General features: G+C 34.4%; 1 protein-coding gene and 1 pseudogene across 4 annotated transcripts; one reads left to right on the forward strand and one right to left on the reverse strand.

Moving 5' to 3' along the window:
• Positions 1-77,623: 77,623 nt before the first annotated feature.
• LRRTM4 (leucine rich repeat transmembrane neuronal 4) lies at positions 77,624-842,083 on the reverse strand. 4 transcript variants are annotated; one of them, XM_064377852.1, is made up of 4 exons: positions 841,816-842,083; positions 841,381-841,531; positions 838,035-839,581; positions 77,624-79,094 (listed from the first exon to the last, which is right to left on the reverse strand). In XM_064377852.1, exons 2-4 carry the CDS (start codon positions 841,382-841,384, stop codon positions 78,873-78,875), a joined length of 1,773 nt encoding a protein of 590 aa, XP_064233922.1. In that variant the 5' UTR covers positions 841,385-841,531; positions 841,816-842,083; the 3' UTR covers positions 77,624-78,872. The 4 variants fall into 4 exon arrangements, with proteins under 4 accessions (XP_064233922.1, XP_064233920.1, XP_064233921.1 ...); XM_064377853.1 differs by lacking the exon at positions 841,381-841,531 and adding an exon at positions 593,814-593,843 and having other exon boundaries at positions 79,019-79,094; XM_064377850.1 differs by lacking the exon at positions 841,381-841,531.
• Positions 740,083-740,564, forward strand: LOC110568312 (small ribosomal subunit protein uS19-like; annotated as a pseudogene).
• Positions 842,084-1,076,351: the final 234,268 nt, after the last annotated feature.

Raw genomic sequence — 1,076,351 nt, forward strand, 5'->3', positions numbered from 1 at the left:
AATCATCCAAAACATTAAAAGACTCATAGCAAGAGAATTTAAGAAAAAAATACTCCAACCATAGCGGGTATAGTGTAAAAAAGATGAAAGCCATAAATTGAATGCAAATGATGTCCTTGAAATTTCAAAGTACTACAGTTATTCAATACCTTTTAACAGAATAAAAAAGTGACTCATTATTCTTGGAAATAAGAACACTCCATAATGTTTGGGTTTGCTTTTATGAAACAATTAGTTTTCAAGGGAAATTTAATTTTGTTTGTCAATGTTTTCTTCTAACCAAATGGAAAACTCTTATCGAAAGTTAATTATATTTCATTTTCTCGAATTTGAGAGTAAGGAAGAAAAAAGTCAGCTTCTGAGTCATATGTTTTGCTCCACAGAAGAAAACAATATTCACAAGCAACTTTCAGTTTTAGTTTTTGTATGTTTATGTTTTAAGATAATAGCTATAATTAAAGATGTACTCTCCTTTATAGAGACTCCATTTACTTTTCAATCCTATTTGCTGAGCACTTATCCAGTGCTGAGGTAGACAATAGGATGCAATGATTGATAGGGTGTGGTGTTTGTGAGGGAGTCCAACATTCAAGCTCATTGGTATGCTACATGATGAATAAGGCCCTGCCTAGCTTTCTGAGCTCATCTCCTGTCAATTCTTCCCTCCCTATGCTCAAGAAAGACAAGTCTCTTCCCCAGTCCTTGGCCAAGTTTAGTCTTGCTCTAGCTTCTTTGCATTTTCTCTGTCCACTCTCTAAAACATTCTTTGCATAACTGTCTTCTTTGCAACATTCACCCTAAAGGCTATCTTTTCAAAGAGACCTCATATAACAATCTCAGCGTAAAGCAGCAACAACTTACAGTTTCTAACTCACTGTTTCTTCCCGATTTTAGAGACACATTCCATTATCTAAAAATATTCATGTACTTATATACTATGAACCATCCTTTCAATATAAACTCTATTAAGTCAAGATTCTGGCATGGTCACCACTACACCCTTAGTTATAAGAACAGTTCTTTGCACATAGTAAAATCTCAAAAATATGTATTTAGTAAAAGCAGTAACACAAAAGAAGACTAAATCACTTGATTCTCAACTACAGCATATCGGTTTTGAAATTGCTGGAAGCCTGAACTGCATTTTAGAGAAACTAACTGTCATTACACACATCATGTACTTAAGGAAACAAACAAGCAGACAGCTGTCCTTTGGCATGATATAAAAGCCTATTTCATGTGAGTTATTTGACTACACTACCACATCACAGTAGAAGATGAGGCTTTTATGAAAACAATAAACCTTAAGCCTCAATCATGCTTCTTAATTTTTAAAAGATTTTGGAGACTTGTTATAAGGCCTTGAACTAATTTGTACTCATCTATTAAATTTGGTACCACCTTATCCAGTCCCATGCTGTGAGGTCTTGTTAATAACAGTTTATTTAATTTTTAAAACCAGTACTCAAAAGAGAAATAGATTTTTCCCCCCTCTGGCTCTTTGTGAAGATATGAAAGAGCTCTAGGGATGAAAGAACAATGAAAGAACAATAGATCAAATGTGAAACCACACATTTAAAGCAAGAGGAAAAGAACAGATGATAGCTAGATACAAACTTTTAAGGGAAGAGATGTTCATATTGGAGACAGATCAAAGAAAGACAAGGAGGAGAAAGGATTTTCTTGCATTAACTTTTCCAGAGAGTAGAATATGAAAAGTCCTTCCATTTCAATATTTAGCATGTAATTTGTATCCAATCCTGTCAGATAATTTTAAGACTGTGCACACGAAAACAACAAATATTTACATAATAGATAACAGATAGAAAAAATATCTCAGGCACAATAACTAGAAATATAAAATATGTAGAAATATCACAATAATAAATATGTGCAACTAAATAGAAATAATACTTTATTGATTTCAATAAATTGAAAGATATTGTTTAATCATACTGTTGAATAGAAAGACTGAATAGTACAAACATGAAATAATTCCAAAATCAGTTGAGGTTTAATTCAATTCAAGTAAAAATCTTAATTATTCATTCCTTGATAAAATTTTTTAAAATTATTCTAAAATTCCTTCAATTGCAAAATAAAATGTATAATAATTTTCCCTCAAATAATTTTTACCAAAATTTTTCTAGGGAAAATTATTTGAATAAATGGTAAAGAAATACAAAGAATGCACAGAGGCTAATATTAAATAATATGAAAATTACTTATATAGTAATTTTACAGTAGGATATTGGCTACTGGTTAAACAAGTAAAGTGAACAGAAAGCCCAAAAATATACCTGAATGTACTTAGTTTATGAATAAGATGCCATTTTAAGTTAGTAGTAAATACACAAGTTACTCTGTAAAAGGTAGAAAACCAGAATGGGGTCCGGGCGCGGTGGCTCACGCCTCTAATCCCAGCACTTTGGGAAGCCGAGGCTGGTGGATCAAGAGAGATGGAGACCATCCTGGTCAACATGGTGAAACCCCATCTCTACTAAAAAAAAAAAAATACAAAAAATTAGCTGGGCATGGTGGCGCGTCCCTGTAATCCCAGCTACTCAGGAGGCTGAGGCAGGAGAATTGCCTGAACCCAGGAGGTGGAGGTTGCGGTGAGCCGAGATAGTGCCATTGCACTCCAGCCTGGGTAACAAGAGTGAAACTCTGCCTCCAAAAAAAAGAAAAGAAAACCAGAATGATTAATCAACTCTTCAGAGACGAGGAAGAAGATGCTTATCCCACTTGATAAATCAAAATAAATTCCAAAGTCATTAAATAATTAACAGTAAAGCATGAAACAAAAATATACCTATAATGTAAATATTAATATAAAATTAAAATATGGAGAAGGCTTTCTATAAATGACACCAATGAAAGAAATTATGAATAAAAATATTAATAAGTTAAAATGGGTCAATTTTTCATATTGCTCTACTCTTTGGAAAAGTTCATATAGGAAAATCCTTTCCCCTCCTTGTCTTTCTTTTATCTTTCTCCAATATGAACATCTCTTCTCTTAAAAGTTTGTATCTAGCCGTCATCAAAAACACAAAAAATAAAGAACTAAAACAAAACATATACCATTCAAAGTTAACCTTTATTCTTTTTCTAGAACTCACAAATGTTATTGTAAGATATTAAAACTATTCAGAAAAGTACAGAGAATAAAAGAATAGTAATTCCCAAGCTCTTCTACACAGATTATTACAGAGCTAGCATTTTGATGAATATTCCTCCAAATTAGATTCTCTGCACTGATACTCATAAAATTGCAAGGATATAATTGTACGTTTCAGATATGCTGTTCTGATAACCTGCTTTTTTTTCCAAACAATATGTTCTAGAAATATTTTAATTTTAAAAAGTAAAGAGAGGTTTATGTCATTGGGTTAAATAACTATACATTATTCAATCTTATGGTTTAAACAAAACTTCACATTATTGGTGCCTTTTCCTCTGTTAACATTTGTATAGTAGTACCATGTGATTGATTGCTAACGGTTTTTCTACCTTTGCTGGTTGTGAGTGCCCTGACATCAAAAATGGCATCCAAGACATTTCTTGCTGTAATCTCAGGGCCCAGCTAATGTTGGGGTCTCCAAAATAGTTTCTGGGTAAAAGATAGAGGTACAATAGATACTTTAGGATATATAATTATGAAAAAAAAAATAGAGACCTTGTAAAGCCTGTTAAGGCCAGTAGCAGAATTTGAAAGTCATATTTGTTAAGAATGTCTAAGTGGTAACAAAAGTGGATAATAAATAAATTATAAAAAATTATTATCATTAAGCCATGTGACCATGGACCTGACATAACCACACCCTTTATGAAACTAAGGGCCAAAGTCAGTTTTGTGAATTTATATACATCTTTAATATAGAGGAGTTATAAATTGCTTCTTCAACTGGGGACCAATCATGCAGGTAAGGGAAGTTATAGACAAGTACCCTATATATTTTTGGCAAAATAATCTTCTCTTAGTTTTCTAGAATGGAAATGGGTAAGAAGGAGAAGGAGCTCACTGGAGTCACTGGCTGACTCACCAACATTTATCTGGAAATTAAAAGGTACTCAAACATTAATGCACAAAGATTTAATAACAGAGTTACTTATAATATAAAAATAATTGACAAAGTCTGGATGAACAGTAATAATGAATTGGTTAAATCAGTCTGTGATTTATTATTAACGTCTGCTTAAGCAGAAGCTTGGGAAATGGTGATGAGTTGGCCATTTCTAAAATAAATGCTCTTCAAACTATCTGTGGTGTGGTGATTGTTTTTTCCAATAGCCAATGTATTTCAGATTGACTTTTTATAAAACACAAGACATTTTTTCAACAATAACAAATTGCCATAACTTGTTTAAACACTTATCCCAATTTTCTGTACTTATGTGTGTGGACTGATTACAAACAGTCCAGAAACTAGTAGCAGGCCATAGACAATACTTTTTGTAGAATAGATATATAAAACCTTGGCAAGCACATTCATTAATTCAAAACTGAAATGGCTTTTAAAAAATCTAAGCCAAAATATGCCATATATATATGTGGGCTTACTTAGAATATTTTATACTATGGTATGTACTTTATCAAAATAAAGACTTTATGTGTAATACTGAGTAAACTGCAGAATACAGGAATTATTTGTCATCAGTTGGTTTTGTGACACAACATCTCGGGGAACTTTGCAGTTTCTCTCAGTTCTGTATAAGAAATACAAAGCTGGGGGCCTGGCGCGGTGGCTCACGCCTGTAATCCCAGCACTTTGAAAGGCCGAGGTCAGGAGATTGAGACCATCCTGGCTAACACCGTGAAACCCCGCCTCTACTAAAAATACAAAAAATTAGCCGGGTGTGGTGGCACGCGACTGTGGTCCCAGCTACTCGGGTGGCTGAGGTAGGAGAATCGCTTGGACCCGGGAGGCGGAGGTCACAGTAAGCCGCGATTGTCCCACTGCACTCCAGCCTGGGTGACAGAGTGAGACTTCGTCTCAAAAAAAAAAAAAAAAGAAAAGAAAAGAAAAGAAAAAGAAATACTAAGCTGATATCCAGTACATTTCATTTTATACTAACTACACCATAGACAAAATACCTTGACATTTACTTTATTTGTTTCCCTTCTAAATAAAGCCCTCATTCAAGTCCATTTTGGGGAATGTATTACCTAGAGTTCATGTGCGTTAGGAAACAAATAACTAATACAACCCCAGCCAGAATTCCTTCCGAAGAGCTAATTAGCTCCAAGTACTGGAAGCCAACAAGATTGCCCACCCTCACCCTAGAGAAGTCATAGAGGCCTTATTTCCCTGTAATACACTCATAGGCTCTGTTAATAGTTAAAGTCTGGCAGTAGAAACCCAGAGGTTGAGTTTTTAGTGCTGTTAGATTATCCCAGGGCAGCATCAATTTCTGGCAGTGATAACACATGCAATGGCTTTCCGGCAGGACACAGCCACGGGGTTCCTGGCAGAGCCACCGAGCAAGGTTTTTGTAAGCAGATCCATATCATTTTTGACAGGACTAACATATGGCTTTGGATTTCTGGCCAAAGACTCCTTCATGGTTCCTATCAGAAGAGACCCTACACGCTCTCTGGCAACACTGCCATGCAATGTAAAGGATTTAATTCCTGGAAGTATATTGCCATGATGATTTGCTACAGAACAAATTTCAAAGTTGGTTTCCTGCCAACATAAAATTCTATAGGTCATGTCAAGGCCAACACAGCAGTGAGTTTTCAGCAAGAAGATATTGAGTTGATCTTTTAGTAGCCTTCCTTTTTCACACTTTGCCACATTCTTAAGTGTTTCCATGTACATTGAGTACAAATAAAATATTTTCTACATGAAAGAATATTGTAGTTATGAAATGTGCTTTGTGCCAGTACATACAAGAGCATTTGCAACAGTACCTCTCACTTGTTCATCTAATGAAACGAATTGCAATTATTTTGAAATTTCACTTTAATTTGTAAAAGAGCCAAGGCATGTTCCTGTTAACAGTGACAATGGAAAGAATAATAACTTCCCACAGTTCAGAAGGCAATTTAATTCATCCTTTTATTCTGAACAGTATAATTCAGCAGCTAAAATGACTGCAAACATCTGAAAGGAGGAAGCCCTGGCCTTTGAAAGGTAATTAAAGTTCAAGATATAGAATTGGAAGTAGCAATATATCCTTCGCTGGAGGTGATGCATCATTATATTTTCCTAAAACAGTACTACGCACAGTGCATATATTTAAAATACTGTTTTAATGCTGCTCTGATACCACTGCAATTAACAATATCACATCATATTTCACTAGTATTTCCACCACATCTGGTGTCACCCTGCCAGGTGTTAACTCACTAAGCACTGAAATCTCTTCAAATGAGATACTTCTCAAATTAAAAATCATAAAATCACTTTATTTGATTTGATTTATATGAAATATAAACAAACCAACAAAAGAAAATTAGTTGAGCAAGATTTAGCTCAATAGAAAATAAAATACTTTTTATAGAATGGTTACTATTCAACGGAAGCAACAAAAAATGATACTGGGTCATTATCATCTGTTTTATGGTGACCTAGAGTCTTATAACAATTAATTTAACGTAGCTTTTAAAATTTGTTTATTATCATCCTTATAAATACACTGCCCCCAAACTGGAGGCTATTCAAACTTCTTAAGTAACCTTAGAGACGTATTTGGGTGAACTCTAATGTGTAAAATGATTTGGGGAAATAGGTCTGAGTGATATGCAAAACTAGTAAAACTTACTGGCAAATGAAGATTGTAAGTGTAAGACTTGTGTCTTTCTTGTTCATTTTGGTATGCCTAAGAGACAGAAAGTAAAGGTTAGAAACAATCAGTAAAAATGTTTTCTGAGTGTCCTGTGGGACTGGAGTACTGTATTGATGGATATGCTATTGTAATTCTAAATCAGCTCTTAACATCACTGGAGTCCTCTCTCCAAAGCCTGAAAAAGAGTCCTGAAGCAAGTATTTTGTCTTTTCTTTAACAGCTGCAAAGGTATCGTGAACTAGATGGAGGTCATATTGGACTTCCATAATCATTCTAATAATTTTGATATTATTTCTGATGCAAAGTTTAATATATAGTTGTCACAGATTCTCAATATGTTCCTCATTTATTTAATCAACAAATAGCAACTCAGTAGCAAATATGCACCAAGTACTCAGATACAGTTTTGGTATGCACTGTTCTTACATGGTTCAAAAACCCTGAGCCTCATTCTTGAACCAGGATGAGGGAAGCCTTTTTAATTATGAGAAATGTTTGCCTTGCCAAAAGAAAGGGGTCAAAGAAAAGAAACAGAAGGATAAAACTTACAGTTCAACGAAGTTCAAAGGGCTCATAATTTTCTAAACATTTCCAGTGAAATATGTAAAAATCATGGTTTCAATTGAAAAAATAGTATGTTATACTAATCTACTAAGTACATGTATAATGTAATTAAACACAAATATAGAAATATGGCACAAAGAAAAAAGAACAACATAATTATAACTAATCAATGCTTTGTTTTTAGATTTTGTGTTACTGCAGTACCACTGCTCACTACTCACTAAGTGTCAGTGTTTTAAGCTAAAGAATTTAATAATCATAGAATTGGCTGTTTCAACCTATGGCTCATGCCCAAGAGACTGCAGAAATATAGGGGAGCAAGAAAACTGGCTGTAGGAGTACTGAGAATGACACTCACACTCATGATAGGAAAAGGCTTGTTCCCTGTCCTTTCTTTGACTTCGTATGTTGTAACTAGGGAGGTATGCATTGTTTAGATGGTAATTACATCAGAAATAGGTCAATAAGGTACCAGTTCATCCTTCTGATGAACTGAGATATCAACAAAGAAGTCAGGCTGTCTGTTGGCTTGTAGAAAGGAACTAAACTTCCCAGTAAACAGATTAGAATTAAGTAAATTACTCCAAATGTGATAGGTATATTTCTAAGCAAGAACAATGAATGAATTTTAGGGGTATCAAATGGAAATATGCTCCCTTTTCCCATGGGAAAGTAAAATGACTACAATTTTCAAAGCATTTACTAGACATCAAAATAATTTTTCAGATAATGTGTATATTATTATGTTGTTTTAAGAATAAGGAAAGGATTCTCAGAAGTTACATAAATAACCCAAGAACACAGAGCTGACACCTAGCAGAGGCAGAACTGGCATGCAGGCATCAGCTGCCCCGTTTGCTGGGGCTCTCTAAGTCCATGGTTCCCTTACCAAGCGGGGTAGGGAGTTGAATCACAAAGGCATCATTTTCCCCATTATTTCAGAGCACACACTTTGCCAACCACATTCTCTGATTTCAGTCTCCACAAAGCACTCATGGTGTCTTTATACGAGGCCAGAAACATCAAATTTCAATAGGAAACCTTGTCTTAAGCACGATCATCTTTTTTTCCTCTTTTTTCCCACAGTTTACAAAAATAATGGCCACAGGATTTGAAAAAACCTTAAAAATTAATTTATTAATTATCTCATTTTTTCTTCAAAGTCAATAATTTAAGATCCACTTTTCAGACTTCATTGAAGCCATTACTATTCTATGGAATAGAAAATGTTTGAGCTTCCCACTGCTGTACTTATAGCTGCATTGTCTCCTGTTTCACACTTTATCAAACTACACCATAATCAAGATACAGGTTAAGGTAACAAATTATTAGCCTTCCCAAGAGAAGTGTAAATTAACTCCGACTTGTAAATTGGCTAATTATTTTTTTGTGCTACATCATTAGCTGTAGAAAGCCTTACAATTTAAATGTATTATTAACAGAAAAATTCAAGCGTATTATTTATAAAAAGCACACTGGCATTATGCAAAGACGATATAGGTAAGCCATGAAAGAAAATTTCTCAATTCTTCTCAATTTATATTTTCTGACTATAAATACAAAAACTATTTATTGTAGAAAATGTAGGAAGGTATAGAAAACCATAGAGAAGAATATAAAAATTTCTCAAATCCCACCACCCAGGATAACTGCTATTAATGTGTACAGTCTTTAAACATATATTTGCACAGATGCTATCACATTGATATGTTTGTAAAACTCAAACAATAGTACACTACTTGTTAATAGCCTGATAATTTTTCACTTAACAGTAAACCGGAAGCAGGTATCCATGTCATTAAAATATTTTATATAAAATTATCTTTAGAAACATAAAATTAATTATGTACCAATATTTAGTCAATACTCCAGTACTATTATTTTGTTTGTTTCAAGTCTTTAAACTATTGTAAACAATCCCAGGAAGACTATACTTACAGAAAAAAGAATGATATCAACCCTTGTGATGGTTTTCTAAGAATAACTTAATGGAAAGTGTCAAAGAATATGTATTATTAAATTATTTTTTCTAAAAAGGTTTTAACAGTTTAATACACACTAGCTGTTAGAGAAAATTGTTTATGTCTCTATTGTTGCTGAGAGTGGCTAGTGTGAAGACTTATACACTTACCAATTTAATAGATTAAAGAAGTTATCTCAATTTTATTCAACTGCAGGTCTTTAATTATCAAGTGGAAAATTTTCCAATATAGTCATTGGTCATCTGTACATAAGTGATCTTTTACTTTTTATCATATCCACTTCTTCATTCACATATTCACTCATTTAATAATACCTGTTGTGCTCTAGGCAGCTTCATTCCAGACCCTGGAACTAAAGTGGTGAAGAAGACAATTGACTTCTGCTTGCACATGATAAACATGCTCCTAAAGTCAGGCAGATCATGAACAGAACATCAAAAAATAAAGAAGTTAGTTCCAAGCCATGTGTATTCGTTTCCTGGGGCTTCCATAACAAATTACCACAAACTTGGTGTCTCAAAACAACAGAAATTATTCTGTCACAGTTCTGAAAGTCAGAAGGCTGAAATCAAGGTGTCAGCAGGACTGTACTCTCTCTGCCAGCTCTAGGGGAGAATCTTGCATTGCCTCTTCCTGCCTCTAGTGGTCCCAGGCATTGCTCGGCTTGTGCCCTCATGACTCAAATCTCTGCTTGTATCTCTCTGTGTGTATCCGGCATGTCTCTGTGTCTAAATGTCTCTCTTTGTTATGAAAATACTTGTCATTGGATTTAGGACCTACCCTAGTATAGTAGTATCTCATTTAAACTTGATTATACCTGCAGAGACTGTATTTTCAAGTAAGGTTACATTCACAAATACTGGGGCTTAGAACCAGAACATGTATTTTTTTCTGGGTTGGTGACACAAGCAGTTGACTACACAGTGATAAAACACTAGGAGAAAAACAAAGTTTTCAATTTCAAATTCCATAACAGAAAGTGACCAGAGCTGGGATTAGGAGGCCCACTTAGATGCAGTGACCAGGAAAGAACTCTTTGGAAGGGCAACCACTGAGCTAAGACTTGAATGATGAGCCGGAGCCAGTAATATAGAGACATCAGTGAGGATAGTTCCAAGCAACAAAAAAGAGCTAGTGCAAAGTTCCCCAAAGGTGGAGTGTTATAATATAGGAAGGGGCTGGATCATATAGGACTTTTAAAGAGATTATAATCAACCAGAGAATTAAACGATTTTTAAAAATAACTATTATCAAATAGTTGGCATATGTCAAGCAACACTGAAACAAGTTTTGCATGCCTTATCTAGCACATACAAAAAAAGCAAAGTCATTTTATTACTCTCTTCTAAAACTGATAAAATAAAGACTCAGAAATTCTAAATAGCTTTCTTATGTTATAGATAGGAATATTTCTTATTGATTCTGAAGTGTTTGTTTTTATTAAGTATGTTAACATAATTCTTCAAAAGTGTACTAACTTTTTTAATTAATTAATCTTTGGAGATTACTTAATTTTTGAAGACTTTTAACTAACAGGTATTTAATATAGTCCTATCCATTGATGTACTTATCTATTTTTCTAAATCCCTGTGTATTTGTGATTTTACTTTAGTGCCTTGCATTGCCTTGTGGAATCACAATAAAAAATAAAAACTTGATTGTCAGGGATTAAAATAAATGATGGCTTATCTTTTAATAGTCTTATTTTTTTCCCCTTTTTTAAAGTTTATTTTATATGTACAGTACTTATTGCATTCATCTAAAAATGTCTTTAAATAGAATACATTTTGGTTCTTCTGACTACAAGAGAGAAGAGTTGTATTATGATGAAGGCCTTCTCTCTGGTATAACATTTGCCCTAAGCCACTGCACACAACTGCCCCGCCCCTCAACCTAAATCCAGGATAGCAATAATCATTTTCTGTACCAGGGCATGGTATAATCGTTAGTCCTTGACTTTTCAAATGACTGAGCATTAATATGGCTTTGTAATAATCTTCTCTACTAGATTCCTGCAACGCCACATTTCTTTCACAGAGGGAAAGTTGGTGTGAGTCCTGTTAAAAATATTTCAATATTCTGACATACATGAAAGCATAGTTTCTAAAGTACTTATGATTTCTCATCAAAATGACAATTTCACATAATTTTCACTTAATTTTCAGAGTTAAACCTTCATTATAATTGTCATTGACTTCAATTAATGGTCTTGTTTATTTTCCAAACCAATCGTTTACTAATTTCCAAGAATATCAGAACTCTTTGTTATAAATTCTTAGTCAAATTGATAGACTTTCTCACAAAATCAAATATCAGATAACATGAGAAGGAAGGACCAATGAAATATGATGTATTTAATTGGTTTGGTGACTGCTTTGGCAGAAAATTGTAGTTAAAAATTTGGATGCTATACACTATTTTAAAATACCTGACAGTAAGTAAACTGTTGACACAAATATAGTGAAACACATGATCCTGCGTCAATAAGAACATTAAAAAGCACAGCCCTTCAAAACAGAAACTGACATGCTGTCTTCTGATAGCTGATTCTTAGTCACTTATCCATGACAAATTAGCTGTATTTCAGTGTGGTAGATTTCAAGCACAATGTAAACTCCAGCCTAAAAAGAAAAAAAAAAGGATGAAGTTATTATTGGTATAAAACTCTGTGCAAAAAAATCTTATAGAGAAACAAGAAATCCTACCAATTTTCACACAAAGACACAACTCTGTTTAAGCAGCTACACCAGATCCATTTATGTAATTGTAAAATTTGAATGGTTCACTTTAAGTTAGAGGTTCTGAAAACTGTGCTCAGAAACTTAGAGGAGCTTAGTTACTCATATTATACTGTTGCTGTTGTGGTTCTATTTTTTCCCCTAAATAGTAACTGTACACACAAATTCCTCAAAACATTATAAATAAAAATCCCCTTTTATATTCACCAATGTACAGAATGAGATTTAGTGATTTGTTTTTATATAATTTATCCCTATTCTTTTTCCTAATTAGAACAGTTTCGAAACAGTAACCTTTTTTCTTTTTCTTTTTTTTCTTCTTCTTCTATGCCATCTGGGTAGGCAAACCCAATTAGCACATGTTGAAAGCTAGCAACACCTTTTCCAACATTTCAGAGTTTTGGCAAGCTTTAAAAGTTACTATGTCACATAAAAGCTCATTTGGCACATTACAAGGATTTGCAGTATGAATTTATCATATGGAATGATCATTTTCCAAGTGCATTGAGAACATACAGCACAACTGGATTTGGAAAGATCAGCTGAAATAAACTACATCATCGTGGTTCTAGGATAAATCCATTCAATCTCTTTAATGGAGTTCTTCACCTTCTTTACTCATGCAATAGAAAAAAAGAGTGTGGTCCAGAAAAGCCCTGGCCTTGGTCTGAAATGGTTTTATTTCTAGCATTCTATTACCTCACTAAAGGAATCTTGGAGAAGATGAGATTGAAGTCTCCAAGTTTATACTACAGGTTTTATGGAATTCCCCAATTCCCATGTCTTTGTCATTATGCTAATGGTTTCCGAGGCTGCTCTAAACTCAGTAATCATTGCTTCCCTCAGTGATCATATACCTGACACTGGTTGGCAATTGTCCACTAGTTTCTCCCTTCTACTTCAGTAACATACATTAGAGAAATTCTCTGGTGTATTATGCTTGTCTGTTGTAGTAGATATGCTACGTTGCCTTGTTTACCATCTGTTTCAAACTTCTTTACAGGCACCTTCCTTCACTGCAGGAGCTGACAGTGAAATATTACATTTCCCAGACACCCTTGCACCTGGGGTTCCAGATGTAATTTAGGCCCCACCATTTAGATGCACTTGCCTGAGCATTGAATCTGTAATTAAGCTAAGTAGGGAGACAGGCAATAGCCCTTAAAACATCCATTTTGCTGCTGCATATGGAGCAGCTACAACAGAGCTCTGGGGCCAACAGTTAGGACAGTAGCTCCCGATCCCCAGATCTGGACCCAAGCGGTTGGGTCAGAGGCTACCCCCATTTTCAAGTTTCTGGATTGTAGCAGAATCATCCCTTCTTTGGTGGGCCAGTTCTACGGAGTTTCTGTGTCAGATCCTTCCATTAATCTCAACTACCCTTCCAGTGATTTGTGTGAACCTCTAATTCTCAGCATTAAATTTCTTCATGTTTAAGAGAATTTGTTTTCATATCCAACTGAATCCTGACTTGTACTATGTCCTTGATATTAAACTACATTTATAAAATGATTTAAGCTATGCCATGTATTCTCTTTTATCTCTTTCTTACACACACAGAGATGAAAACATAAGAAACCATTTTGAAATTAAAAATATCACAGTGGCAGAAGAAGGTGCCTTATTCTGAAACTCAATTAGATCAATTTAAAACTATTTTTAGGTTTCTATGAGTCTAAAGAACTATATTAAAGGCATGAAACACATACTTTCATACATACAAACCCACATTTTAACTGCTCAATGCATACATGTGTTTAGAGGCTCCACTGAAAAACAGCCTTCTACCTCAAATCTAAATCCAATGTCTTACTAAAAATCAAAACTGACACTGAAGCTAATATTACCATTTTTTTATTTATAGCATTCATTTTTCTTACTTTTGAATCATCTCTAATATTTATACAGTCTCTGTATCATCACCATACTTCATCAGAGGAAGCATGAGGCACTTCCAGTCAAACAGATCCTGCCCTGTCACATCCTAGCTCTCTGTTAGTGACATCCTCTCATTATGCATAGTTTTCTCATCTGAATAGTGGGTAGATCTATGTCTACTGTATAATGTTGAAAGGAAAATAAGAACATTAATATGTCTAATAATGACTGACATAGTAGGTGCTCAATAAATTGTTGCTTTCTGATTGCTGTCATCATTCTCATTCTGGCTCTTGTTACTTCATGCCTATGTATTGTAATGACCTGCTAATGTTGCTTACTGGACTGAAGATATTTAGATAGAGAGAATATCATATAAGAGGCCTTTACATAGAAAGAACAAGGTGCCCTACAGAAACATATATCATATTAAGTTCTCCCCATAATCCCCTCATGACACCATCAAGCAAGTTTTAAGCCTTCACTGATGAGATAAGCTATTGACCACCTTTTCTCTTTCAAACATTCATAATCTTGAACTCTTATATAATTCTAACATTCACATATTTTTGTTTTCCTAATTACATCACAAACTGGGGCTTGGGCTTTTGTCCCATGCTTTGTTGTATATTACACTGTGGGTATCTTAAAAGCTATTTTGATTGATCTAGCCTCACATTTACAATTTTAGAATGAGCCATTTTCTTGAATACCTGTAATACTCTTAAGTTCACAAATAATTTCTTAGGTCCTTATCTTTGTCTCTCTGTGGTTTTATTGATTCTGTTTTATTTTTTTCATGCTTTCTTAAAAAGAGATGGTTATTATTTTTTGTTACAAATACACAACTTGTTACTCAGAGCTTTTGCTACCAGAATTGAATTCCTTCCAGTGTTACAAAAGTAGCTATTTCTGAAGGGTCGCTTAGTCACAAAAATTTTGATTTACTGATACTGAAAAGTCATTAGTAGAATTATTACTTTGTTAGAAGTCCTCAAAGGCTATACTGAATGGATTCTGTTTATCATGAACGTATATCAGGCTGTCCCAACATAATCTTTGAAATAGCTGACCCATCTCAAGTGTTCTAATAAAGATTGTTTTAAAAATAAATGAGATGAAAATGCATAGAAGCACAGTGCTTTCAGTAGAGAAAATTTTATAGTATTCCTTAAAAATGGATTAGAAACAATAAAGTTTCAGTATTTTTAAACAAATATCAATTCCCATTATTTTTACTGTATTGTCTTTTAAGGTTATTCATAAATACTATAGCTATTATTCACTGTTAGAACTGAAACCATTGGCTACATTGCTCTGAAAAGGCACATTTGTAGGCAACTCTGATGTATGTAACTTACTTAAATGTTTGGCCGGTGGTAGCCAGCTGTTGGATGAAATGACTTAACCATTCCATTAGTGGCATAAATGGTTGGGAATGTCAACAAGACTATTGTCTTCCAGAGAGTCCTTGTTTGTATACATCTTGTAAATACTTATGTAATGTGAAATCTGTATCCAATAAAAGAAGAAAACCAAAAATTTGGTTCCCAAACTGAATGAAAATGTGTTCATTCCTCCCACTTCAGGGAAGTGTCAAAAAAGACTGTCAGTTTCATAATTATGCCTCTTGAGCAGATGGGCGGTAAGACATTCTGTGGCATTTGAGAGGAAAATAATTTTAAAATCCTAAAAATAATAATAGAGGAACTTCTAAATAAAGTGCATGCTCCAACACACAAGTAAAATATCTTAAAGTAAGAATGGGTTTTTAAAAACGACTAAAGCCCATTTGTTAGCGAGACCTTTCTATGTTTACAGTACACACACCATCAGGTTTTATAGCAGGTCATAATAAAAGACAACCCTGCAGAATGTCCCAGAATAGCTACATAAGTTTGGAGACGATGAATTTATGTAGTATGAATCCACAGTTTGCTCCCACTTTGAATCAACCACAGAAAATAGCTGATGCAGTGAACAAGGTTAAAATAACAATATGGAGCAGGGGCTGGGGGAGGGGCAGTTAATTCTCAACTTTTGTTTCATTCATTCCAAAAGAGCTAGTAAAACAGAACATAGGGATGAAACTCACAGCTCAAATCCCTATTACAATCTGAAGGCTACCTGATTCTCTGAACTGCAGTCTGTTGACAGACAATAAATTTAATTTCCTGAATCATCACACCCTTTCACAACACTGTATTTTCCTGGACAGTGCTTCTTTGGATCCACAGAGTAGGCAGACACCACAGATGTAGGTATGAACAATCTATCTGGAAAAGCATGAAAAAGAATATTGACAAGTCATTTGTTCCTTCTGTCTTTTGTGTCAAATTCAGAAAACCAAAGAATAGGAAAGAAAAAAAGATTTTAAAGCCCACATAAAGTTTTTGGTTGAATTAGCAACACAGTCCTGAGTCCTACAACGACCGAGATATTTCTAATAAGTAAATGGTCTTTGATTTTTAAACATAATACAGTACATTTTTAGAAAATTACATATGTAATACAGGCTCATTATAAAACATAGAAAGTAAAAATAAGTGAAAGATAAAATTCTTATATTAATAATTATACTACCTAAAGGCCAGGACTATACATCTTTTGGTGCTGGATCTTCCTAATACTGTTCTACACACACATGACTATATTAGCAAAAATACCATTTTTTACATACTACTTTGCAGGCTGTTTTTTCACATACATTACTTAACAATGTTCAGAGCCATAGAATTCTATAATATTAAAGGCTTTATATTTTTATATACATATACGATGTAGTGTATGTATATATAATAGTTCCTACATATATACAACTATAGATAAACAGATAGCTAATTGTATATTATATATACACATATACATATACATGCACACACATATGTAATATGTAGTTCTTACTACATTCCAGACAATATCAGGTATCTAATTTATATTTTTTGTTTTGTTACTATAAATGCTGCTAAGATAAAATTGTTGTATATATAACTTTACATTTATTTTAAAAATAAATTTCTTGAGTAGTTGAAATTGCTTCTTACAATTTTTAAAAGTAGAATGGTTTGGCCAAAGCAGATGCACAGTTTTTAAATTTTTGACAAATTTTAACCAATCTTCCAGAAAAGCTGTACCAATGTAAGCTACCAAGAGCAATTGTTAGAATTCCCAATTCTCTATACCTTTCTAAAGCTGAACTTTGTCTTTTTTAACCTCTCTTATTTATATAGGAAAAAATGTCATTCATAAATTTTCTCCTAATTTATACTCTTTGGTTAATAGTTAGCCTGAACAGCATTAATAATATTATTGGAAATTTCTATTTCTTATATTATGAATCTTTGTTCATGATTTTCTTAGAATTTAGTTATGCAAAGTAGAAATTACTAAAGCTCCTTTAAGCAATGCATAAGGAATTATATGTGTGTATATACATTTATATAGGACATTACATGCTTATGAAATTAGTAGAAGACCTAGCAAAATGAACTGGAAACTGGACAGTATAATATAGTGGATGCTACTGGTGAAACATCACATTTCCTTTACCAGAGGGCGCACCATGTCCCAGTTGCTGTGAGTGTAAGGTCACAGCTGCCTGTCTCCCTAGAATTTTCTTTGGCTGGATAACAGCCTCATCCTGGAAGTTGGACCATCCTTCTTCCCAGAGTTAACAGCCAATAACCCACTGACATCAGATACAAAAAGCCAGACTCCTTGCCTCAAGGTAGTGTAATTGAGGCTCCAGAACTTCCTGCAAAGATAAAAGTCACCTTCAAGCAGGCTACATCCGTGCTTAATCTCCTCCTCCTCCCATTCTCCTTTCCTTTCTTAAGAGCATTCCTTCAACCAATCACCTAAATCCTCATCCAGCCTCTGCTTCTGGGGATCCTGACAGAACACAAGGACCCAGAGAACCACACCGCAAAGCTGGCTCACCTGTAGGCTGGTGAAAGAATCTGAAAACTGGAGAGTCAGGAAGGCTGCTGCCCCAGTGCAGCTCAACTTACAGCACACACAAGAATAGCATGTGCTCTGGACTCTGCATCTTAATAAAGCTATAGAGTAGAAACTAGGGCCATCATGACGGCTATTGCCAGAGAACCCATCACACCTACAGTTGATCTTGCCTGGACAAGCTGCAGGAACAGCAAAAGCCTGATATGCATCCACCTTACTGGTATCTTCTATTTTGTACTGTACCATCTTCTTCATGAGACCTTGGACCCCTACTCCTTAAGAGAGCCTGATGAAGGTGGTCTCTGGCTTTGAGCCAGGCTGCAAGGATTTTGGAGGATTTGAGTGGCTATGTGTGCTATATTCATGGCAAGGCCCTTTGTTCATTTTCTATGACAGATTCCTTTCCCTTCACAATACTTCCCGTAATTCTCAGCTTGCTGTTTGTGTCTTATTATTGCTTTTGATAATTTGTGACATTCAAAAAGTTTTTTTTCTTTTTGAGAGGGAATCTAGCTCTGTAACCCAGGCTGGAGTACAGCGACATGATCTTAGCTTACTGCAATTCCACCTACCTGGTTGAAGTGATTCTCCTGCCTTAGCTTCCATAGTAGCTGGGACTGTAGGTGTGTGCCACCAAGACCAGCTAATTTATAAAATATGTTTAGTAGAGATGAACTTTACCAAAGAGTTTGCCATGTTGGCTGGACTGGTCGCAAACTCCTGGCTTCAAGTGATCTGTCTATCTCGGCCTCCCAAAGTGCTGGGATTACAGGCGTGAGCCACTGCGTCCAGCTCAGAATATTTTTTAGTAACTACTTTTCCTTTATAGCTTTTCTTTGACATTCTCTATAAAGGTTACAAACAAAAATATTTCCTATATTTTATCATTGTCCTTTTTTATTACGTACACTAAAGTATTCGAAATTAGTTTGGCATATACAGTGAGAGTACAAATTTAATTTAGTATATGTTTCCAATATAAGCAGCTAAATACATAGCACAGAATGTTGAATAATTAATTTTTAAAGCCTAACTTGATCGGAATCCTTTTTGATGTTTTAAGATTTCTGATCGGTTTCGTTGCCGGCCTGTCTGTGCCAGCACAAGTGCTGACTGCTTTAAATTGCTGTTGCTGTAGGATGCACTAAAATCGTGGTCAATAGAGAGAAATTTAAGTCATTCCTTTTCAAAGTTTACCTCAATATTCTTTGAGATGAATTCAAGAATCACTTTAACAAATCCTAGAACAAAACCTTTGGGAAAATTTAAGTTCAACTGCATTAAATGTATGAATTAAATAAAAGAAGTTACACAATTGTGATACTGGTTTTTGTTATTCATGAAGACTAAATTTGTTTTCATCATTTGTTTGTTTTTTTATTTAGTGACCAATTGTAGATATTTTCTTAAGATAAGTATTAAAATTTTTTTAGTTGTAAATTTTTACAGAGTAAACTTTATTTCATTAGTCTTTATCTTTAGGATGGACTCCTCATATCTCCAGTTACTTTAATACTATTCTAGAAATAGGGAAATGTTTGTTTTTAATTTTTACTTTTTACAGAAGTCTTTTATTATTATGTATTTACTTTTATTTACATGGGAAAAGTATATGGAATGCTTCATGAACTTGCCTGTCATCTTGGCAGTTCATGATCTGCTGCCTCTCCATATGAACATCAGAATTAATTTGTCACTATTCACAAAATAACTTGTTGGGATCTTGAATGACATTGCATCGACTCTAGATTAAGATGGAAAGAACTGGCATCTTGACAATATTGTGTCCTCTTATTTATTTGTGAACATGAAAAATATCTCCATTTATTTAGTTCTCTTATCAGCTTGGTAGTATTATTCATATATATCTTGTATATATTTTGTTAGGTGTATATCTAAGTATTTCATCTGAGAGAAAAGTAATATAAATGGTATTGTGTTTGTAATTGCAAGTTCCATGTGTTCATTGCTGGTATATAAGAAACTGATTGACTTTTGTATATTAACCTTGTATCAGGTAGCCTTGTAATAATCACTTATTAGTTTCAAGAGTTTTTTTGATAATTCTTTTGGATTTACTACACAATCATGTCATTGTGAATAGTGTTTTTCCTTGCTTCCCACCCTGATACCTTTTCTTTTTTTGTATGTGATTGTATTAGCTAAGACTTCTAGTATGATGTTGGATACAATGGTGAGAGAGGACATATTTCCTGGTTCCTGGTCTTAGCAATTAAGCTTCAAGTTAATCACCATTAGATATGATATTAGCTACAGGTATTTTGAAGATATTATTTGTCAGGTTGAGGTTGTTCTCTATTTCTAGTTTACTGAGTGTTTTGTCATGAATGTGAACATATATTGGATTTTGTCAATATTTATTATAATCCTATAATTTTTTTCTTTAGTCTTTTGATGTTATTACATTAATTAATTTTGAATGTTGAACTAGCCTTGCATACTTGGAATAAATCTCACTTGTCATGGTGTGTAATTATCTTCACACATCATTAAATTTTATTTGCTAATATTTTCTTGAAAAAACTTGCATCTAATTTCATGAAAAATATTGATCTTTAGTTTTTTCTTGTAGTTTTCTTTGTCTATTTTTGGTAGTAGGGTAATGGTATCATAGACTTATTTAGGAAGTATTCCCTATGCTTCTTTCTACTGAAAGAGCTTGTGGAGAATTAGTATAGTTTCTTCCTTAAATGTTTGGTCTTTAACTAAATTATATCTGCAAAGTATTTTTTGTCATATAAAGTAACATATTTGCAGGTTCCAGAAATTAGGATGTTGACAAGCAAGAAATTCTAAGTTAATTGTCAAAGAAAAAACTCCAAAGTATTTTGATAAATCTGTCATTTAGGTCTTAGTATGAATGAAATTCACATCATTTTCAGAGCCAAATTTTAACTGGAATTTACAGGATATTACAGTCTATCCAGACAGGAGAAGGTGAAGTCTTTGGTTGTAGATAACATGTTGCCAATGAAATCCATAGTAATATTCCAGGGTAATTTTGTTGTTAATTCTGCTCCTTGACAGAGTTCCCAAGATTTATTGACAAAGTCCCATTTGTGTAAAATGGCACAGAGCTCAGTTTGGGAGAAAAAGGCTGGGGAGGGAATTTAGAATTCTATATAAGTGTTTGTTCTTTCACAAAACCTAAGACTTCAATCATGCTGTATGGACACTGCTGGGGTTGAAAATGTCATGGTTCTCTAGAAAGACTTGCTCCCTTAGACAAAAGAAGTCATTGGAGCTTCATCAGCACCACCCGCCCCAGCTGTTTGATACAGTGATTTTCACACATATGATGATCAACTGACTCTGATCTGTTCTTACATTTTGGTTGCTGTGATTACATTTCCTAAACAGGAAGCTTTCCACTTGGTAGCCAGATTGAGAGGAGTGTCTCCCTATCTGAAGTACCCTCTGGATGATTAACCCTTCTTCAATTCCTCCGGCCAAAGCTCGGGGGAAATCTGAAGGACACATGAGCCCTCAAAGCCTTTCCTTATTATGCCATGTCTTGCTACTCACTTCCCACAACCTCACTGCACGTGCTGAATATCAGGCAGATGTGCTCATTCTGCTGCCTGCTTATTTTCCTTGAAGTGGTTTGTACAGCAGATGTTCCAGTAAGTGTTCCTTCCTTCATCTCTTTACAGTTCTGCTAAAAAAAAATATGCACTGTACATGGGCTATTGCCCTTCAGATTTTCAAAGAGAAAACTCTTCACAGCCCCCTCTCCACCTCAGTGGAAATTGCCTGAGTTTTCTCCTCGGCACAGGTATAAGTTATTAGGAGACTGTCTCCCATCATGTTTTTTTTTTTTCCAATGTCTTTCTCTACTTCCATGTGCCTTTCTCTACAGCCTGATTGCTGCATAGTTATTTCTTCATTTAAGATTTCTTTGCTTCTTCTAACCCAGTAGTACAGCTACCAGAACAGTTTTATCACACGTGTCTTTCATGCCAGGAATTTTGTGGATCCTGGAGACTGATCACCCAGCTTTTTACAAGGATATTAGAAGGTCAGATGCCATTATAAAGTAAAAATAAACCTTTAAATAAGCTTCTCTGTAAATGTTGTTAAAATAAAATCTTCAATGATGTGGTATAAACTATCCTATGCATGCCTTTTATAAACTTAATACACTGTTTTGATAATGTCAAATACATTAAATATTAAGATATTGAGATGCACTTACTTGTTAATTCTACCAATATTTCATGAGCACCTAATACGTGGCAGCTTTGTGCTAGTCATGGAGGGCAGACACCATCATGTCTTATTCGTCTGTGTCCACAGAGCCTAACATCCAGACCAACATTTGTGAATGTTCATTAAATGTTTGTGGAATGTCCTTAGAGGACCAATGCAGCAGCTAAAGAAAATAGCCTCATCTTGTCATTGAAGGGCAATATATTATGACAGTAAACATTATGACTTCCAGATTCAGACAATCCTGAGATTACATTCAGACTCTGACACTCAATGGCTGCATGCCCATGGGGGAAATTATTTAACATTTTTAATCCTCAATTTTCTTATCTATTAATTTTTTGTAGGTGCAAATGGGACAATGGGGCAATGTCTGTAAAATCTTTCTTATAGAACCTGTCATAGAGAGTGTGGGGCATATGTTTTAGCTCTCAAGCTGTTCGTTTTATTATCATTCTCTTGGCTGGCATGAGGTTAAAGTGCTGGGGGACAGAGGAGGCAGAATGCTCTGGCACAAAGAAGAAACAATTGCACAAGTTTCCCAAGAAATATAAAAATTCAGAAAACAACCCTCAGAAAACAATTCTTCCTTGAAAGTGTGAGTGAAGTTTTCAGACTGAAGAGTCAAAGAACGTCGAAGATGTAATGCTCATGCCAAGCATCGCTTGTCTTAGGCAGAGATATGTTAATTAAGACACTCTGGAGTAACCAGCCAACCAGTCAACCAACCAAAGTCTTCACTCATATGGCTGTTCTCCCCTGCACTGCAACCTGGCCTTCATTGAGGTTATTTGCAGAAACCTCTGTAACTGTGGCTAGGTTACTGTATTTAGGATCAGGATGAGGATTTCAGTCATGCTTTAATTAAGTCTCTCTCACCTCGTAAGATACTGAGTAAAGAAAAGCAGTGGCTACTTTTACTGTGAGGGCAGAGGGAGACAATTAAATCAAGTGGACACATCAGACCCTCTTTCTCAAATGTGCCCAATCACCCAGCTAAACAATGAATAATATTTTGGTGGTCCCACATTTATCTCACATGCACGACCGTAAGCCAATTAAACCTCTTTTCTTTATAAATTACCCAGCCTCAGATATTCTTTTCTTTTTTAATGTTTTTTCCTCAGAGATCATGGTTCTGCAGGTAATGCTTTATAGCAGCGTAGAAATGGCCTAACATGTCAACGTAAAAGGCATTGATAAATTCCCTTTCAAGCTTTGTTTATGAGCAGAAAACAAGGACCTGGATCAGTGTGGCCTGAAAAACCCCTCATGAAAGGTATTTGGTTCATTTGAAAATGTTAAAAAGAAAATTATTGAGATAATTCTGGTGCACACAAATGGTAAAAAACTAGTGGCATGTGAATAAATGAGTTAATATTTTAAACTATATTATCTCCATTAACCTTCAAAAAACCCTATGAGATAAATAAAACTGTTATTCCTGTTTTACATATGAGAAAATTGATCCAGGGATATTTTAAATCACTTGAATGCCCCAGAGCTGAGATTCAAGCTCAGGTTTTACTCTTTGGCACATACATGCATAACCACCACACTGTTGTCTTCAATTAGTATAACTTAAGATATAAGATTGATATTCAAAGACAATAAATCACTCCTCTTTCACGACAAAAGAAAATGCTTGTCTGAATTGTCTAAGCTCATTAGTCGATAGGAAAACAGATGATAATATATCCCAAATACTATAACAAACTTACCAGAAAATGCTCTAAATTGGCCTTAACTGTGTCAGAAAACCTTTTGTTTCCACAGACAAATTAAAGTTGTAACATATGTTCAAATAACTCTTGACATTTATTTTTTCTTATACCCTGAATTTCCATGCAGAGAGCCCATAATCAGTTTTGTTGGCACTTTATCTAATAGAACCACTGTTGATCTTCAGTAACTAGTGGTCGTTCTAACACCAAATCGTGTGTCTCCCCCATTTCTGAAGTTCCAGAGAATCAACACGACATACATCATATGCAAATATCAGAGTGTTAGCCGTGTGCTTGATGGAATTCTAGAATATGATTCTAGAAACCAAATCCAAGAGTTGGTTTCAAAACTGCTCTCTTGAGGATATAGTATTCATTATTCTGTTCATTTCAAAAATTTTATGTAAATGCCCTTATATTCCCTTTTGCCTTCTTTCTGGTATTTCAGTGCTGGATTTAGTGTGGACTCCCATCTATGGGATACATTCCTAATTCCTTTATTGTCAGAAATTCCCCCATAATTTGAATAGACAACATCCCTGACTCAATACTTGCTCAGAAAAGATACCAATGCTTTGGTATCTCAGTACTATTTCTGATTGGTCTTCCTCAAACTGTGACCTTTAATCAAATGCTTTTCCGAAGACTGCCTATCCTGGCCTTTGGGAATTTGTTACTCCAAAGTCAGTGCAAGTATATTATTCCAGTATTATTTTTCTACTTTAGCATATGCCTCTATTTTTTTCTGGGTTCACATGGCAATCACTCACCCTAAAAGGAAAAGAGGACTTTGAATTCTAAACACAAAGCCACTCACTGGTGCCTAGACCCTCTGTCTTAGTCCATTCAGGCTGCTATACCACAGTTGTACACTGAGTAGCTCATAAACAACAGATGTTTATTTTTCACAGTTCTTAAGACTGGAAAGCCCAAGATCAAGACGCCAACAGATTTGGTGTTAGGTGAAGGACTGCTTCCTCAGAGACAGCTGTATTCTCACTCTAACCTCACATGGCAGAAGCAGGGAGGGAGCTCTCTGATATCTCTTTCAGAAGGCCACTATTCCCATGTGAGGCTCCAACCTCATGACTTGATCACTTTCCAAAAGGTTCCACTTCTAATAATATCATCAGCTTGGGGGTCAGGATTTCAGCATATCAATTTTGGGAGGAACAAACATCTTCAGACCATAGCACCCTCCAAGTCAAATCCTTCCACTGAAATTCTGCAGGTAATGCGACTCCATTCCTAGAAATAAGGCCCTTCCTCCATCAAGGCTTTTCTTTTCATATAGAATTTTGCTTATATGGGATCAGCTGCATTGCAGTTTGAGACTGTATCCTAAAATTAAATCCTCTTCTTCCCCAGTCCAGATTCTGTCTTCTAATTTATTCTGTTCCTTATGAGATTGTATCAGCAAGAAATGCAGCTGGTTACAATAGCAGTTTCAATTCTAAGAAAACCTTTCTCAACCTTAAAACAAATCTCCTTTTCATCAAAGCAAAGCCCTTTTAGGAACCTGTAGGAAGCTTCTCAAAGGAAGTGCTATGTCAGCAGATTGAAATGTTACTGACACTTGTTCAGGCAGAGCTTAGTCCCCCCATTTCCCAGTCCATTGCCTATATTCTTGATCTGCTGAGCCATGAAGACCATATTTAATTAGAGAGATAATCTTATTACAACTAAAGCAGAAAATACAATTAATTATAATATTATGACATTCTATTTTAATACTATTAGTGCCAAACTATGGAATCAGGGGATCTTGAAAAAGTATTGTGGAATAAGAAGATTTTTCAATACTTTTTGGTAAAAATGATAGACGAAACTCTCAGATCAACTTTCAGCTCCTCCTGAAACCCTAGATAATATCAGTAAAGGATTATTTTTTAAAGGCATAGTCTCATAAAGAAAAAAAAAGCAAGGAAGGGAATTAACAGTAACATTTTAAATCTAAAAGTAAAGAGGTGAATTGTAACTGACATTATATAGAATCAAAGTGGAAAAAGCTGAGAAAGTATAGAAAGCCTCTGAAACTATCAGCAGCAGATCTTCAAGAAGTAGGGTAAAGATGAAGCTAAAAACAAAAGGATTACAATCTAGAGCAAAACTGAAACAAGATATGAGGGCAGGTAATGGAAACTGGTTATCATAAATATGGAGTACTCTGACAAGAAAAAATTCTCACCCCAACTTTGTGCAGCTGGGGACTGCCCTTTGCTATTCCAGGCAGAGTAAACTAGAGGATTACTTTAGAAAGTGCAGTTGATACAGGTATATGTACATCAAAGCAGGGAATTATGTGAACATATGCCACACGGTGAGAAAACCATACTTCTTCTACTCTCACTTCCATGATGTTCTGAGCCAGGTCTACACCCTCCTGATGGGATATTGAAAAGGTCCTCTCTGTGGAGTCCGACTGGCTCCAGAAGAAAGACCTAAGGAAACAGATATCAGAAAGGCCTCAAACAGCCCAAAGAGATGATCTTTCAGAGAAACTAACATTGTAACCCGTATGTATAGAACTGCAAGGAGCTTTCTAAACAGAAGCAAAACAACCAAGCACTTGCAAGCGCAAGAGGACAAGCTCTAACATGAAATTTAGAAGCCAACACAGTCAAAAAGGAAGTAGAAAGTTGGGGGAAACCATGAAAAGGGTAAAGAATTTCTAAGTTTATTCTGATATAAATGGATGTTTAACAGAAACATATAAAATAAATCTCTATCTCCATATATCTATATATAATACATACTCTCTATATATCTATCATCTATCTATATAACTAAATGTATGGAATGTTTCTGTAAAACATTCTTGATATTTAAATTTTTTAAAAAAATATTTATCATTGTTTTGTGGATCGAATGAGAAATGAATGTAAAGGTTTGAGTATGGTATTTGTCACATATGAGATACTCAGAAGCAAAGTTAATCAATCAGCAAAAAAATCCATAATGTCTACACATACATGTTTATTTCTGACCACAGATGAGCAATTGTGGACTTTCTGAGAAGAATGGAGGTACGTTCTGAGACCAGGAGTGGCCCCACTCACTGTTATCCTTCCATTGTTCAATGAACGTTGTTAGACCGAATTCATAGATTTTAAAAGCAGAAAAGATTGGAGAACACAATGAGTATATGCACAGGGTCTAAAGAACACACAGAGAGAGTGCAGGAAGACCATCACATTACCAAGAGCCTCAGTTTGTCCTCAGTGACTCAGCTTCTCCTCTACACCCGTCTTCAGGGCCCTGTGGACTTACGGGAATGTGTTTTCACATAATAGTCAGTTCCTCTGTTCCATCAGGCCTTCCTTAGGAGCTCTGCAGCACAGTGGCAAGGTAAACTAAGTTAGATGATATGGATGAACCACAACAGTTCTAATCAGAATTGAGGACAAAAAAAAAAATACAGAAATATAAAACTCAAAGAAAACACCCCAGTGCAGCAGATTCAGAAATCACAACCTAAAGCACAGCTGTAACTGCAGCTAAATGAATTCTCCTTGAGTTGAGGTGATTTTTTTTTTCCTGCTGGCATTGTTATCAGGTTTGGCTGACCCTGCACTTATTCCATGCTGTTTTGGTGCATTAGCCTGCTGCTACTGTCTCCTACACACCAGAGGTAGCAGCCTTAGAGAAGTAAAACTACTTGACACAATTTGATAAAACAAAGCAAACTGCTCCCTTTCTCAATGTTTCAGGATATGAAACCAGGCAGGTTTAACCCAAGCTGGTCCATTCAATTATGTATCTTCTTTCCTACTGTCTCTATGCATATTGTAAAAGACATATGTATATATCACTCACAAACATTTACATAAATTCATATCAATAAAAGTATACATTTATATGCATTTAAACATGGCAAAATATCCCTGTTGCAGAATACAGTCAAACAGATGCAAGTTCTTAAGCAGGGGGAAAAAAATAGGCTTAGTAGGTGGATGTTTAACATTTCAAACACAAGCAAGAAGGGTTTTTTTCCTCTCCAAATAGATGTGTCCACACTAAAATTTGCTGTTTTGTTAAATGGTAAGCTTTTCATCACAGCAGGCAAAGATAGAAATATTATGGAGGAAAGTCGTATATTAGAAGACAGTTTAGACACTATATTCTTTTTCCATTCTAGGAGTTCCTTATGTTGTAAATACACTCCAATTTGAGAAATAAAAGCCACATTGTAATTTCAAATGGGATTGATACTTATGTAAGGACACCATCTTCAGTACTTTTATAATTTGTTTGCAAGTTGCATTATATGTTAAACTTATGTAGTTCCATTTTTCATGGTTCCATGTAGCAAATGTGATGCTATATTCCTGAATTTCAAAAACAAGCTTATTTTCTCTAGATTGCCAGCTCATTCTTCTCCAAGGCACTGATTTGATCTTGTTACCTCCTGAAATTAAAGGAATCATTGCAAATTCCTTAGCCACATCCAGCCATGACTACTCCTCTCCTTAGTACTCCTTCACAGTCTCTATATGTTACTGTGTCTCTGTATATTTTAACCAGTGAGCTAGATATTTGATCTAGATTATCATAAGACAATGTTTTACATGGTAGACATTATAATCTTAGATTTTGCCTCAGATTTGCCCAAATTTTTGTATGTGCTATAATGCTTCTCTCTTATAGTTAACAATTTATCAAATGTACTGGCAATGTTGAAGGTTTCTACTTTTATGAGTTTAGCACATAGGGTGGGATATTAAAAGTAAAAGAAAAGTGTTTACAGAAAATCACAGTTATCTCAATTATTGCCAACCATCTAATATAATAGATACTCATTCAGAAATGAAAAAGAAAAGTCACAGAATATTTTAAAGGCTATTAGGGATCTGATCCCAAATGACATCAACCACAGCCACATGGCAGCTGTAGTAATGATAAAGACTTAAAATATCTCTGCTAGGCATTTACACGTCACACAGCATCCCAGAACCAAGCCACTCAAGGTATTATATTAATGGACAAGTGCAATTCAGTGTTAAGATAAAGCTAGAGCTGTTGGGGCTAATGGAGTATTTTCAGGAATAAACCTGCAAATGCCTTGGTCATTCATCTTTGCTTTGCTCCAGGGTCTACACAGAGAGATAGAAAAACAACCAGGCCTCAGGCCCAGACGCATTCTACAGTTGTGCCCATTAACTCTTGGAGAGAATACAGACACGCCACCTAATGATAGCAATTTCCAGTCAATCTAGGAAAAGACATGACCTGTTCTGGGCTTCCTGGAGGTTATAAGAACATTGACTAATTTACTGAGCCACTATAATAAGATAACCAGATGGAGAAGCTAATGGGCTGAGACAACAACTGTTAAACATTATTTGCTAACATCAGTACAGCAAAACCAGAGAGTAGAGAGTATTATAGGCCAGTATGTACCTTTTAATTAAAATAATAATGTTTTCAGCATTATTTTAATATAGGAGTTAGGCAGCATGGATTCTTAATACCAGCCTTGTCTTTTGTTTTTGAATGTGTGTATTTTTCCTTTTTTTTCTTTTCTTTTTTTGCATCTTTTGGAATAACTGCTTTAGCAAAGTCAAACAACCTGAATATCACAGCATCTTGATCCAGGAGTTTGAAGAATCTATCTAATTTCTTGTATGATGATATCAAAATAATATTTAAAAGAAAAAATACAGCAATAGTCACAAAAGTAAAAAAAAAACCTTAAAATTGAAAATAATATCTTTAAGGATCATTTGGTATAATCCCTACATCCTATATTTGAATACCTTTTATGAGTTTTTCTATAAGTCATAGAAATGTAAAATATCCCATTCTGGCTTCTGTTTTTAATTACTGTGCTTCTCAACTGTTTATTATAGCCACACAGTAAGTCATTGCCTTAAGCCAATCTGTTTTAGTGGACCAACACTCCTCTACCCCCAATCTTATTATGTCATCACAAACATTATTGAAAACATGTTCTTTTCAACATATACTCAGAGTCTGATCAAATGGTACTGGCCACATATTTATTGGGTTTACTTGAAAGTATCTTTCTACCTCTCTCTTTTGATAAGGTCTTTTTTTTTTTTTTTTTTTCTCTGAGACTCTGTCACCAGGCTGGAGTGTAGTGGCGCGATCTCGGCTCACTGCAACCTCCTAGGCTCAAGAGTTTCTCCTGCCTTGGCCTCATGAGTAGCTGGGATTACAGGTGTGCACCAGCATGCCCAGCTAATTTTTGTATTTTTAGTAAAGACAGGGTTTCACTATGTTGGCCAGTATGGTCTTGATTTCTCGACCTCATGATCTGGAAACCATCATTCTCAGCAAACTGACAAAAGAACAGAAAACCAAACACCGCATATTCTTACTCATAGGTGGATGTTGAACAATGAGAACATGTGGACACAGGGAGGGGAGCATCACACACTGCAGTCAGTTGGAGGGGGCTAGGGGAGGGACAGCAGGGAGTTGGGGGGTGGGGACGGATAACGTGGGGAGAAATACCAGATATAGGTGATGACGGGATGAAGGCAACAAACCACCTTGCTATGTATGTACCTATGCAACAATCCTGCATGATCTGCACATGTACCCCAGAACCTAAAGTACAATAATAATAATAATAAAAAAGAAAGTTCATCTGTATCCTCACCAGCAATTAGAATTATCAGGTTTTTGGATTTTAATCATTCTAATAAGTGTGTAGTGAGCTCTCATTGTTTTAAGTGCCAATTCTCTAATATATATATAAGCATATTTAATATGCCTAATATAATATTAAGCATATTTTCATACTCTTATTTGCTGTCTATGTTCTTTAGTGGAGTGTCTAGAGATTTTTTCCCAATTTTTAGTTGAGTTGTTGGTTTTCTGATTTAAGTAAAAGGGCTCTTTGTGAAGTTCTTTGGATATTTTGAATGTAAGTCATTTATCAGAGAAATGTTTTGCAGCTGTTTTCTACCAGTATGTGACTTCTCTTTTAATTCTCTTAGCAGTGTCTTTTGCATAACAGACAATTTGAATAAAATCCAACCAATCATTTTTATCTTGTGGATCACATTTGGTGTTTTGTTTAAAATTGATCTCCAAACCCAAGTTCATCTAGATTTTCTTCTATGATTTCTTCTAGAAATGGTATAGTTTTGCATGTGACATTTAGGTCTATTTTCAATTTTGAGTTAATTTTTGTAAAATGTATGAAATCAGCTTCTAGGTTCTCTTTTCTTCTTCTTCTTCTTTTTTTTTTTTTTTGTTTTGCAGATGGACATTGAAATTTTCCAGTATCTTTTGCTAAAACATTATTTTTTAATCTATTTTCTTTCTTCCTTGTTGAAAATAGTTTGACTATATTTGTGCAGGCCTATTTCTGAATTCTCTGTTCTGTCCCATGATTTTAATCAATATACATATTATTTTCCCAATATCACTCTGCATTAATTATTGTACTTTTCTAGTAAGTCTTGAAATTGAGTAGTCTGGATGTTTTAACTTTGTTCTTTTTCACTATTTTGTTGGCTATTTAGGTTGTTTAACTTTCAAAATATGTATATTCAAAATATATACCATTTGTGTATACAAATGTGAATTGTATTGTTTTAAATCTCAAATTCCAATTGTTACATTGCTGATATATAAGGAAGCAATTAATCTTTGAACATTAACCGTGTGCCTCGAAACCTTGCTATATTCACCTATTAGTTCTAGCAGTTTTTGTTGCTATTGATTCTTTGGGGTTTTTCTTATAGCAATCAAATGATCTGTGAATAAAGATGGTGACAATTCTTCCTTCCCTATCTCTATAATTTGTTTCCTTTTCTTGTCTTATTGTACTATTTAAGACTCCCAGAACCCTGTTGAATAGAAGTGATGAGAAAGAATATCTTTGCTTTGTCCTTGATCCTAGTGGGTAAAATTTTTTACTTTAGCTGATGGAGAGTTATTCCTTATTTTGCAGTGGGGTGGGGGGAGGTGGGGGTGTGGAGTCTCACTCTGTCACCAGGATAGAGTGCAGTGGTATGATCTCAGCTCACAGCAACCTCTGCCTCCCGGGTTCAAGCAATTCTCCTGCCTCAGCCTCCCAAGTAGCTGGGATTACGAGCACGCGCCACCATGCCCAGCTAATTTTTGTATTTTCAGTAGAGACAGGGTTTTACCATGTTGGGCAGATGGTCTGGATCGCTTGACCTCATGATCCACCTGCCTTGGCCTCCCAAAGTGCTGGGATTACAGGCGTAAGCCACCTCGCCAGGCCTGGAGAGTTATTCTTATATGCTAAACAAACACTCAAATTGGGTAAAAAACAAAACACAAACCAAACTTGTCATTTATAAGAGGTAAACTTAAAAAATAAAACTTTAGAGATATTAAAAAAAAAGAATGAATGACTTTTAAAGACCAGTGCTAGGCTATTAAGGGAAGCCCTTACTCTCCTCTAAACAGAAAATGGCTCCGTCTGCAGAGACTGGCTCTTTCCTCTACTGCCTCTTTTGGGATCCCATGTTTACTCTGAAAACAGAACAAGTCCAATTATGCAATGATCGAAAGCTGCCTTCAAGTTTCAAAAAATTCTTTACTTTCTGAGCTTTCTTTGTGCCCTGGTCTATGAGAAAATTTTTGGAAAACTTAATGAGAATTTCTGTTGGAATAAGTGAATCATAGTGAAGAAGTAGATATTATTAAAATATACTTAAAAAAGAAAAGCAAGCCAAGTACACTTATTTCATAAGTAAATTTCCAGTGATTTTATTCCTATCACCATTTATGAGAATTTGATTTATTCATTAGAAAAGCCTTAAAAAGAGTAACTTATTATGTTTAGGCTAAAATGTTTTCATTTTAAAAAGTTACTCCTCCTTTCTCAATTTTGCATTACTTGTTGAAGGTAAGGAAGTACAATATTTAAAAGAAACCTTTTTAATTAAATGGCATTTGGTGTCAATGACTGTAGTAAGCATTTTATGATTAACACTTAATATGGGAACTGCTTTTTAACCAGTTTGTTTTGAAAGACTAATGTCCTAATGTTCCTCAGTATAACAGATATAATTTGTTTTCTTAATTTTAAGTTTCTAGTTGTACTGAAAAACTGAATTATTTCTTGTTTTTAAGAACTGTTTGAGAAAAGATTAATTAGAATTTTGAAAAAGATTTAGTAAATCAAAACTATTAATAAGAATAATTTATTTCTTTGTCAGTGCCTTATACATATGCATAAATTAATTGATTAACAAGACTCTGATTAACAACTTTTTATTTATCCAGTTTTTGGTGGTTTCTAATAATTGTTTAGGAAATTGGAATTAAATTGGCTTACATTATAAAAGGGCCAGACTTGGAATACGTTTAAATGCCATCTAACAGCCCCCTCCCTAGCTTCTCATTAAATTATTCACAGATGTGGGAGAAGGGGCTACAACAACATTACACAGTAAGACCCGCAGGCATCCCAATTTCAACTTCTGAGAAGAAAGAAGTGGCAATGAAGATAAAACCGATAGATTTGTGTCAGGGTGGTAATTACCAGGTAGACGTGTTGTGAATTTTTTCATGAAACAAGGTAGGAGGCATCATTTGTTACTTTCCTGATCATCTTCCCTTTGTCTAACAGAGACAGGGTTTATGTCATCTCAAAAACATAGGCAACTGTCTTTCTGTTTTGTTTTTTAAATATTTTACATTCTGTGTCCAATTTTTTTTTTTTTTTTTTTGGAAGACAGGGTCTCACTTTGTTGTCTAGACTAGAATGCAGTGACATGATCACTGCTCACTGCAGAGTCAACCTCCTGGGCTCAAGGGATCTTTTCACTTCAGACTTCCAAGTAGCTGAGACCACAAGCACATATCACCACACCTGGTAATTTTATTTTTATTTTTGGCAGTGATGGGATATCTCTATGTTGCCCAGCCTGGCCTCAAACTCCTGGGCTCAATCAATCCTCCCAACCTTGGCCTCCCAAAGTGCTAAGATTATAGATGTGAGCCACTGTGCCCAGTCTGTTTTGTTTTATTTTTATTCTTTTGTCCAGATATTTTGTAATGAATAGATCAGAATATTATTCCTACATGTCTAGGTCCTTAATTCTGCTTTCTCTCATTTACCCACAAACCAGAAGGGATATTAAAAAGAAAGCTCTGGGTAGGAAATGACTGGAGTTGAGTTGAGAATACATATACACACACACACACACACACACACACATATATACATATATATACACACATATATATGTGAGAGGAAAAGGAGATATATATATACACACACATATGTTTATGTTTAGGATAAAATGCACAGTTAGTATATATATATAAATATATGTCTATATATTTATATTAACAGTGCAGTAGGCTGTATAGAAATAAAAGTTATCTACTTTAGCAATTCACCTTAATACTATGACTGTTAATAAGCTACATGTATTATATAGTTAATAAACTAAATTTATATATACGTATATACATATATATGTGTGTGTGTATATATATATACACACACATATATATACGTATATATAAATTTATATTTATTTTATATATATAAATTTACGTATATATTCTATATACGTAATATAGAATATATTACACACATATTCTATATGTGTGTGTATATATATACACACACATATATATGTGAGAGGAAGAGGAGGAGATATATACATATATATACACACACACACATATGTTTATGTTTAGGCTAAAATGCATATATATACACACATATGTTTATGTTTAGGCTAAAATGTTTATGTTTAGGCTAAAATGCACCGTTAGATAGTATATCTATACTAACAGTGCAGTAGACTGGATAGAAATAAAAGTTATCTACTTTAGCAATGCATCTTAGTACTATGATTGTTAATAAACTAAATTTATTTAGGACATCGGAAAATTAGGTAGCATGTAGAAAACACATTTGATCTGTTTTCAGTGAGTACATATAATGAGCTGTAAATGTGTTAGAAGTCACTATTTGAATATTTAGTTGTGCATGTCAACCTGAGATTTCCTATAATATATCCAGTCAGTGAGACAAAGAACAAAACTCTGATCTTGTCTGTAGGATACAATCATTAAAAAAACTCCTGAGGGAAATGTCTTCAAAATGATTTAAGAATTAGTGTGGTTCAGACAAAAATATGACTAGCTTTTCTTGCAACATGGCAAAGACGATTACAAAGTTTATTCTGAAAAATAAATGCCATAGTCCAGTGTTTCTCAAATTGTGATTCCCAAGAACAGCATAATCAGCCTCACTTGGAACTTCTTAGAAATATAAGTTCTCAGTCCTTACATCAGACTTTCTGAATCAGTAATCTTGGGACTGAAGCCTAGTATTCATAAGATTAACAAGTCCTTCAGGAATTCTGATATATATTCAATTTGTTCCAATACATATTCAGTATGATTTAGATTATCTAATATATTAGGAGTAAAGAAGTGTGCCAGAGGCAATGCGCCTCAGTATATAGACACATATGTGTCTGTATATGTGTGTGGTCAGCCGTCCTAACAAAGGCAACATGTAAATGGTAACTAGAATAGAAAGACAATCACAGAAAGGGAGAGAAAGTCCAGGAAAAGACTCAAGAACAAAGGCAAAATGAAGTTGAACTCCCACAGAACACCATATACAAAAACTAACTCAAAATGGATCAAAGTCTAAACCTAAGTCCTAAAACTATAAAACTCTTAGGCAGAAATACAAAAAGAAAGTTTATGACATTGGATTTGGCAATGATTTTTTGTGTATGACAACAAAAGCACAGATGACAATTATAACAAAAAATAAACTAGACTACATCCAAATTAAAAACTTTGCATCAAAGGACAAAATCAAAAGAGTAAAACAACATTATGCAGTGATATAATATTGCTGTGTCCTTACCTAAAATCTCGTCTTGAATTGTAATCCACACATGTTGGGGGAGGATCTTGTGGGAGGTCATTAGGTCATGGGGGCAGTTCCTCCATGCTGTTCTTGTGATAGTGAGTGAGTTCTCACCAGATCTGATGGTTTTACAAAGGGCTTTCCCCCAACTTTACTCTGCACTTCTCTCCTGACACCATGTGAAGAAGCACATGTTTGCTTTCCCTTTCACCATGATTATAATCTTCCAAAGGCCTCCCGTGCCATGCAGAACTGTGAGTCAATTAAACCTCTTTCCTTTATAAATTACCCTGTCTTGGGCAGTTGTTTATAACCGCATGAGAAGGGATTAATGCACAAACAATGGGAGAATAGCTGTAATCACATGTCTAATCAATGATTGTTATCCAGAATATATAAACAACTCCTCCAATTAAGCAGCAAAAAAGAAAAAAAAGATTAAAAATGAGAAAATAGCTTAAATATATATTTTTCCAAATTAGATTACAAGTTACCAATAAGCACATGAAAAGATGTTTAACATCACTAATCATTAAGGAGATGCAAATCAAAACCACGATGAGGTACTACCTTACATCTGTTAGAATGATGACTATCAAAAATCAACAGAATATAACGTGTTGATGATGATATAAAAATATTGGAACTCTCAAGCACTGTTGGTGAGAATATAAAATGGTGCAGCTGCTATGAAAAACAATATGACAGTTCTCAAAAAACTAAAAGTAGAATTATATGTTCTAGCAATTTCCTCTTCCAGGTATATACTCAGAAGCATTAAAATCAGGGACTCAAAGCAGACATTTATATGCCCATGTTCACAACATTATTAAAGAAAAGGTGAAAGTAACCCAAGTTTTATTGATGGATAAATAGATAAACAAAATGTGGTACATATCTACAATGGATTATTATTCAGCCTCAAAAATAAAGGAAATTTTGACACATGATACAACATGGATGAACTTGAGAACAGCAGACTAAGTGAAGCCAATCACAAAAGAACAAATAGTGTACGATTCTGCGTACATGAAGCTCCTTCTTAAAGTAGTCAAATTCATAGAGATAGAAAGTAGAAGGGTGGTTGCCAAGGCCCGAGAAGAGGAGTAATGGGGAATTATTTTTTCACAAGTTTAGGGTTTCAGCTTTATAAAGTGAAATACTCTGTGAATGGATGGCAGAGATGGCAGCATGACAAAGTGAATGTACCTAAGCCTCTGAACTGCACACTTAAAAATGATTAAGATGGTAAAATTTATGTTATGTTTTATCATAACTTTAAAAATAATATAGAAAAATAGTATTCAATAAATGTGGCAATGTAAATAAGTAAAGATTATAGTTACATCTGTAATTCAATCCAACCCCCACATTAAATTCTAGATAAATTACAGTTAATTAAAATAAAACTATAAAAATCTTAGCAGAAAAGCTTGAGTGGGTTATTGGAAGCCTAACAACACAATAAAATAAAAAATAAAAAAGAATGAATCATGAGTGAGCAAATAACATTTTTTTTTTAATTTATGAGAAAAGAAATGCCCTTCCCACAGAAGTCCGAGTATCTTGATATGACTTTCCTCAACATGTTGAGACACTAGCCCTTGATCTGCAATGACTCTCCAAAGGGCCAGAGCCCCAGTTCCATGGAAAACCTCCTCTAAGGTTCTTGGATCTGATCATTCCAACCTCAGTCCTATCAGTGGAAGCAACTTCCTGCAATTACTAGTTCTCCTAATTCAGTATCTCCTTCACCTATGTTTTTCAATGTTTAAATGTCTGTTTACTAATTCCCTTTATGACGTTCTCTGTTAAAATACTTAGTGGGGTTTGTTTTTCTGATGGATACAAATTTTGAATACTTTAAAAAAATATATAAGGTACTTCATAATAATTTTATATTATAAATTAAATGTAAAAGACTATGTACATTAAATCTCAAAACTGTATGAGGGGAAGAGATAAAGGTTTGTTAAGCAAGAAAAGTCCTTCTGTAGCTGCCATCTTATATGCACCAGGGTTTGGAACATATTCTGCAATATTGCTTGGGTTAATAAGCATGCATTGTTCAGATATCTTATAAACCTGGGATCAACAAAAAACAAGAAAGCAAGAGTTCCACAAAGCAAGCATTTTCTCCAGAGAGAAACATGCTAGGGCCAGGGCTTTCTGTGGTATGTGCATTATGAGCTTGCAATCCAGGGCAGATCTCCACATCAATGTTTCTCTTCCTTTTTAAGGGCCATCAGGAAAACAGCTGAGTCAATGGGGGAAACACAGATTACTGGAATTACACGTCAGGCAGACCTGTCTAGAAACTGTTATATAAAAATTGGTCAGGCAGACAGTCTAAAAACTGGTCTATAAAAATTGTCTGAAAAAGCCTGCTTTGAAGCACTTTGAGACTTTGGAACTCTTGGGAATTTGTCCACTCTCCTATCAGGGGAAGGAATACCCATGAGAAGCTGGATTCAGATACAGTGCCTCTTATGGGGAAATTAGGGAGTCTAAACTGCCCTTTTGCCCAGGCAACCCAGATGAATGTATTTGTTTCTCTATAGCCCTTTACTCTGATCTACATTTGTTTTCTTCTTTTTATAAAAACAAATATAATCATTTAACCTTTTAACATACTGTATAATTTATGCTTATTATGTCTACTGTTTCTGACTTCTGCACCAGAATGTAAAGTACACGAGGGCAGAGCTTTTGGGTGGTCCACTGTTAATATCCAAGTGTCTAGATTTTGCCTGCATCCTAGCAGATATTTGATAAATACTTATTGAATGAACAAATAAGTGAAGGCTGAAGTGACTGTTTTTTCTTTTTGACTTACTCTTTTGGAATCTAGTCCACTCACCTCAGCTCTACTAAGCATTTTCAAGCTCTGCTCTCTAAATCTGGGCACCACTTTTTATACTAAACAACCATGGTCTTTTCTACACTCTTGCACATTTTTTTCCTTCTTCACTAGTGCCTCTCACAAGAATGTAATTTATGAAGGAAAGCGAGTCAATTTTTAAAAACATGATGGCAAGTATTAGTACGAAGACATGGGAAAAATTGAGTGTGTAATTACAGCAATCCAAGTTTATAAAAACCATAAAATCAAAGAAAAAGAAAACAACAACAAAAAAGGTTTGCTTTATAAGTCTCAAAGCATAGGACCAATGGGAGTGAGGGAGATAAAGATGGGGAACAGTATTCAGAATTATGTTAAAATAGATGATTTTAGAAACACAGAGAAAAGTGTAAGATGACAAAAATGATAGGTGGGGGTGTTACAAAAAGGACAGTGTAAAGCTTTCTGAGAGATGGGTCAAGAATCTGTGATGCCAGTATGTTGGATGGGTCAAAATAGGTAGCTTCAAGTAACAGATATAATCGTAAAGGTGATTGTCAATGTAAAATTTTGTAAGTAACAGCCCCTGGGATAATAACTGAATGGTGTCAAAAAGGATGAAGTTCGTTTACTTCTTTTCTCTCTCTTGCTGTCTTTCTCCCTCCCTTCCTTCCTTTTTCCTTTCTCTCTCTCTCTCTCTCTTCCAATGAAAGATTATAAAACAATTACAGAGAAGCTTCAGAGGAAACCAAGAGTGTTTTCTCCTTCCTCATGTCACTGAGCTACAGGGTAAAATAAATTTTAGCTGGAAAAGTTGGTGAGACTGCACCAACCCAGCTCTGTCTATTGAGACTTCAGAAAAAAATCTGAGATGAAGGAAATATTCACACAGCTGCCTCTCATGGCTAAGAATGTATGATCTACCACAGATAGATCTGGTTGTTTTCACCTGCCCACAATTTCAATGAATGCTCTTTGAATACAGTGACCATGTTGATTTACAGATATTTCATTTGTGTAATTCTCAATATTTCTCATTGAGAAACACATTTTCACAGTAAAGGGGATAATACCTACGAACGTATCAGCAGGATGCTCAATCTTTAGGATGCCGTTGGCAATTTAGGCAAAATGGGAAGTTGAATTTCACTTGCTTTCCATTTTGATTTTCTTATCATTGAATCTTGGTACATTTGTTTTTATTTATTTATTTATTTTTCATTCATTTATTTTTTATTTTGCTTTGTCCATGCTGAAAAGTACACTTGTTTTCAACATTAAAAATCAGCAAAGTTGGCCAGGCATGGTGGCTCATGCCTGTGATCCCAGCACTTTGGGAGGCTAAAGTAGGTGGATTATGTGAGGTCAGGAGTTTGAGACCAGCCTGGCCAACATGGTGAAACCCCATCTCTACTAAAAATACAAAAATTAGCCAGGCATGGTGGTGGATGCCTGTAATCCCAGCTACTCAGGTGGCTGAAGCAAGAGAATCACTTGAATCTGGGAGGGAGAGGTGCAGTGTCCTGAGACTGTGCCACTGCCTTCCAGCCTGAGCAACAGAGCAAGACTCTGTCTCAAAAAAATTCACCAAACTTCACTTATACATTACAAAAGAAAATAAACTAATTTCATTATTTGACTTACCTACTTTATCATACTTGTATTTTATATGCAATTAATTAAAATAGTTTTTACATTTGTCTTTTCTATTATTTGGCCACAATATCTGAACTTAGGAAATGTCAAGGTTAAGTCCCTCACCTAGATATAGAAATAGAATGACAAAGTATGACAGCAGGAATTGTGTATGATATGCCCTTCTACTCAATCATGTGGAGCATGTCACTTCTTGTCCAACTTATCATGAGAGCCATTGAATGTATTTGACAGGACATATATTTGGCTGCTGGAATGATGGACGTATCCGAATGTGTAGACCTGGCTTGATGGCAGAAGATTATGAATGTGTAGCATCGAGGGCAGGTTCCCAGCAGTGAAAACAAAATTTCTACCTGACGCTGAACCAACGTTCTGGGATATTTGCCCTATTTTGACGGCTGACAGTTTGCATATGTTTCAACTCTGGCAATCAGTCAATCTGCTATTGATGGGTAATTGCCAGTGGGAACCTAATTTTTCCACATCCATTGTCACACATGTCTCTAATATTCTTATTCACTGTTAACTAGATTGATGATGTTGTTTCAGACAAGAATAGAAAAAAAGGTTTGTGCTTTCTTCCTAAGGACACCACAGTCTGGCTAAATTATTCAAGTAAAAAGCCAACAAATCTTAAAATAAGTGATAATGTCCGATGTCTTATTCATGCATTAGTCAGTATAAAATTGCTAATAACATATTATGTTGCTGTACATGAAGTAAGTCATTTTAGCTTGTGAAACAGAGAGTCATGAATACATTTTGAAAATAGTATTTTATAACCACTTGATGCAGATATATTTTTTCTTTGAATTTAAATACATTTTAAACTAAAATTAATTTTTTTCTAATTAAAAGATACACGTCATTTAAGAAAGTAGAAAGATAATAATTGATATAATATAAAATACACATTACTGATAATTCTATCACAAGATAATTTTACATATATGTGTTTTCAGATACACACACATACACACAGATATATTTCTTTTTTCTACATCTCTGGGAATTACTTCATAACAATACATGGCGTAATTTGCAGATTATTACTCTAATAAACTTTTAATATTCACTTCATCAATTTTCATTTGTTGCATATTTGAGCTTTTGTAATTTTTAGCTTTTATAAATATACTTTAATGTATAACCTTAAGATTACTTGTATAAACACTTCCTTTATCATTTTCTTATGATAAACAACACAAAAGAATTGATGGGAATAGCTGGGTGCGGTGGTTCATGCCTGTAATCCCAGCACTGTGGGAGGCTGAGGTGGGCAGATTACCTGAAGTCAGGAGTTCAAGATCAGCCTGACCAACATGGAGAAACCCTGTCTCTACTAAAAATACAAAATTAGCTGGGTGTGGTGGCTCATGCCTGTAACCCCAGCTTCTTGGGATGCTGACATAGGAGAATCACTTGAGCCCAGGAGGCAGAGGTTGTGGTGAGCTGAGATCTCACCATTGCACTCCAGACTGGGCAACAAGAGCAACACTCTGTCTCAAAAATAATAATAAGAAGAAGAATTGCTGGAACGAAAAATATGCAATTATGTAGTTTCTCAGAGTTTAGCAGCAGAGTATAACAATTTCCACTTTCTCACACCCAAGAATATTTTTTGCTAATTTGATAAATTAAGAAAAAACAAGATTATTTTTACTGTTTTCATTAGAATGATTTGATTACCAAGTAATAAAACGTGATCATTGGATATTTTTATTTATTTTGTATTTGTGTGTAAATGTATATATTAACTTTTTGTTTATAAAACTTGGGCCACTTTTCTCATGATTTTCTATGTTATTCACTTTTTAAACTTTTTATTTTGAGAAAACTATAGATTCCTGGGATGTTGCAGAAATAGGTCGAAGTTCCCATATGATCTTTACCTAGTTTTCCACAATACTTACTTCTTACATAAATATGAAACAATATCAAAATCAGGAAGTTGGTATAGTATGCATATAGTTCCCCATCATTTTTATTATTTTTTATAACTACAGTATATTCAGGATACAGAACTGAAATTTCACCTATGCTAACCCTTTATACTCATACCCACCCTTCTCTCCTCACCATCCCTAACTACTGGACACCATTTATCTCTTATCCATCTGTTTAATTTTGCCATTTCAATAATGTTACAAAAACAGCATAATCAATTTATCCTTTTTAGAAATCTTCATATATGAGAGATACTACACATTTGGAATTGTTTATGTTGCAATTTTTTAAGTTCAGGAGTACATGTGCAGGTTTGTTATATAGGTAAACTTATATCATGGGGGTTTGCTATACTGATTATTTCATCACCCAGGTATCAAGCCTAGGACCCCTTAGGTATCTTTCCTGATTCTCTTCCACCTCCTATCCTCCACCCTCTGATAGGCTCCAGTGTGTGCTGTTCCCCTCTCTGTGTCCATGTGTCCTCATCATTTAGCTCCCCCTTATAAGTGAGATCATGTGGTATTTGGTTTCCATTTCTTGTGTTAGTTTGCTGAAAATAATTGCCTCCAGCTCCATCCATGTCCCTGAAAAGAACATGATCCCATTCTTTTTTATGGCTGCATAGTATGCCATGCTATATATGTAGCAAGATCTCAGCTCACTGCAACCTCTGCCTCCTGGGTTCAAGAGAATTCTCCTGCCTCAGCCTCCTGAGTAGCTGGGATTACAGGTGCCTGCCACCATGCCCAGCTATTTTTTGGTATTTTTAGTAAAGACAGGTTTTCACTATGTTGGCCAGGCTGGTCTTGATCTTCTGACCTCAGGTGATCTGCCCTCCTGAGCCTTCCGAAGTGCTGGGATTACAAGCATGTGCCACTGTGCCTGGCCACCACATTTTCTTTATTCAGCCTACCACTGGTGGGCACTTAGGTTGATTCCATGTCTTTCCATTGTGAGTAGTGCTTCAATGAACATACACATGCATGTATCTTTGTAATGTAATGATTTTTTATATTCCTTTGGGTATATACCCAGTAATGGGATTGCTAGACCGAACGATTATATATCCTTTGGGTATATACCCAGTAATGGGAATAGCTGTGTTTTTAGCTCTTTCAGAAATTGCCACACATTTTTCAACAATGGTTGAACTAATTTACATTCCCACCAACAGTGTATAATTGTCCCTTGTTCTCTGAAACTTCCCAAACATCTGTTATTTTTTGACTTTTTAATAGTAGCCATTCTGATTGTGTGAGACAGTATTTCATTGCGTGTGTATTTTTTTGTTGTTGTTTTTTTGTTTTTTTTTTTTGAGACAGAGTCTCACTCCATCACCAGGCACCAGGCTGGAGTACAGTGGTGCGACCTCGGCTCACTGCAACCTCCGCCTCCTGGGTTCAAGCAATTCTCCTGCCTCAGCCTCCTGAGTAGCTGGGACTACAGGCGCGCGCCACCACACCCAGCTAGTTTTTTTGTATTTTTAGTAGAGACGAGGTTTTACCATGTTGACCAGGATGATCTCAATCTCTTGACCTCGTGATCTGCCCGCCTTGGCCTCCCAAAGTGCTGGGATTACAGGCATGAGCCACCACTCCTGGCCTTCATTGTGGTTTTGATTTGCATTTCGCTAATGATCAGTGACATTTAACTTTTTTTCATATGCTTTTTGGCCAAATGTATGTATTCTTTTTTTTTTTTTTGAAAGAAAGAAAGAAAGAAAAAGAATAAAGAAGAGGAGGAAAAAGGAAGAGAAAGAGAGAGAGAGAATGGGAGTATTGCTTTCTTGCCCAGGCTAGAATGCAGTTTAGTAATGGGTATTGAAAACCTCTTTTATAACAATAATTATACTTGATGTAAACAGGAAGGAATAAGGGAAGAAAATAACAAACGAGCAGCCAACCAATATTTCATTTAAACCTATGAAATGCTATGCGATTACTGAGGAGTGATTTACTTCCAATTATGTAGTCACTTATGGAATAGGTGTGAGGTGGTAATGTATGTTTTATGTATTTGAAGTGGAGAGTTCTATAAATGTTTATTAAGTTTACTTGTTCCAGGCCTGAGTTCAAGTCCTGGATGTCCTTATTAATTTTCTGTCTCGTTGATCTATAAAATCGTTAGCTCTTCTTGTTACATTAATCCTTTTGCCATTATGTAATGTCCTTCTTTGCCTCTTTTGCTCTTTGTTGCTTTAAAGTCTACTTTATCAGAGGCGAGAATTGCATCTTCTGCTTTTTATTTATTTGTTTATTTTTACTCTCTGATTGGTTGATAAATCTTCCTCCTCTTTGTTTTGAGTCTTTGTGTGTCGTTGCATTGAGATGGGTCTGGATGCAGCATACCAATGGGTTTTGGCTTTTTATCCAATTAGAATATATATAACTTTAATACTGGCATTTGATGCTAGCTGGCTGTTTTGCCCATTAGTTAGTGTAAATTTTTCGTTGTGTTAATGTTCTTTTCTTTTTGATATATTTTTGGAAAGGCTGATATTGGTTGTTCCTTTATATGTATAGTGCTTCTTTCAGAAGCTCTTGTAAAGCAGGCCTGGTGGTGGTGAACTCTCTAAGTACTTGTTTGTTCGCAAAGGATTTAATTTTTCCTTCGATTATAAAGCTTAGTTTGGCTGGATAGGAAATTCTGGGTTGAAAGTTTTCTTTAAGGATGTTAAATATTGGTCCCCACTCTTTTCTGGCTTGTAGGATTTCTGCTGAGAGATCTGCTGTAAGTCTGATAGGTTTCCCTTTATGGGTAACCTGACCTTTCTCTCTAGCTGCCCTTAGTATTTTCTCCTTCATTTCAACCCTAATAAATCTGGTAATTATGTGCCTTGGGGTTGGTCTTCTTGAAGAATATCTTTGTGGTGTTCTCTGTATTACCTGGAGTTGAATATTACCCTGCCTTGCCAGGTTGGGAAAGTTTTCCTGAATGATACCCTGAAGAGTATTTTCCAACTTGGATTCATTCTCTTCATCACATTCAGGTACACCTATCAAACGTAAATTAGGTCTTTTCACATAGTCCCATATTTCCTGGAGACTTTGCTCATTCCTTTTCATCCTTTTTTCTCCAATCTTGTCTTCTCGTTTCATTTCACTGAGCTGGTCCTCGACTTCTGATATCCTTTCTTCTACTTGATCAATTCGACTGTTTAAACTTGTGCATGCTTCGCGAAGTTCTCGTGTTGTGTTTTTCAGCTCCATCAATTCACTTATATTCCTCTCTAAATTGTCCATTCTTGTTAACATTTTGTCAAACCTTTTTTCAAGGTTCTTAGTTTCTTTGCATTGGGTTAGAACAAGTTCTTTTAATTCACAGAAGTTTCTTATCACCCACGTTTTGAAACCTGCTTCTGTTATTGGAACACACTTGTAATCTATTAAGCCTTGTTCCGTTACTGATGAGGAATTGCAATCCCCTGTAGAGGGAGAGGCATTCTGATTTTGAGTATTCTCTGCCTTTTTACGCTGGTTTCTTCCCTTCATTATATATTTATCCGTCTGTCGTCTTTGTAATTACCGACTTACTAACTAGGTCTCTGAGCAGACGTCCAACTTGTTGATTCCCAGCTGCCGAAATCTGAGCAATCCACTGCGCCAGCCAAAACAGCGGTGTTAAGATTGATGGTGCTTTTTTGCCCGGGAATCTCCAGACTCTGCACCAAAAACTGGCGCGCTAAGGCGCCAACAAAACCGCCACGCCGGCCACAAGAGTCGCCCTGGCGACACGTGGGGCTCCTCTGCTGGGAATCTCCTGGTCCGTGAGCAACAAATATTCGTCTGAAAGTGTGGCGTCCTCTCGTTCTCTGCGCTTTCACTGGGAACTACGAGCCTGAGCTGCTAGTGATCAGCCATCTTGGATCTCTTTCCGTATTCTTTAGAGAAGTGTCTGTTCATGTCCTTTGCCCACTTTTTAATGGGGTTATTTGTGTTTTTCTTGTAAATTTGTTTTAAGTTCCTTATAGATGTTATATATTAGTTCATTTTCATGCTGCTGATAAAGACATACCCAAGACTGGGCAATTTACAAAAGAAAGCAGTTTAATCAACTTACAGTTCCATGTGGCTGGGGAGGTTTCACAATCATGATGGAAAGTGAAAGGCATATCTCATATGGTGGCAGGCAAGAGAAGAGAGCTGGCACAGGGAAACCTCCCTTCCCATAAACATCAGATCTTGTGAGACTTACCATGAGAACAGCATAGGAAAGACCTGCTCCATGATTCAATTACTCCTACTGGGTCCCTCCCACAATATGTGGGAATTCAAGATGAGATTTGGAAGGGGACACAGCCAAACCATATCATGCTGAATATTAGACTTTTGTCAGGTGCATAGCTTGCAAAAATGTTCTCCCATTCTGTTGTCGTTTACTTTGGTGATAGTTTCTTTTGCTGTGCAGGAACTTTAGTTTAATTGGATTACATTTGTCAATTTTTGTTTTGATTGCAATTTCTTTTAGCATCTTTGTCATGAAATCTTTGCCTATTTCTATGTCCAGAATGGTACTTCCTAGATTGTCTTCTGGGTTTTTATAGTTTTGGGATTTACTTTAATTTGTCTTGAGTTTTTTGTATATGGTGTAAAGAAGGGGTCAGGTTTCAATCTTTTGCATATGGCTAGCCAGTTATCCCAGCACCATTTATTGAATAGGGAGTCTTTTCCAAACCATTGCTTGTTTTTGTCAGCTTTGTCAAAGATTATCTAGTTGTAGATGTGTGGCCTTATTTCTGAACTTTCTATTCTGTTCCATTGGCATATGTGTCTGTTTCCGTACCAGTACCATGCTGTTTTGGTTATTGTAGTCCTGTAGTCTAATTTTAAGTGGAGTAGTTTGATGCCTTCAGCTTTGGTCTGTTTGTTGAAAAATATTTTAGAAGACCACTTGACTTTTAATTTTGAGATATTTATTACATAGAGGTTTATATTTTATTTATTAAAAACACTATTTTATGGTTTCTGCCTTTAGCATTTTCCATATACTCCTTAATAGTCTTATGCACTTAATGTGCATGTTTTTACATTTGTTAAGGCATTTAAAATTTCACATTTTAAACTTTTCACTTTGGTTTTATTTTGCTGCATGTTAGAAATAGAAGCTTAATTTTGTTGTAGTCACTACTAGTTACAAACTACTATCATCTTCCCAATATAAGTAGATATGAGGGACTGTGTGAAGGAAAGCCGAGCCCATAAAGGGTGTTGAATTTCCCAGCAACATGCCCCACATGCCTTCATGCAGATCCCCGTCCCCATCTTTGTCTAACTCCCCCCACCCCAGGTAAAATCCCAGGTGTGCTCCTTAGTTTAAAAAGCCTATGAAGGCGGATCATGAGGTTAGGAGTTCGATAGCAGCTTTACCAACATGGTGAAACCCCGTGTCTACTAAAAATACAAAAATTAGCTGTGGTGTCGGGCATCTGTAATCCCAGCTACTCAGGAGGCTGAGGCAGGAGAATCACTTGAAACTGGGAGGCAGAAGTTGCAGTGAGCCGAGATCACACCACTGCACTCCTGCCTGGGCGACAGAGTGAGACTCCGTCTCAAAAAAAAAAAAAAAAAAAAGCCTGAGAAAAGCTCTGGGAAGAAGGGCCTAGGAAGTCTGAAATAACTCCTCTCATTGGACGAGGACATGAATGGGGTGGAAATAACTTTCCACCTCATTTTTTTAACCCAAAGTTAAAGCCCCGCTGCTCCTTACCTGTGCAGACTCCTTTGCTGGATCCCCTCCCACGGCGACTTGGGAGCTGTCTTTCCTCTTTCCCTATATGGATATCCCCTCCGAATTTTCCTCCCACGGCAGACTAGGAGTTTTCTTTACTTCTTTTTCTTTCCCTTTCTCTGCCTAATAAATCGCTCTCTGCTAAACTCTTTGAGTCCGTGATATTTATATCAAAGGTAAGCTGAACGCACCTCTACGGCCTCTTCCCCCATTCCTGGGGCAGCGGAGGCCAAGAACCTCGGGCACAGTCAGTGGAGGAGGGAGCTGAGCCCGGTCCCATCCCGTGACCCGGTTACATCTTGGTGATATGCATTCTTCTGTAATTTGAGAAAAAACAAATGTATAGAATAGTAAATTTTATACATACCTGCATACATATACATACATACTTGCACACACTTAAAATCTTACAATATGTTGTTGGGTCTGTTTCTGAGATTTTTAGGTTTTATGTCATCTATTTTTCTATTCTGGCAACTGTGTAGCCTTCTTCTTGCTATTGTAACTTAATTGTATTTCTAATTTCTGAAGACATAATTTTCCCTTTATCACACTTCTTTTTCAGTTTTTTATTCCTAATCTCACACGTTTGATTCCTTATGTGGTTTTCAAAAACATAAAAGTCTCATTGGGATTAGAAATATAATAATATTAAATTCATAACAGTTCAGAGAAAATCAACATCAACATAGTATTAATTCTCACTTCGTAACTTTCAATGCTTCTCCTTTTATTCAAGTCTCCAGTCTTGGAAGATACATGTGGGCTAGTTTTCGCACATGGTTTTCACATCTATTGTTAGGTATATTCCTAGATATTTTATAAGTTGCATGCCTTCACTTCACCCTAATAGTCTCTGGCCAAGTAGTGCCACTCTAAGGCCCCTTAGTCACTTGCACCAAATCACATCTGACTGGGAGTGTTTTCCAGTCAGGCTGGGTGAGGGATTAGACAGACTTCCCCACACAGCAGGCATTCGAGAAACTCAGCAAGTCTGACTTGCTGTTTGCCTTTGCAGAGCTTCTGCTCCTCAGGGGAGCCTTACCAGTGGCAACCTGGCAAAGACAATGGTTCAGTGGGGAGTCTAACTCCAACACCTGGGGAGGCTGTCTCCTGCTTCTCTTGTCTCTACTCAGCAATTAGGTGCTGTTTCCCTAGAGAGCTCTCCATCCATACTCTTTACAATGGCTATTTATAACATCCACTTCTATTTTCAAAACTCAGATCTTGCCGCTTGTCTCCTTACTGCAGCAGCCAACCTGCAGCCTACTTCACAAGACAGGAGCATCTCTATTATACTCTGAACTCCCTTAATTTTTCACCACATCCCCTACCAGTTTACCTGAGTCTGCACCCACCCACGTTTCTTCTCCTTGTTATGATAGAAAAGCTATTCCTCCTTTCATAGTTTATTTCTCAACCTGTGCTCCTGCTCTGTTGGATACCTTGCCCTATTGATTTCCCTCTTGTCTTTCTTCAACAAATTTCTACCAACTCGCCTCCTACCCTCAAATTTAGAAACACTCAAGCTTTCCTATCTTAAGAAAAAATCCAATTTTCACATCATCTCAAGGTACAGTTCTCTGTGGTTATATAACATGTCTAATTATTCATCCTTTGAATTGGTAACTTCTGAATAGTTTACTGAGAAGGCTGTTTATTATATTAATCTTTTTAAATAACTGGTGCCAGAATTTCTTCATCAACTCTTAAATTATTATAGTTCTCAATTCACTCATTTTATTTATATTATTCCTTTTATTCTAAATCTTTTTTCCCTATATTTTTAGTTATAATCTTTAGAAATACAGATCATATTGTCCTTTCTTCTCACTTATTTAATTAAATGCTGACTTCATTTGTTATTATTCTTTCTTGTTTCATAATTTGAGTATTTGTTGCTACTATTTTTCATCTCATTTTACTTTTAGTTGCATCCCAAATGCTTTGATATATAGCCTTGTCATTTTCATTTTTTCCATAAAACGTATAATTGCAGTTTTGATTTCTCTTTGACCCGAAGTTATTAAGGATAGTGCTTTTGGTTTCCAAGTAGTTTGATCATTTCAGTGTTTTTTTATTAATTTTTGGAATCATCTAGTGGAAGTCTTATAATATGATCTCCATAAGATATTTTTTATTTCCTCACTTTTTAAAAACATTCTCAAGCATTTAAAACAGTATGTATTCTCTGTATGGTACAGTATTTAATATGGAAATTTTAAAACTACATTATTTTAATCATAATATTCCAACTCTGGTTTTTCATATTTGTTTTTTTTTTTTTTTAATTTGTTAAGTCTAGCAAAGCTAAATCAAAAGTTTCTAGTAACATTGAGGTTTGGGTACTGGCTTCTTGCATTTGGATTGATATCCAATTGAATAAATGCTTATGACAAACTATTTTCACTCTAGTAAAATTTTAATGAAAATGATATAATCCTTTTAATTCTATTTCTTTACCTGGATTACTAACTTGCCCATTAATATTGGTTTGGTAATATGGTTTGCCTGATATGGTTGTGCTAATCCCTTTATGATTATTTTTGTATGTATTGTCTCAAAATTACCATATAGATGCATTTTGTGTTTTGACCCTTTCTTTAAAAATTATGTGTTAATAAAAAGTTACTTATACATGTATTTATTAAGTAGCTAACTCTTTTAGAATGTAAAATTCAAAAGATACACAATGGTATATGTGAAAAAAAAAAAATCTGTCTCTCTCCCCTTTCTCCCAGTTACCCTTCGTGTTCGTAGAGATAACACTGTTACTTCATAACTGTATATCATGTATGAGATTATCCACATCTTTACATAGTTCGTGCACGTGTTTTATATCATATGAGATGATCCATGTATTTACATATATTCATCCACACGTGGTTTTTTTTCCCCAAACCAATTGCAGCATATTTTTACACTGTCTGTTCATATACAACTACACTGTTCTTTTCAGTGAACGTAAAGTATGCCACTGTTTTCCCATATCATAATTCCTGCCAGTTTTCTCTTTCTTTCACTTCACATATTCAGCTTCCATTAAGATTCTTCTTTTTCATTGCATATGCATTTTGGTATAATTAATAACTTTGAAGATAATTAAAATTAGTCTAAAACTAACACATGAATAGAAAAAATGGAAATGCATTTTAAATCAATACTTCTATTGAGCTACATAACCATGTAATCAGATTACTCTTTATATTGACTATATTGATTTATTGATGAATACATCTAGAGATTTATTACAGGAAGTTTTGCTTCTTTAGGTTTTTTTTTTCCTGCACAGGTAGAACCACAGCATTGATCAGGTCAAGATACATGAGCAGTGTAATCTATTACCACTTAGGTATAAACACATGCATCTGTACACTCAGACATACTCTTTTTGTTACTCTTTTTTTGGGGGAGAGGAGATGGAATCTTGCTCTGTTGCCCAGGCTGGAGTGCAGTGGCACGATCTCGGCTCCTGCAACTTTTGCCTCCTGGGTTCAAGCGATTCTCCTGCCTCAGCCTTCCAAGTAGCTGGGACTATAGGTACCCAGCTAATTTTTTGTGTTTTAGTAGAGACAAGGTTTCACTGTGTTGCCAGGTCTCGAACTCCTGAGCTCAGGTAATATTCCTGCCTCCGCCTCCCAAAGTGCTAGGATTACAGGTGTGAACCATCTCACCCGGCCTGTGTTAAGCTTATAGAATTGTGTTTTACAACTGTAATAATTATGATCACTTTTATTTTGGCCAATTCTCTCAAAAAATAAATAAAACGTGTCACATTTTAAATTATATTTTAACAGAAGCAAACTTCTGTTTTAATTAGGCCCTACGAGACTTGGATCCTCTGGCTATGGTATTATAAATCTGACGATTAGAAGAATGTTGCACATATTAGCATCTGGCTCTGTATATTTCAAAAGTTATTTCTTCTTCTCCACTATCCACATATTTTTAATACCAGGTGTTATAAGCCACATCATTTTGTGATTTGACTGCTGGCTCTACACCTTCAACTGTGAGAGAGTCAGCAAAGTAGGTGGTAGGATTCTTCCTAAAAGCCATTTCCACTCTGGGGCAGGAAGACATAACAATTATGCACAGAATTGACTATAAAACATATAAGTACATTCCTCTAAACCTAAACTAAGTGCTTTCACTACAAAATTTCCCCTTTGCCTAAGGAAACTTAACCATTTTGGCTTCATCAGACTTTTTGGCAATCTGAAGCCTGTGGTCATCTTGGAATAATAAATGCAAAAAATAATAAAATAAAAAAAGTTATAGAAACACAGATATTGAAATGATATAATATATTCATATATGTGTGTATTTGTTATTAGATTAAGTAACAAAATCTAATCCCTGTGATTTCATGGTCATAAAAACAATTGATATTATGAGATAGCTATTGCAGACTCTGTGATGACATTAAACATTTCTCTTGTCTACTAGTAAAGTATCATAGGTATTGCTTATTTACTGTGATCTATTGACCCCATTCAGAAGTAAAAAATATATATATAATTCATTTAATGTAGAGATGTCCATTACCCCCCAAACTTGACATATACACCCTAATTTCCATCCATTGAAGCCTATACATCTAAACTGTCAATGGCCATGCAATGCCAATAGGAGAAGGAGAAAGGTAAGGAAGGGGTAGTCATAACAGAACAATATAATAATCCTATAATAAATATAAAATTTGCTAATTACCTTTGCCAATTTTATAGAAATCAGTGATCATATGGGCACATGGTTATAATGCTCCTTAGAAGACAACCATAAAAATATGGAATCCTGAAGCTTACAGTCCATTTAGCTTTTTGGTAAATGTATTGTCATTTACCTTTATGGTAAATTAGCTGGTGCATTATATCTACATTCAATTTTCAGAAACTTTTCTCCCTAAGTCTTATATTTGAACCCTGTATTTTCATCTTTCATATTGGGACAATGACTTTACTTCCTTAAATTGTTCCATTTCTTTGAAACAGCGTATATTCTGTTTGATTCTCCTCACTGAAGAATGTATATGCCTGTCCTATAGTGGAAGTCAACATAAACCAAAATATGTGTCATTTAATTTTTGTTCTCTTTAATTCAGAATAAGAAACATGAGAATGGTGCAGAATCTTTGCAATTTTATTTCACCAGTGAGAAAATAAGCAGTATGCACAGTGAGGCAAAGACTGTCAAGGAAAGAAATATTTTTTCCACTGAATAAAACTTTTACATATTTGTTGAGTTAGCCAAAGGTAGATAGGATCAATCATCATCTACTAACTTACACAATTGACATAAGTGTTCCCTTGTGGTCAACCAATTTGATGCCTCTCCATAATTGGTGCCTGTCCATGCAATGCCCTTCCCAAAGGGAAGATTATGTATCTCCATCCAGTAGAAATTAGGTATGACCATGGGAACTTACTTTTGGCCAGTAGTTCTCAACCAGGGGTAATCTTGCCAACGAAGGGACATTTGTCAATATCTGGGGACATTTTGGTTGTCGTAACTGGAAGGCACTGTTGTTACTTGCTCTTAGTGGGTAGAGAGGACTAGGACGTGGCTTAAACGCTCTGCGGTGTACAGGATAACCCTTTGTAACAATTAATTATCTAGCCCCAAATATCAATAGTGCCAAGGTGGAAGAACCCTGCTTCAGGCAATAAAATGTGAAAAGAAACAATGTTTCTCTTTCCAGGCAGGAAATTTGATAGCAATTTCATTAGTCATTAAGTTATCTGATAATGTCTCAGAGAGTGGCTACTCTACAGCCTGGTTCCTAGAGAAAAACAACATGGAACTATCAAGAACTGTGAAGGGCCAGATATTTATCCCATTTTTGAGCTAATGATGCCCTCTCTATTATTTACTTAATAATAATGGGTAAAGTATTATGAGTCATTGGACAGTTAAGCAGAATGAGTGCTATGTTTCATGACAGTTTACCTTCCTTGCTCCCCAAGTCCCATGGGACTGACATGAAGGAGCTCAGGTTGATGAAGACATGCATGGGAACTCTGAATTGGACAACTCAATGCTTCCATAATGGATTAAACAAACCTGAATGGCTTTGTCCCAGAAAGGAGAAATTATCTTTATTTTACTGGATAGTAAACTAGCCTATTCTTTGCTTCAGAGGGGGACACTAACATTTTCCAAGGCTGTTCATTATACAAACATTTCTGAGAAGATAGTGCAGAGTAAAGTCATGCCTTGCTTCTGCTCACACATTGCGCATAAATGGGAGTGAAGCATAGAGAATTGTCTCCCAAAGGAAGCAGAACCTCACTAAGCTACACTGACGCTATAATTGAAGCTGGAAATTAACTTGTGTTGTTTTAAGTTTCTGTGACTTGGGGTCGCTCTCTACCTTTACTGGAAATCTTATTGTAAGGTTTGTTCTCGCTGAGTTTAAAATGAAGAAACTGAGGCTAGCACAAGAAGATTCAATGTGAAGGGTTTATTCAGGCTCCCGGGTGAGGTTCTGTGGTCTGACAGGAGGGGCCAGAGAAGTCGCACTCCTCTCAGACATGGGTTTTTATAGGGAGTGAAGGAGCTCGATTGGTTGTGGGAGAGCAGGATGTGGCCAAGCAGGACTACTATTGGGTAGGGTTACAAGCCTTTGTTTGAAGGCCATGCTGTGCGAGAAGGGGAGAAGGGAACATGTCCGAGCATGCCCCAGCATGTTCGAGCTTGCCCGAGTATGTCCGAGCTTTCGGAAAAAAGGGGGAGCGGTGTGCGTATGAGCTCCCGGCGAGGCAACTGGCCTTACACTTATGACATCTTAATCTTGCTCTGTTCACCAAATCGTAGCCAGCTGACTAATCCCCACAATAGAGATTCATCTGTTGCCCAAATATATAATAGTTGCCTTCAGTTTTCAACAGAAAAACTAAGGGAGAAGATCTAAAAAGTGTATCACCTAATGCTCTTTTAGGATGTATTTGTATCCAGCCATAAAGCCTCATCTGCCTCGCTGACAACTAACTTATAAATCACTTACCAATTACTTGGAATAATGAGTACACTAATTAATATTAGTGCAACTGATACATTGTAAATATTTTATAAAGGATTTATTTGTTATTCATCATAATGTTATGTATTCTGTTACATGATAAATCATTTCAAAAGGTTAATACGCCTGGTAAATAGTTTGTAAATATTTGCAAACAATTTATCTCATATAATAACACATAAATAATTTGTGATTTATATATTACCGCATTCTTATGATTGGCTGTTTACCATAAGTATTTCAATTCCTGCAAATTCATTTAAAGCTACTGAGCTCTGGAGTAATCTATTGTAGTTTGCTGTGGCTGGCAAAAATAGCAACAAGGCATTGCAAGGCTTTGTTTTTAGTTTTCATTTTAGCAACTCCATATGTATTTATAGAAATAATTTTAGTTATTTAAATGAAGTGATTATTGATTTGCTAATTTTTAATAGTAATTAATACTTTATAACATTAAATGAACATCAATTTTCCAAGTAATATTTTTGGAGACTTACATACACTAACAAGAAGTGTTCCTATCTCAAAAATAATTTCAGAAGTCTTCTTTTGGAGTTATCTTCTTCATAAATGTGAACTTTTTCTGGATTTAGCCTATAAACCTACAGAGTTCATTCAAAAGCAAAACCAAAAAATGTTCCAGTTTCTCCTGCATATGCTATTCGCTTTACTGTTGAACACTTGCTTCCTTGTCGTATCATTCCCTCTTAAACACACTACGACCTGTGTTCCCAATCAGAAACAGCTTTCCTTAATAATAAGATTTATGTAAGTCTATATGTACTCATTAGAAAACTAACAAATTCACAATAAAGCTTTTGTACAGTACAGAAAAATTGAAATCGGCAAATGTTAAGTACCATCAAAAATATGTATCACTATCATTTGGGTAGATATCTTACTTTTTTTGGTCATTTTAGTTGTTTAGTAACTATATATTGTCAGACACATTTGCAAATGGTACCAATTTTATTTTTACTAGTAGGCTATGAAGAATAGATCCTCGAATGAGGACAAATGTTGATTCATAAAATGGGAATGCTTCTGAGGAAACTAGCAAATCATGGAGCATGTTTTTATTTTTGTCTCAACATTTTAGCTGCAATAAATATTAGAAAACACATTTTATTATAAACAATTATGCACATTTAATTTTTAAAGTTTAATAAAATAATTCTCATAACATACATTTTAATATTTTCTATTCTCTTTCTCACTTCTTCCATTTCATTTTTTTACACTACAAGTGATCCATCAAATTCATATGCTTAATGGGTTGTAGGTAATGGAAGGACAATCTACAGTTTTAAAAATACTTATTTAGGAGGTTCCTTTATTGCCAGATCAATAACAGATCCCCAACAATTAATTCAGTTATTTCTGGGACCTCAGGGCTTCCTTCAGTTTATTTACTATCGGAGTCTCCAGACCTCTCTGTGGCCACCCTGCGGGGAACTACCAGTGAGTCAATCTCTGCCTATAGCAGTACTTCCTGCATTTGTTTCAGTTTTAATCATTTATGTATCAACCTCACTAATTCATAGGTGTTTGATCACATCAGAACACTGTATAGCAAGTCTTACCCACTTTTTGGGATAAATAATTCTTCGTTGCAGAGGGCTTTCCTGTCCATTGTAAGGTGGTCAACAGTATCGTTGACTAGATGCTGTCTACTGACTAGATGTTGTAAGACCCCACATATCATTTACGATCATTAAAAATGTTCCCAGACATTATATATGTTTCCTGGAGAAGGGTAGGGTGGAGTTAAGTCATTCCAAGTTGAGAACCATAGCTCCATATGTTCAGGCATTTAAATAAGAGAAACTTACAAGGAGACCAAAAATAAAATTCAAAGGGTGCTCATATAGAAGGTCATTCTGTGATCCTACTCACTGCTCTCTCTTCTTTCGCTCAGCTTTCCAGAACCAGGGAACAATATGCTTACCAAGGCCTCTGCACCGTGAAGTGAAGTAAGGACACCTGTGGCTCTCATGCTGATGCTCACCTGAGGAACACTGGTTTGGCATTTTTTGTACTTTCTTTTGTAATAAAAAGTGACAACTCTTTGCCTATTGACTTATTGTCTTTAAATATGTTTTGTAGAGAAGAATAGTATCTTCGAAAGTAGCAGATTTTAGATTAGAAATTGTGAAATACTGTTTTAATTTGTTTTTCAAAGAAAAGTACATAAAATATAATTATGCATTTCTTTCTTTCTTTTCTTTCTTTTGTTCTTCTTTCTTTCTTTCTTCTTTCTTTGATAACATGCTAGATGCTAGTGATAGATGAACAAGATGGTCTTTACTTTCACAGAAATAAAATTTTAACTGTGGAAAAAGAAGATAGCAATCAAATCCCTTTTTTGTTGTTCTGAAGATGACATGATATCAAACATAATTTTAAGAGAAAAATCCTCATAGACTTTCATATGCAGGTATACAAACAAGAGTGGGGTTAAACTATAAATACAATTTTTTACACTTATTTTATTACTGTAAATAAAATTATACCCCAGAGAAGCATCTGTTGGTGTATTGTTTCCATGTACAACCTCACTTTAATCTCAGGCAATCCTACTGAATAGGGCAATGTTTCAACAGAAATAGCATATAAAATCAGATCTAATCAACTCCCTTTATTTTTAAGAGAAGTCTCTCAATATGCTATGCTAAGAAAACGATAGAAGGAGAATTTCATTGTAAGTATAGAATCCTCATTAAAATGAGTCAAAGCTGGGATTCATGGGAACTTCAATCTGTTCTTCCCCTTCCTCTCTCTCCTACTTCCTTTACTTACCTGCAGTAACTGTTGTCTCCTTATCTTTATTAATTCATAGTTTTTTTTTTAAATAGAAAAATACTAATTTTAGCTTGGAAGGTAAATAATACATTTTAAGTACTAACGATAAATCCAAAGTACAATAGCTGAAAAAGATAAAAGGGAAGACAGTTCCAAGGCAACTCTACCTGTTGAACTTCTGTTCCCATTGAATTCCGAAGAATTCCCAGTTGTTGCAGTGTATGTTCACAGTCTGATGCTGCAAGGCACAGCACTTAGGGATGTCAAAAATATATACGATGACAATAGGAAATATCATATGTATTATCTTGGCTTATTTCCTTAGCAATTGAACATGTTAATTGGGAGGAAGTTCTTGTCAACGAAGTTCTGACCTCTGAGATAATGTACCTTCTCTGTTTTCTTTTAGCATCACCCTGAGAAGGATTTTAGGAGTTCCCTGAAGGGATAGCCATAGCAGTTCTCTTCCAACTGATGCCATCTGAAGCCTGTTTATCCAGGAAGCAATTTTTGATATTATATACAACTCCAGCATAACTGTAGTGGTTATCTATTGATTTCATTGTTGAGGATGACAGCACATAAAAATAAAATTTACCATCCATATCTATCCACTTTTATCTGAATTAATGTTTAACGAGATAAGGCATCCAGATAGTGTAAACTGGGACTGCCCCAGATGCACCAGCATTTATGTTCACCTTACTTAAAAATCAGTATCAGTTGACTCATTAAAATTGTACATGTTGATGGTGTACAATGTGGTGCTTCACCATGTACATATGTTGTATAATGATCAAGTCAGAGTATTTAGTGTGGCCATCACTCCATGCATCTATCATTTCTTTGTGGCAAGAACATTCAAAAGACTCTCTTCTAGCTATTTTATAATATACAATACCTTATTGCTAACCATTCCCAGCCTACTGTGCTATTGAACATAAATATATATAAGCAGAATGTGTCAATGAAAAGAATTTTAAAGGCAATGCCAGTATCTCAGATTCACTATACCTGCTGATACACTCATCTTGAAAACTGTAGGCATTCCACAACAACTTCACCCTTGATATGTCAATAATTTAGTAGATTGGGGCAAGGCTCTTCCCATTCCATGAATATTTTATTAATTGTCCTTCTCCCCGAACCTGGAGAGTAACAGGGCATTGGGAGGCTCAGCAGTACTATTTTATTCCCTAGTCATCTTTACATATTGCCACCTTGCTTATGCTGCAGTAAAGTCCTAATGATTGAGCACCGTAAAAAGGATCAGATCATCACTCTTCCCAGCAAGGGGGCAGAACCAACAGAAAGTGCTTGCAGGCCTCTGCAGGTCAACATTCTTCACTTCTTACTGTTCTTTAGAAATACTGTAGCACCATTCTAATTGCCATAATCAGTTTGGATGCATCCAAACAGGCATGTACTTTGACCCTGTAATTCTGATGTGGAAGGGAATAATCGTATCAATAATATTCAGTTATTATGTACCAGGTGCTGCTCTAAGTACCTTAGATAATAATGCCATGGTGTGGAAAGGCAGAGGACACTTAATTGTTCTGCTAAGGTCACAGAGGTCTATTAAGGGATGGAGCTAACATTTGAAAGCAAGCAGTGTGGCTGCAGAGTTCACATATTTAGCCATCTTACCATAATTCTTCTCAAGAACTCAGGATCTATAATTTGATTTTTAACAGATTGATTTCCAGACACCTCTGCTATCAAAGTATCAGTCACTATAGAAGAGAGTTCCTGCAAGACAGAGACTCAATTCTTCCACTATCCTCCAACTATACAAGAGGTTGCTATTGTAGCACAATTCTTGACTTGGGCCATGGGGAGTAATTAAGTCAGTGCATTCATTCTACTCATATTTCACTTAAGACTTTGTCCTCAGTGGGTATAGTTATTTAAAGAATATGGGCAATATTAAATGAGGTCAATTCTATCATCCCTATCCTCCATATTTTCTTTTTGAATTAGGGTCAATCTCCTGGATCAAAGTTAATTTTTCAACCTGAGAGTCATGATTTAGCTGGAAAGCAAGCAACATGTTTGCTGCTCTATGTCTTTGACCTGTTCTCCTTCCCTAGGCCATGCCTTCACCTCTACAAACGTGTCTCTTGCCAAGTGAACTGAATGGTGTTTTTGCTCCTGGGTTTGAGGAGAATACATTTCTATTTCATTGCTTTCTGAGCTTTCCAAATAACAGGACCATTCTCAAGCATTAAGAATTTCATTTGTAGCTGGGCATGGTGGCTCACACCTGTAATCCCAGGTCTGTGGGTGACCAAGGCCAGTGGATCAATTGAGGTCAGGAGTTCAAGACCGGCCTGGCCAACAAGGTGAAACCCCATCTCTACTAAAAATGTAAAATATATCTGGGCATGGTGGTGCACACCTGTTGTCCCAGCTACTCTGGAGGCTGAGGCATGAGAATGGCTTGAAGCTGGAAAGCGGAGATTGTAGGGAGTTGAGTTCATACTGCTTCACTCCAGCCTGGGAAACAAAGTGAGACTCTGTCTCTAAAAACAAACAAACAAACAAACGTTTTGTTTGTTTTCAATTCAATCATATTGTTAGTTATATTTTTTCAAAAAGGTAAATTATGATTTGACTACAGGAAACAGAATAAATATATGAAAATATTTTACTTAAGGTATTAATTAATGAGGAAGCTACTAGAAGATGGCATGGCTGATTAAAAAAATTTAAGGAGCATTTACAGTCAATTTGACAAAGAAGTGTTAGAGAATAAGGTTATTGAGATAGACAGAAAACTCTTTAGTACCTGACATGCTGTAAATTACCTGTTGGGGTTGCCTGTTTCACCTGACAGAAATTACTTGCACTTCTATCTGACAAAACCTGCCAGTTAATAGCTAACTTCACAGTAAATCTAAAATCCTTTACTCAATAATAAATGAGATGAACTAACTATATTACCCTGGTGAATCCTTAGTTGCCTTTTATCTCATATAATTTTGAAAGAATGTGTTTCCCATCTTTTCTGCCTTATTTTTGGATACATTAAAAGAATATTGAGGTTGTTTCTATATCTCAATTTTTTCATGAAATGTCCCCCTGAACTCTAAACTTTTGGAAATAAAGAGCAAAAGATTCAAGATTCAGATTCAAGATGCAGAATAAAAAAACCAGTTATAATTTCATTTTTTTTTCTATTATTTCCTCTATTTTTCCCCTCATTACACTTGTGGGTATTTTTTTTCTTCAAGTTATCATCACAATTTTTCTTATCTTAACCCAGTCTTGGAAATACCATTTTATTTAATAATAATAGTTTATTCAGACAGGAGACTTGAAAGATGATGGTGGAAATGTGCATGGCAATTGATGAACTTGAATAAGGTACTACACTAAAATGTTTGAAGCAGGTGTGAATATGTGTGTGTCTATGTTTGTTGTGTGTATTTGAGTTACTTAGCCACTGGAAGGGATTAGCAGGTAAGGTTCAGAATGTTGTATATAATGCTTACCACATACTTTTATCCTGGTTAGAGAATTTTACATTATATTAGATGCTGATGAGAAATGGACCTAAGGCTGCCTAAGATTGATTGCATAACCAGATCTTGGCCAGTCTATCTATTTTTGCAAGAATGATCTAAAGCACACAAGTAACTAATTCCTCTGTAGTAGCATGTCTATAAATATACAGGCAGCAAATTGAATATGTGGTTAAATGTGATTTTCAGTGCCAAAAGCAATAAATCTGTCATAACACTTCTTTTTCAGACCCATGATGCCACACTGATGAATCTGCGATAAACAAGACTTGGAAGCATAAAACCATTTTGGGTTTCTGTGGGCACTTACATGCGTTGAACATAAGGTAGCTTTGAGCTGTACTTCAAGTAGAAAGGCAGGCACCTTATTTGCTCTGAGAGCTCTACACAAATGTAGAGCTGCTTCTTTATATTCATGACTTTCTTGATCTTCTTTCATTCTGGGGAGTTACTGAATGCTTTGCTTTTTAGCTCTGGCAAGACAAGCAACAATGCCTGAGATGGTGACTGCCCCATGGTTTTGAGTCTCTTAATACCGACTAGCAGAGCGCCCTCCCAGCACACAGTGAACATGTAGCATGAAAAAGATATTAACCTATGCTATTGTAAACCACTGAGATTTGAGAATTATTGGATACTGTATCACACCTAGCCTCTTCTAAACTGATGGTTTTATCATTAACATGAGGGTGAATGGATAAACAAGTAGATTAAAAGCAAAAAAACAAGCAGACGGTAGCCTGCCTCCAACAGTGGTTCTCATATCTGAATGTGCATCAAAATTACCTGAAGGGTTGGTCAAAACATAACTTGCTGCTTTCACTCTCAGAATTTCTGATTCAGCAGGTTTGGTGTGATGCCCAAGAATCTGCATTTCTAACACACTTCCAGGCAATGTTACTGCTGCTGAAATGGAAACCACACTTTGAAGATCGGTGGTCTAAAACACCTTCCAAAAGAATATTAATGATAGGGGAATGTGTATATTTTATCATGCAAAAAAAAAAAAAAAAAAAAAAAAGACAATGATTCCAGTAGGCTGATTCTCTGGTACCACTGATGATAAAATTTAATGGAATTAGTCAATTTCATTAAATTGTCAATTCGTCAATTGACTAAATTTATTAAATTATATCATCAGTGGTACCAGAGAACCAGCCTACCTGAATAGTTCGAAGTTTCCCCTCTCCCCTATAATTATCTCATTCCCAACATTAGGCTGAACTTGCGGAGGGGAAGCTAGGGTAGAAGTGTGTCATCTCCCTATCAGCAACCTGCTTTCTGGTGCCAGCTTCTCACAAGTTAGGGTGGAATTGCGGTGCTTCTTCTTGTGACTGCTGGTGTTTCAAAGGGTCCTTTCTCATTTGCTTGTGATTGCTGTTATGTGAGTATTTGCATATCTGTGTTGGCAAGCTTCTTGATCAAGATGGTTATTTATAAAGCATTATGTTTTGAGTGTTGGTGGAAGTCCCCTCAGTGGTGATTATTGATGGAGAATTTAATTCTAAGCCATACAGCTGGCATTTGCAGCCCCTTGCAGGACTCAGAGCATTGTCAGGACCAATTCACTCCTCTTCATTCATGCTTCTCTTTGTGCCATTCTGTATCCAGGCCGACTATGCCTGCAGGAACAGTTTTCATAAGTTCTGTGCTTTCTCATCTGATACCAGGTTATTTATTCTCTTTGATGCTTTCTTAGATTCCAAGTAAAGATATGATCCTTATCTTCCCCTTAAGTAACAGTAGTACTTAAATTTTGGAAAGAATCTTACAAAATAATTTTGGAAAAAGCAATTTTGTCCTGATGAGGGTGCTACTCCTGGAAGCCAATCCATGGAGCTTCAAGCCTTCTGAAATATTCAGACAAGAACAACAGTATGCTAACTGCTAAGTTTAAATTTCGCAAATGTTCAGTGGACATCTGTCAGCATAGAGGTTCATCACTTTCGACTGGATGGGGAGGGTTGGAGGATAAAAAAGTAACAATACAAATTTTCCAGGCCCATAAGATCTTCTTCCTCATTCTTTCCCCTTCTCTCACTATCTTTCTTTTGACTTTTCCCAAGTTCCCTTCTTTTGCGTCTGCAGTGTATTGAGGGTCATTTGCCAAGAACCAGACATGCCTTGAACATGGCCCAGAATAATTTGATAATTCTATTTTGAATGGGCTGATTTTCTCCAAGATGATTCCTATCATATTTTGTAAACTAATAGGAAAAGAACAGATCTTAGTACTTCACACTATGACGTTACATAATTGTGTATTACATAGTAAATACGGTATTTTTAATCAATGGGAAAAAAATTATTTCATAGCTGGTCCTGAGATGATTAATTAACACTTTGAAGAAAAAAATGTATATTGAGCTAACATTTATTGAGTGTTTACTAGGCTTGTGTTAAACCTGATACTTTCAACATCTCATTTATTCCTCACAGTAATCTGAAGAGGTGAGTCATATAATCATCTCCGCTTTGCAAATGAGAAATCTGAGGTTTGTAGAGGCTAAGGATATCAAATTCCTGAAATCTGTCTGACTGCTGATCCAGAGTTCTTAACCAGGTGGTTATCAACCAGAATGAATTCTAGATACATTTTTAGGCATCAACAAATGAAACCCTAATAAACAGCTGCAATTAAATATGAATGTGATTAAAGTACTTAGATATACATAAAAATAAATTACATTGATGCATAAAAATTAAATATTAACAAAAACAAAAATACCCCTGTATTTCTGTTTTAGGGTAGACCTGATTTCTTCTGAATACAGATTGCAGAACAAAAGAAAACAAAACTACACAAACATACACACACACAACTTAGCACTCTTTTGATTCCAGCTTTGTTGTGAGCATCTGTGAGGCTTATGAATACCTCAACATGCAGTTTTTGAAATAGTGCTTAAGGCAGTGAAGTATGGAATCTCCCTGTGATGGTTTGGAAAACCAGTAGAGTTGGGAGACTATTTTTGACATGGAAAAATAAAATATTCTAATAATATGTGAGAAGCAAGCCAAAGTTAGTATATAAGCAATTATAAAAATTTTAAAAACTATTTGTATATTTTATATAGTATATATCCAAGTCTTGAAAGTATTTAATAGTTGTGTTTTTCTTTCCTGGACTATTGTGATTATAAATAATTTTTTCTTTATATTTCCCTATTTTTTTTACACATGTTCTACATTTCACTAATAATAACCTTATGACAAGAGAGAAAAGCACTTAAAAAATTCTACTGTATTGGCTTCCCAATATCTTATTTAACTGTTTCTGAGGCATCTTGAAAGTTAATACGGATGAAACTGATAATTATGGCACTGTAGGGGAAAAAATATGAGAAATATGGGCCATCCACTACTTACTTGCTATGCTGCTGTTTTTCCAACACCAGTTCTCTGTGTGTCCTACAGTTCAGTCAAATTCTGGCACTAAACTACCTGGAGTTAGTGCAGATCACACAGGTTAAAGGTTTAGTCCCACAGGACTGCCCCCGCTTCAGATGCCAGATTTAAATAGGGTACTCAGGCAGCCTACACGTCTGTCTGACTTGGCTACAAATTTTGGGGTTCCCACATCTCTATTCAGGTTCAATAATTCACTAGAACCATTCATATAACTCAAAAAAACACTATGCTTACGATTCCATTTTTGTTATCAAAGATACATTTCAGGGAAAGCCAGATGGAAGATGTGCACAGGTCAAGGTACTGGGGAAAGAGGGTTGACACACACAGCTTCTATGCCCTCTCTGGGGGCAGCACCCTTTCAACTTGCTGATATGTTGATGTGTTCCCCAACTGGGAAGCTTCTCAAATCTCATTCAAGAGTTGTGTTGAGCAACAATAACCATTGGTTATTGGTGATTAAACTCAGTTTCCAGAACTTCTCCCCTTCTCAGATATCAACAAGGGAGTGGGGCTGAAGGTGGTGTTTTTTTCTGGCAACCAGCTTCCAACCTGAAGCTGTTTAGGGGCCTTGCCAAGAGTTGCCTCATTAGCACAACAAAATCACTCAGAAAAATCCAAAGGTTACTGAAGTTGTGTGCTAGAAATCAAGGCAAACACTAAATACACAGTACATATATTTTTTTTATTATACTGCGGCCATAGTTAAAATCTGCTTAGTATTTGGTGAAAGATAAATTTCTACTTATTTGTAGAGAGAAAACAAGAAAGATCTTAGTAAGCAAAAAGAAGAATTTCAAAACATTCTCTGTTACTTGGAAGTCAATCAATAGAATTTATTTCAATCTCAAATGTAAACATTTGTAAAGCTGTCCTTCCTAAATGCTAATCTAACAGTCAATCACCATGAAATCTTCAGCACAGCAATCACAACTTTGTCATGAATACCATTGAAAATCATTTTTCTCTTATTAAGACATGTATCATTTCACCAATCAACCAGCAGATGATAGACCACTATGAGTTACTACAGTCATTGAATTCCCTTTTTCGTCTCTGTGAACCAAAAATGTCTGGTGAAATAGTCTGGTCCTCACTGTGGCCAGGCATTTCTATAATAATCTCTGTGTCTTCGTCATTTTGGGCTGCCTTCTCCTAGAAAAATTCTTTAAACTCATTCAATGAGTTGATGCTTAAATACTTAGATATTCCTTGCATAATTATAAGAGGGAGTAGTTGAAATGCTGCCGTTACTGGCTGTGTTAGTCTAGTACATTCTAAGATTTTATACAATATTCTTGGCATCACAACCTAATTGTGGTCAACATGGACATGAGCAAATGGGTATATATATTTTGGGGATTCCCTATAGGTTTGCAGAATTATATAAAATTGTGGAGAGTTACTTGCTATATATTTTAGAAGGCAATTTTTAGGGACATTTTACTATGCAACAAGCTTTATGCATAATGCTCTTAGATGCTTTAGAATTTAGGTGGAGAACCAAGACTTACAAACAAATAATGCTAAATAATAATATAGAATCAATAAAAATGTAAGACAATAATAAAAGATATTGATCAGTTGGTATCTGATTAAGTTCCAAATAAAAACAAACAAATCACAGGAATTTAGAAGAAGAAAATTACATTCAGTGTGACTCTGTTTTTATACTCAAATCTCAATTTAAATAAAGGAACAGAAAAGACTATCACTGATTTGTGATTCAATCTAAAAAGTTGTAGGAGGAGTCATATCTCTTAAGAATTATTTCCAGATTTGCAATACCCAAATGTATCTGTGTCATCACCACCACCACAATTTCTTGCAAAAGATATTTACCAGCCATCCATAATTCTAGCTTCAAAGGGTAACTATTTGCAACTAAATTAAAGCCAATTTAAGCATTTGCCACATATAACTCAGAGCATTATATTTCATTATTTTCTTGTCCACACCTTGAAGAAATCAAATTAATATTTGGGTTGATGTTTCAAAATTTTTTAATGTATTTGTACTGTTCTCTGTTAAAAAAAAAAAAAAAAGGAGATGGAAATTGAAGGATTGTAAAAGCCTGACAATATATTTTCACAAGGAAACTACACTTGAAAGAAAAATTACTTTATCCATGCACTAGCTAGTCAACGTTTTCCATATTTCTCCACCGAGTAGGATAAAACTACATTTAGCCAGCCAGAGTTGGATCCTCGGGGGATCCGACAGCACTAATTGTAAAGAAGTAATGATTTCAAATAGCTAGTTCATTAGCACACATTCAGGCAATTTACCTCACTCTTTGAAATAAGAAATAGGACCTTGAGAACAGACATACACAAATTAAAGACATACTCCAGGCAAAGTAATTTATCTTACTTTTGATTATACATTATTAAATGGCTTCTGTGATTGCTCTGGGGATAATTTCTAGTGCCAAGCAAGGATACCTCTGTCCTGCCCTTTTTGATATACTCATTTTAAGAAGATAGACTCCAAAACTCTAAGATATTCTCTGAAAAGGTAACATTGAAAATGGATAAATAAAACAAAGGGTTTGAAAAGAATCCGACAATAAAATTGTGAAAAGTAAACGTGACTATGGGATTAGTAAGAGCAATCAAGAAATTTTGAGGGTAGAAATTTTGAGGGTAGAAAATTTAAAAAGGATTTTTGTAAAAAAAAAAAAAAAAGGGCAATTAAAAATACCGTATCAGTGGATGCTGTGAAAGATTTTCTGCTTGACTGCAATTTAGTTAGGCCCTGAACTTTATCCTAGGTCCATATGAATACTTCCTTGTAAAATCCAGTTTTAGCAAGGAAACTTGCTAATTCAGTTTAGCAAGAATCTCCTATCCTCAATATGTGATCCCCCAATATCTGAGACAGCTGATCAGGTTTCTCATCCTCCACCATCCTCCAGCTGATATCTAATCACCCTGGCTTGTCTTCCACAAGAACCTTGGTAGGTTGGTTTAACCAGAATCTCCCTTACCTCTGATGTTTCCTTTTAGTAATTTTCCATACACTGGCCCCAGACCTGTTCTTTGGCTATAAATTTCCACTTGCTCATACTGCATTCAGAATTCAACCCAATTTATCTCCCCCACTGCAAAATTCCATTGCCTTGGTCCCTATGCCTATCTTGATGGTCATGAATAAAAGTCGTCTTTGCTATTCTCCTTTAAATAAGTTTTTCAATATGCATTGAGATGTATCCCACTGGATAGTAAAGTATCTGGTTAATGACATTTCAGGGTCATAGAGACCCATTGGGGTGGATATTTTGGTATTGGTATTAGTCGTAGTAAGCTATGCTTTCTAGCAGTAAGAAAATCCCTGAAATCTGTTTTTGCACAATATTCTAATTTTCAGGATTGTTGAATTTATTTAGGTGACTGTATCTGGAATCTTTTACTTAACAGTAACACAGGAAGCCAGGATCTTTTTACTAGCTACATGAACAAGATAGAAGAAAGTGAAGAATTCCCACCTATTCTTAACTGCCACAGGCCACAAATAGCAAATCATTTCCACTGATTTTTATGCTCCTAAGAACCCAATCACATGGTTCAAATCTAACCATCAAGGGTACTAAGAATGGAAGTTTTCCTGTGTTCTACAGAGAAAGAAAATGATCTGGTGAAAACATGGCATAGTGTCTACCACTTGCTTTCGGGCACATGTGAACACTAAAGTGAGTTATCAAAGGCTTTTGAAATATATGTATTTGAAAAGGAAAACCATGTCATCCAAGCAGCAGCTAGTCCACATTTCCCAAATTTCTATACAGAGAATAAGATAAAGTTCTCTCTGTGTGTGTGTGTGTGTGTGTGTGTGTTTATAAATTTAGTTGATAAAGCTTTAAAAATTTGTAAAATAAGCCTTCCATGGCCCATGCATATGTTCATTCATTTGTTCTACTTATTAGGAGAAAGAAGACCTGAATTATAAGTTGTGACACATAAGAATAAAGGAGGAAGCAGATGAAAATAATTCTTCTAGAAGGAGAAAAATATTGATTGTATAATAGATCATTAAAAAAAAATGGCCATTACCAAGTGTTCTTGTCATAGAATTGATATTAAATGTTTGTCAAATAACTTAGGGGCCCAAAGAGGAGACCAGAATTCTTAGAACCTGCAAGCAATGCTTATTCTGTTTGGGTATTTTTGTTTGTTTTTTGGTTTGGAAGTTGAGTTTCATGACACCTCACATGCATCAAGGGGGTATTAAAAGCTTTCTTATTAACATGAGGAATCTTTCTGTGGGGAATAGGTCAGGCTCTCAAGCTGGTCTAAAAATGGTCTTGAGAGAGCAGGGAAAGGCCTGGGATTTATGATGGTTACAAGCTGGGGCTGGAGTGTAGATTCCTGTTTACAGCCTGAGGCTCCTGTGGTTTGAACTTCCCATTGACACCAAAAAAGCACTTAGGATTTCCTAGGAACTTACCAAGAACGTTGGACAGAAGGAGAATGGGGAAGAGTGCAGCTTGAAACATGTCAGATGTCAAACGCCAAAATGGAGTCAGACTTTACGATAGTTTTTCTCTACCTGATCCGGTTCATTTCAGTCTCATTATATAAACAACACAGTGCACCCTATTTTTTAAAGAAATCTATGTGTGTATGGTGGGGAATTGTGAATTTTAATAAGAAATTGGGCAATTTAACTTTCAAGAGCTAAGAAGATTCTTTACACAAGCTTTGGGACTTGTTATACACACAGACATTTGATATCAAAAAAGTAAAAATCATGGACTACTCAAATAATCAGTCTGTCAGGCAAAGTCAAAATTCCAACTAATGCAAACCACTTTGTACACTATCCCTGCAGTTGGCCATCAGATATCCAACATTAATACTTCCAGTAACAGGTTTACACTACTTGCAAGACAGTTTATTTTGTTATTTGTCAAAGTAGAAAAAAATTTTCTCTTTCCTTAGCTTCAATGGAATCGATCATTCTTGTTATCAAGCTATTTCTCTGGATAATCTTTGTGATTCTTCTTTGATGGTACTGTAAACCCAGAAAATTAGAGACAGGTCTCACTTAATTTAGAAAGTTTATTTTGCCAAGTTTAACACAGCCTCAGGAATTACTGACGGCATGTGCCCAAGCTGGTCAGGGCACTGCTTGGTTTTATACATTTTAGAGAGACATGAGACATCAATCAATATATGTCACAAGTACCTTGGTTCTTTCCAGAAAGGTGGGGACAATTTAAAGCAGGGAGGGGGCTTCCAGGTCACAGGTAGGTAAGAGACAAGTGGTTGCATTCTTTTGAGATTCTGTTGATATTCTGAATCAGATTATGTATTGATTTCAGTGAGCAGAAGGATGACGTTGAATCAATGGGAGGCAGGTTTGCTCTGAGCAGTTTCAAGCTTGAATTTTCTTTTTAGTTTGGTGATTTTGGGGGCCCCAGATGTTTTCCTTTCTCAGTACTTTTACTGTTATCCAGGGTTATGATATGTTCCTCCTTCCCTTCTGAAGCTGTACACCCTCCATAATTCATTTCTTTGATTCTTATGGATTCAGCTTCAAATTCTAACATATACAGAATCATCATTTTTCTGAGTTTCAGATCTATATATCTCACTGGCCCCTGAATGGCACCATTTGACAGTTTTTAAGCCTTTAAAACTCAATATGTCAAAATAATAAAAATTAAAAAAGCATTTGTCATGTTATACCACAAACAAGGTTGTCCCTCCTGTGACTGCTTTCTCAGAGAATAAAATCAACAGGTCAAGGCAGATATATGGGTGCTTTCCTTAGTAACTCCTCGACATTTTCTCAATAATTGCCTGCTTCCAATAGCCAAGACCTACCATTTCTACTTACTAAATAGCTCTCATGTGAAGTGTTAAGATGGCATAGTGCATAGATGCTAAGAGGTCTTCTCTCTTGAGGAGACTTCATGGCTTTTAATCATGGTTCTATCACTTAATACTTTAACCTCTTCTTGGCTACAACTTCATTGTAAAATGGGGCCCATGAAACATACTTAATCTAAAGGGTTTTAGTGGCTTATTAAAATCAAATTATTAGAATAGTCCATGGTAGACGATAAGCACTTTATTAATCTTAATTATCCTTTTAATTTTTTTCTCCTCTCAATTCCCACTGGAATCTTTCTAGATAATATCTTCATCCTTTCTCAAGTGCTATCTTACAATAACTTCTCTAAAAGTTACTGATATTCAAAGTTCTGGTGTGGCTGCTTCCATTCAGTCCTCATACAAAAGTCAAAATATGTTTATTGAATTAGTAAGAACCACTATGACCCTCCCCCCATGGTTGCCAGTAGTATAAATTCAAGTCCAAGCACCTTAATATAGTTGCCCTCGTGTTGCATTATCTATCCTCTAATAACCTTTTCAGCTTCATTTTGGACCACCCCTTCCCTTGCTTACTGTATTCCAGTTATTTGAATCATTTATGTTCTTTCTTATCTCTGGGTTGACTATTGCCCTTCCTGGAATACTCTTTCCACCCTATCAGCCTTCCACAAAGTACTTACACTCTTTCCAATTATGCTACTCTAGTGTGTTTCAATTTTACCCCGTTCTTTCTTATTGTAGCATCTTTGGTATGGAGTATAATTGATAATTTTCTAGTCTGTAAAATATCCCAGGAGATACTGTAATCTCTAATAGGACAAAGATGAGTGGCTGGTACATGGTAGTGCTTAATAAACACTAGCTTAATGAATGTATACATTTTAACTAAAAGCTGCCAGCCGATGTTTTGCATTTGGAAAAGGGAAAAAGCACACTGTCCGTATTTACGTTTTAGTCACCTCAATCTTTGAAGACAGAAATGGTTTGCCCTAACTGAATCTCTTATTTAGTCTAAAATGTTCCAGTTTATTCACCAATTCGGTTATAACTTCTAATAACTTAATATTCTACGACTCAACATATTCTTGGTATATTTCACAGTGCTAACAAACACTGTGTCCCAGTCTTTGTCAAACCATGATAAAATACTGATAATTCTGATCCTGTGCTTGTACAGGAATTGGTGTTCTATGCATTGTTTACATAACGTACTCTGGTCAAAAGTGCTGAACACCTTCAGAAACTTGCCTTGGTAAATGTTAGAACGCTACACCCCCACTAAAAGTTTCCATTTACCTTTCTTAGGCAAGCCCTTCATCAGATATACAATGTTTTCCTAAATATGTTTTGTGGAAAACTAACTCGACAGGTTCTTAGTAGCATTTATTTAAATGAAGAATATTCCAAAATCCAATAAAATTGGGAAATGCTGAATTAAAATGGCTTCTTTATTACAGAAATTCACAAATGTTTTAATATATTAATGAGTACTGAGAATATCATCTGTGATGGTGGATAAAATATGAAGCTTTCCTTTAGCTTTACTTGACCTTAGACCCCTTTTTGTGAAAAGTACATTTTGGAACTAGTGCAAAACCAGCTTGGGAAATGTTTTTTCTTTCTTTTCTTCCTTTTTTTTATTTTTTGAGACAGAGTCTCGCTCCGTTGCCAGGCGCCAGGCTGGAGTGCAGTGGCGCAATCTCAGTTCACAGCAACCTCCACCTCCTGGGTTCAAGCAATTCTCCTGCCTCAGCCTCCTGAGTAGCTGGGACTACAGGCGTGCGCCACCACACCCAGCTAAATTTTGTATTTTTAGTAGAGACGGGGTTTCACCATGTTGGCCAGGATGGTCTCGATCTCTTGACCTCGTGATCCGCCTGCCTTGGCCTCCCAAAGTGCTGGGATTACAGGCATGAGCCACTGTGCCCAGCTGGGAAATGTTTTTTCTAAGCAATAGATCTACTTGAAAACATTAAAATTGTGTATAAAATTTAGTTAATGAAACTCTTCTATGACCTTACTAAGAAATATTTTAATACTCCATGTGTATAAAACAAAAAGGAAACCACATAGTCTTTCCTTATAAACACATTTGGAGTTCAGACTTACTCATAATTCCAGCTAATCTTTCTTTCAAGCATTCGTTTGTTAGAATAAACTGGCTACTTCTATTATGTACTTTTTCTTCTTAAAATCAGTGGGCTGACTCTCGCAGATATCTTGCAGCTATTTGTTTGTTTGTATTTTATGCATTCCTGCCTGCTATGGATAGAATTGTGTCTCCCTAAAATTCATGTGTTGAAGACACCCTTACTTCCAATGTGACTGTATTTGAAAATAGGGTCTAGAAGGAGGCAATTACAGTTAAATGAGGTCATGAGAGTGAAGAATTGATTTGATAGGATTGATGTCCTCATAAGTGGAGACACCAAAGAGCTTGCACTCTCTCTGTACCTTATAAGGACACAGAGACAAGGGAGCTTTCCAGTCTGAAAACCTGGAAGAAAGCCCTTATCAGTTACTAAAGCCTCCTGGAAGCTTGATCTTGAACTTCACAGCCTCCAAACTGTAAAGAAAATATATTTCTATTGTTTAAAATTATGATATTTTGTTATGGAAGTCAGAGTAGACTAATATAACTACCAAGTTAATCCTCACGTCAGTTATCCTCAGTTGTATTCCTCCATTAAGGGGATATAGCCAAACTCAAGAATTCGGATATTTTGATTCCAGGGATGTGTTATTATACAGTTCTTTCATTATTTTCAGTAATATAGCGTTTTTAACTAGTACAAAATCTCAGCTCATGTCTGACCTCATTTTTATTCTTATGTCATTTTGAAAAAGAAACGATAATGAGTACAGTAAGTCTAAAATTTATTCTAACACCATAATGAATTTCCTGGCTTCTATAAGGAAATAACTTTGATAGGATGAGCCAAGGTCCCTGTTGGTCTTTCTTTCTTCCCTTCAGGGAAGCATTACTATTACCTGTCTGAGGGGCACCTCTGGCCCAGAAAACAGATGAATGAGTGACATCACCCAAGCCTAGAGACTTACCAGGAACTTCTTAACCCAGATAATAAAGGCTCTCCACATTTCCGTGCAATTTTTGGTGATTTATTTTGATTGTAAAATGCCTTACACTTTAGAAACAATAAATCTAATCTCCAAGAGAAGAGAAATGTTGTCTATGGAGAGATCTACTTCTCATTCACGACGTCAAATTTTCATTATTTTAATTATTCATTTTCATTTAATCCAGGTATATTTGACATTTGCTTTATTGTTAGAGAGATTAAAATATATTTAAAAAAATCTACATGCATCTCAGAAACAGGTGCACACTGTGTCATCTGTGAATGTAGAAATAGTTATCTGCAAAGGTACATGCTTTTCTTGATGGTTAAATAAAGAACATTCCTTAAATTAACATTTCCCAAATGAGTTCTATAGAAAATTAGTACTGCAGAATTTTCTTTTACTTATTAAATTAAGGAAGGATATTGTAGTTTAATATGTTTAGAAAACTCCGGGTTAAACAAAGTTAAATGGGTTTCTTGACTGCAATGTTTCTGATATTGTTTAAATGTTAAATTGCCCTGTGAGTTTCCAAAGGGAGCATATCATATGCAATATTTTCTGAATTTAATTTGATCATATAAACCTCTGTTGTTGTTGTTGTTGTCACTGCTGCTGTTATTTTTTGCTTTCTTTGCTTTCACGTAAAGCATCGTCTGTTAGTGTTACACAGCATATTTTAGAAAATGCTCTTTATGTAAAGGTACGAGCCTTTCATATTGCATGAACATATGAAACTATTACTTGTTTTAAATCAATTCTTATTTTAAAGATTCATATAACCTTAAATTATAAGTAAATATCAAATGCAAATTTTGAGTCCTCATACAGAGTCATCAACCTAAAGAGATACAAGAATCTACACTCTACAGCAGTGGTTCTTAAAATGTAGTCCACAAACCAGCCATCTCAGCATCACCTGGGGACTTAGAAAGACATTCTCAGATCCCTTATCAGACCTTCTGGATCAGACATGCTGGGGTTAGGCCTGTCAATCTGTGAGTAGAGGTACGATAAGATGCAAAGTTAAACCACAGTTACACCTAAACATATACCAATCGAGCCCCTGTTCTAAGATTTTTTTTTTTAATTGCATGTTACAATAAGTAAAGCAAACTCAGCATTAAAAAGAATATTTATGAAGAAAGTTAATCAGAATGTTTGGATAATTGATTGTTCCAATCTGTATTCTGTCACATTCACAATTGCTTTTAGGCATGGTTTTAATGCCCTTGCTCTATAAATACTCCATGAGACTCCTCAACTTGGAAATTACAACCTGCACAGCCTTCAGAAGTTCAATAAACATTATAGTGTAAAATCAAATTACTAATTAGGATAGTCTTGAAATAAACCATAACTTTCTTTGAGAGGGCTGTTTAACATTTCAACGTAAAAAATAAGTAGAATCAACAATTTCTGATGTCTAGAAGAGAGTCAAAAAATCTTTATACTAGCTAGGGCCACAATTCACAATTACAAACACTCTTCCATGTTGAGGGAGGAGGACTCTGGTGCAATCAGTTTCCATAGCAAAGCATGCAAATGAACAAGAAATAGGAAAAAAGTACCCTGTATAGACAAGTTTGTTCCCTATTATTTAGACGTCCAGAAGATAATTTATCCTGAGTTGTGACTAACAGAAGCCTTTCATCCTCGTTGGTTACACCAGGGTTGCAGCTTAAAAATAATTGACTTTTGGGTGTAAGGGATCAATAATCCAATATTTTCTTCTTAAGCCCTTTGTTGAAATATCACTGTCTTTTTATGAAAACATATATATATATATATATATATATATGTACTGTTTTATCTGAAAACTTGCTTGACCCTTCATACAACATCAAGCCTGAATTTTAGTAGACGTTTCTAAGCCTACTAATGTAAATTTGATTTGGATTTTTGTTTGTTTGTTGTAATCATAGATTTCTGGAGCTCAGTGTCAACTTGTGCTGGCATATGTAAATTAGATTTTAAATAAGTTCTTTGAAAGTTTTCTTTTTTTCTTTTTTTTTTTTTGAGATGGAGTTTCGCTCTTGTTACCCAGGTTGGAGTGCAATGGCGCGTTCTCGGCTCACCGCAACCTCCGCCTCCTGGGTTCAAGCAATTCTCCTGCCTCAGCCTCCCAAGTAGCTGGGACTACAGGCCTGCACCACCATGCCAAGCTAATTTTTGTATTTTTTCAGTAGAGACGGGGTTTCACCATGTTGACCAGGATGGCCTCGATCTCTTGACCTCGTGATCCACCCGCCTCAGCCTCCCAAAGTGCTGGGATTACAGGCGTGAGCCACCGCGCTGGGCCCAGAGTTTTCATATAAATGGGACACATCATTTTTTATAATACTATCTGTTTTGCTAGCAGTTCACTTATTTCTTACTAACCTTGAGGCAACTGTTGGCCAAATATGGCAGCTTTAAATAACATGAAGAGTCTTATCTATTTACGACTTTTTTGGTTATAAGAAACAAATAAAACTGGAGCTGACATCAGCCAACTTTGATCAAGATTTTTCATGTGTGACCTCTTGTAACTCAACTCTGGAAGGGGTGGTGTGGTGGATATGGTATGTAGGGGGCATTGGATAGATGGAGAAGATGAGAAGGGTTAAGAGAATCCTTGTAATTTGGAAAGACACCCACCAAAAAATCCTTGTAATTTGAGAAGAAATACTTCAAATCTACTGAATAATTTCTAAAAGCAAAATCATAATGCCAGAGAATTATCTTTAATTTTTAAACTCATAGTAAATTCATTCTACTTGAATGATTAAGAAAATATATGTAACCCAGGTTATAAATATTAAGAAGAAAGATACCAGAATTCAACAGCAATAGCCTTGTGTTCCAACATGAAAAAAAATCTTCCCTCGATTGATTTTTTCTTTAATATGACATACTATTTGTATCATTTGGTATAGAATTTAACTTCAAGGTTTATTTAAAGTGGCAGTAAAACAGAACGTCTTTGAGGTGGAAAAAATAAAACAAAACATGTTCAGTATTCTCTGCTAGTTTGCTGTGATGTGATGGTATTTACAAGGCTCTTTTATTATTATTTCAGCAGAATTTGGAATTAAATGGATGGCAGCTATTAACTTGGTTCTGGAACAACTCAGCAGTGCCACTATATGTGAGCATTCCTTAAAATATGAAAGTTATCCAAATAAAGGGTGAAATAAATTTCATAGTATCACTTAGTTTAAAAAAAACAAAAAACAGGCAAATAACACCAGTGAACACATCAGGAGAATGTCCACAGTTAAAGAATTGCTAAGATATAGTACTATAACACTAAAGAAGTTGAGAGAAAATGTCTCAACTGATGTGCATGCAGTGATCTCCTTTGTTAAAAAATAGGAGATGTAATCCATATTTCTAGACAATAATCAATTTCCACACAGTTCTTTCACTTCTATAAGATCCAACAACCTCTAACCCTTTCATGGATACTTACTTTTTCTCATATTGTTTTATAATTTTATTAGAGCAAGGTCACATACCTCTGAAAATAATTGTGAAATGTATTGGGCATTCTCATGTTTCTAATAAAGAAGATGATTATTTTGTAAAAGACTTTCTAGTGTACAAGACACAATTGTGTCCAACTGTATATAGCTGTCAATTAGTTTTCTTTGTTTTTACTTTGTCCTTTGCTATTTGTGTTATGACGCAATGTGGATTTGTTTATACACATTTTATTTGTATGATTTCATGTTAAACTTCAAATAAATGCTTCCTTATGTGAAAAAAAAAGACATATCCAAGACTGTGTAATTTAAAAGGAAAGAGTTTTAATTGACTCACAGTTCAGCATGGCTGGGAGGCCTCAGGAAACTTACAGTCATGGTGGAAGAGGAAGCAAACATGTCCTTCTTCACATGGCTGGAGCAAGGAGAGGTATGAGAACCAAGCTAAGGGGGAAGCCCCTTATAAAACCATCAGACCTTGTGAGAACTTACTCACTATCACACTATCATGAGAATAGCACAGAGGTAACCATCCCATGATTAAGTTAACTCCCACTGGGTCCCTCCCACAACACGTGGGGATTATGAGAATTATAATTTCAGATGAGATTTAGGTGGGGACATAGCCAAACCATATCAGGCATAAACCACATCTCATATTTCTTTTCTACACTTCATATCTGCCTTCCTATCTGACCATGGAACACACAGAAAACACTTGATAGATACCACTTGATTCTTATTGAAGTGCCCTGATATAGACTGGAAGCATTCCATAATATACATACAGATAAAGCACTCTGCATTAGGTGGGCTGTGGTACACCAACCACAAAATAACATATTTATTTTTCAACATTTTTTTCTTTTATTGATAAAAACTACACAAAAGCTAATTGATAATTAATTTAAAAAACAATGTTACACATTATCTTGTGTTTAGAAATTTGTCAGCTTGGCAGTTTCATTCATTGAGCACATGGCCATGGCCCTTTTATAGCCTTAGTCCACATGAGAATGATTCTGCTGATCTTGTCATTCAGAGATCTTCAAGGCTTTCTCAGACATCCTACACAGTGAAGGCTGCCAACTGGACAAAACAAAACTCCTTCTATCATGTACCACATATGGCATTTGTCATGAAGAGTCATTCACCCAGACTTACTGAGTTTTCTTTCCAGTAGTTTTATCGAACTTTGTGGTCAACTTTCTCTGTGGTCCGTGGTAAAACACATTTTCTTTTGATACAACATAAGCTTTAATGCTCATGTTTTGTATTAGAAACTTGACCAGGAAAAAAACAATTTAAAACAAACAAAACAAGAACAAACAGCATTTTTAAAGAAAAAAGAAAACGAAAACAATTTAAATAAAGTCTGTGAGAGTTACAAATACCTAAAGAGGAAACCTGTTGTTTCCCGCTTCCCACCCACCCCTGTTTATTTGCCCTCCTGTGGTTCTCCAGCCCAGGAACCATGCACTGTAGAAAAATCAAATATACAAACAAACCTATATGTAGCTAGGGTGAAATCTATTTTTATAAGAACTTGACACTCTTACTATTTACATCCGGGAGCATTTTTGTTCGTTTATGTTTTAAAGCAAAGAAAGTTCTGCAGTTCTCCCAGTTCTGCTGCAGGTGCATTCGCTACCCTTTTTAAGCAGTTTGGTTTTATCTTTTCCTTTTCTCTATGCCATAAATGTTTTAAAAGGAACGATGAGCTTGCTCGATTGCACGATTTCAGACACCCACTCTCCTTTAAGATGAAGGCCCTCCCTCCCCCCGTGAAGTTCCCCAATGAGGAGTTGGCTTCAGCGTTAGTTTGCAATTCTCTCAAGGTAAATGGTCGGTGCTGCCGACCTGGCGATGGTGGCGATGAAGCTGTGGTCTTGCCCTAGCTCCAGGCCGGGGCTTTCATCTTGCTCCAGAGACACTGTCTCATAGCCCTTGGTGACACGGAGAGGCTGGTGGGCCTGGCAGTACCCAATCACAGGCTGGTCATAGCTGTAATATGGCAAGGGCTTCACATGGTGTGGCATCTGGATATGAGAAACAGAAAGATTGGTTGATTATAAAATTGCTTTGGAAAGATTGGACAACACTCATCAGATTCTATTTTTGTTCTCTTTCATGCTGTTTCAAGTTAACTACAGATTCAACTACAAATAAACATTAACAAAATAATGATTACTATATAACTCAATATTGCTTTGTCAGCATATTATGTATATATACTTTGTACATAAAATAATATATGTCAAGTTTTCATTGCTCTAGCTAGCTAGCTAGCCATTGCAATAACAGAAAGTTAGAAACAACCTAAATGCCCTAGGAATTTTAAAATTGATTATGTAGATCCTACCTTTGAATGTAGACCTCAAAAATATGGGGGAAGATCTCTGTTGTAATATGGCAAGATACAGTATTAAGTAGAAAAAAATTCAGGTGAGAAAGAATATATAGCATAATATATTTTTATTTTTATTTATATATATATAAGCATATATGTAACTTTTTATTTGAGCTCTATATACAATTGAAATCTTTACTATCATCATACACAACTTTTATTTAGGTTCAAAAAACAATCACGATTTCCCATAGATTATTTCTAACACTTTATCCCATATCAATACTGGACCAAAGAACTCTAGAATCATGGGAGAAGGCACATCTTTATGTTCATAATATGTAATATTATTGGTTTTCAAGCCAGCAAGCCAAATGTGTGTCTAATGTTAGTATAATAAATCTGAACAATGGTCTGCAGAAATTCCATTAATATAAAAAGCAGAAAATATCAGTTATAATAATTTTGAATTTTGGTGGAGCATTTTATTAAACCACAAATTTCTGATAAAGATAAATGTATTCCAAATTTAGAAAAAGGCAAATGATGTTTGCTTACTTCTTGCTCTCATGCTAGAATATTTCTCATACTTGCTAGATACAATTTGACACTCTTGATAAACAATCCACAATGATAAAAGTGCAAAGGCCCCACTGCCCTCTCAGGTTAGAAGGTGTGGCAGGTTTTAAACTATTGACTCTCAGCTTTGACTTCTCTTCTGTGGTTGCTTTTAGAATGCTGAGGTTGGGACTTTGCAAACCACGTATCTGTTTTGTTTGTGGTTTTCTGTTAGGCTTTGCCAATGGAGGGAGATGGCAAAGCTTAGCAGGGAGAGTGGAATTGCTCCCATTGTTGGTTTCCTCTTTGTTTCTTCCTGCTCCAGGATTTACCCTAATGGCATTCTTCATTCTGGCTGTATCAGTTTATTCCCATAGCAGCAGGTGCTGCCTATTTGCAGTATTTCCAACATTTGCCGTATATTCAACGTTTGATCTCATCAACCCCTCCTCAGAGATACCAGTTTCTGTGATACCATGGCAATATCTTAGCCTTTGCATATACTTAGTTCATAACTCTATATCCAGTTAGCATCCTTTCTAAAAATTCTTTCTTAAAATAACTTATATTGTATCAGTTAAGAATTCTATGTTGAGTTAGCATTCTTTCCAAAATTTCTTTCTTAAAATAACTGATATTTTGTCAGTCTTCCGACTGAACTGTTTGAATTCTTCTGTATCTAAAAGTGCAGATGCAGTTGTTTTGATTTTATAATTTACTAGAAAATTAAGCACCGAAGGTCTTATGGCTCCCTATACTGCAGGGGGTTAACCAGCCTTAAATATAATTTAGCAAACTTATTTTTAGAAGTCATTCCTCTGTTTACTATGCAAGTTCCTCAAATGCTCTTAAAACTATCTCTAGTATTTTCTTGCTGGCATTTTTACTAACGTGATTAACAGGACTTTGACACAAATTCACTGTCTATTTGTATGATAATTATGTTTTTAACACCTGTATGCTTATTAAGATGCAAGTCACCTCCTCTCAGTTTTTAAGATTTAGACTAAAGCAGTGTTTTCTATGGACAATTACAACTCATTAGTAGGTTATGAAATCAATTTAGTGAATCCAAATAAGCATTAAAAAATTAAATTAGCTCGAATAGAAAGTATCAGAGTATAGAGTAAGGATAAGTTGTTTCGTGAGAGTTTTGTTTTAAATTTATGTGTGTGCATATCAATGTGTATCCTGAGTCACATTGTAAATTTTAAAAATTAGGAATAGTAAAAGACGTTTTTGAAAAATACTTGGTCAAAGCACATATTCAGATTACAATTTATTTACAGTGATTGGCAATAGCCCAGATAAATTCTCATTCCGTTTTTACTATTCCTTCTCTATTAACTCATGTAATTCACTGTTTTTCACAGTAAGTTGGATAATTAAGTCAATAGGTAATGCTTTGTTTCTGTTTTGTTGTTGCTTTACTTCTAAAGGAAGGTAAAAACTATTTTCAGGAAGTCTTTTACGAAATAGTAACAAGAGTATTTCTCATCAAACAAGCTATTGATAAAATCTCAAATATACCATTCTACTATTTTAAAAAGAGAGTTGCAAAAAATACATACTAGGTCAGAGTTATGATTGATAAAGAGACATTTTAAAATTGGACCTTAATTGCTGTGCTGACAGAGAGAGCTATGAGCAGACTGTAAGGTGATGTGCCCAAATCACTAGATACAAAATAAAAGTTAGGTCTACTCTACCTCACCCCAAATCTATTGTTTTGTTTTGTTTTGTTTTGCTTTTATTATTTCTTATTCAGTGAGACCTCTTTCGATAAGTACCAGTTCACACGTAAAATGTTTATCAGTGGGTTCTATTTTAGGAAACCTCATAGGATTTTTCAGTGTGTCAGATTCCTGGAGATATGTGTGATTGGTGTCATGGGTCACTAAAACTCCAAGAAAGCATAGAAATGTAAGAAGACACTTTGTGCTGACATTTCAGCAGGGAGAATGTTTTGAAAAAGGACTTCCTAAGGGTAATACAGCCCATTTGTACTCTCTTGTTAATGGGTGAAGTAACGTAACTTGAAAATCACATAAAAATTTAGCAAATTATTTTCAAATGGAAACATTCACTGAGTATAAAACATTTGTTCTACACTTTCACTTAAAGAAATGACTAATTTTCTGCAAATTAGCCAAATTACTAAAAGATATCAAAATGAACATTAACTATGAGTTGTGGCTCTGTTCACAGTCTTGTAGCACTGTCAATGGTCTTCACGAAGAGGAGCTACTTGAATTCACAGACATGTATACAACAGTGAATGTGAGAGGAAGTCAGGGCCTTAGGGATCTTTTTGCACAAGGAGGTGACTTTACAGATGAAAATAAGTAGCTCATAAGTGAACATTATTGAATCTGCAATGTTTACTTAAAGCCTTTCAATTTTACCTGTAGTGGGGGAGAACAATTTCATAGCTAAGAAATCACAGCATTTCTCTTCAAATTAAGTTAACTTAAATGTCAAGGGACCTGCATTAACTGCAAAGCTTTAGGTTTATATATTACACCATTTCCAAACTCAGAACATTTGTTTTACTATTATAGTGGTAGTTTATTTTTTTATGCCACTAAAAAAAAAGGGCTCATATCATTTTCTCTATTGTAACTGAGACAGGCTTAAAACCTCTTGCAGGGTAAAAACCATTGTAAAGTTCCCTCCTGCACGACAGACTAATAGCAAGAATTCAAGAACCAAGTAAATTGGCAAGCTTTGAAAGAATATCTGAAATGTTTGCTCTTTTACTCTTTAAGTCTATTCCATAGGGCACTATGTAATCAACTGAATTCCTGGTTTCTGAGGAGCTTAGAGACTGAGGTCTTATACTTTATAGTAATAGTGTACAGTACATTAACCACCTGGGCCCCTGTGTGTGTCATTGTTTCCTTTCCAGTAGACAAAACAAAGTATCCTTAAGTTTTGCTTAATTCAGATTTGGTATTTTTGTAAATGTGTTCTCAGAGCCTCTCCAAATGGTTCTGTGTTCCATCAGCTCTCCGATCAGCTCTACTCTACAGCACAGCAGAAAAACGCTATTTAAAGATGTCCTCGTTAGCACACTTGACTGCTCATTGACTGCATTGGAAGCTGCACTTTATTTACAGATAATAGGTGTGGAGCATAGGATTTAAAAATCACTTTGAGAAATATATTCTACTATTCTTAAATTCTGCCATTTGCTACTCTGAAGTATATGAGCACTTTCACATAAATCACATTAAATTTTTCTTTCATACAGGGATATTTTATAACTAAATCTCAAATAGGTTATGAAGAGGAGGAACCATTATGACTACTTATAAGTCACTTCAATCCTCTTGAGCTTCAGGCAACTCCTCTGAAAAGGGATAATAGTGAATACTTTCAGGGTTCTCTGACCTCTATAAATTTCAGAGAACCCTAAAAATATTCCTCCCTGATACTGAAAAAAGAAGGAATACATTGAAGGGACATAGTCACACTCCAGTTTTACTCGACACTGACAGTGTCTTTCTTGAAAGGTGGTATGTCTTTTGTCTACAGTTTCCATTTAGAGAGATGCGCACACAGGATGGGCCATAGATTGACTCATTAACAAGCCCTTCAGTCCTATTTTCTGTGCTAAGAAGCTTAGAAACCTTTGTGTATGTTCTGGTTTTCTAAAAACATCATTTATCATTTGGCCAGAGGATGTTTTTCTTCAAATACACTGAAGAAAGTAAAAAATGACACTTTTTTTCAACTATTGGGGTTCATAATGTTAGTGATTCAAAAAGAGAAGTCAGGGAGAGGGCATATTTTTCACTGTTGGGAGGAATGGTAAAATTATAGAGGACTTTGTGGAGTTTCACAATCTGAAAATTGATTTAGATCTCATAATTCTACATCTATCATAATTATATTTAAAATGAGAACTGAACGTGTCTGTATAGTAGATGTGAGAGCAATGTGAAATGGACTCTTGATATATGTGATCACGAAAGGCTTTTGAAGTTCAGTTTTGTTATAAGCATGAAATTCCAATATTGTGACCTTCTATTCTCAAAGGTATTAGCATTAGTTATAAGTCATTTAAGAGTTGGATCATTCTAAAATTACCATGAACCATCATTATTCTTATTTATTAACTTTTCATGAACATTGTTCACATTTCAGCATGAGTTCTTTCAATTGAAGTCATAAAAAGTTGATTTTCAATTTTCTAAATGACATTTGGTCTCTAATTTTCAGAATTAAAGGATAGTGTCTAACTACTTAGGCCATTTACAAAGTACCAGCATATAAATCCAGATGAAGAATTCAATGCAATTGAATTGCTTAATGAAGATAGACACTTTGCTTATTGAAAGTAAAATTAATTTTAAAATGAAGGTCAATAGCTAAATGAATATATCTTAGCCATTAGATATTCTGGCTATATTAGTATGTGACAAGAATGTGCAAGGAAAAAGTACATGTAAACAAGTTTGGGTCATGAATTTGTCAGGAATTTTGATTAAACTGATAGAACCTCAACTCATTTAACTTAGACAAAAGGGAAATTTAATTGGCTCATAGAATACAAGAAAGGACATAACGGCTAAACTGAAGGATGAACAAAGATACCACTGAGTATTAGGAACAACTGGATCTAGGAACACAAACGTCATCAGGGCTCTGTCAATCAAACAGGCCTGATAGTTTCAGGCTGCAAAATGGCTTTCTACACCTGACAGACACGTAATTGTGACAACTCCCAAGCTTTACATATTCCACTCATGGTAGATTACATTATGGCTATAGTTATTTCTAGGTCCCCTCACAAAAAGGTGTGGTGTCTACTTTTCCTTTACCTAGAATACAGGCTGGCCTTGGAATTTCTCTTGGACAATAGAACACAGTGACAGTGACATTGTGTGAGTTCTAGGAACCTAACCTATCTAGCCATTACCCTGTGAACATGCTTGGGCTATTTTGCCAGAGGATGGAAGCTATGTGGGGTGACTATGGCATCTTAGACCAGCCAGCCTCCCCTAGAACTCATAGGAGCTCATCACAAGCACATGTGCACCACAGCAAAGTCCACAAAAGGCCCTGGATAAGCAGAATTGCTCAGCTAAGCCTAGCTCATATTGCCAACACCCACAGACTCAAATGTACATTGTCTGTTGTAAGCCAATCAGTTTGGGTGTGGTTTGTTATACAGTAAAACCAATAGAGTAGCTTCTATTATCAAGAGGTACTGCATTATAGGGTCATAAAATATATGAAAAGGTCTTGATTATTTTATCTTAGTAGTCTATATCCCTGAAACATTTTACTATACTTACAATGTTGAATATTTATATAGATTAAGTTGAATCAACTTATCAGTTCTGGTCATGGGGAGGAAGTTTTGCAAGGATAAGACAGCTCCCAGACAACCAAAAATTGATTATTCTGATGACTAGAAAACTTATTTTACAACACTATTTTGAGAAAGTACCTTGAGCTCAAAAGTTAACTGTTTTGGAAAACCAAACACTGCATGTTCTCACTCATAAGTGGGTGTTGAACAATGAGAACACATGGACACAGGGAGGGAAACATCACACACTAGGGCCTGTTGGGGGGTGGAAGGGCTAGAGGAGGGATAGCAGGGGCTGGGGGGAATGGGGAGGGATAACATTAGGAGAAATATCTAATGTAGGTGACAGGGGGATGGATGTAGCAAACCACCATGGCATGTGTATATCTATGTAACAATCCTGCATAACCTGCACATGTACCCCAGAACTTAAGTATAAAAAAATATGTTAACTGTTCTGTGTTAAGATGGAAATTTGAGTCCTGATCTTTAATTACTAACTCCAATTTACCATTCCAATTAACTTTGTAAAATGTTTTTATTTTTTTATTTTAGAAAATCTTAAAAGGAAAATAAGAAGATAGTGCAAATTGATGCCTCATTTCCATTTCTTTTCTTATGGGCTAAAATGCGTATAGTAGATGGAGCATGTAAAATGCACAATACTCAACATACTAGATGTTAGCTTTTTATACTGATTGGACTATTCGGACAATTTTAAACTTTCATTTTGACAAATATTTCTCTATAGCATTTGTTTGTCTTGTCCTATTGTTATTTAGAGGTGGGAATGTGTACTATATGTGCACTCAACAGTTATCCAAATTTTAACTTTTAAGCCAGTCAGGGGATAACAGAACTGAACATCCACTGCATCTTTATTGCTCTCCTACCAGGATTTGTTGCCTGTGAGGTGCCCAGAGAGTTGATTAAGTTAATGAATGAGGTACTAGCCATCTTTGAAGTTAGCTTTGACTCCATTAACTGGGAAGCTTATTACATTAGCAGCACTCTCAGCATTCAGTGAGGTTTTAGGCTAATGAGCTGGATTAATTAGCTGGTATTAATTTCTAAAGGTTTTCCTTCTGCAGCTTGGCCCCTAAATTAGAAAAAGTCTCACCAACAGTGCATTGTAAGCAAACACCCTATTTAAGTGAATTTACATGAATTTGCCTCCAGAGTACTTAGTAAAAAATAGAGATGATAGAATTTCCAATCACATAACTTTCTTCTCTGCAAAAAAAAATAATTGAAGAAGTTTTAATGATATATAGAAGACAAATTTCTCCTACAATGGAAAACAGTGATTATTACTTGGCCCCAAATTCCTTCCAGGAAAATTAAAACCATACAAAAGTAAACAAACAGAAACAAATCCTATCAGCCTATACAACAGAGTCAATTCAAGATATGTTTGTCTTAATCCCTTCTCAGCAATTTGAAAAAGGAAATGAAAGCAGGAATGCCAGTACTAAGAAGGTGTAATCAGCTTTAGAGAGTTTTCCATCCAAGTTCACTTGCAGATTCTCCAATATTCAGAGTAGTCTATTTTAGTTTCCATATGAATTTGTGTAGTCTTCTATTTGGATCTGTATTAAACCCTTTCTAGTGCCCTTACCTTGTTTTACCTAACAACATGCATCTTGCCTAAGCAGAATACAACTGATTTGTTTGCCTTTTGAAGATTTTGAAGATAGACTCACTTCGTGACCCCTCCCAATGCCTCCAATCTGACAGTGTGGTTGGCATTCAGTAAAACCTAGGAAATTAGTTAACAAATGTAAAAATAAAATGAAATTCACATGTAACGGAGGTGATTGAGTTTCTTTTAGTCATGTATCTCTGTAAAGCAGAATTGCATATCCCATGGCAAAAGTTTAGAACTTACAGACAGACACAGAAGGAAGAAAACTGTAGAGGACATAAACATGCTTGATAAAGTGAAAAGGTTACCATGATTCTAATAGAGTTTAAATATAATTTCTTGGAAGACTAGCTGGTCCTCATGAAAAGAGGCATTGAGATGTAGAGGAGAAGACTATTTAGAAAACGCAATTAAAATTTTTATTCTGATTGAATGTATTTTAGAACAGCATGGCAGAATGATTCATAAATAACACTGGTTACATATTTTAAATAAAATTGTAAAAGTCTAGGTTAATGCCTGGATCTCTGCCACAGAGTGTATACTATTAAGGAGTAATTATATGAAAGTGAATTTGCCATAATAGTTCATTTATTTATGCATTCATTTCATTATTCCCATGGTAAATATTTATCACAGAAGTTGGCAAACTTTTTCTCTAAAGGGTCAATAGTAAACATTTCAGATTTGCAACCCATACAGTCTCTATCATAACTACGGAACTCTGTAACAACTACTTAATTCTGCCTTTATCATGGGAGAATGGGCTGGGACAAAACGTAAATGAATGAACATGGCTGTTTCCATAAAACTTTATGAACACTGACTTGGGATTTCACTTAATGTTCATGTGTCAAAAAATATTTATTTTCATTTGATTTTTTTGTTTCTTACCATTAAAAAAAACTAAAAGCATTTAGGTTGTGGGCCAGTTTTCTTTGAGTTAGGCCTTGTGCTAGGAGCTGGGTATATAAAGGAGAATAAAATAAGGGTGCTGTACTCAAGAGTTTATTAAGAACTGACAGAATGAGACAAATCTAATTCCACTTCCCTGTGGTTTAGACTGCATAATACAGATCAGTAAAGCCGAGGTAGAAAAGCACTCCCAGCTGGCAGGCATTGCAGATTTCACTGTGAAGATCCAGGTCTTCTCAGGAATAAAGCTCTCAGTGCATCCCAGACAATGAGGTGGACTCACGTAACCCTGGTACTTGGAAGTCAGACTTCAGCCTTCAGGAGGGAGTGCTAAAGTCACCATTCAGGTCATTTAGATCAAATATACTCTGATAGGATAAAAGCCCACTGACCTTTTAGAGACGAACTTACAGGGACAATCTTAAGCCAGCAAACCTGCCCCTGGGTGTATGATGGCTTATAACTCAAGGCCTGGGAGTACTGGTGATTTTGTAAAACAGGTCAGGTTCACGAGTTATCTAATCATAAACAGGGTTTTTTTTTTTCCCACCTATTGTATGTATGTGTGTGTGTAGAAGTTAAAAACAAGCCTTTATTTCTCAATTTCACCAAGCGTTTTCCTCCTATACCTGGACTTTTGTATTTACTATTCTTTTTGCCTGGGATCTCCTTCTTCCCCTCCCCACTTTTTTTGCAATGGGCTTGAGTTTCAGAGTCAATATCCTGTTTCTACAGGGGCCTTCTCTAACCACCTGTTTAAAATGCCACCCCACCCTGATTTACATGTGTAAACCATTTCCTGTTTCAATTTCTTATTTTCTTCATAGCATTTAAAAAATGTTAAATATTCTTAATGATGCTATATTTCTCCTTTACTAATAGTTTATGCCAACATAAGCTCCATGATGTCAGAGAACTTTTATGACTAGTTTGCTGCTGTGAGTAGAATGGTTTCAATAAATATGTGAATAAGAATGTATGAATTTGAGAGATATTTATTAGTGAATCGGATTATATTTGGAAGAACTTTACCTCTATAGCTGTGAGCATCTCCCTTTCCTTTTCCTTTCTGTACTATCTCCCACCCATTCTTACTTTCAAATTAAAACAGGGGATCCTAGAATCACAGGCCATTTTCAGTCTACAAATATTGGCATGCCTGGCATTGTGATGAAAGCTAAAGATATTAGAATGACTAAAGCTGTCCAGAACCTTAAGGAACCTGTAGCCTAATATGAAATACAAATGTAAGTGGATTTTTGTAATGTAACTTCATTTGTGGTGAAATGCTATACTGAAGAAAGAAGAGGAAGGGAGATGACTATCAGGTGGTTTCTGAGCCAAAGAATGGGTGCTTATGAAGTCAGCAAGAGACAGACTGGTGCTACGTGTAGCTTCCATAAACAGACAGCACCTGTGCTACTGCTGCCCTGATCACTGGCCACATATGTACAAGCAGCCTACAACCCAGGTGGTACTTATCGAAAAGCTACTCATAGTCCAATCTCGGTTTATCTAACTCACCCACAATTTGCCCGTGTGTAGAAGGGAAACCCCTCGATCACTTTAGCCATTATCCTCGCCAGCCAGCCCAACACTGACTTAGCTTTTAGAAAAAAAAAAAAAAATCATCCCTACCTTCTAATAAGCAGTGAAGACTAACCATGGGCCTGGGATGTGTAAGGACAGGTCATGAATTTGGTTGTTTCTCTCCTGCTGAAAAACAAAACAATCTACCTCAGCCACCCCTGATTCAGAAGCCAAGAGCAGTGATTTGAGCTGCAAAGTGCCTTTAGAGCAGTGGTTCTTGCTTCTGGCTGCAACTTTGACAAATCTGTAGTGATTTTAAAACTACTTGGCCGGGCGCGGTGGCTCAAGCCTGTAATCCCAGCACTTTGGGAGGCCGAGGCGGGTGGATCACGAGGTCAAGAGATCGAGACCATCCTGGTCAACATGGTGAAACCCCGTCTCTACTAATACAAAAAAAATTAGCTGGGCACGGTGGCGCGTGCCTGTAATCCCAGCTACTCAGGAGGCTGAGGCAGGAGAATTGCCTGAACCCAGGAGGCGGAGACTGCGGTGAGCCGAGATCGCGCCATTGCGCTCCAGCCTGGGTATCAAGAGCGAAACTCCGTCTCAAAAAAAAAAAAAAAAAAAAAAAAAAACTACTTAATGTCTGGTCCCTATCCAAGATCAATTAGATCAAAATTTCTAGGGTATGGCCCAGATCACACTATGTTTAAAAAGCATCCATGGTGATTCAAATGTGCAAGCTAGGTTGACAACACCACTTAATGTTAAATTTAGGTTGCTTTTGCCTAAAGATGTAGGCTCAGCAGGGAGTACACAGTATGATTAACTAATTCCCCATGCCTGCCTGGAGATTGCTTGACTCAAAACAAAGCAGACTCCTTCCCAATCAGAAACCACCAAATGCAGTGTACACTGTGTATTTTTGAGCCTCCAACTAAACTTTCCATTCTCTTTAGTTTGTTACTACTAATTATTCTGTGTCACCAATTTGAGCCTCTTCACTTGGCCCTATTTATATTCCTGTTGGTAATTAAACTGCCATCCTCTTAGTTATCATCAATTTAGTTATGTATATATTCCATTCTTTTGTCTGAAGTTAGGTGTAATTCAGTTGGGTAAGTTTAACAGCCATCATTATACACATGTTTTCTAAATAGCTACTTGTAGGTGAATTTACCTTGTGTTGATGGTGAACTGCCCATAAATGTTCAGTCAGCTGGAGAACTCCTTTGGCTAAACATTGTCACAATCTATTTCTTTTATTTTTTTAAGTAATTCAATTTACTGAGATGGTAGTAATAGCCCATTCCACTTTGCACTATAGGGGAGAAAGGATATTTTTATCTATTTAAAAGCTAATAAAGACTCTCACTGTTGAAAAAATTCAAATCTCCCAATTATTTCCATCAAGCGATAAATTTAAAAGAAAAGAAAAAGAATTAAAACCCCAAAGTGTTAGCAAATAAGCAATAATGACAAGGAGAAACTTAGGGGAGGATCATTAAATTTATCTCTGCTTTAAAGCAACCTGATGCTCAAATATTAATACATAGGGGGACTATAAAAGGATGTCCTCTGACACTGGAAATAATAAGCATTGACACATAATTGATGAAATTAGCCATTTGTAATAGTAAATCATAGGAGAAGAAGATGATCTGTACGTGTGAGACTACAGAGAAGAGCTTGCAAAAGCTGTTCTCAAATCATCCACTCACCCACCCCCAACTATAGCTGCTACCCATGCTGCAGATCACAGGGCTTATTTACTTGGCTCTAACTGTTATACCATGTTCTAGCACGTACCCCCATGGTCACATTCTTGTATTTCCCCATCGCTACAGAGCATTCCCTTTACAGACTACCTCCATTAGTTCCTATTTCAGAATGAAGCTAAATTGAATATCTAGATTGTTTGACATACTCCAGAGGAGTTAGACAAATTCACTACGCTGCACTTCATTATTTTTCTTGGCCATCACCCAGAATATAATCTCTTCTGGGAATCAAGACTTCCTTCACTCCATTTCTATAACATTATTTTTGGTTTTCTCTACCCTAATCTTTTTTCTGCTTTTCCTACAAAAATTCTACCCTTACCTCTCAAACTCTGGTTTCATGACTAACTACCCTTCACCCCAAACTACTTCAGTGAAATGCGTATAGCTTCTTCTGCTGTGTATTATGATTTAATTTTATGTGGCTTCTGTATGGAAACTCAAAGTACCATTTGTCAGGACAGCAGATAATTTGTATTTATCATTCTGAAAACATGAAAAGGCTCCATGATTGTTTTAACTCATCACATAGTAAAACTCATTGATTTAGACTAAGTAGGCCAGGTACTGTGGCTCATAACTGAAGTCCCAGCACTTTGGGAGGCCCAGGTGGGAGGATTGCTTGAGGCCGGGAATTTGAGACCAGCCTGGGCACCATAGTGAGAACATGGCTTTATATACCAGGATATAACTCTTCAACGAAAGCCATAAATTACATAGCATTTTAAAAAATATAGTTTATGTCATGTTTTATGTTGTTTAAGCCACCTAGACCATGCAGAACGAGTTAGGATGACCCAAACATATGAATAGAGATTTTGGTTCTGTGAAGTTTAGTGCTGCCTAAGAAATATCTAAAAATTTGGGCATGATTTTGGATCTGGGTCATGGGTAGTGGCCAGAAGAGTTTTGAGGTGCATGCTAGAAAAATACTTCATTGCCATGAAGAGATTGTTGGTAGAAATATGGAAGATGTTAAAGGCAGTTCTGGTGAGGAATCAGAAATACAGAAGTTGGTTAGAGGGTATTCTGCTCATTGTAGCATTTTTAGATACACCCCTTGCCTCTACCCACTGGTTGTATTATATATATTCTTTTTAGAGAATATGTAGACAACCATAAACAGAATGGTGGAAGAAGTATGGATGATAAAGGTCATCCTGGTGAGGTCTCAGATAGAAATTAGGTGCAGATTACTGGTCACTGAAGTCTTTGTAAAAAGAACTCAGCTGAATGTATTGTAGTGTTTAGGGGAAGAAATGTTTGTGAATGATGAAACTAGATATTTATCTAACGAGATTTCTAAGCAAAATATTGCAGGTGCATCCTGGATCCTGCAGACTGCCTATAGTAAAACAATCAGATGCAAGAGAAGAATTGAAGAAGAAATTAATAATCAGAAAGGAATCAGAACTTAAAGATTTGGAGAATTCTCAGCCCATGCATATTGGAAAAAAAAAAAAGGAGAAAGCATGTTCTAAAGAGAAAAATAAGGCTGTGACTGGACCATTACTTGACAAAATGATTACAGGATCATATGAGCTGAAACACTGCCAGTTTGAACTAAGGGAGACAGAGAACGTGGGAAAGATGAAGAAAGACTGCTGCACTTCTAGGGTCCCACAGGAGAAGACTATAGAGCTATCCAGCTGCCGATGTAAGTTTTCCCTTAAGAAAAAGGAAGAAAAGGAAAGTATGACCTGGAGGCTCTTCAGAGATCATCTGGGCTGCCCCTCGACCACAGGTCCAGGGGGAAAGACTGATTTCTCCTTAGTTTCAACATGCCGGGCTGTTGCTGCCTAGAGCCTTGGGGGTAGGACCCCTTCCTGGAAAATTGTGGAAGTGGAGCTGCCACCTAAAGTCACGGATGTGGAGTCACCACCTACGTTGGTCCAGAAAATGGACCACCACCCATGTGGGCCTGGAAAGTGGAGTATTGAACCAAAAAAGATTATTTTTGAGCATTAATATCTAATGGAATTTGCCTTGTAATGAAATTTTTTGGGACCCATTACATCTTTCTTTCTTTCATTTCCCTCTTTTAGAATAGATCGTCTATTCTATGCATGTCACAGCATGGTACTTTGAAAGCACATAATTTGTCTGGTTTCTCAGTTCACAGCTAGAGAGGAATTTTGCCTCAGGATGAACTATATACTTTCATTCTCATCACATTTGATTTAAGTGATATTATTTGAGAGTTTAGAGTTTATACAGGAAAAAGTTAATGTTTTGGGGGATGCTTGGATGAAACAAATGTATTTTGCATGCAAACAGAACATAAAATTTTGGGGAAGAGGAGCAGAATATTACATACGAATCCTAACCCTCAGCATGGCTATATTTGGACATGGGGTCTCTAAGGTAAATGAGGTCATAAAGTTGGATCCCTGGTCCAACAGGATTAGTGCCCTTAACAAGATGTGATGTTATGTCACACGTGTTTCCCCACGTGTACAAAGGAGAGGTTATGTGAGCACATGGGAGATGACTACTGTCTACTAGCCAAGAGAAGGGGCCCGAGAATGAAGCCTTCATTACTACCATCTTAAGCTTGGGCTTCTGACCTCCAGAACTGTGATAAATAAGCTTCTGTTGTTTAAGCCAACCCATCTGTGGTATTTCGTTATGAGAGCCTGAGCCTGCAAACATAGGCACCGTAACCATGGCCTGGTAAGGCTTTGCATGAAGACACGTGGATGATATCACAATGATGGAAGAAATGTAGCTTCAGCGGATGAACGATTTTGTGAGAAAGTATTGTTAGTTTTCTGCAGATGTCCAAAAACATTTTTTGAAAGAGAGATGAGTGAAATTCTGCATTTTAATAATTGAGTAGTGGCTTTGGTGACATTTATCTAATTTATAGGTTCTGGACTGAAAAGAAGACCACGGAGATCATTATACTGACTCACTCCAGAAGCTGTGATCTTTCTCCAGAGAAAGTACCTCTGAATTTAGGGAAAAGCCTACAGGAGCAGGACCATCTGTCCTTTCTTGAACATCTTCCTCCATTACCTAGTGCTGATCTTTATAGCATTTAAATGAGGATGGAGCTGGGAGAAGGTTATACATGAGGGGAATTGTTCCTTTCTTGTTCCTTACTTTAAACATCTAATCGAAATCCAAGCTGAAGCCATTTATATATATTTAGGCTCTATTTCTCATGGTATCCAACTGGGGACCATGGCATTAATACATTTTCTTAAGATCCTGTAAGGCACAGTTTTCCTTGTCTTTCTGTCTTATCTGAAAGGACCACGACTACTGAAATGGAGTTCAGCCAACTCTAATTTAAGTCATGTCTTCGGACTGCATATTGGTTAACCTCCTTTTACCCCCTCAGTTCTTTTAACCACCCTTCTCTGCCCTGCATTGTGCCCAAGGAGGCTTATTCTATGACTAGATTCCTTCATCAAGTTCCTTTGTTGTCTAACTTCGATTCATTTCTGTAAGTGAGAGGCACCCAGTGGCAGTAGGAAACGTAGTATTTATTTCTTGCCAATCATTTCTGCCTTGTTACAGTTCTGAAGTGGCTGGCTTCTGCTACAACAGTAGTTGTCAACCTGGAACAATTTTGCCTCCTAGCAAACTTTTAGCAATGTCTGGAAATATTTTTCGGTGTGGAGACTGATGTCTACTGGCATCTAATGGGTAGAGGCAAGGGGTGTTTCTAACCATGCTACAATGTGCAGAATACCCTCTATCCCCAAATAACAAAGAACTCTGATCTAAAATGTCAAAAGTGCAGCTGCTAAGCAACCCTAAGCTACAAATATAGCTCTTGTTAGATGAGCCCTCTAGGCAAGCCCTCCTTCACAGTTACAGCTCCTACTTAGGTCTGATAATCCTGTATCTTTACCTCCTCAGGCCAAGTGGAGTGGTAACAGCTTCCTGCTGTTCTGTTTGAATTCTTCACCACCCTTTGCAGATCCTCTCCTTAACATTGCCCTTATTCTACAAAATTCCCTCTATTAAATTCTCTCTTTATTCAAACTTTTGAGCTATAGTGTTCCTTTCTGGGATTCTGATTAATATGGATGTTTGACATCATCTTAATTTGCTTATTACATTAGAGGTGGAATGACAAACTTCTCACATCTGTACTAATTGCTAACATTTATTGAGAGATGCCTCTGTGCCAACCATTTTTATGACTGCTTTATGTGAATTGAAAACTTATTTCGTCTTCACAGCAATGCTATGATTTGGGTAGTAATATGATTCCCATTTAAAAAATGATAAAATTGAGGCACAGGTGTGAAATGACTTGCCCAAGATCCTATACTGAAAGTGACTCTTTTTTTTTTTATTTATTTTTATTTTTTATTGCATTTTATGTTTTGGGGTACATGTGAAGAACATGCAAGATTGTTGCATAGGTGCATACGTGGCAGTGTGATTTGCTGCCTTCCTCCCCTTCACCTATATGTGGCGTTTCTCCCCATGCTATCTCTCCCCAACTCCCCACCCCCACTGTCCCTCCCCTTTTTCCCCCCAACAGACCCCAGTGTATAGTGCTCCCCTCCCTGTGTCCATGTGTTCCCATTGTTCAACACCTGCTTATGAGTGAGAACATGCGGTGTTTGATTTTGTGTTCTTGTGTCAGTTTGCTGAGAATGATGGTTTCAAGGTTCATCCATGTCCCTACAAAGGACGCAAACTCATCGTTTTTGATGGCTGCATAATATTCCATGGTGTATATGTGCCACATTTTCCCTGTCCAGTCCATCATCGATGGGCATTTGGGTTGGTTCCAGGTCTTTGCTATTGTAAACTGTGCTGCAATGAACATTCGTGTGCATGTGTCCTTATAGTAGAACGATTTATAAACCTTTGGATATATACCCAGTAATGGGATTGCTGGGTCAAATGGAATTTCTATTTCTAGGTCCTTGAGGAATGGCCACACTGTCTTCCACAATGGTTGAACTAACCTCTTAAGCCTTGTGCTTAACTACTATCTCAAGTAGGTACGCTGCCTTCAGAAACAAACCTGTTTATAACATCGACAACACAGAAAGCTGCAGTTGGCTTTGGTTTATCATCCAAATGTGCATCACAAACAGATTTTCATAGTGGCATTCAAAGCAAGTCTTGATGGCAATCCATGCTCCCACTCTACATAGCATTTGTTTTATTTTCTCTTTCTAATTCTTTCCTGTTGTCCTGCTTCCCTTTTTCTCTTCCTTTGTTTGGTTTTCCTTTATTTTTATATGCCTCTTCATGTCCCCTCTTGCCTACTTTTGCAAAATGTAGGTTTGTCAAAAATCCACCTAAATGTTAAAATGGACTGGGCTCCATCTTTTGAATCAGAATGACACTGGAACCATTAGGAACAGAAAGAATCTATGAAATATTAATTAAGCCTATTCCTGGGATTTAATGAAATGTTAGGCATAAAATCATTTAAACATTAATTTTCTAAGTGCCAGTGCCTTGAAATGACAACATAAGCCAATTTCATAAGAAATTTGTGACATATAATTGATTGATTCTTAAAGACTATACTTAGGAAACAGAAAAAGCAGGTTTTAATTTATGTGCATATTATATCAAGATAGAATCTTCTTCAAAAGACAAAGTGATATAATTTATGTAAGGCCTTTGGTTTGAAATATAAAATGTTGCTATTTGAAAGTAATAGCTTTTCTTCTCTAAGGAATTCTGACAGTAGGGGAAAAGTATATTTGTTGCTTTACATGCAACAATTATAAGAATGGTAACTTCTTCCACCCATTTTTCACAACAAATACGCACAACACTTAATATCAAAAGCTGAGTTCAGTCAACACTATGATAAATTGATGCATTGGTGGATCAGTGAAATAAGATTTTTTTCTTAGAATAAATATTGGCTTTTCATTAGGTCAACTCAGAATTTAAAGCATGCAAAAAAACTACCTAGGAATTGATGGTTTCTTTAAAGAGGTTTAAATACTCTTTCTAGAGATATACAAGTTATCCATGCTTGGGGAAAACATTTTTTTCCCCAATTTCTATGACTAATTGAAAGCACAACATAAGTGTCCTAAATTTGTATATGGAAAGATTTAGGAGTGGAAGTTTATGATTGTAAATTCAAAGAGCTCATCTACTTTGCCCTTTTACAGGCACAAATATATCCTCAAAAATTAGAAAAATTAAAAATTCCTCATTATTTGTGGCAACTTTCTCTAAATATCTTTCATGCAGTGTGAGAACAAAGATATTCTCACTTGGCATTGCATAGGCTTCACTGAAATTAGGATCTGATTCCTACTGCATGAAACCGTTAAAGATTTCTGAAGGATTCAGAGAGATTAATTGCCTTTTTCATTATTTGTAGGGTATAGAATGTGCTGGGGACATGCTATATTGAAATTCACATAAAACTGACACGAAGAAATGTCTTCTCTTGATGTATACATCAGTCTAGTTAGTGTTATGGAGAGGTTTGAACAAAGATATCAAATGAAGCATCTTGTGGCACAGTTTGAGAAATGACTTATCTTTCTTTGAGTGCCTCCTCATAATCACTAAAGAGTTTTAGGAACAGTGGGGCTATAAAGAATGTATTTCACTTCATGGCCATAAAAAGAGGCAGGTGAAGGTCATTAACATCTTCATAGGACAAGAAGAATGTTCTGCTCCCTTGGTTTCATAAACTGCCACCACTATTTAAGGAACTCCTATTTATTTAGACTGAAAAACACACACAAAAAAGTGGTCTCTAATGATTCCACTATATTCTTATTCCCAATCACATGTAGAACTACAAAAAAATCCAGATAACTACAATGAAGAAATTAATTTGGAAGATATTTGCAGTCTACTTTTGCCTTATTCTGTGTTTTCTGTGAACACAAACTTCTCTATTGGGAGTAGTTGACAGTGATAATATAAGCTAAGCTGTGAAAATAATCAGATGAATTTCAGGTTTGAGACCTCTCTAAATAAAAGCTCATTTGCAACTGAAAAAAATAACAAAAACAATAACATGATTTTTTATAACAAAAAATAACACATATTTTTTCAGAATGCTGAGAAGTGGTTCTTCCATACCAGCAGCAATAGCATCAACTCTAAGCTTCTTAGAAATACTGGCTAGCCATGTGCAGAAAGCAGAAACTGGACCCCTTCCTGACACTTTACACTAAAATTAACTCCAGTTGGATTAAAGACTTAAACATAAAACCTAAGACCATAAAAATTCTAGAAGAAAATCTAGGTAAAACCATTCAGGACATAGCATAGGCAAGGACCGCACGACCAAAACACCAAAAGCATTGGTAACAAAAGCCAAAATAAACAAATGGGACCTAATCAAACTCCACAGCTTCTGCACAGCAAAAGAGATAGTCATTAGAGTGAATCAGCAACCAACAGAAAGGGAAAAAATTTTTGCAATCTACCCATCTGACAAAGGGCTAATATCCAGAATTTACAAAGAACTAAAACAGATTTACAAGAAAAAAACAAACAAGCCCATTCAAAAGTGGGCGAAGGATATGAACAGACACTTTACAAAAGAAGACATATATGAGGCCAATAAACATATGAAAAAATGCTCATCATCACTGGTCATTAGAGAAATGCAAATAAAAACTACATTGAGATACCATCTCATGCCAGTTAGAATGGCGATCATTAAAAAATCTGGAGACAACAGATGCTGGAGAGGATGTGGAGAAATAGGAACACTTTTACACTGTCGGTGGGAGTGTAAATTAGTTCAACCATTGTGGAAGACAGTGTGGTGATTCCTCAAGGACTTAGAAATAGAAATTCCATTTGACCCAGCAATCCCATTACTGGGTATATATCCAAAGGATTATAAATCGTTCTATTATAAGGACACACACACATGAATGTTCACTGCAGCACTGTTTACAATAGTAAAGACCTGGAACCAACCCAAATGCCCATCGATGATAGACTGGACAGGGAAAATGTGACACATATACACAATGGAATATTATGCAGCCATAAAAAACGATGAGTTCATATCCTTTGTAGGGATATGGATGAACCTGGAAACCATCATTCTCAGCAAACTGACACAAGAGCAGAAAATCAAACATCTCATGTTCTCACTCATAGGCAGGTGTTGAACAATGAGAACACATGGACACAGGGAGGGAAGCATCACACACTGGGGTCTGTTGGGGGGAAATAGGGGAGGAGACAGCATGGGGTGGGGTGTTGGGGCAGGATAACATGAGGAGAAATGCCAGATATAGGTGATGGGGAGGAAGGCAGCAAATCACATTGCCATGTGTGTACCTATGCAACAATCTTACATGTTCATCACATGTACCCCAAAACCTAAAATGCAATAAAAAAAAAGAAAGAAATATAAATCATTTATCCCCATTCCAGACCTACTTGATCAAACCACTGGGCTTGGGCCCAGGAATCTGTTTGAGCAGGCCTGACATTATTCTAATGCATACTGTGGCTTCTTGAGTGGAAGATGAAGACTCACCAGATGTAGTCAATTAGTCTGAAAGTCAATTGACTAGAGTTACCGAATAAGGGGAAAATATAAGTTTCAAAAAGGGGCTTAGATGGAAAATGGACTTTTTTCATGAACAATACCAAGTTTTAAATGATTAATAATATAATACATGTGAAATAGACTATGACTGCTATATTTTCTCCATTGTCATAAATCCTTGTCCTTTAAAACTCATAGAAAATATTAGTTCCTTCAGGAAACTGATTTCTTAATAAGAGTAACATTTTGCTGTTCTGAACTCCCATCTCCATCATCCGTATTGACCATGTGGTGGTTTTTACTTTTCAATAATTGTCACCAGGGACCACAGGGGAACTGCTTTCTGGAGTAGCCTAATGTTCCGGAGGGCAGGGTTTGTGACTTGTAGCTACGTAACCCCCAGCCACCTAGGACTATGTCTGCAAAACAGTTGATATCAAATATGTGTTCTCTATCTAAATGTTTGTTAATGTTTTAATTTCGGGATGAAAAGGCCAGTTTTTGTTGTTGTTCCTGGTTTGGAGTACATTTTAATTATTTTTAAAGGACAAGTAACTACCTGTAAGATATAGTGAGATCTTTTGATTAAAAGTGAAAGCTATGTAAAATACATCTCCTTTTACATATTAAGCATTTTTTAAAAACTACCAACAAAGTCAGAGAAGGTCTTTTACCCCCCAGTAGTACAATTGAAACATTTGACATAACATAAAATATGCCTCCATTTTCATGCATTTAAATTTCTAATTGTTTCTCGATCCCTTGGAGAGCTTTTCTAGGTCAACTAAGTACTCACACTGTGCTACATGTTCCAAGAGACCAAGTTAGGCTTTTCTCTGTAATCCTCAAAAAATAGAATGCTAGCACATGCTCCTCATTTATACAATAGTTAGAAAAGATCCTAAGAATAATTTGATTATTTGAGTGTCAAATGCAAGCCCTTACAGCTGTTAGATGTCTGGTTAATGATGTTATTCCTAGCTCCTTAATATTTAATATTTACCTCTTCTTCTACTTTAGTTTAAATCTAATCCGGATTTAATCCTGAAAAAAAACTTTTTAAAAAGTGACACACTGTTGAAGGTACAATGACACGATCACTGATTCCTCACTTTCAATTCAAAGAAATGATTAAAGGAAGAAAAAGATGAGGGGAGAGCCACAGGGGTTGGAATCGCTGTATCAGCTCTTCGGAAACAGCATCAAGTCCCATTCATGTGCCATGACTTTAGAGGATTTCTGTGAGATTTAATGCAGCAGGAATGAGATAGAAAAAAGAAAACAATGGCTAAGAACTACTCCGTCTGATTTAGATAAGACTGAAGCAAAATCGCATGAAAATGACCTTGTTTGTTAGAATGAGGAATGGCGGTGAGGTGGGACAGTAGCAAGGGCTCCAGGAAGAATCCCTCTAACCCCTGCGCTCCCACAGCTTTATTAAGTGGCTACGAGGAGGAGCTGAGGCTCAGCACTGCCTTCGCTTCTGGCAGCTTTGGCCAGAACTCTTGCCTGAAGCAGCAAGAAGGCTGTATGCTGTACCTCAAATTCTTGCCAGCTGAACAACAACAAAAGAAATCACTTTAAGACTTGCCTGGAAGGCACATCATGGAGTAAAAAGGCAGAGGTGAATCTAAACCGCAGGCAGAGGATCTTTCTCCTTACATACTCAAGGGACTGGTCCCTTCCTTTGCCTCTAATGCTGTAGAATTCTTGATTCAGCAGCCCCTTCAACCAGCCTCACATCCAGGAGGACTCTAACTCTCTGTATGTGATGATGAGGAGTTTGAGGGACACTTACCCAGTGGTTTTTCAGGAAAGTTCTAGTACAGTACTTCTCTTACCAAAAAGAGAGGGATAACAAACCAAAATAAACATCAAAACATAGGGAGTAGGTATGAAACAAATGCCAAGATTGTTATAACTGTTCTATTTTATTAGTAATTGTTGTTATTATTCTTTTACTGTGACTGATTTATAAACTGAACTTTTTAATCTCTCACCGTGACTAATTTATAAATTAAACTTTATCGTAGGTATGGAATACAGAGGAAAAACATACTATATATAGAGTTTGCGTCTATGACCATATCCTCCTGCCTGCACCTGATCTCATCTGATTTCAAAAGTTAAGCAGGGTAGGGCCTGGTTAGTACTCGGATGGGAGTTTGGTACTATCTATGGTTTCAGGCACCCACTGAGGGTCTTAGAATGTATCCCTCAAGGATAAGGGGAACTACTATAGGCCTTTTCTTTAACTCTTGCTGATTTTACAAACCAGGAATATCTTTCTCAAGGACCTGGGAGACATCTTTTTGAAATGTAATCATCAGGAATAATGGTGCCTCTATCTTCCAGTCTCTGGGGAATTACAAGAGCCTAATTTGCATAAGTACCAATTAGCAAACCCAGATGGCCTAATCACATTTATCATCCTCCCCGATAATGGCCTCCAGTAGTTTTCCACTAGTTCAGTCCAGGGCTTAAACACTTTTCTGCCTTTGTTTCTAACAAAGTTCTAACTAATCTTTCTCTGTTATTGCAATAGTCTTAAATAAACTCTTTCTTGCCATTTAACTTTATCCAGTACAATTATTCTTTGACAAAACTCATATCATTTTAGTAAAAGCTAGTATATTAGGTGGTATATATGCAAAAAAGTAAAATCACACATTTTCCGTTATGATTTCATATAGTAAAGTGATTTCATTCTAGAAGTTGAATTTAAAGAAAAATGTTAATTTTAGATAAAGTGATTCAAAGTAAAGGAACAACTAAAACTAAAAAGTAAATAATTAAAATTTCCTAAATTATTAAAATAATAAAAATTCCCTAAGATGTAACCTTTACACAGCAAAACACATTAATGAAATATATAAAACCAAAAACATTTTAGGGGAAAGTAAACAAATAGAAATCTAAAGAGAAATTGAACAATTCCTCCTTTTAGACTTTTTTTTGACCATGTGGGCACAATTATGAATAATGGTAGCAGACGTTTAATCCTGGAATCAGTGAATTTTATTTACCTAGTATAACCTATTTCCAGAATTCTTAAATTCCATTAATGATAAATACATCTTCAATTTGAGACAATTATAGCTGTTTGAGAAAAAACTATATAGCCGATCTTTGAACAATACAGGGATGAAAGGCACCAGAGTCAAAATCCATATATATCTTTTGACTCCCCCAACTTAACTACTAATAGCCTACTTTTGACTGGAGGTTTTACCAAGAATGGTCAATTAATATATATTTTCTATATGATATGCATTATATACTGTATTCTTACAAGAATGTAAGCCAAAGAAAACATTATTAAGAAAATCAAAAGAAAGACATAATATATTTAGTATTCATTAAGTGAAAGTGAATTATGACAAAGAACTTCATCCTTATTATCTTCACATTGAGTAGGCTGAGGGGGAGGGACATGAGGAAGGGTTAGTCTTGCTGTCTCAGGGTGGCAGAGGCAGAAGAGGTGGAGGAGGTGGAAGGAGAGGCAGGAAAGACAGGAGAGGCAGGCACATTCCATATGACTTTATGGAAATGCATCATGATTTCTGTCTGACAGTTTTTCTTCCTAAATTCTCTAAAAACATTTCCATATGGTACCAATATTTTTTCCACTGTTTGCTTAAGTTTCAGTACTTGTATCATAGAGAAATTCATGTAGTAAACAATGTCAAAGTTAGTCTTGAATAATCGGAATCCTTTTGCCAGACTGTTGAATGTAAATTTGTTTTCTGGCACTGCTTCTTTCATGTCTTCTTTCTTAGGAGGAACGGGTTCAAAAGCACTCATCTCCATGATGCTCTCTTCTTTTAATTACTCTAGTGTGGTGTCTATTAGCTCTTGAATTTCTCCAAGATCCATATCTTAAAGCCTTCCCGGCTTTTTGCATATCCACAATCTCTTCATGATTTTCTTGATTGGCTCTATCATAAATCTTATTAATTCATTCACAACATTTAGACATAGTTTCTCCCAGCAGGCATTTATTGTTTTGGGCTTGATGGCTTCTGCAGCTTTTTCTGTAATGAGCATGACATCTTCAATGGTGTAATCCTTCCAGACTTTCATAATATTCTATCATGGTTCTCTTCTACAACGTTGGCAATCCTTTTTATATAGTACTGTGTGTAATGAGTCTTAAAGGTCCTTATGATCCCCTCTGATCTACAGATTGAATTAGAAGTGCATTTGAGGGCAAGTAGACCATTTCAATACCTTTGGTGTTTAACTCATGAGGTTCTGAGCAGCCAGGGACATTGTTCAATATCAAAAGAACTCTAAGAGGCAATTTTTTACTGGCAATTTTTTTTTTAACTATAGGGACAAATCATCAATAGAATCAATTTAGAAAAAGAGTTCTTGATATCTAGGTCTTCCTGTTTTACAATAAAAAAACTGGCAGCTGGCATTTATCTTATACCTTCAAGGCTCAGGGGTTAGCAGCTTTATATAAAGTGCAGTCCTGATTCATAAATCTGACTACATTTGCACAAAACAGTAGAGTTAGTCTATCCCTTTATATGTTAAATCCTGGTGCTCAATTCTCTTCTTTATTGATAAATTTCCTTTGTGGTATTTCTATATTTTTCCTGAAGAGGGCATTTTTTTTTCCTGCATTGAAAATCTGTTCAGGTAAATATTTTTTCTCATCAATGGTTTTAAAAAAATGCATCTGAAAACTAATCTGTTGCCTTTTGATCATGTATATATATATATATTTTGTATATCATATGCATTATATACTGTAAGAATACAGTATATACTGTAAGAATTTAGTATATAATGCATATAATATACAAAATAAATATATACTGTATTCTTACAGTATATAATGTATATAATATATAAAATATGTATATATACATCAGAAGCTGCTTCTGCTGTTAGAATATATTGACATTTTCTCAAGCCAAACCTCTTTCTAAAATTATCTAACCATCCTCTGCTGGTATTAAATACTCCAGTTTTAGATCTTTCACCTTCCTTTGGCTTTAAGTTGTCATAGAATGACTTCATTTTTTTCTCAAATTATATTAGAGTCTATATGTATGCCTTTTTTGTTGTTTTTTGTTTTTGTTTGTTTGTTTGTTTGTTTGTTTTTTGAGACGGAGTTTTGCTCTTGTTACCCAGGCTGGAGTGCAATGGCGCGATCTCGGCTCACCGCAACCTCCGCCTCCTGGGTTCAGGCAATTCTCCTGCCTCAGCCTCCTGAGTAGCTGGGATTACAGGCACGCGCCACCATGCCCAGCTAATTTTTTGTATTTTGAGTAGAGACGGGGTTTCACCATGTTGACCGGGATGGTCTTGATCTCTTGACCTCGTGATCCACCCGCCTCGGCCTCCCAAAGTGCTGGGATTACAGGCGTGAGCGACCGCACCCGGCCTGTATGCCTTTCTTATAGCAATATTGCACCCACATAAAAGCTCTATTTTAAATAAGAAATAAAACAGTATTTTGCAAAATGTGTAAGGTTTTTGGGCCTGCTGATATAGCTGCAGTGATTGCTTCACAAATTTCTTATTCTTTTTTTTTTTTTTTTTTTTACAGTGGTCCTTACACTGGATTCATTTATCTTGAAATGGCAGGCAACTACAGCTACAGATCTAAATCTACAGTACATGCCAAGAAATTCAGCTTTTTCTTGTAATTTTATGACTTTCTTTGATTGAGAGAAGTTCCAGCATCACTAGTGGCATTTTCTTTGCATCCCATGATGTTATTTAAGGTTTACAATATTGCACTAAACATGTTTTTAAGCAGATATTCACAACACTTGAGCTTGCTACAATAGCAACAGGTGATGACTATGAAATTATTACAGTAGTACAGTAATAAATTACTATAGGTAATTTTATGCAGTTACGATTTAATATTGTATCTCTACATTTGTTAACATTTCTTTAAACTGCAAATGATGACCTGTACAGTCTGTACTTTTTTGCTTACATTTTGATACCTTTAACTTTTTATATTTGTATACATTTTATGGTCATAAATCATAAAAGAGCCTAGTATCTACATATATTTTGTGCGTTCATGAGATATCTAATTTTTTCTGATTTTTTCCCTATATTTTGCAGTTTGCATTTTCAAATTGTCATAACTCTCCAATTTTTCAACATATTTATTAAACAAATCCTTATATAAGTGAATCCACAGTTAAACCTATGTTGTTCAAGGGTCAGCTGTTAACGCATACAAGTATACATTACACTGATTTTAAATAGCTTACATATTTCAGAAAATTTAAATTGCTATTAGGGAAGTAATTTAAAGTTTTTTAAGAATTAATAAAAGACCATATAGTAAATTGTTGAAGCTTTTATTCAAAGATTATATAGTTCTTCAAAAATCTTTTTAATCTTTATTCTTGTTCAGCCGCATATATATAAAAACTGAACACACACACCTTAGAGATATACATGCTTAGGTGCAGGAAGTCTTATAGTACAAGAGTGTTCAGACAAGCACTATTTACAAAATGATCAGAGTTAATTAATATTGGGAAGACTTCATATTCCACCAACATTGAATGAATAAATATATCACATTATTTTTCTCATTACCATAACTCTTATCCAATACTAAGCAGTAAGCTAAATGTTGTGTTATCATCAGGTTATGTTGGTGATATTTGGGAATCCAGCTTTCCATACACGAAAACAATGCTAATTTTAAACAGAATTAAATTAAAGACAAATAATGGTTGGAAAAGTCTTTTGTGTTTTATTTAGTGTATTTTTTTTAATTTAAACGTTAAAATACACATCACAAAAAATTTACCATTTTAACCATGTTTAAGTTTACAGTTTTGTGGCATGAAATACATTTACATTGTTGTGCAACATCATGACTATCTACCTCCAGAACTCTTCATCTCAAACTGAAACTCTGTACCGATTAAGATGTAACTCCCCATATTCTCCCACCCCAGCCATGGCAACCACCTATTTAGTGTAAATTTTCAATTACATGCTAATGTGAAACGTTTCTCTGGAAACTAAACTAGAAAATTAATGGATTTAATCCTGGATTAAAACTAATCCAGGGTTAAAACTCGGGTTATTGAATATACAAATTTTACAATACCATTTGGCAACCCTATTACCTATACAAACCTTTTGCTCCACTTGGATATTTCTTGCAAGTACTTTACCTACCTAAGATCAGGCAAATAGAAAATAAATTCAACAGTGCTATATATTTTAATTGCAATGCTTAATTATGAACATTTCAGAGTAAGATGGGAGAAGAATATGTATGAATTGATAGTATAAAAGAGTCATAATAAAATTGCTTAGTAATATCCAGATTATTCATTAGTAAAAATGTAGAATTGGAGAGTTAACAAAATGTCTGTATGTTAAATAGAGTTGCTACTTGAATTTTTTGTGTTTTATTGTGAAAGTGAGAAAATACAAATAATTATTTTTGGATTTTTTAAAATAAAATTTTGTATTCTAAGCCAAAACAATCTCCAAATTCATAATATATTATCATTCATCTGTTTTAACATTCAGTCGTGGCTATAGTTGTATTACATCCATAAATAGAAAGCATAAGTACCACTAGATTAATGTTTTTGAGAAATAATTCAATTTCTTTTATTAAATACATTATTCAGATAAATAAATTACAGTACATTAACACATGCTTTATAATCCTATGCAGACTTTGAAAATTATTATGGAAGAGCCTACTTAATGTCATGAGAAAATGTTCATATATATAGTCAAATGGAAAATGTAGGTAATAAATTATTATGCTCCCATTAAAATTAATCAAACACACACATGTACCTGTCTATATATACAGAGATATATGAATGCTGTGTTTTTCTCACTGGGTGATAATATTAAGCTGATATTTAGATTTCTCTTTTGTTACCATGTAAAGTAAATAAATGCAATATTTTCAAACTAAAGTATTCTATGTAATTTTGCTTATTTAAGTTGTATTTACTATGGGACACCACTGATTTTGAAATGATCAATGAAATGTTCTCTTTATTTCATGCATGAATAGCTTCCTAAGATCTTATTAATATCATTTTTCTGCATCTGAACACCTTTATAAAATACCATAACTGTGCTGGCTAGTAATGTTGTCAAGATTGAATTCTTTTTGTATGTTTTTTATTTATTTATTTGTTTTTACAAAAATGAAATACAAAGACAGTTAAGTAAATATGCCTTAAAGGAAAATAACTGTTCAGCCCAGCATGTAGTAAATGCTTTGATTGTGGAATCAATTATTTTACAGAAAATTAATTCAGTTGAAATATAGATTCACACACACACAAAAATGAGTGGCATATTGCACTTTAGAATGCACTACATCAATTTAGGACTTTCATTTTATTCTATTTTATTCAAATTTCATATGGACGACTTTCTGTAGCTGTCACTCTTATAATATGGCTGTATCAATATTCAATCTAGTCTGCAGTAGGAATAAACTATTTAGATGTCAGTCCTCCAAAGATATCTTGCTACACTCACCTTGAAGAAGGAAGATAACCTGGAAACCATCATTCTCAGCGAACTGACACAAGAACAGAAAATCAAACACCACATGTTCTCACTCATAGGCGGGTGTTGAACAATAAGAACACATGGACACAGGGAAGGGAGCACTACACACTGGGGTCTGTTGGGGAGAAATAGGGGAGGGACAGCAGGGGGTGGGGAGTGGGGGAGAGATATCATGGGGAGAAATGCCACATATAGGTGAAGGGGAGGAAGGCAGCAAATCACACCGCCACGTGTGTATCTATGCAACAATCTTGCATGTTCTTCACATGTACCCCAAAACCTAAAATACAATTAAAAAAAAAAGAAAATGCTGTTCTTGTGTTTATATTGGCATTTACAATTGGACAGTCTGCATAAAAATTAGGAATGAAGACTTTAATAATTGATTTGCAGTATTTGTAATGAGAAAATAATTTTCTCAAATGTGGGACTACAATTTTCCTCCTCAAGTAAAAGCACATGAAACAAGTGATCTGATAAAATTAATAAGAAGAAGGATTAAGCAAAATAGAGCATCAACTTATAATGATGTACTTTATAATCTAATATGTGTATTTATTGAACTAGCTCAGGAGCACTTCTAATAAAAGCACATTTAACGAGAGCGATTTTGGTTGAGAATGAAAAGCAGATCATATGTTAGATTGTTCGGGTATCTCAGTCTCTAATCTACTTTTTAGTGGTAATCCAGGAAGAATCTTAAATTTATCTTAGAAGACGTTTCTAGTGTTTAGATTTTCTACCAGTAATTTCACCTGAACATATGTTTGTAATAGCTTTCTTCATAAAAGGCCATAAGTAGGGTAAGTGGCTAAATAGTATATGTTAAAATATTAAAATAAGACTTTTTTTCATTCTTCTCATCTTTATATAATTAAGATGTCAATATTTAGTGGAAAATAAAATTGATTTTGATGTATGAGAAGTTTAACAAATCTATATTTAAACTAATAACATGGCTTTAAGCCATCATCTTCTTGACTTTATTTATAATGATGGATTTTAAAAGACAAAGATCAGCCAGATAGAACCTAGAGTTCCCTAAGAAAGAAAATGCCTTGCCTGTAGGCCAACCACAAACAAAATGAGCCATGGGTAGATATATCTGCAGCAAAAGGTAATCAACCGCACTTGACTGACTTCTGAACAATATGCAGTTTAACTCAATGATACCTAGCTGCTCCTATCTTTTTAATAGTTTGTGAGTCCAGAAGACATAAGCTAAATGAGAATCTTGGCAAACTACATTTTTAACCCTCACCTCAAATTCAACTTCATCTGGGAACCTTGCCATAATTGATAAGAAAAGAAGTACAAATTCTTTTCTATTCATAGAGCAATTTATAAAGAAAATCTCTAGCCTATCTTCCCAAATGAACCATGAACCATTACAAATAAGCCAAACTTAAAGCAATATTTTCCAAGTGATCAATTTTCTTTAAATTATAAGTTTGAAAATGGCAGAGACTGTATTAGTTAAGAATATTTGTAACAAATAGAAGGAAGCAAAAAAACAAAACAAAACAAAAAACCCATAAATGATGAATAGGTAAATTGGTCCACCAATATTCCTAACATTTATTTAACAGTATTTGTATCTTTTCAATTCTTCCATGGCAATTCTTTCATTGTCACAGAACTCTTAAAAAAAAAGTAGTTATAACTGAATTAATAAGAATTATGAATACAATATATGCCTTGAAGCTCTTTTAATCCTAAGGAGCTGTCTGATTCAATTTTCACTACCTTTTATCCACATTAACATACAGATGAAGAAAACAAAAACAGAGCTAAGAGCAGAGAGATAATTTGGTTTTAAAAATATCTGTGGGAGGTACAGATGCATTCAGACAACTTCCTCCACTTCTTTCATTCCTGCTTTCTAAGTGGTCCCCTTTCAGTTTCTTTATATTGTGTCAACAAATTATAAGATTGCAGCAAAGGAAGACATCATTTTCCTGGTTGACAAACTAAAATAGTTCGTTTAAAGAATGCAGAAGGAACTTGAATTTCATATTGCTTTCCTTGCTGTTTCTTTTCCTCATGCTAATAGAATCAAAATGAAAGCCTCTCCTAGTCAGCAAGTTTTTGACACTCTGATTGGCCAAACACAATGAAAAGCTGTTAGGGACAAAAATTTAACTACCATTTTTTTTGGTTTTGTTTTCAATTTCCAGCAATGGCCAAGTGACTTGTGGAGCACAAGGCATATCTAAGGGAAGTACACAAGGATGCCCTATGGAAAATTCCCACTTTGTTATCAACATCTGGAGAAAGACAATACATGTGGCAAAGGAAATGAAAGGACTATGTTCATGTGGTAAAGGAAGGAGTCATCTGTTAGACAGAACAGACATTTCTAATGGAAGAAAAAGAGAAAGGATGTGGAAAATAAAAATGATCTGGGAAACATGTTGATTATGTGGGAGAAGATTACTCCAGAAATAATTTAGAATGCACAATTGGCATAGGAGATCTGAATTTGCATTATAAATATATAGCCTGCTATTACTGGCAACTTCCTGCTCATAATTATTTTCATCTCTTTTCTTTTTATTGATATACACAGCCTGCTCTGCATAATCTCATACATTGTGTTCTAATACTTTATACATTTCCAGATGTCAAGATTATCAGGTGGCAAACCCATTGTCTACTAAGGTCAATACAAAATATTTAATAACTGAGTGTTTGGCTGAAAATGGAGAGTGGAGATTAAAAACAGGGAAAGGAAAAAAGAAAGGAAGTTTTTATGAAGTTAGGAAAATTTAGTGTTTTGGTTAAATTGAACAAATATTTTCTATTTTGTGAGGATTAAAGAGCTGTAGGGAAAACTTTGTGGTTCAGTGGAGAACTTTGCATTGTCTAAGCACACTTTTTCCGGTTATTTGATTCTGATCCCATGGGACTTACTTTACAGCTATGAAAAGAAATTCTTATCTAAAAACAATATAGATATTCTGACAGATAAAGGTTCAGTTGATTTTCTTTCCTGTCTGAGGAAAAAGCCAGTTTCTGTCAATTTATCTCACCATTCCCTTCAGCAAATTTGTGCTTCTTTGACTTCTCTGAGCCAATTATAACATCTGCCTGGCACCTTCATTTTTAATTAAGTAAAATCTTTAACAAGAATTTCTTTATGTCTGTATGATACTAATGAATTTATACTTGGAAATATTTAACAAAGTTAATATATGTAAAAACGAGAACCTTCTTTGGTGTAGGAAAAGATGAATGAATGTTACTGTTGTTAATGATGCTGTTAGGAGACAGCATTCTTGATTCTAAGTGCTCTGATACCATCATGATTAAAACTGAAGAAGGCCAGCCTGTAGTAGGAGAATCAAGTAAATAAATAGTTCCAGTAGAATGTGTTAACATATGTAATTAAGGTAAGTACAAGGTCCAATAGAAACATAAATAGAACAGCAATTAACTATGCCTTAGCGTCAAGGGAGACAGTTGAGAGAGGACAATATCTGAGAGTTAGATAAGAAAAGGAGTCAGCCAATCACATTTTTTGCCCTAGCTATCCATCTTGAATAACTATTATCAGAAATTGCAATATTATGAGCAGAAGCAAGACAAAGGCAGAGAGTGAATAAGCTTTCTTTTACTCAATCAGAACAAAAATGAGCTTGAACACAAGGTCACATTTACTCATACTCAGAAGTCAGCAAAGATACAAAGTGTAATATTCTCTATTTAACCTGTGTAGACTTAGCAGAGGCTTAGATTAATGATAGCCAAGGAAAAACAAGAGAGATAATTTCAAAATAAGTGCAAGGAAGTTTATAATGTAAGGTTAAGTTTAGATCAAAATTTAACGGTGACTTTTAAAAGATAATCATAAGAGAGAAAAATAATAGCACAATCTTGTAGCACTGTATGTCTTTGTTCAATATCTTTTTATATTTATTCTATCAATGTAATTTCAGAAAGAAGACCCTGTGAATTTTTAGGGGGAAGGAAGTAATAACACTATTTTATAGTTAAGAACCCAAACATAGAGAGGTTTTTATATTAAAATCTATGATAATAATGATAAATGTTTTTGTGTCTATGAAGTTTATAGTTTCCAAAATAATTTCTAGATACAGTGTTTCCTTTAATTCCCTAACCAGTAGTGAAAAAAGGTTTTATTTTCCACCTTGTACAGATGAGAAAGCTAATCTTAGATATATAAAGCTTCTTACACTGAGTTAAACAGCAAATGCTTGGCACACTGATTCTCTGATTATGCATTCTGTGATTTTTTTTCTTTAAATCACAAAATGCTTTTTAGTAAAAAAGGAACCCTAAGCTTTAGAGATGCTCACTTCCAGCCTATGTTGCACTCACACTCCCTACCTGAAAGGGAGCACCCTGGAGTGGGGTTGCCACCACCTGGAAAGGACGCTCACTCTGTTTTCTTCACACCAAGGCATTGTATGTGCTAGAAGAGGCAGTGATGAAAGGGAATACAAACAGCAGGGAGAAGACAGGAAAAAAGATGGTCAAGTCGGTGATATTTGCATTCAGAAGTCTCCACTTCCATGTTCCATACCACTGATGTCACTCACAACCTCTTGACCTCACCACCCACCTCTGCTCTAGTGACCCTCTCTTCCCATAATAATCACCTTCCAAGATTAACTCAAACAGCCTGAGTTGTAAGACAGGACTTCTGCCTTAATAAATGCATGAATTAAGAGGAAAATTCAAAAGCATAATGAGGCTTTGTTTTCAAGGTCCTGTGACACCAGCAACATATCTTTTTATAATCGATTGTATTTGTTTGTTTGTTTATTTAGTGTGAACATGTTACTTCAGGTTAAACCTCCTCCATGGTTTCCACTCCCACTTTATTTTTGAGTCTGATTCACAATCATGGAAAGACTCTCTATCATTAGGGAGGAGTGTTAATCTGGAATAACCAAATTATAGGTTTTCAAGCTTCTGGATAAAGGTTTCAAAGAGATGGAAGTCACAGAGAACAAAGGTATGGTGTCTTCTGATTATTATTCATTTTTCCATGTTTCCTGGTTGGGCGATAACTGAGTCTATTTTTACTTTAGGGAAATTATCAACACTCTTTTATCTCTAGCTCTTCTTCTATTTCACTTTTATATGGGTTGGTTCTCTCTGGCAGCCCCCAGGACCAAGGGCTGCTTGCTTGGATGAGTTGCCTGAGGTGTGTGTCCTTATGGGACAGCTCTACTGTGGGAATTGGATAAATGCTCCATCTTGTTCCTTCATTCTTCTAGATTCCTTCCATCTTTTCACCACTGTCTGAGATCTTTCATAGCATCAGAAATTTTGCTTTACTTTTAGAAGTACCAAAGTAGTTTTTTCCTCCAGAGTTAATGAAGAGGGTACCACAAGACTGAGCCTAGTCTATTATACTTTGGTTCCAGACTATGAGTTGAAGTTCAAACTAATAATAAGACAATATTGGCTCTGCTTTGTCAGTATGATGGTATGGGGATATGATATAGGATCTTCATGGATTGCCTCTATTTTTGAGGGTTTTTTTTTTTTGGCTCTGGATAAAAAAAGAGACATATTAGGAGTTCTAATATTTTTTCAGTTGGAAAGATCTTGATTAGGATCTAATTCTCTCTGGACGCCTACTGCCTAGGTTGGAATCTCAGATTCCTACCTTCCTAGCAGTATGATCTTAGGCCAACCTCAATTTCTTCCTCTTTAAAATGAGAAAAAAAAATAGAAACTATTTCAGAAAACATTATGGGGTTTAAATAAGAAAAAAACATGTAAAATTCTAACAGTGTCTGACACATAGTAGACTCAATAAGCATTAGCTATTAATAAAATAATTCCCATTGTTATTTCTCATGGATAGCATTAGAGCTTCTGAATTTGGGGAACATTATCTGTCATGTTGCTTAATTCGATAGATCCCCAACCTCAGAGAAATTTAATAGGTTGAAATGTTAATATCTCCCAGTTGATATAAATCAACTCTTTGATCAAATTTGATACAATTTCACTGTTTCTGCCATAGAAACAGTCTAGTGTCAGACTTGGTGTGCTTCTCTACTAGAAAACATGATTTAGGAAATGATGCTGTCTGACTGGACCCCAAAGCAGGTTGTTATCAGCCACTGAGTAAGCTGTACTGTAATGGAAGAATGTGTTTCCATATTTCACTGTAAACATGGAAAACATCGTCCAAAGAAAGTATGTTTCCAGTTACATGATAAACCAAGATGATGGATATAATGACAAAGAGGTAATTTACTGCGGATATAACACTGGCTGTTACTTTGATGGCTTCACATGATCCAGAATGGACATTCTCTTGAACTTGCTGTGCCATAAGGCTAATTCTTCTTAAGTGACAAATTGAAACAGAAAATGATAGAACCACAGGCTATTAGAGCTGGAAGCGATCTGGAGATGTGGCTTGCCAAAACCCTAACATGACTCAAAGATGGGTGGAAAAGGCTTCACAGAGAAACTTATCATCCTTTACTGAGATTATTTCAATAATACTGGGAAGCACCATTTATCCAAAGACACTTGCTGAAACATTCCCATGTTTATTCATAGATTTGAAACTCAGTGAAAGGTATTTTGACTATAAAATTGGAATGTACGTTTCACAGATAATTATCAGATGATTTATCAGATAATTTAGAGAAAAAATCCAAGAACATCACTTGGATACTGAGTAACAGTATCCAAGTGATGTTGTATAGAAGGAAGACAAGGGACTCAGGTATTTAGGAAAGAAATGGCAGACCTCTACTTTAGCAAAAATATTCATAGAGCAATAAATCTCATCCTACTAAATATATAGGACAAGAGAAAACAGTACATTCTTCAAAATTGTACACAAAACTTTCTCAAGCTGTGAGAACCAGCTAAAGACAATTTCAGTATTTATTATAACCTCATATGCAGAAATGCCACAGTGAAAACTGGTGACAGAATCAGACATGTAGAGCTGCATGCTACAGATACACAGCAGATAGGCTGCAGGTTTTACAGGTATACTTATTTTGCCAACAGTATTTGTCACAGGAAATCAAGTCAAAACATTGTAATAAGCTAGTTTCCAATATGAAATAGACTTTCAAACCCAAGAGAATTCCTAAGGAAAGGAAAATGAAAAACCAAACAAAAAATTCTTAACTAGCTTAGCCTATCACCCACTCATATTTTTGTATCAGATCTGGGTCATAAATTTCATTACTTTCCAGTTTTCTCCATTATATTGTTCCATTTCAGAAAGAAAGTCAGACCTTATTTATCTAAGCATACAAACCTGGAGGCAAGCAGAATACTTAAAATATAAATGCCCATATTTAGAGAAATAGAGTTTTTCTAGTCTTAAAAAAGAGAGCTTGCAGAGTAAGAAGAGATGATCATGTACATGGCTTTTCGTATAATACTTTACCTGTAGTACAATTATGTTTCAGAATTTTTAAAATGTAGATTAAGTCAGCTTAAAAACAACAACATAACCATAAAACCAAAAACCTTCACTGATTAAGATGAAAGTCATAGGCTGCCACTTTATACATTAAATTAAATACCAACCTCCAGAGATAAGGAATATAATAAAATGGAGAAAAGTGATTATAGAAGGCTAATGTTCCACTCTAGGAAACATTTATCTGACACATCTTCCATGCAAAACACTGCTGGGAACTATGGTGATCCAAAGATAGAAGGATATATATAAATCCCTCAAGAGTTTGTTGTATGTTAGGAAAGCAGTGTGTGTGTGTATGTGTGAGTATCACATTTAATCATGTGCCATCTATGTTACTTCTTCTAGTAACAATCAGAGAATCAAGTGTGTCACACAAGAGAAGCTGCTTTATGGGTAGTAATGTTGCTTCTGTTAATGATTAGTTCTCTGTTGAATACTTGATGAAGACCCTCATAGACCTCTGGAATTTTTTGTGCAACTCTTCCTCCTTCAGTATATTTTTCCTGTAAATGCCAGGCACTAAGGACTCTCAATTCCTTCTCTCCTCAGCTTAGAGAATTGACTTGTTTCTGGTTTCTTCTTGCACTGTGGCTTGGAAACACATTGAAAGCAGTAAACTGAAGCGAAATCATTTCTGCATTGCTTAATGTCCACTGTCCTGAAAATCATTGTTTCATATATTTTGCCAGGGTTTTTGGTTGTTATGGGTGGAGGGTGAATCCCGTCTCTGCTACTTTGTCTTGCTGGAAAGTGGAAGTCTTCACTGATTCTTTACTACCACTACTCTGAAAATGTTACTCATTTGCCAGTGAGAAAAATCGAGGTTTTGGCAGTATTAGATAACTTCCTGAATGTCACACAGAACTTGGAAGTATGGGTTAATATCTTTACTCAAGTCTTTGGGCAAGTAGGACCCAGGGGCACCTTGAATGACATGAATAGCGTAACCTATTTAGTCTAGGTTTTAGAGAAAACACTCACCTCTTGGTGTTGTCAATATTGTTCATTGTTCCTTGACCCTTCCCAGCATCCGAGTGGTTAGATACCAAGTGTGTCATGGGTTAGCAAACAAATGCCTCTGGCTACTCAATGACAGAGTTGAGTAGATGGGACATAGATTTTCTTAGCCACAAAGCCTAAAATATTTACTCTTTGGCCCATTACAGAAATAGTTTATCAACTCCTAAAGAAAAGGAATGAAGTTTTTTTTTTTCAGACTGCCTTTGTTCTAAACATCCACTTTAAGATAAGTTGAAATTTGATGAATTATTTGTGGACATATCTAGATATCAAGGAGCTACATTGTATTTCGATATGGAAAAGCCCCTAGCAATAATGTAGAACTTTCTCTTCTTCACTGTCTTCTTGGTAAGTTTTGAGGGGCTGCCAGGGATAAGGGCAGAAGAGGGAACGCAGGATATAGTAGATGAAGACTCAATTATACACAGGTTGCTAGCCTTTGCAAAGTGTCTTCCATTTCATCATAATTGGGCACATTTTACCTACCAATATGAATTTATAAAGTGAGTTGAGATCCAAGAGACAAATTGCTGATCAGACCTCTGAGAAACACTTGTATTGCTGTAAGCCTGTAAGAAGGTCACAAATACAATTTGTATGATCTAGGGAATACAGTATTAGTGGGATGGTAATTGTTTGTATGGGACACAGAAAAGATTTCTAAAACTTCAAAATACTAGTACAATAATGTCCCACTTACATTTTAGAGAAGATTTTTCTGTGAGTCTCTAATAGTAATCTGCATAAGCCAAAACTGGGCTAGGGAAGCCCAACCAGAAACTAAGAATTGTAAAAGCTGTTGTCAGTCTCCTGAGCAACATCCCACACGGAGAGAAGACTTGATTTTATGGAATGATTGATGAGCAGTTCATATGTAGGCCAGAGGTGAGTTCACTTCAAAGGAACCAAAGATTACTAGGTAAGCTTATAGCTTATTGAATCAGACCTTCTTAGATTACCTGATTGATTGTTTCATATACTCAAAAAAGAGAAGGAGCTGTATCCTTAGATCAGAGATAATAAATACCTGCATTAATATGAAAGGAAGTTAGGTGCCAGAGAGGAAGAAAAGTGATACTAAGGAAAAACAAAGGATAGTGTATACCATTACAGTCCCTAAATACTGCCAGATGACTAGTCAGTTTTACCAGATATTCCAGTTATTTTGTTCTGGTTGTGAACAATATTTTGTTTTCTTTCTTTCAAAAATTCAGTTATTAATGGTATAGGCAAACATTTTCACCCTATCTATGTTCTATTTAGATTTAATTTAATTGCTTTTTAAATTCTATGTGATTTTTATTGATTTTACTAACCAGGCACCTATACCATTTTTAAAGAGCAATAATTTCATCTGTTTCTCTGATATTTACATTTTTGGTTTATTTTCTTCTTACTTCAGAGAAGAGTTTTTCCAATTCAACATTAATGACATTTTTGACTGGCTAAGTCTTTGCTATGGGGTGCTGTCTTCCACCTTTGTAGGATGTATAGCAACCTCACAGACTGTACCCACCAGAGCCAGTAGCATCAATCTCCCAAGTTGAACAACCAAATTGACCCTAGACATTGCCAAAGGTCCCCCTGGAGGGCCAAAATTATTCCTGGCTAACTATTCCACAGTTTTAGAAAAATTAAGATTTAAATGCTAAATTTAAACAATAGTGTGTAGACATTTAAGAAGAATATCTTAATAATCTAAGGGTGAGTGTGACTTCACTAAAAGCTATAAAAATTGACAGATTTTATGCAAATAAAGATACTTCTACATGGCAGTTAGTAAGCTAAAGTAAAAATAGCTTTAACACAAGTGGCAGATATAGTGATAATATGCTCCATACCCACAGAATTTACTAACAATATTTTACATTATTATTGTGGACAAAATATATGGATAGGCAATGATATAAAAAGGTGTCCAAATCCACAAATAACCAAAAAATTAAATTAATGAAAAGTTTGTTTTGCACTTAAAAAAACCATTTTTAATTGACAAATACAAATTTCATATATTTATTGTGTACAATGTCTTGTTTTGAAAGATATATGCAGTTCATCCTTCATGGCTGTGAGTTCTATATCCATGAATTAACCAACTGTACCAAGAAAATTAACCAAGAAAATTAACAAAAAAGTCTATACTGAACATGTACAGAATTTTTACTGTCATTATTTCTTGAATAATACATTTTAATGACTATATACACAGAATTTACATTGTGCAGGTGTTAAGAACAACCTGGTGATGATTTAAAGCATATGAGAGAACCACATATATACCTATATCTATATATGTGCTCTGTCTATATGTGGTATATATATGTATATGGTATATACATATAAACCACATTTTATATATATCATATATATGTGGCATATACCACATATATTAATAAATGTGTGTGTATATATACACACTATAGAAGAAAATGTAGTATATATACATATAAAAATGTAGTGTTTATATGTATTATATAATACATATATATTATGTAACATATATAATACACATATATAATACATATAAAAGCTTTTTAAAGAGTATTTGAAAAAAAGAGTTAACATGGCACGTCTGAAAATACTATCCTCATTCTTTGTCAATTTTCTTTATCCATTCATCCATTGATGGACACAGGCTGATATTCCATCTCTTGGGCTATTATGAATAATGAACACAGGAATGTAGATATATCTTCTACATATTGATTTCATTTTCTTTGGATACTTATTTTGTGAGGCCCACATTACCCTGATACCAAAGCCAGATCAGGGCACTATAATGAAAGAAAAGTACAGGTTAACATTCCTGGTGAACCTGTATGAAGAATCCTCAGCAAAACACCAGCAAACTGGATTCAATAGCATATTAAAATAATAATTCACCACAATCAAGTGGGATTTATGCCTGGGAAGCAATGGTGTGTCAATATACCAAAATCTACAAATGTGATACACCACATTAACACAATGAAGGACAAACATCATAGGATCATCTCAATAGATGCAGAAAAAACACCGGACAAAATTCAAGATCTTTTCATGATAAAAACTCTCAGGAAATTAGATATAGAAGGTATGCACTTCAACAGAATAAAGGTGATATATGGCAAACCCATAGGTAACATCATATTAAATGGTGAAGAGGTGAAAATGTTTCCTCTAAAATCAGGAACAAGACAAGAATGCCCACTACTGCCACTTTTATTCAATACAGTATTGGAAGTCCTAGCCAGAGCAATTTGGCAAGGGAAAAGAATAAAAGACATCTAAATTGGAGAGGAATAAATTAAATTGTTCCTATTGTCAGATGTCATGATCTTACATGAAGAAAATTCTAAAGACTTCACCAAAATAAAACCCCTATTAGAATAAATTAAATAAAGTTATAGGATATAAAAACAATATACACAAATCTCTAGCATTTATATATACTAACAACAAACTATACAAATAAGAAATCAAGAAAACAATTTCATTTATAATATCTACAAAATAGTCTTAGGAATAAACTTAACCAATGAGATAAAAGATCTGTATACTGAAAACAAAAAGTAATTGATGAAATAAAGGAAAAAGGTACAAATTAGTGGAAACATATCCTGTATTCATGGATTGGAAGAATTTAAACTGTGAAAATGTCTATGCTGCTCAAAATGATCTATTGATTCAGTGTAATCCCTATGAAAATTTCAATGGCATTTTTCACAGAATAGAAAACAAAATTTTACAATTTATATGAAACCACAAAAGATCCCGAAGAGCCAAAGAAATCTTGATCAAAAGGAACAAAGCTGGAAGTATCATACCACCTGACTTCCTTCAAAGTATACCACAAAGCTATACTAACCAAAACAGCACAATGCTGGTATTAAAAACAGACACATAGGCAAATGGAACAGAATAGAAAACCCGGAAATAAATCCACACATTTACAGTCAATTGGTTTTTGACAAAGGGGACAAAAATTCATAATGGACAAAGAACAGCCTCATCAATGAATGGTGTTGGGGATATTGGATATTCATTTGCAGAAAAATGAAATTATATTCTTATCTTATACTATACCTAAAAATGATGTCAAAATTGTTTGGAAACTTAAATGTAGGGCCTGATACCATAAATCTACTAGTAGAAAATGGGATAAGCTCCCTGTTTGGTCTGGACAATGATTTATTTTTATTTTTGTTTTTTGTATATAAACCCAAAGTACAAGTAACTAAAGGAAAAATAGACAAATGGGATTATATCAATCCAAAAAATGTCTGCATATCCAAAAACAGAGTGAAGGGTCAACCTACAGGATAAGAGAAAATATTTGCAAACCATTTATCTCATCAAGGGTTAATATCCAAAATAAGTAAGGAACTCAAACCATTCAATAGTAAGGAAACAAATGACCTGATTTTATAAATGGGCAAAGTATCTGAATAAACATTTATCAAAATAAGACAAATAACCAATTAATATATTCAAAATGCCCAACATCAGTAATCATCAGGGAAATGCAAATTTAAACCAAAATGAGATATTACTTTACACCTGCTCAAATGGCTATTATAAGAAAAAGAAAAAAATACATTTTGATGAGGTTGTGGAGAAGAGAAAACCCTTGTACACCATTGATGGGAATGTAAATCAGTACAGCCAATGTGAAAAAAAGAGTATAGAGGTTTCCCAAAAAATGAAATATAAAACTAACAGATGATTTGGCAGTCCCACTACTGGTATATATCCAAAGGAAATAAAATCAGTGAAAAGCTTTTTAAAGCGTATTCAAAAAAAAAAAGAGTTAACATGGCACATCTAAAAATATTATCCTCATAAGATCCTGCTTACAAGTTACAAGGTTAACACTTGGTTGGCATCTGGGAACTTGGATACTGTGAACGTTTTCTTCACCATGACTGATAACAGTGGTTCACGGTCCCTGAAACATCTGTACAAACAATATGATTTATGCTATGCCAAAAACCTGATTTTACTCTGGAAGTCTAAAATTTGAGTATGTGTTAGATAGAGGGTACCTACATGACTAACCCGCAGCAAAAACTTGAAGGTTGAGTCTCTAGTGAGCTTTCCTTGTAGACATTTCCCATGTATTGTCACAAGTCATTGCTTGAGGAATTAAGCATTTTCTGTGTGACTCTGGGAGAGGGCTCTTGATAGCTTGCACCTGGTTCCCTTCAACTTTATCCCAAGTGCTGTTTTTCTTTGCTTTGTATCATTTTGCTGCAGTAAATTGGACCTGTGAGTGTGATTACATGCTGAGTCCTCCAAGTCTTCCTAGTAAACCTGGAGATGGTCTTGGGCACCCCTGACACAGAGTGGTAATACCTTTTGTTGATGATATTATATAGAAACAGGCATCCTATTGGGGGATTTTTAATTAGTTCATTATTTCTGGAGAATCCTTTGGTACTATGTATCAAAACTTGTTATGTGTCTACCTTTTGCTTTGATAATTGCGTTGCTTGAAATTTTATTTTAAAAACATGAGAACACACAAACACACACACAACTTTTTAATATTATTCATAAATATGAAACACTAGAGATTATTCATCAATATAGAACTAGATAAATAAGTTATGACACATTTAAGTATCAGCCACATTCTGTTCTGATTTGTGGTGTATCTATTTTAATTGGCCGATGCCCTTTTCTTATACCTTGTTGAAATATTTGATCATTTCCATTGGTACATCTGTTCAAAATACTATGCATTATATATATATATATATACACACACACACACACACACACACATAATCATTGTTTTATAAAAAATTATTAAACAGACAAACACTTCCCAAACTGCTCAAAGTTTGATTTGTTAACAGTTTTTTTTAAAGCCTGCCACAAGATAATTTAGGCAAATGCAGAAAATCATATCACTAGGGAGCAGAATTCGACATTTTTCTAAATGTTTGAGTTGCCTGCCATTTATGATAAAAATGAATTGGCACCCATTGTCATAAAGGAGGGGCTTGACTATGAGCTTTGTTTTATTTTTTGGTGTGATAAAGCCTATTCTTCTCAAAACCCCTTGAAAAGCTACTTAAACTTTTAAAGAAGATTGAAGCCTCATGGGAGACAGGAATCAAGGCCCTTAACCTCTTTGTTTAGAGGTTGGATATTCTATAATTTAACAAGTGGGGAATATGCTAACTAAATTCCACTTGTGGGGAAAAGCCCTAAAATATGTGTACAAACACACAAATAGAGATGGACAGGGGAAAGGTACATTTACTTACGATGGAACCAAAATTGTGCTGACATCAATTTCTCTGCCACAGCCGGTGAAAAGCAAGAGATAATGGAATAAACCATTGAGTTTTAAAAGAAAAAATGTTTACTTAAATAAACTATTGTTTTATATAAAGGTGACTAAACTATGCAGGGGCTCAAGTAATATATAGTTAAACATATTGAAGATTTGCTTCAAGTGACAAAAAGAGTTTGTAAAATCAGACATTTAGGACATAAATCATGTAGATCAAACTTATTGAAAATATATTGAACTCTCCTACCAGTGAGAACAAGGAAGGATATGTTTAATTGGATGCTTATTTAAAATTAATGTTTTTAGGGCAACTCATAGTGCTATTTTCTTTAGTTTAATGCTAAAACTCGCACCCAGAGGTGGACATTTAAGATGCTAATAACACATACCGTGTATGAAGCAGTATGTTATACCATAATGCATGTGCCAGAAAAAAACCCACCTCTAAGTGCCCTGAAGTTAGTCTCCTCTTAGTTCCCCTTACAGCAGACCACCATGAAACAAACAAACAAACAAACAAACAAAAACCAACAAGCAACCACCTCACACGCTGACTTTGGGGAGTAGCCTTCCACTTTCCCTTTGAGGTGCTGTTTTCCCTTATGCACAAGCTCTAATAAATCTTTCTCTGTTATTGTGGCCTCACCTGATTTCTATCTCGAAGGAGATAGAACCCTAGGGACCTCAATTATAGTTCCAGGAGTTGGGAATTGCTATTGTTGGGGACCAGTATTCAGCCTATTACAACTACAATAAATGAAACTAAGATGCACATACAGAACAGGGCAAAATATTGAAAGCAGAATACGAAATTTAGAAACGTATTTAAGCACAAGGAGAATTCAGTTTTCAATGAGGCTGATATTTCAAATGAGTGGGAAAGGGCTTTATTAAACAAGTAACTAGGCACTTGGTAAAAAGAAAAGTAGAACCTACTTTAAACTGTAAAATTAAAAGACTACATTTTGAACATCTAAAACCAGATGCATATATGAAAAATAAAACTGGCTGGGCACGGTGGCTCACACCTGTAATCCCAGCACTTTGGGAGGTCAAGGCAGGTGGATCACTTGAGATCAGGAGTTCGAGACCAGCCTAACCAACATGGTGAAACCCCGTCTCTACTAAAAATACAAAATTTCATTGGCATGGTAGTGCATACCTGTAATCCCAGCTACTAGGAAGGCTGATGAAGGAGGCTGATGAAGAAGCCTCCTTGCTTGAACCCAGGAGGTGGAGGTTGCAGTGAGCTTAGATCGTGTCACTGCACTCCAGATTGGGCAACAAGAGTGAAACTCCATCTCAAAACACTTAAAAAAAAAAAATAGGAGAAAGAAAGTCACATTTATAAATGAATAACATAGTTGAACATTTTTATAAACTTGAAATAAAGAAATATATTACAAAGTATTCCTAAAAATAGAAGTTAAAAAAAAGTACATAAAACTTAAAATCTACATTTTAGAATGGTGATAAGATATTGTAAAAATTTTTTAAAAATTAATCTACCAGCATATATGTATTATAATGACATATAGCAGATTAGGATTTTTAAGGTATAATAATACTTAGAAAAGATAAACATTTTAATAGAAAAATGCACAAAGAACCTAAAAATGAATTTCATAATAAAAAAAAATCAAATGACTTATAATCTTACGGTCATATGAAAGTTCACTGGCAAACAGAGAAATATCAATTAAAAAATTAATGAGATATCAACAAATTATCAGTGAAGAAAATTTAAAAATGTTTTTATAAAATGCACTGTAGGTGAAGTGTGAGAAAATAGAATAAGCTGCTTTTACATTCATGGGTGTGTGTAAACTGTTATAAACCTACCTGCAATATGGAACTAAAGACCCTACTTAGTCATTTAACAATTCTACTTTACAGAATTTATTCAAAGAAAATAATCAAAACTGTGTGACTATAGGGATGGTCACTGAAATATTATAACAAACAACAAATTTTCAACTGCAAGGATAAGTTAAATGAATTGTGATATACTCTCATTATTTAACATTGAATAAAGATTGAATATTTTATAGTGAAGAAACAGATAGTTATGAGTAAATACATGCCCAGAATATGCATTATAAACTTTCATATATATACATATGAAAGTATATATATATATATATGCAAAATTATAAAATGAAATAAACTTTGGAGATTTCTTCTGTTTCTCATAATCATGATGTTCTATTTATTTTTATTTTTGCTGTTTTTTACTTATGTATTTTCTTTTACCTAAAAATTATCTATAATATTCATTCATTGCTTTTTCATAATGAAAAGATTTTTCTACTACATTGAAAAAATATATAATATATATGTTATAATATACGTTTATATATTCTTTTCTTTTTCCAAATTCAATATATATATTCATAATATGTATATTGAATATGTATTAATTATATATTTCCAAATTCAATATATATTATATATATTCAACATATATAATATATATAATATATATAATTACATATATATTATATATACATATATAAGATGAGAGTAATATGACATAAGGGGAGTAAGGAGAATGAATTCCAATTCTGTGATTAAAAGTGTAAACTATAGACTCTACTGTAGTACATTGCAGGATGTAGAAAGTTTTACTTTTATAAAAATGGTGTCTGAAAGATGTTGCTAATCTATTTTACTTCAACATAGGGAACAAACTTTTAAAGTATAAAATAAACTTTATGGATATGAAAAAAATATATATATTTTTTCTTTTTTCTAATTCACATATATAAATTAATATATATAACTTTTATTTATTTATTTTTTTTTTGAGACGGAGTTTCGCTCTTGTTACCCAGGCTGGAGTGCAATGGCGCGATCTCGGCTCACCGCAACCTCTGCCTCCTGGGTTCAGGCAATTCTCCTGCCTCAGCCTCCTGAGCAGCTGGGATTACAGGCACATGCCAATATGCCCAGCTAATTTTTTGTATTTTTAGTAGAGACGGGGTTTCACCATGTTGACCAGGATGGTCTCGATCTCTTGACCTCGTGATCCACCCGCCTCGGCCTCCCAAAGTACTGGGATTACAGGCGTAATATATATAACTTTATGGATATGAAAATATATATATATTTTCTTTTTCCAAATTCATATATATAAATTCAATATATATGTGTATATATATATTGAATTTGGAAAAAGAAAGCAAGAATATATATACTGATAAAAAAGAGAAAGGAATTTTCCCTGAAATCCAATTATCCCAGAAGAAACAATCACCATTTTGGGGGTTGTCTTTTATTTATTGATGCATATATATAATTTAGCCTATTTTCAAATAATTTAGCCTATTTTCAAAAAACTACGGTTAACACATTTTAGCACACTTTTATTTTCTTGAAAGGTAGAAACCAGTATTCTAAAGTCGAGTTCCATACAAATCCCTAGAACTGGTGTAGAATGATTCTGGGATATGCCATTACTTGCCCAAGTAAGGTGGAGTGTTGTCTGGCCAGGCCACTTTCCTGCAACACATTCCATCAGGAAACTCAGATAATGGGAACTGCTGAGAATTTTCTGCGGGACTTTTCTTTTTCAGTTCAACTCAGAAAATAGATGGCAATCTTCCCATTTTAAAAAGATGTTTTCCTCCATTTCTTTTCCATTTTAGCAGAGACAGTAAAGAATTCAAATTATATAATATCTCTGTCCTCCACACCAGCTGTGTTTTGTGTTTGTCAGATGCTTAGAGTGATTTTCAAACAGCTGGGTTTTCTCTACCATATTTTACCCCAATTATCTTTCTCCATGATCTTCAAAGCTATTTCAAATGATTTTTTCCCCCGAATTCAATACACATGTTTATAGGATAAAAAAACTCCAGAAAATTGAGAAGAAAATGAAGAAGAAAATCAGAAAGGAGTCAGCTATAATGACACCATCGTGTGACATTAACATGCTTTTATCAGTGGTCAGTCTCCTATACATATATATAGATGCAATCCTATTGTATATTTTGTTTTGCAAGCTTTACACCCTATAAAATAGCTTTAATAGTTTTCAATTTTATTCAGTATTCTTCTAAGTGTGGACTTTGATATTTGCAGTCCATTGCTTCTCTCTCACCCTCACTGGGCCCCTCCCCATCGTCCTCTTATCAGTTATGTCAGCTCCATCTTTTTTTCTTTTTTTTTTTTTTTGGAGAAGGATTCTCACTCTGTTACCCAGGCTGGAGTGCAGTGGCGTGATCCTCGGCTTACTGCAGCTTTCGCCTCTTGGGTTCAAGTGATTCTTCTGCCCCAGCCTCCCGAGTAGCTGGGATTACAGGTGCATGCCACCACAGCAGGCTAACTTTTGTATTTTCAGTAGAGGCAGGGGTTTCACCATCTTGGCCAGGCTGGTCTCAAACTCCTGGCCTCATGATCCACCCACCTCGGCCTCCCAAATTGTTGCCATTACAGGCGTTAGCCACTGTAACTGGTGGTCAGCTCCATCTTTTAAGTGCTCAGGACTAAAACCATGGACTCTTCCATGACTCTACATTTTCACAAACTACATCCAATTCTCAGAAAATCCTAGTAACTTATTGGGGTAAAAAAATTGTAACCTACATACTTCCTACCCTTCCCCTGCTAATCCCTCAGCCAGGCAATCACTAATTCTTGTCTATGAGAGCAATTTCTCTTCTTCCATTTTTTGCACTCCTACCTTTGGTTGAATGAAAGTCAGACCATGCACTCCTCTGCTTAGTAACCACCATGCCATACTATCACCCAGAAAATAAAAAACCAAATACAAGCTTTGGCCTACAAGGATCTGGACGATTGGCCTGTGCTGCCTCCCTGATGTATTTCTCTTCTTTGCTTTCTCATGTGGATCCAGCCACAGTTACTTCCTTGATAATCCTTGGACATGCTGAGCTTTCTTCTGAGTGTCTTTGTACTTTGTTTTCTCTGAATATTAGACCTTTCCCAAGACAGCCTTGTCGTTCCTTTCCTCATTTTATACAGTTTCTGTTCAAACTTCATAGACTCCTGCCCTGACCAACCTATAAAAAATTCATCAGCTGTGACTTGTTCCCCATACTGCTTTCTGTTTCTTCATAGCATGTATCACCAGCTGATATTATGTTCCATATTGATTTACTCATTTTATTTTCTATACCCTTACTAGAATGTAATGGAATGAAGACAGAGACATTGTCAGTTTTTTTAAATCACTATATTCCCAACACCTTGAAAGTGAGGGGCGCACCACACGCACTTACTAATTGATGAACAATTCTCCTTTAAATGAACAGTTTTTGGTTTTTCTTGTAAGTGACAATTCTCATCCTTATGTCTTAAGGGTAAATTCTAAGAAGTAAATTATTTTTAAAAATTAAACATTTTGTAAGATTATCCTCAATAACAGATTTTCCTAATTTATGCTTCCACCAAAATTATATAACCAAATTTCATCAAAAGGATATAAAATAGAATAACTATTTTCTTATAATCTTATCAACAGTGAGTTTTATCATTTTGCTCTTATATTTTTGATTTTCTTGTAAGAGTAGGTGCTCGTTTTAGCATTTTAGCTATTAATAATAAAATTGCTTTGGACATTTATGTAAACACCTTGCTACATAGTGAGGTATTAATACAGGTTAATGAATAAACAAAAAATGTCTAAACATGTTGCTTTTGCTAAGAAGTCTTAAAATCTATAGAAATTATATTCCAAATATAAAAGTCTTTGGTTTGCAACCTGCTGTAGCTTAACTTTCTTACTTAGTTTCTATTTGTTTTACTAAAATATTAAAGTTCCTGCTTCAGTAGGATTATTGGCCTCTTAATGGAAAAGGTGTTTTGAAATCAATGGATAAACCACAAAAGCATGCAGATTACCTGTGAATGTGCTTTCTCAAGGAATTAAAATTCAAGAGGTTTAGTTCTAGTTATTACACAACATTACACACTCTCTCTTACCATTTATACCTGTTGTGGGTTATTCTAAGCAATACCACACTATTCAACAGTGCATCTGGTAATATTGTAACCACTGATAAAAAAAAGTTAATAACTACATTCACTGAAAATAAATCAGATGTTTGAATGTGACTCATTTGAAATACAGAAAGGAAAATTAAAAGTCCGTTTCTAACTAAGTCCCCCCACCCCACCCCGTCTCGTACCACACTTTAACCTCCTCTTTACCTTGTACCAGCCATGAATCCTGGAATTTCTTTAGTTAATTTCTTTCTGTTAAGACTTTGATGCAAAAAGTTAGTACTAACACACTTAAATATAGAGTTCCTGACATCTTATAGGCACTGAATGAATATGTTTTCAAGTGTGCATGAAATAATCTTACCAGAGAGAAAATAAACATTAGCATCCTGTAGTTCTTTCTTTCACCTTTGTATTTTATCCAATTTTGTAGCTGCTACAAAGCAGCTTGCAGAGGCTTGAAGGCCCAAGATGGATGAATAGGCATTTTGAAGAGAAAAGGTAGGCAAGGACAGAACAACATTGCTTGGGGACTCTTGGGAGGAAAGCAAGCTGTCTGAGAATTCAGAGGTAGCAGCCAGACCATCGGCCTCTACTCTACATTGCAAGCTTAGTTAAGGCCATTATCTGATGGAAAAATCTATTCCCTTTGGCTCTCAGCCTTTGTTTCTGCCATGCACATGTCTAGCAGGTGAGTGTGTTTATGTAGAATGCAACCAGTAACAAAAGAGAGTTGTAAACACCAACAGGACTGACTTCGTGTATGTATGACCTGTGCACCCATCTTGAGAAGGGCTCCCTGCTTGCTCTACAAAATAATTTTTGAACTAAGCCATCTCATTTTTATTTTACCTGTCTTGAACAACAGGAGGCAGCCAATTAGAATTCAAATTCTCAAGAGCAGAAAGCAAGCCTTCATTTGACTAGGAAGATTAGAAATTTGCAGGTTTGAAGGATGAAGAAACATGGAAAACTGAATTTCTTTCCTAGGTCTTACTCATTGCTTTCATTATATAATATGTTTTCTCATTTACTTTTCTTATGTTAAGCCCCCTTTTCCATACTCCCATTTTACCAAATATGTTTTCTAAGAATTGTATTTCAAACACTGAGTTTATTTTTTTCCTGTAGCAATAAAACATTAAAATAACTTATACTCCTTTTGATAAATGGAGTTATTTGAACTTCATAAAGCACCAAGAAAAATTTATAGGGTAACCGAATAATAAACACGGCTAGTGGAAGCCTTTGAGGTCTGGAAGGAGGAGTGAAACAATGTATGCTTCCTCCTACCTCATATATCTAATCCAATTTTCAGATCTAGAATCCATTCTAGTCACTTAAACACCACATAAACTTCTTTGACATTTAATTATATTATGTATATGCCTGGTACTATAGAAGAACTGACAGAATGAAAACTTCATTGAGTGTTTTTCTGGCCGCTAACCAATGAAATGCTCTTTGAGAAGGAATAGCGGTTAACAAATGCTGATAGGTGTAATGGCCCTGGTAGTAAATTCTCCATTCTTAAGAGACTATTGGGAAGGCCTGAGAGTGGCAGCTTGCTAAACTGTGGTTTAAATTGACTGGGAATACTTGTTAAGATTGAAATGAGATTTAATAGGCTCAGCATGAGTTTGGTAAGAGCCTGTATCACCAAGAGACACTTAATTCAGTATAATTATTGGCTTCAGTTTATAGATGGGTTGCTTCCAGCCCCAACACTTTCCTATAAAGGAAACTGTTACAAATAAGCCTTTTCTTTTTTTACTTTCTTTCCTTCTTCTTTTTTTCTTTTTTTACATTAAGGTAGGTTTATGTGCCTTAGCTGAAGATGAGATTAATATTTAATTAAATTGGTGACTACACTAAATTTATACATTAAAATAGGGTTTTCCAAGCTCAGATTATGAAAAAGTTTGCCCATTTTTGCTAAAAAAATTCCTCAGCTCCAATAAAAGAGGAATACCTGTATATGTGTATATATTTCATTTGGAAAGGTATACACAGGAAATCACCCCACTGGGGAATTGTTTATAGGAATGATTTTTCTTTACTTAAATCATCAGGAGTGGTATAATCTTGCTTCTGTCAGATAAGGACCATCTCTCATCGGATGTCTCATTAGATGTCTTTTATCAACCCTGCACTTGCTTGACTTTCTCTAATGTCAGAGAAATACAACAACCCAGGTCTGAAGACAATTTCGTGACAAGAGATCCCCAAGATACAGAGAACAAAGATCTATTGCTACTTTGTTCTTATGTCTTACATTCTCTCTGTTTTGATTTTACTTTTTAAAAATATATAATTTATGTATTTTGAAGCCAGTCTAAGTTTATGGGAATAGTTAAAAAATAATAATCTCAGACAGTTCAACATGGTGAAATAGACCAAGTTAACTTGTGGTACATTTTTTTTTTTTTTTTGAGTTTTGTATTGGAACTGATTGATAGGCTTTAGGTTTTATTATCTCTGCAGAAATGGGATGAGGTACATTCAAAGGATGTTATCGTTTCAATAAACCTTTGTAAGAACAGTTTTAGATTCACACAAAGATTGTGAAGATAGTAAATAGAGTTCCCATATTGCACACTCAACTTCACCTACTCTTACCATCTTACATTACTATTGCATTGGTATTACATTGCCACAACTAATGAACTAAATTGGCAATTATTACTAAGTAAAGTTCATTTATATTTCTTTAGTCTTTATCTAATATTATTTTCCTGTTCCTGGATCTCACATTAGGTTTAGTCTTTATATCTCCTTCTCTCTCTCTGGGCTCTGACTTATGTCTCAGACTTCTTAATTTTGGTGACTTTGAAAGTTTTGAGGAGTACTGGTCAAGTATTTTGCAGTATGCCTTAAATTGGGATTACTTCTGGTGTTTTTACATGACTATACTGAGATTACAGTTTTTGGTAAAATATCATTTTCATCCAATCTATTTATTTTTCCAATTTTTTAATTTTAAACTTTAAAAATAGAAAAAAGGTTACAGAATAAGATATAAAGAAAAATTTTTTACAGCTGTGAAATAAGTATGTGTGTTAAGCTAAATGTTACAGCAAAAGAGTTAAAAGGCTTAAAGAAGTTTATAAAGTAAAAGAGTTGTAATAAGCTAAGGTTAATTTATTATTGAAGGAAAAAAACTAATGGCTGCTTGTATTCTGTAACATGAGTATCTACTCTTTAATAATGTACACTTGATCCTCCTTATCCATGGTTCTGCATCTGCTGATTCAACCAACCATGGATCAAAAATATTAATAAATAAATAATAAATAACAAGACAAGAATAAAAAAATAACACTAGCGGAAAAACACAATACGAGAACTTTTTACATAGAATTTACATTGTATTAGATATTACAAGTAACTAGAGATTATTTGAAGTTTATGAGAGGATGGGTGTAGATTATATGCAAATACTACCCCATTTTATATAAGGGAGTTGAGTATCCCTGAATTATGGTATTCTCAGGGGTTTTGGAGCCAATTCCCCACAGATACAAAGGGATGATTGAAATAACAATGCAATACTAAAAAGGCTTCAGGATACACACACACACACACACACACACACACACACAAGCATCTTAGTACAGTTACAAGACCTTTGGTCAAAGGTCAGAGAGAAGTTTTAGTGAAGAGAGTATCTCAAATCCTACTTCTTTTTTACATCAACCTTCCTACTGGTATTAAAATAATCAATTGTTAATCATCAAATAATTAAACACCTCCGCTCAATATCCAATTACTTTTCATATGTGTTTCTCCACAAATAATGAAAATTCTAACAGAAAATATTATCTCACATTTAGGAGAACACTAACAGCTTCTAGTATCTGTGAGTAGATCTTAGATTGAAAAAAAGATACTAAATTTTCCATGTAAATAAAGAAAACCCAAATGAGGAAAAGCAACTTCTAAAGTATACAGTTTCTGAGTCAGATGTAGAAAATTCCTGGCCTTCATATCGCAAGGTAAATGGTTTCCATGGTGTGAGTTAGTGGCAGATTGAATGGTGAAGTGGATCAAATAGGTTTTGAAAATACCTCGTCTTCTTTCCTGCTTCCTTTTTCTCCCATTTCAGCAGAAATCTCTTCACCCCAGGGCACTCACTGATATCTGACTACAAATTTGACCCCGCCTGTCATAGGGAAAGCATTTTATAAACTACATAACAGCACACAGTAAATCACCTAATTTTTGACTTATTACTTAACATAATTCCATTCGGCAGACATTTATGGAGCAGCAATTCTGTGCTAAACATGGACATCCTGGAAATCAGTGCTGTCTACAAGTGGGGATAGATGAATAAGTAATTATGATTCAGCGTGATTGGAGTGGCGGTGTAGGTGTATTCCTTAGGGTTTTATTTTTCCCAATAGTATTTATGTTTTTTTAATAAGGCTACAAAGAATAAAAGGCTTACTTTGAATGAGTCATTAATTGGAGAATTTTAGATCTGAGCTAGAGGGTATAATAATAGGAAATTAAAAACGCCTTCCCCTTAATAGCATAAATGAAACATAGAAAACTAATCATTTGATATGGCTTTAGTTCCATGGGATCAGTCTTCTAAATACTTCTTGACACTCTCACACATACATGTATGTTCACAATTGTAACCCTAGTACTGGACACAGAGCCTGATAACATAGTAAACAGTAAGTGCTTGTTAAATATTTCTTATTTAGGTACACTTTTGTTTTATATTATGCTTAAAAATCTAAAGATTTTATATTTAGAGCAACTTTAAATTTAAAGAAACACTGAGTGGAAGTTAGAGAAATTTTCCATATACCTCTTGTCCTTACTTGTGCACAGTCTGCCCCACTCTAGAAATCAATACACCTTTTGAATCAGAAGTTTTGCTTCTAGGATTTAAGTCCCCAAAATATTCCCATATGTACAAAATAACAAATGCAAAGTATTATTCACTGTAGTATTTTTTATATTAGCAAAAGATGTTAGATAGCCTAAATCTCCACAATAGAAATTGAGCTAGATAAATTATGCTATTTTCATAAAATGGATTAAGTACAAAGATTTTTAAAAATAATAAAGCTTTCTATGAACTAATAAAAAAATCCAAGATATAATGTTAAGTGGAAAAAAAAATCAAGATGCAAAAGTGTGAGTTTAGTATGCTAGTTTAGTATGCTATTTTTATAAGAAAATTGGAAACATAAGAATATGTGTTCCTGCAGTTAATAATACTGTTTTCAAAGGCTAGAAAGAAAATATTGAATGCTCCTAACACAAAGAAATAATACATGTTTAAGGTGACGGATATGCTAATTACTCTTATCTGATCATTATGCATATACATGAATCAAAACATCACTGTGTACCCAATAAATATGTAAAGTTATTAACTGTAATAATTATTAACTGTAATAAACTGAACTAAAAATAAAAGAAAACAAAAAAGGATATATGCATTTGCATTTGTACGCATTTTGGAAGTACAACGACCCCTGCTAGTGGGAACCTGTGGGCGGGTAGAGATGAGGGGAAGAGGAGACATGTGTGGGAGAGAGCTTCACTATGCTTGTTCTCAAAATGATCTGCCTTTTGAAACACAGGATAATTTTATCTATTAAAAACAGAAAAGAAAATTAGTGAAAAATACTATTTGAATGAGTCAATGACTCTTCACACAAAAAGATTATAGCTGGTGTGTCCACTGAAACTTGAATCCATGAATTAGGTAGATGTTTGTTGCTTGCCAGTGTCATAAAACTAACTGAAAGAGTTTAGTTAGGTTAAACTGTGTTGCTCATGTGATAGGGAGGGGCCTGACTCCAAGCCTGCCAGAACGCAGATAATCAAGTTTAATCAGAATGCCCTGCATTTGACTCTCAGCTGTGTTGCTCTTTGCAAGTCTGTAGGGCTGGAAGTATAGTTGATGCCAGATGAAAGATAATGAAATTAATTAATATCTAGCAATTTGAATGATTTAATATCTGGAATGGCTCAAAGCAGGATCTGACAGATAGTGCTATGCAAAGTTAGTATTAGTAATTGAAGGCAAAGTCATAGTTGTAATAATACAAGCTTTTATTATTAACTGATTTGCGTGAATGGATTGTTTTGAAGACTGCAAAAAGTTTGACTCCCACAAAAAGATTGAGATTGGCAACATCAGAGACTGCTTTCTGAAGGCAAGCATTAAAGGTAGCAGAAAAAAACTCATTTGCAGGCACACATAAAGTAAATATGTATCACGAAGAGTCAAATGACATGGAATGATGTAAGATGAAACATAAAGAAATATTCAAAATATGGAGAAATGAATTCCTATATTTTGAATATTTTAGCTTCCACCAATAACTGGGGGGCTCTTCTAAAAATTTCTGAAATTGGTTTTATTATTTTCCCCTCTTCTGTCTCTAAAAATACACATTTTAATTGTACCAGGTTTCTCAGTTATTATTATTAACTTTGAGGTGGGGAGGTGTTAGAATTCCTTAGACTCATGTCTGTTTAATCCTCCCAGATTAGCAGACACAACCTGGGAGTGATCATATTCACAAGTCTGTACTGTGTCCTTCCCTGCTTTCCTGTGTTTGCCTGAAGAAGGTGACCTTGCTGGTATCAGACAGAATCTGATATAGAAAGATTTTTTGTACGCAAAGGAGTTAGTTAAAGAGACTTAGAGACAAGTGTTTTAGCATAGATCATCAGAATACCCTGTCTTAGAGGGTGCAGGAAACTTTCAGAACTAGGGTCTTCTAGTGCCTACTGGCTGCTTTGACTATGTATCCCACAGATATCCGAAGTGTAATTATTGACCCCTGTCCTAACAAATGATCTTGAGATGGCTGCTCATCACAAGTGTCCAAATATCTACTCAATAGAACTGAAAGTAGAAAAAAATAATAGTCATGAAAGCTATATTTTACTCACAGTCCAGGAAAACAGATATTCACATCAATCTACTATGATAGAATCATAATTGGAACATGGACTCTGTATTTTTAAAAAGGACTCCAACATAACTTTAATAATCAGCCACTATTACATATTTCTTAATAATTAGTTCCCAGCTGTTTCACAAGCTTGATCAACCTTATTGAATCTTATAAACTTCAGCTGATGACACTGATCAGCAAGCTCCTCCAGCCTATTTGCAAGTGGATGACCTGAACACTGCTTTTACTTAGAGGTAAAGAGTTTTTGGTTCTTAAGAACACTCTCTTTCATATAAATGCCAAATAAGAAAAAAAAATGGCTTTTCATGTTTGGTAGAGGTGTACATGCAGAGGATTGCAGTCTGTAGAAGAAAAGATACAGTCCTGTAAATGTGCCCTGTATGTTCAGGTTAAACCAGATTGTTCTATTGAATCTCAAAATTTTGATATTAATAATAGATGCATCTGCAGGGTCAGAAGAAATTTAAAAAATGAAGTTGTCTTACTCTCTGAAGAATGCATGGATTCAAACTGAGAGGAGAGAGAAAGAAAGATAATTCCACATGGAGAGAACAGCCCAAAAACCATGATGCATGCCAAGAGTGCACGTAATTGTTTCTAGTATCAATGAGTCAAGTAATTGGATGCTTGATTATCAATTTTAATATATAGCAGGGAGTGATAAGTCATGGGTAATATGATATAAGATTAGAAATTTGATTTAGGTTGTTGCTAAGTTGGAGCTTTCACTGGTATTTTCAAGTTGGTATGATTACTAAAGAGATAAAACAGAAGAATGAAACGTGCAAAGTGAAGTCGAGGTTAGGATGTAGTAGATACAGCAATTAACATTTTCAAGTTTTGAGGCTGGAAACTGAGTGGTATCTCACTAAGTCCTCACAAAAATACTAGTTATTTTTAAATGAAATAATAACTTTGGAAAGGTTCAGAAACTTATTCAAGGTCACACAGCTAGTAAATTGGTGAGATTGCATTCTGTAATTTCATTCTTGGCACCAGAAGTTCTGGGAGCAGTCAGAATTGCAGCCTGAGAATGAGGCTATGCCATATATGACTACTCAAGTTCCCTGAAACTGCCTTGGAAAACTTCCTTTAGTATCATTTTAAAATGAAAAGTGCTTTAAAATATGCTTAAATGCTCTTTGAACAAGAGATATTTTTAATGATCCTATCAAATTTGCGTTAACGAATCTGGGCTGCAGAGTAACATCTTCTTGCTTAAAATATGCCATGTTAGTACCTTTCATGTGAAAAGATTAGTTTTCTTCTCCAGGGAAGAGGAGTTGTGTTATTTAGCATAAAGCATATCATAATTCATATAACATAATCATGTTGGACATAACACTAAGGGATTTCATGCTCTCTTAAACTCTGAATGAATAAAATTCTAGTTCTAGTTCTTTAAAAAGCTAATGAGGATACAGATGGCAATAGAAGCATGGCAGTTGTAGTTTGTAGCTTTCAATAAGGAAAAAAGAAAAACAAAAGCTACGTTGAATTACTCACTGTAATATACATTTAAGCTGGTGACATATTTATTCTCCCTTAATGATATATATTATTTAATAAATAATAAGACAGAATAAATTGACTATTTTTTAAATGTTTTCTGTATACTTATTTTGAATACATGGTGTTTTATTGATTTGCTGTGTTACCTTAGTGGGTGAATAATATGATGGAATTTACCTAATATGACATAATCTCTCATAATAACAAATTTCTATTCAATAGAAATGCAAGTAGAAAAAAGTAATAAAATGAATGAAAGCTATGCTCTTCCCACAACTTGGACTGATCACATTACTAAACTCAAAGTCTCAACTAAAATGGTCTCTCAAACTCCTAAGATTCCTCCTGGAGTCTGCAAATGCTTGGATAAAAAGTATTACACATTGAAAGGACTGTGGTTGCCAGTCTTCTCATTTTCAATTCCTCACAAATAGAATACTGATGCTTTGCAAATTCTCACTCTATGTCTAATTAATATTTAAGGTCAATGTTAATTGACCAATTGTTTATCCAATCCAATTAATATTTAAAGTCATGCCTTGATCATGCTCATATATCACTCCAACCGCACATGCAGACATCCATGCACATAAACATACAAGCAGTCATATGTTTCATAATATTATTCAGAAACCTGTTAATCCTAAAAATAAAATACTTAAAGTTACAAACTGAAATAATCACATAAACTACCTAAACTTAAAAGGTTAAAAGTTGAGGTATATTAAATACTAGTAAAACTGGTAAAGTCAGTTTCATTAGTTTTACTAGTAAAGTTTTTACTAATAAAGTTTTACTAGTTTTACTGGTTTGTATGTTGCTCTAAATAACTGTCGATGTGATATGGACAAAGTAAAGAGCAGAACAATTATTGAAATAAGAATAATGCAGCGAAGTAATATTCTGTGGCTAAAACTCCATATTATTTTCCCAACAATCGAGGTTTGATTAAAATAAAATAACTAAAATAAAACTAAATCTATCCCCCTACAATTAAGAATAAGGTAAAGGTAAACAAACATAAAAATAGCCAGTATTTATTGCCAAGTTATCATGTGCCTTCTATATATCATGGAATCTTTTAAAAAAATATTTGAGGTAGATTTTTATATTTTTCTCACTATACAGATGAGAAAAGGAAAAGTTACATTATTTGTCTACAGTCATAAAAACAGTATGCATACTTCCCAATCAGAAGATATAAGTAGGAAATAAAATGCAGTCAAAACATAGTAAAAGAAACTAAGAAACCAAAAAAGAGCAAGGAAACATTCTATAATTAAAGACTGACCATTTGGGTCTGGAAAATAGACTAACATACCATATTTTAACATGCTGTTGGTAGGTGAAGTACTTAATATACTGATAGTTTTTTACTTCATAATAGTTTTGAAAATATCTATTTCAACAAAATTTTGAATAAATTTGGAAATCAAAGACATTGTAACACACAACAGTAATACTTGCTTACTTTCTCTAGTCTTCTTAAAAGGATGATTCATGTTCTAGATTGTTACTCTCAGCCTACCAGTGCAATTAGATCTTCCATTGAGAAAATAGGTAATGCCATATGGAATTTGCTCAAATTTCAGCAGTATATCTAAAATTCTCTGGTCATGTGCACTCATCCTTTCTTCCTCAAGTTTTAATAGCCCTATCGGGATAGGTGACACCATCTACTTTTTGCTTTTTCAGGAATCCTAGCCCATCTGTACACTACTGTGTGATCTGAGTCTTCAGCCACTGTACCTCCTTGGCATCCTGCCATGTTCTAACAAAGCCCATCATAGCAAAAATGACAGCTACAAGAAAACTTGCTAGATCCCACAAGTTCCCTTTTTCTTTTTTAATTGTATTTTAGGTTCTAGGGTACATGTGTAGATCATGCAGGATTGTTGTATAGATACACACATGGTAATGTGGTTTGCTGCTGCCATCCCCCAGTCACCTACATCTGGCACTTCTCCCCATGTTCTGCCTCTCCGACCTCCCCACTCCCCCACTGTCCCCCCCGCCCCCCAACAGACCCCAGTGTGTGATGCTCCCCTCCCTGTGTCCATGGGTTCTCATTGTTCAACACCCACCTCTGAGTGAGAACATGCAGTGTTTGATTTTCTGCTCTTGTGTCAGTTTGCTGAGAGTGATGGTTTCTAGATTGATCCATGTCCCTACAAAGGACACAAACTCATCGCTTTTTATGGCTGCATAGTATTCCATGGTGTATATGTGCCACATCATCGATGGGCATATGGGTTGTTTCCAGGTCTTTGTTATTGTAAACAGTGCAGCTATGAACATACATGTGCATGTGTCTTTGTAATAGAATGATTTATAATCCTTTGGGTATATGCCCAGTAATGGGATGTGGGGTCAAATGGAATTTCTATCTCTAGGTCCTTAAGGAAGCGCCACACTGTCTTCCACAATGGTTGAACTAATTTACACTCCCACCAACAGTGTAAAAGTGTTCCTATTTCTCCACATCCTCTCCAAGATTTTTGTTGTCTGTTGTCTCAAGATTTTTTAATGATCGCCATTCTAACTGGCATGAGATGGTATCTCAATGTGGTTTTGATTTGTATTTCTCTAAGGACCAGTGATGATAAGCATTTTTTCATATGTTTATTGGCCTCATATATGTTTTCTTTTGAAAAGTGTCTGTTCAAATCCTTCTCTCACTTTTGAATGGGTTTGTTTTTTTTTCTTGTAAATCTGTTTTAGTTCTTTGTAGATTCTGATTATTAGCCCTTTGTCAGATGGTAGATTGCAAAAATTTTTTCCCATTCTGTTGGTTGCCAGTTCAATCTAATGATTGTTTCCTTTGCTGTATAGAAGCTCTGGGGTTTAATTAGGTCCCATTTGTCTATTTTGGTTTTTGTTGCCAATGCTTTTGGTGTTTTAGTCATGAAGTCCTTGCCTATGCCTATGTCCTGAATGGTTTTGCCTAGGTTTTCTTCTAGGGTTTTTATGGTGTTAGGTCTTATGTTTAAGTCTTTAATCCATCTGGAGTTAATTTTAGTGTAAGGTGTCAGGAAGGGGTACAGTTTCTGCTTTCTGCACACTGCTAGCCAGTTTTCCCAATACTATTTATTAAACGGGGAATCCTTTCCCCATTGATTGTTTTTGTCAGGTTTGTCAAAGAGTAGATGGTTGTAGATGTGTGGCATTGCCTCCAAGGCCTCTGTTCTGTTCCATTGGTCCATATCTCTGTATTGGTACCAGTACCATCCTGTTTTGATTACTGTAGACTTGTAGTATAGCTTGAAATCAGGTGGCGTGATGCCTCCAGCTTTGTTCTTTTTGCTTAGGATTGTCTTGGCTATGTGGGCTCTCTTTTGGTTCCATATGAGGTGGTTTTTTCCAGCTCTGTGAAGGTCAATGGTAGCTTGATGAGGATAGCATTGAATCTATAAATTACTTTGGGCAGTATGGCCATTTTCACGATATTGATTCTTCCTAACCATAAGCATGGAATGTTTCTCCGTCTGTTTGTATCCTCTCTTATTTCCTTGAGCAGTGGTTAGTGGTTTGTAGTTCTTTTTGAAGAAGTCCTTTACATCCTTTGTTAGTTGTATTCCTAGGTATTTTATTCTCTTTGTAGCAATTGTGAATGGCAGTTTGCTCTTGATTTAGCTCTCTGTTAGTCTGTTTTTGGTGTATAGAACTTCTTGTGATTTCTGCACATTGATTTTGTGTCCTGAAACTTTGCTGAAGATGCTTATTAGTTTAAGGAGATTTTGGACTGAGATGATAGGGTCTTCTAAATATATAATCATATCATCTGCACATAGAGACAATTTGACTTCCTTTTTCCCTAATTGAATACCCCCCCTTTTTTTTTCTTGCTTAACTGCTCTGGCTAGAACTTCCAATACTATATTGAATAGGAGTGGTGAGAGAGGGCATCCTTGTCTAGTGCCGGATTTCAAAGGGAATGCTTCCAGTTTTTGCCCATTCAGTGTGATATTGGCTGTAGGTTTGTCATAAATAGCTTTTATTATTTTGTGATATGTTCCTTCAATACCTAGTTTATTGAGAGTTTTTAGCATAAAGGGCTGTTGAATTTTGTCTAATGCCTTCTCTGCATCTATTGAGATAATCAGGTGCTTTTTGTCTTTGGTCCTGTTTATGTGGTGGATTACATTTATAGACTTACGTATATTGAACCAGCCTTGCATCCTGGAATGAAGCCTACTTGATTGTGATGGATAAGCTTTTTGATGTGCTGTTGCAATCGGTTTGCCAGGATTTTATTGAAGATTTTTGCCTCTATGTTCATCATGGATATTGGCCTGAAGTTTTCTTTTTTTGTTGAGTCTCTGCCGGGTTTTGGTATCAGGATGATGTTGGTCTCCTAAAATGATTTGGGGAGGATTCTCTCTTTTTGTATTGTTTGGAATAGCTTCAGAAGGAATGGTACCAGCTCTTTTTTGTACATCTGGTAGAATTCTGCTGTGAACCCATCTGGACTCGAACTTTTTTTGGTTGGTACGCTATTAATTGCTGCCTCAATGTCAGTCCTTGTTATTAGTCTGTTCAAGGTTTCAACTTCTTCCTGGTTTAGGCTTGGGAGGGTGCAAGTGTCTAGGAATTTATCCATTTCTTCCAAGTTTACTGGTTATGTGCATAGAGTTGTTTGTAGTAATTCTGATTGTAGTTTGTATTCTGTGGAGTCAGTGGTGATATCCCCTTTATGTTTTTTTATTGCATCTATTTAATTCTTCTCCCTTTTCTTTTTTATTAATCTGGCTAGTGGTCTGTCTATTTTGTTGATCTTTTCAAAAAATGAGCTCCTGGATTTATTGATTTTTTGAAGGTTTTTTTGTGTTGCTATCTCCTTCAGTCCTCTCTGATCTTAGTTATTTCTTGTCTTCTGCTAGCTTTTGAGTTTTTTTGATTTTGCTCCTCTAACTCTTTCAATTTTGATGATAGGGTGTCAATTTTAGATCTTTCCTCACTTCTCTGGTGGGCATTTATTGCTATAAATTTCCCTCTAAACACTGCTTTAAATGTGTCCCAGAGATTCTGGTACATTGTGTCTTCATTCTCATTGGTTTCGAAGAAGATCTTTATTTCTGCCTTCATTTCATTGTTTATCCAGTCGACATTCAGGAGTCAGTTGTTCAGTCTCCATGAAGTTGTGTGGTTCTCAGTTAGTTTCTTAATTCTGAGTTCTAATTTGATTGCACTGTGGTCTGACAGACTGTTTGTTATGATTTCTGTTCTTTTGTATTTGCTGAGGAGTGATTTACTTCCAATTATGTGGTCAATTTTAGAGTAGGTGCCATGCAGTGCTGAGAAGAATGTATATTCTGTGGATTTGTTGTCGAGATTTCTGTAGATGTCTGTTAGGTCCGCTTAGTCCAGATCTGAGTTTAAGTCCTGGATATCCTTATTAATTTTCTGTTTCATTGATCTGTTTAATATTGACAGTGGATTGTTAAAGTCTCCCACTATTATTGTGTGGGAGTCTAAGTCTTTTTGTAGGTCTTTAAGAACTTTCTTTATGAAACTGGATGCTCCTGTATTGGATCCTACATGTTCTTACAGATATCCACCCCCCAGTTCTCTTTTCCTTTAGTGACATTTCTTAAATAAAAATTGAAAAGGAAACTAAATATATTCTAATTCCTCCCATTCTGTTTAATCCAAACTTTTGATCATGCAACTATGAAGAAATTGTTATTTATTATGAAATTTAATTGATGTTTTCTAAGTTCTCATCTTGCATGGCTGTTCTCTCAATCTCTGTCGGATAATCAACTTTCACTATCTGGCTGCTTTATATTGCCATTCCTCAGGTCTCCATCTTGGGACTTACTTTGTTCTCATTTTACATTCTGTCTTTAGGCTTTCTGACTTTTCACTGTGTCATATTACAAGAATAAGACTCAAAGCGAGTTTGTGTGATGGACTAAAGCAACATTAATGGTATTAGAGAAGAATAGAGAGTTTAAAAATTGTGCCAGTACACTTTGGAAGTAAAAGTGAAGGCATAACAAGAATCTAGGATAAATCACAGTTTTCCTTTTGGTTATAATTTCTGAGAGGCTGTATCACTAGAAGAAATTTGTGATACAAAAACAATGGATTCAGTTTTAGATATGTTTTAATCTTGAAGGAATTAGACTGACATCACTACTTAACTATGTATGACTGTTTTAGTGGGTTTTGCCTATAGAGAATTACTTACAACATATCATCAATGATCATTAAAATTAATTAAGAGACTTAAATCCTCTTTCCATTAAAAATAATAGAAAAGTATGCTTAAGCATCAAGCTGGTAATACTGATATGCATTTATAATTTCATACTATATAAAACTGTGAATGGTGTTAATATACTAATAAAATCCAAAATCATTGAGGTACAAAAGGAACTAGAAGCAGTTATAGCATCTGAATTCTCCATTTCATTTCACCAGTTCTCTGGAGGTTGTGAAAATTAGAGCAAACTGGTAGGACATCACCTAATGCATCTGATATTCTTTTTTTGTATTAAAATTAAACTGATTGGTTACATGTTTTGATGTAAAATTATGAGTGATGTCAGTATGCTGTGCAAGGGTCTATATTCCACTGTCCCTATAAGTATAAAAAATAAATAGCAGATACTGAGGGAGAGTTATTTTGAGCAGTCTGTGACCAGGTTAAGAAAAAGAGAGTTACTCCTACAGCAAAATGTGGCATATAATGTGTGATATAGCAAAACAAACCCAAAACTTTTATGGATGCACATATTTAAGAAGAGATGATGATGTTTTATTTAAGTGGATCCCAAAACCTAGCTTCAACAACTTGAGAAAACTCATAAAAAGTGATTTAACAATGCATATGTCTGGCTCACTCCACTCCCAGTGGAATTGAATTAAAATAGAAGATTGACTGCATCTCTGGGTATTGCGTACACTTGAGGATAGATGTCTAGTTTATTTTCCTCCCGAGTTCTAATATAATTACTATATTTTTAAAAGAGAAAAGCCATCATCTAAATCATCACAAGAAATTTAAAGGCATACTCCTAGGTGTAAAATGTATGGAACCATCTTGAATGAAGACCCCAGAGACCAAATTCATTTCAAGGGAAATCAGGAAACAGAGTAAAGATAACCAATACTGACACCACTTGCAATGCCTGACATGAAGTGTTTCCTTTGACTTCTCTGGCTTCTTGTTTTATTATTATTATTATTGTACTTTAGGTTCTGGAGTACAGGTACAGATCATGTAGGATTGTTGCATAGGTACACACATGGCAATGTGGTTTGCTGCCTCCATCACGCCGTCACCTACATCTGGCATTTCTCCCCATGTTATCCCTCCCTGACCTCCTTATTAAATGCCTTGGTATTAACTGTATGGTAGAAAATAATGCATTGATATGCTCAGCAAATGCTTATCCCAGCAGCGGAAATGAAGAGTTGGGTTTTGTTTCTCAAATGTCAACATTTCAACCTTATTAAGGTGAGCCATAAAGAGAATACAACAGTCTTACCAAACTGGAAGGCAAATAGAAATTCACCCGTGAGATACTTCCCTCTCCCTGTTCCTCCATTCCTCGTGGGCATCCTCATTGCATCATATAGTGCCCAACGTATGTTGGAACAGAGTCCAGTGACTTCTTTTGAGGGGATACCAAGACAATTAATCTATGTTCATTTTGGAAGATAGCAGAACTAAATAAATTCTTACTGAATGAATAAAAATAAAACAAACAAATTTGGGACCATGGAAATATTTAGTAAAATTTTATTGCAAAAAATTATGATATTCCAGAGGCAAACAGAGATCATATCTCTGAAAAAAAATTTACTCAAGAAAACTCATTTCTTTTTTTAACAGCATGTGCCTTGTGCTCTCAAAATCAGTCGTGTAAATCATGGACTTAATAAAATTAAAGCTGAAAACAAGAGATGCTAAGACCTGAAATTAAAGAGAAAGTATGTTGACTACAGAAAAAGGAGAAATACAAATTCAGCTAAATATTGTAATAAAGAAATATAAGTCAATGAAAATATTCTAGTGAAAATAGAAATTAACATAACAGAATATTCCAACTAAGAATTTATTAGCTATCAAAAAGAGGACAAGAGATTAAAAAGAGAAAGTTGTGTTTCCTAAAGAAAAAACTAGTAGTGATATAGTGAATCACAATAAAAGAAATAGTAGAAAGCAAATAAGATAAACTTTATTTAGATGAAGAAAACCCTGAACTTTCAGAGGCAAAAAGCTCATTATATTCCAAGTGAATTAAACCAACATGTAAAGAAACAACTGTCACTCTGAGGAACAAAAAATAAAATGCACTAACCAGAGCTGGTTTAGCAAATGTAGAAATCAAGGGTAAAGGAGAAATTAGTTAATACTTTGCAAAAAATATAAATAAGATCAAGCCACTCAGAAATGACAGACAAATTATGTGGTGAAAGAAGTTTGTACCTCTAAGTCTGACTAACTTAAGAGGTTGAGTTTTAATTATTATATACCTGCCCATTGGCCTAAGCAGATTTTAAATAAGATTGTCCATATTCTTGAACTCTTTCTCCAAGTCAAGACTTTACCCATATAAAAATAATAAACTTGGGCCTGGCGCGGTGGCTCACGCCTGTAATCCCAGCACTTTGGGAGGCCGAGGCGGGTGGATCACGAGGTCAAGAGATCGAGACCATCCTGGTCAACATGGTGAAACCCCGTCTCTACTAAAAATACAATAAATTAGCTGGGCATGGTGGTGCGTGCCTGTAATCCCAGCTACTCAGGAAGCTGAGGCAGGAGAATTGCCTGAACCCAGGAAGCGGAGGTGGCGGTGAGCCGAGATCGCGCCATTGCACTCCAGCCTGGGTAACAAGAGCGAAACTCCTTCTCAAAAAATAATAATAATAACAATAAACTTATTTCAGCTATCTATGAGGCAATAAAAAACAATGCCCACAAAACCTTTCTAAAATGGTGAAAAGATAATATATTTTAAGTTAGCATTTAAAAATAATGTATTATGTCAAAAAACACTACAGGTAAAACTAGTAACACAGAAAGTGAAAGAAGCAGAAATTAGACAAAATAAAAAGGGTTAATTTTATCATTTTACATTGAATAGAATGAAAAGACCACATATTATCTTGATGCCATGATTACATACAGGAACATGTTAATATCAGTTGAGTATATGCTCAAATTCAACTAATATTTTGCATAAAAATTGAAGTTGCTATTACCAAAAATAAACAGTAAAATTAAAGATTACCTTACATCCAATGTACTTTCAATAATTAGTAAAAATGAATTTGCATGAAAAGCAAACAGGTATGAATACATAATCATGTAGAAATCATGAAAATATACGAGACAAACCTTTGCTGCTCATTATTTATACACACAGAAATACACTAAAACAGTGAGCTATTCCTATTGCGTATATAAACAAAATTACTTTTTTCTTAATGCAGTAAGGATGAGATAAGTAATTTGTTGGAGAGCACTTGGTTAAGTATCAAGAAAATATTCAGTTCTATCCTGATAATTTCTTATATCAAAATAATTTCCATGTGAATCATAGCATTATATGTAATAGAATAAAAAAATTAATAAACCATAATAATTACTTGTTAATGTTCTTCTGTTAACTGAGAATGGGAGTCAAGTTCTCTAATAACAATAAAAAAAAAAGCATAAGAAAGGGGATTCACTGATTGTTTTAACAATATACACATTAAGTCTTCTAGATATCGAAGAGCAGAGAAAATATTGGAGAATGTTTGCCATGTATATGTTCAAAATATTGTTAAATTTGTATAAAATAGTACTTAAAAATAAAACATGATCATGCATGTTTTATCTCCTATACTACACGTCTTGTCATTTTAATAAATACATTATAAACCATTCAGCTTCAACTCATTTAACCTATACAGAAAGGCTGAGTTAATGACAGAGAAAAATCTGTGCTCCAGTGGTAAACTATGTATTGTCCACAGGATATCCCCCTGAGTTATCAGATTCTTATGTTTCATTGTCTTTGAGATATTTGAAAACTCTGTGAGTTGTAGATATCTCATAGTAACACAAAAATAATTCCTATCTATAGACATGCAAATTGTGTCTTGTCTGGTAGAGATTCAATAGATATTTTTCAGCAATCTATTAATATCTCCACTGGAAAGCATGTTTGCCTCCATTTGTATAATCTTTCAATATTCCTGATATTTAAATATGTGTGTGTTTTGCATTCTCTTTCGACTGGTTGTATAATTTGCTTGGTTCCCTCAAAAATGCATGAATAGAATACAATTTTTAACTTGTGTTTATATCTGCATAACTGTGAAAGAATGCATATAAATATGTTCTCCTTCAGGTGTTTTCAATTGTAGTGATTTGATAAATTCTTGTTCTGAGTAGCACATATATACTGAGTTTATTAAATGAATCATCAGGCTGCTTTATTTTGAGCATTGTTCATGTTTATAACACTAAGAGTAGGCAGACAAGAACAAGGCATGATACCTGTTCTAGCAGAAGAGGGAATCTTATTAGGGCCTTAACCATATATTATCTATGTATTATTTATACATATTTGGCAGTTTGTGGATATTTATTTAATAAGCAACCTGTTAATGATGATTGAAAACACTGCAAAGGAGTATTAGCACTCTTTCACAGCATTTCAGAGGCAGATAAAGATGATTGGTCATAGGAATTTCTAATGGTAGGACAGTAGTTGGGAATAAATTTGATAGTCCATCAAGAATGAATAGAGTTTAAGTGAAAGCACAGGATGGAGTGCTTGCCGATTAGGGAAGCAATGGGAACAAAAGTAACCAGGACACATTTCACATCTAGTGAACAGCAAATGATACTTCAAACGTACCAAATTCTTCCAACTGGGGTACTGCTTATTTATTATGTATTTACTTTATTTTTAAATTTTACTAAGCATTTATGATGTACTGGGCAACTTCTTCAAGTGCTGGGATGTGGTGATAGAACCTAAAGAACTAGAGCTCAGCTCTCATAGTTCATGCTCTAGTAAGATAGATAAGGGGTAAAATATTTGCATTTAATGCTAAATGTGATTAAAGTTAGAATGGAATGGAATAAAGAGGATTAAAAAGGAAAGAAACATAATCTGCTTTACATTTCTAAAATAGTCTTCTATATGCTGGGTGGAGAATTGGGCTGCCAAGGGTACATGTTAAAGCAGAGAGGATAGTTAAGAGGCTATTCCAATAGCTTAAGCTAAAGATAATGGCTGGTTGAAATATTCAGACAGTAGTCAGAATGCAGGGAAATGGTCTGATTCAGGATATATTCTGAATAGAGAGGGAATTGATATACTGATGAATTGGATGTAACGGAGAAAGAAATGTATTACAAATGACTTCTAACTACTTGACTCGAGCAATTGTGGGGACTGAGTTATCATTTACTGACACGGAAATGACTAAGGCAGATGCGGAAGTGAAGATTTCTGGGGGTGATTGCTCTAGAAGCAAGTAAAAAAGTCCATTTTGTATGCATTAAATGTAAGAAGATGGATAGACATTTAAATAGGGATGTTAAGTAGACTATTGAATACACTGGACTATTGAATATAGCTGAGCAAAAGGCAGAGCTAAAAATGTACATGTGGACATATACATTGTTTTTAAATTCATGAGACTGAATGAGGTTACCTAGGGAGAGAGTGCAGAGGTTAAGCTGAAGTAGGTCTGAAACTGAGCCTGGAGCACTAAAACACTGAGAGGTTAGTCAAGGGAAAGTGCCAGAAAAAAAAAATGAGAAGGAACAAGCATTAAGACAGGAGGAAAACCAAGAGATTATGAAGTTGCAATCTCAAAGAGCAGAAATTATTTTACAAAAGACGTATTTAATTTTTCTGAATATATTTTTTAAAACACAAAAACCTGAACATTGGCTTTGCTAACATAAAGTAACTGATGACCTTGATCAAATAGTTTCATTGGAGTTGAATGAATAGAATTGCACATAGAATAATAGTTCAGGAGACAATGAAAAATAAGGAAGGTGGGATTGCATATGAGCAAGTATTTTCCATAAGATTTGCTATAAAGAGGACCACAGAAATGTCATGATAACCGTAAAGAAACATTTCTTCTTAATAATGAATATGTCAGGTCATTATCAAATACAATTGTTAATGAGACAAAGAATTTAACAAAGCTAAAGGTAAAGATTGAAGGAAAGCCAAAATGTAGTTGAATAGAGTAGGAAAGAATTTAGGACTAGGAATAAGAAACAGCTGGTTATGAAGCTAGGCATCATTGCATACCAGATGTGTCATATATATCATCTAGTTTTGCATAAAAGGAAAAAAATAATAAAGCTTGACACTGTTAAGGACAACACTCAGGTGCTCCCTAAGGATTTAAAGATTTGGAAAGTAGGAGAATTAATTGTCTTTGAAATATAAATTACTACTTAGAAAAAATACATATATATGCAAATTGTGGATTTTAAAATTTTTCTATAAGAGACAGAATATCTAAAAAGCCAGGAGGATTTAGGAGTACTTTAAATGAATGACATTAAACTACTTAAAAAAAAAACACTTTGTGCCATTCAGAAGAAAGGTTTGGTCAGCCATAAAAGCAGAAATAAAAGGAAAGTCACCAGGGAATATGTTCATCACACTGATTCAAGTACTATACAGCAGAGTGTACATTAACTATCCTCTCAAAATATCTGTCCCCTAAGGAAAGCCCATTTCCGGAATAAAAATAGCTGCAAAGTTCTGTAGCCAAAGGAATGGATATTTCCATTGTTGGAGGGAAACTCATCACAATCATGAGAGTGGCTTCTGGCCATCTCAGATAGGCACATTAAGCTTTGATTCTGCCAGTTCTCTTGTTTTGTTTCCAAGCTCACCAAGTCACCCTTGTGCACGTCCTTCTCGTGAAGAGAATGTACTGATGTAATGGACTTTTGAGTATTTCTCTCTCCTGAGACCATTAGTTCTCATGGTAAATCAATAAAGTGGTTTCTGATTTTTATTTGGCTTCTCATAGTGTTAAACTGTAGAGGAAATAATGTGCTGGTCACACTGAGGTATTTCCAGACCCCCATGACATTATTTTCCATTGTAAAATAATCAAACAGAAAATTGGTGTATCTTACAGCTCTGTGGACAGTTTAGTTAGCAAGGTTAATCTCTCAGGACCTACTTATTTCTGAGCACATGAAGAGAAAGGTTTGGGGTCTTTAAAGGGAAGGATCAAATTTTAGGGGCCTTTGCAGAAAATTTTCTAATAGTTGTTTAATATGTTATTCAGTAGCTACGCACTGACAGTTACTAAGTGTGAGTCCCCATTAAAATCAAAGCACAACATGCGACACTGTTTCCTGTGAATGCAGCTCAGATTTAATTTAAGGACCATATTGATGCTGGAAATTACACATCATGATGACTATATCTTAATGAATTGCCATGTTTTTCATAGCATTGAGACGTTTCTTGTTTGATTCTGAGAATGTGCAATTTAAATTGACCAACTTTCAGGTTCATGTAGTAAAGATGTATATGAGGATAATAAAAGCAGTGAACTTATTTCTTAAATTGTATCTAAGGTCAATATATTGAGTACTGATAAGATTACAAGTATATTCTTGTAGTTTGAGGCAGTACCGATACCAATACTACATGCGTATGGTTGTTTTCTTCTTTCCCAGAATGTCTGACTTTAAAGCTATTTCTTCGTGGGAACGAGATGGTTATAATAATATTATTGCTATTGTTACATTCTCTTAGGAATCAGAATTTTCATTTTTCACAGTTATTATTTCTAAAATAATTGTCTGGTTTGGGAAGACAACAGGAAAAATACAATGTTAATTTTCAAAATCCACAAGAAAAGTCATTTGCTTTTACTCTTGGGAAATAGTGACGGAATAAAAGATGTATTGCCTATGTTCAAAAAGTCTTGCTTAGTTTAAGTGTTTACACACTGATTATGCATTTAATGAAAGAAAGAATCATTTATTTGGTCACTTCCTTATTACTATCAATTTTTGAAATAGCATTAACTCCTGTGAATTTTTCTTTAACATTGAATGATGTGATGGCAAGTGATTGCCTGATTGCCTGAGCATGCCATTTAGGGCACTACTGAGTTCTCTAAAGAGTTTCTGCTTCCTCTAAAATTGCAGTGAAGTAGAAAAGCTCTTAAAACTTCAAGAGGAAAAGGCTTCCTCCATAATTGCATCTTATTTGGGCCCGAATCCTATATGTGTAGTGTCTAAAAATGGAGCAATAATATGAAGTGGAAGCAATATCATTGTAATGCACATTTCAAAGAGACTCAGTGCTAATTCTCTTGACTTCATACGCTTTGAAGTGTTCAGAGAATAAAATGATGACACTTACAAAGAAAGCAAAAAATTCCTTTTCAAGTGTTAGTGTAATGCTGCCCTTTGAGAAAGGATAGAGAAATGTGTATAGGTCCATTAGAGAGTCAAAGATTTCTTACTACAGCTATTACATTGAGGGTGACATGAATGCTAGGTACAACTAAATTTTTCTTTGTGTTTTTAAAAACAATTAGACCTTTGCTTCTTTACTTGAAAAGGCACTTTAATTAATGTGAGCTCATATGAGCACAGTGTGCCTTCTCATAGTAGCTTAAAGCAAATTTATCTTGTCTCCCAGCTTCTTTTCACTCTGTGGTTGTAGAAAATTGAAACACATGCCTAGCACTAAACTCATTAATTACCCCAACCCACCTTTACAGTCTTCCTTAGCCATTCCCATCTTTAATCTTGCCTGTAAATTTTTCTTTATTCTCTGATCCATAATAACTAATCAGAAATTAGCTCTTGACGTCCTTCTGTAATTTTATACCATGAAGTATTCTTATATTCTTCCCTAGATCCTCTGCTTTGAATAGCCTAGCTCTGACATTATTCTAGCTGTGACCCTTCCCATGTGACCAGGGGTATGGAGCCAAGGGAATGTCCCTATTCAAAACCTGTGTTGTGTTTCAAGTCCGCAGTCTTAGACATTAGAATCTGAATTTTCTGCTCAAAAGATCCCAACGTCTGCTTCCACTGGAGACTGGCCACGCTGGACATTGGCCACACAGACTTAAGACATAACTCAAAAGCAACTATTGGCTGGATGATGAGATAATTGTAGGTAGAGCTTAATCTTAGTTGAGGGTATCCATACACATGTGTATAAGGCTCCTTGAGTGCAGGAAGAACTAGAAGTAGGATTCAGTTTAATCCTACTGTTAGCTATCTTTATTGGTCATTTTATTTCATAGAGAAGCTGCTCACTTATGACCCTAGAGCTCTTATAATCTGCACCACAATCTAATCTTTAATTATATACTGTCATGTAATTGCTCTTGGATTGGTTAGGACCTCCTCTCACTCTCTGTAATAACATGTAAAATTGATTTTTTTTTTTACTGCTTAATACATTGCTGTGCATAGATTAATTACTCAGTACATTTTTATTAAATAAATGTATGTAGAGGACAAGGCTTATATTTAAATTAATATGCTTCCCTCTTCAATTTTCTTTGGGTTGTTGATTTTATTCTGTGCCTTCAGAAAGTATAAACAATGTATTCTGGTGTTTCAGCAGCTTCTTGCTCTTCCCTCCCCTAAAGTATGAGACCTCTGCCTTGCATTTTAATTCATCATTGTTGTAGAATTCATAGCCATCACTTACACATTTGGACCAAATTTATTCTTGGAATAATAGAATTATGGAGAGTGAAGAAACACGCATGGTCATTTGCTTTGATCCACCTTTTTCTTTTTGGCAGAATTCCACAGTATCTTTGACAGATGATCAAAGACTAATTGTCCATCCAATTAACCTTAGACTACCAACAGCGTGTATTACAGAACTCTGAGCAGTTTAACGTGACTGATTTACAATATAAACCTTCCAGAACAGAAAAAAAAAAAAACCTTTTCCTTTTACCTGTCAGAAGTAACCATAATCTGATTACCAGGGCCACTATATTTTCATGGGAGAATCTTAGCAACTCCAAATTATTCCATATCTATAGTGTAAGATATGTCACATTTTCCTTACCATCATCAAAGTATTCACAGTTCTATAAAACTATAAAATCCCATCTTTAAGCCAGCTATTTGTACTCTACTTTTATCCTTAATAGCTATGTACCTTTTCTTTAAATATCTACACCTTTTATTGTGGTTATTAGCACCAACGGAATAGTTTTTAGCCTTTAATTTTTATCTTCTGATATTTTGTTTTTTTTAATTCCTGTAAAGCAGTGGAAAAATAAGACTAGAAAGACATTTTATCCCTGCCTACTTTTTTGTTGTATAAAATAAATTGTCTATAAGTGGTGGTGTGTGCTTGTATGTGTATGTGTATATGTGTGTGTGTGTATGTGTGTGTGTGTATGTGTGTGTGTGTGTGTGTGTGTATTTTGGTACTAGTGACCAATGGAGCATAATAGTGGAATGGAAGTAGAATATTTGTATCTTTTAGATCCTGGAATTTAGTTTTAAGATTTTGTGTTTATAGTAACTTTCCTTTGTCTCAAAATTTTAAATTACTGTTTATTATCATCAAAATGTCTTTAAAACAATAATGTTATAAATTAAATTGCAAAAACAAGAAATAGGGAGATTGTGCTTATTTTAAAAAGGTAAAAATTTCTATATTAAACAACTTATATTTAAAGTAGAGTAGGCAAGACATTGGTAAAATGCACACAATGTTAATTCGTTTGTCTTTTAGATCCAAAAATAGATGTTTTTATTTATCTCTGACCTAATAAATAAAATACGATAATACAAACAATGGCATGCTTCTGATTATGGTCATCCTTCAAAATTATAAAGGTTTTCTGTGGTTACAATTTAGCATAATTGAATTTGAATTACTAATCAATTATTTACTGTTAAGAATATTTTTATTTGCTCTTATAAGCTAATGATGATTTACCACCTGTCTTGTTTAAAGGTGAAGCTCCTAGTAGAGATTGTTTTTAAATTTATTTGTAATTTCAAAATACTAAGTAAGTCATGGCCAACAATATAATGAATTGTGTGTGTATCGGTATATGTGAATGTATGTGTGCATTTGCATATGTGTGTATATGAAATGAACAAAGACACAAACATATATAGTGAATATAATAAATGCATATTGATTTTCTGGTGGTTTGCAACTACAGGATAGTATTTATAAATTTGATATTTCTGCCTCTGTACTTTCACTGGTGTGTGTTGCTTTTTGAAAATAACCTCTCTCCATGGTCATCATACTGTTGACTCTCCATTGTACACCACCTGGTATTACTTTGGTGCTTTATCTAACATAGATACTCACTTAAATGGCTTCTCTCTAATATTTCCTGATTACTCTAGCTTTGTGTTCATTCTCCCTTCAATTCTAAAGCATATATAATTCCAAACACCCAATCATCAGCCCATAAAAAGATGTATCCCTACATACCTGATTATTCAATATTTCAACATTTGCTATAATGACTTGAAATGGTTTACTCCAAAACCATAAACTAAATTGAAACCATGATGTAATGAATATGTTCATATACCAGTGAAAATGTTGGTATCAGGGAGAAAGAATATTAGAATGCTACTATTCTAACCAAATCAACTCCTTTTATATGGTTCCACTGTTGTCACTAACCTCTTTCTCGTCCTTAATGAAAATTTAGCTTTTTTTAATTTAATTTTTTTGAGATGGAGTCTCACTCTGTGGCCCAGGCTGGAGTGCAGTGGCATGATCTTGGCTCACTCCAACCTCCATCTCCTGGGTTCAAGTGATTCTCCTGCCTCAGCCTCCCGAGTAGCTGGGCCTATAGGCATGTACCATCACACTCAGCTAACTTTTGTATTTTTAGTAGAGACAGGGTTTCACCTGTTGGCCAGGATGGTCTCCATCTCTTAACCTGGTGATCTGCCCACCTCGGCCTCCCAAAGTGCTGGAATTACAGGTTTGAGCCACTGTGCCTGGCCTCAAAATTTAGCTTTTAAAAATATACGTTAATTTATATTTGCTTTTTTCAGTGCAGAAAGGAAACATAGTCTATATTTGAAACAATGTAGTATCTTTGTGTTCTGCACATCAACATACCATTTTGTATTACTAAATGTAAAATAATTTGATAATTGGTGTCTTAAAAGCAATATGTTTTCCAGAAATCATCAATAAATTGTTATACTGATTGTTAAAAATATTTTAGCAATTTGTATGAAGATGTTGGGGGTTTGGGTACACTGGAAACCCATGAGTTTTTTTTTTTCAATTTAAAATAATTTAATGTAGGCTCCTACTTTCTGATCATTCACTCCATAATATACTGGAAGGAAGAAATTAGTTTTGATACTTAGAGATGTCTGTATTTTATTTTATCTTATTTGCCTTGTTTAGCATGTCTGAGTTTCCTATCACCGATTTGATTCTAAGCAATTTGGAAGTTTGTCATAGACTTCTTTGAATCCTTAGTGAGCCTAGAATATGTTGAATATAAAGCAGGTGCCTTTCACATGCACTCAGATTGATTAAAAGATCATAGACACATAAACACAGACACACAAACACAATTACTTCTCTGGCCACCAACTGGATTGCACATGGTGTGATTTCCAGAAGTCCATTTTCCAACACACAGTTTCAGTGCATCCTCAAAGTGATTTTTTTTTTTTTTTTTTTTTGGTTTACACTGTGTAATAGGTTAGAGATGACTAATACTCTTTAGGTCCTGGATAAATATTTATTGAGGATGAATGAATATTTTTATCTTTCTTATTAGAGTTTATATTTTCTCAACACATATCCAATTTATTAAAAAAAAGATTGTTAAAATGAGTTTATCTCCATACCTAGAGATTGAATCTAAATAACATTCGAATTTCCATATCTTGTTATGTGAACTATAGCTTTGGGTGGAGGCAGTAATGTTAGTTAAAAACCAGTGATGACATTTCTAGTGTACCTAAAAACTTCTAAAACAAGGACAACTACAAGTTTCTAGATATGAATGATGAAAGCTAGATTAGGGTGTAAGAGCTGCAGTGGAAAGCTATAGAGGATTAAGAAAAGAGTCAATGAATGGAACATGCTGACTCATGAAACCCAGGAACTATAGGATCCAGAGGAATTATGCTACCAAATTGTCAATGTTGAGAAGGAGAGTATGGCACACTAGACACACTTTTATGCTATTAGCAAAATTGGAAAGTTAGAAAGTAGAACATACTACTTTGGTGGGAAAAGTGATGATGAGTTGTTTAAAGTTTGCAGTGACTATTAGATATATATATGGAACTACGTGTGAAGTACAGATCTGGAACTTGGGTGAGTGATCATGGTTGGAAATATAGATTTGGGAGTTGTTTGACATAGAAATAATGGTTGAAGCCATAAAAGTAAATGAACTCTGCAAGGGAGTGATCATAAAGGGTGAGGAATTTTATTTTAAAGATCCTATTTTCCTTTAAAAGAATCCTCCGTGACTTATCCATTCACATCCTTGCAGTGAACTCTGATTGTAAATATGCCATTTGTTCTTCAACTTTGTATGGATGTTCTGAGAGGGTCACGGTACCTGAATCCATAAATTTATCTACACCAAACATATTTTATCTCAGCTCTAGAGAAAGTAGATATAAAGAAAGTTAAAAAATACATAAGCCATCCTGATATACAACAGTTTTCAAATGCATGATGCTTGGGTTTTAAAAACCAGTAGAATTTTGATGGTTCATCAGTTTAACTAACTATGTATCAGAATATCCACTTATAAATTTATATTCATAATATATTACCGGTAAATAACATAATAAATATTTTAAGATATGGCATTAATAAATACGTATTTGTAAAGTGCTAAATTGTTATTCTTTAAAATTATGACTTCCTAAAGAAATCTTACAATTATAAAATGTTTTACATGCTCATTGTAAAACATGTGAAAACAGAGACAATTTTAAATTAGTAAAACAAAATATTTTTTCTTAGATAAAATAACAAAATCATATTTTTATATGCATGTACCTTATATACTGTGCTATTTAATCCTAAATAATGAAGAAAAATTACGTATTTTCTATTTTAATTTTTCTCTTTTCCCCAGTACCATTAAATATCCTTCATATAAGTAATTTTTTTAAAAGGATGTATATTGTCCTTTTGAATAGATAACCATGGCTTAGTTGAGCAAGCCCTTACTTTTGTATTTAGAGGTGATTTCAAAATATCTGTTACTCTATATTATTCTTCAATGAGAATAATTCCTTTATATTTGTAATTAAGTGGGTTTAAGATCGAAGTATAATTAAAAGTGTCTCCATCCCATCATTTATGTTTTGTTTGATAATATGTTTATATTTTCTAATTATAATCATATTTACAGTGTCTTTTAGATGATATGCCATTTGGGATACAAATGCTTTCTCTAATCATTGGCTCAAACTCTTATTTATTCAAAGATTACTCCTTATCTCTGAGCTAAGATTTGTGGGAATATAAAAATACCTAGTTTGTTAGCTTATACTTTTCTGGTAGAAATGATACATATATTAAATGTATAGATCTCTTTGGAAAGATTATTCCTACATAAAATTCACTCAATGAAAATCGAAGAAATGCCAGTGCACATTATGTTATGCAACAGTACTTGAATAAACGCCACGTGAAATTTTATAGAACATGACTAAGAAGAGTTTTTTTAGAAGACCAGAGAAGTGTGATCTTCCATTTATCTGTACAAAAGTTAATAATAATAAGATGACATCAAAATCCATGCAGCCTCACTCTGGTTTCCAGGATATGTTCCATCAAGAGAGATCATCCCTATGGTAACATCATAAGCAAGATATAAGACCAATAACATTCAAACATTTGAAAGAATCATTCTTTTTTTTTTTTTTTTTTTTTTTTTTGAGATGGAGTTTCACTCCTGTTGCCCAGGCTGGCATGATCTCAGCTCACCACAATCTCCGCCTCCCAGGTTCAAGCGACTCTCCTCCCTCAGCCTCCCTAGTAACTGGGTTTACAGGCATGCACCACCATGCCTGGTTAATTTTGTATTTTATTTTAGTAGAGATGGGGTTTCTCCATGTTGGTCAGACTGCTCTTGAACTCCGGATCTCAGGTGATCTGCCGGCCTCAGCCTCCCAAAGTGCTGGGATTACAGGTGTGAGTCATCATGCTCGGCCTCTTTCATTTCTAATTTATCCTTTGTGTATGATAATATATCCTCAAACTCAGAACTTGATGTGTATTTGGCAAGTTGCCTAAATTCCTAGACAGAGCTTTTACTTTTTTAAAAAAATGTATTTACTTATTATACTTTATGTTCTGGGGTACATGTGCAGAACCTGCAGGTTTGCTACATATGTGCCATGGTGGTTTGCTGCATCCATCACTCCGTCATTTACATTAGGTATTTCTCCTAATGCTATCCCTCCCCAGTCCCGACCCCCCATCCCTTCCCTAGTCCCTCAACCCCTGACAGGCCCTTTACAGCTTTTTCTTTAAAGTACACTGAATAAAACTTATTAAATTGCACAAGTTAAGTATGTATCCCTCAATTACAGCTCAATAAAGTTAAAAAAAAGAGCCCTGAGACGAAAAACACTAAGCGAAAACAAATGTGAGTGTCTGTCTCCTAACATGTGCATAGATTTAAAAGGTGAGAAACATCATATTTCTGTTTAAAAAAGAAAAATAAATACAACTTTAGTTTATCTTAAATTCTAAAATCAATGGCAAATAGAGGAATACATGTGACTTACTTGTGAAGAGTTCTGATTTCTCCTTGAATATACAGAAAGGAAGAGAACTTTCTAAGAAATGTCATTTGTACTATTTTAGATTTGTAATAATATATTCAGCTTTAATCATTTGAATCAAAATAAATGCTCTGATTGTAAGTAAAACCTCTGTCAGGATTGGTTTCAAATTATGGGAGCGTCTTCTAGAAAGAGAGCTCACTGAGACAAGCAGTCGGGAACGTGTTTGGCAACTTGACAATTTGCACATTTATTTAGGTATATATTTCTTTATATATCCACCTGTCTGTGGCAAGGTCACTTAAGGAAGGTTACCTCAATAGGCCAGCATTTTATTTACAACTATGTATAACCTAACATACTAGAAAAATAAGTTTCAGTACGACCTATCAGAAAATAGATTATGAACATGGGTGAGAAAATTGTTCCAAATATTTTGGATTGAATAATCATGTGAAATCCATAGGACTATTTTAAGATTGGAGTTTAGCAATGTTCTTGAATTTCTAAATCATAATAGAAGCTCTGAAATTCCAGGGGTTACTATTTTTTCTCCCTTGGTACTGAGTAGAAGGGTCGACGTCACAATGTTGGGAAGAAGTTGAGAGAAGTCAAAATAATCAGAATACCAATGACTCTCTCCTTTGCCCACATTTTCTTTTTTTTTTTTTTTTTTTTTTTTTTTTTTGAGACGGAGTTTCGCTCTTGTTACCCAGGCTGGAGTGCAATGGCGCGATCTCGGCTCACCGCAACCTCCGCCTCCTGGGTTCAGGCAATTCTCCTGCCTCAGCCTCCTGCGTAGCTGGGATTACAGGCACGCGCCACCATGCCCAGCTAATTTTTTGTATTAGTAGAGACGGGGTTTCACCATGTTGACCAGGATGGTCTCGATCTCTTGACCTCGTGATCCACCCGCCTCGGCCTCCCAAAGTGCTGGGATTACAGGCGTGAGCCACCGCGCCCGGCCTTTGCCCACATTTTCTAAGGTATATTTGGAGATAATTTTCTAGTCTTGAGATATAATAGTATGTGGTAAAAAAACAAAACAAAACAAAAACAAAACATAAAGTGAAAGAAAAATATCTGAATATTAATTCCTTGTTGTCGGTAGAATCTTAGCATATTGGTTGGATTTTGGTCCAACCACATAACTTTTCTGAACCTCGATTTCATCATAAACAGAAAGGCAAGACCTAATCAGGTTTTTAAAGCTTGAGACAAGTTATTTCTTGGCTTACTGTATTTGCTCAATACATCCCATCTTCCTTCTTTCTTGTTTTCTCTTTGGTCATGTCTATGCCAATATTTGCAAATGCCCACTCCAGGGCATTCTTCTTACTTTCCTGTGTTATTTCTCACCTCTGTTTTCTTCCATATATCTCTCTTCTCTTGTCCTTTTTGCTCCCCCCTCCCATTTTTAGTTGTAAAAGCAATAATAATATTGATGATAATTAACAGTTAATGAACAGTTATACAACAGACTGTGCTACATGCTTTATATAAATATCACTTAATTCTAAGAACAGTTTCCAGTAGTAAGATCTATGAGGGAATAAAGTTTCAGAGATGTTAATTATTTTCTCCAAATTCACACAGCTAGTAAGTAATACAGTTGGGATTCCTATTCACATTTTCAGAACCCCAAATATTGCCAATCCAGAACAGAATATATTTCTTAAAGCCTAAGAAGGCAAAGAGAAGAATTTAACTTGGGGCTAGGGCTTATGTATGACTATGAGTGTTTTAGGCTGGTCTAAGAGAAATTGGTTTGCCTTTTCCCTTATGTTACAAGAATATTTTAACAAAACACTGATTACTACAGTTGATCAAAATAATTTATGATATCCTAAAATCCTCAGGTTGTGTGTAAGTTACTCAAATATTAAGTTGGAATCATTCTGTCACCTTTGGATTCATCAAAAGTTAGACACTAATAAGAATGAAAGAAGAAGAAAAAATTGGGTGATGTTCAAGCTGTTTTAGTACTATTTATATCAAGAGTTTCAAAACTCTCATGAAAGTCAAGAAATTAATATACAAGAGGTGCCTAATCACATTTATCATTCAATTTACATCACCATAAGAAATAATTTTGGCTGACTTATAATGAAGCACATTTTCAACTCATTTACTCCATGAAATATTCACAATAGCTGTTTTCCTACTTTTAAGACTATAATTAGTTCATATAAGAAGGCTTCCTGCAATGAGTTTAATATGTAGCCCTAAATCAAGAACTAGAAATTGTTGAGTAGGGACAAATAATATAAAAAATTCAGATTCTAGCCTACTATTATTAATAATAGTGTAAAATAATTTCAACTTGCAGAAACTTATTCTGATTTTGTTATCTCAAATATCTTTGCAAATTACATTTGGAATTCATTTTCCATTTCCCCATCCCACTTCTATTTAATACCTAAAGAAGCTGCTATTAACACTTACTGTATTATGCAATGCTACAGCCAGTTTCTTCTCTGAATCTCTCCTTGAATAACATCCAGAAATATGTAAAAATGTATTTTTAAGAAATTGGTGTTATTTGAATGAAATGATGCTCGTGATTTTAACAATGAACATGATAGATGTTAATAAGAGCTCATGGATGGACCCAAGAGCTAGATAAAATTCTGAATTTTATCTCAGAAAATTTCAGATATTTATCATACAGTTCATAACTTGTTATTTAAGGACAATTTTGTTCAGAAAACAAACTTATCCTTCCAATTTGTTTCAGTTTGCATAATAATTTTGTATTTACTAACAACAAAACTGGCAATGAAATGCATATGTCTATTTCTCAATGAAAAAAAAAGGGAACGTGGGTACCATTATAGGAGCCAGATTACCTCAAGACCTCTGTAATGTAACTATTCCGCACTAAAATATTTTTGTAGCATTTCTCCCAACGATATTTACCACAATGTAGTATTAATTATGAAACTGTTCAAAAGAGACAAAGAAATTAAGGGACAACATGAGAAAAATCAGAAGTGCTCTCCAATGGTTGTTGACAACAGATGGGGAGTCAATGAGGTAGAGAGATACAGACATTTTATCCTCAAATGACAACAGTTTCTGAAAGGGAAGCTCTGAAAGCACCAACACAAGGTTGTGTTAACAGTTCTAGTCAGGTGTCAGACCGGCAAGACTCACAGTAGAAAGGAGAAAATGCTCAATTGTTTTATAACTGAAAACATTTTATTACACTTAATTTCTCAAATGGTGATCTTAAAGAAATAAGAAATAAATGCAATGTAATAACTTGACAATTTACAAATATGTTTTTTGTAATTAAATATTTAATAACATTTTAAAATCTATTAAGCCTCAGTTGCATAGCAAGCCATCCTCCTAGCTCATTTTGATCCTGTCATTTCTAATTAATCATTCGTGTTTGCTGGAGATGGTTATTCAGAAAAAGTGTCATGAAAATATTATTATTCAAACATAACTTTTCCTACATAATGAAATCAATTATCTTATTTGAAAGCATATATTTTTACATATCATAATAAATAGATTTCCTTATCAAATAATAGTTTATGATTATATAGTATTTTTAAGGAATTTAGGTAACATCTAAATACAATTTTATTTTTTTAAATGCTAAATCTTGTAAAAATGCACAAAAAAGAAGGTTTTTGTTCCTTGGGTATGAGGAACAATATCAAGGTCAGTGTCCTATTGGGAAATTCTTGCTTTATCAAATGATTCTGGAATTCTTTTGTTCACTTAGTAAAATTATTGCCTGTCTACTATGTGCCACACACTCAATCTGGCCCTGAGGACACAATGATGAATAAGGCAGACCCACCTGCTCCCTAAATACTGTTCTACTCCAGGAAAAGTCTCCCTTTAGCTTTGTTTTGTGGATCCCAATCACAGCATGCTTTTGAATACTATTGTTTTCCCTTTGAAAAATGAATTTTCTTGTGAAGAAATATAACGTGAAGACGGGGGAGCTTAATTTTAAATTTGTTTTAGCGAAATGTGTAATGATCAAGTTGAATTTATTATTTTTTTTTTCCAAAACCATAGTTTAACTAAAATACAATGAAAATGCAAACAGATTCTGAAGGAAGTTTCAAATGTGCCTCCAAAATTGTTAAGGTAAAAGCATCCCGTCAGAAGCTGTCTTCTACAAACCAGACCTATTGAGAGCAGTAACAGAGCTGTTCTTTCCCTTCTCTTGTATTTCTGAGAACATAGTTCTTGGCACCCAACAGCTGTTTAAATATCCTTGAAGGAAGGGTCAGCAATCATCTGACAAGGTCATGGAACAAATACCAGTAAATATAAAAGGTTAATCATCACATGCAGTACATGTAAAAGGTTAATCTTCACATGTAAATGATAGGATCATCAAAGAAACAAACAAAGAAAAAAAGGCTTTAAAAAAATATAGGAATAACCAACTGCTTGAGTTTCACAGCCACCCTGACTACATGTGTAACAGTTTCTCCATTTTGTATAAATAAAGGTAAGAAAACAAAAGAGAGAGACAGAGAGTGGAATTAGTATTGATATCTGAATTCTTGTTTCTCATTATACATTTATCATTTCTCTGAGCATACATCCAGGAAAATGTCACTTTCAATTTACTGTCATTAAAAGTCCTTTGTTACACTGGGGTGGGAAGGAAATTGATTATTCTAAAATACTTCCAAATCCTTAACTTTTAAATGCAGGATAATTTCACTGGTTATTAGTATTCAAGACCCACAATGCCAGTTAAAAATATAGGAGGTTCAGAATCAATTTGGCAACCTGAAAAAAACAAACAAACTGTACTGTGTATATATATAAAAGCATTCAAGATGAAATAGACAAATACTATAAAAATAAAAAAGGCAAGATAAATAACCAACAAAATATCAAATATTCAACTGTCCTAGGAACCAAATAACTAAAGCCTTTTTAAAAAGGAGGTATTAATTTCAAATATCAAATCTAAAAAACTTAGAATGGAAGATGTTGGTCAGTCTATGGGCTCACACATGCACTACTCATAGAGGGCAAAATTTGGACATTTCTTGTGATGATTGATTTCATGTATCCACTCGACTGGGCTACAGGATGTCCAGAGAGCTGGTTAAACATTATTTCTGCCTGTGTCTATGAGGGTGTTTCTAGGAGTGATTGATATTTGAATATGGTGAACTGAGTAAAGTAGATGGTCCTCCTCAGTAAGAGTAAGCAACATCCAATCAACTGAGGGCCTGAATAGAACAAAAGGTTGAATTAACTCTGCCTGATTGCTTGGACTAGTGGTTTGTCAATCTCCTCCAGTCCTTGGTGCTTCTGGTTCCCTGCTCTTCAGACTTGGATTAGAATCTATTCTATCCATTGGCTCTCTGGCTCTCAGGCCTTTATACTACAGCCCTGGCTTTCCTGAGTCTTCAGTTGGCAGAGGACAGATTGTGGAATTTAGCCTCTGTAATTGTGTAAGTCAACAGCTTACAATAATTTTTTAATATACATGTGTGTCATGCACACATGCATGCATACACACATATATAAACATACATACGACACTCTTTGACTTCCACTGTATATTGAAAATACCGTTAAGTCAAAAATGCATCTAGCCCCCCTAACATGTGAAACAGCATAGCTTAGCCTAGCCTACTTTAAACATACTCAGAACATTAGCGTACTGTTGGGCAGAATCATCTAACAGAAAGCCTATATATTAAGATGAAAGTGTTGAATCTCTCATATAATTTGTTAAAGACTGTACTGAAAGTGAAAAACAGAATGGTTGCATGGGTTTGTAGAAGAGAGAATTAACCTTCAATTTTGTTTTTATTTTAAACTGTATGTTTTTAAGTTCTGGAATGCATGTGCAGAATGAACAGGTTTGTTACATAGGTATACACATGCCATAGTGGTTTGCTACACTTATCAAACCATTATCTATAACCTCCAATTTTCTTATGAGTGGCAAGTTATTAGGTTATATATTTCTGAGCTCCACCTACAGTAGGAGAGAATATCTACTTTTTGTAAATATGTAGTTGGAGTCAGTTGTCCCTTCTATGGGTTCAGAGTCAAAGAGAAATTTATGTTTCTTGAAAAAAATGGTCAATGTTATGCTTTGAAATAAATGGTAAGGTTTACACATTGTGGCTCCTTTTTGTAAATCAATACCTTCAACATTAGATTGTAGTTTTGCTTGGTTTCATTTCCAGGTGATAAAAAGATGATAGCCATCCTCTTTCGTTCATAGGTAAATTTGAGTAAGGAGAAGTAGAGAAACAATCTACAAAGGCCAGAGAAGAGAGAAGAGAGGAAACAAGGGGGAAGGAGAAGATGGTCAGAGTATGGCTTGTAGTTTGTCCAGGGTCTATTCTTTTGTACTTGAGCCTAAAAATTTTAGGGCTTATGTTAAATGTATATTCCAAAAATATCTAAAGTTTACTTTTTAAGATATCCTTTTATAAAAAAATACATCAGAGTTATAATCCTAGATTCACTTTTAGATAACATATATCTAACTTAATTCTCTTAACAAATCTTTCAGGTGGCTTTTCAACTTCATTTAACAGATGAGCAAGAGTTCACACAGAAGTGGAAAAGTTGGGCCTAAATCCCAGTTCTCATTCATGAACAATTGGAAATTTCAATAACTGAATATTTAATAATAATAATAAATTATTTTTTTACATCTGGTAATAGTGTGACCATGTTAATAAAATTAATTCCCATTTTTAGAATTTATATAATGGACAATAGACAGATGAACTAATATGATTTCTGGGATACGTTCAAAATAATTTAGAGGGGTGTTGGAGAAGGTTGAGAATGGGCCAGGACTATGCAAGGCTGATGGTAGCTGAGTCCAGGTAGTAGGGGAGTTTATTCTATAATACTTCTTATATTTATCTCCAAACTTTCTCACTATGAAAAGTTAAAACAACATCAATACTAGGCCTTTTTGTCTCCAAAGCCTATGCTTTAAAACACTCATGATAATTTCTTTATTAATATTTACTCAGAAAAGAGTCACCATTTCTGTTTTTAAGAGCCTGAATCATCTTTTCTGTTTCTCAGTTTCCATATCTGTATCAGCAAAAGTTAAATGAAACTCTTTTTTACTAGTATATGATGTAGTTTTTAACTGAAGTTTATTAAACAAGCCAAGAAGCAAACAATGTACCATTTCCAAAAATGTAATTTAAAGTTACTGAGTCTCATTATAAAAGCATGTTACTATACTTTCTATTGACAATTATGTCTCTTAATTCCCTCTTCTGAAGTCATTAAACATCGTACTTAATGACGGATGGATGTTGCATAGAGGTTTTTAATGAGGAAAGGTGGTTTAATGTTACAAACTCATACATATTGTGTAGCTGGATTTCAGCTTAGAGATTGATTAGTCTTTTTAAAAAACAGAATATTTTCTCTTCATTTTGAGAAATAAAAACAGGATTATTAACCAATCAAAAGGCAATAATGTAACAGTTTGAAAAGCATACCCATAGAGCCTGCTTTAGGTACAAGAATGGCATAGTTTCAAATAGGAATTCATTTTAGAGATGTGAGCAAATGCCCACCACAAACAACTAAAGCTTCCTTTATCTTATTTCAGGTTGCTTTGATGCTGGAGAATGGACTTTTTGTGATTTATAAAAAGTCTAAAGGTAGAACCTGACTGTAAACAAACTGAGAGACAATCAGAATAATAATACCAATGCATATGATACAACTGCAAAACCTAACAATAAATAAGAAAGTAAAAGTGTGGCCAGGCAAGTTGGCTCACGCCTGTAATTCCAACACTTGGGGAACTGAGGCCGGAGCATCACTTGATGCTCCTGGCAAACACGGTGAAACTTGTCTCTACTAAAAATCACAAAAATCATCCAGGCATGGTGGGGCACGCTTGTAGTCCCAGCTACTTGGGAGGCTGAGGCACAAAAGTTGGTTGAATCTGGGAGGCAGAGGTTGAAGTGAGCCAAGGTTGCACCACTGCCTGGAAACAAGGTGCAGTAATGTGAGTGGCTCCTTGCTAGAACCCTGGGGGAAGAAAACCCCAGGGAGGGAGGCAGACCTGACCTGGAGGCTGCAGAGTGATAGAATCTTATTGTGTGAGTTCCCAGGTAGAGGGGAGCACCAAGAACAATAAAAATATATTGTTCTGTATTATGGCATTTTTCTATGAAATGCAAATGCCACCAGGGGAGCTAACATGAAATATTTTTCAGTCTTTTTAAACTCAAAAATAAAATGGCTATTTATAAACGTGTCTACAGCGTGACAGTGTTCTTCATATGATTGGTGCAGAAATGACTAGAGCTTTGATAAGGAATAGGGAGAGGGTAGCTCCTAAACACAACTCTGGTTCAATGCCCTATGGAGAGGGTAAGTTTCAGAAGCCAGGGGTGGTGGGAAAGCTCTAAAAGTCTGGAACAAAGCTGATAAAACAGGAAATACAGTTGGTCTTGGAACAACACAGATTTGAACTGCATAGGTTCACTTACACACAGATTTTTTTCAACCGAATGCAGATGGGAAATACAGTATTTGCAGGATATAAAGCCCATGTAATTGGAGGGCCTGCTTTTCATATAGGCAGATTCAGTGGGGCTAAGTTCAGGACTTGAGTATGTGCAGATTTGAGTGTATGTGGGGGATACTAGAACTAATGACCTGCTGTTCCTATGGGATCCCTAATACCAAGGGATGACTGGTAATTCCAAAAAGGGGTGTTGCAGAGACCAGGGTGATGTAAGTGAGACACCTAAGGTTCAAAATTTAAGGCTGGACTCTCTCTTAAGAGCTGCCCTGCACTTGCACCTGGAAATAATATCTTCAGAATGTGTCCCAGGTCTCCTCACTTTCCTCAAGTTGCTCTGGTCCAGATGCCATGAACAAAGTTAACTTGGGATAATTTGCTCAGAACTAATGCTAGTATTCTGAGTAATCACAAACATACCATTAAAATGGATCCAAATTCAGATTTTATTCCATTTATATCATTTTACACATACATGTGCATTATATCTGATAGAATCGATATCTACCTATCATCTATCATCTATCAATCTATCTTTTATCTATAAGAAAATCTATCTAATAATATTCTATCAGTTCATCACAGAAATAAAGAGAAACACTCATTTAATCAAAAATATATATGGATAGTTAGAATATGGCAAATACATTATTTGCAGGATACAAAACCCATGTCATGGTGGGCCTGCTTTTCATATATGTGGGTTCAGTGGGCCCAAGTGCAGGACTCAGTTTGCCTGCTTTACTCATTTAATTAAAAACATGTCTGGATACTTAAAACATCTGGTTGGTTTGCCTGCTTTAGATACACATTTATTTTACCAACTACATACTAAGAGCACTCTTTGTATTTAGAAATGGCAAAGGTGGGTTTCCTAGAAATTTTCCTGGATATAGCCCACTACCTGGTAAAGGAAAGATAAAGTGTGCATAATTAACTATAAATGATGTTAGAAAGTAAAAAGATAATATGACAAATACTAATGAATAGTTTGTAATAGAGTTGAGAGTAACTAAAAACACATTCTTCTAGCTGAGAGGTTCAGAGAAGATCTTATGAGGAAAATAATATTTGAGATAGATTTTGGAAGACAACAGGTAAGTATTTATTAGACCAGTGTGCTCCAGATAGATTAAATATCAAGAACCAACAAGGAACAGTCTATTTTAAGTGGAGTCCTTCAAAAATACAAAGAAGTAATTATTTTTTATAACAGCTGTGTCAGGGAAAGCTTGCAAGTTGTGTAAAATAATATCTTTTGGTTATTCTTCTCTCTTTTGTTCCCACTCTCAACATATTTGCAACCCACTCCTATCACACACAGCTTAGGCTGAAAATTCTGCTAGACTTAATGTTATGTTTGTAACATACTTTCTAATAGAAAAGATGCTTTTTGTAACAATAATAATGAATATAGTACTTAAAAGATTTTGAAGAGAATTTTGAAAATTCCAAAATAATACTTCTTTGCAGTTTACCATTTTTGCATGAGCTAACGACTTTGCTATTTGTCATCATCTCTTCTTCCTCCAATCCCTTTTCTTTATAGGTTTTTTCCTATTAGTTTACTAAAATTAATTTCTGTCTTAATAAAAGACGTATGGCCAGCAGGATGGTCTAGGTTTCTTTGAACACTTATCTTAGTTTTTCTTACATTTTGAATTATTTTTATAATTAGAAGAAGTTCTATTTGCAGAAGAAGAAAGGAAATCTCATTTGTTTGATTTTGAGTGAACATTTTGGTTTATATTGATATTCCATTACTTATTTGTAAACATTCCACATATATGCCCACTTTTATTTACTTTTGTTATCTACTTTTTAAGAAATTTTTGATTATATATATTAACCATTTGTAAGGTTTCAAAATAGATCACATTTGAATGTTTAATGAAATTTTATAAACATTTATGTTAATTTACGTAAGAAAGTGACATGCGGAAACTTTTTACTTTCATATACAGGTGACACTTTGCCTATTCATTCAATAAACATTTTTGAGAGCTCTCTATGGGGTACTCTGGTAAGAAATGGAATATGTATTAGCCAATGATAAAGAGGTAGTAAGAGTCAAGGTAGGGCTGAATCTTAATAGAGCTTGGAAAAAATTCCATGTTGTCTTTTTTCTATCGAGAGAGCTATTCTTTGTTCTTTCCTCTTTTCAAAGTTTTTATTTTTTTTTCCTTTAGAATCTTTTTGTGTGTTTGGGGTTGTGGCGTGAAAGGGTAGAAAACAACTTCTTTCCCTAATATATTTTCTTGTTTATTACTGTATATCGATGTTATATGTAAGCAATAAATTGTTGTTCATGCATTTAATGTTGGAATTTGCCACTATACTAAACACTTATTCACTCTAATAATTTTCCCAATTGATTCCATTGAGTTATAAAGATAAACATAATGTCTGAAAACAATAGCTTTATCTACCATCGGCAGATAGTTCAAATTTGGCCTTTTCTTATTTTTTGGCACTAATTAAAGTCTCCAAAATTATATACTTCTCTCATATTTTAAGTCATTCATCCACAAAACTTTCTAAACCAAGTGCCTTTTGGGGGATATTTTGACATTTTTCAGATTCTTACTTGGTTCATTTCCTGTTCAGGTTTCTAATTTAATTTTGAATCAATTCAAAAATTGACTCAAGAAATGAAAACATTCCAGTTCATTATTATTTTATACTTTATTACTATTATCATTTTATTCTATTTGAAAAATGGATATTATCTATGTATAATTCATAACAAGGATTTCTAAACTGTTGTAATGTGTGAATGTTAAGCAGTTACAAAAAAATAAAGTTTCTCTGATTAACAAATATTTGGGAAATGTGTGCTTGATCCAAGTATAAAATTTATTTTCTGAAGAATATTTGGAACAGGAATGTACATGTTAATCGATGCTTTTTGTTATTGTGGGGCAATGAAGGATTCTGGAAATTTATTTCATGAAAGAATTCTTATTGATGGGCATACCCTACACCAAACACTTTGAGGAATCCTAATGACCAAATATCCATTGATAACAGGTCACACAGCCAGCTCTATACTCTGTTATACCAGATTTCTCTCTCCTCTCTTTTTCTTTCTCTCCCCGATCCTTCCTTCAGGTATTCTTTTTATGTTAAGTGTCCCATGAAGTAGCATGGAAATAACATTTTTTTTTCTGGATTAAATGAGAGCACACGGTATTAATAATAGCTGATAGTTGCTGTGCTTTGAGAGTAATGTGGGGGGTGATAGTACAGAGAAGGGAAAGTAGGTTAAAGAAAGGCAATCATTTGGAGGGTTATTTCTCTTCTCCCAGGCTTTCTGTTCTTATGCTTAGGAAATTCAGCATTATCAGTGTGATCCTCCTCCACTTTTCCTTGGGACAGCACAATCTCACTTTTTGAAAAATGAAAATTTCTCTGCTGCCATGTAACATATTTGTGCAAATGAAGGAAGGCTGAAAATACAGAGCTGGAATATTTCCCAGTTGTATTGTGGGGGAAAATTATATAAAATATAGTTCCACAGAACAAATTGTCAAAAATAAATTTTATATATTAAATAACTATAAGAATAATGATGGGGAAAAAGCCTTCATAAAATAAATGTACTGCTAATTATACTTCTGTAAAAGGCAACTTAAAAAATAAAGTGTGCTTAATTAAAAAAAAAGCTCTGCTCATCAACAGTCTCTAACAAATTCTTCCTTAGCAAATAAGTTCCAAAAAAATTCATAATTTTTATACCAAGTCAAAATTCATTTATAACAAATCCTTGCAAATAGATTATAGTCTTTTTTATTTGAATCTGTATTTTATAATTAAAGGTCTCTCATAGTATTTAATATAATAGTAAGCAATCTCTTAGAAGTTGAAGACAAAAAAAAAGTAAGTGCTAATAATACATTCCATTCCTTATATACAATGAACTGATTTATAATTCTATTACTCCTTGTTATCCACATGAAAAGGAAGGTGATTGGTAGTTGATTGGTGGAGTGGAGTGAAAGGAGTTAACTTCCACGACATAGGTACTGATGGTGATGACTAAGAAATGAATGTTGTTATGCATATTTCTCCACTATTTGTTAGGTACTTGGCAAACAGTAGGAACTTAACAAGTGTCATTCTCATTTCCCCACCTCTATTAATTTGAAGGGACCATGTCACAATGTCATCTGATATGTATGTGTGTGTTCACACTCATGCTTCATAGCACCTGACCCAATATCATATACAAAATTTTCTCTATAAATATACTGTTAATGTTTGACTGATTCTCAAAATAAGATTTGTTCAGCCAGGCGCGGTGGCTCACACCTGTAATCCCTGCACTTTGGGGAGGCCCAGGAGGCTGGATTACAAGGTCAGGAGTTCAAGACCAGCCTGGCCAAGATGATGAAACCCCATCTCTACTAAAAATACAAAAAAATTAGCCTGGTGTGCTGGTGGGCACCTGTAATCCCAGCTACTCGGGAGGCTGAGGCAGAGAATTGCTTGAACCCAGGAGGCAGAGGTTGCAGGGAGCCAAGATCATGCCATTGTACTCCAGCCTGGAAAACAGAGCAAGACTCGGTCTCAAAAAAAAAAAGATTTGTTAACCCTTAAAAATGATAGGGAAAATATAAAAACTAGGGAAAGTTAGAAATGGATCAAATATCCTAAGATTTGTGGCATGTTCATTTATTTCTCCATATGTCTTATTGTAGACTCTTTTAGAACATATAAAAGATTGACACTATGTCTAAATATAATTAATCTCCAAAGCTCCAGTTGATTTTGGCTAAATAGGAGCAGCCAGTTTGGGTAAGTCTGAAGCCCCACTTGGGCTAAGGGCCCAGTTTTGCTAACAGTGCACATTCAGGGAACACTGTGAGCAATTCTATTTATCTAAGAGTTCAGCCTCGTGCTTGAGTTTGCAGGTGCAGCTGTAAATTTCAGGTGATTTACAGAGTGGGAAGCACACCAAATCTGAAATTATAATGGAGCTCAAGGCTCACAGCATCTTTTGTTAGATGCTCTGGTTTTATGATTTTGGGTGGGTGCCACCACATTTTTCTTCCAAGTGCAATAAAAAAATGATGCCATTCAAGCTGAAAAGCTTAACAACCACTTTACCTTTATTGAATCTGTAGCTAATGTACTGAAATAGCAGGGGTTTTGCTGCAAATGTAATTTGGGTTTTTGTCTGGGCATCTCTTCATTCCTTAAAATTGGGTTTGCATTGAGCACAAGTGAGTTACCTAAAAGATCTAAAGATAAAGACCCTGGCTTGACCTTACTTGTTGCTGACAGATGCCCACCTAGACGCAATGAGAAGAAAGCACAGGCTTAGAAATCATGGAGACTATTCTTCTAGAAGCCATCTGCTAGACTAACTGTTGCTTTAGATAATTGCTTGATCTCCCCAGGGCTCAATTTTCTTATCAATAATTTGACAAAGTTGGAGTGGATGATCTTCATATTTCTTAAAGACCAGAATGTTCTCTTTTAAGGAAACTTGCATGCTTAAATTTTTAACTTATATTTGGTTTGTTTGTTTGACGTTCTCTTTATGCACCTTTAAGAACATGTTCCCAAAGTAGCATTATATTCCAGAGATGAGGTAAATTAAATACGGGTTTTTGATCCTGAACTATGCTAACATTTTGACCCTATTTGCTTATCACACAGGAAACAATTACAAGCAAAGGGGAAGAAGGAAAAGCACTAGTTTTATGATTCTTGAGTTTTTATAGTTCACTTTTACATAAGCTTGAATCATATTGCATGTGCATTAAAGACTCAAGGAAGCCTCATTTTTTTCTAATCCTATTCAGATACAGCTAATGAGTTTTGAGCTTTTACTATTGCTACTCAATGTGCTGGGAAATTTCACCTGCATTATAGAGAATGTGATTATCATGACAACCACACTGAAAATTGCACAAAGAGAAAGTAGGAGTTGGATTCCAACTCAAAGCTTCAAATTCGAAGCTTGCAGTCCTTCACGACATGTATTTTATGGGAACATGCCTCTCGTTACCAGCAAGCATGAGGTGAAGGTGTGATTCAGCTTACACTCCAGCCATAACCAGAGCTTCCTTCCATCCTTGAAGCCATCTCTGTTTCCTAACATTGTCTTGCTTTCCTCTCAGACATTCTATAATCTCTTCTGACTATGCAAAATTTAGGCCTATGTGAAGATCCAGATAAAGTCCCAATCCCCATCAGTAACTATAAATAAAATTTATAACAGATTTCATCTACTTACCTTTCTGAATATTTTAGTGAATTTTGTCTATATCACCCTTGGATGCATTTTGCTATTCACTTATGTTATTATTTATTAAATTAGCATTTGCCTACATACTCCTTTTTATAAAAGATTATTTTTCTGGCTAACATTCATAATAATTATTTACCAATCTGTTCATACAAAAATTTTCAACTTCCTTGGTCCTGAAATACGGAAACATGATAAGCACTCTTAACACTTTCAGAACTCAAGGTGTGGAGTGAGATAAACACCCAAAACAAATACATTTAAAAACTACATCGTCTAATTCAGGATTAAACTTGACTTGAATATTATTATAATAACAGATGTGGAAAATAGCTTGTTTTGGGGATGGTAGGTTTGATTACATATTAATGCAGAGGCAGGAAATTAATTAAAATGTGACCTTTCTTTCAGTCAGGAAAGAATTTTAATATTAGAATAAAACAGTATACTCAAACATGCACAAGTATGGGTTATTCTTGGAAAAGGGTATGATTTTGTGTACTAGAGCGGGTAGAAGAGAGAGAGATGAGACTGACTTTGTAACTTGGTACCTGCCGAAAGTTTTACGCTATGCTGAAAAGTTTGGACTTGATATTGGGAGACATAATTTTTCAGTTTTGTTTTTTGGTTAGAGGTTTGATGAAATCGCATTTGGCATTAGATAACGCTGGGTACAGTGTGGAGAATAAATTGGGGAGGGTCTATTGTCTCTAATATAGGTGTGGTGAAGAAGAAGAGGTAAAAATTGATTCAAGAGATGTTCACAAAATATAATCAACAGAACTGAATTGAATTGAAATAGGGTCTTGGTCCCTCTAGATTGTTTTTCCTTTCTTTTTTAATACAAGTCTGCCTTTATTTCAAGATCTAAATTGTTGAGAGCACCTGCCGCCATCTAAATAGAACTCAATTGCTTTCTTGCTGACTTTTTTTTTTTTTAAGAACAAATCGAACGCCGGTCCTTGCCCTTTAGATGTTAGAGTTATCATTGAATGAGAACACTGCTTAGTTGTGGAAGATTTGTCTGGAAAATGATGCCCACAGAGGTATTTAAAAGTTACCTCTCTATGGTACTACTTAAAATGGCCTAAATGGCAAATATGTAGATAGAAATAAAAAATGTGCCAATCCCAGAAGAAAGATCTTGAAAATTGTATTATAAACTCTCTTTCACAGTGTATATTAGGCATACAATATATCACAAAAGTTGTAAAGGTAAATCCAGATTGTTATTTTCAGGAGGGCAAAGGAAGAAACATAGAGAATTGTGTTATTTTTCTGTAAGAACAAATGCAATTGCAGTACTACAGTAGATCCCACATCTTAACCTACCATGTGTGGTATCTAAGGGAATTTGCTGTCTCAATGCCAAAATGTTTGTTGCCTTTTCCTCTCAGTTGTGGATATTGTTTAAAATTCATATGCATCTGCCTCTTCTCAAAATTTCAGATGCTCAATTTTCTGTTCCTTAAAGATTTTTAATGCTTAAGAAATCATTTATCATGGTCTCTTCCTTCAGTAGCAGCCACTCTGAGTTGGCAATCTTACAGAATTTATACTTCCCTTCTTTCCTGGCAACTAAGTCTTGATTTTGTTCAGAAGTATGATTACTGTAATGCAGTAGTAGTAGAACACTATCCACTGCTGGAAATTTACTTTTGTAGTCTTCTGGGCAACTAACACATAGTCATATGATAAGTACGGGCCAATGAGAGGTTGGTATTATTATTATTTTAAAAGGCTTCTGGAAGGATTTTTGGCTGTCTGATAATACAGCTAGTATGCCAAGAATCTACTTTTACTTCCCCCTGAACAAATGTATAAATCTTTAAATAAAGTCATGATACCCACTGAAGTGGTAGTCACCTTTCAATTACAAGTGACAGGCACAATGACCAAAATCCAAAACAATGAGGATGGTGGAACAAATGGAATAAAAACCTGAGTTCTGGGGTGTGAACATAAATTACCCTCTGAGGGCAAAAAACAAGCAAGCAAACAAACAAACAGAAAAACCTGATTTGTAGCATTTGGCAATTTTAATGTGTAAATAGTGTAACTATAGTTGAATTTAAATTACTATTCACAGAACATCCAGCATGCCATTGCTTGGGTCCCTCATGACCTAAATGAGATACTGGGCTTGCTCTAGACTATCCACCTTAGATGTCACTATTCACTTATTTTTCAGAATATTTACTAAACATCTACTATATGCCAGGAGCTCTCCAGGCATTTGAGATACATCATTGGACAAAGGGCAAGAAAGACCATCAACAATCAACATAACACATAACTATATTATGGAATATTTTAAAAGTTGATAGTGTTATTAAAAAAAGAAAGAAACAGTAGAGCAGAGTAAGGAAGAGAATAAGAATCTAGTGGCCAGAGGAGGCAAATTGTAGTAATAAATAAGAAGGTTCAGATAGGACGCATTGAGTCAGTGACACTTGACCACAATTTTGAAAGAAAAGAAATGTTTCACTAATTGGATATCTGGGAGTGGAGCATTCCAGGCAGAGAGGACTGCAAGAGCAAAGGCTGTTGCTCAGGAGCCTCAACAGCCTTCTTGTGGAGACATCAGGAGCAATGTTAGCAAGGAAAAGGAGGAAAGGTAACTGGTAAAAGATCATGGGACCCGTGTAAGCCATCAGTTGTCAAGGCAGTGAACACTATCGATGAGATAACTCAAGAAAAGTTACTGATTCCTATCTAGGACAAAGATGGATAATTATGAATGCCCTGCCTTACTGAAAATCCTTTAACATGAAATCTAGAACCTGAATTATTAGAAATTTTATACATTTCTACTTTATTATAAAATAAAACCTCCATTCTACATTTTTGCTTTATTTGATAAACAATAGAATCATATGAAATACTTCATAAAATTTCTGTTAAAACCAAACTGCAAAACATTCTGGGAATAGATTAGTGCTGGAGAAAACAGACTTCACTTATCCCAGTCTCCTTCTTTGCCTTCCACATTGTATTTAATGAAACCACCAAAAGTGTGTACAAAGTGAAATTATTTTTAATAAAAATTAAAATAAATGTCAACATGCTAAAAATGTAAAAATATTTTCTGAAAGCATATAATACAGATGAGTCTAGAGAGTGGGTCTGAGGGGATTAAAGGAAGAGAAATCACTGTCCTTTGGGCATATTTCTCTATTGTATGGGACTATGAGAGCTTAATAACAAGACCTCCATTTGGGTGGAGGGTGGGGTGGTGTCTATAGAAAGCACAAATAATGCTGTTACTTGAAGGGTACAAAGCAATAATACAACTCACTTAGATAAAGTCTACTCTGGAAGTTTTTTAAATGGGGAATTAAAATAAGCAATTTACAGAAAAATTAGAAACAGTCAGATTGCAAGTCAGTCACTCTGGTATACAAAGAAGTATAAATTGGCTGGGAGCGGTGGTTCATGCCTGTAATTCCAGCACTTTGGGAGGCCAAGGCTGGCAGATCACCTGAGGTCAGCAATTTGAGACCAGCCTGGGCAACATGGTGAAACCCTGTCTCTACTAAAAATACAAAAATTAACTGGGTGTGGTGGCTGATGCCTGCAATCCCAGCTACTCAGGAGGCTGAGGCAGGAGAATCCCTTGAACCCAGGAGGCAGAGGTTGCAGTAAGCCGAGATCATGCCATTGTACTCCATACTGGGTGACAGAGTGAGACTCTGTTTCAAAAAAAATAAAGTATAAATTTTTAAAAAAGACGAGGGTATTTTTATCAGTTTATATATTTTCAGCTAATTGTATGTTGGATATAATACCCAATATGGTTGAAGTACATGTTAAGAAGATCTCTTATATAAGTGAATACGAAAACCAAAACAGGCCATGTATTGCTAAGGAATATTAGCCTACATATATAAACATTAACAATACACATAGACCTTAATCTCAGATATTTGGTTTCTAGGAATCTCAATTAAAGTATTTAATTTCGCTTTGTGTTTAAAATTTTCTCTATAAGAGTCACTTTAATTGGAAAAAGAAGAAAACAATCTAAATGTTTAACTGATATTTAAGTTAATGCTTAAAATAAATTATTCCTTATCAATAAAATGTTTTATTCCCATTAAAAATAGCATATATTAAATAACCTGAAAATATTTCCTTTCTCTTGTATATCATTAAGTTAAATATGTGCTATGAACCTGTATATTGTTTTTGTAAAAAGCAAAACAAAACAAAAACCTACTTAAAAAAGATATGCAACAAGGTTTTGAATATTGGTAATATTTTGGTGACTTTTACTTGTTTTCTTGCTTTTCTCTTTCCTCCCCTCTAAGTTTTCAAAAATAAACATGTATTTCTACTGTTGGAAAAAAAAAACTAAAACAAAAGAAAAATTTACAGCAATGGTTTATCAACTTGCTAACAAAATAAATTTCTCTCTTAATGTTCTAGTATTTAAATATTTTCATTATTTTTTGAAACACATTCAAAAATACAGTTGACCCTTGAACAACATAGCTTTGGACTACACCGACTTTCTTCCATGCCTGCCATCCTTGAGACAGCATTACCAACTCAACATGAAGATGACAAGGATGAAGACCTTTATGATGATGTACTTCCGGTTAATGTATAGTAAAGATATATTCTCTTCCTTATGACTTTCTTAATAACATTTCCTTTTCTTTAGCTTATTTTGTTGTAAATACACAGTATATATTACATAGAAGATTCAAATGTGTGTTATTTGACTGATTATGTTATTCAGAAAGGCTTACGTCAAGAGTATACTTTTAGTAGTTAAGTTTTTGGGGAATCAAAAGTTATATATGGATTTTTGACTGTTCAGGGAATTGACAACACTAACCTCGTTGTTCAAGAGTCAACTGCATTGGAAATGTGGGTTTTAAGACTGAAGACATGCCGCAGCATTAAGTTTCCAGGGAGTCAAAAGTTACATATGGATTTTTGATTGTGCAGAGAATTGACAACACTAACCCCCTCATTGTTCAAGAGTCAACTGTATTATAAATGGAAATTTGGGTATTAAGACTGAAAATATACTACAGCATTATAGTTTCTTTTTGTATTTTAGTTATAAAATAAATGTCCTGCATAATTGTTTAAATTGATAGTGGTGATTATTACTGTTTTGGCAACACAATTTTGTGTCAGCAGTTGTGCCTGTTTTTTGGCTTTTATGAAAGTCTGCTTTTGTAAACATGTTTTAATTGATAGCTTTTAATTCCATAATATTATGTTGACCTTTTCTAATAGGCAAATAGGCATTTACTTTAGGCATTACAAACTAGCAAAATGTCCCAACATTAAAAAAATACTTACTTTTAAGAATAAAATGCAGAAAAGATAAGATCTAAATGAGCAACTGGGAAGTTTCCTCCAACGGGTACTAAAGTGCAGCCTTAGGTAACTCTTGTCACTATTAGCAATCCTAAGATTTTATCGAAGTGCAATTTTTATATAACCCTTGAAACAGTATAAATAATGGCTTATTTGCAAGGAAAAGAAAATGGGCAATCAATACCGATAATGGTTAATTTTATGTTTCAATTTGATAGCTTTTAATTCCATAATATTATGTTGATCTTTTCACTGAGTGACAGGATGTGATTGACAGGATGCCCAAATATTTAGTTAAACATAATTCTGGGTGTTTCTATGAGAGTGTTTTTGAATGAGAATAACAATTCAATCTGTAAACAGAGTAAAGCAGGCTGCGCTACCTAAGACAGCTAGGCCTCATCCAACCAGGTGAAGGCCTGAAAAACCAAAAGGCTGACCCTCCCCTCTCACCTGACTGCTTTCAAACTGAGACATTGACTTTTTTCCACCTGAAGTCAAACTGAAACGTTAGCTCTTCTGGCTGCAGCCTGCCAGCCTTCCAGTTGAAACTCTATCACAGGTTCTCCTGCTTCCTTCTCAGGCCTTTGGATTCAGACTAGAAGTATAACATCAGCTCTCCTAGGTGCTCAGTTTGTCAGTACACCCTGAAGATCCTGGGACTTGTCAGTTCACGTGTGTGTGTATATGTGTGTGTATGATTTGTTTCTATGGGGAACTGAAATATGTACCGCCTATCCAATTTTGTAGGGTACTGTATTATTTTACAGTAGGTAACACAGCTTGTTCACTGTAGAGGATTATTCCTTTAGTGATGATAGATGTACCAAATAATACATCAACATTTTACTTTGTAAACTGCTCTGTAATTGCAAACTGGTATTCTCTGACAACTTTGAATCATAGGGAGATTGTGCTGGCCAGAGAATATAGATCTCTAGTACCTTAAATATTTTATTGTTGCAATTTTATAAATCTTTATTGTATTATTTTGACCTTAGTTTATATCTAATTAAATTTACGTAAGTCAACATTTTACATCCCCAAATCACTATGGGACGCTGAATAGTTCAGAACTCTGGAACTTCAAACTCTGCTACATTCACCAAGAAAATATCTCCATCCAGGTGTCTGGATGGACAGTTTGTATCTCTCATGCAGTGGGCCATCAGCAGCTCTTCTCAGGGGATCCTTCGAACCCAACACACAGAAGAGTAACTGCGACTGAATTCACATTTAAAACATAGCAATATTTTCCAAATCAGTTTTCCATATTATCATCTTATTTGTACTTCCTAAAAATACCACAAAGCAGAAAGGACTGAAAAGTATCATCTTTAACTTAGGAGTGGGTGGAGGATACTAGTTAAATACAAGGGTGTTGGAGTAGGAGAGAGTTAATCTGAATCCCAGCTTTGTCATTTACTGTTTTTTTTTTCCTATAAGTTATATATTCTCTTTTTCCCCATTTCTCTATTTATAAAATAGAAAAAGTGGTACCACCTACTCATAAGTTTGTTTTGAGAAATACAGTATATGACACCTGTTAAACACATTGGATAATGCCAAGATGTATTATATATTCAACAAATGAAAATTGTCATTTATATTAATAGTATTGCTTTTGAATGAAAAAATGATACACAGAGAAGTTAAATTGAAGTGAAAAAAGCCAAGAGCTGGTTAATAGCATAGTTGAATTTAGAAGTCACTCTGTTTTAATTCCTGTATACCTAACATACACTATTTCTCTAACCTATAACAGTATGTGATTAAGTGCAAAATATATAGGCAATAAAAAGTTACATAAAAGTTTGCATGGCATGGACAATCATATACTCCATGTATTCTACCTTGGAAAACCAATAATTCTAAATTTTACTTGAAGTTTCTTAGCTCTAAAACCTGTTTACTAGATAGAAATATTTTGTTATCTATCAGAAAAATCAGACTATATAAAATGTATACCCTGGTTTTGACCTGGACTTATTTGGTCTTAGTGGACATAAATATTCCAGTCTTGTATACAGTTTATCTTTCAATATAAATTAATATATGGCTTCTTATTTGTAAATTGACCAGACTAAGTTGTTGAGTTTCAACTAACTCTGTAACAGAGTTATAGCCCCTAGAATGCAAAATATGTGGCATCAAAAGTACCATTTCTTCTCATTATGGGATATCACTTATCATCCATGGGGGTCTTTCCCACTCAATACAGAAAGGCCTGGGAATTAATTTTAACACAATGCCTTAAGAAAACACACACAGAAAATAGGAGTGTTTTCAAGAGTTGAACATTTGCCAAACATACAATATATTCTAACGACATCACAAAAGTATATTGTTCTCAGTCAGCCTAAACTATTACATTGCTATGGATCTCATGATTTGGAGAAGATTGCAAAGACATGACACTTTGGCTAGCTCTTGGAAGATATTTAGAGTTTAGTTGGGCAACAAAGAGAAGTCAGGACACTCCTATTAATTTGATATTAGACGATATCTAAGAATCATTAATGATGACAAATTAGCATGTTTACATGTGGAGCAGATCTACATAGTTGGATACAAAAACAAGATATTACTATTAAACTTTGTACAGATTATCTTATAAAATACCCTTCTTGGCTACAGTTTTGCATACTATGATATTCCACCCCTTGCACCATAGGTTAGATGAAAGTTTGTCCTTCACTTAAATAATTTTGGCATATGTGTGTGTGTGTGTGCGTGCGCACGTGTGTGTGTGTATTGCTATAGGCTCTCTTAGGAGATCCCTATAGGAACAGAAGTTATCTTAGTTTTTTGATTTTAAGACTGTTCTGTTTGTAGTTCTCAATTTCTGTACTAGAGAAACAAGACTGTAAATTGATAAAAGGGAGATTTAAACAGTGACTTAAATACAACACATCTTTCTACAAACTCCAGAAATATAAATACAATTCCCCAAATTTAGAATACTGTGATTAAAAAGAGAGAATTAGAGAACAGAAGGAAAGAGATATTGAGTTGGTATGAATCAAGATTGAGTAAAAGACTTGTAAACTATATTGTAAACTTTAAAAATGAAAGCATGGTATAAAAGGAAAGGCCTGGTGTTAATACATCATAGTATGGAAATACAAAGAACATATAAAAGAAAAATCAAGGTGGTTGACTAAGACAGTGGTTAATCCAGTTTTTCTAGAGGAAATAGTTTTTATTTTTATTTTTTCCTTTTTAGAATCAAAATAGAAAGATCTTAGTATTTACTGGTAAGTATTTCTTGATACATCATTTTGCCTCTTTAGGTTTCAATTTACTTATGTCTAAATTCAGACAAGCTCCATTACTTAGGGAGTATTTTATCCCTACCAATCTTAATAATCCAATGTTTTGATCAAATTTATGTTATTTATAGTCATTCTTGTATCTTAAAATTCCAGGAATGCAGAAGACTATAAATCACATGACATATCAGGCTAAAAGATGGCATTCTTTTTAGTTTTTTTTTTAATTGAGTTACTAAGAATCTTTCTGAATATCACCAATTAATTTGCTTTTTCTTCCCATATCTAACTACATCACTTACCTCCAAGAGGCACAGAATTGTTCCCCTTCTCCATCAAAGTCATCTGGTTAATTCAGTTTCAATTTCTTGCAGAGGTCTATTATGGGTAGTACTTTGGTTTCTGAGTTCAAGTATCAATGCAGGCTTTTCAATAGCCATAATCTCTGTCCTTTCCTGAAAAATTTGCCTTGGTCTTTACTGCTCCTTAATCTTGACATACGCATTGAAATATGCCAAGCTGATAGAATACTCACTTGCTTATTTGAGAAAAGTACTTTCTCATCTTTTTCTTTTTAGGAATCTTAATATAATGCAATGATCTAGATTCATCTGTAGCAAGAAAGCATTTTAGTGCTTATAACTTCAAACCAGAGCATGGCATGAGGATTTGAGTAAAGAAGCATTGAATTTCCTGTGACATAAAGGAATGTCTGCTTTATCTTTAAACATATAATGACACTTATCTGAAGTAACACAGACATATATGGAAATAGAAAATACATCAACACTCCCTGTGGTTTTGTGGTCTTTGTAGGGCCCAAAGCAGCTAAATCAGTGTTGTTCCAAATAAGGCATTTGTTGCCTGAACTATTCTTAGTGGGGATTCTCAGGTTTGTATGCTTAGTACAAGTATATTTATATGGAGCCACAATTTTAGGTGCTGGCTAATTTAGGCTCTTTTTAAAAAATAAAGCAAGGGTTTTATTTTCACATTGCAATAAATGATAACACCTGTTTGTTACATTATTTCAACTCCATTAAAATCAAGAACAATCACCTCCAATTTCCACAATGTTTGATACCATTTGATTTTGATTCCTGTGCTTTAATGTTCTGGTGGTAGTGGGTGTTGGTACTCCTGGTGCATAGTCCCTCTCAGGTGAGAGCCTGTTCTAAGGTGAGGAAGGCTTGAATTAAATGACAATTCACAGCATCACTCAGAAAATGCTATCTTCAAGACCCAGCAATCACTTTTTATTTGCTATTTTTTACCTACAATTGCTGTGAACTTTGTTCTTTTTTCAGAAAGGTGCATGAAAACAGTACTAAAGCCAGCTGTCACTTCTGAGGTGAGAATCAAATGCTGAGAAATGCTATTGTCTTGAAAAGATCACCCTGAAGGTCATTGCTCTAGACTAGACACAATAGCAATAGATAGTAGCAGCAAGACCTTTCTTACTGAAAGAAAAAGAAGGTTGCACTTTGCGGAGAGGGAGGGAAATTATCGTGCATGTGCGCATGCACACACACACACACAAACACACACACACAGAGTGATATGCATAAAATAAGGCAATGATAATAGCAAAGGATGTTCTGTAAATGCAATTTCTCTGTTAAACTGAATTTTGTTGAATCAAATTTGAACCATCTAATAACTGAAGATGAGTATCTTATTCACATATATTTGTTGATTTTAAAGAAGAATTTGACCTAAAGAGACAGAACTGCAACTTTAATAAATGAAAACACCTCATTGACAAGATGTATTCTTATGTATGCAGAAAGTGTCTTTGTTGCAGGGAAGATCCAAGATGGCCAAATAGGAACAGCTTCAGAGTGCAGTTCCCAGTGAGAACAGTGCAGAGGGTGAGTGCTCACTGCATTTCCAAACAAGTTCTCACTGCCCACAGACCAGGAGATTCCCAGGCCAAAAAGCGCCACGTTTTCAGCACAGCAGTTTCAGCTGGTGCCCCAGTCAGTGCACAGAAACTCACACAAGTCTGGGTGGCGCCTGGAAGGCCTGGGACACAGAGACGCCCATTCAACTGAAAGGGAGGGGGCTGAGACAGGGAGCCAGGTGACCTGACTTGGAGGTTACCACCTCCACAAAACAAGCAATCTGAAACACTCTGGATTGAGAGTTTCACAGCAAAAGCATCCTGAGTTCTAATCCAGGACGGTCCAGCTCATTTCGGGGAAGGACGTCCCCCACTACAGAGGCAGTCCGCCATTACCGAGGCAGTTCACAAGCAGCTGGGCAGAGGGCAGCTCAGCAATGCCTCTGATGGCAGACTGTGACTAGACTACTCTGTGTGGGGCAGGGCATCTATGAAGAAAAGCAGCAGCACAACAATAACTTATAAATCAAGCCAACTTTCCTAGGTCAGAGCACCTGGGAAAAGACGCGTTTATGAGTTCAGTTGCAGTAGACTTAAAGGTACCTGCCCAGCAGCTCTGCAAGGAACAACAGAACTCCCAGCACAGCACTTGAGCTCCTATAAGGGACAGACTGTCTCCTCAAGCAACTCCCCAATCCCTGTATACCCAAAGAGACATCTGATAAAGGAGAACTCAGGCCAAAATCTGGCAGGTACCATTCTGGGATGAGGATAACAGAGGAAGAAACCGGTGTCAACCCTTGCTGTTCTGCAGCCCCCATGGGCAATCCCCAGGTGAGCGGGGTCTGGAGTGGACCTCCAGTGGTCCTGCAGCAGGGGGGGCTGACTGTTAGAAGGAAAACTAAGAAGCAGAAAGAAATAGCTTCAACATCAACAAAAAGGATGTCCACTCAGAGACTCAATGCAAAAGTCACCAACTACAAAGACCACAGGTAGATAAAGCCACTAAGATGAGAAGAAACTGGTGCACAAAGGATAAAACACCAAAAACCTGAATGCCTCTCCTCCTGCAAGGGATCACAACTCCTCACTAGGGATCAAAGATGGATGGAGAATGACTCTGATGAATTGACAGAAACAGCCTTCAGAAGGTGGGTAATAAACTTCTCAGAGCTAAAAGAACATGTGCTAACCCAATGCAAAGAAACTAAGAACCTAGAAAAAAGGTTAGATGAGATGTTCACTAGAATAAACAGCTTAGAGAAGAATATAAATGACTTGAGGGAGCTGGAAAACACAGCACAAGAACTTCATGAAGCATACACAAATTTCAATAGCAGAATCGACCAAGCAGAAGAAAGGATATCAGAGACTGAAGATCAGTTCAATGAAATAAAATGAGAAGGCAAGACTAGTGAGAAAAGAGTAAGAAATAAATAAAGTCTTCAAGAAATATGAGATTATGTGAAAACACCTAATCTACATTTGATAGGTGTACCTGAATGTAACGGAGAGAATGAATCCAAGCTGGAAAACACTCTTCAGGATATTATCCAGGAGAACTTCCCCAACCTAGCGAGGCAGGCCAACATTCAAGTCCAGGAAATACAGAGAACAATACAAAGATATTCCTCAAGAAGAGCAATCCCAAGGAACGTAATTATCAGATTCATCAGGGTTGAAATGAAGGAAAAAATGCTAAGAGCAGGAAGAGAGAAAGGTCGGGTTACCCACAACAGGAAGTCCATCAGACTTTTAGCGGATCTCTCAGCAGAAACCCTACAAGCCAGAAGAGAGTGGGGGCCAATATTTAACATCCTTAAAGAAAAGAATTTTCAACCTAGAACGTCATATCCAGCCAAACTAAGCTTCAAAAGCGAAGGAGAAAGAAAATCCTTCATGGACAAGCAATTGTTGAGAGATTTCATCACCACCAGGCTTACCTTACAAGAGCTCCTGAAAGAAGCACTAAACAAGGAAAGGAACAACCAGTACCAGCCACTCTGAAAAGGCACCAAATGGTAAAGACCATCGACGCAATGAAGAAAATGTGTCAACTAATGGGCAAAACAACCAGCTAGTATCAAAATGGCAGGATCAAATTCACACATAACAACGTTAACCTTAAATATAAATGGACTAAATGCCCCAATCAAAAGACACAGTCTGGCAAATTGGATAAAAGGCAAAACCCATCAGTGTGCTGTATTCAGGAAACCCATCTCACATGCAAGGACACACATAGAATAAAAATAAAGGGATGGAGGAAGATTAATCAAGCAAATGGAGAGCAAAAAAAAAAAAAAAAAAAAAAAAGCAGGAGTTGCAATCCTAGTCTATGATAAAATGGACTTTAAACCAACAAAGATCAAAAGAGACAAAGAAGGGCATTACATAATGGTAAAAGGATCAATGCATCAAGAAGAATTAATGATCCTAAATATATATGCACCCAATACAGGAGGACCTAGGTACATAAAGCAAGTTCCTAATAACCTACAAAGAGACTTAGACTCCCACACAATAATAGTGGGAGATTTTAACATTCCACTGTCAATATTAGACAGATCAACAAGACAGGAAATTAACAAGGATATCCAGGACTTGAACTCTAATCTGGACCAACTGGACCTAATAGAAATCTCCAGAAATCTCCACCTCAAATCCAGAGAATACACATTCTTCTCAGCACTGCATTGTACCTACTCAAAAACTGACTGCATAATTGGTAGTAAATCACTCCTCCGCAAATGCAAAAGAACAGAAATCATAACAAACAGTCTCTCAGACCAGAGGGCAATCAAATTAGAACTCAGTATTAAGAAACTAACTCAAAACAACACAACTTCATGGAAATTGAACAACTGGCTCCTGAATGTCAACTGGATAAACAATGAAATGAAGGCAGAAATAAAGATGTTCTTTGAAACCAATGAGATTGAAGACACAATGTACCAGAATCTCTGGGACATATTTAAAACAGTGTCTAGAGGGAAATTCATAGCAATAAATGCCCACATGAGGAGAAAGGAAAGGTCTAAAATCGACATCCTATCATCGAAATTGAAAGAGTTAGAGGAGCAAGATAAAAAAAATCTCAAAAGCTAGCAGAAGACAAGAGATGACTAAGATCAGAGCAGAACTGAAGGAGATAGAGGCACAAAAAATCCTTCAAAAAAATCAATAAATCCAGGAGCTGGTTTTTTGAAAGATCAATAAAATACACAGACTGCTAGCCAGATTAATAAAAAAGAAAAGGGATAAGAATCAAACAGATGCAATAAAAAACCATAAAGGGGATATCACCACTGACTCCACAGAAACACAAACTACAATCAGAGATTACTACAAACAACTCTATGCATATAAACCAGTAAACTTGGAAGAAATGGATAAATTCCTGGACAATTGCATCCTCCCAAGCCTAAACCAGGAAGTTGAAACCCTGAACAGACCAATAACAAGGGCTGAAGTTGAGGCAGAAATGAATAGCCTACCAATCAAAAAACATCCAGGTCCAGATTTGTTCACAGCCAAATTCTACCAGATGTACAAAGAGGAGCTGGTACCAATCCTTCTGAAACTATTCCAAACAATACATAAAGGGGGAATCCTTCCCAAATCATTTTATGAGGCCAACATCATCCTGATACCAAAACCCAGGCAGAGACTCAACAAAAAAAGAAAACTTCAGGCCAATATCCATGATGAACATAGATGCAAAAATATTCAATAAAATACTGGCAAATTGAATACAACAGCACATCAAAAAGCGTATCCATCACAATCAAGTAGGCTTCATCCCAGGGATGCAAAGCTGGTTCAACATATGCAAGTCTATAAACATAATCCACCACATAAACAGAATGAAAGAAAAAAACCACGATTATCTCAATAGATGCAGAGAAGGCCTTTGACAAAATTCAACAGCCTTTATGCTAAAAACTCTCAATAAACTAGGTATCAAAGAAACATATCTCAAAAAAATGAAAGCTATTTATGACAAACTTACAGCCAATATCATACTGAATGGGCAATAACTGGAAGCAATCCCTTTGAAATCTGGCACTAGACACGGATGCCCTCTGTCACCACTCCTATTCAATATAGTATTGGAAGTTCTAGCCAGAGCAATTAGGCAAGAAAAAAAATACAGGGTATTCAATTAGGGAAAGAGGAAGTCAAATTTGTCTCTTTGCAGATGACATGATTGTGTATTTAGAAGACCCTATCATCTCAGCTCAAAATCTCCTGAAACTGATAAACATCTTCAGCAAAGTCTCAGGATACAAAATCAATGTGTAGAAATCACAAGTATTTCTATACACCAATAACAGACGAACAGAGAGCCAAATCATGAGCGAACTCTCATTCACAACTGCTACAAACAGAATAAAATACCTAGGAATACAACTAACAAAGGATATAAAGGACCTCTTCAAGGAGAACTACAAACCACTGCTCAAAGAAATAAGAGAGCACACAAACAAATGGAGAAACATTACATGCTCATGGTTAAGAAGAATCAATATCATGAAAATGGCCATATTGCCCAAAGTAATTTATGGATTCAATTCTATCCCCATCAAGCTACCAATGACTTTCTACACAGAACTGGAAAAATCTACCTTAAACTTCATATGGAACCAAAAGAGAGCCCACATAGCCAAGACAATCCTAAGCAAAAAGAACAAAGATAGAGATGTAATGCTACCTGATTTCAAACTATACTACAGAGCTACAGTAATCAAAACAGCATGGTACTGGTACCAAAACAGACATATACACCAATGGAACAGAACAGAGGCCTTGGAGGCAACGCCACACATCTACAACCATCTGCTCTTTAACAAACATGACAAAAACAAACAATAGGGAAAGGATTACCTGTTTAATAAATGGTGTTGGGAAAACTGGCTAGCAGTGTGCAGAAAGCAGAAACTGTACCCTTTCCTGACACCTTACACTAAAATTAACTTCAGATGGATTAAGACTTAAACATAAGACTTAACACCATAAAAACCCTAGAAGAAAACCTAGGCATAACCATTCAGGACATAGGCATAGGCAAGGACTTCATGACTAAAACAACAAAACCATTGGCAACAAAAGCCAAAATAGACAAATGGGACCTAATTAAACTCCAGAGCTTCTGCTTCTGTACAGCAAAAGAAACAATCATTAGAGTGAACCAGCAACCAACAGAATGGGAAAAAATTTTTGCAATCTACCCATCTGACAAAGGGCTAATATCCAGAATCTACAAAGAACTAAAACAGATTTACAAGAAAACAAATAAACAAACCCATCCAAAAGTGGGAGGGTATGAACAAGAAGACATACATGAGGCCAATAAACATATGAAAAAATGCTCATCATCACTGATTGTTAGAGAAATGTAAATCAAAACCACATTGAGATACCACCTCACGCCAGTTAGAATAGCAATCATTAAAAAATCAGGAGACAATAAATGCTGGAGAGGATGTGGAGAAATAGGAAGACTTTTACACTGTTGATGGAATGTGAACTAGTTCAACCATTGTGGAAGACAGTGTGATGCTTCCTCAAGGACCTAGAAATAGAAATTCCATTTGACTCAGCAATCCCATTACTGGGTATATACCCAAAGGATCATAAATCATTCCATTATAAAGACACATGCACTGGTATGTTTATAGCGGCACTGTTTACAATAGCAAAGACCTGGAATCAACCCAAATGTCCATCAATGATAGACTGGACAAGGAAAATGTGACATATATACACCATGGAATACTATGCAGCCATAAAAAGCAATGAGTTCGTGCCCTTTGTAGGAACATGGATGAATCTGGAAACCACAATTCTCAGCAAATTGACACAAGAAAAGAAAATCAAACACCATTTGTTCTCATTCATAGGCCAGTGTTGAACAATAGCACATGGACACAGGGAGGGGAGCATCACACACTGGGGTCTGTTTGGGGGGGCAAGAGAGGGACAACAGGGGGGTGAGGAGGTCGGGGAGGGATGACATGGGGAGAAATGGCAGATGTAGGTGACTGGGGGATGGAGGGAGCAAACCACATTGCCATGTGTGTACCTATGCAACAATCCTGCATGATCTGCACATGTACCCCAGAACCTAAAGTACAATAAATAAAAATCTCTTTGTTAAGGGTAGCATCATCTGTATACTGTCTTGTAACCCAAAGCAGATCTTATTTTTCTTCCCTCCAATTATCTACTTTTGCCAGGATGGAATTTAAAAGCGTATGCTAACACACCAGAATTCAAAATTGGAAGCATTTAGCTGGCAACATAAACACACCTGACACTGAACACTTTTTCCTCCCAGCTACCCACAGCTTTCTTTTAAACTCTTTGTGGACTTGTCCATTTCCCCCAGGCCATTGTAAAATTTTAGGAAGAGAGAAAATATAGCCACTAAGAGCCAGGTATATGCATATAATAATTCAGTCCTCATGAGGATGTCCGAGTAATATTCGTATAACTGTCGTGAAATTCACCAGGCTGATAGAATACTCACTTGCTTACTTGAGAAAAGTATTTCCTCACTTTTTTTCTTTTTAGGATTCTTAATATAATAGAATGACCCAGACCCAGCAATAGTAATACAGCCTTTCAGTGCTTATAATTCCAAACTGGAGCATGGGATGAGTATTTGAGTAAAGAAACCTAGGCTGGGATATATGTGCTTCCACATCAGAAAATCTTGATTCAGAGGTCAGTAATGTCCTCAAGGTCACACAGCTAGTGTAGTAGGTACAACATACAAATCCTGAACTCTCTGACACTAAATTTGACATGATTTTCACTGTATTTTGCAGGTAGAAGAGTTTCATGTTTATTTATCTTTTATTCTCCCCTTTCCTTGTCTGAAGCTAAGTGCAGAGTTTTTCAAATAATACTATTCAATACATGCTTCTTATACACACAATAAAAACCACATACCTCCTTATTAATAGAAAATGGAGAGGAAGGGAAATTAAATGTTTTTTATATTTATTATGTTTGATTTTTAACAATTCTTCTCATGACATAGAAGGCAAAGTAATCATATTATCTCATATCATTAATACCCAGGGACCTGAAATACAGTGGTGGCTGCATGAGATTCAAAAAGCTTTCATCTCATTTAATAAGAATAAATGTTAATCTTATACACTGTTTTTTTAAAAAATCTGCAAGACCTAAAACGATTCAGACTATAAGTAGTTCATCATATTTTAACACAGGAAAATCAAACAAAATACATCCTACTTGGAGGATAATGATGAGGGTTACTAAATAAATTGGGAATATTCCATCAAAGGAACTAGAGACATTTGCTAAGAGAAGAAAAGTATTTTAATATGACCATATGGAACAAGAATTAAGCTAACTCAATTTTTTTAAAGTGGTGGGATTCAGATCGAAAGGTAGAACATGGACCAGAGCAACTTCCTCCCAATGTGAAACCAAAGCTATCCAAAGATGGAATGAAATACCCAGGAGGTAGATTAGACATTTCCACACCTCTGAGATTGATTATGAAAACATTTAAAAACCATTTGTTGGGGATTTTAAAGAAGTGAAGTGATTTTAGCATCAGTTGGTTCTTAGAATCCCATTCAAATCTTATTTTTATTTTTTTCTTTTTTGAGACAAGGACTCTTTCTGTTTTTCTGTTGCCCAGGCTGGAGTGCAGTGGGGTGACCAAGGCTCACTGCAGGTGAATGCTACCACTTCAGTTAATTTTATTTTACTTTTTTGTAGAGACAGGGTATTTCTATGTTGCTCAGGCTGGTCTCAGGCTCAAGCTACCCTCCCGCCTCAGCCTCCAAAATCTTGATTCTTAATTATATTCTTCCCATAATTGAGGGAGAAAATCATTACTATCGTCCTGAAAACATTCCCCACCTTCATTCCTGTCTAGGTTAGATTGTCCCATAGCACAATAAACACTTATGTAGCACTTTGCATACACATTGTTTTAAGAAGTAATTTATCATTGTGTGTTTACTTTTCTTTTTGCTCCCGGTGGGCTCCACAGGCAGAGATCATGTCCCTCCTGATATTCACTTCATATATGATATGATTTATTTAGTCAAAAAATATGTATTGAAGGCTAATGACATATTAGGATTCTCGTTTCAGAAGTCATGTTTGGATGATCTCGGATAGTGAAAAAGTCAACATAGAATTGATACCGACACCACCATTGGATTTACATGGCCTACCTCGCTCAATGGTTATTTTGAATAAAGTTTATAAAATTAGAGAAGTCCTATCTAAAGAAACAATTTCTTATCCAGGTTTTGTCTATCCTCATCATTTTATCAGAGAAAATATTAGACTTTTATCAAATGTTGATTCTTAATTTGGAGACATTTCCTAGATGTTCACATAATTTCTCATTGAACATCTGAACTCATAATTATTTTGAGCTCCTTCCTATAATTCCTAAGATATAAATGATATTTAGAATCAAAAGAATCTCTAAGATTCTTGCCTACTTCAAAGGAATAAATCAGAGAGCAATACACTTACTTATAGATGTTGACTAAAAGGTAAAGACTACACATTTAATTAAGAGAGGACTGTTATCATCTGATGGCCCTATTTAATATAGAAATGAAAGGTGTATTAGGACTGGCACTTTACATGTTTCAAGTAAAAAACTAAAGCACACTTATCTCTAGACCTCTGAAGATCACTTTACATTATGAAAAATGTTTTGAATATCAAAATTATTTTGTTGAAACAATCTAAATTATTTTTAAGAAAACACATGTTACTATCAGGGTGATTAGTCAAAACCCCATGTAAGATTTACTCAGTAGTCAGTGTGAAAGGAGAAGGTGGGGATGGGCCTTTTCCTTTCCCCCTATCTAAATGTAAACAAAATAGAGTAACTTGGTACTATTCCTTCCAGAGTAGGATGATTCTCTTCCCAAAGAAAAATGCCAATTACCTACCGTCCTGCCAGATCCATCCTAAGTTAAATAACTGAATCCCTTTGAGAGTTATGAAACATTTCAGAAGTAAATTTAAACCTATCTATATGAACTTTCATTGGGGAACAATCTCAGTTTTCACCATCCTTCTCTTTGAAGCCTTGAAGAGCTCGCCAACATGAAACAATTATAATGCAGTGATCTCATTTTGAACATTTTCCTCAGGGTTTTCATCAGCTCTGCTGGTTACCTTTCTTTCCTTAGAGCAATTTCAATTTCCTTATGACTCAGCAAGGAGCATTTGGATCAATATTGTATTTTTTTCTTCTTTCAGGTTTGGATTGGCTCTTCAATTTCCTAATACTAATTTAAAACCTTTTCCTCACAAAAGGTAAAACTTTTAAAACTCTCAACTGTATCCTTTTACAAACAATCCTTGATTGATGTGTCATGTCGTGTCCCATCACTTTAGGTAACTCTGTCTCTTTGCATTGTACCAATCAACAAACAAGTGAGAATGATGGACTGAACTGAAGAAGAAGCATTAGGGTTCCGTGGTGTATAAGTGCCACATTTTATTTACCCAGTCTATCATTGGTGGGCATTTGGGTTGATTCCAAGTCTTTGCTATTGTAACCAGTGCTACAATAAACATACGTGTACATGTGTCTTTAGAGTAGAATGATTTATAATCCTTTGGGTATATAGCCAGTAATGGGATTGCTGGGTCAAGCAGCCATAAAGAAGAATGAATTCATGTCCTTTGCCTGGACATGGATGAAGCTGGAAACCATCATCCTCAGCAAATTAATACAGGAACAGAAAACCAAACACCGCATGTTCTCACTTGTAAGTGGGAGTTGAACAAGGAGAACACATGAACACAGGGAGGAAAATATCATACACTAGGGCCTGTTGGAGGATGGTGGGGCAAGGGGATGGAGAGCATTAGGACAAATAACTAATGCATGCAAGGCTTAAAACCTAGATGACGGGTTGATGGGTGCAGCAAACCACCATGGCATATGTATACCTATATAACAAACCTGCACGTCTAGCACATGTATCTCAGAACTTAAAATAAAAAAAAGAAGCATTTGGATGTGGTGTGGTGCTTGTTGGACAGGTTTCTTTGAAGCTTTACAACAAACTCTGCCACAAATACAAATATAAAGCTTCTAGATCATGTTTGTAAACCAAATTGGACACAAATGAGTCCAGTTATAAAATATTTAAAGATAAAATACCTGGGTTGTGGCCAAAACCATGAAAATATCTTTGCTGTTTATTTCCTCTGGGCATATTTAGTGTGGATGCTAATTGAGTATGTTTTAATTTTTTGTTAGTTTCTTTTTATGAATGTTAGAAGTTAGCTGCTATAATAAATCTTTCAGGGACTTTTCAGTTGAAGAGATATTTTCCATTAGCTTAATGTGAAACTGATGCTACAGTGTTCCTAAATCCAAAAGCAATATACTCCATCACAGTGAATGCATTTCCCTTATTTGATGAGGCCATCTTAATATATAATCACTAACTTAACCTGGTAAAATAGGGTTTTTTTATTGTTTATTTATGGTGTTTAGCTCACTGAATTATGAGTTGTCTGGAATAGAATATATTTTCTATCAGATACACCCTTTCCCTGTAATACAGTCATGTATACATATGTATTTACATTTCTTCTCATTTTAATTAGGAAAAGAAAGTCCACCTAAGTCCCAGGAAACATAGTACTGAAGTTTTGCTGGTTTAAATAGCCTTTGGAATGTTCTAGAGAGATCAACTCTGTGAGAACTTCTTACTGGTTCTTACTGCCAAGTTAACCCAGAAAGCCCTATTGAATCAAGTCAACTGTAGAGACATTTCCTCTTGACTCAGAGTTCCATCCTACACAGGATATTAGGAGCCTGGCTAATGTGAGTATCATACACTGAGTCAGGAAAAGAATGTAAAGTCATCTGACAGCATTAATAATATTTTCTTTCAACTGAACTCTATCAGACCATAGTAAGATTTTAGAAGAGGATTTTCATCCAAAAATCTCAAAACAAAGCTAGATTTTTTAAATATTAATTTTTCTTGTTTGTAAAATTAATAGTTTATGAAAGTGTCATATAGGACCCAGTATCTACTCCTAGGGAGTCTGAATCACATTTATGAAAGTTTTAATAATGTCTATCTACAGACATATGTTATGGTGAGTTTTCAACAAATTTTCTTTTAGTGTGAACAAAATAGGAAAAAATATCTCTCATTTATACAGCACCTTTCAATCAGAATGTTCTTTGTACGCTGTTCATAGTTAATTTTTCCCCTTGAATACACATGTTAAACTCCCACGGATATATCAGCAATTTAATGGGGCTATTTTAGGACTATATTAGAAAAAGGATTTAGCAGAATAAAAAAGGCTTGTGTAACTTTCCCTCAACTTAAGGAAGTTCAGGCTATTTTTATATTGTCTAGTTCTATGTGGAAATATTGCAAAGAATGTAATAAAAAATATTCAGTGGATTTGCAATAGGTGACATGTAGGAGGGAGCCTGGTCACTTAAATAAAAAGTATTAAAAAAAAACTTAACCTGAGTCAGACCCAGATGAAAGAGCACGAAGTAAGTCTGTGATCATTCTGAGAACTTTTCTGGGCAGTCTTTTTTTACCCCCCATAAAATCACCCTTTGTCCCTTCCTCTTCTCAAGTATCTATATCATTATACCTTTCCTGGCCACCCTATTAAAATTGCTTTGTGGAAAGACAGGGAATTTACTTAACATGATAGGATGTCCAATTGTTAACAGCTTTATTTTACTTCTCTGGGGTTTTGTGTTTCAAAAGCTAATAAAAATGTAAGGTAAGGCAGACAATTTCTGGTGGCAGGTTGAAGAGACTGAGCCTTTTCTCTGCCTTTCAGATTGTACAACAGGAATGGTTAGTTTTGTATATTTCTTCCATTAGACTTATCTTAAACTTATAAATGTAGACTGGCAAAGCTAAGAAGTCTTATGGGATATTGTTTGGCTTTTTCTGAGGCTGATTTGAAAAATGAATGGGAGATGGGAAAGGGTAGATGATTGATTTTTTTAAAAAGGTCAAACCTTTAGGGGGAGCTTTAAAAAATGTCTGCCAACTCCAGATATATACCTAAAAACATGGCTGTTATTATGTGTGATGTAAGTTAACTTATGCTATTAAAATCAAAATACAATATAACTGGAGGCAAGATACATTTACTTAACCTGGAAAATAGGATTCAGAGTTTGTATTATAAGATTTTAAGAGAAGTTTAAAGAAAGCCACAAAAGAAAATAATACCCAATTACAAGAAAATATTGCACGTGATAACTACATATAAATTTAAAATAGTAGTGACAATAATAGTATTATAAACTTGAATATTATTTTTAATTTTTAACAATAAAAATGCATTTGCTTTCTTGAAATATGCCCTTCTATGTGAATGATAGTGTAAGTCATTTAGGACAGAAAGTAAGACACTACAACATAAATATAAAGGAAAGAGAGATTTAGGAAGGCACAAAATAATTACCCAAGTTGGAATATTGCCAAAACATATAGATTAACAGTCTTGTCCTTTGAGGGGTATCTTGGGATCTTTAATGCTTACCAGGAGCCAGGATTATTCTTTTATTTCTCACCAGAAAGACAGATGATCTTTTATTTTACTAAAGTCCTCCACTGTTTCCTGCTTGCTCAGCATTTTTGCATACCAGTGCCTTTTACTGCCTTCTCCTGGAAGAATATATAGTTTGCATTTGGATCTGTGAAGTTGCTGAGTAGTCTGACAAGGTCCTTTTGTAAAGGGTTGTGTGCTGTATATAATAAATACTACAACTCTCCTTGGCATCTCTCGCCAAATCTTGTATGGTTGAATAACGATTACATGGGCATAGTCGTAACACCCCAAATACCAACTCCACCTTGAGGATTTCCCAAAAGAATGAGCTGAAATATTTGGGGGAGGGAAAACTTTTTTTTAAAGGAAATTGTTGAGAAATGAAGCAATATGGTGAGCTTAGGTATATAGCATGCCAATAAACTTTTTTTCCAGCCAACTCTGTATAGTGTCTTTGATTCTACTGCTACACAGAACAGCAGGCCTATACATTTCCTAATCTCAGTAGAGTTTTCATTTTTCTCTTCGCCTGCATATGTCAAGTTCATGAAAAGTTAAATATTTCTCCTTCTCAAGTGATTTTCTTCAGTAGGAAAAGTCACAAAAACTCACTGGGGAAGGGTGGGTCAATATTATTTGCAATGCCATAGAAAGTGGATACTGTGGTACAACCCTGTATTTATCATATATATGCAATCACTATACACAAAGCTCAGATGAACAGAAACAGTTACATAGTGAGATGTTAGGAAAACACACAAAGAAATTCTTCAACTCAGCTAATCCCCAATAATCCATACTTTAATCACCCTATCTTTGTACTAAGCTTTGATCTCTGAATGAATCCAGAATAAGTCCACTATCCCTGACTATGCTTACAGAGTTCTACATCTTACAGACGACACAATTAGGTTGCAAGACAGTATGATGTCTATTATGAAATCTTTGGGAAAAAATCAATATCAATGCAGCATCAGTATGGTCACTCATATTTTAAAATGGCATATTCTTTACTGTAGAGAACAAACATTGTCCCAATTTCCCTACATATAGAGATGCTAAAGTAGGAAAAAGAACTTCTATTTAAAAGAAATATAAAAGCCTTTTACCAAATTTAAAGCTTCAAACTACTGTATCTGATGTATATTAATAAAATATTAGTATTAGAAGATTTCTAGCCCAACCTTCTGATATTACAGATAATGGAAATGAGCATAAATGGGGTTGAGGATTTGATCATCATTGCCTAGTAGTTAGCAAAGAATCTAAAGTATAGACTACAGCCTACATTCAAGTAGTAACTAGTATAGAATCCAAACCCCGGGGTGCGTGCCTGTAGTCTCGGCTACTTGGAGGCACTTCACCCTGGGCGACAGACAGAGTGAGACCCTGTCACAAACAGACAGACGGACGGACAGACAGACAACAGGTATATTATGTCCTTCTCAGGGTACAAAGCAAAACTAACAGAATACGACATTTAATTTTTTATTTTAAATTTAATTTTTTTTTTTTTTTATTAATTTGGAGCCCAGTTTATGAAATCAGCTAATGTTTGTATTTTTGTGGAGACGAGGTTTCCCTGTGTTGCCAAGTCAGGTCTCAATCGCCTGGGATCAAGGGACCCACTCGTCCCCAGCATCCCAAAGTGCGGGGATGACAGACACCAATTATAATAATTATTGGGGGGTGGAGAGTTGGGGAGAGATAGCATGGGGAGAAATGTCACATATAGGTGAAGGGGAGGAAGGCAGCAAATCACACTGCCAAGTATGCACCTATACAACAATCTTGCATGTTTTTCACATGTACCCCAAAACCTAAAATGCAATTAAAAAAAAAAAGAAATCTAAATACCCTTACCACACTTTCTAGTAAGACTATCATTGGAATCACCCGCATTGAATTGAAAATCTTGTTTTTCTGCCATAATCTATGCATCCCAAGCATATAAAACCTGTAAATTTGTGTGACATACAGGCTCTGAAATGATATCCTATGATCTCTTTTTTGGTATTCAGATTTCTGTGTAACTCTTTCCCCATGAATGGGCAGGAACTGTCATATGTTTCTAATAGAATACAGAATGATGGAATGTCCTTTTCCCTTCTATGTTGCTATATGACATACAATTGTGTATTCCATACAATTGTGACTTTTGTTTTTCTGGTAGACTATCTCCTTTACTGGCTTTATGAAACCAACTGCCCTATGGAAGAGCCCACATGGCAAGGAACTGAAGAAAACCTCTGACAGCCAGCAAAACATTCAGCCCTCAAGTCACATGGCCTGCAAGGAAGTGAATCCTTTCAAGAACTCCTTAAGTGAGCTTGAAACAGGATTCTTTCACAGTCAGATCTTCAGATAAAATGTTAGCACAAGTCGGCAACTTGATTGAAGCCTTGTGGAGAACCTGAGGCAGAAGACCTAGCTAAGCCATGTCTGGACTTCTAACCCACAGCAACAGTGGGGTAATGAATATGTGCTATTCTAAGCTGCTAAATTTGTGATAATTTGTTATGCACCAATAGATAGCTGATACAATTTGCTTCTTATTAAAACAGCAGTGCTTAATGTTTAAAAGACATAAATCAAGCGAATATAATTTCTATATAGGAACACTAAAATTTTTCGGATCTTAAGGATATGTTGAAATCAAAACAATGAAATCTGTATTAAGATTATAATAAAACAATATTGCAACAGTGAACCAGTAGAAACAGTAATCAAATGGAGTTATAAGAAAAGAAAATTACAATTACTTTGCAAAATATCTTTGGCACACTATGAAGTGGTTCTCTGAGTGCTACTCCCTACTTAACTATATTGCTACCTTTTTGAAGTGCTTAGATGAACACCTCCAGAAAGCCATCTCTGACCTCCAGAACCCATGTATGGCTTTGTTCTCATCACAAAACCATACATGGGTTCTGGAGGCTGGAGATGGCTTGCTGTTTTTATCACTTACATAGTACTTAATATACTTTATTAACACTGCAGACATATCTTGTTTCCCTTTTATCTCTCTCTATGCTATAGTTTGGCTATCTGACCCTCCAAACCTCATGTTTAAATTTGCTTCCTAATGTTAGAGGTGAAACCTAAGGGGGGGTGTTTCAGTCATGGAGCCAGAAACCTCCTGAATAGCTCGGTGCTGTCCTTGCAGTAATAATGAGTTCTTCCTCTACCAATTCCTGTGAGAGTTCCTCTGAAAACTCCTTGTTAAAAGCAGCCTGGAACTTTCCCACTCTTCCTTGCTCCCTCTCTTGCCAAATGATCTACATTCACTGACTCCTCTTCACCTTCCACCATGATTGGAAACTTTTGAGGCCCTCAGGGGAAGCAGATATTGGTGCCATGCTTCTTGTACAGTCTGTAGAATGGTGAGCCAAATAAACCTCTTACCTTTATAAATTACTCAGCCTAAGGTATTTCTTTATAACACCACAAATGAATTAAGACACTCTACTGCCAGCATACTATACTATAATTTATGATATAAACAGTACACAAAAATCTGTCTTTATAGATAGTGTTGATGTTGACTATAGAAAAAATTTGTGTCCCTCCTATTTAAGAAGGAAATTAAATTATCAAAAATTTTCAAGACAAGAGGAAACCCATTTGCAATATAGTGGTAGAAAATTAAGTAGTGTGGCTAGCATTTTCAGGCCCAGAGCCCTCTGTGGCACAACTTCATTTCCAATCACCTAGTCAGTCACCTATCTGTGATAAAACCAACTTTGGAAAAAAATACACTAGATCCTCCAGGCAATTATTAATTTTTTTGCCATTTATGCAGGTAATCAGATTAATTTTTAAATTATATGATAGCCTTGTAACCCTGACATGCATGAGATAAACATGGGTACCATTTTACCAATATGGCCTTATTGTTAATCATCAAGTTCTATTGCTTGAAGTCAGAAATTTTAATAGGTGAAGCACATGAAACGGTGGATAGATTGATATCCCAATCCTGATGTTAATGTACTTAAACACAAGAACACTCATGAACAGTGTATGGAATACATTTAACTATTGATTATTTCTTTTGAAGGTCAGTCTCCTCTGATTATTTGAATCTCTTGAAAATTTATAAAGTTAATTTTTCCAACCTTAAGAACAAATCATATTTATTGTAAACAAGATTTAATAAAATGTTTAGAGTCTAGAAAAATGTTCTTGATATCAGTCAAGCATTTACTCCCCCACAGAGGATCACTGTTAGTATGTTAGTGTCATTTATAGAAAATTCAGATTATACTGTAAAGGCAATGTCTACTTTTTTATTCTCAGAACATTTCCATATAATTTTTCTTCTGGCTGTAGCATTCTTCCAGTCACTCTGTGTCTGCCTAAATGCTGCTAATCAGTCATGCCTCATCTTAGACAACATCAAGGAAGTCTGACTTTGACTCTCCAAGCTTAGTCTTGTGAAAGTTTACATTTGTTCTCCTAGCACCTTGATTTCACTAGACACACTCCACACCACATTTAATTTGTCTGAATCTTTTCTTTGTTTACTTCTATGGCTATACTATACTATAATCTTCTTGAGGGCAAGGCAAATGTCTTACCACTGTATTCCTACAATAAGCACAGAGCTAGCAATACAATAAAACAGAAATAAATATTCAGTAATTGAATAACTGGGGTGAATGAGTGGTCTGATTTTATATGCTTTAACTAAATTATGAGCATATTTTATGCTGATTAAATATTGAAAGTATAATTTTGAAAAGCTGTGTAATGTCCTAATAATGAAGGGACCATTGTTTATTTAGAAAGTTTTTTTTAGTCATTGATCATTGATGTTATTTCTAATATTTTGCTATTTTAGACAGTGATTCAGTAGTCAACTTTGTAACAAAATTCTAATCACTATTTCTGATGATTTCTTCAGAATAATTCCTAGAAATAGAATAGCTTTCAGGCTCTTGATACTAGATACTGGTTATTTTTTGGAAAGATTAGTGATTTATGTTGTTAACAGTGTGTATTGTTTACTTCTTAAATTTTGCATATTTTGAAGTTGATGAGTAGCCTCGGCTCTCATGTTACAGTTATAAAAGTTGAATATTCTTTTCATGTATTCCTTGGATATTTATTATAATAATTTACATCTCTTTAATTGTTATAAGTATTTGCATTTCTTGTCTCCAGCTTACATGCCTCCAGCTAATATCCCTGGTCTGTTTTACTATGGGAGTGGCATTTAGTTTTTGCAGTCATTTTTATGTCTATAGATTCTACTTCACTGGAAGCTTCTGTATGAGGTAAAGTAGCACATAGATCAAATAGCCACAGGTTCACTAAAGGACAAAGATTTACCTTTTAATAATGCACATATAAAATGTCTGCATTTGACTCAGATAAGGTAGATAACCATTTCTGTGGTTAAGATTTAACAGACGGTAAAATATGTGTCTGTTGTACTTATCAGCTAATTTCTACCACACCCTGACTTCAAGGACCTTTCCTCTTCATCGTCTCAATAATTTCTCCTTCCTTAATACTTCTCTATGGTTTACATAAGCTTCAAATATTGATTCAGCATATTGCTTTTATACTATAGGCTGATTTTTTTAGCCCTCTAAATTCCCAGGAGGTCACCTTTATGGTTTCATATATAGCTCATATCTGATATAAAGTTGTTGGAAAAATGAATGAATTATAAGTGAATGAACTATATCAGTTAAGTAATTAAGATCCGTGTCTATTCATTTTGCCATTGCAAGGAGTCGGTAAATAAGGGAATAGGACAGTTGCGTTTTGATGACTGGCAAACATTAGCAAAAAAAAAAAAAAAAAATAGTCTCTGGCTTTTTCCTGTTTCTATATATTTGCTAGAACTATCTTAACACCTAATCACCCACTGCCATTGAGGAGTTATTCTTAATAAAGAAAAGTTTGATCTATCTATGTTGAGATTGGTTTCCACCCCATGGCAAGCCAGATCTTGCTAGTCAGTTCTTCAATTAAAACTATTCTTTCAAAGGCATCAATGTGTTGTGGGACTGGGGGCAACTGCCACAGGCAGACTCAACGATAAAAATGTGTCTTTCATAGAGAAGCACCAACCTGGGAACACCTACTGAGCAAGTGTATTTACTGACTTGGAATACCACTTACAGGAGAAACCATCTTTTAACTTGTTGCCATCTTTATAATCATTGAATTTAATGAGGTTTTCTCTAGTTGTCTCCAAGGAATCTACTCTCTAATCAAGTCTAATTGGTGTTTTCCCTTGAGGTAAGACTTACATACACACAGTAAAGAACATAGTATGCCTAACAATTTTAGAGGGAAAGAGAGGTGTTTTCTTAAGAGCATTGAATAAGATTTAGATTAATTTCTATTAAATACTGACATATCTATTACTTATTTTAAAATAATGTTCTTTTACAATATCTGAATTTAAAAGATACTCAAGGAAATGAAGTATCAGACATAATGTCAAATTGCAGAAGCATAAAATTGCCTACAACCTTACATTATTGCATGAAAATTAGAAACTTATTATATAATTTTTGTTAGTTATAAAACCTGGCAAATGTGTTGAAATGAATATTGTTTTTACTGAATATCTCTATTAAGGCATTACATTATAAAACAAATTTAATTTTCTTTCTCCTGATAAAAACAGATAAAAAAGACAACATAATGAATAATGATGTATTTGATACACAAAGTTAACATACAATATCTATGAATTTTCATATATGCCTTGGGTCTTTCTGTTAACAGATTTTTATAGAAAGTTGAGCATAATTCTTTATGCTCTACTGTTTTCTCACTTCTTCCCATCTTACTTCCTTTCTTTATAAATGACAGATACTAAATCAATGACTTTTAGAGACATCTGGTCCACTTTTTTTTTATATATAGAGCAGCTTATATGTGCCACTAACAACAGTATATAATATTTTTATTTATACATTTTAACTTTATCTCTGGCAATTTGTTTTGCTTACAAAAAGAGAAATCACTCTGAAACTTAGTAAACATTAATAGCCATGCAATAAAAGAGATGATGATGAAGCAAGAGCCACACTGTTTAACTGGTTGAAATAAAGGTTTCAGATACCTGGTTTTCCAAATGTTAAAATATTAGTGTCTCACAGTTTGCACACTAGAGAGTATACTTTGAGCTTAGATGATTTTATGAATGTGAACATTTTTTCTCATCTTGAATTTACTAGGGTTTTTGATAAATATAGATGGATCCTATAAATTCTAGCCTCTTAAATCTTTTTGTAAGAGCTAGAAGTACATTTCATCTTATTTTGAGCAGTCTCTGTTATGTTACTTCAGCAAGTTCTATCAATTGTTTTATTCATTTTCTTCAGTTTTAAGTGAAGAGTCAAAAAAAAAGTTGGTTGAAAATGTTACTTTATTAGTTCATATTTCCATAATTTTTGTGCAACTTCTCAGAAACTTAAAAACAAGAGTATATACATTTTAAAAACAATTAGTCCACTTTCAAAGGATTTTGGTAGCAAAATTTCTGAGTTTTTTTTTTCTTTTCAGTAATTAATGACTATTTTGCTTTTATGAACAATAGTTAATCAACAAATGGATCAGCACTTCATAATTGCATGATATTTAGTGTACCTAGGGTGAAGTATAAAATAATGCCTATGATTATTGGAATTTTAAATCAAGGTACAATAATTAAAAATAAAAATATCTTACCTCATTACATTCTAATATTAAACTAGAATTTAATTATTTCTGTTTATTTCAGGAATACGTTACCAGAAAATTGACTGTTCATTTATTACTTCTAGAAATTCTATTTTTCTTATGATAAAAACTTTACCAGTGACACCAAGATATAAATTCAATATAAAGTCTAATAATAGAAAGGAAACAACTGAGGCTTAAGCCCTGAAGTCAGCTTAACTTTCCAGAATATGGAGTAAAAAGCTACAGGGATGGAAAAGTCAGAGGAAAAACTTTTAAAAGACATGGTGTATCAGTGAAGTAAATCCCAAATCTGTATAACAGGTATTTCAGAAACAAAGAACAAAAAAAAAGAAGAAAGAAGAACGAAGGAGAAAAGGTCACAGATGCATACCTCCTCTTATCATGCTTCACTTTATTGTGATTCCCAGATATTTTGTTTTTAATAAATTGAAGATTGTTGATAACCCTGCATTGAGCAACCCATTTTTCCAACAGCATGTGTTCACGTCATGTCTCTGTGTCACATTTTTGTAATTCTTGAAATATTTCAATTTTTCATTGTTATTACATCTGTTACGATGACCTGTAATCAGTGACCTTTGATGTTACTGTTGTAACTGTTTTGAGCACCACAAACTGCATCCATATGAAACATGGTAAATTTAATTGATAAATGTTACATATATGTTCTGACTGTTCCACTGACCAGCCACCCCTCCATCTCTCTCCCCTCCTTGGGTCTCCTTATTCCCTGAGAGGCAACAATATTGAAATTAGGCAAATTAATTGCCCTATAATGTTCTCTAAGTTTCCAAGTGAAAGGAAGAGTCTAATATTTCTAACTTTGAAACAAAATGTTTACGCTTAGTGAGAAAGGCATATTGAAAGTCAGGACAGACCAAAAGGTCGGCCTCTTGTGCCCCATAGCCAAGCTGCAAATGGAAAAAAAAATAAAAAGTTATTGAAGAAAATTAGAAGTTTAGTCCAGTGAAGACATCAATGATGAGAAAGTGAAACTTGCCAGGCGCAGCGGCTCATGCCTGTAATCCCAGCACTTTGGTAGTCCCAGGCGGGTGGATCATTCGAGGTCATGAGTTCAAGATCAGTCTGACCAACATGGCGAAATACCACCTGTCTCTACTAAAATTACAAAAATTAGCCAGGCATGGTGACAGGCGTCAGGCCAAGGCAGGAGAGTTGCTTGAACCAGGGAGGTGGAGCTTGCAGTGAGCCAAGATCGTACCACTGCACTCTAGCCTAGGCGACAGAGCAAGACTCTCCATTTAAAAAAAAAAAAAAAAAGAAAGAAAGAAACAGCGTTACTGATGATATGCTTAGTAGAAGGTCAAATCATCTAGAACATTCCCAGCAAGTCCCTAACTCTCTTCAATTCTTTCAAGGCTGAGGGAGGTAAGAAAGCTGCAGAAGAAAAGTTTGAAGCTAGCAGAGGCTGGTTCAAAAGGCTAAAGGGAAAGTCGTCTCCATAAAAGTACCAGGTGAAGCAACAAGTGCTAATGTAGAACTCTGCAGCAAGTTATACAGCAGATCTAGCTAAGATCATTAGTAAAACGGCTAACACTAAAGAATAGGTTTTCAGTGTAGACAACACAGTCTTCTATTGGGAAAAGATGCCATCTAGGACTTTCATAGCTAGAGAGAAGTCAATGCCTGGCTTCAAACCTTCACAGACGGGATGACTCTCTTGTTAGGGGCTAATGCAGCTGATGACTGTAAGTTGAAGCCAACGCTTATTTCCCATTCCTAAAATTTTAGGACCATTAAGAATTATACTAAAATTACTCTACCTAGGCTCTGTAAATGGAATGACAAAGCCTAGAAGGCCTAATGTTTGTTTACAACATGGTTTCCTGAATATTTTAAGCCCACTAATGAGACTTACTGCTTAGTAATAAAACGATGCTTTCAAAATATAACCGGTCATTGGCAATGAACTAGTCATCCAAGAGCTCTGATGGAGGTCTGCAAGAAATTAGCCTTGTTTTCATGCCTCTTAACTCAATATCCTTCCTGCAGCCCATGGATCAAAATAATTTTGACTTGAGGTCATTCTGCTTAAGAAATATATTTTGTGGCGGGGGTAGTGGCTCATGCCTGTAATCCCAGCACTTTGGGAGGCCAAGGTGAGTGGATCTGAAGGTCAACAGATCAAGACCATCCTAACCAACATGGTGAAATCCTGTCTCTATTAACATACAAAAAAACTAGCCAGGCATGGTGGCAAGTACCTGTAGTCCCAGCATTTGCATTTGGGAGGCTGAGGCAGGAGAATCGCTTGAATCCGGGAGGTGGAGGTTGCAGTGAGTCAAGATTGCACCACTGCACTCCAGCCTGGTGACAGAGCAAGACTCTATCTCAAAAAAAAAAAAAAAAAAAAAAAAAGAAAAGAAAAAAAGAAATATATTTTTTAAGGCTATAGCTACCATAGTGATTTCCCTAATTGATCTGGGCAAAGTAAATTGAAAACCTTCTGGGAAGGATTCACCATTCTAGATGCTATTAAGAACATTCTTGATTTATGAAAGGCAGTCAAAATATCAATATTAATAGAAGTCTAAAAGAAGTTTATTTCAACCCTAATGGGTGACTCTGAGGGGTTCAGCATTTCAATGGAGGAAGTAACTGCAAATGTGGTGGAAACAGCAAAGAACTGGAGTTCGAAGTGGAACTCAAAAACGTGAATGAATTGCTGCAATCTCGTAAGAAAACTTCATTGAATGAAGAGTTGCTCCTAATGGAGCTAAGAAAGTGGAATCTTGAGATGGAATCTACTCTTGGTGAAGATGCTATGATAATTATTGAAATCATACGAAGGACATGCAATATCACACAAATTTTGTTGATAAAGCAGGGATAGGGTTTGAGAGGATTGACTCCAGTTTTGAAAGAAAATTCTACTATGGGTAAAACGTGTGTACAGCATCACATGCCAGAGAGAGATCTTTAGTGAAAGGAAAAGCCAAACACCAAGGAAAACTTTATTGTCTATTTTTAAAAATTGCCACAGCCACCCTGAACTTCAGCAACCACCATTCTAATCAGTCAGCAGCCATGGACATTGAGTCAAGACCCTTCACCAGCTAAAAGATTATGAATCACTGAAGGCTCAGATTACCCTTATACTTTTTTAGCAATAAAGCATTTTTACTTAAGATATTTTCACCTTTGTAGACATACTACTATTATGCACTTGGTAAACTAGAGTTTAACATAACTTTTACATGAACTAGGACACAAACAAACAAAATCATGTGACTTGCTTTACTGTGTTATTAACTTTACTGAGATGATATGGAACCCAACCCACAGTACTTCAAGGTATGAAAAAAAGTATTGGGGGGAAAAAAAAAGCCTCCGTGGGGCCAGGAGAAGCCAGGTGTTTCAAATTGATTTGATCCTTAGGCCCTGGAGTCTGGTACATAAAACCAAGCTTATGACTAGAGAGGTAATTAAATGAACTTTGCAGAGTGGGAAAACACAGTTACAACTACGACTACAACAATATCAGCAATGACTTATTAATAGAGGAACAAGAATCCAACTGGTTTTTGATTTTTCATTAGTGACCATGAAGACATGAAGAACATTTTTATAATCCTCAAAAGAATCAGTTTTAAAAGTCAAGTAGAAGATACAAGAGTCTGGGAAGGGTACAGGGAGTGGGGGATAGGGAGAGTTTGTTGAAGGGTAATAAAATTACAGCTAGATAGGAGAATTAAATTCTAGTATTCTATAGTACTGTAGGATGGCTATAGTTGACAATAATTTATCATACAGTTTCAAACAGTAAGAAAGAACATTCCTAACACGAAGAAATGATAAATGTTTGAGATGATATATTGCTAATTTATCTGATCAGATCACTATAAATTGTGTATATGGAAACATCCCCTCATAAATATATACAGTTATCGTGTGTCAAATTTTAAAAAGTATCAGCTCAAACACGGAATTCTGTATAGCCTAATTAGCAATCAAGTTTGAGGGCAAAATGAAATGATTTTAGACACTCAACAATTCACAGGATTTATTATTCACATGTGGCCTATCAAGCTTTTCTTTTGTCTCTTTTAAGGTGGTATTTATTTCACTTACATTCATAATAATAATATATGTGTGAAATTTTTGCTGTTATCTAAGAATAAGACATTTTTGAAGTGAGAGGCTTGCTAAAGCCTTTTTTTTTTTTGCTTTTAAATGTGTTCTTGCAATCTCTTGTGCTTTAGTTTCCAGTTTTTCTTCACGGATACTGAATTTATGTTAATGTGATTGTTTTAGTAATCTTAACAGTCTGTTTTAAATTCTCCTTGTATTGTGTTTTAGGAGAAAAAATTGAACCTACTTCTTTTTTTTCTATTAAACATCATGGAAAGTAAAATAGAGCTTCTTTAGTCCCTGTTATCTAAGATGAAAAAAGTACCAAACACTTCCTTTTATGTAACAGACTTTTTTCCCATTTTCTCTCCCTTTTTTGTTCCAGCATATATTGTTAAATTATTTTTTCCTATTCTTCTATAAAGTATTATAATATTTGAATTATATACTCCATTCTATTCTAACACTGAAATTTATATAGAATTCTAATTGCAAATGGTTGAAAGTTTTACCAACTGTACTTTTGTGTCAGAAATATGCTATGAATCTCTTTACTAATCCCCTGATTGGTGACAGGGGTCTTCAGTTAAATTCATATATGTCCGTTGCATATCTTTTGATAAACATTACCCATAAGGCACAACCTGGTCTAAAATTGAATTAATTCCTAGTACAAAATCCTTCCTCCACAACACAGCATGAAGTGCTATGACTTAGAGTCTGAGTTAAAGAAGTCTTCTCTAACTCAGACTGCTCACCAGAGAACTTCATGCTAAGTTTGTCTATAAAAGAAATTAATATTTTCTACTAAGTGAAGTCTATATAAGAAATGAGTATTTTCTGCTTGGTATTGTGAAGGTGTATGGTTTATGGCTTATGTATAAAGTACTTTTTGGGTAGGAGTGAGCAGGGTTCTAATAACATTTTACTTACTTTTTAATGAAACATAACTTATTACTTTATTTTATTAACAAAGTGATATGGAGGAAATGAGAGCACACTCTTGTTCTCATTTCAGATGAGGTGAGAGCAAGAGTGCGCTCTCATTTCCTCCATATCACTTTGTTCCTACTTCAGATGAGAAATGTATAAGAAAGGCCAGGCACGGTGGCTCACACCTGTAACCCTCACACCCGTAATCCTCGTATTTTGTAAGGCTGAGGTGGGCAGATTGCTTGAGCTCAGGAGTTTGAGATGAATCTGAGCAACCAAGTGAGGCCCCATCACTATAAATAATTTAAGAAATATATTAGCTGGCATGGTGGTGCACGCCTCTGGTTCCAGCTACTTGGGAGGCTGAGGTAGGAGGATTCTACTAGTGGCCAACTAGTCAATTGTTAGAAGAGTAAGGCCAGAAACATAACAGTGGTTTATGGAGAAGGGTCTCCTGACTGGGACAGCACCAGTTGCTACAAATGGAGGGTTCTAAATGAAACATTCCAGGAGAGAGTTTACTTTTTCCATTCAGGTTATTATCTCCACCATCCATCAGGTCTCAAATGAGAAAGCAGGGAAGAATCCTCACTCCAGAGCTACAATCAGGAGTCCTGTCCCTCCTGTCTTCCTTGGGCCTGCTCTCCAGGCCCTCATCCTAATTTCAGCCTATTTCTTCTCTTGCTTGGATTGTTTGCTACAGCCATTCATGCTTCCAGTGTCATCCTTTTAATCTGTTCTGCTACCAGACAAGCTGGCTCCCCTCTGCCTGCCAGATAAAGTCTCAACTCTTTACCATGGCCATAGACACTCCACACTCTTGGTTCCAGTGAGCAGATATGTATCCAGGTCTGTGCTTCAATATGTGAAACTCATCTTCAACAAGAACACTACAAACCCCAGCATCACCTCTCCGGTGAAGCTTTCTACCAGTCTCTTTCCTTTTTGGTGACAAGCCAACCTACTTGTATTGTATGCTTAATCAGTCTGTGATAGTATGAGCACCTAAAGATGAAAGGCTGCATCCTATTTATATTCACGTCTAGCATGTAGCAGTATCATGTAGCAGTATGTTTAGCAAATAGTAAATGCCCAATTAACGTTTGTTGAATCAAAAATGCATAATTGGGGATCTGAGTTCTATACTTCACCATTAGCACTTTCCCAGCCCAAGCCCTCCCTCTCTCTTTAAACCTCAGAGGAATTTCTCAGTTTTGTAGTCAGACCAATATACGGTTTAAGAATGTAATTTACATGTGCCCCACTGGAAAGTTAACCAAACTACCCAATGTGATATGCAAAACTAGGACAGGGGAACTGGGACAAGAGGAGACCCCTGATAGCAAACAAAAATAATAAAAGCTTCTCATTAATAACAAAAAAATAAAAGCTTCTCATCATTTCCCACTGTTCTCCTGACCCCAACTGTTTCTCACAAATCCTCACCCCAGGAATTGGAAAACTTGGAGCAGAGTCACAGTCACTGAAAATTTTGCTGAAAAAAGCTTCAGCAATCTCAGCTTTCATGATCTGGAAGAATTAAAGTTGAGCACTGGAGACAAGTGCTAAATGATTGTGAATTGGCTGGAAGAAAGGTCTTTTATACTGATCGAGATTTTAACCTAATGAAGATTTGGGTATTTTATTGGTACCTGATTTAAATTAGCTCACTGTAATCTCAAATTTATGGGTTCAAATGATACTCCTGTCTTAGCCTCCCTAGAAGCTAAACTATAGGTACATGCTACCATACTCGGCTATTTTTTTTTTTAATTTGGTAGAGCTGGAATGTCACTGTGTTGTTCAGGCTGGTCTCCAATTCTGGCTTCAAGCAGTCCACCCACCTCGACCTTCCAAAGTGTTGAACCACCATGTGCAGCCAGGAAATGTGACTTTTAAAGTGCCTTTGAATTCTATTGTTAAGCATTTTGTAACAAGCATCATGCTAGATTTCTTGAGATATTTTCTCTGTGAATTTTCACAAAATCCTATGAAGGAGATATTTCCAAAACTATAATCATATTCAGGGTAGAAAAAAGTGTCGAAAATAAGTGAAGTAACTTGCCCAAATCATGGAGCTAATTATTAATAGAAATGGGCAGGAAATTCAAAGCTAGTTTTCAAAGCTCAGAAAATAACTACTATGCAGTCTGTTCTAACACAAAAAAATATATTGTATATAATGTTAAACATTGGAAAATGACTAAATTATAATGACAGACAGATGTTTAGCAAACTAAAATTACATATAAATATTTTTATTTACCTATTAAAACATTTGCATGTACTGTATAAACACATGCAAAAAATTGTTAGGCCAAAGAAATAGAATACAGCATGTAAAATCATATATAAAGCATTATTACATACATTAATGTGTATATATAAATAACCTGGTTTAAAACAACAAAAACAAAACCAACTTGGGCACAGTGGAAAAAAAAGAAACAGAACCAGTGCAGTCTTTTCTGCTCTTTTGCAATGTGTTTTGTCAAAAGCTTTTAAAAGGTTGAGACTTTTAACCTAGTTCTTCTATTTCTTAACATCTGTTCTAAAAAAGTAAACAGTGGATAAATACTTGTGAATAAAAATATTCATCAATGAAAAAATGTAAACAACTTAAATGACCAAGAAGGTGCGTTCAAAGAAATTATTGTACACATACAAGATGTAAAACTGTATAGTCATTATGCCTTCAAAATATTTTTAATGATCAGAAAAAAAAGCTTGCAATATGATGGCTAGCAGAATTGCATTATATAAAGTATATATATGGTATAATCACAGATTATAAGCCTAGATAAAAATACTTACAATAAATATTCGAAAATGTTAATAGTGCTTCTGGTTGGGTAGTAGAATTATGACTGATTTTCTTCTTTGTAAGATTCTCTTCTATTGTTTTTACACTCTGATATGTTATTTTTAGTTTAAATATTTTAAAAACCACTCTAACTTCCAAACTTACTCTAATAAATATGATTACTCCTACAAACAGCAAACACATTTTAAAAAACATTTGAATGGTGACTTAAAAAGTGTGATCCTTTTTTAGATTACTTTTTTTTAGAGACATTAGACTGCAAACCATAAAAGGCTGGAATCCTATCTTATTTATCCTTGTTTTCCTATTGCCTGCTAGTATGTGCTAAATATATGCTAACTGAATGATCAACAACAAAAATATTTGCAGGATTTCAGCAGTCTAATAAACAGGAAGAAAGTTTTGACCAAAACATACTTTTTAAAAAAAAATCTAAAAATTGTCACCAGCCTGTGGAAATTTTATGAAAAATACATATAAGCTTGCAACTAATAAATGCTACTTTTGTATATCAAGTTTTCAAAATCATAAAAAAATGAATCTTTTCAACTCATTTGAAGAAACTACAAATGGCTCAGAAGAATAAATCTGATGAAAATAGCATGCCTCCAGAAAAACTAGAAGTAGAATGGTATACTGTAAGAAATATAACTCATTTCTAAAATTTAAAAAATTGTTCAACATTTTATCACAGCAAATGTTAAGCTGAAAGGTATTTGAGAACAAAGCAAGGCAAAGAAAGAAAAATTGACAAAATTGAGGGGCTAAAAGCATTACAAAATTTAAAAGGTATATAACATCTTTCTCTTCATATAATAAAGGATACCTATCTCAAATAGATGCAGTGTTTTATTTAACAATGAGCAATAGTCATTGATTATTTGGGTCTAAAACATTTTGAGAATTTGTCATTAATCATAATTAGACAATCTAAAATTTGCATATACACACAACATTTTTATGTGATATCTGTTGGTGCATACATTTTCTTAAACACTCATCAAACCTGAGTTAAGTTTCTCTCCTTTAGGATGTTCCCTTGAGAGCTGAGAATAAGTGAGGATTTCCATGGTTATACCTATAAAACTATTGTATCTAATGTAATAAAACCAAGAAATAAGATAATATGAGTTAGTATGACAGAAAAAAAGATATATATATGTGTGTGTGTATATATATATATATATTTACTTAAAGATAGCATAGTTTACTACCTAAAAACCAAAGGGAAGAAATTGAAAAACCAGTAGACTTAATAAGAGCGTTTGTTAAAATGGTTGGTTACAAAAATACAAATGCTAACATAACTCTCCTAGATATTATTTAGAATAACCACTTAGAAAGTGAAGTGGCTGAAAAAAATTAACAAAGACAAATATTAAATGCCTCATAAAAATTTTAGCAATTTATGTGTAGGATCTTTACACTGCAACCTAAGAATTATTCCTGATAGATTTAAAAGAATAAAATAAATGAAAATCTCATATCTTACTCTGAGAGACTATGTCTCTAAATGAAATATTGAGCACAAGAAGAGTACTGGCTCTACCAAAATTAATGTGTAGTTTAATGAACTTTTTTGAACTTAATACATTGGTTTTCTTATTTGTCTATGAGTTTAAATGTGTAGTTCACAATATTTTGAAGAATGAAAATAAAAGAAATGTGCACTGCTGTTATTATTGCTTCACAATTATTAATTTTTTAAAACTGTGATGTTAATATCAGAATGCATAGAAAGATACATGAAATAAAGTGTAAATGAAAAAATAAAACAGATACAGATGAGAAAATAAATTACCATAGGGAAAGCAAAAAATATTCAAAAATATTTTGAATGAACTTTTTAACCCATTAAACAGTGAAAAATTATCTAGTATTATATGCCGAAATAAATTCAAGAGGGTATAGCTTTGTAATGAGAAAGTCAAAGTATAAAGTATTCAAAATTTGTAAAGCAACTTTTAATTTTATTTGACCTTTCCTAAAAGTGTATGGGATAATTTTTTTCTAAACCCTGCACCAAAGCCAAAACCAAAAATAAACCATGACTGATGTAAATATATATGACAACACCACCAATCAACATCAACAACAGATTGACAAAACTTGTAACATATACAACCTTTATTTTACACTTATATATACACATATATATATCATATATATGTGATATTTTTATCTCTCATTGAATTTCATTTTGACATGTGCACATATATGTATGTATACAAATGCATATAATATATACAAACATGTATGATATACGATACACACATATATGATATGCACATATGTGATATATGGTACATATGTGATATATGGTACGTGTGTGCATGTTATAGATGTTTGCGTACATATACATATATGTGCACATATGTCAAAATAGAATTCAATGAGAAATAAAAATTTAAAAATGAGTATGCATTAAAAGTTTAAAAATCCAGATGGCTGAGAAAACATAAGAAAACAAAATCCCTTAATTTTCTGCTAGCCAGTGGAATTTTACCTAAAATAATAATTTACTATTTACTGGTTGTCAAATTGTCAAGACCAATAAGGATAAAAGATAATGCCTAAATTATCAAGTGAAAGTCCTACTATCCTTGTGAATGGATAAAAGAATATGCACTTTGACCTGAATCTTTTATATGTCTCTCTCTATATTTATATATACTCTTTATATCTGTAAACAGTGTATCCATCTCTTATGCACACACTGTGTGTGTGTCTGTGTATATGTATGTACATGATTTTAAAGAAGAAATACTTTAGCTGTGAGTGTATCCTTGGAATAACAATGAAATGTAGAAAATAGCCCTGAGGTTCAATATCAGGGACTAGCTAATGATAATTTCTATAATAGCATACTAATAATAAGATTAAATTATAGAAGTATATTTATGTTTTTATGACACAGAATAATTGTACATACATATGTACAGAACATAATATATAGTGTATAAAGAGAATACACATTGTATTCTTCCTGGAACACATACATAGACACTGTAAAGTCATATTCAAAAGTTTAACAGTTATTCTCTATTTATAGCAACTTATTTTCTTATATGTACTAATAGGTTTTTCTTTTTAAAATACAATATGTATACCTATCTCTCAGGATTAATAAAAACACACTTAAAGCTAAAAATATAGCTAAACTTACTTCAAGTAAAAAAAATTAATTAATATAGATACTTTGTAATTAACGTTATCAGTGAGAATCATCACCCCAGTTTCGAATTATATTCAAAATTCATTTTAATTATTCAGTAGTTTCTTTCTAGATTTTCGTTTGGACCACTGCTTTCCTTGCTTTTTACGTTTCTCTTTTAGTACTATCTATTTTGTTCAGCACCTTTGCTCCTATGTAGACATAATGCTTAAGTTTTTTGCGTCTAACACCTGGCTGCCCTGTCCAAAAGGATAATTTTTTATGAACTGTTAATTAAGCCAAGTTAGTACTTATAAAATATTTGGTGCCTACCTATATCTTATTTGACACATTCTTCTTTTGCCCTTTTAGGACTAAGCTGTGAGACTAAATTATTTAATTAAGACATGTTTTAAATCTAATGTTTCTATATAAAACAGACATATTTCAACAATAACTTTTTGCTTAAGCCTATGTACTTAAACATCTCAGGGCAATATTTTCATTTAAACACTGAATAGAATGACAATATCACACAGCTGAAAAATCTTAATCAACATTGAGTTTCAAATGTACCACTTTGTTTCATTTATTTTTGTATTTTTTCATGGAGGAAAGGTAAAAAGAGTTGATCTTTGACTTGATTAGATTAACTGTGCAATTAATGTAAGATTAATGATGTTATCTAAATTACCATTTTACTCATCTGTTTGTACACTAAGGTTTTGATTTTAGTTTTGAAAATGCTTTACCACAAACCTCTAAACTAGAGGCAGCTTAGATTGAGAAGCCAGATATTAATTGTAAGTTATACATATTTTTATATAGACTTCAAAATATTCCTCTTTGTCCATATAGTCTTATAGAAAATAAATGAGAAGAGTTCTTTCTTGAAATATGTCTTTGATTTTCAATGGGATTAAAGTGAAAAATCAACTATCGCTTCTTTCAATATTTTCATGACTCTTCAAGATTATTACTGTTCAGTATTTGACTTATATGAGTTTAGAAATGAAGAGGAAGATGATAGAATAGAAACCTGGCAACAGATACATATAAATAATTTGGCTTCAAAGATCCAAGGATACTGATTGAAGTAAAGGGAAGATCAAGTTAACTGATGATCCAATTAGTAAGAAGTAGGAGGACAAAATGATTGGGCTTTAATCTGAGCAGTGGCCTCCACCAGATTTTTAGTAGGTACTTAAATAATATAGCAGTAAAATTTTACTTGCTTTTATCTTCTTTTGTAGTTTTTTTCATATAGGAGAGAAAAAGAGGCAAATAACAGAGAAAAAACAAGAGAGAGAGAGAAAGAGAGAGAGATGAGATTGAAATAGAGAGAATGATTGCCAAAGCAAGCAGTTCAGAATGCAAGCCTTGGCCACAGGTATTGAACCACTGTTTACTTCAGGACATTCTGTTCTGCTACCTAGTTGTAGATGGATGAGTGCAGTGCAGGGATATACATAGAGTTCTGTCAATCTGTAACTAGAAAAACGATCTGAGCTCATTTGCAGGTGAATGTCCCATCTAAAATCAATGAAAAAAAAAAAACAACTGTAGCACAGATACAATCAAAAGCAAGACGGAATCTGAGATTCTCGGAGTTGGATTTCATCACCCCTGCACAGCAGCTGAATAATTTTATGCTGAGGGTGCAAAGATTCATGATCACGAAAAACCAGCTAGTGGTCTGAAGGTGAATTAGAATCCAGGTCTTATGATTCCAGATTCAAGCGTATTTTCAGTCCATAGACCATTATTCCTACAAATTAAAAAATGCAGAGGGATGTGCCAAAGCTGAGAACAAATGACATTATGTCCTGACCATCTTAATATTCTACTCTACAGGTTCTATAAGCATAGATAAGAATGATATATGTAATTATCAAAAGTTGCTTCAGAGGCCAAAAGAGGATGTAGGATCTTGTCAATGCTGATTACATTTTCCCAGATTGTTCAGTGTCCATATTTTCTCAGACTCAGTTAACATGTTTTAATATACTTGTGCACATTGAAATTTATAACTTAACAAAATAAACATCTGATAAGGAAAAAACAGAAAATGGCTTTTATATATAACAACCGTATTATAATAAACTGCATAAACAGTAAATACTCATGCTTCTCTAAAATAATGGCAGCCAACTAAACTTTCCAAAAAGTATACATATCAACAAAAAGAACTAACATAACTCACAACATCTACGCCCAAAGCATAATTGGTGGAAAGAAAGTGCTGCAAAGTTTAATTCATATAGAGCTAGGAGAATAAGGCTTCAAACTAGCAGAGTCAATGCTTACCTGTATGCCAAAATAGAGGTTTAGACAGAGATGGTTTAGGAATAAAAGAAGGCCACAGAGGCCTAACAGTGGCAGAAATTAGGGGGAAAGCACACCCACAAAGAGAGAAGGACAGCCTAATGGGGAAAATTAGAGGAGATTTGAGATTGGTGGGTCAGAGGAATGACTACTGACATGGCAAAAAAGGTCTTGACATTTCACTGGAATGAAAATAGTCAGTTTAAGGTTCCACTTCCAAAAAGGAGAAAGAATAGAGCTAAAGGAGGAAAAGAAGAAAATTGAAAAATCTACAGAAACTAAAGAGAAACACAAAGTAAAAAGACACATCAAACCCTTCCCAATATTCTTCCTCCCAAGATGTTTGCTCAACAACAAAAAAAAACAAAAAATCTTTACTCAAATATAGTAAGAGGTGAGGTTCTCAAGGAAATGTAGCTAACCAACTCAATCACTCACTCCTCCTAAAAAGAATCACCTGTTGTTATTGCTGGTCTGGAATAATATAGGGAATTTCAAAGTAAAGAAAGGACTAGGTAAAGTCCTTAAAAACATATTGGAAGAAAAAAATTAAGTATGTTAGCAGTTGGATGTTGGAATTGAGAAAATTTTCACAGAACTACTCATGGACAAAATCCAGTTAGAATATTGGAAAAGAAAGCCAAATTTGTAATATCACAGAAAAAAAGTAAAATCCTTAATAAAATAGTTTAACATTGATACAAGAAAAAACAAATCCAAATATTAATGAAAATTTAGCATATGATAAAAATGGGATTTCAACAGACTTTTTACATAAAAGGTATTAGACAATTAGACATCCCTGTGGAAAAAAATAAAATTGGATTCATATCTCATATTAGAATAAACTCCAAATGAATAAGATATCTAGACATAACAAATAAATCCATGTAAGTACTAGAAGACAACATGGTTGAATTAATTTATAAATGATAATAGATGAAGTCTTTCTAATTACAACCCAAAACTCAGATGCACGAAAGGTAAAAGATTCATTACTTTCACAAAATACTTCAACCACAAAAAATGGCAAAAGTCAAAATACAATCAAGAAGAAAATAATTGCTGTATATGTTGCAGATGATAAATTAATTTCTGTAATATATAAGGAAATAAAATATGAGATTGGCAAATTAAAAATAAAAATAATTGCAGAATAGCCTCTAGTATACTGTGTACAAAATAATTTTAATAGTGTCGTTATATTACTAAAACTGATTTTAAACACACAAAAACTAAATTTATGTCCAGTCTTAGTTATTATATGAAGAATTATATGAAGAATTCAGATAATTATCATATTAAAAAGTTAATTCATCTCTCAAAATGGAAATGGTTTAAAACATTCCTAGGACAGTTAAATTACAACTCAAATCTCTTGCTGGTCAATTTCTAACAGTAAGAAGCTGCATACATTAGAAATTTTTTTACAAGGTATTGGCTATATGGTTATTTGAAAAAGAACTTACATATCTTTAAACTCTCATAATACTGGTAATAATATGAACAACAAAAATAATTAGTATTATTTTAGAAATATGTGCCCAGCACCATTTTATATGCTTTCCATGTATTTATTGCTTCTGGAACAGATTCTGGGAAACTTAGGCCCATAAGGCATAGTTTCTCCTAATTTATGCCTTCTGAAAACTTATTTAAGTATAAATTGCAAAATATTTTTGGCAAATCCAAAGACAGTTATATATATCAGGAATTCCCAAAACATGTTCCAAGGAGTCATAGAATGAATGCTAATAGGTTTAACTTTTCAAGAAAATAATAATCAGTGGAGGAAAGGAAGACTGAAAGTAAAATATACTTAGGAAAAGTTGGGTGATTAATGTGTATTTTAAATTCAGAAAGTCACTGCAATTTTAATATTCATCATAGCACTCCAAAAGGGAAATGAAGTATGTATCATTTCCCAAACACACTTATTCCCTGAGCCACTTTTCAAGGACCAGTGCCCCTTAAAAATTTATTTGGGAAATATTGACTTAGATGAAAATGTGGTAAGAAACATTGAAACAGCACTCCATCTAATGCTTTGGGGATTTGTAAGTCTTTCCTACTAATGGAGTCAAAATCCCAAAGTGTGAAAAGATGGAAATCATAATTTGAGGAGTATTACTTAATTTGAACCTCAGAGAAACAAGCATAATCATTATTAGCAGAAACAAGCAAAAAAATCAATATACAAAAGTTAAAGGAAAACTGACCATATAATTTGAATTCATAAATCAACCATCAAAAAAATTTTAAAAAGTAAAATTATTCTCTAATTTCATCACAAACATCCATTAGTTACATTTTGTATTAAAGGAAAAAGGTTTTCACACTTGATGTTTAAAATAAATTTAATATACGTTGCTGCCAAGAAAATCATAATTTTCAAAAGCTATATCCAAATAAAAATCATAAGTTTCCAAGAAAGGAGTGTTTTGTAAAAAGCCATTATTAATTTTAGTAGAAGTGGACATATTTCTAATAACTTAATAATCTCTGATAACTTTTGATAACATTAATTTTAAAAGTTAAAAATAATAGCTAAATTATAAATAATAACTAACAACCAAATGGCTCTAAATACAGATAATTCCTGGTACAGATAATTCTAGCTAAAATACAGATAGTTCTAGCTAAAAGGTGTTTTCTACTTATGGTTTCTAAATAATTGTGTAAGACTAAATTGAGTCCTCTGCTAAAGTTAAGGGATGCATCCTCCAAGGATCTAATGGAAAACTTGGGAACTTCCTTAAAGAGAACTCATCCTAAGGACATGAGATTATTGCCTGGTAAGCTTAACCTAATAATTAAACCTCAAGGTCAAAGGTAGAAAAAATTTCAGCTTTCTCAATGCATCCTGCCCTTCTTATTTTTTACAAAAATCAGAGACTCATCTATGTGTCCCAAGGATAAAAAGAGCTCTGAATAAAATCCAAAAACTCAAAATTCTATATATTTTTGCGTGCACTCTATTTTTACATGTCTCATATGTTTAATATTAGGAAAAAAGTCACTTTTCATAGCATACAAGTTTTTCCTGACAAATATGAGCAGATATATCATGTGAGGATAAGTTTGACAGAGTTAAAGCAACATTCCATAACATTCCCAATTAAAGTCAAATGTGTACATTATACTGAAAAATATCAGTTAATTAATTGTATGTAGTCATGATCTTTACCACTATATATTGTTAAATATATAGAGAGTACAAGTGGAAGGAATTCACAGAAAGATATCCTTCAGCTATTCAAAATTTTTATTCTGTAAAATTAAATCTCTTTTAAAATTCTGTAGGTTTCCTCAGAAAGCAGTTGGCAGTCCATTACTTAAGGCATTCATGCACATGCTAGAAAATCTTATGATACTTATGCATTGATGAGAATGCAAGAGCTAATGCATAATTTGACAATATGGCATATTAGGTCCCCTTGGACCTGAGATGCCAGGATGCTGTTTGTAAAAATACTGACTCATATAATGCACTATATTTAGCTAAAAGGTGTTTTCTACTTATGGTTTCTAAATTGACCACTTTTGAGGATATGTCTAAACCATTTCATAAATTCCTTTGTAATCAGTTGGAACTTTCACATTGTTAGGTTGCTATAATAGCCAAAAACAACATATAATCTGATTATCCATATGATTCTTTTAATCACATGGCAGTACTTTGAAAAGTCATTTTAATGTTTCTGTTTTTAGGATGGGCAAAGGCACTGAATTATATCTGGTGAAGGTATTATAAATAAAATCACCATTAGAAATCTTTTGAGAATAACTGGGAATGACTTTTTCTTTTGTTACCTGGCTATTCAACCATGGAAAACTCACTTGATTGTAAATTTGCTCACCAAATATTTGTATTTGTATATTTATTACATATTATATATTTGCATATAAATATATAATTTGAATGTTTATAGTATATATATAAAAAACACATGTGTTAGTATAGATACACACACATGCACACATTGTTATTTATAATGTATAGTCACATACCTGCACATAGCTACACTAGATATTCATGTGTTATATAATATCTTTTTTTTTTTTTTGAGATGGAATTTCTCTCTTGTTGCCCAGACTGGAGTGCAATGGTGCAATCTCAACTCACCACAACCTCTGCCTCCTAGGTTCAAGTGATTCTCCTGCCTCAGCCTCCCCAGAAGTTGGGATTACAGGCATGAGCCACCATGCTCGGCTAATTTTTGTTTGTTTTTTTTTTTTGGAGAGAGAGGGTTTCTCCATGTTGGTCAGGCTAGTCTCAAACTCCTGACCTGAGGTGATCCTCCCACCTTGGCTTCCCAAAGTGCTGGGATTACAGACGTGAGCCACCACAACTGGCGGCATTATATCTTCACAATAAATTATAATATAGTAGCATTCACTTTATTAGAAAATTTAATAAATATTAGAAAATTATATTTTATTTTAAAATAAAACAAAGGAAAATACTTTGGGAAACATTTCAATTGTCTACAATTTAAAAGACAGACTTAGTAGAATCATTTTGAGTAGGTATTTTTCCATTATAAAATTTTGACATTTCATTTGCATTTCTATTTGTAACTTATCTACTATTTATAGCATCCTGTGTTAATTTCCAATTCTATTTATATAAAACTTGTGGAATATGGTAGACTGATTTGCCATGAATAAAAATGTTTCACATTCAAATAAGTTTCATAAATAGATTACCTCTAAGTTCTTTACTAGTGAGTGTACTTTCCAATTGCTGTACTCTTTATCCATGAGAATGAAAATGTAGTCATAATAAAAATGAAGCTTCATACTTATCTGTGTAGCCTGTAAATTTTGTAAATCAAGCTCACAAATATCATCTGATTTTGATATAGATTCTCAGGACAAAGGCAGACTAATGTGACATATTAAGCTAAAATCATTCATCCTCTACCCCAATAGGCATAGAACTATAAATGCAGCCTCAGAATTGCTCATCTCTCCCAGTTGTGGCTTCTGGTAAAAGGAAACAGGCAGACTGCTAGAGATTTAAGTATTTCTCTGCTTTTACCTTGAACTCTAGATCTGTCCATTATCCACCCATAAATCCAGCAGACTTTTCAGGTTGTTCAATTAAGACAACAATCTGTGCCTTCAACATTCCATTTGAATGGAATGTGAAGAGCCACAGGGATAAACATACCATGAAAAATACATTGGTGGTGGTGAGCCCAATTCTGTTTTTTATAAATAATTAAGAAAATGGCTAACTTCCAAGCAGTCTGTGGAGGGTGGTAACACAACCCCAATTACTTACATTGACAACCGAATTAATCTTCTTCTTTTCTTCTTCTCTTTTCAATAACATATGGGCTTCTACTCAGCTGTGGAAGATGGTGGAACCTCACTGGGATCACATCTGTCAGGTTTACAGGGTGAATAAAAGCACTCAGCAGGTTTGTGTGCTACTGTGTCTATGAACACAGGGCAAATTTGTGCCAAGTAAAGTCTATGTCCTTGGAAAAATACTTTAGTATTATCCCATAGATGTTAAAGATCATTATTTGTTACATAGATGAACCCCACAAAATATTCCTTACGGGAAAATTTCAAAAACTAAATGTAAGTATTTGAAGTGTCTTACACCGGTTAGAGTTTTTTTCCATCTCCTACACACACACACACACACACACACACACACACACACACACAATTTAGTCTCTTGGTTATGTTTCCCACATATTGTGTCCAAATGATCACTTGAAAAATGATTCAGATAATAAACACTTAAACTGTGCAGTCAAGGCCAAAAAATAAAATAGGATAAAAAAGTACATCAGCTTGAGTAGAAAAATGATTGTTTCCATCAGATATAGACATATTTTAATTTCTACTTGACCCTGAACCAGAGTATTGCAAATTTTGTCTTCTTCTATGAAAAATAAAAAGTCATCAAGCTTGAACAATGCATATGGCTAATGTCAGAAGCAACTTTTCATTATATGGCAAAGATTCCAATATTAAATATGCTAGAATAGACAAAAGTTTACATGGTTCAAAGTTACAGGCTACTTGTCAGTTGTTTAGAGAGGTTTTTCAGAAGAAATAACTTTATTTAAAAGTATGATCTTTTTATATTTTCACTTAGGTAATGAAAGTGTTATCTAATTAAATATTTAAGAGTCAGTCTTATTTTAAAATCTTTCTGTTTCAAGTAAGCCGGAGTTTATTGGACATATTTTGATTGCACTGTTTTAAGGGCTGTGAAGGCTGCATGAGCTCTATGTGATGTTTCCTTGTACCAGGAACACATTTTTTGGCAATAGTAGAATTATCTAAAAGATAGATTTAAATAATCATGTAACACAACTTCTATCAAACAAATTGAAATTATGCCAGAAGTGTGAGTTATGAATTTTTGAAATAGGGAAATTAGAAGAAATCTGGAACCTCTACCTTGAATTGTTCTGAATTTGGGGACAAGAAATTTCTGATGAGGATGCCCAGCACACTCTGTAATATGGACACTTGTAGGTTATTTAAATTTCAGAAAGAGGGTGATTGTTTAGACAACTCTGCTGTCATTGCTCCAATGAGTTTGAAAGCAGTCCACGTACTCTCAGAACTTTACGATGACAAGGCAAGCTTTCCACTGAATTTCACATGTTTACCCCATGCAGAGAAGGCAGTGTCAATAATGCAATCACCTTCCACGCTGCATTTAGAGAAAACTTACCTCTCTGGAAATTAAACTCGTGAGTGAATAGAGGAAAGAAATACGGTCATATAACACCTGTGACATCTTGAATTTTATATTCATGTCTAAAATAAAATTAAGAACTGGTGTGTAAGGGAATAGCTATTTTTATTACCAACTCTATTGGGCATAAATAAAACAAAAATGAATCAACTTCAATGTTCTAAATTTTCTCATGCACAGTTTACACTCTGGTATGCTCTATAAAGTATATAATGTTATGACAAATGTGCCAATTATTAATCTCTGGTAAATAGGCATAATATTAGATGTGACGAATGAAAACAGAAAAGGAGTAAGAGAGAGTCTCAAATCCTTAGATCTTTGTTAAAGGTAGCCATTATAGCTGTTGTCATGCCTATATCAATTTGCACTTCCCACTAATACAACTAGAAGGTAATACATTTAGGCAAATATTATTTTTTAATCACTGGCTGGGCTATGACATTCCAAATCCAATATCCTTCAGTGACCTAAACTTGGAGGCAGGTTAATTCCCATTGCTCAGAATTAGGATTGTTATTGGCTCTGTAGCCTCCTTTCCTTAAGCCCCACCTCCATTCTGCCTGTCCAGTTAATAACAGCAGTACCACTCAATCCATGGACGACAGAAGCACAAGACACTTTCCATATTGGTAGAATTAAGCCATCAAAGAGAACACAATCTAAATAGGAAGGGTTTTACATGAAAAATAATTTAATCTTTTTATTTTTCCAAATGTAAACTAACAAAATGGCCCACATTTGCCCCTTTGTTCACAGTTTCCTTCAGAATTTCTCTTTGAATTGAAGAGGGGGAGAGCACAAGTGAATGGTAAACTGTCTACTGATAGTTATACACATCTTGTTTTTTTTTTTCCTGCTTTTAAACTCTGTATAAAAATAAAATACATGCTCTTTATCTAGGGACTATGTATTTGGTTTTAAATATATAGGAATGCTTCAGCAAATCACTTTTTTTCTCTTAATATCTTAACAATTAGAAATTTTCAATGGAATTTTTGCTCATCCTATCAAATTTTTGGAAATCGGCAGATGACATAGCTTATTTGACATGTAAAAAACAGCCACTAAAATAATTTCTTTTGCATACTTCAATCAAAATTTCATGCCTATAGAAAAGAGTCATCTCAAAACATTCATAGAAGTTAATACAGTATTGGGTGGTAATGCAAAATAATTTAATTAATGTCCTCCATTCAAATATGCATTAATGTTTTTATTTTTCACAGTCACATAGAGTTTTCTGAGCATCTGTACACATTAAATCTTATGGAAAATATCTATTATATCCAAAAAGCTCTAACATGTGTTAAAAAAAGGTATAGAAGATATATAAAATATAGTCACTATATATTATATATATTATCTATTGATTATATTATATATAGGGAGTATATAAAATATAAAACTATATATGTATAGTTTTACTTTTAATTTTTGCTTACATTGTACACCAATTGTTAATTTCTACTTTTTCATTTAGCAGTTCAATATTTTGAAAAGTTGATTTTCCCAGAAACAGAACCTAGTTTACACAAGAATGTTCTCTTTGATTAATTTGCATTCACAAATCAGTAGAGAAAGGAAGGTTTATGAGCAAAGGGTGTTGTAAAATTGGCAAACTACACAGTTGAAGAAATATGAGGCTCTTATGTAACTCCTTACATCAAAATGAATAATTGATTAAAAGATCAAACTAAAAATTGAAATGAAATATATATGAGTATGTATATACCTCAAGATAAGAAAAAGCTTTAACAATTTATTTAACAAATATATATATATAGAGAGAGATGCTGGGACACTGATGTGAACAAACTGCACAAACACCTGCTATCATGAAGTTTAAATTCTATTGGAGGGAGATAAAGACTAATAAACTACATATATGTGTGAACTATATTTTATAATAGTATATAAATATTATTGAGAGGCAGGGCAAAAAGTGTAGGAGGTGAATAATTTCAGAGTTGACTACCCATGTTAAGCTTTATGGAGATAGTGATACTTGAACAAAGAATAGAAAGAGGTGACAAATCCTGCAGATGCCTGGGAGAAGACATTTCACATGAAGGCAATAGCTAATGCAAAGGACCTAACATGAATTTATGTCTGACATGTGGAAGGAATAAGGGAGGTATTGTAGCTAAAAGGGAGAAAAGGAAGGGAAAAGTAATAGAAAGATTATTAAAAGTATGGATGGAATTACTAGGAATATTGATAGATTTTATTACATATGCAATTACAACTTCTGAACATTAAATACAAAAATAAATTAAAAGGTAAAAACAAACAGATGAAATATTAGTAACAACTATAACAAAAAGTAATTCACTAGATAGTTAAGATCTATGAGAGCTAGAACAGACAGGTTCTTTGTTCGTTATGGAATTCCCAAAGCTTACAACATTGTCTTTTGCATGACAACCATAATTATATCAGTCAATCAATCCATACTTACATCAACAAAACAATATCAATATTATTTAATAACTTAATATATGCTAGTAGAGACCAGGTACAGTGGCTCATACCTATAATCTTAGCACTTTGGGAGGCCAAGTAGGTAGATCACTTGAGGATAGGAGTTTGAGACCAGCCTGACCAACATGGTGAAACCCAGTCTCTTCTAAAAATACAAAAATTAGCCCGGCATGATGGCGCACACTTCTAGTCCCAGTTGCTTGGGAGGCTGAGGTGAGAGGTTGGCTTAAACCTGGTAAGCAGAGATTGCAGTGAGCCCAGATTATGGCACTGCACTTTAGCCTGGGTGACGGAGTGAGACTCTGTCTCAAAAAAATAACCAAAAAACAAAAGCAAACAAAAAAAATATATGCTAGTAGAAGTATAGAGTGTGGGATACTCATATACATTGCTTTTTCAGAGATATAAATGTGAATTTCTTTAAATTATTAGTTTGCAATATGTATCACAGTTTTCAAAACTTCATATTATTTAGTTATTTCTATTACTTTATTATGTCTATTTTCAAAATGATAGTCATTCCTCACATTAAATTATATATTTATTTTGTTATAATGTATCTAATAGGGCAATGGGTTTGTTTTGCTCTTTCTTGTGTGCCAAAGCATAAAATAGTTCCTGGCATATTATGGATTTCCATAAAAATTTCTTAAATAAATAATTACTCCCTATCAAATAATCTAATTGAAATAAGAAATGCAGATAAAGCTTCATGTACATGTATGTTCATTTAAGCATCATTCAAAGTAACCAAAAAAAATGGAACATTTTACTTTTATAAAAATTGAGGTAATGGTTAAAAATAATGGCATATCTATTTAATGGAATATCACTGGAATTAATCATCTTCACAAAGAACATTTAATATTATGGGAAAATGTTCACAATATGCTAAGGAAGAACAGTACAATTCTAAGCCCGCTGACATTAATTAATACTCATTGAATTGAATAATGTCGATTAGAAGTACCAAAATTTTGAATTCTGAAAGAACTAAAAATACACCAATGCAGGCATTTTCTAACATTTCTTTTCTTTCTTTATTTATTTAGAGTAAGTAAATTACCCTATTCAAGGAAAATTTTAAACAAAAGCCCAATGAGAAAAATAATTGTTTAATTTTAATTTTAATTTTAAGTTCCGGGGTAAATGTGCAGGATGTGCAGGTTTGTAACATTGGTAAACATATGCCATGGTGATTTGCTGCACCTATCAACCCATCACCTAAGTATTAAGCCCAGCATGCATTAGGTATTTTTGCTAATGCTCTCCCTACCCCACGCCAATCCCCTACAGGACCCAGTGTGTGGTGTTCCCCTTCCTGAGGCCATGTGATCTCATTGTTCAGCTCCGACTTATGAGCACATGCAGTGTTTAGTTTTTCTGTTCCAGTGTTAGTGTGCTTAGGATGATGACTTCCAGCTCCATCCATGTCCCTGCAAAAGACATGATCTCATTTCTTATTATGGCTGCATAGTATTCCACAGTTTGTATGGTTCGCATTTTCTTTATCTAATCTATCATTTAAAATGGAGCCATTGTGATTCAGACAGAGAAAAGAGGGAGGGCAGTGTTAACTCCAGTGTCTTCATTCCTGTCGCTTTTGCTGACCATGAAAGGCTCAGAGAAAACCTCTTAGTACTCTTAGGGTATCTCTGAACACTGTAAAAAATTCTTTTAAGAATTTTCTGTTTAATTGAGATCCAGAAAAAGATACAGAAGCCCAGAATGACATGTCACTGTCTGTAGATATGTGTCTGAGACCAGAAAACAACTCATTTGATTCCAATTGAATACTCTTTTACTATCTCTTCTCCTTGTTGAGTGGGGGCTGCCAGGTCACCAAAATTTACTCATCCTTACATGCTCACTGGATCTGATAGAAATGGGTACCATTTACATAGAATAAGTAGGTATGCTCTGTGCATTTGAAGACTGTCATTTTAACTTCTGATGATTAGCAACCTAAATTCCACATATAATCTTAATTCCTTTGCTCCATGGCCTAAGTGTTCATAGTCCAGAAAGTAACATATGTGCCTCTTTGGGATATCATTAGTCTTCCTATGAAAAACAGCAAAAAAGTTTTCTCAGAATGCAAGAGATGTTTAGATTTACTTCGTCTGGCTAAGGAATAGAGAAAAGTAGTAAAAATGTGAAATTTATGAATGAGAAAAAAAATACAACAGAAGCCCACTTAACTGTATCTAAGTGATTCAAAATTAACAGTCCTTCTCCAAGTCTTTTTGAAAATATACTATTTTCTAAGGCACCCTGGCCCTCTGGCTACACTTAGATACTCCTATTCCTACTGCCACATTATGAACTGGTCAGAAGTCATTTGTTTTTCTCTTTTTAATCAAACTTTTAAAAAATTAAATAAGCATGATTTAAAGAAATTAATTAACCAGCCCCTATCCAATTATACTTGAAACTTTGTAACATATTATCAGCAATTATCTTCATTTATGCTTTAGCAAGAGTTTGTGTGTCAGGCCACCTTACAATGACCAGAGATTCCTGGAGAAAAGAATGTGCAGCATGTGGATTATGATGACCTCAATCATGGATCCGAATCTGGAAAGTTAGAAATTTAGGTGATGGAACAAGAAGATGGTAGCCAGAAATGGGAGCCTCATAAGACCAGGGGCTATAATGGGGAGGGCGGAGGGCGAGGGGCTAAAGACAACATAAACAGACTGTTCCTGGATGAGATATTGTGTCCATTAGTAAACTTTGCCTATTTTGAATTTTACCTGGACTTGCTTGCTAAGTTCTGCTATGCATCACCATTTTATTTTTCACTGAGCACTTATCTAGAATCAAACTGCCCTAGTTTTAAAATATTCTATTGAGCTGTACATTAGCCCCAAATTGATAGATTTCCCCAGTGCATTTGAATGAAGTTTTTGACAATGTTATCATGTTCATTTGAGTTCTTACCATTTCTTGGTGTGTCTTAATTAGCTCTATTTCCAGGGACTCTGAGTAACTTTTTCTGTAATAAACTAATAAATTGGGTGGGTCAAGGTTAATGTAATTTTAAACTGTCAATCAAATTCCACAATTTCTCAGCTCATTAATATCTGTTGAACTGTTTCACTTATCTTTCAACCAGATTTCATTAAAACTACAAAAGCTTATTTTATCTAAGTTTGATAGTGTTTGTTGATGACATTGTTATCTAGAGAAATTAGGATTTTGAGCAGTAGTCAATAAGATGATATTCTTGTAACTGGAATAAATCCATCTATAAAGCATTTTAATTACAAATAAATAATTAAAATGGTACTTTTTCTGGGTTACAAATAATATTTCTAGATCCAGTTACTAATAAGTTGATCATAGGAAGGTTGTATCCAGAAAAGGTGGTATGCTTCTTTTCTCAATTACGTATTTTTTTTTACTATAATAGAAACCCTTAATGGACAAATTTTTCATGAACAACTTTAGTGTTTAAGAAATTAAAGAAAATCCTTCACATGAATGAGCAACAAGATAGTGACTATTCTTCAACTTTAGGAATCCAATTTAGTGAAAATGTTGAAAGCCAGGTGTTTTACATTCAATCTCATTTATATTTGAAACAACACTGGTGATAGCTCTGATTCCCACCTACTTAGAACAACTGAAATCCAGGAAAGAAGTTACTTCCCAGGGTTCATGCAACGTGGTGTAATTGACATTCAGACCCAACACTTCAAGTTCAGTGCTTATTCTGCTCTATTACAATTGTCCTGGAACAAAGTAGCATGTGACAACCTCGTAGGATGTATCTTTTTGAGTGATTGAAGTATGCTTTGCAGATATTCTTACTTTCCAATTATGTTGTATCAGCCAATTGCCTGATGAAATTTTAACTATTTATTGGGAGTAAAATTAGTATTTTTGGAGAAACTATCTGGGGGGAAATTATAAGAGAGAGGGAAAAGTATTTGTTTATATGGAAGATAGAATAGATACGCTTTTAATGAAAAAACAAAAACAAGAAAGGAACAAAAGGAAAAATACTACCTTTATGAAAGAGCAGAATAAGAGAAGAAATAAGCTTTTATTTTATATCAACGAATGCCAAGCATTTCATGTATTTTATATCCTGATTATGCTACAAGGTTGTTTTTATAATCCACATAATACATATGAAAACAACATAGAACTTATGGCTTGAAATACTGGCCCAGATTCATTGGACATGAACAAATAAGATTGAGATAAACAAAGGGATCATACAGTGTCAACTGCTCAGCATTTAGCATCCTGTCAAACAACATTCTAGAATGGGTTATTTAATAAAAATGAATAAATTAGTATTTTCTCAAAATAATATAATGTCACTCTAATGGGAGTATTAAGTAAATATATTTACAATCTTATGAAATTGTAAATAAAAACCTGTATCTAGGCTCAGAGTGTTAATAATAATAATGAGATGGCTATTGGAAATGTTTGGTGATAGAAATAATTCATACATCAATTTACTGTTAATAGAACTTTATAAAAATTCAAGACAAATGTACAGCTAAAAACTTATTAAAACTAACCTTACAGTAGGGCACGGTAGCTCATGCCTGTAATCCCAGCGCTTTGAGAGGCCAAGGTGGGTGGATCACCTGAGGTCAGGAGTTGGATATCAGCCTCACCAATATGATGAAACCCTGTCTCTACTAAAAATACAAACATTGGCCGGGTGTGATAGCATGCACCCGTAAGCCCAGCTACTCCGGAGGCTGAGACAGGAGAATCGCATGAACCAGGGAGGAGGAGGTTGCAGTGAGCTGAGATCCTGCCACTGCCCTCCAGCCTGGGCAACAAGAGTGAAACTCTCAACAACAACAACTAACTTTACATTAAAAAGTAAAAAGACTGAGACATTAGTGAGTGACCCTTAGAAGACATGACTCAAATAATAAAAAAATAAAATAAAATAATGCTGCAGATTTCAGAGATACTGAAGAGTCCCTTCAAAGATGTAAAACCCTATTGCATGAAGGAAGTTTTAAATCTCTGGGTAAAATTTATAAGGAGGTACTTTTTTCAACAGAAGGCAGGAATTCCCAGAAGTAAATTATATACACAAATGAAGTGGGCAATCTAATGAGATCAATGGACTAACCATAGCTGGAGGTTTTAATGGTGGGGCTAGGTAGTCATTTGTTTGGGATGTTGTACACAGAATTCATGCAGTAAAGAAGGAATCGAGTGGATATCTGTAAGTCTCTTCCAATAATAATTATAACTTTATTTCACCTTGAAGAATATCAATATGGAAATACCTATGTATTTAGGTATTTGGCAACTGAAATAGTTGCCACTCTTTTTACCCATTTTCAAAGGCCATGATGGAAGAAGAAGCTATGCATTTCTGTTATATAACTAACCAATTTATGAGAAGAATAACAGTTTATTCTTTGAGTAACCATGTTTTTAAAGAATATAAAATGAACAACCTTTGCCGACCACTCCCGATTTGATTCAGAGATTTGTATTTGAGGAAGAAACAATCACAGATAGCGTGAACATGAAATCCTTCCGTCTTCCTTACAGATGTCTTATATACTGACCTTATGCTCTAGAATTCCATATATCATTATAGGAATATCTTTGTGATGGAAAATATTCTGTGCCCCTTCTTAGAAAGCTTGAGAAATGTAACTGAATGAAATATTATGTATCTCTGGCAGTGTTAATCTAGATCTTCATGGGAGTATAGAAGATCTTTAGAACTCTTAAAGGAACCATTTTTATATAACTGAGCACTGAGGAATCTGCATCAATGTTTTAGAAGGGTGTTGGCACAGTGGAAAGAACATTGGCTTTGAAGTTAGCAAACTCACACTCAAACTCCATATACTATTGTCAAGTGTTGTATGCCAGGGCAACATCAAATGTAACATATTTAGAGGGTGGTATAATATGTAAGAACAAACTACCACACGGTGTTATGGAGAAAATCAACAAGAGCCATTCACTTGTCAAAAGTGCTCTGAAGAGGCATCATTCTTATAGCCCCATTATTATGAACAAATATTTGTTTCTCATTATGTCAGGGATTGATAGAATCTTTCCCATAAAGAATATATGCACCCCAAAATAGAGCTAATATTGTTTTCTATTTACCAATATAAATAATAATTTTGTGGCTTTGAGGAGGTATTGCAATAAAAATAGTAACAAAAATGCTAGCGGGTCACTCATTCAGAAACACTCTATTAAATAAAAACAACCATGGTGTAAAATGCTAATTGATCTCATATCATTTTCTCTTCCGGTTTGTTTTATTTTTATTTTGACATAGAAGTATATCTTGATTATGTCATTAGATCCTATCTGTCTTTTCTGATCATTCTTGTGCATTCTGAGTCTGTACTAAACAGCAGTAGAAAGGATGCCGATGTGCTTAATGGTACTGAGAAATACATTCATTATGTAAAATGTCTTTACTCAGAAGAAGATGTGGATTGCTGAACAATAATGCAATGAAGCAGTCTAAAGTGGCACAACTTTGCTGAACACAAGGAATTCCATTTTGATTAATAATATTTACACATTTTACTTAGGGAATAATATGAAACAGAAACTAAAAGACAGAAACGTGTCTTTTAGTTTAACAATTAATAATTTAGGAATGATTTTCTTGAAAGCATGGAATAAGCGTCAATCAGGTACGGCATCTGAAAAAGAAACCTTAGGTAAGAATTAACACAGATAGATGTGCTGTGAAGTCAGTAGAGTAAAAAGATGGTAACCTCATCACACCATTTGTTAATGCCATCATTGTTGTTAGGACTTTCATGATTATTTAAGTTCACTAAGGATTTCTTAGAAAAAAAGTGAAAATATTCCCTCGACAGCCAAGAACAATTACTATGACAGAACCCAATGCTTCTAAAAAATAACTACATCCAATCTGGCCTACATCTATATGTTTTTGTATTCCTATCAAGAAAGTCAAAAGTTTTAAATCCAGTACATCAGAGTTACAGCTTTTTCATAAGGTTCACGATCATGGCAATGGGATATGAATTACTGTGTCCTTGAATGGACCATTGTAGGACTATGATATGCTCATTCAAAGAGGAGAAATCAAATATGGGAGATAGAGAAAAGAAAGAGCCAGAAACAGGAGAGGTAATGAGAGAGAAAGAAAGAGAAGGAAGGATGTAGAAGAAAAGAAAGGGAGAGAGAAGTAGGAATGTCAGTAGAAATGGAATAGGCTAATTTTTCTGATGACGTGTAACATACACACTCAGAGAAGAGCTGAAAAAAGAATGAAAATATGATGTGTGTATGTATGCCTGTGTGTGTGCATATTTGTGTGTGTGTGTGCATGTGGCTTGAAATTCTCCATAGCCCTACCAACATGAACTAGAAAGAGTTGTGGTATATGCTTTTTAAATTAGGTGTATGCATATAATAAAATATTATATACGAATTTTATAAACTGTTTTCTTTACCAAGACTCATTTCATATTAATAAATGTACTCCTGTAAAAATGATGTAATATTCCATTTCAGGGTATGTCTCACTTCAGTACTATTTTCAGTTAGATTTCTTACAAATATTTAGCTGTTAGAAATAGTGCTTGGATAAGTCTTTTGTTAAAAAATTTGATCCACTTTAATTACTTTCTTAGAATAAATTCTCAGAAGCTAAACCACAAGCAATTGGTAATGCAGAATTCCAAGATTATATAAACAATTAGAGACAATGTCATTTATAAAGCTCATGGTCATGTATATGCAACCAAAAAGATTGATGTCATAGGGCCTGATATGATTTAGATCTGTGGTCCTCACCCAAATCTCATGAAGAATTGTAATCCCCATTGTTGAGGGGGGAACTGGTGGAAGGTTTTTGGATTATGAGGGTGGTTTCCTATGGTTTAATACTATCTCCCCTTGGCGCTGTCCTCAGGACAGTGAGTTCTTGTGAGATCTGGTCATTTAAAAGTGTGTGGACCTCCCTACTCTCATCCTCTTGCTCTGGCAACGTGAGGTGCCTAGCTCACTCTTTGCCTTCCACCATGACTGGAAGCTTCCTGAGGCCTCTTGAGAAGCAGAAGCCATTATGCTTCCTGTACAACCTGCAGAACTATCAGCCAATTAACCTCTTTGCTTCATCAACTACCTGGTCTCAAGGATTTCTTTGTAGCAGTGTGAAAATGGACTAATATAGGGCCCCATTTTCCTACCTTAGACAACACTGGTTATCATCTTATGATTTAATCTTTGCAAATTAAAATCTTATAATTTACTTTTTTAGCATTATTGCTATTTGTGTTGAATATATCTTTACATCTATATCTTTCCTGCTTTGCTTGTTCATGATCTTGACTAATTTATTTGATATATTATTATATTTATAGATCTGTAACAGAGATTATATATTAGAAACATGAAAATTTAGCAATACATTTTTTCTATGTCTTGTATGTTTCATGTTAAGCTTATTATTGGATATGTTTATTTTCTGAAGTGAATGTCATGTTTTTCTTATGATTGTGTGTGTTTCTCTGATTATTGTTGATATAGGATGATTAATATTTGTTATTTATTTAGCTAAATATATTACTGAGTCTTCTTGTTAATTAGAAACCTTAACATTGAAAATGTTTTTTCTTCAGGTGGATATTTTTAACATCTGCAAATAAGGTTAGATTTTGTCACCTGCTTCCAAATATTTATAGATCCTCTTTCAATTACTTTATTTTTGGTTTGATTTTTGGTCTGTTTGCTTGAGACAGAGTCCTGCTTTATTGCCTAGGCTGCAGTAGTGCTATCTCTGCTCACTGTATCCTGTGTCTCCAGGGCTAAAGTGATTCTCGTGCCTCAGCTCCACGAGTAGCTGGGACTACAGGTGTGCATCACCACACCAGCTCCTTTTTTTATTTTCATTAGAGACAGGGTTTCACCATGTTGGCCAGGCTGGTCTCAAATTCCTGGCCTCAAGTGATTCCCTCTGTCTTGGCCTCCCAAAGCGCTGGGATTACAGGTGTAAACCACCCTCCCAGCTGCTATTTCAATTATTCTTTATATTTGTTAGAAGTATTAGAAAATGCATAAGATAATCATAGTGATAAGAAACTTTCCTTTTTTTAGAGCATATTCTAGACTTTTGCACTGTTTGAATATTGTTTAGAAACACATATCTCTTTAATATTAAAAAGTATAATGTACAATTAAAGGTATGAAATTAAATAGTATAATTATATAAAATAATATTTTACAGAACGAAGTTTGAAAGTATTATTCATAGAAATATATTTTAGTGAGATTATTCTCAGATAACTTTAAACTTTTAAACTGAGCTTTGTAGTCTATTCCTGCTTTCTGGCTTTTTGTTGTTCTTGTTAAATTTAATTGATATTCCCCTGAAGCTCTATCCATCATTTCAATAATTTCATATTATTAATGAAGAATTATAAATTAATAGTTAATTTAATATATTTTATAACTGTGGCTATATCATTTTAAAATTTATTTCATTTGCAAGAAGTTTGGCTTATTTCTGTTTAATATTCTACTTTTTTCTGATTTGCATTGTCAATAAATAATATAAACTGCATTTCTTCACTTTTTCTTTATATATGGAGTTCATTTTCACTTCCTGATCTGGATTATACTTTTTTGTAAAGCTTCAAAGATTATTTGAATGAGTGCATATTTTGCTTATGTAATAAAATAAAATTATATGTTTATAAAATCAGTATTATAAATATATTATTAAAGATATTGTCATATTATATCAACTTAAAAAACTGAGCAATATATTAGTAAAAGGTAGAGAATTGCACATGTGAATATCTTTCCTCTTTCTTATCTGACTCAAAGAAATTCTGTTTTAAAATGATCTTACATGGAATATTTAAATTGGTGTTTCCTTTTGTATAATTATATTTCTCAAATTTATTTAACCTAAACTTTAGTCTGATCACAAGTCTTGGATTAATTTTCAAGTTTACCTAATTTTTTTTCTCACCATCATATTTGCTTCTCTATTATAGTCTGGCTACAGTTAAATTATTAATAAAGAGCAAAGACTATAGATCACAGAATAACGAGTTTAGTAAGAGCAGAAAGAAAATTTCAGGTATATTATGCATTTGAAATTTAAATTAAACAGTACTCTTTTTTCATTGTTACTGAAATCCACTTAGGTACACAGAAAGAAATATGAACTGATGGTGGATAGGGAAAAAAGTGCCATCCAAACATCAGAAAATTTTAGAAATCTCTGAAAATGTTTAAAATAAGACAAAAAGGAAGAAACAATCAGTAGAATACTTGCTGTATGCAAGAAAATATTTGCTTTGGGAATAAGAGTGAACCCTGGGAGCAAGCTGGATAAAATCCTCTTGATTGGAGTGAGAGTAGTGAGAAGGATGAACAGGTGGGCTAATGGGTTGGAGTCTGTGGGAGAGTATGTATCAGAAGAATCATTCTGGAAAGTTCATCAGGTAAGTGAAAATGATATCAAAACAGGATTCAGTCCTACCAATTATGATAAGTACATGCCTTGAGGATCGTTCTGGGTAAAGTTGTGGCAGTGTGGGGACATTGTCTCTAACATATTTGCAATATTTATTTTTAGTAGTAGGCAAAGATTGTTTTCTTCATCCACCTCAGGCTACTGTGACATCCTTTGCCACCGAAGCTAAGGTTTCTGACATATTACTAGAGTTAATGGTTAAATTGAATGTTCTTGGATCTATCCCATGTTCTTGGTTCTACCTTTGTTACATAAGTGAATCTGAAATTTTAAAAAATTATTATTATTCCTTTACCAAGACACAAAAGAGTCACCCTTACGTCATATCTGATGGAAACTATCTTAACCATCTCAACTTTTCTAGGATATAGTAGATAAGAAAAGTATTCTTTCTGAGAAAATGTTACAAATTAAAATATGAAAGAAATTTTGCAAAAAGAAACATTTTGAGAATTTATTTTTGTATAAAATTGTCATAATAAAGTGAAGAAAATTATAAAATATCTTTTGAATATCCTTATCAAGATGCAATAGCATACTATCTCTATGAAAGCAGTGCAATTATTAAATAATGAGTAATAGACTTTAGTGAGAAAATATGCATTGGAGAACAAAAAGGTAATCTTTGCCTTTTAAAAGGCAATCTGTTAGTGAGCCAAAGATTAGTTACTGGAAAAGCTCAGTCAGTACATTTGAAGATAAACAGAGAAATGTTCTTAATAATCAGACATTAAGAATAAAAATGGAAGTGATGAGACGGAAGAACAAAAAATGACACATAGAACAGATGCAGGAGATAAAGTATACACAGAATATAAATTCCAGAGGAGAGAAAAAAACTAAGGGAGAGATTATAATGCTTTAACTAAAGTAGTGGTAGAATAACATGATCACAGGTTTAAAAATTACTCATGATCAAGAAAAGTTAACATAAAATTACCAGCATCTGATCATATCCATGCTTTTTAAGCCATATAATTTTTTTTAAGTTGAAATCACCAAAATACTTGGGAGGCACTGGTGTCAAAGGAAAATAAATCAAATAAGCAATTTGCAATTAAAAATATTCATTATTTCCTTTTTTTGTGACCCCAGTTAGAAAATAAGAATGGAGGGAAAAAAAAACAAAAAAAAACAAATTCAAGCCTCAAACAAACAAACAAAGTTAAAAGTGACTGTGTCCTTACTAATTTCATGGCATTTTGAGGTAAAAATATTGTGACCTAAAATATTAGATCCACAAAACTCAGATGTGCAAAAATATAATTATATATTTAGAACTATCTTTAATACCTCACTTGGAACCCCAGCTTGCTTCTTAGCAGGCAAATTCATCTAGTTATTTCCAGCTAATTTAAGTCCAGCTAATTCCAGCTAAGATATTTATAAAACCATCACATTGCAATTTGAGTTCTTTTTCTCTCTTCCTTGAGTCTAACTCTACAGTAAGAAATTTATAGCATCTGAGGAATTGTGTACATATTATTTTCAAGGAGGACGTGCCGTTCACATGTACCTTTTGCTAATATATCCTTTCTGGTGTAGATGAGGGATTGGTTACCTTTTTCCTTAAAGGGCCAGATAGTAAGTATTTTAGACATTGTGAGCTGTATAGTCTTTATTGCAGCAACCCAACTCTACCATTCTAGCATGAACGTGGCCATGAAGGATACGTAAATGAATAAACATGGCTATATTGTCTTAAATCTTCATTTACAAAACCAGGAGGGAGGTTTGGTTTGATCTGTGGGCTGTAGTTTCATAATCTTTGATACACAAAGTTTGTAAAAATCTCTCTAAAATCCTTTAAGTATTTTTTTAAATACTGGGTTTCCTAGCACAGTCATTCTCAAAAACAGTCCCTTGTGCCCACAACAAAAGTATATGTATTGTGCATCTCTATTGGAGGAGTTGACTCCCTCTATTAATGTCTGTGTTTCACTCAGAGTCATCCCAAACTGTTGAATCTTCTTCCAGGCTACGTACCTACATAGAAAACTCAAGGAGGTGTTTGGGGTTCCTTACTGTGTGTATATCACAATTTCCCCATCCCTGCAAGGTCACTGAGTACTGTAAATCAAGATGTTAAAATTAAGCTCCAAATTTATTCTTCCCACACTACTACAGACACAAGGGAGAGAGGAAGTTAGTTAAGATAATGGAAGTACAGTAAAAAGGATAATGGAAGGAGAGGGAGTTAGTTAAGATAATGAAAGTATAGTAAAAGGTAGAGGGAAAAGAAGAAATGAGAAGCATTATGTCTCACAAGGGACATATCATTTTCCCTGTCCCACAAAGGACAGTCATGCCCCTAACTGTCCTCCCCACTCTTGTGTCCCTGATACAAGTAAGACATTCACATCCCTGTGGGACAAGGTAGAAGTAAGTTATATCTCACTTTTAATTTCTTATTTTTCCTCTATTTTTTACTCTGGTTTCAGTATGTTAGCTAGTATTTCCTATTCCCCTCCTTTTTTATAGTGGTATGGGTATGCTCGGAAGAGAAACATGCTTCTAAATGTCTTCTATCTGGAACTTACCCAGCAATCCTGACTATAACAGGCAAAAATATGTCACCTTTTCCCTATTGGGGCAGGGAAGAGGGCTGAAGACACACCATTTGATATTTCAGTGTATTAGTTGCTTTTCCAGTATGAATAATTCACATATTATCTTTTCACAAAACAATAACAATTATATTAACAAAATTAAATACTAAAAATTATAACAATATGCCAATATATAAGAAATACACCTTCATGAAAAACGTCCGTCTTCATAATCCATTTATGAAAATTCTTTAGTTGCTAACAAAGGATTGAAATCACAGAATAGCAACCAAGTTGTAGCAAATAAATATCCAGGTTAGGAATTTTATTTAACGTTTAAGTTTTTACTTGAGGTGCAATTGAATGATAATATTAATTACTTTCTGTCAATTCAGATTTAGATCAAGTCTCACATGTACAGCTGTTTACCAACTTGGATTAAGTTCTTTGATATAATGTAGAGTTTTACCATCAAGACACATTTGTCCAATAGTTTTAACTTTTGTCTAGAAATATATCTGGCTCATCACATAGGCCATATTAATGAGGAACATGAGACTTGTCCCCATGCAAAAGTGTTTAAAATAAGAAGCATTTCACATAAATGCAGCGGGGTGGGGGTGATTTAAAAATATGGAAGAACCCGAAAGCATCTGTGTAATCACTCTTGGTGGCCTAGTTAACAGCCATTTTCTTTCCCTATTTTCCTTAATAACAGCCTACCTCACATGATAGAAGCTAAAACTGCCACATTCTCAATTTAGCCTCAGTTGCAGCTAAGTGTGGCCCAGGGTCTGACCAATGGAAATTAAGAAGTCTTTAGAAGAAATCCTTAGAAAGATTTCCCTCTGTGACAAGAAGAGCATGAGTAAGAATGGCATCCATGATGTATTCCACATCTCACACTAACTGCTCAAGACCACTCTTTGACTCAACCATTTACCAGAAAAACACACAGGAGTCAGAAAAGCTGTTATGCTCCTGGTTACGGTTTATTACAACAAAACGATATACATTAAAATAAGCAGAGAAAGGGTGCAAAGGACAAAATTCAGGAGAAACTAGGTACCAGATTTTAGGTAATCTTTCCTAGGAGAGGCACACAGACATGCTTAATTCTCCTAGAAAATATGTATGACACACAAGCAAAGTGTTGCCAACCAGGGAAGTTCACCAGACCCTTAATGTGCAGGGGTAGTTTTGGTAGTGGGAGGTTGGCAGTGGGAATTCAATCATGTAGGCACCTAGCAACTTTGTGAGTAAACTCAGTTCTTAAGATTTCATTTCTCAGAAGCAAAAACAGATATTTACTATAAATCACGTTTCTAGCATAAACTAAGTGATCAAACTGGTACCCCATGGCCCAAGACCTCAGAAATGTGAAACAAAAACAAGAAAATTAAAAGAAAAATGAGGGGGGTATCCCAAGATGGCCGAATAAGAGGCAGCTCCGGAAAGCAGCTCCCAGAGAGAGAGAGAGAGAGAGAGAGAGAGATGTAGAAGCTGAGTGGTCTCCACAATTCCAAACGAGGTACCAGGTTCATTTTGTGGGTCACCCAGTAGGTTCGTGCAACCAACTGGAGAACTGGGGGATTTCGCCCTCTGGGACTTCGGTTCAGATACAGTGCTCCACCTAAGCCCTCTACAACCCACAGAACAGGAGATTGTCACCGGACTGACAAGCCTCAGTGAGCTGCCTGAACAGGGCAGAGCAGCAACTTCGGCTGCTGCCAGGACTGTCAGCATAGATCTAGGTGGAAGCACTAGCTGACATCAAAACCAGAAAGCCATCTGGATGGAGCCACCCACCCCCAAGAAAGAAGGGGAACTGAAAACAGGGAAACAGCCCATACAGCAGAAGGTGTCCCCCCAACCCCCCGGCATAAGGCCCAGCAGGCTAAAAAACTCTCACTCCAGAATTTCGCATCCAGAACATCAGTTAGAGAGTGACCAGGAATGATTGAGCTTGGCGGGGGGAAGGGCAGCCACCATTGAAGAAGTCGGCCTAATTTTCCTAAGTAAATAAAATACTCAGCAGCTCCACTGAATCCCTGGCAGCCCAGTAGCACCTCTGCAGGCAGACAAAGTAAAGGCCACCTCCCCAAACAGCTACCTGAGCTCAAAACTATATAAATCCAAGGAGAAGGGAAGAAACCAGTGCAAGAAGAATGAAACCATCAAAAACCAGAATGCCTCTACCCTAACATGAAATCACAACTCCTCACTAGCAAGGGAACAAAGCTGGACAGAGAACAAATTTGACGAATTGACAGAAGCAGGCTTCAGAAGGTGGGTAATAACAAACTTCTCTGAGTTAAAGGAACATGTTCCCAATGCAAAGAAACTAAAAACCTTGAAAAAAGGTTAGAAGAAATGCTAAGAGAAGAACATGAACAACTTGACGGAGCTGAAAAACACAGCACAAGAACTTCAAGATGCATACACAAGCTTCAATAGCCAACTAGATCAAGCAGAAGAAAGGATATCAGACATTGAAGATCAACTCAATGAAATAAAATGAGAAGGCAAGAAAAGAGAACAAAGAGTGAAAGGAAATGAACAAAGCCTTTAAGGAATATGGGATTATGCGAAAAGACCTAATCTATGCTTGATCGGTGTACCGGAAGATAACAGGGAGAATGAATCCAAGCTGGAAAACACTCTTCAGGGATATTATACAGGAGAACTTCACCAACCTAGAAAGGCAGGCCAACATTCAAATACAGGAAATGCAGAGAACATCACAATAATACTCCTCTAGAAGAGCAACCTCAAGGCACATAATTGTCAGATTCACCAGGGTTGAAATGAAGGACAAAATACTAAGGGCAGCCAGACAGAAAGGTCAGGTCACCCACAAAGGGAAGCACATCAGAGACACAGCGGATCTCTCGGCAGAAACCCTACAAGCCAGAAGAGAGTGGGGGCCAATATTCAACATCCTTATAGAAAAGAACTTTCAACCCAGAATTTCATATTCAGCCAAACTAAGCTTCATAAGTGATGGAGAAATAAAATCCTTTATGGACAAACAATTGCTGAGAGATTTTTGTCACTATCAGACCTGCTTTACAAGAGCTCCTGAAGGAGGCACTAAACACAGAAAGGAAAAATCAGTACTGGCCACTGAAAAAAAGAACCAAATGGTAAAGACTAATGATGGAATGAAGAAATTACGCCAACCAAAGGGCAAAACAACCAACCAGGAATAAAATGGCAGGATCAAATTCACACATAACAATATTAACATTAAATGTAAATGGACTAAATGCCCCAATCAAAAGACACAGACTGGCAAATTGGATAAAAAGCCAAGAACCATTGGTGTGCTGTATTCAGGAGACCCATCTCACGTGCAAAAGCACACATAGACTCAAAATAAAGGGATGGAAGAAGATGTACCAAGCAAATGGAGAGAAAAAAAAAGCAGGGGTGGCAATCCTAGTCTTTGATAAAACGGACTTTAAACCAACAAAAATCAAAAGAGACAAAGAAAGGCATTACATAATGGTAAAAGGATCAATACAACAAGAAGAGCTAATTATTCTAAATATATATGCATCCAATATAGGAGCACCCAGATACATAAAGCAAGTCTTAATGACCTACAAAGAGACTTAGACTCCCATATAATAATAGTAGGAGGTTTTAACACTCCACAATCAATATTAGACAAATCAACGAGACAGAAAATCAACAAGGAAATCCAGGACTTGAATGCAGATCTGGACCAAGTAAACTTAATAGACATTTACAGAACTCTCAACCCCAAATCCACAGAATATACATTTTTCTCAGCACCATATCACACTTACTCTAAAATCGACCACATAATTGGAAGTAAATCACTCCTTAGCAAATGCAAAAGAAGGGAAATCTTAACAAACAGTCTCTCAGACCACAGGGCAATCAAGTTGGAACTCAGGATTAAGAAACTAACTCAAAACCACACAACTTCATGGAAAATGAACAACTGGCTCCTGAATGTAGACTGGATAAACAATGAAATGAAGGCAGAAATAAAGACGTTCTTCGAAACCAATGAGAATGAAGACACAACATATCAGAATCTCTGGGACACATTTAAAGCAGTGCCTAGAGGGAAATTCATAGCAATAAATGCCCACATGAGGAGTAAGGAAAGGTCAAAAATAGACACCCTGTCATCAAAATTGAAAGAGTTAGAGGATCAAGGTAAAAAAATCTCAAAACCTAGCAGAAGACAAGAAATAACTAAGATCAGAGCAGAACTGAAGGAGATAGTGACACAAAAAACCCTTCAAAAAATCAACAAATCCAGGAGATGGTTTTTTGAAAAGATCAACAAAATACATAGACTGCTAGCCAGACTAATAAAAAAGAAAAGAGAGAAGAATCAAATAGATACAATTAAAAAATGATAAAGGGGACATCACCACCAATTCCACAGAAATACAAACTACCATCAGAGATTACTACAAACAACTCTATGCACACAAACCAGGAAATCTGGAAGAAATGGATAAATTCCTGGACACTTGCACTCTCCCAAGACTAAACCAGGAAGAAGTTGAAACCCTGAAGAGACCAATAACAAGGGCTGAAGTTGAGGCAGAAACTAATAGCCTACCAACTAAAAAAAGCCAAGCTTCAGATGGGTTTACAGCCAAATTCTACCAGACGTACAAAGAAGAGCTAGTACCATTCCTTCTGAAACTATTCCAAATAATACAAAAAGAGAGAATCCTTCAACTCATTTTCTGAGACCAATATCATCCTAATACCAAAACCAGCAGAGATGCTACAAAAAACGAAAACTTCAGGCCAATATCCATGATGAACATCGATGCAAGAATCTTCAATAAAATATTGGCAAACAGAATGCAAGAGCAAAATAAAAAGCTTATTCATCATGAACAAGTAGGCTTCATCCCAGGGATGCAAGGCTGGTTCAACATACGCAAGTCTATAAACGTAATCCATCACATAAACAGAACCAAAGACAAAATCGACATGATTATCTCAATAGATGCAGAGAAGACCTTCCACAAAATTCAACAGCCCTTTATAGTAAAAACTCCCAATAAACCATATATCGATGGAACATATCACAAAATAATAAAAGCTATTTATGAGAAACTCACAGCCAATATCACACTGAATGGGCAAAAACTGGAAGCATTCCCTTTGAAATCCAGCACTAGACAAGGATGCCCTCTCTCACCACTCCTAATCAATATAGTACTGGAAGTTCTAGCCAGAGCAATCAGGCCAGAAAAAGAAATAAAGAGTATGCAATTAGGAAAAGAGGAAGCCAAATTGTCTCTATTTGCAGATGACATGATTGTATATTTAGAAGACCCTATCATCGCAGCCCAAAATCTCCTGAAACTGATAAGCAACTTCAGCAAAGTCTCAGGATACAAAATTAATATGCAGAAATCATAAGCATTTCTGTACACCAATAACAGACTAACAGAGAGCCAAATCATGAGCAAACTCCCATTCACAATTGCTACAGAGAATAAAATACCTAGGAATACAACTAATAGAGGATATAAAGGACCTCTTCAAGGAGAACTACAAACCACTGCTCAATGAAATAAGAGAGGAAACAAACAGATGGAAAAATATTCCATGCTCATGGTTGGGAAGAATCAATATTGTGAAAATGGCCATACTGCCAAAGTAATTTATAGATTCAATACTATCCCCATCAAGCTACCAATGACCTTCTTTGCAGAAGTGGAAAAAACCACTTCAAATTTCATATGGAGCCAAAAGAGAGCCTGTAGAGCCAAAACAATCCTAAGCAAAAAGAATAAAGCTGGAGGCATCATGCTGCCTGACTTCACACTATACTACAAGGCCAAAGTAATCAAAACAGCATGGTACTGGTACCAAAACAGAGACATAGACCAGTGGAACAGAGGCCTCAGAAACAACACCACACATCTACAATCATCTGATCTTTGACAAGCCTGAGAAAACCAATAGAGGCCTCACCACACATCTACAATCATCTGATCTTTGACAAGCCTGAGAAAAGCAATGGGGAAAGGACTCCCTGTTTAATAAATGGTGCTGGGAAAACTGGCTAGCCATGTGCAGAAAGCAGAAACTGGACCCCTTCCTGACACTTTACACTAAAATTAACTCTAGATGGATTAAAGAGCTAAACATAAGACCCAACACCATAAAAACCCTAAAAGAAAACCTAGGCAAAACCATTCAGGACATAGGCATAGGCGAGGACTTCATGGCTAAAACACTAAAAGCAATGGCAACAAAAGCCAAAATAGACAAATGGGATCTAATTAAACTCCAGAGCTTCTGTACAGCAATGGAAACAATCATTAGAGTGAACCAACAACCAACAGAATGGGAAAAAATTTTTGCAATCTACCCATCTGGCAAAGGGCAAATGTCCAGAATTTACAAAGAACTAAATCAGATTTATAAAAAAAAACAAACAAACCCATTCAAAAGTGGGCAAAGGATATGAACAGATACTTTACAAAAGAAGACATCTATGAGGCCAACAAACATATGAAAAAATGCTCATCATCACTGGTCATTAGAGAAATGCAAATCAAAACCACATTGAGATACAACCTTACACCAGTTAGAACGGTGATCATTAAAAATTCTGGAGGCAACAGATGCTAGAGAGGATGTGGAGAAATAGGAACACTTTTACACTGTTGGTGGGAGTGCACATTAGTGCAACCATTGTGGAAGACAGTGTGGCAATTCCTCAAGGACTTAGAAATAGAAATACCATTTAACCCAGCAATCCCATTACTGGATATATCCCCAAAGAATTATAAATTGCTCTATTATAAAGACACATGCACGTGTATGTTCATAGAGGCACTGTTTACAATAGCAAAGACCTGGAACCAACACAAATGTCCGTCAACGATAGACTGGATAAAGAAAACGTGGCACATATACACCATGGAATACCACGCAGCCATAAAAAACGATGAGTTTGTGTCCTTCATAGGGACATGGATGAATCTGGAAATCATCATTCTCAGCAAACTGACACAAGAACAGAAAACCAAACACTGAATGTTATCACTCATAGGCGGGTGTTGAACAATTAGAACATGTGGACACAGGGAGGGGCACATCACATACTGTGGTCAGTTGTCAGGGGGCTAGGGGAAGGACACTGGGGGGTGGGGAGGGAGGGAAGGGATAACGAGGGGAGAGATACCAGATATAGGTGATGCGGGGATGAAGGCAGCAAACCACCTTGCTATGTATGTACCTATGCAACAATCCTGCATGATCTGCACATGTACCCCTGAACCTAAGGTACAATTAAAAAAAGAAAAGAAAAGAAATCGAGACACAATATTTCAAGGGCTCAGATTTCATCTTCTAGGAGGTAGCCAAGGGCCATTACTGGAGACAAACCTTTCTTGAGAATAAGTGAGGTTTGAGCAACCCAGCCCATTTGGTTATACCTTTCCTGCAAACTTCGAACCTGAATATGTGAAAACATGATGTGTTAAGCTGCAGTCTTCATCCTGTGACAATCAGGGTAGTTGGGAGAATTGTAGAAGCTACAATTAGATAAGAGGCCTGACATTTTTGAACTTATAATTTACCATTTCTGAACCAAATTCCCATGAATTTGCCTTTATGTGAAATATATTAATAAATTCTATTTTTTACAGCCATTTCACTTGGCTATTCTCTTTAATTCAGTTAAAGGGATCTTAACTGATACAGCATCCAATGCACATTATGGCATATAAATAAATATTGAAGGTTACAAAATATATATTCTGGCAGAATTAAGTCTTACATATGACAGAAGATCTGTCTTCTTATTCTGTCATTTTCTGGTCCTCTCTCCAACTTTAAAAAGATGCAACAGCTGCAATATTCCTGTTGCTACTTTAAACAATTCTAAAATGTTCTCATAATCTTTTACTTATTTTTGCTCTTTTTGAAATGCTATTTACCTCCATTAAGTTAGCCCGGTGTTTTACATAATAAACTTTCAATAAATGTATTGAATGTTCTATTTGAATTTCAGTTAGTTTTCCAAAGAGATTTTGTGATATAATTTTTTCAAAAAGTAATATGAGATCCTTGCCTGGCATCTATCAGTGATAAAAATCACTTTGAAGGAGATATTTATGTCATTGTAATCTTGATGGAAACAGTAATTGGTAGGCATTCCATATTTTTCTGTTTTTCTTTTTCTGTAGAAATAAAAATATTTTCACCGAAAAGTATAAACACTGATGTAAACCTCTGTTAGCCTCAGATAAGCTACTTTAAATCCTAGCTTTCCAGTAGTTCCTTCCATAATACTTTGAATCCTTCAGCACAGTTTTATATTATTGGATACCTTTTATAATCTCCAGGCTTGAATGTTTGGTTTTGAAGTAAAGGTGTAATTTCCCATAGAATTCTGAAGGTTTTTCACTTTTGTGAAAGACTGACATTAAGGTTTTAGTGATTTATTTTGGAACCGGGAGAAGACTTCATTTTCATACCTGTCACACTAGGTGATATGTAGGGCTTAATGACATTCAAAGGTTGTCAACTTGATTTATTTGTAATTTGAGAGACTCGCTGGTAGATATTTGGAGCTGGTTTGTTGGTTTAGAGGTGTTTTCTTATGTGTCTAAATATAGAATAATGCTACAGCAATAAATAAAATGTAGTGTATAAAACAAAGCACCCAGAACTTGTGCATGGTAGAGTCTCACCAAATGTTCTTTGCTTTCCACTTCATTCACTAAAGCACCATTAGTCTAGGCCCTATCTCTACTCTATTTTAATTAAATAATTTACTGAAAACATTTTTTCCTAGTGTCTGTCTCTGTTTCCTTCAATTTAAACACACTTAAAAATTTTTAGAACAGTCTCAGGTTAATGGAAATTTGCAAAGATTATACTGAGTTTCCATGTACCCCTCACCCTGTTTCTCCCATTTTTATCTTTCATTAGAATGGTTCATTTGTAAAACTAAAAAGCAAGCCTTGGTACATTATTGTGAACTTAACTTTAGACTTTATTCATTTCACTAGATTTCACCTAATGTCCTTTTTCTGTTTCAAGATTCTATCCAGGATACAATCATACAATTATTCATCGAGCATCTTCAGGTGCTTCTTGGCTATGACAGTTTCTCAGCCTTTACTTGTTTTTGATGACTTGACAATTTTAAGAAGCACTGCTCAAGTTTTTTGCAGAATGTTGCTCATTTTGGATTTGAATGTTTTTCTGATGATTAGGCTGGGGTTGTGTTTTTAGTAGGAAGACCACAAAGGAGAAGTACACTTCTCAGCTATCATATAAAATGTACATGCTATTAAGATGACTCATCGCCAATGGTGTTAATAGTTTCATCACCTGGTAGAGGTAAGGTTTGACAGATTTCTCTACTATGAAGTTATCTTTCCCCCATTTTTCATGCTCTATTCTTTGAAAGCAAATAATTAAGCACAGTCCACACTCAAGATTTAAGGAGTTAAGATCCACCTAATATAGCAGGTAGTATCTATACAAATCATTTAGAGGTCTTCTGTATGGAGTATTTGTTTCTGTCTCTCATTTATTTGTCTAATCTTTTAATATCTTTAAGGACATTATACAATAAGTATATGCTTTTAAATTTTCTGCTCAAATTGTTTTAGTTTTGGCAGTTAGCTATCTTTTATGTTGGCTCCTATATCCTTTTAATATATACCCATTGTTTTGATTTTTGTGCGTGTTCTTACTTTCTAGAACTATAAGATATTCTAGGCTCATTTTGTGTATTCCCCGCATAAACTCTAGAACCAGCCATTTTTAATGGAGCCCTGGGTACTTTGATTTAGAATGGCATAAGAAACTAAGATCTGGGGTTCTGTGTGTATATCCAAAGTAAATAAAATCAGTATGTGAAGAGATACTTGCATTTCATTGCAGCATTATTCAAAATAAACAAGTTGTGGAAATAATCTTGCTGTCTGCTGACAGATGAATGAAAAAAGAAATGTGGCGTATACATAAATGCAATATCATTTAGCCTTAAAAAAGAAATCTTGCTATTGGCAACAACGTGGGTGAACCTAGAAGATATTTTTCTACGTGAAATAAGCTAGATGCAAAAAGCAAACAATGTATTATATCACTTATACATGCATATTAGTCTGTTTTCACACCGATATAAAGAACTACCTGAGATTGGGTAATTTATGAAGAAAATATAGGTTTAATTGATGCACAGTTCTTCAGGCTTACCAGGAAGCATCACTGAGAGGCCTCAAGAAACTTACAATCATGGCAGAAGCAGAAGGGAAAGGAAGCACATCTTACCATGGCAGAGCAGGAGAGAGAGAAGCGCACAAAATGAGAAGTGTCACACACTTTCAAACAACCAGCTCTTATGAGAACTCACTCACTAGCAGGAGAACAGCAAGGGGGAAGTCCGTCTCCATGATTCAATCACCCTACACCAGGCCCTTTCCCCAACAGAAGAGGATAACAATTCAAGATGAAATTTCCGGGGGGACACAGCCAAACCACATCATTGCGGAACCTAAAAAGACTGAATTCATAGAAGCAGAGAGTGGATTGGTAGGTGCCAAAGGCTGGTAGGTAAAGGAAGTGAAGAGATGCTGGTCAAAGTGTGAGCTTTCAGTTATAAGATAAATAAGTTCTGGAGACTTAATGTACCACACGGGTGCTACAAGTAACAAGGTATACTTCAAGTTTGCTTAAGAAAGTGAACCTCGGCTGGGCACAGTGGCTCCCATCTGTAATCCCAGCACTTTGCGAGGCCAAGGCAGGCTGATCATGAGGTCAGAAGTTCGAGACCAGACTGGCTAGCATGGTGAAACCCTGTCTCTACTAAAAAATACAAAAATTAGCCAGGCATGGTGTCTCATGTCTGTAGTGCCAGCTACTTGGGAGGCCAAGGCAGGAGAATCACTTGAACCTGGGAGGTGGAGGTTGCAGTGAGCTGAGATTGTGCCACTGTACTCCAGCCTGGATGACAGAGCTAGACTCAGTATCAAAAAAGTAAATATAAAAAGAAAGTGAACCTTAAGTAGTCTCACCACACACACAAATAGTAACCAACATATGCTGCAGCCGTGATTGTAACTATACAGGAAGCCAGCAGGATAACAAAGCAGAGACAAGGCTAGAGTAATCTTCATCTTCTAGACAGAGAAAATTGCTAAAAAAAATGGAAATATCAAAACCAAAATGATAAATTTTGGAAAATATTAATATAAAACTACTTGGTACTACTAATTTACTATAAATTAGCTCATTTGGGGGCAAATACAATAGAGTTATGTATTAAGCATTATGTCTTATTGGGAAGAAACACAGAAGTACTAAGTATGATTTGATAAATTCAGAAATATGAATATATTGACTTGTTAATGAATTAAAGTTCTGTCAATGTCTTCGTATACTTTCTTGTTAATGAAATTAAAAAGAAATAGGTTTTAACTATATTTCCATTTCTAAGTCTTTAGTTTTGTTTTTCCTTTTGTGTTAAACATTTGTCTAAACTTCATGAAACCTCTTGTAACCAGTAGTATGGTGTATCTGATTTCTATCAGCTTGGAAGATTCAGTTATTAAATTTGTAGAAAGTTGGTGAGCTGGCTGTTAAACAGAGCAATTATTAAAAATAAAATTAAATAAATTTATAATTAAATAAGTTATATTAATAAACAAAGATAATACTCAAAACTGAGCAAAAAAGAAAGGGTGTTAAATATGCTCATTGCTACTGGGTCCTTTTTTATTATTGTCGCATAAAATTTCAAAGGTATACAGAAATATAACAATTATTGAATCATTCAAATTGATTCCCCCAATTTTAACACTATCAACACAAGAAAATCTATTTTCATCTACTCCCCTACCCTTGAGTTCCACAGGCTCCCCTTGTGCCATTATCACTGCATCTACAGTCTCCAAATATATATATATATATTTTTTACATAACTACAATGCCACTGTCAAACTTGAAAAAATTAATTCTGGTGTAAAAGCATCCAAATACCAGTTGGCTTTAAAATAATTTTGATTGTCTCATATTTTTAGAGTTGCTTTGTTCCCTTCCTGTGATGGTTAATACTGTCAACTTGACTGGATTGAAGGATACAAAGTATTGATCTTGGATGTGTCTGTGAGGGTGTTACCAAAGGAGATTAACATTTGAGTCACTGGGCTAGGAAAGGCAGATCCACCCTTAATCTGGGTGGACACAAACTAATCAGCTGCCAGCACAGCTAGAAGATAGGTAGGCAGAAAAATGTGAAAAGAGAGACTGTCCTAGACTCCCAGTCTACATCTTTCCCCTGTGCTGGTTGCTTCCTGCCCTAGAATATCAGACTCTAAATTCTTCAGGTTTGGAACTTGGACAGGATCTCCTTGCTCCTCAGCCTGCAGATGGCCTATTGTGAGACCTTGTGATCATGTGAATTAATACTTAATAAACTCCCCTTCGTATATATATCTATTCTGTTAGTTCTGTCCCTCTAGAGAACTCTAATACACTTCCTAAGCATCTTTTAAAAATCCAGGAATTTCACAGCAGCCTTGGGTATGAGACAACAGAGTATTACATTGCCAGTCAGTTGCTTAAGCTCTGCAGCCATCAGTCTGCTTCCTTAGTGACTATCAAAAATAATAATAATAATTACTTGTAATGTCTAGATCCACATATTACATGTCTCTATAATTATAGTCGCTTCTTCTGGAGAGCTTATGGTATAACTTTGTGGCCAATACGGCAAAAATATACCTGGGATTTTTTGAGAAAAGACAGAAATGATAAAGTTCAACTACCAGACCCCTATATAAGATCTGGCTGGGGGACTGGTAAAACCAGTATTTTGTCTGCACTTGGTAGATTAGACACTCAACTCTGTTCCAGTAGAAATTATATAAATATTTGCTGAATACATCATAAATAATTTTTGTCAGAATTGTGTTTTTCCTAAACTATTTAATATTGTCACTGGCATTATGTTTTTCTGTTTACATTTGCCGATGGCAACTTTATCCATTTCTTTATTATCTTTTAATGGCATTTGATCTTAGATACATTTTTTTGCAAACATTTCATTTTCATTTGTTTTTGAAACAGTTTGGAATTTACTGACTTCCACTGAGATAGTTTTTTAAAAACTACCTTGATTATAATAACTGTTTGTCAGGATCTTATTTTCATGATTACTATTATGTTCCTTTGCCATGGAGTTTATTTTGTTTTTCTACACTAATTTTTCATTTATCACACAGTTTTTCTTCTTACCTCCACATATATCCCATCTGTTATAGGAAAGCTCTTCTTGAACATTTTATGAAATTATATTTTCTTGGCCATTTCCTTTAGTCAAATCCCACTATACTAGTATTTTGCAAAAAAAACCCCTCAGATTTTGTTTTTCTTTGATGCTATTTCCTTAATGTATTTCACAAAGGCAAGGAAGAATATTTGTATTTTACGTTTCTTTAGCTATTTCAGTGGTAATCTGTGAAGTAAAACTTGAATTAAGTATATGGTAATAAATCATTCAAGGACAATATCTTATTGCCTTTTTATACATGCCTGAAATAGTAGCTTAAATTGCTCTATATATGAGGCATCCTTAATATTACTGTATTACTGTGGCATAGGTGTGGAGTGTTTCTTACAGGGCTTTTTCAACAGTTTTTTTCACTTAGGTTACTTTGTGAAGGAAGCTCTACGGGGAATATGTGCTGACATGTCTTTTTTTAAATTGTACTTTATGTTCTGAGGTACATGTGCAGATCATGCAGGATTGTTGCATAGGTACACACATGGCAATATGGTTTGCTGCCTCCATCCCCGAGTCACCTACATCTGGCATTTCTCCCCATGTTATCCCTCTCCGATCTCCCCACCCACATGCAGTCCCTCCCTTGCCTTCCCCCGCAACAGACCCAGTGTGTGATACTCCCCTCCCCATGTCCATGTGTTCTCATTGTTCAACACCCACCTAATGAGTGAGAACATGCGGTCTTTGATTTTCTGTTTCTGTGGCAGTTTGCTGAGAATTATGGTTTCCAGATTCATCCATGTCCCTACAAAGGATACAAACTTATGACTTTTTATGACTGCGTAGTATTCCATGGTGTATATGTGCCACAGTTTCCTTGTCCAGTCTACTGTCAATGGGCATTTGGGTTAGTTCCAGGTCTTTGCTATTGTAAACAGTGCCACAATGAACATTCATGTGCATGTGTCTTTATAATAGAATGATTTATAATCCTTTGGGTATATACTCAGTCATGGGATTGCTGGTCAAATGGAATTTCTATTTCTAGGTCCTTGAGGAATTGCCACCTGTCTTCCACAATGGTTGAACTAGCTTACACTCCCACCAACAGTGTAGAAGTGTTCCTATTTCTCCATATCCTCTCCAGCATCTGTTGTCTCCAGATTTTTTAATGATTGCCATTCTAAGTGGCATGAGATGGTATCTCAATGTGGTTTTGATTTGCATTTCTCTAATAATCAGTGATGATGAGCATTTTTTCATATGTTTGTTGGCCTCATATATGTCTTCTTTTGAAAGTGTCTGTTCATATCCTTCTCCTACTTTTGGATGGGTTTGTTTTTTTCTTGTAAATCTGTTTTAGTTCTTTGTAGATTCTGGATATTAGCCCTTTGTCAGATGGGCAGATTGAAAAATTTTTTCCCATTCTGTTGGTTGACAGTTCACTCTAATGATTGTTTCTTTTGCTGTACAGAAACTCTGGAGTTTAATTAGGTCATATTTGTCTATTTTGGCTTTTGTTGCCAATGCTTTTGGTGTTTCAGTCATGAAGTCTTTGCATATGCCTATGTCCCCAATGGTTTTGCCTAGGTTTTCTTCTAGGGTTTTTATGGTGTTAGGTCTGATGTTTAAGTCTTTAATCCATCTGGAGTGACCTTTCTTAAATATACTGCCTTTTAATTACCTGGCCAGCATTTCACAAACAGTTAACGTGTGAAATGAAGACAAACTTATTTATGTCTTTCTGAAAAGTTCTATTGTAGAAACTCATCTCCTTTCAAAAATTCACTTACCCTAAACATGTATTTTTAAAACTAAAGCAAAAATACATATAATAGATATCATAATGACAATCTTTAAACTAGGACTAGGGTACCAACATTGTACCATCCTGCCTTTACAAACTATTTTCTTCAACTCTCCTCTTGTCGTTATTTATCAGTTCTATGTGATTATGTAGATAAACCAAATATTCATCCCATTTCTCTTTTTCTTTGGCTCATTAGAGCCAGGAGTACAATTTAGGAAGAACTTGATAGATGTAGCTAAAGCCCCATCTGTGCATTTATCCCAATTCCACAGTCTATTTCAATTCTATTTTATTTAAAAGAAATTACCAAACTTCCACTGTGTGGCAACAATCTAAATACTGAAGGTGGTAGAAGAATAAATACATATAGTTCACTCTGGTATAATGCTTCTTTTAAAAATGCACATTAGTCTCAACACTACTGATATATTATGGAACAATTTGAGCATAATACAAATTTTGCATTGGCTTATGCATGATTTCATCTGTGAGAAACACTAACTGAATGAAGAAAATTGCACCACGCTGAACTGAGCCACCACATAGGAACAATAACACACACACACACACACACACACACACAAGCACCCCTCAAATATCTACCACCTGCCTTAGTTCACTGCATGTGTTGTGTTAAACTTTCAATCCAATTTCACACAGCCTTCCTTCTACCTCTTCACAGTAATTTAAAAGCTGGAACTCTTCTGTCTTAAGCACAGTTCCAGGATGACCTCCATTGACTCATGCCCTTGTCTTATCTCCTGTTCTTGAGAGAGACTTGTAACTTGTATTTAAACATTAAACATGGCAGAGGCAAAAGGTTGTCTCTTCCATGATAATATAGTGTATGACAAATGTAAAAAAAAAAAAAAATGTAAAGATGTAATATAGTTCTTTAACCAGCTGGCTTTATGTTAATAGGGAGATTATTCTGAGTGGGCCTTACCCAACCAAGTGAGCCCTTTAAAAGAGGGCAGAACAAGAGGAAGCAGAAGTTAGCGATGCTTTCTTACTCTCCATGAAGAAGCAACTGCCATATTGTGAACTGCCTACGGAGCAGGTTGGCTTCTAGTAGATGAGAGCCTCATCCTTCAACCTGCAGAGTCTATTCCGCCAACAACCTGCATGAGCCTGAAAGAGGACCAAGGCTTTAACAAAAATCACAGCCTCAGCTGACACCTTGATTTCAGCAGCTGAAGCTCTTTGCAGAGGATCCAGTTAAGCTCTATCTGGCTTTCTGACCTATAGAACTTCAAGATGAATAATGAGTGTTGATTTAGGCCATTAAGTTTGTGGTTACTCGTTAAGCAGTAACAGAAGACTAACAGACCTTCTGATGCCCATATCCACAAACAAACTTCAGGTCATTTTCAAGATGAAGTGCAATTTTTGGTCATATTTATGCATTTTTTAGCCATTTACTATATGTAAAAGCGTGCTACCCTTTTTATTATGTTCCTATCTTTTCTTAAATGTCTCACTAACACAATTTTTGAGTGTTATGACCCAATCCCAACTATTCCATAGGACTCGTGGTTTTTACTGTGCAATATTGCACAGTAAAGTGGTTTTTTAGGAATATGCATGTCATAATATGTTAGAACTAGCTGTACTTCCAATATTTAAGGAGAAAGCCTTACACAGTATTTATAATGCAAGCATTCCTAAAAAGAGTAAAATTTTTTAAAAATGGTATTCAATATAGTTGTCATAGTTGCTCTCCTTTCCTCTTTTGAAAGAAATATACAGCTTGTAAGTCCTTTAAGGATAATACCAGGTTGTTACAAGCCTTTTCTTTCCAACTGCTGTGCTAATAAATGACACATGGCCAGTCTGACAGTTCATTTATGAGTTTGTTACTCTAAGTGAATTTGTTCAAAATTCTAGTTTTCATAAATTGAGGAATAAAATTGTTTCCTTCTTTGGGGTTATAATGTTTTTTCATTCAATATGTAGAAGCATTGATGAAATATAGAATGTGTCTAAGAGTACTTTCATAAATGATTGACAAAGATCTTTAAAACATTTACTTTTTAAATATAGAGAAAATAAGACTACAATAAATTGTCTTACAAAGAAAAACAGTTTAAACAAGGATACACCATTGCCAATCAACAATAGTACCAAATCACTCTATATTGGGTCCAGTAAATTTTATTACATAATAAATGGATTCTCTGGATCTCTCTCTCTCATAAAAGCCTACTATTGTTTATTATGAAGGAGTAGATTCATTAAGTTAAATAGAACTGAGCTACAGTTATCATTTTTATGGATTAGTATAACTACTATGATAATGGCACTTTCATCAAGAAAAAAGAAATTACCCTTCACCTATGTCTATCCAATGCTTGTCCCATCACTGTATTTTGTTAAGTAGATTACTTGTTTTGATTTCAGGGGCTTACAGCTGGAGATAAATTTGACTCAGTATCAATCTTCTTTTAAGTTTCACCCATATCTGAGTAAAATGAAACTTTGGAATTTTGATTTGGTGCTGGACCAAGTTAAGACTTTGAGGACTATTGGGTTGACATTAATGTATCTTGTATATGAGAAGGACATACATTTTGGGCCAGAGGTGAGATGCTGTGGTTTGAATGTGTCTCCCAAAAAGCACATATTGGAAACTTAATTCCTAATGCAACAGTGTTTGGTGGTAGGGGCTTTATAAGCAATGATTAGGCCAGGAGGGCTCTGCTCTCATAAATTAAAGCTGGTATTACAGGAATGGTGTGTTATGGTGCTAGTGGTTTCCTTATAAAAGGATGAGTTTGGCCCCTTCTTGCTCTCTCTTGCCCTGTTTTTGCCCTTCTGCTATGAAACGATACTACCAGATGCCAGCCACTCATTCTTGGACTTCCCAGCCTCCAGAACTGTAAGCAAATAAAATTCTATTCATTATAAATTCCAGTCTGTGGTAGTCTGTTATAGAGCACAAAATGGACTAAGATTGTCTGCATGTACATACTATTTCTTACCATAAAGTTCCCTAAAACCTACATCAGAAAAGGTCATGTAAACATGAAACATCCTCCTGGTTTCACTAGGACCAAAGCAAAGATATATGAAAATGTGTCAAGATGGTGAATGAGGACATAATATTTCATATCTGCTTGATTTATTTTCGCATACAAATTGCAAATAGGCAACTATTTATTGTGATGTTACTTATGGCATTAGCATTTATGGTTATTAGCCATTTGCAACACTTATGTTCATGTGTTTGGAGTGGTTCTCTATAAAGATCTTCATAAGTGATTATCTAACCTTTTCCCTGGGAATCCTCCCTTTGCTAGATCTACATAGTACCATCTTAGGAATTGCTATATTCCTACATGACCACCCTAGGAATTACCATATGTATCCACATTGTTGATCTGGATTGAGATGGAAACTTGTCCCAAAATGATCCAATTTAGTGCCTTCCTTATGATTTTTAGACCTTGAGGGGATTCAGAATTCTGCAGAGGCCTTGGCTATATAATGTATGGCCTCTATGATATAAACTTTTGTTCTTCCAGATAGCCAAGATTCTCACAGGTCAAGTGTGAGAGATGGTAAAGCAGATGCCGTACATAAGCAAAGGATGGAATTGGAAAGGCTTCAGGGCAGATGTTGGTTCTTGGAGCTACTGCCTTTCCTATTGTTTGGTTTTCCAATAGTCATGTAAGTCAAAAGCCAATACATTTCTCTATTCCTATACACTAATTTACTTGGCCTTCTGTCTCTTAAAAGCAACAGAACCCTAATTAACAAACTAAGAGGTAGAAAATAAATGAATATATATTATTTAGCATCCTTGATTGTGTATTATATGTCCTCAGTTTAAAAATTGAATCTGATGTTTGGTATCCTTCTTAATAAACTTTCCATTTAAAAGTACTGATATCGGGGAGAGATCCAAGATGGCCGATGACTAGCAGCTCGGGCACGTACCTCCCAGTGAAAGCGCAAAGAACGAGAGGACGTCACACTTTCAGATGAATATTTGTTGCTCACGGACCAGGAGATTCCCAGTGGAGGAGCCCCACGGGTCGCCAGGGCGACTCTTGTGGTCGGCGTGGCGGTTTTGCTGGTGCCTCAGCGCGCCAACTCTAGGTGCAGAGTCTGCAGATTTCCAGACAGAAAAGCACCATCAATCTTAACACCGCTGTTTTGGCCGGCACAGTGGATTGCTCAGATTTTGGCGCTGGGAATCAACAAGTTGGACGTCAGAGACCTAGTTAGAAAGTCGGCAATTACAAAGACGACAGACGGATAAATATATAATGAAGGGAAGAAACCAGCGTAAAAAGGTAGAGAACACTCAAAATCAGAATGCCTCTCCCTCTACAGGGGATCGCAATTCCTCATCAGTAACGGAACAAGGCTTAATAGATTACACGTGTGTTGCAATAACAGAAGCAGGCTTCAAAACGTGGGTGATAAGAAACTTTTGTGAATTAAAAGAACTTGTTTTAACCCAATGCAAAGAAACTAAGAACCTTGAAAAAAGGTTTGATGAAATGTTAACGAGAATGGACAAGATAGAGAAGAATATAAGTGAATTGATGGAGCTGAAAAACACAACACGAGAACTTCGCAAAGCATGCACAAGTTTAAAGAGTCAAATTGATCAAGCAGAAGAAAGGATATCAGAAGTCGAGGACCAGCTCAGTGAAATGAAACGAGAAGACAAGAATGGAGAAAAAAGGATGAAAAGGAATGAGCAAAGTCTCCAGGAAATATGGGACTATGTGAAAAGACCTAATCTACATTTGATAGGTGTACCTGAATGTGAAGAGAATGAATCCAAGTTGGAAAATACTCTTCAGAATATCATTCAGGAAAACTTTCCCAACCTGGCAAGGAAGGGTAATATTCAACTCCAGGTAATACAGAGAACACCACAAAGATATTCTTCAAGAAGACCAACCCCAAGGCACATAATCGCCAGATTTATTAGGGTTGAAATGAAGGAGAAAATACTAAGGGCAGCCAGAGAGAAAGGTCAGGTTACCCATAAAGGGAAATCTATCAGACTTACAGCAGATCTCTCAGCAGAAACCCTACAAGCCAGAAAAGAGTGGGGATCAATATTTAACATCCTTAAAGAAAATAACTTTCAACCCAGAATTTCCTATCCAGCCAAACTAAGCTTTATGAGCGAAGGAAAAATTAAATCTTTTGCGAACAAACAAGTACTTAGAGAGTTCACCACCACCAGGCCTGCTTTACAAGAGCTTCTGAAAGAAGCACTATACATATAAAGGAACAACCAATATCAGCCTTTCCAAAAATATATCAAAAAGAAAAGAACATTAACATAATGAAAAATTTACATCAACTAATGGGCAAAACGGCCAGTTAGCATCAAACGCCAGTATTAAACTTATATATATTTTAATTGGATAAAAAGCCAAAACCCATCGGTATGTTGCATCCAGACCCATCTTACATGCAACAATACACAAAGACTCAGAGAGAAGGAGGAAGATTTACCAACCAAACAGAGAGTAAAAATAAACTAATAAACAAAAAGCAGGAGATGCAATTCTCGCCTCTGATAAAGTAGACTTTAAAGCAACAAAGATCAAAAGAGGCAAAGAAGGATATTACATAATGGTAAAAGGATCAATGTAACAAGAAGAGCTAATGATTCTATAGATCAACGAGATACAAACTTAACAAGGACATCCAGGACTTGAACTCAGACCCGGAATAAGTAAACTTAATAAACATTTATAGAACTCTCCACTTCAAATACACAAAACATACATTACCACCTCACACCTATTAGAAAAGTGACTATATAATTGGAAGTAAATCACTCCTGAGTAATCGCATAGCATTTCATAGGTTTAAATGAAATATTGGTTGGCTGTTTGTTTGTTATTTTCTTCCCTTATTCCTTCCTGATTACATCATTAAGTATAATTATCATTATAAAAGAGGTTTTTAATAACCATTACTAAATTGCGTTCTAGCCTGGGCAAGAAAGCAATACTCCCATTCTCTCTCCCTCTTTCTTTTCCTTTTTCCTCCTCCCCATTCTCTCTCTCTCTTTCTCTTCCTTTTTCCACCTCCCCATTTTCTCTCTCTTTCTTTCTTCCTCAAAAAAAAAAAAAATAAAAGTACTGATATCTCTGTGTAGGGCTCTGTGTAAGCGTCTCAACATTGAGACAAGAGACAATGAGGTTAAGCAGGTAAAAAGAGGTAAAAATGATGTCAGGTCAAGGGTTAAATCAAGCCCTTTTCTAACTAGGAAGCAATAAGATGTATTTTTTTATGTGACTTATTACTTCAGAAGCCTTGTTCTTAAAGAGCACTTACACTGAAATGGTTCAAGTACGTTGAATAATTTTGTGAAATACATGCTCCAATTGCCTTTCTAAATTTCATGCTCCTGTAAAGCAGAAAATGTGTCTTTCCAATTTTTATATGGCTTTACATGAGGCATATAATAGTCGCATAATAAATGTTTGTTGAATTTAACGGAAGGACAGGAGCCATGTGGATGTGGAAATTTAGGTTTGCAACAAAAGTCACACTTTAGAATCACATCTCATATCCGATGTTTAAAATCTTTTAAAATATTGATAAAATAAAAATTCAGTGTTAATTGGAGTTCTCTATTTTGACTGTCAGTTCTCTCATTTAAAACATTAAAAGTGGTATCATGTATAATTTACTGAATAACAGCGAAAGCCATTCCAAAGTGTTATGAATATGTTTAAACAAGTGCAGGACTAGAGGCTGAGATGTAAAGACTTTCAATTTTGTGATTTCAAGATCAAATTCTGCGGTGCGCCTATGGGCCTGACCACTATCCACGGAGGAGCTTTGAGGATTTTTGATGATGTAGAACAATCAGTGGTGAAAGATCAAAGGCTGGAACATGGAGGGCAAATATGGGTTCATGCATTTTAAAGGCAGCCGTGCCTTAAATAATTTCAGGGCACAGGATGAAGCTGCTGGTGCTGGTGAGACGGGCATTCAAGGAAACCAACTTAACTTCTTTTTACATGAATAGGAAAATAAAGCTATAGCCCAGAATACTGAGTTCTCAGTGTTTTCAAGGTAATAGAATGGCTTTTAATCAGTTCGTAATACAAGAAATGCTTGTCATGTTTGCTACATAATTTGTCAGAATTTTCTTTATTGACTTACACTGTGAAAAAAAATTAAGGAAAGCAAAGAATACAAAAAAAGTGATGTAGTCAACTTTAATATAAAATCATATTAAATATATTTCCTATGATTGTTTCTATGTTACTGTATTTGATTTTAATGAACATTACGAAGTTCTGTGTAATGTAGTATGTTCTTACTTGAAGAGTGATTTAAATATGGTTTTTGTGAGCATTCCTGTTACAAAGGTGAGCAGATGACTAAAACATAGGCTTAACTTACTACTACTGTAGTTATCTTACTACAACCTTACTATAATCATGTTGACTACATATTTTAACTCAATCTCAAGCCTACAAGCTCAGCCTCTTTGGAGGAGCTCTGGAGTGCTTCAAGGAAATAAAATTAAATTAGTTGACAGAGTTTAGGGCCAGAGATATCACTAGAAGGGAAGAAGAAATTTTCTTTGTTTTGTTTCTTTGTGGGGTGACATTAAACACCTACATGCTTCACAAACTAACACCCATGAGCCACATCTAGCCTAATGTACAATAATGCATTTGTGCCCATTTACTTCTATAATGTCCATGTCTGGTTTCATGTTATGATGGCAAAATTGAGAAGTTTCAACAGAGATCTTACGGCTGACAATGCTATCTGGACATTTGCAGAGAATATTTGTCCACTCATCAGAATTGGGTTCAAGAAGGAGTGTGAACTGATAATTTTAGACCTGCTCTGCTGTTGCTCTTAGCTTTTTTAACTTTGGTTTTCCTCTGAGACTTCCTTTGTGCTTACTGGGAGAAAGTCTAAATATCCTACTATAGACTTAAGAACAAGTGAGAAAGTAGACGTGTTTCTTTAAGTTTAGCAGGCGAAGTCCTTGGGCTACACATGTAGTCCAGCATAATTCCCCAGGGCTGCAGACTTTACAGGATTATGACAAAGCCCTTCCTGTATAATAAAGTGAGTGTTTACCTGGCATTGCTGCCACCAAACCACATACCTTAGCAGCAGTGATCTGATTAACAAATACTGTTTCAAAGAGAAAAATCAAAGAGACCTCATCTATCCTACCATTGTAGCATTCTTTTAGAATGTAAATATTTTTAAAAGTAGATGAATGTATTTTGGACTAAAATTCTAAAAATGTCCTAATGGCAATTAGAGTTTTTGTGTGTATGTGTTTTAAATTTAATTTATAGAATACTTTCTTAGAATGAAATCCAGTTTGAAAAACTATTCCTAGTGTTTTTTTTTTTTTCATTTATTATTTCTCTACAGAAAGATTGGAGATCAGTACTATATCAGTTTCAGGCTCTGTGTACTAATGGTGTAATTTCTAACAGCCAATCCACAACAAACCCATAAAACTTGTCTTAATGGGATTTTGCCTTGAGCACCATCTGTAATTAGGTAGGGGGTTTCCACTGCAACTCTATTACTGTGATTTCTAGGTAAGTCTCTTGGGGGCCCTTTGGCCTCTGGGCCTCCAAGTTTTACAGCATTCACTGAGCATTAGCTAAATCTCAGAATGCTCAGGTGCGTGTGCACGCATGCGTGCACACATACGCGAGATATTGTTAATATCCATCAGCAGTTCTGTAATTAGTAAATGTGTCTGTGCTGTGGATTTTATTCTTATTTTATTATTATTTTCTTCCTTTTGCATATATTGGCTTTTTTGATGTAAGTACAATCCAACCTAGAGGCACAGAAGTAACCGCAGATGCCACAGCAGAAGTGTGCTGATGGCACCATCTGCTTTCTGCAATTCTCTCTTGGTCATTGATTTCTCTGGGAGATTTTCTTCAAAATAGTTGGACAGCCTTACAGCATGTTGTGTGACATATGGAGTGCTTTTTCACTATTGACTTCCGCATGCTGTAGTGGAAGGAGCAATGGATGTGGACTCAGAGGGCCAGAGTTAGAAGCCTGGATTACTTTCCTCAACAGATAAAGTGATGTGTTCTTCCTGATCTTAACCTCCTAATATGTAAAATAATGATAAATAATTATTAAAACCACCTAGGAGGTACAATGATGAATAAATGAGAAAACATTTAAAATGCTCAAAAAATTATGAAACACTGTTTACAAATAAATTATAATGAATTATATTATTTATAATTCTCTAGATGGTAGCCAAATCATTTTCTATGATCCAAAAAGAATATTTCACTCCAATCCTAGTGATATTTATAAAACTGTGTCAGCATTCCCTGAGGCTCATAGACATTGTACGATTTTTGAGGTATTTGACTTTTGTTTGAACTTTGTTTTATAGCAGTTATCTTACTTATGCAAGCAAAAGGCTAGGGGATTATGGAACAAAAGCAAGGAGAAAAAAAGATAGAAAAAAATAATTGAAAAAGAAAAGATCATACGGTAATAAAATTTCAATAGGAGACACATTTACTTTTCTATCAAGTCAGAACTAATGCTAATATGTTGATATATCCAATTTCCATCAAATAAACAAGGAACTTATTAAACAGAAGTGGTTATTTACATTCTGGACAGTTTTTAAGAGAAATGTGAGCATATATTAATGCATATTAACAAAAAAACTCATGGCTATCAACATCATGTGAAATAAAGTAAAATAGGGAAGGAGAAGCCATTCCCTTCTTCTTTTCTAATGTCTGCTTTGGCCTTTGGTTATAATGCCTTTCTTGATCTTTCTCACAAGGCCTTCCTTTATTCCTGAATGTGGCACAAGGTGCCCTGCTGTGCCCATAATGTGCCTGCATACACACTCTCTCTCCACTACTTTCATACTCAGTGCCTCTCAGTTGTCCTCCTACTGATGAGGACAATTCTTCCCTGCCCTCAATGTTGGATGGATGAAATCCAATTGCCTAGCTGGGTATACATGTTCTCTATGGATCTAACTGCCTTTATTGATGGAAAATAAGGTCTTGGTTTAAAGAAGAAAAGTATAAAAATTCATTTGGCCCTCAGTTCCAATGCACTTTTCTTCTGTCCAGGTTTACCAGCTTAAAGCTGATATTTTGCTACCAACCATACCCTAGTTTTACCTTCACATGATCCAAAACTATTCAGGAAGGGAGTTGTGATTAATTATAGCCCCTAAAAATTCCTACTAATAATTTCAATGTTATGATAGCATGCATTAAGTTTAGAGAAAGAAGGATGGGCAGAACAAAGAGGCTACTAAGTAAAAACAGTGTTTCAAGACTCAAAAAATGTATTTCTACAAGATATTGGCTCCAGTTACTTTAACCTGAGAATTGATGACTCCAATGAATAACTACTGTGCTGCTCCCATCTTCTGGCTTTTTAACGTGAATTTTATTGTGTTCATCCTGTTCCTCTTTTGTATTGTTTATTGGCTGAGGCAGAGAAAGTTATCTTGAGCCATGGAGCATCATACCCAGATGTGATCATGTCCTTAGTAGCTAGACTTTAAGCTGATGAGTTTAGTTATTATGGAGAGGGAAAATTTGTTTATGTGTGCCAAAAAAGGTTCTACCATTATTCGAGTGGTCAAAGCACCAAGTATTGAGAGACAGGTATTGTGCCCCACCAGTAACTCCTTGTCTCTTTCTTTGCCCTAGTAGTATAATCTCCAACATGTATACGTTATGATATGTAGACAGCTACCTATAATAAAGGCATTCTGCTATCTTTGTCACAGCAATGTTTGGCCAGTGGAGTAAATTGTGAGAAAGGAATGTGAGTGCAAGTTAGGAGTGCGAGTACAAAAAAAATCTCATTACACAAAGAAGAGGGCATGACCTTCCTCTGTATCCAGTTTGGAATTTGGTCTCTTCTGTACTCTCAACCTATGTTTTATTCTTATAAATAGAAAAATATTTCCTAGATATTTCTTAATTATATTCTATATATTTTCATATATATAATTAAATGTTTTATATATGAATGTGTCTATATATTCATAGACACGCATGTACTCTGTATATATACATATACACACGTAGGTATACACACAAAAGAGAGGAAAATGCTTCTTTTAAGGAAATTAATTTGAAATTATAAACTGTCATATGGTTGAAGTTCACATAGAAAAATCATTTGAGACATATTAATATTCAATTCCTCACATCCTACTTTTTCATGGACAAGCATTACCCACTACGATAGATAATATTGAATATGGCAGAAAGTCATGACAATAATAAATATATCTAAATCGCACATTTTAAAAAATATGTGAAAAGCCATTAATTCCTTTCATCTGAATTTCATATCAAAAAAATCAGTGAGTAATTAATAAAAATTGTTTCTAAACAATCAATAAAACTGTTTCTATTTCTAAAACAATAAAGTTGTATTCTATCCCTTTCTACTATGGTATAACTTGCCAGTTACTACATCTTAAAACTGTGTTTCTCTGTCCAAAAATAGGCATCTTTTTATTCTCACACTGTCATACAAATAGCTACTTCCCTACAAAGGTAGATTTTTTTTTTTAGCATTGCTGTAAGAATCAAATTTTATATATTTATCTTCCAAGAGTAATTTTAAAAAAAGGTAAATAGAATTGAGTTATGTAAAAAGAGAGAAGTGCTTATTATTTTTTTTAGAATGTATTACTAATGCTAGCCTCAGGTATTAACAATTGCATTTCATAATTTAATCATTGCATTTAGAATATCATGTTTTGAAAGAATAACATATAGGATTTTGATCCACTGGTGTACTAGCAATATCCATTATATTGATTGAAAGTTGCCAGATAAATTTCTCTTCAGTTACGAGGTGTTGACTGGATCAGAGACTGATGATTTAAATAAATAAAAAGGGAGAAATTTCTGAGGACAGCATTAGTGTCAGAATCAATGAATTATCCTTGTTGGGTATTCATTAGCCCTGGAAACACTAGCTTTAGAGTCAGCCACGACATTTCTGGAAAAGTCGATAAAAAATTTAACCCTTTACCCCAAATTTACATGCTTTCCTTCCACATTTTACTTCAATATTAAAGGTAGTGATTTAAAATATATTGGAAATAGTCTGTCCTATACAGATACTCCCATGCTGAGAAATAACATCTTCAAGTCAGTGGGTAAGATGTTGATAACATTCACATAAATTTACCAGTGTTCACTTTGCATCAGTATTCCAGCTCTCAAAGCAGAATTCTGCATTAAATGGAAATAAAGAACTTTGCTGAAAAATCTCACAAGAATTGAAATAAATGGATCTCTGTCCTTGTCACTCACATAATTTCTTCAGAAATATCACTATGATTTAATTATGTTAAATATGATAATAAAATAGAGCATTATATAAATACCCACCTACACACATATATATAACTTTATCAGAGAGAGAAACTATATTGAAAAGCAATTGTTTAGTGACATAGAGTATCTGCATTGAAGGATATTAAAAGTGATTAAATTAGTCTGAATGCCAACATTTAGATCCAGTTGTACATATGACAGTAATGTGACTAGCGGCATAACAACTACAATTTTGCAATGTTAGATGTCTCCATTGTAAAATTCAGATTACTGTGCCTTTCTCACACAGTTGTTGCAAGTTTTCTATTTAATAGTGTTCTGGTAAATGTGTAACAACCATTTCCCCAGGCAAATAAAATTTAAAAAGCCTTGATCTATACCAGTTGTCAATTTGCCGTGAGTAAATATTCCCACCGAGGTCAATTTCAAGGTATCAGTATGATTTCCCTGAACATGGAATTGGGAAGATATGTGCAGAATCAGGTTTCATAAACTGTCATGAGCTAAGAAAAGCTCACCACTGCTCCCATTGGAAAACATAGGTGACAATACCCCATAGTATGTCTTACAAAAAGAAGATGTGCACTAAAACTTTGTTGAATGAATGTATATGAAGGAATCCTGTGGACATTTACTCAGAAAGGAAAAACAAAAAAGGTATCCAGCAGTTTATCAGCTTAATCTAACAAATTCTGTGAAGCTAGTTTATGATTAAAGTAAAACTTTGGAAAATACTTAGAAGGTTTTGTTTCCCAATTCCATATTATTGAGAGGGGGAAAAAAAAGAAGATAACTTAGACAGAAATTCTAATTAAATATGCTGATTATCAAACTTTCTGAATTCAATATAATTTCACCAAAAAGAGAAAATAATATAATAGTAATAATATAATCAATGTAATGGTCTTAGTACACGCCTATTAGATTCAAGAGCAAGAAAGAAAAAAGATAAAAAATGACATTGAGTAGCCTAAGTAGTGGGACACAGTATCCCAAATCTAAGTAACAGGACACATTTTCTTTCAGGCCAAATTGTATATCATGTGTGAAAATGCTTTGCAGTCACACTCACTCTTTTACAAGCAAGTTTCTCATTCAAAGATGCACCTGGTCAGGTGTGGTGGTTCACATCTGTAATCCCAATAGTTTGGGAGGCTGAGGCATGTGAGTCACCTGAGGTCAGAAGTTTGAAACCAACCTGGCCAAATGGCAAAACTCCATCTCTACTAAAAATACAAAAATCGGCTGGGCATGGTGGTGGGCACCTGTAATCTCAAGTACTCGGGAGCCTGAGGCAGGGAGGAGTGCCTTGAACTTGGGAGGTAGAGGTTGTGGTAAGCCAAGATCATGCCATTGCACTCCAGCCTGGGCAACAGACAGAGACTCAAAAAAATAAAAAAGATGCACCTAGGTATATGTGAAATCGTATAATCTTCTCAGTAGATCCATGGTGACAATGACAACAGGATGCCACAGAAGGCCTTTAACAAGCATAGTCTGAGGGTGAAAGTTATACAGAGTTATAAAAAAACTACAGTCTTGGTCATGGTAATTTCATCACCCAACTCTAAAGAGAAAAATTCACACAGCATACAATGAGAATGGTACTCCTTGTTTAGGGACTGAAATTTAACTCTAAAACCTTTAGCCAATAACTAAGATGCATATGGCAAAAATATTCATGCTGTTTATTAACTGATGCAAACCAAAATCTCAATGTTTAGCCATAATCAGACATGTAGGAAAAATGGGATTTCAGGAAGTTCTACTGGAAGGAAGCACTTCGACATCTCTTTTCCCCATGGTAAAGTGATGGGAAAATTGGTACCAGAATCAGTCTGGTCATCCTTCATTTCTAATCTTTGAATAGAACTTGCCAGTCTTTTTAAAACTTAATTGAGCTAATGCATCAAATAATTTTTCTATTTTAATGGTGGCATTAGGCAAGATGATAAGTAGATCTTAATGATCTTTATCAAATCTTACTTAAAAAAATTTTTTTTTTGAGACTCATTCTTACTCTGTCACCAGGCTGGAGTGCAGTGGTGCTATCTCTGCTTACTGCAACCTCCCCCTTCCAGCTTCAAGCTATTCCTCTGCCTCAGCCTCCTGAGTAGCTGGGACTACAGGTGAGTGCCACCAAGCCCAGCTAATGTTTTGCATTTTAGTAGAGATGGGGTTTCTCCATGTTGGCCAGGCTCTCCTGGATCTTCTGACCTTGTGATCTGCCCGCCTTTGCCTCCCAAAGTGCTGGGATCACAGGTGTGAGCCACAGTACCTAGTCATTTTTAAGTATTTTTAAAAAACCATAATCTTACTACCACTTGCATAGCAAATCCTTAGTTCAAAATATGACTTATGAGAAATAGAAGAGCTAAGGGGAATGTAATTTTGTTTAAAGTGTTGGGAGTTTTCATTTATTGCCTTTTCTTTTAAATATTCTTCTATTTTCCTTCTCCAGTATTTTAAGAATATCAAATAATTAGATTTTCCTCTCTTCTTATATTATTTTATAAAATAATTTCTTCTTATATTATTTTATAAAATAATTATTCTTATATTATTTTTAAAAAAATTTCCTCTCTTCTTATATTATTTTATAAAAAAACTTTCTACTGACTGGTAGTTGCATGTTATCAGTTCATTTTAAAAGCTTTTATTTTTCTCCTACTTTTATCTATTCTGAGTCCATCTACTGGCAAGTAGAGAGTCCAGAGATTAATCTTGATATTTTGAGTTAATCAAATATAATCAAAAATGCCTCATTTGGTTCTAACCATCTGGCAAACTGAAGCATCTCACAAATGATATCATTCTCCTAGTATTTTTAGATACTAGTAATAAAAATATTGTGATATATTTTCATTTGGGAGACAAAAGACTGTAAATTGTAAAAATTTTAAATCAAATTACAATGATTCTTTGATTATTTTATTGATGATGAATTGTATAATTTCATTAGAAAGGACTTCTTCACAAGTTTTTTATTGTTTGAAGTTATGTTTTGGAAAATGTGATTTGACTCATGATACGTTTGCATATATAAATTAATGAACTGAATTATAATAAGCTTCAGTGAACAAAATGAGATACTACATTTTGAGTAGCTATACGTTTTCTCATTTTTTAGCAAATCGTTTGAAAATGTTTAGATATAAAAGCTAACCAATTTTTTTTTCAAGAAGAGGTCTTAGAATACTCTTCTGTAATTGTTCGATTAAGCAAAAAACACTATTATAGAAGCTTATTTTAAAAATTATTCTTTATAATATATCTGAAAAAGTAAATTTCATAGGAAAAGCAAATAGCAAAATATTTTAAATTACTCATATCTTATATAAAAGTTTTTCTTTCTAGCAGGTATTTCTTTTACATTTAAATTCTGTATATATATATATATATATATATATATATATATATATATAGTGCTAAACTAGTCATAAAATTATGACATTTCAGAGAGTATAGGTTTGTGACATTCTTTGATAATTTTTTCATCATAACTCTATGAAGAATGATTTCTGAGATTTGTGGATAGCAGATTGTGAATAAGCGAGGGTAATCTAGAAAACTCGCCACATTTTCTATTTTCTAAATAAATATTCAGATTCCAACAACTTTCTTATTTACTAGAGGTAGGAATAAAATCTTTTAGCAATTTTCTTTTGCTGGTAATTTGTTACTGAAAAAAAAAATTGGTGATTGTATTTTTAGGTTGATGTTTGCAGCTATAACGAGTAAACCTTAAATTTTAAGTGGCTTAACAAATAGAATTTATTTCTTTCAGATAACTTGTCAGTGCAAATTTTCTGGGAGTCTTTGCTCTGCATGAAATGTCATAAGGCAGCTTTCTTTCACCTTGTAACTCCACTACTCCTGAAGGCCTTGGAATCCACAAAATTCAATAGTAAATGAGAGAAAAAGTAGTAAAAGCCTGTCTGCTCTAAAAAAATTGAAAAATGATACAGATTTTTTGTTCACATTCCATTGGTGAAAAATTATCTGGCCAGAATTAAAGGGAAGCCAGGGAATGCAATTCCTGGTTGGAAAGCTCCCTGAAAGTGATACATTTATACTATGGAAGATAAAACACATTTTTCATTGCTATCTATTGGCCCATCTTAGTATTGAAGGAATAGAACCAATATTTCACTTCTTATGAAAAATACCCATGCTTCTCTAATGACTATGCTAAACAAATAATTTTCATCTGACCCAAAATTAGCAGAACAAATATTATCCAAATTCATTACAGGTATTTATGTTTATCCTACATGCTCTAATTTTAAGTGATATTCTTTTGGCAATCAATATTAGTGGGCATCTAACTTGCCATACATAGATCATTCATAAATCTTATTTCTCAGGAAATTTTGAAAAAAGAAAATCTTGGAGAAATTTCCCAGATTATTCTTGATTGATACCACTTAATTCTGTGATCAAATGAATATGTTACAGACAATTATTCACTATTTCAATCCAACAAGGAGGTGGTTCAAATATTCTTTTCTTGTAGTCAAAAAAATAAGAGACTCTGGTGAGGTTGTGGAGAAAAAAAAATGCTTACACACTCTTGATGGGAGTATAAAACAGTTCAACCTTTGTGGAAAACAGTGTCCACTCCTCAAAGAGCTGAAAACAGAACTACTGTTTAACCCACTAACCCCATTACTGAGTATATACCCAAAGCTTTATAAGTCACTCTATCAAAAAGACACATGCATATATATATGTTCATGATAGCACTAATCGTAATACCTCAACTTAGAGCTCCATCAGTGGTAGGCTGGATGAAGAAAATGTGGTACATATACACCAAGGAACATGCAGCCTTAAAAAAGAAGGAGATCATGTCCTTTGCAGGAACATGCATGGAGCTGGAGGCCATTATCCTTAGCAAACTGACGCAGGAACAGAAAACCAAATACCACATTTTCTTACTTATACATAGGAGCTAAATGATGAGAACACATGGACACACAGAGGGGAACAACAGACACTGGGACCTACCTGATGGTGGAAGGTGAGCAGAAGGAGAGAATCAGGAAAAGTAACTAATGGGTACTAACTAATAGAATACGAGAGGGCTTGATACATGGGTGACAAACTAATCTGTACAACAAACCCCCATGACACGAGTTTACCTATAGAACAAACCTGCACATGTACCCCTGAACTTAAATTATTTGTTAAAAACAAACAAACAAATATTTTGTTGTTGTTGTTCTGTTTCCTATATGTAAAAATTCCAAATTCTATGTGCTATGTAGAGGTTCTGGAAGTGAGTGTGCATATGAGGTCTCCACTTTCCCTTACTACTCTGTGCTTACCTGAACTTTCTTCTTAAGCCAAGAATTTAAACCTAATACCCTAGTTCTTACAAAAAAAAATTACTCAGCTTCTTTTCCTTCTCTCTCTTTTCTTTCTATCGTTGACTACAAGGCTAGTAAGTCAACATTTGATGAAAATTTCAGCAGCTATTAACTTCTTACCACTTTTGTAATCTTCAGAATTTAGATTAATTCTCATAGTAAAAGCAGCTAAAGTGTTGGATGATTATTGTTTTGAAATATGTGGCTTGAATTTGATTTGTTTTTCAATAGATTATGAGAGGGCAATGAAAATGAAGGTGAGACACAATAAAGAAGACGGTAAAGTAAAATACATGTAAACTATTATTTCAGAAGTAAGACCAAACAAAAAAGAAAAACAGAAAGGAGAGGAGATAAAGCCATATCATCAGCAGCAGGATGCACACGTTATATTTTATACATTAAGTCATATTTGATTAATTCCCGGACAAAAATTGCTGTTTGTATTAAATACATTTTATTTATTTATTCTATTTTATTTTGATTTTACTTTAAGTTCTGGGATACATGTGTAGAAAATGCAGGTTTATTACATAGGTATATACATGCCATGGTAGTTTACTGCACCCATCAACCCATCATCTACATTAAGTATTTCTCCTAATGCTATTCCTCCCCTTGCACCCCATGTGCTGACAGGCCCCGGTGTGATGTTCCCCTGCCTGTGCCCATGTGTTCTCATGGTTCAAGTCCCACTTATGAGTGAGAACATGCGGTGTTTGGTTTTCTGTTCAATTGTTAGTTTGCTGAGAATGATGGATTCCAGCTTCATCCATGTCCCAGCAAAGGACATGAACTCATTCTTTCTTATGGCCACATAGTATTCCATGGTGTATATGTTCCATATTTTCTTTATCCAGTCTAACATTGATGGGCATGTGAGCTGGTTCCAAGTCTTTGCTATTGTGAATACTGCTGCATACCTGTGCATGTAACTTTATAGTAGAATGATTTATAATATTTGGGTATATACCCAGTAATGGGATTGCTGGATCAAATGGTATTTCTATTTCTAGATCCTTGAGGAATTGCCACACTGTCTTCCACAATGGTTGAACTCCCAACAGTGTAGAAGTGTTCCTGATTCTCCACATCCTCTCCAACATCTGTTGCTTCCTGACTTCTTGATGATCACCATTCTAACTGGAGTGAGATGGTGTCTCATTGTGGTTTTGCTTTGCATTTCTCTAATGACCTGTGATGATGAGCTTTTTTTCATATATTTGTTGGCTGCATAAATGTCTTTTCGTGAAGAGTGTCTGTTCATATCCTTTGCCCACTTTTTGATGGGTTGTTTTTTTACTGTAAATTTGTTTTAAGTTCCTTGTAGATTCTGGATATTAGCCTCTTGTCAGATGGGTAGATTGCAAAACTTTTATCCCATTCTGTAGGTTGCCTGTTCACTCTGATGATAATATATTTTGCTGTGCAGAAGCTCTTTAGTTTAATAAGATACCATTTGCCAATTTTGGCTTTTGTTGCAATTACTTTTAGTTAAACACTCTTTAAAGCATAGTATGTGTCAAGTGACAGGGTATTAAGATTTAAAGATCACTGGTGCTTTGACCCTTGAGGGGAACAGATAAAATAATAGGCATTTCTGATTCTTAGATCTCTGGGCTAACATTTTTTTTTTTTTTTTTTTGCAATAAAAGCATTCTCACAGTTTCAGTCAGACAAAATAGAAAATGTATAAATTTTTATTACACAAATAATCTGTCAAAAAGATGCAACCCCAATATTTATGAATACTGGGTCTGTCTTTTAGTATATTTACAATGGAACCTTGGACAAGTAACCAATCTCTAGGATTTAGCGTGTGTGTGTGTGTGTGTGTGTGTGTGTGTGTGTGTATGCTTAAATCTGTACAAAGTAGATATAAATTTTTAATTTTTTAGTACATGATACAATTTACCTAAAATTCTTAATATATTAATTTCCATCTATGGCTTCTAATTCCAAAATGAATGTAGCCATAAAATGCTATGATCTTTTATAAAGGTAGGTAATTGATACTGCCAATGATTAAGGCTTGCATGTTGTGATAAATAATTCTAAATGATATATCATTTAGTCATAAACTATGTTTCCTAGTCATTTTCCCTTTCTATACAAAAGAACAAGAGCAATATGATCTTGAGAATCACAAATAAATACAAGAACATCATGAAATACCCTAAAATAGTAATCTGTACATCAAACTCTACATCATAGTTTCTAGCCCTGCCTTCACACTAGAATTCCTGGAAAGCTGTTAGAAAATACCAATCCCTGCAGCCTGAAATCTCCAAATCCTTAAATTCTGATTTACTCTTTCTGTGATGGGTTCAAAACATCTACATCTTTTAAAGCTGCTTGGATGATTAATATGCAGACAGGTTTGAGTATCACTTAATCAAAAAGTCTCACTGGAAACAGTTGTTGTGCCATAAAGAGATGCCTACATTTATGCTCCATACTTTCTCATTACAATTCATTCCTCTCTCCATGACAATTTGACTCTACCACAATTGTGAGCTTCAGAATCTTTTATACCCTACTGCCTTTTGAATGACATCAGTTGTATACACTGCAGGAACGCAAACCTCAAAACAACACACACTGAATTAAGTACTTTTGTCTCAAATCTACTACTTCTCCTCTATTATGCATTTCAGTGATAAGCTTGTAATTACTCTTCTGTTTAAGCCATAAATATAAGTATCAGCCTTAATGTCTTGCTTATCTTTTTTGTTTGCATGGAATCCCACATCAAAAGTTCCACATATTCACTTACTCATCTTCTGTATCTGTCCATATCTTTTTGTACTTGGTGCAATTATCCTACTTGCCATTATCATACCTTGTTTGGACTATTTTTAATGTATTTTTCATTGGTCTCCTAGATTTCAGTCTTGTTCACTATCAATCCAATTTCTATATTGAGCCATCTAAAAATATATGATCACCCTACTCTCTGACCTAAGATACTAATGTGACCTGTGATGTCCTTCATAATTGCCCCTTGCTTGCCTCTCACATCTCTTTTCTTCTCACTCTACTCTGTATATTTGAGTGAGACTAATTTTCATTCTGTTTTATGAATGCGCTTTCTTCTTTGAACATGCTTTCAATATTCTGGAATCATATTGTCCTAATTCCTGTCTTTCATCCTCCTGACTTATCTTCTTGTGTCATCTCCTTCAGTCAGCCTACTCTGACACTCAAATCTGTATAGTTTTTTTCTTAGGGGCTCTCATGGTACTATACTTTCCTTATCACAGCACCAAAAACCACATTATATTCTCCATCTACTTATTTATTTACTCAAAAATACTGAAAGTTTTTCAGTAAGACATCTTGATCTTGTCCTCAGCTATGTTTTCAGTGATTTTCCCAGTACTTGATAACTATTAGTTACCCCAAAAACTTTTTGGTGAATGAATGAGTAGATGTATCATTTCTAAACATGAAAAGAGATAGCACCTTATCATGAAGGAGGTATAAGGAGGTCCATCTACAGAGAGAAATTAGTGGGGCGGGGCAGAAGGCAAAAGAGAAATTTAAAACTCAAGTCTATTGTCTTCAATTTTTGCCTAAATTGTATGGTCATATTTATCTACTGAAAATTAGGATTGTAGGGAAATTCAATTGGGAAATTGAGAAGCGTCCTTCTCAAGTTCCCAGAGTTTATTTTAGATTAATGGGTAGAAACTTATGAATGGCAAGCAAAAAGAGTCTCAGAGTGATTTAGGAAACAATCAGAGTAACCTATTTGTAAAGGTTAAATCTATATTACTCTGGAATATTTACCAGTGTTCTACAGCTCAGGTATAAGAAGAAAGATGACAGAGCTTCCTTGGGAAGTTGTTAGGAGTCCAGGAGTCCAGGACTGCTATAAGAAGCTACATAGTTTGAAGAATGTGGAAATCATCCTGTGGAGTTGGGACCCAAATTTGAGGATCCAAAAACTTTAATTCAGCTTTAGGACAGGTATGTATTTTTTGGCCAAGGTGACAGATACAGTAAAAATTAGAATATTACAGACAAAATGTAAGCATGTAAGGGGAATCTTACCAAATGTAATGATTTAATAGTTTTCCTTTTATCTTTGTAAAAATAAGACAGAATAAACAAGTAACTTCAATTCTAGAGAAACTGTTCACAAAATAAAGCAACTTGTATGCCTAAATGACACTTTTCATATTTTCCTAAGGAGTATAGGATTCGCTTCAATGTATATTTATTGGTCTCAGAGTAACAACTTTTTCATTGTTGTGAAAATGCCACCACCATAAAATGTATCATGCTTTATTTTAGCAGATTGAAAATGGCCCTATAAGGCATGGGGCAATATTGGTGAAAATGAATAGCAAACTATTGTGGCAAATGTGCAATGGAGTTGTTGGCAGAAAGAGGATTTATGATGCAATGCAGAATAGTAAATCACTTTCCACAGAAAAAGAAGCAGCAGTTGATTACAAAGTTATTTTAACCTAAATATATATTAGAGACTGAAAAAGTCCTGCACATATATACTGCAACCCCCTTTTCAAAATATTGCAATAAAATTCAAGAACAAAGAGGACAAGAAAACAATGAAACATTGACTAGTATAAGAGAAAAACAACTGGGAGTGAAAAAATGAATACGTCAAGCAATTATATTTTGCGTGTGTAGAAATGTATGTATGTGCATATGTGTATGTATTTATTTCAAAACATCATTAGAGAAAAGATTTTTGTAATCACAACAAAACTAGTTTATGACTTAAAATGTACTCACGTATGCAAAAAATAATTTTATTCACAATTGAGAAATTATAGAAAGAAATCTGTATATTCCTTCTCATTCTTGTTCTTCACTCAATTCTCTTTAAAAAATGAGTTTCTCTGAAAATAGAAACGATATCTTAACCTTTCAAACTTCTTGAAATCTTAATGCAGTATCATTAAAACTTGGCATTTTGCCAAGTTTAATACATACGTGCACATTATATCTTGTCTCTATGGATAATAATGCTTTAAAAGTCAATATTTTCCCCAGACTTAAATCCTTTCCTGAGAGAGGGTAGAAATTCTTCTGCAGCGTATTGCAAGGAAATCACAGGCCTAATCATTCTAAATGAACATAATATAAATATATATTCACGACGCAACCCATTTTTATACAACTTTTGTATGATCTTTACAGGGAATTGAGGTATTTTCAATGTTTGCTCAGTGCATATATGGGTAGAGGAAAAGTCAGGAGCTTCCTATCCTGCCGTTTTGCTGACATCCCCATTTGTAAGACTTTTATAACTATAGTGGCATATTCTAACAAAAACTAACATAATAAATATAAACATTACTCTCGCTTTCTTGGAAAGATGTCCAGTACTCCTGTTTGTACTTGGAAATGATGCTATAGACTAGATATAAAATCAAAGGTCAGGCTTTTAGTGTTTAAATTTAGAGCGAAGTGGCAAAAAATAGACTTAAAGGTCATGCACAATGGGCAACTCAATTTTGTCATCATTAAAATTGGGATAATTATTTCTTCATTGCCACCTTCAATTGAAGGAATAAGCAAAACTGAATACCTGAAGCCTAGCCAGTTTCTGCAACATTGTAGTTATGTAACAGATGTTACATACCTCCCTAACTCATACTTACAGTAAGAATTTGGTCTGTAATCTTCTAAATTATACAACATAAAAAGTGGAAGTTGTTTATTCCTGTAAAGTTTTATTGAATTAATAACATATCCTTTGAAGCATCATTCAATATATAAGAAAATATTTATGCACAATTGTTTGAAATATGTCTGGTCTGCTAAATGAGGTACACCTGTCATAGACAGCTGGACAGAAGGAAGAAAGTCCAAGTTCCTTTCTTTGAAAACATTACAGTGTAATCAGGCAGACCTGAAAGGAGAGAACAATTACAGAACAATAAATAAAACTCAACGTATAAGTGTAATAAAATCACTAGGTTTGGATGCAGAGGGAAAGATTTTAAACTCTCAGTTCCTGTTCTTGCAATTTCCAGGAAGTATTGAGATTTGAGATAGGAAAAAATTGAATGCTTAAAATGCTAAGTGCCCCTGTCAACTGAACATCAACAGAATGGATAATGGAGTAATAAGCTGATAATAAGTAGCAGTAGAAGTAGAGCTAACGTTTACTTAAATGCACTTGATCCTGAGACTACACTGAGACGTTATGTGCCTCCTCTCACTTAACTCTCGTGGTAGCCCTGTTATTAACACTCTCTTCATTTTAAGATGAGAGAGTTAAAAGCTAAATTTGAAAGGATGCATAACTTCTCTAGAAAAACAAAGGCAGTAAAGTGGACATGCAAGAATTTGAAGCCAGATTTTTATGAAGAGTAGTCATTATATGCCATATACAATATTGTGGGAACAATGAATTGTTCTGTGAAGCTCTATTGTATTAATATCACATAAAAATATTTGTGTTATTTAGTGTTCACTCATAATGTATGTTAAACTCCATCTTATGTAACTCATTTTTGTAGGAATCAACTTACAGAGAAAAATTTAGAAAGAAACTTGTTAATATACAGACAAATGGATAGACATTTATATACACCCACGCATACAAGTAAGTATGAGCACACATATCCACACATATGAACAGCATTCTACTTTTCATAACCTACTTTAGACAGCAGTTGTTCATTAGAAAGGAATAGCAGTATGGTTAACACAATACACCCACTACACAAAACCATTTATACTTGACTTTGAAAATGTGTCTTTATTCTTAGGTTTGAGGGAATAAGCACATTTACAGCAGAAACCGAAACCAAGCAAAAGAAAGAAATAAGGTGGCTCCCCAGATCAAAAAGAAATTAGAAGCTGCCCAAATATCCTGATTTTCCTCCCTTCTATCCTGGACTGAAGCATCTTTCTTAATTGTATGCTATGAGCTGGGCTTTTACAGTTTTCTCTTTTTGCAGATCCCCAAACTATTTTATTCATAACAGAATGGAGAAGAAAGAAGCTCTAAGTCAAGAGAGAGATTCCCAAATACTACCATATCTACAAGTTTCACAGCAACAGCAAGTAACTCACATTATGGAGTGGAAAGTCCATTCAATGACAAAAGAAGCAGGACTGTCTTTTGTTTCGTTCTCCCACATTACTTGTTAATGTGAGCAGAAAACTTTATAGATAGAAGTGATGACAAATTTACTTTGAGGCCAAAATCTTGTCCCCATAAATCCTGTTCAATGTTTAATTAGACTGGAGAGGTGTATAACTAACATGACTGAACTCATGTGGGTTTTGTCGGGTAAAGACAAATGTCTCGCCTTTTAGTGTTTTTTATTGAAGTGTGTGGGGCCTATTTGCAAAGAAAATATAATAATCTTACACTATCCCTATCTAGAAATAGTTTATTTTAGGATGTCTCATCTCTTTTCATGTTTTTTGATTTTCATTTCCAGTAGAATTGGTAAGAAAAATTTCACTTGGAATCAATTCCTTGGGCTGATTATGATTCTGTAGGTGTTATATGGTAACTTAATAATAGCTCTTATACATCTAAACCACCAGAGCTAATTTAGAGTGGAAATGCATATGGAATAATATATTGCTGCTCCACTGAATTTCAAAAGAATTCATTATGATTAATAATATTACAATAGCAATTGGAGGAAGTAATAATGATTTGCTGCAAGTTATAAGGACTCATTGAATAGTTTTAATCTTACTACATTTAAACATTGAATGGCAAGTAAATTCAGCAATACTCAATAATGAGATTTGGGACTCATAATAATGCCATTAATCATAACTAGCTTTTGTATGTTTTATGGTAAAGAATATATATTTGGTGGATTTTATTTAATATTTTATTGATTTTGATAAGGCTATATGTATGAGAGTTGGATCCTATAGTGCGCATGTCTTTACAAAAGCCATATTTGTTTTAAATGACCGATTGATTTAATTCTCTGGTGAATATTTCATATTTGCACCAAAATCCAACCTCTTCTTAAAATTAAGAGAAACAGAGAGCTTTGGGGAAAACAAAGAGTGCTTTAGCTAATAAAAATACAGATACATCTAATTCTCTGTCGCTTACATTATAGAATCTCTGTAGATTCTGTAATCTCATTGCAGAATTAGTTTACATCTAATTCTCTTCAGTAATTGGAGAAATCCTGAACATGGAACCTGGGTATAATTAAAAAATGAGTTCAAATAAATGAATAGTTATCAAGTTTCTGGCTCTTCATTAAACATTGGGGATGTGAGGATGAAGTGTATGAAGAAGTATGAAGAAGTCAGGCTGCTTTATTGGGAATTCATTCTCATGTAATTCCCAATAAAGTAGATGCAGAGCAATATACAACTCAGTATAATACAATGTGAAACCTGTTCTACTAGGGAATGGAATAAAGTACCCCAAGGAGAGAACAATTTCTTCTGCTTGAACAGTTCACAGAATACTTCATAGAAGAGATAACATTTTCAGCCAGACTTGATAGATGAGCGAAATTTCAGCTGTTGAAGGTGGCATGAAAAATGTGCCAGAAATACTAACAGAGAAATGGTGATGCTCAGTGACCACAGGATAAAGTGGGGAGATCTCAGACTCTTCCTTGGTATCCAGTTCCTCTCTGTTTCAATTAACATATCTGTAAAACATGTTATTTCTCTGTAACTATAATTTGCTCCCACCTAACAAAATTTGCATCACCAAACACATCAAGAAAGTTTAAATCACTTTATTATTAATTTTGGTATAAAATATTTTGATGATAATATTAAGAAAATTAGAAATGCGATGATTATTTCAACAGATAGGAGATAAGCAGCATTATAATTGACTGGTCAAGATCATAGGCTAAGTATCATTGTAACCAAAATTAAGAGTCATGAGAAAAGCCACATGTAGGAAAAATAAGAGATTAAGAGAGTAGAAAAAATATATATAAAATTGGTGAAAAGTTATAAGACAGCAGTAAGATACATAAGCTGGCACATGAATTAGTGAGAGCAAAGGCCATAATGCAAGTAAAGAAAAACAAATTCACAAATTATGAAAACAGTAGCAGTAATGATGATCCATGGGAAAAAGAGTTAAGCAAGCCCTCCCAAACACTTCAGAGCGTTTCACTGGGAATTTAGCTTAGCAATCCTTAAACAGCTCTGCCAGAAAAAAAGAAGAGGAATCTCTCAGATAAGAGATTTTACAAACAGTTGTAAACAAACACTACATTCTGCATATGGCTAAAAGTCACCTCAAAGGTCCCTATGTTAATGTTGCATTGTAGCTCAGGTATCCTGGAAGGCATATTTACTAGGGCACTTCAGGTACTGGGATGGAGTCAGTCACAAATACACTGTAATCTCACACTTACCCATCTCAACTTAACGAAGCATATGTCAGAAAATCATCCCTGCCTGTACTTTCCAAACTTTGTCTAATGCAAAGTAAAAGGAGTTATTTAAGAAAATTCTCTTAACCTTCAAAACAGGAAAAATGAATATTGTATCTGAATTAAAAGGTTAGAAAAAAAAGTGTCCTCTGGTGAATCAAAATGAATACTACTCATGTGCTTAATATGGATTTTTTGACTATAAGAAATTGCTGCTTAAAACTTCAGATAACAGATTTTACAAACAATTGTAAACAAACACTACATTCTGCCTATGGCTAAATTAGGGCCCTATGAAAGTATTTTTAATATTAAAAGAGGAAATAGTGAAATCTAATCTAGTACTTATAAAAAATAAAACAGATACTCAAGAGAAGTTCTGGTGCTTTCTAGAAAGGGCTCGGCCATATTAAGACTAGATTTCAAATCATATAAAATCAGGAAATTTATTTTGTTCGTTTGCTCTTGTTAAGAAATACATTTGCTCAAATAGTAGAATAGACAACATATTATGATCATGATCAGGCATCTTAAATTAAGCTTCAGAAAAAGTATGCAACTATTTCAAACAAATTTCTAATAATTATTCTTCCTTTTTAAAATACTGATAAAAATTTTATTATATTCCTAAATTTGACCAAAACTGGGGCCTGAGAATCATGTGTCTTTATGTTGAGACAAATATTTTAAGTGTACAGATGCTGCAGTCCCTGATAAGGTAAGCCTGTGTTGTAAAACAATAATAGTTCCACAACACTGAAAACTATAGTACATTAATTTATTGCTTCCGGAGATTTTGTTTATATTTAAAAGGAAAATGACAAATATTTCCTAACTGCTTGAGACACACATTTATATATTTACTTATGTACTTAGGATATAGTTTAGCTATTTTATTTCTGGGCAATTATAAACTTTATTATAAGGAGAAACAATAAAATCTCCTGAAAGTTTAAGGTTTGGATTATCTAATAATGATGTCCTCTGCATTGTTAATAGCTTCTTGATTAGGAATTAATGACATACTGTCTGGGAATACATTAGTGTATTTGAATGGAAGCTGTTCAAACTGAGGCTATTACTAAGGTAATGGTGACATATTCTCTTGCCTTCCTGGAAAGAACTTTGTTATCACTATTAATACATAGTGTAATTGAGTTATTCAGGAGCTGTTTTGCCCAATATCTCAATGTACTTCATTAATGAAGCTAAAATGGACTAGAGTTTCCCAGATGTCAGAAAATCATCACTGTTTTCCTGACAATGTGTCTTCAAAAAGGCCAGATAGATGCATTCACGTGCAGCCTGTTCTACTTCATTTCAACACTTTGGAGGAGGAATATATCAATGTGATCTAAGAATAGATCTGCATATTAATATTTTCTATAATAAGGAGGAAATAAATACAACAAGTATAGCACATGTAATCTAATGATGATGTTATTCATAGAAGGTTAATGTAAAAGTCAAATGATAGATTGGCTGCTCTGAATAATAGTTGGAAAAAATTCTAAGTGAAAACGCATATAATGTTCTTTCTGCTTGTTCTAAATTTTAAAAGTAAACTTAGAAGCACCAAGTAATAATAAAGCTGAAGTGATTCACAGAGTAAAAATATCTGTCCTGTGATTTAACTTGTCAACATGTATGAAATTTCACAGTAAATATGAAAGAAGTATAACGATTAGGAGAGTGTGAACTGCTATTCTAAAGGATAGCTTCTCTTTCAGTCATTTTTTTTTTTTAGGTCTCCCAGTCTATCAAAACATACAATTTTTTTCTTTTAAAAGATAATTACTGGTAGCTTATAGTTTCAACTTTACTCTTCATAATGACAAAATGTTTTTCCTTATGAACTAAAGAAGAACAGGTCACTGGACCACATCCTTTTCTTTTTTTGTTTGCTCCAAATAATATATACCTAGCCTTTATTATTACAGTAAGGGAGATGGACCTTAAAAATTTCAAGATTTGTTTGACTATAAGAGATCACTGCTCAAACCTTCAGATAATAGATAATTTTTTTTTCTTTTACTTTAAGTTCCGGGATACATGTGCACAATGTGCAGGTTTGTCACATAGGTATATATGTGCCATGGTGGTTTGCTGCACCTATCAATCCATCATCTAAGTTTTAAGCCCCACATGGATTAGGTATTTGCCCTAATGCTCTCCCTCCCCTTGCCCACCACCCCCTGACAGGCCCGGTGTGTGACATTCCCCTCCCTATGCGCATGTGTTCTCATTGTTCAACTCCCACTTATGAGTGAGAACATGCAGTGTTTTGTTTTCTGTTTCTGTGATAGTTTGCTGAGAATGATAGCTTCCAACTTCATCCATGTCCCTGCAAAGGATATGAACTCATTTTTTATGGCTGCGTAGTATTCCATGGTGTATATTTGCAACATTTTCTTTATCCAGTCTATCACTGACGGGCATCTGGGTTTGTTTCAAGTCTTTGCTATTATAAATAGTGTAGCAATAAACATGCTTATGCATGTGTCTTTATAGTAGATAATAGATAATTTTTAGATAATTTCTTTTGCTATGTAGAAGCTCTTTGGTTTAATTAGGTCACACTTTTCAATTTTTGTTTTTGTTCCGCTTGCTTTTGGGGACTTAGCCAAAAATTCTTTGCCAAAGCTGATGTTGAGAAGGGTATTTCCTAGGTCTTCTAAGATTTTTATAGTTTGAAGTCTTAATTTAAATCTTTTTTCCATCTTGAGTTAATTTTTGTATACAGTGAAATATAAGGGCCTGGTTTTATTCTTCTGTATATGGCTAGCCAGTTATCCCAGAACAGTTTGTTGAATATGGAGTTCTTTCTCCATTGCTTTTTTTTGTCAGCCTTATTAAAGATCAGATGGTGTGCAGCTTTGTTTCTTTTTGTTTGTTTACAACACTACAGATATGTTTAATACTACAGAATCATACACTTAAAATGACTAACATAATATGTTTTATGTTAAGGCATATTATCACAACACAAAATTATTAAAAAGCAGAATATGCCTATCTTCTATCTTCATATGTGCCCCCACTAAAATAATTTGATTCAAATGAATATGAGATGACTAAATGGTAGGCTATAAGATTGACTGTTAGTAGTTTCATTATTAATTTATTCAGTACTTATGATAGAGGTAGGCTAGAAACATTTGACCTTACTGTACATACATGAGACATTTTTTGTGGGATTAACAAAAATATAAGCTGCTCAATTTCTGAGTTTTTTATTCTGGTCCATTGATCTTTGTGTCTGTTTCTGTACCAGCACCATGATATTTTGGTTACTATAGCCTTATAGTATAGTTTGAAGTTGGGTTGTGTGAACCCTCCAGCTTTGTTCTTTTAGCTTAGGATTGATTTGGTTATTCGGGCTCTTTTTTGATTCCATATACATTTTAGAATCTTTTTTTCTTCTGTGAAGAATAGCATTGGTAGTTTGATGGGAATAGCACTGAATCTGTAGATTGCTTTGGGGAGTCTGGTCATTTTAATGATATTCTTCCAGTCCATGAGCATGGGATGGGTTCCCATTTATTTGTGTTATATATGACTTATTTCTGCAGTGTTTTATAGTTCTCCTTGCAGAGATCTTTCACCTCCTTGGTTATCTGTATTCTTAGGTATTTCCTTTTCTTTGGGGCTACTGTAAATGGGATTTTGATGTTGATTTCACTCTCAGCCTAGACATTATCGGTGTATCAAAAGGCTACTGATTTTTGTACACTGATTTTGTATTCCAAATCCTTATTAAAATTGTTTATTAGCTATAGTAGGCTTTTGGCAAAGTCTTTAGGGTTTTCTAGTTATAGGATCACATTGTCAGGGAAGAGAGATAATTTGACTTAATTTCCTATTTGAATGACATGTATTTCTTTCTGTTGCAGAATAATCAGATAGCCTACAGAATGGGAGAAAATATTTGCAAACTATGCCTCCAATATCCAGAGTCTATGAGGAACTAAAACAAATCAACAACAACAATAAAAAATAACCTCAGTTAAAAATAGGCATGAACAGAGACATTTCTCAAAAGAAGGCATACGTGTAGCCAACAAATATGAAAAAATGCTCATTATCTCTAATCATCAGAGACATGCAAATCACAACCACAATAAGATAACATCTCACACAAGTAAGAATGGCTATCAATAAAAAAGTCAAAAAAGCAGAAATGCTGGCAAGTTTGTATTAAAAAGGGGGAACACTTACACACTGTTTGTGGAAATGTAAATCAGTTCAGCCACGGTGGAAAACAGTTTGGAGATTTCTCAAAGAACTTAGAAAAAACAGCTACCATTTGACCCAACAATCCCATTGCTGAATGTATACCCAAATGAAAATCGATCATTCAACAAAAAGACACATGAACTTACATGTTCATCACTGTGTTATTCACAGCAGCAAAAACATGGTATTAATCTAGATGTATTAGATTAATCTAGATAAAGAAAATGTGGTACATGTACACTATGGAATACTATACAGCCATAAAAAGAATGAAATCATGTATTTGCAGCAACATGAATGGAACTGGAGACCATAGTCGTCAGTGAATTAACACAGGAAAGAAAACTAAATACTGCATGTTCTAACTTTTAAGTGGGACCTAAACATTGAGCATCCAAGGACATAATCATGGAAAAATAGGCATTGGAAACTACTAGACAAGAAAGAAAAGAAGAATGGTTCAAAAAACTACCTATTGGGTACTATGCTCACTACCTGAGTACAATACACCAATGTAACAAACCTTCACATGTATTCACTGTATCTAAAATAAAAACTGATAAAAAAAAAAAAAAAGTAAAAAAAGAGAACTTTAGAAGTCAGTTAGGAAGTGGTAGTACTCCATGCAAGCCCAAAGCCAAGAATACCTGCTTTGAAATGGGCAAAAACTGTTATTTTATTTCAAACAAGAGAGCCTCTTTTCTAAGGCAGAACTGCTCACAATTGGTAGGAAACACACACACACACACACACACACACACACACACACACACATTATGTTCCCTTCTGAGGGAAAGAGAAGAGTAGAACATACATCATATATTTCATCATTTTGGGAAGCTGCCCAAGGGACTGATGAGGAGCACGGAGAGTTAACTGGTTTACCTTGAATGTCTGGGGCCCGCAGAGATCAAGAGAGAGTTTGACAGCTTACTGAAGCACTGGAGCACACATCATACCACACAGAAACCAGCACAATTCAACACAATTGGAATCAAGTACCTGGTTTGTGGCGTCTCTCTTGAGGGGGAAAAAGTAGAGTAGAATATGCATCTGATATTCAGCTTTTCTGGGACTGTCTGAGGTACTGTTTACTGTCTTAATCTGACTCAGAGACCTGATGGGGAGCTGGCATAACTTGTATGCTTGAAGGTTACAGAGCACAAGAGAGGTCAGTAGTTTATGGCAGTACCGGAGAACCTGTAATACCACAGAAAGACACCAGAGAGAGCAAGAGACTACAAGCTCCTCGAAAGAAACTGACAAGCTTCTGCAATTGAGAAATTACATGCACAAGCCTAGAGAAAAGACATACATTTATAAAAGATTTGAGAAGCCCTCAGAGTCTCTAGCCAGGCAGACTGGTGGTGGTTTTTCCCTGAATGAAGCCAGTCCATAAAGACTCAGAGAGATAGCTACTTCGTTCAAGTGCATGGATTCCCACACAATGTTACAAGGCATACAAGAAACAGAAATAAGGCCGAATTAAAGAAACAAAATAAATTTTTAGAAATAAACTCTAGGGAAATAGATGTATATAAATTACATAACAAAGAATTCAAAATAACCATCAAAAAGATGATCAATAAGCTCAGAAAACAATGCATGAACAAAACGAGAATATCAGCAAGACAGAAATTAATAACCAACCAACAAACAAAAATTTTGGATATGAAGAACCAACTGACCAAATTGAGAAATTCACAAGGGTTTCTATATCAAGCCAAAGAAAGAATCAACAAACTTGAAGGTAAGTCATTTGAAATTATCCAGTCTGAGAAATAAAAAGAAAAAAAATGGAAAAGAGTAATGAAAGCCAAAGGACCAAAAGTACATTATCAAATGAACAAATATGGGCGTTCCAAAAGAAGAAGAGAGAAAGGGCCAGAAAGCTTACTTGGACAAGTATTGGCTAAAGTCTTCTGAAATCTGGGGAAAGAAATGGATGTCCAGATTTGAGTAGCCCAGTGAATTACAACTAGAATGAACATAAAGAAGCCCACACTGAAATACACGACAATAAAATTATCAAAATTAAACAACAAAGATAATTTCTAAGCAATATGAAAAAAGCAGCTCATCACATCACATACATATTCATAAGACTATCAATGATTTATCAGCAGAAACCTTGTGGGCCAGAACTGCTCGGGAAAAAAAAGGCCAGCCATAAATACCATAACCAGCAAAAATAGCCTTCAGAAATGAAGGAGAAACAAAGACTCTTCCAAGAAAACAAAAGCTGCAGAAATATATCACCACTAGACCTGCCTTCCAGGAAATACTAAAAGGAGCTCTTCAAGTTAAAGTAAAAGAACACAAGACAGCAACATGAAAGCATATGTAAGTATGAAACTCACTAAAAAGGGTAAATTTATGGACAAATAATAAATATGGTAATCCTGTAATGGTGATGTATAAATCACTTTTAATTCTGAAATAGGAGTTAACAAAAAAGTATAAAAATAACTACAACTATTAAAATAGGTTGACACACAATATAAAAATATATGGTTTGTAACAACAGTATAAAAAAGTCAGTGGGGAGAAAGAAGGTGTAGGTTTTTTTATGTGATTCAAGTTAAGCTGTTATTCACTTAAAACAGATTGTTATAATGATAAGGTATTTTGTGTAATCCCCATGGAAACCATAAGAAAATATACATATAAAATATAAAAAATAAAATGAGAAAGAAATCAAAGTATGTCACTACTAAAAAGTCAATAAAACAGAAAAAAAAAATCAAGAGAAGAGGATAAAAAAGGTACAAGACAGTTATATGACTGTTCTTCTTAAATTCATATGTTGAAGTCTAAATTCCCAATACACTGCTTTGCAGAGGTGGGGCCATTGGGAGTAATTAGGTCATGAGGCTGAAAGTCTCTTGAATGGAATTAATGACCACATAAAAACAGAAGAAATTGCAGGATCTCACTTTTTACTCTCCACTTGGTGAGGGTACAACGAGTCGATGGCCCTCTGCAACCAAGAGTGGGCCCTCATCAGACACTAAATTTGCCAGTAACTTAATTTAGGTTTCCCAGCCTCCACATTATGAAAAATATTTATTATTTAAGTCATCCTCTCTATGTTAAGTTGTGATAGAAGCCCAAACTGACAAAGATGGACAGCAAGAAAACGTTGAATAAAATGGCAAGAGTAAATTCTTACTATCCGTAATTACATTCAATGTAAGTGGATTAAACTTCCACATTAGAAAAAAAAAGTCTATAGTGGTTGAATGGATTCAAAGAACAATATTCAACTGTAGGCTGTCTACAATAGACTCATTTTAGACTGAATGACACACATTGGCCAAAAGTGAAAGAATGAAGAAAGATATTCCTTACAAATGATAACCAAAGAACAGAGGTGCCATACTTAAACCAAATAAATAGACTTTAAGCCAAAACCTGTCACAAGAGACAAAGAGAAATATTATATAACGATAAAAAGGTCAATTTAAAGACAAGATGTAACAATAATAACTACATGTGACCCAACATCAGAAAACCCAAATTTATGAAGCAAATACTAATTGAAGTAAAGACAGAAAGCAAGGCAATAATAATAGGAGATCTCAATACCTCATATTCAATAATGGACATAACTTTCAGAAGATCAATAAGGTAACAGAAGACTTGAACAAGTATAATAGGACAAATAAAACTAACTGACATACAGAACATTCCACTCAATGGCAACAGAATACACATTCTTCTCAACAGCTCATGGAATGTTCTCCAAGATAGATCACTTGTTAGATCACAAAGCAAGGTTTAACAAATTTAAGAATACTGGCATAATGTCAAGTTTCTTCTCTGACCACAGTGAAAGGAAACTAGAAATAAATAGTAGAATAAAAACAGAAAAACTAAAAAAAAAAAAAAATATATATATATATATATATATATATATATACATAAAAAAACACATTTGGACAACAAATATGTCAAAGAAGGGAAAGGTAAAGGGCCCAATTTGTCAAAAGGGAAATTAGAAAATATCCTGATAGAAACAAAAATAAAGCACAACATACCAAAACCTACGAGATGTAGCAAAGGCAGTAGTAAAAGGGAAGTTTATAGCAGTAAATGCCTACATTACAAAAGAAGAAAAATCTCAAATAAACTAATTTTATACCTCAAGGAACTAGAAAAGTAAAAATAATCTAAACCTAAAGTTAGCAGAAAAAGGAAAATAACAAATACTTGAAAAAAAAATAGAGAGTGGAAAAAAGTAAAACATTGACAAAATTAAGGAGGTTTTTTTTTTCTTTTTAAATAAATTGACAAACCTTTAGGAAACTAAGAAAAAAAGAGAGAAGATTCAAAATAAATAAAATCAGAAAGCAATTAGGAGACATTAAAACTAATGCCACAAAATAGAAAGAATTTCAAGAGATTACTACTACGAAAAATTTTGTCAAAAAACTGAATACCCTAAATGAAATGGATAATTTTCTAGAAACCTACAGACTTCCAAGACTGAATTATAAAGCAAAACTATTAACAGACTTATAACTAGTAAGAAAATCAAATAAGTGATCAAAAACCACCCAACAAAAATAAGTTCACGTTCATCACGGCATTACTAACAGTAGCCAAGAGTTAGAAATAAATTGTGTTCATCAATGAATAAATGGATAAAGAAAATGTGATATATACATACAAGAAAATATTACTTGACAAGAAAAGAGAAAATATTATTACATACTACGACATGGTAAACCCTAAAGACATTATGTTAAGCAAAATACACCAGTCACAGAAGGACAAAAAAAATGCATGATTCTCCTTATAGGAGGTATTAAAGTAGTCAAACTCCTAGAACCAGAAAGTAAAATGGCAGTTACCAGGGTCTGAAAGAGGGGAAAATGGAAAGTCAATTGTTCAATGGGTAGAGTTTCAGTCATGCAAATTGAAAAAGTTATAGAGATATGCTCTGCAACAATGTGCATGTAGTTAACAATTTTACTGTACACTTACAATTTGTTTAAAAAGGTGAATTTTACATTATATGGTTTTGCCACAGTGATAAAAAGTTAAGTATCTTACAAAAGATTTTGAGGTAAAAGAACCTTGCTTTACTTTCTAAAGTAACAGTTAAAAATGTTTTAGATTTACTGGAGATTCTGAATATTCAAATTTTAAACCCACCATTAATAATTTCAAGAATCCCTATTTTCTTTTCCAGAATTACTTTTCAATCTTTATCAAACTTGGATTGTCATATTTGACTGTCGTTTTATGATAGCATCAAACAGATTTAGTAGTACCACAGTAACCATTACTAGAAAGTGACCTAATAAATTGCTATAAATTTGATGCATTTTCTATTAACTGGGTATAAAAGCTTGAATATAAGAAGTAATAATTGAAATTTACCATAATGGCACACACTCAGATGGTTTTGACATACTCACTTCTCAAAACATATATGCTTATGACTTTACTAATTCTGCCAGATAGATTAGTTTTCCCTCAAGATTATATATATATATATATATGTATATATAACTTTCCCTCAAGATTTTATATATACATACACGCACACATATGTATGTGTGTGCGTGTATATATATATATATATATAATTTTAATAAGGATCAAGTCTTTCATTGTTATTTGTTCGAATTTTAGTTATTTACAGCTGTAGGCCTGAAGTATCTTTGAGACAATAAGATCAGCTTTCACACTTGACATGAATTACAAGGTGGGAAAAAGGAGGTTTCATTTACTGTAAAATTCCATGGGATAAAACATTTCTCCCCAGCTTTCCCTTCATTTGACATAAAATATTTATAGAATAGCTAACCACCTGCACCCAGTGGCCAGGCAGTGGGCCATGTCATCATCATAATGCCAAATTTACTGTCACAATCTGTTCCCAGGAATCCAGAATATGAACAATAAAAACTATGACAGAAGCTTTTGATTGCTGAAAGTTTTGAGTTTGACTCTATAGCTTTGTGTGCTGATGGATTTTCCAACTCAAAGATAGATAACTGAAAGAGCTACCCTTGTAATGCACACTCCCCTACCCTCCCTCCTGCCAGCCATGTAGAGAAGAAACACCTACACTGTGATTGCTGAATGTTCCAGCTAGTACTGTTTTAAATTTGTGGTACAACTTGTTTTGCAGTTGTTTAAATACTCTTTAAAAATTAAACTTAGCATCCATATCCATGCAAGGTCCTTTAGGTTCACAATGAGATCCTAAAGTCTCAAACTATCCCTCATGCGCAGATTCAAGGGTGTCTCTAACTCTTGAATTTCACCCATATTCTTTGTTTCATTTGAATGAAGAAAATAGCTCTTGGATAATTTTCCTGTTTCATTAAATGTAAGATCATGGTATCCCACTAAACTGATACATAGAGTATGTATCTTCATACATGGAGTACCATTCTAGTGGGATTAAAATTACTGTAAAGTTTGCGGAACAAAATTACCATAAAATATGCAGTGTTGTTCAGATTTTTAATTTTGAAATATACCCCCTTGGCATTCACCTCCTCTCAACCTCCAGCACCACCACCTAAGTATCTTGCTGGACTGGTTTTCCAGGCTTGTTGCTTGGAAAATGCTTGTATAGAGCTTGTATAAAGCCCAAAGGGGACTGTCCGTGGTGCTGAAAAGGGAAACAGCCACATGGTCACTGTTCTTTGCACAAGGGCCTCCTCTCTAGAAAACTGAGCTGCTCTTTGGCTACTTTCTGCATCATGAGCATAATCAGGCCTATAAGCTCAGAGCAGCCTTTGGCTAGTTATGATTTCTGTTACTTGGTGCCGAAATTTTAATTTTCAAATCTTTCCCTAATCTTCACTTTCAGTATTCTATTAAAATACTGCTTAAGATAATCTTGGTGAGATCTCAAATTTTAAAACTATATTATGTGTTAGTTATGATATTAATTTTAAAACAAATGTCATGTTAGAGAAGATAGCATTTTGAATATAGGGATTTAGGATCACCTTTCTGGAAAATGGATGAAATGAAGAAAGTAGTGCAAATATAGAAAAATACCACATCAGAATTAAAGGTGGGTGATAAGGCTGCTATCTAATAATTAAAATCACAAACATCAAAAAATTTCTGGGAAAAGAAAATAAGACAGAAATAAAACAAAGGGGAAGTTATCCACCCTTAAAAAATGGGTTTTGTTGCATTAGAAGCTCCTGTAAGAAAGCTAGGATAAACAGGCATATAGTCCTTAATTTGAATAGTAAGGGGTAAATAAGTAGGCAGCATCTAAAACAGGTAAGATTTACTCCTATTGGAAAATTTTCATGCAATATGTGCAAACAACATGCAAAATAAGCTAGCTTAAGCATGTGATGTTGGCTACAGAATTTAAAGGTGTGTGATGCAGCTCTTCCTCTAACTTGATAGGCTGTGGGGTGTGATTGTAATGGTGAATAGCAACGAGTGGATGTGAGTGGTCCACATATCAGCAGACAAGAGTATTGTGTCATTGATATTATTTAAAATTCCAGTGCATGGTGATTTTATAAGTCCAGTCCTTATTTGGTTTTATTATTATTTTAAAATCTCTACAAGCTATGCCTATCATTGCTAGTGTTATTACTTCCAATACCACTACCTTCACAGACACTGGTTTACTCTGTATTAAAAATGGAAACCTAGTTAAAAAAAAAATCTACTTGTTCAACACTCGCCTGTGAGTGAGAATTTTAAAGTGCCTCAGGGCAAAATGACTTTGCCAAACTGAGGAAAGGATGCACACCAAACTCAAGGTCTCCCAGTAGGACTTCCTACACTACATCTTTCTCTCCATCATCCTAATTACCAAACAGTACAGAACTTATCACATTCTACCATACTAGAAAAAAAAAACTATTATTCCACATTGAAAATAATTTTGTAGAACATCCACATCGTGGAAAAATGTTTCAAATATATCAGTTAGGTATAACAATGCTACGAGAGAGATAACAGTAAACATATTTGCACAGAAAACATGAAATATGAACAGTGGAATTATCTGCATTTTTAAATGTTTTATTTAATCATTTTCTATTTTTTAACTTTAAAAAAGTAAGCATTATAAGTATTACTAAAAGGACACAAATGTCTAAATATTTAAAGTTTTTCTATATAAAGGAACATTACAGCAATGTTGACTTGTACCACCTCTTTATTGATAATTTCTCTTCTCAGAAGTTATTTTTAAAAAAAGAGCCACTGTGAGACCTTATACAGCTGCATGTGGTGTTTTCAACTTAAATGCTTATTTTAGCATGCACATGCACACATATTATTTTCAATATCACAGTCATTTAACAATAATTTCCTGAAGATCAAGATGGTATAAAAGTTAAAGGGACTCTAGAATTATGACGTTAAGTTTTGAACCTGATTGTCATTTGTTGTGTAACACTATGCATTTTTTTCCCTAAATAAAAACTGTAAGTTTTTTATCTAGTTGCTTACATATCTGGACTTAAATCATACCATTCTTATAAAATTTAAAATGAGAAATATATTTAAAGAGATTTGTGGAATTTTTGGTACATTGTAAAAATAAATGGTTACCATTTTTGTTGAATAACAACTATGTATAATACACTGTACTAGCAATCTGTGGATATGAAAGTAATACTATAATTTGTTTTTCAAATATGATTTTGTAATCAATACTAGTGAAAGATTAGAGAGAATGTAAAATTTTATTTGTAATTTTTCTATCAGCATTTATAGTATAAATCTATGAACTCATTATCTACTTTCATTTTTATTTATTACAACAGCAGGGTAAAATCATTTCCCCTTATTGTATGATATAATTTACAGGCTTTCCTAATTATCTAACATTGTAAAAAGTGCTGTTTATCAGGTGGCATATGTAAATAAATATTTACTATAATTGAAAATCTTTGAGCAGTGAGAGGAGATGCTGTCCAAACATGAATGTGTTGTACATATCATCCTTTTCTGAGTCTAATAATTTCCAACTGTTATAATAAGGCTTAGTCAAAATCTTAGAGATAGAATATCACAAATCTGTTAGCTTGCCAATATTGTTATACATCAAGGAAAAAACTATTATTGTCATTCCTGACCTTTGTCTCTGCTAATGTAAGGAATGCTCTATCAGAAATGGCTACCTTATATAATCTTTCAGAAAATCATTATATATTTTCTTCATTGAACCATTAGCCCGAATTGTGAAAAAGGAAGCATCCCAGGCAATCTAAGCACTTAAACAGAGAGAGCTATATAAAGTGGAATGGATGTTGGACCAACACTAAGAAATGTGTTAGATTCTCAGGGCTACCATTAACCAATACTTTTACATGAGTGGAGTCACTTTAGATTCCTGAGCGTCAGCATTTGAATTTCAAAAATGAAGGGTTATAACCAAATGACGACAAAAATCTATTTTATTTCCCAGACTCTAGGTGGTACATAATATACATATGTATCTGATTTTTAACAAATTTTAATTCAATAATATACTGTAAAATTTTGCTCTGTCAATCTCTAAAGCATTCATTAAATTTTAAAGTTGAGAAATAAGACATTAATAGCTCTCACTTGAACTTGGGTGATCTTTGCAATTATGAATTTATTCAATGAAGCTCTTTTAATTTATAAATGTAGCATTTCTGGTTTCTGAGGGTTTCTTCCTCAGTATAGGTCATATACATTGGAGATAACCACAGCATGCTTCATGCATGTATACATGTTGACTCTAAGCCCTTACGGAGTCTCTACTGTAACTGTTTAAAGATGATGGAACTAAAGCTTGGAGTGGGCAACTGTATGTTTAAGAAAGGACACACTTTAAATGGTAAGTCAAATACAACGAATTTAAACATCATTACAAATAACTACTTAGTAATTTGAAAGATAATCAAATAAAAATTTCTGAGAAGACAATTTTGTAAAAAATACTTTGTACAAGATTTAGACACATACAAAAATTTCAATACAAAGTAATACATATTGGTGGATAAATGTGTAGCAGTGGTTACAAATGTTGTAAATTCACAATCTTATGTAAATATGTTACCTTCCACTTTCCCTCCCTTATGCCTCAATTTGTGTTGTTTTGATAACAATATGCTGTCTAGATAAATGAACTAGAGATGGAGAAGAGAGGTATATAATTATTTACTATATTGCTAATAACTAATGAAAGTGTATTTTCTTTTTTATTTTTTTTGTCTAGGGAGAGAAACAATTTAAAGAGCTGAACTTTTGTGGCAAAGTAACATTTACTACTCATCATTTAAAACCAACATATGTGTTTCCTTTTAAACCAAAAAAAAAATGAAATAAATTTATGAACGAACTGAGTAGTATAATTGCAAATTTTGGTGTAATAAATTTTAGCATAATATTAGATAAAATATTGTTACAAAAATAGGCAGAACATCTTAGGAATTAAAGCAACTATTATGAAAGAAATTTCAGACAGTATTACAGGTTAGCTCATTCAACTCACTAAGATACGGATAATTACAATGCTATTTGCACATTTCCAGAGCATTTAAAATGATGGTAAACTTTCTAACACATTTTTAAATGCACCATGACTCAGAAGCCAAATTTGATTCAGAAAATTAAAAAACAGCATACTTACATACACAAATACATGCACCCTTAGATCAATCTCAATAAATCTCAATCATGATCATAAATAAACAAAAGGTAATCCCAGCACTTTGGGAGGCCGAGGCGGGTGGATCACGAGGTCAAGAGATCGAGACCATCTTGGTCAACATGGTGAAACCCCGTCTCTACTAATACAAAAAATTAGCTGGGCACGGTGGCGCGTGCCTGTAATCCCAGCTACTCAGGAGGCTGAGGCAGGAGAATTGCCTGAACCCAGGAGGCGGAGATTGCGGTGAGCCGAGATCGCGCCATTGCGCTCCAGCCTGGGTATCAAGAGCGAAACTCTGTCTCAAAAAAAAAAAAAAAAAAAAAAAAAAAAAAAAAAACAAAAGGTAGAACTCTGACAATATTCAAATTGTATATTAAGATAAATTACACATAATAAATTTAGCTTTCATCTAAGAATTCAAAAATAATTCAATGTAATTGTTATTTAATGGATCAATAAATGAAAAATTTAAACTTAATTACCTTACTCAATGTAAAAAATATAAAAATTTAATTCTTATTCCTGAAAGAGTAATGATTACCTAAAAAGTAAAAGTAAAATTAATATAAAAATTTTATATACTACAAACCAATGGTCAACATTAAATTGTGATAAAATCCTAAATACTGTATTCTTAAGGAAAGGGTGATTTTATTTAAGAAGGAATTACTGTTAGTTATCATTGCTCTGGAACTGTCTCCCTAGAAAAAAGTAAAAGAAAATCTGAAAAAAATATATTGATAAAGTGATTAATTAAAATGGATTTCTCATCAGGAAATGGGCAAACAACATAATCAGGCAGTACTTAATATAAAAAAAATGGCCAAGAAACCTTTGAAAAAAATTTGATTCAGAAATAATTTAAGAAACTCAAATTAATAAACAATGAAATATCTCTTCCTACAGAATGAGAAGGTATTTAAAGATACTTATCAGTATCAATTAAACTATAAAATAAAAACTCTTATGTTTCTTGTAAAAGTATCTTTTTTTTTCAATTGGCGGTAAGTGAAAATTTAGCTTTACGTTTAAGTGAAAATTTAGCTTTACGTTTCAAAGCCTTAGGATTTCATACTGTTTCATACTGCTTTTCCATATTTCAGACATATTACAGAAACATTCTCATAAATATTGGTCCCTTGACATATTGTTTATAATAGTGAAAATGTAAACAATGTAAATACCTAACAATAAGAAGTTTGTGACATAGGTTAATGGCAGATAAACATTTAAGGAAGTAGTTTTAGTAAGAGATGACCAAAATTATATGATTTTAAAAATTTCATTTTTATATTAATATTTAAATTTCTGAAAGTATATTCTACAAAACATGTCATTAATATTTTAATAATGAATATATATTTATTACCTACTGTAGTATAAATTATGCTTTTCATTAAAATTATATACAGTCAGAAATATATCACAAATATAAATGCTATCAAATTTTAGATAAGATAAATAATTTTCATTGATAGACATCAAATAAATCTTCATAGAAGTAGACAGAATTCATCTGGAATTTTAAAATAAAAATGAGCCTGAATCCCTAGTTAGGCAAACAAAAGGAATGTGTGTAGCTATGACCCGAAAAGTAATTTATTTTAGTTGGAGGTAGAGGGGGGATATTGTTATGTGTTGTTTGAAGAATATTGTTAACATTTTAAGAAATAAAAAATTCGCCGGGCGCGGTGGCTCACGCCTGTAATCCCAGCACTTTGGGAGGCTGAGGCGGGTGGATCACGAGGTCAAGAGATCGAGACCATCCCGGTCAACATGGTGAAACCCCGTCTTTACTAAATAGTACAAAAAATTAGCTGGGCACGGTGGCACGTGCCTGTAATCCCAGCTACTCAGGAGGCTGAGGCAGGAGAATTGCCTGAACCCAGGAGGCGGAGGTTGTGGTGAGCCGAGATCGCGCCATTGCACTCCAGCCTGGGCAACAAGAGCGAAACTCCGTCTCAAAAAAAAAAAAAGAAATAAAAAATTCAACTCTTCAGATATTCAAGACTTTATTAGTTGTCTATAGTATCTGTTTCATTGAGTGCAATATGAAAAATTTGGAAGAAATAGCTTTAAAGATAAATTCCAGGTCTACCACAGAGAGTATTCCTATACTATCTAAAGTCAGAGCAGTTGAAATGTCTCTGATCCTTTTGCATCATCCTCTAGCAAAAGTGTTGAAATTTAGCAATTTCTTTTTTCCTGTTCCTAAGTAAATCTCAATAATTCTACAGGGGTCTGTACTACCTGTCATGTATTCAAATTGTTTGATATACTGAAAAGAAATAAAAGTAAGCTTTTAGAATTGAGTAATGCATATATAATAAAACATGAAAAATCTAAAATTAATAATCTAAGCTTCCATCTCTAGAAATTAGAAAAATAAGAGAGTAATTTAAGCTTAAATCAAGCAGAAGAACAGAAATATTTAAAACTGGAAAAGGAATCAATAAATTTTAAAAAGGGAAAACAACAGAGAAAAATCAATGAAATAAAAAACAATTTATAATAATAAAAAGACATAGAAGACAAAATTAACAATACCATAAATAAAAAATAGGCCCTTTGTACTTTTCCTATGGACACTAAAATAATAACAAAAGAGTACTATGAACAACTTTATACCCACAAATTTAATAATTTAGGTAAAAGTAATATAATTACTTCAAAGATATAAATGACTAAAATTCAAACAAAGAAAAATAGATAATCTGATTAAACCCACATCTATTAATGAAATTGAATAAATAATAACCTTCCAACCTTCCAAAAAATGAAGCATGTGCTCCAGATAGTTTCGCTGGTGAATTCTACCGAACATTTAAGTAGGAAATGATACCAATTTTCCAGTAACTGTTCCAGAAAATATACACAGAGGAAAAACTTCCTACCCAGAGGTCAGCATTACCCTACCAGCAAAAACAAATTAAGATACTGTAGAAGAGCATAAGTAAATTACAGACTAATGTCTCTCATGAACATAGATGCAAACAATCCTCAACAAAATATTAGCAAATTGAGTTCAACAATATGTTGACAGAATTATATACCATCAGCAAGGGGGATTTATTTCAGCTAGGCGAGGCTAATTCAAAATAAGAAAATCAATTTATGTTATATACCACATCAACAGGGTAAAAACAAATTATATGATTATATTAATTGACATATTTTATGAGCAGAAACGTCTTTAATTTCTATACATTTACCTTGGGGCTATGTACCAAAAACTATTTTATTGTTTTGGGACCTGAAGTAAATATATACTTGCATATTCAACTCTTACAATTATTGTTTACAGGTAAAAAAAAATTCAAAACTGACAGCTCGATTTTAGCTGAATTCACATTGAGTAATGCTTGGTTCTACTACTTAAGCTTTTTACTAGACATTTCAAATAAATACTCTAACATGTTCTAACTGTAAAATAAACAGTACTTGAAAACAAACATGTAAATGAAACTGATAAAATGTCACAAATACAGAAGTTATTTTTGCTCATTTAGGACAATAATAAACTATCTAGGCAAATGAAAGTACTAATTATCATCCCTATAGGTATATTAATGAAGTGAAAAAAGAGTATATAAATTTGCCTTTGTACACCCTCATAATAACTGTGGGGGTTGATGGGAGTCAGATACTCACTTCCCAGCTTCAAAAACAAATTGCAAAGAGATTTTCCAACATCTACTATGGTGGCAAGAGTTGGCTACAAATAGTTGCTATGCATATGACAGCAATTTTAGGAAAGGTGAAATCTATACTAGGATAGACAAAAGATTTTAACGCATAGGCTATAATTCCCAAACCAACTTCCCTAACAGGTTTTATAGTAAATGGCAATAAATACTTTGAACACTGGAATATAGCATTGAATTGCAAACAAAAACGAAAGTGAAAGAGGAAGATAAGAAATGGAGGGGAGGAGAAAGGAGGAATTCTAGCATCAGGTGAAATAGAAGAAGGAGGTAGAGAAGAATGGGGACGGACGAGGAAGAGCAGGGAGTGAAAGATGAAGTGGGAGAGAAAAGAGAAGAGAGAGACAGCGAGAAGGGGATTGGGAGTAATTCCATGTACCTTTTTGTCTGTTGTGTGTTTTTGCTCTAGACTCTGACCTCATATTTACGGTTTACTTAGTAATACAAGGAAAAATATGTTGAATTCTTTTCAAGAAATTTCAAAAATGCATAAGCCTCTTTCACTTCTAAAAAATAAGCAAGCAAACAAAAAACACGAGCAACAAGAAAATCCCTCAGTCCTCCATTTCCCATTTTGAATGTATTTCTCTCCATCCTTTGTAAGTAATTTCTTGGAAAATTTACCACTTTCTTGTCTTCTGTTCACTTCTTTATCTTATGAGAATCTTGTTTAATTAAATTTGCTCTCCTAAAAATACTAGCGTCATGCTTTTAATGACAATCTAATTACCAATTCCAACATGCTTTTTTGCAATTCTTATCCAACATTTTACACTGGTTGAGTGTAAGGATCCCTCTTTGGGGATCCTTGAAAACATTCTCTGTGATTTTGCTTCTACCTGTCTGACAATTTTTCACATTGATTCCATTGGCTTCATTGTTCATCTTGTTCATCTAGGTCCTTAAATATTTTTTAAGGTACCCATTCAGCCCTCTCAAGTTTTGTTCTCATATACTTTCTTGTATAGTAGTAGTATTATATTTTTAGTTTTTAAAGTTCCCAAATCGTCTATCAAATAAACAAATTTGCAGTTAATTAACTGGCTCCTAAGTCACTGTTTCCATCACATATCATCTGTGAATCTCTGAACTCACATGGTTACTATCTTCTAGCTATCTCTACCTGTTATGTCTTAATATGTTTCTCCTTTCAGAATGAGTGCATTCCCTTGCATTTTTTTTTAATTCTTAGAGGAGGCACTACCATTTACCTATTCAACTAAATGAGTAACTGTGGATTTATTCCAGACACCTCCCTGACTCAGGTGCTCAAATTGAATCAGTCAGAAAGTGCTCCAAATTGTATCTAAACAAGTCTCTGATCTAATCTTCTCTAGCTGCATAGTCATTATCCGTTGAGATACTAATAGCACTATGTATAGTTCCACTCACCTATCTATCCTGCATAGCATTGGGTTTGATCTCTCTATATCACAGTTTTGATCATGTCACTTTCAACATAAGGTCACTCAGTGATCCTCCTCCCAAAGCCTACAGAACAAATTTTAATCTCCTTAGTATTGTTGTAATGTGGGTTTTTGGTTTTTTTGACCTGCAGCATACCTCTGTATTTTAAGTCTTCTAAAATAAACTTCCCATCAATTATTCTATAGTCCATCAAACAAAATAAATTTGTAATTCATCAGCCTTGCTGTACTTATAAAAACATGTGTTCTCACACGTGAAGATTCCTCTTCTTCAAATGCCCTTTTTCCTCAGCTACATATATAGTTTTGTCAAATTCGTACAAATTCTTCACAGCTCCGATTTTCTTTATTTTTCTTTGAGAAGCAGTTCTTCCCATTAGATTTTTAATTATTATTTTGCTTTATTTTTGTTTTTAATAACAACTTGTAAATACTCATGCTATTGTACTTATTCTATTCTCCCTCTGGCTAATGGACTGGAAGTGAATAGACACTATGTCTTATTTGTGCCTCTGTTTTCCAGCTGGTAGCTCAGTCCTTAATGCATTACAAATATAAAGACAATGAATATTATTGTTCATCTCTTCATTTGATTAAAAAGGCAAAAATGGATGATAAAAAGATTAAAGGTGTAAGTAAGCAAAATGAAGAAACTCATACATTAATCATATCACTCAGATCTATCTGTGATTAACATTTTGGTGCATATGCAAGCATTTGCTTATGCAAAGCCTACACAGAAAAAAAGAAAGTAGCTTACAAAACATTCATAAAATCTGTTTAATTCAGTAATGATAATCAAATAAGTGTAAATTAAAATTACATTGTAAATCCTTTTTAAAAGAAAAAACAAATCTGGCAACGAATCTAAAATCTCATGATATATAGGATTGGTAAAATGTAAATACAAAAGTGTGTATATATATATATACACACACACACACACTACTGTCATGCTTTTAATGACAATCTAATATATATATACACACACATATACTAGTGTCACGCCTTTAATGATAATTTAATATATATACACACATACATATATAGTAAAATCCCATTAATTAATTTTTTCCTTTTGAATCCCACTTCTCTCTCTGCTGTCTCTATATATCTTAATCTATGTATCTATCCATCTACCTATTTGCATTCTCACACTGAATGCATATTGAAAGAAATATCTCTTCCACAGCTAGGCTAGTCTTTCTCAATAGCTTTTCTTTAATCCACAGCTCATTTTGCTTTTTAGCGAACTCTTCTGTTTTGTGTTAGGCAGAAGAGAAGAAAGAAATGTATGGTGGAAGAAAGAGAAGGTGAATAAAAGATCATTGATGAGCACATGATGTCTAGTAAATCCACACTCTCTGGTAAGGATCCCTACTCTCTGAAACTACACTTCTCTTAGTCCAGGCTCTCGTCCAGTCTTTCAGAGTTCAAAGGCTGCTCCTGCTCAGCAAAACATTTAAAGTGAATTCCCTTTCTCATTGATTTGTGGCTTCCTTTTGAAGATTTCACAGTCTCAGAGCTTTGTTGTCAATGTATTAAATAAAAACCTAGCTCCTCTGTCAGTGCCTAGGGATTTGTCAATTAACTTGCAGTCATTTAACCTTTACTAATTGCAAAATTAAGAGACCGCTGCCCTTATTGGCCTCCCAAAAGGCTGTCCTCTCCCCTATATAATACATTCAAGGTTGCATTACTGTCCATTTCATTTTTTAAAGTTGAAGAAATTCAATTTTTTAGAATTTGGAAACATGTCTAAAGCTTTTGGTCCTCCTTAAATACACTCTTCTCTTTGTTAGCAATCTCCACCACACAGCTAATTCATCTCTTGTGCAAATTGATCAGGTTGCCAAGGAGTAATAACATAGACCTTGCTACTTTCTTAGTCATTCTGCAAATTAAGCTTTATTCTATCTTGTAGAGATTCTAGTAACTTTTTATCTATCTCATTTTTTATTTTCTGTTCTTTCTGTTACCAGCTGGTGACAGACATGGAGATGCAAAAGTGCAAGAAGTACATACTGTGCTAGTAATTCCCTCTGGAGGCAAATATTTAAAAATTCCTCCAAGAAACACAACTCTGGAAAAGTTGTGAGAGCAGATCTAACTATAGAGAAATTTTAGGCCATTCAGGTGGACATCAAGTTAGCTAAAAACCAATTACTGGAACCTGTTACTTTCAAATGGCAAAAACTCCAATAACTTTTGCATCAATCTAATAGATGCTGAAACAAGTTGTGCATTTTCCATAATCATTTTCTAACAATGAGAAAATGCCATAACAACAAAATAATCCTATTTTGGTAATAATAATGATGGTGATGATGATGATATAAGATATTGGTAATAAATATTTGAACACTTGCTTAATTCTCAAAATAATCATGTACTTTTTGCCTCTTATTTTACCAATGTTATCTTCATTAATGACCTCACAACCAACACAAGAGTTGGAAATGCTATCTCTACTTTCTTAGGGAAAAAATAAAGAAACGAGAAACAGAGGATTAGAGAAAATTCGTGACTGACTGGAAGTCTCAAATCTATTCCTCATGGTCTATGTCTTCTTCAGAATATATCTGTCCTGCTGGGACTTCTGATGCCTTTCAGGTAACTTCAAATCAGAAACAATTTTAGAAATCCCATGGCCCCACTCACTCATTTTAGAAAGATGAAATTGAAACTGAAACCCACAAAATAATTTGTTCATTGTCACTTAGTCATTCAACAGGTAAGTTTCAAAGCAGACCTCAAAATTTAATCCTCAGACACACAATACAATCTTCCTTCCATGACATGTCAAATGGCTCCAAAAATAGGATTTATAACTGATAATTTTGCATAAGTGTACAGGGTAAAAAGAGATGGAATATTTAAAATCTCTTAGAGTCCAGTATATACATTTAACAAAGTACATCATGCTGTCTACTTTGTTCACAGACAAAAGTGATGTATTTCATATTGATAGATTTTGAAACAGTCTTTTCTTTTCCTGGCATCCATGACAACTAATAGTACTGTGAATAGGGAAAAAATCATTCTCAGGATACCTCTTTTCGGTTTCTTTCCTGATAAAGTGATAAGCATATTGGTTTGTGTCTTTACTCTGTAAGTATGCTATTGAATAAGTTATATAAATACAAATTGTATAAATTCAGCAACATTTGTGGCATATCATATGACTATTAAAAATATTATAGAATATTGCTTTTAGCATAATAACCCCTGAGAAATAATTGGCTTGCATTATGAAACTTGCGATTTCTCACAAAAGGAAAATATCCTGAAGCAATTTCACACCATCTTCACATATGTTCTGCCAAAAGTTATAAAAAGCCAAACCGCACAGCCTAGAGCTGAAGCAATGTAATTAGATTTCTTTTCTACAAATGAAAATACTGATTGGATTGGAAGGTGTTTAGTGACCAATATGTTTTGCTTACCATGCCAAAATGTCATGGCTCCAGGTTGGAGAAGTTGGATTACAATTAATTGCAGTTTCAGGGAATGATTTTGAGACAACAGCAGTGTGGAGTTATCACTGTGATGTAAATGAGGCCCACTTGAGTCATGAGATCATCGTATTATTTGCTCTTTAGAACCTATCCCTCTACTCAAAGTATCTCCAGAACCTACAGGACAGAAAACATGGTAACATACAATGCAGCATGTGAGATGTGCAGGTAATGTGATGGTCCAAACATTCTGGGAGTCCTGAGACACAGACTTGGGCAATATTGGTTGTGTTGGGGGCTGATGCTAGTGGAGGGGACAGTTGCCATGAGCAAAGTTTTCCCATACAGATAAAACAGACTGTTAATAGGAGATGTTTTTAAAGTCTATTATGAGGATCATCTGTATCTGCATCAGCCTGTCTGTAGCTTGTTAAAAATGCACACTAAATCAGAATGTGTTGGAGCCCTAGACAAGCTCCTCAGGCAATTCTGATGTACATTGAAGTTTGACAACCACTGATTTTTAAACTTTGGTGACAGGCAATTGGTGAGAGGCAAGTAGATGATTAACAGGGGCTAAATTCCATAAGGAATATCAGTTGAGTTTCACTGGGAAGGCCAACCACTGCATCAGGGAACCTGGGAGAGATACAGACAGGTAATTGGCATCAGGGATATCTGTCACATAGGATAATGGCAGGGCTCCAGACTCAAGTTTGGGCAGAGCTCCAATCCCAAGGAAGAAATAAGTATCTGTGGCATCTTGTTGGAGCAATATTGGAGCAAGCATGGGTGGTAAAAGGAGAATAAGAAGTAAGTTTGGAATTGAGAACTTAAGAGTCAGCATTTATCATATTAATTATATTTAAAAGTATTTACAAATATATGCAAAAATTCAATGGTGTATTTTTTTTCAAAGTTCCACTGATGCATGATATGAGAAAATAACAGAAAACACCACCCATCCACCCTATACCACACCTACAAAATATATGGACAAAACGTAGAACAAAAACATCAATAAGATTTAAATTGTAATGAAAACTTCTTAATGGCTATCTACTTCTCTATAAAATGAGGACTGTTGATCATGGTGACAGCATTATATTTCATTCCACAGATCATGCTATTTCATCTACTTACAGGGGAGCAGAAACCTTTATTGTGGGGCTACATCATTCTTCTTTTATGGCTTCCATTTAAAATGTAGTACTAGAACCTGGTTGTTTTAGCATTTTTCTAGAAGTCAGTCAGTCTTATAAAAACTCAGTCGTTCTCAACTGACATCTCCACAGAATAGTTTGTCTTAGCAAAAAGGAGGAACCTGATAGTACTTCTCTGAGAAATTCTAGTCGAATATACTTAACCAATTAGGTATGAGAGGACTGAGGAGAAGAAGATGAGAGGAAGGAGCTGGACATGTCAATGTAGCCATCACTCTTGTGAACCCCTCAGCAGAAAACAAAAGCTCATCCTCCTGCTAATATATGCAAGTTCCTTAATAAAAGTACTTGGAAGTCACCTGTCACTCGGTGCCTTGTATATATAATCAGTAGTCCATCCATTTGTTTATTGAAGACCTTTGTTACCCTCTTTCTGTGTGCAGTGTGGTCGTATAAGATCCATAAACAAAACTGTTGTTCCTAAACTCATGGCATTTGAAATCCCGGATGGCACACTTTGTGTGTGATTTACTATGTTACCTCTCACTAAGAATTTCACCAAATGATGTCATCAAATAAGTATAATACGAAAAGGGCTGTTAAGTAGTAATTCTGTGTTTCCTTTTCCTGCATTTCTTTTAAAAAGCAATCTATATTATTGTGTAAATTTTTTATCAATATTCAAAAAGACTTCCCTATTTAACCAGATAAATACAGGAAGGCATTCTATGACACTAAAACAATGAAATCAGATTTTGACTTTTGAGGAAAATGAGAAAAATAATCTGGTGAGATATAAATTAAATTATTTTGCATAAGAAGTGATCTATTTAATGGTAGTTGCAAGGATACTCTGACAAAGAGTTAGAAGATCAGTGACATTGAATTACAGTGATTAGAATGTGACTTCTATGATCTCTAAATGTCTTGAAAGCAGTAATTACACAGTATTCCTGTGTAGGCCTGTAGGTCACACTACAGGCAATTTTCTATTTTATTAAGTTTATAAATAGGAGAGTACTAGTTGACCCAGTTTCCAATTAGATTAAATAGATAACTTGTTGTCTATTTTTAAAAAGTATTCTTAAATGGGGTACACTTTCCTGTAGGTAGATATGCTATTAACTTTTCCCATTGTCTAAAATTTTCAGATAGAAAGAACTCTTTCTCAGTATTTGGAACACTCTGCCCAAGAAAATGCTGACTTTCCTGGGAGACAGGAGGTACTGCAGACCATATTACTTCTGATGAGCTCTAATATATACTTTTGACGGTATGCTCATTTTTATTCTATCAGTGCTAATACAACCGAATAACCCATTTATGCAATTTTCCATCTTTCTACAAGATGGATGAGTAAGCTTAATGTATAAAGGATGACAAAATGAAATATAGAAGTCTGGATAGAACAGAATAACCAAAGTAGCACACACAATTACTAGCATCTGTCAATCTTTCCCCATCATTTGTCATTCATTCTGTTACTAATTCTCACAGTTGAAATTGAAACTATATGTCGTGGGATAAATGTAATGGAAAGTTACTGTTCAGTTTTTCTTAAATAAAGGATCAATGAAACATACATTCAGAAAAAAATGCTTCTAGTGTTGCCAGTCATTTTCAAATTCTCAAGATGGAGGCTAATGTACTCTCCATTGCTTTTTGTCCCACTAGGAAGATGGCACTTAAGAGAATAATTTCCAGTTGCTTAGAGAAAGGTTTTACCATCCTTTCAAAAAAATGCAGTTTCTAAAGCTGAGTTATATAGTTATTAACACATTTGTTCATATATATATGTGTGTGTGTGTGTGTGTGTGTATATATATATATATATATATATATATACACACACACACATTATTTTGATGTACCGGAGCATTACCAATGGTTTAACAGAATTTGAGCATATTTTGGGTTTATCACTCCTGCAATTAAAATAACAAAACAAATGGTTTTTGAGCTAGTAATGTTTAACTTGAGAACACTAGAAGGTTTGAAACTATGCACTGATAGTATTATTATTACAACATATGGCACATTTTGCAATACTAACTAAACTCCTACTATCTATATAAACTTGTAATAAATAAAACAGTACCACTGTGATACACACATACGCATAGTGTATATGTATCACATACACATTTATAATGGAAATCAAGCGAAAGTCAAGGAATTATCCAAGTATATATCTACTTTTATCTCTAATAAAAGTGGAATTTCATATCACTACAAAGGATATATTTTTCAGTAAATTGTGCTAAAACTTGGGAGAAAAATGCTTAAATTTGAGAGAATTAATTCAAATAAATATTCTGACATAGCAATATTATAATTTAATTTTCCAGGAATATTTCTGGAGTATAGTCAACAAGGTATTACAAAAGTTTAAAAATTTTGTACACTTTTTGTCTTTTCAAATCATTTTACTCTTTTTTTTAATTTGAGGAAATAACTCAAGACATGGAGAAATAATTATGCACAACAACAATCATGTTGGCATGCATTTTAATAATAATTTTTTTCTTTTTTTTTCTTTTGTATTTCTGTTCTCTTTCTTGGTAGTAAAAACTCATAAATTAAGTGGCACTTTGAAGAGTGACTAGCTATTTATAAATATCCTATTAGCTATGTACAGTGATATGTTGATAAGTGGTTAACAAAAACAAACCAACAAAAAGCCTTCACTGGTAGCAGTGGTTGATTACCACTGGGTCTGTTTATGAGAAAAGAGCACATCACAGGCTAGGAAAACCTTAATATGTTTTTATTAACTGAGTCTCTTTTTTCTCATAGTGGTTTACTAAATAGTACCTGTTTTTGCCATGCATGTGATGTGAAATAGGGCATTTTACTTCTTAAAAGCTAGTTTGCACAAGAAGGACTCAGCTTCTCTTGCTGACTATGAGTTTGAAAACAGAACCTTACAGGAATAAAGGAGGTTCATTCTCTGGCCCAATCATAAGTGACTATTTATTTATTTATTTCTAAGAAAAATCTGAGAGCTGAGAAAAGCTAAAATACAACATTCTGGCAAAATATTACTACCCCTAATATTCCTTAAGATTTGGGGTATTTTATCTAACATTACTGTGACTCAGTTTTCATAGATTCAAAATAAAACAAAATAATCATACCTCTAACAATCAAAAGATGGTCATGAAGCCAGGGTTAGGAGTTAACTGTGGAAGTACTCTGCTAGGCAGAAAACATTGAGCAGACATGAAGAATATTTACTACAGGACAATTTTGGCAGAGTACCTTATAATAGGCTTTGAAGCATCCTTCTGATGCCACCACAACTGGCCACATTTACAGGAAACAAATCAAATCAGTGTCTTATTCTCTCTTATTTATTTGCTTATTTATTTTGTAACTAATCAAATAAGTAATTTAAAAACAAGAAAATAATTCATAAGAACATTTGAGAAGAGGTAACTTTCTTTTTGTTTTTTTCCTAATGAAATAAATAGACTGCATTTGTTCTTGGCAATCACGCTTTGGACTTACGATTTTCTTCGTTTCTTGCTTCTAATTCTTTGGGGAAATAATATTTCCTTCTATTGAATTATAACCCTCCTTATAATAAATATGGTCCTATTGAAAACTGGTTTTTGTCCATTTTATGTGTTTTAAACCTTTATGCAAATTTTAATCTAGTTTTAGACATATTCTATAACCTTTCCCTTTAAATGCATAAGCAATGTTGCTACCAAATTTCTGGCTTTGCTTGCTTATTATATCATTAACCATTCAAAGAGCTTTCAATAAAACACAGTATGTCTGTATATAAATACATTTAAAATAATATCAAGAGAGCAAATAAAATCAAAATATATTCTATTTAGAGCCAGCATCTGTGGAAAGCAAAACGTATTGGGCTTTGAATGAAGAAACCCATATACAAATAATGAATGCTTTATTTAATAAAAACATTTCATTTAAAAAAATCATCAACCAAAACCACATGAATAATAATATTAGCCAATATTAATTTTGAGACAAAATGTTACCTTATTGGAAGCCATTTAGTCTCTTGCTTCCTATATACCTCACTAGTCTCTCTTTTTAGGTCTCCTTACAGTGTTTTTCTTCTCTATTAATCCTGTAAATACTGCTGTGACCTAGGCTCAGCCTAATTCATTTCTCTACTCATTGGCATGATTTATCTGATTTCATCCATTTCTATGGCATTAAAAGTAGAATTGTGGGATTAGGGGCTGGGATATCCATGGGAAATGGTTAGTTAATAGATGCAAAGTGACAGCTGGATGGGAGGATTAATTTCTAGTATTCTGTAGCACTGTAGGGTAAATATGGTTAACAGTAATTTGGTGTATATTTTCAAAAAGTCAGGAAAGAGAATTTTGAATGCTCATAACACAAATAAATAATGTTTTACGTGATAACTATGCTAATGACCCCAATTTGATCATTACACATTGTATACATGTGTCAAAATATCACTCTACCTCCCATAGACATGTACAGTATGTGTCAGCTAAAGTTAAAAGAAAAAAAGCATTAATAGCCTAGTTGTGTGTATTGGTGGATGTTTACATGTGTCAATGTATGTGTATTTGTACATGATTTTTCTCAATTTCAGTGAAGATCTTTCCTTTGAGCAAATTGATCTCTTCCCTTGGGTTTTTCTTAATCCCACCTGAATAATAGTAAGTCCGAAATAAAACTCCTGATTCTTCATCCGTTAGCAATATTAATGACATCAGTAACTAATCTTTTTATACAAAACACCTGAATATTGTACTAATTTTCTGTACTATTCTTCCTAAGTTTGCTTTTTTTTTCATATTTGAAATGTTTCTTCTGTTGGGAATAACATGTGATCCTTAATTTTTCATCAATATAAATACAAACACCCAAAAACTTACCAACCTGTGGGAAATCACAATTCTTTCATAGAGTATACACAGCATGAAAACATTTTATTGTAAGCTAACCCTGAAAGATTGCAAATGTTGATTTGTTCTCAATATGAAGCTAAAATTTCTGAAGGCGAGTAAGCATTAATCCACTGCAGTCATTCACACTTGAACCAGAAGCCTGCTGATTTCCAAGATATCTAAAGCTACCTCTCAATGCCCAGGGCATAAATGCAATAACCATCACTAACCATTATTGGATTCCTAGGTCCACACAGACATAACTCACTGTAAAGTTTTATTTATTTTAAAATATTGATAATGTTTATACTAGAAAAATGTGACACTTCATTCTCTTTGGTATAATGGTTGTCAATTGATGATTCTTTATTATATTTCAGTCATTAAAGGAACAATCTAAAGCATAGGGAATGTGGATTTTTTTATTGTCATTGTTCAAAAAGCTATTAGAAGAAAACAAATAAGGATTAGGGCATAAACTTTTTTCCTTCCAAATGTAGTGAAAACAGTGGGATGTCCTTTCATGCTAAATACGTCTAAGAAAGAATTGAAAGGCTTGCTGAGCCAGAAACATAAATGGCTTTGATAGCACTGGAGTTGAAAACCTTTATTTACATTCACTCAGTGTGAATGTGAGCTTCCATATGGTCAAACCCACGGCTTAGGAGTCTATGGGGAAGGTTAATATGTTATCTGGCTCTTCTCACACAAATTATATTCTGATGGCAACCATTAGCCCTCTCATAGTTTTCTTTCTTTTATGAGCCTTCCCAAACTATTCTCCCCCTCGGCCTACAAACAGATTGCCTCCTCCACCAGGAGAGTTCAGCATGACTGACTCAGAAGACAAGTTTCTTTCCTGGTACTTCAGAAAAGTAATACCTTGCTAAGGCATTTCCCCCAGAATCCATTAGCTGTTTGCAATTTAGATACAGATAAACAGAATCAAAGCACACGCTTGGCTTAAGTTGGAGGATTTTATTGCTTAGTTATGTTAGTGATGATGAATGGTTATGGCTGTAGTCATATTTTCTTATATAACATGAAAATATATTTTTACAATGTTCTTGCACATTTATTTTCCGCAATTCAAATGCTCACTCACCATATAACCTCTAGCTTAAGGCTATTGCATTCTAAGAAATGGATGAAACAGACAGACATGGAATAAAAATGAAACTGGTGAGATACTACAGTGCACTTAATCATTGCTTTGTTCATTCTGTCATTTATTCAATCAACACATATTTACAGTGGTTCTGCCTATAAGATGTAGTACTTTTGACAATACTCCATTAAGATTCAAACATGCCTGAGTATGCACAATGAGCTGGAGAACATATTCTCAAGTAGATGGTTTGCATGAAAACTTACTTGTTTTAGCAAAAGTTTAAATGGGAAATTTGGAGATGCTGCCACCTATAGATTGAGACTAGGATGGGGGTGATTCAGGACAATGCAGTGTCTTACATTTCCCTGAAGCATGAATTGTGTCTGAAGTCTGAGGTTTCAGAAATGAAGGGAAACTGTAGAAACTATTTTCTTGTGGTCTAATATATGACACCAGGAGACAACCTTAAAGTCCCTGAAATCCTTACATCTCCAGAGAATAAAACATGACACAGAGTGGAGGAAAGGGACTTTGTTCTCTTCCACCATCAGAAAAGTACCAGAGAAACCAGGATGCTTAGCGATCAATGAGGATACCTGGCCAACATTTAGTGCTGAGCAGTTGCTTAACTGAGTAATATAAAAATTCTAGTATTATCAGACATACATATGACCACATATCAGGCATTCCCTGGGGACTTCTAGAAGTGCTTCAAGGATAATTTCAGGTTATTGGAATTCTGCACGAGTAAGTGCACATACGAACAAGTAGGGTGTCTATTACTACTGTTAATTTCACCTCACTTCTACCTGCAATTGTTGAAGCATAGGAAAAGCAGATCTCCCTTTGAAGGAGTAATTTAGATTTTAAGTACTAAAAGAGAAAAAAAGGTATCTTCATTACATGAGACCAAGGTGCTTATATGCTAGACAAATAGAAAAGTGAATATAATGTAATTTGAAATGCACTGTGATACATCAGAGAGCAGATACGTGATAGCACAGACAATGAATATCTAATCCAGACTGGAAAACTGAGTTGTGAAATATATATATATATATATATATATATATATATGCTATATATGATATTTAACTGTTCTTATCTACCTAGTTAACATAGTGCCTTATTCTTTAAAACTGGCCTTTAATTTCCTTGAGGCAAAGTTGTAATTATTTGATTAATATAGTTATCAGCTGCTGCTTAACTCAGTTGTAAGTGCTTGCCATCACAGTACATGCTACAAAAATATTTACATTTAATGAAGAATATAATCATTTATCTTGTCATTACACTAAAAAGTGATAGTGTTCATTCATTCACTATTCAAAATTCATTGTTTTAGGCATTTACTGGTTATATGTGGGAAATATGGACAGGTGATTATAACATTCATAGTGTCTGCTCTAAAATAGATATTCAGAAGATAATAAAACATAGAAAAGAAATTATTTCTTAACTATCTCTCAGAAATTCACAGTTGGGAACAGCAACTAGGTACATCAGACATCTCCTTTCACCTCAAGGCATCTATCCCAACTGCATACATCTGCCATGGCAGAGACAGCTGGGCTTTGCAAATCAAAATCTATTTCAGTTAAAGAAATTCAACGTTAACCAAAACCTATTTGGAAACATAATTTAAGCTTTCTGTTTTTTTGGACAGGATCTTGCTCTTTCACCTAGACTGCAGTGCAGTGGTGCCGTCATAGTTCACTGCCACCTCAAACTCCTGGGATCAAGGCATCCTCCTGCTTCAACCTCCTGAAGCCTGGAACTACAGGGCCATGCCACCCTGCCTGGCTAATTTTTAAATTTTTTGCAGAGAAGGGGTCTCATTATGTTGCCAGGGTTCTTCTCAGACTGCTAGGCCCAAGTGATCTTTCTGCCTCAGCCTCTCAAAGTGCTTGAGTTACTACAGGTGTGAGCCACGGCATCACAATCAGGCCAGAATTTTTTTTTAATCTATTAAGAAAGAGTCTAGCCTTCTATATAGAGTAATGGAACATACAATATGAGTTTTCTTTTAAACATTAGATAAAGAGTATATATAAATATTAGGTGGTTTGAGAAGTCCTGTTTTCTTGAATTGATCAATTTAGGAAACTGAGAATTAAACTGCGTTGAAGGTTTACTTGCCCTTTGATACAAGGGGGCTTATAAAAACTTAAAAGCATATTTGCTAACAAAATGATTTTGCTCAGTGAATTTCTATTTTCTTACATTAAGTCCTTAACCCTAGGCCATACTCCACTATTTGTCCATGGATATTGTTATGATCTACCATTTGTTGTATTTCCTCTACCTCTCTAGTCATTTCACCTTAAGAGAAAGTCAGCTTCAACTTCCATTTACTCACTAAGTCTTTTTGCATTTGAACACAGAAAAAGTAAGAAACCCTCAGTAGAAAAATCACCAAAATAACATAAGTTCCTAGAAAGTTTCTAAGTCATACCAAAACAACTATATATTTCACCCTGACAATCCCGGTGATGCAAAATGAAAAAAAAAAAATTAACCATGTAAAAATTTTACTTTTGGGCAATCAGGCTCTTTCTTTATGTATAAAGTAAATGGAAAGGAAAGAAGTATTTGAAGTATATTGTTTTTGTATGAAGGATGATAAAAATACATTTTCATAATTATTAGTAATTTTTTTAAGCATCATGGCTTCCTATCAGTGAGATAGGGTGGACACTGGATGAAGGAGCTTGTGTCTGGATGAGTCACCAGACTGGGTGGTAGAAGGTACCCTAGTCATGATGCTGCAGTGTGTGAGGAACCGAGAGCAAATTCAGATAAATGGAGAGACCGGGATCAATTCCAGAGCTGTACAAAGAAAGACTGAAAGTCTAAGAGATGAAAGAGAGGCAGGTATAAACCAAATACCAAGACAATTAATAAAAACCAATGTTTAAATAGATTTGCAAAAAATACAACACACTTGCAAATTAAGCTTAAATACATGTGTAAAAAAATAGGAAAAGCTTTCAAAATATAGGAAACACTTGCAAATAAATGAATTGAGGAGCAAAAAGTTATAATTTTTATTTAAAAAAAATCTTATTCTCACAGCCATAGCTCTTTTGCTGTAGCATAAAAGCATTTTTTAACATTTTTTTTTTCTTTTGGTTTAAGTTGCATATAAGTAAATTGAAGATCTGAGAATTACATAATTAACTCAAGGTCACATATCAAATTAAATAAAGACACATATTAAATACTGTCACTATAAATACTGTGTTCTTTACATTCAAATAGATTTTAAATAATAGTTTACTTAATCCCAGCATAATGGTAAAATGGTAAAAACCATGAATTTCTGCCAGTGTAGAGAAAGTTACTGCATAAATCAGTAATGTTATAATAAACCTAAATATTCAAGGTAATGACATATAAACCTAAATTCGGTAATGTTACAATAATACTAAATATTCAAGGTAATGATATAGTTAGAATGAAGCAGAAGGGTCAAAATTAGCCTTAAATTTCTAATCCATTTTATGGACCCTAAGCCACACATTGCTAAACAGTAGTGATATGGCTTGGCAGTGATCCCAACAAAATCTCACCTTGAATTGTAATAATCACCATGTGTCAAGGGTGGGGCCAGTCAGAGCTAATTGAATCATGGGGGCAGTTTCCCCCATACTGTTCTCATGGTAGTGAATAAATTTCAGGAGATCTGATGGTTTTATAAATGGGAATTCCCCTGCACAAGCTCTCCTGCCTGTCGCCGTGTAAGGTGTACCTTTGATGCTCCTTCACTTTCCACCATGATTGTGAGGCCTCCTCAGCCATGTGGAACTGTGAGTCTATTAAATCTCTTTCCTTTGTAAATTACCCAGTCTCGGGTATGTCTTTATTAGTAGCATGAGAACAGACTAATACAGTAAATATAGTGTTTCTTAATTTGACCCTTTTTTTCAAAACCATACATGAGATTGAGAAATCATACACAGAAGGAAATAATGTGGGGATTTTTCTGATCATCTTCATGTAATTCAACTCTGTAAATCATTTCAGTGAGATTAAAAAATAAAACCACCAAATATTTTAAAATTCATTTGCCTTCATAATGACCAAGTTTATAGACAAACATCTAATAAAATCAGTGATACTGGGCGACAAGAAAGTTGTGCTTTTAGATGATATGCACGTATTTTTTTATATACTTTTAAAAATTGGGAATATCAAAAATTTAATAAACATTCATTTACAAACAGACAGAGCAATTTCCAGTGTTGACTACCTGAGTGCTTTCTGTTTGTAATCATCATCTGAATTAAGATTCACTACATGGGTACCTAAACAATTATGAATTATTTATACCTTTAATGAAACTTGTATGTTAAAATGCTAGTAATCTCATTTTAAAAAACAGACACGCACAACAGAAGAAAATCATCTGACTGAGAATTAACATACTGTGATACACATAAAACATCTTTTCAGCTTTATGATGTATTGCTGATTTAATAGCAATTGGTTTTATATATAAAATATATTTTATATTAGTACACATTAATTGAAATTTGTCCTCAAATTTAGAAACGTTTAGTATTTTTAAAATGTGTAGAATGTTTTTTGGAAAACTGTAGTGTCTGGTCATTATTACGTGTTTGTGTCAAAGAGAATGAACAACAAAATCACTAGATGCTGTTGCATGTTTTAGTTGTTTTACATCGCAAATTCCCTGTTTCTGAGCTTACCAATATATATTAGTGGCTATGTGACATCATTTTGGCCTATGAGACTTAAGGAAATCCTGTTGAATCACACACACTCAGCCAGCAAGCTGTGCAGCATCCTCTGACTCCCACCCTAAACTGTGATATGGTGCTGGAGGTGGAGAAGGCTTTTACCAACTTGAGGTCAAGGAGATTGGAAGATCAGAAAAACAGCAGAAACCTGAAACACTGGAGACATGACAGAGCCACTGAATTACCACTAAACTGCTATTGTCATGATTGTTTATCTAGGAGAATAAACTCCTACTTGTTTAAGGTCATGCTGAGCGTATTTATTACAAACAGAAATACATACTGCAGCCCAAAGTGTTCCTAACTATACTGCTCACACTCAAGTTAACATGATTAAAAACTTGATGTAGACATAATTTACTTACATTTGTACAAGTAGATAGTAAAAGGGAGTTTGAAAAACCAGGCATTATTAATTAGTTTCAAAGCAAAATAGTATTTTTTTTCTGAATTTGGGGAAAACCAGAGGACAGAAGTTTCACAACAGCATTCTAGACATTCAAAATAGAGTTTTTCTAAAGTATTAATTTTCTTTGTATGATTGGGTCTTTCAAAATCCTGTAAATTCAAGCAGTTTCTCTTATATAATTCTCTCCAAAGGAATTCTTTATCTTCTATCAAAATGTTGGTACACTTCAGAAAAGCTTTTAAATTTTTATTTAAGACCATTTTGTTAAAAATGATGTAGTCCTAATTTAGAAAACTTGGTGAAAGCGTTTGTATTAGAAATATGTAAAAGTTGTGTATATTTAAACAATTCTCCACCTGTGAATTAAATGGGGGATAATGTTTCCTTAAAAGTAAAATGAGAGATTGCTGCTTATGTCGAAAGAACGATTTACAGATTGCTTTCAGCTTAGAGCCTCAGTGGGACAGCCTTCCCTTCCTTTCTTCTGCTAACACCACAGAGAAGGAACCAAGGAATAAGAAGGAATAGGATGCCCCTTCCAGAGACCTTTGAGTGACAGTATGGCAAAGAAGGGTCATCACTTTAATTAGCTTTAATAACCCAATGCAGGGTGAAAGATCCCCTCCTGAGACTAAAGTTACCAGCTGCTGAAAGGATGTTAGCAAAAATTCTGTTATGTCAAAAGTCTTGCCGCATGATTTGAAGTTTTTATTAAGGAGTCCAGGAAGTTAGAGGCTTCTGACTAATGTGAGAGGCAATCAAAAAGAAAGTAAAGTCTAATGGTTAAAAACAATTTTTTTTTTTTTAAAGCAAAACACTGGCTTTTTTCAATGGCATTGTGTTTGTCTATTATGGTGGCTCTGTTAATGTACCATGCACTCGTCATTTTTAATCATAAAAGAGAATGTTGAAAGACAATATGAGTCATTAATGACTGTACAGGAAGAATGAATTTGCCCCACTCCACTTCAGTAACTCTCTTACTTAGAGTCTTCAAAGACCTGAAAACAAATAATTCACCCTCTGAACCACTGAGATCTCAATCCACAATCTTTCACTCGGCTGCTTCTAGTAAAGGGTAGAGTTCTTGACCTTCCATTTGCATTATAACTTTTAATTTTATCCTCTGCTTTACCATCCAGAGATATGACTTATTTCTAGTTTCATTTTAAATAATGTTAACTATAGATTTTCACTGGAATTTTGCATTTTAGCAGTGCTACTTTTTTTTGAGATGTTCCTTCTGAATATCTACTTGAATTTCCATTGTTTGACTTGAACTTATGAAGCATGTGCATTTAAAATTTTGTTCTTTTAGTTTTGAAGGAAAGCATTATTATACTCTCTTCTGCTATTGATTACTAAAAACTATTTGGCTGCAGGAGATTTCACATTGTAGAATATTTTATTTCATAGTCTTTAACAAAAAATATAGCAGACAGATTTCTTTTCAAGATATAATGTCTGCAAAAGCTAAATCAGAAGCCCTCCCTGTATAGGTCAGATTTTTCCATATCTAAGTTACCTATGTCTTTTCCTTTTTGGAGATAGTCCCTTCTTCAAAGAAATAAATAGTTGTTTGTCCTTTTACATTACAGAAGACATGTAATCCAATGTGGCTGATCTAACTATTTTGGGGGCATGATAATTAGAAAGATTTATCTTGCTACTGAAATCTCAGAAGTTGAACATAATGAAAGCCCAGAACTAACTGGCACAGCTATCCTGGCACATAGAATGAATTTGTTTGAAAATAAAATCAACAGGGAGAAAACCTCAGCCAAAAGGGAGAGAAAATGAGATAGATCTCTAATGATATTGTTGATACTTTTGGATTTAGCCATGCCTAAAGCAAGTTTACTCCTTGGACTTTGCAGCTGTATAGGCCAATACATTTCTTCTTCTGCTTTAGCTAATTTGATTTTACTTTCTATTGTATGCAACTAAAATAAACATGACAAATACATTACCTCCTCTTCAATTTGCATGGTAACTGATAGAAAACATTTCAAATAACTAGGTAGCAGGAACTATTAGGACACCATGTTTATCTGAAAGTCAATAGCCAATAGTGAGGTGATATTGGCTTCAATAAAGTGTTCTTTTTACTTATTTTTTAGAAAGCAATAAAAAATATAAAATCTGGAGTATTTTGGAAGAATCATATGGGTTAGGAATAATAATTCTGATATTTATTTAGTCCTCACGTTTTTGTAAATTCTACATAAGAATTGTCTTTTATAGTATTCATTATTAATTTTTATATTTTCTTGTTAAGAAGTGTTGTTTCTTTTTATAACCGAAGGTTGTATAACATCTGATTGTTGTCAGAATGTTAGCACTTATAACATTCAAGGAAAGTACCCAAACTTCACCTGGTGACAAAGTCCACACTTTTAAAAATAAAACTCTAAAGAATATCACAACTGACCTTATATGTCTATATATTCTCTTGGTGATATTAGGTGATGACTAGAGCAGTGATTTCCAAATGGAAGCAAAGGTATCCAAGGGAATGCTCACAATTATGCAAAGGGGTACAGAAAGAAGACAGTTTCCCTATGTATTTTTGTATTCACCATTTTAAGTTTCATTTTTGTATATTCTTTACAATAGTCTAGGTCATGATGTGGTAACTATTTCAAAATTTCATTGGCTTAATATTGTAAAATATATTCATCTCTGATGCTCTGAAAAATGAGATAAATGTATTTTAGAGTTTTAAGCCACAACAGGTTGCCTAGGGCTTTGTTTCACACAGTTTCTCAGAGACGCAGTATGACAGAGTCTCCATTATCCTGCAGATGCACCAACATGAACACATGGTGTCCTCCACTTTGGAGGTCTGAAAAACAGACACTGGGAAAATTCTGCAGGACATTTCATTGCTCCTCTGACTAAGAAGGCCAGGAAGTACTGTTGCCCGTATGCCCAAAAAAGAAAGGAGAGCTGAATATTGGTTAGTACTAATAATGATTGCTACAGAGTATATTTATTGTATGAATATAATTTCAAATGCTAAATATACAGGCCAAATGCTTTAAAAATAGTACTAGTATTATGTATGATAAAAGAATATTTGGATACTACGAAGTCACTCTTAGATTCTTTTTTGATACTGTAGCTCTTGGTTCTTTTTTCTTCTGTCAACTTTCATTTACCTCTATAATTAGTTCTAATCATTACCAATTTTTTCTTGTGTTTTCCAGTCTGCAGCCAACCTAATTTTTCCTAATGCTTCCTCTTCCCAGCTTCTGCCATTGTTATTGATAACCTTAACATGTAAAGCCTCAACTCGATAATTTCATAGCAAGTCTTCTTAAGCACAAGACAAGAGTAAAATGAATCCTTTTCATGCCCATGGTAGGTCAGCAATCTACCAAAACATGATGCATGTTTCACTAAACCTAAATCTGGGCATTGAGGTAGTTTATGATAATAATATCCTGGACCCACCTGCTAATTCAGAGAAATTCGTTCTCCATAAAGTTGCTGTGGTGATGGAATGTTCCAGTCTACAGGAGAAGTTTTCTTTTATTCCTTATACTATGGACATCAACTTATTCTATGTTACAATTACCGATATCATGTATTTCAAAAGTCACCCCTTAAAATTCTTCTAAAGAAAACAATAAAAGCTTTTAAAAGCCCCAAATTTTCTACTAAATATTTTGAAGAGGCTATAAATTTAGCCATTACATTGCATATATTATAGTGAAACACTTTAAAAATCCTTATTAAATATTTCTGTTCTCCAAGCACTCTTCTCAGTTTCATGGCAGGTATTTTTTTCCACCTACTTCTTTCTTCCCCCACATATTATCTGGATTTGACATCTTCTATAGCTTTTTTTTTTTTTTTTTTTTACCAGAATTGCCACTAGAAAACTATTAATTCATTTCTGGGAGGCTGTGGTATGAGGGCACTTAAGCTACAAAACTCAGATTGGTAAAACAAATCTTACTGTGGTGTTTAGCAAAACAAATAACCTCTGAGAAATAATCACTTAAAATGGTTCAGGTATTATCAATTATTATGAAAACAAAAATGTGTCTTTTCTTAACTTCTACTTCAAGCATCCTAGCAAATAATTTTTCCCAACAATTTCAATGCTTCTCAAATAGTTATTTTAGGTGATTCAATTTCTATATATTATTATATGTATTGTTACATTTTCATTGTGGTTTATTCATTATTTCTCAATTGCTTTTGCAATTGTTAGTCTTGATCATAGATCCCCCTGTCACTACATAAAGTGACTAAGTATCAAGTAGATTCAAAATTTAATAATCTATTTAATATTGTATTCACAATAGTCTGTTCAGCTATTATTTTTCCCACATTGCTACTAGTTTTCCACAAAAACATTCATTGCTGGTCTGTAAGAAAACCCACAACAAAGATTTTCTTATTCATGATCTAAGAGTTTGAAGCAAATTACTTTATTTGTGTTCCAATATAGAAAAATAAATAAAAATTTTGAATCTGTAACCGTATAAAAATACTATAAACAAAGACTGCATATGCTGGGTATAGTAGCAAAAAGACATTTTTGTTAATATGAAATCATAATTACTTGTTGAGAGAGAATAAAGCAAGTAAGTTGAAAATGCACATTCTGGAGCAATCTTTCCCTATCTTTGCAATGAATAGTCTGTCCAAGGTACTTAATCTCCCTAATCTCAGTATCCTGAGCTAGAAATGGCAATAATGGTTCTCAGTGTGTTATTGTGAGAGTTAGATTTAAAAAAATAAAAAATCTATACCAGTCATATTAAAGCTTATTATTACTATTTTTCTGATTGTAGTTGTCATTTACATTATTTTATAAAAATCATTTCTAAAATGTTTCTAAACTTATTTTTTCTGTCTTAAAGCATTTAAGATTTGGTTTCATTATCTCAAAAAGCAATGACTAAAAATTCAAGGGGGTGAATGATGGAAGCTAATGGTGATAAAACAGATAAACACATAGCACAATGGTGAGTAACCGTTTAATTTTTTTTTGTATTGTTAATCATAGCACCTTTAAATGTCTAGTAAGTTTCATACAATTATTCTTCATTATTTGGTTTAGGGATAGGCAATACCCCATGAACTTTGAGCATCCATAAAAGTTCTTTCTAGGTAAATCCAGAAGGCAGTGCCCTAATCACTCTTTACCAGGAAAATTTCTCAGGGTTGTATTTGCAAGGAAATCTTGACAGAATAAGTAACACCTCTAATCTAATCTTAATTTCAATTCGACCCATGTAAAACTAGACTTCCTTTTGCTTTCAAAAAGATGTCAGGAAACCACACAATAAAAACTACAAAGTGACCAGCTAACAACTTCGTGATTAGGTGAAAACCTCATATGTCAATATTAAAATTGAATGTAAATAGTTAACACACCTCACCTAAAAAGTACAGAGTATGTTGGATAAAACAGCAAGACCCATCTGTCTGCTGTTAAGAGACTCATCTCATATGTAACAAAACACATAGGCTCAAAGGGTTGGACAAAGATCTATTAGACAAATGGAAAATAAGAAAGAGCAAGGGTCACTACCTTATATCAGATAAAAGAGACTTTAAACCAACAACAGTAAAAAAAGAAAAGAATGGGGATTGCATAACGATAAAGGGGTCAGTTTAACAAGAAGACTTAACTATCCTTAATGTATATGCACTCAACACTGGAGCACACAGATTCATAAAATCAGGAGGTCCAGAGCTACAAAAAACCTTAGACAACCACACGATAATAGTGAGAGATGTCAACAACCACTGCTAGTGTGTTAGATCATTGAGGCAGAAAACCAACAAAGAAATTCTAGACTTAAATTAGATACTTGACCAGCTGGACCCAACAGAGACCTACAGACTATTCCATCCATTGTCACAGAATATACATTCTTCTCTTCTGCACATGAAGCATACTATAAGGTTGACCACAGGTTTGACTATAAAGCATGTCTCAATAAATTAAAAAAGAATCAAAATCATACCAACCACACTCTTGGACCACAGTGGAACAAAACAGAAATCAGTAACAAGAAGATATCTGAAAACCACACAATTACATTGAAATTAAACAACTTGCTCACGAATGACTTTTGGGTAAAAAATAAAATTTAAGGTAGAAATAAAACATTATTTGAAATAAATGAAAACAGAGAAAACATACTAAAATATCTGGGATGCAGCATAGGCAGTGTTAAAAAGAAAGATTTTAGTCATAAATACCTACATTAAGAAGTTAGAAATTTCTCTAATTAATGATCTAACATCACACATAGAGGAACTAGAAAAGCAAGAAGAAATTAACCCCAAAGATAGCAGAAGGAAATCAATAAGTACAATGAGAATGTAACTGAATGAAATTCAGACTCGAAAATTCATACAAAGGATCACAAAACCAAATCTTTTTTGTTTGAAAGGATAAACAAGATCAATAGACTACTAGTTAAATTAACAAAGGAAAAAAGAGAGAAGATTGATTCAAGGATGCCTAAGTAGCAACAACAAAGGTGACATTACAACTTATCTGACAGTAACAGGAAAGATTCTCCAATAATATTATGAACAGAGCTATGCACACAAAGTACAAAATCTAGAGGAAGTAGATAATAAATTCCCTGAAACACACAACTTTCAAAGATTGAAACAGGAAGAAATTAAAGCCCTGAACAGAATAGTATTGAGTTCTGACATTGTTTCAGTCTTAAAAATCTACCAACCAAACACAGCACTTGACCAGGTGGACTCAGAGCCAAATTCTACTGGATATATGGAGTAGAGCAGGTATCAATTCTACTGAAACTATTCCAAAAAATTGAAGAGGAGGGCTCCTCCCTAAATTGTTCTATGACTCCAGCATTACCTGATAATAAAACTAGGTACAAACACAAGATAAAAAGAAAACTCAAAGCCTATATCCCTGATGAACATAGATGTAAAAATCATCAACAAAATATTAGCAACCAGAATCCAATAGAACATCAAAAAGTTAATTCACCATAATAAAGTAGGCTTTATTCCTGGAATTTAAGACTGATTAAACATACACACAACAATAGATGTGATTCACCACATAAACAAAATTAAATTAAAAAAAATACTCATCTCAATAGACATGAAAAACCCCTTTAATATAATTTAACATCCCTGCATGATAAAATTTCTCAGCACACTAGGCAGTGAAGGAACATACCTTAAAATAATAATAGCTGTCTATGAAAAACCAACAGCCAACATCATAGTGAATGGGCAAAAGCTGGAAGCATTATCCTTAAGAACTGAAACAAGGCAAGGATGCCCACTTTCACCACGCCTATTCAATATGGTACTGGAAGTGCTAGCTGAAGCAACCAAGCAAGAAAAAGAAATGAAAGGCATCAAAAAGGAAAAGCAGTCAAATTATCTGTTTTTCTGGTAATATGATTCTATACCTAGAAAACCCTAAAGACTTTGCCTAACATCTACTAAAATTGATAAACAATTTTAGTAAGGTTTTGGGATACAAAATTAATGTAAAAAAATCAGTGGCATATCTATACATCAACAATGTCCAGGCTGAAAATTAAATCAAGAACACGATACCATTTTCAATAGCCACAAAGAAAATGAGATACCTAGGAATATGGCTAGCCAAGAAGGTATAAGACCTACACAAGGAGAACTATAAAATACTGCTGAAAGGAATCAAAGATAACATGAACAAATGGAAAACCAATCCATGTTCATTGATTAGAAGAATCAATATCATTAAAATGGCTATACTGCCCAAAGAAATCTATAGATTCAGTGTTATTCCTATCAAACTATCAGTGTTATTTTTCACAGAATTAGAAAAATGATTCTAAAATTCATATGGAATAAAAAAATTGAGCCAAGACAGCCAAAGAAATCCTGAGCAAAAAGAACAAAGCTGGAGGTATCACATTACTTGACTTCAAACTATACTATAAAGCCTTAGTAACCCAAACAGCATGATACTGGTACAAAAAGAGACACTTAGACCAGTGGAGCACAATAGAAAGCTCAGAAATGAAGCCCAACACCTACAACCATCTGATCTTTGATGAAGTCAACAGAAATAAGCAATGGAGAAAGGACATCTGTGTCAATAACTGGTGCATGCATAAATGGTTAATCATATGTGAAAAGAATAAAACTGGACTTTTACCTTTCCCTGAATACAAAAATAACTCAAGATGGTTTAAATATTTAAATGAAAGACCTCAAACTGTAAAAACTCTAGAAGAAAACCAGAAGCAAACCTAGGAAATACCATTTAGGACATCAGCTTTTGCAAGGAAAATGTTACTAAGTCCTCAAAAGCAAGTGCGACAAAAACAAAAATTGACAAGCAGGAACTAATTAAAGTAAGGAGCTTTTGCACAGGAAAAAAAAAAACTATCAGTAAACAACACACAGAATGGAAGAAAATACTTGTAAACTATATGTCTGAAAAATGTCTACTATCTAAAATCTATAAGGAACTTAAATATCAAGCAAAAACCAATCCCATTAAAAAGTTGGCAATGGAAATGAACAGACACTTCTCAAAAGAAAACATACATTTGGCTTACAAACATATGAAAATATTCCAATATTACTAATAATCAGAGAACTGTGAATCAAAACCACAGTGATGTACTATCTCACACAAGTCAGAATGGCTATAATGAAAAATACAAAGAGCAACAAATGTTAATGAGGCTCCAGAGAAAAAGAGATGCTTACCTGCTCTTTGTGGAATGTAAATTTGTTTAGCCACTGTGGAAAGCAGTTTGGAGATTTCTCAAAGAAGTTACAATAGAACTACTATTCCACCCAGCAATCCCAACACTGGGTATGTATCTAAAGGAAAATAAATTGTTCTACCAAAAAGACACATGCACTCATAAGCTTATTGCCACACCATTCACAATAACAAAGACATGGAATCAAACCAGGTGCTCACCATTCATGGATCTGATAAAGAAAATATGGTGTATATATACCATGGAATACTATGCAGACATAAAATGAAAACATATCTTTTTCAGCAACATAGATGCAGCTAGAGGCCATTGTCCTAAACAAATCAATGCAGGAACAGGAAACCAAATACCACATGTTATCACTCATAAGTGGGAGCTAAACACTGGGTGCTCCTGGACATAACGAAGACAACAGTAGGCACTGCAGACAATTAGAGGTAGAATGAGGCAATGGGAAAGAACTGAAAAACTACCTACTGAGTACTGTGTTCACTACTTGAGTGATGGGATTATTTGTATCCCAAACCTCAGTATTATACAATAAACACATGTAACAAACCTGCACATGTACCCTCTGAATCTAAAATAGATGCTGAAATTATTTTTAAAATTACAAAAATAAACAAATGAGAAAAACATAAAATAATAAATACAATGATGGTGAATCTCCCAAACAGTGTTTCTATCCTGCAACATTAATCAATTTCATGTGCAAGCATCCAAGATGGGCCCTTTGCATTTCCTTAGTAAGACTGAGAACATAAGAACTGATGTAAATCAGTGTGAGGCTTTGGCTACTGCTAAGGCCATGAGCTCCTGTGTCTCTGAGCCAGGAGCCTCATGAGTTATGCTACCACTGTTGAGATTGTGGCAGGCTAACCTGTTTGCTTGTAAGTAGGATAAAATTTCCAATTATGCATCATTCTTGATATAGTCAAACAATAATATGAAATATTAGCTTTGCAAGGAACATCAAAATTAACAGAATAAGTTGAATAATTTGTGATTGATACACTGAAGACTTATCTCGTGATTTTATGAGCATGGCATTTATAGTAAAGAAAATCCAGCAAATAATTACATGAAAGTGTATTATCTACTATTTTAATGAATGTGTGAAATTGATTCATCCTACTATCAACAAAAATGTACACAAAGATTTATGAAGAAAACACTAGGGAACTCTATTTAAGCTATCTAATTCTATCTAAGCTAAATCATTATCTGACCTCACTAGGAAAATGAAATCTTTGCTCAAACCCCTTCCTGACATTTTCATCTATATCAGGAGGAAGTTCCAAAGGTAGACCTCAGAGTTGAATCTGATAACTGACAAGCCTGTCTTATTATAAGACTTGCGATTGGAAATTTGACCTGAGAAACTGAACTTCTAAATTTTGAAGTGTGCGCTACAGGAGTAAAGTTTAGAAAATGCATACAAGAGACAAAAGGAAAGGTAAGAAATAATTTTGAATCAAAGAGCTACCTAGATAATAGCTTATTTTAATATTTCCCATGAGTTAAGTTTACACATATTTGAAAAGTAGCATCATCAAGAGCAATTATTTAATTTACCTTCTTGCCTTTGCATTTAGGTTTAAGAGAAATGTGAATGCAGAATGTTTATACTTGTGAATTCTGGTCAAGATATGGCTGTAACTTTATGTGTAATTCTTCTTCACCTTGGTTCTAAGTACCTAGCATGATAGTTAAAGTACTTTTACACTATATAGCTATCTCAATGAACAAAAGTGGAACTGAAACCCACAGCAATAAATGAATCCTGAATGCTAGTTCTATGAAGTTCCTAGATCAAATTCTGGCAGAGGCAATTGGAAGGTTGCCTCCACCAGAGGCTCTATCAAAGTAAAAATGAATAAATTCCTCTGTTATGTCACAGCAGGCAATAATCATGCAGAAATCTTGAAATGCCCATAAAAATAGATGCAAAAAAGAAAAAAGAAAAAAGAGTCACAGTGGCTTCCTAGGGTTGCTACTTAGAAAAACTGGAGGGGATAGAGATGTCCACACAACTGCAACCAAGGTAAGCCATACAGATTCAGGAAGTGTAACTGTGACATCTCTACAAGATGAGAACTCTGAGACTCCAATATAAATGTAAGATCCCAATTTGCAGATTGAAACCACTAGACACAGATGGGTGAACATGGGAAACAGAAAGTAAATATGTGCCCATGCACACACAAAGTAACTTAAGAATAGTACTGCCAGGCGCGGTGGCTCCCACCTGTAATTCTAGCACTTTGGGAGGCCGAGGTGGGTGGATCACCTGAGGTCAGCAGTTCAAGACCAACCTGGCCATCATGGTGAAACCCCATCATTTAAAAAAAAAAAAAAAAAGAATAGTATTAAAAAACCTCATGGAGAAAGAATTAACTTATGAGGGTATGTAGAGAATGTAGCATATTTTTTAAATAATTATAAAATGAATCAACCTAAAATACTCAGAGAGATAAAATAAGAATTAAAATCATAAATAACCATCAGGAAACTATGGAACAAAACACAGGTAGATCTAAATCAGGAATGAGTTGACATGTAAAAGTACCAATTAGAAATTCTGGAAATTAAACATGTTATCATAAACAAGCAATAGATGTAATAAATTTCAGAGGAGCCACAGAACAGAGAAAACTGTTGAACTGTAAGACAATGTAACTTAGATCAATTTTGTTGATTTAGAGAAATATGATTTCAAAAGCTCATGGATGTAAGCAAAATTTCTGTGGGAAATTGTTAAATAGATAACATTAATCACAAGAGATTCTGTGTCCTGCTAATGAAAACTGTGTCAACCTGTGTAATTTTTCTTAGAGTTCTATAGAGTGTTCTTTTCAGGTTGCCTAAACAAAGACTTATTTCAGAAGTAAAATAAAATGAAGTGAGGTTTCTTTGGAGAGTTATGGAGAAAAGACAAGTCTTAATAATTGTATGAGATCAAGGAAAATTTTGCTTAATAACATATATTACTAAAAATCAGGAAAGAGCAAAAATGACTATAAACTGCACTAATTTTTAAGAGCAAACTTAACACAAATATTCTCTTGCCTGGAAATATGAAAAATGTCTTAAGCATTTATGACCACAGTAGGGTGCTGGGAGGAAAAGACCTCTGGTAATAATCTTTAGGAGCAAATGTACACTGATATTAATGATTGATGAAAAGTTTCCTCACAATCCGCTGAGAAAAAAATGTTAAAATGAAATTAAGTGTAGTTACAGAAAACAAAATTATATCATTTATATAACTGAATCATTGGCCTGAGAGTCATACCTATTACAATCTTTTTCTTAGAGGCTCATTCCTGCAGACGCTTTGCTGGAACTTGTCAATGCTCCTATATATACAGGAAATAATAAGTACATATCAAGCCTGGCAAATACCTATGCTGAGAAAGAAATGCTGGTCCTCATCAAGGGAAAAGGAGTCAGAGCTAAAAGGACAGGATCTTGTCAAGTGATTTTTAGTATTTATGCAGAGCTATATATTTTTTTAAGATACCTTTCTCAGAATGTCTTATTTGAAAGTCAGTAAAATTTTAATTAACCTAATTTCCCTTGTTCTGATTTCATGCTCCCCAAGCAACTATCAATTTATGAAGCTCAATCAAATGGGCTTCAAATATTTATATCTCTTTGACACTGATTTCTAGAAGTAAATTTTGACTCTCAGTCCTGATTTCTTTTCTTGATTCCCATGCAGTTCAAATACAGTGGTAGAGCTCATTGATTGTGAATATGTTGGTGTTCCTACCAGTATAAATGCTTTATTTCTCACTGGAAGTTTGATGATTTAGAAATCTTTTATTTGCCTTAGTTTGTTCAGATGTTTTATTTAGCATGACTCAGTTCTCCAGCTCAGGCCTCATTACACATGAACACTGATGAAATATGAATCTGAAACCTTGAAATGATGTAACCAAATTGAGATACTGTCTCATGAGATCCACCAAAGCTAAGATTCCTTACTATTTCCTGTAAGGCCGGTCGCCTCGCCGGGAGCTCGGACATGTCCACCCCAACTCCAGCCTTGCTGGGAGCTCGGACACGCCCACCCCCCTCCCCACCTAGAAACCACATCATCACTCCACGCCCACTTCTGCACTCAGCACTCAAATCTGCACTCAACACTAGCCTCTGCACTCAGCACCCAGCCGACCGTTGAAAAACCCCACCAAAATTTAAAAGAAGCCCCGCTGAAACCTGCCCAATAGCATTTTGCCCCGTCCAGGTCCCACTCCCACTAGGCGGCTCACTTACCGGCAATCCCACCTACCTGCCAATAGCAGCTGGCCCCGTCCACACCCTACTTCCCCACAACCAATCAAAACGCCTCCACTCCCTATAAAACCCCATGTCTGAGAGGAGTCAGGTGCAACTTCTCTGGCCCCTCCTGTCAGACCACAGAACCTCACCCAGGAGCTGATTAAATTTCTTCATTTCAATAACTGGCCTCAGTTGCCTCATTCGAACCTCACTTTCTTCATTTAAGCCTTACATTTCCTACATAGGTATAGAGGGTTACATCAACAGTGTAGCTAGAGAGCTGAGGGATTTGGATTTTACTCACAGCTGCCATACAGTATCTTCCCAGGGCACCTACAGCTGGGGTTAATGTAAATGTGTAGTCCTTCTACTATCTATATTATAATCAATTTGAGTGCTGATTAAACAAACAGATCCATGATGCACACACACTATCCCCCCACCAACACACACACAACCAAAGTAACAACAATAATATCAACAACCAACTATGAAGTCAAAACGGTTTAACCAGTTTTCCTGATACCATACTGCTCCCACTTGCTGATTCAGTCTACTAATTTATACAAATCCTGTTTTATAAAGAACTCATGAAGTCACATTTAAGAATATGTGGTTGGTTGGCTGGATGTGGTGGCTAAAGCCTGTAATCCCAGCATGTTAGGAGGCCGAGGCAAGTGGATCATGAGGCCAAGAGATCGAGACCATCCTCGCCAATGTGGTAAAACCCTATCTCTACTAAAAATATAAAAATTAGCTGGGTGTGGTGGGGGGCACCTATAGTCCCAGCTACTCGGGAGGCTGAGGTAGGAGAATTGCTTGAACCTGGGAGGGGGAAGTTGCAGTGAGCTGAGATCACATCACTGCACTCCAGCTTGGTAACAGAGTGAGATTCCATCCCCCCCAACAACAACAACAACAACAAATATATATCATATATATCATATATATATATATATATATATATATATATATATATATATATATATGAGATATGTGGTTGGTGGCAGAGCAAGAGAAAACTGAACTAACATTCTATGGCAGGAGTCCCCAACTCCTTGGCCACAGAGTGTTACCAGTCCATAGCCTGTTAGGAACTGGGCTGCACAGCAGGAGATGAGCGTCATCAGCCAGCAAGCGAAACTTCATCTGTATTTACAGATGCTCCCCATAGCTAGCATTACTGACTTAGTTCCACCTCCTATAGATCAGCAGTGTCATTAGATTCTCAAAGAAGCATTAACTCTATTGTGAATTGAGCATGCAAGATATCCAGGTTGCACGCTCCTTATAAGAATCGAATGCCTGATGTTCTGTCACTGTCTCCCATCACCCCAAGATGGGACTGTCCAGTTGTGGAAAAACAAGTTTAGGGCTTTCAGTGATTCTACATTATGGTGAGTTGTATAAATATTTCATCATATATTACAATATAATAATAACAGAAATAAAGTCACAATACATGTAATATGCTTGAATCATCCTAAAACCATTCCACCCTACTCCCCATGTCTGTGGAAAAATGTCATCCATGAAACCAGTCCCTGGTGCCAAAAATGATTGGGGACTGTTGATCTATGGAGTGTCTGTGACATAAAATACACTGCCTATTATCCCATTCAGTTTGTTCTTTTTATTTCTTACTATTTCCTACATAGGTGTAGAGGGTTACATCACCAGTCTAACTAGAGTGCTGAGGGATTTGGATCATGCTGACAGCTGCCATACAGTCTCCTCCCAGGGCACCTATGGCTGGGGTTAATATTAATGTGTTATCCTTCTACTAGCTATATTATAATAAATTTGAGTGCTGACTAAACAAACAGATCCATGACACACACACACCACTGCCCCCCACCGACACACACAGAACCACAATAACAACAATAATATCAACAGCCAATTATGAAGTCAAACAGTTCAGGACGAGACCCAGGAATCTGCACATTTAACAAGAAACTGCAGGTGATTTTGGTACACACTGAAGTCTGACATCAACTGCTATAAAATGTATGTGTATCCTGTTGCAGAGAAATTAATAAATAAAACAATGTGACAAAGACAGCCATTGCCACAATCCCTAGTTACCCTAAGTTTTCCTTTACATTTTCTGTTGTTGTTGTTTTCTTAACATCAGGCATACATTGAGGTTTCTTTTAGTCAGTCCTGACTTACAGCCCCTTTGTGGTTATGACTCATCCCAAACACTTTCAAACTGAACTGCAGCAAAATCAATAAATCAACGTAATTAAATCACTATCATAAAGAATATTGCTCAACAGTAAAAGAACTGTAACTACTTGCCCTAACGTGTTTCTTTCTACTTCCCATCCCGGGAATAGAGACAATTCTCAAGTGAACTGTTTCAAAAAATATCTTGATAGAATCTCAAGATGTACTTGAGCAACTGGTACACAGTAATGATGGCTGTGACTTAAGACTCTCTAGGGGCCAATCGTAGGGCTACAAAAAAAAAAAAATGCTTAAATCCAGGAAGGAAAACACAAAAGGAAACAAAAAAGGTTCGCAAGGAGTTTGCAAATGATAATGTGAGGCACATAAACAGTTTCTCTCAATTTTTAAAAATCAACATCTATTGAGCCTAGACAGGCTAAAGCAGAGATACTCCATTTTGGATCATGACAGTGATAGAAGGGCATGTGAAATTTCTCTATCTTTTCTACCTTTCAGATTTTAAAAGTTGAATCCCTTAAACTGTTAATACAGTAGAAACAATCTGCATATATCTGGCAAACTGAATTTTCTTCATCCAGATAATGCTGATTCAATTTTGTCTTTCACAGCACACAGTTTAGAATTTTCCTATCTGTACCTATTTTTCATTCGTCTCAGGATCTCAACTAAAAAATCATTTTGAACAATTATATAATATAGATTCCAAATTTTTATAAAACTGCTTCAACATGCCATTTTTAGGTGGTTTTTATTCTACCTTAAAACTAAGTTGTTACAATTTAAAAGTGCACAAGGGCAGAACGACAGGCCTATATACTGTGGAAAGAACTAAATGGACAATGATAACAGCTTCTTTCAGCTAGGAAACTACAATAGACTGTTCTTCTTTAGACATTACTGAAGGTAGACTGAAAAATATCACCTATGTGATTTTTCTGGTTTCTTAGCTTCATTTAACTTGATGAATTGACAAAAGCCCCAGACAATGGCTGATACGGAGAAAGATTGGGAACTTGTGTTCATAGGTAGAAAAGCATGACCCCAAATCAAAACTGTGAACGAGCCTGCGGGGGCAGCTGGACACAGGAGAATGTTTTGCCCTCATTAGTGAGCAGTTTCTTCTTTGGGATTGAATATACAGTCTATCTTCTTCTCAGCCTTAAGGGAGTTCAAGAAAAAATGAAGTGTTAGTAATTATGTGGTCTTCTCCATTACAAAGATGCTGATATTTCAAGTTCAAAAGGTTATAACAAATGATAGCTTGGGAGAGGGCAGGCAAACTTCTTAACAGAAAGGTAGAGCATGCTTATGCCCTTGGTCCTGTCGGTTGTATCTACAACATGTAAGTAGTAAAGAGATTGCCAAGCAACTTCTAACTTTTAATATTAAGTGTGCTCAGGGACAACATTCTGCAAAGGTACAGGATTATCCATTGGTAGAAGAGGATGCCTTAAGTAAGACGAGGTGGAAGTCATCTCTTTATTTTCCTTTCAGTTTGTTGTTTGTGGAATAGGAAGCAAAAGAGAGACTCATGTTTTGGTTTGTTCTGGAAACACAGAACTCAAGAGTAGTAGAATGACTAAAATTATTTTGGCTATTCCTACATCTCATTTTTCTTTATAACTATTATTTAGATTCTGCTCTCTGTCTCAGGAAGATTCCTTTTCTTAACTTTCCTAAAATTAATCCATGACCTTCCATGATGGCTGTGAAGGGATCTTTCACATAGAAACACCTTGATTCTTGTACATTGAGAATCTCCTTGTACTTGGAAAGGCACTGTGCCTCCTTAGTATTTCATTTCAAAAGAAATCACCTTATACCCAGACGAGAACAATTTGAGACATTTAAACAACAGCAACAACAAAACTTAAGCCACAAAAACAAAATACTCTTACTAAGCCCAAAGATATAAATATGAAAGCGTGTTCAGTATATTTAAGCTAACTAATCCCTAAAGTTATCCTTCCTTGTTTTCTGAAACTTTAGGCTCAACCCATTGAAGTGCTAACTTTTAGGGCTGTGGTAGCTGCCACCTTAGCAGCTGCTGCAGAGCAACCTATACCAGCCATTCTTAAAAATCTACACTCAAAAAAATGAGGCCCAAAGAGAGAAGACACTTATTCTCCAGTCTGCCCTAGGCTTACCTTGTGAGTTCTGATTATTGTTTTAAGACCACAATTTTTTTCTTGAATAACTGACAGGGGATCTGAATTGATTAATATATCTCACACAAAGCCTGGGTCCCAATTCCCAGGAAGGTGGCTTTTGCTACCTCAAAAAGCCAACCATATCAGAAGGCAATACAATATTCTTAGGGCAGTATGTGCGTGTAGTAGGAGTTTAGTGGATTAAACATTCCCTTTCTCTGCATGAGAATTTCTCATTAATACTTCTTTATGGATAGGAGGAAAGAGTAGAATCAATGAACAGCACAAAATCAAGGTACCATCCTAGAGTTCTGTCTTTCCTTTATCCTCATAGCCACTTTTTTATATCTATTTTGACTACAAAATCAGCCCCTCCATATCCAATAGAGGCCACGTAAAGTATTCCAAAAATTAAAACTCAATTGTGAGAGACACTGAAGGACAAAGAATTTTCCACAGTGCTTCCTGTGCCTTTCTCCCATGACCTTGTACATAATCTCAACTCCTAACTGCTTTAGTCAAACACTGTTGACAAAAGCCTTATTGCCTAAACAATAACGGATCTGCACAAACAATGCCTTTCTTGTCGAGAAATACCTATGACAAACAAGAATTGCAGCTCACCCCTCCTGTTAAACCTCCTTAAAACACTCTGTCCTCCTGCTCCAAGTATGAATGTTCATTTGGAGGCTTCTCATGCCTGGCATTTTCAATAAAATCTTATGTTAATGGTGCTTGATTGATTTTCTTCCACACAATTTATAAAATATATGCTTAACATTTTACTCTCTTAGAATCAACATCATGATGACTTTGCAAATCTTCAATGTCACTCTCTGTATTATTCTCAAGTCATATTGTGAGTCTCCTGTTTTCAAATGTATACTTGGCCTCTTTTCAAACATATATGTAAGCTTCCTTTTAAAATGGCCTTTTAGAGGTCATTTGTTGCCCAGTACCAGACCCTCTACAGTCTAGGGGTTGCAAAGTAATTTCAGAAGGAATTAAATTTGGTGTTCTACTCAGATTTCTAAAAGAGAAGCTGGAGAAATCATGATGTTAATGAGAGTCGTGTGGTAGATGCCCAACTCTTGGCTAGAGAAAGTCATTTTTTCCTCTATGCAGATCCCTAGCAAATACTACATACAATACATTTATAAAATAAATAGTATATGAGTCTTTTCCCCCATAACCACCATTGCTGACTGCCTAATCTGACACCATTGCTCACTGGAACTATAACTGTTTCCTTCTAAGTGCTATCTCTCTGTTCATACTAGCCCCATGCAATCTATTCTTTTCATAGCAGCCAGCGCATTATTTTAAAAACATAAAACAGAATGTGGCACTCTTCTGCTTAATCTCCCAAGCTTGTATTCCACAGTGCCCTTTATGATTTCTGAAAACACCAAGCTTGTTCTCTCCCTGCCCTTGTTGCTTCCTTGGTGTCCTTGCTCTCACCTCCTCCCAAGATTGTCTATTTCTCTCATCATTTACGTCTCTGCTTAAAAAGTCTCTTTTCACAGATGCTCCTTAGAACACAGAATGTAAGCTCTACCATTCCCAACGATAGTTTTCATCACATTAATCTGTTCTATTTATTGAGATTATATTTTGGAGTACTTAATAATATTTTAATTTATTCTATTCATTTTTACTTGTTAGTTTTCTTGACCACACAAAGAGTTTATGCTACATAGAGCAAGGAGCTTATTTGTCTTGTCTACTGTGGTAACTTCAATACGTAGAATAGACCTGACATATAGCAATATAGTATGTACTCAGTTTAAAACTTATTTATTTTTAATTACTTTATGTCTAGTTTTTACTTTGCTATAAGAATATATGGAATTTCTCTTCTCTGAAATTCCCTTAGCCTGTAACTGCAGCTTTTTATGTTCTTATTTATGTTATTTTCTTCCTGTTGATAGAATTTTGTCCATGTTTGTGTTTTTTATAAAATAAGCTTTTATTTTTTTCCATAATTATAGATTCTATTTTACTTTTATTTGCTTATTTTTCTTATTATTACTATAATAAATATTAACTACTTATATAAAGCTTATAATATATTAGGAAGTTGATATGTATTAGCTCTGCATCCCCACTGAAACCTTACCTTGAATTGTAACAATCCCTACATGTTGTGGGAGGGATCTGGTGGGAGTAATTGAATCATGGGGATGAGTTTTTCCCATTCTTTTCTTGTGATAGTGAATAAGACTCATGAGATCTGATGGTTTTACAAAGGGAAGTTCCCCTGCAGGTCGCCTCTTGCCTGCCACCATGTAAGACATGACTTGGTTCCTCATTTGCCTTCTACCATGATTGTGAGGCCTTGCCAGCCATGTAGAACTGAGTTAATTAAATCTCTTTCCTTTATAAATTACCCAGTATGAGAACAGACTAATACAGTAAATTGTTACTGGGTAGTGGGGCACTGCTGTAAAGATACTTGAAAATGTGGAAGCAACTTTGGAACTGGGTAACAGGCAGAGATTGGAATAGTTTGGAAGGCTCAGAAGACAGAAATATGTAGGAAAGCTTGGAGCTTCCTAGAGACTTGTTGAATGGTTTTGACCAAAACACCAATAGTGATATGAACAATAAAATCTATGCTGAGGTGGTCTCAGAGGGACATGAAGAACTCGTTGGGAAGTGGAGTAAAATCACTCTTCCCATGCAAAGAAACTGACAACATTTTGCCCCTGTCCTAGATATCTGTAGACCTTTAAACTTGAGAGAGATAACTTACGGTATCCAGTGGAAGAAATATCTAAGCCCCAAAGTGTTCAAGAAAAAGCAGAGCATAAAAGTTTGAAAAATTTGCAGCCTGACAACGCAGTAGAAAAGAAAATCCTATTTTCTTGGGAGAAATTCAAGCCTACAGCAGACATTTGCATAAGCAACTGGGAGCCAAAGGTTAATTGCCAAGATGACAGGGCTCCCCCTGCTCATAGGCCCAGAGGCCTAGTAGGGAAAAATGGTTTCCTGGGCTGAGTCCAGGACCCCTGTTGTGTGCAGCCTAAGTATTTGGTGCCCTGCAATCCAACTGCTCTAGTAGTGGCTAAGAAAGACCAAAATATATCAAGGATTTCAGCAGGTGCAAGCCCCAAGCCTTGGCAGCTTCCATGTGGTGTTGAGTCTTCAGGTACACAGAAGTCAAGAATTGAGGTTTGAGAACATCTGCCTAGATTTCAGAGGATGTACGGAAAGTACTGGATATTCAGACAGAAGTGAGATGCAGGAGTGGAGCCCTTATGGAGAACCTCAGCTAGGGCAGTGCAGAAGTGAAATGTGGGGTCGGAGCCCCCACACAGAGTTCCCACTGGGGCACTGTCTCTTGGAGCCGTGAGGAGAGGGCCGCCATCCTCCAGACCCCAGAATGGTAGATCCACCGATAGCTTTTGCTATGCATCTGGAAAAGCCACAGACACGCAATGCCAGCATATGAAAGTAGCCAGGAGTGGGGCTGAATCCTGCAACTCCACAAAAGTGAAGTTGCTGAAGATTGTGAGACTCCACCTCTTGTATTAGCATGACCTGAATGTGAGACATGGAGTCAAAGGAGATTATTTCAAAGTTTTAAGATTTGACTGTCCTGCTAGATTTCCAACTTGCATGGAGACTGTAGCTGCTTTGTTTTGGCAAATTTATCTCATTTGGAATGGGTATATTTACCCAATGCCTGTACCCCAATTGTATCTAAAAAGTAACTAAGTTGCTTTTGATTTTAGAGGCTCCTAGATGGAAGGGACTTACCTTGTCTCCAATGAGACTTTGGACTTGGACTTTTGGGTTAATGCTGGAGTTAGTTAAGACTTTTGGAGACTGTTGGAAGGCATCATTGTGTTTTAATACGTGAGGACATGAGATTTAGGAAGGGCCATGGGTGCAATGACATGGTTTGGCTCCATTTACCTACCAGTATCTCACCTTGAATTGTAATAATCCCCACATGTCATTTTTTACCGATGGGAGGTAACTGAACCATGGGAGGAGATTTTTCTTGTGCTTTTCTCATGATAATGAATACGTCTCATGAGATCTGACAGTTTTATAAAGGAGAGCTCCCCTGCACATGCCCTCTTGCCTGATACAATGTAAGACATGACTTTGCTCCTCATTCATCTTCCACGGTGATTGTGAGGCCTCCCCAGCCATGTGGAACTGTGAGTTAATTAAACCTCTTTCCTTTTTAAATTACCCACTCTCGGGCATGTCTTTATCAGCAGTGTGAGAACTGACTAATACCAAAGTATTCTAAACACTTTACAAATATTAGCTTATTTACTAACATCCTCTTTTATTATTGCGTAGATATTATTATTGGTCTTATTTTACATACAGAGAAACTGAGGCACAAAAAGGATGGTTAAAGTCCATAATCACATAGCAAATAGAGGAGTTAGGATTTAAACTCAAATCTGGGTAATCTGGAATCCAGAATCCAAACTTGCAAATGAATACATAAATCAAAAACCCTAAATGATATATATTTAAAATATTTTCTCACATATAATTCAATATTTTCCTTTTCAATCATGCTCTTCTGAGAATTTTTATCTTTTGAACAAAAGACATTCATTTCTTAAGGGGGAACAATATGGCCTAGAATAAAATGGCCCCTAACATTGTAGGAATCTAAGGATAATAATTTCAAACCTAAGCCTTTACGAAATAAGATTTTTCTAAATTCCAAAGCTCATTTTTATCAAAGACATATTCCCTGGGTTATGTGGATATTGGTTGAGAAATATGACCTAGGAATATTATCCTTCCAAAAGTAAAGCTTCCAGAAAATTTTATTTTGGTAGATGAGGATTAGAGGAATGAGAAGAAAATTCTAACATTAGGACCAATGCCAATTGCAAAGTCCTGTATTCAGTGTAGCATTCTGAGATATAGAGGGGTAAGAGCTAAGGAAGATGTATAAGTTGTTGAGCTAGAGAGTAGCCCCTAGAACCTGCAGACATCATCATGATGCACAAAAATAACATGACATATCCTAGACTTCTTGGGACCATGGAATATTTAAAGAAAGGCCTGGAATCACAACAGAGGGATTGTAAAATTGGACCTTTTGATGCTCATCTGTGACAGGTGGCAACAAGCTTCTCACAATAAACAGGCAAGACCAGCTAAGCTTCAGTGGACACCAAAACTGAATACAAAGAGAAGAGGTCAGATCAGACCTTTATCCTGTGAAGAGCCGTAAAGTACAGAGGACAGCCGTTGTACCAAATGTATCCTAGCTAAAACCACATTGATATAAACATCCTTTGCATCCAGGTTCAAGGAGAAGAAAGGATGAACTTTACAGGAAGAGGAACACCCAATGTGAAGGAAATATTGGTTTTGCTTTTTGTTTTCCCTTCATTTCCTTTATAGTAGGAAGAGCTTGAGTTAAACAAAAATATTAAATTTTAACTTGGGTGAAATGACACTAATGGAAATTCAAGAGAATTTGAGATTTTCCTATAAGAAATATGAATATATATATGTGTGTGTACATATATGCATATATATATATAGGCACACACAAGATTAAGTGTGGGCACATTTGCAATTCTGTTCTGTAAAAGAAGTTAGACTGAGAAACACAGAGGATTGTGAGTAAAAAGAGGCAATCATTGAAGCTTCCTTGTATATTAGATTAAAGAAAACACTTTAGACACAGTGCAAAATATTAGAGCAATTTTAAAAGATCAATACGAAGATAGCAGTCATGCATGTAAAATCTACTGAGATATATTGGCTATATGATCAAATTTCATTCCCATGTGAAAGAATATATTTGGAAAGTAATGAAAGTCTATAAACAGAAATAGGCACTTCCATTCGTTAGAGGACCAAGGAAAAACTTGAGTTCTGAGAAAGTGTTAATCTGCCATAGTCTTTTCACTGTCTATAAAAATGGCAACATAGGTTTGTTACTAAATTGTACATTTGGCTGATAGGTCATTGAATAATTCTGCAACTAAATCTCACCATTCAAGTCTCTCTTAAGGGGACAGAATAAAAGAAGGTATTTATGGTCCTCTTGCAAAGGGTCAGTAGAAAAGCAAGGCTACATGTCTTCTATTCGGCTTCAGAGAGAGAGTTCTGTGAATAGAAAATTGGCTCTTTTCCTAATTACTCTCCTGGAATCAGCTGCTGAGTACAACTCCATAACCTACACCATCCAACAAAAGACATGGCAAAGGTTAAGTGATTTTGTCCTATATCCAAGATAGCTTTCATATAGCTTCATTGTTCCTTCAGTGAATTGAGTCATTCACTGAAAATACACACTTTTACTGTGTTCCGGATTTATTATCTAAGATATTAATCTCCACTGCACCAAAGTGAAACACAGAAGGAAAATGTAAACCACATCAAAGTCAACGATTGTAGCATCCTGTTGTTTAGCCAGTCACTTATCATGTTTGGCCAGAGGCATCAATGAAGGAGACAATAAAAAGAAAGAATAAATAAAAATCCCAAATGCTTGGGTATTAGTGTATATTAATCTCATCCCAAATGGCAATCTTTACGTTTAAGTCCTAATAACTAAAGGAAAATTACTTACCTGGTGGTACACACATTATCTTAAGTAAAAGCTAATATGCAAAACCTCTAACTTTTGTTTCTCTGATAATTTTAATCTGTATTATATTTTTTTATAAATTCAAGCAGAATTCCTAAAAGCAGAATCATGGAGATATCATAGACTATATGGTTCCAATTCTTCAATATGTTTAAAATAATTTATTTTTATTCAAAAGCTAGAATAACTGTAGATAGTCTGATTTCACCACTGATATGATATCGATCAAGCTTTTTGAATAAGATTACTGGTATTGTAACCATAGAACAAATAATATAGGGGCTGACAGGATTAACTCACTAAATGTTGTCAATACAATTCCTGACAGCTGTATATTTGAATAACATCTGGATACCAGACTATACTCTTGTTTTTTTGTTGTGTGTTTGCCATATAGCTTATGCTTATATCAGTAGGCAAATCATGTACATCAACTCAGTGAATTTATTGCTTCTGCTGCCTGGAACATAGTGATTTCCAAACGTACCATTTTTATAATTGTTTTCCAGGCCTGAAGGCATGACAAGGCGTCCGCAATGCCTTTCTAGTAGCTTATTACTTTTTCCTTGTAGGATTCACTGTTTCTGACTGGGTTAGCACTTTCTGTCTAACACTTTACTGTATCATACAGTATGCCAGGTCTCAAGCCACATTGGAGCCAACAAGAAAAATAAAAAAAGGAAAAAACCGATGAATGCAGCTAAGCAGTTTTACTGACATCTTCTTGTCTCTTTTCATTCACAGAGTGTGAACCCCTGGAGTTTTACAATCATTTGAAATTCAAAGGCAAATGCTGAGAGCACACCATCATGAGAATTGGCACCAATAAAAAGTTTGTCAAAATCACTCTGGCACTAAACCACTGAATGTTTTCAACACAAGCAAAAAGCTGACATCATTCATAGACAACTCATGGACTAACACAAAAGAAAAAATGTCAGATCCAGTGAATTTCTTTTTTGCAATTACTGTTACTGTATGATTTCAACATTGGTGTCTATAAGAAATACTATTTTCCTCTGAAGTGTTTTCTGTAGCATTATTTTCTTTACCATGGGAGGTTTGTCTTCTCCCATTTTCCTTAGAATTTGAACACACATTTTCAAAGCCTGCTAGTGATTTTGAATTTCCAAAGCAATTACAAACATGATTCATGCACTAGGACTTATCCCTCTCAAATGTTCTCATTGTATAAACTACATCTTTCAAAGCATTTTATAGACACATTAAATACTAGTAAACACATTTTAAAGTGCCAAAAGGTATGATTCCTTTACACTTGCTGATAAGATTGTAATTGATCCTCTAATTTCTGTGTATGAGTCAAAATAAAGCTAAGAGTCTGGTCAGCCTTGCATTTTTAACATTAAACTTGAATACACCAGTTCTGCACTGCACTAGCCACATCTGAACAGCAGTCAACTTTACCTCCATAATTTCCCTTTTTGTTGTCACAAATTATTTGCTGTACCATGCACACTTTTTCTATCAATAAATTCATGCCTCTTATTACAATGTAAGTTTCCATCTCTTATTAATTTGAAGAATAAATGGTCATTTTCCAAACCATCTAAAGAAGACCTCTTCAAGTCACTATCATATTACTCACTCTTATTTTGCTCAGAACAGTGTACTGACTGTCTTCCATCATTAAACTCAAACTTTCATCAGGATAGGCCCCCTTTTAAAAAATTGTTTATTTATTTTTAAATTCATAAAAAATAATTAAGTATATTTATAGTATACAGCATATTTTGATATAAGTATACATTTTGAAATTGTTAATTCAAGCCATTTAACATGTTCATTATCTCATAGATGTCTCTATTTTTGTGATGAGAACACTTAACATCTACTCTGTAAGCAATTCTCAAATATACAATATATTGTTATTATTGTAATCAACATGATATACAATAGTTTTTTAATGTATTTGTCATGTATAACTGAAATTTTGTGTTGTTTGATTAATATCCTCCCATTCCTTCCATCCCCTAGCCTTTAGTGACTACTATTTTACTTTCTGTTTCTATGAGTTTGATTTTTTTACATTTCATATGTAAGTGAGATTATGCAACATTTGTTTTTCTCTACCTGGTTTTTTCACTTAGCATAATGTCCTCCAGGTTGATCCATGTTTTTGTTAGATGACAGAATTTCCTTCTTTTTTAAGGCAGAATAGAATTTTATTGTGCACACACACACACACACACTCACACACACATTTTCTTTATCCATTTATCTGCTAATAGACACCTAGGTTGATTCCATTGCTTGACAATTGTGAACAATGCTGCAACGAACATAGGAACGAAGATATCTCTTTAACATTTTGATTACAAATAAAACAGAACCCTTTTGTATCATATTCAAAACCATATCTGCCTTCTTTTCTGGGCCCAGGACCTAAAAAGAATGGCTGATACTTAGGTGGTACTTGGAGAATATTTGTTGAATGAATAAATAAATAATGAAACCACTGTTCTGAATGAGATTAGTCAACTAAAGTCTCATCCACAGACAAGGTTCTGACTTGAGATTGATTGTGTTTAGTGGCCATAGAAAATGATTTTACTTCACCATTCTTATAGTGTAACCATATGAAAGGCAACAGTCAATTAAACTGAACATCGATATAACTTTGGAGACTTTCTCTAACATTATTCATCCATATAGGAGCAGGAGATATCAAAGGTAATGATCAGTTTTGATCAGACAGTAAGAAGTACCATGATTAATCCACAGGAGCCATATCTAGGAAGAATATAATACAAGTCCCAAATGTGAGCCATATGTATAATTTAAATTTTTTAGTAATCATGTTTTAGAAAGTAAAAAGAGATAAAAATAATTATAATAAAGTTTATCCAGCCCGATAATTTAAAAAATATAATTTCAACATGTAATCACATATAATATTATCAATGAGATCATTTACAGCTTGTTTTCACTTTAAATTTCTAAAAATTAGAGTATATTTATACTCATAGCACATCTTGACATAGACTAGTTAATTTAAATATTGAATAGCTACATGTGCTGATAGCTATCACATTGGATAGAATACAGCTGGGATAGGGACTTATTAGGATTAGATTTTACATCATTTTTGGAACTGGTGGAGGAGACTATGTAAGATTTAAGCTGCATGCTTATTGTTGAACTTGACCTCTCTAAAGGTCAGCCAGACTGGCAACTGGGAAGAAGCATTTGTGTGTGTGTCTGTGTTTGTGTGTGTGTGTGTATGTCTGTATGTGTCTGTGTGTGTGTGTGTGTGTGTGTGTATGTAGAAGAATGAAGAAAAAGTGAAATTCATGAGAACAAAGTGAAACACACATATGATTCCTAGCATCTCCAGCCTAGAAGCCATGACTTGCAGGGGAGCTCAGTACCATTCGCCATGGACCTAACCATTCATGTGGTTGAGACCTCAGAGCTGCCAAAGGAAGAGAACTGGTGTAAGGTAAGAAATACACTTACCCTACACTTACAAGGTAAGTTAACAGATCAGTGACAGCATGTACCAGATGCCAGCATTTGAAGCCTGCATCAAACTTTAAAGCATAAAAATATGGTTTATTCCTTTACTTCTACCTTTCAGATCTCATGCAAAATGTTGTCTGCAGCCAATGCAAACCTGAAACCATACAGGGAATGAATTCTGGAAAAGGTAGTTTCATTTTAATTAAATTGAGAGAATTTAAATGCACCATAGGCATGCGGGGAAGCTTACTCAAGTATTTCCAAGTCCTGTCAAAATTGGACTTATTCTTTAGAAATGATTATTATTTTCAAATAACATTATTATTTCCAAGAATAATCATTATTTTTTTGGAAATCAATATGAAAACACAGGGGTTTGAAACGGATGTTGTAGAAAAACTTCTTGTAGTGCATAATCAGCTTTGAAAATGAGAAATTAATGCCTAACAAGTGTATATCGGTATACTTCTCCCTTCCTCTTTCTATCTTCTCCTGTTTCTTTAACCCAAAACTATAGACACAAATATAAAATCATTTAACTGCAGAGATAGGGAAGATTACACAGAATCATCTGCAGAGCCCAGGCAGGATTGACGAGGCTGACAGCATTGGAAAGTTAAAGTTCTGTTACTTGTTAAAGTAAAAGTAGCATAGGCTTTTAGAACTAGAAATGCCTTTTCGAATTATCAGGTTGAACCTCTAGATAGGGCACTAGGACTCAGAAGCATGAATTGAGTGACCCCCGAACTCTGTGATTATACAGCAATTCAGTAAAAACTAGGCATCTTGTGTTCAAGTAACACAAAATATAACTGAAATAAAGTAAGAAAAGCAGACAAGATGACCAACTCAAACAAGGATTGCTTTGCTGGTTAAGTCCAAGCCACCACAGATATATAATACCAATTTGTAATTACTGCCTACAGTACTATTAATAACATACCTACAAAATGGGCAGACAGGCCAGGCACCTCACACCTGTAATCCCTTATGGGCCGGTGGCTCACACCTGTAATCCCAGCACTTTGGGAGGCCAAGGCAGGTGGATCACTAGGTCAGGAGTTCAAGAACAGCTACTTGGGAGGCTGAGGCAGGAGAATCACTTGAATCTGGGAGGCAGAGGTTGCAGTGAGTCAAGATTGTGACACTGCACTCCAGTCTGGGCAATGGAGTGAGATTCTGTCTCAAAAAAAAAAATGGGCATACAATGTATTATGTGTCTGTAGGCTTATGGTACATCCAACTGAGGAAAACACCAGTTGTTCAAGAGGCATATTTTTAATTATTACGGAATTATACACAATATAGCAGGAACGATAGGATGAGTGCATGTATAATAGCATGAATGAATGGATAACCTTCTCTCTACTTTCCATTATCCTCATTTTTCTTTTTTTCCTTCAGTTTTCCCATTGAGACAGATCATTACACAAAGATCTTCACTCACCCGCCTTTGGGTGGAATCAAGGGAAAAGGATAGAACCACTGAAACACTTGAGGTAGAAGCAGAGAGCAGGAGAATGTTTGTGCCTTGATTCCAGTTTGTTTTTCTGCTGCTGTCAGTTGGCTGCATAGAGCAGATGTGTGCTGTGATATGTTTTGGCAAAGCAGGGATGGAGAAAGTGATTGCCATTCTCCCTCAGCTCACAGGCAATAGAGAATGGATATTCCTGTGGAGCAACCTTACCCCTGAGATTACCACTGTGAGGGAAAATTGCCTTTTAAAGAGCATTGCAAGGAAAACTGGAAGTCATATGAAAGCCGCCAGGCCTGAGAGAACCTGAAACACTTTTTTTAAAAAGGGAAGTGAGTAGTACTATCAGTATCAGTGGGGAGATAGCCTAGATCTTCCAAAACAATTGAGTTGACAGCCTAGGCTGAGAGAATAGGGTATGAGTTACAGTAGTCTCTGGCTTGTCTTCAGTGGGAACAACAAGAGCAGAGATCAATGCCCGCTCCTAAAGCCAACAACAATCTCCCCAGTAAACTTACACAGTCTCTTGGAAAGAAAAACTGGAAGCAAAATCCTGTGTAAAGGGAGGAACAACTCAGATTAAAAAAAAAAGGAAATTTGTAAGAGTTATACATTTACCCCAGTAAGATTAGGTTAACTATAAAGAGGCTATTTTAAACTAGGAGGGTCTATTCTTTCAATTGGACAGGTTACCTAATTTCTCAGTGCCTGCATTTCCTGTTGGTGAAATTAGCATCATTGTATCAAAACATAAGGATTACATAAAATCTCATAAGGTAGCTTTACCATAATTGACTTTTTATTTCTTTCAAAGAGCTTTTTATTTGAACAGTGTGATGATTTTTTGATATGTCAACTTGCCTAGTATATACTGTCTTTAGTAACTCAATAAACACTAATTTGAATGTTGTTGTGAAGGTACTTCGTTGATGACATTAAAGTCCATAGTCAGTTGATGGGGAGTGTAGCCTGGATAATTAGGATGGGTCTGATTAGGTCAGTTAAAACAGCATATTTGAGGAAGGAAATACTTGTTTATATTTTTCTTAAAATTAAAAAGAAAAGATAAATGGAAAAGGAGATGTGTAAGGCAAATGATGGAATTTGTTCTAGAAAAGGAGTTTTCAGGGCCGGGCGCGGTGGCTCACGCCTGTAATCCCAGAACTTTGGGAGGCCGAGGCGGGTGGATCACGAGGTCAAGAGATTGAGACCATCCTGGTCAACATGGTGAAACCCCGTCTCTACTAAAAATACAAAAAATTAGCTGGGCATGGTGGCGCGTGCCTGTAATCCCAGCTACTCGGGAGGCTGAGGCAGGAGAATTGCCTGAACCCAGGAGGCGGAGGTTGCAGTGAGCCGAGATCGCACCATTGCACTCCAGCCTGGGTAACAAGAGCAAAACTCCGTCTCAAAAAAAAAAAAAAGAAAAGGAGTTTTCAGGATATAATTATTTTATCAGATTATTCACAAGCTTATTTAGTAAAATGGGCTTTAGTTTAAATGTGACTCTTAGAGAATATATGCATTACCTAAAGTAATAAGATGGTAGAACAAAAGGAGATCAGGCCTTAGTTAAAATGTCATTGCCACATTTGATATGGCACTTCATCTCTGTGGCCTTGATGGCCTCATCTATGATGATGGTTATCCTGGAGAATTCTTTCTATGATACTTAAGGGTTATCAAACAATGAGCAAAGTGCCTGCAACCAAGTGTTAACTTCTTTTCCCTCAATCCTTTAAAATGAATAACACCCAATATATTTTAGCTGAGTATAATTGAAAGAGAAGCATGGAGTATTCACAGTTTGCTACTATGAAATAAAGAAAACAAGATATGACCCTAACTACAGGCAAATAGAGTGCTACTACACATTTCTCTGCTGGCTATCTCCCTTATTAAAAAAAAAAAGTCAATAAAGTATCATTTCAAATATCCAATTGGCCTTGCTCCTAATCAGTTTCTGCAGCCAGAGGCAGCAAATGTTGAACAAGGCAATAGGTGAGAATGCAAAGTTCCCAGAAATAGAAAGTGTAATTCTAATATGTAATTCACTAGAGGAAACACTTCAAGGCCTCCATTTATCATTTCTGAGTGGGGGCCTCTACGGGGGGAAGTTTATTTGCATTTTCAGGGGCAAAACGTTCTGCCTTGTTTCAGAAATAGGTACCTAGCGTGAGAAGAGAGAGGCAATTCCAGCAGTCCAGCTGCAAATAGATGTGGAAAGCTTTTGAACTGATATAAGGCATCATGATTGTAATACATTATGGGCTTACAGAGCCATATGGAAAATCTCAGCTCTTAGTTACCCTGGCCCATTAAATCTGAAATATTTGTTTCTATTCATCAATCAGAACTTGGTTCTTTTCCCTATCTTCCTCACTCCATTTTCTTTTTTTAGGAGGGAGTATCGTTCTGTGGCCAGGCTGGAATGCAGTGGCACAATCTCGGCTCACTGCAACCTCCGCCTCCCGGGTTCCAGCGATTCTCCTGCCTCAGCCTCCTGAGTAGCTGGAGCTGTAGGCCTGTGTCACCACACCCAGCTAATTTTTGCATTTTTAGCAGAGATGGGATTTCACCATCTCAGCCAGGGTGGTCTCAATCTCTTGACCTCATGATCCACCCACCTCAGCTTGCCAAAGTGCTGGGATTACAGGCATGAGCCACTGCGCCTGGCGTTTTTTTTTTTTTTTTTTTTTTTTTTTAGGTGGAGTCTCAATCTGTCACCCAGGCTGAAGTGCAATGGCAAAATATCAGCTCACTGCAAACTTTGTCTCCTGGTTCAAGCGATTCTCCTGTCTCAGCCTCCTGAGTAGATTACAGATTATTTAGTAGAGACAGGGTTTCACCATGTTGGCAAGGCTAAGCTCAAACTTCTGACCTCAAGAGTTTCACCCACGTCAGCCTCTCAAGTGCTGGGATTACAGGCATGAGCCACAGCACCTGGCTGTTCTCTTATCCTCCAGAACTGTTCTCTTATCCTCCTTGGTTAGCATGGTGGCAAGTCCTCAGTATTTCTGTTTCTCTGACATTTCCAGGTCTTTTCCCCCACTTTTGCCTATGCGCTTCATGCATTCACTAGGCAGATGATTGTCCCATGGTCATTTATTTCCTACTTCAAAATACATCCAGTGACAATGTTGTTTCCATAAATTAAAACTTCCTCCATGTATCAATCAGGGAACGAAAACCAACGGGAGATATAAACTAAGGGATTTATTGCAAGCCGTTGGCTTAGGTGATTTAGGAGCCAGCCAGGCAAGTCTGAAATCTATAGAGTAGGCCACCCATAAGGGTTGACTGGAACTGTGGATATGAGCAAAGCTAATCAGTTAAAATTTATTGGCCTTATACATCTCCTTTTCCATGTATCTTTTCTTTTTAATTTTAAGAAAAATCTAAAAGAATCTTTCCTTCCTCAAATATCCTCTCATTAGTTGTACCTCCTAAGGTCTGGTAAATACAAGTAAAAAGAACATTTGCTGGAGCTAAATGAAGGTAGTGGCCACATCTCTTATGTGTTTGTGTATCACCTACAGAGAAGAAGTTTCCTACTAGTAAGGACAGTTTGATCACTCCTAGACATGGAGTACTTAAACCAAATACATTTTCTATATAAAGAACTCCTCTCCTCCTCCTATACTTACAACCTGGGTTAGCCATTACAATATCTAAAAAGAAAAATAAATAGGAGAGAGTAATAAAAAACAATTTTAGGAATGACTATGTGAATTGTCTCCTAATTTATTTGATTAATTTAGCTTTTTATAAATTTCTAGAATGAGAACCCAATCTACTTATATTTAGCAAGTTTGAATAATCACCCAAAAATTATATATTAGAAAATGTCTTTCTTTAAAACAGGAACTGTTAGCTTAAATGAGATAAGATGTGAACAAATATTATAATGACATAATACTTAAATATATTTTATATATAAATAAGGTAAATCTAAATATCTGGTCTATTTATATGTTTAGATCAATATATACTTGGCTTCTTATTTATAGATATGGTATACAAGTTGTTTTGTGTAAGAAAGAATTGAAAGTATTATTTTTCATTTTGATATTTTTGAAATCTAGCTTCCATTTCAAACATTTAGTTTCTGTTATGTGATGAAAAATAGGTCCCCCAAAGAAAAATTTTTTTTTTTTTTTTAATGTTCGAAAGTGCATTTCACTTAACCATATAGTTCTGAGCTCTTGATTGTTTTTGTTTTTTTGTCTTTGCTCTTTTTCTGACTGTGAGCAGGTGAAAAGAGAACAGGCAGGGAATAAAGACCTCTTTGATACCAGAAGGACTCCTAGGGGTTCTTTTGTTTGCTAATGGCTGGGGTTTTCTCATTTACGTCCTTTCAGAGAAAAAACCATGTAGCTGCCATGTCATATCTGTGTGTAGATAACCTTTTGCGCTAGACTGCTGTGTATGGATGGATTAAGGCATGATGGCTATTGACTCAGACTTTACAGCATTCCTGGAGCAGAGGGCCGAAACCAGCCTTTTCCATTTCTGGTGATAACATCAGCAACCAGGCCAATTTCTAGAATCATTAGATTTTCATTATGATAAGAAATATAAACATAATTATTTCCTGAAGTTAACTTTTAAATTACTAATAGTTCAGAAGTACAGCTGAAGGTTTACCACAACTCAGAAAACTTTCTAACTAAAGAGGAAAAATATAATTGTTAAAGTTTAAAGCCCTTCAAAAAGTTTTAGTCCTTTGATGAAGTTAAAAAATTGTAACTTACACATAAACAATTGGTATGTTACATTTTTATTTTTCTTTTATGAAAGCAAGTTCTAAAGGACTTTAAAATATGTCAATATTTTAGTCTAATTTTATAATGAATTTGTGTTTGAATGTGGTAATGCATAATTTCTTTAAATATTTTAAATTCTGACCATTTTCATTTAGTCCATTACCTCAGTTTCTAAAGAAAAAAAATCTTGTAACAGAAACGTAGTAAATTTCAATCTCTATTCTCAAATCTCACACACTGGAAGGCCCCAAGCTGCTGTACATTTCACAGTGCTATGTGAAAAACTTCTTGAATGAAATATGGAAACTCAATTTTTAGACTTGTTATAGAGAGTCAGAATATAGCTACACTAACAAATGGATAGTATTGAGTTTGACAAAATGGAATTTATTCAAGAACATACTATTGGATAATAAACTTGTCCCTGCTCTACCAAAAAAAATAAAAATAAAAAAGAAGAAGACAGAATGTATTGACCTGCTTATTGATATCTTTTGCCATTGTTAAGCCCTTGAAGGCCTTAATGTCAGCTATGCAACATTGAGTACTATCTAAGAGTATTATCTTTGCAGTCAGAATAGTGAGGTTTTAATCACAAACTTCTTTCTATGTGACCTCAGTGAGGTTATAAACCTTTCCTGAGCCTCAGTGACTAAACCAGTAAAATAATGCTATAAATCTCATTGAAGTAACTGTTGTGAAGATACAATGAGAAATTAAATTTAAATCCTTAGTACAATATATGGCATACTGTAATTGCTTAAAATGGTTACCTTGTATTATTAATACTGCTACCCAAGTAATAAAAATTAAATCAGTTGCAGATAAAGCCAATTTCTTGTTTCAGATGTATTCAAATCCATTTTAAAAAGACTAAACTTGGTTATAATAACATATTATTACATGAATGATATTTACTATGTAGCAATAGATAACTCTACCAGAAAAATTTTAGCAAAAGTGAGGCTTCAATGTAATAAAAACATTAAAACATGTAGAACTGACTTTAGTACTCAGTAATGGGAAAAGGCTAGAAAAATAGCAGGGAGTCTGAATGAAGGTTGAAAGAATAGCAAACAAAATTAGTGGAGGCTGGAAAGGAAGCAAATAAATTATTATTTCAGGTTGAAAAAATGGTGATTTGTGTTCTTTAATAGCAAAACAGTTGGAAAATTTATCTCCTGGGTTACTTGGAAAACGTAAAATATGCTTAATGTACTTATGAATCTAAGAATATGTCTAGGATGGATATTATAAATGTGTTTCTTTTTCCTGTATATAATAAGGTACAGGAAGAAAAAGATGAAGAAAGGTAGAAATTTTCAGTTTACAAGTAGTATTAATAAAAAATATAGAGGGCACAGAACTCCTTTGGTTTGGGAAAAAAATAAAAATAAAAACCTTAATTTTCTCTAGTCTCTCCAGCTAGCAAAAGATTCTCAAAACAAGAAATTGCCTCACAATAAGAATTAAATATAGTGTAGTTTTATCATCTTCTGTTAATATTAGGTTGGTGCAGAAGTTATTGTGGTTTCCATCATTAAAAGCATTGGCAAAAACCACGATAACTTTTGCACCAACCTCATACTTCAGAAAGATTTATGGATATACCTAGTATACCCCGTCAGCTACACAGAAAGCTTTCTAAGAATCTTAAATGTGTTTCCTCTCTAATCCTCTACCAAAAATTCAACAGAATAATCTAGTTTTAAAAAATTATAGTTATGACATTTGGGGCATGATATGAACACAAATTACACACTCTCAGTGTTTTTAAGGGAGTAGTAACATATCAAACAAAAAGGCCAGAGGTAGTTCAAAATGAAAAAGGATCTCTATGCATGCAATTTTCTATGACAATGAAGCAGCCTGAAGAAAATGAGGAAGATGTAAAAAAGAAAAACCCTGATACAACCATCAGATCTCTTGAGACTTACTCACTACCATGAGAACAGTATGAGGGAAACCACCTCCATGATTCAAATTATCTCTCACTGGTGCCTCCTACAACATGTGGGAATTATGAGAGTACAATTCAAGATGAGATTTGGGTGGGGACACACAGCCAAACTGTATCATTCTATCCCTTGCTCTTCCACATCTCATGACTTCACATCTCCAAACCAACAATGCCTTCCCATCAGTTCCCCATAGTCTTAGCTCATTTCAGCATTAACCCAAAAGTCCATAGCTGAAAGTTTCATCTGAGACAAGTCAAGTCCCTTCCACCTACAAGTCTGTATAAGCAAAAGCAAGCTAGTTACTGCCTAGATATAATGGGGATACAGGTATTGGGTAAATACAGCCATTCCAAATGGGAGAAATTGTCCAAAACAAAGGGGTTACAGGCCCATGCAAGTTTGAAATGCAGCAGGGCAATCAAATATTAAAGCTCCAAAATGATCTCCTTTGACCCCAGGTCTTACAACCAGGTCATGCTGATGTAAGAGGTGGGTTCCCATGGTCTTCGGCAGCTTTGCCCCTGTGGCTTTGCAGGGTACAGTCTCCCTCCCAGCTGCTTTCATGGGCTGGCATTGAGTGTCTGCTACTATTCAAGGTTCATGGTGCAAGCTGCAGGTGAATCTACCATTCTAGGGTCTGAAGGATGGTGGACCTCTTCTCACAGCTCCACTAGGCAGTGCCCAAGTAGGGACTCTTAGTGGGGGCTCCAACCTACATTTCCCTTCTGCACTGCCCTAGCAAAATTTCTCCATGACAGCCCTATCCCTGCAGCAAACTTCTGTCTGGGCATCCAGGCATTTCCACACATCTTCTGAAATCTAGGCAGAAGTTCCCAAACTCCAATTCTTGACCTCTGTGCACCTGCAGGCTCAACACCATGTGGAAGCTGCCAAGTCTTGGGGTTTGCACCCTCTGAAGCCACAGCTCAAGCTCTATGTTGGCCCCTTTCAGCCAAGGCTGGAGTGGCTGAGATGCAGGGCACCATGTCCCTAGACTGCACACAGCAGAGGGACCCTGGGCCCAGCCCATGAAACCATTTTTTCCTCCTAGACCTCTGAGTCTGTGATGGGAGAGGCTGCCACAAAGGTCTCTTACATGCCCTGGAGACATTTTCCCCATTGCCTTGGGGGTTAACATTAGGCTCTGTGTTATATGCAAATATCCACAGCCAGCTTGAATTTTTCCTCAGAAAACAGAATTTTCTTTTCTACCATTGTCAGGCTGCAAATTTTCCAAACTTTTATGCTCTGCTTCCCTTTTAAAACTGACAGTCTTTAACAGCACCTAAGTAACCTCTTGAATGCTTTGCTGTTTAGAAATTTCTTCTGCCAGGTACCCTGAATCATCTCTCTCAAGTTCCAAGTTCCACAAATCTCTAGGTCAGGGGTACAATGATACCAGTCTCTTCAGTAAAACATACAAGAGTCACCTTTGCTTCAATTCCCAACAAGTTCCTCATCTCCATTTGAGATCACCTCAACCTGGATTTCATTGTCCATATCTTTATCAGCATTTTGGTCAAAGCCACTCAACAATCTCAAACTTTCCCACATCTTCCTGTCTTCTTCTAAGCCCCCTAAACTGATCCAACCTCTGCCTGTTACCCAGTTCCAAAGTCACTTCCAAACTTTTGGGTATTTTTTCAGCAATGCCTTCCTCTACTGGTACCAATTTACTGTATTAGTCTGTTTTCATGCTGCTGACAAAGACGTCCCCAAGACTGGGAAGAAAATGAAGGTTTATTGGACTTACAGCTTCACATGGCTGGAGAAGCCTCAGAATCATGGCAGGAGGCAGAAGTGCTTTTTACATGGCAGTGGCAAGAGAAAATGAGGGAAAAGCAAAAGTGGAAACCCCTGATAAAACCATCAGATTTCATGAAACTTATTTGCTAGCATGAGAATAGTATCAGGGAAACAGCCTCCATGATTCAAATTATCCCTCTGGGTCCCTCCCACAACACATAGTAATTTATGGGAATAGAATTCAAGATTCTCTGGGTGGGAACACAGAGCCAAGCCATATGACCATGGTAACCATTGTTCTATTATCTGTTTCTGTAAGTTTGACTTTTTATATTCCACATGTAAGTAATATCATACAGTATTTGTCTTTCTGTGTCTGGCTTATTTCTATTAGCATAATATCCTCCAAATTCATCAATGTTGTCACAAATGGCAGAATTTCATTCTGTATTATGGTTGAATAATATTCCAGCATCCTACCTCACATATGCATGTCATTGGCTGCAAAGGGTCTAGAATTAAAATATATATATATAAGAAAATGCAAGTTCTAAAGAAAAAGAGAAAACAGAAAGTAAAAAAGAAAAATTACATTTTTGGTTACTAATGAATTGGATAACCACAGTAAGTCTTATAATCTCTTCTCTTTTTGTTTTTATAGTATCTTTCTCTTAGGGATAACAAAATTTATTTTACTCACTCAACACCTTTCCAATTTCAGAATGGAATAAAATTACATGTATGAGCTACTCTGAAAAATATAAAAAACTCAAATTTAATATGCTTGTAGAAGTATATAGTAGGAATTCTATTATTGGAAACACATTTTAAACACTGAATCTAGTACACTGTTTCTCTAATAATGTTTGGAAAGCCAGTAAGGACTGTATCTTGTTTGAAATCTAGTACACTTCTTAATTGATAATGTGGGTGGATAATATTTTCAAAATCTTTCAATAGTAAACAATTTGAGAAATTATTAGTTTTCTGTTTCAAATACAGTGAAAAATATTCTTGATCTATATTTTTAATTTAAAAACTTTCAACAAGTCAAAGCATTTATATTTTTATACTTTGTATTGTAAATAAAAATCAGTACCTTGATAACTAGTGGAAATTTATATCACTCTTTCTAAAAGTTAAAAATGATAACATAATAGAATCTGTAATGCTTCAGTTTCCAGGTAAAACCCATGACACCTCAAGAGATCACAAATATTTAGCTGGAAAATACTGAGAGCTCTTTCAAATGCATGCTGTTGATAATCCTTTCAAATAATCCCTTTGAAAATGGTTGATTTATGACTACAAAATCTAGATCCCCTCTTTTATTTTTTATCACAGTATCTAATCTTTCCTACTTCAATAGCACTAGGTCTGTCTATTTCTAACGAGCACAGGAAAAGTCTTGGAGGAGGTCTTACATATGCTGATTTGTTAGAGAATTCTTGTCCCTGATCCCTAGTGAGTGGACATTCACCTCTTCTGGTTTCCTGCAACACAGTTCTTAGTAATGGCAAAGATTCTTATTCCTCCTCAGTCTTCTTTCTCTCATTAATAGTCTTAATCTATGTTCCTTTCTTCTCGATAATCATAATGCAAATAAATAACATCAATATTCTGTTCTCTCCTCTCCGTTGTACAATAGCTTAGTAAGTGACTAAAGTGAAAGAACCAGGGTAGAATCAGTGATGACAAAAACAAAAATATAGGCTATCTATGGAGACTCAAGAAGACTGTTGGCATTGAGAGAAACACTATTATGAATATTTAGCCACCTCCACTCCACCCTACTGACTACACAAGTTGTATGATTTTTTTAACCTTTTAATCCTCATTTTAAATGCCATTTTATCAAGTTATTTCCACATATACTCAGCAGGAGATCTTAGCTCTGTCAGTATTTCAAAGAGATTGAAGTCAATGACCACTCCCCGAAAATATTGATAAATAATCCTGCTAAATAAACAAATCATGGGGCAGGATTGCACGTTTTCTACTTGAATCAAAATATAAAGCATGTGCAATGGGGGAAACAATGAATTCATAGCTCTAAAATAAAGTCATGCATTATAAACATTGACTAAAACAAAATTTTATTTTCTTTGCCTTGGGTAAGTAATTTTATTAGGGACTCAATGACACCAGAGCATGCTCTTTGGAATGCTTTGTAGTAATTAGCATTACAAAAAAAAAATATTTTGATTTATTACAGTGAGGATAATAAAAGCTAGTATTTATGTTCCAGGGGCCATTTGAAGCACTTTAAAAGCATCATCTCAATTAATCTGAGGGACTGTGTTAAGGAAAACCAAGTCCACAAGGGGATAGTTTTTTTTTTTTTTTTTTTTTTTTGAGACGGAGTTTCGCTCGCTACCCAGGCTGGAGTGCAATGGCGCGATCTCGGCTCACCGCAACCTCCGCCTCCTGGGTTCAAGCAATTCTCCTACCTCAGCCTCCTGAGTAGCTGGGATTACAGGCACGCGCCACCATGCCCAGCTTATTTTTTGTATTAGTAGAGACGGGGTTTCACCATGTTGACCAGGATGGTCTCGATCTCTTGACCTCGTGATCCACCCGCCTCGGCCTCCCAAAGTGCTGGGATTACAGGCTTGAGCCACCGCGCCCGGCCGGGGATAGTTTTAAAGGCATGAATTTCCCAGCACCATGCCTCCATCCTCCCCTCCATCTGGGAAGGTAAAGTTCTTTGTCTGACTTTCCTGGCCCGCAGTCTAGGTAGAAATTCCAGGTGAGCTCCTTTGTTTAAAAAGCCCCAGAAAAGCTCTGATAGGAGGGGGCTCTAGTTGTGGACCCAGCAGCCAATCCAGTATCAGGGTCAAAGATCATTCCACAGGAAGTTTAAAAAAGCTCCTCTCATTGGACAAAAACATGAATGGGGTGGGAATAACTCCAGGTTAAAATCCCCCTGTCCCTTACCTTTGCAGAGTTCTCCCATGAAGCCCCTCCCACGGCAGCGTGGGCGCTCTCTCACTCCTTGTCTTTCTCTCTCTCTGCTTAATATATCGCTCTCTGCTAAACTCTTTGGGTCCGTGATATTTATTCCAACCGTAAGCTTACCGTGCCTCCACGACCCCTTCCCCATTCCTGGGGTAGGAGAGGTCAAGGACCTGGGCACATCCGGGAAAACATCAGATTGGGGAAACTGAAAGTGTCTTCGGGATGCCTCTGCTCCCTCCTCCCTCTTCCCACTACAAATCCTTACTAAAACCCCCAAAGGTAGATATTATATTTTCCAAACTCAACAGATAAAAAAAAATGAGGCTCAGAAAAATTAAAATCCTTGTGCAACTTGGAAGGTAGAGCTGAGAATCAAGTGCATGCTGCCAGATCCTAAATGCTTGTTTTTTTAACCCAAACAATGATCATGGGAGTGGTTTTCCCACATATGCACTAACAAAAAAAATCTAAATTATCACAGTGAGTTTTATTACCTTTTAAATTGTATTGCATGTTTACAACCAAAGTCATAGTAAGTGAATAACCTATTTTTTAAATTTTGGTATCTGACTTTCTTTTGATTATTGTACCACATATATGTAAATCCTTTTATAAAACCTAAAAAGCAGTTTATTATCATAAAGTAAAATTCTGAATAAAATGAGTATTATTTACACTTTTGTTTGCATATTATACACATACACAAACATATATTCACATAAAGATCGTTTTAAAACTTATCTAAAATAAAATTACACATTTGGGGAAACCACAATATTAGACTGTAGGAATATGCAAGTATTCCAAAGAAGATTGCAATGTTTATAAACATAATGCAAACAAGTATTAAATGTGTCTATGAATATTTAGTAAGATGTTCCAGGAAATGATATTTTGAAGGAAAATATACGGTACAACTTAATTAAAGACAAGCAAGGAAAGCACCCTCTCCCATTAGGATTGTGGAATAGAATTTGAGTTGCTTCATCTACTACCTTGCTCTTTTGATAACTGCTATATTAGAAGAACCCACTGAGTTTACAATAATCCCTACAGTGCCCACAACTCACACCTCCCCAGTGCCACTCCTTCCTTGCCTTCTCTTTTACATTATTTATGGACTATTTCCACCACTAGATGTAAATCTCCTTTTCTGACACAATGATTACTACGTTTTATTCCAAAAGATTACTAGTTTTTATTAACATGCCTCTTCATACCAGGAGTGCTATGTGATTGGAAGATTCAATTTTTAATACAGAAATAGATGCTTTAATCTGAGGATAACTTTTTAAAGGTTAAAAGGTAGAAAAGATGAATTAAATATAAATAGAAGTCATAAATGATTTTTAAAATAGCCTACGCCATAGACTGAATAGTCACAGCATGCCAAAATTAATTTTCAGTACATGCATGCATCACTGATTAAAAGGTTTTAGAAGCATTAAAGTTCTCCTAATCGCAATAGCCAGGTGGCTGCAATAGAATGAGTGAGTGGCCACTCAGGGGTCTTGTGGTAGAAACTACATACCAATCAGTATAGAAGCATTTTAATATCTTAACAAATGGCATGACGACACCAATCCTACCAGTGGACTATCAGTTCTAAATGCATAATGTGCTTTCTGAATCACTAAGAGCCTTCTAAAGGATTGTAGTTAGTAGTGAATTACGGAAAGGATTATTTCAAATAGTTTAATCTTTTATTGACTGTTGATATTTTAAATAACATGCAAGAAAAATATTACAAATATCAAGACATTTGAATTACAATGAGCATTACATTAATTGTAGTATGTCTGCACAATTCTTACCAGGTTGATTTTAACATATTATACATTCAATATCCAAAACAATATGTTCACTACAGTCCCATCTGAGAAACAGCAATACTAGTCAAAGCCAGAATGAAAATTATCAATAAAATTAAGGGCGGAACTTCTAACTTTCTCCCTTATCTAGTATTTGTTTATAAATTTAAAAAACCCTACAAACTTGCAATAATTTAAAAATATGAAAAACTAACATGATTTTTTACTCTACAGACATGTCAGCTTTGATGAGGTTTTGCTCAAATTTAATATATATAAGTAATTATTTACAATGCTATCTCTGTTAGACTCTGTGGACAAAAGGAGTATTAGCTCAAAGAGCTTAGCATCCAGCTGGAAAAAGTAAATGCAAACACTCAAATCTGAAGTCCAAAGCAAGTTCTAAAGAAGGAATACGTATCGGAAGGTAGCAAATGACTCATTGAGTAATGAAAGGTATATAGATTATGAAAGTTGGCTAGTGTTCAACGATACAGAAATAGAACATCAGAAGCCAAAAGCATGAATGGAAATCAAGTGTCAGAAACCACTTAAAAACATTAATCAGAGGATTTCCAGGAAAAATGTTGAGTTGAGATCAACTTTCTAACCTTCCTCACTTCATTAACATACTTCTGGCAAATCTCAAGAGAGTATAATGATATGAAAAGGGGCTATCCATGACTAAATCTTCAAAAATCTCACTTGAAAACTGGATTCTATGGGATGAGATTGGAAGAGGCCAGAAGGAACTATACTGTCAATAAATTGTCTCTGTAATTTCAATGAGAGTAAGGAAAACATCAATTCTGAAAACAAGGGAAAATATCAAAGATGGAACAAAAATGATTCTGATGTTGATTAAAAGAAAGCAGACAGAAATAAACACAATTAAAAGAGGATGATAATATAGGAAAAGTTTAAAACACAGGAAGAAAGCCATAGAATTAAAATATTCATTAGCAATAAAATGACTCATCTTTGCAAACCTGTCTACAAGTTTGATAATGTCAGTATTTAGAGGTTGTATTAGTCAAGGTTCTCTAAAGGGACAGAATTAATAGGATATATGTATATATGAAGGGGAGTCTATTAGGAGTACTGACTCACAGGATTACATGATAAAGTCCACAATAGGCAGTCTGCAAGCTGTGGAGCAAGGAAGCCAGTCCGAGTTCCAAAACCGTAAAAGTAGGGAAGCAGACAGTACAGCCTTCAGACTTGGAGTCTGATGTTTAAGGGCAGGAAGCATCCAACATGGGAGAAAGATGAAGGCCCAAAAACTCAGTAAGTCTCTACATTCCACTTTCTTCTGCCTGCTTTATTCTAGCCACACTGGCAACAGCCTCACACATTCAGGAAAAATACTTGGTTGACACTCAATAATAACATCACAGAACCAAATGTCAGAAAGGAAAACTCTAAGAGATTATTTGATAACATAAAAAACAGAAATCTAATATATGATGATTAGACTGTCTGAAGAGATGGAATAAATGCTAAGCAATAACCAAAGATGTAATAATGAGAAACCTTCTTGAGCATAAGAAAGATTTGTTTTTGTAAAAAAGAAATCATCCACTACCTTGACACCAAAAAAAGACACCAGTGATAATGAAGAAGAGTCCTTACGGTCTGATAGTTTCCAGGGGGAAATTAAAACACATTAAATAACAGAATTAAAAGGAATAATTCAAGAGTTATAAAGTTATAGTGTAAAAGGTCTAGTAGTCAGCCCAGAGAATGTGCAAAACACAATTATGATTTAAATTTCCCTTAAAAATTTTGTCTCATTAGAAAATTTAATGTGAAACAATAAACACTTATACACTATGTCCAATTATCACAGATTTAACAACAAAAATAAAGAATTAAAAATGTAAATAGGCCGAGTGTGGCAGCTCTCGCCTATAATCCCAGTACTTTGAGAGGCTGAGGTGGGCGGGGCAGATCATGAGGTCAGGAGATGGAGACCATACTGGCTAACATGGTGAAACCCTGTCTCTACTAAAAATACAAAAAAAAAATTAGCTGGGTGTGGTGGAACGTGCCTGTAGTCCTAGCTACTCAGTAGGCTGAGGCAGAAGAATTGCTTGAACCCGGGAAGTGGAGGTTGCAGTGAGCTGAGATCCTGCCACTGCATTCCAGCCTGGGCAACAGAGTGAGACTCCGTATCCAAAGAAAAAAAAAAAAAAAAAAAAAAACCTAAATATTTATTCACAATGAGAAGTGTTTTCTATTACAATGTTTAGAATTTAAATCTAAATTTGTAAAATCTTAAAGACAGTGAATATAAATACTTCAAGCAGGATTTACACTTTCCAAATTTATAGAGGATGAAAAAGGAAAAAAAAATCTCAATCTACTCATTAAAACATTTTTTTCAAAAGGATAACAACAAAAACAACAACAAAAATGACTCCTTAACAAAGAACAATTTCATTCCTTATTAAAATGAACTCAAAAATAAATAAAAAGAAAATGAACTTAGATGCATCAAATATCACCATAAAAAAAGACTCATTATTTTCTTCCAGTAATGTCTCAAAAGATGATTGCTAGGCTAAAGATTATTGACAATCTTTAAAGTTTTAATAAGTAACGCCAAATAATATGTCACAAAATTTGTATCAACATATATTTCTGTTGGCAATATTTTGAAGTAACTGTTCTTTCTACCCTATCAAAGCTCAAACACTCTTCGGGTTCTAATATTGTTACTTGTGAGTGTCTCTCTTAATTTGTAACACGTTAATAGCTATTGATGTAAATATTTTAAGAGATTCATTGGACAGTGGGATTTATTTTTTTCTTTGGTAATAGATTAAATTCTTTTCCCACATTTTCATTGGAGAGTTTATTCAGGTTTGTAAGTATAATTTTAATATCTTATGTAGAATATACATGTATATTATTTTTCTGTTATTTATATAACGAAGTTTATTTTTCTACATTTGCCATTTAACTATTATATTGTTTGCTGATATGCAAACTATTTGTGTTTTTAAAGTAATTTTGCATTAATTTACCATTTCTTTATTCATTAAGAATAGACTTCCAAATGCTTTCATCATTTTTAGATCAAATAAATGTTTTCCTTCAGCTGTCCCGTGGCTTTATGTCTTCATTTCATAATTTATTCTACACAAGATTTATTTTACTCTAACATCTGAGGTGGAATTTAATTTTCTTTACTAAGTAGCTCATGATGATCCTAGGGCTGTTTATTAGTTATTCCCTAATTTTTCCACATGGCTAAAAATACACATTGTTCTAGTGAAATCTAGTGGATGGATTACTCGGGGAGTGGGATATATTAGAGAGTCCCAAGGTTTATTTAGTCCTAGGATCGCTTTTCAGGGCTTATCTGTGTCAGGTATTACATGCAGTCACATGGTTTTAAATGTCATCTATGTCTGATGACACCCAAATGAATGTCTCCAGTCAACGATGAAGACAATGTCCTCTCTATCTTTCTGGGTATGTATGTGGGGTGGGGGGGGGCGGGGAGGAAGAACTATGTGCATGTCAATTAATATAGTGGATTATATTTATAAGAAGTAAATTTGGAGATATGCTTATCTGCCTCTTTGACATGTCTTCCTGAATATTTATTTTCTCTCCCTTCTTGTCCATAGGAGTTCAGCATCTCAAATCTTTCAGGCCCCTAATCCTAACATGACTGTCAACTCCTCTTTCTTTTATACCTTGCATCTCATTTCTTAGCAAATCAAAATACTTTTTAAAGATATTAAGAGGGGCCGGGCGCGGTGGCTCACGCCTGTAATCCCAGCACTTTGGGAGGCCGAGGTGGGTGGATCACGAGGTCAAGAGATCGAGACCATCCTGGTCAACATGGTGAAACCCCGTCTCTACTAAAAATAAAAAAAATTAGCTGGGCATAGTGGCGCATGCCTGTAATTCCAGCTACTCAGGAGGCTGAGGCAGGAGAATTGCCTGAACCCAGGAGACAGAGGTTGCGGTGAGCCGAGATCGCGCCATTGCACTCCAGCCTGGGTAACAAGAGCGAAACTCTGTCTCAAAAAAAAAAAAAAAAAAAAAGATATTAAGAATCTGATCTCTGTTCACCTCCTCTATAGTAAGTGTCCTGGTGCAAACCACCATTACCTGGGCCTAGAATTTTGTATTCAGCTCCTAATCAGCTTCTCTACTTTTATCCTTGTACTTTTTACCCCGCCCTGCAGTAATTTTCCACACAGAAAGCACAGTGAAACTTTAAAAACTGCAGGACCAGCCAGGCACCATGGCTCACGCCTGTAATCCCAGCACTTTGGGAGGTTGAGGTGGGTGAATCATGAGGTCAAGAGAACGAGACCATCCTGGCCAACATGGTGAAACCCCGTCTCTACTAAAAATACAAAAATTAGCTGGGCAGTGGCGTGCACCTGTAGTCTCAGCGACTCTGGAGGCTGAGGCAGGAGAATCGCTTGAACCCGGGAGGCAGAGATACTGCAGTGAGCCAAGAACATGCCACTGCACTCCAGGGTGGCCACAGAGTGAGACTCCCTCTCAAAACAAAAAACAAAAAACAAAAAACGAAACTGCAGGGCCTTCATACTTACCATTCCCTTCTTCTAAAGCAATTCCCTCAAGTTGTCATGTAGGTAACTCATTTACTTCAAATCTTCGCTCAATTTTCATTATATCAGAGAGCTTAGTCTAATAATCTCAAATAAAATAACGTCTCCAAGCCTATTCCATTTCTCTGTTAATTTTCTTTTGTTTTCTTCACAGCATTTACCACAGGACTATTAGATATCTATTTTACTACTTATTATCTTTCTCCTTTCACTAGATTATGAGGTTCATGACAATACCAACTTAGTTTTGTTCACATTGCCATGTTAGAGCAGAAATTGGCACAACGTAGAAGTTGAATAAACTTTTTAATGAATAAATAATTGAATAGATGAAAAAAATTGGACTAATTAATATTTGTTTTATTCAATTTTAATCCAGTATTTCCTAAAAAGTGTTCGGTTTTTGCAAAGAATGATCATTAATTTATGTTTTATAGTCATGAACCTCAGTGTTATTCCTCAATATGTGCTAAAAGGCTGCATTAGAATCTTGTTTAAGACTTATCTGTTTAATTCTTTTAAATTTTTCTGATTTATAAATAGAATTTATAGTAATTATGTTTCAATAATGATATGTTTGGAAACACTCATTCATTTTACCACCAGTTGTAGCATGTTGATTTCTTCATGGGAGTTTGTAAAGTGCAAGGTTTCTTCCTTGCTGGGTTCTAAGTGCCTATTATACCATAGAACATGGTTCTGCTAATTGTCCTAAGTAAGACTGATCTATCCATGACACATTTTATATTTAATAGCTGTGTTTTAACTCCCAATAGAACAGCACACAGATAATAAGAATGAAATATCTTTTGGGACAATCACAATCAATGGTAATCTGATGTTTTAAAGTTGAAAAATAGCTGAAAAACTGCAGCAGAAATAATGTCTCCTGGGAAGAATGGCTTCAAACTTCAGCTACAAAGAGAGAACAATAATTCCAAGGAGCCAATATAGATGTAATCTATTCAGTATTTAAAACTCATATTTTGTAAACAAGATTATTGTCACATGCATTTATTATTTTAAATGGGCTCTCTCAAGAAAGCATTGAATTTATATTTATGAAGACATTTATAGCACACTAAATGCCAAGTAAAGATTATTAAAAAAATCTTTATCGAAGTCTAACAGCAATGAAAGACATTTTCCATTAGTAGTGTAATTAGCTCATAATTATGTAAGCAATAAATGCATAATTAGTTTTTTTACTCTTAATATATTAATACTGTATATGATATTGGCCATGGAGATATAAATAATATTGACAAATTAAATCACCATTCCCTGTTTACTGAATATCAATTTTATTGAAGGAGGAGATATTTCTAAAACAATATTTTAAAAATTCTTCCACCACAAATCTTTGAACTTTTCTCCTTGGGGTTCTTAGTTTAGATTATAATTCTCGATATTTGTAGTGAAGGGTGATACTAATCTATGCTACGTAAAAGTCAACATAGAGCTAAGATTTATAATTTTTATTTATACTTCAGCTAATTTCTAATTCATCAATAGGGCTGTTTTATTTTATACTAAATATTTGGCTTGTTTGTCTCTTAAAATTTAATAATGTCTTATTAAATAAACTAATAAAAAATAATTTATAAAGGAGGAGATGGATTACTTAAATATTAAATAAAGACTTACATTGCAGATGTTCAGGCCACAATAATTTATACTTGACTTACTTTGGGAGCAGTAAGCAGGAAAACAGAATATCTAAAGCTGAAACTATAATGCAATCAAGATTTCAAGATTTTTTAATATAAAACTATGCTTATTATATCTTTATTATTGATAATTAAATATTGGAGAAAACACAAAGCTTCTAATATGGTAAATGATTATATTACCATTTTTATCTTAAAATAGCATATAATAAAACTTTTAAAATAAGGATTTCAAAGTATCTTCAAAATTTGCAAATTTTCATTATAGAATCCATTTTAAAGCCTTTAATTTTAATGAACTACAGAAAAAATATGCAGAACTTAATGAACTATTATAAGGTGAACATCCTTGTCACCACAACCCAAGTCATGAAACAGAATTTTGCCAGCTTTCTAGAGGTCCTGTTCAAGTGTCTCAATTCAATCACAACTTCTTTCTTTTCTGCAGGACTTAACTGCTCTTTTGACATTTATTGTAATCATTTTCTTCCGTGTTTTTCTAATTTTAATATCAATGTATACATTCCTAGACATAATAGTTTTTAATCTTGCTCAGTTTTTAAAAACATGATGCCTTTTAAGTTTCTGTTCAATCTGCAGATTTTCTCTTCGTCTTCTATTTTCTTACTATTTATGGGTAGAAGCTCTGGGGAAATTTGGATTTCTCATAGTCTGGAGTTTGTTGATTTCATAATCATGGTGCAGTGTTACATATTCCTTTGTCTCCTGTATTTCTTGAAAATAGGTAACTAAATCCAGAGACTTGTTTAGATTGAAGTTTGATCACTTTGGTAGGGCTGTAGATGTTTTCTTTCTTTAGGAAGTATGTCATATCTGCCTGTTTATCTTTTGGTGATGTTTGCAATCACTGAAATTTAGTGCCTGTACTCAGTAATTTTTTGAGGGTTTCAAAATTATGACATTCAAATTCTAATATTTTTTCATTTATTTTTAGAAATTATTCTATACAGAGACGCTTTCATTCATCTACTATTAGTTTACCCAATATTACAGTTCATATATAAAACCCAGGAAAAAGGCAAGATATTTTCACATTATTTACTACTTGTCAAGAAAATAAATTGGTTTCCTCTCATTCTCTGAATGTGATTAACTACACTTTTTTAAAAAATAATATTTTATTTTGAGATCATTTTAGATTCACATACAGTTCTAAGAAAAAAAAAAACAAAAACAAAACAGAAAAATCTCATATACCTTTACTCAGTTTCACTCAGTGATAATATCTTGCTGAACTACAGATAACTTTATAACCTGACAATTGACATTTGTATGGTCAAGAAATAGCATTTCTATCACTACAAAGGTCCTTCCTGTTTCCCTTATACAGCCAGTTACTTTTCTTACATTTCCCACATCTTCATAACCTCAGGCAACACTAACAGTTTATTAATTCTGTAATTTTACTATTTTACTTTTTAAATTAAAACAGTATTTTGATTTTCTATTAATATAGAAATAAATATTATGTAAGCTGAAATAAAAGCAAGAAATACAAATTATGTAAGCTGTTAGAATTTTGTTATTTCAACAATTTTAATAAATCAAATTATACAATCAGTAACTTTTTGGAATTGACCTTCATTCAGCATAATTCTCTAGACATCTAGGCTGTTGCATGCATCAATAGACCCTTTTATTTCTAAGTACACTTTAGGTTATGAATGTACCACAATTTGTTTAGTAATTTACCTTTTGGAGAGCATGTGAATTGATTTTCATTTTTGAAAATGTTTCTTAGTGATTAAATATGTACTACAATGACATCTAACCATCATCTGGGGCTTTTTGAAACTCTGTCCCCTTAGAATTAGATTTTATTAAGCTCTGAGGAACAGCCTAACGCTTTTCAAATTCCAGACTTCAACCATATCTCTCTAGATGGTTACAGTGTCTTACTTTCCAATAATTTGTTTGGATCTTTAATTAATTAGGACATATTATTCCCATAGTGATGTGGATGTTACTACATAAAATCTAAAGAATGTAAATTGGTAATTTATTCATATGCATAAGTAGGAGTGGATTACCTGCTTAAAGACATAATGCAGACCACAAAACAGAAACACCAGAGGAAAGCATTATGCTGGCATGAGGAACAAAAGTGAGAAAAAAATATTGAAGAGAATATTGTAGTTATGGGAGAAGATAAAAAATTAAAAAATTGCAGCAGGGCACAGTTGCTCATGCCTGTAATCCCAGCACTTTGAGAGGCCGAGGTTGGCAGATTACCTGAGATCAGGAGTTCAAGACCAGCCTGGCCAACATAGTGAATCTCTACTAAAAAATACAAAAATTAGCAAGGCATGGTGGCGGGCACCTGTAACCCCAGCTACTCAGGAGGCTGAGGCAGGAGAATCGCTTGAACCAGGGAGGCAGAGGTTGCAGTGAGACAAGATCGTGCCATTGCACTCTAGCCTGGGCAACAAGAGTGAAACTCCATCTCAAAAAATAATAATAATAATAAAATAAAATAATTGCAAAATAAAGTTCATTTAATTGTTCATTTAATTGGATAGAACATTTCTGGTTTTATCCACATTTCTACATAGATATTTTACAATTTCATAGACTAAAATATTATATCCTAGCTTAGGGTATTTTTCCCCCTCATACTTGTCTTCAAACCCTAGAACATTATTAATATTTCTGGCAGGCAAGAATCTGTCTCTTAGAAATTCTACTTTAAGGATCTTGTTCAGATATCTCATTCTTTACAAAACTACTGCTGACCAGCCCAGATAAAGAGGATTTCTATCAACCCATACCCTTCCTATAATCCTTACCATTCATTTACTTCTTGACATTCTCTAAATGTTTCAGCTTTTTTTTTTGCATGAACATTTCAAATCTCTTAAAATATTATGTATTCTGTGGGAGATTGATGCTATTTATTTGTAGTCCCCAAGTACTCAACATAGAGACTTTCAAAGAGTAGTTATTTTGGCCTTAGTTAACTTGGCTCTTGGCTAGTAAGCTGGCTATTGCTGAACATCTGGGAGAAAGAAGAGTCTTTTACAGTTTACTCAATAGTAATTGAAGCAAAAATGTGGTGAGACATTTTTCATCTATAAGCCTCCCAACCCAACCTGTGGATTTCTTAATAAATCAATCTGTTGATCAAGCCAGACATTAGATTATTTATTAACATAAGGTTGTAAGGAAATTCTCTGAGAGTTTCCAGAAGTGATTGAACCCTATTTAATTCCATAGAAATTGGAGATGACTCAGATGCCTAGAATTCTCGGGATCCCTCTACCAATTGTTTAGCAATTCTCTAGCTGTCCCCTCAAAGGGATGAACTGTGGAATCAATTTTATCATTTCCCTCTCACCCAAATTGTGTCACTGAGTCAATTGGATGGGGTTCCACTGCTAGGCTATAAGCATTTAGTTCACCAGAAGTACATATAAATATATATATATATATAGAGAGAGAGAGAGAGAGAATATGGGAGATCCTGGTTTCCCAACAAAGATCATCATCCAATTAAAAGAGAGTTAAAATAATTTATACAAACCATGTTAAAGTTCACACTTGTGATCAAACATTATGGCCTCCTGTTACTTTTTGGTGAGTCTTAAGTTTATAAGGCACTCAGTCACCACAATCTCTGTGGGTGGTAACTGAGTATTTCTCTCTATAACCATTGATAATCCTGCCTTGCACATAATTGCAAGCATTATACAGCTCCTAAATGTTTTGTCTCTAAATTCTTGGAACATTACTTGCAAATATAAAAAAAACTGCCATATGTCCATGTACTTCCTTTGTTGCTGTTTTCTTTATTACTAGATTAACTAAAGAAAAGCCTCACATTCATTTAACACATTGTGTCTCATGCAAATAGGATGCATAAATATCCATTAAAATGTAGACTCTAATATAAGAAGGAATATTTAAAATGTTTCTTAAAAGACAATTTAGATATCTCTATATACTCCCCATTAGACACATTTTTGTTTGTTTGTTTGTTTGTTTTCAGCTTGGAACATCTACCACCAGAGTTTATCTTTGCATGCAAATGATTATAGACTGCAAATGCTCTCTCACTGTTAATTTCACAATTTAAATTGGTTTCATATTAATGCACTTGGTAGGAAGTACACATTTATCTCTGGTTTACTCTGTTGAGGATTCTAGGAGTGAAGTGTTTCCGGAGGAGTACAGTGACCAGTAAAACTCTTAGGGAGCACAAGCTCACATTCTTTGCTGAAGTTAATCAGATTCTTGTGGTTCTCGAATAACCTATATAGTTTTAGTAAGCAGATTTCTCTCCCCAGTGAAGTACCCATCTGTTTCTTTTGTAGACCACTTGTCTTCCTAAATTTTTATTGATGAATATCTACTGTATTTCCAAGGAAAATCTTTATGGGCTTTTGAGTAAAAAAATTGCAAGGACTAATTCAATATCCTTACTATGGTTTTCAATTATTCTTTACAAATCCTTTAAAAAGAGGCAAGGCCATGGTTTAAGCACCATATTGCATTAAAAATTCAGCATTTGAAATTTGCCTAATAGATTATTATTTGCTGTGCACAGTCAGGCACAACTTTGTTATTAGAATTCACTTGACCTTAGGCATGTTAAGCGAACTGCAGTCCTAAAATAGAATCTGCTTTGTTTCTATTTGTTTTGTTTTTCGTAAGTTAGAATTACATTTTAATGACTAAATTTATTTTAGAAAAATCATAAAGCACTGTTCCGAGTCTATAAAGTAATATTTTAGCATTGTTTATGTCACATGCCCATTACTAACTATATAGAAAATTCTGGATTCCCTTCATCTGAATTTATTCTATCAGTCTCTCTAGCACCTGTGTGATAAGATTTAAACTATGTACAAATATAATTAAACAACTAGCATAACAACTTCCTACCCCCTAGTTTTAGTCTCCTTATGCCTTTTGCAAAGTCAGATTTCAAGAAATAATCCTAGAAGTATAATTAAGAGGTTTTGTGCTTACTCAATTTATCCTGCAACACACTGTTGATAGGGGAATCAGTTGGAGAATTTCTCTCTTTCTTACACTACTGCTCATGGATCTAACAATCTAATATTGCATTTTATTTCTTTGCACACGTGACTCTCATATTAGACAAAAAACATATGAGTTTAGGGACCAAATTACATTTCTGGCATTGCTCCTGTTATACAGTGGTTAAAAAAATATATGTAAAATAAGCCAGATAGCAATTGAAATACTAAAGGTCCAGTGAAAGTCAATAGACATCTAAAACCCCATTCAGTTCAAGAGAAAATGGAACAAGGGCAACTATATTTACAATACAAAAATGAGTGGAATTAATTTTAAAAAATCAATCAAAATATTTCCTTGCTTAAATAGAATATTTAATTTATAAAATGGTAAGAAAATATAAGATACTACATACCAAAGTCTTTACAGATCTTTTATCTTATAGAAAGGGGATAACAGAATACCTTCTAAGGGTGAAAAAGTAGGGGCAGCTTCGTTTTCTCTTAGTTAGGCTGTAAGTCTGAGTTGGGTGACATACGGTGAAATGAGTCCAGAACATCTTCCAAACATTTTTACAAGTCATTTTTTTAAAATGAAGGCAAGTCAGATGATAAGATGAAGAGATCCAAGTATATTTGTTTCAGTCAGTCTCTGTTTTAAAAAAATTGTGTCAATTCCCTCAGTGTCAATGACATAGGTATCTCTTAGTAATCTGTTATCATGAATATTTCTGTTTAATTTTTTTAGGACTAGCAGTAAGAAGCAATTTTAAAGTTAAATGATGATTGGATTTCTGTAAAACAAACACCTCCCAATCTATCTTCCATTTGTTAGGAATTATACTATTTTGCAATAATGAAAAAGTATAATTTTTATACCATAGCAAACATGAATAATTTAATACCATCTTGTGTCTATTTGTATACACAGATTAGATCCTTACATTAGAACTTTCCCTTTTTTCATGTTAGTCATTTCCAAGAAATATTATTTGATTCTTTTAATTTTTTTCTTAGTCTCGATATAAAACCAAAAATGATTGCAAAATATATAGGACAACATTGAGCTCACAATGGAGATTATCTTCAAATGATTTTAATAGAATAATATTGCAAAAGAAACAAATATTAACTTAGTAATTTTCTCATCAGATAACATTAATAAAATACTCTTAAAATAATTATTTTCTTGGCTGTTAATTACTTAAAATTATAATAAACTGTCTTTATAAACAAAAGTATGTGGATTTATTTGTGTCATATTGGCTAAATCAAGGTATCTTGATGCATGGTGCAGCATTATAAGACAGGTAGGTAGGCAGCAAAGTATAATAAAAACTGTGCTCTGATTAATACTACCATGGATTCCATTGTAGTCTGAATTCATGAACCTATATAAAACTATAGAGATACTCCATGTTTTTTCATTTAAATATCAATTAAAATATAATTGCTCTTCTATTAAACAAGACACATGTATCAAGCCTCCCTATGTTCTATAATGTATATATATAATCATGATGTATGCAAATTACAGCTTATCATTTGCTAAATGCTTGTAGAAATTTTGACAAAAGGTACACATATAACTAAAAATAAACAGCTCTTGTTTAATCTACTGAAACCAAATGAAGCTTGAATAAGGTCATATCATGTGAAGCTGAAAGAGATTGTCAAATTGTTAAATTTCAACGAAGTCTCAGTAAATTTAGTAAAGAGAGAGAGAAAAAAAAGATCATCAAGCTTGTCTTCTGAGATCCCTACTCAGAAGTGCTAGTAAACAGTAGGCTTCTCAGTAGAGAAAAATACTATGGAGCCTTTGCATGTGGCAGTTGCAAAGGTTTATTTACTCAAATACAGAGCCATATACATTTTCCAATATACAACACAGAAAAAGTGACGTATATATTGAACTGATCATGAGTTTAGGGGAGCAAATGAAAAGAGATCTGGAAACTAACCAGTCAACTAATATTTATAGTCCTGGAGAAGATAAACTGTTAGTCTGTTTTTTCCCACTTTATTTTAAGATTTTGTTTTTCATTGACACACAATAATTATACATATTGATAGGGTAAATTGTGATGTTTTGATAGATGAATTCATTGTATAATTATTAAATTAGGATAATTAGTATATCTATTACCTCAAATATTTGTCATTTCTTTATGAGGACATTCAAAATCCTCTCTTTTAGCTATTTTGAAATATACATTATTATAATTATAGTCACCCTATTGTGCACAGAACACCAGAACTTCTTTCTCTTATGTAACTAACTTTATACTCATCAACCAACTCCTCCCCACACCTTTTCTCCTTATAGTTCCCAGCTTCTGGTAACCAATCTCCTACTTTCTGCTTTTGTTAGATCAACTTTAGATTTCACCTATGGGTGAGATCAGGCACTATTTGTTCTTCTGTATTTAGCTTGTTTCATTTAATATAATATTCTTTGGGTTCATCCATGTTGTTGTAAATGACAGGATTTTATTCTTTCTTATGGCCAAATAGTATTTTATTGTGTATATATACTACATTTGTAAACTCCATTTATTTGTTGATAGACATTTAGGTTGATTTCATAAGTGAATGCTGTTGCAATAAACATGGGAGTACAGGTATTTCTTTAACATCTTGATTTCCTTTCCTTCAGACATATACCTACTAGTGAGACTGCCGGACCATATGGTACTTCTATTTTGAATTTTTAAGGAACCTCTATATTGTTTTCTATAGTGGCTGTACTAATTTGCATTCCCACCAACAATGAGAATTTCCCCTTCTCCACATTCTCACAAGCATTTGTTACTTTTTGTCATTTTTAGCCATTCTAGCTAGGGTGAGATTCTATCTCATTTGATTTGCATTTCTCTAATAATTAGTGATTTTGGTCACTTTTTCATACACCTGTTAGCCATTTCTATGTCTTTTATTGAGAAATATCTATTCAGATCTTTTACCCATTTTTAAATCAGATTTCTTTTTGCTAGTGAATTGTAAATATTACTTTCAGTAGCAAAAACCGCAATGACTTTGCACCGACCTAATATATTCTGGATATTGAAACAATTCTATAATTTGTATGGAGACACAAAAGGCCCTGAATAAAGAAACAATCATCTGATTATACTTTCTTCATATGCATATTGAGATTAAGGAGATGTTCCAAATTTAGAAAACAAGAAAGAACAAATAAATATAACAACCGAATGCAATGTCTAATTCAATATTTTTTAATTAAAAATTTTTAACATGGGGGAAAGAGTATTACTTGAACAATTGACAAATTCTAAATAAGGCCTGTGATTTTAGATAATAGTATTGTATCACTCTTAATTTCCAGATTTTGATAATTACACTATAAATATATGTACTAATGTCCTTATTTTAAAAGAAATATATACTGACATATTTAGGGGTAAATGTAAATTATTTTTACAAGCTACTCTCAAATAGTTTAGAAAAAATAGAAAGAAAGAAATCAACACAGCAGTGTGATAAAATGTTAATGCTGGAAAATTACAGTGAAGGATTTATGGGAATTCTGTGTTCAATGTTACACTTTCTGTACATCTCAAATTATCTAAAAATAAAAAGTTAATTTTTAAAAAGTTATTAATGAAATTATCTCTATTATAAAATGTACTTCGATGCATGAAACATAGTATCTACTTAATATTGATTGTTATAGGTATTCAACCAAACGAATTATAGCAAGACTGTTGTTTGTGTATAACACAGTCTAGAATAAAATGTAGGGTTTACTTTTGTACAGGAATAAAATACATGGCCTTTTTTATCATATAGAAAACATTTCTATAAACCAAAATTAATTTTATTCCATCCTTATGATATGTACATTATTTATGTGAACATTGTATAATTTAACATTACTGATGAAGTGTTTCTAAACCTATATCCATGAAGAGCATTTCCAATGCTGGAACTGCGACGGCGTAATAACAGCACTTGTAACTTCACGGACATAAGCCTCCTTTTCACCTCCCCAACCAACTTTCTGACCTCTTCCACTCTTTTTTGACTTTGGAATGGGCCACAGTGGTCAAGGATAAGTCTTTTTCTGTGCCAAGCAAAGGGATTAAAGCTAAATCTGGGATTACTGGGGTGAAGAGATAGGGGTGGGCAGATGGTGGGGGTGTCTTAGGCTCTGTCTCTGTTTGTCAATATATGATGGGCATCACGAGAGTTACTCAGGACTAGGAAACCTCCTCCATGATTTTGTTAGGCCTACCCTGCCCTTAGACTTAGGAAGTAAGCTTTAATCTACTGATTTTCTAATTCTTTGCTGTTTTGTCTTTTGTACTTATCTTCCCTTGTTATTGATGTGTAAGTGGATGTGGTTCTGGGAGGAAAACAGGATACTTTGATTGTATGCCAGAAGTCAATCTATCTTGATTGTATGTCAGAAGTTGCCTCTAGTCTACCCATTCAAGTTTGGAGTTAATGTTCTAACTAACAACTGACTTTCTTCAGTGAGCTTAAATTTTCTCTGTTACTGTTCAGAAGTGTTGTCCATAGGAGAATAGAAAAAGAGGATTTGAGCATTTCTTCTCAACAGTATTGTCCTCCAACTATAACACAACATAAAATACTGCAACAAAGAGCAGTTCTGAGAAATTTCTGGTTCCCTGAAGAGACTTGCTGTAATGCTTGCACAAAGATGCCTAAATGAATGTCATTGTGTTCACTTTATGTAGTCTACTAAAACTGAATTTAAGTTATAATCAACAGTGACATTGTATGAGAGAAGAGAGAGAAAGAGTTAAGCAAGTGCTGTCTTATTCGAAAGGTATAATATGGGAACATTTAATCATAACTAGAAAATTATCATATAAATGTGTAGATTACAGCCAAATTTTATGAAGGATGATGAATCAGGACTAGTCTAATGATCCTATAATCTGGCAGAATTCCTCTTGCAAACATCCTTCATGTTAAAGTAATGAAGGATTTCTTGTGGAACGATAACTAATGAATATAAAGCTTTATATGTCAGGCAAAAAAAAATCAATTATAATGTCTTACAATTAAAATAGCAAAATGGTCATTTTTGCAGCCCACAAACAGGTAAAAACATTTTTTACACACATACTAGTTAGGAGATTAACATACATCCCAAATAATGAAATGTCAATTTACTTATTCCAGAGTGTGCAGTGCTTCCAAAGAGAAAATTTCCTCATTTACTTCTTCATTTCTGTTTGTTTTCTTCCTAATTTTCTTCCAAATAAAAATAAAGACAAAAATTATAATGCCTTAGATCTTCTGGGGAAGGATCTGGAATTATTTAATAACTGCTGTCGGTTTTAGAATATATTTACACAGTTCTCCCAATACAGAAATACGTCACAGACGACACACTGCCCTTCATACCTGAGTACCCTGAACACGTTAGAATATAAAGTATATACAATTTTTAAAGTTAATATTATTTTCATACAATTAAACATACACTACTTATAATAGTTCAACTAAAGATTATCTGTAAAATATGGTGCATGGAATGTTTCTTCAGCACTCTGCCAATTATATCAAATAATCCAAACATTACTTTCTATGGAAGCTCAAAAATGCTAACTTCTATCCTGTTCGCTCTGAAAAGAGAGATATTCTAAAAGAGGAAATCCATATAGCTCTGAAAGTTGACATTCAAAATGTTTCTTATAATAATGTATTTTTCTAAACAAATGCAGATATTCGTCAAAGGTGTGTGTGTGTGTAAAGAAAGGTTTTAGTGGGAGTGAAAACTAGTTTATCTAATGTTCACATTTTTTTGGCTATATATATACACACATATGCTTACATATATACACACGTACAAACCCACATATACACATATACACACATATCACAAAAATATAATATATACACAATACATTTTTATATGTCTCATTTGTGCCACCTATGTATATACAGACATATATATGCATACATATGTATATACACAGGTATATAAATATATGTGTGTGTGAATATATATATAGGTGGCACATATGAGACCTATATAAACATACACAGACAAATATATATATACATATGCATGTGTATGTAGATAGGTGTGTATGTGTATATATGTGTATGTGTGTGTGTATGTGGCAAAAATTAGACATATATCTGGGTAGCAAAAATGGTGTGGGTATGATAATAATTGGCTACCAATTACTTACCATGTGATGTACCTGCCTTTCGAATAAGTGAAAATAAATTGTCTTTACAGAAAGAGGTAATATGGTATTTTTAACAGAATATAAAAATGAAGTGAAAAATGTTTTCCCAGCACAAATCTAGTAAATCTACATGGGGAAGTAGGGCTTCAACACAGAAATGTGTGAATCTAAAGTTAGTATTCCTACTTTTTAAATGTTTGCTACAAAACTTTTCAAACCTCACAAAAATAGTAGAGAAAAATCTCACAATAAATTTCCATATGCCTATCACTCAGTTTAAACAATTGTCAAGATTTTTCCTCATTCATTTTAACTATTATTTATTTTTATTTTATTTATCAGCTGGGGAATTATGAAACTGATTCCAGGTATTATGTCATTTACCCTGCAAATTTCATCATTATTCATCTTTTAAAACAAATATGGACATATTTTATACCTAAAATAATATTGGCCTTTGATTTGGTTTGGCTGTGTCCCCACCCAAATCTCATCTTGAATTCTCATGTGTTGTGGCAGAGACTTGGTGGGGGGTAATTGAAAGGGCAGGTCTTTCCTGTGCTGTTTTTGTGATAGTGAGTAAGTCTTACGAGATCTGATGGTTATGATAAAAGGGAGTTTTCCTACACAAGGGCTCTCTTTGCTTGCTGCCATCCATGTAAGATGTGCCTTGTTCCTCCTTGCCTTCCGCCATGTTTGTGAGCCTTCCCTAGCCACATGGAACTGTAAATCAAATTAAATCCCTTTCTTTTGTAAATTGCCCAGGCTTGGGTATGTGTTTATCGGCAGTGTGAAAATGGAAGAATACAGCATTTTTGTTTTTTGCTGTCATCTGATATCTAGCCCATAATCAAATTTTTCTGATAGATTCCTGATAGAAATAGTTTTTTTATGCTTGGTTTGAGTAAAGATCCTATCCATATATTACATTCGGTTGTTATATATCTTAAGAAGTACATTTAATATAGAAATTAAACATTTCTTTTTCTAATTATATTGACTTGCTACAGAAAAAAAAATTCATTGTCCTATAGAACATTCCACATTCTGGATTTGAACATTTGATTCCTTTTAATGCTGTTTAAGTGGTTCTACTTTCACATTACCTGTACGGGGAGCTAAGGCTTACATCTTGGTTTGATTGCAGTTTAACTATTTATGTGAAAACACTTCATAGGTGATCCTATGTGTTGTACACTTCAATAGAGTCAGCTATAGACACCAAGCATGGGTACTTAATTTTAAAATGCAGGCTGTTTCCTTCCAGGCAGATTTCACTCCTTCACACTAGTGTGTGAACTACATCTCTGGAGACAATTTATAACACACATGGCCAACCAAAGTGCAAAAGGTGCAATGGACAGATTTTTTTTTTCCTAGGAAAATAGTTACAGACCTTTGGAAACTGGAAGTTTAGTGTCAGCCACTATGCTCTATCACTCCACTGAATTGTACATTTGAAAATAATCTGATATCCAATTGACACAGAATCTTGGCAGACAGTCTCAATGATGATGTCCCTGGAGGAGCCTTTGGCAGAATGACTAAAGTATATACCATTCAGTAGGGAAACATCTATGTATCTGACACATGCACCCTCGATGTTGCAGTGCAGAGATTCATTTTACTCAGAGGAAGTAATTGCCTAAATCTCACTGTGAAAAATAGAAAAATGTGATAAAAAAATTTAAAAAGCATAGGGAAAAAGGCAGAAGGAGGTCTGTCCCATAGTATAGTCACCCATGCATTAATATCTGTGACCATCTCTAACACATACACACATGCAAACGTGCACGCACACACACAGACACACAAACACAATGTTTGTCACCCAGAAAATGACAGAAATGACTTTGAAGAGTTTGAAGTATTCACAATGCATTTATCATCAAAGCAAATGGGGTGACTTTGGCTGGATTAAACAAAGGGAAGCACAAACCTGATACTTAGAAATGCACCTATTTTGATTGCTAACTTGTTCTGCAGGAGGATATCCTGCTCCTATCTGAAAGCAAATGTCCAAGAATAAAGATACATTGTGCTATAATTTGGTAGTTACAATGCATTTACTGGTTCAGAAACATGTTACATCTCAGTTTAGGAGAAACCTTTACCAGGAATTATTTTTCTGGGCACCCCTACTACATCTTGGCACACCTTTTGCAAAGTATTTGTTTTTGCTTTGATTTCACACATAATATTGATTTAAATTAAGTGAGTGCATTACTAAATGAACTGAGCCTGAGTCATTTCAGGCACAGCTTATTGTTGTGAATATTATTGTTATTTATCGTTTTTTCACAGCTGTTCCTCAGCAGAATTCTTCAGGAACATAAGTACTGGCAGAGAAGTTAACAGCACAATGTATTAGTTTGCCAGGACTGCAGGCTGAGTGGCTTAAACAACAGATATTTATTGTCCTAGACTTGTGAAGGCTAAAACTCTGAGATCTAGGTTATTTGGAATGTTGGTTCCTTCTGAGAGCTGTGAGGAAGAAGCTGTTCTATGCTTCTCCCTGCACTTCCAGTGGTTTGCTAGCTAGTAATCTTTGGCATTCATTGGGTTGTAGAAACATCACCCCAATCTCTGCCTTCATCTTCACATGGTGTTCTCCCTGTGTCTGTGTTTCTGTTCCTAATCTTCCCATTTAATAAGGACACCAGTTATATTGGATTAGTGGTCTACCCTACTCCAGTGTCACTTCACCTTATATTATTATATCTGCAATGACTCTATTTCCAATTCTATTCACATTCTGAGACACTGGGGATTAGGATTTTATCATATGAATTTGGAGGGACAAAACCAATTTCAACTCATAACACACAATAAACCAATCGTACTTGGATGATAAACTATTAGGGTTTATGAGCCTCAGCATTATTGACATTTTGGGCATACTGATTCTTTGTTAAGTTTGGGGTGGAGGTCCAAGCTGTCTTGTGCATTGTTGGATGTTTAGCAGCATCCCTTGCCTCTGCCTACAAGATGCCAGTAGCACTCCCACCCCAGTCATGACAGTCAAAAATGCCTCCAGACATTGTCAAATGCTCCCTGAGGGCAAGTTATTACTAACTGAGAAACAAAGAATGGTTAGATAGCTTTCAAAGTTATTTCTATATAGCTATAGGAACAAACAAACAAAAATACAAGCTAACCCTTGTTATTTCCAGAGCAATAGCAGTGAAGTAAGAATTAACTTTTTCAAATAATGCTCATTTGCGTTTTTGTTAAATAAGGTGATTATTTTTATATCTATACAAAGATATTTTGATACAAAACATATCTCTCAATTTTCTCATCCTATATTTCTCTGCATTTCTATTTTGATATGTCATAAATTGAACATAAAGTCAAATGCAGGCTATAGAAGATACTATGTTAGAGGAAAAAATAAAGCAGCATGTGTTCTGCTTATATACAAAATAATCATGATTTTATAATGATGTATATATGTATGTCTGAATGTATGTGTGTATATGTGTGTGTAATGATACATTCAATATGGGTCAGCTGAAGTATTGGCATGAAAAACCTTTTATGCTAAATGGACCCATACATGTATTTAGGTGTTATAATGAGATTTTAGCATGAATTATTTGGCATTAAAAAAGTACATGAACTGCCATCATAGATCAATTTTTATAAATAAGCAATAAAGTCAATTTGTGTTACAGCTTCTTAATATAACCCCTTAAACGTAAAATTCAACTGGGCAATTTCTGTATGCAGATGATTTAAACATGCTGGAAAAGAGTTCTAAATAAAAATTCTATTGATTTGAATTTTTAAAAATCCCTATTTTGTATACATTTACTTTTGAAACTTTTATTCTCTAGTTTGAATTTTTATTATTATTGTTTTTAACAGACATAATAATTATTTGTTTTTATGGGCATAGTGTGATATTTTGATACATGCATACCATACGTAATTATCAATTCAGGGTAACTAGCATATACATAATCTCAAACATTTATTATTTCTTTATGTTGAGAGCATTCAAAATCCATTCTTCTAGCTATTTGAAAATGTACAATAAATTGTTTATTCTAAACACCTTATAGTGCTATAGAACACTAGAACTTGTTCTTCCAATACTGCTGTACTTCAGTATCTTTTAAACAACCTTGGCTATCCCCATAAACCCACTCTCCTATCCACCCTTCAATAACCACTATTCTACTCTCTATTACTAGAAAATCAGCTTTTTAGTTTCCACATATTAATGAGAAAACACAATATTTATCTTTCTGTGCCTGGGTCATTTCATTTAATATAATGTCCTCTGAGCTCATCCCTGTTGCTGTGAATGACAGTTCATTATTTTTTTTGACTAAATAATATTTCATTGCATACACACACACACACACACACACACACACACACACACCACATTTTCTTTATTCATTCATCTGTTGATAGGCAACTTAGGTTCATTCCTTTTCTCTGCTATTGTGAATGATGCTACAATAAACATAGGAATGCATATATTGCTTTGACATACTGATTTCTTTTCCTTTTTCTTTTCTTTTTGATATATATCCAGTAGTGGGATTGCTGGATCATTTTTAATTTTTTGAGAAACCTCCATATTGCTTTCTATAATGGCTGTACTAATTTACATTTCCACCACCAATGTATAAGTGTTCTCCTGAGGCTTGCCAGCATTTGTTATTTTTTGTCTTTTAATAGTAGCCATTCTAGCTAGACTGAGATGATATCCCATTCTGGTTTTGATTAGTATTTCTATGATGATTATTGATATTGAGCATTTCTGAGACACCTGTTGGCCATTTGTATGCCTTCTTTTTCTTATTTACTCATTTTTTAAAATAAATTATTTAATTTTTGTTGTTGAATTGCTTGAATTTCTTATTATTAATATTAATCCCTTGTCAGATGAAGAGTATGCAAATACTTTCTCTCATTCTGCAGGTTGTCTCTTCACTCTGTTTATTGTTTTCTTTGCTGTGCAGAAGCTGTTTAGTTTGATATAATTCCACTTGTCTATTTTTGTCTTTGTTGCCTGTGCTTTTTAAGATCTTGTCCATGAAATCTTTGCTCAGATCAATGTTCTTCAGTGTTTTCTCTCTATATATGTATTTTGCTTGGTAGATCTAATCATTTAGAGATGATTTAAAAAGCAGTGAAATGACCGAAGTTAGGTAATTTAATAGCTGTAAAGGCAATATTCCTTTTTTGTAATAAAGAATGAACTCCATAATATATTCTAACTTATGAACACTTATCTTTTGGAGCAGAGGTTGAAAACAGTACCCAATAGACTGTTCTGGGCTATAGATGTGTTTTGTTAGAACCAAGATTCTTTTTTTATTTGCTTTGATTTAAATTCATTATAAGCAATACAATCAGGAAATTTTATGTAAACATCTGGGGTTCTGCCATTCCTTGTGACATCAGCAGATCTTGGGTCCTTGACCTCATATTCCTTCATGGCAACCATGAGCTGGAGGTGATAGGCTGCTACCACTTTTGGCTGGGCAGGTCCTCTCCAGCTGGCCACTGGCCCCAACATTGCCTATTCTCTCCTCAAGAACTAATGCCAAATGCTATTTATAAATGTGGGGTGTTTTGTTTGTTTTAATTTAGCCCAATCCCTTCAACTATATTACCCTATAGATAGCATACCAATTTACCATCTGGACTTGAAATCTGAATCTATGGAAACTAAGTTTAAAGAGCCAGGTGTCCAAATACTTCTATAAGGAATTGGGACAATAAAGGTAAGATATCGTTATAAAGACCAAGAATCTGAACCTGCTACAGTCTGTGCATTCAAGCATTTCACAGAAGTTATTGCCAGTAACTGCTTGGTACTACTAGAAACAAACTAGGTCTCTGATCTAAACGTGTATCTTGAATATTGCAAAATACCTCTTTTATCTACTTCTTTTTGCTATCTGTGTGATCTTGGCATTATTTAACCTTTCAAACCACACTTTCTACATCTGTAAAATGGAAAAGTAATTTTATTTATTTCATAGGTTTGAGTATTAGATAAATAAAGACACTTTAACTTCTGAAAATTACCATTGTCAGAGTAAGAACTTCTTAAATGTTACCCATCACTATTCTTACTACAAATATTTTGATAAACCAATCACATACTTTCTAAGTAATCCTAACAATGACTTATATTCTCAGATGACGAAAAAAATGGGTAATTAACTTGACTTTTGTGTATCTAGGTAAACCAGATCCTTAAAAATTTTCTTAAAAGAAAATAGATAACACTAAGCCTTAGAGCAATGGTTCTTTACTATGGGCAATTTTGCTCTCCGTGGGATATTCGGTAATATCTGCAGATATTTTTGATAGTTACGATATGGAGGGGCTGCTATTGTCATCCAGGGGTGTTGCTCAACATCATATGGTGCACAGAACAGCCTCACACAACAAAGAATTATCCAGTTCAAAATACTGGTAGTATAGGTTTCAGAAACCCTACACTAGAGATATTTACTACGAGAAACTAAAGAATTACTGTTAGGAGAGTGGGATAAAAGATAATCATAGAAGCAGGATCTGTTTAGAGAAAGGCCAAGTAAGAGTGATATAACTGTTTCCATTTGCTCTATGTACTTCCTAAAGAAGGTCTCATTGTCAAATAAATTAAGCACTCTTCTCTGGAGCACAGAAGTATGACTTTCAAAGGAAAGCTTTTAGGATCAAGAAAAAATCCATCATCTTAATGTCTAAGACTGAGTTATTGAAGCCAAAATAAATGAATTCCACTAGTGGAATCGCTAGCCATGTGTGTGAGTGTGCTCCTAAAATTAATACACACAATGTCATGGTCTAAAACTATTTTCTATAATTTTTCTTTGGGATAGATAATATAGGAAACTTGTAAAGGTCCCTAGACATCTATAAAACTTATTTTTGTGTAGGGCTGTCATCTGTTATAATTAACTATTTTCATAAAGACTAAATCAATTATCAAATTTGCAATTTGAGCACCTGAATAAAGACTTTTCTTTCACTCTTTGTCTCACCATATCAAATAGAATGACAGTAGAAGCATCTATATAAATCAACTAAGCATTTCATTTCACTATGCTGCTGTTTTTAGACATGTAATTGTTTCTTGGGTCTTAAATGCTTTCATTTCCATTTTATCCTTGATACCCAGCAGTAATTTACATGTAACTTTAAAAAATGTATTAAATTTGTCAATGAGACTTAGATCATGTCTGAAGACATTTTGACCTTTGACCATGAAAGGGATCAGTCAAAGAAAAACACGGAATACAAAAGCATTCCTGGGAAAAGGAATGCAAAAGGAAATACACTTACATCTCCCTTTTCTTTTGTCTTTTTTTTTTTTTTTTTTGAGACAGAGTTTTTTGCTCTTGTCTCTTGTTGCCCAGGCTGGAGTGCAGTGGTGCAATCTCAGCTCACTGCAACCTCTGCCTCCTGGGTTCAAGCAATTCTCCTGCCTTAACCTCCAAGTAGCTGGTATTACAGGCATCTGCCACCATGCCTGGCTAATTTCTTGTATTTTTAGTAGAGACCGGGTTTCATCATGTTGGCCAGGCTGATATTGAACTCCTGACCTCAGATGATCCACCTGCCTAGGCCTTCCAAAGTGCTGGGATTACAGGTGTGAGCCACCGTGCCCAGCGAATATTTCCCTTTTCACGAAAGAGAGAATCAAGCATGTAAAAGTGACCATTAAGGGCCATGTTACACATCTAATAAGTTAATAAAGTTTCCTCCCATTTTTCACCTAGTATTTATTTACTGATCTGAAGAAAGAAGCCATACCATACCATGTTTTATAGTAATAGGTTAGAATCTATATAACAAGTTTTATTATAACATTTTATAAGCATTGTTTTCTTCTCTGTTATTACAGGAAGGTGTGTGTGTGTGTGTTTAGGTGTGTGTGTGTGCAAGTATCCTCCTGAAAGTTTTTATTAATTTTTATTTTAATTATTTTCTTACAATACCAAGGATGCTGACACCAACTTTAAAAAAAGTGAAAGGTATGCTTGATGTAAAACTCAGCCTCATTGATTTTCTTCAGGGCATATACAATGGAATAGCTTTCCGTTTGAATTCACGAATATAATAAGGTTTTAGGCTCATTCAATAATTTTTGAAAAGGAGCTAGGAATCCTAGTAGAAAGGTTAAAAAAACACTATCAAATGAAAAGAAACGGATATTTTACTAACATAGTTTAGGTAAAATGGAAAGCAGCTGTGTGGAATTTGATATCAATAAAGAAGTGAGTCCTTGGTGACAACTACAACCTGACCGGTTTAAAGAAACCATAACTAGCAGACAAAATGCAAATCTATCACTAAGGCAGAATTCAGATACAGCAGAAATGCTGTTTCAGGAAATTTTACTTTCATTTGTAGATAAGACAACTTTCTTCTACATCTTCATGACTGATCACTGCAAATACTTAAATCCAAATAAGATATTCACACTTTAAAATACTAAGTAATTAAAAAAATTTAATAGCTTAATAACAACAATACAGGGATGATGGGTAGGAAAAAAAGTAGAGGAATTAAGATTCAGCATGAAGCATAATAGAACAAAGTATTTAAAAATCAATATATATTATCAGGAACTAATAATAACACATCTGTGGAAATGGATAATAGAAACACAATTGTAGGCCTAAGACTCTCAATTTTAAAAGACTACATTTAAAGTTTGCTTTGTGTTTTCTGAAGATTTATTCCAGGCCTAAAATGATTGCTTACAGCTGACAGCTTGCTAGTCTCCTAGTGATTTCAATAATTATCTCTATTGAGTTAGGGTATTGATCTGTAGCTGCTAGCCATTTCAAAAGTCCCCTTTTATCTGCTAGAGGTAATAGAATTAATGAGTCTCTTTGCCAAACATAAAAGGAACATTGGGTACACAATTAGGTCACAATATGAAACTGAAAAAAAAAATATGAAGGAAAATTAAATTGAAATTTTGAGCTAAACGAAATGTATATAAAATATTTTCCCATTTAATGTGTTTGTGAAATATAGGTATCTTACTAAGACATTGGCTAAAGGAAATCAAATAAACTGACCAGAGTATCTTCAAATGACCTGTGTTGATGTGAGCAGTAGATAATTGAAACCTATGTAATTTTGAGTTAGAAATGTACTTAATAACTTAAAAAACAATCTTCAATTAAAAGTATTGCATGACAAGTTTCAGAGTTCTGACTCAATTCAGCATGCCTAAAATGAAATCTGGCTTTGACTAGTTTCTAGTTTTGAGACATTGTCTCAGTTTTCTCATCTGAGACATGAGGAAACCATAGTACCAATCTCAAAGAGCTGTTTTGAGGAGTCAATAAAGGGGCAGGCCAGGGAGGTGGTGGACCTTGGGAGATGATGCCTATAGAGACTGTGCAAGTTCCTAGCCAGATATGCAAATGTTTAGAAGCCTCAAGTAATGGTTTCCAGCAACCTCTTCAAAAACAAATTGGCTGAAAATTACACTGCACATTGTTCAAAACTACAAATGAATAAAATGTAAATATGTCCAATTGCTAACTTTAAAACTGTTTTCCAGGAGCAGCCACTCTTGCTTTGCAAATAACGAGAGGCAAGATGCTAGACAAATACTTCTCACAATAAAAAGTATGCATTTATTTGCTTCACTTAGCATTTTGTGAGAGACTTTATCAAAGCTATTTAACTAAATAAGTAACGGAAATACTGTGTAGGGTAAATGGAGTAAACATAGTTAAACAGCTAGGGTAGGTACAAGCCAGAGAAAAATTCCTAAACTAGATTATTTCTCATTAATTTGACATTCCCAATAAGTACAGACATTATTATGGCCTTTGGCTTAATGACACCCATTTATAATTAGTAAAAGCTACCTGCTTAGTTTCAAGAACCATGATTTAAAAAAGCAGAAAGGGTACCACTGGCTGACCTCTGTTTTTAAAAGTAGAAACAATCAGGCTGCTATTTCTTTAGTTTGAGTAATTGCTGTTTTTAAAAGTAAAGCAGGCATCAGTGACTGGAAAAATTGCAAAATCAGTGACTGGAAAAATTCATTTTTGACCAATTTATCATTTCAACAAGTTTGTTTTTGACTTATTCATTTGCAACCTTTTTCCCCAAACAATTTATTAGCAACCAGATCACTTGCTTCTCCCAGGGCAGGGATTCAGCAGCTGCATTTATTCCTGCTGGAATGGCAAAGCTGAGCCAAGAGCAGGGGGAGCCCTGTGATAGTTGGCTCCTAAGGAAGTAACAGTGCCAGCAGAGGATACTGACTCAGCTACTTAGAGTTACCACAACCCACACAGAAAAGGAGCTGTCCAGCACAGCATTGCACTCTCTGCCATGACAGCCTGCTGCTCAGCTTTCTCCATCCACCTCCCTGGGCTGCTGGATTCCTGACGAAGCAAAATAAAAAGACAATACCACAACTAAATTGCTCCTCTTCTCTATGACGGTCTTTGACTCACACAAAAGAACATGCCCAACCTCTAATAGAAATCAGCCTTGCTCTTTCTGAGCACACATCCATCTCTTATTTATAAAGACAGCATGAGAAATAATTATGTGGTATAAGAAAAAATAAGTCAGTTTAAAGGGAAGACAACCAATAAAAGCATTGGAGAAGATGCCCTCCTATGAAATAAATTTGCTTCAAGAATAAAATTTTATTGGAAAATTAAATATGTATTTTCCACTAGACTCAAAAGTATAGCACCTCTATACATCAAGAACTGGTAGAAATGAAATAATCATAATGTGAGATCAAGGACAACTACAAGACTAAAACCAACATAAATCTAAAATACAAAGTAGGCAACTAGGAGCATGTTGGCTAAAACAGACAACAGAATAAATGACTTAAATCAAGGCTTAAAATCAATAAAAAAGGATAAAGAGATGAAAGTGGTTGAAAAAAGTATTAAAATATATGAAAAGACTGTCATAAAAATATCCATAAAGTAAGAGTATAGTAAAAGATGTAAAACTCATTCCTGAATAAATATTGAAGATTTCACATTATTGTATATTAGAAAAAAAATGTATATACCTGGGTATATTCTTGGCTAAGTTATTGAATCCTAAGGATGTAGAGGAAAAAAAATTCAAAGCATCTTTTTTCCTTCCTCAGAACATGGTTTCCATTTTGGTGGGAAAATTCTGATTGCTTTCTAATTTCCATTCACACCCTAAATATCTAAAGACAAGGTACAACATCTGCAAAATTTTGAAAGGTAATTATTACAGCCCAATAATTGTTTATACAGACAAACTATAGTTCATATAATATAGGATTTGACAAACTCAATCTGTGTGCAAAATCAGATGCACCACTTGTAATAAAGTTTTGTTGTAACATAGCCATGTCCATTCTTTTGCAGGTTGTTATTGCTGCTTTTACACTATAATGACAGAGTACTGTATGGTCTACAAAGCGTTAAATATTTAGCATCCGGCTTTTAACAGAAAAAGTTTGCTGACCTCTGGTACAAAAGTTGCTGATCCCTGATTCAAAAGATATATCATGGTTCAGAAAGATTACCAGACATTTAGGCTTTCAATAAGTATATAATGTAAATTAAATTTGAGGAAAAATGCTGTAAAACATGAGATAAAGTTTAGATAATTGAGATAAGTTACCATAAAACTTATGCTTATGTTAAAAAAAAAAACTGGAACAGAGTAGGCTAACAGCATAATAGGTATGAAAATGCTTTGAAACCTGGAACAAGCTAAACAAATTAATTGGATTATCATTAGCCACAAGAAGACCATTAATTAGAGAAATAACTAGTTCACAATATAGTAACATGCAATTTAGTTAAATCGTGTGCATCAGTTGTTAATTTCACCTTTCCTTAATATTAGTAACATGAATTTTGGTATGGCTCTTCTGATTTCAAGAAATTACAAACCAACTCAGCTAGTCCAGTGATTTTAAATCTTGACTGCCCAATAGAAACACCTCAGGTGGTTTCAAGTAAAATACTAGTGCCCTATCCTAGGCCATTAAATCAGGACCTCTTAGTACTTTTTTCAAAAGCTTTCATATGCTTCAGATACGCACTCAGAGTCAAGAAGCACTGAGTCATTAAAAATTCACATATGCATACAAATATAAATGAAACTTCTATTAAGAATGGCTATAAAGTGAGGAGGTGACTACCACGAAAAGGTAAGAATAAGATTCATCATAGCCCAGAGATTTCATGGGCCTAAAAGTGAGGAAATTTCTCCTAAGAGTTTGAATGCACATAAATGTAGTTCAATCCCATTTTCTCTATCAGTTTTTCCATTTCCTACTACCAACTGGATTCTGCAGATTTCTGTTCCTCCATAAATTTTTGTCAGTATTTTGGATTTTTCATGGGCCTCTGGTGTCAATCCCATCTTATGGGAACACTTCATGGTAATGTCTTTATTTTTCCAGTCCTAATTCCTTCAGTTTTCTAATTCAAACAAGCCAACGAAAAGTTCCAAAGAAAGTCAATCTTTTTGAGGTTGTTCATATTTGATGGCATTTCATGGATCACAAATCAGAGGTCATTAGTTAGTGGGCATTTTTTAAGTTGCCTTGGGTTATGTAAAAAGTGCTTCTCTTTGAAGGGAGAAAATGAAAAGGGCCAGAGCCAGCATGAGACCAGCGTGTATCAGCTAGAGCTGCTGATCATGAAGGCCAAGCCTACTGGCGAGTTGGGGAGTACTTAGGCAAAGGTGAGGAGAGGATGGCTGTTACACAGTCAATATAAAATAAACACTTGAGATCCAATTGTAGCCTAAAGTCCGTCTAGCCTGTTTTTCTCTTTTATCTCTTTCCTTCTTTCTTTCTTCCACACTCAGTATTTTCTTTTCCTATTTTCATCTCTTCTTATATTTATTCACTTGTTGTCTTAATATGAAGTTAAAAGCTTGTAGTCATCAGTTTTTCCAATGTATTTCAAGAGTAATTAAAATATTATTCATTTCCTTGATTAAAACCAGAACATATATTATTACAATAAATTTTAAATAGTTAAAACACACTACAAAGAAAATTAGCATAAAATGTCCAGGCTAGAATTATGCTTTCTTGTTTTCTATGTTTGGCATATGATCCAAACAAACTTATTTATTTAGATGATTATTTTACATACATTACTTACATCAATCTAATATAGGTAATATTGAATACTTAGCTCCTTTGAACCTTAAGACAGTAAGTCTTGGTTTTTATTACTAGATTTTTAAATTGAATTCCTATAAATATACTTGTTAGAAATTAGAGTTCTTATTGAGTATTGAAATAGCCAATTTCTAAGTGATTTTTACAAATGTTTTTCATTACCTAGGACAGTCAAAAAGTTTGTTATTTTGAAAACAAAGTCTTTTTTCTTCCTTCACTAAACTTTGTCAGTCTCCTTTATTATCTGCTAAATGTGGCAATGGTTTTCATGATCTGCAGCTAAATTTATTCTTTTATACATGGTTATTTAGCATACTTGAATCAAAGGGACTAGACTATCATCCTGAAAGAGTGTAATTCAAAATAAACACACTGTGTCTCAAGTTCTTTATTTCTTGACAAATGTATTGAGATTTGGAAGGCCATTTGTCTTTCAGTAATAAACCATTATCTTGTCACAGTGGATAATTCTTTCAGTAGAGTTGTCTAAATATTCCAAAGTCACTTTTTTTCTTTTTTTTTTTTTTTTCTTTTTCACTTGAGTAGCTTCGGCACTTAGATATTAGAACAAAATAACAAGAAACTAAATGTAATGGCTTATGTTTGGCCTAGAATCAACACAAGCTCTGCTAGTAAGGTGCCAGTTCCTCCTCAATCATCATTTGGAACACATTCCATATGCCTGACCGGCATAATTTGTTTAGAATCAAGTCACTGGCAAGAGACTCAATAATTTTGTTTTCTTTTCAAATGAGTTACATGGGATTCCTTAAACTGAACAACACACTTTTTTTTATGGGTATGTTCTGTACCGAGTAATTAACTCACATACAGTGACAGTACAACAGGCAAGCTGAAAGGGCAATAAATGTTAGCTCAATGATCATTACATGACCACTTTTGGGAGGAGTGAAAAGTAAAGCAAAATGTATTTTACCCACATCTAAAGTCGCTTTTTATATCAAATGTATTTTTGTTGGCCTTGTATAATCTATTATACCTCAATAATATCTCCAATTTCTCTTAAGCACAGCAGGCTTATTTACCTCTAATGGCTTGTCAAATCTGGCATCTTAAGAAATAAGAATCAAAACAATGTTCTTTGTTTTTTGAATTTGTTTTGCTTTTAGAGGCAGGGTGAAGTAGTAAAGAGCAGGAGTTAGCTATACTCCTGCTAAGTAGAGCAGGAGTTAGCTATAGTTTATATAAGAGCAGGAGTTAGCTATAGTTTATATAATAAACTATATCTTGCAGGCCAATCTGGCCACCTGTCTATTCGTGTGTCACCCATGAACTAAAAGTGTTGTCCAGAAACATTTGCAAACTATTTCATGGTGGAGAACAACTGGAGTCAGTTTGTCTGGATTCTATCTTTGTTTGGCTATTGGATGTTGGATCAATTTTGTAATCTCCCAATGCCTTAATTTATAACATATATGCTTAGAAAAAATCCTGTAAAGATATGCCTAAACCTTAATAATAGATAGTTCTTGATGAAAATTTACTGGTTTTTTTTTTTGGCGGGGTGGCATTTTCAAAAGTTTTTGTGCTAAACATGCAATTATTTTGTAATATAAGGATGCTATTGGCTTTATTGAATAGTAAATGGAAAGAGTTCAGATTAAATGTCCTCAGAAAAAAATAGATTAGCACATTAGTATCTTTGGAAAAAGAGATTTAGGTAAATATGTTTTGGAATTTAAAAAATATTAATCTAAGAAAATATAGCTGTATATTTTCTTATTTGTATTAAAATGACTGAAATATTTTGGGAAAACAAAGCATGAAATCATAGGATTATAACAAGATAATTTAACAATTATTTTGAATTCGTGATAAAATATAGAGTGTCCAATATTAAGGAAATATCTATATATGGTATACACAGTATTGTGTAATGCTGAATAGCTATAAATCTGGAATTTATGATAAAAACATGGTTTCTGCTACTAACAGTCTTATCTTGTACAAGTGTAATTTACCATAGATGCAACCTATGTCTACTTCTTTTCAAAATGAGAAAAATATGGTATTTTCTTAATAGGAGTCTTTTGAGGGCAAGGTAGAACAATTCAGAAAAATACTTGGGCAAAATTCCTGTCATATAAATGTTTATGACTCAACCACAATTAATATAAATTTATTCTATGCATCTGACTTTATTTTCCAATTTAAATATAGAATAAAAACCATAGCAAATTATAAAGTTATATTGTTAAAAAAAACACAGCAGTTTACCAGAATACCACAGAAAGCATATCATTTGGCGTAAAAAATATCAATTCCAGTCCTAGTTTTGCTACTTCCTTGATTTATTTATAACTCTGGAAAAGTCATTAGATTTTTTAACCCCAGTTTATTTAAATCTATAAAATGAGTTTATTTTAGTAGTCCTTCTTATATCACAATGTAATGTGAGAAGCAAATTACATAATGGAATATCCTTTAGAGTAAATAGTAGTACCAATTTTAATTACTGTGTTTATACTTGGCCAATCTTAAAAAGAAGTTTATATTGCTATTACCAGTATTTCAAATTTTAAGTCTAGGGTTTTAAGGCTGCTCTCAACAGTTCCTCAATTTACTCTTTCTAGTCCACCAAAATACGGAAAAAAGGTGATCTGCAAAACAAAAATAACAAACCTCCTGAGATGCTGAGAGCCAACACATTATTTCTCAATTCAATGTGATACAGAAGCTTTCAAAGTGAGATCAGCTCTGCTTTATCCTGCTCTATTGCATCTGTCTTAGGGGTTATGATAAACATTCAAATCTCTCCAGGAGGAGCATTCATTTTGGGGGCCACATTTGCATGATTAAACACTGCTTTTTGTTTGCAGCATTGCTAATTTTTATATTAGTAGAAAATATTATATTCATATGTACATATATATATGTATCAAACCAACTCTTAAATACAGTTTTTCATTATCCTCCATATTAAAAGATCTACCACACAATGCCCATCCATTAAATTCCATGAAACTATGGTTCATTAATGTGAACAATCATGAGTTAATTGAACAACCTTTCTTGCTCTTTTTATATATATACAAACTAGTCACTCTGGATTATCATCACTGCCTGATGAATAAATTGAACCCACATTGACTTTCAAAGTCATCCACATAGTATTTAATAGTTGATAGCTGTTAATGAGCCAATTAAACACAATATTTAATGTAGGTTTCTTGAGAATGTATAAACCACAAGTGACCTTATAAAGTATAGTACAATGAAAATAGCTATTGTTCCAGAATATGCTTGTGACAAATGTGTCAGGGCATAGAGAGGTGAAAGGGGTGACTGAAATATTTTCATCATTGGTCAGTGATGAATTGAATTACTTGAGATATTCCCACTTTTTCTTTTCTTTTTTTTTGGGGGGAGGGCATAACTTTCGGCATATTTACATTATTGGACACTCCTCCAGACTAATATCCACATACATTATTACACAGTAACTCTAAAATCTACCAAAATGGAAACATCATTATTTTCAGTTTATTTTAGCTTCTAAACTAGATTAATCAAAAAGCATATGTGAGAGATAAAAGCATTTAAGGATATTATCCTTTTAAAATATTAGAGTCCTATATAACAGAATTTGAGTCCCTGCAGGAAAATGGTAAAACTCAAGAGTTGAGGAGAGTAACTAACACTTGCAATTTAAGGCAATCAATTTAAAGTTAATAATAATTTTAATCAGTGTTTAAACTGATGAGTAATCTGGTAATTATTGCAAGTTTTCCAAATCCACAAACCCTTATCTGGAAAATGACCTGGTACTTCTGCCTACTCAATATGCATAGTGATTATGCTGACATTTTAAAACCCAAGAATAGAGGAGGAGAGGCAGGACCTAGATGGTAACTCAGGTACTTTTTTCTCTCTCTCTGTCTCCATCTGTATCTCTTCCCAACATAACATATTTTTTTAATTTTCAAGGTATCATATTCTTGCCTCCAGGAATAAGCAGGTGGCTTATGGATCTCCAAAGTTTAATCACTTTTCAGTGTTGTGTGATGTTGGCACAGGATACAATATTCTGCAGTAAAGATGCAGGGTAGTAGAAGTAGGCCTTAATTGTTGTCAGTGCAAATTGTAGGATTCAGACAATCTTCTAATATTTATTTTCTGTGTTCAGTTCCCCTTGTTCTTTTTATGGTAGCATAACCTATTTGTCTTCATTGTGTTCAGATTTTATATCACAGTAGGATCTCCAAAGACTTGTTTTACATCTCTTGGGTTAATTCTACTTTGAATAGTGTAACACTGCCTTCTTAGCCTGTGTATTTGCTAACCAGGGGGCCATTATTTCATAGGCCTCTCTCCAAATGACAAATACAGTTCAAGTTTTGGGAAGAAAATATATAAAGTGAAAAAAAATTAGAGCCTTTTTTAATGATGTCAGTTGTTTTGCCAACAGAAGAGACACATGTAGTCTTTTCCAAATTATCCTTTCTTTTCCAGAAGTCTTTAACATATATTATTGCATGTCAGAGGAAAATGTTATTCAAGTTAAAAACCAAATCAACTCGTTTTATAACTCCCAAAATTCAATAACATTAAAAATTGGCCACTACTGTTGGTCAAAATTAAATTGAGCAGAGTTTGGAAACACTCAATTTCAAATACTACCCATCCTGCCAAATGTTTATTATAATAAACTGAAATTTTGAATTTATAATAAAAATGTTTAATTCTTTCTTTTTGTGTTCTTCCCCAATCCCATCCATTCAGCAGGCTACTGTTGTTGGACACTGAGAACATTTCACTAAAATAAAGATTACTAATAGCCTAGATTTTTTTTTTTTTTGGAAGGAGACTAAGGCTATTTGGAAAAATAGATTCAAAAGTAAAACTAAGAGTGTGAAAAGATACTGTTCACTGTTAGTGTGTGCATGTGTCTATATACTTGCATCTTGACTTTTAAGGAGCAAAAAATTCTTACAAGTTGTTCCTTATTTTTTTTAAAAATGTACCTACGCAATGTGAAAACATAACCTAAAAGAAATTTATTGAGGGTAAAAGTTAACATTTTCATCTCAAAACTGATTCAGCTTTGATTTAACAAAAAAGATTGGGGAATTCTAATTTTATCTAGTAAGTACTTCACCCTAGATAATATTGCATAAGCTTAAGGAAGTGATAACTGTAAAATGATGTGTTGCAACAGTATGATTATATATCATTTAAAATAGGCCTTCAGTGGGCAACCTGATAATTACCCCATTTACTGTGGTATATATATATAGTGTAGATAAAATAAAGCATGGAAAGCTACAGAGGAAGCTAAGAAATGGTATCTTAACTCAATTTAAAAGTAGATTTCAAAGTTAGCATTTTCTTCCTCTTTGAGAGTTTTGGGCAAATTGTGACAGATGATACAGTTACAAATGCTTTTGAAAGGCACCTGCCAAAAATAATTTCATATCACAGTTATCAGCTATATTCTTCAGGCTAGGGAGGTAAGTGTATATCTTAGAAGGGCCTAGCTTATCATCAGGCGTTAAGTCTGGGTGTGTATCAATTAGCACATTTGTCCCACAAGATGAATGGTATCTCAGTTTTGCTTAATGGTATCTTAGTTTTGCCTTTTCCTCATATTACGTAAGAAATTTATTTCCATCAAATTATCTACCTCCTTGGGGGAAAATGTTTGTTATAGGCAGGAGGCACTTTTGAATACGCTGTCTGGGCTGTGCTTTTTGGTATCCTGCTTTCTCTTCCTTTTCTGATTTACAGACTTAACCTACCCTTGACTAAACCTACACTTAGCAACCTAGTGAAGACATCCCCTACATTCTGGAGCCTGCCCATTCCCATACAACTAGTCCTCAGATTTTATATGAATCCGATAAAATTTTGTAATTAATGCTGATTATAGCACCTATTGAACTCAACTGTGGTTCACTTAACATATCAGTTCGATACCTGTAATAATAATTAATAATAATGTTTAATTTAAAAAAACCATGCATCAAGTATTACAGTGGGAAATTTATAAGCATTATTTCATTTAATGCTGATCAAAATCCTTTTCAATTATTACTGTTCCAATTCAACAGGAAACTTAACTAATTTGCCTACCACTAATTAGGAGGCAAAACTCCTTTTCCACCCAAATTTGCTGGACTCCTGAGCCATGTACTTTTCTCATCTCTATATTAATACCCATTGATGAGCTCAGAAGTTATAAAAAATACAGTACTTGCCCTCAGAGAACTCACATTATATTAATGGCAATTAATTATGAAAATTATATTTAAAATGCAATGCAAAATTAATGCATGTCCCCTGCTCTTTATTGACCTTTTTTATTAGGTCTTATTATCCACAGCATCTCGACATTCCCATAGAGGATGCTAAATACATATTTGTTCAGTGAGTAAATAAATACAACTATTACTACTATATGCTACTAAATTACATTTTGTAACAACATAGTCTAACAGAATAACATATTGGATTTTATGAAGTGAAATTTAATGTAATGCTGAGAAATGCCTGGGGCTGTGATTCAGGAGAAACATACTCAGTGTAACATAGGAAGAAAATATTTTGCTAAAGCTCAGTGTTCCTGGTCCAAGCCAAAGCCATTGTTAATTTTATTTGAGTCTACCCCTAATAGTTAACAGAATGGAGTTAATTTCCAATTCACCTGCCTATGATTTGCATGGCTGACTTAAAGTCTGAGAAAAGGAGAATGATGCTAGCTTTATGTATTTCACATGAAATGAGATCATATGTGTGGAATACTAGCTACAGCGCCAAGCACACAGATAGTGCTTACCAAATTCTTGTTTAAAGTAAAATGAGATCTAATAGATCCTATACAACATGGAATCTCTATGGAGTAAATCCAGGATGGTGTAAAAGAAGCTACAGCTTCTCTGAGAATAAAAATAGTGTACTATAACTTTTTCTGTGGATTTTACAATGCAAATAGTAAGAAATCGCCCTAGTACAAAGCAGAACAGCATACAGGTTAGGAGCTCAGATACTGAGATAGATTGCTTTTTATACATTCCTGGGTATATTAATTTCTATTTTTGTGACCTTCAATACAGCACTTAGGTTTTTATGTGTCTCAGTTCCTCATCTATAAAATGGGGTTAATCATACTACTAGAACTACCAAGTCTGTTGTATTAAGTGAATAAAACAAAAAAGGGACTTAGGACAACACTGCCATGTAGTAAACATTGTAAAAACAAAAAGACAAATAGCATCATCTTTGCAGGTACAGCTACCTGTGGTCATTGATTCATGCTGTGAAGTTCAAGTCATCTAAGTTAATTCATTTTTAAAGTTCAAGCTTTGGCAAAGAGCCACTAAGGCACACAAAAACCCATATATTAATGAATGAGATTTGAGAAGCTTAATGTGAAAGTTCAACAGTTTCCCTTTATTGGAGAGCATCTATTATAATAAAATGCCAAGATGAAGGAAAAAGATCAAAGGTCCTTCTTGTCACAGAGGGGCGTGTTAAGTAGACAAGTATACAAATTATATAGAGAGATGTATGCATAGACATGCATATATACTTGTATATTTTTATATAGGAAAGATATGTGTGGAATATTAAAATAATAGGGGCTACTAAAGATTGGCATTTTATAAAAAGAAATGAAAGAAGATGTGACATTTAGTTGAATTTGGGAGAATGACTAGTTTTCTCTAACCAGGATGGCTGGTAATGTTGTGCATGTATGTCCAGCACCGAAGCATGGCTGGCAGTGTGAGCCAGGGCTGAATCCCAGGCCACGAAGTAATCACAAACCTAAGATCTTTGTTTGGATCATCCATGAGGGAAGCACCAAACTCCAAATTTACTCCATGACAAGGTATTGGCCAAAGAGGAATGGGTTCTGACACTTCATTAGAATTAAAATATAGCATATTCCCAGTTAACATAGCAGGAGATTAAGTCTAATTCTAGTTGCTTTACAGGTGCCTATTGCAACATGATACTGGAAAATAAGCAAAGTGAGTATCTGGCAGGAGACAATCTGAATTTAACATCACCTTTTTTCTAATTTTTATTGAAATGTCTGAAGAAAGAAAAGAAGGGACAACATATAAAAAGCTCTTTTAAGACATAGGATAAAATCCTGAAAACTAAAGGAATTTCTAAAAGGTTAATTACAGGTGGAATAAAAAGGGTGGAGGGCCTTACTGGGTATTGAAAATTAGAGAAAACTGCCCCTACATAATAAAACCTGGCACTAAGCTGGCCAAAAACAACTTGTAATTAGGATCACTGGGCACCTACAGGAAAAGAGGGCTTCAGCTCAGCCAATGGTTGGGGACTGGGTAAGAGACAATGAGTTCAAATGTAGATACAACTAAAAAGTTTTAAAGAATCACTTATGTATCAAATGGAATGCTGTAGAAAACAGATCGATTATTTAGAAAGACAGAACAAGAATCTTTCCAGAACTCAGGACAAAAATAAGAAGATATATATAATGAAAAAGACATAAAAAGAAGGATTAGGATGAGCGGTTTTCAAGGATACATACATACATACATACTCACACACACATACACACATGTATTTTGGGAGAAATGAAGAAAATCGAAACAGTAGGAGCAACAATCCAATGTACAGTAACAGATATTATCTCTGAATCCAAAGGTAGCCTCACTTCAGAAAGTCTCTTAGTGGATGTAGTCAAAATTAATGAAATATATACATATATACATTCACAATTGTAAATATAAAACAAACTAATCTTGGTGAGCATCCAAAATAATAAAAAGGGAAAGTAATATATTTTCATGACACTTCTTAAAATATCATAAAATAAACTGAAAGTAAAATAAGCTATTGCCATATATACTATCAATCCATAAGGAGGATAAAGGTATATATTAAAAGTTACAAATTCATACATTTTTACCAATAAAATTATATAAATATAGAGGTCAAAAACTGACAAGAGATATAAAGACTATTTCATTTTTCATAAATATAGAGACTGGTTAATTTGTATAATCTATTATGGAAATAAGACCATAAATTTCAATTTTTTAAAAATACTTTGTGCTTCCTAAAAAAAGAAACCTGCCTACTAATAAAGGAGAACATCTGCCAGCAAGAAACTTGTAAGTTGTTTCACTTGGTTCTTAATGCTTCATGTTTTAATTAAGATACACATCATATACCATACAAGTCACATTTGTAAAGCATACAACTAAGTGGTTTTTAGTCTATTCACAGAGTTGTTCTATTATCACTGTCTAATTTCAGAACATTATCAACACCCCAAAATGAAACCCAGAACCTACTAGCATTCATTACTCATTCCCATCAATGGGAACCCCTGACAACCACGAATCTCCTTTCTGTTTTCCCAGATTTGCTTATTCTGAACATTTCATGTAAGTGAATTTATACAATATGTAAAATTTTGTGTTTGGCTCCTTTTAATATGTTTTCAAGGTTCATCTATGTTGTAGTGCATATCAGTACTTCATTTTCTTTTACAGCTAGGTAATATTCCAATGTATGGATACACTACATTTTTAAATCTGTTATTCAATTGATTGACATTTGAGGTATTTCTAATTTTGGCCATTATGAATAATGATGCTATTAACATATATGTACAGGCTTTCATGTGAACATGTTTTTTAGATTCTCTTGGATTATATACCTAGGAGTACTGGGTCATATGGTAACTCTGTTTCACTATTTGAGAAGCTATCAAACTATATTCCCCAGTAGCTGCACCATTTTACAGCAGCAGTGCATGAAAGCTGCAATTTTTCTACAGTCTAGTCAACACTTTTTTTTTTGAATTATAGCCACTATAGTGTGTGTGAACTGGCATTTTTCTACAGTTTTAATTTGCATTTCTCTTGTTACGAATGATGTTAACTATCTTTTCAGTTGTTTATTGGCCATGCATATTTCTTCTTTGGATAAATGTTCAAATAATTTGCCTATTTTTCCATTGAGTTGTTTGCTTTTTTATTATTGTATTTAAGAGTTCTTGATATATTCTAGATATTAGGCATTATCAGATATGTAATTCACAAATATTTTGCTGTCTTTATTACTGTAGTTTTGAGTAATTATTGATATCAGGTAGTGTGGATCCTCCAAATTTGCTCTTATTTATTCATGATAGTTTTGATTACTTTGTCCTCCTTATCTTTTTATGCAAATTTTAAAACCAATTTGCCTATTTATGCAAAAACAACTGTGGGCATTTTGGCAAATATTTCATCAAACTTATAAATAGATTTAGGAAGTAATTCTGTCTTAGTAATATTACGTCTTCCAGTCTACAAGCATGAGATGTCTTTCCTTTTATTTAGGTCTTTAATTTCTTTTGACATGGCTTGTACTTCTTAATAACCAAGTCTTTAGCTTGTTTGGTTAAATGTATATCTAAGTATTTTATTCCTTTCAATGCTGTTGTAAATATAATTATTGCCTCAAGTCATTTTCAGTTTGTTCATTGATGGTGTGTGAAAGTACAACTCATTTTTTATATGTTGATCTCGTATTCTATAATCTTTCTGGACACATGTATTTGATATAATAGTTGTGTGTGACTTCTCTAGGTTTTTTTATATTATCTCCAATAGGGACAGCTTTACTTCTTCCACTCTAAACTGGATGCTTTTCATTTTATTTTCTTGCCCAGTTGTCCTGGCAAGAACCTCCAGTAAAACTGTAAGTCATGAAACCAGACATTCTTGTTTCTTTCCAGTTGTTAAGGAGAAAGCATCTAGTAGTCTTTAACTATTAAGCACGATATTAACTGTGTGTTTTTTGTAGATGTGTTTCACCAGGTTGAAGGAGCTTTCTTCTTTTTATAGGTTATTGAGAGTTTATTTAAAAAACACGAATATGGAAGATGTTGGATTTTTGTTTAATTTTTTGAGCATATTTTAATGATCAGGTGGTTTTTGTTCTGTATTCTATGACATGGTGTATTGCATTGATTAATTTTTTTATGTGATCAAATCTTGCATTTCTAGGATAAATCATACTTGGTCATGCTGTATCATTTTTATATGCTTCTGGATTTGGTTTGCTATTATTTTGTTGATGATTTTTGCATTTACTGTATATTCATAAGACATACTTGTCTGTTTTTCTTTTTTGTGACATCTTTGTCTCATTTGAGTATCAGGATAATACTGACCTTATAGAAGGAGTTAGAAAGTGTTCCCTCTGTGTGTGTGTGTGTTGCAAGAGTTCATGAAGGATTTGTGGCAATTTTTTTTTAAACATTTGGTAGAATTCCCCAGTGAAGCCATCTGGTTCTGGACTTTTGTCTGGAGTTGTTGTCTAGACTTTTGTAGAACTAACTCAATCATTTTACTTGTTACAGGTATATTCTGGTTTCCTATTACTTCATAGGGTTAATTTTGGAAGCTTGTGTGTTTCAAGAGATTTGTCTATTTTCACCTTTGCCGTACCCTTTCCTTCCTGGTTGTGTAGAGCTTCATAGCCAGCCATGAGAGCATAGGGACTTCTTGAGTCTTTCTTAAGCATGTTCACAACTCTGTATATATGGGTGGCTTTTCTAGATTCCCAAGAAGATATAAGAGTTTTACAAAGATCTTATGGACATCACATTCCTCAGGTTAACCATTTTAGCATTTTAGTTATTCGTTTCCCAACTTTCAGCTTGTCTTTTCTATCTGTCACCTCAGGCAGCTGCAAAGTTGAAAACACTTGCCTGTAAAATATATTTCAGAAATAGAGAAAGCTCTTAGGCCTGGTGAGCTCCAGTTAGGTCAAATAAACATAAGCTTTTTTAATTAAAACTTACAGGCAACGACTGCACAGATCAGATAATATTAATATTTTTTTTTGAAATGAGGCTATGAATTACCTACTGCATGCTTCTGCTTTTTCCAGAATGCAGGATGTTTTATTTTTACCAAAGATAAATATGAGTTTGAAATCAGGGAAGGGGACTAGGAGAAGATGAAAATGCCACAAAAGTCACAGTTCTTACAGAGGCTCAGCCATTAAAAATAAAATATAAAATAAATGCTCCACAGCTTGCTGCATAACTTTCATTGATTTCAACAGAGATGAAAGTGTTGCTTCTGACAAACTTTTGACAGTTTTTAAGTTAACTTTAATGAAAGACAAATTTTTAGAACTCCTTTCTTTGCCATTTTCATGGATGTCATTCTATATAGAATATTTTAAAGATAAAATATAAATTACCAAACTACATCTTAAAAATGTTCTTTCTATTGTGCAGAAAACTATTACTGTTTAATTTATCACGACAAATTTGGCAAATGGCTTTATTTACTTATTTTTCTATTTTCTCTTCAAAAATTTCTACTAAAATATTGTATCTTTTTTATAACATTGGTTTAAAATGTTTGTTTGTTTGTTTGTTTGTTTGCTTTGAGACAAGTTTCACTCTTGTCGCCCAGGCTGGAGTGCAATGGCACAATCTTGGCTCACTGTATCCTCTGCTTTCTGGGTTCAAGTGATACTCCTGCCTCAGCCTCCCAAGAAGGTGGTATTACAGGCAGGCATCACCACGCCCAGCTAATTTTTGTATTAGTAGTAGAAACAGGGTTTCACCATGTTGGCCAGGCTGCTCTCAAACTCCTGACCTCAGGTGATCCTCCCAAAGTATTGGGATTACAGGCATGAACCACCATGCCCAGACAAAGTACTTTTTTAAATAACCATTTTTAAAATTAAATGGCCATTTCCATCAGAATATTAACATTTGAATCCTAAGTAACCCTTGTGATTACTCCCTGTGCATGTCTAATATTTTATTCTCCTTTTTTTAACCTCAAGGATCACACATCCTTTGGGAATAGTACACATAGGTAAACACAAGAGGATAAAGAGTATTTAACAAAAGAGTTCTGAAATACATGCCTTCAATGCCAAAAACAAACTATCAAAATCTTCACAAAGTATGTAAAAATAATACATAAAATCCCACCATTCAATTTAGAATCTATATGATAATTACATAACTTTAACTTTGATATTTTTTGTGGTTCTGAATGCTCCAACAACAAAAATTTTCCAAACCTAAATTCTTTTTGATATATACATATTTTGTTATGGTTATCTGGAGACCTGCACATGTTTATTAAATTTCCAATATTCATTATTATAATAAAATACAATGAAAATTGAAAATTTCTGGATGATATAAAGATACTTCTCTGGTATTTCAAATATTCATTAAAATATGCCCAAACTCTAGATATTTTAAGTGTATGAGGTTTACCAAACTAGAATCTTGCTCCTGAATTCTTCTGAAGGAAGACTAACAACAGCAATAAATTATAACTATGCCTACAATGGCAAGAAAAGAGAAACAGAGATTTATTCCTGTAACATTATCTAAGTTTGAACAGAACTGTTAAAAATCTGAAGTTCTAATCACATAAAAAATACAAATATGTAAAAAAAAATCTAAAATTAATTGTTTTCTTGTTTAATTACAACCAGCTGAAGAATTTGTTCCTATTCATGGGGAAGTATACTGTAGAGTATTACAAGTAGCAAAATTCAAGAATATATAGTATTTCTTGTTGATAAAGAAAAATCTTTAAACAGGATCCAAAACCCAGCATTTGTGAAGGAAAGATGAGGACACTAGTGTCCAAGTTTCATCTACCTACCACCTACACTACAGCTCAGGCAGCATCAGGCTAGTGGGTGGTACAAAGCATGAGAACTAATAATATTTTTTGACTTGGTAAGACTTTCTTGTTTTAGTTCAAATCAGTGAATTATACAACTGTTTTACTACTTTCCATCCCTCAAAAATTCTGACTTGTTTTTGACTAATTTGAAAATGCACATTAATACATTTATATATATACATTAAAATAAAACTTATCTGCAAAACTCAGAGTTGTAACAATGTTATTAAATTTTCAAATTTTGCATTCTGTGGTGTCAATTAAAAAACACCAGACTGACAACTAATCACTCCAGTTAGCACCATAAAAATAGGGAAAAATTAAATCAACTAATTACAGAACTATTTAAAAATTATATGTTAATCTCTTTTTTTTAATTTATTTTTTTATTTTTTATTTTTTTATTGCATTTTAGGTTTGGGGATATACGTGAAGAACATGTAAGATTGTTGCATAGGTGCATATGTGGCAGTGTCATTTGCTGCCTTCCTCCCCATCACCTATATCTGGCATTTCTCCCCATGCTATCTCTCCCCAACTCCCCACCCCCTGCTGTCCCAACCCTATTTTCCCCCAACAGACCCCAGTGTGTAGTGCTCCCCTCCCTGTGTCCATGTGTTCTCGTTGTTCAACACCCGCCTATGAGTGAGAACATGCGGTGCTTGAATAGAAATTCCATTTGACCCAGCAATCCCATTACTGAGTATATATCCAAAGGATTATATATCGTTCTACTATAAGGACACATGCACACGAATGTTCATTGCAGCATAGTTTACAATAGCAAAGACCCGGAACCAACCCAAATGCCCACCGATGATAGACTGGACAGGGAAAATATGGCACATATACACCATGGAATATCATGCAGCCATCAAAAACGATGAGTTTGTGTCCTTTGTAGGGACATGGATGAACCTGGAAACCATCATTCTCAGCAAACTGACACAAGGTTAATCTCTTTTAAATGGGTGGGCTTCAGCTGAATATCTGGCTGACTCAGGTCACCATAGTTATAAACTTATACATTTAACATGGTTTTCATTGCAACTGAAACATCATATCTGTGAAAAAACCTGATGGTCTAACCACATAAATATATTTTCTTTCAAAATAGATGAATCCAAAGATTTAGAACATATAAGTAATTGAGATTTCAACATACAATCCTGGGTCACCCAAGACTGCCTTACGGGCCAGGCACTGTGGCTCCAGCCTGTAATTCCAGCATTTTGGGAGGTCAAGGAGTTCGAGACAAGCCTGGCCAACATGGTGAAATCCCGTCTTTACTAAAAATACAAAAAATTAGCCAGCCATGGTGGCACCCTCCTGTAGCCCTGGCTACTCGGGAAGCTGAGGCAGGAGAATTGCTTGACCCCTGGAGACGGAGGTTGCAGTGAGCCAAGATCGCACCACTGCATTCCATCCTGGGCGACAGAGTGAGACTCCATCTCAAAACACAAACAAAACAAAACAAAACAAAACAAAAAGACTGCCTTACGGTCTCTCCAAGGGTTTATACGATTTTCTCAGTTATTCAGCCACTTGTGACTGTCAGATTACCATAGAAGACTTTGGAAGATGATGGTTTGTTAAGATAGAAGAAGCATAGATATTATTCTTAATCACACTATATAGATTGTTGCCTCCTAAATATGATGCTAATAACAGTAGCCATATTGGCATCAATTGGAAGATCTTTCAGCATGCAGAGTATCAGTCTGCATCCCAGACCAGTGGAATCAGAATCTGCATTTGAACAAGATCTCCAGGTGATTCATATGCCTGCTGTGTTTCTGATACAGAGGCAAATACAAATGTTGGTTGGTACTTGAGTGTTTTTTTTGTTCCTCAGTATGTTATAATTTACATATTCATAGAATTTAATGATACCATAAGATTTTCTTATGTCATTAACATTTTAAAATATTACTTTGTAATTCTAATATCACATATGTCATTAAAAAAAAATAGAAAAATGGGCCAGAAATTGACTACCCAATTCTTTTTACTTAGTGTAAAATTTCAGTCTATATTATTCCAATCAGATAAATACATTAATTAAAGTATCATTATCTATTATACATAGGATGTCATATTATATAATATTTTCAGTATACACATGTTCCTTTCCATTATATATTTCTTTTCTATAATTCCTCCTATGAACATGTTTTCAATGTGATACAAAAATTATTAGCATTTTTTATTATATAACTAAGGGTGGATCTTAGAGAATGTGTAACAATCTTTCTACATCAAAAATTATTTATCAATTTCCAAATTTTCATATTTTTCCACTGATTTTCAAATTCATTGCAAAATATGGTATAATGAGTGAATGTGAATAAAAGATGGATTCAAGTTTCATGTTGTAGAGAACTCTGATTTCCCTTCCTTTATAGATGTTTCTCTCTCTCTCTCTATATATATATATATTCTCTCCCTCTATATATATACACACATATGTATATATATACACATACATATATATATACTCTCTATATACTCTATATATTTATAGAGAGTATATATATATACTCTCTCTCTATATATATATATCTATATATATACTCTATATATATACACACACACATATATATATATACACATACATATATATATACACACATATGTGTGTGTGTGTGTGTGTATATATATATATATATATATATTTCACTTTGCAAAAATTTTATAAATTTACTATGGCTAAATATGTGACCTTCAGCAAAATATTTTTTTCTAGGAATGTAGTGAAGCTTCTTGGTTTTTATGCTAGTCATTTTTTTTTCAGCTGAGGGCATTTTATTTAATAAAGATAATTTTACCATTTATCTTTATGAGAAATGTACTTTTCATTAGTTCTATACAGTTTTTCTTATGAATATATTATTGTGCACATTTGTATTTTTCTTCTGTATTCTTTAGAAAGTTCATTCTTCATGTAAATTTTCAGTATCACATAGTGATATTTAATGTTTCATTGGCTTGAATGCAATTTTAAATGTCTTAATGGATATTTTAACTGACTACAAGTTCATCTTTATTTATTTCTCCTTTAATTTTATTATGTTTTGTCTAGTCTGCATTTATACTTGTTATAACATAGATGACCTAACCTGACCAGCCTTTGCTAACAATGTGAGTGTGAAGTTGCTTTTGTTTGCACATCCTGTCTTCTTAGACCTGGCTTATCAACATCTTCAAATTTGCAGCTGGGAAATACATTATTGTTCACATACCTTGAACACTTCTTTCTGTTGAAATTGACTTTATCATTTGGGAATTAGTAGTAGTAAGATCGTATCTTCTGTGTCCCCTACTGCCTGGAATTATGAAATGGAAGGCTGAATATTCCACACTCCTGTTATTAAGCTTATGGTACTCTATTTCTGGTGACTGAATTTCCAAGTTTTCACAAGCCTGAATTTGCTTTGCCCATTTTTACATATGTGTATATACATGGCTGAGTATTGTTGGGAAAAGCAGCAAAGGAGAAAGGACTTACAGAGTGCCTACATAAATTGGTTATGAGTAACATATAAACAAGGAACAACAAACTGCAGAAGGCTACAGGAGGCCTCTGGGGAGAAAGTCCTCTCCATGCCTCATGTTCTGGTGTAGGGTGACCTAGGCTCTGTTACCATAAACATTGTGCTCAAGGATGTAAAATCCCTTCGTAGCACTATGAGGTAGCCAGACTTGTAGGCTCCTTGTAAGGCCTGAGTTCCATCAGCTGCACATAGATAATAAGCTAAAGATAACCACATGTTCTTGTTTTGCAAAACTCCCAAACCACCACTGTTATCAATCCTTAGAATGACAAACCAGTTCTGGCTCACTGATTCACTTCCGGCTCACTGATTGACTCCACCATCACGTCACCCACTCCCCACCATTACTCCCCTCCTACCCTGTAGATCAAAGTGATTGTAATCAATAAATAGTGTGGATGATCAGAATTCAGGGCCTTCGCTGTCGCCTCTAAAGTAGTAAAGTGATGGCCCCCTGGTCCCACTATGTCTCTTAATCTGTCTTTTTCTCATTCCTTTGTTGCCACTGAACATAGGGTACCCATGTGTGATGTAGGGCTGGTTCCCTACAGGCATTTTTTTTTATCACTGTGAATTTACAAGGAGAAAGAGAAGTGCTGATTTTGAGCAGAGAGAAGGAGAAGTGTTTAGAAATTAGTACCAAAACATTAGCATGAAAAAAAGGTCAATTGTTGCAAACCTGGACTTTCTAAATTAAGAAGTGGACAAAGCTAAGAGTAGATTTTCTTCTGTTTATCAGTTGGCACTGCAAAGGTGTGACAGAATTTGAATTAATCAAATAAAATTCTCTTAAGTTATGTTTTAAAGGAAAACCAGTTACATTGGCAGAGGTTTGACTTAAGTTTTACTTTTTTTAAAGATAATGATTTTTTTCTATGTTTTAGTAAGTATTTCAGTGGAAACTTATTTAACATCCTATCCAGACTCCTAACTTGTTGGCAATTTAAAACAAAAACTGTTTCTGAGACACAGAACCCAGATCAATATTCTTGCATCGAAATTCAAGATTTATTTCATTTTATTGTCATCAATAATGCTTTCCTACATAGTAGATAATATGTGAGCTATTTCTGCTAATACCTGGTAACTTGGAAATTTAAAAAGATTGATGTCAAGTATAGATAGTACACTCTTTCAAAATGTATACAGAAATTGATTTTGGAACAAACGGATTTGTTTTTAATAAATGCTAATTATTTCTACAACTTGTAAATGTTAGCCATAACCACAAATTAATTGGGAGCCTGTGTCAGTTTACTTGTCTTGGTAAGAAAATCAGAGGTTAAGTTTTTAAAAATTTCTTCAGACTAAATAAAACTTTGGGTTTATATGTGGGTTTATATTTCACAGAACTTTGTGACTTGTCTCACAGTAATTAAGAGGATATAGCCAAAGTGACAATAATACTTAATACTACTACTTAGGATCCCTTTTGTAAACTTGGCATAAAAATAAGGTCTACATTTGTCTCTCATATATACAAATAGGTATGTAAATATGATAATAAAAATCAAAATTCAAAATTAATTTTCAATTTTGTTTTAAAAATGGGATGAAGAATTCAGCTGGTTTCTGATAAGGTCATTCATTCTAAAGTCTGATGCAGAATCCTTTCCAAAAACTGTTTCCATTTATTTCAGTACTTTCTTCTAGCACTATGTTGATCAGTGAGGCTTTTGACATTTACATAAAGCAAAAAGGCATTTTCATTCTCTTAGAGCCATTGTTCGAAGAGAAAGATGCTGCAGCTAGGGAAAACATTAATTAAAAGCACATCTAACATAAACGGCTTGTCACCAAGTTACAATGCTTAGCAGAACTTACACTGTCCTTGGAAGATAGAAAAATTCCTTCAGTGCTTGGTCTAACTTGAGAAGTTAACTATTCTAATTTGTAGCAATACATATTTTTCACAGGCTGCAATGCATTTGCATATTTTAAATACTTTAAAGAATATATCATCAAATGAATTCCTAATGGAATGTAATTTAGTTCAGAAGTTAAAAAATGGGATAAGAGTTTCAGCCCCTGTTACTCCCCTAATACTTGAAACATAAAGAATGAAACAAGCAGTGCATAAAAACAGATATTACAGTAACAACTGTCATGATAACGAGAAGGATACACTGTACTGTTTTTGCTTAGTTATAACAAATGAGCATGAATATCTTGTTATGTTTCTTTGGGGAACAGTATTAATTCTTTTTGCTACATTGAAATGAAGCATGGTTAATGTCACTGAATGTATATCTAAATGACTCTAAAATATTACATTAATAGAAATGATAGAGTAAAAGCCATGCAAATGAGTGGAATGTTTATGTCCTCCATATTCTTTAGTTTTAAGTTGTGTGATTTTGAGATAACATTTTATTGTCCAAATTGTCAATGAATATCAGTTGATTTTAAAAGTAGCCTTTGAGAAAACAGAAACTGTGAGTGCTTCCTTATTACTAGAGCTATGCCAGATTACAAGTACTAAATTGCATCAGTTATCCCTTTGTTAAGAAGCATCCTTTTCTCTCCTCTGTATTTACCCTAGCAGTAATGAGGTAAACAATAATTTCCACAACAATAAAAATGCAGCAACTCTAAAATCGGCACTTCCACCATCACAATTCATTCCCTCTTCCAACAGATTATTTGTTAATTAGTATCTAGATGGTCTAACAAGGAAAATTTATTTTCCTGTGTATTAGGATCTACATAGAGTTATCATACCATATGAGAAATTCTATAGAAATGAAGGAAGGATATCTATATTGATTAATGTGTTTGATATAAAAACTTTCATGTAGCAAATCACTTTAACACTTATAACAGGAACATCTGTAAATTATGCCATATATGTTCACTAAGTGACTTATCCATACATTTCTTAAATAACTATAATCAATCTGAAGATGTGAGATGGGGGCAACTTGGTCCTATAAGAAGATCAATACTAGCTTATTCCCTGTCTAGGAACATGATGAATTTTACTATATCCATAGAGATAGCACCAGTCAGACATACTAGAGGTATTTTCAAGTTCTTCCAGGAAACATTTGGAATTAAATCAGAAATGTTGGGAAATTTCAGTATGAACATACCTCCTTTAGACATTTAAAAGTCATTAGAACTGCCTGTAAAGCATAGTGGAAAACCCAGTTGGCTGGAGCTGTAGAAGACGTTCCTTACTGTTTTCTCCAAGTATAGCTCAGTGATCTGGGAACCTATTGAGATAAATCCAGTGCCAAAGATCCACAAAGACATCTAATATTGTAAACATAGCTCCTGGGAAATTATGGAGACTGGGAATAACTAGCTCTAAAATATAGAGTATGTTTTGGGGAAATAAATCCTCCAAAATGCTTCTAAGTCTGTCTTTACATGTGTTGAATGTACCCAACAACTTCTAAAAACAGGAAGTTGAACAATATTGAAGAAGCTTGCATTTTGATTAATGAGAAAGCTATATAGAACACATTCATGGTACTTAGCTCATGTCAAATAATTAATCTTCATAGCCTCGTGTAACAAAGGAAGCACTGCATTTTTAAGTGAAGAAAGAGAGACACAAAGAAGTGATTTGTGTTTCCTTCTGTTTTCATCAGGAGGTTTTCTAATTCCAGTTTTTCAGTAATCACAGGCAGTGAACTCCAGACTTCACTTCCTTTCCGAACATAGTTGATCTACTCTTTCTATTGTCTACCAGCAAGAATTTCTTTGTGTTTTGTGTTTTTACCTATTGCTTTAAAGCAATAAACAACATTGCCATTAATTTAAAAAAAACTTCCATAAGCCATCTGCAATTTCATTGAAAATTCTGTCATCTTATATTTGCCATAAACTAACCCAATATGAACTGGCAACGTTGAATTTGTTCTAAATGCTAGTTTCTCTTGTCGCTATTTTCTTTTCATACCTAGTTTCTTCTAAACCAACAAATCTAGCAAATAGATTTTTATTGAAAAAATATGTGCTTGTTTATTACACACATACACACACATATGTTCTGGCACACTGCTATGTGATCCCATAAATAACAGAGGAATTAGCAACAAAGCGACAAAACATAACCAAGTTGCCTGAGATGAACTTGTTTTTCATTATAAACTACATATATTTTTCTAATGAATATTTTGTTAACTTAGCAAGTCAGAAAGATTTTGTATGGATAAGATATCATGATTTACGGTAGAACAATTGCCATTATGTTGGGGAGATGCTACCTTTTGATTCTTTGGCAAAAATCTGATCATCTGATACACATGCAGTGTAGTACAGTGCCAAAACCTTGTCCAACAAGTAAAAGGCTATAACAAAGATGTTCAAACTTCTGGTAAAACTGCCTTTTCATTAGGGAGATACTTCGAAATATCATCTTAGTTCATTCCAGATGCTATAACAAAAGATTACAGACTGAGTAACTGATTAACGATTTACATTTATTTCTCACAGCTCTGGTAAATCCAAGATCCAGACACAGGCAGATTTTGTTTCTGGTGAGGGCTCTCACCCTGGCTCATAGGTAGCTGTTCCGCCATGGCAGAAGGGGAGAAAGGGCTCCCTTGAGCGTATTTTATAAGGGCATCAAATGCATTCACAGGAGGACTCAGGCCTCATGATCTCATCACTTCCCCCAAAGCTCTACTCTCCCATACCATCACATTGAGGGTCAGGATTTTAACATATGAATTTGGAGGGATACAAATACTGAGACGATAGAAAATATATCATAAGTAAAAAGAAACACATTGACATAAGGGAAACTGTTTTCCACCAGTAATAGATTTGGAATTTATGACTATTTAATATTTCAACTTTTTTATGGAGTTAAAACTAAGGGCTAGAATTTTAAATGCAATGAAATCTTGCCTGGGAATTGACAAACCATGGTTTGCAAGCCAAATAGGAACCAATGGCTATTTTTTTAAATACAGTTTTATCGAAACACATCTGTGCCTATTGATTTACATATTGTCTGTGGATGCTCTCATCATACAATTGCCGAGTTGAGTAGTTAGGACAGAAACCTTTTACAAGCTTGTTCAACCTGCAGCCCACGGGTCCCATGTGGCCAAGGACAGCTTTGAATGCAGCACAACACAAATTTGTAAACTTTCTTAAAACATGAGGTTGTTTTCAATTTTTTTTAAAGCTCATCTGCTATTGCTAGTGTCAGCATATTTTATGTGTGGTCCAAGACAATTCTTCTTCTTCCATTTTGGCCCAAGAAAGCCACAACATTGGAAACACCTGTCTTTTGACCTGCAAGTCTAAAATATTTACTGTGTTCTTTATAGAAAAGATGTTCTGATTCCTGATATTCCTGTTTCTGTGAAGCTTGGTAATTATTAATTAAAAGTTAGGTAAGTGCTATTTATTGAATAATAGAATGAAGGTAATTTTTATTTCTAATTTATATTCTTTGACTTTCTTATTTTTAGTTTTCTGTGTTTTCCAGTTTTTAAATGATTTCTAGGATTAAAACATTTAAAATTTAATTTTATATGTATATTTTATGATAGAAATCTAATTTTAAATGTACCTCTAAAGCTTAAATTGTTTTACTCTTTTCCAACAAAATTTCTACAAGTTATTTATATTCACTGTCTCTAATCTTTTGTTCCCATCCTCTCTAAATTTATTTTCATCTGGATTTTATCTCAACAGGACTTTAAAATTACTCTCATTAAGCTCTTCAATGATCATACATTGCTAAATTCAATGTTTATTTCTTGCTTCTTTTCTTGACCTATTAGCAGCACTTGAAAAACTTAACTCCCTTGAAATTCTTTCTGCACTTGGCTTCTAGAATCTGTATACATCTGGTTCCCCCTACCCCCACATAACTAGTTGGTTGTTTTCCATCTTTTTTTTTTTACCTTTCTTCTTCTCCTTAACCTTGTGTCAACTGTCAGTTTCCCTTGAGCACTGTCCTTGATCACCTTTCTCAGTCTACAGCCTCTCACTGTGCACATCCCATATGTGACTTAAGTCTCTTTTATAAGTTAACAACTCTGAAATGCACTTCCTTATGTTATTCTGGAATGCTGAAATATATTTACTACCTTCTTGACATCTACCCTTGATAGTCTAACAGGCGTATCAAATTTGACCTGTCTACAGTTGAACTCCTGACCATAATTCTACCCCAAATTGACCTTTCTAGAATCCAGTTTATCTAAATTAATGGAAATTCTGTCTCCAGTGATTCAAGCCAAACACTTTAAAGTCACCCTTGACCTCTCTCTTTCTCACTTTAACAAATTATCTAACACTTTAAAAAATTATGGTAGCTCCACCTTTATTTTATGTCTGGAACTTAAGGTTCACCCCTCTTATTAGGAACACGGTTAATGCCCTAGACTGGGCCATCATCATCATCTCTTGCCCTCAAGGTACTTAAAATGTCTGTAAAGCCCTCTGTGCTCAGCCCCTAGTTAATTCTCTTTTACTATTACTTAGCTCCTGTTTCACCACCCCTGCAAAGTTCTACCATGACAGGAAACACTCTCTATCTTCAGGGCTTTTGTGCTTGTTCTTGTCTCTGTCCACATTCCCACTTCTCAATCAATTCCCACAACCCAGCTACATACTTGGTAACTCCCTCAATTATTTTCTTGCTTTAATTGGAATTTCTCAATGCCTCCCCTGCTGCTTATATAATTGATCACCTTTCCCTAGTCTTTCCAGTTCTCATTGCCTTTGTTATCTTCTGTGATAGTCTATAATATGCTTTTTGACCATGTACACTTTTTAAATCTGTCCCTCCTATAGAAGCTAAGCCCCAATAAGACAGTAATTGTTTTTGTTCCCTAATCTATTCCTAGCACCAAAAATAACTGACAGCAACACACACACACACATTTGTTGGAAAAGAACAAAATGTTTAACCTTTGAAAGTGCACTTTAAAATATATTTCTATTATAAAATGTACATTTAAAACTAAATTTAAAATGTGTTCACATTATAGAAATCATTTTAAAAATGGAATATAAAGAAAAGAGTCAATGAATAGAAATAAAAATCACCATATTTATATATATATAAATAAAGGTACAGGAAATTAATACATATATATGTACACACAGAGGTAAACATGTCTATCTGCTACTCATACTAGAAGAAGTCGGGCTTTCATCATGTTCAAAAATTTTACTGTAGAGAGGTGAATTCTTTCCCAATAAATGGCAAGTATGTTGTCAAGTTTGGGATTCTATATATTTTTCTCAAATCTTGTTTCATTAGCAGTTTATCAGTTCAGAAACATATTCTGGATAGGCTTTTAAAAAAATTGTTCTAGACCTAATTTTCTGATAATGCTGCACACTGAAAAACTGTTTAACTTTCTTGCCATGGGTTATTGCCGAGTCAAATAAATATTCTTCTAGACCAATCAGATATACTCATTCCTGGAAGCAATACTCCAGTAGTGACAATCATAAAATTTATTAGAGAATCTACCAAGACACACTTCATCAGCTTTTTGGTTTTTATTTTTAAATAGTCAAATAAATGAAAACTTCTATCTAAATTCCATTGTAAAGAGATTACTGTCTTTCAATCCATACATATTTTTTGAAAGATTTAGTATTACCTAGTTTAGTACCTATATGTTGTACCTTTGTTTTGTATTTGTTGCTTATTTAACTTTTTCTGTCTTTCAAGAAAATAACTAGATCCTGGAATACTTCATCTCTTGAAGGCCTTTTCTTATCTACTTTTCTGTCCTAATATCTTTATATCTTTATGCTTTATGTAAAATTCCAGGAATATTGATGTGCCCTTTTGGATTTTGATCCCGAGACACAGCTTTATTTTTGCTCTTCCCAGTTGCTTTTATTAATTCACAAACTTTTTTTTTTACCCTTTTGTTTTTTGAACACTTATGATGTGTCACATATTGAACCATATGCTGAGAAGGACCCAAAATTCAAATACCTTACAATTATGCTATATTTTATTATTTCCATAAGTTGTGTCACAGAAACAAATGTTAATTTTAAATAAATTTTAAAACTTAAGATTTATAGTAAATTTGTACAACTTCCATTTCTGAAGACAAATTTTCAACATCACTTAAAGACTCTACTTATAGAATTTATTTTAAAAGGTACCATTCTTATTTAGCATATAGGTCAATGCAGAAAATTCCTGTTAGCTTAATAAACTGAAAAAATAGTACAATAAGCCAGTGTGTGAACACATATACATGAACATATTTGAATTTCTCTCTTTAGTTAAAAAATACCAATATAAAAGAGAGAAATATAAATATACTCCTATCAATTTGTTCTGAAATTAATGCCAGAAGAAAACAGTCTTTCTATTTTAACAATGTGTGTCCTTATCTTACAAGCATTTCTTTATATGATATGTCATGCATTTGCTCTTTAAAAAAAGACACATCTGCCTTGTTTCAAACATTATATACATAATAAATGTAAGATTTTATGATTTAATAATTTTAATAACACATTACTTTAGGAGAACAACTTGTTAGGCATCTTATATTTAAACTGATTTCATATCCTCCAAAAAAGAAAAATAATATTTTGATATTTTCAGGGTTTTATTGTTTTATCAATTTATAACTTTTAAATATGTCCATATACACTTCTGATCTATATTAAAAACTGTATTTTTATGTTTGTGTTTTTAGTAAATATATTCAGATTCGTTCATTATTATTTGTATGAGCAAACTTGGAAAATTTCAATCCCTTTAATTTTCCATGAAATGAAGTCAGCATGATGGAATTCCATGAAGGACAAAGGCTACAAAATGCAGCAGAGATACCCTTAATGTCATCAGTTCTATGATTAGCTATTCCATGGGGCAAAGGATCTCATTAAGAAAAAGCTTTGGGTTGAGCTCCATACTAAGGGTCTTAAGGAGTGCTTATGATTCTTTAATATCCCAAATCCTAAGGGATTCTGAAAGGCTTGCCAACATAGGCACCAAAACAACATAAGATGTGCCATAGATTCAATTCAGAACTTGTAGTCAGTAAAAAATCTACTGCATATCTCACCAACTATTAATTTTAACAGTGGAAACCAGTAAGTTGACCAAAAACATGATCAAACTAGCTACACAGCATGGAAAGCTATTCCTAAAAATATCGGTCAAATGTTGTATCTAAATATTAGATAGTTAAATACTGTAGCTAGTCCTAGAAATACTAGATATTCTCATATTACAGTTTTCTACTTCATAATGAACAGTTAGTAGAGATCAATTATTCTAGTGCTCCTTTTATTCACTCTGGTAAAGAGTGTTAATTGTTCCTCAGTAACAATTCTTTCTTTCTTTCATAGTAATAAAACTTGCCAATTTTTAATCCTGGACACATGAATTTTTAAAAAGTAAAGTGTATAACAGTCTCATCGATAATACATGAACAGAAAGAAAACCTGGAGAAACTTTCAATGAATATCACTTAAAATAAAGTTTAATAAATGGTGTTGGGAAAATTGGCTAGCCACATGCAGAAAGTTTAAACTGGATCCATTACTTACACCTTATACAAAAATTAACTCAAGATGGATTAAAGATTTAAACATAAGACCTAAAACCATAAAAATCCTAGAAGAAAACCTGAGCAATACCATTCAGGACATAGGCATAGGCAAGGACTTTATGACTAAAACACCAAAAGCAATGACAACAAAAGCCAAAATTGACAAATGGGATCTAATTAAACTAAAGAGCTTCAGCACAGCAAAATAAGCTATCATTGAGTGAAAAGGCAACCTACAGAATGGGAGAAAATTTTTGCAATCTACCCATCTGGCAAAGGACTAATATCCAGACTCTACAAAGAACTTAAACAAATTTACAAAAATAAATAAATAAATAAAACAACCCCATCAAAAAATGGGCAAAGGATATGAACAGACACTTTTCAAAAGAAGATATTTATGCAGGGAACAAACATATGAAAAAAAGCTCAACATCACCAGTCATTAGAGAAGTGCAAATCAAAATCACAATGAGATACCATCTCACACCAGTTAGAATGGCAATTGTTAAAAAATCAGAAGACAGATGCTGGAGAGTATGTAGAGAAAGATGGTAGGTGTGTAAATTCATTCAACCATTGTGGAAGACATTGTGACAATTCCTCAAGAATCAGAACTAGAAATACCATTTGACCCAGCAATCCCATTACTGGGTATATACCCAAAGGATTATAAATCATTCTATTATAAAGACACATGCACATGTATGTTTATTGCAGCACTGTTCACAATAGCAAAGATTTGGAACTAACCGAAATGCCCAGTGATAGACTGGATAAAGAAAATGTGGCACATATATATCATGGAATACTATACAGCCATAGAAGAATGAGTTCAAGTCCTTTGCAGGGAAATTCGTGAGGCTGGAAACCACCATTCTCAGCAATCTAACACAGGAACAGAGTACCAAACACCACATGTTTTCACTCATAAGTGGGAGCTGAACAATGAGAACACATGGACACAGGGAGGGGAACATCACACACCAGGTCCTGTAGAGGGGTGGGGGGCTAGGGGAGGGATAGCATTAGGAGAAATACCTAATGTAGATGACAGGGTGATGGATGCAGCAAACCGCCATGGGACATATATAACTATGTAACAAACCTACACATTCTGCACATGTACCCCAGAATATAAAGTATAATTTAAAAATAAAAGGAAAAAAAAAGAAAATTGGCTTTGTCTTTTGCTCATCTTCAAGTAGTCTTACATTCTGACACATAACATGGGATGTGATGGCTAGGCTAGTTGCAACCATCTTGTGCCCTGAAGATGAAGACCACAGCTGTCACTGAAGGGTGATGAGATGCAATCAGCCTAGATCCTGAGGACTTTTTGATCAAAGATTGTATAGCAGTCTTCAGAATTTTATTTGAGAAACAAGTACCCCTCTTGTTTAGTCATATTTACCATGTTGTATACTTTCTCATAGCCAAAGATAACCACGTATCATATTTAGTATTTCCATATTTACCCTTATATTATTTATGGTAAGTTACCTAGTCTATGAGTGTTTTAACAATTGTCTACATCCCCTGTTGTATAACTGCAGGTAATGGTTAAGAGTATCGCTCTGTAGCTTGACTGATTTTGTTCTGCCATTTACTAGACATGTTATATTTTTCAAGTTATTTAATCTGTCTAAGTATTAGCTGGTGTTATCATAAGATAGTTATAATAATAGTACCTACTACATCATAATATTATGAGAATCATTTACAGACTGTACACAAGGGCTCTGCATTGTTAAAAATATACATGAAGTACTCACATTTACAAGTGGTAACAACTAGAAGTGGTAGGACAAGTACTAAATAGTGAATGTAGGCCTGAGTTTAATATTTAATAATAGTAGTGATAATTTTATGCACATATACATATATATAATACATTTTTAAATTTAAAAATCAATTGTAAAAGTCAAAGCTGTTACTTTTCTCATGTGAAAAACTTTACAATGCTTATAATGCAACAATGGATGTTCATATACCAACTAAAGGTACTTTGATTTTAGTTGGATAATTTTAAAGCAAACCTTTCTATTGCTGGAAAAGAAATACTTTTATATGTTAAGTGGGCTAGGATTGAGAGATTTAGATAAAACTAAACTTATGAAGAAATATTTTATGGTACTATTTTTCTTTAATATCACATTTTATTATATATATGTGATAAATCATGTAAACTTTTTCAGTGATACATGAAAATGAAAATAATTTCATAGTCAGCTTTTTATTTTTGGACATTTCTTACCTACAAGTGTGATGCACTAACAATAACTTAAGAATCATTATTTGAAGAGTTGAAAGAAAATACATTCAACTGGCAATTCCCCATTTTTTTTTTTTTTGCCTGTTTTAAGGATGTTATTTGTATACATTCGAATCTGACACTATCTCTTTCTAAATAAAAGATTAACTTATACTAAAATTATTAACATTATTAATGATTTATATAATTTCCTATTCTCTTTGAAACATAGAATCATGTATTAAGAAGAGCAGTGTGGCTTTGTATTCTAGGGAAAAAATATTGCCAATATGCCATTTGTTCAATTTCAGAAAATACTCCATGAAATACCATTTTCCACTTGACATAATTCCTTTAATTTTTAGCAAGAAAAATGTGTCCGACTAAACAGAACAATCATTGTATTTTTCAAAAGTGATACATTCTGTGTCTATTTTCAGCTTTGTGTACATCATCTAATGATTTTCTGTTGGCTTAAATATGGCTTCTTATCACAATCTGATTAGCCAAAGTAAAATATATAGAGCTAAAATGATTTCTAAGTATTCTCGGTTCCTAAATCTTTTGAAGATTTCCTGTTGGCATGACTATTCCTAGCTTCACAAAACTTATGTGGGTAATGAGGAGCCAAAAGGAAGAAATTTCTTTATGCTATTGTCACTCCACTGCAATATCAGTCCATTTTTTGAGAAAGGAAGAAAGTATGTGAGTTAAATTTGGGTTAAAAAATATCTTATAAAAGACTGCCTTGATTATATTTGTTAAGTAATTCAGAATTTCACTGACAGTGAACTGTAAAAAAAGACAGTAATAATAATTGAAAATCATCATAGAACATTTTAATGTCCCAGCCACTGTTCTACACACTTACACTAATACACTTAATCATGACAGCCATCCAAGGAAGTAGAAATTGTTATAATATGTTTATTTTGTAAATGAGAAAAGTTAGTCAAGGCAGATGACAACTGGTTCAGGTCTAACATCACTGAAGTAATGAAGTCAGAGGCAAGTTAAGCTTGTCTGCCTCCAGAGTTTATGCTTTTCGCCAACATAATTTGTTGTCTCTTAGATTTTCCTTATCTTTTACTTTTTAAAAATATTTATTTATTTATTTATTTTATTATACTTTAAGTTCTGGGGTACATGTGCAGAACATGCAGGTTTTAAAATATTTTTTATTTTTTTTGCTTTTAGGAAATTATGATTGCAGGCTATATATAATAACTTTTCTTTGTTCATTTCTTTTAATTTAATTTAATTTTATTTTATTTTTTGAGACAGAGTCTTGCTCTTGTTGCCCAGGCTGGAGTGCAGTGGTGTGATCTCGGCTCACTGCAACCTCTGTCTCCCGGGCTTAAGTGATTCTCCTGTCTCAACCTCCCAATTAGCTGGGATTACTTACAGGTGCTAGCCACCACGCCTGGCTGTTTTTTTAAATAGAGATAGGATTTCACCACGTTGGCCAGGCTGGTCAAGTACTCCTGACCTCAGGTGATCCTGCCATCTCAGCCTCCCAAAGTGCTGGGATTACAGGTATGAGCCACCATTTCCAGGCTATACGTAATAATTTTAAAACCTACTTGGTACAAGCCTGTTAAACCCAAACACAGTAAATTAACACCACAATTCAATATCAGAAAACAGACTTCTGTTTTTGGCAGTAATGTTATCTAAATAACCTGAAGAAACAACAACAAAGCACACGTAGGCATTATGGGTATAATATAAAAATACAATCTTTTAAACCTTGCAGCTGAACTCCCAGCATAGTATTACAATTATCAGAAACACAAAAGAAGATAGAATTGAAAATCAGAATGTTAAGTTCATACTAAAACTAAAGCAACCTGCATATAGTTGGTGATCTTATGAAGCTAGAAGCTTGTTTGTTATGCAGCTTAGGTTTTACTAATGGCTCTATAGACAGGAAACAAGCTCACAGCATCAAGAGAGTGGGCATACATACACAAATACACACAATCAAGCTGAATTCTGAAAGGCCTATTTCCTAAGTGAATTGATGAACAAAAACATTTTTCCTGATGACAAATAGAAAACTACAAGAGATTTTACCTGTCTTGTCCTAGAATCTGGTAGAAAAATAAATCTCCCCGATAAAAATCTACAATCACAGCCTGTTCTCAGCAGTTAAGAATTTGATTTTATAATTTTTATGTGGACCAGGAAAAAATGCCAGTGAATAAATTCATTAAAAAATTTCCCATGTTGGTAGTAACCCAGAACACTTGGCTGAAAGCCTAAATGTACTCGAGGTACAGACAATCAACCCATCTTTATAGAAACTTCATAAATTCCATGTTGAGAAACTTGAGCTAACCACTTAAATTTTTCAAATACATGACGACAAGCTACAATCAGTAAGAATTATCAGGAACAATAGGAAAAAGAACTGAAACCTAACAGCATAGGATAAAAATAATAAAATGTATTGGAAGGATATAAAATTAGTATGTTTACAGATATAATTGAAAATGATACAAGGCTACATAGTATCATCAAAATAGAATGAGAATATATGTAAAATAAGCAAATAAAATGCATAGTAAAGAAAACATTTAAGAAGAGCTCTTAATATATATGCTAAATAACTAAAAAGAGAGAATAAACTGATAGACATGTGTATAGAAAATAAAGTAGGGAAAATATGCAAATATATGTCTTTGCCAAGGTTCCCATTTTCCAGAGACAACATATTGTATGCTAAACCTTTATTGGTGAGTGCAATCCCAGAGATGCATCAGTGAATGAAAAGGGAAATGAAGCAGGCAAGCAGAGACAACAAATACGAGTGAGTGTGCTGAATGTGTCACTGAGCTAGCTACAGCTTCATGTCAGGTTGAATGATTGGTCTTGCCTAAACAAAGAGGAGAAAAGAGAAGAGAATTTATCTTGATTACTAAATTTCTTCTCCTATTTGTCAAAGTTTACTGCCTTAGTGGTTAACCCCATATACTTTCAGGTTGTACATAAATGGATATCACGTAGATCAGCCTGGTTTTGAGTCTTTGCACCACTCTAACTACCATCACTATAGGCTGTGGAGTCTGCTGGGGCTACTGCTTTTAGACCCTATTGCCACTAAATGATTCATCCTGCAGTACTAACTTACTAACTTCATGCCTGCAACATATGATTCTTCCATATTCTCCAGGACTTCTCGTTGCCTCTGAGGCATTAGACACTGCAGGGTCAATATAGTATGCATACAGGAAAGGAAGTAGAGAAATTGTTTCTGTTCACTGATGACAAAATCTATTCCATAGAAAACCCTAAGGACTTCACAGAAAATTATGAGAACTAATAATTTTGGCAAAGATACAAAAATCAGCATTTTATACACTAATAAAAAAAGCAATTTAAAAAGATTCCATTTACAATAGCAACACAAAATATAAAATACATAAGAGTAAGTTTAAGCAAGGAACTGAAAGAGCTGTATATTTAAGAACTAGAAAACATTGACAGAATAAATCAAAGAAGACATAAATGAAAAGCTATTCCACATTTATGAATTTTAAAAATCTGTATTGTTGGCCAGGCATGGTAGCTCATGCCTGTAAGCCCAGCACTTTGGGAGGCCCAGGCGGGTGGATCACCTGAGGTCAGGAGTTCCAGACCAGCCTGGCCAACACGGCAAAACCCTGTCTCTACTAAAAAACAAACAAACAAACAAACAAACAAAAACTTAGCTGGGCATAGTGGCATGAGCCTGTAGTCCCAGCTACTCAGGAGGCTGAGGCAGGAGAATTGATTGAACCCGGAAGACGGAGATTGCAGTGAGCCAAGATCACAACACTGCACTCCAGCCTGGGTGACAAAGCAAGACTCCAACTCAAGAAAAAAAAAATTATATTGTTATAATGTCTCTAACTTCAGAAGAGATTTACAGATTCAATGCAATTTCTATCAAAACTCTAGGCTTTTTTAGAGAAATAGAAAAAAATTTTAAAATTTGTATGGAACCAGGAAAGACCGCAAATAGCCAAAGCAGTATTGAGCAAAATAACAAAGCAGAGAGTATAACACTCCCTGATTTTAAAATATATTATAATGCCATTGTAATCAAAATAGAATGATACAGGCATAAATATAGACACATCTACCAGTGGAAGAGGACAGAAAGCCCAGAAATAAACAAACCCAAGTATTTGTGGTCAATTGATTTTAAGCAGTGTTCTCCCAAACACATAATGGGTCAAGTTAATTCTCTGTAATAAATGGTGTTAGAAAAACTGTATATCCATAGGCAGAAGAAAAATCGGATACTTAGGTTACATCATATTAAAAAATAAATTCAACATGGGATAATTTTGAGTTACATGTTAAGACCTGAAATTGCAAAGCTACTTACTAGAAGAGAACACAAGAAAAGCTACATGACATTGGTCTGAACAACAGTTATTTAAATATGACCCCAAAAGCACAAGCAACAAAAGCAAAAACAGACAAACTGGATTGTATCACTCTAAAAGCTTCTGTAAATCAAAGAAAACAATAAACAGAGTGAAGAGACAGCCCATGGCTTGGAAGGAATATTTGCAAATCATAAAACTGATAAGAGGCTAGTATCTAAATTATATAAGGAACTCAAACAATTTAATAGCAATAACCTAATTTAAAAGTGAACAAAGGATCTGAACAGACATTTCTCAAAAGAAGAGATACAAACGTCTAACAGATATATGAAAAATAATCATCAGGAAAATGCAAATTAAAACCACACTGAGATATCACCTCATTAGTGATAAAGTTAGAATGTCTATTATCAAAAAAGACAAATGATAGCAAGTTTTGGCAAGGACATGGAGGAACCTTTGTATTTTCTTGTTGAGAATGTCAACTAGTACAGCCATTGTGGAATATGGTATGAAGGTTCCTCAAAACACTAAAAATAAAATTACCCTATGATTCAACAATCCCCCTTTTTGTATATATTCAAAGGAATTGAAAGTAATCTGTCAAAGAGACATATTGCTCCCAAAGAGACATCCCATTATCAATGGGAATGCATGGGAACATGCACTCTCATGTTCATTGTAACATTACTCATAATAACCAAGTATGGAAGCAGCCTAAGTACCTAAGTATCCATCAATAGAGGAATGAATAAAGAAAATGTAGTACATCTGTACATTGAAATACCATATACAAACTTTTTTTGTTGTTTGTTTTAAGATAGAGTCTTACTCTGTCACCCAGGCTGGAGTGTAGTGGCACGAGTTTGGCTCACTGCAACCTTGCCTCCTGGGTTCAAAGGATTCTCATGCCTCAGCCCCTGAGTAGCTGGGACTACAGGTGCTTGCCACCACGCCCAGCTAATTTTTGTATTTTTGGTAGAAAATATTTGTGGTCAATTGATTTTAAGGAGTGTTCTCCCAAACACACAATGGGTTAAGGTTAGTCTCTGTAATAAATGGTGTTAGAAAAACTGGATATCCATATGCAGACTAATGAAATTGGATACTTAGGTTACATCATATACAAAAATCAATTCAACATGAGATGAAAGACTTACATGTAAGACCTGAAATCCAGAAAATGTACAGTATTATACTGTACATTTATACAGTATGGCTAATTTTTGTATATTTAGTAGAGACAGGGTTTTGCTATGTTGGCCAGCCTGGTCTCCAACTCGTGACCTCAGGTGATCCACCTGCCTTAGCCTTCCAAAGTGCTGGGATTACAGGCTTGAGCCACTGTGCCCAGCAGCTATACAGCCTTAAAAAGCGATTCTGTCATTTGTGACAACATGAATGGAACTGGCTGTGGGAAAGGGGGTGATGGAGAAAGAGATGTTTATCAGACTGTACAAAGTCTTAGACTAGAGGAATAAGTTTTATTAATCTATTGCACTGCATGGTGACCAGAGTTAATAATAATGTATTCTATACTTCAAAATTGCTTTGAAAAAAAGAGGTTTTTAGGCCAGGTGTAGTGGCTCACGCCTGTAATCCCAGAACTTTGGGAGGCCTAGGCAGGCGGATCACGAGGTCAGGAGTTCAAGACCAGACGGGCCAACATGGTGAAACCCCATCTTTACTAAAAAATGGAAAAATGAGCTGGGCATGATGGCTCATGCCTGTAATCCCAGCTACTTGGGAGATTGAGGTAGGAGAATTGCTTGAACCGAGACCCGGGAGGTGGAGGTTGCAGTGAGCCGAGATCACGTGTGCCACTGCACTCCAGCCTGGGTTACAGACAGAGCGAGACCCCATCTCAAAAAAAAAAAGAGAGAGGTTTTTAATGTTCTTACCACAAAAATGTAATAAATTGGAGAGCTGATGGATATGTCAATTGACATTTATTTATTGGGTACAATATGATGATTTGATCAATGTATGCATAGATCATCATATTGTACCCCATAAATAAGTATAATCATTATTTTTCAATTAAAATTAATACCTTAATTTTTTAAAGATAGTGCTAAAATTGAGGAATGATGCAAAATTGAAAATCAGAAGATTTCTCAACAGTGATAATAGCACAAAGAAATTATGGAATAATGCCTTCAAACTGCTGGAAAAACTCTCAACCAATAATTTAAATGTGTTCATGTATCATACAGTTATCAGAGGAAAATAAGGATATATTCAAACAAAAGGAGTTTACTACTAAAAAGCTTTCAACAAAGGATCTCTAAAAGGCAGCTTTTCAGGAGTAAACAAACAAATAAAAAACGCAGAAGTTTGAGATGTAAGGAAAGAATAGTAAGTAAATTAACACACGAGTAAATATAAACATGTCAAAAGTACAAAACTAATAAAATGTCTATAATAAAAGTTGAGAATAAAAGACAAAATGAGATTTAAATAATGTCTGATTACAACATAATATAAAATTAAAAAGTGGTAAGATCTATAATACTGTACATTTTCTGAATTGGGAATGAAGTATAGAAAATGAATAAAGATATTGTGAAATCAGTATGAATATTAGCATGATAATAGTTACTAAAAACACTATACATGGACAACATAGCTTCTATTACTGGGAAAAATTGAATAAATTACTAATCAATTCGAAAGCAGGAATAATTATAAAATATAAAAATAAAGCTTAAAAAATCAGGAGAAATAGAATGCCCATATTAAATGGAAAAAACACTTTCAAATATACCAGCTATCAACTTAAGGTAATTGGATGAAACTCTTCAGTTTAAAGAATTGTGTTGTTTGTAAGCTAAGCTTCATTCAAAATACAAAAATCCATATTCCAACATATGTACACACTATTTTATTTATAATGAACACAACAAAAATGTGATTATAGAACATTTGAAAGCAGAGGAGAAATACATGTCAGGTTTGTACTAATCAATAACAAGCTTGTAGGACAATAATAATATCAGATTAAAATAAAACCCAGAGTTAATAACATAATAGATATAAAGAGAATTTTTATATAATGATAAAAGTGACTCCTGGAAGATATTGTAATTCTTGTTTCATGTACTTACTTATAATACTAGCATAATATTCAAATTAACAATAATTATAATTCAGACAAAAGCTACTGACCAACCCACCATTATTTTGGAATTTCAATACAGATCTTTAAGTAATATTAATGAAATAATTTTAAGATTGATAACATTTTGAATACTGTCACTATGGCAACTTACTAGGAGATATTTACAAAATTTTGCATTTGGTAGTCTGAAAATACACATTCTTCTTCCACAACAATGGAGTTAAGCTTGTGCCAAACCATAAAATCATGTTTAATGAATTTCAAGATTTCATGTTATACAGATCACAGTCACTGAACAAGATATAATAAATAGAAATAAATATTTTTAAATGACTAAAATATTAGGAGAGCTAAAATATGTTTCTAAATTACTCATGAATAAAAAGAGAAGACATATTGGAAATTAGAAAATAAGACTAAAATAATAATAATAAATGTAGCATACACATTTATGAGTTAAGCTAATTGGTACTAAAATTAAATTGTTAAAATCTGATATTCATTGTTGAGGGGAAAAACAAAAGTGTGAAAACCAATTATCTGAGCATTTGAGTTAAGGAATTAAAAGGGAACAATGTGACACAAAAGTGTAAAATAAAGATAGGAGCAGTGATTAATGACAAAGAAAACAAGACACAATAGGATCATTAATGACAAAAGTTATTGTTTAAATAGATTATTAAAATCTACAAGCTCTGGAGAGAGTATTCATGATTATAAAAGAAGAAACAAATAAAAATGATAAGGATAATAAGGTGATAAAATTATAGACCCAATAAATATTTAATACTTAACTGGGAAATATTATGAACAACATTGTGACAATAAATTTGAAGACTCAGACAAGATACATTTTACATTATAATAAAACTTATTATTCACACTTGAAAATAAATAGAAATCCCAAATAGATAGAAAACTTCATTCTAATCCTGGAACTTGATGCCAGTCTTTTTTTTTTTTTTTAATTTTGTGGAAGAATCGGGGGCACAATTAGTCAAGTTAACTTTAAAAACCAACTTGGGAGAACTTATCCTGTCTCATCATTACACCGGTGTGGTAATCAGGCCTGTGGTATTGACATAGATATGGACAAAGAGGCCAAAGAAAGATAATTCAGAGTCCATAAAAATACATAAACAAGTATGAGACTTTACTATGTAACACAGATGGAATTGAAGAGTCTTTGGGAAAAAATGGGCTCTTCAAGGATGATTCTTGGTTAAAGATTATCCCCATAAGAAAAATTAAATTAGATATCTACCTCTTACTAGAGACAAAAATGTATAGTTGTAGTTTGAAGACCTAAATATAAAAAAAAATTTTAAATTGATAGGAATAAATATCAGAGCATATTCATAATGCCTCTTGGTAAGGAAATATTGCTTCTATAAGACATAAAGAATACAAACCACAGATTAAAAAGATCGATACAATTAACCATGTTTAAAATCTTCTGTTACTCAAAGAATTCTACTAAAAGATGACAATACAAATCATTGACTAAGAGATGTAATGTACGTAACATATATTACTCACAAAAGATTAGTTTCCAGAATATGTCAAGACTACAAATCAATAAAGACAAATCAATGAGAAATTATCAAAATATATGAAAAGACAATTCATAAAGAGGAAATTATAAAATACAATAAAGAAGGAAAAATTATTTAAGTCCACTAATAGAGAAATTAACATTAAAAGTATGATGAGACTCCATTTCACATCTATTAAGTTGGCAATAATATAAAGGCTGAAAGTGTCAAATGATGGCAAATAGGTGGAACCATGGAAAATTACACATTCTGATGGTAATCTAAATTCATTTAAAACACTTTAGGGAATAATTTTGTATTACCTAGTAATACATAAACTCCTAGGTATAGACACTATCCTTTTAGCTACAGAAATTTTGCTCAAGGAGATTGATAGAAAAATGTTCACAACAGTATTAATTCTTATACATAATACATTTAAAATAGTATTAATTATCATATACAAAATACTATTCCTCTATAGAATAATGAAACAATTAATTGTACTATGTTTTCCCGAATGTCTATTGCATAGCATTAAAAATGAATTAATTAGACCTATAAATGTAAAAATAAATAAATCCCACAAAAAATTGTTAGATCAAAAAGTTGCAATCGATGCACATATTCTGATTCTATCTTTGTGCATATTAAAATTTGCATATCAATACCATACATGGTTTAAGGAGACTATAAATCTATGTTTTGTGTGTTTGTTTCTTTTTTTTTTTTGAGACAGAATCTTGCTCTGTCACCCAGGCTGAAGTGCAGTGGCACTATCTTGGCTCACTGCAACCTCCACCTCCTGGGTTCAAGTGATTCTCTTGCCTCAGCCTACTCAGTAGCTGGGATTACTATAGGCCAATGCCACCATACACAGCTAATTTTTTGTAGAGATGAGGTTTTACCATGTTAGTCAGGCTGGTCTCAAACTCCTGACTTTGTGGTCTGCCCACCTCAGCCTCCCAAGGTGCTAGGATTACAGGCATGAGCTGTGTTTGCTTATTGTAACATATATAAAATATGTTAATAATCTTAAGCAAATTCCAGAAAATAGTTACACTCAGAAAAAGGAGAATGGGATGCAGATGGGAGTGGTATCCAGGACACTTCAATAGAGCTTATAATGTTTTATTTTATTAGGTATATATTGGGTACATGAATGTTATTTATTGTTTTTGTGGATGAGAAACAATTTATACTGCATGTTCAGTAATAGGGAGAACAATCAGATGAACACTGTGAATGTCTATGTTGAGAAGCTGAATAAATGATTGTTTGGGTTGATAAAGATTACTAACTGAAAGCTATGGAAACTGCACATTAATCTCCAAAGTATTTGAATATAATAAAATTTAGTTAAACAACATTAGCTTGAACATAATTTTTAAATTTAAATAAAATAATGATATATTATTCACTGTCACATGTTTTTCGTGAATGTAGAGTGTGAAAGTGGAGATGTATAACTTCCTGGAGTCCAAAACAAGCTACTTTCTCAATAACATAGTTTTAATAGTGGAATCATCCTTTACTATAAATTGTTCTTTTCTTTCTCTAAGCTACTGATTGATTTTTCTCATCTTTCGGTGTCCTCTTGGTCCTTTGACTAACGTGCAATGGATTTTCTGCCATTTCTGTATCATTTACACATTAACCTCCTTGTCAGCCTCATTCCACTATTTGTCACATTTACATTAATAATGTTGACTGTGATAGAAGAGAGAGTATCCATCAGTTTTTCAGGAATTTAAGCCAACTTGGGTTGAGAAATTTATTTTACATCATTAAGCACTTCATCAGATAACACTCATAATATCTTGACATACTTCTCCAGAAACTAGACTTCATGCTAGGTACTTCTCTATTCTCAGCAACTAATAATGTAAAAATTTCATATAACATAATAGGAAATAGCACCACTGATGAAGTGTGCTTGTTTCAAGGATGGCGTGCATTGCCTCTAAGTTGAATCATACCTTTAGCTCTAATACTAGTTTATGGGAAACACCAGGATAGAAGGTTGGGTTAAACATCACCACAAGGAAGCAATCAGCCAAATCCAGAAGGTGGCACATTCTACAGGACATATAACCTGGCTTCTTTAAAAAATAAAGGTGGGGTTTCTTAAAAACCTCTTCACAGGTAGAATGGGCAGCCATATTTAAATTGGTTTAAAATAAATTAAATATTGGGAAAAAAATGGGCAGCCATATTTAAATTGGTTTAAAATAGATTAAATATTGGGAAAAAATGAGTAGTCATATTTAAATTGGTTTAAAATAAATTAAATATCTGGAAAAAAATCATCAAGCCAATCAGAAAAAAAGAGAATATGGACTGCTATTAGATGATACTAACATATTTTTCTTTATTTTGTTAAATATAATAATGGCATGGTAGATATCAAAAACCTTTTTAATTACTAAGAGATCATACAGAAGTATGTTCAACTTTGGGAATTGCTGTAAGCTTCTACTAAAGTAGCTCTTATTCTTTCAGTTAATCTTATCAGCTATAGACTATATTTTTCATTGAATGCACAAAATATTTTAGATCCTCAAGATCTTGCACATTGTCATATGCATAGAAGACATTGGAAATATTACATGAATAAATGGGAATAATAATTTTGAGGGTTGGTAAATAAAGCATTTGCTTTTCAATAAAGGCATGCATATATATCTCCTTAAAACCTGAGGAATAATTATATTCTCTATACCAGAAGTCCTTCTTATATGAAAGTTGGGTTTATCAAAAACAGAATGGATACATACAAAATGAGGGGGGTGAACATTAAGCAAGTAGCACCAAAACTGAATAATGCGGTTAGCTTATGAGTAAAGTTTTAGATTCTGTACATATTATGTCAAGCAAATATATCCGAATATGGCATTTCCTGCACCTCCACCCGAGACTTGAACATCAGTTAGCCTACTAACATTTTAATGAAACATTCCTAAATCAAGTTATGCCCTTTATTTACCTATTTTCTTGCAGTCCAAAGCCCATCTTTATTTAATTTTTTTTTAACTTTCACATATGAATTCTGATTTACTCAAAAGAAAATTTCCACATATGGATTCAGATAATAACATTATCAGCTAGTCATCGAGACTGATTTGGAAACAGAGTGTTTTAACTATAAAGATCCAAGATGAAGTAAAATAAATTTCATCACCATTGTTTTTAATAATCTTGTTTGTACATTAATATTTTCAATTTGTTTAATCACATTGTTGCTAAGATTTTGCCATTCTATTCCCAGTTTTTCCTAAGGCTGTCTTTACTTTAGAACATCCTTGTTACATGAGTCTGCAAAAAAATGTTTTCCACATTCGCTTAGTCCATTGGCATCCTGTTCCATTAAGATAGCTGCAGGAACTAAGTGGATATTTCAGCACAAACAAAGGGACTTTCTTCCTGTTTTTCCATTACTATCTGTGCGTGCTGTTTCAGTGACACTGGGCAACTGGCTTCAGCCTGCAGCTTCTTTCTATACTCAAATCCCAGGTTTGCGATATCTTTCTGACAATTAGAATACTAACCAGAGTGCAGACTCCCAACCACTGAGATGTTTCTTCACCACAACTCCGCACCCTCGTGTGGGTCTACGTACCAGTCAGGCCTTGCTCTTTCCACAGAAGTCTAAGCACCTCTTGTTGCTTCCCTGTTCTTCTGCTTCCACATCAAAGTGGATTCCTACCTTACTGCTCTTAGGTTTGTTAATTCCGCCTATTCTCACTTCTGCTGCCTACTGCAGTGATGAATCTCTAGGTTACTTCAGAGTTATTTTTCTGCTCTTTCAAACTTCCAACATTAAGAAAAACAAATTCCTTTGTTGAAACATTTAGCCCATCTACCTGATTAGAACTGAGTCAAATATTTTTCAAATGGCGGATATTCATACATATTTAAATCTCCTGTTTCATAAAACCATTTTTTAATTGATCAAAGGCATACAATATTATCATAGGGTAGGTGGCAATTACAGTTAACTTCAAGCCAAGAAACTTCTGTAAGATATTAAGTAGAGGAAAAAGACTGAAGGAAGGGCTATCTCTGGAGTTCTTGGGATGACTCAAGAAATTCTTGATGCAAAGAAAATGCTTTCCAGTGAAACTCCATATTTTCACATAATAGGGGTCAACAAGCTGACTGGTGAGACAAACCAGTTTGGCATCTGCTTTTGCTAATAAAATCTTATTGAAATATAGTTACACTCATTCATCTATGTATTGTTTATGGCTCATTTTGTACTATTAATATAAAGATTGAGGTGAGTCTTTGTGACAGAGACCATATGACATGGAAAGCCTAACATATAAACCCTCTGGGACTTTAATAGCTAAAGTTTACCAAAATGGTAGACACTAGATTGAAGGGCAAATATGATCCCATTTATATTGAACAAAGTTGGGCCTCAATATTAATTTCATGTATTACCTCAGGGGTAAGAATTGTCACAGATATGGCATCGTATAGTAGCATTCATTCCAGGTTTCATTTGGCAGCCGTGGACCATAGTTCAGAGGTAGAAGGCACGACTCTAAGAAGCTGCTAACAAGGGAGGTTATGACATTTGGAGAAGGAAAATACCAAAAAAATACGTTTACCACAGAAAATAAAAGAAACATTTTGGCCTCAAGAGATACAACAGATATAAGAGAGATTGCACAGGCAACTGAAGATTTAAATTGGCAAACAAATCCAAACTTTTCCATCTCCCTTGTCATAAAAGATTTAAATAACTCAATGCAATCTCCAAAAGAATTCCCCATAGTGTGAAAAATAGTCATCCATCTGTAAGCATAAGAAAGCATTTGTTTGCTGGGCATGTTAATAGATTTAGCAGAAGAAAAAGGGGGACTAATCTTTGAACTCTATACCAATATCCTCTTAGAAATAAATTGGCAACATGAAAAGCTAAAATTACATGTTTTCAGTTGGCATTCTCAAAATAATTCAGGAAAGAGTAGGTAGTTCTGTGAATCAATACTTGAAGACAGGGAAAATTGATTCAGAGGGAAAGGTTTCCCTGTTTAAAAATACAGTGGAAGGGAGGCCGAGGCAGGTGGATCACGAGGTCAAGAGATCGAGACCATCCTGGTCAACATGGTGAAACCCCGTCTCTACTAAAAATACAAAAAATTAGCTGGGCATGGTGGCGCGTGCCTGTAATCCCAGCTACTCAGGAGGCTGAGGCAGGAGAATTGCCTGAACCCAGGAGGCGGAGGTTGCGGTGAGCCGAGATCGCGCCATTGCACTCCAGCCTGAGTAACAAGAATGAAACTCCGTCTCCAAAAAAAAAAAAAAAAAATACAGTGGAGTCAGTACAGTAAATAGCAGATTAAAAATTGCAGGAAATTCAATTAATTTAAGGCATTCTTGTCAAGAAGAATGGATATTCTCCTAGAATTTAAATAAAAAGAATTCAATGAAGAGAAAGAGAAATAATAAATCAGATGGATCTCAGTTTTTATCTGTCCCTAAATTTCAGACTCAATAATTCAATTAGTTGGTCATTTTACATGAATACCTAATAGACATTACAAACATAACATGATCAAAGGAAAATCCTTTATTTCTATTTTTCAAACCTTCTCCTCCTATAGACTTTCCCATTTTAGTTCACACCACCTTCCTTCAGTTTCTCAAAGCCAAAATCTAAAAGTCATTTATTTCATCTCTTCAATCCTATCAAGAATTCATCAGCCCACCCTGCTTATCCTTATCTTAGTGTCTGTATCATCTTCAATCTCTTCCTTCACCTCCGCCTCAATGGCCCAGTCATTTTCTGTCATCTGAACTGATGTGAACATCTACTTGCAGACCTTCCTGCTTCTCTTTCTGTCCTCCATCAATCCACTCTCCCCATGGTAGTCAGAGTGACCTTTTTTAAAATGTAAGTTAGATCATGTCACTTTCCCACTAGAAACCTCAAATTGCTTCCCTTTGTAAGAAAACAAGGCAGAAATCTGAAGGCAGTGGTGATATAGATTTTAATTTTTATAGATATTCCTTTAGGACAACTAGAAGAGAAAAACCTCAAACCTTCACACAAAATAGCTACAATAAAACTTGCCATAAATCTCAAAATATGATCCAACAGTGAAAACATACTAAGTGCTAAAGACCTATATAGATAAGCATTTGTGTAGAAAGAAGCACAAGATCTGACAAGATGAACCTCCTCAAATAGTCAAGATGTCTCCACTGGAATGCTTGGTAAGGCCAATTTCAGGACACCCGCTGAAATTGAGCAGGGTTATTTATTGCAGTTCAATTCAGAGGCGAGTGCCAGGGTACCAAAGTGAAAGTTTCAACCAGTCATTGTTCACTTCAGGGCAAGGCCTCATACTGAGCAGCAACTGAAGGATACAGAATCCAGACATGTATAGAAGAAAACCAGGAGGAAAATCACATAAAATAGGGAGGGAGCCAGACTATCCGAACCTACAAGACTGTTAAACATTTCAGCAAATGACAAGAGAGTTCAAGAAAAGCCACTCTGACCTCTTACCCCAGTAAAGTTTGAGAATTTTTCAATGAGCTAACTAATAAAATGAAAATGAAAGAAAAGAAACAAGTGGTGAGAAGAAAAGCAGAGGGGAAACCACTTAAATTGAGAACATTTGGAAATATGCCAACAAATCAACAATATGTGAATATTATTTGGATGCTGACTATAAAAACAAAATAACCACTAACAATAAACCTTTAAAAAGTTATGACACAATAGAAAACAGCACCATCTGAAGATTTGTGGATTTAAGATTTTTATTTTGTGTATATGATAATGTTATTTTGCTTATTAAAAAAGAATCTATACTATATAAGAAAACATATTAAGATGTTTACAGAAATAATGATAAAGTATCTGTTATTTCCTACAAAATAAAACAATGAATGGGAGCACAGATGAAATAAGTTTGTCTATGTTTTGATAATTCTTGAAAATAATGATACATGAGGTTTCATTTTACTATCCTGCCTTTGTGTATGTTTGAAATCTTATACCATAAATTATTTTTTAAACATAACAAACTGAAAACTAATCTTCAATTTATAATTTTTTACTCAGTTAGTCCCTGACATACTTTAAAACAACTTTCTCCATGAAATTCACCATCTCCAACTACATTCACCTTCTTCCTATTCCCCATCTTCATTCTATCCCGGTGCCTTTGCACTAGCTTTCTTTTTCTCTGAGAGTGATCTTCTCCCAGTCTCAGCAGGCTGGCTTCTTTAGATGATTAATATTTCAGATAAAATATCATTTTTTAAAGAGTTCTTCCCTGATCTCTTAATTTAAACAAATCTTGCAAGCTTTCTCCTCATGACACTCTAAATGATTTTCATGCCAACTTCACTATTATATAAACAATCTATTTAAAATGTATGTATCGTAGAGTGAACGGCAACCAACAGAATGGGAAAAACTTTTTGCAATCTACCCATCTGACAAAGGGCTAATATCCAGAATCTACAAAAAAGCAAAACAGATTTACAAGAAGAAAACAACAAACCCATTCAAAAGTGGGCGAAGGACATAAACAGACACTTTTCAAAATAAGACATATATGAGGCCAACAAACATATGAAAAAATGCTCATCATCACTGGTCAATAGAGAAATGCAAATCAAAACCACATTGAGATACTATCTTATGCCAGTTAGAATGGCGATCATTAAAAAATCTGGAGACAACAGATGCTGGAGAGGATGTGAAGAAATAGGAACACTTTTACACTGTTGGTAGGAGTGTAAATTAGTTCAACCATTGTGGAAGATAGTGTGGCAATTCCTCAAGGACCCAGAAATAGAAATTCCATTTGACCCAGACACATGCTTACCTATGTTCATTGCAGCACTGTTTACAATAGCAAAGACCCCTGGAACCAACCCAAATGCCCATGGATGACAGACTGGACAAGGAAAATGTGGTACATATACACCATGGAATACTATGCAGCCATAAAAAAACAATGAATTTATGTCCTTTGTAGGGACATGGATGAATCTGGAAACCATCATTCTCAGCAAACTGACATAAGAACAGAAAATCACACACTGCATGTTCTCACTCATAAGTGGGTGTTGAACAAGAGAACACATGGACACAGGGAGGGAAGCATCACACACTAGGGTCTGTTGGGGGTGAATAGGGGAGGGACTGCAGGGGGTAGGGAGGTGGGGATGGATAACATGGGGAGAAATGTCAGATATAGGTGACAGGGGGATGGAGGCAGCAAACCACATTGCCATATATGTACCTATGCAACAATCCTGCATGTTCTGCACATGAAACCCTAGAACCTAAAGTGAGATAGATAGATATATATATATATATATATATATATATATATATATATATATAGTGTGTATTGGTTCCTCATCTTTTTTGTCATAGTAACATATAACTTCCTGGAGAGCAGAGATTAGTGTGTCCTGTTTATGTTGTATCCGCGGAATTTAGATTAGCAATTCACACATAGTCCTTATGGCACTTACTTAATTAACTCAAAACCATATTTTCATTTGTATCACATTTTGTCATGAGTTTTATGTTCTCTGCTGTAAGCATAATCTCTGCACCTATTTTTCTCCTGTTGGCCTTTGGCTGATATATCTTTGGTGGATAGAAATACTGGGATTAAGTAATACATATAAAAAAACTTAATGAAGAGAGAAAAATATTTGTAAGGTTAAAAAAGACAAAAAGACTTGTAGTAAGATGGAGATCCAAGTGACAGGTAAATAACTGATATGTTAGAATTACAAGGATGGAAAAATTCTAGCTTAAAATATTTTCTTATTTAGCAAAACACAAAGAAAATATATGACAAAATACGTATCTATAAGGAAGGCAATTCCAAGAGGCTGTCATTAAACTTCTAAGTTACCGATAATAATGATACTAAAAATTACAGAAGGTAAGTGGACAATATCTAAAGAATTACAAGGAAATAAAATTTTTTCCCTAGAATTCTAAATCTAGTTATGTTAGTCAAAGAAAGAGAAAGATTCTTACACATGCAGAGATTCAGAAAAAGAAACCTGCATATATATCCATCTGATAACAAAATAAACTATATGTAACAAAATTAACATTTTTGAGAAATATAAGCAACATAATGTGTATTTTTTTCTCAGCAATTTTTGCAATATATTCATGAAGTACTGCATCACATCTTGAAAGATAAGCAAAACATTTTAAAACATGTTAATCTAGATATAAGTGTCTATAACATTTCAGCAACAATTGAAAATTAAGAGAAGAAAATAGAAAAAGTCTTTGGATACTAAATTTCTAACTTTTAAGGAATATTAATGTGGATATTAACATACAGCAACATTAAAAAGAAACCACATTTAATAACTCTCAGCTTTGGCACAATAAGCAATAAACTATATTGCTTTTATATATTACAAAAATATGCCTGATTAAATCATCTGTAGGTGTTAAAAATTAAATTTAGGAAGAATGAAAGAGAATATTTTACATTGTAAAAAAGATTATTTTTTTTGAAATATATACACACATATACTTTTTCTCTCTTGGAAAACTGAAACAACAGTATATTTTACAATATAGGAGAGCAAAAGCCTATTTTGTGACCATATTGGACATAAATAACAAGAGATTAAAAATAACAAGTTTTAAAGCTATTCTGTACAGCTCTTGGTTCAGAATCAAAATAACCTGCAATTATAAATTGTTTATAAAATAACAAGGTAACACTACCTACTAAATATTAGATATGATGAAGTTTTGCTCAGAACAATATTCATGGCTGTGGAAATATTTACATTTCAAAATTAATAATGAAAACTGAATTTATTGCATATTAAAACTCTGTGAAAAAACAAATAGTAAGTGAATCCAGAGAAATCAAGTGGAAGATACACTTGGAAAAATATTTAAATCAGGGAAAAAAGAAAAAAATAGGAATTACTAAATGGAAGAGATCAGACATTGTAAAGGCCACAAAATATACCGTATCTGGCAAACTAAAAAAGCAAATTATAATTCATTGTTTGCAGAAGTAGAAAACAAAAAGAGAAAAAGGAGGCAGTGGGGGAAGAAGAGAAGGAGAAGGAGTAGAAGGAGTATGAGAACAAGAAGAAGTCATTATATTATCAGTCTAATAAAGAACACATCATTGTATAAGAAAGTTCCTATAATTTTATGATAATCAAAAATATCAATAATATGGACAATGTTTATAATTTTAATATTTAAATTTAAAAATAAACTGCAAAAATTGTAGAATATATATTTTAATTTCTTAAAGAACTTCTTAAGTTGTATTATTATGGTCTATTTTAAGAAAGAGTTATTTAATTTTTTAAAGAACACAAACATTCTTTATACTTAAGCCAAAAACATTAAAGAATAATACTTCTCCACTAATTTTAATAATTATAGAAAAGACCAAAAGTAATATTATTTAAATTTTTAATTTCTGTTAACATAGTAGATAAGATAAAGTAAAAACAATTTCTGCAAAATATACACATTAAAATAATTAAAACAGATATTCTATTAATTGTAGTGCTGAAGCATACAATATAGGAAATGGATTCCCCAAGGTTACAGAAAGCTAAATACTTTAAATATACATGGAAACTTTATTGGCCTTATTTGTTTTGTTTTGCTCTCACCATCATGAGAGCAAAGGACTTCAAAATTGTTTGGATTTTAATGACTACCAAAGTCAGGAATAAGGTCTTAGAACTACAAGATTAAGGAATAAGATCTTAAGTTATTTGAGTTTGAACACTATAAAACTTGTAAAAAGTTGGGATGTGAAAAATATAGAAGATTCAATTAGAAAATCAGAAGGAAAGCTAAAAGACAATTTATTTAGAAAGAGTTGTTTCCTTTCTCCTAGATTCTGGGTTGAAATAAAAGTTTCTCTGAAGAGGTATCAAATCTTAAACTTGTTGGCATATTGATCTGGAGATTGAATTTATGCAATCCACATGGTCTAAGAATCCACATCCCTACAATGAACAAAGCAGTTCCAGGTTAAAGCGTCCCAGGATACTTCACAAAAGCAAAATAAAATTTTCCTGTGAGAGACACATTCTAACAGATAACCGGGCCAAGCATCAACTTAAAATAAAAAATATTGAAGCACATAAGAAAAATAATCATTGTAAATAGAAGACAGTAGGACCAAAGAAACAGTAACATAGAATTAAAAAAAAAAAACAGATTACCAGGTTCAAATATAACCTAAATGTGAATAAAATTTTTAAGATAGGAAAGAAGGCTCAAAACAAAAGATGACAACAAAGGCCAGCACAATTGGAAAAATAAAATAAGAGAACATTTAGAACTGAAATATATAATAACTAAAAGTATAAACAAATGTCTTAAAGAACAGAAGACTAATTAATAAACTGAAAGATAGATGTGAATAAATTACCCACAGTGCAGCACAAGCAGCTGAAGAGATTACAAAAGTATAAAAGACAGGGAAGAAAATGCAAATCTAATTACAATTCAAGAAAAAAAAGAATTCAAGGAATAGAACAATGCAAAACGATATGGCTTCACATTTTTCATAATTGTTGAAAGGCATGAATCATTAGAAAGGGACATCACAGGAAGACGTAAGCAGGATTAAAAAGTGAAATCCAAATCTAACACATTGTAATGAATCTTTAGAACATCAAAATAATGAATGACATTAACCAGTGGAAACAATAAATCACTTACATGAAAAAAGACAACTGGACTATTTAAAATACTGGGTGAAACTAGTTGGCAACCTAGAATTTATATTCAGCGAAACTATTGTGTTAAAATCATTACATAACAAACCAAATAAAATAACATCTTCAGGCAGGTAAAAATCAAACTCTATGAACAGAAACTTGCTAAAGTATCTCCTGTAAAATATTATTTAGGGAGAATAAAATTTCCATTAGTAAGGATTGTTAATGGAAATTGAAATTTATGCAAACATAAGTTGGGTTTTATATATTAACACTTTAAAAATGGATTTTTACATTGTCTTTTGCACCAAGAATTTCTTATCTATATATAATTTTGTTAAAGTTATATTCAAATGTTTTTTGACAAGAAAATTTTGTTTGTTCATATTGAAATCAAAAATATGTCTGACCCTTAACAAGAATGGACGTGTGAAATATACCATGAAATACTGAAGTAATATGCAATTATTAATAATCTTGTTATAAAAATACATCTGTATAAAAGCATAAATAGGCATCTAAGGTACATTCCTATTTCAAAAGCAGCCCACAGTGTTATATATAGTTTGAGCATAATTTTGCTGAAATATTATTAAAGACATAGCCTTAAGATATTAAGACGGTTATCTCTGGCAGTGAATTGTGAATACTTTTAAATTGCCTTTTGCGCTTGAATTATTTTAAAATTGTTTGTACACTAAGCTTTTGCTTTCGTACTCAGAAAAAAATTATTAAAAATAAATTCTGTCTTTTGGTATAAACATGGTCTCAGTTGTTGAAAGTTTGAAGATACAAAATTTAAACAAGGAATTGAGGAGAAAGAAGTGGCTGTTTGAATTAGCTCATGAGTGAAAGAAAGTACAGTATTTCCCTCTTATCACAGGTTCACTTTCCCAGGTTTCAGCTACCCAGGTCAACCAAAGTCTGAAAATATTAAATAAAAAATTCTAGAAATAAACAGTGCATGAGTTTTAAATTGCACAGTGTTCTGAGTAGGGTGACAACAATCCCTCTTGAGCTGTCCTGCCCATCCTACTTGGTCCTTAATACTTCCTGTGTCCAGTGTCTCCATGGTGTCTACACTACCTGCCCTTAGTTGCTTAGTAGCTGTCTTATTTTTGCAGTTCTTATGTTCAAGTAACTCTACTTTATCTACTAACGGCCCTAGAGCACAAGAGTCATGATGCTGGCAATTTGATATGCCAAAGTAAAGCTGGAAATTACTTTGTTTAAGTAAAAAGGTGAACGTTTTTGACTGCAGAAGAAAAAAAACTGAATGCTGAAGTTGCTAAGATCTATGATAATGACAAACTTTCTATCTGTAAAATAATGAAGAAAGAAAAAGAAATTTGTGCATAGTATACATAGAATTTGGTAATGCCCATAGTATCAGGCATTGACTGGAGGTTGTGAAATGTAGCCTGCATGGGTAAGGGGGGACTAATGTATTAAGAGATTTTCTACATTGAACCTCTAATATTACATGTGTAATTTAGAAAATGTGTGAGGCAGGAGAATGGTTAAAAAAAAGGAGGTAAAAAGTACCCTGGGGCTACTTCTTCTTTTTTTTTTTTTTTTTGAGACAGAGTTTTGCTCTTGTTACCCAGGCTGGAGTGCAATGGCGCGATCTCGGCTCACCGCAACCTCCGCCTCCTGGGTTCAGGCAATTCTCCTGCCTCAGCCTCCTGAGTAGCTGGGATTACAGGCACGCGCCACCATGCCCCGCTAATTTTTTTTGTATTTTTAGTAGAGACGGGGTTTCACCATGTTGACCAGGATGGTCTCGATCTCTTGACCTCGTGATCCACCCGCCTCGGCCTCCCAAAGTCCTGGGGCTATTTCTAAAGCAACCAGATGCCTTCTGACTAACCTCAAGATGTGATTACATATCCAGAGTTCTGCAATGTAATCATATGAAAATGACTTTAAGTAAATGTTAATTTTAGTGATCACTACTGTTTACCTCTATTTGTTAATGTTTTTCTTTCAAGTGGAATTTAAAACAGCTCTTTATTTTCTTGAATGACCAAGAAAGAATTTAAGTTACCAGTTTGCCATAAGGTGGCAAAATATGTAATCTTTTGTAACCTTATTTCTTTAAAATGATCATTTTAATACATCTCTAGGCATGGGCGTTATACTGAAAATTCTTGAAGGTAAGAGTATTTTCATCTTTTATACTGCTTCTGCAATTAATAAACCTGTACTAGATTATCAATGTTACTTCAAACGTTTTATTGAATTTTCAGGTGATAACCACTTATGAAAGGTTTAAACATAGATGGATTCTTTTTATCTTTTTTTTAACAGAAATGGACTATAATAGGCTTTTTTTTTTTGAGGTAATTTCTACTAGATGGAGATAAAGCATACATGATTCAGAGAACTCAGATGACCACAATTATCCTACCAAAGTACCTTACAAGAAAGCAAAATACAAGTCCTAAGTATAACAAAGTGGAACCTGGTAGCAAGATGACTTCTTAGATTGATCAGAAGATTTCACTTGTTGAATCGTGTAGGACAATGTATATAGATTGACAATTATGTGAGAAATTCTTAAAATATTACAGCTTACCTCAAATTTTTGATATCTACAGACTTCTTTAACACTTTACAACATGAAGGACAGACAGATTTTGTTTCCCACCTAGACCTAAATTCAACATTTGTGCCTTCCATACTAGAGATCTTAATGTAACAATCATCTCAGTTTTTGGTATTCTCTCAGTTTATCTGCCTCAGTCTACTTTCCATTCAGATCTTCTTCAGTGTTGTATTTCCTGAACCTTGTCTGCTTGGAAAGTGTCCTTTTTGACTAGGTATGTCCTCCCTGAAAATCAGTGCTTCCTTGACAGAGAGCAGAGATATATTGGACATAAGCAAAATGGGATTAGGCATTTGCATTTGTATAACTCAGTTTCAGAGTCCTGCCACACATTGCTTGATTTGTAGCGTGTCAATGTTTAGGAGCCTTACACCTTTCCTTTTGGTAGGGATTATTTCTCTTTGTTTGGAAATAGTATACTGCATTCTGAATGAAGGGCCAAAGGTGGTGTAATTAAATTCAGTAAATGATGGTATTCAAGTTTGAAAAACAAAAAGAAAATTCAAAAAGAACTTACCTAACATAGTAAACCTATAACACTAAATTTATCCTGTAATATCTTTAATAAACAGAAACATAAGAACTCAAACTTAACATTTAAACATGGTATGTAGAGAAACATATAAAAATTTAAAACCCAATGATTTATTGAATGTATAATTACTGCAATTATATTATCATTGCAGTTCAAGGAGGGTTAATCATAAAAGCTTAATGGTTATTTTTAGCAAACTAATATTTTAGATTTCTCATTTTCTAATCAAGAGGAAGATAATTAACTATGCTTCATATCCTTTTACTTGTGTGTAGTCCAACAAGCTAACCCTTATTCACATTATAGGGAGAATTTCAATGACTTAAAACAGCCATCCAGAGTCTGACAAGATTCAGCACTCTTTATTTTTCCATATTGTAAGGACTCTTTCTTTTATTTTTCTTCCATTTTATCCAAAATATAGTTTCTTTCTGCCCCTCCATAAAATCAAAGAACCTCCCTTTCTGTATTCAGAAGCAATCAATGTTTTTACATATCATGCAATTTGATCATTTCAAGTAACAACTCAACGATGTTATAGTAAATTTACCAAGTTGTGCAACCATCACTATAAATCACTTTAAGCACATTCTTGACACCCAAATAAGATTTCTCATGCACAAAAACTGAATACACATACGCGTGCACACACACACACACACACACACACATAGATTCCTGCCCCAGGCCAACTGCTTCCTATCTTTATAGATTTGCCTTTTCTGGACATGTCATATAAATGGGATCAATAATATGTGATTCATATTTTCAGTATCTTTCACTGAGCATGACGTTTATGAAATTTAGCCATGTTACAGCATGTATTCATGTTTGTTACTTTCAATTGATGAAGGGTATTCCACTGTATGGTTTACCTATCATTCACTAATTGATGGACATTAGATTTATTTTTGGCTGTTTTGACATATGTTTTCAAATATCTAAGTTTAATTAACAAAAATTAAGAGAAAATAGTTTTTGAAATATAAAATTTTAGAATACATACATAGCAAAAAGTCACATGATTTTTGCTGTAAAACTTAGAACCGGTATTTAAATATTCTCTCTTACATGTTTTATTAATATATGCTATATACTTCCAATTTTACTCATGAAAATTGAAGAAATACATTATTTATTATATCTAATATTCAATGATAATTTCCCCCCAGGGTCAATCTTTACTGAAGTGCCATCCTTGTTTCTTACTTTTCTTTCTTTTTTTTTTTCCCAAAAACTATCTGCTCCACATGGGCATGGCAAGTATCTAAAAACATTTATTTTCTCTACATTAGCAATGACTAACAAATAAATAACATTGTCAAATAAACATTTATTTATGCATAAATTTGTGTGAAAAATAAACTCAGCTGATTTAATTTGTTGTTTAATTGTATAAGAAATACATAAATTGTATACACACAAATAAATACAAACACCTTTATATGGTTTATTTTTAATCTCATAAGAGGCTTAATTTACTCAGACATTCTAAAAACATTTATGGGTCCTGGACCTGCTCTAGGTGCTGGAGCTTATTTCTGCCTTAAGATTTCAATTGTTCACCGGCTTTATTTGTCCTCCTGCTATTTGAGGAGATGAAATTTATGTATTATAGAATAACTCAGTCTCCATCTGCAAAATTCAAGCATCACAGTGAATGTGCAGAGTAAATTGCTGACTATCAAAATATATAGCTTATTTCACAAGTAAATAACTATTTCCCAAGTGCACTGAATTTAGAAATTTATGCTATAACAAGAAGTAAATTTGTTGTCTTCAGGAAATCTGCCTCTTCATCACACTGACCTCATTTATTTATATAAGGCCAGAGCTTTTGTCAAATGCTGTCACTATTGGAAAATGGTAGATTTTGTAGAGACACTGCCACTGGGAGTAAGGCTCATTTCATGCCATTATGAAAGGCTCATCAAGAAATGAGTAAGGCTCATTTCATGCCATTGGTTGGGAAAAAAAGCCAAACTTCCAAACTTTAATACAGTTTACTTTGGGCTTAGAAACATTGAGTGCTAATACTAACATAGAAAAAAACAACAATGCCAAAACTCAGAAAAGTAGCTACTTTTTTCATGAAAGAGAATAATATACTCATTAGTAACATCAGTGTAGCTGGTAAGCCACTAATTTATATTTTTTTATTTGCTGAGATTTAAGACTTGACAGGGACGCATAGTTTCCTTCAGTCATGCTTGCTCATTATTAATGCCCAGGCTCTTCCAGTGATGGATGGAGCATGCAACACTGCTGAGGTATCATTACACAAAGTTATTTCTGAGACTGTTTTGCTAAAGCATAATTGCCGAATCTACTAAAATTGAGTCTATCAAGGTGAATGAATGTTCATCCCTGAATGCATGTTTCTGGAAAGAGAAAAGCAGCAAAGCTTAGAGGTTAAGAACAAGTATTATGGAGACATGTTACTTGATTTGTTATTCATTAATCATTTGAAAGCCAGGAACAAGTTATTTAAAATTTTTAGGCCTCAAAAATAGGAATAATAATGGCATAGAGATTATTTAAAGATCAAATGAAAAAATGTTATAAGGCTGGGAAACCATGTATATTTTTGTTCTATTCAGGACACTTTGTGGAAGGGACCAAAATACTGGGATAACATATATAAACCAAGATGTCCCAAGCTAGCCAGGCATGGGATTACTCTATGCAAAACACACCTGGCATAGTTCTCATAACCTCAAGAGTGTTAATGTAAGAAAACATTAGCATTATTTTAATTTGTATATATCCAACTGATTTTTGAAGTTTAATTGCTTTTAAAAATATTATGAAGAACCACAATTTCAATGACTCTGACTCATCCAGTTGTCTATACAATGTATGCTCTCTTTTGCTAGTGGTATGCCTACCATCCCCATCCCCACTCTAACTTCCACTCTCTTTTCTAGACTCTTCTTGAGTCTACTTTCTTCTTTTTCCTTTCTACTGCTTCTAAATTTGTCATCCATAGACACTGCTTCATTGAGGTTGATTTCTGAGTTTAAAGAGAGTGTTGATCTTTCTCTAAGAAATTAAGGTACAATTTTCTTCCAGCTGAGTGAGTTTCCTCACATTACAGTTTGGAAGCAAAAATCTCTTCCTTGGGTGTTAAGAATCTTCACTGAAGGTATCTGAGAGTCTAAGAGCAACTAAGATCAAAATTCAACCTAACCACTGTCCCAGAAACTTTTCTCTTAGGTATAGCTATCAAATAACCATTCATGCAAGTCATTTTTGCTGTGCCTGTGCCTACTCTACTCTAAACACTAAGGCAGATACCGAAGATAGAGCAATGAAGAGCTATTTGTGCCCCTTGGAGCTTACTTCCTAAAAACACACAAAATCATTTAGAGGACTTTAAAAAAAGAGTCAGGCAATGATATAAGTCTGCCGCTTTAGCAGACTTATAAAATTTTAAATATCACTGTTCTGGGTAAGTTACTCCTCTCTTCCATGTTTCTTTCCTACTCTTTAGATCTGACTGGAACTGAAGTGTGAAGCTATTCTGGGTTAATTGGTCTACGATGTATTGTGTCTGAAGAGTGTATATTAATAAGGACAACATATATGTATGCTGAGGTAACACATAACCCTCCGAATCTCAGTGCCCTAACAAATAAATACCTATTTTTTGCTCATGAAAATTGTGCTACTAGTTGGGCAGATCTCTAGAATAGCTTTCATATAGTGAGTTAGTGATCCAGGACATTTCTGTCTTGTGAACATGTCATCACTATACTGGCCTTCATAATCATCATTAAAAGAAAGATAGGTGCTATAAGATTGCCAAATGGTTTTTGGATGCTTCAATTCAGATTGACTTCACATTTCTTGTGGTTATAACTCATGAGTAATTTCAAGAGAGCAGGGATACATGGGTAATCATCTAGATATTCAACCGGCAGATAGTGTATCATCCACATGATTCTTCAAGTTTCTCAAATGACTTTGTAAAAGATTTAGGAAATTATCACATAGATTGCTAACAGGAGACACACTCTAGTTAAATTCAGTCTAGAACATTGGCAGAAATTGAGATGAAGGGTGGTGGTGAGAATTTCAAAAGATTTGCTTTATTCAAGATTGAGGAAATACATTTCAGAAAACGAGTTATTGAAGCCATTTAAGGCAGTATTATTCCCAATTATTAGCTCAATAATATAAAGGAAAATATTATAATTGTCAGTTTTAAAGAATTCAGAAATCAGGTACATAAGGTTTTCAAATACTTTACTAATTTTCTAAATCAATAAAGTAATTTCATGCTTCTGATGCATATTTTCCTAATCAGATTGAAGCATCTTTCTTTTATAAACTAACTTTCTTAGACTTTAATCCACTGAGAAATGCCTTGACAGTGCTGAAAATACATATATTTTTATAAAAAACAATATTTATCTTGGTAGGAAAACAAAAAATCTGCACATTGAAAGAATATCTTTGGCATCTCTGATAGAGCCAAATAATGCATTCACTTCACTGATGCATGGTATTTGTGTCAGTGGAGGAGAGCCTTTTTCTAACAACATTTCATGTTCTCTGACAATCTGGGAACATATAATTTAATTTGGCTTTTTACAGCGGTCTACAGTCATTCGGTGCAGGACCTCAAGTGTTTGGAATAATTTTAAAGCAAATCTTGAAAAATGAAACACAGTACCTCTACGTATCTGTGTATGGTTTGTGTGTGTGCAGATACGCACAACCCATACACAGATGAGTTTGGAAGATAATGACAAGATAAATGAATAAGACATGAAATGCAGTTTTAACAACAAACTCCCATGTCTAGATAAAAGAGTTTTTCGGGGAATAGGGGGAAAAACAAATGCAAAAGGCAAATCAGGAATGCAACATTTCATTTAATGCTTCCGATAGCTCTATTATCCTAAATTTTGTTTTACATGAGAGTAATTAACTGGATTTTAAAGACAAAACTATATCTAATGATTTTTATCATCAGCTCTTCATTGTTACAAAAATGACATCAATACGAACATCTTTTCAATGAATCTGAACTGCTCTTAGACAAGAACATGGCACAATAATACCTCTTCCCAAACCAAGGGTAATAAATTACCTCTTCCCAAACCAAGGGTAAATGGTGTTGCACTTCTCATTTTAAGGCAATAACAAAGTATTAAGAAAATACATATTAATTGTTATGCTTCACATTTAAAAACATGTATCTAAAATTTGACTGTTCAAGAATACTACAAAGTTTGAGTTTACAAGGTGGATAGAAATTGTTTACAAACATAAATGATTTTGATGCCATGAAATATATAAATCTGAAATAGTTCAGAAAATAATAAATGATTTTGGTGCACATAAATTATCACAGATAAAGCAGCCTAAATGCTATTGTACAACCAGGGATTCAGAATGACTAACTGGATTTCCTTAATTTGAAGTTTGATTGTTGTCCAATTTCCCTAGGTAGATGACATTAGCTAATCGCTTTTTTTCCATCTGCTAAAAACAAGTGAGATGATATTTAAGGTTACTGTTCTTTTTTTTAAGAAAGATAAGCAATGATTTAGACCACTGTGTGGTGACCTCCCGTTACAATGTGGGATATTCAAGTGTAATCACTTGTCATAAATCTGATTTAAATTAATGTTTGGAAATCATTCTGAATATTATTGTATAATTTTGCAGAAACTTGTAATATCATTATTAGCAATTACTTCATAGGATGCCACTGCTATTGCTGTTTTAGAAGATATAGACATAAACAATATTTATATGTTTATGCATGAATATTATTCTACACAGTATGTATTACTTTATGAATGGTTAAATATTAGAAAACTTGTTTTAGCAACATTCATACTAACAGCCAGATAATCATGTTTCATAAATGGCAACCACACAAACATTTCCTGAGTAAAATTATCAAATTGAGTTCAATGGGTGCTGTTGAAATCTAATACTATATGTAAGTCAGATTATGATCTTAGTGCCATGTCAAATACATTAAAAATATTGTTATAGTATAAAATTAAATGTAATGAGTTCTGATGTTACATAATCTTACATTTTTGTCTTTTGTTTTCTTTTTAATTATCACTTCAAGAAAACCTTCATGTTGCAGAATTCACTAGATTTAAACATATATATATCTTTGAAATGATGTATTTTGGGCATGCACACACCATTTATACAATTTGCATACGTGTGGCTCAGAAAGTCTGATATTAGGCAATTGGATGTTAATATTATTAAAGCTCTACTATTCACCATAAATGTTTTTTTTCCTCATGGGACTGCCTGCTCATCAAGTTAACTAACTAAATAAATGACAGAACATCATGCAAATGAAAAGTTTTTCTCAAAAAAGATAGGACAATAAATTCAAGGAGAGACATGACTAAGAAAATCCACAATCTATAATGAGTGAGAAATAATGAAGCTTGAAAATACTATATGTGTTATATTATCTCTGCAAGTGATTCAGCAGGCTCTGATTTCCTCAAGACTTTTATTTATTTAGGACATGTCAAGTTGTATACATATCTCCTCAAAGAGTCAGAAAATGATGAGATCCTATAATAAAAATTACTGGCATGGCTCAATGTGTTAAGAACAAATAAAAATGATTAAGATCAATTCAAATATGCCAAAACATGCTTTCTTTTTTTCTAACACTGAATGCCTAAATTAATTTCCATAGTGGGAACCAATCATGAAAGGGAATAGATCAGTCCAGGCAAATAAATAAATAAATAAATAAGCAAAGGAACCAGGAAAAAATTTTCCTTTGTGTTCAACTTCAATCTCACATAGAGAAAGAGAGAGAGAGAGAGAGAGAGAGAGAGAGAGAGGCAGAGAAAGAGAGAGAGAGAGATTGACTTAATTCATAACTCAGTCTTAAATGCTTTTTATATCTTCTCACTAAAGCATATTAACTTTCCTATTGAACTCCATTTAATTAAACAATTCTTCCTCTATTCTGGCTTACAGCCTTAATTAAATAAAAACAGAAGAAACCCCAATGAACTATGTAGAAAACTAAATGACAATGTTGCTGTATTTCCCCCATGTTCACGTATTTAACTGTATTTTTTGTGGGACTATGCTATTGCAAATGACAGTGATGTTAAGAACCTATAATAGCATAGGTTCATAAAACCAATATATAAACCTACTCTTAACTATCATATTTAACACAGAGTTTTTCTGTGTTAAAGAAGAAAAAAAATCACTTTTTTGAGTGACATTTTGATAAAAAGGAAGTTTCCTTTTCTTCTATTTAAAAAATTTTTAATTTTTAAAAATCCTTAATTCTTATTTTATTTCTTTGCTTACTAAAGGTTTGGTGTTGGAAATCATTTTCTGCTTAACACAAAATATAGTTTTTAAGTTTTGTTCTCACATCAGAAGTTAATATCCGTTATACTAATGCATATCATATGGCACTACAAATGATTTCCATGACATATACACTAGTATTCCATTTAGGCTCAAAAGGCCTAACTACACAAATGTAAAGCTTCTCCCATTATCCTCAATCTTGACAGTAAATGACAGTAATCCTAGCTCATCTTCCTGAGGTGTTGGGAAGGAATAAGGAAATACCACACTTTGCACGGTATTTCAAGGATGGTAAGAGTGGAAATAAGGAAAATGCAGAAGTTGATGAGGCAAGGAAATGTTTCCACCATGGGCTAACGTAGACAGTGTTAGATGCTAAAGATCAATAATGCAAGGGAAGTAGTGATTTACTCATTTTTCTAATCATAGTCTTTGAGATGTCTGACATTAAGGAAAATAAAGCCATAGAAATTAGAAAAGGAAGAACTTTTAATCATAGGAGGAATGGACAAGATCAAATCTGAGCCCTCTATCTGGAGCAACTGGGGCAATAAAAAAAAAAGAGATACAAAACATCAGGACAACATTAAAGACAATGTCAAAACAGAATCATAATGACATGACTTTAGGCTGTGACATTGAAGACACAGACAAATCAGTGTTTAAGCCCCTCCTCTCCCCAACTTCCAGACAAAATTGGCTGTAAATTTTGGCACACAGCTGCACTAGTTCAGAAGTTTTAAACAACACTTATTGTCAATGAGCCAATTTTTGTGCCAGATGAAAGCTTTCAACTAGGTAAGGTGGATGTCTCTTGGAATCAAAGTCACATAATCTCACCAGATGATTCATGCTACTTCTGTAACTTCCTGTCAACCTTTGATTACACTGGCAACATTGGAGTCATTCTCCATACTTCCAGTCTTTGAAGGGATTGTTAATATTTTTGATTCAGTTTTGTATTCCTCTAGCCATCAGCACAGATTTGCGTAGCATGTTTTCCAGACAATGGAGCATGGCAGCAAGATATTCTGCTATGTTGTTTGGGGCTGTGATGTAGTCCATGATATTCATCTTCTTCAGGTCAATACATAACAGTGTGCTGACTTTTCAAAAACATATCTGTTGTCCCACATATCCTGTCTTCAGGAAACAGGAATAAGCAAACAGAAATGTGTAGCTTTCATAGCATTCCAGGCCTAGTTAAGCAGGACATGTTTTGAAAAAGCAGCAAGTGTGTCAGTTGCTTCTTTATTTTTGAATCATAGTTCCGTAAAAGTCACAAAAATAAATTACTATTTTTAATTGAGATTGAAAACTGATTGAAAAAGATCCAAAACACTTGCCAATGCCAACATGGATAGACCGTAGTAGAATTTTCTTCTAAAATTTTTGGCCACACACATCTGCTGGAGTTCTAGCTGTCTTAGTGGATCACAAGCTTCTGTCTTCACAAAAGAAATCCATATTTAGGATGTCATCTGTGAAATAGTCGTCCTTGGTTCTAAGATGATGTTTAAAGATTTTGTAAACACTCTTTCTATAATTGTATATAACATCTGATGAAAAAGATATTCTAGAAAGGTTTCCATCACAGATAGAGGTGCATATGAGTGCAGTCCTTACGAGGGCCAGCTTCTCACTTTTGTCACTGGAGTGTGTGAAGACTGGCATGCATCTGATAGACCAGGCTTTGCTTTAAGTCTTCTACCCTTTCCCACCCTAAAAGCCTAACTTAAGTCAGACCTCCTTTGTTGTTGTGGTAAGATTATTGATAATTACACTAAGGCCTCTAAACCAGGACCATCTTGTTCTGTGCTAATAAGTTTATAATTTTGAAGATGCTTCCCAGCATACTCTTTGTTATCTAATTGTGCTTTTTGTTTCCACAATCAATAAAATAAAAATGCATGCATTCTCATATGTTCTTAGTGTGCACATGTGATTTGAGGAAGATATCAAAATATAAAAAATTTTAACCTCACCACTAGAAAATGTAAATATCATTCCTAATGTATTAAATTTGAAAATTGTGCAAAATAAAAATTTCATTTGAAGTTAATAATGGAGCCCTTATTTAGTAACAAGGGACTGCATATTACACACACACACAAACATGTGTGCACATATGTGTAAATATATACTTGACTATATATATGTGTGTGTTTACATTTGCATGTTTATGTGCATATATATAGATAGATATTAGATTGATCATACATATACATGTAAGTTCTGGGTCACATACATATATGCATTGTATATATACAGGGTAGAAGTAAAATAAATGAATTTTCTGCAATAAGAGATTGAAATAAATAAGTTATTGAAATAATGATATAACTAAGATTGAAATAACTGAGTTATAGTATCAAGCAAATTAAATTTATGAAATTCTTATTTGTTTACCCCCACTCAATTTTTTTTCAAAGCACTTTGTACCTTCATGTTGTAAAACCAACTTGCTTTGATTACTGTTTATTTAAAATAATCTAATAAAGGAATACATTATAAATAATATTCTAAGAGACAAACCAAAAATTGGAGAAAGTGACACATTTATATTTAAGCCTCACTAACCATGACAAATTAATAAAGGGATAAATACGGGAATTTCATGTCAAGGCTGTGGGGTATAAAACAAAGAGAAGTAGAGAAAAGGCTTAGAAGGTGTTCTAGGTTTCTGTATCATTTATTGTATCTTCTCTTTGCCTCTAGTCTGGTATATTTCTCCCTGCACAATGAGAAGAAAAATGTTCTGCATCCAGTATCCCAAAGCCAAGTATAATGCTGATTCCATTACAACAGAGACTATTTAAGTAAGAAAGATAGATTCCCTTCATGGGAAATCAATTCTCTAAATTCACTTTATATGGATTTCTCTCACCCTACAAGTGAAATATGGGCTGTAAAGAGAAATGGGAAATGACATAGGGGTCTTGTCAGGTCATTCCTGGAAAGGTTTGATGCTATTAATGGAGTCCTAGGGGGTTGATTTAGAAACACCTGGAAGTGAAAGAACAAAGTATATGAAGGTTTTCAGGAGGATCAAAGGAAAATCAAGCATTTAATCCCTGCAAGATGTGTGCATCACTGGCTTTTTCCAGGAGACAGTTGCATTCCTTTGGGTTCAAAGATATTTACCCACCATTACTTTTTCTACTTTCCAGAGAACATCTGAGAATTATATTATGCAAAGCCAAGGATTTGTGAAAGGTCCTGGAATTTATTTTTAATTCTTTACTGGCTTTGGGAAGGTTTCTATACTTCCTTAATCTATAAATACCTCTCCCTCCCATTTCCACACTTAATATTTTTTTTATTTTTAAAATATACCAAAACACTTATGTGATATATCATAGTTTCTTGCTTTCAATTTTTAAATTTTTATTTTATTTATCTCCTAACTCAGGTTAGATGTCACTTACTCAAATGTTTGTTTTTATCAGATTTCTGTCCTTTCTGGTCACCCAAGTGTCAGTGTTCTCATAGAATATTGAGCCCAAACCAGCTGTAACTTTTCTCATATACTTTTAAATACTCTGTTACATGACTGACTTGTAATTTTCATATAGTTCTTGGTATGCATTTAGCAGACATTCTGTGAATAAATTAAAATATCCATATAAATTTAATTGCATAAATCACATGAATCTATAATAAACTAGTAAATGATCTGATAGCTAATTTCCAAGACAGCCCTCAATGATCCCTGGCTTTTGATATTCATACTGTCTGTAGTTCCCTTCAACACTGTACCAAAATTGGTCTGCATAACCAATAGAATATTATAAAAATGATGGTTTATCACACTTGAGATTAGAAATGACTGCGGCTTCCATCTTGGTAATCCTCTCTCTCTTCTCTCTCTCTCCCTTCATCCCTCTCACCACCGTCTCTTATTACTAAATGTTGTGAAAGAAATATTATAAGCAGTCTTATCAATGGCCCATGTGACAAGAACAAGTCTCCTGCAAAAAATATATACACGGTCTTGAAGCCAACTCCGCAACCCTAGTTAAGTACTCAAAGACAGTAGCATCGCTGATGGAGAGTTTGACAGCTCGAATCACATAGCTAAATAGCCCATAGATAATTAAGCCTCAGAAACAAACGTTTTTAAGCCTCAGAAACAAATAAAATAAATGTTTATTGTTTCAAGCTCTAAATTTGGGATAATACGACAGATGACTTAGGGGAAAACTGGAAATTAAAAAGTTAATGTGTATACTAAATGTCATTTTAAAGCAATTGGTATGGCTTGGCTGTTTTCTTTAGCTGGAGTTTAACATCTGGATTTAGAGGCATAAGATAACCATGAGAGAGCTAAAATTTTAAAATTCTGCAAATGATTGCTAGATGAATAGATAGATAGATCAATAAATGCCCCATCAAATTTAAAACTAAATCTTCTTACATTGATATACCTGGGCCTATATACTTGTGACAGTCATATGCTGACACAATAAGGAATGCTACTTCGGTAATCACTACATTAAGTCCCATCTAATAAAACTATACAACATCTTTCCAAACCTATTTTTCCTCTTATCATCAAAAGAAATATTTCATTGTGCATTATAATAAGGAGAACTATGCTGACATTTTTATACTTGAAAATTGTACTAAAATTTATGTTTCTCATATTTTTATTCATGTCATGTTTTATTTTCCACTGTGTCCTTGAAAACATGTATTTCTAATCAAAGAATACATATTTCTGTCTCTAAATTCCTTTGTTTTTTGGAGTCTCTCATTCCCAAGATGTGTTTTAGGTATTCCAACTCCACAGCCTTGGCTTGAGAGCATTTAGTCTAACATATAAAGAAAGGAGTGAAAAAAAGAGCAGTGAACTCCTTTCCACAACCCACAAGATTGTCTGATCTCTTGATTTTCCAGTGGTCTCACACAATGAATGAATGACTTTCCATAGAGCGCTGATGTCAAGCACTCTTCTGGGTAAGAGTAAGAGAAAGACAATACTTCCATATTCTCTATACAAACAAATGCTTGCAATATAGAGGTGGGTGTCTTAAAGAACTATACAACATCTGCTATGAACAGAATAACCTATTAGGTCCAGGACAGTGAAAGTGTAGAACTCTCTGGAGCATAAAGCCACTCTGAATAAGTTGACCCGAACCCTCTCCTGCTTTTGTTAACTTAAATGTTCTCCCCATCTACTAATGTGGCTCTTTCCAACTTTTACTATGTTTAATAAAAGATGTCTGACCCAAAACCTGCTTGGCTACATTAGAATGCTCACTTCTTTCATGTGCCTCAATGAAGTGTTGCAGTTGTTCCTTGCTGGTGAGAATCAAGTTTTGCCAAACACAGTTTTAAGTAAAGAGGGGTATAAATTGTCCTCCACAGAGAACATAATTCTAGTTACACAGTTTCCAGGCAGATCTTTATATGAACACGGTAGCACCATGAACTCATGTATATGTCAAGTAAGTGACTGACTACATCAGTATTGTTATTGTCTTCTATGAAGTGAGATCCATTAGTTTTTTTCTTTGGTGTAAGGCATCACCTAATGAAAGTGACTATTAGCAACCCAGGGCGGTAATCAGTGATTTCAAACTTCTTGAAATGTTAAACATTAGAATTCAAACTGCTACAGCCTAAGCAGTCACAGTTATGATGTCATTGGTCATACAGTCTTCCTGCAAAAAAGTTCTACAAATATCACAGTTTGGAGGTTTCTATTCATTGGAGTATGTCTTGCTGTATAATCTTTATACAAGTTGTTTGAATCTACAAATCACTTTGTCTTCAGAAAAGGGAGTTATCAGAATCTCTATAAATAGGCTTCATTTCATCCTCATCAGTGGCTTTAAGCATCACATACTCTTTATATCAGTAAATGCATTCCATTTTCTGGTTTCATTAAGATATTTGCCTCTATTTAACAAATGAGAATGATGTAAATGAGAAACAGATCTCAGATGCTTTGATCTGTAAGTCTTCAATCATGAGTGTTCTAGAACAAACATTCAGAATCCTTTTCATTCATCCTATTTCACACCCAGATGGTGTGTTCACTATTAACTTCTCCTTAAGACAATCTGTTTCCCCAAATTTGTCTACCTTATTGTTACCTAATCTGATCCTCTTTCATAACTGTATTTTTAGGAAAAATATAATAGAGGGCTCACTTCTTCTTCATATTCAGAAGTGAGTGTGAGAGAGTGATGTGACTAAAAATACAAATAAAAATAGCAATTTTTTTTCTTAAGTAACTTTTAATCTGTGTCTGAAAATAATTCTCAATGCAGCTTTTAGTCCTATGACATATAAGACTTAATCTATGTTTACTATCCAAAGACTAAAGAAAAGAACAAAGACGTTTGAAGAGTGGCTTGGGGTAAAGAACATCAGTTATTTGTCATAACATTTTTAATGTATCCCAGTGCTTTGTAATAAGTTTATTACTAGGGAAGTTAGAGAAAAAACATTAAATTTCATGTGAAAATATAAGTATAATTGAAAATATTATTCACTTCATGAAAACCCAACTTTATTAACAAGTAGGCATTATTCAATTGTTCAGGTTATCCAGAAGTCAATATTCTTTCCTCCAGAGTGGTAGAACATCATTAGTTTTCCATGTCATTATTTGGATTATTTAAGGGTGTGGTAGAAACTTTTATTTTCTTACTTATTATTTGTTCAAAGGGAACAAGTGCTGTGTCCTCACATGGTTAAAGAGCAGAAGAGAAAAAAGGGCTGAACACTATGTGAAGCTTATTTTACAAAGAGCTTAAAACCCATTCATGAAGACAAAGCCTTCATGAATGAATCACAAAGGCCCCTCCTCTTATTACTTTGGCGCTAACTTTTAATTCATGAATTATGGGGGACATTCAGAACAACACAGACTCAGAAGCATAGTTTAAGGAAAAGGAGATGGAAAGGAAAAGAGAAGAAGGAGGAGTAGGTATGGAACATTGAGAGGGAAGTGGACGAGGAAGCATAGAGATAAAAATGCAGGTTGGTATAGACATTAAACTACTACTACATGACATTTATAATATAGATATACATTATAGATATTAATATCTGTCCAGGTAAATCTCCTTCCCAGAAAACATCTTTCAGAATGAACCAGCCCTGGAGTGAATGTGGCAGCTTCCCAGAAAATCTACTTCAAGTTATTGAGTATCACCAATGGCCATAATAAGCATTTTGAGTTTAAATTATGTCTTTGTTAAGTTTTACTTGTTTAGAAATGTAGCTATGCTAGTGTTGCAACTTTTCAATTATCTAAGACAGAGACATGCTAGCTCAGCAGTAACTGAGGTAAATAATGAGAATACTTAGCCTGATGTTGATACATCTATACACCTCTTCGTTATTTTTCTCAATTTACTATATTCTTATTCACTCTCTTTTTCCCAGAAAATTATTTAAGTTTTGCTGTCTATGCCTAGGCCTGCTAGTAATATCTGCAGATCATGGATTACACTTGCCAAAGAAGTATAAGACAAAAATTTGTCCAATTCATTTTTTTAAATAAGAATGAGATACTTCAAGGGTCAGTTTCATGTTAAGGTGGATTAATTTTTAATAAGAGATAATTGAATAAGATGCCATTTGAGCTTCATCCACTAGTAGGCTAATGGGTGAAGTTGTTTTTGTATGTTTTTAATAACACAGGCTTAAAAAATCAGCCATGTAGTTGTAGCATCCTAAGTTATATTTAGATGTTGGATGAAATAAACAATTTCTCTGCATTGATGTACATGCAACCTGGTTCTAAGAGTTTCATGAAAAAGGTAGCACAATAATAGCTGCCTCCTCACTATATATGTTGCTATGATGCCATTGAATGTCAACCTGACTCTTCAGGCATGAGTTTCCACAGTCAGTTGGAATAAATGTATGTGACTAAACAAAATTTGTGATTAAAAAAAAGTTTGTTCTATTGTGTTTTCCATATGAATACTGGAGAAATTGTAAACCACTCCTTATTTGAAATAATAAGAAATTTTAAAAATCAGTTCTGTCAAATCCAAAAATTAATGTAGGTACACTCTTCCTTAGTAACTAACATTGAAAATTAGCAAGGATTAAAAAGCATTTGAAAAAATTCGATCACATGTAAATAACACAAAATATATCCATATCTATCTGTATTATCAATACATACATAACATATATGTATATATTTCTTACTGCAAATCCAAAAATTTCTAGAATCAAGAGCTGGCTTTAATAAAGACGGAAACTAACACATTTTTTGTTCTAAAGAAAGATGCTAGCTGTTTGAAATTTACTAGATTAAATTTACATAAAACTTAGGTCTTCTAATGCCATGGCTTATTAATGACAGGATATTCCAAAGGTAGTCTTTCTTATAGACTAAGACACATTGCCCAGCCTGGGGTGATTGTTTTTAGATTGATGGCTCTGTCCAACATTTTTATACATTTTGTTTCTATTATGAAAATTGTTTATATTAACTGGGTATTAGCTACAAGAAGTTCAGGATTCTGGAGATAATTGTTTTAAAAATATGTTAAATGCATTTGCTCTATTTATGGATTTAGTTTTTCTATTAAGGAACACCAAAGAACTGGACTTAATGTTTCAGTTTCACATGACTATGTCTAATTTCTTATAACTAATGAATATGAGTTTTCTTTTTATTTTCAAACTTTGAAGTTTTCTTACTAATTTATTTCTTACATTCCTGTTTATTGTTTTCTCTAGACTTGAAAACATCATGGCTAATAATACAATATCCTAAAATCATACTGTAATAGAACCCTGATAATATGCCAAATGCTATGGGTCTTTTACATGCAAATAAAAAATGGGAATATCTTTTTTAAGCATTTAAATAGCCAATCACAAAGTAAATTAAAAAGACATCAATAAATCTTTTATTTGCCATATCTATGCTCATATTCCAATGAAAAGGTGGAATGTGCTCATTGGTAGACAAAACCAGCTAATAGTAAATGGTAATGTTAGTTATTTAGAAAGAGGATAAAGTCCTTAAGAATACCCAAAACTTTCTGAGGCATCAGTAAAATTTATCAGAAACATACTACAGATAGAAATTATGGGGCCTGGTGTAGTGACTCATGCCTGTAATCCTAGCATTTTGGGAGGCCAAGTCGGGTGGATCACAAGATCAGGAGATCGATTGAGACCTCCTGACTAATACGGTGAAAACCTGTTTCTACTAAAAACACAAAAAATTAGTCCCAGCTACTCGGGAGGCTGAGGCAGGAGTATCACTTGAAACCTGGAGACGGAGGTTGCAGCGAGCCGAGATCGCGCCACTGTACTCCATTCAGCCTGGGCAACGGAGTGAGACTCTGTATAAAAAAAAGGGGCGGGGGCAGGGCACGGTGGCTCACGCCTGTAATCCTAACACTTTGGGAGGCCAAGGCGGGTAGATTACAAGGTCAGGAGATCAAGACCATTCTGGCCAACATGGTGAAATCCCGTCTCTACTAAAAATACAAAGAAATTAGCTGGGCGTGGTGGTGTACCCCTGCAGGCCCAGCTACTTGGGAGGCTGAGGCAGGAGAATTGCTTGAATCCAGAAGGCGGAGATTGCAGTGAGCTGAGATTGTGCCACTGCACTACAGCCTGGGCGACAGTGCAAGACTGTGTCTCAAAAAAAAAAAAAAAAAAGAATAGAAAGAAAAAGAAGAAAAAAGAAATCATGAATTGATTCTGAATAAAATTATAAGTAAAACAACAACAGCAACAACCACATATGGACTGGTGAAACATTCAATCTGAAATTCTGAAAACCTAGGACCAGATCAGCATCCTTCCAACTCCACAGAATTAGTTCCTTAGCAGTCACTGGCCAAGGTGTGAGGCCTTACATCACTACTCATAGGTTGAATAGCATTAAATGATTCCAGAGGGTTCTCTGCATGAGGCAGGATCACATATGCATTCTCTTCTCAAAGAGCTGGGGAGCTCCTCCATTGAGGGACATTCTTTATGTTAAATGGCACATTGGCACAGGTCCACTCCTACATTCTGTTTTCATCATAACCAGGATACAGGTTCATAGTTATCCATGAGGAGTTCTCCACCCTAATGAGAACAAACTCTTTACAGAGTTACTTAGGGTTTACTTGGATCCTAAAATTTCCAACAATGTTTAGATTAAACATCAATGTTATCAGTGGCAGTGCTATGTATACAATAAAATATAGGAGAAATTGATCTAGAAAGTGAATGCAATATTTGCTTATTACAATGACTCATTCTAATTTCTTTACATCATTTAAAATGACAAATTTCTCATAAATCTGTCATGAACTAGAAAGCTATGGAGAACTTCTGAAAATTCTCAATGAAAAATTGACTATGAGGAAGTCTACTGTTGTGAATGTTCTTGAATTTATTTTGCAACATTGACTTTGAAGGCTTAAAACATAATTTGAAAGCTAGACCTCTGAAACTAACTACTATAAATGTGAGAACCACAAGAAAATATACAGCAATTCAATGTAAGAAGAATGTAATAAGCAAAATGAATAAATTTTTATTTCCTTTTCTTACAGTCTCAAATATAATAGTATTTAGAACATTACTTTATAAATTGTTTTCAAATTACTATTAAATATTAATACCTAAATACAGAATTTAGAAAAAAAAGTATATTAAAATATTTAACTCTGTCATTCCAAACTATGAACTAGACATTCAATGTAGGTAGAGGACTCTTAAGTTTTTATTTTCTGAAATTAGTTGCTAAAATAACGATATTTGTTACTGGCTCCCAATTTTGGTATTGTCATTATAAACTTTTATTTTTTGACCACTATATACATCAACCAGTGGTTTATACTATCGCACAACAGCTGTAAGGATATAAGCATCACCAACTAACGTTAAGAAAACAGACACTCACAGAAATTACATCACAAGTAGATAATAAAGAGATGAAATGAACCCAAGGCTTCAACCCCCAAGCCTTGATCACAATTCTGTTTTTTCTAGCCTGTTGCATTCATGTCTAGAATTTATGTTTATGAGCAGTGCTAGAGCCAGTGCTGAAATAGACTGAAAAATCTTTAGTTACCAGGTGATTGTTTACAGACAGAGCATAAGTAATAACTGTTCTCCTCACTAAAGACTGTAGGTTTTATAGTTTAGCCACAAGATTGACATTCTGGAAAATGATTTCTGAAGTCTTCCTCAGTGATCAGAAGAACATTTGGAATTAATATTAATCCCTTGAATGTACTAAAACATTCACAACATCAAGTTGTTTTTCATCTTGTTCACCACAAATATTTCAGAAGATTTTTTACATAGTTGAAAATCCTCTATGTTGTTGTAGCATGTGACTGAGTTCTTGTTTCCATAGTTTCCTGGGATATTTAGTCCAGAGATAGACTAGATTGAAAACCTAATAAGCCATTCTCCTTTTTGTGGCTGCTTGTTCACACACACACTCTCATCTCAAAAATTCACTAAAGAAGAACTTGATAGTTCTATTGATTAGGTGTATATAAGATTATTTTTTTTAAGATTATTTTTAAATTTAATTATCCCAAATATATTAATAATTATTGAATTCAAAGATTAGTTACTATCACATTCTATATGTTTATCCCCCATAAATAAGCAAGACAAATCAGTATTAGTATAATATCAAGACCATTATTGACCTCAGAATCATATGACGAGAACTTTTACAAAAATCAGGAAAACACATTAGAATGCTGATGATACTCTATACGTATACTATAGAGTATACTAACATGTTTTCAAGACAGCATCAAATATATCCTCCAATTTGATTCTCATAACACATAATCTCCAAACATTGTAATGCAAGGGTTTGTTTGTTTTTTGTAATTTGCACTTATAAATAAGAAACCTGAGTAACAGTGATGTCAAATATATTTCCCAATATTCCTCTCGTGACAAAGTCATGCATGAAACTAAACTTTTAGTTCAGGGAGTTGTGCTTCATCAAAAGATTGCATTATTCCTACGTTTGAATTATCTGTCCTCATACTTACACAAAATGAAACACCAAGATAAACACCCCAATAATCACAAAATAGCAACACAAACCATTTATCAAATGCTAATCTGTATTATGGACTGGGTTAAAAGTCCTATATACATTATTTCCTATAATTATTACCATTATCCTATGAGGTTATTCTTATCTCCATTTTACAGATGGAAATATTGAAGTTAGTATACGAAAGGTCCAGAATTCCAATCCAGATTGGGAAACTTTTAAATCTAAATTCTTAATTTCAATTGTAATTATTTTGAGTAGGACAAACTCAATTAGAAAATTGTGGGCAATTGTTATCTTATTTGAAGTAGTAGATCTTTATAATCAAGATGATTTTAAGATAATTATATCTTAATTTGACATTCAAATATCATTAGTGCATACAGAAAAAAATACTGTAATAGTTGCTCATTTTCATTTTAATAAATTTTAGTGCTCCATTTTACTTTCTTTTTTGGTAGAGGTAAAGATGGTATCAAGAATCTATTAGGGAATCTGCTTCAATATTGTGATCCGTGCTTATGCTAATAAATTGCTTTATCTCTCCAAAATTTCAGTGAAAATAATCAATGGTAAATGGTAAACAAAAATAGAGACACAAACAATAAAAGTGTAAGAAACTAGGAGAACAGTAACATCTGTAAGCCAAAAGCTTTTCAGAATTTCTGCAAGATATATGTAGGAAGAGCCTAGATTGAGAGAAATACCAATCAAGCCATTATTCATAATATGCAAATTAAGAGCCCAGTAGTAAAATGAATGGGCAAAATCACTACAGGATTTTATTGCCAACTGCAAGGTTATATGTAGCAGTTGCAGGTAGACTTTGGACAATCATTTGGGGCCATATCCTGATACTGCATGTGTCTTCTGTAATTCACAAAGTTAATAAGTTTACACACAGACAAAATACACTGTGGTCATCACATATAACTTATTTTGGAAGGACAGGTTTTCTTGGAAGCAGATTGAGAGACAGAAATTAATATTTAGAATATTTATTAGCAAATGTCTCTTAAGGACATTATCTGTGGAAGTGATGAGGACAACAAATTATGCAGGAGAAGTTGACCTGTGATGAAGGCCCAATTATAATTTTAATCAACCCAATGGGAAGCTCTGAAGCTAGAATGCTCTTTCTGAGTAGTCCTAAAGAGAGCCAAGATGGTCAGGCCTTTATGATGGATCTTGGGAAGTGCTGTGCCCTTGAGCACAGTCACTCTGTGTAATTACAGCAATTCCTGGAAGACCTAATACCCGAAAACTTCTTGCTGACTACATTCTTTATGACCAGGGCCACAGACCTCTCCTTGAATGGAAACCTGAGCGGCACATCACAGTGCCTACCACATTGACTCAGGCCCTACCAAAGTTACTCTATCGGGTCAAAAATAAAAACATTTTCTGTTGAAAATAGACATTCATGAGAGAAGGAAACAGAACTAGCTATGAATTACGTGGAAGAAAAACACTCTGGGCCACAGATGAAGCTATCTGTCACAGCTGCCTCCATTTGTAGCTCAACTCTACTCTGCAAATGGAGGCTACAGGAATTCAGCACTAGAAAAACAAAACTTCAGGCAGTTTAAGCTTTTCTCTTCCCTGTTTATGCCAATATAAAATATTAGAAGAGGGAGTCATGAATGTGATAGAATTCCTCCTAGCCCCCCAGCTCTATGATAGCCTACAGACTATCATATGTAAGGATGATCAAAGGAAGAAAAAAAGCACTAGCCAAATAAAGAGATTCAGCAATTTTTTAAAACAGGACATCTCTGAACAACAAAAAGCAAATATATTGCAAGGCAACAGAACTGCTGTAAAGACCACTAGAAAATTCTTACTCTCAAGATTTGAGAGGACACTGGATTTATGAACTAAGGAAAGGGTGAAATTAGAAATGTATGCTTAGAGAAAAACACAGTTGTAGACATTTTTTTTTTTAATGAAATTATGCAAGTCATGGGCAGCACATTAAACATAGGATACCAACTTATGGAACTGAAAGGCAAGTTTAAATGTATTAAATTCACTATGAAAGAATGACACATGAATAGGAAGATACATAGATAACAGACATACAGTAGTGAGGGAATGTGTTCTCTTTCCGGGTCCACAAGGGGGTGTAGTTTTAAGGGCAAGAACTTCCCAGCGTCATGCCCCGCTCCCATCTCTCTTCATTCGGGATATTTAACGTCTCTGTTTTAATTTTCCAGGGCACCAGAAGAATCAAGAGTCAATCACTCCAGCGGAAGTTCTAAGGAATTCCTTTCATTGGCCCGGGGTCTTAGAGAAGGTGGGGGTTCCTCCCAGGTTAAAAGTCCCCTTCTTCCACACCCCTTCGGACTCCATGTTTGGATCCCCTTTGACACACACACACACACACACACACACACACACACTCTCACACACACTCTCTCTCTCTCTCTCTCTTTCTCTATCTCTCTTTCTCTCTCTCTCCTCTGTCTCCCTCCCTCCCTCCCCCTTCCCCCTCCCCCCCATGTGAAAGTCTTTCTGTCTTCTCCTTTCTTCTCTTTATCTACCTAAAATAAATAACTTTTCTGCAACGCTTCTTGGGTCTGGTATTTACTTTACGAGCCTACTGCGCACCTGCTGTGGTCCCCTCTCTCATTCTTGAGAGGGCAGATACCAAGAACCTACAACGTTCTCGCGGGCGAGCTGTGCCTTACCCATACCCCAAAAAACGTGGTTACAGTAGCAAGCTAAAATAGATACCGCGTTCATACAAGGAGAAACTCCAAAAGTAAAGGGTAGGGCAATTGACAGATCATATATATATATATTTCATACATATGAAATACTAAAATTATATAAAATATATAAATGAAATAAAAATTGAAAAAATTAAACACTGGAAACCCCTGTCTTCTTTTATTTTTTCATCATCTACATTTTATAATTTTGATTATATATACAATTATTTTATAACAAAAGCAGTGAATGAAATACAGAAACAATATTTGAAGGAATTAAAATCTTCTAGTTGGAGTTTTTCTCTTAAAAGTTGTATGTATACTTAAGTGAGAGAAGGCAATAATAGCTTGAGAACTTTTTTAAAAAAATACATTCTGAGCAAGTGTTTCAAAGATTATTCTTCTTTCAAAAAAATTTAACATCAAAAATTTTCAAATTCCATCACTGAAATAGCTCATTCAATATACCACCTTTAATCTATAGACCTCCATCTGCTTAAAGTTGGGTAAACAATATTAAAAATTTGGACTTTTAAAATCCATATTCAGATCCTCTCTGTTGATGAAATATATTTAACCTCTTCTTTCAGTGTATATTTATTCTTTTGTTTCTCTTAAACCCAACTTTTAGAATTAATGTTTAAGCACTGCAACATTGAACAGTTTTGTTCCTGGGGATATAAGGTTCTGTTCTCCATGTTATTATGTAATAATTGAGAGTTTTAAAGACTGGGAACAGAATTACAGTCTTATAGGTTTCATGTCTCATTTTAACAAGGCTATTTACAAAAATTCTGTTCCAACACTGTGTATTTCTAATAATCTTAACTTCAATTCCTGATCTCAATTTTTTTCAAGATTAATTACTTTGTTTATCTTTAGTTCCATGGAGAACAGAGACACTAAAAATACGATACTAGGTTTATTCTGTTTTAACTTTTACAGCTAAAAAGTTAAACCAAGCTGAAACATTGCACTATAAAGACATCTATGAAACTAAAGGTCTTGTTTCAACTGAGTCTTTGAAAATTATCAAACAATAAAAAGCTCTGAAATTTTAGGCCAGGAATAACTAGAATTAGAATTTTCTTTTTTCATTGTTGCCAAATTATCTTTTATTTCCATTAAAAGTCAGAGATTTCTATGAGGTGAAATGCATATATTCCAGAAAATAAAACATATATTTAACTAATATTTTGCTATTTCACTCTAATGGACACATTCTATTTTAGGGTGATGGTAAAAAATTCAAATCTTCAAGCAGTTAAATTAATCTTAAATAATTTCATTTACACAGTTAAGTAACTTATGAAGACAGTGGGAAGAATTAAGGATCTCTTCTCTTTCCCTCATTCTTCTTTCTTATCAAAAATTACTTTAGTTATACCTTATTTGAAATGGAAAAATAATTTAGAGGGAGCCAGTTTATCTGACAAAGCAATTCAAATTAATTTAATAATGTAAGTCATCCTCATTAACTGGCAATATCTGATTTTATAAAAATAATAAAATTTTCCATTTTAAAATATATACCTTTTCCAGAGACAATTAAGAATGCTGCATAAAAGTCAGGGTAGGTGGGGACTTAAGCTAATTTATTTCTACATGTATATTTCATTTCCACTAAATCTCTAAGCGTAGAAAGCTTAAAATAATGGTTTCAATGTTGTTAGTTCTTATATTTAGACCTGCTGTTCATTGCTAGTATAGTATGACACTCAACTGCTCTTTGCTTAAGGAAGACATTGATGCAGATATAAACCTCCAAGAGGGATTTCCCTTCCCTAGGTGTCAGGACTCATGAGTGTATCAAATGTAATGACTGAGCTCAGACAATAAAACATATGTTCCAGGAGCACATTTAATTAGGACAGGGACTGTTAGTGTGCAAGAGAGCAGGACAGAATTAATGGCACAGTTTCTCTGTGGACTCCAAGGGGTTGGTTTTCATGTGATTAGAAAAGATCTGTTATATATATTATGCCATCACATTCCTGTCCTATTACCAAAACACCCTTAACTTGGGTTTGCATTCTCATCCACACCAGTTTTTCTCTTCTGTACTTCCCCAAATACCACTGAAGCTCTTTGTTATTTGTTTCCAAATTCTGTTCAGTGACTCTGTCATACTGCTGCAAACGTCATTAAAAGCATTGATGGCTTCAGTTAAAACTCCCTCTTGGACATAATTGAGAACATTCAAAAATATAAACTTAGAAATTAAAAAATATAAATAAAAAGAGCATTAATATGAATTGGGCTAATTTTTAAGGAGGCATTTACTAGAGCTTATACCAAATATGTAAACAACATGGAAAAAACACTAATCTCCCTGTGAATACAATATATATTTTTGACCTTTTTGTTTCTTATTTTTTAAGCATTGAAAGTTTATGGATGTTTACTCAAATGAAGCTTATTTCATGCAGCTATTGGAGATGTGAAAAATTATTCAATTTATTATTCATAATGGAAAAAAATGTGCAAATCTTATGACTATGGAATGTTTCCCCCTAATTTATATAATGTAAGCATCTTTTGCACTCAGTAACAGTGATGTTTATTGGGCATTTTCTCTACATGCTAACATGCTTTGGCACCCAACTCATACCCTCATCTTTTGGCTTGCAGCCACTTCCTTTATAGGGTCTACCTTCCTTTCCAACTTTTACTTCATAAACGTAGGTAATTAGCTTTTCCTTGTATTGCTGTTGATTTCAGCTTGGCAAATGCACTTTGAGAATATTCGCCTTGGATGTCTTGCAAAAGGGGAATGATTTGGCATACCCTAAAATGCTTAAGGGAAATGAATAGAGAGATAAAATAAGAACTGGCGTGAGAACTCAATTGAGTTGGGGACTTTTACTTAAACTGCTATATTCAGAATGTGAGGAATTTAACCCCTACAAATTTCATCATTCTTTTTTTCCCCTAAGAACTAGATATATAACTAGTTGGCATTGCCCCAAACACAAACCCCACATTAGTCAATTTACTTTTATATATGGTAATTTTGTTGCATTTAAACATTGTAAATGAAGCTAAACCTTAACTTGTTGCCTCGTCCCTAACATAGGAATTAGGCAAACAAAGAATAAAAAAGTATGCCAGAGAAGAGGAGGGGAAAGTAAATTTGAAAATGGAAATTTAGAAAAGGGGAGTAGAAAGCACTTAAAACTGATGGTAGAAAGTAGTTTTCAGATGGCTCAGGAAGCAGTTTTATTTGGGTAGTTACAGCAGTTCACAAGCTGTTGGTGAACTATCAACAAGCTGTTGGTGAACTCCTATTCAATGAGGAAAAAAAAGGAAGAAAAACAGTCTCACAGCAGAAATGCTTAAAACTCTCTGCCTTTAGTTTTCATATGGCTGCCTAAACATGGCAAGATTTTTACCCTATGCCCCTTTAAAGATATTTTGTTTCCTCACATAAAATCCTCCTAAAAATAATCCTTAATTACATAAATAGAAAATCTTAATCTGGGGTCCAAATCTCCCTAGAATTTTACGTGAAAATATGTTTGTATGTATTCACACCATGATTTTCTACACCAAGAATCTAGAACTATATTAGCAAATACTATGACCACTAGACGCACATGGCTAGTGAGCATTTGAATTATGGCTGAATTGAGATGTGCTATAAGTTAAAAAAACAAAAAAAAAATTGGGTTTTTAAAATTTAATATAAAAAATAAAATATCTCAATGACCCTTTTTACTGATTGCATACTAAAATATAGTATTTTAGATATTTTGAGCTAAATAAAATATTACATTTTATTTAATCTATTTTTTAATCTGTGTGTTGTTGCTACTAAAAACAAAATTCCACATGTGGCTCATATTTATGTCTCCCACTATACTTCCACTGGACAGCATTCATCTAGAGCTTCATTAATTTCACAGACTCCTTGTTCTATTAAAGAAGAAGAAGCAGAGACTCTTGAGGCCTCTTCATGTTAAGAACTTTATTCAAGAAGTGTGTCCTACTGTAGATCCTAAAAAAATATTTGCTAATGTATCTGATCTGTGAAAACTGTGGAAACTACTTTATCAAGGGGCATAAGGAAGCTGTTTGAGTTTTTATTAAGAAGACTCGTTTCTGACATATCAGGCTTTTCTGAGACTTACACTACTCAGGGAAAATTCTCTGTGTGAAGGAAGATGCACGTGAGAAGTTCTGAATGTGACTTGGTGGAGACACACATTCATTAGGGGCTGCGTGCCTCACTGGTGAGCACTGAGTGTCTACCTGCCAGCAGCATCGCACACCTCACTGAACTCAGACTCCCAGGTGGCCACTCCAATCATTCTCTGCCTCACTCTCCCTCCTGCTCTGATACACTCTCTCCTTGCTTTTGCCCAGGAGTAGCTCACTTACATACATTATTGACTTAATAAAGAATCAATGTGGACCTCTTGGACTATTTTTTCCTCTAGGCAAGGCTGGAAACGTGTATTTATTCCTCATTAATTTGCACAGGAATACAGTTCCTAGCTGCCTCTTGGAAGTTATCTATTTAGTAAAGAATAAAAGAGCAAATACTTTGATACAAAATTTGAACCTTAAATAAAGAAGCAGAGGTTGGTTGTTAGGTTAAGCTGTGCAAAACTGAAAAAAAAAATCTCATAATAGGAGTTTATTAGGCTAAAAAATAGGATACTGAGATTATAATTAAAGGACTATTAAATAAATAGAACTTGCTTTTCACTTTTCTGTTCTTAAAATAGAATATAAAAATGCCAGGCTACAGCATCACCAAACAAGCTCTGTAACATTTTATCCTTTCTCTCTTTTCTCCCTTATTTTTTCCTTTTTAACAAGAATTATTTGCAAAGAAAATGAAGATTCCATAATCCTCTGAATGAAATACTGTCTCTGCTATCCTGTTAGCCTATTTCAGAGTGGGAGGTCAACTAGGAAGAGAGACACAGATTGACTATTGACTACATTTGTAAGAATGCCCAGAAGCCCTCATTCATTTTAAGATCTCATTTTAAGTGAACTGTGCCTATTATCAATTGGTACTACATTTTGCATTTACATAAACAATTTATAAGATAGATATGATATACATTCACACATACATAATATTCTCCTTAAATAATTTAGGAATAATATGCAAAAAGCTAAGCACAATGATTGTCTGTTAAAAGAACAGCCTGGGTGGCTATGGAGCAGAGGTGGTTGGATATTATTTTCACTTTGCACATTGTGCACCATGTGTTTATATTATTAAAAATAAATTAAAATAAATATTTTAATGTCCAATATTGTCAAACTTTCCCTACTATTACCACTCCTCAACTGCTATATCTTCTTCCCTTGACATAGTCTTTATTTGTTGGAGTATTTCTCCATCACTAATTTAAAATTAGTTGTCTTCCTTTCTCACTTTCCATTTATTCAACAAGTTGAACACATTCATGCACTGTTTTTTAACAGGTTTATTGAGATATTATGGCATACGAAAAACTGTTTGCATATTTACTGTGCATGATTTGATAAGTTTGGACATACTCAAGTACCTGTGAAATCATCACCACAATCAAGATAATAGATTAAACTATGTCTGCATGTGTGTATGTGTGTGCATGTGTAGTAAGAATACTTAACATGATATCTACCCTATTTAATTTTGGAGCACACAATACCATATTGTTAGCTATAAGTACTATGTTGTACAGCATACCCCTCGAATTTATTCATTTAGCGTTATTGATACGTTACACTCGTTAAACAACTCCCCATTCCCCTACAACCTCAATCCCCTGGCAACCCGTATTGTATTCACTAATTCTATGAGTTTGACCCTGATAGACGTGTCATAAAATTGGAATAATGCAATATTATCGAACAATTCCACTTTCAGTTATATTTCCAAAAATACTGGAATCAGGTTCTCAAAGACATGTCTCCACTCTCTTGCTTATTGCAGCATTATTCAGAATAGCCAATATGTGAAACAATTCAAGTGTCTGTGAACAGTTGAATGGATAAAGAAAATGTGGTATAAACATACAGTGGAATATTATTCAGCCTTAAAGAGGGAAATCCTGCTATTTATGACAGTGTGGATGAACACAGAGAACATGATACTAAATCAAGTAAGACAGTCATAGAAAAACTGAGATTGCCTTTCATGTACTTTTTAAAATATCCTTTAGGGAAAAGTAGATTACAATAGTCCAGGCATTGTGTATCTATTTAGGGAACAGAAAGGTCTTATTTTTATTGTTGTTGACTATAATGCAGATTAAACATTTTTTAAAAAAAAAACTTTCTCATTTACTACTTTCTTATTTTCATGTCCATTAGTACATATCCATCTTAATGTTTCTAAACATGAAGAAATTTACAGCATAATGTCCTTGCCTTTAAAGGAATTTTACCAAATTGAGTATCTCAAGGAAATAAACACGTAGGCAAGAAGGATGAAAAATTTAACCAACACAGAAAAATGCAAAGAATATTAAAATTAGATGTGTTATTTGCTGAACAGAAAACCACACACCACATGTTCTCACTCATAAGAGAGGGCTGAACAATGAGAACACATGGACACAGGGAGGGGAACATCACATACCAGGGACTGTTGGGGGATGGGGAGCTAGGAGAGGGATAGCGTTAGGAGAAATACCTCATGTAGATGACGGAGTGATAGATGCAGCCAACCATCATGGCATGTGTATACCTATGTAACACACCTGAATATTCTGCACATATCCCCCAGAACTTAAAGTCCAATAAGAAAAGAGATAATCCTATAATAAGCACCTTTGTGTAAATACTTGAAAAAAATTAGATATAACTTAGATTTCTGTGCTTAATTTTTTATATTAATGATCTAGTTTTATGCCACCTTCTTTATCTAACTCCTTCTGGTAATTGTAAAAGGAATTCACAAATCTTGTGTGATTAGGGCCTGCAAAGGATGCAAACTACTGTCTCATGGACATTGTGTGGGGCCTGCCATTTGACCTCAAGAGATGGCAGAGAGCATAGCACTAAGAGCATCTGTGTTGGAACTACATTTTCAGGTTATACTACACACTTGATGTGGGACTTTGAACACATATCTTCACTTTTTTGTATCTTAGTTTATTCATTCACTAAATGGAGCTAGCAATTATACTTCAAGGGTTTTCTGTGTGAACTAAATGAGCTAATACAAGAGAAGCATGTAACTGAGTAACAACAAAATAGGTGCTAACTATTCATTATTTTTCTTCTACTTAACTCTCAACTTTTTTTGTTGTAAAATGACAATTTGCAGTTATATAAATATATGAGGTACAAAGAGATGTTATAATTTTAAGTACAATGTGGAATATTTAAATCAAGCTAGTTAACATATCCATCACTTCAAGTGCTTAAGATTTTGTGCAGTGAGAACATTTGAAATTAACTCTCTTACTAATTTTGAAATGTAATATTCTATAATTAACTATATTCATCATGCTGTGCAATAGAACTCCAAAAAGAAAAAAAGCATATTCCTCTGAGATCTTATATCCTTAATCTCCATCCTACTTTACTGATATTTATTGTAAGATTTCCTCTGCTTTCCAGTCTGCACCAAGGTGACTCATTAGTACCTTTAATGCTCACATAAGACCTCTTCCCTATTAGAACCAATATTGAGCCTTCTAAAGAGGTGCTGAGGTGTGTCAGATGAGTGATGTGCACTTAGCAGTTATCTGTGTGCTGCAACCGTGTTGTCTGTATATGTGAGAAGAATGCTTTCCTGCCCACATTTTCTGTAATACTTTGTCACATATGTAAAGGCAAAGCTGCCCTTCTTCCTAGATACACAATCTTCAGTGGTTAGCTCTCTGAGTATTTTAAAAGCTCCCAAGTTTAAAAATCTAAGAAATATTAACACATGTAAATTTAATGCAAAAAATAAAATGAGTCATTTTCTCCCTCTTTAAAAGCCAAGATAAATACAGTTATTACCATGAAAAGAAATGCAGAATTGCTTTCTTTTATTGTGTCTCCCCTCCACTTTTAAAGGGCCACATGCCTTATTTGAAAAGCTGAGTTTTTATTTCATGATGAGACATGTTTTTATCACTTTTCAGGTAGAATATTCCTTAGAGCAAAAGGGCATTTTTAGGCCTAATAGGTTCTGCTCTCATTAATACTAAAAGTTATGAATGCTTTTAGATTTTTACCTAGGGGAAAACGTGGCAAATGCAAACTGTCAACTCATATATATGCATCTGAAAATCTCCATCAAGCACTCTGAACCCTTGTCAGGAAAAATAATTATCCTCTTGATTTAAAGATGTCCCTAGTGACAAAAGAAGGTTTTAATTATTAAAAGCTTATACTGGTCCATAGTTGACATCTAATTTATTTTATCACATTAAATATGTTGTAAGACATATTTTAGAATTTTCAGGATTATTTCACAGGTGCTTAGGATAACTGAGTACTGCTCTTAGTATTTTTCAATTACACACATTTCAATTACTAAAAATCTGATCAATGTCAATCAATAGCAGATGAAGATAAGTTGTGGGACAGTGCAAAGTGTCCTGAATTGGCTTTAGGGATGCTTGAATTTCTTTCCTGGCACTCCAAAAGAAGTTGTGACATTGGGGAATCCATGTAGCTTCTTCTCTAAATTTCTAGTTTCCATGTCTAACTATTATAGGCTTCAGCTAAATATGCTTTGTAGTCCATCTTAGAGGCAAACTATTCAGTTTTTTCTTTCCCTGCCAACTTTCTGTGCATTTGATTCCTCAATAAAGGGAAGAATTTTATAAAATGCAACTGAATAATAGAAGACATGGTCTACCTCACCAGCAATAAAATATTTTAAGTCACTATGTGTTTAATGATTTCTAGGTTCTAACAATTCCATTTGTAATTGGTAAAGAAAAAGGCTCATTATAACTAGTATTGGCATAGATATAGGAAAGTGGGCACTTTCTTAAACTGCTGAAGCAAGATTTTGAATATATCGTATAAAATTCATATTAGTAAAGTATTTATGAATTGTAATTTTCCAAAATGAAAAAAACAATAAAAATAGCCATTCAATCTAATAATCTAGCTTCTCAGAATTTACACTGAGATGATAGGTTCATTTACAAAGGTAATTTACATTTATGCTTAAGAACATTTAGCATAAAATTGTTTATTAAAGCAAAAACAAAATATAAAATATGAAAACAAAAATATTAAAGAATAGGAGATTAGTTATATGAATGTTGATGGTCTTTGTACAGGGTAATAACAGGGCATGCATGGGCTTATGAGTTAAAGATCCTGATTCATTTCATGACTCTGAAACTCTCTACTACTATTTTCTTGTATAAATTGCTTAAGCACTCTAACTCTGTTTCTGACCCTTCAAAGTGGAATTAACAATGATATCTTTATCAGAAGATTGTCATGAGAATTAAAGAAAATATAATTTGTACTGGCCCTTGCACTATTCACTGTCAATTTTAGTATAAATCCACATAACAGGCATTCCTAGGAATCTATTAATAGTGATCATGCAAAGCTATGTCAACTCACATCAGAGGTAATTCTTAACTACTTGTTAAGTTTAAAAAAATAAACAGTTGCATGGCAGCAAAGTACAATTTGATTTTAGATACAGTGAAAGAGAATAAAAAGCCTGTATATAAATTCTTTTTAATTTTTATTTTCTTGCTTTTATATAATATTCACAGATAATTATTAAATTTTTATAAAAATAAAGGATTTTTTCTTTACTAAATTACATATAAGCCAAAGGTAATATAAAACACTGATATTCACTAGATTACAAAGAAAAAATATAATTTTTAATTATACCTTATTACATTGAAATGGTTAAAATGAAGCATATATTTCCTAATCCAGTCTGCATTTATATAGTATGAGACATCGCCAGGGACAGAATCAAACAAATGATAAAATATTTTAAACATTTTTAGAAAATACAAAGGTTGAGATAAATCAAGATTGCAAATTCTGTTATAAACACCTAGAAATTTTGAATAGTATATATATTTATCTTTTAATACATAACCCATAATACATAACTGATTGGGAGCAGGGTAAGATCTTCCTAGCTGACAGTAATGAATAAAGATATCAGGAAGTACCAAGGTGGACCTGAAACCAAGCAGAGAATAGTGGTTACAAGTGACTCTGCAAGGTTAAGGGAGATGGAGGATGGAAAGAGATTTGTTAAATGATACAAAGTTACAGTTTGATAAGAGAAATAAATTCTGTTGTTCTATTGCAGAGTAGAGTGCCTATGGTTAACAGTAAAAAAAATGTCTATCACATAACAGCCAAAAGAGAGCCTTTTAAGTTTCTCACTACAAATAAATGATAATGCATGAGGTAATAGATATACTAACTAACCAGACTGAACCAATTTTCAACATAAATATGTGCCAAAACATCAGATTGTAGCCCATAAATATGTAGAATTTGAATGTGTCAATTTAATTTATTTAAAAAATATTTCTTAAAAGAGAAAGAAATAGAACCCCGGACTCCCTCACTAGTGCGTAAATTACTCTGAAAGGTGCATTTATGAGAAAACGGGGAAGCCTGCATTAAATAGGAGCACTCAGTTAAAAATAATTATAATTTATAAACATCACACAAACTCTAAAGAGAGCATATTTACGATATTTAGCAAATAGAAGCACAATTATGAAATAACAGAATAAAAGCTGTTAAGAATTTAAAATAAATAATATGTAGAAATAAGAAACAGAAGGAAAAAACACAATACAAAATAAGAGAAAATAGTCATATTTGAAAAAGAGAATGTCTAGAAATAAAACAAAATACGAAGTATGTGAAATTAAGATTCATCCATAGGAAAATGGTTCAATAAATTATAGAATATTGAAGCATGGGAATTTGGATGAAAGTGAAAAATGAATCAATCAGAGCTTTATGTAGTAAAAGGGACATTAAATTTAAAAAAAAGAATAATAAAGTACGATATATTCAGAATTATGCCAATGACAGGAGATTAAAAACATCTAAAACACCACCACATATAATTTAGAAATGCATGTGCAATATCAGTCCCAACAAATGCATTTAAACATGAAATTCAGGGTGAGGTAGAAAAATGGGATATAATGAAAGATACAATGAGCCTTCAACCTTTTTTTTTTTTTTTTTTTAATGAGACAAGGTCTTACCCTGTCACCCAGGCTACAGTGCAGGGTCATAATGATGACTCACCGCAAGCTGGCCTCCCTGGTCCAAGCAATTCTGCTACTTTCACCTCCCAAAGTTCTGGGACTATAGATGTGAGCTACCATGCTTGGCCCACCTTCTTACTAATGCTTTTTCTTTTTTTCCTCAAGGTGTTTAGTGGGCCTTTTGCTTTTTAACATTTTTTATATTTCTGAAATATTTCACAATAATCTTTGTTATTACGAAACAAACCTTTAATATTTGTTATTAAACAGTAATAACAATTTTTATTAAATATATGTTATTAAACAAACCCTTAACATTTTAAAAAGATAATTTATAAACTAAAAATATATGCAGGAAGGCATTGTTTAACATTAGAAATTCTAGTAACACAAAATTTATCATATTAATGCATTAAAAGAGAAATGATCAGATATCAGCTAAAAGCAAAGGTTTTCCCTTGTTCACTGCCGTGTAACAAGATGTAAACTATAGTACAGTTTTTATAAACATTGTGGAAGGGAGAAAGTGAAGAAGGAAGGTAATTATGAAGAGGGAATCATCGTATCAGTAAGATGTCAAAAACTGGGCATCTTATTGATTAGCTACAATACAAGTAACTAATACAAGAATTGTATTAGTTACAATAAACTCAGTAGAATATAGATATTAAAAGCCAAGAAGACAAAATTTTAAAACTAAAAATACAAATACACATAAATTTGATGTTGTATAGAAATCTTGATTATGGACTTGTTTTTCTTGTTTCTGACTTTAAAATTAATATTTCTATTTCACTATTGCTTATTATATTTGATGCTTTTATAAAAGATAACCTTTTTCTAAATGTATTAATATAGTTTTTTTTTTTTTGATACTGATATTTAACTTGATATACTTGTGGTCAGAGAATGGAGTAACATTCTGCATTTGACTAGAAATAAACCTATAATGTAAAATTCCTATCTTCCTATGGAATTTTTATCTGCATCTTCTATTCATTATTAAGATATTTATGTTTGTGATTCTAATGGAAGAAAACCTCACCACTTGAGGTCTTGCTGAAAGGAATGAACCTGAGTGTGATCAAGCCTCTAGATACAATGGGCTATTTGCAGGAAACTCAGGGACAGAGGAAAATGAGCTGTACTATGAGTATGCCATCAACAGACTGCAGACTGTGAAACTACAGGTCAAACAGCTCGTTCTTCAATAGATAAACTACAACAAAAAGAAAGGGATGGGTGGGAGAGAACTTGTAAATGAAAAAAGATTCAAAAGGCATCAAGTTAACAAAAATGGGACTGACTAAATGATAGTGTCTAGGGATGTGTTCTTGGTGAAAAAAAAATAAAGAAACAGGGAAATATTACTGTAAAAGAATAGTCGTTGCTTACGGAAAGGGAGGGAGGGGCTATAGAGAGAGGCTTCTGGTGAAGTTCCATTTCTTGAACTGTGTGGTGGTTGCAAGGGTGTTTGCTTTATAATAATTCACTGAATTGTACATTTGTTCTGTGTGCTTTGTCTTATTTTATAATAGAAAGGTCAAAACCTATAGAAATCTAATTTTAAATTTCCCACTAGGTATGTGGATTTCTCAATTTCTCATCAAAGATGTATCAAATTTTACATTGTATGGTTAAAAGCTATGTTGTTAGTTGCATTTTCATTTGAAGTTATCTTTTTGGTGAAATAAACATTTTATCAATATATTGGGAATGTTGCTAGTTACCTTTCAAATCTCATGTCATACCAAACAGTAACAGTAGTTGTGTTTTGTTATGTATTTCATGGGCATAGCTTATTTTTTAACCTATTTTTTTTTTGCAATGTTCTGTTTTCTTATGTTTTACATTTATGTTACAAATCAAATGTAGCTGAGTTATATTTTTCATAAAGTCAGATAAATTTTTCTATTAAGACAAGCAGTTTGTCTATTTATATTTTATTGTTTTAGATATATTTAGATTCTTTTCCACCTTATTTTGTACTAGAAAGTACAAAAATAGAAACTTTTCCTAATTTTTTCTCCCCACTTATCTTTTAGTTACCTAAGTTCTTTTTTCTTATTATTTTTTTCTTTTAAGTGCAGAATTATACATTCTATTTCAATTTCATAATAGGTACAATAGCAAAAATTAACATGGGTATTGAACTTTATAAATAATTGCATAAGATATAGTAATTATCACCTGCCTTCTGCAAACCATAAGTATGTCAGAATGCTTTCACTCCATGAATATTCTTGATTCATATACTTGTTATATTTCCCAATAATATAGCTTTATATTTTAACCACTAAACCAGATTTTATATTATTGTTTTGATTTTAACATTTGCTAAATTTGATAAGATTTCATTATTTTTCTATATGAACCGTACATCTTTGCAGATAGTTTCTTGTGGAATAAAATCTCTTATTTGGAAAACAGGTGACACTTGAACAACAGGTGATTTAGCGGTGCTAACTCCAATGCAGTCGAAAATCCATGAATACATTTTAATTTCCCAAAAACGTAACCACTAATAGCTAACTGTTGACCAGAAACCTTACTCAGATAAACAGTCAATTGATGCTTATTTTGTCTGTGTATTATACACTATATTTTTACAACACAGTAAGCTATAAAAAAGTATTAAAGGAAGAGAAAATCATAAGGAAGAGAATATGTATTTGTTATCCATTAAATGAAAGGGTATCATCACAAAGGTCTTCATTCTTATCATTTTTACATTGAGTAGGTTGAGAAGGAGGAGAAATAAGAGAGGTTGGTCTTGCCGTTTCTTGGGTGGCAGAGAAGGAAAAGGTAGAAAAGGTGGGAGAGGAGGCAACTGAAACAGGCACACTTGGTGTAACTCTATGGCAATACATCATGATTTCTGTATGACTTCTTTGTCTTTTAAAATTTCTCTAAAAATGTTTCAGAATGGTAACAATCCTTCTTCCACCATTTGCTTTAGTTTTAGTGCCCGTATCATGCAAGACAGAATCAATCCATCTGACTGTGACAGAATCAATCTGACACAATTCAGATTGTGTAATGTCAATTGTTTTCTGGCACTGCTTCTATATCTTTTTCCCCTGTCTTTCACTGGTTCATAAGCACTTAATCTCCATCAAGTCATCTTCCATTAATCACTCTGGTGTGGTGTCTATTCACTCTTGAAGTTCTCCAAGATGCATATCTCAAACCCTTCAGCCCTCACCTTGTGTGCCATGTCCACAATCTCTTTGATGAATTCCTTGATTGGTTGAGTTGTAAATCCTGTGAAGTTCTGTACAACATCTGGACATAGTTTTCTCCAGCAGAAAGTTATATTTCTGGCTTAATGGTTTTCACAGCTTTTTATTTAACAATGATGGTGTTTTCAATATTGTAAACATTCCAGACTTTCATGATGTTCTCTCTACTGGGGCGCTCTTCCAGATCATTCTTTCCACACAATTTTCTGTGTAATGAGCTGCAAATGGCCTTTTGATCTCCTGATCTAGAGACTAAATTAGAGATGTTGTGTTGGGGGCATGTAAATCACTTCAGTATTTTAGTGTTGAACTCATGGGGTCCATATAACTAAGGGGCATTGTTTAATTAAAAAAAAAAAAAAAAACTTTAAAAGGCAGTCCTTAACTGACAAGGGATTTCCTGACTTCAGGGACAAAGCATGGATGGAAGCAATCCAGATAAAAGGGTCTCATTATCCAGGCTTTTTGTTGTACGATCAAAACTGGAAGCTTGTGCTTTATTTATTCCCTTTAAGGTTTAAAAATGAGGGTAGTCTTGATTATAGCCTGGTCTACACTTGCACAGAACAGTGGAGTTAGCCCACTCTTTCCTGCTTTAAATCTTGGTGCTCACTTTGAAACTGCCTTAATAAAATTTTTTAAAAGGCCACACAAAATTATAGTAGGGGCCTGAATTTTGATAATATATTTTCCTTTCTCTCTTTTTCCTTATTCATGCATGATTGCTTGCACATAGTCATTTCAACAAATGGTAGTCACTAATAATTGATTATCTTCCTGTCCTAGTCCCTGGGCAGGCTACATGAAAGTTTAAGAAATTTGTTTCTACTTTTAAAGAACAATGATCCTTAGATCACACAGACCTCCTTGATGGCTTCCAGAAGTTGGACTGACCAACAGTGCACCAGGCAGCTATGACAACCAGGGACCTCACCTTCCACAAACATTTCTGCTAAGCTATAGGCATAGTTAAATGATAATCCAGCATTGTTTCCCAGCTTGCTTGCCATAGTAACCAGCAGTCACAAATGCAATTGTGAAATCTAAGACTGATCTTTGATATAGCTTTCAGCCTTTTTCTGCAAGTGGACTGACTGATGCCAACCAAACCAGTGATCCATGACCTCAACCAAGGAACTGACTTGATTGGTCTTATGACTCACCTCCTTTCCCAGGAACTGATTTAGCTCTAATATAGCACCCATTCCCTATCCCCCTGCCAGTCAAATTATTCTTTTAAAACCTAGCTTCTGAAGCCTCAATGAAGTAGCTTTGAGAAATATCTCCCATCCTCCTGGCTCAGTTGCCTTGTGATAATGAATCTCTTCTTTATTGGGATGCCTGTTGTCTCAGTGTTTGGCTCTATCTTGGCAGCAGGCAAAAACCTGGTCAGACAGTAATAGCTCTTCTTCCTTACTAATAAATGTTCTAGATATTTCATCTGTGAGTTTTTTCAAATAATTGCAAATCTCCAAAAAAATTTCCAATATATTGAAAAATAGCCACATATAAGTGGATCCATGCAGTTCAAACCCAGGTTGTTCAGTGGTCAACTCTGAAATTTTTAGCAGTATTTTAGAGAGGTGTGTAGGTAAAACTTTTTTTTTTTCTGTGAAAATGCTTTATTTTTTTTTCTGCTTTGGTAAAATATTATTTCACTGGTTTCCAATGGAAATGATTAAAACTCTCAGTATTTTGAGGTCAATTCATTGCCTAGTACAATTTTTTGACAAATTAAAATTTATTTTACCAGTAAAGTTACTGTTTCAGTATAGGGAATCTGTTTTTGTCTTTGTTGCTGAATTTAAGATGAGTTTATATTTATTAGTTTTTGCAGCACCCTTACTTTGGGTGTTTGTGTGCATGTGTGTATATATGCATGTATGTGCTTTAATTTTAATTGGAATCCTGTGATCTCTCTCAACTTTAGCATTCATATGTTCTGTGATTTATAAAAAGATATCATGTATTATTCCTTCTCTGTTTTTCTAGAACTCAAATTACACAAATGTTATATTTTTCCTTCCATTCTCTATATATCTTTATTTTCCTAACATATTTTTAAAAATATTTTTACTTGTATATTGGGTAATTTTTTTAGCTATATTTTCCTGTGTGCTGTGTCTCTCCTTTTGTACAAATTCTCTGCTACCACCCTATTACATTTCTAATTTTTGTTAAATGCTTTTTTATGGATACATAATAATTATAGATATTTATGGGGTGTAGGTGATTTTGTACAATGTATAACGATTGAATCAGGATTTCTAGGATGTCCGTCAACTCAAAAATGTCTTCCTTTCTTTGTGTTGGGAAACATATTTCAAATCTTCTAGATATTTTAAAATATATACAAAATGATCATTAATTATAGTCACTCTACTTTCCTATCAAATGTAAGAACTTATTACTTCTAACTGTATGTTTTTCCTCATTAACCTCTCTTCACCCACATTCATCCTTCCCAGCTTCTGATAAGTATTATTCTACCTCTAACTCCATATGATAAACTTTTCAGTCCTCACATATGAGTGAAAACATGCGATATTTGTCATTCTGTGCTTGGCTTATTTCACTTAACATAATGAACTTCACATCTATCCACGTTCCTGCAAAAGATAATACACCACCATAATCAAGTGAAATTTATCTCAGGAATGCAAGGATGGTTTAACATATGCAAGTTAATATATGTGTTATATCCTATCAACGTAATGAAGGACAAAAACCATATAATCATCTTAACATATTCAGAAAAAGCATTTGATAAAATTCAACATCCTTTTATAATAAAAACAGTCAACATATTAGACATGGAAGCAATATTCTTCAACATAATCAAGGTCATATATGACAAACCCAAAGCAAAAATACTAAATGAAGAAAAGCTGAAAGCCTTTCCTATAAGAACTGGAAAAAGACAATGATGCCTACTTTCACCACTCTTATTTAATATAGTACTGGCAGTCCTAGCCAGAGCAATCAGGAAAGGGAAATAATGAAAGGCGTCCAAATTAGAAAAGAGGAAGTCAAATTGTCAGTTTTTGCAAACATAATTTTATATTTATATATATACACACACATATATATACATATACATATATATATATATATATATATATATATATATATAAATGACTGCACATTTCTGAGTTTTTTTTAAAAATTCCATTTTGTTCATTTAAATTTTGGTGGATTATTTTCACTGTTTTTCTCCTTAGAGAAAATGATTTGAATGTCCACTCCAAAATGTATGCTGAAATGTAATTGGCATGGTAATGGTATGAAAAGGTGGGGCTATTAAGAAGTGATTAGGCCATGAGGACTCTGCTTTCATGAATGGGTTAATGCTCCTCTCCTGAGACTGAGTTAGTTATTGCGGGAGTGGGTTCTTGATAAAACAATGAAATTTGACCCACATTCTCTCTCTTTCTTGCATATTTGCTTGCTCTTTTCCTTATGTCATGGAATGATACATCAGCATGTAAACCCTCACCAGGTACCAGTGTCATGCCCCTGGACTTCTAGCCCCCAACACTGTGAGCCACATAATTTTCTCTTCATTAAAAATTACCCAGTTTGTGGTATTCTGTTATAGTAACACAAAATAGACTAAGACATTTCCCATACTTCTTATGTTTCTTTCAACATTTTAAGCCTCTTCTTCAATTTGTGTAAACTTGTTTGGGTCTAAGTTTGTTGTCTTGTTGCTGCTATCACTCATGGTTATTTATTTGTTATGTTTGTTTGCAACCTTAAACTTCTTGAAAATTATCCAGGTGAATTCACTGAAGTTTATACGGCAATGGGGCATGTGTTCAACCAAATAATAGTCCTCTAAGATGTTGGGTTGCTAATCTTTGGAACCTGCAAATATGCTACCTGATATGATAAAAGGGACTTCCCAGTTGTGATTAGGGTTAGGGTGTTAGAGATGAGATATGATCCTATATTATGTGGGTGCATCCAGCCTAATCATGTGAGTCCTTAAGAGTGAAAGAGGAAGGCAGAAAAGTAGATTAAAGAGATATATGTGAGAAAAACTCAATTTATCCTTTCTAGCTTTGAAGATGGAGAAAGGAGATATGAGCTGAGGAATGCAGCAGCCTCTAGAAGTTGGAAATAAACTTCATGATAAAGTCAGCAAGAAAATGCGGATCTTAATCCTACAACATAAGGAACTGGATTCTGCCAATAACATTAATGATCACGAAATAGATTTTCCCACAGAGTCCCCAGAAAGTAACACAACACTGGCAACCACTTGATTATAGTCTAGAGAGATCTGTGTCAGACTTCTCATCTACAGAGATCTAAGATAATAAATGTGTGTTGTATTGTTTTAAGACATTATGTTTGTAGTAACTTGTTTATGTAGTCTCAGAAAACTAACACATGGCCATTTTTCCAAAGAGAGTTTAAAGTTATTTCCGGGAGATATTTGGCAGAAAAGCATCTTTAAACTTATGTTTTTGTGCATGGATTTGAAACCAAACAGGTAAAGTGAATCAGTTCCTAAACAAAATGTTTTATCACTATATTTATAAACGATCATTGGAATTTCTTTCTTTGTTTTTTTCTATGTCACTCAAAGCTGGAAAAAAGGGTGAGTGTGTCTGTTTGCATAAAATGTTATATATATACTTTATTTAATTTGTATATATAAAACATCATATACCCACATATATAATATGTGGGTATGTTATGTACATACATATATAAAGCTATATTTATGCATTTGTGTATATACACTAAAGTACACACATATATATTAGCTTTATATATATAATATACATAGCTTATATATGTGTGTACTTTAGGTGTATACACACAGACACACACATATATATATATATATATATATATATATATATGTAAACCTTACCCACTAATGTTGCTATCTTTTGACAGTACCAGCTTAATGAGGAAGTAAGTTTGGGAGATAATTTTGGTGCAAATCAATGTTTGGTTTCCCTTGAAAAGCAACTAGATTTAGCATACTAGTTTACTTCTCTAAAATCATGTTTATAACTCTGACCATTTGCTTTATATATTTTTGTTGTTGTTGATTGTTTGTTTTTTGATATGCAGTCTCCCTCTGCCATGCAGGCTGGAGTGCAGTGGTGAAATCTTGACTCACTGCAACCTCCACCTCCCAAGGTAAAGTGATTCTCCTGCCTCAGCCTCCTGAGTAGCTGCAATTACAGGTGCCCACCACTACACCAGGCTAAGCTTTTTATTTTTAGTAGATACTTGGTTTCACTATGTTGGCCAGGCTGGTCTCAAACTCCTGACCTCAAGTGATCCATCTGCCTCAGCCTCCCAAAATGTTGGGATTACAGGCATGAGCCACTGTGCCTGGCCTGCTTTATATTTTTAAGAGCATAACTAACTATGCATATAAATATATGATATAGATTATTTGTTACACATCATTATATATGTAATTTTATCTCACATTTAAAAAATTATGATAGAGATATTTAGAGCAATAAATTGTCTCCTGCATTGCTCATTTCTCAATATAATTTTTCTACTCATATTTTTAATTTATATTTTAAATTAAAATATATACAAACTAAAAAATGTTAATATTTATCACCTTTGAATGAAGGGAATTATCTAAGCATTTCAAGGTACTTATATTTTTTAAATAGTTCATAAATTTTTTTATAAAAGAAAAGAGAAAGCCATTGATCTTTATATGGTTAGGATAAGTCAGCAAAACAAAGCCCACTCTGGATATTCCAAAGGGGAAGACTTCATATAGCAAATTACAGGTTTGCACAAACTCTGTAAGAGTTGTACAATTCAGAGGAGTCACAGTTATAAATGAATGATTCATATGTACTCACATGGTAGCCAAATGAAATTTGAACTCTCATGTAGTGCCACTGCTATCAAGCTCAGCTACCAATTTTCAAAATTTGATGTTATCCTAGATACCTGCTTGCAACTTCCTTACAATTTCCTTCTCTTATGCTTTCAAATATTAAGAAATATTCTTCTCTGATAAAAATATAAAATGAGCCATAAATATAAGGGATTCTGAAAAATGTAGTTGGAGAATTCCAGAAGAGATTGCAGAAAAGAGTACTATGGATGAAATGTTGGGGATACATAATTCAGCACACGGTACCCCTTAGTTTACTCAGAATCCATATATATGCTTCTACCTTCATTTAAAAGTGGTTAAAGTGCAACATACAAACAATAGCATTCTTTTACCTAATTATCATCACACAATGAAAATATGCTTACTCTCCCCCCAAAAAATACAGACAGAAATTCATAGAAATGATCTCTGTGTGACAAATAGCTGTGTGATATTATTTCTATTCTACCTTAATCATGATCCCCCTGCGGTGTATCACTGAGGATAAGTAGGGTTACAGTTTAGTAAAAAATAACCCCCAAATATCAGTGGCTTAACATAAAAAAGGTTTATTTCCATGTTATGCTGCATTTTTATGGTTCTGAACAGAAATAATGGCAGAGAAGATAAAATTAAAAGATATATAGGGTCAGAAAAAAAAAAGAAGGACAAAAAGCTGGGCACAGTAGCTCACCCCTGTAATCCCAGCACTTTGGGAGGCCAAGGCAGGTGGATCACCTGAGGTCAGGTAAAACCCCATTTCTACTAAAAAATCAGCTGGGCACAGTGGTACGTGCCTGTAATCCCAGCTACTCAGAAGGCTGAGACAGGAGAATCGCTTGAGCCTGGGAGACAGAGGTTGCAGTGAGCTGATATTGTGCCATTGCACTCTAGCCTGGGTGACAGAGCAAGACTCCATCCCCCACTTCAAAAAAAAGCAAAAAACACGGGATTTCCCTGTAGATATTCTCAATGTCTCTATAAAGCAAGGGATGAAATAATCTGCTGACAATGATGGACAAATTGTTTAATAAACGGTAACACTGAAAAAAAGATACAATCTTGATTAATTTGAGTAAAAAGTTTGTCATAGAAATAAATGTAAATAGGCCGGGCACAGTGGCTCACACCTGTAATCCCAGCACTTTGGGGAGGCCAAGGTGAGTGGATCATGAGGTCAGCAGTTCGAGACTAGCCTGGCCAAGATGGTGAAACCCTGTCTCTACTAAAAATAAAAAAAAATAAAAAAAATTAGCCGGGCGTGGTGGCATGTGCCTGTAGTCCCAGCTACTCGGGAGGCTGAGGCAGAAGAATCGCCTGAACCCAGGAGGTGGAGGTTGCAGTGAACCAAGACTGCACCACTGCACTCCAGCCTTGGTGACAGAGTGAGACTCTGTCTCAAACAAATAAATGATAAATAAATAAAAATAAAATAAAATAAAATAAATGTAAATAAACCCAGGGATCAGAAGGCAAAATCCTAATTGGTCTTATAGAATCTGAAATTGAATTCGGTCATGATTTCATTTTCTTTGGCCAGATCATAACAATTACAAATTAATACTGTTGAATGAATGAAAAATCAGCAAAATACCATCCCAAGAGTGCAGTCAGTTTAAATTCAGAGAGAAAAGCCTTCCATTTATTCTTTTATTTTTGATCTCCTCATAGAATCATAGAATCTCTGTTTAGGAGGGATCATAGAATCTGACTCTCATTCCTAACATCTTCTGTAATTTCCCTGACATATATTTGGTCTCTGTTTATGGATTTCACTTTAAAAATAGAAGTTACCTACCTGAGCCCTGAAGATTGGGAATCATGGGTGGTAAACAGATTGGGTAATCTGAATGGTCTTTATTAAAACAAAAATCTACTCCACTCTCCTTTCACTGAATACTGTTCTGTAGTGACATCTTGCCTACTTCTTCTGTGACATAAAATTTTCTTAAATGTTTAACGTCAGCAATAATAGCTCATGGCAGCCTTGAACTCCTGGGCTCCAACAATCTTCCTGCCTCAGCCTCCTGAGTAACTGGGACTACAGGCACCTTCTCACAGCCTCCATGCCCGCTCACATTCCCTTGCTATCAGCTCCTTCCCTAAGATCCTCAGCTCCTTAATATATCAGTTGATTCTTATCCTCAAAAACCAGTGTTTGGAGCAATAAAATTATTATGTTTGCTTGAACCTTTTTCTAAAAGAAGGAAAAGATCTGGCATTGCCAGAATCTTCTTTATTTTATTTTTTGAAATAGCCTATATATATATATATATATATGTTTTCTTTTTTTTTTTTATTCTACTTTAGGTTCTGGGGTACTTGTGCAGATCATGCAGGATTGTTGCATAGGTACATACATGGCAATGTGGTTTGCTGTCTTCATCCCCCAGTCACCTACATCTGGCATTTCTCCCCATGTTATCCCTCCCTGATCTCCCCACCTCCCTGCTGTCTCTCCCTTTACCCCTCCCCAACAGACCCAGTGTGTGATGCTCCCCTCTCTATGTCCATGTGTTCTCATTTTTCAACACCCGCCTATAAGTGAGAACATGCCCTGTTTGATTTTCTGTTTTTGTGTCAGTTTGCTGAGAATTATGATTTCCAGATTCATCCATGTCCCTACAAAGGACACAAACTCATCACTTTTTATGGCTGCATAGTATTCCACGGTGTATATGTGCCATATTTTCTCTGTCCAGTCTATTGTTGATGGGCATTTGGATTGGTTCTTTGCTATTGTAAACAATGCTGCTATGAGCATATGTGTGCATGTGTCTTTATAATAGAATGATTTATAATCCTTCTATTATAAATCATTATATAATCCTTCTATTATAAATCCATTCTATTATAAATCAGTAACGGGATTGCTGGGTCAAATGGAATTTCTATTTCTAGGTCCTTGAGGAAGTGCCACACTGTCTTCCACAATGGTTGAACCAGTTTACACTCCCACCAACACTGTAAAATTGTTCCTATTTCTCCACATCCTCTCCAGCATCTGTTGTCTCCAGATTTTTTTAATGATCACCATACTAATTGGCCTGAGGTGGTATCTCAATGTGGATTTGATTTGCATTTCTCTAATAATCAGTGATAATGAGCATTTTTTCATATGTTTGTTGGCCTCATATATGTCTTCTTTTAAAAAGTGTCTGTTCATATCCTTCTCCCACTTTTGGATCGGTTTGGTTTTTTCTTGTAAATTGGTTTTAGTTCTTTGTAGATTCTGGATATTAGCCTTTCGTCAGATGGGTAGATTGCAAAAATTTTTTCCCATTCTGTTGGTTGCTGGTTCACTCTAATGATTGTTTCTTTTGCTGTACAGAAGCAGAAGCTCTGGAGTTTAAGTAGGTCCCATTTGTCTATTTTGGCTTTTAGTGTTTTAGTTATGAAGTCCTTGCCTATGCCTATGTCCTGAATGGTTTTGCCTAGGCTTTCTTCTAGATTTTTATGGTGTTAGGTCTTATGTTTAAGTCTTTAATCCATCTGGAGTTAATTTTAGTGTAAGGTGTCAGGAAGGGGTCCAGTTTCTGCTTTCTGCACACTGCTAGCAAATTTTCCCAACACCATTATTAAATGAGGAATCCTTTCTCCATTGCTTGTTTTTGTCAGGTTTGTCAAAGATCAGATGGTTGTAGAAGTGTGGCATTGCCTCCAGGGCCTCTGTTCTGTTCCATTGATCTATATCTCTGTTTTGGTACAAGTACCATGCTGTTTTGATTACTGTAGCCTTGTAGTATAGTTTGAAACCAGGTAGTGTGATGCTTCTGGCTTTGTTCTTTTTGCTGAGGATTGTCTTGGCTATGCTGGCTCTCTTTTGGTTCCATATGAAGATTAAGGTGTTTTTTTCTAGTTATGTGAAGAAGGTCATGGGTAGCTTGATGGTGATAGTGTTGAATCTATAAATTTCTTTGGGCAGTATGGCCATTTTCAGGATATTGATTCTTCCTAACCATGAGCATGGAATGTTTCTCCATCTGTTTGTGTCCTCTCTTATTTCCTTGAGCAGTGGTTTGTAGTTCTCCTTTAAGAGGTCTTTTACATCCTCTGTTAGTTGTATTCCTAGGTATTTTATTCTCTTTGTAGCAATTGTGAATGGAACTTTTCTCATGATTTGGCTCTCTGTTAGTCTGTTATTGGTGCATAGAAATGCTTGTGATTTCTGCACATTGATTTTGTATCCTGAGACTTTGTTGAAGTTGCTTATCAGTTTAAGGAGATTTGGGGCTGAAATGATAGGGTCCTCTAAATATACCAATCATGTCATCTGCAAATAGAAACAATTTGACTTTTTTTTTTTTAAGCTGTTGGCTGTTTACCTTCTTAGAAGACATATCTTAATAGGATGGATGTCTGGGTTTTAGCCTTGGAGTATCTTTTGGAAGCTTAGAAAAGCAGAGTAGTGCTTCATCCCTTAAGGAGGGACCCTAAATCTACCCTTGCCTGGCTCCATATCATCCCATCCAGCCCTGCCCACCAAATGCACCTCTCACTGTCAATGCTGCCCATATGCCCCTCTTCCTCACACATCTGGGGCACTGGTGGTTCTTATTCTAGGTTGGTCTCAGATTATTCTTCCCCTTGATGTATTTCCCTCCTAGGCATGTCTAGTACCCCCCAAATAGACATAGATACTGAGAGTGTCCTCAGGCCTAACAACTTTAAAAGAGCCACACTGACATTATTCAGCTTTTCAGGCCACTGGGTTTTGGAGGCAGAAGTACAGAATACTGGCTCTGCCATCCTTTCAAACTAGGCTGTAGCATAGCTTTTGAGACAACACAGGTGGATCTCTGCTTCTGACCTACCTAGGCTTCAAACATAGGGAGGGGCTCTGTGTGGATAAATGTCCGCAAAGGGTAACCAGTAGGTGTGACATAGAATTAGCCAATGTTAGCATATGCAGTCATCACCAAGAAATAAATCTACTGCTATTGCCTGCTGGAGGGCCCCCTAAGATTGCAGAGGGAATCAGAAGGGAGGCTGCCCAGGTTGTTTTTTAGGAAAGGCCATAGGAGTAAGGGAGTTTATTCAGGGACATTTAAACAAATCTTTTGTACCCAAGGGCTTCTTTTAATCAGAACAGAGAAGTATATTTCAATAACTTCTTAAACATTTGTGTGGAACGGACTTGAATGTGAGGGAGGTTTTAAGCCTAGTACAAAGTTTCAAATACTAGTTAAGAATTCTATTTTTATTTCATTCTTTCGTTCATTTATTTATTTGTTTGTTTGTTTATTTGAGACAGCGTCTCACTCCCTCACACAGGCTGGAGTGCAGTGGCACCATCTCTGCTCACTGCAACCTCCACTTCCCGGGTTCAAGCGATTCTCTTGCCTCAGCCTCCGGAATAGCTGGGATTACAGGTGTGCATCACGATGCCTGGCTAATTTTGTATTTTTAGTAGAGACGGGTTTTACCATGTTGGCCAGGCTTGTCTTGAAGTCCTGACCTCAAGTGATCTGCCTGCCTCAGCCTGCCAAATTACTGGGATTACAGGTGTGAGCCACTGCACCCGCCACCCCCAAACTTTTTTTTTCTTTTTTAATTTTGCACAGAATCTGATAATGTAAGAGCTACATATGAACAAGTTTATATTTGGTTACTTGTGTTGATATAATACATTATATATAAGTTCTTTAGAACACTGGAGACCCCCTTAATGTGTATGAAAGATTGAGGCTTTGTAAATTTAGGGATGTTTGTGTGAATATAGTCATTTGATTAGGTAAAAGTAGCCATATGTGATTTGAAAGAAATAAATAAGTCAACAATCAGGATAATATTTCCAGATGTGTGAGACTACTGTTCAGTTTATTAATGCCTCTTCTAATTGGTCACCTATCACTTTAGATGCGATTCTTGACCTATATTAAGGATTTATACAGATTGTAAAATTAGGATGACCAATGATTTCAGTTTACCTGAGACTTAGAAGCCTTCTATTGTATATGACTTATAGTCTAAATCTAAGCTAGTCCTGTGCAAACCAGAACAAGCTCATCACCTTATAATGTACGCATTGGTCTGGCGGTTCTTAATCATCACAAGGAAATAAAATCTTCTAGATGCTGTTTCAGTCTCTTTCTTTTCCTGACAATTCCTCTGGAAATGATGTTAATGACCAAATCAATAATCAGGCAGCAGGAGGGTGATGGCCTGAGGTACAAACAATTTAGATCATTTTGCAGTTGGATTGTCAGGATCAAGATGATTTAAAAAAACTCTTTTATCTACTATGTGTTAAATTTAGGAATTTAGGAAACTGATTTACATATTGGTTTTATACTTTAGGCATTCTGCTGCTCCTGATATAGGAATTTGGCAGGACTTGTTTATCAGAAACCAATCACAATGACACCACTGGTAAAACAGAATGAGGTAAAGAAGCCAACCAAAACCTGCCAAAACCAAGATGGCCACAAAAGTGACATCTGGTTGTGCTCACTGCTTGTTATATGCTAATTATCATACATTTAGATAATAAATGCCCAACAGTGCCATGGCAGTTTCCAGAAATTGCCATGTACAGTCTGTAAGAGGGAACAACCCTCACTTCCAGGAATTCCCCAGCCCTTTTCTGGAAAAATCATACATATTAATAATTCACTCTTTATTTAGCAGATGATCAAGAAATAACCATAAAAATAGCCAACTAGCAGCCCTAGGGGCTGCTCTACCTATGAAGTAGTCACACTTTAATTCCTTTACTTTCTTAATAAACTTGCTTTCACTTAACTCTGTTTGCTGCTCTTGAATTCCTTCCTATATAAAGCCAAGAACCCAAATGGCCTCCTGGGCTGAACCCCACTTTTGGGGTTCACCCTGTGAGACTCCCAAGCCATAGTCATCTGCACTAGATTCATGATGCACAAATAGGAGAAAATTAATTTTCATGCCTTTTAGAATGTCTCTTAGGACCATGCTTAGAAAAATCATTCTCTGTATCCAAAAGGTGAGGAGGGAATCCATGGATATGTTTCACAAACTGTCTCCTCATCTTCCCACCATACTCCATTCCAAGGTGTCTTCTACCTTCAGAAAGCTTCAAAGCTTTCTCCACCCTCTTAAAAATTATCAAGGTTCAGAAATCTATGTATTTTACAAAAGCATTTGTGTTCTTCAGTCCGCCCATACTCATGAAGTGGGGGTTCTCTAAGAGAAAACTGCCAAGTCAGAATGCTTTCTTATGACCTCCATTAACTAAATAATTTTCATGACTGGAATCTATAGTTTCAAATAAGCACCCCAGGCTCCAGGTGACATCATGACTGGGTGATTTCTTAAGGACTTGATTCTTTTCAGCTAAATTAGCTGCAACACTTGTGAATACACTCCCTCTTCATACCTGAAGGCAGTTGAATCAGCTGATGCTACTAGGCCTTTGCCCAGACCTTCTTTATGGTTCCCTTCCTGTCAGGTATCTCCAAAACTCATGAGACGATTTGCTGTCAGTTATAAGTAGCACAATTCCTTTTCGGGAATTTTATTACAGCAAGAGATCCAAAGGAGGTATATTCTTTATATGCTTATTTGTGCACAATTGTATATTGCTATGTCAACAATGACCTCCTTCCTATTCTCCTTCATGCTTAGAAGCCTGTCTGGCAAATAGCAAGTGCTCAAAAGCTGTCAGTTATTATTAACTGCTGTATCTTTAGACTATATGATAATAAATATTTCTTATTATTTAACTGTTAATTGAATATAAGATGTAGAAATTGCATATAGAAAAATATAAAAATTATCTGGAATTATTCTGCTCAAATGTAACTATTTTTAATATTTTGGTGAATGACATGTATAAATTTGAAATTATGTTGGGCATACATTTAAAACTTTTTTTTTTGCTGTTTTGCTATTTGATATATTCTTTTAATGAATATACAAACTTTTCTCATGTAGCTATAAAATGACATTATCAATCAATTTTTCCTAATATTTTATTATTGTGAACACATCTTGGTATTGACTTTTTTTTACCTAAACTTTTCAGCAAAGTCTTAATTCTTTCCTTAATGTCAAATTCTCGAGAAAAGTCTTTGCACCAAAAGGTATAATTTTAAAACATTATTCATATTGTAAAATGGCTCTCAAAAAAGGTGTGGCAAATTTACATTGGTACCAGTAGTGTGAACATTTTTATAGCCTCTCATATATTAATAAGTGAATGTAGATATTGATATAGATACATATGTAGATCATATCTATTGATTCAATATTAGTCAAATCATTGTATTTTAGCTTCTATAATCTGTATTTTAAAAAATCTTTCTAATAGCACTTTTGCATAATTCAAAATGTCTTTAAAATTCAGTTATGGAGATAGGACATGCATCATTATAGCACAAAAATGCTACAGCAAATCTATGGATGCTCCCGACTCAGCAAGTGGTAAAGAAGCAAAACTTAGGTCTTTGAATGCCAAGCCTAAAACTCTTATTATTTTACAAGAAGAATTAACATGTCAGCAAGCAAATTCCCTGAAATATGATGGTAGCAGCTAGGATCACTCCATGTTAGGAAATCTAATTTGGCACTGTACCCAAAGTAAGTCAAAAAAGTCAATGAACAAAGTCAGAATAAATGTACTTACAGATGTCCTGAGTCAGTGGTTCTTGAAATATTTAACTTTTTCCCTTGTGTGTTGCTTGGGCTTTTGCTGAATAATATTATGTGAGGTTTAGTAATTGTTTGTTCAGTTGATTGACAAGCATTACACTGAGTAAGTAATTACTTGTCATTCATCAGTATTTCAAGAAGACTGTGTGGTTAAGTTGAGAGTAAGTCACTTAAGGTTTAGGGGTTTAAGGTTCGATTTTCTATTGATTTATGTCAGGTTTTACTCTATTAAAAAAATTAGACCATAAAACTGTCCTAATAAGGATGATTCGGGCTTCAGCAGAAGGAAAAAAAATGAGAATAAGAGCCATCTCATTTTATTACTAAGACAAGACTGATTTCTTATCAGCATAATCATCTTACATCCAGGATGCAGGTCTTAATATAGTCAAAATTGAAAAGCATCAGGCTGTAGACTAGAAAATGAATTCTTTAAATCAGAAGTTTCTCTGACCTTTAAGAAAATAAAAGTAAAAATTCACCAAGAAACAACATCGTTAATCAGAAATATGTAAGTGTATTGTATTAAGTTATAATAAAATCGTTTTTCTTTTAAAAAACTAAAGGTGACTTATATTCAAGAGCTGAATAAAAATTATTAGAAAGTGGATGGCAAAAGAAAAAGACAGTTTATTAGAATTGCTTATAAAATTTGTTCTGGTGTTGGATATCAATGTATAAGAAATCAGAATCAGAACACTTGTCAGAGGCAATGTAAATATTTTGCTGTAATGTAAAAAGAGTTTTCTGGGGAACCTTAATGGACTACTACAGTCACTTTCAAACAACAGGAATTACAACTTTGCCAGCACCAGAGACATATTCTGAGTCCCTGAGTCCCAGTACAGTCTTCTTGTAAGACAGCCTATCTTTCAAAAATGGAGAATACTAGTACATAGCAGAATAAACCTTATGACATCCCTGCTGGTCTGTCTAATATCTCTCTCTCCCTAGCCTCTCTCTCCTATCTATATTTTGTATACTTTAAAGAGTACAATGGTACAACCATGCACTCTAATGACCTGTGTTTAAATCCTGACTCTGCCAATAATTATTTTTGTGACCTGTATAAGTCCTTCTCTTTGCCTTAATTACTGCAACAATAAAATAGAGATTTAGTTCTTCCTATATCATAGATCTGTTGAGAAATTCATGTTAAACATTCATGCCAATAAAATATAACTTTCATTATCATTCCCTTTCTTTAGAGAGTTTGTGTAAAATCATGAAAATTACTTTTTAATATCATCATGTTGATTATATGCCAATTTCATTTCCATTTGTATTTGGAAAGAAATTCTGATTGTCTCATCTATGCCACTATACTGTGAATTGATGATACCCATTTGTCATAAAAGCTATGTGAAACAGATATCACAAAAACACTTGAAAGAAGAAATTGTGAATCTAGAAGCTTATGGAACATTGTGTTCCAATCTTTTCAGGTGTCATATGCATACTCTCAGGATAAGGCATGAATAATAAACACTGAATTACACAATCTTTCAGTACGCTTAACTATATTATATAAATTCTGCCCTTATAGGTATATTTCATGCTAATAAAGCTTTCTAATATTTTTTCTTTAAAAGATTTAGAAAAATAAATAGACATGAGAAATGGAAACTATGGTTTAAGCGCATAGATAATTACAAATGAGTTTACAAAGGAAATATAATAATAAGTAGAAACTGATTCTAGCAAAGGATGACATAAACCAGACAAATGTTTTGAGAAGTATCTGTAAACTATACTGCAGGTAAGACTGGGATGAGGGCAGAGTCTATGACTTGCTGCTTGAAGGAAAATCTCACATGAATATAACAAAAACGGTGTCCAAAAGACCCATGGACAATTTTACTTTGGAATACCAGTTTCATGTCTGATGGTGAAGTACACGGGGGAAAGGAGAATGAAGGGGAGTTGAGCAAATCTCAGTATCACTAAAGACTTAGAGAAGTGGTTCAGGTAACAGAACCTCACAGAACATTCCCATCCTAGGTCTAAGGATTTGTATTTGACGAATGGCTGGTGGAGCAAAAAGCAACAAATGGCTTAGAATTGATTCAAAGGCAAGACACTGGCACCAATCAGGAAATAACTGCCATCCTGCCAATACAACAGAAAAAGGAATACAAGCTTTTAGGTACAGAAGTAAAATTATTATAAAAATAAACAACAACAAAAAGATAAGTTTCCCAGCCATACAGTTTTTGAAAATGGAGTAGTAATTTAAATACAAGCAAATAAAATAGAGTAAGAACAGACTGACAGCCTGCTAGTATTATTAAGTAGGAAGATGTTAATTGTCCCTATGTTAACTAATACATTTATGATGATGCAACAAAACAGTAGTTTTCTAGAGGGGGAAGGCAATTTAAAAAGATTATTTCAAAGTACATATAGAATGAAAAAAACTGGACATCACTGATCATTAGAGAAACGCAAATCAAAACCACAATGAGAAACCATTTCACGCCAGTCAGAATGATTATTAAAAGGTCAAGAAACAATAGATGTTGGTTAGAAATAAGAATGTTTTTACACTGTTGGTGGGAATGTAAATTAACTCAACCATTGTGGAAGACAGTTTGGTAATTCCTCAAGGAACTAGAATCAGAAATACCATCTGACGCAGCAATCTCATTGCTGGATATATACCCAAAGGAATATAAATCATTTTACTATAAAGATATATGCACACATATGTTTATTACAGCACCATTTACAAGAGCAAAGACATGGAAATAATCCAAATACTCATCGCCGATAGACTGGATAAAGGAAATGTAGTAGATATACACCATAGAGTACTATGCAGCCATTAGAAAGGAATGAGATCATGTCCTTTGCAGAGACACAGATGAAGCTAGAAGCCATCAAACTCAGCAAACTAACACAGAAACAGACAACCAAACATGTGGTGTTTGGTTTTCTACACTCATAAGTGGGAGTTGAACAATGAGAACACATGGACACAGGGAGGGGAACAACACACACTGGGGCCTGTTGGGAGTGGGGGGTGAGGGGAAGAAACCTAGATGATGGATCCATAGGTGCAGCAAACCACCATGGCACACATATACCTCTGTAACAAACCTACATGTTCTGTACATGTATCCCGGAACTTAAAGTAGAATTTTAAAAAAGATAAAATAATTAAAAAGTACATATAGAAAAAATAATGAGAGCATATCTAGTAAAGTTCAGAAAAATAAAGTTTAATTAGAATATAAAATATTTCAGCAATATTTTAATGAAATATATGAAAACACATTAAAATGAATTATATACCAAAATAAGAAGTTAAAATCACTTCTACAATAGCAGTCTAATGAAGTACAAGATTATATTAAATATTAATCCCAAAGGTTTCAGTATTTTTCTTGGATGTTTGTAAGTCTCATAGGAAAGGAAGTAGCAGCTACTATTCCTTATCTCCCACAAAATACCCACAGAAACAGCTAATAGAACGCTGAGGACTGATTCCCTATAAAAAATGATATTTAAATGAGAATATCATTGAGTACTTGATTTTTAAAAATTCAAAGAAAATGGAATTATTTTTCCTGCCCTGCTCTCCAAATATCATTGGCAATGCCAACAGTAACATTCAGACAATAGGATAATATATATAGCCTTTCCCAAAGGAGTTCCACTTAAAAGTTTGTCCTTAGATTGGTTCTGGGTCATTATTCCATATCACTCTATTCCACTCTGATCCCTCCCAGCCATAAATAAAGCAAACTCAATTCAGAAATACTGATTTCTACATGTTAAATTTATAGCTCTTTATGTAAAAGTGGATAGTTATTTTAATCAGAAAGAATATTCAAATATTTGCTCCTATGCTATTAAAATGAAAAACGAGAAAGATGTTCTGTACTTTCACTTCTTACATTGTATTTTGAAAATAAGATAGCACTGATTTGGAGAAACATTTATTACCCATGTTCTTTATTTTTCATTTGGAAGAATTGCTAGTGCCTGAGCCACTGACCAAACTAATTAAAGAAACTCTTTGTTGAGGGTTCTACATATTTTATACTATCCTTTCTATACATTATACAGCCAGGAATGAAAATCATGGACCAAAATTGACACTTCTGGCCTTTACCCATCCCCATCCCTCTGCCATTTACTTATTTTCTACAACGGGAAGAGATATGCATTATCTATTTAGTAATCTCTAGAGAAGAAACTAAGCATGCTCAGCTCAGCTGCAGCGTCCTTAGAAGCCACCCTTCTAATTGTACTAAACTCCACATGTTCTGTCTGCTGTCTGCCTTGTGATAAGGGTGCTCTCCTAGTGGAGAAAATCTATAGTTTTCCAGTGCTGTACATGGGATAAAACCTTAGCAATCCCACTTGGCCACAGATTAAAGGTAATTTTCAAAACAGGAGTATCAGTGATAAAGGTCATATTTTGGTCTCCATCCACGAGAGGCATGCATTTATCACTATTGGATCTAGAAGTGAATGGCTACAAGGGCAGTTATATATCACTCCCTTTCTCACACAACTTCAAGAGTATAATTTATATTTTACTTTACCTACACAGGAGAAAACTAAGAAAGTAAAGTGACCCAGTTCACACAGCAAGCATGGGCTATGTGCATATTTGGAATAATTATGAGGGTCAGGTTCATGGTTAAGATGGATAAGTCAAATTAAAGTATAAACAAGAATCAAACTTTAAATGACACAAAAGATTGTTTCTTATTCAAGATTAGTTAGTTGCTCATAAGCCACATGCATCTTTTAAACCTACACTATACCCTGAGAACTAGGCAGGGCAAATGCTTTGTAGTATCAGGCCATATTTAGGGTCATGGAAACTAAGGTCAAGCAGGCCTAGTTTAAATTTCTGTTCAGTCATTTACCAAAGATGTGACATTAGGCAAGTAACTAAAACTCTTTAATTTTAGTAGGCTTGTCTGTAAAATGATAACTCACCTTATGTGTTTAATGTGAGAATTATGTGAGATTAGGTTTGTGAACCCTTTGGTACAGTGTTTAGCGTATAGTAATTAATAGATTAGTTTGTGAATGAAGTCCTGACATAGAAAATCAGGTAATACATTTAATATAACAAAGCTACAAAGTGGCAGAGTGGAGCTAATATATACATTGTTTTTCATCTTTGATATATCCACTTTCATTTCCACGAATTTCTGTTGAACAAGTTCCCAGGAACTTAAATTGGAACTTCCCACCTTGCTTCCTTTGTGCATTCAAGTCTGTGCCCTTGAGATGTCCACATCCAATTTTTCTACTCTTTAATGCTGTGTATTAGGTCTAGTGCTATAAAATGTGACCTCCTCCATGAAGCTCTCACAAATCACCAGGAGTGGCTTGCTCTATCATTAACAAATATAACCAGCATCTGTCATATGATTCTTATCAGAGGAAATCTTAAGTTGAAATGCATAACGTACATGTCTCAATTATCTTGCTGGATTTTATGTTCCTGAGTAGTGGGACTTGTGTCTTATTATTTTGTTTCATTCATTACCTTATATAGAATAAGCACTTAATAAGTGCTTTCCAAATGAAAAACAGAATTAATCAACTTGCCAATATCCACATAGAAAGCACTGTATTTCTTAAAAAAAAAAAAAAAAAAGAGATTGCAGAAGCTACAATAAAGTTAAATAAAATTATAATGCCACAGAACTTAAAATAAAAAGGACATAATTATTTAAGATGAAAATGTATTGGCATGAAGTAACTTCTTTCCTGTGTGATGCTTCTATTATATTTGGGTATCAGTTATATGATTTCTTCAACTCATTTATGGAGCAATTTATATTGAGCAATTAATACCTGTGGTCCCGCTAAGAGTTGAGAGAAGCTTGGTTACCTCATATTATAATGGACCCTGAGATGAAATGCCAAGAGCTGCTAGTATGTTTTGGAGTCATCACACAGAAACTTCTTAAAAAATGATTTGCATTGTGATGAAGATAAGAACAATTATTACTGCCCTGATTAAAAGCAGAACTAGGGCTAGACACTAATTCTTTTGGTGCCCTAGGAGAGGGATTTTTCCATTATCCATTGCAGTACAAGCGTGGCTGCCTCACATCAATCCCGTTTACTGCCAATGCACCTATCTATGGCTGATACAATGCCCAGAGTGGCACCTTTTTCTACACCAGGGCCACCATACTCAGCAAGGGGAGGAAAGGAAGTCTGTAGCCAATGACTGAGTGATTTAGAAGTACTAAGAGCCCCGTCCCTTTGCCTTGAGGTGAGACTACGGTGGCACACCTGATGCTACAAAGTTCCTTGTGAGAACGTGTTGAACCTCAATTTCAGCCAAATCATATCTTTGCTTGGCCTCTTTCCCCGTCTTATTCTGTGCACTCACTGTATCGTGGGTTCTTCTCCTGAGAACACTTCAGCAACTCAGTTCCACAGAATCACCTTCTCAGAGCCTGCCTATATAAAGGTCAAATTAAGATATCTATGTTGGCTGTTACTTTTAAATGGTCCCTTACTTTTTATTTCATATTTCAAAATTTCTCATCCTAAAAGCAGTGATGATTTTAGCCTAATCTCTGAACCAAGTATAAAAACAAAAAATATATTCTTCATATGAGCATGTAGATTAAAAGCTTTTAGAAAATATCGAGGCAAATAAGTAAATTATTTTAAATTTTTTTCTTCTGACAAAATAATAATGGATACTTCCTATGAAAATATATACAGAATGTTATTTTAAAACAGCTGTTACAAATACTATTTTACTGTAGATATTTTTCTGTATTTTGTTGTCTTTTTAAGCAGCTTTCATTATATTTAAATTATACTACACACCAATTTTACATTTAGTTTTTATTTCTTAAAAGTATTAGTGTGATGACTTTGAATATATTGACTGTTTACTCCCTAAAACTTTAAACCTGCTCTATCATCACTGTTCTGGCTTCCTTTCTGTCACAAAGGAAGCAAGATGCCCCATCTTATCAAAGACGAATGCCTCTAAATGTGGTGTAAGGCTCATTCCTCTTACCTTCTTAGAGACTACACTTACCTCTTTTTTTTTTTTTTACTGCACTTTTATTAGCTAATGACTTACGATATTTCCCCTCTATGGGCAAAATGATGCAAAACAAATTCTTCCTTGCTCCAAAGTTTGCTCTGGCTGCTTTCCTTTTTCTCTACTCATTTCATTTGACTTGGTCAATTTTTCCTTCATATTCTCTACTTCTAGTTTCATCAATGAAACATATCCCTGTTTCCCCCCCTAGATATTTGATCACTGCTTAAAAAATAATTTGGTTCTTTCTCCTGCTAATACCTTCTAAATGTATATTTCTGGCCGAGCCAGCATTTCTAGGCACCAGACCCAAATATTCATTCCTTATTGGCATCTTCCTTTAGATGCTTCATCCACATCCAAAAATAGATCCATCCACATTGCCATCTCTTCTGCTACATCTGAAGGATGGCCCTCACCCAGGGGATGGAGAGGATAACATCTTAGTGTGCTTAACTTCTCTGCACATTCAGCCACCTTTTCAATAGAATGTCTTGGCAATATTGGTCTGTTCTGCCCTCCCTTTTGTTATGCTCTTCACCCTTCTATTCCATCATATGCTCAAGCAGAAAGCATGGGGAAATCCTTGCCTTCTGCCTCTAATTCTAATCCACCAGTGAGTTCTATCATTTTTATTTCCAAAATATGTCTTAGAGTTGTCCACTTTTTCTATCACCACTACCAGCTTCTCTATCTCAGTCTTGCATCCCATCTGATTTAGTTGATAGTACTAACTTTTTCATTTTATGAATATGGAAGTCAATTTTAAACAGCTTATAAATGGAAGATGGTGGATTTAATTTCAAACCAATTTTATATTTCCAACTATTAAAATCTCTCTATAGCAAACAAATTTCAAATAAAACTGCTTTTGATCAAGTGAAATAAAGTACTTTTAGCAATGAAAAGTAAAATCTACCAAGCTAGCTAGATATAGTTAAATAATTTAAACAATTTCAGTAAATAACTTACAAATATTTCCCCTCAAATGCTCAAGTCAAAATATTGTCTATAACAGACCATATAACAAGAGGATAGTTTAAAGAAAGTGGATTGATTGCATCCTCAGCAGTTCTTCATTAAATTGCTTTTGTGCCTTTTAAATTTAGGTGTTCTTAAAGCCCTTGTTATGGACTAAATGTTTGTGTCCCTCTAAAATTCCTCTGTTGAGATCCTAACCCCAATGTGATGTTATTAGAAGGCAGGACCTTTGAGAATTAATTAAGTCATGAGGTTGGAGCCCTTATGAGTGGGATTAGTGCTCTTAAAACAAACTCCAGAGAAGCTCTAGCTCTCTTTCTGTCATATGAGGATTTGAGGAGCTGGAAATCTGCCACCCAGAAGACAGCCATCATTAGAACCCAACCATGCTGGCACCCTGATCTTACACTTCTAGCCTCCAGAACTCTGAGAGCTAAGTATCTGTTAAGTCACTAGTCTATGGTAACTTGTTATAGAAGCCTGAACTAACTTTACATATATGTGTGTGTGTGTGTGTGTGTGTATGTGTGTGTGTATATATATATAAAATCTCTGTATGTATGTGTGTATATATAAATACGTATATACACATCTGACTCTACATATACATATATATATAACTGAATACTTATAAACCATATATATACACATAATCTATGTATATATACATATATTATATATAACTGACTGGCTTGTAATATATGTATATATGTTTTCTACTTGACTAATTTTTCTGAGTCAAGGGAGGCAACAAATGTATTCTGAGTTTTAGAGCAATAGCTAAATGAGACACAATATAAAAAATTCTAACTTTAATTCACTTCCTGTATTTTAAGTGCTAATTATGCCTAAAATTTATTCTCATTTTCCAGTAACTCCTTGAGCCATGGGCTCACTCCTACCACCTACAGCTCATTTTTTTTTCTTTTGGGTCTACTTTGGTCAATCATTCAATAAGATTATATTCTTATAACCTTGATTATCATTATTAATCTTATCCATTCATTTGTATATTGTTTGGAGATGGGGACCATAACTAATATTTTTGCATCCCAGGAGTTACAGTCCTGTCACACAGGCTGGAGTGCAATGGCACGATCTTGGCTCACTGCAATCACTGCCTCCCAGGCTCAAGTGATTCTCTTGCCTCAGTCTCCTGTGTAGCTGGGATAACAGGCACCTGCCACAGCACCCATCTAATTTATTTTTTTTTGTATTTTTAGGAGAGATGGATTTTTGCCATTTTGGCCAGGCTGGTCTCGAACTCCTGACCTCAGGTGACGATCCATCTGCCGCAGCCTCCCAAAGTGCTGGGATTACAGGCGTGAGATACCATGCCTGGCCAACAGAGAATTTTCTTTTAAACTAGGAATATTAGCACATTCAGCTACTCACCCAGCCAGCCAGCCACACATTCTTTCATTAAAACATGATTGACTGTCATGTGATAGTGTACTAATTGCTGTAAATATATATCCTACATGGACTCACAATACAAAATCTGTAAATGCATACAAAATAAACAGAATCTGTGGGCTCATTGAGGTTACAGAAAGAATAATATATATGTAAACTCTACTTAGCTTACTAAGTGTTATATGGAGGAATTAAAAGATACGATGGCTGTGTGCAGTAGATACATACCTAATCTAGTCCGGAACAAGTAATGTTCCTAAAATGCTTTCTAAAGGAAGTTCTCTTTAAGTTTATTATGCTACTGAGTTTAATTAATATTAGGTTGGTGCAAAATTAATCGCAATAAATTAATTGCAATAAATTGCAATATTTTCTAGATAAAATGCAATTTGTCTTAGCTGACTCAGGTAGCAGCAGAAAATATAAATATATAAATTGCAATTAATTTTGTACCAATCTAATAAGTTTGACGTAATAGAATTATAGCAAACTTTTAACTTAGAATATAGAAACTACAGCATTTCTAGCACTGTAAGTTTTTAAAACATGATTATATAAAAGAGAGCAAAGTCTCAGTAAACTTTCATATGTACACATAGGACATATTTTTTGAACTCCCATAAACTAATATAGAAATAAGTAATACCAGTTTAAATTCATGATTAAAAAAACACTTCTGGATAGCTTCTCTATCAGAAAAGAAATACAATCTTAAGTAAGTCTAATAAATCAAAATTAACAAGAACACAGTATATAGACATTTATAAAATGTCATCCAAGGTCTAATCTGATAACTATTTACATGAAAATTGTTTCAACAAAAATAAAAATTCTTAATATTTGTCTCTTAAATTTTATTTTAAAAGCTTATATAAGTAGAGGCAATATAAAAGTATAATCTGAAACTAATTAAAAACCACAAAAGCAATATGTGACAAGTTTCCCTAGGATAAGTCACTAATACCAATTAAAATTTAATAATAAAACTGTTTATAAATATTAAGATTACCATTATAAGAAACACTATATATTCTAAATTAAAACTATGTAAAAAAATGAAAAATTTCTAGTTAAAATGCAATTTGTCTTAGTTGACTCAGGAAACAGTAGAAAATGAAAATAAATAAATAATTATGTAGAAGATATTTTGAGAAAATTCTGAGACAGGATTTTTTAAAAATTTTTAGTTCTGGAGTACATGTGCGGGGTATGCGGGTTTGTTACATAGGTAAATATAACTTAGTTAAACATAACTTTTTCTGTATTTCTGTCACCTGGAACTATAGTGATAATTTTGGGAGGATGAGGGGATAGTTCCACCCCTAACATTTACAGGACAGGGATAATAGTACAAATCAAGGTCTGCATATTTACATTTAAACATTGAAAAGGTCAAAATAAAGACATCTGACTAGTAAATAAGACATAGTATACGTCCTACCCTTGATAGATACACTTCCCAAATATATGTATGTAAAGCTAGAATTTCATATAACTAAAAATTGGCAAAAAATCAATGACAATTGAATTAAATTTATAATGCTGATTCTGTGTGTTCACAGATTGCCATGCTTGCAAGAATAATAAAGGTATTTTGTTTAAAACCTACACTTTTTATTCCATATATTTATGATTCCTTCTTCAATTTCAACAAAATGAAGAGCTACGTTGTTTGATTCAAGATTTTTGCACACTTTTAGGACACACTGACCTGAGTATATATCCAGATCACATAGGCAAGAAAATAGAAAGCTCATGCTTTCTAAGAGAAAAGATTTAACAGGTTAATTTACTTCTCTGTTGTCTGTTACTTGCAGTTTCATAGTTCTGAAATAGACAATGGCATTGCCCACACATCTTCCAATATTCAGTTATAGTCACCTTTTGCTTTGATAGTTATTGAGAAATGTAACAGAATGCTTCCCTGGGATTGAGTGATGCTTGTGTCATACAGACCTTCTTGCCCACGTCTTGGAGTTGTGCTGAAGAGAGGAACCAGTCTGAGAAAATATGACTATATCTTGAGTATGGGAAAGAAAGAAATGAAGAAAACTGGGTCTTTGATGATGTCATCAGTACTCTGAAATAAATACCTCTTGAAAATACCTACTTTCACAGCTCTTATGTGAGAAAGCAAAAGTCCATTTGATTCAGGCCATTTTTAGTTGGTGTAACAGTCAGGATTTGATGACAGAAACCACTCTATGTATAATATGGGAATTATGAACACATTTCAACATGTGGGAGAGTAAAGATCAAAAAAGTTACCACTGAACAGTTCAACTAGTAAAGCTGAAGTGGAAGGTTCTTAGCATTCACATAGAAGATGCTACATTTCACAAGAATCTCTAGAAGTTTCCATCAAGTACTCTCAGACATAAGCAGAAAATCATAATTTTTTTTTTTTTGAGACAGAGTCTATCTCTGTTGCCCAGACTGGATAGCAGTGGCAGGATCTTGACTCACTGCAACCTCTACCTCCTGGGTTCAAGTGATTCTCCTGTCTCAGCTTCCTGAGGAGCTAGGACTAGGACTACAGGCGCGCACCACCACATCCAGGTAATTTTTGTATTTTTAGTAGAGACAGGGTTTCACCATATTGGCCAGGCTTGTCTTAAACTCCTAACCTTGTGATCCACTCTCCTCTGCCTTCCAAATTGCTGGGATTACAGGTGTGAGCAACCCTGCCAGCAATCATGATGTTCTTAAGAGCTTGCTGGTAAATTACTATGAATCTCCTGTCTTATCTGGCTACAATGGCCTTCAGATGAAAAAAAAAAAGATGTCTTTCTCTTGAGCCACATATATCTTGCAAAATGTCTCTCATTAGCAAAGTCTGACCCCTAACCTATGGGGAACAGGATCCTGGGTAACATGACCAGGATCCTGCTCTTCTGTATCTACAGAAAAGAGGAAAGATGGGGATTGTGATGATACCAACTTGACTACAGACAATAACTCAATATCATGTTTGGGTTCTTTCATTTACAGCTAAAGGTACCCATATCACAGCATCAGATGTATTTAGATCAAAAGAAAAAAAAATATTTTGTAAGAATGTCAATTATAACATAGTTAAAAGATAAAAATATTGAAATATTCATGGTGTTTTCTTTAAGATATGCTGAAGTTATTAAAATGTTTGATAGTCTCTGATGCGAAAGATCCCTTGATAGATCATTAATTTTAAAACAGAAGATTTAGAATAGTGAATTCAGAAATATCCCTTTGTTTTCATGTATTTACTATATAAGAATCCATTTTTTGAATTATTTAAAATAAACATATCTATATAATTTAAGAGGCTTATTGGTGATGGGAATTAAAATTTTCTCCCACTGTGTTTGCTATAATGGCATGCCACTGAAAATATATTTAGATTGACTCATAATTTAAAAATGCTTAATAAATTATTAACATTATTAATATTTATAGATTTGTCTTTGGCACTGGTTCATAGAAATACCCAACAGGTTATTTCTGGAGGGATGATTTAGAAAGAATTTTCAAAGATAAGCATTTATAGCTTGAATAAGCAGGACCATTACAAATACATTTAATAAACTTTAACAAATAGGAAAACTTATCACCTACTACAAAGAACTATCTTTGAAACTAAGGTCACCACCAATTTATTCAAAATTTATCAAATATCTTTACTGCACTGTATCTGTATGCAAGTAAAGTTGTAAATATATATGATGTTAAATATTTGTTCTCAGGCTAACATGATAAAGATAAATTATGTAGATATTTAAAATCATGAAACCATGGCACTCAAGTTACAAATTAAACAAATTCTAAAACATAAGCATTAATAATGTAGTGTGATAATACAAAAAATAAGATTAGCTGTGATTCTAATTTTTTTAATTTCTAAGGTAGGAGTATGACCATGTAATTAATCATCCGAATAGAACAGGAAAATTATATTTTGAGAGTGGGTGCTATTACTTGTGGTGAGTCCCAAGGTTCAAACAAAGGTGTGTGGTCACTGTACAGAAGGAAAAGGCTCTTTAGAAGAGGTACTACCTAAAATGGAACTTGAAGATTGAATCTATGCAGAGAAAGGTCCCTATCTGTAGGTAGGCCATTAGTCTTTCATGAGAAGAAAAAACTAATCCTTCTCATTATGGCCCTCCAATAAACAAATTAAAACTCAAATATATTACCTTCGAAGTTGAAGATGTTTAACATTTATTAGCATATTAGAAAGAATGGTGTATTTGTTTGGCTACTGTCATTTAATAAGATGGTGGAAGTGAAGAGAAATTTATATGCTTCTTTCCTTTTTAAATTTATTTTCTTAATTTGGCACAATAATTGTACAAATTCACGGAGTACAGAGTCATGTTGCAATATATAGTACAGTGATCAGATCAGGGTTATTAGCATATTTATCATCTTAAGCACGTATCATTTATTTGTATTGAGTTCATTCAATATCCTCCTAGTTATTTGAAATGACTCAGAAAGTTAAAGGGCACTATGAGAACACTGAACATTATAGGGCATCAAAATAGGACCCAGAATTAAACAACAGAAAAAATTACCTATTTAATAAATTTAGGTGGGAAGATGTGGCTCATGCCTGTAATCCCATATAATCCCAGCACTTTGAGAGGTGGAGGACAGCAGATCACTTGAGATCAGGAATTCAAGACCCTCTTGGCCAATATGGCAAAACCTCACCTTTACTAAAAATACAAAAATTAGCTGGGTATGTTAGCAGGCACTTGTAGTACCAGCCACTTAGGAGGCTGAGGCAGGAGAATCCCTTGAACCCAGGAGGCAGAGGTTGCAGCAAGCCCAGAACATGCCACTGTAATCCAGTTTGGGTGACAGAGTAAGATAATAAGAAATAAAATAACTTTAAGTTGAATCTAAGATCTATAAAATTAAACTCAAAAGTAAACAATTGTGTTCAGTATCAAGAACAATGTAAATATGGAAAATAAACCATTTTAAAAATAATTTGTTGAAATGTCAGGATGATCTAAGAAATAACTCTAGCACCATGATTTGTTTTTTTCTTATTTTATTCTAGTTTTAAGTGCTTACCAATTTTCTTAATCCTATAACTTTCTTGGTCTTCTTCAGTTGGCTCTGTGAGTTTCAGTTACTAAATCTGTTAGGAAAGTAGGCGTTTTTTTCTCCATTGATTTCAATAGACTCATCTATTTTAAATTACAACATCTTAAATTTATAGACTTGTACATTGTTGAGTAGTTGTATAAGTAGTAGGCATTCTTGCCTCTTTCCTAATCTTAATACCTGTATTGGTAATAAATTAAGTAATAAATCATAAGCTAATTGATTAAGTTTATTAAGAATAAATTAAGGCATCCCAAAATAAGTGTCCTCTTGGAAAATTATTTTTGTGAATATTGAGGGCATGTAGGAAATAGGAAGGTTAACATAGTAAAGTATATTAGTGAGCTTACTTCATTAGAAAGTAAACCTTATAATCTACACATGCAAAAAAGTAAAATATGATTGATAGTACAATTGCCATTATTTTCCCATGTATCTGTATTATTTGAAATGAGGAGCAGCATCTCTATTATTTCAGATTGCTGATTTTAAGAGATTATTAGACAAAGAAAAAGTACGTCCTATAACTTTTTATTCTAAAAAGTTAATATAACTAACACAGTAAGTTATTATTTGAAATAATTGAGGTCAATCTATTATACACCTAAAATACTATTCTACAAAGTTTTATATTATAATTCACACAGTGAAAATATAAATGAGTTGGGAGGCAGCATGCCGGACTAAAGGCTCAAGAAGGCATATTTTTATGGATTTTGCAACCTTGAGAAATTAAGCCCTTTTAGCTGACCTTCAGTTATTCTATCTATATAGTGAGGATATCTTATGTCATACCCTGCTCTCCTCACTCATTTACCTAATTTATCATTATAATAGAGAATGACAGACTGACCTAAGATTAATATTGTTTCTTTGACTTACTGAAAACTTGATTCCTTGCAAAGGCATAGAGAAGGTTTCCTTTTTGTCTCTTTGCATGTATTATATCAACCAGGGGAAAACTGTTCTGAATTATATTTTCATTTTAGTTTTCCTTTTCCTGCTTAAGAGACAAAGAAATAAACACACAATTTTATGATGATAAATATGAATATCAGTTAGGTTAGACTAGGTCATGCTGCAGTATAGTAAAACTCTCAAAACCTCAGTAATTTAAACAACAAACTTTTACTTCCTCATGCAACTTGTGCACTGAGGGCTGCTTCGATCACTGCGTGTTCTGCAAGACCTTGGGAGACTGAGGCTTCATATATACAGCATCCTATTCACTGCCTCAGTGGGAAGGGGCCTCTGAAGAATCCTGTAAATGATCCAGTGCTCTGACCTGGGCGTGACACACGTCATACCTTCCACCACTTACTGGCCAGAACAGAGCCCCAGATCACCACAGCAGAGCTAGGATTTCTATCCTTTCTCATTGTGGTCAAAGGGAGAAGATCTACATATTGGGAGGCATTCTGAGATTTCACATTAAGCAATACTATTGGCTCAGAAATCGTAAGTATGTTAGCCTCTGATCGCTTTAAGTACAATGTAGTCAAGTTGTTTGAGCAATTCTAATCCTCCCCTTATCATTGGAAAGATTGTTAAAATTAAGAGTAATTGTTATTCAATCAATTTAAGTTGAACATTTTCTATTTGGAGATAAGAGAATGAAAGTTTAGAGAGCATAAGAAACCTAGATATATTTGGTACAGAATTTATAAACCAGACTTGCTTTTAAGAATAATATAGCTATAAAAATCAGTGAACTTAGCTACTTGCTTTCAATCACTGACATTTTCCAAGCTGCTAGCTGGCCTTTACTCTTCACCTTCAGGACAAATTTATCTCCTCTACAGAGCCTTCTGCTAATGTAGTCCTCCTTGCCCACTTAGTCAAACAAAGAGCCAGAGCAATCTCTCGCTAACCATCCTGACTACTACATTCTTAGTGCTCATTATGTTTCCTGCATACGTTATCTTATTACTTGTCACCACCACCTTCCCCAGACTGTAAATGCTGCAAGATGAGGGACTCTAGAGGCCCTGTTACCCCTTGTGTCTTTGGACCCTACCACAGAGTGACATCTCCATCTTCTGAATTCCTCTGTCCTTTGTATCTAGCTCTGCTTTGGCACTTTGAAGCGTCGATCACAAGCCTTTCTGTGTTTTTCTGGTAATACTTACTGAATGCTAATTTATTAAATATAAGTAATCTCTACAGGGACATTAAATAAATTGTTCTCTGAAGACATTTCACCAAAAAAACTGACTTTAATGTTAATAGCAGTAATAACCATTAAAAAACATATCCAACTCTTCCTAGGAACCAAGTAATCAAGTTTTACATAGTTTAACTCTCTTGACCCCAACCACCCACTTGTTAAGGCAAGTATTATTATTAAACTCATTGACACATGAGGGAATTAAAACTGCAAAAGGTCAACAATTTGCTCCAAATCGAATGGCTCGTAACTAGTAAAATCAGGAAATGATCTTAGATATATTGGCTCCAGAGCCTATGAGATTAACCATTTTGCTATAATGCCCTCTTATTGGTAGATTCTATCTTCACTTAAAGGTTCTAATTTTGGGTGTGTCATTTTTCTCTGCCTTGTTTTGTTTCCTTTATATGAAAGAGAAAAAAAGTATTGAAACCAAATGATCTCCAGATCTCACTTTCCATTCCAGTAATTTATGAGTCAGTTTAGGGAAACTGTTTTAAATTGTGCACCTTTAGATACAAGAATGTTCATGGTGTCTACTCAGATACAGCTAACTGAAGTTTCAAATATTTTAACATTAACATTCTATGCCATCATGTCAGTATACTTAAAAGATAGGGAGCAAGTATAGCATGTTGTTTAAAAAGAAGGCTTATTCATAATTAATTACTAGTAAATATAAATCTGTTTCAAGAATGCCATATCCAAGATAAATGGAAGTGTCACATGCTATAACCAAGAGAAAGTTAGAAATTAAAGGCATTTGAAACAACCACACAAATACATAATACATTTCCATGAAAAGTTCAAAACTTTTGCCAACTTTTGTTTCAACATAAATTGCTAAGAATTACCATGACACAGAATCTTAACTTTTATAAATCAAATGTGTGGGGAATACTAGATTAAACAAAGTTAAGCCCATGTTTTAGAACCTTTACTATAAAAATAGAATCATATATTTATTTTAGAAGGAATAAAGCGTTTCCCAACATACTTGGCCATGGAACCCCTATTTCTTTTATTAAGTATCTTCTGTGATAAATGGTCCCTAAAGCATACTTTAGGAAATAATAAATGCTGATCTCACATCTAAGGAAACATGAAATTTAAAAGTAGTGAGTTTAGTATGAATGTCCCAGAAACTTGAAAGTAACGTAATAAAATTTTAGCTCTCTTACTAATGTAACATTCAAATCAAAAGTTTATTTTTTCTGTGGCCTGATATAGACATTAGTTGACAAAAACATTTAAATACATTTATGTATGTGTGCATATATATGGAGATGCATAATTGTTATGCATATATATGCATACATATGTCAAATATAAACTCTTCCTCAGTTCAGTTCTGAACAAAGCAATTAACATTCTAAAATGCTTATGAAAAATATGAATATCTATATTGGGAAGCTCTTTTTAATGGACAATATGCGTGTTCTTAGAGAAATATTTTATAGGGGTGAGTGTTGGTAAGAATCATTTTGGCTAGGTTAAAAATGTTCAGTAAAATACAATCTTCACTCACTTTTTTTTTTCCGCAAGCTACAGCTCACTGCTACAAAGGTCAGCAGTTATAGTCCTCAGTGGATTCTTAGAATGTAGAATGAGGGAGTTTGAAATGATTTGTTCTGTCACCTGTTCCCAGAAAAACTGACATAATTTAATATGATGACTATTCTCCTTTACCTCATTAAACCAGTAAAAGAGAGCTGGATAGAATCCTAAGTTATTTATGACTTACCACTTATAAAATATGAGTTTGGGATTTTGAACTCCACTTGCCACAACTGCCTACTCACACCCACCCACTAGCCAAAATCATTTGTGTGCACAGAATGGAAAATCTGAGGCAAAGTCCCTTCTAAATTGGACAAGGCAAGTATATGTAAGCCAGTTATGGTGTAAATATACAACACCCTTTCTTTCATCAAAGCAATGATTTCAGGAGGATTCTCCTTTATACTGTCATGAATAAGAATAAATGAGTTAAATGAATCAGAATAAATTAGAATCAATGGGTTAAAAAATAGGAAATATTCAAAGTATGAACAATAATATAGTAAAGGAAAATAAAGAAATTTAAAACCTTTAAATAGAAGTCTTATCTGGTAGTTGATAATCTGGATTCTTAGAGGTTAGCCACACAGATAGTAAGGGGAGTCTGCAAAGTATATTTTAGAATTTCAGAAACCAAAATGGGAGTAATGTACTATAGGAGTACCCAAGAGAAGCAAACTGTTACATTTCCTTGCTTTTGCCTAGAATTAGTTAAATTCCATATGCTAACTTTGGTTATATGATTTTAATCTCTGGAAATTGAATGTTCTATTTCTGTTTCATATATAACTAATTCATTGAACTTTTAGAAAAGGAAATAATTATTACTTAAAAACAATAGCTTGGTTGACAAAACATTTTCAGAAGCTATGACAGAGAGGCATCTATATAAAGGTGTATAATCCAACTCCAGAAACAACACAGAGAAAGAAGAGACACTTTGTCAAGCAGAAAAGACTATCATCAAAAGAAAAGGTTAGTGTACTTTCAATAAACCTAAGGAAATAAATTTTTAAAAGCCATAAGAGCAAAAATCAGTATGTGTCAAGGAGTAACATTCCATAGTATTTCTGATACCCTTATAATATTTAAAAATCACAGCTTGCTAGGACTTTTATTAATGACAAGTGAAATAGATTAGAAATAGCCATGAACCTAACCTCCTTCAATTTGTAGACTACTTATCAAATTTCTAAATGTGATTTTTCATAATGCTTCTTTTCCCAGACACTACAGGGAAGGATGTCATCGATGCTATTTCAGATCTGTCATATATAATCTTCTAATCTGCCAACTTTTTGCAACTAAAAGATGAGCTCATGTACAAGCTGACAAGAAGTGGTAATGAGTCTAGGCTTTCTTGAAGGTTGTTAAAAGTTTAAGTCCCCCACATTGTGCAGGTGTTCTCTGAATTGGCTTGGCAATTTTTATAATGATAGCTGCTGTCAGGTGAGAGGATACTAGGAATGTTGTCAGTAACAGTAAGAGAGTGTTAGAAATAAAAGTGGCCCCAGATACTGGCAAAAGTGATTTGTGTAAACTTATCAAATCTCTTTGGGAGTCCTGGATATTTCATTTTTCCCTAAATATGCTTTAAAATCACCATTTCTGCTGACGATTATACTGTCTTTACATGGAAAGTAAAGAACTTAATCAGATTAGCTGAAATAGGAAAAATCCCAGACACATCAATCTGGAGTTTATGGTCCTGACATTTCCAAGTCTGAAAACTTTTGATGTATAATATTACCACCAATTATTATCATTAGTAGCAGTAGTACCAATGCTCCTATAGGTAATACTAATACTTCAATGTATAATGTAGTACCAGTACTCCTATAAGTAATACTAATTCCTTAATGTATATTAGTAATATTCATACTTTAAAGTAATACTAATTCTTTAATGTAGTACCAATGCTTCTATAAGTAATACTAATACTTTAATGAAAGAGATAACAGCTTTCAGTTATCTATTTGGAAGTGATCAACCAAAATAGGTTGCCATTTTACATTGGAATTTGGATAATTATCTTTTTTCATAAAGTTAGAGCCTAAGAAGGCTGAGGTCTGACTTTAGATCTACATACCAGGGTGATGTTAACACAAGAAGTTATCCAAAGGTTTGTAACTGACTGTGCTATACTAGATGGATATTACTGGAGTTATGTCAGCTTTTGGTGTAAGCTAAAAGCCTTAGGCCAGTTCCAGAAAGCTATTATAGTTATCATTTTTCTTTTCTTTGTTTGTTTCATTGTATATATTTTTTCCTCTCAGTATTGGTTTTTACTATTGCTGGATTAGTTAACCGATTCTTCAAAATTGGAGACCTTACCTAAAAAGCAAATTTTCATCTCCTAAGAAAAAGTATAATGTATGAGAATAAAAGGATCACCTTCAAACACAGCCAGAGTTTAATCTAAAGGAATAGGTATGACTGCTTGGAAAGGCCCTCAGGACACCATATTCCGCACCTGGCTGGTTTCACACATTTAGACTACCTACTGGTCTTGATAATTATGTGAATTTGAAAATTTTGAGTAGCAACAGGTTCTTACAGATGAGTAGAAAAAAAACAAAACAAAACAATATGCAGTCCCAAATTGGTAATAACAAAATATTCAGAGAGTTCCTTAGGAGTGAGACATTTGAACATTTACTTTTTTACCCAGTTTCCTATGAGGTCCCCAGAGAGAGGCTAACCAGAAAAAAGCAGGTCTCCATTATCAGAAGAGGATGGGATGGGTCCCTCAACAGGAATGACAAGCATCCAAACAAACCATACGTAATACAACTTTGACTCCTGGAGATGGATAAGGGATGGTAACTAATGAAAGAAAAGAATTTCAAGAACTGGGTCACATGGTTGCTTTTGGAAGAACAGCACATACAACTTGAAACGGAGTCCCAGTTGTCACTGGGTTTGTTTATTACTAACTGCCTTAGGTCAAGATTGGTGTTGGAATTTGGCAGTGGGGCCTATCTTAAAGATAAGGCTCCAGGAACCCACTGCTGCTGTGAGGGTAAAAACTGAAGACTGAGCCAAGCCAGACAGACAGCCATAAGTGTGTTTCTAGGACGGATCACTAGAATGTGGGCCTAGCAAACACAACTGTTAGTTTACCTTAATGACAACGTTTTTACGCTCTGGAGAGTACACAGAGGAGAGTCAAGTATGGAAGTTTTGTTCAGAGGCAATGGATATTCTTCAGAGGAGATGAATACTTTTGGTACAGCCAGTGCATGGTAAAACGCCTGGGTCCAGAAACTTTTTGTTCAGAATGTTCTATTATAAGGTTAAGTTAAAGAAACCTGCTGTTTCCCAAGATATCTATAAGAGAAAACTCGAGGCAGTATTGTTGATTTCAGTCTAGCTGACCGAGGTAAAGCACATTTTACTTCTTTTGGGTCACAGAGTAAGTCACTATAGCAAGCCTAGACCTGAACTGATGCTGCATTGATTAGTGTCTATTGCCACTATCTGAAATGATCTAGGATTTGCAAGGTCAGTGTCAGGCCAGGAGACCTGGAAATTAAACCATGCAGCATAGGTCACCCTGTTTCCACATTGACATGTGATCCATGTTATGAACCAAAGATTGCATCCCCCAAGAAAACTGAGTCCAGTGCAAATATCACAGGGAGCAGCAGAGAACAGAAGCACATAGTACTGAGTAGCTGAGTAAGCTGGTGTGAAACACTGTGAGTTTCACTTCCTCGTGTGTAAAGAAAATATAAGCTTAGTACTTACTAATAAGATTGTTATGAAAGTTCCTAGACTAAATCATGTAACGTTTTTAGAGGTAACTCTTCATTGAATAAATATTGATGATGATGACAATGGTGATGATGATGATAATGGCAGCAACTAGATGGACTACATTTGGAAGCAAACCAACTTTGCAACACTGCATCAAATAAAATGAAGCATTTTAAAGGCTAGATTCCAGAAACTATTCTAGTCGGGGAATTAGGCCAGGTGGATACTTAACTTCTCCTAATACCTATTTATCCTTCCAGTCTCACGTTTGATGCTACTTTCTCTGAGAAGTCTTCCCTATTATGATATCTTGAATCAAGTGTTCAGCTTTGTGTGCCATGACATTCTGCCATTCCTGAATCATAACATTTTCTGTGATTCATTGTTAAAAAGTTTGATTGTGTGGTCTGTATATTAGTAAACTGTAAACTCCATGAAGGTTGGAGATGCTTCAACTTATGCCCTACACAAAGCATAGCACTAAGCAGATAGGAAGGGCTCAATAAATACTTGCTGAATAAATTAATCTATCAATTGATGTAGTATACAAACCCACCCATTCTCAACTCAGTGAAGAGTGTAATAAGTCCTTTGGGTATATATCCAGTAATGGGACTGATGGGTCAAATGGTATTTCTATTACTAGATTCTTGAGGAATTACCACACTGTCTTCCACAATGATTGAGCTAATTTATACTCCCCCCAACAGTGTAAAAGCATTTCTATTTATCCACATCCTCTCCAGCATCTGTGGTTATAAATCATTCTATTATAAAGACACATGCACATGTATGTTTATCACAACACTGTTCACAGTAGCAAAGATTTGGAACCAACCCAAATGCCCATCAATGATCAACTGGATAAAGAAAATGTGGCACAACATGGAATACTATGCAGCCATAAAAAAGGATGAGTTCATGTTCTTTGCAGGGACATGAATGAAGCTGGAAACCATCATTCTCAGCAAACTAACAGAAGAACAGAAAACCAAATACTGCATGTTCTCACTCATAAGTGGGTGTTGAACAATGACAACACATGGACACAGGGAGGGGACCATCATACACTGGGGTCTGTCAGGAGGTGGGAGGGGGCTAGGGGAGGGATAGCAGGGGCTTTGGGGGCTAGGAGAGGGATAGCATTAGGAGAAATACCTAATGTAGATGACAGGGTGATGGATGCAGCAAACTACCATGGCACGTGTATACCTATGTAACAAACCTGCACGTTCTGCACATGTACCCCAGAACTTAAAGTATAATTTAAAAAAACAACAAAAGAGTGTAGTAAGTAAACCCATCAGATATAAAACCACCAGCATCCAGAAAAGGGTCAATAATTTTTCAACCATGATCTATGTGAAAATATGAAGTGAAAGTATAAAGCTGTTGGTATTATACAATGACATAATCAATTTAAATGATTTATAACTCCCCATTTTGGAAATCATAAGGGTGATTACTTATCCATTGGAAGATTATGAACATTTTCCAGCCCTGGAAGAAGGCAACAGATACAAGCTGTGCAGCACTCAATGATTCATTTATATGGAAGTTACTTGAGTACCTCTTATCTTAGATTTTCAGGATGCCACAGTGAACATGATAAATACAGTTTTGTTTTTTGTTTTGTTTTGTTTTCCTAAAGATTATAGTCAAGAGCGAAAGAAAGAAAACAAAGAAATCAGAAACTAAGAAAATAGAATGATGTCAGATATTGGAATGTGCCGTGGAAAAAAATCTGGATGTTATTCTGATTCTAATGGAAATCCATGGAAGTTTTGAGCAGATTTAGGTTATTTGAAAAAATCATGACTATTATGAGGAGAATGTACCCATTATATTATTAATGCTACATGAGCACAATATATAAAAACTTCAGACATCATTAATAATTATTTGCTAAAGACTGTGCCTCTTTTTCTTTTTGAGACAGGGTCTCACTCTGTCACCCAGGCTGGAGTGCAGTGGCAGGAACTCGGCTCACTGCAGCCTCTACCTCCAAAGCTCAAGTGATCCCCTCACTTCAGCCTCCCCAGTACATGTGCCACCATGCCTGGCTAATTTATTTTATTTTACTTTTTGTAGAGGCAGGGTCTCACTATGTTGCCCAGGCTGTTCTTGAACTCCTGGACGCAAGTGACCCCATCTACCTTGGCCTTTCAAAGTGCTGAGATTACATGCACGAGCCACAATGCCTAGCTGTCTTCTTTGTCAATACTCCATAATTTCAAAATTCTTTTTTTTTTTTTTTTAAACAAAGTCTTACTCTGTCACCCAGGCTGGAGTGAGGTGGCACAATCTTGGCTCCCTGTAACCTCTGCCTCCTAGGTTCAAGAGATTCTCCTGCCTCAGCCTCCTGAGTAGCTGGGACAACAGGCACACACCACCACACCTGGCTAATTTTTGTATTTTTAGTAGTGACATGGTTTTACCATGTTGGTCAGGCTGGTCTTGAACTCCTGACCTGGGATTATAGGCATGAGCTACTATGCTTGGCTTCTTTTTTTTTTTTTTGATACAGAGTCTCGCTCTGTCACCTAGGCTGGAATGCAGTGGCACTCTCTCCGCTCACTGTAACCTCAGTCTCCTGGGTTCAAGCTATTCTCACGCCTCAGCCTCCTGAGTAGCTGGGCCTACAGAGCATGCCATTGTACCCAGGTAATTTTTGCATTTTTAGTAGAGATGGGGTTTCACCATGTTGGCCAGGCTGGTCTCGAACTTCTGCCCTCAAGTAATCCACCCACCTCGGTCTCCCAAAGCGCTAGGATTACAGGCTTGAGGCACCATGCCTGGCCCAAAATTCTTATAGTTGAACATTTCAGTTAAATTGTTCTTCATTCTCCAAAATCCTCTAAATTATTTTGTTAACAGAGCAATAAAAACAGCCTTAATGAAAGCAACTTGGGTCACATTTCACATCAAAAAGAGCTAATACAAACTAGAACCCCAAATTACCAAACTATAGCAAAGTCTCCTACAATAACTCCATCTTATGTAGCACCACCATTAAAATCATCTCACAAAGGTAGAAAAGTTATTCATGGATAATTTCCCATGATGTCTCTTCAGAGCCGGAAACATTCCCTCCAAAATGTGACTTATTCTTTTTTGTTGTTGTTTGCAAACAACTGAAATTTAAAGAAATTCATATATATTATATATATATCATATATATAATAGATATATATAATTTCAGTTGGTAACCAAAATGAAATCAGGAAAACCTATACACATACTTGTGTATATATAGATATATATATACACACACATATATATGTATTTGAAGTACACTTATACATATGTGTGTATATATGTATACATCTATATACACATGCATGTGTATATGTTTTTCCTGTTTTCATATACTTATATATACATATATATGTATATACATATATATTTCTCTTTATTTCATTTGGTTTTCTTACCAGAAAACTCTGGGACACACTTAGACCTTACCTTCTGTTCTCCTTGTAGCATGTCATCAGAGTGAGCTTATAGTTGATGTTGACTCTCAACCTGGCTGTGACTTATTGTTCATTGCAGAGTTGAGCTCACAGCATTTGGCCATTTGTTATAAATTCATACAAAGCTTTGCAAGTAGGTCTCCTTGATATCTCATTATGCTATCACCTTTAAATGCCTATAACAATTAACAATCACTGACAATTCTGGATGATGTGGAGATTTTAGCTGGTCTCTAGGTTCTCCTTAATATTTTCAACTCATAATAAACTATATATGATATGTTCCATCACTTATTTAAAAATAAATTATAATCTGTTTTATTTCCATTGAGATGGAAGAGCTTTTGTATACTCTATCCCACACTGGATACTGGTAAATGAAAGTTGAATAAGAGTTTTTTTTTTTTTTTTTTTTTTTTAAGATGTAGTCCAGCTTTTGTCACCGAGGCTGGAGTACAATGCCGTGATCTCGGCTCATTGCCACCTCCTCTGCTTGAGTTCAAGTGATTCTCCTGCCTCAGCCCCCCGAGTAGCTGGGATCCCAGGTGCCTGCCACCACACCCAACTAATTTTTGTATTTTTAGTAGAGATGGGGTTTCACCATGTCAACCAGGTTGCTCTCGAACTCTTTACTTCAGGTGATCTGCCTATCTTGGCATCCCAAAGTGCTGAGATTACAGGTGTGAGCCACTGTGCCTGGCCAAGGTGGCTTCTTTTAAGAGGTACAGAATGTAGTGGGAAAGACAAACAATTGAATCAATAATCTTGTTATATTTAGGAACTAGGTGCTATAAGGGACTTTAGCTCCCTCCTCCTTCCTTTCTCTCACATAGAAAGAGAAGAATGTAAGTCATAGGAAGCTTCCTCTGTAAGGTGAAGTGTCAACAAGGCTTTGAAAGGTAAACATAATTATTTGAAGATGGAATTTCTTCTATATACAAGAAGGCAGACCGGAGTGAGAATCCAGAGCAAATGCGAAGATTGTAGGAGGAATGCTATATCCACTCACTGAGTGAGAAAAGGGAAGAAGGCAAGGCTGTAGGTGGAGGCTGGTCAACTGTTGGAGAAGGAGTTGGGGTGGCCACAGATATATAGGAAGGTATGAAGTTAGGTTCTATGTAGATGGAGAGGGAGTCGAGTCAGGGGACTCGGGGAAGATGACTGACTGAGATTGCCAGTGTGAGAAGTATGAGACCAGAGGTTTAGACTAGAGAATGAAGCCCGAAACAAGTTGATAGTTTATTACAAAATGCTGAGGTCAAAGGCCTGGAAGTGTTTATAGGAGCTGGAACAGTACTTATATTTACATAATATACAAAAATAATTATATCTTGATATGAATTAACCCATTTGGCTATTTGTTTTTTGTTTTTTTTTGAAAGAAAGAAAGAAAAAGAATAAAGAAGAGGAGGAAAAAGGAAGAGAAAGAGAGAGAGAGAATGGGAGTATTGCTTTCTTGCCCAGGCTAGAATGCAGTTTAGTGGGTATTGAAAACCTCTTTTATACCAATAATTATACTTGATGTAAACAGGAAGGAATAAGGGAAGAAAATAACAAACGAGCAGCCAACCAATATTTCATTTAAACCTATGAAATGCTATGCAATTACTGAGGAGTGATTTACTTCCAATTATGTAGTCACTTATGGAATAGGTGTGAGGTGGTAATGTATGTTTTATGTATTTGAAGTGGAGAGTTCTATAAATGTTTATTAAGTTTACTTGTTCCGGGTCTGAGTTCAAGTCCTGGATGTCCTTGTTAATTTTCTGTCTCGTTGATCTATAAAATCGTTAGCTCTTCTTGTTACATTGATCCTTTTGCCATTATGTAATGTCCTTCTTTGCCTCTTTTGCTCTTTGTTACTTTAAAGTCTACTTTATCAGAGGCGAGAATTGCATCTCCTGCTTTTTATTTGTTTATTTTTACTCTCTGGTTGATAAATCTTCCTCCTTCTCTTTGTTTTGAGTCTTTGTGTATCGTTGCATGTGAGATGGGTCTGGATGCAGCATAGCAATGGGTTTTGGCTTTTTATCCAATTAGAATATATATGACTTTAATACTAGCATTTGATGCTAGCTGGCTGTTTTGCCCATTAGTTAGTGTAAATTTTTCGTTGTGTTAATGTTCTTTTCTTTTTGATATATTTTTGGAAAGGCTGATATTGGTTGTTCCTTTATATGTATAGTGCTTCTTTCAGAAGCTCTTGTAAAGCAGGCCTGGTGGTGGTGAACTCTCTAAGTACTTGTTTGTTCGCAAAGGATTTAATTTTTCCTTCGATTATAAAGCTTAGTTTGGCTGGATAGGAAATTCTGGGTTGAAAGTTCTTTTCTATAAGGATGTTAAATATTGGTCCCCACTCTTTTCTGGCTTGTAGGGTTTCTGCTGAGAGATCTGCTGTAAGTCTGATAGGTTTCCCTTTATGGGTAACCTGACCTTTCTCTCTGGCTGCCCTTAGTATTTTCTCCTGCATTTCAACCCTAATAAATCTGGCAATTATGTGCCTTGGGGTTGGTCTTCTTGAAGAATATCTTTGTGGTGTTCTCTGTATTACCTGGAGTTGAATATTACCCTGTCTTGCCAGGTTGGGAAAGTTTTCCTGAATGATATTCTGAAGAGTATTTTCCAACTTGGATTCATTCTCTTCATCACATTCAGGTACACCTATCAAACGTAAATTAGGTCTTTTCACATAGTCCCATATTTCCTGGAGACTTTGCTCATTCCTTTTCATCCTTTTTTCTCCAATCTTGTCTTCTCATTTCATTTCACTGAGCTGGTTCTCGACTTCTGATGTCCTTTCTTCTACTTGATCAATTCGACTGTTTAAACTTCTGCATGCTTCACGAAGTTCTCGTGTTGTGTTTTTCAGCTCCATCAATTCACTTATATTCCTCTCTAAATTGTCCATTCTCGTTAACATTTCGTCAAACCTTTTTTCAAGGTTCTTAGTTTCTTTGCATTGGGTTAGAACAAGTTCTTTTAATTCACAGAAGTTTCTTATCACCCACGTTTTGAAGCCTGCTTCTGTTATTGGGACACACTCGTAATCTATTAAGCCTTGTTCCGTTACTGATGAGGAATTGCGATCCCCTGTAGAGGGAGAGGCATTCTGATTTTGAGTATTCTCTGCCTTTTTACGCTGATTTCTTCCCTTCATTATTTATTTATCTGTCTGTTGTCTTTGTAATTACCGACTTGAGCAGACATCCAACTTGTTGACTCCCAGCGCCGAAATCTGAGCAGTCCACTGCGCTGGCCAAAATAGCGGCGTTAAGATGGATGGTGCTTTTCTGCCCGGGAATCTCCGGACTCTGCACCAAAAACTGGCATGCTAAGGCACCAGCAAAACCGCCGCGCCGGCCACAAGAGTCGCCCTGGCAACACGTGGGGTTTCTCTGCTGGGAATCTCCTGGTCCGTGAGCAACTAATATTCGTCTGAAAGTGTGGCGTCCTCTCGTTCTCTGCGCTTTCACTGGGAGCTAGGAACCCGAGCTGCTAGTGATCAGCCATCTTGGATCTCTCTCCCCATTTGGCTATTTGTACCATACAGGTAGGTAGAATTATAAAAGATGCCAGCATGTTTTAGACATCTAAGTAATTCTGTGATACAGTACTTACTTACAATTAATTTTTCCAGGTGAAATTTTGCCCCTGTCTAACCTCCACTCAGCCTTCCCCATCCCTTCTATTGTCTAAACTACCCAACCTGCCCTATCACCAGCACTCACTCCTCACATGGCTCCCTCCATTCCAATTTCCTAGAGGGCTTAAGTACTTAAGACTTTTAATGGTTATCCAGATTATAAACCCATCCTAGGAGAGAAATCATACCTTACTTTTCATTTTGTTTTGTTGTTTCTGCAACAAAACTTCACAAGCAAGATGTACATGAAAACATACTAATGCTGGGGCTCCATGCCTAAGCACTAACTAAATCATAATTACCAGGAGCTGAGGACTGGACATCAGAATTTGGGGAAAGTTCCGACGGTGATTTTAATGTGAAGTCATAAGGACCACAGTGTTAGTTTCTAATTGGCATTCAGAGAAAAGTGATGTGTTTGAGTGGCATTTGTAAGAAAAAGAAAAAAACTAACCAATTTTACACCAGTCACACTGCAAAAGCATAAAAATTACAAATCTTGGTTGCAATACTGGGGTCAATGTCCTTCAAATCACAGATGATGTTTTAGAGGTAGGTATTATCAACAATGCTACAATTCAAATAAAAATTCATGTTGTCAACCTGCCCATATACTTGCATATAATGTATTTAGCCAAAAACTAAAATGCAAGGTTTCTAGTGAACTGTAATTTTCTTATGCAATTTTCTAAAAGGCATAAAAGGCAACAAAACAATTGCATTGAAACAATGCTCTGACCTCAATAATCACACATAGAAAATAGTTTTATCTGGCAAAAGCCATTAGGAGAAACTGTGAACAAAGTGAAAACAGCTTTTGTGTATTTTGGATAATAGTAACTCAGCAGGACTACAAAAGCAAAGCTCTATTAAACCTCCTTCACATTCTACAATTCTAGCTTTTTCAAAGAGTAACTCTTTGACTCCTGGGTTCGAAAATTTCTGTTCCCAACACAGAATACAATTATAAAGCCCTCTGCCTAGATTTACCGATCACACTTTTCACTAGGATGTTAGACACTACATAAATGCGTTATGATTATACCAAGATCAATTTTATATACAAAAAGAATTAATAATGTTATTGCTGTTGATTTTGGATACGCTAAGGAATTGACAAGGCATTTGAAGGAGAAACCAAGAGCAAAATAGCTTTAGCTTGTGTCTTACCGTGTCTGGGCTTCATGATGTCTCTTTTTCATCTCATCAGAAATAACATCCCTGCTTCTTATCTCACAACACAAAATCCTTCCTGTCTTTTCTAGAAACTCACACTCCTAAAAGTTCTCCTTTTCCTTCTCTTTCCTCTTCCCCACCCCATAAAGCTTTGCGTTAGCTAGCTAACAGCTGAAAATAATAAAAATCATTTAAAATAAATTAAAATTCCTAAGACAAGTCACATGGCAACATTAAAAATAGTTTTGGAAGTAAAAAAAAATTATATACATCAATCACTCTGATAAAGCACACATCATTTTGTTTTCCTTTTTTGTCTTTGTGTCATATTCATGAATAATCTTTTATATCCATTTAATTGAGTCTCCTTTCCCCATAATCTTTACCTGTCTCTCCTGCCATCACCCTGGGCTAAACAGCTGGTTCACAGTGGAAATAAAACACCAATCAGGTTCAGTTTGACTCTTAATTTTGTATGCCACTTTTTCCACTGCATTTTTAGGGTCTGGTGATGTGTTTGAAGTTACCAAAGAAACTGAAAGCCTGTTTGAAGTTCCACCTGAGGACATTTAGCTAATAATTTTCCAAAATAATAATAATTAAAAAAATCTTCTATCAGGCAAGTTGATCAAATCTGCCTTCGAGAGGCAACATGTACTGTCTCTAGTGTCAGGTGAGTACAGGAAGCTCTGCTGAGCAATGGGAGATGGATGTGGTAGCCCACTCATTACCTGCAAGGTTTAATGGATGTGAAAGTATAGTTACCTTACACTAATGACTCCATCAGAAAAAAGCTCCCCTGTACCACTGTGATGTTCAAGAACCATGCAGGAAAACAGAACCCAGGTAATTCCATAAAATAATTCAATATGGGGAAACAGATACAGAAGTGTTGAAAAAGCTAAACATTGAGAAAGGGGAGGGGGCAATGCAAGTATAAACAACTACAGAAATTGTCCTAAACTCGAGAGCTGTAAGGACAAACAGAGACTACTGCTACCAGAAACCACTGCTGAGGCTATCCTGGAGGAACTGGAAAGACAGATAAGAGGACACTCAGCAAGTGCTGAAATGATGAAAAAGAAGTAGATACTGCTTAAAGCAGGAGGAGATAATTAGAAATGCTTTAGCTTCTCCCAACCTCCTCATTACAGCCTCCTGCTGGTGCTTACATTTGAGAAAACTAATAGGAAGCCACTGGGTGATGGAACAGAGAAAGGGAAAAAAATCTGAGAGCAAATGGGTAAGTGACTGACCCAAATTCCAATCTACCCATAACTTTATTCTGCAAACAAAATATTTTAAGGAAAATCAAATACGTATGATCCTTATCAATAATACATAAATGTATATATTTCTTTCTAGTTCTGGTTATTATTATGATAATGGTTGTTGTAACCCTATCAGTACCCTTTTCAGGAAAACATGGCTGGGTAAATTTCTTCATTTTTACTAACCATGATCAATTTAAGGCCAGTGAAGCCATCAGAAAGACTCCCTTCCCATAGCCATGCCTCTTGATACTTTAGAATTTGCTGAAGATTTTTATGTCAAATATTCCTTAGGTTTTCTCCAGATAATTCAAATAGTTCACCACTGAATGCAATGTAAATAAAATTTAATTATTATATTATATATATATTTCTCAATTTTCCCATGCAACTAAAACTTTACTGTGTACCATCATATTTATTAATTATTTTATGAATGTTTTTTCCCACTTGATAATAAGCTCTTTGTGGATAAAAATAAGGAGTAATATGTGTGTAAGTCCCAATGGCAGTTGATCATTTTACACATATTGTGATGGATTTCAGGGTTAATAAAATATACCTCCTCTTTCCTCATCACAATATACATTAAAATGTGCAGGGTATGTGGGCGATTACTTAACTGCAAGGAAAAAGATACTATGAAGCATTATGGAAATGACAAAATGACACTTCTAGGCTTAGAATATTTAGAAAAAATATTAATTAAGGTTGATTACTTAACAAAATACTAGGTTATTAATGAAATAATAACATATTTTGATAGTAGAGTTTCTGTGAAATGTAATGAAAACAACATAGAATTTTGGAACTATTACTAAATGAATACTAAGTGGTTTATAATTTGTGTCATTCTCATTATATATATATATATATTCCTCATTTACAGACAAACAAATGGAGGTATAGAAATTTAGATGAACTGTCTTACACTAAATAACTGACAAACTATAGCACTAGTCTGAGAACTTTAGTCTGTTACTTTATTTGAAATTATTTGCTCTTCACTTTATACCAAGATGTATCTGATACAAAACCTCTGAAGCAGTTAATGTATGTATTACATTAGGTAAATTTACCTCTAATACAATTGTTTATACAATCTTTTTCTTAGTTAAATAAAAGATATTGTATTTATTTTGTGTACTTAGTTCTTGAAACTAAGGAGAAATTAAACATTTTAGGAATGTGATGTAATTTCTGCACATAAAGTCTTATTTCTTTGTACCCACTGATCATGTAATGAACTTCAGTGTACTTCATTAAAAATACAGACTATATACTCTTGGATGATTTTTGTCTGTCAAAATTTTGTTTCAAGGTCACAAATCAATCTTCTACTCAAAGTGAAGTTAACTGTTCTAAATTAGTGGAACAGTAATTTTCCTAGACAGTAGTTAACAACTGCAAATGTTACCGGGAAACAAAAGACACTGGGAGGTCATTCTGTCAAGAATGATGTTCTTACATATAATTTTCATTTTGTTTTAAATACCATCAGCATGTCAGCTGTAAAGTAGGGAAGTGCGGTCTTATGAGACCGCTGGGGAATACTGTCAATCTGACAGCAAAGTTCATGGCAGTGCAGACTCCAGAACCCTGGAGCTACATAAATTGGATGTGAATCCCAACCAGCTCCTCTACCACCTGTTGTGTCATCTGATCATGTCACTTAACCCCTATAGGCCTTAGCTTCCTCATCTATAAAACGGGCACAGTAATAATAACCCCTCATTGAGTTGTCATTAAGAATAAGTATACATAAATATGTATATGTATACATACACACATGCATTACATACAACAGTACCTGGTACATAGTACACTTTCAATAATGTTAACTACTATCATTGTACTGCATAGTAATTTGAAAAACAAGCCCTGCATTATTTTCCAACAGCAAAAGACAAGAAAGATTTCTCTACTTCTTCATGAGCTATCCTTGAACAATGGGTGCCTGAGGTCTATAACATCTGACTTCTGGACTGTCAGAAGTCCATATGGAACTAATGGGATAGATTACACTAATTTATTCTCTTATCTGCCAGGTCCCTTACTTTCAGAGATGCTAGAGAGACTTGGAGGTCCTTGGGAAGGTGTAATTGATCCTTTATTTGCTGAGACTCCAGCAGGAAGCAGAGTGCTTCATTTTATCCCAGTAGTAGAACAGATAAGGAAGAGATATAGAATAAATGTGGAACCCAAATGTCGATTAGCCATTCAGTTCCTGCAAAATAAATACATAAATAAAGCACACAAACACCAAAGGAAAAGAAAAAGAAAAAACAACAACACTGTATCCTGAGCCCTAGAGGAAACTGAAATATAGGCACTCACAATTCTCCTGTGGACTGATCAAGGTTTCCTATTGAGCTTAAACATTGAGTCTAAATGAAAACCTGATTTTGTTCTAACAATAAAGAATTCATTCAGTTTTGCCTTTACTTGAGAGTTCATGATCTTATGTGGAAGCAATATCACAATGTAATTCTAACATGTAAATTAGGTCATGGAAACAGGGACCAATAAAATGAATGCATGCATGGGACAAATTTATCACTTGGGAAAAAGAGAGACTTGTATTCTTATCCTAACTCTGCATATTATTAATTGCTTGGGGTTAAGTCATTTGAATTATCTATTTTTACAATAGGGATAATAACATTTCTTTGCAAAATTGCTAGTGTTATTAGATAATATACTGTTGCCCAGCTTCATGCTAGATGCACAGAAGGTTCATAGTAAATGAGGTTGTTACTTTATTAGTTTGTCTTCAGTACAGTGAGTTATTCTGTACAATGGCAGAACGTAGATGAGGCATCTTTAAATAGGCTCTGATATGCTAACTTATTTTGACATTTTCAATATTAAGAAGAGCTATGAAAAGATTTAATTTATTGAGTTCATAGTTTTTCATGTTACATATAGTGCTTGTATTATTAAACCTTCCTTTAAGTACAATAGGAGGAAGAGATAAGTGGCAAAAATACTATTTTTTATATACATCTTTTTTTACCATTGCTAACTTGATAATATGGACAATCATCTTCAGCCATCTGTTAACTCTTCTCTCTGAAAATATATTTATTTATAATTCTAATGGAATAGAGTTTTTCCTTGAATTAAACAGATGTTGTGGTGTTTGGCATCCTAAAAAAGCAGTCCTCTCACATTTATTCCAGAGTGACATAGTTTTCTGTGGGATATCATAAAAAATTTGTCCTTAATAATTTAGAGTCTGCTTTCTTTAGCTTAAATAATATCAAAGTTCCAACATAAGTTAATTGGCTTATGCTATACCCAGTAACATTCCAAGTGTCTCTTTTTAGTAAGATGATAAGGACTAGCCATATATTCCAGATGTGGTTTACTGTAGTCAATTTTTGATGACTATTACTTTGATGATCAATTAACTTAAGAACAACTTATATTTTATCAATAAGCTTTCTTCATTTAGCAATATGAGAGCCTTCAGATTTTAACTATAATTAATTATGTAATGATCAAAAGACACATTTTAAGAAAGAAAAAAATCCTAGAAAAGAGGAAAGAAAGAAAAAAATGATTGTGGAAGAAGTTTTTGAAGGGAATGAGGTCAGGCTAAAAGCAAGTCACACTTAAAACCTGTGGCCTTTACCTAGTAAAAAGGTGTTTTAGATGCTTCATTAATGAGAAGAGTAGCTTGTCCCAAAATACACTTCAAAGTTATGTGGTACAATTGGACACTAGTATGCCTAGATTCATCACTTGCCTTTGAGAAAATATCATGGGCTAATTAGGAGGTAGTCCAACACTGTATCTTTAACAGGGTAGAATTATGACCTATTTTTTTTTCTTTAACTATTCTTGGTGTCTTCTCATTAAATACAAATTGGCTTATTCTATCATACTTAGGGCAAAAATAAATCGAAGACTTACTTTTGGGGTAAAACTTTAACACTCAGCTCTTACCAATTTCATTTGAAGTGATTATGAGGCACTATTTTATTCATCATAGTACAGAACTGCTTCAGAACGGCTAAACATCCAGACTTTCCTTTCTTTTAAAGTTTAATTGAACTTCGGTCAGTCTAGTTTCTTTAGAATGGCTGATTTTAATTGCCACTGCTGAACAATGCCAATTACAGTAAAACCTCAGAGATTTTAACTTCTCAGACAATCTTAATTAGTGAAGTTTGCAATAATGAGTATATGTTTATAAGTATTATTCCTTTTTAGAATCATTATTGCTAATGGCAAGACTGAAAAATTTTGGGTCCATGAGAGCTGCCCCCTCTATATCATTTGATAACTGTTCCTATTCTTTGCTGTGCTACGTTCAGAATATTAGAGCTGGTCTAAGAAGAAACAGGGGTGGCTTCTATTTCTTGTAGAAAAGCTGAGGAGTCTGATACTGTAAACCCCACCCTCCAGAAATACAACTAGGACTTAGATATACTAGAAAATATTTGTAAAGCATTGCTAGGATTTCAAAAGGGTAGTAAAAATCTTCTGGACAGTCAGGTGAAATATACTTGACTCCAGTGCCAGAATACAAAATGGAAAACTAGGGTAAACTTGGTTGCAAAGCCATCCCAGATATCTTAAAATAAATGAGTGTTTATAATTTTTGTGTATATATTAACTCTAAGGCAAGTCAGATAATATATTTTAGAAGGAATAATAATGTGCTTGCTTTAAGAAATAGAGTACATATTTATAAGTAGCAGTATTTACTTAAAATTTCTCTCCTGAAGATAACTTCTTCACCTAAGCAGTTAGAACTGCGTCACCTAAAGTTGTGTTTTCCAATAGAAAGGGTAACATGTGACGTTAACATAGAATAAACCTTTTTAGGAAAAGCATATTACAGAGGGTTTGAGACAGGTGTCCGTGTCCATCTGTATCAGTTTGAGAGGCTTTTGAAAAAATGGGAGGGCACATCCTAGGCCAATGAATTAGAATTTCAGAAATAATTTAGGACTTGTACCCAGGCACTTATTTCTTTCTCTTCTTAAAAGTTCTTCAGCTGACTTTGATGTACAAAAACCATTTTATCCTTTTGTAGAGTTCTGTTTACGTAATCTGTTTACTCTAGGCAGTAGAATTTTGAGGTTAACCTACTAGAGATATTAACATTTAATAATACCTGTTTGGTTTGTGTCTAGTTATTACTTTAATTATATTAATTGAGAATGATTTGGGCTATATCTCCAAATGAACTATATATATCTACTAAGCCTTTACTTTTAAAAGATAATGTACCAATAATATAAGTTGTGTTTGTAGAATTGAGTTTAGATTATTCCTCGCTTAAGCTATAGCTAGAAGTGTCAATGCAAACATGATCGTTTGTTTGGGGGTCATGTTGGTCCTGCTCCATTTGCTGTGTTGCTGAAAGGTTCCATGTCCCATCACTTCTATTTTGAGAGAGTTTCTTTATTTTCTAAGTACTTGCATACCAATTACAGATAAGTTATAAATCTTTCTATCTGCAGTACCTACTAATTAATTATTTTAGCATAGGTTTTGCCAATCTCATTTTGACATAGCAGTCTGCTTTACTCTTGATTGCTATTGTGAGCATGGAACATTCATATCTTATATACCTTGATTCCAAAATAAACACAGTGTATATGTTATCATATTAAAAGACTATGTCTTCTTTGTTGGCTACTCTACTTACTGTGCAGTACCTAGCATAGAAAAAGTTTCAATAAATATTCAGTAAGCAAGACTGGGCTTTATTCTTTTCTACCAAAGAAACCCTCATTGTTCAGAGTTGAGTTATTTTTGGTGATTTTATGATACCTTATTTCAGATTTTTAAATCTTTGGTGTAAGTTTTCTGCAAGGGAAGAATAACAAGAGTGGAGAAAAAATAGTTGACTATTTCTAACCCCATACATCCCATCCCTCTTAATGCCATATGCCTCCACTCCATGTTCTGCTTTTTTTTTTTTATTGTTTCTGGGATATTGGAAATGATTTTAATGTCTGACCAATATTTAATGAAAGGCAAATAGTTTCCAAGTTGAGAAAGAGTTGGAGAATTTCCTCCAAATATTTAAACCACAAGGCAATGGTCCTTCTTTGGTGACATTATTGAAGATTTCTCCTACACATAGTGCTGAAGTATCTAAGTATCTAATGCTGTATATCCAGCTTCACCTGAGCAACAATACAGCAAGCTTTAATAAGGTGGATTTTACAGCTCCGTTTGTGCAAAATTGGTGATGCCTTCATTGAATAAATAAGTGCCAGACCCAGAGTGAGCATTGTTGATACTGAGTTTACAAAATAAATAAATAAATAAATAAATAAATAAATAAATAAATAAATAAATTGGGTCTCAGCCCTCAAGGGGCTCAAAGTAAAGTGAGGTAGATGAAAATGTAAACAAATAAAACAAAATATGTCATGATATGTGCTGGGCATTGCCAGAGTACCCTGTAATGACAGAGTATTGAAATTCCTATGAGAAATATTAAAATCAGACTTTTACTACAAACTTCTTTCTTGATAAATAAACAGGCAGGGTTAAAATTGATTTTTCCCTACTGAAATGTCATAAAAGAGGCAAGAACAATCCTACAATGAATGTTTAGCCTGACACCTACTTGAAATATTTGAATTGAGGGAGAGCTTCAATTGTAAATTTTTCCATGAATATGGATTTGGGAGACCTGATCCTGTGAGAAAAGCAACTGGAGAAACATAGAGAAACAAACTTTGCACCATCAGCTTCTGTTTGCATCTACTTTGCTTATATAAGGGGTTTGTACTGATCACCATCTGAATTATTGACCAAAGAGTAAAGCCTGTTGAGTCACTGAAACAAAAAATATCAGAAGGCCTCAAATCCCTTCCCCTAGACTTCTGAGTTTCTGGAGCACTCCCTCATATCAGGAAACACATGGGAAAAATATACAAACATGATTTAACAGCTGGAACCATATGGTAAATAAGTATCCATACTCTTGTTTATGGTACTGATAACTTCTAAGAGGAGGCTGATATTTCTCATCTCTACAATGGGACTAATACAAGTTTTGGGAAGATTTTTACACAGTGTGAAGACTTCCCTGACTATTATGTATCTTGGGATCAGGGCATGATAGAAAGAGATGTTTGGCAGAAAAGAAGCTGCGGTTTACCACCATACTTTTACCCAGTAGCTGTGCAACTTCAGGAAAGTCACTTTGGTGACAGTAAGAGCTAATGTTGCAAAAGTGCTTGTAGTGTGCGCAGCACTCAAAGTGTGTACATATATCAACTCATTTTCCATCCCTCTGTTCCTCAAGAAATATTAAATTCAGTACTCATTAGGTAAATAGTGGGAACTGTATATAAAATAGTGTTAGTCTCACAATTCTCCACTAAGACTGAGTTAATTAATTAGTAATACATATACACAATTTAATTATATACTGTATATAAATAAGTAATTAGTATTTGCCTAGACCTATATATGCTATATTGAATATGAATGAAATACATAATATAGCTAGGCCCATAAATAGCTTAAATTTATATAGAGAAGAAAACTGAAATACACATGAAAATTGATTTGAGTGGCCTTGCCATTTTGTCTTTATGTAAAGTAGCACATTCAAATATAATATTTTAAAGAGAAAAAAGAGATATATATTATTTTTCAACAGAGATGACATCAACTTTGAAAATAGTTTGAAAATAGTCAAGGAGTTATTATATTTGATAAGTAATTTATTCTTACTGTATAGTAATAAAAAATAATGTAAAAATGTGTATATGTCTTATTTCATATTAAAAATACTGCATAAAGTGTATAAAGTTATATATTTTATAATCATTATTTTTAAAATATTTTTATTTATTTTCTAATGGGTAACATGTTTATATATTCTGTATAATTTAGAAAACCCTAAAAATTATAAAGAACATGTGAAAAATTCATCTTAGAAACATAAAATATAATTTAAAATAAAAAAGAACAAAACTCAAAAAACAATGACAATTCCTCTATCCAATATTTCATTTAAAATGTTTTGAACAAATTAGCCTTTAACCTAAATCTACCAGAGAATTATTTCCTTCTACTCCTCTCCTGAGTTCTGGGTAAGATGATCACAAAGCAAATGTAAAAATGAGGAATGGTCAGAAACAGCTTCTATTCATTTTTATGAATAAGAATAGGTCAATGTCTTTGTCATAAGAGCAGAGAAATATATAAAGGTCCTTTTATGCTCCATATTCCCATTTAAAAAGAATAAAAATGTAATTCCCCCATTGTTGGTGTTTGTTTTCTGTCTCTTGTTGTTTTCTACTGATGTGTTTATTACAGAGCAAATTATATTTATATATAGACAGATAGATATAGATATATATATAATTATATATAAATATATATATATATGTTATATATATATATATATATATATATATATCTTGCTAGTGTCTAAAACAATTATTGCACTTAATTACTTTCAAAGGAAAACCTAACCAATACCATTCAGGACATAGGCATGGGCAAGGACTTCATGACTAAAACACCTAAAGCAATGGCAACAAAAGAGACAAATCGGATCTAATTAAACTAAAGAGCTTCTGCACAGCAAAAGAAACTCCTTAGAGTGAACAGGCAAACTACAGAATGGGAGAAAATTTTTGCAACCTATGCATCTGACAAAGGGCTAATATCCAGAACCTACAAAGAACTTAAACAAATTACAAGAAAAAAAAAAACAAAACATCAAAACGTGAGCAAGTGGGCAGACACTTCTCAAAAGGAGACATTTATACAGCCAACAAACATATTAAAAAAAGCTCATCATCACTGGTCATTAGAGAAATGAAAATCAAAACCACAATGAGATATCATTTCATGCCTGTTAGGAAGGTGATTATTAAGAAGTCAGGAGACAACAGATGCTGGAGAGGATGAGGAGAAATAGGAACACTTTTACACACTTGGTGGGAGTGTACATTAGTCCAACCATTGTGGAAGACAGGGTGATGATTCCTCAAGGATATAGAAATAGAAATACCATTTGACCCAGCAATCTCATTACTGGGTATATACCCAAAAGATTATAAATTATTCTATTATAAAGACACATGCCTATGTATGTTTATTGCAGCACTGTTGACAATACCAAAGACTTGGAACCAACCCAAATGCCCATCAATGATAGACTAGATAAAGAAAATATGGCACATACACCACGGAATACCATGCAGCCAGATAAAAGGATGAGTTCATGTCCTTTGCAGCGACATGGATGAAGCTGAAAACCATCATTCTCAGCAAACTAACACAAGTACAGAAAACCAAACATTGAATGTTCTCACTCATAAGTGGGTGTTGAACAATGAGAGTACATGGTCACAGGGAGGGGAACATCATACACTGGGGCCTATTGGGGTGGGGAGCTAGAGGTGGGATAGCATTAGGAAAATGCCTAATCTAGATGATGGAGTTATGGATGCAGCAAACCACCATGACACATGTATATATATGTAACAAACCTGTACTTTCTGCACATGTACCCCATAACTTAAAGTATAATTTTAAAAAATGAAAAGAAAATTTTTTCAAATTATATAATGTTATCTCAAAAATTAAATAAGTAAAATGTATTTATTAAGCTTAATAAATGAAACACTTGTTTTCAGGTATAGGTTTTTGTTCTCAAGGCCAACGGACATTCTATAAACCTCTCTTTTGACATACATTGATTCCCTAAATAGAAATGCAGTTGGGTAACCTATTCTGAAAATAGATGTTTTGCACAGGCATGGGGAAAGTGTACTAATAGTAGAGTGACTTTGGGAAGATGATGGGTTTTAGACAAAGTGCATACACTGTACCTCTGAGATCTGAACTGAGTCCTCCCATTCAATATCCAGTAACTCTCTCTCTGTGCTCCAGGTTATATTTTCAATGTGTTGCCTTATACTCTACTAGATGGAAAGTTAATTAAATATGTTCTCCACTGACTGTTACTCCCAGCCATGTCTAGCAACAAGCTAAGATTGGGTTAATAGCACTGCCACCTGGTTTTCTAGTTTGCAATGGTAGTTGTTGCTCCATTACTACGGAGTAATATCTCCAATACTTTTGCAGCTACAACCTCAGTTTTATGTTAGCAGCAATCTCCCTTAAGGATTTAACATACAGCCTCTGAGAAACAAAAGGAAAGAAAATTACACTTTTATGAATTTCCAAATTGCCATAGCTCACACTCAATGTTTATTTTATTTTAATATTACTGCCAATGGGTTTTGCTGAGTGAAATAAATTTAGCACTAATGAGCATATTTTGAAAGTTTAAAAACACAATTTAATAAATGATTCAATGTAATCTCTACAAAAATGACTCTAAGAGGCTGAAGAGTCTTTGAGCAGGAGAGAAACCTTGAGGAAACAAAAGAGCGCGAAACAAATAGGTGAAGCAATTATGATTTTAAAATTGGCAATTAATCAAGGAGTTTGGTTGTTGTTTTTTTTTCCAAAATCACAAAGACAAAGTTGCCCAATGACAAAACTAGGTCAATGTAATTAGAGCTGTATCCCAGACTTGTTACTTGATTAAATTAATCTAACGGGGCCTGGCACATAGTAAGTAGTCTTTATACCTGTGAGTTTCTTTCCAATATCTGCTTCCCTCTTGTTTCACAACATTTTAAATACAGATTATATAGTGTGGTCTGGCTAATTTTCATAGTTTTATCAATTACATTGTGCAATAACACAATGTATCTTTTAAAATGTTATCTTTAAAAAAAACATTTATTTTACCACGAGGATTGTTTAAATATAGTTTCTAGTTATTAAAATAAGGTTGTAATTTCCAGTCTTTGTCTTATGCATATGCCTACATTGTTATTTTTATCTTACAAATTGAGATATCGTAAGACTAGTTTGTTGCTTCTTACTATTATTATTTAATAAGCTGTTGATTTGTAAAAAAAATATATCATCTAGGATTTATTAGGGAATATCAAATATAAAGAGAATAGAGATATTATTAAAGCTAATATTAACTCGGTTTTGAAACAGGACACAATTATAAATTCTTATAGCACAACGCAAACATGGACAGAAAAAAATCTGAGGAAAACTGAATCAAATGGATTAATTTTTTTCTCATGTTCTATAATAGAATTAAGATATTAAGAATTTGGGTGCTGTCCAAGTCCCCAATGTTTCTAACAAACTTAATTTTTTTCACATAATAAATTTATATTTACATTGGTAAGTGTGATCTATACTCTTTTTTAATATATATTTTAAGTTCTGGGATACATGTGCAGAACATGCAAGTTTGTTACATAGGTATACATATGCCATGGAGGTTTGCTGCATCTATCACTCTGTCATCTACATGAGGTATTTCTCCTAATGCTATCCCTCCCCTATCCCCCTACTACCTGCTATCCCTCCCCTATCCCCCTACTACCTGCTATCCCTCCCCTAGCCCCCCATCCCCCAATAGGCACCTGTGTATGACGTTCCCCTCCGCTTGTCTGTACCATTTAATTCTATGTCCAGCGTATCCCTTCTCTCTTGAATCCAATCCAATCTGGTTTTGTACCACCTTGAGTTAACCTGACCCGGATTGATTTCCTGTAGACTGGTCACTCAGCAAAGGAGTGGGTCCTTGGCAAAGTTCCATGAAAACCAAATAAGCTCTGGTAATTAAGGCATTTAATCTTAAACCTCTTCAAAGTTGAGATTCAGCCCTCTTGATCATGCCAGTGGAGAGTCTGAAGCTTTTCCAACCATGTCTCCTCATGTTTGTAGGAATTTTGCTGCCAGTTTTCTACGTGACACAGCTATAAGCTCAAGGCTTGGACTCTAGCCCACTGATCACTCCAGGGAAAAAGCCGGTGCTACTTCCAACCATTAAAGCTGAGTTAGCAAGATTGGGTTTAAGCCAAAGTTCCATCAAAACATATTCTTACTGTGTCCTGTCCTTGTTCATATCAGAAGAGCTAATGCTTTCTTAAAGCAACATAAAATTTCCAAAGCCAAGAATCAGACTGCTTTACATGGTATGTAATATTCACCCCTGCTAGATTCCCAGGAATTACCTTAGAATAAGCGTGTGTAAGGGATTCACTCATCTATTACCTCTCCTGACTCCGAGTAAACCAGGAGAACTAGTATATGTGCACTTTGACCATATGACCCCTTCTCTTTTTTAATGAAAACCACCAACTATGCAGAAAAATTGCTGGACCACATCCATGCTTTCAAATCACTTGATTGCTCCTCCATCATTATATCCCTCATCCTAGCAGCAGCATTTGGCAGCATTTATCATGCCCCCTCCCTCCTTTAAAGCCCCTTATTAATTAATTTCTAGAATATCACACTCTTGTTTCTTTTTCTATTCTTCTTTGCTTCATGGTACTTGCATTCATAAATTGTAAAATTAGAATGTCCTAGCGTTTGGTGCTTCCTTATACTTTTCTATATTCATTCCCCAGATCCCTGTTTTATGACTTCAAATATCACCCATAATCCTTGAGTAACTACTTAGTATTTCCAGCCCCAAACTTTTCTCTAAATCATATATTCCTTTATCCAACCAATTTCTCAACTTCCTGCGAGAGTCTTAACCAAATGTCTTCTAACCTTCCTTGATATATAAGAAAATCAGATCACTAAATTAGTACTTCAAGTTTAATAAATCCAAATTTGACTACCTGTAACTTTGCTTCTCCAGTCCTTCCCTTATCATTAAATGGCAACCATATTTTCCTGTAAAATCAGAATTACCTGGCATCCTTATTGACTTCTTTCTTTCTCTAACACCCCACATTTAAGCCATCAGAAAAGTATGTTGATAATTCTTCTGAAATAGATTCAGAATCCCACCCTTGCTCCCCAGCTCCACTGCTACTTCTGCAGTCTATGGCATCATCATCTCCTACCAGACTTAGCAATAGTAATGGCTCTTCCTGGAATATCTCAAGTATACATGCTGCTCAGCATTTTTGTACTAGATGTTTCACCTGCCTGAAATATGTTTTAAATACCTGAATAACGTGCTTTCTTATTTTCTTCAAATATCTGTTCACATATCACCTTATTAAAATTGTCATTAAAATTTTTCAATATGAAACATACTCCCACATTAACTTTTACCCACTTATCTTGCTTTACATTTCTTCACTGCATTTACCATAACTGGCAATGTTATACTGTAGTTTTACGTCATCTGTCTTTCCCTGAAAAACAAATAAGATAGGAGAGCAAGTCTATGTTTTTCTTGTAATTTCTCTAATTTTTCTGTGCTTAGCCCCTTGTGTGTATTGACACATAAAAGGTACTCCCTTTGGAGTTCTCAGTATCTTCTTGTTAATTTTAGTTCAAAATATATTTTAATATAAACAAGTCATATCCTTTGCATTCTTTCAACACATATACTAAATAACCAAAGCATTAATTATTAATCTACCATTATTAATTATTCAATGCTAATAAATTAGTCACCAAATATACTTTTAATCCATACAGGTATGAGACTGTGTTAAATACTGTGGGGCATAAACCATACACATATAAGTAAGACACAATTGTTCTCAAAAATACTATGTAAATTAGTAATATCATCAGACAGAAAAAGATATAATGATCTAGGAATGTTCCAAAGGCACAAATAATTTCCAGATGGACAAAGTGTAGTGATATAAAACTGTGTTGCATAACTAATTAGACAAGTTCTTGATATAACTTGAATATAAAATAAGATTGTAAAGAAATAGCAATCCCATCACTTGCTAATTATAAGCCTTTTGACATTTTTTCCTAAAACTTTTATTGATGTTTTGTTTTTAGCTCTTTGATTCTCAGTTTCTTCATCTATATAATTGGGGGTTATATGTGTAATAACTGAGGAAAAATTGAATAAAGCACATAACTCACTACCTGGAACAGAGCAAGTCCTCAGTTATTGTTACAATAATAATGCCAATATAAACTAAATGAACAGCATGTCTGACATAACCAAAGAACAAGACTTATCTTTAATATACTTTTTTAAACAAGAAATAGTTATTACTTTAACAGTAAGTAAAAATAACACAAACTATTATTTAAAAATAGACAAGTTTCTATTTTGAAATGGTCATTTTTGTCATTGTTCTTCACAGGATTTCTAATAAATACAGGTAGATTTGCCAGATTTAGAAAATGCTCAGTTAAGCTTCAATTTCTGATAAATAATAAATAATTTCCAGATAAGAATTTTCCAAATATTGAGTGGGACATGCTTATAATTTTAAAATATTTGTATATTTTTACCTAATTTCTAATTTAACTAAGATGTCTAAATTTTATCTGGCAACTTTAAATATAGTCTCTGTTTTATTTTTTTTAACTGAAGCCAAACTCATGGCATGAGGATAAACAGGCTTATGAAATACACATGCACAGACACACAGACACACAGACACACACACACACACACACACACACCACAAAGACCAAATATGCAATGTTTGCCAATCTGATCCATTGAGCTTATAAGAATCAGCTGTGATGTATCACTGAAAAGGAACTCAGAAAATTATAAGGGAATCTTATAAATCAAATTAAAATCCATTTAATATATAAAGCAGAGATTGGCAAATATATCTGTCTAAACCTAGTTAATGGCTTGTTTTTGCAGACATTGAGCTAAGAATAATTTTTACATTTTATATATTTTATATTTTAGTTTAATTTATATTTTGTATTTTAATTTATAAATAAACATATATTGAGATCTTATGTGGTCCATAAAGCTTAACATTTATCATCTAGTAATTTATAGAGAAAAATATATTAACTCACAGAGAAGAAATTCGTTCTTTTATTCATTTAGTGAATATTTATTGAGAACCCACAATGTTGCAGAAATCCTCTCAGGTGCTGATATGGAGTTCACAGTGTAGTGTGAAAACAGAGAAGACATTCAATAGCAACAAAAGAAACTCATGAGCACTCAAATAAATCATATATAAAAGTATTCAGTATTATGTAAACGTGTGACTCTACCATTAGGTAGTCTGACTTATTTATACCACAAGCTAGTAATTTAGATCTACCCAGGATACAAAACTATTGTCTGATTTCTTCTTTTATATTTTCTAAGTGATCATTCTAAATACTTAGTTCAAATTTACTTTTTATTTACCTTTTGCTTTTCTTCAAATTGTTCCTTTGTTTAGATAAATTTTCAAATAAATTCTAGCAAAGCAAAGTTGTTATATGTGTACTAACCATAGTATGATTCTCTTTGTTTTCCAGGTCAACTTCTTGTATCAAAAAAGTAGATTCCAGGAGGGCACATATTGAGTGGTAGGACACGAATGGGAAAAAACACTGAAATCCAGACCTATCAAATCTACTCTGCTTATGAACGTGTTGGTAGATATCACTGTCCAACTGATTTCTGATCTGACCTTCCTCTTCACATATTTTCCCAAGTCATCAACGTCTTTATTCCTTTAGTATTTAATTTTAAAGAACAGATATTTGATATTTATACAACAGTAGTGTTTCTCCCTAAGAACAAAGTTTTTGAGTCCTTAAATTCTAATTAACATGCATCTTTCCATGTAATTCCTTAAAAGAGACCTCTACAGAGCAACACCAGGCAAACTCTACAGAGCTTGATCCCAAATATTTCCCTGTTTTTCTAGGCTGGGCTTCTTATGAGCCTCAGAGTTTTCTCCTGTGCCTTCAGAATAAAGTCCAGGTCCTTCTTCCACAGGCGGCTAAGTCTGCATATTTAGCCATAGAGGTTTGCTTTAATCTGACCTTCTTTGCTCTGTTTATGAAACAAAGATAAAACAGGAAATCTCTGAACTCTCCTTATTATTTTGCCAATGGCATAAATGTGACATAAACTTTTTATAAAAGGCATGATGAAATGTTGTCACAAACATTCAATACTTATGTGTGATAGTATTTTTCTTAGAACTTTAGGAGAAAAAAATTAAAACGTCCTTAATACAAATGATTCTACATGGAATTCACTTGCATTTTAAGATCATATCATTTCTCATTAATATGTTTGCAGTTTGAATCAAAATATGTCTTTTAGTTCTGAGAGGAATTATCTGATGAATTTGTTGAATGTAATTACTTGACTTTAGAAAATGTGGCAAAACTATAACAAAAAATCTGTAAAAGAAAATTACATTTGTGCAACATAAATTAGTGGATGATATATTGATAAAGAAATTACATTGCTTGACATTTTTGAGTTCCATGAAGTCAGAGATTTCTAGGGTGAATCACAGTTAAGAAATCTACCTTTTTAGGGTCACAAAACATATGATAAATTAGTATTTTCAATTAACTCCTTCTGTAGAAAAACCATAGAGTTTATGAAATATTTGGAGGACTGGACCTTGCTAAAAGCATTTTAGAAAGTTAAAATCTACCACATTTCTCTCCTTTTTGCACATTCGTTAAGCCTCTTTGGCATAGTCCCAACTGGGAGATTGCTTTTACAGTTCCTTCTTGAAACTGTGCAGAACTGGGACTCAGGAGCCTCCTTACTCCCAACTGGGTTATAACAGAAAAGTTGAAATATTAAAGTTACCTCCATAATATTGAGATATAATATTTCTCAGTTAATTTTGTAATAGTGTAAAGTCTGGGGTATCTTGGAATTATACTTGTAAGTATGTATATTTATTATTTTGATGTTTCTGCTTCTAAATATTACATTTTGTTTATTTAATTATCTACATATGAAGGTATATATTTCAAGATTTCTATATCTCAATTTATTCACAGTTTGACTGCAACATTTTAGTATTTTTGCTCACTAATAATTTCATATATAGTTCAATTGCTCAACAATGGAAAACATTCTATTTAAAGTGTATTTTTGTAAATCAAAACCTTAGAGGATAGTTTCTATTCATGAAACATGGCTAAAAACTATTTGACTTCTTTCTCTTTTTTGAGATGGAATCTTACTGTGTCACCCAGGCTGAAGTGCAACAGCATGGTCTCGGACCATTGCGACCTCTGTTTCCCAGGTTCAAGCGGTTCTCCCGCCTCAGCCTCCTGAGTAGCTGGGATTACAGGCATCTGCCATCATGCCTGAGTAATTTTTGTATTTTTGTAGAGATGGGGTTTCACCATGTTGGCCAGGCTGTTCTTGAACACCTGACCTCAGGTGATCCACCTGCCTGGGCTTCCCAAATGGTGGGATTATAGGCATGAGCCAATGCTCCCAGCCTGACTTATTTCTTCAAGACCATTTTCAGAGTAGCATGTATGTGCCAGATATACAGTACTAGATGTATCTGATAATGTATTTTAACATCTATTGAATTGGGTTATGAAAAACCCAAATCATATAAAGGAGATACGTGTCCATAATGTTTTGACCACCCTTACTATTTTTAATGTTTTGTGCAGACCATTCAAAGGAATCTCAGTTGATACCCTACCCAACCATAAAAATAGAAGAGACTAAAGGGGTTGATTTAACGCCTTAGAAAAGACACTTCTCTTCTTAGCTCACAAAACCAAATAACTATAATGATTTTGAATAATCTGTAACTACAGTTTAGATGTGGCCTATGGTAGAATATGTCTACAAGTGTAAAAAAATGTGGCCTTGTTTAGTTTCATTGTAAAACATAGGATTAACAAGTATAATCAAAAAATTTGATTCTGACATATTTACAAATATTATAATTCTATGCTAAAACTTGTTATTTTATATACTTGCTCAAATTTATGGGATGATTTGGAACTATTAGAGCAGTGACTGATTTACTCTTGGCTGCACATTGAAACTACCTGGGTAGATTTGTTAAAATTGCCCAGGCCTGGGGATCTGCTCAGATCAATTAACTAAGAATCTCTGGTGGATGAGACCTGGACATCAATATTTTATTTTATTATTTTTCTAACTTTTATAAAAATTTAAATACAGGGGGTATAAGTGCAGGTTTGTTACCTAGGTATATTGTGTGATGCTGAGGTCTGGGATATTTAATTTTTGAGGAATTGTGTGGTTTTGAGAGTTCATCTTGGTACTAATTTCTGTTTTTCTTCCACTGTGTTCTGAGAGTATGGTTGGTATAACTACTGTTTTTAAAAAATTTATAGAGACTTGTTTTATGGCTGAGAATGTGGTCAGCCTTGGAGTATGTTCTATGTGCAGATGAGAAAAGCATATATTCTGTGGTTGAGGGATGTCGTTTGAAGTCTGTTAAATCCAATTGGTCAAGTGTCAAGTTTAAGTCCAAAATTTCTTTGTTGGTTTTCTACTCCAATGATCTGTCAGTCAGTGGGATGTTGCAGTTGCCCACTTTTATTGTGAGGCTAAGTCTTTTAGTTGGTCTAGAAGCACTAGTTTTATCAATCTGGTTGCTCCAAGGTAGGATGCATATATATTTCAGATACTTGAATCTTCTTTATGAATTGAACCCTTTATCATCTTATAATACCTCTCTTTCTTTCTTTTTTCTGTTGTTGATCTACAGTCTGTCTTATCTGATATGTTGTAGCTCTTTCTCCAACACTTCACTTTAAGCCTATAGGTATTGTTACATATGAGATGGGTGTATTGAACAGGGCAGATGAATGGGTATTCATTAGTTTGATTGTTTGAATCCAGTTTGTCACTCTGTGCCTTTTAAGTGGGGCATTTTGATGATTTAATTTCATAGTTAAGATTGATATGTGATGTTCTAATTCTATCATGAAGTTGTTAGCTGGGTACTTTGTAGTTTCTATTGTGTAGTTGCTTTATAGGGTTTACGGGCTATGTACTTAGGTTTCTTTTTGTGGTAGCCAGTATCATTCTTTTATTTCCATGTTTAGAACTCCCTTAAAGATCTATCGCTGATAACACTGGAGTACTGAACATAAATTTCCTTGCACTTGCTTTTTTAGAAGGCATTTTATTTCTCCTTCACTTATGAGGTTTAGTTTGATGAGACATGAAATTCTTGGTTGAAATTTGTTTTCTTTTAAGAATGCTGAAAATAGGCTCCTAATCTCTCCTGGTTTGTAAGATTTCTCCTGAGAAGTCCACTGTTAGCCTGATAGGGTTCCCTTTGTGATCTGCTTTTTCCTCTAGCTGCCTTTAAGATTTTTTTCCTTAGCACTAACCTTGGACAGTCTGGTGAGTATATGTCTTGGTAATGTTTCTTTTGTTTAGTATCTCATAGGTGTTCTCTGGATATCTTGTATCTGCATGCTTACTTCTAGCAAGATTAGTAAACATTTCTTGAATTATTTCCTCAAATGTGTTTTCCAGATTGTTTACTTTTTTCTCATTCTCTCTCAGGAGTACCAATAATTAATAGTTTTGGTCACTTTACATAATCTCATATTTCTTGAAGACTTTATTCTTTTTTTTTTTTTAACTTTAAAATCTGGGTTACATGTGCAGATTGTGCAGGATGGTTACATAGGTATACACCTTTATTGTGCCATGGTGGTTTGCTGCAGCCATCACCCCATCACCTACCTTAGGTATTTCTCCTAATGTTATCTCTCCCCAACACCCACACCCCCTACTATCCCACTCCTAGCCCCCCCAACCCTCAACAGGCCCCAGTGTGTGATATTCCCCTCCCTGTGTCCATGTGCTCTCATTGTTCAACTCCCACTTATAAGTGAGAACATGCGGTGTTTGGTTTTCTGCTCTTGTGTCAGTTTGCTGAGAATGATGGCTTTCAACTTCATCCATGTTGCTGCAAAGGACATGAACTCATCCTTTTTTATGACTGCATAGTATTCCATGGTGTGCCACATTTTCTTTATCCAGTCTATCATTGTTGGACATTTGAGTTGGTTCCAAGTCTTTGCTATTGTAAACAGTGCCGCAAAGAGCAGAGGTGTTTATGTGTCTTTATAATAGAATGATTTATAATCTTTTGGGTATATATCCAGTAACGGGATTGCTGGGTCAAATGGTATTTCTATTTCTAGATCCTTGAGGAATTGTGACACTGTCTCCCACATTAGTTGAACTAATTTACACTCCCACCAACAGCATTCCTATTTCTCCAGCATCGGTTGTCTCCAGATTTTTTTAATGGTCGCCATTCTAAATAGTGTGAGATGATATCTCACTGTGATTTTGATTTGCATTTCTCTAATGACCAGTGATGATCAGCATTTTTTCATATGTTTGTTGGCTGCATAAACGTCTTCTTTTGAAAAGTGTTTGTTCATATCCTTTGCCCACTTTTTGATGGGGTTGTTTTTTTCTTATAAATCTGTTTAAGTTCTTTATAGATTCTGGATATTAGCCCTTTGTCAGATATGTAGATTGCAAAAAATTTTTCCCATTCTGTTGGTTGCTGGTTCACTCTAATTACTGTTTGTTTATTTGTTTTTTTAGTGTACAGAAGCTCTTAAGTTTTATTAGATCTCATTTGTCTATTTTGTCTTTTGATTCCACTGCTTTTGGTGTGTTAGAATGCTTTATTTTTTTAAATTATCCTTTATTTTTTTCTGATTGTGTTAGCTCAAAAGATCAGTATTCAAGCTTTGAAATTCTTTCTTCTGCTTTGTCCAGTCTGTTTAAAAGAGATTTCAATTGTATTCTTAAATTCCTTAAGTGAGTTCCTCAATCCCAGAAGCTATGATTGATTTCTTTTTAAGATGTTTATCTCCTCCTTCATAACCTGGATTGCTTTAGAAGTTTTTTGTGTTGATTTTCACCTTGTGTTTGATCTTTTTGAGCTTTCTTGCAATTCATGCTTATAATTCTTTGTGATTTGTGAGTTTCCATTTGTATTAAGGATCTTTGTTAGAGAACTCATGTGATCCTTTGGTGGTGTCACCACTTTCAAATTTCATGGTGCCAGGATTCTTGCACTGGCTTCTCCTCATCTGGAGATGCTAGCACTTCTAATTTTTGTGTGAGTAGGATTTTTTTTTAATTTTTGTCTCCCTAAAATATTATTATTACTGTTATTATCTCTTCCCTTTTCCCTTCTTGCCATCCCCAGGGGATATGACTGTAGGAAATCCTGGGTAGGATCTTTTGGCTTTGATTTTATAAACCCATACACTTCTTTCAGTAGGCTTTATATTGGGCTGTGCAGTTGGACTTATAAGCCAGTAGACTGTGCTTATAGGTAAGAGCTGACTGCAGTAAATACCTCTGGGTATATACTTGATCCTTGTTTACTGTTAGAAGCTCTCTGTTACTTTAGGCTATGGCATGATTCATGGAGTGCACAGTGGTGTGATCCTTCTGCCCAGCCCTGGGGAAGCAGGAGCCACAGTGGTTGTGTCCAGACCAGGTAGGTCTGCTGACAAGTACTTTGATGGCATGCACAAGTACTAGCACTAAGGGAGAATCTACTTGGCCACCAGTAAGTGCCCAGAAGTGTGCCTTGCTGTGCAGCTTGGAAACCTCCTGGGCCCCAACTTCTCTGCATAGGGACAGTAGGAGGCCTAAAATCCTAATCCAGGAGAGCAGGTTCTCCAAATGCCTGGAGTTCTGCCTTGGCATGGGGCAGAGAAGGCCCTTCTGTACCAGTATCTGCACAGGAAGCTTGAGTTGGCTCAGGCTGTTGATCCATGTGAGCTCATTCTCTGAATGCCAAGAGATTACCCTGGCCATTGAGCAGAGAGGGTCTCACTGAACAATCCATGTCTAGGAAAGGTGGGGAAGCTAGGGCTGCTGTACCAGACAAGCAGGTATTCCAAATGCCTGATGATCTGCCTGAGCATGAAGCAGAGACGGCCTCTCTGCACCAGGATCTCTGCATAGAATGGGTGGGACAGGTCAGGCTGCTGATTTAGGTGAGTGGGTGCTCTAAATACCTAGAGATCTACCTGGGCATGATGTGGAATGAACCCTGCTCTACCACAGTCTATGCCCAGGAAGGGTAGTGTATCTCAGGCTGATGGTCCAGGCAAGTGGGTGCTCCCTATGCCTGGACTTCTGCCTGAATATGGAGTGCAGAGGGCCCTGCTGCACCACAATTTCAGCGTAGCAGGTTGTGTCACTCAGAAATGGCACAAACAGACTGGTTCCTGGTCACCAAGCTGACCCTGGCTGCAAGTCTTGCTGCCCAGGAAAAACTACAGCTGTAAAAGCTCTCCTCCCATCCCAGGCTTGTGATGGGATAGCACAGTTCCAGCACCTACTCCAGAGACAATTGCCACATGTTTCACTGTCAAAGCCCCTGCACTATTTCTGAGCAAACACTCCAACCTCTGGCCTGAGACCTAAATGCTTGTGTGGCTATGCTGCTGGATCACCAAATAATGACTTACTTTGTATTTGTCCATATTAAAAATAGGGACTTCATCTTGGTCCTAGTTCTAGGGAAAGTACATCAGTGATTTAAAAAACCCCCTAGTGATTCTTTTTAGCAACCACATTTGAAAACTGCATCACTAGAAGCCATGCATGTTTCTCAAGTTTCTGGGGATCTCAACTTTAGTTATACATTAAAGGCACCTGAAAAGCATTTGTTTGTAGTAGTGATGCTTAGGACTGGTGGTGGAGTTCTGCTTCCACAAAAAAAAAAAAAAAAAAACAGAAATATGTTTAAAGCCTGCACCCTCAACCAAAAATGAGAAAAATCAGACAGGCAACAAAAATTAGAACTTTACGTCTGCCCAGATTGCTGAAGTCACAGTGCCACAACATAACCCCAAATCTAAATTCTTTCCCTCCTCTTACCCATTAAATAGTTGAAAAGAACTGGCTATCATATTATAGAGTATGAGAGGAAGAGACACAAATTGTCTACTGCACTGGAAAGTAAGTAGAATTCACCCCAAAATATGAATGAATTTGTGAAGTGTGGCTGTGAGCCTCAGTGAGAGTACAGAACCACTGGGAGCTGTAGATATAGGGGGTGTTTACATCCACTGATAGGTTCATCTCCCTGATCATCCACCAAGTTTATTAAGATTGGGAATCATATAGTTAATTAATCATATAATTCCTCAGTTGGTGGAATAAATCTGGAGAAAAGACTGCCATTATGGCAGGAAATACACAGAGCTCTAACTAGATCATTCCTTACTAAACAAAAGATGCAGGCTGCCTAGGAAAAGATAGCAAACTCTCTTGCCTCAGGGCACAAGTAAAGACCTCCTGTGACTGATAGAAGAGCAAAATAAAATAACAACCCTACCACTGGCCATGGGGCTGGTTCTGGGTCCAAGTTCTTTATAAATCAAACATACACACAGGATGAAAATAAACTGGTTGCTATGGGTATGGGGTAGGGAAGAAATGAGGAGATGTAGGTCAAAAGGCACAAAATAGCAGATATGTAGGATGAACAAGTCTGAACATCTAATAAACATGATAACCATAGTTAATAAAACGATATTACATTAGGGTTTTTAAAAATAAAAAATAAGCTGATTTTAGCTGCTCTTGTCATAAAACAGCTATTATGTGAGATGCTAGATATGTTCATCTGCTTCACTATAACAATTATTTTACTATCTATTTGTATCCTATAACATAATGTTGTGAGTCTTTAATATACAAATAAAATGTATTAAAAATAAGTACAAATTTTTAAAAAGGAACTATATGAATATCATTGACAGTGTGTTAACTTTGGAGAACAGGACACTTTCCCTTAAAAGAACACCAAAAAATCAAAACAGAGTTTGTCTGCCACAGAGAGGGGACACCTCAAAAAAACACAGCATCTCAAAGACATAGGCATACAGTACCTTTCTAATATTCAAATGTGGATTAGAAAAACAGGAAACTACCCATGTTACCCTACCTTCTTTCCTCAAACCATGCTAGCAGGCACAAAATAACAAGCAAGAATAGTCTGCTACTAGGAGTGGGTGAACACCACGCAGAGAGATCCAGGTAGAACAAATATAAAAATTAAAATACTACTAGACACATTATAATCAAACTCCCTAAAACCAAAGCTAAAGAGTCAACCTTATAGATAGCCATCTAAAAATCCACATATACAAACAGATGAGCAAATTTAAGAATTAGAGCAACCTTCTCATAACTCTGCAAACCAGAAGACAAAAATGACATTATTAAAGTATTGAAAGAAACAAAAATGTCAAACCAGGGTGCTATATTCAGAAAAAAAATTATATTTAAATGAAAATAAATATTTTGGAGCAAAATGATGCATGATAAGAAATGTTAAAGGGAATTCTTCATGTACCCCATAAGTATATAAACCTACAATGTACTCATAACTTTTAAAAAATAATAAAAACAATTTAAAAAATACCATAATATCAAAGAGAAATCTGAAAGAAAGAGCTAGAAATGGTGAAAATAAATTTAATTGAGCAAATATTTTCATTATTTGTAATCATTCTAAATGTAATTGAATATACAAATAAAAATATTAGCAAGATATGAGAAGTGTATTGTATGTTGTATTATATGACAACAATAGAACAAAATAAGAGAAAAAAGATAAGTATACTACTGTGTATACTGCATGAAGCTTAAAATTATTTGCATATAGTCTATGCTAATAAGGTATAAATAAGAAGCAAATACTGTAGTTAAAACGGAATAACAGAAATATACTTCGTTATTCTATAATCATGTAGTAAAAAAAGAAAAAATTATATCAACGGTTGGAACAAATGGAAAGCTACTAGCAAGCTCTAGATTTGAAACCAACCATATCAATAGTATTAAATGTAAATGCTCTAAACACTACATTGAGAAAGAGATAGTCAGATTGGACATAAAAGTAACCCCCAACTATATGCTGTCCACAGAAAGCCACTTTAAATATAAAGTTATAGATAGGTTAAAAGCAAAAAAGTAAACAAGTAGACCTCACAAATATTCTTGTAAAAGAAAACTTGAGTAGCTTTACTAATTCTATAGGAATATCATTAGGAATGATGAAGTTAATTGCAGAATGATGAAGAGTTCAATCCATCAAGGAGATATAATAACCCTACTGTTGGACCTAATAGTAGTGCTTTGGATTTATAGAGGAAAAATGATAGAATTGAACACAGAAAAAAAAATCTATAAATTTGGTTGGGGTCTTCAGTACTTCTATCTAGTAATTGATAGAATAAGAAAATAGAAAATCAGTATAATTATGGAAGCCCTGAAGGACATTATTTGTTCTTTATCTTAAGTCATTACATTAATTCTTCTAATTGGTGTTTAGAGAACAATCCACTGAATATCAGAATACACATATTTTTCAAGTATATGCACATGTAACATCTATCAAGATAGACCATATTCTGGGTCATAAAAAAACTTTACAATATTTAAAATAATTGAAATAATGAAACGTGTGTCTCTGACCAAAATGAAATTAAACTACTAGATAATAACAGAAAACTATCTATAAAATCTCCATATTTTTAGAAATGAAAAAAACACTCCTAAGTAACTAGAGCATCAGAGAAGATGACAGAAGGGAAATTAGAAAATATTTTTAATTGAATAAATAAGAAAACAATATATCAAAATTAGTGGATGGAATCAATGTGATAAAGAGGAAAAACCATATGACTATCTCAACAAAAGAAGAATACACATTTATCAAATTTAACATCCATACATTCTACAATGATTTTAAATATTTGTTGAGGAATTCTTTAATTATTTTTTCTAAGATAAAAAATAGCAAATCTGCTTTCTCTCCTCAATATTAATTGACATCATACTTGAAGTTCTTTCCAGTATAATAAGAAAATAAATGCATAAAGCAGAAATGCAATGGTATTTATTTGAAGACAACATAATTGTCTATGTTTAAGATCCCTAAGAATCTAAAAAAATTCTGCCTCCACTAATATGTGAGTTTAGCAATGTTGCCAGTTAAAAGGTCAATATATCAAATGTTATTGTATTTAACATACTATCAGTGAGTAATTTGAAATTTATTTAAAAAAATGGTATAATTTAACATAGCAATAAAACTGAAATACCATTAATTATAAAGATAACAAAAGATGCACAAGATCTTCATGCTGAATAATAAAAATCAATAATGAAAAGTTCATAGAATACTAATTTCATCAAGATATGGACCATGCTTATAAACAGAAAAACTAAATATTGTTAAAATGTTGATTTTCCCCAAGTTTATCTACAGAATGCATACATTTTTAATTAAATCACATTAGAATTTTTAAAAATAGAAATTGAGAAGGTGATCCTAAATTTGTATAAAAAAGCAGAACTAGAAAAGACAAAACGATTTTGAAAACTAAAAGAACAAAGTTGGAATACTCAGAAGACCTGAGTTTCTGATTTCAAGACTTTCAATAAGGCTAGAGTAAACAAAAGCATGAAATTGGAAAAATATATGTATCAATGTACATAGGGGCCTAGAAACAAACCTAAACATAAATGGTTGATTTGTTTGATGATGGTACAAAAGTATTTGAATGGAAAGAGAATAGACTTTTTGAGAAAAGGTGCTGGAAATTTAGAAATCCATGTGATGTGCAAAATATCTCAATGCCCACCTTGTATTGCATGTAAACATGTAGTTCAAAATGAGTCAGTAAGAAGCATAACTGACTATCATAACAAGGGAGTAAAAACAGAAATATGATTTCTATTAAAAGGAAGGTTCATAAAGATAAACAAATTGAAAAGATTCACATCAAGATAGTTCATATTTAGTAAAATGTAATAAACACATAGCCAGCAAAATAAAATAATCTATTGAATAGAAATTAGGTATGGCATAAGCTCTAGAAAAAACCTTTTCATCTTTGAATATGCATAATTACAAGACACAGATGAGGGCATTAGCAAATATGTAAGTATTCACTACTATATTCACTTCGATCCAATGTCAGAAGTCTTTTCTCCAGTATTTTTTTCTAAGACTTGTATAGTTTTAGCACTTATGTTTAGATCTTTAGTCCATTTTGTGTTTGATTTTGTATATGACCTTAGGTCCAATATAGTTTCCCCAACACAACTGGTTGAAAAGACCATTCTTTCCCCATTGAATGATCTTGTCCCCCTTCTTGAAAATCAATTGACCATATGTGCAAGGGCCTATTTCTTGGTTTTGTATTCTATTCTGTTAGTCCATCCAACTGTCTTTATGCCATTATCACACTGTTTGATTATAACAGGTTTGAAAATCTAGAAATATGAGACCTCACAATTGTGATTCTTTTTTAAGATCATTTGGTTATTTGGGGTTGCTTCAGAGTCCATATAAATTTTTATGATTAATACTTCTATTGCTGTAAAACAAAATCATCGGAATTTGCATGAGAATTGAATTGCATATGTAGATTGCTTTGGGTAATATTGATATCTTAACAATATTAAGTGAGAGTAAATTTTTGTATATGACACCAAAAGCAGAGGCAATAAAAGCAAAAATAAATAAATAAAATTTCACGAAAATTAAAAACTTCTGTGCATCAAAAGACACAATCAAGAAAGTGAAAAAGCAACCAACCAAATGGAAGAACATGTTTGCAAATCATATATCTGATAAGACACTCATACTTACAATATATTTTTAAAAACTTGTAAATGCGACAAAAAAATTTCTTGTATTCAATATGGACAAATAATGTGAATAGACATTTCTCTAAAATACATACAAATGACCAAGAAGCACATGAAAAGATGCTCAGCATCGCTAATCGTAAGGAAAATACAAATCAAAACCACAATGAGACACCATCTCACGCCCATTACAATGGAAACTATCAAAAAACCAAACCAAAACAAAATAAAACCAAAGAAAAGAAAAGAAAAAACTAAAACAAATTAAAAAAAATACCAAATGTTAATGAGGATGTGTGGAGAAATTAGAACCCTTGTTCATTGGTGGATGCAAATTAGTGAAGCTCCTATGAAAACAAAATGGCGGTTCCTTAAAAATTTGAAAGTAGAATTATTGTATAATCCAGGATTTCCTATTCTAGGTTTATACCTACAAGTAACTGTTAGAATAGTCTTGAAAAAGTATTTATACACCCATGTTCATAGCATCATTTTTCACAATAGTCAAAAGGAGGAAACAACCCAAGTATCTATTAACAGATGAATGGATTAAAAAAAATGTGGTATATGCAGGTAGTGAAATATGTTCAATATTAAAAAAAAAATCTAATGCATTCTACAACATGGATTAACCTTGAGGAAATTATGATTAGTGAAATAAGACAGTCATAGAAAAGATAAATAATATGATTCTACTCATATAAAGTATCTAGAGTAGTTAAATTTATAGAAAGAGAAAGTAGAATGGTGGTTTCCAGCATCTGGGGGAATGAGAGAACAAGGGTTGGTTAATGGGTATAGAGTTTTAGTTTTGCAAGTTGAAAAGAGTTCTAGAGATCGTAGTGATGGTTGCACAACAGTGTAAATGTGCTTAACAGTACTGAACTGTGCACCTAGACATGGTTAAATTGTAAATTTTCTTATGCACATTTTTCCAAATTAGAACTTTACTTTTAAAAGGAATAATTGATATCATATCCCTAGAAATAGAGTGTACATATTACTTTTGAGTTTTATTTAATGTTAGAATAACATTATTATCATTAACAGACATTTATGCCTATATTACAAATAATTTTGCACTATGATTATAAGAAAATATGTTTGAGGCAATTGGTAGATACCTGAAAATAGAGATTATCAAAAGCAGCTTCAGAAATAGCTCCCAAGTATGCCCTCCACCTCCTCCTGATACTTATGTCTTAATGTCATCACCTCACCCATGAGTGTAGGCTAGACCTAGAGGTTCATAATAAATAAAATGTGGCAAAAGCAATAGAAAGTCATTTTTAAGATTAGACTAAAAAACTGTGAACTTCCTTTTGTTCTCATTTTATTTTGCTCCTCACTTTCTCAGTCTGATGAAACAACCTGCAATGTTTTTAATTACCCTATGATGAAGCCCACAGGAAGAGAACTAAGGAAAAGCCAAAACTTAAGGGTCTCAGCCCAAAGTCCATGAAAAAGCAAATCCTGCCAACATTCCTGTAAGTAACCTTGAAAGCAGATCCTTTCCTGGCGGACCTTGATATGATGCCCTAGTCAACACCTTGAGAGATTCTGAGACCCAGAGGACCCAATCAAGCCAAGCCCAGATTACTGATCCTCACCTAAAGTATAGGATCATAGTTTTATAAATCACTAAATTCTGGATTGTTTTGTTGTACTAAAATAGAAAACTAACATATAACAAATGCTACAGAGAGAGACAAAAATAAAAATGCTTATTGATTATGAGAAAGTTCTAAGAAGGGAATAATCTACCAGGGCAAGGAAACATAGAAATGATACTCTAAAAGTACAACTCAGTGTGTTCTTGAAGTTAGAAGTTATTGATGTTCAAGGCCAGGCAGGGTGGCTCATGCCTGTAATCCTAGCACTTTGGGAGACTGAGGTGGGAGGATTGCTTGAGTCCAGGAGTTTGAGACTAACCTCAGCAAAATAATGAGACCTCCTATCTACAAAAAATAAAAAATAAAAAATAAAAAATAAAATGAGGCAGGGGGATCACTTGAGCCCAGGAGTTCAGGCTGCAGTGAGCAATGATCACATCACTGCACACCCACCTGGGTGACAGAGCAACACACTGCCTCAAAAAAAAAAACAAAAACAAGTTATTGATGTTCAGAATTTTCTGAAGAAACCTAAAAACAGCTATGATTTCTTTTAAACACTTTTTTTGTGATACCTTCTAGTGTCAACATGAAGCAGCTTGCATTTTTTCTTTCTCAGAGAAAACTAGCTCTCAATCTAGCTTATGAAAATAGATGTTATTTTTAACATCTACATATAGCATGCGAATTTAGGTTTTTGAAGCTGCAGAATGGGAAAGAATGAAAAGGATTGAAACAGCTTTCTCAGTAATTTGTAGAGATACAATTTCAGATGATTATTCCCACTCCAATTTCAGAGTGAACACTGGGGCTGTGAAGCAACATTTGGACTGCGTGAATCTTACAGGAGAAAATACAGTTTTTCCAAATTGCCAAGAATCTACATTAGTCAATCACATAACATGATTAGCCAGTTTCATTAATCTTAAAATCCACTAAATACTCTGTAAATCCTTAGCTGAGTTATTTATCTCCCCTAGGATTTTCTGATCCTGGGTTGACTAGCCAACTTTACTGATGAGTAAGCAAAGCTTCCTTTACTTTGAAATGTGTGTGATTCTAGATATAAACATCTGCAAGTGACAAAACAATTTATTTAACTAGGTTCAGTGGCTGATCAACAGTTTGTTTTCTACAATTTAATTGCTTAGCATTTAGGAGATATCTCCATCTGAATGTGCTTTCTAATCTCTGTTTCCCCATAAATTGGGAATTAGACAAAGTACTTCACTAGTTTCACAGTGTGATCAGCACGATGAAATTACTCAGAAGGCATGGGTCCAATTCTGGTGACATTTTGCCAATACATACACACTACAAAGGTAAATAATTCGATGTGTATAAATGAACAGAATTGTATATCTGTGCTGTTCAAAATTGGCACATGTGGATATTAACATTTAAATTAAAATCGAATTAAATTAAATATTTAATTTCTCAGTCACAGGAAACATAATTTAAATGCTTAATAGTCATATAGGTCTAGTGGCTACCAAATTGGACAGCACAGACATGAACATTTGCATCATCACAGACAGTCCTATTGTAGAAAGCTTCCTTAGACATTATCCTTTGATTTTCCAACCTTGAAAATCAAGTTGAATTTCCCTGCCTACCTCATAATATAAATGTGATGATCAAATGTCATAATGAATGTACACATGGATATATATGGATAAATGGATTTGTGTACATAAGTATAGTTATGATAATACACCTATATATGTATATATATGCCTATATACATATACATGTATACACACATATACATGTATACATATAAGCTTATATAGACATATTATTTTTACATTGTTTTATCTTTTTTATTAATCAAAATATAAAACTTCTGGATGATTTATAGTACTATTCACACAGATAAATATGTCAACATATATAAAGGTATTTGCAAAATATGTTTTATATTTACACCAATAAATTACTCTTTTTAATACTTCCAAAATCACATTTCCACCTCTGTGATCCATGCAATTTTTACTTCATTTTCTAAATAAGGACAAGATCTATTTGTTATTAATTATATTGATGGATGTCACATAACATTTTGTTTAACAGAAGTGCAGAAGTATGTTACAGGTTGTTTTAATACTATAGTAAGCACGTGATCATACACTTGTCATTTTAAATTAATAAGATATGAGTGACAACTACACAAAGAAAGCAAAATATAATTTCACAAGGAGTGAGGAATATGCAATGTACAGAACTGAGTACCTGCAGTTTCTATTCACTTAAAACTTGGTGTAGGTAAATCAAATGATCACAAAACCATACCACCATAGGACTTATTGAAACATTTTCTCTTTTTTTATTATATACATGAAAAAACCATCCCTCTATATTCTAGTTCCTAGCAATGTTGTCTCTTAGGTGCTTTAGAAATAATAGGACTATTTGTTCTTTATACCTTGCACTCAGAACAAAACTACTTTGCTGAATTCACTGCCATTTTGAAGACACTGTATTTGAAATTTACAAACTACCTAATAACTCTAAATGGACTCTTATTTTTCATAACTTAGTTGCTCACCACACCTCCCTGTGCTCATTACTCTGACAATATCTGTGATTGTTAAGAGGTTGGAGAGAAAATTTTGAGCAACACAAAAATGTCTTATTGTTCTTTCAATAATATATGCCTAGGAAATACTAAGGAATTTGTTAGATTTATATTTATTTTATTGTTTCAAAAATACTGATTTTGTGTTCATACTTAGGCCTATGTTGATAATAAAAAAAAGTTACATATAAAAATAGAGATGAATTAGTATTTTTAAATTGCACTTTTATATTTAGTTCTTCATGTAAATGCAATTGATAATTTTAAAATTATGATGTTTATATTAATGATGTTAATAATGTATGATATTAATAATGTTAATATATTATGTGTATATCACTTTAAGACTGTATGTTACTTACAGACTGTTTTCTTTAAAAGCTAGTTATGCTAGTACACCAGAATAATGATTATTAGACATTCAAATATAACCTGTAAAAATTACTGCAACATTATGCATTATTTTATATAATATGTATATATTACTTTATATACACAAAAACTGATTTCAACTATTTTTATGAATATATATAAATATATATGCATTTATAATAGTATATGAATACAAAATAATTGTGTGTATTTTATGTGAGTATATATGTTTGTATAAGTTTTTAATATGTGTGTATGTATATTCAGTTGCAAATTAAAATATGAACACAAAATCAGCATATTTTGAAACAATAAAGTAGATATAAATCTAACAAAACATGTACAAGACAAGGGGAAAACTACAAAATTCTGAATAATAAAATCAAACAAGAATTAAATAAATACAGAGATATTGCATGATTATGGATAGATTTGATATTGTCAAAATGTCAGTTCTTCCTAACTGATATATAAATTCAATATAATCCCATTCAGAAACCCAGACAGTTATTTTGTAGATATAAACAAAGTAACTCTAAAGTTTATAAAGGCAAAAGACACTGAATAGCCAACACAATATTGAAGGAGAAGAAGAAATTTGGAGGTCTGACACTGTCTAATTTCAAAACTTAACCATAGAGTTACAACAATCATGACAGTATGGTACTGGCAAAATAACAGATAAATATATCAATGAAACAGAACAGAGAGCCTTGAGATAGACCCACATAAACATAGTCAACTGATCTTTTACAAAGGAAAAAAGACAATATAACGGAGAAAAACAATCTTTCCAACAAATGATGTCAGAACAACTGGACATCCACATACAAGATAATGAATCTAAACAGAGACTTTATACTCTTTACAAAACTTTATTCAAAATGGATCACAAACCTAAATATAAAATAAAAAACATAAAACTCTTAGAAAATAACATAGAAGAAAGTTTAGCTAAACTAGGGTTGATGATAACTTTTAGATGGGTGGATCACCTGAGGTCAGGGGTTCAATTTTGTACTAAAAATACAAAAATTAGCTGTGCATGGTGGCGGGCGCCTGTAATCCCAGATATTCAGGAGGCTGAGGCAGGAAAATCGCTTGAACCTGGGAGGCACAGGTTTCAATAAGCCGAGATCGGTCACTGCATTCCAGCCTGGGTGACAAGAGCAAAACTCCATATGAAAAATAAATAAATAAATATAAACATTTTTGGTCTACCAAAGACACTGCCAAGGGAAAGAAATGAGAAGCCAAAACCTGTAGGAAAACATTTGCAAAAGACTTTGGACTGTTATCAAAAATATTCAAAAACTCTTAGACATCAACAGTTAAAAAAACAGGACTAGAGATGGCAAATCAGTATATCGAGAGATTTTCCATATTCTATATTATATGTCATAAGAAAATGGAAATTAAAACAACAGTAAGATACCACTACCTATTACAATGGCCAAAGTTTAGAATGCTGGTAAAACCAAATGCTGCCAAGAATGTGGTGGAACAGTGGCTGTAACTCTCAATTTTTGCTGGTGGGAGTACAAAATGGTATGGCTACTTTGGAGGACAGTTTAGCTGTTTCTTACAAAACTAACATACTCTTACCATAGGACCTAGAAGTCATGTTGTTTTGTATTTAACCACAAGTTTAAAACTTACATCCACACAAAAATTTGCACAAAAACATTTATAGTAGGTTTTTTCATAATTGCTAAAACTTGAAATCAACTAAGATGCCCGTCAGTAATTGAATGGATAAATAAAACATGGTTGATTCATATAATGGTATATAATTCAGTGCTAAAAAGAAATGAGCTATCAAATAATCAAAAGACATGAAGGAAATTTAAATGTAAATTATTGAGTGAAAGAAACTATTTTGAAAGGCTATATACTATATGATTCTAACTGCAAATTGTTTTGGAAAAAGAAAGACTATTGATAGAGTGAAAAAATTATAGTTGCCAGAGGTTAGAAGGGAGGGAGGTATACCAAGGCAGGGTACAGATTATTTGTAGGGCAGTGAAGCTATTACATGTCATCAAAAATTTGCTGAAATTCATAGAATGAGTACCAAGAGTGAACCCTACTATCAACTATGAACTTTGCATGATAATGATTTTCGAAATACATTTATCAGTTGTAACAAATGTACTACTTGAGTGGAGGATGTTGAAAAACGGAGGGAATATACATAGATGGAGTGGAGGTATATATGGGAAATCTCTGTACCTTCTGCCCAATTTTACAGTGAATCTAAAACTTCTCCAAAGATAAAGTTATTAAAATAAATAAAACACTACTGAATAATTATATATACAATATGTAAATATATTCACATACTAATTTATATGTGCATAACCTGGTCTTAAGTGATTTCATAAACATATTTAAATGTACATATATGCTTTAATTGGTAAAGCAAAATATGAATACAAATTGCACAGAAAAATATAAAAACTTTTCAGAAAGGCAAAAGCTTAAGCACATGGATTTTATTTCTCTTCCTCTCCAATATTCCCACTGAAATGATCAAAGGCATACATTGTGTGCAGCAGGAAAATGTTCACATAAGACCTTTGTATACTTACCTCTTCTTCCTATTTTCTGAAAAAAGCTACCGGGCACCGTGGCTCATGCCTGTAATCCCAGAACTTTGGGAGGCCGAGGCAGGCGAATCACCTGAGGTCGGGACTTGGAGACCAGCCTGACCAACATGGAGAAATCCCATCTCTACTAAAAATACAAAATTAGCCGGGCGTAGTGACGTATGCCTGTAATCCCAGCTACGCAGGAGGCTGAGGCAGGAGAGTAACTAACACTGGAGGCAGAGTTTGCAGTGAGCCGAGAACATGCCACTGCACTCCAGCCTGGGCAACAAGAGCAAAATTCCATCTCCCCCATTCCCCCCTCCCCCGCTAAAAAAGTAGCTTAGCTTTGGGGTTTTTAGCCACAGATTTTGAATGACCATAAAAAAACTACATGCACTCCTATTTTGTAAAATTTTAAGCTCAGCAGAGAGGATTGCTAGGAGTTCCAGGGAAATGGAGGAAGAAAGAGAATAAGAAGTCACTACATGGGCATGGAACTGACATGAAAAGGAGGCTAAGTAATATGTGTACTTGAATCCACCCCAGGGAGAATATAGTACCTTAGAAGTCATAGTATCCAACGTGCGTCTAAAGCTAGCTATGTGTCATATCCCTGCTCTGTGAACTTCATCTGTATTTATTCATTTAATCTCCATAAAAATTATTTGAGCTCAAGTATTAGAATTTACATTTTACAAATGAAAAAAACAAAACCGAGGTGAAGAGATGTTATACAATAGCAAAGACCATGGAACTAACGGTAGAGACTATTTGAGTCGCAACTACTTACCGCCACTGCCCTTGCACTCACCCACTATACTCTGTGACTGCTAATGGCTGCATGGGGTTCTAGGCTTCACTACATGGTATTTTGTTGGCAAATTCGTCACTGTCATATCATTAAATAAAACCCCAGGAGTTTGTCTCCCTGAGATTGATGATATTTGGGTGGATGGTGGTGATTATAGGTTGAGAATTCCTGAGGTTGGATTTTCCATTAGCCTACTACAATGAGAGCTCAGAGCATGAATATGTTAATTTAAAAAAGGTTAAAAATAAAATATTCCCTAAGACTTGCAGACAGATATTAGTATGCAAGAAACTTTGATGGCTTTAGATAAGATATAGTTGGATCTGATGAAAAGTCAACAAATGCATCATTCACCACATTCAAGACAATAGTTGGCATCACAAATGTGCAAAGCAGATTCCAATAGGTCTTGCTTTAGAATATCTGAGACCTGAGATAGGGAAGTTGCTGGAGCATTTAAGGGGTGTAAATCTTGATCCAACTATAGCATTGGGGAAGGTCATCAGATACCTTAGCTGGCACAGTATAGGGATCCTGCATTGGCATATATTGCACCCGACATATACTTGGGGCAGCTGGATATGCTAAGCAAAGAGGTTTGGTTTTTTATTTGTCTTTTTTTTTCTAACAAACAAGATCAACTTAACTTCTGCTGGAACAGGAGCAATGCCCTAACCAACTTAGTGGCACAACCGAAATGGACAGAGAAGACCCATGCCATGCTTGCTGCTATGACTCTATGTCACCACTCTCCTAAGCTTTCTTAGATTTGAGGGTCTCTGAATCAGAAAAGAAAATTAAAGTGAATTTAAACTTTTTTTTTCCTACCTCATTTCATTTTACAAATTCAAATCAAACAAACTCAATCTTCAAGGTGACCCTTCCAAAACTTCAACAAAGTGCAAGCACACCGGAAAAGCAAGGAGAAAAGCATCACTGTATCTAAAAGAAGACAAGCAGCTATGGGGAAGGAAGAGTTGTGACTAACAATAAAGTTGCTTGCATCTGATATGGGGACATCCTTAGATTTTGGGGAGGAAATGAAGTGGAGCTTAAACAACACAAGTTGATTCTTTTAAAATTTTGGATGTTAGAAGTCTAAGATCAAGGTCTTGGAAGGATTATTTCTTCTCATACCTCTCACCTTTGCTTATAGATGGCTGCCTTCTCCCTATGCCTTCATATGGTCTTTGTCTGTGTTCCATCCCTGGCTTCCATAGTTAAGTAAATTTGCCTTGAATTTCTTCTGTGCCCAGTAATTTTCTCCCTGTCTCCCGAGTTTCATAATTCCTAGAAGACCAATAGTTTCCCTAATGTCTAGGCTAAAACCAGGGTAGTTACGTTCTCCTCACCTTCTCTGTCTCCTATATTATTTACTGGTCCTAATACATTGGCCTTAATATAAAACATGGCACTTAGTCCTCCCATTTTTAAACACACAAAAAAATAAATAAATAAAATGATTAATCAAATACCCATATGCTGAAAATGGGAGAATCCTGTACTTTTATTCCTACTTTAGGGTTATAAGGTACTCTTCCCTACTTTTAGCTGGGGTGGACCTAGTAGAGAGTCAAGAATTTACCACCACCAGTAGTAAAAAGGGGTCTCTCTTTGAATCCAGCTGTCAATAGAGGCCAACTAGGGAATCTGGGCTTCAACCTAGCAGTAATGAGAACTCTCCTCTCCTTTCCTCTATTGAAGCTGCTTCAGAAAAGGCTAACCTGAGCAATATTTAAATGATATCTAGAGTCTCATACCCAGTCCTGCAGTTACTCAAAATTTAATTTAAAAAAATCTCTTGACATATTGAGAACCAGAAAAATCTCAACTTGAAAAGGAAATGACAATTAAGAGATGTCAACATTGAGATGATATGAATGTGAGAAGTATCTGATAACATTTTAAATCATCCAACATAAATTTGCCTCTGAGCAATTATGATGTGATATAATTATAAAATAGATCAGTGAAGAAATAGAATGTATAAAAAGAATCATGAGGAGAGTGTAATCAAAAGTATGTAATTTTCATTTTTTTAAAAATTTATGCAATCTGAACAACAGAAAAAATAGTCTGGGGAAAAAAACAAAGCCTCAGGAACCTGGGGGACTATTACAAGAGATCTAACATTCATGTTCATACTCCTGGGAGGAGTAAATAAAGAAGGGTTGAAAGGGAGTTAAAGAAACAGTGTGAAAACTTTCAAAAATTGACAATATGTAAACTTACAAAATCAAGAAGAGCAAATCTCAAAAAGGATAATATATATTAATATATATATGTTTATACACACACACATCATACATACATATACAAAACCTATACAGATATACACACATGTGTATATCTATAGATAAAGTAAGCATCTGAAAATTAAGGAAAGAAAAAAGTATTGAAAGCAGAGAAAAATGGCACCTTACCTTTAGAGGAAAAACATTCAAATGGCAGTGAATTTGTCATCAGAAATCATAAAGGCAAAAGGAAAGTGGTACCATATTTTTTAAATGCTAATAAAAGAACTGTCATCCCAGCTTCTATATCAAGCAAAACTATTCTTCATAAATGAAAGAAATATCAAGACATTCTCTAATGGAGGAAGATAAACAAAAAAGCAAAACAAAACAAATGAGAACTATTGCCAAACTTACCCTAAAAGAACAGGTTTAGGGCCTTCTCTAAACAGAAGGGAAATAATAAAAGAACAAATCTTGGAATATTAAGAAAGATGAAAAATAGAAATAAAAATATGGGTAAATAAAATAGATCTTTCCTTTTTCTATTGAGTTTTCTGTATTATTTTTGATGTTGGAAGTAAAAATTTTAACACTGCCAAATGCAATTCTCAGTAAATGTAGAGAAAATAAAATAAAATAAATTTAAATGTAGAGAAAATAAATGTAGAGATAATTATGTTATAATCAAGGGAGAGTAAAACAAAATAAAGGGATAAATGTTTTCTATACTTCGGTTGAGCTGTTATAATGTTGATAGCAGTTGACCTTAATAAGTTATTCACAGAGCAAATACTTAAAAATTCTGTACAAAGAGATATACTTAAAAACACTATTGATAAATAAATAAAAATAGAATTTTCAACAATGGTCAGGTAAGCTGCAAGAAGAGAATTAAAAGCAAACAGAGAAATAAGAAAGAGAGAGGACAAACAGAAAACAAAAATAATTAAATGACAGTCAAGCAGTGACATATCAATAATTACATTTATTAAATGTAAATAATCTAAATAAAACAAAAGATAAAGATGAAAAAAGTAAATTTTAAAATATGATTCTACTACATGTTGTCTATGAGAAACTCACTTAAATTATGATGATACATGTCAGTTAAAGTAAAAGTATATATAAAGAATACATAAATAACCAAAGAAAAGAGTCATGGCTGTATTAATATATTATACAAAGTATATTTCATGGCAAACAAAATTACTACCAACAGAGAAGGTCATTACATAGTGATAAAAGGGAAAATCCAGCAGAAAGACATTAAGCCTAAATGTACATTCACCAAACAGAGATACAAAATACGTGAAGCAAAAACTGATAGATTGAAAGGAGAAATAGGCTAATGCACAATTACAGTCAATTCTTGTACACCAGTATCTCAAGCAGTGATATACAACTAGACATCAATTCAGTAAGTATATATAAGAACCCAATATCACTATCATTAAACTACATGATCTAATTGACATTTATAGGTCACTCTACCCATCAACAGCAGATTACATATTATTTTCATGCATCCACAGAACATATATTGAATAGAATATATCCTAGACCATGAAACACACTTCAGAATATTGAAACACACTGAAATTTCACTAAGCATACTCTCTGACTGCAATGGCATCAGAATGGGTATCAATAACAGCACAATAACAGGAAAATCCACCAATATTTGGAAATTAAATATCACATTTAATTAAAGGAAAATTTATAGCATTAAAAAAACTTATATCATTAACCAAAAAGTCTAAAATCAGCAATCTAAATTACCACCTTAAAAAACTAATAAAGAAGAGCAAAATAAGCCCAAAGTATGAATAAGGAAGAAAATAATGAGATAACAGAAGCAGAAATCACTGAAATAAAAACAATGAAAACAGGGAAATTCAAGATAACAAAATTTGGTTGTTTGAGAAGATTGATAAAATTAATAGACCTCAGGTTAACAGCCAAAAAAAAAGAGAGAGCAAGAGAGCAAAGGAGTAAAGACACTAATGTCATGAATAATAGTGGGATTATCTCTATAATCTCTGCAAATATCAGAGAGTTAATAACAGAATGATGTAAACAACTCTACAAAAGTTATTTTTATGACATGAATAAAATGGACCAATTATTGAAAGCACAAATTGTCACTACTCAGCCAATTTGAAATAGATAGTGTAACTTGCCCAATATAGATTAAGAAATTTAATTGTTTAAAATACTGAAAAATAAACATCCAATATAGAATGATGTCACTGGAAAACTATACCAAATATCTGAAGAAGAATTAACAATTTTAAACAAGCTCATCTAAAAAAACAGAAGAAAACAAAGACTTCTCATATGGTTTGGCTATGCGGCAACCTAAATCTCATCTTGAACTGTAGCTCTCACAATTCCCACGTGTTGTGGGAGAGACCCAGTGGGAAGTAATTGACTCATAGGGATGGGTCTTTCCAGGGATAGTGAATAAGTCTCATGAGATCTGATGGTTTTATAAGGGGGAGTTCCCCTATACAAGCCCTCTTGACTGCCACCACCCATGTAAGACTTTGCTTCTCCTTGCCTTTCACCATGATTGTGAGGCCTCCCAGTCTTGTGGAACTGGAAGTCAATTAAACTACTCTTTCCTGTATAAATTACTCAGTCTGGGGTATGTCTTTATCAGCAGCATGAAAACAGACTAATACAATTTCCTAACATTTTATGTAGCTGATATTATTCTGTTACCAAACAGTTGATAAAGTCCATAGAGAAAGAAGGAAGAAAGGAAGGAAGGAAAAAAGGAAGGGAGGAAGGGAAGGAGGGAACCAGATAATATCCCTCAGGAAAAACAGACACAAAAACCCTTAACAAGCCATGTATAAAAAGATGTATAGAACATGACAAACTTAGGTTTATTCCAGCAATGCAAAGCTGGATCAATATTTCAAAATCAAGAAATGTAATCCACCATATTAATATGCTAAAGAAGAAAACTTGCGTGGTGACATCACTTGATGCAGAAAACAGCTTTGTAAAATTTCAACACCCATTCATGATAAAAACTCAGAAAACTAGGACTAGAGGGGAACTTCTTCAATGTGATAATACCTTTTCTAAAGGCTACAAAAACCCTACAGCTAACATCATAGTTAATGGTGAAAGGCTGAATGCTTATTCCTAAGAATGGGCATAAGGCAAGGCTATCCACTCTCACCACTGCTATTCTACAGAGAATTAGAAGTATTAATCAAATAAAATAATCTACCCAAAAAAACCCCTCTAGAATAAACACATGATTTCAAAAAGTTCACAGAGTGCAAAATAAACTTTTAAAAAAACTGCATTTTGGTATGCTAGCAATAAATATATGAAAATCAAAATTAAACTACACTACTATTTAAAAGCACTCATAAAAGGGGAAATACTTAGTTGTGCATGTAATAAAGCAGACAGATAAGTTTTTTGCTGGAAAGTTCAACTGCTGATGAAATAAAATATCTTTATAAATGGAAAGTTATGACATACATGAATTAAAAGACTTTTTACATATTTTGCTTTTGCTTTGTGAAAGCCCTGTCAAGAGAAGAAAACAATAAGTTATAGAGTGAGAGAAAATATTTGCAAATCACAAGGCTGATAAAGAACTTAGATCAGAAATTTATAACAAATTTAAAAATACAACAGAAAAAATTCAATTAGAAAATGGAGAAAAACATGAAGTGACATTTTACTGAAGAGAATACATGAATGGCAGATAACCATGTGGGAAGGTATTCAATAGCAACACCCATAAGGGAAATGTAAATTAAGACTATGATGAAACATCACTACACACCTGGTAGAATGACTAAAAGTAAAAATAGTGACAACAGCAGATGCTGGTGAGGATGTGAAGAAAATGTCCCTTTTGCTGCTCATGAAAATGTAATATGGCAGAGTCAATATGGAAAATACCTAGACAGTTTCTCGCAAAGCTAAGCACACATGACTATACAACAGATCACCACACAATGGAGATATTTATGATGATGCAATAGCTCTGTATCTTGATTGTGTTTCGTAGTGGTGGTTTCATCAATGTACTCATGCAACAAAATGACGTAACTCTAATCGCATTTTATAATACCATCAGTTTACTGGATTTGGTGTTGCATTTACAGTTATATAATCTATGAGGGACCCTGAATACATAGTACATGAGAACTCTCTTTACTATCTTTGCAACTTCCTGTGAATCTATAATTATTTCAAAATTTAAAATTAGGAAAATAAAACAAAAAGACCAGAATAATTTAATAAAAAAAAATTGGGTAATGAGATAGTTAACTAGTAAACGCTTTGTATTAGTGTCAAATTATTGATTAGATTAAGGAAAATTGTTAAAAACTTGGAAATTGGGCAAATAAATAGCTGCTTATTCTCATCATTCTTATTTTAAAAATAATAATAATAATAAGTTTCACAACTCAAATAGAAATCTCAGTGAGACTTTCACTGAAATAATTAAATTCTGATAAAGTTCACCTAACAATTACAATAATATTAGGGTAATATTTTTAAAAACATACTAGGCAAAAATTAAAAACAAAAATAAGATAATTGCAAAGATGTATATAACATCTTACTATATGCAGAAGGAGGCCTGAAGGAGAAGGGAATATGGATTTTTACTAGGAAACATCAAAACATATTTAAAAATTACTACAATTAATTGTATACATTATTGACCAGAAATTAGTATAGAGATATTTGACAGTAATCAGAATGTTCAAAAACAAAAATGAAAAACTTAAAAGAATAATTTTGTGTTTTTTAAAGTACTAATATTAGTGACAGAATATGCTGAGTCAAAACCATGGGCTTAAGAATCCAGTAAACTTACATGTGAATTCTGGCTCTTCCATTAACTGGCTGTATGAGATTAAGCAAATTTTTTAATCTCTCAAAAACATCTTTCAAACACTTATAAAATGGAAACAATAAAACTATCCTTAAAAAGAGTTATAAGTGTTAATTGAGACAATGCACACAATATGCTGAGTGCTTGACAAATCGCAATTTCTCAATATATATCAGCTGTCATAAACATAATTATTTATAATTTTAATTAATGCAACATCAATTTTTGTGGGCTATCTATGTTTCAAGAGCTACGTATCACCACACTGATGAGGCATCAATAATCAAGATATATTCACTTCTATGGGACTCTAAAAAGGATACAGACAAATAGACATAAATAGTTATGGTAAAATAAAAGAAGTATGGGAAGTGTGGTGTTCAATAGGTAAGAAACCAGATCCAGGGTTAAGAAGTAGGCACGTCTTTTCTGAAAGTGAGTATTCTGTAAGGTTATATATGAAGGATGAGTGAGTGGTCTAGGTGAATATCCAGGAATGGAGAAAAGTGAGTTAAGATAGCGTGATTCAATACAGAGGATATATCATATCCAAGGCCAAGAGAAAATAATTTTTACAGTGTTGATATAATCAGCTTATTTTTCATTCCTTCCATGTATAACACCTACTTGTCTGATGATCAAAGAGGTTCAATAGATCAGCCCATGTCAAGAGCCTTGTAGGTCAAAATAAAGTCATGGCTCTTCAACTGATTGTTGTGAATGGTAAAAGAAACATAGCAAGGAAAGGAGATGGCATTCTATGTGGAGAGTTGTGAAGCAAAAAGAAAATGAGTGTCAGGAAATTTAAGATGTGAATTAAAAGAAGCAGTCTAATAGATGGTAAGGTTTCTTCTGCAACTAGCAAGATGTAATTCTGTATTAGATGATTATAGAAGGTCTTTACTAGATTTTTAAGAGAGGTTGTATTTCTCAAATTTACAAAATATTCAGCTTCACAAATATGTGGGTGTAGGGCATAACTTAAATGAGTAAAGAATAAATTCCTCCAAAATTTCTGAGGTACAAAACATGAATGGAGGGGCCATGTGCAGTGGCTCACACAGGTAATCCCAACACTTTGGGAGGCCGAGGCGGGAGGATCACCTGAGGTCAGGACTTCGAGGCCAGCCTGGCCAACACAGTGAAATCCTGTCTCTACTAAATATATAAAAGTAACTGGGTATGGTGGCACACACCTATAGTCCCAGCTACTCAGGAAGCTGAGGCAGGAGGAGAATCGCTTGAACCCAGGAGATGGAGGTTGCAGTGAGCGGAAATCACACCATTGCACTCTGACCTGGGCAACAAGAAACTCCATCTCAAAAACAAAAAGAAAAGAAAAGAAAATATGAACAGAGCGAAAGTGCATAGGGCAGTCTCTAGGCTCTTCCTGCATTAGATTTTACCTAATACTTCACCTATCATTGAAGAAATTGGAAGTACTACCAAGAAATCGTGTGTGTGTGTGTGTGTGTTCCTGCATTAGATTTTATCTAATACTTCACCTATCATTGAAGAAATTGGAAGTAGTACCAAGAAATCGTGTGTGTGTGTGCACACGCGTGTGTTTGTGTGTGTGAAGATAGTTGATTGGCTGCTATCAATGAACATCTGTGATTTAAAATACAACACTCTACAAGTGGATAACTATATTTAGGTACCAAACCACTCCTTGCCACAAGTTAACAACATATTTCTAATAGTTATTAACTACCACAACATTATGAAAGAGATTCTAATTTGTCATTATTTAGTTCTTGATGTAATTAAGAAAAGTAAACGTAGACTAAGTTTGCAGCAGAATGCAACAGCTAATTCAACTAAATTCAAAGGCATACATGTAATAAATGCATGTCAAAACATAGCATTTTCAAAGGTGACTGGGCATTTACATTTGGAGTGGGTTGTTAAAATTGTAATTATCTAATTTAGAAGGCAAGAGAACAATCTCCTTATGAAAATAAAGCCTCACCAAGCCTGATCAAAATGCAGTTGGGAACGTTATATAAGTATATAACACTAGAAATGGGGACAATATTAGGGTAACGATTTCAGGAGATGAACCATAGGGTAACTTGTACTATCCCCCATCACTAGGCAATGACTTCAAAATAATAGTCTCCCATATTCACACATATACTTATTCCATATTTCCTATTATTTTTTTCATTGATAAGTCTTAGGCAGGCACAACCTGAAGGAAGCATGAGTATTGTGTTTAGCCTGTAGGTGAAAAAATGAGCTCTATAGGAGTGTTCAAAGTTTCTTTAGAGAAAGGACTGAGCATATTGTGAGCACAGAATATAAAGCAGAGTTCATAAAAACAGAGTTCTCAATTATTTTGGGAATAGTAATAAAAAAAGAAATTGGACAAAAGTAAGCCAAGGGGTAGTGCAGAAAGAGAAAATAAGAATGTGTAGCAAGTTTACTGCTCACCAAATATTCTATTATTTTCCCTACATTTCCCAGTGCTCTTATAGCTAGCCACTATCATACATGCTCTAGTCAATGGGCTTGAAGAGAAGTGACATTAGACATTTCTGGGCAAGGGCAGTGAAAAGCCTTTTTGTAATCATCCAGGATGTCTTTTCTCATTCTGATGAAACTAGAACCTTGTTCAAGATGGTGGTGTCATGTGAAGCTTTCATCAGTCTCAGTCCCTGCCTAAGAAGATTCCTCTAGTGTCTCAAACTGGAAATGAAACATGAGAAAAAAATAAAGCTGGACTGCATTAAGCCCTTATTATTTTTTTAATTGGTAAACCTAGCCTTTCTTGACTACTGTACCTGAGGTCCAGGAAAAGGGTCCCAGGCTCTAACAGGATGCCTAACAGTATTAGGATAGCTGATCATGGTGGCGAGAGAGAGGGTTCTTTGTCTTGGTCTATGGGTTCTATTGATATTTGTGTAAAAATCAAATAAACAACAACAATAAAATACAATTCATTTTATATGCATTTTTAACTTAAATTTTTTAGTACTTTCAGATTTACTTAAACATCTCATTACAGTAGAGGTCCTATATATACAACAGGGGTTCCCAACCCAGCCTGGACTATGGACTGGTACATGGCCTGTAAGGAACCAGGCCTCACAGCAGGAGGTGAGAAGCAGGTGACTGAGTGAAGCTTCTTCTATATTTACAGCCACTGGCCAGTATTGCCACCTAAGTTCTGCCTCCTGTCAAATCTGCGGTGGCATTAGATACTTAAAGAAGCAAGAACCCTACTGTGAACTGCGTAAGTGAAGGTTCTAGGTTGTACACTTCTTATGAAAATCTAATGCCTCATAATCTGTCAGTGTCTCCCATCACCCCTAGATGGGACTGTCTAGTTGCAGGAAGACAAGTTCAGAGGTCCTACTGATTTTACATTATGGGGAGTTGTATAATTATTATATCTCACAATGTAATAATAGAAATAAAGTGCATTATAAATGTAATATAAACCATTCCTCAATCCCAGTCCATAGAAAAGTTGTCCTCCACAAAACCGGTGCTTGGTGCCAAAAAGGTTTGGGATCCCTGCTAGACACCCTTTCCCATTTCCCTATTGTTAACATCTTACATTAGTATAATACATTTGTTATAACTAGTCATTATTGATACATTATGATCAATTAAAGTCTGTACTTTATTTACATTTTTTTTAGTTTTTACCTAATGTCTTTTTTTTTCTGTTCCACGACCCCAACTAAAATAACATCATTTTATTTTCATGTTTTCTTACACTTTGTTGAACTGAGAGTTTCTCAGACTTCCCTTGTCTTTGATGACCTTTACAATTTTGAAGAATACTGGTTGGGTATTTTGTAAAGTGTCTTTCAATTTTGGTTTTTCTAATATTTGTCTCATGGTTAAACTGTGATTATGGGTTTTGGGCTGGGATATCATTTCAAACCAAGAGTAGTGCAGTATTGTCACTTATAATAATGTATTTTTACATCTCCTAGAGCTCTGAAAATTTTCTAAGTGATGAGAGTGATAAAGGTAAAAGTAGAGTCTTTTATTATTCAGAATAAACACCTTTCAACCATACTAGAGTTTATATCAGTGAGTTTATATCAATGAAAAACCCTCATGATGGATGTTTGGTTGCCAAAGGAACAAATCTTAGGATTACAAGTGATTAGAGGGTTGGAATTTTCAGCTCCATTCCCAGACCTCCAGGGAGGGGACAGGGGCTGAAGGTTGAGTTAGTCACTTAAGGTCAATGATTTAATCAATCCTTCCTAAGTAATAAAGCCTTTATAAAACCCTAAAAGGATGGGGTTGGGGAGCTTCTGGGTTGCTGAACATGTGAAGGTTTCTTGAGAGTGATGGACCTGGAGAGGGCAGGGAACTCCATTCTCCTTTCCTCATACCTCCTCCCCTGCATCTCTTCCATCTGGCTGTTCCCTAGTTACATCCTTTGCAATAAACCAGCAATCTAATAGGTAAACTACATTTTTTAGTTCTGCAAGCCACTTTAGCAAGTGATCAAATCTGAGAAGCAGGGAATGGGGACCTCTGATTGGTAGACGAGTTGGACAGATGTCGTAGGGAATCTGGAGACCTACTACTTTGATTCACATCTGCAGTGGGGGTATCTTGTGAATCTGAGTCTCTAACCTGTGGAATCTGACACTATCTCCAGGTGGATAGTTTCAGAATTGATTTGAATGGTAGGACACCCACCTGGTGTCAGAAAATTGGTTGATGTGAGGAAAACACTCACATGTCTGATGTCAGAAGTAAAGTGTTAAGTGAGCGTTAAGGGTATTGTAGAAGAAAACAGTTTTAGTTTTTCCTGCTATACACATTCATAACATTAAAATAATGTCACTGATGATGTTCTTCTTAATCCCCTGGCTAATACAGTGTTAATTATGCTTCTTTTACTGTAAAGTTATGCTTTTTCTCTCTTTGCCTACTATATCTATAGAATAAAGTTGCTTGGATATATGTTTTTATACGTAGATTTCACATGGTCCAACAATTCAAACTGGAGTCTCATTTCTCTTAAGGAAGGCCCTAACATTTAATGATACATTTTCCTGACAGTGTCTATACAAAAGAAGACCTTCAGGTACTAAAGATTCTAACTTATTAGAGGAAGATATATTAAACTCAAACTTCTTTTTTTTTTAATGTTACTAATACTTGTATACCTTTCACAGCAACTCAGAATATTGCTATTTCAGAATTACACATGGGAAAGCGTATTACAGAGTTCATGCATTCATAAAAAATACCACAGAATGGGTGGCTTCAACAACAGATAGGTAATTTCTCTTAGCTTGGGAGGCTAGAAATCTAAGTACAGAGTCAGTTTCTTATGAGAACTTTCCTCCTGGCTTGTAGGTGGTCATTGTTATCTGTGTCGTAGCCTTTCCTCAGTGCTTATGCACTAAGAAAGGGAGAGAGAGAGAGACAGAGACAGAGACAGAAGGAGAGGGAGGGAGGGAGGGAGGGGAAAGAGAGAGGGAGGGAGGGAGGGAGGGAGGGAGGGGAAAGAGAGAGCACAAGCATGCATGCAAGTGAGCTCTCTGGTTTCTTTTTGTAAAAAGATATTTATCTTGTCAGATCCATACCCCACTGTTGTAATCTCATTTAACCTCAATGACTTCTTTACAGACCATCTCTCCAACTACAGCCATACTGAGGGTTACAGCTTCAACTTACAAATTTTGGAGTACACAAACTTCAGTATATAATAGAAAGTAAATAAATCTAAAACAACTTAAAGAATTAAGGCAATATGTGAGATATCTCATTCAGTAGAAATAAAAGAACAGTACATTCCTGGGAAAAGTGGTTTTTGTCTTTGGAAAAGCAATAATATTTACTTTTCAAATGTATTAGATGTCATGACATGATTAGATATAAATCTTTTCAAACCAACCCTAAAATGAGGCCCCTTATATAAACACACAGCACAATTAGAATGAAACGGTCATCTTGATACTGCTCTACTAATGAGAATTGCCTCTATGAAATGACTATATTCATTTAATTAAAAAGCCCATTATGGATCTCATTCAAAATGTTGTTCACTGAACTCTTCAGAATAAATCTAGTTTGTTTTAGTGGAGTGTTTAGCAGTGTCATTTTTATTTGTTTTCAAAGATGGTAAAACAACAGGATCTTGGAAATGATAATGAGTCATTCACCATGAAAAGTCATAGTGAATGGCTTTTATAAGTTGGGAAAGCCTTAAACCAAAAGGGCGATCATGTCACCATAATACGCTAAGAAAAAGACAAAAAAGAGGGTTCACATACAGGAGAGGGAAAATGCAACAATGATATAAATGGCGATTTTAACTATCAGCCAATTTTCAGGTGTATTTTAACTATTTTACTTATCATATCTGAGAAGGAATCACTACAATATGTTTGCTATGGTTTCAATGTGACCCCAAGTTCATATATTATAAACTATCCCCAATTACAACAGTATTGAGAGGTAGAAACTTTAAGAGACAATTTGGTCATGAGGTCTCTGCCCTATTAATGCTAGTATTCTGGATGTAAGTTTCTTACAAAAGAATGAGTTTGAGACATTTTTTCTCACTCTTTCTCTCTAACCTCCAGCTCCACTGTAATGCCATCTTCCATGTTATGACACAGCAAAAAGGCCTTCACTGGATGTCAACAATCTTGAACTTCCCAGTCTCCAGAACTATGAGCCAAATAAAATTTTGTTTATTATAAATTATCCATCTGTGGCATTCTGTTATAACAGCACAAAACAGACTAAGATGGCACTAATAAGACATTGTTACATTAGTAATATGTACAAAGAAGTGTACTACTTGATTTTATATATAATTTCAATAGATTTAATCAATATAAAATCTTGAGGAAAGGTTTTTCAAAATGGAGGGTGTATATAAAAGTTTTAGTATATTAAAAAGTTAGAATTACAAATTTATAAGAAAAATGAATGTTTAAATATATTATATTAGAATAGTTGATTATTTTAAGAAGAAATGCAATCAGATTCTGACCTAAATTTATATTACAACATAAATTTCAGATGACATAAGACTTAAATGTAAAAATGTAACCATAATATTACTTGTTGAAAACATAAGTTAGTATTACTATACTCTAGAGCAGAGGTTGGTAAATTGTGACCCATAAGCAAAATTTGGTCTGCCACCTGATTACCTGATTTTGTAAATGGAGATTTATTGTTACACAGTGATGCCTACTCATTTGCACATTGTTTATGGCCTCTTTTGTACTGTAATAACAGAGTTGAGTAGTTATGAGAGAGATCATATGGCCCACAAAGACTCAAACAATTACTATATTGGTCTGAACAGAAAAAGATTACTTATCCCTGATCTAGATGTAAGGACCTTTTAAAACACAACAGTAGAGAGATGCCATAAAGGAGTATTATTCAGATGTCTTGGCTGATGAAGTATGTAAAATTTCTGCATGTAAAACTCAACCACTTATGCAAATTCAAAAGGAAAGATAAAATGAGAGAATAACTTGGTGGAAAAAATGCATGAGATCATATCCTCTCATTTCCAAAATACCAAGAGTGAAAGTAAGAGAATAAAAAATATTGTCACAATGATTAAAAAATAAAGAAGAAAAAGAGCCGATATTAGAAGCAAAATATTTTAAATGATTTCTTGGGAATAAAAGAAGATAAAGGACTGTTAAATGATTTAGTAGAGTGGAAGAAATTGCATGCCAAAGGTCTACAAAGGGGATTCTGATGAAAAAAGGGCCTATTAGTCCCACCAATCACCTGAGATAGTGCAGCAGAATAGTGAATAGTGGGTGCTAAAAATATGTCTGAAAGGTCCAGTGTTTCTGACTGCAAAAAGCACGAGGACAATTCTGCAAATCAACAGAACTGCTGAGGCTCCAGACTGCAGGACATCAGGCACAGAAGAGTGCAGGATGAGGCTTACAGCTGGGACAGGGAGTGAATGTAAGTCAACATGCTAAACACAGAGACCTTTCCTTCTTCTCACAACCTGCTCCTTAAAATGAGTTGGAGAATAAAACATTGTCACATAAATTGTACAATTCTGAGGAAAAAAAATAAATAAGCAAAAATATAGACACACTGTCATTTGATCAGAGAGATCCTTCCCCACCAAACAAACAAACAAAAACTAAAACTAAAATACCTGGCTTTCTTTCTGCTCCCTGTACAGCGAAGCTACAAGGAAAAAACAATGTCCCCATACAAATTTTTCCGTAAGCTTTTTAGTGCCTCAATTATTATATGAAGAAATCTCCCAGAAAGCAGAAAATGAAGCAATGGAAATCAAAAGAATAGAATCAAATATTTAAAGGATTAATCCAGAAGCTCCAACATATTACTAATCTAGAGACGCCACTTGCCTTAGTCCATTTTGTACTGCTATAGATTACCACAGTCTATAGCAACAGAACTTTCTTTCTCAGGGTTTCAGAGGCCCTCAAGTATAGGACCAAGGCACCTACAGGTTTGCTGTCTGGTTAGGTCCTGGTCTTGGCTTCCAAGATGGCACCTTGAATACTGCATTGTATAGAGGAGGGGAACACCATTCCCCACGTGGCAGAAGAACAGAAAAGAGTGTGAACTCACTCCTGTTCTTCTTATGGAAGCATTAATACATTTATGAGGGCATAGCCCTCCAGACCTGAATACCTCCCACTAGGCTCCACCCCCTCAACACTACTGCATTAGGGATTAAGCTTTAACATGAGTTTTGAAGAGGAAAAAAACACTTCATAACACCATTAGAGCCCACTTTACCTACCTGGTCAGTCCTATTTAGAACTGTTTTTCTAGAATATTTTTTGGATAATGTCCTTTTCAAATTCAAAAATACACTAGTTTGGACCATAAATTATCTGATCACACTGTCAGACAATTAGAATTTCAAAGAAAAGAGAATAGAAAGATTTTAAATGAGAAAATTTTTAGTACATGCTGGGGAAATGTCAAAGCACTAAGACTAACTTTAAGTCCCAAACATGTTCCGAAGGGGAAAATAAAACACTAAAAATGTCCTTATGAAAATGATTAGGCATGGTAACATAGATTTGTTTTCTTTTTACATCTCTAGCTATTGCCTCTCAGCTTCCTTTAACAGCTCACTTTCTTTGCTGTCTAGTTTTTCTTTCATAAATTTATACTTATGCTCTTTAAGCTTCTCCATCCATACTTTACCGTAATATAATTTGATCTGTAACCACTACTTCAAATTCTGTCAATAGGTCAGTGACTCTCTAATTGATATGTTTGGCATATATTTTCCAATTGAGCTCCAGGTCCAAATATATCCAAATACCCACTAGACATTTCCATTAAAAAGTACCTAAATATCCTCAATACCCATCATATTCTTCTTTCATTCCCTTCATCTCCAACTTGGCCCTCTTCCAGGAATCTTCTTCACTGAAAAGCAACACTAAGTCGCAGAAGACTGTATTCTTAGTCATTTATTGACCCTTCCCTCTTCATTACCTTTATATTTAATTCATCACCGAGTCCTATTTATTTTTTCCTCCTGAATGTCCCCTGTGTCTCTTTAACCCTTTGTATCATCACTGTTACCATCCTGCCTTGGTCTCACCTGAACTCCTGAGAGAGTCTTCTAACTGCTTTTCCACCATGCATTCTCTTACTTCCCCTCCAATCCTTACTGCACGCTGTATATCAAGTGATCTTTTTTAAAAATGGATGTGATCACAACAATTCGTTGCTTAAAATCCACTATGGTCATCCCAATTGCTCTTTTTAAAAAACTGATAAACAGTAGTTGTACTCAATTTCTCTTGATACTTTGAAAACAAAAATATCTTATAAGGGCTTAAGTAATCTGTCTTCTCCCTCCATTTCTGTATTCTGAATCACTCATATCCATAGTTCCACTATACTAGCCATAATAAATTTACTTTAATTTCTCTAATCTAGGGGTTTTCAAGGTGTGGTGTCTGGACCAGAAACAATAGCATCAGCCAGGCACTTGTTTGAAATGCCTTTCTGGGAATACTGGTACCCTACCCGAGTCTGCTAAATCATAAGCTCTATGCAAGGCCCAGAAATGCCTTTTTGGCACAAGCCTTCCAGGTGATTCTGATGTGCTCTATAGCTTGAGAACCACTGAACCTTTGCATACACTAATTTATTCTCTTAACAATTGTCTTTTTTCTCTTTTTTTCCTCACTTTCTAAAAATCTTCTAGATTTCAGCTGAAATTTTATTTATTCTGGGAAATTGTCATTGACATTTCATCTTTTCTTATGTTTAGTTTAGAATTTCTTTTAATAAACTAGTACTTATTTGTGCATTTTCTTTCAAAACAGCTATTACAATATGTGACTATATATTTATATCATTATGTGATTAAATATCTATTTCCCTCCCTAGATATTACACATTAGGAGGGCCTGAACCTGGTTAGATTGACTCATAAATTTTCAAGAATGGTGACATATAAAAAATGCAGAATAAATATAATTAAACTACTATATGTTAAACATAGAGATAAAATAGTTACAAAAGTACATGATAAAAAGAAGACAATTACATTGTATTGTTAATGATAAGCATTCACTGATTTAAGACAATAGATTATATGTCATTATATAAAACTTACTGACTTAAAGTGTCAGCTAAACATTCTAAGCAAGTGCCATTTACAAATACAAATTACATTCAAATACACCAGTTGCTGATAATAACTAATAATTTAATGAAAGATAAAAAGGCTTTAGTTATACAGAGCACAATTATACAAGGCTCATTTATAAATAAGGATCTTTGTTAAATTATTTTTCTTAAGTTCTTTTTCTTTCAGTGCATAATGGCCTTTGTTCAACTATGTTTGTTTTGCATATGTTTTATATAAGAATCTTATAACGTTCAACAAAAACCAAATAATAAAAGAGACGAAATAGTCCAGTGTTTTATCCTTGGGAATATTTGTTAAATTATTTTTCTTAAGTTCTTTTTCTTTCAGTGCACAATGGCCTTTGTTCAACTATGTTTGTTTTGTATATGTTTTATATAAGAATCTTATAATGTTCAACAAAACCAAATAATAAAAGAGACTAAATAGTCAAATGTTTTATCCTTGGGAATAGTGATTTACTGGAAAGAGCTTGAACTAAACTCCAGGATTACTGGTTCTTCACATTCTGAATTATGTTGCCTGGTAATTAAGTAACATAGACACGTTCATGGAGGACCATGCTTCCAACATTGATTCAGCTGTGTGTTTTCTACCTGTGATTGCTGACAGACACAGAGGCTGAGGTGCTCTAGCTACAGGCATGCACTAAAATAGAAAGATGATGATTTAAGATCTGAACTGTAGCAAGATGTTTGGATTGACTGATAAGGCAGCACTTATACATCTGCATCCCTCTATAGAGGCTTAGGCCAAAGTAAAACCCTCTGTCTTAATAAGTTATGTATTTGGGTCACTGGTTTTAAGAAAGAGACAGCTTAGAAAAGTGACCTAGAAAATTGAAAAGTTAGGACTTAATTGGAAGAAAAAAATGAAAAGGTAATAGGTCTTGCTCTCGGTTTGCCAAAGAAGGTTGTGAAATAGTATCCTCTTGCCCTTGCTTTACACTCACTAAAAGGAGATTATTTATATTGGGATCCCTCCATGATGACTAGTGTGAAAATAAGGTCACCCTTGCTTGGTTCTCCTCCAAATGCTCTTTTCTGTGAAAAATATAATTCTAATTTGGTGTCACAATAAATGTGTACTAAGATGCCCTGTGGAATTAACACCTACTAGCGTATTTTCTAGAAGAAAATGTCTGCCCCTTTTTATAAGCCTGAAACTCACAAGTCTTTTTTTTCATAACCTCTATTACTATTCTACTTCCTTGTTCTTATTTGACCATTAACATTTCTGATACTATCCCCACTCTCCCTTCCTTATGATAGTGATAGGAGGCAGCCAAATGCCTAGGCAGACAGGGGCATGACTCTGCTGAAACTCTGCCTCCAAGCTGAAGATAGTCTAAAGCATGAAAGCCAAGCTACAAGTTAAATCCTGGCACCAGATTAACAACATGTTTTTCTGTTTGGTGCACTTTTCTCTCGTTGGTCCTCACCTTTCACCTATTTTACATATACTTACCTTTTTCTAATTGGTATTCTACACTGTTGTGCCCACCTTTGAGTTGTGTCTTTCCTTTCATCTATTTTGCATACTCACAAACCAATCAGCATGCATGCCCCATTCTAAGTCCTACAAAGACCCCAGATTCAGTTGGTAGAGGGGAGACAGCTTGACTTCAGCGAAGAGATCGCCTGACTTTGGGGAAGAGACAACCTGACTTCAAAGAAGACAATCTGCCCTTGTCGTGCCCTCTCCAGCTCTCCTCTCCACTGAGAGCCATTTTCACCAGTCAGTCAATAAATTTCTTCGCCTTCACTACCCTTCAACTGTCCTTGTGATCTCATTCTTCTTTGATGCTGGACAAGAGCTCAGGACCCACAGAATATAGGTGCCCAGAAAAGGCTGTCACACAGACCCTTGCCCTCACTGACAGAGGGCAGCCACCCCATGAGATGAGGCAAGGGGCCAACTAAGCTGCTGACACCCCAGCATCTATCAGACTGTGAACAGTGGAACTAAAGGAGCACTGTATCACCCCATCTGGGATTTCCAGGTCCTGTATTTGCTCACTTGTGCCTAGTCTGGCTGTGGGTCCTGCATGGAGCTTGTTCCTATGTTGGCACCTGCAGCATCCAGCCAGATCCCTCAATTGCTTGCTCACATGCTCCTTCCCACAAGAGATTGAGTGTGGCGGGCCAAGAAGAGGGGGCACCACTGCTGTGAGTCTAGCAGAGGAGCCAAGAAAAATCCTCCATCATTAGTTCATACCTCTTTAGCCACCTAGACCATGTCACAGCTTCCTAATGAGTCTTTCTGACTTCTGGTGTTCCCCCTCTAATTCACTCTCTAGGCTGCTACTCAGATTAAAGTTTCTATAATATTGCTTTGATTATGCCCATCCTTCCTGTTTTAGCTACCATGTACTTTCAGCTAATGGCCAAATTCCTTATCAGAAGATTAATTTTTTTCTGTGATCCAATAGCAGATTTCTTATTTGTTCTTGTTTCCCACCAAAATATGCCTCCACCTACCATGTGCCATGTGTACTCACTCCACAGGCACAGGTAGTTCAAACATAAGACATTACTCAATTGTCTTTGACTATATCATGTTGTTTTAACACTTTCAAGCCATTATACTTGCTGTGTTCATTTGCCCAAAATGTTCTATCCCTTTCCAATGGTTTTCTGCTTGGTCAATTCTTAGTCCTCCTTCAAGATGTCTCATGTTCCAATTCCTATTTGAAAACTTCCCCATTTATCTCTCCTTTCTTCTCAGTGAGCATCATAATCATTCCCTCTGTAACACTCTTTTTTTCTACATGCATCCATCAAGACATGATATATTAGACGTTGGTAATAATTCTGTGGATTTTTTTTATAAACCTTGCCATTTTTGACATTTATTGAACTGTTTGTTAGTGAATGGCTCAGACAAATGGGCACTTTAATAAAGATGTCTTGAAAAATATAAAGATTATAAGGTTTAAAGAATGAATCACTAAAAATTAATTTCAAGCAATATAATGAACATAGTAATAGCCATTTTTGAAGGTCTGGGATGTGGGGAGAGGAAGAATGGAGAAAGGGAAGCAGCAACAATTCACCATGCCTGAGAAGACACAGAGATCTCACATAAAATGAGGTCATTAAGCAAGTGTATTGATCGTCATTTCTAATTCCCTGACCATCAAAACAAAGTGATCCTTGTAAATATTAAGGGCTCTTTTTTTTCAAGCTAGAGATTGCTATGGTTTGGATGTTTGTCTTCTCTAAACCTCATGATGATTAAATCCTTGAGCTTGGAGATGGGGTCCAGTGGGAAGTGTTTGGGTCATTGGGGCAGGTTCTTCATGGATAAGTTTTACACTTGGGAGGGAGTTCACACTCTATTTGATCCCATGAGAGCTGGCTAGTAAAAAGAGCCTGGTACCACCCCTCTTTTTTTTTGCTTCCTTCCTCTCTTGCCATGTAATCTCTTGTACATACTGGAGAATTATGAGCCAGATTAACCTTTATTCTTGTAAAGTGCCCAGCCTCACATATCCCTTTATAGCAATACAATAGACTAAGACAGATTTATTCAGAATTATGGAGAGCCATATTTTTACATATGTTCTATAATTTGACAGTTTTTAAAGTCTTGTATTTTAGAGTACAAAAAAATATTGATGGCAGTACTTTTTTTAGTGAATTCCATCTTCCTATTTTCATTCTGTGTGGCATAACAAATTATAATGGGACCATACTTTAATCAACTTGTTTTTCCATCTTGCTAATTTTCAAGTCTATCTGGGACATCCATTAAAGTCAATATCCTTAATTTAATGGAAGATTTCCTTCTGAAGTTGCTATATTTTTTTTCAGTCTAAATTAACACTGAAGATATGTAATGGATGTGTTAAATAGATAATGCTATTAATGGGAAAAATGCATACATTACATAGAAGACCAATGATTTTCAGAGCATCTGTTTGACTTTCAACAGTTTAGATTCTCTTATTGAGTGAACAAGCATTCTGAGGAAAACAAACCTTTACCTTGTATTCTTTATTACCTTAATTTTTTAATCACTATGGCAAAATTTTTAATCCATGTTATCCTATTTTTATTTTAGTATGGATTTAGCACAAGGAAGAGTTATAAGCTAATAGTTAAACCCATGTAAACCACACTTTCCAAAAATAACTCATGGATTTGGGTGGACTATAAGTGGGGGTCATTATTTAGGAAACTTATAATAAACAGGAAATGCAGAAGTTTCTGGGAATCAGATTTCACAGTTTTCAAATGTTTAAAGGGGATAAACGTACAAAACTCTCTTCAAATTTGATGCTTCCCCTTCTGAAACAAAATTACATGACCAATATATAAAATCAGCAGTATAAATTTTAAAGGTTTTGTAGATTTCTGCTTTGAATTTGATATTTGAAACCATTTAGAAATACACAACTAGTAAGATTCAAAAACTGTTAATCATATATTTATCATGTATTGATTGACTTTACAAAATATGTGGACATTTAGATGCTATCATATTCCTTAACCAGCATTTCTTATTAGTAAATGCAGCACACGTATTTCTGACTTATTTCAGTAATTACAAAATTATTAGGAAATGACCTTCATGAAATCCTTTTTTTTTAAGTCTCTCCTAAAAATAGAGAGTAACAATGCCTGAGATTCATTAGTTTGATTACACTGGAATCCTTTATGTTCACTCTGTGGAAATAATTCCTCATTTTATATTTCCAAAGCCCTCACACTCCCTTTGTGTATTGCTTTCTTTGTCTTTCTCTCACATATGAATATATTCACATTTTCACATACACATACATACACACACACACACACACACACACACACACACACACACACACACACAAAATTAAGACATTTGGCAACCAGGAAAGATATTTGTTTCATTGAGCATTCTATATATTAAGATACCAAATAATCTATCACAAAAAGGTTAATGAGCATCTAGATGAGATGAAACCCAAGGGTTTTAAATGTTCATTGGATGATTTTAAATGCAGTCCTGGCTTCCTGCTTTATCTATACCTCTAGAAAAATATCTCAAATTGCAGAGAAACATGGTGAAACCACAGGTGCAATAAAGGTCATGGTGTTTGGATGATAAATTTGCTAACCTAACTACCCATATTTCTTACAGGGAGAATTTTTTTGTTTAAGAACTAACAGATATGCTTACAATATAGTCTCAGAAAATATTTTATAATCCTCTGGCTTTTTTTTTACTGTATTTAAAGACTACAATTTAAGTACTTGATCAGTAATTTCAAAGTGACATTAATAAAACCAAATTAGAATGTGTCAATAGGTTTTGACCAAAAAAATCTCAACAACCTATTATCACAATTGTATTAAAAGTATGGTCTCAGAAATTTTCTGGCTCTATTACTACAATACAATAGCTTTTGAGTTTTTAATAGCGTAGCTCATTCTAACATCCATTAAAACCCTCATATGGGATTGTTAAAATAGAGATAAAAGGAACCACAGAAGAGTTAACTAATAATAACGGTCATTAGGTTCTCCCATGCTTCCTAAATTTCAAAACCCAGATATCTTGATAGAATGTGTAGCTGAAGAAGAAACAGAGTAAGGATTTGGTAGCCCTTATTATGAATGAGTTCCATCACATAAACCATGGGCATCATTGCATGTGTCAGTTCTGTGTGGGTCACTAAGGACACACAGTCATTAGTGTGCAAAACACTAGAATCCTGATTGTTATAGAAGCTACATGCTATCCAAATGTAAAGTTTAACTCTTAGACAAAAAAGAGAGAAAGAGACATAAAAGAAAAATGGTAAGTGGTTGTCATGGGCCATTTAAATTCATCCTGACTTATGTAAAGTACTACTGACTATAAAAAATCTCTTTCCTTAAAACTTCCACAGCATTTCTCTGTGCCACACATTTAGTACCCACCTACACTGATTTGCATTGTTATTTATTCCTGCAAAGATCACTTTATAACTTTTTAAGCTAGACCATAAAATCCCATAATACAAGGTTGGTGCTTTATAAGGTTTCGATTTCTCCCTACCTCCAACGCAAGTATTAAATGCATTGCATAATTAAAGTGCTACATAAATACTTAGTGGATTATTTTTATAGAACCAAATATAGCCTTATGCAATCAATAGAAGCTCAGCAAATGTTCTTGAATATAAGTTTAAAATATAATTGATAATCAGACAAAATTATTCTGTAGGCTATGTTATTATAAAAAAGGTCCCCAAAATAAAATTAGGAGCATACAAATCAATTCAAGAAACATAACTATATAAATAGAACTAGGGCTTTTGAAAACTACTGTGTTTCTTGCTTGGCTTCTCACAGGTCTATGGGAGGATTTAGGCTTCTAGGCCACTGTGATGTGTTCCTCTTCTGCTGGACCTCACCAGCGCTGGCCTTTACTCAATCTATGTAGCAGTACTAGCCAAGTTTGCACACTGTTTTTAAATTCAGTATTAGAAAGCTTCTGGACCCTCAAAATTAATGTGACACCAAATCAAAGAGATAAATAATATAGATAAAGAAACAGAGATGAACAAATTAATAAGAGCTTTTCTTAGTGGTTTTTCCTGGGGAAAATTATTAATGTGTTCAATTTTATGATGAGCTTTCATCCGAGTTCCCACAATTAAGATAACAATTCCTTTCCTATTTAGGTTTCAGGAAATAACTAATTTTTAAAAAATGAGAGTTAGATGAAAAACACATAGTCATTGAGTAGGGAAAAGCTGATCCAAATGTAAGGGGAAGAATCCCAAAACTAACAAAGAAAAAAGTGATTCAATCTATCTTCAACTTCTGCTTGCAGGGCTAAGTTTATTAAGTTAAAGAGCTCCATATTCTCCTACACTTTTATCATTAAGTTATAATTCTAACTACTAAAAATAAGTCGCTGGTTTTGGTTTAGCCAAAAAGTCCCCACATTGCCTACTTCAGAGACTCTAGAAAATACCGAACTATAAAAAATACGGTATTTTTAAAACAATTGAGAATGAAAGATAAGAAAAGAAAGGGAAGAAAGAAAGAGAGGGAGAGAGAAAAGAGAAAGAAAGAGAGAAAAGAGAAAGAAAGAGAAAGAAAAGAGGAGGGAGGGAGCAAGGAGGAAAGAAAAAAGAAAGGATCTTGTCATAGGACATATATACAGACATACAATTATTGTGTAATACAATATATAGCTGTATTGTACAGTATATATACACATATATACAACTATTGTGTAATATATGTATGTGTGTGTGTGTATATATACATATGTGTGTATATAGTTTCAATTTCCCCCTATCTCCAATGCATTTATTAATGTCTTGCACAATTAGTGATAAATATTTGCTGGATTATTTTTATAGAACCAAACAGAGCCTGATGCAATCAATAGCACCTCAGTAAATGTGCTTGTATATAAATGTGTATATGTATGTGTGTGTGTATATATATATGTATTTTTTTATGTATATATATATTTTTTTTTATGGAAACGTTTATTTCTAACTCTAGCTGCTGAAGTGATTTCTAAAGGGAAAAAGTTTACAAGGAAGAACAAACAGAGAAACTGACATCTTTGTCTTCTAGCATTCAGAAGACAGGAGAGATTTGTCCGATAAATGGTAAGGGGGAAAATAATCAGGAAAAGAGGGCAAATTTTGAGGCCAGGAAAAGAGGACAAGGTGTGGGTAAGCCTATTAGTTGCCTTATTTCATGTTGTCCTTGAGATAATGGCTTTATATTCTCTATTAGTATTCTTTGCTCTCCTATGTTCACTCCTTAAAAAAAACTAGGCAAGGTTAGTGACTTACAACCACACAGTACATGTCAGGGAAGAGGGAACAACCCAATGTGTGCATTTTGAAACAATTTTCTATAATGTGCCACATACCTTGTTGTTTATACTTTCACTCTTTGAAAACAGTTACATGCAAAACTAATTACAGATAGTTATCAACAATGGCACAGAGGACATAATTTCTGAGAAAATAAATTTTACTATTTTTAGTGTAGCTTTGTATAGCAGTGAAAAATACTTCATTTTAGTTCAGTATAAGTTTAACCATTCTCTTACATCAAATAGAAAATAATCATTTGCTAATTACATATCATTTCACAAAAAATTTGAATCCATGTATTACAAAAATTTATACTGTAGAGTTATAAAATAATAGATTAAAAATCAAAGATATCCATCTGTCTTTTATTCAAATACCTTTTAAAATTCTCAAAATATTAAGGGTATATAGGTATTCATCAGATTTTCCATTTCTTTTCTCTACCAGCTTTCATCAAGAGAAAATGAATGGGGAATATCCTCACAGTTTGATTATTTGAACCTGAGCCACTGGAGAATGGTAATTTGGATATTTTCTGGCTTTAATGGAGTTTAGTGCAGTCTTAAATTTCTGCGTTCATATGTAAAAGCAGATGATCTCATTTTTTTAAATGACAAATGGATTCTGTGAGTATAGCTCATTCGTAGTGAACTTTACAAATGACTCACACCATATATGACTTGTGTAATTACATTTACATTTGCTTGTCATATTTACTCTAAAATGTCACTGAGTACTTTTTAAAGTAGATCTGTATGGTACACCAAAGATGAGAAAACTGCAGCTATTCATTTCATATTAATTCTAGCCCTTATTAGGTTCATAAGAAAAATAAATTAAATTCATTTGCTAGGATTGACTATAGTATTTCACTTGAGTTTCTCTCTGACTCTCTCTCTTCTTTCTTTCCCCTAGAAGAATTGCTGCTGCAAAGTCACACTGAAAGCCAATTACCATGTTGGAGAGATGTGGCATTTTACTTGGAAAGGTCACATGGCATAGTGAAAAGAGCACTAAACTTATAATTAGAAGTCCAAAGTTCAAAACTGGGTTCTCCTCCTGTCTAGCACCTCTTCAGTCCTGCTCACCTTTAATCAACAATGTCACCATGGGCAAAGCAAGTGTGTTTTCATTTCCTCAGGAGCCCTTTCTATTTTAAACAGTTCTTATAATGACCAGAAAAAAATTTTCTAAATGTGAAACATTTCAAAATATTAAATTTATCTACAAATGAGATTGAAAACCAATTGTTAAGTAAAAACATTTTCTTTCCACATAACATTGTCCTATAACAGCTAGACGGAGCTTAAAACTTCACCATATTTGTGTCTGTGCAAGTTGATCAATATTTTTAAAATATGCTTTTCATTCTTCAAGCATTTTATAGCAAGGGATAAGTGATTAAGTTTGCCTGAAAATAATGGTGGTCTTCACATCACTTGAAATAAAAAATCCCAAAACTGACATTCCTCAAAAGGTATATAGGAAGAATTGTCAAGAAAAATTTAAAGTCAAAAATGTGAGTTTCAGGGCATGCTTAAGGTGGAACAAAGGGGCCATTTATCCCAATATAGCCGAAGAGGAAGAACTCAGATATGTATGAGAGATATAGCTACCTCATTCACGATATCTTGTTTTAGCAGTTTGCACAGTTTATGTTGGAAAGTATGCATACCATATGGACTCTACCACTTTCTGACTTGTTATCCTTTGGCAAGTATTAGATTTCCCTCCCATGACCACCCTCATGGGCTTAACCGTTCATTACCTACCAGTACACTCCACTGTCCTTGTTCAAGTAGCCTGCGTAGTGTACTCTTTGTACTGTGGCACTAAACAATGAGACTTTACATGTCTAAACAATTAAGTGTGATTATAATAGGCAATCATGACTCTGTAAACTGAGAAACAACGTGGAGCATGATGCATGGCTTGGGAGATTGTTGCTAGCTAAAAGGGCCAAAGTTTCATCTGTTACCAAATTCTAAGATATCTCAGTTAGAGGAAACTATAACCATTGGAGGGCCAACAAACAAACTGTTACTTTTATCTTATTCATGGGATCATCTAACTTACTGTGTTTCAAGACAGTTTCTTTCATCTTTGGATGACTCCAATTATTATAGACTCCAAAAGCTCTTTCCATGTACCTACTAAATACATATTAAGTCTTATCAGGGGACAGAAAAAACAAATCTACTTATTTTTTATCATGATGATTCTTTAAATATTTGGTAATATTAGCCTAGCTTTTTTTTTTCTTTTTGGTCAAGATAAATATTATTTCTTCAACCAAATTTATGTATATTCCTATTCATACATCATTCTACCTGCTCTCCTATGAATATGCTCCAATTGTTTACATTTATTTCCTTTGTGGTTTTCAAAAGAGCATATCATAATTTATTTGTTATTTAGCCATAATAAAACTATGGGATAACATGCTTTCTTATTCAAGATATTATAATACTATTAATTTAATACATATTGCATTAGCTTTTATTATTCTAATAATATAGGTAGCTTTTTATAGAGTCTAATAAAACGCTTGAGTCTATTTTTGAACTGTTATTATGACAAATGTTAAATGTATGAAAATTAGATTAATACAATAAAACCCCTATATGTCTGTCACTCAGCTTCAACAATTTGAACTTACAGACTATTATAATAAGACAGGAAGTTGGTTGAATATTATATATAAGGAAATGAAGAGAGAGACAGGACATATTTAACTAGGATTTGAACTGTCAAGCTTGTACAAGTAGTTATGTAAGGAAAAAACAATACACGTCTTAGAATTTCACTCTTGCTATAACTCAGAAAATGAATTATAAGGAAGGTGGTAGATAGAATAATATAATACTCCCCACTCAAAGATGTCCACACCTAATCTCCAAAACCTATGACCATGCTAGTTTGCATGGCAAAGGAGAATTAAGTTTGTAGATGTAAGTAATCAGCTGCCATTAAGTAGGGAGATTATCCTGAATTATTTGGGTGAGCCCAATATAATAATAACAAATGAGTAATATGAAAGCAGAAGTCAAGGTAAAATGTAAACATGGAAGAAAAGCAGAGTGAAATACAACATGGCTGGCTTTGGAGGTAAAATGGGGCCATGAACCAAGGAATGTGGGCAACCTCTAGAAACTGGAAATGGAAATAAACTAGATTGTCCCCTAGAGCCTCTAGAAGAAATGTAGACTTACTCACACCTTGATCTTAGCCTACTGGGATCTGAGTTTGACTTTAAAACTACAGAAATGTAAAGAATACATCTACGTTGTTTTAAGCCATTGAGTTTGTAAGAATTTGTTAAAATAGTTATAGAAAACAAATACAAATTAGCTAACTTTAATGTTAATTGCATTGCTCAGAATATCTTCTATTACTTCGGATACAGCTTATGCTCCAATTTTCATTTCTATAATTAATTAAAATGTCTAAAGGTGCAGAACAAGGCAAGTAATATATCAAATAGTGGTTAAGGATGTCATTTTGAAATTAAACATACCGGGTTTGCAATGTAACTTTGCCAGTTACTATTCACGTGACCTTGTATAAAGTACTTAACCTCTTTTGCCTTAGTTTTCTAATTTAAAGAATGTGCATAAGATTTCATAGAATATGAGAATTAAGAATGTTAGAGCATATATGTAAAGCATATAGCAGTGGCTTGCATATGAACAATTATAAATAGTTATCATTATTTTGATTTTTCAAATGATTTACACATTATCCTTAAGCAGAAATTGTTTGAAATCCAGCTTATGTTCATTGTCTTGTCAACAAGGAAAATATCAGAAGACTTGTCAAATGCCTGGCTTAAATCCAGCCCCTGTCTGTAGTGTCTCTAATATTCCCTGATCTATGAAGCTACTAACCCTATTAAAAGAATGATTTACATTAGTCTAACATGACTTAGTCTCTGCAAACTCATATTGAAGTAGAGTTGTATCTGTTTCTCCTTTCAGGTACTGACTAATAAGCTCATTCGTAATTGGTTGAAGAGTTTCATCTGAAATCAATGTCAATCTTACTTGGCTAAGGTTTCCCAGTGCCCCTCTATCCTCCATGCTGCTTAATTCCAGAAACCATACTTAGTGCTGCTTGTATTATAAGTCTTGTGAATGAATGTCTATCAAAGGTCATTCTTAGGATCAAAGAGTCTCAGATTATTCATGATTTCTGTAGATAATTATGATCTACAGTGGCTACAGTCTAACAGTGTTTCCAGACTTTTTAATTTCAGGATTTCTTTCTTTTTTTTTTTTTTTTTTTTTTTTTGAGACGGAGTTTCGCTCTTGTTACCCAGGCTGGAGTGCAATGGCGCAATCTCGGCTCACCGCAACCTCTGCCTCCTGGGTTCAGGCAATTCTCCTGCCTCAGCAGGATTTATTTCTTAATTGGAGCTTTATCTATTACTACCAACAACACTGTCCTCTCTTGCTTGCTATCTCCAAACATCTGAAGAAAAATGAGCTACCATGTCTTAAATAGCAATTATTTAGACAAATGATAAAAGTAAATTTAAAAATTAGTAGGGGTAAAGTATAAAATGTCCTACATGACTTGGTTTTTACAGTAAAACAAAGAACCAATCTCATTTGTGCTTTGGTAATAAGGCAATTTGCAGCTGTTCTCAACTGCTAAAATATCAGTAGAAAAAAATATAGGCATGGTAGAATGATATGTGTTACATCCAAATACCTTTAGCCTTCAAGAATGGTGAAGTACATGAAAATGCATGAGATAGAAGCCCAGATGTTGGTAAATGTGTTAAGGAAAACATGCAAATAAAGTCACAAAAACAGTCAAGAACAGAAAGTACACAAAATGAAAAGTTTGACCACACAGACTATGTTAGTTTTCTGGCTTTGGCATGCTAAATAAAATAATTAAAATAAGATGCAGGTGACAAATATAAAAAAAAATCATTCACATTGTATACTTTTTAAATAGAGCATCTTGCTAGTTTTGTGAACAAATGATGTTGGTAGTTTGATAGGAATAGCATTGAAGCTGTAGATTGCTTTGGACAGCATGGCCACTTTAACAATATTGATTCTTCCAATCCATGAGCATGAAATGCTTTTTGAATTGTTTGTGTCATATATTATTTCTTTTAAGAGTGTCTTATAGTTGTTCTTGTAGAGATCTTTCACCTTCTTCATTAGATGTATTCCTGGATATTTCATTTTTTGGTGTCAATTGTAGATGAAATTGAATACTTGATTTAGCTCTCAGCTTCAATTTTATTGGTATATAAAAATGCTACTTATTTGTGTACATTAATTTTGTACTCTGAAACTTTACTGAAGTTGTTTATCAATTATAGGAACCTTTTGGCAGAGTCTAGGGTTTTCTGGGTATAGAATCATATTATCTATAGAGAGAGACGTTTGACTTATTCTTTTCTTATTTGGATGCCTTTTATATGTTTTGCTTTTCCCTGATTGCTCTGGCTAGGACTTCCATTATTATGTTAAATAGAAGTGGTAAAAGTGGGCATTCATATGAAACAGAAAAAGAGCCAAATCAATCCTAAGCAAAAAGAGCAAAGATGGAGGTATTACATAACCCAACTTCACACTATACTATAAGGCTACAGTAACCACAACAGCATGATACTGGTACATAAACAGACACATAGACCAATGGAACAGAATAGAAAACCCAGGAAAAACAAGCTGCACATCTACAACCATTTAATTTTTTACAAAGTGAACAATAATAAGCAATGGGGAACGGACTCCTTAGTCAATAAATGGGTCTGGAATAGTTGGCTATCCATATACAGAAGAAGGGAACTTGACTCCTATATTTCATCATATGGAAAAATTAACTCAAGATAAAAATTTAAATGTAAGACCTCAAACTATAAGAATCCTAGAAGTAAACCTAGGTAACACCATTCTGGACATCAACTTTGAGAAAGAATTTATGACTAAGTCATCAAAAGCAATTCAACGGAAACAAAAATTGACAAGATGGAGCTTTTACACAGCCAAAGAAACTCTCAACAGAGTAAACAGACAACTTACAGAATGGTAGAAAATATTCACAAACTATCCATCCAACAAAAGACTAATACCCAGATTCTGTAAAGAACTTAAAGAAATTAACAAGCAAAACCCAAATAACCCCATTAAAAATGGACAAAATACATGAGCAAGCACTTCTCAAAAGACATACAAGTGGCCAAAAACATGAAAAACTGTTCATTATCACTAATCATCAGAGAAATGCAAAGCAAAACCACAATGACATACCATCTCATTCCAGTTAGAATGGCTATTATTAAAAAGTCAGAAAACAGATTCTGGAGAGGCTGCAGAGAAAATAAAACACTTATATACTTACTGTTGGTGAAAATGTCAATTAGTTCAGCCACTGTGGAAAGAAGTTTGAAGATTTCTTAAAGAACTTAGGACTACCATTTGACCTAGCAATCCCATTATTATGCATATATCCAAAAGAAAACAAACGGTCCTGAGGGAATGTGTTCTCTTTCTGGGTCCACAAGTGGGCATAGTTTTAAGGGGAAGAACTTCCTAGCGCCATTCCCTGTTCCCATCTCTCTCCATATGGGATATTTAATGGTTTATGTTTAAATTTCTCAGGCACAGGTTTGGGGGGGTGGGCAGAGACTAAAAGTCAATCACTCCAGGGAAAGTTCTAAGAAACTCCTTTCATTGGCCTGGGTCTTAAAGAAGGTGGGGGTTCCTCCCAGGTTAAATGTTCTCTTCTTCCACACCCCTTTAAACTCCATGTTTAAATTCCCTCCATGAACACTCTCATGCTCGTGGAAGCTGTTTTTCTCTCTCCTGAATTTTCCCTCTGAAGTCCCCTTCCACGAACACTCCCTTCCTGGAAGCCTGTCTTCCCCTCCTAAACTCCAGCTCTCTCTATTCCCATCCGCTCTGTGTGGAAGCTGCTTTCCTCTCCTAAATTCCATCTTTCTAAATTCTCTCATTCAGTGTAAAAGTTAGCTGTTTATTTCTCTCTCCTCCTGTTTCTTTTTCGCTAAATAAATCACTTTCTACAAACACTTTTAAGTCCTGCATTTACTGCACCGCTTAGTGGTCTCCTCATTCTTAAAAGGGCAGGAGGCCAAAAACCTGGAAGAACGTCCTCTCAGGGGAGCTAAGGGCACCCTAAACCCCAATATTACATTTTGGTGAGCCAGCCAGGATGGGGGTACACCAGAAGAGAGGTACAACCGAGAAGAAGGCTTTAAAATCATGAGTAAAACCGGCCCCATTCTGCCCTGTCTCTTTAAGAACACGAAGTGGTGCGGCCCAGTCCATCTTAAGTGGCACGGGCCAGCCATAATTAAAAGCACAATTTTTTTACCTCCAAACTCTCTCTCTGCTTTCCCTCTCCTTCTCCATCCTTCGGATATTATCTCTGGGACCAAAACCTGCAGGAGCCTGTGGGGTGAAAAGGTAACCACCTCATGCTTCCGCTCCTTGCCAGCTGGGAACAGCCCAGCCCCAGCGGGTGAAACCCAGTGTGCACTAAGGTCGGCCAGAGGAAAACAGGGGAAAGGCGAGGTACAGCCCAAGCCCGCAGGGGACCAGGGAGTGCGGCAGCCTGGCGCATGGTTCTGGCAGTCCTCTCTGGCATTTTCCAGTCCCAGGCAGCAGGGTAAAAAGGCTCCCCAGGATGCACGGGTCCCTGTATGGGCAGCGGCTTGGGGAGCGGCCCCACCGCGCAGGTGGTTCTGGCGGGGTCAACATGGCAACCAAATGCCGCGGGAGCAAGAAACCTCACAGCCGGCCCAGCAGCAGCTGCAAATGTGGCTTTTTAAACTAACGCAGAAAGCGGCTTTTTTCCTCTGCCTGTGCGGCTGAGGGAAAAGAAGCGGCTGCTGGCCGTCAGCCCCGCCTGGCTTTTAGGCATGCCACACGGCCTCAGGGTGCATCATTCTCATTCAAAATATGGCTTAAAAAAGCTTTCTGCCTTTGCTTAAGACGAGTGGCCTGTTTGCACAGTTGGTTAAGGAATAGGGCCTGCAACTGCAAGGTTACTGGTTCAAATTCCCAGTGGAGTCAGTCTCCTGTTTCTCTCTCTGTCTCTAAATAAACCACATTCTACAAACACTTTTAAGTCCGGCATTTACTGTGCACTGCTCCGTGGTCCCCTCTCTCATTCTTAAAAGGGCAAAAGGCCAAAAACCTAAAAAAAATCCTCTCAGGGAAGCTAAGAGCACTCTAAACTCCTATTACAGTCCTACCGAAAGGACACCTGCATTCACATGTTCATTGCAGCAGTATTCACAATAGCAAAGGCATGGAATCAACCTAGGTACCACTCAATGGTGGACTGGATTAAGAAAATATGTTTCATATACACCATGGAATCCTATGTAGCCATAAAAATAACAGAATCATACCTTTTGCAACAACATGGTTGCAGCTGGAGACCATTACCCTAAGCAAATTAATGCAGGAGCAAAAAACAAAACGCTACATGTTCTCAATTATAAGTGGGAGGCTGAATATGAGATACTCATGGACATAAGTTGTCAATAATAAAAACTGGGGATTACTAGACCAGGAAGGATGGTAAGCGGCAAGGATTGAAAACCTACCTATTGGCCACTATGCTCAGTACCTGAGTGATGGGGTCATTTGTGCCCCAGACCTCAGCATCACTAATTACGTCCATTCAACAAACCTGCACATGAACACCCTGAAATTAAAATGAAAATTGAAAAAAAGTTTGAAGGCACAAATAAGTAAATGAATAAAAAACAAATAGAGCATCTCATTCCTGTGTTGTCTCCTGTATATCTAAATATAACATTTTTAGATACCTTAGATGTCTTGTGAAATTGTGTTGTGATCCTTTCTTTGTCCAACAAGTGAAGCTCACTCTGATTTGAGAGTGAATAGGTAATAGTTACATATAGCCCAAACCTTTCCTCGGGATGTGTTTCACATGGGAAGGATGTACACCTATGGTAATGGGTATAGTCAATGGTCTGCTAGTGATAATTCTCACAGTATACTTACTCATTGCCCCAAAAAATAATGTTCTGTTAATGTAGATTACTGTAAGATAATAAAACATTCTATTAATAGAAGCCCAAATTTAAACTGGTTGGTACTCATATTTTATTTCATAAGAAAAATGTTTTGCTTTTTAATATTTTGTCTTTTCATTAAATATAGAAAGTAGTAAAAAATTAGAACTAGATTTAAAATTCCATTGGACAGGTGACACATATACTCTTATTTAATAGCTATGAATCACTAAAAAGATTATTAAATATATAGTCAGTATTAAATACATTCTTGACAACTTCCAGTATTTCCCAGTCAGATGGTCTCTGATGCTGTCCCTCTATTCTGCAGGTAATTAAGTAATTTTTCTTAAGATCTTACTAGAAGTTAATGATGGAGTTAAAAACATAATTTATTTCTTCAAAGTCCTTCTGTGCTCCTCTCACCTCAATGTGGTGCTTGCTTGCATATTTTACAGTAGTGAGAAAGAGGTGAAGTATAAAGAAATTAGAAAATGAAGAAATCAAAGGAAACTGTATGCTGATAATCTCAACAGTCCTTGAAGTCTGCTTATCTACTGCTAAACAAGCAATTCGCTCAGAAACTGAAAAAACCTTAATATACTCATCAAAGCCCTCTTTACAATTATACAGGTATTAAAGAAAGTGTCCAACAGTGAGAGGTGAATCTTAAGTAGTTTAAAGATTGCATTTAGATGATGAAGATAAGAGCAATAATACTTAATACTACTATAGAACCTTTATTCCTGGAGGTTCAGAGTATTTAACTAAAGGCCAAATGATATAAACCTCTGATATCTGTAAAACTGAGTGGAAACCTTTATTCTAATAACATTTTTGTGGGTTTTTCTTTTCTGCTCTTTCGTTTTCTTGCAATAGAAAGCAACTCAATACTTATTTAAGATCATTCCAGCACAAATTCTCTTTAAAAAGTAATGAGGATATTTTCAACTCGAAGTAAAAGGAAATGTCTTAGTACTAAGTTTAAATAATTGTTGAGTATAATTAAATATATGTAAATTAATTCTACTCAGCATAAAATAGAAAATATATATATATGGCCAATAGAAATACCAAAAATTATGGTCACATAAGATTTTGCAAGCAAATATTAGAGAAATCACATAAGAAAGAGAAATATTAAAAATAGATCCTTGCTGGGCACAGTGGCTCATGCCTGTAATCCCAGCACTTTGGGAGCCTGAGGCGGGCATATCACCTGTGGTCCAGAGTTCAAGACCAGATTGGACAACATGGTGAAACCCTATCTCTACTAAAAATGCAAAAATTAGCTGGGCATGGTGGTGCATGCCTGTAATCACAGTTACTCAGAAGGCTTAGACAGGAGAATTGCTTGAACCCTGGAGACAGAGGCTGCAGTGAGCCAAGATCATGCCATTGCACTTCACCCTAAGCAACAGAGGAAGACTCCATCTAAAAAAGAAAATTCCAATAGTCTAAAATAAAAGAAGATAGGCAACATATACTTTTAGGTATCTATGCCTTCCAAATTTTACAAATATGATATATCTCTATTTTCACAGTATTGGATAAGACAAGTCATATTGGTTAGTAACACTAATAAAATGATATTATTTTAACCTTAAGGAAGTAATATAAAAAGTCTATGCTACCAAAGTAATAAAATATTTTCCTTAAACACAAATAACTTTTTCTTATACATAATTATAGACATCTAACTTTATATTTCCTGGTGTGCTAAACTGCACTGAATATGGCCACTGAAAATATTAGAATCTAATAAACTTTGGATAGAATAATCTTCTATATGGCAAAATTGCATGTTTCCTGTTATTTTCAGAGTTGAAAAAATTCTATGGACCAGTCAAGTTGCCTCAGTCTTGCTTCCATCTTGAGAATTCTGCTGAGGTATGTAGGTTAAAATCCAGATTTTTGAATGGGTTCAGAGTATGTTCTTCATACCTATTTCAGTCAATAATTTAATAAAATGAAAATATGCTTTTAAAAATAAAATATAAGGTAGTTAAAACTTACATTAACAAATTTCTCCAAATCATTTTATGATATTAATTTTTAAATAATTGTTACTTAAAAATTGATAATTATTAATAATCATACTCTTTAATTAATAGTTAAGATCTTTTAAAAAAATCATAAAACTAGCATAGCTGATAAAAACTTACTAAATGTTAACTAACATTTTGGGCTTTAAGCATCTGCTATTTAGCATTATAAAATGCAAATGATTTTTTCTCAATTGGCATTTTTTTCTTCACGAAATTACCACCAACAAAATATATGTAAGAAAAAAAAAGGTCTAGCAAAGAAAAAAGTCACACTGTAGAAACTACAAAGGGTACATACTAAACAGAGGGCTTCTATTTAAAATTAGTATCTTGATATGAGTCTCCAGTTTAGTTCAGAATTCATAAAAGTAGTCATTAGCAATACAAAAAATATACAATCAATAAATATCTAGCTATTGTCATTTTTTAATGAATAAAATAACTCTCATTGAGGATTGTGGGCTACCTGAAGGAAAATCTACTCAAAATTAATTTTATTGACTATCTTAGATTTGGTTTATATAAAGATAAGAAAATACTTCATGCACTCCACAGTATCTGTTCTCAGAATCAAAAGATGTTCACATAATAAATTATGCCTCTCTTTGCTTCTTCTAGTCTGGGAGAGTACAATTGCTTTTTTCTTGCTGAATCCTAACTTTGCCCTCTGTATTTGTACAAATAGTAGATAGAAAAAAATATAAATTAATGTCATGTTCAAGGCCACAGTGCCAAAAGAAGGACCCCCGTACCATTTCATTGGGAGTGGAAATGTGGGTTACACAATGCAGCATCTTTGCATAGGTAAGCCCATGTAGGTTGCTGAGGAGACAAGCAGAACAGGAGGGGTATAATAGAAATTCAGGGAGAGAACTTGAGCTTGTGTTTGGCTTGCTCACTTCATCTTGTGTTATATTAGAACTTAGAGAATGGAGCAAGGCACAGAGAAAAATGACACCATCCTAGAACAACAGGAACTATAGTAAAAATCTGCTAGAAAATGGAGAGCTCCTAATATCTACTCATGCTTTACCTTAAAATTTTAAATATATAATATATATCTTATGTCTATATTAAATATATATAATCTTATTTAAACACAAATACAGTAATTCCCGTTTACCTAGCAAAGAAAAAAGTAGCATAGCTGATTGTGTATTGTTTTCCAAAGTTTCAGTTACCTCAAGTCAACCTCAGTCTGAAAATAACAAATAGAAAATTCCAGAAATAAATATGAGTTAACGATGTATCACTCTGAGTAGTGTGATGAAATCTTGTGCCATTTCCCTCTATCTTGTCCAGGACAGGAATCATCTCTTTGTCCTCTCTGTATCTATTACTCACCTGTTAGTCACTCAGTAGTTGAGAGAGAAGAGACCATATTTACATAACATTTATTACAATATATTGTTATAATTGTTCTATCTTACAATTCATTTTTGTGGCTAATCTCTTACTATGCCTGAATGATAAGTTAAACTTTATCATAGGTATGTATGTATACATAGGGTTTGGTACTATCCATGCCTTGGCCTTCCACTGGGGGTCTTGGAGGCTATCGTCCATGGATAAATGGGCACTACTGTATATAATAAATAGTATAATATATTCATATAATTCAACAAATCTGTTGTCTCGACATTCTTCAAGGAAAAACAAACAAAAGAAAGCAGCTATAACAACATTTCTCTGTGATTAGAAAGGAAAGCAAAACAAAAGCCGTATGAACTAATATAAAAGCAAATATGACCCAAGAGAAGTTCTAGAAGGAAAACACAGAAAACTGACTTACAAAATTGATTACAATAGGGCATAACCACTATTAATCAGAAGCAGAGTGTCAAATAGAAAAAAATAGTTTATAAATTAGATAAAATAATACATTTATAAGATAAACCTAGAAAGAAGGAATGGAAACTTAAAAACAAAACAATGGAATTGCAATACACTTTGATGACAATAAATAACCTAATGTTGCTGAAAAATGATATGAAAACTTGTTTAAAAAGCAGAAAAAATTAGATTAATGAAATGGAAGGTGAGAAGATATTTTAGAAAGGACAATATCTGCAAAGCTGATCTTTCTGAAGGGAAGATAAATATAAAAGGAACAAAAGTGAAAAGTCAATATCATCTTAGAAGATAATATTCATAAACTATAAAAAAGATTATATGTATTGGTTTTTCTCATTATTTTCCAATGTAATGTGTCCAAGATATAAACATAACATTGCATTTGATCTATAAAGATATAATTCATAAGCACTCAGCCAGGCAAAAAATACACACAAAGAAATAAACATTTGTCTGTCTTCAAACTTTTACAGGCAGAATCTAATCTTTAGAAGAAACTTGAATAATATTTATGTAATTCTTAGGAAATAAATACTATGATTTGTTCAAATGCATCCTGTGTATCCTGTTTCCCAATTTCCCAGACTTTCTTGCAGTTAGAGATAACTTTTGTCATGTTTCTCCACAGTAGTATCTCAGGAGAAGCCAGCTGGGACGGAGCCACAAAAATAAAGTTACAAGGCTATTACCACATCACTTGTAATGTTTAAACTTTGGGGGAAAAAAAAACACGATTGATTAATGTACAGCTCACTCACATAATGAAAAACAGTTTGCCATTTGCAAGATTTTGAAAATGAATAGTTGTTTGCTGATATACAAATACATTTATAACATGGAGTTTATGTTTTTTAAAGCAGGTTAAATGTCTCTATGCATAGCTGTATCCTTTTATTTAAAAAATGCCATATGCATAAATTGGACCTTGGTCAATATCATCAATATGTGAAAGAAGTTTATGCAGTGGTAGCATTATACGTATTTTTATAGTTCCTTTCTTAATTCAGTCCTTTATCTTTTTTTTCTTACAACAATATGTCTTAATTTAGGTACTATTACAAAATAGAGGTTTGTATTTTTAAAAGGAAAATTTGAAAGGTAATGGATATATCTATCCCCAACCTTTCTAAATCTGAGAGTATAAAAACAGTTTTCTAAGTGTCATTAACTGCATAGTTATACTTGAAGGGAAACATCCATGCATGCCTTATATGTTGTACACTTACCATAATCCCTCAGCTACTATCATAACCCTGATTAACATTTATATTAACCATGGGCTTCAGAATGCACAGCTGACAAAGAAAGTTGTTATTTTATCTCATGCCAGTAATAACACAGGCAGAGTCAAGAAAATATGTTAGTGAGATTTTTTAAGAATTTTTATTTGGAGTGCAAGTTAGATTACTACTGACAATTGGACTCTAGGCATCTACTCAAACAGGTCTATATCTGTCTACAACGTAGGAAGATTGATTAAGTTTTGCACTGAGGATTATATGATAAGATTTTTGCCAATTTAATTATGTTTGAAATAAAAAAATTCATCTCAATGTTTAAAACTCTGAGGTGAAATAATTGTTTAATATGAAGAATCACAGATTATTTAATCTATTTTAACGCCCATGTTTCTCAAAATAGTCTCCCTTTAGCCTTTCTCTTGGCCCCTCTCTCCCAGTTAATTTCTCTCTTAATTCCTCAGAGAAAAATCAGGAAAAACATCCAGGAGGAATTATTGTCTGATTGTAGTATTATGAAGGATATTACTTCTTCTTTAACAGTTTGCTTATTTTTTTAACTGTTTTTAATACTTAAAAGCAATCAAATATTTTGTAGGCTAAAATAGGGTGAAAATCAATAAAAACACATAAAATTGAAGGAGAATTTTAAACTGTGTGGCTCACAAAACAAACTAGAGGAAATAAAGAGCCCAGTCCACACTAATGTAAATGCTAGTATCATCGAGTAGCAGTAACTATTAGGTGAAACTTTCCCAGTCACTATATGATATTAATTCAAGAGAGGTTAAACATGAATCTAATAGTTTTGTTTGGATGCTTGAATTCCATGGTTTCTCATTGTCTTCAAAGTGGAAGTTCTATTTGACATATGTCTCATGTTCTCACTAATATGTGGGAGGTAAAAATAAATAAATAAACTCATGGAGATAGAGAATGGACTGACGATTACCAGAGGCTAGGGAGAGTGTAGGGAAGGGAGCATAAAGAGGAGATAGTTAATGGATACAAAAATATAGTTAGACAAAAAAATAAGACCTAGTGTTTGGTAGCATAAAAGGTCCACTATAGTTAACAAAGATTTATTGTATCAAAATAACTAAGAGAAAAAATGAAATGTTTCTAACACAAAGAAGTGATATATGCTTGAGATGATGGATATCCCAATTATCCTGATTTGAGTGTTACACATTCTATGCTTGTGTCAAAATATCACATGTACCCCACAAATATGTGGTACTGTTAAGTATCCATAATAATGAAAATTTAAACATAATTAAGTTCAACCTTTAGGATTAGCCTCTAAAGTCATTTACAACACAGCCCTATCTACAATCCTAGCTTCTTTTTCCTCTTGTCTTTTCTACAGTTTCATGATTTAAAAAAAGAATTTCCAGCCATACTTGACTATCTTAGAGTTCTTAGAATTTGTGCTCTTCTGAGCTGCATCTGCTCCCTGATATGTTCGTATCTCTAGTGCCTTGTGATCTTCAAGGTCAAGCATCTTCCAATCGCAATATACACAAGTGTCCCAGAGGAGGATATTGCTGCTGGGCTTTTCTGCTCTCACAGCCTACAGATAACCTCCACGTTTTGTCCTATTGAATAAGGTAAGAGTGGTGCTTTATTCAATATTATGTTGTCAGTGTGTGCATTTAGTAGATGCCATAGATTTTCTTAATACAAGGAAAACTGAGATTTTATTATGAGAGATGAAAGTAAACTATAGCTGTGTTAATAAAAGTAAGATTTTATTATGACTCTCTGGTATGCATATTGGGGGTTAATAAAAATTGTAATAGAATTCAAACTAATTTGGTATAAAAAGTGAAGTTTTGTGAGAAAAAAATGGAAGAAAGTTTTGTCATAAAGTGTTAAAACTATTGAAAAGTGAGAAGTCAGCAAAGATCTTAGTATTAATTTAAACTATTTATTTCTCAAATTCTGCCATGTGTATTTTTACAAATTCTTAAGGCAAAAGCACATTTGGAAACTTAGGAAGCCATGAAATTATACTTTCATTTGCATGTACATATGTCTATCTTTTATTTAAGTTGATGTCATTAGCAATAAAGATTGCCAGTACAATTCAAAACCTTGAATGTAGTATAACAGCATTCACATACAAATACTTACTAGAGTTTCTTCAAATAAGAGAAAACTGAAAATCTAAATAAGTAAAATTGTTGGAGAAGAGAATAATTTTTAAAAAGCATGATTTAGTGACCAGCACTGTGGTCTGTATTTTTCTATTTTAATAGATCTTAGATAAACCTGTTATTATCTTTTTATTTTGAATGATAATATAAAAATCATGTTCCATTAGATTACTTCTCTGAAACACATCACTAGTTAATAGCAGAATTGGAAACCTAATTTAGATGGCATTTTAAGTTTACATTGCTTTAAAAATATACCATATTGTATCAAGAGAAAATATTTCAGTTTGACATAAAATCGGCACATTGAGCTTGTATATTTGATAGCTTCCCTTGTCAAATTCTCTTGGAAATATACAGAAAAAAAATGACATATTTGGAAAGTGGAATGAAAATGTATAATCAGGAAGAAAAAAAATGTCACTAAATAAGAAATTGAGGACTTTCACAAGGTACAGTGCAAATAAGACCCAAAGGAAGAAAGTTGTGGCTATAACCAAAAGTAGTAAGAATATTTGTTGAGAACTTAGTGTATGCCAATTAAAAACATACACAAGACAGGAAGAAGGATTTTAAACTCTGTGATTCATAAGACACAGTGTGTTTTAAGCACTGTTACCAAGATAGGGCTCAACCTATTAAGAGAAAAACCAGGGAAGGGGGTAAATGAACAAAGTGGACAATTTTTCCACTTATGGAAATCCCTATTATGGAAAATCAGGAAACCACTAAAATGATACAGGTATCTACTTTTTAAGGCAAAAATATTCAGTATTATTATTGACATTCTCTTGATCAACACACAAATAATCTAAAGTCTAAGCGTATATGCATTTTTGATAGACAAGAAGAAAGAATACAAGAAGAAAAAAGAAAATAAATGTTTTTGTGAAAGTACATCATGATTGCCCTTCTGGTGCTGATTCACAGCCACTTACTCTCTTTTCAGGCTCATAAGAGGAATATACTTTTCAATCCCTTGCAATTAGACAAGGCCATGTGACTAACTTAAGGGCTATGGCCAAAGAATTTAATTGCTGGTGCGGGACACTAATTCTCTCTTCCCTACCATGGTAAGCCCTGGACTCTGATGAGGAGACCTTGATGTCATAGAGGTGAAATTTTATCAGCCTTTGGTCCCTGAATGAGAAAAGGTAGCAAACATTTTACTAAACAGTGTTGAATGTATATATGAGAACAAATAAACTTATTAAGTCATTGAAATAAGATTTTCTTACTGCATCATAGTCTAGAACAGCCTGTGTATGCTCAATACATATATATATACCATATAAAGGCATCTGTATATGCATATATGCATGGATGTACACCAGAAACATGTTTTTCTTATCTCTGGATTATAGACCCTTACATATTATTTTATAATTATTCTGTTTTTGCTTTTTGGATTTTTATTAAAGTACATTTTCTACTTCAGATGGCATGCAGTATATGTGGAATAATAAAATCAACTATTCAATCAATAGTGACTATGTTTTGGAAAATCAGGAGGAACATGACTCTTGAACATTGGTTTTTCAGTTATGTGAAGAGCCATAATTAATATCATTTATCAACCATATGTATATATCTTTGTTTCCCTGCTAAACAAAAATAACAAATTTCCCTATTATTTACATATAATAAGAATGCATGCATTTGGCAGAATGTATTCATATAGGTTAATTTTTTTGATTTAGTATTTAGAAAAATGATGAAAATTAGCAATATCAGAAAAAGAAAGGTCAATAAATTGCAACCTCTTTGTGTTTGAAACGATCTTGGAGTAACAAAAGCAAATACATAGTTTAAAGACAGTCTTACATGTGTCTTCAGACGCTAACTACATGGAATTTATCTTTTAAGTGGACAGGAGAATGCACATTAATGGATACCAGTGAGAGACTTTTCTTGCCCTACTTGTAATAAGACTCAAGTGTGACCTGAATGGCTCCCTGGTGCTTAGATTTATATTCTTCTCAGAGGTATTGGATATTGTATTTCACTACAAAGAGCTAAAAACATTGCAATCATTATTTATAAATCTTTTAGAAAAATGCATCTTCTTTGCAGCAACTATGGCAACAGGGAACTCGAAATGACACTGGAAAAGAATTGAGCTCAGTTGCAATGGGTAATGTACGTAGGATTTATATTTTATCACCACCTATATTTTAGAACTGAAAAAATCTAAACAGTATATATGATTACTTTTTATACTTAACCCATGTGTTACATTAAAGTAACATTTAAATATAATACAAATTACATTTATATAACCATCATGAAAAATTTATAAAAATGACTCCAAGTGAATCAAAATAATCTCATTTCAAGGGTACTGCCAACTTCCCATATTAGAAATAATACTAGCATTTCTAGCTATAGTGCTTATATTATTGTACTTATCATAAATTTAATAAAGTTTCTGGAAATACAGATATGGTCATTCTTTTTAAGTAATTTAAAGCAAACAAACATAATTTCTTTTATTTAACATATTACTTTAAGAACACACCTACAGTACCCTCTTATATTACATTGACTATAGTAGGTTTTTGTGTTAGCAATTGTTTTACTCTATATTAAGATTCCTTTTTTTTAATCAGAAAGGTTTCTGTTATAATATTTCTAACTAAAATATTCTTCCCTTAAATAAAAGTGTACATTACTTAAGGAGATAGGTAGTTAGGAGTTCTTATGTTGGTCAGCACGTGTAGGTCCACATTAGCAAGTCTAGGCAAATTCCTCTCCCAAGGGAGATACTGGAAAATTACTATATTTGATTGTATGACTTGATCATCATTGTATTTGTTTCCTAGGGCTGCCACAAGAAGTACTGCAGATTGAGTTGCTTAAAACAATAGAAACATATTTTCTCATAGTTGTAGAGGATTAGAAATCCAAAATGAGAGTGTCAGCAGGGTTGGTACTTTCTGAAGACTGAGAAAGGGACCTAGTCCAGGCTTGGCACAGACTTGTAGGTAGCCCTCTCCTCCCTTTCACATCGAATTTCACATTGTCTCTCTTCTCTATTTGTTGTGTCTAAATTTCCTCTTAAAAGGACACAAATCATATTAGATCAGGGTCCACTCTAATTACCTCATTTTAACTTAATTGCTTCTTTAAAGATTTAATCTCCAAATATTTAGATATTTGGACATTCTGAGGTGCCAGGAATTAGTAATTGAACATATGAATCTCGAGGGGACACAATTCAGCCCACGACAGCCATTTGATTTGATAATATAACCTGTCGGAAATGTTTGTTTCCAATGTTCTTTTTGTGCTGCAAACTCTATATATCCTTAATTATTTAGTATACTGTTGTGCTCTGACAGATATGTCAGATTAAAGAATGCAAATATTTCTTTCTCTCTTTCTCTTTTTTTTTGAGACGGAGTTTCACTCTTGTTGCCCAGGCTGGAGTGCCATGGCATGATCTCAGCTCCCCACCACCTCCACCTCCAGGGTTCAAGATATTCTCCAGCCTCAGCCTCCTGAGTAGCTGGAATTATAGGCATGCACCACTATGCCTGGCTAATTTTGTGCTTTCAGTAGAGATAGGGTTTCTCCATGTTGGTCAGGTTTGTCTTAAACTCCCGACCTCAAGTGATCCACCCATCTCGGCTTCCCAAAGTGCTGGGATTACAGGCATGAGCCACCGTACCCGGCTACAAATATTTCTTAAGTTGTTAGACTTATTGAAAAATTCCCACCTGAAAATATATAGCAACTTGTAGACATAATAGAAATATTTGAGAAATGTTCCCCAATACTAAATATATTTTAACAAATTAATATTTCTTCTCTTGTAAGAAAACAAAATAGTATATTGTTATTTCAATTTGCATTTCTAAATTACCAATGGCATTAAATGTTTCTATATAAGTCATTTTGCATTTCTTTTTTGAAGGTAGGAAATAGCATGTTCAAATTTTTTGGCCTATTTATTCAGTAACAGTATCATTACCTTCTTTGTAGTAAGATATATTACAGCATTTTTCTTGGGATTTTGGTATGCCTTTTAACTTTATTTATGGTATGATGATCCTGAAGACAATTTTTAAAATTTATGAACTAACTTCAGAAAACAACACTCTTTTTTCTTTATAACTCTTACTCCATTTGGTGGCCTGGTTAATTTATATAAAATGCACACATTTATTTGAGACAAGTAAACAAGGTATAATTGGATTTTGTCTTTTGTCAAAACAACAGCATCATCATTTTTAAATTAGGAACTTTGTCTGCTGTAAGTAAGTGCTTTGCTTCAGGAATTGCACTACCCAGAGTGAGCTGGGCCACCACCAGCCACACCTCCTTCTTACCTAACTGTTTCCTGGATATTGCTTTTCTCACATCAATGTAGTAAGATGACCAAGGTGAGAATAAGCATTGCTTTGGTAAAGGAATCCCTGTCCACTCCTCTCCTTGTGAGTTAGGAGGCAGAGTGACAAAGGCTAAGCTTCTGTGCCTCTCATTCTGTTTCTGTTTCAGAAAGTGAGATGTAAGCTCAGCACAGGAGAGTGGTTCCCTAAAGCTGGACTCTCATCATGGCCCCCTTGGGTAATGAATGGAGATTCCTCCAGTATACTGACATTAATTAGTCTTCTTATATTTTTCTTGTTTCTTTTTGTTTTTGCTGTTGTTGGGTTTTTTGTTGTTGATGTTTTTGTGGAGGTGGTTGTTTTTGTTTTGTCTTTTGCATCTATAAGGAAATTTTCTTCTGTCATTTTAGATACCACAAGGGGGCTGTAGAAGTCCCTTCTGATTTTTTACTATTTAAAAGAAATTTTCCTCCATTATGAATTTTATATCATAGTAAAAATAATTGACTACTTTATTTATTTATTTAGGTCTATAAAAATTTAACTAAAATTTAATGAGACTGATTGTTTAATTTACAGAGACCATTCTAATTATTTTACAGTCACTGTACTTTATCGTGCCTCTAATGAGGCTACTGCTTCCAATTTAGAGGCATTATCTACAAAGTCAGAGTTAGAGGGAAGACAGAAAGAAGTACAGACAGACTTAAGAAGGTTGATCTTTAGGCATCCTCCTCATGCATGAGCTAGCCAGTGTTTTCTTCTTTATCTCTGTGCCTTTGGACTCAGGGATTAACTAAGTCTGGGCTGTTCTTTGGTCTATTTTTTAGCATGGAGTTCTTCTCCTATCAAGCGTGAGTACAGTCTTCCCAGGACCCTCTCTATGCTGTCTCTATGGCAGTAATATCAGGATTCTCAGATTTTTCACTCTTTTTATTAAAAGCCAGGAGAGTAGAGCTTTAAAATTAACTAATAATGATGTAATGAGAGAGACTTTCCACTTCATTATTCTTCATGCTCTTAATTCATCAATTAGAGATTTTCTAAAAGATCCACTTTTGTAATACCTTGTGATTACAGTGCTACTTTAGGACTGAAATAAGATCACATGATCAAAGATTTATTCACCTACAAATATAATTTTTGTTTTGTTTTCAAATCTTCCATTGTTTCCAAATAATATTTATATGGTTTAAATTTCTAATTATACACAGCACCCTTTCAAATTAAGTACGATAAATGAGCATGTGATCTATAAGAAATTTTAAAAAAAAGAGAGAGAGAAAGTAAATTCTGCCTCTTACTTATCCAAGAGCAAGAAACGAATGGATTAATCAGTCAGTAGGAGTAGTATCACCCACTTTTATGTGTGGATCTATTATCAAATGAATACATTCTAATAAAGGCAGACAAGTAGTTCTAAAAATTATTTCACTTGACAACCACTGAAGGAACTTTTTGAATCAATTTCTGAGTCTCACACCAGACTTACTAAATCACTCTCTCTTTTAAGTGGTGGAACCCATGAACAGATGTCTAAAATTCTAAAGAAATTTTTATACCATGCCAGAGATGAAAACCATTGTGATAGATGATAAACCAAAATCATGAACTAGCAATGCAATTTGCCAATATTCTCCCTAATTTAACCTCATCACTTTTGCAATTAACTAATTAATCTTGCATTCATCAGAAAATATCCTGCTGCTATCATTAGAGAGGAAAAATAACTTGAATAAAAGCAATGCTATTTTCTGCATTTATTTTCCAATACAAAATTGAATTTTGCTGATAGTTTAAATTATTTTTTCTTACTACTAATTGTAATTCTAACCTCCTAGTGACAAATATTTACTATTGATCAATCTCTATGAGAAACACCTAAGACAATTTTTAAGCTGTATAGAAGATGATGCATAAAATTGTTTAAATAAAACATAATACAAAACAGTATATAAGAAGGTTTACACAATGTTTAAAAATGTTCTATATTTAATGAGACAAAGGGAGGTTCCAATCTGACCATAGTATAAACTAAGAGCACAAATAAAGGAATAGCAATTACATTTTAATATAATATTCTACATGGTCACTTGCAACAAAGCAGAGCAGCTTTGGTAAGAAGGAAGAGAAATACCAGGGAGTTCTTCCTACAATTTCTCTTTCTCTTCATATATATATATATATATATATGGATTCATCAGTAAGAGTAATATATATATATATATATAGAGAGAGAGAGAGAGAGACAGAGATTGTAGGAATATCTTCAGTGAGAGATTGTATATGTGTGTGTGTGTGTGTGTGTGTGTGTGTGTGTGTCTTATCCAAGAGCAAGAGATGAATGGATTAATAATCAGTCAGTAAGAGTAATATATATATATATATATATACATATATATATATATACACACACACAGAGAGAGAGAGAGAGAGAGAGAGAAACACAGATATCACAATCAGTCTTATTTACATTTTCATTATTTTCATATTATAAGTGGTAAAGGATAATTAATTCAACTTTAATTCCCAGATTTCTGAACTAAATAATAGACTCTTCAAATCTCAGCGTCGATTCTAAGAACTGGGAAATTGTTTTTCTTTTGTATGGTAGCAGCATGTTTGTTTTAGTCATCTACTTCCCAGACAGAATGCAGGAAAAATAAAAGCCTAAGTAAAACTGTTGAATTCTCCATTGTAAGACACACTGAGACGCTAAGAAAAGGGCAGGAAATCCCAAGGAGTTTATCCATCATAACTTATTGAAAAGAAACACTTTTAACCTTTCAAAGAAAACATGTTGACAGATATATGGAAATCTAACAACACATTGTCACTAAGTGTGAGCACCTGATGTGAGGTAATGATAATTTTCTTTGTTTTGTATTTGTGTTTTGAGACAGACTCTCGCTCTGTCACAGACTGGAGTGCAGAGGCACAATCTCGGTTCACTGTACCTTCCTGGGTTTAAGCGATTCTCCTGTCTCAGCCTCCAGAGCAGCTAGGACTACAGGCACATGCCACCATGGCCAGCTAATTTTTGTATTTTTAGTAGAGATGGGGTTTCCCCATGTTGGCAAGGATGGTCTTGATTTCTTGACCTTGTGATCTGTCCCCCCTTAGGCCTCCCAAAGTGCTGCAATTACAGGCGTGAGCCACCACACCCTGCCAATGATTTTTAAAAGTTTATTGGAAGCCAACAGTCCAATAGAGTACCTAAAAGCAATGACTTCTAGGAAACATAGGTTACTTTATATCTAATTTGCGGAAGTGATTATTCACCATTTTCTTTCATTAGAACTGTTATCATAGCTAGAAGATTTGTACTAATATTTTGATGCTACTAGCTAGGTGGAAAATTGGAAATAACTTAACCGTTGGTCAGAGTCCTCAAAAAAGAGGACAAAATAACTGCAAGTTTAGAGCCTTTAGCACTAGAACCTAGGATTGAGATTGAGTTCTACCAAAGAATAGATGGGTAATTTAGAGCTAACTGCTTTATAAGTGGCTCAATTCTTTATTCGTAATATAGAGTATATAATAAATGGCACATGTAGTGACGAAAAAGTTGTAACAAGTATACATTGCATTTAATGCACCTAGCACATAGGACACTCTCAATAAATAGCTACAACTGCTGTAAATCACATATATATAATATAACATGCAAGCCTATCTTCATGTATTGATTAATTACTACTTCTTGGAAAAGGATCTGAAGCATATATTTAATATATTTAATATGCCTGCTCATATGTTCATTTAGTGCTTATCACTTATATTCAGTGCTTATCTATTATCCTCATCCATTTGATTAATTTAGCAACTTGTATTATTTATATATGTTTCTCTGTGCTTTCTGTTCCTTCATAGTTAAAAATTGCATTACATACTAAGTAAAAGGAAGATGTAAGTCATTAAGGTGTTTTTCCATTTATCAGTTGTGATAAATGGAATTTTTTACCAGTTGTAAATGGAAAAGAAACTTAAATGACTCTAGATAGATGAACTTTTTTTCTTTCCCTCCTTTTTTTAAATTAACAGGATATGAAACCATGCTATATCTCTTTTTAAAGTTGCTGGGACTTTCTAGTTAATCTGGAGTTAATAGCATAGATATATACTTATCATAGAAAAATACACATTATACATATTGAATATACTTCAGAATTGGATGCTTCCTGGAATTTTTCAGGTTGCCTTTCTATTCAGCCTTATGTACTTAAACAGGTTTATAAAAAATAGATAATTTTTATGCTTCAAAATATCATAGCCATAAGTGTCAGGAATTTGTAATTTTGAGGTTATAAAATGAAGTAATTAAATCTGAAAGATATAACACCACCATAGTTAATTTAAAAAATTATTGCTAAAAAGAATTTAAGCAGGCACTACCCACGTAAACTATTATAAGATATTTAATAAATAAGAATGGTGTTTTATGAGGTTTCACATTTGGATGGTGCATGTCCTGGGAAGAATTTCTTTGTGTCATTATGTCGCAGAGACTATATTAAGTAGTAATTACTACTAACAAAAGTAATACTGCACAAATTACCAGAGCCATCCTTTTTATTAACACAACTTGAGAAAAAATAAGAAAGCTATTGCTAAAACTATCACATTAATATTCCTCTGAGATTTGAACTATAATTGCAGTTGCTTTTATTCTGCCCCATAAGACACAAGAGGAATGCAGGAGGCAGCTGGCAATCTACTCATGTAATTATATTTCTCCCTATGTTCGAATTATTAGGCAGGATTTTTGCTAATAGAGCTGCAAATGAATGGTATCCTATTCTCTTTATATTAAACTCAATTATCAGTGGGCTGTAGAGAGATTTCCAACACAGCACAGATATCACATATTGTATGTCTCTGACCTCCGCTCGTAACTTATTAGTAAAAGAGAAGTTAAGGAACTGCAAGAAATAAAGAAAAGTTAAGATATTGCCTAGCAACTCTTGAAAATATTAAAGTCATACAAGACTCACCAGGAATGAGAAAAGGTGAAATCATTTAAAAACTATTTTAGACATAGTTTCTTAGTTTCTATGTCATCTAGGTAGAAAAAGAGAGCTAAGTAGAAATTGGCTCATTTTCCATGCATCAGAAAAGCAATAGAGGAATAGATAGAAATAAAGACATACTTTTCTAGTCATCACTGCAAACTCACATCAGGGCAGTAAAATTTCCATCAAAAATATTTCAAACTGAGTTTAAATTTAAAGTAATGAAATATGCATCTAATACAAAAATAATTGAGCCGCAACACCATGCAATCTTGCTTCAGTGTGGCATCATGACATCACGCCTAGGCCTTTTTATTTATTTGAAGAAATAGTAAATAGATCTATTTTTTATTTTAAAAATTAAGCAGATTTGTTATTTCAAATATGCATTTATTTTTAGTCACTGAACATGACAATTCAGATGCTGTTTTCCTTGCCAATGGCTCTCTAAAGCATTAATACTGGAATTCAAGAGTTCCTTAAAGGTATGGAATATAATGAAAAATATCACAGGGTTGCAAGTAAAAATATGCTTAGCAGTGTTGTTTTAAGGATTAAATAAAAAGTAAACAACACAGTCTCTATGTGTATGAGGAGGTAATTTCAATACATACTTGGTCAATCTTACTGATTTATGAGATCCCATGGGAATTATTTCAACAGCACAGGGTATTTGTGTTAGCTATAGAAGAAGCTACTGCATCTATCAAACTCCCTTATTGTGTCTTTATTGTGCTTTTGAGTGAAACATCCACACATGTAAACACCCCTTCCTGAGACTGTGGAATGAGGTTGCAGGAACTTCTACCAGAGATATTACAGAAGGGAGGAGACAGGGCTAGTTTGTGTGAAGATAATGTCAGGATAGAGCAGTCTGTCTTAATATAGCCTAGCCTTTGGATGAAAGCCAATTTGCATGGCATGGGTAGAAGGGTAAAAGAGGAATACAGCTTAGCAAAGTGAAGTGGAAGCTCCTAGAAAGTGAAATAACAAAACTGTTAAAATGTTAAAATAAAAAGTAGCTGTATTGACTATTTCTTGAATTAAATAAAAAGAACTAGAAATTACATCATGAGTGCTAGATTTTAGCAAGACTGCATGGTGTTGTGACTCAATTATTATTGTATTAGGTATGTATTATATTACTTTAAATGGCAAGGCCAATATATATACACATACTAGTCCTCACTATTGTTCAGGCCCTGAGAATTTTTCCTTTTCCTGGATGAGTGCAATGCTATTTATCTGTCTCACCCCATCTATGATGTTCCTCAAATATAAAGCTGAAATGTTTAGTCACCTGCTTAAAACCCTGTGTCTTTTCTTGTTTTCTTGAATAAAATTGATTGTCACAGGTTGATTGGTAAGTCTTTGAAAGTAGATTTGACTGAAGCCAGCAGATTTTAGCAGAAAAGACATTTATAATTTATATTTCCAGCAAAATAAAGGCTTCAATACACTTCCTTTGATAGGGAAGAAGGAAGAGTAACAGATTAGAACAAGCACGATTATTTAAATGGTGAGTCCCTAACAGGATTTGATTGTTGGCTCAGACTTTATTCAGCACTGTTAGTGTCCCAAAGGGCACACTACACTGTCCTCAACACTTTCTAACTCTTATCACATGGTAAACATTCAATAAAAAATTGTTAAATGAGTACAGACCATTGGATTCTCTACTTCTATGAGATCAACTTTTTTAGATTTCACATATAAATGAGGTCATCAGGTATTTATCTTTCTATGCCTGGTTTAGTTCATGTCATATAATTTTCTCCAGATTCACTCATGTTGTCACAAATGACATGATTTCTTTCTTTTTACGGCTGAATAGTACCCCATTGTTTATACATATCACATTTTCTTTATCAATTTATCTATTGACAGACACTTAGATTCACTATATGTCTTGGCTATTGTGGTTAGTGCTGCAGTGAACATGAGAGTGAGAGTGCAGGAATGTCTTTGACATACTGATTTCATTTCCTTTGGATGTAAACCCAGTAGTGGGAATGCTGGATTTTTATTTATTTATTTATTTTGAAACAGAATCTCCTCTACTGCCCAGGCTGGAGGGTAGTGGCATGATCTCAGCTCACTGCAACCTCCCCCTCCCAGGTTCAAGTAATTCTCCTGCCTCAGCCTCCTGAGTAGGATTACAAGTGTCCACCACTAAGCCTGACAAATTTTTGTATTTTTATAGAGACAAGGTTTCACCATCTTGGCCAGGCTGGTCTTGAACTCCTGACCTCATATCCGCCTGCCTCGGCCTCCCAAAGTGCTGGGATTACAGGTGTGAGCCACCAAGCCAGGCCAGGATTGCTGGATTATGTGATCATTGTATTTTTAACTTTTTGAGAAACCTCCATACTATTTTCCATAATGGCTGTATTTACCTACGTTCCCACTAACAGTGTTCAAGGGTTCCCTTTTCTCCACCTCCTCATCAACACATGTTACCTTTTGTCTTTTAGATAGTTTCCATTCTAACAGAAATTAAGTGGTATCTCATTGGGATTTTGTTCTGCATTTCCTTAATTATTAGTGATGTTGAGCTCTTTTTCATATACACGTTGGCCATTTGTATGTCTTTTGAAAAATGTCTGTTGAGGTATTTTGCCCATTTAAAAAATCAGGTTATTTGATTTTTTGCTATTGAAATGTTTAAATTCCTGATATTGTTTGGATATTAACCTTCTATCAGATGTATAGTTTGCAAATATTTTATCTCATGAATGGAGCTCCTATAAAGAGAAGTGAATGTCAAGTTCCTGAATCCAGAAAGAAGAGGAATTGGGTTGAGTGGCAAGTGGTCCTTTAACTAGGCCACTTTAGTGGAATTTATTTTCTCCATGAAATAACTGAAAATGAATGGGAAAAAGAGTCAGCTAGCAAAGCTGAAAAAAAAAATACTTGAGACATAGGATAAATAGAAGTCAAACAGAAAACAAGAGGGGAATTGCTCTTGTCTCTGATTTATTACAATGGCTATCACTATGTGTACTAATGCCCCAATAGCTAATGATTGACTTAATATAATAACTAGCATGTACTAAGCAATTAGTATGTGATCAGTCATTATGCTCAGTGTTTTCCCTACATTATCTCATTTACTCTTAAACCATGTGAAATTGATATTACTATGTCCATTTTACATGTGACTAAATTTAGGCTTGGAGTAATTGATTACCTTTTTCAGGATCACATTGTTAGTCCACAGTGAGGCCAAGGTTCAAGTGAATGCCTTTCTGATTCCAAAACTTCTTAAAATATTATGGTATATTTAATTTTGTTAAAACAGTATCATTTCAGGTCCCTTTTTAATATACCAAGAATTAGGCAGTCTAAATTAGCCAATCTTTTTATACATTCATTTTAGATTAATTCATCATAGAGGATCATGTCATGTGTATGTATGAGAAAAAGAAACATTTTTAATGCACATTAATCTCTGAGAATGTTGGACTATATAAGCTGAGGTTGAAAACTATACATAAATCTTAATTATTTGAGATTACAGTTTAATTATTTTTCTAAACCCTTAATTAGTTAATTCAACACCAAAACAACATCAATTATCTAGTTTTATTTGTTGACATACAGAAATTAAATTTTCAAATTTCTTTTATATTTGTTATTAAACACAAATTCTATATGCTGTAATTTTTAATCTATAAAAATTAAATTGCAAACTGTTTTGAGACTCTTAGGAACATGTTAATAGCTGTGTTTGAATTTAATTTAAATTCTCAAAATGTTAAAATACTAATCTCAGGTTCAACACAGGTAGTAGCTAAAAAAATTGATTATACTAAAAAAAATTTTGTAGTTTACTTTCTTCTCAACTTTGATCTTCATTTATTAAGACTTGTTCCTTTAAAACTGTTCCAAAGTTTATATACATTTTGCTGAATGAACTGCTTTACCCACTAGCAATTTCAGGTGTTTACTATTCAATAGACATAGTCCTAAAAGTCAATGCATGTTTTAAAATTTTCATTGCATATCCATGTATTACTGCAGAGCTCTTAAAATCATTGCTTTGTTATGCCACTAAAAGTTAACAAGATGGCTTTTTGATATGATACCTTAAATTTAAAGTAAAAAAGTGGATATTGTAGTTTCCAAGAAATGTACAAAGTGTTATACTTAAATAGTACAATCAGAATTATCTATTTTATGTTTTAATGATAAAATAATAAATCTTGGTACCTATTAAACTTTTAAAAATATATTAATAAAATCATCACTAATTCAGCATGGATTATTTTGAAGACATACAGAAGCCAGAATAATAGTATGTGCATCTATTTTTACATATACATTGGATCACATCATTTTGCAATCTACATTTCACTTAAATTTAACCATGTATTATGACCATATATCTATGTATACATCTTAACGGCTGCATGTCATTCATTGTATGGATGTGGCATAATTTGTATATACAATCCCAGATATTTGGGTATATATAATTAAGTTCAATTTTTTAATATTGTCTTCTATTCTTTAATTTTCTCATTAGATACAGAAGATAAACTTTCTAAAGGGAATTACCAAATCAAAGGTATAATTTTTCAAAGAAATTTTAACATGTGTTACCTTTGTGATATATAAGAAACCAAAATAAAATCTTGTGTTCTTTTGCATACTTTGGCATCTAATAGTCATTGAACAACACAACCTCACAGGTTACAGGAACAATGGCTTATATCAGGTGGTGATGTAACCTCCTAGTAATAGCTCTACTGCAACTTATCATGGTCTTGGGAATTGCTGATTGGCCCTCTATTGCAAACCCTAAACTTAATAGTTTCTATTAAGTCACACGTGAGACTTTGGGAGCAGACATATCCCAAAATGTTATGGAAATATGATGTCTCTAGTATTGAAATGATTATTCAGCTTTTGCTGCTTATAAATCCTTAATATCTCTCTGCTCCTCTTCCTAATGCAGTTAACCTGAGACCAATTAGTGATAAAGTCATTGCAATTTTCTGTGATGCTGATATCTTTCCAAGTTGGGATGTGAAAAACAATTATATTTGGGGCTGGGTTCAATAGATTGACCCTGACTTTCAAATATGCTGTTTTTCCTACTCTCAATCTGTTTATAAAGTAATGAAATAGAGGGGGAAAAGTTAAATGTCAGTAAATTATAATTAATGAGGTGAAATGTTTGCAATCATTTAAAAGCAAAACTAAGCACTATCCATTATTGAATATACTTTTCTAAAATAGCTATATACTGCTTGTCTATATTTTTGTAGTCTACTTTGAGTTCTAAAGTTTGATATAATAAAATATAAATACATTTGAGACTAATCTGAAATTTTCTCTAAAATGTGAATTACCAGTCACATGTTTGCCTCTCAGCTGTGCTTTTATCATTACATTTATCTGTCCAACATTTCATATTTCAGGAATTCACACATTCATTTAAAAACATCAGATAGATTTTTTCTATATATGATATGTAATGTTTCAGATTTGTGTTTGTTTCTAAAATTTAATAATTCAATGTTTATACACACACACGTCACTTCTATAGCACACACAATGTATATATAGATAATATATTATCTGTATTTATAATTACATATTTATATATAATTTTAGCATTTTATTTGCTTCTGCCTAGGTAAAGGATTGAAAAGAATGAGCAATAATAATAAAATATTTAGCATTAAATGAAGGGATTTATCATTAATAAAATGAAATTCAAATTCATGTTAAAAGACCCAAATGGCAAAGAATAACACAATACAAAAATTGAAAGACACTAATACCTCCATTTTAAACATTTGGTTTCAGTACTCAGCACCATTCCATCTTGTTTTGATTATTATATGAGTTACTGCTGTAATCATAAACAATAGACTAACACCTCAATTTACTAAATTTTAGCTTGAATATTATCAACTTACTAGCCCCTTTTAATCTGAGGAATTTAGATCATATTTTCTTTCCTCATATGAGTTTTGTAGATAGGTATTTCTTTTTTATCTTTATTATTTTAAATAACATATGTAAGTCTTTATGTATTGTTCTGTTAGCTTGAGATAATGTCTCTTAATCCACACTACATAAGTGAGGAAATAAACTCCATTTTATCTCCCCATCTTTCTTCCATCATTCCCACTTCCTGATGTCTATCACCATAGCCATCATGTACACTGACCAAGTTTTCTAAAATACCTACTGTCTCTTAGGCCAAAACTGTTTTGTTTTCTTTTTCAATTTTTGGTAGCAGCCTCTATCCAATTATGCTTTATTGGGGCATGGGGGTAGGGATTGGGGTCAGTTAAGCAAACTCGAAATCTCTGTAGAATACACAATCCATGACTCGAAAAAAACAACAAAAAAAAACACTAACCATAAACCCAATATCGCAAAAGAATTTCATTTTCAAACCCAGAATTTCCTGGTATAGATAATACAAATTGCAAAACAAACAGAAATATAAATAAAAGGAAAGCTGTCTAAGCCCAAACAATCCAGTTAACCTATACAACAAAAAGAATAATGTGAGTTAGAAATAAAAAAGCAGAAATGAAACCACTTTATGATAATCTTTTCCTATCATTTTCAATGCAGAAATGCAGATGCCGAGCCATGGTTCAAATGATGCACTTTTAAATAACATTAGCATAGAAACATGGACTGAAAACCCAAATGGACAGGTCTTTCAGGAAGAGTAGAGTGATAAATCTTTGACTCTCCCTCCTGTCCTTAAGGCTTAGGAAATGTGAAAATATGAGAAATAAACCGCATTGACCTTCTAAGCTATGTAAAAACCCATTTGAATGCTGAAAAATTCACAGAATATCTGCAAAATTGGTGCAGATATGGCCATAATAAAATAGCACACCAATTAAAGAATGTCTTGTAATCAATCTCTCTCATAAAATGGTACACTTGAGACAATTGAAGGAGGTAATCCAAGGCTCACCAAGGCCCTTTGGCTGAGAAGGAAAAAGCCTGTAAGTCCAGTCAGGTTGGAAGAGTTGTTAATGGGCAGGAAAGTTAGCCCCTTGGGATACGGGCCACTGCACTGAGCAACATGACGGCAGTAGAATCCTTGGCAGGCCAGAAGTTTAGATAGATGATAGATAGATAGATAGATAGATAGATAGATAGATAGATAGATAGATATAACAAAAGGCTAAAATAACAAGATAGAAATAACAAAAGGCTAAAATCACAAAAAATACCAGAGCAAAAAACTAAAATAAAGCATGCCATCTCCATAGCATGGACGATTATGCCACCATTAAAATAACAGTATAGGCCAACATGGGTAATCGTAACACAAGGGCCAATTCTGGCACATTTTCTGTTTTTGTCAATAAAGTTTTATTGGAATGCAGCCACACCCATTTATTTAACCATTGTCTGTGGCTGCTTTTACCATACAATGGCCAAGTTGAGCAGTTGTGACAGAGACTATCTAGACAGCAAATCCTTAAATATTTGCTATCTTGCCCTTTCCAAAAACTTATTTTTTACTCTGGGTAAAAAATGCATACTTGACACTATGATGTTTTCATGAGTTAGTACTCAGTGAAAAATGAAGTTATAAAACTATATATGCTCTGCTCATATGTTTATAACTAAAAGGATGTGTGTGTGTGTGTGTGTGTGTGTGTGTGTGTGTGTGTGTATGGGGAAGGACAAATACCATAATGTTAATTATGGCTATCTCTATTACGATTATTAATGACACCATTTTGTCATTATTATCTGTTTTTTAAAATTTATCCATAACAACAATTTATACACATATATGTATACACACACACATATATGTATATATGTAAATAAATAAATTTCAAAATGGTAAATAACCAAAATCTTAGAGGCAGTTTTTATCATTAGTTGTCAATCATTTGTTGTAATTGCTGAATTTTCAGAAAATGAAAATGGACACTTCTGTGTTTCAGTAGACTAGAGCTCGCCAGCCTCATGGACTATGTGGGCCTCATTTTAGTGCATAGCAGGCTGCAAATTATTTCAAGGTTCTGTGAGTTTGATAGCAGTTGTCTGGAAGGGGGACAACTGCTCATTTTCAACTGTAGTCTCACAAGCATGGAGAGACTGTTATTTTCATCTGTGTTCCTTCAATCGAACGTGAAACATCTGTCACAAAACTATTGTCTGATGTGGCAGCAAAGGCTTCTCTCCATCTAAAAGCCCAGCAGCTGCTGCGGGAAAGATCAGACAAGTACAACCAATATGTCAATACCTGTACCAGACCACCACCATTTTTTTAAATAATACTAAGCACTGAAGCACTGGTAATAACAATCATGGCAATATTCTGTGAAGTCATACACACATTTACACAAGCAGAGAGAGAATATTATGTGTGTGTAGTGTGTGTGAGATATATTTATTCACACACACAAAGAATATTGTGTGTGCACAGTGTGTGTGTGATATCTATACACATGTATAGTGTGTGCGTATAAATATTTGTGTATATATATTTCACTCACACACACACACACACACATATCATGTGACCTAAAATAGACTTTTCAAGTAGGAATGTGATAATGTATTTGAAGGATTTAAATCTCACATCATTCATGTGTTTTTATTTTCAGCATGAGCTTTGGCCTTGAACTGCAAACTTTGCTTTTCACTGGTAAGCAGAAGTTTGCAAATGTTGCTATAGAAAATATCTACATTATTTGAGGTACTGAGTTTTCTTCGAAAAAAATAAAAGAACCACTTGGACCAGTTGAACTCGAATGCATTTTTAAAACACTTCTCTTCTGGGGCTCAGGAGGAATTATTTAACTGAAGGCACCTAAGGGATGAATGTTGATGTGGAAGAAAACAGAGTATCTGGGTGAAGAGCATAGTCTCAGGGTAGAAACACAACATTGAATCGTGTTTACCAGCCATGGGAAATTAGGCAGGCTTCAAGTCCTTGGTTTGCACATTATTAAAGTGTGGGTGATGGATGACACTATTGCTTGTCTCCCTCATAAAGTTACTTTGACAATCAAATGTAACTTTAAAATTTGTAAAGTGTTTAGCATAGTAGGTGGCATATATGAAAGGTTGTATCAATTTGTTAAATAAATGGCAGCAGGTGTGATGCTGATCTGAAAGGCCACAGTACGCCACTGCAGTAAAGCCACTAGAAGAAGTGAGCAATAATGATGAGAAGTCAAATTTGGCTGTAAACCCAAGACACGGGTCAGACACAAATTTAAAAAAGGAAAAAAAGAAACGCACAAAAGACACAAAACCACTGAGAATTCCAGCTTTGTTAAAAAATAAAGTTAGAGTAGTCAGGAGAGTTAGGAGTAAATTTGGTTTTACTTTTACCCTGGCCTTTCTAAATGGATAAGCAAAGCATGTGGGGCACAATGGACTCCGGTTTTGCTTTTCCTTTACTACCCCACAAATAAATAGTAGACAGTGTGTTTTCCCTTTTGTCATCCCTCAATATCGGAGTGTTGGTGAGTTCCCATAACCCCCACCCACTCTTCACACCCCCACCTTGGACACACAAACTGTTGAAACATGTGGTGTTTCTTTTATAAATCATTTGACTTCAATCCTTTTCACTGCCCACAGATTGCTGTCATCAATTTTTCTCATCTATTTCTCAATAATAAATTCTATTCTACAAAAAGTATGCAATTCCACAGTATTAATTGGGTGTCACTTAAATCTTTCTAATGATGTACAACTGATTCTTTTATTCATGTTGCATTTCAACCTCTTTTGGACTGTGATTGTTTCAATTACTGAAAAATGCTGCTATTGAATCCTATTTAGTTACATCAACAAGGTATCAACCATGATTATGTTAATACAATTTCATTTTGCTGACATGACCAGATAATTTTAGATCAGTAGGCATGGCTTCAATGATCTACTTGGAACTTCAACTTAAAAATCTAAAATTTAAAGACAAATACATTTCTTAATTTACTTTTGTTAATTAATACATAAATATTCATTGTATTTATTTCTCTTTGGTTTGTAAAACCTATACTTCAATTAGTTTGGCTCTGCATAATTATCTATTTGGTTCTTAAAGCATAACACACACACACACACACACACACACACACACTCTTTCACTTTCTCTCTCTCTCTCTCTCTCTCTCTCTCTCTCTCTCCCCCCTCCATTTTCAAATCATGGCTTAAATGTTGTCTTTCCAAAAATCTTTTCTAACTAAATGGAAACTAGTCATTCAATAAGTCTGACTACACTGAATAAAAGGAAAACAATAAAGCAAATATCAACTGAAGCAAGTCTAATTATGATAGAGATTTGATACACCCTTTCTAGAATACGTTAATGGAGAATTTTGAGATACTAAAGTCACACAAATGAGGTCAGGTGAGTGGTTAGCACAGATGCCTCTTATTTGATCAGAGTTCTGGGAACAGAGGGAAAACACTTGAGAAAGAGAAGGTACACGCCAAGATTTAGGATAAATAAAGTTATATAAAAATTGGGCACAATCTCTTTAGGTTTTTTTATTTCCTTTCATCACTAGAAAACTTTAACCCATAGACATAGATTTTGAGACTGTTTAAATCAAATCTTTAAATGGAAAAAAAAGCCTGCTGGGACCTGGTGCCGTGATGTGCCTCCCTACCTGTTCTTGGGGCCATTGCTGTCTTTCTGAAGGATGTGAGAACCAGCTCTTCGAAATGTAATCATCACAGAAGAAATTACGCTTTCTCTTAGTTTCTATGAGAGGGTAGAAGCCTAACTTTGGCTAGAGCCTTGCTCCAAGTTTTAAAACTATCTCCTGCCAGGAAGATATAAGAACATTTACTTTTCCTCTGGGCAAAGTAATTAGCAAACATAGGTAAACCTCTCAGCCCTTTATCCCAGTTCTTAAAAACTCTCCAGACATTTTTCCCACTGGAACAGGGAATCTAAACTTGGTTTGTGGCCTCTCTTCTATTGGGGGCAATAAAATCAACTCTTTCTGTCCATCTTGTCCAGTGTGATTGTTCTCATTAATAAAGACATAGTGGTTCTAAATTCTTGCTGCTTGCTCTATAATTTAGAGTCAGTTACGTGGTAAACTTTAATTTCCAATTTGTAAATGGGAACTTTCAACACCTCCCAAGTACAGTAGTCATCCAGATGAAGGGAGATAATATATGTAAAGCACTTTACAAAATGATGCATAAGAAGTTCAGCAAACTTGAGAATTAAAAACATAGTCTAATAGATTAAATAGGCAATTATGAAAGGACTCTGCCAATAAACATATTAAAAATTTTCTGTGTCAACTGTAAATTTTTTAAGTAAATTGAAACAACAGTACAATATTAGTTTTTCAACAATCAAATGTGACATAGATTGTTTTTAAATGTCTCTACAGAGCTGGCCAGTGTTTGCCAAAACACATACTCTCATATACCAGGGCTAGAAATATAAATTGCTATCTTTTTTTTTTTTTTTTTGAGCCAGGGGTTTCACTACTCTGTTACTCAGGCTGAAGTCTAGTGGCGTAACCCCAGCTCATTGCAACCTCAGCCTCCTAGGTTCAAGCGGTCCTCCTGCCTCAGCCTCTGGGGTAGCTGGGACCACAACCATGTGCCACCACACCTGACTGATTTTTTTTTTTTTTTGTATTTTTGGTAGAGATGGGTTTTTGCAATGTTGCCCAGACTGGTCTAAAACTCCTGACCTCAAATGATCCACCTGCCTCAGCCTCTCAAAATGATGGGATTATACGCATGAGCCACCGCACCTGACCTATCATCTTTTTGGAGGGCAATTTGACAATTAAGTATCAGAAATCTTTAAATATTGCCTGCCTTGCAATTCTACTTTTAGGTACTAAATAGTAGAATGTTGGTAAATGTTAATAAACATATAAGTTTTTCATATATATGTTACTAATAAGGAAAATTGGAACTGACCTCAGAAATCAAATCATACAAAATAAATTATTGTACAATTATATAAGAAATATTTAAACATTTAGAATCACATTTAAGAAACTTTCGTAGTTTGAGACAATCTTCATGATAAAATGTAAAGTGAAAAAAAGTTAAACAGCTTATATATTGCTATCCATATATTCTGTATTAAAGAAGTTAGGGTTCTAAAATAACATATGACAAAAATTAACTGTAATTATCGTCTTTGCAGTTTTCTGCAATTTCATAACTAATGACCAAATACTGTGAACACAATCAAAGTAATCAGTGTTCGTATTCATTCTCCAGTTAAAAAGCAAGGTTTTCTTTTGGGCCACTTTATCCCTAACAGGAATTAAAAGAAATATTTCTGTATTGTTTTCTGTCTTCTCTTTAGGCTCTTTTTCTTGCCTTCTTTTAGCTTTTCTGACTTCATCCCTATGAACGTTCATTAATTTCCATACAGGTTTGTCATAAATTGTGTTATCTCCAAATAAATGTAATGTTTTCCACGCTTTTTTATTTGAGAGATTAGCCCAAACACTAAATAGACGTTTTTTCCCCTGTGCCTTTTCTTCATGACGATGTCAGTGTTATTCCTAATATCAGATGACACTATTTGATGTTGTTCACACAGAACAGATAGATTACAGTCGATATGGCCAGTGTACTGCAGTGGGGTGGGGGGACTGGTAAGGGGCTGGAAGTCAATCTGCTTGAATCTTTTAATAAATACATTTGGCTTATTGGTTTATTTCTGTTCCCCATAGAGATAAAACCTACCACTGACTGAATATTGCCTATTGATTACCAAAAAAAAAAAAAAGCACTTCACATCTAAGAACTATCAAAATAACATGGACTTACCATAGGTTAGTGAGGATGTTAACAAAGACTCACATGAAGGACTTTATTTTCTCAAAAGATGTGAAACTATTGTATTATCGTTTTTCTCTGTAAACCAACATTTTCCTTTAAATCCCTAACGCTCTTATTTTTATTTAAAACACGTTTGCATGATAAATCAGTTGGCATAAATGACATATTTTTAAAATTATTAGATCTGACTCATAGTGAGACACACAGGAAGCGCAAAGTGAACATTTATGGACTTCACAACACTTTGAAAAAGCAAACTCAGATCCAAAACTTTCATAGAATTGCTGCAGGTCACATTATCTTCTGGGTGAAAATTAAAATGACACCTGGAAAATATAACTACCCTTTCCAGGGGACAAAACCCAAATCAAATAACTTCCCTATTTAATATCATTGTGGCTTGAAATAGGATAGCTTATCTAATTTGAGTAAAGGAAGAGGCAGTATCAATTCATTTATGTGGCGTGAATACTGTTTTATTTGCATACCAAGGTGATCATTATAATTTTAGAATGGGTAGTTTTATAAAGGAGAATAACAATCCTTTTCATCAAGGGACTCTCATTTGAAGCTAAATCAATATAAGCATTTGTAAGAGTTAACACTAGAAAACTAAGGTAAATCTGATGAATATCTGTAAAATTCTGAATGTTTTGGAGTTTTAAAATACCTACCTGCTCTCGTTTTTTCTTTTCATTTTGAAACAATGTAAGATTAAAGAAAACTTACAAAAATAGTACCGTTTCCTTATACTCTCACCCAGCTTCCTCCAATGTTGTTTACAAAACCATAGAAAAATAATAGAAACTAAACAAATACATTACTACAACAGTTTAAACTTGTTTATAGATATTATTTAAGTTTTGCCAATTTTGCCTTCAATATGCTTTTCAGGCCCAGGATCTAATTCAGAATCCTGTATTGCATGGAGTTGTCATAGCTCCTTAGTCTCCACCAATCTGTGACAATTTCTCAGACTTTCTTCTTCTACCATGACTGTGATACTCTTAGTGAATACTGGTCAGTTATTTTGTACTCAATTTGTGTTTATCTGATATTTTCTCATTGCTAAATTATGGTTATGGATTGTTGGTAAGAACACACAGAAGTGATGTTGAACCAATGGTACAGGCCATTATGGGACTAAATAATGTGAACCATTCAACTTATTGTATCCTTGCTTTTCGGAGTAGGTTATTTTCATAGGACTGTCACAGAGGTGATTGTTGGCAAGTGACTATCCCAAAATATTCATAGAGAATAATTCATATGAAACCTGGTCAGAAAATATTAAGAAAAAAACCAGACATGTTTTTGGTTCACTCCTCATATTTAAAATGTCAAGTCATGTTTTTCTATTAAGCTAAAAGTCAGAATATTATGTAGATAAACAAAAACAAATAAACAGAATGATGCACCTTCAGAAGAGAAATTTCTATACTATATTTGGGACTTTGGGAGAGGGGAAAAGTTACGTATATACATATATATATATTCATACACATACAAGTACACACACACACACACACACACACACACACACACATATGTAAAGAGAAAGCTTAGTTTACCAGGAACCATGTGGATATAAAGCTGTGGGAAATTAATGTGATTGGTGTTTTGATATTAGCGTATGACAACTCTAATAACTAATTCATAATTACATATATTAAAGATGGAGATCTAATACTCTTTGAAAAGATGTCTGATATGACTAGGCAGGAAATAAAAGATCCTATTTTCAAACACATTTCTCCACATCTCAAATGAAATGTAAATAACGGGCATTAGGGTAAACTAAAATGTTGTTAATATTGTAGATATTACTATCACTCTCACTATCGAAAGTCTCTCCTATCCAACTTAAGAAGCTGGAACTTCTTGGTATACTTAGGATGAATTTATTTCTTTCAGCTGAGATAGTCAAGGATAACTGGACACAGCTATTTTCTCCATCTAAAGACAAAGAAAATATTTTTAACAGGGTTACTCCAGGGCTACAGTTATTTATCATGGGTATAGTTTGGTACACATCTATGTTGCTATAAAGCCAGTCCCAGGCTTCGCCCGGTGGCTCATGCCTATAGTCCCAGCACTTTGGGAGGCCAAGGCAGGCAGATCACCTGAGTTCAGGAGTTCAAGACCAGCCGGGCCAACATAGAGAAATCACGTCTCTACTAAAAATACAAAAAATTAGCTGGGTGTGGTGGCAGGCACCTGTAATCCCAGCTACTCAGGAGGCTGAGGAAGGAGAATCGCTTGAACCCGGGAGGCAGAGGTTGCAGTGAGCTGAGATAGCGCCATTGCCGTTGCATTCTGGCTTGGGCAATAAGAGCAAAACTCCATCTCAAATAAAAATAATAAATAAATAAATAAATGCCAGCCCCAAGTTTTAGTAAAAAATGAAATAATTTAGCTAAAACCTGCCTGCTGCTTGATTCCACTCCACCATCTCTTGCTCCACCCCTTCAAGCTGATTTGGTTCCCAGTGGGAAGCCTAGGGTAGTGAGTGGTTCAGGGACCAGGGAGTTTTTGAGTGCTTTCAACTTATCCTTATGTCCCTTTCTCCTATATCTTATAGAATAAGGCAATATGGGATTTTAGGGGAGTAAACATCTCAGATTTTTGGTGTACAGGCTTACACAATTTCTCAAACAGGAGTGTATGCCATACAAATGCTGCACTTTCCACACAATTAATAATTGGCTTTAAAACTAAGGACACCTAGATTTTTCAATAACCATACTAACTACATGGATTTCACATCCACTGAAATCAAGATTTGTTGTCCATTAAAGATGTTATTTTCCCCCAAAGGTGAAGATCCATATATGCTTTAAATCTGGAGTTCAAAATCTAGGCATGTCTATTTGGATAACTTCTCTGAGAACTATTGTAGAACATCCTTTCTAGCATTGTTGAGTTAGAAGTTAAACTCCTTTTTCATTAACTTTCAATAAAGAGTGAAAAGGAAAGTGTAATATGATCCTCTACCTCTTGTTTCTTTAGGGGAAACAGATCTATTAATTTCAGGCTTCCCCAGTCCCTCTCCATTGTACCTGCTTTGGTATTTGTTGAGCTTTCCTAGATACCGTGTACCCTGATGACTCTGCCCTCCCTTTTCCTTACTAATGTCAGATACGCTAAATCCATTCACACTCAAGTCAAAAATGAAAGATAAAATGACTGCAATACCCAGGCATGAGATACTTTAACAAGAGACTAGAGACTAAAAGGTTAAAAAAACACACACACTAATAAAACTAATGGTAGTCTCCCATATTACAACTGGCACATATGAGTTACGAGCTGTCAGATAATCTCACCCACACCCTTAATTTCCCACAAGGGATGGAAGGAGAATGAAACTCTTCATGGATATTTTTTTCATCGTTGTGTTGTGGTGACTTCAAGTGTGATTTGCACAATTCTTCCACAAACATCAAATTAATATGATTTTCTTCTCTGATGTTCTTGCACAACACATTTGAAATTACAATTATTATTGAAATACTGCCTAGTGTCATTTGCCTACTTATTTTAAATTAAGAAATTCTGTCTCTAAAGGACTCAAGGTGGTTGACCAGAAGAGCATAAGGCAATTAAGCTAATATAAGAGAAATAGTGGCCAGAACCAAAGAAAGAGACCAAATAAAACATGCTAAGAACAAATGCTGATAAAATTATTGTTATGAAAGATCAGAAATATTATATTCATAGTAATTATACCTATATGAGTTATTTAAAATTTTTAATTTTTATTATTTAAAAATATAAAATACAGAGAAAAAATGTGTTACAAAACTGGCATGAATTAAAACAATAGATGTGAATCTATATGTAATGGGAGTAATATTTCTCCAACAATATAAACAGACAATGTTGAGATTCACTGAGGGTGACTGGCAAAATATTAGGGAAAGTTAGAAGATTATAGTCTCAAACCTTTTGGAAGGTCGAAAGGTTTGATAGAATGGGCTGAAGGCATCCAGTTCATTACCTTAGCATAGGGTAAAAGATCGGGACAATAAAAGCTTCCCCAGTGAAGTCTGTTTACCCCACATTTCTTTGTCCCTACTCTGTTTACTCATGTAAACTTTGTGCTGAATGGTCTCTCACGGGGAGGACAAAGGGGAATTACCTGTTAATGATGTTTACTCTGGGACCCAGAATCTAAAGCTTTTATCATTCCTGAAACCACTCTTTAACTATGTTAATTATCCACAAGCATGTTGACTCAGAACCTCTGTTATTAAATCTATACTGAATAAATATGAGGAGAAGCAGTGATTGGTGGCTGGTTAGCTGCAATCATCCTCTGAAAGCAGTTGACAACCATCCCTAGCCCACTCAAATCATGGTACTAAGTGTAAGAGTGTATTCATTCATCTCGTTGTTAAGTCAGGGTCTGCAGCACAGACCTCCGCAGGTGGTGATCAATGTCTCAATACACCATTTAAATAAATTACTGAGCTTTAATACTTACATTAACTTCAGCTTTTTCGATATTTCATCTCTGTCATTATTTGACATACCTGATAGGGATATTAAAAAAAAATTGTACTGAGCTTTGTAAGCACACATGTTAATAAGAATAAAAAATACAGACTTTGCATTATGTCATGGCAAAATATTACCCTCATTTCTGGTTAATTTTATTTAAAAAAAAAAAAAGGACAAAAAGGATATTCAAATAAACTCATAACTTTATTACTAAAAGCACCATCTGGTGGTTACTAGAAATGGATGCATTTCAATCTGTCTGTCTTTGGATCTTTTGATAAAACAATAGAAAAATATTTCTCTCTTGCATGGTTAAAGAAATTCCCCTCTGCATACTTAGAGAAACAGAAAGTGAATTTTATTGGTAGAATGCTTTAGTCTATGTGTGTGTGCCTGCAATAAAATCAATTTTCAGCTTTCTTTTTATTAGAAACCTTAGGTATATACATGAGAGGATTTTCTGATCTAAATCAGTCTTACATAACCAGAAGGCAATTGTTAGTTCAGGAATTACAGAGGTCTCCCCTACAGGGGACATTTGAAAATCCAAGTTGAAGTGTTTTAACTTGCCCAGGTTGTTGCCTGGTTCTAGCACACAGTAGTTTCTAAATAAATGTTGGCTAAATGAAAAAAAAATTATTTAATTGCTATGACTTAATGTGAGATAAGTCCAAACTGGGGGGAAATATCCTCATATTTTGTATTCATTAGATAGATATTTTCAACCATGCCAAAATTTGATGTGTGAATTTTACATTAGCAGGAGAGGAGTGATGCTTTTTATTTTTAAGGAAAGATCATCGTACAATGAATAAATTTAGAATTTTTTGAGATTTCAAAAATATGGCAAGGTATTAATTCTGGGAGCTTTAAAAGACTGTTAGTATGAGCATTTGACCCAATGAATTATAAACACAGAACAAAGAAATCCTCTGTTGCTACATAGCTTTGTTGTAAATTCAATAGAACTCATTTTCTACATTCTCTTGAGAGGATTGAAGAAGATTATTTCAAATTGAAAATTAAGATATGAAATTCTGAGCTATATGAGGGTAAAAGGTTTTTATTTTTTCTTCTTTGAAAATTAACTTCCCCCATTACAAATGGAGAAATTGAGTTTCAAGGGTAATCTAAGTAAAATCAAGTCACCCAGGTAGAAATGGTGGAGTTGACATTTGAGTTCCAGCTCTTTGTTTCCAAAGCACTGTTTCTCGGCATTATGAAGAAGCTTCACAATTATGCCAATTAGATTTTTCTGATGGTTTTGGAGATGGGTAGATAAGAATGAATATGATATTCTTTATATATGGGTAACTTCCTCTAAATTTCATTGTGTTATTTTATCACTCCTATGTGATCCAAATATACCTCTTTAAGTAACATAGTTGACATTAAGAATATTTACTCTGCATCTAACTCCTCTCACCACTTTGAGGATAAACTCTTAGTGTTTCAAAATGTTATCTCATATCACAATTAAACTAAAATTATTCTGCTTTCACTAAATGATAGGGAAAGTTTAACAATTCATTCAACAGATACTTTCCTACGTGTTAGAATATTTCTGTTTCCAATGGGGAGAAAAATACATTCGTACAAATTTTGTACTCAATGATAAAAACAAGAGTTTGGCATGGCTTCAGGGGGAAACTGCTTCTGCCAGGAACACTTACTTAGTTCTAGGGTAAAAATAACCTTCACAGATCCAATATCAATAAGAGATCTTCATCAAACAGATGCCAAAGTTTTAAAAAGTGATATATCTAGAATTGACACACAATTTTAAAAATCTATTTGATTTTGTTATGCGTATACCAGAGAAAGTCCAAGACTGAGGGTTGGGATATTGGAACTACATAACCTCTCTCTCTCTCTCTCACTCTTTTTCTTTCGCCCACCCTAACTTATTGCATGTAACCAGTTTTTCAAAATAGAAATATCAGCATCTAATATCAGTTACATGGATATTTATATTAGTAACAAAACACTAAAATAGTAATAATTTTTCGTCAAAATTGATCTGTTATACATCCAACATCCATTGTCTCTCAATAGTATCTGGATGTTTCCTGGAGGTATTCCTTTTTCTTCACAAATCATAGACAAAAGATTTTGGTGGCACTGGCTTATGGGGAGAGCTCTGATTATGATACACCTGGCTCTGTGCTTCTATTCCTCTTGACCCAATGAGCAGTCACCCACACCTTTCTAATTGTCAGATGACAATTTCCTGTCCACTGTGATTGCTTTCTGATTAAAATTATTCCAGACACATTAAATGCCAGAAAGTGTTCCCCCAGAATTTTTTGGTGGTCAGGAAAGGAACAGTCTCTGAACTGGAAAGAGGCCAGCATTTTATTGTTTGCTGCCACCTTGAGAATGTAACGAAATCTAACCTTTGCATCAAGCTGCTACTATCAAAGATTAGAGTTGGGAAAATAACTTGAATCCTGAGAAATAGTGTTGAGGGTCTAATTTTTGCTTGGAATCCACCCTACATTTGAACATTTCTATTGCATAAGCCAAACGTTTCTCTTTATTTCTTATGCCAGTTTCATTTAGCTTTTCTGCTGTTTGAAAATGAATAACTAATCACAACAGCATCAAAGTAGTCATTTAAGTACTTTCTGGTCAAAAGGCATTGTGCTAAATGGTTCATTGGGAGGCAGATACTTTTAGTACCTCCATTTCATAGATAAGGAAACAGATTTGGAGAGGTTAAATGACTTACTTAAGATCACACATTTAAAAGACATCAGAGTTGCAATTCAAACTACATCTTTCTAATGACAAATTTCATACATTTGAGCCTTACACTATGCATGGACTTAAACTCTGATGTGACAATATCTAGCTGTGTGGTCTTGGGTGAGTTACTTAACTTCAATGGTTCTTAATTTCCTTAACTATAAATTTGGGGAAATAACAGTCCCTAATTTATACTAGTATTAAAGGAGCTAATATATATAAAATTCTTAGAAAATAACCTATATAATAATTAGTAGACAACAAATAGTAGATCATCTTATAATTACTAGGCCTGCATTGATTTATTTTCAGATTAGATTTTCTAACCAACAGAACACAGATTCTTCAGGCACATTACCACTACCCACAAACAGACCTAAATAAATATAGTAACATGGTTTTCATTTACATAGAGCTCAAGCTAAAATGGTTGTAATATTTCTGGTTTTCTCTCCCTATCCCACATGTATTTGACTTTATTGTTATTTTTTCCTCGACAAATATTTATTAAGAGCTTAGCTCGTGTTAAGGTGTATTGTAGATAGAAAACAGAGAAGCAAACATAAAGCAGATAAGGTTTTTACCTTCTTGGGATTTAACAGTCCTGTGGGCTGTAGGAAGAGACAGAGTATTAAACAGGTAAGCTCATATGCACACAAATATATTTCTGATAAAAGTGCTACCAAAGTAAGGTATAGTGTGAGAGCATATAAATGGAGCTCAAATCTAGTCCAGGAATTAAGGATCCCCTGAAGACGTGATTTTTATCTTCCCCCTAGACAGATTGTTTTCAACCTAGAAAAGGGTTTAGGAGAAGGACAACAGCATGCATATGAGCCCTGAGAAAGAAATAACTTTGTGCTCTCCGGAAACTCTTAACATCTTCTTGTAGTTAGAACGGAGTGAGGTGTGGAATTTATATGGTTAGTGAAGTGGCTGGAGAGGTTGACAAAAACAAGATTATACTTCCTTTTGTTGGCCATCTCATAGATTTCAAGATACATCCTAAGATTTTTAAGTAAGGCCATGGTATGGTTTCATTTTGTTTAAGAAATTACTGACAATTTTGTGAAGAATTGACTGGACAGGCATATAAGAGATTTGCAAAGAACGATTGGGAGAATAGTTTGTCTTGAAGAGTAAAAATAGGTGATTTGAACAAGGGTAAAGGTACACTGATGAAGGAAGGTAGCTGAATCAATAATTATTTAAGAATTTGAATTAATGAAACTTGGTAATGAACTAAATATAGTTAGTTGATGAAATAGATATTATGGTATTCCATGCACATCCCTTCTACTGAAGCTGCTACTATTTATTTGTTTGCTATACTCAACAATTTATCCTTTTTGCAGAGAAACACAAGAAATTTCTTAGAAGTGATATACTTCTCTACATTTCTCATACCTATACTCCCAGACAATGATGAAATCTACAAAGGACTGTCCTCCTTCAAAGAGAATATCTTCTGTATCTAAATCTCTATATCAGCCTCTGGTTCTAGGGAACCAAAAAAAAAAGAAAGATAGTTGATCACTTGGCACAGGACAAAAGGACTACCGGGATGATTCTCAATCTTTTTACCAAAGCAACTTTTACTTGAACTGTGGGTGGAGCTGGTCAAAACGTGAGTTCAGTTTGGGATGCATTGGGTTTGAGACCTAGAAGAACCAACTAAGTAGAGAGGTCAAGTTGTTACTTAGGTATATAGGGCTCTGGATTTCAGAAAGGACTGGAAATAAAATTAGAATGTATTGATATTATAGAAAGTAAATGCAGCATGGGAATGGGAGAGACAGAAACGTGTGTGGAGGGTCAAGACTCCTCTTGAAGATAGGTAATTGGCAGTGAGCCATTTGCTAACGCAATTCTCTCCACTTCCTGTCTAAGGGCCCTTTTATGTTGAGTGTGGGAATTTTACCCTTTCGGTTTGTTTGGGTGTGGAGGCTATTTCTGAAATGATATCAAGTACTTTCACAGCTTTCAGTTCTTTGTCCTATGTATCAATAAAAAAATGTGTGAAAGCTTTTTTCCCCACCTCTGCAGCATATCGGCTTTATCTATGTTTGATTCTAGAGGCAAACACATCATGGGTCATTTTAAAACATTAATAATTTGCTTCTAAAGAGGTTCAGGACACTTTACCCCAAATATGGCACCTTGGCATTTGAAAGAAACAGTAGAAGCAAGAAGGCTACTCTCAGCTTTGCCTCGATTTTTTCCTGTGAAGCAGGTCACGAAACCTAGGAAGGTAATTTTCTGACCTTCCCTCACTGCTCCTCTGGAGCAGGTCACAAGGTCCTCATTCAAGAAGTGCGCTCCCTTTATCTGGAGGTATGGAGGCAAAGACACAGAGAGGCCATGAGAAATTCCAACAAACAGATCTTACTAAGTTGTCCCTAATTTATTATCTTAGATCATACCATTTTGTTCCATGACTGTTCACTCTTAATCAAATTTAAGCATAAAAACCCACAAGTTTACCTGTTTCTTTGGTTATTTCCTTATGAAGTCTCTCATGTCATGTAAAACTTGTATTAAATAAATGTATCTACTTTTCTCTTGTTAATCTGTCTTCTGATATAGGAGCCTCAGGAACAAACCTAGAAATTGTGAGGAAAATAATTCCTTCCTCCCCTATACCTCTTATTAATTTTACTTTTAGAGTTGGGATCTTGCTGTGTCTCCCAGGCTGGAGAGCAGTAGTGTGATTGATCATAGCTCACCGTAGCCTCAAACTTCTGGACTGAAGCTTCCCTCCCACCTCAGCCTCCTGAGTAGCTAAGACTACAGGGTGAGCTACCATCCCTGGCTTTGGTTTTTTAACTTTTGTAGAGACAGGGTCTCACTATTTTGCCCAGCCTGGCCTTCAACTCCTGGCCTCCACCAATTGTTCCACCTTGGCCTCCCAAAATGCTAGGATTATAGGTATGAAGGATTGTACTCAGCCTCTCCTATCACTCTCTAGAGTCAAAACCGATTACTCCTCTCATCATCTCTAAATTCAATAAGATCTATAGAATCTTATTTCCAGCCAATGAATGGAAAGACAATGTGCTATATCCTGCTGGCTCACTTTCCCTTTTTCAGTTGCCACCTTGTCACAAATATGTCTTCACACGTTTGAAACCACCACTTGACATTTTTTTTTCTCTGATATTGTTTATGTGCTTCCATTTCCCTCTCATGTCATTTTAATTTCAGAATCCAAAAAGTTTCCTAAACCTGCACCTCAGCTGTTTCTGCTGCAGGACATGTGGTGGGCAAAAGGATGTTTGTTTTGTTCTTTAAAGTGGAGTTTTCTCTTCTATGATGGATACAGCAAAGCAGCAGGGGAAATGTTTTCCTTCTCAAAGAAAGGTGTAGGATAGTTCATCACTTGCGCATACAGAGTCAAGCTAATTATTTATATTAAAGTACTTATACCTATTGTGGTACTGAAGGATAACAGTATACGAATTCCTATAACTTGTAAGCCTAATCATACTGTATAAAATATAAAAATGCTAAAAAATATTTTAAAAAGAAAATGGAGTAACCCAAGAATGTGATACAAATTATGTTTATATATAATTTCAAGACTCTCAGCTCTCACAGCTTTCCAATATCATGTACCACTTAGGTGGGTGTAGAGTTCATTATTTTACAGGGTGATTAGTAACATAGCAATAACAATGAGAAGCTATTTGGGCATGAATAATAAAGATTGTTATGTAAAACTGTTCCTTAGTCATGGAACATTTTTTATTTAGAGAAGTAATTCAAATTCCCTATAGGTAAGGAAATAAAAGAACAAAAGGTTATACGTTGTATAGGCAGGAATGAAAAGGAGAAAAATTGAGGGATTTCTTATTATTTTATATAATTACCGGATTTGAGACTGATGTTATTTGTTGCCTTCTGTTTTTCCTCCATTTAATTGTAGAAAGGCCTACCTTCTCTAAGTGGTACATTTCCTTGGGAGAAGGCAACCCAGTGATATTCACAGGGTTATCCCCCTCAAAGCCAATACCAATAGCTGGTGTGTAGAAAGAAAAATGTAAGGAGAAATGCAAGTATGAATTAGTAAAAAGTGAAGAAAAACAGAATGAAAGAAAATAAGAAGCCAATAAAGAGGAAAAGAGTAAAGAGAGAAACTGAGAAGGAAAGAAAAGGAGAGGAAATTTTTGAAAGGGAGCATCCGGCAGTCAGAGAAAGAAGGGCAGAACAGAACAAAGGACAAGAGACTGAAACACACAGGGAGAGAAAGCGTGCTTGGTGGATTTGTCATTTCACAGATTTACAACTGGAATCTACATTTTATCAAAATACATGTGTTGAGAGGCATGGTATTGCATTTCTTATTACATACTGTGCTAAACCCTAGGTGACCTCTTATTTTTGGTAATAAAAGTTATAATTTCAGCAAATAGGTTTTATCCATTAACTCCATAGTCTGCTTGATATAACCTGAGATTAAGTTAAATTTAAAGTCCAAGTGAGCTCAAAGGTGTAGGTGAAGGTTGTTGCTATTAGGTCTAACTGAATAACAGCTCTCTGCAAAATCCCAGCCACATAAAAGCCCTGCTCTGGCAGTCATAGCAACCTTGCCAGCTTTGGATATGATTGCTGACAGAGAGTTCACTGATTTTTCCATGGGGAGTCCTGAAGCTTGCTGTTTGGGTTGACATTTTTACAACTGTGTAGTTGAAAAGGGAGATTTGCAGTAATGCCCCTCCCCTCCTCCTTCTTCCCTTTCTTCCTTTTCACTCATTATCTCATCCTCTTTCTTTCTTTCATTGATTACAACCATTTCATTAGAAAATGTTCAGGCCACAGTTTGAGGATATAAGGATTGGAGCCTTACCATGACAGTTTCTAAAACTGTAACTTCCCAAATATATTACACATTCATGAGCAAAATGTGAAGCCCTGGGGGAGAGTGCAGTGAGCTACGATCTATGGTTTACAAGTGCTGTCATTGGGAGAAGTTACACAGGACTCTTCACAGAACTCGGCAGGTGATTTATTCCTATTTAGGGATTTCAGGCTGCACCATAGGCACATAAATTGAAACAAGGTGACAAATGGCTTCTATGCTTCAGTGCTGATATCTCGAAAGGCATTGCACATGCTCCAGGTATAGAATCCTATGGAGCAGGGATCTCTGAGAGCTGTGTGAGACAGTAATAGGCTGAATGGTCTGACAGCTACCTGGTAACCTTGGCCTGGCACCTGTGGTGTTTCTGAACTGAGTTTTCTCATCTGTAAAACATAAGGAATAGCCAGGATTTCATGCATCTTGTCTGAGATGGCTGCTGAACATTGATATCAACAGAGTGTCCCCTGAACTTACAGTACTTAAGATAGCTTGTTCCAAGCTAAGACTAACCATAAGTCAGCCACCTGCTCAGCACAGAGGAGTCTGTGGTGTTTCATTTACTAGTTATAATAGACTCGACAAAGAATGACTTTTCAGAATTTAGCTCAAATTACCAAAAAATTATTTATATAAAATTGTACCTTTACCTTCTGTGCCCTGTGAATGTCTAACCAAACAGGTCATTGAGCAGACATTTAGTGAATGCCTAATGCGTGCTGAGCTAGAAATCCTTCTAGGAATTTCCTTACATCATTAAAATTCTTCGTAAATATAGTTTTGTATGGCAGCTTATCCGTGAAGAATACCAGCATGAACACACTGGAAACAAAATCTTATCCTCAAGGAGTTTACATCCTAGAAGGGATCACTGTCAATTTAAAAAAAGAAAAGTCAGCTTGGTAAATCTAGAGTATGTGGAAAAGTGCTAAATGCTAAGAAAAAAATAAATCTGGGGAAGGCTCTCGGCACTGCTTTGCACAGAGGCTTTAAGGAAGTATACAGCATGGCCCCTGGACTGAAGGTGCTCAGGTTAGTAAAGGAGTGCCAGGCAGGTCAACACATGTGGTACATGGACTATAAATGCCTGCCAACAGCAGGATGGATGCATGGGGGCTTGTGGGAGGGGAGTGGACAGGATATTTACCTGCGACTGGAATGTATGTGAGAGGTGGAGAAGAGAGTGAAGGATAACTTATAGAGGGGGCAGCATTTGTTTTGAGTCTTGAGAGAGGTAGAAAATTCTTCCAGATGGCCAAATTGACAAGGGTGAATATGTACAGGGGTAGACAAGAGTCCTATCACTGTAATAATAAATTGAATGATCCTATTCAACCAGAAGTTGTGAATTTATTTAGGCAAGGATCAGCCAGGAAACTGAAGAAAGGAGCTTACCTGGGTTTGCTTGGGGCATGAGAGGAGAGACAAAGGAATGGGGAAGGCAGGCTCAGATCACACCTGCTCCTCTTCTCTGTAAAACAGCAAACTTGATTTGGCTGGAATCTTGGGTAAGACAGTAACTGGCTCAGATTTGTATTTTAGAAATGTCACTTGATAAATAAATGCCACTTGGATAGGAGTAATCTCAGGGGGCAGGACTGTAGGTGGGAGACCATTTGCTCAGTGCAGACTAGGCATTCAGCAAAAGTTTGAGAGTTGTTTTGTTACTCTTAATTGTTGGCTTCCCTAATCTTCATTACTTACAATGTGCCCACATGGTTCAAATGACTTGCTAACTACTCACAGAAGGAGCTGACATGTATCCAATTAATAATGCTTTATTCAATAGGGCTGATTGCAATCAAAATAGTGATATTTAAAATATTACTAATTGTTTGTATTTTGTTGAGTGGGGAGAGTTGAGATCCTTCAATAAGTTTCATCCTACACTAAATAAAAAATAAGCTGATAAGCTGCCATCCAAAACTGTATTTACAAAGAATTTTAATGATGTAAAAAAATTCTTATAGCATTGGAAATGAAATGAAAAAATTGCATGTATAATCTGATTTCTATTTTATATATGTTTTATGTGTATATATGTTTATTGCATACATATTAATAAAATATGACGAATTTATTCATTGCTATATTCAGGCATTTGGCTGAGTGGTTTTTGTTTTTGTTTTTGTTTTTTGCTGTTATACTCATCTTTTTTGCTGACAAAAATATGTTCTAAACATTCTATCAGTAAAATCATTAATTTGAAAAAATAAAATATAGGAAGTTTCAAGTATTTAATTTTCCTCAATCATTAAATTAATTTCATAGCCCAGCATTTCATAATGCTTCTTAAGTTATGAGTAAAGGAAATGATTAACCTGTCAAAATATCAAAGTGGCATTTTTATCCATTATAAAAATAAAACAGGATGACTCAAATTAAGATTTTTATACATATATAGATTTACCTGTGACTGGAATGTATGTGAGAGGTGGAGAAGAGAGTGAAGGATAACTTATAGACGGGGCAGCGGTATATCTACATATCTATATATATATACACCTTTATTCATTAAGAACACATATATATATAATATACCTTTATTCATTAAGAATAATTTTTATTTGAATACTCTCACTTTCCCTCTACATTCTCATAGTTCTTTTCCTAGCTTTTTCTTTTTACTGTCTCATTTTAATGGCTCTAAGTTCTTAAAGATACTAGTAATATGTTACCTTTGCAACTAGCTTATATTAATTTGGATGTTACATAATATTTTATTTTGTTATAGAATCTACAAATTGATATAGCATGGAATTAGAAATTCTGGTGCATTTATCCAGGTTAGATCTGCTTATTTTATGAAAACTTCCAAATTAATTTCCACTTAAACATAAAACTTATTAGCTTGAAATGGCTACAAGATGTTGAACAGTGTAGTTCCTGTACTGATTCTATGACCTCTACTTTACCTATCCTTCATCTTGTTCAGTCAGCTTCATTCAGGCTGGTGATTCCTTGTTGATCCTATAACAAACAAGCATGTTCCTGACTCGGGACTTTTGCACTTGTTTCCCCACTGCCTACAATGCTAACACTTCAGATTTTCCCATAGCCAATGTCCATCTTCTTTAAGTAGGTTCTCAAGTTGCACATACTGAGCAAGGCCCATCTTTATCATACATTTAAGCTGTGGCTTGCCCCAGCATATCCACTTACTCTGATCTTCTGGAATTTGTTCCTGTATCTAGCATAAATAATTTTCTTATTTTATTTATTATGTCTAAATAATATTTATCATAATTATTGTTCTTAGAGTTTAAACCACATGGGGGAAGGGTGTTATATCTATTTTGAACATTGATGAATCTCTGCTATCTGACTTATAGCAGACACTCAATAATCATATTTTGAATGCATAAATAAATTTACCCAAATTATGCTTGTTCTTATAATTTTCATAACAGCTTTGTAGGGATCAGCAAACTATTTCTCTGAAAAGGTAGAGAGCAAATATTGTAGGCATCGTGGACCATACAGCCTCTGTCACAAGTGCTGAACTTCACTGTTACTGCACCATAGCGACTGTAATTAATACAAAAATGAGTGTGAATAGTTGGGTTCACTGACAGACATAGGCAGTGGGCTGTATTTGATCTGCAGGTCAGAGTAGTTGCAAACTACCGATCTAATAGTTTTATTTATTCTTCCATGTAATAATTTCGAAAGGAAACAAGAAAGGAAGGAAGGAAGGGAGGGAGGGAGGGAAGGAAAGAAGGAAGGAACACTTTTTCACCATGTCCTATGAGAGGCTTGCACTTTCAACAGTTAGCTCATATATAATTGTGTTAGCAAAATTATAATTTTTAAAGGAAACTACAGGCCAATATCCTAGATGAACAGAGATGGCAGGAATCCTCAACAGAATACTAGCAAACTGAATCTAACAGCACACCAAAAAGATAATTCACTATGATTAAGTAGGCTTTATTCCTGAGATGCAAGGATGGTTCAAAATATGCAAATCAGAAACTGTGAATCACCACCTAAAAATAATTGAAAGCAAAAAGCTATATGCTTATCTAAATATATGCAGAAAAGCATTTAATAAAATCCAATATTACTTAATGATGAAAACCCTCAACAAACCTGGCATTAAAGGAATACACCTGAAAATATTAAAAGCCATCTATGACAACCACACAGCCAAGATCATACTGAATAGGCAAAAGTTGGAAGCATTCCCCTAATGAGTGGAACAGGAGAAGGTTGTTCATTCTCACCACTCCTATTCAAAACAGTACTGGAAGTCCTTGCCAGAGAAATCAGACAGGACAATAAACTAAAAGGCATCCAAATAGGAAAAGAAGAAATCAAATTATCTGTCTCTTTGCAGATTGTATGATTCTATAACATTTAAGATTCTAACAAAATGCTTCTAGACCTGAGGATAAATGACTTCAGCAAAGTTTAAGAATACAAAATCAATGGACAAAAATCAGTAGTATTTCCATACATCAATAACATTCAAGCTGAGAACCTAATCAGGATGCAATACCATTTACAACTGACACAAAAAGAATAAAATGCCTAGGGGTACATCTAACCAAGGAGGTGAAAGATATCTTCAAAGATAATTACAAAACAACTTCTGAAAGAAATCATATATGACACAAGTAAACAGAAGAGCATTTCATGCTCATTTTTGGAAGAATCAATGTCATTAAAATGACCATACTGTCCAAAGGAATCTCCGAATTTAATGCTATTCATATCAAATTATCAATGTCATTTTTTCACAGAGTTAGAATAAAAAAAACTATTCTATAATCCATATAGATCCACGAAAAGAGCCTGATATGGTTTGGTTGCATCTTCACCCAAATCTCATCTAGAATTGTAATCTTAATAATCCCTGTGTTGAGGAAGGGACCTGGTAGGAGATGATTGGATCATGGGGTGTTTTCTCCCATGCTGTTCTTGTGATACTGCGTTCTCACAAGATCTGACAGGTTTTTTTTTTTTTTTTTTTTTTTTTTTTTTTTGAGACGGAGTTTCGCTCTTGTTACCCAGGCTGGAGTGCAATGGCGCGATCTCGGCTCACCGCAACCTCCGCCTCCTGGGTTCAGGCAATTGTCCTGCCTCAGCCTCCTGAGTAGCTGGGATTACAGGCACGCGCCACCATGCCCAGCTAATTTTTTTGTATTTTTAGTAGAGACGGGGTTTCACCATGTTGACCAGGATGGTCTCGATCTCTTGACCTCGTGATCCACCCGCCTCGGCCTCCCAAAGTGCTGGGATTACAGGCGTGAGCCACTGCGCCCGGCCAAGATCTGACAGTTTTATAAGGGGCTCTTGCTCTTCCCCCTTAGCTCTCACTCTCTTTCTTGCCACTTTGTGAAGAAGGTACTTGCTTCTCCTTTGCCTTCCACCACAATTATAAGTTTCTTGAGGCTTCCCCAGACATGCAGAACTATGAATCAATTAAACCTCTTTCCTTTAGAAATTACCCAGTCTCTGGTATTTCTTTATAGCAGGGTGAGAATGAACTAATACACAGCCTGAATAGCCAAAGCAGTCCTAAGCTAAAAGAACAAAGCTGGAGACATCACATTGCTTGACTTCAAACTATACTACAAGGCAAAACATGGTACTGGCACAAAAATAGACACAGAGACCAATGGAACAAAATAGACAACCCAGAAATAAAGCCACACACCTACAGTCATCTGATCTTTGACAAACTCGATAAAACTAAGCAATGAGGAAAGGAATCCCAATTCAATAAATGGTACTGGCATAACTGGCTCTGGGAAGGCAGAGTCACCCATTTACCTGATTGAAGAAGGGACTCAAGAGGGAAGCCAGACCAGAGATTCCCGGGCAGAAAAGTACCATGAATCTTAATGCCGCTGTTTTGGCCAGCACAGTGGGTTGCTCAGATTTTGGAGCTGGGAATCAACAAGTTGGACATCCACTCAGAGACCTAATTTAAAAGTAGGCAATTACAAAGAAGACAGGTGGATGAACTTAGAATGATGGGAAGACACCAGTGTAAAAAGGCTGAGAATACCCAGGATCAGAATGCCTCTCCTTCTACAGGTGATCACAGTTCCTCATCAACAAGAGAACAAGGCCTGATGGAGAACGAGTGCGTTCTATTAACAGATTTAGGCTTCAGAAAGTGGATAATAAGGAACTTTAGTGAGCTAAAAGAACATGTTCTAGCTCAATGTAAAGAAACTAAGAACTTTGTAAAAAGGTTTGATGAAATACTAACGAGATTGACAACTTAGAGAGGAATATAAGTGAATTAATTGAACTGAAGAACACAATACGAGAACTTCACGAAGTATGAACAGGTTTCAACAGTCGAATTGATCAAGCAGAAGAAAGGATATCAGAGGTCGAAGACCAACTTAATGAAATGAAATGAGAAGACAAGATTAGAGAAAAAAGAGTAAAAAGGAATGAGCAAAGTCTCCAAGAAATATGGGACTATGTGAAAAGACCTAATTTACGATTGATAGGTGTACCTGAATATCATGAAAAGAATGAATCCAAGTTGGAAAATATTCTTCAGGATATTATTCAGGAAAACTTTCCTAATCTAGTAAGGCAGGACAATACTCAACTCCAGCTAATCCAGAGAACACCACAAAGATATTCCTCAAGTAGAGCAACTCCAAGACACATAATCGCTAGATTCACTAGGGTTGAAATAAAGGAGAACATTCTAAGGGCAGCTAGAGAGAAAGGTCACGTTACCCATAAAGGGAAGCCTATCAGACTCATAGCAGACCTCTCACCAGAAACCTTACAAACTAAAAGAGAGTGGTAGTTAATATTCAATATCCTCAAAGAAAAGAATTTTCAACCCAGAATCTCATATCCCGCCAAACTAAGCTTTATAAGCAAAGGAAAAAGAAAATTTTTCGTGAACAAGCAAGCACTCAGAGATTTCATCACCACCAGGCCTGCTTTACAAGAGCTTCTGAAAGAAGCACTACAAACAGAAAGGAACAACCAGTATCAGTCATCCCAAAAACTTACCAAAACATAAAGAGTATCTCTATAATGAAGAATCTACATCAACTAATGGGCAAAATAGCTAGCTAGCATTAAATGACAATATTGAACTCACAAATATTAATATTAATTCTAAATTGAAATGGATTAAATGCCCCAATCAAAGACACAGACAGATAAATTGAATAAAAAGTCAAAACCCATCAGTACGCTGTATCCAGATCTATTTCACAAGCAACGACATACAAAGACTCAAATTAAAGGGATGGAGGAAGATTCATCAATTAAATGGAGAGGATGGTACTGGTACCAAAACAGAGATTTAGACCAATGGAACAGAACAGAGGCGTCAGAGGCAACACAACATATCTACAATCATCCGATCTTTGACAAACCTGATAAAAACAAGCAATGGGGAAAGGATTCCCTGTTTAATAAGTGGTGTTGGGAAAACTGGCTAGCCATATGCAGAAAGCAGAAACCGGACCGCTTCCTGACACCTTACACTAATATTGACTCCAGATGGATTAAAGACTTAAACCTAAGACCTAACACTATGAAAACTCTAGAAGGAAACCTAGGCAAAACCATTCAGGACATAGGCGTAGGCAAGGACTTTATGACCAAAACACCAAAAGCATTGGCAACAAAACCCAAAATAGACAAATGGGACCTAATCAAACTCCACAGCTTCTGCACGGTGAAAGAAACAGTCAATAGAGTGAATCGGCAACCAACAGAATGGGAAAAAATTTTTGCAGCCTACCCATCTGACAAAGGGCTGATATCCAGAATTTACAATGAACTAAAACACATTTACAAGAAAAAAACAAACAAGCCCATTCAAAAATGGGCGAAGGATATGAACAGATACTTTACAAAAGAAGACATTCATGAGGCCAACAAGCATATGAAAAAATGCTTATCATCACTGGTCATTAGAGAAATGCAAATCAAAACTACATTGAGATACCATCTCACACCAGTTAGAATGGCGATCATTAAAAAATCTGGAAACAACAGATGCTGGAGAGGATGTGGAGAAATAGGAACACTTTTACACTGTTGGTGGGAGTGTAAATTAGTTCAACCATTGTAGAAGACAGGGTGGCGATTCCTCAAGGACCTAGAAATAGAAATTCCATTTGACCCAGCAATCCCATTACTGGGTATATATCCAAAGGATTATAAATCATTCTACCATAAGGACACATGCACACGAATGTTCATTGCAGCACAGTTTATAATAGCAAAGACCTGGAACCAACCCAAATGCCCATTGATGATAGACTGGACAGGAAAAATGTGGCACATATACACTATGGAATATTATGCAGCCATCAAAAACGATGAGTTCGCGTCCTTTGTAGGGACTGGATGAACCTGGAAACCATCATTCTCAGCAAACTGACACAAGAACACAAAATCAAACATCGCATGTTCTCACTCATAGACGGGTATTGAACAATGGGAACACATGGACACAGGTAGGGGAGCACTATACACTGGGTTCTGTGGCGGGGGAGTGGGGGGACAGCGGGGGGTGGGGAGTTGGGGAGAGAGAGCATGGGGAGAAATGCCACGTATAGGTGAAGGGGAGGAAGGCAGCAAATCACACTGCCACGTATGCACCTATGCAACAACCTTGCATGTTTTTCACATGTACCCCCAAACCTAAAATGCAATAAAAAAAAAAAAACCAGGAGTTGTAACTTTCGTCTCTCACAAAATAGACTTTAATAGTAACAAAGACTAAAAGAAACAAAGGACATTACATAATGGTAAAAGGATCAATGCAACAACAGGAGTTAATCATTATAAATATATATGCACTCAATACAGGAGCACCCAGATACATAAGACACGTTCTTAATGACTTACAAAGAGACCTGGACTCCCGCACAATAATAGCGGGAGATTTTGACACCACATTGTTAATATTCGATGGATCAACAACATAGAAAATTAATAGGGACATCTATGATTTGAACTTAGACCTGGAAAAAGTAAACTTAGTGAAAATTTATAGAATTCTCCACCCCAGGTCCAGAGAACATACATTTTTCTCAGTATCATATTACACCTATTTTGAAAGTGACCACATAATTGGAAAATTGGAAGTAAATCACTCTTCAGCAGTTGCATAGCATTTCACAGACTTGAATGAAATATTGGTTGGCTGGTTTTTTGTTGTTTTCTTCCCTTGTTCCTTCCTGTCTCTGTTGTTAAGCACAATTGTTGGCATAAATGATATTTTTAATACCTATTTTTGGATTGCATTCCAGCCCGGGCAATAGAGCAAGAATCCTGTTCTCTCTCCCCCTTTTTCTTTTTCTTTCTTTCTCTCATAAAAAAATAAAATAAAATAAAATATATATTTTAAATATATGGTCTGAACCATGCACTGATAGAAGTGGCAGCATAGAGTAGTGGTTGAGGTTGAGAATTTATGAGCTCACACGTCTTGGGGGTGAAAAAAATAAGTTGGTATCTTCACTTATGCATTTGGCATAATAATAGAATCTATTATATAAGACTGTTACACAAAGATTAGATTAATAATACATTTAATGGGTTAAACATACTACCTAGTACGTGTAAGTTCTTACTAAAGATTAGATACCCATGTTTAAGTCATCAAATATAAACTTAAATGCTGAAATAGCAGCAAATTAACCACAATAAAACTCATACATGGATTGTTGACCTTTAAAACACTTTTATTTTCACAAACGGAGAACAAGGAGTAAAGAAGAAATGGTAGGGATGGAATTATGAGCCAGGAATTCAAGTTAGTATAGAAATAAAAGAATTTATAGTGCCACTGTGTTTGTATTCTCTTGATTTATCATTTATTGAGCATCAGAAATGATTTCATTTTCACCTCCATAACTCATGATTTCAATATTCTTTTCAGGCATTTGACACTACAAGTTGTTTAACAGAACAAAAATATAGACCTTGCTCAGGGAACATGATCTAAATTTCAAAGTAAAGAAGATTTTTTTAAAAGTTAGTTTGTGAGAGTATAGAGAGGAAATTTAACAGTGCATATCACACAATCACATAAAATACTTCTGAGTCAGAGAAAATTCAAGCAGGTATGAAACCCTGATATAAAGCATTTTGCAATTCCAGTTTTAGATGTTCTACCAGAAAAATGAAATCCTCCATGGACACAGTGACTATAGTAGATGTCTCCTATTATTCCCTTGAATATCTGCAATATAAGAGTCCATTTACTCAAACTCCTTAATTAATACTAAAAAATGAGTCATTTACTCTGCTACCCAGAGAAGGCCATAAAGACTAGGACAGAGTCCTTAATGTCTAGCTGAACATACCCAGGTAGGAAAAATATATCCTCATGTCCAAAATCTGTGATCAATTCTTTCTAGGCTTTTTGTTCTTGCTCAATTTCCATGAATGAATCATGTTCTCTCTTGCCTTTGAGTCTCTGTTTATGTTTTTGCTTTGTCTGGTATATGTCCACCTCCATCATCACTGTTCTTGTTTTCCTGGTGAACTCTGCTTAGCTTTGACTCTACTTAAACATTACTCTTTCATGTAAGCCTTTCCATACCATATCCTACATTATTTCAGCTGCTATTGAATAGACCACATTTCCTCTAAAACAATGTTTGTCACATTTCCATGGATAATTATACATTAACTTTTATCTTGCTACTTGGCTGATATGCCCTACAAGACAAGAACCACACATAGTGTGATTCAGCATAAGGGAATGAACTCAGCAAATATTTGTTGAATGAATAAAAAAATTAATGACCTTGCAATTTAGGTTAATACTGAGAGGCTTCTATGGTACAATAATTTCTTTTTGGGGAAAACTAGGATGTTTATATTGAGTAGTGACCCTTTAATATGAGTGTTTTAGGCATGGATGGGAGTTTCTCAATTTGGGTAAAGGAGAAGGGCATTTATGGGCAGAAATAAAGCATTTGTAAAGACAAAACTGTGTGACCAATTTCAGTTGTAAAGATCCCTGTAGAGAATAAAAGTTTGAGAAAAACATTGTAATGGGCTTAATAGAATATACAAAGGCATGGGGATCAAGATGGATGAAGTAATACGGTATCACAGAAGTTCAATGTCAGTGGGTATATCAGAAACTTGAAAACATTTAAGTTAAATAAATTTGGGTAAGTTTTATTACTACACGATTTCTCAGAATCTTTTGCTATATCAATGTACTATACCAATGCACTTTGTTTTGAAGTTATAGTATGTAGAAAGGATTTTAAATAAGTTTGCTTATACAGCACTCTTTCCTTTTCATGGAGCATCTTGAATGATTGATGTACATGTTAGAAGTCAATAATATATGTCAGTGATTTTCAACCAGGGTGGTTTTCCCCTGAGAGGACATTTGGCAATAGCTGGAGATACCTGGGGTTATTACAACTGTGCAGCTAGGGAATTGTTACTCACTGCTAGTGAGTAGAGGCCAGGAATGCTATTAATGTCCTGCAATACATAAAAGACAGTTTCCACAACAAATAATTATCTGCCCCAAAATATCAATAGTGGCAAAGTTGAGAAGCCCTAGTGTAGTATAAAGAGCAACAGCTGTGGATTCCAATGGGAACTGAAGTCTATTTTGCCGCTGAATAACTGTTAGATCTTAAACAAATTCTTTAATACTAGAACACAGATTCTTCATGGGGAAATAGAAATAAAATTACTTAATTTGGAGAATAAAGTTATTTTTAAAAGATAATATGTATAAAATTATATAATAAAATATCTTCCAGAGAACATTTAATAAATGAAAACTGTAGAAGCTACATGGTATAAGCTGTTTTGCTTATTTGAGTTTCCTTTATACCCAGGAAGCTTATTCTCTCTGCTTCTAATATAAAAGCAGAGTTGTCTATTGCAAAAGTGCCTACTCTGTAAGTACACCAGTGGTATGTTCCCCAGGCAGGTTCAAACTGAGGACTGTATGCCATGAACCACAATTAGGATCCTGAAGAGGAGTAGATTATCCAAACTGGGCCATAAGCACCTCTCAAGGAGTCCAAACTTGACATAATAAGTCTTTCTCTTTTGTCAGAAGACTGTGATAAAGTGGTTCTGATTATGACTAAAGCTCTTTTGCAGTAAGACAGTTTGAAACTGGCATTAAGAGGAAAGAAGATTTCATCACTATATCCGGCCATCACTGAAGCCCATTCCCCCAGGTCATTTGAGGTAAGTAGACACATTTCAGCCTTTATTTTACTTTAGCTAGCTCATTGAGCTTCTGTCACTTACAACCAAAAGAGTTCCAACAGACACATATGAAAATGTTATTTTTTCTCTGTAGAAAATGGAAAGCTCTCATACTTTTTAACACGATACAATAGGGTTCTCCTAGGTAACTTGCTTGGTCTTATCAAAAAAGATTTTCTATAGAAAACACATTTTAATGTTTCACGGAAAACACATTTTAATGTTTCGCAGAAAACAGCACAAATTATATTATTGAATTAAAACATTAGTATTTCTCAAACCCCATATTAATTATTGGATTTTATTTTATGTATATTAACTCTTGAAGACTAGCTGCTCTTAACTAATAGTAATCAATATCTTTTATTTTGTATTTTATTTTTAAACATTGGTTTTTAATTCTAGCCATATCTGGCTAGCAGTACTTAGGTTACTTGTACTGAATTTCCCAAAAAATTATTTTTGAAAGGCAAAAGAAATCAATTATCATGGCTATTAAATAATCTAATATAAAATAACTGAAGAATCTCCAGCTGCATTTAGCAGATTTATTCATTCATTAAGTACTTGTTTATGAAGCACCTACTATGTGTCACTTACTATTGTTAAAAACTAATATGTTTATCTTAACAGTGGAGACATATAACAATCAAGACAAAACCTTTGTAGTTTGTGCTATAAGGTAAATAAATAAGAGATTGTTTAAGTATGCAGGTGGTCAGGAAAAGCTTCTCTGAAGAAAAATTATTTAAGCTGATATTTAAAAGTAAAGAAAAAGTTGCACAAGTAAGATTGCTTAAAGAGCATTCCAGGAAATTGGAATACTTAGTACTAAGGTCCTCAGGGAATTAGATTATGGCAGTGGAAAAATAGAAGGAAGGATGTAAGGGCTTTAAAGAGAATAAAAGGTCTGGATAAAAAATAAATAGATCAATATTAAAATCTGTGCCTATCTGGTCTCTGATTTGTGCTTATACAAGTATGCTAAAACAAACAAGATAAAAGGAATCAGCATCCTCTATATGAGGTAAACCAGGACTAGACTTCCATAACATAATATTAAAAATGTTCAAGAAACAAGCCAAAAGAACATAAAAAATGAAAATCTTATTTTATTAAAAAAAATAATTAACATATACCAATTAATTCTGAGATGGCACAGATGTTGAAATTAACTCACAAAGACTATAAACAGCCATTACAATCGTGCTCTAGGAAGGAAGGGTAAACACTCTTGAAATAAATAAATAGCAAGTTTCAGTAGAAAATATGAAGAATAGCTAAATTGAAATTTTAGAACTAAAAACAATAGTCCGAGCTTCATAAAAGAATAGAATTTATGCAGAAAAAAGTCAATGAAATAGAAGATATTGAATTACTCAATCAGAATAACAACAACAAAAAAGACCTGGAAAAAATTAATACATAAATCCTTATGAACTTTTAGTTCAATATCAAAAGTTTAATATTTGTGTTATTGTAGTACCAGAATAAAGAAGATTATGATACAGAAAAAAGAAGCTAAACAAATAATGACTTAAAACTTTTAAAATTTGGTGAAAGTGATAAACTTGCAAATTTAAGAAGCTCAGTGAATCAAAAATAGGGTGAAAGCAAATAAATCTTTGCTGAATTATATCCCAATCAAACTACTGAAAACTAGAGAGTAAATTCTAGAGTAACTAGAGTTACTAACATGAGTCAGTCTCTATGCTACCTACAGGGACAGATATGCGGACTAGGACACAATCCTTAATGTCTGGATGAGCATATCCTGGGGGGAAATTATGCCCCCATCGTTACTGGATTTCTTTTCTCATGCTCAAAATCTGTGATCAATTCTTTTTAGGGAAATAATTATATAAATAGTTATTGATAATCAATAACTATAATATTACAATTAATTATATAAATATATTATATACATAGTAAAACTCAAAAAAAATTAAGTAAAATTATAAAAATTTATTTTTTTATTTTATTTATATTGTATAAAATTATAAAAATATACAAATAGTTTAAAATAATAAAAGAACAAGAAATAAGCAGAAAAAAGAATAAATATAAAACAGTAAAATGGCAGATCTAACAAACATATGAATAATCATATTAAATATAAATGGTGTAATCCCAACAATTCAAAAGAAAAAGGGAATGTCAAGCTCTATTTTTAAAATTGGTAAACTGGATTTTATCAAAGTTCAAAATTTATGCTCTGAGATATGTAGTAATAACAGAAGGAAAAGGCAAGCCAACGTGTGGAAAAAGTATTTTCAAATCACATACCTTAAAAAGAACTTTGGTGGAGAATATATAAAGAATTCGAAAAACTCAATGGTAAGAAACAAACAGTACAATAGAAAAAAAACGAACAAAATATTTGAAGAGACAGCTCATCAAAGGAGATATACAGAGGGCTAATAGGCATATTTAAAGATGTCTAATCTGCTTTGCCATTAGGATGATGCAAACTAAAACTATAAGGACATACTATTGTTATACATGTAATAGGATAAATCAACAACAACCTCCTGACAATAACAATTGCTGGTAAGAATGTACAGCAATTGGAACCCTCATACATTGCAGGTGGGAATGCAAAATGATAAGAGTTATTCTGAAAACAGTTTGGCAGTTTCTTTTAAAGTTAAATATATATTCACCATATAAATTTGAGATCTCATTCTCAGATTACCCCTGAGGAAAAAAAGCATATATATTCAAAACAAAACTTGTACATGATATTTATAGCTGTTACATTTAAAATCATAAAAATTGGAAACAACCCAATTGTCCTTTTCTGACTGAATGTATAAAACAAACTAGTATTTTTTACAATAGAATATTACTTATCAAAAAAAAAAGAAAAAATAAACTATAGGTACTCATGACACCACTATGAGTAAAAGATGTTACTATGGTGAATAAAATAAGCCATTCTCAAAAGTTTACATAATGTATTATTCCATTATATGCCATTCTCGGAATGGTAAAATACAGGAATAAAGAATAGATTAGTATTTTAGCTAATCCAGGGACAAGTTGATACAATAACAGGCATGGGGCAGAGTTTGACTACAAAAAGTGGTACTGGTACTTGGTGAGGTGATAGAACTACTGTATCTTCCAATTATACCCAAATAAAAAACGGAAATCCACATTAAGGCAATTCATAGAAAACTGAATTAGAAATGGCTGATATATGAACAGTGTATCATTTCACTGTCAATTAAATATAAATTTAAAAGGTATATTTGCCAAAACAATGTCAAATAGAAATGTATATGTGCAAGAACATGTGTACACATTTGTATATTGGGGGTCTATGTACTTATATGGGGATATGGACACTGGAATGTGGAAAAAAAGACATATAACTGTAAGCAGGAATTTTAAATTTGTACAATATTCCTTAAAGTTTTTCAAAAGTTTGTATAAATAAAATAAGAAAATAATTATGGATATAGACCAAAATGTAGCTATGAGGTTTTAAATTGCAAAATTAATTTTAATATTGTTTAATTCAATGAAATATAAATAAGCAATAATAGTGGTTTCATTAAGTAATAATAATGCAAAGAGCCCTTGAAATAATGCTAAAAATAATTACTTAAGTGGAAATAATCACAATAGATTGATTTTTAAAAAAATATTTACAGAATAAAAGGATGGAGTGAAAGTTTTTTGAATTAATACTTATATGTCTTAATTATGCACTACTCAAAACATGACAATTTATGTGTATTATGCGATATATTCTCTATTCTCTCCCACAGATGCACTCTGTACTCCCTCTTCCCTGCTGTGGGACAGTATTGATGAACTCCCTGGCATTCCAGATCTCAAACGGTTTGGCCAATATAGGGTGGCAGAATTGAAGCAAAGAAGGATATTACAAGTGTAATCTAAGCACTTTGAGAGGCGGAGGCCGGCGGATCATGAGGTCAGGAATTCGATACCAGTGTGGCCAAATAGTGAAACTCCGTCTCAACTAAAAATACAAAAAATTAGCCGAGTGCAGTGGTGTGCGCCTGCTATCCCAGCTACTGGGGAGGTTGAGGCAAGAGAATCGCGGGAACCGGGGCAGAGGTTGCAGTGAGCCAGAGATGGCCCTTGCGACAGAGCGTGACTTCGCCTCAAAAAAAAAAAAAAGTGTTATGCCTCAATTCTCTCTCTGCTGTCTATGATTTGATAATGATTACATGCCTTGACAAAAGACCATAACTCCTATCAAGTGGCTAAACCTTAAAGCGATAGTTTTGACAGACTTCCTATCCCTACGGTCTCCTGTTCAAACCCAGGAGCTGTGAGAGCTTCACACTGGTTCAAGTCTGAAGATTTTCAATTGTCACTCATTGCTTTTGTAGGTAGCACCTTTGTAAAGCTCTCTCTTATCACTTCATTTTAATTAACAGTTATTTCTAGCCAGGATCCTCAACAATACTTACAGAAATGTATTAGCAGAATATTTGGAGGGCTATTGGACTGCTACTTATTTATTTACCTTATACTCTTATTTGACACATTATGTATCATATTATTAATTAACTATAGAACACTGCATTATACTATTAAGTGGACTCATCATTACAAAATGAAAAATACATAATTTACTAAAATAACATTTCTCGAACTATCTGTAGTGACAGATTAGTAGTGTTTTTAAAATCAATCATGGATAAACAGTTTTGTAAAATATAAAAACTGCAAAAAATAAAATTTTAAAAATATACAAGTCTTCATTTTTCATATTCAAACTCCACAGATATAAAATTACTCTGTTAAATTGCTATAAAGGTTCTAAATGTTTAAACTTGATTTGTATTGTGTTTATGAACCTGCATCAGTTTGCAGCCCATATTCTTGGTAGCTCTGGTCTAAAATATGAACACACAAATCATCAAATAATATATCTATATATCTGCATCTATATCATCCATTTCTTTATATATCCACTTATATCTATCTATACATATATAGTTAATGATGCTTGAACCATGTCATCTTACGTATTGGGTACTCGATAAATATTAGTTGAACATATAAATGCTCAAACTTGAAAAAAAAAACAAACAATTAACAAAACACAATTACACACACACACACATATATTTATTTACTTATGTATGTTTTTTACTTCTAAAGTTTCAGAGGATAGAACTCTTTCATGTACTTCTACAGGGCTTAAAAATAGTCAAAACCTATCTACATGGTTAAGTGAGCATACTTTTTGACCTGTATGCTCATTTAACCATTTAGACAGGTTGAATATACTGTTAAACTATATATATATATATATGTAAACAGTATATATATATATAAAAATTTAATGTGTATATATATAACACATTAGGTTTTATATATATAGAATTGTATAAACTTACAAGATTATACTTTATGATATTAAATGTGCATATATAATTTATATATATATAAAACATTTATATATAGGAAATTATATATATAACATTTATATATAAATTATATATATTTATATACATAATTTATATTTTATATATTTATGTATATAATTATATATAAAGCAATTATATATATAAAAATATCATGTATGTTTTATATATATAATTTATATATGTATATAATTGTTTTAACTATTAATTAAAACAATTTATTTAATTAAAACAATTATATACATATAAAATTTAATTTAATTTTTCTATATAAAACATATATATAAAACACATACAATTATATATATATAACACATACAATGTTTTATATATATACAACACATACAATGTTTTATATATATATATAAAACACACACAATGTTATGAAAAGATATAAAATAACTGTCAAGTGAAATATACCTTACAGATACACAAAATTAAATATCATATTTTAAAGAAAATATATGTAAGAATATAAAAACATGTATTTCTGTTATTGTAATTATGGTTTTTTAAAACTATTAGTATTTAGCTTATATATAATCTTTAAATTTCTTCAATGAACCTATATTTTGAATGAACACAAATAAATAAAATTATAACCACATCGTATTTATACAGTTACAAAATACTACAAAACTAATAAATAGAAAACATTTATATAAAATATATGTGTATCCAAGCTGAACTCATTATTACATGAGTGCAGAGGTGGTTAAATATAAAAAAAAAATCTATCAACATAATATTACATCAACAAATTAATGAGAAAATTAAATGAAAAGGCATTTGATAAAATATAGCAGCCACTTATAATAAAAACTCTAAAGAAAACAAAAGTAGAAGACCATTAAAACTGACAGCAAATATGATTATAAATGTCAAACCACTAAAAGCATTTCCAGTAATATCAGGAGGTGGGCAGGGATGCTGGATAGCTCCATTTTTTTTTTAATCAACAGTGTTTTGGAGGACATAGTAAATGCAATAAGAAAGCAAAATAACATCAGCAAAGTAGAGATAATACCTATTTTGGTGATGAAATTAAAGACTAGTGAAAAGCCATTAAAATTAATTATCGACTTTTGTACCTTGGCTGCATACAAGGTACATTAAAAGATAAAACTCTAGCTCATCTCTATTCTGGCAGTAGTTACCTAGAAAAACAGATGGAAATAAAACATCTCCTGTTCACAACATCAACAACAACAACAACAAACTAGAAAATGCTTATTAATGAATAAGAATAGTCTAGAAGAAATGCTAACAGCAACTCAAACATCTTTATGTAAAACATAAATAAGCTGTAAACAAATGGAAAGTGATATTATACTCTTGACTGAAACTGATTTCCCCAAAATGTACTAAAAATTTCTTATAATTATGAGAGTAACTGTGAGAGTTTTGTTGTTGTTTGTTTTTTCATTGGGAAGGGGAAGATTAGAGAAACTTAAAGTGTATAAAAAGAATAAATATAACAAATAACAACATTTTTGCTATAGCACAAAGGAAAATAAGTATATATGATTTATCAGACATTAGAAAATACATTAATTTACTGCAGTCAAATCTATATAGAAGTTGTAAAAAAATAATGACACATTAATGGATTAGAGTAAGAATACCACACATATAAATTTCCAGTGAATATAAAAATATGAAAGTAGTGTTATTACAATTTAGTACATAAATAATAGATTATAAATTACTTAACTAGTGCTGTTTTTAAAGCTAGCTAGGAGAATATAACATTATACCCCTATCTTATACCATATATAATAATAAATTCCTGTTAGTTCCCTGACACTAGGTTCAGAATCTTTACAAATGGCAAACTTAACTTCAGGAACTTCAACATTTTCACAAATTTTTCTCAGGAAGAACTTGGAAATGCTGAGGTGTTACAAAATGAATTTAGAAAAATTTGAGATAAATTAATACATTCAAAAGAAATATTTAAATGGCTTTCTAAAATTTCTTAAAGAATTTTTCTAAAATAATATATATAGCCCAGTGTTAACGTATAACTTTGTAATCAAGACTTGAAATCCAAAAGTATGAAAGGAAATAGAGATATATTTAAATATAAAACTAATTAGAAACCATTTTTGGAAATAGAACAGAAAAGTTAACTTTTCTGTTGTATTTCCAAAAATGGTTTTTAATTAGTTAAAAAAAACTTATTTTTACCAGCAAACAATTCTTTATAGTATCTATAAAATAGAATAACTCTTATAAACAGGCTAAAACAGGACAAACAATCCAAAGGAAAAATAATGAAGGATATGAATTGGCAATTACTGAAGAAAACAATCGTAAATATTAAGAAACCATAAGAAATATTGTTCTGACTCACCAGTACTCAGAAATACGCTGTGTATAAAAGTACTTAATTGTAGAGAAATGCCACTATAAGCATATCACCAAAAAAAAATTAAAATATCAAACAAATAAGTGAATCTTTTTTTTAACCTGTATTTTAAGTTCAGAGGTACACATTCAGGTTTGTTATATAGGTAAACTCGTGTCACAGGCGTTTCTTTTACAGATTCTTTTGTCACCCAGGTATTAAGCCTGTACCCACTCATTATTTTCCCTGATTCTCTCCTTCCTCCCATCCTCCACACTCATATAGGCCCCTGTGTCTGTTTCTCATCTCTATGTGCCCATGTGTTATCATCATTTAGCTCCCACTTATAAGTAAAAACACATAGTATTTGGTTTTCAGTTCCTGCATTTGTTTGCTAAGAATAATGGCCTCCAGCTCCTTTTACTGGAGGAAATACACATTTCTATAGCTAACTGTGAAATAAAATAGGAAAGAAAAACCCATAAAATTCAGAAAGATATGTCTTCTTTGACAAGGTATTCCAAATTTAAGTATTGTATTTCATAGCCATAACAATAGCTATATTTGAAAATATAAGTGTAATGATGTTTATTGCGGTATTTACTAAAATATAATGGTGAAAGACTTGAAACAAATTGAATTCCCATCAGCAGTAGGATACTTGAAAACCTTACGATACATCTGATCCATGGAATATTAAAAAATATGCAGAAATAAACCAAATGATTTGGAATCATTTTTTTGAGATTTTTTAAAACAATTTTAAAAAGCAGACACAAAATTAATATGCTATTGTGAAAGAATGACAAATATATATATACATATATATTTCTGTGAATGAGTGTGTAAACATGTATACTTGTACATCATTATATGAGCATAGAGAAAGATATGGAGTGATTTATATGAAGTCATTAATTCAGACTACTTGGTAGTTAATGTATGTGAAGAGGAAGCAGGGGCCAAATAAAATGAGAAAAAAAAAAGAAGATCACCCTGTCTTCTACCACAAATGATTTTTTTCCTGTATGGCCTCTGTGTGTGTGTATGTGTGTGTGTGTGTGTGTGTGTGTGTGTGTGTGTAATTGTGTTTGGAACAATATTTTACACCCAAATAATAATTACTATGAAATGTATTTAGAAATGGTTGATGATATTCTGGTTTACAATTCTCTGACTATCCTCCTTTCTTCATTTTGTATAACTTGACTAATGAAGTCACCTTCATCACATGTTTGAAATATGTGACAGTGTAAATTAAAGTGAGAAATTAAAGGTCAAGGTGCATAAGTATGTCATAATCCCCAGTCAATCATGAGCATCAATTGGCAATGAGGGAAGATTCTATTATTATAGGACTTTTCTTCGGTTTAGCATTCATAAGCAGCTGCTCTCTCCTTCTGATGCTGAGCCTGACCTTCCATTTTATGGAATAACAGTTTAAAGTTATTTTTTAGTTATTCTTACCTATGTTTGAACAATAATTAGATTTTAGGAGTGAAGTCATATTACTGATTTGATGTACGACGCACCAGATGGCCAGAGGAAAATTGTTAGTTTCTTACATTCGATTGCAATGAAGAGTAAATTCAAGCTCTCTCTCAGTTACCTAACACACTGAAGACAGATTATTCTGGCAATCATTAAGTGATCTGCATTACTCTTGGATCATTTTGTCAACTCCAGGAATTGCAATTAATTTTATCCATGGCCCACCTTACTTAAAGTACTCACTATCCCAGGAAATTGCTTGGACAGAGTTGTAATCAGAAGTTCTCATTGTTCCATGTGTTTACATTTGAGGAGAGACCAAGTTTGTCCCTGCTTGATAGAGCTATATTTTAATGTGAGTTATTGGTCTAAATATGACAATACAGAAATCCCTTAAGCCCCACAACAATTTCATTTTCCAAACCAAGATTTTTTTTTTGTTTTTTTGGCAACCTGGTTTGCAAACTGCAGAGAAAGAGAATAAGAAAGAACAATTGTTTTTTATTTTTCCTTCGTACAAGCTATTATATTTGCCTTTTCAGTGAAAGTTGACTAATAGAGAAACAAAAAATAACAAAAAGACTAAAAGCCTATTGCAAGATTTTTAGCAAGAAGATTGGTAACATTAAACAAAGCAAAACAAGTAGATATAATTCATTTACATATTTATCCTTATGAATATTTTTAAATGATTAAAATTTGTGGCTACCTTTATTCTACAAACATAAATTGCATATTTAAATTAAGCATCATAAAAATGCTGATTTTTTTCATTTTTAAGTACTAAAAGTTTAACACATGTAAAAAAATGAAATTCAAACTCTTATTTAAAAAGCTTTTACTTATATCATGAAATAAAGGTAAGATATAGTAACATTAGAAAATGCAAAAATCAACAGAATTTATAAATTGAAGTATAATCAAGATAATTTTACTTTTCACAGTTAACAGGTGTTAACATCTGCTTATAGTTCTCAAGTCTTCCTTTTGATTTGCATAAATAAAATAAAAATGTACATATTCTTTGTTTTGCATTGTATATCTCATGTGTTTATAAATTCTTTGATGCCATGCTGGAAGATGAAATAGTTTTCTATTGTATAGCTAGCTCATCATATAAAAATCTATTACCTATTATTAGGCTTTCAGATGCTTTCCACTTTTTCTGCATTTCACATAAAACCATAATGAACACCCTTGCTCATACATTTTTTCTGAACTTTAGGTAGGGAGATAATGACACCATTGCTGAAGTTACATCAACAATTATATTTTCATCTTCTTATTCTATAACTCTTTTTTACATTTTGAAACTTTTTTGTGTTTAAGAATACAGATTAATTTCTTAAACTAAATTCTTATCTAAATTCTAATATGACTTCTTGAATAATGAATCCCCAACTGACATGAAATGCAGCTGATGCATGCCAGGTGAGCCCTAAAATTGGAGCTTAGCCCAGGAAGGTATTTGGCATCACAGGGAACAATTCAAGAGCAAGCTAATGGTGGAAGGTGGAAGAAAACAGTTTTATCAAGGCAGCGGTGTTACAGCTCCATGACTGTATGTGCAGAGCAAGGCGACCCCACAGGCAATGTGCTGAGAGTAGCAACTCAGAGGCAGTTCTGCAATCATATTTTTACCCACTTTTAAAATTAGATGCAAATTAAGGAGTGGGTTATTTAAAATTTCTGGAAAAGGAGTGTTAACTTCTGGGTCACTGCTATGGAAAGGGTCAGTAACCTTCAGGTGTTGCCATGGCAATGGTAAACTGAATTGGCACCGGTCAGGTGCTTTTGCCTCTTTCCTGTTTCAGCTAGTCTTCAATACGGTCCAAAGTCCCACTCCTACTTCAGAAGAGAAGCCATGAGTAGAGGAGAAAAATAAAGCTATAAAAGAGCTCTGGGCTAGGAGTTAAGAGATACATTTCCAGACAAGTGGTTCTTAAATTTTAGCAGGTATCAAAATCATCTGGAGATCTTAAAATGCAGGTATCTTGGACATACTGCCTAGAACTGTATTTATTGGGTGTGGGGTGGAACCATAGATTTTGCATTTCTAATGAACTCTCAGGTAATGCTGCTGCGGTTGGTTTGAGTAGCAAATTTCAAACTTGGCTATCACTAACCAACAATGTGACACCATAAGTTTCCTAGAAGCAAACTTAAAACCAGTCTCACTGGGCAAGTATTTTATTAGAATACTCCCAGGAGACTGTCAAGGGAGTCACAGAAACAGGATCAGGAAAGCAAAAAAAGACAGCACTCACGACTTCAGGCAGCCTCAGCTTTAGGCAGGTATGATGGGGTCTCTAGGATATAAATCATGCCTCAGAGTTATTTTTGGCTCTAGGCAAGGAAGCTGGCCTTTCATACTTCCACACTAGTCAGCCATTGGTTAATGGCAGGTCAGAATATGTATACTCCCAGCTTCTCTACCTCTCAACCTGCAGACACATGGCAGTGCTCAGAACAGAGTTATAGACCACAGCACCCTGAGTGGTACAGAAAGCCCACTTTTCTCTGTCCCTCATTGGTTAAGGGTCCCTATTTTCTCAATTGGTTTACACAAGTTTTACATATACATAGAGATAAAAATAGAAGGAAATGAAAACAACTTATACAACTGCACAATCTCTCTTCATTCTGCAAAATCCTCTATTTTACAGAAATGTACCATTGCATATGAGAGAGAACATGATCCTCTTATGCATGGATTCTATATTACAAACACTCCAATTTCTAATAACTTGCCACTGATGTTTACCATGTCATGGTCTAATGAATAAAATGAAAATGTTATTTATTATATCATATGTAGATGTAAGTAAGTAATGTAGGATAGCATCTTTTGGAAGTCACCTTTAATAATTCCAGTTTATATCAAAATAACAATACTGTATTTTTGAAATTAAGTATACATAACATCAAATATTAGCTCCTTAATAACTTATATTGGACAATTGAGAGTAAATTTCCAATAGTTTGCTTTCTGTATCTAGAAGCCCTCATAGGGTCACTTTGAGGACTTCTTATCACTGATAGTAAAGTATTCATATTGAAAAAGTTATTTCCTTTGCCAAAATGATTCATTCTTATTAATCACAGTTATTCTGATTACATTCAAGGCCACAAATTGCTACAATGAGGCTCTCACTGGAGAACAATGTAATATTCAGGAAAAAGACAAGGAAAACATGGATTCTATTTGCTTTTCTCAGTATCAAAATGCTCAACCAAGGAGGATAAAACTAAAAAGAGAAAAATCACACTCTTATGATTGGGAAAGATAGTCTGAAGGACCAAAGATAAAGATAAAAAGCCCATCAAGTGACGCCTGCTGAGGGAATGCAATTTGTCTGCATCGGCTCTGGTGCTGTGCAATGGAACTTCTGTCAACTTTCTTTGGAGTTTATATTGGAAATAAATTATAGGTGGGGCCAGGCACAGTTGCTCATTCCTGTAATCCTAGAACTTTGGGAGGCCGAGGTGAACAGAACGCCTGAGCCCAGGAGTTTGAGACCAGCCTGAGCAACATGACAAAAGCACAGTTTTACAAAATACAAAAAAAAATTAGCTGGGCATGATGGCCTGTGCCTGTAGTTCCCGCTACTTGGGGGGCTGAGATAGGAGGATCACTTGAGCCTGGGAAGGTAGAGGCTGCAGTGAGCCATTAATGTGCCACTACACTCCAGCCTAGGCAACAAAGCGAGACTCTGTCTCAAAACAACAACAAAAAATTATAAGTGGGCCTTGAATGCCAGGATAATGTGTTTTTTTAAATGAAATAATAGATTAATTGAAACATTAAAGATTTTATTCAGAGCAGTAACATGATCATAACAATATTTTAGAAATATTTATTAGATACCATCCTTTATGATAATCAGAAAAACATTTCAAAGTAAATTTGACCATTTGGAGATTCCAGAAATATCCCAGGCTTGAGGTTGTAAGTCTCTACTAGTGTGATAGTGAGATTTCAATGAAAGGTATAAATAACTCAATGAGAAATAATAAGTGAAAACATATAAAGATGGAAGAAATTAAGAGAAGGGAGCTTCAAAACTCACTCGGAAATTCTGAACTTCAGACTTAGAAAAAATGCGGAAGTATCAAACAGAAGTATCAAAAATCACATAAAAGGTAAAAGGTATCTTCAATTTAGTTGGTTAGAATTGAGTACGAAATTCAATTTGTTTAGAGAAATGCTGTTAAAATGAATCATTAAGACAATTTTTCCATGTCTGTAGTGCCTATGCTACCATTTCAGCATAAAGAGTCACACAAATGTGTAAAATGACTACAAGGGTCAATGGGCAATACTAAGTCTAAATGTCCACTTGAAATTATGATGAAACCAAAAACCTCAAATCCAGTCTAAACATCATGGCCAGTTGGCTTTGGGATTTTATATTTACCACTCAACCTTTCAGTGTGTCAGCTTCCTATCTGCACACAGGGTGCATGCTATGTTCTAGTTACTAAAATTGTTGTGAAGGCCTAATTAATTAACATATTTAATTTTTTTGAAAGAATATAATGTGTCTTTAGCTGGTCATAATTATGAAACACTGATACTTAGGAATTCACTATACCTCTTATTCTCAATTTGGAGTAGTTTACAATGGCATCCTAAGTTATTTGTAATCCAAAATAATATCTAGATAATATACTTTACATTCTCTTGTGTTTCATGGTCATGAACTCAAACCAGATTAAATTGTATCATGTCCGAGATACTTTATTATGTGTGGTCATAAAACTCATATTCCTGTTTTCTAATTTCAAAAAAATTAAATTGACTTCATTTTTGTTTAGATAATGGAAGTGAAGGATAATTTCAAAAGTTTTTGATGAAGAAAAACAAATAAAATGAAACCTAAAATAAGAATAACATCTTACAAAAAATGTCATTATAATACTGCAAAATGAGTTACAATAATCCTGACCTTTTTCTATTTCCCACAATACATTATAAATTAGCACAGCTGGAACATTCTATAGAAAATAGAAGATCATGGTCACATATTCAATTTTACTTTGGTATTTTAATCATTCCTTAGAAAAATCCTTCCCCCACTTTCCTGGTCCTCCTGAATACTAATTAAATGGAAAGCATCTAGTTAGGCTAAATGTCTGCTTCAAATCTTCCCAGGGGTTATGCATATAAATATGAACTTCTTCATTTGCCAAACCAAATTTGATTGTTCATTCTATGCCGGGAGCTGTGTTAGGTGTTAAGATAAAGGAATTAAAAGACGTTGGGTCATCACAGCAAACTTGGAAACTTAACTAAAAATTTTATAAATTTAAGATTAAAATGATGTATGACTTACTTTGTTAAATGACTTTATATCTTTTTTAAGAAAAGCCTTGTGCTTTTTAATGAGTATAGCATTAGTGTGCACACACACACACCCAATGTTTAAAGTAATGAATGCTCATTATAAAATCTTAATAAACAGAGATGAGTAAAAAATAATAGAAAAATGCAAGGAGAAAATAAAATAATAAGAATCCCTTTGAGTGGATTCTTGTTCTCTGTATTCATGAATAGTATTTAAATATATATACTTCAGACAAAATGAGACTATAAACCATATATACTGGTTTACAATCAGGCTTTCCCTCATTTCATATATACTTAAATCATTTCTTTAACCTTTCTCCTAAAACATGATGATTTTATATTAAGAAAAACATTGTATTATCTTGTTTATATTTTTAACAGTATAAATTTCTGTCTTAGTTTTGTGTTATTATGAAACAACATCTGAGCCAGGGTAATTTATAAAGAAAAGAAGTTTATTTGGCTCATGGTTCTACAGGCTGTATGAGAAGCATGGTGCCAGCATCTGCCTGGCTTCTTTACTGAGTAAAAACATGGTAGAGAAGATGAAAGGCAAAATAAGTATGTGCAAAGGAGAACAAAGCCAAGAGACATCCTGGCTTTATAACAATCCACTCTTGCAGGAATTAATCCATTCTCTTCTTTCCTCCCTGCCATCCCCAACCAACCAAGTCTCTTGAGAGGGAGAACTAACTACCAAGAGCATGGCACCAAGCCACTCGTGACGAATCCAGACCATGACCCAAACACCTCCCATTAAGCCCCAGCTCCAACACTGGGAATCAAGTTTCAACATGAGATTTGGAGGGGACAAATATCCAAACCATAGCCATTTCCTTGCATAATTTTCCCACATCTTTGACTATTATAATAAGATCATTATTAGATGTTGAAGTACTATGTTAAAAATATGAATTTTGAATGTACAATAACACAATTCATGAGAGATATTTCTAATATATCTTCCCAACAACAGTGAATGAAATTGCTCACTACCTTATGGCTTTGGTAACAGATATTTTAAGACTTTGAAATTGTTGCCAATATAATTAAAAATGTATTTTCTTACTAGTGTTGTATAAATATTTAGTATGTACCTTATATTTGGGCTTAGGGCAATTGTGTATGGTGGCAGATCCAAGACTTGGCCAACACATCATCTTTTTTTGTAAATTGTCTTTCTTGAAACTTGGTTTATTTCCTCTATTAGGTTACTCAACTACTAGAACTTTTTCTTATTGAATGATGAAAGCATTTTACATTTTAATTGTATTAATTCTTTATTTTAATCAAATTACAATATTTTTCTGATTTATTATATTTATTTTTGATACTTCTGATTACTAAGTTTTTTAAGTCTTATATAATAAATGTATAAAAATGTTATCATTTTCCATTTGGACTTGGTCGTAGAATTTTCACAGCCTAAGGTCAGATCACTATACACCTTTGTTTCTAATTATTTTATTTCTTGTTTTATGACTTTATAACCTTTCAGGTTAAGTTAGAGAAATTCATTTTGCTGTATGTTTTAAAGCAGGGGTCTTCTAGATGTCCCCCCAACCCAAACTAATTATTCAAATGAGATTTTTAAATAATCAATCATTTTCCCTCTCAGGTGAAAGGGCATATATAAAATTCTGAGAAATTTTTAGTCTCTTTATGAGTTTGTCATTCTATTTTTCATCAATATTACATTATGTTGATTATTGTAGTTAAAAAGAAATTATGTTGCCCTATAATTTCCCTCCTCCATCTCCTCAAAATTCTAAGCCTTTTTCTAATTAGACAAAAATGTGATGCTCTTTACTACATAGTATGCTTAGGTTTTATGAAATATTGTGTAATAAATTACATGACCATTAAGGTTTTTCAGGCTTTCTGCAAACCAAATACAATGCTGCACAATAGGAAAAGCTGAAATTTTGAGTCACACATTTTTCATTGACCAAGGATTGAATCTTGGATATGCCACAATACACAATTGGCCTAAGCCTGTTTTTTTTTTCTCAATTAAAAGATGTGGACAGTCATACTTCTCTCAAATAATGGTTGTGTGAATTAAGAGAGACAAAAATGAGATATGCAAAGTGTCTGGTACACAGTATTTGCTTTACACATTCCTTTGCACTTTTATTCAACAGGACAAATCAACTTGATATTCATTATGACAAATTTTAGACAGTTAAAGGAGATATTAATAATATAACATTTTTATAAGTGCTAACCTAGTTACCATTATAGAACATGAAGCCTTCTCTGAATTCTTTTTAGGAAACAGTATATTTGTTAATGTATTTGAGAAAAATAAATCTTATGTTTTTTGATAAATGTATGATAACTCATATCAATTTTATCTTAAACTGTAATGGTTCTATATACTCATTTACTCAGCTGATATGAGTTGAATACCACCCAATAATAAATAGTGCTTGATTTTTGTGGATAAATGAGCTAGCCCACAAAAGTAACTTGACTTCCTTTAACATCTCCTTGGTAGAGAGTAGCAGAGCACAAGTGAGGCCTTGAAATTAAGACTTTTTCCAATATTTCCAGGCATTACAATGTAACTGAATAGAATTGAATGAAATTCAACAAATACATCAGAAAAGTTAATTTTTAATAGTCAGTAGCTATTGATCTCTCCAGGATACTCTTAATCTATTACCTGTTTTTACTTTTTAATTTTCTCCCCAATCCATTAATTATTTTCCCTCAATATTTAACTCAGAAACTATCACATGGGCTGCCATTGTTATTATTATTGGGCTTAACTTTCTTGTTTACATACCCACCATTCGTGCCTGGCTAGGATGAATCAAACCACTATTCCTATCTGTTTCTGGTCTTGAACAGCTGACTGAATACATAAGAAAAATCTCACCATCTTATTACAGCCTCATAAAATAACCAATTTCATCTGGATTCTAAGCCAGATCCTCCTCAATATGTCCCTACTTGGTTCTTTAACAGCTCCTTCAGGAACCCTTCTAAATATTGATTTCTTTTCTCAAATCCCATATGCTTCACTCACTCACTTCTCTTAGCAAATGACCTCTCCTCCTCCATTAAAAACAAAGTCAATTGGGTAAGAACTTTCAAAATTTTTCTCCTTTTGCCACTGGCAAAAGAAATCAAACTCTGTGCATGATTCCATTCTTCCCACTCATTTAGGTTGAAGAAACTTCCTCCCCAAGCTGAATTCTAACCCTTTTTTCAACTTTTCTGTCCTACTGTTTTCTAAGACATTGTGCTATTCTAAGCATCATCATTCTCTTCATCCCTTTTCCTATCTTTTTGGCTTAATCTTCTAGGCAAATTATAATGCTCAAATTTCATCCTTAAAAACACTGTTTCTTCAAATCATTGTTCTTTTCTAACTGTGGTTCCACATATCCTCTTTACAGCTTAGCTATTGAAAGAATTTTCTAGAAAACATGTCCTTTATCTTTCCCATGGACTAACTATGCCTGATATAAACTGGCTATAGAAATAAATACAAATAGACAAAAATGGCAAAAATGTGTTAAATTAGGATTGGTGATGTAGGTCGAAGTCTGAGTGACCCCTTAGAATCATTTCACTTTACCATCAAATATTTTACCTCTTTAATACTTCTTAACTTTATCTCTATTTCTCCATTTCTGTCACTACAACCATTGACATTTTACAGGTGACAAATCTGGGATTCAGAAAGAGTTCTTTCACTAGAGTCCAGAAGTTCAAGACCAAGCCTAGCCAACATGGTAAAACCCTGTTTCTACTAAAAATACAAAAATTGTCTGGGTGTGCTGGTGCACACCTGTTCCCAGAGACTCACTGAGGAGGCTGAGGCAGGAGAATCACTTGAGTCTGGGAGGCGGAAGTTGCAGTGAACCTAGATCACACCACTGCACTCCAGCTTTGTGACAGAGCTAGACTGGGTCTCAAAAAAGGAAAAAAGGAAAAGAAAAGAAAGAGTTCTTAATGTCTTGAAAGAGGTGAAAGAGACTTATCCCAGACTTAATTCCGAGGCAGACTGTCTCTGGAGTCCATAGTCTTAACCATCATGTTTCTGTCTCTCACTTATGTTCATTACTTCCTGGACAGAAGAAGTTCTAGTATATGAGACTGGTGTGTCTACATAACATAAAGTACATAGTTCCAACTACCTAAACTACATATACTCCACTCCACTCTGTCAGAGAAAAAATAAACAGATCAGAAATCAAGCCAACAGCTCTAATGTAACACCTTTGCAGGAGAAACTAGTTAGTTTGAAAAACAAAAGTTAAGAACAGAATATTAGAAAAGGTTAAGCTGTGATTACAAGCTGGTGCTGTGGTCCATGTTATCCCACTCTGTTCAGATATCACCCTAAAACTGATCCTATTCCTTCTTCTTCCCCATGAACAGTAATTTGAGGACTGGTCCAATTCTTCTTTTGTCCCAGAGAAGCCCATCTAATGGGAAGTAAAATCTGACCAGTGATGAGGATAGTCTGACTGGCTCTGTCATTCCATCAGGGCCATAAGACTGTTTTACTTTTTATTTGTAACAATCAAATAAGTGAGTCCTACTTGTAAGAGTCTTATTTACAAATTTCTTAGGCAAGATAAAACATGCCTGTAGGATTAAGAGTTCTGAAACAGTCATCTGTAAACAACTCAAGTTAACCCATCTTCAATATTAGCCCATTTCTTAATTTGAAAAGAAAATGTAAATTTCATTTAATTTTTAATGTTTGACTCTATGTGTTTAACCATGACTCTTTATAAGCATCTATATGGGTAGTATTATTGCTCACCATTTTTCTGATGAGAACATTGAGGCACAAAGCAAAAGTCTAAGTAACTTATCTAAGTTCAGTAAGTGTTAAGCAGCAAAGGTGAGGATTGGAAGCCAGGAAGTTTACCTCATGAATCCATATTCTTATGCACAATGTTATTTGTCCCTTTAGAATTCGTACCACTTCTGTAATTAAAATTCACAGTAAATTTTATCATGGCTTATAATAAAAAATTGCACAATGCCTCTACATTTTATAATATGTAGTTGTCATTGGCTATACAAATATTTTCAGTCCTTGGAACTGAATATTAAAAAGAAAAAAGGAGTAGGAGGTAAGGAAAAAATAACAAAACTGTAGTCAAGACAGCAGAAGGAAAAGAAAAATGTGCTCCCAAGAATATAGCATCTCGCCTTGAACTGACAGACTCCAGCGTTGTCCCTAATGACAGCAATGAGATGGAAACTAACAAAGCCAAGTATTATGCCTGTCATCTCTCTGAACAGGAGCAGAGATAGTAATTTCCCTTATGTCCTTTAAGGAATCAGGGCCATGCATAATTTCATGTATTCTGTGTCCTGTCATCCTGATATGGTTTACTGAACTTTGCATCCAACCCAAAATTCCATTCTGACTCAGAATTGTGAAATAAATAGTAAATGACTAATAAGCTTGCTCTTAAAAATGCTTTCTCATTAGCATCAAGTCCTTGACTAAAAGGGGCAAATTTACCTTAAATAATGGACCCTCAATGTGGAGACCACATCTCTGACTAAACACAGATTATGTATATAATATTTATCTCCTCCTTTTCAAGCAGGTATTAGGAGGAGTGCTTTGGAATTTTAACGAAACATAGTATATAACTCTTTGAATTCAAAAATGAAAAGAAAAATCTTTAATATAATTGAACTGAAGTACTTTTTGGCATAATGGAAAGCTTCAATTACAAGTGATGTATAATTCCCCACATGATTGACACATTTACCACAGTTAGGAAATTACTGAAGATAAATGAGCTGCATGTGTTCCCTCTCAACACACCTAAATTTGAATCCCAAAAGGGAAATTTTCATTGGAAAAGACTCTCTTCTCAACCATATATTTAGAAGCAGAGAATGCCATGGATGACTAGCAAAAATAAAAAGTTTTGTTTATCCCTCTCTGTTTGTATGAATATTTGCATTCAACATCAGCACACCTGCCACATCATAGCAGGACAAGTGGCTTCCGAGCACATGAATGGTTACCTTCTGCTCCTCAGTACACATTTGTTTAAAATTTCTCTAAAAATTGAATTTTCAAAATAACTTCTATATACAGGGGCTGTATTTGGAGAAAGCTACAATATTGATTCAATTTTAAAGGACTTAGAGAATTATAGGAAATTGTGGATTCAAGTTAAACAAGCAAGGATGTGTTACCAGCAGAGGACTAAATGCTCACTTACAGGCAAAACCTCTATCTGGACATATTTTAAGGGGACAACTCTCTAACAGCCTAGCAGCCATAATGAAAATTGGATACACCGCTCCCTGAATTTATGGTGCTGGCTGAATTCCTATTGCATCCTCTGTAATTCCCATAGTGCCCTTTCACTCCCTCCTTTTGCTACATCCTCCATCTCCTGGCAGTTTGCCTCACCCTCTGTGAGTCAATAGTCTTTAATGCAGCTTCTACCCTCAGAAGGAAGATAGCAGTCTAACAAAATCTATTCCAATAAATACTGTCTTAAAGTAAGGGGGCATACAAAATGAGTCTAGAGATCATAGAATCACAATCATAAGCCAAACCCTCTCTATTATTTTTGTTATTATCATTGTTATAGTAATTTTTGTGTGGGGAAAAATACTGCTTTTAGATTCACCAGAGTAGAACAAATCCCCAATAATCACATAATCCTACCTCTTATGAGATAAACAAACGACATTTATTTAAATCAAACTTTCAAAACCAACATTGATCCTACCAGTCAGAAGGATTCCACTTTTACAGATTCCATCAGCTCCTTCAGTGCCCAAACCTCTACTTACTCAATTTTCTATCTTCAGGGTAGAGGTTGAACACTAATGAGATGTAAGTACTAATAATCTTTAAAGGAAAAAATAAAAAGAATAACATCTTCTCTTTACACAGGTAAAATCTGGATCTATATTTTGACTCTTACACATAAAAATAGCCTTAAGTGGAATAAAATTTACCCAGAACATGTTTACTGAATACTAATGTTTTCAGAGAAATGCTGCAGTCAATGAAAACAGTCTCATCACCTAGTTATGTTCCATAGATCACAAAGTTTAGCACTATCTCCAGATTAGTTTAACTACATCCTTCTAAGCCTGTGTTCCAGCTCTGTGAAACACTCACATTTTTTAATTACATAAAAAAGCTATGAATAAACTAAATAGTCATTCAGTAATCAAGCAATCTGAAAAGCTCTCATGGTTTTCTCTTACCATAGATTTTCTAAATAAAGGTTAATAATTTAAGTTGGGCATCCCACTAAAATAATTTGTAGACCTCCACATATGTAGGAGAGAAAAGAATCAAGAAGAATTTACTAAAATTACTTTATCAACATGTATCAATATAAATATTATCTATTAATATATGCAAATAAAATCTGTTTTATACATGCAGTTAATGGTTATGTGTCTTTTATAACATTTTGGTTTAATAAACTTAGTGGAATACTATGATGCCATTAAATATATTTTAGAAAATTATATTACAGTGAGGTAAATATTGGGTATGTTAGTAAAAAAAGGTTAAACTAGAATTCCATCTTTAAAGTAGCTTAACTGTATTTGATGGAAATACATATGCTTAGACTAGAAAGAGAAGCCAAAATACAAGCAATGTTTTAGAGTGTTGGGATTGTGAAATTTTTAATCTTTGTTTTCCTATCTATCTATCTATCTATCTATCTATCTATCTATCCAAACATACATACATATAATCTAAATAATTAATTTCTACTTCTTGGTATAATAGTAATTACATACCCTTGATAGATATAAGGGTAATAAAATATGCCAGATTGATATATTTCTTTGAAAGTTAAGTCTAGCATATAAACATAAATGAATATAATGGATTTCCTAGTCATAGATAACTTTATTAGAAGAATCATTAATAATTTCTACCTCTATTGCACTAACTATCCCTCACACATTCACCCAATCCAATCTGCCCTCTTCTATTTTCCTCCATGACAACAGTATTAACCAGATCTAATGGTCATTTTACAATACTCAACTTAATTTCCTAGTTGAATTCAACCTGATTGGCCATTCTTTTTTCCTTGAAACATACTTTTCCTTGTCTTCCAAGACATGTTTTTGTCCTAATTTCTCTCTAGTTATTCCTTCTGTCTTTGCAGTCATATTACTTTCTACGCAATCACTCACTACTCTAATACTTCAAGGCTTATTCCTAAGTGCCCTCCTTTTCTTACTTTGTATTATTTCCCTGGGTATTCTTGTTTCTACCCCAAGCTTTGCTTGTCTCTGTAAGCAAATGACTCACAGATTTATGTCTCCAGCCCAGACCACTCCTAAAAGCTTTAAGCAATTATATTAACTTTCTTATATCTCACTTGGATGTCTCAAAGGCCACACTCATCAAAAATGAATCCATAATCCCTCTTACTGCCCATAAAATGTGATCACTTCCAGTGACCCTTATCTGAGTAAAAAAATACCACGATCCATGCAGTTAGAGACAGAAATGTTATAATTTGTTTACCTCACACATTTACAATATTCAATAGACTCTCTAGTCTCAAGAATTATATTTATGAAACATCATTCATATGTATCAATTAATGTCTATCTTCAGAATGTCCTGGGTCCAGTTACCATCATCTCTGTCTCAGATAATCTGCTAGTCATTTAGCCCCCCATCTGTCTTTCCAAACTCCAAAGTCACATTTTAAAAATCACAAATTCATCTTTCTACTCTCCTTCATTAATGAACTCCTCCTGAAAATAAACTCATTAATATGGGATTACCTTTCCATTCTCTTCTTTCTCCATCTCTGCCACATCATTCCCTTTCCTCTTAATGCATACTGGCTATTTGTCAATCTCTCATATTCTCTGTGTCCTCCATCACCATTAGAGCTTGAATGTATTGATTTCTCTGCTTGGAATGACCTTCCTTGTCTTCCTCACCTAATTATCTTGTACTCCTTTTGAAGTTATTAGCTAAGAAGTCTTCCTATGCTCCTAACCTCTGTGAATGTCCCTCTTGCCCCCAAATAGGTTTCCATGGCACTCACACATATGGGTGTCATTATTTGATTTATGTCACTTACTAGATAACAAGCTGCATGAAAGCAGGAGGCTGTCAATTTTTGTTCATGCTTACAACACCAGCTATTATCATGAGAACATGTACCTGAGACAATGATTGATTGTATCTAATTTTCTACTTGAATTATTAGTAACTTGTTTAAAATTAATTTCTTGACTAAAGTACTTGTGTACAAGGCATATCTCAGGTGAAACTGCGGAATAGGTAATGATCATTAATCCATCTGCTGTTTTCACCCTTTTTTGCTCCAAATTCTGAACTTCTGACAATTCCCTTTACTCATGGAAACTGTGTTTCAGTCAGCCTTTATCTAGCTCTACTCTTTCTGAGCATTCCAAAGATATTTCTGTTTCCAAATATCTAAAGAACAGAGGAAATTACAGAAAGAACAAAAATTACAGAATTGATTGTTTCTACTTCTGAATGGTAAGAGACGGTAGGTCAATTTGCTTTGCAGCCTTCAAGGTCTGGGTTGAGAGCGGCTCATCCATTCAGTCAATCATTTATAGATTCATTAAACAATTACAGATTACCTCATATTAACAACTTCCATTTGTCCACTACAATATTCTGTAGCCTCTCTGTTCCACACAGTAGTTACTAGTCACATATGGCTACTTAAATGTAAATTAATTAAAATCAAATAATTTTTCTTTGTTCACATTAGCTACATTTTAGGTACTTTTTTCCATCATTATAAAGCTCAGTTGGACAATGCTGTTCTATAATCTGTGTTTTAATACTAAACTCCATAGCGGAAAAACAGTGGTTTCTTCTGCCTTAAACCTAGATTTGCCTTCTAATCTATATGCTCTTGGTGATGGCTTAGGAAAAACAGCTTTCTGTTGTGTGGTCCTGAAGGGTTATTTTCCTCTCTCATTCAGGAACAGGCCTGGGCAGGTGCTATAGCCAGAAGAACACATCTTTTATCAAGGAATTTGGAATTTGAACTGAAGAAGTGAAAAATCATTTTCTGTACAGGGGACTCAACTATGATTTCCAGCTTGTGATCTGGAGAGGAAGAGGAACTGGATTCAATGGATAAAGATGAAAGCACATGTGATATAAAGCGGTTGTTAGAGGGGCATCCAGTTTTGCTCTAATTCTTTCTTTTCTTTTGTCTTTTGAGGTACTACGAGTTACTCCTGAATCTTCAAACGTAAGCTGCCTTTTTAAAAAAACAAAAGCTAGCTTGAGTAGCCTTTATTTAATCCCCAAAATAAACCATGAGGTATAGTTCAACATTCCTATTTACAGATGAGGAATCTTTGGGTTCAGTGAGATTAAGATTAGTAGTAAAGCATGGATTCAAATCTATATGACTTACATAAATTGAAAACATATCATATTTGCATTATGCTATAATATTTGTAAGGTAAAAGTTTATGCTGGAATCTGAAAATAAAGAAATAAATAAAGAATGACTCTTGGTTAGTTACAGTCTTAATCCATGTGAATCAAACTAAAGGAAAGGAATAGAGATTAAGAAGATACCCACGTATTGGCTATTGTGAATAATGCTGAAGTGAATGTAGGAGTATAGCTATCTTTAGGAGGTGGTGATTTTATTTCCTTTGACTATATATGCAAAATAAGGAAGGCTGGATCGCATGGTAGATCTATTTTTAATTTCTTTAGGAACCTCCATACTATTTTTGATAATGGCTTCACCAATCTACATTCCCACTAACAGTGCACAAACATTCTTTTTTCTCCACACCCTCACCAATACATGTTATCTCTTGTCTTTTTGATAATGGCAATTCAGATGGTATGAGACAGTATCTCCTAGTGGTTTTGATTTGCATTGCCCTGAAGATTAGTGATGTTGACCATCTTTTTTTGTACCTGTTGGTGATTTTACGTTATCTTTGGAGAAATGCATGTCCAAATTTTTAGTCCATTCTTTTAATCTGGTTTTATGCTTTCTCACTATTGAGTAGTGTGAGTTATTTATAAATCTTGGATATTAACCACTTATCTGATAAATGGTTTCCAAACATATTTTTCCCAATCTGTAGGTTACTTTTTCATTTTGATAAGTGTTTCTTTTGCTGTGCAGAAAACTGGTAGTTTTATCTAGTCCCATTTATTTATTTTTGCTTTTGTAGCCTGAGGGATCTTAAAAAAAAAGGTCAAATAAAAAATAAAACAGTTTTTACCAGTGTCTGGGTGGAGTAGAGAAAATGGGAGATGTAGGTTAAAGAATACAAAGTAGAAAATACATAGGATTAATAAGCCAAAAATATAATCTAAACATGAGGACAATAGTTGACAATAGTTTACTGCATTCAGGATTTTCACTAAATAAGTAGATTATAGCTGCTGGGGGTAGTGGGTAGGTAACTATGTGAGATAATGGATATGTTAATTTGTTCCATTACAGAAGCTATTTTTCTATACAGTTATGAGTGCTTAACTACAGGGTTATGTTCTCAAAATTGCATCGTTAGGCAATTTCATCTTTCTGTAAATACCGTAGATTGTATTTACACAAACCTAAATTGTATAGTCTACTACACACCTAGGCTATATGGTATACCTATTACTCCTAGGCTAAAAGTCATTACAACATGTTATTATTCCAAATACTGTAGGCAATAGTACAAATACTGTAGGCAATTGTAACACAATGGAAAGTATTTGTGTATCTAAACATATCTAAACATAGAAAAGGTACAGTTAAAATACAGTATTATAATCTTATGGGACTACCATTGTATATCCAGTTCATCATTGACTGAAAAGTTGTTATGATGCATGACTCTCTCTATGTGTATCTTAGTCATCATGTTGTATGCCTTAAACATACACAATATGATTTATTTTATTTCAAAATAGATATTGATGTAGCCCTGTATGCATAGTGTAGGAGATCCCCGGAAAAGTCTAAGACTGGGGGATAACCCAAACTTTTCTGACCAACACAAGCAAGAAATCAGGAGAAGCTGAGAAGATTGCAGTTGAGAAACTCCCAGAAGACCATGCATCAGATATTAAGTACAATTACTTACAACCTGACATTTCCAGAGAGATGGACTCCCCTAAGGCTAACTCAAACTCAAGCCTGGAGAGAAGCAAGAAAAGAAGTTAATCTTGCCTTGATGAAGTCACAAAAGGGGTAGAAAATGGAGATAAATCCAGGACTGTAGACAGAAAGCCTACTAACTTATCAAGTTTCAGAGTAATAACTACTTCCCCTAACAGTGCTACTTTCTGAAACATAAACCTTTGCAGAAAGTTGATTTGACAGTAATGTTAATGCTTCTAATTTGAAGAAAATGGAGCATTGTTTCATTTTTCAGTGGTTTCATTCATTTTCAAACTGTAAATGAGAATATTTATGTGGCTGCCGAACAAAAATGGAAAAAAAATGAGATTTGATTTTTTTTGAAGTTTAGAAATATGTCTATGGATGACTAGCCAAAGATGGCAGAATTTAGATATGACGAGATGGATTGATGTAGCTATCTGCCAAACAGCATGATTAAAACCATTCAGACCCTGAAAATGGAACAGAGAACAATGGCTTTATTTCTGTAAACTAAACTGTCGCTATCAGACTTAAGTGCTCTTGTCTTGTCAGAGGATTTATTATTATTAAGAATTCCTCTGACATGCATTTGCCAAGTGCTTCTTTGAAGTTCCCATCAGTCACAGCTCTTTGGTGACATGGTCTGGCTAGTTTTCAATGATAAAATGAACTGAGGCATCCATGCAAATTAACACTAGTTTCATGCCCTGGACCCCTCATTAATATACCATTTCAAATGTGGATTTAATCTGTAATATGATTAGTTGGATGGGGAGGACCATATCAAGTGGTAGAAAAATGTCAGAAAATATATGTTGATCTCAACTCTTGCAAATCAAAGTGTGAGTCCTTCTATAAAGGAATGCTACTCCTTCATTATTTCAATGTTCAGCCAACATAAGTGAATGTACAATTAGTTAAGATGTGAGACAGACAGGTGACTGTAAGGTTTATCTCAAGATACTCAATAATGAATATTATTTTTACTCTTTATCAGGAAAGTAAATTTCTAAAATTGTCCTTCTCTCATATTCCAGTGCAATTTAATTAGGCCAAAGACCATCATATAACCATTTGTATTAAAAACTCTACACATTGATATTCTCTGAATTCAGCTAGGTCTTCAGCACCATCTGCCAATTCCATTACCTGTCTTTTGTCAGCTACCTTTACCATTCACTTTCTGAGAATTTCAGAATTGTCCCTTTTCCCCAGATTTTCTCTGTACCAAATTTCTACCCTACTTCCTTAAAGCAGATAACATGACAACCTAGACACTTGTGGCTCTCAGGCTTGATTTCCCTCAACATTCCACCTCTTTATCTATTATACTTTTACTGTCACAATCATCCTTTCTCTTTTTTCACCATTTACACAGAATGAAGTGACTTTCTTGTTCTAAGCTATGCTTTACTCCTGTTTTGGGGGGATTCTCTTCTTTCTGCTCGAAGACCTGCATACAGTAATTAACCTTATTTCCTTTACAAATCTTCAACCTCTTTTTTCTATTGGTCCTCCCTCTCAACTTCATTCCCTTAATCCTAATGACCTTCCTTTGGCCCCATGTTCTCCCCAACTACTTACACAGTCAAACTATGCTCCCCACTAAATGGTCTTGTCAAGAATCTTTGAAGGAAAGGAGATTTTACTCTACTTGAAGGCTAACAACATAGTCTACTAGAGTTTTATACTTACTGGCAGAAGACACAAAATGTGTGCATAAGAAACAAAGGACTCTACTCTCATGACACAAGATGCAGGAGCTTTATGTTTGCATTTGTTCTCCATGCCCCTCAATCCCACAGCCGTGATGCAAATGGTGCACATGGTACTGTGCACACAGTAGATTTGTGTTACAGCTAAGGAGACACCCAAGCATTTTTTCAAAAAAAACCAACCCTATATGACAATAGGCTGCTGGCAACCTTGTCCAACTTTGTGCGGGAGGAAGACGTTAGTTTTGCTATTCTGATTAGGAAAAAATCTGCTGTCTGTTTTAGAGGGAGAATTAATCTCTACCTTCCAAGGTATTTTGTTATATAAACATCCTTGGAAAGATAATGTAGGACAAAACCGCCTGTAGACATACAGAAATGCCATAGAAAATTGCTCATCTATAGGTTGCCTTTCATTTACTTATATTCTCACCTATTTCTTGGTAAGTTGACTGAATGTTCTCTATATGTTATACATTTTGCTAGGTGGGAAGCACATTACCAGACTTTAAGAATCCTATTTAATTTTTAGTAGACACAATGATCCTCATAGCACATTTCAAGAATAATGATTTTGGAAAGCCCTTAATTATAAATCATAAATCACATGTAGTCATTTTATTACAAACTGCTGAAAAAGTACTAGGCATTGAGGTCTGGCCAAAAAAAAAAATTCCACATATATTACAATTGATCAAATAAAGAATAAATTGCAAATAATACTTCGGTATTAGTGGTGTTTTTTTCACTCTATAAGACATACAAATGGACCTTCATGGAAAATATACTGTTGTATTTGCTACAAGCCTGTATTTCATTTTAAGCGAAGAGTGAAAATCTCATTATATTAAATAACAGTGTGTGTTTGGTCTTTTGGGGTAGGGATGAGAAAACACATTTTGCCAAGTTTGGCCATTGTGAGTTCAGAGTTCAGAAGCAAATTCAATTCTTTCTAGAAATGAGTGTAATAGAACAGCTGGTCAAACACAATTTACTTGCTCATAGAAACAAACAATGTTTTCTGAAAAAAAAAAAAAAAAGGCTTACTAAAAAGGGTCATAAGGAATATCACCAGATTTAGGATACTTTGGGCTTAAAATGGCATCTGCTTATAAACTCTGATGTAACCCTTCCCAGTCCTCAAAAGCAAAACAAAAATTAACAAATAAAAAATATATAAAAGCTCAAAAACAAAAACTAGGATTTTTTTTTAAAAGATGAAGAGTCACTTAAAAATATCTAGAATTTCAATTGATAGCAAATTGTAATAGGGATTTTTGAAGGCTTCTTAAAAACTAAATTAGTAATAAACAGATTGTGAAAGAAGTAAACAAATAATATATTTAGTTGTTCCATTATAGAAAACCCAAATTTGCTTTCTGAAATAAAGCTTACTTGGAATAACAATACTAAAAAAAAGTTATCTGTCTTAAATTGCTGCTTGCCTCCAGACTCAGAAATCCAAAGCTAGTACAAAACGTAGCATGGTGCAGCTGCTGTAAAATTGGTGCTATATTTTAAGGTCTTCTCTACCTTCATTTTCTTAACTTTTTATTAAAAAAAAATCAGACTTATAAGAAATTGTAAAATTGGCACAGAAAGTTCCTCGGAACCCTACACTCAGCATTCCCTAATGAAAACATCATATATAAACATGGGCTATCAAAAATAGGAATTTGACGAAGACACTACATGCTATTAACAAAATCACAGATCTTATTTGAATTCCCTCACTTTTCTGACCCTCCTTTGTTTTTAAAGCTATACTTAGATATAAAACTCAGAAAATAGCCAGGAAGTAAGGTAAGACTGAGGTGACAGTAGAAATCAGGAGTTTCTTGCAGAGGCACATTCCTATTAACACAGAGCTAGAAAAGTCTAGGCAAGACTGGAAACAGCTCAGGTTAATACCTAATGAAAAGCCTGTATTTTTTTCTTATGCCCTTCAGTTGACAGTGCCAGAAAATCATATAGTGGAAAATGAAGATGAGCTTGCTCGGTTAACAGAGTCAAAGAAGACAAAGCCTTGCTGGAAATGAGAAACTGGACAGGGAGATTTTGACCTTCACTTTTCCACTGGCTAAGATCTGAAGCTAGAGGGCAAGCTTTTGTCCACAAACCACCTGTCTATTATTTCTACTGCTGTGTAAAAATATAAAACTTCTGGAAGCTTGGCACAGTCAAGAATATAAGAAGATGTGATGATATGATATAAACAAAAGACTGAAATTAAAAGTGAGCAAGCATAGGATGTAATTTAAGACTCAGGAAAGAATTTAAGAGTAAATGAAAATAAATATATTGAAAGCAGAAGAGGAAACTGACATGCAGAGAATGCAATAAAATTAGGCAGTGGATTTCTCTCCATATGTTACAGAGATGTTAACAAATGATATCCCAGGTTATAATACACAGTGCCCATTGACCTATGGTTTCCATTTTAGACAGATGTGGTTTTCACAAACAAACAAATAAACACTTTCTTTTTCTCAAAAGTATTTGTTAAAATATGAGTGACATCAATAAATTTGCATAGATTGCATCATCTCTTCCAGTATGGAACTGAAGTCCTCTAGATGGTAGTTCTAGACTTCACAGTGACACTTTGTATTTATGTAAGAGTCAACCCACTCCTTAAGCAGAATGGTTCCAGCAGAGCGATTACTTTCAACGTATAAATTTATTGGTAAAAGTTTAATGTCAGCCTTAATTGCCTTCAAAATTCTTGACTAGAGACCATCTGGTCTCAAAGATTTATCTATACCTAGTTTACAAATGCAGTATCAATTATTCTGTGGTTGTACCACTACTTGATCTTGTTGCTATAAATTTTAAGTTCCAAAAGTCATCTTAAAGTGAAAAACTCCCTCATCTCTTTTTGTGAAATGGAAAAAAGTTACTTTTTTCTACTGTAAAATTTCAGTTTCTAGAAGAACCTCCTCCAGAAATTATTGAACAATCCTACTAGTCTGTTTCCTAAATTTCTTCTAATCTTCTAAGCTTTCTACCTTTCATTTTTCCTATTTTTTTGAATCTTAGTCCAAAAGTTTTGTAATACACTTTAAAAGTCATACATTCATTCTTTTCTCCCTTCCTGACTTTTTTTTTTCTCTGCATGTGTGGCTCACCACTCAGTGAGAGTTTAAGTAGTATAAATCTCGGATATCTATATTTTCAAACTTGGAGGAATGTTTTAACTTAATTTTACAAATGTACTTTGTACATTCTACTAAGAACAGTTAATATGAGATCTTCCCTCTTTTCCTATTACCAGGTTTTAAAAATGCTTTTGATATACAAAAGAACTGCACATGTTTAATTAGTGTAAGTTGATTATTTTGGACATAGGCATATACCCATGTAAACATTACCACAAGGAAAATAATAAACATATCCATCATCTCCAAAAGTTTCCTTGCATACCTTCTTGTTTGTTTGTTCTGTTATGTTATAAGAAATCTTAACATGAGATATACTCTCTTGACAAATTTAAGGGAGCAAATAGTACTGTTAACTATAGGCATAATACTGTATAGCAGATCTCTAGAACTTAATCATCCTGCATAACTGAAAATATATACCTGAATAACAACTTTTCATTTCCTTTTTTCCCCCAGCCCCTTGCAACCACCATTCTATTCTCTGTTTCTATGAGTTTAACTGTTACAGAAAATTCATGTAATTGGAATCATGCAGTATTTGTCCTTTCCCGGCCTATACCACCCAGCATAATGTTCCAGTGTCTCTCTTTTTTTTTTTAAGATGGGGTTTCACCATGTTGGTCAGGCTGGTCTTGAACTCCTGACCTCAGGTGATCCGCCTGCCTTGGCCTCCAAAGTGCTTGGATTACAGGCGTGAGCCACCATGCCCGGCTGATGTTCCAGTGTCATCCATGTTGTTGCATATGGCAGGATTTCTTTCTCTTTCAGTTTTGAATAGTATTCATTGCATGTTTGTACCACATTTCATTTATCTACTTAACTGTCCATTGGCATTTAAGCTGTTTCTGTATCTTGACTATAGAAATCATCTTGCATAACTGAAACTTTATACCCATTGAATAGCAACTCCCTAGATCCCCTTTCCCTAAATGACTGGAAACCACCATTCTCTCTGCTTCTATTTTAAATAGCTCATACAAACAGAATCATGCAGTACTTGTTCCTGTTGTGACTGGCTGTAGCTCTTCCTAGAAAATAGAAGTTGTTAATATCTTGCTACCATTGTCTTCAGCTTTCTCTGAGAGAAAGGAAAAAACCAAATTATTTTCTATGATAGCTCTACCTATTGTGTTAGATTTAGTCTTAGGTATAAAGATCTTATTTTTATGAAAAATTTTTCCCATTTAACAATTTATCTAAATAAGTGTTTTACATTAGAATAGTTCTGGATTTATGAAAACAAAAGTTGAAAAGATTGTATCAGGAGTTTCAGTATAACTTTTATGTAGTTTCCCTTTTTGATATCTTTCTACAAAACTATATTACATTTGTCACAGTGAAAAATGAATATTACTATGCTACTATTAACTAAACTTCACAGTTTATGCTGATTTCACCAGTTTTTTTTTTCTAATGCCTTTTTTGGTTCCCATCCCCAGTACCATGCCAGCTACCACAGTACATTTAGTCCACATATCTCCTTAACATCCTGTAATCGGTGACAGTTTCTGAGACTTTGTTTTGATGACAGTTTTGAGAAAAAAAAAAAATGGTCAGTTATATTTTAGAATGTCCCTCAAATGATCTCAATCTTATTCCAATTGATCTCTGTCTTATTTCTCATGATTACACTGAGGTGATGGGTTTTGTAAGAGAAGGCTATAGAGGTAAAGTGATAGTCTCATAATTTATCAACTATCATGATTTATCATGCTATCAACAATATTTATCACTAGTGATGTTAATCTTAATCACCATTCTTAGGTAATATATGTGAAGTCTCTCCACTGTAAAGCTATTTTTCACCACTTTCAATACTCTACTCTTTGGAAACCAATCACTAAGCACATCCCATACTCAATGAATGGGAAATTAAGCTTCTATTCTTGAAGTAGAGAGAATAACTACAAGAAATATTTGTAATTCTTCCTTATGGGAGATTTGTCTCTTTCTCTATATGTTTATATTTATTTATTCAATCATTATTTATATCACTAGGGACATGTTTATTTTATATTATGAATGATGATGTAATATTATGTTATTTAGTTAGTTGCTGAAACTGTTGCAGCTTTTGCTAGTGAAAGCCAATATAGGTTGCTCCTGTATCCCACTGAGATGCCTCCATGGTTTTGTGTTTTAAACACCTTTATTTTCTGGCATTAAAGCTCATCATCACTGGTCATTAGAGAAATGCAAACCAAAACCACATTGAGATACCATCTCATGCCAGTTAGAATGGTGACCATCAAAAAATCAGGAGACAACAAATGCTGGAGAGGATGTGGAGAAATAGGAACACTTTTATACTATTGGTGGGAGTATAAATTAGTTCAACCATTGTGGAAGACAGTGTGGCGATTCCTCAAGGATCTAGAACCAGAAATACCATTTGACCAAGCCATCCTATTACTGGGTATATACCCAAAGGATTTTAAATCCTTCTATTATAAAGACAAATGCACATGTATGTTTATTGTAGCAGTGTTTATAATAGCAAAGACTTGGAATCAACCCAAATGCCCATCAATGATAGATTGGATAAAGAAAATGTGACACATATACACCATGGAATACTATGCAGCCATAAAAACGGATGAGTTTATGCCCTTTGCAGGGACATGAATAAAGCTAGAAACCATCATTCTCAGCAAACTGACATAAGAACAGAAAACCAAACACCACATGTTCTCTCTTATAAGTGGGTGTTGAACAATGAGAACACATGGACAGAGGGAGGGTAACATCACACACCAGGAACTGTTAGGGGGTGGGGGCTAGGGAAGAGACAGCAGGGGGTGGAGGGATGGGAGAAGGATAGCATTAGGAGAAATACCTAATGCAGATGATAGGGTGATGGATGCCGCAAACTACCATGGCATGTGTATACCTATGTGACAAACCTGCACGTTCTGCACGTGTACCCCAGAACTTAAAGTATTTTTTAAAAAGTTATTCCAGGCTAATTCTGTTCATTTTTCCAAGGATCTTTTATTCCTTTTCTTGAAAAATGGTATTAGAAATCAAGATCTGGGCACTGGAAAGCCATTATTTTTAAAAATTAAATTTTCTAATTTTTATTTATTGTACATTAGATCACTATTGATATGTGTATGGTAATCTTAAAAATGCCTATATTTGTTCTAAAATTTTATATGTAATATTATTCTTCAGATAATAGTTGGATGTAATACATGAATACTTACACTCTTCTTGACAATTTTAGTTCTTCTTTCTAATTGTTACATCTTTTACTTTATTTTTAGTCTTATTTGGATAGGATCTCTAGGTCAATGTCAACTGTGGCATCTTTTCGGTGTATTTGGCTTTTAATGAATGTTCTGATGCCTCACTGATAAATGAGACATTTCCTGCAACTGTTTGATAATACTAATCAGGTTAAATAAGGAATCTACCAACAAATGGCTAAAAAATAAATCTTATAGAGGTACTGAATCTCTGAAGATCACTTTTGTTGACCCTCTTTAATCACTTTATGTAATAAATTATATGAATATATTTTCTAATACTAAGATACTGCTCCATGTTTGAGATAATATTTCTTTTGTTAGAAGGCATTTATTTATTTATTCATTCCTTTATAGAAGATGCAAACATATTATTTTGTCTTTTCACATCTAATTTCTTAAAAAAAGATCATATTACTCTTTTAAAAACCCATTTAATTTTATTAATGTCTGTATTCCTATCAAAATTGTACATCTTTTTAAAATACTTTGGTAATTTAGATTCTCTAGAAAAATGTCATTTTTCCCATGTTTTCAGACTTCTTTACTTATAATCATTCACAATATTCTTTTATAATTGTTAAAAATGTATCTGTAATTACAAATTACAATACCTACTCCCATTCTATATTATTTTGTTGAACTTTCAATCTTTTTTCCTCTTTGGACCTTGCCATATATTTGTCTGTTTTATTTCACTTTTTAAACTGTAAATTCAATTCTGGGGTATGAATTAGTCTCTATATTTTAATTCATTTTCCACTTTATTAATCTGCTTTTATCAATTTATTTCTAGTTTGGGAAGTATCTCCCCTTGTCAGGTTGTAATTTTAAAAAATTATTTGATTTTATTTTAAAATAAAATTGATAGCTACAATTTTATTTCAAATGCTACTTTAAATTCATTCCACATATGTGTGTCTTTTCAAAATTTATCTCTATATAAGATTTTGGGATCTATCATCTTATAATAGACAATTCACTGAGAGCATTGAGAACATGTTCTACATATTTTCAACAATTGGATATTTTCAACAATTGGATATTAAAAGTTCAACTTATGCTTGGATACAATCCATATTCTTTCAGATGTGAAGTAAAAGTCTCCTATTGTGATTGAAGTAGCTTCACCTATGACCTGCACCAGTCCAAGCTTTAAAGGCAGGCTTACTAGGTATAGATATGGCTGTGCACATGACTGGATATGTAAGAACAGGCAGAGCATTTAAAATTTCATGTGCCTCAGCGTTCTCATGTGCACAATGGACCCTCCTGTCTGGTTATGGTAAATTTTGAGCAAATGAGGCCACTGAAGGTTTACCTGGAATATGTCAAGGTGACAGTGTTTACATTTACACACAAGTGTTCAGAAATATGAAATCTTCCTGGTTAACTCTTCTTTTTGTCATTATGCATAAATGATGTTTATTATCACTAAAATGTTCTTTTGCCTAATATTGTCACTTGTCCATAATTGTTTATATATTTTTTATATATTTGTCCATAATTGTTTATATGTTTTTAAAGGGGAAAATTGCTTTAACACTAAAAGTTTTTTACAAATCAGTAAGAGTCATACAGACTAGTAGCAGAATTGGCCAATAACTACAGAAATAGCAAATAGGCATATAAAATCTGTAATCTTAGGCATAAATAAATAAATGAAATTTTAATAAACATAATATTTAATATTATAGGTAAAGATAAAAAGTATTAATAAATACCGTGGATAATGAGAATTTGGAAAAATAATTGATTATCGTAATGTTTTGATGAGAGTTCAAGTTGTTATAGCTGTTTAGTAGATGCTATAGTGATATTTTGAAAAATAATATCCATTAAACCCACTTCTAGATATTTATTCTACAGCTATACATATACATTTTACATAGCTAAAAATAATATGACACTACTCATATTCTTATGAGTGGATTATGTATTTTTTTTGTCTCCCTTCTTTTGGAAAAGAAGGAACATATTTATATGCCATTTATTATGGTATATATAATAAATAACAAATATATGAGACATTTTAGTTTTTCAGTTGGAATACTATAAGCTATACTAATAAGCTATATGATGCATTTTTTACCTGCATTTTTAAATATATATAGATATCTATTTAAATATTTTCCAGATGAGAATGTTTACATGGGAGAACATTTTCCTAAAATTTTGTTCTTATCTTCTGAATCATGGTCAAGGCTCAAGTATCTAGGTGTATTATACACTCTGAATATTTTTCTGTACTGAATCTATGGCATACATAAAAATATGGCAGGTCTGCTACAATATAAAGTAAAGCATTGTTTACCATGTGCTTTCTTCTCTCAGCAAATATATTATCACTGATGGTGTGCTTAATTTATTTGCACCCTTTAACCTAAAGAAAGAAAATGTAATTTGTTTTTAACCATATAATTTCTCCCAGAAAGCTTGCACTTGTCAACATCAGATATCTACATGCTCTGGAGAAAAGGAAATTGTGTGGAACCTCTAAAACAACTAATTTATGAGTCTACCCTCAAGAAATTGTAAGTTATTGAGCCTTAGAGATGTCTCCCACACAAATTTTTCACAAACATCTTATGTCATTCTGGCATAGATATCCAGAGACTTCATTCTGAGAAATACCGGAGGAAGTATTAGTTCTTTCCACAAGTCTTGGCAGTGTTAATCTGTTTTCATTTCCCTGTTGTCTGCTTCATGAAAATTGCAAAAATTATTGGGAACTTATTCTCACAACAGTGACCACAGAATGACATTTTACCTAAAACTGTTTAGTTGGAAATCAGGTTCCTGGCGCATTTTCTGCTCAGATCATTTTAGATTAGAATAAATTGATCTTCTTAAAAACTGAAGGAAATATTTTTCACCTTTTTAAATGTTTTAATTAAATTGAAATCTAAGGGTATATGGGATCTAACCTGAAAATGGGCCAATTGGTCAAAGACTAGCCATACCAAAACTACATCCTTAATTTCTTAAGCATCAATTACTTAAAAACCTGACTTGAGTGGAGCCCTGGTATAATCTATTCTGTTGCTAGAAAAATATGCAGATTCAGAGTTGCAGGGGTTTTCCACTTGAAGTGGTAAATTGCAAAAATTCTCCCAGTCTCTCATTTTATTGCTAGCATATTCAGAGAATAGGGAGAATATCTGGTATAGTTTGGGACCTCAAATTAAGTTTCTGAAATTACACCAATGTCATGTTTCATGTTCTAAAGTAAAACGGTTGAGTAAACCACACATTATGATACTGTTAATAAAGTAGTAATAATATTATGGTTAGAAGAATTCATCTTGAACTGTGTACCTTTCAGATTGGGAGGCTGAGGTGGGCCTCCATGTTAACTAAAATTTTCTTGACCTCTGCTCTGTTTAATTTTAAATCATTCTGTTTTCTGCTTCTGCTTACAGACACTTTTTCCCTGTAGGTTTTCTGTGTTCTTTGTACAAGTGTCTTAGATCTAAATAGCTCAATGATCTTTCTCCTACTAAGGCCTTTCTCATACCTTTCTTATATATGATCCTTTTCTTCTCTATTCTGAAAAATCACACCTCAACATTTATTTCTCAAAGCTTTGCTTTTTCCACTACAGTCTAATAAGGAGTTGGTAGAAGGAAGTCTAATAAGGAGTTGGTAATATGTTTGCAATTAATAATTATAGTTAATATAAAATAAATATGGTTAATAAATATTAAGTAGTTATGTATGTTCCAGGTTCTGCTTAAAGTAATTTGCAAAGGTTATCATCTCATTTAATATACACAAAAATTCTAATATACCCTTTATATAGATGAAAAAACTGTGGCCCAGAGATATTCATCGCTTGCTCAAATTCACATAGCTTATAAATGATAGAGCTAGGATTCTAACTCGAACTTTCTGACTCTGGAAGCACTGACCAATAGTTCTCAAAGACCTCAAATCTACTGAATGAGAAACCTTAATGGTAGGACCAGTAATCTGATTCTTTAAGACATGAAGAGAATTCTGATGCAAGTTGAGGGAAGAGAATAACTACACTAGACTGTACAGTTTCAGGGCTTAGTTTAACACAGAGCTGGATATAAATGCATGACAGATATGTTTGAATAAATAAGGCTAATTGATTATTTTATTATCACTCTTAATATCTGCCTTAAGTTAAACTATCAGTTTTATAACTAACTATATTAGTTGTTTAATTAATGACTTCATATTCATTATGAATTTTTAGTATACAGGAAATTAAGCTCTATGATAGAGCCAGAAATATACAAGACATTGTCATTTTCCTCAAAAAACTTGTATTATATTAGGCAGATAAATATTTTTTTTAAATTCACTAAAAACAATATATAGTTTGATAGTTTAGAATATAAAGTCTTGAAATGAAAAAATGAAGTTCGAATTTTAATTTTAGCATTGATAAGCTGTGTGATGTTATCCAAGTTATTTGACGATTCAAAAGCTCAATATCTCAATCTTTCTTAAAGAACTTAATGTGTGGTGGATGCAGTGTCTCATGCCTGTAATCCTAGCAATTTGGGAGGCCAAGGCAGGCGGATCATGAGGTCAGGAGTTCAAAACCAGCCTGGCCAACATGGTGAAACCTCATCTCTACTAAAAATACAAAAAATTAGCAGAGTGTGATGAGGTGTGCCTGTAATCTCAGCTACTCAGGAGGCTGAGGCAGGAGAACTGCTTGAACTGAGAGGTGGAGATTGCAGTGAGCCAAGATTGTGCCACTGCACTCCAGCCTGGGTGAAAAGACTCTTTCTCAAAAAAAAAAAGAACTTAATGCATTAGGATATTATAAAAAATAAATTTAAAAATGTGTGTTTCATACAATATTTAACATACATTAAACTCTAAATAAATATGAATAACTTATCACTACTTTGCTTACTACTATTACTCTTACCATTAAAACTAGTAGTACTACTAGCAATAGACAGATTTATACTAAGATCCACATGAACAACAAAAATAAAGTGGCATTTAGAAGTTGAAACTAAAAGATCATTGAAAATTTGGATCTTTAAGGAAAAGATTAAAGAAAAGATAGAACTCAAGTTGGCTTTTATTATTTTTTTATCTCTCTCTGGCAAAAGAAAAAGGAATTAGTAAAAAGAGAAATCTGAAAGAATATTTCTGGAAAGTAAACAAACCATTGTTGATGAAACAACAAATCTGTGAAGGAAAATAGGTGAAGAAGGATCAAACTCAGATTTAAAGTTAGTGTATGTGAACTTTATCTTGCTATAAACTAAAATCCTCCTCTACCAAAGACAAATTTCATGTTACACAAATATGCTATAAAATAACCCACAAATATTATAATATTCAAGCAGTGAGTATTTACAGAGAACCAGTTATTTACCAGTTACAACCGGAATTATTTTAATTCTCTAAATGCCATGTCAAGCTAAAAATGTGTAAAAAGAAAATATAAAGAGAAGAATGAAAGCACTGTTAGAAAGGTAAATAATAACATTGTTAGTGTAACATATTTTAGAAAGTAATGATCACCAATCACAGAGAATCTCTGTAGGCTAAAACTTGCACCTGAGAAACAAATCACAAAATAATGGAAAATTGAATTTTTCAAAAGAGATCTGTAGTAGATTGCACTCTAATGAACAATTTCATTTTGTAAATTCCATTAATAATTTTAACTGTATATTTCTCAACCTTTTGTCTTAGGGCTCAGCCAACATTAAGTCAACTAACAACTGCATTAACAGGCAAGAGAAAAGAACTGTGTTTACTATGGTTCCAAAGAGATTTTCCAAGCAGGTTCACTGGTAAGAACAAATCCTCTTAGCTATTGTTAGACTGGACAGGGAAAATGTGGCAAAAATACACCATGGAATACTATGCAGCCATAAAAAATGATGAGTTTGTGTCCTTTGTAGGGACATGGATGAACCTGGAAACCATCATTCTCAGCAAACTGACACAAGAACAGAAAATCAAACACCTCATGTTCTCACGCATAGGCGGGTGTTGAACAATGAGAACACATGGACGCAGGGAGGGGAGCATCACACACTGGGAGTCTGTAGAGGGGAACTAGGGGAGGGACAGTGCGGGGTGGGGAGTTGGGGAGGGATAACATGGGGAGAAATGCCAGATACAGGTGATAGGGAGGAAGGCAGCAAACCACATTGCCATGTATGTACGTATGCAACAATCCTGCATGTTCTTCACATGTACCCCCAAACCTAAAATGCAATAAAATATACATATTAAAAAAAAGAAAGGGAAGATCATAATCTTACATGTGGGAGGCCAAATTTCCTCTGTATATTTCAATCAAAATAACAACATAACAGATTGAATGCAGAGCCAGGGGAATCCAGATGTAACAGACTTGCCAAAAGGTTAAAAAAAAAAACTACTACTCTTCGCACTCATATTTTTGTTGTTTTGGAAAATATAGTTTCTTTTCATAAACCAAAACAAAAAAAAGAAAACGTTTGTGTAATGTAATAAGTAGATTCTATTCTTTTTGTTTTTTCTACTTTTTTAAAAGAATAAAAAATTATAATATGTTTATTTAGTATATGGTACAATTTTAGAAGTTCTGAAAGAAACCAATTATTTCTTTAAAAAGGATTATATGTTATTAAGCATAATTTTTCATAAAATTGTCCATAAAATGATTGCATGTGAAAACTAAAAGACTAAAAAGATGGAACAAATAGTGTTGAAGTTAGATGAATAAACTTTCTAACACAAATAAGAGTGGCTGATTTTATAAATTTTTAAATCCAGTTTGATCTTATGCTAGTACGTTTGTATAAAGAACAATATTACCTCTTAACAAGTTAATTACATAAGTATATCTAGTAAGTGAATAAAACAAAGAGAAATGCTATGATCAAAAGTTGGTTATTTTGCTGAGAATGATGGCTTCCAGCTTCATTCACGTCCCTGCAAAGGACATATACTCATTATTTTTCACTGCTGCATAGTATTCCATGGTATGTATGTGTCACATTTTCTTTATCCAGTCTATCATTGATGGGCATTTGGGTTGGTTCCAAGTCTTTGCTATTGTAAATAGTGCTGCAATAAGCATACATGTGCATGTATCTTTATAGTAAGATAATTTATAATCCTTTTGAGTATATACCCAGTAATAGGATTGCTGGGTCAAATGGTATTTCTGGTTCTAGATCCTTGAGGCATTGCCACACTTTCTTCCACAGAACACCAAACACTGCGTGTTCTCATTCGTAAGTGAGAGTTGAACAATGAGAACACATGAACACAAGGAGGGGAACATCATGCACTGGGGATTGTCAGGGGGTGGGAGGCAAGGGGAGTTAGAACATTAGGACAAATACCTAATGCTAATGCATGCAGAGCTTAAAACCTAGATGATAGGTTGATGGGTGCAGCAAACCACCATGGCACATGTATACCTATGTAACAAACCTGCATATTCTGCACACGTATCCCAGAAATTAAAGTAAAAAAAAAAAAGTTGTTACATTTACTCAATTTTAAGATCTCATGCCAATTACTCCTTAATCTACTGTACTGAATTTAAATCCCAGTGCCACTATTCATGACTGAGAGGCAGGCAATATTCCTTTTATGAAGAGTATTTTCCTTACCGATGCAATTGAGAACAGTATAATGTTCCTTATGGAGATGCTTTAACAGTTAAAAGTATATATGAAAAGGCCTGAAATATGATAGGCATTTATAGATGTTAGATATGATTATATTTGGTTGATTATGGAATTTCTGTGCTTTTTGCTCAGGAAGGGGGACATACTGGTATATAGGAGCATGCTGATTTGTAAACCAAAAGGAATTTTCTAAGTTTTTGGTTTTGATTTTTGTTCGTTCACTATTTTGCAGACTGTGGGAGGCAATCCACCATGGATTTCTCGTGTTCCTGTATGCCTTCTGAGCAAAGTACAGGTTGTTTGCTAAGCAGTATGCCTCCCTCTGGAGCAAAGGTTGGGCAGGTTTGCTAGCAGCCGTCTTTACAAGGCTGGGGTTTCTTGTCCTCAAGATTCCTCAGTTGTCACACAAATCCACTACATGCACACCATTAAGTTGGCCTACTTGCATTACTTTTGGGGATTGAGGTGGGCAAGTGGAGCCATTCATGCTGTCTGCTGTGCCTGGACTCCTCATGTGTCTTCTGCCAGCTTCTATGAAAGTTGGGCAAGCTAACTTGTTAGTTTGTATTAAGGCTAACATCTCAGGCCCTTCACAGTTCTTGACAAGGACTAGCTTACCTAAAGGCAATTCTTTCTACCTGATGAGGAAAATTACTTAAAAAGAAGGAAAATGGTAATGAGTTGGAAAGCATACAGCTAGTAGTTAATGAGGTTACTTCACCATATTATGTTTTTTCAATAAAGATCATACTATTAAAATGTCCTCAAATTTTTATTACATTCCACTTCATTGATAGTAAAAAAATATATATATCCACCAAGATATTTAAATATTCTCTACTTCATATTTTCACATGACAGGGGATAAGATCACGTTCTTGTTCTTTTTCTGCTCAAACCAGTCCTTTGATGCAGGCTTCATGGTATGGACTAGAGGAAAGTCTTTGTTTTCATTGCGTGATAAATTGATTTGCCTGAGAGTGTGAAGGAGGACTGAGAAACATGACCATCTTCAGAGAAGGAAAAGTTAGATTAGTTACTTCAATCTTAAAAAAAAAAGTAAGAGTTCCTGAAAGTGAACAGTCACTTAGGTTCTGTGTGTGGAGAAGTGAACAAAATGAATCATCACAGAAAGGATTAGATTAGATATAAATATCATCTAGTCCAAATCTCTTTAAGGTCACACCGTGCAGTTGGTGGGAAAGTTCTCATAACTACAAGGCCAGCATATTATTTCTCTGCAGCAGACATCCAAAACTGTGACAGTAATACAAAAGGAGTCTGGAGTCACAGTTACATTGATTTGGAGGAAATACATATAAGAGAGCTTCTCATTTTCATTCATTGTCTCTTTCTTTCACTTTAATGTAGCTATTAAATTATTTTTTTCCATGTAATTGTGTTGCAGTTAAATGTGTTTTTGAAATTTATAAATTTTTTTCTCCTTTAGGTAATAAAGTATCTATTTTGATTACCATATATGTATCAAATCATTCATAGTCCTATTAATGGTGTAAACTGTATTTACAATTTTGATCTTAGCTGGATGTTTTCTGTAAGTCTTGTCAATCTTTTCCAAGGCAGCCATGCTGGTGAATCTGTTTTATGCCATTCATTGTCATTCACTGAAATATATATATAAAATATCTGTACGTGTTTCCACATGCTATTTTGCATAAATACATATATTTTATTGCATAAATATCTTTAAAATTTCAGATATAAATGAAAGTATTCTATAAATATTAATGTCGTGATACATATATCAATTAATGTAATATAACCATATCACTAGAAGTTATGACTTATTGAGGAGTTCTAAGGATAGTTTGGATTCAGAAAGAGTTAGATTCTAAACAATAGAGGATTTCCCATGATGTCTAACAAAATATTAGTGTATTCACAAGTATTTTAATATTTATGAAAATAGTGTTATTGAGCATTAAAAAATGCCCAGGGAAAAGTTTACAATCTTACTTTGAAGTGTATCACTGTTTTAATAGCTGCCAAACATATTGCCAATCCAAATCTAATTAACTATATTTTTATTATACCTATATTTTAATATAACTACAGAACAACAGGTTAAAGAATTAAAGGACTGAAAACTGCTTGATTTTGTTTCAAAACGAAATTTGGAAACTCTGAGGAACTTAATTAGATGTTAAAGTCTACCTGCCAAAAAGGCATTGAAGTCTTTCTCAGAGCTAGCACCAAAGATAAAGCTAAATAAGTTTTGTGGTAAGGTAGCACCATTAAATTGTGTTAACAAGACAAAAGTAAGTAGGTGAGTAACTTCAGACTGGTGATTACCAGGTGATTATTTACTAATCAGTTATTTGTTTAGATAGAAAACAGAAAGACTATAAAGTCCTTGTTATTTGCGAATTGTTAAATGTTATTCATTTAGCAAAATGGATAATTCCAATATATTTTCTAGTTGATTATCTCAAAGACACTGGTACTTCCCTATATATCAGTGTCTCAGAGACACTGATACTTCCCTATATTACCATCAAGAAGACCTTAAAATGTTTATTTCAAGAAAGTACCACCAAATGAGCTGAGACTCCTCCCACCCCATCACCCCACAATCAGGAAACGTTATTCTCTGACTGAACATAATATAAGAGCCAACCTCCCTTTCTCCCTTCATCCTCTTTTTTCCTTTTTCCTTCCCTTTCTTTCTTCTTCCCATTTCTTGAGCACTTAATATGTGCCAGACACTGCTAGTTTATGTGAATCTAATGTAGAGAATTTATGGAAATCATCAGCAAGAAAAGCAGACAATCTGATGATCACATCAGTGCTACCCCTAAACCTGGGCAAGAAGGGTCCATGAACTTAAAGGAATACTTGACATATCACAAACACATTCCGGACACTTACTAAAGAATATATGGCCACTTTGTCACTCAGAATCTTACATTCGAGTTCAGCATAAGTTAATGCTTAATCTTGAACATCTACTTTCATATTAACATTGCTCAGATCTCTGGGAAACACTTTTCAGCATTCGTCCTATTCATTTTAAACTAAAGTAAATGGTATCTGACTGCTGAAAAAAATGTGTGTGCTGTATTGCATTAGGAGATAAACAACACTTAGACACTATGGAGAGAATAGAGCAATAGATGGTCTTAGGTAGGAGAAAATGGACACGTATTTACTTGTAAAGTTACAATTAAGGCAATAGATTCCAGCATAGCGAAATATCATTTCTCAAAATTGGGGAACATCTATTTGTTTTTTCTTATTTCATTTTCTTTCCAAATGTTCTCACACATTCATGCAACTTTCATTCAAATTGCACAACGAAGTGCAGAACCATCTTGAATTATAAAATAATTGATGCCCACTGGTAATATGTATATATGAAGACTTAGAGATAAAATAATGTGAAATGTCATTTCTATTAGCACAAGAACAACTAAAATGTTCTCTATATTCTAGAAAAGTAAAATTATAAATAGCTTTATTATCATAAAATATGTTGTAAATTTATCTTCAAAATGTAAAATAAAATCATATAAAGGTAATTATTATTTTCATAATTAAAATTAAGAGGTTAAAACATTGTAAAATACAAGTATTTTACAAGAAAAATAACTTATTTTCAGAAGTTAATACTTGTATTTTCATTCACATTTTTTATGAAAATATATTTCATATAATTTGTAAACATTATATTTAATTTTAATCTTTTTGAGCATTGAAAATAAATGCAAAGATCGTTGGAGAAATAAAAAGTTCAAAAATGCAACATTTCTTCTCTGAAGAAAATGAAAAAAGAAAATATGTAATTTTTAGAGAGGCTGTCTGCTTAACTTTTAAAGAACTTCAGACAATAAAAAGGAGCTTATTTTTTGGGAGCATGACCCACTTAAAATTTGCAATCAGGACATTACAAATTCTTTTTTAATGAATATTTAATTACTTAATGACTGATTGAAACAGTGAAACCAAGCAAAAAATAATTATTCTTATGAAATCTACTGCTTGAATAGGTCAGATGAAAGTTTTATAACTTCATATTCTTTATTGGTTGAAGATTTAATTACCCATAGAAACAATGGAAATGCATATGTGCTTCTATTTGCATACATTTGCTTATATTTGCATAAATGGTCTCTGGAAGGGCACTTGGGGAACTCTGCAGATGGTTATCTCTGGGACAGGCCGCAAATGGCTGGGTGAGCAGGACAGGGTGCTTTCTGTACTTTTTGAACACTGTGTATATGTTATTTATTAAAAATGCATTGTTTCATGTCAAATTTTAAAATATCCTGGTTAGAAGTTAGGGAATTCTTTCTCTGTTCATGTTATTCAGTTCACTTCTGTCTTCAATGCTTATAAAAATGAGATATTATAACTTAGAATTCTTCTCAGTATTTAAACAAATAATTGGAAGTCATTTACCTCATATGCCAAGAAATATGCCACCTGTACATCCAAGTTAATGGAAAGAAGCATCAATCATTATAGCCAAGATTCGGAATCAACTCAAATGTACATTGCAAACAAAAACACATTTATAGTTCCTTCCACTGACTGAATGGACCACCACTCTCAGCCAAGGGGACTCAAATTAACCTGAAAAACTAGTTCAGGCCATGATATTACTGAAATGGGGAGGTCAGACATGCCTCACTATACTCTTCTCCTTTTGGAGTTCAGTTACAATTAACTGGCATTTATATTACAGTAGAGATGCTAAGACTGACAGAACAGACTGTAGCAATAGGATACCAACTCCAGCCTGACTCTGGTACAACATTGTATAACAGATAACAGACCCTAAAAGGATATCAAAGGATTTTACCCCATAACATATTTCTCTGACATACTTTGAAATGACACTGCCAAGCTGTCTCCTGGGGAGATTGCCTTCTTTAGAGAATCTTCTTCTCTTAGTAGGTTCCCTCCAAAGAGTCTGACATTTTTGATAAAAGACATTTACACCTATTATCTCTGAAGCCTGTTACCTGGAGGCTTCACCTACATGACAAGAACCTTGGCTTCCACAACCTCCATCCTGGTATCTTAACACAAGCTGATTTCAATTATTCCGGCAGAGCTTATCCCTTTCAATTAATTGCCAATAAGAAAATCTTTAAATACACCTAGGACCTGGAAGCCCTGCCCCTGCACCCATCCCACTTTGAGATTTCCCACTAAAATGTATAAGACTAAACTATAGCCCAACCACCTTGGGCACATGCTCTCAGGACCTCCTGTAGCTTTGTCATGAGCTATGACCCCTTAACCTTGACAAAATAAATTTTAAATTCACTGAGACCTGTCTCAGATACTTTTTTTTTTTTTTTAAAGACAGAGTCTCACTCTGTCACCCAGGCTGGAGTACAATGACGCAATCTTGTCTCACTGCAACCTCCACCTCCAGGGTTCAAGCAATTCTCCTGCCTCAGCCTCTCAAGTACCTGGGACTATAGGCACCTGCCACCACGCCGGGCTAATTTTTTGTAGTTTTAGTAGAGATGGGTTTTCACTATGTTGGCTAGGCTGGTCTTGAACTCCTGACCTCATGCTCTGCCCACCTCAGCCTCCCAAAGTGCTGGGATTATAGGCAGGAGCCACCACACCCATCCTCAGATACTTTTTGGTTTACACCATAGTGCATGAATGGATAAAGACAATGCAGTATATATACAAAATAGAATATCATTTAGCCTTACAGAAGAAGTCAGACAAAAGAAAACCCTGTCATTTGTGACAACACAGATGAACCTGAATGACATTATGTTAAATGAAATAAGCCAGGCTCAGAAAAACAAATACCACATGATCTCACTTACAAGTGGAATGTAAAAAGTTTGAGCTCATAGAAACAGAGAGTAAAATATTGGTTGCCAGAGGCTGTGGATTGCAGACATTAAGGAGATACTGCTCAAAGGACACAAAATTTCAGTTACACAGGAGGAATATGTTCAAGAGAACTACTGTATATCGTGGTGACTAATAACATAGCAAATAATAGTACATTGTATATTTGAAAACAAGATAGTAGATTTGAAGTGTTCTCATCATACACAAAAATTGTAAGTATGTGTTATATGTTAAATAGCTTGATTTGGCCATTAGACAGCATATACATATATTGAAACATCATGTATGTCATATATATATATATATATAGTTTTTACTTTTTAGTTAAAAAAAACTATGGCACTAATGAATAATCAAAGGTAGACAAAACATAAGAGCATACTAAAAGTTTTACTTTATTTTTGCTATCACAGTTTTTTATAATTCTCTTTTTTAATCTTACCTTGCTATCCTAATATGTTATTTAACTAGAAATCTCTTTCTTCATTCATCACACTTAAAAAACTGTCAAATATTATGTATTAAAGATTACAAAAACAAAAATACATGGTTATATTTAACTGTGTGTCCTATATTTAACCCTCCCATGGCATAGAGTCTGCCAGGGAGACTAGAGAGTGAAGAAGCAATTGCAGTCCTATTTGGTAATTGTTATAAAGTGCTAAGATTGGAACACTACTGAAACATAAGAGAAAAGGTACATAATTCAGATTGGCAAGCAGAAGTTCACCAGGGGAAAAAGTGGGGTTGAGAAGATCCATTCAGGCAAAAAAAATTAAGACAGGATAAGGTTCATTGTAGGAGTTTAATTTTCACCAGACAAACTGGGGAAGAAGGCTGACATAGCCCACCTAGGACTTCACATTTTTTACTAAAGAGTTTATGTGTTATCCTGAAGGCTCTGGGAAAATATTGGCAAGATTTTAGCAGACAAGTCACTGTGATCAGGTTTGTTTTTTGGAACAATCACTTTACTACTGTGTGGAGAATAGATTGGAAGAGGGAGCATGTAAAGCCAGAGGCAGTTAGGAGGCTGTCGAAGGAGAGAATGATGATAGTCTAAATAAAGGAAGTGTAGGTAGGGATGGCCATGAAGGGGCAGAACTACCTGTTGATCGATTTTTTTGTTTGTTAGTTTGTTTGGTACATTGAATGTTAGTATATTTCATACAGTCCAGGGTTGCCAGATTTACAAATAAAAATACAGGATGTACTTAATAATTTGAATTTTAAAGACAACAGAAAATAATTTGTTAGTATGACTATTTATTTGAAAAAAAGGTTTTCTTGTTTATCTGGAATTTATATTTAACCATGTGTCCTATATTTAACCTGTATTAACTGCAATGAAGTATTGAATGTAATACCTTCATTTTTGCAACATTTAAGAATCCCTCTGTATTGTAATGTAGCTATAGGTTTATTTGTGCAACTCATAATTTTACATCAACAATCACAGAAAAAGAAAATTAAGGAGTATAAGCAAATGCTGAAAAAAGTAAAAATCATGTAAGAAGAAAATAAATTTCCATTAAAAATTTAATGTACTTATTCTATTGTAATACCTCTGGCTTCTACTCAGGTTTTAATGCAGGAAAAGAAATAATCATGATAGCATTAGTGATAATCAATTTTCCCATGTCAGTGTTTTCTCCTTTCTTCCCTTACTGTCAAGATTTTATTTTCACTTTTGGAAAGATAGTTACTGAGAGTTAATTTCTGAGATGATGCTATTCTTAAACTTCTGTCAAGTAAAAAATCATGATATCTATAAATTTGGAAAGGAGATTTTATTTCTCACAACGGATAACAGCCTGCAAGGTGTTCATTCTGACAGGCTGAGAAAAGAAGCCGCCAGCAGAGCCCAGAAGCAGGCACTTCAAGGTATAGGAGGGTGAAACAGGGATTTATACTAAACAGGTTGGTCAAGTACACATATACCACAAGTTACAGGAGGAGCCGTGAATATTCATGAAGGGCATCCTAACATATGCATACTGAATGAACATGCAGGTTACATACAACTCATATTTACTTTGGGGTAGAGATATAATGTTTAAATGTATTACAATTAGGCCCCATATGTCAAAAGGTGAAGCAGAGACACAAAGGTACTCAAGTGTGCAGTCTTTGCAAACCAGCCAGAATCAGGCCAGGAGTGGTGGTCTCTTATCAGAAGAAAGTGAGTGAAATCAGTCTCTTGTCCCATCTAAGCTATAGTTGTGGCTTGTGGAACAGGGGGTGGAGGGTCAGATTCTGGCATTGAGCTCCAGTTGTTTTAATTGGCTTGTCTCGAGGCCAGTGCTTACTTAGCTGCTAGACAGAGGAAAAACCTTGTGGCAGTTAGAACTTATTCTTTAAGTGTAGGGGTGTGTGACTTAACCCTTGCCTGGCATGGCCTTAGATCTTGTTTATAATTTGGCATCTTAATGGGCCACAAAGACTCTGTTCTATCAGTCTTACGATCTCTAACATTATTGCTGGTCAGTTGTGTCTAAACCACAAAGGAAACCAATATTAGAGGTGTATCTGACCTCTCATCCTGTCATGGCCAGAAACTTTCATTGATGAGGTTTTGCTGTGGACTCCTTAGCCAAGAGGGAGTCGGTTCAGTCGGTTGAGAGAGGGGCATAGGATATTATCTTTATCCTTACTTCACGTTTATGAACTCGTTTAATTTTAAAAACAATTAATGATGTGGGTATTAAAGTAGCCTGAGATTTAAGAAATCTACTTTCTGAAAATGGCTCAGTAAGATTACAGAACTTTCTTGAAAACACAGAGCTAGACCACAAAGTAGCCAGTGCTTGAATTTAGGTAGTTTTGGTTGTACCAAATTCATAAATTCCCTTGAAGAGACCACCTAATCTATAACTTCTCTCAAGCCTCTGTGGTTGATTTATATAATTTTATAAGTTGACAGTTCTTAATAAGTTGCGCTGATGCTTTCTTCATATTTAGATTGTTCTAAGAAAATTTATAATAGTTAACTTGAGTTCACCTTACTAGACCTAAATTGATTTTGCAATCTATACACCGAGACAAATGAGACTAGCTGACCAGAGTCATTTTTGAACTATCTATGCTTTAAGTCCATTCTACCAAGGCCTAGTTTCAAATTATTTAAAACACTCAGAGAATATTTTCATGCTTTCGCATTCACTAATATTCATTTCAGTATTACATCAGCTATTCTCCTTTGATTTTCATTCTTAAATGGTCCAGTTTTCCTCATAATTTTTGCCAACTTTTAAATAATTACATATAAATGAATGTGATTCTATGGCATTTGCCAGGGAGTTAATTTTGCTCATCATTATATTTTACATTTTTCAGGCTCATAATTGATATTTGTATAAAAACATTTCTTTGAATATTAAAAGCAGGATCATGTTCTGAATCACTTAGGTGCTATCATTAGGATATATTTAATTTTGTTTTTGTTTTTAATTAAAACCACCAAAAAGATTTGTTCATTTTACAAGCTGATTAACATTTTAAAGACTGATTAGCATATAACAACCCCCTTAATCATGTATGTATGTGTTTACATATATACATACATATATGCCTATGTGTTCTGTGTTACCTTCAGCAAGAAAGTAATCTCCACCACCGCTGAATTCAGCAGACATTGTTTATGCTCCCCTTAAGGCATTCATCATTTCCAGCTTATATTCAAGCAATTTATGCATATTTTTTATCTCTGCCAAGGTTTTTACAGGTAGGAAGTGTGTTTAATTCATCTTTATATCTCCCACAGTGCCTACACACAGCTTTGCATACTGTGAGAACTTGTTAAATGTTGTTAAATGAATGACAGAAGAAAGTAAATTTTGCTTATTTGACTCTCGAGTCTAGATATTTTTTAAATCCAAATGCAGTAAATTTAGTCTTTATAAAAGCTTTCCCTCATACTTTTGTTTCTCACTAATATAAATATATATTTGATTATGAGAATTTAATAAAAAGCAGTGTCAGATGTATATTTCAACCACATAGTAGAGAGCAAAGAGGCTATTTATTGGTGAAACTAGGCAATATATTGGTGAGAACAGGCAATATGCACAATAGTTGATTTTCTGAACAACACAGAGAGCCATAAAGTGATTAAACAGCATTGTTGCTGATAGTGTTGGGCCACAAGATCAATTGAAATCAATATCTGAATATATGTTTCTTAAATGAATCTATATTTGAAGAGTGGACATTGCTACCGTCTTATCTTACTGTGATTGTTTACTTTACCCATGGGTAAGTCACACGTAACAGGATCTCCTGACCTGTGTCTTCAAATGCAGCAAGACATGATTAACAGATGGATTGACTCATTGATTTACTTTTCATTCAACAGATGTTTACTAAGTGTAAAGAGGATGCAGTGTAAGCTGGGAACTAATAATACATGCAATTGAAACAGGATTTTGTGTTTCTTACATTTCTTTTTACATACATTGCCTACTTGATTATCAAAACAAGTATATGACACCAGAATCAAAATATTTCTATTTGCATAGTTAATGTGTAAAAGGTGCAATAATGAGTCCTATGTTAGAATAAGTTATAAAATTGAGACTGGAACTCAGGTTCTCTACATGTTTCATACCCATTATATTTTCAGTAATTTCAGTCCTTTCTAGAAAAAGGGAGTATCTTGAAAGTATCTTAAAAAGGAGAGGAGGGACATTCTCTAAGACTAATTACTGCTAATTAAACATAGCTATCAGCAGATAGTGAATCAGGGAAAAGAAGAGACATTTTAAAGAGACTTGATGGCCCACAGGCCAGCAGGATGTGATTATGACTTGATCAAATTATTTATAATCTCTAAAAAGTAAGTCATCAATCTAATAGTAGTTTATAGGGCATAGACTACAAAGGAGGCGCACACAAAAGAATGTACTCATTACAGAGTTGTGCAGAGCTGTGAGGTGGCCTGGCCCAAGACTGTGTGTGATCTATCTCCACTGTCTCTAGTATGATTACTCATAGCTATTATCTCCATTATTTTATCCTGATTCTATGCTAAATAGAGTTATGCATATGGTTTTCTTCCCATGTGCTGGACTGAATGTACTTTCCTCTTATCAGTAAATTTCTAAAGTGATACCTTGAGTATATTTTGGTGTTCCAAACTCTTTGTCAATAGGGAGACTCTGCACCAAGTGTATATGATTCCATTGGTAGTGATGGTTCCCATTAAAAATTACCAGGCTGGCATTACAGTTCATCCTTCATTAGGTGAGTCAAACTGCAGATGACTCATTCATTCTTGAAGAGGTGCTGGCAGATTTCAAAGGCTGCAAGGCTTAAGGCCAAACTCTGGAATGCAGCAAATTCCTATATGTAATCTACCCATTAGGCTTTAAGAAAGCTAGCTGACTAGCCTGACCCAAAAGAACCTTCCATTTCATTGTGCCCTGCTTTGAACTTCTAATTCTTCTCTCTCTGTATAATTATTCTGGTGCAAATAATTCTGTCAAATGCAAATCCTGTTCTAATTGTATTATGACTTGCAAAATATTTTTTTGAAAGAGAACTGGGTTATTTCACATAATCACATCAATTCACAATATGTCCTCACAATAGATAATAAATAATAATGCTAAAACAGGTCTAGAACATCTTCACTGAAACCTGTGGGACCAGATGTTTAGGTTTCAAAATATTTTGAATTTTAGAGAAGCAATTAAGCATATATTTTATATATTGTATATCTTAGAGGGGTCTGAGCTGCATCTTGCAATCAAACATGTAAATTTTTAAGATAAATATATGAATATCTACAATACAGGAGACACATGAAAGTGAAAAATAGTCATATGTAGGTTTAGGTGGAGTTTTGATGATGAATTACAAACAAATGTTCAATTTTTAGAATGGTCATATATCAGAACTTGGAATTAATGGGCTGTGACCTTATTATTTCAGAACAGTTTTGTTTTATTTAATTTATTTCATTTATTCATTTTTAATTGAAGTATGCTGGGTATATGGTAGAGTCACCTTACAGCAGTAACTTAAGCATACCCCGAGAATGACCCTGTATGGCAGTATCTGACAGCAATAATTTAAACACACTGTGAGAATGACCCTATGATCTATATAGAATGTGTGTTTGGAGTTCTGGACTAAGGAATCAAGAAATGGCCAACCCAGAGATTCATTCTGTATCTATGAGGCACATTTGACTCGTGGCCCATCCCATGGAATTACATATAAGGAAGGAGGTGCTTTGTTTGGGGTTGAATGAAGGTTGACAGGCGGAAGTTGCTAGGGGGAAGGTAGGTACTAATTGAAAATGCTATATAGACTGCGTGTATTTTACAAATGGTAGATTTTACATGATGCCATTCCTACTGAAGTCAATAGGGGTCCAGAACAATGCCAGGTCTTTTTTTATTTTACAAAATGTGTTTAAATTAACTATTTTAATTGGCAAAAATTATATGTATATTTATTATGCTCATGTTGTTTTGAAATGTGTATACATTTTAGAATGGCTGAATTGAGCTAATTCACATATGCATTACCTCAAACACACATCTTTTGGGGGGTGAGAACACTTAAAACCTACTCTCCACAATTTTCAAAAATTGCACAAATACCACATGATCTCACTTGTATGTGGAATCTAAAAACATTTAATTCATAAAAATAGAGAGTAGAATATTGGTTACTAGGAGCTGGGTGAGCTGTTGGGGAGTTGTTTATCAAAGGTTATACAATTCCAGTTACACAGGAGGAATAATTTCAAGAGACCTATTGTACAATATGGTGATGGTCACTATAGTTAATAACAATGTGGATCTTTAGTAATCACCAAAAAGCATTTAGTGAGTGCTCATTATATATTCACAGTAATCGTATGAATCAGGTTCTTTTGCTGTCTTCATACAAATTAGGAGGAATCAAACACCTAAAACATTTCTGCAACCTGATCAAAGTCACACAGCAAGTTGCTGAGAACAAGGACAAAATCATTGTCCTTTCCCTTAAACATAACATGCACTAACTTTGAAAGGGAAATTGGAAAAGATGTGCATTGAAACTGGAAAATCTTTTTGCTTCCTCCTCAGGTCGTCCGCACAGAAGTGGTTAAAAGGATAGACCATGAAGTCAGATACCTGGGCTTGAAAGTTATCTCAGAAAATTTGTGTAAGGCACTTCAAACTCGCTAATGGCTAATTTATGAAATGGCTGGCTAGGATTCCCTATATTATATGTTAAAATGACTAAATGAATAATGTCATGTGACTCTCCACTCCGCCTCACCTCCCTGTACTTGTAATCACCATTATACTCACTGCTTCTATGAGATCAACCCTTTTAGATTCCATGTATTTATAATGTCGTATATGTCTTTCTGTGTCTGGCTTATTTTCTTCTTGAAATGCTTTCTTAACTTGGTAACATGACACTGTATTCTTTTTTTTTCTCCATTCTAAATAACTATTCCTCTTTTTCACAATTTTTGATTTTTGCTCTATTGCATACAGCTGAGTAATTGGCTCTACAATTTGCTTTAATGACTACAGCTGAGTAATTGGCCCTACAATTCACTCAGGTTCCAACACTCAGAACTGTCATTGATTTCTTTATTTCTCTTTCATCTCACAGCTCATATATCAGCTCATGTAAGTGGTTTATAGCTCAAGAAACCTTCTATCTCTATAACACTGCCCGAGTTCAAGCCCAAAGTATTTACCTGGATAACCAAGGGAGGATGCTGACAAGTCTCCTTGTTTCTTCTCTTGTTCTATTTCTCCACAGATTATTCTCCTGATAATATAGAGTAGCCAGAGAGGGACTTCAAAAATGTATCAGATCATTCCATTTCTCTACCGAAAATTCAGTGAATTATGTACTTCTTAGGGCCTATATGATCTAGCCCTGAATAAGTGTGCCAATTCAGCAGCCTCTCATCTCTTTGCTCTCTCCTCTTAACACGCCATCTTTCTTTCTGATCCTAGAACACAGCAAATAAAATCCTGCCTCTGGGACTTTTTATCTTCCTGTTTATTTCCTGAATACTCAACCCATATCTGTTGTTGTAGAGCCCACGAGATAAAAATGATTTTAACATTTTTTAATGGTTGGAGAAAATCAAAAGAAGAATAGTATTTCCTGACGTGAAAAGTATACAAAATTCAGACTTCAGTATCTATAAGTAAAATTTTACTTGCTCATTTGTTTACATATTTTCCATGCTACTTTTGCACTATAATAGTAGAGATGAGTAATTGCAACAGTGACTATATGGTTCACAAAGTCTAAATATTTACTATCTGGTTATTTACAGAAAAAGTTTGTTGGTTGCATGGTTCTCCGAGTGTGGCTGTTGCCATCAGCATCACCTGGGAACTTGTTAAAAAAGTTAATTCTTGGGTCCCTCTGAATACCTGCTCAGAAGTGCTGGGGTAAGGCCCAGCAATCCACACATTATTAAGACCTCCAGGGGATTCTGACGCACAATAACATTTGAGAATCAATGTTATAGAATATGTAAATGGTTAATCTCTTACCATGCAGGTAATCCAGCTCCTTGGCAAACTATTTCTTGACTATGCTATTTAAAGTTACAGGCCTGTTTTCTTTTTTCTCTGCTCTTCATTTTCCTTCATGTCATAAATCACTATGTAACATTATAGTAAATATAATTTTGCTTGTTATATTTTCTTCCTATCCTCACTAGAATATAAGCCATAGACTTTACCTGTCTTGTTCACTATTCAATTCCTAGCACATAGAACAATACCTGACAGATAAGAGGCCCTAAATTTTGTTAACAAATAAGTGGATGAATAAATATTTAAATATTGTATTTTTTAAATTAACGTTACTTTAAATAGCTGCTTCCAGTCCTAAGTGTAATAATTTGCCTTCTTCTATTTTGCTGTAGGAGTAAAAGGAAAATCATCGTTCTGGTTTCTGACTTTGTAAATAAATTATATATTTTTGTAGTCTGAAGCAACCTAGGTCAATCTTCAAATACCTGTAAAATTCTGTAACTTATATCTTCTACGATTAGGTCAAGAATTCAAAAATTTGAGATTTTATGCTAGGATAATAAACAAAATGCTCACAGGCTGAGAATCTCTGGTGGATTCCATTATTTTGTTATGTGTTTGAAATAGTGATTAATTTAGAATGCCCAGGCAATGCTTTATGATTGCTTATAAAGAGGTTACTTAAATATTTGTTTTGTACATATGAATATATCGTACATAGATGCACATAAAATGAGGTATAATTTTAATCTAATAATTCTAAACGAAAACATTATGCATTTCACCAAAATCATCTGTTGATCAGGGATTGACTCTAAATTCTTTAATTTTTATTCTAAAAATATTTGAGACAGGGTTTCCTGTGTCACCCAGGCTGGAGTGCAGTGGTGTGATCATAGGTCCCTGCAGCTTCAAACTCCTGGGCTCAAAAGATCCCTCCACCTCAGCCTCCTGAGTAGCTAGTACTACAGGTGTGTGTCACCACACCTGGTTGATTTAAAAAAATTTTTTGTAGAGATGAGGGTCTCATTATGTTGCACAGGTTGGTCTCAAACTCCTGGACTTAAGAAATTTTCTTACCTCAGCCTGCCAAAGTGCTGGCATTAGAGATATGAGCCACTTCTCCCAGATGACTCAAAATTCTTATCTTCCTAAACCAACATTTTAATCAAGCATTACTGCTTTCAACTGTCATGCCCACTCTGGGGTTGAATATCAGCGTCTAGTGATTTGTACATAGTTACTTTTGCCCTCAATGTTACCTGAATGTTTTCTTTCATCCATTCTGGACCATAATCTGGTCATTGTTCTCTGGCCATCAGTGTTGTTCTTTTAACTTTTATTGTTTTTCACTTCTTACTCTGTTTTCACATACATTCACAGCTGGGCAATGACTTTATCTCATCTCACATGACCCTGATTGATTCAGATCCCCCATCCTCAACCCCTCAATTACGATGTGATGTTGTTCACCCCTGGTTTTCATTTCATTTTCAATTTACATCCCCAAACTAGAATTTTCCAAAATTCTTGCTTTGCTCCATTCATGGATATCTATACTTGAATATCTACCACTGCATGGCTCTGCATTATGGTGGTAGATAAGAAAAGCTCAGACCTTTCTCTCATAAACTTGTGTACATTTCTGTTTCCCACTGTTTTAATCATGATTAACATCATTTTTTAGATTCCTGTATTTTCCTGTTTTATCTCTGTTAAGCTATTCTCAACACTGAACTATAAAAATTCTTCTGAAATACACATCTGATTATTCCATTTTTGTGCTGAAAACCTCCTAAAAAATGTCTTCCTGTTAACATCAGGTAAAGTGTAGAGTACTTAATCTGATTAGGGAAAACTCTTAATAATCAATTTGCTTTTCTATCCCAACTTTTTAAATACCTATTTTTTTCCCATTTCTACCCACCCCACAAAAAAAAATCCAAAATATTTCACTGCCATTTGGTTTCAGGGCTCCAATCCTACTGAACAAATTTTACCTCCTGTCCTTTTCATGCAATGGCAACTTCTTTGAAGCCAGGAGCTATATGTTATTTCAGTTGTATTTCCAGGACTTAGTACAGTTCTTGAAGTGAAGTAGGTGCTTAATCGCATATAAAGAGGGAATGAATGAATGATAAATGAGAAGTAATGGAAATCAAGAACATTAAACATATATAATATATATACATATATATTTAAAATAAATTCACCATCAAATATATTAATTATTTCTTCATCTTCTGTTCTAATGAATAAACATTTAATGGATATTTTCTAACATCTGAGCATTGGAGCTGTGAGTTGGCAGGTCTTAGCTAACTGGGATGTGTCTTAGAAAATTCCTCCTTTGAAACAATGCTCTCTGTCTGCTCTTGGATTTGTGTCACATTTTGATACCATCATCTTAGAACTTAATCTGACCCTAGCCCTGACTCTACCCTGTAATGGCCAATACTAAATATGACTAATTGTTGGTTTGGGTTTCCTTAATAGGCCATTATGTCTTTTTTTCCCTACTTAAATGAGAAATAGCTATATATTTTAGGAAAGGACATTTCATTGGGAGACTTTTCTTTTTTATTCACTAAAAGGAAGAAAAATATTTATGACTATTTAAAGAATCCTTTTCAAATTTTAAATGTCTTATAAATACAATGTCTTATAAATACTTTATTATTATGGTTTTAAGTAATCCATCTTGACATTTAACACAATTCCATTGGAATTATAACCTGTCTTGCCTGGATAAATAATGACAATATCATTTCTATTGTAGTCCATTGTTTCATATACAAGAGTATCCCTTATATTAGTTCTTATCTGGAATACTGCATGACTGTATTCCAGTTTCTGATTTAGCATGTCACTCCACTTTACAATATAGTCACATAACTAATTTATACAATAAAGAGCAAGTTTGAAATCATTGTAATTGTATGCTAGGGAAAAAGCACACTCTTCAGTTGTCACTATTTCTAATTTTCCCATCATCTTTTTCCTCAGCTGGCTGCTACAAAATACAGTACAGTCAGAGTTTCATTCAATATGATGCCTCAGCAATTTACTATAGTAATATTGTGATCTTTAATTTTTTTAAATATTAAGTCTTTCTCTGTTGGGCACTATACTTCAGAAAATGACACACTTAAATCTTTTAAGAACAAGGAAAAACATTTGCCTTTATGCAAAATTAAAGTGGCAAAAGAAGCCCTTAGAAGAACAGGAAAATGCTGGTATAATTTAGTGGCTAGCTACACTGGATGTACAGTGGTTTAACTTATACATCTTTCCTTTGACCTCTCACTACCTCAGCTTACTGAAGTAACAAGTGGAATCAAGATATTTGAGGCTTCTTTCAATATGATCATAATCCTCAAATTTCTATGAAAAAAATTGTTAAACCATAGCCAGATTCAGTTAACTCAACACATTATGTTATCTGGTATATCACAGGAGTGGTGGGAAAGCTAATTAAAGTGGCCACAGGGAACTTCTAAATACAGTAGGTAGCTGCATGGAGTAAAAGTTAAAAAAAAAATAGCATTTGGTTAAGCAACAGGAATTATTGGGCATCTGACATTTAATGTTTCTAATGTTTTTCATGAACTTCCCCCCCCTCCTTTTTAAATCATCGAACTTTGACATTATAGGTAAATGTGATAATGTCACTTTTTAAAGATAAATTTATAAACATTAAACAATCTGCAATCAGTTTTACTAAATAGCAGGTGTAAGCCATGATTTAAATTACCCTTATAATGTAATTTTAAAAGTCTAATATTAAAAAAAAGCTTCCACAGATGTTTGATTTGAAAGCTTCCACTTATCAGTCTCACTCTAATTGCAACCAAATTAATACTATTTACTTTGATTTATGGGCAAAATGCTAATTTTGACTTGGCTGCCCTTCTGGGAATTACACAAAGCCCAGCAGTAGTGTTACATTTTCACCCACCAGAACTGCAGTGGGGATGGAGATCATACCAGAACATGGTGGAGGCAAGACATATCTAGGAAGTAGCTTACCATCCTAACTCTTTAAAACCTAGTTTCTGTTTTATGAAATAACATGCACTTTCTTGAATGTGATATACCTCTCAGACTTTGAATTTTAGCCTAACACAAGGAGATGCTTCTTTCTTTTTCTAAGCTTTCCTCTTCACCAATGTCACTTCCTCCATTTTTTTTTTAACCTCTCACACTTTGCTTAGCTAATGTCTGTTTGTGTTTGATATTTGGCAAAGATCACCCTCCAGTTATCCTCTTTTAATCATCTGCAATGAACTTAGTAAGAGAACTACTCCTGAAACAAAAGAAGTGTTGATGGCTGTAATTGGTAAGTGGCCTTAAAGGGGAATTTGAGAGCAGAGAATCAGGTCTCATGCCCAGCCACTGCATGTCTATCTTTTGCATTAAATACCTTGGATTATCTCTGAGTCTCTGTACTAAGAAAGGAGGCCGTGTCCTTATAATCTTCTCAGTCAAGTAAGATGTTTCTCTATTGGTTTTCAACATTTTGATTTATCTTTGCCATATTTGTGTGTTCACATGTCTGACTCTCACACTAAACAATGAGCTTCTTAGGAACAGAACTATATCTTCTTTATCTTTGTCCTATAATGAAGCTTGACACTTGGTACATTTCCAGCATACATTAGATAGAGAAGTGAAAGAGCAAATTAACGAACAAACTCCCCATGTCAAACCAATATCCTCATTCATGCTTTCATAGTCTGATATTTTCTATAGTGTCCTTTCTTCTTTCAGTGGTGGTAGTGGGCTAGGGGAGGAGGGTGGCAGATGATAAAACAGGGAAATGAGCAAAAAAGATATACCTGAAAACTGTTGACTAGAGTCTGGACAAATAAATCAAAATGACAAAATTTATTAAACAACTATGAAAGTAAGCAACTAATTAACATTGGCTCTGTAACAGGGATTTTTACAACTGTTATCTGTTGTTATTATTATTATTAGTGTTATTATTAGAGAGGTCTCATTCTGTTTCCCAGGCTGGAATGTAGGTGTGTGATCATGGCTTACTGCAGTCTCTAGCTCCTGGGTTCTAGTAATCCTCCCATCTCAACTTCCTGAGAAGGCGGCTCACCAATTTTTTTGTTTTCTGTTTTCTAGAGACAAGGTCTCACTATGTTGCTCAGGTGAATTCCTGGGTTCAAGTGATCCTCCAACTTCAGCTTCCCAAAATGCGAGATTATAGGTGTGAGCCACCACACCTAGCCTGACATGATCTCTTCTGCTAATATTATAGTTAGTAGAATGAAAATGATTTTATACTCAAACAGCAATATAGCTGTTACTACTATCATTGATAGTTACAGACAACTTTGCACAGTGCATGGATTGAGCTCAAATATGTCCCTTTAGTGTGATGAGAGATTACTTTCATTTTATAAAAAGAACTGAAGTAGAAAACATTTCCTGCTCTACATTTTCAAATAACAAGAAAATACTAGAATACAGTAATCTTGTATCTTAAAAAAATATGACCAAGAAAAAATACTGGTGGGAAATAATGGGGGATATATACTGCCAGTACCCAGGCAGCTGATGCATATGCTACAAAGTTAACTACTGTAAAGTTGGTCAATAAAGCCAGTCTTTTAAATAGACAATTTCTAATTGTAAAGGAAGAATTTCTTCCTTAGGAGCAGATTATTGAACTCACTTATAATTAAAAGTAAATCCTACCAAGAAAACCTTACAAAGAATTGGTATCTACCCATTTGCTTTCTGGTATTCATCATGTCAGAGGAATTCACACACATATGCTGATCTTCCATGCATTTCTTAACAATTTGAAAAGGGACAAGTGAAATATTATTTGATTAGAAGAAAAAAAAACTTACATAAACCAAGTAAATTTACCTTTATATTATTTTCAGAATGTGCCCTTCAATACTTTTTATATGTATGAGATATAATATTACTGCATTACAATTTTGAGAGTTGACATTAATCATTTTGTGCTGATTCCAGATTGACAAATATGCTGGGGAGTAAAGTCTTACTTTGGAAAAAAAAGCACATCTAATTTTGAGCACATGTTTTGCTATGTTTAATTTAGGGCTTATTGTTACTTTATATAGTTGTGTTTTTTTTTGTTTGTTTTGGCAGTTGAAGGTCAATGGTAAATCCTGACAGAAAAAGCAATGGTAAATAGTATGTATATTTATTATATGTAATAAAATAAATTATATATTACAATATATAATATCTGATATATAAACAATATGTTATATATAGTATATATAATAAATATATTACAATATATAATATTATATAATAACTATATATATATGTGCATTTAAATGACTCAAGGAACTCCACCTACCATTCTCAGGGCTATGTCAATGTCTCCAACTGTCTGTCAACACTCTTGCTCAGGTCATGTTTGAACATTTTCTCTTTGATCTGAGTGTAGCTTTTGAAGAAATAGTGGTTATCAAATAACCTGGCAACAGAGGAAACAAATCACAAATGCCTAATCATTTGTTTCTTTGATTCAAACCAATAACCTGTCTTCTTAACCTTGATATGTTTCAGAAGGAAATTTGCAAATCAAAGTCTATAGTCACACACATACAGGAATCTCTGTCTCCACATTCAGAAAATATAACCAGCCTATTAAGAAAAGATTTTCTCTTCAATATTTTCTATTTTAAAAATCAGTTTTTGGCACAGATGCTTCCCATTTCTATCCTTTAATCCTCCCTCCCAGTGAGAGGGATTTTTTTCCGGTCTGCATTTGTTTTTTAAGTGTGTGGCCTCTGCCATATTTGTGACATCCTGCCATGATGCTCCCAATTCCATGGCTTTGTAATCTTTGCTTTCATATCTGCTGCCTAATTTAGTGATTCTTTCTCAATAGCTCAATATTTATCGTGGTTTAAAATATTTATCTATACATAATTATTATAGAAAAAAAGTGAATTTGGAATCAGGTCATAAATCCCAATTTAAAATAAGTCATTAAAAGTTGCTGCTTCTGATAAGAACTTTCACCTATCTGTCAAGTGTAGGATTTAACTTCTTAAGAAATATAAATCAATTCTTAATTTGTTGAAATTCTGTTCACAAATAATTCTCCTATTGTGTTTTATTGTAAACATTAGTAATTACAGCAACTGGACCACTGACTGCTATGTTCTTTGACCTTACCAGTTAGCTCTGCATGCTTCTGAATCCTCCCAGAAATGACAAATTTCTGTCAAACTCTGAGTCCCCATTGTGGCCCTTGTGCTCTGTATTATAATTGTCTGTTTACTTCTCTGTATCCCGATTAGACTAAATCTCATCAAAAAAAGAAATTATGCCTGCATTCAATTCCCCAGTGTCTAATACAGGTATTATAATATCTGTTTCATAAATATGTTTCAAATTAAAAATGAACATCAATTAAATAGTCTAGAGACTGTGTCATAAATCACATATGCATGTTTTACTATCTGCTAATACTGGTAGTTTGCATTTATTGAGAATATATCATAATTCAGCCACCTACTGTAGGGAAAAATATTGGTGTTTTCATCCCATTATGCAAGTAACATTCTTCCACTAAAAGTGTGTGTGTTTTAATGAATGTTGAATCCTGCTAAATGGGATTTTCATCATGATATAGATAATGGGAGAATGTAAAATCTAGATAATAGTTTTTCTCCACAGGATTAATACTAGAACTAAATATAACAATATGTGTAAGAGTGTCTGATATACAAAGTCGTTTATTCAATTGGAAGTCTTTTTGTTTGTCTTTGTCTTGATCCGTCTGTGCTGCTATAACAGAATACCTGAGAGTGGGTAATGTATAAAGAAATGAAATCGATTTTCTTACGGTTCTAGAGGTTCAAGAACAAGGCACCAGCATCTTGCAAGGGCCTTCTATATGTGTCCTCACATGGTGGAAGTCAGAAGGACAAGCTGGGTGAACTCTGCATTAAACCTCTTTACTATAACCTTAATCCCACCCACCAGGGAAGAGCCTTCATGACTTAGTCACATCTTAAAAATCCCATCTTTTAATACTGAATTTTGAAGGCAATGTATTCAAACCATAGCAGGCTTTTAGGTTCAATCGTTTTTTTTCTTGTTTTTCTGTGTGTGTTGGTTTCACATTAATACTTTTTTTTTTTGAAGTACAAATAACTGGATAAGTTTCTTTAATAAGAAATATTTCTTCAACCTTTGCTCTTCTAGAAAATATGCCATGACATTCACCTACCAAATTGTTTTTTAAGTAAAAGAGTTTATTTTTAGTTTTACTTGCCTTAAATTGAAATTGGGGTTGACAGAAGTTTAAGGAGCAATGCTAATCAACCCAGAATAGAAAATAGGAAGTATTTACAGCCTTATGCAACTCTTCTCCTCTAGTGGCAACTCTGCCCTCTTCTTGCCCACTTAACGTTATGATGGGGAAAGTAGAAAATATCTCCCAACAAGTACACCTTGACTTAATTCCTAAACAGAGACAGTCCAGATGAATAAACCTGTCATTGCCAAACTTTTATAGCAGTCATGATTTCACTGAGATTCTGGAAGAATGGCTTTTCTTTATATATACATAACTATATCAATATCGTCTATCTGTATTCACATCTATATCCATATCTACATATATATTTATCTGTATATTTGAGAAGAAAAACAAGTCTTACAGGTTTTTAGATAAAATACAAATAAGGGAAATCTACAAATAAATATTTTCTAACATTAGGATGTTATAGTTCAATAGGAGAATCACCAGAAACTTTTTCATGTCAGGTATAACTAGAGTCTCATATTTGGGGAAATGGGACCAACCACATGAGTAGGGAGCCAGTTCTGTTGTGATTTTTAAGGTCTATTTTAAAGACCTCCCTGCCCTGAAATAGCTCCCACACTGGTACTTGAAACCCCTATTAGATATCTTAAGCCCTAAAGACTTTCTTCCTCACATTTCCCTATTAAATTGAAATTGCTTTACAGGATGTAACACCATAGGAAGCACCAGCTAACACCTGATCAGGGATTACTTTCCAATCTGGCAGTCAGCTAATTAAATGAGATAGATCCCCTGGGAAAGTACATTGAGGATGGGGTGCTTATAAAGGGGAGAGGCACACTGATTGAGAAGTCAGGATGCTAAAGAAAATGTGGTCTAATTGAAATTTATCCTAGGGATACATGTATTGGAAATCAATACTATCTTCTTTTCTATTCATTCCATGTGATTCTTAACCTGGGATGTATATCAAAATCATCTGGTGAAGGGAGGGCTATTAAAATCACATCCTAAGCTCTAAAATTGAGCACGTCAGTCTCTGGTGAATAGACTGGGTCTGCATATTTCTTAAAACCTCTCAAGGTGATTCTGTTATATACACCATTGCCATAAAAAGCGAGCAAGTTAACCACCTTGGGCTCAATTCCATTTGCCCAACATTCACTGGAAACTTTCTACATAGAAGGCACAGTGTTCGGGTAATGTGAATGTAACAGATGGACTCAACAAGAATCTTATTTTCAAGGAGATTATAATCTACCAGGAACAATAAATCCTGAGCATGAGAAACACAGGCATAATCTGCTAAGCTACAAATAAAATGTAGCGAGGTAGAATACCTTTGAAGAGAACATTCAGGAAAGGCTTCCTGGAGCACAGATTCAGGCCCCTTCCTCATTTTCCCTACCTTCCCCTGGTCCCTCACAAAAGAGTCCACTGGCAGTCTATCTTACACCTTAATCTTCTTTGTGTCCCTAAGCTCTGCTAACTTTACAACAACAAATAGTCTCAGCAAAACATGATTCAAGTCACTGTTTCTTACATCTTGCCCCAGGATAGGCTAACCAAGTATTGGATCACAGGGTCTTGGATTTCTAACATAGCTCACATCTGACCAACACACCAATGTTTTCATTTAGACAATTTATAAAAGGCAGTTTGCTTGCTCTGAAAGACAAGAATACATCAAATCTCATCTTTATCTTTGATGATCACATGAACTACTGTTAGTGAGAACTTCGTTTTAGGTTCTGAGGTCATGCTTGCCTCTTGCTTCTCTCACTTTATTTTGGGGATGAGCTGCTGTGGCATCAGCCCTGCCTCAACTATGGTCTTTATATGAGTTCTTTAAGGACTGACCACTTGTCCCTGAATTCCACAGGCTGAGTTCTAACTCTGTTTTGCATTATTCATAAGGACCTCCAAGACCTGTTAACTTAAATATCTCCTCAGTGCCAGGAATGAAAGGTAGGTACGTGGGTTGAACAAGGACACCAGACATAGGTAAAAAATTTAGGTGCAGCATTTTAGTTCACAGTACAACCAAGATTCTAGAAGAATGCCATTTGAAATAAATTTATCTCTGTGCAAAGACTAGCAGACAGTGGAAAAAAGTATCCTCTCCTAATATGTTCCACTTCTAAGAGTTCCCTAAATCTCTAGCATACCACAGTTGCATCTGTTCAGCCATCTAGCAAATATTCTGTATTTGCAAGCAGCTACCAGTGTTTAATCTTGGGATAATGCCTTCTTGATGTGCTAACCCCAAGAGTATTTCAAACAGCCTAACTGTGAATTACTCCTTGTAAAAAGGAGATTTGGCTGCTTGGAGTCATGTCTGCCTGTAACTGAAGGTATGACAACATTGAAACACATGGTTGTGTCTGTGCAATCACAATCTCTAAGTGTAACCTTGGCCACAAGAGTATTAAGAGGGAAAGTGTGTACAAACACTAATCAGAAATTACTGTCATTAATAAAATACAATTTTCAATATTATTCCACATTTTACCAAGGAGTGAGAACTATTCTTCTGACATATATAAAAAATAAAATAAGCAGCATAGGGTGGCTGACATATCGGATAGTAAATTTAAATATCTCAATTTAAATTTCTACTATCTAATTTTTCTGACTCAGTTTTATTAGTAGTAAGAGGGAAAAATGATGCTCATGCTACTGTACATCCTTGAGGTTTCAATAATACTCCCTTAAAATAGGTAGCAATTTACTACTTAAAAAGCATTTTTGTGTACATTTTCTCTACTGAGGCTCTGAATACATTTTTGAAGTAGGAAGGAAAGATTTCTTTTTTGGAGACAGCTTTCTCAACTACAGAGGTGATTTGCAGTTGGTTAATGGCAAGATCACTGACTCAACTATTGGAGTAATAATTCCCAGTTCAGTACTTGCATTATTAAGGGTCCTTTTGTTTGTAATTGGCAGAAATCCTGACTGTAAGTGGCTTGAACTAAAAGGAAATTTGTCACTTGATGGACCTAAACAGAACATGAGTAGGTCTGGCTTTACTTGCTGTGAAGGCTCAAACCAGGTCACTGAGATCCATGTCTCAGGGCCCTTTCCTCTGGGTGTTGTGCTGCGTCTCTTCATGTAACCAATTAGCTGTAGGGATCCCAACCTCCTAAACTCATCCTATGCATTCCAAAGACAGTAAACAGTTTTATTTTCTGGAAGCCCCTGGAGATCTTTCTTTTGATCTTCTTGTTCTGAATGTAGTATTTGAGCTATTCTGGACCAATCATTGTTACTTGTGGAATAGACAGTCCAACTGGCATAAGCCAACACAGTAAGTGATGGAGAACATTTTACCTAAATGTAACAATTATGAAGGTGATTTCTCACAGCAAATATGGGAAGCTGTTGCCAGAAGGAGAGAGAATTAATGTTGAGAAGCAGAACACAAATAATCACAATAGAGTTCCTTTTCTCTCCTCTCCTCTCTCCCCCAACCAAAAACCAAAAAATGCACACTATCACCTAATGGAATGAAATTATGCACGTACATATGGACACAAGTTTTGTAAGTAGGAAGCAATAGGCAAATATTGATAATATTTTTTCCTAGTTATATGTGCGTGTGTATATATATACACAATATATACACACACACACACACACAAATATACATATACATATGTATATACACACATAACCCCAAATATATGTTAATTCCCTCAGAGACTCTCTGGACTATGTGAAGAGCTGTGGTCCTTCAAATATCAATGAGACTTTCCTGTAAGCAGAGTTCACTGCAAATCCAATTCATTACACTGGGAAAGTGAGGAGATATTTGCAATACTCCTAACTGATAAGGCACTTGAGGCTATACTCTTATTTCAAATTACAATGCTTCCAATCTTACGTGATTATGTCAACTTTCTTTTTTTTCCTTTTATTTCTTTTCTTCATATATATTACTCTCTTTTTACTTATTTTCTTCCTATATCTCTCTCTCTTTTCACTTTTTTACCTTCCTTTCATTCAACAGATACCGAAAGCTTTCTAAGTGGTAGGCTCTATATTAATAGCTGAGAAAACAAAGATGAGTAAGCCAAATCTTTGGCTTCAAGGCAAAACAAACAAGTACACAGAGAGTAATAATTTAGTCTGGTACATACTACAAAAAAGGAGAGAAATACTTAGCACTATGTAAACAGTTTATTAACTAGTGTCAACCATCCTTCCCCTGCCCTCTCCCCAGCCCTTGTCTTGATGGTGATAGTGATCTCCTTCTGTGTTCCCAAGGAATCCCGTTCATACTTTTGTTTATCTCAGAATATTTTGTCTCTTTATTGCCAAGCACAGACACTACCAGCAACAGAAGAAATTAGATAGAATTTTAGGTATAATTTGCCATCAGTAGGGGATGTGCTTTTTCCTACAATTTCTCATAGTGATGAAGGATTGTTCTTACCCAACCATACTTTCTTAGGAAATGAAGCCTATTGGGGAGAACCAAAACAGTAATGTAGTGCTCATGCAAGGAATTTGTGCTTTAGTTTATATGATCAATGAGCAAATATTTCTGGGCCTCCTGCCCCACTCTATGCTATCTTCCCTCTCATACATAGGCAACACCAGTAATCCACTTTCAGTATCTGAGTTGACTGACCAGAAAATCAGGCATCAAAACTAAAATTGAAGATGGACTTTGAAACTTCCCAATGCCTTTTTTTTTTCATTGCTTTTACACTTCCACACATAATACAAAGAAGGTGGAGAAGATAGACTCTAATGTCCTACTGAAATCTAATCATTCCAAAATAGGATTTAGAAAGATTTGATGGTAGTGATTTCGGAAGGAGTAAATACTGGTTATAATTCTAAATTGTACTGCTATGTTTGCACTCCAGTGCACTACAAATCATATTCACTGAAAAATTAAAAAGACATAAGTCTGCTCACTTTTTCCAAATATTTGATACACATTTTTTTCTGAAGGAATATTTTTAGGAAAATATTACTTCTGTATACAATTCTGATAATTTGAGAATGATTATGTCTTAATTACATGTAACAGATTTCTCTTAAAGGAATGCATTTCTTCATGCTAATAATTTTTCATTTTTACTATGTTACAGGCTGTACACTAACATATCTGCCAGTTGAATGTTGTTTTCCATTCTTCAAGGTGCAAGAAAATATTAATTACTCAATTTCATTCTTTGTTTCGTAACTATCAAGATTTCTTACTGAACTTCAAACTTACTCATATAGCCTTCTTAAATTCCATGGATCAACTTAGTTATTTAAAAGTATCTTTAGTTCTTCTAAAACATCATCTTCTCTGGACTCTTTATGGAAACTTTTACACATTCCATTTTTTCTGCCTGGAACATTCTACTGCTCCCATCTATTTGCCTGTTTAATTGCCTTTCAACACGTAGCTTCCTCAGAAGTACTGTTTTCTCCAGGAGTCTCCTCTTGAATTCGTTTTACAAGTTACCTTTTAAAAAATGTTTCCTAGCACCTTTCTCTTGTCTCTATATTTTGTACTGTGATTACCTATTTATTTGTCTGTAGTTGACTGGCCTTAATCCCTTGAGAGCAAAAATAGGTTTTGCATCAGAGACCTTAGCACAGTGTTGGTATATAATAGGTATTCCCTAGATATTTGTCACATGTATAAATAAATAAGACACAAATGAATGTCATTGATTACATGCTAGCTAACTAACCAAATCCAAACATGATTGATTTGTTTTTGGCTGCTAGATGGTGACCAAAATCCTATGTAGGAAGTCTATATAATTGGCTCATATTTCTTTTAATTTGTAGTATAGAATCAAGATGTAGTATGAGTATATACAATTATTTTCTTTCCATAGTTCATGTCACATTTCTTTTTCTTTAAAATAAAATACATTTTGCATCTTTCCTTTTGTTTGGTGACTCCATTTTTTCAACTTGCTTTATTATGGGATAGAATAATATTTCCTTAATTTTGCCCTTTAAATCTTGTGGACTTTCAAATAATGACTGCAAAATTAATGACAGTGACTAACAAACATTCACTTCCATGAGGTGATTTTGTAGGCTCTTAAGGAGCCTGCCAATGAACAAGCCTGATGTTATTACACTTTTTGGCATTTAGCAACAAATATTATTCTGTGGCTACTTGTAGATTGTTCAGTCCAGCCATAACTTTTTTCTAAAATAAATACATAACTCATGGTAGGTACTAAAATAGTTACTTGTAAGAGGTTTTATTTAATGCTTTGATTTTGTTCATGAAGATATGCTACTATTTCAAAGGTTGATAATCACCCAACATTAAAATGGCTACAAATTCATTCTCTATTTTAAAAAATCAGGTACTTCTGGCCCTCCCTAAAAATAAACACAAGAAATTACTATTGTCAAAAAGTATCTCTTACTATAGTGTTTATTAATGAAATCTTGACAAAATCATATCATTTCAGACAAAACCACCATAAATAGGCATCCCATGTTTCATAAAAAGGGCTTCTTTCTTACAGAAAAACTGAAGATACTGTGTCAAAGAAAAAAGGATATATAAAGAAGTTAATATGGTAACTGAATAAATGGGTCTTTAAAATAAAGAGATCCAGTAAAATACTGTAATATTTTATTTTTCTTTAGGTCTATTTACAAAACATACTTCAGAAGCCTTCTAAAACATGAATTCATTAGTTATCATAACTCCTTCCCTAATAATTAAATAACAAATGCATATCTTATGGTAGCTATTCATTCAATCATTCATTCATTTGACAAATATCTTTTAAGTGCTTCCTCTGTGTCAAACATGGTTGTGGGTGCTAGAGGTAGATCAGTGAACAAAAATGACAAAATCAGAAACTGCCACATCTTCTTCTTCCCTGCAGAACTAATTCATCAATCAAAGAACATTTTGTGTCTATAAATTTTTAAAAATAATATATGTATTAAAATAGCTTTTTTAAAGTGAGTAATATTTAGTATGTATTTAGAGAATACCTGATACAATATAAATGCAATGAAAGTGGATTATTGCTTATTAAGTGCTCTTGTAATGTTTTATAAAGTCAGCTGGTACATTACACACTAAATTGTTATATTTATATTATTTTCACCACAGGACACAGAACTTTCAAGGAAGCGGGGCAGCAACTAACATCAAAGATGTTTTCTCATGCCGAAATAAATTATATTAAATGTATAAAATAAAATTTTCCCTTTAAGAAACCTAAATGGTTTGCATTACTTAAAAGGCAGGTTCAAAAATATTTGCTAAAATTAATATATAATTTTAAAAATTCAACATTGAAAATATTTTAAATTTTGTTTTTACTTACAAAAGTATTTATATCAAATTTCATTTACAGATAGCTTGCTATTATGCTTTAATTCATTAAAAAGTCTCTAAGAAGAGATGTTTGTAAAGTGGTAGGCATAGAATTTGAAAAACATGACTAAAAAGTCAGCCATTAAAAAAATCACACAGCAGTACCTTGATCCTCTAAGAAATATTTTACTAACTTCTTTTTACTTTAGACATATGAATGCATGAACTATTCCCTGTTGTTTGTTTGTTTATCTGTAAAATAAACTCTATAAAATAATGTATTAAATTGTGATTTTGGGAAGAAACTGAAATAATCTGACTTTTAAAATCATGTGATTGGAAGAATGTATGTTATTTACAGTCCCTTTATAAGTCATTTCACATGTGTGCTATGCAGCCCACATCTTCTTAAAGTGGTTTGAAGTATAAGCAATCAAACCGACAAATTCCAATAGGTGATTTACTATGAAGAAGTAATAGGAGAAAATTTTAGGATCAAAGAAAAACAAATCTAAATTTTTAATTCTCAAGAGAAATAAAGAGGTTATTAAAAAATGATCTGGAAATATGTATACATACTTATATACATTTATATTTGTCTATATTGTACATACATATTGTATGTATATGCATGAATATGGTACAAGTATATCTGTATATATGCACGTATATGGATATATACCACATATACACATGTATATACATTGTGAAGCTAAATGAGATTATCAGATAAGTAGTTCATATACCAAAGGAAACTACCTTGAGAACCTGTTTTGAAAATTGCATTTCTATAGTTTACCTATTTTAATATGATTTCATTATTTTATTGGGACTACAAATGCGAAGAACAGAAAAGAGTTTCTACGTCAGCAGCAAAAAGGATCACAAGAAAGCAATCATTCTTTTTTTTAATTGTATTTTAGGTTTTGGGGTACATGTGAAGAACATGTAAGATTGTTGCATAGGTACACACATGGCAGTGTGATTTGCTGCTTTCCTCCCCATCACCTATATCTGGCATTTCTCCCCATGCTATCTCTCCCCAAGTAATCATTCTTTTCAATTGTTTTTTTCCTAGTCATGGTATACTGGAGAAAGTCCTCAACAGTGTGTGTGTATATATATTACATATGTTAGACAAACTAGTTTCTCTCAGACATCCACTGAAACTATTAGCTGATACTCTTTCTATGTCCCTTGCATCACTTCTATGTTTCAGAATATTTCCTACAAAAATTTGATATTACATTGTAGAGAAATCCTTCCTTTTCAAGATCCATTCTGATTCCATCTGAGGCTGGATCAAAGGAAAAGGTGTGGATTTATTTGGAATCTTTTGCCATTTCAATGCTGACAACTGGTGAAATCAGAGAATAATACTCTTTGACACACTTATTTTCCCATAACACAACTAATCACATTGTAGAAACCTAATAATTATCATTGATACTAGATTGTTTAGCACTTATGACATAATCTTGAGTTGTATTGTCAACTGCAAATTGTTTACTAAATGGAAATATATATATATATATATGCTAAAGCTAATCTAATATATTTTTAAAGCCTACCAACTAAGCTATTTCTGAAGTTTGCTTACTTGAGAATCCTCTAATGATTCTTGCATCTTCATTTATTCTCACGTTTGCTTATTTTTGGCATAGGCCAGGTAAAATTTCCACCCACTCACATCCATGATTTCCTTTAAAACTGCTGCAAGACAGTTCCAATACATCTCTTAGTGAACCCTGAATTCATTCTGAGCTCCATTATTTTGTATTTCCATAGGAATTTATATCAAAGTTGGCAAGGAGGTTATCCCAGGCTGACTTTAATGATCTCTGTTTACTTAATCACATCTGAACTATACTTTAAGTTCTGGGATACATGTGCAGAATGTGCAGATTTGTTACATAGTTAAACACATGCCCTGGTGATTGCTGCATACATCAGCCTGTCATCTACATTAGGTATTTATGAATTTCTGACAAGGGGAATAAAGTCACAAAGGTCAAGAATCTTTCAATTCCATTATTTATTCAATTATGCCTAGTACAAAATTGCATAAACACCACAACAGAAAATTTTGCTAAGTGAACATTTATTACCTTGTTAAACTTTCTTTTCTTAAGAGAATATAGCAATAACACAAGATGTATGAAACAAAGTTTTAAAAACTGAGATGAAACCTGATTCCTGTAACAGAATGAGCATAGAAAAGATAAAGCCAAGGGGCACTGGAGTCCTGGATCTTGCAGGGCTCAACAGACATTATCTTTACTCTGCTATATTCCATTGAAATTACTCAACTAAGATAAATAACAAACATTGGTAGAAATGATGGGAGAGGAGAAAAAGAGGGGAATATTTTCTAAAGGGGTGCCACACCTGTAAATTTTGGTTCCCAGGCATCCTTGCATGTATGAACCAGAGAAATGTAGCTGTTGGGTCTAGGATGTTTCTCCAACATTAGTGGATGAATTGCTTCTGTTCACATCTTAAACTCATATCTGGAAAAATATTGCTGATCTTGCTGCCCTGGCTGCCCTCTGGGGGCTCTACCTAAAAAGTAAAATTGTTTCTGTATTATGCAACCATGAAAGACCCACTTCTCTTTCTCTTGTCAAAGAAAGAACTAGGAGCTTTCCTGCGCATTTCAGGAAGGGACTTTCCTCTGGAACCCATTTACTTTCAGCCCACCGGGAAAGCAAAACTTCTTCCTACTGCCTGTTAAGTGATAGCCTCCTAGTCCCTGTACTCAGTCTGAAGATAAACATTCTCTCAAGGTGCAGATTTGTCTAGTATGAGTGGAGCAGTATGAGTAGCAAAGGGAATTTGCTATTTGTTTAAGAAACTCAGTGGTTTGAAAAACAAGTAATCAAACTGACAAATTCCAATAGATGATTTACTATGAAGAAGATGTAATAGGAGAAATTTTAGAATCGAAGAACAAATTTAAATTTTAAATTATTAAGAGAACTATTAATGGAGATAATTAATAATAGTGTTATGATGGACTGAATTGTGTCTTCACAACATTCACATTAATTTAAATTTAGGAGTTGAAGCTTTAACTTCCAATGTGACTGTGTTTGGAGATATGGTTTTTAGGAGGTAATTAAGGTTAAATGAGCTCATGTGGGGCCGGGCGCAGTGGCTCACGCCTATAATCCCAGCACTATGGGAGGCCGAGGCGGGTGGATCACGAGATCAAGAGATCGAAACCATCCTGGTCAACATGGTGAAACCCCGTCTCTACTAAAAATACAAAAATTAGCTGGGCATGGTGGTGTATGCCTGTAGTCCCAGCTACTCAGGAGGCTAAGGCAGGAGAATTGCCTGAACCCAGGAGGCGGAGGTTGCGGTGAGCCGAGATCGAGCCATTGCACTCCAGCCTGGGTAACGAGAGCGAAACTCCGTCTCAAAAAAAAAAAAAAAAATGAGCTCATGTGAGTGGGATCTTACTTTGAAATTATTGGTGGTATTATTATAAAAAGAACCAGGAAGAGCTCTCTGCCATGGGAGGACATACAAAGAAGGTGGCTGTCAGCAAGTCAAGGAGAGAGCCTTAACCAGAAACTGAACCCTGCTGGAAACTGACCATGTTGGCACCCTGATCTTGAACTTCCAGCCTCTAGAACTGCACAAAAATTAATTTTTATTCTTTAAGCCACTCAGTCTATGATATTTTGTTATAGAATCCCAAACTAAGATGAACACAGAACAAACTTTTAAAATAATGGAAATTAAGAATAAATAAAAGCTAAAGAAACAAGAAAAATATACCACTCTATCTACTATTTGAATAATAAAATTTCCCATAAGAGAGAGAGGACTAAAGCAAGAACACAATCACATTAATTAAATGACTAGTCTTTGAAAATTAGTTCAGTGGCATAGGATCATTTTTGAAGAAAACAAAGGTACTTTCATTAGGGAAACCCTTGTGCATTAAGAAGATGTACACAGCACACAATTGAGCTATTTCTGTGTTGGGGTTCTTAGCTTAGACCCAAACTAAATTTTTGATATGTTTTCTTGACCACAGATAATAAGGACTTGTGGTGTTCTCTAAAGCAATGCTGTGAGGTAAGAATGACAGCACTGTTACACATAGTATTCTTTATGACTTCTAAAAATAACATGTGACATAATCCAATTAATTGGTATACTTTTGTCCATTTCAATCTTTAGAAGACTTTATAAACAGATATTAAACTGAAATATTAAACACATTAAATATATTAACATATTAAAATAATATGCATATTAAAGACATGTACAAATATGGAGTCAGGTTAGAAAATTATTATATGGTGCTCAATCCCCTGAGCATATGATCTTGACTTAGTTTGAATCAAGAGCCTGAAGTAAGACTTTGGTTGTCCAAATTTACTAATAATTCTGTGCTCAAAAATTTTGAGTGATTCTCCATTGTTTGCAGAGGAAAAGACAACATTCTTTTATGCCTATTTGGCCCTTCAAAAGCAGTCCTCCCTCAATATCTCTTTCACTTTCTACTATTCTTCATTCTATGCTAGCAACAAGGCTCTCTTGCTGTTACCATAGCAGGTGCACTCCTGTCTCAAATATTTGAACTTGCTGTTCTTCCAGAGTAAGTTGTTTTTCTCCTGAGTCATACACATGACATTGCACAAAATCACTTTGTTAAAAAGATCTTCACTATCTATCTTGTTTCAATTTAAACCAAGCCACATATATGTACTCCTCCCCTGACCAACTTTATTTATCTCTATAGCATTTACCAGCTTAAACTAGACAATGGCATTTACTTACTGTGGCCAACAAACTTTCAAGGTGGTCCTAGGATTCCTGCCTCCTGATGTTCACTTATTTATCATGTTTATTGCTTATATTTTCCTGCTAGGTTATAAGTTTCACAAAGGCATTTTTAAGTCTTCTTTATTTACTGATATATATTGAGTATTTAGAAGAGTACCCAATAGATAGTAGACACAATAAGTATTTGTTGCATGAGTGAATACATAAATCCATTATTTTTGTCTGCCCTGTCGGTGGATTTATCTATTTATTTTCTTTGGATTACTGCCTATACTATGATTACAAACACTTGATGCCAAAGTTAGGAAATTAATGGCAAGTAACATTAATGCTATTTATACATTTGTCCCTCAGTATCTATGGGGGATTGGTTCCAGAACTTCTCACAGATACTAAAATCCATGGAAATTCAAGTTGCTTATATAAAATGGCATAGTATTTGCATTTAGCCCACACAAATATTCCCAAATACTTTTAATCATCTCTAGATTACTTATAATACTTAACACAATATAGTGCTATGTAAATAGTTGCTAGTTGTTATACTGTATTGCTTAGGAAACAATGACAAGAAAAAAATCTGTACATGTTCAATAGATATACAGTTTATTTTTGAATATTTTTGATCCACAGTGAGTTAAATCCATGGATGTAAAAATCATAAATACATACAGAGGGCTGACAGTATTTTGTTGGGGGTTATTACTAATTTATGAATTTTCATTTTCCATAGTACCTAGTATGGACATTTCAGAATAAAGTTGGTTAGAGTTTCAAATAAAAAGCAATAGGATTTTAAAAGTGAGCTTCAAGAAAAAACAAATAAACAAACTAGGATTAATCACACTTGCCCAGATGCCTTCCAGAAATACAGAGGAAAGAAACGATTAAGTAACCATATAAGAAATATGGTCAGTAAACATAGAAAGCTGCAGCTTGTACTGTAGCCCCATTTTCCCACCTGGGGACAGTTTCTGAAGGTAGGAATCTGTGTACAGCTTAATTGAGTGCCTGCACTTGAAGTTTCTCAAAAGGCTGCCATGAAGGTGTTGGCTGGTGTTTCTGTCATTAGAATCAACTCAAGGATCAGCTGTGAAAGAATCTGCTTCCTAGCTCACTCACATGGTTGTTGGCAGGATTTAATTCTTGGTGGGCTGTTCATCTGAGGACCTCAGTTCCCCTCTAGATATTGCTGGGAGATCTTCCTCAGTTTCTTGCCATGTGGACCTCACTAGGGTAGTTTATAACAAAACACATGGATTACCTCAAAGCAAACCAGCAAGAGAACTACATAAAGTTAGCAAGACAGAAATCATGCTCTTTTGGTAATATAACCTAGGAAGTGACATTCTATCACTTTTGCCAAATTCCATTCATTAGAATTGAATCACTGTGTCCAGACCGTGCTCAAGAGTATGGGGTTACACTAGGGCTTAATTAGCAGGAGGTAAGAAATTTAAGGACAGCTTTACTGTCTGCCCACCACAAGTATAAAGCAAATGAGTGACTATGTCAGTATCATTGGGTTTTAACATTTGCAGCACTGGAGAAAGGAGATAAGAAAAATCTATTCATACTAAAATGGAATTGGATACATGATTCCGTGTGTGTGTGTGTGTGTGTGATATATATGTGTGCCTGTGTCTGTAAAATATATGTATGTATATATAGAGAGATATATATATTTCCCATTTTTGTCTAATGAGCACCTGAAACATCCATATTATATTCTCTAAATTATATTTCCTAGTTAAAAAAAAAAAAAAAGGCAAGGCTCCTTGGAGAAATAGCAGACCCCAGGCCTGGGCAGAAAATATACAAAATTAGCTTTGAAGAACTTGGTATAGCAGGAAGCAAGGCCACTAGATGTATTAAAGAAATTTAGAAACAAACTATAAAAGACTTTCACAGATCAAAAGTAAGCAAATGTGAGCATAAATAGAACTAGAAGCTACAGTGAATACAAAGACATAAATTACATTTAAAATTATGAGTTATTATGTCTCCTCTAAGGAAAGCTTGAGAACTAACTGGTCATTTGGAAAACTGATAAATAAAGGAAACGAATCAAACATATATACTGCTTTTAATATACAAATCTTAAGATAACCTAGTGGTTCTCAATTGGGTTTTTTTTCCTTTGCCCCAGAGGTCATCAGCAAAGTCTTAGAGACCTTTCTAGTCATCACATCTAGAGAAATGTGTTACTGCCGTCTAGAAGGAAAAGGCCAGACACATGACTAAATATCCTACAATGCACAGAACAACTCCTCATAACAAAGAAATATCTAGTCCAAAACTGTCAATACACCAGGGTTGAGAAATCTTGAAATAACCAAGTACAATCACACAATGAATAATGATATTTTGGTGAACAATAGACCACATATACAACAGTGGTCTTATAAGGCTATAAAACTGTTTTTATTGTGGACTATTCTATGTTTAGGCATGTTTAGAGACACGAATATTTACCATTGTGTTACAATTGTCTTTAGTATTCAGTGTAGTAACATGCTGGACAGGTCTGTAACCTAGAAGCCATAGATTATAAGGTATAGCCTACGCACGTGGTAGGCTGTGCTGTCTAGGTGTATGTAAGTTTATACTTACAATGTTTGAACAATGACAAAATCATTATTAAGCGATGCATGACTGTAGTTGAAAAGAGAAAGTTTTTCTTTGTGCAAGTATCCAGTTAATAAAAGTAGAAATATTTAAAGTAAAATACAACCTTTTCATAATCTCTAATAAAAGGTGATTTTGACATTTATTTTTATGGCTGTTAATACTACATAAACATGAAAGAGCAGAAAAACACATACATCATATTATTGTCAATAAACTGCACCCATGTCTGATGGAGAAATATAATAAATGGTACCTGCAAGTTGCAATTTGCTAAATTCATACTTTAAGATATTCTACTGGAAAGATGGCACAGTTTCTTCAAGAAGTAAATTTCAAAGAAGTAATAAGAGCCAATGGGACACATCGAACACTTGCAAGACATGGAATGCATTTGCTTTCTTCTTGATATAAATAAGCAGACAACAATTTATGAAACCATTATAGAAATTTGAAAAAATTGAATATTTGACAATGATATTAAGAAACTATTTAGAATCTTCTAGGCCTGATGATAATACAGTGTTTACTTTTTAAAAGCATTCTCATGTTTCTAAGATATAGACTAAAATTGTTATAGGAATATGATATGATGTTGGTAGCTGGTTCAAAATAATCTAGAGTGAACCAAGTATAGGAGTATATGTGAAACATCCTGAATTCATCATACAGCATTCTTTTTATTGTATGTTTTTAAAATTTGCCATAGTAAAACTTTTAAAAGTTTCTATTTAATCACTACTATAGTCATATTAAAACATAAAATGAAATCACAACAAAATATTCCATAACATATATCAACTTCACACAAACCTTAGGATGTGCTTTCATGTAGACTTTTAATCATATTGTATATAATTTTAAATATTAATTTTTAATGTTCTGTTTATATTGAAATACTTTTTAGCATTACTCATTTTAAGAGTCATTTTATTGCTAGATAATGGCCCATAAAATAAGCATCATTGTTTAATCTATTTTTCATTGCCTACTTGCCATTTAAGTTTTTTCTACTTTTCAGTGTTATAAATAATACTGAAATAAATACTTTTTGCATATAATATATTTTTTAACCAAACTCATTTATTTTAGGGCATGCAGGTCTTTTATAAAACCATATCTTTGGAATAATTCCCAGAATTTAAATAACTGAATATAAGGTCTCATTATTCTAAATATTATTGATACATGAAGACAAATCACTCTCTGTAGATATGAAAAGTGTATTTGGTAACAAAAAATTCAACTTTGTGTAACAATTACCTAAATAGGAAGTGTTTTGTTTACCTTACATAATAAAAAGTTCAGGGCTATTATGGCACCATGGTGTTATCAGTAACAAGTCTCTTCTATCCTTTCTGCCATCTCTAATGCTACCGATGGTTATGCTTGGTTGCTGAAGCACCATATCTAAGGACCAGACTGGGATAGGATGGAAGAGGCAAAACTTTCTTTAAAAGCATTATCTTTCTATGTAGATAGGTGACAAATTTCTAAAAGACTTCCAACTTCTCGACATTCAGAATTGTGTTGCAAGGTGATGCCTGACTAGAAGGTATGTAGGAAAATATGGGTTTCATTTTCTACTCTCCATAAAAAAAATAAGGTAGATGAAAATGGATCCTGAGTGAGCCAATTCATAGTACATGAGCCTGGGTTCAGGAATCCCAAAGTGCAAATAACAACCAGTCTTTAGTACAATCATTCACATTCCACTTAATAATTATATATAAAATGCTATATTGTTTTTCAGCTGTATTCATTATGCTGTCAATTAGAATATATTTTTACATTTTTATTAGTTTTATTATTTTCTAAATTACCTATACATGTGTTTTGTCATTACCTAAGTAGGCAATTTTTAAACCACTTACATCAACAGTTTTGTTGGTGGCAGATGGTACCATGCTTAAGAGGACTGAGAGGTCAGAACTGAAATTAAGTTGTTTGGTTTTGTGTTAATGCTCAAGCTCTTGGCAATCATGCAAACTTGGCATACTCCTGGGCATGTAGCAAGTGTTCTGTATATTTTAGTTTATTGTTATCTTGTTTTTGAAATAAGAAGCAATCACTAGAAAACTGAATTTTTAGAAAAAAAAATCTTTAAAATAATGTTTTCTACTCATCCTCCATGGAAAGAGCTTTAACTCCAGACATATTTTTCTACTTTTTGGCATTCACAAGTTTTCCTAATATGCTTCATTATACAGTGAGCTGATGAGCACAGAAAATACCAGGTAAACTCTTCAGTTTTAAAGTGTTAATGATAGACACAAAGTAACATCACTCTCCTGTAGAATGATTTTAGCCAAAACCATTTTCTTTTTCCAATGGAATGCATATTTTGCAATGTGATATCTTTGTTAGCAACTTTCTGATGGATGAACTCTTTTAGCAAGGACAATTTCCAGAAACCATCAAGTAACACTTTAGTGATGATTGTACAATTTGCCATCACAGTTCACATAAATTTCTTGAGGTTATTTAAATAAAAATGAATCAGAACAACAAATATTTTGAAGATTTGCTATACCCTTGAGGAAATTCCAACCTTAATCACATATATACTCCTGGTGGAAGTTATACTACATTTGGCTATAGACCCAGGGATGCTTATAAATGACGAAGGCAAGTGCTAATGAGTCCATTATTAGTGTTAGTTGTTTTTATTAAAATATCTCAAAGCTCCAGGAGGTGAAATAACATATTCTTTTTATTTTAGATGCTTGATGTTTTAAGTAGAATATGAAACATCTTTGAATCACAGTGGCAGATTCTTGAGGATGATTAAGCATGGTGTCTATTAAAAACCTATTCCAATTACAAAAAGACCTGTGCTAAATAAAACTATACTTACAGAGTGAGGAATTTGGTATTCAACAATCTTCAAAGATTTTCATTTATATTCCTTAAGTTTTTCTTCTATATTTTATTTGTTCAAAGTAAACCCAGCATCTGAAAATTAAGACCCAAGTAGAGACCTTCCAGTTTCAAAGACAAGTTTCTTATAAGAGCTTTCTGTATTCATTCTCTCCATTTTCTGACTTTTTATACAATTCTCAGCCTAGTTATTAATTTAATATGTTATTCTACTTCCAAATGTCTCATGATTATCATCAATCATATTTTTCTAAATCCCTGTATATTCTGCAACCATTATATTGCTTGGCCCCTAAGTAGCAGTTACTTTTGTCAGCCTGGACCTATATTTCCCTTGGCTTTTGTCATTTATCTTTTGTGTTTCTTCTCTTATGTTAGGCAATCCATTTACTGCCTCTTTTGGAATCTTACCTTCTCTACTGATTGGAATTCCTCAAGGCTCCCTCTAAAGATTGTCTACTTTTCATTCTATAATATTTCCCTAAGTAATCATATATGTACCAATTGATACCTATAAGGAGATAAACAAGAAATTTATATCTAAAGTCCAGATCTTACTTGTAGCCCTAGATATTTATATCCACTGCCTCCTTGACAAAGTCTCTTGGATGTCTCAAATCTCTGCATGGTCTATATCCAGATCTCCTTTTAAACCTTGGCTCCTCATGTAATAGAACCTGTATGAATCTAGCTTCTCAAGTCAATGATTAAAATTCACTGACCAGGCATGGGGACTCACACCTGTAATCCCAGCACTTTAGAGAGGTCAAAGCAGGTGGATCACTTGAGGCCAGGAATTTGAGACCAGCCTGGCCAACATGATGAAACCCTGTCTCTACTGAAAAACAAAAAATTAGCCGGGCATGGTGGTGCACACCTGTAGTCCCATCTACTCAGTAGACTGAGGCAAGAGAATCACTTGAACCTGGGAGGCTGAGTTGCAGTGAGCTGAGACTGTGCCACTGCACTCCAGCCTGGGCAACAGAGTGAGACCCTGTCTAAAAAAACAAAAAAAGTCAACCCTGATATTCATCTCCCTATTTCCCCTGTCCAATTAATCAAAACTTCTCTTGAATCTATTTCTTAAATGCTATTCAAGACTCAAGCTCATTTACTTCTGAGTATCTTCCACTAACACCAATTTTTTTAGTTCAACTGTGATTTTACCTTTTCCCTTAATATCTACAATAGGAACCTAAATCATCTACACACATGTACCCCCTGGCTTTCCTGCAGTCCATTCTCTGCATTCAGCCAGGGCTATGTTTCCATCACGTTGATCAGATATTGGTATTCCCTGAGCAAAACACTTACAGACTTTCCTTTCCTTTTGGAAACATTAAATCACCCCTGCTTACCTTTCATTTCTGCCTTCAACTGGCCCCTCATGCTTACCTGTTTCCCTGCAGCCTCAGGGTATTCTGTTCCTCCCCTACTTTGAATTCCCTTTTTATTAACTTTCACTTATACTTCATACTTCTGCATGCTCAGTCTCTCTCTCTCTCTATTTTTTTCTCTCTGTATATGTGAGTATATAATATGTACACACACAGAGATATATATATGTATGTATATATATATTTTATATATTATATATATATTATATATATATGTACACACACACACACACACACACACAGAGAGAGAGAAAGAAATCTCTCCACAGTAACAAATGTGTGTTTTCTTATAAGGCTATGGATGGCTGCCTATAGTCCCCCTTTATTCTTTAAGCTTGGGCTATGACTATGCCTGGCTTTATTTTTCCCTGGCATTTAGCAAAGTGCTTGAGACCTAGTTAATTTCCAAGAAAAATTTGTTGAAAAAATAACAAATAAGGACTCTTAGCCAACAATAGAGTGATGTATCACTACATTAATTCTACTTTCATGTATATATTTATACTTTTTCAAGATAAATAAAGTATTTTCCCTATAAGGACATGTTTACTAAATGAAAAGAAGTATAGAATTGAATGTACATAAATGCATGTAACAATGGTGTATCAGCACAGAGAAAAATTCTCATTTATTGATAGTTTAAAGCCAAAAGTTTTACAGATTAATTTTCCATGTGAAGCAGTTATATCATTGAGTTGTTGATTTAACATATATTTTCACCTTTAAGTATGTGATTTGGCCTTCAGTTGTCCATAGGAAAGTATATGGGAGAATACTGTGGGATTTTTGGACATACAATCTTTCCTTAGATCTTGAAACCAAGGCTCCACTGAATAGTTAAAATTCTTTGCTTACTGATATATAAGTCAGTGTTACTAATATTTAGAATCCCACATACCATATGACATTTAAAGAAGTGAGGAAAAGAAGCATAAATTTGTCAACTTTCCCATTTACCAACTGATATGGTTTGGTTTTTTCCCCACCCAAATCTCATCTTGAATTGTAGTCCCCATAGTTTTCACATGTCCTGGGAGGGACCCAGTGGAGGTAACTGAATCATGGGGGCGATTACTCCCATGCTACATTCTTGTGAGAGTGAGTCCTCATGAGATCTGATGGTTTTATAAGTGGTTTTCCCCACTTTTGCTTGACACTTCTCATTCCTGCCACCATGTGAAGAGGGATGTGTTTCCTTCCCCTTCTGTTATGATAGTAAGTTTCCTGAGGCCACAGGGGTGAGTCAATTAAACCTCTTGCCTTTATAAATTACCTAGTCTTGGGCAGTTTCTTATAGAAGCACAAGAACAGACTGATACACCAACTATGGACATTAAAAAGGCCCACATTCCTTGTCCAATAACCACATCATCAGCAGAGACAGAATATGTGAACACACACAAAAATCAGGACAGTAGGATAGACGGGGCAATTACATAAATGTAACTTTTTGTTAAACTGTGGTGAATGTTTTTATTTTTATTATTTCACTTTGGCCTGGCAAAACTGCCATCAGGAGACTGGCCTTGTTCCATAATTTTATATTTGGGAATCACTCATTTAATATGAGAAGGACTCTTAGCCCACAGTAGAGTATTGTCTTTTCCCATTCTGAGTGATATTTTTAAAAGCCTCATTTTTTAGATATATGCTCTAAATAATTTTAGTATCAATTGGATAACTGTTTAAAAGTTAGAAGAAAAGTTGAAATTGGCCTGTGTATTGTCAATAGAAAACACAGATAAGGCCACTCATTAATGGAAGAATCAGAACAGTAAATGGTGAATATAACTAAGGCATGCTCTTAAGCAAATTTTCATTATTGAGACTGTTAAAAAAGCAAATAAAGTTTAATTGCCTTGTGATTAAGTAGAATCCTTTTAATGTCTTAGAATTCATCGGTATGTCCCAAGACTCTGGTGTACTTTTAAGCACACAGTGTGCTGCTTAACAAATACCTATTGATCACTGTCAATAAGGAGTAGACACAATTAGAAGCAAAAGAACAGAGCTAAATCAATCCTCTACTGGGTGGGAAAGTTTAACTATGTCACTCCCCAGGTTTGACAGTAATTTTATTTAAAGATTCTTATAAATAACCCAAAAGTGGGAGTACACAGTAAATTATCCAAGCTATTCTAAGCACAGGAATGCTGAATCAGTGGGAGTAAAGTGCAGGAAGAACTCATGGAGCTGTGTAGGGTAAGACAAATAGCAGTTGAGCTCCAGTGTGGGCAAGTGTGAAATAAAGCATTTAAAGAACAACTCCAGATACAGAATAATAGATCATAAGGTATCACTTATGAACCATGATAATTACCTAAGGCAATCTCACTACTAAATATATTTCCAAAGAAAAAGAAATTGGTATGTTTAAAAGACTCCTGCACTCCCATGTTTTTACAGCATTATTCACAATAGACAAGACACGAAATCAACCTACGTGTCCAACAACAGATGAATGGATAAAGAAAATGGGGTACATAAACACAATGGAATACTATTCAACCTTTAAAAAGAAAAAAAAAATCTTGTCATTTACAACAATATAGATAAACCTGAAGAACATCACTTTAAGTGAAATAAGCCTGGCACAGAAAGACAAATACCTCATGATCTCACTTTATGCATATGTGAAATCAGAAAAAGTTGAACTCGTAGAAGTAGAGAGTGGAATGGTGGTTATCAGAAGCTAGGACAGAAAGAAGCGGTCTGTGCAATACTGATCAAAGGATATACAGCTTCTATTGAGATAAAAGGAGTAAATTGAAGAAATCGCCGGGCAGAGTGGCTCACACCTGTAATCCCAGCACTTTGGGAGGCAGAGGTGGGTGGATTGCTTTAGGTCAGGAGTTGGAAACTAGCCTGACCAACAAGGTGAAAGAGAAACCCTGTCTCTACTAAAAATACAAAAATTAGCAGGACATGGTGGCACATGCCTATAATCCCAGCTTCTTGGAGGCTGAGGCAGGAGAATCTCTTGGACCCAGGAGGCGGAGGTTGCAGTAAGCCATGATTGTGCCACTGCAATCTCTAGCCTGGGCAGCAGAGTGAGGCTAAGTCTCAAAAATTAAAAAAAAATAAGAGAAGAGAGATCCAAGATGGCTGATAACTAGCAGCTCGGGATTGTAGCTCCCAGAGAAAATGTACAGAATGAGAGGACGCCACACTTTCAGACAAGTCTTTATTACCCACGGACCAGAAGATTCCCAGTGGAGGATCCCACGGGTCACCAGCACGACTCTTGTGGCTGGCGTCATGGTTTTCCCGGCGCCCTGGCATGGCGGTTCTTGGTGTAGAGTAAATGGGACAGATCATTGTTTGGAGCTCTGGGAAGGCAGAGTCGCCCATTTACCTGACTGAAGAAGGGACTCAAGAGAGAAGCCAGACTGGAGATTCCTGGGCAGAAAAGCACCACGAATCTTGATGCCACTGTTTTGGTTGGCGCAGTGGGTTGCTCAGATTTCAGCGCTGGGAATCAACAAGTTGGACGTCCACTCAGAGACCTAATTTGAAAGTAGGCAATTACAAAGACAACTGGTGGATGAACTCACAATGAAGGGAAGAAATCAGCATAAAAAGGCTGAGAATACCCAAGATCAGAATGCCTCTCCTTCTACAGGTAATCACAGTTCCTCATCAACAAGAGAACAAGGCCTGATGGAGAACGAGTGCATTCCCATAACAGATTTAGGCTTCAGAAAGTGTATAATAAGGAACTTTAGTGAGCTAAAAGAACATGTTCTAGCCCAATGTAAAGAAACTAAGAACCTTGAAAAAAGGTTTGAAGAAATCCTAACGAGAATAGACAATTTAGAGAGGAATATAAGTGAATTAATGGAACTGAAGAATACAATATGAGAACTCCACGAAGTATGCACAAGTTTTAACAGTCGAATTGATCAAGCAGAAGAAAGGATATCAGAGGTGGAAGACCAACTTAATGAAATGAGAAGACAAGATTAGAGAAGACATAGTAAAAAGGAATGTGCAAAGTCTCCAAGAAATATGCGACTATGTGAAAAGACCTAATTTACGATTGATAGGTATACCTGAATGTCATGAAGAGAATGAATCCAAGTTGGAAAATATTCTTCAGGATATTATTCAGGAAAACTTTCCTAATCTAGTAAGGCAGGACAATACTCAACTCCAGCTAATCCAGAGAACACCACAAAGATATTCCTCAAGTAGAGCAACTCCAAGACACATAATCGCTAGATTCACTAGGGTTGAAATAAAGGAGAAAATTCTAAGGGCAGCTAGAGAGAAAGGTCACATTACCCATAAAGGAAGCCTATCAGACTCACAGCAGACCTCTCACCAGAAATCCTACAAACTAGACGAGAGTGGGGGTCAATATTCAATATACTCAAAGAAAAGAATTTTCAACCCAGAATCTCATATCCCGCCAAACTAAGCTTTATAAGCAAAGGAAAAATAAAATTTTTCACAAACAAGCAAGCACTCAGAGATTTCATCACCACCAGGCCTGCTTTACAAGAGCTTCTGAAAGAAGCACTACAAACAGAAAGGAACAACCAGTATCAGTCATCCCAAAAACTTACCAAAACATAAAGAGTATCTCTATAATGAAGAATCTACATCAACTAATGGGCAAAATATCCAGCTAGCATTAAATGATAATATTGAACTCACAAATATTAATGTTAATTCTAAATTGAAATGGATTAAATGCCCCAATCAAAGACACTGACAGGTAAATTGAATTAATGGGCAAAATATCCAGCTAGCATTAAATGATAATATTGAACTCACAAATATTAATGTTAATTCTAAATTGAAATGGATTAAATGCCCCAATCAAAGACACTGACAGGTAAATTGAATATAAAGTCAAAACCCATCGGTACGCTGTATCCAAATCTATTTTCACAAGCAACGATATACAAAGACTCAAAACAAAGGGATGGAGGAAGATTCACCAATTAAATGGAGAGCAAAAAAAAAAAAAGAAAGAAAAAAAACAGGAGTTGTAACTTTTGTCTCTCACAAAATAGATTTTAATAGTAACAAAGACTAAAAGAAACAAAGAAGAACATTATATAATGGTAAAAGGATCAATGCAACAACAGGAGTTAATCATTATAAATAAATATGCACCCAATACAGGAGCACCCAGATACATAAGACAAGTTCTTAATGACTTATAAAGAGACCTGGACTCCCGAACAATAATAGCGGGAGATTTTGACACCACATTGTTAATATTTGACGGATCAGCAACATCGAAAATTAATAGGGACATCTATGATTTGAACTTAGACCTGGAATAAATAAACTTAGTGAATATTTATAGAATTCACCACCCCAGGTCCACAGAACATACATTTTTCTCAGTATCACATTACACCTATTTTGAAAGTGACCACATAATTGGAAAATCGGAAGTAAATCACTCTTCAGTATTTGCATAGCATTTCACAGACTTAAATGAAATATTGGTTGGCTGTTTGTTTTTTTCTTCCCTCATTCCTTCCTGTCTCTGTTGTTAAGCACAATTATCTGCATAAAAGAGGTTTTAATACCTATTTTTAGATTGCATTCCAGCCCGGACAATAGAGCAAGAATCCTGTTCTCTCTCCCCCTTTTTCTTTCTCTTTCTTTCAAAAAAAAAAAAAAAAATTAAAAAAAAATAATTTTTTTGTAAAACATGGTAACTAGAGTTAATAATAATACATTGGTCCGAGGATCCGGCAAGATGGCAGAGGTAGAGCAGAAGAAGAAGCGGACCTTCCGCAAGTTCACCTACCGCGGCGTGGACCTGGACCAGCTGCTGGACATGTCCTACGAGCAGCTGATGCAGCTGTACAGTGCGCGCCAGCGGCGGCGGCTGAACCGGGGCCTTCGGCGGAAGCAGCACTCGCTGCTGAAGCGCCTGCGCAAGGCCAAGAAGGAGGCGCCGCCCATGGAGAAGCCGGAAGTGGTGAAGACGCACCTGTGGGACATGATCATCCTGCCCGAGATGGTGGGCAGCATGGTGGGCATCTACAGGCAAGACTTTCAACCAAGTGGAGATCAAGCCAGAGATGATCGGCCACTACCTGGGCGAGTTCTCCATCACCTACAAGCCCGTGAAGCACGGCCGGCCGGGCATCGGGGCCACTCACTCCTCCCGCTTCATCCCCCTTAAGTAGTGGCACTGCTAATAAAGACACAGATCTCCAAAAAAAAAAAAAAAAGAAAGAAAGAAAGAAAAAAAAGAAATAATAATACATTGTATTCTTGAAAGATGCAAGAGTGGATCTTGTTGTCACCACAAAAATAACAATGTGAAGTGATGCATATGTTAATTAGCTGGCTTTAATGTACACATACTTTAAAACACAATGTTGTGCACAATAAATACATATAATTTTACCTGTCAATTAAAATGATCTTATATTCCATACAATTATTTAAACACTAAGTAACCTCTTGACCTTTTAAGATTGGCGGGTGGATCACAAGGTCAAGAGATCGAGACCATCCTGGTCAACACGGTGAAACCCCGTCTCTACTAAAAATACAAAAAGTTAGCTGGGCATGGTGGCGCGTGCCTGTAATCCCAGCTACTCAGGAGGCTGAGGCAGGAGAATTGCCTGAACTCAGGAGGCGGAGGTTGCAGTTAGCTGAGATCGCGCCACTGCACTCCAGCCTGGGTAACAAGAGCGAAACTCCGTCTCAAAAAAAAAAAAAAAAAAAAAAGGATTGGCATCTTTCTTATTCCATTCTGGCTGTTATAATAACACATTTTAGGCTGCATGTGATGATTAATTTTAGAATTAACTTGACTAGATTAAGAGATACCTAGATAGCTGGCAAAGCATTGTTTTGAGGTATATCTGAGAAAGTCTTTCCAGAGGATATTGTCATGTAAGTTGGGGGACTGAGTTGGGGAAGATCTGCTCTCAGTGGGGGCAGGCACCATCCAATCAGATGGGGGCCCATGTAAAACAAAAAGGCAGAGAAAAAGCCAATTTACTCTATTTTTTGGATCCGGGCCTTTTCTTTCTCCAGCCATTGAACATCAGAACTCTAGGTTTTCTGGCCTTTGGATTCTGGAACTTGCATGAGCAGCCCTCCAGCATCTCAGGTCTTCTGCCTAGGACTGAGGGTTGCAACATTGGCTTCCCTGGTTCTTTGGCTTGAAGACAGCCATAGTGAGACTTCTTAGCCTCCACAGTTGCATGAGCCAATTCCCCTAATAAATCTTCTGTATCTCTATCTATGCATGCTTTTGATTTTGTCTTTCTATAGAACCCTGACTAATATAGAAATACATTTCTATAAATAAGAGACTTTTTTTTTTTGCTCACTGTTCTGGAAGCTGGAAAGTACAAAATCAAGGAAGGGTGAGCAAGCTCCTAAAGTCTCTGTTACAAGTGCACTAATCCTATTCATGAGGGCTCCATGCTCATAACCTAATCACATCCCAAAATATTTAACTTCTTAATACTGTCAAATTCAGGATGAGGTTTCAAAATAAAATTTTGGGAGAACACAAACATTCAGATCATAGAATTCTGTCCCTGGCTCCCCAAAATTCTCACATGCAAAATATATTCACTCCACTCCAATAGATCCAAATGTCATAACTCATTCCAGCATCAACTCAAAAGTCTAAAGTCCAGAGTCTCATCTAAATATCTAAATCAGATATAAATGATACTCATGGTATGATTTATCTGAGGCCAATTGCTTTCTAGCTGGGAACATGTGAAATCAAATAACTTAGGTGCTTCCAAAATACAATGATGGGGAAGGCAGAGGGTAGATATTTCTCAACTCTAAAAGGTAGAAATCAGAAGTAAGAAATGTGTGGTAATTGGTATCAAGTAAGTTCAAAACCCAACAGGGCAGACAACACTATATCTTAAAGCATGAGAATAATCTTTGACTCAACATCTTGCCTTCAGGATACACTGGGTTGTGTCCCCAAAGCTCCACATAGCCCTGCCCCTGTGGCTTTCCTGAGTGCAACCCATGCAGCGGCTCTCATGGCTTAAGCATGAATTTCTGTGGCTCCCTCAGGATCCCTCACCTCTTGATGCTGTTACACTGTGGATTAGCTTTCAATATATTAATTTAGGCAACACAAACATTCAGACCAAAGCCGCAGTTAAGATTATTTCAATTAATTGTGGGAGATGCATTTTTTGGCAAATTTTATGTGGTATATACCTTAAAAATATACTGTTTATTAAACTTTAGAAAAGCAGTTTTCTTTGATTCATTCAATTTAGGAGAAGGTCTGCATTAGCAAAAGCCAGCCATCAACATATGGCAAACAACATTCTCACTACTGAATTCCAATTACACAGCTAAAGAGATAGAGAGGCTAAAAGATAAATATACATTTAAGTATATATACATGTATATATATATTTAGAGAGCTAGAGACAGGTAAAGAGATTACAGACACATATGTGCGTATATGTATGTATGTGTGTATAGATACAAGCATATGCAAACACCCAAACACATGTATACCCCCAAGAAAGCTTTGGTAAGAAGTATTGAAAGAGTCAGAGTCCTGTTTCAGTCTAGCTGAAACAGATATGTAAACAAGAGATATGTAAACAGGATAAAGCAAGACTTCTCATTTCAATACTTCTTACTAAGACATTATTTGCTTTGCTCTTGGGAGTATACTTTACAAACAAAGCATTCTCCAAAGTGTCTCTTTGTTTGATTCCCTGGAGGTTTTCGCATCTTCTGCCAGTGAAAAGATGATAGCTAGGCAAGAGCTGTGCCTTTCCTCTCGAAATGGAAGAAGGGCAATTGTGAAAGACAAGGCAGCAAACGACAATCTACAGCTTTTAGACAGTTTTAGGATATGCTAGTTATAAGAATAGTACCTGTGGGTCTGGAAATCAAATTTCTTAAAACTCTAGATGCACTTATAACCCCACACCTTCTTACTGTACCAACAGATAAAAACATTCAGTTGTTTGAAGGATGCTGCCCTGAAGAAGAACTTGAACAGAACTGCCCATTTATTTCCTTAAAAATGAAAATAGGAGAGAATAGATGAACAGAAAGTTATGAGGGCAGTATAAGGAAACTATGATGTGCAAGGAGGCCATAATATTATATTTTGAGGAAAAAAAGTGAGAAAGATCAAACCTTATTAACAATAACACTTGAAAATTAAAACAGATTGCCAAACTTATCTTCCATCTCAATCTTGCACCAAAGTTAACAAATCTAAAAATGCCTATATCTTTAAAAGTCAAACACTATACTTATAAAGTATGCCTACTATGAAGTAGAATGTGTAGTAAAGTGAGATAATATACTTATTAGGTAACGTTCTGATATGTTTACCTATACATTTTCCATTCTTCACTGCCATAAGGCCTTAGGCCATTTTACCACCAATTAAGGGAAGCCATAGCAGACACTGAAAAACAAAAACAGGAGGATGTTTTGGCCTTTGAGTTTTCAAATGCTGAAGTCCTAATGCAAACGACAGGAGTGGAAGGAAAATGCACAAGCCACTGGGATGCTACAGAATGAGTAGATAAGCCTCTCTCTACCCATCTTGGAGCTGCACATGAGAAGCATCAAAGAGAAGAGCAGAAGAATTAAGTAAGTTTATAAATAGGTCTCTGATGGCTTTCTGTCTTCCATTTTAACCGTCTGAGCTTCATACAAAGAGGAACAATAGAATCTCTAGACAAGTTTTGGGATTCGAGAGCAGAGGATATCTGAGCCCACAAGAACCATGCAGTTCTAGAGTTCCCAGCATGTAAGTTCCTGTAGCAATAAAGTAGACAAAATTGTCCTCTGATTCCAGATGTGAGGGTTCCCTACTGAGTTTCCCACAGTGACAAAATTAAGATACTATCCAAAAGATTCCTACGGCGATCTTAGAGCTGTAGAGAGTGACTTCAGGGTTAGGATGCTGAACAGACAAAGTGATATGTGTAAACTGTTCTTATCAGATCCCTGATTGGAAAAAAAAATGTTTTCCATATGTCAGAGCAGAATAGCTCTTGCTGAATAGGAACCAGGAAAAAAAAAGAAGCTATAAAAGATACCAAAACAGGCCAATAGTCATCAAGAACCCAGCCACCTTTCATAGGCTTTGGTGTGAGTCAGAAACTTACATGCAACTTTGGAAACAAAGGGAGAATGTAGTAACCCTTAATCTGTTAAAAAAAAAAAAAAAAAAACTAATGGATTGAGTTTATTAACAAATGGCTAATTTTCTTTTACCAACAGTCTTAAAAGAGCTGGTGGCAGAAATTAATTAGAGTTATGCAAAAAAGTTACATATTTTGCACACCACAATTGATACATCTTAATAACCATTCATACATAAAATTAACATAATAACTGTAATTTATTGAGCACTTACTCTCCAGGTTTGGTGCTCAGTACTTTGCATGCATTATTTTATCTTCAAAACAACCCCATAATTTAGAAATTGTTTTACAGCATTTCCATTTTAAAAGTCAATAAAGCATAGTGATTTGTCCAAGGTTACCAAGCCAATAGGTGGTAAAATCAGAAATAAAATTCAAATATATTTACAATTATCCTACCCCTAGAAATTATACCATATAACTATGAGCATAAGGAGGGATAGTGATGTTGGTGAGTGAATACATAAACTTATAGCTATATTGAAGGTTGTATTTCCACCCCCTACATTAAAGGACCTAATCATCCAGTTTCAGGAATTCTCAGTGATCACTATTGGTATCTTGAGTCAAATAATTTTTTGTTCTCAATTGTTTGGCCTATGCATTGTAGGATGTTTAGCAACGTGCCTAGCCTCCCTCTGCCCACTAGATGCCAGTAGAACTCCCATCCCAACTTGTGATGACAAAAATACCTCTATTCATTGCCAAATTGTCCCTGGGGGCAAAAGAGCCCCTGGTTGAGAAGCACTAGATTACATTTAGAATGACTGAGTGGCCACTCAAAGGACCTTTTCCTTTACCAACTGTCCTGATTCTAGTTTTGAGATTTGTTGTGATCTCATAACTGATGTTGAAGACTTGAATCAAACTAATTAGAAGAATTGAAGCTGTGTCTACAATTCATGAAAAGAAATTGCATCATGAGACATATTTTAAAGTTTCATTACTCAGCCATTCCCTAAACAAATTCCTGTATTGCTCAGCTAAACATTCTTAGGTCAATTATTCCATCTGTGCATATTCTTTCATTTCTTACATGAAGATCACATTATCCAATTTATATAATATTGAAGGATTGTGTTAAGGAAAAAACTTTTCTTCCCAGGTTCACGAGGGGCGTGGTTTCAAAGTCAGGAGCTTCCCAGTACCAGGCCTCCATCCACACCCCCATCTGGGAATGTAAAGTTATTTGTCTAACTTTGTGGGGGCGGGGGTTGGTGGAAAATCCAGGTAAGTTTCTTTGTTGAAGAAGCCCAAGGAAATCTCTGAGGAGGGGGCTCTGTTGTAGACCAAGTAGCCAATCAGGTATCAAAGTCAAAGATCAATCACTCCAGTGGAATTTTGAAAGAACTCCTCTCATTGGACAAGAACAAGAATGGGGCGGGAATAACTCCAGGGTTAACTGCCCCCTACCCTCTGCTCCTTACCTATCTGGATATTCCCTCAGGATTCCCCTCCTACGACAGCATGGGAGCTTGCTTTCTCTTTCTCTCTCTCGCTTGCTTTCTCTTTCTCTCTCTCTCTCTCTCTCTCTCTCTCTCGCTCTCTCTCTCTCTCTCTGCCTAATAAATTACTCTCTGCTAAACTCTTTGAGTCTGAGATATTTATTCGAAGAGTAAGCTCATTGTGCCTCCAGGGTCCCTTTCCCCATTCTTGGGGTAAGAGCCACCAAGGACCTTGGAATTGGATCAGGGAGGGAGCTGAGTATGCAGCCTGGCCGTGGTTACAATATGATTATAAAAATAAAATTAAACAATAAAGCCAAAATTTTTTTAAAGGGTATGCAAAGTCAAACCAAAATGGGCTAGTGGTGACCAAGAACCCAGCTACCTTTCATAGGCTTTGATGTGAGTAACATGAATACATGCGATTTTGGAAATAAAGAGTGAATATAATACCTCTTAATCTGTTAAGAAACTACAACACACAGAACAGCCCAAAACATGGCTCAATTAAAGATGTTAATAGTGGCAAGGCTGAGACTATCTAAAACTGGATGACTAGGTCCTCTAAGGTAAGAGGTGAACAAAAAACCTTTATATAGCTTCAGTTATATATTCATTCACCAATATCATTATCACTCCTTACATTCATGAAATACTCCTGCAAATCCAGGACACTAAAACTACTTTTACTTAGACCATACTGCAAGGGAAAAAAATATTAAGGATTAATGCTATAATCAGAGAATTATTGATTCACTTATTCATTCAGTTTTAATTCATTTATTTCATTCACATGAGCATCCATCCCTAGATAATTTTGACTCTCCATTTATGTAGAAATATATATTAATAGGAGAGATATTGATAAGTTCAAACAAAGTAGAGTGTTGTAAGAAAACATATTAAAAGTGGTACCAAAATTAATTATCTGTTTATGAAACATCCTGCATATTCTTATAGGACTGTGAGAAAGAATGTCCAAAGCAATAACTAAATCATTAATCGACTGTACACAATCGAGTAAAGTCTAGTATATAACCTATGGTGAGGTTACAATACTAAACATGACATATACCCCGAACTTCTAGCAATGTTAAACTAATGATGGCTACAATTCTAAATATAGAAAGTCATCTTTCTTTGAAGAGCAATGCTAATATTGTTTGATAATAATACAAGTTTAATTACATTAATTTATATATATTTTATAGTAGTATATAATTAATATAATTTATTTTATGTGATTTATATAATACCATAATTTTAAATAAAAATTAGAAGTCAGAGCATGATGTTAGGAGAAAGTAAATTTTAGACCAATGGAAAAGGGATTAATATATTATGGAATCCATTATCATCAGAAATAACATGCATATAAACAAATAAACAGATTCTAGAAAGCTTTAGATGATTTAAATGGGTGACAACTCACAATATATAATCTTTGGTAATGAAATATATTAAAATAAAGAAAAAGGAAATAAAGACATAACCAATACAATAATTTCTGCTACTAGTCCTATAATGATAAGTAATGATCACATATTTTCTGTATGTAACATCTAAAACTAAAAGGCAATATTTTATTGGAATAGACAAATCTTTCTGTCAACTCTTTCTCTAAACAACTAAAATAAAAAAGAAGTATAAGGAGACAGATTTAGTATAACCCACAGTTCATTCTGAGTACGTCTACAATAAGAAATCTTTTTTATCACCTGAACATCTGTATAATATATATAAACAAAAATATTAATATAAATAACTTATCTACAATAACTCTTATGTGTCTGGTTTGTAGGATGAGAAAAAAAAGTATGCTTATCTGTTTTGGCAGTGATCTGATTAACAAGAACCCATGGTATAGTGAATTTGCTAAGAGTAGCCCTTTTAATTAAGATGACCTTTCAGTATTGGCCTGTTACATTTCTAGTTGGCTAAATATGATATTTGTGAATTTTTGATTAAGCAAGATGTTTAGTATAAAGGAATCAGAAATATCATTGATATTTTTAAGCAGGAAAATGTGAGCTTATTAAATATACCATTATGAGCAGGAAAGCATGAGAAATTTTAAATATGCTTTGCATTTCACAATAGCTTCATATTATACAGAGATTCAACCATCTAATGAACTGTATTTGTTGACTCAGGCAAGAAAACAAGGTAATTGCATTATCTCAACCCCACTGACTTCTTAAGCCATAGTTTTAGAGCTATTACACCCTATATTTGAAATGAAATATATTAAAAATAACCAAGTTGCTTTGAGGAAATTGGGCATAACCTTTTCGTATAAAAGAATGAAAACTCATTGAATTGGAATAAAAGTATACTTCTAGTAGGAACATTTAACTCACTAGATAAATGTAAAACATTAATTTACTCTGCAAAAGTTAACAAAGTGATTAAAAATAACATAAAAAGTACATTCCAGAAATTAATCGAATCATATTTGATAGAAAACCTAAGGCCAGAATGTTTAAGGACTATCCATTTTAGGGTTTTTGTGTTTCTATGGGCTAAGATTACATCCATTCTTTTTTGAATGTTTTTCTCTCCTGAATAATGAAAATAAAGAAAGAAATATTTGCTGAGTATTTATAATATACCATTTTTCTCTTAGTTTTGTCCATGTGGGGGTGAGGAGGAATGAGTAGGGATGAATATCAACAATTAGCACTATACTTTGTAAGTATAGCCTTTCTATACGTATCTATCACAAGATTATCATGACCTTATTATAGAGATTTAAACTGTAACTGACATTACAATTACTCTGTAAATGGCATTTGTACTATATTTCTTTAGATTAAGGACGCTATATTACAGAATTGTAGTAAATATATTCTTATTTCAGAACCTGTAAAATGTTATAAACAAAGTATATGGAAAATATATACAAACCACATTGACAAACTATGAAATATATAAAATTTATATGTTTCTGTAAAGCAGTAATCAGGGTATAGCTCTGAATTAAATTGTCAAAAATAATCTTGACATAGATTTTATAATACAGAAATTAATAGAGTAGTAACATGGATTTAAAACTTTTTTTAATATATTTGGAAAATCATATTTTGTGAGGATGGTGGAAATAATAAAATAATAGTGTGTCTCAAATAGGTTGAATCTAAAAGCTACATTTTCACTCTTGATAATGATAATTTAAAAAATGTAAATTTAAAAATTCTTCTCAGAAAATAAGCCAGTTATCAGCATAGGTATATGCAAATACATATCCAACTGTGAACCCATTAAGTAAAAAACACTGCTTCATTTTAGGAAATATGGAAAATTTTTCCAAATAAAACCCATTTCTAGTGTGAATACAATTTCAAAACTTTCTGAAAAGCATCAAATATGTAGACTTTGTTATGGGGGCATACTGCAATAGAACTATACTTAACAACAAAGGTAAACCAACCTATCCTGCCAATTAGAATTTAAAGAATATTCCCACAAGTTACTCAAGATAAAGATTAAGGCAAAATGTTTCTTGTAGGCTCTTTAGAAAGTAAGGAGCTAAGACAGAGCAGTGTAAAGCTCAGAATCCTCAGATTCAGCCTGAAGTGATGTGAAGCTAAAGACTTTCAAGCCTAAGATTCTGCACCTATAAAAGAGGACTAAAACCAGAAGCAAATAAATTAAATTAAATTAAATAATTTCCCACGTACAGCTCCTAGAAGTCCTATTTCAAATGATTTATAATACTAAATTTTCATATTTTTCTTCTTCTCTCCTTTCTTTTTTCTTTCCTTAACTTTCTCTTCCTTCTTCTATCCTATTTTCATTTTATGACATAAAGCTGGCTGGGCACAGTGGCTCACATGTGTATCTCAGCACTTTGGGAGGCCTAGGTGGGTGGATCACGAGGTCCGGAGATCAAGACTATCCTGCTCAACATGATGAAAACCCGTCTCTACTAAAAACATAAAAAATTATCTGGACGTGGTGGTGCACACCTGTAGTCCCAGCTACTTAGGAAGCTGAGGCAGGACAATTTCTTGAACCTGGGAGGCAGAGGTTGTAGTGAGCCAAGATCATGTCACTGCACTCCAGTCTTGCAACAGAGTGAGAAGTCTCCGTCTCAAAAAATATGTACGGGCAAAATGTCAAATAGGTACATATTCATAGCTTTACTAAAAAAGTCAAATAGGTACATATTCATAGCTTTACTTTTTTTTCTCTAACAAGAAAAGCTGAAACCATTAACTCCGCCAGAAACTTAGAAAAAAAATAACAATTTTTGAGGAAGTATCCGTAAAAAAAAATCTACTGCGAAAACATTATTGCAAAGATTCCTATTTTCCCTATTTTATTCATCTCTAAGTTTAATGCAATTAGAGTTCAAATAGGGTAATATTTGTAATTTAACAGTGTTAATGTGTTGAGAAACATATGAACTTTTTTGAAACAGCAAAATAGTAATTATTATAGGTGACCGTACTATACTGTGTCTATCTGGAAGCCAATATTGTGCCATTTTTCAAAAATTATCTCATTTAATCCTCAGAACAAAACTATGTAAAAGGCAATATCATACTATCATTTTACAGGTGAAGTAATTGAGACAGAGAAAATTGAAACATTGTTTTAAATGTCACAGCTAGTGCAAAATAGACCAAGCAGGAAGACCCCGGAGACCGTACCTTAAAGATTATATTGTACACCTAAATTTGCAAAGTGATATCTGTCCTATCAATAATGAAAGTTATTCTGCAGGACAGTAATTGAAGTAATATAGCACTGGCAAAGAAAAGATAGGTGAAATTGAGTAACCTACAAATAGGGCAAAGAATGTATTAAAAACCGTATGTGAGAGATACCACCACATAGGAGTACAATTTACCAGGAGCAAAAACCAGGAAGATATATATTTTCTAGTGTTTGTAAAAAATTAAATGTTTGCAGAGAAAATAATTTTATTGTGAACATAGATCTTTTAGAATGTTAATGTCAAATAAATGAAAACTCGGTAGCTTCTGACTTGAAGTTTATAAATCAGCACCGATTCTGTAGCAATGAATTAATTAATGGATACTAAAGTGATTCTTACAAAGGCAGTGCAAGTACAATTTATGCTTGATATTGATGATGTTTTATATTACATATTATTTTCTAGACACTAAACTGTGCCTATAAAGAAATTTCCTTTACATAAGTGTGATCTAAAAAATTTCAGATGCCTTATGAAAATTTAGATACATTTACTTCCCCAGCCATATATATTTGATTTTGCAGGAATGAGTGTAATATTTTAATAGAACAGTCTTGATTGGTCATTTCACCTATAAATTAAGAAGTACTCTCCAAAATCCAATGAAGAAATCCTGTCACTGTGTAATTGTACATGTAGGAGCTATTTACATTATTTATTCTTACAAAAAATCATTCTCACAATGAACTAAATCTGCTGAAATAGTCTGTCAAAAGAATTTGATTTTGTTAATAAATGTGCATACTTTAATAAATTTGTAAAAAGTCTGTATAGTGCCAAAACATTCCTATTACACCTTGAATTGAAGATGATCGGGTATAATTTCTTCAAACTAAATTCATAGAACTAAAAATATACATCATTATTAATAATCCACTAGAATGAATGCTCAGGAGATCAAAGACTGCTTTCTTAAATATTTAAATGTTTTTAATTATGTATACTGGGTGCCTAGAACAGTAACTCATCCTATGAAGATGCTCAAAAAAATACTTGTCAAACAAATAAATTACATAAAATAGCTAATATTTATTGGATACTTACTATTTTCCAGGTATTGTAATAAGCACTTTTAGTATATGTCCTTATTTAATACTTATAGTCCCTAATAAGTTTATAAATTTGCTGTTCAATATTTACAGAAGAGGACTTACATGTCAATTCTTTTACTAATTATTTCATTTTGGGAAAGTTGATGAATCTCTTTCTGAGTCTCCCTGTCGTCTTCTGTAAAATGGGAGACTATAAGCTTATATGGCCTGAGTTGTGAGAAATAATGACTAAAGAACTTAACACTGGAAAGATGTATCAACATTCTATAGTTGATTATAGAATCACTAAATATCTTATTTCAATGGACCATAAAGGCATGTTTTTTCTTATCTTATAGTTATAGTCAAATCAAAGAGAAGACACAGTTTTCCTTGCTTGAATATGTATAAACTTGTTATTTCTGCTGTCTTAGCTTCATAATGTGACTTCATGTTGTTTTAGTCAATAAACTGTTTAAGGACCATTTAAGGTAGATGTATGAGCCCTGGTTATGGTCAAAAGACTTCTTTTGAGTTTTCTGCTAAATATAAATAAGTATCTGCAAGAAAACTTGCAGAGTAGATGCCATCAGCTTAGAAAAACAGAAAAAGACAATACAAGCAATGAAGCAAACAAAGCAGAGACAGAAGTGGAGTATTCTCTTCAGAAATTCTTTAATATCAATGTTTTTACTGTCCTGGAGAACAGTATAATGGAAAAAGACATGGTCACAGAGGCTTCTGGGTTGGAATCTAGTACAGAGTAGGATGCTAAATGCGAAGGGGTTTTAAAAGTAGCTTAACGGATTTATTTCACCTGTGTTTTCTTTTCTCAATGTACATAGCAATGTATGGATGAATGTAAAAACATGATGTTATTGGTGAAATCTACAACATCCTAACTGACGGGAAAGCATCATGTATTTTCATTGGCAGTCTTTTTCTCTCTAAGGAGTATACCGAAGGGTAGTGAGTCTTAAAATTCATGGCATTTCAGATTTCCTAAAATGTAGTAGTTCATATATTTTGGATAAAAGGAAGAATAAATTTTATATAGTGTAATTCAAAACTTATCTTCTTTTCCAAAACAAGAATTTATGATTTATACCACCTACCAAGTGGTGTGGTGATTACATTATCACATTCTACATGGCTTCCCTCAAAGTTGCATGTGTAGCAAGCTCTTCTATCAACATTGGCTGAAGACATAAACAAAGCCTTAGTATGTGTTAAAGTTTTTTAAGTCCCACATATCAAACATACATTATTGGTAAAGCAACCATTTGTTGGTACTGTCTGTGTTTCAGACCCTGTGAAAAACTGAGCATTCAATGGTGCGCAACGAAAGCTACTTTTCTGGCTGGGAGCACTTGGTGTTCAATGCCATGTAGCGAAGAACGACACCGTATTTTGAGATTATATTAGTTGAAATATATTCTTGAAGTGACAGTTGGAAGGAAGTCTAATTGAGCCAAAGATTGTAACTCCAATGGAGATGGTGCGGAAGACTATTCTAAGCATCCATGGGTCCCTCTTATGGCCATTGTGAGGATCAAATGATATTATCCATTTATATCATTTCGTAGGTGCCTGAAACATAATATGGCTCACTTGGCACATGTTATCTATTTGTATTATTAATAATATTATTACAATTAGCAAAATAGTAACATGCCCAAGTGCCCTGTGTCACGAAAGATTGTGGCTGATAAAAGGGTCTCAAAGAAAGGCAGTGTGGCTCAAGTGGAAGGAGAAATGGAAAATTGTGTAAGACAGGCTGGAAAGGTAGGTAGGAATCAATCCTGTCAGGGTTTGTAGCTGTGCCATTTTTCTTTTAGTTTAAGAAAGGTTTCAAACAGAGAGAGTGAAAATGAACTGATCAAATTGAAGCTTATATATGATGATTTGCAGCAATGAGTCACAGGGATTGGAAGGATGTCAGACCAGATGCATATTCATTACTTAGATGTTTTCGTAGTACTTTTTCCAGCAAAGAGCAGTGGCACCAAGGAAAATATAATACTTGTATGATAGTCCATAAATATTTTATTATTTTAGTATACTTTGAAAATACACATAGATAGGTCGTACTCATTCTTATTAAAATGGATGTTGTAAATAAAATTCTATTCCCAGAAACAACATATACTTGAACTTTAATAAGTTTTATTGCTTTTATCAATGTCTGACACCCAATAAATTCTAGCTATTTATTACTATTATAATTACTAGTATCACTTGCTAAATGAGATACTGGAATGATAAAACATAGCATCTGAAGCATTTTTAATTCTATGGTTCAAAAAAAAAAACATGGAAGAAAAACATGTAATATAATGTAACCATTGTTCAGAACCACAGCTGGGTCTTGTAATACTTTATACAAAAATATGACAGCTTCCCTAACACAGACAGTTAATAGGAAATTATTGATTGATTGATATCTAAATTAAATGTTTTTACCAAACTGATTTAAAACTATAGCAGTATCAGGCAGCCACGCATCAACAACAATATGACTCTGACTTAGGTTGAATCTTAAGAAAAGATAAAAAGAGTAATACATACGTGGAAAGAAGGAAGTTTGAAAAAGGACACAGTGATAGAACATACTGATCACATCTTAGTCACACCATAAGAGCTTTATTTAAAGGAATTAAACTCAGTGAAAAGATCCCTGTGAAGGCCTTTTAAACAGGTAAATAAGAGCTTAATGTATACGTCTACAAGAAGTTTGACACAGCAAAATTCAGAAACTCTTAGGAAGATGATAATTAAGAATTAAAATTATTTCTTATCACTATGACACCCAATCACACCAACATGAATTGTGTATCTAGGTGCTCATGGATAGATACTGAATATATTCACTGACAAAATTTCTGGAGATCATTCACTCAACAAAAGTAACCTTTATATTTTTAGTAAAAATGTATACTTTTTGAAGTTAAACTTTTCATTTTAGTGATATATTCCCTTGCTCTTAAGACTGTAGATATTTCCTTTATGCTATTTTTATGAAAGAACAATGTGTAAGGTCACACAACAGGGTGACACAGTTGATTAATTCCAGGATGGGAAGAGAAGATATGGTAGAGGCATGTGATGTGGTTCTCTTTGCTTGTATATCTCCTTGACTTTAGTATTTCACTTCATGCACTAATCATGTATCATTGTTGTAACTTGGGAAAAAAACGTCAAGAAAGTAAAGTTTAAAAAAATAAAAATCTTTTAATACTGATTCCAGCCAAAGATGATAATTTCTAAACTCAAAATAGGAGTGTTTATTAAACTCATAGGTTATTGAATAATTTTCTTCAATAAGTTCCTTCAATCTCCAGACTTCCACTTGCTGGAAAATATCCAAGAGTTAATCAGTCTTGTACATTAAAACATTTACATGTCATTTGTTTCTATTACCTCATTATAAGTGAACATTAGGTATATTAAAATGCAGTATATATGCACCTATGCACATAGGTTCTTCCTCCTTTCTTTTACACACACACACACACACACACACACACGATCAGCCAAAAAAAAAAAAAAACCCACAAAACTAGAAAGCATAAATTCTTAGCTTATTTTCGCTGAGAAATATTGTTCAGACATTTTAGTCACTCATTTTTTTTTGTTCTGGGTCTCAAACATCTTCTATAAGGTAACTGTGTATGATTAAAGACAATGATGCTAGCACCTTACTGCCTAGGTTCAAATGTTGTCTTAGTTGGTTGCCATCCCTATGGCCTGGACAAACTATCCAGTCTCTTTGTGCCTTGGTTTCCTCATTTATAAAATGGGAGAATCGCATACTTACCTCCCAGATTTGTGATGAGAATTACATTAATCAACACATGCAATGTATTTAGAAGAGTGTTTCATATCTAGTAGGTATCAAATGTTTTTGGTCATGTTTTCATCATGTTCCCTGTCTGTGGGAGAATATTTTACTTTTCAATCCTTAAAGCTGGAATGACTCTCTTCTACCACTCATATATCAAATGCCCAGCATATTTTGTTATTCCTCTTTTTTCCCCTTTCTTTTCTTATGATTTCTTCATCCTTTTTACCAAATTTTCTGCTTAATCCTCAAATGATTTCTGAGTCTCTGTGTAATATGGGAGTGAAAGTGTAGCATAGCAGAGTTTTCTGCTTTCCTAAGCAACCATAAAACATATTTGGAAGTAAGCTCAACATCTTCAGGATATCAATGTACATTTCCACACCTCCAAACAAAATGCCATTTGTCACAGTTACAATAAATTAGGGTCCCTTAATTTCAAGATTTTTACAAACGGTTTCATAAGTAAATAGTTTCCATTATCCATTTCCCACCTCTAAGACTACAAGCTGCGTGCCTTGAGTATTTAACTTCTCAGTTTTCTCACCAATAAACAAGTGATAAAAATACCGCCTATCTGATGGACTTTTGTGAGAATTAAATGAACTGAAACCTGCAAAAATAGTCAAAACAGTGTCTGAGACATAGTAAGGAGTCAATGAAGGATAGTTACTGATATTATTAGTATTATTAACTTTGTTTTGCTAAGTGAGATGTAATCATAATGCAAAAAAAAATATGGAGCATGTTCTGAGATCCTTTGGGACAGGGTTGGGGACTGATATGTAATATAATGTAAACACTTTCAAAATAGCATCACCATCATGTAATCTGTATAGACAGCATAGAACGATGCTTCACTAAATATTTGATTCAACATGTAATAGGCAATCTGTTTATTTTAGTAAATAAAATGCTATGTTTTTTTTCTGCATCACGTTTTCTCAGCCTTGGCACTACTGATATTTTGGTTCATACCATTGTTTGTAGGGAGTTTTTCTTGTATTGTAGGCTGTACAGCAGCAGCTCTAGTCCATTATGCTTGGCGGCGGGGAGGGGGTTGAGAACAACTGATTTATATTGATCTGTAAAGATATAGTATTGGGTCATAATGTTCAACAACAAAATATAGCTTATATTGAATATTAAGAGAATAATAAGTAGATTATTCTTACAACTAACATAGTACCATCAGTGATTTGCAATAATTAGCCCTTTGTGGGGCCTAATTTGATCTAGTTCTGACATAAACTCACACCTTTTTGCTTCATTAAGATTGAACATCAGCCACACTGTTTTCCTCTCATTTTATTGATGTAAACAAGAGTCAGAATTTGGACTTTAGCCATAGCAAGACAGCACTTTAAATATGGATACTGTAAAATCATGATGCACTTCCCAAGAAATGCAATTTTTCTCCCCCAAAACTACTCTGACAATCTCTAAACCTAGATTTGGTGAAGACTGCCATTCCCCTCTACTAGCATAAGAAAGTAATGTAAATGATAACTCAGGCTTTGGGGACTCACAAAGGTATCCAAAATTATGGAAACGTGTTTAAGACTAAATTTGAAACTTCCTTGACAAATCAAATAAGTGTTTGACATTTTACAGTTTCCAAGATATGAATCTAAAACTAGTACAAAATAAAGGTGGAGGTGGTACAAAATCTAGTGATACGAAACAATTTTTAAACATATTACCAGAGGCAGAAATTAAAAGGAATGGGGTTCTTATTGCATATACAACGTGAATGCATGTATGTATGAATATGTGGATATTTATGGGAGAAGTTTCACATCTTTCATCAGATTCTCCAATACCTCAAAAACTTCAAGTGTAGTCAGTTCTACTATAACACTTGTTTTGAAAATGTAAATTTGTTCCAAGGTAATGTATGTGTTTATGTGTGTCTGTGTGTCTATCTGTGTCTATGTGTGTGTATGTTGTAAGCAAGTATATCTGTAAAGACATAGGCATATGTATATCTGTACAGATAAATATATTTTGCTCATGTGCAATTCTGCCCACAAGAACACTAGGCACATGCAGAAAACTATCTGGCTCCAGCTGAATAGAGCTTGGTAGGAAACTCATACTTGACACATCTCTCAAGTGTCTCAATTCATCGTGTGTTATTAGTCACACCCATCCATGTCTTATGTCCAATTTCAGTAACGCTCCTTCTGTCATTTTAGAATAACTCACAAGCTTCAACCATTCTAACATCCATATCCGCAAGGTGGTTTATGTGCCATAATTATTATAGTATTCTTATATTTTTTAACCATTCAACATGTATAAAATTGTTAAACTCTTTTGTTTTTGATGTTTGTTTGACTTTTAATATGTCATTACAACGTTTTTGAGTGTCATGCCCCAAACTCTATTTCCCACAAGCCCTGTGAATTTTATTGCACAATTTGCCAGAGCACGGTGGTTTCAGAATGTATATGTCATGTTATAGCAGACCCTGACTGTAGTTTAATGATGTTGGCAAACATTCCTCGTGTTGTTGGATTTAGCTCACTGTTTCCACACAAAGGTTTTAGTAATGAATGTTGAATGTGGGGATTTTAGCACTGTATTAGCACAATTTATTTCTTAAATATTTCCCTTTTTACATAAAAAGCAGAGAAGGCATTGTTTATTGAAAGAGTGGATTAGATGAGTGAACCATGGGGGAAAACAGGAGAAAGGTGCACAGGAGAGAAAATAAATTATGAAAATGTTCCTATTCCTTAATCATTCTCTAATTAATTTCTTATCCACTCTCAAGGGGCTAGAAAGTAGGACGTGTACCATATTACACAGAAGGTGGCATTAGCTCTTTTGTCACTGTTGGTAAGATTTTGCATATGAATCAGCTGTTGTGATGTGGATAGCTCAGTAGGTTCTGACCTCTTGTTCAGCACTGTGGTTCAACTGCAGACACTATGAGAGGATTGCCAAGGCCAGTGCGTACCTGGCTTCTGGTAGAGATCAGCCTCTCACATAAGAGATGAAATTATCACTCATAATATACATAGTACCTTCCCAAGCCTCATCTTAAATTATTCTTTTGGACACAATAACAATAACTAAAACACTGGAGGGATACAGTTTGCCAGTTTTGTATCTGTATTCAATTATATTATTGAAAAAATTAAAATATCTTTTTTCAAGTATCTTCATTCATCTCTGCAGCCTGAATTTCAAAATTATCATCATCTGATGTGTTATAATGGGAAAATAACTGGGAAGTTCATTGACATAATTCTTATTCTTACTGCATTCTTTCTTTAGGTTCATTTTCCCTATTAAAAAAACTGAAGTAAAACATTTGTGCATATATATGTGTGTATGTGTGTGTGTGTGTGTGTGTGTGTGTACACAAAGTCAGTCTGACCAGCTGGATACATTATTACTAATTGCACTACTTTTTTTTTTTTTTTTTTTTTTTTTTTTTTTTTTTTTTTTTTTTTTTGAGACGGAGTTTCGCTCTTGATACCCAGGCTGGAGTGCAATGGCGCGATCTCGGCTCACCGCAATCTCCGCCTCCTGGGTTCAGGCAATTCTCCTGCCTCAGCCTCCTGAGTAGCTGGGATTACAGGCACGCGCCACCGTGCCCAGCTAATTTTTTGTATTAGTAGAGACGGGGTTTCACCATGTTGACCAGGATGGTCTCGATCTCTTGACCTCGTGATCCACCCGCCTCGGCCTCCCAAAGTGCTGGGATTACAGGTAATTGCACTACTTTTGTATTAACAATAGAAAATTGTAGGACTCAGAATCAATTATATCACAGCTGTGAAGTGTAAACAGCTTTCACTCCCTTACAATACTGGATCCACTTCTTTTTTTTGTCTCATGAAAGGTGGAAGAGCAGCATTTGCTAATTTGAGATTTCAGGGCTAGGAGTAATACTAGCCAGCACTTAGTATATGCTAGACACTTTTCTAAGCATCCCACATATATCAAGTCATTATATTCTCGCTACAGTATTATTCTTGTTTTAGAAGTGGCAAAGCAGAAACACAGATTGGTTAAGTGACTTGCCAAAGATATCATGCTCCTTACTATTTGCTATGCTGCCATTCTGAGTTATAGAAATGTGAAGTAATGCTGGATTCCTTATGACCATAATTGAGGATATTCTTGATTTGATGACTTTGATTTCTTTAGGATGTTATATAAGATAGAGAAAAAGTTCTTGCCTGTATTTTAATATATCTTTTGGGTTATTGAACGCTTTTGGACTCCGTGTTTCTCAACTGCAATGCATGCATCATTATTATTTGGATTATGTTCTCTATATATAAAGTTAATTGTATAAACTTTGAAGAATCACGTTGGATAGCTGTGACTGCATGATTTGAGATGGGAAATACAAACAAAATTTCTGAAGTGGAAGATTTGGGGCAAAGGTCTGGCTTTCTCAGAGCTTTCAGTAGACTATAAAAAATTTTTTTGTTAAGTATTTGAATAATAATCCCACATAAAAGAAAGCCAGGTTTCTCCTATAGTTTCTATTCCCCTTTTAAGAGGGGGGAAAGCCTCATTGTTCTTATCTATAACCTAAGTCCAAAGGGTAAAGGGGAAGTGAAAATTGGAGGAGGAAGAGGAGGCAAGGAATATGATTAGAATAAGCTGTGTGCACATTTTCCTATCTCATGCATGTGTCTACCTACCCTCTTTCTATATTCTTCCTCAAGAGAGGAGATGATGCTCACCAGATAGTTAAAAATATTAGACATTGGTTGAGCAATTATTAATACTTGATGCCTTAAAGTAAAAGAACCCATGCCTGTCCTCTCTCTATTTCCCCTCCTCCTACCTCCTTCCTTCTTCCTCTCAAACATGAGATTCTCTAACATTTCTCTCTGGTTATCTCCCAAGTCTACATGGATGGGCAGACACAGATGATTAACTTGACTCAGCCTCTCCAACAACACCAACCCACATGCTCAAGGAATGGTCACTTCTTACCAGTTCCATGTTGCTAAAAAAGTAACTTGATATAATCATCTCTGAATCACCACAGATACAGCTGACTACAGGCATTTTAACATTTTTTAGAATTAAAGATACCTATATAAACCTCAAGTCTAAGTAGCCTCTTCTAACTCAGCCTTTTCCAGAACTCTTCATCTTAACTGAGACTTGTCAATGGCCTCCCTGCCATTTTATCCTTTGTTGTGTGTATGGCTTCTTAGGAACCCCAGGGGAAGGAAAGAAGACAGATCATTCATTTCTTCGTGACTATTCATAGTGTATTCGAATAGGATTAAAACCCCGTCCTTAATGATTAGCAAATATTTTATCCTGATTATGTTAAACTTTTCTTTTCTTTTCTTTAAGCCATATGAAATATCTTGCATTTCAGTCATTAAATTATACCACAGCATTGTAAAAATTATTTGATATACTTTTGTGTGGATAAGAGTATATGAAGAAATTAGTAAGAGAAAGCTGAAATGTATCAACTGACACTTACAGATAGTTTTACTTACTTTTAATTTTCCTAAAAATTTTAGAAATAAATTTGATAGCATTAAGAAGGAATTAACACAGGTCACATGCCTGTGTAGCTGAAGTGTTAGCAACAATTCAAAATGGTTTAAATGAGCTCCTGAACAAAACTAATCATACACATGATACTTTTATAGCACTCAATAACTTAAAATCAATTCAAGAAGCCTTAGTCAAGGAAGACTTCTAAGTGGTTAGGCTTATTTTTTAGTCCTTAGCATAAAATCTGTTCTTTAAGAGACTGTCAACTTTGCAATATCTTTCTCTCCAGGTTCCCCCTCCACTTTATTGAGTTCTGGAGCTGTTGATTTTTAAGTACAATATGTAGGTTGATAAGAATGTTATTTGTAAGAAAATAGGTGTAGGATCAAGCAGATAGAAAATCTGTGATAAATAAATCATAGATGGAAAATCTATGATTTATCTGTGATAAATCAAACACAGAATTAAGTTGAAGTGTACGTCTAAATAGATTGGAACAGACATATTTCTTCAACAAATATTCATTTAGGGAAGTGGTTCTTCAATTACAATGGGTATACAAATTACCTGAGGTATTTGTTTAAGATCTGAAAAATTCAGAGATCCACTTCCAGTAATTTTTGTTGGGTAGGTTTGGCACTGGGTGCAAGTACTCAGTGCTTTCTGTGCATTTGGCTCACTGATTCCTTTGAAAGAAACGATTTAAGGGATAATTGTCTGTAACTCTACTAAATATTCAGGAGATGGAAAGAAAATAGTCTTTGCAATTGAGTATTTCATGAATGGAAAGAAAATGCTTAGGTAGTTAGACTAATAAACAAGTATGTCAATAATCCGTGCAACTGAAGAAGAATGAACATAATACTCCAGGACCAGAGAGTAGAAGAATCTAACTCTGCAGCAAAGATAAGGAAAAGCTTCATGTTAGTTACATGGAAATTGAGTGGTGGAAATCCTATAAATACCAACTAGGAAAAGACTAATATATATATATATATTAATGACACCAAAGTTAGAGATTCTTTCAAGATTGGAAGAGGCAAGGCTTCAAGTAGTTTTCAGAGCCCAGGAGAGGAGTCGCATGTGGAAGAATCAGAGAGCAGAAGAGGATTTGGAATTGTGTGCACATAATGAATGTCCTTGTCCCTTTCTGCCATCATGATCCAAGGTTTGTGCTGTGGGTAAATATTATCACATTTTATTGGAATAGGGAGAGATTGTAGGCAAGAAAATTTGATAGGGATCTATGGTATAATGCAGGCAAACAATAATAATAATAAGGCCAAAAATAGTAACAATGTTTTAGGATGAAGAGGAGAAATGGAACTGAAAGGAATTCTGAAGAAATAGTTGATAGTATTTTGTGAATTGCTGGATCTGGAGGCTGCATGGGAGCATGGGTCCAGGGTGATTTCAGTCTTGGGAGAAATATATTCATCAGATTGAAAGAATCCACAGAGATGTGTTGTGGATAGCTTGATATTCAAGTGCAGTCTTAAAAGTGTCAAATGTTGACAATAAATTAAAAGCATTTCAAAATACCATAACTGGTCAAACAAAACATGTCTGTTGATCATCTATGGCCCAAGTTTTGCAGAATGCATCCTTTGATTCACTTGGAGGAAAAGCAGATCCTAAGTGATAAAACAAAATATTCAAAATTATGTAGTTTATTAGTGCCAGAGCTAGAACAAGAATGCCCATTACCTTTCATTTCTACTACAGATAGTAACACTGAAACAAACGAATCTGAAATATTTGAATGTGTGTAAATTGAATACTACTATATGTTAACTATTAGATGCTGTTATCAGTATTGGCTTAGGATAAGCAAAATGAGTGGCTGTGCTGACCTAGAAATAGCACTGTCTCAGTGGGCATGACCAAAGTGATTCAACGGGATAATAAGAAGTTTTTCAGGAAAAAGGGGCCACAATTGATTTCTTGTATATTTAGAAGTGTGCATATGTTATCTACATGGTCACTAATTAGTTTGTTGTAACTATCACTCTAAGTCTTTCTGAATCTAATGGTTTAATGAATCATACCTAAGCAGAACTATATGCTGACTATAAAGATCAATGCCAGGTTTGGTAGTTATAGACACGCTAATAAAACATTCTTGATGCCAATTTTAAATTACTTCATCCTAAATTGTAAAAAAATTTATAAATTACTTCATTCCCAGAATAAATTCCCTTATTTTAAAAAAGCAATTATCGTCCTTGTAAATAAAAAGACTATAAATATCTGATATTAATGTAATAACTATGATTTTAATTAATAATGATACAGTGCTAATAAATGTGCACACATATGCCCTACCTGAATTTATCCATACTGCTTATAATCTAAAAGAGAGAAAGATATTAATAAAACACATTTTGTGGGAGATGGAGAAAAAAAGGTCGAACATAAGCAATGATGCTGCAATTAGCTGATTGATTTCTATACAACACACTGAAAAGAAATGAATACTTTGGTAGACAGGATTTAAGGTAAAACAATAAAGGATATTGCATTTCCTTTAGGAGTAGGAAAAGTTGTTAGAAAAAATAGACACAGAAAGGGAAAGTTACTCAGGGTTCTAATTCCTTTCTAACTACTCAACATAGAAGTATCTGCTTTATGTAATCCCAGCACTTTGGGAGGCTGAGGCGGGTGGATCACGAGGTCAAGAGATCGAGACCATCCTGGTCAACATGGTGAAACCCCGTCTCTACTAAAAATACAAAAAATTAGCTGGGCATGGTGGCGCGTGCCTGTAATCCCAGCTACTCAGGAGGCTGAGGCAGGAGAATTGCCTGAACCCAGGAGGCGGAGGTTGCGGTGAGCCGAGATCGCGCCATTGCACTCCAGCCTGGGTAACAAGAGCGAAACTCCGTCTCAAAAAAAAAAAAAGAAAAAAAAAGACGTATCTGCTTTAGCTTTCATGATTCTCCATAGTGGTCACCTCGAATCAAAGGTCGTCAAGTTTGTGGATTTTGACATAAAGTAACAAGACATATGTTACCTTTCTGTCTTTTTTTTTCTTAAATGTAATTACATTATGTAATCAATAGCATATAAAACTTACATTTGCTGCATAAATGTAGTCATCAAACAAAACCTACCCAGATTAAAAAGTCAAGCATTTCTAGTATTTTAGAGACCCTTTATGTACCAATTTTTGATCACATCTTTTCTTTTATTCCCAAAACAACACTACACTTAATATTATATAAATTTTTCCCTCATTATATATATAATCCATATTTATCCTAATAATATGCCATTTATCCATATATATATATTATTCGCATATATATATAATCTATATATATATGGATAAATGGCATATTATTAGGCTTTTCCTGGTTTTAAACTTGATATACATTGAATCATGCTGTATATATTCTTTCTAACTTGCTCTCTTCACCTAGTATTATGTTCTTGAGATGCTTTCAGATTGATGTATGTAGCCGTATGTATTTATTTTTACTGCTTTATAGTATTCTATTGTAGAAAGCAAAAATCTATTTTCCACTATCCTATTAATGGATGCTTCTGCTAGTTTCAGTTTGGGCTATTATGAACAAAACTACCATAAATATTTGTGTGAGCATGAGAGAGAGTCTCTTGGAGGTATAATTTTAGGAGTTGTACAGTAATCCCTGATGTAATATTTTACTTTTTTAAATGGATGCTCTTTGCCAAGAATCAGAACAGTATATTATTTCTGAGTGTACCTCAGAAAGTTAAGAATGCATTTTTTAGTGTTTAGTACGTTTGTTTTTAAACTTGGCCATGTCAATTGGCAATCATTCACATGATATCTATGGAGAGTGGCTAGGTTAAACCATTTTACTATATTTGCAGCTGATACTGACATATTTAAAATTTGATGATCTTGAACATAGGTAAATCAGAAATATTTTTAAAATTCCTTTCATGTCTATGTGACATGCATCATGATTTCTAATATAAGGAATAGCAGTGAATCGAGTCTAAAAACGTAAATTAATCTTTAAGTTTATATATCCATTCTCTGTCACTGAATATACATTTTAGGCTGATAAAGGACTTAAAATCTTAAGGAATCTGATTAGTTTAACCAACATGAATATGCATTTAAGATTATTTTACATTAAGAAATCCAAAAAATATGTAAATCTAGAAAAGTTTTATAGCACAGGTTCATTGGCATAAGCCTTAGCATGGCAGGGTTTTTTCAAAGGTTGGTTGATCCACTTATTAATTAGAGTCTTGGGATGCCATTTATCTCATGTTTTAAATAATATAATGATAAGAGTTGTAGCACATCTAAAAGTAGATAATGTACAAAGTGGATATGTGTCATTTTTGTTTCTTTTATTTATTTGTCTTTTTAGAATTTTGACTGGCTTCCTCTATTTTAGGGAATCTCTCCTCTCATGAGACAAGGCAATCCTAAAATTATAGAAACTAAAAGTGCCAGGCTCATTTCCCAATCTCCCTTATTACTAAGATACAACCATGTGACCTACACTCTGCCACTTCAAAGCACCCTCCACCAGCCTTAAATCAGAAGCTGGTGATAGCCAGGACTATAAAGAGTCCACTGCTGAAAGAGGTAGCCACTGGCAGCTACTATATCTTGTCTAGTGTGCTATGTTGGTGAGGTTAGCATTGCCAAAAACAGCTTCTGGTACCTAGTGTGACCACATTGTTGCTTCAATGGATCAATTTATGCCAAAAGGCATAAATTTGGATGGTGCTACTGGCAATGTCACCTCAAATCCTGTCTCTCCAGGGCTGCTGTTAATGAATTCCACTACTACCTAAACCAGCCAGAGTCAGTTTCTCTTGCTTTTGGCAATAAACCTTGACTGATACAGTATATTAAATACTTAAGCAGTACCAACTCTATAGTAATAATGCATATAACTCCAACACATCAGGAACACTTGACTTATTTAGTGTTGGATTCCCAGCACCTAGTTCAGATAACATATACAAGGTATGAAATAACTATATATCAAAAAATATATATTTAGTCATGAAAATGTGTACTCGATGAAGCATTATTTAAAACACTTTTAATATGATATTTTTATGACACCTGACACTACCTGGTGGGTTCATATTACCTTTATAGAGATGTTATTCAACAGTTTAGGAGTTATATAATATTAAAACTCTCTTTCTCTCTTCTCTCTCTCTCTTTTTCTCTCTCTCTCTCTCACACACACACACACACACACACATATATCATCAGATACAAAGTTACAGGGTACATAATAAAAATTATCACATGCTATGAATATTAGCCAAGATATATACTTGAAATCCATTAGTTTCAAATTTAAACCTAAATTTCAATTTTTAGCCAGTAACATGGGAAGAAAACAGCTTTATATAGTCTTTCATTCTGTTTTTAACAAAATACTTTTTGGTTATAAAGCTGAATAAAAGATAAAGTGTATTTATTCTTCACCTAAGTGCATATAATCAGCAGTGTCATTATGTTGCCTCTCTTTGTCTCTAGATTTCAGATACCAAGAATTTGATTCCCTATCTTCCAAAAGAAACTATATCTGGTTACATACCAATGGCTTGCTGTTTATATCTTCCCAGTTCAATTTTTACTCTCAATATTCCAGCTGAAACATTTATCACCTTATAGCTAGCCAATTATAATATTCTTTTCTTTCCAGTTTCAAGTTTCTGTCCACCCAGTCTATTTTATATATATATGTAGATTAAATCCCAACATATTATTTTCCCCAATATTATTTCCCTACTGAAAAGGTTTTATGAATGTTCACTGCCTATGTTTTAATTTTTAAATGTATTTAGCATTCAAGGAGTTCCACAATCTAACTAAATTAACTTTCCAACTTATTTTCCAAAAATTCTATGGGTAAACTTTTGTAATTACCAAAAGAATTCATATACTTTCCCATAAAATTCCCTTGGAGAATTGCAAGTTGTATTATTCAATCCCAGTCCAGCCTAATTCATGGTGTAAAATCTTATCTGAAGACTAGTTTTTTTTCTGAAGTCACATTTGATCACCCCAATTCCAACCTCGCTAATGAATTTATTGAGCTTTTTGAAAGAATTCTATGTACTTCATTGTTAGATAGCATCCACTTCCCTCTAACAGGAAGTATGAAAATTGCATGTTATATATTTTTTAATTTCCCACATCACCTAATCCTGCTCAATGCCTATAAAAAGCAATCAATAAGTATCTGTTGATTGATTTTTAGATGCAATCTGAGCATCAGTGCTGTTCTTCCTGATGAGCTGGAAAATGGAACATGGAGGTTCACTGGACTTGATTAGAGGTGAGACTCAGAATACTAAATTAGATGTGTTGCACTTCTGTCTCATTTTGGATGCATGGAAAACACTTCTGTGTGCTTGCTCATTCTTTTATTAATTCTTAATTTTCTTGCAGGATTTAGAGAATGAGGCTTGCACTATTTCCACTTGTAATTCTCTTAAATTCTAGGTACTATTCCAAGCATTGATAATTTATCAATGAACAAGATACTCTTCTCCTAGATCTTGCTTTGCAGTAGGTGAAAATAGAACTACCTAACTAATCAAATAAATAAATAAGGTGATTTCAGAGCATCATAATTACTTTAAATAGAAGGCATGGTGGAATGGAACAAAAGGTGAGAAGGAAGAGGCCACTTCATGTAAAAAATCTGTTGAAGTTATAGATGAGACAGAAATACTGAGACAGAGCTATTCATGGGCTGGGCAGAGCCTTCAAGACAAAAGGATCTGTAAAAGTTCAGAGGCTGAGTCACCAATGAGTTTGAGGTGTTTAAAGGCAAAATTCCTAACGCTCCTGGTAACTATTTACAGGCTACAGGAAGAATAGTGAATGAAGGGAGTTGGAGAACTAGATGTGGGGTGGGAGAGGAGGAGGGCGGAACATGTGGCTTCTCCTTTCAGAGCACTGAGAGGAGTTCTGATTTCACATTAAATGCAATGGAAAGCTATCAAAGGTTTTAGTTAGAGGAGTCTCAAGAGGAGGTTTATGGTTTTCAAAGTTACTTTTACAATTATGTGGAGATTAGCTTACTAAAGATAAAAACAGATAAAGGGAAACAGTTTATTAAGTTATTGCAGTGGACTACGCAGCACGGAAAAGGATGACAGCCATATAGGTGCAAAGAAGTTGACAAACTCAGCGTATATTTAGGTGGTGGAACCAACAGGACTTGCTGATGGATTGCTTGTGGGGAGTAAAGAAAAAGAGATATAAGAAAATGTTGAGGGTTTTAAAAATGAGTGTGTCATAAGCTCACTTTAATAACATTTCTAACAAATGAAGAGTTTTGAGTATGTAAGAGGAAGTGCAAGACAGAATGAGCTAAATTACAGCAACGAAATAGAGTGAAATCATTTTAATGGATGACATTAGGAGGCAGAGGGATGAGCTATCAAGGGAGACCAGATGTGCAACCTGCACGTGACACAGGGTCCTGACTGCAGAAGAATCCTACACTTGTTTTATTGCTCTGTCATCACAGTCTTAAAATTCGTATTACTTTTTTCAACAAGAGGCCCTCCATTTTCATTTTGCACAGGGCCCTGTAAATTATGTAGTTAATCCTGCTAGAGAGCCAAACTCAAGAATAGAAAGAGAATTTTGAGGATGGGTTAACAGTAAGTAAAATGGCAGCTTTTTTAGTCAAGAATTTATAACTCAGATTCAGAATACCATAGGTCACTGGAAAAGCTGAAACTTTTATCTTCACTTTCTAAAGTGTTTACTCAGTGCTCTCTACCACAAAACTGACTGCCTCTTATTGCCTCAGCCAAATTTGTTGATAATTTCTATTTGACCTTATATATAAACCCATATAAAAATATTTCATGCATACTTGAAATTAATATTTTGATAAAGGGTAGAAAGTTTGACATAGAAACACTAAAGTTATCACTGATATTTAAATTCTAGTATCTATACCTTTATGATTTTAGATATGACAAAAACAGATAAGTATATTAATATATTCCACTGTAATTTTGATTTTATCCGTTTTTTTTGAATTTTTATTTTCTTTGCAATGATGATTCTAAGTCATTAAATAGAAAAGTTCATTTCTGGTATGTCTTAACTAAAGATTATACAGTTGATCCTTATAATGATCAATTCTGTTTGACAAATTTTAGCCTTGAATTCTGCTTTTCTTGATATAATATTTCTATCTAAAGTAATAATGTATTTTCCATTTTTTAGCTTGTCGATATTTCTTTATTGTTCTGCTTTTGATGTTTCTGTGGTATTTGTTTTGGGTATATCTTTCATAAAAGGCACATTGTTAAACTGTCATCCTATAAATTTGTTTAATTCATTCACATTTATTTTGATAGCTTTTTATTTATACCTTCATAATATTATTTATTTTTTGATTTTCTTTGTTTTCTTACCCCCATTTTCTGCTATACCCACAAAATTTTTGTAATATTTCTATTTTCTAGAGCAATTTACTTTCTGGTTCACCTAGTTAGCATCTGCTTAACTCTCAGATGTCAATTCAAAGTTTCTTAAACACCCTACACAACAGATTCCACCTCTCACCTTATTATCTCCTCTCATAAAGCCAGACACTTTCATTTAAAGAACTGTTTATAGTTTGGAATTATATATTTGTTTTATTATAATAGAGGAACGAAACTTTAATTGGTCAATTATTCTATAATGTCTATTAAAGCAGAAATTCATAAAGTAATGTAAATAATGTTTTTTAAAATTTTTAATGCAAAACCTGTTAATATAATTTCACTTATTCTTTAATGAACACCCATATTTTATTTTCTAAAAGAGGAACAAGAACTTCTGCACCCCAGCCAAGGAATCTGAGAGAAAAATCTGCTTTTTTATTACTTTTACCCAGTCATTTAAAGTTGTGACAGCCACACCTAATTCTACATAGCAACGGTTGTTAGTGACTTTTCCTTACTGCATTTCTTAGAGCATTCAAGTTAGTTTTCCTAGAATAAACATCTCTCAGATTTTATCTCATATTTAATTGAATTGCACCAATACAAAACAAGTCTAACATAGAAACAGATTTAGAAATGCACTCAACAGACTCAGGTTTAGCATAAATCCCCACTGGCCGCTGTGTAGATTCTTGGTGGATGCTCACAAGCAATGAAGTGCTACCTTTCAGAGTACTATGGACATAATCCATCCAGTAAATGTCACAGAAAGAAAAGGCTTTTAAAACAATTTTTCTTTTTTGGTTTTATATCTTCCTAGTCATTTAACTTGAGACAGTATAGAAGAGCTAGATCATTTATTGAGTAACTTTACCCAATAGTGTGTCACCAGCATGTAGGTAAATATTCAACACATAGATGATACCTCATCAATATTTGTTAATGAATGTGAGTTTTCTTTTTTCTTTTTAATCTGAAAGCTCCTTTTTTATATTTTTATTTTTGCCAGGTACAGTGGCTCTCACCTGTAATCCCAGCACTTTGGGAGGCTGAGGCAGGCAGATCACTGAATGTCAGGAATTGGAGACCAGACTGACCAACATGGTGAAACCCAATCTCTACTAAAAATACAAAAATAAGCCAGGTGTGGAGGCATACACCTGTAATCTCAGCTACTCAGGAGGCTGAGACAGGAGAATCTCTTGAACCTGGGAGGCAGAGGTTGCAGTGAGCTGAGATGGCACCACTGTACTCCAGCCTGAGTGACAGAATGAGACTCCATCTCAAAATAAATAAACAAACAAATAAATAAATCCTCCATTTTTAAGTGAATGGCCTGAAATTTTATGCAATCCTGAGCCTAGAGACCATAGAGACTATCGTATTTATTTTCAAAATATTTTTCAAATATTATAATTTTTTTCCCATGAAAAGATGTTTAATACCACTACACAATAAGAAAATACAAATTAAAACCACAATGAGACATCACTACATACCTATCAGCATAGCTTAAAAAAAATAGTGATACCACCAAATGCTGGCACAGATGTAGACATCTTTGATCTCTCATACTATGCAGGTAGAAATACAAAGTGGTACAGCCACTCTGGAAATTACAGTTTCTTAAAAACCAAACATACACTTACCACATGACATGGCAATTATGTTCCTGGACATTTATGCCAGATAAACAAACAAACAAACAAATGAAAAATCCACAGAAAGCTGTCACATAAATGTTCTTAGCAGCTTTATATGTAATAGCCCAAAACTTGAAACAATAAAAACGTCATTCAATAAGTAAATTGCCAAACCAACTGTGGTACATCCATAACATGGACTGCTACTCAGCAATAAAAAGCAATATTATAATTTTTATATTAATTTGTAATTTGTAAAAGTACATCAATGTCTATTTCAAAATCAAAATATGAGAGAACAGTACTCAAGATCAGTTATCAGTAACTTCTTCCTATATATTTGACTACTTTTTGCCATGGTAACCTACTTGATCCTCCAGAAATCTGCTTCCAAATGACACGGTTTTCCTTGCAGTCTTCTTTCAAATATGCTTGCCTCCAACATACTACACACTTTCAGCTTAAGGTGGGGTACATATACCTACCACTCACCATTTTATTTTCATAACCTGTTTTCCTATTCTCAAACCTCTTCCCTCTCATCCTCCTTCCGCACCTTTCTCACCATTATCTCCATACTACTGGTCACTCTCATTTATTTACTACATGGCTGTGCATTCTGTCCTCATCCTTCATCTGCCCAACACCCTGCCTCTTAGTTCCCAGATCTCCTACACCACAATTTCCTTTTTAATCACTTCACATTAGCCTTCTACATGCATAGCCATATTCTATTTTTATTGGAATTTGCTCTTCCAATAAAATCTTCATTTGGATCAGTCCACTCTCCGATGTCACTCTTCACCATTTCGGAATAATTACTTTTATGGCCTCTCTCCAAGACCCCTTTGCCAGTAATCCACTGGTTTTTATCCATTTTTCCTTATTAATTACCTGTTTCATTATCTCACTTGTTTTCTAGATTGATGTACACTCTCTGTAACTAGTGTGCAGTCCTTGTCCACATGAGTAAATCCCTCCATGTCCCCTACCTTGAGCTCTTTCATCAAAATTCCATGACTAATTATACCCAATCATCAAAACATTACTACAGAAAATTACAAATCCCTACTGACTGAATTCAATTTGTGCTTGTGATCATAAATTTCAAATGGGCACTCATTTAATCCATAAATTCCTGATGCAGACTACTGTTTACTATTTACTATGCTACCCTGAAAATTCTCTGCAAGTTTTAATATTTCCCCCAAGTAATGCATTTAACAAGTAATGTTTTATAATACCTCATAGAAAAATGATTAAAATAAGAATCAGTTTTATCAAATATTCCTACTGACTTCTTTCCACAAATAATTTGCACTCTCAAACTAAAGTAGGTTAACGGTCCATGCTTATACATAAAGACTGCTGGTTTTTTTGAAATGCAGTTTCTATTCCTGTTGACTCATTCATTGACTTCACTCTTGAATTTATCCTTATTCTTTCCAACATCCTCATTCTCTCTATTGTATTATTCCCATCTACCAATGTTTTAGTGTAGTTTATCTCAAATTAAAATCTCTCTTGACCTTGTGCCTTACATCTCCAATAACCTGCTTTTCAGCTGTCTTTCAGTACATCGTTCACCTCTTTACTCTTGAAAGAGTTCTTATGAGGTCACTGATGACCTTAACTTGCCAGATCCACGGTATATAACCTGGCCTTATCTTATTCTGCCATTCTTAACATTTATCACAGTTATTTACAGCCTCCTACTGAAATACTTTCTTCTCTAATTTTTTGTAACACCATCCTTCATTTTCCTTCATCTTCCAACCCCAAATTTCTTTGATTACATTCTGTTCATATCTATCTATCTATCCATCTATCTATCTATCTATCTAATCCCTGGAACTTTTTGACAAGCCTTTGCTTCACTTCCCTTGGTGATTTGTTTTTCTCAGTGATTTTTTAAATGCTATTTATATGCTAATTAATTTTAAAATCATATCCCCAATCCTAATCATTCCCCAGAGTTTTAATGGCATCTTAAACTTAACAAAGCCATGTCAGTACACTTTATATCCCCCTCTCACCACAATATCTGTTTTTCACTCAGATTTTTATATCTCGGTAAATGAGAGTTGGATAGGCTAAAAGTCATTCTTCATTGCTTTCTTTCCCTCATTACCTCCATCTCCAAACAGGTGTATCTAAATACTCTTTAAGACCTGGTATATATGTGTGCCTAATTCCATTCTCTATCTACAACTCTAATCCCATTACTTTCACTTCTCGGTTTGGCTACAAGGAGAACTTCCACACCAACATCCCTGCCTTCATTTATTTTCCATACAGCAGTCAGAATAATATTTTCAAACACAAATTGCATTATATATCTATCTTACTTGAAAATATTTCATCAGTTTTCCACTGCCATTTACAAAAAAAAATCTAATGCTGTATCATGTACTATAAAACATATGTGATCTGCCTACTGTTCACTTTATAATTCTCTCATTTCTTCTTATACCTTTCTCCTGTTCTGTCTTGACTCTGTACTGAAACAATATAATTTGTTTCTGTCCCTCCATCATCGCTACCTCATTCATAAATTAACACCTTCAACTTTTTGTTTCCTCTCTTTAGAACAGTCTTCCAAATATCATCACCTGGTACTTTCTTATCATCATGCCTCAGCCCAAAGGTCACTTCGTAAGAGATGCCTTCCTAGATCACCCTGCACTCCTGCCATGGTTTTATTTTATCGAGTTCACTCTGGCTTCAGTGCAGACAATGGATTTAGAGAAAGAAAGTCAGGCTAGAAGCAGGGAGCTCAAACTGGATGGCAGTTAAAATTATCCAGGTAAGGGAAATGCCAAGTCGCTCATAGGGAGCATTGGTTTGAATTCGTAGATTGACTCTTTTTCAAAATCCTAGTTCTTGCATATGTCCAATATTTTTTCACCCCTCAGAGTACAGACAGTCAATAATTATTTTTCACGTTTGGGATTTGAGGTGGAATCTGTCAGATTAGATGTTAATCTCTGTTCAAATATTTCAGAATCAGAAAAAAGAATAAAGGACAAGTTTTAGAGTTGCTCTATTTTCACTAGCCAGCATGGAGTAACAAGGGAGCTGTAGCCAGAAAGAGCAGAGACATAGTGTTTCACCTTTCTGCCAAGTAGTTTCTTTTTGTGTTTCTCTGAGCAGCAGGCATTAGCTGGGTCAGTGGCACTCTTTAGCGTTGGCACCCCTCTCTTCATTTGGAGCCAGTTGTAGCACTGCCTTGTTTGATTCAAAAAGCCATACTTGCCAATGTGACCTGGGAAGCAGCACTGTGGCAAGGTTGTCCCATGGAACTGACTCCAGTGTTTGGTATAAATTTGGGGGAATAATGAAATCAATTTGCACTTTCCATCAACTGCCCAAAAGCTGCCCTTGGATCCGACTTCTGCTGGTGCAAAATAAAGTATGTTAGCAAGATTTTATAGTACAGCTGTCACGCCTTGTAATCTAGACAGGTATTTTCTTCCTTGCAGAGGTTGAGTGGATGGCTGACTGTCATTTAATCATGTTCATTGCCACAGTTTATCCTGTAGGAATTTGTCAATATTTTCCACGTTTGAGTGGCATTCTAGGTTTTAGTATTGTTAGGGATTGTCACTGTGTTATTTTGGTAATTTCAGCGGAAATTCAAAAACGAGGCAGAAAGTTTAAATATGTGAGCTTTGATTGCCATGTTACATACACATGCAATTGATGGGTGAAATTGCAGTACCACATCCATAGGTTTGTGAAATCATGCCCTTTGTTATTTCTCTGCTTCTGATATCATATTGTCTTCTCTGTGGAGTTTTAAAATGTTTATAATACTGTATGGAAAGTCTTACTTTAAAAAACCTGGAACATATCATAATCTGTTATTTATATTTATTCAAAAAGTTCAGACATTTATTTTTGTTCAAAATAATAATAAAAAATAAAATTAAAAGCTTCACTGTATAAGATGACTAAAGGGACTATTATTTATCTCCTCAAAAATTTGACTTTACCTTCGTCTCATTCCTGGGAGAAGTGTGCCAGGTTTTTACTTAACTTTTGTTATTGTGCTGTTAAACTATGGATTCCTTCTGGGGCAGTAAAATTGAAGCACGGTTTTAATTTTTTTTTTGATGTCAAATAAGGTGATTATTTCAGGTGTACCCAATACTCAACATACTAAAATTAGGATTATTTTCTATGTTTAAATAAATAGATATAAATAGACATGTACAGTAATTAAGAGTGTAGATCCTCTTATGAACCTTGTTATAAAAGTTCTTAATAAAATGCAAATTCAGGGTTTTTTAAACAAATTAGGAGTTGACTTTTGATTATCCCTCTGCACAGATCCCACTATAGAGTAATAGTATAAAATATTGGTCCCTTACAATACATCATATAATAAAATTCATGACACTTATATAAAGTTTACATTAAACATATTTAATGTCAAACCCAGGTGAAGCCCCTGTGAAATAAATTTCAGTAAAACAGGAGACAGAAAAGTGAGTTCTTTTTTCATGACTCACTTTAAAAGCTTCATACTTTTAGTGTATAAATAGATTTTGGCAAAAAAAAAAAATCTCCCTAATAAAGCAAAGGCACAGACAAACCAACCAACACCTTACTGTCTAACTGGGGCTTTTGAATAATCATTTATGCTGATGAAATTTTGAATGCTCATGAGCTAATCGTGCCTTTTAGCAGTGAGCTTCTGCCTCTTACTATGTTTAGACACATACTGCTTATTACAATGCTATTTGATCAAGTCCCAATCTATTCTAAGATCATGATAAAAATGATAATCTTCAAATTACTAGGTTTCTCTTTCCACTTGAGTGAACTAATTGAAAGAATTCCATGTCTGCATTCACCACGGATACCAAGAGGAATACAAGAAAACACGTGGGAAACTGAAAGAATGAAAGTATCTGGGTAGCTGCTGATCAACACACATTTTGTATACATTTAATATGCTTAACGTACTGACTCCCTGAATATCCCCCACGTATTCAAGTAACTAGGCTGCTTTTCATACCAGAGACAAATGTAATTTCTTTTTGTTTTATTTTTAAATGTATTGACTGCATTTAATTATGTGTAGTGGAAGCAGTATGACTGTCAGACTAAGACAAGGTGGAATTTGCACTCTTCTTGGCTATATAACTTTGGTTAAGTTACTTCACTACTACGAGCTTTCCGTCATCAGTAAGAGAGAAGTCATTATAGCTACTGGTCTAAAGAAGATGATAATAAATATCTTTTGCATGTTCATTTGACCCAGGCAAGAAAAAATAAGTTTCCCCAGGTGGTTTATTTTCTGAGGTTATTTTAGTAAGTCCTGACAACATAGAAAATGAACTTAAAATGATGACCTATATGGTTCATTCACCAAAATAATTATTCACATGTAATAAGTTAATTGATTATGAAGTATTTTTTGAAATGATGCAGTCATTGTCTTAGATATATGCTGCTTGGAAAATGAAAATACTTGAAGTATTTTATTTGAGAGTTAAGACTATGCATTTTGCATTTCTTAGAGCTACTGACTCTCTGTCCATAAGTTTTAAAACAAAAGGTAAGGACCAGTATAAAAGACCCATAAAAAGTTTGCATTGCTGTCACCCCAGTTAAGCAGTAGTTTTGAATAAAGCAGTTGCATGTTAGTCATCTGGTGTGGCACTGGGAAGTGCAAACCATGACCATTGCCCCAAGCCTGACAATTTTTAAACTAATGTTTACCCCTCATTAGAAATGAAATATAGACTAAATTTTAAAGATCCTGAAAATTATAAAATAAGTAATTAACAGAAATTTTTAACGTAGAGGCAATCATTTTTAATTAACTTTTTTAATGTACTTAAATTTTCTTTAGAATTCTTTAAAATATCAGTGTACTTTTATATACATATATTTACACACACACAGAGAGAGAGAGAGAGAGAGTTCTATATACTGACTTTAAAGTCTTTTCCTCTGACTCAAATATATACTTATTTTATAAAACATGAAAATATATGGGAACAGATTATGAATCCCACAGATAGCCACTGCTACTATGGATTTTACTTTCTGGTTATTTTACAATGCAGAGAAATTTATTCAAACTCAGTACTTGCCAGCAGTCCCAATATTTGAATTTCCCTGGCTCTGCTCATTTGAGTGCTGGTTAAATATCTTGGATTTCTCACTGGATACACATTATCTTCCTGCCATGGAAGAGATTAAAAACTTCCAATACCATATGGACTGAAATGTTAAAATATCCATTCCCTACCTTTATTTACCTCTATACAATAAAAAAGAAATATAGCATGAAACTGTCATCATAAGGAATATCATATTTTCAATAATATTTTTGTGATTTTTTGAAACAACAAGTATCAAGCTTTTTTTCAAAAAAGAAAAATGACACACATACTTCTCTTTTGCTGTGGACTTGAGCAACTTCTTCACAGTTAATCCAATTCATTCTGAGGATTTGGGAACATTATAGACTTTCTCTGAGTATGTCCTGCTCTGGCTGATTTTATTCTGTTGCCCTGGGAATACTGAATTACACTGAGCAATCAACAGAAAGAATTTTCAATCAATTGTCTCAAAAGGCTGACTGAACTATTTCTTTCTCCAATTGCTTGCCTTATTTGTCTGCTTTCTTTTACCAAAAACTGGTTGTTTTGCTCTTTCTGTATGTATTAATTAACATTAGCCAGTCCATTACACTTGAGCATTTAAATAAAATGGTATCTGGAATTCTCCCCTCTGTAAATGCAAACTGAGAGCAACTGAAGAATCTTTTTTGATCCTAGCTATCTACTCATTTTACCTAGCTGCTCAATTGACACTTTCTTCAGAAAGTCTGACTGAAATGCCTCATAGACTTTGTTCCCACAATATTCCATACAAAACTCTTACTATGCCCTATTGTAATGGTCAGTTGGCTTGTTGTCTTTTTCACAGTATTTGAGAAAGCCATGATGTGAGCTCTGAAAAATTCACTATTGCATTCCCAATATATGGTGAAATATCTGACAGAGAGATATTATTTTGATAATGATCAAAATGAAACCAAATCTTTCAAGGGAATTATTATTGTTGCTAACGAAAGGCAATTAGTCCAAACATTTGGATAGTCTTCCATCACATAGTAATTATTGTAACTTAGCATTTCTCTCTGATAGGAATTTGAACAAGCTCAGTAAAAAACAGCAACAAGGATTAGTTAGAGACCAGCATTCTCTTCACACTTCCTGACCCAGCCCTAATCTCACTCCTGAATGTCACCAATCAGTTAATAAACCTCCTGCTTTAGAATAAGGAAACCTTAAAAGGAAATGTTCTAGCATATGGAAATTCACAACTGGCTCATGAGGAAAAAAAAAAAAAAAAACAGGTGGCAGGAAGATCTACCAACGGCTCTCTTTTTGATATTCATGCTGTTGCTGGATTCACAGATGATGAAATACTCCCAAGCAAAGGCTTTTAAATGGAAACAAAGTAGGTCTTGCATCCACCCTAATTAGCAATCAGCAGAAGGAAAAATAAAATCACAAATTGCCTACCTGTGCAGAAATCAATGCACATATGACTTTAAGATTTTGAGACTAGGGCAACCCTCCTTGTTTTAAGGAAGCATTCTAGAACAGTGTGTGTGTGTGTGTGTGTGTGTGTGTGTGTGTGTGTGTGTGTGTGTGTGTCTGGGCAAAGATTATGAAAGTTACAGAGAAAAAATGACTAAAGAGCCAGGGAGAATTATTAATGCCAGATTGATTATTTGATTTTATCAGTCTAGTAAATATAGCTATGCCTTGCTTACCAGTGGAAATACATTCTGAGAAATACATTGTTAGGTGATTTTGTCATTGTATGAACATCATAGAGTGACTTACACAAACCTAGATAATACAACTGACTACACATGTAGGCTATATGGTATGGCCTATTGCTGCTAGGCTACAAATGTGTACACTGTTACTATACTAAACACTGTAAGCAATTTTAACACAATGATAAGCATTTGTGTACCTAAGCATATCTAAATACAGAAAAGATAAAGTAAAATTACAGTATTATAATCTTATGAGACCACAGTTGTATATCCAGCCCATCATTGATGAAAGCACTGTTAAGTGGCACATGATTGTAAATAACAAAACCCTTTCTTTTAATGTCAAGGTATTTTCATGAATAGTCTGTACATTGCAAATCTCAAATATTGCACATTAATATAAATATTCTTTTTAATCAATAAATTAAAATTTCCCACATATTCATAATTACTAAATTCAGAATAGCTTGCAGATACCCACATAGCAACAGAACACTATAGAACATATTTATAGTTTCTAAGTGCATTTTTACAATTGTAATTATCCTCTAAAAAAAAACCCACTAGAGAATAGCAACCATATTTTCTATAAATAATAGGCCATTATATATTTTAGAGTTCTAAAAGCGATTCTGAGATTGTGTTTTTCTCATTCACAGACTTTGTTGCATTCCTCCTAGCTCAACCCCCTTTTTACAAGTAGAATATGAGTAATGAAAGTGATGTACATGTTTTATCATAGTTGCACTGCAACAGCAGCTGTAGTGATATATTGAATAGTGTTAGCATAGCTGGGGATTGTATACTTCCTCTGTACACATGGCGGGGGCATCTACAGTCTACAATGTTAAGAAATATTACAGCTCCTTCCACAGTTGCTAGTAAATAGTAGGTAGCTAACAATTTTTTGAGTAAATTGATGAACTGATAAATACAAAGTTATACAATAAATACTACAGGTAGATGGTGAATGTTTCTTTGATAAGACGAAATTGGCACTGGGCTTGATGGACTAGTAGGAATGTCAGGTAATTGAGATAAATTCTAATTTGGAAGGACAGACAAGGAAAATGACCTGGATACAGGCTGATGCAGAAGCTAGGATGGGAAGAGAGCACATGGCTTGGTATAGTTATCACATGAGGTAAGAGCAGTGAAGAATCAGCAAGACCATCTGTGCCATAGTAACATGACCCTGGAATGCAAGTTTAGGTTAACAATGAAATCACTTTCTATATATTTTTAAATAAATAAATAAGGACTCATATTTGGTTTAAGACAGTACAGTCTAATAGAAAGATAATCTGAATCACATATATAATTTTACATTTTTAATAGTCACATTAAAAATGTAAAAAAGGTGAGAGTAATTTAAATACATATAATTTAATCCAATATCTCTAACATCTTATTTCAGCATGTAATTGATATAAAAATTAATGAGCTATTTCTTTTTCTTTTTCAAACTAAGTCTTCAAAATCCAGTGCATTTTTTACATATTCAGTGCATTTTAATTTGGGCTATGTACATTTCAAGGGCTACGGATTCACATGGATTGAACAAGAAACTCTCAGTTATGAGCTGGTCTTAGGCAGTCTTGTTCTTCAGAATTCTCATGGTGAGGTCTGATATCATGTTGGATAACTAATATTAACTATTCCTCAATGAGATTGCATCTCAAAATGTAGCCAATGAAACCTCTGCATCAGAATTATATGAGACACTTAATAAAATAATCATCTACAAAGGATGACAAAATCAGAACCACTGGGCTGAGCAATAAAAATCAGCATTGTTTAACAAGCTAACCAGGTGTGTATTATGTAAACTAATGATTGAAAACATAGCTCTTTTAAAATATTCTGTCCCAATAAACAAATAACATGAAGACATATATTACATAAAACCATTAATATTTTGAGATCAAATTGAATCTAATTATTCTTTACCTTCAGATAAAGTATGTTGGAGAACAAGAATTATGGAATACATCATTTTCAGAGTCTTCAGTCAATTCAAATCCTTAATTTTTTACTGAAACCCCACACTGTAATATAGTTTTGTTTTTTTTTTTATGTTTTTTGAGATGGAGTTTCGCTCTTGTTGCCCAGGCTGGAGTGCAGTGGCACGATCTTGGCTCACTACAACCTCTGCCTCCCAGGTTCAAGCAATTCTCCTGCCTCAGCCTCCCGAATAGCTGGGATTACAGGCATGCATGACCATGCTCAGCTAATTTTGCATTTTTAGTAGAGATGGGGATGGACAGGCTGGTTGGACAGGCTGGTTTTGAACTCCTGACCTCAAGTGATTCACCCACCTCGGCCTCCCAAAGTGATGGGATTACAGGCATGAGCCACCACCCGGCCAATATAGTTTTTTTAAATGGTCTTTCTGCCTCTGGTAACACACTATCTTCAGGATCTTTAGGACTGATGCCTGGTATTCATATTATATATAGTAACTATCTATTAAAATAGTGCCTGAAAAAATAGTAAGTGTTCAACAAACAACTGATTTATGAATGAATGAAATATTTCCTTTAGCTAGTTAGTTAACCATGTAAACTGATATTTCATTCATTTACAAAGTGAACATAATATGTATCTGAAAAGATTGTGTGAAATGAAAGTTGATTTTATATATGGGTTTTTATTTGACACAACATTTCCCCACTGTTCATTTTTCCTGGAGGGAAAAAAGTGAATTTATAACATTACAGCTGCTAATAACATGTTCTAGTCCCTCTCCCAAAGATATTTGTATTTAAAAGCAAACATCAGATGAGATCCTCTTTAATCCATAAGGGGTTTTATTTATAACAATCCATAACGGTTGTTATTCTCCCTTGTGAAAATGATGCAGGGAGGGGTGGGAGTCGAGGAAAATTTCCAACAATTTTATGATACAGAGAGGAACCTAAGATTCTCCTACCCACTTAAACTTTGTTAAAACTAATAATTATATACGTAAGAAACACATATGTTTCTGCCAAAGGTTTTACTTATCGGTGGTCTCAGAAAACATTTTCTTTCAGAATAAAATGGTTGCAAAGTTATGGCTTCTGTATGGATTTATGTATTGGTTTGAGCAACATATCTTTGGTTTTCATGGATATTGTGTGGCCTTTTCACTGATTAGATTCTTATTACAGAAAAATACATACAGGGAACTGGCACCTAGGTAATGATAAAAGCAGCAGGCTTCTCAAATGCAATATGGACTGTTTTTCCTTTGCACTTCTGTTTTGCTTAGCGATTATAATCCATTCATAGAACATAATACTTGTCTAACTCTGGCCCTAAGCAGCCGTGACTCTTTTTATATAAGGGAAAAATCTTTGTTTTAGAGAGAAACAACAAGTCTTTAGCTATGGGATACATTTCTTAGAAACAATAGAATTAAATTCAGATCAGTTCTCTGCAGAGTTTCAATTCTGAACAAAGCTTATCAGAAAGGGGCATATGGGGACAGTAAAAGCTTGTGAATTTAATTGGATGGAAGTGAAAAGAACTCTGTTTCTGCAGAATTTTGATTTCTAAAAGACTGCAAATTAATTACTTCAGGGGAGTCTGAATTAAATTGATCTTGGTTACCACTAAGCAAGAAAAAATCAAATAATGAGAATATCTGGCAGCTAAGTATAAATTTTTCAAGTTTTACAACCTCAAACATGAGGTTAATATTCTAGAAGAGATGCCTTAATGCAAAGAAGTGAAGGTTGCTAATGCAATTTACTAGAGTCACTTAATAAACAATTTTATCTATGTACTAGTTCATTTTTAAGACATCTCTTCATTTTAAATTATTAACATTTAAATGATGCTTCTGTCACTTAATAAACAATTTTATCTATGTACTAGTTCATTTTTAAGACATCTCTTCATTTTAAATTATTAACATTTAAATGATGCTTCTTATACACTGTTTTTCTTTGTCAAACACTAGCAAATTCAGGTATGTAAGATGCCAACCCAACAAAATTCCAGTTCTTTGTGTCTGAAAGAATCTATCTTCAAGAAAATATTTGGTGCTATGATAAAAAATTTTAGACTATGATAACTTTGGTCTTTTTGTTTTTGTTTTTGACACAGTCTCACTCTGTTGACAAGGCTGGAGTGCAGTGACATGATCTCAGCTCACTGCGACCTCCACCTCCTGGGTGAAACCACTTCTCCTGACTCAGCCTCCAGAGTAGCTCAGACTACAGGCACCTGCCACCACACCCAGCTAATGTTTGTATTTTAAGTAAAGATGGGGTTTCACCATGTTGGCCAGGCTGGTCTTGAACTCCTGACCTCAATGGGTCCACCTGCCTCAGCCTCCCAAGTGCTGGGATTACAAACGTGAGCCACTGCGCCCGGCCCCAAACTATGGCAACTTCTGTTTTCTGTTTGCTAAATTCAATATTGTTACTGAAATTAAATAATTAAATTTCACATGTTAACATTTTTTAAAAATAAAACAGGTTGTTTTGTTGTTGTTATCATTTTGATTATTTTGATTAGGGAGGAGTTGAATATGTGTGGTTGAAAGACATGTCTCATCCACAGCTCTGACTCTTGTTTCACCCCCACCTTTTTGGGCCTGGTGATCAGTACATTGTTCCTTTATTAAGTTTGGAATGACCACCCTGACGGATGACAGCAAGACTCAGCCCTATCTATAGACAGTTCCACATATGATATCTTTATCATGTAGGACTCAGAAAGGACAAAAGCCATGCAGTTGCTGCTCTGGATTCTTATTCACCAGTGACTATCAGGGATGACTAAAGCCAACTAGTCACATTTTTTATAGTCTGGATGCTTGGATGAAATTCCACTTCAGATGGCCCAATAGTACACCTATTCATTTACACATACATATACACATGAGTGCACATGTCTATATGTAAGCTTGAACACTTGCATTCTTAACCATCAAGATAGTGAGAGTAATCTTTTAAACATATACTAAGAATAATACAATGTTAACATAAAAATAGGCCCAATCACAGCAATTTATTAGTTAGACTGAGATTGAGTTCATACATAATGTAACAGTGGCTTTGGACACAATATTAAATTACATTTTGTTTTAGAAATTATACATTTTTCAGAAAAATACATGACACGGTGATCTTAAGTTTGCATGGTAGGGAAAATGACAAGACCTTTAGAGAAGAAACACATTTTGTGTGCTAAAAAAAATCAATGAGTATCAACCCTGAAGAAAATATTTTTTTTAAAAAATCAGAGGTTATTTATTGATTTGTCTTTTTTTTCCCCAGTACTGTTTACTTTTGAGTTACAAAAAGAGGTACTTATATAGCTCTCTATGTCATCTAAGGGGTTAAAAAAAAAAGTCGTGGCACAGTTGGATTTCTGTTTATTTATTTTTGTATTTTTCATTTCATTAGATTTTTTTCTCTAAAGTGTTCATGCTGTTATAAATATCCATCATGGAATATCATGCCAATGACCATGATATGGTATTTGTTTTATACCCTCCCATCACTTCTTCATCAAAAGAAACCAAACGATAGAAAAATAGCAGAGAATAACTTCTTCATCAAAACCACATTAAGTATTTACATGTTTAGGTATCACTAATAATGTTTTCTCATTCTTCCATTTGTGTCCTCATGTGACATATATTTAATTTTCAATATAAGTACAGTACTATGTTATGTTTGGGGAAGTATGTGAACTAAGAACCATTATTTATTGAGAATTTTATAGCACATCATACACATTTCTCATCTACAAGAAGACAAAAATGGGCAAAATGATCATTGTGTTCTAGCATGCTATAAATTCAAGGTATGCTTCAAGTGTTTTTGAAGTATTCTTCTATTTATTCTTGAAGTATTAGAAATCTTAAAATATTGAAGTATCTGGGCACCAAGTCCTCATTGCACTTTGAATCTAATGGAGCAGACAGACACGTCAAGGGGCAATCCCCATGCATCATGGTGAATGACAGCACAGGCCTTGGTGCAGAGTGCTCTGGGGTCATGCTAATGCTCTTACTCCAGCTTTGGAGACAGACATTCTTATTGGAAAGTCTGGAGGTCATCACATACTACTCTGGCTGTCTTCCTGCTCTCCTCCTGGTGCCAGTGTCATACCCAAATTCTCATGACGTGAAGTTTACCCCTACACAGGCCATACCCCTGAGTTTCAGATGGATCCTTTTTCCTTTCTGCCTCCTCTCTGTCACTGGAGCCATGACAGAAAACATCTGCTAAATTGATCCATTCTGAGATCTTAATGCCTTAGAATATCCTAATATGATGTCCCTTTTTGCTACATTTGTACTGAAATTGAAAAGGAATCCAGCCTTCCTTAGGCATGGCTGAATGATACCCCATTGGTGCAGATGCCGCCTCATGAATTTATAGCATGCTAGAACACAATGATCATTTTGCCCATTTTTGTCTTCTTGTAGATGAGAAATGTGTATGATGTGCTATAAAATTCTCAATAAATAATGGTTCTTAGTTCACATACTTCCCCAAACATAACATAGTACTGTACTTATCTTGAAAATTAAATATATGTCACATGAGGACACAAATGGAAGAATGAGAAAACATTATTAGTGATACCTAAACATGTAAATACTTAATGTGGTTTTGATGAAGAAGTTATTCTCTGCTATTTTTCTATCGTTTGGTTTCTTTTGATGAAGAAGTGATGGGAGGGTATAAAAGTTAGATCTTTAAAGGAAGGATAGAAGACATTGAGGAAATGAATTAAAGAGGGAAAGAGGTTAGCTTATTTCTGCCTAAGGATTTACATTTGGGAAAAGTAGTCAGACTGCAGTGACGATCTCTAAAAACTGCAGAATATGCCTGGGCAAAGGAAGTAGCAAGGGTTTGCTTCTGAAAGCAGGGGCAGTGGGCAACCGCAGCCCACACAGAAGCGTCTTTATTTCACAGAAAGCCGCTAATAAACTACTAAAACAGAAGCCTATTTGATGGAGAAAGAGAGAATGTGTAAGGGGCAGGGAAAAAATCCTACAAAGAATTCAAACTGAAATTTAGTAATAGAGAGCTAATGTATTGAAAAAATAAGCTTGCTGCTAACAGTAAAGACGCTGCCAAGAAATAGATGGGAATTAGTGCCAGGTTAACACATAAATCAAAATTTTGCAATTATGCAAATGAGAAAGCCAAAGACTTTATTTCATTTCCATCTGATTTCAGAATAAAGACCCTAATTTTGATGAATATATAAAAAGATTTTAAGAAAGCAAGATGATGAATTGCGGCAAACTAAAGATATCAATCTCATTCTGGAAAGGGAAGATGATTAAATTTTTTCATATCTGTAAAGCATATATATTTAAAACATAAATATGAATACATATATTGCTATAATTATGCTTGGTATTATAATTTATACATATTCAAGGGAAACTTTATTTTTCTATAGCACTTTATACTCTTTATGACATTTTTATACAACTTTAAGTGCAGATAAGGCAGATATGATTGTCTCGATTTTTAAGTGATGATTAGTTTAATACAGTAGTTAATTTAAACAAAGACTTCTTATTTATAAAAGTGCAATTACTTATCATGAATTTATATTTCTAGAAAGGTAATATTATGAACTGCTTTGAAAGGCATGGTTGGGTCAGAGAGGATAAAAAGTGAAAGTCACTGGGGATTTGTGTCAGCTCTATAAAGGCATAGTTTCTTAGGACTGATACTGAATTGCTACAGAAAAGCAAGTGCATATATTTAGGCTGTAGGCAAAACCACTTCAAAAATGCAAAATACTAGGCAAGTAAGCTGTGCCTATCATTCAGGATTACATATCATATGACAAGGTAGAATATTTCATTCCAAATAGTCCAGCTTTTCCCTTAAGAGCTAAGGATTAAGAGCCATATATCCTAGTTGTTGGCATATGGACAGGCAGATGGATGGACTTAAGAATTTGGGAAGGCACACCAAGTTGATGCCAAATATGTTGAAAATTACATAAAACAGAGACCAAATAACACAAAGCAAGTGTTTGAAAGCATAAAATACTTTTGAAAAGGAAGACATAAGAGCGTACTTTTAGAACAACTAAAATACTAAATTACAAGAAGGCATTCATTTGTTACAAAGAAGAAACACTGAGCAGAAAGGTGAATCAGTTGAGTAAGCATTAGATCCAAAGGATGTTACATCAGGTACTATGAGAATGTTTAGGTACAATCACAACCTTTGATTGTTGACAGTCCATAAAAATGTACCCCAGTACCATAGGGTGAACTCTGATCAGAATTAATGCTTAATCTGAGTTTTTTATTATATGTTTGTCTTTAGATTTTGCTTTTGTAGTGAGAGAACACAGAACTACTCTCTGCAGTCTCTAAAACAGAACCCAATATTTCTTAAATAGACAACTTTGCCTTTCTATGTAGATTACATGGATTAGGATAGAGCAGAAGACTGTCAGTTTTTTTAAAGATCATAGGAAATTTTGTGGGACTCAATTAGTACCAATAAAGTAAAAAGACTTAAGACTACAAGCCATCTAGTAGTTTAATTTGCAGGACTCACTATTAGGACGTCTTCTCTCTCAGTGCTTCTTCCTTTGTGATTCTCTCTCATGTGTTGGCTTCAAACATCCTCCATATGTTGCTGACTTCTGATGTCTCTATATCTGTATATCTATATCTAGTTCCGACCTTTTCCTTGACCCCCCCAAATGCAATGACTGCTACAGTCTTGACATTTTCACTTGCATTTCAACGTGCATCTAAAAAATTGACATACACAAAACCAGATTCTTGATTGTTCTTTTCCCCTCAGTTACTTTGTATATAGCCCCTCCTCTTTGAAAGCAATTCTATTCTTCTTCTTGCTCAGATAGTCATCATACAGTTACTATAGACTCCTTTATTCCTAAACCTTGTACACCACCAGCAAATCCTATCAACTCTATTTTCCAAATAAATTCCAAATCTGACGACTGACCATCCAGGTTCAAAATATCATCTCTCAGCCAAACTGTTATAATAAACTCCAGAATCACAATAGTCTCCTAAATGTATACTTTAATCCTTAGTATGCTTCCATCTATTCTTTACAAAGCCCAAATGACTTATTGATTATGTCACTCATCTTCTCACACCCTTCCCCACTTGGCTGTCTGGCCATTACCTTCTTAATGCCTCACATGGTCTGCCCTCTTGCAGCCTCTCTGGCTCCATCTCCTCCACTTTAGCCATCTGATCTCCTTGTTGATCCTCAAACATGCCCATTATGATATTGTCTCAAATCATTTGCTCCTGATGTTCTTTGCCTGGAAATCCACTCTATACCTTCCCTAACTTTTTGGAGGTCTTTGTTCAAATGCCAGCTTATTATAGTGGTCTGTGCTGACTACTTTAGATATAGAACACACATTCACCATCACCAGCAGCAGGATTATCTAGTTCCTTGACCCTGATTTATTTTCCTCAATGATGCTTTTTGTCACTAGGTATGTTTTAAAGATGTACACACATTCCAGCTCTCCAAGACTGCCAATTAGACACAACTCCGGTGCACAACACCCAGCGAAAGAGACGCAGAAATCCAGAGACTTCCTAGCTCCAACCGAGGTAGCAGGTGCATTTCAACGGGTCTGGTCTGACAGTGAGCAAAGCCCACGCAGGGCAGACCGAGGCAGGGAGGGGTGCTACTTCACACAGAAAGTTCATCTGACCCGCGAGTCAGCGAGTCGGAGGCTCCTCCTCTGGCACTGAGGTCCAGATATAACCCTTCCCCCAAAGCCTCAGCCATACACAGAACAGGGGAGCTTTGCCAGTCAGGCACCAGGAATTACAAACGCGTGGTTGAATAATAATCCAGGACGGCGTCCCGGATTGGCGCACAAACCTAAACAGACGCATAAGCCCAAAAGGCGGCTGGGAGAGCCTGAGGCCCGAGCTATCACCCGCTCCGCCTGCCTGGAGAAAGAGGGAGCTGTAAGCGGGAGGACGCAGGGACAGAGCACCTGGGTGGGCCCCTACCCCATGACGGGAGAGAGAGGAAGCTAAAACGGGGAATAAACAGGGAGACAGCCAGGTGTGGCTGGGCAGGTCCCTACCCTCCCCCACAAAACCCAGAGGGCTAAAACTCTGACTCTAGCCGGTTGCACAGCCAGCGCCACAGTCTGAGCTGAAACCTGAATGATCCAGCCCAGCAGAGGAAGGGTACAACCCACCATTAGAGGGGTGGGACTGGGCTACATGTTTTAACAAAAAACACAGGAAGCCTACCTAGCAACGGGACTGCATTCTTGACCACCCAGCAGCACCTCCTAGGTCAGCGGAAGAGGCGGGCCTAAACCACCAGTGTAAACAAAAAAGACACAAGGAGCTTCCTTAGTAACCTAAAGGAGTCCCTAGAAACCCAGTAGAGCCTCCACAGGCAGACAAGCAACCTCATCAAGCAGCTGCCTGAGACCACAGCCAGGTAAATCTACAAAGATGGGAAAAAACAGCACAAAAAAGATGAAACCATCAAAGACCAGAACACCTCTTCTCCTTCAAGGGATCACAATTCCTCAACAAAACGGGAAAACAACATGACAGAGAAAGAGTATGACGAATTGATAGAAACAGGCTTCAGAAGGTGGATAATAACAAACATTTCTAAGCTAAAGAAATACGTTCTAACTCAATGCAAAGAAACTAAAAACCTTGAAAAAAGTTAGATGAAATGCTAACTAGAATAATCAGCTTAGAGAATAACATAAACGACTTGATGGAATTGAAAAACATAACACGAGAACTACGTGAAGCAAACACAAGTTTTAATAGCCGAATTGATCAAGCAGAAGAAAGGATATCAGAGATTGAATATCAACTTAGTGAAATAAAAAGAGAAGGCAAGACAAGAGAAAAAAGAGTGAAAAGAAATGGCAAAGCCTCCAAGAAATATGGGATTACGTGAAAAGACCTAATCTACACTTGATCAATGTACCTGAATATGATGGGAAGAATGAATCCAAACGGGAAAACACACTCCAGGATATTATCAAGGAGAACTTCCCAAGCCTAGCAAGGCAGTCCAACATTCAAATGCAGGAAATACAGAGAACTCCACAAAGATAGTCCTCAAGAAAAGCAACCCCAAGGCACATAATCGTCAGATTCACCAGGGTTGAAATGAAGGAAAAAATGCTAAGGGCAGCCAGAGAGAAAGGTCAGCTCACCCACAGAGGGAAGCCAGTCAGACTCAGAGCACATCTCTCAGCAGAAACCCTACAAGCCAGAAGAGAGTGGGGACCAATATTCAACATCCTTAAAGAAAAGAACTTTTGACCCAGAATCTCATATCCAGCCAAATTAAGCTTCGTAAATGAAGGAGAAATAAAATCCTTTACAGACAAGCAATTACTGAGAGATTTTGTCACCACCAGACCTGCCCTACAAGAGCTCCTGAAAGAAACACTAAGCATGGAAAGGAACAAGTACCCGTCACTGCAAAAGCAAACCATCTGGCAAAGACCAAAAATACAATGAAGAAAATGAGTCAACTAATGGGCAAAACATCCAGCCAGTATAAAAATGGCAGGATCAAATTCACATGTTAACAATATTTACATTGAATGTAAATGGCCTAAATGCCCCAATCAAAAGACACAGACTGGCAAACTGGATAAAAAAGACAACACTCATCAGTGTGCTGTATTCAGGAAACCCATCTCACATACAAAGACACACATAGACTCAAAATAAAGGGGTGGAAGAAGATTTACCAAGCAAATGGAGAACAAAAAAAAGCAGGGGTTGCAATCCTAATCTCTGATAAAATGGACTTCAAACCAACAAAGATCAAGAGAGACAAAAAAGGACACTACATAATGGTAAAAGGATCAATCCAACAAGAAGAGCTAACTATCCTAAATATATACGCACCCAACACAGGAGCACCCAGATACATAAAGCAAGTTCTTTACAACCTAAAACGAGATTTAGACTTCCACACAATAATAGTGGGAAACTTCAACACTCCACTGTCAATATTAGACAGATCAACAAGATAGAAAATTGAAAAGGACATCCAGGACTTGAATGCAGAGCTGGACCAAGTGGACTAATAGACATATACAGAATGCTGCACCCCAAATCCACAGAATATACATTTTTCTCAGCACCACATTGTACTTACTCTAAATTTGACCACATCATTGGAAGCAAATCACTCCTCAGCAAATGCAAAAGAATGGAAATCATACCAAACAGTCTATCAGACCACAACGCAATCAGACTAGAACTCAGGATTAAGAAACACACTCAAACTTGCACAACCACTTGGAAACTGAACAACTTACTTCTGAGTGTTGACTGGATGAACAATGAAATGAAGGCAGAAACAAAGAAGTTCTTCAAAACTAATCAGAATGAAGACACAACTAACCAGAATCTTTGGGACACCTTGAAAGCAGTGTTGAGAGGTAAATTTATAGCAATAAGGGCCCACATGAGAAACAAGGAAAGATCTAAAACTGACACCCTATTATCAAAATTGAAAGAGCTAGAGGAGGAAGATAAAAAAAACTCAAAAGCTAGCAGAAGATGAGAAATAACTAAGATCAGAGCAGAACTGAAGGAGATAGAGACACAAAAAACCCTTCAAAAAATCAATAAATCCAGTCGCTGGTTTTTTGAAAAGATCAGCAAAATAGACCACTAGCCAGATTAATAAAAAAGAAAAAGGAGAAGAATCAAATAGATGCAATAAAAAATTATAAACGGGATATCACCACTGATCCTACAGAAATACAAACTACCATCAGAAATTACTGCAAACAGCTCTATGCATATAAATCAGTAAACCAGGAAGAAATGGATAAATTCCTAAACACTTGTTCTCTACCAAGACTAAACCAGGAGGAATTTGAAACCCTGAATAGACCAATAACGAGGGCTGAAGTAGAGGCAGCAATCAATAGCCTACCAACCAAAAAAAGTCCAGGTCCAAATGGGTTCACAGCCAAATTCTACCAGACGTACAAAGAAGTGCTGGTTCCATTCCTTCTGAAACTGTACCAAACAATACAAAAGGAGGGAATCCTCCCTAACTCATTTTATGAGATCAACATCATCCTGATACCAAAACCAGGCAGAGACTCAATTAATAAAGAAAACTTCAGGCCATTATCCATGATGAACATCGATGCAAAAATCTTCAATAAAATACTGGCAAACAGATTGCAACAGCACATTAAGAAGCTTATGTATCATGATCAAGTAGGCTTCATCCCGGGGATGCAAGGCTGATTCAACATATGCAAATCCATAAACGTAATCCATCATATAAATGGAACCAAAAACAAAAACCACATGATTATCTCAATAGATGCAGAGAAGGCCTTCAACAAAATTCAACAGCACTTCATGTTAAAAACTCTCAATACACTAGGTATTGACAGAACATATCAAAAAATGATAAAAGCTATATATGACAAACCTACAGCCAATATCATACTGAATGGGGAGAAACTGGAAGAATTCCCTTTGAAATAAGGCACTAGACAAGGATGCACGCTGTCATCCTTCCTATTCAACATAGTATTGGAAGTTCTAGCCAGAGCAATCAGGCAAGAAAAAGAAATAAAGGTATTCAATTAGAAAAGGAGGAAGTCAAACTGTCTCTATTTGCAGATGACATGATTGTATATCTAGAAGACCCCATCGTCTCAGCCCAAAATCTTCTCAAACTGATAAGTACTTTCAGAAAAGTCTCAGGATACAAAATCAATGTGCAGAAATCACAAGCATTCCTATATACCAATAACAGACAGATAGAGAGTCAAATCATGAGCGAACTCCCATTCACAATTGCTACAAAGAGAATAAAATACCTAGGAATACAACTAACAAAGGATGTAAAGGACCTCTTCAAGGAGAACTACAAACCACTGCTCAATGAAATAAGAGAGAACACAAACAGATGGAAAAACATTCCATGCTCATGGTTAGGAAGAATCAATATTGTGAAAATGGCCATACTGCCCAAAGTAATCTATAGATTCAATGCTATCCCCATCAAGCTACTAATGATCTTCTTCACAGAACTGAAAAAAAAACACTTTAAACTTCATATGGAACCACAAGAGATCCCACATAGCCAAGACAATTCTAAGCAAAATGAACAAAGCAGGAGGCATCACACTGCTGGACTTCAAACTATACTGCAAGGCTACAGTAATCAAAACAGCATGGTACTGGTACCAAAACAGAGACATAGACCAATGGAACAGAACAGAGGCCCCAGAAGCAACACGACACAACTACAACCATCTGACCCTTGACAAACCTGACAAAAACAAGCAATGGAGAAAGGACTCCATGTTTAATAAATGGTGTTGGGAAAACTGGCTAGCAATGTGCAGAAAGCAGAAACTGGACATCTACCTGTCATCTTACACTAAAATTAACTCCAGATGGTTTAAAGATTTAAACATAAAACCTAACATCATAAAAACACTAGAAGAAAACGTAGGCAAAATCATCCAGGACATAGGGATAGGCAAGGACTTCATGACTAAAACATCAAAAGCAATGGCAATAAAAGCCAAGATAGACAAATGGAATCTAATTAAAATTCAGAGCTTCTGTACAGCAAAAGAAACCATCATTAGAGCGAACCAGCAACCAACAGAATGGGAAAAAATTTTTGCAATCTACCCATCTGACAAAGGGTTAATATCCAGAATCTACAAAGAACTAAAATAGATATACAAGAAAAAAACAAACAACTGCATTCAAAAGTGGGCAAAGGACATGAACAGACACTTTTCAAAAGAAGACATATATGAGGCCAACAAACTTATGAAAAAATGCTCATCATCACTGGTCATTAGAGAAATGCAAATCAAAACCAGGTTAAGATACCATCTCACGCCAGTTAGAATGGAGATCATTAAAAAATCTGGAGACAACAGATGCTGGAGAGGATGTGGAGAAATAGGAACACTTTTACACTGTTGTTGGGAGTGTAAATTAGTTCAACCATTGTGGAAGACAGTGTGGTGATTCCTCAGGGATCTAGAAATAGAAATTCCATTTGACCTAGCAATCCCATTACTGGATATATACCCAAAGAACTATAAATCATTCTACTATAAAGACACATGCACATGTATGTCCATTGCAGCCCTGTGTACAATAGCAAAGACCTGGAACCAACCCAAATGCCCATCAATGATAGACTGGACAAAGAAAATGTGGTACATATACACCATGGAACACTATGCAGCCATTAAAAAAAAAAAAAGATAAGTTCATGTCCTTTGTAGGGATTTGGATGAATCTGGAAACCATCATTCTCAGTAAACTGACACAAGAACAGAAAGCCAAACACCACATGTTCTCACTCATAGGTGGGTATTGAACAATGAGAACACGTGGACTTAGGGAAAGGAACATCACACAGTGGGGGCAGTTGTGGGGGATAGGGGAGAGACAGAGGGAGGTGGTGAGGGTTGAGAGGGTGAGGAGGGATAACATGGGGAGAAATGCCAGATATAGTATTCATCTAAAGTAAAAAAATAAAAAGAAGATGTACACACATATACAGTTTATCTAATTATTTGCAAATTCTATATTTACAACTTTGCCTACTCACTATAAAGTGCATTTGTAACCCCAAATCTAATTCTTCTGGTGCTTTTATGGTCATTCATAAGCCTGCATAGAGCTGTGAAAAATTGGCATCACTTTCAGCGTGCCTACTGAGAGCCTAGGAAGGCAACTGTCTGTCTTCTTATTTCAGCTCTCATACTTAAATAAGTGTCCTCTTTGCACTCTATTGTATACCACCTTTTTACATTTTGTGCTTTTTGTGGGTGATTTTGCTATTTGAAATGGCCCCCAAGTTTATTACTGAAGTGCAGTCTAGTGTTGCTAATTGTGAGAAGACTGCAATGTACCTGACAGAGAAAATACGTGTGTTAGGTGATCTTTGTTCAGAAATCAGTTATAGGGCCAACAGGCTGTAAGTTCAATGTTAGCAAATCAACAGCAAATAATAAACAACATATTCAAACAGAAGCACACATGCAAAGAAATTATATACTGATTGATTGACAAAAATGTTGTTACCAGAGGCTCACAGGAACCTGAACCCTGCCTGTATTTACACTGGGACCAATGGGACAGGATGTATTAATTCTGTGTTCAGGGACACTTTATAGAGCATAACTGCCATGAATGAGATTCAACTTTCAACTATATGTGTTCTTTGTTTTTTTTTCAATATGATAGTCCTTCCTAAAATAAAGGGGATTCTGTAAGAGCAGGGCCTTGTCTATGCCAAGAAGGTAGCAGGTGCCCAGTCATAATCCTACATTATTACATCAATTGACCTTCCCCAAATTTCAGTGTTGTAGGAGCTACTGTGTGCATTCTACATTAAAGAAGCATATATCTAGCAGATCAACACTTGCTCAAGATCAAACAATGGTAATTGTCTGTGCTAAGGTGTGAAACCAGGTACTGCTTTGAGTTCCTACTCTTCCCAATACTGCTCAAGGTGAAATTGGTGGACAACTATATGGCAGGTGAATGAAATAAAGGAAGGACTATGTGAATAAATTAAACAAGTCAGTATCAGGTGTATATAATTCTAAGCTGAATTAATCATCTTTTGATCACAGCAATCTCACATTCCTTGTCATTAAACTAATTGTGATATGAAGATCTATTATTATTTCTAGATTAAAGTTCCAAATAGATACATGCAAAAATTAAACCTGGAAGCAGCCTAGAGTCGATCGAAGATCAAGGAACTAGAGTCAGAAAATATAAAATTTAATCCTAGCTCAGGCTACTTTTTTCTGTAGTTTAGAGGGCATTGATGTACATATAAGTGTTATCTTCCCTGCTATCCTCCCTATATTGTCCAAGTAATCAAGGAGGATACTGAATATAAAAGCAATTTGCAAATGGCTAAATGTTAGGATATATTATTGAGATAATGAATAATCATTATGCAATATTAATCATTTTTTCTAACATTTAAATCAAACGTTAATAAAATAGTAAGGAGGGAGTTTTAGGATAAATAAGCTCATTTTTATAATAAGAAACCATGTGAAATCAAAGACATACACACAAATTAACATCACTCGGGCACAAGAGTTTTGCTTTTCCTTCGGGCTAATGGGATTGATTTTATGCACAGTGCTCACCTGATAGCTCTATTAGCCTTTTTTTTTTTTCCTTCCTAGAAATCAGTGGGGCTGATGCACAAGTAAAATCAAATAAAGAAAGGACCATTGACCCAGTTGCAGCTTGACAACTGTGACACAGAACACCTTCCACTCACAGACCTTGAGCTTTAGCTTTTGCCTCATGAGGCCTTCTGAGCTGTCACATTGACTTAATTGTTTCTTTGGGGAGTAAGAAGTGATAGTTGACCATGATTTGTGTTGATTTTCAATAAAGTTACTGCCAGGGGTATTTAAGCCAAAACATCTGCCTGACAGCTTCATTGGCACCAGTGTATGTGACACTAATAAAGAAATGAAAAAGAGATTTCCTTCCATTGTGCATTTTCTCCATTTTCTTTGGCAGGTGGAATTCTAAGCTCTGCAACAGTCAAGCCAAGCCTGCTTGTACATCATTCTTGCAAATAACCATTTCCTCAATTAGTCTGGGCAATTTAGAAAGTGTTCTTTGTCACTTTACTTACTTAGAATGTGAGCCAGGTGGATGTGAGCTTTGTTCTTGTTTTAATATAATCTCGTATCTGTTATTACACTAAAACAGAAATATGATTTTTTATTATTTCTGGTTCAGAGATAGAGAAAAATTCAATTATGAGATTCAAAAAAATGTATGTACTTTTCTTCTATTTTTGGAAAAAATAAACCAAAAGAAAATTACTTTAAAAATTAACATGTGTGGAAGGATAGTCCAACACAAAGAAAAGAAATGAGGGAGGGAATATGAAAGAGAGAAAGAACAAAAGAGGGGGATAACGGCTGATAGAGAAAAACAAACATTCAATAGATTTTGAGGTATGTCTGGGACTGTCTCTATTTATATAAGTGATTTTTTTAATAATCCCATTTTTTTTTTTTTGCTTTGTTGTCTTAGACATATATATGGCTTTCTGGCTAATTCCTTCTGCCAATTCTCAGATTATTTATTGTATATAAAATAGCTGCAGAAACCTATTTCGGTGGAAACTTCTGTAGAGGTGGTTACAGCAATATCAAGAGTAAGACTGGAATAGAATCAATATGATTGATTTGGTTTAGACCAACATTTGTCTAAATTAATCAAGATAATAGATTGGTCAAAATTCAAATAAGTTTTATAGGAATTCAGATACCAAATTGTTAAAAGAAAATTATGTCATTAACTTTTTAAATTTCTTCTTTGTACTTTATAATCAACCTATATTTGAACGCTTTAAATCCAGTATGTTTTGATTGAGGATCAAAATTAGTTGTTTGCAGCAGATGTAGCAGTGATTACCTTTGATTCAATTATGTTGGGTGTGGGATCAGTGATTCTTTCATATTGCTCTCATTACAAATAATAAAGGGAAATATGATGAAATGTTCAAATGATTAACACATGCCTTCATAATATGAATATATTTAATATTTTCACAACTTGGTTGTTGACTGCCATGCAGCATCACAGCATGATAATATAAAATTGTGCTCATCCAGAGGATATCCACATGTCCCAACTCCACTTAGTGAAGCAAGTTTAAAGTGGGGGAAAGAGGGAAATGAGTGTATTGTAGACAACTGGCTTTTTGAAAATCAGACAAACAGGTATCAAGAAAACTTTGTGACCAAGATAGAAAATATATGTTGAGGAGAAAATGTTTTTCTCCGAAACATGTTAAAGATGAGAAAATTGTTTTTTACCTAATATGCCAAGTGTGTTTTGCAGCCATAGCAACTCCAATTCACACCTATAAAGAAGCACAGGTGGTGCTGGTTTTACAACTCAGTTCATTCATAAGCAACCAATTCATTGCTTATGATATATTTACATTTTAAGTTTAGGGACATGTTTTTCCTTTTGGGAAAAACACTTCAAACTTTCAACCCTGTACAAATAGATAGCCTGCAATTATTTTTATAACTCATTTTATATTGCTAGATATCAAGTTACTATCATAAAAAAAGGCTAAAATAGTTTTACAAATAAGTCATCTATTTTAAATAAACACATAGCATTTTATTTAAGTAATACAGAGTGGTATAAAATTTGTTTTTAACTATAGAATTTGTTTCTACAAATAAGGCACAGATAAATGTCTAATATTTCATTAGCTGAATTACTCAGAAACTCTTTTTAGATTAAATAATATGCATATTTTAAAATGTTTTATATTTCTATATTGTCTTCTACAAAGATTCTTCACTAATACATAAAAATTCCCATAGTCCTATTTCCGTACCAATACTAGACTTACAAATACTAATGTGGCAAAAAAAAATGAATGTAATTAATTTTGGGTGTAAGTAGTGTACAGTTTACATGCCTTTCATTTATGTGTGAATTTAGGCATTTCTTTATATATGGCCAATTTATGTTTCTTGTTTTGCTCAGATTGCCTGTTTACATTCTTTACCCATTTTCATTTAAGTTACACAACATTTTATCACTGATTAATTTGTCTACAGGTCTACTTTTTCTATTTAATAAAATAATTCTGTTTTTCACTCTACACATTATCTCTTTTCTTATAATTTTGTTTAAGGTTTTATTACACAAAGAAAAAATTAATTATTATATTTCACTATTGATCAATACTGACCTTTTCTAATGCAGACACATTGGGAAATTTAATGAAAGCAATAGAGTCTTTTCTTAGGGAGAAAAAGTGCTCAGGAAATTTTGCTTACAGATGTGAAAGATTCATGAACCATGTGAGTTTTTTAATGCACTCAATGCAAAAGGGTGTCTTCTTAGTTGTCTTATAAGTACTATGCCTTTAATACTCTTCTTTCAATCATACTTGTGTAAACATCTACCTTAATATTTTCTAGTTGTTTAAGGATATTTTGTATTTTCACAAGCTCATTTATTCAGAAAATTATTATTGTTAAATAATGATGTGAATAAGAAATTCAAATCGGTACATATACGGGTCAAATCATCTGACTGTAATGCAACAAAAGGCATAAATTAACTTTTTGTAAAATGTTAGAAATATAAAAATAGGTAATCTCTTTAATAACTCATATATCAAAAAGGAAGTCCAAAAGCACCATTTAGAAAAGTTGTAGAATATAATGAAAAGAGTAGAAGCTATGAATTGTAGTTAAAGCTAAACTCAAAGCCAAGTTTGTTTTGGAAAATCTTTGACAATGCAGTCAAATGCAGTCTCCAAACAATGTTTTAATGAAATATTTTATAAAATAGAACAATTGTCATGCTAACACCAGGTACAAACGTTATTTATAGTAATGGACTAAATTTTACAAATTAATTGTCTAAATGACAGTATATTTAGACAATTTGTAAATTAATTTGTAAGTATATTTAGACAATTAACAGTATATTTGGTGCAAAAGTAGTAGTATTATACCTGAAAAAATAAGTAAATGGTGGTTTTCTTTAAAGAGTAAAGTTACAGACAATTCTTTTTATTTTTCCTCAAGTATATTATTAATTTCTCTTTGAAAAAAATGCTACTTTTAATAATAGCAAAAGTAAATGCAGAACTATGTGTAATCATAAATTTGTAAGAGGGGTGTGTGTGTGTACTTTTTATGCCATAAACATGAAAGAATTGTTTACTGGGTTTTCCAATGCTCTTCCCCTGAAATAGAAACAAAGAAGGAGTAGGGCTGTGAGCCAGAGGACCAGAGAGAGACAGATATACACACTAACACCTCTAACACCTTTCCTAGAGTATAGACCACATAATGCATTCATTAGTATCATGATGATAGAGTGCATACCATCATGATGCAAACATTAGCATCATGTACAGTTGGATCAAGAGCCATCATAGAAAGTAAAAGTACATACTGAATGAGGTATGTCTGAAAAATGCTGAATGATATCATGGATGGAGAGTTCCTTGGCAAAACCAATGAATTTCTTAATCAGAAATACTCTCATGCTGGCAAAAACAATTCTGAGATAAAATTTGTCAAGGTAAAGAGCTTGTTCTTTAGATTTGAAGTTTATTTCAAAGTCTACCATAAACATAAATTGACAAATTATGTCCCATTTATCTTCCTTTTAAAATAAATTTTATTGTAAGATACATATCTGTCATTGCCATATAGTATTTGAAATAATATTTAATTTTAAATATAATTTAAATATTTAAAGCCACATGAGGCAATTATTGGCTAATTTCATCTTATGAATGAAGGAGTCAAGCTCTTAGATTTCCAGTATCTTCCCCAAGGCTACATATATTCTAAACTGCTAAACTTAAATTAAGGTTTTACAGAATCAAAAGTTGTCCCTGTTATTACTTGCTGCCTCTTTAGTATTTTTCTTTCCCACTATTTTCTTTTCAATCTCACACATTAAGTTGATGGGAACTTGCATGGAGACAATGGAGATAAATCATTTCAAACTTTATTTATGAAAATAATCTTGTTTGTTGTTACTACAAAACATGATTTAAGATAAAAATATTATTTTTAAACTGATAATTTATCTCTACACCTATGTAAATATTATTTATCATTTAAGACATAGCTTGGGCTTCAGTCTTCAAAATGGAGTGCCATAATTGATATCCTTTTCTACTCCTCAGCTTCTTCTTTTTATAGTCCTCATAGATTACTTAAAAACCTTTTCATCTGTAAATACGTTGTGTCCAAGATCAGCAGTTAGCATTTTAAAAATTTCATTCTTTTTTCTGAGTTCCTTAAGGAAAGAAATATTTGCAAACATTTAATTCAGTGCTGGGCAAATTTTACACTTTCCACAAGTTCCTGTTGGTTGAGAAATATGTTTTTGTATGCATGCACTGGTATATACACACTAACATCTTTCCTTGAAAACAATCTGGGTTTTCAAGAGATTCAATTAGATAAAATGAAGTCCTATTTGTCTGTGTCATTTCAGAGGCACTTACTTCTCTAGACCTGCAAGTGGTCTTTTATGTGCAGATTGGTGTCTGCTATAATTGCCACAGATGAGTTTACAGTTTTTATCTTTTATTTTTTTAAATGCTAGTCTTGATTCACTTCCTACAGTGAAGAATCTTTCTGTAATTCACTTTTTTTTTGAGACTAAGTGTCACTCTGTCGCCCAGGCTGTAGTGCAATGGTGTGATCTCAGCTCACTACAACTACCACCTCTGGGGTTCAAGCAATTCTCCTGCCTCAGCCTCCCAAGTAGCTAGGATTAGCTGAGATTACAGGTGCCCACCATCACGCCCAACTAATTTTTGTATTTTTAGTAGAGACAGCATTTCACCATCTTGGTCAGGCTGGTCTGGAACTCCTGACCTCAGGTGATTGTCACCTGCCTTGGCCTCCTAAAGCGCTTGGATTACAGGCATGAGCCACCGTGCCAGGCTATAATTCAATATTTTTATATAAGGACATTTCTGCTTCCTAAGCCATTTAGTTTCTTTATTGACCTTTTCATTAGTGCTAAGGTCTGATATTTTTTATATGAAAGTAAATGTGAAAGTCTCAGAATGGGTTCTGTAACAGCCATTATAAAACTGTATAGGAAGTCTGATACTCCAGAAATGAATATTTTTCTGTTAACAAAGTACATCTGACAAAAAAGATCAAATAGTCAGTCCACTTTGTAAAAACTCTGGAGGTTTCAAAAGGCAAGTCATCAGGGTTTACTGGACAGTGTGCACCTTAGCAGGATGCTAATCTCTCCAGACTCCTAAACAAAGATAACTAACAGACGAGTGTCTTTGATTGAGAAAGAAATGTGACCCACAGGAGGCACACAGTGTGTTACTGCCCTCTAAGTAATCCTGAGCCACAGTCAGTCTTGAGGTTAGGGAAGGAATCCTGCCAATACTTTCTGTGGAATTTCATCTCTCTCTCTCTCTCTCTCTCTATCTTCTCTCCTCTCTCTCTCTATCCTTCTATTTCTCTCTTTTGCATCTAGGGCTCATCAGACTTCTTCAGAATGATTGCATGCTTTATCTTCTCACAAAAGCTATAAACCAACTGATATTTGAATAATACAGAAATAGGGAAAGGTTAAATGTCTAGGTAAACATATATTTCAAATAATACTTTACATATGACACTACATTTTCCTATCTAGGATCTTATTTTACCATTGCTCTCAGCCTAATTTGGCATCCGGCAGTGATATCACCACCATCTAGATGAAGAAGGTGAACTTCACAGAGCCAGAGCAATCAGCCAGCCTGGCAGCATTGAAATTTGATGTCAGGGAGAGATGGGGTCTGACTCAGCCCATGCTCCTATCATTACACAACATTGCCTCTAATTATCAACCTCAGCAAATCCTGACTAATAGGTGAAGTTGACATTTGTGAATTTCTACCTTAAAAATAAGATGATCAGGTAAAAGGAACTATAGAGAAGAAGACTGGCAGAGCCCTTGCAAAATATCTCCAACACGATTGCAGGGAAGCAGATTATTTTCAGCTGATTCAATAGGCATTCGCTCTTCATTAGAAATGCTTTGTGCTAATTTTTGTCCTATTTTTGCAAAAGAATAGTTTATCCAATTTTAATGTGTTAGCAATGCAAAGAGAAGAGAGCACAGCCTATGGAAAGTCATCAACTGCATCAGCCAGGGTTAATGTTGAGTGCACACTGAACACTTGTTCAACTCAGCACTGTGAACACAAGCAAGCTCGAGAAAATCAATTAATGTATCATTTCCATTCCTAGATAGATTCCTTTCTGGTTACTCCACACTGCCACTATTAATAAAGCAGGCATATTAGGCACTATCATCAGCAGGGGGTAAAAAAGAAAGTACAGGCAAAAAAACTCACAATTTACAAAAGAATAACCCATATGAGTCATTCAGCATCACTCTCCAACACTCTGACATTCAAAACAAACTTGCTATGTGTGGCTGTTTTAGGAAGAGTGTGTGTGTGTGTTAGTGAGAGAGAGAGAGAGAGAGAGAGAAAGTAGCTGTCATCTAGATTTTTCTCTTTTTTCAGGTTGGACCCTACATCCAAATGATGCAACAGAGAGTCACTGAATCACCCAACACATCCCAAACTGCCCCATGTAACAAAGCCTTCAACTGACATGAGGTTTTTCAGATATGATCTATATAGAAATACAACACTTGCCATTCCTTTGCCTATTCCTTAACTAGATGTTTCTAATACTCTTCTGCTAGCAGTATTCACTCACTCCCTACCTGGTGGCACCTATGAGGAAAATGAAATATGAATATTAACTAATCATAAAGAGTACCTTTTCCATACCAGGATTTTTCTGATGTAAACTGTTATGTGTATTGGCTCATGGAATCTTGTTATAACTCTGAAGCAGAGCCTATTATTATCTCCATTTTACAGAGGAGAAAACTGAGGCTCAGTAAGTATCCTGCCTATGATCATAGATCTAGAATATGGTAGAGCTGAGATTTAAATGCAGCAATCTGGTCTGAGAACCTGCTTTTTAACAATGAATAATACCTGGCTTTAGCAAGGCAATGTATTAGTCTTCCCTCCTTATCGCACACTACAGAATGAACCAACTAAGCTAAATGGATTCTACCTTTGACAAGGAATTCAAATATAGAGGCTTAATATAATTAAGTTCATCCAAAAATAGTGGTTCTCTAGCTTTTGGAGTCTGATCATCCTTTATCTCTTACATAAAGCCAGAGGAAAAAAAATGTCAAGGACAGAAATTCCACTTCCCTAAGTCTTCTCATGCACCAGGAGCTACTCTTGGTTCTCCATGTTTTTTGCTTCTTAATTTGAAACTGTGAGATTCTTTCTGGATATGTATACTATTTGTCTCAGATATCCCTTGTCAGTTTCTATCTATGGATACCTAAAATAGAAGATTCTTTTTTCCAAAAATGTGTGACTATCCAAAGGATGAAGGCAACAGCTTTAGGTTAACTTATTTCACATCATTACTACAGACTAACATAAAAAGAGAGTGAAGGGTTTTTTGTTTTTTTTTTTTTTTTAAACTTCTAGTTATTTTGGGACCTGACACTAAGCATGAAATACACCACTTCTCTCAGCAGGCATGGATTGCTTTAAAGTTCTGTTGCAATTTTTACAACCTAAAATTAGTATACAACTCTGATTTCTCACCAGCTAGATGAAGACAATAAAAAATGTTCTAAAATTTCAAATCAAATGTTATATATTCAGGTCAATGGGTGGCTATACTTGTCCTGAGTTTGAGTTAGTAATTTTTTTGAAAAAGAAGATAATAGCCAAAGGAAGCATGTTATGAATGACCATAGATGATTCTCACTAATTTGAAGTTGCTGGTGCTTTTTTCCAATATGATTTTGCCAGTCTTTATTCCAACTGTGAGAGAACAAGAGGAACCTTTATTTCTCATTTGATTTCCTGCAAGGCATTGGATTGTAAATTGAATACCCTACATGAGATTTTTGAGACTTTCAGGAAATAAATGAAGAGACAGAGAAATAAAAATAAAAAAAAAGAAATATAAATTACCATAAAATAACGCATTTCGAATACAAAAACATCCATAGAAATATTTTTAAAACACACACACACACACCCCTGTGCTTACATTTCTATGCTATTTGAATGCATTAGAAAATAAAACTTGATTTAAATTCCAGAGAGGTCTTAATTAAGAGAGGAAGAGAATAGTCCTATAAGAAATTTATTAAGTATAAAATCATTACATAATATAAAGACTGGTATATTTTTAGACATAAGATGACATGAAAAAATATTTTCCTTATCTGTAATTTTAATACAAATAACCATGGTAATTATCATCAAAAGCAGGTTTTTTAATGTCCTCAACTCCTTTATTTATAATATATTTCAATTATTAGGGAAGCTAACTAGTATTAACTGAAAAATAATAAAACTTGTTTGTCCCTCCGCAAATATTTTTTAAAATCTTATCTATAATTTCACCTTACTGTGTTAAATGCCATTAGGTTCTAAGTTATGATGTATATATATATCATCTAATGTAACGTAATGTAAGAAACTCTAATGTACTTATTTTACATAACTATGGATTATGGATTACAAGAATGGATCCAGCATAAAGGCATATTTCTTATGAAAAAAATAACAGCTATATTATTAACCAAATTTTAAAAATTAATTTAAAAAGTTTTCAAACACAGGACATACCAGTTATATTTAGCATATAATGAATCCACAGAATGTAAAATGTAACAAATATTTAAGAGAATATAAAGAAAATTAAGCTACTCTATCTTACACAGAGGGTATAATTAATCATTGGCCTATGTATACTTTTAAATAAGTGCATTGTGAGGTAGTAATGAGTTAATACACCAAGAGAAAGCCATTTGTTGGTTCACAAGAATGATATTCCCATTTCCAACTCTTGTGATAAAGATCTAAAATGACATATTCATATTAGAAATGTTTTCTTCTCATTTTAATGAAAGATGATCATCAGAGATAACATTGCATGCAAAAAATACAAGGAAAATTCAATAGCTAAACATTTCTACTTGTCCAAATAATGTAAACCACATCGAAAGATTGTGTTTCAGTTTCTCTTATATACCAGTACCTAGCAAAAATTTAAAAATTAAATAGAAATGATGACAGCTACAACCCTTCTGGAGAAGCTGCTGCAAAGATGCTGGCTGCAGTGGGGGAGGCACAGTGAGGGCTGCAGGATCCACAGAGTCAGCGGGAGCCAGTAACAGGAGAGAGCCTCATCCACTTCTGAGTTGGTGGGGTGGAAGTCCTGCACTTCTGGGTGCAGCTGCAGCTGCCCAGCCCTGGCTGTGGACCTGTGCATCCATGTGCTCTTGGGGGCCAAGGAAGCTCCTGGCCTCCCACTGCCTGGCCTCTCCCCACTCCAAGTGCCCACTCTGATTTCAGAGTGAATCTGTGGTCACCAGGGCACTGTCATGACCCGGCTGAGTGTGTGCACGCTTAGGGTGGTGCTGACACACCAGCCCCCTCCCACCTTAGCCCTCTCTGGATTTTGGATTTCCACATAGGAGAGAAGCCGAAGGGGAGGGCCGAAGGCAGCTTGGTGTGGGTATGCAGGTGTCCCTCAGCATGAACAGCCTGGGTGCCATGTATGGTAGGTTGACGGCAGCAGAAGGCAGACAGGCTCCTGGGCAGAAAGAGGCAGTTCCCCAGTGAAGCCTCACCTTCAGGCCACCAAAGGCCCGAAGCCTGGGGGCCAGGCTGCCGGTTCCCTGGAATGGAGTGAGAACTTACGGTGCTTTTTCCAGGCCCACCTATGGCCACCTAGGACTGATTAGCATGCACTTCCTCCCCTTTGAAGCCCATAAAAACCCCTGGATTCAATCAGACTCTGGCTTTCCTGACAATCTGCCTGCAAAAATGAGCTACCCATTTCAGGTTTCCTGAGAGTTGTACTGTCTCTCAATAAAGCACTTCTTCAGCTCACTCAGGCTTCAGTTGTCAGCATACCTTATTCCTCCTGGACTTGGGACAAAAACTTGGGACCTGCTGAATGGTGGGACTGAAAGAACTGTAACAAAAACTAGGCTAAAACACACCCCCTAGCTCCCCATGGTTGCAGGCAATGAGAAGGAGGGAAGAGAGAAGGAGAGAGGATCTGCGGCTTTCTGGGGATCCCAGGCCTAGGAGCTCCCCAATTCAGGGCTATGACACCCTCTTTGGGGATCTGCAGTACCTGGCATCTCCAAGCTTCCAGGCAGCACCACATTTCCCAGTGACAGCAGTGGAAGCCGTTTGTGGTATGCCTGGTCCAACCACGGCCTCGCAGGAAGCCAGCGCCCATGCCAGCACCTGGAGCTGCGTGCCCTGCCGCAGCTGACAAGCCTGGCTGTGCACAGCAGCTGGACCCCATGCTTGCTCACTCATACACCCCTCGATGCTCCACATCTGGCTACCCTTGGCAGGCATGAGATCAGTGCCAGTAGTGTGAGCCGAGTGGGGCCTGCCAGGCCGAATGGGTGGAACAAGGCCAGTGGGTTACAGCAAAACTTAGGCAAAGGCACCACCAACCACAAAGTTTTCCAGCTGGCGAGGTGCTATCCAAGGATTACTTGACAGAAAGAGCAACATGTCGAGACTTTAATGGAATTTTAAAATGACATATTTGCAAATTTATCAAGGAATATAACAAGCTCTTCTTTTGTACAAAGTAAAATAAATTTGAATTAAGTTCTAATTCTATGATCTAGTCAATTGCAGAACTTAATAAAACTGATTTAAGTCCCCTTTTCCTAGCCACTCACTTAAATTCTTTAGCATATTTGAATCTGGCACTACAATAAGTCTCACATGAGGCACTGAAATATTTAGCAAGACACCTTAATAATCCATTATCAACTTGTGACCCTATAAAATGTCATAAACCATTATCAAAAGCCTACTATTTTATCTAACAGGTGTATGTGTTAGTAATACATACAATGATGGCCAAATGGTCTCTCCATACATCTTGATTTTTCAGACTGCTCTATGATGTTTACTTCTGATATTTTCAAATCACCTCTTGTCCAGAAGACTATAATCTGTCTGAACCTGTGAAAATATTATCCTTTGGTAGCAGATAGCACATGTTAGTCCTTCAAGTTCTCATTTACACAGAAGTGCAATTTACTCTCCATTTATTGGTGTTCCTTAGAAGTCTGCTTTTACTGTGATTTATAGAATTGTCTACTGATATTCAAAATATTTAAACAACAATTTCTAATATATACTATGAATTATGGTTACAAAAATCAACAGGAGAAATAACCAAAATAGTTTGTTCACAAAAATACTTTCCTTTTTTGATAATTACTTTTTTTTTTTTTAGGAAACATGTCAACATTTAAAACAACATGCAAATTTAATAGTTTTCTTTATTTCAAAAATGTGGACCATAGTGCTTAAGAATAATTATTTTAGTCACCCTTGGAACATGCTTAAATAATTTAGTATTCTAAAGAAATTAGTAATGTTCTCTTACAACATGCAAGAATTGTAGCTGGACAGACCAATGTGACAAAACCTATTATTACAAAACCTAATATTAGAGAACCATGCCACAAAGAAAACTGGACAGCAACCTCTTCCATTTATGATTCTCAAACACATTCCACATTTGCAACCAAAATATCAGATGTGGAGAAGTTTGTGTCTAAACGTTACTTTGGGTTCAGTCTTCCTAACTTATGAGAATGAATAGTGAAACATATCTATATGTAGAAAGATTCAAAGTCATATTCCTTATGTCTGTATTGTTCTTTTAAAAATTACCTGGCCAGGCACGGTGGCTCACACCTGTAATCCTAGCACTTTGGAGGATTAGTTGGGCAGATCACTTGAGATCAGAAGTTTGAGGCCAGTCTGGCCAAAATGGTGAAACCCTGTCTCTACTAAAAATACAAACATTAGCCGCGAGGGGTGGTGGGTACCTGTAATCCAGCTACTCAGGAAGCTGAGGCACAAGAATGGCTTGAACTCAGGAGGTGGAAGTTGCAGTGAGCCGAGATCACACCACTGCACTCCAATCTGGGTGACAGAGCAAGACTCCGTCTCAAAAAAAAAAAAAAAAAAAAAATCACTTGAAGACTGAGTCTATCTGACAAGACTAAGAAAAATAGAGATAAATGAAAAAAAAAAAGTCTTATAAAAAAGGGGAATGCTGATGATACACTAAGTATCTGAGAAAACTATTTCTAAATTTGAAGTGAAACTAAAGCTAAATGTAAAATTAATCATGGGAAGGAAAAGAAATACAATATCTCTACAGATACTTAAGTTTCTCCTATAGTGAGAAGAAGAGCAGTACATTCTTGGAGGTGCAATCCACGAAAGAAAGATCTTTAGCAGATGGTGATACTTTGTTTCATTAAATACAAATTGTTATTTTCCCATGCTATCTTTCCATAAAGTATTTTTAAGAAAAGCAGTCTAGGTAGGAGAAGATGATAGATCATTAGATAAGGGCTACCTGCTAAAAGTTTGACCTGAGACTGAAAGCATCTCAGATCAACTTTAGAGTGGCTGCACATCTAAGAAGTAATTCTACAAGCTCAGCGCTGGACACAATAGTTCTGTCCTCCGTGCCTTTGCAAACACTGTATTGGAACCAATTTTTCTTTGTTTCAGGAAGAACAAAATGTGAGTCCAATAAGTATTACGGTAAAACAAAGAAAAGGACAAAAAAAAGCAAAATGAAAAATGTTGAAAAGGATCAGTGCAGCAGTTTATAAAATGGTTCTTTTTTTTCATATAATAAGGTAAAACTAACCTAGATATGTACCAAAGAGGACAGAATATCCAACTGAGAATGTAAGTTGCCATAATAAATGCAAAAGGATGACAAAACAGAAGAGAAGATCAGAGAGAGAAAGAAAGTAGATATACGAGGGATTTGAGAAATACTTTTTAAGAGACCAAACTGAAGAGAAAAACTCTACATTAAAGAGTCTGCTCAGCTACTTGGGAGGCTGAGGCAGAAGAATCACTTGAACCCGGGAGACAGAGGTTGCAGTGAGCCAAGAACGTGCCATTGCACTTCAGCCTGGTAACAGAACGAGAATCTGTCTTTAAAAAAAAGTCTGTTGAAAAGTAAAGTGACACAGAAGAAAAGTTTTAAAATGACTGCCTGAATGAGGAAGAGTTGATGAACAAAGGTAGAAAATGCTGAACAACTAGAAGATTAAGAGGAAAGTATCTGAAAGCCAAATATGGAAAAGGATGGTAGTAAAAAAGAGGTAAAGGAGGTAAAACAAAAAGGTACTCAGATGGAAATTAGAAATGTCCCTGAGATGGAAAAATTCAATATATAGATTAAAATGGCTCATTGCACTTCAAACAATATCATTCCAGCAGTTTGACATATCATGACTAAATGAAAGAATACTGTAAAGTAAGATTCCACACAATCCAGCAAATAAATTACTAAGTGCTATCATGTGAGGCAACACAGACAATGAGGCAACACTGAGAGAAATCTAAAAGAAAAAAATTCTTCATCAATCCACAAAATACCAAAGAAAAATATAAAAATAAGAAATAGTATTAAAAAGAATATTAAAATTATATGATAATATATTAACATTTTACCCATAAATAACTAGAATATATTTTTGAAGAAGAGGGAAAGAGTAAAGGAATGAAGAGTTCTTTTCTCAGGCAGTTGTAATACAATTATTTATATTCCTTCATTTTTTCATTGTTTTAAATGTTGGAGACATCAGAAATAAAACAAAAAAATCTTTAAAAAACAAAAAAGCACATATTCGAAGAACATAAAGCAAGACATATACTTTCTGAAATGTTAATAAAGATGAGACAAGAATACACAGGTGATAAGCAAAAACGTAGAACAAAGGAAATGAAATGTCTAAAAATAGAAAACACACGATCATATTATAAAACATAATACAGCACTTATAGGGAAGAATGATTTCAAATGGGTCTTAGGATAAAATTAATTGAATTGTACATAAATCTATTTTATAAGATATCCCTTAAGTCAAAAGTAAGTGACCCACATTTTTTTAAATATGCATATTTAAAAGTATGCTAGGAGTATTAGAAAAAAATTTAAATAAATCTCATAAAATTAAAATATTATAGAATTTAGCTAAAAAGCATTTATGTACAAAATATATCAATATACATTTTGTTTTTTTCTTCGTTTAGAGATAGGGTCACCTGGGCTGGAGTGCAGTGGCATGATCATAGCTCACTATAACCTTGAACTCCTGGGCTCAAGGAATCCTCATGCTTTAGCCCCTAGAGTAGCTGGACTACAAACACATACCATCACACCTGGCTAATGTTTTAATTTTGTGTAGAGATGGGGTCTTGTTGTATTGCCAAGGCTGGACTTGAACTTCTGGCCTTGAGAAATGCTCCTGCCTCAGCCTCCCAAAGTTCTGAAATTGCAGGTGTCAGCCACTGCACCTGACTTAAATATACATTTCTAATTGGTGCTATTTCCAAGAGACATATAAATGTTTGAAACTTTGTATATGAAATAATATGGAGTAACATATATAAAAATCTATACTAACAAAGAAAAGGATCAAGATATAAGGATCCATTATGAAATTAGGAATCAAGGTATAAGGATACTTTATGAAATCAATGCACAGCTCTCAATTTTGAGAGATCAATAAGCAAAAGGCAGCACAAGCATGACAAAATGTAAATATTATCATTAGGAGAGTTAATGTTTTGAAAATTGTACCCTCGACATAAATAATACATTTTAATGCCCAAAGCTCATGATACTAAAACTTTTTCCACTATCAACCTAGGAAAATCTCAATTTGTCTAACAAAGTAAAAATAAATTAATGAAATAAAATTAGAAACTAATTAGAAATTTTTTAACGTCTTATAAATCAATACATACAGACGAAAAAACAACCCATAGGAATAAATAAATCTAAGGTCAAAATAGAAAACAAAGGCATAAATAAAATCTATTTAGAAATTATATACTAATCAGAAACATGCTTGCCAAAATTCATGGCATGTACTCAACACTGCACTCTGAAATAAGGTCATGGTATTAAATGCTTTCATTATGCAGCAAGAGAGGAAATTGTAAAAACTGAAATTTATACTTAGTAATATAAATGGTGTAAGAATATATATTTAGGGGAGGATACAAATTAATAAATGTCAAACAGGGAAAATGAATCAGTGATAAGAAATCAAGAGAAAAGTGTTATATTCAATAATGATTTCTTAGAGCCGTTTTTAAAACAATGATATATACATTCAAACTTCCGGAAAGTAAAACCCAGAAAGCAGACTAGACATCAGTGTTTAAGAAAGTCATTAAGACCACAGAAAGAGAAATGATTTCTAAAACTGAAAATAGAAAGACTGTCATTTTATTTTACTTTCAAATTTAAAATTTGTATTTATATCACTCTGCAAATAAAGTTGAGAATATCTTAAAAGTTGATTAATTTATTTAAAATATAGACATTTCAATACAGTTTCATGGAGAGAAGAAATAATATTTTTGACTGTAGAAGTTATATAGAAATGAGTTTAGAAATATATCTTCCCCCTGGCCCAAAAGTTGCAGGACCCAAAGAATTGTAAGTTTGATATCAATGAAATAAATAACCATCTTTATAAGGATGACATCAATGAAATAAGTATTCATTTTTATATACTTTATAGCAGGCCACAGAAATTAGGAGAAGGTTTATAATTAACATGAAATGCTTGTGTAATTCTGGTAATAAAAATGGCAAAAAAAAATACTGGCTTTCTTTACAGATATTGATACATAATACTTAATATTTGATATGAAATTTATTTCAGCTATATCTTACCATGCTATACCATGAAACTGAAATATAATTTCTAGTAGCAAAGCATGGATAGTTAAAATTAGAAAACGTATAAATCGACTTTATTAATTAGTCAATACAAATCTCCGTTGATATGGCATAGTTATGTGACAAACATTAATATGTATTTATTATGAACATCACAAACTGGGAGAAATAGAGTATTTTCTTAATATGCTAAAGGATTTACAGCTAGAATCAATTGTTGTTCTTGTATATAATAATGAACTGCAGAAGACATGCCGAGTTTTTACTTATGAGGCTAGAAATGTAAAAGAGCAAAAAGAAACTACATTTAAAAAATGAAAAGACACAGTGCTGTTAACAACTTCATCTCAGCAAACTGACACAAGAACAGAAAATCAAACACTGCATGTTCTCACTCACAGGCGGATGTTGAGTAATGAGAACACATGGACACAGGGAGGGGAGCCTCACACACTGGGGTCTGTTGAAGGTGCCAAGGGAGGGACAGCGGGGGGGTGGGGAGTTGGGGAGGGATAACAAGGGGAGAAATGCAAGATATAGGTGATGGGGAGGAAGGCAGCAAACCACATTGCCATGTATATACCTATGCAACAATCCTGCATGTTCTTCGCATGTACCCCCAAACCTAAAACAGAATTATATATATAGATAAACAACAACAACAACTTCATCTGTTTGTTTTTGTTTGTGACCTTCAGGCAATTCACTCCCTAGTTCTCTGTTACCAACTCATTGTGTGTTGCTCACTGCTGTGGGTAGTTCTTCTCGAAAGTGTTAGATGATGGGTAACGAGTTGTGCTAGTGGTCCCTCAATCCAGTTCCCCAACATTTAGACACATCTCCTAGGCATTCCAGAGACTGAAACCTATTTTAAGAGTGAGTCTGCCTCTTCCATTATTGCTTCTACCACTCTGAAAAATCCCCAGATCTATGTACTGCTTTTCACATTTTTTTTTTTTTAATTCATGGTTCAGTTAGAGTTTCTCATTCAAGACTCAGGTTGCATTTTTAATAGATTTATGGAATTATAATTGATCTAGGATATACTACACATTTAAAATATATATAACTTAATAACTTTGAGATGTGTATGCACTGATAAAGTTATTAACATAGTCAAAATTAAAAATGTTTTCACCACTTACAAGCTTCCTTGTTCTCCTTTTCAGTCCTCCTATCACCAATCTCCTCCATCGCCAGGAAACAACTAAACTTTTGTCACAATAGATGACTTTGCAATCTCTAGAATTTTCTTTTACAATGTCTTTGGAGTCATACAGAATGTAATCTGTTTTGATTTGGCTTCTTTCACTCAACATAAATATTCTGAGATTCATCTATGTTGTAATGTCAACAGTGTGTTCCTTTATATTGCTGAATAGTATCCCATTATATGGATACACTACAATTTGTTTATCCATTAAACTGCTGATAGAGATTTGGGTTGCTTCCAGTAGTTGGATATTACAAATAATGTCCCTATATTCTTTCATGCACAGGTCTTTGTATGGGCATACCATTTTATGTCTCTTTGTTACCTAAAAATCAAATAGCTCAGTACATATTTAGGTTCATGTTTAACTTTTAATCAACTGCCAAATGCTTTCCAAAATGATTTTTACAATTTTACATCCCTACCAGCAATATATGAAAGTTCTAGTTATTCTGCATCTTTGCCAATACTTGGTATGATCTGTCATTTTTATTTTAGCTAGTTTTCTCAGTCTGTGGTTTATATTTTTATTTCTTTCACAGTGCTTCTCAAAGAGCAGAAGTTGGTCAGGTGCCATGGCTGACGCCTATAATCCTAGCACTTTCGGAGGCCAAGGCGGGTGGATCACCTAAGGTCAGGAATTCAATACCTGCCTGACCAACATGGTGAAACCCGTCTCTACTAAAAATACAAAAATTAGCTGGACTTGGTGGTGGGCACCTGCAATTCTGGCTACTCAAGAGGCTGAGACAGGAGAATTGCTTGAACCCTGGAGGCTGAGGTTGCAGCGAGCTGAGACCGCACCATTGCACTCCAGCCTGGGCAACAAGAGCAAAACTCCGTCTCAAAACAAAACAAACAAAACAAAGAGCAGAAGTTTTAACTTTAATTAAGTCCAGTTTATCACTTTATTGTTTTATGCAGCAAACTTCTGTTGTCATATATAAGAAATATTTGCCTAACATAAGGTCACCAATATTTTCTCCAATGTTTTATTCCAGAATTTTTATGGTTTCAGGTTTCACATTTAAGTCTATGATCCATGAAATCAAATTGGTATGAGGTATGAGATGAGGTTACTTTTGTTTGATTTTGGCATATGGATGGCAAACATCATTTGTTGAAAAGACTAAGCTTTCTCCCCTGAACTGCCTTTGCATTTTTGTCAAAGATCAGTTATCCATATATGTGTGGGCTATTTTTGGATTCTCTGTTTCATTGATCTGTTTGTCTATGTTAATGTCAATTCCACATTGTTTTACATACCAATGTTTTGTAAGTCTTGAAACAAGATAGTTTTGACATTTTTTTTTTTTTTTTTTTTTACATATTTGTTTTGGCTATTCTAGGTCTTTTGCATCTTAAGAATTTTAATATTTAAAAATGTGTCAATTTCCACTAAAAAAAAAGAGGCTGCTTTAGACTTTGGTTAGGATCATGTTGAATCTATAAATCAATCTAGAGATAAGTGACATCACCCAATACTTATGTCTTCTTTATCTCAGCTGTATTTTGTGGTTTTCAGAGTGCAGGTTTTGGCTATTTCAGTCAGATTCATCTCTAAGTACTTCATACTTTTATACTGTGAATTGAATTGTTTTTAAATATTTTTGATTGCTATTAATATAGCTATATAGTTGATTTTTGTATAATATTCTTGTACTCTATAAACTTGCTAAACTCACATATTTTAGTAGCTTTCTTAAAAGATTCAGTTATACTTTCCACATGGATGGCTTTAACACAAATTGTTTTACATTTTTCTACAATCTCTATGTCTTTTATTTCTTTTTCTTGAATTATTGCACTTGCTAGAACTATTGTGCAATGTCAAATAAGTGATGAAAATAGATACTTTTGTCTTGTTCCTGATTTCAGGATGAAAACGTTCATTTGTCTTCATTATATATGATGTTAGTAATCATCTTTTTACAGATGGTTTTTGGCAGGTTGAAGAAGTTCCCTGCTCTTCCCATTTTGTTGAATTATTATTAGAATTATATGTTAAATTTTCTCAAATGCTTTGTCTGCATGTACTGAGATGATAATATATTAATGATGTAATGAATTACATACTGACCTTGCATTCCTGGGATGCAGTTTATTTGGTAATGATTTTGGGTATGACATATAAAATGTGTACAGAATCATACACAAATGTTTATGAAGTGTACTTGCCTGTAGTTTCCTTTCTTGTATTTTGTCTGCTTCTGCATCAGTATGATGATATAATGATGGCCTTCTTGAATGAATTGGAATGTGTTTCCTCCTCTTAGATTTTTTTTCAAGGCCCTTCAACTTATATAGTTTATATTATTTCTTCCTTCAGTGTTTGGTAGAACTAACCAGTGTTGCCACCTACACCTAGATTTTTGTGTGGGTAAGTTTATAAGTACGTATTTAATTTTTAAAATAGACATAAGGATCTTCAGTTTGTCTATTTCTTTTAAAGTAAATTTTGAAAGTTTATGTATTTAAAAAATTTATAAATTATACCCAAGTTATCAAAGTAATCCTGAAAAAAGATGTTTATTATATTCTCTTACTATGCTTTTAACATATTTAGGATTTGTGGTGATCTTCCCTCTCTTATTCCTGACATTGGTAATTGTATATTTGCTCATTTTTTGTCAATCAATTTGACTAGAATTTTATCAATTGTATTGCTTTTCTTAATCAGCTTTTAGTTTCATTAATTTTCTTTATTGTTTGCTTTTAATTTTGTTGGTTTCAACTGTGAATTTTATTAATTATTCTGCTTACGTTGTGTTTAATTTGCTCTTCTTTTTTTGGTGTATTAAGGTAGAAGCTAAGGTCATGGATTGGAGATTTTTTTTTTCTAATATAGGAATACACTGATGCAAATTTCCTCTAAGATCTGGTTGTAGTTTTGATATTGTTTCATTGGATTCTACAATAAGAATCTTCTTCCACATCTCTCTTGTGCCACACTTTTCTACAATTTCAAGAATTAAAGAAGACAAATATTAAGTCAAAGTCTACATCTACATTCACACACCCACCCACAATACTATATACATATATTTATGCCTGGATACATACATACATGCACCATGTCTGTGTATATATGGATTTATATATAATTATATATGTATATGATTATAATATATAATCTTATTTATCTAATACAATAGCATATCCAAAAGGCACACCACATATTCTATTCTAGGCTCCAATTGCTGATACCAGTAATAGTCATCACTAAAAATTAGTGATATCTGGGATAGGACATTACAAGCAGAATAACAATACTACAATAATAGTTATCATCTGTTAAGAGCACTCACTATGCGTCAGACTATGTAATGTCCTTTTCTATGTGATGTTATGATATCTTCAAATCATCCCATAAAGTAATAAGAGAATCATTATCTTAGAGCTATAAATACAGATTGGCATAGCTACATAGTCTGCCTATGATCCAAGAGCTAAACATGGCAAAGTCAGTGTCTGAGCCCAGGTCTTTTAGGCTTCATAATGTTTCTAAAGAGAGAAGAAAAAAATATTGTTTTCTTTTTAATTTCAGCCTCTCCATGTCAGTCTATGGCATTTGTTCAGATTTGTTCAGATTTCATTACCTGTGAGCCTTAAACTCAATTGGAAGAAATCTTTCATCAAGAGTTTAACCATATCTCTCCCATATAATAGAGGAAAATTCTACCATCCGTGAAAATTGCTTCCTCTAGTAGAGCATGTCATCTAAAAAACTGTCTTTTCAGCGATTGTAGAAAATTACAGAAGTGTCTCTGCCAGACTCCAAATTTTTTCCCTGAGGCTAGTTTCCTCCTGCACATTTTCATTTGGTGTGTTCAAAACCATTTATTTGCTTTTCAGTTTCTCCCTTCAATCCTCCTTTGCAGGACTCCCATTGTTAAACTGAGTTCAGACACTCTCTTATTAGGATCTCTTCCCTTCCCATACATATAATAGTCAAACAAGCAAAGTAATAGTCCCAAATTCGCTGAGGCCTAACTAAACATTAAATATTCTTAGGCCTGGTGGGTACTATTTGTGTTTCCCACAGCCAATTACTCAGAGACCATGTGGGATAGTGTGTTTTCTCTACCATGTACTTATACTTTCTCCTAACATTGCTGCACCATATCAAAAATTGTTTAGGTCTATAGTACTACTATGGTGGCAACAACCTATTTTTCTCACCCTGTAACAGGACTCTTGTTTCATCTGTTAACCTGTCAGTCCTTCAACCTCAACACAGGAAGCATATCATCCATGTTATCAACAAAATCTTAATGCCACTTGGTTAAATGCCTGCACACAGAAATTCTCTCAATTTAGAAGTTAGTGTCAGTTTACTTTAGAGATACCTACCAATCTTTACATAGATTACTCCTTGCTCTCTATATATGACATCCAACACCGGAAGTTTCAGGATTGCAAGTGAACCTTCCTTGGCTGTAGAAATGTATTTTTAGCCTCTCTAAGACCAGGTTTTGTGCACTACATTAGTAATCCTCAACCACAAGTGATTTTTATTTTGCTTCTCCTGGAGACACTGCTGGTTGTCACAATTGCATGTGGACACTAATGTTGGTATCTATGCATAGAGGCCAGTCATGTTTACCACATGCTCAGGACCAACCCCAGCATCCACCAATTGCCTGGTCCAAAATAACAATAATGTAGGAGTTGAGAAATCCTTTAACTGATGCTTTCCTTTCCTACTTCAGGAGTTTTGTTTGTTTTGTTTTGTCTAGAAATGTGTCAATGGGAAGAAGAATTGCCTTAGCAATTATAAGTCCCTGAGGTCACATTTTCCTGGTCCCGGTTCTCTACACACTTACCTGACCCTGCCCAGCTATACCAGATGTTAATCTTGTCTCAGAGATGCAAAGATATGAAGGTACGATAGGAATAAAGTATTCAAAATAAGCTTCATTAGCTGCTTAGTTCTGCAATGACTTTAGTTCCTCACTCTATGTTTGCTAAACTGGAATGAACAACATGTGAATCACAAAGATTGCTGTCAATTATCTGAAGTCCAGAGTCCGTTGTTCTAACTAGATGAACCACAAAAAAGCTTACAACTAAACCTATTTTATTTGTCCACCATAGTGTTAAATTGTTGAATGCTTTCATAGACATTATGCAAGCTATAAGTTTCCATAGTCCCTACTAGTTGATAATCTTTACTTAAATATGTTGCTTTGTGTGCCATCTATGTTACTTACCTCTCCTGCTCTGGAAAGCATATGAGTTTGCCTAGGCTTGATTAAATGCAACCCACAGTCAAATTTAAGCAGAGTACTTTCCTAAAAATGTGCCCTTAAAGCACATGCTTATTTTGACTTTCTTGTTCTTGTCACTCCAGAAATTATAAGTTCTAGTGGAGCCCAATGGGAGATACAAAAGGAGAAAAAAATGGTATTTTTCTTTATAGCTTAGAGCAGCATGTCTAAGTCTACTTGCCCAGGATAAAGACACTCTCAATTGAGGATAGCTGCCAGGCCACTTTACTGCATTCTCTTCCTGCAGAAGGGCCTTGCTACCAGTTGTAAACATTCTTCCATCACTTTGAATGTTCCATGTTTTTGGACTAAATCACCCACAGTAATGCTTTTCCTCCTCTGAATTATTGTGGAGGTGAGAGAGGAGAAAGTGGTTGAGCATTCTCACAGCTTCCTAATTAATCAACATCATTTCAGAAGTTTGATTAAAAAATATAATAATGTGAATTTGAACAATGGATGGTGTTCAGGGAATAATGGGAAATAATAAAAATGTATTATTTATTAAGCTTAAAAAGTAAGCACAATTGGAATTAATATATTTGGCATATTGTTTCTGGTTGTAGTAAGTGCATTAAACACACAACTATACAAACAAAAAATCTGCATTAAGGAAGATCAAAAATCAGAAAATATTTAAAAAGAAAACATTATATTCATATTAGAAACAAAAATCATAAAATAATCTGTAATATATTTAAAAATAAATTTTCTCCTGTATTTATAACATTGTAGTATTCTCCTGCACGCTTGACTTATAAATAAAAATTAACATAATTAAATAGGGCTTTATCATATCTCAATATGAAAGATTTAGAATTTAAAAGATAATCGTTCACTCCAGATTATTAAAAGAATAACGCAATTCCAATTAAATGTATCAAAGACACTTTATTAGAGTACTGACATAATAATTCTAAAGTTCATCTCAATATCCTAAACATCTCACTTGTCTACCATTAGAGAATCATTTTAATAAATTAAAAACAAAGAGGTAGATCTTTATTTACTATAATGAGAAAATGTTCAAGATGTATTGTGTGAAACAAATAATTCCAGAAGCATACAAACAGAATTTAGCTCAGTATAGCTAGTATAATATTTTTTGAGAAGAAAATATTCATTTATATAAGCACAGAAAGTATCCAGAAGAATACAGAACAAAGAGTTAACAATGACTTATTTCTAGAATATGGTTCTGGAGAGGATAAAAGGCAATAGAAAACAAGATAGTGGGAAAGAACCACTCTTATCAGTATAATTATATATAATTTTATATATGTATATATATCATTTTATAAGTAAATATAGAAACGTGATGAAAATAATAGCCAAAATATATTTTTAAACAAGAATAATTAAACATAATTTAACCTTTTAGATTAACTAAGCAGTATGCCAAAAGCACCAGCAAAATAAAAATTATAATAGAAGCACATGTATTTTCATATATATTTGTATATATGAAAACATATATATGAATACGTAGTCCATACACAGAACATATAAATATAATGCATAAAATGTTAATGTATGTATCCATAAGTAACTACTTAATGATTTACAATTTAAATGTAAAATTTTGTAGTTGTAATTAAATGACATGAATTTGGGGAGCTAGGTAAAATGTGTGACAATAAAAAGTTAGTTGAATTAATGAAAACATGAGACTATTAGAAGAAAATAAAGTGAATAATTATTTACTATTTTCTTGAGAGAACCATTGTACCATACAATAAAGGCAGAAACAATAAAATAAAATATAGAATAATTTATATATGAAATTAATTTTCTAACGATACAATCAAATGCCACCTAAAATAATTAAGCGCCAAATAGCAAGCTTTGAGAAAAACAATTTTCAATGTTTATAGATGCTAAAGGATTAATAAACTACTTGAAACCTATTATAAGTTAATAAAATTATAAACAGGCAAAGAAAATGAACATAAAATACAGAAATTAAAATGTACAAAGGTCAACCAAATGTAAGAAATTGCAGGTATCACTAGTAATCACAGTGGTGGTGAATATTAATAGAACAATAAAATATCATTTGATTTTAATTAGAACAAATCACTGCAAGAAATTTAAATGTTGAGGTGATAAAATAAATTGAGCTATTACTAAAAATTGTTAATCATTAAGTATATTGGAAATGTCATAAGTGCAAACAGTATCATACTAAATTTGCTTATCCTGAAAATGTTGAAAACACTACCAAAATAGAACTGGAACCCATGTATAATAAAGTAATATTATTCACTAGCTAAAAATATGTGTAGAAGAATGTTTACTGATATATAAACATGTTCACAAGACAATAAGCAAACATGTCAAATTATAAGCAATTTGCTTACATTATTATTTTTGTGTAATAAAAATGCATACACAATTGTAGAAAAATGATCATAAAAGTTATATAAATTTTTAGAACTTGGCTCTTATGTATTTTATCATTTTCAACATAAACATATAATAAAATGGCATATTAATGAACAAAGGTATAAGAGAAAAATATATATTAAAAAATTGGGCTACACAAAACTCTATACTGTAAAGTTAATCTATAGCTTCAAACTATAGCGAAATAAATGTATCAATATTTTGAAATAAAAATTTAAAAAGAAGCTTTTTAAAGAAGAGATCTAATTATTTTTAAAAGGAAGAAAATTTTTTAAAAAGTGAAATTTGGGAATGCAATCATTTATTCTTTTAGTAAGTTTTTATTAAGCTTTTATTATATACAAGGCATGGAGTGAGGCACTGTAATTTAAAAATCCAACAAAAAAAGGTCATATGTTATTTTGTGTAGAGCAAATTAGATCAAGTAGGTTTGGCAAACATTCATCAAATAATTACGAAAAAGAAGGAATAATCTCAACTTAGGTACATCTCATATAACGCGTTAGATGGCGGTGAGCAAGAGTAAAACAAGGTGGTTTGACCATACAAGGATTTTTGCAATGGCTTCCTGAGGAGCTGGTGAATGGGAATTCATTATATGGATGTGAATAGCAATCTAGGGCTAGACTTACACCAACACATTGTCAAAGTTGGTAGAATGACAATTAAGAAGAAAACAAAAATAAAGCCAGTGCTGAGAGTAGAGTCATCCATGAATGGAGACTGTAGAGCAAAGAGAGTGTAATGTGAAATTCTGTGAAGGCAGGGCATTCGGAGTTTTTAAATTTAGCTTATATTTTGGTTCTCATTCTATCAACAATAGGCCTCCATCAAATTGCTTTAAATAAATAAAGGAGGATGTAACATGATCCACTTTTGTTTTGAAAGCTGCACCTTGCCTGTATTATAGAAAGAAATCCAATAGAACAAGAGTTAAGGAGACTAAATAGGACAAAAATTGTCACTAGTAAAGATGGAGAGACATGAATGAATTCAAGATATATTTAGGAGATAAAATCAGTAAGACCCCAAGATAGATCACTTATGGACTATGAGGGTGGAGATGGGTTTAAAGAGAATTCCTGAGATTCTGACTTGCCAGAAGGGATACCTTCAATCACAAAACAAGAAACATAAGAAGAAAAACATATGGAGAAAAGAACTTGGAGAAAACATCTTTTTAAGGTGTCTCAGTTATCTGAATTCAGGTGTCAAATAAGAAGCTGGTATACATTTACATATGTGGGAAACTCAGAGAAGAGGTCAAGCAATAGAGAAATAACATGTTTATTTTTAGTGAATAAATGGTAGTGTATTCTGTGTATGTAAATGAGATCAGAGAGAGACGGTGAGAGAGAGACAGAGAGAGAAGATGGTGGAATAAGGGCAGACTACAAGGATGTAGCCATAAGAAAAATATAGGGAGCCGTGGTGGCTCCGGCCAGTTGTCCTGGCGCTTGAGGAGGCGAGGCTATGCGTTCAAGGCCAACCTGGGCGATATGAGAACCTCTCATTCATTTAAAAAAAAAAAAAAAAAAGAAAGAAAGAAAAACATAAAACTCAGGTAGAGGAATTTAAGCTTACAAAGATATGGAAAAGATACAGGATTAAATGAAAAATGAATAAGCCAATGTATAGAAGTCAAGGGAGGAAAACATTTGAGAAAGAAGAAAAGGCCAACTGTTAAATATTATTGATATATCAAAGTAAAGCCAATAATTTTTTAAAAAATATATAGAATTTGGTGATAATAAAATTTGGTGGCAAGTTTAGCAAGAGCTGTTTGGATGGCACAGTCAGCTGTCACAACACATGATAGTGATTGAAGAATTTAGTGATTGATGCAGAAAAGTAGACCAGGGAAGAATCTTTTGTAAAGATCTTCTATGAAAGGGAAGTATAAGATAGGGCAGTAATGGAGAAGGATTGAAAGTTGTAAGAAAATTTTCTCTCTCTCTCTTCCTTTCTTGAGTGGTAATATTCAAGTATGTTTAAAAGCCTATAAAAATTATACAGATAAAAGTCAGCAAACTCGAAGACATGAGCTAAATCCAGCCTGCCACCACTTTTTGTAAATAGGTTTTACTGGGACACAGATGTACCCATCTTTTACATAATTTCTATAGAGCTTTGCACTATAGTGACAAAGTAGTTGTGACAGAGACTGTACGGCCCATAAAGTCTAAAATATTGACTGTCTTATTATTTGCAGAAATAGTTTGCTGCCCTCTGATTCAGATCAAAGAAATAATTTGACTACGTAAAAAAGTGAAAGGTAACCGATAAGGTAAAATTACATAATATCAGAGAGTATTGGTGGAGAAATTCACTTAGACATTGGTAGTATTATACCCTGGGATGTAGAACATTGATATAATTTCCTTTAATCTGAAGGTAATTCTCCACTAGTTCTTTGAAAAAAAAAAATCAATAAATCTGTAGATCTTTAGCCATTATAAACAAGAATAAATGGAAAAAAAAAAACAGAACTTTAAGGCATTTATAATCTTTTTTTTTTTTTTTTTGAGACAGAGTCTCAGTTGACAGGCTGGAGTGCATTGGCGCTTCGCAGCTCACTGCAACCTCTGCCTCCTGGGTTCAAGCAAATCTCCTGGCTCAGCCTCCCGAGTAGCTGGGATTACAGGAGCACGCCACCATGCCCAGGTAATTTTTGTAGTAGAGACAGGGTTTCACCATGTTGATCAGGCTGATCTCTATCTCCTGACCTCATGTTCCACCCGCCTCAGCCTCCCAAAGTGCTGGGATTACAGGCGTGAGCCACTGCACCTGGCCAGTATTTAAAATAGTAAGGAAAAATTACACCTAATGATCTAACAATTTTATTCTGTATTATAAGAATATGGACTAAAGGAGCTCACATGCCTTATTTATAGTTTGTAGTGCAGTGCTCTATAGTAATTGAATGAACAAATATATGACTAGAAAAGATGTTTAAGAATAATGATTACATAAACAATTTGTTATACATGCTAAACTTTCAATGAAATGTGGATTTTGTAGAAAACTATAGTATAACATTCTGCTTCAAAGACATAAAAAAAAACCCTGAATAAAATTTATAACTTTTTCTCAGTATTATATCCAAAAGGGGCTATATGAAGGCAAACTTTCAGGAATATTTTGTACATTTCAAGGGAAAACAATTTCTATAATACTTTGAGAGCTAGAAAAAGATGAATTATTAAACTCAACTAATAACGAACTTAATTTTGAGCGCTCTTATTATTTAAGAGATAATTATAAATTATAAATCAAAGTAAGCTGAATATGAGTTTATCTGGAAAAGAATACAATAAAAGAATAACCATAATATATTCCAGAAATACAAATAAGATTTAATATTACAAAACAATATATATAAAATTCATAAATCAAAACCAAAGTATAGGAAAAAAGATATTCCTCAGCAAAATAAAAAAAAGCTAAAGATCTATTCAGTAAATTTAGTGTCTGTCCTGATAATTATTAATTTTTATAAATAAAACTATATAATAATTGTGATAAATAAGATTTTGCTAAAAGACAGTGTTTTACTAGTTTAAAAATAGCAGAGTCCAGTGTTACCACATTCTAGTGTAGGTACACAATATATTTTTGTTCAATAAATAAATGAAGTGGACCAAAATACAGTAGTTAGTCTAATTAAAGTTAGGAACAAAAAGCATTCCTTCAAATCATCATAGTCATTTAATGGTATTCTAGAATATTTCCTCATAGTATGTAGAAGGGTAATAAGTAAGAAATGTAACTATTAAAAAAGAGAAGATAAATATTGTGTCTTGCAAAAATTATTTTTGAAATAGAAATTTTAAAAAATTATTCTCCTAAAAAGAATGGATATAATAAAAATATTGATGCCTATAAATATGGACATTCATACACATGCATTATCATATCTGTATTAGAATTTTAAAATGAATCAAATGAACTAATTTTTTTGTTGTTTATTTTAGTTTAGGTGCACACTATATCTGGCATTTCTCCCCATGTTATCCCTACCCACCCCCCCCAACTGCCCCCAGTGTGTGATGTTCCTCTCCCTGAGTCCATGTGTTCTTGTTGTTCAATACCCACCTATGAGTGAGAACATACGGTGTTTCTTTAAAGGGGACATAGAAAGGAGTGATGTCAATGGAGCTCTATGCCAATATTTTTCATCGTATTTCCTTTTGAAAAATGTATAGATATTTCAACTATTTCCAGATTGATTCATAGATTCACATAATTCTGGTCAAAATGCCATATATTTGTGTTCAGGGAAGAGAGAGAGATACAAAAATCTCATTTCAAATAAAAATGGCAAAGAAAAACCACGACAATTCTTTTTTAGTAGATGTGGAGTTTAGCAGTTGGAGCAAGAACACTTATTTATAAAACTTAAAATATATTGTAATCTATAATAGTATTTGAAAATATGTTTCTTACATTGTAATAAAGAGTGAATCTTTGAGTAGAATATAGAAAACACAAAGATGACCTGGATATATTAAAATTTTACATTAGTATTAAGTAAATTATCCAGAGAGAACTGCAATATCTTAGCATGAAAAAATCAGTTAGTTCTCTATTTTATATAGATATGGTAAAGTATGTTTTAGACAGATTAAGAATTAAGGCTCACGCCTGTAATCCTAGCACTTTGGGAGGCCGAGGCAGGTGAATTGTCTGAGTTCAGGAGTTCGAGACCAGCCTGGGCAAAACAGTAAAACCTGTCTCTACTAAAATACAAAAAATTAGCCAGGTGGGGTGGTGTGCTCCTGTAGTCCCAGCTACTTGGGAGGCTGAGGCAGGAGAATCGCTTGAATCCGGGAGGCAGAGGTTGCAGTGAGCCAAGATCGCACCACTGCACTCCAGCCAGGGCAACAGAGCTAGACTGTCTCCAAAACAACAACAACAACAACAACAACAACAAGAATTAAATGTAAAAATAAACCTAGAGAGAACATTATTAAAACATAGTAAATGTTTCCTATACACAGGATGAGAAAGGCATTTTTAAAGTAAAAGCAATGTAAGAAAACATAACGAATAATGTTATTATTGATGACCTCAAAGACTGTTTATATGCTGCATTTCAAAATAAGAAATCCAGTAACATAAAATGCAAAAAAAAGGTTCTACTATACTAATGTCAAATATGTAAATATTAAATGCTAAAAATTAACCTATCAAATTGTGAAAAAAGAGATAATAAATAATGTTAGGGGTATATGTGGAAAAAATGGGAACTCTTATACAATGTATGTGGTAAGATTAAAAACATATAAAAATTATATGTTTTAGAGAGAGCAATTTTGGCAATGTGTTAAGTGGTTTACATGTTTTATTCTTTCTGGCCATGTATTTTCTCTTGTAGGAATGTATCAACATGATGAGGTAATTTAAGAAATTTTTGTGACAGTGAAATGAACCATCACAAATGTCCAACAAAAAAGGGAGGCATAAGTAAAAGATGGCACATCTTAGGGACATACTTTCAAACGGTATATTTTTAAGTGTTCCTATTCATTACAAAATGTGAACATTAAAGTAATGCTATGCAATCATATACATACAGTTTCTAATATGAAATTAATTTTCTGTAACAGCCACAGTCACATACCTGTGGATATGATAGAATTCATGTACCAGAATTTTTAAAGTATTACCTCTGCATAGTGGGATTTGTTGACAATTGTTCTGATTACTTTTATAAATAACTTCATGTTTTCAATATTTGCTGTATTTTCTAAAAAAGCATTCATTTACTTTATAACTAGAAAATAATGGAAATTAAAATGTATCATGTTAATCTACAAAATTATACTTGTTCATATCTCTGAATAATCTGTATCTTTCTAATTGTTTAGTATAAGTAGAATAGAAATAGTCACACATTGTAGAATAAAATCATACATTTGCTTATATAATTATGTAATCTGTTTTAATAAATTTTTATTTAAAAAGTCAGTGAGAAAGAGAATGAATGCTATCTTCTTTCTACCTCAATCCTCATGTTTTGTTGTAGAATCCTATACACATTCCAAAGGAAGGTGCTATATGAAAGGTGAAGAAGGGGCAACACATTGGAATATTGATTTTAAATCATCTCTTATCCTCCAGTCATTTGAGAAAGCCACACTGTGAGTTGTCAAAGAACCAAAGAGATTATGATTTGCAAAAGTTAAAAATTAATATTTAAATTTTAAATTCCCTTATCTCTTGAGTTTCAAGACTGATATCTAAGTAACATTTCTCAGAAATTAAAAAAGGAAAAAAAAATTCTAATTAGAGTGCCATAGGCCATATCCTAATGGTGAGAGGAAAAAGTGGTTGAGAATATTTGTTCTCTGTGGTTCAGAAGATACAGTTCAAACAATTACTATCAAATTGGAATCCTAAGTTCAATGACAAAAACCGGAATCTTAGAGTGGCATGGACCTGGTGTCAGAACGTAATCACCAAAGGCAAGGTGAGCATGGTTACCATGATGACAGCAAAATCAAAGCAGTGATCAGAATAGCCTGACTCAAAAAAAGATCTATGATACTGACTAGTGGATCATGGTGTCCCTAGAAAAGAAATACATAGAAGTCTATTAAATTCATACTTGATCTGCATAAGTGGAAGAGTTTGAGATCAAGGGAACAGAAGCATAATTTGAATCGCCAAAAGAGAGTGTCATGACCCCATAATCAACTCCCAGACTCAAGTCAGTTTACAGACACAGAATCCATTGAATGAAGAGGAAGACAGGTCCCTTTGAGGAAGGAACCTGCTATACTATGAAAAATGTATATTGTTAAACTTTCTCCCAGCCTTCTCTAGCAAGATCTATAACTATTTACTAAGGTGACTGTGTACTGGGAATGTGAAGTAATCATGCTTTTGGGGATTACTCAACACTGACTCTGACATGATACTAATTCTTAGAGAATCAAAACATCCCTGTGATGCTCTAGTCAGGGTAAGGGTTTACAGAGGTCAAGTGATGAATGGATTTTTAGCTCAGATCCATCTCACCATGAGTCCAGGGAACCAAAGCCGTGTGATTTCCCTAGTTCTGTAATACATAATCAAAACAGATATAATCAACCACTGGCAGAAAATCCCCTCACTGGAATAATTCTGCTTTACCAATCATGAAGAAAACCATTTGTTTTCTCAAGCAAATGTAATATTATCATTTTATCTTTTTTTTCTTTATATGGGGTTTTTGCCAGTGGTGCCCTCTCAAATAACACAAAATCGTATCATGGGAAATATTCCATTGAAAAACTTAAAAAGAAATATGTTTCACTTTAAAATATATTACACTATGGAGACAATAGTAAGAATGATGCACTATAGATTTCTGCAAATATAAGAGCTTAGATTATACTTAACCAATATAAATACTAAGTATTAAATTATATACAATACACATATAAATGTGCTAGAGCCATATCAATTCTCCTTTAAATCACTTACTAATAACTTCTTAATTTAAAAGGAATATTTAATATATTGTTGAACACTCTCACTTGTGATATGTGATGCATAAACACCTGAGGAATTAAAAAGCTGTTTCCAAGGCCAGGCACAGTGGCTCATGCCTGTAATCCCAGCACTTTGAGAGGCCAGGGTGGGCAGATCAACTGACGTCAGGAGTTTGAGACCAGTATGGCCAACATGGTGAAACCCTGTCTCTACTAAAAATACAAAGATTATCCAGGTGTGGTAGCACATGCCTGTAATCCTAGCTACTCGGGAGGCTGAGGCACAAGAATCACTTGAAACTGGGAGATGGAGGTTGCAGTGAGCTGAGATCGCACCATTGCACTCCAGCCTGAGCAACAGAGTGAGACTCTGTCTCAAAAAAAAAAAACAAAAAAACAAAAACAACAACCAACAAACAAAATAACCATTTCCACTTGTTAAGAAAATGAACTGAGTCACAATACCTGATGAGATTGGGAATTTGTAAGTGGTTTCTTTTTCTCCTTTCTTCTTTAGACACAGTAACAACACAATAATTATAAATGCTGCTTTCTTTGCAAGGTAATAAAATGTTTGGTCGAGGGAGTATTTTACAACTCCTGGGGTATTATTAATATTCCCAGCTCTGATACCCAAACTAAATTACAGCTCAGACAAGGGACTGAAAGGTCATGTTTATTATTCACTTTAGTAAAAATGTAACCACAACATTTGTTTCTACATCAGGGAGTATTATAACCATCATTATAACTAATAATAACAATGAAAATAATACAGCTACATTGTATTTTGCATTTTTCAGTAAACAGTAGGACTCATGGTTATAATCATTTATATTTACACTGAAGCTTTTTATGGAGGAGTTCAGAGTGGTTTTTAAATAGTATCTCATTAATCATTTCAAGAAGTTACTTGGAAAGTTATCCTAGTTCAATAGATGAAAAAATTATATCACAGAAAGGTCAGATATATATTTACTTGTCCAATATTAGAGAAGTAAAGTGAGTTCACTTCAAATTTGAGACCTCTTTTTCACCCCTCGATCTAACCACTGGACCAAGGCAGTATTGGTCCATGTTGTGGTTTGACCATCAACCTAAAGTACTTCAAGGCTGACCTCTCTGCTATTACTTTCACAGATCTATAAACAGAGAAGAAAATATCAATTTTTCATCTATAGTGACCACACTAAAAAAGACTGAAACCTAATTAATGTGTATTTCCATTGCTTTTTAAAGTCTTATTAGAAACAATTGACAAGAGTGGTATAAATTTAAAATTGTAAATATCAAAGCACTTAATAGTGAAATGAACGTGTCATGATGAAATTTCTGATTAAAAAACAAGCAATATTTTTATGGTGTCATTTGAACATAAATGTATTTAATATGAGTCAGTTAAAGGAAACAAGAAATAAAATTTTAATAATACCTCCAATATTTAGATCTTCAAGAGGAAGTGAAAGAACCTATCTTTCAGTTAATATGGCTTGAGGAACAAGGGAAGAATTGAAAATGCAAGTATAGAATTTATACCCAAAGACTATTTCTGTTTATCTCAATAATCGTCATAATTTCAAGGCTTTACCTAATGGCATTTCACTTTAAGGCAACTAAACAATAATTGTTATCCTTTAAAACTGAAAATACACAGTGAATATGGATTAAGTAGCATTGTCCTTCCAAAGTAAAAGAACATTTGCAGGCATTTTTTTCTATATTATTTGCTATTCCAAAAGTAGTGTGTATATAATTGTTTAACTTTAAAAATTTACCCCAAATAGAATCAAATCATAACTCTATATTTTCCTATTTTGAATCACATATTGCTGATTTAGATCCTGTAAATATAGTGAGTTATCCTAAACAACTCATCTATGTTTATCTTAGTTTGTCTGCTGCTTTGAAACATTCAAATATACTGTTAAAAATTAATTCACTTTTTAGTTTTTAAATCAATGATATTTGAAGATCTCAATCATTAAAATGTAGGTAAAAGTAAAAATTATAAATACGGGTCATAAGTTTTGAGGTTATAGTTACTCTCCACCTGACCATTTTTATTTAAAACCTCCAGTCAAATGTTTACCTTATTTACTTCCACCAGAAAAATTTGTGTTTAAAAAATGAAGTAAAATGGAAAAAAATGATTCTTGTTGCTAAATTAAATGATTACACTTTCCCACTTTTCTCTGAGGTCTAAATTCAGTAAACAAGGAGATGAAAAACTGAGGTAAAGAAGACAACCTACCTTCCAAGTTATGGTGTATGGACATCCCAAAATTCAGAAAAGAATCATACCAAATTGAGGCAATGATAGAGGAAATAAAAAACTACTTTTATGTCTTTCAATTCCTTTTTTATCTTCCACAAATATTTACTTTCGAGCCAATTCATATAAGCTGGAGAAGTTAGTACAAAACTATGTTTATTGAAAAGCAAAGCATACTATTCTACCATCTGTATTCAATATATATGTTAGAATTTTAGAATTATATATAGAAGATACATGAGTGTTTAATTGTGTATATAGCTGTTTAAATGAAATATTTCAGTTACTTTGATATTTATATTTCATAGCATTTATATAACATTAAAATATATTTTATTTCCCTGTACAAACAATAATTCTAAATATCATAACCTTATTGAGTTATGTATTTGCTTATTTATTTTAAGCAAATACATAATCATATTATGGTATTTGGTATTATTGTTTGTACATGGTAATAAAGTATACTAATATTTTAATGTTTGTGTTCAGGGTTTTCCTTTTAATCATGCTTCTTCATAATTTTTCTGAATTTCTTACATTTTTACCATTTTTAAATATTTTATTAATATGCATCACCTTTGCTGTCATTTCATTCCCCAAACTTATGTTTAAAAATATTACAATATATAGATCTGACTTAAGGTCAAACTTTATGATCTTAAACCAAATGACTTTGCTGTCATTTCATTCTCCGAACTTATGTTTACAAACCTTATGTAAGTAAACTTCAAGTCTTACCTTTCCCATTTTTTTATTGTATGTTTTAGAGACAGCATCTCAGTTTTGCCCAGGTTGGAGCACAGAGGCTATTCATAGGCTCAAACATAGCTCAGGACAATCTCAAACTTTCGGCCTTAAGCGGTCTTCCTACCTCAGCCTCACAAGTAGCTGGGACTACAAGTATGCCACATTATCTGGCCTTACTTGTAAAGGACTAATTTTCCCTGGTTATGTTTGTTTAGACTTTAATTTCTCTTGGCAGTGAAAGCATTATTTTTAAACTCTTTAGCAGGAGTTTAAATACATAGCCTTTGCACATATCTAGCAGCTTCTAGCAGATGTTTATCTAAAAAGCCAATTGTTTTGATACCTTAAGAAATATTGTGCTTTTTTTTTTTCTCAACCTTTCCTTACAGTTACAATTTTAATGGCTTATGGAGTGCATGAGAAAAATAGCCCTGTAATTTCTTTTCCTTGTATGAATATTGAGATTTTATTAAACTGACTCAATGAATGATGGTTCTTCTGGTACTATAAAAAGCAATTTTAATTTTTAAAACATATTCAACATCACTTCATGCTTCTCACTGATCAAAAGACATACTAGTTTTTCAAAACTCTCAGTGTCTAGTAATATACAGGTTGCTTCTGCTTCACTTTGATTTAGTGAATCACGAAACTCTAGAGACACGAAAATTCAGATGAGTCACCAAGTCCTCAGTGAAAATACTACTGAGCAACTTCTAAAGCATAAAACTACCTCTAAATGCAATTCCTGAGAAGAACTAGGGATGATTACATTTTATAAATACAGAAAAGTCTCAAGAAGGAAATTCTGGTATTCTGTGGAGATTATTGAGGTGTGTCAATAGCTACACATTCCTAACACCATAGACTTCTCAGCTTGGAGTCTTAGACAGCAGTCATTTATTAAAACCCTGTCCATGAGATGCTAACACCAGCTAATTCTAGAAAAAAAAAAAAAAATGGGCGGGCCACTTATTGTCAGTTTAAAATCTTTCCTAAATTAGCTATTTTGGGTCTTTTTTGGCAGCTGTCACTCTTCACCACTACCATTTGTGAATTCTAAAGAAAACTCTATTCACAAATAGATTTTAATTAGACCTAATTCAGACAATTGATTTTTTAAAAAGCAGACATAGTTTAAAGTGCTTTCAAAATATCTACTTAGCAGAATTTCAAAGACATGTTTGTGGGGGTGTGCATTCATGTGCTCACATGTTTTTATGTGTGCTTTACATATTTTCCTCTCAAGCATAAAGAAATTGTATGGCTGTTCACCTGAGCACCCCAGTTTTTAATAACCAAAGCTCTTTCTTTTCTCATTGAGAAATGAATGTAAATAGCTCAGTCTTTTTCTCCATAGCTCATTTTGCTTTTTTAGTTCTGAGAATGACCATAGAGATTTTACAAACTTTATGCTAATCTGAGAATTGCTTTGTGTTGGGAAACACTGTGCTAGCTTAGTCACTCATTTGAGTGATGTGTCACAGAGAAATGAAGTGACTAGTCTAAAGTCACACAAAAATGGCAGTATGTAGTATAAATACAGACTTGACTATGTCTTTTTTTTAAAAAAGAATTTCAGGCTATGTAGATGTAAGATACTTATAATTTGTATTTTTATTTATTTATTTATTTTGAGGCAGTCTTTCTCTATCACCCAGGCAGGAGTACAGTAGTGCAATCTTGCACTGCAACCTCCACATCCTGGATTCAAGTGATTCTCCTGCCTCAACCTCCCAATTAACTGAGATTATAGGTATGAACCACCATGACTGGCTAATTTTTGTACTTTCAATAGAGACAGGGTTTCACCATGTTGGCCAGACTGGTCTCAAACTCTTGACATCAAGTAATCCACCCACCTTGGCCTCCCAAAGTACTGGGATTACAGGCGTGAGCTACTCTGACTGACAATATTTATAATTTTTAGATGTGATAATACATTTACCTTAAGGATCACATTCCTAAGTAAAAAATCTTGGTAATTTTAACCCAAAATTTTTGTTACTAATAATTTAAATTAATTTTGATAGACAGTAATTCTGATGGAAAAATGTTTGTATTCTGTCTCTCTATACACACACATATATATACACATATACACAGATAAACTCACATACACACACACAAATATTCTACTTGAATATACAAATACAGTTTCAATCATAACATTTTACCATGACACAATTGTAGTCAGCCACCTAAATGAAGTTTGTTTTCTATAGCTTTATGTTGATGAACTGATAATTAAATTCAAAGTAACTGGGTCTGCTTTCCTTAGGATCCTCTTTGTACATGCATTACACTTTGTAGTCCTTGGAAATTCATTTAGCACATTGCAAAATATCAGTCTCTAAAGTGAAAAGAAGTTAGTAGTCTATACCAATTATTTGAACCTGATCTAACATAGTTAATAAATATAGGTTGTTAGAAATGGTCTATACCACCCACTGCATAACAGTGAAATAGATTATGCAACCCTGAACTGAAAACCAGTATATTTTTTAAATTTTGCTCAATTTTGAAGAGAGTAATCAAAATAATAAATATTTGGGAAACATACACCTTTATTGTCACCTTTACTGCCATTTTCCTAATAGCTGCACTGTTAGCACTATGGGATCATTAAACTTTATATTTTAATTACTTAACTATTAAAACACTTTGGATGGGGAGTCTAGAGACTACATTCATTCAAGTTTTCACCAATTTAATTTTTTTAAATGTACAAACCAAACTATAAATTTTCTCTCTTGTCCTGTATTCACATTGGCTAATATATAAAGACCCTTGCTATTTTCAGTTGATAATAAAAATCCTGGAAGAACTAGATATTCAAAACTTTGTTCTTTACAATTTCAAAGGAAAAATTTGATACACAGAATGAAGCAACTTTATAGCCCTGGTAATATTTTTTAATGAGATAAAATAATGCCAACCCTCACAAGCTATTTTTAAAAGTAAATATTTGCATTTTCTGTATTTATAGTGACATTTTACTGTTTTAGGAAAAGCTGTATCCTTTTGGCTTTAAATTCTCTTTTCTGAGTACATATTGAGGAGAAAGTAAATGATTCAGTTCAACCAAGCACACTGATCCACTCAAAGTATGATGATTGAGATGTATGTATCCCTTATACTTGTGTCATATATCATATTAATTATTCATAACTATCTACTCTATTTCTCTTTTATAGATGTGAGCAATTTTTACTGCCCACGTTATTAAAATATTATCCCTCATTTTATCAGTATGGTATGTGCACATGGACTTCTCAGAATTAAAACTTGCAAAACATAGAGACAAAATTATTTTATTTAAAAATTGCATACTATATTTGTATGAAGGCTCACAAACACCTTAATAATCTCAATGTTTTTAAAAAAATTCCTCAAGAGAAAAAACAAAATGGATACTATAACCATATTTATGTCATGGTAATTGAATATGAAGTTAGGTGGAAAGTAGAATTTTTAATTTAATGCAACTTTTATTTCTTCAAGGCACTATCTTAGAAAATTAGCATATGGTGCTAAATTTTGCAATTAAATATTTATGGCTTTATTGGGTAGAGTTTGGTGTTTCGATTTTTTTTTTTTAAAAAACCTACCTCACAAAAATGTCTTATAAACATATTAATGGTTGTCTGTTTGCTAAACTAGTGATATGTGATATTTATGAAAACAAGGTCAGGATAAAATTCAGCATACCTCTGCTATTCCAAAAACATTGCAAACTTGGGCAAATCATCGCCCTCTCTTGGCTTTATTTTGTAGAGAAGTTTGGTCCAAAGGCATATTTCTCAACAGGAGAAATTTTACTCTGAGTGACAAGGAAGTAAGAACTAATTAGGGTTTTCCTATAACAATTTCTAAGTGTTTGCTTTTCCTCATTGTTTATATATGCCTATAACTGTAATACACCATTCTGTCAAAAAGTGGGGTGACCCCTGCAATGTTTGTTTTCGTATTAAAACAAGCTGAAATTCATTTAAATGTAGTTTTATAGCAACCCCCTCCTCATCCTAAATGGACATATGATCCTAAACACATAGCCTACTTCTTACCATGTTTTAGGGCACAGAAATGTTGAGCTACTTTAGTAGGGAATCCCATTTTGACTCAACAGAATTATTACAATATTTAATTACATTCATCATAATTTAATGGCTTAACAACATTCATTTCCAACAATACTAGTGCAATTTCATGAAATTAAACGTCAATCTATATAACACATACAATATCAAAATGTGTTTTTAAACACACCTTTTAATTAAATGAACCATCTTTTAAGCTTGTTCCTATCATAGTAATGCCTAGGGTTTTTGACAGAATAATCTGTGAAATTTAAGATATCTGGAAAAGTTTTAGAACTTTGGTTCTCAGTTCCTAGTTCTTTAAGAATATTTCTTTCTTCTTGGTGATTCTTAAAAATAAAAATCAGCATTCAACTCCAAAAGTCAAGAGAAAATGAATTAATGCATCTATATTTTTCTTTTTTTATATGTTAATAGTCTTTCAGAGGATCACAAAATATAAGAAGAACCCAGAATACAACAGGATGAACTTGTGTTACTAATATTCAAAGTATATAGTATAAAAGTGGGCCTGCAATAAAAACATCAAGCCTTGATAGACTTTTATAGAAAATCTTTTATTCTTTTTAATTTTTAAGGGCAATTGCTTATACAATTTCTTTTTAGGGATTTATTATCTGGGATTACTTCTCTTATTTTCAACGATACACAAAAAAGGAGAATATAAACTCTTTGAAGAACAGTTCAATAGTCCAAACTGTACTGAGTTAGAGATTATTTCAAATTCAGTGCTCTTTCTGAAAACATTTCCATTAGCATTTGCAGTTAGGCCTATGGAAAAATTGGAGTATATACTATCAAAGAGCAAATTATATTTTCCAACTGTTATAACTAGCATTAGAAAGGGCAACATCTTTAATTACTCATTAAAACTCTCTTTTGAAAGAATAATCATCTAAAGTCAGATACTAAGACATTATATTGCCAGAATTTAACCTCTGTTCACTAGTTTCTTCTAGCAACAAGGCCTTGATAGTCAGTCTTTCACATAATAATCAACTTTACCAAGAAAAGAACAATTTACATCCAGTATTACTTATTGACAAGTTGGAAACTTGTGACTATTTTTCTACTCATTAACATGTTCCTGTAAGTGATCTTTAAAATTAAATAATCAGAAACCGGGTCCAAATTTATTCTTATAAAAACAAAAATAATATAACATGGAAGGTATGCCTTCATTTGAGGCTGTTACAGAAAGGGAGGATACCCAGAACTCAACCTCTCTCCTTTTATTTATAAATATTTGTACCACTCAATTTTGAATAAGTTTAACAAGAATACATATCATTTCTTTTGGGGATGACAGCAATACTGACAAACAATCTCTGTTATGACTACCATTTTGTTATTGCTAAATCATCCACAAAATCGTGACCTGATTTTAGTTACCAGGGACAAAGCCAAACATGGAATTGAAGTTTCATTCTGATTAAACACAAATAGCCAGTGCATAAAACCCTTTGAAACAGGATCTATATCTCAGTAATTAAGAAAAAATAAAGAAAGAGGAAGATAAAGGAAGGAAAGGAAGGAGTAAAAGAAGTAAGAAAGAAGAAAAAAAAAAAAGAAAGAAGCCTTAGGAGCCTGATACAATACACAGTAGGCCTCTGACATTCTCTATGCTGGTATAATAACTAAATGGCAAGTAACATGGGTGTGAGATCCCTGTTGCATGCTTTCATTAAAACTAAAAATTTACAACAAAATCAACCCTCGGGAAAATTGCTCTTTGGTTTAAATTTTCATTACCTTCTGGAATTTTGGTAAACTCACTTTATTTTTAAATTAAGCTGGCCCTTCTTCTTTACTCCATTACAAAAGTCAAACACCAAGAACCAGACAGAAATTTCAGAACGAAGAGTTTTGTTTGCGTGGTTTTAAGTCCAACCCCTGTATACAAATTGTTAAAAAGCAGATGTGTTTAACATAGTGCTTTATTCCAACTTATCCTTGAATGAACTTCCTTCAAGCTTCAACCATTAAACAACAACAACAAAAAGCAGTCAATTTCCTGGTGGTTGTAATTTAATTAAGTAACCTTTCACACTGAGCAAAACCCAAAAGCAAAAGGGTCATTAATCTTTCTAGTGATTAGAGACACCTCTAGGGCTTCAAACATTTACCTCTCCTTCCCCGCAGTAGAAATGCTTTTAGGAGGATCATGGTTCATACCTCACATTCCCTGGAGCCAGAGATGGTATATGTGCAGGGCCCAGATCCATTAACCGATATATCCATGGTCTCAGAGTTTGTAGGCTTGTAGTCCACATAATACTCCTGTAAAGGGGAATTCATTTGTCTTTCAGACTCTCTGGCCTTTTTCCGCCGCCTCTTCATAAGAGAGTGCTGCTGGAGTTGTTTCATGCTGGCTGGGTAGCGTTTCCAAGACACATAGATCACCAAGAGGATCATGGCCACTGAGAGAAAGAGAGCCACACTCCCTGCAATAATTTTGTGAAATGAAACATGCTCATACTCTTGCTCTGTGCCAGGAATCTGAAACCCTGGGGAAGGGCTTGGTGTTTCAAAGGTGGGTTGGGTGGCATCAGGTTTGAAGATGGTAGGTTTAGGGATAATCAGAGGTTTCTGGGGTGTTTGGGGCACCAGGTGTGCTCTTTCTGTGTTGACCACCTGGATTTCAGAACAGATATTATATGTTTCCACTGCATCACTAACCTTTTCACCCTGGAGGTGCTTAGGTCCTGCACATATCATGGTGCTTTCCTTATTTCCTTTGAAATTCTTAAGCCAATAAAATAAAGGACAAATGCTCCGACTGCATTCCCACATATTTCCAGACAAGGTGATGGATATTAATGATATCCACGCATTGACAGTTTCCTGTGAGATGTTGGTAAGCTTGTTGGAATCCAAATTCAATTTTTGTAAATTGGGGAGGCATTTAAATGTGCCCGGCTCAATTCCTTGGATGTCATTCCCTGATAAATCCAAGTTGTGTAAGGAACTCCAAGTCCATGTCAAGCCGTGGCTAATGGAGCGAATCCTGTTCCATTGTAAGTAAATTGATCGGAGGTTGAAGAGACGTGGAAAATGAGCAAAGTTGATCTTGGAAAACTGGTTGTGCTCCAAGTGGAGCTCCTTTAACTTCAAGAGGCCAGCAAATGCATTTCGGGACAAGCTTCGAAGACGATTGTAACCTAAATCCAAAAAATCAAGATTCCGACAGTCTTGAAAAACTCTTATGGGCACAGTCTTCAGTGAGTTAGATCTCAAGTGCAAAATGATGAGTTTCCGAAGGCCTTTAAATTGTTCAGATTGCAATGTCTGAAGCTTATTGTAGGAGAGGTCCAGATTGCGGAGATTGGGAACTGGGTGAAATGTTTTATTGTGCAGATAAGTAATTTTGTTGGAGCTTAGAATTAATTCTTTCAGTCTACGGATCCCTTGAAATGCATCTTCATCCACTGAGCTAATGTAATTATGGTCAAGATAAAGCCATATAAGCTGGTTAAGGCCGGCAAACTGATTGGATTTGAGTTTCTGAATGCTATTGAACCTTAATGATAAGCCTTGTGACCCTCCAGAAATGTTCTCGGGGATATCTGCGAAAGCATGAGACTCACAGTACACAATTTTGCCATCGCATCTGCAGTTCTTTGGGCAAGCTCTCTGAGCCCCCGTGAGCATAACAAGCAGCAGTGTAGGAAGTAGCACCAGCGCCACACTCATGCCTTTCAGCTGCGTAATTAAATGGAAACCTACGATATTAAAAAGAAGACAGATGCACATTGTGAAGCTATTAAAATAAATCACCATCGGTTTACCAATATCAGGGGCATTTCCTCTAGTGTAGGAATGGGACAGTTGCTTTAAGGAAAATGCATCAACATTTCAAGCATTATTTTCTTCAGTGTTGCATGTTTGCTGTTTAGGTTTCACTTTTTCTTCCTTGGTCTTCAAATCACCACAGTCCCATAGAACTAAGAAAAGCCTTTTTGAGTTTCAGGAGTTCCTACTTATTTCAACATTGAAAAGCACAGAGCCTTTCTCATTACTGAATGCTGACATTTTAGTAACAATAATATTTAGCTAACCACTGTATTGAACAACAGTACGAAAAGGAAGTGTACTACGTACTCTGGTAAGGGCAAAAATGTGACTTAGTAAACCCGGTACTTGTACGTCTTTCCTAGATGAGCAAACAGGCTGTGATTTGGCAAAAGAGCTTCAGTAAGCTGTCAAGGTAACCCAAGTTTGCCCTGCCTGAAATTATGTACTTATTGCATAATGGGATGGCAATATATGAGCTCTGAAAAAACAGCATTGAGACTAGTATAACCAGCCAATGAAGCATTGGATGAAGACTAATAACAGTATGAGGTGCTCTAAATTTGTTAATAAGCATAGATTATTGCATACTGTGGCTCCCTGCCCAATGACACAGGAGTTAAGACATCTAAACACTCATAACAAAGAACATTCCAAAGTTAAGACTGTCAAAATTCTTATTAAATATTTGCCTAAAAAGCGAAATAATATTGCATAGTATTACTTTGTCATGATTTTAAACATAGTTGCTTTTGCAAATTTGAAGGATAAACAAGGAAAGAAGCAGCGAACTACTATTTTTCTCCACATCACCCTGACCTGTTCGCATTTCTCACTGACTTTTTTTTCCCCTATCTCCATTAACTTCAGAAAGCCTGCAAAGTTACAATCTATTGGCACTTACACTGCATTTCCAAGTCATTGCATGTTAAGGGACTTCTTTCCTCTGTCAACAGTAGATTTATTATTTCTTAATGGAGAAAAAAAAGAAGCAACTACCATGTGCTGCAGTTTCTTTTTTTCCTTAAATTTTTATATTTTTAACCAAGAGGCAATCAGCCAAATTCCTAATCTCAAATCCATCCTTCTTCTCAAACAGTTAAGTTTTTTTTTTTTTTTAATTTAAAACCTGATCTTGCTCTCTGTCCTCTTGCCAGCTACAGACTCATTGAAATACATTCCAGCTCTCCCAGACAGGAGAAAGAGGGGGAAAAAAGCCAGTCACACTTGAAAAAATAAGACTGGCAAATGACTGCTGGAAATTCAGAAGCTGTGTTCAGGATCCAGCTTCAAAGATAAAACAAGCCCTGTGCAACCTCTGATAAAGTAAGGACCCCACCCCTACACACACGCAGCAAAGTGTTAATAATCATCCTGACAGCTACCAGAAATACAAGCCTAGCTAATATTATCAAGAAATAGAAGCAAACACAATATTTATCTCATGCTCAATTCCCAAGCTGTGGATAAGCAGACAGTAGAGGCAGTCTTAAAGATATTTCTCTAGAGACTGTTTAAGTTCGTGTTGTGCATTTATAGATTTAAAAAAACACTGCAAAAGGGAAAATGATCTAAAAATATAATAGCAACTATAGTGAATCAACTGGCAAACTCAAAGGCTGCTGCTCTTTGCCTGTTTCTCCGTCTTTTATCTGCTAATGCCAGGACTGAGGCTAGGAAGCCAAGAGGATCAGCTTTGCTAAGAAGGAAACAACAAAAGTTCACTTACCCATCCTTTGTCATCCAAAAACGTTTCCCCCCTTTCTCAGCTTTCTTCTTATTTAGTCTCTCGTGCTGAAACCACCACCACCTTCATGACACAGTGCGGCTGTCATTCACACCATTCTGATCCCGCATGTGAGCTAGTAGCCCCATACAAACTTCCCCGAGAGGACAGGCAAAAAAATAAATATATATATATGTATATACATATATATCAAAAAATCAGCACAGGGTGGGATGGTGGGTGGGGGGTGGGCAAGGAAAAGGAAGCCGTTGGGGGGATAGGGAGGGGGGAGGGCCTCTAGGCTCTGAGGACCATTGTGTAATTCACCAGAGACCCATCAGCAGTAATTGGCAATCTGTGCAAAAGAGCTACAGCCCATCTCGGAGGTAACCAACTTCTCTGTAAAAAGAGAGGAAAAAAAGAAAATCTTCAGAATACCTGGCATTCCTTATTGTGCTGGCTTTTGCCATTCCCAGATAAAGCAATTCATCCTCTGGATTTTCAGTTCTTGAAGCAAGTAGGCCTCCTGTGCTGTATGAGACCCCAGTTTAAAAGCTATGCAGGCTAGGTTTATCCATTTAGCTGGTCAGGTTTAAAGTGTTTTGTAGCTGTGCTGAGAGGCAGCCCTTGTCTAATTCAGAAGGCTTTCCAGAGACTGATGATGCTCAGAGCTTGTTGGTGCTAATGCTTGAGTTTGTGATACACTGAGTGCCCTCCGCTGGAGAAAACAGATTGCACATTAAAGACGGGAACAAGTGAGCCTGTCAGGGCTGTGCAGCCTTCCCTTGCTCAGAAAGGGAAATTAAAGGCACAGAATCACTATTTTTTTCTCTCCAATAATTTAAAAGGTTTATGCCAAGGAGTTCCTTTTAGTTATAGCAAATATTAAGTAAAATACTACTTATCTAAATGGTATGCAATTAACAGGTTTTTAAAAGTTGTCTTGACCTGAATTTTTTTTCTGCATATGTCACTGGGGATTTATCATCTTTTGCAAATGACAGAAATCGTTGAAATTAAAGTTTTATTCACTGTTGCTGTTTGTTTTATTTATTTACATTGTTTTAAACTAACCACCTATGGAAGCAATCTTACTTGAGGGAAAAATGAAATTGTATCCATTTTAAAGAGGTTACATTTTTATTGTTTAAGTCTAATTTTAAAATCCTCAACCTTTGACAATAAAATGCATTTTACAATATTGTGCATTTTATTGAACGGTCTAGAACATTACTTTCTAAAACTTCACATTTTTAGTCTTAAAGTAGTTATAATCTATAGTATGTTACTAAATGTGAAGATAACTAAGAGATAAGAGTAGAATTCTAGCTTGATGTTCTTAGTGCAGCCACTTTCCTTAAATCATCTACATTTAGAATGCAAATCATTTCTTATGCAAATCATTTATTGTAATGTGCAATTCCAGAAAAACAAAAGCACTTGAGTTTTACATTATCATGGTATTACTCTAAAACGTGTAGAACATCCTCAGATTTGGGAAGGATGACATGATACAACACCTGATATAAGTAATTTAAAAGAACCTGCACACTTTCCTTAAGCCTGAACAGACATTGAAAAACGTACATCTAGTGCATCACCTCCATTTTGTTCTCATTTTTACTAGTTTATTCCATAATCCTCTGGCAGATAACAATTTTTAGAATAATCCAGGAGAATGAATCAATGTAATGCAGGGAGAAACTGCTAGGTAAGATTGCTAACCTAATTTAGCAGATGTGAGAAGTTTAAATAAATTTTACATAAGAAGTTAGAATTGCTGTGGATCATTGCAAATAGATATTTTTATTTAGAAAGATCCTTGGTTTTAGATTGTTTGCCAAAATATTAATAATTAAGGGGGCTTATCATATGAGTAACACATATAATTTGACTCAGATTTATGAGTAAGCAGTTGCAGGCAATTGTCTCATTACTAAGATTTCTTGAGAAACAGAAAGGAATAATATATCCCCCAAATATATTCCTTTCTCACTAACTGATACTTGAATTTCTATTTTAGAAATGTGTGCCTTTGGCTTAAGGCTTAATACCTATTAAAATGCAAATGCACGCCAAAAGAGGCAGGATTATTGTGGTTGCTGAAAATAAATATATCAATATAAATGTACACATACGACTTGTTCCTAGTGGCGTAGTTTAACATAGAAACACAAACCCCACCCAAATATCAATGCCAGAGAATAAGTGAAGGGAAAATTAATATATTCATAAAATAGAACACATGCTGCCATTAAAATTAAAATAGAGGGTGGTATTTGCTGATGAGAAATTAAACTACCATGTATAAAGTAAGGAAGGTAAGGGCAGAGAACTGAGATATTTAAGGGCAAAGAAAGAGAGTCTATTACTGTAAATAGAGCAAAATAAAATATTCAGAGTAGATTTTCCTGGAAGATGGATTACAGAAGTATTTGATTTCATATTTTATTATAAAATTGTCTGTGTTTTCTAATTTTAAATATAATGAATATGACATGTGATATCTATCAATATACATGTGTGTGTATAAATTTTTCTTTGTGTCAATTCAGGATATGAAAACAGCTTTGATAGAATGTTGGGAAAATCCCAGTATATTCTCTACATTCATAGTGTAATAACTGGCACATCCATAGTGTAATAACTGGCTGAAATGCAAATTTTGTTCAAAGTACCAAGATCTAACAGATGCTACCTTCTGAAGTGGGTACTAGATTATATGCAGAATTTACAAAGAAAGTGGCCAAAGTCTCTTGAAAACACTGTAATGATATGAAAAGTAAAGAAAGTTGAAAGTAATAGAGGACGTTGTGTGTAAGATTCGCTTGGAAGAAGCTGTTTTGGTATTATCTTTACATACTAACACACACACACACACACACACACACACACACACACACACCCTTTACCCAAGAAAAAGTGGTGGGTTTGTTGGCTCCCCAGCTTAACTATGGTAATAGGGACTTCCACAGGCACCCTGAAGAGCTTGCTGTGTGTTGCCAACAGTGAGGCTAGCAGAATGGGATTGAGGGACTTGTTAAAAAAAACTTCTCTTCCTCGGTCCACGAGGGGCATAGTTTCAAAGGCAGGAGTTTCCTAGCTCCACGCCTCCATCAGGAAATGTAAAGTTCTTTGGGTTTCCCGCGTTCGCTAGGTATAGAAATACTGGTGAAGCTCCTTTGTCTCAAAAAACCCTCTGAAAGCTCTGGGAGGAGGGGGCTCTAACTCAGAGTTGTGGACCAAGTAGCCAATCCAGTATCAGAGTCAAAGATCAATCACTCAAGAGGAAGTTTGAAAGAACTTCTCTCATTGGACAAGAACATGAATGGGATGGGAATAACTCAAGGGTTAAAATCCCAATGCTCCCTGGTATATGGATTCCTTCTCTGGATCCCCTCCCATGGCAGCTTGGGAACTGTCTTTCTCTTTCTCTCTCTTTCTGTGTCTAATAAATCACTTTTCTGCAAAACTCTTTGGGTCCACGATATTTGTTCAAATGGCAAACTCATGGTGCCTCCTGGGGCCCCTTTTCCCATTCTTCCAGATAAGAGAGGCCAAGAACCTCTTGGAACTGGGAGGAAGATGAGAGCTTTTTGGCCCACCTCCTCCCCTCCCCCACCCCCCTTACAGAATGGTATCTGATTTCTGTTGGTATATCCAGAGGATAAACAATGGGTTTTCCAGAGCAAGGGAGAGTCAGTGTTGTGTTGAAATTTAATTTCATTTTCAATGTTTGTCTAGATAAAAATAGGTACATGTGTTTTCCGTGGAAGACAGGAGGGCTATGTGGGAAAGAGAGTCAGTTTGGAGTTGTTATAAATCCTGATGAGACCCCCCCCATCCCACAACAGTCTGCGTGAGTGCATTTCCAAATCAGGCAAATAAACAGAAAACAAACAAACCAATCAATCAAGTGTGGACAAGCACCACATAAAACCAGTTAAAAGGTATAATCTTAGTCTATTGTTGCTAATAGAGCTGCTAAGGATCTATCAATGCATTCATAAAAAAGAAATATGTTTCAACATCTCTTAGGCTCAGGGATCACAAATCCTTTTTACAATAATACCAGTCAACCAAGATGTTTTCTGGGAAGGTCACAACAGCAGTTATTTAAGTGTGGGAGATCAGCAAGAATGAGAGAAGTTGACTATACTTCCTCTTTTTTTCTAGATAGGATATAGTCCATTTGTACCTGGTCTTACTGAGAGAGTGGGGGAAAATTCTTCCAATTTATATAAAGTATTGATCAACATGATGGACTTAATATTTTCATTTACCAACTTGAGGCTTCAAGTACTAGAAGATAATAGGATTTCTTTGTTACCCCAAAGAGCATTTAGAGACCACACTTTGGGTAACTTGAAATTGACAATGTTGAAAGTATTACAACATAGAAATGATTACCAACAGTGAATCTGTATCCAAATGGGTTTGCAGCAACCTCAGTTCTTGCCTGCTCAGAAGAAAGAATTTGACCTAGAAGGCAGAAGGAGAGACTCAGGCAAGTCTTAGAGCAGGAATGAAAGCTTATTGAAAAGCTTTAAAGCAGGAACAAAAGGAAGGAAAGTATGCTTGGAAGGGGTCCAAGTGGGCTACTTGAAAGGCAAGTGCCTGGTTTGACTTTTTGACTTATATGTGGCATACTTCTGGGGTCTTGGGTTACTGCTGTCCTGACTCTTTTCTTGAGCTGCCCACATGTGCAGTGGCCTGCTAGAACTTGGGAGGGGAACATGTGCAGTGTGTTTACTGGAGTTCTAGACATGGTCCCTTGCAGCTTTCTTCCCTTACTAGTAGAATGTTCCTAGGGGAAGGTCATATACCAGTTAAACTCCGTCATTTTGTCTCTTAATGTTCATGCTTGAGCCAACTCACCCAGCTTCCTGAGATCTTAACAGGAAGTGGCTGATCACCAGTTTCCTGTGTTTTCTATCTACTGGGAGACTGCCTTTCCCAGGCACTGGCTGTGACCAATTATTATTTTAAAGAGACAGTTAACAACTGCCTGACCATCACCTGATGGTCATCTGACATTCCTGGGTTGCTGAGGGGAACTCTCTCCGGCCCTGTTCAAGTCTGACTAGCTGCCTACTGTAACAAAATCAGCAAAGGTTAAAAATTAAGTGTGATTGCTGGGTGCAGTGGCTCACACCTGTAATCCCAGCACTTTGGGAGGCTGAGGTGGGTGGATCACCTGAGGCCAGTAGTTTGAGACCAGCCTGGCCAACACAGTGAAACCCTGTCTCTACTAAAAATACAAAAATTAGCCTGTCATGGTGGCATATGCCTGTAGTTCTAGCTACTCAGGAGGCTGAGGAAGAAGAATTGCTTAAACCCAGGAGGTGGAGGTTGAAGTGAGCTGAGATTATGCCACTGCACTCCAGCCTGGACAACAAGAGCAAAACTCTGTCTCAAAAAAACAAAAAACAAAAAGCAAGAAAAAAACTCATGTCATTGATAAACAAGTGATATATCAATGTATGTCTGTCTTGTTTCACTTTTGTCTTGCTCATTAATTTAAAAAAATCAGACAATACTTATATTGTAATTACAGTTGAAAAGCCAGTCGTTAAACGTTTTGATCAGCACACCACTATACCTAGAGTTAATATATTTATTACTCCAAAAGTGAACTTGTTTTAACAAATAAATGCTAGTGATGGCCTGGATTTGAAGAATAAATCTCCTCTTTCTTACCCCAGACACAACTGAATATTAAGAGAAAAAAGGGCAACTAAATAAAACACTGCATGTAACAGTAGGCTCCTTTCCAATTCTGACACTCCTTGCTTACAGTTTTTTCCTTATAAAACAATCCTGCAATATCCAGACCAATGGAACACTGGAAATAAGAACATAGCTGCACTTCTTATTGAAAGTTACAATAACATTTTGGTAGCTCCATATGTGATTTTTCTGTTTAGTACTACAACAGGTCCCACCTAGCACCATAGTGACAAATTACAGATGCTCAACAAAATATTTTAAAATTGGTGAATGCATTAGCCAATTAAATACTCAAGTAATCTGCCAACCATCAATGAATCAATGAATCAAGTAGTCTATCAATTGCTATATCACAATTTACCTTTGCCTTTGATACCTTCAATATTTTATTTCTCAAATCTTATTTCCCCAATTAAAAGATTAAAAGGCTGTGTCAGTTAAGAAATTTAAAGTTGTAAGTAAAAGAAATCTTAATTCAAACTGAATGAAAGTTAAATGAAAAAAAAACATTTTTTGCATAGTCAGATACAGCTTGATCCAGTAATTCAATGTATCACTGATATCCACTTTCCTCTGATCCATTTCTCAGACCTAAGGTCCAATGTATTTCCATTCTGATTCTGGTTTTAAGATAGCACCAGCCCTATGCATATTAATATTCAAGAAATAATCAGTGTTTCATTGGCCCTAGCGGTGCCTTTTGCTTACACCTGAATAATATTCTATGTCCACAGAAATGAGACTTCCTGGGTGGTTTACTTACAGTTCATGGATTCTACCCCTTGGGATAGTTGTGGGAAATAGCTTCTAAAAAGACATATGGACTGAAAATGGGAGGAAAATATATGTATCCAGCCCTTTCAGAGTTGTCATTAAAAAGTGGCTGCCCTGGTGCCTGCCAGGACACATTCTTCATCTAGGTGGGACCAATGCAACTAATCTTCACCAATCAACTATGAACAGAATTGATATGTATCACTTCTAGGCCAAAGTGGTTAGGAAAGAGAATCCATTTTCCCTTACTTCGGCTAGAACTCAGGACTCTAAAGTCCTGTTAAACTAATAAACTTCAAGGAATCATTTATATTAGCAGTATAAATGAGATGACAGGTAAGAATGGATGCTGGGAGCAAAAAAATATATATACATCGTGCAAATAATGCACTAATCAACTCAACATACAAATAAAAATAACAAGAGCAAAACCAAAACAGTATAACAAAACACAGGAATTTCCCAATACTTTTCATTTGCTCTTGCTCTACTCTGGCATCAAGTCTGTGTGGTACCTATAGTTTCTTTATTTTCAATATTTAAATATCTCCCTACTCTTATTTGCTAAATATTCTTTAACCTCCTAACTTGACTCTTTAACTGATAAAAGAACATAGTTGGCTGGGTGTGGTGGCTCATGCCTGTAATCCCAGCACTTTGTGATGTCAAAGTGGACAGATCACGAGGTCAAGAGATCAAGACCATCCTGGTCAACATGGTGAAACTCCATCTCTACTAAAAATACAAAAATTATCTGGGAATGGTGGCATATGCCTGTAGTTCCAGCTACTCAGGAGTCTGAGACAGGAGAATCGCTTGAACCTGGGAGGCGGAGGTTGCAGTGAGCCGAGATCATACCATTGCACTCCAGCCTGGGCAACAGAGCAAGACTCCATCTCAAAAAGAAAAAAAAAACCCATAGTTAATAGGTTGTGTCTGCGCGCACGCACGCACACACACACACAAACAATACCACCCAAAGGGTTCTCCTCCTTCCAGCTGCCAAGACAGAGTCATTTTATTAAGACAGGGAAATTGTGATGGAGAAAGAGTAATTCACACAGTGTTGGCTGTACAGGAGACTGGAGTTTTATTGTTACTTAAATCAGTCCTATGAAAACTTGAGAATTGGAGTTTTTAAGGATAATTTGATGGGTAAGGGGTCAGAAAATGAGTAGTGGTGATTTGTCAGATCTGAGATGAAATCATAGGGACTCAAGTCAAAGCTGTCTTTTTGCACTAAGTAAGTTCATGGGTGGGGGCCACAAGACCAGATGAGCCAGTTTATCCATCTGGGTGGTGCCAGCTGATCCGCTGAGTACAGGGTCTGTGAAATATCTCAAACACTAATCTTAGGTTTTAAAAATATAATAGTAATGTTATCTCTAGTAGCAATATGGGACATTTAGAATCTTGCAGCCTCCAGCTGCATGACTTGTACACCCTAATTTCTAATCTTATAGCTAATTTGTTAGTTCTACAAAGGCATTCTAGTCCCCAGGCAGGAAGAGGATTTGTTTTGGAAAATGGTTGTTATTGTCTTTGTTTCAAAATGAAACTATAAACTAAATTCCTCCCAAAGTTAGTCTGGCCCATGCCCAGGAATGAACAAGCACAGCTTGGAGGTTAAAAGAAAGTTGGAGTCAGTTAGTTCAGATCTCTTTCACTGTAATAATTGTCTCAATTATTTTTGCAAAGGCAGTTTCACAGACACACATGCACATTGAAACCCACACTATACAAGCACATGCTTAAAAATAATTTACTCCTCAAGACACATTTTAGTTATGTACATAATTTGATTTTAACATGAGGAACCTCAAATCCTCTTTTTCAAAATGAAAACCTTTTTTTCTCTTCAATTTATCATAATTTAAAAGTACCTCATTTCTGATAGTAGAAATAATTGGTTGCTTGTTAAAAATTTAAAGAAAAATAAAATTTTATTGTATGTGCTCAGCTTCATTTAGGAATCTTGATGCCCATACTCCAAATTTTTAATCCCAATATTTACATTAATAAAGATACTGTTTATATTATTATGTAGGTACAGAAAATATTCTATTGCAATACAGATTCTCTCATTTTCCTAACCAATGAACTAACTTATCATATAAGAAAAACAAATTGATCACCTATGCTATTAATGAGAATATAATGATAACATGCAACATGTGATAAATATTCTGCAATTTCAGTTGATGTAATGGTAGATGGAAATCAGAAATTAAACCACTAACAACAAAAAATAAATATTAGGAAAAGGATCTTTGAAAATATTTTAATGGCCATTCATGTAAACTCCTCTCATACCATCCATAGAATGAGTAAATTAGCAAACTTTGTGGGATCTACAGTATGGATAGAAATGAACTAGGAAAAAAAGAAGAAGGAAAAAAGAAGAAATACAGCAGAGAAAACAATAAGAAAATAATCCTGAGACAGGTGGCTGCTTGGTTTAGCTGAAGTACTACAAGAGGGGGAAAAAAAGACAGATAAAAGAAACAGATTCATAGATGATTCAATACTGGAGTTCTCAGACAAAGATTTACAAATAACTGTTGTTATTATGGTAAAAGTAATAGATCTCAAGATGGGGGATTTCAGTAGAGAAGTAGAATCTGTATACAAGTATCAAATCAAAATTCCAAACCTATGAACATAATAACTGTAATCAATAACTTCACAAATAGATTTAAATGGAAACTGGCTAAACGTGATGGAATATTATTTAGTGAATTAGATGAAATAATAAAAAGTGGATTTTAGTTTAGTGGCTTTCACGTATATGTGTATATAGATATAATATATATATATATTTTAACATCATCCACAGAAAGGAATACATTTTACTAAACTAATAGTACTTTTCATGAAACAATACTTACTCTATTTATTTATATTTCATTTAGCTTTGTTCAATAATATACTAATAGTATATTTAACTTCTCAGTGTATGTAGTATAGACATCACCTATATAAACATACTTCTATACAAACTATAGTTAAGCTTAAGAGCTTTTTCAATAGCTCACAAATAGAGCTATAAATAAAATTCAATGTGTAGTGGCATCATGTTTTTTACATACCATGAGCTTTTTTAGCCATTACTGACAATACCTATTAGAAATTCTATTACCAAGAAGTAACTCTTAGCTTAAGCGTTAATAATTATTTGTTTGTCTTCAATGTTATTAATGTTTGTCTTTAATGTTTATCGATCAATAAAGTATTTGCACCCGCCTAAAATATGAAAATAGTTTTTAAGATAAATGCAAAAATTGGAAAGTCAAATTGTACTAAATCAGTGCAACCATGTAACAATATTATACACATACAAAGGAGTAAAAGAAACATGGAAAAAAATTATTGACTTGATGAGTTGATACGTTTTCTGATCATTGCTCTATAGCTATATTTTTCTTTCTGCAACAGAGATGAATCAGAAGGATGGAAGACGATACCCAGAAGAATGTTGCTTCATTTTAAATTATGATAAATTAATTTCAGATATCATTATAAATCCAAGTTTCTGACTTCATTAAAGAAAGGTCTGGAATATTTTGTAAATGATTTTAAACTAAATGTCTTTTCTGATTATATACCACATTCAATTAGCAGTCCATTAGATGGGGTTGATTGGTTAGAGTAAGTATTTTACATTCTAATTTTATTTTTGTATCTGAACCATGCTGACATATTTCATTTCACTTTACATCTCATGTTTATCTTCTATAAGAAAGGGGATAGTAACACAAATTTATATAGCAAAGATATTTTGAGTTGATTGAATAATGATTGAAGGACCTACAAAATGATCAGTGCTATAACATTGCCAATAAGAGTTATGTTTATATAACTGGTAAAAATACATTTAGTAAGCTAGTAATATTATTCATTATTTTCTTAATATCATCCTGACATATCCAGAAATTTTATTTTGGTAAGTGTCATCATATTGCCATTGTTGATTAATTTTGGCCTTCTACAAGGTATAGCTTATATCTTTCACAAACAAAGTTTTATACTTACTCACTAGATAATTATATTCATTATCATAATAAGATAGTGCCTGTTTATGCATGGTCCTCTGTGAAGTACTATACAGAAAAGTTTTACTGAAATCACCTAGTCAGGTATTTTTCATCTGTTAACCCACCAAGCCTTAAATGGCACTATAGATCAATATTTTTTTCTCTTTCTGCTCCATTGGTACATTTTATCAAATGAAAGCAAAATAGTATATTAGAGAAAATGAATATTGAAGCAAAAAGGAAATAGGTTTGCATTCTAGTCCATGATTAGTAGCTATTTCTCCATCTCAAAAATACTTGTTGGGCATGGTCTGTCATCAGCGATCAAAGCAAAGATCTCTGTCTCTATGTTGCTTGATATAAAAAATGAAGTCAACCATTCCTCACTCAAATTCCTTACTTGTAAATGGTAGATAATATGATTATAGTGTATTATTCCCAAGGTTGTTTTGACTATTAAATGTATGTATCTTCATATCAATATTTATATTGACAGATATACCAATATTTTTGCATTTATTTAACACGTTTGCATTTATTTAACACATGTTGTTTTTCCCTAATAGAGTCAGTAATATTTACCTAAGCCAGTTTGTATATATTTTGTGTTTTTTACTACCAACTTTTTTTTTTTTTTTATCATACTTTAAGTTCTGAGATACATGTGCAGAACATGCAGGTTTGTTACACAGGTATACATGTGCCACGGTGGTTTGCTTCAGCCATCAACCCGTCATCTACATTAGGTATTTCTCCTAATGTTATCCCTCCCCTGAACCCCCATCCCCCTACAGGACCTGGTGGGTGTGTGTTGTTCCCCTCCCTATGTCCATGCGTTCTCATTGTTCAATTCCCACTTATGAATGAGGACATGCAGTGTTTGGTTTTCTGTTCTTGTGTTAGTTGGCTGAAAATGATGTTACCAGTTTCATCCATGTCCCCGCAAAGGACATGAATTCATCCTTTTTTTATGGCTGCATTGCTACCAACTTTTTACTCAAAGGAGAAACGTGGCTTTCTGTTTTCTTAATGACTGTCATTGCTGGTGTGTTACCAGGTCTTCTCAGACCTTTTTGTCATTTGTGTCCCATCATATTGGCACTATCACCCACTGCAAGCTGTTATGATCCAGGCTCAACTGCTAGTAAAATGATATAAAGAATACCATCATTTCAGTAATTATTTTCCTCCATCTCCAAACAAAAGCATCAGGTTACTTTAAATACTAACAGTCTGAATAATTACATACTCAATTAGATCAATAAATAGTCTATTATACACATGCACAGACTTTAATATAAAACCCCAAACTTTAAAAACCCTGGAAGATTACCTAGGGAATACGATTCTGGACATGGAATGGGCAAAGATTTCATGACTAAAATGCCAGAAGCCATTGAGACAAAAGCAAAAATTGACAAATGGGATCTAATTAAAATACAGAGCTTCTTCACAGCAAAAGAAACTGAGAGAAAACAGACACCTTCAGAATGGGGGAACATTTCTGAAAACTATGCATCTCACAAAGGTCTAATATCCAGCATTGATAAGAAACTTAAATAAATTAATGAGAAAAAAAGAACCCTATTGAAAAATGGGCAAAGGAGATGAATAGATACTTTTTAAAAGCAGAGATACATGCAGCCAACAATTATGTGAAAATAAGCTCAACATCACTGATCATTAGAGAAATGCCAACAAAACCACAGTAGGATACCGTCTCACATTGGTAAAAATGGCTGTTATTCAAAAGTCAAAAACTAACAGATGCTGGTGAGGTTGTGGAGAAAAGGGAACACATACGTTGTTAGTGGAAGTGTAAATTAGTTCAATCATTGTGCAAAGCAGTGTGGTGGTTCCTCAAAGGGCTAAAGATAGAACTACCATTTGATCCAGCAATCCCATTACTGGGCATATACCCAAAGAAATATAAATCATTGTGTCATAAAGACACATGTACACATATGTTCACTGCAGCACTATTCACAACAGCAAAGACGTGGAATCAACCTATATCAATTAATGGCAGACTGGATAAAGAAAATGTGGCACATACAGATCATAGAATACTAAGTAGCCATAAAAAGGAATGAGATTATGTCATTTGCAGGAACACTGATGGAGCTGGAGGTCATTATCCTTAGCAAACTGACTCAGGAACAGAAAACCAAATACTTTATGTTCTTACTTATAAGTGGGAGCTAAATGATGAGAACACATGGGTACATAGAGAAGAACAACAGACGCTGGGGCCTACCTGAGGGTAGAGGATGGGAGGAGGTAGAGGATCAAGAAAAATAACTAATGGGTACTAGGCTTAATGCCTGGGTGACAAAATAATCTGTACAATAAAAACCCCCCTGTCACAGATTTATCTATATAACAAACATTCACATGCACCCTTAAACTACAAAATAAAATTTTTTAAAAAAGTAATAAGAAAAAATACTGATTTCTCATATACATGTGTGCACATGCACACACACAGTCACATACACATATAAATTTGTCTTATGCAACTTTTTACTTGCCATAAATTACTGCGGGTGAAAATATAGTCATTTTAAAAACCTTTTTTCAATAAAAATGTTCACATCTAACTATTCTATAATTAGCCATTGCTGTAAAGAAAAATCTCCAGAGAAATAGTGATATTACTAGAAATTAATAGAGAAAATGGAAGTGGCCTGCCACAGTGTGGTGAAATTCTAGAGTTCTAGAACTATCCAGATGCCAGCTATGAATATGACTTTGGCCTACTTATTTAAAATTTAGGGCTTCAGTTTTCACATCTATGTACAGCCCAAGTTTATAGAATATAGAAGGTTTAATACAGGTAATGGTGAAATTGATGTAGGTATTAGTAGGAGATTAAAACATTTAGACTTGGAAACTTCTATAAGAGACTTAAAACTTATTTCTAGCGAATCATTACTTATACTTCAAATTTGGAGCAAAGGCTTTATTTCAGGAGGTGATGTTCTCCAATTAGAGGGGAGGCAAAACAGACTGCCCACTCTGAGTAGGCAATTACTTCACTTCGGCAACAGGAACTCAAGAGCTTGTTTCAAAGGACAAATGGGCTGGGAGATGTATGCTCTATACCTCAACATAGTAGCTACAACCCAAAGATGCCTTGTTGGATCTATTCGGATTACTACTGTAGGGCTCAGCTGATGTACAGCTGACAGAGGAAGAGTAACCTGTCATCTGCCTGTGACAGACTAAGTAATCAGAATTGAGAGAAATCATAATACAACCAACAACTAACATCTATTTAATCCTTACTCTATGACAGTCACTGCTCCAAAAATAGACTAGATGTTAGTCTATTTTTTTCAAACATATGTGATAAACACTATTTTCATTTTACAGATGAGAAAACTGAGACACGTACTTAATGGTTCAAGAATATGCAGCTAATATTTGGTGAAACCAGTGTTAGAACACAGGCAGCTAGACTCCAGAGCTCACACCTTTAGCCACTAGACTGGCTCATCAGAGGCTGGCCCAGATCAGTTGCTTTTGAGCACGTGGGGGAAAACAAGCAGGGATAAAGTTCCCTTCAGTGCTAGCGGTAGATTCAGTCCCGCCCAGGTTGATTTTTATACTAAATTAAGTCATATGGACAATGACTAACCTGCAGAACTAAGTTAGGCAATGAACTCCCTCTGAATAAAGAAAAGTGTGGGAGCTGTAACTTCTGGGCATCCTCCCTCTGACACAGAGTGTGTGGGCTGAGACCAGAATGGTCTCCAACAGGGGGGCAATGGAGAATGCTGAGCTGCTTCCAAGAATAACTGTATCTCCACAGATAGGTAGAAGGCTGGTGGGCTGAGGGGTTACCAGACCTATCATTTTATATATATAGATACATGTATATCGATCTATCTATCTACCTATCTACCTATGTATCTATCTACACACAAACCCCTCTCTCACTATATATATATATATATATATATATATATATATATATATATATATATACACGTATATATATATATATATACACACATATATATATAATTTATTTTACATAAAATGAATTCTATGTGTGTGAGTGTGGGTGGGTGTGTATAGATTAGATATAATTTTTTCACCAAGCAATTGACTTAATCAATGACAATAAAATGGACTAGGAAAGGCAAGAATGTGTTTCTCCATGACCAGACATTTACTGAATATCTACTATTTGATCAGAATGGTATTAGAAGTGATAATACAAATAATTATGATATATCTAATTTTCAAGGGATTCTGTCTTTCTAAAGGAAGTAATGTTATATATTTTAAAATATAGATTAAAATTATACTTAAAAATCTACAATGCATGACAAAGGAGTGTGATAGACTGAGTTTTGAAAGTGTAGAGTACGAATGTGGTGAATTATTCCTCTGGCTCTTGTAACTTTTGACAGAGAACAAATTTGTAAGGCTGGAAGCCGTTTGTCTGTCAACAGAAATGTCAGCAAAATTCTCATAATGCAAGTCTTCTCAGGCTGCATAACAATTCAATCCTTGCTTACATTCTTCTTTTAGGTCAATTTTTCATTAAGTTAATCATAATATAGATGATATGCCTGAGTTGTAATTTGTTAAGTTTTTGTTCAATATTAACTTTTCATTTGAGACATGAGCAAGTCTTTGCATTTGACTGTTTTTTATATCAACATAGACCCATAATTTTACAAGTACATACATCTCACATGATGCATACAGATGTATATTATATAATCCTACAAAAAGGAGGTATTATTTAAATAACCAAAATCATTCATTGAGTGTTTCAGAAATCCATATTTATGAAAAGATTGCTGAATTAAGCCTTATTTCTTGTCTTGATATTACAGCTGGTTTTAGTGAACATTACCAATATATAAAACCCACGGGCCTGGCACAGTGGCTCACGCCTGTAATCCTAGCAGTTTGGGAGGCCAAGGTGGGTGAATCACAAGGTCAGAAGGTAGAGACCATCATGGTTAACACGTTGAAAACCTATCTCTACTAAAAATACAAAAAATTACCGGGGTGTGGTGGCACGTGCCTGTAATCCCAACTGCTCGGGAGGCTGAGGCAGGCAAATCCTTTGAACCCAGGATGCAGAGGTTTCAGCGAGCTGAGATAGCGCCACTGCACTCCAACGTGGGCAAGAGAGCGAGTCTCTGTCACAATAACAAAAACAAAAACAAAAACAAAAACCATGGATAAATTTCAGAGTGAAAGGGTGCTTGAGTAATTAAGAAACAGTATGTTCAATATTTCCATCACATAACAAGATCGTGTATAATCAGTATTCTATTTTTGCCTCAAAGACCTGCATACATATGACATTATTTCTACTTGGCATGATTTAGGAAACTGTTCCTTAGAGAAAATGTTGGAACTAATGAAGCTTATTTTATTATTGATTTGAGACTTGTAGTTGATTGACTTGTTAACTTAATAAGTCACTTGACTAAATGCAACACTTAAATGAAACACTCTTTCTTGAAATAGCCTTCACCAATGATGTCAAAGCATTTTGATTTGCTTTCAAAGGGAATTCTGGGTTCACTGTTCAAAGTTATATTTTTCATGTGTAAACCGACATTAATGCAAGATTTTTTAACCTGGGAACTACTGGCATTTTAGACCAGGTAATTATTTTTGTGAGGGATGTTCTGTGCATTATAGTATATTTAGCAGCATCCCTGGTCTCTATTCACTAGATACCAGATACAACCCACTCAAGTTATGACATCCTAAAATGTCTACAAATATTACTTAATGTCCCCTAGAGTTAAAATATACCCCCCACCCTTTTCAGTAGGACTATTACTTGAAAGCTAAGGGAATTCAGATATCACAAATCCAGGGCAACGTAAGCACAAGAATTTTTCTAGGAAGGTCTTGAGTCATAGAAAACACATTCAGTATAAACTAAATTGAAAAAAATGAATTCTATGTTTTATTGTGTTAAAATTATTAAAAGACTTAATGATTAATGATGTATATATATTTTAAAGTGAATCAGCTTCAAGATGGAAATAATTTACTTAATGCAAATTCAGATCATCTAAGTTTCCAAATTAAAAAAATGTAATGTTTGAAATCGTTACTGTTCTTGACAGTTTCTTTTGATCTTAAAATATCTAGCCCTGAAAGTCTATCTTCTAAAATTTTCAGAATTGAAGATTAGTATAATTTTGTTTCTGAAAATGATTGACATTTTCAGAATGAGTTATTTTATACATCATTTTACCAATAGTGGTATTTTCTAGTTAACAAGCATTTTACACTGAAGGTTAATTGAGGAAAAATATATCTTAAATAAGAGAGACATTATTTGGCTCTTTTAAAAAAACACGTTTTAAAAACATGTAATTAAAAGATGGTGGACACTAAATTAATTGTTAGACTTATCTAATCATTGCTTGAAACTCAGAAAACACAACACTGTGACAAAGAAATTAGAAACATAGTTTTATTAATATAATTTTTAATTAAATATTATCTTTAAATAAACATGACATTAAGAAGACTTACATTCACCAGAACAAACTCCATTCTTTTCTTATACAGTAGAAATTATCATTTATATTAAAGATCATCCTAGAGTTAGTTGTGTCTAGAGTGCAATAAAAATAATTCAAACTTGGGAATTGTTAATAAATCCAAACTCCATAATTTGTGTCAGCCTCAGAACAATTCAGCAATCTGAAAAGTCCCTGTCCTTATTCCTAATGTTAAGGAGGAAATATATGAAATTGCTGTATTTAATTACTAAATTAATAGTGCTCGTTTATGCTGTAGAGTAGAAGGTGAAACTTCTGGCATTTCTGGAAGCCAAGATATGTCAGTTCTTAATTCAAGACAAGATTTACTAAACCTGTCTGTGATGGATCACACACCCTCTTACAAGCTTCACACTTTTCTTCCTCAGTGATGACTTAGATTTCTATAAATAGAACTGCTTTGAAAAGCAGTAGAATATTACAACCACATCAAGACATTCAAGGGGTTTCACAGACAAAATATTTACACAAGGCCAGTGGGTATTCTCTGTGGGAGGACACTGACAAATTACTTAATCACACCATTCATTCACCATAAGAAGCTAAACCCTAAAGCTGCCCTATAGATGAAAATTTCAAGTTGAAATTAACAGGTGAGATAATAATAAATATGTCCCATGGTCTAGATTACTATATAAAATTTTTTTTCCTGAAATGTTTTTATTCTCAGTGGATAAGTCCTTGAAAGTTTTGTTTTAGGTTTTTATCTAAAGGTAAAAGCCAGTTAAAAACCAGCTGTCTCTTGAAAAATGGAAAACCCCCATGTATGTATAGCTGATGCTCCTGTTGAGGGTATGTTAGGCTTTTTGTTGTAACAGTTATGGCTAGTATATTGGTTCTAATGTATTCATATAATGTTTCTTTCAGTAATATTAGATTTAGACTGCATTTCTCCTGAAAATTATTCTCTGTTTCAGGAAGATCTGTGGCCACGTAGCTAACCACAGGGTATCTGATCCACAGCCCAGAGGAAAGGAGGAAGGACGCTGGTACAGTTTAGATTTGTGTCCTCTCCCAAATCCCATGTCAAATTGTAAGCCCCAATGTTGGAGGAGTGACCTGGTGGGAGGTGATTGGATCATGGAGTGGATTTCCCTCTTGCAGTTCTCATGATAGTGAGTGAGTTCTCAAAAGATCTGGTTGTTAAAAGTGTGTAGTACCTCCCACTTCTCTCTCTTTCTCCTGTTTTAACCATTTAGGACACGCCTGCTTCCCTTTCACTTTCTGCCATTATTGTAAGTTTTCTGAGGCTTCCCAGCCATGCTTCCTGTACAGATGTGGAACCATAAGCCAATTAAGCCTATTTTCTTTATAAATTATCCAGTCTCAGGTAATTGATTTATAGCAATGTAAGAATGAACTAATACGAAAATTAGTACTAAGAGAGGGGCATTACTATAAGGATACCTATAAATGTGGAAGCAACATTGGAACTGGGTAATGGGAAGAGGGTGGAACAATTTGGAGGACTCAGAAGAAGACAGATGAGGGAAAGTTTGGAACTTCCTAGAGACTTTTAAAATTGTTGTGACCCAAATGCTGATTGTGATATGGTCAATGAAGTCCAGGCCAATGTAGTCTCAGATGGAGATGAAGAAATTATTGGAAACTGAAGCAGAGGTCAGTTTTGTTATGCATTAGCAAAGAGGTTGGAGTCATTTTGCCCCTGTTCTAGAGATCCGTGGAACTTTAAACTTGAGAGTAATGATTTAGAGCATCTGGTGGAATAAATGTCTAAGCAGAAAAACATTCAAGACGTGGCCTGGCTACTTCTAGCAGCCTGTACTTATATTAGTGAACAAATAAATAACCTGGAAGTGAAACTTATATTTAAAAGGGAAGTAGAGTATAAATGTTTTGAAAAATTTGCAGCCTGACCACGTGGTAAAAAAAGAAAAACCCATTTTCTGGGGAGGACTTCAGGCCGGCTGCAGAAATTTGCATAAGTAAAGAGGAGCTGAATGTTAATTAGCACAATGCCAAGAGACTTCAGAGATCATTATGGCATCCTCTCCCATAACAAGCATGGAAGTCTAGGAGGGAAGAATGGTTTTGCAGGCTGGGCGAAGAGCCCTGCTCTCCTGTGCAACCTTGAGACACTGCTCCCTGCATACCAGTCAGTCCAGCTCCAGCCGTGGCTAAAAGGGCCACAAATACATTTCAGGCTGGTACTCCAGAGGGTGTAAGCCATAATCCTCAGCAGCTTCCATGTGTTGTTAAGCCTTCAGGTGCACAGAAAGCAAGGGTTGAGGCTTGGGAGACTCCTCCTTTCAGAGGATGTATGGAAACACCTGGATATCCAGGCAGAAGTCTGAAGTCTGCCACAGGACTGGAGCCCTCATGGAGAACCTCTACTAGGGAGTACAGAGGAAAATGTGGGGTTGGAGCTTGAACACAGACTCTTCACTGGGGCACTACCACCATCCTTCAGATCCTGGAATGGTTGATACACTGACAGCTTGCACCCTGTACCTGGAAAAGCTGCAGTCACTCAAAGCCAGCTGGTAAAAACAGCCAAAGACTCTGTACCATGCAGTGCCAAATGGGCAGAGATACCCAAGGTCTTGCGAGCCCATCCTTTTCATCAGGGCGGCCTGGATATGAGACATGGAGTCAAAGGAGATTGTTTTGTACCCTTAAGATTGAATGACTGATATTCTGGGTTTTTGACCTGCATGGGGCCCATAGCCCATTTGTTTTGGCTAATATATCCCTTTTTGAAATGGGTGACTTACCCAATGCCTATCTGTCCCACTGTATCTTGGAAGTAACTAACTTCTTTTTTATTTTATTTTACAGGCTCATAGGTGGAAGAAACTAGCCTTGTCTCAGATGAGACTTTGGACTGTGGACTTTTGAGTTAATACTGGAATGAATTAAGACTTTGCAGAACTGTTTGGAAGGCATGATTGCATTTTGAAATGTGAGAGAGAAATGATATTTGGGATGGGCTTGGGTGAAATGATACGGTTTTGATTTGTATCTCCACCTAAATCTCATGTCAAATTGCAATCCCTAGTGATGGAGGAGAGGCCTGATGGGAGGTGTCTGGATCATGCGGCAGAATGCCTGCTTGCTGTTCTTGTGATAGTGAGTGAGTTTGCACGAGATCTGGTTGTTTAAAGCATCTCGTACCTCCTTCCATGCTCTCTTTCATCTGCTTTGGCTGTGTAAGATGTACATCCTTCCTCTTTGCCTTCCAGCATGATTGTAAGTTTTCTGAGGTCTCTCCAGCTTTGCTTCCTGTACAGAGTATGGAACTGTGAGTCAATTAAATCTCTTTTCTTTATAAATTACCTAGTGTCAGGTAGTTCTTTATAGCAATGAGAAAAAGGCCTAATATAGACATCTTATTTTATACTGGCAGAGAAACAGGAAGAGACAGAGAGACAAAGGCCAACTTGGATCATTTTGCTAATGCCTCACATGAATTTCAGATTGTGTATGTGTTTAGAAAAAAATTAGTAGGGATTGTTGTATTTTCCTGCAGATTGTCCTGAAGTTTCCCAATGCAAAGCTATCATCATCCCAACAAAGTCAATGTCCCTTGCAGATACTGAGATGAAAAGTAAAGGACCCTAGGAAGTATGTGGTGAGAATAGTACAGTGGACAACTGATGCTGCTAGAGGTCAATCAGTTTCTGAGGTGACCTAGTCTCTGTAAGCTGGTGGCTTTATGGAATAAGAAAAACATGAAGGACACACATGTAATAACCAGCTCTGATCGTAACTTCTTTTTTTAAATTTTTCACAAGGCATCAAAACATTTTTGTTAATATAAAGCATAGATTCTGCTATCACTGTTAAAAATTGGGGCAAGGTGTGTGTGTGGAGTGTCAAGAGATGACCAAGCAGATTTATTAATTTTTGTAATATTGGTAGAACATATAGCAACTCCCTGAATCTTTTCAATAATACTTGGAGAAAGGAACCTGGTTTGAGAAGAAAGGAAGGAAAGAAGGAAGGAAAGAAGGGAGGAAGGAAGGAAGCAAGGAAGGAAGACAGGCAGTCAAGAAGGAAGGAAGGCAGTCAAGAAAGAAGGAAGGAAGGAAGGCAGGCAAGAAGGAAGGAAGGAAGGAAGGAAATAGAAAAATATGGAAAGAGAAAGAGAGAAAAAGTAAGAGGATGAGAAAAACAGAGAGTGAAGAAAAAAGAAAACCCTGAAGGGTGCAAAATTCAAAGATTATGAAAGGACTATAAATATGAGTGAAGTAGTAAATCCTGTCATGAACTATCAGGATTCTACATTCAGAAGCAATGGAAGAATCCAGTGTTATGTATTACACCTTTCTTATTAACCATGGCTGCTGAAGGAAAGTTCCCACTAAATAAAATGTAATTACAACTTATATTTTAGATTGAGGGAATACATGTACAAGTTTGTTACAAGGTATATTGTGTGCTGTGCTTTGGGGTGAGACTGAACCCATCCATGTTAGTAGTAAGTATAGAGCTGAATACATAGTTTTTTAGCCCTTGCCCTCCTCTCTTTCTCCCCACTTTAGTAGTCTCCAGTGTTTATTGTTTCCATCTTTATATTCATGTCCACTCAATGTTTACCTCCTACTTATGAGAATATGTAATATTTTTGTTTTTCTCCTTCTATGTTAACGTGCTTAGGGTAATGACCTATAGTTGCATCCACGTTGATGCAAAAAACATGATTTTTATTATGGCTGTGGGAGTATTCCATGACATATATGTACCATATTGTTTTTATCCAATGCACCATTGATGGGCACCTGGGTTGATTTCGTGATTTTGCAATTAAGAATTCTTTTGGTAGAACAGTTTATTTTCTTTTGGGTATATACTCAGTAATGGGATTGCTGGGTCAAATGGTAGTTCAATTCAGTTCTTTGAGAAATCTCCAAACTGCTTTTCATAGTGGCTAAACTAATTTAGAGTCTCACCAAGAGTGTATGAGAATTAAGTGAGATTACTACAAGCTTGGTTCAATAAAGAATTACTGATATCCCTTATGGTAATAAGAATATTTATTTTTATGAAGGAGACGGCATTCTTAATAATTTTTTAACATTTCTTTAACACACACACATACACAAACACACATTATTTTGAAGCTACAAACTGGGATCTGTTTCAAGGTTGCAAGATTTCACTGATGGGAATCATAGGGAGGAAAGATCCAAAGATGAAGAAGAGAGGATATAAAACTAATTATTGCACATATATCTATGAATCTCAGAAACTGGGTCATCCACTTACTATGTATCATTCAAAATAATTGAGAAAACTGAAGATAAAGTGATGCATTAAACAATGGGACCCAAGTTTCAAAATTCATTTGAAAACCTCTTTAGTTCCAAAGATAATTTATCATAAAATTAGTACATACGATCAAACCGTTTCTTGCAAAGTATTGTGTATATTATTTGAGTTTATTCTACACTTTTCAGAAGCTTACCTAAAACACTGACAATAGAAGGGCAAAGTATACATTTTAAACTGTGCCCAAAGATACCTTAGAAGATGGTAAGAAACATATAAAATTTAGATTGTTTCGGTTTTCCACAGCAATCATTTCTCATTCTCATAGATTATTAGGTAGGTAAGTGTTTGTTTGAGAAGTGATTGTATTATTTTGCAAAAACTCATATGGATAGCCTTTATTTACCCTGATGTTCTTCAGGAAACAACTCAAATAATAAACTATTTCCATTATTTTGCATTAAGTGAATGAAATTGAGATGGGGTAAAAATAAACATTTAAAAGTATACAAAAGTTGGTTCAAAATACAAAAAAAAAAAAATACAGAAGTTACAGGCTTGGAGGCACAAGCAAAAACATTATGACAAAATTGCATAAAATGAAAACTAATTTCTTTATAACATAAATATAATTATATAGAAAAGCAAACCCAAAAAATATTTAAGACAATTCTGAGAGTCCACTTATAAATACATTGAAAAACACGTAAATATTAATAAAAATATATTAATATTCTAGTAAGTATACTAGAAATGGGCATAAGAGGCAGTTCTCAGGTGGGAAATGCAATGCAATCATCGGAAGTTTTGAAAATGGGAAAATGTAATTTTTTGTAGTAAAGCAAACACAAGTTAAAACAAAAAGGAAATAGTAGTCCATTTAAGAAGTACTAAAAAATGATGAATGCTAATACGTGTGTGGAGAATATTTCTGGTGGGATATATTGATTAGCATAACACTTGGTACATTGATATGGTTTGACTCTGTATCCCCACCCAAATCTCAGCTCAAACTGTAATCCCCATGTATCCAGGGAGGGACCTGTAATCCCCATGTGTGGAGGAGAGGGAGTGATTGGATTATAGGGGCTGTTTTCTCCACTATGTTCTTGTGATAGTGAGTGAATTGTCAGGAGATCTGATGGTTTTATAAATGGTAGTTTTTCCTGTGCTCTCACTGGCTCTCCTGCCACCTTGTAAAGAAGGTGCCTGCTTCCCCTTCCACCATGATTATAAGTTTTCTGAGGCTTCCCTAGTCATGCAGAACTGTGAGTCAATTAAACTCCTTTATAAATTACCCAGCCTCTGGCTGTTCTTTATAGCAGTGTGAAAACAAACTAATATACACATCAATTTCAAAAAATTTATCAATAACCATGAATATGCTTTTATCTTTTGAGCTATTAGTTTTTCTTGAGAAAACAAATCCTGAGCAGAAAAAAACCTCTCCCAAATTGAAGATGTTCATTTTTAGCATTGTCTATTTAAAATTGAAACAAACATAACTATTGCTTCATATGTGTTTATGTTAGGTAAATTGCTTCAGTCAATATAATAATATATTATATAACTTTTAACTATCATTTTTTGGCACTCTGTAACAATAAGGAAAACAATTATGAGTTAAAAAAAGAAGCAGCCATTTGTATATGTATACCCATTATGTAGTAATATAAACTTATATACATCTATGATAGATAGAAAAGATAGTAAAGAGAGATAAGAATTATAGATGTTTTTCTTTAGCTTATCATTTTCTAAATTGAATGTAAATATTTTGCTACTACAAAAAAGACACAAACCTCTGTCCTGTCTATCAGAAAAATGGTAGACACTTGTTCCTTCCTTACCCAAAGATGAGTTGTAAGATGTAAGCTGAGAAAGGTTTTCAAAGTTGTGAATGACAAGTCCTCTACTCCTACTATTGGTTAGAATAGATAAAACAAATTGCTTATCTCAGTTATTTTGAAGAAATAAATTGTTTTGTTATTTGTGAAGTAAAACAAGAAATAAAAGCTCAATGAAAGAATTAGCCAACTTGGTATTTTTATTTACCTATTTTAGTGCATTCATAGGATAAGGAGACACTTAAGTGTTTTTTCACCAATTGAAAATCCCAGAGTCTCCTTTTATTTCTTAAATTTTGATGGCATAATCAAAATATGAAATACTGCTACTTTCTCTTCTTGCTACATTTATAAATGTTGCATTGCAAAGACAATATCTCTTGCTTTTTAAACTAAGATTATTAAGATAATCTTGATTATGCTACAGCTGCTCTGTGTATGTCTAAGCAAACACTGAGGGCTCCCCTGTCCAGGGAGGCAAGCCTGGCTCTGTCACGGTTCATTGCCTTGAAACAAATCTGCCCATGATCAGAACCACAAATAGCTGAAAGTCTGAGGAAACAAACCGTGGAGTGAGTCCACTCATATTTTCAGAGGTGAGGTAATTGGGTCACGCAGGAATTTTTGCAGAAAAAAAATTGATCCCTTTTAAATTACTTTATATAATGCTGCACTGAAAATGAACTTGACACAAAAGTATTTGAGTACTGCCATTACTTCTTATACATGAACTCAAACAAATGTGCAACTCAAACATGTCATTTTAGTGTTGAAATTATCTTCCATTTTTTTAAAATAATACACATAGGGTAACAAATTTTAAAGGGCACATAAGTCACACATTTTTAAAAGTTCTCTTTTTTGTACTTGGATCCCTTTTTCCTCTTTCCAAAGATAATTATTTCTTTTATAATTTTTCCTTTTCTAAAAAAAAGTTAGAATATGTATATATGATTATTAGCTTCAGCTGTAAAGATAAGGTGACTATATTCTTTTTACTTTTTAACTTTTATTTTAGATGCAGGGGGTATATGGGCAGGTTTGTTATCTGGGTGTTATTGTGTGATGCTGAGGTTTGGGGTACAAATGATCCCTTCACCCAGGCACTAAGCATGGTACTCAACAACTACTTTTATAACTCTTGCCCCATCTCTCCCTCTTCCATCAAATAGTCTCCTGTTGCCATCTTTCAAATATGACTCTAATTTATCTAATTTCTTTGTCTTGTCCTTATTCCATGAGATACATATCTGTGGTTCCTTTGATTTCTTACTTGATCACATGTTTTGAACAACCAAATGAAATTTACAAATAGTGTAATTTTATATAATCAAATATTTATATAACTGTCATTTTATCAGCACAAGATTCATTTATTCAGTCAGGATATAAACACTTACAATGTATTACTCAGTCAGGATATAAACACTTACAATGCCATGAGCCAGTCACTGAGTCAGAACTTGCTCTAGGAAGGTAAAAAATCACTAAAACACATGCAACCAAATGTGAGAAATTGTTTTGCCCCTCCATATGGAGAGAAATCTCTTGGTTCAGTATTTGGAATTAATAACAGCTCTCCGGAAGACATGAGTTGTCTCTTGTTCATATCTTCTAAACCAAAATAAAATATAAAAGGATTAATTGGATTTCTTGAATTTCCTTTATTTATTTAGAGATGCAGGGAATAAACTAATTAACAAGGGAATCTGACACTGATTATCAAGTTTAATGGTAGAGGCTTGACATTCTGGGGAAAAAAGCATAATCAAATATATATGTAGCATATGTTTCTGAGCAATTTGATCTCTTCATAGTAAAAACATTTCATGAGAAATCAGAAATCAAATTTGTTTTGAGTAAAGCTTATGATCTGAGTTATAAATTATTCCCCAAAGATATAATTTTCTGTTTATATGCTTAAAATATCTTAAAATTTAGGGAGGGGAGAGGACATAATTTTTCAACAAGTCCACAAAGGCATTTGTTCCTTTGGCTTTATTTATTTATTTATTTTTGAGACAGTCTGGTTCTGTTGCTGAGGCTAGAATACAGTGGTGGATCAAGGCTCACTGCAGCCTTGACCTCCTGGGCTCAAGTGATCATTCCACCTTAGCCTCTCAGGTGGGGACAACAGGTACGTAACACCACACCTGTCTAATTTTTAATTTTCTTCTACAGATGGAAGTCTCACTGTGCTGCCCAGGCTGGTCTCAAACTCCTGGACTGACATGGTTTGACTGTGTTCCTGCCAAAATCTCATCTTAAATTGTAATCCAAATTGTAATCCCCACATATTAGGGGAGGGATCTTGTGGGAGGTGATTAGATCATTGGGGCAGTTCCCCCATGGCATTCTTGTGATAGTGAGTTCTCACAAAATCTGATGGTTTTATAAGGGGCTTCCTCCTTCACTCAGCACTCACTCTCCTGCCACCCTGTGAAGAGGTAGGTGCCTTCTGCATGATTTTAAGTTTCCTGAGACTTCAGCAGCCATGCAGTACTACAAATCAATTAAACCTCTTTTTAAATATATAAATCACCCAGTCTTAGATATTTCTTCATTGCAGTGTGAGCATGGGCTAATACATGGGCTTAAGTGATTTTCCCCCCTTGGGCTCCCAAAGTGCTGGCATTACTGGCATGAATTCCAGCAACTGGCCTTGGATTTAGATTAGAGGCATAAAACATTCTTAGAGTGGTACATTTTGTTAAGCCAGATAATTGCAAATAAAAATGAAAAATTCTATAATGGCAATCCAGTCAAACTATAAACAAAAGTAGAAGGAAAGTGACAAGATGGGAAAGTACTTTCAAGACATATTAAAATGAATGGGTTAATTTCCTTGAGAGAATATATAAGTCATAATTAAGTTAAAGGCATCATAAAGATGATTATTGGTCAGAAAAGTTTCTAAATGTTTCTTAATGGTCAGAAAAGTAAAGTCACACAGAAACACACACACACACACATTCAAACACCAAATGCAAAAAAGTACACCCTGATAAACAATATAATAAATAAAAAATAATAAAGAATAACCTCTTACTATCTCCACCACAGCCCCAAATCACCAACAATTCTTATAGTTTACTTTCAAGATAAATTGAAATTCTGTCTCCTGTAACCTCCCTTGTCTGAGGCACTGTCATCACTCACCTAACTATTGAAAGACATCTCTACAATCCCACTCTTTCTCTTTGCCAATCTATTCTACACTGAACATCCAAGATGATGTTTTAAAAATATCATAAACCATGTCATTGCTCTACTCAATGCTCTTCTTGGGGCAGCTCCTTTTTGAGAGGGCAGCATAAGATATACTCTTGGCAGATGCAGGATGGCACCTTAGCAATATGCTCAGATATCAACTTCTTAGATGCTTAGAAGTGTGTAGCAAGTTGGGACACTTGCCCCCTTTTCAAATGAACATATTACAGGCTTACATAGGGACACAGTATGTTACTGAAGGTGCAGACCAACACAAAGCAAGCTAGGAATAACATTTTCCTTTGTGACGACCCTAAATATACATTCAGGAATAGCTAGTAAGATTAAAATTTGTTTCTCTCAAACTCAAGAACAAGCATCCCATGCACATTGTCCTACAGCCCTCCTTCATTTACAACTTCTGCCTGCTACTCTAATGAAGTAAGGATCAAGATGGTTCTTTCTGGAGTTCCTTTCATTTATTCTAGAACAGGCTTCAAGTGAATCCTTGGGTTGAATTTCCCTTCTTTCATCCAGCCTACAGTATGTTTTAGAAAAAATTCTCAGAGTACTCTTTAGGCATATGGCATTTTTTAAAGGTACTATAGTCTTGAAACAATTACAATTTAGCAGCTCAAAACACCTAATTTGTTGTGCACACTAATTCTGGGGAAAGGAATATGGACAGAGTACAGCAGTGGTGCTTAACTCTGCTTTACAATGTGACCTCAGCTGGGAGCCAAAAGGATAAGAATGACTCCAAAGTCATCTTCACTCCCATTACTGGAACCTGGGATTGGATTTTTCTTCATGTAGATTGGCTTCCTTACAACATGGCTGACTTATTTACTAGCTGGTTAGTATGGTTTTGCTGTGTCCCCAACCAAATCTCATCTTGAATTCCCATGTGTTGTGGGACAGACCCGGGGAAAGGTAATCGAAACATGGGGGTAGGTCTTTTTTGTGCTACTCTCATGATTTTGAATAAGTCTCATGAGATTTGACAGCATTATAAGAGGGAATTTCCTTGCACAAGCCCTATTCTCTTGTCTGCCAACATGTGAGACATGTATTTCATCTTCCACCATGATTGTGAGGCCTCCCCAGCCATGTGGAATCTTAATTCCAATAAACCTTTCTTTTGTAAATTGCCCATTCTCAGGTATGTCTTTATCAGCAGTGTGAGGATGAACTAATACAGTAAATTGGTAGCAGTAGAGTGGGGCATTGCTGAATGGATACCCGAAAATGTGGTAGTGACTTTGGAACTGGGTAACAGGCAGGGGTTGAAACAGTTTGGAGGGCTCAGAAGAAGACAGGAAAATATGCAAACATTTGGAACTTCCTAGAAACTTGTTGAATGGCTTTACCCAAAATATTGATAGTGATATGGGCAATAAACTCCAGGCTGTGGTGGTCTCAAATGGAAATGAGGAACTTGTTGGGAACTGGGGCAAAGGTAACTCTTGTTATGTTTTAGCAAAGAGACTGGTGGCATTTTGCCCCTGCCCTAGAGATTTGTGAAACTTTGAACTTGAGAAAGATGATTCGGAGTATCTGATGGAAAAAATTTCTAAGCAGCAAAGCATTCAAGATGTCACTTGAGTGCTGCTGAAGGCATTTATAAGGAAAGCAGAACTTAAAAGTTCAGAAAATTTGCGGCCTGACAATGCCGTAGAAGAGTATCCCATTTTGTGAGGAGAAATTCAAGCTGACTGCAGACATTTGTATGAGTGATGAGGAGCCAAATGTTAATCCCCAAGACAATGAGGAAAATGTCTCCAGGGCATGTTAGAGGTCTTCACAGCAGCCCCTCCCATTAAAGGCCTGGAGGCCTAGGAGGAAAAAGTAGTTTTACAGGCCAAGTGGAAGTTCCCCAAGCTGTGTGCAGCATAGAGACTTGGTGCACTGCATCCCAGACTCTCCAGTGGTGGCTGAAAGGGAGCAACATTATAGCCTGGGCCATGGTTTCAGAGGGTGCAAGCCCTCAAGACTTGGCAGCTTCCATGTGGTGTTGAGTCTGTGAGTGCACATAAGTCAAGAATTGAGGTTTAGGAACCTCCGTCTAGATTTCAGAGGATGTATGGAATTATCCTCTGTCCAGGTAGAAGTTAGCTGCAGGGGCAGGGCTCTCATGGAGAACCTCTGCTAAGGCAGTGCTGAAGGGAAATGTGGGTCAGGAGCCCCCACACAGAGTCCCTACTGGGGCATCACCTAGTGGAGCTGTGAGTAGAGGGTCACTGTCCTCCAGACCCCAGAATGGTGAGTTCACTGCCAGCTTGCACCATGTGCCAGGAAAAACTACACAGTCAATGCCAGTTCATGAAAGCAGCCAAGAGGGAGACTGTGACCTGCAAAGCCACAGGGACAGAGCTGCCCAAGACCATGGAAACCCACCTCTTGCATCAATGTGACCTGGATATGAGACATGGCGTCAAAGGAGATCATTTTGGAGCTTTAAGATTTGACTGCCCCACTGGAGTTTGGACTTGCATGGGGCCTGTAGCCCATTTGTTTTGGCCAACGTCTGTCATTTGGAATGGCTGTATTTACCCAATGCCTTGTATCTAGGAAGTAAGTAACTTGCTTTTGATTTTACACGTACATAAGTGGAAGGGACTTACTTGCCTTGTCTCAGATGAGACATTGGACCTATGGAGTTTTGAGTTAATGATGAAATGAATTAAGACATTGGTGGACTGTTGAGAAGGCATAATTTATTTTGAAATGTGAGGACATGAAACTTGAGAGTAGCCAGGGACAGAATGATATGATTTGGTTGTGTCCCCATCCAAGTCTCATCTTGAATTTTCATGTGTTGTGGGAGGGACCCAATGAAAGGTGATTGAATCATGGTGGCAGGTCTTTCCTATGCTGTTCTTCTGATAGCAAATGAGTCTCATGAGATCGGATGGTATTTTAAGGGAGAGTTTCCCTGCACAAGTTCTGTTCTTTGTATCTGCTGCCATGTGAGAAGTGCCTTTCATCTTTTGCCATGATTGTGAAGTGCCTTTTACCTTCAACCATGTGGAACTGTAAGTCCAATAAACCTCTTTGTTTTGTAAATTGCCCAGTCTTGGGTATGTAACAGCAGCATGAAAATGGACTAATACATGAGTCATACTTAGCACAGCATGGTTCTAATCTTAGGTGTTAGAAGCTCAGAGTGAAATCATTATTTAGTCCATGATGAAGCAGTCACAAGACTGACCAGACATCAAGGAGACTACCAATAGAAGGGAGTGGGCCAAAGAACCTGGGACACATGATTTAAAAGCTCCTCAGCATTTCTTCACTTTTTTTGAACTAACAGTGTTTTTCTCCCTCTACTTTGTATTATTTTGATCATTGTTTGTGAAATTTGAAGTTAGGGTGTAGAGGAGGCTACCAAGTGAGCCCTGACAGTGGCATTCACTTAGAAACTTCATTTGCTCAAATTCATTTGTTAAAAAAAATAGGAAATTAATGTGGATTTTGTAAAAAACTGATCATCTTGTTGATTAGGGCTTTGTTAATGATGAAAGTGAAATTAATGTTTTACTTATTAAAGTCTGCGGAACATTTTTAACTCACTTGAAATTTATAAGGTATGTAAAGTCATTATAAAGAGGATAAGGATTTATGAAAAATTTGAAAGCAACTTGGAAGTTAAATTTTGTTATGTGTTTTATTTGATATTACATGAAGAAATAAAAAATGAATATGTGGTAAATATGTGTGTGTGCCAGTGTCTGTAATTCTTATGCTTATGTCAAACATTATTACTAAAAGTTGCCTAGAGAAAGGAAGCCAGTAGAGAAGATATGACGGGATAGAAGAGGCTTTTACAATGTCAGTAGAAGTGGCATCCAGCAACTAATATTTTAAACATAAAATATGTGTGTGCGGGTAAGTATCTTTGGTCAAGCACAGTTATAGCTCAAATATTAAATAAAATTATGGATCTAGGCTTTCTCTTTGGTTAAATAGTTTTGATGTGTGGTATATAACATAATTGGTATATTTTTGTTAGAGTATTTATAACTCAATGTAGTTAGTAATTAAAATTATGCTAAAAGGTTTCAATATTTTAAGAGTGCCTTAAAAATGTGCATTTCAGGATTATCATTTTAGCCATGAAATTTTTATAAGATAGGCTTTTTAGAAATATTAGTTCAGAGGGAATTCTAGGTAATTAATAAATATTAGGACTTTGCTATATATACCTTTCTTAGAATTAAGGTGTTTTTATAGTAGAAATACTCTGCTGCTAACACACAAACATTCTTTAAAGACAGATGAAATTTTTATACTCAAATGTCCAATTAGTGTTTCTTAGTGAATTTTTACCCTAGTACCTATTTTGGGATTGGAGTATATTATCCCTTAAAGAAATATATTTGTAAAACATTAGTGATGCAAATGTCTCTTAGCCTCAAGTAGAAATGTGAAAAATAATTATGCAACATTATTAAACATCATAACAGTGTCATATCTTTTTTCTCTCAGAGGAGTTCTTTTACTTTTCAGTTCTTATCTCTTAAATCCCTCTGTATTTAATAATTTGCTCCATTATTTCAGTCAGAAGCCAAAGTGTGTGTGTGTGTGTATACACACACACACACACACATGTAACCACTTCAAGGAGCACTATGTACAATATGTACATGCATATATACATATATACATATGTACATAGTGCTCCTTGAAGTGGTTACATTAAGGAAAAAAACAAGTGAATAAATATTAATTCTCCAAATTATTATACACTATCAATATTGGGTAAAATGCTAGGCTGTGCCATACATTCCACATTTCATTTTGTGATGAGGAACGGGTTGGAAATAGAGAATAGACACATAGATTTTCTATGTAATGCTCCGAATAATTTTTCATCAAAAATTGTTTGGCTATCATTAGCCATCTATTCTTTAACAATTACTTTAAAATTATTTTAAATATCAGCAAAATAAAAACATTTTTGTCAAAATGATTTAATGAAGAGAAAACTAAAATGTGTTTACATTTCCTGCAAACAGCATAATGTAAATCCATGGCTTGAAGAGTCCAAGTCTCCAAATTTTTCATAGAAATTAGCAAAGAAATTCAAGAATAAGAAAAAACAAGATTCAACACTGTAAACCAAGTTAAAACATGCTTTTCACCCCATAACCTTCTAGAATTTTTTTGAAAAAATTTAATTGATGGAATCTTTGACCAATGTGTTCGATTGTATGAGAATGAGAATCTCATTCTTATTTCTGATTATGAGGCATACAAAAATGAAATCTTAACACTTGATAGAGGAAGTAGCATCAGTTGGATCTCAACATAGGTAACATAACACGCAATGGAGGGCAGATATTGATATCTTGCAGGTGACTCTCCTTTGATGGATATTAATTGCAGCATGATTTTACATTCTTTAAAAATGATAAAGAAAATATCAACAAATAAACAGCAAATGAAAAGCAAATTGAATCAATGGTGCAAAAACAATCTTGTAAACATTCTGGGTTAAAAAAGTAGATATGATTAGAAAATATTTAAAAATTTTCATCTTTAGCACTGTTTTAAAAGGCTATCAAAAGAATATAAATTTTAAAAATTTAAGTGTATATACTTATTAAATAGTGAATATATTTAGAATAAATGTACTAATTAATATTACAAAAATTAACACCTGTAAAATATTTAAAACTATATAAATATAGTCTAAAACGTCTTGCCATACCAACTAAAACAGAGAAAAAAATGAAGAAAGATTAAAAAGTGAAGAGTTAAATGAGCAAATTATCTTATATTTCATACAGAAAGGTAAATATGGTTTTATTTTATGTTATATATATTTTAAAATATATATTATTTTATTTTAAAAATTTATTTATGTTTAAAGTTGATTTCTATATAGGAGAGTTATAAATGAATTTTTCAAAAATATAAAGGTGATTAACTGCTAAGTAACATTTTTTTTTCAAATTAGTCCTAAATTTTGAAGAGAAGGAAAAAATAGACATATTATAGTCATCATAGTTGAAGATAGAAAATATTTAAGGAACCATGAAAAGCAATTAACAGTCTGAAAAGACTATACAATTTATGATTCCATTTATACAGCATTCTGGAAAAGGCAAAACTGTAAAGATGGTTAACAAAGCAGTGGGTTTCTGACTAGCCATATGCAGAAGATTGAAACTGGATCTCTTCCTTACACCATCTACAAAAATTAAATCAAGATGGATTAAAGACCTAAATGTAAAACTCAAAACTACAAAAACTCTAGAAGTCAACCTAGGAAATAGCATTCAGGACATAGGCTTAGGCAGATTTCATGACAAAGATACCAAAAATAATTGCACCAAATACAAAAATTGACAAAGGGAATCTAATTAATCTAAAGAGCTTCTGCAGAGCAAAAGAAACTATCAACAGAGTAAACAGACCACCTACAGAATGGGGGAAAAAATTTCACAACCTATGTACACCTGCAAAAGGTCTAATATCCATCATCTATAAAGAATTCAAACATATTTACAAGAAGAAAAAGAAACAGCCTGTTTAATAAGTGAGCAAAGAACATGAACAGATGCTTTTCTAAGGAAGACACACATGCCGCCAACAATGATGTTAAAAAAAAGCTCAACATCAGTTATCATTAGAGAAATGCAAACGAAACCACAGTGAGATACTATCTGTAACCAGGCAGAATGGCTATTCTTAAAAAGTCAAAAAATAACACATGGTGGCGAGGTTGTGGAGAAAAAGGAAAACTTTTACTGTTGGCGGGAATGTAAATTAGTTCAACCATTGTGGAAAGCAGTGTGGCATTTCCTCAAAGAGCTAAAAAGAGAATAACCATTAGACCCAGCAATCCCATTACTGGATATATACCAAAAGAAATATGAATTGTTCCATTATAAAGACACATACACATATAGGTTTATTGCAGCACTACTCACAATAGCAAAGACATGGAATCAATCTAAGTGCCCATTAATGATAAACTGGAAAAAGAAAATGTGGTACAAATACACCATGGAATACTATGTAGCCTTAAAAAAGAACAAGATCATATCCATTACAGAGACATGAATGGAGCTACAGGCCATTATCTTTAGCAAACTAATGCAGAAACAGAAAACATGTTCTCATTTATAAGTAGGAGCTGAATGATGAGAACACATGGACACACTGAGGGGAACAATACATACTGGTGCCTATTGGAGAGTGGGAGGAGGGAGAAGATCAGGAAAAATGACTAATGGGTATCTGACTTAATACGTGGATGATAAAAGAATCTGTACAACAAACCCCCATGGCACAAGTTTACCTATGTAACAACCTGCATATTTACCCCTGCATTAAGCTAAGGCCAGGCACAGTGGCTCATGCCTGTAATCCTAGCACTTTGGGAGGCTGAGGCAGGCAGATCACAAAGACAAGAGATCAATACCATCCTGGCCAACATGGTGAAACCTCATCTTTACTAAACATACAAAAATTAGCAGGGTGTGGTTGTGCACACCTGTAGTCCCATTTACTCAGGAGGCTGAGGCAGGAGAATTGCTTGTACCCAGGAGGTGGAGGTTGCAGTGAGCTGAGATCGCACCACTGTACTCCAGCCTGGTGACAAAACGAGACTCCATCACACACACATACACACACACACACACACACACGCACAGAGAGAAAAAAAAAAGCAATGATTCTCAAGGATCTGGAAAAAGCAATTGTTAAATAGGTTAATCATGAGATATTTTTAGGGTTATAAAATTATTCTGTATAATACCATCATGGTTACAGACATTATGCATTTGAAAGAACACACAGAATTTTATATCAGAAAGAGTTCACCTTAAATGTATACAAATTCAAAAAAAATAATTCATGATGTCATGGCACCCCCGATGGAATGTAGACTGTGTTAACAGAATCTCATTCTATTACAAGTATATATGAACTAGCCTTACTGAACGGGGTGAGAGAAAACATGCTGGCCTTAAATAATTTTGGAAATAAGAGGGAACTGTAAGACTAAAGGCCAGAGAAACTATACAGAAACCCTGTCCTGTGACTAATAACATTTTGTGTGTTTGTTTCCATGGGAATATAGATTAACAGATTTGAAACCACTATACATGTATACTAGAATTAAGAAACTAAGTAAGTGGATGGCAGATGGTGGGAACCAGGTTTCCTCATTGTTGGAGATTATAGACAAACAAGCAGAGAAGGCTAGAATAATACATGCAGCAATAGATTAGATGTGGAGACATCAGCATAACTTCATACTTAGCTTAATATTGATAGAGATGGATAAATTTTTAGATATATATACAATAAGTTCTCACTTAGTGTCATTAATAGTTCCTTGGTATTTCAACTTTAAGCAATAATGAATAACACAACCAATTTTACCATAGGCTAATTGATACAAACAAGTTTTAAGTTCCCATGGCATATTTCTTATTACAAAAACATCATGGAACTTCTAAATAAAGACCAAAACACTTCTAGAATTAAACACTAAAATAAATGAGAGCTGTATATACATTTAAGAAAGAGTAAAAAAAAATAGTAAGATAATTATTTAAGTTCAGAATCATGAGTGGCCAGAGGCCATCAAGGCAGCTCAGGGTACCTGGCAGGAACCAGTCCTGGAAAGGACACCATCCCATCTCAGGGCACACTCACACACATCCGCACTCACTCAGACTGGGACAATGTAGGCAAACCAATTTGCCTCATGTACATTTCCTTGAAATATATGAAAAAACTGGAAAACTCAGAGAAAACACATGCAGACATGAGGAGAACATGCAAACTCTACATAGACAGTGGCATTGTCTGGGAATTGATTTCTTTCTCATTGATGTTATAACAAAATGAAGTTGAACAAAATGATGTTATTTGAAGACCAGCTGTATAGACAAAGGTTAGTATACTCACATATGTTTCTGTGCTCTGAGTCAACATAGAACAGTGAAACTCTATGACTAACACAACACCTAACACCATATTTTGGTTTTTGAAGCCATTTTTCAGAAGGAAAAAAGTAGAACCAGTACTCCTAGGAAAAAATAGCTTATCCTAGGGCTGCAATAGGGAATATACAGGTGAATCTTGAACATCTTATTATGCTGGAAATTTAGGAGGTACATGGCAGTACATGAAAGCAACATGGGAACCAATGAAAGAGTTCCCATTAGCCAAAGCAGGAACAATCTGAGCAACCAACTACATAACGTAACAGTAGGTTATAACCCAAAATATAAGATAAATATCTATAATTTCACATTAATATAAACAATCAATTGAATAAGTAAATAAATGTAGACTAAAACACAAATTTTCCATGCAGTACACTTCCAAGCAATGTGGATGGCCTACTCTCAAAGGTGGAGGAGGAGCAGTACGACTCTACTTTTAAGGTGTGAGCTGTACATAGATGACTTTCGTTTAAAATCTGGAAATGGAGAAAGGAGAATAACTTTGCAACAAAGGAGCAAGCATAGCTTGTTTTATTGTGCTTTGCTTTATTGCCATTTGGCAGATACTGTGATTTTTACAAACAGAAGGTTTGTAGTAACTCTGCATGGAGCAAATCTGCTGTAACCATTTTCCAACATGTGAGCTAGGGTAAGCTGGACTGTTACCAGTTTTAATTTTTTAGGCTGTCCCATAAATGCAAAGGTCAAGAGAAGATGTTTAATGACATATTGGGCAGATGCTCCAGGAAGAGCGTGAGCGCTAATTAGGTGGGAATAGGTATCAACGAGTACATGTACATGTCTTAGCTTTCCAAATTCAGGGATGTGTGTGAGATCTGTTTGCCATAACTGATTATGTTCTAGTCCTCTATGGTTAACATCTGTTGAAGGAGAGGATGTGCCTCTGAGCTGGTAATCTGGGCATTGTAAAATAATTTGTTTAGCCAGTCTTTGGGTAAGTTGAAATAATTTAGTTAAGTCCCTTCAATTTTGGTAGAAAAATTGATGCAATTGGGTGTCTTGGTCAAGCAGTGAAGTCATAACCTGAGTTGCTTGATAAAATTTGCCATGATCTAGTGGACAAGGCAGTGAGCTGTGGGCACGAATGCGTGTAATAAAAATAGAATGTGTTTGTTGATCCAGAAATTGCTGAAGTTGAAGAAAAAGTGCATACAGGGTGGGCTTGAGAGTGGACTTAATGAGAGAAATCTCAAGGTTCTTCAATAAATAAATGGAGTAAGTAGAGTCACTAACAATATTGATGGGCTGAGTGGAGGGCCGATATTAGGGCTTCCAACCTCAGCTCTCTGAGTACTAGTAAATCCAGATCCAGTGAGGGAGTTACGCAGTTCACACCAAGTAGCTGCTTTTTCATTTTTACCAGAGCTATCAGTAAAAAGCATTAAAGTGTAACTACCTCTGTAGGCATAACTACAGGAGTATGAGTAGTAGTTATGCTCAAGGTGGGGCAGAGCCAGTTAATGTCACCCAGTAATTTTGATAATCATTTAAGGTGTATAAGTTGTTAGTATTCAATTTAACCTCTGAGGACTTACTGACTGGGAAGTTAGAATGTATCCAATATATTTCCAAGGGGAGGACATCTGTACCTTTTCAGGTGCTATGATTAAACCTCTTAACTATGTATTCCTTTTGACAGAGGCATATAAACTCAAAAGTATTGGCTCCGTTGGGGCTGCCAGTAAAATGTCATCCATATAATGGATGTTTTTACAATCAGGGAATTCTTTTCTACAAGGGAGAAAAGCCTGGTGCACATGATATTAACACATGGTAGGACTGTTTAACATTCCTTGAGGAAGTTCTTTTTTTTTTTTTTTTTTTTTTTTTTGAGACGGAGTTTCGCTCTTGTTACCCAGGCTGCAGTGCAATGGCGCGATCTCGGCTCATCGCAACCTCCGCCTCCTGGGTTCAGGCAATTCTCCTGCCTCAGCCTCCTGAGTAGCTGGGATTACAGGCACGCGCCACCATGCCCAGCTAATTTTTTGTATTTTTAGTAGAGACGGGGTTTCACCATGTTGACCAGGATGGTCTCGATCTCTTGACCTCGTGATCCACCCGCCTTGGCCTCCCTAAGTGCTGGGATTACAGGCGTGAGGAGGAAGTTCTTTTCAATGAAATTGGTGTTCTGCAAGGGGAGTGATATAAAAACAGTTTTTTTAGTCTACAATGACTATAGGCCAATCTTGAAGAATTGCTGCAGAGGCAGGGAGCCTCTGTTGAAGGGGTCCCCTAGGTTGCAAATTAGCATTAATAGCACGTAAGTCATGCATAAGTCTCTATTTACTAGATTTTCGGGGAATGATTAAAATGGGTGAATTCCAAGGACTATCTGATGGATCTATATGGCTGGTTTTTAATAGTTCCTCAACTAATTCATGGGCTCATTGTAATTTCTCTCCCTTTAAAGGCCATTGTTCTACCCAAATTGGATCTTGAGAGACCCATGTCAGGGGTAAGGGAGGAATTACAACAATGGCCATTATTAGAAAGGGGTCATATGGAAGCTATCTGCTATGGCCTCAATTAATCCCTTCATAAATGGGCTAGTGGCTTTTTCTTGTTTCTTTCTAAGTGTTGAAAGTAATGGGTTCATGTACTAAACTGCCTTGCTCATCTTCCATCACTGGGCAGGTCAAGAGCTCCCAATCTAATGCCGCTTGCCTAAGACAGGGTTGCATAACTATAGTGTCTCCCCTGTCTTTTTTCCAATTTATTGGGGGAGGGGGCTCAGGCAAAATCTCTGTCTCCTCTGTGGCACCTTTATCCAGTAATGGCAGGGCTGAGGGAGGAGGAGGAGGCAGTGGCAAAGTAGATGATGATTCTTCCTCCCTGCTCTTTTTAGGCTGTTCTGTGTAGAGTAGGGCTAAAGCAGCCTTGATTAAGGCCCATAACATTAAAGATGTTACTGGGACCCTTTGCCCTTGTGCATAATGTTGTTTAAAATTTCTCCTCACTTGCTCCCAGAGCTCTAGGTCTAACATGTATTCTTCTGGGAACCACGGGTTATGGAAAACAATAGTTTGCATTAGGTCCCTTAATTGAGCCTCTGAAACCAAGGATCCACTAGTTTTAAACAGTTGTTTCAATACTTTTACATGCTGTTGCTGTTGAGCGGATAACTGTTGTACCCTTGATAGTATGTAATGAGAAAGGCACTTTACTTCTATTGGCTCCTCCTAGAACAAATAATCCCAGTGTAATCATGAGAGAAGCATCAGAAAAATCTAAGAGACATTCTGCAAAATATTTGACCAGTATTTCTCAAAACTGTCCAAGATTATGAAAAGCAGGGAAAGTCTGAGGAATTCATAGTCAAAATGCTCTTAAGGAAACATGACTACTAGATGTTATGTGTCCTAGATGAGATCCAGGAACAGAAAAAAAAAATTAGGTAAAAACTAAGAAATCTGAATACTTCATGAACTTTAGTTAATAGTAATGTAATGTTATTGGTTTATTAATTATAAAAATTTACTGTTTAAAGTAAGGCACTAATGCTAGGTATGGATCTCTTTGTACCATCTTCACAACATTATTGTAAATCTAAATGTTTTCTAAAATAGAAAGTTTACTAAAATCCTTTTAGTCATGTGTGGTAATGCCACCTGAAATTGATCACCCTTTCTATGAAAATAGTCTGACATTTCAAAAAAAAGAGCATGTAGCATAATCAGACAAAATATTTGTGACTATCAATGTAAGTTTATTAACAAAATAAAAACAGAGTTTTTTAAGATTGGTCATCCAAAGATAAAAAGCAAGAACTCAAGGGTTAAAAAAAAATCACATAAGAAAAAGAAACAGCAATTGTGTGTAAGCAGAAATATAGCCTGTGCCCAGTGGTGATTTTGTAATAAGTGGAACTAAGTAAAATTGAGTGTTATCTTTATAACTGGTAAATAACATTCCTCAATAAGGTCACAAAGAAAGCACCTAAAATTCCACATGATAATCTTACCCAGAAGTTTGGAATACTTCCTAAACCTTTCCCCAATTGATATTTGCATGCACCCTTAACTTACTTATGTACTATTAAATAACGAAGCTGGATATCTGAAATGATTTTTGAAGCTTGAAAATACCACTGGCATGTATAATGATTGCTACTGAGTAAGCTACCCAACGGCTATTGCAACTGTCCAAGTCGGAACACTGGGGATCCTAGCTTGGGCCTGATCAGTTCAAAGACAGTCTCTGCTCTGTACCACAGCTAGCTCTGCACGCTTTCTTTATTCACTGCACTCTTTCTCACCCTTGCCCTTGTCACATTCACTTTAAAGCCACTGACAATAAAACTTACCAACATTCCATAAAAATGTCATAAAATACGAGCAATAAAATACTGAACATTGGATATGAATGGTTAGTGTTTTTACAATGGTTAGAAATACCATGAAAATTGGAAGTAAAAAAACAAAAGAAACCTGGAGCATATATAAAAATATATATATAAAGAGAGGCCTGGCACTGTGGCTCACACCTGCAATCCCAGTATTTTGGGAAGCTGAGGAAGGCAGATCACTTGAGGCCAGGAGTTCGAGACCAGCCTGGCCATCACAGAGAAACCTCTTCTCTACTAAAATTACAAAAATTAGCTGGGTGTGATTGCCCAGGTCTGTAGTCTCAGCTACTCAGGAAGTTGAGCCACAAGAATCACTTGAACCTGTGTGTGGAAGCTGCAGTTAGCCGAGACTGCAACACTGCACTCCAACCTGGGCAACAGAATGAGACACTGTCTCAAAACAAAACAAAACAAAAATACATTGTATATGTGTATATATGTATGTGTGTATATATATGTATGTATATACACACACATTTCTATAGAAATGTCCACAGTTTTCTTAATTGATATATATTACACATAGACATATATAATATATATTTCATATTAATTGATATACATATTACATATATGTGTAATATGTATATCAACTATGAAAATTATGGAAGTTCCTTTAGAAATGTGTATGAACCCAGGAGGCGGAGGTTTCGGTGAGCCAAGATTGCACCATGGCACTCCAGCCTGGGTAACAAGAGTGAAACTCCGTCTCAAAAAAAAAAGGAATGTGTATAAGAATAAGAATTTCCACAATTTTCTTATTGATAGATAAGATCTCCATAGATATATGATATATATATATAAATCTATCAAAAAGAAAATTGTGGAAATTCCTATAAAAATGTATAAAATGTGAATATAATAAATAAATACTAATATTAATTAGCAAAGGAAAATATTTTCAGTTTCACAATAAAAAAATTTACCGATGACTTTGTCAGTCATTAGAAAATAGCTAAATAGGCAAGTTGCGGTGGCTCATGCCTGTAATCCCAGAACTTTGGGAGGCTGAGGTGGGCAGATCATAAGGTCAGGAGATCGAGACCATCCTGGCCAACATGGTGAAATCCTGTCTCTGCTGAAAATACAGAAAAAAAACAATTAGATGGGCATGGTGGCATGCATCTGTAGTCCCAGCTACTCAGAAGGCTGAGGCTGGAGGATCACTTGAACCTGGGAGACAGATGTTGCAGTGAGCCAAGATCACACCATGGCACTCCAGCCTGGCGAGTGAGACTCTATCACAAAAAAAAAAAAAAAGAAAAAGAAAAAGAAAAGAAAAGAAATAAATAAAACAGCTAAATAAGAGCAAAGTTTCTGTGAATTGAACACTGTCAAATACAACTAAATGGGTATATATTGTTTCAACCTCAGGAGAATGTGTTCTGAGGAAGTAATCCTGAATAAGTGCAAAGATAATGGTATGAGATGATCTGCGTCACTGTGGTGTTTACCATTAGGAGAATTCAGCTTCCTATAAATTATAAAAAGTTGTTAAATGATATACAAATTTGTACAATAGAATGTTCTATAATCATGATAAATTTTATAGATAATATGTAATGATATAGAAGGCTGTTAATAGTATTTATAGAAGTATTTGTAACTATCATAAATAGGATATGGGTATGACATCTATTTTAAAAATTTGTATATGCATACAAAATTACTAGAATAGTATCCAGCAAAAAAAAAAAAAAATTGTCTCTTAAGTAGTGAAATACTATGATTATTATTAACTTTGATTTTGTGTGTAATAACTGTTTCTAGGAAATGAATAGTTTTTAATTTACAGTAAAAAAACTAATTTTTTTCAATTATGGTTTCTATGAAATAAAAAATTAATTTTCAAATTTTGTCTTTAAAATATGATAGCACAAAATCAAATTACTTGTGTGAATAAATATTGTTTTAATAATAGTTAATTATTTTCACACTGAAAGTATGACTTTGCAATTTTACTGATGCAAAGTAAAATCATTTATTTAATTATAATATTTAGCATTGTTAAAACAAACTAAATTCAGATTTACATGTGGCCTTTCAAAAAATATGAAACACAATGACTCAGTTTTGTCATGTAAACTTATTGTATGTTGACTAAATGTTAGTGATATTCTGATGGATAGCATCCTATCAATAACCCTTGAAACTTCTATGGGTGATTTTTCTCAAAGCATTAGGTTACTAACTAGTCATCTTCCATGTCTTTTTATCATTGTAAAATCATATAAATAGAAAATGATTATCAACTTGTACTTTTCAGTCTATTTTCTCCCCATTATATATTATGTAGATATGAAGAGTTGTCATTAATTTTGCACACACTTTTTTTAGTGATAGAATGAACATGAGGCACAGTCATGAGTTATATATTAGTACATACATATAGACATCCACACACCAATGCATTCTTAACACAGAATTATATTTTAGGTCTTCTAACATTGTTTGAAGACAATATCTACTTGTATTTTGTTATTGTTGTTTTGCATGAGCTTGCTCTAAACTTAAAAAAAAGTAATATTTATCTATTGACCAATATACATTTAAATTGGCTATTTAACAAAATGATTCTTAATAATTCATTAACAGAAATCGTTTCACTGAAGCTGCTCACATATTTTTATCTTCTCCATCTTCTACATGTCAAAATACCTAACTCTTTAAATTATTACAATCTGCCTCTCATTAAGCAATATCAATAATTAAAATAATAGTTAACATTTATCGAGTGCTTACAATCCATCAGGCATGGCTTTAGAAGTTTTAAATGAATTACTCAATGTTTATAATAACTCAAGAGGGTAGAGATAAGTTAGATTGAGTTTCCCAGAAGTAGACCTTGAGAATAAAGCTTATGAGTATAGGATTTATTGAAGCAGTACTTGCTGAGTAACAGTAAGACCACGAAAAAAGTCAGATAGGAAAGAGAAACGAGTTGTGCTCATAATATGGGTTCAGTAGAGGTCTAACTAAACCTTCCTCCCCTCCCCCATCCCCACACAATCAAAAACACCTCTGGAAAATTTAACTAGACTCTACCCTGCTTTGGATAAAAGCAGGGCTTTTGTTCCTGTCTAGCAATGGCTGTGGTCCCAAAGGAGAGAGTTTTCAAGGGAAAAGGAGAGGAGGCCAGGTAATGTCCATGAACCTCAGTGCTAGGCAACCTGGATTTCCCAGAGACTCTCCTTATTAAAATGCTCAATGAGCTATTAGGGAAAGTACCCAAGCACCACAGCCACTGGAGCATTGGCACACCCACAAAACTGATAAGTGCACTTTGGGAAACCTGGACAGGGCATCATCAATATTTAATATAAAAGGTCTATTAATCCCTTCATTTTGAAACTCAAAAACACTGAGGTCCAGAAAAATTATGTCATTTACCCAAGGGCACACAGGTAAGAAAAGTATAGAATTAGGATGCAAGTCTTGTCAGTTTGGCTGTAGACCAAGAAGTCTTATCTCCACATATTAAAATAACTTAGGTTTTTAAGTTAGCAACCTATTTGTAGAGGTCTTTTTAATCTATTCTGGAAATCACTTATGCATTCATATTGAAAACAAAAGTATCACAGATGTCAGAAAACTCATGATAAATATTTTCTTATATGTAATTCAGGGCGTTATTGAAAAAACATTAACTTCTTTTAGAGTGATCAAAATTAATCTGTACAGATTTGATTTCCCATTCCAAAATGAAGAGTTTGCCCAGCAAACTTGTTTAAGAAGGAATTAAAAATGAATATGTAATTAAGGCACTCACATGCAAGATTTAAAAATTACCTCAGTAGGAAATATGCAATGGGAAATAAGCACTTTAAGTTAAGTGATATGTGGTCCTGCCAATAGCAAATAAGAATTGACATGCTGCAGACCTAGGTATTACACTGACTACAATAATAAACATTCATGAATATCATGTAATGAGCATGAAATTATGAGTTTTAATAAGGCTATGTTATGACTAAAGTTGAAAATACTTTCTGGGGTAATGGCCCTACATAATTTAAAGATAGCGGCAAACCACAGGCAGTAAAATTCAATTACACTGACTATAAGATGCATTCAAACATGCTCCCATGAAGCATACAATTTCCAGCATCATTTTGCCAATAATGCTTCCTGCAGGTATGGCTGGCCACACTTTTATTCCAGTCATGTAATTTATGAACATAAAAGAAGAACTGAATGGTTAATGCGGAGTTTTTAAAAATGTAATAGTTTATCATAATTATAAATTATTTCTTCAGAAAGCTTATGTGGACTTTGCAAAAACAATCTAATCATTTAACAAAAGGAGACATAACAAAAGTTATTAATCAGGATCCTGAATTTAATAGGACATGAAAAGAACCTATGTCAGTGGCAGAGGTAATGTTTAAGGTGGCTAAGAACATGAGGACGGACAATGCTGGTTAGCATGTCATTCTGATTGGAACCATTCACCTTCAAAATTGTCAGACATACTCATGAGGGAGAAAAAAAAATTATCTGACATTGTCTCCAAGGAATAGATAGCAACTTAGAGAAATTTTGATTTCATTACTTCAATAAGTGTATATATATTATGTTTCTTAGAAGGAGTCATTTCGTCCTATATAGTGGATTTAAACTCCTATATTACAAAATGCTAATATGGCATATCTTTTACAAAGAGAGTAATTTTGTTTAAGAGTACTTCTGCAAGGAAAATAAAATTGTCCACAATGTATGCAAATTGCATGGAAAGTGTTGATCTGAGTGAAATTTTCACACCCTTAACTGACAGATTATTAGATACTAAGAAGAGAATATATGGCATTATATTTAGCAAATTTACAGGCTATAAAATGAAGGCACACATTAAGGCTCTGTTTAGATGATAACATAGCAGGCTATTGAAAAGTTACATAGTAAGTTGTACTACTTTATTTTGGCATCAAACACTTTGCAAGTGCGTATAAAGATTTTTCTATTGCATACCATTGTCTGCAAACTATTTTTAAAAAATCGGTCATTACATAGAAAATGCCACAAAATATTAATCTTATAGTTTTCCTCATTACAATCTCAAATTCTACTCACTAAAATAATAAAGTCATATAAATAATATCTCAGAATCATTGTCATCTTAGTAGCTGTGAATTCTATCATAGATAATGGTAAGAAAACCACAGATAAGGCTTTTACAGTTTTTGAAAATGTAGTGAGCTATTATGACTATAATTAAATTTTTTACTAGTATTTTCTAGGAATATTTAAGACAAAAATGAAGTTAAAAGTAAACAAAAGACGCAGGTAAAAATAATATTTGTCTTACGGCATTAAAATTTGTTGGGGGGAGTCCTTCATTATTTTCTCGTCTCTTGAGTTTTTTTAATGTGTTTTTTTCCCAAGGTTTAATACAGTGTATTCTTTAGGGCAGTTTCATATATACAGAAAAAATTCATGCAGAAAGTACCAAGAGTTTGCATATATCCCTTTTACCTCATATCCCAATACAATTTCCTTTATTGTTAACATATTGCATTAGTGTGATGATATACATTTTTTACAATTGACCAATATTGATGCACGGTTATCTGAAGTCCATAGTTCACATTAGAGTTCACTCTTTGTTTTGTACAGTTCTATAGTATTGACCAATGCATAATGCCACAATTGATTCACTATTCTAGTATAAATGAGAGTAATTTAACCAACCTAAAAATTTCCTGTGCTTCACATACTCATTGCTCTCTTCCTCTGTCTCTTCAAATACCTGGAAACCACTGATATTTTAACTCTCTAGAGTTGTTTTTCTTTCTTTAGAATGTCATATAGTTGAAATTGTACAGTATGTAGCCATGGAAATACACTTCATTAGCTTAACAATTGCATTTTAGGTTCTTCCATGTCTTTCACTGACTCAACAGCTCATTTATATTTATCACTGCATAGTATTCATTATTATATTGATGCGCCACAGTTTTTTGTTATGCATTTACTTATTGAAGGACATACTGCTTTCAAGTTTGGCAAATATAAATAAAACTCCTGTAAATATTTTTGCATGGGTTTTGTGTGTTTTCAACTCATTGAGTAAATATCTAGGAACATGACTGCTAGATTGTATGGTGAATCTCTGATTAGCATCATAGGAAATTGCTAAACTGTCTTCCAAGTGAATATACCATTTTGCATTTCTATCAGCAATGAATGAGACTTCCTAAAGCCCCACATCCTGACCAGCACTTGGTTATTGTCAATGTTTCAGACTTTAATGTTTCTAATAGTTGTGCAGTGGTATGCCATTTTTGTAGTAATTTGTAATTCCTTAATGACACAAAACATTGAATGTTTTTTTACACGCTTATTTGTCATCTATATATCTTCTCTGAAGAGGTAAACACCTCTTATAAACATAAGATGATATGCACATTTTTAATTAGGGTTGTTTGTTTTCTTATTGTTTTAAGAGTTCTCTGTATATTTTTGTTACATCTTTTATTAGATATCTTTTGCAAATATTTTCTACCAGTTTGCAGGTTGTCTTTTCATCCTTTCAAAAATCTTTCACAAAGTAGAAGGTTTTAATTTTGATAGAAGCTGATTTTTAGTTTTTTTATTTAACAGATCCTGCTTTTGGTCTTGTATCTAAAAGCTCATTGCCAAAATTAGATCATCTAGATTTTCTGCTATCTCCTAGAATTTTTCTAGGTTTGTGTTTCACATTTAGATCTCATACAATGTAATTTTTGTGAAATAGATTTGTTTCTAGATTCATTTTTTTTGCATGTGGATGTCTAGTTTTCCCAGCATTATTTGATTAAAAAGACTATCCTTTCTCCATTGAATTGCCTTTGCTTCTTTGTCAAAGATCAGTTAATTATATTAGTATAGGTGCAATTCCAGACTCCTTATACTGCTTCACTGAGCTATTTGTCTGTTCTTTTGCCACTACTATACTGTCCTTATTACTATAGCCTTATAGTCAGTTTAGAAGTCTACTTATATTAGTCATCCAACTCTGCTCTTCTTCAGCACTATATGAGTTATAATGGATTTTCTGCCTTTTCATAGAAACCTTAGAATCAGTTTGTCAATATCAACAAAATAATTTCCATGATTTAATTGAGATTTTCTTAATTCTATGGATTATGTTGGTAAGAACTGACATCTTAACAATATTGTCTACCTTTTTCTGAATTTGAAATATCTCTTCATTTATTAATAAAATCTTTTGTTTCTTTCATCAGAGTTTCATTTTTTTCTCACATAGGTCTTGTGCATATTTTGTTAGATTTATTCTAAGTATTTCATTTCTTGTGCGCTAATGTAACTAGTTTGTGCTTACAATTTAAAATTTGAAATTGTATTATTATTATATAGAAAAGCAATTGATTTTTATATCTTACCTTGTATAAACAATTTTTAATTGTTGAATCAATCTTGGATATTTGAGAAAATCCCTACTGGGTTATGGTATATAATATTTTCATATAGATTTAATTTGCTAAGCTTTCATTGAGAATGTTTGCATGTTTTATGACATGCATTAACCTATAGTTTTACTTTCTTGTAACATCTTTGGTTTGGTCACTAGGATGTTTTCTGAAGAAAAATTGCTTTTATTTTTTACTAATTGGTAGAATTCACATGGTGCTTTCAATTTTAAAAGTTTGTCAATCATTGCATACTCAATTTATTTAATTCATGTAGGAAAGTGTAGAACATTCATTTCTTTTTGTGTAAGTTTTTTTTTTTTAAGAGGGAGTTCAGCTCTGTCACCCAGGCTCGAGTGCAGTGGTGCGATCTTGGCTCACTGCAACCTCTGCGCCTCCCAGGTTCAAGCTATTCTCTTGCCTCAGCCTCCTGAGTAGCTGGTACTACAGGCATGTGCCACCATGCCTGGCTAATTTTTGTATTTTTAGTAGAAACAGGGTTTCACCATATTGGTCAGGCTAGTCTTAAACACCTGACCATGTGATCCTCCCACCTTGGCCTCCCAAAGTGCTGGGATTACAACCTTGAGGCACCACGCCCGGCCCTTTATGTGTAAGTTTTGATAGAATATGTCTTTAGAGAAATTGGTCCATTTCATCTAGGTTATAAAATCTGGGGCATAGAGTTGTTCATAATATTCTGATATTATCATTCAAATGCTATAGAGTTGGTAGTGATAGCCATGCTTTCATACGTCTTCTCTCTTTGTTCCTTAGTTAGCCTGGCTAAAGAGAGTTATCAATTTAAAAAATCTTTTCAAAGAACTAGCTTTTGATTTCATTGGTTTTCTCTATTGATTTCAATTTCATTGATTTCTACTCTGAATTTTACTGTTTCCTTTCCTCTGCTGTTTACTTTGAATTTAACGTGTTTTTCTTCCTCCAGAACCCTAAAGTGGAAGATTATATTATTGATATTAGATTTTTCCTTTTTTTATGTAGTTATTCAATGTTATAGTCCATCTAAGCACTGCTTTATTTGAATCTCACACATTTTGGAGTTATTTATCATTTTAATTTTGCTATAGTTTTAAATTTTCTTGCTAGACTTCTTTTATCCATGAGTTATTTAGAAATGTAGTATTTAATCTTCAAATATTTAGAGATTTTCCACCTATTTCTCTATTGCCTTTTAGTTTATTTTCATTGTGGTTAAGAGCATACTTTGCATGAATTTTCTTCTTTTAAATGTGGTAAAGTGTGTTTTATGGCCCAGACTGTAGTCTGTTTTGGTGACGATTTGATTTGAGCTTTAGAAGAATGTATATTCCACTGTTGTTGTAGAACAATTCTATGCATGTCAATTAAATCCAGTTGAATGATGGTGTCATTCAGTTCAACTATATCCTTACTGATTTTCTGCCTGTTGTATCTGTCCATTACTGTCAGAGGTATATAGAAGTTTCCAGCTCTAACAGTGGATTTGTCTTTTTTTCTTTGCAATTGTATCACTTATGGCTTCACATATTTTGGCATTCTGTTTCTAGGTACATAGACATTAGGAATTGTTTTTTCTTTTCAGATAATTTTCCCCTTTATTATTAGATACTGCTACACTTTATCACAATTTTTTTTTCTGTTTTTGAGTTTACTTTGTCTGCAACTATCATAGCTATCCCAGCTTTCTTTCAATTCATGTGAGCATGACATATCTTTCTCCAGCCCTTTACTTTAAATCTAATTGTGTCTTTATATATAAAATGAATTTCTTACAGATAGCACCAACTTGATGTTCTGTAATTGAGTGCAGTTCTGGCATTAACTACCCAAAGTTTGCATCAGACTCTACAGGTATAAGGGCTCAGTCCCACAACACTGCTGTCACTTCAGACACCAGTCCCAAATATTTAGTGGAAAGGTTACCACAATTTTCTCTTCCTTGGCTATAAACAGGGTCTTGTCTCTTTACTACCTCATCCTCCACCACATGGTTTGATAATTTGCTAAAATAGCTCACAAAACTCAGGGAAAGAGCTTTCTTGCTATTGCCAATTTATTTTATAGGAAGAGGAAAATGGGAGAGAAGCATAAAGCAGACATTTGGGAAAGGGTGAAGAGATTTTATGCCCTCAAGTGGCTTCACCCTTCTGGCAAATTGATATGTTCACCAACCCAAAGCTCTCCAAATTCTATTATTTAGAGGTTTTAATGAAGGTTTCACTATGTAAGCATGATTGATTAAATCATTGGCTATTGGTGATGAACTCAGTCTCCAGCCCCAAAGATCAAGAGGTGGGGTTAAAAGTTTGAGTTCTTTTAATCTTGCCTTGGTCCTTCTTGGGACCAGCCCTCGTCTTTAATTTATCTAGACGTTCCAGCCACCAGGATTTTCATAAGCATTCAAAAGACCTGGCTATATCTACAGTTTCAGAAGCTGCATACCAGGAAATAGGACCAAAGACCAAATATCTATTTCCCATTGTACCACAGTAACATATAGTTGGTCTCGTGTTTTTATTCACTTTAACAGTTTCTGACTTTTACTTTAGACTATTCACATTACAAGGTGACTATTGATATAGCTGGTTAATATCTACCATGTTTATCATTGTTTTCTATTCATTGTCATTGTGTTTTTCTTTCTTTGGTTTTAATTGAGCAGTGTGTATGATTCTGTTTTCTCTCACTTTTTGAATTTATTTTGGTGGTTGTAAGGTACACTTATAATTAATCTAAGTCAATTTCAAATAGTATTTTACTGCTTCAAATGTAGTCCAAGTACAATATAACAGAGTATTCCCAATTCAGCCCTCCTGTCCCCTATAACATTTCTGTCACTTATTTCACTTACCGAGAAGCTATAATCACCTGATATATTTTTGCTACTATTATTTTGAATAAACTGTTATCTGTTAGATCAATTAAGAATTAGAGAATTATTCTCATATTTCCATTTATTTCTGTAATGTTGTTCCCTTCCATATGTAGATTTAAGCTTCTGAGCAATATTTTTATTATTTTTCTCTCTGAAGACGTTTTAATGCTTCTTAAAGGCTGGTCAATGGGAGAAAAATTCTCCCAGGTTTTGTTTGACTGAGAAATTTTCTATTTCTCCTTTACTTTTAAAGCATAATTTTGCTGAATACAAATTTCTAGACACTGTGTTTCTTATTTCAATACTTTAAATATTTCACTCTATTCTACTGGTTCTAAAGCAAAGTATAATTCTTGTTCTTGTTCTTCTATATGTTAATATATTTTCCCCCTTTGGATTCTTTGAAGATGTTCCCCTTTTCTTTGTTTTTTTACAGTTTGACTATGACATATCCACAGGTAGATTGTTTAGAACTTATTTAGTATGCTGCTCTCTGAGATTTCTGGATCTATGGTTTGTTGTCTGTCATTGATATTTGAAATTTCTTAACCATTATTAATTCAAATATTTCTCCTGTTCCTTTTTCTCTTTATTATTTTGGTATTTCCATTATATATGTGTGTGTATGTGCATATATAAAGAACTGTGGAATAATTACAAATGGTTTCATATATATAATAAAATACAATATACATAGATATTATAATATATACATATAATAATATATATACAATATACTCATATATCTAGATGTAAATATGTATCTATATGTTACATTTCTGTAATTTACATTTGTTATATTATTCATATATATTTATATATTATATATACACACATATGTATATATAGTATACATACATATATACATATATCTACTTAAATTATATTTTATTTTATATATACAAAAAAGCATTTGTAATTATTCCACAGTTCTTTATACTCTATTTCACTTTCTTTTTTTTTTTCTTTACTTTTCAGTTTGGGAAGTAGATGATGACATATCTTCAAATAATTGATTCTCTTTTCAGCCACATCTGCCTACTGATAAGCTGATCAAAGGTATTCTTTTTGTTAGGGTGTCTTTTATTTCTAGCATTTCTTTGAGATTCACACTTAAAGTTTTAATCTCTTTCTTATGTTACCCATCTGTTCTTTCATGTTGCCCAATTTTTCATTGAAATTGTTAGCAATAGTCATGATAATTTAAAATTTAGGTATAATATTGAATAAAATTGGTATTATTTTTTCCTCAAATGTTTGGTATTATTTTCTAGTGAAATAATCTAAGTTTGCAGTTCTCACTACTGGGAGTTTCCAACTAATAATTCAATATTTCAATACATGCAAGTTCTATTCAGATTAGCAACTTCTTCTTGGTTGAGTTTCTGTTGTGTTTTTCAAAGACTTTATTCATTTCATCAAAGTTGTAGTATATATTGGTATACACTTGTTCCTAATAATCCCTACTATCCTTTTGTTATCAGTTAGATCTATTTCCATCCCAATGTTTTAGTCTTCTTCTTAGATCAATATAAGTAAAAATTTATACATTATATAAACATTTTTAGGAACCAGGTTATAGTTATAGTGGGTTTCACCATGGATTATTGTCTTCAAAATATAAAGTATTCATTTAATACTTGGTAAAAATATAGGTTTATTTGACCATAATAATCGTTTTTTACTTTTTCCAAATTGTTGTCATTCAAAATTATTTCTAATATTTAACAAAGGATTAAAATAACATAGGAATCTGCCTAATTTACAGATGCATTATTTTATTATTTTTAAAAGCAACATTACTAGAACTTGATTCATTGTCTCAAGATGGAAAGAAATGTATTTTTACAATATTATAAAAAAACTTGTGAATAATTGGTTGAAGGTAATATGATGTCTATATAGTCAACCAACATTATACAAAATATTTACTCATTTTAATAAATTAAATTTATATTATTTTAAAATTGGCTTACTTAAAGATAAAAAGGCTAAAGGGCTTTCTAATCTTTATGGTTTTCTTATGATTTATTAATAGCATATTTTTTATGCTCATTGCTTTTTTTGGTAAATTGTTCATTTATAGCTTTGTTTATATTTTGAGTTGTGAATTAAAATTTAATGTATTATTAGCAAACTCAATTGAAAATAACTGCTATTTATTTAGTCTTGTTTATATATTTAATACTTCTATTTTTTAAAGTTTGTTTCTTAATTTATATTCCTTTTTTATATAGGATTCATTTGATTTGGTAGTTTCTATTTTTAATGTCTTGTTTCGAAAGAATTAAACTAACTCAAATCATAGACAAACAAATTATCTTTATTTTCCCCTAATTGTTCACATCTATATTATTTCACACTTTAATTTGTCTAGAAATTATCATAATGTTTGCTACAAAAAGAAATTTAATGAATTTTTAACACGTTATTTGAACTATCAGTAGATTTTAAAAAATGTAAGCAGTTCTTAGAACTTTGAAAAATGATATTTTTTATTTATTGGAATCTTATCTATTTTACAACATTTTTATATTTCATGTAATTTCTATGTCTTATCTATATCCTATAAATTTCACATCTTTGCTATTTTCTTTTGTATTAAATTTTTGGAAACAGTTTCATAATGGTTTCTATAACCAGTCATGTACATCTGTGTATCTGTGTACTGATCTTTATTAGTATTGATATTTCTATTTTACATACACATCTTAAACTATTGATTTAATGTATATAAACGTATATATATATATACTTGCCTTCATGCAGCTATATATTTTAATATGTGTATATTATATATATATAAACTATTGCATTCTAACTTGAATAGCAATGTGTGTGTATATATATATATAAAATACATATCTATACTTTGTTTTATTAATATTAATGTATAGTAATATAAACGTGAATATTTACAGTAAAACTATATATACACATATGTGCCTATGTATACTATCTATGTATAAATACCAGTGCACATTTAATATATAATTTTCTACATAGAAAATGATGAGTCTTTGTTTTACCTATTGAAGTAATTGTGTATTTTCTCATTTGACCATCAGTGTGACCAACTATAGAATCTCAATTTATTCAAATAATTTTATTAATGCTCATTCAAAAAAGTCATACTTGACTATAATATATTTTAGTTTAAGCTTTTACTGTGTTCAACTGGTCTAACATTTTATTTAGATATTTTTCAATGTGAAAGTAGAATTTATAGTATTCAATTATTTTTTAAATTTACATATTACTTACATTAGTTTTCTAAAGTAGATTAGCAATTTTTTTTCTTCTTTTTAATTGTACTTTAGGTTCTGGGGTACATGTGCAGATCATGCAGGATTGTTGTATAGGTATACACATGGCAATGTGGTTTGCTGCCTCCATCCCCCCATCACCTACATCTGGCCTTTCTCCCTATGTTATCCCTCCCCAACCTCTCCACCCTCGTGCTTTATTGGTCTTGCAGCCCCCCGTTGCAGACCCCAGTGTGTGATGCTGCCCTCCCTGTGTTCATGTGTTCTCATTGTTCAACACCTGCCTATGAGTGAGAACATGTGGTGTTTGATTTTCTGTTCTTGTATCAGTTTGCTGAGAATGATGGTTTCCAGATTCATCCATGTTCCTACAAAGGACACAAACTCATTGTTTTTTATGGATGCATAGTACTCCATGGTGTATATGTGCCACATTTTCCTTGTCCAGTCTATAGTTGATGGACATTTGGGTTGGTTGCTATTGTAAATAGTGCCGCTGTGAACATACATGTGCATGTGTCTTCATAATAGAATGATTTATAATCTTTTGGGTATGTACCCAGTAATGGGATTGCTGGGTCAAATGGAATTTTTATTTCTAGGTCCTTGAGGAAGCGCCACACTGTCTTCCACAATGGTTAAACCAGTTTACACTCCCATCAACAGTGTAAAAGTGTTCCTATTTATCCACATCTTCTCCAGAATCTGTTGTCTCTAGATTTTTTAATGACTGCCATTCTAACTGGCGTTAGGTAGTATCTCAATGTGGTTTTGATTTGCGTTTTTCTAATAATCAGTGATGATGAGCATTTTATATATCTACTTCTCGTCTGGTTTAGAACATTACAAGTTAATTTGTCACTTCAGGAGTGATATTTCTTCTTTGGAAAACTGATTGATTCCAATCTGTTTTTATAAGATGTATTTAACCATCTTTTAAAAATTTAATAACTTCTATTTTAAAAATCTTACTATGTCTAATTTTATTAATTTTAAAAATCTAAGTTATCAAATTAATTAACAGTGCTTTAAGTAGAATTTTTAAACAATTCTTAATTTAGCTATATGGTTTTCTACTCCTTTAGTATTCCCCATACTACATATATTTTCTTTTTCTCAGTGCTCTCTGTGATATAATATTGGTCACTAAATATATTTCAATTCTTTTTATTTGCATCATTAACTTTTAAAACTTTAATTAAATGAAACCATAATTCAATTGTTATATTATTTATTGAAAATACCCACAGGCAGAATATACCAAACATTTTACTTGAGGGTTGATCTTTATTTGTGGGTCATGTATTTTGTAGTTGGAAGGTACTGTTACTTTCTATTTCTTAGTTGATATCCTCTCTGAAAAATTAGGGGGCACTAACTTTAACTGTTTGTCATCCTGATTTTATAAATTACTTGTGTGAATTTGGGCCTATCAACATACATCATAATATTTTCTCCAAGTTTAAAATAAAAGCATTGATGTAAGACTTTTAATTCTGTGATTTTGAAATACCCTGTATTCTGAGAGAAAAACAATATGCTAGGATGCAAAGAAAACTTGAACAGGAACCACATTTTTCCTGATTACCCCAGTTTCCCTGGCACTCTGGACTCATGTAGCATTTGCATAATTCTAACTTTGATTTCTGAGAAGATACAACTTTCTGATGAATAATTTTAGGATTAGAGAATTCAACCATGTTCATGTAATTTAAGCATGAATTAGTAGAAGAAAAATTGCCTGATTTTATTCTTATTCCTGTTATATTCATACAGAGGAAACAAATGGAATGAGAATGCTGAAAATGATTTACATCATGGATCAATGCTGAAAAAATTAACCTTTTTCTTTTCTGAAAACAAATTGCTTAAAAATAAATAAAGAATGGCATGGAATCATGAAGAGTTTATGGGCCTAATCCCCAGGAAATCTGTTTAAAAAACAAAAGATGTTTTAAAGTATTTCTAAAACTGTTTAAAGCCTTTGGAATTGATTTCCAAAACATAAAGTACATGAAGAAGCATATATTCAAGTAGGCATATATACAATGACAAGTAAGTCGTTTCTCATCTTCCTCCCACCTGCTTGTTACTAAGGCTAAGTGTCAGGTGACTGTAGCTAAGACACAGGGTCTCTCTACTTCTACCAAGCCATTACCTATGAGATAGAAGCTCTACCTTCTGAGTGATATTACCAGTAGTATTAGAGCCTCAATCACCCTAGCTCCAACTCATAAATCAGTGATTCCATTATAGGAGAGACAAATCAAGAACATCTTAGCTCACTTCCCCCACTCTACCAAATTCTAGATTCCTAAAGCTGGGGTGTTATTCACATAGGAATATGCCATTGGTCTCATGCCAATGGGTCTCAGCTCCAGAGGACTGTCGTATAAATATTAACTGGTAGTAAATAAACTGTAAAACATATAGCTTCTAGCCTCTTTCCCAAAGCAATGAACTTAATTTCCAACAGAACGTTGAGAAGTTCAAGCCTAAAGGCACTTGTAAAAAGAGTGGTTATGATTTAAAAAAAAAGTTGTGTGGAGATTGGTAAATACAATGGATACATGGGCTAAACTGTAGGCTAGTTTGTTTTCCTTAGAGAATCAGGAAAGGTGAGAGCAGAAAAAAATTCGATTGTGGTTTGAATACATCTCAAACACTAACCTTGGGATGATCTCTCCAAAGGAGACAAATTCCACTGGTTTACTCTATGAAGCAATTTATACTCCATGGCATTGTTGAAAACAGTAGCTCAATCAATCAGTCAACAATTAGTGGAACTTAAATGTTGGGTGTTGATATGGTTTGGCTGTGCCCCCAGCTAAATCTCATTTTTAATTTTAGTTCCCATAATCCCTATGTGTCGTGGGAAGGACCTTATGTGAACTGATTAGATCATGGGAGTCATTCCCCCATGCTGTTTTGGTAATAGTGAGTGAGTTTTCATGATATCAAATGGTTTTATACAGGGCTTTTCCTCACTTCTCTCTGCACATCTCCTTCCTGCTGTCATGTGAAGAAGAATGTGTTTGGTTCCCCTTCTGCCATGACTGTAAGTTTCCTGAGGCCTCCCCAGACATGCTGAACTATGAGTGAATTAAACCTCTTTCCTTTACAAGTTACCCAGTCTCAGGTATTTCTTTATAGAAAATTGAGAAAAGACTAATACAGATGTGTTTATGGATAAAGATAGGCAAAGATAACTCTGCCAAAATCACTGTCGTCCCAAGCTATGTGGATGACTCAATCTGAACATCTGAGAAGAAACGTCAGGGGCTTAGCATTATGTACTAGAGGAGAAATATACACCACTAAAAATATCCAGTCAGTCACTAAACTAATAAGCAATTAAATAGCAATATCAAGCCCTGGAAGATGATAGATAGATAGATAGATAGAGGAGTTACTGCAATATATCTAACATCTGAAATAAATATTTTTGAGAAAATAAAACTAAAATGATAAAACATACAAAGAAAAATAGAGGTATGACCCATATAATGGAAACAAAGCAAATAATAAAAACTTACTATGAGAAAAACCAGATGTTGGATTTAACAGAAAAAAAAGGTCATTTAAGTAGTCATTAAAATATATATTGGAAGAAATTCAAAGCAAAATGTCAAGTCAGTGTTATAGCAATTAGAGAATATCACTAAAAAGATACAAATTATTTAAAAAGAAGCAAATAGCCTGGGCATAGTGGCTCATGTCTGTAACTCCAGCACTCAGGGAGGCTGCACTGGTGTATCACTTGAGGTCAGGAGTTCGAGAGCAGCCTGGAAAATATGTTGAAACCTCATCTCTACTAAAAATGTAAAAATTTTTAGTCAGGTGTGGTGGCATGTGCCTGTACTTCCAGCTACTCAGGAGGGTGAGGCAGGGGGATTGCTTGAGCACAGGAGGCAGAGGTTGCAGTGAGCTGAGATCATGTCCCTTTACTCCAGCCTGGGTGACAAAGCAAGACTCTGTATCAAAAAAATAAAATAAATAAATAAATAAAATTAAACAAAGAAGCAAATGGAAATTCTGGAGTTGGAAAGTATAACTGCAATAGAAATTTTATTAGAAGGATTCAGTGGTAGATTTGAATTGGTAAAAGAAAGAATCAATGAACTTGAAGATGGATCAATAGAGATTATGCAGTTCTAAGAATTGAGTGAAAAATAATAAATACAAATGAACACAGCATAAGAAAAATGTGGGACCGGTAAGCACACCAATATATGCATAATGAGAAAAACAGAAGGAAAAGACAGAAGAAAAGAAGCAGAAATATTTCAAAGATGGCTAAAAACTTGCAAATATGTTGAAAAACAATAATCTGCAAATCAGGGAAGTTCAACAAAATCCAAGTAGAATAAATGCAAAAAGATCCCAAAGTAGAAATAATAATACAAAACCTAGAACAAAATACAAGCAGAATCTTGAAAGAAATAATATTTTTAAGACTCCTTGTTTACAAGAGAATCATAATAAGGTTAAAAGCTAACCTAGTGAAAACAATAGATGCCAGAAGGCAGGGAAATATAGATGTAAAGTGGTCAAAACAAACAAAAAAAATCTGACAACATATAATCCTATATCCAGAAAAACTATCTTTCAATAACAAAGGTTAAGAAAATCCCCAAAAAACAAAAACAGAGTGAATGCAGACCCACCTTACGATAAAAATTAAAAGAAATTCTTTATGCTGAAAGCAAATGACTGAGACAGCGCTTCAAACTACGTGAAAATCAAAGAACTCCTGTAATGGTAATTATGTGACTATAAAAGACAGTATAAATGCATATTTGTTATCTTTTTTATCTTAATTGAATTAAAAGTAATTATATAAAATAAGATGGAAATAATTGCATTATTATTCCTATAACACATGGAAATGTAACATGTTTGCTATTTATAGTATAAAAGAGGCAGGTGGGACCAAACCTGTATTGGGATATATAAATGGCTGCAGATTGTACCTTGAATCCAGCTGAACAAATGAAGAGAGACAAAAAAGATAAATAAAATTAACATAACAAAACTGAATATATACTTCCTTCTCTTCTTGATTCAGTCAAAACAAAGACTTAAAATTATATGAAGTAGTAATTATAAGATGTATTCTTGGATTTGTAACATTTATAGATGTAATACATATAAGAACACTACCACAGAAATAGGCTAAAGGGAATAAGCCTTAGAGAAGTGATATTTCTATATGTTTCTGGAATTAAGCTAGTGTACATCTGAGGCTGATTCTGACAGGTTTAGATGTATATAGTGAGCCCTAGAAGAACCAGTGAGGAAATAATTTTATAACATTAAAAAAATTCACTAAATAAATTAAAATACTACATTAGAAAAGCATTTTAATGCAAAGGAATGCAGCAAAGAATACAACATAGAATCCTATGGAGCCATAAAAAGGAATGAAATTATGTTATTTACAGCAAGATGGTTATAGCTGGAGGCCATTATTCTAAGCATATTAACTCAGGAACAGAAACTCAAATACTGCATGTTCCCACCTATAACTGGGAGCTAAACATTGGATACACATGGATATAAAGATGGAAGTAATAGACATTAGGGACTACCAGAGAAAGGAGAGAGGCTTGACAGCAAGACTGAAAAACTACCTAATGGGTGTTAGATCACTACCTGGGTAATGAGATCAATTGTACCCCACCCTTAGCATCAAGCAATGTACCCATGTAACAAACCTGTGATGCACCCTCTGAATCTAAAATTAAAGATCAAATGATTAAAAAAAGAAGAAACAAAAAAAAGATGTGATAACCATACAAAACAAAAATTAAAATGGCAGATTTAAATCCAACCTCATCAATAAAGGCATTGTGAAAAAATTAAATAACGTAGTCAAAAGGCAGAGATTTTCAACCCAAACAAGAACAAAAAGAACTGAACTATATACTCTCTATATATTTAGATTTAAAGATACAAATAAATTAAAAATAAAATAATGAGAAAAGCTAAATCATGCAAACAGCAACTAGAAGGAAGCTAGTATTGCTATACTAACATCAGCCCAAACCTAATGCAAGAAGGAAAAAAAATTAAGAGGAAATCAACGGAATAAAGAATAAAATACAAAAGAATATTAATAAAACCTAATATTGAGTCTTTGAAAGATCGAAAAAGTGAACAAATTTTTGCTAGACAAATAAAATCAAGAAAAAGAAGACTGAAATTGTTCATATCTAAAATAAAAAAGGGAATACCCAACTTACACAAATAAAAAAAGGATTAGAAAGGAATACTATGAACAATTGTACATCAATACATTAGAAAATATCAATGAAATTTTGAAAAATTCTTAGACACAAGAATTGTAAAATTCTTCTGATTTTTTTCTATCTATATTTATAATATATATGTGGAGTCTGGGAAGTCCAGAATCAAGTCACTGGCATAGTTATTCCTGGTGATGGCCCAGTTTTTGCTTAACAGATGGTGGCTTATTGCTGTGCCCTCACATGGTGGAAAGCAGGAGGAGTATTTCTTGGGCCTCTTTTAAAGGGACACTGATCCTGCCCATGAGGGCTCTGCCCTCTTGACCTAATCACCTTCTAAAGGTTCCCATCTTTTAATGCCATCACCTTGAAGATAGGTTTCAACATATGAATTTTTGAGGGACATAATCATTCAGACCATAGCAATTGGCGTATGAAAAACTAGTCTATTCTGTTTCATGGTAATAACCAAATCAAAAATGATATTAAGAAACCATTTTCATTTTAAAAAGCATCAAAAAGAAAAACCCTTTAAAGTAAATTTAACAAAAACACTGCAAAACCAAATGAATGGTAGGAGACCCCATGTTGATGGACCAGAAGACTTAATATCATTAAAATAGCAATACTTCCAAAGTGATTTACAGATCTGAAACAAACTTCATTATAATCTCAGGTATTTTATGTGTAGAAATGGAAATGCTGATTCTAATACTTATGTGGAATTGCTAGTGACCCAATATAGTCAAACAATCTTAAAAAGAAAAACAAAATAGATGGGGTTATACTTCCAGAAAACTGAAAACTTATTATAAAGCAGTGCTAATCAAGACAGTGTGGTCTAGCATAAACATACATTTAGACATTAATAGAATAAAACTGAGAATCCAGAAATATAATCATGTGTCTATAGTCAACTGACTTCCAACAAGGATACCAAGTCCTTCTGTAGGAAAGACTTATCTTTAAATTGTGGTTCTGGTCAGATAGTCCCATGAAAAAGACTGATGGGCTAACCTTGTGTTATACCATATATAAAAATTCACTCAAAATGGATCAATGACAGAAATATAGGAGTTAAACAATGAACTTATTAAAACATATGGGGGAAACCTTCATGATGTTGGATTTGATAATAGCATGGGAAATAAACAGATATGTTGGACTTCATCCAAATTATCAACATTCATGTTTCAAATGACATTATAAAGAAAGTGAAAATACAATCCACAGAATGAGAGAAAATACTTGTAGATCACACATCTGATAGGCTGGTTAGAAGACAGTGACAGAAAGCCACGTATTACACAATTCCATTTATACAAAATGCCCAGAATAGGCATTTCTGACCATAAAGACCAAAAGAAGATTATTGTTTGCTTAGGGATGTGGGAGGAATGGGGAGGTAGAGGGGTGATAGCATAATTTATTTTTGAAGTTGATGAAAATGCTCTACAACTGACTGTGTTGAAAGTTCTAGGCAGAGCAATCAGTCAATAGAAAGAAATAAAAGGCATCCAAATATAAAAAGTAGAATTCAAACTACCTCTGTTTACTGACAATATGATTCTATATCTACAAAACCCTAAAGACTCCTGGAACTGAAAAACTGATAAACTTCAGACTACAGCAAAGTTTCAGGATACATAATCAATGTACAGAAATCAGTAGCATTTCTGTATGTTGACAATGTTCAAACTGAGAGTCAAATCAAGAACACAATCCCATTTACAATAGCCACACACACACACAAATGTACCTAGAAATACATCTGACCAAGGAAATAAAATATCTCTACAAGAACAACAAAACATTGCTGAAAGAAATCACGGATTATAAACAAATGGAAAAACATTCTGTGCTTCTGGATTGGAAGGATCAATATTGTTAAAATGACCATACTGCCCAAAGCAATCTGTAGATTAAGTGCTACTCCTAGCCAACTACAAATGCCATTTTTCACAGAACTAGTAAAATTTATTTTAAAATTCATATGAAACCAAAAACAAGCCCAAAAAGCAATCCTAAGCAAAAAAAAAAAAAAAAAAAAGCCTGATGCATCACATTAACCGACTTCAAACTACACTATAAGGCCATAGTAACCAAAACAGCATGCTACTGGTACAAAAACAGACACAAGACCAGTGGAATGAAATAGAGAGCCCAGAAAAACAGCCACACACCTAGAGCCATCTGATCTTTGAAAAAGGGGAAAAAAATATGCAATAGAAAAAGTACCTCCTATTCAATAAGTGGTGCTGGGACAACTGGCTAGTCCTATGAAGAAGAATGAAACTGGACCCCTACGTATTACCATTACAAAAATCAACTTAAGATAGATTAAAGATTTAAATGTAAGACCACAAACTGTAAGAATCCCAGAAGAAAACATTGGAAATATCATTCTGGACATCATTGGTCTTGGGAAATAATTTATGACTAAGTTCCCATAAGCAATTACAACAAAAACATAAATTGACAAGTGGGACCTAATTAAATATGGAACTTCTTTACAGCAAAAGGAACCCTCAACAGTGTAAAAAGACAACCTACTGAATGGGAGAAAATGTTTGCAAACTATGCATTTGACAAAGATCTATTATCTACAATCTATAAGGAACTTAAACAAATCAACCAGAAAAATGCAAAGAGCCCAGTTAAAAAGTGAGCAAAGGCTGGGCGCGGTGGCTCAAGCCTGTAATCCCAGCACTTTGGGAGGCCGAGGCGGGTGGATCACGAGGTCAAGAGATCGAGACCATCCTGGTCAACATGGTGAAACCCCGTCTCTACTAAAAAAAAAATACAAAAATTAGCTGGGCATGGTGGTGCGTGCCTGTAATCCCAGCTACTCAGGAGGCTGAGGCAGGAGAATTGCCTGAACCCAGGAGGCGGAGGTTGCGGTGAGCCAAGATCGCGCCATTGCACTCCAGCCTGGGTAACAAGAGCGAAACTCCGTCTCAAAAAAACAAACAAAAAAAAAGTGAGCAAAGGACCTGAACAGACATTTCTCAAAAGAGGACATACAAGTGGCCAAGAAACATAAGAGATAAATGCTCATCACCACTAATCATCAGAGAAACGCAAATCAAAACCATGAGATGCCATCTCACACCTGACAGAATGGCTATTATTAAAAAGCCAAAAAAATCAACAGATACTGGAAAGGATGTGGAAGAAAGGGATACTTATGCATCGCCAGTGGGATTTAAATTAGTTCAGTCACTGTGGAAAACAGTTTGGAGGTTTCTCAAAGACTATGAGTTAAACTATTATTTGACCCGGCAATCCCATTACTGGGTATATAACCAAAAGAAAATACATTGTTCTACCAAAAAGACACATGCGCTTGCATGTTTATCACAATGGTATTCGCAATAGGAAAGACATGGAATCAACTTAGGTGTCCATTAGTGGTAGACTGCACAAAGAAAATGTGGTATATATCTATATACACCATGGAATATTGTGCAGCCATAAAAAAGAATAAAATGATGTCCTTTCCAGCAACATGGATGCAGATGGATGCCATTACCCTAAGCAAATTAACACAGGAACAGAAAACCAAATAATGAATGTTCTCACTTACAAGTGGGAACTAAACAATGGGTACTCATGGACATAAAGATGGCAATGATACAAACTGGAGACTACAATAGGGGGAATGTAGAGGTAGGCAAAAGTTAACCACTTTGCTCAGTATCTGGGTGATGGGATCAATTGTACCCCAACCTTTAGCATCACATAATATACACTGATAACAAACCTGCACAAACCCCTAAATCTATCAGAAAAGTTTATTTATTTATAAAATAAAATTATCGTGATGAGGTCAGATATATGTGAATATACTAAAGTTTGTTGTACACTTTAAATGGGTGAATTATTAATTCCCCAGAATTATATAATTTAAGTGGCCAAATTATATTACATTTAGGTTATATTTTGATAATGCTGTTTAAAAATAGTAGATGAAGAAAAAATAACCTAGCACATTTTTACAATTTGAAAATTTATATTTGTATTCAAATTTGGTAGGAGCATTAGAGACAAAATTAATTATGGTTGGTTTAGTAAATTACACCATTACATGAAGATTACCCCATTAGCAATAATAAAAGGACAAAATTACTGAGACACAACAAAACTCAAAACTAAATAATATCAAAGTTCATCACAAAAGAGTTATCAAATGTTTTAAGTGGAATTACTGTGTAGGATTATACTGTGCAGTGAAAAGGGATATTAGAGTCAGAAGAATTCCTTTATCTTAGAGACTTCCACTCTTAAAGCCAGGGTGGTATGATTCAAGCTGCTTTTCTGAGCCATAATACCTATGCGGTAAAAGGAATTTGCAAATTTTAAACTATGAAACACTATAGAAATGTGAAAGATGTATTAAAACTAAGGGATAGAGTTAAATTCTAAGACGTGCATGTTTCATCATGTATTTATCCTGAAAAGTTACTAACTACACTGGAGTTTTCTAAATCTTACCACAGGATTGCTTCATCTTTAAAATATTTCATAGGCATGCCAATAATGCCAAGCCAAATTTCACACAAGCTTCTTTTGTTTCTTTTCTTTCTGAGTGGGAGAAGCATGTTATTGTGCTGGTATTAACTTGTGACATGACTGAATTTCAAACAGAATGTCTGTAAACGAACTTTACTATTATTTTCCTATTTTCACTGACTCTTCATCACCTTTGTTTGACCTTTAACCCTGTTAACTTCCTAAGACATTTTTTATTCATAGAATTAACATATTCTTTCTGTTATTTTCAAACTTTTGAGTAGTAATTAAATGTGTAAAACAACCATCAAGGAAAAAATCATTAATAATAAGAAAGACAGATTGATGATTGACCATTTATAGCATTTAGGACTAAATGTTAATTAATTAGGACATATGCATACTACAGTAGAATCCCTTAGTGATTCTATTGTGATAATAGAGCAATTGCAGAGCCAGGCTAATTCTAATGGAGTAGTATTTTATACTATTACAATTAAAATATTTGAGAGAATATAATTATTTTTCGAATATTTTTTTCTCCAGGACGTGAGAGTAGTAGTCTATAATATAACATAATTATTATTTTTAACATATTAAAAGCTTGTTTTCTTTTCAAACTCCTGTCATATATCAAGATTTGAAAATATATTTTGATGCTTTCTTAAAATTAAATCATCGTGAAATGGTTATGCCAAACTTCTACAAATTTAGGAAGTATTAACCAAAGGTCAGGAATTCTTTGCAGTGCATGCATTATGTTTGTGAAAGAAGGACTTTGAATAGGCTTATTATTAACTGGCTTTTCAAGCCTTGTGACTGAGAGTCAGAAAACTTTGATTTAATAAGGCTCCATAAATTACATAAGTAAAAGTAATAAGAAACTCTGTCTTTTCTAGGTTTGGTGGTGTGTGTGTGTAGTCCGAACTACAGAGGGGCTGAGGCTGGAGGATCCCTTGATTTCAGGAGTTCAAGGCTGCAGTGAGTATGATTGCACTGCCGTACAAAACAACAACAATAAACAAACAAACAAAAAAACCAGGGTGGGTATGCTGGCTCACACTGTAATCCCAGCCTTTTGGGAAGCAGATGCCAGAGATCTCTCAAGGCCACAATTTTGAAACTGATCTGGGCAATACAGCAAGACCCCATCTCTACAATTTTATTTTTAATAGTTCAGTGGGGTGAGGCACACCTTAGTCCAAGCTATTTGGGAAGCTGAGGCAAGAGGATCTTGATCTCAGGAGTTCAAGGCTGCAGTCAGCTACAATTGTGCCACTCTACTCCATCTTGGATAATAACAAAATCCTGTCTCAAAAACAAACAACAAACCCAACAAACAAACCAACAAAAACAAAGTCTTTAACCTATATCTGAGATTATTTTTAAAAGTTTAAGCTTACTGAACACTCCAGGTTATTTCCTTTATACTTCTTTTGAGTGACATGGAGATTTTACTGTATTATTTTAATATTTATATAAGTTGATATTAAATTATTTTTAAAATTTCATATGCATATTAATGTAATGAGAAATATGCTAAATTATCATTTTAAAACTTCTCAAGGCCATCAAAAAAGTGGATATTCAACTAATTCTATTCATTCTTCCTTCCCTGTAAAAAATGCTTTCTTATAGTTGAAGAAAAAACGTATTTGAGTATCACCTGCTCACATTGTCTTCAGTACTGAAGTAGCAGCAAAAGTTTAGAAATAGAAAAAAAGTGCTGTGGATAATCACATGTTTCCTGTTAGTGTTTTTTATGTATTGAAAAATTTATTTAGTCCATATCATTAAATAATATATTGATAAAATCTTCTTCAATTGCTTCCCTTTCAGAAAATATTTATTATTATTATTAATTATATTATTCCATGTTCTTGTTGGTTTTTTATTTGTCAGGTCACTTCTCAAATAATTCCATTAAGTGCACTTACACTAACACTTTGCCTTCAGTAGAAATCCAGAAGTAAGATACTTTATTTATGGATAAATTAAAAAATACATTAATGTAGACCTTTAAAAATGTAAGAGCTTATCAATATTCACTAAATCAATTTATGCTCACAATAATTTATGGGGTAGAATGATTGACAGAAGAAGAAATCCACATTAAATATGAACTTGTATGCCATGACAAGGAGGGAGGATTTTAAAGGTGATAAGTCTCAGATACATTTTCCAGGTTTATTAAGGTAAAATTGACAAAAATTGTATATATTTAAGTTATACAACATATTTTGATGTAGGCATACATTGTGAAATGATTATCACATACAAGCTAATTAACATTTCTTTCACCTCACACAGTTAAGTTTGTTCATTTATGTCTTTATGTCGGTGAGGAAGATTTACAATCTGAACAAATTTTAAGTATACAATATTGTAAACTGTATGCACTATGCTGCACATTGAATCTCCAGAACTAATATTGATGCAGGGAAGGTGAGCCCCAAAATTGGGGCTTGTCCTGGGAGGGTTCTTGGCTTTGCACAGGAAAGAATTCAAGGGTGAGCCAAGTGTGTTAAACAACAACTTGTATTGAAGCAGCACTGTACAGTAGTAGCAGAGGTAGGTACTCCTTCTTGAGGAGCAGGGCTACCCCATACACAGTGTGCCATAGTAGCAGCTCAAGGGGAGTACTGCAGTCATATTTATATGTACTTTTAATTACACACAAATTAAGGAAGAGTTCATTCAGAAATTTCCAGGAAAAGTTTGATACTTCTGGGTTATCACCATGGAAAGGAGTGGTAACTTCTGGGTGTTGCTATGGCAATAGTGAACTGATATGGCACTGGTTGGCATGTCTTATGGATAGATGCTTTCACCTCTTCCATCTCAGTTAGTCTACAATCTGGTCTGGAGTTTGAGCCTCATCTCTAGAGTCTAGTCTTGCCACCTACCTCAGTTTATCTTGCATAACAGAAACTTCTCACCATTTCCTATTAGCCTCAACCCCCAACTTCTGATAACTACTGTTCTACTCTATTCTATTCCTTTTTTAGATTCCAAACATATGTGAGACCATGTAGTATTTGTCTTTGTATATCTGTCTTATTTCACTTAGTATGTCTTTCAGGTTCATCCATACTGTTGTAAATGGCAAGGTTTCTTTCTCTTTTAAGGCTGTATATCCCCTTGTGTGTGTATGTGCATGTTTATATGTAATTTTCTTTATGCATTCTTCTGCAGACAGACAGTTAGCTTGTTTCTGTATCTTCGCTATTGTGAATAATGCTGAAATAAACATGGTAGTGAAGATAGTCCTTCAAGATACTGATTTCATTTTCTTTGGATATACACATAGAAGTGGGATTGCCAGATGATATATGGTAGTTGTATTTTGAATTTGTTGAGGAAGTTTCATGCTATTTTCCATGATGGAAAATTTACATTTTTACTGACAATGTACAAGAGTTCCTGTTTTTCTATATCATTGCCAATATTTATCTTTGTCCTTTTGGTAATAGCCATTTTAACAGATATGAGGTGATATTTCACTGTAGTTTTGATTTGCATTTCCTTGATGATTACTGATGTGAGCACATTTTCATGTACTTTTTTGCCATTTGTAAATCTTTTGAGAAATATTCATTTAGGTTCTTTACACATTTTTAAGTGAGGTTAATTTTTATTTGCTATTGAGTCTTATAAATCTTTTAAACATTTTGTATATATATATTTTCCTATTAATGACAATCCTTTTTATTAAAATGGCAATAATACAAATAGCTTACGTCAGTAAAATACAGTAGTATTCAGGTCTAATATGAACATTATATCAAAGCCTATGGATAGATAAGGTAAGAGATTTAGGAAATTGGGGGAGGAAGGAAACATCACTTATCTTGATTACTCTAGATTTTGGATATTAACCCCTTATAACATATATGTTTTGCAAATATTTTCTCCCATTTTATAGATTATCTTCATCCTCTGTTGAATGTTTCCTTTGCTATGCAGAAGTGTTTTAATTTTACACAATTCTAGTTGTGTATTTTTGCTTTTGTTGTCTGCTTGGCCAAAAAACTATTGCCAAGACCAATGTCAAAGATTTACTCTACATTTTCTTCTAGCAGTTTCATACTTTTATGTCTTATATTTACAATTTTTAGACACTTTGAGTTAATTTTTGTATATGGCATAATGTAAGGGTCCAATTTTATTTTCTTGTGTGTGAATATCAAGTTTTTCTAATTCCTTATATTGAAGAGACCATTCTTTTCCCACTTTGTGCTCATGACACATAAAGATCAGTTGAAGATAACTGTGTGGATTTATTTCTGGGCTCTGTATTCTTTTCCATTAGTCTTTATGCTTGTTTTTATGCCTGTACCATATAATTTAAATAACAATAGTTTTTAAAGATAGTTTGAATTCAGAATGTGTGAAGCCTCTATCTTTGTTCTTGCTCACAAATGCTTGGTACTTTTGGGTATTTATGGTGTGATACAACTTTTAAGATTGTAGTTTTCTATTTTGTAAAACATTCATCACTTTGAATAGGAAAGATATTTTACCAATGTTAATTCTTCTAATCCATTAACAAAGGATGGATTTTCATTTTCTGTGTCTTCTTTAATTTCCTTCATCAATGCTTTATAGTTTTAAGTGTACAAATCTTTCATTCCATTCATTAAATTTATTCCTAAGAATTTTATTAGGTATGTTGACATGCTTTGTAAATTCAAGTTTTTTTTTCATTTACTTTTCATATATTTTATTGTTAGTATATAGAAATGTCACCAATTTTTGTATGTTGATTTTGCGTCCTGAAACTTCACTGCATTTGTTTATTTAAAAGACTAATAAGGAACAATTGTAAACAATTATATAACAACAAATTGGACACTTAGAAGAAAAGAATAAATTTCTAGAATCAGAAACCTGCTAGTACTGAATCAAAAAGAAGTAGAAAACCTGGACGGACCAATAGCAAATAAAGAGGTTAAACAAGTAATTAAAATCTCCCAACAAAACAATGTCCAGGATCAGATGGCTTCACAAGTGAATTCTACTGAACTTACTTAAAATTAATACTAGTTCATCTTAAACTTTTAAAAATATATATAAAAGGGAATACTTCCAAATTCATTTCTGGAGACTATCGTCACCCTGATATCAAAGCCAGATATAGACAGTAAAAAAAAAAAGGCAACTATAGGTCAGTATTCCTAATGAATATAGATGCAAAAAACCTTTTATACTAGCAAACAGAATAATCATCACATTAAACTGATTATTCACCATGACCAACTGGGCTTTATCCCTGACATGAAATGATAATTCAATATATTTGAATCAATCAATGTTATACACTACATTAACAAAATCAAAGTTAAACACCACATAATCATCTCCAGAGATGCCAAAAAAAAGGACAACATTCCATATCCTTTCATGATAAAAAGTCTCAAAAAAATAGATACCGAAAGAACTTAACACAATAAATGCCATATTTAAAAATCTCACAGCTAATAGTCACAATACTCATTGGTGAAAAACTAAAAGTTTTTCTCTAAGATCCAGCACAAAGTAAGGATGCCCAGTCTTGCCACCCATTTCTATTCGATATAGAAGTCTTGGAACTTCCATGAAAGTCTGGTAGTCCTAGCCAGAGCAAATAGACAAGAAAAATGAAAAGAAAAGAATCCTAATTAGAAAGAAGGAAATACAATCATCTCTGTGATATGATCACATAAGTAGAAAAGCTTAAATCATCAATCATCATGTTTCTGTAACACAATCATGTATAAAGAAAAGCTTAAAGATTCAACAAAAAAATCTGAGAGCTACTTTCAAGTTTGAAGTGGAGGAGTGACCTGGTATGATGTAGATTTAAGTAATAGAATAACAGTGGAAAAAATAGAGAGAACAGATGTAGAAGTATAGCCATTGTAGTGGTGTAGATGAGTGTTGGTAGGATCTTGGACTAGAGACTGGGGAAATGCAGTCATGTAGAATGAATCTAGCTTTCTATTAGGAGGCAGAATCAGTAGAACTTGATGCTGGATTAATACTAAAGGTAAGATTAATAATATAATATATCTTCATGGTGGGGCTTAAGAAAGTAGAAGGATCATATTTTATTGAGTCAATGGAGACTATAAATCAAATTTATGGAGAAAAGTCAAGAGTTCCATTTTGAACACAGTTAAGTTTTAGATGATTAGACCTATGCTGTCCAATACAGTAGCCACTAACTACATTAAGCTATTGAGCACTCAAAATATGAATGATAAAATTTAAGACGACAGTGAGAGAAAAATACACGCTGGATTTTGAAAACAGTGTAGAAACAAAAAAATGTAAACTGTATTAAATATATCATTAATAATTTTATATTGAATAATTATATTGAATTTTATATTGAATTATAAATCAACAGTAAAATTTTAGATGTATCAGATTAAGTAAAATTTAAAAATAATCACTAGAAAATTTAAAATTACATCCATAGTTCACATTATAATTATATAGGACAGAAGTGGATTTGATCAGCAGTCAGAAAATTATGGCCTGCTTCTATACTCCATGTGAACCATTTTTAAAGGGTGGTAGAAAACTGAAGAAGAATTTGTGAAGAGGCCCAATATGCAATATGACCCACAAAGCCTAAGATACTTACTATATGCTCTTTTTAGAAAAAGTTTGTCAGTCTTTGAATTAGATATCCAAGTGAAGATGTGAAATATTCAGTTACAAATAAGAGCTCAGAGTTAAAAAAAAAACAAAACAAAAAAGAGTCCCAGCTGAATATTTTAACGTGGGAGTTATGAGCATGTAGAAGGCATTTTAAAAGTTTGGGCTGGGTGCGGTGGCTCACGCCTGTAATCCCAGCACCTTGGGAGGTGGAGGTGGGTGGATCACTTGAGGAAAGGAGTTCAAGATCAGCCTGGCCAACATGGTGAAACCCCACCTCTACCAAAAATACAAAAATTAGCTGGGCATGCTGGCCCTCACCTGTAATTCCAGTCACTCGAGAGGCTGAGGCACAAGAATTGCTTGAACCTGGGAGACAGAGGTTGCAGTGAGCAGAGAAGGTGCCACTACACTCCAGCCTGGGCGACAGTGCAAGCTCTGTCTCAAAAAAAAAAGTTTGACATTAACCAGGTGTGTGGTGGCTCGTGCCTGTAATCCCAGCACTTTGGGAGGCTGTGGCAGGGGAATTGTTTGGGGCCAGGAGTTTGAGACCACCCTGGCCAACATAGCAAGACCTATCTCTAAAAAAATGATACTAAAATTAAAATTTGGCATGGAAAAAACCATTCTAAGAGAGAGTTTAGATAAATATTTAGATACTAGCTTCCCCAATAATATTTACTGCTAAATTCAACAATATAAAATGTTGGGCAACATCACCTCTCTCCTCAAAATCTAGTGTGTAAGATTATGTTAATGTCACCTGACTGGATTGTTAAAATGCTAGTTGAATTACTGTTTTTATTTTAATAAATTTACTACCTGTTGTATTTTTCATGTGCTTATAGAAGCTTACATAGACTTAGTGATGATATCTACTGCTAACCTTGTAACATGTAGTTAAGAAAACATTTTTCCAAATTACAAAATGTATGTTAGCATTAGAATAAATGACAATTTTCACATGAAACTGAAAAACATGGTTATATTTTCCTATTTTAAAAAATTAAAATTAAAAAAATTAACCTCCATTAGCTTATTTTAAAAATAATTATGTTGCTGAGAGCAGTGGCTCCCACCTGTAATCTCAGCATTTTGAGAGGCTGAGGTGGGTGGATCACCTAAGGTCAGGAGCTCAAGACCAGCTTGGCCAACATAGGGAAACCCCATCTCTACTGAAAATTCAAAAATTAGCTAGGCATAGTGGCATGTGCCTGTAATCTCATCTACTCGGGAGGCTGAGGCAGGAGAATCTTTTGAACCCGGGAGGCAAAGGTTGCAGTGAGCTGAGATCAGGCCACTGCACTCCAGCCTGGGCAAAAGACCGAAACTCTGTCTCAAAAATATAGTAACAATAGCAATAATAATAATAATGAGGGAATGTGCTCTCTTTCTGGGTCCACGAGAGGGCGTAGTTTCTAGGGCAAGAACTTCCCGACGCCGTATTTTCTCCCCCTCCCTTCCATCTCCATCTGGGAGATTTAACTGTTTCTGTTTTAATTTTCTTGGGAGCAGGAAAGAGTCCAGCGGAAGTACTAAGGAACTCCTTTCACTGGCCTGGGGTCTTGGAGAAGGTGGGGGTTCCTCCCAGGTTAAAAGTCTCCTTCTTCCACACCCCTTTGGACTCCATGTTTGGATCCCCTTTCGTGGAAGCTGTTTTTCTCTATCCTGGATTTTCCCTCTCGAGTCCCCTTCCACACTCTCTCGTGGAAGCCTGTCTTCCTCTCCTAAACTCCATCTCTCTCTCTATTCCCTTCCACTCAGTGTGGAAGCTGCTTTCCTCTCCTGGATTCCATCTTTCTGGATTCTCTCACTCAGTGTGAGAGGAGCTTTCCTTCTCTGGTTTTCCCCCTCTGGAAACCCTTCTCACTCAGTGTAAGAGCGGCTTTTCTTTCTCTCACTCGGTGTGAAAGTCAGCTATTTCTCTCTCCTCCTTTTTATCTCTAAATAAATCACTTTCTACAAATACTCTTGAGTCCTGAATTTACTGCGCATTGCGTCATGGTCCCCTCTCTCATTCTTGAGAGGGCAGGAGAACAAGAACCTGGAGAAATGTCCTCTCAGGGGAGCTGAGTGCACCCTGAACCCCTGAATCCCAATATTACAATACTGTTGCTAAACAGTAATTTTTTGTTATTTGAATTAAATAAAAGTTTCTTCTAATTTTCTTTACTTTCACTATGAAAAATGAGCCAAATATTTTATAATTAGAGTTGAATGCATAGAGCAAAATTGTGTATACTTATATAATCATACACTTAAAAATACTACTAGGAATATGGAAATATTGTGTGCATATGCATACACATGCTAGCGAAGCTCTAAAGAGAACACATCATCAGTCTCGGACAGGAAAATATTTGTGCCTTTTTCAAGGTAATATTTGTGCATAGGGATTGTCAAAACTTGTATTCTGGTGTCATATTTAAACCTTAAAAAATCGAATTTTCACATGAAAGACATAGAGAGTGGCATCCAGAATTAATTTGAGTAAAATTTGGAATGGACTGAGTTGGGAGAACTTAGCTCTAGTCCTAGTTCAGTTGTGTCAAGCTCGAGAGACACTGAATAAATAAATTAACTTCTTTTATTCTTATTTTGTCTCTTATAAAATAAGATGTTGGTATTAATAATTTTTAAGTGTTTTTCTCACTCCATTCCTATTTGGAAATTACACATTCCATTACCAAGTAGTTCGGCAAGACAGCAAGCCACAAGTCCACAACTCTAGCTCACATGTGGTAAGAATATATAACACTTCCATATTAAGCTATTATAACTCCGAAATATATTGACAGATACTATGTTGGTAAGTGAAATCTGTTTTGCACTTGGTAAGGTATTTATATTTTCTAAAAGATACTAAATTTAGTAGTTATTTAGAAAAGTAAAATATTGGCCTTTCTAGATTCATTTTTTTCCCTATTTTATCACATTGAGCAAAGACATAGAACACGTAATCGATTATGTTTCATGTGTATACTCTGGAATAAAATTTATTGCTCTTTTTGATTTGTAGTAGTTTTTAAACTTTCTGAATTTAGGAAAGATATATACTTCACAGTAAAGTAAAGAACATATGTGTAAGTCTTCAACATAAATCATTTTCTAGTTATTTGAGCTTCATAAAATAATTTCAAGGGGGGATAGAATTTATTTTCATGTGATGTGGTTATCAAAATATATGTCCATACTCATAGGACTGGAAAATTCAAGGAGCTGTAAGCAAACATGTACAAATTGAATCCTGGGAAACAATTCTCAAGAAATCATCACTATCTTGCAAATATAGAGCTGTAAGTTGAGACATATGAATATGAGGAAAATTCAATAATTGCTTGTAAATCAAAGCACTTTTTCCTAGTGCATTGGGCTTAGGATATTCAATACATTTACTCAAATAGAAAAGAAATTCCATCTTCCTTATTCCACTTGGCTATGTAGCAGGCTTACACATCACACTGCCTTGTAACTGAGTTGTTCTTTCAGCGTTACCTTCCTTTAATCCCTCTTGTATACCTTTGTCAAATTAAGCTTCAATAAATATCATTTTCAAAATATTACTGCTTTAATTATAAAAGTTTCAATACACTCCTTTGGTTACATGTTTCGGCAATGAAAGTTTTCCACAATTTGACATCTACCTTCTTTTCCATGACAACATACAAAGAAAGAAGTTGTTGCCTTAAGTTTCATTTTATTTTCTTTCTTCCTTCATATCCTTTCCTTTTCCTTTTTCTTCTCTCTTTTTTTTTTTTTAGACACAGTCTTGCTCTGTTTCCCAGGCTGGAGTGCAGTGGCACAATCTCAGCTGATTGCAACCTCCACCTCCCGGGTTCAAGCAATTCTCTTGCCTCAGCCTCCTGAATAGCGAGGACTACAGGCACACGCTGCCACACCCTCATTTTTTGTATTTTTTTTAGTAGAGACGGGGTTTCACCATGTTGCCCAGGCTGGTCACAAACCCCTGAGCTCAGGCAATCTGCCTGCCTTGGTATCCCAAAGTTCTGGGATTACAGGCGTGAGCCACCGTGCCCCTTGCCCCCACACACTTTTTTCTTTAAGGAATAGGCAAGAAGATAATGGACTGGAACTAGGGAAGGTCGGACTGCAGATCATGGAGCCAAAATTAGCCCAAGAAACAAAATCTGGGATTGAAAGGAAAACTGAATGTGATTGGAGTATGTAAACAGACATAAATATAAAGAAGCAAATCTCAAGTTTGAAAACCAGTCCTAGTAAGAGGCCCTAGAAGAGATAGAATGAAATGGGGAGTCCAAAGAGGGGCCCTTAGCCATCAGAACCAGCTGGTGCATTTTACAGTTTTTCTGGGTAGACTGTATATGTGGGCAAATTTTTTAAAATGTGAGGGTAACTTAAGCCTTTAGTAGTAGGGATAACTGAAAAAAGAAAGAGAGAAAGTCAAAGAGACAGACAGACACACACACACACACACACACACACACACAGAGAGAGAGAGAACGAGAGAAATCAGAGAAAGATAGAGAAATGAAAAAAGAAAACAACCAAAAATAGAATATACATAGACTATAGCGATTTTGTGGCTCTCAGATCCAGAGTATTCCTGAATTCAGAAGTAGCTTTGGGTATTTAAGCACACATTTGAAATGCTCGGTACTTGAGAATTGTAAGAACATTACATCTAGATGAAAGATAATTTTTCATCATCTTCTCAGACGTCAAATTCCTTTGAGCAATTTGCAACATTCAAAAAGTATATTGACAGATCAGCAAAAAGGAAAGGGCATTTTCATCACCTTGAGAAATGGCAATCAAAGGAAATGTGCCAACAAATTAAAGCATGATCAATGTCTCTATTTCCTTTCTTTTCTGTCATAAACTGTGGCTTAAAAAAGAATTAAGTTATTATTTTTTCAAAGCCTGCCTTATCTTGATAATGTCACAGCAGGGTGCTCATATAAAAAGTGATTTGAATCAGGAGAGTTTAAATATACTATATGGTAAATTACATTAATACAATTTTATGAAGGCAGTATTAATCATGTTTTAAATACATGGAAGTCTGTCTAAGAGTTTGGTTCAATTTAAAGTAAAAAGAATTGTCATCGTTCAGCTCAAAGTGCTTTTATGGCTTTGTGGCAATACATGTATATAAACAAAATTAGGATGAGTTCCTAGCTTAAGGAATCATAGTCTTTATTTTCTTTCTTAAATCCAATTACAATAGAGTACATTTTCTTCCACAATCTATCCATTTCCTTATCTTGGTAGAAGACCTGTGTTTTTCAGTCAGCTTGGCGATTTGGATATGTAAAACTACAGAGCACATTTTCTCTATCTGCTACACAGCAAGTATTTAAGATTTTGATTTACGGATGCTGGATACCTAGGGAAGACAGATATAGGTTTGGCACATGCTCAAGTGTCAATATATTAGGAACCTGGACACATCTGGAACTTTTACAGTTCTAGGGCCATTGATTATAAACTGTCAAAACCTTACTGAGGAGAGGAAGCCAAATGAGACTCTCAAGGTCGAGTATCTTAAAGTTGACAGTCTGTATGCATGCTTGCTTCTTGCATCTGGCCCCAGGAGCATCTGCTATTCTCTTTCTGTTTGTAGAGACAACACAGAAATCCAACCCTTTCTGCACTTGATGTGTGCCAAAACCCCAGTAGATGGTACCATGCTTTACTCAGAAATGAATCTCTGTATGACATAGGACCACCTCATGAGTCTGTTCTGATACAGTAATTAGGTTAGTTCCCTAACATACCAGTTGGTCTACTTGGGAGAACAAGTTAGAGAAGCTTGCAGTTAGGAAGACCTTTATAGGAATTTATAAGACAGATAATGGGGGCTGGGTCCAGGTGGTGGATGGGGATTGGTGTTGGGAGAAGAGTTTGATTGCTATTCCCCTGTCTACAATTATGTTTACAATGAAGCAGAAAGCAAAGGCATCAAAGGAGAATGAAGATGGATAAAGAGGTATTGGACTTAAGTAACAGAGAAAAAGGGTGAGAAATAGTTTGTGAGAGAAAAGAAAGAATGAAGTGTGAGTGGACCAGGGACTCCTAATGTGGTTGACTGAAGGCATTAAGGGTGAACTGTCTCATGATCATAAACTTAAAATTGGGTTGAATCATTCTTTCTGTGAGTTTTCTCTAGTCATTTCAGCAGCAGAAGACTAAATTATTTATAATCAGAAAAACAGTGTTTGTGAGCTGGAATTTTTTTGTAAGGAGAAAGGTAGTTAAATGAAACAGACTTGATTTCAAATTATTTTCTACCTTTCCTTTTTATCATTGTGCCATAGTTGCCATAGTTTTCCTCTAGCATTAATAATTTATTCCATTGTCAAATGCATACATTTTATATTTGTTTTGTAGTTAGCTAATATATGTGCTTTTCAAATTAAATAGTAATTACTAAATAGTAATAGTAATTTGGAAGGTAGTTTCATTATAAAATTAGTATATTTTATAATAAAGTCAGAAATTTAGGATGAATTTTATTTTGTAAATAAAGCTATGTTAACAATGTTACATAATTTTGGTCTTATTAGTGAGTTATTGGTAAAAACTATTCATGAACATACTTATAAAACAGAGAGAACTGACCATAACATTGTAAAGAAAGAATTATCTATATACAGCAAATCTCTAGTAGTTACATTGTTAGAGTGATAAACACATTTGTGGATTGACTCCAAGTGTTTTGCCCTCTGATGCCCACAAGAATTATCAGCTCCAGGGAAGGAAGAAGCTGCAGTTTCCTGGCTGCAAAGCTGCAGGATAGATGGGCAGCCATAGATGCAGAGATGTCAGAGAGAGAGAGCGAGAGAGAGAGAGAGAGACAGAGAGAGAGAGAGAGAGAGAGAGAGAGAGAGACAGAGAGAGAGAGAGAATGAACCAAAGCCTCACAAAAGCAACGTACATGCCTTCTCTAATGATAGCATAACAAAGCCTCTAAATGTTGTAACAGTCTAATAGTATTTCTGAAATAAATAACATGGTAGGTTAAGAATAATACACTTCATATTAAATAGAGTTTAACCTAGGAAAAATATTTAAATGATCATCATTGTGGTTGCTCTTCTCATTATTGTTGAGAAATCTATAAATATAATTCATTACATCAACATGTAAAGGAACTAGAATATATATATAATCACCTTAAAATGTGAAATAGATATTTGATACAATAAAAAATGGCTACTAGTATTTTTATAGAAAAGTAACAGAGAAGCATTTATTTATAATAATGATATATATTTTTAAAATAGTTAATACCCTAAGAATAGAATAATATAAATTGTGCTTCTATTGAAAATAATACCTACCTTACTTCTAATATTATTCCAGAGAGTCTAGTTCATGCAATAGGAGAAAATAATAGCACTAATATTTAAATGGCTATACCAAAGAGCCTCCAAAGATATTCAGATAAAATATACCTAAATGCATATATACACACGCATCAACAAACATATATACCTATATATACATACATATATACATATATCAGAAAGCTATAACTACTTTAAAATTTTAGTAATGTTTTGGCAAGAAAAGTAAAATACTGTTTATTTTTGTTTTTTAGGGAGAGTGGGCAATACTTCTAGTCTATAATAATCTAGACTAGAGTATCTCCTATGGTGACAATCTTTTATACCATGTATTATATGCTGCTTAATGTTACATAACTGATATTCAAAAATATTGTTTAATTTGCTTAACTAGTAAAGATTCTAAGAATATTGATTTATATAATATATTAATTACTTTTGATTATAGTTATAAGTATAATTTAAATTCAAAATATGGATTAGCTTGTGCTATATCATTCTTGAGTGGTTTGCGTATTTTTATAATAATCTGTTTTCTAAAACTTTGCTTGAAATAAGTGAAACCATTAATTCTGGAGTCCCATTGTTTTATAATGTTTTTGTAACTATTTTCAATACCTTTTATTCTTATTTAAATTTTTCTTTGTGTTTCATACTATTTTAACATTTTTTATTTTATAAAGTTGTTGTACATGCACTACAGGGATTTGGGAATACATATGAAAGTAATACTAAGCTTAAAAAGAAATCACTGTAACTGCACAAACAACAAATAAACTCTGTGAACATTTCAGTGTATAGAAAATTTTCCACATCCCATCATTCTCCATTTGAACACCAGTTTTTGCCTTGGTAATTTATCTTTCTTCCTTTCCATTTCACCCTTTTCCCCTGGTGACTTTCTGAACCACTTTTATGGAGTTGATCTCACATTGCACCGAGAAAGCCTATCAATTACATCAAAGTTTTCCTCTAGAAATTGAAGTGGTTCATTTTTAACAATTTAAAGTCTTTTTGATGCTGATCTTTCCTTCCTCTTCTCTCTGATTTCTATGGTACTTAATATACCACCTTCTAATTTCTGTATTTGAACAAGGTGAAATAAATCTGGACCAAGCACTGCCAAAACAGGTATGTGATTTGAAAATTGACTTGTCTCTGTCTATGTGAGTGACAGCAGTGGTATAGTTTACATGTCATTTTCTATTAAGGAGAACAAGATAATTTGTAAAAATAAGTTACGTGATTTGGCAGAATGACTAAAGGACTACATCATTGTTTTGTTAACAACTTGCTTCTCTTAACTGTTATGGAATTCATAAACATTTGTACTTTGGAAAATGAAATGCATTAGATAGATTTCTTGCATGTTTTAATCTAGATGATTACCTTTCTTACTTCTGCTAAGACAAAGACTTGTTTTCTCAAGAAGTTGAGAAAGGGACATTGGCAGAACAAAAAGCATTAAGGATGTGTTGGGAGAAGAGTTTCAATACCCTTCTCGTAGCCATGCATGCACTCACAAACATGTCTTTTTATCACAGGCTACAAAGAGATGGGACTGCACCTGTCTCTCTACCGATTAGGGAGGAACTGACTTGTTTCTATTCCTTCTTTAGCAAAAGCAAACTATACTTACATATACTCAATCTTTCTCATTCCAGAATATCACTAGGATTAAAGTTCTAAATACCTGGCTACATATTCCATAAGGAACTAATGTCTCCTGTATGCATCTTATTTTCCTCAGGTAACTGCGGGAAAAAGGTAGCTGGATAAGAACTTAAAATAGTGGCCTAAAGTCTTAGTTCAAGCTATATTCTTATTTCTATGCAAATCCCTCTTTTCACATGGTTTGCATTTCCAAAGATTTTGTTGTACCTTCAGGCAAATATATGTGTACAGAGATAATTATCAAGCATGGCTCATAACACAAAAATTGAGGAGTAACTTTCATCAAATAACCAATTTTTTTCCAATATGTTTAATATTGCCAAGGAATTTTGTGTTGCTACTGAAACTTGACTTGTGTTAGACTTGTGTTTCAGGTATTGTTAACTACCCAAAAGAATAAAGATGAGGAAGACTACTTTTCATGTTTTTCCATAATGCATGCACATGAAGGATGAAATTAACATGTCTTTATTCCTAGCTTCAAATGGTATAGGCCTGGTTGTTTTTGTTTTTGAGTTTTCATACATATAGAAATAAATAATGCCACAAATTATCCTAGTTTTCTCCATCCTCAAGAATATGAGATATTACCTTTATGTTGATTATATATTATAATGTATAATCACATATTGTTAAATGTTTATTATGGGTATTAAAACTATAGCATTGTGGATATACGGCTTGAATATACTATTAATATTAATTGTATATTCAATTGTATAATAGTATAATTAATAAAATATACTATTAAAATTAATTTTACCTATTTCTCTTAATTTTTAATGTGATCACTAGAAAATTTAAATTGCATCTTTACCTTGCATTTGTGACTCACATATTTTTATTAGACAGTACTGTCTTGGATATCGAGATGATAGAATAGATGTAGATTTAGATATATGTATACAAATGGATGACTGCACTATGTATGTACATATATTTGCATGGAACACAAAAATCTGTAAAGACTTACCTCCCAGACAATGACTATCCCTGAGGTGATGAATTTTTTTGCATGATAGTCTTAAACATAAGTCTTGCAGAGATGTATGGAGATATCTACTTGGTTTTTTTCTTTTCCTTTACTTTCTTGACTTCATCCTAGAAGGAAGAGCCATATTCATTGTTCCTTGTAAAACTGTGATCATTTTCCCAGGGTTTGTTTTAACATTGTATGACTTTCTCCTGATTCTGAGCTTGCATTTCTTTGTGAAGCTTACTACCTTCATCAGATGCCCTGACTTCCATTCCAGAGCTTCCTGCACAACAAGAGATCATCATCTCTGATACTAGCTTTAGTGGTATCTTTTAAAGATTCTGTGTTTGTGAAGTAAGCTCTTCCTGAATCTGCAAGAGACTCAGAATCTTATCTGGTAGGCAAGAGTTAAATCTTGGAATGCAGAAAAATTTATTTAAAAATATATCTTAATAAAAATATATATCACTATTTTATGGAAAATATTTCTAGGTACCTAGTTGAAACATTTCCTTTCTAATAATTAAAGTTATACAATAAATGTGAAATACTTTTTTTCATAATACTTGGGCTCTCCTTCATACAAATGCTTTACTTATTACCTTATAAATATTCTCTCTGTATCACAGAGGCCTTAGTTTAAGGAAGGCAACTTCTTTTGGCAATATTAAGATATTGACTCTGGAATCAGTCAGGGAATGAAAAATGAAGTTATGCATATTTAATCTACTCAGCAAGGATTTGGGGCTGCCTCTGAGAATAAGAGAGAAAATTAATAACTCCCCACCCTCCTTCACAGGGATATTTATAAGGACAAAATTATATCTAAACATATGGGAAAGCATTTAGAAATTGTAACAGGATATAAAATGTAGGGCACTTTATGATTGATAATTATATTAGTTAAACTTTAGAAGAAACATTCATTTGACTTTTGTGAGTTTAACATTTCCTTTCTGCCCTCAGGGCCAATTCCTTTTTTTCTTCAAATTAAAAAAATCTATTTCACATCAATTATAGGATGTATATTTTTCTATTTATCCATGTTGTCATATGACTTATGTCAGGCAAGACAATCAGAACTAAGTGGACTAGAAAGATCTCAGAGATGCCTAGTATTTTCTTTGCTTAATTTAGCATGTTATATTTGCTAAAGAATAACTCAAGCTTGTTTATTTGAACTGGCTTGGTTAGCTCCTAAACTGTTAATGGGAGTTGTGGTAAAAAGTCCCAGTGTAAGATACCGTTTGTTTAGGTTCTTGTTTATTTGCTAACTTGTTTAATTTCTACCACCCTACTCTTCTGCCCTGCTCTCCTCCTCTCCTCCCACAGCTTAAACACACACACACACACACACACACACACACACACACAAACATAAGATCCATAAGACTGTGAGAACAGGATCTTGACTTATTTATTCATGGCAGTATTTTTACACTTAGAAAATTACCTAGTACACAGGAAGAGTCAATAAATATTTGTTGCATTCATGCATGCATGAATCTTCATTTCTACAAGCCCGTCCCCCCACAAAAAAAAACTTCTCTATGAGAAATGGTTTAATTGATTAGGAAACATTTATCATTTTCATATCTAAAGTGCAGCCTGTGAACTAAAGCATCACTTGACAGGTAATTAAAAATACATAATCTTCGGTCCTACCCTAGACTTTAGGAACTATAATCTACACTTCAACAAGTCCTCCAAGTGCTGTCTATTGCCTATGACAGTTTGAGATGTCCAATCTTTCAATAGGTAATCATTTCCATACTCTTACCTGCACCTTAATTACTCAAGGCAAACTTTTCCACTGAATCTCATTCAATCATGCATCAAAACACTCACTATCAAACTCCACATAGCATTGTCAAACAACTGAAATTGACATAGGGAGGGTTATAGATTTGTAGGTGATTATATAATAACATTAGCTTCTTCCTTCTTATCTTGTAAATCTGAGAAATTTGTAAAACTGTGGCAGTTGAAAAACTTAGATGCAACTATCAGTTAATAAAGGAATACTTACAGAATGCTAAATAAGTGATTAGCTCTGAATTATATAGTTTAGAAGATAATTTAGGTTAATGAATAATCTCTTGAGTTTACAATTTTGTACATAAGCCAAAAGAGGGAAAAAAAAGGCAGAAATGCAAGAATTAGAAACTAAATAATTTTGTAATACTGATTAATAGTCAGGCATAGAAACTAGTATTTTTAAGTCTTATAACTGGTATCATAGTAGTTATCTAAGGTAAATACACAAAAGAACATGGAAGAAAATAATAGTTTAATCTTAAATATATAAAACAGATGACTCAAGGAGAATAAAATACTTAGCCAAGAGGCTAGGGAAGAATATTATTGAACAATTTTTGTGCCATGGCTTCCTTAAGTCAATAAAAATATTCAAATAAATGGAAAGTTAAGAAGAACTGGCACCATCCTCATAAGAGAGACATCTCAAGTGTCTGCTGGTCATTGTCCTTTTGACACTATGAGCGACTCAGTATACTTTCAACGGAATCTTTTATTTTTCTTCAGTTGACCAGATTTGGTTTTTGTTACTTACAAATAAATTTCTTTGATCAAAAAGAGGCATGTAAGCAAAAGACTTCAAGTTAAATGTAGGAAATAATTCATAATTATTAGAAAGAAGTATACAATTATTGAATAATATAAAATAAAATGCTATCCCATAGTGAATATATATACAACTCTTGCTGTATTCACACTTATCACTTGTATTCAGTAAGATTCGTATATATATTCTCTACGGGATAGCATTACACAGAATGTATTGGGAAATTAGGGATTCAAATAATTATAATGAACACTGAGAATGAAGACTGGGATTGAGTCAATATGAGGATAGATCAATTTAAAGATGAATACTGGCAAGTGTGATAAAGACTATTTTGTTCCCTTTTATCCATGTGATTATACTCCTTTAGATAGAAAATCACAAGATTTTGGGGGGTACCTGGTCATCAACCCAAGGCTACATATGCCTGATTACCTGTAGTTAGGTATGATAGTATACCTGAGGACCAGGCAATGAGATATAAGTAAATGTATTTATGAAAGCTGAGACACACGGCTTAAGCTATAGTTATACTTTAGGGGCATACTCTTCACTTTTTCTTCCAACTTTTCCCATGAGTAGAAAATAATCTTGTTGAAAGGTGCTGAAGCAACAATTTCAGGCCACAATTTGGAATCCAAGAGTTTAGGATGTCATAGCCACACTGAGGAATGTTCATAGCAACCCTGGGCTACATATATTTGGACTGTGGTGTGAGAGAACACTAAAATTTTATCTTACTCAGCCATTGCTATTTTGGCCTTTGTTGAGAAACTTGATCATTATCTTTTCTATTACGCTAAAGGAGAACACTGCTCATAGCAGTATTACGAGTGAGAGATTGACAAGTACAAACTTAAATTCTTGCTTCAAGGAATAGAGGAAAATGCAAAGACTTTAAACAGAAAAATATCTTAATGCATAATCCTGTAGAGAACTAACTCAACAAGTGATTTCACAGAATTGGATATATTCGACAAGAGTTGAAAATACATGCTTGCAAGGCTTTTAACTTTTCTTTTCTTTTTTCTTTCTTTCTTTTTTTTTTTTTTTTTTTTTGCTGAGACTTAGGTTATAAACAGAATGATCAGAATCTTAACAATAAGAATAAGGTTTCTGTGTACTCAGAAATTCTGAACAATTTGGCCTCCCAAAACTCAGAAGAAAAAATAGAGATATAGTATTATTTGCCTGAAATATTTGCTAATAAAAAAAGCAACAAGTGAAAAATTAGAAAGCTAATATTACTCAATTTTTCAAAATTAAAAAATGACGTGAAAGATCACTAACCAGAAGTAGCTGGTGTGTGCCACTCTCCTGGAGAGAAGAAAGTGCTGTGAGTAAGCACGAGTTCTTCAAGTAGACCATGTAAGTGGACAAATTGGGATTTACCAAGGAAGCAACACAACCTATGGAGAATGTAGAGGAATGAGATAGAACAACTGCCCACCAGGACATGGCAGGACCCCCACCATGGGGAAGCAGTAAGTGAGTGAGAGTCTCTGGGGACCCACATTTCTGCCTCAGACCTTTGCAACCCAGGGCTCAAGAGATCCACCATGACCTGCCCTCAACCAGGGCCTCCAGACTAACATAGAGAGCTATGTGAAGGCTGGACAGAGTTGCCACTTAGACATACACAGAGTTCTGGGAGCACTGGGTTGCCAGCACCCTGGCACCAGCAGCTGCAGCTCTGACAAATGGGGGAGGCTAGGCTCCCCTGTACACCTTTAGGATAGGGGCTGAACCCATGAGGCTCATCAGGACAAACTGCAGGCCTCACCTCCACTACATCTTTCTGGAAAAGGCTCACTGGCCTGAGACCGTAGCATGACCACCACAACCCTGCATGAGCTCTGAGGCCAGAAGCAGGTCTACACTTCTCTGGGAAGGAGTGCCCAGGTGGAGCAGACAGGGATGCCATTTTTACTGTTCCACAACTCTGACTTCTATTGCCCACAGGCTCTGGAGGAGGGATAGTAATTAAGAACTAATGTGGACCCCCAGCACAGCAACTGCCTTATGAAAAAGGAGCCAGATTATTTTCCACATGGGTCCCTGACTCTGCTACTCCTCATTGTGCAGGGTCTCCCGACATGGGACCCCAGCCATCACTCACCTGGGCTCTCAGGCCAGTAGCAGCCCTATACTTCCCTGAGATGGAGCTCCTAGAAGGAGCACTCAGGTTGCCATTTTTGTTGCTCTGCAGCCATTGCTCCTGTTGCCCTCACGCTTTGGAGGGAGCACTGTAATTAGAGACTAATGTGGGCGCCCAACACAGCACAACTGTCTTAGGGATAAGTGGCCAGATGGTTCTCTGTGCAAGTCCCCATCTCTGCTACTCCTCACTTGGCAGTGCTTCTTAACATGAGCCCCCATTACAAACACCCTCCCCACTCCTGAACACCTCAGACTGGGGAAGAAACAAGGAGCCTGAGTGCTTTGTTCGTGCTTCCAGCATACGACACAGATTGGAGCCATACAGTTACCATACAGAGAGGAGCCAAGTTTCTCCTTTCTGTGAGCCCTTGAATGCCCATTCTTCACTAAGTGGGATCTGTATCAGTTTGTTCTCATGTATGTGTAATAAAGACATACCCAAGACTGAGTAATTTATAAAGGAAAAGAGGCTTAATGGACCTACAGTTCCATGTGGCTGGGGAGGTCTCACAATCATGGCAGAAGGTGAAAGGCACATCTTACCTGGCAGCAGGCAAAAGAGAAATGAGAGCCAAGAGAAAGGGGAAACTATTTATAAAACCATTAGATCTCATGAGACTTATTCACTACCAAGGGAATAGTATAGGGGAACCACTTCTCCCATGATTAATTATCTCCCACCAGGTCCTTCCCACAGTTAAGGGAGCTACAATTCAAGATGAGATTTGGGTGGGGACACAGTCAAACTATATCAGGGTCCCCAGCTTAGCTGAGTAGCAAAGCCACCCCACCCCTGGCTGTGCATTCCCAGTGGCAGAGACTCTGTGTTTCTGTGAGGTGGAGCTCCGAGGCAACTAAAAGCTCTCTGCCACTGACAATGCAGTGGTACTGACCTTGCTGCACTAAGACTGGTGAAAAAGCAAAGACCCTGAGTATTTTACCACACTTCCAGCAAGCCATAGCACCCCAAGGAGGAAAGGCCGGTCTATCTCCCCTATGAGCCCTTTGCCCTTGCTGCTTATCACCAGGAAGGGCCTCCAGCTTGGGCCCAAATGTAGCTACCCCACTCCTGAGCCAATTGCACTGAGTGGTAGTGGCTCTGCATTTCTCTGTGGTGAAGCCCCAAAAGACAAATGAAAGGCCTTCTGCCACAGCCACTGCCAAGGTTCCTTCCCCTTCTCCTTCTAAGCTGAGATGGGAACATAAAGCCTGAGCTCACCCCAGGGCCATGGTGTGCAGCCTGGGAGTGCCAAGCCAAGATCTGTAGCTAGCACTCAAGTAGGAGAGGAACCCACATCGTCAGTACACTGAGAAGGAGCATGGCTCCCACTGTGAGAATATACAGAAGAGCCACATGGCTCAAAAGCCCACTTAGCTATTATGCTTAAATGCCATCTGCAGGATCACAGCACAAACTTCAATACCAAAAGTATTTTGCTAATACACCTCCCATGAAACCAAGGACAAAAATTCAGGTACAAATAAAGATCTCACACAAAGCTGCTGCTCTTTGAAAGCATCCAGAAAAAAGGTCAGCTAATTCTTCTCAAATCACAGTTAAAAGAACATCAGCCTATACAGATGAGAAAGAACCAGCACAAGAACTCTGATAACTCAAAAAAATGGGGCAGCCAAGATAGTCGAATAGAAACAGCTTCCATCTGCGGCTCCCACCAAGAAGAACAAAAATGGCAAGTAAATTCTGCATTGTCAATTGAGGTACCCAGGTTCTCTCACAGGGACTGGCTAGGAAGTTGACACAACCCACAGAGAGTGAAGAAAAGCAAAGTGGAGTGAGGAACCACCCGGGAATTGCATGTAGCGAAGGGAGCTCCCTCCCACAGCCAAGGGGGATAGGGAGGCATTGAACTATCCTGCCCTGGAAAACATTCTTTACCCATAGATTTTTGCAAGCTATGCATCAGGAGTTCCCCTCATGAGCCCATGCCATGATGGCCTTGGGTCCCAAGCACATAGCTGTGCAGAGTCATGGCAGCTGCTCACATGAGCCCTAATTGGGCAGACACAGACACAGGAGTCTTTGCATACTCCAGCTCTGGGAACTATGGTGAGTCTCTGCATACTCCAGCTCTGGAAACTTTGGTGAGGCAAAAGATCCATCCACTCTCTTGGAAAGGGGGCTGAAATCAGGAAGCCAGCAAGCCTTGCTCAGTGGGCTCCTTCCATGGAACCCCACAGGCCAAAATCCACTTGCTTGGAATCCCCACTGGCCAGCACAGCAGGCTGGAGACTACCTGAGAAGACAGGGTTCCAGTGGGAGGCAGAGTGGCTGCCATCACTACAGTTCTAGTCAGTTGTTTTCACCTGCTACTGGTGCCAGCGAGACTGACTGGTTTGGGCCAGGAGCAATTCCCCACAATGCAGCATAGCAGCTGTGATAGTTCCTGGACAGACTGTTTCTTTAACCAGTACCCCAAACCATCCCTCCTCACCATGAGGGCCCTCCCTTTGGGATTTTCAGCATCCCCAGTCAGGGGTTTATGAACAGAACTTTGATCTCCCTGGAATGAGCCCCTAGGAGGAGGGGCAGCTATGGTATCTGGGGTCAGCAGTTTTAGTCTTTTTTGCCTGCCAGCTTGGGAGAGTCCCCCCAGTACAGCACAACTGCTCCACCAAGGGGCAACCAGATTACCTATTTAAGTGAGTACCTGATCTCATTTTTCCTGACTGGGTGAGAACTCCCAATGTGGGTCTCTAGACACCTCATGCAGGAGTGTTCCAGCTGGCATCAGGTTGGTCCCCCTCTGGGACAGAGCTCCCAGAGGAAGGATCTGGTTGCCATCTTGGCTGTTCTGCAGCCTCCACCAGTGAGACCTCCAGGTACAGGAGGGACCCAGGAAATAGAATCTGGAGTGGTCCCCCAGCAAACTACAGCAGTCATATAGAAGAGTGGCCTGACTTCTAAAAGAAAAACAGACAGACAACAACAACAACAACAACATGAAAAAGACCTCACAAAAACCCAATTCAAAGGTCAGTAGCCTCAAACATCAAAGGCAGATAAATCCATGAAGATGAGAAAGAATCAATGCAAAAACACTGAAAACTTAAAAAGCCAGAGTGTCACTTCTCCTCCAAATGATGACAACAAATTTCCAGCAAGTGCATAGAACTAGATTGAGGTTGAGATGGATGAATTGACAGAAGTCAGCTTCAGAAAGTGGGTTATAACAAACTTTGCTGAGCTAAAGGAGTATATTCTAACTGAATGCAAAGAAGCTAAGAACCATGATAAAACATTACAGGATTTATTAACCAGAATAACCAATTTAGAGAGGAACATAAATGACCTGATGGAGCTGAAAAACACAACATGAGAACATCTCAGTGCAAACACAGGTATCAATAGCTGAATAAACCAAGTAGAAGAAAGGACACCAGAGATTGGAGACAATCTTGCTAAATAAAGCAGGCAGATTAGATTAGAAAAACAAGAATGAAAAGGAATGAACAAAACCTCTGTGAACTATGGGATTATCTAAAAAAGTCAAACCTACAACTGAACATAGAACCTTAAAGAGATGGGGAGAATGGAAGAAACTTGGAAAACATACTTTAGAATATCATCTAGGAGAACTTCCCCAATCTAGCAAGACAGACCAACATTCAAATTCAGGAAATCCAGATAATCCCAGTAAGATACTCCATGAGAAGACCAACCCCAAACACATAATCATCAGATTCTCCAAGGTTGAAATGAAGGAAAAAATTTTAAGAGTAGCCAGAGAGAAAGACCAAGTCACCCACAAATGGAAGCCCAACAGACAAACAGCAGACCTCTCAGCAGAAACCCTGTAAGCAAGAAGAAATTGGGGGCCAATATTTAACATTCTTAAAGAAAGGAATTTTCAACCTAGAATTTCATGTCTGGTCAAAGCTTCATAAGAAAATAATAAAATCTTTTTCAGACAAGAGAAGGTGAAAGAATTCATCATCACCAGGCCTGCCTTGCAAGAGCTCCTGAAGGAATCACTAAATGTGGAAAGCAAAAATAGTCCAGCAACTATAAAAACACATTGAAGTACACAGACCAATGACACTATGAAGCAACTACATAAACAAGTCTGCAAAATAACCAGCTAGCATCATGATGACAAGATTAAATTCACACATAATAATATTAACCTTAAATGTCAATGGGCTAAGTGACCCAATGACAATCTGGATAAAGAGTCAAGAACAATTAGTATGATGTATTCAAAAGACCAATCTCACAAAGACACAAATAGACCCAAACTAAAGAATGAAGGAAAATTTATCAAGCAAATGGAAAACAGAAAAAAGCAAGTGTTGCATCATTAGTTTCTGACAAATATACTTTAAACCAAAAAAGATCATAACAGACAAAGATGGGCATTACATAATGGTAGAGGGGTCAATTCAACAGGAAGAGCAACTATCATATGTATATATGAACCCAATACAGGACCACCCAGATTTACAAAACAAGTTCTTAGAGACTCACAAAGAGACAGACTCCCACACAATAAGGTCATTTCCTTTGCAGGGACACGGATGAATCTGGAAACCATCATTCTCAGCAAACTGACACAAGAACAGAAAACCAAACACCGCATGTTCTCACTCACAAGCGGGTGTTGAACAATGAGAACATGTGGGCATAGGGAGGAGAACATCACACATTGAGGTTGGTTGGGGGGTGGGGGCTAGGGGAGGAACAGCAGTGGGCAGGGAAGCTGGGGAGGGAAAACACTGGGAGAAATGCCTGATGTAGGCAACGGTGGAACAGAGACTGCAAACCACCATGGCATGAGTGTACCTATGCAACAACCCTGTGGGATGTGCACATGTACCTCAGAGCTTAAAGTACAATAAAAAAAAATAGTGGGATACTTTAACACCCCACTGTCAATATTAGAAAATTAACAAAGATATTCAAGATTTGAACTCAGCTATGAATCAACTGCACCTAGTAGATGTCTACATAACTCTCCACCCTCAAAACAACAGGATATACATTCTTCTAGGCAGCACATGGAACTTACTCTAAAACTGATCACATAAGTAAATTTCAGTTCAGTGCAAATGCAAAGGAACTGAAATCATAATGAACAGTCTCTCATACCACAGTGCAATCAAATTAGAACTAAACACTACAAAACTCACTCAAAGCCACACAACTACATGAAAATTGAACAACCTGCTTCTGAGTCATTCCTGGGTAAATAATGAAATTAAGGCAGAAATCAAGAAGTTTTTTGAAACTAATGAGAAAAAAGAAACAACATACTAGAATCTCTGGAAAACAGCTAAAGCAATGCCAAGAGGAAAACTTATAGGACTAAATGCCCACATCAAAAAGCTAGAAAGATCTCAAATCAACATCCTAACATCACAATTAAAAAAACTGGAGAACCAAGAGCAAGCAAACCCCAAAGATAGCGAAAGATAAGAAATAACCAAGATCAGGACAGAACAGAAGGAGATAGAGAAACATTAAAAAATGCTTTAAAAATTAGTGAATCCTGGAACTTATTTTTTGGAAACAATTCATAAAATAGATAGACTGCTAGCTAGACTAATAAAGAAGAGCGAGAAGAATTAAATAGATACAATAAAAAATAATAAAGGGGCTATCACCACTGATCCCACAAATATAAACAGCCATCAGAAAATACTATAAACACCTCTATGCAAATAAACTAAAAAATCTAGAAGAAATTGAAAAATTTCTGGACACATACACTCTCCCAAGACTGAACCAGTAAGTTGAATCTCTGAATAGACCAATATCAAGTACTGAAATTTAGGCAGTAATAAATAACTACCAAACAAAAGAAGCCAGGACCAGATAGATTTACAGTTGAATTTTACCAGAGGTACAAAGAGAAGCAGATATGCTTTCTTCTTAAAATGTTCTAAACAATTGAAAAGGAGGGACTTATCCCTAGCTTATTTAATGAGGCCAGCATGATTCTGATGCTCAAACCGGATAGAAATACAACAAAAAAGGAATACTTCAGGCCAATATCCCTGATGAACATCGATGCAAATATTCCCAGCAAAATACTGGTAAACAGAATCCAAAAGCTCATCAAAAAGCTTATTTACCACTATCAAGTAGGCTGCATCCCAAGGATGTAAGGTTGTTTCAACATATACAAATCAATAAATGTAATTCATCACATGAACAGGACTAAAGACAAAACACACATGATTATATCAATAGATGCAGATAGGTCTTTAATAAAATTCAACATTTCTTCATGTTAAAAACTCTCAATAAACTAGGTATTGAAGGAATACACCCCAAAATAATAAGAGAAGTTTATGACAAACACACAGCCGATACCATACTGAATGGGAAAAAGCTAAAAGCATTCCCCCCTTGAAAACCAGCACAAGACAAGGATGCCCTGTCTCACCCCTCCTATTCAACATAGTATTGGAAGTTTTGGCCAAGTCAACCAGGCAAGGGAAGTGCAAAGTCAATTTGTCTTTGTTTGCAGATCACATAATCCTATATCTAGATAACCCCATCCTGTCAGCTCCAAAGCTTCTTAAGCTGATAAGTAACTTCAGCAAAATCTCAGGATGCCACATCAATTTGCAAAGGTCACAAGCATTCCTATACACCAACAACAGACAAGTAGAGAGCCAAATCATGAATGAACTCTCATTCACAATTGCTACAAAGACAATAAAATACCTAGGAACACAGCTAACAAGGGAAATGAAGAACCTCTTTAAAGGGAACTACAAACTACTGTTCAAGGAAATCAGAGAGGACACAAAGAAATGAAAAAGCATTCTATGTTCATGGACAGGAAGAAGCAATACTGTGAAAATGGCCATACTGCCCAAATTAATTTATAGATTCAATGCTACTTCCATTAAACTATCATTGACATTATTCACAGAATTAGAAGAAACTATTTTAAAATTCACATGGAACCAAAAAGAGCCCATATAGCCAAGACAATCCTAAGCAAAAAGAACAAAGCCAGAGGCATCACATTACCTGACTTTAAACTATACTACAAGACTACAATAGCCAAAACATGGTGCTGATACAAAAATAGACACATAGAACAGAATAGAAAACTCAGAAATAAGGCTGCACATCTACAAGCTTCTGATCTTTGACAAACCTGACAAAAACAAGTGATGAGGAAAGGATTCCCTATTTAATAAATGGTGCTGGGAGAACTGGCTAACCATATGCAGAAAATTGAAACTGGACCCCTTCCTTATACCTTATACAAAAATTGACCAAGGATGGATTAAAGGCTTAAATGCAAAAGCTAAAACTATAAAAACCCTAGAAGAAAATGTAGGCAATACCATTCAGGATACAGGCATGGGCAAAGATTTCATGATGAAACTGCCAAAAGCAATTTTGATAAAAGCAAAAATTGACAAATGAGGTCTAATTAAACTAAAGAGCTTCTGCACAGCAAAAGAAACTATCAGCAGAGTGAACAGGCAACCTATAGAGTGCGACAAATTTTTGCAATGTATCCATCTGACAAAGGTCTGATATTCAGAATCAACAAGGACCTTAAATTTATAAGAAAAGAACAAACAACTCCATTAAAAATTGGGCAAAAGACATTAACAGACATTCTCAAAAGAAGACATTCATGTGGCCAACAAACATGAAAAATTGCTCAACATTGCCAATCATTACAGCAATGCAAATTAAATCCACAAGGAGATACTATCTCATGCCATTCAGAATGGCTATTATTAAAAAGGTAAGAAACAACAGGTACTGGAGATGTTGCAGAGAAATAGGAATGCTTTTACAATGTTGGTAGGAATATGAATTAGTTCAACCATTGTGGAAAACAGAGTGGTGATTCCTCAAAGATCTAGAGCCAGAAGTCCCATTTGACCCAGCAATCCCATTAATGAGTATATTCCCCAAGAAACATAAATCATTCTGTTGTAAAGATACATTTACAGATATGTTCATTGAAGCACTATTCACAATATCAAAGACATGAAATCAACCCAATGCCTGTGAATAATAGACTTGATAAAGAAAAGGTAGTATGTATTGTGAAGGGAAAATAAATCTTGGGGCCCCAAAATCACTAAACTAAAGGAAACTGTCAAGCTGGGGACTGATTAGAGGAAACCTTTCTCCCATTCTATTCAAAATCATCCCTCTGCTTACTGAGATAAATATATAGCTGATTGCTTCCTTTGGAAAGGCTAATCTGAAATTCAAAGAGTACAATCATTTGTCTCTTATCTACCTATAACCTGGAAGCCCCCTCCTGGTTTTGAGTCATCCTGTCTTTGCTTCAAGTTATCTCACCTTTCCAGACCAAACCAATGTTCATCTTTCATATGTTGATTGATGTTCCATGTCTCCCTGAAATGTATAAAACCAAACTGTTTTCTGACCACCTTGGGCACATATCATCAAGACCTCTTGAGGCTGTATCACAGGCACATGTTTTCAACTTTGGCAAAATAAACTTTCTAAATTAAATGAGACCTCTTTCAGATTTTGGGAATTCACCATGGAATACTATGCAGCCATAAAAAAGGAATGATACCATGTTGTTTCAAGAGACATGGATGAAACTGGAAGCCATTATCCTCAGCAAACTAACACAGGGACAGAAAACCAAACACCACATGTTCTCACTTATAAGTGGCAGCTGAATGATGAGAATACATGGACACATGGCAAGAAAACAACACACAATGGGGCCTGACATGGGGCGGGGTGGGGTAGGGGTAGGGAGAGCATTAGGATAAATAGCTAATACATGCTGGACTTAATAACTAGGTGATGGGTTGATAGATGCAGCAAACCACTATAGCACACAATTACCTATGTAGTAAACCTGCACATCCTGCAAATGTACCCCAGAACTTAAAATAAAAATAACAATAAAAATAAAAAAGAACTCTGATAACTCAAAAGTCAGAGTGTCTTCTTTCTTCCAAATGACCACACTACTACTACTTAAAAATTACAAAAATAGAATTCTAAATATGGATAGGAAATGAAGATCACCAAGATTCAGGAGAAAGTAAAAATCCAGTCCAAGGAATCTAAGGATTGCAATAAAACAATGCAAGAGCTGAAAGACAAGACCCAATAGCGTACTGTCTTCAAGAGACCCATCTCACATGCAGGGGCACCCATAGGCTTGGAGTAAAGGGATGGAGACCAAATCTACCAAACAAATGGAAAACAGAAAAAGGCCAAGATCGTTGTTTTAATTTCAGACAAAACAGATCATAAACCAACAATGATCAAAAAAGACAAATAAGGGCATTACATAACGGGAAGGCACTCAATTCAAGAAGACTAAACTATCCTAACCATATATGCACCTAATACAGAAGCACACGGATTTATAAAGAAAGTTCTTAGAGACCTATGAAGATATTTAAATAACCACGTAGTAATAGTGAGAGACTTCCACACCCTTCTTAACAATTAGGTCATCAAGTCAGAAAACAAAGACCTTAAGGACCTGAATTCAACACTTAATCAAATGAAACTAATACACATCTATACAACTCTCCACCTAAAAACAACAGAATATACACTCTTCTAATCTGCACAGGGCACACGATGTAAAATTGACCACACAATTGGCTATAAAACAATCCAAAGCAAATTCAAAAAGCAACAAAAACAAAAATTATATTATCCACACTCTCAGACCACAGCACAATAAAAATAGAAATCAAAACTAAGAAAATTGCTGAAAACCATACAATTACATGGAAATTGAACAACATGTTCTTGAATCACCTTTGGATAAATAATGAAATTATGGCAGAAAATAATGAGAACAGAAATACAACATACCAGAATCTCTGGGACACAGCTAAAACAGTGGTAAAAGGGAAATGCATAGTGCTAGAAATAGAGAAAGAAGAACAAACCAATCCCAAAGCTAGTAGAAGACAATAAATAACCAATATCAGAGCTGAACTGAAAGAAATAGTGATGCAAAAAAAAAAAAAAAAAAAAAAAAAAAAATACAAAGGATTAACAAAGTCAGGAATTTAGTTTTTGAAGAATAAATAATATAGATACACTACTAGGTAGATTAATGAAGAAAAAAAAGATAGAGAAGATCCAAATAAATACAACAAGAAATTACAAAGGGGATATTACCAGTAACCTCACAGAAATATAAAAAGCTCTAAGAGATTGTGAATATTCCATGCCCACAAGCTAGAAAACTTAGAAGAAATTGATATATTCCTGGAAACATACAACTTCCCAAGACTGAAAAAGGAAGAAATCGAATCTCTGGACAGACCAATAATTGTTCCAAAGCTGAATCAATAGTAAAAAGCCTACCAAGCAGAAAAACCTCAGGACTGGATGAATTCACAGCTGAGTTCTACCAGATGTATAAAAGAGAGCTGGTACCATTCCTACTAAAACTATTCAAAAAATTGAACACAAATAATTCCCTAATTCATTATATGATGTCAGCATCATCCTGATACCAAAATCTGGCAGAGACAAAAGAGATAAGAAAATTTTCAGGCCAATATCTTTTATGAACATAAATGCAAAAATCCTCAACAAAATACTAGCAAAAAACAAAAACAAACAAACAAAAAAAAACCAGCAGCATATCGAAAAACAAATCCACCATGATTAGTAGGCTCTATCCTTGGGAAGCAATGAGAGTTCAACATATACAAATCAACAAATGTAATTAATTATATAAACAGAACTGAAAACAAAAATCACAAGGTCATCTCAATAGATGCAGAAAATACTTTCAATAAAATTCAACATCGTTTCTTGTTAAAAACCATCAGCAGCCTAGGTTTTGAAGTAACATACTTAAAAATAATAAAAGCCATTGAGGAAAAAACACAGCCAATGACCTACTGAATGGGCAAAAGCTGGAAGCATTCCCCTTGAAATCTGGAACAAGACAAAGATGCCCTCTCTCCACTCCTGTTCAACATAGTGATGGAAGTCCTAGCCAGAGCAATAAGACAAAAGAAACATATAAAAGGCATCAAAATAGGAAGAGAGGATGTCAAACCATCCCTTTTTGTAGATGATATGATTCTATACCCAGGAAACCCCATTATTTCTGCCTCAAAGCTCCTTGATCTGATAAGCAAGCTCAGCAAAGTTTCAAGATACAAAGTCAATGTACAAAAATTAGTAACATTCCTATACACCAACAATATCTAAGCTGAGAGTTGACTCAAGAACCAATTCCATTCACAGTAGTCACAAAAAGAATAAAATACTAGGAACACAGCTAACCAGGGAGGTGAAAGATCTCTACAATGAGAATTACAAAACACTGGCCAAAGAAATCAGAGATGACTCGGACAAATTGAAGAAACATTCCATGCTAACGGATAGGAAGAATCAGTATTATTAAGATGGCCATATTGCCTAAAGAAATTTATAGATTCAATGCTATTCCTATCAAACGAACAATGCCATTCTTCACAGAACTAGAAAAGAAACTATTTAAAAATTTATATGAAACCAGAAAAGTACCTGAGTAGCCAAGGCAATCCTAATAAAAAGAAAAAGAAAAAAAAACAAAAACCAAAAAACAACAACAAACAAACAACAACAACAACAATAAAAAACAAAGCTGGAGGCATTACATTACCCAACTTCAAACTACACAACAAGGCTATAGTAACCAAAACACCACAATACTGGTATAAAAACAGACACATAGATCAGCAGAACAGAACAGAAAACTCAGAAATAAAGAGACTTTCTTAATTGTGAATATGAGCTCTGGGCTAATGATTTTTCTCTAAGCACTCCTCTATCTGTAGCAAACACATTTTTACATATTGTGTGTTTCAGTTTAAATTCAAATTAAAATGTTTTCAAATTTTACTATGATTTGCTATCTGAGTTATGGTAAAGATTATATTTTCTACTTATAAATATCTGGGAATTCTCTTTTACTGATTTTTTAGTTTAATTCCCTTTCCCTGAGAACATGCTTTTATTATTTATTCTTTCAATTGTTTTAGGTTTGTTAGTAGTTTTTCTATGGTCCAGAACATTGTCTGTCTAGCTAAAGGTTCCATGTGCACCTGCAGACAATAAGCAATCTATTTTTAATGGAAATGTTACATAAATATAGATAAGGTTATGTTAATTGATAGTTATATTCAAATAATTTATACATTTACTGATCTTATCTCTATTTGTCTTATTTAGTATTGAAACAAGATTGTTAAAGTCTCCAAAGATAATTCAAGAATTATCTATTTCTATCAGTTTTTCCGTAAATTGGCAATTTTATGTAATTTATTTTTCATTTTGGAATAGATAAATAGATAAATATATAAAGGGGAGTTTATTAGGTATTAATTTATGTGATCACAAGGTCCCACAAAAAGCCATCTGCAGACTGAGTAGCAAGGAGAGCCAGTCCAAGTTCCAAAACTGAAGAACTTGGAGTCTGATGTTCCAGGGCAGGAAGCCTCCAGCATGGGAGAAAGATGTAGGCTGCCTGCTTTTTATTTTAGATGGATTGGCAGCTGATTAGACTGAGCTCACTCATGTTAAGGCTGGTTCTGCCTTTCCCACTAACTCAAATGTTAATCTCCTTTGGCAACACCCTCACAGACACACCCAGGTTCAATACTTTGTATCCTTCAATACAATCAAGTTGACACTTAGTATTAACCATCACAAGTCCACCTCTTGTCAACGTGAATCCATACACATCTCCTGAGATCATGCATAATCTTCAAATAAAGACAATAATAAGGCCGTAATTACGCCTAACATAGTACAACTCTCCTTCCTACTATCAGAAACACACTAATCCCCAAGCCAAATACTACTACATAAAGTTAACAATACTTAAATGGTGATGTGAAGTCAATAAATCTTATGTCAAACGATAAAAGAGAAAGGAAATAAAATGAACATATTTTCTTACTACAAGTGTATATAAGAACAAACATGTTTTTAACAAAAGAAGAAGGAAATACTCATGACAATGACAATCCTTATTTTTTCAGCTTAGTGGGAAAATAACAGGAATGCAAGTAGTGGTCAAATAAAAACAAACCAACAGCATCTTTTACAATTTGTTATTAGGTGCCACTGAAATATATGTCTTCTGACTTTCATTACAATTTTCATCAGTTATAAGTTAAAAGGTGTGGAGATTAATTTATTGCTATAAAATAAGTAAAAAGAATAAAGAATTTAAAATGGAGAAATGAGAGTTGAACACTAATGATTGAGAGTACAATATGTAGTCATTTGAGAATGGGTTGATGAAGTAGAGGAGAAATACTTCTTAGAACTTACATAAAAATAAGTGACCAAATCATACAATTTAATGTATTGGAATCATCAAAAAAAACCCACCAAAAATTAAAAATCATACACACACATTCAAAAGCAGGTTTAGACATTTAGGCAGATATTGAAATCTTAAATGAACTAGTGGGAGAGAAAGAGCCATTGTTTAAAAGACAAGGAGCCAATAAGAGTCAAAGGGATATTGACAGTGTGTACACACACACACACACACACACACACACACACGCATGCACATGCACCTCTATATGCATATGTATACAAATATTTGTATACATTTATATATATTATTTTACTAACACATGCATATGTATTTACTAGTATATATGTATGTGAATATATATCAATATATTAATTCCACTAATATATAATGTGTATATATACGTTATATATAATTATAAGTAATAAATTATATATTTATTTTTGTCAGGAGTAGTTGTTTGAAAGGAGCAAGCAGAAATCACTTTTTTCCTCAGGATATTATGAATATTAGGAATAACATATAGAAGGCACAATTTCATAATTTATATTGTTTTTCTAAGGGAAACATACGAAGATTATGCTTTCTGTTATATGTCCACATTGTTTGAAGTAATAACAAAAAAAAATGACCAACAAAATATTTAAACTAAATCTACCACTGAGGAAGAAAAGAAAATCTTCTCAAATCAGAGAAAGTATAGAAACTTCTATTACAGAATGGCAATAAGTGACATTTTTGTTGAATGTTGAGTATGTTTGCGAAACTCTTCTAAGACCTACTTATATTAACTAATTTAATCTACACACAAAAACTTTTAACTTCACTTATGCTATTTTCTGATTGTTTATATGAGACAGCTAAGGCCATAGATTTGAAGCAACTTTTGTAATGTTACTTCACTCATAATTGGTAGATGCTAAATTCAAATACAAGCGTAATAGTCCTTAAATTCTTTAACATTTTGTACAGTTTGTCAGTATCTGTGTAGTCTGTGTTCCAGGGCTTTCTGTGGATATAACAATTTGTGGATACTAAAGTCTTTTATATAAAATGGTGTAGTATTTGCATATAACTTATGCACATTTTTTCATATACATTAAATCATCTCTAGGTTACTTCTATTACCTAATACCAAGTACATGCCATATAAATAGTTGTTATGCTACATTATTAGAGAATAATAACAAGAAAAAGTCTTTACATACTCTGTGCGGATGCGGTCATTCTTTTTTCCCCAAATATTTTCAATCCACACTTGGTTGAATCCATAGATGCGGGATCCACATTTACAGAAGGCCAACTATATATACTACTATTCATATAGTTGTTACTTGAATCTTCCTGATGGTAGTATTAGAATTTTAGATTATTTGTCTCTGCATAGTTAGAATAGTGCATGTTTTAGTTAGCCTCCAAAGTAGCTGGGACCACAGGTAGATACCACCATACCTGGCTAATTTTTGTACTTTTTGTTGAGATGAGTTTTTGCCATGTTGCCTAGGTTCAAACTCCTCAGTCGTTGCACTTTGAGGTATACATCTTATATGAATCCCAGTTCAACTATTTTTTCTTTTTTCATCACACAGGAAAGAAATGTGACTATGCTTGTTGCGAGGCTATTAAGTTTTCTAACTGGCATTTTGAAAAACAAATTGAGCAAATATGAAACAAGAGCCATAATAGAATGTAGGTATTGTCTAGTTTATAATTTCATTTGATAGTGACCAAAATTAAGATCTCAACAGGCTAAATATTTACTTATAAGCATATAGCTAATTGGTGCCAAAATAAGAGTAGAATGCAATATTCTGTTGCCTACTTAAGTAATGAAGTTTTGTATTCCACAGATGTTTTGTTGTTCATGTTATTTTGTAGACATTATTTGTGTGGTTCTGCAGATGTTTTATTATTCATGAAAAATCATCATGCAATTTGTACCACACTTTTAGGAATCTTTAGTTCTTTTCAAATTTCAGCTCTTCAAAATATATACAGGCCAAGTTATTCTATTGTAATGAACATGAAGAGATAAAGACTTCGCCTCAGGCAGCTAAACAGATTATATATTTCAAATTATTGTTTTAGGATTATTTTTAGAAACATATTAAATAAACACTCTTCATAACCCTTGCCAATGCATATTAAACCTCAAAATAAATTGTCATCATATAGCAATGGCACAATCCACAAAAGAAAAGCTGTTTTTTTAAATTTTAGAAAATTAATATTATAATTATTATTGTTAAAATATCCAAATAGTACTTGCTTATGCATTCTATATTAAAATGTCCCCACAAAGTACCATGACACATCTCAGAAACTACTATCCTCATAGATATTTTTATCCTGGATTTTGATTTTACTTAAATTGAATAATATTTTGGAAATCTTCCACTGTATAGAAAATAGGTCTATCATTTTTTAAGTACAGCAGAATATTCCTGAAAAATTTTCCTCATAATAGATACAAATTTGTTCAAAATACTCTTTTATAAAATGCTGCAATGGATGTTCTTCTTCAACATATAAGTTTATATTTTGGGGCCAGTGTTTCTGATAAACAGAAGATGTATAATTGGTGGGTAAAATGATGTGCATTTTATATTTGGTAGCCAAGTCATCTGAAAGAGGTATTCCATTTAAACTTCCAGCAATTGTGTGTGAAATTAACATTTTCTCAAAACCTTGCCAATTATCAAGCATTTTTTATTGGCTTAATGTTATTTCACAGGTGTTTTAATTTGAATTTCAGAGATCATTTGAGGTATTAAAGACTTTCACTATGTTTGTTTAGTTTATGGGTCATTGTATTACTTCTTATGTTAACTAACTCATGTCCATAGTTAATGACAGTTCATAACACTTGTCCCCATTTATTCTGTGGAACTGAGCCCTTTCTTATTGTTTTGAAATAAAAATTTATATAATTGGGTTCCAAATAATTATTTGTAAATATATTGCAAATAAACGATTCCAGTCTTTTTTCTTTTTTCAGAATGTCTTCTTTTTCTAAATGCTCCTATTATCTTTGACACCTAAATATTGATTTAATTTATAAAATTAAATCCATCAATCTTTTTCTTTATAAATTCTGGATGGTTTCTCTTCTTGCTTATCAAGGCCAAAAATATTGTTTAAATGTATTTATCTATATGTTATATTAATATAATTAATTGTAAATACCTACAGACATATGCCGCTGTATATGTAAGTGCTAGTGTTCTGTGTATGTGTGCATACTCTTTTGTGAGCTGTTTCATTCACCTGGAATTTATTTTTGTATATAAAATGTATATATATGAAAACTTAATTTTTTTCTCAAATTGTGAGTGATTTTTAACATAAAGAAATATCCCATAATATTTACCTGTAATGTATATCCTCATATATACATGAATTTTCTATTCAGTTAACTTTTTGGCTAATTTTATTACACAATTTGAAAGCAGAATGCTGCAACAAAAGATCCCACCTAAAAAGCCTGCAGCGGATTTTTAGCCTATTTCCTGACAGTTTAGACTTTTTGGATTTACAGTATAGGTTAAATTACCACAAGTATTTTTAGGCTAGGATTGCAGATTTCTTGGTAGTAAATTTTCAGTTAAAAACTTACAAAAATCCAGTTGATTTATTTCAGGTAAGTTCTATATTAAAATAAGCACAGATAAAAGTCTGATCATAATTTTTAAACCTAAATATTCTTTTTTATTTAAAAATGTCTTTTCTTGGCCTTTCCGTCTCTGTTCCTGAGTTCATCTGAGAACTTGGATGGGCTTGGATGAGAAGATTTTTTTTTTAAAACGGCACAATTATAAAAAGACAAATAAATATTTGGGTCTTTGCCTCTTTGCTTGCATCAATTATAGCCAAGAATATTGCTTTGGAGGTCCTCCCAGAAAGTTCTAAGAGAAAATATTTTCTTGTTCTATTTAGTTTTTTTTTTAATCAATTGCCTTTTCCAAGTCTTTGATGTACCAAATTAGTGGACTCCTAGTCAGTTCAGACAATAGGTCACATGCAGAGAGCTACCCTTTACAGAACTGTATTCCTTTTTTTTTTTTAATTGTCTAATTCTTCTCAGAGGTCCTCTCTGTTACCAAAAGCTGTAAATAGACCCACTATGTCCCAACATTTTGGTTATTAGATAACAAGATCAATTTCTCCAGAGTCATTTAGTCTGATTTCCAAATCATAACAGATGAGTGTTATATGTAGAAAAAGTTTTGCCAATGCATAACCAGAGCCATTACTTTGTAGAATGCAGTAACTTCTGTCACTGTCATGTTCAACTGAATGCTCATTGTTTTGTCAATGTTTTAAAAATTAATAGTTTATAAAATAAGTCAGTAAGAATATTCTATTGTCATTTTAGTAGAACGGTAAGGTAAACAAATACATGCTACCCAATATTTCTACGTCCACAAGGAAATATATCATTTAGAAAAAGATAACACTGCACATCTTTGTTAGTTAAAAAAAAATCACAGTTTTAGACTACAAAGCCTTTTGAGATCATTTTTTGAGATCAATTTGAGACCTTGAGCTATTAATCAGAACCTTAAATCATGTAGTGATCATGACACAATTAGCCTAAATTTGTCTTTATTTCCTTAAAGAAGTGTGTGTTTACATAAAATATTCAGCTTAACACTATCAAATTAATTTCACCTGACCCAGTAAGTAGAGTTGTGAGTATTAATATTTTCCGTTCAGCCCAAAGACTGTAAGGAAACCTAAGAACAAACCCTGGATTACCAAATAATATGAAAAAATATAGAATACTATTTATAATCAAACAAACTATTCCTATACCAGGAAGTCACGCTTTTGAAGTGGCTATGCTTCTTTCAGAATAAAAAATATTGATTCCAGCTGGGCGTGGTAGCTCACATCTGTAATCCCAGTACTTTGGGAGGCGAAGATGGGAGGATCACTTGAACCTGGAAGTTTGAGACTAGCTTGGGCAACATAGTGTGACCTTGTAGTTATTTAAAAAAAATAAAATAAAATAAAATGTTAATTGCTGATTGGAGAGTGTTGTTCATCATCCTTGTCCAAATTCACTGCTTACATCTAAGAAATACATTATCTTTAATAAATTTATGAAAAGATTAAATATCACAAAGAAAAATAAAATTATACTTCTATAAAGGAAGTAAAAAAGTTCATAAAGGTACAATTGCAGTTGAGAAGTATTATGAAGTTGCTATCAAAGAGAAGGTTTACTGCAGAATGTTGCAATCTACAGTGTAAAATAAAGTCTAATGTATTCTTTTCCTTGGCAATTCGTATTGGATTATACCCTGTCGCAGTCTTTTTTAGAAAGATTTAATAAGAATTTTTATAACAGGGAAAAAAGATTTTAATTACTATCTCTCAGATGAGAGATTTATTCCATTTTAAGACAGATAATTTTAGGTCAAACTATGTAATATATTGAGTTTTAATTCTATTCCTATAAATAGTGCTATTTCAATATTTCACAGAACTATTCATGAGTAAAATTTCTTCCCCTTGTAAGTCGAGTGAGCTACCACAGAGGTATAGAATAAAGAGAGAGAGAGACAGAGTCAGGGACAGAGATAGAGACAGAGACAGTGACTGAGATTGAGAAAGAGAGAGAGAAGAGTACTTACATTATTGTCTGGGATGTTTTACTGATAAAGAACAGAAATACCATACCTCCTCTCTGAAAAAATCACAATTATAGTTATTTCCTCAATATCAGCAATAATTGGCTTGTTTATAGCTTTAGTAACTTATAGTCAATGAAGAAACAAACAAAATGCATTATGCCAATATTTTCTTAATATCACTAGTTAAAATTAGAGCACAAACCAAAATAGAAACACTATTTCATATTCTTAACAGTAATGTAAACAGGTAAATATTTAAAAGATTTGGTAGTAAATATTGCAATAAAAAATCTTCACCACAAAGTTTGTACTTATTTAATGCATTTTCAGTAAATGAAGGAATGAACTGAACACTAAAATATTTGACTGGTTTTTCAGCCCAGTGATTTTCAGGCATTAAAGAATTTCAGTTGAAATTGTAGTATTTAGATCTGGTTGTGTTTGGGTCAGGAAATATTCATAGCTTTATAGCAATCCAGTGTACTTCCTTAAACACCACCAGCTCATGGTTCACATGTCAATCAACTGGAGTCGGAGATAAAGAGGGAATTTGTAAAGGCCCCATTGAATGCTGTTGGCAGCCACAAACACACAACTAAAAAGAGTATTAGGAACCATTCTGTTTACAGCAATTAACTAGACCCAAAGCTCTGTCAGCAGTTCCGGTAGTGCAGTCCTTCTTTGTGTCTGTTCTTTAATATTCAAAACTTGTTCAAATAGTGTGAAAAATTGAATCCATCCCTCTGCTGCAACTGATACATATGATAAACTCAAAAGCTACAGCTACAATGATGCATATTAATGCATCCAGTAGCTATCAGCAAATGGAATGTGTGACAGAAAGCAGTGGCTTCATGGAAATTTTGTGCTAGCAAATTTACTTATCTTCAAGTTGAAACGTATAAATTTTAATAAAAATCCTCAAGCCAGCAACTAACTGGCCATCCAGCTGATAGTACTTAACAGTGCTAAACTCATTCTCTTAATAATACAGTGAACACTGACTCTCAGTTTTAACATTAAACAGCCATATAACTGAGCCCTATTTTATGCTTTTTAAGACCAAGTGACCATGTAAGGGAACAGGGAAGGGGTTAGTTATGTGTGTCAATATCAAATAATTGGCAGAGAACTCCAGTGCTGCCTACGGGTTGTGTGAATTAGTGGATATCTTTCACTTAAAGAAATCCCCAGATCATCCTCTTTGCACATGTGGTTCCTTTCCCCCTGCAGCTAAAAAACCACCTCAAAAAATTGCCACAGGGACCCCAAACTGCTCCTTGTCATTACCATATTTGTTTTCTAAAATATCTTAGATCTTTATTTAATTAGTCTGCCAAATCTTCATTTGATATTTAACATAATATACAGAACCAAAGTTATCCTTTTATTGATTTATGGGATCCGAAGAATATAAAGAACTGGTTCAATATTCCAAAGAAGATACTTATCATAGAGCAAGAATTGATAAACCAGTGTGAGAAATAATCTCACTTTACAATGACAGGTATGGTGACTTCATTTTCTTATAAAAAGAATTAAGTGTAATTCTTATGTTCTTAGTTTATTTGTATGTTTTAAAATATTTGATTCATTTCTTTAGTTTATTTACAAATTTGTGCAATGATCACCATGGAAAGAAATACTGCTTCCAATAGCAATTACTCTTCATTCCCTCCTACCTACAAACCCTAGCAACCACTATTCTACATTCTATCTCTATGCATTTACCTAGTCTGGACACTTCATGTAAATGGAATCATATATTGTGATATTTCATGTCTGGATTCTTCAAATTAGTTCAATATTTTCATGGTCAGTCATGTTATAGAATGTATCAATACTTCATTTTATTTTATGGCTGTAAAATATTTCACTGTATGGAGAAGCATGACTTAGTTTACGAATTCATTATTTAATGGGCATTTTGGTTTGTGTCCATCTTTTTGCTATTATGAATAATTCTGCCATGAACATCTGTAAAAATGTTTATAAATATACATTTTCATTTTTCTTGGGTATATACCTGGGACTGGGATTGCTGGGTCGTATTATAATTCTATATTTAAGGTTTTTGTAGAACTGACAAAGCATTCTCCAAAGATTTTGCTCCATTTTACATTCCCACTAAAAATATATGAGAGTTCCAAGTTCTCCGCATACTTTTTTATCACTTTTTATTCTCTGATTTAAAGAAAAAATTGTAGTCATCTTGTGGGTTTGAAGTGTTGTTTCATTGTGGTTTTGATTTGGCTTTTCTTAGGTAATTAATAATATTGTTAAACTTTTCTTGTGTTCTGATTATTGACCATTGATATATCCTCCTTGAAGAAATCTCTGTTCAGGTGACAGTGTTATTTGTATTTCTGTGATATCAGTTGTTATATCTAGTGTTTCATTTCTGATTTTGTTTATTTGCATCTTCTCCCTTTTTTCCCTTGGTTAGTCTAGCTAGTGGTTTATCAGCATTATCTTTTTTAAAAAAAATTTTCATTTTGTTGTTTCTAATTTTTTTTTAGTCTCTTATTTAGTTCTGCTCTGATTATATTTTTTTATTCTACTAATTTTGGGCTTGGCTCGATTTTGGTTTTCCAGTTCCTTGAGATGCACTGTTATATTCTTAATTTGAAATGTTTTTACTTTTTTAATATATGCATTTATTGCTATAAATTTCTCTCTTAACACTGCTTTTGCAGTATTCCATAAGTTTTGAAATGTTGTGCTTCCATTTTTATTTGTTTCAAAATGTTTTTGATCTTTTTATTTACCCAGTGACTGTTCAAGACTATTTTTAAAAAATTCATGTTTGTACAGTTTTCAAAATTCCTCTTGTTATTGATTTCTAGTTTTATTCCATTGTGGTCTCTTATTGTTTATTATTGTGGTTTTGTGGTTTTTTCTAGCAGAAACTTACGAGTCCTGTCACTTATTGATTTCTGTGTTTGCTGTATCAGTGAGTTTTATACTTTCATGTGTTTTCATAATGGTAGATATTCTTTCACTTCCATTTGTAGGACTCCCTTAAGCATTTCTTGTAGGGCCATTCTAGTGGTGATAAATTCCTTTGGCTTTTTCTTGTCTAAGAAAAACTATTTTTCCTTGGTTTTTGAAGGACAACTTTGCTGGAAATAGTATTCATGACCAACAGCATTTTTTATTTCCAAAACTTTGAAAATATTATTTCATTCTCTCCTGGCCTATAAGATTTATTTCTACTGACAATTCCACTAATAATCTGAAGTAGTTTCCCTTATATGTGACTAAACAGTTTTCTCTCTTGCTTTTTTTTTTTTTTTTTTCAGAATTCTCTCTCTCTCTCTCTCTTTCTCTCTCTCAATTTCTCTGTTCCTTTCTTTCTTTTTGTGGACACCTTGAGAATAATGTGCCATGGAGAAGAGATTTTTGGGTTGCATGTATTTTGAGATCTCTGCGCTTCCTGTATCTGGATGCCTAAATCTCATGGTAGACTTGGGAACCATTTGGCTATTATTTTATTAAGTAGGTTTTTTTCTGTTATCTTTCTGGAAAAAAAAATTGTATATTTGATTGCTTTGTGGTGTTGTATATGTCACATAGGTTTTGTTCATTCTTTTTACTTATTTTTTTCTTTATGTCTTATTGGGTTATTTCAGAAGATTTGTCTTCAAGTCTTTTAGACTGAAGCCCTGTAATGAGTTTTACTCATTTTACTTATTGAATTATTCAGATCTAGAATTTATATATTTTTAAGACATCTAGCTCCCTGGTGAATTCCTCAGTAAAATCTTCTATTGTTTTTGTGATTTATTTTTTATTGGTGTTGTCTTTGTCTCACTGAACTTCCTTAATAACATATTTAATAATCTATTTTCTCTTTCAATTCTCCCACTTTATGCTTTGTTCATTTTGGAGCTCTGTTGAGAGATGAATATTTTTTGTAACTGTTAATCTTCTTGATAGATTGACACTTTTATCATTGTAGAATGTCTCCTTAACTTTAGTGTCAGTTTTCCATATTTGGAATTCATTGAGTTTCTAAGATCTCATTATGTGAATGTTGGTAGACTTGATGTTATTTCACAGACCTCTAAGAATTTGTATTTTTCTTCCTTTTTTTCCCACCTGCTCCTCACAGCAGATAATTTCAACGGTTTCTTTTTCAAATTTGCTGTTTCTTTCTTCTACCAGATCAAATCTTCTGTTGAAACAAGCCCATTCAAAAGTGGGCAAAGTATATGAACAGACACTTTACAAAAGAAGACATACATGAAGCCAACAAACATATGAAAAAATGCTCATCATCACTGGTCATTAGAGAAATGCAAATAAAAACCAGGTTGAGATACCACCTCACGCCAGTTAGAATGGCAATCATTAAAAAATCTGGAGACAACATGCTGGAGAAGATGTGGAGAAATAGGAACACTTTTACACTGTTAGTGGGAGTGTAAATTAGTTCAACTATTGTGGATGACAGTGTGGCGATTCCTCAAGGACCTAGATATAGAAATTCCATTTGACCCAGCAATCCCATTACTGGGTATATATCCAAAGGATTATAAATTGTTCTACTACAAGGACACATGCACATGAATGTTCACTGAGGCACTGTTTACAATAGCAAAGACCTGGAACCAACCCAAATGCCCATCGATGATAGACTGGACAGGGAAAATGTGGCACATATACACCATGGAATACTATGCAGCCATAAAAGACGATGAGTTTGTGTCCTTTGTAGGGACATGGATGAACCTGAAAACCATCATTCTCAGCAAACTGACAGGAAGAGAAAAATCAAACACCTCATGTTCTCACTCATAGGTGGGTGTTGAACAATGAGAACACATGGACACAGGGAAGGGAGCATCACACACTGGGGTCTGTTGGGGGGAAATAGGGGAGGGACAGCAGGGGTGGGGAGTTGGGGAGAGAGAGCATGGGGAGAAATGCCAGATATAGGTGATGGGGAGGAAGGCAGCACATCACACTGCCATGTGTGTACCTATTCAACAATCTTGCATGTTCTTCACATGTACCCCAAAACCTAAAATACAATAAAAAAATTGGAAAAAAAAATATGTTATCATATAACATATACTCATTATATGGAATTTCTATAAACATCATGAAATACTACATGTAAAAAAAAAATTTTCTGTTGAACCACTCTAGTGAATTCTTCATTTGAGTTATTCTAATTTCCAACTCTAGAATTTATTATTTTTTTATGTGTATACATAAATTATTATGTTAATATTGATACATATACACATATACATGCACACACATACACATACATTCTAATTTCTTTGTATTCTATTTGGTTAGACATTGTTTTCACACTATGCCTTAGTTCCTTAGACATGGTCATGGTTACTTTCAGTTTAGTTTTATGTCTGTACCAGTAAAGATTCTCAAGAGATACAGAACTAATAGCATATAAGGATATAAAAAGAAATACACTGTAACTGTGGGGAATGATGAGGTTGAAATTTATATGACAAATTGGCAGGCTGAAAACTCAGGAGTTAATACTGCAGTCTAGAGGTGGAATTTCTTTCTTAAGCAATCTTGTTCTTAAGAATTTTCAACTGAATAGATGAGTTTCACACACATTATTAATGATCATTTTCTTTACTTAAAGTCAATTGGTTGTCAGTGTTAGCTACATTTACAAAATAGCTTCCAGCAACAATTAAGATTAGTGTTGATCAAATTACTTATATCAGAATTTAGCCAACTGGATACATAAACTAACCATTACAATGATCATATTTATAATAGCTGATTTAAAGTGTTTGTCTAGCAATTATAATGTCTAGAATTTTTTAGAAACAAATTCTACTAATATACTTTCCTATACCTTTGCACATACTTTTTAATTAAAACATTGGACTTTGAAAATAATATACAAAAAACTCTGAAAGTTATTTCACTTCATTCCCAGGGTTTGTTTTTGTTATTGTTGTTGTTGTTGTTATTGTGACTGTTTGTTTAGTGTCTTTTCTGAATAAATTATTTGGAACCCATTTTTTTTTGTCAGATGTGGCTACTAAAGTCCCTGCTTGGTTAGCTGCAGGTTTAAACAATTGCTGCTGATTATTTTTGATAAATGCCATAGTGAAATGTTGTTCTCATGAGTAAGTCCTGAGTCAGGCTAAATGAAGAGAAACCTAATGGAGAGACTTCTCAGCGAACTGCCAGACAGATCTAATACTGACAGTTCTTTAGGAATAGGATTTATAGGTAGTTTCAAATCTGTTATGCTCTTTTAAGTAACTGCTAGCCTACAACTTTTCATAGCTACTTTAATTGTGAAACTATTTGTTTTTAAAATTACCATAAATTTGAGGAAAGAAGAATGGTAATAAGATTAAAACCTCACAAAGTTTTTTGTTCTTACCAAGATTCACCTTTTTTTTGTTTCTAATAAAAGTACAAAGATATATTGCAAAGCAAAAAGTATACCCTCAAGAAAAGGGAGTGTAGACTTATACAAGAAAGACTCGTGCTCAATTATGTTTTTTTAAGTCCTCCTCAGATTTTCTAAGCCATTGGTTAATTTTCTAAGATCTGAAGAAACTTGACAAATTTTGCCAGTGTTTTTCTTGCTTTGGTAGTGGGATAAATTTTCAGAGATTATTCCTTCACCATTCTGTAAGGGGCCACCATATATTCTGTGTTGGAAATTGGAAATATGGTAGGTCTAACTGGGTTCTCCACAGGTTTGCAAGTGGTATTCTGCTGTTGCTTGTTGCTTGAGATTTTTTTAGCTTGCTTGGTGTCATGAGAGGTACAAGGTTAGAGATAACCAGATCTATGCAAGTTTGTGTTTTTTTTAAATGTCAGGCTTTCATTGATGTCAGTTTAATCCTAAAAGCCACAAGCTACATATAATTCTTTTTTTTTCTTTTTTTTTTCTTTTTTTTTTTTTTGAAACGGAGTTTCGCTCTTGTTGCCCAGGCTGGAGTGCAATGGCGCGATCTCGGCTCACCGCAACCTCCGCCTCCTGGGTTCAGGCAATTCTCCTGCCTCAGCCTCCTGAGTAGCTGGGATTACAGGCATGCGCCACCGTGCCCAGCTAATTTTTTGTATTTTTAGTAGAGACGGGGTTTCACCATGTTGACCAGGATGGTCTCGATCTCTTGACCTCGTGATCCACCCGCCTCGGCCTCCCAAAGTGCTGGGATTACAGGCGTGAGCCACCGCGCCCGGCCAGCTACATATAATTCTTAAGGAGGAAATTTTTCTTAATACTTCTTGTTCACTTGGTAGTCAGAGCTGCAGGCACACAGCTCAAGCCCCTCCACAAGTAAATTAATATTGTGAACCATACATAAAAGTACATTTAATCAATATATAAATGTTGTAGATTAAATATTCTACAACAAACAAAGTAACATTTAACATTAAGAGAAAAAGAGATAGGAAAAAGGATTAACAAACTGGTCCATGGAAAGTGAAGACAAAAGGAGTCCTGGTCTGGACCAGGGTGGTCCTAGGTCTTGCAAGGAAGATTCCAGAGTCTGATGTCGTAGAGCCCTTGGTAGCAGAACCTGAAGGGTTCTTATCATAAGTGACTGTAAGATGGTGTCAGTTAAAATGGTCAATTTGAGCTGTTGAAAGGCTTGCTCTTTTATGGTTATGGAGTCTTCTGGTGAGAACTGATAGCTGAAGAGTGCACTTGTTTGTGACCTTATCTGGTTAGATGTTGTCTTTATTTATTCTATTCATTTATTAAGCAAAATATTTTATCCTTGTTGGGAAAGTGCCCTGTGAAATGTAAAATGGAGTATTTTTTCTAAGATAGAGTTACTTCAGAGTGCTCTACAGGGTTGGTGGAATGTGCTTTACCTATTCTGATTAAGGATCAGCCTTAGGCAGGTACTGCTCTCTGGGAATCAGTGGATATAAAGTTTGCTATTTCCCTGCTCTGCTTCTATGTACAGTTTTGGATTAAGCACTTACTCCTATCTCTGTTTCCCTGTTCTCTTCTCCCAGCTTCAAAAAGTGTTTACCAATACCTTCCAGCAATTCCTTTAATCCATCCCTATTCATGCATGGATTAAGCACATTTGTACTTTGCACTTATCCATTTAAAAATTTTGTGTATAGCAAATGCTATACATATGTGCCCTGAAAAAAGGGGAGAGTGATAAAGAGAAAGCATTCCTTGCTGCCTTTTCCACCATAGGTTAAAGTTTTTGGTTCATAAGAGATACAGGAAAGAAGGATTCAGGTAGAGTTTCTTGCCCCTCCTGCACAGCTGCTAATCTCCTCCTACAGTTGGAGGAGATTACCTCCATGATGAACACTTCTTAGGGATTTTCCAGTATTTTCTGTGAGTGTGAAGTGAAGTTCATGCATGGAGAAACAGACTACAAGAAGGTGTAGAAGTGGGAGAAAATTAATTTCTACACTCTCAAGTATTTTTATACTGTTTTTTCCAGGCCACACTTGGCCTTCATCAAATTATCAACTTTTCTAGCTGATCTCTTCTTACTAGTGTCTAACCAGTAGGATTGAACTAACCCCAAATGTGTACATGTTCTGGAACTTTCTTTAACATTTAAAAATACACATAGTAGTATAAAGAGGCATTCATTTCCTTTCTAACTGCCTAGTATTCTCTTTGTATACACACTACAATTTATTTAAATCAGTTTCCAAGTAATGGCTATTTGGATTGTTTTCAGACTTTTACAAACAGGGCTGAAATTAATAACTTATTCACAATATCATATAGATGATGGATAGATAGATAGATGTAGCTCAAGATCTTCTGGTGTAAACTTTAGATAGATTCTAGAACAGACTATATCTTGTTTTATATATATAAAACTTTGGAAAGGAGTAATTTATTTATATTTAAAACAAACTAAAATTAATCACAAGGAAAAATGCATTTCCTGAAATTTAAATACTAACTGGAAATATATATAGACCTAACTTTGTATAAAACTTACCACACACATACACATGTCTGTATCTGTATTTCTATCTGTCTATCTATCTAGTTAGCTAGCTAATCTATTTACCTATCCACATACCTATAAGCAAATACTCATTGACTACCTTTTTAACAATGAAAATACATTCATATGGGAAATAATCAGAAATATAAACTAAATGAGTCATCGAGGAGCACTTGTTCTTTAAGTGATTGATACATGTTATCGGCTTTAATAATTAAAACTCTCCGATACTCAGATTCAAAATGAATTTTATAAAAGATAAAAAGAATTTCAGAAATAGAGATTCAGGAAATCATCCAAATGCAGACTGTCATAGTGTTAAAGTTTTAAAATCGGTGGTAAATATTAGATTATACAGTAAGTGCTGTTACTTGAGCTGTTTACCATTAGCAGAAATTATTGCTGCATACCCTGCAAGAATGTAATTTCAACACAGATAAAATGTATAAATGGGAAATAAATATTGAGAACTAATTGGTTGGTATTACCATTACAGGTATTTTTTAGGTTATATTTTTATTTCCTAACTTTTCAGTAAAAGCTTAAGTTACTATCAAAATTATTTTTAAAAACCTAACAGTAATAACCTTTATAAATATAAAATAGGAATAATGAAAAAACTGTAATGATTCTATGGAAGCTATACTTTAGAAATATCAGGTTGTCTCTGTGGAGTAGGATAAATTAAATTTAGTGAGATAATTAATGTGAAAGCATTTTAAATATTATAGAGCCTTATATAAATGTTGGTTATTAGTTTACTATCATATTAATGGGTTAGGTAGAAAAAGCACAGAAACAGCTAGTTTAGATCAGAGGAACACTAGAGCAATCCAGGTAAATACAAACCAAGTATAAAATAAAGAAGTTTTAATGGCATTGTAAAATACCAGGGAGATTTGTTTATTTTATCTGAGCAGGATGAATAAAAACCATCAGAAATAATATGAAGCGATCTATCCGGTATTGTATTTCTGTCCTGTGTTTTCTTGCTTTATGCGCCATATCCCCACATTCGTATCAATTCCAGTGTTATCAAGGTCTACTATGCCTGGGTTGTGCCTGGATATTCAGATGACTTAGGCAGGAACAATGTAAATAATTATTCAGTAGATCTTGGAGTTTGTGCTGTTAATCCAGACTCACAGAAACTTAGATCATCATTATTATTATTATTATCACCATCATCATCATCATCATTGATCCTAACTCATTTCTTTCTTGAAACAACTTTGTCATCTGGACCAATATTATCCCTATTATATAAGAAATAGAAATAAGATGCACAAGAATTACTTAAGTTGTTCAAAATAACATTGCTACTATGTGAAAAGGTCAAACAGGCTGACTCTAAAGTCAGGTGATTTACAACTGAGCTCTTCTTGAGAAGATTAACACAATTGCTATACTAGTTCTACTTTTTTTCTGGCAGTTCCAAAACTAATTGATGCAACACACAGTACCCTCCAATTCCATTTTACTTAGAATTATTTCCCTACTTCCTGTTTTTTTTCTTACTTTCTTTTCCCCCATAATCAGACTTTGTATTGCATGTTCTTGAATTTTGAATACTATGTTTGACATTTTTCTTCAATATCTCAGTTAAACATAATTTTTCATTCTTATTCCTTTCTCAAACATTCAAATAGCTAACAAAGGATAAGATTACTGGACAATATTTAAAATAAAAAATCAAGGTTAGTTGATTGAAGCCTATCATGATTCAAAATTAACTACTAAAATAGCTAATGACAAAATCTATCGTGTACTGGTAAAGATTATGTACAAAACAATGCTTACTACAATAAAAGCCACTGTCTCATCTGTTCATTACATAGCATGACTTAGAGCAAAAGGCAACATAGAGACTATTGGCATTACTGGCCTGAAACTGTAGGTGTGATATCCAGTCACCTACAATATATATTTCTGCTTCAGGGCAAGATGAAAAAGTGATTGTGTCAAGGTGTAGAAAAATATTGTTTTAAAAATATGCCAATAAATAAGAGAACAGAAATTTACAGCATAAGACATTTTATCAATATAAAAGTCAGGTCTTTTTCAATGCTAATAGCATTCAATTTGAAATAGATTGGCAAGTAGGTAAGAAGAAAAATGAAAAATGGAAGAAAATCAGTAAAATGAAGTATGTAATATCATTTTTTAACCACTAATAAAACCTTGCCTAAATGTTAAGAGCCTATTATAGTCTTGAAGTTATTATTTATGATTTTAGTTTAATACCTTGTATAATTAAACTTAAATTAATAATTTGATCAGAAAATATTTTATTAATATATTTACAATTATCTTTAAAATTGAACACTGTAAATTATCTTGCACACCATTTACAGAGTGCATTCAAATATTCTCTATGAATTTTAACATACAAATTAGAGAAATGTGCTTTCACAATGGAGGGCAAAGGGGCTGTAAACTGAGATGTGGAAAAACTATATGTGGAAAATCAAAACCAAAACAACATAAAACTGTATTATAAGCATCTTAAATTTAAACTACAGTTTTAACAAATTTATAATGCATACTTATGATTAATTTAAATATGTTGAAGCTCAAACATTCATAATGGGATGAGGTTTCCAATGCGTAAGTAGATACATGTCAAGAATATACCAATGTAACATTTAACAAGAATTTTATAATTTGCTCACTGGAATTTCTGCAATAATAGAAATAACAGTATTTCCATTTTATAATCAAAACCAATCTCCCAAATTTAAATGTAGATGCACATATTTTATGTGAATATTAATGTTCTTGTAAGATAAGTATCTATTTCACATCTTTAAAATTGCCCTCGTAATTCCTTCTATTTAGTTTCCTTTAAGACACTGGTAATAAATTCACTTCACAAAGAGCTGAAATCATGGTAAACAAGGCAATATAACAGATAAAGAGACTCTGTTAGACTACAATTTATTTTCTCTACCAACAAAAGTAATTTTCCCATACACTAAATCATAAAGGCAATAAAAGGTATATATAAATATTATTAATTTCTGAGATTCATAGGAAGAGCAAATGACTTTCTATGGGCCAGTACCTGCTCTAATAATCTCTCTTCATAATTAGTTTATGCCTATCAGATTGAGAAGAAGAGCCTGCATTCTTACTGACATTGAAAAATATGGTTAATTATCTAATTTCTTAATTGCAAAATTAACATCTTACTTGACTAAAATAATTCATTTTGAAGTTAGGTAATTCACGTGAAAACAAAGAAAATTATCCACGGCAAAGCTCAGAGGAAACAATGATATATGATATTTTGTTTTTATTTGCATTTCAATTTTTTGAAAGTGACTTTTAAAGAAAGCTTGTCTCCAAAAAATTCATCTATACACATACCCAAAGAGGTTTTGGACAAGAACTGTGTCACTGGTTTTAGGGGAACAAAAAAAGTCCCAGTATTCTTTGACAAACATTTCTCTACTTTTCTCAGTGGATTATTTTATTATTGTATTATATTGTATTGCATTGTATTTTGAGATGATGTCTTGTTCTTGTTACCCAGGCTGGAATGCAGTGGCACAATCTAGGCTCACTGCAACCTTGGCCTTCCGGGTTCAAGCAATTCTCCCGCCTCAGCCTTCTGAGTAGCTAGGATTACAGGCACATGCCACCATGCCCAGCTAATTTTGAATTTCTGGCCCTCAGTGATTATTTTCAAAAGGCTTTTTCTTATTTACCTTTTTTCACCAGTGTTATTGTTTAACCGTGTCCCCACCCAAATCTCATCTTGAATTGTAGTTCCCATAATCCCCACGTGTTGTGGGAGGGACCCAGTAGAAAGTAATTCAATCACGGGGATGTTTTCCCTATGCTGTTCTTACAAGATCAGATGGCTTTATTAGGAGCTTTTCTCTTCTCTTGTCTCTCATTTCTCTCTGCTTCCCAGTGAAGAGGTCCCTGCTTCCATTATTGTAAATTTCCTGAGGCCTCCCTAGCCACACAGAACTGTGAGTCAATTACACCTCTTTTCTTTCTTTCTTTTTTTTTTTTGAGACGGAGTTTTGCTCTTGTTACCCAGGCTGGAGTGCAATGGCGCGATCTCGGCTCATTGCAACCTCCGCCTCCTGGGTTCAAGCAATTCCCCTGCCTCAGCCTCCTGAGTAGCTGTGATTACAGGCACGCACCACCATGCCCAGCTAATTTTTTGTATTTTCAGTAGAGACGGGGTTTCACCATGTTGACCAGGATGGTCTCGATCTCTTGACCTCGTGATCCACCTGCCTCGGCCTCCCAAAGTGCTGTGATTACAGGCGTGAGCCACTGCGCCCGACTCACCTCTTTTCTTTATAAATGACAAGTCTCAGGTATTTCTTCGTAGAAGACTGAGAACAGACGAATACACCAGCAACAATTAGAGCAACATATAATTTTTAAAAATAGTCTGTAAAATGTGCTCACAAGAGTGATCATTCCATGTGCTATTTATCTAGATAAGCTTAGACCTTTGATTTCTCATTTCCAGCCCCAAGCTGCCTTCACTGCTTCTAGCAGTTCATTAAGGAGCTTTTCCATGTTTATCTGCAGCCATTTCTAATGAGCATGTTCCTTTGCTGAATCACCATCCTAACTCTAGTCCAAATCACCATCATCTCTTGCCTTAGATGACTACAATGATTTTCTTTCTAACTGTTCCGACTCCATACACTCTCTTTCACCTCTTCTGCAATGTGTTCTTTATGCTGCAACCAAAGTGATCCTTTTGAAATACAAATCTGATGTCATCCCTCTTTTCCCCATATGCTGTTGTTAAACAGTTTACTACCATAGCAACTACACTTGTCAAAAGATCAATTTCCATTCCTTGCTCATTTACCTCTTAACCAAGCTTCAAAAAAGCCATTCAAAAATGGCTTTAAATGATGTGTCCCATTTTACTATACATGTGAATACAAATAGTTTTCAAAAGTCATAAAGGTAGATGCTACAGCCCTTGTTTCTGCAAGTTAGCCTAAGCCTATTACTGATTTTATTAACTCCTTTCCTCTACTCTCTACTATAGGTTTTCTTCTCATTCAATGAAATTATTTCACTGGGATTCTTTACCTACTGGTTATAATCAAAGCTTCAATTTTCCAAGATTTAATCCTTAGTGATACTGTTTTACTATAGTCTCCCAGACACTTTGGCTCCTAGATACAATAGTGCACCCTAGGGGTGTACTAAGTCTCATCCACAGTTCTCTCTGTTGTTTACTATTAATAGTGCAAATAAAACACTTCAATTGGTATAGTAATTTCTTTGGTTGCCTGTTGTGTCAGTGGCATGAGAGATTAAAGTGACAAGGGCAGCCTCAGCTTCCAATATAATGGAAGCAAAGTGGGACTCCTAGTGGAATCAGAATCCACCAATCTTTGTTTTATTTACATTAATATTGCTTTTGTTGATCTTTTTCCTCTGAGTTTCCTGATTCTACTTGTTCTCTAATCTTTAATACAAATAAGTATTCCAAATAATAATAATATTTAATATTGATTTAACACTATACATGTGCCAGACACTTTTCTAAGCATCAAAAATTAATTCATTTCAGCCTCCAAATGATTCTATGAGATAGGTACTGTTACAACTCTAATTTTAAAATAAGCAAATGAAGGCATACAGAGGTTGTTACTTGCCATGAATTACCAAATCCCAGTGTTAGTGCTGAGACTGGAATCCATGCTAGCTGGTTCCAAAGTCAAGAATTTTAATGTCACACTTTGAGCTTAACCATAAAAGTACCTCTTATAACCAGAGTAACTGAAGACAGATTTCCTGGTTCCCAAACCAGGATTCAAACCCAGGCCTCCAGGGAGAAAACCAGGAGTCTTAACTGCTAGACCACCACAGAAGTAGAGTAGCTATAGTCAGAACTTAGGCTCTTGGCCTTCCTAACCCTGAAAAATGGAGAAAGGGGCCCCAGAGGCACGGTGAGTGTTACAGCTTATATAGAACTCATGGACCAAAAGAGTATACAATATTATAGTTTATTAGGCAGAGTGAAAGAACAGTTTCCAAGCATGTGGAAGGATTCCAACCCTGTCTGGGGCTAGAACTTTTACCCCTGAATTATTCCTTCCCCATTCATGTTCTTATCCAACGAGACAGATTCTTTCAAAGTTCCTCTGAGTTGATTGATCTTTGATTCCATTACCAGATTGGCTACTGATTTATAACCCTGAGTCATAGAGGCCCCCACCTCCAAGAGCCAGAGTGGGGGAAATAAAAGCAAAGGTCCTACCTGGCCTGCTAGAGGTGGGAAAGTAGAAACAAAGGGCCCTAGCCTGCCAGAGGTGGGAAAGTGGAGACAAAGGGCCCTAGCCGGCCAGAGATGGGAAAACTGGAGAAATCCTGCACTGGGAACAACCCCCACCAGCTGACCCCAGGAAATCCCTCTAACACACTCCCTCAGTCCTCCCTCTGAACAGGAAAGTCCAACTGCTGTTAGGTCACAGGCACTGATTGCTTTAACTACTTCCTGCTGAATTGGGGTGTAAAAGGGGCACTGCAGTTGAGGTTTCCTCCAGAGGGGAGTCTTCTAGGGTTGCAGGTCGATTCAGTGGTTCATGATAGAAATTATGAGCCAAGGACATCCAGGGTTCCATTTGCAGGACCATTTGTAGCCAAATGGCCTCAATTCTAGAAGAAGCAAAACTGACAAGAAAGTTAAAGATGAGAGGTCCAAAGGCAAGCAATAATAGGATGTTTATTAAGGGGACTAGGAGAGCGGAGAGCCAGGGTAGCTAGTTGTTAAACAGGCTCCATGAACCTACTTCTTGGAGGTCCTTTGTGCTATATTTTATTCAGTCTCTGAGTTCTTTGGATACCTGATTGGCTTACAAAGTAACAGCATTCTTCTAAAAAGAGACAAGTTCCTCCTTTCTCTGCGATCCAGGTCCTTTGATTTTGAAGAGCCACAGTGGCTAAAGAGTTAAGCTGCTTTTGTAGAGTTACCAGAGAATCAGCAACCTTTTCCATGTCATTATTTAACTCCTGGGGTAATTTATAGTAAAACTGAGCAAAGGTAGTAATTCCTCCAATGCTGGTACTGAGCCAACCCATTATTCTGACCCCCACTATGAAAGGAAGAATTGGAGTTCAAGTATGGTGTGGTCTGGGCAAGAGAAGACTCTACAATTGAGAATCAATGTAAATGGTCATGGTGGGCACTAGGAAGGAGAGGAGGCATATTTCCTCAGGGTTATTGTTTAGAGAGCAGTAGACTGAGGAACCACAAACAAAGAATAAGCCTGGTGCTAGGCAGTTGAGGCCTGGGGGTAAGGTAACCCAGTTCCAGCATAGAGAAGCATTGGAGTTGTTAGTAAAGTTCACACAAATGAAGTTTGAGGTAGATGGAATTTGTAGATTGGTGACCAAGGGACCCATAAACCCCGTATGATTTGAGGGTGGGTCAGTTATGTTCCATAAGTGTGGAACTGAAATCGGGATATATGGTTTGAAGCATAGCGGAAGGCACATCCAACAGTCAGTTGGGTTGTCAGAGGAGGCCTCATGCATTCCTGTGAGGGTGGTGTTAAATAAGTTGAGCATATAGGAGTGTGTGTAAAGGGTCTCGTGCAATTTAGAAAGATTCAGGCCCTTGTAGGAGTGGGGGTACTTCGTGGTTTGCTTAGGCTAGAGATTCCTTCCTGATGACACCATTCCTGTACTTGATCTTGAACTCTGCCCCCATATGAAATCCTGACATGTGTAAAATATGTACAGCAGGTGGTGGTTCCCTTAGCAGCTGAACAATTAGGTCCAGTTATTGCTCCTATCCAGTATGTGTGTGAGCTGTATGTGCACAGGCAAGCAGATGTATAGCAATTTTTATGCATATAAGTATAGGATATAAAGGAGGCCTGTTGACCTAATCCCCAAGACCAACCAGAGAGTGGACTTGTTCCCTGTCCAATATTGTTCCAGTTGTGACCCCTTTGGGTGCATTTGCAGGTGGGATGGGAGTAAAGCAGGGGACAAGCAGCAAAGAGGATAATGAGAACCACAAGAGAGGTCATAGTAAGGGAGTGATAATATTGGAGGGTGAGGAGGAGAGCTATTAGAAGTATAATTGGGCAGAAAGCCATGAATAGGGAGAATCTATGAGACGTGGGACAATCCTTACGGGCAACCACACAGAGTCTGGTCACAAATAGTTAAGAGTGATATTTCTGTCTATGCTAGGATGTAAGTTAGACTCATGAGTAGTTACATTCCTGTGGATCTTGTTGGAAGACTAAAGTGTAGATCCTCAAAAGGGTTGCAGGTGTATGAAGGGCAGCCTCCTGGAACTTCAGGCTGTGGGGCAGAGGGCCTATGATCTACTTTAGGAGACATGCAAGGTTTCAGCCGAGTGTGATGAATCCATGAGTCAATTCCCACTACCTTAACTACCTTTGGGGTAGACAGAATGACTGAAAATCCTCCTTACCAAGATAGACCTAGAGAGGGAGAGTCTGAGGGGAGAGACTTGACAAGTACTAAGTTTCCAGCACAGAACAACTCTTTCCCTTTCTCCCTAGGGTGTCTTTCAGGTAAGGTCTTAAGAGCCTGTTAGTACTTAGCCAAGGAGGTTATATCTTTTATTAGATCTGCTGTTTCTTAGTCTAATACGAGATCATTGGTAAGAAAGGGCCATCCATAAAGCATCTCATAGGGACTAAGTCCTATCTTCTGAGGGGAGTTTCAAGCCCTTAAGAATGCTATTGGTAACAGAGAGGGCCATGGGAGGTGGGGTTTCTGTGTTAGTTTTTTTAAATGTCTCTTAAAGAATTTCATTCATCTTTTCCACTTTTTCTGAGGACTGAGTCCTCCAAGCAGGGTGCAGATGATATTGTATTCCTAATACTTTGGAAATTCCTTGGGTTACCACAGCTCTGAAGGCAGGATGATTATCACTTTGAAGACAGTGAGGGAGTTCAAATCTAGGAATTATTTCATTAATAATTACCTCAGGACTCTAATTAACTCTTGGGCTTTTTCTGTCCTACGGGGGAAAGCCTTGACCCAATTTGTGTAGATATCTACCCATACTAACAGATATTTATATCCCTGATACTTAGGCATATGAGTAAAATTCATTTGCTTGTCTTTACCTAAGTAATGACTGGTTTGCTGTTCTCCAGGAGGAAGTTTTGATATGCCAAAGGATTGTTTTACTGGCATATTTCATATCATTTGACTATTTGCTGGATAGCCTTGAAGAGAACTTTTTCTGTAAATATAGATTTTGCCATTCGACATGTATTTTCTATACTCATATGGAAGGTTTGATATAGGATATTAAGTGCTTTCCACTGGCTGGCAGCAGGTAGGAGTACTTTTCCTTCCTCAGTAGCTAGTCATCCTGAAGGAAGAAGATTACAACCCTGGGAGGTTGCCCATTCTACCTCTTCTGATGTGTATTAAGGTCTAGTTGCCTGGAGAGGGTTTTCCCATATTAAAGGTCCTTTAGAGAGATCTCCTCCCTGACGTTTATATAGATAACGGTTCCTGCTCTGGCTAACAGGTCCTGCCCTAGTAAGGGAGTTGGATTTTCTGGGATGATGAAGAAGGGATGGGAAAAGAGCACATCTCCCAGTTACAGCTTAGGGGCTGGGAGAAATATGGGGAGACTGCTTGTCCTAGGACTCTTTGGATAGTTACAGACTTGGAGGACAACTGTCCAGGACAGATGAGCAAAACTGAGAAGGCTGCACCAGTGTCCAGGAGAAGATCCACCTCCTGGCCCTCTATGGTTAGCTTTATGTGGGGCTCAGTGAGGATGATGGCTTGTGCAGCACTTGCCCCGGGCACACTCAGTCCTGCTGTTGGGTCATCTGGTTAGCCTCCTCAGGCCCTGGGAACCTTCATCCTCTGGGACAGTATGCCTTCCAGTGAGTCCCTTGGCACAGTGGGCAAGGATGAGGAGGTGGTCTGTTCCTCTTGGGACAATCTTTTTTAAAGTATCCCAGTAGGTCACAGTGATAGCAAGCTCTGCCAGACTGGTAGTTAACTCAAGCCTTTTGCTTTTCTGAGCCCTTTAGGTCTGCCTGCCTGAGGGCCATGACTAGGGCCATGGCCTTTTTCTTGTCCTTCCTATCCTTTTTGACCTGTTCCTCCTGGTCTCAATTATAGAACACTGAGGCTGCTATATTTAGTAATGATTCTAGACTCTGTTCTGGCCACAGGGCCAGCTTTTGGAGTTTTCCTCTAATATCTGATGCTGATTGCATAATAAATTCTTCTTTTAGTAATAGCTGACCCTTGATGAAGTCTGGGGACAGGGGAGTATATTTTCTTAAGGCCTCTCATAACTGCTCAAGGAAGGCTGTTGGGTTTTCTTCCTTTCCCTGAGTTATGGTAGATAACATTGCATAGTTCATGGGCTTCTTCCTGGTTCATCTTAGTCTGTCATGTATACAGGCCAATAGGTGCCTACAATTCCAGTCCCCATGTTCTGAGTCAGGATCCCAGTGAAGGTTTGTACTAGGGACTGCCTGTCTACCTGTAGGGAATGTATCCTTTTCCTCTGGCATCATTTTGTCATTTACGTGACTAAGGTACCAAGTGTCCCCAAACTCTTGAGCTGCTGTTAGAGAGGCCTCTCTCTCATTACTGTTCAAGGTCTGACTAAGCAGTAACATGATATCTTTCCAATATAGTTCAAAGGACTCACCTAGGCCCTGCAGAACATCTGTGTACTTGTCTGGATCATCTGAAAATATTCCTAAGTCCACCTTGATTTGCTTTAAGTTAGAAAGTGGAAAAGGAACATGTACTTTGGTTGGGCCAAATTCCCCTCCTACTACCTGTAGAGGGCAGAGTTGGGGCATCATAGGAGCCTGTGGTGCCTTGGTTGTTTCAGCTTTCCCTGACTTCTTTTGGGTCATAGGAGCTGAGGAGACCTGGTCAGTATTGGTGAAAGGAGAAGCCATAGAGAGTTGTGGGAATGGGAGCAGTCCCAGGGAGGGGCCAGTAGGGCATAAGTTACAAGCCTTACATAGCTGAGGATTATCCTATAGAGAAAAGAAAACTCACACATAGGGGACCTCAATCCATTTACCTTCCCTTCTACAGAAAAGTTCTAATTGTAGAAGGTTGTTATAATTTATACTTCCCTCAGGTGGCCAGGATTTTCCACTCTGCAGTGGGTATCACAGTCATGCCATGTTGCAGAAGAAAATAAGCCACTTTTTCTTCAATGACTGTGGGACAAATTGGTCCCAATTATCCAGGATCACTTTAAGGGTGATTTTGCCTTAGGAAGAGTAGCACCCATTTGAAATTGAACACAGGGATGCCTGCATCCCTGGTTATTTCTTGCAACTTCCAGCCCTGGGGCATCCCCCAGTTGTACAAGCCCCTTATAGTCTTCCTTGAGCCCTAGATGTGTGATCATCTTGTGGGCCTTCTCCATGTGCCAGGTTCAATCATGCTTACTGGCATCATGGGCATGTCCTCACTGTCTAATGTCCTTTTTAGCCACCTTAAAGGACATGGCAACTGCCGGGTTTAGTGGCCCTGTACCAGTGTATCCTTGAAGAACTAGGCCAGTGAGGCTTGGGCAATGGGTGCCATTTATATTCCCTAGCAAGGGTCCAATTAACATAGCTCTGACCATAAAACTGCCCCAGAAGAATAAATTGCTTGAGAAGGCTCTTTAAGCACAACAATCTTAAGAAGGTAATGGCTGGCTGCATGGGCAAGGCTGGGATAATGCCCTCTGGACCAGAGCCTTTCCCCCCCACTTTCCATCATAGGAATATGCCTTAGGGTTGTGGGACCTGTAATTAACTATTTGAGTCTTGGGCCAGGTCTAACTATGGTACTCTAGATGGAGAAGTTCTGCCATATGGACAGCCAATCCTAGGCAGGACAAATTTTACATTATCAGATCCTGGCACCATTTGGTTGGATTGGGAAATTGCGGGTGACAGAAAACAAAATGTCCTATAACCTCCAATACCCACTGATAGACCTTGGCTCTGTTAGGAAATAGGCTAGCCTAGCGGACTGAGGAAACTGGTCCTGTATATTTATACTGTAGGAGGGCCTCATAGGTATAGGCCTGAGGGCACCACAGGCAAGGGTCCCTGCATTGCCACCCCAACAGCCTCAAGGTCCTAGCAAGAAAGGTAATGGCCTCATGTGTAGAAAATATCTTGGAAGAAAGAGCCTGGAAGAAGTTTGCCTCACGGATATCTGCACCCAGGAGGTCAGGGTCTGAAAGGCTGGGAGTAGCTCGCATAGACGGCCTTCTCTTAGGGGGTCTAAGCAAGGCCACAATCTCAACTGGATTGAACCGGGAGTTCAGGACCATTGCTTTTTGCCCCTAGCCAACCCTCAGCTTGGCCCAGAGAAAGAAAGAGCAGAAAAACAGCTGGCTTCAGGTTAACCAATGCTCCCAGTTCCAAAGAGCCAGGGATTGTTAGAGAGCCGTTTCCCACAAAGCCTGACATCCATGTCTTGTAGTCCAGTGTCCTCACTAATTGCTTTTACTGGCCAACAGGTGACCAGTGATTTACTTCCTTAACAAATTTAGAAGAGAAAGGACAGATTAGCAAGCAAAAGGGGTCCAATGTTACTCACTGGTCTGAAAATTGATGGCTGCTGGCTGGCTTGCCAACAGATGTAACCAAAGTAACTGCAGCCATATTTCCTGGTTCCCAGGCCAGGAGTCGAACCCTGGGCCTCCTGGGTGAAAACCAGGAGTCCTAACTGCTAGGCCACAACAGAAGTGGAATAGCTACAGTAAGAACTTAGGCTCTTGGCCTTTCTAACCTCAGAGAATGGAGAAAGGGGCTCCAGAGGTGTGGTGAGTGTTACAGCTTAGATAGAACTCATGGACCCAAAGAGTGTGTGATAGTGCAGTTTATTAGGCAGAGCGAAAGGACAGCTTCCATGCCTGTGGAAGGGGATCCAGAGAGGATTCCAGCCCAGTCTAGGGTAGCTCGAGTTTTTACCCCTGAATTATTCCCTCCCCATTCATGTTTTTGCCCAATGAGAGGGATTCTTTCAGACTTCCTCTGGAATGATTGATCTTTGACTCTATTACCAGATTGGCTACTGTTTTATAACCCCAAGTCACAGAGCCCCTACATCCAAGAGCCAGAGGTGGGAAAATAAAAACAAAGGCCTTACCTGGCCTGCTAGAGGCAGGAAAATAGAAATAAAATACCCTAGCTGGCCAGAGGCGGGAAAGTGGAGACAAAGGGCCCTAGCCAGCCAGAGGTGGGAAAACCAGAGAATTCCTGTACTTGAAACAATGCCCCCAGCCAAACCCAGGAAGTCCCTCTAACACAGTCTCTCACTCTGATGCAGACTTTTCTAGGGTACTATTTCTTTCTAGATACTGTCCAGTCACATGTTTCTACATCCTTCACACATTGCACCTACAGATCTAAACTATTTTTATTTTCACAAAGTTTCTGAGAGTCTTGGTGGATTCTGAGTCTTTACATAGCTGATTCTCACTTCCAAGGCCTAATTTCTTTACATTTGAGCTCAAATGGCTTACTTGAAGAGATTATCAGCTTCAGACATACAAGGGTAAACTATGGGTTATTAAAGCATCTCAAGCATCTTATCTTGTAGCACCCATGAAGCTCTACTGTATTGTATATGTTTCTCTTCATATGCTGTAAGGTTTGTGGATGTAAGCATCACATCTGTCTCATTTTATTCCTAGAGTTTAGTGGAGGCCTTGGCACATAGTATAAAATCAGCAGATATTAATTAAATAGCTCAATGAATAAATCAATGAGGAAATAAGTGGATGTGTGTACTGAATATCATAGGTTATATTAATGTGAAGCCATAAGAAAAATTTATTAAATTTATTTACTGTCAAATTCACAAAAAAGAGCTTAGAGAAAAATAAAAGAGAATTACAAATCTCTTCATATGTTTATCATAGTTCTCAGCTTTGTAGAAATATGCTGATATTCAAAGAACAAAATAACTATTAATAATGTCTTATGTAGCTCATTATTTTAGAAATTTTAGGAATAAAAGTAAGGGTTTTTATTATATTTTTGTAGAGATATATAGTAGTGGCATTTGTGAATGTGACTTAATTATTTACAGCTGTATGTGTACTAGAGGTTGTAAAATAAGCCAAACTCAAAGGTGTTATGTTTAATGAAAAATGCTAGTTTTAAATCTTACTAATTTACATTTGATATTTTATGAGTCTGGTATGCATACAGAACTGGGCTAGGTGTCATGATGGATAGAAAGTATATATCACAATCTCTATATTTTTAGTATTTGCCTGGAAAGCTGTGATAAAAAGAAACAGAATATAGAGTCACATTGAATTGCAGCAAATGAAGGTGATAGAAGATAAATGCCAGTAAATTTCAGAAAGCTGAAAGACCTGCAACTAACAGAAAAGTCTTTACAAGGAGGTGAATTTGGGTGGAACTAGAGAGTGATAATGATGTATATAAATAGTGAGGAAGTAGTAAGGTAAACTAAGAATGGAAAATATGTAGTCTATCAAGGCCTCTAAATAGTCTGTCGAAGATAAACCATTTTTAGACCAGGAACAAATACAGGGACACATGTCATAGTTTTAGGAGGAAAAAGCAGTTCACTTTGCATGGCCATGGATCATGCAACATCATTTAAAAGTCTTCTGATTTTCTCACCACAAAGATCACTGAGGCAGCCTCCAGTGAACTGGACAAATCAGATTACTCCATATTGTGTCATATTTGTCATGGTTAATTAGAAGCAGCCACAGAGTCATTTGAAATAATTGGCTAAAATAAAATTCCTACTTTACTAAGAGATCGTGGCTGTTTTTGACCTTTTTATCACAGATAAGCTTCCAAATCTTGGAAATGCCATTGTCTTACATGGGATAATTGAGCCTTGATTCCTGAAATAAGTAAATTTCATAGGACAACATTTAACCTATGTCAATTTTTATGTGCATGATAATTAAATAATTCACCCATTTGACATTTCTAACTCAGGAAAATTCAGAGTAGTTGTAGGCTAGAATCACAACTTTAACTGATTGTGTTGTTTCTTTTCTGGTCAACTCCAGCCCTTTACTTCTCATGTACATATAAAATGGAATAATGCTAAATTGTCTGGAGGTGCTTAGTGAGAATAATCCATTTTTATATCCTGTGCAAACATTGATCAGCTAATTCCATATGTCCTCTCTCTTCCTCAGATTCCTCAGAAAATATTTAACTTAAATGATAAAAATGAAATGAATTGAGACATCTGTTTCAGTGAAACTATTTACACTTCAGTGAATAATAGGTCCCTTAGGACTTTTTAGTAAGTAATGTTTAAGTTACATACAATTGTAGAGGAAGAAAGAAAAAATATTTTTATTTGTTCTATTATTATAAAGCTTTCCAGGTACATTTTTGTATTTTTGTGGAAAACAATATTTTTTTTATATTTTATCAACAATCTTTATAATATTTTCTAGAAGAAATAGTTGTAAATTAGATTCTTTTTGTCAGCTTTAATATGAGTTTCAAAAAACCATTTGATTAGAAACAAAACTATTAGAAGAAATAAAATACAAAAGTTTATATTGTTATATGGCAACTAATCACAATCTTGCTTGCTGCTCTAAATGCATATACCCAAATGAAAATAAATACTTAAGTCAGTCAGCTAGCTTACTTTTCTCCCAAGAAGATTCCCACAGCTGAGCTCCTAATGCAAAATACGAATTAAGAATATTTAAACACAGTCAGTGAGTTTCGATTAAATATGGAGAAATAAACTCATGTCTCAACTTCTAATAATTGCATTTACTTTTTGTAATGCAAGATAAGAGAAACTAATTCACATAAGCGAGAATAAGTGAGGGTAAGCCATAATAGAAAAGAGCTATTAGGACATTTATGAGAAAAGCAATCAAATGAGAAAGAGTGTTCACAAATGGCCCAGAATAGAGGAAGTTCCAGCCTAAAATTGATTAGGGAATGCAGTTGAGATGCAAACCTCTTCATAATCAATGAGGAATCCAAAAACTAAACAAATTATAAAGTTTAGCAAGAGACAGAAAACAAGTTAAAGAGATGAACAGGACAACTCAATATTATCATAAACGTTTTCTTTTGTTTACATTTTTAAAGATCAAATTCTCTTCATCATTCCAAATTCGATCACCTTTGGAATTTGAGAGTATGAGAATGATACAGAGCTAACAATGAACATCTTAATTTAAAAGAATAATAGTGGCTAATTTATATGGCTATCATTGAACCACTTTAAAGCTACAATCATTAAAACAGTTTGATAGAATCTCAGAAATGATGGGATCAACTATTGGAATAGAATATAAAGCAAGAATCAGCCTTCAGCATGGAATGTGCTATAGTGTACACTAAAGATATTTCATTGCATTAACAAGTTCTATTACAAAATTCTCAATGTCAAAATTTGTCCACATATGCTTACACCATTCTTAATTTCTACAGATTCCCTGACTTCATTTTCTTGACTTTACATGTATCTGAAAGTGGGTATGTTAAATATGCCCACTGAGATTATCTGTTGACCTTTTATAGCTAATAGTATCAACATTATGATTTAATTTTATCATTTAGGGTGCATGAAGATTTTTCTTGTTAATCTGTTGGATTATATGTAAATCTTGTTAAAATGTTATTATAATTTCAGTTTAATGCTATTATGTGTAATTTTGTTTTTAATTTTAATATTGTAGATTCTGCTTTTCTTGATGTTGAAATTTGCCTAAAATATCCTTAGCTACAGTTTTTATTAAAATTCCCTTGGCCATTTTTGTTTCTTCTGTTTGTATATTTTAGGGGGAAAAGAGGAAGTTAATTCATTTAAACATTATGATTTTTTTCTATTTTTAGAATTCTTAATAGTTGCTTTAAATTTCTCAAGTGAATTCTCTGCAATTTAATCTTAATTATATGTTTTAGTACTTACTTTTCTTTTCACATTTCTTATATCAATGTCTTCTCTTTTCTTAAATTTAAGTAATTATTTTTTCAGAATGAATATATGGGATGTAAACTTTATGAATCCTCAGTTGTCAAAAATACTTATTTTCGCTCATTTTGACCAAAATTTGTCCAGCTATTTGATATTAAGTTAAAATATTTACTCCTAGAATTTGAAGGCAGTGATCTACTGTTTTCATATGGTGTATTTCAGGTGAATAGTCTAAAAATGGTCATGACTTCATTCTCATGTAAATATAGTCTCCTATTGCAGGACACCTAGTACTTTCTGTTAATCTTTTGAGTTTAATATTTCTTTCATGCATATTAATGTGTTTATTTCAAATTGATGTTAATAATTTCAAAATATTCTTTGGTGTCTTTACATGTGTTTTATAATCTTTGGCATATGTTCTCTAATATTTGTTTGTATTTGTGCATGGTAAATAAATTGACTGTTACAGTAATTTTGAAGCAGAATTAAAAGATTTTTAAAAATTAGTGAAGAAATGATGAAAAGAAAACAACACAACAACAAATAATAAAACTATACTGACATTTTCATTAGATGTTCCACTGAGTTTGTGATATAAATTTATGGAATAATATGCCTCCTTAGGAATATCCAGCAAATGGGATATATGGTTGAATGGCTCTCAGCATCTGTTCCACCCTTCTTTCAGTGTCCATCTATACTGAAGGGGCAGGAGAAGTAACAAATAGATTTTTCCAGACAATTTTATAGCTAAGAGCTTGGCTATGATTAAGAAGGAGGCTTTATTTCTTTGCAGATAATATTTCTCTTCTGCCACACTGTTGAGGAAGAAATGAATTTTCCTGAGTTTCAAAAGTAGGGCACAAAGATCCTCCCTAGACCTAGATGGTGGTTTAGCTACTATAATAGTAGCAGATATCTTGATATTTAGATCATGGATAAAATGGTGCTTTCTTGGGGCAATATATTCAGAGGTGGCTTCTTTATTTCAATTTTTTTAGTTGTAGCAAAATAACAACAGCCTTTTTGAACCAGGCTGGCAATGTTAATCTGAACGCCATTTCTAAATAGAGAATATTTCTCCAACTCTTATAAAGATTGGGTAAAAATAAAATATTTTGTATTAAATTGCTTTCTACTTCAATATGCTAGCATTGTTTCTATTTTTTTTTTTTTTTGTTTGCAACTTAACCTTGGCTGTAAAAAGTATTTGACACTTTAAGAAATGATTGCAAGCAACAAACCCTTGAGGACACAAATTAAGAATGGCTATCATCTGATAGAGTTTGTAGGCAGTGATAACTTGTTCCAATTAGAAAATAAGATTGCTGTAAAAAAAAAACAAAAAAAAAAACAGGAAGAAATATAAAAATACAGAAATACAAAAATCTTGAATAAATTTCCCTTATATGATTGACTCCCTCATCCTCACTCACCATGGCATTCAGATGGAAAAGGATAACTTAAAATATTTCCTCTAATTACCTAGAATGAAGTGCCTTTGACACTAAGGGAATGAAAAATATATACATTCAAGAGTAAATTAGTTATGTTTATCTCCTCTGTACAGCTTAAATAAAATGATAAGATAATAGCTTGGCTCTATGTATGATTAAAAGACCAACAAGTTTCTACTACTTCCTTAAACCAACCATTTTTATCTTAAATGCCTAAGTCTGAAGTGGTCAACTACAGACAAAGTTACAGCCTGTGGGTTGTTGAATTACTATGATGAATTCACAATCATTTCAGATCTCCTATGTAAAAGTTAGGTATAACTTGAGAATGATTAAGACTCAAAAAACTGAAATATGAGTGCTTACGCAATTATATGATTTTAAGTACTTAAGTGCAAAATTCTCAGCACTCTTTTGTCTGGAGACATAGTTTCTCCTTCACTGTCTGATCAATCACATTCCGCCTTTTTCAGAGATCATAATACCTGAGGATGGGGATGCCTATTTCCTTGTATGTCTCATTTCTACTACCTTTACTTGCCATCAGACCTCTAAACACAAATCAAATGACTAGTTAAATAAAAGTTAGGCCAAGAAAAAAAGTCCATGTACTGTAAGAATTATTATAGTTTGATGAATTTTATTGGGTACCTCAAATAATATACATGCAAAATAAAATTTCAATATGCAAAATAGGGCTAAATAAGAAAATTTTGGATCAAGTTGAATTTGACAATATGGTACATTTATTAGAGATACTGTATTATGCATTTCAGCTCAACTGGCTAGAAATAATTCTGTATCCCTGCTCAATCGGGAAGGTGCAACCTAGATTCAATATTAGGCAATATTAAAAAGAGTTGAGATACCAGGAATCCATGTTTAATGTTGAGGAAGGCACCCAAAACCTTCAGAGATGTCAGATTTGATTTATCCTTTGACCCATTAACTCAATCTCAGGTAAGCTCCACAAAAAGGGATGGAGGACAATTTATTCCTGAAGTTTTAGTCAAGGAAAACTGTAATGATTGCAATTTGTCAGCTGTGGATTGGGACATTATATAACATAAATACATATTCTCATTTCTCAAGGGATAATGTAAACCTAGAGTTTGAGAGATTAAGGGCCAGAATTTTAGCAGTTAGCATACAATACAGTAGGTTCCAGGGGCCAAACTGATTTTATCCAAGTAATCTCTGTCAATTATTAATTGATTATTATGCTACTGGGACAGAAAATACATTAAAAGAAATTATAGTCTAATTTTATTTTTATAATTGGAAGCAACAACAACTATGACAACAAAAAACTAGTTTTGGCAATGACAACTTAATCTGAGTGGTATCACAGACATTTGTTATCTTTCATTTAGTTCTAAGTCTGATTCAATTTGCAGCCCTAGATACTCTCTAATTAAGATGAAAATTAATAGTAATGAAGATCTCTATAATATTCCACAACTATTTACTCTAAATATTCTTACATGCCTCAAGGTTATTTATAAGATAACTGGACTCACATGGTAAATAAAATTCCCAGAGCTTTCAAAAATTATTAGACAATAGCTCTTTGTCAACTCAATTCTTGGGTGTCTCAGAACATCTTTTTAGTCCTTCAGTTAAAGAAGTAGTCAAGGGGGTTGAATAATAAATGAACTTTTGTTTTTGATGAATCTCACAGAGACTCCAGTGAGTTCATGACCAAGCTCTAGTAATTTTCTCCAAAATCAAATATTCAACAATCATACAAAGAACAAGAACTACACTACTCACACACAAATTTTTTTTTTTAAAGTTTTGGTAAATATGTTGCCTGCTTTCTTATGGGGCATGACTAGATTCGTTCAATGGACCTTTGATAAATCATCTAAAATTCCTACTCCCTATATCACTGAATTAATTATTTGATATGTAGGAATTTCAGGCATTTCAACTCCATTTAGTTTTGGCCACCTTACCATCTGAGAGAATTTCCACAATGGTTCCTTGTCTTGTGTAGTAAAATTATAATGGAAGGTGGTGACAACTTGAGTGTGAGGAACAGATCATTCCTCATAATTAATAAAGAAAAATATCATAGCCCACATGAAATTCCTGAGGTTAATATAAAGCTTCAAAATTTTAAAAGAGGAAAGTGTTTCTGTAAAATCTCTGTTTAATTCTACTCTTTTGATAAAAATATCAAAGCTTTTTTGATAATTATTTTATTTATTTTTGGATAATTATTTAATTATTTTGGATAATTACCCTTGAAAATAATGAAGAGAAACTACCTAAGTCTTGGTTAATAAATGGATATCCAGATTTGAGAAGCCAAATGGGCAAAAATTAGAATGAAGGCAAAGAAGTACATGGAGAGATACATAATCAAGTGGCCAAAAGTCAGACAATCTTTTTTTTTTTGCAAGTAGCAAGAAGTGATTTTAATGTACAAGGAATCTCCTTAAGACTATTGTCAGATTTCTTAGCAGAAACTTTCCAGGCCAGAAAGGAGTAAAATGGTATTTTCAAAGTGCAGAAAGAAAAAAAAAAAAAAACTCCTCTCAATCAAAAATACTATATTCATCAAACTATCTCTCAAAATTAAAGAAAAGTATTTTCATAGATTAACAAAAGTGGATTTATCATGATTAGATCTGCCTTACAAGAATACTAAATGGAGAATTTCAGGTTGAAATGAAAAAAATGCTTGTAACTGGCAAAAAAGCATATGACAGATAAGGCTTACTGGTACAGGTAAAGACATAAACAAATACAGCATATGATAATACTGAACTGGTGGTGCATAAGTCACTTTCAATATTGGTACAGAAGTAAAATACAAAAGGTTGGCGTGCAGTGGTGCAATCATGGCTCACTATAGCCTTGATCTCTAAGCTCAAATCATCCTCCTAGTTCAGCATCCCAAGTAGTAGAGGTCACAAGTGTTCATTATCATGCCTGGCTAATTTTTATATTTTTTGGAGAGATGGAGTTTTGCCATGTTGCCCAGGCTGGTCTGAAACCCCCGAGCTCAGATGATCCACTTGCCTCAGGCAACCAAAGCATGAGATTACAGTCATAAGTAATTGCACCTGGCCTTGGCTCACGTTATTTTTATAAAGACACATAGCCTAATCATAAAAGAATAAAATATATATATATACATATATATATATATTCAATAACCAAAAACAGCCAGGATAGCTATAATATTAGACAAGAAAAGACTTTAGGCCAAAACATGTCACAAGAGACAAGAAAAGATTATATAATGATAAATGGGTCAGCTGAGAAGAAAGGATATAACAATTATAAATATACATGCATCCAACATCAGAGCACACAAATATATAAAGCAAACATTGATAAAATGAAAGAACTAGCATGACAATAATAGTAGCATATTTCAATATTCCACTCTTAATAATAGATAAGACACATATAGAGAACATGCTACACAACAACAACAGAATACATATTCTTTTCAAATGCACACAGAACATTATGTAGAACATATCATATGTTAGGTAACAAAATATACTTTAACAAATTTAAGAAGATAGTAATCACACCAAGTATCTTTTCTGACATATATGGAATGAAACTAGAGATTGACAGCAGAAGAAAGACTGGAAGATTCACAAATAAATTGCAATTGACATTCTTGAACAACCAGAGTCAAAAAGAAATCCAATGGGAAATTTCTCTTGAGACAAACTAAAACTAAAACACAATTCACCAAAATTTATGAGGTGCAGCAAAAGTAGTAGCAAGAGAAATGTTTACGGTAATAAATGTCTACATTTAAAAAGAAGAGAGTTATCAAACAAGTAACCTAACTTTACACCTGAAGGAACTAGAAAAGCAAACAGTCCAAGACAAAGAAGAAGAAAAATATTAAAGATTAGAGAAAAAATAAATAAAATAGAGAAAACTAACATGATTTTAAAAAAGTCAATAAAAATGAGTTTTTTTAAAGATAAACAAATTGATAAACCTTTGGCTAGATTAAAATATATATATATATATAAGACTAAAACAAATAAAAGCAAAGTTGAAAGAGAAGACATTATAGTTGATGCCACAGAAATAAAAAAAAGAGTGTTATTATGAACAATTATATGCCAACAAATTGAGTAACCAAAAAAGAAAATCTAACGAATTTATGGAAGCACAAAATCTACCACTTATAATAGCATTGAAACATAAAATATGTGAAAACAGATTTACTGAAATATGTACAAGATATGTACAATAAACAATACCCAATATTGCTGACATATATTAAAGAAGATCAAAGTAAACAGAGAGAGACCATGCTGCTCAGTTGAAACACAGAATATTCTTAACATTTCAATTCTCCCCAAAATGATCTGTAGAGCTAAGGCAATCCAAATTAAAAACTAAACTGGTCTTAAAATATACACTGAAAAGTCATTAAGAAATTATTGTGAACATGGCTGGTTGGTCTAGGGGTATGATTCTCACAACGTGAGAGGTTCTGGATTCAAATCCTGGATTAGCTTAACTTTTGGTTCAAAAATTTTTGTGAAAACATAAATAATCTAGCCAAAAACATTTTTGAAAGATGAAGAAATCTGAAGATATACACTATCTGTGGCCAGATACAAAAGTTACCTATTGTATTTTTCATTTTGATAAAATTTCCAGAAAAGACAAATATATAAAGAATACACAGGCCAGTGATTTCCTGGTCTTGGAGTATAAAGGATACTGATGGTAATTAAGCATTAAGGTATTTGTTTAAAGTGAAGATAGTGCTCTAAAACTGGATCGTGGTTATCATTGGTACCATTCCATCTGAAACTATTTCAAACAATACAAAAAGAGGGAATCGTTCCTAATGATTTTATGAGACCAACATCATCCTGATACCAAAACCTGGCAGAGACTCAACAAAAAAAGAAAACTTCAGGCCAATATCCATGATGAACATTGAATGAAAAATATTCAATTAAATACTGGCAAACCAATTGCAACAGCACATCAAAAAGCTTATCTATCACAATCAAGTAGGCTTCATCCTGGGGATGCAAGGCTCGTTCAACATAACCAAGTCTATAAATGTAATCCACCACATAAACAGAACCAAAGACAAAAACCACATGATTATATCAATAGATGCAGAGAAGGCCTTCAACAAAATTCAACAGCCTTTATGCTAAAAACTATCAATAAACTAGGTATTGAAGGAACATATCTCAACATAATAAAAGCTATTTATGACAAACCTACAGCCAATATCATAATGAGTGGTCAAAAGCTGGAAGCATTCCCTTTGAAATCCAGCAATAGACAAGGATGGCCTCTGTCACCACTCCTATTCAATATAGTATTGGAAATTCTAGCCAGAGCAATTAGGCAAGAAAAAATAAATATATAAAGCATATTCAACTAGGAGAAGAGGAAGGCAAATTGTCTCTATTTGCAGATGACATGATTGTATATTCAGAAGAACCCAATGCCTCAGCCCAAAATCTCCTAAAACTGATGAGCAACATCAGCAAAGTCTCAGGATACAAAATCAATGTGCAAAAATCACAAGCATTTCTATACACCAATAACAGATGAACAGAGAGCCCAATCATGAGCAAACTCCCATTCACAACTGCTAAAAGAGAATAAAATACCTAGGAATACAACTAAAAAAGGATGTAAAGGACCTCTTTAAGGAGAACTACAAACCACTGCTCAAGGAAATAAGAGAGGACACAAACAGATGGAGAAACATTCCATGCTCATGGTTAGAAAGACTCAATATTGTGAAAATGGCCATACTGCTCAAAGTAATTTACAGATTCAATGCTATCCCCACCAAGCTACCAATGACCTTCTTCACGGAACTGGAAAAAACCACCTTAAACTTCATATGGAACCAAAAGATAGCCCACATAGCCAAGTCAATTGTAAACAAAAAGAACAAAGCTGGAGGCATCACACTACCTGATTTCAAACTATATTACAAGGCTACAGTAATCAAAACAGCATGGTACTGATACCTAAACAGAGATATAGACCAATGGAACAGAACAGAGGCATCAGAGGCAACACCACACATCTACGACCATCTGATCTTTGACAAACCTGACAAAAACAAGCAATGGGGAAAGGATTCCCTGTTTAATAAATGGTGTTGCAAAAACTGGCTAGCAGTGTGCAGAAAGCAGAAACTAGATCCCTTCCTGACACCTTATACTAAAATTAACTCTAGATGGATTAAAGACTTAAACATAAGATCCAACACCATCAAAACCCTAGAAGAAAACCTAGGCAAAACCATTCAGGAAATAGGCATAGGCAAGGACTTCATGACTAAAACACCAAAAGCATTGGCAAGAAAACCCAAAATAGACAAATGGGACGTAATTAAACTCCAGAGCATCTGTACAGCAAAGGAAACAATCATTAGAGTGAATTGGCAACCAACAGAATGGGAAAAATTTTTTGCAACCTACCCATCTGACAAAGGGCTTATATCCAGAATCTACAAAGAACTAAAACAGATTTACAAGAAAAAAACAAACAAACGCATCCAAAAATGGGTGAATGATATGAACAGACACTTTTCAAAAGAAGACATATATGAGGCCAACAAACATATGAAAAAATGCTCATCATCACTGATTATTAGAGAAATGCAAATCAAAACCACATTGAGATACCACCTCACACCAGTTAGAAAGGCAATCATTAGAAAATCTGGAGACAACAGATGCTGGAGAGGATGTGGAGAAATAGAAACACTTTTACACTGTTGGTGGGAGTGTAAACTAGTTCTACATTGTGGAAGACAGTGTGGTGCTTCCTCAAGGACCTAGAAATAGAAATTCCATTTGACCCAGCAATCACATTACTGGGTATATCCCCAAAGGATTATAAATCATTCTATTATAAAGACCCATGCACACATATGTTCATAGTGGCACTGTTTACAAATGTCCATCGAGGATAGACTAGACAAGGAAACTGTGGCACATAAACACCATGGAATACTATGCAGCCATAAAAAATGATGAGTTCATGTCCTTTGTAGGGACATGGATGAACCTTGAAACCATCATTCTCAGCAAACAGACACAAGAACAGAAAATCAAACACAGCATGTTCTCACTCATAGGTGGATGTTGAATAATGAGAACAGGGGGCAAAGGGAGGGGAGCATCACACACTTGGGTCTGGTGGAGGGGGGTCAAGGGAGGGACAGCAGGGAGGTCGGGGAGGGAAAACATGGGGAGAAGTGCCAGATATATGTTGTAGGGGGATGGAGGCAGCAAACAACAATGCCATGTGCGTACCTATGCAACAATCCTGCATGATCTGCACATGTACCCTAGAACCTAAAGAACAATTAAAAAAAAAAAAAAATGAAACACACAACATAAGAATTAAAAAAAAAAAGATGCTTGTGAGGTTAATTATTTTATTTTAAAAGCAAAGACCGAAACCAGAACACCTCTCCTCCTACAAGGGATCACAATGCCTCACCAGCAAGTGATCAGTGCTGGATAGAGAATGAATGTGATGAACTGACAGAAACAGGCTTCAGAAGGTGGATAATAAGAAACTTCACTGAGCTAAAAGAACATGTTCTAACCCAATGCAAAGAAAGTATGAATCTTGAAAAAAGATTTGACAAAATGCTAATGAGAATAAACAACTTAGAGAGGAATATAAGTGAATTGATGGAGCTGAAAAACAGAACACAAGAACTTTGCGAAGCATGCACAAGTTTCAACAGCCGAATTGACCAAGCAGAAGAAAGGATATCAGAGGTCAAAGATCAACTCAATGAAATAAAACGAGAAGGCAAGATTAGAGAAAAAAGGATAAAAAGGAATGAACAAAGTCTCCAAGAAATATGGGACTATGTGAGAAGACTTAATCTACATTTCATAGGTGTACCTGAATGTGACGAAGAGAATGAATCCAAGCTGGAAAATAGTCTTCAGGATATTATCCAGGAAAACTTCCCCAACCTAGCAAGGCAGGCCAATATTCAAGTCCAGGAAATACAGAGAACACCACAAAGATATTCCTCAACAACAGCAACCACAAGGCACATAATCATCAGATTCACCAGGGTTGAAATGAAGGAAAAAATGCTAAGGGCAGCCAGAGAGAAAGGTCAGGTTACACCCAAAGGAAGCCCATCAGACTAACAGCAGATCTCTCAGCAGAAACCCTATAAGCCAGAAGAGAGTGGGGGCCAATATTCAACATCCTTAAAGAAAAGAACGTTCAACCCAGAATTTCATATCCAGCCAAACTAAGCTTCATAAGTGAAGGAGAAATAAACTCCTTTACGAACAAGCAAGTACTCAGAGATTTCATCACCACCAGGCCTGCTTTACAAGAGCTCCTGAAAGAAGCACTAAACATAGAAAGGAACAACCAGTACCAGCCACTCCAAAAACATACCAAATGGTAAAGAGCATCAACACAATGAAGAAACTGCATCAAATAACGTGCAAAACAGCCAGCTAGCATCAAAATGACAGGATGAATTCACACATAACAACATTAACCCTAAATGGAAATGGGCTAAACCCCCTAGTCAAAAGACACAGACTGGCAAATTGGATAAAAAGCCAAACCCATCAGTGTGCTGTATCCAGGAAATCCATCTCACATGCAAGGATACACAAAGGCTCAAAATAAAGGGATGGAGGAAGATGTACCAAGCAAATGGAGAGCAAAAAAAAGCAAGAGTTGCAATTCTCGTCTCTGATAAAAGAGACTTTAAACCAACAAAGATCAAAAGAGACAAAGAAGGACATTACATAATGGTAAAAGGATCAATGCAACAAGAAGAGCTAACGATCCTAAATATATATGAACCTAATACAGGAGCACCCAGATACATAAAACAAGTTCTTACAAGTCTCTTACAAAGAGACTTAGACTCCCACACAATAAGAGTGGGAGACTTTAACACCCCATTGTCAATATTAGACAGATCAACAAAACAGAAAATTAACAAGGATATCCAGGATTTGAACTCAAGCCTGGACCAAGCAAACCTAATAGACATTTACAGAACTCTCCACCACAAATCCACAGGATATACATTCTTCTCAGTACCACATCACACCTACTCTAAAATTGACCACATAATTGGAAGTAAATCACTCCTCAGCAAATGCAAAAGAAAGGAAATCATAACAAACAGTCTCTCAGACCACAGTCCAATTAAGTTAGAACTCAGAATTCAGAAACTAACTCAGAACCGCACAGCTTCATGGAAACTGAACAAATGGCTCTTGAATGTTGCCTGGATAAACAATGAAATGAAGGCAGAAATAAAGATGTTCTTCAAAACCAATGAGAACGAAGACACAACGTACCAGAATCTCTGGGACACGTTTAAAGCAGTGTCTAGAGGAAAATATATCACAATAAATGCCCACATGAGAAGCAAGAAAAGATCTAAAATCGACACCCTATCATCAACATTGAAAGAGCTAGAGGAGCAAGATTAAAAAAAACTCAAAACCTAGCAGAAGACAAGAAATAACTAAGATCAGAGCAGAACTGAAGGAGATAGAGGCACAAAGAACCCTTCAAAAAAATCAATAAATCCAGGATCTGGTTTTTCGAAAAGATCAACAAAATAGACAGACCACTAGCCAGATTAATAAAAAAGAAAAGAGAGAAGAATCAAATAGATGCAATAAAAAATGATAAAGGGGATATCACCACAGATTCCACAGAAATACAAACTATCATCAGAGATTATTACAAACAACTCTATGCACATAAACTAGAAAACCTGGAAGAAATGTATAAATTCCTGGACAGTTGCCTCCTCCCAAGCCTAAACCAGGAAGAAGTTGAAACCCTGAATAGACCAATAACAAGGTCTGAAGTCGAGGCAGCAATTAAGAGCCTACCACCAAAAAAAAAAGCCCAGGTCCAGATGGGTTCACAGCCGAATTCTACCAGATATACAAAGAGGAGCTGGTACCATTCCTTCTGAAACTATTCCAAACAATCCAAAAAGAGGGAATCCTTCCCAAATCATTTTATGAGACCAACATCATCCTGATACCAAAACCCAGCAGAGACTCAACAAGAAAAGAAAACTTCAGGCCAATATCCATGATGAACATAGATGCAAAAATCTTCAATAAAATACTGGCAAACCTATTGCAACAGCACATCAAAAAGCTTATCCACCATGATCAAGTAGGCTTCATCCTGTGGATGCAAGGCTGGTTCAACATACCCAAGTCCATAAACATAATTCACTACATAAACAGAACCAAAGACAAAAACCACATGATTATCTCAATTGATGCAGAAAAGGCCTTTGACAAAATTCAACAGCGCTTTATGCTAAAAACCCTCAATAAACTAGGTATTGACGGAACGCATCTCAAAATAATAAAAGCTATTTATGACAAACCCACAGCCAATATCATACTGAATGGGCAAAAACTGGAAGCATTCCCTTTGAAATCTGGCACTAGACAAGGATGCCCTCTCTCAACACTCCTATTCAATATAGTATTGGAAGTTCTAGCCGGAGCAATCAGGCAAGAAAAAGAAACTAAGGGTATTCAAACAGGAAAGGAGGAAGTCAAATTGTCTCTATTTGCAGACGACATGACTGTATATTTAGAAGACCCCATTATCTCAGCCCAAAATCTCCTGAAACTGATAAACAACTTCAGCAAAGTCTCAGGATACAAAATCAATGTGCAAAAATCACAAACATTCCTATGCAACAATAACAGACTTAAAGAGAGCCAAATCAAGAATGAAGTGCCATTCACAATGGCTACAAAGAGAATAAAATACCTAGGAATACAACTAACGAGGAATGTAAAGGACCTCTTCAAGGAGAACTACAAACCACTGCTCAAGGAAATAAAGAGAGGACACAAACAGACAGAAAAACATTCCATGCTCATGGTTAGGAAGAATCAATATTGTGAAAATCGCCATACTGTCCAAAGTAATTTACAGATTCAACACTATCTCCATCAAGCTACCAATGACCTTCTTCACAGAACTGGAAAAAACCACCTTAAACTTCATATGGAACCAAAAGAGTGCCCGCATAGCCAAGTCAATTCTATGCAAAAAGAACAAAGCTGGAGGCATCACACTACCGGATTTCAAACTACACTGCAATGCTAGAGTAATCAAAACAGCATGGTGCTGGTACCAAAACAGAAATATAGACCAATGGAACAGAAGCGAGGCCTGGGAGGCAACCCCACGCATCTACAACCATCTGATCTTCGACAAACCTGACAAAAACAAGCAATGGGGAAAGGATTCCCTTTTTAATAAATGGTGTTGGGAAAACTGGCTAGTAGTCTGCAGAAAGCAGAAACCTGACCCCTTCCTGACACCTTACACTAAAATTAACTCCAGATGGATTAAAGACTTAAACATAAGACCTAACACCATCAAAACCCTAGAAGAAAACCTAGGCAAAACCATTCAGGACATAGCCGTAGGCAAGGACTTCATGACCAAAACACCAAAAGCATTGGCAACAAAACCCAAAATAGACAAATGGGACCTAATCAAACTCCACAGCTTCTGCACAGAAAAAGAAAGTCATTAGAATGAATCGGCAACCAACAGAATGGGAAAAAATTTTTGCAGTCTACCCATCTGATAAAGGGCTGATATCCAGAATCTACCAAGAACTAAAACAGATTTACAAGAAAAAAACAAACACGCCCATTCAAAAGTGGGCAAAGGATATGAACAGACACTTTACAAAAGAAGACATACATGAAGCCAACCAACATATGAAAAAATGCTCATCATCACTGGTCATTAGAGAAATGCAAATCAAAACTACATTGAGATACCATCTCACTCCAGTTAGAATGGCAATCATTAAAAAAATCTGCAGACAACAGATACTGGAGAGGATGTGGAGAAATAGGAACACTTTTACACTGTTGGTGGGAGTGTAAATTAGTTCAACCATTGTGGAAGACAGTGTGGCGATTCCTCAAGGACCTAGAAATAGAAATTCCATTTGATCCAGCAATCCCATTACTGGGTATATATCCAAAGGATTATAAATCATTCTACTATAAGGACACATGCACACGAATGTTCACTGCGGCACTATTTACAATAGCAAAGACCTGGAACCAACCCAAATGCCGATTGATGATAGACTGGACAGGGAAAATGTGGCACATATACACCATGGAATATTATGCAGCCATCAAAAACAATGAGTTCGTGTCCTTTGTAGGGACATGGATGAAACTGGAAACCATCATTCTCAGCAAACTGACACAAGGACAGAAAATCAAACACTGCATGTTCTCAGTCACAGGTGGGTGTTGAACAATGAGAACACAGGGACACAGGGAGGGGAGCATCACACACTGGGGTCTGTTGAGGGGAAATAGGGGAGGGACAGTTGGGGGTGGGGAGTTGGGGAGAGATAGCATGGGGAGAAATGCCAGATATAGGTGATGGGGAGGAAGGCAGCAAATCACACTGCCATGTGTGTACCTATGCAACAATCTTGCATGTTCTTCACATTTTCCCCAAAACCTAAAATGCAATTAAAAAAAAAAAGCAAAGACTATTTTTAATTAAGTTAGCAAATCGTCAACATTATACTTCTCTCGGAAAATACAAAGTTGTGACTTAAAAAGTAAAAAAAAAACCCTAAACAGCATAACTCCAGAAAAACCAAATATGCATGCAAAGAAATTCTCCTTACTTCAAATTTTGAGTCCCAGACATTTTAATTATTTTTTCAAATCCTTGTATATTAGCTAATTTATGATATTTAACATGTCCCAGATTATATAAAGCTTCTTATTTTATTTTACTCAAAAATCTGATGGAGCACAGAAAGCAACCACCACAGTATCAATAAGGAGAAACATATCAAGATGTTATTTAGGAATATTGGTAGAACCTATATTATGAAACTGGAAAATTGAATTCATTTTATATTAAGAATTTAATTAGCTCTTCTGAAGATGAATTTATTTTATAATCATTTTAGCTTGTAAATATAAATCCAATAATCCTGTGAATGGTACAGAGTGAAAAATTTAATGGCTGTCTTGATAGTGATTTTAAAATTCTATAAAATGTATATAAACATTTATATAGATATAGCATATACTACACAAGCACTGAGCTTATTTTACTATGAGGCATCTGCATTAACGTTTAAAATAAAAACACAATTTTTGCAAGCATATAAATAGTTTAACATTTCTTTCTGGAAATTCTAACAACTTAAGTTAGACAAGAAAACAAAAATAAGTATTGCCATTATTGAAAGAAAATCAACATGTACTTCTATTTGTTGGTGATATGATTATTTTATTGAAAAGAAAAATGTTCACATTCAAATGAATAGCATTAATGTGATATGCAACAAAATAGTGGGCTTATGGCATAGATCTTTTCTGAGAGACAGATATAGAAAACAAAATGTTGTTACCTTGATAATATTTTTATAAGAGAAAACCCACTAAGTGGTTGATTGAAGAGAATATCTATCAAAATCTCAATATATATTTTGATTGAATAATTCAAAAAATATTTACAAATAATTAGAGGAGATAAAAATAGATTATTCACTGAATGTCTTTGACATAAGTTTCCAATGATTCAGGAGAAAATTAAAGTTAGATTCCACCTCACATTTACTGAAAACTAAATTTATTTCATAGCAAATATATAAATGTGATAAATATATAAAAATATGTGATATAATATTCATGTAGAATATTATACATAAATATGTATAAAAGTTTGGCTTGAGAAGAACTGTTTAGTTGTGACACCAAAGGTGGAGACAGTTTAGGAACCTATTTAAATATATAACAGTTAATATTAAAAAGCAAATAATTTTTAAGAAATATTTATAATATATGACAAATATAAAGGATTACTATTTCATAAAGGGCTCTTACAAATCAATAAAAATTTAACTGGTAGAAAAATGGAAAAAATTCACTGAAAGTAACCTATAAAATAAATTTGAATATTTAATAAGCATTTAAAGAAGTGCACATCAATAAATCAAATTAATAGAATTTTTAAAAATGATAAGCTGTCACATTTTTCTGTTCAATAATCAAAACTAAAAATATGTTGCGATATTCAGCAGTAACTCTAATGAATTGACATGAACACTACTGCACATATCTTAAAGAAATAAAAACTGGCAAATTTTCTGAATGTCTACTTTGCAACTTTTTAAAATATTTAGCAAATTGAATATGCATTTGTTTTATTTCCTTTCATTGAATTAATCCTAAATAAATAATAAAAGTATGACACAGTTACAGGGATCTTTATAAGTTATGTTTATAGGATCAAAAATTAGAAGTATGCAAGATGCTAACCCTGTATTAAAAAGTCATATTTCCTTCCTACAATGGAGAACTGTGAGTCCATTAAAATGTGGTAGAATTATGTCATGATCTCTAACACATAATTAAGTGTAAAAATAGGCAGTAAGTCAGAATTATCATCTCCCAATGTATGTGTGTGCAAGTCTGTATGTGTTCACATGTGTGTTCATAAATCAGTATTTCATATTAATATGAAATATCTAGGTGAACAACATGTTGACTGCCTTTGCATTGGGTTTGTTTTTATTTGTGTGTGTTTTGTTACAATAGAGTTTGCATAACAGGAAGGAAAAAAGCAAATATATTAAAGCTAACATATCTACAAAGTACAAGAAATATGAATTAAGAAAAAGTATAGAAATGGAATCCTTAGTCTTATAAAGAATAACAATAATAATATCTATTGTTCTCCAAACTTAAGAATTTCCCTCTTTTGACCAATTTCTCACCCTGTGTGTTTTACAGTCTTTTTTGATATCTACCTTTAATTTATGTTGGATTAATTGAGGTAAAGACATAGACAGGGGTAGGGAGTTGGGGAGGGATAACATCAGGAGAAATGCCAGATATAGGTGATAGGGATGGAGGCAGCAAACCACATTGCCATGTATGTACCTATGCAACAATCCTGCATGTTCTTCACATGTACCCCAGAACCTAAAGTGCAATAAAATATATATAAAATAAATAAAAATAAAAGCATTTGTTCTGCAAAAGACAAATTACAAAAAGAAAAAAATAAATAAAAAGGAGGCAATGTTAATTACAATAAAAAAAAAGATACAGACACATTTGTGTGTGGACTTGTATCCTGTATTACCTCTATTTGGCTCAACATTAGACTTTCACTTTCATTTTTGCTTTAATAGGTAATTAGTGGTAACTATGTAGCAAATATTAAATATATAATTCATGACAATTACATAACAATTTTCTGGGGATACAAAATATCTAAAATATAATTTCCTCTCAGAGTTGCCAGTTGAATAAAAGAGTTTACAGTTATTATGTTGCCTTGGCTATGTCCTTATGCCTGTCTTGCAATGCAATTCGTCTTTGGATTCTTGCTTGTATTCCTCCAACAGATCAAGCAACGCCTAACTGATAGCTTGAGAATCTGCCCCTCTAATTCAATTCTCGTACATTTTTTGAAAATTAAACTTGAGGAATTGACTTTTATTGTAAACTTGATCTTAGATTACTGTCTGTGCTCTCTGGAGTTTTTTACACTTGCCACTGAGATCCTAAATTTGTCCCCTTCCCAGCCAATTGGAAAGGTACACCTACCATGTTGGGGAATAATAGCAATTAATTAAAGACAGAGAATACAAACTATTGAGACATAATACTTCCTCTAAATTAATGACTTAGGAAATATATTTTTACGTAATCAATGGAAGTGTCAAGTTTCTATTACCTAAATTACCTTTATTTGATTAAAGAGATTGCTAAGAACCTTATGCTTTATAATAATTGAACTTAATATTTTCAGTATGTAAAAAGGGACTTTAGTCCTTGAATATTATTTATTTTTGTTATAGCTACACAAATGTATTCCAAAACTGTTTTCTAACAGATATTTTGGTAATTATTTGATAATAATTACAAATTGAATTGTTTTCATTTAGGAATTTCTAAAGCCAGATGAGAGTGAAAATGTCTTCATCCTGTCTGGGACAGGTAAAGAAGTAACCAGCAAATCTGAAAACTATTTGAAAAATCACATTTATCTTTGTAATCAGTGTATTATTTCCTTTATGTTTAGCAAAATTTGTTGGTTCTTGTAATAAGTTTGGGATCTTCCCCAACTACATAAAGATACATACTGGGATTTTCCCGACTCCAAAAAACTTAGCCAAATTTCATTGATATTTCTTCACCATCCCTCAATTAACAAAATTTAAAAAAAAATAAGGAGTATGAACTCAAAGTATACTTTTATGAATTACTATTTTTAAAAATCACCTGTGCTTATGACTTTGCTTTACTGAAACATTGAATCACTTAAGGTATCTGCCTAGTGACTCAAAAAGTGTTGTTACAATCACTTTAAATGAAAGTGCGATTCACAATCTTGTCAATTAATGCAGATAATCTGCTGTGTGAGAAAGTAACATCAGCCTTAACCTCATGCACTGAACTGTTTTTCACCATGTCAGATAGGCATTTCATTTTGAGGAAAGCCATGTTTTTGTTCCTTTTGTGATTGGAATTTATAATTAATTATACAACATGGAGACACTGTAGTTTAATTATAAAACATTTTAATGTGGAACACAGGAGACCTTGGATACACAATGTAGCAATTAAGTCAAACAGCAAATAATCCAACCTCTAATTATGAAAGCTCCAGTGGTTCCTGAAATCTCAATGCAAAAGTCACTGGATGGTTTATTTAACAATAGAATTTCTTGTATTTTCTATCTTCTTCAAAGCTTACTTTGTTTTTCCTCTTCTAGGAAATCTTTTTACATACTTAGGAAAGTTATGTTATTGGAATTTATATTCCCTCTCCATAAAAAAAATTATCTTCTCTTCCAACTGTCCACCATGCTATTTTTATCTCTTTCTTATTATACTTAACTTTAAAAATCTTGATCATTATAATTGCTTTAGGTCTTATATTCACTGTGAATATTCTGTGAGAAATTACAGTTTTATTCTTGATAGGCTGCATATTGAGAATTGCCATACCTTGTACATGGTTAGTGTTCAATCCACATGTTAAAAGAATAAAAGATGCATTACTGAATTATCTTCTACTACTCTTTTTGTAGAATCATTCTTTATAGTGTTAGTGAAAAATGCATGCACATTAAAATAGGAACCAAATGTTTTATAAAATGCTGCCTCTGCTGTTTCACAATGCCTAATGCTATCTCTAAACAATGATTATTATTCTTTTCTGTCATATAAAGAAACATAGTCATGCCAATTGGTTTTTTGCCACTATATATCCAGTAGGAATCACACAGAGAATCAATTCTTTAAAATGACAAATTACACCACTAAATAGTATATTATGCCAGAATAATCTGGAAGGTCATGAAAGAAAGATTAAGATATGACAAGAGAACATACAATGTATAAGAAAGTATATGACATATTATAAAATAGATTGTGATTTGTTATCTACCAGATATGTTAAATGAATGTATAATCTTGTAAAAATTGGAAAATTACATAATTGTAAAATAAGAATAAATCTTGAGTTACTCCCCTTTTGTATAACTTACATGAAATTGTACAAAGTGATGATTCTTTTTTTCAAAGTGATGACTTTTTAAATACAGTACTAGTTATTTGATACTTCTATTAAAGTAATGTGGTTTGCTGCACAGAAGTTATTTGAAAATACAACTCTTTTCAAATGCTCAAATCTATTATTGTTCTGTCGGTTGTGCAACTCACAAATAAACTTTCCTATTCTCTTCAAATCACAAAAGTAATATTCAAATCAGTGGTGATATTCTTAGACAAGTAATTACTTGACTAAGACAAGTAATTGATACAAAATATTAAACATATGTAAAAAGTAAACTTTAATATTCACCATGTGTTACTTTTATTTTATGTTCAATTTTATAATTTGTTAACATATAAAAGCATTATGTGTAGAAAAGTTCTTTTTATGAAAAATTGAACTCACATTTCTGCAGTATAATCACACATTTTATCTTATTGTTTGTTTTTCTTTTGTCAAACATGTCTAAGTTATTGACAGTAGAACAGAGAAACTCCAACAGAGAAAGGGAGCACAGCTACAATTTATTCTTAAAGATTATATAACATTTTTTATGTAGATATCTTGATTGATTTAGTTTTTGATTTACATTAAAACTAAATCAACTTATAATGCTTTGAATTAATTGTATGCCTTCTATTGATGAGTGAATAAATAGCAGTTTTTTTAATGTTCTGCACAAAGCATATAAACATTAAAAATTTTGTGATAGTTTACATAAAATCTGCAAGAAATTCTAAATTTGAAATTAGGATTTATTTTATAAAACATATAATAAAATATTTGTTTTTAATTAGTAATAAGGGAAAAAGATGATTAAAAAGTAAAAATCATTTGTGTTTTCACCAGATATCATCATTTTTAATAGTTCAGTTTATATTCTTCCAGATAGAATATACAAAAATAATATCAATAGGATGTGTCAACAAATATTTACCTATGTTTTTACAGCTGGTTACCTTCATGTAAAATGTATCATATTTAATTTTTCAATCTGATACATTTGAAAATTTATGTTATTTAAAAATTTTTTTGTTGTAAATAATACTATGATGAACATTATTAAAGACAGTCTTGAGTTAGCAAAGACTGAAAGGAAGTGTCCTCTAATTTAAAGTATATGAAATTCAATCAAGACTTCGAGGACTTATGTGATTCCCCAAGAATGTACTGAAAATCATCTGGGATTATAGAGAATTCAGGAAACCCTATCTGCAAGATTATTTACATGCCATATCCAGTAATGTATGATCTTGTTGGTATCTGTAAACTCATAAAAGTCCCAGGATTACACTATAGTCATTTGATTGAAATTGCATTCAAGATGTCTGTATACTGTTCAGTAGATGCTTTCCAAAATAATAAAATATCTGGCAAGATCCTGTTTGGAATCTCAATCTTCCTATGTGTGATGATCACATGAAACATCCTTAGTACCAAACCTAATAAAACAAGCTTATTGTTTTTTTGTACCATGGTTGACAGAACTTACAATATCCAGAACAGGTTTAATAAACTCTTCTAAACTGGATCTTCATTTTCAAAGCCAATTAAATGCCTCTAATATGCTGATTTGGAGAATTTAGGAAAAAACAAATATTTCAAATGTATTAGAATTTTACATGCTAATAAATTTAAATGAACAAATTTTTATTAATTCATGTATGTCATCAGCTTTTATCAAAAAAACCATTTTATTTTTCCAAAGGTATATGAAGTATTGTCTATAATTAATAAATCAGGCAAAAAGAGATGTCTAGCTAGCATTAGCACAATAATACAAATAAAATCAAATCTTGAAAGAAATGAATCTTTTAACCTTTCCAGATGGTATAATAAATACAATAGTTTAATAAATTCACATAGCTCTATAATACAGATTTGCCTAAATATGACTCTGTAAAATGTCATTTAAAAGAATAGTGTTGTATACAACATATGCATGACATCGTTTCCTATAATTTTATAGTAAGATAATAATTACTTGAATAATGTAATATAAATCACATTCATTTAAAATAGTTGACTCATAAACTAACTTGCTTGATTTTAAAACAAATAAAATGAAACTATCTACTAAGATGACAATGAGTATTGATTATTGTTGCTTCACAAACTTTAATGTTCATATATATGATGGCATCTTGTTAAAACAGAGGCTCTGTTTGAGAAGTTCTACACTAAACTGATAAGCTATGCTTCTCACAAGCTTCAAGATGAGTTTGACATTATTCATCTATGAACTATACTTTGAGTAGCATTATGATTAATTATTAATAATTCAAAAAATAAGCTTAAGTTTTATGAAGAAGTAGTAAAATTCAGGCATTCAAAATCCACAAAACACTTTTTAAACCATATTAAAAATAGCAGGTTTTAAAATACATCTTTTTTCTCTGCATGGTTTTTGGATCTTCATTTATAGGACTGGCAAACATTGGTACAAAGTTCACAGTATTATATCTATATAGCTACATAAGATGTTCAGCTTCTCTCAATATCAGCAGGTATGGTTTCATTAGCACCTGTGATTTTAAGAGCCTGAGTTTCTCCTAGCAGATGTAGTTTTATTAATACGTGTTATATTTATATATCTCTCATTTTGCTATGTTATTATGTGGAACCAAATCTATAGCTATTGCTCTAATATCTGTTTACTTCATAAATATTGACTGCTAGAGGTGTGAATCTTATGAAATTCTTTTGCATAATTACATGAGGGTAAGCAGTAAACAAAAATGACTGAAGAATAAATGAAAATAATAACTTAGCTTAAATGTAAAGTAAGATGACAGGAACACCATGAAATAAGAGTCACAGAAAGAATATGTTTGCTTGCTGTTACTTAAATATAAATGTTATTATTTTTGAATAAATGTATATACATCTATCTCAGAAGAATTGTGAATTGTTTACAAATATATGTTCTGAACAATCTTTGTTTATTTTCTTAGTACTGAGGTGTGATGGTAAATGTTTACTAACTAGCTTTGCATAACAAAATGCCAAATGGGTGGTATTTTCAGATTTTCATGGTGTAAAAATTCCCCATGGCTAATTTCAAGCTACTGATGTGAGATCTCTGAACGTATCATCGGGAAAAGGGGCATAAATGGGCTTTCTCAGAAACCAGTGCATGTTATTTCCAACACAACAGTGATTTAGTGGAGTGAGCATTCACTTTGCTTTAATGACGAACCACAATTGTCAATTGACATTTTTTATATAACCAATTATAACATGGTTCCAATGATAAAATATGGAAAATGCAAGTAAAACAAAGACAAAATTAGCAATAAATCTAACAACCCTAAATGATTATTACATATATGCATATATCCTTTGAGAACTTTTATTGAAATATGTACATCCATATTTATTACAGAATTGAAAATGTGTTTTATTTCACTTTGGCATTCTACCCAAACTGACAATATACTATCATTTTCTATGATTATTAGTTATTCCTTTAAACATATATAGAAGACTGAATGAAACTCTATGATCTCTATATACTAAAATCAATTGATTTTATTCTCTATAGTTGAATCATTCTAAACATATTTAGAATGTTTTGAAAATTATTGGTCAATGAACATTCTGATGCAGAAATCCTTGTAAGTGTCATCTCTGCTTCTTTAAGATAAATACCTAAAAAGAAATTATTTAGCCAAAAAGTGCAATTACTTTTAGGGTTTCTGGTAAGTGTCCCTAAATTGCACTCAGGAAAATTTGTGTCAGTTTAAACTCTTAAGTGGAGTTGCTGGAGGCCCTCTTTCACCAGACTCATAAAACAGTCTTAATTAGAAAGCAGAAACAATCCAAATATCTTTAAAGTTTAAGTACACAACATACTACCTCATTTCATTTTTATATTCTTTAATTTTATTATTTCAATTTTTCATTTTTGAATTGCTTGTTAGCATACTTGTAATTTGTGTAGGACTATTTAATAATGCCATCAATCATTTTTATATTGGTGTCAAATTTATCTTGTATGGAATAATTTATCTTTATAATTGTGTACACAATATTTATTGAAATAAAAATGCATAAATTTTAAATTTTTATGTCAAATGTATAAAGTTTTTTGCTGTCAGTCTCTAATTTCTCCTCCCTAATATAATTATTTTCTACTACCTCTAATACAACAGATACAATTCTGGATAATTTGGAGAACAAAATAAGAAGAGTAGTAAACAAAACCAAATAACATAACTACTGCAGTTTACCAAAAAAGTCCACATCCCATGAATGTATTTAAGTAATACGTCATTTAAATCTATCATTGCACTATAAATATTCTATTGCTTTCATAATTGTATATTTTATTCTATTTTTTTTCTTTTGCTGGCAGAAAGTTTCTATTTTTCTCTTGGCATTTAGAGTATCCTACCATTTACAACATGCATTTATGATTTATTAAACTATAACATGAATTAATATGTGCCTTAATTTAGAGCAAAATGAAGACCTTCTAAAACTATAATTTCATTTATTTCTCCCTTCAAACTTCTATGCCATTTTTATAATACATTTTAGTATATGCTATGACTCCCCAAAACATTGTTATTGCTATTATTATGCTACATTGTAAATGTTGATTTAAATTTACTCACTTAAAAACAACTTTGTTGTTCCTTATTACATTCTGAATCTGTAAACTACCACTTAATACCATTCCTTTTTTGTTTCAAAAGTAACCCTGAGTGTGGGTTCTGTCTTAGTGAATTACATCAGTTTTCAGTGATCTAAATAGGTTTTTGTATTATCTTCATTTGTCAAATTTTCACCATATATGGGATTGAAAACTAGAAATTATTTTCTTTTAGTGCTTAGAAGTTATAATTCTATTGTCTTTTGGCTTATATTGTTTCATGTCACAAGTTAACAGTCTAAAGGTGTTCTTTTAAAGATAATTTGTTTTTCCTCTGACTGTCCATTATATTATTCTTTTACTCTATGTGTCTACAATTCATCTCTGTGACATCAGGTTTTGAATTGCTTTCTGTGTTTTTCTGCTTTGGATTCATTTTTCCCTTTCAATTAATGATTTAATTCATTTAGAAGCATATCTTCCTTGTTCTTGTTCTACTTTCTTGAGCCCATAATTATATGTAAGATTTTTCACTGAACTTTGCACCCTACAATATTTTCTATGCTTTTCTTTACTATGTTTGATGCTACATATTTTATTCTAACATTATCTGCTAGATCACTAATTTTCTCTTCAACTATTCTCAAACCTATCTATTGTGTTTTTTAATATTGTTTCCTTTTCACATCTGAAATGCCAGTTTTAAGCTTTCCAATTTTTTAATAGAACTTTATATTTTTTTCTCTTCAGAATAATTCTGCTACCTGGGATAATTCTACTAGTGATGCACAATTTTTGCTCCTTAGCTCTGCTAGTTCCAGATTTTTGTCTCATGACCAGAAAGAATGAGGTAAGTGGACATCAAAAGTAAATGGAGTAGAATTGATTAAGTGAAAGGAAAGGTCTTAGCAAATAAGAGAGGATACAGGGGTTCATTCTCCTATCTAAAGACAGGAAAGTTCCCCAACAATCCTGAGACCAGGGCTTTTTATGAGCTGAATAGGGACTGTGTGCTGATTGGTTTGTGAGTATGCAGAAAAGGTTAAAGCAAAGTCACCATTCAAAGGTGGGCATGACAGTGTAGAAAACCAATTAGGTGGCTGGGCACGGTGGCTCATGACTGTAATCCCAGCATTTTGCGAGGCCAAGGAGGTATATCACCTGAGGTCAGGAGTTTGAGACCACTCTGGCAAACATGGTGAAACTCTGTCTCTACTAATAGTACAAAAATTAGCTAAGCATGTTGGCACACGCCTGTAATCCCAGCTGCTCAGGAGGCTGAGGCACAAGAATCACTTGAACCTGGGAGGCATATGTTGCAGTGAGTCAAAGTCCCACCACTGCACTCCAGCCTGGGCCACACAGCAAGTCTCTAAATAAATAAATAAATAAATAAATAAATAAATAAATAAATAAATGCCAATTAGGAAGGTTAGATATATGTAAAATAGCTGAAAAATGGGGATCAATCAGAGGAAAGCATACCAAATAGGAAAGTGGGTTCTCAATTCAATCCAAGGATTTACCCAGTACAGTTTCCGGCTTGAAAGTAGATTTCACAGGAAACCTGTCCCTATCTACCTAGCGATTTGTCTGCCTCCTGCCTCTATCAATCACTAGCTGAAGTAACTTCAGGTCTTTTCTGTTATTTTGCTCTTCTTCCTTGTTTTTATTCATTTTGTTTTGCCTTCTTCTGTGCTAGGTTTCTTCGATTTTATGCTAGATATTACATTTGAAAAAATTCATCCTGTTCACTGGCAATACTCATTACAGATATGAAGAATGGCATTGTTTTATATTTTTACAATTTCTTTAATGCCTGACTTAATGTAAGACATACTGATTTGTTAGATCTACATCTGCTATCACTATGTTGTGATAGCATATATTATGTAGTCTCTGGAAAACTCTACTTACTTTACACATGAGAAAGAGAGAGAGAATGAGAAAATCAAAAAGATCTTAATATTATCATATTATCTCAGGGCCATATTTAGAGAACCACTGATTCAAACAAATTATAATAATAGAAGCAAAGTGATATAATAATATACTACAGTGGTTATTCATTTCCCCATACAGATGTATTCTCCAAACTTCTTCAACTCATGAGAAGCATTGTAACCCATGAAAAGTGGACCTCTGTTGACTATATCCTACAAGCTCTGTTGCCATTGGAAGATACTAGCAGAAATATGAAGAGAGTGAAGTGTAATGTTTGCTGTGGTTATGTTCCTCTACCTAAGTAACAAACCCTGTAGAGTACCTTTCTACAACAGCTACCTCTCTTTCTGGGTTCAAATCACTGCTTCATCCCTTTGCCTCTTGAGGGTGGGATGTTAATGGCTTCACATTGCTCCTGATTCACTATTTTTTGTTTGTATCATTAAGTTTATCAAAACTATAGAAAATAGTAGAGACCTCACTTATAAAGCCATTGACATTCACTCTTTTTGTAACATTATGAATGCTAATCTCAAAAGCACAAAGTTCAAAAAAAATCATTGCTTTTATATTTAAATTACCTGGGTCTTCAATCTTCTATCCCTTTGGACAAGTGGAAAATTCCATACTGGTTGTTTTTGCTGGTAAAGTATCTGAAACTTATTAAAAGTACCTTGTGGTAGGCTGCCTCTGAGATGACCTCTAATAATTCCTGCCTCCTAGTATTGACAGCCTTAGGTAATTCCCTCTTTCCCTTAAGTGTGAGCTGGACTGGCTTCAAAATAATTATAAGAAACTATTTCACTTTCAAAATTACAGGCTATGAAAAGACTGTGGCTTACATTTTGGATATTCTCTCTCAGCTTGTCTCTTGAATGGTTCACTCTGGGGATGCCAGCTTTCATGATTTGAGGCAGTCTTGCAGAGTAATCCACAGGGTGGTGATGTTGATGTCCACCAAAAAGCACATGAGTGAGTTTAGAAGAAGATCCCTCCACCACATCCTTTGAAATGAATCTTCAGATAAGATTACAATCCCTACTGACAACTGGACAGCAAATTCAGGAGTGTCCTTGAGCCAAGGGCAACCATAAGCCGTGCCTAAATTCCTGATCCTCAGAAACTGAGATAATAAATGCTTGTTTCTTTAAGATACAAAGATTCGAGATAATAAGCTATGTAGTAGTAGATAGTTAACACAGTCTTCTCTTTCCTGGTTTATCAGGTTTGTGCCTAATATTCTCTTTGCTCAGACCCAAGCCCTTACTTCATCTCTGTTGAATCTCTTCTCTGAATCTTTCTTGAGGCAGGTTCTTAAATTTCTATGCCTCCTTATGCACATGAAACACCTATTCCTTCTGACATCTTTCCACCTTTCAGAACTGTTGCTGGTGAACAGAGTGAAGGTACTCTGTGTACTTTTTTTTTTACTGAATTTGCATAGACCTCTCTGCCTTTTCCAAACAAGGGCAATCTCCTTTCCTTGAGTCACTGTTTTCTCATAAATCTTCTACCTGACTGAAGTGCTCAGGGCACATAGGATGACTTCAATATGACTAAGTTTACAAAAGACTTTTACCTTAGGTTGCTTCTTATTTTTTGTTCTATTATAGTATCTGAGGAAAGGAGTCAAGAGCTTGTATTTCTGTATTATATGAGTTGAGAGAAAGTTTTGTAACACGCACATAAATTAATAATTTAATGTTTTGCCTCAAATCTTCTTTTCTTAAAACCAACTCAACTGTAATTTTCTAATCACAGAACAACTTCTTCCATCAGAAAATGGCTCTTCATTTCTACTCAGAACTCTCTCAGTTTAGGACTAGTCTTACTAACTCATTATTAACAGCTTACTAACTCATTATTACAATGCTTTCGTTTCCCTCTGTATAGTTGTTCATTACAGTCCTTATCTAAATGGAACGAACTTTTCTTTGTAATTGTTTACAAAGTGTCTTAGTTCAGTTGAACTGCTATAACAAAAATGCTATAAACTGGATGGTTTATAAGCAAAATACATTCATTTCTCACAGTTCTGGAGGCTGAGAAGTCCAAGATTGAGGCTCTGGAAGATTCAGTGTCTGTGAGAGCCCATTTCTCATAGATGACATCTTCTTACTCCACATTTACATGGTGAAAGGGTTAATTAATTCTCTGCTTTCTCTTTTATAAGGGCACTAATCACAAACATGAGGGCTTTACCCTTATGACCTAATATCCACCCAAAGTCTTCACCTCCTATTATCGTCGCACTGGGGGTTCAAATTTCAGAATATGAATTTGGGGGGTGGCACAAATATTCAGACCATAACACAAACATGTGTATTTGTTTTATTTTTCAGAAAGTGATTGTATTACACTGTGATTGTGTATTACAATCACAGAAAGTGATTGTATTTCTGTGACATGTTATGCCTGAGAAAATAATGCTGCCTTTATACTTGAATCACAAAATAGCTATCAAATATACCTTTTCACGTAAGTCTCCATTATATAGCATTTATATTTAAAACTGATATTTGAGGCAAATTATATTATTATTATTACTATCATTTGTAAGTAAACTATCAGCAAGGACTCATGGAAGACACACACTTCAGTCTACTTGGTATTTTCTAAACTCCCTTCACCAGACATGGGATTGGCCTCACAGCTTAATCCTTTCATTCTACATTATTTCCCGTGATTGTCCTTATATAACAACAATCTGTCTGTGAACAAGTGAGTTAATTCTTATGTATTTTAAACTTTAAACACTTACATATGTAAATATTTTCTACATCTAATTAGACTGCAATTACTTTGCACCAACCTAATACAAAATAACTTGTGTTATCTTTTTTATTTCAGTTCCACGAGCCTTAGTTTGCATCAATCACCCTAAGAAAAGTGAGGTTAAGTAATATTTTTTGAGTCTCCATAATTTAGTGACACATACACTACAGATTTCATTCTCTTATCTTTCACATAAGCAATGCAGTTATATACTGGAAGAGGACCTTATTAAGTGAATTATTATTATTATTATTATTATACTTTGAGTTCTGTGGTACATGTGCAGTACATGCAGGATTGTTACATAGGTATACACACGCTATGGTGGTTAGCTGTACCCATCCCCCCCATCATCTACATTAGGTATTTCTACTAATGTTATCCCTCCCCAATCCCCCAACCCCCAACATCCCTCCCCTAGACCTCCCACACCCCCCAACAGGCCCCAGTGTGTGATGTTCCCCTCCCTGTGTCCATATGTTCTCATTGTTCAACACCCACTTATGAGTGAGAACGTGCAGTGTTTGGTTTTCTGTTCGTGTGTCAGTTTGCTGAGAATAATGGTTTCCAGCTTCATCCATGTTCCTGCAAAGGACATGAACTCATCCTTTTTTATGACTGCATAGTATTTCATGGTGTATGTGTGCCACATTTTCTTTATCCAGTCTATCAATGGTGGGCATTTGGGTTGGTTACATGTCTTTGCTATTGTAAAAGGTGCCATAATGAACATAAGTGTGCATGGGTCTTTATAATAGAAAAATTTATAATTATTTGGGTATATACACAGTACTGGGATTGCTAGGTCAAATGGTATTTCTATTTCTAGGTCCTTGAGAAATCACCACAGTGTCTTCCACAATGGTTGAACTAGTTTACACTCCCACCAACAGTGTAAAAGTGTTCCTATTTCTCCACATCCTCTCCAGCATCTGTTGTCTCCTGATTTTTTTAATGATCACAATTCTAACTGGCATGAGATGGTATCTCAATGTGGTTTTGATTTGCATTTCTCTAATGACCAGTGATGATCAGTTTTTTTTCATATGTTTGTTGGCTGCATAAATGTCTTCTTTTGAAAAGTGTCTGTTCATATCCTTTGCCCACATTTGATGGGGTTGTTTGATTTTTCTTGTAAATTTGTTTTATTACTTTATAGATTCTAGATATTAGCCCTTTGTCAAATGGGTAGATTGCAAAAATTTTTTCCCATTATTTTGGTTGCTGGTTTATTCTAATGCAAGACTAGTTTAACATACACAAATCTGTAAATGTAGTCCATCACATAAACAGAACCAAAGACAAAAACCACATGATTATCTCAATAGATGCAGAGAAGGCCTTCAACAAAATTCAACAGCCTTTATGCTAAAAACTCTCAATAAACTAGGTATTAATGGAACAAATCTCAAAATAATGTAAGCTATTTATGACAAACTCACAGCCAATATCATACTGAATGGGCAAAAACTGGAAGCATTCCCATTGAAAACTGGCACAAGATAAGGGTGCCCTTTCCCACCACTCCTATTCAGCATAGTATTGGAAGTTCTGGCCAGAGTAATCAGGCAAGAAAAAGAAGCAAATGGTATTCAATTAGGAAAAGAGGAAGTCAAACTGTCTGTATTTGCAGATGACATGATTGTATATTTAGAAGACTCCATTGTCTTAGCCCAAAATCCCCTTAAGCTGAAAAGCAATATCAGCAAAGTCTCAGGATACAAAAATCAATGTCCAAAAGTCATAAGCATTCCTATACACCAATAACAGACAAACAGAGAGCCAAATCATGAGTGAACTCCCATTCACAATTGCAACAAAGAGAATAAAATACCTAGGATTACAACTAACAAGGGATGTGAAGGACCTCTTCAACGAGAACTGCAAACAACTGCCCAAGGAAATAAGAGAGGACACAAAAAAATGGAAAAACATTCTATGCTCATAGTTAGGAAGAATCAATATTGTGAAAATGGCTATACTACCCAAAGTAATTTATAGATTCAGTGGTATCCCCATCAAGCTACCATTGACTTTCTTCAAAACTGGAAAAAGCCACCCTAAACTTCATATGGAACCAAATAAGAGCCCGCATAGCCAAGACAATCCTAATCCAAAACAAACAAACAAACAAACAAACAAACAAAAAACAAAGCTGGAGGCATCACGCTACCTGACATCAAAGTATACTACAAGGCTACAGTAATCAAAACAGCATGGTACTGGCACCAAAACAGAGATATGGACAAATGGAACAGAACAGAGGCCTCAGACTTAACACTACACACCTACAACCATCTGATCTTTGACAAACCTGACAAAAACAAGCAATGAGGAAAGGACACCCTATTCAATAAATGGTGTTGGGAAAACTGACTAGCCATATGTAGAAAGCTGGACCCCTTCCTTAACCTTTACACTAAAATTAACTCCAGATGGATTAAAGATTTAAACATAAGACCTAACACCATAAAAAACCTTAGAAGAAAACCTAGGCAATACCATTCAGGACATAGGCATAAGCAAGGCCTGTGTCACCAAAAGCAATGGCAACAAAAGCCAAAATAGACAAAAGGGATCTAATTAAACTTAAGTGCTTCTGCACATCAAAAGTAACTATCATTAGATTGAACTGGCAGCCAACAGATTAAGCTAATAATGGAGAAGTCTGGGGGCAGTGGCTAGCACCTGTAATCCCAGCACTTTGGGAGTACCAGGCAGGCGAACCAAGAGGTCAGGAGTTTGAGACCAGCATGGCCAACATAGTGAAACCCCGTCTCTACTAAAAATACAAAAGCACCTGTAATCTCAGCTACTGGGAGACTGAGGCAGAATAATTGCTTGAACCTGTGAGGTGGAGGTTGCAGTGAACCAAGATCACGCCATTGCACTCCAGTCCAGGCAAAAGTGCGAGACTCTGTCTCAACAACAACAACAACAACAAAAAGATAGTAATGGAGATATTTCTCACTGTTCCAATGGTCACAATAGGATTTTCGTCATTCAACTATGTAAGAACAGTGGTTCCCAACTGTTCTGGCACCAGGGACCAGTTTTGTGGAAGACAATTTTTCCACAGATGGGGGTTGGGGTAAACAGTTTTGGAATGAAACTATTCTACTTCACATGAAAAGGAATTATATTCTCATAAGGAACTCCCAACTTAGATCCCTCACATGCATGGTTCACGCTAGGGTTCATACTCCTGTGAGACTCTGATGCCACCACTGATGTGAGAGGAGGTGGAGCTCAGGCAGAAATTCTTGCTCCCCATTACTCACCTCCTGCTTTGCAGCCCAGTTCCTAACAGGCTACGGATTGGTACATGTCTGTGGCCCAGGGGTTGGGGACACTTGCCTAAAAACATAAATACGGAAATATTTTTGCTCAAATGTACCTAACCACTAGGTGACTAAAAATCTTTTATCACCAAGTGTAGGATTGAGAGTGGAACCTGGCAGATAGTTAACAGCAAGAAACATTCCTCCGATTGAGATTAAATCCTCTATAATTGGGTTTAATTGCTGGACCTAGCTGGTAACTAACAAAAATACTAAACATCATTGATTCCCTCATCATTTGAAAACAAAATAAATGGCAGGTAAATTTAGAACCAAAAATCCCAAAACATTTTGGATAAAATTTATTTCACTCTTAGACCTGTTGCCATGAGAGTCCCATAAATGAACGAGATTTATAATTAGCTGACTTTCAGTCAATTATAAATAATGACCACTGACAGAAAATGCATTCTCAAATGATGCTTCAGTTTCCACAGAGGCCTTACGAGCTAAAAGATCAATAATGTAGTGAGCTTTGTTTTTTTCCTACAGATCAACAAAAAATACACCCTGCAACTCTTATAAAAATTTCCAGATTGAAGATTCATATATGCTTATGACTAAATTTTAGTGATTAGTATAAGAGTCCATTCTTGGTAAGTATGACATTGTTTCACTAGTCTTTCCATATTTTAAAATTAATTAATTCAACTATCTGTCCATCCAGAAAGTATGTTACTATATTATACACTTCTAAATGACTCCCAACCAATCCCCAAATCTTGGCATTTATGTCTTTGTAGAATCCCTTGCTCTTGAGCATGGACTAGACCATGTGACTCATTTCTAAAGAACAGAATAGGGAAAAAGTGATGTTACTTCCACAATTGATTATAAATAGATTATGAATGTTTTCTCTACTAGGCCATATTTTACTCTGTCTCTCTCTTTCTTTGTCTCTCTTTCTCTCTGTCTCTCACTCTTTCTGTCAAAGCCCTGATTCTAAGGAAAACAGGAAGGTATGCTTTAGTGAATTCTCATAATTTTATTTTGGCCCAGCATTCATTTTGAATATAAACCTAACTTTCTCATACTAGAAGCAGGACTGAGTCACACTTGACACAGTTTCCAGTTCTTTAACCACATCCCCGCTCAGTTCCTAAATGTGATTGGTCCACATATTTGCCTGATACAACTGTTCCCATGTCACCACTACTTCTCTATGGGACAGCTAGATATAGCCTACCTGACTGGCTCCAGTGGCTCTCAGACCTCACATAGACTGTACAGATACAGATATGTCACAGTGACTACCTCTCAGTCACAGCACTACCTCTTGGAACTCTAAAACTCTTGTTCACTTCCTTTAAACCCACCAAGTAGAAGTCCCTGTGGGTAACCTATTTGGATAAGGCCCTGGATCCAATAAAGGCATTTTTGGATCTCTCTTTCCCTCTCTCTCTCTCCATGCTTCCCGACCTCTTTGAGTGGCCTCTAGCATGCAGTGTAAATCTCAAGACCTCTAAGTAATAAAATCTTTATTTTAGTCTTGTGTCTCTCCAAATCATTGAAAGAATACTCTCTATCTTAAAGATCCTAAATTAAAACACATGCTATATACAACCCTATAGAGAGGCATATGTGCCAAAAAGCTTATCTTTCTGGCTAACTGCCAGTAACAATCCGAGGGCAGCCAACAGTCAATAAGTGACCTTATAAGAGAATTTTACCCCCTGTGGAGCCTTTAAATAATCACAACCCTGGCAAAGACCTTAATTGTAGCTTTCTGAGAGAGCTTTCTGAACCACAAGTACACAGCTAAATAGTGCCTGGATTCTTAATTCAGAGAAATTGTGATATAACAAATGCTTGTTGACTAAGCTCTTAAGTTTGGGGATAATTTGTTATAAAACAATATATAAATAGTTAATAGAAATCAAATGAATTTCTGGCTCTATAATTCATACCTTCTTTACATTAGTCAATGTATAAATTTTCTATATATCAATATTCTTGCTTATAAAGCAGGTATAAAAATAGTACCACTCACATCAAGTTCTTTTGAGTGAAAAACTCAAATATACATACAAATATCTTAGAGGAGTGCCTGATTCAGAGTAGACACTTAAATATTAGCTATTGAAGCTCATCTATTTGGACAACAACATTAAGAATATAAAAACTTACTAATACAGTTAGGAAATTGACCAGGTGACATAATCACCTTGGGTTTCAATATTCTTTCATTCATTCAAAAATATTTAGTAAGTATCAATTTCTGCATCAATCTGCATATATATTTATAAGGAGAGGGAGGGAAAGCAACAGGAATAATAGCGCTGCCACTAAGTGAAAGAGGAAAACTGAGGGAGAAACAGATTTGAGGGAGAACATAAGGGGCAGTCAAATACCAAGAATGAAGTTGTATGAGCTGTCAATGTTTGTGCAGTTGATAAGTTATCATTATCTAAGGAGCATTATCTAAGGAGCAGTCATTCTCAAACATTTATGAACATCTGACATAGGGCCCAAGAAGTTGCACTTCAACAAAATGACAAATAATACTATAGCTGCTGCTCCACAAATCATACTAGGGTCCATTAATGTGGAATATTTTAAAACAATAAAAACATGAGTTTGATTATTATTTATAATCATCGGGAAAAATGCTTGTCCCCCTAACTATAAAACCAGTTCTTGGTTTAATTGAGAAACAATTGCTATGGTTACTGTGGAATTTAGTACATTTTATGAGTATAAAATATAACCTTCCAATCAACACATTTTTCCTACACAAATTTAATAAGCATTGTATTGCATATGGAAATTAGTAAGTGGAAATCTCAGTTACACTTGTCACTTCCAAAATAAACAGACTTAGCTGTAAACATTTGTTTCAAGTTGAAGTTACTAGTGACATAGAACTTATTTCTACCTATTTAATATTGTGTAATGCCATTTAAAATTGTATTTTTTAAACATTTTTTAAAGGTTTATTCCTACTATATATTGACTTTGTACTGGAGGCCTTGTTAAATTTCATGTTTGTTCTAAAATTTTGAACATCTTTCTTAGGATTTTCTACATAAATCGTCATTTGTAAACAAATGCATTATACTTCTTTATTTCCAATCAGTATATGTTTAAATGTTTTCACTTGCTTAAATGTAGTAGCTAGGGTCTCTAGTAGAATATTGATTAGAAGTACTGAAGGCAAATGTATTTTCTTTCTTCAAAAATTGGTAAGAAACTAATCAATTTTCTACTATTATGTATGATCCTTACTGTAGAATTTTTATAGATACCCTTTATACAGCTATTTATATTTTTCTGAAAATATTTATAATGAATAAATTTTTAATTTTTGTCAAAAGCTTTTCCTGCACTTTTTGAGATGACTGCAGATTTTTTTTTTTTAATTATAGCAACATGGAAAAAATACCTTGACTGATTTGAAATGCTAAACCAACACTGCATTCCTGGAATAAAAATCTTTTTTATGTTACCAGATTTGATCATTAAACTTCTGTAAAAACTCATTGCATTATGTTTAAGGGGTACTAGTCTGTATTTTTAAAGTCTTGACATTATTTGGTCTATAATGATAAATTCCCAAAATGAGTTACAAAGTATTTTCCACTAATTTTTTGGAAAAATGTTGTGTAATAGTGTAATATTTTTTCTTGAAATATTTGATATAATTCACCAATGAAGGTAACTAGCCCAGTATTTTTCTTTATTGGAAGATTTTTATTTATAAATTTAATTTCTTTAATAGACATAGTGTTATCCTGGTTTTATGTTTCGTCAGTTATTCTGTTAGTTTATATTATTTAAAAACTTTGCACATTTCATCAAGGATGTCAGATTTGACAAAGATTTGCTAATACTTATTATTTTTATTGTTGTAATATTTGTAGTGGAGGCTAGCAACTTTTCTTCTGTAAGAGGCAAGACTAGAAATATTTTAGGCTTCTCAGTTAGTGTGGTCTCTGACATAACTCTTCGAATCTGTTGTAATGTGAAAGTAGCTGTAGAGAATACATACAGAAATAGATGTGGTTGTTGTTCCAATTCAATTTTTTTCATAAAAACAAGCTGTAGGCAATACTTGGTTTTCAGAACTTAATTTGCTGATTCCTTATTTAGAGATATCTAGATGTATAAGTAGGATCAACTACAATGTGTCCTGTTGTGTTACAGATACTGTCAATTTGTGTTTTCATTCTTTTTTTTCCTCATCAGATTGTTTAGTGGCTTTTCCTTTTTAGTTATCTTTGTAAAGAGCAAAATTTTGGTTTGATACATTTTTTCTATCTATTGTTTTGGAAATAACTTTCTTTTCTAAAATTTAGGGTGAATATTTATGTGTTTTAAACCTTTCTTCTTTACTAATACAAGCACCCAAAGCTTTAAAAATCTTTTTAAGTTTAAAATGTTTTCTAAATATCCTTCTGATTTCCTCTTTGATTAGTTAGTTTTGTAAAAGTATGTTTCTTATTTTTCAAACTGCTCAGAATGTTTCCAGATATATTTTTGTTATTGGTTTCAACTTAAATCCCTGGTAATGAGAAACCGTACTCTGTATAATTTCAAATCTTTGATATTTCCTGAGACTTTTAAAAGACTCACTCAACATATGTTCCATCTCATTAAATGATCCATGTATGCTGAAAAAAAAATGTTTATCTATTGCACCACTACAATTCAGCCTGGGCAACAGAGCAAAATTCTGTTTCAAAAAAAAATTTTGATCTTATCTTTTGAGTTTAGTTTTTATAAGTATCTGTTAGGTTATGAAATTGTTTAAATCAGTTATGTTTTTAATTTTTTTCTCAATTATATCAATTCCTGAGAAACAGATGTTAAAAATCTCTAAATATATTTGTGAGTTTCTGCATCACGTTTTCTAAATATCTTTATTGGTTTTATCTTCATTGGCATTGTCATATCTTTTTAAAAAATTTACTATTTTTAAATTATGAAGCACTACTATTTGTGTCTGGCAGCACTCACTGTCTTAAAGTATATTTTGTCTGATATTAATGTGGTCACATTAGTTTTCTATAAATGGTGTTTATGAAGTACATCCAAATTTTTAAATTTTAACTATAAAGTGAATTTTTATGATCAACGTATAATTGTGTCTTGCTTTTTGAATACATTCTGATAAGCTCTCATTTTAATTGGATTGTTTGGTACATTTATATTTTGTATAATTTGTTATATGTTTTCTATTATGCCTACCATATTGTTATTTGACTTCCAGTTTTCTGTTTCATAAATTTCTAAAAGAAAGCCAGTAATAATTCATAATTCTGTCCCTTTTATTCAATGGAATATTTTTCTAGCTGTTTATAAGATTTTTTAATGTACCTTATTCAATTATATGTGCTTGGGATTTTCTAAACTTATTGTGTCTATAAATTAATATCCTTTAGCACATTTGAAAATTTTTGCCTTTTTAAGTCTTCTAAAAAAAGTCTTAAAATACTTTGTTATCCCACAAATATCTCTTCTCTTTCTCTAGAATATTGAGTACATGTATGATAAACCTCTTGACACAGTCCCACAGATCACAAAGATTCATTATTTTTCAACCTAATGGTTCCTCTATGCTCTTTAAATCAGATATTCCTATTAATTTATAATGTTTGCTGATTCTTGTTTCTATCATGTTTATTATGATGATCTGTTCATTCAGTATTTGTTTTTAATTTTAGAAATTTTATTTTTTTACTATAATTTGCTTTTGGTTTAAAAAAATCTTATTTTGGCTAAATTATATGTTTTCAGTTATTATGAACATATTTTCATTTATCATTACTATAATAGCTACTTCATAATTTTTTCTGTAATATCAATATTTAGTTCATCCTTATGTATATCACAGTTGCTTGCCCCTAAGTTTTGCAATGTAGGTCTGCTATGGTCTAGATATTTATGTTTTCCAAAACTCATATGTTGCAATTCTAACCCAAAAGTAACAGTATACAGAGGTGGGACTTTCAGATATGATTAGGTCATGAGGATGGATCCCTAAAGAATGAGATTACAGTCTTTGTAAAAGAGATCTCAGAGAGATTTCTTGCTTTTTCACCCTGTGAAGTCTCTGAGAGAAAAAAAAAGAAAAGAAAAGAAAAGAAAAAACTAGCTCTGAACCAGAAAGCAGGCCTTCACCAGATACTGATTATTCTGGTATAATGACATCGGACTTCCTAGGCTTTAGATCTGTGAGAAAGAAATTTCTTTTTTTCTTTTCTTTTCTTTTTTTTTTAAGCTACCCAGGTGATTGTCTTTTTCTATAGCAATACAAATGGACCAAGATAGGGTCATATTTTTTCCTACATATCTAATAATTTTAGGTTTTTCCTGGGCATTGTAAATGATACATTGTAAAGACAGATTCTGTTTTATTCTTCTCAGGTGACCTGTTTCTATTTTTTCCTATTGTTTGCTTTAAAAGGAAGATAACTTATCACTACTTAAAATAAGATATCTGTCTCTCCTGTGTTGGAAAGTAGCAGAAATCTTTTCCGTTCTTTTACCCTTAGTTGTGTTAGGAGTATTCTCTGGGTATTTGAATTTTGCAGATATGACCAATATTTAGATGTAGTTTATAGGTAAGAAAGAAGTAGCCTTCTGTTGCGATGTTTCTAAAGAAATTTTCCTCCTCCTTTTCCAGTTGTGGCAGTATCTGGATTTTCATACTCTGGTTATTCAAGTCAGTTGAGACAACAGCTTTTCTGTTAGAGTCTTAACCATCTCTTATAGCACTGGATGAGGACTTTTCTCAAATAAAAATTTGTAAAAATGGGAAAGGTATCCAATATCTTCATTTTTCTGCTATCTGTATTAGTTAATTATTTCTATAATAGCTGCTTATATTATCCATTTTATCTCATTTATTACATGGGTGGGAACTTGTCTTAAATAAAAATTTATAAAAATTGGAAAGGTATCCAACGTTTCTTCATTTTCCCACTTTTTCTATTAGTTAATTATTTTTATAATAGCCGATTGTGTCATTTTACATATTTACCTCTATTTTGGATTGCTGTAGGGATTGTACATGCCTGTTTAACTTATTACTGTCTAAAATTAAATAATATCATATCACTCCACATATACGTGGAAAGGGTCTTATGAAAATATCCTTTGAGCTCTTTTTCTCTACATTGTAATATTATTTTCATAGATTTTATTTCTAAATGCATTTTGTACCTCACAGTGTATTAATGTTCTTTTTGGTTTGAAACATTTAGTTATCTTTTAAATAAATTAGATTTTTTAAAAAAAGTATTTGCCCACATATTTATCATTTCTACTGCTCATAATTCTTTCATATGTATCTTAGTCCTCATCTACTATTATTTTCCTTTTGTCTTATAAACTTTAATAGTTTGAATCACATTCAGTAAATTTCTATGTTAGAATAAACATATCTCCTAGATTTTCTTCCAGCCAAATATCAACATATACGCAAGATCTAGACAATCTGCAATTCCCGATTATGCCTTTTAATGGTCACTTCTAGAATTTCGTTTATCCTTACTTGTTGGAATGGTAGCAAACACTGGAACAGTCATTATGTATGTGAAATGGAAGCCACAAATTGAGAACAGAAAAAAGCAACAAGCCACAGGGAGCCTAAGACCATGTTAAGTTTCAGCATGAAAATTTAATCTACAACCTTCAACTATACATGAATGATATAAATGAATATTTTTACATCATTTTTAATTTTGTGTTTCTTATTTATCAATCAAAATGCTATCCTATCTTACACAGAATTTAATATCTAGAAATGGGATATGACATAGTAAATTCTTAAATATTTAAATATGTGACACAGCTTACCAGTGAAGTACTGGACATCAAGGACTAAATAACATTCTAGAATTCTGGTGATTTTTGTAGAGCATATGACACTTTCTAAGGTAAACCACATACCAATAGAGGTTACAATTCTGGGGCAAGTAACATTTTAAAATGAGAATTTTAATGCATATGGCTACTATTATCTCTGTTTTTACAAAAGAAAAATTACATATATTGAGACAGAGCATCACTCTGTCACCAGGATGGAGTGCAGAGAGGAGATCTTGGCTCACTAAAACCTCCGCCTCCCAGAGAGGGACTACAGGCACATGCCATCATGGCTAGCTAATTTTTGTATTTTTACTAGAGATGAGGTTTTACCATGTTGGCCAGGATGGTCTCCATCTCTTGACCTCGTCATCTGCTCACCTTGACCTCCCAAAGAGCTGGGATTACAGGTGAGAACCAACATGCTCGGCCAAATAATAATTTTTAAATAAGGATTTAAGCATATGGCTAGTATTTTCTCTGCTTATACAAAGTCATATAAAACAGGATGAATTTAATTTAAATGTAGACATTAGGTAAGTTTTTATGCAAACACAATGCTTAGGGATGCTCTTTGGCTATAGCTTGAACTTCGAGATGACTGAAGTCTATAAAAATGGGAAAAAACCTATCCCTAAAATAAAGCTGTTATAAGAGATGACTCTCAAAAAATAAGATTGTGCCCTTAAGCTTTTTTGAAACATTCCCAGTAATTGTTTTCTACTAGATAATGAGAGCCAGCCAAACAGCACAGATGAAAAGAATGTCTTTTTCTTTTCACTGAAACCTATTGTTTCAGATGGCCCCAAGTTATGTGTGATTAAGTTCAGAAAGACTGTGATGGACAGAGCACAAGACAAGTATATAAAAGACCAGATATTTTAGGCTTAAAAACTATTTCTAAATATCACTGCCCCAGAATTATCCAGAATCCACAGACAGAAACCTGCTAAAGTTTTGAAGAGATTATATTGCCCCAAATGCTAGTTTGCTTGAGCAATCTAGTGGTTGTTAGATCCCCGTAATAACCTCAGAGAGACCCCCAAACTGACTAGCAGATTGCAAGTTGGAAAATCTGATTTCAAAAAGATCATATTATTTTAATGCCTACTTCAGATGTGCCAGAAAAGAAAATGTAAAAGGAAAAATCTTACACTAGGTTAACACTGACTACATAGCACTCAGAAAGCATAATCAGTGGTATCGAGGTGACCTATCCAAGGAACTTAGAACATATTCTACTCCTGGAGTAGGGGACTCTTAGCAATTTCTTCATTACAGGATTTGGTCATTTTATTCAATGGCGACAGTGATGTGTTTCTCATTCTCCTTGATATGAAATTCAATTGCAGTTATTCTGCTCCTACGCAACCGCTATATGTCAGGTATTTATTTTATTTATGGACATCCTCACCATGAGGGAATTATATGAAGACCTAAAGGGAACAGCATATAACTCAGAGCTCCAAAACTTTAGATTGTAAGTAATAATCTGTATGTTGGATGCTACCTCTTAGGTCTTAGGGTATGATTGAGTGTATTCTATGCATGGGAACAAATATATACACAAATGTTTGGCTGTAATGAAGTGCAGGTGTGGGGATTCATATTTTATATAAAAACATACATTTAGCTTGACAATACCCAACCAGAAAAACAAACTACATTGTCTAGTCCTTTTATGAAAGTATTGCCATGTGACCAATTGCTTGATAGACTAACTATACAAGTAGATAATGGCCTGCCAATATATGACAATAGAACTCTAAAGCAGCAAATCTCATCAACCACCTAAGAAGCCAAACCAAAAACTTGGGAGCAACTGGCTGAGAATCATCAGGACTGGGTCATCAATTGTTTGCTTACATAATTTTGCCCCTGAATCTAATTCAGGACCAATCAAAGAAAACCAAATATGGTCTTCAAATAAATTACATAAGGCACTTAATTCTAGTTAGCCTGGCTCCAACAAAACAAATCACGTAAGACACTCACTTCTAGTTAGTCTGGCTCCAACTTTCCTATAGTAAAAGGTGGGTGGATCTCCAGGTCAAGAGATGCCTGCTCTGTGCCAAATGCAGGCATTGGTGGCCGACTCCCTTGCAAAATCTAAATACATAACTTGTGTTTTGTTCTTCTTTGAGTTATCTTTGTTTATTTACACATTCAGGTTAATAGGAAATTTCAAATACAATTCTGATAGGCACCTAAAATAAATGGGTATGGTTAGTAAAATAAATAGGTTTAGTTTTTTTGCTCCTTTTTGCTATACTCATTGAATTTGGGCATAAGCTAGAGTAGTCCTATTCAACCCTCTGAGGTTGAACATAGCAGGTGTGACTGCCTTTACTGCCTTTGTTAAAGAGAGACATTATACCAACTCAGACTTTACAGGAGACAAAACAAATATCTATTTTATTTAAGGTATTGTATATTTGGAGATATTTTTAATAATATCTAAACTGAAAATAAAGATTTTTTAAAAATATCAATTATTTGAAATTGAAATATTAATAGCATAAAATAATTCATCTTTTTAAATGATATCACTCAATGAATATCGAGATATGTATAAATTTGTATAACCATAACCAAATTCAAAACATAAAACATTCCATCGTCTCAAATATTTTCAGTACGCCTCTTTACAGTAATCACCTTCCATCTCCCAGACAGTATCAACCAATCTGTTTTCTAGCATTTGTATAGTTTTGCCATTCTTTAAATGTCATATAAATAAAATAATAAAGTATTTAGTCTTTTGTATCTGGGTTGATTCACTTAACATGATGCTTTTGAGATTCACGTTATATTATTGCATGCAAAACGATGTGAAAATAAAGGGAAAGCCCTGGATAATCAGTAAACAGTGGCACTAACTCCAGTAAAAAGTCCCATAGAATGAGTCCTATAGTCACAACTGGTCTACAGACCATAGAGTTCCCTGGGAGAGTCTGTAGGGCAAAAAAAACAGTAATGGATACAACAAATCATAAAAATCATCAATATTAAATGAACAATAGATAATGAATGAAGATGAACATTCACAAATATTATAAATCATTATTTAGAGATAATGATTTACTCACCAGTTGCAATAAAATTAAAAGTACTTTTCAGTGTTTGTGTGGAGGATGACTGAGGTGACCAAGCTGGAATCCTGGAACAACTTTTTTCTTCTAATAAATTTTTTGTGTATATTTTGATGCTAAGAAAGACAAATAATAATAATAAATCATTTGGCAAAGTCATAGATACAGTGAATAAGAAAAAGCTGTGAAAATGAATACATAAAGATAAAAATAAGAGCTTAGAGGATTCTTGGAAGGTGTGGAATAGGATATACCAGGAACCCATCTCTCAACTCGGACAACAATTACCCTGGCAGGATTGTTTTATGTGACTATTTTTGAATTTTGGAATTTATTGAAGGCATTCAATGTCTAGAAGGAGGCTTCGACAGTAAATTGTGGCTAATTTTGGTCAATTTCAGATTTAGCTTGATAACAGCCACCCATCCTCTACCTCCCACTCCTATGTTAGGCAGCTATGTACATATTTCTGGAGTAGTATACATACATCTTGTAGGAGCAAAGGTGAGTAATAAAGACACTCTTCTCCAAATGTCAGTCATTGGTGTTTTGACCACTGATTTATGCTTCCAATCCTAGAGGGGCAGAGACAGAAGCCTTCAGTCAATGCTGTTGCACCTCTTCATATCGCTGCAAGCCACTCCCTCTGCAGCTGAAATAATTTTCAGGGGATTTAAAGGACCAGTGCCTTTTCAGCCTCCTCATTTTCTCTTTTTCCTGTTTTGGGAGGCAGGCATTAAAGATAGGACATTCAAAAGCAACCATACATGTAGGGAAAATTAGAAAGTCCCAGTGCCAAGGCACAGGATCAGAAAACACTTGAAAAGATGTTCAGATTATGTGAGCTCAGAGAGCTGTCTATAAAAAAGAAAAAAAAGAGAGAGAGAACAAAAAGGAATTAATTCTCTGGAAACTGGAAGAGAGCACATGATGTTGTCTCAACTGAAATCAAGGCACAAGGAAGAACAATGGGTAAGATTCAAAGAAATTTTCAGATTGCAAGGAAAGTAGAGCAGACAAATCTATGTCTGCTTATTTAGGCCACTAGTTCTTTATTTTTAACAGGTCTTGAAACCACCTGCATCAAAAAGGGTAATAAACTCAGCTGCTATCATTAATAGATGCCCACGTTCACCAGCACATCATTTGCTCATTCCTCTGATGGCATTCTTTCACTACGGTGCATAATCATAGACAGTGACTGAGGACAGGGTTTATTAATAGAAATTTAAGGAGAAGAAAAAGGCATTTCTCACATTAAGACAATAAGCAGAAGCTAGTACTTGGAGGAATCCAGCAAGGCCAGTTCTACTCTAGGCCAAGTGTCAAGAATCACAGAGAATAAATTGGGTGCATGGCTTTCAATGCAGAGGAGAGCACTAAAAGTGAGTATTCTTTCAGCTCTGGTCTTGGACAAATTTCAGTTGCAGAACAGGAAAAGTACTGATTGTAAGGACTCACACTAGAAATTGTAGAAAAGAAAATATATCTTGTTGATCGAGTTGAATTTGTTGTTCTATTTGGACATGTTGATCCCAAATGTGTTAATCAAGTCCTGATTCTTTTCTCTTTACTTGAAAAATTCTGGGCCAATATCTTATTTCTGTGCTTTAGATTTCTCTGAGGCTGCTTGGATAAAAATAATGACAAGATTAGCAAAGTTAGCAACAATAATGATATATACAAATATATATCCATTTTATATATTCATTTATCATGAGTTATGCACTATTTATAACTTATTTTATTTATAAAATTAGGTAGTTTTAAGCCCTTGTAGCTCTTTAATACTTATTTTATGATGTGCAGCTGAAGATTTGAAAAGTGGTAGCACCAAGACTTGAATGAAGATTTAGTAGTTTTGAGATAAGAATTCTAGCCCGAGCCTTGCCTTATCCTAGTTTTGAGATAACTATCCTAGTCTGTTGCAATTAAGTTCCTCATAACTATCCTAGTCTGTTGCAATTAAGTTCCTCCAATACAACTATACTCTATTCAGCAGATTCAGATGCCTTCAGGAGCCAAGGAGGCTAAAATGAAAATCTGTAGGGTGAATAAGTGTAATACTATAGGGATTTAGAAAGCAGTGCCTGGTCACATCTAGTCTACAAACATTCTGATTCAGATAAATTTAAATCAAAATGGTAATTAGACAAAAATAAACCTTCACACAGTAATAGGCATCAAATATTTTTATTATATATGTATCATTAATGCAAATATATATGTTTATTAGTTAATTTTCTTCTAAATCTCTGTAACACTTTCTCTTGGTGCCCCATTCAGAATCGCTTTTATCCTGCTGGTACAGCCATCCTCCAGACCCCATGGATGTTGCATACTAGGAGCTAAGAACTGCCCTTCTTTAAAGAACTGTTCTTGGGCAATTAAGACCTATGTTACACAGCCGATGATTGATTGATTAACTTAGGAGCAGAAAGGAGGTCTTTGTTACTCAAAGAGAAGATTATCTCCATGAATATGTCATGTTCCAGAGTTTTACCACATGACCAGGCTGAGGGAAGTCTACATGCTTACTTAGTTTTGCCCTTCTGTTTTCTTTGTATCACTGCTTTAATAAATCACTTGATTAGAATCCATATCTCAGGCTCTTCTAGTTTATCTGACTTAAGACAACCTCATATTTTCCTCACAGAACATATCTTTCTATTATGGAGATGAAGGACCTACAGTGAAATATACCTAAAAGTAAAATGAAGATAAATATAACATATTATGTGCATACTAACTTACTAAAAACTAACCTTATAAGTGAAAAAACAGTTATTTATCATAATAGGTAATGCTAACATTGAAAGGATAAGTTTACTTTCCTTTCCTACTTTGAAAATAAGTTCCAAATATCACAGGAGTATGAAATGCTATCTTGGTCTTAACTTGAGCTGGAGATTCTTCCAAAAATGAAGTGTTTAATTAAACTTTTTACAAAATGGAGTAATCTATACAAGTCATCAGCAATCATAAGAGAAACTATGGAGGAATAAAAATGTATGTAAATGTGAAGGTAAAAAAAGAATACCAAAGTCTGGAGAACATTATGTTAGTGGAGATTCTGATTCTTATAATTGACTTTTAATCCACCTGTAATCCTCTTCAGAGTGCTTCAAACTACATTGATTTTTACTAAATATAAATAACTATTTTACTGACAGTTCTCATTTCTGAAGCAAGTGCCAGAGTCCCTGCCACATTTTGAATAATGGTTTATTGCTAGAGAAAAGATTAGGTGGCAAATCGATTTCTCAGTGCACTTACTAAAATTTTAAATTCATTCATAATGATATCCCACAGTAGAATCTGCACAAAATAATTTGACTTTTTTAGAAACAGAACTTATAAAGCATTGCAAAATTCAAGAACCTATAGAATATGCAATACCAAGAGTGAAGACTAATGTAAAATATGGACTTTGGGTGATTATGTGTCAGCTTAGACTTCTTAGTTCTAGCAAATGTACCACTCTAGTGGGAAATATTGATAATGAATGAGGCTATGTATTTGTAGGGGAAGAGAGTATATGGGAAATCTCTGTGCCTTCTTCTCAATATTGCTGTGAACCTAAAACTGTCTAAAAATGTCTATTAAAAAAAGAAATATCTTGATTGCATCCACAGGAAGAGAATAGACTATATGGTCTAACAGAAAAATAAAGTCCATCTACTAAATAAAATACAGCATTTGAACAAAACAGATCTTCAAATGTCTTATACCTCAAGATAATATATTTTTCCCAAAGAAATGATAACAGACTAAATTGTATAAGAACTCTTGTATAGGCTCTTCCACAGCTATACAGTGATTCTCTTTTACCCTCTAGTCTGAAAAAACAAATCCTTAACTTTTCACTGTATCTTGGTAATATACATTTTTTATATCCATCTTAGTAGACAGAAAACCCCTATATAAGAACTCCCTCTTGATACAGCAATAGAACTCTAGCTAGCATAAAGATCGATGTGTTCTGTACTTAGTTATGAAGCTGTCAGTAGAGTCCCCATTGTTGATTCATGATTTTGATACTTTATTACACACTGGTCTTTTCATTGAATTTCAGCATTAGGACAAAGTTATTGTTTGTAGTGAAAGTTTGCCATGAAGAGTGAAGGAAAAGAAAAGGTATTGCCATAGATCAACAATGATCCAGTGGCAATCTAATGGAAATTTATTTTCTATTACATGTTTGGGTATTAAATTATACTTATACAAAGAAAATTATTCAGCTTGAGGAAAAACAAAATCACATCGATAAACAAAAAAATATTAATTATTTCAAAATAAAAAATGCTTTATATTAGTTTTTTCAAGAATTATTCACAATGTCTCAGGTTATTCTTGTCTTATCTAAAAAAAGTAGGACAGTTTCTTCACTGTTTCTCAGGCAGTGGAAAAGGCTAACTGCATATACTGCAGCCTTCAGCTGTCCCTAGAAAAAGAGGGTTCAGACCTTCCCTCTAAAAGGGCAGATGTCCCTTGTGGTATGGCATAATAATGAAGTTAATATAGATAAGAATTTGGGTTTTGGGGCCTCCTAGACAAATGTATGCCACCAATACTTTTGAAATCTTTTGAAAAAATCCATGAGTGTAATGGCCATGTTGAACAATTGCTAATGCTTCAAAAAAAAAAAAAAAGCCTTAATTTATAGTACCTGCCAGTATCTGTAGTGTAAATATTTCCAACAATCTCTATTTCAAGTTAATGGCATGATATCAGTGAACACTGGGAAAATGATGTGCAGTATCACACCATTGTATTTGTAAATATACTGAAACAACAGAATAATAACCTCAAGAGTATAGATAGGACACAAAAAAAAATCGGAGGATCCATTATGGCCGGTTAGGAGGAACTCGGGATTGCAGCTCCGAGAGAAAGCGCAGAGGATGAGTGGACGCTGCATTTCCAGACAGATTTTTACTGCCCACAGACCAGGAGATTCACAGGCGGAAGAGCACCACGGGTCGCCAGCGCCGCTGGTTTGACCGGCGCGGCCGCTCGGCCTGTGCCCTGAGGCAGGGGGCAGTGGCTCCTTCTGCAGAGTGAGTGAGACTGAGTCCCCTGTAAGCCAGCAAGGGGAGCTGAAACAGGGAGTCAAGCCAGGAGATTCCTGGGCAAAGAAAGCGCCACAGGAAACACAACTGAACCCGGGTCGGTCCAGCTCTATGGAGGAGGGCGTTGTCCATTAGGACACACCCTGCAGTTCCCAGGGCAATTTGCCGTAACCAAGGTAACCCGCCACAACAGAGACTCCGTCACTACAGGGGCGGGCCAACATAGCGGAAGCAGTTCTAACTACACCCATATAAACAGGACTGCAGGGAAGTTCACAAGGAAGCTGGGCGGAGCCCACAGCAGCTCAACGAAGCCTCTGCAGGCTAAGTGTGACTAGGCTGCCACCTTGTGGGCAGGGAAAACAACAGCAAGACAGCGGAAAATCATAAAGCCCTAACTCCCTGGGACAGAACACCTGGGGGGAAGAAAAGGGGGTTTATGAGTTCTGATGCTGCAGACTTAAAATTACCAAAATCAGAAAGACAGCAACTACAAAGTCGATAGGCGGATAAATCCACAAAGATGGGAAGAAACCAGCGCAAAAAGGATGAAAACACCTCAAATCAGAACACTTCTCCTCCTACAAGGGAGCACAACTCCCCACCAGCAAGGGAACAAGACTGGATGGAGAATGAGTGTGATGAAATGACAGAATCAGCTTTCAGAAAGTGGATAATAAGAAACTTTCATGAGCTAAAAGAACATGTTCTAACCCAATGCAAAGAAACCAAGAACCTTGAAAAAAGACTTGATGAAATGCTAATGAGAATGGACAACTTAGAGAAGAATATAAGTGAATTGATGGAGCTGAAAAACACAACACGAGAACTTCGCGAAGCATGCACAAGTTTCAACAGCCGAATTGACCAAGCAGAAGAAAGGATATCAGAGGTCGAAGATCCACTCAATGAAATAAAACGAGAAGGCAAGATTAGAGAAAACAGGGTAAAATGGAATGAACAAAGTCAACAAGAAATATGGGACTATGTGAAAAGACCTAATCTACGTTTGATAGGGGTACCTGAATGTGACGAAGAGAATGCATCCAAGCTGGAAAATACTCTCCAGGATATTATCCAGGAAAATTTCCACAACCTATCAAGGCAGGCCAATATTCAAGTCCAGGAAATACAGAGAACACCACAAAGATATTCCTCTAGAAGAGCAACCCCAAGGCACATAATCATCAGATTCGCCAGGGTTGAAATGAAGAAGAAAATACTAAGGGCAGCCAGAGAGAAAGGTCAGGTTACCCACAAAGGGAAGCCCATCAGACTCACAGCAGATCTCTCAGCAGAAACCCTACAAGCCAGAAGAGAGTGGGGGTCGATATTCAACATCCTTAAAGAAAAGAACTTTCAACCCAGAATTTCATATCCAGCCAAACTAAGCTTCATAAGTGAAGGAAAAATAAAATCCTTTGTGAACAAGCAAGTACTCAGAGAATACATCACCACCAGACCAGCTTTAAAAGAGCTCCTGAAGGAGGCACTACACATAGAAAAGAACAACCAGAACCAGCCACTCCAAAAACACACGAAATGGTAAAGAGCATCAACACAATGAAGAATCTGCATCAACCAATGGGAAAAACAGCCAGCTAGCATCAAAATGACAGGATCAAATTCACACATAACAATATTAACCCTAAATGTAAACGGACTAAATGCCCCAATCAGAAGACACAGACTGGCAAATTGGATAAAAAGCCAAAACCCATCAATGTGCTGTATCCAGGAAACCCACCTCATATGCAAGGATACACAAAGGCTCAAAATAAAGGGATGGAGGAAGATTTACCAAGCAAACGGAGAGCAAAAAAAGCAGGAGTGGCAATTCTCATCTCTGATAAAATAGACGTTAAAGCAACAAAGATCAAAAGAGACAAAGGAGGACATTACATAATGGTAAAAGGATCAATACAACAAGAAGAGCTAACGATCCTAAATATATATGCACCTAATACAGGAGCACCCAGATACATAAGGCAAGTTCTTAAAGAATTACAAAGAGACCTACACTCCCACACAATAATAGTGGGAGACTTCAACACCCCATTGTCAATATTAGATCAACGAGACAGAAAATTAGCAAGGATATCCAGGACTTGAACTCGGATCTGGAACAAGCAAACCTAATAGACATTTACAGAACTCTCCACCCCAAATCCACAGAATATACATTCTTCTCAGCACCACATCACACCTACTCTAAAATTGACCACATAATTGGAAATAAATCATTCCTCAGCAAATGCAAAAGCACGGAAACCATAACAAACAGTCTCTCAGACCACAGTCCAATTAAGTTAGAACTCAGAATTCAGAAACCAACTGAGAACCACACAGCTTCATGGAAAATGAACAACTTTCTCCTGAATGTTGACTGGATAAACACTGAAATGAAGGCAGAAATAAAGATGTTCTTCGAAACCAAGGAGAACGAAGACACCACATACCAGAATCTCTGGGACACATTTAAAGCAGTCTCTAGAGGAAAATATATAGCAATAAGTGCCCCCATGAGAAGAAAGGAGAGATCTAAAATTGATACCCTATCATCAAAATTGAAAGAGCTAGAGGAGCAAGATCAAAAAAACTCAAAACCTAGCAGAAGACAAGAAATAACTAAGATCAAAGCAAAATTGAAGGAGATAGAGACTCAAAAAACCCTACAAAAAATCAATAAATCCAGGAGCTGGTTTTTTGAAAAGATCAACAAAATAGACCATTAGCCAGAGTAATAAAAAAGAAAAGAGAGAATAACCAAATAGATGCAATAAAAAATGATAAAGGGGATATCACCAAAGATACCACAGAAATTAAAACCATCATCAGAGATTATTACAAGCAACTCTATGCACATAAACTAGAAAACCGGGAAGAAATGGATAAATTCCTGGACAGTTGCCTCCTCCCAAGCCTAAACCAGGAAGAAGTCGAAACCCTGAATAGACCAATAACAAGGTCTGAAGTCGAGGCAGCAATTAAGAGTCTGCCACCAAAAAAAAGCCCAGGTCCAGATGGGTTCACAGCCGAATTCTACCAGACATACAAAGAGGAACTGGTACCATTCCTACTGAAACTATTCCAAATAATCCAAAAAGAGGGAATCCTTCCCAAATCATTTTATGAGACCAACATCATCCTGATACCAAAACCCAGCAGAGACTCAACAAGAAAAGAAAACTACAGGCCAATATCCATGATGAACATAGATGCAAAAATCTTCAATAAAATACTGGCAAACCGATTACAACAGCACATCAAAAAGCTTATCCACCATGATCAAGTAGGATTCATCCCGGGGATGCAAGGATGATTCAATATATGCAAGTCTATAAATGTAATTTACCACATAAACAGAACCAAAGACAAAAACCACATGATTATCTCAATTGATGCAGAGAAGGCCTTCGACAAAATTCAACAGCCCTTTATGCTAAAAACTCTCAATAAACTAGGTATCGACAGAACGTATCTCAAAATAATAAAAGCTATTTACGACAAACCGACAGCCAATATCATACTGAATGGGCAAAAACTGGAAGCATTCCCTTTGAAATCTGGCACTAGACAAGGATGCCCTCTCTCACCACTCCTATTCAATATAGTACTGGAAGTTCTAGCCAGAGCAATCAGGCAAGAAAAAGAAATAAAGGGTATTCAATTAGGAAAAGAGGAAGTCAAATTGTCTCTATTTGCAGATGACATGATTGTATATCTAGAAGACCCCATCATCTCAGCCCCAAATCTGCTGAAACTGATAAGCAACTTCAGCAAAGTCTCAGGATACAAAATCAATGTGCAAAAATCACAAGCATTCCTATACACCAATAACAGACTGAAAGAGAGCCAAATCAAGAACGAACTGCCATTCACAATCGCTACAAAGAGAATAAAATACCTAGGAATACAACTAACAAGGAATGTAAAGGACCTCTTCAAGGAGAACTACAAACCACTGCTCAATGAAATAAGAGAGGACACAAACAGATGGAGAAACATTCCATGTTGATGGTTAGGAAGAATCAATATCGTGAAAATGGCCATACTGCCCAAAGTAATTTACAGATTCAACGCTATCCCCATCAAGCTACCAATGACCTTCTTCACAGAACTGGAAAAAACCACCTTAAACTTCATATGGAACCAAAAGAGAGCCCGCATAGCCAAGTCAATTCTAAGCAAAAAGAACAAAGCGGGAGGCATCACACTACCGGACATCAAACTCTACTACAAGGCTACAGTAATCAAAACAGCATGGTACTGGTACCAAAACAGAGATATAGACCAATGGAACAGAACAGAGGCATCAGAGGCGACACAACATATCTACAACCACCCGATCTTTGACAAACCTGACAAAAACAAGCAATGGGGAAAGGATTCCCTGTTCAATAAGTGGTGTTGGGAAAACTGGCTAGCCATTTGCAGAAAGCAGAAACTCGACCCCTTCCTGACACTTTACACTAAAATTGATTCCAGATGGATTAAAGACTTAAACATAAGACCCAGCACCATAAAAACCCTAGAAGAAAACCTAGGCAAAACCATTCAGGACATAGGTGTAGGCAAGGACTTTATGACCAAAACACCAACAGCATTGGCAACAAAAGCCAAAATAGACAAATGGGACCTAATCAAACTCCACAGCTTCTGCACGGCGAAAGAAACAGTCAATAGAGTGAATCGGCAACGAACAGAATGGGAAAAAATTTTTGCAGCCTATCCATCTGACAAAGGGCTGATATCCAGAATTTACAACGAGCTAAAACAGATTTACAAGAAAAAAACAAACAAGCCCATTCAAAAATGGGCGAAGGATATGAACAGATACTTTACAAAAGAAGACATACATGAGGCCAACAAGCATATGAAAAAATGCTCATCATCACTGGTCATTAGAGAAATGCAAATCAAAACTACATTGAGATACCATCTCACGCCAGTTAGAATGGCGATCATTTAAAAATCTGGAGACAACAGATGCTGGAGAGGATGTGGAGAAATAGGACCACCTTTACACAGTTGGTGGGAGTGTAAATTAGTTCAACCATTGTGGAAGACAGTGTGGCGATTCCTCAAGGACCTAGAAATAGAAATTCCATTTGACCCAGCAATCCCATTACTGGGTATATATCCAAAGGATTATAAATCGTTCTACTATAAGGACACATGCACACGAATGTTCATCGCAGCACAGTTTACAATAGCAAAGACCTGGAGCCAACCCAAATGCCCATCAATGATAGACTGGACAGGAAAAATGTGGCACATATACATCATGGAATATTATGCAGCCATCAAAAACGATGAGTTTGCGTCCTTTGTAGGGACATGAATGAACCTGGAAACCATCATTCTCAGCAAACTGACACAAGAACACAAAATCAAACACCACATGTTCTCACTCATAGGCGGGTGTTGAACAATGAGAACACATGGACACAGGGAGGGGAGCACTATACACTGGGGTCTGTTGCGGGGGAGTGGGGGAACAGCGGGGGGTGGGGGTGGGGAGTTGGGGAGGGATAGCATGGGGAGAAATGCCAGATATAGGTGAAGGGGAGGAAGGCAGCAAATCACACTGCCACGTATGCACCTATGCAACAACCTTGCATGTTTTTCACATGTACCCCAAAACCTAAAATGTAATTAAAAAAAAAAAAAAGATAAACCTGCATTGAGGGATCCCTGGAAACAGCCCATTGGGAGTGGAGGGACAATGCAGCAGTGCTGTCTCAAGTAATCCCCAATGTCAGAAGGCAACAAAGGGGTAGCTGGCATCCTAGATGCAGAAGGACCACCCAAAGATATCCACACCTTAATTTCTGGAAACTCTGGCTATACTACCTTACTTGACCAAAGAGACTTTGCAGATGTAATAAGATTATGGGAAATTAAAATTGGGAAATTATCCTGGATTATCTGATGGGCCCACCGTAATTACAAGGGGCTTAAAAGCAGAGACCTTCATGGTTGAATTTAGAGAGATTCAAACCATGAGTAAAACTTGACCTGGTGTTGTTGGTTTGAAGATGAAGACCTGAATTCTACCAACTACTTGAAGGAGCCTAGAAACCAGTTCTCCTCAAGAACCTTTGGATAAGAAGCCAGGCTGGTCAACATGTTGATTTCAGCCTTGTGCGACCCTAATTAGAATACACAGTTGAACCTGACTGTAGGCCTACAGAACTGTGAGATGGGTGCTGTTCCAAGATATTAAATTTCTGGCGATTTGTTATGGCAGCAATTTAAAGTGAATACACACCCCAAGACCACTTAATGGGTACCCAAAAAGATCATGGCCCAATAAAGTGACTCCAAATCTCCGTTAAAAAAAAAAAAAAGAGCATAGATAATAGTGAAATAGATTAAGCTAATTAGAAAATAATGAATTTGAGTATTTTAAGCATTTATCTCTTTAAAATGATTTACAAAAATGTGCATTTATGCAATTTAATTTTTTAATACTGGCTGTATTTAACAACCACTTACAAAAATGTTTCTCAAAATTTAAAAATTGGCTCTCATGAGTCATTAGAAGCTGGATCCAAAATATCATTAAATACGACCATACCTTTTCGTGTGTGTGTGTGTGCATCTTAATTCAATTTAGTCTATTATAATCAAAATGTAGTAGTTAGCCTTATATGTAAGGTCTGTAAATATGAACTACTTTAGTGATAATCTGTTGGTCAAGATAAAGAAATGGGCCATTACAGATAGTATTTGCTTTGGGAGCCTTGCTTTAGAGTTTTTTGGGACTTGTTCTTAAGACTCAGAACACTGTCTTTCCATCTGAAACAAAATTTAGGATTCTTAAGTAGGCATGACACAGCTGTCATTAGTCAAAATAATACTCCTAATTTTTAGATAGCCCTTCTGTCTCAAATTCATAGCTGGTGTTCTATCTTGTGGTCACGTGGTGAAAATCTTACCAAGTATCCCATTTGCCCCAATCAAATTTTGGCAGTGAAACAAGATCCTCCTTTCTCGATCCCTTTCCATTTGGCTCTATTCTGGATTCAAATACCCATGTGAAGGAGAGGGTTTCCTATTTGGATGGCATACTCTTCTCCATAAAAGATAACACATACAGACAATAAACAGTGAAAAGAATTGTGACTGCTTCTCCCTCCCTCCCTCCCTTCCTTCCTTCTTTCCTTCCTTCCTTCTTTCATCCCTCTGTCCCTCCTTCCCTCCCTCTTTTCTTTGCTTTAGCTTTCTTTTTTCTCTTTCTTTCTTTTCCTTCCTTCCTTCCTTCCTTCCTTTCTTTTTCTTTCTTTCTTTCTTTCCTTCTTTCCTCTCTCATCTCTCTCTCTATCTCATTCTAAAGGGTAATGACTATAGTGTTCTCTGTAATCTAAATGTGTCCTACAAAGCTAGATTTAGGGGAGGCATGTTGCATAAAAATCAAACTCTGAAAAAATAATTTCGTTTTATATATAGAAAGGTGGAGACAGAAAAATGAAATAATCTGTCCTAGGTTAAACAAAATATAAGTTCCAATATTTGAATCCAGATATGCTCCTTTCTGAAACTCATTTTCCCACCATCCCCTCTTATCTTAGTTTAGAATTAAACCTCAGTATTAAATGAGCACTGGATGCACTTGCAACATCAGTCCCTAAACACTCCTTTGTTTCAAGGGTCTTAATCTAATATCAGAGAAAGAAATTGCAGTTACTTTCAAGGGAGAAACACTATGGAAGAAGACTACTAAAATGGAATTATCATAATTGTAAATACAGGTAATTAAAAATAATTTATTAAAAAAATTAGGTAACTGGTCACTTATTTACAATAATATTACTATTATCACCATTATCCAATCCAATCAAAATTAGGTAAAATATATATGGAATCATGTTTATAAAACATTTTAGAAAGTGGTTCACAGTTAAAAGTACATTTTGTGTCATGACAGAATACTTGCACTTGTGCATGTGTGTGTGTGTGTGTGCGCATGTACACACACATAAAGGTGTTCAAACAAAAGATTTGCAAAACAACATTGAAACTTGCTGGAACAAATTTCACTTTTGCAATTTTATCTCTTTTACTTAATTTATTCAAAAATGTTCTTCTTAGCTGCTTAGTTGGTTTAATTGATTTCATACCTACTAATAGGTTACAACACACAGATTAAAAATCACATAAAATGAAAAACGATATAAGGTACACAAGACTAATTGTTCTGGCAGCATTTTCTAACATATTTTAAAATCAACCTTAAATAAATGAGGCCTGTAATTTTGAGTATATCTTTTAACCAAATAGCAGAAAGAGGGATCAGAACATTCTAGAAGTTGTCTAGTGTTATTTTCTAGTTGTTGCTTCATTCTCTCCTTAAGGTTCAAACATATTATTTGCTTAATACCCTTACTATGCTATTCACCATAGACCCATCTCATTTTTTATAGCTTTTGTGATTGAAGAGAAATGTTTTTCTCTGAAGCTTCCACTCTCTTATCCTTACTATGACTTTGGATTGTACTATGACATATGACACGTCTTTTCTTTTCCAGGGGCAGCTTTTCAAGAATTTGAGGACATATTTCCTGTGCTATTTTATGTGTCTCTTCCAAAACATAAACACCTTAGTTAAATAATACCTTGCACATGTCATAGCTTTGAGTGTCTTCACTGTCTCCCAGCTTTCTTCTTGAAATTCACTCTGATGTATTTATGTCCCAATTAAAGCACTTTGCATAGAATGCAACACAATTCCTAGGAGTTGTTTCTCACTCACTCTAATTCTAACTCTCTTACGAGCCAAAATATTTAATCATAGATTCTTTACATACACCCTTTTGCCCCATTTTTACTTTTGACGAATTTATTATGGAACATAAAATTCAGGCTTCAAGTATGAATTTAGATTTTTTAAAATATTGCATATATAAAAGAATTCCCAGCTACTTGTAGTTGATAGATAGACCATGTCATCCAACATTCACTCTTTCTCCAAAACATGTCTCAACAGAAACTATTATAGACCCACTTAAATTGTCTTTCCTAGTTTTTAACATTGAAACCAAAACTAGTAATGTAAAAAGGAATCATTTACTGTTGACTGAATTTTTTTACTGTAAGTGAAGATCCAGACTAAAGACTTCTAATTCTTGCATCTCTACATATATATATACACACACACATATATATAGAATACACATATATATGTGTATATATGTATATAAAATGTATATGTGTATATATAATATATATATATATATTTTAAATGGCAGCAATTCTCATCCACTTAACAATCCAAGTTTTGGGTGGGAAAGCATTTGGAGGAAGTAAACCTGTTAGGGCTGGATAGTGGGATAGTGCCTGTTTTCTCATCTATTAAATCATAAAGATGTCTATTAAATGTTTGCTTTGAATGCATTAATTAAGAGGCATGTTGGCAATTCGAAAATTATAAATTGCTTTTAAAAATTAAGACAGTGTGCAGCTATAAGAATAAAGTCATGTCCCTTGCAGCAATGAGGTGGCAGCTGAAGACCATTATCCTAAGCAAATTAACACAGGGAACAGAGTCAAATACCAAATGTTCTCATTTGTAAGTGGAAGCTAAACATCAGGTACTCATGGACATTAGAATGGCAACAGTAAACACTGAGGACTACTAGAAGGAGATGGGAGAGCAGAAGGAGACCAAGGGTTGAAAAACTAACTGTTGGGTACTATGTTTACTAACTGGGTAATGGAATCATTTGTACCTCAAACCTCAGCATCATGTAATATACTGATTTCACAAACTTGCACATGTACCCCTCTAAGAAAACATTAAGACAGTGATATAATTAAATATTCACAAGAGAAGCAAGTCCTTGACCTGGACACCTAACCCCTGTGCTGCCTAATCCTTCTGAAAGAAGTAAAATAAGCAATTTTATACACCATAAAGACAATTTTTACATGCTATTATTTAAAATATATCCTTGGTAATTTTTAAATTTTGTCATCTTTCTTGTCTGCGTTATGATTCTTAACCTTCTTAACCTTTATATGTCTATATTGTTCAACTATTGTTCAACATTACTTTTCGAGTGCCACCAAAATTCAAGACAATCATCTAATAAATGCTTTATAAAATGCATTTAAATTACACTGTTTTGGCTGTGCTTTTGGCTCCCTCAGCTACCATGTAAGGAGGATAGCTACCCTACTGCAGAGATCATGTCAGGGTTCCAGTAACTGAATGGAGAAAAAGAAGAGCCCACTGAGCATGGTGGCTCACACCTGTAATCCAGCACATTGGGAGGTCGAGGAGGGTGGATTGCTTGGGTTCAGGAGTTTGATGCCAATCTGGGAAACATGTTGAAACCCCATATCCACTAAAAATACAAAATTTAGCCCAGTGTGGTGGGGCATGCCTGTAGTCACACCTACTTAGCAAGCTGAGATGAAGGATTTCTTGAGCCTGGGAAGCAGAGGTTGCAGTCGCCACTGCACTCCAGCCTTTGTGACAGACTAAGACTCTGTCTCAAAAAAAAAAAAAAAAAAAATATATATATATATATATATATATGTGTGTGTGTGTAGTACACTGCTTTTTACACTAAAGTCATAGACCGAATAAAGTTAATTATTCTTTAAGAATAATTTCATTGACCAAGACACAAAAAAGTCTCCAGCAGAATTTAGGAATATAAAATATGTCCAGTGCATTATACCTAATATGGTACTAGACACATGGTGGATACCTCAACTAAATATTATAATTATGTACAGAAACACTTTATCCAAATTAATAATTTGGAAGATACATAAGTAAACTTCTCAGATAATATTATATTAATAATTGTTATTCAAGCTGATTGGACACATATTTTAAGATGTGACCCTTTGAATGTCTCCAGTGACATCAATTTCTAAAATGGTGTTTCTGAGTGTGCCCCAGTCACTTCAAGTTTATTGTAGTTAAATTCAACTGAAGTCCCTCTGCTTCTAATCTGGGAAAGCCTTGATCATGTGCTGTATCTCTGGATGAACAGTTGGAGTTTGGGTGCCCTTTCTGCCTACCTCAGTGGTCTACATATTGATAAACAAGGAATCAACAGTTTAGGTGGGGGATAAAATGTTTAATCTATGATACATGAAGCTTACACAAAAAAAATACACATTTTTTTCTCTTTTTGACTTTAATATCCCTGATTGCTAAATAGCTAAAGAAATGTATATGGTTTCTGATGCTTTCTAGTACTCCATTTTTAGAATCTGTTCCCTTCAATTTTTTTTTGCTATAAGGGAGTACCTGAGACTGGGTAGTTGAGAGAGAGAAGAGGTTTATTTTGGCTCACAGTTCTGCAAACTGTGCAAAAAGCATGGCCTCAGCATCTGCTTCTGGTCAGGGCCTCTCGAGTATTCCAATCATGGCAGAAGTCAAAGGGGGAGCTGGTGTGTCACATCCCAAGAAAGGGAACAGGAGAGCAGGTGAGGACATGCCACTATTTTTAACAACCAGATCTCATTCAAATTCATTACTATGGGGAGGGCACCAAGCCATTCATGAAGGATCCACTCCCATGACCTAAACACCTCCCACCAGGCCCCACTTCCAGCATTGGAGATTACATTTCAACATGAGATTTGGAAGGGACAAATATCCAAACTATATTTGATCCTCTTTTTTGACCATCATATACCACTCTATTTTGATCCTATCTACCACTACAAAATAAACTGATACCAAACTCTGTCTTGTTAGTAAGGCCATCTTATCCAAAGCACTGTTAACTTGGAAGCTGAAATGTACATGGTACTTTGTCAACTTCTCCATCCATTGTCTAGTTAAGACAATGTAAATTATAACTTAAAGGTACTAAGCCTTTAAGTAAAATTTACAAAATTACATTAATATTAACAAACAACAGATGAAATGCAAAGCCTAGCTGTAACCAAGCTCTGCAACTATGGGTTCCACTTAGGAAAGCAATTCTTTCTTTAAAAAAATGAATTGGCTACAGTTTCCAAGCAGCAGATGGGTAGGTTTGAATCTAATTTTCTGCTACTGCTGAGTTAAATCTCATGATATCTTAATTTACCTCTTCACTCCCTCCTTCCATTATGTCTTTCAGATTCACCATGACAACTGCTTTTCTATTCACTTCTTCTCTAGTTTCTTCTACCTCATAATTTAGAAACCTTTCTGCTTTGCCCAAAAATGTTCTCATCCTCCAGAGGAAAGGTTAGGTATTTAATCTTATGTATTCCTTTGATTTCTAGAAGTACCATCAGGACTTTATTCCTAGAAAATATATATATTTTTAAATTTCTTAATACTAGAAACAAAAACTATTTAGTTATTTAGGATGTCCTGGATAGGAGCTAGGCATAAGGATCAAACACAGATGTGGCATATTAAAAATGGCTTCAAATACAATGAAATCCTCCTACTGAGAGGTGAGATTTAATGCCCCTTTCTTTGATTTGGGTTGACCTTAGAGACTTGTTTGACAATGTAATATGGCAGTAATATTACTCTGAGATTTCCAAGATTAAGTCATATAAAGGCTTACAGCTCCTGGCTGAGTTTCTAGAAACACTTACTCTTGGTTCCCTCAACTACCATGTGAGAAGGATAGATACCCTACTGCAGAGAAAATATCAGGGTTCCAGAGACTGAATGGAGAAAAAGAAGGGCCCAGCTGAGCCCAGTCTTCCATCCATCCTTGCTAAAGTGCCATACATATGAGTGAAGCCATCTTGGACCATCCAGACCACAAGCTAAACAATTCTTAGTGACCCCTGCTAGTGCTGTGTTGAAGCAAAAAGATTCCCCTGCAGAGCTATACCTTAATTCTTCACCATAAAATGATAAAATAAAATAATATGATTGTTGTTTTAGGTCACAAAATTTTGGAGACAACTGTTATGAAGCCATAGCTCACTGGAACATAATTCAAAAATCCAATACATTAACAGAGCTCATTGTTCAGATGGACAGTGAGAGTAGTAAGATTGCTATCACAGCACTTAATCCTATAACTATGACGCAGTTTATATTTTGCATTAAATGCTACAAAATATTGTGGGGTTTGAAACAAATTATCTTGAAGTATCTAAATGACTACAATTTAAGTTAAAGACTATCTTATATTCGTTCCATTCTATTTTATAATCACTGTGAATTTTTTAAAGAACCTGTTTTAAGATCAACAAGAAGCTATTTTGAAATCAAATAAGTGCGGTACATCAGGAATGAGATAAAAGAATGTTTAGAATGACAGTAACATTATTCAAAAACTTCTAAATCTCCTTAAGAACCATATATAATGAATATATTTATTTATTTGTTGACTTTGTGAGTTAATTTGAAGCCAAAACTCAACATCAGTGTTGCTAGTTCTTAGCTTCTCTAGACTTGCAAAAAAATCACTTTCTTTATTTCTATGTTTTATTACTGTGTCTGCCAGTTAAACAGAATCTGCTAGCATATATTCTGAGCCTCTGACTGTTAGACTGTTAGACAGCAGAAATGATGATGAGAGAACAGCAGTCAGTGCCTAGGCAACCCTCTTTCATCCTGAGGACATCACTGATGGTTCTTTTTGTTTTTCTTTTGTTTTGAATACACATACACCTACATAAATATAGGGCTGTCATTATAATCTACTGTTAAGAATGCCTTAATTCAATCATCAGAACTTGTATGGAATCTGGCAAAAGAGAATAAAGGAAGAGTATTTGTGCTAAATGTGTTTGGCACAAATGAAAATTGAATTGTAAATGGGGATGACAGCATTGTAGCAAAGAAGTGTAATGCCTTTTAATTCCAGCATCTACACCTTTACTCTCCCTATCCACCATTTTTACCACTTGTATTCTTAGAAGTCACACAAAACAAAACCAAACAAACCATGTTTTGCAAAACAATGCAGCTCTAATTTTATATATTTACTTTTTATTCAATAAAACAAAAAGTTCTAAATAAGTTAAATATGAAATATTATATTATTTTACCTTAAAAAATTTACCTTAAAATTTCTGACCATGATTCTTATGAAGTTTGAAAATATCTCTTGCATGTATTTTCCACTAAACTGTATTTAGTTTTTTGTATTATTAATTTTTTAAAAGTTGAATATTTGACTCCTAAATATGATAAATAAATGACCTTTTAAAACAAAACTCATTTAAAATTTCAAGTATTATAATAATAGGAGACATATTTATTAGATACAAGTTTAAATAAAAGCATGTCTACGGACTCTAATCCCCTAAAGAAACAGTGGGTTCTAAAGCAAAGATCAGGTATATCTGCACAAAAGAAATAAAATTATGACTTCTTTGCCAGGGAGATCTGAATAGTTGTCCCTAGTATAGTCTATTTCATTTTCTAATGATGATATCTGTAAAGCGATTAGGAATATAAAATAATCTTTGCAACAACTCATCAAACCACCACCAAATGATAATTTATTAACAAGAGCTTGAAGAAACTCCATATTCAAAATATACCAATTAGGAAAAAGCTATTCTGTAAACATAAAGCAGATCACTTGCAAAAGTGAGAAGAATTACTTCTATCTCCCACACTGCCTATATACACATTGAAGAATCCAGGAAACCTGGTACAGCACTGCAAAGGAAACAGTTTCTGAGCCTCTTGAATGAGGAGCCAGAATTCGATAGCCTTCTCCCTGTACCATGACTAGCATATATGATCTCTTGCTTCAAGAGATAGTGCTGCCCTCAAACGTACAGATTTCAAGGACCCGAAGGTACTGCTTCAAAAGCTCTGGGAGGAGCAAGCGTAGTAAAGTACATAGTTTTGATTACTATTTTTGAAACATTTGGCTTATTCAGAGTATTAAAACAACAACAACAAAACAGGCAGTGGAGGTATAGAAGTTTCCATTTCTGGAAAATAGAGGGTCACTAGGAGAAAAGTATTTGAAAACTGAAAATTACCCTGTGGATTATAATTATCAAGTTGCTGCTCTGCAAGTAGGATCAAGATAACAGTCAAAGATTAAGTCAAGGAATTAAAAAAACAACCATAACAAATTACATTTTAGGGTCATGGGAACGAACTCTGCAAAACCATAAAAAGAAACTCCTCTGGAAAGATACAGAAGAATAGATCTTGGAAAATAATATTCTGAAAGATGACACAGACATTTTATAGACTGCATTGGTTTATTTTGTGGCAAAAGAATAGAAGCAGTGAAAAATATAAACAATGGCTCACTTGAGGGTATGTGTTATAGCGCAGGTAGGTTGATCCAGATGACATGAAAACACAAGTGAGCAGCCACTGAAGAAAATATAAAGTAAGAAATTATATCTTTAAATTAGCAGTTATTGAAGGAAATAATTGGATAGGATGAATAAATCATATATAGAAGAAATGGATGAGGGAATAAAATCCCCAGCATGACAAACTTAGATTTTCAGATTAAAAAGTTTGAGTGTCAGATATACTAACTTTAAAAAAAATTCACTTGTATCTTGCTGGAATTTATGAATTCATATGATAAAGAAAAAATATATATGAGAGGAGAGTTTATAAAAAAGAGTTATGTATAAAAGAAAAAAATACCAACATAGGACTCAACTTCTCCTCCACAATACTAAAAGTTAGACATAAGTGGGATTTATAGACCTAAGAAAAATAGCACACTATATATTCTGAAAATTTCTGTAGCTACAGAACACCTGAAAATGCTGGATAAAATATAACAATCTCTCTCTTTTCACACAAACACACAGACTTAACTCTTAAGAAAATAAGAGAAAATTGGTCCGTACAAACTTGGGATGAAACTAGAGCTGCCCAGAAGATATTTGCTGACAAAACTCCTTGGGCCGGTGATAGCTAAGGAGATGAAAGTGACATTCATAAGGACATTGCAATGCCTTCAGAACGCTACATTTAAAAAATGAGAGTAGAGGCTAAATGGTAGGCAATATGAAAGAATGAAGAAATGAAAACAAATTTATAAACCCCATAGAATACAGAGAAGAGAGATAGCCATGACACTGTGTGCATAATAGCTATCTCAGAAGAAGAGAAATATAAATTAAAATGGGGAACATCTGAAGATATAGTGATACATTTTTTTCTGAATTCAAAACAGATGGAAAATTGCAGATTGAATGTGCTCATGGAATTACAAATAGGAGGGATAAGGCAAAAATCGACCTATACACATTGTATTATTGTAAAAGATTACAGCAGACAAATTTAATTCCAAGTTTAAAGAGACAATATACATCAACTACAGAAGAACAATATCCAGATTTATAAAACAATTTTGAGAACTATACTAGATGTAAAAAAAAATAAGATGATAGTTTTAAAGTATTAAAGAAACGCACATTATTATGCAATTCTGTATTTAGTCAAATCACCATTCAAAGGTTATCGTGTACCCCAAATATGCATAAATATTCAATCCCTCAGAGTCTTTACCACACAAAGACCCACATTAAAAATCTAGGATAAGATACTCAAACATTAAAGCATAAACTAATACAGGATACCCTAAAAGTTCTTGGTAGGGAGTAAATCTAAACTCTGGTAACTATATTTTTGTTAAAAAGAAAGAAGATAAATGGAGTGGAGGTGGAAGCTAGTAAAAAGACATTAAGATAACAAGAATTGGGGAGGGGGATTAAAATGTGCCCAACAATCTTAGTCCAACTAAAATATTGTATTACCTAAAAGCCTAGGGTTACACTTCTCTTCGTTGTTGTCATTAATTATCACTGAGTCATTCTCCTTAATTTCTCAAGAATTTGCTTCTGGATCACTGTTTAATCTTTCTAATATGACTTCTACCTTTATTCTCGGTGGTTTTGATAATACACATGGGTGATCCTCCCAACAGTCTAGTCTCTCATTTCCTTGAACTCTCCTTACATGGTGGTGTCCATCAACCATTTTCGATCATATGTTCTCAAGGTCATGTCATAGAACTTTCATTCTCCAGTAACTGTAATCCTTCCACAAATTTCATTTGGTGCATCTCACTCATGTCCACAAACCCATATATATTTTTCTCACACCTTATACCGCCTTAACAAAATCCTTTTCGCACTAACACAATCTGTTCATCGCATTACCTTTTCACTATCCCAATTCTTTTCTATATACTGAACTTAACTTCCATGGTCCAGCACTATAATCATGTCCATGAAAACACCCTCCATCTGACCACTTTCAGATTGGCTTACGCATCATAATGCTCACTTCCTAAAGTCACAATTCTGATTAAATATAATTCAGCCTACTCCACACCCACACCCATGCAACCGAATGTGGCTATAGGAAAAAAAGGCATATTGACATTTCCACTTTAACTCATGACCATGATCATGAAGTGATCTCTAAGTGTACATTATACTGTATTTTTCTAATCATACATTTATCATTTCCCTAGATAATTATTTTACCTTTTCTAGATCTTAAAATCCTATAATATATCTTGCCCATGCTTACTCTTAACTGATGAACTTTTCTTACTTTACTGAAAAAAAAGAACTAATCAGAAGCAAACTTCCACAAACTCCTACAACTTCATTTACGAACCCTCCACCATCTGTACCCAAATTATCTACCTTCCCACCTGTTACTATAGTGAACCATCTGTGCTCTATATGAAGCCAATATCTCTGCTTATATACTAGATCTCATCCCTTCTCAGTAACTTAAAGAAGTGGGCTCCAAAGATTCTTTCCTATCTCATACTGTTAATTTTTCCTCTTTATTATATAATTTCCATCAAAATAGAACTATACTGATATTTTTCTAATTTTATAAAGTATTAATATGGCAATATTTTTCTACTTTTCTACCAGGTTATGTTCCAGTTCTCTGCTCCTGTCTGTAGCAAAACTTTTAAGAATAAATTTCTTTACTCATTGTTTCTAATATTTGTATTCTAATTTTCTCCTGAACCCATTCAAATCAGGCTTTTATTCCTTCCACCATTTCATTGTTCATACTGAGGTCATCAATAACCTTATAATTGCTACATCAAATGGCTAATTTTAAGTACAGTCTTATTTGAAGCATTAGTCAAATGTTATCATGCTTTCCTCACTCTTGTATCTGATTTCTAATATGCCAGACTCATGTGGTTGTATTTCTGCCTCACTTATTATTTTTTCTTAGACAACTTTTCTTCTTCCTCAAGGTTAAGGATTGTGTCTCAATATTCAGTCCCATGATTCAGTCCTTGATTCTCTTCTCTTATTTAACTATATTAACATTTTCTGTGATCTCTAAAAACTATCTAAATTCTGGTAACTCCCTAATTTATATTGATAGCTCATATTTATTTTCTAACTCTAGATTCATACCCAGCTCTCTCCTCAACATCTCCACTTGGAGGTCTAACAAACATTGCCATTTCAAATCTAACTTGATTTTTTTGTTTTTGCCTCTCAAACTTATTCCATGCATAATCTTCTTATCTGAGCTCAGGACAACATATATTCTACGTGTCCTAGCTTAATATCTGGTCATTTTTCATCACATAACAAATCTACTATTCCAGGAAATACTGCTTCATCTAACCTCACAATATAATCATATTATTTCTTAGACACTGAATTAACATTTTGGTAGTTCTCACACATCATCATCTCTCAGGTAGTAAGTTTTATTTTTTTTTTCAATAAATTCTTCATTTCTTATTTTGAACAATTTCCTCTTCAGTCTGTACCTAAAAATAACAGAATGATCCTTTTAACATACAAGCTTGATTTTGTTTTCCTTCATTTAAAATCACCTAATGGTTCTGCATCTTGCTCAAGTTAAGAGACAAAATACACACAGTAACACACAAAGACTTGTGCAAGCCCTTCACTGCCCTTATTTTCTTAGAGTTTACATTTTACTACTCCCTATCACATGCTCACTACCCACACACTTTCTCTCTGCTTCTTCCCCAACACACTAATAGGCACTATCTTGTCTATGGAGCTGAGTTTGCATGTTTCTTCAGTCTGATACCCAGACATCAACATGGAAAATTTCCTAGCCTCCTTAGGTCTTTGCTCAAATTATACCTTCTCAATTGGTTTATTCTGATCAACATGTTTTACATGGCAATCTATGAGTCCTACATTCCTTTATTGTTTTCTATAACTCCAATCATTATCATGTTTCATGATTCAGTTATTAATGATAATTATTTTTTGTGTCTGTTCTATGCATTGACATTTCTAAGTAAAATTATTGTGCCTGGAACTTGGTAGGCTCTCAAAACATATTTATTAAATGGATGAATAAATATAAGATTAAAAATAAAAAGATGGAAAAAATTATATCAGCTGTAAAAGAACTGAAGTTCAACCCAAGATGATCACACAGGAAAAAAATATATATTATTATAAATTGTCAGGACAAAAAACAGAAAAGGCTATAGGTCACATACACACAATGGAAACTAATTCTATTGATTGTGAATTTGGGCTGCATATATTTTTATGACAGAACATTATCATTCTATTTCTGTTTTACCAGTGTCCCTAGTATTTGAGATAGACATCTCATCTTCCAAATGCCTTAAGTTTCTTAGATTTGATCTATCAATATTTATACCTTTATTCTCATCAAATTGAGCAATACGGATAATTTCAATCCCTCTTATTCTCTTCTATTTTCTGAAAGCACTTATCTCCTTCTAACCTACTAAACAAATTAAATATTGTGCTAAATATCATTTTCTCTCTCCTTTATCTACAATGCAGGCTTTATGAGGGCAGGTAATTTTGTACCTATTGCATCGCATAGATATTTGTGGTAGGCACATTGTAGGTGCTCAATAAAAATATGTTGACTAAATAAATATTATATTTTCAGTTATTGAAACTTGAATTTCTAGGAAATTTCATTTTTGGAGAATAATAACTTATTTTGTTAATATCCTGTTTAATAACATTTACTTGCATACATTGCTATTTAAAAATCAATGTTCTTATAAATTATGAGTCTATTGCTTTCATTTGATGCACTGTCATTATTAGAATATTGTATTACAACTATTAATATTACTAAATGTTTTGAGAACTTCTTTCTATGCTTTGATTAATTTTAAGTTTAGAAACTTGTTTCTGTGCATAAAACCTTTAGTGGCTTAATAGCTTAAACTTAGGATATCTCATCACAAACATTTCAGCACTAATAAATTTGTTAATGGGCTCACAACATGAAACCTAGAAAATATAATTTTCACTGGTATAATAAGATCTAAACTTAATTATCAAATTGAATTCAGCTGATTAAATAGAGCTAAAATATTGTATGTTAACAAACATTATTTATTTTGATATGATTTGGTAACAACACAACAAATTAAGTATATAATACTAGTGTAAACCAAATATAAAATTCTAAGTTGCCCAGCTATCGGAAAGCCCCTTTCTTTTCCTCAAAGGCATTCCAAAGTTTACCTAAAAAACTAGTTCAGGACATAATGGCAAAGGGGAGCTGGACATACCTTATTATATCCTCCTCTTGTTTAGAATTACTGATAGAACAGACTCTTTTCATCTGATTAAACAATATTTACAATCTATTCTCTGAAATCAGCTACGTGGATGCTTCATCTGCATGATGAATGCTTGGTTTTCACAACCCCTTTACCTTAACCAAGACATTCCTTTCTATTGATTCTAAGTCTTTAGGCAATTACTTGACTCTTTCAACCAATTGCCAATGAGAAAATCTTTGAATCTACCTTTGACTTGAAAGCCCCGCACTACTGATTGTTCTGCCTTTCCAGACCAAACCAATGTACACTTTACATGTATTGATTGATGTCTTTTGTCTCCCTAAAATGTATAAAACTAGGCTCTACTTGCCACAGTAACCTGGGGCATATGTTCTCAGAATCTCCTAAGGGCTGTGTCATGGGTCATTGGTCATTCATATTTCACTCAGAATAAATATCTTCAAATATTTCACAGAGTATGATTCTTCCCATTGACACTCTTTTTCTATTTCTTGAAAAATCATTTTTATAAAGAAAAAACTAGACACTATATGTATTTATTTATTTATTATTTTTTGAGAGGGAGTCTCACTCTATTACCAGGCTGGAGTGCAGTGGTGCAATCTCAGCTCAATACAACCTCCCCATCCCGGGTTCAAACCATTCTCCTGCTTCAGCCTCCTGAGTAGCTGGGATTACAGGCACCCACCACCATGCCCAGCTAATTTCTGTATTTTTAGTAGAGACAGGATTTCACCATGTTGACCAGAATGGTCTCTATCTCTTGACCTCATGATCCACCTGCCTCGGCCTCCCAAAGTGCTAGATTACAGGCATAAGCCACTGTGTCAGGCCACATAATTTATTTTTATTACAATAGTCACATGAACTTAGGAGTTATTAAATCTAAAGTATTTGTGTGTGTGTGTGTGTGTGTGTGTGTGTAAGCATGATACATGTATACATATGTGTGGGTGCCTACATCTGTAGATACATTTGAAAACAATGAGGAAATATTTTTATTCTAGTACTGAAACTAGATTAACGGACAAAGTGTAAAGTCATCTGCTGAATCACATGTAGTGACTTGGGGCCTGATAATAAGAATGAGTGTGGCATGGTGAAAGAGCATGAGGAAAGTCAGTGAGTCCAGGGCACAATGAGTTAATGTGAGTGTTGTGTAAGATTTTAAAGGTAAGTTGGGATCAGATTAGACAGGGCCTTGGAGACCATGGCAAACCCTTCTACTGTTTCTTCAAGTGTTATTTATCATTTCAGTTATGAATTAGTTTTTCATATAATTAACAAACAAAATAGGTGTACAGTTATATTTAAAATACATGTTCACTGTTATCTTTACCTTGAGATTTCCTATGTAAGTATAAATACTTCTTAAAATTTTGTAATATGGTGACTTATAATATCACTCTTACATCAAAGCAAAATGAAATACTTTTCTGCAATTTAGCTACATTCAAGTAGGAATAAACTTGCTTCATACCAAAAGAGGCAGTTATCTCAAAAAAATAGATTATTTTTACTAAAATATGGTTCAAATTCAAATATTATTTTTATTATAAAAATTCTGTATGTTTTACAATTTTTAGTAAGTTTTAAGAAATTAAATATCAGGTGATGTTAATGATATGATATCCCTTATTTCAATTGTACTTACAGTAAACTGTTAATATATAGAAGTAAAATTTTATAATGGTACATATTTTGTATTGCTTAGTCCCTTGTATGCCAAAGGAAATCTTTATAAAAAAATGGAAGGGATTGAATAAAAAACAAACGTAGTGTCTATGATACAGGAAGACTAATTAAATCTCATTTGTAAAATGTTCATTATTTTTATGTCAAATAATTTGTTTCTCCAGAAAACTCTAATTAATTAAAACTATGTAATTTAAAGATATTCTATTGAATATATATTTGCCTTACATGCAAAAGCAAAGTAAAACATAAAATATCTTAATCTTTTTGTAGTCTTAATGCATGCAGATTAATAAATTACTATCTCAATTCTAATGTGGTAACAGCAGAGATTTATAATATCAGGAAAGTGAGGTCTAATTCAATTCCTTACCCAAAATATGTATAGATGAACCATAAGTCAAGACAATATAGAATATGACAAATAATATGCTAATTTTTAAATTTATGTTTCAAAATTGTATATAGTAAAAATGCCAAATTATCTAAGAAATCAAAATAAATAATTACACTTTGTATGTTTCCAAAATGAGCCATCTGTCCAGATAGTTTTTTGGATTTGAAGATATTCCTTTCTGCCCCAGTGAAATTTTGTGGCTTTCCTTTTTTTTAACATCGATAAAGAAAAATTTTAATAATGATATTAAAAGATTAAATTTTAATATCAATAAAGATTCTATTCGAGAACAACTAAGGTTCATTCCATGTCATGTATCTTACAACTTCCAATAAAAATACTGCTCTTGAACCTAGCAAGAGAAAAAAAGCACAAAAAGTCCATTTTTTTTAATAAGAAAACACATTTGAAGAAACTTGCAGTAACTTATGGTATGTCTTAAGTTGAAAAGTTGAAGTGTATATATGCTGCTGCTTCTTTAAAATTTTTTAGCAAAGACTGTGATTATACAAACACATTTTATAAACAGTTATTTAAAATCAACAATACTTAAGTGTCCCGAGCAAGAGTATCTAATTTATGTTTAACAATAATCAGGAATTCTGAATTATGTCACACAGTTCAATTATGACATTATTGAATCACATATTTAGTATAGATTTAACTTTTAATCAAGTTCTATAGTCCTATTTTCAAATAAGACATCTCCACTTGGAGACATCATTAAAATAATAAAATTTAGAGTGACAAAACATGAATATGTTACCTTAATGTCCCCTTCCCTAAATTACATCTTCTCACTATTATGGAAAATAAGACCATAGACCTGGAATTCAAAACCTTTTTTTGTATAATTTTAACGATTTTTTTTTAAACATGCATTGCAGAAAGGAAAAAACTTCTCACTAATTGGGAGTTGGGAGTATTACATCCCTTATGTAAAATTACAAACTGTCTTTTGCCCAGAGAACCACTCAAGACTATTTCTGAAAAAGATTTTGTGAACATTATGGGAAGAAGGTTTCATGATGCCCAGATTGGGTGGAGCTTAGTGTGTACAGGAGGTCAGAGGAGACAGACTCCCTGGCATTCTAGCAGAGAGATGAGCGCGATATCCTGGAGGGAAGGTGTCTTTGCAATAGCAAGTTACAAAATCTCTCAAAAGCTCTTTAAAAGACATACTAATAACAAACTTTTGGGAAGGGTTGCAGTTTTTCAACATATAACCTTCAGAAAATATTTATTCCCATAAAAGGACTTATTTCCTCAATACCACTGCCTGGATCTATCAAAAACTCAGTTTTAAACCAATATAGCCATTACTAAGGCTGCCTCTATCTTTCTCTTTCTTTTTTACTTTTCATAACCAAACTTCTGCTTTTTCCTTAATCAAACCATATAGTATCGAGAATGTGTTAATTTTGTCCTTGTTTCTCTATCAAGTCAATTAAAATACATTTTTAATTGTACAGTTTTGTCCTGCTAAATCCCTTTAAATATATGGGATTTGTATACAGATAGATAGCCCTTTAAAATATGTGTACACCTGAATCTCTGAAATAATAAAATTTAAATTATATGGGCTTTTAAGTTTTATATAATCAAAATTGCCTAATTCAAATTGAAGTGTGTATGATATCTAATGTGTAGTGCTTTTACTATGTTAAATTAATATATATTTGTTAATTTTATGAAATTAATTTCTTCCTGTCACTTGCTGAAATCTTCAAATCTTAGTAATTATGTCATATATATTGAGATCACATACTTCCCATCAAACCCATTTAAACCATAACCCCAATCATCATCAACACACACCAAAACAAAACAACTCCTTTGTTAGATATGTGTCTGATCAATTATTTTCCCAGTTTTGGGGAGAGGGTGAGAGAGGAAAAGAGAGGGAGAGGAAGGGAGAAAAAAAGGGTAGAAGGAGGTAATATAGGAATCTACTTCCTTTGTCCCTCCATCCTAGGGTAATAGCAACTCCTGCTTTTGTCAACTTTGAATTTTAAAATAAAAATTTAAATTCAAATTAAACACAGGAATGCAGCCTCCTAGTGGCTGTCTGAGTGGGTTCCTAGGGCAGTTGTCTTATGACTGGTTTGAGAAAGGAGACTTTGGAAGGCAGGAAAGAGAGAGGATATTCTTTATTTTTCTCTGCCTTGAGTGATATCTCTGGTATCAGCTTCATCTTCTCTGAGGCTCCAGCTTTCACTGAAAAATCTCACCATGTTTCTTGCTCTTACCAAATGATGTCAATTTAAGGGTTCTGAGCCTGTTTCCTTTGTCTCTCCATTCTAGGGTAGTGGAGACTCCTGCTCTTGTTAACCTTATGTTAATAATTTCCCAACAGACATCTCAGCCCTTCCATAAGTTGTATAACCAGTTCTCTCTATTAAATCCCCTTTATTTTGCTTGTTGGGACTGAGTGATAAGTACGAATATCCTTGTGTTTAAATCTTGGCACACTCTTGCTATTACTTTGTGTATAAACTCCTACAAGTTAATTGCTCCAAGGTTGTGTGCTTTGATATATACAACTGAACTATTATCCAGAAGTGTTGTATTCAATAATAGTTTTAAGAGCATGCTCTAAGAATTCCTACACACTTTCACTGGTGGAAAAATTAGCATCAAAAAATAAATGCAACATTGTAATTTAATAGCTCAAACATGGCATTTCATGGTTTTCTTAATTTGTATTTATCTGGTTACTGAGGAGCTTACAAGAAATACTTGATATACTCTTATTAGATAATTAGGGTTTTCGATAAATCCTTACCCACATACTAACTCTAAATTAAAGATAACAACATGTATCATAATCATATCACAGGTGCCTTCTCTCATATTTGAGATTAATTATATCTCCTCGGCCTGCCCTTATGATTTTAGTGCACTATTACATAGTGGTAGCAAGGGGGCTTCAAACCTGTCATCAGCTCCACTTTGAAATTATAAATGGTTGTTTAAAGACTAAAACCTTAAAAAAAATTAATACATTTAACAAAGGGGAGAAAAATCAGTCATCTGGAAGACTATTGTAATAGACAGACTGAGGTGCATAACTGTTTAAAATTGTATTTTTTATTAAAGAAGTAACATGACTATTTTAGACTCTAGAAAACACAGTTAAAGAAATAAATCAATCAGGTAGTACTAAGTAGGAGAACATCCATTGCTAACAGTGTTGTTAATTTAACATTCTGGGGTCATTTTCACCCATTATATAAAGAAAAATTTTGAGAAAATTACATGTATGTGTGTGTGTGTGTGTATGCAATATGCATTTCAATTTATATTAAAACATGCATATTACCTATGATTTTTACATATATGTGTTATGTGTATAATATATATAGCAGCTTCTCTGACCAGTAGAATAATCCATTAACTTTTTAATTACTCTAATATTTATTTCTGCCTTAGATCTGAGTAGACTACTCATTATAACATTATTTTACTAAAATAAATAGATAAAGGAATTGTGCTTTGTTATATGACATCATCAACTTATAATGCTCTACAGTTTCTTTTTCTTGCTACTGTGTGAATGAGGTGGAAAAGGCTCTCAATCACTCAGTGTACTCTTTATGAAGCTTCCTGAGGACATCCTTTCCTGGCTTTGTACTAAGTAAGAATATTCTCACTTCTTCTGGGCAATGGATCTATTTCAGTTTGTGAACAAGGAAGTCTATGACTGAGGAAACTTCCTTTTCTATGTTGTCTGGGTGAAATCTTAATCAACTTTATGGCTCATCTATAAGAATGTTGTAGGCTCGTGAATGAAGTATTGAGCATCTTCCCTGGTTAAATTTGATCTATCCAACCTTATTAGTTTGATCTATCTTTGGTATATTGTCATGTATCTGCATAACCCACTTGTTGAAAGAGAATGCATTTACATTCCTTAATCACATATACTGTAACTATTCAATGAAATTATATACAAGTGAAACAACAGTTCAACAACTTTCATCATAAAGGGTTTGCATGCAAGACATTAAATTTCTAGGTTATTTATTTAATTTTAAAATATCTGTATACTTTTCTCTTTTTCTGCTTTTTTAAAACAACTATAACTCAAATATTCATACAGTTTCTCTAGTTCTGGAATCCCATCTGTTTTTTATTCAGAAAAGGATTCAGAAGAAAGGCCAGAAAATGAAAGTATCATAACAGACAGACACAGAGCTTATTTAAGCTTGAATTGTAATAAAAATATTTTTAACTAAATAAAAATGACTGTTGAAATAGCTTACCAAAATGTAACAGGAATCAAAGTTTTGCATCTGTTGACATATTCTTCCACCTGTGAATTTAAACTGGCTGTGTAACAACTCAATCCTAGGATATATCCTTTTTCTTTATAAAAGTAAGATTACTTTTTTAAGAAATTGTTGGCCTATAAACTGTTCTCTGGGCTATGCTACGCAGGGTGAGTTGAAAAACAATGATATAAGGTAGGGTTAAGTAAACTTTTTTCTCTAAGGGGCCAGATAATAAGTATTTTAAGGTTTGCTGGCCATATGGTTTCCTTAACAACTACTCAGATTTGTTTTTATAGTATGAAAACACCATTAGACAGTGGGTAAACAGGCATAAAAGGGCATACCTGTACTAATAAAGCTTTATTTACAAAACAAGCAGTAGTCTATATTTGGCTCTGAGTCTATAGTTTTCTGACCATAAATAAATAAAAAGTATCTCCTAATTCATATTAAATCTTATTTTAATTTATTGGAAGATATTTGGTAATACAAAAAGCACAAACAATGAAAATGAAACAGATTATAACCCTAAGAAATAATTGATGTCAACATCTTGGTATTTTTAGTTTATGGACTTTTAGTTTTTCTTTCATGCAGAAATGTAATATTATAATAAATATTTGTGGATAAGAATGTGATCATGCATATACTCAATCTGTTACCTTTTTAAAAAATATATAGCATTATGTTTTGACTCAATAAAGAAAGAAAATCATATTTGTGTTTTGAAAATGCCTGCCCAAAATATCTTCGCACCTTCAAGGCCTTTTTTCACAAGACTTGCAATAGGTTCTTATAGGATCTTATATTTCTACTTTATTTTAATCATCATCATAACCATGATAAAATTGCTTACCAAAAAGTTTATGCTAAAACACATTCCGAAGAACAATTTATGAGTATAGATTTTTAATATGGTAACAGACCAACTACCAAGTAAGATATATTAGCTGGCCATTATAAACATAGGTACAAAACAACTTATCCCTGTAATTCTCAATTCTCAGAGGTATGGAATGTAAAATTCATATGCTCAGCTATTTCAGAAAGGATAAATATAGTGTTCTCAAGGACATAGCTACCAGAAATATTTTAAATGCTTGTAATATTGCCTTTATCTGGCACTCTTTACAGAAGTTATAAAATTGCTTATTATTATTTATGAGGTTTAGATTTTATTTCTCATTCATCCTTTGATCTAGATAGGAAAATATGGGGTGAAGAGTTGACATCTTCATTCCTCACCTGTGTGAACACAGCCTGATCCCATTTCAACGGGTCTGGAGAGCTGTTGACTATTGGGCCTTGAAAATGAACATAGTGTGGAAGTCTGACGTAAGTTCTATTTGAACGGATTTTCATAGAAGTTGTATTCAAAATTCGATCATTTTTAACATCCAAAAACTAGTCAGGGTCTGAACAATGGCAAAATTAAAAAGCAAATGTAATAGTAAGCCTAAATCAGAGGGATATCTTTCGCTACCAAAAATGAAAAGGTTTGAAGTGGTTCTAAAAAATACTTTGGAACTTTTCATTAGAAGATAAAATAGTATTTAATTGTTTCATCAGTATATGGGAAATGTCTCTCACAATATGCACCCAAAAGAGCAGTTAAAGTCCTTATCTGTGTTTTTCTAACTTCTAAGAGAAAGTAAAAACATTCTGGAGGAAAAAAACAAAAACCTTGAAATACTTAGATTTAGAATGGGTCGCATAGTGGATGTCTGGGAGGAGCTGTAGTGAACACATGGTCACATGCGGAGTAGAAGGAAATAGCCTACATCTAAATATTCCTGCCACCTAAATCCCACAGTAGCCATGGGTTAGTAGCAAAGCTCCTGACTCTGATGGTATCTGCAGAACACATAATATCTTTCCACTTTCAGTCATAATGTTGCTCTGGGTCTAATGCAATCAATTTTACCTTGATAATTTAGGTTTAAGAGTATTCCTGACTGAGTTATAAACTTTGTAATAGCCTTTCTAAAAGGTGAATTCTAGTATATTACTCCAAATCATTCCTCAATTTTATTCAGTTCAAAATGTTAATTGTTCCTTCTATGGGCATGGTATGCTTTGTAGAGGATGTAGAAATTTGTTAAGTGTAGACCCTGCCCTCAGAGAACTTGCAAGAATGTGGAAAGAAGACAGAGTTAACAACAATCCTAAGGTAAACCAGAGTGTGGACAGTGCCTTAAGGAAAATTCAAAGACCTAGAGACCTAGAAAGAATGAACTCACATTTGGTCCAACAGATCAGGAAAGGACATGAGAATGAAGGAAGATGACAATGAAGAATGGCAAGATATTGACATGGTAAATATTGTGTGGAACAAATTTGCTGAGCCAGGGAAACCTATGCTATATTCATACCCTATAAACAATTCAGTTTGCTATGCAGAAGTTCTTTAGTTTAATTTAATCCCATTTGTCAAATTATGCCCTTGCTGCAATTGCTTTCAGGATATTTGTCATGAAATATTTGCCCATGCCTATATCCTGAATGCTATCCCCTAGGTTGTTTTCCTGTGTTTTTATAGTTTTGGCTTTTACATTTAAGACTTTATGCATCTTGAGTTAATTTTTGAATATGGCATTGTATATAGTGTAAGGAAGGAGTCCAGTTTCATTTTTCTGCTTATGGCTAGCCGGTATCCCATGACCATTTATTAAACAGAAATTTTTTCCCCATTGCTTGTTTTTGTATGTTTATCAAAGATCAAATGGTTGCAGGTATGCAGTCTTATTTCTGAGTCCTCTCTTCTGTTCCAATCATTGGTCTATTTGTCTGTTCTTTTGTCAATACCATGCTGTTTTGGTTACTATAGTCCTGTAGTATAGTTTGAAGTCTGGGAGCATGATGCCTACAGCTTTGTTCTTTTTGTTTGAAATTGCCTTGGCTGTTTAGGCTCTGTTTTGGTTTCATATGAATTATAAAATAGTTTTTTTCTAGTTCTGTAAAGAATGTCAATGATAGTTTAATGGAAATAGCCTTAAATCTCTGAATTGCTTTAGACAGATGGCCACTTGAATGATATTGATTTTCTTATCTATGAGCACGTGTGGCAATTCCTCAAAGACCCAAAGACAGAAATACCATTTGACACAGCAATTCCATTGCTGGGTATATACACAAAAGAATATACATTTTTCTTTTATAAAGACACATGCAGGTGTATTGAGCACTATTCACAATAACAAAGACATGAAATCAACCCAAATGCTCATCATTGATAGACTGGATTAAAAATAACCGTGGTACACATATACCATGAAATTCTATGCTACCATAAAAATAACGAGATCATGTCCATTGCAGGAACATGGATGAAGCTGGAGCTTATTATCCTTAGCAAATTAAAGCAGGAACAGAAAAACAAATACTGCATGTTCTTACTTATAAGTTGGAGCTAAATGATGAGAACACATGGACACATAGAGAGGAACAACACACACTGAGGTCTATCAGAGGGTGAAGGGTGAGAGGAGGGAGAGGATCACAAAAAATAACTAATGGGTACTAGGCTTCATACTTGGGTAATGAAATAATCTGTAAAGCAAACGGCCATGACACATGTTTACCCATATAACAAACCTGCACATATAACCCCGAACTTAAAAGGATTTAAAAATCAGTTTGATGAAAGCCAATATAATGTGACTAAGAGAATAGTTTGGAATAAATGTGAGAATATAGTCTGATGAAAGTGATCAAGAACTGGGGAATAATTTGTCCCACTAATTTTGAACCTGGATTAAAAGTAGTGATAAAGTTTTAATCCAGGTCAGATTTTTCATTTTATTTCCTTGTGAAACAGAGATATAGTAAAGCTAGATCAAAGGCATTGTAGGAGACATGAATGAGACAATAAAGCAAAATTTAGAAAATATTTATCTGTAAAAAAATTACAATATTATAAAAATGGGAAGTATATTTTGTAAAGATTAATATAAAACTATTTTCATCTCTTTGTGATTTAAGGAATAGAAAGTACTTTCACAGACATTATTATATTCAGCCACCAACTATACTCTACTGTAAGAAGAAGATACACAATTTTAATAAATGAAGAAAACAAGCATCAAATTATGAGGAGTGGGTTGGTGGGGTAAGAAGGGATAACACTATCCAAAAAGCCTAACATTTCCAAAGCAGAATGACTAATAAAACAAGATTGCTTGGCACTAAGAAATGAGTTGTGATTGTCCCAGGTTGGTATGGTTAAAATAAATTCTATTGAAACTTAGAGGTAAAGAATCAAAGAGACTATTTGCTACAAAGAAATGGGTCTTGTTTCAGTTCTGAATTAGGAAAAATAGTTCAACTGAGGGACATCAGATAGAGTTAACCAGTGAGGGTTAATGCGAAGTTTATTCTGAATAGAAAGAGAAAATAGAAACCAGTAAAAATCGAATTGATGCAAGCATTTGTAATGAAGGAAAAGCACACTGTGACCACACTCTTAATTTCCCTTGTGTAGCAAGTGAGAGTTCTGTCATGTAGGGTCATCCAAAGCATGTGACAAGTGCAAAGCAATTTAGCAGACTGACAGTGGTAGAAACTAACTAAAAATTTAATAAAGGCATACATTTGTACTACCTGCCACTCAAATGTTTCCTGTTTTAGAAGAATACTATTACAGTGGACCCTTGACTAATTCTGTTTTGGGATGAGGACTGCACTGGTGGGACCAGAATGTTGTGCAGTTATTTAGAGAGGCTTCTGGGAACGAAAACATATATGGATCTTTTATTTGGTCCTTATGGGGCTCAAGGTTATAACTTTGCCTACATCCTTAATACCACCTGCATACTATTGGGGCTCAGGTCAAGCATATCTTCAACAGTTGTAATATTTTTCATTTTTAAAGAAATAATTACAGACATAGACTACCTGCTTATTTTTGTATTATATTAGCCATTATTCAATATATCTGTAGACCAAACCATTCCAATGATAATTTTAGCTTCACTTTGCATCTTTTATTTAAATGCCACTCATTGTTATTTGTCTTACTTGAATCTTCCTAAGCTGCCCAAAATCATGAAGCCTATTTTGATTGTCAACAATAGAGAATGGTCATTGAAATGCTTTGAAGAGGTCTGTAGCTCACTTCCGCACTGTGTTTCTCAGGAAGTGTTGAAGATAGGATTTTCTGCATTTTTTTGTGGTGACACTGTTGTATCCAAGCAAGTTAGAAGGAATGTGCCATGCTCTGAGTTCCAATTTAAGAGTCCTTTAGTAGCCAGTGACTGAGAGTCAGCTTATGCTCAAAAATCTTTCGGCCTTGAGGAAGGAGCTGGATACCTTTTTATATCTTGCTTAACGTAGGGGAGAGGAGAGTCTAGCTGAAGCAGAACTTACAGAAGCAGAACAAGGAAGTTAGATAAGGAGGCTGGTAACTAGGAGGCAGGAAGTTCCCATGATTGTTGATTACCAAGGAGGGTATACACAAGTGGTTCCCATGATTGTCGGTTACCAAGGCAGGTATTTGGTACTTGTCATACAATCAATCAAGGGGGTATTCACAATAGCAAGTGGGCTTGCCAAGCAGGATATGATTACAATGGTTATATGTTTCTATAGTTCTAAGTACCGCATGACCCAGCACAGTAGCATGACCCAGGTATGCACTCAAGGGAGAAATGGCGAGAAGGGTGAGGTGGAGGTTAAGATGCAGTCTGTCTGGCTTTCAGCAAGATGGGGTCTGTCAGGCTAACACAGGGTAGGTTAGTACAACACTGCAGGGTGGTTGTAACATGCCAAATGATTTACAGCATCCTGCTTCCTGGTCATTAGAGAAATGCAAATCAAAACTATATTGAAATACTGTCTCACGCCGGTTAGAATGGCGATCATTAAAAAATCTGGAGACAGATGCTGGAGAGGATGTGGAGAAATAGGAACACTTTTACACTGTTAGTGGGAGTGTAAATTAGTACAACCATTGTGGAAGACAGTGTGGCGATTCCTCAAGGACCTAGAAATAGAAATTCCATTTGACCCAGCAATCCCATTACTGGGTATATATCCAAAGGATTATAAATCATTCTACTATAAGGACACATGCACACGAATGTTCACTGCGGCACTATTTACAATAGCAAAGACCTGGAACCAACCCAAATGCCCATCGACGATAGACTGGACAGGGAAATTGTGGCACATATACACCATGGAATACTATGTAGCCATAAAAAACGATGAGTTTGTGTCCTTTGTAGGGACATGGATGAACTTGGAAACCATCATTCTCAGCAAACTGACACAAGAACAGAAAATCAAACACTGCATGTTCTCACTCATAGGTGGGTGTTGAACAATGAGAACACATGGACACAGGGAGGGGAGCATCACACACTGAGGTCTGTCAGGGGGAAATAGGGGAGGGACAGTGTGGGGTGGGGAGTTGGGGAAAGATAGCATGGGGAGAAATGCCAGATATAGGCGATGGGGAGGAAGGCAGCAAACCACATTGCCATGTATGTACCTATGCAACAATCTTGCATGTTCTTCACATGTACCCTAAAACCTAAAATGCAATTAAAAAAATAAAAAATAGAAAATAAAAAGTTTTGGCTTCTTTTCTTTTTAAATTACTTGTACTTTAAATTTTATTTTCTGAAAACAACTACCAGCAACAGCCCATCAAATATGTTGAATCTGGCTTTGATAGCTGTGTAAGTATTAACAAATTATACCAGCCCATATGAGTTGTTGAGTTTTTATGCCCTTTGTTTCTATTGCAGTAGTTGGCTTGGCTTGTACATTCAAAACCCTTGCCTGCCATATGGGCTTTATGCCACATGGTGATCAGGTAATTGTCTTTTTTATGTGCAAACAACAAGAGCAAGTTCAAATAAATTTAAGTGAAAAAAGAAAGAAGAAACAATAAAGAAAGAGAAGGGAGGGGAGGGGAGGGCAGGGCAAGGAAGGGAAGGGCAAAGAAGGAAAGGGAAGGAAAGGGAAGAGGGAGGGGAAAGAAAGGGAAGGGAAGAGGAATGGCAAGGGAAAGGAAGGGAAAAGGGAAGGGAAAGGAAGAGGGAAGGAAAGGAAGGAAAGGGAAGAAGGGAAGAGGGAAGAGAAGGGAAGGGAGGAATAGAAAATAAGGGAAGAGGGAAGGGAAGGAAGGGAAATAAAGGGAAGAGGGAAGGGAAATAAAGGGAAGAGGGAAGGGAAGGGAAAAGAAAGATTAAAGGGAAGGGAGAAAGGAAAGTAAGGGGAAAAGGGAAGAAAAGGGAAGGGAAGAAAGAAAAATAAGATTTAGAAATACATTAATTAGCTCACATAATCATATTTCAAATCCAATGAATATGGTCACCAAGAGAAACACAGCCAAGCTAAAACTGAATCACAAGAAATGCTGATTAGGTTTTGTGCATTGTTCAAGCTGCCATACCCATTTATTGCCTAGTCATTGGGCCCTTCTCTCTGTCACATCTGTCACAAATGATCTTTGACCACCATTCTCAGAAGGTAAGGTGATGTAAAATCTTATCTATGGTGGCTTTTACAGAGAAAGACCAGATGCTAACCATCTGTTTCCTGCCTTTTTAGGCAACTTTTTTCTTCAATACAAAGAGAGTGGAAAGCCAAAAAGGACAAATACATGTTTTTTGTCTTAAGTTCTTTACTGGGATATTTAGTAATTGAACTAAATTGGTCTCCTTTTACCAAACATCATCAAAATTTCCTCTTACCAGTAAGATTATCTCCAGGACTAAGTGATGGGCCAGTGAATGATAGAATAAAGAAGCAATCTATGTTGTATGAGCTCTGTTTCAAACTAATTAAGAACATAAACTTTTGTGTTCAGGAATTTTGGTTCAAATGATGATTCTTCAAATTTCTGGCTCTGTGAGACAGAATAATAATTGAATTATTCAGACTTCATTTTAGTTTCCTTATCTGATCTGGCAAAGGTAGCATATCTGTCACAGTGGGTTTAACTGGGTTTACTTCTTGGTTGATTTTCTATTATTCCATTGCTTTTTCAACATCCATACTAGCAAATTAATGGAGAAAAGGTAGAGATCACAACTCCTAATTCCCTGTGTCTTTGAAGATGTCACTATTCTCTGTCATTACCCCTGTGTACTACTGATTCTGATTTACTACCATTGCTGGGAGCAGGGTGGGCATCATTATGTTAGAGGATTCAGGTTGGCTTTTCTCACTAGGGTAGCCCTTACAGTTTACAAAACTAATTTGATTATTAATTATTGATTCAACCTCCAAGTGTGTCTAACTCAAATATAAAATTCAAGACCAGGAAAATGACCCATGATGGGTTTGTGAACATATTGAGCCCAGTGAAACCAACATTAACCACACCTTGGCTGGAGCTCCATCAGTAACCTATCTCATATAATCCTACTCTATCAAGGAACCATAATGATGTTTTCTCTCCTCAAATGTCCATGCCCATATGCACTCTGCATTTAACAGTTCTCAAAATATCTGAGTTTTCCCCTTTCCTTTGTGTATGATTGCCTGCATAGGCTTCTTTAAGGAAGGGCTTAGGGAATTATTAATAAATAATCATTTTATATTGTTGCAAGGGAACCCCACCTCATCTGCTCATGGGGACCTGCCCTCTCTTTCAATCAACAGCTTTGGAGTCAGATTTCGCTCAAGACAGCGATTTTATTTTTAATTGGCATGGTTGATAACCCTCAGCATTTTGATCATTCACCTTTACTTTATTTTAATTAAATAGATTAAAGAATACTCTTGTTAGTTACCAATTAGGGAAGTAGGATTAGTCAGAGGAAAAAATTGTGTTACAGAATTGTGATACAGTTTTAACATAGACCTCAGTGAATCCCAGTGGGAGTTTTCGGACTGAGATGGCTCTACTGAAATATCCTAATATGGGGCAAGGGGCCATCCCTTCCTATCACCACGATGACAAGCTGATATACACAATATGCCGCAAAGGAAAAAAGAAAACTTCGGGGGAGATGGTTTTTGATATGGTTCGGCTGTGTGTCTCCACCCAAATCATATCTCAATTTGTAACCTCCACATGTCAAGAAAGGGAGGTGATTTGATTATGGGGGCAGTTTCCCCCATGTTATTCTCATGATAGTGAGTTAGTTCTCAGATTTGATGATTTTATAAGTGTTTTGAAGTTCTTCCTTCACTCTTCTTTTTGCTACCAACCTGTGAAGAAGATGCCTGCTTCCCCTTCCACCATGATTGTAAGCTTCCTGAGGCCTCTCCAACCATGTGAAATTGTGAGTCAATTAAACCTCTTTCCTTTATAAATTACTCAGTCTCAGGGAAGTTATTTATAGCACTGTGAAAATGGACTAATACAGTTTTCTTCACCCAACAAAAAACTCTCCACAGTGTGGGTGGAGGAGGCCATGGGGGAGGGAAAGTGGAGATTCAGTTGAGTGACCTGTCGTCTGTCAAGATTTTTAGGATCCGAAGGAAAAATGCTTCGGTCATTCTTCCCGAAGAGAGAAAGGTCTAAATTATTCTAAATAAAACACAGTAAGTACAGACTATAAAGGAAATGATTGATTATTCAAACACATTAAAATTAAGGTCTTAGATGTTAAAGAAAATAAATAAGGAATCCAGTAACTGAGGTAAGTTAACAGCATATAAACATGACAAAGAATATATTTTTGAATACTTTTAAAGGCTAGAAAAGTAGGTAAAAAGCTTGACTGTGTGCTTTATAGAAAGACACATGAAGTGACAGAAAATGCATTTTAAAAAATTAACCATATATTTAGAGAAATACGAATGAACAAACAAATAAGATACTATTTATATTCACAAGACTGGCAAATATTAAAACATTTAACTATGAATGTCAAGTATTAGTACTTATGTATATACTATGGCTGTTGAAATTGTAAATTGCCCCATTACAATAACAATTTGCCATTATTTTATAAACCAAATATATGCATATATTGTGGCCCTCAGGAATGCTACTATTGTTAAGATACTTCTGAAAAATTTGGTATATATGTTCTAGGAGATACAAAGTGTTCATAATAGAAAACTTCCAATATATGCAAGAATAAATACGTGAAAAAATCCTAGTTATGGAATTTTTTTTTTTTTTTTTTTCTTTTTTTTTTTTTTTTTTATTGCATTTTAGGTTTTGGGGTACATGTGAAAAACATGCAAGGTTGTTGCTTAGGTGCATACGTGGCAGTGTGATTTGCTGCCTTCCTCCCCTTCACCCATATCTGGCATTTCTCCCCATGCTATCCCTCCCCAATTCCCCACCCCCCCGCTGTCCCCCCCACTCCCCCACAACAGACCCCCATGTATAGTGCTCCCCTCCCTGTGTCCATGTGTTCTCCTTGTTCAACACCCGCCTATGAGTGAGAACATGTGGTGTTTGATTTTGTGTTCTTGTGTCAGTTTGCTGAGAATGATGGTTTCCAGGTTCATCCATGTCCCTACAAAGGACGCGAACTCCTCGTTTTTAATGGCTGCATAATATTCCATGGTGTATATGTGCCACATTTTTCCTGTCCAGTCTATCATCGATGGGCATTTGGGTTGGTTCCAGGTCTTTGCTATTGTAAACTGTGCTGCTATGAACATTCGTGTGCATGTGTCCTTATAGTAGAACAATTTATAATCCTTTGGATATATGCCCAGTAATGGGATTGCTGGGTCAAATGGAATTTCTATTTCTAGGTCCTTGAGGAATCGCCACACTGTTTTCCACAATGGTTGAACTAATTTACACTCCCACCAACAGTGTAAAAGTGTTCCTATTTCTCCACATCCTCTCCAGCATCTGTTGTCTCCAGATTTTTTAATGATTGCCATTCTAACTGGTGTGAGATGGTATCTCAATGTAGTTTTGATTTGCATTTCTCTAATGGCCAGTGATGATGAGCATTTTTTCATATGCTTGTTGGCCTCATGTATGTCTTCTTTTGTAAAGTATCTGTTCATGTCCTTCGCCCACTTTTGAATGGGCTTGTTTGTTTTTTTCTTGTAAATCTTTTTTAGCTCGTTGTAAATTCTGGATATCAGTCCTTTGTCAGATGGGTAGGCTGCAAACATTTTTTCCCATTCTGTTGGTTGCCGATTCACTCTATTGACTGTTTCTTTTGCTGTGCAGAAGCTGTGGAGTTTGATTAGGTCCCATTTGTCTATTTTGGCTTTTGTTGCCAATGCTTTTGGTGTTTTGGTCATGAAGTCCTTGCCTACGCCTATGTCCTGAATGGTTTTGCCTAGGTTTCCTTCTAGTGTTTTTATGGTGTTAGGTCTTATGTTTAAGTCTTTAATCCATCTGGAGTCAATTTTAGTGTAAGGTGTCAGGAAGGGGTCCAGTTTCTGCTTTCTGCATATGGTTAGCCAGTTTTCCCAACACCACTTATTGAACAGGGAATCCTTTCCCCATTGCTTGTTTTTATCAGGTTTGTCAAAGATCAGGTGGTTGTAGATATGTTGTGTTGCCTCCGACGCCTCTGTTCTGTTCCATTGGTCTATATCTCTGTTTTGGTACCAGTACCATGCTGTTTTGATTACTGTAGCCTTGTAGTAGAGTTTGATGTCTGGTAGTGTGATGCCTCCTGCTTTGTTCTTTTTGCTTAGAATTGACTTGGCTATGCGGGCTCTCTTTTGGTTCCATATGAAGTTTAAGGTGGTTTTTTCCAGTTCTGTGAAGAAGGTCATTGGTAGCTTGATGGGGATAGCATTGAATCTGTATATTACTTTGGGCAGTATGGCCATTTTCACGATATTAATTCTTCCTAACCATGAACATGGAATGTTTCTCCATCTGTTTGTGTCCTCTCTTATTTCGTTGAGCAGTGATTTGTAGTTCTCCTTGAAGAGGTCCTTTACATTCCTTGTTAGTTGTATTCCTAGGTATTTTATTCTCTTTGTAGCAATTGTGAATGGCAGTTCGTTCTTGATTTGGCTCTCTTTAAGTCTGTTATTGGTGTATAGGAACGCTTGTGATTTTTGCACATTGATTTTGTATCCTGAGACTTTGCTGAAGTTGCTTATCAGTTTCAGGAGATTTTGGGCTGAGATGAGGGGGTCTTCTAGATATACAATCATGTCGTCTGCAAATAGAGACAATTTGACTTCCTCCTTTCCTAATTGAATACCCTTTATTTCTTTTTCTTGCCTGATTGCTCTGGCTAGAACTTCCAGTACTATATTGAATAGGAGTGGTGAGAGAGGGCATCCTTGTCTAGTGCCAGATTTCAAAGGGAATGCTTCCAGTTTTTGCCCGTTCAGTATGATATTGGCTGTCGGTTTGTCGTAAATAGCTTTTATTATTTTGAGATACGTTCCATCGATACCTAGTTTATTGAGGGTTTTTAGCATAAAGGGCTGTTGAATTTTGTCGAAGGCCTTCTCTGCATCAATTGAGATAATCATGTGGTTTTTGTCTTTGGTTCTGTTTATGTGGTGAATTACATTTATAGACTTGCGTATATTGAACCAGCCTTGCATCCCCGGGATGAATCCTACTTGATCATGGTGGATAAGCTTTTTGATGTGCTGTTGCAATCGGCTTGCCAGTATTTTATTGAAGATTTTTGCATCTATGTTCATCATGGATATTGGCCTGTAGTTTTCTTTTCTTGTTGAGTCTCTGCCAGGTTTTGGTATTAGGATGATGTTGGTCTCATAAAATGATTTGGGAAGGATTCCCTCTTTTTGGATTATTTGGAATAGTTTCAGTAGGAATGGTACCAGTTCCTCTTTGTATGTCTGGTAGAATTCGGCTGTGAACCCATCTGGACCTGGGCTTTTTTTGGGTGGTAGGCTCTTAATTGCTGCCTCGACTTCAGACCTTGTTATTGGTCTATTCAGGGTTTCGACTTCTTCCTGGTTTAGGCTTGGCAGGAGGCAGCTGTCCAGGAATTTATCCATTTCCTCCAGGTTTTCTAATTTATGTGCATAGAGTTGTTTGTAATAATCTCTGATGATGGTTTGAATTTCTGTGGAATCTGTGGTGATATCCCCTTTGTCATTTTTTATTGCATCTATTTGATTATTCTCTCTTTTCTTTTTTATTAGTCTGGCTAGTGGTCTGTCTATTTTGTTGATCTTTTCAAAAAACCAGCTCCTGGATTTATTGATTTTTTGAAGGGTTTTTCGTGTCTCTATCTCCTTCAATTCTGCTCTGATCTTAGTTATTTCTTGTCTTCTGCTAGGTTTTGAGTTTTTTTGATCTTGCTCCTCTAGCTCTTTCAATTTTGACGATAGGGTGTCAATTTTAGATCTCTCCTTTCTTCTCATGTGGGCACTTATTGCTATATATTTTCCTCTAGAGACTGCTTTAAATGTGTCCCAGAGATTCTGGTATGTGGTGTCTTCATTCTCGTTGGTTTCGAAGAACGTCTTTATTTCTGCCTTCATTTCATTGTTTATCCAGTCAACATTCAGGAGAAAGTTGTTCATTTTCCATGAGGCTGTGCGGTTCTGGGTTGGTTTCTGAATTCTGAGTTCTAACTTGATTGCACTGTGGTCTGAGAGACTGTTTGTTATGGTTTCCGTTCTTTTGCATTTGCTGAGGAGTGATTTACTTCCAATTATGTGGTCAATTTTAGAGTAGGTGTGATGTGGTGCTGAGAAGAATGTATATTCTGTGGATTTGGGGTGGAGAGTTCTGTAAATGTCTATTAGGTTTGCTTGTTCCAGGTCTGAGTTCAAGTCCTGGATATCCTTGTTAATTTTCTGTCTCGTTGATCTGTCTAATATTGACAATGGTGTGTTGAAGTCTCCCACTATTATTGTGTGGGAGTCTAAGTCTCTTTGTAAGTCTTTAAGAACTTGCCTTATGTATCTGGGTGCTCCTGTATTAGGTGCATATATATTTAGGATCGTTAGCTCTTCTTGCTGCATTGATCCTTTTACCATTATGTAATGTCCTTCTTTGTCTCTTTTGATCTTTGTTGCTTTAAAGTCTATTTTATCAGAGATGAGAATTGCAACTCCTGCTTTTTTTTGCTCTCCATTTGCTTGGTAAATCTTCCTCCATCCCTTTATTTTGAGCCTTTGTGTATCCTTGCATGCGAGATGGGTTTCCTGGATACAGCACACTGATGGGTTTTGGCTTTTTATCCAATTTGCCAGTCTGTGTCTTTTGATTGGGGCATTTAGTCCGTTTACATTTAGGGTTAATATTGTTATGTGTGAATTCGATCCTGTCATTTTGGTGCTAGGTGGCTGTTTTGCCCTTTGGTTGATGCAGCTTCTTCATTGTGTTGATGCTCTTTACCTTTTCGTGTGTTTTTGGAGTGGCTGGTACTGGTTGTTCTTTTCTATGTGTAGTGCCTCCTTCAGGAGCTCTTGTAGAGCTGGTCTGGTGGTGATGAACTCTCTGAGTTCTTGCTTGTTCACAAAGGATTTTATTTTTCCTTCACTTATGAAGCTTAGTTTGGCTGGATACGAAATTCTGGGTTGAAAGTTCTTTTCCTTAAGGATGTTGAATATCGGCCCCCACTCTCTTCTGGCCTGTAGGGTTTCTGCTGAGAGATCTGCAGTGAGTCTGATGGGCTTCCCTTTGTAGGTAACCCGACCTTTCTCTCTGGCTGCCCTTAGTATTTTCTCCTTCATTTCAACCCTGGTGAATCTGATGATTATGTGTCTTGGGGTTGCTCTTCTAGAGGAGTATCTTTGTGGTGTTCTCTGTATTTCCTGGACTTGAATCTCAGCCTGCCTTGTTAGGTTGGGGAAGTTTTCCTGGATAATATCCTGAAGAGTATTTTCCAGCTTGGATGCATTCTCTTCGTCACATTCAGGTACACCTATCAAACGTAGATTAGGTCTTTTCACATAGTCCCATATTTCTTGTTGACTTTGTTCATTCCTTTTTACCCTGTTTTCTCTAATCTTGCCTTCTCGTTTTATTTCATTGAGTTGATCTTCGACCTCTGATATCCTTTCTTCTGCTTGGTCAATTCGGCTGTTGAAACTTGTGCATGCTTCACGAAGTTCTCGTGTTGTGTTTTTCAGCTCCATCAATTCGCTCATATTCCTCTCTAAGTTGTCCATTCTTGTTAGCATTTCGTCAAGTCTTTTTTCAAGGTTCTTAGTTTCTTTGCATTGGGTTAGAACATGTTCTTTTAGCTCACGGAAGTTTCTTATTATCCACTTTCTGAAAGCTGATTCTGTCATTTCATCACACTCATTCTCCATCCAGTCTTGTTCCCTTGCTGGTGAGGAGTTGTGATCCCTTGTAGGAGGAGAAGTGTTCTGGTTTTGGGTGTTTTCATCCTTTTTGCGCTGGTTTCTTCCCATCTTTGTGGATTTATCCACCTGTTGACTTTGTAGTTGTTGTCTTTCTGATTTTGGTAATTTTAAGTCTGCTGTGGCAGAACTCATAAACCCCCTGCTCTTCTCCCCAGGTGTTCTGTCCCAGGGAGTTACGGTTTTATGATGTTCCCCTGTGCGGTTGCTGTTTTCCCTGCCCACAAGGTGGCAGCCTAGTCACACTCAGGTTGCAGAGGCTTCGCTAAGCTGCTGTGGGCTCCACCCAGCTTCCGTGTGAACTTCTGGGTGTAGTTAGAACTGCTTCCGATATGTTGGCCCGCCCCTGTAGTGACGGAGTCTCTGTAGTGGCGGATTGCCTTGGTAGAGAACAGCAGGGTGCCTATGGAGAACGCCCCTCCTCCACAGAGCTGGACCGTCCCGGTTTCAGTTGTGTTTCAGGTCTTCTTGCTGGGTAAGAGGGGACACCGTCTCATCTGATCTGCCTCCGGAGCCGCTGCGTTGGCTAAAGCCGCGGCTCTGAGATTCGTGGCGCTGGCCTGGCTCCCCGTTTCAGCTCCCCTTGCTGGCTTATAGGGGACTCAGACTCTCTCACTTTGTACAGTGAGCCGTTGCCTCAGGGTGCCGGCCCAGCGGCTGCGCCGTTCAAGCCAGCGGCGCCAGAGGCGCTGGCGACCCGTGTGGCTTCTCAGCGTGTGAATCTCCTGGTCTGTGGGCAGTAAAAATCAGTCTGGAAATACGGCGTCCACTCACCCTCTGTGCTTTCTCTCGGAGCTACATTCCCGAGTTCCTCCTAAGCGGCCATCTTGGATCTCCAACCAAGTTATGGAATTTTTATACAGATAGCACTAAAAATGAAGAAACTATATTGCACACAAAATCATGCACAAACTTTATTAATATAATGTTGAGTGAATATGAACTTACAGAATATATTTGGCATTATTTAATGTATATAAATTTTCAAAGCCTGCAATAATAAATAATACATACATTAAAATATATATACATATTCATTTGAGCTTTAAAGGGGGAAAAAGAGAGAGTGATAAGCCAATAATTTTGGGTAAGAGTATTATTGGTATAAGTATGAGGTAAGCCCAGGGAAAAGAGGACATGGATGAGTTAACTTCTAGGATTAGGCTCTCAATTTGTGATTATTCTTATTTAATGTGAAATTCATGTGGTAACTACTCATGGCATATCATTTTTTTCAGACTTGATATTTGATAAAACTATTTTTAAAGGAAGGTTAAGGGAGATCTATCCTTAAGTTCCTACTACATGTTTCTGTAGCTAAATTTTATCAAACCTTTTAAAACCAGATAATTTGTATGGTGTATAAGTTACTATCAAGTAGAGAGAGAGGAAATCACTTTTTAAACTTTCTCTTTTCCCTTACGTAGGTTGTAAAAGAAGACAGGATGCTTTTGATTGCTAGGTCATCCAGGGACTCAGATTTCTTTGTTCCTTACTCTTCCATATCCTTAGTTACTTTGCACACATGGTCAGTAATGAGTCACTACTACGACTATGGTCAAATTCCAAAGTAGGAGAATTAGGAATAAAGTCAGGAAGAGTGAGCAGCTTCCTTCAAAGGCCATAACCTGTGTGTGCATACCTCTTCTCATCTATCGTTTGCTAAAACACAGTCATGTGACCAATATTAGTTACACAGAAGGGTGAGAGATGTAGTGTCCACCTATGTGTCATCCTCCGCTAACATGTTAGGTTTTATTACTGAACAGATAATGATAAAATAGATATTAGAGAAAAATAGCACTCTCAGTCACCCTATAGATCTAACCACCAAACATAAAGCATTAGAATACTTTCACCAGGTGAGCAGAAGAATATATCATGACCAGAAATTGAAGGGTGATTCAACGTTAGAAAACCTATCAACTCAAGTCATTATGTTAAAACATTATAGGCAAAAAAGCAAGTAATTGATGATTAGATAGATAACAGAAGTTTGATAACAGTGGACGCATATCCATGATAAAAACTTACTTAAAGTGAATAATAAGAATAAACTATCTTAAACTGATGTAGGTAATTAGCTTATACACTAGAACATGTACTTATAGGGGAACAGAATCTTGAATGCATGATTTTTCTCCTAATTTTAGGGCTTTTGGATATGACTTACAGAATTACTCACAATCAGCTTCTGCACGGGATTTCTAATTATAATGAATGTCCAGCCACACTTATCAAAATGGCCATTCTTTTAACTTGCCAAACAACTCCTTAATTTGAGTCTTTGCAAATATTATTAACATTGCTTAAGCTAAATTAGATCCTTCATTAATGTGGTCAAAATATATCTCATGATCCAAACTAAATTTCTCTGAAAGTCTTTAGCTCAAGATAATAATTTCCTTGCAAGAACTCAGTTACATTTTTTTAACCATGTCTCTCCCATTTTTCTTATAGATGTATTTCTCTGATAGACTTTGCTTCATTAGATCACCCATCACAAATCCACAGGACCTAACACACAGTATAAATGACAGCAAGAAACTTTTCTGTTTCATATACAATGTCTGTTTTAAGATACCTAAAATTTTCATTACTCAATATTAGAGAAAACTGTGATTCATAAACAGAAAAGCCAGAAAGGTTATTGGACTGCCTTTTCACCATATATACCATCTCATTCTATCTTCAATATTTAAAAATAAGTGAAGTGGTGCTTTATTTTGATATATTTCCAGAGCACTAGCTTACTGCTGAACATGAGGTCATCCTATAAAGCTCAAATTGATTTGACTATTAATTCCTAGAAATTTTATTGCTATAACATCTAGAAAGGAAAGACTTAAGGAGATATTCATAGGTTGATAAGTTGATAAAAGTTTGGGTCTACATATTGTACAAGTGTTTCAGATATGGTTTTACACATTTTTGTTTATTTCTCTCCACCCTACTTCCTCATCCTCACATTGTTCTTTTTGTATCATTATACTTTTACTTCTTTTTTAAATTTTTCTACCTTGTTTTTATGCTTTTTGAATGAGGGCCTGTGCGTGACTTGGCACCAAATTACAACCTACAAGGCACGTTATATTAAAATTAAAGGTCCTTCCACATACTTTGTGATTCATAGCTCTAATCATATTGTTGACATTTTTGGAACTTAATCTGCCACAAAAAGTGTGTGTTTATGCATGTGGGTGTATATATTTGTGAATTATGTATTTATGTAACGAATCATAGTTATGGGAGAGTAACTGTGATTATAATCTAAATTGGAAATGTGAAGAATTAGAAATAAAAGAAGTGAGAATAGTGATATAAAATGTTAGCTGGAATGGAGGAACAATAAATAGCAAGACGCAGCAAAGGAAGAGTCATGCTTTTTCAACACACATTTATAATTATTCTATTATACAGTTTATGATTAGATAAAATGATTGACTTTACATTATAAAAGGAAGAAGGCTCAACTCCCCTAAGTGCTTCATGTAAAAAAAAAAAAAAAAATGGAGAGCCTCATTTCCCAACCACACAAAAAGAAAAGAATCTGAGATAACCTTGAATATTTTTGCAAATTGACGAGGTCATGGAGGAGTCATTTGTATATCTAGCTTAAGAATAGGATCCGGAAATTGTGTGTAGTTACACAGCCACAAAATGCAGAATTTGTTTATTTTTCTACTGACTTATGGGGTATTTGCAGAATTCAAGGCTACATTCAAACTCAGTCAGCATTTACTTGAATATCTTTTCATGTGTTACCTGGGTCCCAGAGGTAGTTAATAATGAACTTTGGAATATGTAAGGTTTGTGAAAAGTGTATACATATATATATTCATTACTGAGGCTGACATCATTACCCAGGAAGAATTATTTTAAATCCATTCGTTGATCATTTATTATTTCTTTTTAAGGAAATGTAGATACGTGTCTATGTATGTGTGCGTGTGTGTGTGTGTGTGTGTGTGTATGTATATATATCTCATATATATGAGATAATTTATTGGCGTGCTTCTTTGGTTGGGATTTTAAGTAGATAAAAAATTAGAAATAAATAGGATGAATTTTGATGTGTAGTTACCCATTGGTCATCAAGAACCATGATGTAATGATTAATATGAACTATACTATGAATGAGTTTCAGATTTTAATGATTTGACTACTCTCTTGTCAAGGCATTTCAGGGCACAATTGACTAAAATGTTGCATAATTTCATAGATGTCTGGCTTACTCATAATTTTAGATTCCTCTACAACTCAAGAAACAGACTTTACTGTTGCAATATTTGTGTTTTTCTCCTTTCACTGTACTTGATTAAGGGGCATGCTTCACTGATTGAACTGAATAATTTACGGACTAAATTTTTATGGTTTTTAATCAATGGGAAATGTATTGCCATATCTTGATTTTTCTAGTATAGAAGTCAAAGTATGCAAAAACACCTCTTTGGAATGCAACCTCTGTTGTTAATATAATTATCATTTTTATTTTCTATTATTTTCATTATTTTGTGTAAAGAGTTCCCCAGCTTCTAAACATTCTCAGAATTTTATTCGTTAAACGCAGAAGCAGGAAGAGCATTCAAAACAACACTCTGCCCATGTCAGAGTTCCCATTTAAGCTTCAGGTAGGAGTGAATATATGGGCGTTAAAGTTAAAATACTTGCCTTTTTTGACAGTGTCTTCTCTTCACTATACATGAAACAGGTTGCTTGGCATATAGTTTCTTAATTGGAATAATGCTTTAAAAAGTTTTTTAAAGAAACAAAAAAAGTAAAATGGTAATCATTTTCTTTAAATAAACACCAGCATTCTTATGTTATACTCTTGTTTCTTTAAGATTTTTGGAACATCACAACAAAGTTTCAGATTGGTAGAAAGAAACCATAGATATACTTGGCAAGACTAATTTAAGTTCCTAATTTATATACATTAAAGCATGTAGAAACTTAGCTGAAGATCTCTGGCAAAATGGAGAAAGAAAAAATACAAACTTGTCTTAGCACAGATTTCTTAGGAACGTAAAAGCCCCTTAACTGGCAAGCAGCTACTAATGACATTAGCTGAACTATGCAAACTTCTGTCTAATCGAAAGAACCTAATTTCATCCTGTGAAATGGCCCTTTCCATCACTGATGCTGACACTATTATCCAGGCAAAGCTTTTTAAAATCCATTCATTTATTCTTTCCTTTTGAGGAAATATAGAGAACAGAACTTCCCTGTTTCTGAGCCCAAGCTCAATATCACCTAAAAGCCTGTTTTCACCATGAAGATACATTAAGAAATGGTCAGGAGTCCCTGATTATTCTATGTGGTTCTGTACAATCAACAACTCAGGATAATTTCCTCAGTTGTTGTTTTACAAATGTAACTCATTTCTTTTCTCATTCTGATATTAGTCCACTTCTTCAAGATTACTTGCTGGATGTACTTCCATTTCCTTGTATGAAAAAATAGTGAATGAAGCTCTGGTAGTAAGTGAAGTCCTGAGACCTGGCAGTAGAGAGCTCAGCCCTAATTCTGAGTTAGACTCTCTTGTTGAAATCCAGACTGCATCATTAATCATCTACACAAAAAGGATGAGATTTAAAGTTTGGTGCCTCTATTTCCTCATCTATAAAATGGCATTAATGATAGTATAAACTTCTTAGGGCTAATGTTAATAAATGTATTAATATATGCAAAGTAATTAGAGTACTGCTTGTTACTATACGGTAAATATTGCATAAGTACGGCTTATGATTACAATGATGGTGATGATTTAACATTATTATTTATTATTTAAAAACCAAATTAAAATTAAGTCTGTGGAAAGCTTTGCATGATCCATATACAATCATCTTTCATTATAAATGGAAAAGTGATCTTAGAACATTTGCATATCCCAAGATACATATATATATTCAATGTCTGCAGGCCCCCTTAAAGAGCCTGTATCTAAAAGGTTGGTCCTCCAAATAGGCAGGTTTTGAACCCCACTAACACTGTATTTTCTACCAGTGTTTGGTGGCAGATATGAAACCTGTGGATACAAGGTGCATTAGTCTGTTTTCACACTGCTATAAAGAACTTCCCTGAGACTGGGTAATTTATAAACAAATGAGGTTTAATTGACTCACAGTCCCCTACTGGTGGTGAGGCCTTAGAAAACTTATAATCATGAAGGAAGCAGAAGGAGGCACCTTCTTCCCAAGGTGGCAGGTGAGAAAATGTGAAGGAGAAATTTCCAAACACTTATAAAAACATCAGGTATCATGAGAACTCACTACCATAAGAACAGCATGAGGGAACCACCTTGTGATGTAATCACCTCCCTCCCTTGACATGTAGTGATTACCAGCCCCTCCCTAGACATGTGGGGATTACAGTTCTAGATGAGATTTGGCTGGGGACACAGAGCCAAACCATATCACAGAGCAAACAATTTATTTTTAAAAATCCACATACAAGGAGACCTCATAGTTCAAACCCATGTTGCTGAAGGGTCAACTGTAGATAGGTAGATAGATACATACATACATACATACATAGATTAAATGCACACAAACACATACATTCTCAGTGTGTGACTGAGAATGTAACAGTTTTTAGAAATGGAAAAACATACAACAACATTCTATATTTATTTATTTAAAAGCTAATGTAAAGTAAAAATGCAAAACTTGCATTTTTGATTCATATTCACATATACTTTATTGTAAGGTGTTGCCTCTTTGAAGAAAAGGAGAAAAACTATGAGATAGAGTGAGACTTAGCAATATATTTTTTAACAGAAAACTTTATCAGAAGCAAATTGTAGCATTTCTTTTATTCCAGTATAGGGTCCTTAGATACAGGTTATAATTGCCATTTTCTTTGGTATGTTCAAAGTAATAAATACAGATTTAAAAATAAATGAAGCATAAAATCCAAAGAAACAATACCATCTTTTGACCTTGCAAGATACTCCAGATGTGTCCTAGTTCTTACTGCCTTTGGATAGATAATGTTCTCAGTCAAATAGAGAGTTATCTACTTTCTGTCTTTCAATCTTTCTCCACCAATCAATGTACTCTTTACTCATACTTAACTCTTTAACTCAATGTGGTATGATTACTATCATAACACTACACAAAATGTCTTTGCAGGAAGTCACTAGTATGCTACCTGTAAGGCCTCGCCTCGCTGGGAGGTCGGACACACCCCGCCTCCCTTGCCTGGAGTTCGGACACACCCCCCTCCCTCTCTGGGAGCTCGGACACGCCCACCTCCCTCACACAACACCTAGCTCTCCCTCAAAGAACTCCGCCAAAATTTAAAGGAAGCCCCGCCAGGACCTGCCCGATAGCATTTTGTCCCGTCCAGGCCCCACTCCCCTTGGGCTGCCCGCTCACCGGAAATCCCACCTACCTGCCAATAGCAGCTTGTACGTCCACGTCCTGCTCTCCCACAACCAAACGCCTCCACTCCCTATAAAACCCCTCGTCTGAGCGGAGTCCGTGCGACTTCTCCGGCCCTTCCTGTCGGACCGCAGAACCTCACCTGGGGGCGGAATAAATTCGCATTGGATCTTCTTGTGCTGGCCTCAGTTTCTTCATTTTAAACTCGGCAAGAACCCAAGAACCCTTACACTACCTACTATTAAATTTAATGAACACAATTGGCCTCTTTACAGCATTTAATCCAAGTTTATACTTTTCTGATATTAAATTTTGGCCAACTTTAGCAGTGTCTGCATGAAACTAAGTTAACATTTCACAGATTCTTACCTGTGCATTGCAGTTCTGCACTCTCTGTACCTACCAATCTCATTTACTCCCAACTCTTTACAAGAATAACCAAATGCAGATATTTCTCAAATTTCACATCAAGCCCAGACCTCTCCTCTCAAGTGTCTATATTAAGATGCTTTACTGATATAGTCCTATATATGTTGCACATTTTTCTCATACCTCAAGAATCCAAAATTATTTTGTTCTCTCATCACAAACATTTCACTCCCTTGGTGTTCTCACAGAGTAAATGCTACTCCTTATACCTAGTAAAAATGCTAGATATCTTGATACATCATTTTCCTTCATCCTCCTAAATGAAAATACACATCCAGGATATATTCTGCATTGAGCAATCTCTCCCTTCATTTACCAACACCATCTACTGCACAGATTAGTATGGTCTTTCCTTTAAATTTTGAGCAGACCACCAACTGCGCTTGTGCTTCCTGCCTTGGGTCTCTCTGGATTCACTTGCTGCATAGTGGCCAGGATGATCTTTCATGAAAGGTAGTTAATTATGTTATACAGCTTTAAACTCTGCAATCACATCTTGTTGCATTAGGATCATAGCTAAATTCATGGCCCAAAAGAATTGCCTGGAGGAGATCCCTTCTTTCTCCTGCAAAAGTTGTCAGAATCAAAGTTGAGTCACCTCTTTTAAAAAAAACTCTGACAAATGTTGCTAGGGAAGGCTACGAAGAGAAGAGTTCACATGAACAAATGCCTGTCAACAAAAATTATCATAAAACACTTTACAAAAACTGAAACCTGTTACAAAGGCTATCTCAACCGGCACAAAAAGAAATACTTCAGCAAGAACATCTGCCCAACAACTGCCTATCAAACCTTGAACTGTTGCCACCTTTGCTCTTGATCCTTGAAGCCAACAATGATTATCTCAGAAAACTTTATAATCCTCCTCATTTTTTCTTTAAAAACCTTTGCCTTGCTTTACCCTGAATATGCACATAGTTTCTATGGCACATGTATTCCCATTGCAATGTCCCTTCCTGAATAGATATCATTTCATTTTAAAGCATCTCTCTCAGTTTCTTATTTACTCATTTCGAACTAATTTTCCTGTTTCTCACTATGCTTTGGCTCCCAATCCTCATTCAGGTCCCTGAACACACCATGTTCCATCCTGTCACAGAGGTTTGCTCTTTTGGTTCCTCTTGGTGGAATGCTTGCCACCATCTCTGGACCCAGTTAAATCTTAATCACATATCAAATTGCAACTATGCTGACATAGTCCATGGATGGATTAGCTGACCCCTATTATACACTGTCATAGCACCCTGTTCTTTCCTTTACAACACATATAACTGTTTATTACCATCTTTTACTTCCAGAATATTACAGCTTTTATTACTATTTTAGTGCCATAGGATGACACCAGTGTTATTAATGTTATAAAAACAGAACCATAAGCAGAATTTACAGTTCTTTCTGAATAAGACAGGGATACCGTGAAACTCTGTTTTACCCTGTAGAGACCCTCCGGCTATGTTTTATGTAAAAGTTGTCAAATATAAATTGTTTAGATATATTTTTTAACTGTATGTTCAGATACTAAAATTTTTAAAATATTGTTAATCCAATTATTTGTAGCATTTATTAATATTCAGAGACATATTCTGGCCTCAAATATTAGTTCTGCCATTACTTGTCTCTGTGACCTTGTACCAAAATTATTTAACCTTTGGGGAGGGTCTTTCCTTTACAGAGAGTAAGAATGAAACATAACATTGACAAATTAAGTAAGGTAATATATATGATGTATATAGAATACCTGTTGGCCTTAGTAAACACTTAATAACTGTGAGAAATTCATATCTGTTCTTACACTATATTTATAACCCTAAAGCACATGGTTTGCATAACATTTGTTCACTATTTACCTCCCAGTGCTTACCAGAAAACTTGCCACATGATACAACATTTTTGAAACATAGATAAATGAAGATAAATTTGAATATTTGCTAATTTATTTTACACAAATAATTGCCAAGCCTGCAGTTAAATTTAGAGTAAAATTCTATTAAAAATGCAGACATGTTAGAACCACTCAAGATCAAAGTTATAAGAATAAGTATATTATATTAAAAGAGTAAATATCCAGGGAGTTTTCATTTTTCTGATATTTAAAAATGATCCACAACACTTAAAGAGGCACAAAGTCTTTTGAAATGCAAGCATTCAGAATTCTGTAAGTTTTTGGTTTAAAGTTCTATTCTTAAAATATAAATAGGTATTACATGAACAGTAAGTTCTGTAATAGAATCATTTTAGAAAATTCTATTTAAAGAAAATCAATATATATACATTTTAATGACAGAACTTCTCATACTTTTAGCATTTTAGGCAGGTTTTCTCTAAATAACATTGAACATTTTATTACAGATTATTGTGTTGAAACTATGTTCTGAAGAACATTTATGAAGAAACATTGATGAAAATGATTTTTGAAGAGAAAGGAGAGGGAGACAGTGGTTTGACATAGAGATTCACTTAGTTATATTTTTAAAAACTTCCCTTTCTTAATCTAATCTATAAATTAGAAGCAATAATCTCTTTTTATTATGCTGCTACGAGAATTAAGTTGAATCATAGTTACAGAAACACTTAGAAAATTAAGAGGACTGTAAATATAGAAATTATAATAGTAATCCCACATAAGACTGTAAGAGACTTAAATCTACATTAGTTCTTAATAAAATATAATTAATTTTAAGCTATCTGTTTTACTTATCCTGTCCAATTTTAATAACAAAAATGTGTGAAAGGTCCTCAGGATGCCTGTAAGTAATAATTATTCTCAATTTCAAGGTTACTAAAAAGCCAAAGCTGGCTGGACAGGGTGGCTCACACCTGTAATCCCAGCACTTTGGGAGACCAAAGTGGGCAGATCACTTGAGGTCAGGAGCTCAGGACCAGCCTGGACAACATGGTAAATCCCTGTCTCTACTAAAAATACAAAAATTAGCTGGGCATGGTGGTGGGCATTTGTAATCCCAGATCCTCAGGTGGCTGAGGCAGGAGAATTGCTTAAACTCAGGAGGTGGAGGCTGCAGTGAGCTAAGATTATGCCACTGCACTCCAGCCTGAGCAACAGAGTGAGACTCTGTCTCAAAATAAATAAATAAATAAATAATAAAAATTAAAAAAAATAAAAAGTCATAGCTACTTAACATGTGCTAGAGATTATTTCTGTATATGATATTTCTCCAAATTGGTTCAAGGTTGGATTTCTAAAAGTGTGTTCTCATGGATGTTTGCATATACCAGTGTCTTGAACAATGCCAGTTTACACTGACGATTGGTGTAAACGATCACGTGTAGACACTCTGAAGGGCACTTTTTCTTCTATAGCAAGAAAATCTAGGGCCATGGAAGGTTAATATGTTACTCTAAAGATGGTTGCTCAAATGCCAAGTATTAAATAAAAATTGAATTTTTGAATAGTGTTAAGAAATATAGTCCAGGCACAGTGGATTATGCCTGTAATCCCAGCACTTTGGGAGGCCAAGATGGGACAATCTCTTCAGGCCAGGAGTTCTAGACCAGGCTGGGCAACAGAACAACACCCTGTTTCTACAAACAATTTTTAAAAATTAGCCAGGCATGGTGGTGCATGCCTGTAGTTCCAGCTATTTAGGAGACAGAGATAGGAGGATTACTTGAGCCCAGAGGTCAAGGCTGCAGTGAGACATTATCATGCCCTTGCACTCCAGCCTGAGTAACAGAGTAAGGCCCCGTCTCAAAAAAAATGTGTGTGTATATATATGTGTGTATATATATATATATATGTGTATATATATATGTGTATATATATATAGTACTTAACATTTATGAATATAATTGCTTACCATATAAAATATCCTCATGCATTAATAAGAAAAAGATAATAAGCACCAGAAGAGAAAGAACTAAGAGAGAACTAATAAAGTTAAGGGGAGGAAAGCCCAATCATATAATATTATAATTCCACATAGGAATATTACATGCTACCACCATTCTTGAGAACAATTTGCCATTGTACATTTAAAAAAAAATCATGTTTAATCCAGAAGTCTCTCTTTTTAAAATGTATCTTAGTGCTTTAATTGGATTATTTTTGGAAAATTAAGAGCACACCTTCTTCTGCTTCAGTGTTCTTGCATGCTCTCTCACTGGACATCTCAGTTGGAGAGCGTTATTTGCCTAGTTTGACATCACTATTTTACCTGCTGGTTCATCTTACTCATTTTACATAAGGAATGTATTAGTTAAAATGTATTTGTTATTGTAATACACAGGCTATATAATGGATTAAATAGGATGATCATACAGAGTAAAAATAAATGTCTCTGATTGATGTTTCTCAAAACAATGCTGATATTTGTATCCAGGCTTCCTTCACTTGGAGTTCTGCCATCTATGCCGAAGGGCTTCCAAGAGTTCAGTGATCATTAGTATCAAGCAAAAGAAATCAAAAAGAGTTTAGAGGAAAACATATGGAAGATTCTATGGGCAGACTGGATGTAAAGCATATACCTTCTGCTCACTTTTTGTTGTTTAAATCTTGGTCATATAACCTCCACCATAACTATATGGTAGGCTGGTAAATATTTAGCTCTCTGTGAGAAAGAAGAAACAGTTTTGATGAATACCTTGCGTGCTTCAGTCAGAAGGTACAAGATAAATTATGTTTCCAGGACAATATTTTTAACATGTATTAATGTTTTTATTTGAAAGTTATGAATTTATGCTTTTGCTATGTAGCATCCACTACATATTGTAATTTATTTGAAAATCTACAAATTCCAATTATTCATGTTTTATTTTAAGGTTTCCATTTCTTTGCTGTGCTTTATTCTGCTTCTGCTCTGTTATAGACATCAACTTCTTTAAAAGCAACTTTAGGCCAGGTTTAGTAGCTCACACCTATAATCCCAACACTTTCAGGGACTGAGGGAGGAGGATCCCAGCCTGAGCAATATTACAAGACCCTCATCTCTACCAAAACAATAATGTTTAAAAATTAACCAGGTTTGGTGGCTTGTACCTGTAGTCCCATCTACTTGGGAGGCTGAAGCTGGAGGATCACTTCAGCCCAGAAGTTTGGGGCTACAGTAAGCTAGGACTGTGTCACTGTACTCTAGTCTGGGCAAGAGAGCAAGACCCTATTTTTAAAAAAACAACTTTATTTTACCAGTTTCCTCTTAACTTCTTTCACTTTCATCAAAAGTATCTTACTTATTAATACTTTAACTTTTAAATTTTTTTCTATTGTTCAAACTCCTGTTATGTAAATAGTATAAAAAAGGTTTCATATATCCCAATAATATGTCTTATTCAAATAATTAACTCACTCATATAGGTATTTAAATATGCATGATTTTATGAATGATCAACAAAGGCAAGCTATAAATGAAGGAAATAATCGAAGGGAACAATTGATAAACTAATATTTGTGTTTATTACCCATACTATTGTCTCTGAATCCCTAAATACTATTTTTTAAAGTACTTTGTTTGTTAAAGTAGTGTAAGCACATAATTTAAAAGAAAATTATTTATTTAAAGCCTAAAAACACTTACAATGAAAAACAACCTGCTGATGCCTCTGTATCTACTTCAACCCCAATTCTAAAAATTAACTTTTTAAAATTGTTTGTTTCTTCTTGCAGTTATTTCTTTTTACTTTTTCCAAATAACATTTCTAGTTTTATTCCAAATGCTCTAATAGATCGGCCATGTATGTGTCAAAAATTTTGCCAAAGGTACACCCACCAAACATAGCTATTTAATGCTCCCCACCTTTCTCCCGTTCATAAATGGAGATCTTTTTACAGAACTCAATCCTCAAGGATCACAATAAACTTGTTGGTGCCTTGAGGTGGTGTTCTTTTGTGAACCTAGGAATTTCTTTTGCCTCTCTCTTGTTTTATAGAGTATAAACTTCCCCATTTGCTTTGCAAAAGCTGGACCCAGGAAGAGGTAAATATGCCACAGTTGATGCATAGGTTTTTAATCAATCCTCCAGTTTTCAACAAGTAACTTACTCCAGACTTCTGGAGTGGCTTGTGCTTCTGCATCTGAAGTATCTCACATTCAGATAACTCACAGAATATGCCTTGTTCTCTACCATGTAGAAAATGGGTATTGCTGGATGACTCCCAATGAGAAATAGTATCCGGAGATTCTAACTTGCACTGTACTCAGATTTTTGACAAGTCTTTCTAACCAATC

This window comes from Aotus nancymaae, unplaced genomic scaffold (assembly GCF_030222135.1).
Source record: "Aotus nancymaae isolate 86718 unplaced genomic scaffold, 86718_ANA_hifiasm-v0.15.2.pri h1tg000017l, whole genome shotgun sequence".
NCBI classification, from domain to species: domain Eukaryota; kingdom Metazoa; phylum Chordata; class Mammalia; order Primates; family Aotidae; genus Aotus; species Aotus nancymaae.

Bases quoted from the DNA above. Each gene is read 5' to 3' on its own strand.
- LRRTM4 (XM_064377850.1), bottom strand. The intron at 79,095-838,034 runs GTATGAACCATG...TCTCATATCCAG, and splicing joins CTGGCTCCAGGGAATGTGAG to ATGCCACACCATGTGAAGCC.